General features: G+C 41.6%; 2 protein-coding genes, 1 long non-coding RNA gene, 4 other non-coding genes and 1 pseudogene across 10 annotated transcripts; 4 read left to right on the forward strand and 4 right to left on the reverse strand.

The window, feature by feature from the left end:
* Window positions 1-17,327: 17,327 nt before the first annotated feature.
* On the reverse strand, window positions 17,328-683,808 carry PTPRG (protein tyrosine phosphatase receptor type G). 4 transcript variants are annotated; one of them, XM_064496361.1, is made up of 30 exons: window positions 682,959-683,808; window positions 523,531-523,635; window positions 307,715-307,894; window positions 294,665-294,813; window positions 231,518-231,613; window positions 180,534-180,600; window positions 158,391-158,548; window positions 146,045-146,237; window positions 123,094-123,278; window positions 119,996-120,104; window positions 115,320-115,369; window positions 112,752-113,511; window positions 99,298-99,427; window positions 86,396-86,482; window positions 73,765-73,856; window positions 62,641-62,732; window positions 55,297-55,393; window positions 49,019-49,101; window positions 48,690-48,824; window positions 47,517-47,651; window positions 45,433-45,605; window positions 44,189-44,324; window positions 40,748-40,894; window positions 39,149-39,242; window positions 38,222-38,298; window positions 37,608-37,736; window positions 33,790-33,936; window positions 32,935-33,077; window positions 22,638-22,773; window positions 17,328-21,813 (listed from the first exon to the last, which is right to left on the reverse strand). In XM_064496361.1, exons 1-30 carry the CDS (start codon window positions 683,041-683,043, stop codon window positions 21,667-21,669), a joined length of 4,317 nt encoding a protein of 1,438 aa, XP_064352431.1. In that variant the 5' UTR covers window positions 683,044-683,808; the 3' UTR covers window positions 17,328-21,666. The 4 variants fall into 4 exon arrangements, with proteins under 4 accessions (XP_064352431.1, XP_010979258.3, XP_031326525.2 ...); XM_010980956.3 differs by having other exon boundaries at window positions 99,298-99,430; XM_031470665.2 differs by lacking the exon at window positions 86,396-86,482 and having other exon boundaries at window positions 99,298-99,430.
* On the reverse strand, window positions 24,977-25,083 carry LOC116158391 (U6 spliceosomal RNA). Its single transcript, XR_004142696.1, has one exon. It is a non-coding gene; the product is annotated as a U6 spliceosomal RNA (small nuclear RNA).
* On the reverse strand, window positions 202,266-202,387 carry LOC116158412 (small nucleolar RNA SNORA26). Its single transcript, XR_004142714.1, has one exon. It is a non-coding gene; the product is annotated as a small nucleolar RNA SNORA26 (small nucleolar RNA).
* TRNAN-AUU (transfer RNA asparagine (anticodon AUU)) lies at window positions 396,470-396,545 on the forward strand. The gene is given in 2 exon segments: window positions 396,470-396,506; window positions 396,510-396,545. It is a non-coding gene; the product is annotated as a tRNA-Asn (tRNA).
* Window positions 489,343-490,891, forward strand: LOC116158262 (tubulin alpha-1A chain-like; annotated as a pseudogene).
* On the forward strand, window positions 520,903-521,032 carry LOC116158417 (small nucleolar RNA SNORA11). Its single transcript, XR_004142720.1, has one exon. It is a non-coding gene; the product is annotated as a small nucleolar RNA SNORA11 (small nucleolar RNA).
* A 22,602-nt stretch (window positions 683,809-706,410) lies between the features above and the next one.
* Window positions 706,411-744,713, reverse strand: LOC116158261 (uncharacterized). Its single transcript, XR_004142502.2, has 5 exons — window positions 744,654-744,713; window positions 738,444-738,527; window positions 723,477-723,536; window positions 717,877-717,973; window positions 706,411-706,524 (listed from the first exon to the last, which is right to left on the reverse strand). It is a non-coding gene; the product is annotated as an uncharacterized LOC116158261 (long non-coding RNA).
* A 45,855-nt stretch (window positions 744,714-790,568) lies between these two features.
* On the forward strand, window positions 790,569-790,997 carry LOC105089816 (DAZ-associated protein 2-like). The gene is made up of 2 exons (XM_064496125.1): window positions 790,569-790,785; window positions 790,829-790,997. The coding sequence occupies exons 1-2, from the start codon at window positions 790,580-790,582 to the stop codon at window positions 790,995-790,997; spliced, it is 375 nt and encodes a 124-aa protein (XP_064352195.1). The 5' UTR covers window positions 790,569-790,579.
* The last annotated feature ends 129,777 nt before the right edge of the window (window positions 790,998-920,774 follow it).

Here is a 920,774-nt window from a genome sequence, read left to right on the forward strand (position 1 = left end):
GGGACTGGTGTAAGTAGTGAATAGAAATGAGGATAGAAAGGAAAGACTTGAGGATGAGAAAGGAAAGACAAGATTTAAAGAGGAAGAAATAATGAAAAGTATTGCAGAATCCTTGACAATTTCAAAGAGTCCAAATTACTAACCGTAAACAGTTATGGCTTATACGGAAGCCGTCTTTTTAGACCTCCTTTGGGTTTCCTCTGGATGGTCAAATATTAAGAAACTGAAGCCCTCACGCCTGAAATGAAGTTAGTTTTTCTTCCTGTTTTGGGAAAACCCAGTTGAAATTTGGTAAAATGGGTCCAATTGCCTGTATTTCTACTTTTCACTTTGAAATAAAATCATTAGAATTTTACCTTTTTCCATAGCTGTGGACTGTCCATTTTACTATGGAAAAATATTCTACACTCAGAATATATCTGAAATGCTTTAAATTGGCCCCTGATGGATTTTGGCCAGAGAGACTTTACGACCAGATACCTCTTTGGGATCTTTGGTCAAAGACTCAGCTATCAGTCTAGGTCCAATCAAATAAAATCAGATAAAACTCTGCAATAGAGGAAACATTGTCACAGCTGGTGCCTACATTGTAAACATTCTTGACTGAGAGAACAAAGCCATGCTGACAAAATTATGCTCAATTCTAGAAATTTCCAGTGACAATTTGCATATGCCTTTTCCTTCTAGGGAGACAAAAACCTCACCCATTCTAAAATTTATCTGAGGAAGCATTAGAATTTTAAAGTTGACAGCACACATGGTAATTCTTAGCAAATCCTTTGTACGTTGTATACATAGACATACATATATATATATACACATACATATACTTGTTACTTCTCAAGTTTTAGTCATTTAAAACGCATCCAATCCTTCTGTCTTAAACTGACACACTTCAAGCTGGGTATAATTTATAAAGATCTGTCTGTCTATCTATATATCTTGTCTCCTTGATTTCCCAGTGGCTTTCAATTCATTCACTAGTTTCACTGTAACTCTTAACTCAGGTTTTTCTTGAAGCAGGAATTTTCTGTTTCACAGCCTTCCTGCCTATTTATTTTCTCCATTTGCCTACTGTTTTGCTCTTACAAATCCTGTAATTTTATCATTAGTTCACTCTTGAGTACTTAGTTAAAAACCTTCTTAAATGCATACTTGCCTACCTGGTAAGCATTGATTCTGCCAGTCCCGTCTTTGTGTGATGCGGTGCAGCTGTGCTTATGGAGAACATTCAAGGCTCTTTGCGCCAGTTTTTCATTGTTATTGTTTGCTATCTGCATCCCCTTGAAAGCTTTTCTATACTTTCCTTTGGAAGAATAAGAGTTGCAGTTTTACTGCGTTGCACCATCTTTGTTTCAGGATCTAATGATGTGTAAAAATATTGTCAGCAAAGGCTGTTGTGGTTTAATGCGTTTGGGACAGATACTTTTTTTAAAAAAAAAAAACACCCATATCTGTCATGTATATATGAACACTGTGAGAAAATGTTTTATCTAGTTTGTTGTTTTTTTTTTTAAACATTTCGGGTGAATGCATTTCTTTTTTTGCTAGAGTATCAGGTCTTATTTTCAAATATGATTTTATTTTTCTCTTAATTACCTCTTTGGCATTGCTTTCCAGTAATGACTTTCTTACAAGAGCTGAGCAATTTACTGATGGCTTATTCTTCCAAACCTCAGATTTGGAAACGAATGCCACTTTTAATATAAGAATATTAAAAATGTTAATTAAATATGCACTTGATTCTTGACTAATTTGCATAATCAGATTTTTCAGGTGTAAAAAATGAAATAACTCTTGAATAGCTTTACATGTAAGTCTGCTTTTCTTGGGCGCTGAAAAAAAAATACAAATAGGAGGCTATAGGAATAGACTGAAAATTAATTTCCTTGACGTTTTTAATGTATATCCTTAAGTCCAATGTGTATTAACTGCTCACTGCTTTGTTCATACAGTCAAAAGTAATGTTTTAATTAGATTAAATGTGAGCCTCACTTTTTAGTCCACTTAAACTATTTGTGGCTGGTACAAATGTTAATAGTACTTTGAAAAATTGGATACTTACTATTTTACAGTTTTGTTATTTGAAGAATATTTATTTGATATGAAATAGGGACTAAACATGCTGGCCTAAAATTTTAAAGAAGAGTAGTGAAGGGAAAAAGAAATGGATTCATTTTAACTCTAGATGGCAGTTAAACACAGCTAACAAAGACCAACTTGTTTGAAATACAGAAATACAAAAATAGTAAAACACACATTCCGTCCTACCATCCAGTTAATTATATTCTCAAAATGATGTCCAGGATTGACATTACTAAACAAACGTGTATAAAATGTAATTACACACAAATGAGCTAAATAGGGTAGGCCTGTAATTGCAGGATTTTTTTTCAGCTGGTAATGTGGCACACACCTATTTTATTCTGTTATTTTCACCAACATGTAATTCAGTGCAGTTTTATCTTATGTACAGTTATTTACCAGTATTGATTCAAACCATATGCCATTGGGAAAACTATTACATATTTAATATCTTGAAATTTTTTAATATAAGCAAACCCTATTTCCATAAAAAGTTTGTTCCATTAAAGTCTACTCCAAAATCTGGCACAGATATCCAAGTGTGTTCATTTGAGATTACTTTTACTTTTCTTTGCTGTGCACTTAAAAATACATTTGTTTTTTACATGTAAGTATTTTTAAATCACAATGTTAGCTTATTGCTTTTAGGGTACTAAAATTACATTTCTGGTAATATTTATAAGGGAAAAGAAAAGCTTGTCAGATCGTACTTTGTTCTCATGGCCTCAGCTCTTTGAATAGACTGTCCTTCTGTAGAGGTGGCGTGCAGCCACCTCTGGTTTACGATTACTGTACATTGATACGGTGTCTAGCAAATAGCACAAATAGGACTTAGAGGAGACCTGATTAGTCTCGTCTCATTTGTCAGGTGGCTTAGAGAAGGAAAGGATGTGATATGTTTAAAAAATTTTATTGATTGCAGATTTTATATGAAATAACCAAATCCTCTTGAGAGGACTTACTTGATTAACTCCCCTTTTTGGTATGTAGCAATTTATGTCCTGTGTTTATTTCCAAACGAATCATGGTCTAGGCAGTAGCTGACACCCAGGGCACAGGGCCTGCATGTGAGCCCCCAGGTCATGTGGTTCCAAAACCTTGTAGGCGCTGCACTCAGGGCACAGGCGCCGTCTTTCTGCCTCTCAGCCACAAAGGTGTGGAGGTTCAGGGTAGCCTCCTGCAGCTGGACCTTGAACCTCTCAGATCCTGGAATTAGCACTTGCCTTTTGAGTTGGTAGAATAAATGTTAGTGGGCTCTCTAGTAAGATGTGATCCCACCGTGGAGAGTTTCTGTGTCCTTGGAGTTATTTCCCTTGACTACAAACTCCTAACAGCAGGTGTTGGTTTATAATAGTTTCTTTTCTTTTCTTTTTTTTTTTTTTTTATTGGAGAGGGGGCTTCATTCACTTTTTTTGTCTTCACAGCAAAAACCAGAACTTTATAACTGGCATGAACATTTCCATTGCATCAAAAAACAACAAAATACCGAGAAATAAACCTAACCAAGGAGGTTTACCTATACTCTGGAAACTATAAAACATTAATGAAGGAAATGGAAGGTGGTACAAAAAAATGGAAAGATAGCTTGTGACCTTGGATTGGAAGAATTAATATTATCAAAATGGCCCTACTACCCAAAGCCATCTCCAGATCCAATGCAACCCCTGTCAAAATACCTATGACATTTTTCACAGAACTAGAACAAACAATTCCAAAATTTGTACGGAGCCATAAAAGACCCTGAATTGCCAAAGCAATCTTTTGTAGGTCTTTTTTCTCTTTCTTCTTTGTGTTCTCTTTTCTTGTGGTTTGTCCCTTTAACATTTGTTGTAAAGCTGGTTGGTTGGTGCTGAATTATTTTAGCTTTTGTTTATCTGTGAAGCTTTTGATTTCTCCATCAGATCTGAACGAGAGCCTTGCTGGATAGAGTATTCTTGGTTGTAAGTTTTTCCCTTTCCTCACTTTAAATATGCCGTGCCACTCCCTTCTGTCCTGTATAGTTTCTGCAGAAAAATCAGCTGATAATCTTATTGGCGTTTCCTTGTATGTTATTTGTTGCTTTTCTCTTGCTGATCTTAATATTTTCTCCTTATCCTTAATTTTTGTCAGTTTGATTACTATGTGCTTTGGTGTGTTCCTCTTTGGGTTGATCCTCTGTGGAACTCTTTGCAGTTCCTGGACTTGGGTGACTATTTCCTTTTCCAAGGTAAGAAACTTTTTGGTTATTATCTCTTCAGAAATTTCTTCAGGTCCTTTCTCTCTCTCTCCTCTTTCTGGGACCCCTGTAATGCAAATATTAATGTGCTTCATGTTGTCCCATAGTTCTCTGAAACTATCCTCATTTCTTTTCATTCTGTTTCCTTTTTTCTGTTCTTCGGTAGTAATTTCCACTAATCTGTTTTCTAGCTCACGGATCCATTCTTCTGCCTCATTTAGTCTATTCTTGGTTCCTCCTAGTGTGTTATTCATTTCAGTGATTTTATTCTTCAACTCTTGGTGTTCTTTATATTTTCCAACCCTTTGCTAAAAACTTCACTTTGTGCTTATATACTCCTCTTGAGTTCTCTGAACATCTTTGCCATCCTTATTTTAAGCTCTTTCTCAGATAGATTGCCTATCTCTTCATCATGAATTTCTTCTAGGATTTTATCTTGTGCCTTGGCCCGGAAGATATTCCTCTGCTGCCTCATACTGTCTACCTTTCTATTTGTATTTTTAGGTAGGTTAGTTACATTTCTCAGCCCTGGAGAAGTGGCCCTGTGTGGGAGACATCCTGTGTATCCCAGCAGTACACTCCTCTCTTATCACCCAAGGGCCAGAGTCGAGCTGGTCCTAGTGTAGAGTCTGGCCTGTGTTTGTGGGTGACTTTCAAAGGCTCTGGGGTTGTTGTTTTCTTATTTCTGGTATCTGCCTCCTGGTGGATGAGGCTGGACTAGAGGCTTATGCAGTTTTCTAGGCGGAAGGAGTCAGTGCCTGCCCACTGCTGAGTGGAGCTTGGTCCTGGGCCTCTGGTGGGTACGGCTGAGTCTAGAGGTGTTTGTGGCTCAGGAAGTCTGCTGATGGGTGGGGCTGTGTTCCCACCTGCTATGTTGTTTGGCCTGAGGCTTCCCAGCCCTTAAGCCTACAGGCTGCTGGGTGGGGCTAGGTCTTGGTGCTAATGATTCAGTCAAAAAGACAGCCTTCAGGAAAGGTCATGTAGATGAATGTTCCGGGAATGTCCGCCATCAGCTTTTATGTCCCCTGGGTGAGCTGCAGCTGTCCCCTACCTCCCCAGGAGACCCTCCAAAACCAGCAGGCAGGTCTGGCCCAGGTTACTATGAAATCACTTCCTCTGCCCTTGGACCTGGCACATGTGAGATTCAGTGTGCTCATCCCCAGAGAATGAAGTCTCTGTTTACCCCAGTCCTGTGGAGTGAAGTCCCACTGTCCTTCAAAAACAGAAGTCCTGGGGTCTCCTCCTCCTCCTAATGCTGGAACCCCGCCTGGGGAGCCAGACTTGGGGCTTAGAACTCTCTCTCCTGTGGGAGGGCCTCTGTGACTTAATTGTTCTTCAGCTTGTGGATAATGGGGCCTGATTATGTCGTGAGCGTGCCCCTCCTACCTTCCCACTGTGGTTCCTTCTTGGTTTCCAGTGGGGGAAGATCTTTTTTGCTGGGTTCCAGTCTTTTTTTTTTTTTTTTTCCAACAGTTGTTTAGCAGTCAGTTGTGGTCTTGTTGCAGTGGAGAGACGAGCTCGTGGTCCTACTACTCTGCCATCTTGACTGGAAATCCTTCTATAATAAGTTTCTTGATAAATGCATGTTGAATATAAACTTGGCAACATGATACATGCTTTGTTTCTTTTCCTTTTTTTTTTTTAAGCAACAAAAAGCAGTCCTATATTACTCAAAAATGAAGTAAAAGAATTTATCCCTTTTTTTTAGGAAGTTTCTGCTAGAATTTTGTAATGATTGATGTAATTGTTACTCATCTCTAATGAATTGTTTCCTCACATGAATATTAAGTTGTCAGAACTTCTGATTTTCAAGTGAAGACAGAAATTTGGATTTTCATGTGAAATCTTCCAATTTTTCAGTGTTAGCAATTAATTCAAATAAAAAACAACAAAACACACAGATACGTGGACACACACACCAGTGGACTGATGGTTTGCAACTTTCAATGTATCTCTCATTTTGTAAATTCATTGTTTTTTTTGTAACATGTTCTCAAATGGATTAATTTAGATCTTTTAGTTATGGTTGCCATCTAATCCTACTTTTTTGAGGTTACACTTTAGTTCTTTTAAAATCAGATTTTGGGATCTTTCTAAAAAATCTCCCATTGCATTTTCACCATTATTCTCTTGAGTAATAGCTACAGATATCTGCTCCCATTCTTTGCATTTTAACCTTCTTAATTTCATTTTCAGAAAATAACCTTAAATTAGGTTTGGAGAGTAACTTGCCTTAGGTAGCACGTGCCACTTTGGGTCCAAAAATGCAAGTAGGAAAGACTAGGGCGTGGTTAGCCTTCTCCTTGCCTTTTCTTCTACTTTCCCCCTTTCTGCAGTCTTCTTTATGGTCAGACTAATTTTCTTCAAAACACAGTTGAAACTTGTAGCTTTCCTCCTCAACCTCCTCAAACCCTGAAGTGGCTGTTCATTGCCCTTCGAGTAAAATCCACGTCCCTTCCCATGGCCCTGCTTGATCCGGTGCTGCTTCCCAGTGCTCTCATCTCTCACCAGCCTCCCCCACGTTCACTCTGATATTGCTGATGTCTGCCCAGCTCAGGTCCTGCCTCGGGAGCCTTGCCCTCATGTTCCCCCTGCCTGGAACATCTTCCACAGAGCTTTTTATGTTCTTCACATGTCACTCCCTGAGAAAGTCCTCGCTTGTCTACCTTGTCAAAAATAATTCCTTTCACCATCATTTTCTGTCCTCCTTTTTTTCCCTTTTCATATTCTTTTTCATTGTAGGTTATTGTAAGATACGGAATATACCTCCCTGTGCCATACAGTAGGACCTTGTTGTTTATCTGCTTTATACATAGTAGTTAGTATCTGCAGATCTTGAACTCCCAGTTTATTCCTTCCCACTCCCTTTCCCACTGGTAACCATAAGTTTATTCTCTATGTCTGTGAGTCTGTTTCTGTTTTGTAAATAAGTTCATTTGTGTCTTTTTTTTTTTTGATTCCACATATAAGTGATATCATATGGTATTTTTTTTTCTCTTTCTGGCTTGCTTCACTTAGAATGGCATTCTCCAGGGCTATCCATGTTGCTGCAAATGGCATTATTTTACTCTTTTTTATGGCTGAGTAGTATTCCTGTGTGTGTGTGTGTGTGTGTATGTGTGTATGTGTGTGTGTGTGTGTATCTCACATCTTTCTCCATTCATCTGTTGATAGACATTTAGGTTGTTTCCATGTCTTGGCTATTGTAAATGGTGCTGCTGTGAACACCGGGGTGCATGTGACTTTTCAAATTACAGTTTTCTCCGGATACATGCCCAGGAGTGGGATTGCTGGATCATATGGTAAGTCTATTGTTAGTTTTTCAAAGAACCTCCATATTGTCCTCCATAGTGGCCGCACCAATTTACATGCTCACCAACAGTGCAGAAGGGTTCCCTTTTCTACAGACTCTTTCTAGCATTTATTATTTGTAGACTTTTGAATGATGGCCATTCTGACTGGTGTAGGTGATACCTCATTATAGTTTTGACTTGCATTTCTCTAACAGCTAGTGATGTTGAGAATCTTTTCATGTGGTTGTTGGCCATCTGGATGTCTTCTTTGGAGAAATGTCTACTCAGGTCTTTGCCCATTTTTTGATTTGGTTGTTTTTTTTTTTTTTATAGTAGGCTGTATGAGCTTTTTGTATATTTTGGAAATTAGCCCCTTGTTGGTCACATCAGTTGTGAAAATTTTCTCCCATTCTGTAGGCTGTTTTTTTGTTGATGCTATCCTTAGCTGTGCAAAAGCTTTTAAATTTAATTAGTTCCCATTAATTTCTATCCTCTTAACTTATTATTTTTTTTATACTACTTACCTCTCCCTGGCACATATTTGCATGCAAGTGTGTGTGTGTACACATGTACACAGACATACACATAAACATGTGCATCTGATATATTTGCTTACTTGTTCGTTGTCTTTTTCACCCGCTAAGTATACATTTCATGAGGCAGGAACCTCGTATGTCTCGGTGATTACTGTATGCTTAATATCTAGAACAGCACCTAGCCCTATTCTGCGTAGCTGAATTGTCGAAGAAATGAATAGATAAGATCTAGCCAGCCACTGTGGTACTGAGTGATTGAAGAGAGATGTCAAGTTTGGAAAGGGCCACAGAAGCCAAGTTAGGAAGACATTGCAAGTTAGGACTCTGCTCTCTCAGTGATGTACATTTGACATATTGGCCTATCATTGTAGCCAGTGGTCCCAATAGGTTTTGGTTTTTTTTTTTTCAATTTTAGAAATTTGACTTTCTATATTGTATGATAGAATTTTAAAGTGGTGTGTTAAACATGCTGTGTACAACCACATCCTCATAAGTGACTTACTAAATTCATGGTGTGATTTTGCATGAGGAGTTCTATCGTGATATAAAATCTATTGGAAAGTTATCTTTTTTGAATCTGCGCTGTCATTTTAACATTTGACATTCACGATAAAATCCTGGAGATGTGTTTCACAGTAATACTTCGAATTTCTGTCAGATAAATAAGGATTTAGAGAAATAAGAAGAAATAATTATTTAAATAGTTTTTTCTTCTTTTTGTGTATCATTGTATACAAGTTCTTGGTAGAGAAGGAAGTCACAGTAGACGCAACATAGAAAATACGTTAAATTGTTGAAGTATTTCAGCACTGTTGAAGATTTTCTTGTAGTTTTTGTTACAATCTTGTTTTGCATGTGAACTTTTCATCTATTTGTGTAAGACAAGTTTTCTGACAGCTTGGAATGCTTTTAATTTTTTTTTTTAAGATCATTTGTTTTCATTGACAGTTTAAACATAGTCTGAGAGTACTGACAGGACTTTACAGAAAGTTCTGTGAAGAAGGAAACTTTATTTTATGTAAATGTATTTCTCTGCCAACTTTCCTATACACAAATACATCCATGGGAAATTTCTACCTTGACTAAGAGTAGGTCACCCTTAAACATAGCATTTATAGGAAAAGAAATACAGAAGGAGTTAACTCATCCTCCTGTCCCAGACATGATAGACGTTTTAGCCCAGCTTGTGTTGTGAATTTAACCTAAAGAGTCTGACATTTCCCCCTGAAACACCCTGGAGCCCTGCACTGATACCTGTGGGAGAGCTACTGTGTGGTGAAACCACCCTGTTGCCGAATGAGAACACATGGATCCCAGCTCCAGGTTTCCTACGGAAGAACCCAGTTTCATCATTGGCCAGAAAGGGAAGCTGTTACCTTCGCAACTTCACAGGATACTTATGAGGGCCACATGAAATAATGCATACGGAAGGGCTTTCCGTATTGATAGACAATATGAAATACGGAGTTTGCATTTTTGAGTCGCATTAATGGTAAAGCGGATCTATTTTATTAGACTGTATCACACATAGTCTTGTTACATGTGGTTAAAAAAAAACCAAACCTTACTATAAATTGCGTAATTTAGAAGATGGTTCTATCTCATGGACTAAGGTTTCCTTAATAGCAGGTCTCTGGTATATTTTAGTTCAGATTTATTCTTTGAATTTCCAGTTCCCATTTTGTCAAAGATAGTATATTCTTTGAAATAACAAGACTTGAAAAGACTGATGAACTCTAAATTTATTGAGCATGTGAATAAAGATATTTATTCACTTATTTAATGTGCAAATAAAGGTAGATTTTTGACACTAAATCTTAAAAGTAGTATCCTTAGCTTTTTATTTTTTTATTAGGCTTTGTGAACTGATTTTCCTGTGCTTTTTAGACTCAAAAGAACTGAATATCCACTTTTCATTCTGAAACTTCAAAAATCACTGATAAGTACATAATCTAAAATTTAAAGCTTTTTTAAACCCACAAAGTTTCCCAGGAGAGGATTAACAACTCTATTGGACTTTGAGATATTTCTTGGAAGCAGAAAATTATAATACTCTTTAACCCTCAGATGAATGAAAAAATTCAGTTATTTCTGACTTTCTGTTTAAAAGAGAGTTGCACTATTTGTATTTAAATTTTGCAATTATTCTTAGAGACACTTTAGAGTGAGCTTTATTCCAAAGCTTTGCAAGAAAATTCTGATTTATCTTTCAGTAGAGGTATGTTTTCATGAAAAAAGTTGAGAAAACTGATGTGAATCAGACAAACGGTCTGTTTCATAGTCTTTCTTTGGCAGTAACGTCACTGATACCCCTGTGTCCTCAGTGACTCTGACCTTCAGACAAAATCCAAACTCTGTAGCTTGATAATTAAAGTCTTCCATGGCACAGACCTCGTCCTACTTTTCCAAGTTCTCATTTTTTTATGATGCAAATTTTGTTTATGCAAGATTTCCCCCAACATTTAGGTAAACAGAATGTCCTTCACTACCTGTTTTGTCATTCAAAAATCTACCCATCTTTCAAGGTTCAACTGAGGCATCATTTCCTTCTTGAACGTTTTCTTTGAACTCCTGTGGCACTTATTTATGTTAACAATTCTCATCTATTTGGGACCTGACGATAAACTGTCATGTATTGTTATTTAATTTTGCGGGTCTGCTTATATTCTTGTATATTCTATCTTCCCGCTTTTTATGTTCAAGGGACCCCACTCCACCGACAGCTTTTTGAGGATGTTGGCCACTTCATCTGTTAATGCTGGTTTCTTCTTACAGAGTAACACATATCTCATGACCTTATTCTTCGCCCCCCACCTTTAAGGTCTCAGGAACAACACCTGCTTAACAAGGTAGAGAATAGTTTTAGGGCAAGCTGTCATAGCGAGAGTTAAGAATCAAGTGGTATGGTTGTAGGTTAACTACTGAGAAACAGTTTCCAGGGGAAATTCATCATCTGAACATTGGGTAGGAGTGAAGTGAGAGGAATGACAGGGATAAATAGAAATGAAAGAGTGGGTCTGTGGATCAGTGAGTGAATAGATTGGAAGTGGCTAGAACAAAGGTGTGATCTGAAGGGAAGAAGAAATAGAAGGTCAGATAAAGGTGGTGTTTAAAGGGAGGGATGATGACATATTTAAAGTCAAGAGTTGACATTTGATGCAGTTTAGGAAGAGAACTATTGAAATGTTCTAAAGATGACTGACAAGGTTAAATTGGTTTTTAAAGGAAGATTAATTAACAGCTTGGTACTCGCCTTCTCTAAAACCATCTTTTCAAATACATTCATTAAACATATTCTTTTATCCTTTTTGCTCTGTATCTTGTGTGGCTTGCAGATAGCCTGCATGCTGCAAAGTCAACATTGTGCTTTGATTTCTTTGGACACTCTGCCAAAGTATTTTTTTTAATACACTGGTTATTCTCTAATAATGAATTCAATCTTGCCTTTTTGATTTCTGTTTCTCACACTGCATAATGTGGATGTAAATCTGAATGTAGTGTTCTGTGGTCTATGGGACTGTTTTAACAAAGCAACTTAATCTTATGTTAATGGCAAAAGAAAAGTATGATTATGTAAGAGCGTTCCCTCTGTTAATTTTAGCTCAGTTTTTTTTACTTAGGGATTGTACTAATCTCCTAAGCTTTTCCCTAAACTAAATACATTAACAGCTCCTAATTAGGCTTCCATTAAACCAGATTTATGGAACATCACTAGGAAAAAATACCTCCAGCAAGTATTGACTTATATTTGGAAAATAAAAACAGCTTGTAAGGGTATGGCTCTAAATATAAAAAATATTTTACTCCTTCCCATAAATCATTTTGAAAGAATAACCTATTTACTAGATACAGAATTCTGGGTTGACAGTTTGTTTTTTTTTTTCCCAACCCATTACGTTTGTCACTGTGTTGTCTTAGGACTTGCATGGCTTCTAACACGAAATCCACTGTAATTCTTACCCTCCTTTTCAGTAATGTGCGTTGCTGTTCTTCGTTGATTTTGAGCTGCAGCAATTTGAATGTGATGTACCTAGATGCGATTTTTTTTAAAGTTCATCCTGCTTAGTTTTCTCTTAGCCGTTTGTATCTGTGACTTGGTGTCATTAATATTGGAAAATCTAGGCCACTATTTCCTCAAGTATTCTCTCTGCCCCTTTCTGTCTTCTCCTTTGGGAGTTCCGGTTCTATGTATTTACAGTGTTTGATGCTGCCCACAGTCCTTGGATTCTCTGTAGTGTTTTTTGTTCTCTCTTTTTCTCTTTGCATTTTGTTTTAGGTCCCATCTGTTAACCTTTTTTCAAGTTCACTGATTCTAATAAGTGTATGACCTTGTGGTTTTATGTTATATTTACTTGATGACCAATAATATCAAGCGTCTTTTTCTGTGTTTACTTGCCTTCTGCGTATCTTTGGTGAAGTATCTGTTCAGCTATTTTTCTTATGTTTAGAATAGTTTGGATTTTGCTTGTCCAAATCATTTTTGGATTGTTTCACGATAACTGGTTTTTACCTGAGTCGATGCTACTGCTATTTACTTAGATGGTGGAAGATAGGAGGAGGAGGAGGTGAGGGGCAGAGTTGTGCTTGGGTCATGTTAAATTTAGGATCCTTATTAAACACACAAGTGGACATGTTAAAAAATCAGTTGGATATTAATCTGGAGTTTGCAATATAGGTTGGAACTAGAGATATACCTTGGTAATTATTGGCATATAGGAAGCATTTAATTCTGTGGGATTGGATGGAATTACCTGGGTTCAGGGATATATATTGGGGGAAAGGGCTACTGAAACAGAAGCCTGGGGCAGGCCAACAGTTAGAGGTCGAAAATATGAAGTGAACACGCACGGCAACTTGAGAAATAGCGGGTATTGAGGTATGAGAAAAAATTATGCAGGTATTGAGGTAGGAGAAAAAAGTTGTCTTTAAATCCTGAGTAATTTTCACTCTCCAGAAGTACCTAACGGAGCCTCATTTCTCAGACCGCCACATAGTTCTCAGAGCCTTCTTTACCAGTGAGGTAAGAGAGACATCAAAAGAAAAGTCATAGGGAAAAAGAGATGTGTCAACCTCTAAACTTTGTGTTCTTGCTCAGTAGATGGGCCTGACCACTTTATCTGTCTTCCCCCATTACTCCCTGTGCCCCTCTCTGATTTAGTGTTCTTCTTTGCCCTTCTACCTGCCATTTTATTAAATTTTACTTATGTATTTGTTGTCTGTCAACTGTAAGTTCCAAGGGGTCAAGGACTTTATTTTGTGAACTGCTTTCTTTATCCCTAGTGCCTAGAATCCTTCCTGGTGCATAGTGGTTGCTGTGTAAATATTTGTTGAGTGCTGAAAGCAGAAAGCAGTGTGGTCAATCTGGTGACAAGTGAGTGGAGTTGAAGGTAAAGAACAAGGTGTTTGGAGAACTTTGATAAGAGCTGTGCTGTGGGGACAATGGAGCCCCAACTTAAACAGGCTGAGAGAATGGAAGCTAGGAATGGAGCTTGTGAGTACGGACAACTCTTTCTAGAAGTTTTATAGTCAGAGTGAAACAGCACAATGAGATGATAGTCAACGGAGCCTTGGCTCAAGAGAGGTTTTTCTAAGTTGGTGATAATAGAGCATATCTGTATGATGAATGATTCAGTAAAGAAGTATCTGATTCAGCTGAGAGGAGGATAATGACACACACGAAGTCCTTGAGAGGACAAGGCCTGGGCCGCCTACAAGTAATAGAAGGTGGAAGGTTGGCCTTACATAGGAGCAAGGGAGGGGAGGTAGAGGTTACAAGCTACAGAAACAGGGAAGTTAGATCTGAGCTGACTTTTGTCTGAATTATTGGGGTAGAGTAGCCCTAAGTCCTTTACTTAAGGTTTCTGATGTAAAACAGCACCCAGTTGTCAGTAAAGGTGTCAGGGTATGCCATAAAGTTCCAGATTGTATTTCTGTTTGGAGTGTTTTTACAGCGTAAGAAACCATGCCTTTCATTGGGGTTTGTTTTATGAATAGAGCATGTGAGAGGACTGCTAGCAGTAGACTGCAGCTGAGCGGCCATAGTCCACCTGCTCTAGTGCACACCCTTCCTTAGAGACGTGGGTCTCCTAAGAGTCTAACCCAGCACAGTTTTGTAACACTGAGCAAAGGGGGAGCTGTTGAGGGAGATGGGGGTGGGGTCAGCGGCTGCAGCATTTTATGTTTTCTTCAGTGCTGTTCAGAATTTCAGGGCATATTTAGGCCCAAATCCTTTTGACAATAACAAGGACTCCTTTATGCTTTTTGATAATCCTGGGGTGATTTTTAAAAGCCAGAGGATGGTTTAGGAATTCTATGGCCTGGGTGCTCACATGCACGCACCCACGTGAGGCCTTTGAGAAGTCGGATGAAGGGAGGAATAGGACATGCTGCGTCTACGAGAGAGAGTGTTTGGTTATTGGTATGGTGACAGCCTAAAAGTAAAGAATCCTGGGCAGCCTGTTGGGAATGCTCCAACACAAAACCAGTTCAGATATTCTTAACACAATGTGAGAATTTTGTCCCGGCCAAAGGTGTCTTAATAAATAATATTATTAATAAGTTCAGTTTAAATTTGCATGATTGTTGTGTATCTTTGCCTGGAAAATGTTTCATACCTAGTATCCTGTTATAACAGCTGATCCCATAGTATTTTTAAAATTTATTTTATTTTATTTCAGTTTTACTTTAATTTTTATTTTTTTATTGAAGTAGTCAGTTACAGTGTGTCAATTTCTGGTGCACAGCACAATGTCCCAGCCATGCATATACATACATGTATTCATTTTCATATTCTTTTTCATTAAAGGTTATTACAAGACATTGAATATAGTTCCTTGTGCTATACAGAAGAAGCGTTTTTAAAAACTATTTTTATATATAGAAGCTAACATTTGCAAATCTCATACTCTCAGATTTATCCCTTCCCACCCCCTTTCCCCAGTAACCATAAAATTGTTTACTATGTCTGGGAGTCTGTTTTGTAGGTGAGTTCATAGTGTCCTTTTTTTTTTTTTTTTTTTAAGATTCCACATATAAGTGATATCATATGGTGTTTTTCTTTATCTTTCTGGCTTAAACCACTTAGAATGACAATCTCTAGGTCTACCCACTTTGCTGCAAATGGCATTATTTTATTCTTTTTGTGGCTGAGTAGTATTCCGTTGTGTAAATACCCCACAGCTTCTTTATTCAGTCACTAGTCGATGGACATTTAGGTTGTTTCCATGCCTTGGCTATTGTATATAGTGCTGCTGTGAACACTGGGGTGCATGTATCTTTTCGAATTAGACCTCCCTCTGGATATATGCTGAGAAGTGGGATTGCTGGATCATATGGTAAGTCTATTTTTTAGCTGTTTGAGGAATCTCCATACTGTTTTCCATAATGGCGGCACCAAACTACATCCCCCCCAGCAGTGTAGGAGGGTTACCTTTTCTCCACACCCTCTCCAGTGTTTATCATTGACTTTTGATGATGGCCATTCTGACTGGTGTGAGGTGACACCTCATTGTAGTTTTGATTTGCATTTCTCTGATAATTAGTGAGATTGAGCATTTTTTCATGTGTCTATTGGCCATTTGTATGTCTTCATTGGAGAATTGCTTTTTAGGTCCTCTGCCCATTTTTGGATTGGGTTGTTTGTTTTTTTGTTATTAAATTGTATGAGCTGGTAAAACCAGTGTTTTTAATCTTGTCTCTGAATCAAGGCATGGTTAGTAGTGACTTGTTTCTAAATCTTAATGTTCTCAAGTCTAAACTAACTGTCAGAAAATGGGGTTTTGGACCAGTGGCTTTTTGCACTCTTAATTCATGGCCCCATTCTTGGTAGCAGAAGTGTTTCCTTCTCTAGAGTTCTATCCTGGACAGTAACTGCCATGGAGTAGAGAACTGGTTTGTTACTTATTTTGAACAGTCCTAACTGCTGCTTCATGGAAGCATCTTGAGTGGACTTAGAAGCAGTTAGCGATGTGCGAGCCCCCACTACCCCATCCTGACTGGCTTCACAGGATTTTAAAGATGGAAGAGCATATTGGTATTTATTTTATAAATTTATACTAAATACTTTTACTGTGCTTTCAGTTCTTGGTTTACCAGCTTGAGATGGAAGATGGTCTCAAAATTCGTATGCAACTGCTCGTCAGATCCAGGCAGGTTAGACCGATGACGAGGAGACATGATGTAACGGGTCAGATGCAGGCTCTGGTGAACTGGAGGGTAGATGCGTCACCGAAAAGGGGCAACAGCCACTCCGCTCCAGCTTGTTAAGACCATGTGAGGACATGAGCCAGGTGGTGTAATACCACCCACGCTTTTAAAAGGAACTTGAAATCTGAATCTTAATATAAAAGTTTTCATTTTTTTAGATGTTGGAAACTAAAGAATTTTTAAAATTACAGCCTAAATATATCTGTAGAGTGACTATGATCTACAGGTCATCAATTTGTGACCTCCTGTGGACTCTGTGATACGGAGTATTGAGTCCCCATGGATGGAGTGTGAGGAAGACTTGAGTTATATCATTAGAGAGATTCATTCTTTTGTGCTGGACTGGTCTTTCTTCCAGACACCACTGGAAAAGATTAATACATTGTTTCTTAAATTCCAGTTACTTGTGGAGAATGAACTCCCAGTTCTTTCTCTCTATGGAAGGAAAAATCGGGAGCCCTGGTGGTAAGAGTTGAAATCCTAATGTAGGGCCTGTAAAAGTTCAGAGAGAACAGTGGACCCAAGCTGCCGAGTTTGGGACCCCTGTTTGGAAATGTCAGAATTCCTCATAGGCAGAAGCAATTGTAGCGATGCTGTATGTATGTATTTCATAAATTCTCCCAAAGTGTTGCCAGGATATGCCCTTCATCCTACAGAGTAAATGTTAATAGGGAGAAATTGCTACAAATCTAGTTGATAAAGTGGAGAAATACTTCTAGTAACTTAGCAGCAGACTCATAAAGGAAATAGAGTTTGATTCAATATTCAGGTAAAACTGTGTCATCGTTTACTCTGTAAAGGAGGAAGAACTCAGAAAAGCCATTTCTTTTTGGTTTTCTGCTTATGCAAAGATGACTACCAGCAATCATTTTACTACCATAAAAACTAAGACCAAGGGTCAGTGGGTATAAATGTGACCTGTTAAGAGAAACAAGTAATCTGATTTTTTTTGGATATAGATTATTTTGATAGAAATGCTCAGCACTAAATGAATACATCAAAAACCATACTTTATTTTATGTATAGCAATACAATTTACATATTAAATAACACTATAATAGAATGATTTGATATAGTTTTAAACAGAAGAAAAAAGGGAAAAATTTCAGGTTACAAAACCCCTCCCCCCTGAACAAATTAAAAAAAAACAACAACACTTTTTCCAAACGGGTCAATGCAACGAATGTATTCAGTGACTAATTATGTCTAATCCTATTGCACAAATGGTCAGTGAAATTAAAAAAACCCAACTTTCACGATCACTGCCTCAAAGAAATAACACACGTTGGATTATTTTGGAATGCAAAGATGGTTCTTGCTACTTCAATACACAGAAAGTTGAATTCACATATCCACCACAAAGAAAAAAAAAACTATGACAGAGTTGAAACTAGAAAAAAATTAGCTTTATATGAAAATATAAAATTCTATGATTATATACCATAGATACAAAGTTCCCAGAAGATGCTTATCCAAGCAACAAAATATTTACAGTTTTAATGATTTTAGCTATTTCAAAATGAAGTGAAAGAAACATGAATCGACACGAAGGCTGAGTTTTTTTGTTTTTTTTTTTTAGAAACAATGGCTGCTTGCTAGTTTCAAATGTCCTAACAAAAAAGGAGTCACTACCCCAAATGTTGGAGAGTTGCGACATTTTATAAAATCGACTGTCTCCTTTTCTGGAGATGTTTATTTCTTAAAACTCAAGATATTTTTCTTGAAATTAATTATCCTCTGTAGAAAATGCTTCCCTTTGCAAATATTTAACAAAAATACTAAAAACAGTTTAACAGCTAAGACAAAGTAGAGGCCAAATATCATTATTACAGTTCCCTCCTATTGGTAGCATGCCTTCTTTCTAGAGATTAAGTAAAGCCAGTATTGTATGTTAAATGGCAACGAAGGGCAAGCGCAAAGGGGTAAGTGAAATTACAGCTTTAAAAAAAAAAAAAAAAAAGCAGGCATTTTCCCTTCATATAAAAAGTCACTGGCACCATTTGAACATAAACTTTAGGAGACAGGAGTTGAAAATGTATTTTCCAGTATAACTGCTAAATTCTTAAGACAAACTACATTTTGATTATTATTTCTTAAATTATGATGAACTTGGGTTTCTGTTTCTAAATTTTTTGCTTAGAATTAGTAATACGTATCTTTGGTAAATTGGTATCTATATTTTAATTTTTAAATACAGTATATATGCATTTAAGAAAAAATTCATAACAAGGCAGTTGTGCTGTGTCATTATAAAACAATTAAGGTTATTTGTTGATTTCAGTATGTCACTCTGGGCTATAAACTGCAACAGCCAGACCTTACATGCCATAGCCTTCTCTGACCTTGCTGGACTCTTCAACTTGAAATAAGACTCTAAAAAGCTCCAAGGCATACAAATTAGGAAAACCAATTCAGCTAATCTTAATCATCTCAAATTTCAGACGTTAATTTTTTTTTTTTTTTTTTTTTTTTACTATGAAAGATGATATTGTGGTTTTGGATGCAAGAAAGAGTTCTCTCGATGGCAGTAAGATGTCTTTTTTCTGATGTCCAGCATGGCCACTTCTGATCATTGCAATTCACTTTTGAGTGATGTGTGTGCATTGTTTACCTAGAGCTACATTCATACACCCCAAGTTAATTTTTATAAAATAGCACACATTAATTTGCAATCGCTGTCTTTCCTGCTGCGTGCAGGGGGCAGTAAACCTTGTTATGCAGTTAAGCAACATGCCTCTGTCTCAAAGAAAAGGCCATCTTTGAAACACTCTCTGGAAAGATGCAAGCGTGTATCTGCCAATAACAAATGAAGAGTAATAGGGTACACTCTGGTCTAAGTGAGGAACTGCCCTGTCTTCAGTGAAGTGTGTTTGGTTCACTTTGGCAGGATGGGTAAATAGCAGTTGCTCATCGCTCAGCGGGTCAGGATTTGTAGACTTTGGTTCAGGCCTGCGGTAGACACTCAGTGAACGTCTAAGCCTTCCTTGTAATGTTTCTATTCTATTCACTGGTTCTCTCTCTTTACCGTGATTCTGATACTCATCTAAGAGATGGTCACAGAATTGGACAGTAAGTGAATTGAGCCCTCTGTAAACAGCACAGAAGGGAATACTTGCCATGTGTCTTCTAATCAGTGTTTGTTTTTATTAAGAAAAAATTACGGAGGGACCACAAACCCCACCTTGAACGTTGCTTCCCAAAGTCAAGTCCATTGTGCCATCTACTGAAAAGAGCTCGTATCAGTCCTGCCTACAACGGAAGTAACCTACTTAACTGACCAACATGGTTTAGCCCTTGCCACGGTCTGAAACCTTTCCTGATTTCCCTCAGCCACCTGGCAGTTGTGGTGTTGCTTGCTTAAGTATTAGGTGGAATGTCTTTGTGTCCCCTCTGATGGGAGCAGAGGGGTGGTAAAGGTGTCTGTGTCCCTGGCACATACCATTTAGCAAACTTGGCTCACTTTGCATCTTTTCTCAGCCTAGCCCACACGGTTCATTAACAGTGGACTATCCTGTGTGGCTGAAATCTATGTGATGAAAAGATGAGATGGACCCTGGCAAGCTACGTATGAAAACTCTGCTCAACTGGCTTGTGCGTCAGAACTCCTGGGCTTGGCCTGGAGCCTGTCTCTCCTTCGCAGCTTGGGGCCTTCAGCTCCTCTCTGACAGGCTTCATAGAAAGCCACCTCAAGATAAGCAGCATCTCAGTGCTGGTTATCATGAATGTTTCAGTGCCTATCCAGACAGTATGATAGTAACCAGTGTGGACTTTTTGTTGAAGTTTATTGACATAAAAAAAAACAAAAACCCAAAACCCTTTTCTTTCTAACAGGCCCAGTTCTGGTGATGGCTTCACTTCTGACAGACGTTGTCCCTGAAAAGCAAATATGCAGCAGAGGAAGCAGATCTGAGTAAGGAGCTTATTTTTCTAACTGATGCTCCTGATTTTCCCATGATGCACTGCAGGGTGAACACAGCTCCAAGAGGTCACCTCCTTGGTTGGGCTCTGTAATGATGAGCAGCCTCTCTTATGGAAGTGAATCTGTTGTTCCTAAGCCTAGACTACACAGAAGCACACAACGTTGTCTCCTCCTTTTAAAAACTATTTGAAAATGTCACTATCCCCTTTTACTCAAGATTCTGATTTTCTCTAAGTCAGACTTATCCCTGTGTGGGAGTCTGGATAGTCCCAAGACTCTTGCTAATATGGTATTTTCAACTTAATCCTAAACAGAAGAATGTATACAATTATGAGATTTATTGTGAAACATTTGGCACAAAAGGAAAGAAAAGAATGTTAGCTATATAGGTAGTTTTTTTTTTATTAGATCGATATATGAGTAATAGGAATATCTTAGAGGACTAGTTTCAAAATTACACACCTGCAGAAATTCTCATTATTCCACCTGCTGTGAGGTATGGCATTAGAAACTGTGAAGCAGTAATGGAGGCTTCACTAAAGGGTTTCATGACTGGAGGTGTGTGAAATATTGCCATTTCTCTTTTGTAAAAGATGGCCCTGACTTTGGGGTGTTGCTATTTCAGAGGCAAAATGGAAATAACACACACTGTCCACATAGCTACTGTGAAAACCGTAATACAGAGATATCCTTTATTTTGACACAGTTGGGCATTTTTTTTTAAAGCTATGAATATAAGTTTGTAACTAATAAGTGATGTTCACATGAAACAACTCTTAAACCTTCTCATTTCTTAATGGACATCTTCACCATCGTAAATGGAACTCTTTCAAGGCCGTGAGGTTGGCAGACCTTTTTAGTAGCTCCCCTAAACCTGCTATTCTCTAAAAGGATAAATGTTCATCCACTCCGTTAAAATACAGAAGGCATTCAGTATTCAACAGTGCCTTAAAACAAAACAAAACAAAACAAACAGGACAGGAGGACTGAGGAAAAGTACAGCATTGCCTGCTAGTAGAATGCAACTACTTGAGCAATAATAATAATGATTAAGAAAAATCAAGATTCACTGTCCTAACAAAGACCTTCACTGTACTGAATTAAAAAGTAGCGTGTATGCGGTCATGGAATGTCACATCAGGGCTCGCTTTAGTATTAGATTATAGGCAGTAACACTGATCATATAGTGCAAACTAGGTAAGATCGCGTTTCACCGTGAGAAATGAACAGAGGTGCAAATGCTCAGTAGGATACCATTAAGACATAAAATGGCAAAAAATAAATATCAAAACTTTTATCAGTGTAAAAAAGTAACTGGGTTATTGTTATAACCTAGAGTCTGGCAAAAAAGGCCTCAAAAAAGTTCTCAGTCTTCAGAAGGTTTACAAATGAAGTGCCCTTGCAGGGTCCCGATCACACCAGAGACTCCATGCTCTCGGCAGGGTCCGATTCATCTGCAATCAGAACAGCACCGTTTTTGTCCGCCGTCATGGGACCATTTCCGTTCTCTTTAGTGCTGACCAAGCTGAGCATTGCTTTATAGACAAACTGGTATTGTTCCTGTAAAACAAGAGGGAGACACTTTGAGCCAAAGGACAGCTTCATCACTTCGCCTCAGGTGGAAATGCCGACTCAAACTGTGACTGTGGAAAACAGACTAGAGAAACAGGAGTATGTGTTCATGCCAAGAAACGTCACAAAGAATCACTGGAATCCTTTATAATCCAGACCTACTCCTTCTTCGTGTCCTTTTGATCTCTGCTACCTTGGAATGAATTCTCAGTGTCGACAGGCCACTGAGGTAACAGGATACCCGTATTTTATAACCTGAGAATGCTATACTCTGGAAAACAGTTTCTCAACCTTAGCATTTTTGACATTTGGCCTAGATAATTCTTTATTGTGGAGGGCTGTCTTTTTTAGAAAAATCAATTAATTTTTTGAATTGAGGTACATCCGTTACAGTGTGTCAATTTCTAGTGCACAGCACAATGTCCCAGTCATGCAGATATATACATATATTCATTTTCATATTCTTTTTCATTAAAAGTTTTTATAAAATATTGAATATAGTTCCCTGTGCTATACAGAAGAAATTTGTTTTTTTAAATCTATTTTTATATGTAGTGGTTAACATTTGCAAATCTTAAAAGTCCCAAGCATTTTGTGGAAGGCTGTCTTAGGCGCTGTAGGACCTTTAGCAGCATCCTGGGCTCTACTCACTTAACTCCATCCCCACTTGTGACAATCAAAAAAAGTCTCCAGACATTGCTGAACATCCTTTAGGGGGCAAAATCACCCCCAGGTAAGAACCACTGTTGTAAAGGGCGAGCCGGAGTTTCAACTGATGTTGTACAGGGTTCACAAATAAGCAGAGTACTTACAATGTCTGTGAATACTCCAGGCCTCATAAGATTGATCATTTTTGCAACCTGGAAAACATCCACGGCATTTTCGTTCTCCAGCTGCTGGGACAAGGTGGTCAGGGCACACAGCATTCCTGCTGAAACTGCGCCGTACCTTGGGGAGGAAAAAAAAAATCGATTTCAGATTCACTAAACGACTGAATACACTGGAATGAAATTACCATCACATGTGTACATGGAAGGGAAGCAGACTGTATAGAACACAAAAGTGAATGGAATGCGGGGCAAGGGGAGAGACTGAGAGGTGAGCACACAGACGACATTTGCTGAGTGTGAAATTTCTCAGACTGGCTTTACCAGACGTTTAGCTTGGTACCTTCCATGAAGTGAGAAGTTCAAACTCAAGACTTGGGAGGGCTGTTCGATTTGATGTTGGGGACGAGGTGGGTGATACAATAGGAAAAATAGTATTTGAGAATTTTAACTAGAGGTTATTGGACAAGTAGAAAAGTGGTGGAAGGCTCTGGAAAAAATGTGTTCTAACGATCCCAAGCAGCTAAACTGAACTTCCAGAATATGAATAAAAATGGAAATATGTGGTTAAAAATGCAGTCAGAGAATTCTGAAACCGAGTTTCATATTTAGTAATTATTTCTGGCACTGAAGTGGAACTTTCCAAATATGAGCACCTTCTATAAAATTCTTGGAAAAATATGGTTCTCTTTGCTTCACACCCCGACACAAAAAAAAAACGCTGAGCAGGGTAGCACTTTTTCATCAGGCCAGGTTGGCATCTCCAGTTTTTCCCGGAACCTGTGATGGCACATAGTTTCCATCTTAGTGACGAGAAAACAGATGGACTAAATGAATTGTTCAAGGTGGTGTTGCTGGCTGGTAGTAGAAATGAGACTGGAATTTAGATGCTTTGTGTCCACTGTTCTGTTAAAAACGATTAAATAGGCAGTTTCTAAATGTACTGTTATGTGAAATAAAAACATTACAGAGAATACAGAGACGATTAGCATGGCCCCTGTGATGCAAATAAGGCCGACTTCTCCCTAACCATCACGCCCACTTCAGAGCTAACTTGTCTAAGGGAAAAACTGTTAGCCGTTGAGGTACAGCCTTCCCAGAGTTAGGAATGTGGGAAGACGTCAGTCAAGCTCATGGTTTCATCTGCCGCACGCACGCCCGACCTCCTCGTTTCCCCACGGGTGGCCGTTTATGTTGTTTGTCCTTGTGCACGAGCGGAGCGGTGCAGAGGGGCCCGGTACCCCGCGTAGTAGTAGTCCCAGATGGACCCATTTTCAGTTCCAAAGATGCCGCCGTATTTCTCTCCCAAGTGGCTGTTACCTGTCTGCACTCCTCCCAACAAGAGAATACTTGCTTCTCTTCATCATTTCCAAGTCTGGCTTCGGCCAAGCTGAGGGGTGAAGAGTGGATTTTCCAGCTGCTTTAACTTGCCTTTCCTTGATGACCAGGGGAGTTGAACGTCTTCTGTGTTTATTGACTATCTGTATTTCCTCTTCTGAAATTGCGTATGAATGTATCTTGGCCATTTTTCTATTAGGTCTGTCCCTTTTAAATGAATTTATTGGAGTTCTTTTGTATTTTCTGTCTTGCAAGTATGTTTTCCAGTCTCTTGTTTCTCTTAACATTGTGATCGTTTGTTAAGCTGACGTGTAGCTTAGATGTCATCAAATTTACTGATCTTTTTTGTTCTGGCTTCTTTTGAAACTTGTTTGAGAATGCTTTCTCTAACCCACTAATTATAATGTATTCTGCTCCATTTTTCTGTTTAATTTTTTACATTTAATTGTTTAATTCCTTGGACTCTTATTCTTGTTTTGATGTAAGGCTGGAGTCTGACTTTAGTTCCTATAGTTACGGATGACCACTTGTCCCCGTGGTTAATTGCATAGTCTCGTCTTTCCTCACTGATGTGACTTGCATTTTTTTATCATACACTAAATTCTCATATACACAGGCCTGTTTCTGAACTGCTTTGGCCCTTAAATCTGCTTATTTTTTATACTGTATTTCCCCGCATTCGTTTAAATTCCTATAGGTGTTTAAATAAGTCATAATTGCTTTATTAGGTATTGTCTTGGCTGCCTCTACATTTATTGTTTCACTTTCCAAAAATGTTTTATAGAAGTGTAGTTGATTTACAGTGTTAGTTTCAGGTGTTCAGTGAAGTGATTCAGTTACACATATACCTACATAAATGTTTTTTCTTTCCAGATTCTTTTCCATTGTATGTTATTACACGAAACTGAATATAGTTCCCTGTGTTATACAGTAGGTCCTTGTTATACACAGTAACGTGCGTCTGTTAATCCCTAAGCCCTAAATTAAAAACTGTGGACTGCTTCCCAAATTGGTGTGTTATCCTTGTGCAAGGGCCATGCTCATCTTCTCTGTACTGTTTGAATTTTATTATGTGTGCTGCTGAAACGAGCACTGCGCTTTTTTTGTACTTCAAACATATGTATTTTCATTTTCCACTTGTATGCGTATTTCCATAGACCTCCACCCTTCTACGCCGTCCTGTCCTGTTTCACGTTAATTGTGACACTGGCCTGTCAAGGAGCACGAAAAGGTTTGCTGGGGCTTTGGTTAGGCTGCACTGAATATACAGACAGACGTGAGGAAATTAGTATCTTTGTGTTTTTCTGTTCATGAACATGATGTCTTTTCTGCATTTATTCAGGTCTTTTAAAAATAGATTTCACAGTTTTCTTCATAGTCTTTACCAATTTCATTTTGAATTCCTAGGTACCGTAGAGTTTCTGTTACTCTGAAGAATGGCCTCTTTTATGACATACTGTTTGGTTTCAGCTGATATATAGGGAAGTTACTGCCTTTTCACACGGTGAACTTGCACCCAGCCACGCAGCACTCTTTTTAAGTTCTAATAATTTGTGGATTCTCCTGGAACTTGGCTACATCTTTATCTGCCAATAATGCCACTCCTATCTCTTTCGAACTTTTATTCTTCTTCCGTCTTTTGCTTTTTACTGCATCGGCTAGGATATCAATAGATTTTGCATTCTGACATTGTGAAGAGGTATCGTATTGTGTTCGGTAATGGTGAAGTTTCCAAGTTTTTAATATTGAATAAAAATACTTGCTGTTGGCTTCTGAGAAGTAACATTGATGAAGATAGAGAGGATGCTTCTGACTTCTGGTTTGCTAAGAGTGTTTCCTTTTGGGGATAGGGACTGTGAGTGGGTGTTATTTTATTGTATGCTTTCCAATGTTTATTGATTTTTTTTTAAACAGAAATTCCTTTCATAGTATCCTGAATTTACTGAGAGATTTTTTTGGTACCATTTAACTACTTGTATATTCCTAGGATAAATCGTACTTTTTCATGATGTATGTCATTCTTTTAATGTAACACACTGGGCTTTATCTGACAGTGTTTTATTTAGACCTTGGCACCCATACTCAAGTAAGTAACACTGGCCTATCTTTTTCTTAATCAAGGTTACATTAAATCTTCTCTGTCTTATTCTGTGTGTTCAAATGCGGTCCAAACTCAGTGGGTCTTCACAGTTTGAAAACTCATCCTTATATTGAGTTTGTAGTAACCACTGACGTGCGCTGTGCTCTGGGTGCCAGGCGCTCTTACAGGTTCCAGTGTGACCCTCAGAATCAGCCGATGCTGTAGTGCGGTTATTACCCGCATTTGGGGTTGAAGAGGCAGGGCACATCCAGGTGAAGTGGCCGGCCAGGGTCTCACAGCCGGGGAGCCTGGAGCTTATGTGTGAGCCGATACGCGTCAGTGGCTGGGAACAGAGACAGTATATGCCGTGTGTCCACCAGGTATCATTTATTACGATTAGGGAGTCTTAAAATTTATTTCTGTAGAGCTGTAGTTTTAAATGTGTTATTTGTTTTAAAATATTTCTATTTTTAAGCTTTGATTAAAGAAAATGTCAAACATACACACAGGATAGTAACTCCCACAGAGCTGTCGCTTAGTTAGAACAACTATCAGCTCGTAGCCAGTCTTGTTTCATGCCTGCTTCCTCCCCGTGGATTTTGAAGCAAATCGCAGGTATTCTTTTAATAAGTTATAATAAAACTCTAAAAGATAAGAACTTAAATAAACATAATAATCACACCTAAGCAAATTTTAACAATTTTTAAAACGTTTGAGAACTATAGATAAGTGGTAGATTTTTTTTTCTTCCCAATGATAAATAAATTATGCCTTCTCTATTTTTTTCCTTCACCATTTCCCCAAAGTTGTATTTTTGGCTAGACTTTAATCTGTTTCCTCCTTGCCCCCCATACCATTACTGTTTGATTTTATGTCTTAATTCCCTGTACTTTTTATGGATTTATCTGGTTCTTTTTGTGGCTTCTTGAGTTGAAACTTACTTTATTTTTAACCTTTTCTCCAATATATGCAGCTCAGATTATACATTTTTTTCTCTAAGTGTAGTTTGACTACATCCTACCAGGTTTTGAAATGCAGTGCGCCTCCATCATTTTTTTAAAAATTTTATTTATTTATTTGGGGGGAGGTAATTAGGTTTATTTATTTATGTTTAGAGGAAGTACTAGGAATTGAACCCAGGACCTTGTGCATGCTAAGCATGCACCCTACCACTGAGCTATACCCTCCCCCCATCATTTACTTTTAAGAAACCGTAATTACTATTTTTATTACATCTGTACCCCATGAATTAAATTTAATCTAAGCATAAGGGGACTTCAGTGTCTGTCTATAAGGATCTGGGGCCTCATTTTCATTGTTGGTTTCTCATATAATGCACTGTAATCAATGAATGCGGTCTTGTAAGGTAAGAGTTTTGGGGGAATGTATACAAATTCCACTTATGGTCAGTTTTTATAAACAAAGCTTTTGTGTTTGAAGAGATTATATGGTCATCCCTGGATTCACTTCTTAGAGAATCTCAGTCATCCTTACCTTTTTGTCAGCTGTTACTCCTTCCTCTTTCATCTCTTTTCTCTCTCCGTGGACCTCGTAAACATCTACTTCCATGAGTCTGATTTTGTCCACTCTACTAACAGCCCATCTCTTACTGTTTCCATTTCTTAACCTCTAATTTAGTCCTGTTTCATAATACATGTTTTTAATTCGTCTCATACAGTTTTCCTTGAGCTCTCTGAGCATATTATTTTAAAACCCTATCATGATTGCTTTGTTAACCCTGATTTAATGTATTTTTTGTTCTAGTTCATTATGTTGTCTTTCCTCAGATTCTAGACTGAACTGAGTTTACTTTCTCACTTTAGAATAGCTAGTTTTTTTCTTTTCCCCCCAATTACTCATATTGACTTTTTTTAAAAGAGGAAGATTTTAACCTTTTAACTTTTGCTTAATCTGTTCTAGTGAAACTGTTTTTTTCTTTTCCCCTCAGCTCTTTCTTCGAGCTCACTGTAGCCATCAGATAGGATTCAGTGAGGAATGATGTATTTTATTATGCAGTGTGCACTGCACGGGGAGTTCCCCTGGCCTTTCCTTGGGTTGCCCTTCCTGTATTTAGCCTCTCTTAAGGACCTAAATGAAAAGGAAGTACAGTAGGACTTTCAACATGACTAGAAACTAGGTCAAGTCAACCAAACGCACAGATGCTTTAAAGTATCAGTCTTTAAAGACAGCCAAAAAAATAGAAAAAAAAAATACAGGCAGGCTACTCTCTTTGGGAAGTTTAGGAATTAAGTAGGATTGAAGGATGTTTGTCAGGTTTCATGCATTTGCACTTAAAACCACAGGGACTTGGTGAAAAAGTGACACAGGTAATTTATAACTTAGTTACAAAAATAAATAAGGGTAAGATATCAATTCACTGGGTTTGATAGTTTGCCAGTTTCTCAAAGGGCCCTGTTGAGAACAATACTTAAGCAGTGCTGTGAAAATGTATTTTCATCTCCTGTCTATGCCTCAGAGAAAAGTACTTCAGTTTCCTGATGGTCAGTAATGGTTCTAAGTGGCTTGTCTATATTCGTTTTAAAACACATTGGGGTTCCTTGCATTGTTAGGGTGTATCATACCTACGGCCGTTTAATTATACTTTCTACTATTTCATATAGTGAGAGAGATCTTTGTTTTGCTTTTACGATGTTTTAAAAATCATAACCAAGAACGCGGTCCAGAGTCAGCACGTGTCACTGTGCAGGAAGTGACGCTTCCCTCAGGAATCAGGAGGGCAAAAAGGGAAACAGAGTCAGAGCTTGAATGCGCATCCATCCTGGGGCATAACGGAACACAAAAACCACAGGACTTCAAGAGATGGAAACTTCGGAAGTGGATGCGAAGATAAAGAAGGGGAGAAAAAAAACACCCCACAGCCTGAAGACACGAGGGAGACGAGCACAGGAGACCCGGCTGTGAAAGCCGCTGGGAGGCGTGTCAACCCCGGGATCAGAGGGATGTGACCGCGGCCAGTGCCGGCTCCCGGGCTTGTCACCTGGGCTGTGGCACTGCGCTCCGCGCTTTTCACTCGGTCCGCTACTCAGGAGGGTCCTGCACTTAGTTTAGTGCTCTGGTGCTGCCATCTGGAAATTGTTAATTCTTAATTTTTGAGCAAGTGTTCCTGCATTTTCATTAACGCTGGACCCCACACGTTATGTAGCCGGTCCTGGCTTTGACACGTACTAACCAGACGTGTACACGGGCCCTATTCCTTACCTTTAGAGGCCCTGTTTTCTCATACATGAAGTGGGGGGTCCTAAAATGACCCCCAATGTTTGAGGATTACTTGAGGAACTGAAGAGTTAGGATTTGAGGGCGCCTTTGCAACCGTTGGTACAGAAGGCAGTCCGTGTACTCTGGCATTTCCTATGGACTGTCTCAGGACAAGTAAAATGCACATTTATTGAAGGAGATTTGCTTATTTGGATCATATCAGTGTTTGCTGCACCAGGCATCAGAACTGAGAGAATGTTACAACCCAAAACCATGCAAGCGCACATCCCGTTAGCTGTCGGTGGGGATGTCATCCCGCTGCCACGTAGCTCTGGGAAAGGCCAGCACGTGCTCAAGACAGAACAAGAGTGTCCGCAGTAGTATGAAAAGAGCTGTGTGCTCTCGGATCTCCCGGTAGGGCTTGGAGACCCCACTTCCCAACCAGGAGTCTTCGAGATCACACTGAGAAACGCTGAAGTAAGTTAGCCCACCATGGCATCCAGGGTGGTGCGAGACAGCTCTCCAGAGCAAATAATTAACACAAGGTATCTGCACAAGAAACTAGCCTTCGTTCCGCGTGTAGAGGCCTAATCTAGTGTTGGCTCATAAAACTGTAAGAACCATGGCTGTGTTCCATACTTCTGTAGGAACGTAGACTCTGTTTAAAATTTGACAGTAATGACACAGACCAGCCTCCGGCCAGAACTGTGTTGAACAGACGAGCAAGCAAAGGATGCTGTGAATAAAGCAGTCTGCCCTTAAGCTGCACCTGTCCTCAGACAGAATCCGTTTACTTTTTGGTGAGGAAGTTTATCCTTAGATCATTTTACCTAGAACCTTCAACCTCTGGGCACATAGCTGTGAAGACCAGTTATCACGAAGTGTGCAAAGTTCAACTCCTGGACTTTGAGTTGAAGCACTGAAGCTTTCTTTACAAGCCTGCCCACTTCTATTTTTGACAGGTTAAAAAAAAAAACCTTTGGAAATTGGTTTTACGGTTCACAAATGAATACAAGCTGGTAAGATAACACCATACAAAATGAAAAGCAAGGCTCTCTGGGGAAAGGTCATATAAGGGTATGTGTCCTTAATGATGGGGTAAGTCATCTTGATTTGAAGCACGGTACCCATTCGTACCAGTATTTACCCAGCACCCACTACGTGCCCGGCAGTGGGCGTCACCCTCTGGAGACGGGGACGAGTAAGTCACCACTGCTGGTCTCTGCAGTGTGGGGTGACAGTCCTGTGAACAAGTGGTTACGATAGGATGTGATAAACAGGAACGGCCTTGGTAAAGACGTGCTGTGTGTGGATGATCACCTCCGGGGTGAGTTAGAGACGGGTTCAAAGAGAATGACTCCTGCAGTGTGTGCTGAATGAAAGGGCACTCAGAGAAAGACAGTATTTGCTGGGGCCAGGTGGGCTGCGGAGGACGGGGATGAGAGCCGGAGAAGTAAACTTGGACCAGGCCGAAGACTGCGAAAAGTGTACTGAGAGAGTGGGGTAGTGTAGACAAGAGCCGGTGGCCAGTCAGCTGTGGAGGCGAGGGGCACACAGAAGGGACTCTGATGCGTTTCTGGTCTGTACAACTCAGTGGATGGGAGCAGGCTGGGAGGATGAGGAGTCTGGGTTGACAGATGGTAAATCTGGGGTGTCGGCAGGCCATCAGAAGGTAAGATGGACCCTGAAAGGTAACTGGCCTTCAGCGTGCTGCACGAGAGCGAGCAACTATTTAAAAATTTCAAATTTGTTTGATGTAGAAAACTAATTTCCATGCAATCACTTATCTCTTAAAGATGGTGGATAAATGAATGAACATCTATCTTTAGGTGGCTTTTAAGCCAGCTCAACTGTATGGTACGTGAAGATCCACTAGTTTAGTTTAGGAATAATTTGCTCTTTTCTTTATTTAGGCCTGAGAACAAGGTACATGTGATTAATTCCAGAGGAGACATATTCAGCAGGTAGCCTGAAATAAAAATCGCTGAATAAGACAGTATGGAGAAAGGAATCACACAGCTCTGTTCAGATTGTTGAAGTAGCTGGTGATTGCCTTTCCTAGCTGCCTCTCTGACCGCAAGACAGACCCTGGGAGTGCTCCTGTCAGAGAAGCGAAACGGGAGCAACATTAGAATGTGAATTCCAAGAGGTTCTTGAAAAGCTAACCCAGATCAGTCGGGGGGGGGGGGGGGGGACGGGACTCTAGAAGCAGCCCCAGCTTTATGCTCTAACTGCATAATATGCTTCAGTTTCACGGACTAGCAGCAACTACCCAGTTATTTTGAGGTTTTGTGTGTGTTATTTAAACACTGCTGGTGGCTGTCACGTTTCCAGGGGTCTTACTTAGGGATTTCACTAACCTTAATTCGTCATCTAATGAAGAAGTAGGTCAACATTTTGAAACAGACCATCGAAGTCTTTGGAGGGAGCCAGTAACACGGCTGGCTTCAAATAGAGGACTTGGATCTGAGGGGAAGGCGCTGACCTAGGCCCAAAGTCTTTGTTCACTTAGACTGTTACAGCGATCGTTCCAGGAACACAAAAGACCGGAACAATAAGGTTTACCGTGAAATGTATTAATATCTATGCTACCAGAGCAGCTGGTAACGGAATGAACATAATGGATGCCCTAAAAAGTTGCTGACCAAGGGAGCTAGCTTGGAACTGAAATAGAGATGAGGGGGTGTAACTGGTGCTATCGGCTGGATGTCTGTGAGTCTAAACTGCGTGGGATTACGCACCTGACTTGCAGGTCGATTCCCACTCTGAAGTCTGACTCCAGAGATTCATATTCCATACAGGGCATCTATACCTTAAGGTAGATATCATATTCATATACCATAAGTGTATCTGTACAATCCGTATCATATCTATGAGCCTTTCCTTCTCATTAAAGGGGAAGTGGGCTGAGTTTGAACTCCATTTGGATACTCAGACGCTGAGTCAGGAGTAAGTTACTTTGTTCTCTTTGAGATTCATAGGCTTTACCTTTTAAACCCCCAAAGGTTGTGCTGTCAACTTCAAGACACACTGTAAGGGGGAGGGTATAGCTCAGTGGTCGAGTGTGTGCTTAGCATCCCTGAGGGTCTGGGTTCAATCCCCAGTACTGCCACTTAAAAAATAAATAAATAAATAAATCTAGTTTACCCCCTTCCCCCCCCCCAAAAGACACACTGTAAACTATAAATGTTATCATTAATAATAGTAACTTTTCCACTATGAATCAGCTAAACTATATTTTAAAAGGTTTCTTCCGTAATAAGCATTTGCTAAAATTCAATGTGAGGATTTAAAATAACTTAATATAAATGATTACATGTAAATTAGTGTAAATATAAAAATGTACATTAAGAATGAACTGTTTCATTTACATTATTGAAACAGAAAACCTCCGAAAGACAGCATGGGACTGCATCTTGGAGGGCTAAGCACTGTCACCTGTCTAGAAGCCCGCCCACCAGGAGAGCCGGAGGCCTTGGAAGCATCTGACGAATTAAAATGCGATGAGGACGACAATGACCTTGTACGTGTACATGTTAGAAATGACCTGGAACTGTCACAAGCTGACAGGGAGAAGGGTCCTGAAAGCTGGCTCCCTGCCCCTCTCCTACAGCCATGCAGGGAGAAAAGCAAGGAGGAGAGGCATACTCATCGTGCACGATGGTGGGGCCGTCCCTGGTTAAGGCCTCTTCCTTGATGACGTTGATCAGCTCGAAGGTGCTGCTGATGGGGGCGTCCGGGTTGGGCCACTTGGGACACTGGAAGTGCCGGACCTCCAGGACGTAGTCATCCTGCAAGCAGCGCAGCACAGGTCAGCCCCCCGCCCCGGGGCCGGCACAGCCCCGGGCTAGTGGCCGGCACTCGCTCCCGCGGGCGTCTAGGTGACTGAGGGACACGGGAGCCACCTAGGTCTGTAAGAAAATACCAGGGAGGTCTGCCTGCCACTAAAAAACGGAGGTCGTGGGAGTGACAGAGTCTGGTTTTGTTCAGGGGAAGAGTTCAAGGGACAACAAATTATAGGAGACTTTATATCCTACTCTGTCTTATCTAGAAAAATAAAGGGAAAGAAACCAAACAAGGAAGGGGCGAGGAGGTCACTATTTAAATTACTGATACACGACAGCTCCCCTGTTGTCTATGCCCATAAGAAGGGAGTTAATTATCAAAGGGTTATTTACTGAAGAAAAAAAGTCTTCGTAGTACCATCTCTGCAGCACATTTCAGGGCTTACATTTCTGCAGGCAGAGAAAATATTGAACTCTAGCGCATTGTTTCTGTAATTAGGGCAACGGGCCCATTTGTGTGCCTGCTCAGTCAGAGGAAGTGTGACATTGCATCTTTCCAGCTGGGAAAAGCAACTATTTGATGGAAGCAAAACAAGTCGTACTCAAATTAAGTCGTACTCGGATCCCCGGGCCCGTCGGAGGGCGGTGAGTGAGTCCGTTATCGCGCAGACGGAAGGCGCGGGGCCCGGGGGCGGCTGGGACCGCGCTGTGACGGTACCTGTGTCGCTTCCAGGATAAAGTCGTGGATGATGATCTGCTCCTCGTTTGAGAGGCACAGTCTGTCTTTGCTGATCAGGGTGACGGTAAAGGCCTCACAGTTCATGGATTCTTCTCGACTTGGCCAGTACACAAACTCGTCTTCAGCCTGCGGGAGCCGAGAATCAGAAAGAGAAAGAGAAAAACTCCTCTGCAGTGCCGTCAACTGTTTGCTTTTGGTTTTTCTTGCCCGATGATTTCTTATGTTTGTCATTTCCCATACCTCTCAAAGCAGCTTTTAAGTGACATTACATCCCTGTGTAATTGTGCTGCGTTCAGTGCTTGCTCTGTTACTGTAAAATATGCTTAATAGTACCTCTTACCTAGTGCCCTGCACCTGTCCAACAACCAAAAATGCTCCCTCTGGGGGCTGTATGAGCCCGAGCCGCGAAATGCTCTGTAATACAATGGTCATAGCAAAAAGAAAACAAAAAGGAGACAGGGTCTGGGTCCATTAATGTTACTTCACAACTGCTTGAACCACGAAGATACACTAATTATTGCTTCCTGTGCATTATGTTGGTAACTAATAGTTGAGCTGAATCAGCATTTTGCAAAGGACTTTCCTGAACATTATCTTATGTAATTTGTACAGTGTACTAGTGAGGTAAGGGATTTCTGTTTATTTAATCTGTCTGTCTTTATAGATGAGAACACAAGCACTCACGCAGACAAGTCCATAAAAAAGCATGTTGGCTGTAAGTTGGCTTCTTAAAAGGAAAATTAATCAGTCAATGTTAGATTTCAAAAGCGGGTAACACAAAGTCTTTCAGCCTTGAATCAGGCCAGCTTTAAATGTGCATCTATTTTAAGATTAAGTAAATATTCCATAACAGATAGAAACTCCTATACATAAGCTAGATAACCAACAAGGGCCTACTGTACAGCACAGGGGACTATGGTCAGTAATAACCTCTAATGGAAAACGATGTGGAAAAAAAAAAAACAAAAAACCGAATCACTTAGCTGTACACCTGAAACTAAGACAATAGTGTAAATCAGCTATACTTCAATTATAAAAATCATCATTCGGGCTTGGTACTTGGATGCTATGAAAAGGTTAACTGCTGCATCCCGCGGGCTGGAGACTGTGAGAAACAGAGTAATTAGGACGAGCCCTCCCCCGCTGCGCCTTTTTCCTCCTCAGGTCAAATGGCATATTTCAGTTTGGCTGTAATACGTAGATTTCAATGGGAATTTTCCTGAAAAGGCTTAGATACTCCTAATGAAGTCAGAAATAGTTCTGAATAATGTTCAAAACAAAGAAGGCTGTGTTTACTCTTCCATTGTTGCATTAGAAATGAGCCAACAGTCCAGTAAGACTTATCACCCTTTCAAGTTTCAATATAGCTTATTATTGCCAAGCACATTTTTATTTTTAAAGCTCAGCATAAGGAGAAACAGATTAGCAATTGGGTTTAGTCTATACAAAAGAAGTCTCTAAGTGTCTTGGGTTTTAATCTATTTTGTCCAAGGAAATGGAATTAGAGCCCTTTTAATAGATATTAAAGACATAATGATGCACAAGGCCTCTAAATTTAACCAGTATACACAGACTACACACACGATTGGATCTGATTCTGAATAAATTCATCTAGCTCAGCCTTAATTTCTATCTCTGAAAAGTGAGACAAAAGAAATTGCACACCTCAAAGCACTGTTTTGATAACATGAACTGGAAATTATCTGATTGGCTTGAAGACTGCCCAAGAAACGTTAGTGATGGAAGAAGCAGCGAGAACTTTTGAATCCAGATAGTAAACTAGGGAGTAACTGAGCCTCCTGACAGACTATGACAAAGAATTGCTACTTCTTAATTCAGTAGGAGCTCTGGTCTCACAGTAAACGCTGCTTACAGGTAGGGCACAGGGGCCGAGGCACCAGTGACCAGCGGGTTCACAGAAGCATGGTCTTGTAAAGTTGCAGTAGTAATAAGTAGTGAAGCAACCAAAACCCCAGAGACAGTGTCTTCAGGAAAAACCACGCACTGAGGAATGTGACTTTCCGCCCCAGAGCCATGAGTGCAGACACGCACGATCCCAGCCGAGCCTCCCTCGGCCTCAGACCCTGAGATGACGGGGCCGGCCTGCATCCTCACCGGCCGCAGAACACGTGTTGACTTCCTTGGTCCAGTCCCCCACTGTCGTCCCTGTACAAATGAGCCCACGGGTAGATGCTTTCGGTGACTGTCCTCTGCTAAGTGAGGCTCACAAAACACTGACTCATCCAACAAATGCACGCTTTAACAACCCTAAATGCCTCCAATTTCCATATGCCACGCAGAATAGACCCCTATTGCCAGCTAATTTGAAAATTTACACTCCAGTTTTTAGCCTAAGAATCTCAACTTTGTTGCCATTCTATCACACAGAAGCAGTCTTGGTATTCTGAAGCTGGAGCAAAAAGCGACAAAGTGAAGTTCCTACTGACTGGGCACACAGTCAAATGCATGTCATCAGGACTAGGGGTTCAATCACAGGCTGTTCTTTCCTGATTAAAACACTCGCTACTCTGACACTCATGGCGGCAGATCGGTTTTGTTTTTGTTTTTACTCTGTGGTCTTGCATATCCTCCCAGTCACTTTCGAAGACCCAACTCACGCTGCAACTTTAAGAATGAAGTGAGGGCTCAGCACAAACGCTGATTTCTATAAACCTGCTCGCCCTTCTCTTCCGGGGTCGAGAGACCTCAGTAGGGAAGGACCGGAAGGAGGAAGAAGAGGTAGGAGCTAAGTCCAGGTTTGGAAGAGTCGCATTAATTTGCAACCAGAAAGCCTTATCTCCTTCCCTGTGATGGATGTGGCCTGCCTATGGGGTGTGTGTGGGAGGCGATAATGATACATTATTAGCCCTTTTTAAAAAATATATTTTTTGAAGTACTGTCAGTTTACACGTTTGTGTCGATTTCTGGCGCACAGCACGACACTTCAGTCACAAAGGAACATACACACGTTCGTTCTCCTGTTCTTCACCCCAGGCTACTACAAGGCATTGAGTATGGTTTCCTGTGCTACACAGTATAAACCTGTTTTTCGGATTTGGTGAGAATCTGCCTGTATTTCGAAACAAGAGACCCTCTGCCAGTGTTCAGTGGGTGTTCTGTGCGATTCAGAGGGTTTGCAGATGTCATCCTTGGTGTATTTGTGGGAGAGGGCGAGCAGTGAGTCTCTTGGCTCCATCCCCCATTATCAGTACTTTGGATATTTTTTTGGGGGGAGCTGGGGCACATCTCTATGATGTGGGGTGGGACAAACACAGTAGTAAAATGAGACCTGGGATTCAGGCTCAGATCCTGGCTCTGGTTCCTGGTACGTGCCCCTGGGCTGGTGACTACCCCTTAGTTTTCTCAGCTACTAGGTAGACGGGAGGTCCCTTGTCATAAAGTTGTAGAGAGGATTCAATGAGTTCATACCTGTGAAAACACAGTTATACTCGATAAATGCTAGCCACTGTTACTCGTTTTTCACCATGACACCCAGCAACTAGGGGGTCGGCTCGGGTCATCATCAGTGCAGCTGGTAAAAGGGCCCCCGGCAGCGCCTCCTCCCGCAGCGCCACGCACGGTACAGCTGAGGGCGGGTAGCAGCAGCATTAGAAACCCAGTGGTGGACCGTACGGGGTCAGTGGCGGTGAGACTGTGCAAGGAACCCGTGCAGACGTCAAAGCTGAGACGTGCCCGTTCCCTCCCTGGCGCGTGCCGGCACCGCAGCCCTGTCGCGAGCTAAGCGGTGCCTGGGGCCGCACGGGCTCGTTAATACACAGCAGATGTGCGCTGCTTACCAAGCTCTGGTTGTCTGGCAGCATGACAATGATCTGCGCGTTATGATCCCAGATCATTCGCCAGAAATCTTTCGTGGTGTGCGGCAGAGGATGCTGGGTTATAATAAATTCGTTGCTCCTGTAGTAGCCCTGTGGTTAGAAAGACAAAAAAACCCCCAGTGACTATGAGAGTTTTCGTCTAACTCTGCAGTAGTGAAATAAATTCATGAAGCAGTAAGACCAGCCCTGTTCTGACCTCCCTGAAATAATCGAAAAAGGCATTCAGTGCCTTTGGCTAATTTTTAGATGTACTTCTGCTGACACGAATAGACAATTTTCTGTCCACGTCCAGTTGACTTCTGCTTACCCCTACTGTTCTTACATTACAGTAATTTCAGCATTTAGTCCAAGACTCGGTGGGTGAAATTAGCATAAAGTATTTTCTTAATTTGAGCATTTCTGTATCCCCACTGATGAGGTACTTTTGTCAGAGGTCTCTGGATACAGAAATGTCTCTTATGTTGATATTACACATCGAGAAATTATTTGAAAAAGGAAAGTCTCAGAGATGGTATCTGCTCTTCAGCACCTTTCAGTTTACTTGAGTTTATTTCTAATGAGCTGTTGACTCTCACCATGATATAAGAAGCGTTAATGTAGTCCGTTCCTTTCATTCCAGGCAACGGTGCGAGGCCCACGCGAGCTCGCTCGGCTGTTACATGGAGAAACGAGAACACATTTGCCTCGTTACAAACACGAGCAACAGTGCTGTCTGAGATTTACTTGTTGAATAATATGTCCCCTTGGGTCCCCTTTCTTTTTAAGACTTACCTATGTTTTTACCCAAGCTCCAGCGTTACCAGCTAAGGCAGAACGTGAAAGGAAATTTGGCTGCACGTTCCCATAAGGACACACGCATTACAGGAATAACTTTGTTGTTTGGGAGAGGTCTTCCCACCAGATCACTGAGAGAATCCTCTGTGCAGAGATGACAGAGGGTTTCATAATTTTTGACCCTGGTTTGATATGCCTACGATGATACCAACATAGTGCGCTGTGCTTTTTTGCCATCCCTTTACCCGTGTCTGTCCCCTCCGGAAGGGCCTAGAAAGTACTGGCCTTTTCTCCACAGAGACCATCTCTCCAGTGGTCCCCCGTGCCTCTGACTGCAGCCTTCGCACACAGTCCCCTGCTGCGACCCGAGTTACTCACACAGCAGTGTCGTGGTCTCAATGGCCAGAATAATTGAATAATGTAGTTCCACTTATGCAGATTAATCCAGGAGTCTAGGTATTAAAAGAGCATTAAAGCTGCAGGGACAGCGACTCGACTTTTTTCTTTCTAAGGTAGACCCTGGTCTAACTCTTGAATGTCAAGGTGAAAAGAAGCTAGATTCCACGTCCCAGAGATGCGGCAGCTGGCCGGTGCCGAGAGGCACCCCCCTCCTGCTTTAGTTGTCCCGAGCATGCCCTTCCCCCTGGGTAGCAGCTGCCTCTGTACACATGCAGTCAATTCAGTAAGAAAAGGCAGGCAGTCCAGGCGGACCGCCGGGAAGAGCTTACACGGCACGACTGAGGAGTTCCTGTTCTTTTCTTTGTTGCACTCTTTCTGCGCACTGAAGCATTCCACGTATTTTGCGTTGCACTGTGTCACCAGCTGAAACAGAAGCCGTGTTTGAGTCTTCTTTCAAAGGGTTAAAACTGTGGCTTTGCTAAATCACCAACTCACTGTGGCAATCATTTTTCTGCATATACATACGTAATAAATCATTGTGTTGTGTACACCCTCAACCATGTCTCCATCAAGCTGGGATAAACAGCAAAACCAGAAGAAAGATATACTTGGTAGCAGGTGCCTGGCGAGCTGGAGGAGGTGCCAGTAATCTATCTGTCCTTGTATTTTGGGGGGCCGGGGGGGCCCCAGCAGAGCACAGGGGAGTGGGCTCCTCGTGCCGATGCTTCGTAACTTCTGTCTAGTGACCTGGGTGGGGTTTAAGCTTCTGATTCTAGTTTTGCTTTTTTTTTTTTTCTATTTTAGTTCTAAAGTGGTTAGTGCCTACAAAGGAACACAGTACTTGGTTTCCAATGAACTGATTTCTTTGATGGATTTTTTTTTTTAAAGTATGTATAGACAAATGTTGCAGAAACAAAAAAGGCAGAATATTAACAAATAATGGTACTTAATATTTTTTAAGAATTCATACTGAACATTCAAAAAGAGACACTTATGTCCTCCCTTTTAATTGTCTTAAATGGTTTTTAGAGTAGCTAGGGCGTTAGATAAGGAGAGCCAGACATTTTAAACTGTTATCGCTGAACTCGGTGACAATAATCTATTTTTCGTTTCACATCATTTGTTATCATTTGGTTGAGAGTTTCACTGCTGTCAGCTGGGACTCAAAGGAAGGTTTCGGAGTCTATGGATGGTTTTACCATGAAGACTCAAGACGGCAGGGATTCATCTCCTTCTTTCCATCCCGATACAAGATGAACAATTACATGTAGAAAAATGTGCAAAAGAGCCCCATTTTGAAAGTCTCAGGAGCAAGCAATACAGAGGAAAGCACGTAGTAGCTGGAGATGGCTGAGTTCCTGAGCATAATGACCTGGTATTTCTTACAGTCTCTTTTTCCGCCTTTATGTCACTCGGTGTCACATAAACCTTACGTGCCTTTCCCACTTCTTCACGCCCCCATCAAAGGAAAAGAACCACCACTTGGGGGACAATTAACTTTGGTCTAGTTTCCTTCAGGAACTCTTTTCTGTGGTTTCTAAATTATCAGCTAGGCATGGCTTTCAAAGAGCTTGGCTTTGGGGGATAAGATGTCAACAAGCAGCCATTTTTCCTGAGGGGAGGACAGATTAGTTCTGAGAAAATCCAGAGGCTACTTTTTGGACCAGAATGACTGGTTCAAAGCATTGTGTCACTGCGGTCGGGGCTGAGTCTTCTGTCCAGACAGCACTGAAGTGCCCACAAGACAGTAGCATACCGCACTATGCGCTCGGCCCCCAGCACTTCCTACGTAGGTGGACACCTGACTCTCCCACGTGCCGCACCGCAGGGGTGCACGTTCCTGCAAAGCACACATGGCCCTCCACCCCAATCCAGGCATTTCTGTCCTTCCTTGCTTTTTTAGCAAAGAGATGTACTCAGAGCATTACCTTGAATTGTTTTTCCAGTCGTGTCTTTCCTCCGACTCCTGGTATGAGGATGCTGTTAACGTAGCTGTGCAACTGACTGGAAGATACTTCCGTCTCCTTTCCAAGAATGGCTTCCAACAAGGCATCGTGGATGAAAACGTACTGCTCCTGAAAGTACATGGCACTCACTGAGGGGAGGAGGGCACGAAGGAAGAACCAGGCTCGCTCGGCTCAGTAAGGACGTGTCCTGTCACAGAGGTCGCAGGCATGTTGAGAGATCTGTCCCTTTTCTCCTGAGACTGAATCCCCTGTGCAGGGAAGAGGAACCCCTTTGCCAGCCCCGAGATTCCAAGCTTTCCTATAGTGTCTGTAAGGCTCCCCTTGTCAGGTGAGGAGTAGGCCAGCCTCTCTCAGGTGATGACTCTGAATGTTCTTCAGATCTTCAGTAAGATCAGGTGGAGCCTGATGTTACTTACTTACTTACAGGAGGTGAGCCAGCTTACTCCCTGAGCAGGGGAGTGAAAGGTGAGTGTGGGGAAAGGAAGGTAAGTAGAGAGAGGTGGTAGGCTAGGGGTAGAGTGTAGGCCTAGCATAGTGAAGGTAGCAGGTTCGATTCCAGGGACAGGAGTAGGAGAGTAGGAGAGTAGGAGAGTAGGAGAGTAGGAGAGTAGGAGAGTAGGAGAGTAGGAGAGTAGGAGAGTAGGAGAGTAGGAGAGTAGGAGAGTAGGAGAGTAGGAGAGTAGGAGAGTAGGAGAGTAGGAGAGTAGGAGAGTAGGAGAGTAGGAGAGTAGGAGAGTAGGAGAGTAGGAGAGTAGGAGAGTAGGAGAGTAGGAGAGTAGGAGAGTAGGAGAGTAGGAGAGTAGGAGAGTAGGAGAGTAGGAGAGTAGGAGAGTAGGAGAGTAGGAGAGTAGGAGAGTAGGAGAGTAGGAGAGTAGGAGAGTAGGAGAGTAGGAGAGTAGGAGAGTAGGAGAGTAGGAGAGTAGGAGAGTAGGAGAGTAGGAGAGTAGGAGAGTAGGAGAGTAGGAGAGTAGGAGAGTAGGAGAGTAGGAGAGTAGGAGAGTAGGAGAGTAGGAGAGTAGGAGAGTAGGAGAGTAGGAGAGTAGGAGAGTAGGAGAGTAGGAGAGTAGGAGAGTAGGAGAGTAGGAGAGTAGGAGAGTAGGAGAGTAGGAGAGTAGGAGAGTAGGAGAGTAGGAGAGTAGGAGAGTAGGAGAGTAGGAGAGTAGGAGAGTAGGAGAGTAGGAGAGTAGGAGAGTAGGAGAGTAGGAGAGTAGGAGAGTAGGAGAGTAGGAGAGTAGGAGAGTAGGAGAGTAGGAGAGTAGGAGAGTAGGAGAGTAGGAGAGTAGGAGAGTAGGAGAGTAGGAGAGTAGGAGAGTAGGAGAGTAGGAGAGTAGGAGAGTAGGAGAGTAGGAGAGTAGGAGAGTAGGAGAGTAGGAGAGTAGGAGAGTAGGAGAGTAGGAGAGTAGGAGAGTAGGAGAGTAGGAGAGTAGGAGAGTAGGAGAGTAGGAGAGTAGGAGAGTAGGAGAGTAGGAGAGTAGGAGAGTAGGAGAGTAGGAGAGTAGGAGAGTAGGAGAGTAGGAGAGTAGGAGAGTAGGAGAGTAGGAGAGTAGGAGAGTAGGAGAGTAGGAGAGTAGGAGAGTAGGAGAGTAGGAGAGTAGGAGAGTAGGAGAGTAGGAGAGTAGGAGAGTAGGAGAGTAGGAGAGTAGGAGAGTAGGAGAGTAGGAGAGTAGGAGAGTAGGAGAGTAGGAGAGTAGGAGAGTAGGAGAGTAGGAGAGTAGGAGAGTAGGAGAGTAGGAGAGTAGGAGAGTAGGAGAGTAGGAGAGTAGGAGAGTAGGAGAGTAGGAGAGTAGGAGAGTAGGAGAGTAGGAGAGTAGGAGAGTAGGAGAGTAGGAGAGTAGGAGAGTAGGAGAGTAGGAGAGTAGGAGAGTAGGAGAGTAGGAGAGTAGGAGAGTAGGAGAGTAGGAGAGTAGGAGAGTAGGAGAGTAGGAGAGTAGGAGAGTAGGAGAGTAGGAGAGTAGGAGAGTAGGAGAGTAGGAGAGTAGGAGAGTAGGAGAGTAGGAGAGTAGGAGAGTAGGAGAGTAGGAGAGTAGGAGAGTAGGAGAGTAGGAGAGTAGGAGAGTAGGAGAGTAGGAGAGTAGGAGAGTAGGAGAGTAGGAGAGTAGGAGAGTAGGAGAGTAGGAGAGTAGGAGAGTAGGAGAGTAGGAGAGTAGGAGAGTAGGAGAGTAGGAGAGTAGGAGAGTAGGAGAGTAGGAGAGTAGGAGAGTAGGAGAGTAGGAGAGTAGGAGAGTAGGAGAGTAGGAGAGTAGGAGAGTAGGAGAGTAGGAGAGTAGGAGAGTAGGAGAGTAGGAGAGTAGGAGAGTAGGAGAGTAGGAGAGTAGGAGAGTAGGAGAGTAGGAGAGTAGGAGAGTAGGAGAGTAGGAGAGTAGGAGAGTAGGAGAGTAGGAGAGTAGGAGAGTAGGAGAGTAGGAGAGTAGGAGAGTAGGAGAGTAGGAGAGTAGGAGAGTAGGAGAGTAGGAGAGTAGGAGAGTAGGAGAGTAGGAGAGTAGGAGAGTAGGAGAGTAGGAGAGTAGGAGAGTAGGAGAGTAGGAGAGTAGGAGAGTAGGAGAGTAGGAGAGTAGGAGAGTAGGAGAGTAGGAGAGTAGGAGAGTAGGAGAGTAGGAGAGTAGGAGAGTAGGAGAGTAGGAGAGTAGGAGAGTAGGAGAGTAGGAGAGTAGGAGAGTAGGAGAGTAGGAGAGTAGGAGAGTAGGAGAGTAGGAGAGTAGGAGAGTAGGAGAGTAGGAGAGTAGGAGAGTAGGAGAGTAGGAGAGTAGGAGAGTAGGAGAGTAGGAGAGTAGGAGAGTAGGAGAGTAGGAGAGTAGGAGAGTAGGAGAGTAGGAGAGTAGGAGAGTAGGAGAGTAGGAGAGTAGGAGAGTAGGAGAGTAGGAGAGTAGGAGAGTAGGAGAGTAGGAGAGTAGGAGAGTAGGAGAGTAGGAGAGTAGGAGAGTAGGAGAGTAGGAGAGTAGGAGAGTAGGAGAGTAGGAGAGTAGGAGAGTAGGAGAGTAGGAGAGTAGGAGAGTAGGAGAGTAGGAGAGTAGGAGAGTAGGAGAGTAGGAGAGTAGGAGAGTAGGAGAGTAGGAGAGTAGGAGAGTAGGAGAGTAGGAGAGTAGGAGAGTAGGAGAGTAGGAGAGTAGGAGAGTAGGAGAGTAGGAGAGTAGGAGAGTAGGAGAGTAGGAGAGTAGGAGAGTAGGAGAGTAGGAGAGTAGGAGAGTAGGAGAGTAGGAGAGTAGGAGAGTAGGAGAGTAGGAGAGTAGGAGAGTAGGAGAGTAGGAGAGTAGGAGAGTAGGAGAGTAGGAGAGTAGGAGAGTAGGAGAGTAGGAGAGTAGGAGAGTAGGAGAGTAGGAGAGTAGGAGAGTAGGAGAGTAGGAGAGTAGGAGAGTAGGAGAGTAGGAGAGTAGGAGAGTAGGAGAGTAGGAGGCTCCCCCTCACCTCCGTCTGGACGAGGTAGTTGCGCTGCGTCCTGATGTGCTTCAGGAAGCCCAGCACGTTGACTGTGCTCTTGTCTCTGATCTGGTGCAGCATGCTGTCTATCACGATGTAGGTGCCCGTCCTGCCCACGCCGGCGCTGGAAGAGAGGGCCGCAGTCACCTCGCACACCGGCTGTCGCCTCGTGCACCACGGACTGGAAAGCTCCTCATCTAAATGTCTAGGGAGCTTTGGCACTAACCGTGCTGTTCTAGTCTCTCCTAAGCCCGGTGTAGAAACAGCGCCCACCTGCAAGTTCTGGCCTCCGACTCCCATTCCCTGACTGTTTAAGGAAACGGAACCAGCTCGGAAGAGCCGGGTCCGGCGGGGCTGAGGAAGCTTTTGGCAGAACCCCCCCCCCCGACCCCGCCCTCTCGCACAACTCTGCTGATACCCAAGCTCTCTGTTAAGACTTTCACCTTGATCTTAATGATTCTAAGTGGGTTCGCAAGAATGTACAGTTCTAAGTGACTTTAAACAGAAGACTGGTTCCAGCTTGTGCGAAGGACTCGCTCAGTGGAATCGTGCTGTGAGAGCAGCCCGACAGAAACGCTGAGAAAAGGCTGGGCAGCTACGGAACGCCCATCCCAGACTAAGACCGTGTGAACGCCAAGGTGAAAGAAACCAAGACGTAGAAACGAAACACAATACAAGCACTCTTAAGAAATCACCTACAGTTATTTCAGCTAGCTGAGGGAAAACAGGCTTCACAAGGGCTTTTAAAAAGCCATTTTATAGATCATGTATGAGCTGGAATCCCTGCAAACATAAAGCAGTTACTTGGAGAAACCCTACAGAAAAGCCATATTCAAAACCTCAAAATCTCTAGTGTTCAAAGTTCTACAGTTGTGTTGAAAAGGTCATTTTGTATGTTTGTGTGTGTGTGTGTGTATTAGGTTACTAGGAGCTGACAATTTCCCTACGCACAGTGGAGATTTTATCACTGATGGCACTATGAAGCCTGGAGATTCATTCTCTAAGAGCAGATGATTTCTTAACGTTAGGGGTATGGATAGTTACTTTCCGTAACCCCCTTTCCCCGCCCCCCGGGTCTCATGGGTCCCGGGCTCCAGGGCAAGTCCCAGGTTCCGAGTCAAACAGAGCAGCAGCAGGGCCACAGGCGTCCAGGGTCACGAGGCGCGCACCGCCGCTCCGCCCACTGGAAAAGCTGAAGCCCGGCTGGGGGGGGGGGGGGGGCCGACGCCCACCTGCAGTGCACCAGCACGGGGCCCATCTCCGGCGTCCGGGCTGCGGACGATCTCCTCACGAAGGTCAAGACCGGGAGGGCGTACTCGGGGACCCCCATGTCGGGCCACTGCGTGTAGTGGTACTGGATCACCACCCTCTCGTTCTGGCGCCCCTTGGGGTTTCCCTTCTGGCCCTAAGACAAAGGTGAAAAAAGAGGTCTTTAAAGCTGAGAGGGGGCATTCTGGATAAAAATCCTGTCAGGATGTCGAGAACATGACCTCTGACCTCGTTCACCCTGACTGCGGGAGCATGACCTCGCTGGACGTCTCTTAAGAAGAGAAAATGGTTGAAGACTGAACCAGGAATGAATGTTGAATATCAGTTTTCTAAGATTTGGAAGCATCCAGAGCACTTTGTAACTTGCCCCCAAGGCCTCCATTGCCTGACTTCCTGCCCCTGCTCCCCTGACCGTGGGTCGGCGCTCCTCCCCCCGCCCCCGGCCCCGTTCTCTGTCCACTGTCCGGGTGGGACCCTCAGCACCCAAGGGCTGGTGCTGCTCCGCACTCCCCAGGGAGTGTGGCCAGGAGCCTGAGTGCCAAATGTCCTTAAGCTCCAGACTCAGAGGCAGCCATCAATTTACCTGTCACTTTTATAAATGGATTTCTCAGAGTACTTGTCCTTTGAGTGGTTGAACTTTTTTTTTACATGTTAACTACTTTGGATGAAAAATTTCCCCCAATAGATCACTTCCTGGGATGGGTTTTCTCTTATTACTAATACCTCTAAAATTTAAAAAAAAAATTTGATGACTGTAGGTCGCTATTCAGTCGACACTGAAGCTTGTAGGGTGGTCAGCCCTGAGCTACACAGACCTGCGATGTCCTGATTCTTCTGTTCTCTCTCATCTTCCCTCATATCCAGTGACTACTTTTGTCCACTTGGCCGTGTGCAAAACACCTAAAGTTCCTATTTGACTTCCTTCTCGGACTTAAGCTGTTTCTAAAATAAAAGTTAAGCGGGCCATGTTTAAATACTTGAACTGTTTTCACGAGTGATGGCTTTATTCTCTTTCAGAATTAAGCCAGTTCACAGCTCTCTGATAGAGAACACAGATGAAAACCAAGCCACTAATTTTCATATGCTTCTGTCATTCTCAGGGAAAAAAAAAAGCTATACAAAGAAAGTACTGTTCACCTCGGATCACAAATGAACTTCAGAGCCACTGAAAATACATATAAAAATGTGACTACATGTGAATTCTTCTGGGACAAGGGGGTGACAGTTTTATTACCACACTCTCAAACATGTTCAAGACTGTAAAAAAAAATTAAAAACTAAGAACCACTGCTACAAACAACTGCCCTACCTAAGCCTCCGCAGAGTAGTAATACTTGTCAATGTCTTAATGACCACAGGTCTTGAGTTCAGTTACCGCAGTAGTGACCTGAGTCTCGAGGGGACAGGGGATTTTCCACAAGGGAAACTGAGATAACTTGAAAGCAGCATTTCCACAAGGTGTGACTCAGGATGTTATTAACCCTTCTCTACAGCACTGTTAAGTCACCTTAGGAAACACTACACATTTCTATCGGTTGCTTAACTCCAGCACTCTGGGTACCTGTGTTCGCTGTAAATTTCTAACGGGGAACCACGTATCAGGTGGCACTCATTACCCACACTTGCTAAATCACAGAATTTGCTTTTGGCAGGCATCCTGCACGGCTGGCATTCCTTGGAACACACTTTGGGAAACAGTGCTTTAAAGCTGTCAGAAAATTGGAATTCAAAAGCTCAATCAGCAACCAGATGCTGCCATATTTGCCGGTTACCAAAACCTCAGACGATCCCCCGCCCCCCAAATGAAGCCTTCTTCAGGAAGAGACTAAAGAACTCAGTCAGGCCAGTTAAATTCTATTATGTGCTTTGCCAATATCTTTCACACCATACATTGATGTCAATCAAAAGAGTTGTGAAAAAATGCTTCAAAAATACTTAAGAAAAAAACCCCCACCAAGTTGGTTACGAGAGTTGGCCTCGCTTGTACCGTAATTTTCATAGTAGTTTAAAAAGCGATGCCCTGGCAGCCGCCCCGCCCCTGCAGTACCTTCTTCACTTTTGTATTTCTGACGGAAAAACGACGAACCGTGTAGCAGGCGTGTACTTTTGTGCTCTTCAGAGTGACAATGATGTTTCCGTACTCCTCACTGTTCTCTGTTGGCCAGTACTGATCACATTTTCTCTGCGGAGGGGAAAAAAAAAGTTGTCAATTACAACTGCAATTTACACCACAATTTCACCGTTCATAACACGGTTTCAAGTGACAGTTTTAAAACACTGCTAATACTGCCACGTTGTTTTTGACCAAAAAAAAAAAAAAGGAAGGGATGGGCTGAAATCCTTTCAGGCAGACGTGGCCGCTGAAGAGGTCGATCCTGGGACACATGTGGCCAAGGTCAGCAAGGTCATTTGCAAAACTGGGCCTAGGATGTGTGATCACCTTTCCACACGTGATGCACTTAATAGAGGCGCTAAGAAAACAACCTGTGTGTCTGATCCTTGGGTAAGGTATGTCCAAAAGGGATTTTACGTATTCTCTGGAAGGCCAGGCTGTGTTCGCAGCTAAAGCAAGCCTCCTGGAACCGCGAGAGCCGTCGCGGTACAACTTGGGTCATCAAGGGCAGAACAGGGACTCCGGGGTCAAAGTGGAGCACTTGTGATTTCGAGTCATGAACCTGAGCCTCGACCCTGATTCCAGCCTAAATTAGCATCTAGCGTATGCTCATAATCCAGTAAATTCAAACCATCAGTCATCATCTTAAAAAAAAAAAAAAAAAAAAAAAGGTACTCTTACCGATGGCCAAGTCTTTACTCCCCCCATTCTGAACTATTAGCAGTTCCTGGACTACAGTTTCTTTCAATGTCCTGGCTTTTGTTCTTTCTAACCCCTGTTCTTGGGATGCCCCTCCTCTTTTCAAGCCTGTGTAACTCTCCTCTTCCTCCATTGCTCAAAATCTCACCTCAAATGTTAGCTCTTTTGAAAAAACTCTCTGTACTAGAGGACGCCTTCGTGTGTTTTACAGCATCCCCCTAATTACTGTCCTGTTCGCCTGGATCATCACACTTCATCCATTCTGATAAGCGCTTAGCTCACCTTCCTGGCAAGGAGGACATCGCGCATCTGTCTAACTCTTTAGGCCTGGGCAAAGCCCCCCCCACAGCAGGCGCTCCGTAAGTGCTTTTTGAATGAAGGTATATGATAAAGTCAAGAAGCTCTTACTCTTCCTTTTTCCACCAGGTTGGTAATCATGACAATGATGCCAGTGTTTTGTTCCCAAATCATCCTCCAGAAATCTTCAAACGTAGACTTTAAAGGCCCCTGGGTGGCGATGTAGGCTTTCGCTTTGTTGTAACCCTTCAAAGACGACACAGCACACAGTGAGATGGGAGCGGGGCCACAGACCAGGTCACAGTGCGAGTGCCTTTCCATACTCAGTACCAGGCTACGTTTTCCCGTGAAAGCTCTGTGTGGCATTAACACACATTCAACAGCCTCTGTGGCACTCTGCATTTATCAGAAATAGGTTTATAAAAACATTTCTGACTTACATCGACATAGTTTGCATTAATGTAGTCGCTGTGCTTAGAGTCTTTTCCTGGTAAAGGTCTTAACTTCACCCTACTGTGATCATCTATAAAGGGTAAGAAAAAAAAAAGCAAAAAAAACAAAATGTATAATTCAAACACTAGCAGCATTCCGAAGCACAAAACAAGGCAAAGAGGCAACACGGCATCTCTCAGAGTACCCCCGACAAAACACCTAAACATTCAAAGATGCAGCACTCAAGTCCATCTCCAAACTACAGGGACACTCCTACCCCACGCTCTGACCTGTCAGCGCCCAAAAAAAGCAAACTGAAGTCTTCCTTCGGTCATATAAAACCATTCAAAAGTTGCAACCCTTCAAAATCTTCTTCTCCTATATTTAAAAACCAATTTCCAAGGCCTTTGACAACCTATGACCCCCTCCCGTCCCCATTCATACAAATATAAAAAGGTGAATCTTGTATCAAGTCCAGCGCATCTGTTTTGAGGAGACGCCACCGCTCAATTCTGCTGGACTTCCCACCACCCCAACAGAACCTAAGTAAAGCAGGGAACCGGAGCTTGCTTGTAACAGTGGTCTCACTGTAGGAATCTCAAGTCCTCAGTCAGGATTAAAAACCCACTTAAACCTTCACCAATGAACAAAAGGTGGGTGGAGATATGTGCCTCCAGTTACCTGACAGAACGAGCTTGTATTTATAGGAACACAAATAAAAGGAAGCTGAGGTCGTAGTTTTATTTTTCCCCAGTTAGGAACAGAATGGCCAAAAGCCAGTTTACATTTCTGTTTATAGTCATGATCATAAAAGGCCAGCTCAGAAAGGAGTCCACTGAGTGGACTAACCTAGGCAAGACTGACCTCAGACTCCATCAGGCACTGTTTCAAAGCCCTCCGCCTTCCTGGACCTGTGACTTGCTTTGCTGTGCTGACAAACTCTCATAGACTACAGTGGACCTGAACAGGGGCTGCCTGACACAAATGAAAATATTCTCCTAAGGCATGTGGATCCAAACTGCAATGCCTTAGTAAACATTAAATTGTTCTTTCTCAGAGTGACACGAACACATACTCCTCAGGTTACAAAATTCACAGTTAATCAAAAAGGTAACAGGACTGGCTACAAAGATCATTATAGGAGGTGGCATCCATGTATACTGTGAAAGCTGTGATGGCTCCTGAGAGAAGACGCTTCTTACTTGGGTTCCTGGCACATTCACGGGCTACTTTTACTTGTTCTGTGACCTTCCCATGCTGTGCTTTGCTATACAAAGGCATTAACATATGGGGAGACCGTGGTGACAGGTGATGTACTGAGAATCTGACCAAGTAGCCAAGAGAACACCAAAACGCAACCCTCTGAACTTATTAACTTAAAACGACATCTAATTTGATTTTGTGAAAGTAAAACCTCAAATGAACCTGTGACATTAAAAACACATCTAACCAGAAATGGTGCTTTTCTAGCAAAACACCACGACCCTTCGGCACATCACACAGAAGTTCCTTTTTTCCCCTCCCTCTTCTCTGTCCCATACTTTTAGCCAAGGCAGTGAGGTCGCTAGAAGCAAAGGATGCTCTGGTGGAGAGGATGATGTGTGCAGACACATGCAAGGCACGTATGTGTGTATGTCTGCCTGACTTACATGGTCAGAAATGAAGTATGTGGATGGACAAGTCGTCACACTCTCAGGAAGGTGAGCCTTGACTGAGCTGGCCAACAAATACTGCCAGAGTCAGCCCATCCAAAGACCGGAGAGAAAGAAAGGTTTGACTCTTCTTCCTTGTTCTCTTTTTTCTCCTTCTCCTGAGTCTCTCAGACAACTGAAACAAATACTCTTGTTCCAAAATGACTTTTGGTTCTCTTAACATTCTTTCTGGAAGAGGTAAGACTGTATTCACAGATGACATGATCCTGTACATAGAAATCCTAAGCCCGTATGTGATGGGTCCACAGCTAACGTCATACTCAATGGTGAAGGGCCGAAAGCTTTTGCCCTAAGACCGAGACCAAGACAAGGATGTCCACTCTGGCCGTTTTTATATGTCATGGTATGGAAGTCCTAGCCAGAGCAGTTAGACAAGAAAAAGAAATAAAAGCATCCAAAGTATAAGGGAAGAAGTTAAAACTCACTGTTCGCAGATGACATGATATCATATACAGAAAACTCTAAAGACTCCACCAAAAATCTGTTAGAGCTACTGAGTGAATTCAGTAAAGTTGCAGGTACAAAAATCAGTGCATGAAAATCTGTTGAAATGTCTATACACGAATAATGAACTATCAGAAAGAGAAACTGAGAAAAGAATCCTATTTACAATCAAAGAGAATAAAACACCTAAGAACAAGTTTAACCAAGGAGGTGAAAGGCCTGTAAGTTGAAAACTGCGAGACATTAATGAAGGAAACCAAAGACGACACAAATAAATGGGAAGATATTCCACGCACATGGGTTGGAAGAATTAATACTGTTAACATGTCCACACCACCCAAGGGAATCAACATATTCAGTGCGATCCCTATCAAAATTCCCAGAGCATTTTCCACAGAGCTAGAACAAACAATCCTAAAATCTACATGGAATCACAAAAGACCCAGATTTACCAGGGCAATATTGAAGAAAAAGAACGAAGCTGGAGGAATAACTCTTAACTCTCCCAGACTTCAGACAATACTACAGAGCTACAGTAATCAGAAGAGTGTGGTATTGGCATAAAAACAGACATATGGATCAATGGAACAGAACAGAGAGCCCAGAAATAAACCCACAGGCTTATGGCCAATTAATCTTTGACAAGGGAGGCAGGAATACACAATGGAGTAAAGACAGTCTCTTCAGCAAGCAGTGTTGGGAAAACTGGACAGCAGCATGTACATCAATGAAGTTAGAACACCCCCTCACACCATGCACAAAAATAAGCTCAAAATGGTTAAAGACTTAAATATAAGACAAGACACACTAAATCTTCTAGAAGAGAACATAGGCAAGACATTCTCTGATGTAGACTGTAGCAATGTTCTCCTAAGGCAGTCTACCCAGGCAACAGAAATAAGAGCAAAAATCAACACGTTGGACCTAATTAAACTTATAAGCTTTGGCACAGCAACGGAAACCATAAGCAGAACAAAATGACAGGCTACAGGATGGGAGAAAATATTTGCACATGATGTGACCGACAGAGGCTTACTTTGCAGAATATATAAACAGCTCATACAACTTAATAACAACGACAACAACAGCAGCAAAAACCAATCCAAAAATGGGCAGAAGACCTAAACAAGGAATTCTCCAGTGAAGTCATACAAATGGCCAAGGAGCACATGAAAAAATGTTCAATATCACTAATTATCAGAGAAATGCAAATCAGAACTACTGAGATATCACCTCACACCGATCAGAATGGCCACCATTCAAAAGTCCATGAATGATAAATCCTTGAGAGGCTGTGGAGAAAAGGGAACCCTCCTCCACTGTTGGTGGGAATGCAGTTTGGTGCAGCCATTATGGAAAATAGTATCGGGATTCCTCAAAAAACTAAAAACAGACCTACCAGCAATCGATTTCGGGGTATATATCCCAAGGGAACTCTAATGTGAAAAGATGCATGCACCCCGATGTTCACAGCAGCACAATTTGCAAAAGCCAAGACATGGAAACAACTTAAATGTCCATCGACAGATGAGTAGATCAAGAAGCTGTGGTACACCTATACAATGGAAGACCACTCAGCCATAAAAAAGAATAAAATAATGCCATTTGCTGCAACATAGACAGACCTAGAGATCATCATTTTAATTGAAGTATGCCAGAAAAAGAAAGAAAAATACCATATGAGATCGTTCATATGTGGAATCTAAAAAGAAAGGACACTATAAAGTCATCTACAAAACAAACAGACTTGCAGACTTAGTAACAATCTTATGGTTACAGGGGAAAGGGTGTGGGAAGGGATACATTTGGGAGTTTGAGATTTGCAAATGTTAGCCACTATATACAAAAATACATTAAACGAAAAAAAAAAACAAGTTTCTTATGTAGAGCACAGAGAACTATATTCAGTATCTTGTAATAATCTTTAATGAGAAAAGAATATGAAAATGAATACATGCATGTATAGGCAAAAATATAGCCAATAAGACAAGTGAAAAACCAACTAGGTGTCCACGTAAGTTTATCGTGATGCCATGTTTCCTACTGATGCCTTTCTCTGTACTAAGCAGAGACACTCCAAATGATTCCACAGATCACATTTAAAACTGTTAATATCACAAATGACTCCACGTCAACCTGGTGAGATGAGGATAAACTCTGTGGACGGAGGGAACTCAACGTTAAGCCTCTCAGCTGTGATGTTTTCTGCGGCTGTGCAAGATGTTCCTTGGGGAAACCAGGTGAAGGGTGGACAGGCCTCCCTGTACATCAACTATACCTTCCTCTGAATCTATAATTATTTCTAAAGAAAATCTTGAAACAAAACAACAAAAAAAATAAAAACTTGTGCTTCAAAGGACACCATCAAAAAGTGAAAAGACAATGCACGGAACAGAAGGAAATATTTGCAAACCCGGTATCTGATAAAGGACTGCTGTCTGGTATGTATAAAGAACTCTTACAGCTCAACAAGAGAAAGACAGGTAATCCAAAAAAAAAAAAAAAAAAAAAAAGGGAACAAAAGATCTGAATAGACATTTCTCCAAAGAGGATACATAGGTGGCCAATCAAACCATGAAAAGGTGTTCAACATCACGAATCATTAGTGGCATGCAAATCAAAACCACAGTGAGGTACCACCTCACACTCATTAGGATGGCTAGGATCAAAGGAACAAAACTAACAAGTTATTAGCAAGGATGCAGAAACACTGGCACCTGCATATATTGCTGGTGGGATGTAAAACGGGGCAGCTGCTTTGGCAAACAGTTCGGCAGTCCTTCAGAACGTTAAACATCAAGTTACCATATGACCTAGCCATTCTAGACTTAGCATACAGCCAGGAGAACTGAAAAACATATCTAGACAGAACCTTGCACACGAACGTTCAGAGCAGCATTATTTATAATAGTCAAAAAGTAGAGACAACTCACATATCCATCAGATGATAAATGAATAAACAAAATGTGGTGTATCTACACAATGGAGCATTATTCAGCCGGACAAAGGGCATAGCTCCTATCAGTACATCTTAAAAACATCATGTCAAGTAGAAGCAGCCAGACACAAAAGACCACATACTGTATGACTGTGTTGATAGGAAATGTCCAGAACAGGCAAGCCCGGAGAGACAGAAAGTCGATAAGCAGTTCCTAGGGACATGGGAAAAGTAGGAGGTGGGAGTGAATGCTAATGGGTAAGGGGTTTCTGGCCGGGATGCTGAAAATGTTCTAAAATTGGATAGTGGTGATGGCTGTCCAACTCTGTGACTGTAATAAAAAAAAAAACCACTGAAAATTCACTTTAAATTCAAATTCTAATTAACTTAAAAATGGGTGCATTTTATATGGCATGTGAATTATACACCTCACCAATGTTTCATAAAAAAAACTATCTGCCATGGTGTGCAAATTTAAGTGGATCAATTTAAATGCACCGTGACATAAAACTATGTACTGTGTTCCTTATAGTGTACGTTAACCATAAACGCCTGGGCCCCTGCCCTTAATACTGAAGCACAGATTTTCTGCCAGTCACCTGAGCCCCAGTGTCCGTGACAAGTGGCATTCTGGCCACAGAAGCAGCCAGTCCTCCTAGGGTACCCCTGAGCCTGTAAGAACAACACCTGTTTGAGTCCTCAACTTCCAGGACACTCTTGACCCTGGAAATGTGTTGGACGGGACTAAGCACATGGGCCACAGGGACCCATAAACCAATTACCTAATCTTAGACTGCTTTGAAGTTCAGCTTCCGTGACTCAATTCGCATTACTTCTATTTGTATTGAAAGACTTGCCTCTCATTGGTTAGAAACAATGTCAAGACAGCCTCGTGACGTTAAATTTTGGTTCCCAGCATCGGTTATGAAATCACTTCATGTGAAAACAGAGAAGCTCAGAACATCTCCTTGCATCACCTGATTACCAGGCAGAGGTCTGCCAGAAAGATGAAGGGGGCAGAAAATGTGCCCTCTTCTTCGCAGACACTGTTGAAGACGGCCTAGCGAGAGGTTAACTTGCAAGTGTCGCTTTCTCTCGGCATCCTGATTCTCACTGCTTGCCTTACAGCTTACACCCAGCGTGAAGATTTAATTTCCTCGCAGCTGAAGACAGTTTAAAGTTTATTACTCACAGGCTAAAATGTTGATGTATCTGTTTTTGTGCTTGTTATCTGGATGATTGGAGTGTTCTGCAGTGATGTTCATGTCAGCCGTGCACCGCTGGACTTCCTAGTGAAGAAAACAAACACGAAGATTTCAAAGGCTTTTAGACACGCTTTAGAGGTTTACCAGTAAGGTCACAGAAAGAAAGGAACTATTTACATCCAAAAGCACAGAGTATTTACTCACTCCCTAGCCTCTGGCCACCGTTACCTCCCCAAACTCAACTTGCGAAATACAAAATAAAAGGATTTCATTCTTTACTAATTCATCGACCATCCACTTTATTCCGTATTATGACCTATGCGTGGGGATTACAAAGCAGTGTCTCTTTTTGAATATGTCACAGTCTGATGGGCGGGAAAAACAGGCACTAAGATGATGGCAGTCAAATGTGATTAACAGAAAAGAGGCCTGAAGAAACTGATGGAAGCAAAGAGGAAGTAAAGCTTTAGACAGGAGATCACTCTCCCAGGTCTTAAAGGCTGAACAGGAATATTCCACGCAGAAGAATCGTCTCCACCATGATTTTCAATATGCTGACAGTCCTTCCAGCCTCTTCTTGTTTCGTTTTGTTTTGATTTTTTTGTTTTCGGGGGAGGTGATTAGGTTTATTTACTCATTTATTTTAGTGCAGGTGCTGGGGAATGAGACTAGCACCTTGCGCGTGCTGAGCATGCGCTCTACCACTGAGCTATGCCCTCCCCGTTCCAGCCTCGTTTTGTAACTAACAGACTGCAAATTGACAATAAAGACCCAGTCCTGAAATGACATTAATGCAGAACCCACTCAGTTGTCGTATCTGACTCAAATACATGTGGCTCTGATGCGTTATTTGTTAACTCAAATTTTATGTACGTTATCCTTCTTTAGAAAAACAGCAGTGGGAGGAGCCACTCTCTCCAGCTAACCTTTGCCATGGATAGAAAAATCATTGTTAGCCTAATAGGAGGTTGCTAAAAAGCCACATTTTCCTACCCTGTCTGCCTCAAACCCCAGAAAATACTGGAGCCGACTTAATAAGGGAAGTCATTAGCAGCGCGCAGCTGCGACAGAGAGCAGGGGCAGCGACACAACGTTATCAGCAGAAGCGTCTTCCACGTGACAGATGTACCAGAGTTTACAAGCACGCAGACTTTCTTCATGAGGGACTGGCAACGGCAATTACGGGTGATTTCCACAGCATTTACGTCATGCATAATCAAACATGGAACTGGCTGGCTTTTTATATTCACAAAGCACAGAGAAGGGACTCACCGCCCTCAAACAACTTAACTAAGGTAGAAAAACACAGGGTCATCATCTAGTCAAAGAAACCACATTCACGGACATCTGATTCTCCGAGGCTGTATATTTAATTTTTCATCACTGTGGGCATTACCAGTTGTCCAAAAAATATTTTTTTATTACAATACTTAAGCTTTTCTTACTTGTACTGAATGTGATCAACTCTGATGTTTGCTATTCTATTTAAAATGGCTTATAACCTACGGTTTGGGAAACGCTGGTTTCAAGGGCCTGAGGAAGCCTTTGGCTCTTTTCTCTAACGTAGATGATAAAGCGTGAGCACAATGCATTGAGTCTGCCATCTTAACACGTCCAAGAACAGAAGGACTGCTAGCCGTACTCACATTTGGGGGACCTGCCTTTTAGAACTGCCTTGAAAGCCTGAGGCGCACCCTTTTGAGAAGTTCCAGGCGCAGAAATCCTTTGCAAATGCATTTGCGTTCTGGAGGACAGTAATTCATTCTGTCGACAAATCCACGAAATAGGCTGACGTGCTTCTGTTTCTGGGTTTGGAAGGCCGTACCTCTGGCAGGTACCTCTTCAGGGCTGAGGTGCTCAGATATCCTGTGCTGAGACTTCAGCCTTTAGGACTGTAGTTTGAGACTTGCTTCGTTTACTGACATGTTTTTCCCCCATTGTCTGCATCTGACCACACGCTATGGACTGAGGTTGGGCATCTATTACAGCATAATGCAATTGACCGGGACGGCTTGGGAGCAGCTGTCTGCACTGTGTGAAGCGGTCATTCAGTACGGCCAATCAGACCCTGCGTTATCTAAAACCCTTGGTCTGATCCGTTGCCTCTATTTCACTTTTCCAATTATGTGAATGGCAGAAAACAAAGAAGAGTCATAAATAATGTTAAATCTGATTTTATTAGAACCCAAGGGGCTTGCCTAGGGCCTTCCGATTTTGCCTCATGGATAATAAATGTCATCTGTAAAACCCTGCAGCCCTGCCCAGCTCATTTAGATGCTGACAATATCATTGGACCCTGGAGTGGCTTCTTTTCCATCAGAGCTGGCATTTCAGAGTTAATGTGATTTTCATAGGCGTTAAAACCCTTTGAAGTGACCCTGGCCACTAGAGTGTGTATAGTAACATTACTCTGCACTCTTGATAAACAGTTTTAAGAGATAAGTTTGTTTGTATTTCACTGTCCACATAACAGAGCTGAGGTTCTCAAAATGAGTATTCTGAGTTATGAACAGGCATATCGCCTCAGGAAAGAGCCAACGGAAAGCAAGAAATTTAAAAGGAAGTAAAACTTTAAAAAGGAACAAAAACACGAGAAGCTGATAAAAGAGTCAGAACTCCTAGAAGATGACCGACCGGCTCAGTCACCTCCCGCCTGGAGTTGCGGACGTTAAGAGGCTGTTGGAAGGGCACATGGAGGCTTCCTGTCCTCCCGGGCCGCAGCTCAATTTGGAAAAACAAAACAAAACAAAACACAATTCAACCACAACAGATCTAGGAATCTTTCCGATCACTTAGCTTCACAGTGAAGCACGATGAGAAGAAAATATTTGGGACCTGGTGACCAAGTGTTAGACCGAGTCTGCAGAACATTCTCAGAGTCTGGGCTCAGGCTGCCCACGGGTGTGCTCAGGGGACCGCGCCCCAGAGGACCGCGGAGCTCAGCTCATGACCCCCGCTGGGTGCGGGCGTGGTGCCGGACGCAGGGCCGGCCCTCACCGGGCCCGCGCGTGGCGTTCATCCTCCTGCCTCCGCTCTCCTCCGCCCCGGCTGCCAACTGCTGCCACGCTCACCTTCTTCAGATGCTGCTGGGACTGGCCTTTCCCTCAGCTGAGCTTTCAAGGTCTCACTCTGTCTCCCACCCTCTCCCTTCCCAGTGCCAGGCAGCTTTAACTCTACGGCCCTTGAAAAGACTGAACAGCCTCCTGGTCTTTGCTTCCGTGCCCTTTACCTGGCTAAGAATGCCTGTCCTCTCCCCGATTCGAACCCGTGTGGCTTCATTTCAATGACGGCCTTACCCTCCAGAAAACCAACCCGTCTTTGGAGATTATGTCACAACGCATCGTCCTGCAGCTGGTCTATAAGATAGAATTATTTTTCATGTACGATTTGTGGAACTGGACTAACACACCCTTTTCCTACTCTTCAGAAAAACCTCAATTTAACCAGCTATGATTATTTTCATGATAAGAGTTTTAAATGTTTTCCTTTAGGACATTTAAGACCCAAACTGGCGTTCTGGCCCAGAGGCTCAGGAAACTCGACAGGCATCATTTTCTGCCGTCCTGCAGGATAGAGCAGCCCTCTGTCCAGCAACTCCCAAACGTGTGTCTTCGGCAACACGAGAAATCCGCATCTCACATAAAGCCGCTGTGGCCGCTGGTTCCCTCGGTGCATGGGCTCAGGTGGACGAAGCTTGGTTCTCTTGATTTAAGATGAGCATCTGGCCCAAATTTAGCTCAGCTGGAGTTGACTGTAATGGACCCGGTTCCCCAAAGGATCTTGTCAAGGGGTGTTGGACCTCTGGCCTCATCTATGCACTCAGCCTTTCAATCTACGATGCTCCTGACCCCTGCCTATTAATTCTGTTGACCCACAGGGCATTTGGAGCTCCCCCTTTTTGGCAAGATTGTATTCTAGCATCATGCCTCTGGGAGCCACATGGATTATGACTGGAGAGGCTGGGGAAGTGTGAGGTTGAAGTCAGGTAAGGGAGCCAAGGGAACAGTCCCGGAACGCTGTCCTGAGACAAGGACTGATGTTATTTCCAGTGACTGCAAAGTCTGCTAGAGGTGTGACGTCCCCAGCTTTTACCAGCCTCCAAAACTCATCTGACAAGGATAAAAAGCTTGCTTTCAGTATCACTTCTAGACAAAGACTCGATGTTACCAGTGAATCGTTTCTCATTCTCCTCCAAGCAGCAAAGTTCTGAACATATGACAGCTATTCACCAAATTTTTTTTCTCCATTTCCATCCAAGATTTTAACACAAGACAGGGCAGAACAGAACTTTTGAGGGAATACCCAACCAAAGTCCACAGGAGCCTTTCTCCTCTGTACTCCTCCAGTGCTTCATTTCTGTATTTGCACTTTTTTGGCTTTGCCCTCTGTCTACTTGAGCTGTGTCCACTCTGCTCTTCCCTGGCCCCCACCAGACTGAACCCTTCTCTGTCCGATTCATCGATTCATCCTTGTACCTTATGCAATGTCCAGAGAGCAGCAGGTACTCAGCGACTGCAGGGTGAGTGGCTTTATCTCCCCTTAATGGCCAAATATTACCTGTTAAGCGGTTTTCTCTATAATCTTAAGATTCGCTCTTTGACTAGTTTCAGGCCTCAATTCAGAAGTTACGTAAGATTTCTAGAAATCAGATTCTCGGCCCTCTGGGAGGCCTCTAGACCATGAAGATTACATACTGGGCTCCTAGTTCTCTTAGGTGGGGGCTATTTATTTTGACTGCTCTCCTTTTTTTTTTTTTTTCCTGCGAAGGAACTCTGACTTTTTGGCCTGTCAGCTGCACGATCACTTTCAGACAGTCGCTGATCATCTTGGTTACTGCTTTTTGACTTTCGTTCACACGGGCCACGACTTACTTCAAGGGAGCCTGGAGGGCATCAAGGTTAAACGTGCGGGCTTGAGTCAGAAAGCCCTGGTCTTAAACCCTGCTGCTGCCACTGCGTAACTGAGCCAGCCAGTGCCTCGTTTCCTCACGGGTAAAGCTCCTCGTCGGTAAAACGGGGACAGTAAAACGGCAGGCACCTCATGGGGTGTTTCTGAGGAACGAGTGAGGTTATCCACGCAACAGTGCTAAGGGGATGCCGGCCGCCACTGTTCCACATAAAAGGATCTGGAAATCTGGACTTGAGGTTCCTACTCTCTTACCATCATGAAGGCTTTGTTTTAGTCTTGTTAAATTACATGAAATCTCATGTCCTGACCTCTTTTTTCTTTTTTTTTGATAGCCTGTTACTATCTCATTTCTACAACAGCCTTGATAGTTTCTTATATAGCCTGTTACTTTTCTTTTCTAAGCTGAGGTGCCAAAAAGGAATACGACCACTGCTGTAAAATACTTCAGATTTCCCCTAAATTTGAAGACGTCAGGATGTTAGTAAGTACCTGTACTGACTCATTTGACCCCCTTTACATTGCTGTCTGACTGATCTTTTGGGGAGAAAGGACATTCTTCCTCCTCTGAAAAGCCCTGATTGGAAACCTTTCAAACCAGGAGAGATTGTGAAATAACATCCCAAAGATACCAGCTACTAATACTTAAGCTACAGAGTTCATTCAGTGTAGGCGACAAAAAAGCTTCCAGCCACAGTATTTTCTGTAGGAGAGGAATAGGGTGCAGGTGCCCAGGATCTGTTAACCGGCATGATTCTGATGCAGCAAAGCCCATTTTAAGTCAGATCAAGTTTACAGAGGTGTAGCTGATTATTTTGAATAATTAAATGGTGTCAAAACCAGCTGTGATGAATAGCACTGGGGTCTCAAATCATAAATAATTGAGAAACTGGAGTTGCATTTGATCATCCTGATCAAATTCTGTTCTCTAGAGGATAAATGTTTGTCCTGAATACCATCAACATTGTTAAATGCCTCAATATTCTTGCTCAGTCATCCAGCCAGCAGTCAATTGAACTAAATCACTTGAACACCACACACATTCGCTGTCCTCATGAATACAAAATGCCTGACTTTAAACCACGTTCTTTGTAGTTGGATAGGCACCTTTTTTCGGTCAGCATCTAATAGCTGCATTAAACACTTGACATGTTTTTGTTTGGTCCATGAAACGTCAGACTTTGCAGAATAAATCAGAGGGGACCTTCTCTCTCCCATCTTTGCTTTGCTTCTGCCCAAGAAATAGAACAATAACAAACACAAAAGCTAGGAGAGAGACTTGATTTAAAACCAGTTGTCAATATAACTGCCTTTAGGATGGCCTTTGGGGACCCCAAATTTGCACAGAGATGGGGGCTTCTGGTCCTCTTTTTATTTCTCATGCTCCACGCGGAATGATCACACCTCCCAGCGGTGTAGCTCCTGGCTGGAGCGCTCAGCCTCCGTTACTCCGTCTGCCTCCCCCATCCCAGCTACCCTCCCACCCCCGCCCCGCACCAACTGCATAAAAGAGGTGGGCAGGTCAGCGCCATCACCACCGTTTCCATTTTCAAGTAGAAATGAGACAGAGAAAGGAATCGACTTCCCCACAAAGCTAGAAGACAGCTGAGCTGCCATGAAAACTTGGCCTCCTCGGCACAACTCTTGCTGCCAGAGATGTGCCTTAGTTAAGCGCCTCAGTGAAGAAAAGGGCAGTCTGTTTAATAGCTCCTCATTGACACCCTGTCACTGCTGAACTGGCACGGACCCCAGCGCTGGCAGGGTGGTGGCGCTGCTCTCTACCTTGCTTCCTGCACACCAGTGCTTAGAATCAGACGGCTGTGTCTCCTCTCCAAGGATTAATAATCACGAAAACAACAACGATCAACCTTTGCGTGGGCTTGACAGTTACCCCGGCACTTTCAAACATGTTACTCATTTGTTTTTTTTTACCAACTTTGGGGATGTAGGTGACATCAGTGCCATTTTTTAAAAGGAGGAAACTGGGGATCAGAGATGAAATGACTAGCTGGAGGATAAGAAAGATCACTGCTGGGGGAGCCAGCATCCCATTCCTCAGGCTCCCAACCTGCCGTCTCCACTGAAACACCTTGCGCGTCCCGGAAATGACGCGGAATCAGGAGCCCTGTCATCTGCATCATGACTGCTGTCCCGGTCAGAACGCAGGTGAAGGGGGATCTGACTTTGCCCCCGTTTTCACAGAACAGACCTTCAGGAACTGTGCAACCAACTCCCTTTCACCTCATTTTTACTGGGAAAAGATACGCCTGCTAAAACTCTAAGTGGAAGGAAAAGAAACGAGAATCAGTCCCCACCTCCCTCAGTTATTGTTTTTGGAATATGCTCATTTCAAGTTTACAAAAAAAAAAATCCCTGTAATCTGAGAGTTAGCTTTCTGGAGCTGAATTTCCCGTTCTGAAACGCACCTCAAAATCCTCGGAGAACCCGTGCTGGTCATTAGAATAGAGCTCACCGATGTGTTTCACAAACTGTTTCACAGGAATAGCTTCCATGTCATCTGTGGGAATAAAATAACATTCAGAGTCACACAGAACACTTCCATGAGACAAGTAACACTGGAAGGGGATTACCAAAGGCAAATATTTGGTTTTTGCGAAGAGTGATAAAATTCCATAATCTGAAGCAGACGTCCTCAAGGAAAGTCTTTAACATTTCTTTTACATTCGGGTCTCCTGATTTTGAGTGCCTCCAAGCTGGGTTAAATACGGTTTTTTAAAAAGGCCAGTAAAGAATTACCTTTTTTTTTTTTTTTTTAAATATTTAAGGCAATTTACATAGTGAAATCACCACGTCTTACTCCTAACTAAGATCCTGAACTTATTAAGGTTACTGATTTGTTAAGAAATTTGATCACAACCTAGGTTTTCAAGTAAATTGCTACTGAATGGGGTCCAGCTTGAAGCTGGAGCAGTTAAGTTCCATTTCCAATCCCTGAAGTCTTCAGCAATCTTCATAGGCAATTACAGATCGGTGCCATTGTACCAGCTGGCTTCGGGTGCAGTGTCATCTATGTTTAAGTGTTCACAATTTTAGTTCGAGACAGCTGTGTCTACACAATGCCAAATAACCCGTCTGATGGAATTAAGTGGATTTTTTTTTTTTTTTTTTTGGTGTTGACAGACTAGGTATAGATTCAGGAAAACGCTACCTTGCAATTAATTGACTTGGAGTGTTGTCACTTCAAAGGGGCATTTTCCACGCCTGAGCCCAAAGTGTGTTTTAAAACTCATTTACCCACATCCACTCTGCTACTTGGAGTTTCTGCCGTGAAACAGCCACACCCCGCAAACTGGAGCTCCCCAACCTCCTCCTTCCCCACTTCCTGCGACCCTCCCCCGCAAATATTTCCTTTTAAAAATACTCTGCTGAATTTGAGATAAACAACAGACATGACATTTACTTTATTCAGAGTGAAAGATCTTTGGCAAACGCACAAACATCTAAACTGCCACAGATGCTTTTCTTAGCAAAGGGTATGAAGATCTGTATGTGTAAATGAGGTCCTACTTTGGCAAGAATGTTATAGATCCAGGCCTGACAATCTGATTTCTCTTCATCTGGTGACAGTTAGCATTGACTATGTCATTCCTTCTCTACTTTCTTTCGAGAGAGCAAAGCTCTGGGGTGGCTTTCTGCATCTATTGACATTTTCAAACTTGAATCATTCTTCAGCGGAAAATAGCATCTCTTATATACGCTGTTTCAGGAAGGTGACTTATCAACGCCCATGATCCAAACTGCTTAGCGGAGAAATGTTACTTATCAAATAGGTGATGCTCAGGAGGCACAAATTCTCTCCCTGTGAGCAATTAAAGACCTAATCATTTTAATAGGCCACCTTATGAAATAAAATTGCCAAGTTATTTACAAATATTTCAGGACTGAAGATGTTCATGAATATGCAATCACTTTGCACGCCCAAGAAATCTATAGCTCCCATAATGATGTAACCGCCATTAACAGAGTGAGGCGAGCCAAACATGTTTCCCCAGAATATTTAGCAGAATGCACAGTTCAAGAAAAATTCCCCAAATTATCTGATCACCTCACTTCAAATGTTTAGAAGTAAGCAAATTCTACAATAATGATCAAGTGGCAAAAAAAAGATCTTAGGTTGAGTAAAGGATTAATGTAAATAAAATTGGAGCCTCTGTGAAAGATTACCCCAAGAATAAACTCATCTTTGGACAAGAGGCAAAATAAATAATACGGGACACAGCGTGGCTCCACGAACACTCCAGCACACAGACGGCAGGCACCTCTCTCCTACTTACTTAGAAATGAGAGACACAACACTGTCTCCAAGAGCAAACTAACATGATTAATAGTGTAATAGGTTGAGGGCGCCATTTATTATGTGACGACAGTTTACAACTGGCGATTCCCAATAAACTTTTGGTGCCATGATCAAGCATGCGGACTCTAGTTCAAAATAAGAAAAAACACGTCAGCTTTAGAGTCATTTCACTCTGCAAGGTACCAACCACAGTGTTTCAAAGGTCACAGCCCACCTCAAGTCATTAAAAAAATGCTTTGGGGTTAATGCTTTATTGTTTTTTCCCTGCAAAGTGTTCAACTGTTCTATCCAAGCGAATGCCACACATGCCCAGAAGTCGGCTGGCCTGCTCCCCCAAAGGCTGGATGCAGCAGAACCCCAGAGTTCAGGATGATAATCATGGAAATACACGACTCTCTGGTCTCTCCAGTTCGCTTCTTTATTCAAGGAAGTCTAACCACATCCCTCTGGGTTTCCAGGCACCACCAATAATGCCATAAAACTACCAGACTGTCAGACACACACACACACACGCTCCCATCAGCTACCTAGATAATACATGTCTTTCAATCAAGATAAATGAAACTGAGGGGTCGTAAATCTTTTTCCCTCAATATTAAGATGAATACAAGGCTATGGCTCATCAGAAGTCCTCTAGTTTCCCTCTCACATAGTTTTTCTATTACATTTCTCTCAACAGGAGCCAGATAATTACAAAATTATGTAACTAGCAGAAGGCCAAGCAATGCTAACAGCATCATAGACCTGATCTGCTCAATTTTTATCTGGAGAGACCCTGTGTGGTACGAGGACACTCATCTGGAAGATGTCATTTCCACCTGCATCCGCCTGCATTTCATGAACAAACGGAGAGACTCCAGCAGCACTGACTAGGTCCAGGCCCTCCTGGGCCTCTGACATGCATTAACCTGCACTCAGGCCTCCCAACAGCCCTAGGAGATAGGTACTATTTTCATTCTCATCTTACAGTTGAGAACACAAGCTGAGAAAGGTTCACTGCAGCCTGGTGTATGGCAGAGGAAGGCGGGCCACCGAAGAGGTCAAGAGCGCTCCGACTGGGAGAGAACAGGGGCATCGGGGTCAGAGAGAACGGGCAACCGGAACCACGGGGTGACGTGTTTACCGAGCACCTAGGACTCAGCCAGAGATCAGGGAGATGGTGTCTGCCCGAGGGCAGCATTTGTTACGAGGAACGTTAAGTGATGGCAAGAACAGTCTGTAAGTACATGGTGAAGACGTGTCAGAGGGATGGGTGCGATGACTTGGGTGGAAATAAATGTCACTGACACAGCGGTGATGGGGGAGATGCATCAAGAAAAGATGCGCTGGAATCAAAGTACAGATGTTTTCACTGACGACAGGTTGGATGCTAGACTGTGATGTTACGATGAAATGGTCTAATGGTAGGGTCGATAGAAATAAGAAGAAAGCCACCATTTGTTAAGCTTTCACTTGCTGCCAGAGACTGGGCTAAATGCTTTTCCTATGTTCATCTTCACCAGAACCAGGTGAAGAGGACACTGTTATCATCACGGTGCACGTAAGGAAACTGAGGCAAGTTGTCTAGCGGGACACAGTTACTAAGGGGCAGAGCTCAGATTTGAACCCTGTTGTATGAAGCTCAAAGCCTGGTGCCCCGATGCACTGGGACACACTGTCTTCATTCTCAAAGCTGAATTTTAAGGAAATTCCAAGGAATTTTAAGGAAATTTTAAGGAAAACCAAGGAATGAGAGTATCTAGGTGAATCTGATAAACTCTAACTTTATCATTTTGTGCCAATATTTTCACTTAGAGAGTTTTCAGATACCAAAGGTTTAAAGTGGGCAAAAATGGGACAACTACTGTTATCACTAAATCACTCCACTATAAGTGTGTCTGATACAGTCAGTTGAGGATCAGCACTGAGAAGTGGACTTTTTATTAAATCACAGTATTTACACTTTGTTCCAGGATTTTAGCCTTTTGTGGCTGGAATTAAATTCGGCATGGAAGAGGTCTTTTCTTTGGGTCAGTCCACAACAAAACACCCTTATGGACCATTTCTGATGAAGCCCACAGTTAGTCTCTGGTTTGCAGGTACGAAAAGCAGAGCATCGGAAGAGGGTGAACCCCTACGGAGAAGAGAGTATGGAAGTGAGAGATTCCAAGGAGGCAAAGAGCTGGGTAACGTTGACCTCAAATGCAAAACTGCAGGAACTGAAGAAAAATGCACGTGAATATAAAGAAAAGTTGCTTCTGAAATCTGTGGTTACGTCTCTGCTGTACTTGAATCTTCAGGGCCATTGGGGGACATCACCCAGGCTGTGGTCTCTGCTTCTCACCTCCTCACGTATCATGAATTTACTACCCCTTCATCTTCTTCTTCTTCTTCTTCTTTTTTTTTGTGGGGGGAGGTGATTAGGTTTTTATTTATTTTAATGGAGGTCCTGGGGCTTGAACCCAGGACCTCATGTATGCTAAGCATGAGCTCTACCACTTGAGCTACACCCCTCCCCCGCCCCCTCTTCATCTTAAGGAACAACAGATAAATAAATAGGGAAAAACTTAAGCTTCCGTGTCTGCAATGGTTGCTTTGATATTCAAAAAAAAAAAACCAAAAAAAAAAACCCCAAAAAACCCAGCACCGGGGGCTGTCCCTGCACATCAACCACAGGGGGCGCTGGAGAGCCCAGCCCAGCGCACTGCTGGGTGGTAGGGTCTTTTGCCTGTTACTCAGAACTGTGTAGCTGTTCTTATCAGCCACCACTGACAGAGTGCCTCCTGTGCAGCAGGCACCCAGAGGCAGCAGTGTGAGTGGAAAAAGCCAGAGCCAGTCCGCCTGGTGTTACAACTTCGCCTCTCTGTGATTCCCCTTCCTCGTCTCTAAAACGGGAGTAGTAACTACCTACTTCCTAGACCATTATGCAGAGCACACTAGACAACACAAATGCTTATAAGAGTGCACGGCGTCTAGTAAGTGCATAAAACTGTGGTTTACTATGAGGGGCTAATGGCTTTACATCCATGACCCTATGATTCAGGGGCTGTCATTACCCCCATTTTATGGATGGAGAAACTGTGGCTAAGAGAACCAAAGAACTTGGCGAGGGTCTCCTGTCAAGTGGTGGGGCCAGGCTGACCCCAAAGCTGGCTTTTTCCACTTCGTATGACCTCTCTAGACCTTAAATTGAACATACGTGCGTAGAGAGGGCAGAGAACCGGATAATACATTTAAAAGAAACTTCCCAACAACAACAACAAAAAAAGGGCTGAAGCAAATCGCTCTGACTTTAAGGGTAAGCTTCAGTTATTTGGAAAATCCACACTGGTGTTCTGGTCACCTTGATGATGGCGGGTAAATAAAGTTGTCATAGTATTTACCATCCTGCCGAGATGCTTCGCTGTGGGGTTGACTGGCTTAAGGTCTGTTTATGAGCATATCCCTGCTTGCTTACTCTGGCGGTGTGTGGGTACGTATGTAATTACTGTTTCAAGATTCCAGAGGGCCTTACATCACTTACTGCAACCAAGCTCTGTAAAGTTCATTTAAACCTTAGCGGTTCCCTCAACCCCATCCCAAATCCCAACCAAATCTATCTGAGGGCAGGGAGAACATATAAAACCCCAGCACAGTACTTGTGCTCAGACCTAACCTCTAACCCCAAATCCCATGACAGGGCCGTTACCGGGGACTGCTAACCGCCCCTCTAGTGGACAGACCTCAGTGTTGGGAACTCAGTCTCCTTTTTTGTCTGTCCCTTCGGCCTCGCAGAGGCCAAGTTCAGGCCTCTCTCTGGGCTTGATAATACCTGTGTTGACTTAGGAAGGTAATGCACGTAGGAAATAAAAGATTATCCAGATTTTAGTTCCTGAGTTAGGACAGGACAAAGAGATCTTTGTCTCAATCAGACTCTTTGGATGCAAAGAGTGTTGTGGAGATTGGAACATTTTATTTCCTGCCATAAAAAGAAATCTCTTTTCATTTATGAGACAATGAAGTCAATAAAGAAAGGGCTTCATTATCGTCAAAAGACCAATGAATCTCCTTTGGAGATAATCTCTATATAAATAAAATATGCCAAATAGGTTGGTTTAATCCCAAGGGTTTTAAACTGCATGTTTAAAACCCCTTTATATGCTGGCACCCTGCTGAAGCCAGTGACCTTCAAATTATTAAGATGTATTTTAACTGCTGGGAAGGCATGAATAATTTCTGGATTTCCAAGCTACTGGTTAGCGGCAACATTCTGTTTTGTAATGCTCTTATTAGAAAGTTAGATCTTCTAATTTCCAGAGACAAGCATTTATAAGGACATTTGTGTGCGACAATACGCACACTTGGAAAAGCCCCTTCATCATGCTCTGCACACAGGCTAATTTCATGAGCTGAGTTCTGATTTTAAAAAGCTATATACAATGAAAGTCTGAAAGAATAACTAATACAATACAGCAAATATAATTCGTAGATGACATATTGTATGTAATGCTTCTCTAATAATTGTAGCGGAAATACAATGCAAGCTTGCGCATTCAGAAGAATATCCCCAAGAAGGAACTCCTAGATTTTTCAAAGTACTTGTAGATGTTAAGAATAATACAAATCTTGAAGGACAGAAATCTGTGACCACTTCAACATCTTAGAAGATGGAAAGCTTATAAGGGGACTGACAGCTACGTTACTGCATTCAATTATCCTTTATCAGAGTTAACAATGGGAGACCAGTAACCATGGAACATTTGATGAAGGAAAAATCATCAGTGGAAAATATTAAAAGAGTCAAAGACCCTTTCATTCTCCAACGGAAGTCACGATTTGACTCATCTGGAAGAAAATCCCCTCACTTTTTCCACACATCGTACGTCATACGTGGAGCAGGTACCACAATTCAAAATTTACCTAATAAAAGACTTGATGTCATTTCTCTAGAGCTTGGAACGTGACCTCAAGAGCACCTCTCTCCTGCTGGATGGCACTCTCGCGTGACGAGCATTTCCATGCGGCTAACTACACTCAGCCACCACACTGGCTTTGGCGTGTCCACGTTTTACGTAAATGTAGGTGAGACCAGGAAAAAGAGGTCTTCAGTCGTACAAGACTGTTTTGGCCAACTAACCCGGAACACACCGAAGACTGTAAATTCCTACATTCCAAGTCAGCATTAGTAGAACTGCTAACTCAGAATTCCTCAAAAACTCCTATCAACTGCTGTCTCCAAGAGATGGGTATTAAAAGGTCTGCAAAGCCTTCCTTAACCGTTGGCCTATTTTATAACATTTTTTAAAAGTTGGTGTAACTCACTGATTCCACTGATGCTTTCAAGACCAGAGCTGTTTACTCGTGAATTAAGACCACGGCAGAATCACCCAAAAGTTGCTGATTTAGTATCTAAATCTATTCAACATTCAACATGTTTGTGAATTGCTCCCCAAGCCATTTAAATCACATAGACATACTTTTTTGCACAGGGACTGGAGGTACGGGTAGGTTGAGTCTTTTTCTTAGGAAGGAAGAGAATTAAAATGACTAGAAAACAAAGGTAAGAGGAGAGATGTTTTTGATATGGAGGAAGCTTCAACAGAAGAATGATGAAACTCTCTCCAGGAGGATGAAGGAGCATTTGATGGAAAAGCAAGCCATCAGCGCTGATCAAAGAAGGAACAGATACAGAACAACAACAGAAAAAATTAAAGAGAATATTCACATGTATTTGAAAATGCCTTAATTTAATGAAACAAAATCCAAATGAGGAGGCTGAAGCCTTGAGAGATCAGCACTGTCAGAGCAGCGCGCCAAGAGGGGGCACAGCCATTTCTAAGCATTTGTGCTTTGAAGTCACACAAGGGAATTCCAGTGCTGGCTCCACCATTTATCCCTGTAACCTCAGGCAAATTAAATGATGTCTCTCTGAGCCGCAGTTTCTTCATCTGTGAAATGGGGATGTTGACTGCATCTGTTTGCTTAAACTGTAGTGAAAATTAACATAAAGCATGCAGTTTTGATCAATAAATGCTCAATAAATATTAGGTGGTGGTGATGAGGTTTTCTGAAAAAGGTAAAGTGTAAAATCAGTTCTAGGATCAGAGTGTCCTACACATTTTACAGTGATGACCCAGGAGCCCTGCTGTACAACAGTCTGGTACCTGAATTTTTAATCTCACCCTGTTGCCCCCATTTTAAATCCGTACAATGGTTCAGTTTACTAGTTGTTGTCTGAAAATAGCTTTTAAAAAAATAATCAGTGATACCAAATGAGGGGTTCAAGTGAGAAAATAAGCTGATATATCTGGGGCCCAGCAGTCTTGTTTGTTAGGTTTCAAACACAGATAAACTACAAGTGAGATCTCGTGGGCAGAGAAAGTATTCCATATGAGCTCTGTGAATATCCTACTAGCTTTAGAAATAAAAACAATTAGGTAGTCCCTAAGGTGAATCACTCAAAATGATCCCAAGGCGGATTCCATTATAGGAAAGTAAAAAAAAAAAAAAAAAAAAAATCACGATTTCTAAAAAAAATTAGATTGACTTTTCTTACACAAGACATATCGTTATACGGCAGTAGCTGGAAGAAGTCTTCAGGATAAATACAATCACGGATTGTTAAAGCGAAATTACAAAATATTTCACCAATGGAACTGGTAAACAGGACTATGTAGTTTTGTTTAAGACAACTAAGAAACTGTGATCAAGTTGTAAGATTTTTAAAGAAAGGCCATGGCGAGTCCTTCTTCCCAGTTAAGTGAAGGAAGTTTTGGGTCTAGGCGCGCGCCCTCAGTTAAGGCTGCGCTGTCTACAAAAACCTGCGAACACCGTGGAAAAATAGTTTCACGTTGGGTTTCAGCAGGATAAGTCCTTTAACAGCACACTGCATTAAAGCAGCGTGTAAAGTAACTCACGTTTACTAATGTGTTACAACTCGTCAAGGATGCATCTGTTACGCCAGGTGAGGGACAACGGGACACCATGGCTTCCTCCATCAGTGGAGAACGTGAAGACATCTTCCTTCCATGTAATGATACCGCCAGTGGGTAAGAATCAGGAGAAACTCACACTTAAGGAAATGCCTTTGGGTTGTGAGTGTTAAACTTGGTGATTAAATAGGCTGCTGGGAACTGAGGCAGGAAACACGCAAAAGCGTTTCTGCTCTAAGACACCTTCTCAGAGGTGTGGCAAGGCAGGCACGGTTGATGGCACTGTCCGAGGATTCTGGGGAACTCAAAGTCCTGAAGCCCAGGCCAAAAAGCACGTGAGGCCGCTGCATCCAGTGGATGTGGTTTGGTGTTCGGGACAGTCTGAACCTGGGAACCGTGTAAATGCTCTGCTTGGCTGCTGGGATGAACAGTATCATGATTTGGGAAGGAAAGTTTCCACAGCTAACACTTTGGCTTATTTTATGGTTTCCAAAGTGCTTTTACGTGTACTGTCTCATGGGATTGTTAACCCCGCCTCACTTACAAGTAGGGCAGACACCCTGCTAACTTTTCAGATTCTGGAAACTAAGGCTCAGAGAGGCCAAGGCACTGACCAAAGGTTTCATGGTGGAAGCAGGGCGAGGTCCTAGGTTTTCCAATTCCTAATCCAGTGGGGAAAAAAAACCCTAAAAACTAAAAGACAGACCCAGAAGCGTCTCACCATTTAACCTTTTGAAATGGATTTCAACTGCCCCGCTACTCAACAGCTGTCTGTCAGTGGAATCAATTCAGAGGAGAGTGGCTCGCAGGCATTTTCCAGAGGTCAACACAAATTGTAGGGGATGCAAGAGGAGAGTGATTACGTACACGCTGCTGCCCACATCTGGGAAAGTCAACAAAACTTACCCCGTGTGGATGGAGGACTGATTCCTATCTGCCTCCTCTCAAAGGCAAGAGTGCAGTTTCCTTTACTGAGCAGCAAGGGCGGGGGTTAGCAGACAAGAACAAAGGTACCCCCAAACCTGGCCCATCTGTGTGGGAACTGTTCGGCTGCCACAAAATGAGCACCGGTAGGGTACTTGGCCAGAGACTTTTCTGCTACCCCTCTTGTTTCTGTGGGACAGCGGACCAGAATGGAGAGATCGTGGCTAAGTCCAGCCGTGTCTTATGACTTAACATATACAGGCATAAAGGGCCGATTAAGCCCCCCACCATAACCGCACCTGGAGAAGGTTTGCAAACAACAGAAGCACTCCTTGGTACTCAGAGAACGACTACACCTCTAGGCTTCACAGCTGTGGCCTTTTAAGAACCTTAAGGAAGATTTGCTGACATTCATTCCATGCATTCATTCATTCACTCTTTCATTTGTTCCGAGACTTAAAGAATGCCTACCATGTGCTAGGTGTTATTCTAACCACTTGCCTTTAGGAAGCTCTCACTCTACTTGGGGGGAGACCCCAAAGAAGCAAGTAAAATAATAAGGTGCCTTAGATGATGAAGAAAGCCATTCCGGAGAATGAGGTAGGCAAGTGCAATGGGGGACCGTGCTTAATAAAAGGAGTGCCTCTGTTTACAGCAGAGTAACATCCAGAGGATGGGTGTGTGAGATACCTGAAGACAGGTATTTGCAAGTACATAATGCGACCCAGAGGATGAATGTTCGAGTCTGGAAAAAAGGAAGGGGACGCCACATAAAAATGGTGGGAGCCATCTTCAAACCCCTCATGCTTCCCAGCACAGCGAACCCGCTACTGAACTTCTCACGTCTATGACGTTCGCCAGCTACCAGTGTGCGCCACCAGCACCCCCACCCCCGCCCCGGCCGGGACTGAGTGTCTGTACCAAACACAACGGAAATACCAAGCCCAGGGCCCTCGCCCTGGACCTCCACGCAAACAGCCTAAGAACCAACGCTTCCAGCACCGAGGCAAGTATTTTCAGAGTATCTTGAATCTTGGGAAAAAAAACTTTACAAAAAAAAGGATTGCAAATTGCAATTTTTTAAAAAGCAAGCACAAGCTGCCTATGAGAACATTCAGTCCAAGTGGATTGCAAAAATACCAAGTTTTCCCCTTTTTTCTACTGTTCCTTCCCTTCCCTGCGTGTGACTCTATCCTGCAAGAACTCAGGTATTTGCTCCTCTGAAAGATGATTTCATTACGTGGCAGACGTGTAAAGGGTCACAGATTTCATTCAGCTACCCTTAGTTAAGGCTCCCTCAGACCGGGCCAGCTTTAAAAGGCTGTAAAAACAATATTTTGTCACGGCTGTCACATAGCACTGAGGACAAAAGGGACAGACAGTTAGCCCAGTGGAAACAGGGGCGGGGTCTGACTTACCCGGAATTGGAATGATAGGAATACTTTCATTGGGGACCACCCGAGGTGAACTGCTATCTTCCACGTAGAAATGAGCTGTCTGAAAACATTTTCTGTGCAGGAAAGAGAAAAACACGCCAACGGTGAGAGCAGAGAAATAAATACGCTCCGTCTGAGTTCATCATCTTTCAGTTCTTTCACAGACTGTCCCAGCTTTAAATTTCACGCAGCACTGAGTGCAAACCCACGGGCAAGTAACAAGACACAAGCAAGACAATATGCAGCGTATGGGCAGAACCCCAAGGAGCTGGAGATGAGCCACCTTGCGTTACACTCTGCCCACCCTGAGAGTGAAAGGGGAAAGGCTTAGTTAACGAGCCACTCAGACACAGGAAAACTTGGCACGGACTGAGTAAACTGCTAGGATTATCCCACAGTGTTCCTAAATTCGACCTGCTTCACAGAAGAATTTGCTATTCTAAGCTCCCAGCACCAAGTTCAAACCACACCTCGAACCCCCTCAAAGGCGTCCCCCACCAGCCCAGACACACAACAGCACCACGTTGTCAGTGCTTAGCCAGGGTCCCCGGAACCCCAGACGGCTCCTGCAGGGGGTCAGAGGGCCTCCAGGGGCAAGCACTCAACACCCGAGGCCCTGGCCAGACAGCACTGGAGACGAGGACCCGACGCCCTCCAGGGTCATCGGCTTGTGTGGGGGCCTGTTTCGTTTTTACCTGGACTTCAGACAAAGCAGGGAGCACACACTGGTCATCACAGGACAGGCAGTGAACAGAAGAGCCATCGGCAGCTCACTCAGCCTCTCCTACTGATGCTGGCCGGCCCTCGGCTTTCCCGCAGCCACGTCACTGCTCAGTGCGGCCCTAATGAGCTGCCGGAAGCGCCGGCTGAATATTTAATGAGGCTGCTCAGCATGAATGGCTATTGTGACCAGAGCAGGGTCCCTGTTCATCTGGCGGAGGGGCTTCACAATAGCCGGCCCCGCTGCTGGGTCTTTCAGCCAGGCAGGCGGCATCCTCCTGGTGCTCGGTGCTCCTGGGATCCAGCCCGCTCCCCTGGCGTCTCCCACGGAGCCCCATTTATACATTCCAGCCTCGCTTCTTTGGGGGGCCTGATTCCACCCACTGGAGTAAGTCAACTTCTCCTCAGAGCCGTCTTTGCTCATCTGCTCGAGAGCACCCTGGGATGATCCTGCTGGGTGTACCGCGTTTCTAGGAGGGGGGCAGAGGGGTTGGAAAAATCATGGAACTCTAGAGAGTGCAGGGGATCTCGGTGGGAGGGAGGAGGGCTCCAAGTCACCCAGATCATTCCCCCTCAGCTTTACATGGAGCTGCTGTAACCAATCGAGTGTCACAGTGGTAAGTGTTTCCCTTCCAGCGGTGCCTGTGCTCAGGTGGAAAGCAGCTCCAACCAGCTGTACACCGGGCACCGCTCTAGACGCGATTGGCATGGCTGCTCCGTACCATGAGGGGGTCCTGAACACAAATCGCTTCCGCTCCTGGCACATGTCTCATGGGACTGCTCTTGCAGGTCACTGAACAATGATTTTTTTTCCTCTGATACTGCTTGGCATTTGTATAAATAATATAAGTTTTCATCACTCATTGTCTAGCTGCCTGTTCCTAAATGTGGATCGAGCAGTCAGTCAGTCAGTCTGACTTAAGCTATGTGGATATGAAATGCACAAAGTATTTTAGGGCTCTGGTGGCAACAGGATCTTCTACTGAATGTAAAATAACGGAAATCCACGTTAAAAAAAAAAAAACAATCCATGATTTTGATGTCTGATGTAATAGCTCCTTTCGGTTTCTAAGCTGGTCATCAAATGTTCTATTCTTGGGATTCCTCCGCCGACGCCCCTGCCCCCAATTTGCATAATTTCCAGAATGTAACATCAGGATCTGGACTTTCCCAACTGGCTTGAACCCTACCTGCCCAGCGTCACAGCTAAGGGAAATCTGCCTTTGTCAAGGTATTAGACCAGCGAGGTAACTGCAACCCAAAGAGGCACGTTCGACAGTGAAACAAACGGCACGCAACTGACCAGGTCAGACTTTAACGAAATGAAGAAGGAAAAAAAAAAGGGCGCAAAAATAGACGCCCCACAACAACAAAGAAATAACTATTCTATTTTTAAGACCATGATTACCCTACCTACTGAATATTTAAAATACAAGGCATTAGTAAAAAGAACCAGTATTGGCCAAGGTACTGTTAAGTCAGGTGACCTGGATGTGGTAGATTCTTTTTCTGGAACAAGAGAGGCCGACAGTTCACTGGTCTCTTAGTTACATGAAGAGCGAGAGGCGTCAAACCCACGTAAAATCACTGTCCCGTGCCCCACGCGCTGCTGTTTGATGATGGACTTTCTCTGGAGCAAAATGACTCTGGGATTGCCAGAGAAGAGCGTGGCACTGGGGATGCAGGTCAGAACCCTGGGGCTCACAGCTCCCTCCCCCTGCACCTTGATGCAGGTCACGTGGCCTCTCCTCCCACACGGGACTCGGGTGGGCACCTGACCATGGGACTTTGGGGGAAACACCTTCCCTTAAAGGTTTCAATACACCTAGCAGACATTTATTTGGCACCCACTGCACAGCAAGGAGCGTGCAGATAACACATTCTCTACAATTGCCTGGAAGCCTTCAAAACACTTCCTTTAAGGCTGGCCAAGCATTTAATTAAGCCATTTAGAAAGAATTATGTGTGGATGTAATCCACGATCTTTGCAGAAAAACTAGGAAATACAAATGAATAAAAAGGAAAAAATCAATTAAAATTACCCCTATCTTTCTCTTGGTAATCATCACTATTAATATTTTTGGGTATATCCTTCCTCACTTTTCTTCACTGACTGACTATTTCCTGACCACCAACAATGAAGGGCTGGGGGCAGAATGATAAACAAGACTGACCAGGTCTCTGCCCTAAGGGCACTTATGTTGTCTTGGGGAAATCAACAACAAACAAGTGAACAAGTAATAGTAAATAATCTAGAGCTATGAAGAAAATAAAACAGGAGGCGCTGATAACTGATGCAGGAGGTGAAGGCAGGGACCCCCCTGACGAGGCAGCCTCAGGGCTGAGAACCGAGTGAGGAGGACCAGCCACAGGAGGGTGTCTGAGAAGACTATTCTAGACAGATCAAGGAGCTGGTGAAACAGCCTTAGAGCAGAGTCAGTTGACATGTTGCAGGAAGCCAGACTTAAGAGCCGGGAAAGAGGTGGATCCAGAGCCAGGTCATGCCAGACCTGAGGACATAAGCTCCATGGGCGTCTGAGAGCAATGGAGAGCCAACTGAGGGCTTTAATCCGCCGACCTGAACAGCCTCACCGTGTATCGCCGTGAAGCGCTCGTTTCAGCTGCTGTGTGTGGTGTGTGGAGCTCAGAGCAGCAAGAGTGGAGCGAGGAGCCCTGGCAGGGGCTACCGCTGGGAGCTCACCCAAACGCTGACGGCCAAAGACAGTTTCCCTTTGTTTCTAACAAGATGAGATCATCCTGTACGTATCTCCGTGATAACAAATAAGAACTGTCACCTTCACATTAATGTCTGCTTCACCTTCCACTTCATGGATGCACTATGTTGTCAGGTATTTAATTTATTATCCCTTTAACTACTGACTGGGGGTCTACTTTGGACGAGGGACTCATCTAGGTGCGAGGCTGTTGTCACCTTTCCACCACCGCTGACCACACTGAGACAAGCCCTCTTGTGTGCACTTTCTACACTGTGGGTTTAATACTTGAAGCGCCTGGTGCAGAGGCGGATCACAGGACATTTTATTTTACTTACTCATTTCAGAGATGTCTCGAGAGTTTTTTTTTTTTTTTCCCCTTGACCTTCAGCAGGGTCCAGGAATAAAAAAGCAAAGGCAGTGATTTTGGAGAAGAGGAAAAGAAAACACAAGTGTAAATGCCTCTAAATGTCTCCACTGTGATGTGTTCGGAGAGGCAGTGTTGCCTTTAAGTCTGAGCTCAGGAAAATGGAGATAAAGTTTCTGAAAATGCCGGGCTGCATCACCAGGCACGCATTTTTGGTGTTCTGTCTGGGTCCAACCCGCCTGCAGGTTCCTGACTGTCAGATCCCTCCCTGAGTGAAACAGATTCTAGGCTCATCAAGGGCCGTTTTCTGAAATTACCTCTTCAGAGTGAGCATTTGTTTATGCCAGGACCTTAAAAAGGGGAAGCAATGAAGTGGATCATGTTTGGAATAAAAAAACACCTTTACAAGTTTGTAAGTACAAATTATGGTCCAATGGCTTCCTATCATGAACTTTGTTTTCACCTCTTCTGCCTTCCTTTCTTTCTTTCCTTCTTCGCTGCCCCCCCCCCAAACCCCATGTATCTGCTTTAAGGACTCAAAACAGATTTTATTTTTTTCTCCACTGACCCTGACTGGCTTTGTGATGCTCCAAATTAGTTATCTTTTACTTCTCCTCATCTACGTTTCAGGATGTATTTTCCTGACACTTTGAGGTTCCCAGTTTAGGTATTTAGGTCCATCTTAGCTTCAGAGGGTCCTGAAGTCAGACAGTCAGCTCCCCAATCTCTCTCTCTCTCTCTCTTAAACACACACACCCTACATACAACTGAAGTTTCAATCAAATGGTGTTTATCACCTGCCAGCACCTGTCTCCTCCTTGGCTTGGGCAGCTTTTAAAATCCCCGTGCTGGATGAGGCCCACGGCGGGTGATGCCAGCTGAGCAGGTCCAGGGGTGGGCACAGGCCCGGGTGTTCTGGAAAGACCCCCCCCACGCCCTGCCGCGAGCTTCTGTGTGACAGTCTCTGGTGAGGGACCCCTGCCAGAGAAAAACAGTTCCCAAGAATTTCCAGTGGTCTCACTCAGACAGCCCCCAAGAAATCAAACCATCCTGAATGGCAGCCACCTTAAAAATGCCCAGAGAAAACTCCAGAATTTAAAGGGTCCTCAACAACATGGTATTAAGAATTCAAGGATGTTAATGTGCTCATCTAAGAAGCAGAAAGAAAAACCGTGTTGTATGTACTTGAATAAAAAAATGAAAGGTATTCTGCTTTGTTTTCTGTTAGAATCTAAATTCTCAGAAATGGGATGGAATCCTCTCAGCTGGGGCCCAGTGTGCTGCCACTGCACTGAATGAAAGTCTTCTCAGAGCACAGAAAAAAAAAGCCTGATTTCTCAGATGTACGTTTTTCCTCCTTAAAACGACCTTTCAGGCCACCTTTGTGGACTGCTCTGCTTGTCTGTCAGCAGAATAAATTTTAGTTTCCATGAAGGAATTGAAGTTGTCAATATGAACTTCAATACTAAGCAGTTCATGATGCTCTGACGTCCTGAATTCTGAGCATCCTGCCACATGAACAAATTTGAAAACCGCTTCAGTTAAATCTGAAACCCACCCCCATGAAGAAAGTACCAAGGCAGAGTTACATCGCCCGTTCACTGAACACTCCCAGAGGGGAGCAAGAAAGAGACACCCACCCCAGTTTGCATGAGATACTTTTCCTCAGTTCAGCTCGAGGGGGGCATGGACCAGAATGAAAATGAAATGGGAGATGTGAGTCTGCTGGTCCCACTTCTCATGTGCCTCTCACACTGAGTGAGAGCTTACTGCTTCAAAGGGGTGTGTGTTTCATACAACACAGGCCCTGAACACAAGCCAAATGCTCCTGGTTCTTGAGCAAAGATGGTTAGCTATGCGCATCTCACAGTAAGTTCTAAGCAGCAAAATGAAAACAAGCTTTCTGTGTTGCTCTCCATCCATTCACCCCTTTTGAGAAAACCAATGTGGGCTTGTGCATTTTAAGACATCTAAGAAAGGCGTGACTGGAATTAAAGGATAACTTGCCACACCTTCTCCGGCAGCTGGTCAGATCCAAGTGGATCCTGGCGAGCAGTTCCTTGGTCCCAAGACCGCACTCCACAACCTGGGGTCCAGACCCAGCCACTGTCTGAAGGCCTGGTGGCAGGACTGTGCAGCTACGGGTCCGACACCTGGCTTCTAAAAAGCCCACGGACACTTGAAGCTTATGGTCCTGAACAATGGACCTGAGACTGCAATTTCGAAAACTAACTTTCCATCCTTTCGAAGAAGGTAGGTGTTTTGAAGAGAGACTTTCAAAAATCAAAAATTCTCCACTTGAGAAAGCACAGCACATGTCTAAGTACATCTTCTAGCTGGGGTGCCGGAGTACATCTTCTAGACTGAGATCTGTAAGCCATCGACGCCAATTCCCAGAGCTCCCCACCGAAACACACACTCTGTCAGCGCTGGACAGGCTGGTGTGTTTAATTGGCTCTCTTGACTAATGAAATATACGAACACACACACACACACCCTGCAGCTGCTCTGGCTGTGCTTTAGAGCTGTTAATAAATACTCAAGTTACAGAAGCTTCCTTCCTATTCAAACGAAATGACGCAATCTAGGAAGATAAGCAGAACTCACTAGATGCTCCCTCCTTCCCTCCCATTTCTTTCTAGGAATCTGACACATCCTAATGCACAACACCCAGAATGACCGAACTTCCGCAGAAAGGCTTTCCTTTCTGCAGCTCCTGTCTTCCCAGGGACCCGCTCAGAGAACCTCCGACGTGTCCCAACACCTTTCTTACTTCGGTGTCTTTCTGCCCCTCTGACGGGAAGCAGGGAATCATTTAGGCGATGGGTACTTTTCAAAAGCAGAGTGCTGCCCTCCAGTCCAGGGAGACTGACTGTTCTAAGCGTCTGGAATTCCACTCAGCTCCTTTCTGTCTTGGAGCTTTTTTTTTTTATTTTTTTGGACTGAATGTTTTATTTCAACAGACATCCCTGGTTTAAAAAAAAAAAAGTAGGTGGAGGGAGGGGTTCAGCATTTCATCACACTGAACAGGGAACAAAATTCCTGTCCAAGAACTCAGAGCCCCTTCTGAAGCATCACGTGAGTCTTCACTAGCTCCAAGACAGAAAGGAGCTGAATCAATCAATCTTTCTTTCTTTCTTCCTTTTCTTTTCTTTCTTTCTTTCTCCCTTCCTTTCTTTCCTTTCTTCCTTTCTTGTTTCATAGTGGACTTTATCGGGAAAAATTAGCGTAAAAAACATTCAAATTCATGAAGTTTAAATAAGATGGTAAAATTGTACCTTGTAGCCACAGTAATTGCTACAGTGATCACAAAGAAGGTTAACTCTCCTCCAAAGGCCGGCACCCAGGCCTGCGGACAGGAGAGGGGGTCCTGAGGTCTCTAGACACCTGGGTCTGAAACGCACATCTCTTCGGCAAGCTTGAGATGGCGCCCTGGTCCCATCCGCGGTCCTTGGCTTAGAGCAACACCTCCCTCGGCATCACTATGACTGATGGGGCAAGGGCCGGAGCAGGGGCACAACACAATTTCTAGACTCCATTCAGAGAGCCAGGATTACGAAAGAACCAAATATTGATATATGGGGATTAGAAACCAAGTCACTGTCTTTAAATTAAGCTCAATGGTTTCATAATCACATTGGAGTGACAAGGAGTTTGTCAGCGGCGTTCAGCTCAAAATGCTAATTGCAGGCTAGAATGGGCAGTTGGCTGAGCTGCTGCTGAATATTAATTAAGTAATCTTGACTGATTTATATACTGCCCTCATTTAAATTTACCGTGGCATGCCACTAATAATCCCGTTTATTCTCTTGCTGTCAAGTACAGAAATCATGTTAATATTTACTTTTGTAAATGGAGCTGTTGTAGTAAACTGTGTACGAATAAGAGCCACTTATAAATACAAAGTGGGAACACATTCGCATGCCTTCAAGGGAGATGATCGAGGGCTACGTTAAAAAGACACGGATTGATTTATTAGGGGAAAATGTTTCAAGAAATCGAAGTGACAAGGACAACAATAGGAGGAAAAGGCCGTGGGCATCATTGCGCTTTTCCTCAAAGGGGACGGTCTGCTAGCAGTAACTCAGGGGTCCCGGCTTGGAAATGGGCCCGTTGTAAATTCTGAGCTGAGATGTTGCAGATGCAACCACTCACTCGCGGGTCGTTTCCCTGACTGGAGGTTAAATGACTGTTGGTGCAACTCAGTTTATACTTGTGATATCTTTTCAGGACGGGATCTTCCAGAAACAAGAATTCAAAGCTGTGCGTCTCATTTGCATAGTCTCCAAACCATCACAGGGACGTGGGATCAGACAAGTACCCATGTACTTCGGGGATAATTTACATCAGGGCTGTCCCGGAAACCCTGAGACACACGGCTGTCATACCTTGGATAGTAAGTGGGGCTTGCCAGGTGTTGAGGGGGAGAGGATGGGAGGAAGGGAAGAGAAAAGCAAACAAAACCATGTTGAGGATTGATGAGAACATGTTTCAAGATATTTTGGCTCTCACATGGGTAGGAGAGATGTCCCATTCAACTCTGGTTACAGCCGGAAGTGACAGAAATCTGATTTCTGCAGTGAGAATTTTATTGGAGGATGCAAACTGCTGGTAATGAACATCTTAGGAAGATGGGAGAAAGTTAACAAATTATATCCACGTAAGTGGTCTCAAGGCAACACACTTCCTGGCTAAACATTAAGTTTTGTCAAGAATCCCTTGCGAACACCCTGAAGTACCAGTAACACTTTCCAGGATGGTAAGAGAGAAAGGTCATTTTGGAAACCACACTTCGACAAGACTAAGAACCTGCACAGAGCAGTTCTCATGTTCCAGCTGGATTTAGGGAAGTGAGCTCCAGACAGTCCCCCCCAGTGCTCCCAGCTGTTACCCAGAAAGAAGGCTTGAAGTCGGCTCACACTGAGTTAGGACCCTGGCCAGGAATGTTCTCAATTTTTGAACTGGGGGTTCAGAGACTCTCCACAAACTATCTTGCTGCTGTTTTTTAAGGCACTCACGCAATCCCTCACTGAATGGGGATGCTCATGGGGACAGGGTGGTCCCACTCATTTTAGACAAAAGCTTGGAAATGAAAACTCACATTTTATTTACTGCACATATGATTTGGTATCTGTATCATAAAATGGTCTGGTAAAAAATCCTTTGGCAACTACTTATTTCATTAACATACTGACTGAACTACTTTCGCTGTCAGACTTTTGCTGTAAGAGTGTTATTTTAAGGATCTCGCGAGGTATTACGTGCCTTTTCACTAAACAGCCCCAGATTGTCGTACTTTTTACATACTTGGGACCATCTGGAAAAAAAAAAAAGTTGATTCAGACATCACACCCCCAACCAGGTTAAATTCCAAATGATTTAAGAATTTCATGTTAGATTTTGAAGCCATAAAAGTACTTAAAAAAAAAATAACCTCAGAATGGAGACAGACTTTCTGATGATGACTCAAAACTCAAAAACCAAAAAAGAAATTTATGGATAAATTTGATAATGTAAATGGCAAAGCAGCAGCATAAACATAAACAGCAAACCACAGATTAGGGGAAAAAATATTTGCAATCCACATTGCTGACAAGGGATCTCTCTCTTGATGAGGAAAAGACCAACGATGCAAAGGAAGAATGAGCAAAAGATGAACAGTTAGAGGGAAAGAAACACAAATGGCACAGACATATTAAGACTACACTAAGATATAACCCCCACCTTTTTTTTTCCACCTATGAGGTTAGCAAAAATGCCCAAGTTTGACAACACACTGTACTGGAGGAGCGGTAAGGACACTCATGCTGGTAGACGCCCATCCCCACCCGGTAACCCCCTGGGCAGGGCAACGTGGCACCATCGTAAAAATTACTGATGCACGTAGCTCGTGAGACATTTGTTGCACTGATCCTACAAACAGTCTTATCCGCTTGCAATATAACACAAAGGTTTCCACCACACTATTGTCTGTTGTAACAGAAGACCTGGGAACAACCAAAATGACACCCACGGGGGACTAGTGAAATAAATTATGACACATTTATACAAAAACAGTACTGGGCTTCTATAAAAATGGATGAGTAAACTACATATGCATAGAGAAAACTCACGCTGTGTGAAAAAGCAAGGTTTATGATAGTGCATGCAGTCTTCTCTGCAAAAGGAGGTGAGGGGACACGGACTCACATACACACACGTACGAGAACAGACAACTGACTAGCAGTAGTGGTTACCTATTGCGAGGGGGTAGGAAGCAGGGTGGGTGGATGGGAGGTGACTGGATAGAGATCTAGGGTTATATTTCATTTCACATTTTTTGATTTTTGCACCATGTCAAGTATTACCTATAAATCAACAACTTTTCTGAAAAATTAAATACCTGGGTCTGATTTTTACTGTCTTTTCTTCTCCCTTGTCGGGGGATCATCAGCGATCACTTCTTACAGCCATCAGCTGGCTCTGGTGATTCTGTCCACCCTGGGACTGCACGGGCCCCTCCCTCCCGCTGCGGGACAGGACTGGTTAAGGCCAGTGAGGTGGGACAAAAGGGAAAAGCGGGCAGATGGAGGGGCTGGTGGAAGGGCAGCCTCCCGCAGCAACCTGGGAGGAGGGGGGCCCCCTGTCCCTGTCAAGGCTTTTTTTAGCAGCAGAGGATGGAACTGGGTCAAGGAGGCGCCACTAAAGCTCCTGGGGTGGGGAGGGATGGGAGGGCGGGCTGGCTGGTGTTCTTCAGGACAGAGCCCTCGGAGGAACATGGGTCCACAGCCAGCAGAGGGAAGAGCAGGGACTCGGGGGCGGGACCGTTATCTGGCCTGTCTCTTCATCATGGAGTAGTCAGTGGGGCATGTGGGGCAGGGAGGAGGAGTGGCGCCGCTCAGGACTCAGCCCCCAGGGTTGGCGGTCCCCAAGCTGCCACCTGGGGGGGGGGGAAGCCCAGACAAGGAACTTCTCAGGGCCTCAGTTTCCTCATCCTCTCAATGGGGCAGTGTATTTCACACACTAAGCATTTCACATATACTACCTCATTGGATTTTCACAGCAACCCCATGGGAAGTAAATATCATTAGACCCATTTTCTAGACGAGTAAATAGAGGCTCAGAAGGCTTCCGTAAGTTAGTCAAGGTCACAGAGCCAGGGAGAGGGAGAGCTGCAGTTAGAGCCCACAAATCACTGAAACAAAGTCTTTCTTAGCTGCTATACTGTAAAAAAACCAAAAAAGTAAAGTAAAACCTATGATTCACGAGCAGGTGATTTCTATAAATACTTGTAGTTTTCCCAAGATGGTTCTCAACTTCTAGACCTACATAAAACTGTGCGTCCCCAAAGCTCCTGGCACTCAGAACCAGAGAAGATACCAGAGGGACGGAGTGCTCTGTAACAAAACATAGCCTCTCAGGATCTAAAAAATGTACCTATAATGAGCCCACTCCCACGTTTGGGGCCAAGTACAAAAATAACAGTTAGTAACAGTCCGCCTGGCCGTGGCATCATTTCTGGAAAAGGACTTAGAAACTGGATGAGCACTTATCTGTGTGCCGTCCACGAGGTAACACTGGCTTTTATAAGCGTTACAGTCAAAAAGCACATTACATTTCTAACAGGTCGGCATGGAAGTTAGGCATTTAAGTGATGTTCAAGGTCTTTCTCTTAAGATTAGATCTTTGAATCTAAAGCTATACAAGAGGGGTTTCTGTTTCAGGTTTTACCCTTGGAGTTTTGAAAATGGGACTGGAAATTACTTTCTTCCGTAAGTAAAAAGAGATCATGGAAAGCGTAATTGTATTACTGGCGTCAGCAATTACTGCCTTCCCCTATGAGGCCAAAACTGCACCGCTCAGCTTAAAAGAAGACAGGTCACAGAATTTCTCATTAATCTTCCACAACTCATGTACTATATACCCTCTTAGGTGTCCTAGCTACCCCTGATCACAGCGGATGGATACTTACAATTTCATCTTAATTATCTGATTTACCCCCATCCAGTGGAGACAAAAAATTTCACGTAAAAATACCGATGTAAACTCAACTCAATCAGTTGGCTCACTGAAAGTAGTAAGGGCCTATTCACAACATAACACTGATCAGTGAATTATCCTAACTGGCCGTTTAGTAGTACAGTATTAATTGCCATATCAAGTAGAGTTTGCCTACATAAGTGTTAGAGGAAGCGTACTCAGAGGTTCACGTGTGGTGATTAAGATACATAATCCCAGCTTCTAAAGGTTTATTATACATCTTTCCGGGGCAATCATTTTTCAAGTATGAACACTATCTAGGAGTTTCATTTTTTTTTTCTTTAAAAATTTCGCCCTTCTCAGGGAAAAAGCCCACGATACAACCCCCTTTGCCCACATCTCCCTTCCCTTCCGACTTTTCTCCCCTAGCTCCTCTGTAAATACAGGTTTCTCAAAGATATTTTTCACTTATAAGGTTAAATGCATGCATAATGTGTTTTTTTTTTTAAAGCTCTCTAACATGCAAACATCTGAAATTTCGGAAAGGAAATGGATGCAATAGACACACAAACACAGAACACCCCGCCCCCCCATCCTAGAAACAAAAACCATCCCCCCAACGGCAAAGTCAAGCAAAGCAAGCACACACAGGACGTACGTTAATTGCTACCAGCTACCCGCAAGCTGCACTGGTATTTGCAAGTCTTACTTTGGGGAGGTGGGGTCCAACAGGTGAGTTTAGCAGCGCTACGCGCTGACGAGAGGACTTCAATCCCCAAGGCAACAGAACAAAAATCCGGCAAGCCAGTCCCCGCCAAAGAGACCCCCCACCTGAAGCTTGACTGCCCCTCACCTGCTCCCCTTCTCTCCTCTCTCCCCAGAAGAAGGCACTTCACGGAAACGTCTGGGAAAGCCCTTGGACTTTATTTTGTTACACCCTCTAAATGGACAAAAAACAAAAGAGAACAGGTGTAGAAGACAGTAATTTCAATTGGCCACCAAGAGTTCACCAACACCCTCCCTCCCATCTGACACAGACGGACCCCCCTGCCATCGAGCCTCGTTGGGCCCATGTTTCAAAGAGAACGTTTATACATGAAGATAAATGGGTTTATTAAGGTTTTTTTATGCTGAGGGAAGAAATACGCAATGGGAATTCTGCTCTTAAAAAGCTATCTTTCCATATTAGAAACCTGTATCGCCCCAGGTGTTAACAGAAGGTCAGGACAACACAAACCCCAGAACGACCTTTGATCCTTCCACCTCTGACACGCTCCCCCGGCAAACAGGAAGGCTTAAAATACCACTGCGGTAAACAGAACCCGGCAGGAAACTCCTGGGTACTGTCTGAATCTCCCTTCTGCCGCAAATTTCTCTGTACTTCATGTTGTTAGAGCAATCTGGGGTTCTGTCTTTCCCGCACGCAGTCCTCTCATCTCTGGACAAAAACACTCCGCTGATTCACAATACAGATGGTGAAACACATACGAAGGCACAGCAGTTAAGGTGCGGGGAGCAGGTGGTGGCAAGTCATGACCATACACTACGTCCAATATTTACCTTCCCCTTAAAACTTAAAATACCAAAGCGTTGGAGACATAGCTCTAGCGTTTGAAAGATGCACTTTTGTCACAGAGGAACCTTGGGAAGTATTTATTTCATTATATTTAACCCCCAAACCACTTGGGCTATAAGGACTTCACATGGAAAGGATTCCTATCTTTTCCAAATTCTGCTAACAGAACAGTCAAGACAAACCTGGATATAGTAAGGTTCTCTTTTTAGGAAGTTCTATGGACTCTCATGCAGAACTCGGAATTCAGGTATGTGATTCCAAAGAACGTGTTCACTTCTGATTTACTTGGTGGCTTTCTACTTCTAGGAATAAATATCCTCGAATTCGCAACTATTAGGTTTTTCTTCCCTCTTCATACAAGCTTTCATTTATTTGGATAATTACTAGACTCCACACTGGGTAAAAGTGCTTGGCATAGGAACCAAATTAGGGATGAGTCAAAAGTTGGGAAAATGGTTAAAAGGTAGGTGGGGGGAGTGGGACGGGATGGGACGGGATGGGACGGGATGAGAAGGGAGGGGAGGGGACAGTGCTATAATCCAGAACTTCTTGTCTCCCTCTATTGAGTACATTCTGGAACTACAACTGTCCTCAAAACCTCACGAACATACTCAGTGCGGCTACCAACATTAATCCGAAGAAATCACGAGTGTGTTGGAGTGTTTTTGCAAATTTTCATAAGAACTTGAAATTTGCAGCTTCCTAAAATATTTAGACTTCTTCTCAACCCTTAGCCCGACTCTGAGTTCTGCCAGATTCACTCTTTCGGGAATTTTGGAGCCGAGCCGGCTATCTCCGCAGTTTTTCCTCACACACAATCACAGGCGCTTAAAACTCCCCCCCTGTAAACTGACAACACTTCGCTGAGAAGCACATGCCATAAAACTAATATCTCGAATGATCAAGGGGGCTACCTGGGCCAGCCTACAGGCCAGACCCCATCAGCCCTGGGAGGGAGGGACGTTTAATTCTGAGAAAGGCATTGTTTGTGTAGTAGAGACTGAACGTTATCAGGAGGTTCCCTTTCCTGAAAAGCCAGCCTGGTTTAAAAATGTATCCACTCACTTCTTTGTGGAGTCGGTCCCCTCGTTTAAGTATCACAGAGCATGTTTGAATGGCAACCTTTAGCAGCGCGTCTCTCCCTGCTTTTGTCTGCATGAGTCCACCGGTTCCCAGCGCCTCCCCCGGCATCTCAGGGCCAACTCAACAGCAGGGGGCCGGTTACTATAACAACTGACGGTCCTCGTGCATTCTGAAAGGCCCCTGAGTAGCCATTTGGGAAACAGTTATTGAGCAAAAAGTTGCCCGGGATCGGCCGCATTAGCTGCCATGTGACCCCGCTCTGCCTGCACACAGCTGCGCAGAGAGAGAAAAAAAAAACAGGTGCCTGTCTCTAGGACAGCTGGGGTCTCTAAGGGCTCCCCATGCCTGTGCCGTTTAGCATCTCAGAGCAAGACGTTTAACACCACAGTGTCATCAGAAACTCAACTCTCCGTGGCAAGCCACGTTTGGTATCGTGAAACGTGCTTTGTTTTTCCCACTGGCTCCACACATTGTCAGGCTTTGAAGAGCTGGATTGTACCGATTGAGTAATCTAATGATCTTAAAAAAAAAAAACAAACCCCAAAAACAAACAAACAAAACCCTCTGAACTATGGCCCCAGGCACAGGTTCTAGAAGGACATGAGTGACATGAGCAGTCACCAGTTTATAAAAGAGAAAATGATGCCAGAATACAGGTGGTCCCATGAGTGGTCTGTTTGCCGGAAAGATAAAGGTGATCACACAAAACCATCAAAAAGCAGGACTTGGAAGCTTGGATTTTTCTAGGTGAGTACGGTTGCCTATAAACCTGTCTTTTGATTCTCATTCCCTCCCTCACATGAGATGCAGAAGAGGAGTTGGGGCTGATGCGATGCGTCTGTACCTGCCCTGAACCCCCTTGGAAAGGATCTGACCCTACCCATGAAGCAGACTTTCTTTTGCAGAGAGGCAGGGCAGTCTGAGGGCGCCTTTCCTGGGGTGGGCGGTGCACCGGGAAGGGACTAAACACACCATGAACACGCGCCTTGTTGTCAGCTCTAACGCAGCTCTCTGCCCTGAGCATTTGTCCTTTTTCTCTGTTCTGTGAAAATCACAGCCAAACATCCTCTCCTCCAAGAAACCTTCCTTGACGCCCTCCTGCCCCACTCTGGTGGTGGTCAAGTCTCTCCCAGAGCACGGTCCCCATTCATCACCGCTGACCGTGGGAATGCATATTCAAGAAGAGGACAGAGACGGGCAGTCTGGCAAGCAGGGGGACCAGGCTGATGGGCACAGTCAGCTCTGCACAGCTCATCAGTGCCATAAGGGAATGTGAGAACAACTGATGTCACATCTCCCTGTTTATCACGAGAACGCAGACAGCTATTTTCAAAATAATTCCGATTTTTAAAAAACAAGATGTCAGCTACGTAAAACTGATCTGGAGGTCACCAGCTTCTGACCTCTATTTGGGATAACCTTTGTTTACTGGCTCATCTCCTCCATTAGCCTGTAAGCTCCTTGAAGACAGGGACTCCCCCTCCTCACTGCAATTCCAGGGCCTGACACCAACTGGATGCTTAAGAAATGCCTTTGAATAAACAAAGGAAGGAAGAAATGAATATGCCAGCTGTAAACGGTGTTAGGTCAACAGAACAAAACAAAGTCCTAGGTGTGAGTAAAGCTGACCCTTGAACAACCTTGGAGTTAGGGGGCCGATCTTCCACGCAGTTGAAAACCCTTACGGGATGTAGCTGGTCCCCGTACCCGCAGCTCCTCCACATCCGTGGTTCTGCGGGTTCTCCCGAACACCGAAGAGGTAGGACTGCAATATTTACTACTGAGAATAATCAGCTTATAAATCGACCCCTGTGGTTCAAACCCGTGTTGTTCAAAGGTCAACGGTCCTTCCAAGACATACTAGCTTTGTGATCCTGGGCCAGTTCCTCCCCTTCTGGACACCGTTTCCTCCCTTGGGAAAAGGTGATGCAGCCCTGATACCCTGGCCATCACCCATGATTGCTATGTCGATTAAACAACGCCAAGTTTGCTTTGTGTTCATTCACCATTATGGGCTGTTGTGATTGGCAATGTTTCCCCCTGGCTGTCTGTTCACAGTCACCTGCATGGGAGAAATCATTGCTCTGGCACCCGCCTCCTTTGTGACTTTCCTGGGGTGGAGGGGGGGCAAACGTCTAAACCAAACCCAGACATCAGAGGGTACACTTGGAAGCGCCGGCTGCCAGAGCAGATGGGCGGGCAGTGTGAGTCTGGCTCACAGCAGCTCCGAGTGTCACTGCCGTGACCAAATCCAGGAGGGAGCCGCATTCACTGGGTGCATGTGGCCAGCCATTCCTTGAGCACAAAGGGTGCCCCCACATGCCCATGCTGGACCTCACACACATCTGCCTGTCTGCCGGAGCCTCCGTCATGCCAGCTCAACCCCAGACACACGTGTTCTGTGTCCCTTCGCACTTACTACACCATCTCCCCCGAACACCCAGGGAAGAACAAAACTGCCATGTCAACAAGACGCACTTGCTTTCATGAGCAGCATTCTTAATGGGGAGGCATCAACTCAGGAGCAAAACTTCTCAGAGTCTCAAGATGAGAGTAAAGGACCTTTTCCCGTCTGCCTCTGGAGCTAAATTGGTGTTGATCGGTTTACCGCAGAATTTACAGACGGCTTGGTTATGTGTTGAAGAGGGATGTGAATTTCGCAGATCAGAATGTAAAATCTTTCTAACGTCAAACCTTTAACAAACCGGGTGAGATGTTAGTTACAAATTTTACTTAGAGTTCCCAGTTTTCTGTTCCGGACTGGCTCAGCTCTACCTGAATCTGAAAAGTGAAGCTGTTCTATACTTCTGGAAAGTTCTTTTCTAAGCTAGAATTATGGGCAATAAGATGCTCAATTTGTCACCGAGGTAAGACAGTACTGATTAGATGGGACTCAGAACAGGACACATAGGTGACATTTAACATCAACATCTATCTGGCTTCTAAAACACATGAAAATACAGTTGGTCCTCAGCTGTCCTTCTTTGTGATTTTTGGCAAATCCAAACCGCAGGGTCTTTTCAACACACAAAGACATGCTAGAAAAACAGGCTGCGGCAGGAAGTAAGTGCCTCCAGGCATGCTATTCCTCATCCAGGCAAAATGATGTGACAATGAACACACTGGCGATGAAGTCAAGTTGGCTGGGTTAAAATCCAGAATCCACCCGAGAGTAACACTGTGACTTGTAATTTTACCAAGCCTCAGTCTTCTGATCTGCAAAATGGATGTAGTCATCCCTAGGATGTGTGGGCTTAACTAGGTGGCCAAGTGGTCAACTTCACACATGTGCGGTATGGTGAACACTCAAAAAAAGATTCTTGGCTATTTAGGCTTTGAGATATGTGAAGCCATTTCAGGGTAAGACTTTCTGTGCTCATGAGAGAAGAGAGCAGAGCTACCTTCCAGGCAATTGTCTTCAAGATTACTGGGAAAAAAATGTTTAAAATATCTTCATAACACTCGTCATTCTAAGTGGATGCTAATGTCTTGTTCACGGCTGCTAAGCTAGTCTGTGGAACAAGGAAAGAAATGAACAAGCTGCATGCCCTAGCATACTGACTGGCCGCCCTGTACACGGCTCTTTTCCCAGCTGTGTTTTACCTCGATTATGCAAATCATGAAGAAACCGTCTCCAAAATTTCCTCTTCTTTCTGAGTGGCAGCAGCTCTGCTGCTCCAAGTCTCTTCAGGAATGTCAGCACATGAGTGCCACATAAACAGCTTGTCTTGGAAGACAGGGGAGCCCGAGCTCTTGGAATGCACTTTCTGACGGCAGTCATTCAAAAGGTGCGTTCTGTTACCATCCTCAGGAATAAGGCCAAGACGGCACACTTCACAGGGTAGTGCATTGATTTCCTCCCTCCTTTCAGTAAGAATGATTACTGCTCTGCGCCATTACATGCTGATACGGACTGCACTATTTAAAAGGCACACACAGGGCACTATTTACAAGAGGAGGCAAATGGTACGTGTGAGTTGATTTCCCTTGATTTTATCTTTATTAGCTGGCCCAAAGTGGTTCTGTTCAATAGGTTCACCTACACTGATATTATATGTAGCTCCAAACAGATAACTTTCAGCTATTTCGAAGATTAATTCTTTGCACAATGGAGATCATGCGAAATAATGAATTCTGGAAGGAAATTCCGAAAGTTACTTTCAAGGCATGTTTTAAGCAGCGGACACAGGACTGGGAAGCGTGTGCAGCTCTACAGTAAGATGCCCTTCTGGGAATCTCATTTTCTTTATTCAAGAACAATAGCCTCAATCTATAGATTTAAAGCAATCCCTATCAAATTAACCAGGACATTTTTCACAGAACTAGAACAAACAATCCTAAAATTTATATGGACTCACAAAAGACCCAGAATTGCCAAAGCAATGCTGAAGAGAAAGAATGAAGCTGGAGGAATAACCCTCCCAGACTTCAGACAATACTACAGAGCTGCAGTAATCAAAACAGTGTGGTACTGGCACAAAAACAGACATATGGATCAATGAAACAGAACAGAGAGCCCAGAAATAAACCCACAGACCTATGGTCAACTAATCTTCGACAAAGGAGGCAAGAATATACAGCGGATTTCAGCAAGTGGTGCTGGGAAAACTGGATAGTAGCATGTAGCAGTTAGAACACCCCCTCACACCGTGCACAAAAATAAACTCAAAATGGCTTAAAGACTTAAATATAAGACAAGACACAATAAATCTCCTAGAAGAGAACATGTTCTCCTAGGGCAGACTACCCAGGCAGCAGAAATAAGAGCAAAAATAAAGAAATGGGACTTAATTAAACTTATAAGCTTTTGTACAGCAAAGCAAACTATAAGCAAAACAAAAAGTCAACCTAGGGAATGGGAGAAAATATTTGCAAATGATGAAACTGACAAAGGCTTAATTTCCAGAATATATAAACAGCTCATACAGCTTAAAAAAATCAAATAACCCAATCCAAAAATTGGGCAGAAGACCTAAACAAGCAATTCTCCAATGAAGACCTACAAATGGCCAATATCATTAAATGAAACGAAAAAATGCTCAATATCACTAATTATCAGAGAAATGCAAATCAAAGCTACAGTGAGGTGTATCACCTCACACCAGTCAGAATGGCCGTCGTTCAAAAGTCTACAAATGATAAGTGCTGGAGAGGCTGTGGAGAAAAGGGAACCTTCCTACACTACTGGGGGGAATGTAGTTTGGTGCACCCATTATAGAAAACAGTATGGTGATTCCTCAAACAACTAAAAACAGACTTACCATCTGATCCAGCAATCCCACTTCTGGGTATATATCCAGAGGGAACTCTAATTTGAAAAGATACCTACACCCCAATGTTCACAGCAGCACTATACACAATAGCCAAGACATGGAAGAAACTTAAATGTCTATCAACAGATGACTGGATAAAGAAGTTGTGGCATATTTATACAACAGAATACTACTCAGCCATAAAAAAGGATAAAATAATGCCATTTGCAGCAACATGGATGGACCTAGTGATTCTCATTCTAAGTGAAGTAACCCAGAAAAAGAAAAATGGTATCACTTATATGTGGAATCTAAAAAAAGAAAAAGGAAAAAGAAAAAGGGACACTAAGAACTCATCTACAAAACAGAAACAGACTTGGCAGACATAGTAAACAATCTTATGGTTATCGGAGAAAGGGTGTGGGAAGGGGTAAATTTGGGATTTTGAGATTTGCAAATATTAGACACTATATATAAAAATAGATTTAAAAAGAAGTTTCTTCTGTATAGCACAGGGTACTATACTCAATATCTTATAATAACCTTTAATGAAAAAGAATATGAAAACATATGTAAGTATATGCCTGACTGGGACACTGTGCTGAACATCAGAAATTGACACACTGTAACTGACTGTACTTCAGTAAAAAAAATAAATAAAAGCTGTGTGTTAAGGGAAAAAAAAAAATAAGAACAGCAGCCTCTTTTTAGGCACAGCAGTACCCAGAACTATGTTTGTAACTAATCCCTCAAGTCAGGGATCTGATATCCACCAAGTACCAGGCACTGGAATGAGTACTTCCCGGAGCTCATACCTAATCTTCATGTGAAGCCAATGGCACATTCATTTAAACTCGGTTTTGCAGAGAAGGACACTGAAGGTGGTGGAGTCTTGTCTCAGGCAGTGTTACTCCACCTTTCTTTCCAGGGGCTCGTCGCCTAAGGGGCCTTTACAGCCTAGCACAGCATGTGGCAGGAGCTCCGTAAGAGCGACATGAACAGCAGCTGCAAGGGAGCCCAATAGGAGAAACAGCTTTCTAATTTCTTAAAAAGCAGAACACTTAGCTGAGCCGTCTAAACGCCTGTACGCACTCTCCAACAATCCTGCAACTTAGATGATGAACGCGGCCCTCGTTTTCCCAGGGCATGGGGCATGGGGCATGGGACATGGGACATGGGACGCCAGAGCCCTGATAAGAATGCCAGGCTGGCCGTGCTGAGCTCCCACACCCGCCGTGCTTCTTCCCCACTATTTACCTGTGGGCTTCCCCTGCTTTCCAAGTCTGAACTATCCTTCCTCGCTTCCAATTTCCCAGCTTTTGGAGGGGACACTGCCCGCTTCTGTCTGCCTGACCCCTGCATCCAGTCACCTTTCTGGGTCTGGATGGTCCTTAGTAGGACCACCCCTTGTCCAGGTCAAGGTGCGTGGTTCGATGGCCAGGACCGCCTTTCTGGGTTCCAGAGTTACACAGAACACCAGGCCTGCCAAGCCTTCACCCCCCTGGCCGCCCCAGGGCTCTGAGAATGGACAAATGACCCGAACCAGTCCTAGGAAACATCACCTGGAGGCGTAACTGGCACTGTTAGGGAAGAGAAATCCCCTTTGCGCTGGGATGGGGAGACAGAAGTCCAACATGGGCCAGAGACCACCACACAGAAACAGTCAGAGGGGCCTTCCCAAGAGAAGAGAAGGGAGGGAGATGGGGAGGGTGTGAGCAGAATCCAGAGGCAGGGAGAGAGACAGAGGCACACAAAACAAGCCAAGTTCTTGTTCCGTCTTCCGAGAAGAGCTGGGCCTGATGCTCCTGAACATTCAGCGTCATGAGTTGACAAACTATTTTGTATGTGTGCTTAAGGCAGTTTGACATAGATTTCTGCCAGCTGCAGGAGAAACGGTCCTGACCAACAGTGCATATGCGTGCCCACTACTCAGCCCGCGGTGGGCATTTCAACAAACATCAGTTCCCTTTCCCTTCCCGGGTCAAAGAAAGCAGGTGAGTTTAACCACAAGGCGGTGGCCCAACGGGCTCACTAATCCCAAGTCCGCTTGACTTAGCTCAACCCCCGTGATGCTCGGTCTTCCCGGCACTGAGTGTAGTACACGGGACATGTCTCAGGGGCTAGATATGCTAAGGGTTCTGGATTAAACACATTGGGTCTCCACTCACTGCACTTGTCTTTCAGTTACTACAGGCCCTGGGATGACTCACGTGACCTCCCTGAGCTCCTGGTCCCTGGCTTCCAAAGTGGGGATGGGAACGGTCCTACCACACAAGAATCACGGGGTAAGAATCACGTGAGAGGGTGCCTGGCAGGTGCTTTGGCACAGCCTTGCTACTACGAACGACTCAGTGAACACTGGCAAACACTGACGTGGTAGGAGGGACACTAGTGGACAGACTTCAGAGTCCTCAGCTTCCATTTCCTACAATTTCACGAACCCACAAAACTGCAGTGCCAACGACTCCAAGCGAGCACGCTCAGAAACCAGAGCAATGGCTGCGGAGGACCAGCCCTCGGCCGGAGAAGCTGCCACCACAGCGGACAGGTCTGAGTCCCCGGGGTCAGGCCTGCCACCTGAGGAAATGCTCCAGAACGTTCTGGCCTGCCTCAGCGTCTACTTAGGGCAAGTCCGTCTGCCCATCATCCGCCCCCAGGGCGCCTCACTGTGCTCAGGAGCACTGATGTCCTGGCTTCAGAGCTGCGTCGCCAAAGAGCGACACACGCCTCTTCTGCGTGGGCTGCCCAGTGCTTCCTGCCCTCCCATGAATAAAAAAAAAAAAGGACAGAAAAAAGGTCCTTGTCCCCTCTAGGCTAAATTCATCCATCCTGACGCTAACTCAGTTTCACCTTGCTTGCTCTGTAAGGATTTTCTCCTTTGCGCTAACTTTGGCGTGTTGGCATCAGGGGTTCGGTCAAAGCTCCTGGCCAGAGGCTGCTGGATGAAGTTTAAAAAAACTCTGGTTACTTTAAACCAAGCTTGGAATAGGAACGTTAATATTATTTATAGATGTGTCTATAAATGATAGACATAAAACCTTGTAAATCTATTCTAAACAGGAAAGAATGTATTATTCAGTACATATTTTGTGCTTGGACTCGCTGAGTTTTTCAGAAGTATTAACAGTTGTGAATTTCTAGTGGGAAAATACACCTTGAATGGACGGATTTTAAAAAGATCTCTTTACTACCTTACATAGCCCGCTCCTACAAGCAGCTTGCTGCCAACATGTATGTTTGGCCAACCTGGTATCTGTGTCTGCTTGGCTAAATGTCCGTGTCTTCCTTGGTCACCATGAGCTGTTCTCAGGTGGGCAGAGACTCATGGTGGACCCATTAGAAACAGCACTGAGGTTTTTGCTAGAATGATTCAAAATAGGAACTTTTTCACATTGGGGCTGCGAGGGTCATCCAGCTTGGGGCAGCCGTGGGTCCTCTCTGCTCCTCCGTGGGGAGTGTCTGCAACTAAAACTACACAGCACCAAACAGAGCCAAGAGGAGGGTGTGCAGACCTTTTGTTACTGCCACCTGCTCAGTTAAACCCACATTAGGCAGCCTCCACCAACCAACAGGCTCCAGACAAGTTTTTGTTTGCAAACCGCTTTATCCTGGAGAAGTGATGGGCAGGGAGGTTAAGTCTAGCATTCCTAGGCTCACCCCAAAATACAATGTAATGCATCATCTAGCTGGTCTGCAACACTGGCAGTGCTGGGGTTCCCATCAGGGGCCTGGGGAAGCCTCAGATGAACCCTGTCTTATTCCCTTGTTCTTTCCAATTAAGAACAGAGCCAAAGACACACAGCCAATCTGTCAGCAGATTCTGCTGATCCCACCTTTGGAACACATCTACATCCAATCGGTTCCCACAGCCCGCACTGCTACCCTAATCTGAGCCACCAGCACCCCTTCCTGGAGCAGTTCAGTCGTCCCAGCTGGTCTCTCTGTTTCTGCCCCTGCTTCTCTTCAGTCCCTTTGCAAGACAGGCAAGTCACCCTGAAGTCAGGACACAGCACTCTTCTGTGTACCCAACCCTACTTCTCTCAGAGTAAAAAGGCAATGTGTTTACAGCAGCCCACCAGGCTGTACACGACCTGACCCCCTTGCATCCTGTTTCTTCCTGACACTTTCTCCTACCACTCTTCCCCATACTCAGCTGCTCCAGCCACACCTCTTGGCTATTCTGGCAACATACGAGGCACACTCCTGCCTCAGGGCCTTTGCATATATTGTTTCTTTTGCTTGGAATGTGTCCCAGATGGAGCCCATTGGACTCCTCCTTTACCGCTCACCAGTTAGGCATTCCCTAACCATGCTGACTGCTCACCCCTAAGCCTCACTCAGCAGCTCCTTCCACTTTCCAGATTTACTTTTCTCCATTACACACTCAACTCCATCCTAGGTATTACATATTTCACTTCTTTGCTTTGTTTATGGCCTGTCTCCAGCACTATAAATGTAAGCTTCATGAGCAAGTGTCTGGCACACAACAGGGGCTCAAACTTCATCTGATGAGTGGGAGGAAGGGAGGGAGGGATGGAGATCCGAGACCTGTTCGTCACTGACGAAGCTTGTTAAGAAGCTTCCTATGTTAGTCTGAGAGGCGAAGGCAGCCAGGCCAACCGCGCGGGCCAGCCTGCCTCACTGGGTTAAACCACTTAGGCTGAGAGAGTGCAGCTGAAGAAATGTGGAACTTTTCAAAAGAAGCTGCAATGGGCTTCCTAGGGCAAGCAGTGAGACCCTGTCCAAGGATGATGGTAATAAAAGGAGGACTAACCACCAGTCATTTTTATCTTACACGTATTAAATGCCACATAATATGATACATGTTTTCCTATCACCAGATTTTCAGCAGAACACTGATGAAAAAAATTTTAAGGTCAAGGGGAGCTATCATGTGCCTACAGCTGAAGCTGGAAGCCCCATAAAAAGACTGGCAGGACCCTAGGCAGGGCCACTACTCTCCTGCCAGCACCATCAGGTGGTTCCCTGGCCCAGAGGCTCTCTCTCACTTTTTGCCTCTGAAATGGCTTACTTACCCCTAAAATTCTATTGGTTCCTGAGCTCACTCCTGATTGGTTACTTCCTTCACTCCTGATTGGTTCATTTCCCTAATGTCTGATTGGTCCATTTGTAGTGCTTCATTTGCATGGAGCTCACTCCTGATTGGTTATTTCTCTCACTCCTGACTGGTCCATTTCTACAAAGCTTGTTCCTAGTCAACTTTCCTTATACTTCATTTGCATATGATGTTGCAAAGTGTAAACTGACAGCCTATAAAACCCAGTGTAAACCTACAGACAGGGTCCAGAGCTTGGAGTGTTAACTCCTCTGGGCCCGCTGGCATTGTAAACCTGAGTTCTCCAACTCTCCGAGTGCTGCTTGGTCTCTCGCCCGGATCCAGGTTGCCATCACAACTGAGCTGTAACACTGAGCTGTAACACATTTTTCCACAACACAACAAAGTGAAGCATGGTCTCAGAGAACCTGGAAATGCTATGAAACTTAGTCACTCATTGTGCAGGTTTAGAAACTGAAGTTCCAAGTGGAAATGGGATTTGCGGCCAGCAAGTAGCAGAGCTGGGATGCAAACCTGGATCTCCCTGATTCCCAGGCAGAAAGCTCTTTAGCACTGCATCCTAGAAGCTCATCCTAAGTGCGTTCATCCCAACAGTGGCTCTGTCCTGCCAGCTTCTCCCAGATGGTGACACCAGAAATACCCCAGCTACCTTACCTTTCTGCATGAGGAGGCCATGGGCTTCCCCTCCCCTCCCCCACCCTGGGCAGCGTGCTGACAGCAGAACCCAGCCCCCACTTCCCCCCGTCAGTGCTCCCTGGTGGACTCACCTCCAGTAAACTAGCACAGCGATGAGAAGGATGAGGCACACAAAGGTCAAGGCAGACACCACGATCAGAGGGACGATCCACTCCATCCTCCCTGCAGAAGGGCGGCTGACCATTCCAGAGGTGTTCTTTTCTGCTGCAAAGAGGAAGCATGCCAGTCAGAAGACAAGAGGCCAGCTGAACGGGGAAGCCGGGGAGGCAGACTGGGGTGTGGAGTTCTGCTCCAGTTAGGTGGTTCTGGAGAACTGGGCCACCCGATGCCCGCACCATTCCCTCCTGAGTCCCAGCCCACACAGGGCCTTTTCTGCAGGCTGTGGTCTGTAATCGCCATGGGATGGACTCGCAGATAGAGTCTGAGATGTTTTTAAAGAGGGCTGCACAGAAGACAGACACCCAGCCTCACTCCAAGCACTGAAGAAACATGCTCAAGTCTGAATGCAGCACCAAACTTGCCTCTGGAAAGGGGGCAGGGGTGCCTCGCAGGTTTAACTACCAAGGGCATGTATTCCTTGGCCTACTGAGCACCTGTTACCCCTTCCTCTAGTAACTGCATCCCAATTCTGCCTTGGAAAACCCCCTCTTCCTAAGAAACAGTCATGGCGGGGCAACTGCTCAAGTGTACCCCACCCCCAACCCAGCAGTCTCCTAGCCAAGGGTGGGAGCAGGATTTAAGCTAGGTCAATGGTGCTCTGACACTGGAGTCCTAACCAGCCACTCAAAATCGCAACGACAGCACATCCCAGCAGGAGCACCTGCTTCTGCCCCTGAGTGCCCACTACCCAGATTCCCAGAGATCCTGGTTTTCCTCAAATTCAGCTCTAAAGCATTTCCTTGGGTCCCACTGCCCACCTGCCCCCCTCCCATCCTTCTGAAAGCTCTCAGACAAGATTGGCAGCCATGCCTCACTCTGCTCCCAGCGCACGCCGGCCTCTAAAAACAGCAGCCAGTCCAGAGATTAAAAGGGGAAGCTTGTGAAATGGTCCAGGATTCTCTCTAGTCAATCAACACCTCTTACCCTAGCAGTTCCTCCTTCCGTTCCCCTTGGGCCCCGAGTTATCCTCACAAGTCCCCCAGCAGCCTCAGGAGAGAACCGAGTCTCCCATCCTGTGGGGCAGACGCCTGGAAATCTCCAGGTGGCCCAAATAAAGCTCAGGTGCAGTGCAGGCTGGGAAGAGCACAGGTGCACAGAGGCAGTCACGAGAGGCGGGTGGCGAGAGAGCAAAGGCTCCCCGTGGCCGCAAGGAGAAACCCCACCAAGACATGGAACGCTGGCGGCCGGCTGACTGGTAGCTCAGCAGGGATTCCTCCTGCTCTGCAAAAAACGAGGCCAGCAGTCAGCCAGCCCCGAGTGTCCCTCTGCAGGACGGACTAAATGCAGGGCTAATCAGGCTGGGTTTCCAAGAGACAGAAGGTGGGCTGAGCAGGAAAGAGATCATTGGTCCCGGGAGCACACTGTTAAAGAGGCAAGGTCCCGGACTGAAGGAGAAGTGTGTCACAGGGCTCTGACTGGGTTTCTTCGGAGGTAGTTGACCTTGATCACCTCCTCTGTTTCCTGCACAGGCAGGGCCAGATTGCTGCCCAGCTCACAGGTCAGGAAACAGAGGCAGGCAAGCGAGGCACACTCGGATTAAAAGCCACAGGAGAGCAACTGGCTGCTCATTTAGTGAGCTCACTTCTCGTGACCCCTTGCTCCACAATTTTTCATTGGGCAGCTATCTTCCAAGCCCCGACCGAGTGCCAGGCATGGCGCTAGGGGCTGGGAATGCAGCAGAACATCAGGCAGGAATTCGAAGGAGAAGCAGGCACAGGAACAAACAACACGAATCCGGTGAATGTTGACGCCAGGGGAAGCACAGGGGTAGAGGGGAACAGTCCAGGGACTGTGCAAGGGCCTCCTGACTCAGGGTGCGGGCCGAAGGATGAAGGGGAGTCAGCCAGGCCACGTGCAGGGGAAGCAGTGTGTCCTGGGTGTTCCGGAGAGAGAGCACTGAAGTGGCGGGGGTATGTGCACAAGGTGGGGGTTGGGGGGGGGCGAGATGGAGAGGCAGCGATCACATCAGCCAGGGTTTCCAAAGGAACTGGCTTTAGGCCCCAGGGCTTGCAGGGGAAAACACCGCAAGACCGAGCCATAAGGCAGACACCATCAGGGACGCAATCTCTTCCTTGATATATGATGCTTTACTCGCCAGGCTCTGGTCACCGGCCGAAGACCCAGTTGCAAATGAGTGTAATTTTGCAAGGCTCCAGAAGGGGGAAGCTCAGCTAGGTAATTATCTGGCTGGTGGTGGGGAATCTCAAAGCCTGGATGGTCCTGTTAATGGAAAACATGGCAGGAGGGCTGACGAGACAGGGCACACATCCAGTGAACTCTGTTTCCACCCTGGGAAGCCCTTGTGTACCCAATGTCTTCTTTCTTTCCTTCCCTCCTTCCAGAAAAAGATCCTTGCCTGGGCTCCTGCTTGGTGGGCAGGGGTGGGAAAGAGTCAGAATGCAAACTCCAGGTCCTACTCAACCTCCATCACAGAAAAGGACCTTTGGACAAAATGGTCTCTCACCTGGAGATCTCTAAAATAGAGTCCCTGGAGATGCCAGCTGGGTGGGATTTCTGCCATTCTAGAGCCAGTAAACAGTGGCCACGCCCTCTAGCATTTCTGGGCCTTAGGAGGGATGGTCTGGTTGTGAGGGTCACTGCTACACTACCTTCTCCCTGAAATCCCGTGTGTTGGTGATTATGCCCGTCCCTCCCACCTCCCCTACAAAGTGAGGGTGAGGTTTTCATCAGATGCTCAGGGAGCTCCAGAACCCCAAAAAGACTGTGGGGCACCAACTCAGACTCCTTGTCGCCAGGAGAGAGAATGCAGATTCTGGCCCAGGCTGGTCCAATCCAAGTTCCACGACTGAGTCATTTCACCTCTCTTTCTAATATTTCATGGTGCTTGTGTGAGCTTTTCCTTTTTTTGAGGGGTTAGGGGAGGAGCCACTATCCGAAGTCCCCCTCAGGACAGTCCCCAAGTCCCCAGGTGGCAGTTTCTGGGGAGGAGCACGCAGGCTGCCAACAGCTTGCAGCGTCCGTGAGAGACTTCAGGAAACTATCCTGTCAGCAGCCTGATCTCAGCCTTGGCTGGTGACAGGCAGCTGGATTTGCCCAGGTCTTTTACTGAAAGGCCAGGCAGAAGCTAGCAGTGCTACTGGATTCCCATGTGGGCCTGGGAACGTTGATTTCCTATTAAAATTCACAGTATTCCTTTGTCTTCCCAGGACCGGGAGCCTGGAATTTTATCCTGTCTCCACGCCATCATGTGAAATCTGCCCCTGTCCCTCCCCTGAGAAACTCCACACAGCCCTCAGGGACAGCGGGGCCCTTCCTGAGTGGGCCTTCCCCGACCCCATCATCTCCTGCCGCCCCCCCGCGATGTGTTCCAGTCACGCCCACCCACCCAACGACCATGCTGGGCCATGGTCCCACCCCTTGGCCTCCGTCCCTGCTGATCTGACCACCTGGAACACCTTCCTGTCCTGCCCCCAGGAGCTTCTCTTGATCCCTCGGTCCTGGTTCAGGCGCTACCTTCTCTGTGAAGCCTCCCCAAACCCTCTGTCTGTGCTCTCTGCAAGGCGGAGTAGAGTTAAGGTCACAGGTTCAAATCCTGCCTCTGCCACTTTCAAATTCTGCCTCCGAACCAATACCTTGAATCAGTTCGTGCCTGGAGTTCTTGAACTATAAAATGTGATTAAAAAAACCTACTTCACAGGCGCGGTGGGAAACTCAAGATGCGTGTGGAATGCTCGGGAGTGCGCCTGGCGCTGAGTCAACGCTAAGTAAATACTACCATCCTCGTCCTGGTGGTCATCATCATGCACTTCTCTTGCTGCACACGTCACCCTCAGTTGTAAGTGCTCATGTTACTTACTGTCAGGTCCCCCAAAGCAGGGCTGATTTTCTCTGTATCTGGAAGAACAGTAATAAAGCTCTGTCTCCCACTAGCTGCGCAACTCCAGGCAAGTTAGTTAACCTCTCTGGGCCTTAGGTTCCTCATCCGTAAGTGGAAATAATGATACTGCCCACTACATGGGCGGTGTGAGGGTGACATGAGATAATACAATATAAACACTTAGAATGTTGCCTGGCAACCATAAGCACCTGCTTAACGTTATCAATTGCAATGATTATCATCAGCACCCACAACATCACTAACTAGCATCACCACTGCCACCATCCTCCCCCTCCTCAAGCCCCTAGCACCGCACCAGGCAGATGCCGAGTGCTCCTCTGGTGTTGGCTGAATCTGATTCCCCTGTAACAGGTGAGTGCACATGTGGCAGTCACGCCGGACCTCAGACGTGTTCTGTGGGCATCAGAACTAGGGGCTGCCAGGGAGGAGCCAGAACCTCAAAGTTTGCCCTGAGACAAGACTGCACTACACTACTTGCCGCCCTTCAGAAGGAACGCTTGTCTGACTCACTCAGCAGACCCTCAAAGGACAAAGGGTAAAAGACAGTGAGTTACTCAAATCTGCTAGGAACACATAACATGCTGCCTGAGCTGGGGACCTTCAGTCCCCCAGAGATCTTTCCCACACCAAGGACCCCAGAGATTAGAACATACTATAAACTTTTCAGAGAAACCACTATCCTGCCTACACTTAAGAGTCAGACAAACCTGATTACAAATTCTGGCTCAGGCCTTTCCAGCTGTGTGACTTTGGGTAAGTGTCTGCCTATCTCTGAGCCTCTGGTCCCTCTTCTATCCAAGAGAAACAGAGAACGCTCACCTCTCAGGGAACTCAGAAGGATTAAATGAGATAATCCATGCGAAGCACTCTGTGCCAGATACAAAATGAAATCATGGGGCCTCTTGTTCAAAAAAGATTAGAAGAGTTTCAAGACGGTGAGAGCAAACCATGGAGGCGTGCAAAGGGCCTGTGTGACAGCCCGGCTGCATCTTCCAAAGCTGGCCCTGACCAGTCGAGCATTAAGCACGGTGCCTGACACAAAGGAGGCATCCGAGAATGTTCGTTTTTTTCTCTTCTCAGTGGAACCGAGCAGCAGCGCTGACGGTGTGGTAAAATGTGATGCTCCCAGCTGTAGGAGCAGCTCACTTTTATTGTGAGCTTCACATGTAACCCAGCTGCCTCCTGAAAGGTCCAGCAGAGCTTGGCTGCCCAGCTCCTGGAAGGTTGGCCTCTTTTCCTTGTGCCTAAATCCGGACACCAGGACACGTGCAGGGCCTCTGGATTAATGCAGCTCCTTCTAGCCCACATCTCTGATTCAGGACTAGCTCTGATTCTCACCTGCCATGGGCTTTGTGAACTGGCCACGCACAGATGTCTCTGGCTTGGTACCCCTCCATCTGAAATTATTAATTAAAGTGTGAGTTACCTGCCAGCACTGAATAAGCAAGAGTTGACATCAAAATCAAAACATGTTTACCAAACGGAATCTTCTCCCGGAAATGCTGAAGACTGGCAACAACGGCCTGAATTCCCACATGGCAAACATCCGCTGGGACCAAGCAGCATGCTCTCTAAGACAGGGTATGGCTTGTGAGTTTGTCACAGTCCTCACTGCTCCCTAATGTCACACCAGACCTGCTTTCTTTACCCTGACTCTTGCTGCCAACTCCCTCCAGCCAGTCTAATGTCGGGCAGCGGGATGGCATGCTGACCCAGGAAATCAGCAGAACAACACACACTTGGGGGTTTTACAAAGGCCTTATAAGCAAAGGCAAAAATCATGTTTTAACAAACTCCTGACAAGGAATCTGAAATCACTAACTTGGCTCAAGAGAAGAGGCCGTTTCTGTACGAGGCAGCTTTCCCAATTCAGTATCTATTTTGCAAGAGATTTTCTTTTTCAACCAATTGGAAATGAATCAGAGAGCTGCTCCATCTCTACCATGTGGGCCACTGGCCTCCACGAACTTGGACCTCTTTCATACTCTTTTCCAGGGCTGCATCTTGCTGGTCTGCAGGTAAGAGGGTAAAAATGGAAACAGTACCCACATTCACCCACCTCTCCCCCATGGATGTGACGTGCAGACGAAGGGCCGCTGGAAGGGTCAGAAGACGCGAGGCCAGGCAGGGCCGGGACTCAGAGAACAAGCCTGCTTCGGAAGTGTCTTCCAAAGGACATTTTGTGCAAAAGGCTGTCTAATATCTAACCCTCTCTGAGCATTTGCCGGAGGGAGGTAAGAGTTAATGACCTTCCGCAGCTCATCCTCCTCCCAGCTTTATTTCAGCATCCACCAGAATTGGAATAAACTGCCTCCATTCTGCTTTAAAAAAAAAAAAAGAAAAACAGTTTTCAGTGGCATATGTCATCACTGAATTAATGCTGTTTGCCTTTTACTGGCTTGGCTCTCATCCCAGTAGAAGCAAATAAAAACGGAGTACAATGTACTATAAATGCTACGGCAGCGAGCGATACATCAGATGGACCCATCTGAATGCCTCCCACCCCACCGTGAGGGCTCAACCTCTGTTTCAGGACGAGAGCCCCTGCGTTGTCAAGACTAAAACGAACTTGGATCCGAGAGGCCGCTACCTGGAGTTCTTTCACTTTTCAAGAAGGATTAGGAGCCGGACAACCTGCACACTTGGAAGTCCACAGCCTGCTTCAGTTGTGTACCGCGGGACTGCGTTTGTTCTGATAACGCCACTCATTAAAAACCACCCACACCTGGGAATTAAGGCGCTGCCTTTAAAAAAAAAAAAACTGTGGCAAAACACACATAGAAGTTACCATCTTAACCATCTCTAAGAATAAAGTTCAGTAGGGTTAAGTTTATCACACTGGTGTGAAACCAATTTCCAGAATCTGTCTTTCATCCAGAAAACTGAAATTCTGTATCTAGTAAGTAACAATTCCCCATCACGCCCAGCCCCTGGCATCCACCATCCTACTTTCTGTCTCTACGACTCCAGGTACCTCACAGAAGTGGAGTCAAATATGTATCTGTCTTCTTGTGACTGGCTTATTTCACACTAAGCATAATGTCCTCAAGGCTCATCCACGCCGCAGCATGTGACAGGACTTCCTTTATAAGGCTGAGTAATATTCTACTATATGTAAATGCCACATTTTGTGTATCCATCTGTCATTGGACACTGTCATTTTCATCCCCTGCCTACTGTAAATAATGCTGTGATGAATGTGACCTTGCTTTCAGTTCTCTGGGGTAAATACCCAGACGTGGGATGGCTGGATCATACGGTAGTTCTATTCTTAATTTTTTTAGGAACTTCCATACTGTTCCCCAAATAGCTGCACCATTTTCCACCCCCACCGGCAGTGCACCAGGCTTCCAATTTCTCCACATCCTCGTCAACAACTGTTATTTTCTATTGTGTTTTTTGCCCTTTAGTTTTTGTGGTATCCTCCCCTAATGTGTGTGAGGTAAAAAGCTGCCTGCTTTTTAACAGGGCCACAAAATTTGTCCTTATTTTTTTTGGAGCCCTGGCGTTCGCTAAACCACTGTTGTAGAGACATGACTGTGGGTTCCAAATACATATATCCGCCTGCAATGGGATACTGGTTCCATGTTCCCATCACCATGTCTGAGCTGGACTTAGAGCATCACGTGTTTCTATTTATATCAGTACCAGGAGTTCTCGTGAAGAAGCCTTCCTTGCCGATTCATACCGAGCTCGCCTCATCAGACTCACAATCGAACAACAACCTGCCGTGTGTATTTCAATCAGGTGTTGGCAAGTTGAGAGCGTTTGATAAATCCCCATTTAATTCCAAGTCCTATATACATGGAAGGTCCTGACCTACCCAGCCGGCACTGCAGACACCTCAGCGCAACATCACTTGACTCGGCCGTCAGTCGGGACAGAAGCTGGAACTCCCTTATGTCAAACACGCCACCTCTTCACAACCTGAATCCCTGACTCCAGCCTCTCTGGAAACCTACTGGTTCTCGGAGGGGCCCGGTTTCCTACGCCAAGAGATGTACAATCTGTCCTAGTTCAAAGGTCACTCAGTGAGGGGCAGAAACTTCCAAGGACCCAGACGCCTGCTGGGAGGAAACTAAACCACAGTGCTGCCAAAAAGCCGTCAGGCCACCCGAAACTGCAGTCCCCGGAGCATCACGTCCTTCCAGAGCTGCCAGTAAGACCACAGCCAAGAGGCAGGGCAAGCAGAATTACGTAGACAACCTCTCCCCCAAAAAACGGAACCTGACCAAGAAACTCGCACAGGCTGAACACTGCTACGGTAGTCCATACAAGTGCCCGTTCTAATTTATTTTAAATAAAGGATGCAACATTTTCATACCTCCACACACTCCATGTCACATTCAAGATGGCCCTGTCTTCGTGAAACTGTACTGCTACTTATTTTTGACCTGCTATTCATTACCTTTTTCCCCCTCATGCAAACTTCTTTGAAAAGGAAACTTTATATTAATACTGTAAGTCAGAGTTTTTCCACCATGGCACTATCAACATTTTGGACCAGGTCACTCTTTGTTGTGGGGTTGGTCTGTGCACCGTACAATGATTCGCAGCGTCCTTGGTCTCCACCTGCGAGGTGCCCGCAGCAGCCCCCTCCCTCCCCGGTCATGGCTACACCCACCCTGACATGTTTCCAGATGCTGCCAAACATCCTTGCAGGGCAGAGGGACAAAATCATCTCTGGTTGAGAATCTCTGCCATAGCTGAGAAAATGGTATCTTTTTAAAAGCTCATGTTCAAACACTTACTGAATAATTAATATCTCATCGTGTGCTGCCCACTTGGGGAACCAGCAGCCAAGCCAGGAGGCGGGCAGCAGCATGGCAGAGTCAGGGCCCTTGTCCAAACCTGACTTCCCACATCTTGCCAGAGGTGCATTCCTGAACCTTCCGAGCCTCGGCTGCCACACTATTCTAACAGCAACAATGACAAATGTTAACCATGACGTGACGGTTTCTATCATTAGAGCTGAGATCCTTAGAGCTTGAGAGTTTCAAAGAGGCACCTCGGGGTTTGCACAAAGGAGTGGGGTGGCCGGAGCACAGCTCCCTTGACAGAACAGCAGCCCCCGGTCCCTGACCAGCTCAGTCCATTCCCAGCTCAGGGGCAGGAAGAAAGCCGGCCGTGGGCCAGACCTGGCCTGCAGGCTGTACTTTCTTGACCATCTGAACTGGAGCTGACTGGCAGGAGCAGTCGGGAAGCCTTCAGTGAACGGGAGTTTACCTGGGGTTCTGGGCAAGATTCAGTCTGAAAAAGGAGTTTCCCTGATTTAAGGAAATAAAGACGGGAAATCCCAGCACGAAACGATAAATCTGTAGGCTGTGCCCACCCTGAAGTGCTCCTGCTGGGGCGTGCTCGACTGCATACCACCCCGAGAACACTTTACTGCACCAGGTGGCCTCTGGGGATGCCCACGCCACACTCAGGCTGTGGCTCCTGAGGGAGGGACCATGTCGGACTTCCACGCAGCACACATCTAGCTGAGGGCTCCACACTGAACAGGTGCCAGCAAAGGGCTGGGGGAGAGAGGCAGGGCCTGCCCCGAGCCTTCTACTCCTCTCATCAGCTCCCAGGAGAGTCACAACTGCAGCAATCAAGCCTACAGCAGCGGCCAAGCACCGCGGTTCCTACCTACCTGGCAAAGGGGTGCATTTACCCTGGCACATGTTAAAAAAAAAACAAAAAAAAACTGCTTTTAAACCTTGAACTCACTTAAAAATTGGGAGATTCTGCACAAAGACCTGAAGTTATTTCTGGCTCTCTAGGCATCGTCACTGGAAACAGCTGAAATTGAGTGAGATGGGCCCTCTTTAGAAAGGACACGAGGCCCCCCAGTTTGCTGCAATCCTCACCACTCCCTAATGTCTAACCACCTGGTCCTTTTTTTGCATGGATATCACCTACCTGATTTCTGTGTGCGTCCGAGTTTGCCACTTCTTCTAGAAGATTCCCTTCTCCTTTCCGGGCAAGTTAATGCTAAAGTTACTACTTATAGGACTTAAAAAGATGTTCTCAAACATCAAGGGAGCTTAAAAAAGCCTTCTGGGGATGCTGGTAAAAATTTAACAGTTTGTCACTTTAAATGTTAATGCTTCTTTCAAAAAGACTAAATATCGATTGAAAGAATTGGTTTTACTTAATGTAAAGAAAAAAATAAGTGCGGAACAGGTTTAGACAAATGTACACTCAAAGTCTTTATAAAAAAAAGTCACTGCTAATGTTAAAATGATGGTGATTTCCTTTAAAATGTAAATACCATGGAAGAGGCAGGCAGGGGAAAGGATGGGATAAATGGCGGTGAAGTGAGACCCTGGGGGTCATGGACTGATGTGGGGTTTGTGGGTTTTACCCTCAAGTTACTCACATCTTTTATTAACCAATGGACACACACATATGTGTGCTTAAACCAGGGGTTGGCAAATGACAACTCACCGATCAAATCAGGCCCACTGTCTGTTTCTGTAAACAGAGTTTTGCTAAAACTCAGTCACATCCACCCATTTGTGCAGTCTCTGCCTGTTCTCACGCTACCTGGCAGAGATGAGAAGTTTCAACAAAGCCCTGTGGCCTGCAGAGATGAAAACGTGACTCTCTGGCTGCTTGCAGAGCTAGTTTGCTGATCTCTGGCTTTACCAACCACCACCACCACCACTATCACCACTCTCAAACTGCAATTGCCTGAAATTCTAAAGGAAGACCCCTTTTTGCTCTGGGAAGAAGAGGACTTTCCCACTGAGCTGATGGTGGTGAGGGAGACGCTCTGCCTTACCAGTGTTGGGGATGGGCTGGAGTTCCTGGAGGTCGTTTTTAATGCCAGCCCATTGGGGACCATAATCCCCACGTGCTCTTTGATGCCCAGGGATGACGCAGAAGACCCGCAAGGGGCCTCTCTGTAGTCACCACTGGAACTGTGTGGCCTTTGGGCTGCAGAAGGCTCCTCTGCCCTTGTCACGAACAACAACAAGAGTGACTCCATTTCTCTGCATAAGGTCTACAGTTATCCCCACTTTACAGACGAGGAAGCTGAGCAGAGGCCGGTCTGAGAACCCGGCATGAATAAGGGGCAGAGCCTCCTGGGGGGATCTGACTGCAGAAGCTACTCTGCCAAGATGGCAGCCACTCCGATGCCTGCAGAACCGGTTGAAGCTGGAAACCCGTACGCCCTACGCGTGGAGGTGGGAAGCCCCAAAGTCCCCCCCCCCTTTCCTCGGACTCTGGAACTTGGCTGCAATTGCAATGCCTTGTTTCCACGTACCTGGACCACACCCCAGGTCCCCACTCCTCACCATCTCTCAAGCTGCAGCCACTCCTAGCCCAAGCTCTCAGCAGCCATACTTTCCAGGGGCGTGGGCAAAGAGATGTTTAATAGGAGCAGGCTGGGAATGCTGCTTTGCAGGAGCCCTAGTCCAGGGGCTGAACCGCTCAGGCTGGAAAATCAACTCCAAGTCCACCAGTTGTTTCTGGAGAGACCACACTGGTCCAAGCCGCCACAGGCATCACCCTCTAACTCAACCCCCTGTGTGCACGCTTGCTTCCCCAAAATGTCCACACAGAGGCCCAAATGACCTTTTGAAAAAGTGAATTAGATGAGTAACTCCCCTGCTGAAATGCACCACTGGTTTTCCACGTCAGTTAGAACCAAATCCTCGGCATGGCTGGTGAGCCCCTCCCTGATCTGCGCTCTGCCTTTCTTTGAACTCACCCTGTATCCCTCATCTCTGTGGTCCAGGCACACTGGTCTTCTGAGTTCTCCTTGACCGATCCAAACTAGTCCCCACTCGAGCATCTCTGGACCTGCTGCTCCTGCAGCCTAGAATGCTCTCTCAGTGCAGAGCTAGCTCATTCTCGCCGCCAGGCTCTCCACTCAAAGGCCATTCCTTGACCTCTTGAAGCTACAATGTCCCCATCCCTGACTATAGCACCTGACATTACGCATTTGTTTACTGGAATGTTCTCAAGCTTCCCCATTAGAACGTAAACTCCAGAAGAGCAGAAGTCTGACTTAATCTGTGGTCTATTCCCAATGCCTAGTCCAGTGCCTGGAACACTGGGTACTCCATAAATATTTTGTTAATATCTTCAAATGCAAGAAATCCAACTTTTCCACAGCAATTCTTACAGGGAATGTCACTGCTGATGCAGGAATAGCTTCAAACAGCCTCACAGGTGGCTCGGTATTTCCTTCACTCGAGTCCACAGAAGGCTACTCTGCACCATCCCCTAAAACCAGGAATAAGTGAGCAACGCCCGCCCAGAGGAAACCCACGCTTCAGAAAAACGAGTCCATACCAGCTCTAAAAAGAAACGTAATTCAAAACATGAAAATTTATTCTAAGTTGTATCTTAACATACGAGGTCTCAGCTTTAGATGAATTTTAATGTTTACAAGTGCAAAAGCAAATAAATATTTACCAGTTGCTTTTTTTTTTTTGCACTCTTATAACTCCACAACAGCTTCGATGCAAAAAAAAAAAAATTGTTGCTAAACATCTTGTAGTCTGGCAAAAGAAAGCATCTCTTATTAAGAAAACCCCCCACAACAATGACAACCCCGCATGCTCAGGGCTCCCTCGCAGAGACCATCAGGGTGGTTCATGAAGATCTGAGTGTGCAATGGAGCCACAGAACTGCCAGCGGGTAGGGTGACGGGGGTCACAGCCACCCAGTGGAGGCCAGACCAGCCATGCCCTGTTCTGACTGTCTATAAACTGTGTAATTCACAGAGCAAATGGGGCTCTGAGATTGAGAGCCCTGCTTCCTGGGCCAGGATCACCGGCTAACGCCAGCTCTCCCCACGTGGGAGTCTCCCGTCTTTTCAGTTTCAATGTAAATGTCACCTCCCCAGAGTGGCCTTTCTGAGTTAAGACAGCTCCCTGCCCTCTTCCTGATTATTTTCTTTGACAGCACCCTGTTTATTTCCTCATTTATTACCGTTCCTCAGTCTCCAAGTTGAGTTAGCCAGTTTTCTGGCAGCCAGCACACTTGCCTGCTTGCGTCCCAACATTCCTGCCTGACTTCCCTGCGTGCGTCTAGCTGGCTGCCGTCATCACTCTCTGTCTTCTCCTCCACGCCGTGAGCTTCGAGAGGCAGGGGCCGTGCTCACCTGGGTGAGCACCCAGCCCAGGCCTGGCACCAAACAGGCCGTCCAAAAACACAGGTGCTGAATAAGTGAATAAGGGACGAAATCTTAACAATAACCTTCTTAAGATCGATTCATTTACTTCCACGGTCGACACACTTGGAGTTACTGCGAGGCAAGTCGATTTAACCAGGAAACAAATATCAAGGCAAAACTTAGTCCAGCAACAGTAAGAGAGTAGGTTATTCTTACTAGAATACAATGGAGAAAGACAGACACACGCACTTTTCTACCAGGGACACACACGATTCCCAGGAATGTTAAGTACTTTCTGGATTTTCACCCTCTAATAAAAGCCAAATATTTTTCCAAGGGTAAGACTGTTCACAGCAGCGTGGAACCTCGAGTGAGGCGCGGCCGCTTACCTGGATGGACAGTGATAAATCTGCTGTCCTCGGAGAATCGGTCCCCTCGGGACACAGGCTTCTTGGATGGGGTTCCGGGCCTCCTGGGGTCGCTCTCTGCATCACGCTCCTCTGTGACTGTGGGGGGCACTTGGGTGGGGGTGACCGAGTCGGGGTCCAGGGCCTCCTCGGGCCGGGCGGTGGGGACGGTGGTGGGGTCCCGCGGGCGCCCAGCTCTAGTCTGATGCCCACCCTCCTGGACAGCGCTGCCGGGGGACGCGGGGGCGGGGGTGGGCCCCGTGCGGCTCCGCTCCCCGGCGGCGTGGGTCACCCCGCTCCTCTCCTTCTTCTCGGAGTCCTTCTCGCCCTCCTCCTCGTGCTCCCGCTCGCCGTCCTCGCTCTCATTCTCATCCTTCTCCCCCTCCTCGGCACCCTCACCATCCTTGGTCGGGGCCGAATCGCCGTCGGGGCCCGGGGCTGCCAAGGCCTCGGTCGTGGCCAGGACGGGCCGGACGGCCTGTTTGCTGGCCGAGGCGGCGGTGGGCAGGCGCGTGGGCCACACGGTGCTGGGGAAGGAGGAGATGCCACCGCCGCTGAAGCCCAGGCCGGCGAGGAGCGTGCTGGTGACCACCGAGGCCACCGTGGCCTGGCTGCCGCTGGATGACGGGCCCATCCCAGTCGCCATGGAAACAAATGAGAAGGGGATGCCGGAGGACGTCCAGGTGGAAGACCCCGAGCTGATGGGGGCCATGTCGGCCGAAGAGGCGGGAGACGCTGTGGGCTTGAAAGGGTCACCGGGGGAGGTTGGAGGAAGAAAGAGAAAGGGACAGCACAGAAGTGTCAGTCACTAGGAGTGGGGAAGAGGCCCTGGTTATTACCCTCCAAAGCTCTTACTCGTCTTTCACTTTACTTGTGAGGTTTCCCAAAGTAAGGTGCCAAAGCCGACACTAGGGGGTCTGTGGAAGACCATCTCTGCTCTCAGTGGTTTGACAATTACTCAAAAATTGTAACCAGGGTATCAAGCCCAATTTTTCACTGACACTGTTCAGGAGGAGGCCGAGTAGCAAAAAAAAAGTAAGGAGCATTCATGTTGTCTGAAAGACAAATGTCAAACAAGCAATGAACTGGCAACATTAGATGGTCACCTGTCAGTGGGGTGACAATGGAAGAGGAGGGGAGCCCTGGTTTTTTTCATACATCACCCACGCTTACGGAGAACACACAGCTCTGAGGTCTAGAAAAGCCATCTGGGATCTGGTTCTGCCTCTCAAAGAGAGGGAGTGATGGAACAAGGGACGGTGGCCAGCCCACATCTGCAGTGGCCAGGTCAGAAGCGGGAGCCACAATCTCCACTGCAAGCTTTGGAGCTGGTTTACAGCCGGCATCTCCGTGTCTGGCACGACACAGCGCCGTACCTTTCAGAGTCCCTGGACTTATCCACGGCGACTCAACGCTCATGCAGATGACAACAACGGGAGTTCCCTGAACGGGCACCCACTACGCGCTGGGGCTTCCCGTGCTACCCTGGAGACACATAGGGTCCTCACCCCGTTTTACAGGCGAGGAAAATGAGGTGCAGCGAGGTGAAGGGGTCGAGGCGGGGTTGCCTGTGCCCGAACCTCAGTTCATTCTTCCCACCGTACCAAATCGGGGCTCACCTGGGGGGCTATAGTCGCACATGGGATCTTGGGAAAATCAGAAGCATTGCTCTGAGTTGTCCGTTTAATTTTAGTTCTCATAACCTGATGTGCAGAACCCAAAATTCCATCTCACTGTTTACGCAGTTCCAAACTATACAGCCAGAACAACTTAGCTTTCCTCATTTTATCACCAAGTTTCAGTTTGAAAACATGTAGTTTAAGGATGCTCAGGTTAGCCAATGTGGAGGTCTGAGGTTGGTTAATGAAACGCCAGATGCCACGTAAGATAAGGCTCTGCAGACAGAAGTGTCAGACAGCCTGGACTTGAGCCCACCACCCCTCATGTGATCTCTGGGAGACGCTGGGTGCATTACTGCAATTCACTGGGCCTCAGTTTCCGCATCCATAAAATGGGGTAACAGTAACACTAGTCTTGTGGGATGCTGTAAGGAGTAAATAAAATAGTAATTTGTGCCTGAAACCCAGGAAAAGCTTAATAAATTTTAGACTTCTACTGTTAACACCAACACTCTGATGAATATGAGGATTACTAGTTGCACTAGAAAGAGGAAAACCTGGATATTATTAGGCCCCAGAAATGCGGAAATCCATGTAACCTGGGGCAAATGACAAACTCTTGATTTTAGTTATACGTCTACTCCTTTGTGTCCTTACATCATGTGATCCCACAAATAAATAATTTAAAACATGGAGAATTTTTTACCTTGACAAAAATTGTAACACTTATTATATATATAACACTTGTTATAATGTTGCACACATACTATAATGCACTGAACTGTAGGGAGTGAGTAACGTAATTTTTTTGGTATTTTAACCTCTTCACATTGAGCAGTTTGACAACATCATACTGCCACCTTGTGGTGACAGTTTTAAGTGCATGCAAATTACCAACCAAGCGTGACAAGCAATCCCATTCTCTACTTACCACTCCTGTTTTGACAATTCTGGTTCCTTGGAATATACGAGTGGTATTAGCTGAGAAATAAAGAAATTACATTGTAAACAATATAACTCTGTTGTTGTTCCAACAAAACTACTTACCTACAAATCTGAATTATGTATAAATTTTACATGTCATAACATAAATATTCCTTCTTTAGATTTTTTTTTCCATTTAAAAATCTAAAACCCTTCTTGGCTTGTAAGTCATTAAAAAACATGCAAAGGGCCAGATTTGGCCTATGGGCCATAGTTTGCTGACCCTTGTCTTAAGCTATTATAACTTAAACAAAATTTAACCGTCTTCTATTTTATTGAGGTAAAATTTACATACAGTAAAGTGTACAGATCTTAAGTGTAGATAGAGTCCAATTAATTTTCACCTCTGAAAACACCTGTGTAACTGCCTCCCCCATATTAAGATCTAGACCCTCTCCAGCACCACAGGTTTGCATGTACGCCCACCCATCCAGTCAATACTCCCTTCCCTAAGAAAACCATCACTCTGACCTCTGTCAGTGTTTTGTCTATTTTTGAACTTTGTATAAATGTAATCATATTATTCCACTGATCCTCTCTACTGTCTTTTTGGTTATAATTTCTTATATTAGCCTTTCAGGGACTATAATATGCACCCTAAACTTATTACAGTTTACCTTTAATGAGTACTTTTGCCTCTCCCTAAAAATGTAAGTATTGTACAATAATTTAATTATTTGCATGACTCACTTTTTGCATATTTATATCTACTTAAGTATTAAAACCCCGTAAGATATTGCCACGGTTGCTTTAAATGATCAGATTCTTCTATATTAATCACAGATTACTCTTCCTGGTGTTTGTTCCTTCTGGTAGTTCTGTATACCCATGGGTTATTATTAAACAATGTGAAACTATGCAAAATGTTTAACTGTGGAAAGTTACACCTAACACAAAACTTACCATCTTCAAGACTTTTAAGGGTACGGGTTTGACAGTGTTCAGTGTATTCACATTGTTGTGTTGCAGACTGCCAGAACTTTTCCATCTTGCCAAAGGCAACTCTGTACCCATTAAACAACTCCCAGTTTTACCCTCTCCTCCCAGTTCTGGACAACCATCCTTCACCTTCTGTTTCCTTAAGTTTCACTGCTCTGGATAGCGCATCTAAGTGGAATCATCTCTATTTACTAGTCGTTCTGTAACTGGCTTATTTCACTTAGCATTAAGTCTTCAAGGTTCATCCATGGCCCACGCATCAGGGTTTCTTTTTTAAGGCCGAGTAATACTCTACTTTCTATATGTACCAGGTTTCATTTACCCACCCACTGTGGATGGACTGTGCCCACCTTTTCTCTATTAAACAGCATAACTGAAGAAAATACATCAAACTGCTTCTTTGTGCTTACCTCAAAAAATAGTGCTATATAAACGAAAAGTTTGCTTCATTTATGGCACTGAAAAATTAGCAAACAACGTTAAATCCCCAAATAAATACTTGTACCTGCTAGAGTTTTTATCTAAACCAGAAGCAGCAAGTGCCTGACACCATTTTGTTTGCCCTGCAAGCTTAAAAAAAAAATTTGCTGCCAATGCTGTACACAGCAGCTTTCACCAAAAAATCCCAATTTCCTGCTCATCCTAAAAAAATCACAGTATTTGGCAAAACTGAGATCACCTTCCTGCGGGGCCACATTTGGCCAGGGCTGAGTATCTGTCATCCCTTTTTGATGGGCGCGTATCTCCAATATCCACTGACGGTCCTCTCCCGATTTGTACATGTTCCCTGCCGGGCCCCGGGGCACCTGCCTTTGCAACCCCCAACTGGACCATATATCATTTTGCACGGCTGGAAAGCGGAACGTGTGAAGAGACAAACGCGGAGAACAGACTGATCGAGACGTCAATACAACCAGGTCAAATAAGGCAGCCAGGAAGCAAGCGGCTCTTCCTGGCACTAAATATAACCCACCGCCACCAGTGAGTTGCTCCAGGATCGATACCGCACTGCCTCAGACAGGTGCACGCACCTCCTTTTGTTAAGACAGGAAGAAAGCTTCCTAGGAGACGTGCTTTCCCTGCCCTTTACAAAGGCCTTAATTGAAGGCCAACAAACTTGGTAGCCACTCCATCACCAAGCCCGCTTTTCATCGATCTGGAACAGTTTCCACCGGGGTCAGTTCCAGCCGTGGTGACTGGGAAGTTTCTATAGGACCTTTCAGATCAGGAGCCCCCAGGCCTGATGGAATTCAGGGACGGGGGGGAAAGATGACACCTGCCTTCTCACAAAGCTCTCACTGGGGTGCAACCTTGTCCTTGCGGGAGGAACGCAGGCTCCGAATCTCAGCTGTGTTCACAGGAGCGTCCTGCAACTCTCTCTGATTACAATCACGTATTTTCCCACTGCCTTAAGAGTTGCGCACAGCTACTTCGGAATATCACTTAAGTTCCTCGCTACTCAGAAATCACAGTTGCCAGCAGACCCCGCCACTTGTCATTTGATACTTTCATAAAAGAAGTGCACAGATCACTCCAGCCCAAATTTGTTCCTTTAAAATATTTTGACAACTGTATTTGCACGTAATTGGTTTTCTTTCCTGTGTATTTTACTGATTTATTTGCAACCATTCTGAGAGAGGATCTGTTGGCTTGGCCAGGCTGCCTGATGGGTCTGTGACTCCAGGAAAAAGCTTAAGAGCCCCTGTTTCCCATAACTGTTGGGAACTGCAAAAAGGCTTTCGAACACTTAGTAATCAATCTTTTTATCCGTTTTGTCAAAGACCAGGGACACAGGGTAACAGTTATGCTTTAGGGGTGGTCCGTTGCTGGGTATAAATGATCGGGCTTTGGAATAAGAAATCAGACTCAGCTGAGTAGCCAAGTGGTTTTTTTGTTTATTTGTAGGTTACTTGACTGCCTGGAATATCATTTCTCCCTCCGCACAGAAACACCTGCATTACAGGCTGCCCTGATGTCAGATGATATAACTTACGGGCAAATGTTGTGTCCCTGGGAGCCACTCTACAGATACTGCCTACTAGTATTACTGTCATATTTACCACACAGTAAAGTAAATATAATGTACTCATCCCATTACACAGAGCATAAATATTGTTTTATTTACTATAATAATGTAAATATTCCATGTGGCTTCCTCATGCTCCCAAACCAGATGGAAACTTTATCCCTGGGGAACTGAATTCTTCTGAACAAGGTGTCCTTAAAACTCCCTAAGCTTTTTTTCTTTCCCATTTAAAACGTCAGTCCTAACAGTTGATGAGTTCTGTACTCTGGCCTCTACCACTCACAAACTCTGAGCCGGCTCCCGGGAAGAGGTGCGCTAGCTTACCTGAAGATTTTATTTTCGCACGACCCACTGGAAGCTCTAGGGAAGATGCTAAGGCCATTGTGGGGAGGAGTGAAGGACCCATGTGCCCCTTTGTCAACATGCAGGACAAATCCAACATAGAAAGGGGGTACACGCAGGGCCACCTCTGAGCAAAGAAAGTCTGCAGATGAAGGAGACACTAGCCATCTTCAACACGTCACTGTGATGAGATGTTTTAAATATTCTGGGCTTGGAATTTATAGCTGATGAAGCCTTTTGGAATTACACTACATTACAAACACTTAGTTTTTCAAAGTCCGTGCAGAAGCCAGCGAGCCCGGGGGCCTATCAATCAGGAAGGCAGTTTTGCAGACTCCGGGCTCTTAGTCAGAGTACAAGGGAGCCCTAATCGTGGTTTATGTGCCCAAAGTCGGGACCCCGGCCTCAGCAAGCTCCCACTAGGGCTTCCCAGGATCTCTCCCCTGGGCCGGCAGGGACCTGGCCTCAGCCTGTGGACCCTCCTCAACACAGGCAGACCGGCCCGTAAGTACTTTCAGGGCACAGATGGACAAGGCGAGCATGATTTATTTGTGGGAAAAAAACCAAGCTGTGCTAATTTCAATTACTTTAAATGGAAGGATGAGATAATGTGAACCTTAGCAGAGAACATTTCACTACTGAGTGCGAAACTGCAAAGCTAGAGGGGGTCCTCAGAGGGAATCCAGGCCGGAGGGCTTCCCACCCTGGGGTGCATCCTTTATTATTTTTTATATCAAAACAAATCTTCAGGGGATATTTATGGTTGGTACCAGGCTCTGCCTTAATACTCAGAAGGCATCATATCATGTAATTCTACAAGGACCCTGTGAGGAATATTGAAATAGAACATATCTCGATGACCGAGTTTCCTGGAGCCCCTTTTAAATTCTGCACCAAAGTGAATGATCCTGTTGCCCCGCCCAAGTGCTGGCCTGGATCTTTCCACTGGACCCTCCATCAGCTTCCTGAATTGTGCTAGAAACCCAAAGGTGGTGTCCTCCACCTGACCTGGAGGCGGTTATGCGATCTGACACTGTGTTGGACAAATATTTGGTTCCCCGTGGTTGGAAAAGAACAATAATTAAAAAGATTATGCACACTTCGCCCCTCTAGCCCCCTCTGGCCTGTGAAGTACCCCCCTCGCCACTAAAGGCCAGGCCTAAATTCCTGGGGCTTTTTAGGTGTGACTGCGAACCCCGCAGATCCCCAGGCCAGGCTTGTGTCCTTGTTCTGAGCACCTGACCGGGAGAAAAGACAAAGCACGAGAGAGGAGGGGCTCGGGGCGGGCAGGCCAGACAGGCCGGCTGCCGCCTCACCTTGGAACAGCATGGTCTGGCTGAAGTCGCTCCTCATGTCGTTCCGACACACGGCCTGGACTCGGAACAGGTAAAGGCTGTCAGGTGAGACGTGGCTGATGGTGGCCTTCTGCAGGGGAGGGAAGAACGGGCAGTGAGCTGGTGTGAAAGGCACCCCTGACGCCTAGAATGACGTTAAGTGTCACTTTTAGGCTTCTGGGCACCACGGCGAAGCCTGACAGACACGATGCGTCCCCACTGACCAAAGGCTCGCTCTGAAAGGAACGCGTGTCCAGAAGTGTCCCTGCCTGGGAATCGGTTTTCAGCACAAAAACGTGTAAAGCGAGAGAACAAAAATCAGTCTTGACTCACGCTGACTCTGGCTTGGAAAGTGTCTTCAACTCTCTTTATGCCCAGAAGGCTGGACTTCAAGCAATTACAAATCCAAGAATGATTTACCCTAGACAGTCTCCAGAATTATCAGGTACACTGAATTTCCAGAGCCAGGCAGAGCTTAGAATAGCCACGACAAAATCTCTGCGTGTCTGTTTCTTTGCAGTTTAAAGGTCTCACTGCACTGTGACCTTGGATAGTACGGGGCACGATGCTAAAAGGGCACCTGACTTCAGGTCAGACGACAAAGAGATCGACCTGTGTCATACCACCCACCAGCTGTGTGACCCCGAGTCAGCTGCTCAATGTCTTTTGGCTTCTGCTACCTTCGTTGTAAAACGGGGAGAGAAATAATTCCCTCCCAGGGTTCTTGTGAGTGCTGTACAACACAGGACGGAAAAACCTTGTTCACAGGCAGCCCACACCACGCAACGCAAAGAATGCCCCTGGTCCAACAAAGCGGGTGGCCAACAGCCCACAGCTCTAGTCCGGCCCGCCGTTTAGCTTTTGTAAATAAAGGTTTATCGACACACAGCCACACACATTCATTTGCTCGCTGTGGCAGCTGTCACCCTCTGATGGCAGAGGTGAGCAGTCACCCACTGAGGACAAAGAGCCCTTAAAAACCTAAAATCTTAACTCTCTGACCCTTTCTAGAAAAAGTCGGCCAATCTCTGGTCAAATGTCACCAGCCAGGTCCAGATCCCTAGTCCTCAAAGCTTTATTCCAAGAGCCTTTAAAAATCAAAATCTGGACAATACCTCAAGAGCTGGGAGCACTTGCTTCCTGAAGAAACAAACAACAAAAGCAGTGTTTTTTCAGAGACTCCCTAATGGATGAAGTGTCTCGTCATTGGATCATGAATTTGGAGCCGAGCACAGACAGCAGCTTGGGGTGCTTAACCACCGAGCAGGTTTCCCCTGGCGCAGCTACTGAAAACCTCTGGACAGGCATTAAAATGCTCCTGTGGCCACACCCGCTGGCTAACAAACGGGTTCCCGGTGAGGGCAGGAGGTGGGGGTCAAGTCATTCACTTTAGAGCCTCATTTCTTGCTTTCGGAAAAGGGATGCACGGACACCTGTCGCACAGGTTTGCAGTGAGGTTGAGAGAGAGAGAGAGAGATGAACGCTGGAAAATGCCGGGAAAACGCTCAGTATTACTTTCAGGTTTGGGGGCCCCAAGAATCGTAAGTTAGAGGATAGTTTTGCTGCCACTGAGCCAGCACGCTCAACTGCTTGAGGAATTGAGAAAATTAACTTTGTGTGTCCCCAAAGAAAATAACTACCCCTAGAAATTCTTATAAAAAAAGAACTTGCTGTCAGAGCGTGTATTTTGCCCCCTACATCTCTTTCTCTGAAACTAATTTATGCCTCCTGCTCTAAACCTCTAACCCCGTCTTCTGTTCAGAGCAAAATCTTCACCCCAGCTATGCAGGGATTTACTGGAATTCACTCCAAGTCGGTATCTATTCATCTTCGCGCATTTAATTATTTTCCACTTAGAATAAGAAACCGAACCAGCACCTAGGTACTTTCTGCTGATGAAGGAAGCCATCTTTACTTCAGAAAGAGACACATCCCGCACGGACTTGCAGCCGTGAGAAGAGAAAGGTTAAAACACAGCATAACCTTGGGTGCCTTTCCGTGGATTCCTCTTTGACTTCATAAAGCTCACTGTTCCCTAATGTGACCCAGATACCAATGTCTGGTGGGGAAATTGAAAATATAAATGGAAATGAAGTAAGAGACTCTCCATCTAAAGCAAAACGAAAAGTTATTATTCTGTAACTGACTGAATGGGCCCTGGGGACTGACTCTGCGTTGGGAGGAAAAAAAAGAAGTGATAATGGTGTTAGGAATCCCACTCGGCGCTATTACATTTTTCACGTGTGCAGAGGATCGTGCGCCCCATTCTTCCAAAGCTTTCTTTTAATTAACAATGAATGCAAGGCTTTCAAACCCAAACGTGTCACTCTGAGTTTCTACGCAAAGAAGTCGAGAGCAGTGCTTGTCAGAGCCACTGCTCTTCCAGGGGAAGAAGCCGGCTTCTGCAAACAGCTGTTCTGAACAGCCTTGCTGGGTGCCGGCCACTAAATATTTAGGCACACTTCAGAGGAGAAGGTGCATCGGGCGTGTGCAGCTCGACGTGAAGTCAGGTGTTGCAGCGTCTGAGAGCGGAGGACGGCGGTTAAAAGTTACCTGGTCCTGGGGTCTAGCAGGTAGGCATGTGTGAGGCAGATCGAATGGGACAAAAGGGAGTGGCGGGGACTGCGGACAGCTGCACGGTGGGGGTGACAGGAGTAGCAGCGGGAAGGGGAAGCGGAGGGTGAAAACTGCAATAATAGGAACAGCGAGGACCGACATCGCCCTTGCTCCGTGCCAGGAGGATGCTGAGAATGCACGTCTGTACAGCTCACTTAAATATGGACACTCACACTATCAGATACAAAGGGCTTCATGGAGGCTTGCTGGGTTTTTTTTAATAATGGAAGGAAAAGCAGTCCATTCTGAAGGGCCAGCTATGAAGAAACTAACTGGCTTCTCTCGGTGGCGGAGCTGGCCAGCGTGAGGGCAGGATGCCACAGTTCCTGCTGTAGCCCAGACCCACCCTCAGCAGACAGCGTTGAGCTGAGACGACACAGACAAGACACCCCGGAGAGGCACCCTGGGCCCCTCTCACAGCTGCAAGGGGAGCAGACACCCCGAGCGGAACAGGGAGGTCTCACCAAGTCCTTGTCACTGTCCTTGGTGAACGTCTTCTCCTTCTCGTCCTCGTTCTTGGTCCAGCTGTAGGAGATCATGTAGTTCATGATGGGCGGGTGGTAGATGGTCTCGGGCTGACTCCAGGACACCTGCAGCGCCGTCTGGTTCAGAGGCTGCACCTTCATGTGGATGGGCGGAGAGCTGCAAACTGAAGACACACGGCCGCGCTCAGGGCCTGCCGGCACCACACGCCATGCGACCATCTGCCCCCTTCCACCCGCGTCCTGCAAGACTGCACCCTCGGCAAGTCGACACGGTGGACGGGAAACACCCAGACTCCCGTCACCCAGATCCACCTGCTGCTCACAATTTGTCACATCTGTTCTCACCACCCCCAACTGCTTTCTACACACACTCACACACGCTCAACTATCTTCCTGTGAAGTCACTGAAAGCAAGTTGCAGACATCCTGAACTTCACTCCTTAATACTCTGGTCTGTGCTCCTGATACGCACTTTCTCCTACATAACGGCAAGGGTCTGAGTGTGCAACCTCCAAATTCGTATGTTGAAATCTAACACCAAATGGAATGGTATCTGGAGGTGGGGGCCTTTGGGAGGCAATTAGATCACGAGGGTGGAGCCCTCGTGAATGGGATTAGTGTCCTTCTAAGAGACCCCAGAGAGACACAGTGAGAAGCCAGTTGTCTGTGACCTGGGAGGTGGGTCTTCACCAGACAGTGAATCTACCAGCACCTTGATCCTGGACGTCCCAGCGTCCAGAACAGTGAGAAATAAACTTCTGTTGCTTGTAAGCCACCTGGTCTATGGTATTTTTTCTTTTTTTATAGTAGCCCAAGCTGATTAAGACAGTCCCCATAAAACTGCTTTCATGCCTAAGAAAATAAACACTAACATGAAAATGCTGTCTGATATATCGTCCCTATTCAAATTTCCCCAGATGTCTCCAAAAGATTGTTTATAGTCCTTTCTCTCGACATCACACATTGTATTCGGTTGTTAAAAGGCTTTAACCTCTTTCAATCCAACACAGTCATCTGGCCTTTTACTCCACAATGATTTTTTTTTTAGAAGCCATTTAACTTGTGGAACGTCCCAACTCACTGAAACTTTAGATGAAATTTTATTGATCAGAGCGTAAACAAGTACAATTTAAAATAAGACGTTAAACGATCTTAAAAGCAAAGGCATCAAAAACCAGGAGGACGTTCTCTGGACCAGCAGGATGCTGTGTAGCTGTCATGCTGTGGGGGCATAAGGAAAAGCCAGGCTAATTCTGCTTACTCCTTGTGGCTGGCAGGTGTGAAGGGAGGTGCTGGTTCCACATCTATCTGCGGACAAACCCGTTAAACGGCTGAGAATATTAAGTCAGCCTTGAACAGGGACATTTTGGACCTCTAAATGTGTTCTTTGCCAGAGGCCATGGTCCCTGCCTCCGTAGGGCTTCCAGTCGAAAGCAGAATTTCTCAACCTCAGCACTACTGGCCTCTTGGGCCAGACGATTCTTTGCTCTTGTACTACTGTAGTGGCATCTTTCTGTCCCTGCAGCAAGCCACATCCCTTCATTTCCTGGGCCCCTGAATACACAGTTCCCTCTGCCTGACGCACTGGGTTGTCCCGGGCGCTGCAGGATGGTGAGCAGCACCCCTGGCCTCTGGGCACCAGATGCCCATAGCAACCCCTCCCTCAAGTTAAAACCACCACAAATGTCCCCAGAGGGCCAATCACACTGGATGAGAACCACTGGTCCTAAGAGGGAGACAGGGGTTCGTCAAAGGATGGCAGGTGTGGAGTTGCTATTACAGGCCAGGATGGGGTGGGGGTGGGGGGAGCAGGGCTGTATCTTCCGAGCAGATTATAGAAGATTTGACTCACGCTATGGGGTCCAGGGAAGATGCCTTTGAAGAAGGTACATCCAACTGAGAACTGAGTGGAGATGCACTCCGTGGGAGTCAGGGGAAGTGGGGGAGGGCAGGCTAAGGGACCAGGGGAGGGAGAAGGCCTGAGGCGTGGAAAGGAAGGCAGTGGGGCTGGATCAGGGCACCAGGAACAAGATGGGGGCCAGTGGAGTGGGAGGCCTCGCAGGCCCAGATGAAAATTCTGGTCTTTACCCGACAGCACTCAGAAGCCACGGGAAAGATCTGAACTGGAGAATGACACAAGCAGGTCTGCACTTTACAAAACTCCCTGAAGCCTCAGCTGAGCGTAGGAGAGCCCCGAGGGGATAAGAGCAGAGAAGGGAGGCCGGCGGGGCCTGCAGGACCTGGGAGAGACCAGGAGGAGAGCTGGTTCTAGAGCTAACAGAGGTAAAAGGCCCGCTGACGTGCTGAGGAAGGAGGGGCGTGAGGGCAAGGGAGGCGGTGAGGATGCCGCTGGGGTCAGGAGAGCAGGCAGGGAGCAGCACTGGAGAGGATGGGCCAGGAGGGGGCCAGGGTTTGGTTCAGGCTTCTCCCGGGAGCCCAACCACATGCCAAGCAGCCCACCACGGGCCAGACTCCCCTCTTTGCTACTCAAGAGCCCCAAGCCCAGGGCAGCCCTGGGGAGGACGGCTTTCCTGCTGGAAGCCGTGGATCCAGCTTTAAGGAGCGAGCTGCTGGAGGAAAGCGGAGATTGGTTATGACAGGGAGGCATCCTTTTGCTCTTCAACTGCCAAACCCCGCTTCAGTCGGACAGATTCGCTTTGTGCGACTGAGATAGGAAGGAAGGGATAAATTAATGAGGCATTCCCACTGCCCTGCAGAACCCCGGGAGGCATTTCGCTGCCTGCTGCGCAAATGCCACCAGAGCAGGGACATCAAACAAAGAATGTGACGGCAGGCTCCCAGCAAGACAGGGGGGTGAAATGGCAGAGTGTGGACACTAGGTGGCGCCAACAGACCGTTTTAAAACACTGACTTCTGAGTGCTTTACAGCTTCTTAACCCAGGGCGGAGAAAGGGGAGGTGGAAATCAGGAAAGGATCTTTCCAAACACGAATAACGGACCAAGGAGGTTTATATATTGGGGAGCGTCTGCTTCTCCCAGTGATGACCAGGTCAGATTTCCTGACATCTACATCTTTTCTCACCTCCTACCACGTTCTTACTGATCTCTAGAATTCTGAAGCCATCACTTCCCGGCTCCAATTAGCCGTGAGCTGTACGGGGATGCATGTATCTCTAACAGTTACATCATAACCACATAAATAATTCCATCACCCACATGTGGATGCAACCATTCTTATTTATTCTTTGAAATTAAAATAGCTGGGTTTTTCTTGGCTGATTAAGATGACTCATGTTAACGTGTTTCAGAAGAAACCCAAGTCGTCCAAAAAAGTAAAGAGAAGAAAGTTAATTTAAAAAATCATCCAAAAATCCCAGTATCCAGAGATAACCACTGTTAACTTTCTGCGGATCCAACATCCAGATCTCTCTTCATAGATGTGGGAAAAACACATACACACAATTTGATGTAAATGGGTGTATCACAGCCCTGTGAGTGAATCTGTTTTACTCAATATGTCAGGGAAATATTTCCTTGTCAATAAAGAGATCTTGGTATCACTGTTTTGCATGAAAGGACAGAACCCCACTGTCTCAATGGGCTAGAAAATATTGGGTTAAGTTCACAAAGGAAGCAGGCCTGGACCACCAGCCAGGGGAATTCAGTAACCGTGGCACCTCCAAAGGCCCACACTTGTCCCAGGCTCCACGTGGGAGCACCGGGCCCCTGTCTGTCCCAGCCTAAGGGAAGGGCAGCAGGTGGACAAGAAACCTCCCTTCGGTTCTCCACCTCCCTGAGAGGCTGGGGTTTCTGGGCCAGGTTTGGATGAGGCACCTGCAGGTTACTAGGGGTGGGCACACTTTTCCTGTAAAGGACCAGACGGTCAACATGTCTGGCTCTGCAGGCCACAGACAGGGTCTCCGTCACAACTACCCAGCTCTGCCTTTGAAGCCCGGAAGCAGCCGAGGTCGCCTGTGGCTGAATGGGTGTGGCTGTGCACCCGTGAGACCGGTCACGGAGCCTGCATTCCCATTTCACACCATCTCCATGTGTCATGACATCTTTTGTTTTTTTTTCCAACTGTTAAACATATCAAAACCACACTCAGCTCCTGGCTGTAGAGAGGGTGCTGGTGGGAGAGTTTGGCCTATGGGTCAGTGGCTGGCTGATTCTATAGACACAGAGGAGAAAGGGAATCCAAACTTTTCTTTGAAACACGTTTACCAGCTGCACTTGTGTTCTTAGCACCGAATTCTGCCCCTAGGCCCAGCCTGAGAGCCCCACTCGTCCACAGAGTTGGGATTCTCCCTGCTCTAGTGTCCCTCAGCCTTATGCTTACTGACTTTGCGGGCCACCTGTAAGGAGTGATCACACGGCCCACTGGAAGGTAAGGCAAGCTCCACGGGGCTGGCTGGCAGCCCTTCTGTGTTCTTCGCTGCATATCCTCGGTGCTAACTCAGAGCTCTCTACAAACACGGAATGAAGGAATGGCAGGCTGGGGAGACGGAACCAACTCCCCAGCCTTCCCCCTGGCCACAGGTCCCAGGTGACGGGGCCCCTTCCATGTCTCCAACCTCATCACTCCCCATTTCCTCCCCACTGACCCCTCCCCAGCCAGGCCCCCACCCCAGTCTCCTGGAAGCCCGGGCTTCCCCCAGCAGGTCTCCCCCAGGCCCCCGGGCCCCTCTGCTCCCTCCTCAAAGTGCTCCTCATGCTGCTGGGGGAGGTAAGGCGGCCAGACATCCTCCAAAGAGCTCGTGCCGTGTGCTGCCGAGTTCTGCGGGCAAACAAAACCTCCTTCAAATTCCAAGTATGAAACAGACGAAAGCGGCACTGTGGTGTGTATCACAGAAGGGACAGCTGGGAAGAGCTGGCATATAGGAAAGTGTGGGCTTTGAAGCCAGACTCACACAGCCCCTTGTGTTCTCATCTGTAAAATGGGTGGCTACGACCTGGTAACACCCCCTCACAGGCTTGGGGTAAAGGTCACAGGGAACACGGCAGTTCAACCAGACTCTGTGGGCCTGAGGCCCAGGGGCACACACAGGGACAAGCTGTGAGGCCCACACAGTGTTTGAAGAATTGGTATGTTTCACATACAAGGCTGGCTTTTTAAACTGGGCCTGCGCCCACCCATGGCAATGGTTTCCCGGAGCAGCGAGTGCAGTCTCCCCTTCAGATGGGACAGTGGTGGGGGATGCTCACATTTGCTGCAGTCCCCACCACTCCCCACTGCCCTCACCCACAGCTGCCTGGCCGCCAGGCGAGTTCTGCACTTGACCTAAAATGAGCACCAGGAGGTGCCCGACACCCTTGACAATGGCCGCGGCAACTGCACTCAGCACAGGGAGTCGGCCAGTCATCTTGACACATCCTTTCGCACAAAATTGAAACCCTTTAACCCTGTGGGAGGCACCCCACCCGGCTCTCTAAATGAGCATCCCCTATGAGGCGCTCCTGACATCAGACCCCTCCTTCTCAGGGGCCTGATTACCTTCTCACGGGCGTCTGATTGCGTTCCACAGGCATCTGGGGTGCTGCTCGGAGCTGGCTCCGAGAATTCCTGCCTTCATTCTGCACCACCTTTAATTATGATCCCAACCTTTGTTAAATAATGAAGAGGCTTCTCGCAGAGCACCCAAGGTCCTCTAACTCGCCATCAATGTCAAGGATATTTTCTCAGTGGGTCCACAAGTAAATGACAGATTCCCCCACACCCTCTTCATCTGGGGCGTTTTAGGTAAATGGACGGGATATGTTCTTTGTGAAAGTCAGGGTAGCTTCCAAGTGCCTTAAACTCTCTGGATTTTAAATCCTCCCTGGGGCTGCCTCCCAACCACGGGACCCCTGAAGCCACGAGCCAACTAGTGATCATGAGTCAAAGAGACAGCACGGCTCAAATGCCGTGGTTTGTTGCCGATCCACTCTCACAAAGCTTGTCGACAGAAACCAAGCTGCCGGCTCCTGTGGGGTTGGGGGTGGGAGGCAGAGATGCGGCATCCTACACCAGCAGGGGACCGGACTGCGAGGGACACGGATGCCGCCCGTCCGCCGGGGGGCGGGGGAGAGAGAGCAGAAGTGCCATCTCCTCTTAACGCAGAAGAGAACTTTTCAGGTGAACAGAGCCAGCAGCCTCGCCTCAGACAGCTTAAATGCCCACCCTTTCTTCACCATCCCCACTTAGCTGAAGAACCCTTGAATACACAGTCCTTTCGGGGAAATTTTCAAAGAAATGGTCTTAGGGAAGGAGTTATCTTTTCGAAGGGCTGTATCAAAAAGGCCTAGGTCAGCACAAAATCCCCCAAAGCAACCACCTGGGACTTCAAACCTGGAGTCTTGGTGCTCCAGGGGGTCACCTTCCCCACCCCCACCCAAGAGCTCACAGAAGGGAAACTGCAGGGGCAAAAGGGCCAGAACTGGGTCAGAGCAGGACCCCAGCTCTGGCGTTTTGGGGATTTAAAACATCCAAACTCTATCCAGTTGGAGCTGCCAGCTGCCAGCTACCGTTGGCCAGGCTCCTCGCCTTCATGTCAGATGGTCCACGCAGGCATCCTCTTCACTAAAGGTGAAGGAGGACACTGGGGTCCTGAGAGACCAAGTCACTGGGCTGCGCCAAGGACAGGGGAGTGGGAGGAGGGCTCGGAACTGGAACCCAGTCTGCCACATTCCACACCAGAGGGGGAAGGGGGACATCACGTGCATTCTTTCCACAAACGCCGCCTACGTTTATTTTCTCATCTGCAGGACGATAATAAAGACGTCAGGAGGGTTACTCCAAGTGCTTAAAAGGTGAAAACAGTCTCACGCACACACCACGCATCACTACTGCAAGCCTCAGGTCTGTGCTTCTTCCACGGGTTAACAGTACTCGGCGCAAAAAGCTTCCTTCCTGCTCTCTCTGCCTCCCTCGTTTTCTTTGTTCTCAATGAAAGACGAGAGTGTGGGTCTCCTGACCATTTCCAGAGCAGCCTCCAACTCCTCTGAGGCCCTCAAACTGGGTGCAGTTCAATTACCATTGTCCCCCATCAGAAACACAGACTAAGCTTGTGGTCCCCCAGGCCATCACGGGGATGCTGGAAACGGAAGCGGCGGAGCAGAGTGCAGAGTCCTGCCTGAGGGGGCTGGCTCTGGGCCGAGTCAGCACGACTCACACACCCTGCCATCAAGTTCTCAGGGCAATTCTGCAGGGCTGATCAGTGATGACCAGCGCCATCACTGCTTCTGTTTCAGAGTCTGAGCTCCAAGGGGGTCCTTGATTCACGTTTTCACTCTGGAGTCACGCTACTTTGGTTCTGCACACGCCAGCAGTGTGGTCTTGGATAAAGTGTGGGTGCAAGCTTCAGGGACAAATGCATGAAATGCACAAGCACGTGCTGGCTGATGTGCAGCAAGGATGCTGTAAGGAGCAGCTCTTGTTAAACATTTATTGAGCACCCATTGTACGGCAGGACCGTGACCAGGAACTAGGGATACATGAAAACTCAAGCTGACATGGTCCCCGACCTCCTGGAGATCACAACCCAGAGAGAGAAACAGACATCGTCGCTTTAACCTCCTAAAACAGAGTTCCTAATTTTGGGCTTCTTGAGGACTCTAGATAGAATGCACAGAAATTTGTTAACTTGGATGGGAAAAAATACATTTTACTTTCCCTGATCTCAAACTAAAATTTAGCATTTCCTCACATTTCAAATGTTGAAAACAAACCACAGTAGTGTTAGCAGAACCTGTGTGACATCACCCACAGAAATCACAGATAAATTCCTATTCGATTATTGTTATGGCCAACATCTCAAATTTTCCTTCATGCCCATCATTATTTTAAAATCGTAACAGTTATGAGAGCCGCTGCTAGATTTTATAATTTAATGCCTTCATCAGGAAGCAGATCGATTACTTTATTACAATTAAAAATTATTTTCATAGTATCCAAGGATAACTGGCTTCTCTGGTAATCTATTTTATTTTATGCATCTAAAACCATCAGTATGAATCTACGGGATTCACCAGATGGCTAAAAGAGCCCACGGCACCAAAAAAGTTAAACACTCTCGGCAGTAAGAATTACGTGATTACAAGCTTTTAAGGCAAATATTAGAGTAACTCTGTAAAAAAGATTTCATAAAGGACTCTGACCTAGATTTGAGGGATTGGTTACGAAAGGTTTGCTGAGCACAGTGAACTGAACTGAAATCCAAATTTCACAATGATTAGGTGTTTATAAAATGAGCAGAAAGGAAGGAGGCTTAGAAATGTCAGACAGAAAAAACAGCTTGTGCAAAGGCCCTGAAGTGAGAAAACTGGAAAGGAAACTAGCACAGCGAGGCAAGCAGAGAACGAGGAGGATGGGCAAGACCAGGTCTCGAAAGCAGTTTTTGGAGCTGGGTTCAGCTCTGACCCGAGGCCAGGCGCTGCCAGAGAACCACATTCTCATGATGTGGGAGACCATGGGGCACAGCTGCCCTCAAGTTCCGCCAATCACTAGGACAACCGCTTTCAAGTTTTAAATCTATGGTGTATTAACTAATGCAAGCTCCAACCTGTCATGAGATAACAGAAAATACGTACACACTGGTCTCTGCCGCAGGTCCCTGGCACAGAGCTCCTAAAACCCTCGTAATTTCCCAGGTGGTAAGAGCAGTAAGAGTGTCTTTTATTTTATTTTTTTTTCATTTCTTTAAAAACTTACCCATTTTACTTAAACTAACAACCAAACAATCAAAAAACCAGTTCACTCCTTTCTCCCACCCCTCATCTCTGTCAGTTCCCTGTTGTCTATGAGCTTGGTTTTTGTTTTGTTCTCACGTATATATAGGATCATACAGTATTTCTCTTTCTTTGACTTTTCCACTTAGCATAATGCCTTCCAAGTCCACCCATGTTGTTACAAATGGCAAGACTTTTTTCTTTTTTATGGTTGAGTAATATTCCATACATACATACATACACCATGTCTTCTTTATCCATTCACCTATCAATGGACACTCAGGCTGTTTCCGTATCTTGGGTATTTGTAAATAATGCTGCAATGGACATGGGGGGTGCATACACCTTTTTTCAAGTCAGTATTTTTGTTTTCTTCCGATAAATATGCAGAAGGGGACCTGCTGGATGACAGGGAGGTTCTGTTCTTAATTTCTGAGGAAATTGCGGACTACTTTCCAGAGTGGCTGCACCAATTTTCATTCCCACCATCAGTCCACGAGAGTTCCCTTTTCTCCACCTCCTCACCAACACTTGTTATCACTTGTCTTTTCGGTAACAGCCATTCTAACAGCTGCGAGGTGATATATACCTCACCGTGCTTTTGATTTGCATTTCCCCCGATGGTTAATAACGCTGCACATTTTTACATGTACTTCTTGATCACCTGTACGTCTTCTCTTCCTCTAAGAGTTGGCTGTTGATCCCATCTCTGACTCAGAGCTCCTAACACCCCTGTAAATTCCTGGCAGGCGCACTAGGAGTATCTTTTGTTCTAATGAGGCAGCTCTGGGTGGGTGGGCTCCCGGACGGCAGCTGGCCACCAGAAAGAAAGACGAAGATGTGACAGGAAGCTTGGAGTTTTCAGCCCCACCCCGGCTCCTTCTTTAGCGAGGGGAGAGAGGCTGCAAACACGATCAGCAATTGATCATATCTACCCAACGAAGCCTCCATAAAAGTCCCCAAGTACAAGGTTTGGGGAGCTTCCAGGTTTGTGAACACATCCATATAATGGGAGGGTGATGCACCACAACTCCACGGGGAGAGGAGTTCATTTGTGTCTTCTGTTATATCCTCTAATACACTGGTAAACGTGAGTAAGTGTTTCCCTGAGTTCTGTGAGCCCTTCTGGCACATTAATCAAACCAGAGGAAGAAACTATGGGAGCCTCCAACGTGTAACCACATGGACAGAAGCTGGGGGTCATTTGGGGACCCACCACTCCATGACGGGCATCTGAAGTGGGAGGGGGCAATCTTGTGGGACTGAGGTCTTACCTTGCGGGATCGGACGCTGTCTTCAAACAGACAGTGTTCGAACTGAGTTAAACTGTAGGACACCCAGCTGGTGCTGCAGAGAACTGCTTGCTGTGGGGAAACCCCTGTCCCCCACGTTTGGTGACCGGAAGTGTCAGAGTAAAGGATTCTGTGTAGAAGTTAAGGAGAAACACACAGGAGGTGGAGAACCAGGTTTTTCCCTACTCAGGAGAAAGAACTAAGTTTTCCTAATACAGCTGGGGAGTCTTTTCTACGCTCCCCAACGGCTTCCCCTCCATTCCCAAGAGCAAGTCCTGGTGTGCAATTCAGTCCCTCGGCCAACAACTGAGTATTAGGAGCTCTTCATGGCAATCACCCTGGAAGACAGGGAACTGGAAAACTTTCTTACCCCATCAGCTGCCTCCACTGTGCACATAATAGAACCACCCGATCAAAACACGACAGTGGCAGCCAGCGTCCGGGGAGGCAAAGGCAGAAATTCAGCTCTCCAGCCCTCGAAGTACGTGGTTTAGAGTTTCTCACGTTACGCTACTGCTGACATCTCCTACCTCCTTGGAGTCTTTTTCCTACGGGATATTCCTCTTCCCCAGAGAGCTAAAGGCCAGGGGAGGTGCCTATGTCCTGTGTGTGCAGGAAAAAGCATCGTTCAGCTCAGCACTAAGGGAGGTGGGCAAATTCAGGGCGGTGTATCATTCCAGAGCCAGCTGAGAACAGCTGCTTCTCAGACACTCGGTGGAAGGCTGGGTTCCATGTGCCCCCAAGCCCTTCCCTCCCTTCCAGCCTCAAGATGCTGTGACTTCCTGCCAAAAGGGCACAGTGGACCCGTCTCACTTTACCTGAGCACAGCATCCTTTCTACGTGGTACCTCTCCCACTACCTTGCTCTAGAGTCAAGGGCTCCAATTGAGGGTCTGAACCAGAGACCAGGGTGCGGGTCTGAGGTGGGCAAGTGCCCAGTGCCCTTATACTGAAACTGGGTTTTCTCTGGACGAGTCTCCAATTTCCCTCGGCTGAGACGATGTTACAGCATCGTTTATCATGAAGAAACACCTGGGCTATTCAGACTCCTATAGCTGTCCTCAGCAATTGGCCTCTGCCCCTTCGTTTCAATTTGGCCCTTGAAATAATTTTTCTCTTGGAATTTGGTATCACCTACGCTTGGCACCTACTATATGTAAAAGGAGTGTCGTGGCTCTTGCCCTGTATTCACCTTATCAGCTTTGAATCTCGGATTCTTCCTTGGCACCGGCCTCTCTTACTGGTTCTGCTTCAGGGAAGCCACTGGAGGGGTGCCACTGTTGGAATTCCACCTGTGTTTCAACCACCAGATGGGGTATCTGCACCAAACGGTCACTTGGCTAGGACGGCCCTCTCTGGTATGGCTCCCAGGTCCCCCACACCGAGCGACTGGCCTCCAGCAGCCCCTCCTGGGCTCGGTCAAGAGGACCCGAGAAGAGAACAGGGAGCCTGCCACTTGCTGGAGGGATCAGGCCATGAACAAGAGGGGCCCCTGAAGTCCCCAGGCAGGAATTCCCTGTGCAGCGCTTGCAAGGGACAGGGCCCCCCTTGGCCTCTGGGCTGCCTCGGGCACTCAGATCTAGACCCTCTGAGGGGCTGGGCTTCCAGCTGGAGGTGAAAACCAACAGGTTTAAATGCTCAGTACACTGCTCATCGAGAAGGCTCCTCTCTTCCTGGAAGCCTCTGCGTGGAAACCACAGGGCTCCGTGCACTTGGTAGACGGCGCCCGTTAGAATTTAGGGTCAGACGTACAGACAGAGCCTTCTCGACACAGGCACAGACTGGAAACGGGACGGCCAAGGCACTCATTTTGGTCCAAACCATGCTTTGGAATCACAAAACCTGTCCAGAAAGGGCCCAGGAGTGAAGCCAGCAACGTGACGCCCGCTGGCTGCACGTAGAAAGAGTGAGAAAGATGATTCCAGAGGATGCAATGGGGGCTCCCACTTCTGTGCTTTTGCCGACAGTTTCAGAGGTTGGGGGAGGCGAGACCATCGCTTAGGCTGTGAGAAGGCCAAGGATTTGGTCCAAGATCCTTGTACCTAAAGAAAAACAATCTCAACTAACCTGGGTTTGTTTGCGGAATAAACAGTGGCATGAATGGGGAAGACTTACGGTCTGTCTCCCAACTACCTTCCTCCCGTGACTCCAAGGAGATGCAGCAAACACCTCGGAGCCTCCTGCTTCACGTGCCGTGAGCGCTAGTTAGCCAGAGAAAGGGGAGGCACGTCGCTCTGGGGAGAAGGATGCTGTTGGTCTTTATTAATTTCCAGATTGCTCTTCAGGAGACGACGGTACTTGCACAAATAAACCCAATGTCAAGGAAGATTCCTCCAGAGGGCAAAGAAAAGCTGAAGCCGGAGGAGGATGGCTAAGTCGGCCCTAAGATCAAAATCTGCCTCCCCGCCTGGAGACAGAGGATTAAGTAATTAGGTGATATTTATAAAGTGTGAAAACGGTAGACGGCCCCTGACGTCTGTAATCAAGATCAGCTCAACAGCTCCTACGCCATAAAGCGGCTCTGCCTGGGAGCGTCCTGACACCCGCACCTGGCACTTCCAGCATCTCCTTTCTCTGCTTTTTGGTGTGGTGGAGTGGCTTATGGTCAAAGTGCAAGAAGGCTTCCCAAATCCTAGGAGCCTCTCGGATTTCAGATGCTGGGAGTGGTATGGAGTCTTACTTCCAATGCCTGGCCACACTCCTCCTGTCAGAGCACCAAGCTTGGACTGGATCATAAATGTGTCAACTGTGCCAGCTCTTGTGGCAAGAATCCTTTTTCACTCCCGGTCACCTGACACGTGTGGGTTGTCATCATCCATCCATCCATCCATCCAGCCTAATAATCACTGAGTAGCCAACAGTGAGCACTGCACGCTCTCTCAAATAAAGAAGAAAAAAAAAATTCTAGTTTTACCACTGAGATGGAGCTTATCTGGTAGTGGGAGAGCTAGATATTAGGGGAAAAAATACATAAATGCATGTAAAATTTCAACGTTGGTAAGTGCTCCAAAAGAAAGGTGCCGATGCCCTGACACAGTGGCTGGGGCATGGTAGTCCCGAAACTTCAAGGGTTTGAGTTGAGCCTAGATGGCTGACAAGGACTCCACTGTGTACAGAGCTGGGGCCAGTGCCTTCCAGGTAGCAGCCTGCCGGGACTGCAGTACAGGATGCTAAGAAAAGTGAAGTGCAAGGCGGGGCTGGGGATGGGATAGGACATGTGGACCAGACAAAGGACAGTGGGATTCACTGGAAAGGGTTTAACTCTTTTGGACAACCTGGCTCTGCACTTCTGCCGGGAAGGGAGCGTGGTCCCCTTATTCTGAAATGTGTTCTCCAGTGATCATGTCACATGTAACAGGTTGTCCTGAACATACAAAGATGCCACTGCTGACTTACAGACAAGGAAGTAGAATTATCTGCAGAGTCCTTTCCATGTCCCGGGCTCTGCACTATCTACTCCCTACATTGTCTCATTTAAAAGATCACAAGCCAAGGAGGGGCATGTGATTCATTCATTCATTCATTCATGACTGCATATCCATTGTGTTTTAGGTACTGTGTTAGGTCCTGTTGACTCAAGGATGCACAAGATCCTCCGTCCAGAGGGCCCCACCTTCCAGATCAAGTGGGTGCCCTGACCCTTCCAGGGACCAACTCTGTGATCATGGCTTCAGTAACCTCTGCCCTGAGGACCCAAGTTAACCCCCCAAAAGCAAGCCAAGGAGATAAAGACGGAGCCCCATGAGTCCTTAAGAAAGATACATTTAATCTTTAGGAAGAGCACCTGACTGCCTTAAGGACGTTTAATCTTAAAACTCCTTCATTCAGAGACAGAGTAATAAACTACGCTGCTCCAGCCACCTGATGACATCTAAAACAGAGATGGCCCCTTGTGGATTCACAGGGAAGCTGGAGCCCTTTGGCAAATGGAAAGAACGCTATGTCTGGAAAGACGGGGATCTCGGTTCACATCTCCGCTCTACATCACTTCCCAGCTGGGACTCTGGAGGACCACCTCCTCTCTCTGAATCTCAGACCCCTCATCTTAAAGAGAAACAATAATACAGCATTTCTTTCTTGGCTCACTCCTACCCATCCTCCATCCAAGCTGTTCCTAAATCTCAGAGGCTCTATTCCCAAGTCCATCGCTAAAGGATCACTTCTACCTCCACCAGGATCCCCCTCAACCAACCACTGTCATCCTGTCGGGAATACTTCCATCAGCCTCCTGCCGGCTTTGCTGATCCCACCCCACGTCCTATGCAAACATTCTTCACAGAACAATCAGTGCTGGGTTTCAAAACCTGTTCAGATCTTGCCAGAGCCCTCCTTACAGCCTTCCAAAGGCTTCCCACTGTCATAAGAATGGGGTCTTAACTCCTTACCAAGAAACATTTTTTTGAGACTTCCACCCTTGCTAGTTCCCATGCCCCAGGACCTTTGCAAATGACCTTTCTGTCTCAGAACTTTGCACGGTTGGCTCCCTATCTAGACCAGGGAATACCCAATCCAGGGAAGCTCTCTTCCCCACTGCCTCACCACACTCTACCACCCTATGTGATCTGTGCAACAACAGTGCAGCTGTGTCGCCGGTTGACTTGTGTGTTTGTTTCTTCCCACTCAAACTTAAGACACTATTCTCTTTATGCATCTGTATTTCTAATGCCTAAAACTTGTTCATAGTAGGTGCTCAGCAAATATTTGATAAATGGAAAGTGAATCCTTCCAGGGGTTGTTTGGAGGACTAAATAAAACACAGATGAACCGAGAAGGCTAGCATAGCACCTGGAGCACGAAAACCCCTAGGCAGCCTTTTTAATCATAGGTGCGCCGGGCACGGCTCCTCAATGTGGCTAAGAGGCCTGACACAAGAAAACACACTCACTGGCTACAGAACATGAACCCAAAGCAGCTAACGGTGCAATAAATGTCTACGAAATATCAACTTTACGTCAACCCATCAAAGGCAACTTACCACACTCTATATATCTACACAAAATTGTAATAATCGTGGGAGATCTGAGCACGTAAAACAGGCAGAACATGGCATGACCTTCAAAAGCATGAGAACCCAGGATGCTGGAGAGTCTTACAAAACAGTCCTACTTACTGTCTTCTTCCCTAATCACTTCCCAGGCTAAAAAGTAGGAGCTAGTAATAGTTCTTTTTAAAAGAAGGGAGTGTTAAACACTCCACAGGGGCTGCATTAAAGAATGCGTTTTCCTTAGCGCTTTCCGGTGTTGAAAGTTTCTAGAGGTACTGAGGTAACGTTTTGGAAGAACTTCTGGGAGGGCAGCTGCCTACAAAGGAATTAAGTGCTCATATCAGAGTTTCTTTTGTTAAGATCAAGTAATTCAAGCTCAATAATTTGGTGAGTAGAAATGATTAAACTGAAAACAGAACATTAATATTTTCTCCCAAAATAGCAAAAAAAAAAAAAAAACCAAAAAAAACACCACATGATTTCAATGTCAGATGCTTCGTAAAAACTATTACGGATTTACTTCTTTGCTGGCTAATTTGGGTGGAAAACTTGACGCTCCTTCTCAGTGTGTTCTGATTTGAAACAGGCCAGTTACTCAGGCACTCTCACACACTGGCACGTGGCCTTACAAAGTGCTTTTCACCAACACAGGAAGCCGTCTTTAGCACTGACAATGCAGTCAACAAAGAGATCCCTCCATCAGCAAAAGGAAAAAAGTACTGTCCAAAAACCACGGCGCTGGCTTAGCAGACTGGAGGGGTACGCAGGCAGCCCAGTGTCCTCTTCGTTTCCTCTGCTTTTATTACGTTATACAGTGTCACTTTAATTAAGCCATCAAATCAAATTATCAGATCAAGTGGTTTTGATTCCACTGTGGTTTGAACAGGTTTCGTTAAATTAATAAGCCATATGTTTCATGTTGTTGGAAGGAAAGTTATTTTCCTCTGTTTGCTGTTCCAAAAGTCTTCACAATAGACCGTATTCAGCACTTAATCACCGAAATGCTCTTCCATGTGCCCGGGATGTGTTGCAGAGTAACTAAAATGACAGCCCATTAAATCCTCACGTCTGTCCAAGTTATTTACCGACTAAGGGCAGAGTAGTGAATTGGATGTCCCTTGAACAATCCACCGAGCCTAAATATTTTTTCCATTTACTGGAATCTAAAGCTTTGTATTTTTTACGGATGACATCCGTTCTAAGTCTGTCTTCGGCAACAATACAATATTAAGATGACTTTTCCTCCCTTTCTTTTGGTGTCGTACACTGCAGGTGTTTCACGCTTGGGACTGAAAGGCCAAATTCTGTTTCCTCTCTTCCAGTGTGTCCAGTCATCCTGACAGAAGGGCAGGCACCCGCCACAGTGCTGCAGGTAACCATCAGGCGAGGGGCCGAGGGAGGTGGGCTCTGCTGCACTTCTGCTGTGGGACAGCAGCAGACCTTAAGGTGGACGGGTAAGTGAACGGTCTCCAAGTTAACAAGCCTCTAATTGGTCCTGGGATCCTATAGTGTCATGGAAAAGCAGAGCCAACCAAGGGACACTTTCAAAGTCACGGCCACTGCCAACTTTAAGACAGAAAATGCCTTAAAACAAGCGTAAGATTGGGTTTCTCCAACTTTTTTTTCAGCCATCCCCTAGAGCAGGGGTCAGGGAACTGTGGTTCCCAGGCTAAATCTGGACTACCACCTATTTTTACAAATAAAGATTTACTGGAAGACACTTTCTGCACCCATTCATTATATACTGTCTGTGGTTGCCTTCAGGCTACAGCAGCGGGTCTGAGTAGCAGCAACACGAGACCATATGGGTGAACACCTGGTCCTTAACCAAGAAAGTTTACTGATTCCTGCCCTATGGAATTAATTTATTTTTCTTTCTTCTGGGACAATAGCCCAACACATGCATAGCTCCAGGCTTGCCATCATAGCTTTTTTAGGCACTGAGAGCTTCCACTAATGATTGGACAGAGGATGCCCATCAGATAGGGGTCATTCTTTTTGAATTACCTGAAGATTATAGAATCCCATCCTCCTTTTTTAAAGATCTTTACTTATTTATTTTTTTGGCAGAAGACTGGAGAAGAGGAAGGGTCTCTTCCTTTGTCTTGGCTTTTTTCTCTGAGGTCAATAACCTAAGCTCTCCAGGTTGCCTGATGATCCACAGCATCTGTGGCTGGCTTGTGGCCTAGGGTGCCACGGAATGACCTGAGTTTTCTGGAGGAATACAAGGAGGAGCATTTGCTCTTGTGGACCATGGTTCTATGAAGTTGAAAACTAAGAGGAACATCATTTAAAAATAAATAGGAAAGAAGAGGTAAAATTGTCACTATATATAGAATGACATGAAACTATACAGAGAAAACCCTAAAGACTCCACACAAAAACTACTAGAGCTGATAAATGAATTCAGCAAGGTAGCAAGATACAAGATTCACATATGGAAATCTGTTGCATTTCTTTACACTAAAAATGAAATATCCGAAAAGGAAAGTAAAAAAAAAAAATCCCTTTTAAAACTGCATCAAAAAAACAAAACAAAACAAAAACAAAAACTTAGGAATAAACTGGCCAAGGAGGTGAGAGACTTACACACACAGAACTATAAAACACTGATAAAGGAAACTGAAGATGATCCAAAGAAATGGACAGATACCCCATGCTGTTGGATTGGAAGAATATTGTTAAAATGGCCATACTACCCAAAGCAATCTACAGATTTAATGCGATCCCTATCAAACTACCCAGGACATTTTCCACAGAACTAGAACAAATAATTCTAAACTTTAAATGGAAACACAAAAGACCCAGAATTGCCAAAGCAATATAGAAGAGAATGACGCTGGAGGCATAACGCTCCCTGACCTCAGACAATATTACAAAGTTACAGTAATCAAAACAGCATGGCATTGGCACAAAAGCAGACATATGGATCAATGGAACAGAATAGAGAGTCCAGAAATAAACCCACACACCTACAGTCAATTCATCTTCAACAGGAGGCAGCTGGGAAAGCAGGACAGTTGCATGCAAATCAGTGAAGTTAGAACACTCCCTCAAACCATACACAAAAATAAACTCAAAATGGCTTAAAAATTAAGCACAATACAGGGCACCACAAATCTCCTAGAAGACAACATAGGCAAGACATTCTCTGACATAAATTGTAGCAATGTTCTCCCAGGTCAGTCTAACAAGGCAACAGAAATAAAAGCAAAAACAAACAAATGGGAACTAATGAAACTTAAAGGCTTTTGTACAGCAAAGGAAACCATAAGCAAAACAAAACAACAAACTACAGAATGGGAGAAAATATCTCCAAATGATGAGACTGACAAGGGTTTAACTTCCAGAATATACAAACAGCTCATACAACTTAATAACAAAAAGACCCCGAAACAATCCAATCAAAAAATGGGCAGAAGACCTAAACAGACATTTCTCCATTGAAGACATACAAACGGCCAAGAGGCACATGAAAAGATGCTCAGTATCACTAACTTTCAGAGAAATGCAAATCAAAACTGCAAAGAGGTTATCACTTCACACCTGCCAGAATAGCCATCACTAAAATGCTCATAAACAATAAATGCAGGAGAGGGTGTAGGGAAAAGGAAACCCTCTAACACCATTGGTGGGAATGTAGTTTGATGCAGCCATTATGGAAAATAGTATGGAGAGTCCTCAAAATACTAAATATGACTTACTGTATGATCCAGCAATCCCATTTCTGGGCATATATCCAGAGGAAACTCTAATTTGAAAAGATTCCTGCATCCCAATGTTCACAGCAGCACTATATACAATAGCCAAGACACAGAAGCAACCCAAATGTCCATCTACAGATGACTGGATAAAGAAGCTGTATGATATATACATAATGGAATACTACTCAGCCATAAAAAAGAATGAAATAATGTCATTTAGGGCAATATGGATGAACCTAGAGATTGTCACACTAAGTGAAGTCACACAGAGAAAGACAAATATATGGTATCACTTACATGTGGAATCTTAAAAAAGGATTCAAGTGAACTTACTCACAAAACAGAGATAGACTCACAGACACAGAAAACAAAGTTATGGTTACCAGGGGGGAAAGTTGTGGAGAGGGATAAATTAGGAGTCTGGAATTTGCAGATACAAACTACTATATATAAAATAAACAATAAGGTCCTACTGTTTAGCACAGGGAACTATATTCAATATATTTTAATAACCTATAATGCAAAGAATATGAAAAGGAATATATATGTATAACTGAATCACCGTGCTGTGCACCAGAAACTAACACAACATTGTAAATCAACTATACTTCAATTAAAAACAAAAAACAAAAAATAAATATGGACATCATTAGTCATTAGGAAAGTGCAAATCAAAGCTACAAAGAGATACCATCTCACATCCACTAGGATGGCTAAAATAAAAAAGATGTGAAACAAGTGTTGGTGAGGATGTGGGTACATCAGAACCCTCCTACATGGTGACGGGAATGCAGACTGGTATAGCTGCCTTGGGAAACCAGTTTGGCAGCTCTTCAAAAACACAAACATAGAGTTACCACATAACTCATCAATTCTACTCCTAGGTTTATAGCCAAGAGAAATGAAAGCATAAGTCCACATGAAAATGTGAACACAAATGATCACAGAAGAATTATTCATAACAGCCCCAAAGTGGGATCTATCAATTGACACATAGATAAACAAAATGTGGAATATCCATACGGTGAAGTAGTATCTGGCCATAAAATGAAATGAAACTCTGATACAAGCTTAAATAAGGATGAACCTTGAAAATATGATGCTAAGTGAAAGAACCCAGAGACAAAAAGCCATATATTGTATGATTCCATTTATAAGGAATGTCCAGAATAGGTTTATCCATAGAGACAGAAAGTACGTTAGTGGTTGCCTAGGGCTGGGGAGGAAGGAGAGGCAGGAGAAAAAGGAGTGACTGCTAATGGGTATGGAATTTCTTTTTGGGGGGGTGATAAAAAGTGTTCTGAAGCAGCTAGTAGTGATGACTGCACAACTTTGTGAATATACTACAAACCACTGAAGCATACACTTTGAAAGAATGAACTTTACGGTATGTGAATTAAATCTCAATAAAGCTGTTTTTAAGACAAATAACCATACTACTGAGTGATAAAAATAAATGAGCTAGTGATACATGCTACACAATGTGGATAAAGCTTAAAATCCTCATGTCAAGTGAAAGACAAAAGCAGGTCAGAAGTTGCCTGGAGTTGAGGATGGGAGAAAGAACTGACTGCAAATGGGCCCCTAAGAACTTTCAGTGATGAAAACGTTCTCAGGCTGGAGTGTGATGGTGGCTGCACATTCATAAAGTTATTAAAACTTACTGAATTATACATTCACAACCGCTGGATGTTATGGTATATAAATTATGCCTGAAAAACGCTATTAAAAATAGGAAACTTTCGTACACTGCTGGCTGAAGTGTAATGGGGTACACGGAATCATTGGGAAACGGCTCGGCAGTATCTAACCCAGTCTGAACACGTACGTGTCCTCTGGCCGCAGTCATTTTACTCCTGGGTGCATACCCAACGGAGATGTGTCCGTGTGCTCACGGAGAGGCATGTTCAAGAATTTTCGTGATTATCAAAACATGAAAATAATCCATGTACTCATGTATACTGAAATGGATAAATACGTTCAGGTACAGTCTTACCATGAAATTCAGCAGTAAGAAACCACATGCAATAGCACAGATGACTCTCACAACCAGTGGGAAGCAAAAGATGCAAGACAAAAAAGAGGACACACTAGGGGGGCGGCGGTGGTGGTAGCATATAGCTCAGTGGTTGAGTACATGCCCAGCATGCACGAGGTCCTGGGTTCAATCCCCAGTACCTCCATTTAATAAAACAATAATAAAAATAAAGCGTATATGTTGGATGATTCCATTTATATGAAATTGACCAGAAAGCGAGGCTAATTCGTGGTCATGGTTACCCTTGGGAACGGAGAGTGACTAGGAAGGGGGAGAAGGAGGGGCTTCTGGGAAGCGGATGATGTCAGTTTCTTGATCTGGGTGTTTGTTACTCAAGAATATTCACTTTGTGAAGATTTATCAAGTTGTGCGCATACTGTGTGCGCACTCTTCTGTACGGCACACTCCAATAATACGTTTAAAAAGGAGAGAGGGCATCTGCATCTCTCTCTGCCTCTAGAAAGATCACAAAACGTTTTCATATTCACAAGTCTTAAGAGTCAGCAACGGACACTAAGATAATTGTAACCTTGTAAAATGGAGAACCGACGCCCTATATTTAAGGACTGGGTCCACAGATCCGCTCAAATTCACAGAAAGCCTCTGTTCAGCGGAAGATCCCACCCACTCTGACAATTTAATGCAATGTAACCCATTATCCTTACCAACTTCCCTGGGTAAGAAGGGCTGTGTATACTATTTGCATGGCTGATGGATCATACGCTCAGGTCATTTATTAGGAAAGAACTTTGTAACAGTCATAACCTCAGCAATTCTGAGCTACCAGATCTTACACTCACTCATGACATAAATTCCTCATTCCCTTTATAGTTCTTTATAGTCACCTGTCACAGAACAGTCAACCCTCAGAGCCCTCCTCTCCCCAGGCAAGATCTCTCGGGAGAAAGCTTGAGAGTTGGGTTGTTTTCTTCATTTTTAACTTGGACTTAAAAAAAAAATGGTCCAAGTGAGGTTTTCTACACCAGCTCAACCCAAGATGTTTTACAGGTTCGCGTGTTTCTTAACCCTCCCGTTGTTCCTAGCCAATAAACGATGCCCTTGACAAAGTGTCAGCCCCCAGTTACCTGAATCTCAAGTATTTCTTAACGGAACCTGGCCAGACTAGCTGCTTCTCACCATCCTCAGACAAAAATCACATGGACAGGAAGGAAATGATCACATTCTTAAAACTCCCCTTCCTTTTCTTTCAGCTCCTTTTCAGAGGTATGAGCCTGGAAAGTGGGCTCATCTTCTCGTCAAAGGGCACGTCAGTGCAGTTATTTGTGGAATATAATCTCATCCCCCGACCCCATTCCTATAAAGGTCACACGCCAGTCCTTTGGTTAGAGGTGGGGGCTCTCCTGAAACACAGCCTCCTCATGTAACGTACCATACTGAAAATACCACAGTTGGCTTCCAGTGTCCATAAATGACAAGCGCTTCCCAAATTCCCCGAGCTCACAATTTCAAAGGCGAGCACTGGCCTGGGAAAGCTCCATCTCTTCACACCCAAAGGAAATTCCCTCTTATTCCTTTCTCCCTTCTAAATACTAAGACTTTGATGAGCCTTATTCCTCTAAGTGTGTCCTGAGCTCCAAGACACGATTATGATAAATCACAGAGCTTGAAGTTTGAGTTGTGAGGGTAGAATCCATCTTCCCAGTTTCCTGGGAGAAAAATCCACGGCCATTTCACATGAGAAAGTAGAAATGGAAAAGATGAAGACATCTGAAAACTGATGTTTGTGGGATATGGGAACTGAACTGTTAGATGAGAGTTTTAAAAGGCCACCTGATGTCTAGTGGGGGCGTCCGAGACCCGGAGAGGGGTTCTTGGCCTGGTATGGATGTTAGTAAGACAGCTGCAGATTGGGGCAGGGGAGCAAGTCTGAGGTCCTACTGTCTGAGCTCAGAGACAAACACCAGATCGCAGCAGGCAAACAGTTAACAAGTAAGACACCAGAAAGCTTTCTTTAGACACCAACTAGTCGGTGTTGATGCCACAAGGTTAAATGACAGAGAGACTGATCTCTTACTAGTCAAAAGTGCAACTCGGAACCTATCTATTTAACTCAAGTTATTCCCACAACTGCTTCTATTTATCATCCAGACCAGTCTCTTTCAGCAGAGAAACAGATGCTTTTAATGCCAAGTTCCAATTCTTGGCTGGTTTTGAACTCCTTTTAATTTAAAGTAATTTATGCTAAGGAATCTTCCTCTGGGCAAGGGCACTTAATCCAAATGTACCTTTAGAGGCTTCTGTCCCCAGTGGGTTGTCTAAGAAGTCTGTCACGTCGTGGTTCCAGGCGTCGCGGACGGCAGACTTGGACACCACTCTGTCGTTCAGTTCCTGCTGCGGCCGAAAGTTATTTCTCAGATACTCCACTGACTTGACATGGTCTTGCTGCTCCGTGGTGAAGATGGAGTAAAAAGCCTCGAGCTGGACAGACAACCAGAGAAGGGAGAAAAAAAGAACACTGGTTAGGAAGCTAAGTGGTCCAAAGCCAGAAGGGGTGACAAGAACACAACATGAGAGGAAGTGTCCGATGCCAAGTGGGACAGTCCCAGCAGGACACAGGCTGCCTGCTGGGATCCCTGCCAAGGGGCTTATCTGGCTGTGGTTTCTGTATTGCCAACTAACCAGGAAAACACTTCCTTTGAGGGTGGACACAGCTCTTGCGATTTGTGTCTCATAAAGAGATCCCAGTCTTTCTGCAGGGCCTCCCACTGCCAAGAGCTCCAATACCACAGGAAGAAGCCCAGAGTTATGGTGAAACTGGTAGGTTCTAGAGCCAGATGGCTTGGGTGGGAACTTCGGATCCACGGCTCAACTGCTCTGTGACCCCGAGAAAGTTGCTTAACTTCTCTGAGCCTCAATTCTTCCTCAATAAAATGGTGAGAATTATAGCAGCATCGACCCCACAGGGTTCGGGTCAGCATTCAATGAGATAATCATTGTACAGTGCTTCAAACAATTCCTGGAACATAAGTATTTGCAATTTAATTCTTACTAAGCACCTTCTTACATACTAGAGATCCAGTACAGCACTTGCTAAATCACAAAGTTGCTAAATCCACGGTGCGCAGGTTAAACTGCCCAAGTTCAACATTAACCAGACGAGCAGTCACAGTCAACTTATTCAAGCTTTCTGCAACTCAAGTTTCTTCCTCTGTAAAACAGATACGGTACTAGTGCCACCTGTCTTAAGGCTGTTGAAAAGATGAAAATCCATGTAAATTATTTAGCGGCCAGTAAGCCCTTAGTAAAGATCAATTGCTCTCATCATCATTAATATTATTAGTAAACTTTTTCCACAAGACTGCTGTCCAAATTTTCATGGAAACGTGAAGAAAAAAATTCGGGACTCCAGGATCGTATTTCTCCTGTCAAAAAAGATTCTTTGTGGCTTTCAACATTCTGCTTATTTAAAAAAACAAACAAACAAAAAGGTCATTCTGTTATATAAGAGGAACAGAGCAGAGACCGAGGGACAGAGACTCGTTTTCAATGGAGCACAAAGTTATTCTTGTCACCAAAGAAATGGAGCGTAACGTAAAATGCCCAGCCACCAAAAATACCAACTCCCTGAGCTGGGGGAAGAAAATTAAATAAAGAAGAGAGAAACTGAATGAACTCCTTCTGGTCCATCTGGCTCCTTGAATGTTAAATCAGAATGTTTTCTGTAGGAGCGACTGACGAGGTGGAGTGGTCCTAGAAAAACGCTTCCCAAGCAGGCACTGAGCGGCTGCCCTCAACTTCTGGGACCAGGATGGGGCTAACACCAATGTATAAGACAAACCAGAGAATTACACTGTGGGTTTCCAGAGGGGCATTTTGAAGCCTGGACTAAAACCAGTGTTTCCCAAACAGCCTCAGAGAGTGACACAGAAAATGGTCTGCTTCTGGCGCCAAATTCCTTGTTTATGTATAACGACGGGAGAAAGGCAATAAGGAAACTGGGCTGCTGACTCCGTCCAAATGGGAGCCACTCGGATGGAAAGAATTAAAGGTGCCGAAAAGAAAAATCATCTCATCCTAGCAAGGTGTACTCTCCGCATGGGACTACTGAAATCAGAACTGAAGGCATCCGAAAATGAGAGAAGCTCTCATGATGTTCTCAGAGAAAATAACTTCCTAAAGTTACGTGAAAGGAATTAACCAAGACCCTCTGGAGATCGTCTAGGGAAAGACCAAGCCAAATGATTAAAGGGACGGAGGGAAAATGCTGTGTGGAAAGGTTAAAGGAAGTGGAACTGTTTCGCCTGAAGAAAAGGCGAGTAAGGAGTAATTTGATTAAAGGCCTTGTTACGTGGAAGATGCTGACCAGCTCTTCTCCACGTCCAGAGAAGGCCAAATAAGAGGAAATTGGTTTAAATTAAAGCCTTAGAGACGTGAGTTGAATAGAGGAATTCCTTAACTTTCACAGTGATTTTTTTTTTTTTTAAGAAAAATGAATGGGGCTGCCATCCATAGCAAGTTAGACCGGAAATTTTCTGGAAGAGACAGCCATCTGTCCTGAAACACTTTAATCTCTGAGATGCCAGGAAAGGATGGCCTGGAAGACACTCCGCCAGGCGACTTGAAGGCTTGTTTATTCTCTCCAAAACTTGCTTCGTTCACAGCTAGCATTTAGTTCTCCTAAAAAAGTTTATTTCTGATGCCTCAGGAAAGAATTAGTCATATAACTGTAAAAAGAGGCAGGTTCTGAATTTAACACAAAAATGCTTTTGCTTTAATTGCTCTTACAGCTTAATGATGTGCTATGGCTTAAAAGCACGGCCACCTCCCTGTCATTAACTCAACTTGCCCAAAGATTTCTCAAAGGGAGGATGTGACGGCTCTGAGCGTGAACTGATGACCTGGCGATGTCATACTGTCATCTGCAGCACAGCTTCCTTTGACAGGAGCGTAAAAGAAGAGGAAAACGGAGGACAAGCTTAGCAGACTCATCAAATGTCCCTCAGTAGGCTGGCGGCATTTTTACTAAAACACCGTCATTTCTCTAAGTTGAATGAAAACTGCCAGTGGCCTCTCTTGTTGGTAACTGGGATGCCTGGCTCTTGAGTGGAAATCTCCAGGATCCCTGGGCTGGCAACGGGAGTCTATGCTTCTCATTGGGGCAGGTGATCAGCGATCATCTGGGCCAGAAATCTACCGATACTCATGACATAGCTGCTTCAAGGTCTGTCGTGGTCCTTACCCCTGCCTTGCAACCCACGCTAGCTAACGGTGACCCTGAGCACCATCTGGACCTCCATTCTGTTGGATTCTGAGGGATGCTATTTAGAAGGAGAAGATGCCTCCCAGAGCCGTGCAGCATGGCTGCCCCGTGCAACACCGGGGCCACCAAACAGACTCCAGAGTTGTGTCTCTCCGGCCTCTGACTGTCCACGTGTTTGGTGCTCAATCTGTCCGCCTCCTCTAGATTTAGTTAACAGCCACACAGTCAGTGATCCTTCTAAGATGTACATCGGATCATGCCACGCACTTCTGTCCAATCAATGCTTTTCAACAGCCTCCCATTCTCACCATGGAGCCTTAAGGATCTGGCCTGAGCCTTATTCTCCAAATGCAAAACACTTACTCTCAAAACTAACACAATACTGCAGATCACCTACGTGTCAATAAAAAACGTATGTTAGAAACAAAACAAAAAAAGCTTACTCTCACTAACTTGGTTAAAAACCCTGTTTTAAAACCCCATTTGCTAAACATGTGGCCTCAGCCAAAGCATTTACTATTTCTGAGCTTCAGTTTTCTTACGTGCATAATCATTAACCATCTCATGTGCTTCTTGTTGCTATTAAATGAATTACTATAATATAAAGTGTTTGGAATAACTCCTGATACACGAGAGGTGCTCAATAAATTTTACTGTCATTATTATTATTATTTTTTTAATTTTATGAGGAATGTGGTAAATACATTGCACGCCAGGCTTACAACAACTGTCAGATGCTCTACTGCTCCTCCTGCCTTTTCTTCCTTAAAATTTATATACGTGTATTTACAGTGTCCATTCTATATACATAGGTACATTATATGTGTTATATATATTATTACAGTACTTGTAATCCACGTTATACATATATATTATATACATTATACATGTGTAATGTACTTACTATATATGTTACACACATGTAACGTATCTAGGTTTATTTATAACCCATATTTCCACCTTACAATGTCTAGTTACCAAACCCATTATGTGCCAGGTACTTTGTTAAGCACTTTACAAAGATTGTTTTGGTTTTCAGCTTATTCTTAGCTCAAAAAAAATATCATTAAAGTGACATTATTAATAATATTATTATGACATCACTAGCACGAATAATGAATATTTACTGAGACTTAATTAAGCATGAGGCAATGCGCTAAGAGTGACAGATGCTGTCTCTTAATCCTCACGGGAATCCAGTGATCTCGGTGGCATTATCATATTCTTATTATTTTTGGCTGATGAGGAACCCGGGCTTAGAGACATTAAGCAACTTGCCCGAGACCACACAGAAACTGAGAGGTGACGTGAGGATGAGAAGCCCAGGTCTGCGTGACTCTGTTTTTCATGCTCTCGGTCACTTTAGGCCACATGCGTAACAGGGCCTCGGCTTACTCACTGGAAGAGCAAGACTATGGTGGAAAAACTGAACTGGATGATAGAGAAGTTCCTAACCAGTTCCCTTCTGCTGACCCCCAAGGCCCCACCACGCAGGGCGCCCACCACTGCTGCTTCACTGTCGGTGATACCAATCCATTTGCACTTCTCTGCACTGTGGAAAGAAACAACCCAACATGAAGAAAAAGAAAAAAACAAAAACCCAAGATGGTAACCAGAAGAAGAAGGCAAGTGTGAGGAGAAACTGGGATCCACCTCACAAGGCCTGTACTTTTTGTTCATCTTTCAGGTAATACACACACTCGGATTTATCTTTACTATAACGAGTGATGATTGTATCCTTTATTGAAAACAAATGAAAGTTTCTTTTTCTTTATTTCTCTAATATTAAATGGACTTTTTAACTTTTGAAGTGAACATGTAAAACATTTCCTTCTTTCATCCCTGCTTGGGGAGTTGTAATTGCATTTTAACTGGTGCTGTTTCAAGAACAATTTTAACCTTGAATTGCAAATGTGTTGGCTGGAAGTGTACATAAATCATTTCAACTTAGTTTTTATTGTAAAAATATTACAGAGAATAATTAGTTTTTAATCTGTCGGTCTGAATCACAGGAAAGTTGAAATCTATTCGTGTCATTTCTGTGCAGCAAGGGCTCTGGGTCACAAGATGTGGGGGAGGGGACCATCATGGCTGAAGGGGGGAAAATGAGAGAAAATCAAAAGTAATATAATTATGAACCACTAAAAGGCTGATGTGCACAGTATTTTACAGGATGGGTATAGAACGGCAATTAAACAAGGCCAGAGTGCATTAAAAGCATAATAATAACCTCCTGGGAAAACATCAGAAACTATCACATCACACCCAAGATCATGGGGATGCTTGAGTTTCATCACACATTTGAGGGGTGATGGGACAGGACCCGCTTGGCTGCATCATTAGTAATCAAGACGATAATGATGGAATGTTAAATTCCCAACAGCCTGGAGCATCCCCAGTTTTACTTACTAAACTCCGGCGGCAAAATAAAATCTGGGAAGAGCTAGCTAACTACAGGTCCGTGTCGTCCCTGTCACTACAAACAGCTTTGCATGAAAGTGATGACAGAAAAGCCCTCTACAGAAAGAAGACAGTTTAACCGTAATTAACAATGAAAGCTATCTGCTGTGGGTTATTAATAATGGCATCTTCACCCACCACTTAAAAAGCCTTCTTTATTCAAAGCACTGCACGTTATGTAGTGTTTGAATAGAAACCTTCCGAATTAAGTCATTCATTAGTTGTTATGGCCTTGAAATAAACGTGAGAGATGCGACCACCAGTAGCCTTACGGTGATTCCACTAGCAATGCAGCCAGTCCTACGTGTTAAAATGGTAACTATTTTGGATATAGTAGGTTAGATAATATATATTAAAAATTAGTTTCATCTGTTTTTCTTTACATATTTTAATGTAGCCACCAGCAAGTTAAAATAATGTATGTGGCTTGTTTTATTTCCATTGGACAGTACGGCCCTAGAGGCTTCAGACAAAAAAACAGCCACAACGAGAAACACCTAAAACCCTCTGAGCACTTCCTGTGGTGCCAGACACAAGTCTAACCATTCTACACACATCCCATCACTTCATCTTTATAATGACCTCATAAGATGTGTATGATTATCATCCCCATTTTACAGATGAAAGCTGAGGCACAGAGTAGTAGAGTAGCTGAGTAATTTGGATGAAGAATGCAGCGAAGAACGGAACCTAGGCAGTTTGGCGCCATATGGAACATGGTCTTAATTCAAAAAGGTTGCTCTACTCTCTGTGACAGTGATAACATTGGTTAAATAAAAAAAAAAAGGAAAAAAATTCTATGCACTCTAAAGACGTTACACAAAAACTATTGAAAGTAATAAAGTCAGCAAGGGAGCAGGACACAAGATTAATATACAGAAATCTGTTGTGTTTCTTTATGCTAACAATGAAATATCATTAAGTTTTAAAAATCCTGAATAAAATGTCAAAAAACATAAAATACCTAGTAATAAACCTAACCAAGGAGGTGAAACACTTACATGCTGAGAACTGTTAAAACATTATAAAGGAAAATGAAGATAATCTGAAGAAATGGAAAGATACCCCATGCTCTTAGATTGGAAATATGAGTATTGTTAAAATGGCCACACTACTCAAAGCAATCTACAGATTTAACGTGATCCCTATCAAATTATCCAAAACATTTTTCACAGAATTAGAACAAATAATCCTAGAATTTATATGGAACCACGAAAGACCCAGAACTGCCAAAGCAATCCTGAGGAAAAAGAACAAAGCTGGAGGCATAACCTTCCCAGACCTCCCACAATATTACAGAGCTATAGTAATCAAAACAGTGTGGTGCTGGGCACAAAAGCAGGCGTACAGATCAACAGAACAAAACAGAGCCCAGAAACAAACCCACACACCTATGGTCAATTAATCTACAATAAAAGAGGCAAGAATATACAATGGAGAAAAGACAGTCTCTTCAGCAAGTGGTGTTAGGAAAGCTGGACAGCTGCTTGTAAATCAATGAAATTAGAACACTCCCTCACACCATACACAAAAATAAACTCAAAATGGTTTAAAGACTTAAACATAAGACTCAATACCATAAAAACTCCTAGGAGAGAACATAGGCAAAACATTTTTGGACATAAATTGTAGTAATGTTTTCTTAGCTCAGTCTCCCAAGGCAAATGAAATAAAGGCAAAAATAAACAAATGGGACCTAATCAAACTTAAAAGCTTTTACACAGCAAAAGAAACTATTAACAAAATGAAAAGACAACCTATGAATGGGAGAAAATATTTGCAAATGATTCAGCTGACAAAAGGGTTAATTTCCATAATATACAAACAGCTCATATAATTCAGTATCAAAAAAAGAATTAACTCAATGAAATAAATGGGCAGAAGGCCAAAGCAGACATTCTCCAAAGAATACTTAAAGATGGCCAACAGGTACATGAAAAGATGCTCAACATTGCAGGTTATTAGACAAATGCAAATCAAAACCAGTGAGGTAACCCCTCAAATTGGTCAGAATGTCTATCGTCAAAAAGTCTACAGTCTACAGTCTACAGTAAATGCCAGAGAAGGTGTGGAGAAAAGGGAACCCCCCTACACTGTTGGTAGGAATGTAAACTGGTGCAGCCACTATGGAAAATAGTATGGAGGTTCCTTAAAAAACTAAAAAAGAGAGCTATCATATGATCCAGCCATCCCACTCCTGGGCATGTATCTGGAAAAGACAAAAACTCTTAACTTGAAAAGCTACCTGCAGCTCAATGTTCACAGCAGCACTATTTACAACAGCAAAGACATGGAAAGAACCCAAATGCCCATCAACAGATGACTGGTTTAAGAAAATGTGTATGTATACATACATACACATATACACAATGGAATATTACTCAATCATAAAAAAGAATGAAATAATGCCATTTGCAGCAACACAGAAGGACTTAGAGATTATCATACTAAATGAAGTGAGATAAAGACAAATATTATATGATATCACTTACATGTGGAATCTGAAAAATAATACAAATGAATTTACATACAAAGCAGAAACACACTTACAGATATAGAAAACACATTTATGGTTACCAAAGAGGAAAGGAAGGTGGGGGAAGAACAAATTAGGGGCATAAGATTAACAGATACAAACTACTATAAATAAAATAGATAAGCAACAAGGATTTACTGTGTAACACAAAGAACAATATTCAACATCTTATAATAACTTACAATGGAAAATAATCTGAAAAATATATATAACTGAATCACTCTGCTGTATATCTGAAATTAACACAATATTGTAAATCAACTATATTTCAATAAAACTCATGCAAATAAAACAAATACACTAGCCCTTTTGATATTTATTTCCTTTTTGATAGAGCCTCCAAGAAGCTCTTAAATAAAGCTCATGTTAGGAAAAATTATAGGCAGTGTCATATTTTAAACTGCAAAAGCCAACAGTTCTGGAAAGGGAAGGCTGGGATAGTTTCCAATGGTCAAAGCAGCAGCATCTGAGAGTCACTGTTCTAGAATAAAACACATCCTAGTACACTGGACTAAAAATGACCATGTTCCATGACTGATCACAAATGCATGGCAGGCACCTGTCTTACTGGGCTAGTCCTGCTCCTCTGACCTCCTCTGCCAGGACTGAGGGTGCCGCCATTTTGTTTAGGTGACAAAATCCTGGCACGACTTTTGCCTGATATTTACAGTAAGTGTTTGGTGGAGCCACATATGCCATGCTGACTGCTGACCAACCATGCCAACCCATGATTCCATTTGTGACACTGTTTCGGTCCAGACTATCACACAAGCTGGGGTCAGAGCTTGCTGGCTGCAGGGTTGGTCTGAATGCCCAAGGAGACTCACAAAAGAGGGAAAATAAGGAGTTGCTCATATTTACTCTGGAAGACTTCAAAGAAATCCACATCAGACAAGCCGACAGTGTGTGCTGACCATCATACTGTGGGGTGAACGAGCACTCCTGTTCACTGCTGACAGGTACCCATGCTGTGTAAGAGGAGAGAAGAGCCTTTGGAGAAAAGGAAGGATGGACGACTAGGAACGTTGTTCCTTCTGGTGGAAGCAGACATGGAATCCTGTCCACTTGGCTTCTCGGAACTGGCCGTCCGCCGTTCTGAAATGAACATTCTGTGCTCCCTTCAGAAGGAATGTTGGCAGGGTCGGGGTGGGAAGGTCTGAAACCATAATACTTGGATGGTTAAATGCTTTCCTTTCTGAGGCCTGACACAGCTGTGACCTCCACTCAGCTCACAGCAAGGACCTAGTTTGGCCACAGGAAAATGAGCTGTTTTCCTCCCTTGGGAGAGAGGAAGGGATATATGAAGCCGTGTCTGATAAAAGTAAAGTATTATCTAAAGATGGTTTACAGTAAAGAAACTTGGAGGCCAATATGACTAATTTATTCCTTCACTATTTTCTTCAGACAGTAACACTTAGAGAGATCTTGGTCATATATTGGAAGTCACAGAGAACAAATCTTCCATTACTTCTCTCTTGAGTGTATGGTTGGAAGAGCAGGAGAGTAAAAAGACGTTAATAAAGCACTTTCTCAAATGTCAAAATACTTCCAATTGACAAGCACTTGACAAGACATCCAAGCCTCAAACTCTGCCTTTTGTTTAGATCCACTAAACTGTAATAAAACACAGTATGTGTTAATGGTTCTATTTCTCCCCTACTACACAATTACGGGTCTATCCCTCCCCCTCACAGGGTATCCTACAAAAAAAAAAGGAAAGAAAGAAAGAAAGAAAGAAAGAAAGAAAGAAAGAAAGAAAGAAAGAAAGAAAGAAAGAAAGAAAGAAAGAAAGAAAGGAAGGAAGGAAGGAAGGAAGGAAGGAAGGAAGAGAGAAAGGAAGGAAGAGAGAAAGGAAGGGAGGAAGGGAGGATGGAAGGAAGGAAGGCAGGGGAAAAAAAGGAAGATAAAGAGAGAAGACAAACTTGATTTTCTTAACCTCATTATCAATGAATACAAAAGCATGTACCTTAATCGACAGAAAGGATTCCTTTTCAAAGCCCTGTCCCCCCACCCTTGAGGAAATAACTATTTGGGTTGCAGTTTCATTGTATTTTATATACAACAATGCTGGCTTCACCATTAGGAAGAAAACTCGTTTCATATTTCATTATCTCCTTAAGGCCAACACATCCTGTTCAGCAACCAAATTGCTAGTCTTTCTTTTTTCATCACAATCGAATTAAAAGGAAAACAACAATCTGAAAGGAAAACGTCTGCCAACAGCAGTGAGGCCAAATAAATGTTCCCCCTGACCCCACACCACCTCCTTTGTTAGTGGGGTGTCTCTCCTGCACTAGTTCTTTCTAGATAACCTGCTCCGTTTACCCCCAGAGCAGGGAGACCAGATGTCTCAGGACATGACCAGCACCTCTGCCGACCTATTAAAAAATGGACACATAACCCAAGGCCAACCAATTTGCTGGTTGGCCAACATCTATTCAGATCTATCTTCCTGAATACTTGACACAAGACCTAGACTACTGTCAGCTGGTAGCTGGCCCTTGAGTTGAAGGGTCAACTGGTATTAGAGTAACAATATTGAGCCATGCAATCCCCTCCAAAGAAAACCGCACTCGAAACTGGGAGAGAGAAGAAGGCACCAGGATTTTGCAAAAGTACAGACAGACTCACAAAGCAGAAACTCAAAGATGTTAAGATCTTGCATGGCCCCTAAAAGGCAGAGACTAAAGCTCATGCTCCACTTTCTACTTATAGGCCTGGTCATGAGGGCCTCCCTCGCAGGATGCCCCTGCTATGGTTTCTTTAAAATACTCCTCCTACTTAAGCCACTTTTAGTGGGTTTCTGTTTCCTACATCCCCAACAGCCCTGACCAGGACAGCACCCAACCCTATTTCCCCTTCTCCCTATTCTGTGTTCTCTATCCTTGTTAGGAGAATCTCTGGACGATTGCCCACGCCAGCCAGGTTCGTCGTCTTGTTGCTTGTCTTCTTCAGTTATATTACTGATATTTACCACGTAATTTCAAAACTTCCCCCTTCTCAGCCTTTACAGCCCTAGCTGTCAAATTCTGGAGAGGCATTTCTATGGATGGCTCTAATAAGAACCTTCCATTTTTAGACAGTCCTGGTTAATGGCTCAAATCCACATTCTTAGAAAATCCTACCCACTGTTCTTGGCTCTGTTTCCAGAAATTATGGAGAAGTCATCTATCTACTCTTCTGTCTCGGGGCATGCTGTATTTCTAAGCTTTTTCTTTTTTTCTTTTTTGAGGAGGGGAACGGGATGTGATTAGGTTTATTTATTTACTTCTTTGTTTAAAAAAAACCTTTTTTTAATGGAGGTGCTGGGGATTGAACCCAGGACGTCGTACATGCTAAGCACGTGCTCTACCACTGAGCTCTACCCTTGCCGCACATGCTGCATCTCTGATGACTCACGTGTCCCCTCTACTTTTCCCGTCCATCTACTATTCTTCACGAGGTGATTCAAGGCCCCTCGTCCCGGGTGGATCCTCTTCCTCTGACGTTGCTCCCAACCCCATCTCCAGTTCATCAAATCCCTACCCACAGTTAACTGCTCAGCCTGAACCCACCTTCTTATGACATCTGCCAGGCCACACTCAGGGAGGAGTGGTAGCTCAGTGTAGAGGTCAATGCATGTATGTGGAATCGGACAAACCCAGGCTTGGCTTCTGGCTTCAACATTCACTGACCACGAGTCCGTGAGCATGTTACTCAGTCTCTCCTTGCCACCATGTCCTTATGGGAACCGTCTTACTGCAACATACCCAACTCTCAACGCTGTTTTGCAACAAAGTTGACCAGATGTAAAGTGCTTATCACAGAAAGAAGAGAGCTTATTCAATGGTATTTTTTTCTTTCATTTTTTCACATACACAAATTTCTCTTTTCTGAACTTTGGGTAGTATGCCCTTTGGGATCAGACACCACAGCTTGGAAACCAGTTGTATGACCCTGGGCAAGTCACTTCACTTCTGTTGTCTCTCCTCTCTAAAACGTGGGTACAAATAGCACCAACCTCATAAGGCTGTTGTTCATGAAGATTAAACGAGTTAACGTGTATCGAGAGCTCAAAAGAGTTCCTGGCACAAGAAATCATTGTCTCACAGGATAGCTGTTACCTCCTCAAGACTGAATACTTACAAGGTACCTGATTTCATGCCTGCAGTTCTCCTCAGCTAGTTAATTTGCAGCTGACAAAAAAATGTTTTATATTTTACAATTCCTGGGTGCAAAAACATGTTTGTTGGAAAAAATGAGAAGAATCAATGAGAAGCAATTGATTAAAAAAAAAAACAAAACCCTCCTTACTGGTATATTCTAGCAGTGTCAGATAGTTAATGCAACACGAAACAAGCAAAAACAGAAGCCCATTGGGGGGCTAAACAGCTACCTGATGGTAAGAGATGGGGACCGGCCTCCGGAAGACTATCCACTCCACAATCTCGCTGCACGGCGGGGTAGTCAAAGAACCCATGTACCGGTAATAGCTGCCCAGGGATGCAGGCAGGAGGTCCCGGAGGATGAAAGGATCCAGAAAGGTCTCCTTCTCTGTTTGGGGGAAGAGGGGAAAGAAAAGCACCAGAGGTAAGTCGTACTACGCTGCAGACACCGTCCAGACCCTCGGCACGCGGGCACCACATCACAAGTCTTGTGTTTGTTTGCATCCTGAGAAGCACCAGCATTTGTTGGCGGGAGACACACGGAAAACAAAGCAGTGCTTCCAAGGGTGTGCTCTGAGTACTGCGCTGGATTTCATGAAAAACGGGTTCCATGACAAACAACGCTGGGCAGCACTGCAGACCCTTCGTCCTCCCCCAGGAAACAGACAAAACACTAGCCTAGTAAAGTCACCGAGGAGTCCTGCAGAGAAAGAACAGACCTGGTTTTGCTTCATCTGCCCTTTCTTAAACGTGCTTCACCGCAGACCTCTTCTTCATTTAATACGAACGAACTAACAATCAGGGGAACAATCTCTGAAACGCTCATGAGAGACTTAGTGGGAAAGGAAACGTGTTAAGCCAGCAGTAAAGTGCAATTCCAATTAGTTACAATGCATTATGGTTTCACCCTGTGCTTTCCCAAACCAAAGTGAAACCTAACCAAGGCTTGGCCCTGAACTTGCAAAATGATGGGTCTGAAAACACACCTCCTCTTTTTACAAAAGAAAAGGCATCTTCCCTCAGGTAGAGAAATGACATTTAAGCTGAGACCCGGCAAGGATACCTCACAATAACTATGAGGAAAACGAGGTCTGGAAGGGCTTATGCCTGCCCAAGGTCACACAGCTCCTCAGTAGCAAAGCTGGGATATGAACCCAGGAATCTTGACAGCACAGTCTGCATAATTCTGATTCAGCTAAAAAAGGAGCTGAAACCATTTCAAGTTGTGTGTAGAACATGTGCAAAGGTCATGAGGCAGAAAGAAATAGTGCACCAGAGATTAGTGTGCTGTATTATTACTATTTTTTATTGATGAATAGTTGATTTACAATGTTGTGTTAGTTTCTGTCATATGGCACAGTGATTCACTTATATATATATATATATTCTTTTTCATTATAGGTTATTATAAGATACTGAATGTAGTTTCCTGTGCTATATAGTAGGACCCTCCCTGTTGTTTATCTATTTTGTATATAGTAGTTTGTATGTGCTAATCCCAAACTCCTAATTTATCCCCCACTACCCCTTTCCCCTTTGGTAACCATACATTTCTTTTCTATGTCTGTGAGTCTCTTTCTGTTCTGTAAATAAGTCATTTGTATCATTATTTTTAGATTCTACATATAAGGGATATCTGATACCTTTCTTTGTTTGATTTACTTCACTTAGTATGATAATCTCTTAAGTCCATCTATGTTGCTGCAAATAGCATTATTTCATTCCTTTTTAATGGCTGAGTAGTATTCCATTGTGAATATATACACCACCTTCTCTATCCCATCATCTGTTGATGGACATTTAGTTTGCTTCCATGTCCTGGCCATTGTAAATAGTGCAGCTATGAACATTAGGGTGCATGTATCTTTTCGAATTAAGAGTTTCCTTCAGATACATGCCCAGGAGTGGTATTGCTGGATCATATGGTAAGTCTATTTTTAGCTTTTTAAGGAATCTTCATACTGTTTCCATAGTGGCTGCACCAAATTCCATTCCCTCCAACAGTGTAAGAGGGTTTAGGGCGCTATATTATAATTCTCCCAAGCAAGGTCAGTAGATTACCCAGCTTCTTTCACAGATCAGAGAAGGTTTTAGTGACTACTTGCGTCTTGAAACATCTAGTTGTGAACTTAAGTCTGGAATTCCTCCCTCATTCCTTCTAGGGATGTAATAAGGCTATTACAGTCCTGAAAATGGCTTGCCTTAGCTCCCTCATGTCTTCCTCTGTGGGCCCCTGGACATTTCTCTGGGATCTCAAGGCTCCAGGTTACTTCATGGACACACCTGTGACTTACGGGAACATTATTCTCAAGCCTCATACCTCGTCCCACCTCTTCTTTCATGCAGAACAACCAGTACAGGCATTTGGGCAAATGTGCATCCTTAGACTAAAAAGGTCTATGTAACTGGGGGATGATGAGAAAAACCAACAGAAATCAACTACATTAGAATAATGAAAAAGGTAATTTCCATTTTATAGAGATTTGTTGAACAAAACTGAGTACTTATGTAGCTTTTACCATAGGCCAGGCACTGTTCTGAATATTTACATACTGCAAACACTTGAACATCTCTTACTGTAACTGCCAGGCCCTGTTCTATGGGCTTTATAAAGATTGATTGATTTCATACCTAAAAGAGTCTCATGAAGTCGTACTGTTATCACCCCCACTTTACAGAGCTGCAGTCTACAACCAGGACTGCAGCTGGTTGAGCCTGGAGTCCAGGCTTTCATTGTTCTTAAGCCATCACTCTGCCCCTTCACACTACAACCCTGTGGAACATGTACCCGTCATGCTCCAGTTTCCCAGATGTGGAGCTCAAGGGGTCAAATCACCAAGCCCAAGGTCACGAGTGAACAGTGAAGGGGCAGCAGTTCTTCATGAGGCTGATTCTCACAATGCTTTTCATTTTTTTAAGAGGAAGAGTTAAATATTAACTAATAAACGCAGAAGTCTTCAAATCATAGGGTTCTATTATCAAAATGATAAAAGCAATTTCTGTTGGACAAAAGACCGGGAATAACAGAATTGCCCCTCCGCCCACTGGCAAGTCTGGGCTTTAATTTAACCTGGTTCCCAGCGGCCTAATGATGGGGGAAACCTCTGCAAGCGTGCTTGGCTGGGACTGGCTTGGCCAAGGAGAGGAAAAATTTTGGCCTTTGCTTGCTGCCTCTGCACTTCCTGGGCTGTGCAAATAGTCAACACAAGGCGCCAAGCAACAAAGGGTGCACAGGGCCAGGTGTCACCAACCACAAGGTCACCATCTTCATTTCCTCATCACGCAGCAGGTGAACCTGGCCATCACACTGCAGCACGGCAACCTGCCTTCGGATAAAGGGCTCCAGACCGAAGGACCAGAAAATCTTTATAGAGTTTCCCCCGAGGGGCCTGATCCAATATTAGGGTTGCAGTTAAGCGTGTTGTATGCAGACAGGCAGTAACAAGCCAGACCCTGTAAGCCTGCAGCGGCAAAGCTCCCGTCTAAAGCACCCACTTGAGGAAGATTGCTGTGGCTTCAAAGAGCAGGGAAAGACAAATCAGAAACACTTGCCCCACCAATCTGAGGCGGCTGGACTTCACAAGTGAATGCTGTTTCAGCAGGAGCAGGACTCTCGTATGAGTTCTTGGACGGGCTCTCAGATTCGCCAGGGACGGATGGAAACTGTAGGCGTGACTGTTTCTACAAACGCAGAAGGGCTTCTTGGTCCTGCACCTACCCAAGGGCTTCAGACCCGGGTTCTGGCTTTAACTGATTAGAAGGTGCCGTCAGATGGGGGAGGGGGTGGGGAGGGTAGAGCTGGTGAGGGGAGTGGGGGGGCAGCTTTACTACTTGCTGGTTCCACCACCGTCACTACCATCACTAGACTAACTAGGTCAGTGCCTTCGGAGCCAAAGAACCCCTTCTTCAAAACAAAACGTTACACGGAGCCAGGCAACTCAAACGGCTGAAATGGCCAGCGTGGTTGAAGCTGTGCTGGGAACCCAGGGGCACTCTGAAAACCCCCCATTTTAGTCCAATTCTGTAATTTTATGGCTGGGAAATGGGAGACCAGGGTGAAGTAATGGATGGACCCAAGGTGAAAAGCTTGAGGAGAATATAGACTCAGGTGGGATTCTTTCTTCAGAGAAACCACTTGGGCTCTGAAACAGTAGGCCTGGGAGCAGGAAGTAGCACCTGGTATCTGCTGAAAACCCAAATCGAAAGGCTGCCTCATTAGCACCTCATCTCTCCATCCCTACAGGGGGTGGTGACGAGAGCGGATTCTCAGCCTGCTGGGTTCAAATCCCAGCTCCTCCACCTGTGAACTGTAAAATCTTAGTTACCAACCCTTCCTAGGCTGCTGTGAGGATTAAATAAATCAATACAAGAAAGGGGTTCAGAAAGAGCTTGGAACACAGAGCATCTCATAAATGATAGATGTGATGCTTCTTCTAATTCTTCTTATTTTTATTATTGTTGTTATTTTTATTCCTCTAAACCATCAAGAGCTAGCCATGTATGTCTTACACAGCCATGAACTTCCTTCAGTGTTTGTGTGCATGTTTTATTTTTTAACTGGATCAGCAGTGCCTCAAAGGTACCCCACGTCTGACATATTCCCCATCACCCTGAGCAGTATAGGTTAGCGTTTTCTTTCCCAAAGCTCTACCGTGAGCTTGGGAGCCAACTGATACTTAATAGCTGTGTGACCTTAGGGAAAGGTCTTAACTTCTCTGAGCTACTTCCCTTATCTGTCAAATGGGAATATCGAGACTACCCCTCAGGGTTGCTGTGACAATTAAGCAAGCTAATGAATGTGAATGTAATAGGGAAAAACAAATCTGACTCCATTTTAGATCTGTTCTTTTAGCTCTAACCCTGTGCTCAGTCATGCTGGTTCTGCACCTTCTGTAAAACAATGTTGCCTGTAGCCTGAAATAGACAGGAGAGCCCATTCTCAAGGCTCCGACCTTTAAGAGTATAACACTTTTCCATTCATATAGACAAAAAGTTGCAGAATAGAAAAAAACATTTGTCTTGTTGGAGGTTTACAGGGACACCATGACCTGACCCACGTGGACAGCTGCAAGAACAAAGGATTCCGACATAAAGAAGTTTCCAACAATCAACCACACCCTCTCCCCTTCTTAGGATAAAAAGAACCTGAATTCTGACTTGGGGAAGATGGTTCTCCAGGACATTAGCGCCCCACCCCCCATCTTCTTGGTCTGCTGACTTTCCAAATAAAGTCATCATTCCTTGCCCCAACACCTCATCTCCCGATTTACTGGCCTGTGTGCAGCGAGCAGAACAACTTTGGACTCGGAGACATGAGGGGCTTAGGACAGTGTTGTGAGCCCTGATTTATCAAGGCAAGCACTTGACTAAGAGCAGGCCGGCTTATGTTGTGTTTTAAGTCAGCGATTTGCAAATGTTTTCTGTAAAGTGCCAGACAGTAAATGCTTAAGGTTTTGCATGTCAAAAGGCAAAAGTAAAGTAAAGCTGCTGTATAGGTACCTATATAACGAACATTTTCACAACCTTATTAACAACATTCCAAATGCTAATAGCCACTGAGTGCAACTTTAAAAATACACATCTACTAAGGAGAAGAATGGAATTCTCTATGGGGTACGGGGTGGATAATATTTTGCTTAATTAGGGTTCTGAGTTCAGAAGCTGTACAAAAGTCAGTCAGTGGAATGGATGTGGCCATCAGGGCCACGTTGTGCCCTCCCGATTTCAAGCCAAGTGTTGGAGGGTAGGCGGGTAAGTGTTAGAAAGTCATTTTGGTTGACTGAAATACACAGGATAGCCTGTTCTCAAGGAGCCTCCATCATTAATGCTTATTTCTTTTATGAACACTCATTACACAATCGACTCGAGTTGTTTGCCTTCTTCCTTAAGTTTTCAGAGTTCAAAGTGAACATTCGTTTGTGCTGATCTTTCTGAAAATTCCATTTCCTTCTCCGTCCATAAGGCATGCTCCACCGACAAATGGGGTGCTCATCAGGCTTAACTGTCAGTCAGGAATAACTTTAGAAATGGTACCCCGTGTTCCCAGCACTGCCCACAAAGCCTGTACCAGCCACAAGGCACTCAACTAGCGGACCCAACACTGGGAGTTCCCAAGTACAGCCACTGGAAAGAAGGAGGAATGCACCTTTCAGCGAAAAGCTTGACCTCCCCAACTAATAAAATCTTAATAAACGTACACGTTATAAAGTAAAGGGACGTGCTAGAGCCAGGTCCCTGGATTTGAATCCTAACTGGTATCCTGAAAGGTCTGACCTAAGACAAGCTACTTAACCTCTCTGTAACTATCTCCTCATCTGTAAAATGGGATTATAATAATATCGACCTCATCTGGAGGTTTCTCTCATCGGGAGAGCTTTTAAATGAATTAACAGCAGTTAAGGGCTTAGCAGAGTGTCTGGCACTGAACAAGCACAGATAAGTACTTGTTAAAGGAAGCCTATTATAACAGGGCAGCTTGATCCAAACCCATCCTGATCAGAGCACTCTGCCCCCCAGCTTTTATCCTAATCAGTAATTTGAATTCAAGACACTCCTACCCCAGACACTTAACTAGTTGAGAAAAATATTTGAACCACTACTTATCCCACCATTCATTCCATTACACCATAATAAGCAGGTACTGTGCATTACTAGATAAAAGAATTGAAAAGGAATGGATCTCATATTCCACTTTCAAAGATCCCAGTGCTGTGTGCAGACAATATTATATTTTAATAATTAATTGTTCATCAAAGGAAAAGATGAGGTACAGGGATGCTAAATTCAACATTATTCAAATTGCAAAAATGAATAATGTATGACTTTTATATTAAATACACACTGTATTAAGTAGTCTACATTTCACCCAACTCTGTCTTTCATTTTGCAGCATTTTGAACGACAATACGAATAATCAGTTGGGGGAGGTTTTTTAAGAAAAAGAAATACCTTATTTGAATGCAAAGGGAGTGTATCCGAAGGTGATTAAATTTTTCTTATCAATTAGAAAATTTTGTATGAGGGCTTTAAAGTCATGGTCAACCATTAAACCCAGAGCGGCCTGGTTATCCTTGCAATTTCCTTTCAACATTAAATTATATCTGGCTCGATTCTGTTCAATTTCTTATTTCTGATAGCAGTGCCAGGAGGCAATCTTTAATTAAAGAAAATTTGAAAGATTCAAACATGCATAATTGGATTAAAAATGTGATCATTAAAACATTAGATGATAATCATCTGATTGATTGCATTTTTCAGTGTGTTAATAACCTAATATTTTCAGTGCTGTGGTTATATATGAAGAGAGAAAGCCTTTATAAAATACGATGAACCATCAGCATAGAGACAAGAACTGTGCAGTAATCAAAAATTGTGGAATGATACTGAAGCACTCCTCTGCCCCCGTGAACAAAGCACTTCACTGGAAGGTGCATGGATAGAATGGGGTGGTTTCTACGGGAAGAAAACCAGTCCCACCACTCAAACAAGGAATCAACCAATTTTAGGGAGGTATATAAAATAAACCAAGAATAGAAAGCCCAAGCTTTGGTATTTAGCCCAATGACTGTTTGGTTTCTTCAAGGTTTCCCAAAACTTTTTATAAGGAAAAGCTATTCACTTTTCCTTAAATGCTTGAAATCACTGGGGTAGGACTGGCCTTCTGCTTCATAATTGGGGAAGATAGCGACAGTGACAGTGGAAAAACTGAGTATTAGGCCACACTAAATGGGAGAAGATTCATGACAGTGCTGCTCAAATTTAATGTGTATGCAAATCACCTGGGAAGCTTGTTAAAATGTAGATTCTGATTCAGCCTGTCTGGGATGGGGACTGAGATTCCGCACTTTTAGTAACGCTTGACCACACCTGAGAAGCCAGTTTCTACCAGGACTGACAGTGGGCTCCTCCACCCTCTGCAGCCTCACCTACTGCTCCTATAAGATTCTTAGGTTGAGCCTTACTGACCTCTTTACTGTCCGATGATCACATTACCCCAGGGCCTTTGCACTGGCTCTTTACGCTGCTCGGAACTTTTCTTTTTTTCACTGCTTTATTCATGGCTGATTCACGACCAAATGCCTTTCAGCTGCTAACAATTAATCATATTTGAATGACACATTTCTCAATGAGATCTCCTCTGACCACTGCTTTGGAAAGAGCGTTTTAAGGGCAGGCTTGTGGAGATGGAAGCATGTGATTGAAAAACCTTAAGATAGAAGCAAGTCACATGATACCTGGAGAGAACATTCCAGGCAGAGATACAAGACACTGCAAAGGGATTCTGCCTGGCACATGGCTGGGGCTGAGTTGACAACTCCAGCCATGCGAATCTGACAACTCTAGGAGGAAAAATTTCAGCTGCTGGTTAAGGAAAATCAGGAATTTGGCTAAAAATTGTGAAGAGGCCAGAACACTAGACACAAGAGTCAGCAGCTCTGGGTAGGTCTGGACTAGCCATAAATGGGCTGCATGACCTGGAAGGGGCGAGGGGTCTGACAAGCAGGTGTCAGCAGGGCCTGCCCAACAGGAACAGGAAATGGAAAGTAGGGATGGAAAGAAAGAGCCTGAGGGCCAGAACCCAGGGGCTTGTGGAGCCTGGCATCTAAAAGCCATCAGGGAGGGCAGAGGGCACCACATTATAGTTAAGACAGTGGCAGAGGCCTCCCAGGGGGCATGGAGGAGCTGATTTTATTATCTAAATATAAGAGACGAAACTGGCCCTATCTGACTGGCTGCTGACTATCAGACCTGTCATCTCTCTGTCATCAGTAAGGAGGATGAAACGGCAAAGACGGGGCAACGGAAGTGGGGCTGGCCCATTTTCAAGGTGTGGCTGTCTGCAAGGCTTCCTGATGGTTTTAAGGAAGAGGCACTACGCTGAAGTCACAACAAGGGGTGCCTGGGGAAGTCACCCAAGAACCACAGAGAACTGCGGGGTTCCAAAGCGTTTCGAAGGATGCTAGTTCTCCATCATTTACAAAGTAGGAAAATGAGGTCCTGAGAGGGAAAGTGGCTGAATGAAGATCACACAGTGAGGTGAGGACAGAACATGGGTCTCCCTGTCTGCTACCCAACTCCCCATCCCTGGGCTCTGGGTTCTTCGCCTGCAGCTGATGTAAACATGATCAGGGGAGGAAATCTCTCTGAAGACTGAAGAACTCGTTTAGCTTTTTAAACATAAATCTAATCCTGACTTCACCCAGGTCAAAATCTTCCAGTGGCTTCTCATTTCATTTAGAATAAAATCCAAACTCCTCACCAGGTCGCCTCTTCCACCCTCTCCCATGCTGACCGCCACCTTCCTCCTCCCCTTTCTGTTCCCTTTGCCTGGAGTGCTTCCTCTGCCCCCACCCCTGCTCCATATGGGCGGTTCCTCTTCTTTCTTCAGATCTCAGTTCAAACGTCATCCTCTCCTGAGAGCCAGCCCTGAGCCCCATCTCAGGATGTTCCCGCTGCTATTAACCATCCACATCACACCTCGTTTACTTCCTTCCCAGCACGTGTTCACTTTTGCACTGTCTGTCTCCCCCAAGACCGTGCCTTTCTTGTTCACTCCTTACATCCAGCGACTAAAACCCAGCCTGGAAAGCAGTAATAATGCTTAATAATGACGTGAAAAGAGAATGAAGGAGCAAACAAGCCCACCAGCAGGTGTATTTTAAATAACCAATAAATCCTCGATACCGTCTTTCTCTGCATCTATGTTTCACCATCAATTGTAAGATGCACTGTTATTTCAAATGCCACTGATAAAGGCAACAACTTGCTAATTAGACAATGACATGGTTTCAACTGGAAGATGCATCCTGATTTTAGGGTTGTTAAAATCTCATGAAAAAAAAATTGTAACCATGTGCAGTGATGGATGTGAACTAGATTTACTGTGATCATTTTGTAGTATATACATATATCAAGTCATTATGTTGTACAGCCAAAATGTTATATGCCAATTACACTGCACTAAAAATATGAAGAAATGAGAGCAGCAGAACTGGTGAAATAGGATATTGATATAATTTAATAGGATTCACATCGAAGGTCCCCGTCAGCTTTCTGAGTCTACGAGAAGCTGGGTCCAGAGCCTGTTCCATGACCACCGTGAAGGATGCTCATAGCGCCAGGCAGCAGCAGACTCCCATCCGTCCATACGGACTGGATTCTCTGGGCTCAGTTTGCCCTCCACTGACCTGGTCCCCAGAACTCCCCTGTAGTTCGTATCTTTTTACCAGTACACATTTACGGTGCATGAACTCGGTGCTGGGACCTGCTGTGGCCTTGTCTCACTGAAGTCTCACAACTCTGGGAAGTAAGTATCAACAGCCGGATGAAGGCTGATACTTCACGAATGTCAGAGCTGTACACGCCCGGGTCTCACTTACAGTCAGTGTATAATTGGTCAATAGTAGGTTTACTTTTGTTGTTTTTTTTTTTAAAGCAGATTGGAGGCTCCATTACATCAAGACTGTGGCTCCTTACTGTATCTCCAACACTCAAGACAGTGCCTTAGAGAGTAGGTCCTTTATATATGGTTGAAAAAATTGATCAAACTAAGTAGCTCTAAGTCACAAGTGGGGAAACTGCAGCCCAGAGGCCAACTTCAGCCTTGTACCTGATTATATAAATAAAGTTTTATTGGAACACAGCCATGCCATTGTTTACAGGTTATCTATGGCTGTTTCAGGCTACGAGTGCATAGTTGAGCAGGTGCAGCACACAGTGTACAGCCGGCAAAGCCTGAAATAGTTGCCATCAGTCCTCTGCAGAGAGTGTGCTGACTGCTGCTTCTCCGTGCAGGGTAGGATATTTAAAAGTGGTGGCAACAAGCAAAACTATTCAAGCAAGAATGGAGCCAGTACATGGGGACACAGGCGTGTGGGGCTTATTTCTGCCTCAGAAACGCTCTGTACCAGCGTGCAGAGGATCTAGTCCATACCCCTTGGCCTTCCCCATAGGCACAGTCCAGACAAAATCAGAGAGCCTACGTGGTGCCCTGTGACTGCAGGGTCTGAGCAAAAAAGGGTCTGAAGCGGGAGAGCGGACCTGATTAATCAGACTCCTATATTCAAGGATGTAGGGAGGGGCTCCAAGGTCATGAAATACCCAAGTTCAAAGACATCTAGCCTCCTTGAGTTTACTGGTGGTTTTGGTTGGCCAAATGTGGCATTTGATCTAAGGGCTGATGTTTGAATGAAGCATATGTCGACGTTAATATTTCCAAAGAGGAACTACATGAAGAGCACAGAGCCTTGTCAACAATTAAGGAAATGAACATGACATTTAAATTACACAGAGTTACATAGTGACAAGAGCCAGTATTATCACTGAACAGTTCCACTGCTTGCTTCTCTCCCCGACATGGTTCTGGTGGCCATAACTGGCATGGTGCTATTATTTTATTATTTTAGCTTCCTTCTGATGCTCAGTCAATGACCTAACAGAGGCACACAAGAGTTAAATGACTTTGACAATAATCAGGAAGTTAGTCAATGCTGGAAACAGACACCGGCCCAGCAGAGCTGCAGAGAGAATGCATCTAAGTCCAAGACAACTGGGTTCAAATCATCGCTCCATGGCCATGAGCTGGGACAAAGTAGTCAACCTCTATGAACCTCAGCTTACCCTTGTGTACCATGGATTAAGAATTCTCATCTCCCTGTGCTGCTCCTGAGATTACCTAAGACTGTATGTGTAGAATATCCGGGCAGAGCTGGGCACACACCCAGGGACTAAGAGAGGAGAGGTTACTGCTTCTTCCTTTCATGCCCTCTCTGGTCCCTGGTCCACCATCCTCTCCCCTGACCTCAAAAGGACTGGCTATCCCAAATCGTCTTTATGACCACCATCTACATCCCTTCCTGTTATTTTTATATGATCCAAGTAAGTCAAGCAACACACATTCTATTTCAATAGCCGGGGAGTGAGTGGGCAGAAATCAATCGTCACCGCAAGGCCTTTATACTCATATCGATAAATAACAACAACAGTGATGGTAATGGTGCTGGGGGGGGGTAGTGATAGCAGCCGGCACTGAGTGCTGACTGTGCCCCACACAAGTATGTACCATAAGTCACTGACTCCCCAGGACTAAGCAATCAGGTTGGTATCACCATTACCTCCTCATACAGTTGAAAAATGAGCCACAAAGAGGTTAAGCGACTTATGCAGGTTGTATGACTGGTCAAAAGCAGAACTGGCATCCAAACCCAGAGCCTGCGCTCTCGGCCACGCCACGACAGGGCTCCTCCTGTACCGAGGTGACACATGTGGGTAACAGCGTCACACCAGGGAGCCGCCCCAAGTACCTCACTGAGCAAGCTGGCAGCAGGCAACCGGAGACATAGTTTTAAACTCTCTCTTTGCTTCCCATCCCAGTGAAACAACCAGAAAACGGGTATTCCCCTGGGCTCCCATAATCCTGTTCAAACAATCAAATATTGACAAAGAAGGCTGCCTAAATGAGAACTCGCCTCAAATTCAAATCCAACCTAAAAGGAATCACGTTTGAAGTCTTTTTCTGTCTCAACGTGATTGTTAACAATGCTATTAGCGATCAAATGGAAGCCACACAGCATTCCATTTCCTGGCTTTGGCTACGAAAAGAAGGGGAAGCAGCCCACATCTATGGTGGTGGTTCTGACACACCGAAATCCAGGAAACCGTGGAAATGGCTTAAGTGCGCCTGTTTCTAGAAGATTTTGAGATCAAAAGGGTTCAGATAAGCATCTGCCCTTCCTGAATCCGTAACAGACATGAGCCAATTAGTCAAGACCAGAGTGCTGCATATTTAAAGCACGCTTCAGAAAAGTTCCAGGTAATACATGCCGCAAACATAAACTTCAAAGGGGAAATTTTGTCGCCTGTTAGAGTGTTCAAAACTATCAGTGGCCTATAAATGACATAACACAGGGTTTCTCATTCAAAAGGGAGAAAATCTGAAGGATTTCGTTTTCGAAGGTTAACGTTAAAACAACCCTCTTTCAACTCCATCGAAATGCATTTGGATTACATGGCAAAAGCAAAACTGAGGCCCATCTCTATAAAGTGTATCAAATGGTAAATTAGGACCTGAGTTGGGTGATTACATTGTCCAAAAGGAAACACAACACTGCATGAAGGTAACACTATTAGTGCTACCTTTCAGACAAGGCAGGGTTAACAAATTTTCCTGTATAGAACCAGAGAGTAGATATTTAATCTGCAGGCCCTGATAGTCTCTGTCACATCTACTCTGCTCACAGACAGTGGGTAAATGGATGGGCGTAGCTGTGTCCCAATAAAACTTTATTGACAAAAACAGGCAGTGGGCCAGATTTGGCTCACAGATAAACTTCCTGATCTCCAATTTTGAGGGCAGTGGACACACGCCAGGCACCCTTCCTTCTTGGTACTTTCCCTGTCTTAAAGCATTTAGTATTCATACCCACGAGGCAGGTATTTTCATAATTCCCATCTTCCTGGGTGGAACCTCAGGGACAGAGCGAGCCATCAACTTCTACAGAATCACACAGCTCCCGAGCTGGAGAGCTGGAATTCAAACCCTGGTCTCCGGAGCACTGGTCTAGAATCCTTGTTCAGTAGCGTTCCCAAGAGTCACATTTCAATGAAAAGTAACGAAAGTCCATTTGTCTAGAAGTATTCTATAATCCAGACTTTTAATAAAAATTCATTCCAAAGTTCCAACTGCTTTATTCATGTGAACCCATGAGATTTCCCTGCAGGCAAGTAACAGTCTACTTGACCTTCACCACCAAGAACGGCAATGACCAAAAAAAAAAGAAAAAAAGAAAAAGAAAAAAACCAGAAAGATTGTTCATGACATTAAAACTTCCCAAAGGCAGGGAAATCTCATCGATCCTCTTACCCACAACACCAGAACTAGCACTAAAGAGGCACTTGATGGATGGAAGGACGGATGGACTCCGTGAGTAAAGAAGCTTACGGTTCACTTACACTCAACAGGCAAGACCCCTTCAAACCACGTCAACTCACCTCTGCTCAACCTTCCTGCTGCTGGATCATAATAGCAGAGGCTACCATTTCTGCCTAATAGTTTAGTTTGTTCCATATGTCCCCTGTTCTAGGATTTGTCTTCTTCTTCCAATATCCATGCAAGAGATCTTTCAGAAGTTTTAGCCCTTTTAGCCTTAGACAGAAAGTTCATGTTGAGATCTTGAGCCCCAGGGGTAATCAACATGGTGCTGGAGTGATGATGAGAGAGTAGGGTCCTGTTAAGTATTTCTTCACTTGTTCCTTCAACCAGTCAATATGACAAGCCTCCATCAACTGAAAGATGCAAATGGTAACCCTGGCAGAGAACAGAGCGGGGAGACCATCTGGGAGTAACAAGAGCCAGTCTGAAGTCACGAAGACCTTGGTTCAAGTCACCCAGGCACTGCCTGCTTTACTTGCCTTTCTATATAATAAGGGATGGGATCGCTGTATCTTACAGGGTTTCCAGAGGATTTGTGGTACCTGCTGGGCTAATTACACCCTGACCTTGGTGCAGAGCCAGCGTGCACCGCATAGCAGCAGCGAGGAGTCTGTTTTCAGACCTGTCACCTGCCACCCCATCTCCTTGGTTTCTCTCTCTCTTTTTTTTTTTTCTCTAAATTCCACAAGGAAGTAATGGCTTCCAAATGATAGAATCCCAAAGCAACCACAGTTCTTTCTCTGGTGTGCAATCGATTTGTAGAGAGAACAGCCTGTCAGGGGTGCTTATGGTAAAAAGTTCTTAAAAACAAATGCTGTCACTCCTCCCTTCGCTTGTTGTGATGCCACTTGGTACTTGACATGTCCCAGAGGAAAGCACTGTCTGAATCTCTTACTTTCTAATGCTAATCATTGTCTTGATTGTGAAATTTAACACCCATGCAGAAAGGTATACAAACATAAACATAACGTTGACCAATAATCCTGAAGTGAACCCTGGCGTGACCACCACTGAACAGGGGGAGATCTGCCACTCCTCCCAGTGCCCAGGTCCTCATCACTTTCCTGTCCCCCCCACTCCCACCCCAGGGAGTAACCACCATCCTCTCATTTTAAATAATCATTCCTTTGCTTATCTTGTAGTTTTACCACCTACACATGCGCTCCTGAACAACAGAGGTTAGGTTTTTCCATTTTTTGAACTTCTTCTTGAAGAATAACTTGTGCATTCTTCAGACTCTTGCTTCACTGTATGGTTTTCAGATGTGCCCATGTTGGTGAGAGCCCCAAGATTCCACTCCTTTACATCAGGCTGAAATGTTCTGTTGTGTGACTGTACCCCATTGTATTTATCCAGCTTGCTACCAATAGGCATCTGAGGCATTTCTGGGTTTGGGCAGTTAGAAAAAATAATGCCACGGGCATTCCCCTACACATCTCATGGTGTGCCTTTTTTTTTTTTTTTAATTGAAGTATAGTTGATTTACAATGTTGTGTTAGTGTCTGGTGGATAGCCTAGAGATTCAGTTTTATACACACATAAACACACACACACACGCATTCTTTTCCATTACAGTTTATTATATTAAACATAGTTCCCTGTGCTATACAGTAGGTCCACGTTGTCTATCTGTTTTATACATAGTAGTGTATCTGCTGATCTCAAACTCCTAATTTATCCCTCCCTCTCCCATTTTCTCCTTTGGTAACCATAAGTTCGTCTTCTATGTCTGTGAGTCTGTTCCTGTTTTGCAAATAAGTTCATTTGTATCATTTTTTAGATTCCAAAGATATGTGATATCATATGTTATTTGTCCTTCTCTGACTGACTTCACTTAGTATGATCATCTCTAGGTCCATCCATGTTCCTGCAAATCGCATTATTTCCTTCGTTTTTATGGGGAGTAATATTCCATCGTGTGTAGAACACACACACACATACTACATCTTCATTGTCCAGTCATCTGTGGATGGACATTTAGGTTGCTTCCATGTCTTGGCTATTGTAATTAGTGCCGCTATGAACACTGAGTGCATGTATCTTTGTGAATTAGAATTTTCTCCGTATTTATGCCCAGGAGTGGGAACGCTGGATCATACAGCAACTCCATTTTTAGTTTTTTACGGAACCTCCACACTATCTTCCACAGTGGTTTCATGGTGCGCTTTTATCTGAGTTTTTCTAGGTGACATACACAGGAGTGGGACTACTGAGTCAACTTGACTAGATACTGTCAAACCATTCCCAGGAAATCTGAGTGTTACTGGCATTTATATCCTCGCCAACACCTGACACAGTCAGGATTTTCAATATGTGACTATCTGGTGCATGCTGCTAAGTTATTTTTGAGCTTTGTCAATGCACTGCCTTTAAGAAATTAGCATATAACATACATGGGCCATTCTTTAATTTGCAAATAGTCAAATGCACAAATCTAAGGGGACAGTGTGGTAAATGTTTATATTACACTTATGTGATCTAATCATCTTCCAGATCAAGATCTATAATACTTTTTTCTTTAGCCAGTTCTTAATCGCTTTATTAACATTAACTAGTATCCCCAGGAGATGAATATGACTGAGCTAACAGTTTGGTTTGGTCTGTGAGCAAGTGAGACATCTCTGAGATCTCACAAGAATGCAGTCAAAGCAAAACAATATGGAACGCCTCACGAATTTGCATGTCATCAAGATATACAGTATTTTTATCACCTGGGAAGATTCCCTTGAGTCCTTTCTCATTCAGTGTACGTACCCTCCCACTCCACTCCTGTGACTTTTATCACCAGAGATTAGTTTTGCCTGTTCTTGAACTTGACATAAATGGGACCATGTAGCAGGATGCGCTCTTTTGTTTTTGCGTAAATCAAGGTAGTCATTTTTAGCTGCTGCACAATATTCTGCTGTATGAGTCCACTACAACCTGTATATCTAGGCTCCTCTTGGTGGGCAGTTGGGCTCTTTCCATTTGGGGACTATTCTATTCTAAGCAAAGCTCCTGGTACGAGTCTTTCTGTGGACATTTTCTCTTGGGCATATAACTACACGTGGCATTGCTGGCTCAGAGGGTAAGACATGCATGTGACTTTGGTGGTAGTGGCTACACGGCTTTTGGAAAGGCTATGCCATCTGCGTCCTCACAGCAGTCGTTCTGGAGTGCCAGCAGTGCCACGCCCCAGGGTCTCGATTACAGAACCTGAATCCTAGCAGGTGGGGTGTAGAAAAAACAACAGATGTGGACACACCAGCTCTCACCACCCAACGAAAACACCAGGCTGGGTGGTCACATGCATTTGCAGATTTCCTTGACTACCTCCCTTTCTGCGAAATGCCTGGGCTGACTTGCTATTCTAGGACTTGGCCCACAGATCTGGTGAGCTGATGATGAGTATCCCAGGGCGGGGGAGAAGATGGGTAGAAAATACCTGCAAAGTGAGTCCAGTGAATAAACTAGTTAGTTGTGAGGAGCTGTTCTGCAAAGACAGTTTTGATCTTTCATAGACCCAACTTCCGTTGCTAAGTTGTAACAAGAAAAGTTTGCAAGAGCCTCATTTTGTGACGTCAAGGGGTGTTCTCAGGTGATAATTTATTTGTACTTTCACTGCTAACCTTCTCAGAAGAGCCTGGGGGTGGGGAGGACAGGGAGAAGAGCCAGCTCACTCTGAGTGGTGTCTGAGGCCATTTCTAACTGTTCCTCTCATCTTACTGTGAAGGAGGAAGATGCCTTCCTGCTCGCTAAGGTAGGACACGCAGAGAGAAGTGATGGCCAGGAGGGGGATGGGAAGAGAGGGACAGACAGTCTAAGCTCTGGAACCAAACCATCACTACTAGCCCGCTGCCTTTCAAAAATAAAAAAACTGCTCTTTCTTAGATGACTGACATGTGGGAGTGGTTAGTGTTTCAACGCCTTTTCGACAGCATCCTACAACATGAACACATACAGTCTGCTGGATTTCCTTTGGGTAGATATTATGAAAAAAGAACAAAAAGTATGTAATTCAAAAACTTGAAAGAAAAATAATACTTTTTAATTGACAGAGGATATAATGTACATTTCTCAGCACTGGTCAGCTGAGTACAACTACTTATAAGGGAATTGATTTTTTTTAACCAATTCACATCCAAGTTTATTCTTTTAATGGGTTTTGAAAAAATTAGAACTAGACTAAATTCTTTGAAACCAATTATTTCTATTAGGTGTGGCTACTTGCAAGTCCTGGTTCTTGCCTACAAAAGGCAGTGCAGATTACCGAGTCAGTGCAGCAGCATTCAGTCTCTCCCTGAAGCTTTCCTCTCTGGGGGATGCCGGTGGGAGTGTAAAGAAAATATATGATTCGATACATTTTGCTGCTTCCATTTATTGCTCAATGGATAGACAGGACCAGTATCAAAGGCAAATCACCTCTCAACATTCTATTTATATTCCTTCATGATTCTTGAGTTTGTATAGATCACAATTTACAGAGAAAAATGAACTCCGAAGAAAGAACCGTTTCTGCTGCCAAGACGTTGCTAGGTGTCTCTCTCCAGCGTTTGAGAAGCAATTTCTCGGAGCTCAGGGTCTCAAACGTGTCGCCTCTAGACTGGTGCTGCTTGAAACCTCACACTCCCTTCTCTGCCTGAACAACCTCTATGTACCCTTTTTAGGTCTTAACGGTCACTCCGAGGTGCCTTCTCTATGCCCCCAGGTCGGAGTTATAGCTGCTGCTCCCCACTCTGTACTGTCACTGCGTACTTAACCGTACATCTCTCCCAAGTGTCTATAAACACTTGAGGGCTGGTACATGCCCGCTGTGCTTTCCCGAGGCTCGAGGCCTAGCTGCGTGGTGCACTTAGGTCAGGCACCTAGTAACAATGCCTAAGAGGAGCGAGCGGTATCTGTCAGAAGCTCCAAGCATTTCAAAAATGGAAGGGCCAAGTCAAAAACTTTTTGGAAATGTGATTAGGAAAATGTATTTGGAAGGAAGATGTGAACCTCTGGGCCAGCCAGGGGAGGCACCCCGAAGACCTTCCTTCCAGAGACTGGCTGCTGTGCGGGGGCCTGTTAGCTGCGGTGCCTCCAGGCTCCATCCCCGCGCGCACGAGGAGGACACACTGGCTGGGATGCCCTGGCTCCTAACTACACCCGGGGCGGGCGCGGACACTCCTGCCCGCCCAGGACTCCTGTCACAGGCGGTCTGGGCTCTGGGTTCTCCAATGGCCTGGCTGAGACCTCTTTGGAGCTGTTTCAGCCAGTCCCCAAAGCTCCCCTCTCCCTTCAGGGGTGTCCGGCCTGCACTGGGGCTCCAGTGCTCTCCCCAAGACAACTCCTGCTCCTTCTCCACTTTTTTGGTTTGTTTGGTTGGTTTTTGGGAGATGGAGGTAATTAGGTTTATTTATTTCTTTATTTTTGATGGTGGTACTGGGGATTGAACCCAGGACCTCATGCATGCTAGGCATGCGCTCTACCACTGAGCTATACCCTCCCCCTCTCCCTCTCCCTTTTCTCCTCCCCAAGCAGTCCCTCGCCTGCACTTAAAATGCCATCTTGGTGTCTGCTTCACAAAGGAACCCAATGACCAAATGCCAGTGGCTGGCTAGTGAGACCAGATGACTCACTGTCATTTCAGCTGAAGGAACATTTAAGATTTTCCCTATTAAAAACAATTCACTTAATGAGGAATTAATATCCTATGATATGACTCCCAGAGCTGAGGGAATAAAAGCCAATTCTGAGCTGTAACAGAAATCCGTATGGATTCTTTGTACCCATCTCTGTCATCATTTCCCAGCCAGAGGTTCTGTGAAGGGCATGACTACACGTGTACGTCCCGCTGTATTAACAGACCATTCAAATCCCGCATAGGACCTTCAACTGAAAACGCTTCTAGTTCCAACAAGAGTTTTCTTAGCGATTTCAGACGTTCATTCTCTTTTGGAAGAATGACAGAAGGGATGAAGGTTTATCAAAAGGAGAGTCAGCGAGGGCTCTGAAACTGAGGTTGAAATCAGGTTTCCAGGACATCATCTCACTTCCTTCTCTTCCCAATCAAAGCCAAACCCAAGTGGCCTTCAGTTTCTCCTCCCCTTCTTTCAACTTTATATTTTGGTATTTTCACTTATTTGTACGTTTACTTGATTCATTTGGCTAATATTTACTGAGCATCTCTAAGGTGCCCTAGGCAGGTGGGTTCTGCCCTCAGGAAGCTTACACTTTGATAGGAAATATATGAGTAAATAAACAAACAAGGTTATTGCGGATACTTTTAAGTGCTTTAAAGAAAGAAACCTAGGATGCTGTGACAAGGGGCGATGGGGGTGGGGAGGCACTTGATTGGCTAATTAAGACAGAATTGTCTGAGGCGGTGAGATCTGAACTGAGACCTGAAATAACCGGATGGAAACATCCTGGCTATGAGCAAAGGGAAGAACTTTTCTGACAGAGGAAACCGAAACAGCAGGGGCAAAGGGGTACCTTCCCAGGCAGGCTGGAGGGAGACCGGGTGGCATTCACTTCCTTCCAGGTCCCTGAGGGCTGGCCTGTGTCTGTCTTCATCAGTGCACCAACCCCGGGATGACAAAGAGTGGGCGTGTGACACTTCTGCTGAATAAAGGAGCGAACTCCCTTTGCAACTAATTATTTTTTGCGGGTCTCCTCTGACTTCTCAATTAGGAGTTTGAGCTGAAACCGCATCCCAGGCATCTCTGCCGTCCTCCTGGTGACAGGTAAAGCGTATGCCTACACATAACAGCCTTAGAAGGGAACTGTGGATAATGCAGACGCGTAACACGATTATGCCGGCACACAGCTCCTGAACCGAATGATCACAGTGGGTTTACTGAGATGCGGGCACTTGGGGGCTAAAGAATGCTGCTTCTCTTTAACATACAGAATCTTCTTCAATTACCCTTCTGGAAATCAGGTCACACAGACCTCCTGAAATGCCACAGCTGATGGAGCGCTTCCTCTCAGCCTGAAGAAGAACTTGTTTTGAAGATTCTTAGAATTCCTCATGGAGCATTTGTATTAAAACAGGAAGAAGAGACGGGGGAAGGAAGATCTACCCATCATTTAGCACATTTCAAACCTCGAAATTCACAGTCTGCACTGTGCACTGGAACTTCAAGAAGGTGTTCGATCAGCTGGGCGTTTGAGGAGCTCTGGGAAAGAGCTCAGCGTCCACAGCGTGGTTGCCCGTAACCCCGTAACCCCAACCTCCTTTGCCCTTTGAGGCTGCCCAGAGCACAGCGCAAATTTCCCGACCGCCCACGCCCGGCACTCTCACCATCATCATCAGATCACAAAGGGGCAGACGGCAAGCAGTTCTGGCAGAGGTGTTCTGTTCCCCAGGGGAACTGTTCATCCCACCCCTCCCAGCTCTGTCTATGGGCTTTTTTTTTTTTTTTTTTTTTTTCCAGAGACAAACTGACACGGAGAAGCAGCAACGGAAACTTTCTCTATGGGATCTTTTCAGTCCCCTGAGTTTCCCACTAGGTTTACTCTTGTTACCTGCTACACGATTAAATAGTTACAAGAGCAGAACAATTAAACCAAACTCCTACTCGTTTCAACTGAACACTGACAACTGGTTTTATTTCTCTGAGAGAAAGAGGGGAAGGTGTCTGTTAAGCTCTGCAGACTTGGCTAAGGTCAAAAGACATGCTCCCAGAGAAGGTGTGAGGATGTTTCATCACAGCCACAGCGATGAAGGGGAGATGTACTATGGTCACTAGTGCTAGTTCTGTCAATGTCTTTGGAATTCTAATTAGATTATTAAAACTTTGCAAATCATTACATTACCTCCAGACTCCACACCTCCCTGTGACAAGGGTACTTTTGAAATTAGAGGATCCTGATGTCACAGGTAATGATGCATCGCTGATAATAAAGTTGCAGGGAAATTCCTCCAATAAAAAACAGTTGGGCAAGACAGAACCCATTTATCTTACTTTCTCTCCCAGTTTTATGCCTGAGGATAAGACGTCTGTCGCACAGAACACAGCCTAGCATTTACCATTCTAGTAGAAGATGATGCCTGCTCACGTGCAGCCAAGTTTAATGCCTTGTCATGGCTACTGAAATTTTTTCCCCCTAAATCTGAGAGGCAAATCAAGAAATTTATAAATGAAAAGTGACTTGAAAGAAGAATAATTCTAGGATAGATGTGAGGCAAGTGGCAGGTTCAACACATATGAATGGCGCACCTCAGGGCGTTCTGATTTATAACACGTGCATTCCAAATGGTACCTGAAAAGCAACAAATGGCTTACTGTTAACCCAGATGCATCTGCAGGTAATAAATGGGTGTGCTCTTTACCCATCAAATAATGGCACTCATGCCCTTCAACATCCGTGGAGGAAGAATGGGCATCGCTCTCCGTCCTTTGCAAGATAACCCCATTCCTTGAGGTGGAGACATTAGCCTTCACATTCTATCAAAAGGAAGCGCACGGAGCTTACTTACCATGATGTACGACGCCCTTCAACCCATGGATAATAGGATCCAGTGCAGAATTGTCCCTTGGACTGACCTACATGTAAAGGAAACATGATTGGTTAAATCTGTTCTGGCATCAGACACAACAGCGTGTTTAATGTTCTAAAGAGAAAGGGGGAAATAGATGTTGTCTAGCAAGCTGCTTGGGTCTCCCATGCACCAGAGCTCTCACCAAACACAGATTTACAACATAATAAAATCAGGTGGGGAAGCCTAAATCAAATCAAAGAAACTTCCCAGAATACAACAGAACAGGAGAGAAATACTGTAGTACTGGCGAAATCTGAAAATGCAAGCGGACGTTCCTCTTGCTTTGCTTTATTAAAAGTAGGCCCCGACTGGCTAAAAAGTCACTGAAAGTCATCGGACAGCAACCCATCACTGACCGAGTATTTCAATACCTTTTAGTGACTGTGTTTTTTCCCTCTTCCTTGGCTCTGTTCCCTGCCAGCCTACTCTCCTTTCTAAGGATCCCCATCCCCTGTGCCTTAACTTATAAGAGGCATTTCTAATAGTCGCTCAAGCAGCAGAAAAGTAGGGAGGAAAGGACCTCGAAGAAACAGCACCTCCCAGCTTCATTTCTCCCTGGAGCTTTTCATCCCCCAAAACGTCAAGCCTCTTTGATCTTGACCCTCACCCTTCTCGCTTCACTGCTGATACTACTCATAAATTCTCATTCTCGTCCTTCCTGGAAGATTAAAATTCCACCAGCATCGTATGATTTTGGTTTTTAAGTTCTTTCTTTTAGACACATATTAAAATAGCAACAAATGAAATGTGTTTTTACTTCACAATAACTCAGTGGAGAGCAGGGGAAGCGGGTGGGGTGCAGCTGTACCAGGACTGGGCATGAATTAATCGTTTATAAACTTAGGTGATGAGTACCAGGAGGGTCATGATACAATTTTCTGTATTTTTATGTATGTTTAACTCTTTCCAAATAAAGAGTTTCCCAAAATCGATTATCCATGGTCAGCATATCTCCTGAACTTTTTTTTTTTTTGAGAGATGGAATTTACATTCAATCCACTTCTAACATAATGAAGTTGAGATACCGATGAACCTTTCAGTGTGTAGTAAGCCCCACCTTGATGCTTCCTGGTTAATTCAGAGGCATCCAGGGCCATCTTAGGGTAAATTTTAAGGTAACTGAAAAATTTCCACAACCCTGTGGAGAAAGGGGAACCCTCCTACATTGTTGGTGGGAATGCAGTTTGGTGCAGCCATTGTGGAAAACAGTGTGGAGATTCCTCAAAAGACTAAAAATAGACTTACTATATGACCCAGCAATCCCACTCCTAGGTATATATCCAAAGGGAACCTTAATTCAAAGACCCCTGCACACCAGTGTTCATAGCAGCACTATTTACAATAGCCAAGATATGGAAACAACCTAAATGTCCATTGACAGATGACTGGATAAAGAAGCTGTGGTATACTTAAATAATGGTATATTACTCAACCATAAAAAATGATAAAATAATGCCATTTGCAGAAACATGGATGGCCCTGGAGAATGTCATTCTAAGTGAAGCAAGCCAGAAAGAGAAAGAAAAATACCATATGATATCACTCCTACGTGGAATCTTAAAAAAAAAAAAAAGACAAATGAACTTACATATAAAACAGAAACAGACTCACAGACATAGAATACAGACTTGTGGTTGCCAGTGGGGAGGGAGGTAGGAAGGGATAAACTGGGAGTTCGAGATTTGCAGATACTGACTGGTATATATAGAATAGATCAACAAGTTTATATTGTAAAGCACAGGGAAATATATTCAATGTCTTGTAGTAGCTTATGGTGAAAAAGAATATGAAAATGAATATATGTATATCCATGTATGACATTGTGCTGTACACCAGAAATTGACACAACATTAATTAACTGACTATACCTCAATAAAAAAAAATTCCAAAAAAAAAAAAAAATTCCACACCGCTTCCCCACTTACAGATTCTCCCTGTCGGGCTGCCAAACCTGGTTTGCTCTGTACTAATGCATACTTCATACATTTCCTTCTCTCTTCTGCCTCAGTGTCTCCAGGACACAGCAGCGGTTCTCAGCCAGAGGCATTTGTACTTATCTCCCACTTTCCATTCCCTCCCAGGGGGCATCTGACAGTATCTGCAGACACTGTGGGTTGTCACAAGCAGGGTGGAAGGGGCGGGGCTACAAGCGTCAAGTGTGTAGAGGCAGGGCTGCTGCTCAACATCCCATAATGTTCAGAAGAGCCTCCCACAGCAAAGGATTATCTGGCCCACGATGCCAATGATGCAGAAGTTGAGACTGAAACCCCCCCCCCACGCCGGGTGAGATGCACTATGAGTTAACAGTGAGTACATATTAATGTCTGGAGCCCTGTCTTATGACTAAATTCAAACACAGGTATCATTATGTACAGGGTTATGATTATAGACTAATAAAATGAGGTGGAATTTGGTACTAAATTGTAAACACCACAGATACAACAACAACAAAAAGGATCAGTGAATAGGAAGCCAGTGTATCAGGTCACAGTGGTGGAATTCTGGGAGCTGCCATGAGTGCATCACCAAAACTGCCCGAGAGGAAGCTCAAGCCAGGGGTTTAACACACCGGATGAAGCATGAAACTTTCCTGAAAGAGGAACACCCACTGTATATACCAAAATGAAAACAAAGTCATATTTACACCATAGCATAGACGAATCAAAAATTTTTAATCATGACCAAAGATGAAATCACAACTCAAGAACACAAGGTAAGAGAGTCTACCCATAAATGTGACCAAATTTCAAAAGGGACAGAATAAAAGAAGAGCCCAGAGAAACAGCCCACAACAAACTGAAGGTACAGACAAACACACGGTCTCCCTTCTCCAGATTCAGTCTGGCCAAGGTGTTAATGCCAGTGCAACCACCTGAAGCTACTCTGACATACATGAGAGATGGCACAATGGTCACCAACCCCTGCCCTTCCGGGTCACATGCACCTTGGCAATCGGATTTGCCACTCCTCCCATCAAGAAAGCTTATCAACATCTCCACTCTCTGAAACTGGGCTGGATCACATGACTTGCTTTGGCCAAAGGGACATTAGTAAACACGACCCAGGGAAAGGCTTACGGAGGACTCAGATGCAAGGATTTGCACTTCAATGTCTTTGAAATCCTGAAGCCTCCCAGTGAAGAACGCCAAGCTAGCCTGACTGGAGGGTAAGACACCACAAGGAGCAGACACATGCTGTCCCAGTTGAAGCCACTCTAGACTCACCAGCCTGCCAACTACCAGACAGGAAAGTGAGTCCATCTGACACCATCTGGCCTCAGATGAACCACCTGCAGTCTGCAGAAACCAGCCCGCCAAGCTTGCCTTGACCAGAAGAACCGATCAACCAACCTGGAGAATCAGAAAGGAACATAATAATCATTTTAACTAATTGGGATCATGTATTCCTGTGCATAGAGGTGGAAGACGAGGGACAGGTGATAACATCAATAATTTTCTTAACCAATACACTCTGCTCATTTATGGTTTGTCTTGTAGGTTTCTCAACGAGATGCCACATCACCTGACAGTTATTTATCATCAACCTGATCAACTTGTGTCCCGTTACTCCTACTCTGCCGTGGCAACACTTCACGGATACTCTGGGTTTTTTTATCTCAACTGTGGGGGGATGTTTTGTACCCAGGGGGACCCTTTGATGCATTTAATATTATCTGATGGTGTTAAGCCTCAAAGGAAGTGCTCCTAATCTTCCGTAACTTACATCCACGAATAATGTCTGTAGCCCACGCAAACCTAATCCACGTGCAGTTTTGGTTGCTTCTGACTTCAGTATCTGTGGGTTTAATTACTCAGGCCTGGTCTCATCTGAGTTCAAGGGCCTGACCTTAGATTCTAAGCAACTCCGAAAATGAAAAGCCTTCTACAATGCCCATTTAGGTCCATGGCCTCCACTGCTGGTTTATAAAGGTGAGGGTGAGAGGACGGATGGGAAGAGGGAGAAAAATGGAGATCATCGGTTGGTCCAAGCAACTTACTAATAATACAGAGCCTACTGTCTAGTCCCTGTCTTGGATCTAAAACTCACAGTGGCAATCCAAAGAGCAAGTTAGTAAGTGGGTTTTTTCCAGTAAGGCATAACACTAATCTATAATATCCCTGACCACTCGCGGCTTCAATCAATTTGTCACTTTAAAAAATTCAAGGACATAAATGAAGCAATCTAGGCAGCTCTGAAATATGCCTATGGAGAAGAAGGCTGTATAAGCATACTGTCTTTACGTTCTGGGGTCTCCACCCAGGGTAGAGGAGGCCAAGGGGTGGGGGAAGAAAATGGACTTCTTAGAGTGTCAGTGTCCTCATCTGTGAAATGGGGATACAATCTCACAGTGTTATGAGAATTGAATGTGTGACGCTTGGAGTATAATGCTGAGCACAAATGCTACATCCAGTAAGGGCTGGGTGTGACTGGGCAGCAACTTGACCCAAACGTTCAAATGTAAATGAATGTCAAACAACAGCTATTCTATCCCTGAAACTTCTCAGTGCACTGGGGTCTAAAAGCAATACCTACTTGAGTTCAAATTTCAAAAGATCCAGATTTATGTTTGATTTGACATCCACTCAACGTTGTAGTATGCTGCTCCTGCTAATGCCACATGAATTTTTCGGGGTCTTGAAATTTGCTTCCTTCACTTTAAGATCAAAGCAGTGATACGGTAATACTGAGAGGGCCGCAACTGCACAAACGAGTTTAAAATGGACTAGAAGAAATGAACACCCCTTTCCCAGCAGAGATGGTGCGCTCACTGCAACACGTAGCTTAGGGCACTTCCAATTTGGAGCGGCTCTCATGCCATTAGTCATCTTCAAAAGGATGGCATACAGACTGACAGAGGGCTCTGAATTAAAGCTTTTAAGTTGTCTTCAGATTAAAACCGAAAGACACAGAGGCATCAGCAATACAGAAAACCACAACATACAGGTTTGAGCAAAAGGCTTGACATATAGTGATGAAATCTAAACTTCATAAAATTTTCTTTCCAAATAACAGCCAACTATCAAATTAGTAACCAAGTTATCGATAATCTCTAGAGATGTGTCCATAACCCAGGCTCTACAGGAGGGCACGCGTTTATTCTTGCTTGAGACAAAACGAAATGGAGGCAGAGAGACCCCGCCAGACTGCGTGTACCTGCATTCAGATCTGTGCTGCCATTTACTCTTCCCGTCCCCCGTGCCATGTAGCCCTTGACTTGGAGCCTAATAATCTTCAATCTATCAAGTCCCGGCCATCTGCTAAATAGGATGGCCAAGACAACCTACTTGCCTTGAATCTGACATCGCCAGCTGCTCCTTTGGTCCCATAAACGTCACATTCAGCCAATATCCTCTTGTGGGAGAAAGGATTTATGCCTGTTGAGGGTGAATGGCTACACTGTTAACCACGGCTGTGGGGGAAAGTGACAAACAGCAGGACCAGAGACTCCGCGTGTCCTTCCCGAATTGCAGAGTGGATGGTCCACCCACCCTGATGGTTAGCAGGTAACTGTGTATTCAGAAGCTAAAGTGTCTCACCAGGACAAGGGCAAGCACTTCTTAGGAGGTCTGATTTCAGACCCGATTCTTCTCTTCTTCCATGGCTCTCACCTAAAGAGCCACGTAGCAAGGACGCTGCAGCTTCTTTCATTCTGACTCCAACATCTTGGGTACCACTCACCAGGTTTTACTTCAAGTTGCTGTCAAGCACTTCCCAGCAATAAGCATTCATAACTTGGATTTTTTTTTTTATAAAACTACATTTCAGTTAGGACTCCTCCAGAGACAGAGCACTGACCGGATTCCTTTATCAATAAATTAAACACTGGTCAGTAATTTCGGAAATGTGTCATTTTTCAACAAGATAATAATAGCATCAAACTACTAACCACTCATCTGTTTGGAAAACATCATTCTCTGTTTGGTTCTTCTTAATCCTCACAAATATGACTCCTCTTCTTGTATGGCCTATCGTCTGAGCCTCTAACGGAGAAACTGCTTTTTTCCCCTTGACATCCCAATAACTTTTTCTATTCTCTCCAGACTGTCACTGCTCCCAGTGGGATTGCAAAATGCGGAATAAGAGGCCTTGGTGCATTTAACACCCCAAGCTGCCATGGAGTAAAGTCAGAGAGAGAACAGAGATATAGTCCAGAGGGAGTGATGGCCAAGGAAGAAGCAGCTCTGTAAAGCTGCAGGACCTCTCATGAAATGAAGGGTTTTCATCTCCTCACCAACTAACCGCAAGGAACCAAGTATGGATTTCTGGCCAGGAGGCTTGGTTTAACTTCAAATAATAAATTTCCAGCATCGTAGTTAAGCCTCATCTAATAGATATGCAAAACATCACAGAGGCCATCTCACTGGAGAAGGAAGAGCTCCTGTCACAGAGGAAGGCAACAGCCCTGTATCGTCATCTATTTCCAGTACTTGACGGGACACACTCCTGGGACTGGTCTCCATCAGCAGGTGAGAAAAGCCCTAATTCCTCAGCCATGGGAAGGGATTAATATTAAAGAGCAAAATAATTATAGACGGTAATAGGATTCACCCTCCCACCTTCAAGTGGAGCTTAAACATAGACAAGGCTTACTTCCTGTTAATTCATAATACTAGTGGAAATTGGTCAGTTTGCAAGTCACTCATCTCTGGAGAATTGAGAGGCACGGCCAGAGAAGGCCACGGAGGAGATGAATTTAATGTTCTTGGTCCACTTAAACTGACCGTTCTCTATCCCTCTGCCTCCATTTCTTCAGTCCACCAGAGGATTTACCACTTAATTGACAGACTTGGCTTGGAGAAGTCTATTACTGGAAAAACCAACCCAGCAAGGTGACAGCAAGGCCCAGTAGCAAACCTGCACAACTGCAAGTCTTGCCAGCAACAGGCATGCCTATTGTCAACACAGGTGATTTCTCATTTTCATGAGGATCAAGCTGTCCCAGGCTGGATATACAGTGCCATTTCCTCTGGCTCTGGACTCGACGCAACGTTCAATTTCAAAGCCAAAGCAGAAGAGAGGGAGGGAGTGGGCAGACTGGGGCACCTGGCAAATGGAACTTCCACAGGGGCCCACATGGTGATTTTTGCCCTTCTTTGTCTTTTTAATGCATTGTGTTTCAAGAGCCAAAAAGGTAGTGGGGAAGCCTTTACAGTAGTTCAAGACAGGGAGGGTCCCAGAGCCCGCCAGCCCCACCCCTGCCAGCCTTTTCAATGTAAAAGTTGCTCATGAACTGGAAAGAAGCAAAAAAGAAATTCCAACCTAGCAAAGTATGACCTAGAGCCTTAAGCTACAGGGCAAACCATTTCACATAGGTGCTGTCAGGACCTTTGATTTAAAAAAAAAAAAAAAAAAAAAAGCGGGGAAGCCTGGGGCAAGAGGAGCTTATTTCAGGTTCAGTGACTTGCCTGCAAGTTTCTCTTGAATTGGTGTGGCAATGCTGGACAATGCTGACTTTCTCTTGTGAATAACCCTGCCACGTGCTAAAAAGCCCCAACAACATCAAAGGCTTGGGGGAGAATGCTGAGCTGTTCCCACACGTAGCTTCGACTAAAACGCTTTAGAGGTGAACTCTCACCCTTGATTTTTCATTCCCTCAAAGCAAAACACCCTGCTCCGGGCACTCCATTTACAAAAGACTTGGAATCCAGAAAGCACGATGTGGGGGACTGCTTTAAATCCCCACCATGCATACAGCAACTTAAGAGACTAGGCATATCGGATCAGAGGGGTCGCCAGATTGATCCTTCCCCTGAAAAACATTCCTCTTTAGGAGTAGGTCAGGTCATCATTTTGGATAAACCTGAAGTTCAGTAACCAGGCGTCCAGGTGGCCTTATGAAGGATGGCGGAAGACCATGTAAATATCATGTAGATATCATACATAAACTATTAAAGCAAACCTTGCTCATCTCACAGTTATGGAAAGAGTGTATGATGGGGGAAAAAATGATACGGTGTCTTTTGCCCAAATTGTAAGAACCCAGTTCTTAACACTCATTCACTCAAAAAATAAGCACTGAGTGCCCACTGCATGTTGTGGTGGCTGACTCTAGGATATCTCCCTATGATCCGTGACTCCAGGTATTCAGGCCCTACAAATCTCTCCCTTTGAGGGTGAGCTGATCTAATGGCTTATTTTAAACCAGCGAATGCAGCAAAGGCAAACAGAAGCCACATCTGTGATTAGGTAACAAGAGATTCTAATCTCCGTCTTGCTAGCAGACGCTGACTATGGCCTACCTGGCTGGCACCCTTTGGTGAAGTAAATAGCCATGCCAGAGGGGCACATATGGCGAGGCGCTGAAGGGAACTGAGGTCGTCAGTACAACGGCCCTGGAGGAACTGAATTTTGCCAGCAACCTAAGGGAGAGTGGAAGGAGGGGGGTCCTTCCCCAGGGGTACTTTCAGATGAGACCCCAGCATGAGTCTACTTCTGGCTCCCACAGAGGGGATGAGGGCCTTGGCTTCCATAGAGAATCCATTCATCACCACTGTCCTCAGTCTGTGAAGGCAGTTCCTAGCCTTCTGAATAAACACTTACCCCTCTTAGACCTGAGCTGCTATGTTACATCATAGCTTGTAAAGTCTGACAGGAAGCAGTATGTTTAGAATCTAACTTTCGACTAGGAAAAGGTGGCGGAAATTATCGGCAATCCCCAAATGGAGCTGATAATCGCTGATAATACATTCTGGGGCAGGCAAAGAGTTTTCAGTGGCTTTTATGTTTAAACAAACATAGAAAACCAGTACATTGCAGCATCAAACCTAACACCTTCTTAATGAAAGCTGTCCCTGGGCGAGGCGCAGAGCAAAATGCACCAGTGTGAGCAGCCTTTGTTTCTGATTCATAGCAAGCAAGCCAAGTGCAAACTAATTACACACCCCAACGCTTGTTTTTTTGGAGGGGCTATTTCTACTCTGTGCTTCCTTTGGGGCACTGAATGATTGCTCCCATAGTATAGTCTCTGAAAATTGATTTAAGTATCAATCCACTCTCCCAACCAATACCTCACAGGGCATCCCCTATTCCAAACCACACACTCACAGGAGGACTGTAGTGCCTCATACTCTAAGGGGGACTTAAGCTCCCTGTCACTGTCCTCTAAAACCAACCTGTTAAAACTCTTCTAAACATCCTACCTACTCCATCCACCAACAAACCTATGAAAATGGTTTTTAGCAGACACCACAGAAGCTGTCAAGAGTGTCTGATTTAAGAGCCTTCAGTAAACAACATTTTGGAGGATACGGAAAGATTACTTAAGTGGACAAATGTCTTCAAATTAAAGACATTTATTAAATTAAAGAATCATTTTAAGAAAGTGACGAGTCTAACAAAAGCCAGCCCCATCTCAAGGAGGACACAAGATTAATGCTAACCAAACAGTTCAGCTTTGTATTTAAAATGCACCTGAGCTCAACAGAGGATAAAATTAAACTGCAACAAGGAAAGACAGAATCTGTCCCAGCAGGCCTTGACTGATAGAACGTGCCATTTGTAGCAGAACAAAATGGAAAGCCAGGAAGTTTGTTTCCAGCAATCATTGCCTCCCTGGGCCAACTTTTTTCTCCTCTGAGGAAATAGTGTAACTTCTTCACAGGGCATGCCATCTACTTATTTAAGCAACAGTACTCAGGATTTTTCAATTCCTCCAGCAGCTCAGTTGGAAAAAATGGGCCCAGTGGGATACGGGTAGGTAACATTTAACCAGAAAAAAAAGCTTATCTTATAAAAACTGCTGTTGACAATAATGTGAAAATAAGTCACTCCTTAAAAAACAATGCAGAGGGATTTCCTGTAGGTGAATGTGATGGACTCGCTGGAAGCAGCAATTTGGGTTTCTGAGACTAGCACAGCGGTTCAGTGCAGAGTTTCTGAAACCAGGTTGGCAGACCCGGGTTCAAAACCAGGCTCTTCCAGTTAACAGCTAAGTGATCACAGGACAGTTCATTATAGTCTCATTGTGCCTCAATTTCCTCATCTGTAAAATAGAGAGTACTCCCCCTTAACTGTGTAGGGTGATTAAGAGGATTAAATAAATGTTTAGCACAGTGACTAACACATCCAAGATTCTTTAAAAATGTAGCTACAGACACTCTGTCCCCAAAGAGGCACAGGCATGTCTGCTGGGACACAACCAGGAACACACAAACACACACAAAGATATAAACACACCACTACTTCCGGCTACCGACAGACCAGGAGTTTGCGGGGGTTCCAAGCCAAATCCAGTCAATCATGACCCTTCCACCTCCAGGCCAAAATTTCATTTCAATATAATGGTTATCATCTTTCAGCCCAGTAGACCAATCCCCAAAACTTGGAATTATTCTGATTCTTCCCTTTCTTGCCACACCCACATTCGATGCATCAGAAAGTCCAACCGATTCTAACTCTTAAGCAGAACTTGAATGTGTCCACCACCTCTCCCCAGCTCCTCCACTCTGACTCTAGCCCAGGCCACCACCACCTTTAACCTCAGCAACGTCTGATGGTCTCAGCTAACTGGTTTCTCAGTTTTCTCCGCTGTGCCCTCCAGGAAGTCCTTCTCCACACAGCAGTCAGACCAGTGGTTCTCCGCTGGCTGCCTGCTGGGATCACTTCCTAATCAGAGTAAAACAGAGACAAGGGACAGTAAGGACACACTATTCTGACTGAGCTGAGGGGTGGCCAGGCATCTGGTGTTTAAAAGCTCTCCAGTGATTCTGAGAGTGAGAGCCACTGAGTTAGAATGGTCTTTGAAAAGTAAATCCAATCACAACACAGGCCTGCTGCAAAGTTCTCCAGGATCTGGAACCAGGCCACCTGCAGATTCTTCCCGCACAGTAATAATTATAATTCTCATGATTCCCATGGTTCACTACAGGCCAACCCCACTGGCCTCCTACCTCCTCCTTCCTCTTTCTCCTGAGCATTTCACTGCCTCCGGGCCTTTGCTCTGCTCACCCTTTGGCGAGAAGTTTCCTTGTTCAGTTCTATGCAGAAGAGAGTCTCACTTTTCAGACCTCAGCTCAGTGTGGCTCCATCAAGAAGCCTTCCCTGACCACCCATTCAAACTGGCCCATCCCACACATCTGCTAACCATCACTAGGTTTAGCTCCCTCCAAGCACCAACCTCTGCCTGTCAGCACCTGAAGGTCAGGGTAGAGGGTAGCCCAGGGAATCAGTGCATCAGAGGCAATCCAGGCGGGAGGAGCCGCAAAGATTAAGCAGGCCAGAGGTCCTCATCCTCTCCAAGTGTCACCCTGGTACCACCTAAACCACCTGCTCTCTCATAGTGCTGACTACACTTCCATGGCCTATTTAAACACCTGTCTCCTGACTGAGCTCAGAGCTCCCTGAAGGCAGGACTCATGACAAATTGAAATGATACTGGAGTAATCAGACTTCAGGCCCACAGAAGTGGAATCAGGCTGTCACTGAGGATCTGGTCTCACACGTGGTCCTTGCACCACTGAGAACCTGAACTTTCTGTGGACTGTACAGACCCAAGGACAACCCCCAGCTGTATATTCAGACCAACACCTGCCAGCTGCAACCCCATGGTCTCAAGGTCTCCGCCTATAACTGTGCAACCATTTTGGATCCCAACCAAACCTTACTTACAAGCACCCTTACTTCTTGCCAGCTCTAATTATAATTCTTGATAAACAACCTATGTAACTGTAACTTTATGGTTTTTGCCTTTATAAGCCTTCCCTGTTTCGTAGCCCGGAGGAACACAAGTCCAGTGTTTCTTGAATCTGTGTCTCTCAGACTGCAGTGCTAACAAACCCCAGATGAACCTCTCTTTATTTCAGTCAAGTCACTGTTAATGAAATTTTGGTTATCACTTTATTTAATTGGATTTTATATTGCCAGCTCTGTCTTCAAGCTGACAATAACAAATGTTTGTTTTCTGAAAAGAAAAACAGGCACCTATTAAAGTGGTGGAAAAGAGGAAAGAAATAGTGGAGAGAAAGTTAAAACTTTAGTCAGGGCATCTAGAGAGTTGAAAGAATTCTGCGATTTACGTCCAAAGAATTTGATTCAAGTCCTGGTTGTATACTGGCTGTGTGACCTGAGGTAAGTGACTTAATCACTGGGCGAGTGGATGATGACACACTTCTCAGAGTGGACCTGCAAGGGAGAGATGTAAGAATGTGTCTGATAACAGGTCTTACTTCCCACAGCTTACATACCAGGGGATATTACACTGAGATGGGCTCTGGTTTTATTTTCTTTGAAGGGACTTTGGAGGTTTTAAAAGAGAAAAGCAAAAAATAAATAACAACAACAACAACAACAACAACAACAATAATAGAAGGAGGAAGAGAAGAATAAATTAAGGACTGCTAAAGTAAGTTTCCTGCTTTTTTAAAAATAGATCTTAATTTGCTCCCAATTAAACACACAATCTTCAAAGTCATGTTGTCTTGGTTCACATCAGAGTCCCACCACTGATGAGGTGCGACAGAGGTCAGCGAACTACGGCCACTGGAACATTCCCACCCACTGACGGTTTTTGTAACTAAAGTTTTACCGGAACACAGCCAGACCGCTGGTTTACATACTGCCTGTGTCATACAATGACAGCACGGAGCAGCTGGGACAAGAACTGGAAAATCCAGAAATACTTAGTATTTGGGCTCTTTCTTAAAAAGTTTGCCAATCCCAGCTTTAAGGAAATAAATTGCTTAACATCCCTTAAGCCTCAGTTTCTTCAATCTGTGAAATGGAGACAGTTAAGAGTATTTCCTCAACAGAGCTGTTGAGACAGTCCACAGAAATGAAATAATGCACACAGACTACTTCGCACAGTGCCAAGCATATGTGAAGATTTTATACATTAAAAAAATTTTCTTCCTTGTGCCTCTGGTATTTGCTCATTTTCTTTTTTAAAATTATTTATTTATTTATTATTGTATTATGTAATGGTTTTATTTTGGTGGGGGGTGAGGGGAGGTAATTAGAGTAAGTATTTTTGGAGGCGGTACTGGGGACTGAACCCAGGACCTCGTGCATGCTAAGCATGTGCTCCACCACTTGAGCTATACCTTCCCCTACAAGAATTTATACATTTTGATCTGTCAATGTTTTTGTTAAATTATCAGTGATAAACTTCATCCCTTCAACCACCTACCCACCCATTCATTAATTCACTAATTCATACACTCAACAAATATTTACTAAGCACCTAGTAAGTGCCAATGATTAAACTAGAATATATTTGGCTACAGACATATCTATCAGATGAACAAGAGCCAAAAAAAAAGGAGAGAGAGAATGAAAATTTTCTCTCTGTACTGTGCCCCAAGCCTGTAAATTTATACCGTAAGACTATCAGTAGTTACAATATTAGCACTATGTCAACTAGACTTTGAGTTTTGTTTCCATAGGCAGGGCAATAGGAAGCCCAGAGCTGCCCCCACACTAAGCCTTCAAAAAAACCTTTGGAGAGTGACTCGCTTACTGCAGTTACAGAAGGCGCAACTCGCAAGCAGGGAGACTTCCCATGACGGTGAAGAAACCGCCCCAGTTTTACGGTGTAGTAGATGAACCGTGACTATCTGTAAACATCACATGAAAACTGCCCTCAATGCAAAACAGTTCTTCACAGGTGGTGGGTTATTCAGATCTTGGTATCACTGCTAAAGTAACTCCAAGGGGCTAAGAGTGCACCGAGAGGTGTGAGAGTCATTTCCGAATGTTAATCTGTGGAGTTCAACACTGTCATGTGGGGCGCAGGGCAGTATTTCCGTTGGTTGAACAGTGTGGAGGATGAGCCACAGAGAGCAGTTTGTCGGTGAACCTGGAGAGGTCCCCTCTCAGCTCTCCAACTCTCTCACCATTTCAGATAATACCTTTGTAAAAGGTATTTGCCTGCTAAGTTACTGCTTTTTCAACACAATCTAAGCCTCAGTGAATGATTCGAGCTGGTCCTTTTGAATAATAAGGGGGTGACCAGTTTCTAATAAAGCCAAAGTCTTGGGATGTACGCAACCAAGCGAAGTGTCACTGAAAGTCAGAGCCCTGGAGAGTTCTCTCGTGAATACAGAACGTAAATGCTTCAGCGTAAAGACGCAGGGAGATGTGAACTGTTAACTCGGAACCTTCAGAATTATTTTTAGATGACTTGCTGGGTATTAGCTCCTCAAGACTGTCAGATAACCAACCCACACTTAAGCTGTACGTCAATAAGAGGTCTCATTAGGCATCAACTCTGAGATGCAGAGGTCCTTAGATTAAATGACCCCTCCCCATAGACACTGAGGCCCTGGATGAAAAGAGTGTTGTAATTTAATTTTTACGTTAATTTTTAATTGAGATAGAACATAAAATGATAAATTACATGAACCTTAAGTGTACAACTGTATGAATTTTCACAGACGTATATACATATACATACACCCCCATGCAACCTTAGTCCAGATGAAGACAAATATTTCTAGTAGCCGAGAGCTCCCTTTTGATCCCCTCCCAGTGGACATCCCCATATTCCCCACGTACAGCAATGGAATCATACACTGGTTTCCTGTTTCACCTACTTTCGCTCATCATTGTATCTGTGAGATTCTCCCAAGTTCCATGCAGCAGTAGTTTGTTCTTATTCATTGCTGTAGAGAATCCAATCATATGAACGTATCGTGATTTATTTATCCAATCATTTGCTGTTTTATTGCGAAATGATTTCGCTTTTGGTCATATAAACCATCAGCAATTTGAGGCAGTTTACGGAAAGGTTTTCAGCCAATAAGGCACATCAGGGCGGCATGCAACGTCTTAGGAAAGCAGGCAGAACAGCAATGACATTGAATCTGACCCTTATTCAAAGGTGCCAGAAGTCATGGCAACAGATTCTCAATCAGTCCCATGACCCTTGGAGTCAGGAGAGCATGACTGTCAAGTGCAAGGACTTTAGAGTCGGGCGGACCTTGAGGTTTGAGTTTTGGCTACCTGGCTGACTTTGGGCAAGTCTCTTCACCTTGAGATTCATTTCCCTCAACCCTGAAATAAAGCCTCAATAGCCCTCTTATAGCTGTCATGAAAACTGATACAATCATCATTCATTGCATAAGCACTCCCAAACACTGCTTATTTCTGTATTATAATAATACAATACATACAATACAATATATTTGAAAAAACTGCTTTCCATATACACAAACCGTGATTAGCTAATTAAAAACATCATAGTAAGCCTACTTTTGAACAACCTTCCTCCTTTCATTCTTTCTCACTATTATGTATCTTGAATCAGTCAATACTGTGCCTGGTACAGTTACACTCTATCATCTCGGCTGAAATCCTTAGATAATAAAGACAAATGAGGAACACTGACTTCAAGCACCTCTGTAAGCGACATACTCTCTTCTTTGGGCTTAGCTGTCAGTGAGGAGCCAACATGACTTCCACAGGCTTTGCTCCATTATCCATCACTTTTCCTAAAGCGGGAACCCACTTGTGTATATTTCTAGCCCTTGGAAAATCTGTTGACATTCAAAACTACAGAACAAAACTTTACTGGAGGGTCTGCGCCGAAGATAAACATTCTCTTTCATCTCCTGGGGGAAAGGAAATTTTTCGTTTGTGATTTTCAGTCATTTGCATTAGTCTCGAGAAGATAAACTAACAGGAGGTTTATCTGTGAATTATAAATACTATGTACACCACTTACTACCAAACCCAAGAGAGACGAAAATTCCGTCTGGTCATCGATGTAAGGAACAATCAGGAGGCAGGACGATAAGAGAGGAGACAAATGTGATGATGGCTGAAAATCTGTATTTTCCTGATGGCCTGAAAATCTATGAGCTTTGACTGTGCTTCTGTACAACTAACGATTCAGCTGAATCCCATTTTAGCAAAGTTATGGCCACTAATACTAGCCCAGATGTGTAAATTGCCGTATTTATTTCAGGTTAAAAATTAGTTACCTTTTAAATTAACTTGGTCTGTTTACAGGTCAACATTTCTTTCTTTGTTCCCCTATTGGCTTTCTCATATAACTTAAACCATTGAAGTACGTGAAGAAATTAAGCGATACAGATAGAAAGGAGGAGGGATGAAATTCAGTAACAGCACAAGTACTCACGACCTTCAAATAAAAAATTCCCCGTGTTGACAAGAAACTTATCAAAGGAGCATGGACCTCCTTGCTAGAGTGGTGTCATCTGTGACAGCCTTTCGAATTGAACACTGGGCATACTCTTGACCCAGGAAATCTGCTTCTAGGAGTTTATGTAAAGAAGAATACTTGGATACGTGGATGAGGGCAGAAAGATGTGGATACAACACTTCGGTGTTGTTCATTATAAAAAAAAAAAAGTTGGAAACAACAACAACAAAAATCCATTAATAGCTAACTAGTTAAATGAATTACAGTTACCACCATGCAGGGTAACACCACGAAGTGGTTAAAAAAGGATGAGGAAAGTCTGCATCTTCCAAGATCAAGACGTGACTATGACATGTTCCTAGGGTAAAAACCACTTTATGGCAGAGCTTCATCCTCTTTGGGTGACGCTTATTTGTAAATACTTTTAAAACTTCTGATGGCAGACAGAGCAAGCATCAGCAGTTCGCTCTGGAGGCTGGGATCAAGGGCATCCCATCTCCCTTTCTCCTTAATGGACCCTCATGCTGCTTGAAATTCGTACAACATGATTATTTTTAGAATCAGAAAAATGCATTTGCGTTTTGAAAAAAACACTGTATTTAAGTGCTGATATATTTGTATATATCAACTTTGATAAACACGTATGTATCTCAAACGTACTATGTGTATTTTGTGATCTTGATTTGCGTGCATATCTAATTTGGTATGTTTATATCAAATATGCAAATGATAAATGAATAAATTCGTATATGTCTATATTACAGCAAGTGGCAAAGACAGGCCAGGGGATGGGAGCAGAAAATGCCAATACTCAATGTCTCAGTGGACTGAGGAAGCGGGACCTCCCCGGGACCTGGACAAGGAAACAAGGAAATGTTTCACTAAGAATAAGACGCTGTTTCACCCAAAAGGCCCAGAGTGAACAGACCGAGTTCTCAGACAGGAGTCATCATTTTTCTCCTCTGAATTGTGATGCATGGGATTCTCTGTAGTGGAATAGGGTCTGAAGTGACATGGTTCACAATGAAAGGCAGGGAAGAGCTGAAGAAATGCACCCCAAAGTGACTTTGGGAAGAGCTGTCACAGCAGAGGGGACGGGAGTGGACATGTGAGGCCAGTCTGGAGGAGTAGGTTGAGTGTGAGCTGCTGTTTCTTTCCCATTCCTCAAGGAACCCTCCTTAGAGACATCACACACACACACACATACACACACACACAAGTAGGTGAAGGCATCTATGAAGAAAGATAAGCAGCAGCAGCCAGATTTCCTAATTCATACAGGGGAAACTATTTCGGTGGGAAAAAAAGGGAAAGAAGATCTGGGGTGGACAATATTTCCGGAATACCATGTTGGAAAATTACAGGTTGTTTTCATTTCAGGGCTTATCCGAGAGCCCCTGTGATGCTAAACCGCACTGTCCGTCTCTGAGAAAGGGAGGGCATTATAAACTAGATGACAGTTCCCAAGGTCAGGCATCTTCCGGGAACAGCATTCCTCAAAGCACATGCCGGAACGCCCCGTCTAGCCAATTTCAGAGCGCCACCTTCTGTAACGGTTCAGAGCTCCACATGGCATTGCCTGTGTGTGTGATTTAAATTCTCTGCCAGCACTGCACAGAGAAGGGCACACAATTCCACTCAAGGGATTCACTAGTACAACTCTGGGATGACAGCATCTTAAACATTACTCTGCAGCGTGGACACGTGTGAAGGAATACCAAACTCTCAATCTGACTCTGTGAATCTGGCCTGCGTGGAGGGTCTGCATAGAGCCCTCCACTCTCTCCAAACCAGTGAGATTCCACAAAGCACTCCTGCCTCATCCTGCTCAGCTGGCTTTCAGTAATTTATACAGTAAAAGAAATGCTTCGCAAAGTCCCAAAGTGTGCATCTTCAGACACCATTTCAAAGATCTGGTGTCATAAACTATTTTCATGTATTACAGAGGGCCTACCAGTTTGCAGCCTCTGAAATTCCTACCAGCAAGTATCGTGTATGGAGAGTAAATGGGAAACAATTGAAAAGACAAATGAATTCTCACGCGCTTAGAAATGTGAACGGATCGCACAGAACAGGATACCGGTGTTCTGCAACATTACTTAGTCTAGAAATATGAAGCAATACAAATGCTAATGCAAACTCTATTGCATTGTTCGTTAACTTTTCACACACTCAGGTCCTGTCTCCCTGACAGACTTGCAAAGCAGGGCCTGAGTATCATTCGTTTTTTTAGCACCTACTCCAGTGCCAAGCACGCCGACAAGGCTGAATAAATCTCTGCTGAGTGGATAAATGCCGTCATACTATAAAGGCATAAAAGGGTATTTACTTATTTTGTACTCAGTGCAGTAATGCTGGTGGGAATATTCAGCACCGGATTACGGACTGTCTGATGTAATCCATACTAAAATAAAATCAGTTACTAAGCAGAAATATCAAAGAATGTCAAAGAAAATAGGGTGTTGGTCACAACTTGGCAGTTCAAGAGCACTTAATCCTTTTTGCAGGTGGATTTTGTCTTGTCCCATTTTTTTTCCCCCTTAAGTCAGGATCCATTCAGGAGACAGAAACCATATTGGTAGTTTGAATAGGGAAAATTTAATATAAAGAACTGCTATCAAGAAAAAGGTGGTTAACCACCAAAAAAGGCATGGGTGGAGGGTGGGGACAAAGGGCTCTCAGGGGAACAGGAGAAGCAAAGGCTGAAAGTGGCCACTAATTCTGGAACAGAGAGGGAGCGAGGAAGAAATTAAGAATTCAGAAGGCCCTCCCCACAAGGCTGATACTGAGACCTCTTTGGGGAGGATGTGGATGGCACAGGAACACGACCCTGAACCCAGAGCATGGGACTTGCCAGAGGGTGTGTGTTGGTGACGGCCCAGGGAACTGGCCCACTGGGTAGCAGAGAGCCCTCCCTGCTGGTGAGTGAGAGCTGGCCGGGGCACACGCGGAAGAGCGGTGTGCTGGATGGTGGAGAAATTTACCAGAGAGCCTCTGCATAGGACAGACGAACTGCTAAGCATGCAAGTCGGCTGGAGGTGGTCTGAAGGAGCAGCCCGCCCAGTGGTGAAGCAGCTTGCCGGAGGATGTGGGCTGGAGCTGTTGGGAGGGCTGGCAACATGAATGCCACTGAGCCACCCTCTTGCCACCTAGCTGCCAACCACTCCCATCCACAGCTCACAGAAGCAGCCGGGGACGCTTCACCCTCTGCAGTGTCCCGCAGCGCCCTCTACTGACAAAGCTACCATTTGGAAGAAGTCTCTAGAGGGTTCGGCTCCAGGATCCCAACGACGGGCAGCAGCGAAGGGTGGGTTTGCAACTGAGAGGCAATCAATGGCTAACTGGTACACTTTCTGTTAAGGCAGTCAGAGTGAGAATGCATGGTTTTATCCATAAATGCCAAAAATTCTATAAAGCACCGACTGAAAGCCTTCTCTGCAAAAGGAAAATCAGGAAGCAATAAGCACTTCGTACAGTGCCTGATACAAGTAGGTGCTTGATGAATGTGTAAGCAATGAATGAGTGAGTGAATGAATGAATGAACAAATCAGTGTTTTCAGCATTTTATCTTTGACCAGAACTCTGGTTAGTCTGCCACTTTCCGGAGGGCTTATCAGTATTCATACACGGGAAAGTATATTTTGCACTTTTTCTTTGTTACAAGATAAGCCAAGAAAACTTACTATCATACGTAACTCAATTTCACATGGAAAAAAAAAATCACAAGAGAAGTCTTAATCCATTTTATATGTTATTTATAGCTGACATAAACATTTCTTCAAGTTAATAGGCGATTGCCTGAGACTTAGAAACATATTGGTTGAATTATTAAAAAAACTGCCTTTATCATCACGGTATGTGTTGTTACAATATTTCATACACATTTTTTATGCTGTAGGCATGTCAGTATTCCTTTAGTGGCCCAGAAACCTCCTTTTTATGAAAACGTGGGGGACACAAAAATCAAAACTGAAATTTGGAGGTGATTCATCATTTTACAGGAGTATCCTGCGTTGTATAAATAATTTACCACACAAATCGTTGGAACAGTGAGCTCCCGTGATGCACCTAAGAATCTAATTCTATTGACAAAATTTTTATTGAGACATAATCCATAATAGGCACGTCCATTGTGAAAAGTGAGATATAACCAACCTCAGGTCTGCAATTTCCATTTCCACTACGAGCTGTTTCACATTTCCCTGGTTCTCAAAATTAATTGGAACACCTTCAGCACCTCTAATTTATAGGTGAGAGAGAATACGGTTCAATATAGGAAATCAAGTGCTTAATGCTGAGAGCAGCCTGGCATTGATATTTCTGGTGAAGATAATCAAGAAAAGAGACAGCTACTATTCTTCTTTTCAATAAGGTTCTTATCTTAGTATCAATTACTATATTCTTCCCAGAAAACTGTATGAACCCTTAGAAAAGAGACTGGGCAAAAGCTGTACACATCCAGAGACGTTCAGTGCTACAGAGTAAAAAAAAAAAAAAAAAAGAATGAAAGAAGATCTTTTTCAGATCTGTTACATTGCAAAGAGCGGTGCTACACGAAATCCATCAGCCATCTGCTTCCAGGGAACAAGCACAGTTTTACTAAAGATACTGTGAGGCTTTCCAGTGGTTGAGGGGGGACCAAATAAAATCAGGACTAGGACTGGAAGAGAATCACGTACTGACACCCCTGGAAAGACAACAGTCAGCCACTGAATGTGGAGCTCCTAGTGCAGTTCTACACCCTCTGATCTTATTTTCCTGCCTGAGTTAGGGCTCTTCGGACTTCTCTGTTCTGTGTGTGGTGTCTACCAAGACGGTCCACAAACAGGCTAACTAACTCTGATCCTAGAATCCACTTCACATTAGAGAGAGAGAAAAAAAATCACCCACCGTGAGTCAGTGATATCGTCCTTTCCCCTGCTAGATTCCACCTCTGTGTCCACGATGGCAAAACTGTGGAAGTGGTAGAAAACCCACGTACATCACCTCCTTCTCAGTGTTGGTACAGAGAATGTAATTTTCCCTGGGCAGAAGATATTTTTAAAATATTACATAATAATGAGGCTCACTAGGGTTACCATGAGAATAAAATTCGGGAATTCTATTTTAAACATACGATGATAAAGATCAGTTACTGTCATATAACCTTGACACTGATAAGGAAGGTGGCAGTAACCCCTCCATTTGTCAACATTACTACAGAAGATAATTGTGCCAGACGTCCTCACCCTGAAGCCGGAATTGCACCTGCCACACTCACTGCTGTGTCCCAGGTGGAGCATACAGGGCAGTGCTCACTGAATGTTTATTAAATGAACAGATTAAGAAACTTGAGAAGAGCCCTAAGTTGATGTGTGATGTGTGAATGACGGACAACTTGCTACTAGACAAGTGATGTGTTCCTGATGACCCAAAATACATGCCAAAGGTTCCACGTCACCTCCAGAAGCTGTAGAACCTGTGACTCATGACCCCCAAGTGCCCAGACAAGAGATGCTGAATCCACCGATAGGGGTTCTACTCTATGCTCCTAAGCTCTTTTCTTTCTTTCTTTCTTTTTTTTTTTTTCCAGCTGTGACTCCAGAAAGGATCCCAAGAGGAGTTCTACAGTCTCTTCTCTGGGTTTCATGGAGACTTATTTTACCCTTCTGTATTAGCCTCTTAAGGCACTGCGTCAGCCTTAAAAGGGCACAGGAAAGGGAAATAAGCTCTTTTCTTTTCCTTTAAATTGAAGCATAGTTGATGTAGAATGTTGTGTTAGTTTCTGGCGTGCAGCACAGTGATTCAGTTATACATACACATATTATTTCTCATGTTCTTTTTATTATAGGCTATTACAAGCTATTGAATACAGCTTCCTGTGCTAGACAGTAGGACCTTGTTTATCTTTTTTCTATATAGTCGTGTCTCTCTGCTAATCCCAGACTCCTAATTTATCCTTCTCCTCCTTCTCTTTCCCCTCTGGTAACCTAAGTGTGTTTTCTATGTCTGTGAGTCTGTCTCTGTTTTGTAAATAGGCTCATTTGTGTTATTTTTTTTCTAGATTCCATATATAAGTGATATGACATGTGGTATTTGTCTTTCTGTGTCTCACTTATTTCATTCCTTAAGCTTTTTTCTTACCCACTCAGAGGCAACTCAACAGCCTTCTCCAGAAGCTACTCCCAGAACCTTGTGGTCCTAAATGCATCTTTAGGAAGGTAAACTGACACACAGTCAGAGAGAGCTGAAAATCAAAACGAGCCTTCTGACACTGAGTCTATATTAGGAAATCTTCGCTCCCATTGAGTGTGGTTTTATAGCTGTTGATTCCAGTTGTCCAGATGAGAAATTCATTTGCAGCAAGACAGTTAATACCAATCTTGAATTTCCTCAAGTTTTATTTGCTGGGGGAAAAAAAGTCACGCCGAAACCTAATAAAACTATGACAGTAATTAACCCACATCACACACTAGAACATTAATATGCTATTCGGCCACTGCTACTAATACAGTTGCCCTAGAAATACAATGAATTTCTCCAGTGATGACAACTAAATCACGTTCTTCGTCTTTGTGGAAGTCTAGCCATAAATATCTGGGGAAAACTGTTGCACATCCCCCCACCCAGTTCCATTGTAACACATTCCTACAGCTCTTAGTAGAAAATAATGTACGCATAACTCCAAAATGACCACGCTTCTTTAAGTGTTTCCCCTGCAAACTCTAGTTAAAATAATTATTTCTTTATTATAATCATCATTAAGACATGTTAATTGCCAGAAATTTAGAAGCATAGTTGATACTTATAAGCCAACTAAAAAAATCAAAATTAAAGTTTGTCCCATCATTCAGATGTAAACAACAGTGAGGATTTAGTATACAGACGCCCAGTCTTTACTCAGTGCAACAGCCAGTCATTATCATAGGTTACACTTACTATGTGCCAAGTACTGTGCTAAGAACTTTACATGACTTATCTCAATTTTCACAATGACCTTATGCAATTGATGAAGCATTACCATTTTCTGGATAAGGACAGGCTTCTACTAGACGTTAAGTGCTCACCAAGGGTCATAGAACCAGCAGCAGGGAAGTCAGAGCTTCAGGTGCCCCCTGCACTATCCTGTTTCCCAAATGTATGAAAAGTAATGGGCAGAAGACCAAACAAGCAATTCTCCAGTAAAGACATACAAATGGCCAATAGGCACATGAAAAAATGTTCAACATTGCTAAGTAATAGAGAAATGAAATCAAAACTACAATGAGGTCTCACCTCACACCAGTCAGAATGGCCATCATTCAAAAGTTCACAAATGATAAATGCTGGAGAGGCTGTGGAGAAAGGGGAACCCTCCTACACTGCTGGTGGGAATGCAGTCTGGTGCAGCCATTATGGAAAACAGTATGGAGGTTCCTCTAAAAACTAAAACTAGACTTACCATATGATCCAGCAATTCCACTCCTGGACATATATCCAGAGGGAACTCTAATTCGAAAAGATACATGCACCCCAATGTTCATAGCAGCACAATTTACAATAGCCAAGACATGGAAACAACCTAAATGTCCATCGACAGAGGACTAGATAAAGAAGCTGTGGTGTATTTATACAATGGAATACTAATCAGCCATAGAAAGAATAAAACAATGCCATTTGCAGCAACATGGATGGACCTAGGAGATCATCATTCTAAGGGAAGTAAGCCAGAAAAAGAAAGAAAAATACCGTATGTAGAATCTTAAAAAAAAAAAAAAAGACACAAATGAACTTATTTACAGAATACAAACAGACTCACAGACATAGAAAAAAAAAACTTACAGTTACCAGGGAGGAAAGGGAAGGAGGAGACTTCGTTATCACAGGGGGGAAGGAGGTGGGAAGGGATAAATCTGGAATTTGAGATTTGCAGAAACTAACTATTATATATAAAATAGATACCATGTTTCTATGTATAGCCAGCGGACTATGTTCAATATCTTGTAGTAACCTATAATGAAAAAGAATACGAAAAAGACACAAAACCAGTTTTATTATTCTGGGTTATTAAATATTCCTCAACATCACTTTCAGTGACTGCTTATGATCCTACTGCACAGACAGACCATGATGCGTCTCACCCTTCCTGCTACTGGACATACGCGTTATTTTCAATTTATCACTATTAATATTTTCTAAAAGTTTGAATGAACATCTTTAAGGCTATATGCACATCCATGTTAATTTCCTCGGGATCAACCTCCAGTAGATTTTCCAAGTTACAAAAAAATACGTAAGCCTCTACAATTCTGGACTCGTGGTCACGGGTGGCACTGCAGACAATTCCAGACTTCACTCTCACGAGCAGTGTGTGGGAAGATCTTTTCCCAAAGGAGTATGCAAGTGAATTCTGTTCCCCGTCAAAAGTAGGCCTAACAAAGAAACGGAGCTATGCTCAAGTCCACTCGTTTACATGGTCCTTGAAGCCATAAACACAAGCACCACTCCGTATCTCTCCGCTGAACAATGATACTGCTATAAAACAATCTTAACAGTGCCTGGCGCCCATTACTCTTTCATCGTAATTTACTGAGTGAATGACTAAATCAGCAAGTGAATAAAGCCAAGATAATTACCAAGAAAAAGACAATTTCCAGATAACAAGGCAAAGGACTGAAAGCCCTTTAGGTGGGACTTCTCCGTATCATGTAGAGTTGCCACTTAATTTTGGCTATTAGAGCGTGTTTCTGGAATTTCCAAAGCTGTAGGGTTTCGTACCCCAATCTCGTATTTGGCTCACAAAACAAAGCAAATGAAGACAATAACTGCACATCACGGGAGCAGGAGAGGATGAAAGGAGAACGAGGCTCTCGTGCTGTCATTTCACCATGCCCCTGCACTTGACTCCAGGAGCTGGGTGACAAAGCACCATAACGATGTCCCGCCATGTATAACGACGAAAAACAAATCCCTGAAAAGGTCCAAAATGGTGTTGCCATAAAGCGCGTTGTGTTTTGGTAGGAAGCCAAGCAAGGAGGGCTCCCTCCCACGTGGCAGAACGTGTACGCTGTGTGGCATGGTGTGCCCTGAAGCAGAGGACACCATACGAAGGGTAAGTGGACTGAGACAAGTAAGTCACAGAGCTCCCTTCAGATTCAAAACCAGGACAGGCCTACTCTCTGCCCATACGGTGACATGAGTACAGAGCTGTGCTGAATTGGTTTTGGTCCTGCTGCATCTGTGAGAGGAGATGAGCTCCAGCTCCTTCTACTCTGCCATCTTAAAAGGACGTTTCTGGCTATACTTTTATCATATGAGGATCCCTAGTTACAGGGGAGTCTCGTGGTCTGCTTGTGAGACTGAAAAGGGATGTTCCTGCCAAGTCTTCACAAAAATCTCAGCACCTAGCGATCACCAATAAAGGTTATTATGTGACAATGCAACCGGATAAAGCAGCTGATGTTAGTCCAAAGCCTAACCAGTTCAGGCTATTGGCTTAAGTTTTTAAAAGTTAAGGAAAAAAAAAAAAAGAGCATTAAATACCAGGATGAATTACACATCCCCCCTGGAATAGCCTTTCACTATGAAGACCTAGAATGAACCAGGGGCCAGAAGAACCCACGCTGCATCTGTTTTACCAGCTTAAGCTGGAAGAGCTTTGCTATAACTTGAGAATCTTACAGTGGACCACTGGTGACGTGCATGAGGCTAAAATTACACATACACGTAAATGAGAGCCAGAGACAGACAGACAGGAATGGGGAATTCTGGAGTATGAGGAGGTCAGCAGACAGACAGCTGATGACAGAGAAAATCCAAGCATACTCTTCCTTTCTTTGCCTTGTGTCAGAAAAGCGTATAATGTCAGGAGGTCAAAGTTATCAGCGCTTCTGTTTTGACACTACCTTCCAGGATGTTAGCTTGGCAAGAAGTTAGGAACAGAACTCTGCTAGTGGATCATTTTCGGTTGCATAGTCCAACTGACTAGAAAATGACATGCAGCCTGGATAACAGATATATCTAGGGGCCAAAGTCCAACTTACTCTCCCCCAAAGCATAGTTCTGGGCAGCTATGCTGGAGAATCAAAAATATACCTAATATTCTAGAACCTAAGCTAACAACGCTGGTTCATTTGAGGGAATGGCACACTGCTGACTGCACTCCTACGTCATTGATGGTTTTGTTGCCACAGGATTCTCCACCTGATGGTGAGAAAGTCAAGTCGGAGAAAACATGATTTAAATTATGAGAAACTCCTGTATTATGCAGGTTGCTTAAAAATTTGAATCTAACTACAAAATCACATCAAAATTATGTTAAGTTTCAAGACCCCAATACAACTCTTAGCTGGTGGGCTTTCCAGGCTGCCTACTTCCTCTGCCTTGTCCCCACACAGTACTGCCATCCACATGCCTAGATTCTCCAGTGACAGGTGTCATCAGAATGCAGACACAGATCCTCTGCCACCTGGCCTGGGCTCACTGCTTTTATTCACCATCTGTCACAAAATGACATCAAAATGAAAAAAAAAAAAAAAAAAAAAGGAGAAAACATCACAGGCTGGAATTTCTTCATTGGAACAGACGAGGTGGAACGAACGGGGTAGTGGTGGTCATTAAATCATCCCTTCTAGGACTGGCCTTTCTAGGTCCACCTCAGACTATGGAAACAAGAAAGGTATTTTTTTTTTAAATGAGAATGGAAAATGGCAGGTGTTCGAAGTGTATCATTCTTCTTTAGCTCCTTTAGAAGAATTAAACATAGACTTGTGAGGGAAGAGAAGGCAAAACCCTGCTTCACACTGTAACTGGTAGGGAGCTGGGAAGGGTTGAGAGCTACAAAATCTCATTAAGAGTCTGATTTAATGGACGTCTTACTCAGCACAGCCAGAATGCAAAAGACTGGCTTCCTTGTCCAAGTATGCTGCAGAAGGATCACAGTCTTCAGGCTGAGTGTTCAAAAGCTAGAATTACATGATGAAGGCAATTTGATGAGAACTAGGACTTAGGAGAAAATATCTACTAAAAAAAATGGTTTCATAGGACCAAAAATCATGGAGGAGTGAAGGGAAGCGGGATACTCCAAAAGATGGGCTAGTAAGACACAACAAAAAGGATGGTGGTTTAACTCCTGATTTTTGGTACCAAGATTGGGAACAGGGTAAAAAGAAATGCCCCTAAAATAATCTAGAGCAACAAGCTTAAAAGAGTCTTCTGAATACTTAGTATGATTAACAAGTCTTCAATTCAGGTGATGGAAGGAATACAAGAGAAATTACTGGTAGGTGCCATGTCATAGGTCCAATTTTCAAATGTCAGCACAATACACCTCCTTCTGCTACGTAATGCTCCTGGGATCGGGGGCAGAGCTTACAAGTCAGGAGGGCAGTTCTTCCTGAGTTATAGCCACTGCTCTTTCCGACCCCTCCAGGGGTCCCCTCTTGGGAGTAGTGATGGAAAATGTTGGTTTCCTAGCAATAAATATTGAAGAAATTCCTACTCAAAATGGACACCATTCTACCTCGAAATGGACATTTTGTTTTTTTAAAAGAAAGATTTTAAAATGTGAAAACAGATTATTTCAGTACCTACCCTACCCTGCACTAGGCACAAGACCAGGTACTGAGGGTGCAAAAATGGGTCAGATAACAGAACCCCCTCAGAAAGTCTACCTTTGACCTCAGAGGATGAACTTCTATCCTGCTGTGAAGTATTACTGAATATGACAGAATACAATAGAGTATGACAGTAATAAAATAGGGGAAGATATGAGTAAGTACATCTTACAATAAACAATTTTAAATGGAAAAAAAATACAATAAATACATTTTAAATGGGGGGGAAAAAAAAAAGAGCGTCAATGAAAATGTGAAAACTGTCCACTCTGACAATTTTCAATAAAGGAGACTTCTTTTTTTTTTTTTTTGGACTATCGTATCAGGAGAGATTCTGACAAATAATGACACCCACTGTTTACTTCTGTATGGTGGAATGGGCACTGCTGTACACATGGGGGTACAGCATGCCACAATTATTTCAGAAGACCATTTGGGAACAAATGATCAGGAGTTTTTAAATAGTCCATTCTCTTTTGACTATGTGGTTCCATTTTTAGGAAATGGTTTGTAGTAGAAGAAATCAATCTGCAGGGGTAGGTTTGGGCCAGACTAAAACATCTGGGTTGTATTTAGAAATCCACTGCCAGTTCCAGACAAGGATAAGGAGAAAGGAAAAATGGTACTAGTATCGAAGGAGCATGGAGGATGGCTTGGGGGTGGAGAGTCTGAAATTGAAGTGAGCGTTTCAGGTACTCTGACAAAAGCCCAAGACCAAGACAGTAGTTAGAGTTTACAAAAGGCTTAAGCTCAAAAGCCATACTTAAACATATCTAAATCCATTAATACTATTGTTATAAAATTAGTTGAATTAGAAAAAAGTCAAACTATTTTTTGGCATGGATAAACCTTATCACATGCAAACAATGTGATAGACTGTCAGAATTTTTCACATTTCAATTGCTTGTTGTGGCATTTTACAGACTAAAGTTCTATGTAACCTCCCTGAAAATTTCCCTTTCAAACTAAATTTGTTGCGTTTTGTGATGCAGTAGAATCGCTGAGAGAGCAGAAAAGTGTCTGCTTCATTTTTTTTTATGATCGATAATTTTCAACATAAACAGCAGTAGAGAGAGTAGTCTCATGAGCTCCTGTGTACCCATCGCTTTAGCTTCGTGACCAATCTCCTTTCATCTCATCCTCACACGCCTCCAATTATGCCAAAGTAAACCTTCAATCATATTTTATTAGTAAATATTTTCATATGTAGTTTTTGAAAGTAAGGGACTCTTTCAAATGTCTCTTAATAGATTCCTTTAGCACTTGGGGTGATACTTTATCACTGCAAATTACTTTATAGAGGCAAATATTTAAATATGGTTTAGGAGAGAGGTAGAGAAAAACAACAGAAGAACGGGGATTCTATACTTCACCAGCAAAAGAAAAAAAAAAAAAAGGCTGTACTTGAAAAAGCACAAACAACCCATCCGTCCATCGCTCAATGGAAACAGTGCACCATTTGAAACTGCCTCCAATTATTTACCTGACAAAGTCCTTACTAGTATTTATTCCATGGCTCAAATGTCCACGCCTTTAGCCAACTAAAAAATTACGAGATGGGAACTGAGGGATCCAGAATTCAGATCAGACACTCCCATGTGCCCCTTGGATTTTTGCTTATGATTGGAAAACAGAAAAACATCCAGGCAAATTAGGTATGTGGCCAGACCTACTCTCTGACTGAAGTGATGCCACATCGTGGTACAGGAGGCTGGCCACGGTGGTCTGACTGCCCGGAAACTGGAAGACGTGGATATGACAGTGTAGGGGATGGGTTTTCACTCAGCAGCAAGGAAATGCAGGGGAAATGTAGAGACTCCTATTTATTCACGTATTTAAAACTACATTATGGTCTAATAACTGAAATATCACATGCTGTTTGTAAAATACAGAAAAGACCAGAAAAGGAATAAGCCACCCAAACTCCTGCCACCCAGGTCCCCAGTGCTGGAAATTGGGTCACATGCCTTTCTAAATTTTCCACACACACGTGAACACACCTGCAGTACAGATGAGATCGTTTGTTAGGAACATCACACTGGGCAGAACAGTAGCAATGGCTGAGTCAGGGGTCTGAATCCCCATTCTTCCACTTACTAGGCGTGTGACCCAACATCTGGACCCATTTGCTCACTGAGAGATGAAGTGACCAGATGCACTTCCTTCACAAGTACTGTGAGTATCTGCCTCACAGTGCCTTGCCATACACGTACAGGGCTTAGATGCGCTCCCAGTACCAGGTACCATGTACATGCTTGCTTTCCTGAATTGCTTTGTTCGCCTATGGTACTGACATTTTTTTAATCAAAGTACGGTCGGTTTACAATGTTGTGTTAATTTCTGGTGTACAGCATAGTGATTCAGTTATACATATATGTGTGTGTGTATATATATATATTCCTTCTTACATTTTCATTATAGGCTATTACAAGAGAATGAATATAGTTCCCTGTGTTACATAGTAGGACCCTGTTACTTATCTATTTTATGTATAATAATATCTACAAGTCCCAAACTCCCAGTTTATCCCTCCCATCCCTACCCCGCTGGTAACCATAAGTTTGTTTTCTATGTCTGTGAGTCTGTTTCTGTTTTGTAAGTAAAGTACTGGCATTTTATGAACAGCAGTATTAAGTAATAATGTGATTTATGTCATCAAAAGTCCCCATACAGCAAAACTTTTAATGGCTACACAATATTCCAACTCCAGGGTGGGCCTAGTTTATTTAATCATTTCCAAAATGTTGGGCATTTGGGTTTGTTCTACCAACTTTCACGATCAGAAATAATGGTGTAGTCAACACTTTGGTGTCCAAAGGCTTCCTGAAATTTGAGTTATTGTCTTGGGTTAAATTTCAGCCCTAACACACCATTTATAAAGACTACTGCATGTAGTGATAGGTGATAAGAAATAAAAAAAAAAACCAAAACAAAAAAACAAAACAAAAAACACCAGATTCTACATGAGGGTTTGTTTATATCAGAATTTGTAGTAAAAGCAGAAAGATGGTTATGAAAATCCTAACCTAACCCAACTGTGAATTACAGCACATAGTACCCTGACTCACAAGCACAAGCAAATCCTCTTTACATAGTCAAATCCCAAACAAGGACCCCCAATCTTACCACCAATGGTGAGAATTCCTAAATGTGGCAATTTTAAGAGTAAACCCGAAAACACAGCTATATTTGTAGGCTGGCAGCCATCAGAGGCACTTCCTGTCTCAAGCAACTCTAAATTCTACATTTGCATAGAAAGCCAGCATCTCAGAATTTGTTTGTCCCTGAGATATGTACTTTTGTTTCTAAGACCTCTTATGTTTTACCTCTCCCCTCCCTAAAGTCAGAATACAGTCTGTGGCTGCAACCCTTCAAGTTCAAAATCCAATTCAGTTCCTAGGTTAGGAACTACTGAAGATTGCTATCTTCCTGCGAGCAGATACAAAGATACTCAGCATGCCCTCCCAGAGCATTCAATCAACCTATCCATCCATGGAACTCAGAGAAGGCCACCAGCCACACACCCGCCAGCTTTCTTGGAATGCAGTAAAGAACACAGGCATGAAAGCTAAAGGTCTGGATGTCAGTTCAAGCTCTGTGACCTTGGGGGCAAGTCACTTAACCTCTTACCTGTCTTTCCCCAAACCTGTTAAAAGAAAAAAAAATCAGCAGAAGAGAAGCTGGGGCCAGGATAAAGGGTGTGATGAAATCCACAATGCCTTATTTACCAGCTTAAGGATCAAACGATACAAATAAAGGCACATGATAAACTGTCATGCCCTCCAGAAAGGTATACTGATATTAAAATATTTGTTTTAGTTCTTTTACCAATTAGTCATGTAATCTCTCAAAAGCTTAGTATCCATAATGAATATAATCTCTCATTAGGATTAGTAAATCTCTAAAGAGCGACCATTCAGACCTGGGAAGGTATGATGGCAGTAATTATTATTCTGAGATTTACTGCTTCTTTCATGATGGAAGCTAATTTCCTAGCATTATATTGTGCATTAAAAAAAATTTTTTTTATTGAAAGTGCTTTTGAGAATCTCAAATGCCTCCTCTTCTAGAGAGCTCTTCATGAGATAATAATGTCTGGCCATGCTTGTCATCCCACTAAAATATTTCTAAAAACATAAATAATATACTTCGTGTACCTTATAAAATAATAGAAAATTGAAAGAGGACTGAAGAGGAAAATCAACACCATTTCTCTGTATTAAAAATACATAAATTTAATTTCACCCAAGTTTTACAATAGACTATAGTAGAAGAGAAATTGCATGAAAGAGATCCTTTGGGGAAATGAATTTCTAGTTTTCAGGTATTTTCTGACCATATTAGTGATATTATTTATTAAATACATAATTGATAATATTCATTATTATTTAATACACATAATACAGTGAAGTTAATTATTGGACTGTTGGAGTTTGTGGAAATTCTATTTTCCAAGCATTTTCAACACAGAGAAAAGACTGAGTGCAGTTTATTTCCTATAAGGAATATCACCTAGAAATTTGTTTTTAAAATAGAGCCTACTCTGCAATGGTATTTTCTAATTTGGGGGAGTGTTGGAGACGGGTCCTCTTTTGCCCCTAAACGAAGTGTGTCCCTTTAATTCACATTCAAAGACCAGTAACAAGAGGGTGTCAAAAACACACCATTACTCATGAGTGTTAATTTATTTATGTGGAAATGCGCAGGCCAGGAGCCCTGCAAAGAACACTAGGTGCTGTTGTGCGGTTTATTTAGGTTTCCCTTTGCTGGAACGGTCCCAGGCCTGGAGTAACAGCGCCTTTGGCAGAACATCCTGAACTGACTTAGCAGGAGGCACATTCTCACTTCTCAGCTGGAAGATTACATGAGCAAGACCTAAGGAACTGGGAAGGCCACCCTTCACCAACTCCATTTTACACCATTAGGCCTTACAACCAGTATCTCCTTTACAGGACTAAATGGAACAAGGCAACCAGTTACAAAGAGAATCTGAGTTCACCCTCTGCTTAAATGCACAAACACAGTAACAGTCGGCTGCGGGCTTCCTCGTGTTTCTGACAGTCGGTTCCTAATGGTGTTCTCTTAAGCCAGCTCACCCCCACAATTTCTTGTTTAAGATGGGTGGCTTTTCACTTTGTTTTTAAGGTGAGCTGGTAAACTGTGCGTGTTTAAAAATTCTTCTGTGCTATAAACGAAACCTAGATGGAAGGTCTTTGGAACTGTAAATTCTAACAGAGCATAAAATGTGACCAGCATTAAAGGCCACCGTAGCTAGGGACCATCCAGCTAATTTGTTCTTTTATTCTGATAATTATAATCAGGCTTCAGCCTGCTCATCAATCTGTCATTAAACACAGAGGGTGGAGAGATAATATAATACTCTGAATGATGACTGTAATTTTTATATATCAGACATCGAAGGACTATTTGCAGAAACCCACTAATGAAACCCCAAGAAGTTCGATTCCTGGGTTTACGGGTTGTACAACACGGCTGCAGAATTAACTTTCACAATGGAAAGCAGTCAGCTGTATTTGCAGAGACAGCGCACGGCAAAATGCACCCATAAACTGATAATCATAATCACACCCCTGTCCAGCTCTCCAAAATTAAAATGGAACCAAACGAAGACAGAAGGCCCATTCAATACACTCGCACAATGCACATAAAACAAGTAAAGACATAAACACAACAGGAGAAAACGTCCAACGTGAAAAGCAGTGAAAAATGAAGCGCAGAAAGATTGCCAGCATCAAAACAACAGTGAGGATGTTGCTACAAACCTGATCGTGAGCAGCATTTATAAAGCCCCTTCTGACCCGCTTTCCTACCCCAGAAGTGTTATTTTCATTTGTCACCAAGTTGCTTCAAATGCAGCCTCTCAGAGCCTGAAACTAATTTTCTCCCTCCTACATGAGAACATAAAAATCCCTACAATCTTGGTAATAGAAAGAGATCATTTTTCCCCAGGTCCCAGCTACCACCATCTCTTTTCTTTATGACAAACGGATGACATCGCATCCTCCTTGGCTTCTCTCCAGCGTGGCCCTCAACCACAGCCTTCTCGATCTGCTCCAAAATGCTAACCAAGTTAGCCTCCTTCTCCAGCCAGTCTCTCAGTGGTTCCCCCATAAAAGTCCAGAGCTGATGGCCTTCAAGGCTTTGTGGGGTCTGGCTGCACCCCTGGTGGCTTCCTTCCAGGTCCATGGACGTTCTGTTCTTCCGCCTTGGGGGCATCACACATGCTCACCTTTGGAGCCTAGGTCACTTCTTGACCTAGTGAAATTCTGTTCAACCATGTTTTTTTCAGGTGGCCTCTCCTGACCCCTAAACTGGGCATGATCCACATGAGGGGCTCCAAAGCACTGAATGTCTCTTTCCTTCAGTGGACACAACGTAAGTTTAACCTAGCATCTACCGCACACTCATAGGACTAATAGCTATTCTCTACCAGGGCCACGTGGGTATACCCTGACCAAGGCAGCCCCCGTGCCCCGCAGGGCCCCTGGAACACACCGGGCTGCAAGACATACTTGGTTTAATGAAAACTGAGGAAGGTCAGCTCATTCTACACACGTAAGCTGGAAAGGTCTAGACAGTAACACCCTGCTTTCATAGAGAACGCAGCATACATGATATGCTGTACTGGGGCAATGTCCCAGTACTGCCTTTTGTATCCAGAGGAGCCTTGGAAGTCCCCAGACACCCAAACCTAACGGCAAACACCTCCTCTTACACATCCTTCCTCTGTCTCACTGCACCCACATGAGGGATGTCGCTCTGACATTCTCCATAACTGATAGCATCACTGCTGAGCACAGTCCCCTCTGACACCAAGACTGTCTGCTTAACAATTTGTGATGGTAAACACTGCTCTCACTTTGCTTTATGGCCCAAGAATTTTTAAATGAAGCTTTTATAACAAGGGTGTAATTGAAGGCACGGTACTTTGCCGGAGATCCAGGCTGATTTTACACACGTGCCCGATAGAAAAACACTGTGCCACGTTTATAAAGCCAGAGAGGAGATGACGACTATGCAGGGATGCTTCTGGTGGATCAATGCACTGAACGTGGATTATCATTCTGCTCGGCAAAGGCGGCCCGTGGACAGACGTGCTCCCTGCAGCAGGGACAGCCTCCCTGATCCGGGAATGTCAAATATAATAATTAGTAATTAATAATAATAATAATAATAATAATAATAATAATAATAATAATAATTAAAAAATGCCTCTTGGCAGAACACTGCCAGACATGAGCAGAACTGCTTCAGGGATTCCAAAAAGTTTTCAGCAGCAGCTGAAGGGTCCGCCAGCCAACTGAGGACTCCCTGAGCCTCCCAGCCTCACAAGACAAACGCTCCCCTCTCAGCCCAGCGCATCAGTGAGTTCTCAGCATCGGCCCTGGACAGCCTCAGTGGGGACACTGGGCCAAGGGGAGGCCTGGCTTGGCTACTGAGATCTCCAGCAGGTGCTGCCCATGCCTGGAACATCCTAGCACAGAACATCCAAAATCGTTTACTGAGCTTGAGGCTAGGTTCCACAGGCGGCCAGTTAAAAATCACATGCTTCGGAGGCAGGTAGCAGAAAACCCTTAGCTCTCACAACCTTAGCATCATCCAAACTTTGAGAGAGCTGCTGGCAGGAGAAGTGGCTCAAAAATATGTTTCCCCAACACAGACTTTTCTTTAAAGCTCTAATTGCCTTACGCCCCGGGTATAGTCACCGGGGCACCCACCCCACCAGCTGGTCCACACTCTGGGAAGAAAGAGCAAAGGACGGGGCTTCCAGGATGGCAGCAGCATCCTGGAAGAGATCTGGGAAGAGAGGAAGAGCCTTCAGAGGAAGAAGAACAGGTTCAAATCCTACCGTTTTCCAGTTGTGTGACTTCGGATAAATCATCAAGGACGTCTGTTCCCTTATTCCCTCAATTATGGGCAGGAGTTCCTCCTGCATGAGTTTGAGGCATCAAAGGAGATAATGGGTATGGACTAGCCCAGAGAAGCATAAAATTGCCTCCCTGACATGAGCAGAAATAGTAGAGCAGAGAGGGGACATACAAACTCGCTCTCTCTCCCATATTCCCGCCTGGGTCATCGGAAGGAGGGACTTGTACAAACGCACATTTATTTAGAAGCCCTTGGGGAGAAGTTAGCCTCTTGTCTCTCGGACTCCTTGCTCCCAGCTCCCCTCCAGTAGCCCCTCTCCAAGTCAGGGAAGTCCCCCTTACCACTGGGCCACTCCAAGGAAACGCCAGCTCAGCCCTTTCTTTCCCCTGGAGCCGGCTTCCCAGCTCCCCCGGCCACACCCCGGCCAGAGGGGGCGCGTGAGCCTCCAGCCTCCAGCCTCCAGCGCTGAGCAGCCCCAGCTGACCAAGCTGAGACCCCAGTCCTCCCCCTCGCACCCAGGTTGGCCAGTCAGGTTGGCCTCGCTCTGCCCGCTTATCTTCTCCAGGGGAAGAGGCACGTAGACTTGCGGGAGCCTCTGGTCCCAGTCACATTTTCCAATCCTCCTCATTACTAACAAATCTTCCATGTGAGTTTCTTCTGGCTCAAACTAGGAGGTGGGAGAGGTGATAAGGCCCCCCTCCACCTATGAGATTATTATCTCAGATAATACAGCAAGGTGGCGTCACCAACAGACAGTGGCACATCCTGACACCATTCACAGCAAAATGGGGATGGAATCGGACTGGTACTGGTGTTACCCTGAGGGGTGGAGGGAGGGAGGGTCATCGGGGGTCAGCAGTGGGGAACAAACTCTTCCAGGAAAACGAGGACACCACCGAGGAAGACCCAAAGGAGTCAAGAGCTGCCAGAGCCGGATGGGAGTGGGGGGTGGAGGACAATTCAGGGAACCCAGGGGAGCCCCGAGCGCCGGTCACGGGCGATGCCAGCAGCTCTCAGCCTGCACTGCACCTAAGAATCGCACGAGGAGCAAGAGCAAGGACACGGGCTGCTGCCCCCGCCACCTCCCAGACCAACAGCCTCTGAACCCCGGGAGCGGGACCCAAGCACCAGGATTCCCTAAAGCTGGCTCAGGGGTTCCACTGTGCACTCAGTGTTGAGGACAAGCGTTCTATGCTCTCGCCGCTGAGTGTGGAGAGGAAGAGGAAAAACACATCACAGATAACGGGGCACGACCCCAGTCCAGGGGAAAACGCCTTTCCCCTCTCACACAATGCCCGTTCTTCGCTCTTCCTTCCGAATAACTGCTGCTCTTGGTGACTAATTTTTGTCGCGGCATAAATGACAATACTTGCTATCACTTAGATTATGAGAGCTCACATTTACTGAGGACCTACTATGTGCCGTGTACATGTTCATCTCACCTGTGCTAACTGATACACGCCTCACAACCACCCGCCCAGGCTGGTCTCCTACTAGTTTCTCCATTTTCCAGATGGGAAAACTCAGGGACAGAAAGATTAAGTGCATGTAACTGAAGCTTATTGCTACTGGTGGGCAGAACTAGGATTTAATCAAACAACTTAGATCTAGAGTCTTTTCTTCCTTAAGCAGATTCTCAAGCAACGATTCTTGCTTGCAATCAATACCTCTGTGGTTAAGTATTGAGATCGTAACACCAAACAAGCAAAGGTTTTTTGTCTTACAGGTGAGTGTGTGTGCACATGTGCAAGTGTGCATGGAGTTACTTCCTTGATGACAGGGACCACGCTCTTTCCAATTCTCTGGACACTGCTGTCCACTGAATACACTGCAGCTCTGCAAAGGGAATGAACAAAAAAGGCATCGGAGGGGACACAAGAGAGAAGGAGGGGGGGCATGTGTATGGGTTGATCACATCTCTCCAGACGAAGTGGAACACAGAGTCACAACCGCCGAAGTGCAGGAGGTGAAGCATTCCCCCCTCACAACCCAACCTTCAGCCCACACTGAACACAGGGGCAGAGGAAATGGATCGCCAGCACAGGCGATCATTCACATGCCACGGGACTTAAAAATCTCTGACGATCACACCAGTATTGCTGGCAGTGCCTCTGACCTGGCAGACGCCAATAAGGAGTCCTAGAAAAGAGGATATATTTCCAGCACAAATCAGGCCACATAAAGGCTGCCTGGCCGACAACTTTGACACTGGAGAGAAAGTCACTATGAGGAATTAAGCAGTCACTTGGAGGCCAGGGAAGAGCTGATGGGGCCCTTTTACTTCCAAAGCCCCCTTTCCCAGCCACCACGTGCAGGCATCTGGGCTCACGTGGTCAGCATGTTACTTGTTTCTCTCCCAGCTGACTGGCTGCTCCAATTAAATAACTATTTATTTCACCATCCAAGGTATAACAACTAATTACTTCAGCTCCTCTTTAAAGTGGTAAGAGAGACTTGTAGATGCTCCTTCAGGAAATCTGAATTTGGCTACCTCCTCCTGAATTACTGAGCTACGGCACGAACGACGACACTTAGACTTCAGAACCTTGTCTCACAGCCAAGGCAATCAGACAGCTGAAGTACCCTCCGCCCGAACAAGTCCGCAAGCAGACTGGGAGGATGCACACACCTGATGTACCCAAAGTAACATGAGTATTTTAACGTGTCTTATTCTGGGCTGGGCTTCAGGATACAGGGAAGTCATCATTCAAAGTATTCCCCCTTATTTTAGCATGTGAGCTCTCGTTGTTACTTATTATCAACATCATCCAAATTACTATTTATTTACATTGGCTAGAATATGACACATTTTACAGCATAGTTCAGATTCTGCTCCATAGTGCTTTCATACACACGATTTCAAGTTCACACCAAACCCATGAGATAGGGATATTCCCATTTTATGGACAAAGGAACTGAGGCAGAGCAGAGAGGGAATAGACTTGTTAAAAACAAACAAAAGCTAGGTAGTGGCAAGTCAGAATTTTAGCATGGAAATTTTCACTTCAAAATCCCAACCCTTACCAACGTCTTTCCTAGGCACTGACTGCATAATCAAAGGGAATCTAAGCATCTGAGGAAAGTTCTGGAATCAGAATCTCCTTCTCAGAGGACTGTTATGAGCATTAAATAGGACAGTGCACGTAGAATGCCTGGCGGAATTGGCAGAGGGCCTGCCTCCTGACCAGGGTTTACAACTACCACCTACAGTTTTTGGTCATTGTTCATTTTCAAAGAGAATTGAAATTCTTTTTTAGAAGACTTAGGGTTTTACCTGTCTGAACTATTTTAGTGGGATGAGGACATCTTTCACCTGCACAATACAAAATATAAAGGAACTAAAGCTTTAGGCTGATGGCCAGTTTAAAAAAAAAAAAAAAAAAAAAAAAAAAGGAGGGTAGCCAGGCTCCCGAGTTCAGATGTGGCCCTAAACATTTATTTCCTTTCTTGAGCAATCTAGTAATTCACTTTGTGTTAGTTAGCCGTTTGCATTTCTGAGACATCTGGCGCTAAAACTTATCATCGGTTCAGTTATAAAAAAAAAACAAAAAACAAAACAGAACTACTGCCTAGCAGTCACCATTGGAGAGTGCCTAAAAATAGAAATAATTCACTGAAACCTCATTAGAACGGTGCAAGGATGCCAAGATACCGGGGAAAACACTGCAGAATGTCAAGTAAGACCTCAGGAATATTCAGACTGAGATGTCGCAGGAAGTGAATTATCTAAGAATCCGAACTGGGTATTGTTTCGGAGATAAAGAATTTCATTTTATCATATATGGTTCACACTAGTGTGATCTGACGAGTGTCCCTCACCAAACCCACTTACATGATATGTAAGAGTTCTCTGTTAGAAGCAGAGGACTGATATCAAATGAATACGACATAAAATTGGTTGATAAGACCCAGTGGATGCCCATAAATTAAGCGATCCCTCTCATTGCAGTGTTACCTGTGGTACTGATGTGCCTAGACCATGCTTTCCTAAGGAAAGTAAGTCCCAGCTTACCTCAGCTTTGGACAAACCCAAATTCCAAATAAGCAAGATCTGAATCAATTAGCTCTATTTATGATTTTACATACAGCTACCTAGGAACTTGCACAGACATAAAAATCACTTAATACGTATTCAGAGAGGACAAGGGGCTAAGGAAAACAACAGAATGTGTGTCCAGGCGATTCAACGCATAGTTATGTTTCCTGGTGCCCATAAAGCCCAACAGGGGGATTCAACGCTAGTATTTTTCTCAAAAGCCAGCTAGGCAGTCCTAATAAAGAGATAATGTAAGCCCCAACTGCTGGGTCTTTTACGGCATCACATTTGGGCGCTTACTTGTTGCAAGTTAAAAGGCAGGAAGGATGAAGTGTGAACAGAAGTTCTCCCAGTAATCTCTGTCTCCTTCACAAACTGCAGGATTGCTTCTGTGAAAACCACCACAGTTGGCCACTGTTACCAAGATCGAGGTATTAGAGGAAGAGGTGGATAACCGGGGGAATCAGGAAAAGTCTCATAAAGGTAAATAAAATTAAAGTCTCTTCCTGGTTTGTTATGACGTCATGTGAAAATGGCTGAACAGATTTCCACCACACAGGAAAGATCTGTGCAAACTGGTCTGTCTTTACATTAATCCATGTGGGGCACAGGACATGTGCTTTGGGGGTATGGGTCAGAGATACACAAAATAGCCAGGAATCGTCCAGAACACATTGAGAAAAGCTCTGGGTTTCAAATAAGGACAGACATACCATATATATGAAGATGTAACAGACAAAAAAACAAAACAGCAGTTTTAACGTAAACCCGGAAAACAAAAGAGAATTGCACGCTTCTCATGTGGGCAACTTAAAGTAGCAGGTGAGTTAACGTCAAGATTCATGCAGCTCAAGATGGTTCACCATCCCTCTGGGACACTGCCTAGATGGCCAAATGGTAACAAGCTTTCAAAAGAAGTAATAACAAACCTCTAAAATAAAACCAGCATTAGTAGCTTTAAAATCCTGCCCTGCGAAAATACTTCAAGGACACCCTGGAAACAAGATAGTGCTGTGATCGGCGCAGGCAGATTCTCCTACAACCTCCACAAGGGAGTTTCATTGATCTTTTGAGTTTTTCAAACCAGCTCCCACTGATTTCGAGTTCAAAGGCATCTGCACATGCTCTTACCTTTGTTTACTTTTCTTTGTCTAAGAGAATATTCTCTTAAACTGGTGCTTGTTTCACAAATCATTGTGGTGTCTGGGAACAGATACCCTCCGTGGACTCTTAAGGGGACCGTGAGGTGAAGCTGAAATACTTAGAAACAGGGTTGATTTGAGTATCCTGGCCTGCACGTCTTTATGCCTTATCTTAGAACCCAGTTCACTAAACCTTGTTTGGCCAGGGACTGGGGGAATTCTTAGGCAAGGGATTATTTAGTTATTCCTACGGCCACCAGCTAGCAGATAAGCCGAACAGATCTCAGTGCCCCCATCTATCGAAATCAAACCCTTCTGATGTCCTCAAATACAGCAGGGTTTCTCAATGTCAGCCCTGACATTTTGGGTCAGATAATTCTGTGTTGTGAGGCTGTCCTGTGCATCACAGGATGTTGAGCAGTATCCCTGGATGCCAGTAGCACCAGCCCTCCAGTGTAGCAACCGAAAGTCTCTCCAGACATGGCCTCAATGTCCTCTGGGGCCAAAAATCCCCTGCACCCCTCCCCCATAAGAACCACCTCCATTAAAAAAGTTAGTAAGTGACTGTTTAAAATTTTACCCTGTTCACTCACAGTACCCTTATCTAACAATACCATCCATTCAATACTCTTTATGGCCTCCGTATAAAAGAAAAAAAGCTGCCGTCAAATCTATAAAATAATTACAGGCATAGAGTCTAAGAGAATTTAGCATGAGATCAAAGGATTTAATTACAGGCAAGAAGAGTAACACAATTTCAAGTTACAAGAAAATAACTCTTCAGGTAACCAGCAAAATAAAGAAAGGTCCTAACACACACACATACACATGGTAACAAATGGAACCGCCGCACGTACTTCTTTCTCTACCATGTCCAACAGAATATCCAACTTTTCTGATTCAGCTTGCCACTAACAGCACAGAGCCTGGAGATACCCTGACACTGTTGAAATATTGGCTGCAACATGTATGATGTGATCTTGGGTAATTTATACTGAAGACAGTCCCATGCCTCAGCTTCTGAGTCTGTAAAATGGACACAATAAATACCTCGAGGGGGTGGTCCCTGTGAAGATGAAGTAAGATGATGTTTAACGTGGGCACTTTTTTTCAGCATTTTACATGAATCAAGTCTGCAATAAATGGTAACTTTTATTAGTAGTATTTGTATTCTATTTACAAGCATCTTTTCAAAAACTAGTGAATCTAGGGGAAGGAGAGGAGAGTTGCCACTCGCTTCTAAACTTGCGATGCAAAGTGCTTTGTGTGCAGAGTTCTCCCAAGAGGTCTAATTAGCTAAGGCATCTCTGAGATTGCCCTCCAGGGAGATCAAAGCTAAGAAAAATGAGACAACTGGACTGGGAGTCACAAAACTAGAATTCCCGACTTAGTAGATTTCAAAGAGCTATGGGACCATGGTCAACCACTTAACTCTCAGGGAGCCAGTCTCTCTTCTGTCATTTTAATGGAATCACTCCCGAGTTCCCAGTAGTTTATCTGAGACTATGACAATCAGATTCAATGACTTATGTTAGAACTAATGGCCAAAACAACTAAATTCCAAACTAAATGATAGATTCTAAAACATTATTTAGTGATGTACAAAGGCAAAGTTCTTGGTAACCATCCTTGAAGTGCGATTATTTAATTAAAGAAGATTTCCACATCGTCTTTTTCAAAGTTTCTTAATTATGCAATGCTTCGCCAATTATTTAATAGTCCTCTGTAATGTCCACTAAGAGGAAATTTGAGTTACAGGCCATTTGCAGACAGGAGATGTACTGAAAACACCTGATAGGCTATAAATTCAATGTTGTACATCCACAAATCTATTCCAAAATTGCATCTGAATATTAAAAATGACCCTGGCCTTCACTTAATGGTAAGTCCTATGAAATCAATTAGCTGTTAAAATAGTTTAATTGGAACATATGTATTTTAATTTGTGTGTGTGTCTTAAAAAAAAAGTCTTCTTAATCAGCCTAAAACATTCTGAAATTACACTTCTAGGTAATGTAGTGAAAGAATTGAACTTATAACTGGATAAAACCAAGGATGTGGAAAATGTGAGAAGGATGATATTCAAACAGCGGCAACTGGAAAGGAATAAATTAAGAATCATATTAGTTTACTTCAATTATCCCAAAAAGCAGTCTAAGAAGGAAGCTGTAAAAATCCATCACCAGTCCTCAATACAAACTCACATATTCTAGGACTCAAAATTAGTCCTTGGGTTTTTTGGGGGAAGGAGGGGTGGGGTGTTTGGTAAGTGGGTATAACTACTATTTTCTCTTTTCTTTCCTCCCTCTCTTCCTCCTCCTTCCTTCCATCCCTTCCTTCTCTTCGTCCTCTTTCTTCTTTCTCTCTTCATCCCTATCCTTCCTTCTCTACCTTTTCCTATGGAGGAGGGACCCTTGTTTCACATGGCCAACAGGACCAGTTAAAAGTGAAAAAAAAAAAAAAAAAGTTGAAATTACACCAATGATAGAACATGTATTCTTCATTAAACAGAGAAAAAAATCCCTCAGGATGGTTAAAAACATGAAAAGATCAATTTAGGCCACCACAAATAAAAAGGATGGTTCATACTTTAAGGAAGGGTTTTCTGCCTTGCAGAAAAATGGAAATATTGATCACTTTGAAATTATACAGACACATAACGATGTTAATTCCTGTATTCCTTGCTTGATGTTTTACCTGCCTGACCTGATCTGTCCTTCCCCATCTCCCAGTGACAAACGCATGTTACTGGTTAAGAAAGGACTCAAAGGTCAACTCTTTTCAAAACTTATGGGTCCCCAAAGACTCTGAGGGCAGACTACAGTTCTGGGGATCCATTTGCTGCGTTCAGGAAGCACGGCACAGAGGGGGTGCTCAGTAAGTACTGCACAGTGAGTCAGTGAGTTAGCCTACGAGTGTGTGGATAAGTAAATGAGAAAATGTTACACTTTCTTCACTTACAGAATCTGAAGGAGAAATGGGGAGAAAGAGGAAGAAAAACACAGATACGTAAAGACTAGCTACAGCAAGAAAAAACCAAAAAACATACAAACAGATGCACTGAAACACACTGAAACTAACCCTATGAAGGAAAGTGCACAAGAAAAAGACAGAGGCAAGCTAGAATGAAAAGTAGCAGAATAATCCAGAATAATCCTCCATGTACTGAGATACAACCATTTTGGTGGGAAACGATAGGAATATTCTCAGAGATACAGCTAGATATTCTTGGCACTGAAACACTCCTTGAAGGCTTCTGAACGCGCTACACCTTTAAGAAGTTTCAAGCCCAGATGCTTTTTCCCCAAGCACAGGCATAAATGGAGATCCAGCCCTTTAACAGTATGTCAGACCCAGCGGAGCCCCAGGTCAGAGCCCCATCCTCAGTGAATCAGGATTTTAGAACCTTCATGTTCAATGTCCTTCTCAACAACCTCACACTTCTGTATAACCACCTCCTTTTTGAGCTGAAGCTTACACAGCCACTTAGACATATGCTTTGCCAAAACCCAAATCATTAATCTTGTGGTAGGATCCTGAAAGATTTCCTATAACTTAGTCCAACTCAGTACATATTTCCTGAGCAACAATTGAGGTCAAGACACTGATGTGAAGGCTAGAGAAAGATGGATGATGGGATAAAAAGAGGAACAAGGCAGGGACCTCCACCAGGAAGAGTTTGTGTTCTAGCATTCTCAGGTCCTGTGCCTCCTGGTGCCTGTTTCTAATACTCCTTAGCTCTCAGGTAATCAGCTTGTTCCTCTCCTATCAACGCCCTAGAGCCTCAGTATCTTTCCACCAAATTCAGTTAAATATTTGCACAACCAAGCCACAGCGGGAGCCACTTGCAAGAGATGCAGTTAATGAGTAAGCGAAGCCCCCCAGTCGTCAGTGATCTCACGGTACAAAGGCAGAGGAAAGCAGGTAGAACAACAGCTTTCAAGCAAGATGGGAAGCTAAGAGAAACGAGGGGTTAAAGGAAGGACAAACCACTTCTCCCCTAGGTGGGGGAGGGAAGGTGAAATCCTCGGGGTGGAGGAAAGGGCCTCCTCGCCAGCCCCGGATGGATGAGTCATCAAGAACTCCTCCTGCCTTCGCGGCGTCTATAAATAATCCCAGGTGCTGCCATTTCATTTAATTACTAAGCTTCTCCAGATGGAGAAAAATAATTAAGCAGTCTGTACCACCGACGTGATATAAAGAATGGGTTAGCAACTTTTGAAACATCTGAGTTTTGAAGTTTGCTTTCAGTGATGAAGACAAGGCAGAGTGAAGACGGCCCCAATGACTGAATGACAGACCTGAGGGAAAACCAAATGACAGCAGTCAGATAGCAGGCAGGAGTTTAAATAGGAAAAAAAAGTGACTAGTGCAAAGGGGCTCAACCCTCCCAACAGAAGCAGAACAGCTAACATTGGATGAAGAAGCCTCAACGGAGTTGCTGAAGACGGGTTGTCAAAAAGAAATACTTTACGACAACCTAAAAGTAAATCAAGATGCAATTTATTTACTTCCTCAATGTACAAGAAATATGCTGTTGACTGGGCCTCTGGATGCAGACATGAAGAAAATTTTACCTTTGTGTCTGATGCAAAGATTCAGAAGTGACTACACCCAAAAAAGGTCTAACAAGGAAGCTGGAAAAAAAAAATGACATGAGTAAAGTTTCTAAATACAGATGCTCTTACAGAACCGTGCATTTGTAATTCTGAAGTTCAGTGGCATCAGGAAATACACATAAAATGCTGGTATTCAAATAACAACGGCAAGTGAGACTCCCTCCCCATCATAAATTCACAGACAGCTGTGTACTTCCTGGAAAAAAAAAAGAAAAAATGCACAGTAATAAAACCTATAAAAACCACAGTCATCAAAACTGTAAAAGTTTGGGGATCCCAAACTTCTATGAGCATCAGATTCAAAGCTATTAAGATGGCTGCACAGTTAGAAGGCATTTTGTTACTGATGGGAAAATGGAGGGAAGTGTTCAATGAGGAATGGTGAAGAAACAGATTGGAAGAAAGAAAAACCAAATCAGAACCCAATTCAGAGGGTGATGATGGAGTATTCTTGATCTAAAATAACACAGGCCAAGTTAAAAGTAAGATCATTCTGAGGACTGAGTACTCACCGCTCTATACAGATGGTCCCTGACTTACAACTTTTCCCCCACCTTAACAATGGAGTGAAAGTGACACACATTACTCTGAATCTTGATTTTTTTCTGAGGCTAAAGATATGGTGAGACCCTCTCTCCTGATGCTGGACGGGGGCAGCAAGCTGCAGCTCACAGTCACGGGAAGACGAGGGTAATATCCAACACACATACAACTATTCTATACCCAGACAACCGTTCTGTTTTCCCTCTTAGTACAGTGTTCAATAAATTCCATGGGATAGTCAAAACCCTGTGTTAGTGTTGGGGTAGGCTTTTTGTTAAAATAATAGGCTCTGTGTTAGGTAATTGCGCCCAACTGTAGGCTAAGTGTTCTGAGCGTGTTTCAGGTAGGCTGGGCTAAGCTATGACATTCGGTGGGTTAGGCCTATTAAAAGCAGTTTTAATTGAAGTACAGCCATAAAGAGAAAAATGCCATATAATGTCACTCATATGTGGTATCTAAAAAAAAAAAAAAAAAAAAAAGGGACATTATTAAATGCATTTTTGTCTTAATGATATTTTAAACTTACAAGGGGTTTATTAGGACATAACCTTATCCTAAGTCGAGGAAGATCTGTTATCTTAAATCAGAGCTAATTAAATCTTTTTTGAGTTATTTTCAAAGCAAAGTATCCTTCTACAAATTGCCTAATCATTCCATTGTCATTTCAACTTTCCTATAAACATAGGTTTTCATATTTCTTACTTCTTTAAACACATAACCCATGTATAATCTTATCAGAATGGAGCAATTTAATGACTTTTCATATTTTACAATTTGCAAGGGAGAGAGGTAATTAGGTTTATTTATATATTTTTTGGAGGAGGTACTGGGAATTGAACCCAGGACCTTGTGGATGCTAAGCACACGCTCTACCACTGAGCTATACCCTCCCCCATCCCCAGTATTTTTGCATTTTTGACAGGAACTCACATGGGACTAACTAACTAGTAAAGAATAGTGGAGGTTCTAGTTTAACAGAAAATAATTATTTTAATTTTTGTACTAATATAAATTAGCTAAATAAGCATTTATTTCTTTTCGTTAGTGGATTAACAACAAATATCTCCATCCCTCACCAATTTCTTATTTTAACATATTTATTTAAAAAATCCTTTAAAATCGAACTTCATCCTTCCTTTCCCCTATATCTTTCAGAGGGTTGTTAGTCACAAATGTGTGTGAACTAGAAAAAAAAAAAAAGGTGTTCCTTCCACCAGATGCGTTACTAACGTATGCTGGAAAGCTGTAATAAACATTCCTCTCAGTGGTGGCTATGAAGCGAATGCACCTTTCTAGAGGTATGTGCGCCCAAGTGTGTACAACCATGTGTGGCTGCCATTATCTGTCATCTCCCATACACGGAGGTGATCCCTCCTTTACTGGTGTTCACACAAAGCACTCAGAGAAAAGCTGGCTCACTTTATTTCAGTATTGAGAATGACCTTCAACTTCGTCTGTAACCAACAGATGTTAGGCACTATTTAAAGTTACTGGGGTCCAGATTGGGGTCGAGATCTCAAGGCTATGTTGACATGAAGTCATGAAGAAAATCTCCTGGAGATTGTGTTGCCATGGAAAATCACACTCTTTCCAAAGTAGACAGTCACTACTCAAGTCTTGATTATTACTGCATTGTCAGGAATGTTATGTAAAATCTTCCACATTTAATTGAAGAAAAAAATTGTGAACACTATGTAGCTATCATAATCATGGCCATGAGACACAACAGGACCACCAACCAGCAGGCAGCCTCTTGTCTTGCCCAACATACGCTTCCTTGGTCAACCATATGCCTGCTAGGTTTGTGCTTGTTTTAGTGTTTTGGAAACATAAGAACATCATCATAACTTACCACAGCAAACACAGACAGCCAAAACTACCCAGAGCAATAGGCACATGATCAGGAAGAAAAAAGAAACAAAGATAATGGAAGATTTGAAAGTGTCAGAAAATTATTCCAGTGTACGGAGCAAGATGGCACCAAGGCTCTAACATCTACACAGAACGTAGCCTTGCCTAGAAGTGTCCTCATGGCTCATCTCCATCCTGTCACTCTGGATAATGAACATGTGAGTTTATGAGCACCAAGTCAGAGCACAGCCTCTTTACAAGTCGAGGAGTTTCCCCTTTCACCTCTTTCTAGCCATTATCACATGGGACAGTGATAGCGAGGTCCTTCTACCAGACAGGAACTGACTACATTTATCATATATTATGATCTATTATTATAATAATATAAATATTTTTATATTTATATTATAAATTTATAATGATATAAATATATTAAATATTTAAGGTAGCAATTGGTACCACACCTGGCACTGAATCAGTGCTGAAAGAATGATAAATACTGCTTCAATACAAAAGCTGAATTTCAATTTGAATTTGAAAATAAACATCAAGATTTCTCTATCTGGGGGACAAATACCAAACTCTCAAGTTTAACATTCTCATAGAAAGATTCAAAACACAAAAATCTCAAAATATTGGTTATAAAGAGACTGCCAAATAAAAGTAACAGTAATCTGCCTTCTTTCCACTGCTTGACACAGTGTGAACTCAGATGCATAAATGCATCTTATAAGGAAAACAAAGAAAGCAGTTCAACACAGCTGCTATCTAAAAAGAAAAAAACCTACTCTATTTTATATTATCTGCCCTCTATTTTGTGTCTACAGAACAGCAAGCCAAAATCTGGAGAAGGACTTACCAGGAGAAACATACATTAAATTTCTTTGTCAGTGAAGTACTACTCATGTCCTAGAAATACTTTAAAAATCCAAAATCTAGATTTCACATTGAGGTCTTTTTGCTGATTTGTATACCAATGTTCCTTGCCTGTCCAAGATTTTTATTGGTCTTCTACTTAACAATGAGTTTATAGGCCTGGAAAAATAGAAAACTTTTACATAGAGCGTGCTGTGAGCTAGACTTTCTGGCACTCATAAGAACATTCTCAGTGTTTGTTTTCCTAGAAGAAGGGTGACCTATAAAACAGAACCTGGTGGGACGGAGCATGGGTCACCCCAACAGAGGAGGAGACAGGGGCAGGAGTGATGGCAGGGCTACAGGCGTACAGGTCCAGTAACAAGAGCAGCAGCTTGCCAAGAGAACAAAGGTTAACTATGTAAGTGGGAATTGTTTAAGAATGCAAGTTCAAGTGACCCCAGAGGCAAAAGGGGTCCAAACAGAACCCAAGTGAACTTCCAACAGGGTGGTGCCTGTTGAACAGACTTCTGTTCATACAGGGAAGACACATACACCACAGGGACTTCATCCCAAAGAAACAGAGATGGATGGATATGGATACATGTTTTATCTAGCATTTACTAAATGTTACTCTATGCCAAAACCCATACTAGGACTTCATTTAATGACTACAGTCTTGATGATGTATAAGTTGCTATCCCCATTTCAGAGATAACGATGCTGTGGTTGAAAAGTTTAGACAACTGCATCGCCATTATGCAGCTGTGAAGAAGAGAAGGGATTCAAAGCAAGTATTTCTGACTCCACTGAATAAGCTCTCAGAACACCATGCTCTACTGTGATTCATGAAAATAAACAGAGGAAGAGATGTGTGGGGAAACAATGGGGACGATGGGGAGGCCAGCATAATGTGGAGCACAAACAGATGACTTCCAAGGTATCTGATCATGACCCACAATAAGACCCACATTTCATATCATGAACCAATACACACCTAGTATGCATGTCTGTGTATAAACAACTAAAAAAAACAAGTTCTACGAAGATATTTACCCTTAGTATGTGTGGGACACGTGGGTATTTTCTGTTCTATATTGTAGTATTTCTTTATTTAAAAACTGCAGGTCAGAACTCACTGAAATGACTTCATGGCTCACTAGGAGGTCAGAAACCTGTCTGCAACCAGTGTCATAACCAATGCTGATGACCATCACCCTTACTGTTTCTGAAGTTTGGATAGGAGATGAGGCTTCTCAACATTTCATATGTAATTTCTCACTGGAGCCTTTATCCAAGACTGAAAAGGGAGAGGGGCAGTTAAGAGGGAGAGAGAAGCAGTGGAGAGTGTCCATCACTAAAAAGGGGCAGTGAAATTAACATGCTCCAAACAAGAATGGCTTCATCTCCATGACAAAGAAGCCTGACCCAGAAGACCCCTGTTGAGGAAGGTTCTGAAGTCTTTAACAGTTCCTCTGAGTTGTCAGAAAGACCATATCCCAATGACTCACTGGTAAAAGGAACACCTGTATGTAGTCTTTATGCAAATTTTAAGACTGAAAGACAATTCATACACCTACCACTCAGGGCACCTTCCCACACAGACAAAGCACCTGGCCTCCTCTCGGGTATTTGCTGAAGACACTCCATGAGCAACACTACTTTCATTTGATTTGACTTACTAAAGAGCCTGGACAGCATTATCCACATAAGGATGCAAACTTCGGCTTCTAGGTAAGGAACCAACACGTGAGCCAGGAATACTCATTAGTACAAACACAATAAAGAAGACAAAGAAAGGCTGGGAGATCATAAATGTACTAACTTGGAAATGGTCTCAATAAAAATTTTAGTTACCATGGGGATTACCTGGGGGGAGAAAACAAATGAGATCTCTTTAGAGAAGTGACTAATGCTATTTAGTAATCTACTTGCAAATAAGATCAGATTTTAAAGTTGCTCCAAAGAAAACCACCTTTTATTTTTTTTACATCAGCCCCTTAATATGCTGAACGAACCTGTTCAAAACGCTTCAGCAGTGAAGTAACTTAGATGATAAATGTGTTCTTCAATCTGTGCACCAGTCAAGTAGCAATAAAATCAGAATAATTCATGCAAAAATTTTCATTATGTTTCTAAACATACTTATTTACATTTTAAATCACACATTAGACAATATGAAATATCTTTCATTTGGACAGGTGTGAACTAGAAAACAGATGCATTCATTAAACATGGAACAATTTGGTGAATTAAAAAAAAAAATACTCAGAGAACTATTTGGTCGAAGAACTTGAACCACTGCTAACTTACCTGAAAAAATATGGCCATGGCTCCAATTATTCTGTTTTCAGAAATTGCGGTTTGAAAGCTGTCAAAGTCATCTGGATTGTAAAAGAAAATCTGCATCTGTAAAAGGACAATTAAGAAGTGTATGAGGAGAAGACATTAGGAAAACCTATGCACAAGTGGACAGAACAGTATAGTCAACCCCGATTCCCTGGCATACTAAAATTTTGCCAAATGTATTCATCCATCCGTATTTTTTTCTTTGCTCAAGTATCTGAGAGCAAGCCTCAGACATCACATCATTTTACCCCTACACACCTTCAGTAGGTACCACTAAAACACACATCTTTTCAATTAACTACAATGCCTTCAGGCCACACAAAACAAGTAACACCAATACCTTCTTATTACCTAATACTTATGTCATGGTGAACGGTCCCTATTAAGAAGCAAACGTTTAGTGGAGTTAAATACCTTTAAGTAGAAAACAAAGCCTGTGACATTCAATCCACATGTTGAAATTATAAATGCTTAAAATGGGCACATCTTTACAGACAATGCCCATTCTAATGATGAGAATTTGAGAGGGTTTCTCAGGAGTTTTATGAAATAGCCCAAATGGACTATTTTAGTCAATCCGCAAAGAAATATAATGGTAATTATAATAATAATGCTTTATATTTTACGGTTTGCAAAAGGCCATCTCATTCATGATTTCACTTAATCCATCTAACCACCCCTGTGAAGACTGGGCAGAAATGATGACACTCAGTTAATAGTGCTTCAGAAAATTAAATGCTGACTTTGTTAAAATCAGTGGAAGAGTGTAAAATCCAGGTGCTCTCATCCAAACCTTAAAAACCTTCTCTTACATTTGGCAAGGGTTTCTTATTCAAAGAGCAGAACACAGATAAATCAACTTAAAACCATGATACAATTTTGATGCTTAAACATTCCTTGATATTTAATACAATTCGGAGAACAAAAACAGACCTCAGAGTACTCCTGAGAGACTACATACGTGAGAAAAATAAAACATCTGGGCTCCTAGTCAAGCTTCCTCGTTCACTTGCCTGTGAGACCTCAGGCAAGGAAGCTAATTTCTAAGCATCAGTTCTCGATGTATAGAATCAAGCATGTCTCCTTGGTCGGATGGGTGTGGGGATCAAATACGTCAGTGCAGTGTAGGGTGGGTAGCCTACTGCCTGGACCGATGGGGCTAAACAAATCGCCATCATCAACAAGCTAACATTTGGCAGACATCTTAAGATTTCTAGTAAGAATATGATTCCATTGAACCTTCTAGAATGACCCCTTCCCCTTACAGAAAATCACATCTCCTCTATCATTAGCTCTCTTCCAAGACCTCTACTTTCCCACTGGTCCAAATGACATGATGCTATGTTCTGAACAACCACACCCTCGATGGAGTTTGGAGACTTGCTGTTCAATCATAAATTCCAAGCAAGGAAAGGGAAGTCAGAGAGATGCGCTGAAGTACAGGTCAAAGGTAAACAAGAGTCCTGCTGACTGAATGAAGTAAGATGCTAAGAACAAGGTGACATTTCTTCTCTGAAGGGTGGAGTCAGGGAGCCCAAGCCAGGACACTTTCTAGGAAAAGTCAGATACCCAAGTGGACAGGAGAAGGACAGGTGGATTCTTTTGGAGAATATTCTGTCTTATGGCGACTTGTTTAACTTAGACTATGAATTCCCACGGATGCCGGCAGCTTCTTACAAATGTGTTGCCTTTATGTCTGGACAGCGATAGACATCATGAATTTACTCTGAGAAAAATCCATTCAATGAGGTGCAGATTAAAACAGTTTAATACTGGGCGAATTGCTTCGGGTACAATGCTTCTCAACCAAGAAAGAAACTCCGCACAAGTATATTCAGAAAATTACATGTCACTTTCCTTTTAAAACCCAGGCCCTCAAATGAAGTAAGTTCACAGAAGGTTTTCTTATTCTTCGGCCCATGAACAGGGGTGGCATTGTTTAATGCATCACCTGAATAGTGTGTGATACAAAATACTTTAAGACCTCTTCAAGGGCATTTTCATTTACAACTGGGTGAGGAAATTCATTTTTAGAAAGTGTCTTTGAGTCCTGGCTCCACCCATCAGGGTAATAAAATGTCTCGTACTGAGAACAGCAGCATAGGTCTGAAATATCAATTTCCCTTGCTATTTCTCTCGGGTTGTAGCCTACTGAATTACGTTAACTTTGAAAGCTATCTTAAATATAAGAATGAGTAAGGAGATGGAGTTTTGCTGAGTGAATTGGACTTAAGATTACTCTGTTGTTATTGGTGATGAGACAGATTAAGGCACAGGCTGGAGATTTACTTGCCAGAAACATCTCTGGAAGGGGGCGGGGTGGCCACTTAGTATCTTGAGTAGCCCGTCAACTCTCTGTATCTGCTCCCAAGTGCCGTACTCGGAGCCTTCCGTCAGCATTCCCCAAAGTGTGTCCTTTCTCACCATGTGAGTCTAAGTGTCGCTTACTATACAGCAACTACCCTCCTGAAGAAACATCTATTGCTGTTCTGTACAGCCTTTATCCAGTATCACCAATTATTTCATTCTACCCCATTTACATTCTCCTTGCTCTCTCTCCCCACTCTCCTCACCATTATTTTCCGTGAATCATTTGATAGTAGGTGGGAGAAAAATATGCCCCTTTACTAATACATATTTAGGTGCGTAATTTCTAAGAATAAGGACATTTTCTTATATAACTACAGCAAAATTAATAAAATGAGCACATTTCACCTTGATACAATACTATTAATCTCACTCACAGTCCATTTTCAGGTTTTGGCAAGTGCCCAAATCAAGTCCAGTACAGATGATTATTTTGGTTCTTGGTCCAGGAATCCAGTCTAGGATCAAACTTTGCCTTTAGTCACCATGTCTCTTTATACTGACCCCTCCTACCCCCAACTTTCATCCTGGACAGCTACTCAGCCTTTTCTTTGTCTTTATTTGGTAGTTTGAAGTGTGCAGGCCAGCTACTTTGTAGAACTGGGGTCATTCTCATGGTTTCTCATGATCAGATTCAGGCAGTACGTTTTGGGCAGGAGACCACAGTTGTAATACCATGTCTTCACAGTGCACCGTATCAGGGAATATGTCAAGTGGGCTTATTCTATCTAATATTAGGGGTGTTTAACTCGATCACATGGTTAAGGTGATGTTGGCAAGGCTTCTCTCCTTTACAGGTATTAATGTTCCTTTTGTAATTAAAAAGTACTCTGTAAGGAGATGTTTTGAGATTACATGAATGTCCGGTTTCTCATCTAACTTCCATCTACTAGTTTTAATATCCACTGACGACTTTCTAAATCCACCATTCCTTCTATATGCATTAGCAGCATTATAGTGTAAGGAACAGCCTTCTCTTCTCCAGTTTATGTATTCATCCATCGGTTGATTTATAGCAGTAAGACTCACTTATTTTTGCCTTTATTTTATTCAGTGGGTTATAATCCGTTACTACCAGTATTTATCTTTATGCCCAAACCATCTCAGATTTGCCCGGTAGGAGACCCTTCAAACAGATTCCTTCATCACTCTGCCACGTTCCCATCATTTTTCATTTTTAGCACCTCCTTATTAGCTGGCACAGAAATTCCAGGCTCCTCTTGTATCTTCCCTGCTCCAGCCCTAAAATTGGCTATTTCTTGAGTGAGCCCTGGTTCCTTTTAGAGGAAATGGTATTTAAAGACCAAACACCCTTAACTCAGTATTTTCCAAATATGTTTGGGATTGGAACACTCTGGTTTTTCAAGAAGGCTCTGTAAGCCTATTCCAACCAGGACCCAGACAGCTGAGTCAACTTTGTGTAAATGAATGTCCCTCCATCACGAAGGGTGTTATGAGATGTGTAAGTCTCCCCAACAACAGGAACAAACTGCATGAAGGTCAACCACAAAAGCCACTGGTAGACTGCGGGCACCAGGGTGCAAATGAACAACCAGTTCCATAAAATCTCTCACACTCATGAGCAAGAATCGCAGGCCTGGACTGATCATTCAGTTCTACCTGGCGGAATGGCTGGAGTGAAAAAATCTCCAGGGACACTTCCAGCCAGATCAAGGTGATAGATAATGTGGAGTAAACTGTGGCATAACCTGACATCTGGACAATGGAATTTTACAGGGGCAGAAACCCCATCACTGAGCAGGAAGCACGTGCTAAATTATAGATATGGAGAATGCCTGAATGAATGGCAACACTCAGGTAACAGGAGGGAGATGCAATGGGTTCTGTGAGCATAGGGCTGACAGCAGTCAGTGCTCTGTGTTTCAGGGTACTAGCATGATGTATACAGAGTTACCCACAAAATGCCAATTTACCTTTCCTTGCTCTATTTTTCCTCTTACATTTAAAATTATTCTAGTTGCAGTCTGATTTAAACCTATGGACATGCCAGGTTTCCAATCTGTATCACTGTCTGTGTTATACCGTATCAACAGAAACCAGCAAATCTGAAAACTAGTGCCATTTATATTTTTATTAATGTTGTTACTTTTAAAATATTTAGGGAGTGCCTACTGTATGTCAGGCACTGTACTATCACTCATTAACATTTAGTGAGGGAGGTACCACCATGATCATCATTGTACAGCCAAAGAAATTAAGTGTTTCTACAATTACAAAGCTCTTAAAGAAGGAGGGTGGGGTTGGAATAGAAATCTAATTGTTTCAGTCTTAATCAAGGTCTTAATCACTGTACTTCCTTCCAACAGCAAAAACATTTGCTCACTGTCTATTATGCACAAGGCACTATGACAGAGGAGGACACAATTTGTGCTTGGAAAGACTAAAACATCAGTAACAAGATAAAGGTTAACCTTTTTTTCTTTTTAAATGCCAAAGTTGAGTCATAGGTAGATATATCTCAAAAAAGCATAAGGCTATAAACGGCTCATGGTCATGTGAGGCATATCTTAAGCGAGTAATAAAATAATATAAGCAGGGGGCAAGAGGGGATATTTTCTTCAAGGAGGACTTCCCGTTCTCTGATCTTACAGTTGTTTGTGTAAGCCAGCTCTCACATATCTGTTGTAATGATGGCAACAAGAAACGATCCCAACATAAGAGTGGAAAATCCAAGAGTACTTTCTTTGGTGATTTAGAAAGCTCCACATTTTAATGTCCTTTCAAAAAAACTTACTTTCTACAGCGTGCACCTCCTTCCCTTGGCCCCCACATACATGGCCCAGGAAAAAATTCACGATGAATTGAAAAAGGAAATGGCATGCAGACAGCTCGGAGGAAAGGCAAGTTACTGACAGATCCATTAGACATTTCTGGGATACTGTTGTTCATCTTTACCACAGAGGAAGAACTTACAGGAAACGCTACAGGAGAACAGATGAGAGGTAAACGTGATGAGAGAAAGATGTGACTAAAAAGGCAACAGCAGAATTAAAAATCACATAGGAAGCAGCAGAAAACAGAAATGAAGAGGTCAAATGTATATTTCTGATCATTCGTGGTGCTAACCTGTAGCCAGTCAGTTGAGAACATGGTGGTGGACAAGAATCAGTTGCCTTAAGAATAAAAATGTGTAGTGAAGGCAAAGTAAAAATCTAGACTTCATTAATGATCGGCTGGTTCCACTTGCTGGATGATTTCCAGAAGCTCATGTCAGAATTAAGCTTTTTGTATAATAGGTTCTTAATGTAACTTGATTTTTAGATTATGCTGGACCCTAACTACCATAAAACCAGATCACGCACACTCAATACACTAAATTCTAATTCTTTCATTTTGTCATTGCATCAGACGGGCCAACTGATGCAGGCAGGGAGGCTACCTGCCTAGTTAAAAGGCTGTCTTGCACAGTGCTGTTATACTAGTAATTTATTTTTGTAATGAATAAAATGAGTGGGGGCTCTGTTAGCAAAGACAGTCAAATGATAAAGTCGCCAACACTATGAAGAGGTTCTTGCTATCTCCGGAAATAAATAACATAACAAGATGAGTAGCAAGGAGAGATCAGGATACTAATAGAACGAATGGATTTAAACTGCGGGAGAAAATGTTCAGGAAGGTGCACATACAAGCCAGAAGCACTACTAAATGGGTAAGTGGCCCCAGGTATGATTCTACTAAACACAGATTATGTTACTTTCTCTTGAATCTACAAGGAATTTCAAACCATTTTCTACCCAAGCAACTCTAGCCTGAAATTTTCATGCCCCAACAGAAGAAAATCTATTCACTTAAATTATGGAGAAAAATGATAAATACACACTTATGTATATTATATAAAATACATGACACAAACATTCTGAATTCAGAATGGTGATAGGTAATGATAAGTTTTTTGTTTTGTCTCAATGAGCAGTTTTTATTCCCAGGTACTTTTTAAAAGGATCATTATTATATTTTTACCTCCTGTGGTGGTTAATTTTATGTATCGACTTGACAATGGTTATGGTGCCCAGTTGTTTGGTCAAACATTTTTCTGGATGTTGCTGTGAAGGTATTTTTTTTTTTTAAATGTAACTGCCTTTTTCTTTTTTTTACTACAACCAGAGTGGTACTTTTTTTGTTGTTGTTTTTGTTTATTTATTTATTTATTTTTGGTTTGCTCTTGGGGTTGTTTTTGGAGGTGGGAGGTAATTAGGTTGGTTGGTTGGTTTATTTATTTACTTCAGTGGAGCTACTGGGGAGCCACTGGGCCTCCTGCATGCTAAGCAGAAACTCTACCACTGAGCTATACCCTCCCCCTGTAATTGCTATTTAAATCAGGAGACTCTGAGTAAAGCAGATTACCCTCCACAATGTGGGGGCCACTTCCAATCGGCTGAAAGCCAGAGGGCTCCCTGAGAGAAGGGAATTCCACCGCTAGGCTGCAACACAGAAATTCTGCCTGAATCTCCAGCCTTCAGACTGAAGACGGCAACATCAACTCTCGCTGGAATTTCCAGCCTGCTCTGCACATTTCATACTTGCCCACCTCCACAACGGAGGCAGCCAGGTCCTTAAAATCTCAATTTCTCTCTCCCTGTCTGTCTCTCTGTCATATGTAATTCCTGTTGGTCCTGTCTCTCTGGTGAACCCTGACTAACATACTCCTAAATCTCACTACTGATTTTAAGCAAAACATACCCAGATATATGTATATGTGTCTGTGCATCACATATAAACCCATTCTGTAACCTCGTTACTTTGAGTTTCTTTGAGCTCTGAGCTCTGTTCTCCTCATTCATCTCTTTCTAACAGGCTTCTCCCCTGGAGAACAGAGCTCCTATTAGATTCCAGTTCACACTCTGTGACTTAACACAAAAATGTCCATGAAGTTGACAGACAACACAACTGGGTGATATTAAAAGACCAAAGGACGTGGGCTATCACATGAGGCCTGATTTGTATACAGGAGACACCTGAGATCTCTAAGGCTCAGCGTCCCCTTCTGTCAAACAGAGGTAATGCGTACCTCATTGGATTGTGGTAATAAAAGTTTGCTACTCACATGCTTCGGAGAAGTAGGAACAAACTCAACAGCTCTCACTTTTTGTTATTATGTATTTCTATAACTTTCTTTATGACCAGAGGGAATATGTAAATTAAGGCGAAAATAAATTGTTTCCATGGGCCAGCCAACATCCCAATGTGCCATGCCACAAGGCGCAGCAGAGAAACCTGTGTGTGGGCTTCACACAGCCTTCACTGGAAGAGTATGTTTAGAAGAATGGTGCCCCAAAGAATAGGAGGTATTCAACATCTTTGCGGGCAAGGCACCATTTAAATAAGCATTCTGAAACGTTCGCTTTACACAATATCATTAATCATGGAGTGCACTAATCCTTAATTATTTCCCTTTTCCCGTAACATGGAATTATCTTCAACTCTTTACAGCAGGAATCCAAATTCTGGGGGCAGAAGAGCCCCAGTGCACACTAGGGCTATGACTCACACACAACTAGGTGTAGGGGTGTTTTGGGGATTGCTTTTAAAACTCTCTGTGTGTAACTTGTTTATGCCATTATAAGTCTATTTATTAGCTGATTTTCGGAATTTCTGGTTCAGTGATGCATCTGATTAGTCACATAAGCATTTAACTTCAGCAGTTGTCTCTTGGTAGGGAAAAGTTCAGGCTCTTGCTTCCAATAGTAAGGGATTTATTTACTATATATGATTCATGAGTTATTTTTTACCATTATTCATAGGTTCAGACACAAATGAGGTTGGTTGATGATCTGGTCCTTTATTGGCTAAGATTCCCTTATCCTGTAGTCAGCAAAGAGGTGAGTAAGCCACAGTGCTCCCATTTAACAGCTGTGTGACCTGGATGAAGTCAGCCGCCCTCTCAGGTCTTAGCATCCCCATGAGGAAACTGAGGATCAGAAACGCATCACTGGGCTCCACTGGGGATTATATAAAATAACTCAAGCAAAGCACCTCCTACAATGTCCAGCATACAGTAAGCCTCCGACCGATCCACATGTCTTTAAAAATTAGTTAATGGGGGGTAAAAAAAGAAAGCAAAAAGTATAAATAAGTTAGTGAAAAGGGCTGTCTGCAATAATCCTGACCTGGACACTACACTACACAGAAGCTCATCAATAACGGAACACCTCACAGAATGCCCCGCAACGGCACGGAACGGTGTAGACAAGTCTCACAAGCAAGGCTGAGGCGCACAAGATTTGTTTTTTTTTCTTTTTTAAAGGATATGCCGTGTGATTCTGCCAGTATGAAGTACAAAACCAGGAGAAACTCTTGGAGTTAGAAGCCAGCATGGTGCTTACCTCTGGGGTGGGGCAGGAACTGGGAAAGCGATGGTGAGGAAGGTGAGGGGTGGTGAGGAGAAAGTGCTCTTTCCTGATCTGGCGCCTGGTTCCAAGCATGTGAAGATTTGTTCAGCTGTACACTGATTATTTTGTGAATTTTCCTCTTTGTATGTATTTCAATAATAAATAAATAAAATCAGTGAAATGGCTGCGCTTTTGAGACTGGGACAAATAGAACATAATCTTCTCGTTATCATCATGGAGCAGGACTGAGGTTGCTTCTCGGCTCTGCATCTGTTCAATTCAACAGAGAGGCTGCTCTAACCAGGAGTAAGGCTAGAGACAGCTGACCTGCCTGACAGAGCGAGTTAGGGTGGCTGGCCCGGGGTGGGGTGCAGAGTCACGCCAGCCTGGGACCCAGTGACAGTGACACGGACCAAGCCCTGCTTCTTTCCACCCTTTCCCTTGAGGCTGATGCTACAAAACAAGAGGCATCCACTTCCTATGAAACTTTCCATGAGTTAATCCCTTCAATCCTTCAGGGGGTAGGTATTATTATTTCCCCCATTTTATACAAAAGGAAATTAAGGCTGAGTTATTGGGTCTTGTTTAAGAAGTAATAAAGCGAGGATTCAAACCCAGGCATTTGATTACAGAGCTCACACTTTAAAAATCCTCTCTGTATAACATCCTCGTCAGAATTCCATTAGCAAAGAGAACTCAGCTGTTAGTTATCACTAGGATCCCAGTGCATGGCTTCCAGAGTGGTGGTTCTCCACCAGGGGTGGTTCTGGGCCCCAGGGGACACTTGTCAGTGTCGGGAAGCATTGTTGGCTGGTGTAACTGGGGGGCGGGGGGAGGCTACTGAACACCCTGTAATGCACAGGACAGCCCCCCCACCAAAGCCAGTAATTATCTTGTCCAAAATGTCAACAGGGCTGAGGTGTAGAAACGCTGCCCATATCCACTGCCACATGAAACCTCGTCTATGAATATGGAAGAGCACTTTGTTTTTCTCTCTCTTTCCTACTACTGAACTTTCTGGGACGAGGAACAAGCCTGCTGTGATGGGGCTCAGAGACTGGGGAGTCTTGCCCTTAGCCCGTAACCCAGTAACATCAAGACCTCATTCACCTATTGGAGTTACTGTAATATCCTTCTTTTCTATTAAAACACCCTTTCCCTGCTGGCATAGCTATTTTGTACACAAGCCTGGTTCTGAAATGCAGTGGGGCTTAACACCTTGGACGCAGCGGAGGGGGAGGGGGATCCCTCGGCGCATCTGGAACTCATTTGGATTTCAAAAACATGAAAATAACCACCGCCGTGTTTGTGCTCTTTGTAATACGAAACTTCTTAGAAATTGCTTTGTACTTGGGAGGAACAGCCACATGATTCACCATGAAATGAAGTCTGGAAAATCATTTTGGATAAATGGACCTATAAATTCAATAGAATTTCCATGACAACATAGACTGCAACACTTAACCACAAATAAAAGGTTATAAATCATTCCAAACCAACTAGGAATCAGCAATATGTCTCCCGTTTTGAAATACGAGAAACCCAAAATACAGTTTATTTGTTACTTACTCACCCAAAGTTCCCATTAAAGTTCTTTCCTCACTTCGGATATTGTATTTTCTACCCCATAATAGGTTTTGGGGAAATGAATTTGCAATTAAGCTAAATAAAATTAACACAGGTATAGAGCTGGCTGTATCCCTCACTTTCCCCCAGCCAGAAGCCTGCAAGAAACCTCATGCACAAAGACAAGTTATGCAGTTTTACCCAGAAAACTGCATTGTGCCCAATGCTGCTGAATGTTGCCATAAGACAAAGGTTCACGCAAAACATTTCTGAGAACACAGAGACAAGACAATCTGGACACTTCCCCAAAGCGTCTGAGTTCTATAAATCAAAACCACACCTTCTAGTGTTCTAAGGGCAGTCACCACAGGAAGACATTTTTTTTAGATTATCTGCGTCAGTCGAACTAGAACATTTGTTGTTTAAAACAGCTCTTCTCTCCTCAGGTCATCTGCTTAATTCTGGTGGAGGTGCCCTTCCAGTGGACTCTTCTAGGTCCAGTATGCTGGGACCTCTTCCACTGGGTGGTGCTGGCCCCAAGACCAAGCACGTAGAAGGTACTCATTGAAAGACTTTATTTACAAAACAGAAACAGACTCAGAGAAGTACAAAACAAACTTACGGTTACCAGGGGAAAAGGGGGTGACAAGGGATAAATTGGGACTTTGAGATTTGCAGATACTAACTGCTATACATAAAATAAACAACAAGTTTCTTCTGTCTGGCACAGGGAACTATATTCAACACCTAGTAGTAACCTATAATGAAACACAATATGAAAAGGAATATATGTACGTATATGTATGACTGAAACATTATGCTGTACACCAGAAACTGACAAAATATTGTAAACTGACTATACTTCAATTTTTTAAAATGGAGAAAAAAAAGACTGTGGAATGAATGAGTGGAAGGAAGTTACTTCTCAGATGGGAGGAAACGCATGCATGGCATCGCTCACTCTATTGAGACCCTCTCTGATTTTAAAGTCTCCCTTACAGTTAACAGCCTTGGGTAGATGAGTGGTAGAGAAGGGAAACCAATTTATGGAGCTATGGACTCGGCTTCCAGAAGGGCTACACATCAGAAATACTGAAAGGCTGCACATGTGTGCACTGACAGCATCTATCACTTTTCATCAGGCGGACTCTCATGGTCCCATCTACTGCCACATGCTGAGAACTCTTCAAGACACATTCTCACCCCTCATCTCCTGTGCTCTGTAGCTTTCATCATCTTCAAGGACTCTGCAAGCCAGAAAGGTAAGAATCACTACTACCAAAAAAGTATGTGACCATGCCTCTATGAGCACAAAATCCTTTTTCTAAGTTAGATCCCTGGAAGTGGTTCAAACTATCCCCCGAAGGAGGAACACACAGGAACACACCTTTTATATTCTAGTCAACGATCTTCCTACCACTGCTGACACTGGATTTACGGAGCCTTCTCATTTTTCACACGTTGGATGGGACACTTCTATTTTCATTTTTTAATTTTCCCAATAACCAGTAAGAATGAGGATCTTTATTCATTCTCCCCACCCAAAGATCTTCCTTTTTATAACTGAAGGAGGCACTGTATTCAGAAAATTAAGGCTTTGCCACAAGGGTTGCAAATACAAAGACAAATATACAAGTACCCTTATCTTGCCCTACCATGGTGGGTATCGGGAAAAACCTGACATGCATGGTAGTTAAGAGAATTGGTAATATAACCTGCGGTGGCAGGGGTGGGGGGGGAGGGGAGAAAAGAGACTGACAATAGGCACTGAGACTGAAACTTCTTGATGATATGCTGCTAATGGAGAAGGTCAAAATGCAAAATAAATACACATTTAAAATGCCACACAACAAAATATTCGTTGGGTATGTATCGGCAAAGATACACAGAACTAAGGAGAGGACAGAAAAGGCTCTGAGAACAAACTAGTAACACAAACAAGTAACGATGGTTTTCTCTAGGGAGGGGACTTGGATTGGTTTGGGGCCAAGAAAGGTGGTTTGTTTTACAACAGCTGTTTAAAATACTTGCTGGTTTTAAATAATGGTTCACCTGGAGGAAAAAATAATCTCCTTTAAAACGAGGGGGGAAAAGAGAAAAATCAAAAAATAAAAGAACAAAAATCAAAACCCCCACCACTACTACAGAGGGAGAAGGCGAAGCTAACGGATCCATTCGGGGGACCCCACCCAGAAGACCAGCCTTATCAGCAAAGTGCTCCAAAGGAATGAATCCGTCAGCCCCGAGGGACAGACAGTGCAGCAGCACCCAGGCTGCGAGCCTGCTCTGCTCCCACCTTCACTTTGACACGATTCACTCTTCTTTTATTTCTGCCTGCAATGAAACACACAACTATTCAAAGCTCACTAACACTCCAAAGGAGGGAGGGGAAAAAAGAAAGGGGGACGGAGCTACTATTCCTGATCTACACAGACTATTCAATTCACCTAACACAGCTGCTCTGTTTAAAAAGCATATTTATTTAGACTAATAGTTTCCCACCTCCCTAGCCATAAAATTACAGTGTGCACACCTAGTAAACACAAAGTACTAATTCTCCCAGACCATATCTCAGGTCAGAAAAACACCAGTGAATTAGGGAGCAAAACAAGGCTGCCCAAAGCTGGGCAGAGCCCCAGCTTTGCCGATGTACTGGGTACAGCCTGAAAAAGAAAATTTACGAGAAGCTTTTAGGAAGTGGTTGAAAGACTTAGTGGTGAGGAGGACAGAGTACGGCCACCACCATCACTTTGATCGTAGTTCAAAATCTTCTTGGGTGATGGATCCTCTTTTCCATGAATTCCCCACAGTTTAATTTTAAATTGCAGAAGCTTATCATCGGAGCAAACACACGGTGGCACAGCAAAGAAAATCTAAGTTCCCATTCAAGCTCTGACTCATCTGGTATTAAAATCGAGGGCAAATCACTTAATATTTCTAGATCTCTGTTTTCAAACATGGAAAACTGAGATCATGTTATTAGGTCAGTTTGGATAATGACGACCTAAAAAGAGGTTTGATGATTGACTATAAACATACAGGTTTGGTGGCAGAACTAAACACCACAGGGAAAATAAAAATGCCACAAAGCCTGTGGGATGGTATCAATATTATCACTGTCCTCATTATTACTATAACTATTATAATTATTACATGAAAATTCTTTTCAAAAAATAGATGTCTATGTTCAACTGACTGTGCAGTTCCAAATTCACTAATTGTATGACTTTAGATCAAGTCTTCTGTTGATGAGATTTTCCCATTTCCTATTCTGTTCCACGTTCCTTTCTCCCCCAACATTTTAATATGAAGAAAAAGAGCAAAGTTGAAGAATTTAACTATGAACACCTATATATCACCCCCTAGATCCTATCATTAGTGTGCTAAGAAACTTGCTTTATCAAATAACAATCCACTCCTCTATCCATCCATTTTATCAGGTACTGAGTTTTAAAGGGAAAAAACCCAACAGCGTGCCCCGACAGCCAGCCAGTCAAACTAGTAACCTCAACATGAAGAGAAAGCAAGCAATGTTTTTCAGGCTTTGGGTCCCAGCCAGAGAATGTCTTGCTGGTTTGCAAGGGGGTTAATAACTTCATTAATGAGAACACCTTGAGATTCTACTAGCTACATCTCGGCAGGGAACTGTTAATAATTTGGAAGAAAGACAGAGTTTAAGGGATGGGACAAAACCAACAAAATATCTAAGCTATGGCTTTACAAAGCCAAGAGTCTAAAAGGAGACAATGTCTGCCAATAACGCTGTTATTGGTCGGCTTCACTCACACCCCATCTTGATTATCTAATACTAGAACACATGAAGAGAGGCGCCACATTAAATATAATTGTGCTCAAACACTCGTTTTATTCGTCCTGAACTTACAATACATAATGTAACAGCGAACACACACAGAAGTCTATCTAGGAAGTTTGGTTCATAATCTTCACATCGAGATACATCCTCAAAATCCTCAACCAAAGAGTCATCCTTACAAAATTCCAGCCCCAAATCTTCCTGAAGACGGTATTTTAAACCAATAGAAGCTTAATCTGGCCACCTTATTTGGGATTCAAGCAGTGTCATGCATGTTACTAGGGAGATTCATGGAGTTCAAGAAGCATTATTTATAACAGCAAAATACTAGGGACAAATTCACTGTCAGTCAGTAAGATAATGGCTAAATAAATTGGCTGCAAACTGTGGAATATTATGCAGCTCTTAAAAAGGATACTGATTCTATATCTGATATGCAGGGATACCCGTGATACACTACTGAGTCAAAAAGCCAAGTTATAGAACACAATGTGCATAATTGTCTCATCTATCAAGTAAAGGAAAAAATAGAGAAATGCAAATGGGGAGGAAAAAATAACCTGGAAAAATTCACGAGAGATGTAACTATGGTTACCTCTGAGAACTGAAAATGCAGAGATAGGGATGAAACAATGGCTTCAATTTTTACTTCATACGCTCAGTACTGTTTAAAGGTTTTGCAAGGAGAACAATTTCTTTTGTAAATATTTAAGATAGTAAGTAAAAGACAGCAACCACAAAGAAACACTAAAACAGGACCAAACAGCACATGGATGACAAGATGTGGTATCAAAACTTACCAAGTATTGACGTGCATATAGAACAGTGCATATTGTAAATGCACTTGTAAGTAACCTCGAAGTTTCCAAGCGAGCAGGCCTGTAACACTTCTGGACCTCAGACGCCACACACGCTTCCATCTGGTCACTTCTCTCAACCAAGACTAACTGTCTCCTGACTTCCAACAGCAGAGATTCACTCTCCTGATCAGATGGCTTTCTAAGCTCATTCTAAACAAGAGATTCTATGATCTTTAGAGCAAATCCTTTCTGTCCTACCAGGCCTCAGTCCACATTCTTACAAGGCTGACAGCTGTAAGACCGATGAGTTCTTGTTCTCTGGTTTGTTTTATGGATGATGGGGGTTTGTAGGCACATGTCAGAGTCTTCAGGGGCGACCTTGTGAGCTACTTCAAGGTGACTGCTAGGAGGTTATCCAAGGTTCCACAATTTGAGACACACCACATTTAGAAATCATAATCTATACTTCAGTGAGCTCCACTTAATGAAACAGCCAGTGGGCCGTGTGCTTTACAAAACTAAGGGAACATTTTCACCATGACAACTCTCCCAGGGACCTGCTGCAGTTGTCCTCAGTTTTCAGACTGGAAAAGGGAGCTACAGGAAAAGTGTAGGAACTGCTTCAAGAACAGACTTGCTCCTCCCCAGCAGAGCAGACACCTGGGGATGCGCCCCACGGGGTCGATCAGATGCTGGATGATTATTCACTTCCGCCCACTGAGAGTGGGGTTCTACTGTGGAGCCCTCAACACTTTCTGGGGTGATGGTCGCTCATGGGCAAAGGGCAGAGCACACACCCAGAGGACACGAAAACGCAGTTCAGAGCAGGAAGGAGCCTTGCTCTGGGATCTCAACTTGAGTGGGTTCTGACCCTCAGGGATGTTTTAATTCTTCAGGGAGCCTGAATGTGTGTGTTTTTTTTTTTTTTTTTTATCAACACCTGCTTTGGTACAATACAAGCTCCATCCTATCTGCTTAGATGCTGTTAGCACTCAACTCAACCTGGTCCCTACTCCCTACTCAGGTCACACTAGCCAGCAGCACGGGGGCATGTACACCCCAGGACAGACCCACTTGGCACACAAAATCCCCGCAGCCATGAGCACAAGGCAACAACGGGAACCAGAAGAGTCCACAGGAGATATTTCGTGGATGCTAATAGGATGGAGGTGAGGGAAGGGCTTTAGAATAAAAACAGACACGTTGAAACTGAACATCCAGATGTCATCACTCTGTCAAGCGCCCTGTTCGCCATAAGGCAGACTTCTGCCTGCTTCCGAGGTGGAGGTTAGGAATGGAGTTCTACAGACAAGGCACAGAAAAGGAACACAGCTTGTGTGGAGGACTAGAGCTAGGGAAACACAGTTCTCCATCCTGCCTTCTGAAAGGCTGCATCCGGGGATCTGCATGCTGGGGAAACACATCCACCCATGCACTGTTCTGCTGTCAAAGGGGTCGCTGGTAGGGGCCATATTTTGACTCGGAGCACTGTATTCCGTTTTAATACAGCACAAATCCTGGCCTAAAGGCTGGAGGATTGGGCTTTATCATTTCTTCCAACACCTACAACTCAAGTATTTTTAACATGCTGGCTCTCTAATTCCCACCCACAGATTCCTCCACATGATTGTCTATTTGTGCTTCACGGAAATACTGTGTCTTTTCATTCCCAGTCTCAGAGCATGGGGTGGTGTAGAACATAGAGCTCTCTGAGTCTTCTGAGTCTTAAAAAGCACGTTAAGACCCATCTGGAGCTCTTGGGCATTACCTTTTTGGAACATTAACTGCACAGCAGATGGATTTTTTTTCCTTTTCAAAACCATTCTAGTGGGCTTCCAGGTCATCAACATCGTGGCTCCCGGAGCTGTGAACCTGTTCGGGCACTGCTCTGGCAGAGTTATCTTTGTCAGTTGGCACTCCTTGCAGTAAAGCTCTGAGTTCATTTTCCAGTTTTGTGAACTGTTACCAGTGCACACAGCCACATCAATGGTTGGGGACAAGAGAAAACGCACTGACTGCGGGGCATGATAACGCCCTGGGGTGTAGATCCCCAACACTGCTCAGGAAACAGAGTCCTCTGGGTGCCCTGGCAACACAACTCCCAAAGAAGCATTTCTCCGAAGGGAAGAGCATCTCCATCTTCCTGAGCAGGACAAAACAGCGTAAACTGGAGGATGAAGGATGAGGTGACCTTAAGTCAGAATTTCCCGAGAATGTGCCCAGGTCCAGCTTGAGAATGGCTACAGCTTCTCACCATACAGAGCAGCATAAAAACCTCCCAACTGTCCTGCAGGTATGACCAGGGTTTACCACCCTCTTTTTGAAAACCCTGATCTTGGGAAGGGGAATAGCTCAGTGGTAGAGCACATGCTTACCATGTACGAGGTCCTGGGTTCAATCCCCGGTACCTCCATTATTAAAATTAAAAAAAAAAAAATTAATTAAGAAGAAAAAAAAAAAAAGAAACATCCTGATCTTAACTGCAAATACCTCCCCAAACAGTTAAATAAAAACATTAACTTCAGGTCTGCCATCAGAATCACTTGCATTTTCCTGGAAACGTGGATAATCCCTCATTGTTCAGATGAAAGATCTTTACTCTGATTTCAAATTTATTCTGAAACCACTATCTTGCTTGAAAAAAAAAATCACATTGTTCAGAGAGCTGGTTTAACATGCTCTGGGTCTTTAACTCTCCATTCTTTCTGTCGTCCTCCTCCTCATGTCCATGGACACCACAGAGCCTCGAGTAAATTCAACAAAAATAGCTTGTCTCCTTCACACTCCCTCCCCACTGGCAACCACCAGTCTAGGCAAAGTGCAGCAAACGCCAGGCCAGCACAGTTCAGCCACAATGCCGTTCCTCCCTTTCGAAATCAGTGATTTCCAAACAGGGGTGACTCTGCTCCTCAGGGGACCCTTGGCAACTTCTGGAGACATTTTTGATTGACACCCTGTGGCAGGGATGCAACTGGCATACAGCAGGTAGAGGCTTAGGCAGCTACAAGGCACATGACACAAAAAAGAATTATCCAGCCGAAAACGTGCTAACGTCGAGTTGCCCAGTTCTGTTTAGACTCACTGGACGACTCAGAATCCTCACACACAGAAGAGTACATAACTTCCATCTCAGCAGAGAGCAAAACCTTCCCATCTCATGACACCTGGGCTCACATTTCTTACCTGAGCACATTCCCAAAATCAGTCCTGTCTGGACAAGATGCTCACACCATGGTGTCTGCCTACGGAGAGCTGAGTTAGGAAGCACACGATACACTTGGGTATGAACCCCGGGGCCACTACATCATGGCAGGGCCATTATTTAGGGCCGTGGGCTATGGAGTCACACGAACCTGAGTTCGAATCCTGTCTCGACTGCTTTCCAGCTGGGTGAACTCATGCAATACTATGCTTTGAATTGTGTTTCCTAAAAAAAGACGTGGTCCTAAACACCAATACTTATGAATGTGACCTTACTTAAAAACAGGGTCTTCGCCTATGACCAAGTTAAGATGAGGTCATTAGCAAATATCACATCATATCACTTATGGGTGGAATCTAAAAAAAAAAATTTCACAAATGAAATTAAAAAACAGAAGGAGACTCACAGACACAGAAAACAAACTTATGGTCACCAAAGCAGAAAAGGGGGGATAGGGATAAATCAGGAGTTTGGGATTAGCAGATACACACTACTATATACAAAATAGATAACTAATAGGGTCCTACTGAGTTGCACAGGGAATCCAGTATTCAATTGCTTGTAATAACCTATAATGAAAAAGAATATATATATATATATATATATACCTGAATCACTATGTTTTACACAAGAAACTAACATAACATCATAAATCAATACTTCAATTGAAGTGAGACACGGTAAATCTCTCTTGCTTCAAGCTCCCCCATTTGCAGTAACTTTGTCAAGGCAGCCCTAGAAGAGAGGCACAGGGAACCTGGCGTGGGTGTTAGTTTCCCGTATTTGTTAAACGGGATGGGAACATAATGGTGTCTAGGTCTCAAGGTCGCTGTGAACAGCCGATGTGACAGAGTGAAGCCGACCCACCAGCCGCGTTAGATGCTCGACAAGCGGGAGCCGTTCCTGGCAGGAGCGCACCTGCCCTCAGCCACTGGAGCCGTTTTAGCTCCACTTCTGCTGCACCTTCAACTTTTTTTTTTTCTAACACATTTTGCAATTCTAATCCCCAATGCAAAAAAAGGAAGCACAGTGACATCTTTAAAATGAGCGTAATGCTATAATCATAGCCCTGTATTAATGACTGCTTTAAATTTTGCAATGCAGTGGAAGCGTGGACTCAACTGCGCTAATACTTGAAACATAATTGAGCCTTAATTACAATATTAACCACAATAGCAATTTATGATGTGCTTCTATCAATTCAGAACAACCAGAAGCAGGCAAGCTTCAGATGTAATTCTACCTGGAAAACTCCTACTCATCGTCTTTCAAGATTCGAATTAAGTGTTACCCGCTATGTGAAGTATTTCCTGACCAGTAAGCCTGATGGGGCTCCTCATAGGATCCCGGAGGCAGCGACTACTTTCTGCTCCCAACATAGGCTGTAATTCAGCCTTTGCCTTAGAAACTTTTTTGGCAACAGACATGCCTCTGCTGTGTAAGCACTGCATGGTCAGAAACCACATCCTTTTTATCTTTGAACGCCCTGTCACATGCTGTCACGTGGTTAATAAATGAAGAAATAATGCAGTTCTGTTAATACTGTGAAATGTGATTTTTTTTTAAGACACAAACATAAGAGGGATTCCCATTTCGTTTCCACTTCCATTAACCTGAGAGAATTCAAATGTCCCAAAGAGATGCGTGGTTAAGCGGCTGTTCCAGTCTCCACTGTGAGCCTTCCCTCTTCTTCCTCATGGGGTGTTCTCAGGCAACCAGGTGAAGCCCACCGACACCAGAGGAACCACTGACTTTCCTGCTTCTTCTCTCTTCATCACATTACCTGGCCTCATGTCTTAGTCCAAGGAGGCCCCCTACTGTCAGGGAACAGCGAGCTCACCAGATCAACTGAGCCTCACAAATAGGTCTGGGGACACTCGTATGTTAGCAAGCTGCTCTGAACAGGTACCACGTATATTAAAGGCCAACTGGAGAGAGAAGAGAAAACCATGATCCAAAATAGTAGTAATACCACCGAAGGCCTACCAGAAGATCCTGGAGGCAGACAGGACTTCTCCCTGCTCAGAGCGATAGAAGTTTTAGTGTCCCAAGAATAATACTCGAACCCAACAAGAACTAGGACAGCAGCAGCAACTATCTGAGGTCATGAACAGGCAAAGGGGGACAGAAAAGGACCAAAGTCAGCACAGGGAGTGCTCAGAGGTGAAGGTGAGGCATTAGGGAGAGGTCAAAGGTGACACAAATATTTCATATCTTGATCTGGATGGTCGTTACATGGGTGTCCACATATGTGAAACCCATCACATCTTACATTTACTATGTGAAAACTTTAACTCTAGGTATTGCTGTACCCCAAGAGAAAGTTAAAATATTCAGCACTGTCTGAACAGCTGGCTTGGCAGAGCTAGGAAGCCAAATTATCTAACCGCCAGTTTGAGCCTTCTGACCCTTTAAAAGCCTTGAGGGTGCGGAGAATACTGGGGATGTCAAGATTTTAGTTTACATTCAGATGAGAAGCAACCTCAGAATGGAGCCCATTCCCTAGAGACCCAGCAAAGGGCCCTGAATGTAACTCACTGCACACTGTTACCCCAACACCACAGGTGTGAACCAGAAGTCATGCTTATCTTTCCTTACAGCAACAAATCCTGCCTTCAGAATATTAAGCACCAGCTTAGAGAAGTTTCAAATATATTAAAAGCAAGGCAGTGAAGTTGAAAATACAGATAATCGCTTACAAATTACTGATTTCCTTTGGAGAGCAATTACATTTATAAATATGAATACAGTCTATATTAAACCAAGAAAAATGACACTCAAATATCTGTCAAGAGTCTGATGTACCCTAAGGAAAAAAAAATTTTTTTTCAAAGCCAGAGAACGCACATGAACGCATCCTTTTGTCAAATGGTCCTGAAACTGGAGAAGCAAACGGATTCAAGAGACTCTGATCTAAAGAACAGTTTAAAAATTAATGTGTGGTATGAGCTGATCTGGCTACTCTGGGTATCTCCCTCTATTCTAGCAACAAAGCAACATGCAAATGATGTTGACAGAGTGAAGGCAATTTAGGAACATGTAAATACAGATAAGGTTTTTTTTTACGGTTTAAATCTAACACTAAATGGCAGTTTTATTTTTCCTTCTCTTTTGTCTTTTTAAAAGTCAAGCAATAAGGAAATGAAAGGCTAACCAAATGTACCATAACTTGGGATCCAGAGCTCCAAAGAGTGGCCATTTATTTTTCTTTTCTTTTCTTTTTCCTGCAGAGAAGTTTCTATTTTTTAGATCACGTGCCCGCCCAATGGTACAATTTTTTTTTTCTGTGCATGCACTTCCACTATTTTTGTTTACTGATAAATTATATATTTATATTACTGTACTAAACATCATACGTTCATTCTAAAATAGAACAGTAGAGATAAAAAAAATAATGCATTGTAAAATGATTATAAATCCATAAAAAAGGTTTAAAAAAATGAGAAAAAAATGGATGCAGTAGAGTCAAAACAAACATTAATTTCAAAATATGCGATCATACCATTTGGTAATACTTTACAAAATATATTTCAGGTGAGGTTGATGGTTAATGATAAGGGACCTAAAAGCATTTACAATTTCTATGTCAGATCTGATTGGATCTTCGTTAACTTTTACCCGTAAGATGGCTGATGGAGAGCATGATGATTAAGCCATTTGTCTATCTGGGGAGTGGTGATTCAGTTACAAACGTAATATTAACATGTAGATTCACTTATATGGGCGTACATAAAATGCAACTGATTGCAATATGCTGAAAGCAATTGAATGCTCATGTATTTTGGCATTCCTATTCTTTCTACTGGGTATCTGCCATGGAAGACACGTGACCACCTGGCACCCGGACCACGTGAGGGTGCCAGCTGCCATGGCTTTATCAAATATTAATAAAGCTTTCTTTTAATGGACAAAGCATAAAAACAACATTCTAACAAACACTCTTTCTCAACCCCCATAGCTCAATGTTATACAACCCATTCTGGAGAGTAATTTTATCATGTATCTGAATTCCCCTGGGAAGCTTAAAGAAAATATAGATTCCTAAACTCATGATCAGAAATTCCGAATTGGTCCAGAGTTGGGGGGGGGTGTCCCTGAAATCTAAAGAGTTTAACATGGTAATTCCAAGTCAGGAACTCCGTGCTCCTAGCTTTGAGAAATCCATGTTGGTTTGCAGGTGTAACAGAAGCAATCCACAAATGGCTCTCCAGAAGAGATTTATTCACATTTAGAACACTCCTTTCTAGCACAGTAGTCCCCTAGCCTGGCTGCACATCAGTGTCATCGGAAGGCTTGTTGAAAGAGCACATTTCTGAGGTCCCACGGCAGCCATTCTGACCTGGCGGGTCCAGAGCAGCCGAGCCAGACAAACCCCACGGCAGCCAGCTCCTGACACCAGTGCCCTAGTGCCTCTCCAATCCACACTGCAATCAGCTTGATAGTGACACTCTTGTTACTTTCTACTTCTTGCTCATGGATGACATAGTAATTATTTATTGGACCAATGGTCCCACTGGAAAGAATGGCAGCCTGGAAGTGATGCCTTAGTTCTGTCCCTACGTAGCTTTATGTGCCACTTCCAGGACACTGGTAGGTTTGACCCTGACCTCCGGTAACCAAGTCCTGCCACTGGGCTGTCTCTCAAGCCCGTCACATCTGTATTTTTATTATTTTCTACGCAAGTCTCCACTGTATTTTACTTATTGTACCTCTTGTAACAATTCCCTTATTTAGTTATTATCCTTTTTCTAATACTACTGATTTCCACTAAAACACTCAACAAGCTTAAATCTTCAATCTATCAGCTTTAACAACCTCCTTGGTGCCAATTTTATCACACATTCAATTATTTCTAATATTCCCCCAGTTCAACACCATTTTTTGATGTTTTTCAAGGTTCAGGAAAAACAAGTGCGAGAAATTCGATAGAAAACCACATCAAAGTGACTTTTTTTTAAAATAAAACCTTTCCTTTTTTCCAATTCTTTTTTTTTGGGGGGGGGGTAATTAGGTTTATTTATTTATTTAATGGAGGCACTGGGGATTGAACCCAGGACCTCGTGCATGTTAAGCACACACTCTACCAGTGAGCTACATCCTCCCTTGGGAAAATGACTTCTGAGCCACTTCAACAAATTTTAGCTTTCCTCAGAATTTATCTCTACAGCTCAGAAGTATTTTCCTTCCTCCTTGGAATTCCCTTTGATTTATTGTGCAAGGTTGATTTCTGCAGAACTCCACATGTTCCACACGTAAGTTTCCCCAGAAGCGTTCCCATCAACGTGTTATGGTATTTCGAACTTATGTAAGTCCAAAAACAAATCCCCTCCCATCATCTCTTGCCAGTTATCTCGCTGTTCCATTCCAGTCAATTGTTTTCATGGGAACAAGACAATGAAAATCCTACATGTCACCTGGAAAGTTACCGAGAAAAGATGCATTTGATTACATGAAACAACAAACACTTTACAAAGTAAACTTTGATTCTACATGCACTGCCATGCTAATATACCAAATGGGAAAGACATTTTTACCAGACTGGGGTTTTCAAAGTTATTTCTGAACAAACTTTCTCTAGCCAGTATACCAAATAGCTACACACCTATTAGTTTATTTGGAAACGGAAAAATTCTATAAACCAAAACTCATTTTCAAAGCAAAAGAGGCTTGCGCAATCTGGGTTAAAACCTTAAAAGATCTGCACACATGCTGCTCCTATTATGTAGGTCTTAAATGGACAGGAAACAGCTTGAGTCCCGAGTTAGCTGAAGGGTTACAAAAGGAGAACAATGAGAGCTTTTTCTTTTTCCAGATTATGGCTTTTTTTTTTTTTTAATACTTTTTAGGATCTTCACCTTCTCACTCTCTTTCAAGGTTATCAACTTCCCATTTGTGTCAAAGTCATTTCTCCTTTTTTTTGTAGTCCTCATTCAGTTCAGAAAATCTTCAGTTACACATTGTATCCCCTTTGAAAAGGCCAGAGAGAGAAGCAGGCAGCTGACCACTTGTTCAAGCTTATCTTAAATTTCCTTTATGCAAAGCCTTGCATTAAAAGAAAGTTATGTGCCTTCTCTGGACCGACTTTTGAATTATACATATTCTCTGACTTCGCTCCTTGCAGGAGGGGGAATAAGAACATGTTCACCTTTACAGATCAAATAAAATGTGATGACACAGCAATTATGTGGTGCAGGTAACCTGCATGAGTCTGGATGGAGAATCAAGGGCCACAAACATTTTCTGAAGATAGTCACCGTCTGCCAACACGGAGTTTCCCTCATTGTCAGTCTACAAGCGCTCAAGGGACTTCCAGGCACTTAAAAGAGACTGGGTGGTAAATTTAAAAGGTGGTAAGAAGACTTGAGTTTATATAAAAGGTTGTCCTTCCCGTTGACAACATCACAGCTTTTCCTGCACAGCGACTTTACAAGAGGTGATTAATGGCTTTTGTAGTTTTCCATCGCGCAGATGGAGGATTTCCTTCTTACCTATCTTGTCTACACTTAGAGGTCACAAAATACATCTCTTGGGAGAAATAAGGATATGCTCTAGACTTGTTTTGTTCTCTTCACCCTAGCCCCCTAAGAGACAAAGGCAACTAGCAGAAAAGCTACAAACTGCCACACAGGCAGGCTACCACAACCCACCTGAACCTGGCCAGCTTTTTCTGGTTTGTGTAGACACCACCTCAGGTGACTAGGTTTTTCTTACTCCTGGGAAAGAGCAACACTCCCTTCCACTTTCTTGTTTCTCTTTTAAAATTTATTTATTTTTAAAGCAGGCTTTTATCATCAGTGTACAGTTCACCCTCCTTTCTCCATGAAACAGCATTATTATGGTAACATGTTATATTAAATATGAAACACTTGGAGGTGGCTTGCAGAGGTAATTGTCTTCCTTTCAGCAGGCTTCTAAGAAAAGCAAGCTTAGCTTCCCAATCTGAAATACAGTAATTAATGGAGTGTCAGGTTACTAATGCACATTTTAAAAAATATGAGCGAAATTAGCCATGCATCCCACTGTTTTAACTGCAGACGGGAGCTAAACAACTGTGCTGGCTTTTTTTGTATTTGTGTAAATCTAAACCTGAAATCTGTTTTAAAAAGGCAAGGGAGGGAGCAGTAAGGGTAGGAAAAGAGAAACGCTTGCTTCCTGCATTTGTGAACTCAAAGGCCTGTGCTGGAATGATCTGTATCTGGGACGAAGGGGTCCTGCCGTCCTGAGGCATGTACTGTCTCGGAGGAACTCAGCACTGACACCAGCACGAAAGAGAGGCGGAAATGCATGTTACATAAGGTGACAGCTGAATGGGGAAGAAGAGTCTTATGTAAAACTTGAACTTCATGCAAGTCTGCAACTATGAGCAAGGCATCCAGGGATACTATTTACATACCAAGAAGTTGTGAACCAAAAAACCCAAATAATCCCTGCATTCTAGAAGCTGCTTTCAAATTCAGCACAGGGCAATTATAGAGGAGGAAATGGGGTTGTGTCAGACAGCATATATTACATAGAAACATTATGATTTAAATTTGAGATGAAACTTGCGAATCCAGCAGATATGGATTCTAACTCTGGATCCTACTTACAGCTCTGGTACTTACGTGCTTGGGCAAATTACCCTCTCCAAGCCCTATTTTATATCATCCGTAATATGGGATGGTAATATTACCCACTTAGCACTCATCTGTGAGATTTAAATGGCATAATGTTCACAATGAGCTCAGCACGCAATCCTGCACCTAGTAAGTGCCCACTAGAAATCGTAGTCATTATTAACAGCGTATTTTCTAAGGCATATGGCATTCTTTAAGGAAGAGTCAAAACAACCCAGATAAATAATAAACATCTACCAGTAAACTTAAGGATAATCTTCCCCAAAGGTTTTTTGAATATTCTTCCTTTGAATGAAATCATACAAAGATTTTTTGCTTGGGAAAATGTGACTATTTCAGATTGTCGGTGATACATGAATTCTTAAAGTTTGCTTTGGAAAAAAATCAGCACATAGTAGCAAGAGACAGAAAGTTCCCCCAGGCTGAACGTAGGGAAGAAAAAGACTTGAACTTTAAATCGAAGGTAGCAAGTGGGTTTCATCTAGCACAAGAGTGCTGGTGATGGCTGCTTCGAGCAAGATTAGGAAATTCGATCAGACCCAGGGGAAGGGATTCTATGATCAATCAGTGAGAACCAGCATGGTCTCAAAAGGTATTCACGTAAGGTATTTATTATTCCTTCATTTTATACTGCCGTTATCCTTCCTAAAGAAAGAAAAGGTCGATGGAAGGTGGACAGTCACAAGGGAGATAAACTGAAGAAATCCTGTAGGGTTCATCTCTACGTGTACCAAATGGGCGCACACAAGGACATCCTTTGGGGAAGACAGTTCAATATCAACAATCACCAACATCATCCAATTTAAGCTTTACTCCAATTCCATTCTTGACTAACAGGTCATCACTGGCCTTCTGCAGAAGGTTTCTAGTGGGGAGAAAGTGCCCTAGTGAAGTAAGTGGAGTATTCCAGAGTTGACAGTTACGGCCTTCAATGAGTGTAGAAGGCAGAGAGCAGAGCACATCTTGAGTGTCAACCACTGCCAGTGGAGAGTCTGAGGACTTTGGTGGTGCAGCTGGAGCACTGTCCTGGAGACGCTCTGGGTGAATGGTCACTCAGTTTTTGGCCTCACTTTGCCCATCCAAAGCGCAACTTAATCTCATTTCAAACATGGTGTCTAAGAATTACTGCAAAGCTTGCATTGTAAAAGGCAAAGCTTGAGTACAGAACACCAGACCTGGTGGGAGGAAGGAGCTCCGAACCACGAGTTATACAGGGCATGACCTACTAAGAGAAGACCTAACACATTTCACTCAAGGTAATGACTACAGAATGCTAAGTGCTGAGTGACTGTTACTGTCCAACATGTATTAAACTGTTATAACTCATTATTAAGAACATTTGATATGGTGCAGAAAACAGCAGCCCTCAATGCAAATGCAATCTATGTACACATGCCACTCAAGTGCTTTCTGATTTGCAGAGGTTTAAATCTAAAAACTGGACAAAATGAGGCTGGACTTACATAATTGAAGTCTTTCAAAGAATAGGGGGAAAAAAACAGTCCAGTGATGAGAAAAATGCATCAATTTCCTTTTCTGTTTCTTGGCTAAGGGACGTGCAGCTAACTTGACACCAGCTTTGGAGCCTCTGAGTGGGTAAATTTAAATTTCCTTAAGATAAATGTTTTCCCAAATGAGAAAATGCTATTTTTAATGAAACCAAATAGCCTTAATTGGTTGTGATGGGAAGTAAACGCGGAGATAAACACTGCATAAATAATTCAAGGCTTTCCATCTAGGGGAAACTTCTTCCTGAATTGGGTAACAAGTATTCAACCTAGGACAGAGTTTGAATCACTTGAAAAGCAACCACCAAAATCTAAGCGAACATCCAAACACATAGCTAAGAGTCAAGGTAGCATCGGGGACAACTCTTTTGAGTTTCAGGAAATAACTGCCCTCACCCAGTAACACCACCCCCTCCCTAGGACTGTAATGAAAGCAAATTAAAACACATATCCGGGTCACACTCTTTTATCCTCTCCTCTACCACAATGCTGTTTAATTTAAAATAATTACTATGCTCAGGCTTGATTAAAAGGATGGGTGAGAAATGGTCCCAAGTTTCCAGGACATACATAACAAAACCCATTAAGTATTAAGGACTATAATAAACACACAGGAAAAGTAAATAAGAATACAGAAGGTAATTCATTCCAGTGGGTGAAGAGGGAAAACGTATTGGAAGAGCTGGCATGCGGGCTGAGCAGTGACATACCTGAGATTAGAAAGATATTAATAATAATGACAATATGGCTGCATAATATATGTCACTGATTACTTTTATTTTTATTAATAGCCACAGCTAAGATTTCAGGAGTATTTACTGTGTGGCCAGTGCTGGACTAACTGCCTTAAATGCAATAGCTCATTAATCCTACAACAATCTCAAGAGGTAAGCACCACTATTGACTCAATGTTAAAAACTGGGAAACTGAGCTCAGAGAGGATGTGTGACTTGCTCGACACTGCACAGCTAGTAAGGAGCAGAGCTGAGAATGTGCATTCATGATCAGGTTCTGGGAATCCCGTCGCTGAACATGGTGAGCATTTGAAATGTGGTAGTCAAGTAGAAAGGTTCCAAAGAGAGAGGCGAAGGAAATGGGAGGCGCTCACGGCCGAGTAGAGGGTGCTGGCTCCGTTATTACTGGGAGCAAATTATCCTCCAAATGCCTTACCCAAGAAAACTGAAGATTTCCAAGTTAATCTTCCATGCTGCTTCTAGTTCTTGATACGTATTAACCATCTGTACTGGCCCACTATGGTTTTTGAAAAGCTGTTCTGTTTTCTAATGGCCTCAGATGGAGATGTCAAACCTTCTTTTCACTGACAGTTTTGTTTTCTCTTTCATGTATTTTCTTCCCAAATAAATTACACCACTCCTTGGACAGGGGCTGGGTCTTTTACTTTTCAGGAACCCACAAGAGGCTGTCATGATCCCAATAATAAAACTGGCAGAACTTCAGAAAAATACTTAAGCCTTGACTCAAGCTTGCTTTTCTATACCTAAATCAAGATGCCTTAAATCCTAAACACACACTATAATCCACCGATTTGCCGAACTGTAAAGAGAGGGCCAAAAGGACCTCTTAAAACAGAGGACAAGATATTACCTGCCCTTTAAAACCCAAACAAAACCACTGTCCTTTTCTGCTGTCTTTATTATCTCATGCAGAGTCTTCTGCAGTGATTGCATGAGAGGAAAAAAATTTAACTGCATTATCCCAAGGCAGATACAAAAATTCTTTAATAAAATAAACACCGCCACATTAAAATCATTCCAAAACCGGCAGAAAAGTCATTTGGTGATAATTGAATGTTGATTTAAAAAGTCTTGATGTGTGCTGCTGGAGAGAGAAAACAGGATATGAAAATAAGCAATATTGCATTTTGGATGACAAAACACTGGCAGTATATCTACAGAGTCAATTCCACAAAATAAACAGACACGCCTAATGGAGAAATATATTGGGCTTCCTTGTATTTGTTGAGATAATTTTTATATGATCAAATTACACAGAATAGGAAAATGAGTTTTGCCTTTCCTTATGCCTTCTGTCTGTTAAAAATGAGAATTTCAAACTGATGAACTTATTATCCACACGTAGCCTAATAACCTCCTTGACACGTTGCTCAAAAACAAAAGTGTACCCTGAAGAGTATTGTCTGATTAGAAATGTGTTTTTACTACACTGTGATTGATTGCATGTAAGTGGAGAATTGGACCCTTTCTAGATGCAGGTCAAAAGACAGAAGATCACAATGCCAATTCCTTATCCCATGCTCCCTGATGTGGTTCTGAGACATGACGTGAATTCATTCAAGCAAACAACTCATACTAAGCCAAGGCATGTGCTAAATGCTGAGCACAGAGAGATGAACAGATGCCACGAGAGTCAGCATCTCCAGGAAGCTCATGGTCTCAGAGAAAGACAAGGAGGAAATAAGCACTTCTAGCACCATGTGATAGAGGCTACGGAAGGAGAAGTGAAGTTGCCACAGCAACACTTGACAGAGGCACCAGAGTAGGAAGCTGGAGGTCTAAAGGCTCTTAGGATGAAGCAACTCAGGTGAGACCAGAGAAAAACCAACAGTAAAGACTGGCCATGTGGGGTCGGGGAGAAGTGGGACGGAAGCTCCAGGCAAAGGAATACCATGCTTGAGGATCAGTAACACAGAAAGAGAGCTCAAGACCTGGAATAATTGTCAGATGATCAGAAAGGCTAAAGACAGCAAGGGTTGTAGCATAAGGACACACTATAAGAATCACAGCTCTTTAAAACAAGGACAGTGAGCCACCTTGTTCTGAAGGCACATGGTCACTTGGATCCCAACTTCAAAGTTCAGGTTTATTCCATACCAGGCCCTGGACATGGCTTTAGGAGAGACCATGTTAGTGTTGGAAACTCTTCTCACATCTCTGTCTCCATAACTGGAGAGGAAGCTCCAGGCCAAATTTGCCCATCTCTGACCTTACCCCTAATTCGAGAAGCTCCAAAAGGAACTGGCATGCCAGCCATGCCAGACTGTCACTGAACCTCTAAGAGGCATCACTCGTAGTAGGGGCTGAGGTTCTGACATCAGCTCACCACATCCTGGGCTTTAACCCAGGAAGCTCTGGATAAACTAAAGCCTGTCCATTCAAGAGGGATGATGATGAAACAGAATTAAGAGGAGACTATGGAGGTTAAATGAGATAATGCAGGCCAGGTACTTAACACTGTGCGCGTCACATGGTAATTGTCAACACAAAGGAGCTACCATTTCCGTGTTCACCACCATCACCACGACCACCATCATCCCCACTAACTACATCACAATCCTTATCACTACCACCATCATCACCAACACCTCCATTATCTCCATCACCATAATACCACCATCACCATCACAATTATCACCACCACCATTACATCAGCACCACCACTACACCTAAAGGAGGATTTTGCAGGCAGAAATGAGAAGACCCTTTCGGCTCACCACATTAATCCAGGAGAATCTACCAGAATGTGAGATGCGGGAGAGAATGGACAAAAGGTGAATCCTAAGCACATCGGGAGAAATCTGAATATGCAGAGTAAGGGGTCACAGGTTTTATCTGAAGGAAGAGATTCTGGAGAATTTCCTTGCATTACAAAGGGGAAGAAATCCAAAGACAGCTTCAGTCCTTTGTTAATTTTAGGCTGAGAGTCCCATATGTTTCTAGAATTCAAGGGAGGTTATCACCCCAACCTTTTAACACGCAACTGCTCACACATTAGAAAATATACCAATGTTCTTCAAGTCCTGTAAACGGACAAAGTTCTGTGATCTGGATTTATCAAATTTGGCAGCCGAAGAGACTTTTAAGTCTCCAAGTCAATCCTTCTCTGAAGCATTGATGCAAAGAATTAACTCTGCTATTCAATTGCACAAAAAATAATAGTAAATATTTAATGAATACTTAATATATTACAGGCAATGAGCAAAAAACCTCAATATGCTTCATCTCATTTAATTCTCACAAAACCCACAAGAATCAGGTATCAGCCACATTTTACAGAGGAAGAGACTGACGTGCTGAGAGGCCAAGTGTCCTGAGTAAGACTCAGCTAAGTGGGCAGAATCAGGCCTCAAAGCTTGGTCCGTCCAACACCATCACCTGTGTCTCCTCTCTGCACTTGCCTCCGGCAGCAAGTCAACCTCAGGGCTTAGCCTAAGTAAGCTACCCCCATCCAAGTTGGCAAAATTATGGAAACTGCTATATAAGCAGAGGGCACACTGTAGCTTTAAGAGGTGTACACTGCAGAGGCCTGGAACGAAGCTCCCTCAAAACAGAGATCCACGTGTGGACCCAGTTCCACTTGCAGTCACTGACCAAGCTCTGAGTTCCTATGCTTCACTGCCCTGTGTTTCACTTTAAATCTCCACCCAGGAGAACCATGTGCAACTTCGAATAAACTCTGTGAAGACAGACTGACTACCTGTGCTGTCTCAGAGAGCTTCCATGGGAAACAAAATTATATGTCTTAATCATTACCCAGACTCCCCATAGGTACTCAAAGCTCGATAAATAAATTTCTTCAAGTGCGCCATTGTGTTTGGCATCTTACAAGACATTAAAACTGGTATTTGGGGGGGGGGGGGAATTGTCTGCAATTTGTGAAACTTGGTATCTACTTTGGTATATGAAATATAAACATGCTTAGAAAATGAAAATGCTTTCTTCTTATGTTCATTAAGAGGGAGTCTGAAAATTTAGAAGCAATCCTCATGTTACGTTTTATACGCAGATGCACCAAGCAGCTATAAAAGCAACTTTTTAAATATTGAAGACTTGGAGCTGGTTGTCAGCTGGAAAAGTAACTACCTATAAAAAAATACTTAACACTGAGAACCATCAGAAACCAACAATTTCTTATTAAATCTACTAAATGACAAGAGTGTCTCACTGAGTGGAATAACTTTTTAAAATATTTAACACCTAGAGTCACTTGGAGGCTGAGATCTTTTTTTTTTTTATTAAACATACTTAATGATTAGCGCTGCTTTAATGCTGGGGAGAGAAAAAGCAAATGCTGTATAACTATGACAAAACAAAGGCGCCAGGTGTTCACAGCTGTGTCATCAGCAGACTGAGATCGCTACAAAGCTTATTTAAAACCCAACAGCTGTAGGAGTCCCTAAATGGCAGATCACCCCAAATGTATCCTGAAATCAATTTAACACACAGGCACATTTGTTTAGCTGTGATCTATGAAATTAATTCCTCAGGATGGCCAATCACAGTTCTGTACTGAGACTCTCTTCAGGTCCACCCCAAAATGGATCTGAAGTTCACATCGGTGTACGAGACCATAATTTGCCTTCAGTGAAGGAAAATATGGGACAAACACCTAAGTATTTGGAAAACATTCTATGCTTTCATGTTGCTATTACTCATCTTGTTTCCACAGTTTTATTAGAGGAAAAGAGATTTTTTTTTCCTACTGCATGAAAACACTGATTCTTACCAGATACGGTAAAGAACTTGCCCGAAGTACATTAGCTTAATTTTTTTTTTAAAACTTAAGTTGTAGATTTAAGCACTCCTACTCTTCCCCTCCTCTGGGGATTGGGGTGTGTGTGTGTGTGTGTGTGTGTGTGTGTGTCTGCCTCATTTCAGTCTGTATGACACTTGCGGTGACTAACAAAGCATAATTATTCATTGCATAAATTATAATACATTTAATCATATGCTCTGCAAAGACCATGTACCAAGTGCTACAAACTTAGTTTAGTGTGTGTTTCCAACTTTGAAGGTACACCTGCATCACCCACCTAGGGTATGTATGGAGACTTCTGGAGAGAAAAGAAAAACAAAAATTCTTTCCTATTAAAAATTAGACAACCTAGGATAGGCTGTTTCATTTAACCTCTAAAACAAGCCAATGAAACAATAGTTTTATGCCCATTTAGCAGGTCAGGAAATAGGATAAAAAGAGTTAGATAACTTGTCCAAATACTAAGCCGGGATGTGAGTGACCTCTTGTCCGACTTCAGGATCTTTCTTTATCCTTCTAACACAGCAAGGTTCGGTGCTGTGGACTGAATGTCTGTCTCCCTCAGATTCATATGTTCACGCCCTAACCCCCAGCGTGATGGCATTTGGAGATGGGGCCTTTGGGAGGTGATCAGGGTAGGATGATGTTGTGAGGGTGGGGCTCTCACGATGAGATTAGCGCCCTTATAAGAGGACACCAGATAGCTTGTGCTCTTTCCCCGAGTGCACAAAAAGATGACATGTGGGCACACAGAGAAATGGCTGCTGCCTACAAGCCAAGAGGAAAGGCTTCAGAATAAAACCTACCTTGTCACAACATTGGTCTTGGGCTTCCCAGCCTCCAGGACTGTAAAAAATAAATTTCTGTTATTTAAGCCATGCAGTCTCTGGTATTCTGTTACAGCAGCCCAAGCCAAGGCACTCAGCCAAAGCTGAACAGGACTTAGATGGATCAGAAGTTTGACTAGAGATGAAAAGTTTGATTTTGGCACATGAGAGCAGATTGATGTAAACTGAGCAGCTCGACCAGAGGTTCCTCAATGAGGAGCGATTTTGCTCCCCAAAGGACATTTAGCAATGTCTGGAGACATGTTTGATTGTCAAAACTTGTAAGAGGTGCTGCTGGCATCTAAGTAGAGGATGTTTGGACGATACCAAACATCATGCGAATCACAGGTCAGGACTCCGCAGCACAAAATTTTCTGGCCCCAAACGTCAGTAGTGTTGAGTTTGAGAACCTACACTCCAGAGCACTGCTTGGTACATAACAGATCCCGGATAAGTACTACTGCACGAGCATGTGGATGAATTCAACAAACGCTTACTGTGTTCTGCCAGGCACTGCCAGGGGCTACAAAAAAAACCCAGGTACTGGTCCTTCTCCGTGTACATTTGTATTCAGCAAAAGGAAATAAGATTTCCCAGAAACACTATGAGAAAATTATGGCAGGAGGTGACCGGCTTTAACCAGAGCTACAGACTCGTCAGGCTTTTAGAGGAAGGGGCGGGACATCTTCGTACAGAGGGCACGTGGGCCAAGAGAGACAGATTAAAGGTGAGAGGGTGAGGACTGGAGAAGTTCACTTAGCCAATCAGGAAGCACAACATCAAGAGACAAGTTCCATCAACCCTACCATCTGGCGTCATGTCAGTTAAAAGGATTTATCTGGATATAACTGAGTATGTTCTTGCTTGATCTCTGGGGCCAGGCTGCCCGGGCTCCCACCCTGACCCCATCCCTTAACTAGCTGTGTGTGCGAGGCATCACTAATTTAACCACGCAGGTCCTCAGTTTCCACATCTGTAAACTCAGGATTCAAAAAAGCACTCCTCTAACAAGGTTACTGTAGATTAGATGATGCACTGGAAGATTTCTATCTTTAAATAATTACCATAACTGACTTGTGTGCGTCAGGGAACACTAGTGTGTGGTACCGAGGGTGTGGGGAAGTAGTGGCAATTAAGCCCACGTTATCTGAGTGCAGAGCTATGCGCGTGTGTATGTCATCCCACTGCCACGACAGGGCGGAGCCGAGGTGCCCCGGAGGCTCTGAGGATTTGCTCATGGCCATTTAATCAGAGGATGGTACAAATTACCCTGCATCTGTCTTCTGGCTTGTTCCTGAGCACACTGCTGTAGCTACTGCTTCTCTTGTTTATTTACACTGTTTCTTTTTGGACCAAAATCTCAGTAAAATTGCTCTGGGGACATTTTTATCTTTTTCCTTCCCAAGAAGTTGCATACATAAGTGAACCATTAGAACTGAACCAGGTCAGTGAATCACACTGAACGCCAATAAAAGTGAGGCCAGTGTATGCCTGAGGCCAACACCCTCTATTTTTTTTAACTCATGAATGGATCTCATGACAGTCTGTGAATATCACACACAGATGTTATACCCTGAATTCTTCTGATTTCATCCCATTCCCATTAGAGGGAGGAGTTGCAGGAGGGTGGCCCACTGTCCCCAAAGAATGCCAGGGCTTAGAAGGGAAGAGGATTCAAGTTGAAAAGAAAAAAGGGGGAAGCATTTTTCAGTCCCAAGAGCCCAGGATTTACTACTCTCCAACATGGACATTTTTTGCTCAACTAATCTGGAATTCCTTGCGACAGTTCTGAGATATTCCAGACTAGATTCACTTCCTTCAATGCTTTGCTTAAATATCACTTTCTTAATGAGATCTATTAAGCTGTAACCCTCAAACCCCGGGCCCAATGGACTTCTATTAAATGTACTCTATTTTTCCCCCAGGTACTTTTCACCTTCTAACATATGGTAACCTCTGGTTTTTTTTGGTTTTTTTTTTGGTCTTCCTACTCCTTGCTAGAATGTTAAGTTTCACGATGACAAGAATTTTTGTCTATTCACTGACACATCCCAAGTGTATTTAACAGTGTCTGGCATATAGGAAGCACTTTAATAATATGTTGACTACATCACTGAATGAACATGACATCAATTCTTCACCTGTAAAATCTGTAGTTAAAAATTATTAACAGTCCGGGGTTGGGGGGAGGGTATAGCTTAGTGGTGAAGTACATGCTTAGCATGCACGAGGTCCTGGGTTCAATCCATTAAAAAATAAATAAATAAGTACATAAATAAATAAACTTGATTACCTCCCCCCCAGCACACGAAAATTATTAACAGCACTCCCATCAATTTGCTGGACATGCACCCACAACTGTGTGAGGCTTAAGTATTATCCAGTGCCTGAGAGAACAGCTACTCTCAGTAAGGGCTGCATTTAAAATGAGGCATTTCGCATTGGACACACCCGCCAACTTTCCACCTAGAAGCTGCAGCTCCTCCATTAGAGAATAATAAATGTCATTGTCATAATCAGAAATTTTCTGTGGTTTTCAATGTGCTGGCTTTTATGCTGAAAGCCAAAGCATTAATAAAGCAATTTAAGGAGTAGGATTAGAAGTCTATGAATGTCAGCGGCAAGGTTTCACACATGTCACTTTGCAATAATAAAGGACTGCAGAGAGAACGCCAGGCACTGGGCAGAGCAGGACTACTTGCATTGGGGTTTTTTGTTGTTTTTTTTTAAATAGAGGATAGTGAAGACAGGACCAAAAGCAAATAAATGAGAAAAGTGAACGCAAATTCAATTAATCATTCCCCTCACTGACACTTCAATGCATTATTGTTACAATTACTCCGAAATGTCCTGGAAGAATCTTTACACCTTCTCACCCCACCCCACGCCAGCCATTTTTCAGGGCATGAAAGCTGAACCTTTCTGATTGGCTTTTCAGGGCATGAAAGCTGAACCTTTCTGATTGGCTACCTCTCTGTTTTCAGGTGCAGCTAAGATTTGTGAAATATCAGGTTTGCCCAACAACCAGGAATGCATGTCACTGTTGTAGCTTTGACTTGTACTTAAGAGAAGAAAAATTAGACCCCAAATGCAGAGTCTGAAAACAGGGCTGTTTTCAAGCTCCAAGCAGAGTGTTGATGTTCAGATTTCAACTTAAAATTTACCCCAGGGCTCTGCTGTTCCCATCTGGTGGCACGAACTCACTCAGAAGTGAGGGGTCTGCACAGGTGGATCCCCCGATGCAGGGCTCCCATCCTGCCTCCGAATGCTTAATATTCTCATCCATCACTTGAATCAATATGGTGCAGTCCTGCTCCCCAAGAATGAGCCACGGACGAGGATAGCCACACGGACTAAGTTAATTTAAAAGTAAAAGAGTGAGATTGCTCCCATTACATTTATCGAACCGGCACCTCCAGTGACTGGCCAAGTCCACTGCAGACAATCATCCGGAAAACCCAGCAAAGCTGTGGCGTTGATTATATTTATTTTGAAATCATCTGTAGTTTTCTTCTGCTGGAATGGGTGTTTTTAAATTTTTTTTTTTTTTTCAGGGGAGAGGGTACCGACTGCTAGATTCCTTTCCCTCAATCAGTTGACTGGTTTAGTCGCCACCCAGACAGAAAAGTCTACATTAGCTGTTAAGAACTGTAATGTATGTTGACTGCTAAGTGTTAACTTTGACAAACTTGGACCTGAAAAGAGAGGGGCTTGAAAGACAAACCACCAAGAGACTCAGCATTTAGGCTTAGAGCAGCTGCCTTTCAAAAAAAACCCTCACCATCAGATCTCGCAAATGAAGCCACACGAGGGTCTGACGGCGTCAATGCCACTCAGTGCCTTTACTAGCAGGTGACTTAACCTCTCTGTACATCAGTTTCCTTATATAAGGTACAGGAAGATGATACCGACATCGCAGGGCTCCTGTGAGAGTTAAAATAATCCACATGCTGAGCGAACAGTGAGCACCCATAACACATCAACTTCTATCGTTTCCTCAATGAGAATCATCAGTTAACAACAAGGGTCAGGGGACCCTCAAGAGGAGTCAAAGTGGTTGTTACCAAATCCTCTGCCTCCTTCCCTCACTTCCTAGTGTGTCTTAACTCAGAAAAGCTCAGGGGACAATGAAAGTAAATCACAGGGATACTAGAACTCAAGGAAGGAAATGAGAGAAAAGGCTTCCTCCAAAAGTGACAAGGTAAACTTAGACTTTTAAAAAGGGGAGGAGCCTGCTCAGAGGTAGGACAAGCCTGGAGAGCAGGTCCAAAGGTCCTGAGGCAGGAAGAGGCAAAGCCCTCGGAAGGAAAAAGTCCACTGAAATTGGAGTGGAAGGAACAAGGGAAAGAGTATTTCCAGATGCGGCGGGGGTGGGAGGCAGAGGCGGGGTCATGTGCACGTAATGCTTTTATAGAACGTCTATTTCGGCATGTCACAGGCAAACTGAACATCCAATGTGAGATTAAAGCAAGATGAACTCGTCGTGTCTCTGTCTCAGAACTAGGTCGGTCATTCAACCATTTCAATATTATCTTGCAGGGGCGAATTTATAGATAAGCCTGTGCAAATTCTGCCATCTGATTCCCCTTAGCATTAATAGTTCTGCCTGACAAAACCATCTGCACCGGCCTAACACTCCACTCCTTAAGTCTCTTACACATGAAGAGGCGTCATGATTTTTCCCTGATCTGAAATTAAAATTTCCAGCCATAAAAAATAAATTTAGATCCAAGGCTACATGTCACTTCTGAAATCCTGTCATTTAAATCACGTTAGCCGTTGAATGAGATATAGGTGAAATTTAACTTTCACTGCATTTTAGTCTCGATCATGGCAAATTTATAACCCAGGAGTAAATCTTGCTGTCAAGGAAAATGTCTTCACTAAATCAGATTTGTTGCTTCCCTCCTTCCTTCAATACTTTTGTGAAATTGGGATGCTCTTCAATAAAACCCAGTGGTTTCCTTCCTTCCTGGCCACAAAGGGTCTGTTGGTGTTGCTGGTTTAGCCCCAGGAAACTTGAGAACTTCCTGTGATAGTACACTCAGTATTCAGGTTGGGTCAGCGATGGTTGAATCTCTCTATTTAAATCCATACTCATTAAATCTAAAGCAATTGTTCAGGGGGGAAGGTCACCGGTAAGCTTTCTGGTAGCTGAACTCCATGGGGGTCCTTACCCCCACTTTGAGGGAATGCCTGACACTGCTGACTGCTCCTGCATTTCCCCAAACACACGTGGCCTGTCCTGCGTGCGCTCAGGCTTTCCTTCAACTTCTCCAGCTATTCCATCTCCACCCTCTCTGCAGACCCCTCTTCCCCGAGGTGTCTCCTAAAGGCTGGTCTAACTCATGGCTCAGGAAGCCCCGTTCTCACCCAACCCCTCTGCCCCTAGTGGCTCCTGTCAGCACTAAGGCAGTCATTTCTGCCTGTGTGCAAACCCCTCTCAAATCTTTATTTCCAGTTCTGACTTGTCTCCTGAGGGGCAGATCCATCCCACCAACTGGTTTCTTAGACCTCTGGTACGTCTAAAACAGAATGCAGCCTGCCCTTTCCACAGGGCTCTCTGTCTCAAGGAGCACTGCCCTGGACCCACTTATGCAAACCAAGAACCTCGACATCATCTTTCTTCTCTCCACATCCAACACATAAGACCTGTCAACCTCATTGCCCAAATATCCCTCAAATCAGTCCACTTCCTTCCAGGATCTGCCTCCAGTCAGATCTAGATGAGTAGCCATCATCACTTACCTGCACTACTTAGGATCCTCCCAAAGTGACCTCAAACTGCAGGCTTCCTCAATCCACACCACAGTCCTAGTCACAACCTAATAGGTAACTCTGGTCATACGGCTCTGCCCCTTCAGAGCATTTTCAAGGATTTTCCTTTCCCTTAGGATACAATCCAAACTCATTACTGTCAAATTCCCTGTCGACATCTCGAGTCTTCGCTCTGACCTTGTTTTTCAGTCTCTACTCACTGGCTATCCTGGACTTTTCCCTCAAAGGTGCCATTTCCTCTTTAACCCCTTAGGTACTGACTTGTTCTTCCCTCTGCCTGGAACATCCCCTTCCCCAGGTCCCCCTAACCACCTCCTCTACATTCTTTATGTTTCAGGGAATGTGCATCTTCATCTTCTCTCAGGAAGGAGTCTCGGAGCTTCTTGACTAGATAAATTACTCATCTCATTTTCTCCCACCGTAGCCTGCAGGTCACCTGTTGTCCTGCACCTGCAGTTAGGGTACTGCTTCTGCCTTGCTCAGTCAGCACACAGACTGGCACCTGGTCAGTGCTCAGGGCCCCTTGGGTGACTATCACAGTCACAAAGGCAGCGAGTGGGGGGGTCAGTCTAAATTCTTGCCCTATCCCTGAGGTGAATCAGCCTTCATCTCAAAGAAGTCAGTGACAGTTCCTTGCCTTGTTCAGATCTGTTTACAATGAATCCCACTATAGACACACTCATCATCTCCCTGGATTTGTCTGCAACTCAACATTCTTCATCCTGTACTGTTTCCTATTCGTTAACTGTCCATGAGTGCATCCTGTACTCCCAAAGGAGACTTTATGATTTATGAATCCCCCACCACTTTAAGACCTATGCCTCCTCAATACTCACTTAAAAGTCAACTGATTGATCAATGATGGTATTTCCAGTAAAAACCCAATTCCCTTTACCCGTAATTATGAAACATGCCCAAGCTGACAAATCCCTTTTTAACCACAATTCTACAATAAATCCCTAGGCTGGAAGTTTTAATTTATAGAAATGCTGTACCATCTATTAAAAAATACTAATTACTTTATGTATGTTTTGTCCTCTTACCTACTTTGAATAATTCCCTAAAGAAATATTTCAATTAGACTGTTTTTATAATTAATTAATTTATGAGGATTTTGACAAGTTGATACTAAGTTACCACATTAAATATTAGTAACAACAAAACCATTTTTAATAAACTAAACACATTAAGTATCAGTAGCAACAAAACATTTTTAATAAGCTAAACTTTGATAATGTGTCAAAATAGACTTAGATAAAAGAAATGCAAAAAATGACTTAACTTTAAAAGCACAGGGAAATTTTTTCCATCATTTTAGAACTACAGGTATACGTAGAACATGTATCTGCATAAAGTTAAACCTGTGTTTGGATACACATGATTCCACTAAAAGCCTCATGCAATTTAAAACCGGAGTAGCTCAGAATACACAAATGATAGAAGCAAATTGTAAACAATATTATTTACTCATCAAACTGATATCCTTTAACAGAACGTAAGGATAATCATAAAAGCAATTTATGAAGTCATTCAACCAGAGCCACAAAATGCAAGCTGGAAAATCAGATTGGACAATGCCTTGTGACAGGTGGAAGGGGGCCAGGCAAGAGGAAATTCACTGTGTTATTTTAGGAATGTTACTCTAGCACGGTATTTGTAATTCACATTTTACCATCACCTGTAATATAAAGTTTAAAGTAAATGCAAGGTCTTATGAAGGAAGAACTGAGCTCACCAAACAAACAGGAGCAGATACATCTCTGTGTATGCATTTCCCCTTCCCCACCCACTTCTTTCAGTACAATCAGAACAGGAAATGGCTGGCTGGCAGAAGAGGGGGTTTGAAGGTCACTCGTGTTGTAGTCAATTTGCCCTGGATTTTAATTTATGTGTTTTTTAAAATGTGGACAGCATCCAGATGGTAAGTTTTCCAACGGAGATGGATAAATTAATAAATAAATAACCCAGGCATCCCTTCGGAGGACATGCTGCTATTTTGACTCGTTCATAAATAATACCTAGTGTTTTAGCAGTTCTTAAGGGCGTGCCAGGAATGTGAATCGTGGGTAGGACACCCCTGGTAACCTTTAGATAATGAGCCCGTCTTTAAATAATAGACACCTTTCTCTTCTGTACTAGGAGGCACATCTGAAGCTGCTGAAAACGGGAGATGGATTTGTGGAAATGAGGTAATAAGCAGTGTCTCCTAATCTGCTTGCTAACCCGTGTTCAGGCGACACATGGAGACTTCTTGCGGGACCACCACTCCTGAGATTTGATGCTGGCCCAGATACACAGTCCCTGAGAGGTGAAAATAAAAAGGTTCTAGTGTGTGAGAAAAGGGACATTTTAGGGACTCTGCCAGCCCTGTTTTCTCTAGAAACAGCCTCATGGAGGATCACAGGAGTAGAGCCAGGTCTGCCACATTTGTTCTGTACTTCAGGGCCACAGTCACCTGGACCAGGTATGGACCTCCTGACCCAACTGAACCAATGATGTTGTCCTTCCTGGCTCCTTGGTATTAGGCCCAAAGGACTGTTGGTGAGTACCAGCCCATCTACAAATTCAAAGACTATCAAGAACCTGAATGCATCACACAGACTGAGAGAACCTATTTATTAGCAGAAGATACAAAAGAAAAAACCATGAAGACAAAAATTCCAGCCCCTTTCTACGCCCTTGAATTCCATGAGACACTCCTATGTCTTTATAATAAACTATCCTATATGTTTAAGCTGATTTGAGTGGGTTTCTACTCTGTGCAACCCATAAGTGTTAACAAAACGACTGCCTATGACAAGGTTCTGCCTTCAAATTGTGGGACGTCTGCCTTTTTGGATGCTCTCGGCCAACACACCAGTGTATGGCGGCAAGGTCTGACTATGAACAGTTGAGTGAGGCATAGTGGGAAACGCAATCATAAAACCTCGGCCCTCCCGTTCCTCTGTTTGAACTGAACAGTTTTCTTCTGACTGAATTAACAACAGGATTTAATGAAACCACATACTCCATAATGCGTTTGGTCATGCATTTCAGTTTTGTTTGGAATCAGACTCACTTCTCTCCTAGAATATGACAGATTAAACTATTAAAAATGTATAGGCAGTAATTAGTGTACCGTTGCCAGAAACACAAGAATATATTCCAGTATAATGTGGATGTCAGCACAGAAAGATCATTTTGAAAGAATTCCTTATAATTAAAAAAAAAAGTGTATCTTTCAACAGGATATTAAAAGGGTATCTTTAAAAGTGTTTCTCCTTTCTGTGGAGGACTTTCTCCCCTTCAGAACAAAGAACCACGCAGATTCCGACTTCCAGTAAACCACTGTCTTATCCTTTCAGTAATTAATGGATGCTTTGATAGCGAAGAATCCTAAAGAACATTTTTCAAGCCTTAAATGCAGGCTGGGCTGATTCACACATAGCGCATCTAAAAAGATCTGGGGAATAAATAATCACGAGCTGCAAACACTTGCCCGGAGCATCTGGGCACCGACCAGATTTCCAACAAGGGATGTGATTTTTTTTTTTTTTAAACAAGGAAAATTACGGAAACACAAAAATGTGTCTCTCTTCTAACCCCTGGCCTTGTCCTACAGATGCACACACACATTTCCCCAGTGATCATTTAGCAAATCCTTTTTTAGAAAAATCACATTGGCCCTGGGGCACTTTTTTTTTTTTTTTTTGGATGGATGGATTTGGAGATCTGTGTTCATGAAGCAACTTTATTTCTTTGGCTAGGCCTCTGACTAGGTTAAAATCTGATTAAGCTAGCCTACAGGTAAATTTCTGTCAGCTGCTTGGCTTAAAAAAGGAGTCGGCACTTGAAAATACTTGGAGAAATTAGAGTTAGCATGGCGTAGAGGCTTTTTTCAGGTAAGGGACAAAGTGTTTTGAAGCAGACACTTCTTTCGGCCAAGATCCAGAACATCTAAGACTCTGCCTGCTGCATGGGTGTCTGAGGGGCTGATTTACTGTGACACAAGCCCACTGGGTAGAAACTGCATTTTCCAGCAGAGAGCGTGGGGGTGGCAGAAGGATCGCTGTGACCAGGAAACAGGAGTGAAGCTGGCAGTCACCTTCTATGACCAGACCCCAAATGAAGTTCAGGCAATGGAGGCCAGTATAAGGGGGACTGTTCCCAGGACAGCAAAGTGCTGGACAGAACACACACATCCTTGCCCTCACAATGTTCTTCGGCGCTGCATCTGCCCAGAAGGTAAGTCTTCTCTGCCCTACTCATTAGTGATTAAAAACAAAAAAAAACAAAAAAAAACCAAAACTCTTTTGCAGAGAAACACTTTGGATGAACATAATGAGCTGTATTCCCAATATACCCTATGAAATAGCCATTAGGGGAACAAAAAACTACGATAAAGGAAAAAAAAAAACAAAAACCATGGAACAGAATTAATTTTTTCTTCTTCCTCAAGAGAATATAAAACTTGGGGGCACTCTAAATTATTACTGTGACTAAGTCTTGTTTTGACTCAGTTGCAGTAATAATAATCAAAGCAGATAATAATAATTGTTACCATTTATTTGCCCATTATGTTAGGCACTCTGTCAAGTGCCATCAACACGTATTTCTTTTGTTTTGGACAACAATCTTCTAAGAAGGACTCTCATACCCATTCTCAAAATGAGAAAACGGAGGCTTGCAGAAGTCAAGTTCCCTGCCCAGGTCAAACAGGCAGGAGGGAAGGGGCTGGCATTCAAACCCAGGCACACGTGTTCTAGTTTGGTCCCCACCTGCTTCCTCACCACACTGTCATTATTCTTTGTGCCTCTGAGATGAGCACAGGGGAGATGGCCACAGGGTGGTAACCATAATATGTTACCGAGTTACGGAAAAGTCAAGAGACATGAAACATAAAGACCTGCCTAGGAAGTAAAACCAAAGATAAAAGGAGTTAATGTAAAAAATGTTTAAATGTTAAAAATACTACATTTTCGATCTTTAACCATGAAGTTCTGAAACCTCTGTATTCAAGAAAGACTACGACTAATTAAAGGCTAATGTTTAAAACAGTCATCATCAAACCCTTGTATGTGATAAAAGCTGCTCCACCCTAAGAGATCAATTCCATTACGGCTATTACGCAGTGACACTATTAAATCTATGAGAAACAAACCGGCCTCACTTACACCATTGGTTACTGAGCCTTAAGACAGATGGTATCGCATGCTTTAATGCATGGGTTGCAAAATCATTTTTCTCTTTAATAACACACGCTTTATTGAAAAAGGAATCATTTACGCATCACAACAATGAAGCATTGCAATTTCTATTAACCTTCTGAAAAACTTGTGATTAGAAATGTATCAGTAAAATATGAGAAAGAATATAAAAACGGTTTTGCTTTCTAAAAGCCAGTACTTGAGACACGGCTTGAGGTTTTTCTCCTGTAATTCTGATCAAAATTAGGTTATCACTGAATCTACACATAGCCATCCCAACAGTTGTTTTTTTTCAATCAGATTTAAAAAATCAGTTTTTATTGTGCGTTTATGCTAAAACATTCATACTTTTTACATTAGTGCAAAAGAGAGTTGTTTCGAAACTTGGTGATCTTTAAGGACAGGTAGATACTCAAGGGAAAAACCATTAGAATAACTGAGGCCAAATGAAAAGAATTCAAAGGGAAAAAAATTACTCAAGAATAGTTACATTTTGTGTTTGTTAACAGAGCAAAATCTTAGATCCTTTTTGAAGTCCTAATAACTTAAAACCAGGTGGTATAAACTCAAAAATATGGATGAAAATTTGGCTACTGTAATGAAGGAAAGTCATCTAAAGAACTAGAAAAATGATTTTCCATTATTAAATTGAGAATTACTATATGCACACACACACACACACACACATACCAGTCTGAGTCCTTCACAGTCCTTCTGCCAAGGTTGCAAATGTGTATTCTCAAACGCCGAAGTGAAACGTAAAGCAAGGTTCCCCACAGTAACATCAGCACATGTTGCATCGACGATATGTGTGTTACTATATATATATACATACACACATACACACACACACACACATTAGACCTGTAATTTTTTTTTTCTAATGAGTTCTTCTCTTAAGCAGAGAGGTGGGTAGTGACATCTAAGACACCACCTATTAAAAATTTCTAGTGCTTCATCCCACTCTCTGTTACAGTGTGTAACTCTGACTTCACTGCCCACATAGAAACGCCTTCTGGTCTACCTCCCAGCCTATTACATTAGTGACTGCTTTCTAACTGAGATCATAAGCATGACTTCCACACTCCAGAAAGATAACTCTCACATTAATAAACAATTGGAAATTGCTAAAGTTAGACCAAAATGACAAAGGCAGCAATCTGCTTTTAAAAACAGATTATTACTGAAAATGTAAGTAAGTAACTTCACATTATCTGATACCAGCAAATAGGAAAATCTTATGTCGAATAACACTACAAAGTCCTATTTTATGGTCATAAACCCAGTAACATGAATTCAACCCTAAAGTATCAGATCTACTGAGTTTAAATCCATTCTTTAATGAATCAACCTTTACCAGTCAGATAGCATGTCAAGGGTTAGAGAAGAAAGACTTGCATCCAAATGTTTTACTTTCTTTCTTCAAACACTCATTTGATATAAAGGGTGACAAGTGGTGAAATAGGTCAAAAAGGTTCCACAGAGAAGTAAATAAGCTGGAAGATCCACCCAAAGCTAATAAAACTCAGGTCAACTCTGATTTCAGTCTACGTTCCATTCCATCTCTGCTTAAACGCAAGTAGTACAGGCTTCTAAAGTTTGATGAAACAGAAAATCAAAAACAGAATCAGTGACAGCAACAGAGTCAAACGTTCTTCAGAAGCTGCCTCACAGAAAGTTGTTCTGTATTTTCCTCTAGACTAAACATACCACACGGGTGAAAAAATGGACATTCATTATAACTAGAACCAATATAAATTACATTATGGGAAAGGGAAGACACAGAGGATCAGTAAGAGCAACTTGACTGAAAAAGAAATTCATACATTACCACCACCAGCTTGAGTAACACCAAAGTACAGCATTAAGGCAAAAAGGGCTTAGAAAAGGATGACAATGAGTGTCTGAGTTGGTATCACTAAACACACACTCTCAAACTACCCTGGTTTCATTCGTCTTTCCAATAATGACCAACGCTAGACTTCTTTCAACATCTTTGTATCTGAGAAGACAATTATGGTATGTCCTCAGATAAGCTTTTCATTGAAGAGTCAAATATTCCCCAATAGGAATGTGAATAATAACACTGCTATTGAAGGATTATTGCACCATGTCTTGTAATCTTGTTAGTATTTCTGATAAAACTTTCATTTTTCCAAGGTTTACTATGTTCAAAAACACTATGGAAACCCATACCTTATTTAACATTTACCACAGACCAGGAAGTAGATTCTAATCTTTCCATACTGAAGACTTGGCATCACCAAAGTTGACTCTGGGATCTCAAAACAATCTGTCTCCCTGGGTTTCCATATTAGTAAACTTAAAAAAAAAAAAAAAAAAGCAGATTTTGGATACCTTTAAAACTCAGAAAATTTAGTCATATTCGGTAACATGGTTTCTTTGCTTGTTTACTTATATACAGAAGTAAGCAAGGATGATGAAGAGAGAGAAAAGTAATACATATTTAAAAATAATACTTGGAGAAATGCATAGCAATAAGAAATATTCCAAACCAGATGGACCACTTACTAATAACCTTAGAATAAAAATGGGTGGAGAAATCCTAGCAAGAAGGTGTAAAAAGAACTGGAAGAGACAGGGGTCTTTGGCTGAAATTTCCAAAAGGCTCCACACTGAGGAAATGTACATTTGTATTACTAGTGCTAATGGACAGTTATGGTAAATGTCATCACAGCTCTATTTTTGATCAATTCCATTTTTAGCCAAGGAAAAGTTCTGATTTCCTAATGTTTTCATTATGACTATGAAAGTAAAAACCTCAATATCTGCTTATTAATATATTTAGATCTGAAATTGATTCAGGGTTACATGTAAATATAACATATAATTTACTGAACAGACAATAGGCATTGCAATTCTTTTTTTTTTGTTTTATTAAACTATTTAGAACAGGTAATTTAACCACAACATATGTAGAAGTAAAATTAAACTGCCGCCTTTGGAGGTTAAATTTAATTAATTAGTGAAGTATCTTCCTAAGTAATGAGTTCATTTTGGTTTAAATTTATTTATCATTAATATTTCAATAAATATGCAGTAAGAAGGTTGAAGGACAATTTTTTTTACAAAGAACAGCCAACAAAAATAAAAGGCTTCATATAAGCAGTATATTACCAAGAAATCAATTACCCACTTTTATTAATTAAAACACTAGCTTTTATTTCTGTAGAAATAATAGTTCTATGGAAAAGCCACTTACAGATGATGTACAAAATACCTCTGAAACATGAGTGCCACTAGGTTTGTCATCTTAGGCTGTCGCTAGGTGAACTTCAGACTCAAAAGGTGTATCATTCTAACTCTTTGCAAATTGATGTACTAATCTAATCCATTCAAGACTCTATCATTCCTGGAGCCAACTTTTCTACCTATCACCAAAACCAGGGTTCCATCCCCATTCATAAGAACATTAGATATGTCAAAAAAATTGAATGTCCTATTCAAATCCCAGCTCCCTGCCAGTTTTCATCTTCTCCTCCATCGTTCACACCATAATCCACTTACATTGAACAAAGCCGGTTGGGTAAGATCTGCTGAACTTTCCATCCTCTCCGGAGCCAACAGAAGGTGACAAGCATTGTGCCTGCCACTCAGTGCATCAAAACAAAACGCCCAGCAATTCTGATTCTGGTGCGCCAAGGGCCAGCTGGACTACAAGGTAGAGACGTTTTGTGATCTAGTGGCTGTAAACCTGAGCTGGAAGACTCCTTATGTCTAAATCAGCCAAGATAAAGAGCAATGGATTCATTCTTCTATTTTACAAAAGAGTTAACTAGGTCACCTATGATAACACAAGGTTCCGTGCTTGGCACTGAGGCTGTAGAAATTAATGAGACAGTGATGGACCCCGTCAATTGGACGGCGGTAGAACAGTCACTTGTAGCAGTCTTCACCGTGAGCTTCAGAGCACTGGGAAATTCATGAGACTACTAATGATATCGTGAATACAATTTTATGTAAATTTTATATAGTCTGTACATTAGAAAGTAAAAGACATTATTAATCCTATAGAAAAAAAAAAAAACCCTGTTCCTCTCCAGATTCTTTACTATTTTAGGGGTGGGGGAGAGGGGATCAGAAAATAATACTAGAGTCTGAACGCAGCAGCATTAGATTCAAAAAAAAAAAAAGGTAGTGGGCAGGATATACCTCAGTGGTAGAGTGCATGCTTAGCATGCTCAAAGTGCTGGGTTCAATCCCCAGTACCTCTGTTAAATAAATAAACCTAGTTACCACCCCCCAACAAAAAAAAAGGAAAAAAAAAAGAAAGAAACCTTAATGTACAAAACTTCATATGCAATTTCAACAAGTTTATTAGTCCCATATTAGGAACTCCTATATTGCATTCTGGTGAGGGAAACTAATAATAATAATAAATATGATTACGATTATGGCTATTATTATTATAGAGTTTCAAAAACTATATTTAAAGCCACATGACATAACATTAAACTGACTTAACTTTTAGTATCCTAAACATTCTTCATTCACGAGTGTAAAGGCAGACAGTAAGCTGCGACACAAAGAACTTTCGCTCTGAGATTAGCATTCTAGATGTGAAACCCAGTGGGTCACCACTTCCAGCCCACCAGTAAGCTGTGAAGGCCAAGGCCGTATATTTTACATACACAGTGTAGCATCCGTATAAAAGCAGGGATTTGGGCTTTTTCAAACAGAGATTTCCAGCTTCTTTTGAAAAAGCCAGAGGTTCTGATTCATACTAGTTTATAGTCCCAAATGTCAACAAGCCAAACAGCATTTTCGACAATTTCTGCGTTTTCACCTACATGTCCTATGACTGGTCCCTAGAGAACCTGCATTTATCCCAAACAGATGCTATACAATAGCTGTGATGTTTATTAACAGGGGAAAATGGAAAGAGCCAAAATGTCCTTCAACAAGGCATTGCGCTAAAGTAAATCATGTCACATCCACCATGGAGAGAAGCAAAAATTTATCTGTCACCTACTATGTGACACTGGACTAGGTGGTTTACAAATATTTCACTTTGAATTCCTCCAAAAACTCTCATCAGATAAACATCAGTATTAAATGTCAGTTTACAGATAAAGGAACAGGTTAACTAGATGCTCAAAAGCCAGTAAGTGGCAATGATGGGATTTGAACCCCAGTAATCTCCTGACAAGCCAAGCCAGGCAGCATTTAAATGCCATGGTGCACATAGCTACTTGCTGACAATGGGAGATGTCCTCGTCTAGTTAAGCGGAAAGGAGCCTGTAAAACTATGCACAGCATACTGGCATGTCTAGAGAGTGCTATGTGTTGGCAAGAAAAACAAGCGCTCTCTTCTTAACTCGCATGTTGTCTGAATTACTTTATAATGAACGTATATTACTTTGAAAATCAAAAGACTATGAAACAATTTGCATTTTCGAAAAAAAATTATTCTTATGCTTTCAATATGCTGCCTTTGTACTCGTTTCTGCTTAGCAAAAACAAGGTCTCAAGAAATGACATTAAATTAGACTCATTGTTTGGTTATTTATTTCTTTCTTTCCCAGCTCTTAAAAGTAAAATGCATCAATTATGAAAAGTTCGTAGAATGCAACAAGGTACAAAGAAGAAAATGAAATTTTTTTTTTTGAGGGAGTGAAGACTATTTCAAAATATGGAAAATACAATATGTGAAGTGATGAAGTAGGGTATGATTGTATTCACTTTGATACTGACTATACTTGCATCTCTCCCCCACCGTCTGCCAAATATTGAAAGGAAATTACATCAACATGATTGCAGGGACCACTCTGTGATCAGTAGAAAATGTCACTAAACTCAGACTCCTAGGCTCCTTATATGGTTTCTACCAAGACAAGTTTAGGCTCTCAGAACGACTCTCTTATCTCATTTTTCTTACCAGAAAGACAAGAGATACTGGTTATCAGCTGCTGTTTTTTGGAAAGACGTTTTGGATAAGCAATGATTAAGTGACAGAAGGTGTGAAGACTGCTCTAAGGACACGTGGTAAGTACTTTTTGAAGAGTTAGCCATCACTATCACCCCAGGAGCGGTTCTGACAGCAGAACGGGGGGGGGGGGGATATCTATTGTTTCTCAACATCTGATGCAGGAGGCTCCCCAGAGGGTCCGAGGGAATTTGATTTTGAAAAAATCTCCCCTGAATTACGTGAATCAGAAGAGGCCCTAGAAGGCATGCTGCTAGCCCCCGGCCCTAGAAGGCATGCTGCTAGCCTGAGCTGGAACCTGTTTCTTTGGGAGAGTCTGTTTCCACAGGTCCTGGTTCCATTCTGGGCGCCCAAAGACTAAGCTGGTCTTTCTTCTGCAAAAATCTCTTTAAAAATACTGAGACACACTGTCAAGCTCTGTCCACACCCCACTGTTCATTCCAGCCACCTGCTGTCCGGGTGAGGCAGCCTCTTCCACTGCCAGGTTAATTTCTGCAGCATCTAAGGCCTCTCCCCAGTCCACACCCCCATTTGCACTGTATCTGGGCCCTCTGTCCTCCACGGGAGGCGTCCCGTGCCATGCCCACAGGTGTTCTCTCTCCGCTGACCGCGTATGCATCTCATTGCAAGAGATGCCCTGCTCTTCACTAGCTACCGCTGGAGTTTCATTAATGTGCCCAAGAGATAAAGCTCTTATTTTTGCTCCTTCTCTTCTATGGGCATTTGAAGAGACAGCAATATCTTAACTTAGATGGAGGAATTCAAGGCACATTTGAGACTGACCCTCAATTATTCAGAGAGAGTGGTCTGCTGGAAAGAAGGGGGCATCACCCCCAGAGTCTACAAATCACCTATTACTTGACTCCGAATCCAATGCCTGCCTAATCTCACAGGCTTCCAGTAAACTCTGCTAAGAAAAGAGAGCATATGGGCATCTGAACACAGGGGAGAGGCATGGTGTTCGTATTAAAAAAAGACATCTTTTTATCTGAATGTGGAAAAACAGCACTTTAGTTTAGTTTTTTTTTTTTTCTCATTTATCATTAATTAGGAATGAGTGGAAATCACTTGAACTTGGTTTTGGAAAATTAAAAAATGCCCACTCGATTTTGTTGTAAATTCTGGCTAAGATGCTCTCTGCTGGTCTCTCAGGTACCGTGAAGTCAAGGGGTTTGTTTGTCCTGCTCACTAGGAAATCCCCAAACACTCACCCCAATGCCCGGTTGTCAGTGAACACAGAGGCAGGCACTGGCCTGGGGCGGGGTGAGAGTGGGGCAGAGGAGAGGAACCTGGCAAAGCTCACGATCCTTGTGTATGGGCACTGGAGCACCTTCCAGTGAATGAGCCGGCAGAGAAATGCAGCACGTAATTCCCAGGGCTCTTGCTTTAGTTCATGAATGAAACTGGTAATCGCCATCTAAAACTCCCAAAGGCACACCTTTTAACTCTGCTACAGTAATTGCTCATGTACATATTAACAGCTCTCAAAACCTGGACCTCACTGACTAATTGGAACAATCTGTCTTGATACATAGATGTAATGGTTGTTAATATAAGAGCTCACTCTGGAAGAACAGACCTTAAAAAGATCATTTTGCGAGCTGCATGACTAGCCCTCGGCCTCGCAAGTGTGAGAAAACAGAATGAAGGTGTTTATTTATTTAGGAGTGACTAATTTATTTGGGTCTTTCACATCCTTAATGTAAGAGGTAGTTTGTGGGGCAGGATTTGCTTCTTTAAACGACCTTTTTATGAGTGAATTGAGTGTTCATTCTCGGGGATTAAAGTTCCTTACCCTTTAAATCACTGAGAGGACAAGATGAAGACTCAATATGAGACTTTTGGTTTCTTAATACGTAGGAATGCTTACTCTTTTATGGGGCTGTATCCATCAGCAGCCAAGATGCAGCAGTGAACAAGACAGACAGACCTCTTTCTCCTCCAGAAGGTTACATGCAAGGGGGGTGCGGGAGGGGGAATGAGTTAACAAACAAGTAAACAAATCAATAAGCAATTTCAAAAAGCAATGGGTGCTATAAAGAAAATGAAGCTGACTAATAGGAAAGAAAGTGGCAAAGCTGGGAGGGGAGAAAGCAAGCAGTGTTCTAATGGGTAGGATTAGGAAAGGAATGAGCCAGGAGAAGGGACAATCAGGGAGAGAGTATTCTGGGCTGAGGAACCAGCAGGAGAAAATGAGGTGGGCAGAACGAGGGGTCAGGGGAGTAGGAGCCTGATCAAGGAGGGCTTTGTAAGGCGAGGTAGGAACCGGGGATTCATTCAACATGGGATCAGAAACCACTGGAAGATTTTAAAGAAAAAAAGGTAATGCGATTCAAGTGTTTAAAAGAAAATGTTGGTTACTGGATGAAGAATGGATTGGGGGTGGGGGCAACGAGAGACCTTTCAGGAAATTACAGCAGTGATCAAAGTCAGAGACAGCTATGGCTTGAATGTGGGTGGAAACAGTGGAAAAGAAAATAAATGGATGGATGGAGGACCCGGCTGCTTCACGAAAGGGGAGGATTCGGACAGATTAATGATGCAAATACTGAATAAACTCTTAGAATATGCCAGCCCTGCTCACAGCGCTCTACATCTAGGAATTCAAATGAAGCTTCCAAAAGGGGGCTTGTTTCATCATTGTCATGTTTAATCACTTCTCTGTGCTGCACTGATCCTTAGTGTATAACACACAGTAAGTAATCAAAACTGGTATGTATTGCCAATTATATAAATACAATTTGTATACATCATCATCAGAGATTTAAAGGAATTTTTAAAAATTAAATGCTATAAAATATTACAAACTGGTCAGTGATCCACAATTTCCTCTCCTCCATTTTTTTTCCCTGAACAAACAAAAAATGAACGTTATCAACCAAGATAATGTCAATATCGCATCTCCCTTGATCAGCACATTCTTACCTCAAAACAATTAGAATTCAGCCTCTTCCTATGGTACTCATCTCTGGCACGTGTCACCATCACCTCTCCTGAAATATTACAGTCATCTTCTGACTTCTGTTCCCTACGTTCAAGTGCAGCTGGAAGGATCCTTCTAAAATATAAGCTAGATAATGTTGCTCCTCTGCTGAGAACATTCCAAAGGCTTCCCATCTCACCTGGAGTAAAAGCCACAGAGCTTTCGAGGGTCCAGAAGGCCTCGTTAGCATTGGGACCTCGACCGTTTCGCTGACTACACTCCTGTCATTTGGGCCCTAGCTTGCTCAAACAGGAGAGGCAGGTTTCTGCCTCAGGGCCTTAGCACCTGCGGAAATAAAGGTCCCTTGAGGCCAGTGCACATTGTGTCCCATGCAGAGAAGGCTCTATTCATCAACTGAAGGAACACACACTGTTGATCATTTAGAAACGTGGGAAGAGTGTTAGGGAAGTGACGGAATCATGTATACAGAGAGCGTCAGGTCATGGAAAAGGGCTCTCCCAGAACGACTTGATGGAGCATGTCCCCGTGTGTTCTCCTCATCAATATTCTCACAGGAGATGCAAATAAAAAGAGTTCCAGGGCCACCTGAGATTAGGAGAGTCCCAGTTAAATTAAAGTTAAGCAGGTTTCTCTACTGGAATAATTCTCTTAAGACTTTTTACCATATTAGCTTATTATCAAGCAATAAGAGGAAGACATATGATGCAGCATTTCCTAAATATATCTGGCCACAGATCACTTTTTACTAAAGCAGAGTATTTAGACCCAGGAACAAGAATCCAGAAAACAGACCAAGGGCATACTCTTCTATGGGCTATGTCTCCACAACCACATACAGTGATTATAATATTTCAGCCCACACTTTCCCTGCCAGAAGATAAACATAAATAACTAAAGTGATAAAAAAAAAAAAGAGAGAGAGAGAGAAAGAGACAGAGAGACAGAGACAGGCAAATTCAAAGGCAGATGTAGGCTGAGAAACGTCAGGAGATCATGCGATGAGTTTTCTTCCACCCCAAGCCTTCCTTGGTCAGAGAATGGCGAACCCTGAGGCATAAGTTAAGAAGATTCCCTGAATATTGAACTTTATAAACCAATGCAGCAAAAGTTGTATTTAATAGGGAGATTCAAAAATCTGTAGAGGAAGAGCTGGGATTTGGAAGTTATTTTACTATTAACCCATATATCTTTCATGCATTAACCTGAGTTTTAAAGCCCTGTCTTCTAAGACATCCTCAAACATTCAAGAGATAAAATTTATATTTTTAACTAAAATAGGGTTTTGGTGAATTTGCCCAGTAGGGCTCTGTGGATCACAGAAAATGTACCCAGAGCAATATCTGTGCTCAACACAGGGCCAGGCCGTGCAATCCGGCGAAGGAAGCTTTAAGAATTTGTTCCCATTCCATTAAAGGGGGGGCACCATGAAATTCTATGCTGACGATCTAAAGGAAAGAGAGGAAACAGACTTTCTTTCAATCTTGACTTCTTTCTATTCCTTATAAATCTTTCCGACTATCTTTTCTGAGTGACGGTGGCCCTAAAGAACTTGCTAAAGGCTTTAGATTTAAGGTGGCTTGAAACCCTCCTGCTCAAATTTTGACAGGACCAAAAACAAAAAAGGATGTGTGTCGGGAGGGTGTGTTTCTGAGCCAGATGCCCATAAATCCTCCTGACCTGAACTTACAATACATCTGATCCGGCCGCCTGAGGTCCACCCCTGCCCTCAGTGAACAAAGGTCTCCCCAGCTGGCTTTATCTGAGTTCCTCAGCCTGGAGATGGATTCTGAGAAAAACAGTGTTCAAAGCCCCAGGAACAAATGCAGAAATAAATAAATAACGGGAAAAATCCTTAAAGCTCACAAAAAGAGGAAAAAAAAAAAAACCCAACAACAAAAAACCTGTATCATATCCAGGTGAAGGCTCTTCAAGTCAGATCCCAATACAAAAGTAAACTACTACATATATATATTTTGTTGTTGTTGGAAGAGGGGTGTGAAAATTTCCACAAATTCAGTCTCAAGATTCCTCCTAAAAAATGTCTGTTACTCTTTTGGCTAATTTATTAAATAAATTCCATTACTGTGGAATGGAACCCTTCAGTCTGCATGTTTTGAATGCAGCAGCCATGAGATGCATGTGGGTTTTGAGCCTCTGAAATGTGGCCAGTCTGACTTGAGATGAGCTCCCAGTGTAAAATAAACACTGATTTCAGAGATGGTACCAAAAAAAAAAAAAAAAAGTAAAGTATCTCAGAAATAACTTTTTTATTTCATTACATGTCAAAATATTAAAAATTTTAATGTATTTGGGTAAAAATAAGAGATGATTAAAATTATGACAATTTTTATTGCCTAATATAAATTGTATAAAATAAAATAAATTAGTAAAATCAAATCAAATCACTTCTCTTTTTACCTCTTTTAAGGTAGCTGCCAAAATTTTTGAATTACAGTGTATGGCTCATGTTATGTTTTATATCAGACAGTGTTCTCTGCAGGATAAAAAATAGACTGAAGTGGTCAAGTCACATAATATGTGTAGTGTTTGCTACAGAAATCTGGAGGCAAAGAGCTGATGGCAGTTTCTGTTCCCTTCACCTCTCCTCTTCGTATGTTTCACTTCTGGTTCAGCCATCTTTGAACACTGGAAGCCCTTTGCTTTGTTTCCTTCCTCATCATACAGTAAACAGCGGTTAAGATTACAACAAAATTATTTCTACTGCATTGGTGATTCTGAAAACAACCTAAAGTGATGACCCAAAAACAAGCAAAACAAAGCAAACAAACAAAAACCAAGGGAATAACTTTATCAAATAAAATGAAGGCTAGTTAAGATTCTGGAGACACTGGAACCCAGATTCTGGAGCACTAACAGTGAACCTCAGCCAAGCCACTCAGTAAGGTCCCGAAAGCTCAGCTGTGCTGCCTGTGGGATGGGTATGTGCCTCTTTAATGAGGCTGGTGAGAAAATTAAATGTGGTAACATCTGAAACACTCCGGACATGCATAACTCTCATTAAATGGTATCATCATTACAATTATAACCACATCCAATACCATGATGGCTCCCGTAAGCCTTCTTTTTGGTTGTCCAAGGGCCCCCATGGGGACATCAAGTTTCAGTATTAAGAATGTCTCCAGTTTAACGAAGGTTTCTTTTCAGAGTGTCATCTGCTCGTCTGTGATTCTCGGTACAACTCCATCAGTTACCAGCACCCCGCACACTGGCGACACACCATCACACAGCCCTGAGTTGAGTTCACATCTCAGGATGACTGTGTGTGACGAGGACTCTCAAGACATCATGGGGCTTCACCCCGCCAGGGACAAGGCTGCTTCTACCTCACAAAACCCGCTCCCTGGCTTTGCACACCAGGCATTATCTCCTCCACTGAGCACAGTCTGAGTACTGGGGCCTCCTGAAATGGTCTTAACACAGGACATAGACGTAAAAGATTATCCAGATGGAAATTAAGTATTTCACTAGTAAAGGATGAAACATTCTGCTCTTAAATAGAAAATTTATTTCAATAAAGTCATTAATTAAATGCCAACCAATTCCCCTGCCATTTGATGGGAGCCACTAGATAAAAAGACAGTCGGCTACACCACAGAAGCGCCAACGCCAGACAACCAGAAACAAGCTCTTCCACGTCTCCACGTTCCACAAGAGGCAGGACAAGGAGACCAGCCCCAGTCTTGTGCCCCATCGACTTAGGACTCTCTGCGTACAAAGCAACTTTTCAGAGAACCTACAACAATTCCAGGAATTTACTAAGGCACAAGGCAGGGCCAGAACAAAAAGGGTGCTACTGCAAAAGTTATTTTTAATAGACAATGTCTCAATCTCCCTTTAATGACAGTTTTCTCTAATGACAAAGCAACACAGTATAAAGTTCATAAACATAAAACTAATGTTTCATGAACAAGCCTAGGTTGATTTCATTATTTTCAAAATAATGGAGATTCAAATCATCATTGGTGTCCGCTGAAAACATTTATTTGAACAGGACTCCATTTCTTACAGGACTATGGACTAAAGGAGACGAGAACAAAATTATAAACCTCAATTCCAGAAGAGTGGTGTTGCTAATTTACAATGAAAAAGGTGGGAGACAGTGGTTATGTTAAGTTTGGAAAAACGCTGAGTTAAACAAAGGTAAACAGACTTCCCCAACGGAGGCCTCTTAGAAGGCTATGGTATGCCGATGTATAAAGTCAGTCTTCAAGAAGGCATTTCAGGTGTCTACGTTTATTTCCAGCAGGAAAGAAGGGATGTATGTAAAACTGTCAGGCAAACTGTACTAGGTCCACCTAGGCCGTGCTCTAGAGTGTCACGCCACTGAAGCCAGGACTCAGTGCGGCCAGTGGAGAGAGGCGGAGACCGTGAGGCCTCTGTGTGTCACAAGTGCGTGAGCACACCTGGAGGAAGCGGGTCACCTGGACATAACCTCAGGGTCCAATGCAAGAGAACCATCTACCACGTTACAACAGAAGCGTTGGAAGAACCCAGATCCGTGTCACAAAATGGAAAGCAAATCATCAGCATGACTCTGGGCAGGAAGGTAGGGGTTGGGTGGACAGGAGGGAACGCAGGAGCAGGCCCAGGTAACACACCCCGAGATGAGGATACTGCAGGCAACTGCAGGCCCACACAGAACGTTAGCATGGGAATGAGTCACAGAACAAGGGCAGCCTAAAACTAGCAACTTCTTGACCCCTGGACAAACTTTAACTTCTACTAAGAATGTTGTATGATACCTTGGCAGAGCAGGGAGCAGGATGTAGCGGTACCTGGACATACCCATTCCACCAGGTAGACAAGTAATTCAGCATGCTTGTGTCCCGGGTGGAAATGACCTATGCTCTTTGGAACACAAACCAGCGGTACCACACAACGGACCCAGTTTTTAAAACACAGGTCCCATAAATCCTTTATCAGTGACCGCGAAATCTCAAGATCAAAGTTGTTCTGCTATTGTTGTTATTTATGATTTTGGTGCAAAAACTAATTCAGCAGTAAAATGTGATGTGAAGAGATGTGAAGCTGTTCAGAATATTGATATTTTCCCCCCTGGTATGAATATTCATGTACATGCTGCAGAAACAGGAATGCATTCAGGGGTACAGTCCCAGACCCCACATTGTGTCCTCTGTAAATATATATGGAATATGCACCATCATGCCTTTCTAAAAAAGATTCTGAATTCTAAAACATCTGGCCTCCAGGGTTTCAGCTAAGTGACTGTAGACCTGTACCATATGGTAATATGTACACGGTATATATTAGGAAAAATGGCTTTGCTTCTACTCACTTGCTAAGATGCTCTGAACAGAGCTGAAATGAACCAGCTGTGAGTTTCACCGGAAAGGGCACACACAATCAATTTGGATCATTTAAGCTTATTGAAGACTTCAACTCATAAAGCACCAATATGTCTGAATCAACAACTCCTCCCATCTCTTATTGTCATAAACAAGATTTTAATTACCTCAGACAGCAAGCATGCAATGAACCTTCACTTTAATGGACCTCTCAGAGGGTTTTATCTGGAGGTTTCTCTTTGCATTAACTCCAACTTCAGTTATTAGTGGAAACACAGCAGGATTCACTTTCTGTTAGTGTTACGTGAATCTTTATTGAAAATAGGGAATGAATGTGGGGGAGGGAGAAAATTTAGGACAGGGCAGAAGCTGCTACAGATAACTATAATTGGACAGATAATTACAAGTGGAGAAGCTATGGAAGAATTCAACAGGACACTCTAATACCACTGTTTTAATCACTGGAATATTCTGAGCCTTTTGACTTTAGGGATATTTAATCACATGTGCAAAGTCCCTTTTGCTGTACAAAGTAATATATATGTTCACAGGTTTCAGGGATTAGTGACTGGAAATTTTTCAGGGGGGGGGGATTATCTTGCCTATCAAAGCCTCCACTGAACTCTCTTTATTCCTTAAACTTACCAAGTATTACCTGCCTCAGGGCCTTTGCACATCCCTTTTCTACAAGCAGGCTCCAATTAATCTCTTCCCTCTTAATAAATATATTAGGTCCTAATAAATATTTGTCTCCACCAAGGTCTTCCATCTCATGACAAAACATCCTTCTCCTTCAGAGACTAAATCACAACTGGTATTACACAGCTGTTGGTGTGACTGCTTGGTCAATTTCTGTGTCATGACTAGAGTTTCATCATCTTGAGGTTAGGACTCTCTCCCTGGTTCAGTTCTGCAACCCAACACCTACATGACAAGACAGGAGGCACTCAAGAAAAACTTGCTTCCTCAACAAGAGATAGCACCGAATAAGAGGGGGTGAGTGCATCCGAGGGTCCAAAGTGGGTCCAGCCTCTAAGGCATGGCCTTGTCATCTGATTCTCACTTTCTCTTCTGTTGTTAACTGAGCTGTACAGAAAGCTATCGAAGGGCTTTTGTTTTGTTTTCATAAGGACATTTATTTTTCTGCTAGACTGGATGTTTTTAAGGGTAGGAACTCCAACACTGAGTCCAGGATTTCAGCCAGGAAAGTGTGGAGAGGCTTAATTTCTGGATGTGTACAAAGCTGTTGTAGATGACCTCAAAGAATTCCTGGGAAGCAGCAAAACCTACAAAGTTGGGCTTGTTGCAATTCACCCTTAGGGAACAGATCCAGAGCCTTGTGGAGCATACGCTTAAAATTCAACCTGTGGCCCTGCAGCGCCCAGGCAACGGCTGAAATACCCAACGTCATGACTTTATCTCCAGTGGAATCTAAGGGAACCAGGACCAGCAGTGTTCTGATCCGTAAGGCAAGGTACACTTCCTCTCTAGAAACCGCAAGAGGATGGAACAACTCTGTAACGAGTCCTCATTATTCAGATCTACTTAGAAGAATGCCACACGAGTCAACAAAGGCTGGATTCCACTAAACCTACTGCTTTCTCTACCCCCAGAGACTCCCAAAAGTGACATCTGGGGCTGGAGAATTCTTTCTCATGGGGGCTGTCCTATGAACTGGGATGTTTAGCAGCATCTCTGGCCTCTACCTGCTAGACTCTGGTAGCACATCACTGCCCACAGGAGTGACAATGGAAAATGTGCCCAGAAAATGCCTGATGTCCTCTGAAAGAACAATGCTGCCTCCTGTTGAGACCCAACGCTCTAGTCGGCCAACCTCAGCCCAGTCCTCTACAATGACTCGTCTCTGACTCTGTGCACATGACAAGTACGTAATGCTCCCAATGCTGATAAATGACTACGTGGTACATTATAATTTTCTTACTTTCATTTAACTTCTTGAAAAGCAATGTAGTTACGTAGGAAGAAATAAACCAAGCCTAAGATGTTCAGACAGTGTAAACATCTCAGGGAGAGCTGGTGTTAATAAAGAGCTCAAATAAAGCAGTTTCACATAAAATGCTACAGACACGTTTTGTGCAAAAGTGAGCGACTTTTCTGTGCATATTCTGAAGTCAAATTTGATCCAGTTACCTTTGATCTCTGAAACTCAAGTTCCTCCAAATATATCCACTAAGTAATTTAACATGTTTATCACATTAAAAACAAACAAACAAAAAAACAAGCTATGAACCAGATGGGCTTCAGTGAGGAACCTCATTAATACAGGCAGCCTGACCATCTGACATGACTTAAAAGAAAGAAATTCAAATTACTTGGTCAAACAGTAAGTCTGGGCATTGTAGCTGCCACTTCTAATTAGTTTCTGAGTTTCACAGCACTCTTTGAGTTAAAAAAAAAAAAATTTAAAGTAGTAAGTTTTCGAAAGAATATGCATCTAGTCTATGCATTTTGCCAGAGTCAAAAAGGGAGAGGAGACAGACCTACCGTGGCATTAGGGGACGTGCCTGGGAATGAGGCAGACGTCCCCGGTCCTGACTCCAGAATGCTTTCGCAAGGCAGCTGTCAAATTCAGTTTTCAAACTTTCAAGCACAGGTCTTTAATTCGGAACAACATTAACTAAAGAAACGGCAACCCAATTCTAAGACGCTTTGGTACATAGACTTCCCCTTCAGCTCACACTGCCAATGCGACTGGTTAGCAGGAGCGAAAGAGAAACCCCAAACTTAAACATCGGATGTAACCGTGCTTCTAGGAATCGAGTTTTCCAATTACAAGTAAAAGCTAAGATTCCCAAGAAATGATTGATTCAATACAAAAGGAGAAAGAGAGCCCATGAAGTAGAAACCCTATTCCTAAGATGTACAATTAATGTGACAAGGACAGGGAGACCCACAGATGGAGAAATCCTAATAAAGGAAGAATTTTCCCCAAGGCCAGTGAGCCTATTTTAGATGACCTTTTTTTTTTTTTTAAAGCATAATTAATTTATTTTTGTTTGTTAGGGGAGGTGGGTAAATTAGGTTTATTTGTTTATTTATTTAACCAGAGGTACTGGGTATTGAACCCAGGACCTTCTGCATGCTAAGCACACACTCTACCACTGAGCTATACTCTCCCCCTAGGAAGAATTTCAACACTGAGAATTTGTCAGCTTAATTTAAAGACAATTACGCAGCACATTCTAAGAATGGCTATCTGTCATTTCTCCAGCAATCATAGATAAGAAACAAATCTATCTGTGAATATAAGCGTCTATTAAAAAAAAAAAAAAAAAGAAATAACTATTGATTTTCTCATCTTGGAGGGATTTTTCACCTAAGCTTCAGGGTTGCCTAACGGTCCCCACATGGGCCTGAGGAGCGAGAGCGATGAAACTCTAAAATTATGCGCAAATCTGTGTTTTCTCTATGGACAGGAGTCACAAGTTTTCATCAGATGATAAAATAGGTCATGACTTACACAAGTTGTAAGGCACTGACAGCTGTCATTCTATATTTGAGTCCAGCCACAAGCCTGGATACAAACCCACTCAGTTCTTCCACAAACTTGTAAAGCTTACCACACGGGCACGCAACCAACCAACAAGCACGTTTGTCCCAGTGAAAGAATATTCACATCCCAATCATGAAGAAAGGTTAAACATAAGGTTAACAGTGGAAGGGATGCGCTGGCCCCACCAAACATTAAAAAAGGACTTTGGAAACTTGTTCCCTCCCTCCCTCCCCCAAAAGACACACACGATCTTTTGCACCCACCCCTTTCTTCTATTGAGCAGCATGGATCTTTGAGAAAACTAACACAGAGGCGGCAAAATGTCACCATCGACCCCAGCAAAGTTAACAGTGAATCATACGACCGGTGGCCACAGCCTCTCTCCCGACAGCAGCTAGGAGCACACAAACCTTAAAACAGCTTCCCTACAGAAAGACGGTTCTGAGACTCCTCTTCTTATACCAACTACCCTTTTTCTCTTTTCTAAAGGGTGAAAACCAAGTCACCAGACTTCCATACAGAAATTCACTTTTAGAAAGCAGGGTTTCAGGAATGGACAGGGAACAGAAACTGTGTCAAATGACATAAATGATTCAAAAATCATCGACCGGAGTTGAGTCTACTCAAACCACGGCGTCCGTGGCTTCTATATGCTTCACCAGGTAAACAAAGATGGGACACCGGAGGACTGGATATCCACCTGTCCTGCTGTATATAAAAGATTTCCAGACAAAGGCAGGGACGGTACCAGTTTGACTTGCAAACTGACTGGGTTTTGGTAAAGACAGAGCATCTCATTAACGCCAACACCCAAAGCACAGCTCCACGCCGACACCTCACGTTTCTCTCACCTCCACGGGAAACCGCCTGCCGTTGATGCTGTGTTCAGAGCCGGCCGAGCCATTGCTGTGGCCCCAGTGAAATTCCACCTTCTCGGCTTTGAATCTGCCAGGCAGGCCAGCACCACTGACAAAATAGTCGTCTTTCAGAAGGATGGCAACTGTGTAGAGCAGAAGGGAAACAAAATGAGTTTCAAAACCAAACCTGACATATTTTGGCTGCTGCTTCAAATACAGTTCATGATTACACGATGACAGTTATGTAATTTTGTTTACAAGTACCTGTTAAAAAGCAAGTCAAAAACACTAGTCGACATAAATGAGCACATTCTAGCTGTAGAATGCTCTCCAGCCCCGGCTGAGTCTAAATCATGAAAATTCCTAGGGAACAGTCTCAGAATTTCTTATCCATTTCACAGATTAAAAAAAAAAAAAAAATGGGAGACAAGGACAGAGTAAGTTGCTCTGAATCAGGGTCTCCTATATCTGCCTGAGGACCAAAGTTATCTGGAGAGTGGGATTTTTGTCTTTTTAAAAACTGATTCCTGGGGCTACCCCAAGACTCAAGGTCTGGAACTAGATGGGAAATAGACATAAGCTGAATGCGAAAGACATGTTTCATTGATCAGAAAACTTACACAAGGTATCAGAAAATAAAATGTCCAGGTACTACCAATATTCAGGCAGTAACAGTGGGAAGGTAAGTAGGATTAAGCATTGTATTCATACTTGATAATGGTGTTCCAAGAAAGTGTAGTGAAAATTCTACTCATTAAGTCACCCAAATAAGCAGGTAAGTAGATTGACTTTCCTATTTCTTTTAATTCCAAGTAAAAGAAAACTTTGCTTCGCGCATCCGAAAGAACACATAAGAAGTCCTTAACATACAGACTTCTCAATCAATTCAGTTCAATTCAATCAATTCAAACCCTAAATTTCAAAATCGTATTTCTCTTCCTTGAAACCTGGAAAAGAGAAATCAAGGACAAATAACTTGGACTTCCATGAACAAAAAAATTATTTTTTCCAAAAGGAATGAAATATCCAAGCGGACAAAACAGAGATTTTATTTTATAAGTGATACATTTCCTCCACCCCTCCTTTTTGTTGTTGTCTAGAGTGGAATCACTAGTCCATTCGACAAACACCTATTGGCTGCTAAACCAGCACAAGGTGCCAACCAATACCCTGAAGGGTTTGTGATCAAAAGCCAAGTTTGTTTAAGGCAAAGAAAAGCTTCCACATCCTCAGTGTCTCCTGTTCCTAAAGAGATCCCAGTTCGAGCCTTGCAGAGAAAGCCTGCATGAAAATTAGGTCTCCATAAAAGACAGGGACTAGACTAATGGCACATTTTGCAAACCATGCAATTAGTTTCAGCACTTCTCTATACAAAGGAAGCACTAAAGCGAGTGGAAGAACCCTGCTTGTATAAATCCCTTTTTTATTGCATTCAAAGGCAGCGTTTCTCCAACTTCAGAAAAATACCCAGTGAACGTTCAATTAGTGGGAGAGAGAATTCAAGGATGGAATGAAGTCAAAGCAAGTGTTTCTCATGCTGATTTAACACGCTACAGCATTGTTCCACCTTCACTGGGTGCTAGGCATGGCTTAGAACAAGGGTTGGCAAACTTTTTCTGTAAAAAGTGAGACAGTAAATATTTAGGGCTTTGCAGCCCTGTGGTTTCTGTTGCAACCACACAAGCTAGTCTTTGTAGCACCTAAGCAGCCAAACGCAATATGTAAATGAGCAGGTGAGGCTACGTTCCGATAAAACTGTATTTATCAACATTAAAATTTGGATAGAATTTTCACAGGTTGTGAAATATTCCTCTCCTTTTGATTTTTTTCCCAACCATTAAAAAAATGTAGGAACAAGCAGAAGGGGTTGTGATTTTGTGCTCCCTAGAATACAGTATATTTTAGAAGATAAACTATTATATGAAACCAATCATACCCCTTTAGTTCCAAAGCCAAAATACCAATGAATCAGCTCAGTAGTGTCTTAAACACTGTTGATTACTCTCAGCTCGTTACAAAGTCTACACATACCATTTTGCATCCGAAGGAGGAAGGCAAAGCATTTTGAGTGCATCTGTTACAATACATCCAGGGACTCAGTAGCATCTTATAAATATATGATTTTACCTAAATCATTTATGTCTCTGTCAGAGGTCATTTTACTTGTTTTATATGAATAATTAAAAGCATAATTAGGGAACCGTACAACCTGAAACACTAATCTTATGTTTCATTTTGCAGTCCTTCTCACGAGGGCACAAAGCACGCTACATGCACGTACAGCCCCCGCCTTCCGGAGGTGGCTGGTATTTTTGTTTACATGTACCCCTGGGAAGAGAGAACCTGCCCGGCCATCACGCGGCAATCTTCTGATGACCACTGATGACCCGGCTCTGTTGCAGAACAAAATATACCAAATGAAAGTTGCTGCAGAGCAGGAATGTGTTAAGAGCCATGAGCTCACAGGATGGACAGACCTGGGTTAGAATCCTGTTCTGCCACCTGACAGTGGTGTGACCTCGGGCAAGTCACCTGACTGCTATGTGTCTTGGTTTGGTTTCCACCATTATTCAAATGGCAATAAGCGTGCCTACCTGGGGAGGCTGTTTGGATGCCTGAAGGAAATCACACAATGAAAGCACTTAACACGGGGCCAGAAACCTAGCCAGCACACATTCAATGCGGCTCATTGTCAAACTAATTTCGAGAGTCATGGTCGTATCTCATGTGCAGCACAGGAGGGTGACCACGCAGATGTGACTCTCTGTTTCAAGACAGAGTTCCATTTTAAAGCAATACTGTTGTTCCCACAAAATAAAACACGTCCTTGAGCAAGGACAATAGCCAGCAAAGGTAGGTGTGGCCCAGATACTTGAGATGTTACCTGTTAAGAGCAGCTGCTTTGAAGCAATAAAACACTGAGTTAAAAAAAGATACTTCCTCTCGACCATTTCTATTCTTTAGGTCATATCAATGGGGAAGAAATCTCAATTAGATGCTAGTATGCTGTCCACCCACCAACGACGCTCATTCATTTCCCCCTTTTACCCAAAAGTAAATATTCACACTAGAATTGAGTAACTTAAGTACTTACGATTTATTTCTTTGGTTGACGGACTACAGACATAATGTTTTACAGAAGTCTACCCGTGTTAAATAGCACTGGTTTCTGCATTAAATTCTTTGTTAAAATTCTTTGTTTTAAAATCAATTCATTTTATTAAAATAAAGTGAGTGAACTGAGAGAAAACTGGTAACTAAATGATACAGCAATAGTAATAAATAAATACAAATTAAATTTTAAAACAATAGCACCAAGAGTTGAATCTGGATATGGTGACACTTAGTAAGGTAGCAAGCAACAGCTAAAGACTGAAGAAAGATGGGCTAGGAGGAGAAGGCGGGAAAGGCACCTGGGAGCAGACTTTTCTAGAACGAGGCCCTCTGGAGGTTCAGCTGCTGATACAGATTGTGATGGAGTCAAAGCAGAATGACAGAGTTAGTGGAAGAAGCCAGGGGCTTCAACCTAGAGTCCAAAGTCCAGAGCAGCAGCCACCCATGGACTTGGGAGTCCACACCCTCCTGATACGGCAAGTAAAACTCTGAGCACCGCACCGGTGTAGAAACCGAACCGGACACTGGAGCCAGCTGAGTCTGACCCTGAGTCCTAGACCTGCCACCACCCAGTTGTGGGAAAGTTACTGCACTCCTTCCTGCTTCAGTTCCCAGTTTGTAAAACTGGAATAATACAACAGCGACTTCAAAGTCTATTATGAGACCACAAGAGCTGACATATGAAGAATGCCCAGAACAGAGATTCATTCACGACATAACAGTATGGAGACGGCATTGTAAAAGCCCAGAAATAAACCCACACATGTACGGACAATTAATTTACAACAAAGGAGCAAAGAACACACACTAGAGAAGGGACGGTCTGTTCAATACATGGTGTTGGGAAAACTAGACAGTCACATGCAAAAGAATGAAACTAGGCTGCTCTCTTACATTCATACATAAAAATTAACTCCAAATGAATTAGAAGCTTGAATGTAAGACCTAACACCATAAAATTCCTGGAAGAAAACATAGGTGGTAAGCTCTTTGACATGAGTTTTATTGATGCTTTTGTCGATCTGACTCCAAAGGCAAGGAAAACAAAAGCAAAAACAAACAAACAGGGCTACATCAAACTGAAAAGCTTCAGCACAGAGAAGAAAACCATCCTCAAAACCAAAAGGCAACCTGCTGAATGCAAGAAAATATTTGCAACTCATATATCCGATAAGACAGAGGGTTGATATCCAAAATGCAAAGAATTCATACAACTCCAAAGCAACAAAAAAATAAACAACCTGACTGAAAATTGAACAGAGGATCTAAACAGACATTTTTCCAAAGAAAACATACAGATGGCCAACAGGCACATGAAAAGATGTTCAACATCACTAATTAACAGGAAAATGCAAATCAGAACCACAATGAGGTATCACCTCATACCTGTTAGAATGGCTACCATCAAAAAGACAGGAAATAAGTATTGGTCAGGGTGTGGGGAAAAGGGAACCCTCGGGCACTTGTGGTGGGGATTTTTCCACTCTGGAAAACAGTAAAAATATGTAGGCATAGAACTACCACATGACCCAGCTATTCCACTTCTGATTATTCATCCAAAGCACATGGAAACTAATTTGAAAAGACATATGCACCTTACATTTGTTGCAGTATTATTAAGACAGCCAAGATACGGAAACAACCTAAGTGTTCATCAACGGATGGATAAAGAAGATGTGGGCTGTGCACGCACGTGTGCATGTGTGTGTATGTACACGACGGAATACTTCTTAGTCATAAAGAAGAATAAAATCCTGGCATTTGTAACAACATAAATGGGCCTTGAAGATATTATGCTAAGTGAAATAAGCCAGAAGGAAAAGGATAAATATCGTATGATTTCACTTACATCTGGAATCTAAGAAAACAAAGGAACAAACAAAACAAAACAAAACTCACAGATACAGATATCACATGAGTGGTTACCAGAGGAGAAGAGAAGGGGGTTGAGGAGTGGGCAAAATGGGTGAAGGGGGTCAACTGAATGATGATGGATGGTAACCAGACTTGAGGTGGTCACTTTGTATTGTATACAGATGTCAAACTGTAATGCTGTACACCTGAAATTTATATTTAAAAAATAGATAGCAATGTATAAGTGTTGTCTATAAAAGTCATGCTGGGGAGAGAATCCCCAGCTTTCAGAGACTCCTCCTGTGTCCAGGGCTCCACAGAACGTAAGAACGCTGTGCACAGGAGCAGGGGCAGACAGGACTCACACCGTGGATAAGGAATTACTTTTCTCCCGAGCTTGAAGGGATGACCGAGTACCAGCTCATTCACCGCATTCTTTGCAGGACATCCACCAACTGTTTATAAATTAAACTCAATGTGTCTATATAACACTGGCCTAAAGCAAATGTTCACACTAAAATCTGATTACACAGAAGCAGGCACCAAAAGGTTAAAAAAAAAAAAAAAAGAAAGAAAAACTCGATGAGAAGGAAAGCAAGCCTCTTACTATCTTTCCTCCACCACTTCCCAACCAATTTTCAACACTGCTAAGATGGGAAAAGACTACCATTATTGAATTGTAATAGTGAGACTCCCCAGACTCCCCATAATATCAGTGTCCATTAGGGATGCTTTGGGGTTCTGGAGAGAAAGGGAAACCACTCTGGTCTGGGAGTCAAGACATACAACCTCTAGTTCTAACCTCCTACCAACTTTCCTATAGGTACTGGTATTTATTTTTTTCAAGTATTTACCAAGTAATTAGTGGGGAAGAAAAGGTACGTAAACTAAACATAAGCTCCTGCCCTCATGGACTGCACAGTTGGTGGGAAAGACAGGCCCCAGCAACTAAATAGACAACAGAAGGAACCCTGCAAGTGGGACAGGTGGTGACAGGTGAGCATCCAAACCCAGCAGAGAGGGTTTCAACAAAGACTGACAGGAAGGACCAGAAGTGAGAGGTCAGCTACATTGGAAAAGTGCTGACAAGAGGGGAGCACAGCAGGAGGAAAAGCTCATGCAAAGGCCCTGTGGTGGGCGGAGCAAGTGGAGGAAGCCAGAGAGACTGGTGCTCAGAGTACACGGTGTGACATAGAGGCTAGAGAGTGAAGAGGGGACAGCGAGTAGTCTGTCTTCATTCCCGAGAGAAATGAAAAGTCCTTAACATCACTGAGAGAGAACAAGACAGAAAGAAGGAGAGACATACAGGCATGATCAGATTAGAGAAATAAGATGACTCTGGCTACCAAATGGAGAAAGTCTAGTAGGAGAGCAACATGGGTTGGTAGAAACAGAAGTCAGGAGGCTACTGTATTCACCCAGTAAAGAGACATGGGACAAGGTGAGTTGGACCGAGAGACGCCAAGTCACGGGATTATCCTGGGTCTCTTGTTAGCTCACTGCTAAACTGAGCAAGATCTACCATGTGGATTAGTTGACCCTTTAATCCTACAAAATATGGCGGATGACAATCTAGCAGAAGGTTCTGTGCCCTAAAAAAGAATGGCAGGCTTCAGAAATGACCCTCAAAATTCAAAGTTTACACTGAGTCTAGTTACGTAAAATAGCACTGGTTTGCCAATTCGGTAACTGGTAAATTAGGCTTCTGTCTACCTGGAAACTAGTTTCTTCCACCTGGGCGCAGGGTCTGGGGCTGTGGGGATAGGAGAAAGGAAATGGAACTTAGCAGACAGGAAAACAGCTTATAGTGTGGCTTGCCAAAGACAGACCCAGGGAAATAGCTCCGACTTGAATTTCAGGCAAGACTGAATAGTAATAGGCTGAAAAGGACCCAAGAACGTGGACATCTGAAATAGGAAAAGCAAAGAGCCACAGCACATCTAGCAATTCTAAAAAGAGAACACATCTTTTTTAAATTACACTTAAATTTTCTTTTTTGAGCAACCTTGAGCTAACCAGAGGTGCTCTGGGGTATAACGAAGTCAGGGTTGGGCATGCCTAGTACAAATGGTGCTGAACACCCAGATGTTTCCAAACATCTGTCTACTTGGCTGATGGCATGTTTTTAATCAGAAAGCTTGGCAGCCTCTTTGCAAGCAAAATGACCAATTTGTTAGCGGCATAACAAAACTCAGAGCTTAGAGAGGAAACATGATCTATGGACTGAGGTTTCCACACTGGTCCATCTTCAGTGCCCACATTTACACCTACCAAGGATCATTATGATCACTCCAAGGGGATGGGGGTGAGAAAATCAAAATAACTTAATGATTCGGTATCAAGCAAAACTGGAAACGCCAAGAACATACTCTTGTATTTCACGTGTCCAGACCCTTCTCATCAATGTATCAGGAATAGGGGTTTTACTGAAAGGAGAACCTACTCGGGCTTTCAACACCGGCATCTCTACGCCACCAACAGAGCAAGCAAAAGCACTTTTCAAACTTTGGTTCTCATCTGTAGCCAGCTGAAAGGAAGACAGGCAGAAGGGAGAGAAGGGGGCCAGAGCTGGGAGTGAAAACAGATCACCAGGGGAGGGCCAGAGGCTTGTTATGGGGGAAAGGAAATTCAGGGAAATGTGAGAAGGAGGGAGGGAATGAAACAGCAAGAAAGTGAAAGCTCATGAGAGACAGACATCAACAGAACAGAGAGAACAGAAAAAGAAGAGAAACTGAAGAAAGAGAAAGCCCAAACAGAGATAAGAAGACAGACACACACAGAATTCATAGAACCTTCCTTACCGACCTCAGGCTAGCTAAAGGCTTCTCTATGCATGTTACACCTGGAAAGCCACGCTGGTACCATGGAGGGACACCCTGAATGGCAGGGGGAAGCATTCAAATCCATGACTTTGGGGAGAAATTAAGCGTCATGAAAACCGCACTGGAAGTCCTGTAAGGAGCCCACAGTGGCAGCCCGGTGCTGACCCTCCGTCACGCTCAATCACTTTGTCCACCGACCCTGGGCCGGAATGCTCATTCTTCAGGGCAGCCCTGAGGCAGCAGGCAGCCTGAGCTGTGAACTACAGTGACCCACAGAACACGGAGCGACTTTCTAGGTCGGACCCTTGCTTCCCCCGCCCTGGAAGCCTTGCCCTGTGGGCGGGCAGAGCAGCAGGGCCAAATGCTCCTCTTGCCCTGAGCTGGGGTCACGTGCTCAGGGAGGGACGGAGCAGGTGGAAATGACTGTGTTCGTGAAGATTTTATTTTTCTCTTCACACCAGCCTGCAGTGAGGTCATTCTTTCCTTAGTTGAAGTCTATGGGGTTTTATGGTGATACTTTACCACGACAGTTCCAAGAGTCAGATAAAACAAAGTGGACAGAATAGCCTCCTGACGCTTGTCTGAAGTTTATGGGCTCAGCAACATATTAGGACATTGTTCCTGACCTACTCTCCCCACCATTGATCTACTTTTATTAATTTAGCAACTATATCTTGAATCCATCTATGTCAGGCACAGTGAGGTGTATGTAGACAAATGAGAATGTAGGCAAAGAAAAACTACAGTAAACCAATATAAAGTGTGAAAATGGAAGGAACACACATTGCGGCAAATGCATTTACTATTTGTCTTTGGTGTGAGGTGAAAGGAAAATGGGAAAAAGCCAAAAAACACCCTCCAAATACTTAACGCTCATAGAGGACCATGGCTTATTAACATACATCAGAAGCACAGTCTTAAGTTTTAAATTCTGATCAGTTAGCTAGAAGCTAATGTTAGGAAAAGCCAGATTATCTGGAAATGTTCTTGATGAATGCATTATCTCTTCATTCAACCAGAATGAAAGAAAGGGAAATAACTATAGATGAAATCAAATGAGAAGTGGCACAACAGACAGTTATGGCTCTTCGGGAAGAAACACAGAGATGCCATCTGTCTCGTAAAGATATTTCAGACAACTTTCGAGAAGTGGGTTAGGTACAACCACATTGCTCTACTGATTATGCTGGATTGGATTTACAGCCTTCTCAGGGGGTTCAGACAGATATGAACATTAAAACTGTTTTATGGGAAAGTTACGGTCTCCATGTAACAGGCTGCTTTAAATATTAACTTTCTATATTCATATTTTAATATCAAAAAGACAGTCTATTTTATAGATAAGTGACCTGTAAATTTTCATCAGAAAAAAAAAAAAAAACCAAATACTCCTTCCTGAATTTATTTTTTAGAAGTACAAGGTTTAAGAAAAGACTTTGGTGGAGGAAAAGTAAGTGTTGCTTAAAAATTCATGATTAAGGAAAAATAAGTTTTTTTTCTGCTCATAGGTATGCAAGTTAGACATAAAATGAATGTAATGAAGACAGACAATGTAGCTCATGACACATGGGGGTGTTAAATTAAACTTCTAATCTTTCTAATAACTACAGGCCCACGTGAAGTTGTAAGAAATAATACAGAGGTCCTGTGTCCCCTTTATCCAGTCTCCCTAAATGGTCACATCTTACAAAACTATAGTACAATGATATGCATGTTTTTCTAAACTGAGATTATCCAGGTTGTCTATCAATACTATTCACTGTGGATACTATCAACTCCCACCTATAATTCAGACACACAGCACCCTGCACTATATTTCTACTGTGTCCCATGCAATTTATAATCCACGCGTAATAGACAAAGCAACTGAATCTTCATTTCTCTAAAATACTGGAATATTTATGAACTCAGTTGGCATTTTAAGAACTTCAGAACAAAAGAATTTTCTAGGATCATGCTTATCCCCTCCTCCCCAACCCCCCCAAAAAAGAACAACACAGCAGGCTGATTTCTGCACCCAAGTTTCTAAACCACCATAAATTGAAACACCTTTAAAAGAACAACAAAAAAAATTTTTCAAAGTTCATGCCTGAAATTGCATATAAATGGCTGGCACTTACTAAAAGCCGCTCCTATAGAATCATGTCAGATTAGCCTATCTGGTATGATGTCATAAATTTTGTAGCAGTAAGTACAGTTTGGGAAGCAACGAGGATTTATTTCTGCTTCTCAGAAAGCTGTGCTTCTTCTGAAATTTCAGAGACAGAGGCGTCCATATTCGGATGGCTGTACTCTGAAGTCAGGCGCACGCGCTCCCTGACACGCAACAAGCTGGGGATCGCTCTAGGAAGCCAGCAGAGTGACGGAGACTGATAATCAGCTTCTAGAAGACCAAGGTCATGAATCAACCTGCATCGAGTGAACCCTCCACTCGTCTAAAACCTGTCATTGGAGACACCAAGCTGAAAGCTGTCACTGAAACGTGTTATCTTTGCAGAAGGCTGTTGAGTGCTGCAAATCAAGTAGAAAACCGTATCAGAGCCCGGCGCATCGCCTTTGGCAGGCTCCCGGAATGTGTCGGCGGGGTGGCCCTCCACTGCAAGATCTGGTTACCCCAGTGTGGCAAAGCGCCTGTCCACCACATTCAGGTCACCTGCGGGGTAAATATTCCCACCCAAGTTCTCCAAAGGACACTCATATTTGAAGTAGACAGCACTGGCAGAGAAATTCTGAATTATAACACAAGCACACCATCTGTATTGGGGGAGGAGAGGGGAGGATGAAAAGGCGTGTACAAGTAGCATCACTGGGATACAAGCTTGTCCTGAGCAGCTGCTCAAATGAATGAATCAGGTGCAGGAGAGGGTCACCTGCTCTAAGGCACGAAGGACTGCTTATGGGGCAATTACGAAAAAGCCCAAAGCTGGGAACCACTGTGCTGAGTGAGCGGGAAGCAATTCTAAGAACAAATCAGGCCAACCCAAAGCAATCAGCCATGAATACTCTCAGTGAAATAAATGCTGGTTTGGAGAAAGAATGGATCCCCAAAGTTGTACGTGCAGCCGGTTAGATTAGGGGGAAAAAAGGCAACACAGTGACCCACAACACGAATAGGACCAAAGGATAGAAAATGAAGTCATTTGAGCTCAGCATGAGGGCTTCAGGCAGCCAAGGCTCCTGAAGGGATTACTAAGAGTGGTTTGTAGTGACATCCTTGGTTACAAAAGGATCATTTTAAAAAGAGAGAGCAACAGAGACAGAAGGAGGGAGAGGGCAGGGGAGGGAGAGGGGCACAGAGCCAGTGCTTGAGAGCATTTTAATGGATTAGGGCTGTAAGAGTTCAAAAATAAGGTATGAGAAATACCCTATAAAAGGTTTTTGGGGGTTTTTTGTGGGGGGAGTGCTGGGGAGGAGGTAAGTAGGTTTATTTATTTGCTTATTATTTTTTAATGGAGGTTTTGGGGATTGAACCCAGTGGTAAGCATGCACTCTACCACTGAGCTATACTCTCCCCCCGTAAGAAAAGTATCTTTAGCACCAACAGAATCCCAGGTAGTACTGGGCACAGATGTAATATAACGCAATCTACAACTGCTAGTTGCACAACAGTGACTAAGAGAAAAGTAACTCTGTGTAATGGCAATGTTGACGTTTCACATCCTCAGATCCCAAGTGACAGGTGAGGTAGGTAAGAGGAAGCAGGAAGACCAAACCGCTGGTCTGCTACGTGAAGGGATGAGATAGGGCTCATCTCTGTCTAATATAATACCAAATATTCTACACATATTCTAATATAATAGTAAGTATTAACAAAGCAAATTCCTAAGGAAGATAAGAATTTTATTTCCATTTGTGCATCTGACACAGTGCTGTCCAGCAGAACTTTCAGCAATGATGGAACGTTCTTTAGCTGTCTGCCTGGTATGGGGGTAACCGGCCCTGTGTGGTTACCGAGTACGTGCAAAGTGGCTAGTACAATGCTGGTGAAAGCAACCTACGGATTCAGTGAAATTCCAATGGCATTTTCCACAGACACAGTTAAAACAATCCTAAAATTCCTATGAAACCACAAAAGATCTTGAATAACCAAAGCCATTCTTAGAAAGGAAAACAAAGCTGGAGGCATTATACTTGCTGCTTTCAAACTATACTACAAAGCTATGGTAATCAAAACAGTACTGCTCAGGCATAGAAAGAGACACATCAGTCAATGGAATAGACTCTAAAACCTAGAAATAAAATCATGAATATCTGGCCAATTAATATTTGACAAAGGAGCCAAGAATACTCAATGGAGAAAAAACAGTCTTGTCAACAAATGGTGTTAGAAAAACGGGATATTCACATCCAAAGAATGTCGTTGGACCACTATCTTAAGCCTCTCACAAAAATTAACTTGAAATACATTAAAGACTTAACTGTAAGACCGGAAACTGTAAGACTGTTAGAAGAAAATACGGGGGGAAAGCTCCTTGACATTGACTGTGGCAAGGATAATTTGGATATGACACCCAAAGCACAAGCAACAAAAGGGAAAACAAACAAATGAGACTACACCAAACGAAAAAGCTCTGCACAGCAAAAGAAATAAACAGCAAAGTGAAAAGGCAGAATGTCATGTATCAATTACATCTCAGTAAAGCTGGAAACAAAAATACATGAATAAATAAATACATAAATAGTGTCCCCCCCTAAAATATCCCCAAAGTTCTTAATGTCTCTCTCCTCTCCTTTCAAACACTACAAACAGACAACCCAACAAAGTGGAAAACAAAACAGTATGTGGCTAGTAAAAATGAGGGAGTGAATTTTAATCTTACTCAGTTTTAATTAATTAAAATTAAAATTTTAATATAACCATATATGATTAGTGGCCACCATGTCAGAAAGATTTCCACAAGTCCATTCTATATACTTTATGTTTACTGACCTATTTAATCTTTACAACAGTGTAAGGCTTCACACAGAATGGATATGATACGGAATTTCATTATCCATATACATATTTATTTATATTTTCATCCTATCATATTTTTAAAATCTGAGGCACAGAGTGCTTAAGTGAGTTGCCCCAAATCACACAGCTAGTAAAGCAAGTGGCCAGTTCTCAAATCAAGGGCCAATTCCAAAGCTGTCACTCACTTCTATGTTCTCTACAGCAACGTGCACTGCTAATGGACAGGTGGTGGTGAAGGTAAACACGCAAAACATCCAGAAACATTTCATGTCAGACACGGGGAGAAGACACGCCTACCTGTCTTCCCTGTATTTTTCATCCAGGTTTTATTAGAAGATTCATTGTCGAAGCCATCGAGTTGCAGCTCCTGATACTCTTCACCGACACGCGCGTGCTGGTCTAAAATGTCTATGGGCGACTGGTTTCGGCCCCCACAGCTGACACTAGACGTGACCCAGTGCTCAGGACCATAGGCACCTGTTAAAAGAAAACAAGACTTCAATCCTCATAGCTGAAGGGTCAGGGATAGAAGGAACCAAACATAGGAAAGCCAAGCACTGCATCTCCTAACATACATTTTCCTGTATGGCCCACTCCAAAGACTTCCGTGTACTGGAAAACCATGAGTCCAAGCCACTTGCTTGATAGGGCAAGAAAATTAAAGAAAAGATACATTACTTAAGATAGTTTTGTTTCTTGATTTGTAATCAAACATTTGCTGACTTTCTCTGTAATCAGACTAAGGGGGCTGAGCAGAAGGGCTGTCAGAGAGTTGTCCATACTCTCTAAAAAAAATTTAAGCAAGTTTCCTAAAATAAGGAGAACACTTACTTATTCAGGAGAAAACACCTTAATCAGTTTAGGACGGTCTGCTATCGTGAATAATACTACACTGAACACAACTTTCTTCTATGCTCCTGAGAGTTTTTGAACTGGAAAAGGAAAAAAAAAATCAAAATTAAAAGCAACACAACATTGGATGAGAGTCATTATAAATAATGCAGGCAATGAAGCAGGGTTTTCCTTCTGGGTAACTGTGAGAGATTCTTCAGCTTAATCAGTTTGTACAAGGCATTCACTTCTCTTTCTCAATCCCTCTGTCATCGGATGTGGGGGCATAAAGTTACCTTCAGACTGGACTCTGCATTCATGTAAAAAAAGACTTTGGGAGACATATGGCACAGAAAGAGAGGAAGCGAATGTTGCTGTAACACACAGTCCCAGATGCGCACCAATCAAAAACAGGCAGAGGAAACACACTGCAACTGCCCTACTACCCCAGGCGAGACGTCTACCAAGTTGACAACAAGCCCTGTAACTTTTCCCCACTCTACTTCTAACCTTCTTCACATGACAAAGCAGAAGTAGTCAGCTGAAAAAAGAAAAAAAGGCTTTTGCTAGAAAGATTAAAGATAAATTTCTTTTTGAGAATCAGATGCAGAATAAGTCTAAACTGTATAATTTTTAGAAGATAAAATTTAAGCTTCCCAATCAATAAAGTTTAGTGTGTGTATAAACAAATATAGAAATACACTTTTTTTTTAACCTTTAAAATCAGATCAGCTTTCAAATCAGATAAAAGAGAATTAATGGCCAAAGTGACTTTAGGAGTCCGACCCATCCATGAACCCGTATTTTTCTGCCTCACTCTATACCCAGCCTTGTATGATGCACAGGACACTTTGGGGTAAATCTCCTTCCTACTGAAAAAGAGTCCACACCTGCGCCCAACCCACTACCACACACGCATTGGCCACGGGCTTCCCCATCCCCGAGTCTGACACAGCTCCCAGCTGATAAGAACAGAGGTACCATGAACAAAGGGGCAACTGCAGAAAATTTTTTCGGTCATAGTAAAGACGCTTCATGGCTGCAAAATTAACCGCCGAAGCTCCTTAAAACTGATTCACATGCTGGTTCTTTGACAAATAACTCGGCCTCGCTCTATTCCTGGGTCATTTTCCCAGTAACATAAAAGAGTATCAGAAAAGACACGTTCGCTGATTGGCAGAGACTTAGCAACCTCGGGGCGCTTTCGAAGTCACTTATAAATGTCCTAACACTTCCTAGAAAAAGTTAGCATCACCAGTGCCCTTACTGTAGGACTCCCAACTAAACTAGGCATTGTCTAGGGCTCTTCCCTCGTGTCGCTCCCCCTCTTGGTCAGATCCCCTAAGACTGTGATGAGTCACAGAGGAACAGAGCAAGCATTTGCCTATGTTCCAGCCAAACTTTATTTTCATCATCCATCAATATATTTGAAGGAAAAAAAGGAGGGTAAAGGGGACAGAAGGAGTGGGTCCAATTATCCCATCCGCTCTAAATTTTCTTCCAGATGCCAAAAGAATCCATTGAACAATTGAATAAAGGGCTCGCTGATATATTGGATGGCTGACCAAAATGTAAATTGTGGTTAGGTACAGTTGGGCTTGTATGCTTGAATTATGGAAACTCATGTTTTAATATGGTATTTTAAAACCATATTTAAAAAATATGGTGTGTGTGTGGATAATGCCTTTTAGAAACTCACTACTACAATAAAATTACACTCAATGGGGAAAAAAATGCATGGTAAAATCCATCCAAACACATGACTCCAAAGAAATATGAAGACAAGCCAACAGTTGTGAAAACACACAGACATCTTGTAGTTATCGTACTAATAAAATTAAAAAAAAAATACTCTGTTACCTCTGAAAAGTACTTGCCATTCACATCATTTCTCATAATCTTCCAGACAGGGGTGAAATATACTTTAGCACTCTATAAAAATATTATCAGGGTTCAGAGCAGTGAGATTCATTTACTCACTGGTAACAATCTGAAGATTTAAGCCGACTGCATGCTTGCTTTCACACTTCTACCCAATATACGTTCAAGTGCAATTTTAATTGAAACTGATCTTCCACTTCAGATTTTAAATTAATTCTTCTTTGGAGTGCTTCATGCTCCAGACACCCTTGCCTTGCAAAAACCCCTATGTCATTAGTGCAGGAAATAGAACACTTTTTCCAAGCTTGCAAGTATCGATTACCCATTCTCACACTGAAGCACCATTGCCAGTCCACACTGTATAAATCTCTTCAGTGTTAAAGACACTTTACAAAGGACTGAGAATTACACTATTAATCATTTCCAGTTGCACGAGGCTCACAGCAGCAAATGCTTTGTTTTTCAGAACTTTGAATAAACGCCTTTAAGTAAAAAACATGGCACTAAATAAAGACTGTGGTTAACTTACACCTAGTTTTGAGGGGAGTAAAAACAATCAGTAAGAAGCCTTCCTCTCTCAGGCCTGACATTAACTAACCTGAAAAAAGAAAAAAGAGACGTGTGTGTTTCAGTTTCCTCTTACTGACTCTTTCTTCGAATACGTGCATTTTGGCAGCTGGACCCATTCTGAGGAGCCCACCAAGTCCAACAGGACAACCTAACGTGCAAGGCTACCTTCTCAAAAGGGAGGCACGGGGCTCAGGGGTAGAAACCACAGGGCGGTTTGGCTGCCAAAAGTAATTTCCCATTCACCTGCTGAGAGTCTGGGAGGAATGAGGTCTTGATGGACACACACTGCCGGCATGTTAGTACCACGGAAATCTAACAGCCATTCTCACTCAATCTACGATGAAAAATATTCTCTTCTGAATGAATTCAGTGAATGCATGTGAAATTCCTGGCTGAAGGTCTGATCTCAGACTAAATGACTTCTAGTGAGGGAGGCTTCCATGAAAAATACACTAGGTTGTGTACTTTCCTGGCAATGGGTTCTTATTTTCCTATGGACATCTTATCACGAATGTAATTTATTCTTTACTCCATTAACGTCTGGCTTCCCCACTAGCTCATTTCTCTATGAGAACAGGTTTCTTCTTTGTCTTGTTCAACTGTATTCCAGGACCCAGCACAGAACCCTACACACAGTGCGTCGTGGTTATGTGTATTTTTGGCACAAATGTATGAAGTGGAAGATGAGATTAAAGGGTCTTCCACAGTTCTGGCTTCAAATGACATTACACTACAGCATGCTTTCTGTGCACTGTTTGGGTCTGAATTCTATACTTCTATCTGCTGACTTCTTACCAAGACTTCTTCACTCCCCTGGTCTCAAGAGTCAGGATGTCAACCTCAGAAGGAAGTATGCCTTCCTTTGTTTATTAATACGTTAAATTAACCTGAACAGTGATACGATAAAATAAGCAACAAACACGTGATGGGCATGATGGAATCTGTGTGCAAACTTAACAAGCCCACCAAGGGCAATTATGGTTTATAAAAGAAAGGAATGTGATAGAATTTAGCTTTCAGTGCCTTTTGGGAAGCACAGTTATTTCTAAGACTGAATTTTTTTTCCTATGCTTTAACAGAGCTCTCTAATCAAAGAAGGTCAATCAAGAAGGAAGATCAGCCTTGCTCATCAAGTCATCACAGTAGTCATTTCAATACTGACTCAACACTTGCTCGGTACCAGGCTCAGTGCCAGAAATGGGTGTCAGGGGACAGAGCTTCCACAGTTCCCTTGGGGTTCCCTTGGGTGACTTAAGCTGCCTGTGGCTCAGTGGAGGAAAATCAGCGGCGTCAGTATCGAAGGTGGGGGTTGCAAGGATTACGTGAGAGAATCCATGTACAGTACTTAGAACGGCACCAAACAAAACAAACTCCGCCAGAGGTGGCTGCTATGATTACTGCCATCGTTACTGTGTTCTAAAATGTGAAGCAACCCTTTGAGAACCTCACTATACAATGGAGGAAACAACAGTGCATTCCAACCAAGGACTAAGGCAGGTGGCTGCAGGCATCTTGTGATATACAGAGTAAAGGGCCCCTCACCTCCACAAAGATAGGACTTCCAGAGGAGATGACATCTGAAGGAAATCACTCCTTGAAGATTAGAGGGAAGTTTACTAGGCCTAGGCACTTCCCCCACTTGGGCAGAAGACAAGGAGTCAAAAGTGCAGTTGACCCTTCACGAGGTGAAGTTCAATCCCAATGCCCGAAGCATTTAGTAATGAGCTTCCAAAAATGGAGTAGAAAATGACAAAAAAGGCAAATTCCCAGTGGAGCAGCCCAGTAAATAGCACCTTAGCCAAGTGATGAAGGTTTATTTGTTTGTTTGTTTATCATTGTATTACTTAATTATTTTTTATCTTGGGAGTGGGTAACTAGGTTTATTTTTAGAGGAGGTACTGGGGATTGAACCCAGGACCTCGTGCATGCTAAGCATGCGCTCTACCACTTGAGCTATACCCTTCCCTGCCAAGTGATGAAGGTTTACCTCATGTTTGATAACTCAGATTGTCACTCACATCCTGATAGGACATGAGAAGAAGGGATTCTTTCTAAAAATCTGTAACCCCAGACCGATCTCGAGGAAAACATCAGACAAACCCAAACTAGGAACATTTTATAAAATACTTGGCGAGTAACGCCTCAACAATATTGAGGTCATGAAAAACAAGGAAAGACTGAAAAACAGTTGTAGATCAAAGATGACTTAGAAGCTGTGACAGAAAAAGCAATGTGTTATTCCGAGACTGAATGGTGGAACCAAACATGGAAATTAGTGAGAAAATGCATGAGCTCTGAATAAAGGTTGGAGTCAGTTAATAGTGACCAATGTGTTTCCTCGCTCATTTTTGTCTGTAGGGTCTTTGTCATTCTATTGTGGTTCCTCTGACAAGATGGGACATATTTCTGAAACTGCACAGAAGCCAAATGAAATCTAGGTTTTGTTAAATGAGTTACATTTTAACACCCAGATTTTACTGGATTTACTGTTACATACTTGGAAGCAGGTCTATGGCTTAACAGAAGAAGACAATGGACACTGATTTATAAGTAAGATAACGCCAGGATTGTTGTCATATTCTCTTTGTAGGAAAGGAATTTGCACAGAGCAAAGGAAAAGAGGGGTGGCCTAGAAAACACAGCAAGCTTGTGGGTGACATTTCATTATTTAAGGTTACATAAAAACCTTATAAAATTGGGAGAAATTCACCTTTAAAACTAATGCTTAAGGAACAACATTATTAGCTTAATTTATGGCTCATCTGTGCATTAAAAGAACTCATTCTTACCTCCTTGGTGTACCATTAACACGTCATTGTATTTTTCTCATTTTGAGATGCTACAATTCAGTAGACTAGAACCAGGAAGACGTATTTCTACAGCAGGGTGAATAAAGCACACAACTGGAGATTAATTCCAACTGGCCTGTTTAAGGCAGACAATTCCCCACGTGAAAATAACAGCAAATACTGCAAATCTGGGCTCACATCTGAGATCCTGCCTGATGTTGTGTTTCTTTAAGGCAGATTTGACTTGAAGAACTTGGCTGAAATGCATAAATTCTGAACTAAAACTAAGTCACTGTGTTCAAAGAAGAATTCAATAAAAATGTGAGAGGAACAGCTCAATCTTGTCCCCCACCTCCAGCAATACTACTTGAAAATCCACAATCAGCAAATACAACTGGTCAGCAGCAAGACTTTTCTACAGTTTAAGTAAACCATCTCACTTCTGTGTATTTCACTATTAATACCTGACTTGAGAAAAAGAGATAAAAGTGCTGTTTTTATCGCATATAAATCATACTTTTGTCTGAAAGCAAGGAATTTCAAATACCTGTCTATGATTTGTATTCCAAACAATGGTTTCTTTAAATACCTAAGAGGTTCCTTGCAGAAAATAAGCACACACCTTGAATTTATTTTACTGTAATACATCCAAGTAACGGTTTCTTTTCACTAATGAAAATCCATTAAAAATAATGAATTCTGTCTAAATCTAATTAAAAACAAAACTAATATACATGTTATGTGCTGTTTCTAGTCAAATATGCTTATTAATGCCTCCCTCAAGGAATTTATATTAAAAATATTACCCGGATCCAGGGTTATTACCCTGCATCTTGGTGTCTACTTTTAACTAAGAGCAACAATCCAAAAATATGTGTATTCATTTTTTTACCTAACATTATAATTAATGGTTTTTCTCCCAAATCTAAAACACATCTTTAAACTATTCCATTTTTTAATTAAAAAGCTTTATGGGACTTAACGATTCTTTTGCATTTTTCACTCCCGGTTGCTTAATTATCTTTTGTGCATTTATTGTTGTAGTTATGAAAAAAGAAAAAAGTGCTAAAAAGCATTCATATTGCTGATCCCTGCTGTTTTTCACTTTATTCATGTATAGGTATGAAATTGTTCAATGCTTTGACAGGAATTTTTGAATTTTTAAGCCAATTAAGAAAACATAAATTCACCTTCTAGGCAATAAAATAGTTTGGCACATATTTTGGTTTTAAATTTTAGGTATAAAAACTTCATTCCTCCATTTCGTACTGATGGTGTGTCTTCAGGTAACTATCAACAGCTAATCATAATACCAGAATATCAGAAAATAACACCAGAAATGGGAACCACTTTATATTGATTTTTTAAATATCAACTGTTATTTGTTTTATTTCCCAGAATGTCTATTTTAGGACTAGATGTTTCAAACGAATTTCAGGTAAAATGTGAAACAGCACAAATCTCTAAACTGGGGGTCCTAGATGCTGAAGGTCTCTCTGGAACCTATTTTACTGTTCTGAAAAATGAGGGTATTACAGTGAATGAAGATGCCAATCATGACTACCTGGTAGTTCTGAGCCACAGACCTCCAGGCTTGAGCAGAGGCTAAAAAGGGTTGACTGACTGACTGACTGACTGACTGACTGACTGATGTCTGCATGGGTGTGTGAAATGATAGTAGTAAAGCCCCCCCGAGAGCATGCATATAATTCATGGACTGGAGGATTCTGAAGGTCCTTCAAAGATAACGTCTGAAACTATGTATGTTTAGTGTACCTGGGATTAAAAACTTGTATCGTTCAGGTTGAGTCTACTCATATCCAAACAAACAATCAAAATTTTACTACTAACTGGAATGGTTTATTCATTCAAAATGTAACTAATATTGTTCAAAGGTGGGCCAACTTTGTTTCTGCTTCTTGTAGGCACAACATGGAATTGGCTACAGAAAGCATCTGAGCTATCAATAAAAAAGTCAGTTCTTACTGTCCAATGCCAAACATCTCAAATGTTTATAAACTCTAGGTAAGTTGGTTCTGACCTGAAGTCTTCAACCTTCAAGTCAAGTGTGTCTTCAAGCAATCAGCACTCTTCATAAGACAAAGATCTGCTCTTGCAGAATTCTGACTGTTCCCACAGAACAACATAAGTAATTGTCCAGAGACTAAAAAGGTCACGTGGCATGGTGGAAAGAACACTGGGTAAGCAGACTTGCCATCTGAGTTCCAGTTCAAGGATGGCAAATCAGCTTTAACCCACGTGTTAGCTCCAAATGTCTGTGTAATTACTTATCAATAAAGACAAGATCAATTACCAATGTCTGTCAGGAGTGCCAGAGGGACAGGTGGTGACAGGTCACAAATTGGCTCTTTTCATTCCAGTTTCAACTCTGCAAAGTGGAGCTGAATGTGGCAGCGGTTAAGTCTTATTGTGATTCAATTTCCTTACACACAAATTGTATCATATCATCTCTAAAAACCCAGAGTTCTTAACTCTTTAAGAATACTTAAGAACACCTCCCGGAAGAATCACATAGGCACTTACCATTTTGTGGGTATTTCAGCTATCATGCACCCTCACTGGATTCATTCCTGAAAGTAACTCCGAGGAAGTGGTGAGGATTAAACGAATTATGACGTACAGCGCACATCCAACAGCACTCGGTACGTGCTGAGAGTGCTGAACAAACACGACTATCTACACTTTCTTCTAGGGACCACATCCAAACCCTAAACTCTAGATGGTGTGACCCTGCTCCAGGCTCCAGAAACAGAGCCTGACTGGTTATTTGGCAATTAGTTTAATCCCATCCTCCTTGACAAGAGACTGACTAAGGAAGGGGTGTCAACCCAGGACTAAGCCAATCAGCACCAGGGATCTCCCTGGTCAGAGGGGATGACTAAGAGGTTGGTACCAGTCAAACAGAGCTCCTGATTTTCGCTCAGAGCCTGTGAGAAAAGCCTACCCTCCTCCCTGAATGTGAATGAAGAAGAAGGAAGGAGTAAAATGATTTGGAACCAAGAGGGAATGAGCTAGAAGCCAAAGCTGACAAGTAAAGAGGAAGGAGCACACCCATCCCCCACCAAAAAAAAAAGAAAGTAAGAAAAAGGAAAAAAACAGAGGTAGGACCTGATCAAACCAATCCTGAAATTCAAATTTTACCTCTAGATGGCTCACTTTTAAAGTGTCTTTATATTCACAACAGCTTCAGGAGCCTTTCTGCTATTTGTGACTAAAAACTATGGAGGACAATCAGAATGCTGGATTAAAGAGGCCAACAGTTAAATCATTCAACGCCTTCAACATTCATCACTAAGACGAAAATGTCAAAGTATAAAGATAAGAATCAGGAATGCGTGCTGGGTGGAATACTGCAGGATAACATCTCCTGATTCCCCTACCTTCCTCTGCCTCTCTCTTCCTTTCCTCTTTCCCTAGAGGAGAGGATAAACTTGGGAAGGGTTTAAAGATCTCATTTAGACAAAAGGAGAGGGAAAAGGCTCTGAAGTTCCCAGCTGTAAATTCTTAACTCTTGGTAACACAGAGGTCACAGGACAAGAATCCCTGCAGGTCTTCGTGGGAACAGCTGCCTCTCACTGAAGTCTTCTGCCTCTGAGACAAACCACAGCACAAGTTACTATGTCGGGAAGGCCCACTGAGATGACCTTGTATTATTCCCAAAGGTCAGAGTGAAGGGAAATAAAACAGACAGTGAAGGTCTGGTTCAGTCTGGTTCAGACAATGCTGGGACTTCCCGTCTTTGGAAGGAAGGCCTTTTTCACACCATTTCTCTCCATGGTCAGGACCAGGCCCCACAGAGTGCAGTGGAAGGGAAGTTGCTTTGGCTCCTGACAAATCCTAACCATGAACAAGAAAAAGGAAAAATCTCCAGAGGCAGAATTAAGGAGCTTGGTGTTGGCAAGGGCTATGTATAGACCAACCCCCCAACACGAGGGCTGAAAGGGAAAGAACGAGAAATTAAAACCAGTTTTATGAGGCGCTCACTCAACAGCTGAGGGGCCTGCTGTGGCGGGAGGCAGTGTGTGGGACTGGGAAACACTTCAGAGGCTGCAGACAGGATGATTAACACCCTTCCTGTGACAACTATAAAAGGAGGAATGTATGCTCCTAAATGTATTAAGTATTAAACACTATCTGGGGAAATGTCTAGACACACAGCGCCACACTGATGGGGAAAGCCAAAACAGCATGATGGATCCTGCGTCCTCTGACACACTGTGAACCGCTTGCTTTCACTTCTACTTCAACACATTTACAGTGTGGGTAACTTTCAGTAAGACAATGTACAAAGAAAACTGGAGGAATTTAGCAGAAGCAACAGTGACCAAAAAACAAGAACAACTCCCTTCATTTCCCCAAATCAGATGATGCGTTAACCTATTTGAGACAGGCCACTCATCCATGTTGTATCTCCTTAACTTTCTTCATTTCTCTTTCCCGAAAATGGTCCATGAGAAAGTAAACTCCATGATGTCAGATACTTGTCTATTTGGTTCACGTAGCACACAAAAGGCACTCAATAAACAAATTATCTGTTCAAAAGTGAAGGATTAAGTTGGGGCATTCACCCAAAACTCAGTTATCAAGGTAAATAATTACTTCAATGCAGTGTTTTAAAGCTGAAAGTGAATGCAAAATACCCACAATGAGCAAAACACAAAAAATTTAAATAAAGATACTATCAGTAACAGTGCTATGTAAAGTTATACTGGAACTCGAGGCAAAAGGAAAAATCAGTAATCAAAAATATCTCACTAAAATGTAATTTCTATTGGTTGGGGAGGGTACAGCCCAGCAGTAGAGTGTGTGCGTAGCGTGCACAACGTCCTCAGTTCAATCCCCAGTACCTCTGTTAAACAAAAAAATTAAAAATGAATAAATAAACCTAATTACTCCCTCCCAAAAAAGCTTTAAAAATTAATTATAAAAAAAGCTAAAATATAATTTCTTTTGATTACTGAGCTTTTTTGACACCCTAGTCCCAGACCCATAATAAATGACTGAGTGCATTAATATTATACATCAATAAAATGACATCAGTAAGGCATCATCCATTTGGAGAATGTTCACTATGTGCCAGGAGTTGTGAGGAAAGCTTTCTACATTTTGTCTTCTTTGATCCTTTCAACAACTCGTGTCAAGCACATATTCGTTTCATCATTTCACAGATAAAGAAATTGAGGCTCAGAAGCTAGTAAACTTGCCCTCGCACAATAAGTGAGAGACCAAGGAGTCACTTCTAGATCTCTGGGACTAACCCACACTCCAAAAGAGGAATTTGCAAACTACAGCCTGTGGGCCACATCCAGCCCACCAGCTGCTTTTGTTCCAATAAAGTTTTATTGGAACACAGCCACACCCATTCACATATGAATTACCTAATGGTCGCTTCCCTGCTGCAACTCTAGAGCTGAATACTTGTGAAAGAGACAAAAATCCTAAAATGTTTACCATCTGGCCCTTTATCTACAATATGAAAGAACTGGCAATAATGTAAATATCCATCAGGAGGGACTTGCTAAGCAAGCTACTTCCATTACTTAATACTATACAATGGCTGAAAAGCAGATAATCCTACTCTAGGAAAAATTTCAGATGGATCCAAGATTTAAATATTTAAAATAAGTAAGTAAAAGCACAAGAAGCAGTTGCAGGGAAATTCAGAGTAGGGAAAACACTTCTACCTACCACGGAAAACCCCAGTCAGAAAGACTGAGGAAATTAAATACAGTAAAGAAATATTAATTTTCTGACAGCAGCAGGCACCATAAGAGACATCGAAAGACAGATGATCTTCAAAAATAATCTGTAATTCATCCTACAAAAAGGAAGGTTCTTTAGTCTATCAATAGAGTCTAAAAATCAATAGACCCCAAACCCCATTAAAAAATAGACAAGAGATACGAACCAATAGTTCATAAAAAGGAAACACAAATGCAGCCTTAATATAGGAAAAGCTGAGGTCCCTCACAAATAGTGAGAAACACAAAATAAAATTATATACGTGCATTGTTTCACCTATTAACTTTGTAAACATCAAGAGGTTTGATTATATACTGTTAGCAAGGATGTATTCAAATCAGAACTTTCATTTACAAAACTGAGAAACTGATAATCTTCATGGAAGATAATTTGGCAATAACAATTAAAATTACAAATCTGTACTCCCTTAACCCTGCTGTTAATTATACAGATATACTCACATTCATACAAGGTTAAGGTTAGTCAAGGCCGCATCACTGGTTGTATCCAAAATCAAAAACAAAATAAATATCCATCACCAAAGGGCTAGTTCACTAAACTCGACAAATCAATGCAGTGGAAGAGTGTGGAACTTGGGGGTGGGAGGAAGGAAAGAAAAAGAAACCTCTTAAAGCTAAAATGATCAAACTTTCAAGTTATATTCTTTAGTGAAAAACTCAACATACATTATACTACGCTACCACTTTCAAAAATGAGAAAATAAATGGCGATAGATAGATAGATAGATAGATAGATAGATAGATAGATAGATACATATACATTTACTGTATGGACATGAAGTATCCCTGGGAGCACATTTAAGAAAGCATAAAGGTAGTAGATGAGAAGAAATAAGAACAGATGTTTCACTACTTACTCCTTTATACTCTTTGAACCGTACTAATAAGACCTATTTAAAAGTTAAATCTGAAAGAGTCATAGGAAATGAAAACGGAGGAAGGAGTATCCGACACCACTCAGTGGGGAAAAAGCCAGTGGCAGAGCAATGATTACAGAATTATGTCATCTCACATAAAGAAAAAAAAAAATCAAAATTACAACCAGAGACAAAAAGTACACACAGATTAAGAGGAAGCTTGCAAAACTGTTAATGGTGGTTACCTCTGGGATGGGAGTCAAAAGATGCTTTTAAGATCTAGAAAGATACTTGTTTTGAGAATACATGTAGTGCTTCCGCAATTAACAACAGCAGCAAAAAAACATTTAAAAATTTTAGACACGTTATTTCTGAGATCTTAGCCTAAGAACATTGCTGATGAACTCTGGAACTCCTGAGTTCTTAACACAGTAACAGGGTTCATTGCCCCATTAGGACGAAAGTTTGTTCTTTGGGGCAAAAATGTATTTCTTTTTTCATCTTAAAAGCACAGACACGCATAAAGCACGTAATCAGATATACAGTCTATCGATGGTATTAAAATTTCATGACCTGGGGGGGGGTTAGGGTAAAATGTCTACAAAGGCTACTTAGGGAGGGGGCAATAATAGAAAATAAGGTTGAGAAGAAAAGCATCATGAAATTCTGTGGGCAAAACAGATCCTCAGGTCTTCTTCATGTGACTGTTAAAGTCTGATCCATATTAAAGGAGGTAAGTCTATTTTAACCTTAATATGGGATAACTAGGAAAAAAGCCAGTATTACCGAGAAGTCATTAGGTTCCTCACTGTGATTTTATATCATAACCCCACAAGGAAACCCTGCAAGCTACTAATATATCCATTATTTCAGGTGGAAAACTGAGACTCAGTTCCCAGGAATGCAAGCACTGAGGCTGTAATTTGAACCAAAGTCTGTACACCTCTTCCACTTGGCTGCGCTACCTGTTGCTTCTCTGCTACATCATATTTAATTTTAACCCATCATTCCTGCCCCTCAGGAGCTGGGGAGATCCTGATATTGTCATCTAATTTCAGACCTAGGCCCTCCCGGCAATGTGCCACTCTCAAATTTAATAAATCCATCTCCTTTGTCAGGTTGATGATAAAAATGCTCAAAAGGCCAGGGCCCAAGATAGAACTCTCCATCATTACAGTGGTGCATTATCCAGAATTCCCTGGGAAGAGTTTTTCAATCTACCATGAATCCTCATTTCTCCATCTTAACTCAGAATATCAAGAGATACCCTGTCAAGGCTTCTCTCTGAAACCCACATACCTGTGTTGGTTGCACCTGAAAAATCTAGCAATGTTGTCGACAGAGCTTTAAAAAGGGGCGGACAAGGAGCTTCCCTACAGAATATCAGAACACAGTGCTTTGAGGACAGGGACATAACTTTAATTTCCTCACCCTTGTCACCCATACTGGGAAGAGTAGGCACTGGATGACTATGGGTTACCTGATATAAATGGGGCATATAAGGGGAACATAATAAAAGAGCAAATCACTGAAAGTACAAAATGGCCAGCTTTCTTATTTTCCATTCAGTCAGAAATTTGTGATCAAAATAAGATGTCTGATGAAAATCGTCATAAACCTTAGGAATCACTATTATATTTTTAGGGACTAAACTTAGAATTGATAGAGAAGAAACAAATGCAATTGTAAGAGTTACAGATGGGATCTATTTATATTGACAGCAAAGAAAGTGGTCCCGATGAAAAACAAAATTCTTTAGAAAAACACCATGGATTCTATTTGTAAGTGAAACACACTTTCATTTCAGGATTTAAAGTGGCCACTGATGGCTATGAATGATGAAAACAGTGGTTCCGAAATGGTGAACTAAAGGCCCAGGCAGGACTTTATGACTAGGAAACTTGCTTAGAAATAAAATGTGTATTTCTGGGTACCCATATCACGACCTCCAAGAGTGGGAGCAAGGAAACTGTGTTTTGAGAATAATCAAAATAGCCACGAACAGTACTAAGAGCGGACGCTGAGTACTAACTGTTACTAAAGGCACAGTACTTTATAAGAACCATCTCACTTAATTCTGAAATCAACTGTAAACCATGAACTTCTCTATCATTCCTACTACACAGAAGGGGTACATGAGGGTCAGTGTGTAATCAGCTCCAGACCACTGCCCTAGTAAATAAGCAGCTTTTAAGCCCCACTTCACATGCATTCTTAGGTACTAACGTTGTTTATGAAACAGAAACAGGCTCACAGACATAGAAAACAAACTGATGATTATCAAAGGGGAGACAGGGGAAGGGATAAAGTAGGAGTTTGGGACTATTATATACAGAACAGACAAACTACTGTATAGCACAGGGAATTATAGTCAATAGCTTGTAATAACTTATGATGAAAAAGAATATATATATATAAAACTGAAATATATATATATATATATATATATATATATATATATAAACTGAATCACTATGCTGTAACCAGAAACTAACACAACATTGTAAATCAACTACACTTCAATTTAAAAAAAAAATCATTTACAGGTCCATGGGTTATCTTATTTGCTCCTGACAATACCATCTCCAGTTTATGGATGAAGATACTATGCTTAAAAAGGATAATTTATGTGGTATTTAGGTCCCTTAAGCAAGTCATGGAGCCAGGATTCAAACTCAGCTCCAGAGACACCTCCCGCCCCCGCCCCCACCCCACCCCCATTTTAAATATCCTGCTATGGTAATATTTAAATGGATGGATATTTCTGGGCAGTTCCGATGTTAGCCATATCTGGAGGTCAACATCAACATGAGCTGCACATCTAGGTCCAAAAATCTTCTCCACAAAGGACAGAATCACTCAGCCGGGGCGACAGGTTGGGGAGCTTTGACAGCTAGCTTTGACATTGGCATTTCATAACCAGCAAAGAAAATGTTATTATCAAAATACTAACATTTTCAATAAAACCTTGTGTTTGCTGGTGGGGCCCAAAGCTAACCAGGCAGATGAGGAAAATGAAACAAGTAACCATTTGTTATGCTGTCTAACGGCAGCTACTCACAGAAAGGCACAATGTCCCATAACCAGCCTACTAAATTTGAAAAGAATAATACCATGAACACTGGGAGATTAAGATGGAAGGAAAATCTGATGGGAAAATTACACGTACACCTAATTAAGATCACACATCTTTGTGTAACGAAGAGTTTCTGCCCTATTTAAGGTAATAAAAGGTTTTAAAACATTTAAAAGCAGTATCAACTCACATTAAAGAACTCACTTTAAAAACAATTATCAACTCACTTTAAAGCCATCAGAGCAGATAACTTGCAGTAAATACTTAAATGAAAACAAAAAACTTTGGCTTAAGGTATGGCTCTGTAGTTCTTGAAGTATCACAGATATCATTAGAAAAAATTATTCCTGACTACATTTCAGATCTGTTATTAAGAAGACAGAGCACAATCTGACAGTTAAATGGGGGACTCCTTCATGGATGGAACACTTAAAGACAAAAAAAAAATTTATTTTTTCAGACAATATAATGAAGAATCCTACTGGCAAGATGCGTAAAAAGTAGGGCTGAAAGAAACTGAAGTCAGGAATCATTGCTTGTGACTAAGAGGGAGACAGAACATATATTCTACCTTCTGGATTCTAGAACTCCAGCCCTGGATGGTGCAAGCATATGTCGAGTCCTGGCCACCATATTGATGGACTTAGCTGGAATTTCTCAGTTCAGGAGCTCACATTCCAGAGAAAATGTTTAGTGATTCCCAAAACAGTAGGATCCTGGTTGCAGAAAAACAAGTTCTCTAATTAGCAAATTAGAAGTCCCTTCCTTGCAGATAAAACCGCTAATGCAGACAAAGCCTCAACATTAAATAATCATTTTCAGAAGATGTTGGACAAAGAAGAGGAAATGGGCTGTAATCAGCTTCCATTCTCTTGGCAGCCTTTGTACTCCACAGTGGGACCACTTTTGAAGGGGGAATTTAGACCTTTCGAGTATCTAGGAAAAAGAGCTTGTTTTCATTTATTAGCATTAAATTTTTCCCCCAACTCCCTCCAAAAACATCTAAATCAGGGGGAAAAAAAAAAAGGAGAAACAAAATTTTGAAAAAGTATAGATACTTCTTTAAAATGCTTCCTGGGTCACATAACCTAAACTCTAAATCACTGTGATTCTAAGCATCACTCATAAGTACTGTACTTAATATTTCATTCTGAATTTCCTTTGCAGTAGGTCTAACTAGCGCCACTCCCACTCTTTGGGTGAATCCCAAACAGAAGTAAATTTCAGGACAGCGACTGGCCTCAACCACACTACTCCATGGCCGTTCATACTATATCAAAACCAACAGTGAGTAAAACTCAACACCCACATTGCTCTTGTCTGAAGTTCGCATTATTCCAAAAGGTCTTGAATGCCAGTGGGCACGTGTGCTCCTTCTGAGACTGGGGGTAGATGAAGGAATCACCAGTAATCTCAGCCTAATGCTTCTCTGCAAGCATGAAAGGCTACTGTTCTGAAAGGGTTAACTGATTTCAACCTCTCAGGACATAAGGGGCAGAAGCCTCAGGCCCTTGGGGACATCTGATCATAAAACCCTTGTCTTGAATCAGATTTTACTTGTGCAAACCTGAAATTCCCACTCCTTCTTTTATCTTGAACTTGACAGTGTGGTCTGTACCATCCTATGGGCATCCTTCAGTGCTCAGCGCAAAAACCTTGGTGGCTTCCCTCACTTCTTTATCTTATTCTCCAGACTCAGCAGCAAACCCCAGCCTGCACCTTCACAGCAGACCTGAAGCTCACTACTTCTCCCCAGTGCCACCTGCCACCACTCTGGCCCAAGTCGTCATCTTCTGTCCTAGGGACTGCTCTGACTGTCTCCTACCCTGACTCGCTGACCCATCTTTCCATCCTTCCGTCTAATATCAACACAGCAGCCAGCGATCCTGTTAAAACTAAGTCAGATCATGTCACTCATCTGCTAAAAACCCTCCACCAGCATCCTTCGACATTTAAGAGGAAAAGCCAAAGACCTGGAAAATAGTCTGCAAGACTGAACACATCTGCTCCCTGCCCCCAATTACCTCCCTGATCACAGCTCCTACTTCTCTCCACATTGGTCCCTCTACGTAAGCCACACGGGCCACCTCACTGTCTCTTGAACATGTCAAGCATTTTCCTCCTGTCTTATCTAGGGTAACTACACTTCACCTCCTTGAGATCATTACTTAACATGTCATTTTTTTCCCAGTGCCCTGCTCTGCCTCTCAAATTGCATCCTTCATCCCAATGTGCTTTCTTTCCCTTATTATTTTTCCTCCATAGCACTCACCTTCTAATATTTTAACATCCTTATTTGTTTTACTTATTGTCTGCTGTCTGCTCACTATTCCTGCTGGAATTCGAACTCTGTAAGAATAGGGATACACCTGCTACGGGCATTGCGGTATGTGCACAAAGATATCCAAAACAAATATAAACAACAAGGCAGTCATGGTTTCAAACACAGAGGGGTTTTAACAACTTTATTGAGGTACAACATATATGCTTAAATTCAACCATTTCAAGTGTACAATTCAATGATTTTTTTGTAAATTTATAGAGTTGGACGACCAACATCGCAATCCAGTTTCAGAACACTTCCATTACACCAAATAATCTGGAGAGGAATTTTTTTTTTAACTGAAGTAGTCAGTTTAATTTCTGGTGTACAGCATAGTGATTCAGATATATGTATTTTTTCCAGATCCTTTTCACATGCTTTTTCCTTATGGACTATTACAAGGTACTGAATATAGTTCCCTGTACTATACAGTAGGACCTTATTGTTCATCTATTATGTATAGCAGTTGGTATCTACAAATCCCAAACTTCCATTTTATCCCTTCACCCCTCCTTTCCCCCATAGGGAACCATAAATTTGCTTTCTATGTCTGTGAGTCTGTTTCTGTTTTATAAATAAGTTCATTTGTATCATCTTTTTAGATTCTACATGTAAGTGGTATAATACAATATTTTTCTTTCTCTTTCTGGTTTACTTCACTTAGTATGACAATCTCCAGCTCCATTCCTGTTGCTGCAAATGGCATTATTTTATTCTTTTATGGCGGAATTGTATGTGTGTATGTATGTGTCACACACACACACACACACACACACACACACACACACACACACCATGACTTCTTTATCCAGTCATCTGTTGATGGACATTTAGGTTGCTTCCATGTCTTGGCTATTGTAAATAGTGCTGCTATGAACACTGGGGTGCATGTGTCTTTTTGAATTAAGAGTTCCCTCTGGATATATGCCCAAAAGTGGGATTTCTGGATCATATGCTAAGTCTATTTTTAGTTTTTAAAGAAATCTTCATACTGTTCTCCATAATGGCTGCACCAAACTGCATTCCCACCAACGGTGTAAGAGGGTTTCCTTTTCTCCATGCCTTTGGAGAGGAATTTTTAACTGGAAATCCAACTACAACAAATCTCCATTTATAAAATGCAGTCAAACTTCTAGGAACAGGGTTTATGAAGTAATTTGCTCACTAGTACTCATCAATCTACTACTTCCTTTTGTTTCGGAATGCATTTTTTTTTTTAGTTCAAACACAGTACCCAGCACACCAAAACCAATGGAAATAACAAGATGAGTAGAATTTGGGAATTCTGCTCTTTAACCAGAGATACTGGGTAGCATACACAGGGACTCAACAGACAAACACTGACTTCCTAGCATGACTACCAAATGGGAAAAAGATGCTGTTCACTGTACGGCTTGACGTAGTCCCAATGGGACCAGGTTCCTCAACGTCTTTTGCTTGGATATGACCAGCTACATCTTTCTATAACAGGGAGCCTACAATTAGTAACCCTCACTTTTGTAAACCAAGTGCTCCTTGAAATTACAATTCACTAATATTCAAGACACCGTGACACTTTAATGAACTAATGACAGAGCAGACAATAAATAAAAAGTTAACCAACGTTGCCCTGTTAACCTCAGGGTTTTAGAACGTAGCACGAGTGGCAGGTATGACTTCCCAGACGTGAGCTAATTCGGCTCACATTCCTTTATGGAGCATTTTCTTCCTAACTGCCATTGCAGTCCTGCCAGGTTCCAAGCCAAGAACTGACTATGATTTAACATGTAGATTCAGATACTAGAATTTTCAGCACATGTGCAAAATAAATTCTGAACATCCACCTTAAAAATCACAATTAAGACACCACAACTAATCTACAAGACAGCACTACTAATCTACATTTATTAATTATGTCAAGAAATTCCTTCTAATCTCAAAGGTGTTTTTTTTCCCCTGCATACCTTTGGATAATCTGTTACACATTAACAACTAAAATCCCAAAGAAAAACACACTGGATGTCTTTTCAAGTATTACTTATTATTTGCAGACAAAGCTATTAAATTAGCTTCCCCAAAGTAGCAAACATCAAAACCCTATCTGAAGATAAGGCAACTATGTTTTCTTCTGGCCTCTTTAAACAGAGACGTTCCTCTCTGTTTTCTGTATTTCTTTGTTGCTGATTCTTAAAAACAGAGAAGAAAGGAAAACTGCTTAAGTGTGGCCTTCTTCCTAACTCTAAAACATAGAAATCGGGAGATTACAAAGGAGTTAAAATCATTCTTTCCATTTCCTCTTGAAAGATGGAGTTTCTCAACACCATCCAAGAAGTCACCCAGATACTCTATGCTAGCGAATCAAACTAACTTAAATTAACATTATAAACATAAGCAACTGGAAAATTTACCACACAATGTTCCAAAAATGTGGCATTTCATTAACTTGCTTTATACAACATTTACAACTAAAGGCAAATGAACCATTCATTAGCCACGGTAAAAAAGAAATGATAGGAATCTATCTATGGGTGGAGACAGATCAGCCTCAAAATTATCCCAAACTTACTTTGAAATGTAATCTCAAAAACGACCTCAATTGTTTCATATTAACTTGCACACTCATGCAAATAAATCTATCCCACGGACATAACTGAGAAGGCACACGGGCGAGTTCCATCTCCCCACTGCAGCTTCCGGAGGGGGAAGACGCTATTCCTGGATCTCTCCTCCCCCATCACAGCCACGAGGCACGCTGGGCCAGGTGCTTCGCTCCCCAGGCTGGCCAGCTGCAGCTAGAAGATGCCACACATCTTCGTCCTGAACGTCCAGATATGCTCACCGGGGTCCACATAGCCCAGGCAAGATGCAGGAAATCAAGGACACTGAGTCTGCAGCGTATGTGTGGAAAAATCACTCTCAGTGCTGTAGTTTGCAAAACACAGACTCACCTCACTTCCTCACTGGGTTCCCCGAGTGCAGCCCACTCACCGACGTGCCCACGTCCTGCCCCTCTACCTGAAACCTTCCCCGTCTTCTACGATACTCTTTCAAAGGTAACTTGATCCACACAATTCAGTGCTGGACTCCTGTGTGCCCAACTGTTAGTTTTTTTAAATTTAATATATTTAATTAAAATTCCCCAAGAAGAATAATTAATTCACTCACACCATACTGATAGTCATTTATTATTCCTACTAATGCATTCATTGATGCAAATATTCTTCAAGGTTTTTTTTTCTCCAAGGCTCATTCTTCCTGAGCTCTGTGTCCACGGGAACACTGCTGAGGGACAAGGGTCTCTGCCCCAGTGGGGAGCACACTCTTGTGCCCACAACTACTGCCACTCCTGCTGTGGCTGCTGCCACCTACCATTAATGCACCCTTCCCCAGGCCAGGCACGTGGCCTGTCGTATTTCGTTTTACTGCACATCCCATCCTGTGTCAAATACAGTACCACATTTCCATTATTTAGACGTAGAAACTGACACATGAAGAAGCTAAGTCCCATGAGTGGGAACACAAAATCTGCTGAATCAATTTGGTTACGATGCTTTTTTTTTTTTTTTTGGTATAATTCCCTAAAATAGCATCATCAATCCCAGGAAGTGCCATCACACCATCATCCTTCATCACAGCCTTCCTCTCCTCCCATTCCACAGGGGAGGAAAGGAAAGTTGAGAGGGCTTAAATGGACAGTCCTTGATTTTACCATGTTCAGAATCTTTATCAAACATATCTTCCCACACAAGAAACACCAGTGATCCAAGCACCAGGGTGGATGTGCTCTCAGACAACAATGCCAGAGGCACTACAGTGCAGCACAAATATTCTGGGGAAAATTCTCATAATACGTACAACGCTTTAAAACAATTTTCACATTTAAATACAACGGGTCTATAGATGGGACTCTAAGAACCTAAGAAAAACCAATTCAGTAAAGGAAGAGGGTGATGCACAGAGAGGCTGCACATCCTTGATGATTCTTGATGTCGAAAAGGAAGTACAAACTTCCTGTCCCACAATGAGAGGGTGTGCAGACTCGGCAGAGTGCAAAATTGTCTGAAACTTAGCAGGTAACACCATTCAACAAGGGAAATGACTATGAAAAGCAGACAAAAGCAGAATATGAAGTTAGATATCCGTCATGATTATACCAACAGCCACAACCACGGAGGTTTGACAAAATAAAACCTTTTAACATTTACAAGTTTGGACCATTTTATTTGCTAAATGGAGTACTTGCTTAGGATCAAAATGACATCAACCATTTAGCGTTAGGCCTGAAACAATTACTTCATGGAAGAATAAGGTGTCATGGTGAGAGAATTTCTCCTGATTCAGACCCAACTTTCAATAGGCACGCTTGATATATTAATATATATTCCCCACTCCCACCACCCCATGGAAGAGCATGATAAAGCTAGTCATATGCTATTTTTATTGTTATTGAAAGGACATCTTTTACATGCTCAGATTTCAGAGAAAACCTAAAAGCCGTTTGTATATATACAAACACATGCGTATTTAAAACACATATACACCTTTTGTTTATAAAAACATCTATTGACTTTGACCCAGGAAATCCACTTCAAAGAATGTTTTCTTAGAACATTAGAGTTAGACATGGCTCCCTCCATCAACATGGAAAGCACTGTTTAAATTAACTCAGTTTATAGTCAGTGTTTGGTGGCAGTTACGTGCACTAAATCCGGGAGAATGCCATTCATTTCTGATCAGAATGCCATGGTTATCAATTATAGTATCATTGGCCCCTTTATTTTCCTTTTAAACTACGTACCTTCCCTTACAAGTAAGGGAATGAATTTACACATCTAAAACGCAGCTTAAGATTTTGATGCATTACTAACATTCGAAATGAGACTTGAGATCATTCCTGTCATGGGTTAATTATTTCTTACTACTTCTGAAAAGTACAGCAAAGATTAGGGAATTGAAAAAGCTGAGATGAATTGAGGGTCCTACTGATAAAATGAGTAAGAACAAAGTTTTTCTAATGGAGACTTTTAACACCCCATTCTGCCTAGTTTGTTTAAAAGGCTTTACAGTTCAATGTGAGAAATCAAATCACAGATAATCTGAAGTCCCCGCTGACATGCCCACTTCCCCACCAGGAATACGGATACAGGTCAGCCCTGTGATACTGTGGCAGGACTTATGTCTGGTGTCCTAGCGGCCCAGGTCACTAGGCTCTGCGTCACGTGTAAAAGTTGCAGGGAAGAGTCACTTCTTCAAGGAATTCTTCCTCAGTCCCGTATTCTAAGTCCGCTTACTTTGTCACTAGCTGCAGAAAACCACGCTGCTTTCCTTTGCGACCACAACTTTTAGTTTCATTCATTCTCCTGAAAAAATCTGAGCCTATGTTGTTTGTGACAACTCCTGCCTCCCACCAGTCCAACTACAAGTTTCATGGCAACTGTCAGAAATAGCGTGTAGAGACCTTTGCCCATGGACCTCCCCAAGGTTGCCTAAACAAACATACTAAGTAAAAAGCAAAAGCTAAGTAAAAGCAACGTGCTTTGCTCTACCAATGATGCTGCGAGACAAATCCCACTAGCTCCAACTTCTACCCAGGCTGTCGCTGCTGAATCTTATATAGAAACTCTAGAGCATCAGTCCATCTGGCTCCCCGTTACTCTCACTGAGGATAGCAAAGGTATCTGGCACGTTGTTGGCACCCAGGAAATCTTTCTTGAATTAATAAATTGAGAAATTAATAAATGAATGGGAACTAAGTCAATGGCTCTAGTCACTGGAAGACATGGTTCTCATATGGAACTGATGTGGCGTTGTAAATGCTAAATTCCTGTCGTACAACCCCACCAGTGCCACCAGAAGTCAATCTCACATCGGCACACCTGCTTAAAACAACAATATGGTTCACTGGCTAAGCGGTCCATGAGAACAAGGCCATACCTGGTCTTCCTGACACTCCCCATTCCCTGCTCATCAAGATGACTCATTAACAGCCCAATCTCAGGTGTCTCGCTGGGGGCTACCCGTCTGCAGCATTGCCCGCTGTGCACACAATTAACTTGCAATGCTCCTCTGGCTCTGACGCATCCCATGGCATTGGAAAATTCACCAGCAGGCAGTTAAACATGTAAGCCGCTTCCCAAGTTAAACTCGATGACCAAATATCACAGGTAAGCGTCAGTCAATATGGAAGATCTCGTTGCCAAGCAAGTCACAAGTCAGGTGAGGAGGCATGGTACCTATGGTTAAACCTCATTCCTTTAAACTCTATTCAACTGGATCCTGTGACAATGCAGACAATAAAGACTTGCTTTTTGCTCTGGAAGAAAAGTCTGCTTTGAATCCCGAAAATAAAACTGTATGGATCAGGTTCTACCAGAAGACAAGTTCAGTAAGGAAGGAAGCCACACACAGCCTAGGGATAAAGCCCATGAACTCCAGAGCCAGACCACCAAATCTCACCCTTGCCACCTGGTAGGTAAATGACCCTGAGCAGGTGACTTAAACTCTCCGCACTTGAGTTTTCTTGTTTGTAAAGAGGGTATGATCACAGTACCTAACTCACAGCACCGTAACGAAGTGAAATGCTTCAAATGATGCCTTGCAAACACTGAGCATACTGCACCTTTAACTATTAGATATTACTACCTTGAGCATTATTATTACCCAATACTGAACACACAGCAGGCCCCCAAGATGACTGACTGAACATAACTAAAATCCTATCTCTGCAGGTACTTTAGAAGGAACCCACTTACAAACTCACACATTCTGCACTCGTGAATACCAATCCCTCCTGAAAGCATTAACTTAACATTGTATTTCGCCCAGATTCTTGACTAACTACACAATTATTTCATTTGAGTTGGATTTCTTAAAAAAAAGAAAAAAGGCTGAGTAATTCCGAGACACTAATCTAGACTGCATTTTCTTCTAAAATTCTAGGTCAATGAGACGGGAGGCAATCAAATGACAACAGCGTGGGCTGGAACCACCCAGTGACTCATCAAAAAGGTTTTTCAAAAGCTGAGAGAACAAAGCCTTCAGCTCAGGCTGAGCCACGTGTGTAAAGCCGTGACACGGCAAGGACGGACAAGGGGCCACAACAAAAAGTGGAAGAAAGGGGCTGAGGCAACAAAGACAAGAGGAGATTCACATGAATGGAGAATTATGGGCTTTCGAGGCGCCTGGAGAAACACAGAGCAGGTCCTATCAAGTTCCCTTGCAGCGAAGGGCAGTGCGGCCATTAGGAATTCAACCACACTGGACACGGGATTTTGATCTCCAACTAATGTTTTGCTACGGCGAATGCAGTGGGATAGGTCATGAACTCCTAACCCTGCCATAAATAAATGCAGGACAATGGACACCATGGAGGGGGGCGACCATCCAAGAAACTCCCCAAATGTACAAAAATAACTTCCCCTTGATGTTTCCCACCTCGTTCACCACTTTATACCCCAGGGATGATTACGGAGTAATTTCATCCTAAGTCAGGGTTTATGTTATAAAGCCACCCTTCCAGTACCTTTGGGGAAGTCTCCAAACGATGTTAGTGACTGTAGAACAGAACTGTCCTCTCTGTCCCATCTACTTAGTTTTACATCCCTGAGAAGATGACCCATCAGCGGTTGCGGTCTACTCCTTCTGAAGCAGGTTTCACGTGACACTTGCAGTTGTATGTACACTAAGAAAAAGTTGGTTTCCCATCAGATTATATGATCCTAAATGCATTAAGTGAGCTACGGCCTCTGAAGTGCTATAAACAATGGTATCTGAAAGAAGTGAAATCACAAATTCATTTATTCATATGCTTGTTTACTATCCCTTCCTTCAGCAAAATGGAAGATAAGCACCATAAACGCATGCACGTTGTCTGAATAGTTCTGTGTTGTCCTGGCTTCAACAACACTGCCTGATTCCTACGTAAGCATTCAAAATACACTAACTAAAAAGTCACATAGGGTTTATTAAATATGTGACACTGATTAATCAATAAATAAGCTGACCAATGTTGACTATACCTCTAAAAGTCTGTGTTTGTTCTTCAGAAAAGCCTGATTGTGAATATGAAAAACGAACACTGAAGTTAAGAACTTTCCTATATGCACATCACTCAACTCACACCATTTGTCTTTCAGATAGGGTGTTATCATACCCATTTCAAAGATGAGGAGAGCTGTGCTTGGAGAGTTTAAAGACATTCATTTCAGCCCTGCAGTTTAAGGAACAAAGCTGAGGTTTTGCAACCAGGTGCACCTGATTCTAAACCCAAGCTTTCCAGTGTACTTGACAAGAGCTGATTTCCCTTATATGCTACAGAATAAAATTAATACATCCCTTTTAGACAGTCTATTATCCTGATCTTGTCTTGAGAGTCTGTCTACACAGCTGTCAACAGTCTTCTAGTGTTAAACAGACTCTTAGAGAAACATCCCTCTCACCATGTATTTCTTACTCAGGTTTAGAGAAGCTCAGGGGACTTAAAAGCTTAAGGTGTCAGATCTGTTTGAAGCAGAACATAAATCAACACACAGACAACCAAACTCTAAAATCCAAACCAGTCCCCAGACAAAAATGCCGCAAGGTACGTGGGAGACCATTCAACCTAAGGAGTGGAGCTTGGTGAATGACAACAGGGAAGGGTGGGGACAACAGACAATTTCAAACCATAAGTTCTGTCCCAAATATTGCTTCTCAAACTCTAGCTATGCGGGCATCCCAGAAGAGCTTGAGAAAAGTCTCTGTGCCCACCTCAGGATTCCTCATTTAGAAGCTGTGGGGTGGGACCTGGAAATGTGTGTTTTTCACATGTTTCCAGGGGATGCTGATGTCACTGGTCCAGGGACCACACTTTGAGAACCACTGGTCTAAAGAGAGCAACTTCCAGTCAGCTCCTGCCCCTTGCTAAAACTAGAAACATAGATCCAGGAAACCTCAGTATTTTTCAAGCAAGACTGGATTTTCTCATTAAATTTTTATTTTTAAAATAGTGTGCAACTCAACCATAAAAAAGAGTGAAATAATACCATTTGCGGCAATGTGGATAGACCTAGAGATGATCAAACTAAGTGAAGAAAGTCAGACAGAGAAAGACAAGTATCATATGATACCACGTATATGTGGAACCCAAAAACAAATGAACAAAAACAAATGAACTTATTTACAAAACAGAAACAGACTCACAGACACTGAAAACAAAGGGGAAAGGGGGAAGGAAGGATAAATTAGGAGTTTGGGATTAGCAGATACACACTACTAGACACAGATAAACAAAGATTTACTGTATAGCACAGGGAACTATCTATTCAATATCTTGTAATAATTTATAATGAAAAAGAATCTGAAAAAGAATGCACGTCTGTATGTGTGTGTATATAAAAGAATCACTGGCTGTACACCTGAAACCAACAGAAAATTGTAAACCAACCATATTTCAAAAAAACAACCCCCCCATACACATACACACAAACACACAAAACTGTGCAGATCAAACAGAACAAGACTTGAGCCAAGAATGCCTAACCCTTGAGGAATGATATGCCTAAACTTTATTACTTAGAGGATGAAACAAAGCATTAAGCCACATTTCCCCCAATGAAACAGAACCCAATCTGACATAGACAATAAAGTAAAGTACAATGGTTTGTTTTTGCTTTGCCTAGTCAAGCAATTTTCAGAATTTTAAGATGCCCACGTGCACCTCAACCACAAGGTAGTCCCACTGCTGAGGGAAAATGACGCACACGCCTGTCCCCGCAATCAACCCCTAAAGAGATCTTTCAGAAACAGCAAGGAAAGCTAAATCCCAAGCAGTAAGTGATACATGAATTCATGTTTACAAGTATCTATCTTGCCCAAGATAATGTCTACATGTGTAAGTGCCACCTCTCCCCTTCCCGGCCCCCTCCCAGGTAACATCTGTGCCGCCTGTGAAGGACGTCCTGGAGAGGTCACAATGATGATGGTGAGGCCAAAGTTTACTCAACCGTCTGTCTGGCTTTATGATGACAGTCCACATCATCAGAATGATTCTTCAACTAGATCCCTGCACAGACATTATTATTATCATCCCTATCTTATAAATGAAAAATGGGGGCTACTGGAGTAAATCATTTGCCCAAGATAACACAGCTGATCAGTGAAGAGGCTGGGATTTGAACCTAGTCTGTACTGTGCAAGCCCTTCATTGTAAGATTTTAGAAGCTGGGGGTCCCTGAGTGGACAGACACTAGTCAGAACACAGAGATGTCCCATGACCAAGCCGGCATGCCTTACCAGCAAAAGCTGACAGGCCAAAACCATCTCATTCTGTGATGCAGAAGCTAGGGGGACAAAACTGCTTACCTTGCTCATCAAAAAAAACCCCACCCTTGTCACATCTGGACAATTAGTCCTGCATTTGGGAAGCAAAAACAATGACTCTAGGTGGCTGTCAAGCGAAGTGTATTAAATTTCTTGTTCCTGAGACAGATCCCATTGATCTGTTTTACTTAGACTTAGTCTCTAGAGGTGACTTCATAACTTAAGTTTATGACTTTATCAAATGATGCAGAAAAACCACCCCAAAAGCTAAATGATTATATTATGCACATTACAGAGGGCGATGTTCAGGCAGGGCAGCTGACTACACAAACAGGGAATTTATCATCCTGATACAGATGGCCTAATGCAGGGTTCAGTTTAGTTGTTCCAGAAGAGGCTGCGTCGTACCTCTGGGAGATGGATGACAGCCAGACAATTGCTCATTAAAGAGACACTTACGGGGCTCCCACTGTACGCCCAGCTCGGGGATCCAAGGCAAACAAAGCAGAAGTGGCCCAAGCCTCTGAGAGCTTACTTTCTAGCGGGGGAGAACGACACCGAACCAGTAAACAAGCACATACACATGTAACCACACCTTACGAAAAGGGTATGAGATCACTGAATGTGAAATACAGCTCTTGGGGGGGGGGGGGCCCTCTACACAGTACGGGGGCTCTAGAGGAGGTGACAATTAAGCCGAGCCCTGATGGATACATGAGATGAGGGAGGGGCATCCTGGGCACGTGGCACAGCAGCAAAAGAAGCTGCAACGCAGAAGACAAACGTCCGCGCAGCATAGAAAGTGAGGGAGCAGGGCAGGGACCAGTCCAAGCAGATGTGAGATGAGTGAAATGTGTGCTTCTCTAGAAGTGTGAAGAAGGCCAAGATCATGTTGGGCTCTAGTGGTCCAGGAAGGGAAAGGGGTCTAGAGACAGAGACCACCTCACAGCGGCTGAGATCAGGGCACAGCAGCAGCATCAGGTCAAGAGACAGACAGACAGACAGACAGACAGACAGACAGACAGACAGACAGACAGACAGTGAGTAGTGGAGCTGGTTCCCAGGACTCTCCCATACATGGTCCTTTTCCCTCCTAAGTCCTGGCTGAATGTACTTTCCAGCCTTGGGTCTGAGGGACACACCCGTATTCTCCAAATAAATTCCTGCCTACGCCCAAAGAAAGTTGATGGGGTTTCTATTCTTGCCACCCAATGACCCTTGACTGGTACAATGAGGCTTCTCAGAGCATTTTGTCTAAAAAACATTCAACTATCTGCAATCTAACAAGTGATTATCAAGTGCAAACTCTGTTCTGCAGAGCAAAGCAAGGATGAGCAAGAGTCAGTTCCTGTCTCGGAAGCCTCTGCCTTCCAGCAGGAAGACAATCGTAAAAGCAACTTGTGCAGGGCAGGTTCATAAAAGAAAATAACAGGAAAAAACCCGTAACGATGGAGGCATCCAAGAGAGGGTGATTAATTTAAACTAAGAAAATCATGGATGGCTTCACAGGCGAGGCAGCATTAAGAACCCCTGACTCTCATCTGTCCTCAAATACAGGCAGCATCACTATGTTGTTATTATCTTACCAGATTCGAGAAAATTCCTTGAATGTTAGTAACTAGCACAAAGACATGCAGAAAGAAGATAATAACACAGTCTACAACGGTTTGCTTGGGGGAATTGAAAGTGTATCCAACAAACCAGCAAAACACATAAACCTCGTTAAGGCAAATCCTCCAAGCCAGATAACGAAGGGAAAGTACAAGAGTCACAGATTATTAACTGGCTACAGACATCTGCTTTTAGTTTAAGAAAGAGGTGGCCAAACCACCTAAGTGCCATTGTTCCAGCCCAAAGACCCTATCTGAGGCGTTCAGGTGGGGTAATTCAACAGTGCAAAACTGGCTGCTGAAAAAATCAATTAAAATGGAATTTCATGAAAATGAAGCCTCTTCACAAACAGATGCAACGGCAAAAATACCAAAACTGCCTGCAAGATGTAAGGTGCAATCCTGTTGACCAGTCCCATTCCAGGAAAATACGGAGTGAATTTCTTCCAACCTTCTGACAGAGAAGCTACTGACTGCCACATGCACTAAGAGAAGAGACAGGCATCATGTTGCAAGTCTACTGATTACCTAATCGTTCCCGGGGCTGGGAAAGAACTGGCAATTACCTACCCCCAGAAGACTTATGCTCAGTGATTACATGTTTGCATGCTCTCCATAAAAATGCTGCATCCAAGTCAATAAATTTGTGGAGTGCATTATACAGCACAGTGCATCATTCACCTAGAACTGCACAGTCAAAGAAGCAGAGCAGATGGCAAGTGAGAAAGAAATATTGATCACCATGAATAATTTTTACTAAAAAGCATATAAAAACTGGATTTTAAAATATTTCAAAATAATTTATTCACTGTGGTCTCACTGTTCTACATTTCTGTTTATAAATATTTACAATGCACTAGCTTCGTAAAATAATTATTACTCAGTGTTCACAGTAAAGAGAAAGACATCGGAGACGGACTGACTGTGAGGACGCCTCTGCTAATCTGGGTGACAACATTTTAATTTAGCATTAATTTTCAGCTCTTCCCAGTTAAACATACAGGGCTGTATTTGCTCTCCGTTTCAGGTGGTATTTATAGACAAGCAACATGCATCACAGTACCAGTTTTTATTTGTAGTGATTTAGTGACACAAGGGAGAGACTTCAAAGTTAATATTAATGTGGAGTACTAACATGTTTTCGCCCCAGTTTCCTATTTACCTTAAACAAGTCAGCAGAGTAAAAGGAGCAATCACAGGGATGGGTATGACACAAAGTCAGGTCAGTAATGAATGTTTAGAAGGAGTAACAGCCGCACTGAGGTACCGCGCCCAGGGCAAAGAGAACAGCTAAGCAGCCGATAACTGAAAACCCCTCTTGAGTGTCACATCATCAGTTGGATAAGAAATGTCACTGCACCCTTAAGTGGCTCTGAAGGCAAAGGTGGGTCATCATACTCTTCCACTGCTGACAAGCAGAAGTCTAAACACACGGATAGGGAAGACTTAGAAATTCTTTCCTTTTAACATACCAGGGACAATCCTTTCTGCCCCACCCCGTCTTCCTTAGGTTATCCTACATTCATCCTCCAGATTGAGTGCCAGTTCATCCTCCATCCATTGAGCTGAATGTTGAACTGATTTTTAGCATAGAAGCTGGCAAATGATCTATCTTTTTAGAGCTCTCTAAATTAACCAGACTGTAACCTCCTAGATCCTCACTGAATATTTTTTCAATGAACAGTAACACTGAGGGGCAAAGACAGTAAGTCTAACCAAAAGTTGCAGCAAGAAGGTTCTAGGTTGATTCTGAGGATAGCTGGACTATTAGGGTCAAATACTATCTCTCCTTCTGTTATTTTGTTTCCCTGTAGAAGGAGTGGATGAGTATGCAGTGAGCACGTATGTACGTGTGTGTGAGTGAGGGCTGGGTGTCATAGTGACAGAAGCAACATAAATAATTAATGGAACAAAAATTAAAAGTAATTCCTCACAGCATTGTTTAGAGGATGGGAATCAAATGTCTACTGGAAATAAAGACATACAAGATAATTCTAAGGCAGAAAATTCCATTTTTCAATAAATAAATTGCATTAAATTCATATACTCTTTAATTTTTAGGTTATACCAAGAGGTTGGTATTTATGCCTTTACCAAAGAAATAATGAACTTGGCAGCTCTGTCTCTGAAATCGAAATTCTGTTCTTCAATGAGCCTAACATAATATGTTGTGTTACCTATTATAGGAGTGAAGACAAAAACGAGTTCTGCGGCATTCCACCGTGACATGAAACAAAAACATTTTTATTTTATTTCAGACAATATCAAAATCATCCATTGTTAAAGGAGGACTTTCTCAAGCACCTTTGTATATACATACAGATATGCCTGTGCGTGTGAATGCTATTATTTCAGTGGAACTGAAACATTATATGTATCTTGAATTCCCCAGAGTAACACTGTATGATAACCACCAAGCACATCCCTGCCAAAGGAAATTCAAGATGAGGGTATTTTTAATAATGGTAACTGTAGAGGAATTTGACATTTAGTTATAATTGAGCAGGCAGGTTTCTAGCCAGATACCTATACTGCTCAAGTTCCAAACATACATATAGATTTAAACCACATCTTGTACTTTTAAGCCATTTTATTCCTGTTGCCTAATTCATGTACATTTATGCAGATGTTCATAAAATTTTCCTAAATCCAAAATGAGACAGCATAGTATTGCAGGTTATAAATATTATTTTAAAATTAAAAACAATTTGAACATTACCATCATCATTAGCTAATGGTTTTCATCTTCCTCTGAGACAATAAAAGCATTAAAATTCAATTTATACAACATTTCCTTCCCAGAAGAAAAATGGTCATTAACATTTTCCAGTTAAAAACATCTAACATCTTAGTGAGGCACAAATAATAGAGCCGCGTAGATGAAGGTAGGAAAAAAAAAACTGACATAAAGAAAAATAATAAATTTCAAGGATATGACATATATACACAAATCCAGAGCAGTCAGTAATTCTTCTCCATCATGTTTTCTGCCTACACCACAGCTTATATTTAAGACCCAGGATAGGGGTTAATGTTTCATTAATTACTGAGAGATGCCACTATATACAGTCATTAAATTTAAATAGTATGTTATGATTGTAACAGTGTATCCCAAGTTGACTCAATCAGACCATTTTTAGGGAAGTTTCCCAGGATACGCTGGTGTTGTTCAATCACACTTCGGTGCAAGTATCCTTTTACCAGAATCGATTTCTCTTGGCATCTCCTTTCCTATCTGATTTGTTAAGCCCTCTGCTCCACATCTCATTGAGATGTTATCTCCTGGGCATCTCCTGATCTTTCTATTTTATGCTGCAGAATTCCCATAATTTCACCGCAAAATATTTCCAGTGGACCTCTGCTATAACTTCGCTCAAGAAAGAATAATGGAGGTAAGTCTGGGATTTCATAAGGGATAAAGGGAAGTATCTTAGGAGTGTCAGTCTCTGAAAAATCTTCATCTTAAATTCTCCCCTTTGCCTCTCTTGAGAGACTGTCTTCCCTCTCCAATCTCGCCTGCCCAAACTGTGCCATTTTTCAGGACTGTGAGAAACATCTCCCCCATGAATCTCTGCAGGTCCCCACTGCTTATTTCATTAAACAGAAAAGCTCTACAAGCCAACCCTGCTTTTATCTATCATTTGATCTTACACAGACCATCGAGGTGATGGGAGCAGGTGATATTTATAGCTTTTCCCAGTCCTGAGAGTCAGGGATACTGTGATTCAAAACCCTTGCCCGCGTGGACTCTGTCAACATGTTACGCTCACCTGTAAATAAACATGTGCAAACTTACCACCGATGTGTCTCCGAGCACATCATCATTATGGGTGATATAAAATGAGCCTCAAACATAAGAAGTTTAGCAGGGAATTACGTATGAATTCACACCTCGGCAATGGAACCAGTGCACCTGCTGTGGAGTGGCATGCAAAATTGGGTGTGGATAGGATTCAGGTACTAAAGTAACACAGAATGTGAGACCAAACTGAGTATCATCAAAATTACCCTCCAGAATTCTTCAGGGAGATAAACTGGAAAGCTGATGAGCCCACCCTCTCTCCAACGTTCCAACCCATACTCTCTGTCCGGGAAGCACTAACTACCATAGTCGGCTTACCACGTGGCCTTGTGCAGGCAAACAGACATATTTTAAAATTCAGAATCACCCCAGGAAAGTCACTCTATGAACAGGTTACAATGTCAGAGAGCAACAGAGCTGTGCATCACTTTGTCTGGAGTATATGCACTTCAGAGTGAAGTGACTCCTAGAACCGCAGTTGCTATTTACATGGAAGCTCTTTGTTTCCTTTCCCCTCACTCTCAGAGTGTAGCAGAATAGGAGCTCAAAGACTGTTAGGTGCATCTCCACAGTCTTCTACACTGGAGGACAAAGTACAGCAGTGAAGCCTCTGGGCTAGGAATTATGCTAATGAGAAGAGCGGCAGGGAACGCGCCCAGCCTGTAGGAAGAACCTCCCCTCCCTCACAGAACCACCACGAGGATCCTGTTTATTACACTGCTTAATCGCCAATGCAAGAGCCAACGTTAATCTACTAGGGAGCCCTTAGTTAAGTCCTTAGAAGTGCTGCTTGGTATCCACAGGTGTTCACGATCCTACAGAGGCACCGATACCAGGGATTCCGCCTCGGCTTGTTTTTTCCTTTTCTTTTTTTTAAGAGCAGTTTTAGGTTCACAGCAAAACCGAGAGGAGGGTACAGAGATTCCTCATGTATCCCCTGTCCCCACACACGCAGAGCCTTCCCATTATCAACATCCCCCACCAGAGGGGCACGTGTGACAAGGGAGGAACCTGCACTGACACATCACTATCACCCGAAGTCCACAGTTTACATGAGGGGCTCATTCTTGGTGTAGTACAGTCTATGGGTTTGGACAAAGGTATAAACACACATACCCATCATTATAGCAGTACACAGAGTATTTTCACTGCCCTAAAACCCCTCTGTGCTCCTACCTACTCATCTCTTCCCCACCCTCCAACCCCTGGCAACCACTGATCGACTTTTTTACTGTTTCTATAGTTTTGCCCTTTCCAGAATCTCAGATAGTTGGTGTAGCTTTTTCAGATTAAGCCCAGGTTTTTAAATCCCACAGGACATCAACAAGAGCTAGGCTTACCCTCAGTTCCTTTTCTATCCATCCCTTTTTGCCCAATTGCCTACGTCAGTGCCGCTTTTCTTTCCAGTTCTGCCCCTCTCAAGCAACCCCTAACCAACAGGAGCAGAACAAAGGTGGTGGTGCGGGCTGCTGGGAGCAGGAGCAAGGCTCTGACCTAACGGGGAGGGAGAGAAGTGATGTTAAGCCGAGTCCTGACGCTGAGTGAGACTGTAACCAGGTAAAGGTGGACAGGCAGGCAGGCAGGCTGAAGGTGTGAAAGACTGTCCAGTAGACTCAGCTGTAGATGTAGGGCCTGCTGGGGAAACTGTGGACTCGATGTGGGCCAAGCGAGGTGGGCAGGGCGAGATCACAAAGAAAAGCCACTGCTGGATCCTGAAATGTGTCCTCAGACTGATGGAAAAATACTGAAAGTCTGTCAACACATGACTAACACATGACTGTTTCCATTTTTAAAAGATGCTCCAGATTTCCAAGCCCAAAAAAAAGGTAGGGTCACCAGGAGGTAAACCTGGAGAGATGTTCAGAGGTTTCCACAGTTACCCAGGCAAAAGACTGTTAGATAGTGGTGGTCATGAGCATGCAGAGAAAAAAAGGATTCAAGAGACAGTCAGAGGTCAAATGGACAAAAGCTAGCTAGCGGAGGGAGATGGAGGAGAGGAAGCCAGGTGTGAGGTTAATGCAGAGGGACTCCTGGTTCTGCCATTCACTGGGACAGGCAGGACTGGGGGTCCTCACTGGGACACAAGCTGGAGGTAAAGACAGAGAATTGGTGGCAAATACTGAGCTTGAGGGAGCCCCCTAACCACCCAGAGAAGGAGAAAGTTGGCAACACAGGCCTGAAGATCAAAAGGGAGATCTCAGCCAGAAATACCAATTTGAGGATGCTCTTGGAAAAGATGGTAAGTGAAGCCATTATAAGGTTGCCTGGGGAGATAGTGTACAGAGTGAGAAAAGACGGGGCCTCCAGATGGATCCTTAGAGGAATTCCACCAGTTAAACGAATTTAATGAATGACAAAGACTGGACCCTTTTATCATTCAGAGCCTTGATGTGATGAAAATGATGGCTTGTCACTCCCAGATCACAGAACTGCAAAGAATTCTCCTTCACTGCTCAAAGCAAAACTGCCCACAAAACTGTAAAGTCCTGGCTGACAGGCCAGGTACCAAGGGGATCCTATGAGGTTAGGGGTGGTTTCCTCGGGTCCCAGGGTTATAGCCCTTCCTGAGGCTAAGCATGGCCTGTCTCCATCTCTGAGGTCTGAGGAAGGGGGGCGATTTGGATTTGACCATTTTGATTTGGGTTTGAGTTATTTGTTAATACCAGTCAGACAAAGAGGACTTCAAAGAAACAGACTGACAACTCCATCAGCAACAGAGCACTCGCTTCCCACAACTTCATTAAAAAAACCCAGTAGTTGGTACACTGTTGCCAAAAAGAAATCCTTGCATCTTCCCCTGCGAAGAACACTTTCCGTAGACTGCCTCAGAGCTAGGCACTGAAACGGACACAGGAACATTCGGGGAGTCCCCTGCCCTCAGGAAGACCAAGGAGTGCAGATTGGAAAACATCCTGCTGCTAAATGATCCAGATCTAAACATGCGTAGAATTCCTAGCACCAGACCAAGATGGAGAGTGTTTCTGGAAAGGCTGCCTGAAGACAATATGCAGCCCTGATGTGAAACTGATGACACTAAGTTGAAGAATATTATTTCCAAAATAGCACAAAGATACAGCCCACGAAAGTTAAAGAAACCAGAATTCTAAGCCAGTCTTGAGAAGCTAGAATTATCTGGAAACCAAAAACACTAAAACCTACAGTTTGAGGAGCTCCCCTGGTCCAATAAGAAAGGACATCGCCCTTCCTAAATAGTTATAGAAGAGGCTTCACAGAAAGCACTGACAGACTAGATTAGAAGTGACCGTCACTTCTAATTCTAGTAACTAGGAGAAAGTGTTCAACTGGGAGGAAAGAAGAGTCTTCTCCAACAGAAAAGATCAGATCAGGAGGGGCTGAAGATGATGGAAGCATTTCTAAATTCTGCAGAGGTGTGCATTAACGCATCTGACAACGATTACCTGTCTTCAAGGGCTCTGGGACAATCCATAGCTTCTTGTGCTACTTAAGAAAATGATTTTTTATCCACTTCCAAGTTCCTGCAAGTTCTGCAAAGACAGGGTGCTGGAAGGGGAAGTTGGCATGGCTTGGAGACTCCACACCACAGGGCAAAGAATGACTGCAAAGCCTCCATAGTTTACTCCAAGACGTTCTGGTTTTCAACGTGAACATGTTCACAAAGATAGCGTGCCATGGAGCACCTGAGTTCTCTGTCCAGTTGACTCTTTAGATTAATCAATTAAACCTAAGGACCTAAAAATACCCAATTTTGCATTTTTTCTGGCCAGCATAAATATAGCGAAATAATTACAAGGGTGGAATCAGCTAGTTCAGGTATGAATCAAGATTTCCCAGGTGAATGAAGACTTTTTCAACCTATCACCAGAGGCGCAAGAAAGCAAATGCAATCGGTTCCTAACAGAACCATACAAAAAGAACCTGTAGTTAATTTGTAAAAAAGGAAATAAATACATAAATATGTGTGTGTGTGTGTGTACATACATACACACACACACACATACATACACACATACACCCATACATACATACACATATACCATTGAAAGCATAACTGCTATTCCTAAAGTTCTTCTTGGGGCTTCAATCTGAAAAGAAACTACAACAATTACTAACCCTCTCAAATCTACCATTTATACTTTTTCTTTCAGCATTCACTTCATTGAATATCTACTATGTTAAAACAAAAACCAAAAAAACAAAAAAATAACAAGATAGAACTTCCGCAAGACTGGGACTCCCAAAAGCTCCTGCCGTCAAGAATACAGAGCAATACAACTGGAGGCATAATTTTCACAACAGAGATGTAAGCAAAATTCCATGGGCACAACAGGAAACAAGACAGCAGCAATTTGGAGATGGGAGATGGGTGGGGAGCTGGCAGTCGTGAAGGACAGAAGAATTCAGTGCAAACGTGGGAACTCCACAAAGGAGCAGGTTCAGAAAGAACTTTGTAACCCATGCAAAGTAACTGAAGACTATCTTATTGGTCACGCAAAGCCATTCAGGGAATCCCTAGAGGCAGGGACCCGGTCACCTTGGCACAGTTTACCAGGTACTCAAGGCAGTGATTAAAAGACAAAGGCTCATGGAGGAGAAATGTCGTGCGTTTCTCTGTCTGAACTGTCATCTGCAGCTGTGGAAACTTAGCTCTGTAACCTCTCTCTGTCACAAATTCCTCATATGTATAGAGTTAGGACAATACTGTTTCCCAGGCAGGGTGAGCTATGCAAAAGGTTAAGGTACACTTCGACCCTGAGAAACAAGCGGCACACGTGGTAAATGTCACACAACGTCTCCCCTGAATTATGGTTTCTCCCCCAGCGATGCCCACCCCTGACTCCCCTCCACATACTTGATTTCTGACGCTTCCCTCCTCGTCAGCCTGTACCAGGTCCTCTCCTTCATATCTGTACCCCTCAAAAAATAAACAGCTGCCGAATCCTCATTCTGTTACCATCAACAAGAAAAACTATATTGTTTTTATTCTTCCATCTGCTCATTTAAATCTCATTCTTTCCTTAGTCACAAAAAGCCCCATCACATCCATTTTGTTGTTGTTTTTTTTAGTCATCGAGTCAGATTCTAAACAACCAAGATCTTTTAGTGGGGGTGGGGAAGCAATCAGGCCATCGGTGAGACCCTTTGAGAATCCCCATTAAAAACCACCACGTGTCAAGGTCCTGTGGCATGAATTTTTGCTCATGCGTTTCATGAAGTGCCTCTGCATCTTCTCTGGAGTGCTAGCAAGTTGAGCTCTGTTACTGAAAGTGGAGAAGAAATGCCTTTCTCTTTCCCTGACAGCTATATTCCCACTGTGACAAAGATAATCATAGACATTAACGGTGGTAACAAGCTATTAGATCATCAAGTTGCTGCTTCTTCCAGGGCGGGCAAAGCATCTAAAATAACACGGTATCATGACTGCATCCTTAAAGGTAAATGCATTCACTCTCGCTCCCAATTAACAAAGAGGCTCTTTACACACGTACGCTAAATCCCTCTGCGCCATGTAAAATACCCAGGTGTCTGAAGTCAGCCTCCTCCTCCGCGGTATTGAAACCTCTCCGCATCCTTTCTTTCCTGTTCACTAATACACCCCATCTCCAGTTCCCTTGATTACTTTTGCCACTCGAGAACCAGTCAATCCCTCTGCCCTTTATTGTATCTATAGCAACTATCACTTCCTATTCGGAGAACATACTCCATTCTTGAGTCCTGCTTTAACAGCATGAAAATGTGATCAGCTCTACAAAGAAAAGGACTCAGGGATGGGGGGTTGTGTACTGTTGAACTCCCAGCACCTGGAAGGATGCCTGATCATAGCATGTGCCCAATACTTGTTTGTTATAACGATGAGTGAATGACTGATCAGACCACAGTTTCCTTCTTGATTCCCTACAGAACAGGCAGGGTTCTTGCCTGGCCTGCAACAATTCCTCTCCTTGTGATGACACACTCAGATTTCCTCCTGGAGATCTCCTCAATCCATACTCAGTCCTTCTGAAAAAGGCAACCAAGGTATCAGGACATCCTCTGAAAAAGGAGGCAGGCAGAAATCCAGAATCAGCAATTAAGACATAGGACCACCGCAGGAAAACGTTAGAGAAAGGAGCTCTCGTTACATTGGTACTACAAGCCATGAGGATGATTTAAGTCTATGGATGCTGGGGGCCACCACAAGGAAAGGAGCCCCCTAGAAAGGAAGCCAATCCAGGCACAGGCATATAGACCCAGTCAAGATGAGGTTCAGAACCAGCCCGAAGTATTCAGTTACTTCAGTGAATACATTCCAATTTTTGCACCAGTTCAGTTTGCCCTAGATTTTGTTACATGCACCTGAGCCAGTCCTAAAGGATACGGGTACCTCCTCACCTTCATCGGGGCCATCCACAATCTGAAGATTTCCTCAGTATCACTGACACGCCTTCACTGAGACTCTCTCTGCACTTTATCTCAATCTCTCATCCTCTATGGCCCCAGCATTGGTCAGAACCCTCACTGCTGAAATTAATCACCCCTGTATCATGTATTTTACATGTGTAATTCCCCACACATGAATCAAAAGCTTGCCCACTCTGCTGTAAGGCAGCTTTGTAAACTGTCTTGAATTTTAAGCAATCATTCTATATCCTTTGCAGAGATGCTCATTACACAGGCCAACCACAAAACTGACCTTTAGTCTGCAAAAGTTTATCTCCTCCTACAGGCCCACAAATTAGCAGGGGATCAAAAGTCCAAATGCCAACATAATTAAGCTGGACTAATTATCACTGCTAATAAAAGCACCATCATCCTTGGCCAGCCTAGTTTGGTGATTTTTGAAAGAAACCTGGGCCTCTTCTATAAAAGAATAAATCTCTGCTGGAAACCTCTGAAACCCTTCCTGACTTAAGCAGAACACTCTTTCCTTTATTAGAAGCTGTCATTTCTCATCATACCATGTCTAAATTTGTTCAAATGTTTTCACTAATTTTCAATAATTTGGTAAAAATGTTCCAGAAGAGATGAGGTACCAAAAGAAACTCAACGTAAGAACAAGCTCATGTCCTACATTTTCAGTGTGCTTGAAAAGGTCTTTCCAAGTTGAAAGTAAACAGATGTCTTCAAATTTCTGCAACAGAAGAGAGCAGTGCCAAAATAGCACGCGGATGCAATGAGCGATGCTAATTACAGAGCACAGGTATTTTTGGCCTCTCAATTACAAAATCAAGGCAGAGCTAAATCTACAGCAATGGATATACCTGTACTCGTCTTACCTGCAGATAAGCATCCCAACCGGAATAAAAGACACCCAGTAATCCACGCGGGAGAGAGACTCTTTCTGAAGGCAGGACTCCCTGTAAAACAGTCCCCCAGAAAAGTCTCCAGTCTTTCACTCCCCCTCCAGTCTTTTTAATTAGAACCCAAGTCTGTATGAAATCATTTCTAAATTAAATCTTTCTTTGCTCCCTGGGTTCAATCCTTTTCTGTTCCCTGTTCCAAACCTCTCAGGCAGAGCCGCAAATAAGATTTTTGTTTATCACATTGAAAACTGTGTTTTGTTTCTCAGCTTCTGCCAGTTATGAACTGACTCTCAGAGCACAGCCTTGGTCATGCATCTGGACAGGCGGACAACTTCCAACTTATTATGTGGTGTGATTCCATTTACAGCTAACTTGGGGATTGGGCAAGGAAGACACCAAACACCTAGCCCCTGGCTGTGCCTTAAAAACCTTCCAGCAAAACAAGCTTTTCATTTTGTGCTGTCTGAATATTCAGTAACTGAATCACAAATCCAATATTCTAAGTAATACTTTCATAGTTTGGATACAGGGGGCGAGACAACAGTAAAAATGTACTGAATGAAGGAATCAATCAATCAATCAAAAAATGTGATTAGACAAAGACCATTTCAGAAGCGACCTTTAATAACCAAGTAGCGTGGGCAAGCCCCTTCACGTCTCTGGGCTCTGTTTCCCTCACCTACAAGGTAGGATTAGCAATCATTTCTGCTGCTGGGTCTACCTTCATGTCAGTTTTAATTCTACATTCAGCGTTTTCAGGACAGTGCCTGGGTACACATTCAGTGCTCCATGAATAGCAGTCCTTGTTAACTTTATTAATTTAGCAACATTACTTTAATAGAGAAAATAAATGAATGGTTACAGCGTGTGTTCGTAGTTTCCCAGAGAAATCTGTAGAGGAATCCTTTGTGGTTCTGGTGAACTCCTGCAATCTCCCAGATGTGCCTCGACTTAAAGTTTTCCTTCCAAGGACTTTCTGTGTGAGCTAGATCAGATGTTTCACCAGCTGTTTGTGAAAGTGTACAAAAGTTCCTACCAGATTAGGACGTTTCTGGTACTTTGCTTATTACAATTGCCAACCAAGACTGCACACCTCAACACATGGACTGATATCACTCTGTTCACTGGTCACAAAGTCAGCTCTGCCCCTTTGCTAGCCACCACAGGGATGTTTCTCAGAACAGCCAGGTGAAGAAAAGATGAGAGAGAAACACACGCATTCAGTGGAGGTCTTTATGACATATGCTGTGGCTTCAACATAATTCATTCCTCAGCAGGACCACTTCAGTCTGTACGACAGAACTCAGGGAGCACCTTACAAAATACCTTTAACACCAGAGAGAATTTTAATAAGGAGTGGGGGTAGGAGTGGGGGTTGGGAGAAGCCAGCTGGCCAATGACGTCATCTTGTCTGGGTCTCAAAAGGTTTTCATTCAGTAGTTAAAATCACACAGATAAATGCCAGTCCACGCAAGTAAGAAAAAATTTTAAACCAGATCTAGTCTATCACCAGTAATAGTACATTTCACAGCAAAAACAGTGCAGATTGAAATTGAAAAAAATTTTTTTCAAGATTATACTTAAGCAGTGCAGAGCCTGACAAGTGTCCCAGCCATTCAAAGGGCTCAAAAATCAGACAATTTGCTTATCATGTAGCATGAGGTGTCTGACCCTTTGGAAATGGGAGAGTCAGTCTGTCATAGAGTCAAAGGGTTCTTAAAACTGAGAGCGACTTAAATTCACCTAATCTAGTCTCCAGACTTTTACCGCAGCCAGGCAACTGTGAGCTCTGAGAACAGGGTAGGAGGTAAAGCAGAGGATGGTTGAAGCACTGCGTCCATCTACCCGCACGATTCCCACACCAGGAGGAGTCAGCCCCGCCAATCCTCAATACAGGAGGCCAGCAGCTGTAAGACGCATCCAAATTATAGGGACACTAATACATGAAAACTGTGAATCATGAAACTCAGTAGCTCTCAACCAGGGGATGTTTTTGCTCCCCAGGGGACATTCGGACAGTGTCCAGAGAGATTTGATAGTCACAAGTGGGAGGTGATACTACTGCCATTAAGCAGGCAGAGGTCAAGGATGCTGTTAAACATCCTAGGACACACAGGACAGAAGCCACAAAGTATCAGTAATGCTGAGGTGAAACCCTTACGTGGGAGATGACATCCGGCGTACTGTTTGCTGCTGCATCTCAGGCATACAGCAATTGCTCAATATATATTAAATGTGAGCGACTGAACGAAGTATAATGAGATAACCCCAGATTTGAAAATGCCACCAAAACCCCTGCTTCATGGTTTTCTCTCGTCTCTGGACTTGGGACTGGTGATTTCTACCCCATCAGCTGAACATTCAGCTATCTGATCCTCTGACACCCCAAGTCCTCTTGTGTCACTCATGCTTTGTTGAAAAGGACCCACACTAAGTGACTGGTGTAGGACATTTCCAAATCTCCCATCAAGAGAATGAAACACTTGAGGGGCATGAAGATGGTGATGGCAAATCAATGATGTGATGAAAACACCTTTTATTAAAAATGTATTAATTGCTCTGTATTCTTCAGTATTGCACTGTAACCCTGGAAGAGAAAACCTATTATATGCATTTTAATTAGCATTTAGATATCAGCATTTTTAGAAAACAGGCTCTGAACAATAAAATGATGCACCCAAACCCCAAACTAGGATGTGGTCAGGCCACCCCCCCCCCCAAATTCCATCCCCTAATTCAATTCTCTTCATATTACAATTAATTGTTTTTAACATATCTGTTTTTCACATGGGGGGGGGGGATTTTTCTGCATCTGGGGCCTAAACATCATGAAAATAACTTGAAATGAAAACACTGGGACCTATACACAAATAACTTGAACTTCGAAATGACCCGCTGGCAGAGCTGGAATATTCAATGCTGCGAGGTAAAGACAACGTTCTGCATCTGGCGCACAGGTCTGCTCTCAGCCACGCGCCAACAGTCCCGGCACACCAGTCTCCACATCCCCGCTATGAAGACTGTCTTTCTCCCTACTGGCAAACAATACTCTACTTGAAGGGGATTTCACTCTTTACTTCCCAACATGATTGATGTTTGGAAAGAAAGCTTGCTCTAAATTTTATTTTTAAAGTCACATTTTCTATACCCTAGGAGAGTTTTCTCAAAAGATGCGGGGGAAGGGGGAGGGTACAGCTCAGTGGTAATGTGTGATGAGCATGCAGGAGGTCCTGCGTTCAACACCCAGTACCTACCTCCACTAAAAAATAAGTAAATAAACCTAATTACGCCTCCCTCCTCCCCACCCACCAAAAAAGATATTTAATGGAGAAGTAATGATTTCTTGATTATTTTGAACATTTGAATGAAAACTGGCCACTTCTTTGTCTCAAGATTTGGGTCAGAGTTTCTATGATGAAGCAGAGATAAAAATAATCAAAAAGTACCCAGATGTAGGTGTAATGCCGAACTCTTTTTATGTAAATTGAGGCTCCAACAAATCCCTCTGAACCTCATCTCTTCATCTCTTAAAAAAACTGAAACATTGATGATGATCATTATCTAGCCCAAAGACTGGTCAGGTGAATTAAATGCGATGCGTGAATGTACCTGGCACTGTGCCTAGCATAAGCAGACAGAAACTATCTGTTGAGCCTGATTTTGAAGAACTAATAACATCTACAAACTTAAAATGACCAAAGTGACCAGGGAGTGAACTTAATAGGAGTGAAAAGGGTCATGGAAAATACTAGGTGATATTGGCCTGTTTTTGTTTTCCTTTATTTGACAGGGATGTAAAGAAAATAGCTAGTCCACTTCTTTGTTCTGCTACTTGGAAAACAACAGCAAATGCGTGGTGCCAAGTAGCAATTAGCTTTTGGCCTCTGAATCAGAAGGCAGTAGGGACAGGTGGGTACCTTGGCTAAGCTAACGTAAGAACGCATATCCAGGTAAAGGGGACAATACCAACTTGGTTTTGGCTGGTTTTTGTCGTGCTGCTAAGTGGTCTGATTATTTCAGAAGATAAAAGAAAACTTCAGTGTTTACATGTTGGCCAGTACATCAAACACTGACTTAAAAACAAAGCATACACCAACTGAGCAGGAGCCAAACTGTCTAAGAACCAACCACATACAGCCAGGATTTAAAAATTATGCTAAAAGGGCAAAAATAAAAAATTTGGAGGGTGCTGGGGTGATGGTTACTGGCAAAATTTAAGTGGTCAATTCAACACAAAGTCTTACTTCATGGCACCCAAAAATCATTGGCCTCTTGAATGATCATTTAGCTCCATGAAGAAAACCCCTTGGAGAGAATTCCAATGATGAGAGTCATGGTTTACAGGAACTGGGCAAAGCCCTTTACATGACTGAAGTGTGTTAGGGGCTCACAGGGCAATGGCTCCTACAGAGTCGTAACTGGTTGTCATCTTTGATCCACACAACAAGTTTGTGAGATAGGACTTTTTCCCCCCGTTTAATACATGAATAATGTGCTGTCAGTTAATTTGCTCAACAAAAACCAATGGCTGGTGCTGGGATCCAAATACTAGTCTGTCCAATCTCAAGTGCAAAACTGCTCCCACTGGACCTCGGCTGTCTGACCACCATATACAGTGATTAGTGTCTAGTGAATCCTCAGGTCCCAGTAAAAGCCTGAATAAAATTTGGTCTCTTTCTGAGAAAACCGTGTAATTCTACCAATGTAACAGAACTGGAAACAATCACAAGTCACGTATGAGCAACTGCCAAATCAGACACAGAAACAGATGAGGGCAGAAATCAGCAACTGGTGAAGACGAAACAACATCCCAGAACAGCTTTCAGAGCGTTCTCAAAGTCCTACGAAGCCCAGCGCTACCCAAATTTCATTCATTAGCATATGACCTTTGCAAAAGGTGCTATAACCACCTACCTCCCCAATGAGTATCTCCTCAGCATTCCCCTACAAAATGGTTTGTGTTCTTTTAAAGTTAAAGGAGGTGCAGAGAAATCAAGTAACAAAACCACATCAAAAACAAGTTAGTGATGAAGACAAGCCTAGGATCCGGTCCACACTGCCTTCATTCAACTAGGCTGACGTCTCCAGCATCTTGTTCTATCTCTGCATCTACTGTGGGTGGACATGCATCATGGTCAAGGGGCAGCACGTGGCACTGCCCATGCAATGCTAGGTGCAGAAACTCCACCTCTTCATGAAACGGCAAGCTGGAGTTTTCTATTTAGTGAACAATTATTATTTCTTAAATTAAAAAAGTCAGCATTATTTGGACCCTTGTCTTAAAACGGGAGAATAAAGTTAAACGAATCTCTCAAATCATGTCATACACTATTAATAAAAACTAGAAGACCATGATTTCAGAAACAGAGTATGGATTACTTCCTCCAAAAATGAGGTGTCTGACTTCTTTAACATGCCTACACCTCAAAAAAAAAAAAAATCTTAGGCAATCTCTCTGTATTTGCCTGGCATTTTGCTCTGAGGATAGATTAAGCAGTATTTCTTCACATCGCAATTTCATTAAGTATTGGCTTTTTCTTTAGGTTCAATCACTTTTTATGAGCTCTGCACATATTTACTCAGTTTTGCTAGGTAAGCATCCCCTTTTAAAACTTACTGGAGGGCAGGAGCTTGCTTGAGGTCTGCTTAAAGCCACGTAATGTCAAACCTTATTTCGCTGTACTTTTGCAATCCTCGTGTGACTAACTATAAGGTGCTTTGCATCAGAAAACAAGGTTTTATTTTTTAAAATTACCGTAGTTTGAGCAAAAAAAAAAAAAGCTCCAAAACTCACTGCCAGTGTGACATCCAGTTTGGTCTAATCTCTACAATATTCAAACAACTGTCAAAATGGCAAGTGTGAACACGGCAGCTGTACCAACTTCTGGTGTCCACTAGCTCTAGTAATTTCCACACAGTATAATTGAACTGATACATTTACACTGAACTTCAGCTGGCCATTTCACGTAATTATTATCGATGTCTGAATCTATTTTCCATTCACAGAAACATAATGGGAATTAAAAGCCACTTATGAAACTTTCCACACCCAAAGCAACAATCTGGATCCCAACAACACCCAGATATTGAATGATGAAAATGTCAATCAATGCTAAGACTTCTCATTCCAGAAGAGCTGCCTGTTCATTTCTTCCAGAGAAACAGACCATGATAATAAAAACTCTCAGTTTCCATTTTAAACTCAATTTTATACCAAATAGAGAGCAAGAGCAGATACTTCAACTGACCACACCCTAAATGAAAAATTGGTAACAGCCTTCACTAGCAGGCACTTCCGAAAGGTTATTAGGAAAATATAACCAATGTAAGTGCAGCACTTACAAATTTCAAACACGATGCTATTCATCACAGAGAGCCGAGTGCTAAATCAATTTCCCTTCTCTACTGGCATTTAGAGATTCCTCAAGAATACCTAAAATAGAACTTGATTCATAATAAATTTCAATTTACATAAAACTCCAAGGAAGTAGATGAGGCATACCAAAAGTCCTTTTCCAGATCAGAAAGTCTCTAATTTGCAAGATAAGACCTTGTAAATGCTTCCCTATAAACCATTTTCAAAGTTTACAGCCATATTAAAAAAGTGTATACACCCAGACCATGTGGTTATCCAAGCAAATCTGGAGAAAATTTTCAAAGTATAAGAAATAAGAGACAGACAAAGAGAGGAGGGGGGAAAAAAAATCTGTCCAAGAATATATACATATATGAAAAATCTTTGTTAAAGCGAGCCATTCAGATTTGGTTAACTACAGAGAAAAGAAATCTAGATTAAAAGAAAGAATATTTTAAAAACCTTTACTCAGTTAAGATAGATAACTTCAAATGCAGTCTTAGAACAGTGGGAAACCTTAAGTCCACACAGACGGAAAAGGTCGTATTATAGTTTCAAATTCCAATAAAAGCATTCACAGCCAAATTCTATTCTAAGATAACTCACAGAAGGAAAAAAAAAACCCAAGATCAAATGCAGGATTGTTTTTCCTTTTCATTTAGAGCTTAAAAGCTTCCTGGCAGCACCAGGAATCTGTCGGAAAGGGTGAAAAATTGTGCTTAATAGATAATTTTAAGACTTTACTCCAAAGATGTTAATAAATATACTGGAGCTGGGAGTTGGAAGTGGCACCAGCAGTTCGATGAGCACAGTGTTCTCCTTTTGCCGTCACCTGTTATAAATCTAAAAATGTGATCACTCTGACTGCCTGTTTCTTGCCTCTAAAATAAGCAAAAAGCTGTGAAAATGTTTCCAAGTTTCCAGGCCTCAAAGAAGTGAACAGAGAACTCATAAAGGGAGATTTTTTTTTTCAGCTGCTTTCATCAAAGGCAAGTTGGTTTTACATTTTTAAGCATTTGCTCTGAATAATGGAAATATGATCGGCTTTAAATCCCCAGTGAGAAGAAGGGTATTTCGAATGGCTTCGAAGACTCTGCATCTGATAACCAACAGCTAAGGATGGTCTGGCCCAGAATCTGGGTTTAGCTGACAAGGCCTGCAGCTCATAATGTCCATGATGGGAGTAGACAGTGAGTCCTGCAGGAGCTTTTGCCCTTGGGATTCAAAAGGACACTCTGAACAGTGGGGAGACCAGGGTAAAAAGTGAAATGGCTGGTAATTCTTCCTTAAGAGGAAAGGTCAGGGAAGGCAGATCTGGTGGCATATTCAATCCTCCTGCTTGCTGATGTTTGAAAGTGCAGTCCCTTTCACAGACTAGATGTCCTCCAAGTCTCGCATCTTTCAAGGAAAGACACGTTTGCAGCTGAAATACCCGGAGTGCTTTCGTTTGATTCTGTATTTCATCTGAGTGACAGGGGGCAACAACGCACTGTCTTTAGAGAAGAAGGATCCTATTTTAGCTCAGAACATGCTGAGAGATGTCTACAAAGAAAGGCTCTGTCTGCCTGGGCACCTGATTTGCAAGCTACCTGCGAGGAAGACATTCTTAAGTGTACCTCACTCTTCTGAACTTCTTCAAGGATCAGGTTTTCCTTCCAAACCAAATACACTGTGTCTTCACGGCTTTCTTAAGTGGATGTTTTGGCGGTTGCTGTTCGTTCAAAGTAAAACCACAGATGGTATTCCCTCCCCATTATCGCTTCTGGTAATTCTCTTCACGCGTCAGCTATAAATAACACACCATTTCCACATCCAGAATTCAGGGCTCTGAGAGATAACCCATAGCCGTCACAGTGTTAGAAGAAGTCAAATGTGATTACCACTGATTTCGCAGAGACATGTAAAGGAAAAGCAAAAAGACGTGATTTGAGCGACGTGGCTGCTGTGGAAATCAAGCCTTCTCAACACGCAGCTCTCCAGTCTGGCCCTCATCTGTATCTCCAGCAGATCGGGCTCAGTTCTGCTTTGACTGGTGGGTACACCTGTGTACGTGGCTCAGGTATGCTTGCCAGAGAGGTGGGAGGGTCGCTGTGACCACTTTTTCTGGCTTTCATTTATCATTTATTCAATGCACACTAAACCATGACGACAACCATGGGTTGCCCTAGTAAAAGCAGAGCTTCAAAGTCACAAGCGAATACAGTGGAGCTTAATGATCACTCAAAAGCATGAGATCTGGGATCAGACGTCCCCATACTGAGTCCCATCTCTGAAAAGAAAAACTGGGTGGGTTATTTGTCTCACTCAGCCTCAGATTTTTTGGAGAAGATGGGAAGGGTACCTACTCCAAAAGGTTATTAAATAGTCTAAATGAAGTGCTTAGAACAACGTCCAGGTCATATCAAGGGTTAGGGGAGGGTAGCGAATTGTAATATAATTCTAAGATTTACATACTTAATATAAAAGCAGTGCCTCCTCAGAATGGAGGTATCCCTGCAAACACACAGAAATGGAAACATTAAAAAAAATTAAAAGGTGAGAGCATCTGAGAATGAGGGTAAGAAAAAAAGACACGAAATCAGTAGCAAAGCCAGTGGTCAAAATGAAAACACACTGGTGCTGACACCGATGACACAAAGTGCACCACTGACCCAGCGCCTCCGTCGGCCTGGGCTCTCCGCACTGTCTAAGCCGCGCTTCTTCTAGCTTCTAGAGGAGGGTCAGGGAAGTTCCCTCCTGCCACTTGCTGTGGAGTTTATGTAGTGTGTACTTCTGGTGGGGCTGGGTGTGGGGGCGGGTCTGTATGCACATGTCGATCTTTGCCACCCCGAGCCACGCAGGAAGAAGTGGCAGTCAAGAGTTTGGGGGAAGACAGGGTGCCCATCAAAAGCACACAAAGCAGACTGCTTTCTGTCCATCTGTTACTTGCAAAACTGAGAAGCTGTGCTCCATTCTGTAGATCACACTTTTAAATGAGAAATGAGCAAAACTGGAATGTGCTCGGAGGTGAGAGACAAGGATGGGGGAAGGACCTCATGAAATGCTTATGAAAATGCACAACAGTTGACGGAAATGTGAGTGCCGGGCCTGGTAAAGGGGTGGGAAGTGGGGGAGAGCTGCACTTGGCAGTTGTCGTCAAATCAACTAAAGGCACATACACGGGATGGGGGATGGAGTCATGCTATAAAACCCTGGAACAGAAAGAAGAGTGAAAAAAGGAGGCGGAAGAGACTTATATGGAACTCCACACTCAGGAAGTTCCAAAGATGAGATGGGCTCTGAGCTCCATGTTATTCATTCACTCAAGCAACAACATGCCATGCATGGACGATGTGCCAGTCATCATGGCACTCAGTAGGACAAACAGGCTCCTCATAATGAGAAGATTACAGAGTATGTCAACTCAGTTGAAGGAAGTAAGTAATAGATTCCCCCAAGTTTTTTTATCTGGGCAAATGGTTACCCAAGCTCGTGACTACATTTCCCAGCTTCCCATGCAACTAGATATGCACATTTGAGTAAACTGTGATCAACAGGACAAGAGTGGGAGCAGCACATACAGCTCAGAGCACTTGTTCATAAAGGGAATGGGACAGACCTTCCACTTCCCCTACACTTTCCGGCTGGCTGGAAGGCTTTGTGATGGCAGGAGCTGGGGCATCCACCTGAGATCATGAGACAAGGTACGGATGACAGAGTAACAAGACAGAAGCAGCCTGGGTCTCTGACACTGTCACCATACTGGCACTAAGCTGCTTGGGTGCAGACTATTACATAAGAATGAAATCCACTACACTGTCTAAGTCACTGTTACTTGGGCAACTGTTTGATAACAGATGAGCAAGATTCCAAATACATATGCCTAGAAAAGACACTTTGATTTTGTGAATGGCAGATCAGTATTAAAAACTCCAACTTTCAGAGCAAATACAAGCACATAATCCACTTTGTAAATCACTTAAGCATCCTTCTCCAGGAGCATTCAAATATTCATCAGAATATGCAATGTCAGTGATTCTAATTCATATATAAAAATATACATACACTGTGTGTGTGTGTGTGTGTGTGTGTGTGTATGTGTGTATATATATATAGAACTACATGGGATGAGAGAGCTGTGTTTAAGATTGAGACCTTTCTTTTTACTCTAACTGGGATATATAACTTGGATACACTTCCCCCTGTCACTGAGAATCAAAACAACCAGTAGAACAAGCTAAATGTTCTCACAAGCAAGGTAATTACAACTGCATCTTTGAGTCCATAAAATATTCAGGCACAGGTGCAGGAGGGGAGGATATAGGGCCTCCATCTGATCCACATGTGGCCCACTTGCAGGTAGGAAATTTGCTTTCCCCGGGTTTGATGGCACAGATAGCAAATGGGGTGACTTTCCACAGTGGAGACAATTTTCAAACTAGCTGATCTACTGATTACATGTTTGAGATAAATGCCAAAGAAAGAAAAGACTGGGATCACTGCAGAGACAAGAGGGAAATTTGTTAGGTTATCTTGTTACTACTAGTGAGAAACAGTCTGAAAAACATTCTCCAAAATGGAGAGACACAATGGGACTGAAAGAGAAGCAGAAGATGGGTGACAGTCACCAGGGTCAATGTGAATCATTCATTAACGGTCTTAGATGATCTCTCCCGAAAGTTTATTACTACCAAGGAAAGCAAGGGGTGACATGGTAGGAAGGAATTAATCAATGAGTGGAAACTATTATTAACAGGCAACTGAAATGTTGCCTGTTACACTCACCAGACACTCTAACAAAGTGTACTTTGTGGGGAATCTCATTTGATCCCTTCAACAACCATGTGCTGTAAGCTATCATGACCATTTTACAGATGAGGAAACTAAGGCTTACAATTTATTCACAACATATTTAATGAGTGTCTAGAGTACCATGTACAATTACTAATTGAGAGCAAAAAAGATGAAAAAAAAAAAAAGACAAGTTCTCTGCCTTTACAGGCTGACACTATGACTGCAGAAAACACAGACTTGTATCTTGGCAACATTCTGATTGGCCACTGCATTTTTAAGATTTTATCATTTTACTTTTCTAACTTGAAGGTGAAGAGAGCATGCACCCAACCATGCAGGCTGGGGCTCCATCATTTCCCAGCCTAAGTATTCATCATCCCTGACTGCCTTCCTGCAGATGTCTTTTTTGCTTTGGGGACCCCGATCACAGAACTGCAGTAGAGGCTCTGCTGAAACAGATTTGCTTGTCTGACCACAAATCCTTAGCTGTACAGGTTTCCTAATTGGCAGTCCCCTCTCCAGACGGCTGGGATAGCCATTCTGGACTTTAGCTTCTTTGGTTTAAAGTAAAGTAGCAGGTTAGGGGGGTGGATACTGGTTTCTTCTAGCTCTGATCTTGGTCAAGATGTACCTTCCTTGTGGCTCTGATGAAGACTGCCTGACTCTCAAGAGAAACTGAGACAAAGAAGAGGACATAACATGACACCCCTGGAAATTTGCAAGGAAAAGCTAATAAAGATCAGAGAAACAATGAGACGAGATGGGTTCAGATCCCACCTCTTTCTCTTCCTGCACAATTTTGGCAAGTCTCATGACCTCTCTGAGCTGCCATTCCCCCAGTTGTAAAAAGAGAATCTAACACAGCACAATGCTGAAGACTAACGGTGATACGGCAAACGAACCATGAAAACAGAGCCTTGCATACGGTCAGAACTCAGCAAATGACGGGATTAGATGTTTTTATAGTTGACCCTTTTAAAGGCTAGTGCCACAGGCACTTGGTCAGCTCATGCTGGGAAGCTGAAAATACATTTAAGTATTCATATTTTCCTACCTCTTCCTCCCAGCTAAGATGCCTGAGGCTGCCAGAAATAATCACACTATTTGTGATCCTATGTTTATGCAACAGAAACGAAATGGAATTTTATGGTCCGCTGTGTTCAACACCGATGCCCACATCGGGATAATTCCATGCAGTGCTGTGTAACAAGAATTTATGCAATATCCAATCCAAAGATGCAGCTCCCAGGCCAGCAAACCTTTACCAAACTAACGGCTTAAAAAAGAAGCAAGCCAGCCTCACATCTGTAGACCTCATCTTATAGGCACTTAGCAGTAGCTATTTAATTGACCTGGAGACTAAATCTGATCTTATTCATTTATTAAATGAAACAGATTTTGGCAGGGGAAATACTTTTCAGAGAAAATATGTTTCAAATAGCAAACAAAAAAACACTGAAAACTGAATATACAAATGAAGACAAATTGTCATATTTAGGGTAAAATAAATGTCAGTTGATAAGAAAGGAAGGCGACAAAGAGCCCTGAACTATCTGAAGAGACATCTTAAAAAACGTTAGGTACAAGGGTCTTCCTTTGGCGCTAAGAAGAGGAACACCTTGTTGTTAACAAAGATGACAGTTAGTTATGACGTCCATCTAACAAGCCACAAGGACCAAACACTGGAAAGAGTTAACCGACCACTGCTCTTGAACAATCTCCTGGCATTATCTTGGTTTGGGTTTTTCTGGGGGGGGTGGATATTCTCTTTTATAAGCGACCACAAGTATACGGCGTTGACTCTGTTGCTAGTTTGGCTTTCCTCAAAAAATGTAATCAAGGTGGACCATACACTTAAATACCGTGCTCCCTGGGCTGAGGGACACAAGGATGCAGCACGGTCCGAGGTGGCGGGGAAGACAGCTGGAAGGAGGGGGAGGACTTGCACTTTGATTAATAACCCAGATGGGGCCAGGCGCATATGGTGCCTTTCCAGAAGATTCAATGGGTTGAGCTTAACCCTGGAGGTAGCATGGAGGTCAAAGTAGTCACAACTTAGCAAGAAATCTAATGGCTGTGGACATGTCATCCCCTCTCTGTATACAATGGAATGAAAAAGCAATTGGTCTACTCTGAACACATACTCCATCAAATATTGTCCAGCAGAATGCCAGAAAAATGGATGTCCACTCCTTTCGATGTTAAAACCATTAATGGCTTAAATAATTTGGGGTAAAAATATATTCATCCATTCAACAAATATTTACTGAGTTGGGGTACAGCATGGCGCGGGGCGGGCAGAGACAAGTTCTCTCCTGCAAAGAATTACATTATGGAGGCAGGACTAAGCAACCAAAAAGTCAACAAGACAAGTTGGACTCAGCCACAATAAGGAACTAACCTTTAAGAGAATACGCTCAGAGTGAGAAGAAACTCAACAAGGCAAGAAACCAGGAGCAGAGCCTTCCAGGAAGGGACAGGTCAGCATCCTGCAAATGTGAGCGGCGGGGAGGCAGCAGAGCCAGAGGAGGACGAGACAGGGCGACAGAGACCACGTCAGGCGGCCCAGCAGGAGCCAGACAGCAAGATCCACTGGTTACCCAAGGGCCCTGGGCCCTTTCTAAGCAACGAATGAAGACTGCCCTGCTTTCCTCTACAGGTCTCCTTTGCAGTGGTTTGACAGCACTCTTACCAGCATTACTGTTTAACTATTCATTTAATTCTGAAACACCCAGAGATGATGCCCAGCTCCACAAAAAAGGACCTCAGGCTACTGTCCATTCTGAGTTTTGAGGTCTTTTGTTTCTTAAACACTTCCTCTATTCCTGCTTATAATTTGCCTCTAACCACCAAATGAGTAATAATTGTTAGTAGTAAGTCAACAGTAAGAGGTTACTTGTAACGTTCAGCCCTATACCCCAAAGTGAACAGATGTGATCATCCTTGGGCTGCTGACTCTTTATGACCCTCCTGACAAGAGAGAGGGAGAGAGAGAAAGAGAGGCAGAGACAGAGAGACAGAGAGCCACAACGCTGATCTTCAGAAAAATCACCAATATGCTTCCAGATGAAATTTGTTGCGACTCATTCTCTGGTTTCCCAGGTCAAAATTTCTTTCAAACTCACCCTTGGAAATAAAAAGCTGCACAAAATATAGAAATTAATTTATAGAAATATAAATCTTCTCTGTTCAAATCCCTTCCTAAACACACACACACACACAGATACAGCCAAGATGGCTGTCACCATCACATTTCATATGTGCGGCTATATTTATAGACACAGTGTAGGTAGCTCTGTCTTTATCTCTATAAATACTTGCACTGGCAATTGTCAACCTGATCATGGAGAATTAAAAGCAATTTGTAGGCGTTAAAAAAAAAAACCATGTTCTCTGTTATTCTATCATTAAGTATGTCAATATCCAAGTACCCAGAGCAAGAAAGGGCATTATTAATAACTTTAATTAAAACCTGATAATTCATTACTGACAATTCCATGCCTTTTATTTAGTAAGAATTGGTATACACGAAACCTGTTTTCATATGATATGAACCGAAAGAAAATACAAGCCAGGAAGCTCGAATTGTACACATGAAAACTTTAATGCTGTTCAAGGTCAAAAGGATGTCACTTTACCAAGCACCCACCTATAGCTCTTTCTACTTCAAACACTGAAATCAAGGGCCAGAGCAGCAGTGGTGTCTGCACTGAGTCTGAGCCGAGATGCTCACATGGTGTCTGATAAACAACATGCACTTTGTTTCCAAATGCCTTTCTGTTCATCTCAGGTCACGAGAAATGAACAATTTAATTCATCACCTTTTGGGCAGCGACCCACAATGCAAAAGCCACATCCAGTGGGCAGTTTGGCTCAATTAATGGGCTTTTCGCAAAGGAAGCTCACAGTGAAAACCATATGGAACCAGAATGAGCCATTCATTTCACAATGAAATGTGGAGTTCTAGTCTAGGAAAGGAAGCTTAGGACTAAATACGGATCACTGGAAAACCATCGAATGAAAAAAGAGTATGGCTAAAGAAATCTTGTAAAGTCCATCTTGTAAAGCAATGTAAATTTTTAAAAACTTTCACATAATGCTTCAAAATAATCTAGAATTGTCTAGTATAAAAAAAAGCACCTCCGTTTTTGTTCCCAAAAAGAGAACAATGTCTAGGAAACAATTTAGCTCTGAAGTCTCACACTTGTTATTTTTTAAAACAATACTTTTTGCGTGTGGTAAATGGTATTTTTGCCTTGTTTCTGGTAATGCCTTAAATGTTACGTTAAGTAAGGAAAGCTTAGAGGTAGAACACTGGGTTTTGGTTATGACAGTCCAGGGTTTCTCAACAGCACCACTATTGGTATTTTTCACCATATGAACTCGGTGATAGGTGGGGAACTGTCCTGTGCACTGAAGGACACTTAGTAGCATCCTTGGCTTCTACCCACTAGAAGCCAGCAGCCACGTCCCTCCCTGTTGTGAGAACCACAAATGTCTCCAGGCATGGCCAGATGTCCCCAGGGGGTGGGGAAGAAACAAAAGTCACCTTTAGGTGAGAACACTCTACTGCTCCAATCACACTGCTTTATAGTGAAGTGACATTTTACTACATTTAAAGACTGTCACAATTACAGTTGATACCTTTATGAAAACCTATCAAGGTTGAAAAGAGGTAAGACATTTTAAACCCCCTTATCTCTAACATCTTTGTCATTTCAAAAATATCTCTAAAAATGTTTAAATAGAAGGAAAATCTAAAATGGAAAAAAAAAAATGAAACCACCAGCGTCTTGGTCATCTCAGACTTGTATCATCACAGAGGTATAAAAGCTTTCGTTTTATGGAGATGCCAAACAACATTCTATAATTTAGAAGCTCATAAACTTCAGCAACGTGTTCCAGAAAATATTGGTCCCGTTCATGAAAGATAAATAAATCCCCTTCTCCTGCAGGCTGACGATTGCTCTGATTTTTCTTTCAGTACGTTGATGGGATTTAATCTTCCCAACAGAAAGTATGGGATAAAAACTGGCTGGGGAGACAAAAAAAATCAACTCTAATTTGGAAAACGTGATTGGGTTACAGTCCACGTTTTCTTGAGATGGAAAATCGTCACACTGTGTGTGGTTGGCACACGCTGCCCGCAAGTTACCGCCACGTTTCCTGAGCTCTGATGGCGGGGCTGCCTTACTCAGGAGGGGGACCAGGCCTGCTGTGTTGTCGTATTTCCACGGTTTCTCAGGCACGTTCGCAGGGCAGAAGAAGGGAGAGAAAGCTATCGGGGGTAATTTAAGCAGCAGGGTGTGGGCAATCAGAAGGTGCCGAAAGCGCCATGCACCCTTGCTTTGCCCATCCCTGGACACATTAAGTGACTGTCTGTCACTCACTTAACCTCTCGGCTCATACTCATCACAGCAGGAGAACGATGGCTCATAATCCATCACCCAGCTATTTTATATTCTTCCACAACTGCACAGAACACTTTCCTTCCGAATCAGATGGGTGGCCGACAGAAAATACAAGTTACAGGCAGCTTCCTGAAGACCCCTTTCCCCCCAACCCGCCAGCCTCCCCCTCTCTGAGTACAAGTATACTTCACTCTGAGAAGGGAAAACGTCCAACTTCACCCAACAATTATGAAACCTTTACAGAGGAATCTGATCTCCAGTTTCTATTAAACGTGAAACTACCGCCGTTACAAGAGGAAGATAATCCGATTTATAAATCATAGAAGTGACACCACTTTAAAGGAGCCCTCCATTTCATAAAACAAGAAAATCCTACAGCGAGCTTTTAAACCTAACAGACAAGCCACACCGAATACAGCCCCAGGGTTATTTTGTCCCGGTCATGCTTAAAAGGCATCATTTTGCAGAGTCAGATGGTTAGCAGCAAACCACAGTGAGTTCCCAAATGAAATCATGCACTTCTCAGAACCCAGCCAGCACGGCCGCATAAATGGGACAGAGCGCTTCTGGCCCACGCTCGTGGCCAAGTTCATCCTGTTTCAACAGAACAGGATATAACCATTCTCAAAACAGCCAAGCGGGAGACCTGCCCGCCTGGCAAGGACAGCCTTCAATAGGCCTCCTCCCATATTGAGCTCACAAAAGCACACCAGTTAATGAAATTCCAAGGGACAGTTGAGAGTTCTGACTTGGAATGTGCAGGAAGTCTTGCAAAGATGACAGTAGGCATGGACCTGTCATCTGGATCCTAAAGATGTACCCGGAGACCAATCGCATCTCCAGTTAGACAGGCTTGTATTTCCTGGGGAAGCCCTTAGCATTTTGAGCAGAATACAGCTGGAGAAAAAAAAAATTCTTCATGCTTTGGAGGCTAATGTTCCTACCGATGGAAAAGATCAAATGAACAGAACAAAAAACTGAAAGAGAATTCTGAAACGGAATTTGGTTGCTTAACTGTGGAGCTTCCTGTTGTCAAAAATAGAATTCAGACACTTGAGAGTCATCTGCATGTACTGAGTTGCCCATCGTGAAGATGGCGAGTTATTTTCAAAAGAAAGACAAGATATGTCATGTCATCTTAAATATGCCATAATGGGTAAATAAGCAAACAAAAGAAAAACCGAACGTTTACAAATTTTGCTTTATTGTCTCAAACTTTGTTTTGATTTTCAACCTCCTAACACCATGAACATTGCTAGGATTTGCTGCAGGAAAAAGGATATGAGATGGGTCCTCTAAATAATCGTGCTCCACTCTGAACACCATAAAATGTACTAAGATTTTAAATGTGAAACATCATTACAAACTGGAATTGTAATGGCACCACCTGAAGGGGAGCCAAGGTGAGGCTACCGACCACTCAATTCACTTCCTCCAAATCTGTTTAACCATCCTTAAAATGGCCCTCCTTAACCCAGGAGACCAGCACTTCTCAAACACTCAAGTGTCTGAGGCTCTTGGAATGCAGGTTCGATTGTGATTCTGGGTGGGGTGAGAGGATCTGCAGTTACAACAAGCTTCTAGGTGATGCTGACAGCCCTGGTCCCAGGATCCAGCTGTGTGCAGCCAGAAGCTCAGTTCCTATGGAAACACTGGGGGCTCCCTCACCAGCAGCCTTCTCCTTAGAACAGTGATCCACTCAACCCAAGAGATGACTCATTCTTGACCCAATCCAGCCCTGTGAAGTCCGGAGTCCTCTCTGCTAGACCCTGGTGCAGGGTGGGCACACGATCCAACTTGGGCCAATGATTTTTAAGGGGAACCTGGACTTCCTGTGATGAAAAAGTTGCTTTCCCTTCTAGCTTAGCTCCTGTTGTGGCCTCTGCCAGGTAAGCCTGGGCTACAAGAGGCCAAAGAAGCCACCTGGGAGCCACAAGGTGACAAGGATGAGGGTGACAGGGCACACACAGAGGACAACAGAATGAATGCAGAAAAGAAGCCAAGCCATGATGAGGGGTCGGCAAGCGATTGGCCACAGGCCAAATCCAGACTGCCATCTGTTTTTGGAAATAAAGTTTTACTGGAGCAGAGCGATGTCCATTTGTCTACTGTTTATGGTTACTTTTGTGCCACGGTGACAAAGATGGGAAGTTGCAACAGAGGTCATATGGCTTTCAAAGCCTCAGATATTTACTATCTGGCCTTTTTCAGAATAACTTTGCTGACCCCTGGACTAGATCATTAAATCTCTGTCCCATATGCTTCATCCCATCCCTCATTTCACCATGGCAGCACTTCCAGCAGGAGTAATTACTTCTTGAATAGCTGTCTTCCCTGTTGGACAGTCAACTCCTTAACTACCTTGTTTACTACTATCTGCTACTACTTAGCACACAGTACCAGGCACACAGGAGATGCTCAATCAGTGCAAACTGTAATTAAGCTCATGCTTTTTAATCAAGATGCTTCCAAGTTTCCGTCCCTTCTCCTGGCTCTTCAATATAAGGCATTAAGGACAGACTAAAAACAACAGTTCTTAATATAACCTCCTATTAATAACAATAACCTGCTTTTCATCCTCCACAAATGCCACTTCCTTCCTCTGAGACCGCTCACAGGCAGGACAGGATACAGTTTCTAAATCTGGACCCACCGTACCCAGAAGCAGCACTACTCTGGGGCCTGGAAGTCCAGGTCAGAATTTGCATGACCGCCAGACCCTTGGCAGACAGCGGGACAGACAGCCTGCTTTCCAGCCAACTGGAGCTCACAGCAGAGACAACACACAATAGTGGGCAGCTTTTCGTGAGCCCAAGAGGAAATATAAATTCTGAATAAAGGAAGAAAAGGAAAAAGAAGTAGGAGATCCCAGGATGATAAAAACCCCAACTTCCTACAGCAAATGAGCTACTACAGGACATCTTAAAGAGACCTCTCAACATTATTATATTAATGGTCTTGGAGCAAAACAATCTGATGGAAATGGATGCTTACTAGTTATTTTCAAGATGAACAGTTTCCTTGGTAAAATTAGCAGTTGATACATTCCCTCTACTATATATTGTAGCACAACAGCACAATGATGGAAAAACCCCATGCACTGTGGAGGTGGAACGTGGCTGGAGTTTCCTGCTTCGGGATCTCAGTAAATCATCTGGCCTCAGGTTTCTAATCTGTCAAATAGACATAATGCTAATACTTCTTTTACACATTTGTGGGGTGAATGCTTATTCGAATGGTAACATGGTATTACTGTTGCTGTTTCATTTTTAAAGGGAAATTGGAGAAAATCATTCAAATAGATTACCTACCAACCTTTATCTTCCTAAAAATTTAACCACCTTTCTCTACACACTGTTGACACCAAACCCTTTTGTTTTCTATAAATTACCAAAAAGGAACCTCCTGCACCCTCATATTATTTACCTGTGCCTGCCAAGTTATTATGAGTAGTATATACTTGATCATTAACAATCTATGGCAGGCTATGTCTGAATATTCCTCCTCAAAGAAACATGAATAAGAAATAGTTTCAATATGAGGTCTCCCTTGGGGAACAGCCTGGCGACTTCACTCAGCAAGTAAAGAAATACACAGCAACAGCAAATATCATGTATCTCGAAGCCCACTCCTAGCGCTATTCTAAAGCCATCAGTTACTATTACACAGCTCGGGGTCACAACCTCCACACCTGCAAAACAAAGCTTAGTTTTGTGATGCTTGGGGGGGTGGGAGACATAAAGTGTTAAAAGGCTCACATTTATGGAAAAGACTGAGCTGATATGTCAGCATTAATTAACTGAATAAAGGTAACCAGTTCCTACTAAGTGCTAGGCACTGGCAGACAACAGGGTTCAAAGAGTTAAACTCCAGTGGAGGAGTATGACAGTGATGGCTGTTGGGGTCGTTTTTCTGAGGACAGTTAAAGGAAGTGGGGAAAAAGGCACAGAGCATGACAGAAGCACTGTCTCAGAGGGGCTTATCGGGAGGCCTCTCTGGAAAGGTGAAGTCTGAACACAGACCAGAATTGAGTGCAAGAGTAGTGCAAAGGAGCTGAACACCTAGGCCCACACAAAAATCTGCACACAGATGTTTATGGCAAGTTTATTTATAACTGTGAAAACTGAGAAGCAACAAAGATGCTCTTCAGTAGCAAACAGACAAACGTAAGAGTATAGTACATCCAGACAGTGGAATAGTACTCAGCACTAAAAAAGAAATAAGCTATCAAGCCATGAAAAGACATGGAGAAAAATTAAATGCATATGACTAAGTGAAGGAAGCCAACCTGAAAAGGCTACATACTGTACGATTCCAGTCCTGCAACATTCTGGAAAAGGTAAAACTATGGAGGCAGTAGAAAGATCACCGGTTGCAAAGGTTTAGGAGGGAGGGAGGGCTGAATAGATGGAGCAGAGAGGATTTTAGGGCAGTGAGACTACTCTGTAAGACACTATAATGGTGGACGTATCATAAATTTGTCCTAATCCACAGAATGTACAGCACCAATAGGGAACCCTGATGTAAACTCTGGACTCTGGGTGACAGTCATGTGTCAATGTAGGTTCATCACTTACAACAAATGAACCCTCTGGAGGGAAATGCTGACAAAGGGACAGCTTGTGCACCTGTGGGGACACTGGGAATTCTCTGTATCTCCCTCTCAATTTTGCTGCGAACCTAAAATCGCTTTAAAAAGAAGAAAACACAAAAAAATAATTTTAAAATACTCAGTAGACCCTCATCCACATACAAACTATGGCATTCACACACTCAGGAGGAACTTCCAAATGATACCAGACATTTCTGGACATGGCCTCCCAGAGGCACGCACTCAGCAATACTCTGGAAAGCACATCTGACAAAAGAGCAAGAGTCTGTTCTAGAACGGAGGCGTGGGGACAAGGCCAGGCACGCATCGTCTCCTCACTGAGGAACACCTCTCCTGATCTAAGGAACACCTCCCTCTCCCACAGGAGAACCCATCACATGTTGGACACGACTTCAGCAGCCGGAACACAGCCAAGTTTCACACTTACAACACCTCCAGGCATGGGCCAGAGTCAAGAGAATTTCCTAACTGGTGCCCCGGGATCCCAGGATCACTGAGCGGTGATTTTTTCTTCTTCCCATGGGTAACTAACTAAGAGGATCAACAGACAATGACTACGGGTGACTGCTCCTGGGGTGGGTCCCATCCTTGCCGAGCCCGGGTCCTCAGGACACAGCTAAAGAGAGACAGGTAACAGGAAGCATGGGTAACGACCTTTTCAACCAGTTTCTGAAGCCTTTCTCTTGTAAAAGTGCTGCTTTCTGACACGAGGGGGATAGGTCGTGTTCAAAGATAAACTGAGGCATACTAAAAATTTTAAGAGTTTATTTGAGCAAAGAAAGGTCAATTCGAATGGGGCAGCACCAAACAAGAACACTCACTGGCAGGAGCTGGGGTGAGACTTTTACACAGAAAAGGCAGAATCAAAGTAACTGATGACTGGCTGTAGCCTGAAGCCCAGTTGGACACATAGTTCTTAGGTGTCAATTTCATAACCTGGAGGCATTTACAAGTTTAGGTTTTGGTTTGTTACACAGGCTGCCAGGGCATTAGAACCACCTTAGTCTCATGACCTCCTTGTTTAATTAATTCGATAGCAGATTAGTGGGCAAGTAGGCCCATGGACAAATGAATCTGGGTGTGGGCTGGCTTTTTATCTGCTTTCCAATTGTTGCTGCTTAAAGGGAAAGTAGTATTTGACCACTCTCTAGGCATCTTGCTGTTTCTGTCTCATCCCTGACTTTGGAAAGGCCCCAGACGCTCTCCCACCCTACCATGCTTATCTGCATCTCCAACCCTCTGTGCAGCACCTGGAGTGAAGCAAGAGAAGGGATTATCTGCTGACCAGACTCCCTGTAAAAACATTCCCTTTGCAGCTCCAAAGCGGCGATTACCGAGGACAGCACTTGTCTGGTTCAGGCCTCTGACTTCAAAAAGCAGGGGATCAAAAGAATTACAGGCACCAATGCCCTGACCTCTGGGGAGCATTTCCGCCACTGGGAACCAAGTGAAAAACCAGTTCATGGACCACGGTGTGGGAGCAAACTGCAGAGACTTCCCCGTCCCATTCTCACAGCCCCCGAATTCTCCTCAAGAAGTCATTAACAGCATTTACAGATGGGATAAAAGGATATTTAGAGAAGCAAGCCTTCCCCAGGAAATGAGGCAGCCTTTTCGACTCACAGTGTAAAAAGAAATCAATGAGGATCCGTTGGCTCACGATGTAAAATGTATGTTAGACAAAAAGGAAGGAGAGGTAGAGAGAGATGGTTTAAATCACCGCCATATTCAGTGGATGGCAGGGCATTTCCCGCCCCCGCCCTCCAATCCATTCATGGTGACTCATTCAAACACAGTCTTTTCAAAACCTTAAAGGGGTAGAGGGAGCTATTCCAGGCACCTTCCTTGCCCATGTGATTTGTGGGCTCACAGCTAAAATAAAGAGGCAACATTTATGGATTTTACTAAATACGTACTATTTTCTACCCCTACTACTATTGGTACGGGGGACGTTTGTGCTCAATTTTTACGTGAAGCTCAGAAAAGATTCTTTGGTGGTGTTCCTCTAGTTGGTGCATCGCACAACCAAAAAAAATGGTGGAGATGCACGTCACATCCAAGCCGGTGGTTCTCCTGGATTACCATGGTGCATCGCAGGGTAATTAAAAATAAATAAATAAAAATACCTATCTCTGGTTAACAACTGCATCTTCCCCTCATTTATAATGTGACGTGTCCAAGTATATGAGTCCTTCTGATATCAGAACAACTGATTGTTTCTTTCTGAGTTAATCTCCCAAGAATGCACTACTGTCATGTTGAATCTGCTCACAAACCTACCACCACATCCTGAAGCCATCATTCTATCCTGGACTCGACGCAAGGACTTTTTGATTAACATCTTTCTTGAACCACCTCTACATCACACCCACCTCTACCCCACCTCTTCCCTGCTTCTCATTCGCTACTGGCCAAGCTGAGGGGGACAAAACACAAGACTTCTGGAAACTGCTTCCTACCTCAAATTTTTACTTCACTGATCTCTAATCTGCCTGATGTCTTTGTGGCAGGGTGCAGCTGTCTCTTTGATCAATACCTCTTTGGGTTCCAGACTTCAATCAGAAAAGCAACCTTAATTAAATGTCCCTTTATTAGCAAGACACGTAACCAAGATTTAAAGAGTTGTTTCTGGAGCTCTCGGGAGCCCCCTCGTACTGACACATGGAAAGAAAGTCTGCGTGAGAGAGGTATGGCATACCCAGCTCACACCAAGGCAGGGCGTCACGTTCGCAAGACGCAGAGAACCTGCAAGACGATGAGTTAGACGCAGAGCAGCCGCCAGGCAACGTGGCATGTTCATCGCTGAAACACTCCATTTCATTCCAAGGTACCAAAACGATAATAGACTTTATTCTAATTGGATTGTCTGCAATGAGCCAATTTAAGTGCTAAATGCTGCGAATTATTCAGCCTGACATAGCAATGCACTGATGTGAGCCGCTGCAGGGCAGGAGGTTTGTGCAAAGTGTGAGTTCCCGAAGCATAATGAGGAGCCAAGCGCATCTCACTTGGCAGACCTCCACCGCACGGGCTCACATGGTCTCCACAGCTGCAGGGGACCCAGAGAGCACTGGCTGCCACCTTGACCCAAGACGCATCTGCCATCAGCCAGTACAGCGGACTCCGTAGCATTCCAGGCCCCACATATCCCTGGGGCGAAGACAGGGAAAGCTTAAAAGGAGAACAAATGGCTCAGAACACAAGGAAAAATTATCCAAAAGAACATCCTTCATCATCGGTCATTTAAACTGTTTTTTTTTTTAATTGAAATATAGTCAGTTTACAATGCTGTGTCAATCTCTGGTGTACAGCACAATGCTTCAGTCCTACATACGCATACATATATTCATTTTCATATTCTTTTTCATTATAGGTCTCCACAAGATACTGACTATCGTTCCCTGTGCTATACAGTAGAAACTTGTTGTTGGTCTATTTTATATACAGTAGTGAGTACTTGCAAATCTTGAATGCCTGATCAGAATTTTAAAAATTCTTAGCTTTCAGTTTTTTTAATTTCAGAATGTTTAAACTAATAAAGGCACTGTCTAGAGTTTTACAAATACTGATTAATAGCTTAAGATGTGGAATGGAAATGGACTGAACATACTTCAAGGCAAGTTCCTTAATATCCCTCTACCCTGGTTTCTTCTTTCTTAAAATGGGCATGATGACAATGCCTACATAGCCCATGACTATTATGAAAAATTAAATATATATACATATATATGTATATATATGGATTTGGAACATGTTTGGAGCCCAATACAAGTTAGTGATTAAAAATATATAATGATTAACATGTACAGAAACACACAGTAACAATAATGTATACTTAGAGGTTTTCTCCCAAAATAGATTTGAAGAGAAACAACTCTGAACTCCATCTGGAACCTAAATGATCACTGCTTCACACTGGAGAACACGTAAGAAGGTGCCTGATTTGAAAAGGAGGCTTATTCCCAGCACAGCTCTATTACAGCCCCACCTTTAAGATGCATTGGTTAAAAGCATGGGGGGGGGGGGGGGGGTTCAAAATACATGGTCTCCTGGGTGCCATTTAGTACTGAAATTAGGATTTTGAAAATTCATTTATAACTATGATAATCTTGTTACTAAAATAATTTTCAACACTGCCCTACTTCTGAATCAAACTGTACTTTCAATAAATACCATGGCTCTCCATACACAGCCAAAAGTAAGCCGAGGACACTGTGAAACACTCGATTTACAAATGCCAACAAAGAAAAATACAGAGCCAACTTTTCATGGCTCAAGAGGAGACTGTTTCTTCAGCTTCCCGACTAAAGGCTAAATTAAAATTTCTTTCATGTCATGTGTAACAGACTCCTTGTGGGCTGAGGGGAGAAAGTGCCGTAACACTGACGTCTGCCTTACCGGTGCTTGCTACGTTTTCTATTCATAAAAATTAACAACAGTTGAATAGTTCACTCGATGATTTTTTTCCCTCAGATGTGCTAAGTCGCACAGGCCCAGACACATTAATTCAGGAACGAGCTGCCATGATTCGTGCGGTTCAGTCAGGAGTCATAAACGCAACCATAGCCGTCTTAAATTCAGAGTCACCACCTGGGGTTTCCTCTATTATTCAGGTTCAGGTATTTGACTTCAAATCAAGTGATAAAATGATGCTTGGTAAACTCGAATAACAACCCCTAAGACGCAGGGCCCTTGTCAAAAAATTAATTTCCGTTTCCACAGACTATCTGAAAAACCACCAGACACAAACACCTCCTGACTTTGTCCAGGTTTATGTGCGGAGTGGTGTGGTTTCTATAAAGCCGCCCTCAGCAAAGATTCAAACTAGAGCTTCTGAAGCAGGAGTCACAAATTTTATTGAGCTGATCTCTAAAAACAGGCCAAGGAATAATAAGATGACAACAAGTTAAGATACATTCCGCATCTCTATTTACAGAACAACAACGCCTTCCTGCAAGCTGAAGCAGTCTCCTGCTAAAAACGGTAAAGGAACATGACTACTTCCACATTCATCAGGATTTCAGCTCGACTCCCCCGCTGCCACCCTTAAAAGCCGACAGGATGAAGTGAGACATGTCCTCACATATTCAGCAAACACAGAACAGGAGAAGTGGTGAGAAAGATTGTCTTGCTTCCTTCCGAACATGCCAGAAGGGCAGGAAATGCAGAATTACTGATAGAGCCATGTATCTTAAGACGATTTTTTAAATTTTGTCCACTAAAAAAAATTATTTGGTAAGTAATAAATACAGCAATGTCTGTTGAAACAAAGTACATCTCTTATAAAGTTTATCTCCTTCCCTGCCCATTCCTTCCTCATCTTCAGAGCAGAGGTAACAATTTTATTAGGTTTATGTATATTCTTCCAGTTCTTTCTAGAACTTACTTAAATACTGAGGTATTCGCACCTTGTCTTGGAGATCAATCTTTTACTTACTTGGTAATAAGCTAGGAAGAAGACTGAGCTAATGAAGCCAGGCAGACAGTTCATCTTAAAAGGAAAAACTAACGCCATTTCAGTACAACATCTTTATTTATAAAGACAAAGATCTTTCTGAATCAGGAAGAACACTTTCAGATGCTTAAACTCGAAACAGGAAAACAAGGGGATGGGCAAATATCCCGCTCCTATCCTGCGGTCTTCGGAGCATGAAAGGTACATCCATGGTGATGACGACCAGATTGTGGCAAGGATCTGCCAGACAGAGTTGAGAGTCCCCAGCACATTTCTAGAAAAAGTGAGCAGGAAGCAGAAACCTAAAATTCCCAGATGGCACTGATTTTAACTGGGTCTTAAAGTAAAAGACCCATCTCCAAGAATGTCAATGGACTTTCTATCTGACGCCAACACGGAACCACAGAGAAATGATATGTCAAGTACGATGAACTTCTTCCAACACAGGAAAAGTGGGTCAAAGTGTAGAGACCAGTGGAATCTTTACTTGACCTTCGTCTGATTTCTGATCACAGCGTCAATGCCAGGACCATCCCCTGAAGTCCTATTCCACTGAAGATGGGAACTGAAATGTCTCAGATGAGAAGCATGACCCTACGTTCCCAATCAGATAGGGAATAAACCAGAGCCCCGGAGATCCCACTGTGAAATACACTCAATTAGGCTGAAAGGGGGGTGGGGGTGGGGTGGAGGGGAGCTTTCTTTTTGTTATAGCACAGACACACAAAAAAAACTTTAGCAGAGTTGTACTAATCTCCGAGAGCTGAACTCTCCTCTAAGACCATGCCTCTCAGTTTACAGGGTTTTGAAAAGCCAGACATTCCCACTGGTGAGAAGAAAGCATTCAAAAGAACTGAAAGCTGGGAGTATTCCCTCAGAGGTTAGTAACACAATGGAGGATACTCATTTGAGCTTGAATGAACAGGACAACAAGGATCCAGCCAAGGTGCCGACTTACTGAGGAACATGCTATATATAAACAGGAAAAAAAAAAAAAGGCCCAGCTATCCCTGGGTATTCCTTCTTCAAGATCACAAAAGCAAGATTCTAAAAAGACAAAGGAAGAGAGACATTCAAAGAAATACAAACCCCAGAAAACTCCTAGCAACATTTAAAGACACATATTCAGAGGGGCTACCCCCTCACACAGTGTTACCTGTATGAACTGGGAAAAGGGGCCGCTCGCTCAGGAATGCAGCCACCATTTGCCCTTGGCCAGTGCCCTCGCACAGTGAACAACCTGCCCAGCTGTCCACTGCAGCCCTTCCTTCACAGGTAAAATTTCATGAGAAAAATCAGTCCAGAGAAAAGAAATTAGAAGAGAATTATTTTTAAATGGTGAAAAAATATAACTTCATATCTAAAGCTCAAGCTCTGTCTTGCTTCAAATCCATGCAGTCTGTTTCCTCCCAGTAACCCAATATACCCTTATCAAACCATTCTTGAAATAATTCTAGGCTATGCATAATTTAATGCTTTAGAAGAAACCCCTAACTGCATAGAGAATAAAGAAATGCCAACCTCCCAAACCCAGCTCCCAACTGACAAGAATAAGGGGAATTAAATATCAAAACTATGCAGATTATTCAAGTATATCAAACAAAAAGGCAAAAGATCAAAAAAACAACCATGAAAGTTTTGGAAAAGATTGCCAGTCTTCTGTGCTCAAGAATCAATCATAATGACAAATTCCGATGGATTTTTTTCCTTGCTGCTTTTTCTTTTTGGTACATTAAAGGGTAATTGAGTCACGCTTAAGTGAAGTTTTGCAGTTTGAGTTCAGTAAGCAAAGCCTAATTCTAAATGACGCTGAGACACTATGGAATGCAAATCCATAAATAACTTTTACATTTAAAAGGGAACCAAGAAAACACAATCTCCGTTACATGAATTCCTGTTTTTTCAGGGGAATATTTCTGCCCCTAATGAGCACAAGTGTTAGTTACTGTTTGGGTTTGGTTTTAGCAGTGCTAAAGGGTCACAGCTACATTTAAAACAGAATTATTTATCAAGAAGGAGTATCTTTAATGCTGACTCTATATTGCTGCATCTTTTCTGGAGGTATCAAAGAATATTCTTAGAAGTAAATCCTGTCAGGTTCCAACAATACTCCAAAACACAGTGAGCAGGAAGATGAAATCCTGACTACCTGCACTTTACCCCACTCACAAAAAGAAAAGACTTGATTATGTTGGGGGGACGTCAAAAAATGCACACGGGCAATTTAAACAGAGGAAAGTGAGGGCGTAAATCATCCTGGTGAAAAATGCACCCGATTCACCAGCAGAGAAAGAAACGCAAATAGAAACAACTTACACTTCAGAGCTATTAAAATACAATGAAATTGTAAAACTCAATTTTGGTGGAGCTCTAGATAAACAGGTACACGCTGCCTTGCAATGAGACCAACTTCAGTCTTTCTAAATGATGTAGCAGCCTTTAATAAGAGATGTTCAAAAGCAGTAATTCCAAAGAAATAACTCAAGGAAGAAAAAAATTAATTTATACAAAGAAATGTTATATTTCATTATAAAGTAATGAAATTGAAAACAACCTAATACTGCAAAATAGGGGAACGATTATACAAACCGTGACAAAGGAACACTGTGTATAATGATATTTAAGCTAATCGTAAGCATACACAACCCTATTAAAAACAAACCTATAGACAGTGTTAACAGAGACATATATTTAAGTAAATTTATTCAATCAACAAGGAAAATGCAATTAAATATATACATTTATAGTAGAATCAAAAATAGGGTCAAATGAACACATTGATCCAAATGTTTGGTGGGAATGAGACACAAAGCTAAAGTCATGGAATTAGCATTTAATGTGCATATATTTTTATTCCTCTGCCACAAATATGAATTGTGCTTCTGTGTCTCAAGTGCTAAGCTAGATGCTTGGGAAATAGCAGAGGGAAAACAAGAACTCATAGGGTTTCAAAAGCCTCTGCCCCCACCCTTTTGTCTTTAAACAGAAAATGTATTAAATATTGTAGACCGAAAGAGATAGCATTTCAGAGAGGGAAGCAGAGGTTGCTGTGGTGGGCGCAAAGAGACCTAACCTCGCGTGAGGATCAGGGAGGGCTTTCCTGAAGATGCTGTGAGAAACTGGAAGAGGAGACATCATCCAGGTGGCAGAGGCCAGCAGTAAGAGCAGAAGGTACAGCGGGTGCTGGACCTGAGAAGGCACTGGAAGAATAAGGAAGTAGCCTTCTGTGGCTGGAACGCAGAGCACAGGGGCTGACCAGACTCAAGGATTAAACCACGGAGGGGGCGGGAGGGTGTCTTGGAGACCCAGCAAAGATTCAGGCCTTTCTCTGGAAAGCCAAGGGCAGCCCCTGGGGCTTTTAAGCAAAACAAAATCTGGCAGGGCTTTCTCCAATTTATGTGGCTGCACGGCAGGGAGGCGGGTGCTTACATGGGGAAGGCAGGAAGGTAACAGCTGCACAGGAGTAGCAAGACTTCAGGCTGTTAAGGCAAAAGGAAACACTAGGATTAATTTCAGGTGGTATCTCACAGTCAGAGTCTGCTCCAAGTGCTGCCAAGAGTGACTTCTTGCTAAGCTTTTCTCTTTTTCCTATATGAAAGCGCAGGTTACAGACCACCAAGGGGTCCTTCCCTGCGGGAATGGGGAAGGAGAATGCGATGCATGGATGCATGGAATACTGCACAGCAATCAGACGCAATGAACAAGTAAAATGTACATAAAACAATGTAGATATATTTCCAAAGACAGTATTGATTAAAATTGCAGGACAAAAGACTCTGTTTTCTAACACAAGAACATTCAGGTGAAGTAAAAACATTACTAGTGAGGATCGCTAGGGAAGAAAGAATGGAATCAGGGTGAAGGAGGAAAATAATGAAGTAATACGAGAAAACAATCGGTGGGGGGCCCCTTCTTAGACCAAGGATGACAATGCACCATGAAGTGTAAGATACCTTCTGAATCATATGCCCAAATTTTTTAAACTAACCTTCTAAATTATTTTGAAAGAAACTGTAATTTTATCAAATTCATATACAAATATCATGGCGGCAATGTTAGCAATTACATTTTCCTAATAAATCTCCTCAATTCTAGCTGTTTTTTAATGACTCTGCCACTTTTTGCATTTAAACTGCACAGTCCTGAAAATATAAAAACCTGAGTTGACAGAGATTCATATTAGCTAGCTGGAAAGGGTACAGTTAGCCGGAGAGAACGGCTCCTTTATGGTCCAAGAAACACTTACGAAACTTGTATCATTTGCTTGACCTCTTATAACAGGAAATCCGAAATTCTTGGTAACTGATCTCCAATTTTTCACTGAGCATGTGAGCTCCAACACACTCAAAACATTATCACAAAATTGGCCAAGGAATGAAGCCAAGAGAATACCCTTGCTATTAAAAGTACCTGGTTATCAAAAGAGGTGGGAAACCCTATTTCATTTCTACTCTTTGAGGCCTTTTTGGATTTTCTGAGAAAAGATGGCAGTGTTTACTGAAAAGGCAAGTCAAAAAAAGGAACATCAGGAAGTTTCTCCTCGGATAGGCGGGGCAATGTTTCAAGCCCTCTGCCACATCCGCTTTCACATAATGGCCAACACTCAGGGACTTGAGGTCCTTGTGTGTAAGCATCAGTCCCTGAAATGATTTAAGCCTGCAATCACGGCAACGTAATTAATGCTCTTTCTTTTAATGTCAGTATTACTCATTTTTATGTAGATTGGTGGTAACTTCTGCCACACCAAAAGATTCTCATTATGTCTGCTTAAGCACATAAAATCAAATTAATTCATGTTTGCTTTCTTCCTATCTGCCCTTAATTCCTGCAGAGAAGGAGCACAGAAGCAGAAGGTTCCAGGGTTTATTACTGTGCTGAGTCACTAAATTACACAGGATTGAACTGTTGATCCTAAATTACTCACAATTCTAACCATGTCCTCCAAAGTTTATGTGCAGAATTGGGGCCAAATGCAGCCAGTGACCTCTCAACCTAGATATCATAACTAGATTTCCATTTCTAAGATACTGATTTTAAATGTTGATTCAAATCTGTCCCTGCCCAAAACTTACAAAGGAAACAAGTTCTTCAGCTTTACTACAGATGAGAAAGAAGTTCTACTAACAGTCTGATTTCAGATAAAAATCAGAGTAACTCAGCATTTTCCTGGGCACAGAGTGATCATCCGTGTCCTCTTAATTACGGCACTCTGCTTATGATTCTACCTGGTGTGGGAGTAACCTTCCAAGCCGGAAATATAAATGCCTAGAATAATGAATTCTTTTGCACCTTCCTTCAGCACAGAGTTTTGTCTCACAGAAGGATCTTCAATAAAGTTACTCTCATTCAAAGGTGACATGCAGATTTCAATTTGGCATGAGTGATGGAGACAGTGTGCAAAGCTGTGCTTCAAAGAATCAGGAGGGCACATGTGGGCTTGCTGCAAAGACTGATCGATTAGCGATGTCTTCCATGAGCATGAAGAGAGATGAAGTGAAGCATCTGTAGATCTACAATTAAGGCTTACAAATTGTGGGGGTTAAAATGAGTCTTTTGATTTGAGAGTCACTCTTGAGCTTTTCTTAGCAACAATACAAACCAGGAATATTCCACAATGAATACTTATTATGTAACACCATTAATGTGAAAGAAAAATAGAGGGAAATGGAAGAAGGGAGCACACTGTGACAAAAAATGCTACACCCAAAAAAAACTGCTCAAGAAAATGCTTTATAATTTCAAAGTTTGTGGGTTTTAAGTTGTCTAACTAGGAAGTCCAATAACTTCACTTACCAGGTGAATTAATTCTGTTTCCTATTAAGGGAGAAAAATAGAGCTCTTTCCCAAAGGGATAGCTGAACACTTATCTTAATATTTTAGCCAAAAGCAACAGGAGCTTTAAAAACCTAATTCAAATAGGTAGAATTTCTGTAATGTGACTACAATCTGATCATTTTAAAATCTCAAGTATTAAAATGTTTTCTTCAAACATGACTTGACTTTCTCCATGACCTGACTTTCTCCATTACAAAAAAGAATCCTTTCTAACTTTCATGATGACACATGCAACTTTGGAGCTAAATGAAAACCTAATAAATAAAACTAAGTACATTCATGGCTCTCTAAAATTAACCACACTAATGAAAAAAATTAATATTCACATAACTCTTTCTGAAGAGCACATTTTCTCTAAAACACAAAGGACCTTCTTCCTGGAGACACACTGCATGTGAAGTGAGTATTAAAATATTAAATATGCTTCACTTCTTTACAAGTATTTGGAAAGTCAAATGGACATGAAGAAGAGTAAAGAACCTTCGGCTCTTCCTTTAATTTTTACTGACTGCAGGAAGTTCTCCATTATTATCTGTTTATACCACAGCAAGACAAAAAAATCAATGAAAATTAGGCAAATATCTGAGCCTGCTTGCTTTGATTTCAGAAAACTCTTTCTTGAATGTGTCAATCCTTCATGCAGATAGAAGCCAAAACTCTGAAAAGATTCTGAGAAATGCATTTAAGACACTTTTGAGTCCTGGGGATTTGTGTTAAGTGTGTAACAAAGAAATGGACGAACTAGTAAACTCTGCCAAGTAGCTGTTATTTAAAGAACTACCTCCACCCTGAGAAGATAAAAGTTCAATCCAGGAAATGAAGTTTGGAAAGCAGACAAAGAATCCTGAGGACTGAATACACCATGTCAAAAGACGGAAGGGGAAGTGCTCCTAAAAGAATTACCCAGACACCAGACAAGGTCTTAGACAGCAGATTCTAATGTGACTCCTGGAAAGTGCATGCATTTCAAGGAGGGGAAATGAATCCTGGAGTCCTGGGGTCACCAGGTACTGGCTGCATGATGACAGGCAAGCCCTCTCCACCTCTCTAAACTCAGTTTACCCAACTCGAGTATACGTGCCCAGCCTAGCTCTCATGGAATAACATACATGTGAATGTAATACACTCTGCATGGGTCATCACAGTCAGACTGCCAACATCATCATCCAATTATTACATCTGATTTTCAATTATGTATAGTGCAGCTACCTTTTGAGCAGGGAGGAAACTTCTCCTTAAAAAAAAAAAGCAGCTCCTTTGAGGTCTTCCTTGTGCTGATAAAAGCCCTTCCTTCATCAAAGTGCAGGAAGAGGCAGACAGCAGGAACCAAATGTTCAATTTTCTACCCATTTACGACTTTGCTCTTGAGCATCAAAAAGAAAGTCCTTCTGATTAAAATCAAAGACCACCTTATACTTTGGTAATATTTAACAATTTACTTTCCTGGGATGAAAACCAAATGTAAAATTACTAGGTTGATTTTTGTCAACTGGAAGTATATATACAAAATGCCTATACACACACACACACACACACACACTTATTTAAATGACAACTATGCTCATATATACGCCTTTCCTGGCTTTTATAGACTAGATTTACACCTTTGTAAGCCACCTAGGATAGGGGATGGCTTTTTTAAAAGACTACATTAAATTCTGAGTAACAATTTAAATGCAATGAAAAATCCAGCTGTATGCTTGGGGATTATGTAAGAGGTAGAAAGCTGACCACAAAACTAGGTAGATATGAGCCGGAGGCCTGTGGGCATCTGACAGGAAGGTTGTAAATCCTCTAAAAGAGGCACTCTATAGTCATGCAGCAAACAGTAAAACACTGTATCACAGTAGCCCTCCAAGGACCCTGGGAGGCTGGCTGTGCACTGCCCACATCTGCTTGGGCCTGTAGGGAGACGCTTAGTCAAATGACATTAAAAAACCCAGAAGCGGAAACCACTGGCCCCGCTTGAGAGGCAGAAAACAGAGGGTGTTTGCACTTCTTTCTCTTGGCACAGAATTTTTCCTTTTCCTGAGACTTTCACAGTCGCTTGAGTCCTGAGAAAAAAAAAGCCAGCTCCTTCTGGATGGAGACTGAGAATCACAGCAGGGCCCAGTTTCAAGTGGTGGATCCTGACAAGTCTGGGGCGGATGAAGGACCCCGCAGCTGCACCTGGGTGTTGGAAACAAGGAAGCACAGGACGAGGTTGTGCCAGGGCGGAGGCACAGAGCAGCCCAGGCTGGATCCGTCCCAGCTCTGGAAAAAAAATACCCAAAGCTCATCAGATTCCCTCAGCCCCAGCAGGAGAAACTGAACACCCAGATGTGAAAAAGACTATTTACAGAAGCATCGCTGGCAGCCAATACCTGAAAGACATCCATCTTTCTGGCTGACAAGTGTAAGTCAGTCCAGAAATGTGAGACGAGGGAACAGATACATATAAAAAGGAAAGGGGTGGGGAAAGCCTTCAGGTTTTAATGGCATGCTTCCTGTTAATAAAATACAAAAATAATTGAGTAAGTGCAGACTGTCCTATGACCCAACTGGAAAACCCTGGACTTCATTTGTTTAAACCAGAGAATATTCATTTGTGTATTTCAGTGTGGCTTGGTGATACGCGTTCACAAAAAAACAACAAAACAACAAAAAAACACGTCTCTCTGACCTGTAATTCTTGTTCACCAGGCTTCTGTGAGGAGCCCACATTCACGAGGCTACAGTAGCGCCTTTTGAGAAGACCACTGCAGCAGCAAATGCAAAGGAGTGCAGTGGGGAGGGTCAAAGGAGAGAAAAATTATACTCGGAAGGGCTAGGAAAGGCATCAGGAAACAGGTAGCTTCAGGGACTGCTGAGGAAGTGCACGTTCACGGCTGAGGGCAGGATGCAGGGAAAAGACAGTGCAGGGAGGAGCAGGGAGGTGGGCGTGGCACGGTGTGCAGGATCTGACAGCAGCCAGAGTGCATGGTACACAGGAAACGCTGGAGGGGCATGAAACTGTAAGATGCTCGGCAGGTCTTGTGTGCATATATGCTGTTGATACACACATTTAACCCCAAGGACACGGCCAAAAACAGCAGCTCTTGCTGGTGGGAAAGGAGAATTGAGCTCAGGGCCAACCCTGCTAGTGACTGAGGCCGTAGGTCCTTTACTGCATCCACAGCTAAGAGTACCAGCACCACCAGAAGTAGGATTTATGTCTACTTTGTTCACTGAAGTATCCCAGGTACAAAGAACAATGCCAGGGACCTATTAAATTCTCAAAGAAAAAAAAAAATTACTAGCTGATGAGGAAGATAATGCCACTGGGAGAAAAGGGTTAAGGGAAGAAAGCTAATGATGACTGAGCACTCACTATGTGTGAAGGCACTGCTCACATTTTTACACTTATTAACTATCGTGGTCCTTGCAAATTTATGAAGTTGATTGCCTGCACATTTTACAACTCCCATCTTAATCTCCCAGAAGTCAGGACAGATTCTACAATTGATATCTTTAACAATATGTCACAGTTAAATTAGTGGTGAGATTTCTTCCTCCGTGGTACATAAGAGAGTGGTTAAGTTTTACAAACAACGAGGAAATGAAAGGATAATAATGCATCATCAATTTGATGAAATAAGAGTATTAGGAAATCTCAAGGTACAGGCGATGGAAATTAAAGCTCCATGAATTTGAGGTTCCCCCCCAGGCCCCGATGCTGTTTCCAAGCACATGCTCCTAGCCTTGATGCTTCTCAGACGTGCCGTATTAACAATCACACGACACGGAAGAGTGTGAAAGGGCATGGATGTACGTAGGTGTAGGACTGAGGCACTGTGCAGTACACTGGAAACTGACACAACATTGTAATCTGACTATACTTCAACTAAAAAAAACCCTAAAATACAAAACAAAACAAACAAAAAACAATCATACTACAGAAAGTTGCTCTGTGTATGTTCTCCCACCTAATCTTTTCCGCCAAGCAGGTACCACCCTGAGAGCCATGCCATCCCTCTCAGTCCCAGACAGCACTTGAGACAGAATGGGGAGGCACTCTCTAGACTTCAGAGCAAGCTAACTGGTCTACATGTGGTAAATCCCACAGTGGGAGAGATGGGGACAATCCACACTGGGTGATAACCAACCAACCAGTGTACACTTAACCTTTCCAGTCTCTCCAAACCAAGCTGGCAGGAGAATACAGCACCTTCTCAACTAATTTGTTTTTTATTGCCGTGTTTCATTATGAGATAAAAATCTCCATGAGGGGGATGGGGCAAAAAACAGGCAATTGTAACTATGAGGAAATAATATTTTAAAATGTCACTTTTCTTAAATAGGTTCTGTTGCTTTTTTAATGATGCAAATATCTGACAATGATAGCAATGTCAAAATAAACAAATAAATAAAACAGAGAGAAAGGCATTCTGTACAAAGTGGATCCTGAACTTGTCTGAGAAAGGGTGGTTCAGACCCCAGGAGCAGGTGGTTATCCTGGGAGAGCAGTTGGCAAACTGATTTATCTCAGAGGCAGTGTGAAAAGGCTCTAAGCTTCCTGGATTGAAGATTCTGGGATGCTATGAACATTTATTCCAGTTTCAATGGACAGTGTAGAAGGAAACTGCTTCTCTGTGGGTTGAGGGGTCTCCAGTTGAAATTGGGGAGCATATAAATTGTGCACCCACCATGCATATTTACTTGCTGATTTATAACTCCCAAGGGAGCTCAAACACTACATTCTAAGCTTTTATCTCATTTCCAATTCTACCTGATCTCAATGTATATCACCCAGAGGGAACAACTGATTAACACTTTCCTAGCATCAGGCTTCAACAGAAACACCCACTGATTAACAGCAGACAACCATCCAATAACACTCTGCCCAACTCAAAAATGGAGGCAGCTCTCTGCTTACCAAACCAACCTTCATGTTCATTATCCTATAAAAACACACTGGAAAAAACCACCCTGTGTGATTTCATCTGTATCAAAAAATGCAAACATGCACCAGCATGGTAGTAAAATGTAACTGAAAAGAAAACCCCACAATACGTAACAGATACACGTAATGGTTTCTGAGTTTAACAACATTTAAATGCAGACTACTCCAACCTCTGAGAGCCACATTCGTTCACCTGCTTTGCTTTCTATTTTTACAAGGCACCGCTGCCTTTATCAGCAGGTAAGACTGCTCATCTACATGGAGGACTTAACATGTGCCAAACCCCCAACTAAGAATTTTCTATGCTTATTTCCATTGATCTTCATAGCACTTTTATGAGGTAATTACTGTCAGCATCCTCAGATGCTGAGGTTAGATTCCTTGGTACCTGCCAGTCCAACTCCAGAACAATCATTCTATAGTGCCACCTACATTTTTTTTTTTTAACTACAGGACATGAATATAGTGACAAATGCCTAAACCAATGTATTCTGAACCCCCACAGACACTCTCCTCTAGTCCGTTCGATATCTGGTACAACCTCAACAACCCTGCCACTAATTTTTGAGGTGAAAAATGAGTTTATAATCTGTAAATCCCAAACCTAGGTACCTGTGCGTGAATGTGGCTCCAGGTGCCTTAGCTCTGGAGAGAGGGTGCTGTGGGGAGTGCATTGCGGCACATCTGAAGGGGAGCAGTTTCAGGCACTCCCGCGGGTTGGATGAATGACAGGAGAACACACCTTGCACTGGGGACCGGACTAACTGCGTCTTTGCCCGCACTGCAGGTGCGCATCAATTTACAGGCTTCTAACAGGTCCCCAGATGTGGCTGTGACAGGAGGAGCAAGCCTGTAATTGAGAGACTGGCGGAGGGAGGATGAACGTCACAGCAGCCATGGTAGAAGTCATTTATTTTTCCAATTAAATTCTCAAATTGGTGGGAGTAGCCTATTAAAAATATAAAACAAACTGGGAAAATGCAGATTTCAGAGGTTCGCATCAGCATTATTTTTGAGGACGACACAGATAAAAGAAGACATTACAACCTTGTGCTTGTGCTGTTTCCTTATTGCTTCCCAACTCTGGGTTCCGGCCATTGGGATACCATGTCATTTGATGCTTGTAATTTGAGCTGATGCACTCACCAAGACTATTTGTGCTTAAAACTATGTTAGAAACTTACATTTCTTTTAAAAGGCATTTAGACAGCAATTTCTATTTGCAAAGTGCTTTCCAGTTATTTTTTCAGAAGTAATTCTTAACAACTACCATGTAAAGTAGGTCAGAGTTTTTATCCCTTATGCCTCCTCTTTCAAAAGGCTGAGTCAAGGAGGGTACAAAAAGGTTAAGTGATTTTCTCGGGGTTGCACACGAAACCGGTAGCAGAATTTAAAATGCTACTACAGCTGCTAAACCTCAAGTGATGACATCATCCCAGTGATTCTGGTTCCCCTTTGAATTTTACTTCATCGTTTCTTGGGATCTTTGTATCGAGGAGCATATGCACAGCTGCTGGGCGCTCCTCCAAACCTGCTGACTTAGAATCTAAGAAGCAGGTCCTCAAAATGTATTCATGTAACAGGTATTCCCCCAGACGAGTCCGCAGGGCAACTAGTTTGAGACTCACTACTGGTGGGTCTTCTGGAAGGCTCACCCCTCTGCTCTGCAGGCAGGATTGTTATAACCCAGCCAAGACCTCCCCAAACAGAAATTGGCAGCTCTTTCTCAAGAAGCAGCCTTTAGCCAGTCATTAGAAATCACATTCAATTCATAGGTTTTTCACCATGTTCATTCCCAAAATCACTGTTTCAGGCATTGTGGCTTTTTTTTCCTGAAAAAATGTCCCTTAGGTTTCTTTGACCTCATAATAGGAGCAATTCCATTTTGGCATTCATTCTGCAACCACTTTCTACTTTTCACTCTTCCTCCCTGGGAGAAAACACACCATTGCACGTGCAGCTGGCACGCCGTGGCCAGAACTAACCACCACTTACAGAGGGCATACGAGGTTCCCAGACACCAAGTGCCTTGTATTATCTCACTGAATTCACCCAGAGAGAGACGGCCCCGCTTCACAGATATTTTAAAACTTACACGAGACTGAGCAAGTTTCCCAGGGACACACCAACACCCAAACTCAAGATTCAAATCTAACCCCAGCATCTACACAGTTATTTCCTTTTCCTTTGCTGTTGTTGATTTTTAAATTGCTCTTTGGGGCCTTTATTACCCCATGTTAATCACTTCAGCAGCAAGGGAGCCATCAATAAAAGACCCTCTTTTCCATTTAAAGTTCTTCTCTTTATGCTTCAGGCCAAGGAGAAAAGAGAATCCATTAAAAAAAATCATGCAGTGAGGAGGGGCAACACCCGGGAAAACAATGCTAGGCAACCTGTCCCACCTATACCTCCAAGCCAGAAAGGTTAGCTTTAAATATGAACTCAGATGATGCTGGTGTATCAACCAACAGTACTTGCTCCAACTTCCCTGGCCTGGACTTATCTGAGGCATAACTTGTAGAGATGTAACAGGAGAAACAAAAAGCCAGAACGAGATGGAGACTGAGAAACAGAAGGTCACCAGGGCAAACAACAAAGCCAGTGTACCTCCATGCGATGTTTAAAAAGATGTAGTCTTCATGACTACTTCCTTTCCCCAAACCAAGTGTCATAAAAATAAAATTTGAAATTGAAGGATTAAAAGTGAAAGGTATTGGCTGTGTAACTCTCCACACTAACAACCTATAGAAGGAAAATCACATGGTCATTTCCACTGCCATCAAAAAGGCACTCGACAAAATCCAGCATGCATTCATGATTAAAACTCTCAGGAACTCAGAAAGAGGGAGGAATTACCCCAACATGAAAAAGAGCATCTACCAAAAAAAAAAAAAAAAAAAAAAGAAGCATGACCCACAGCTAATGAGGAAGAACAGAATGCATTTTCTCTAAGACTGAGAGCAGAGCAAGGATGTCTTTGTAGACCTGAAAGTTCTAGTCTAAAGTAACGCATGAAAAAGAAGTAAAGGCATAAAGAGCATGAAGAGATAAAACTATCTCTATTTGCAGATAACATGACTGTTTACATAGAAAAGCCCTAGAACTGCTACATAAATTCAGCAAGACCACAGAAAAAAAAAAATCAGCACAGAAAAATAAATCAGAGTTCTATGTACTAACAATGAAAAAACAGAAATAAACATGATACCATTTACAATTACTCCAAAGTAAATAAAATACTTAGGGGTTCCCTAAACAAAACATGTGCAGGTACATATGCTGAAAATGCCAATGATGCTGAAAGAAATCAAAGAAAACCTAAATAAATGGAGACACACTGTGTTCAGATTGTATGACACAACACAGTAAAAATGTCAGTTCTCCACAAACTGATCTATAGTGTTAATGAAACTCCTTTAAAAAAAATCCCAGCAAAGTTTTCGTACACATAAACAAGCTTATTATAAAAATTTATATGGAAAGGCACAAGCCCAGGAAGAGCTAAAACAATCTTGACAAAGAAGAATAAAAAGGCAACAATCATTCTGCCTGGTATTAAGACTAACTATGTAGTCACAATGATCAAGACTGCGTGGCTCTGGTGGAGGGACAGACACATAAATCAGCGGGACAGAAGAGAGGACCTAGAGATAAGCTGGCATCAATATGTTCAACTTTTGTTAATGAAGACTTAAAATTAATGATGGAAGTATATAGCCTTTTCAACAGATGGTGCTGCAGTATCTAGACATTCATAGTTTAAAAAAAGAACTCTGACCTATGCCCTACACTATATATAAAAATTAATTCAACATGGATCATGGGCTTAAATGCAAAATGGAAAACTCTACAACATTTAAGAAAAAACTTGTAAGAAAATCTTTGGGATCGAGGGCTAAGCAGAGTTCTTGGACTTGAAAAATCAAAAGCATGACCTACAAAAGAAAAAAAAAAAACTAATAAATTGGAGCTCATCCAAATGAAGAACTCTTGCTCTGTGAAAATCCATACAAAGAGGATAAAACGCCAAGTTACAGACTGAGGAAAACATTTGTAAGCCACACATCCAACAAAGGACTAGTATTCAGGATATATTAAAAATTCTCAAAATTCTGAAATAAAAAGGCAAAAAAAAAAAAGAAAGTCCAATTAAAAAAGAAAATGGATAGAAAACAGGAAAAGAGACTGCACTTCTATCCAGATGGAAAATAAGCCCGGGGAAAGGTGATCCACAACATCAGCCATCAGTGAAACGCAAATTAGAACCACGCTGAGATCACTGCTCACCTCGCAGAAGGGGTGAAATAAACCACAGTGACAATACAAAACCGGCAAGGATGCAGAGGAACTGCACCACTCAGACAGTGCTGCAGGGATGCCAAATGGTACAGCCACTCTAGGCAACCATTTGCCCAGTTTCTTATAAAACAGCACATGTGACTACCATACAGCCCAGCAATGGCACTCTTGGACATTCATCCCAGAAAAGAGAAAACTTAGGTTCACAGAAAAACGTGTGCATGAATATTCACAGCAGCTTTGTTTATAATAGTCAAATGCTAGAATCAGCCTGGATGTCCTTCACCAGGTGAAAGGTTAAACTGAGACACACCCACACCTTGACATATTACTCACTAAGAAAAAGGGATGAACTACTGATACACACAACTTGGATGAATTCCCCCAAAATGACGCTGAGTAAAAAAAGCTGATCCCTAGCTTACATACTGCATGATTCCAATTAGATAACTTTGGAAGTGACACAATTTTTAGAAACCAGGGACAGATTAGGGGTTTCCAGGAGTTGAGGACAGGGGTAAGAGGGAGGTAGGTGTGGTTTTTAAAAAGGAAACACGAGAGATCTTTGTGGTGTTGAAACTGTTCAGTATCTGTTCAGACTATGGCAGCGGATACATGAATCTAAACAGCTGGTAAGATTGTACAGAATATAATACACACACACAAGTATGATTTAACTTTCAGGAATCAGTGGATTGTATCAATGTCAATATCCTGTGATACACTATAGTTTCGTAAAATGTTACCATTGGGAGAACCAGGCAAAATATATGATATCTCTCTGTGCTAGTCTGCAAAACTGCATGTGAATCTTTAATTTCAATAAAAATGTAAACTTAAAAAAAATAAAAGATGTAAGTTGCTGACCAGGACAGACATATTACTGAATAGGGGAGACACAGAAATACAAAGAGTATCACATTAAAGTTTATCAAAGCCAAATCCAAAGAGTGTCTCGGAAAGTCAAGGACTCCCTTTTAAGGTGAAGGTTCACCTCCCGATACAAAGCACTTTCAACAGCTAGTCTGATAGAACGCTGAATACCAGCAGAACTTACCCAGAGAAACCACTCCGGCTTATCGGCAGCAACAGGAGGTGAGTCACATCGTTATCGCTACACTCCAAACTTCACTTTTATCAACAGCCTCAACCCCTATGCATAATAAAACTTCACCTTGGACTGCTACCAAAAAGCCCAATAAACAGATACTGAGGAACACAGAAGTTAGCTTCCTAAAACAAAATGCCCTTCTGGCGATATTTTCAAAGTCAAAAGGCGGACTCTTCAGTTTTAAGATATGCAGAGAATTGCTACTGAGTTTATAAGGTCAAAATCCTACACATTTATATGCACGGCATGTGATTTTACAAGCTGGGAAACCCGGAGCAAATCATTAGCTGAACTGTAAACTTAATCACAGGCAAGATAGGCCTGCAGATCTAAGGAAGATCAAAAGGACAGGAAGAAACGCATTTAAATACCCACCAAGGTACCACACTTTGGAAGTATGATGGTGTATAGGAAAGGATATGAATTCAACTCTGTGGCCACTTCCTATAAAAGTAGGATCAAGAACTCACCCATGTCAATCACTCCGCAGATTTCTCACTTCCTGCTCAGACCTACTAAGTCGGAGCAATGCTCAGAAAGAACCACTGTGAACAAGGTAACAAGCGACTTTACTCGGACTTTTACATGGAAGGCACACAACCTCGTTAAATAATTACTTGCTTATGATCTATTGCTGTCCTCTTCAAGGGCAGTCTGGAGACAGTGCGGTTGTCACACCGAAGGAGCAGAGTTGGGGTGGCTGTGTTACTGGCCTCTGGCGGGTAGAGACCAGGGATGCTGCCAAACATCCCGCAGTGCACAGGCAGCCCCCACAACAAAGAATAGCGGGGCCCAAAATGTCAGTCTTGCTGAGGCTCAAAGTCCCCGACACAGAGGGACACTTGCATGGGCTTTAGTGAGAGGAATACTCACACAAGATAAAGAAACACACTTTATAACTGAGATGCTTCTAAGTGGAGGTGCCCTCCAAGGACAAAGGTAGCTCTTATTCTTTCATCCTCTGATTCATCCCGAGGAAGAAGATGTTCTTGGCGACCATTATTTTTTTAAGTATCAATTCTGGAGCCACAAAGCCCAAGTCGGAATTTCACTTTTAAAAGCCTCTTAAGATGTGAGTGACAATAAACTTGGTAATTACATATGGTGAGTCTCAGTTATTATCTGTAAAGGGGGATTCATGACTGTCCTTCTTGCCAAGAGCTGTTAGGAAAATAAAAATAAAATATAGGTGTCAAAGAAGCCAGCATGGATCCAGACAGTAACTGTGTTTTTGTTATTGTTAACGAATTTGTCGCTTTCTCACTCCCCATCTTTTTACTTCTCAGCTGCCAAAGAAGTCAGCCACTTGTGATTCCCCATCTTCCTGAGGTTAAATCTGGTTACTCTTTTAGCCACTTTCCTCTCTAGCAATCAGTCAAAGCTGGCCATTCCTAATTAGTCTGTAAACTTAATGCCACTTGCTTTCTCTGTGGATAACCCCACCAGTATCTTTATCAGTCACTTAACTCACTCCACTGACACCTTCACATAAGGGGTAACCTGAGTTATGAGGAAACCACCTTTCCTAGTATCTGAGTAGCAGTCTGTGAGACTGACACCAAATGCCTGGCAGGTACATTCCTCAAGAAGTACTGGTGTAAACGAAATGTTTCTTTTGGCCCCTAACCATGCAAACTGGATGCTTCAGCTCAGGAATCAAAGTCTGGCAAAGAAATACTTATCTCATCCCACTGAAGGCCTGGCTATACTGGATGTGTAAGAACAAAATGGTAAACACACCGGCATGGCTCCTCCAAGGTTTAGAAGGCAGTGTTTGCACCTAAAGACTCCAAAATGTACAATGCTAAGTAATTAGATGGAAAACCTTCCTGTTAAAGGAAATATTACTTATTCCGCAAGTGGATCTTTTTAAGAGGAATCAAACCACAGAGGCATCTAAACTGAAACACGAGGGTAAAAGTTCAAACACCAAAGCCAGAGGATGGCGCTTCCACATACAATCCAGATAATCTAACCATCCTTAGTCTTATTTGCTTAAAATGTTAATAGGAGATAGTAAAAATACCTACCTTGAGGGGCTCTTAAAGGATTAAATTAGTTATCACATATAAGGCTGTTAACAGTACCTGGGGCTCAATTAATAGTGCTAGTTTTATCCTTATTAGCATAGGAATTTGAATTTTACAACCTTGGCTCGCAGGGCTCTTGATTCTTCTAAGTGTCTACCAGGACATCTTTCAGCAGCCTGCAGATACACTCACTAAAACCATGGTAAGTTCTCCAGTCTTCCGCACTCAGAGCTCCCATTGGAGCCTTCCCCCGTGGCACGTGGCTCCCCGCAGCACTCTCTGCGTGTCGTCAGCAGTTGCCAGTAACGACATATCACCTACCAAGATGAAATTCCAAATGCAGCAACATCTGCTAGTAGGTACTGAGAACGGACGCCCTGAACGCATCAAGTTTGATTCTCACTTTGTACTACACCTCTTTGGTTACTAGCCAGCCTAAACCCTTAAGACCACCTTATTAAAAACTGAACAAAGTGTGCCTCAATTTTATTCCGTTAATATACGTAGATTTTGATAATCATCGAATCAGGACCAAGGTAACCACCTCAGCATTAGAATCACACAGTGGCTGTGGGCTGGAAATCTAAGTTCTGCTACTTTAACTAGGTGGACAGATTGGAGAATGTTCCTTAAGCTCCCTGAGACACACTCTCTCATCCGTAAAATCGGGATAACAATACTCACGACTTCACAAAGCTGCTGAAAGGATGAAATGAAATCGTTTCTCAAATATAGCACCGTGCCTGGGACATTATCCGCACTCGGTAAAACTGAGCTATTATTTTCATAGTGACTGCCATGAAATTGTTTGGAAAATCAGCTAAATTCATTCACACTGAAAAAGAATGATTAGTTGGTGTCAACAATTTCGTGAAATCACACAACTGTTCTTTGAAAAGTGCTAACTTCCAGGATTGACACTTATGTGGGCGAACATCTTATGTGGACAATTTTCGTTAAAGTGAAAAACTGAATGTCTTGGCACAGTAAGTTAGAGTCAAAAATAAAGTTTCACTAAGCACCTGATGTATAAATCACAGGCTTACAGATCACAGTGGCCTGCAACTAGAACCAACCAGCTCTTTAAGAATCTAGACGAATATGCCTTTTCTGCTTTAAAACCACTGATCCCAGTCACCCCACGTTGTTTCCAGAAGGAAACTATCTCCATTAGAATATTTCTTGACCTAGAACTTCACTCTCAAGTCATGTATCTGTTCACCATCATTAGGGCATTTTCCAACTTGACTCACCAAAAACATGACTAAGACTGAAGGAATTATTTTAAGTCTGCAGAGCTATGTGTTCCAGTATAAGACAAAAAAGAAATGGTTTGTACACAGAAAACCCCCCATGTAGATGTGTGTCATTCAGAGGATTAAAAAAAGATTGCTCAGGGGGTAGATCTGAGCTAGCTGAGATCAAAGCAGGGTGGGATGGAGGATGAGAAAAGTCAAAGGGAGATTAACTTTTACATTTGTTTTTAAAACAGATAAAATGGAAACCTAAAGCCGACAGCTCCTGTGCATAAAAACAGTGCGTTTTCAATAACCAATGTAGCGATACTAAGCTGGTCACTGTTTGTGAAAGCACATTAGTAATTATAAAACAAAGAGGTCTCTTTTTATACTGATGTAAAGTACTGATAGTTTAAACACAATTTGCAGACCCCCCATTTTCTCTCATGCTCACGTGAGCAACGTCTTTCGTTGGAAAGTCAGTGGCTGAAACTGGGTTCAAGTGGGGTGCAGCTGTAAAAAAAAACAAACAAAGCCAATTTTTACAGCAAATATCCTTTCTCAAATTCAAAAGTTCATGAAGGAGACTTGATTTCCACCCTCTGCACGTTTGGAACAAAAAGGGATGAAACCAAGTAACATAGCTATTTCAAGCCATGCCTGTGACTTTATTGTTTAAGTTAAAGCATCCAGATGTCTTAGCTCAAAGACTACGGAGCTACTGAGTTAGGACTTGAAAAGAAAACTGACAAAATCTCACTATGAAAAGGCCAAAGAACAAACACAGAAGAAACCCCCACAAGTACCTCTATCACCCACCACCTTGTGTGGAAAACCCCTGGGCCTGGCTAACCCAGCAGGCTCAGCCAGGGAGGGACTCACAGCAAAGGGCGAGGCAAGGATAATCAAAGCACAGAAATGACTACATCCTTTTGCTAAACTGCCCCTGTAGTTAAATGTGGCGATCCAGTTCACCTTAAATATCAAGCTATGGATTATTTCCCGTCCAATAAATACCCCAAGGATAATAATAATTGAGTTTCAAGCCTGACCTTCAAGATGGCAAAATGAATCATAATTCTGCTACTAAAAAGAAGGCAACAGCTGTCCCCATATACCCTGCAGAAAAGCTTCAGTGGGAAAAACTTAAAATATCTGTCTCCAAAAAGTATGAGGAAAGTGATGTGCAAAATCTCATGTTTGGGCGGCACCTTAAGAGAGCACTTGCTAAAATGGTTCCATGTGCTTCACAGAGACTCCGCTGCATCCTGTTTCTCTGATAGCAAGTCTTCACTTGTTTGCAGGTATGGTTTTGTATTCTCAGCCTCTGTTTTTAATTAAACCTAGATTATGAGTATGGGCCTCCTGTAGAAGTGACGAGGGAAATAATTGAAATATTAAAATAACAAGAAGGAAATAAGCACTACGCCGCATCTGCAGTTCATTACGGAGAGAGCTGAGCGGAGCGTGACTGACTTCTGGGGCAGTGCGTGATGTCATCGCTCTAAGAACCCTCCGCTTACTGGGAGATTCCACCTTCAGACGGTATTAATTAGCTTTACGCAGACGATAATGTCTAAACCAGCTAACAACTCAAACATACAGACCAGAAATAAAAACAACAGCCCTTTGGACTAGCAATGCAAAAATAGTGATCGAAAAAACAGAAGCAACAGCATAAAGGTTAAGTTTCTGCATCTGGGGAGTGTATGTATATTCCTCCCTTGTGTTAAAATTTAACTTTCCTAATCAAGTTAGACACAATAGGGACATGTACAAATGACACGGGAATCAGCCTACAGAGGGATCCCACTAGCCAAATTATGTTCAACAGCTTGTAATAACCCATAATGAAGAATACATATATAACTGAATCACTACGTTGTACACCAGAAACTAACACAACACTGTATATTCACTATACTTCAGTTTAAAACAGTATCTGGAGAGGGAGGGTATAGCTCAGTGGTAGAGCCTGTGCTTATTAACATGCATGAGGTCCTGGGTTCAATCCCCGGTACTTCCATCAATAAAATACTACAACCACCACCACCTAATTACCTCCCACTCAAAACAAACAAACAAACAAACAAACAAAATAATTCTGGGACAGTCAATTTGAACACCAAAATAATGATAGTAATAGATTCTAACCCACCAAATAAAGCAGGAATACACAAGTCCTAATGACAAACGTCAGTGAATGAATAAATAAATAATTGGGGGGCCGGGGGGAAGAAAGTACTTCCTTCCAGGAGAATGGCAACTAATGTAGAGAAATAAATGTAAAGGAGTCACAGAACTGAAAAACCACCATTTGGCAACCATCATAGTAATATCAGCAATTATCGATGGATATTAAAACTCGTGCGTAAAAGTTGGATCAAAAATAGCGTATTTACACAGCTGCAAAGTATCATCTGACAAGTCACTCAGGAAAGCAGTAGCTTTACAGTTGAGAGACCTAGTGGACACCAGATTTAATCTTAAATTTTGAAAATCAACATCACTGCTTCTCCAGTGCCTCCTGATATGCCGCACTGAGAAAAACACAGCCATCACCTGTGATTACTCCTGCCAAAGAGCCAGGACCTAAATCTAATCATAGGAAGTACCAGGGAAACCTAGCTTGAGGGATATTCTGCAGAATAACTAGTCTATACTCTTAAAATGTCAACTTCATCGGTTCCAGATTAAAGATGATGAAAAGGACATGAGACATACACACGCAAAGTCATGTGTGAGTCTGTCCTGGAGAGAAAACGACCATAAAGGAAACAATAGGGACAAATGGTGCAATCAGAACATGAAATGCGGATTTAGGTTAACAGTATCACATCAACACCGAATTTCCTGATTTAGATAATTTACGGTTGTTATGTAAGAAAGCATCCTTATTCCTCAGATACAGATAGTGAAATATGTCAGGAATAGGGCACAATGTCTGAATCTTTATAAAATAAACACTCATACACACACACACAAAATAATTTTTAAAAACTGGTGAATCTGGATCAAAGATACACAGATGGTTTCCTACGATTCCTTCAACTTTTTTGAAGTCTGAAGTGATACAAAAATACAAAGGGACCCCCCCCCAAACTCTTAAGGGTGGACAGAAAGACATGAATAATTTACTCAGTTATAAAACATATCAGGGTACCTTCTATATATGTATCTCTGACTTTGTTTGCTTCTGTTTTTTTAAACCTATCTCCCTGATTTGATATTACCTTAATTCGTTTTGCTATTCTCCAGAAGTCTTTGATTCAATCTATAGCATTGTTCCTATGAAAAATTAGATTTTGAGTAACGTTCCTCTGATATCTTTGCATTTCCAGGAATGTGAGCTCAGCACTATTTAGATAAGTGGTGTAGTAATTTTTGTTTAAGAGTGAAGAATATACACAAAGAGACTCTAAGGTCCTCTTTTTGCCATAAATAAATATGGATGATTTGACTGTCAGATCTTTTTTGTCTTTCCCTTCTTTTTAGCTTACTAAAAGCCATCGTCCATAATTAAAGCATCATAATATGTGGCTTAGAATTTGCAAAACAGCAGTACTTCAACCATGTAATGTGATTATTACTCAAAGTCACTCCAAAGCAAACAAAAGGTTACAGAGCAGCTCACAACCAAAGTCCCAAGAATTTCATTAATTGGTGAGTAAATTTCCCTTCTGGTGACTGTATGTTTTTATTCCTTCCTAGCTTTAAGAAATCTGAACACACTTCAAGACTGGGGACATGACTGTAAATAGTGCACTGAGAAATCTGTAAGTGAGAAAATCTTCAAAAGTTTTGCTGGACTCTTTATTCTTAGCATGTGTTTTTCACTGTGTCTAGAGGTCTTGTTAAACTTGGTTTAATGACTCCCGGTTAGGGCAAAGAAATGACTGGTAGGGGTTTAGAAATCACAGCAGCATCTCATCCGGCAGATTTGTTTTCAACGTTCCTTTCCTGAGAAAGGGCTGGATTTGTTTTACCAGGCTGAAATGAGTATTTAATGATGGCAGTGAAAAGTAAAATGCTATGGTTATGTATACTTTAAAAATAGTATTTATAGATAATGTTTAAGTGGAAGACAATCAGAAAATTAGAACTGGAGGGTTCTTTTCCTCTTATTAGCAGAGCAACACAAGATGCTTCATTGGTTTGCTTGATCATCCATGAATGCTGGGCACTGCTGGACTTCATCCCTAATCAAAACTTCACTTAAGAAAAAAGAGAAGTCCAGTCCTCTTGCTGATCAATTCTCCAACAGTAGAAAAATGCCACAACACTCAGTCTGTGAAGCAAACATGTAATCAATTGTTTACACTCAATTAAGCAGAAAATAAAACCTTCCTATTTGGAAGGAGATCATCTATAAAACACAAATCTGAAAAGAAACAGAAAATGGAAGGGCTAGTTAATACAGCTCAAAATGTTCTTGGGTCAGGACTAACTAGGAAGTATTTCCCCAGCAACATGTTTTGTGTCAAATAACCCAACAGCTTTCTATCTACCATATTCAAGTCATCTAATCTACCTTTCCCTCTAGGACTCCTGTGGATCCTAGCAGCTACAGGTGGGCTCTAGCAGGCAGGCAGGATGCGATATGGGACAACCAACATCAGATATAAACACTCGCCTACTTACTCCAGGCCACCCATCTTTGCAGTGGTTTCCTTTTGATCTCAAACCAAAATGTTCAATAGAACAAGCAAAACTACCACATTCGTGGGGAGGGATAAATTGGGAGATCCAGATTTGCAGATACTAACTACTATATACAAAAAAGATAAACAAGGTCCTACTGTATAGCAATGGGAACTGTATTCAATATCTTGTAATGGCCTATAATGAAAAAGAATATGAAAACGAATATATATACAAAATGAATATATATATATTTTATACATACAACTGAATCACTGTGCTGTACGTCAGAAATTAATGCAACATTGTAAATCGAATAACTTCAAAAAAAATAACAAAAATACCACTTCCCATAGAAAGGTATACCAAAATATAGATAAGTAAATGAATTATTAGGTACTCAATAAATATGACATGAAAATTTGAAAATTCAAAGAGGAAATGCTAATTTTTTTAAGTGTAGCCTCAAAGGGTCATGGGAGGAAATGGTTTTATACTCCTTCCCCTGTAAGAGAAGAGTGATAATTTCTCCACCTCAATCCCACTTCTCTCCTGAGAAAGGAGATGTGACTCGTTTACTGATGAGAAAGTAGAGTGAAGTATCTTACAGGTAAGTTCTCTGTCTCTGAGTGGTACGTGACATGTGGCATGTTCCTGCAGTGTCGTGTTCTACTTGTCTAGTTCTAGGTCCACCACGGATGCCCCAGGTCCTCATGGATATGTCCCAAGACTTGGACTTGAGGAAAAGGTATAAAGATGCTCTGCTGTGAGTGTAGATCCACACAGCGCTGTCCAATTAGCACTGCTTCTGATAAAATGGATAGTTTTGCTCTGATACCTGGCCTTTGTCTCCATTTGTGGAGACTCATTGAGGGAAGGAGAATGAGAGGATAACAAGAAAGTGGGATAATAAGACCGCACACGCATGAGTTCCTGCGATATTAAAGTGAGAATGCACATACAGAAAAAGAAACTAGAAAAGCACACACACACAGTCACACACAAATAACAGCTAGCGCTTCGTAGAGGAGAATGGGTAATCATCTTTAGTGCTTTAGATGTCAGTGTATGCTCCAAATACTCTACGATACTGAAAAGAAACCCACACAGGTGTCTTCTGAAACAGTTCAGGAGAATGGAGATTTCCAAGCAAAAAGAATAGATGTCTGCCCAGTGTCTGGTTTCAAGCAAAACTGTCACAGTTTACCCTGTTATGTGATCTATGAAATTTACAAACTGGTTGAAAAGACAGCAAAAACTCCACCTCTACACCTCATCTGCTTGGATTTTCATAAAAGAGAACAGTTCTCGAATTGGCAGAGTGAAATAAAGGACATTTTGCTCCAGCCGACGATGAAAGCAAACACATGTCAAGATTATTTACCAACTACAAATGCGGGACAGACCTATAAGCAGCTCTGGGCAGAAAAGCGGGTATTCCGATTAGACTTAAGCATCCCACTTTCCCAGGCTTTAACCATGTCTTTCCTCTGGGGCTTTCTTTTGCTAGGGGCATTTTAAATCTGTCAGGAATCAAATCTGAAGATCACTCCCTTAGAGCTCAGTAGAAGTGGCAGGTGGAAACCAGGAAGCACCATGTAGCCTAGTATAAACACCTGCTTTTTCAAATCAAAAAGAGATGAGGACCTTCAAACACAAAAAGTTTATGCTTTTAAACTGAATTTCAACTTAGCAAAGAAAACAAAATACACTTAAATTATTATTCCAATTACGTGGACATTACTTACTTCCTCAAAACTCATCAAGCCACCGCCAGCCCAGGACTCCTTCCTGTAAAGTGCGCTCTGCCTGAGACAACACCCCCGTTCCATGAGCCAAAACAAACACCTCGCCTTCTCACTTTTCACAGCTCAACTTGAATGCAATCCTGAAAAGACCTTCTGCAACCTCTCTTCAAGGCAGACCAACAGTCTCAGAACTGTCTTATTCCATGGCACTTACCACAATTTCTGACCATTTAATGCATTCGCTTCTTACCTTTTGCAGTCTGCTCCTCTAAACTCAACTCTAAGCTCCCTGAGGGGTAGATCCAGCACCTCAATAATCTTAATGCCAATTACATGTAGCTGGCACGTCCAAGCGCTTTCATGCTAAGTGAATGGCATCGATTGTAATTCAATTACTAAGTCGATATTCTGTCTCCTACAGCAGTTGATTGCTGTAACATATACAACAATTCAGCAACCATTCAGGTCAATTTCAGAAAGGGAATGAGGAGGGGAGGCAGGAGGAAAAAAAATGTGAAACTCCCAAAACAATTTAATGAAGGCAGGAGGAGAAGAAGTGGCTACAAGTGCCCGGAAGATGTCATGCATTAGTAATTGTCTTCTGCCACATGAATCACCAAAAGCTTCCACGTGAAGACCAAGAGACTACAACTAAGAATATGACAAGCTAAGTCACTTACTCCGTAAAAGGTACTTCAAACTTTATGATGTGCATTTTCATCTTAACTTCACTTCTGGCTGTGTTTTATACCCCAACTCTCAGAAAATACTGGGTTTTGTCCCTGTGTTATTTTTATTGATGTTAACCTATCCCTGTGAGCCACCTTCATTCCTTTTCTGGAACAAGGTGACTTCTGAATCACTAAATGAGGAAGAAAAGGGAACATAAAGGACCCTTGCCCACACACGCATGGCCAAGGGTCTCATACACTCATGAGAACAGAGAAACTGAGGGGTGGTTTGGTTGGAAGACAGGAAATGAAGTTCAGCATCTAAGTTTTAAATCATTTTTCTTTTTTTCCCAAAGGTTATATTACCTTTACAATGGTAATTTTTTAAAAAAAAATTAATCTCTAAGGATACAGCCTGATGGTCCAGCCTCAAAACCCCTGCCCAAATGAACTGACAAGGAATTCAACTACTGCTGACCAGCCGTGCACACCATCAGGTGTCACGAGAAGCTCAGAACGCTGATGGGGACAAGGTGAGCTCTGTCTGCGAAGAAGACCGGCCTCAGGGAGGCCATCAAGCACCTACTGGACCTGCCTAGCCACGAAGGCAAAGAGCAGTTGCAGGGGAGGACCCAGGGGAGCCTGCCCCACTCCTGTAATCAGCAAAAGTCTGCTGTGCATCTAGCTTCTTTAGGGGCAGGCGTGAGACAGAAGTAGACAAAAACTACTGTTGCAGACTGCGGTGGGAAAGACAAACCAATGAATAGGAGATACCGACAGGGTAACGAGGATTCCAACGGAGACAAACCCAGGGCACCCTGAATCCAGGGAGGAATACTTTAAAAAAAAAGATGTCAAGCAGAGTGAGATAGAAGGTATTCAGATACATGATTCTACAACTTATGAACTTTCACATTCACAGGAATGTGTGGGTCTTCTACACTTTTCTGGGAAAATACAGACGAGAAGACATGGCACACAGCCTGAAAGCCCTTGTACCTCATACAAATGGTGTCACCAAGATTGGACCAAGCAAACCCTCCTCTCCAAGATCCATGACTCACTGATCTAATGCAACTGGGAGTAAGTCCATAGTAAGTACATCAGAGTAATTTCAAAGTCCGTCGTAACAGAACAGTGCACTTTCCAGGCCATTTCAGCCTCCCAAAGAGTATAAATGTGTTTTAAACAATCCTAGTCTTTGAGAAAGCAAATCCACCCGAGCAAGCCATTAAGTTCGGGGGACACAGCTTTCCAACCAGTCACCAGCATCGTGGAAACCACACATGCAGTTGACCGACCCACAATTTATGAGCTACCCAGATGCTCTTTAATTACATTTCAAAAGGCCAAACAAATTTTCCATTTGGAAAATTGTTCCCAGCTTATGTTCTCAGGAAATGAAAGATTTGGCATGTAGTCTATCGAGAGGGAGGAACACTGTCAGCACTGAAGCCACATACCTGGGGGTTAATCACACATGGAATGTCCCATCCCACAAAGCTCTTCCTCCCAGCAGGAGGCTTCAAGCAGGAAAGCAGCAGTTCTGTTATGTGCGCGTTGTTACGTGTGCGGTGCCTGAGGTGCCGGCAGGGACATGGAGGAATATATCTCACAGGAGTGGGTACCATGAATGGTGATTAAAACCCTGAAATAGACACTTCTTTCAGAGGAGTTACAGGAATGTTTAGAAACACCTTACACACAAACATCTCAGAAATAAACACACTAACACTCTAAATACTCTACTATAGTGTTTATACTCCGTCTCCAAGTTCTACACTACGTGCCTTGTCTGTGTTTACTTTCACGGGTCCTGTGAGACTTGTGAAAGGAAATACTAAAACCCCCTTTACAAGTAAGTCAGGGAGGAGTCAACTACATCAGTCTCTCAGGTTGATGCTTCATCACTAAAAACTGGTAAATATTCTCAGATGCACACTGAAGGCTGAAAAGATGTAACTGAACTAAGTTACCCCCACTGTTTCTTGACCAAAGACAATTTTAGCATCCCCCACCTCCCACCCCGGGACATCTGCAACATCTGGTAACATCTGGATTCTTGTGACTTGGGGAGGGAAGTGATACTGGTATCTAGTGAGTACAGGCAGTAATGCTGCTAAACATCCTGTAATATAAAAGATGGGCCCACCCATCAATGAATCATATGGCCCAAAATAACAACAATGCTAAAGTTGAGAAATGCTACTGTAGAGGAATGCAGATCTCCAACAATCATCAGAGCCAGTGACTCTCCCGCTGGGAGTTCCCATCGGGAACTATCCAAGTAAGTGAAAAGGAAGCCAAGAGGATATGTGGATCTGGACAAAGACTCTCTTCTTCACCTCTTTATACGACGGGGGACGGCGGAGTGGCAGGGAGGTGTGTTAAAGTATTTGAGTGAAGTGTTCTGTACCTAAAAATAATAAATCTAGTCAACTCTGCATTCCCAAGAAAAATGATAACTAGAACTTTCCTTTAAAGAAAGGAGCAATCACTTTTACTATCACTAACTTCCTCCCTATTCTGCTCATAGAATGCTCAAATAGCTAGAAAAATCACCCTTGTAAAACAACATGGCGAGGACACAAATGATTTGATACCGATGCCAAGAAGGTAACAAATGAGTGAAACAGGCCAAAAGGAGACACTAGGGAGTGGTAGGGATTGTGGAAAAAAAGATGGCACGCTCTGTCTAAAGAGGTCAGTGGCTACCCAGTCTAACCTGTTGCAATAAGAGAGACATTGACCCAGTGGAAATCTCCTGGTTTAAAGAGACTAAAATCTCTCTTACTCTAGCTTCCACTTATTGGTCACTGTTCAGAAAGTTAATCCGTATGTTACTGTGTCCAGAGGACAAACAGTCACAAACACTATCATGTAATTTCCATCTTTCTCCTTCCAAATCCCAAGATTCGTAGCTAAATGTCATGCAGTCACTCCCCAATTCTTTTAGCTTTTCCTCACATTACATGGTTTTTGATACTCTCACCATGCCCATGTGTCTTCCCCTGAATGCATCTGAAAATAGGAATTCTAGAAAAGGTGGTGGGGAAGAGATAAACAGCCTAAACAAATTTTGTATTCATCAATTCAATCATTCATCTGTTTGCCTCTAGCAACTCGCCTCTAAGTTTCTTAGGAACTGCTATTTCTCCAGCACACCAGTTAAGCCTGGTATCTAGTAAGCATTCAATAAACATTTGGTAACTAAATGAATTTAAAAATCCTGATTAGTTTGCCTGATGTGACCACTCTAGAAGCAGAGCCAGAGAATGTGAAGCTCTTTCTTACACAAAAATACAGTGGAGAGACACAGAAGAGGGTCTGTCACCAGAAGCAACACTGGGTCAATTTTCAAGTGAATGTGTAACAAGCCAAGCCCAGAAAAGGGCAGTGTGCTGTGGTGGAAACAACCTCCAGTGCAGTCTTCTACATCCTCAACCATACGTTAATTTCAGTTTGTTTCATTATAATGCAAAAAAATTACAAAAACATCACATAAGATTGTATATACTGCTGGAGAGGAGGAAAAGGCCCCTTAAGACACATCAAGAGGCCAAGGGTGTAGAGTCCCACCATTTCTATTCAACACTGTCCTGTAGGTTCTAGCCAAAAGTAGGCAAAAAAAAAAAAGAAAGAAAAGCCATCCCGATCAGAAACGAAGAAGTAAAACTGTCTCCAAAGAAGACATGATCTTGTACACAGAGAACCCTAAAGAAAACCACACACACAGAAACGATTAGAGCCAATAAATGAATTTAGCAAGTTTACAGGATAAAATCAATATATCAAATCCAGTGGCTTTTCTACACATTAGCAATGAACAGTCCAAAAATGGAATTAAGAGAACCATTCCATTTCAACGAACATCAAAAAGAATAAAATTCTTCAGAATAAATTGTACAAGAGGTGTAAGACGTGCACCCTACAAAGAAATTTAAAAAAAGAAGTTAAAAATCTAAGCAAATGCAAAGACACCCCACGTTTACATATCAGAGGACTAAAAATCATGCGAGTACTCCAATCTGAACTGATCCTGAGGACACAGCCAGCAAAGAAAGCGGTCCCTCAAGGTTCCCACTGCCTTACTAATCAACGTTCCAATTGTTTGGTGACTATGTGAATAGCTTTATGGCCCTAGAGTTCACACTTCCCAATCATTTCTGTAAGGAAATTTTAGAACTCTGGTTTATTTCTTACCAAAAAAAAAAAAAAAATGATGCACACTGCATGGGCTTTACTGATGGTGAACCTACGTTGGTTCATAATGATGGCTACTGAAATTTTCAGCTTTCTATACCCTTGATTAGATTTTCTTCCTCTGACTTTACGGAAACAGCTGGAAAGACCAAGGAATTCTGGTATACGCCTTACAGAATAGCAGGCGTTACTAGTTATGGTTAAAGCCTGTCACCTGATCCATCTACAAACTGTCAAAGCATATTAAAATCTCCTGCACTCTAACTTCAAAACTGTAGGAGTATTCCACTGTATTTTTACAAGCCCAGGGAAATCTCAAGTCACAACCAAAACAGAGACACAAATGAAAGAAAATTGGCGTTCACATTTTGTAGTTCCTAGCCTGGCTCAGCAATCAGCCATTAAAGAGAGCTGAAAACAAGAGATAAAAGAATGAAATCCTACTGGTTCACATTCACTTTCCAAGTCACTGAACGAAGAAGGCTCTTCAGGGCAAAGAGATCTATCACTCAGAAGGCTTGTCAGGTCTCCCCAAATTAATTTCCTTCTATGAGATGCAGCAAATTTCCCAATATTCATAAAAGGCTCCATCAATAAAATTGAAAATGTTAAGTGTTTCAGTGAGTTTGGGTGATAAAGGTCAGACTATGAGCAACAATTCTGATACCCTGACACTTCCAGTGAAAATGATCTCATACGGAAAGTCCCAAATTTAACAACAGAGATCTCAGGAAGTACTTCTCTCACTTAACAAGCCTTGGCAGCATTTCAAATTAAATATTCTATTGGGCAAGGAGCTAATTATGTTAAGATCAAACCCAAAGAATGATAGGGGCACTTACTGTACTTTTAGTGATTATGCCAGCCTTCTATATTCAAGAATGCAACATGTTCTTCCTAATTTTGAAAGGTGTCACTGCTAACACAATAAACTCCACAACACACACAGCTTGCTCAGAGTTTAAATATTTTGGAACCAAAGAGGTATTTTCTCTCACCAACTAGTATTGATTTTATATCTTCTCCTTCTTATGGACATTATTTTCATGCTTTCAGTCCTGTTGCATCAGACGTTTCAATATGTAAACATGTTAGCATCCCATGAGCGTGTTTCTGGCGTGCAATTAAACAGTTTACTGTTTTTCTCTACCAAGGCCTACACACAACAACTGAAGTATTTTCTGCTCAGTGTATTTTTATTAACAACTCAAATATGATAAATCTCTGCAAACTGGTCAGCTGTTTCCTCCCTCTTTCTGTTCTAATGATGAACTACAAAACAACTAAAATTAGGCACCTGTGCGGCTTCTCTGTGGTTTACATATTTACCCCCTACTGGGGGCCTAAGCATCTGTACCAAAGTTTAAAAGCACAAAATTAACTTCTGAGGGCCAGGCCAGCACTCTCTACTGCTGCAGAGCATTCACGTTCTCAGTACTTAAGGAAAAAAATATCCAAACACTAGGTCAAGCTTCTGTGCTCCTGGTAGGTCCACGCTCGTCTTAATACTAAACAAAAACCAGACATTGCAGAATTTAAATATGACTTTTCTTCTTTGGAAATTAAATGTAAAGTGTTCTTATATCTGGACCCAAACATTTGATGTCTAGGAAGTTACACTTAAGATACAAAATAATTCAAAGGAATGCAAAGATTGCACAAGGCAAAGACCCCATACTTCCTTTCTGATATAAAAATAGAAAGAAACATTTCTTAATATCAAAAAAAGGAATACATGGAAAAGAGAAGAGGTTCAATACTTTATGAATGTAACTGGGAGATGTCTGAAATTTCCGTAAGTAGTTAAACACATTAGGACAGATCCAAAAAAAACATAGTATTTTACAGCAGATAAATGACGTAAGGTAGAAATATGGGTACTGAAGAAAACCATGAATTACTGTTAGGTGTGGAGAAAGGAAGGCAAGTTACAAAAAGGCTTTTACAGTATGATCACATTCTTTTTAATACATATTACCTAGAAACACAGTTAACTCAAAATCCTGAATTTGTACCTAACTTTTAGCAGTGGTAGGTGGTACCGTGATAAGGTGAGGGGAGAGTGGAAATCGGAATTGACGAGAATACTCATTTCTACTTTTCATTATTTAATGTTTCACAGTAAGCCTATTACTTCTGTAATAATTTCTTTAAATGCCAAGTATTAATCTCAACAAGTTTACCAAGGTATCCCCTCTGTTAAAAAAGCATTTGCCACTTTATATTTGAAACTGACACATTCAGTTTTGTAATCCATAAAACTAACACATTTGCGAACTATGTATGTGAAATGCTATCTAAATTGCCATCTACATGAGAAAAACAACAGAAACTATTTAACTTGTTACACATAATAATTACTGCTTTTGAAAACAACCAATTTATACTGAATTAATTTGGGAATTACAGAAAAGTTGCAAAGATAATTTAGTTTCCGTATACCCGGCACCCAGCTTCCCTGAATGCTGTCATCTTATATAACCATAGTACAATGAGCAAACCAGGAAATTAACACTTGCAAGACACTACTAACTGAAAGACAGACTTTATTTGAATTGTTTCAGGTTTCCCCTTAATGTCCTTTCCCAGTTCCAGGATTCCATACAGCATTTAATTATCTCTCCTTAGCCTCCTTCTGTCTCAAACAGTTTCTTAGTCTTTTCTGGTCTTTCACGATATTGACAAATGAGCTCTGATTAGTTCCTACAGAATGTCTCTCAATTTGGGGTGTCTGATGTCATCCCAGGACTGGAGGGAGATTATGCATTTTTGGCACAAATTCCATAGAAATGATGTTCTGTCCTTCCTAATTACTGTTTTTAATTGTAAAAGAAATTTCTTCATTGATACTGGGCTATAGAATGCTCAAATTCATAAATATTATTTGTAATGTTTTTTTTCCCAAAGAAAAACTGCTTTTAGTCACTCATGATTAAGACTTTAAAAAACGTCACAACTAAAAAAACAAAAAAACCCCGTCACAACTGCATTTCAGTTATAAAGCTTCCCCACAGCCAGCTGTGTCCCTCACCTTGGGTTCTTACCAAAGAGGAACCTGGCCTTATACTTCATCCTGATTATAGGCAGAGGGTAGGAGTGAAAAAGAATTCAACCATCTCTGCAAGCTTTGTGCTCCCGTTATATCCCTGCAAGGAATGATGGCACTTTAAAAAATAAGAATAGAAAGACCGTGGCAAAGGCTTGAAGCCAGTCTATAAAACGTGTATTACTGAGGCACGTCTCCAAGCAGACAGCCCCTCCATCTGATGGATGTCTGAATCGCTAAGTATCCAAGTCCCAAAATACAAACACAGAGAAAACAGCTCTTTCAAGCCACTAGGTACCTTCTGAAACACTTCCCAGTTCCCCTTGTACATTAAGATGGGAGTTTACTGATTAATCAAGTAGCTTTGTGTAATTAATATGAAAAACATTATGACTCCTTCACAAGAGGATCCTCTCTCTCTCAAAGCCTTTTGCCTTGCAGATGGCATTCAAGTACTTCTACCTGATCCCCAGGCAATCACAGGGCCCTTCTGAAATGGCTCCTCAAATGATACCAAGGAGAAATTCTTCTTCAAGTGTCAGTTGCTGAACCAGAATGCAGGGGATGACGGCTCCAGCCTCTATTAACACTCAATATTCTAAGCAGGTCTATGCTTTGACATGTGATTTCCACCCACTGAAAAGAGAAGAAGAAACTGAAAAGAGGGATCAAAAGCCAGAGCAAGGGATTTCAAGAGATCTTTATCTGCTCAGAATCTCCCTTCTATAGATAAGAGCACATGGCAAAGAGAAAGGAGAAAAGAGAATTTCTACAGGCAACAATTTCCTCTTCCTGCTTATCCTGTACACCTGTTGGAGACCTATGATATTTGAGGCTTAATAGGGTGGCTCCTCTCTTGACCTCCTTTGTCTTTGGGCTCTACAGAAAGGTAAGTCTTTGAGGCCAGATTTATTCCAGGCTGAAACAGCACTGATGTGATCTGGCCTTGGAACTTCAATTACGGTACTACAACTCTCATTAGGGCAAGTTCAGGGTTTCTTAACCTTACTGCTGCTGACATTTTGGGACCAGATAATTCTTTGTTGTAGGGTTGTTGCGCATTGTAGGATGTTGGCAGCATCCGCAGCCTCTAACCACTAGATGCCGGCAGCACGTTCCTCTGTCTCAATTCATCACAATTAGAATTACCTTCAAACATTGCCTGATTTTTCCAAGTGGGCAAAAACACCCTTGGTTGAGAACCCACCACTGTCCAGACCAGTGCTACTAATTTAAAGTGAGTATGTATGTGTGTATATGTGTGGGTGTGTCCAAAGAGAAGGAAGAGAAAAGGGTGTTGTGGACGTTTAAGTGAAAAGGAAGGCATTTACCATTCTGACCCAAAATGCACCCCCATCCCAGAAACGCCTACAAATTTGAAATTATCTGGGTGCAACCCGTCAGCAACACTGAAAACCAATCTGCATAAGCTAGATAAAATCCTGCAGAGAGACACATCTGATGAGACCTGGTCCAACATGAGATGGAGCTGAGCCTCCCAAAGTCGGCTGAGAGAGTCCAGCAAAGGTTGCGAGGCCAAGTCCACATCTCAAGGCCTGGGGTAGGGTGAAAACAGGGGCAGCGCCTGGTTATGCCGCTGGCCAGAAAGAGCCTGAACTGCCGAGATGAGTGCAGGGTGGAGGAACGGGTGCAGGCTCGGTGCTCCAGGCTCTGCATCCTTGTGGCTGGGACAGTGTCTGAGTCAGGGCTTCTGCTACTGGGGCCTGCACGGTGCTCCAGAGTTCCTCTTCCCACAGCAAACTGTCGGAATAAAAACGGCTAACGTGCATTCTGGGTCAAACATTGTCTAGTATTTGAGTCAACGGAAATAATCCCATTCACTACGTACTACTCTGCTGGACCCTGTCTGACAGAGAGGCATCGGGGCAGAAGACAGTTGTGAGGCCCGCGTCCCCTACCCTGCAGCCACCAGGAGCGGGAACCAGTGTGAACCCAGGAGAGCTGACTCAGCGTCCTGATCACTTAGCAACTTATCTCCACCTTCTTTGGAACTGTCACTCATTTTTAGTCACATTAGAGAGCTAATGGATAAAAATGTCTTTATGGCAAGTAGGTAAATGGGGTGGAAAAAAACTCCCTCTCCTCGCCGCTCACAAAAAAAATACCCACATTCATGCAAAGCTCTCCACAATACCACATGCTACCAATGTATTTTTCTAAAGGAAATAATGTCTCATAACATAAAAATAAATGCAATCCATAATCCATCCTACGGTACTTTTCTTTTTATCTTCCAGCTATCTAAAATTAAGACATGTTTCTAATGCCCAGAAAAAATACAACTGACAGCCATATAGCTACCACCATTTACTTAACAAAATTTCATGTTTTGCAATATTTGCTTTAGATCTGTTTTAACATGCAAGATAAGAAATGTTATAGGTAAAGCTAAAAGTTTATCCACAGTGACCTGAGGTCCTTGTGTGTTCATTTTAAGCAGCTGCCTAGTCCCCCAAGGTATGAATACACCACATAAATTCACTGGTTGCCTGGTGGAAGTCACTCAGGTTGTCGTCAGTTTTCCCCATCACAAACTGCGCTGTGACTCACACTCTACACATCACCCCAGCTACTTGTATTAAGGGCTTCTCTAAGCTACAGATGGAATTATCTGATCCTAAGTGGAGAAGTCTTCAACGTTAGTGAACAGCTTCACCCAAATGGTAATCAATTTACTCCCACCCAATAACTCTTCTAAAAGGGGAACAAAAAAATAAGACACATTTGGCAACTCAATTATTTCATTTTTTAACTCTTCATCATGCCAGTGATGGATGGGTCTGACCCAAAACCAACTCCTAAGATTTTCTAAAGACGGATCTCTAATGAGGATTATGATTTCAAGGAAAAGCTCTTCCTTTCCAAATGTAGTTGTTTTGCCAGGCTGGGTACTCTACTTCTGCCACGGCTTCTGGATTCTTCTGGGAACACGCAGGCTGGACATGCAGGAGTCTCACACACATACACCTGAAGGAGTAGGATTATTCAGCAAGAGAACAAACTGGCTCCCCTGATGCTGCACCGTGCTTTTTCTCCCTTACTGTGTTTGTGCTAAACATCCCCCCGACTTTCCCCTTATGCTCTCCCCTCCCCGTACATTCTTTACCAAGAACAGCTTTCACCCAGAGGCTCTGCTCCAGGAAGGAGGTCGTGGGCCAATGATCTCAGAAGAATGAACAGACCCTTGGAGTTCCTCCCTGATGCCAGGATTCATCGAGGTTAAGATGAATGTAGCACCCTGATTGTTACCACCTTTTCTGATCCATCCATTTTTTCTTAAAAACCTCAAGATCCAACCCCAAGGCAGATTCACAATCCCTAAGGTATTAGTCTGCTGTGACTCCCCTTCGCCTGGTAGAGCAAAAAGCTGTTCTTTTCTGATTCTCCCAAAACTCTGCCTCTGAGTCTCAATCTGGCTATCAGGGCTCAGAGGCTCGTTTTGCAGCAACACACCCTGGCCTCGCTAAGAGATTATTGTTACCCTTAGTAAATATATATACATGGATATAAAGATACACATATGTGTGTGTGTGTATGTGTATACTCATACGTTTTATTTAAAATGATACACCTCACAGGTGATCTGAAAACAAAACTGTGGCAAATGCTGAGTGAGCACTTACTAAGAGTCAGGCAAGGCAAGGTCTGTCTGTACCACCAAACCAGCCTCAGAACTTAGTGATCCCATTTTACAGGCGAGGAAATCAGAGCTCAGAGAGAATAAGTAATCTGCCCAACATCATAAAGCTATCGAGCCGCAGAGCTAAACACTACCATAGCAACTCATTCTAACTCTGGAACCAAAATTCTTACTGTGTTTCCAACACCAGCTGCACCACAGAGGCTGCCCTGCCCCTAATACAAGTGCAAGCTAGTTCCAGAGGAAATACATTTACCTGGCCCAGTCCACTCTGTGACAAGACGTTCGGGGAAGTGTTTCTCTCACTGAGGTTTCAACAGTAAATGCAGGGGGTGGGAAAGCTCTGTGGTACTAGAACAGCTGGCTGTGCGTTGGATGAACAGAGCGACGGGGTATTCTCAGCTGTCGGGAGCTTTGGGCTTCTGAAATGCTGGGGAAGAACACTCAGCTTTAAAATACAGATCCCTGGACCCTCCATGCCTCCTTCAAAAGGGACCCCGTGTGTTGCATGGGAGCTGTGGTTCCCAAAGGCCTCAGTGATTTCCAGAACCCGCTGCTGTGAGCGCCACAGCTACCACCTCGGATCGATGGGAAGTGGGACACGAGACAGAGTCTAAAATGTAAGGCCGGAGAAACATCTCTCTCCTTCTCCTCTGTGCAAACGTGTCACTTTTAAGGTGACTAACCTGGAACCCAAAGGGTCCTAACAGGACAGTTCAGTTCCCGTAGAAGAGACAAATATTTTTAAATATAGCAACAGGCTTTCTTTTCTTCATGGAAGTTACTACAGATTCTGTCCGACAATCCATCCCACGATCCATCTCACCAGAGGATGACATATTTTCTATTAGAATCAAACACTCAGTGGGGAATCAGCATTTTTAACAGTAAAAGGGAATGGGAAGAAATTGGAGTGCTGGAAGGGACCTTCAAGATACTCTGCTTACCGCCGCTCCATTCTCGACATGAGGAAACTGAAGCACAGAGATACTGACAATCTGAAAAAAAATTCTGTTTTCCCTAAAATCGCTAATTTGAATTTTCATCTGTTAACTCTTACTCCACTGCTGATTTCTAAACAGTATTTTTTAAAATTTCCTAGTTATATTCGTTAAGTGAGCTTTCAGTAAATGACCTAATTTATTTCACAAATGGAAGCCTCACACAACCTAGTTATTATTATTATGACTGCTTTTATTTTAACCAACATTGCAAGAGAACTTTACAGTTTATACAGCACAGTCACAGATTTTATATAACCATCTGATGCTCGAAACTAGGAGGGAAGCATCATTTTCCCCACTTCACAACAGAAAATTTAGCAACAGCAAAATGTATTATGTATTCCAAGTATTTATACGTACTCCCAACAAAAGGCAAGAAAACAATGATATGTACACAACAGCATACATATGTATATGTGTGTACATATACATATTTTTTTCCTAAAATGATGAAAATGATAATGCTGAGTATTCTGTACTTCACACATATTCCTGCTTGGGTGATTTTAAATTGCAATACTGCATTTAATTAACTAAGACAATATGCACCATCATTGTTTACTCCCTCATTTTAAAAGATACCTGAAATATTTTCAAAATTACATATTTTAAAGTGTTTTCATCTTTAAAGGCCTACTACACACACACACACACACACACACACCCTGGAATAAAACTCCTTCATGCTGGCTCTTAAACACCTCTCAAATATAAATACTCTGATCTCCTCTAATAGAAATAATACCAATTTAGAAATCAAAGGGAAATAATAAAAAATACACATGCTCAACAGAAGTAACATGCTCAAGTTCACAGCAGCTTTATTTCTGGCAGCCTCAACAACTCAAATGCCCAACAACGAGAACAGGTAAGTAAACTGTGGTACAAACATGCAGCGAAGCAGGACACAGCAAAAAGAGAGAACAAACTATTGCCATAAAGTAACAATACAGACAGATGTCACAGACACGCTGAGAGAAAAACACAGGCACAGAAAGTACATATCGTCTGTATGATTCCGTTTAAAGGAAGATCAAGAACAGACAAAACTTATCAGTGGTGAGAAATCAGAAGAGTGGCTGCCCCTGGGAGAGGGGAGTTTATCGAGAAGGAAGATGTGCAAGGGAATTTTTCTGGGATGCTGGGAACATTCTCTGCATCCAGCTGGGTGGTAGTTACCTGCACATCAGCACAGGTTTCACTGAGCTGAACAGTGAAAGTGAGCTCACTTTATACATACATTAGTCTTTCATTAAAAAAAAAAAAAAAACAACGAATTTGCATACGCACGCAGTTAGTGCCGTATTATTATTGCATCAGCAAACTGCTCCCTGGAATGACGGACAGGGTGACAAGTCTGTGCTCAGTGAAGTGACACCTTTTGAAAAGCTAGAAAGATCACTGTATAAATAGTTAAAACATTGCCTTGATCGACACAGTCCTTAATGCATACAAAGGCTAATAAAAAGACACATCTGTGTTTTTTATTCGGTAACATAAATAAGTGGTATTTATCCGCTAATTAGCATTTCAGTAATTAGAAGTCAAAGGAAATGGCAGATTAAAAGTTTAACAGTTATCCATGTGTTAGAAATCTATTTTAGTTTCTATGTAATATCATTAATTATTCAACTAACACCAGACTTCCATATTTGATGCTTACGATAACCCTTAAGAAAATAAAAGTACTGCTGACAGCGTTCTCCTGGGAGAAGGGAAGGCTCAAACGAGTTAATCAACAGTCCAACAGGGCCTTCGTGAAGTGCACAGAGGTTCAACACAGAGAAGTTAGGATTGAACAGCAGGGGTTCAAATCCTACCTCTGGCACTTACTAGCTTCATATTCTTAGAGAAGTCATTTCATCTCTCCAAGCCAAATGCACTCCATGCCATGCTTTTATACAGAGAACTGTACTGAAACAGAATGACCCTCATTCACTTATGTCACATCTCAGGGCTACTCTGGCCCTACAGCAGCAGAACTGAGTAGCTGCAACAGAAACCAGGGGCCACAAAACCTAAATCACTTATCACCTGGCCCTTTTCAAGGAAGCTTCCTCCATCCCTGCGCTGATCCTCCTCGAGCCTACCCATCCCATCCCAAGAGTCCTTGAGAAAGATGTTTAAGCAGAAGGCCTGTGCTTGAGGAATGTTCAAGCACTGGTGATGACAAGGAGGACGGGCAGAGGAAGAGGAGGGTGGGGCGGCAGTTCAACAGGGGGAGAGGACAGGAGAGTCACAGGGAGCACTGAAGCAACCTAGTCAAGGATGGCACCCGGGCACCGAGCCCACCACGGACAATTTTGGGGATGCTCACAGGCAAGCACGTTAAAGCCTCCATTGGCAGAATCTGAAAAGCATGCAGTCAGATATTGAAAAGCAAATATTCCTTCTGAGTTTTGACTTTTTTTTTTTAAGTCCTGCAGCCCAAATACAGATACATGATTTTATTTCTGACAAAGATCTGCCCACAGACTGACAGCAAGATGTTACTTTTATTCTGTGCATCTTACAAAAGAGGACCACACCCAGGGACATGTACAAGGACACTTCTAAGTCAAAACAGAAAATAAATTCTCAAATCCATGGAGATGCTTCAAAAAAGTGGGGAACCTCTTTGTAGAGAGATCTGGGTCTGCTCATCTTCTGAACCCCATCCGTCAGAGACAGCATCACTATTTTAGGTGCGGCTGACAGGAAAGCTATGATGAATGGACCAAAAACAAGCACCTCAGAGCAAAAATAAAACCAGCAGCAGGCTTGAAAGGCCACAGCGACTAGCAAGTGAAATTCCATCCTCCACAAGGTCGGCCAAACAGAGAGGCCACAGAGGAGAATGGGCTTCTTTTACCAAAAAAAGTTCTTAGGGTGACCAACCTCAAAGCCAGAGATCCCATAATCCTGCTAAAATCTAAAAAAAATTCTGAGCAAGTCATCAAATAAGACCTGGTTATAAATGCGCCTGTTGAATTAAATATGAGGCTATTTCAGGTACAAAGTCCAATGCCCGAAGGAATTGAAAACAGTATGAGATCTGGAGAGACTAGCCCTAGAAACTCTGAACACTGTTAAGAGACAGCATTTGACCTTGACCCTGAATGGTTTGCCTTACTTGTGTTTATTCAAACAACAACAACAACAAAAATCCATCCCCTTACAAATAATTCTCTGTTAACAAACTGGCCTCCAGGTAATTCTGTAAGCCACATGTGTTCACTTTGCCCATCAAAATCTTCAAAACCGACTCACACAGGAAATACTTAACAGAAGGAAGAGAGAGCCCAGAAGCAGGGACAGCAACAGAAAAGGGAGAGGGAGGTGACAACGGGCCCAGGTGGAAGACACAGCACACCAAGGGATGGCAGGGAGGTCAGGCTGCTGGGGCGGACCTGGTGGAAGCAAAAAGTCAACGAGACCACCGGGGCAAGACCATGTGAGACCTTTCTTCTAGAACTTAGGGATCGTAGACTCATTTCTGAGAGGGAAAAGGAATTACAAGAGGGCTGTGAGCAGAGAAGTGATATGAAAGATACCTGACACTCTCTGACTGTGACGCTCTCCCACCATGAGATAAAACAGAACACGGTCCACGGCACAGACTTTTAGGAGGATGACATAACTAACATTATACTTGCCCGATCCAGAGCCTGGCACAAACCTGGGTCTCAAGACAAGTCCCCCTCTCTTCTCCATTGTTAAGGAGAAGGGGCAAAGGGAGAAGCCTTAAGTAGAACAGGAGATCTTAAGCACAGGGGTAAACCTAGCCAATCCTACTTGTTAAACCACAGCTACAGGACAGCCACAGAAGAAGGGAACCACATCCAGCACCTCACGCTCTAGGCTGCCAGGGGAGAAAGGTCGTCAGCCCAGCGTGGCCGCAGGGGCTAAAACTCCTGGTAGAAGACAGACCACAAGTTTGTGCTCAAACTCTATAACCCTCCCCCAACCCCCAGGCTCAGGTGGGAACTCACCGATGGACCTCACGGATCCCTGGGCTTCCGTCACCATCAAAGGGCCAGAAGAGTGTGTTTGTGCTACACCAACTCAATTCTGAGTTCCTTAAGGTAAAGCCTAGGTCCCCCACCAACCTGACAGAGGATGAGTGCTTAAGGAATCCGAGGGAGGGAGGGAGGGAGGGAGGGCTGCAGAGAGATGGAGAAGGGGTAGGGGTAGAGAGCTCAGACTGTTAGCGAGTTAGAGAGATCACATAAAGGCCCCATTTCTGTCACTTCCCAAAATGACCTCAATCCCCTATTTTTAATAGGAAGATGAGTCACAAAAAGATCAAGTGAATAATGGATGGAAAGAGCTTAGTGTATGGTTCATAAAAGGCAATGAACTGTGAACGCTATTATTATTATAAAACAAAAAGGAGAGAAAGAAGAGAAGGGGAAAGACTCATGCTCTGGAAAGGTCACCAACTTCAGCCCCACTATCTACGCACAGCCTCTTATAACTAACCAGCTACCCAGCAGGGACCCACTTCCCTTGGCTTTTTGCTCCCATCAATTACCCATTTAACCATTCTCACTTCAGGCAACCAAGTCAGCTCAACGGGAGCCAATGGTATGTCTCCATATGCAGTCACTCCATGGCCATGGAGGAGGGCTGCCGGCTGCGGGAGGCAGGGGGTACGAGGCCATGCCAGGCACCCGGCGGGGGTGCCATCCACGCCTGCTGCTGCTGAATCACAAGAGACAAGAAAACCCTGTGCAGCTCCAGAAGGAACTTTGGGGGCCATCTGGTACAGCTTCCTTCCCAATCCTGGGTAACCTGACTACTCCCGGCTCAAAGGCTGATGTCCTACCCAGACAGCAGGCCTGAATCTCCTGTTAAATCCTTCTGTGATCTCAGGCCCTAGCACTACTGTGATCTTTCTTCCACGCAAACACAGGTCTCCACTAGGAAGAAGGAGCAACCAGTCCCAAAGAGGGGGAAACTGCGTAAGCGTTAATTTCTACAGAAAGGAGCTATGCTTACTTCTCTCTCCTAACTCCTCCAGAGGAAATGCTCCCCCTTTTTTCCTTCTGGTTTTCAGCCTCAGCCCCAACTCCACACCTGCCTGGACAGGGAGGGTCAGAAGCCTTCCAGTTCCCAGCCAACACCAAGTGCTACTCTAGAAAGTTACAGTTAAGGAATACAATCATGGTCAAGTTCAAGTAGAAGTGTGTGTTACCGGGGACACAATGAAGTGCACATCACCATGTGCATCAAGCCCGGGGAAAGGGAAGTACGGATGTTTAACAGGAAAATGATTATCGGTGACAGTAACTGGAGGCAGCGTCCCTAAAGAGTGGACCGAGCAAAGTCAGCCCATTACTGGGTGCAGTGGGAAGGGCACTGCGTGGATTCCCCACCCCACACAGAAGCAGGCACAGAGGAGTTCCCTGGTTCATTTATAAAACTGTCCCACCAGAGGCTTCCCATCATAAAAGTTGAAGATTATACCTATGAACAAACCAGAGAGTCTCTGACGGGCACAGGGAGACTGCATCAGCACTGACTGGACTCAGCAGACCCCTTATGGCAACAGTCCCTGATAACAAGATGTCAGCGCCTCTTGAACAACTGCCGAATCTTGGCACTTCCTAGAAGAGGCCGGCCAAAGCAGGCAGACACTAACCCCAGTACCACACCCAGGCCCTCTGTGGCTGCCCCGGCTACACGGCCACTGGAGGAAAGACATTTCATCCTCGGGGCAAAGGGCTTGGAAATCTGGCTCCAGGGGCAGAAGGCGCACACGCAGCAAAGCAGGAGAACCCAGTGAGGAGGCAAACAGGCTCTGGCCTGCTCACAGAGTGGAAGCAGCTTGTCGCCACCTGCCCTGTCAGCAGGGGGGTGCCCGAGTCCAAAACAGGATGATTTCATTATGATCAGATACGAAGCCATCTGTATGAGGACAAAGCGAGCCCCTGCCCCACCGACTCCACAGCTGAGAGTAACAGTCAGGGAACGATGCACAATCCATACAAACTGGAGCACTGGGTAGAGACTGCCCGAGTTTGAACCTTGGCTTCACCACCTACTAGTCTTCTGTTTTGGACGGAGATCTTGAGCACTGAGTTTTCTCAGCTATAAAATGGGGCAAATAACTGTACTTTTTTCACATGATTTTTAGAGAATAAAATGAGATGATTGAACCACGTAGCTCTCTAACCGGTAGCTACTATTACTATTTCTGTTACCATCACTATTTTGTGGTGGTTGACATGATGGAGCTGAGAATAGACGCTGAATGACAGCATTCTAAGTGACACTGTTTTCGACCCCATGGATACCCTGACTGTATACAGGAAGCAACTCCCCAGTTTGCATCTGATGAACACACCGACACCCCCACTGACCAGCAATGATGACCCCAGGTCATTCTGAGCATGCAGCGCTGGAGGGACCAAAGCTGGAGGGCACGGTCTCAGGATGGGCGAACGAGGGGACAACTGTGCCTGTGTGACAGCGACATGCCAACATGGACAGCCCATCTAAGACACCGAAGTCTCACAAGAGACCTTCAGGCGGCAGGACCACTGAAAGCGCTTGGAGGGCAACATGGGAGAGCAATGTGGGAAGAATGAAAACCAGACACTACACATGACAAGGAGCTGGACCCCGTGGTCTGCCCTGCCTCCTGCCGAGTATATTCTGATCTGTCGTTTCCTCTCAATTTCCAAAGCACAGATGTTGAAGCGAAGACCTTAAAATGCCTGGGTTGCTGAACACTCCGGGTGGCTGTTGAACCAGATTTAAAGATGGCGATGGCAGCCAGAAAATTACAGCTACGAGGTGAAAAATAAAGAGCTGAAACAAATTCAGTTCACCACGGAAAGCTGAACTTGATAGTTTATTACAAAAAGATCAAGTGACAAGCAAATGACTCTGGTTTCCTCATCCCCCTGGGGTCTGCCTTAATTCTCCCAGAATCCCTGAAACGCTCAGTTTAGCTGCTTTGCTTACAATTAAGCAGCATTAGAAGATTGGGAACCTCCACACCCGGCAATCAGGGTTCAGGGCCAGCACGATCCATTGACCAACCCAGCAGGCACAAATGGACATCTTTAGAGATCATTGTCACGAGGCAAAGTCCCCATGATGCTGTGACTATTAGGGCACTTTGTCTCCTGGGCTACTGAATGCAACCCTGCGTGAAAAACATAAAAGCATGAAATGACAGACTAGGCCTTAATTACGGGGCAGGAAGAACTCTACCACCCCAGGTAGCATTCACTGACCATTATCAATGACAGGTGCACAGGGATATTACAGGGACTGTTTGGTTTCACTCTCATAATAATCTCATGCAGTAAGTAACTTTATTATCCCCAATTTACAGATGAGAAGAACTGGAGATTCAAAGACATTAAGTGACTTGCCTAACGTTCCATAACTTAGGAGCGGGTAAGATCTAGGATTGGGACCCAGAGCCACTTGGCTCTACTGATACTTTCCTTAACCAGCAGGATCCTAACCCCGGGCAACCTGTTCAGTGAGCTCTGCTAAATATGTAAGGCAACCCCGAGGTTCATTTCAGATAACACTCTTACTGATGAGATGTCCCTCTTCTAGTCAAAGTGGGAAAATGTTGAATTGCACGCTCACAACACAAGCAAAGCCAGCCGTTTCTTTTTCCAGTTTAAATGACATGTTCAGAATTTAATAACCACCTGAGGACAGGGGGACCTCATTCAGGGCTTGCAAAGAGCAGGAGGGAGCAGAGCCCTGTCTTAGGAACCCAGAGGCATGTGGCTCAAGGTCACATGAGGACTCTTGAGCCCCAAGAAAGAATGCTGGGAAAAACCACCTTACACCGCAAATAAGCAGAGAAGATAAAGGGAATGTGGAGCATCCTTCACCCATCACACGTTCCTACCCGCAGACACTTGTCACTCCAGAGGAACGCCCTGAAGGACAGCCTGAGATGGCCAAGAATTAAGTTGATGCTATTGGGACTTGCAGCTAAACACACACTCTGATTTGGTCCCAAAGCTTAAGCAATAAAATTCCCACTAGATTTGTTTCTCCTGCGTATTATTTTGAAAATGTTCAAACATACAACAAAGTTGGAAGAATTTTAGAGTGAACATCTATATGCTTTTACTGACATCACCGACACGGGCGTCATACAGGTGAGGCAGGACAGGGGTGAAGGAAGGTGATTCCACAGCCCGCCGACTTCTTCCTCAGAGTGTGAAGCCCCCCGCCTGCCTGGCACCAGCAACTCGACGAGACGGGCTCCTTTCAGCAGGGGCACTTGCTGAGTCTCCAAGAGGAACTCCAGGCAACCGCACTGTCTCATCAACCTCTACTCAGAAAAAGGCACCAGGTCTCCTACTTTCTACCCACAGAGCTGACCAACTCCTAAAACTGAAGGGGAGATGACTAGATGGGGGTCATCTAGTGAAATCTAATCTTTTATCTTACTTACACTTGAGGCAATTAAGTCTCTGAGAGGTTAAATGCCATGCCAAGGATCACATACTAGGAATTCGGAACTTTTTGATAAGACACCTCGAGTCTTTGCAGAAAAACCCTGACTGCGCTGATGGCAAACAGAAACTAAGAACACAGGAGGGAAATTTCCTGGCAAGAGATTTTTACGAGCAGGCCTAGAAAACGAAGTCCAGATGAGTAAAAGGTAACTGTATTCTGCCGCTCTCTTAAGTCTGGGAAACACCCACATCACCAATAACCTTCCAATACTAACTAGGGTTCCTTGGCCAAGGTCAAAGGAGACCATTATTCTAGGTGACAATAAAAAAAAAAGTCCCGATACATTTATTCCATGATGATACAACTTCAAAGGATAAGAACCTTTACCCCTTCAGCCTCTGCTTATATCGGAACTTAATCCTGCCCCTGTAGGATTCTTTTAATCTAATTTCACAACTCGTAATGCATGTCTAAACCAGCAGTGCGCACCAACCACCGGGGTACAGGGCAGAAATTTAGACAGCGTGGAGAAACCCACCGGCATCGGCGCGCACTGACTGCCCTACTGCAGCGAAGACCGCCGAGGAGGGCCCCAGCCCCCGGAAGGAACTCCAAGCTGATGAGTCTGCCAGCACACGTCTTCCCTCTGCCGCCTCTAATTAGCACCACTCTGGGCCTTCCTGTAAGGCTTGTGAAAACCACCACCACTGATCGGGGCTCACCCAGAGCTGAAAATTACTTTGCCAATAGCAGAAACAATACTTTCCGCATAAACAACAACAAAGACAAGCCTCTTTGGTGGCCCCTGCATCGATGTCTTTTACATGGAGCATTTCTCCAAGCTCTGAAGACAAAGGACAGGACTCCACGAACAGCAAAAGGAAGCCAGCATCTTCTGCCCTCAGGGCTTCTTCCTACACGGGTTATCTCTGATCTGGGTCTTTATGGGGTTTTGTTTTCAGGCTGCCAGTTTGACAAAAGCTACAAGGAGTGATGTCTGTGCCTTTTTTTTTTTTTTTTTGACTGAAAAGAAAGCTACTTGGTGGAAACTCTGGAGAATGACCACTACAGCAAATAACCTGTCTTTGACATCTTATGTCACTGAAACTATTATAAAACCTGGTTTCCTAAACGACCATCTGAAAATAACAGTCCATATTTTTTTTAATTGGTAATAAAAGGAAACCACTTATTGATATATTCAACAATTTGGATGATTCACTAGAAAAGCAGACTGAGTGGAAAAAGCCAATTCCAAAAGGTTATTGTAGGGTTCCATTCATCAAACATTTTGAAATGACAAAATTTTAGAAATGGAAGCTAGATCAGTGGTTGCCAGGGACGGGTGGGAGGCTGGGAGGAGGGTGGGTATGGTTATAAAAGGGCAACATGAGGGATCCTTGGGGGGGGGGGGGGAGAGACTACTGACTGTGGTGCTGGATACATGAACCTACACAGGTGATAAAATTATATGGAACTTGATACGCACATGTGTTAATGTGGATGCACGCACGTGCACACACATGCAAATGGGTACAAGAAAACCAGGGAAATCTGAGTGTGACAGGTGGATTCTATCAGTGTCAACATCCTGGTTGTGATATAGTCTACTTCTGCAAAATGTTACCAATGGAAGAAACTAGGAAAAGTGTACAACTCCAAGTGAAACATCAGTTATCTCAAAAATCTTCATTTTATAAAATCAGCTACACTTCTATGTCCTAGGGGAAAAAGTCATTTCCTGCCCCTAATGGCAGGGAAGGAATCATCTAAGAGTCTATGACAGCTGAAAAGGACAAAACCAACTGTCAACAAGATAAAATATAATGATTGAGGGACACCTTAACATTTAGGGAAAGGATTTCCTTCTCAGTCCACCACAAATAGTCAACGACTTCAACTTCACATCATACCTTGAGGCAGAACTTTTCATCCTGAAATGTACATAAAATGCTTCCTCCTCTGTATCTCAACATCTTTGATAACATGAAAAAGCAATCGTGCATGACTTTATGGACTGATGCACAAACTGAAATCCTTCAGTGTTTTTCCAGAGTTTATTAAACTTTAAAAGAAAACGCTAGTTAACAAATTATGTGTTCTATGGATCAAAACTGAGGACAAAAGACGAGGAGAGCTCTTGCTAAGTTCAAGCCATTAGTTCTTTCAACTATTCAGTATGCCTGTCATTCACCAGCCTTTCCATTTTTAAGTTTTCTTGCTTATTTTGAAAGGTCTTGACCAGGTCAGTGGTTGACAAACCAAACTCCTCAGGGCCCAGCAGTCATCACTACGGACCGCCTGCCACAGCCTCAAGAAAGCAGCTCTCCTTTTATCAGTTGTGTACACGGCCCCCATATACTTTTGTTTGAACAAATTTTTCCACACCTAAAAGAAGGAGAAAAAGGGGGACCAGTAAGGGAAGAAGTAAGACTGCATTTCATGATGACTCTGGTTTTCCCCTGCTGTGAAATCCCATGATTTTAGATAAAGGGTAAGTTAAAATCAGACCTGGATTTGAATCTTAGCTCTGTGGTTTAGTAACACTGTGACATGAGCTACTTAATAATCCTCCTTGGGACTCAACTTCCTCATTCGTACACAAAATTATTATCCAAATTACAGTGAGACAATGTCCCTAAGGTGTTAATGCCCAGCACATAGTAGGTATACAATAAATGATCAAAAGTACTCTGAGAATGAAGAATCCAGGCATCTTTAAGTATTTTAAAACATTAACGTTAGGGATCTATATTCAATTTTTTGTGATGAGCTATAATAGATTAGAATCTGAAAAAATACATATGTATGTATGTATAATTGAATCGCTTTGCTGTATACATGAAACTAACACTGTAAATTGGCATATCAATAAAAATAAGAATTTTAAAATGAATTTTAAATAGAATTACTGTGAAAAAGAAGACTATCATTCTTTTTGAGAATCTCTACTAGATTAACCTTTAGTCCACTCCAAGTTTTTTGAAAAACAACCATATATAAGCAAGTTATATAGATACAACCATAAAAACCTAAATATTCATCAGGAAGTTTTTTGGCTCTACCTTCTAACATTTTCATCACAACATGCACACATAAAACACTGGAAGTGATGTATACTACAACAAGAAAAGAAAAGGAGTCTTTATTCTTAAAACTACTTGTGGACAGTTTAATAAAAGGAGCTTGTAATAGACTAGTGTATCATGCAAGATATAGGCACCATGGTTATAATCTTTAAAATTCAATCTATAGTATTCTCTGATTACACAGGAAGGCATATAATTAAAAGTCGAGGAAATCTTACTCGTAAACTAGGCACTGGGGCTGCCACGGGCTCAACTCCCCCCACTGGCATCTCATGACGTGTTCGCAACAGAACCCACATAGAATAACAGTGAGCTTCTTAACTGAAGTACTAATAGTGAGTAAACATTCACTTACCTGTTCCAAAAATTACACATGGAACACCGAACAACCTAGGAAAGGGTAAAAAAAAAAGTCTTTTTCTGTACTGCACTGGGAAAATAACTGACACATCAAAGTTAATCTGGTTTATTCCCACGATGATAAAATCTTTTTTTTTTATTATAAATACTGCATTATTATAGGTTGGTTTTGTCCCACTTAGCGGCAAATTTGTGCTCGTTTTTAAGAATAAAACTGGCTGGAGAAGCACTGTTCAGGGAGAATAACCTTTTATAAGAAATAAGATAAAAGGAGTTGGTAATATTGCTAATAAAAATGGACTGAAATACATTCCCTCCTAAAGCCCTTCTGCGCCCACCTCCTGCAGCGGCTTCTGGTAGTAGTGTGCCACCTATTGTTGCAAAAGGAGCTGCATTTGTGGTTTTCCTATTCAGTACTACAGGGAAGCCAAGCATCCTACTGTCTTTTTCAAGTTAATGAGTGTTTACTTTGCTTCATGCTTCCCTGTCACTTCCAACACCTGAAATACAAATGGGCTACAGAGAAAATAACCTTTTAAAAAATGCATTACAACCCATTTAGAGCAAGCATCAGTTTAACCCAGTGAATATCCTACAGGGTGATTTTTGCCCCTGAGGTATCTGTCAATGTCTGAAGAAATTCAGTTGTCAAAACGGAGGTGTGGGGGTAACGGCTTTTAGTGGGTAGAGGCCAGCAGTGCACGGGATACCCCCTCACAAGGAAGAATTATCCTGTCCTAATGTCCAGAGGGCTGCAGCTGAGGCAGCCAGGTTTAACTAAAACCAGTGTCATTTCTTCCAAAGGCAGGAGAAAGCCATCTCTGATTGCAGAAAAAAAAAATTAATAAATAAAGAAGCCAATGGCACAATACCAACACCCAACAGCAATATACTAATTAAAAGTGGCTAAAATATTAGGAACTGTACCAGTCTTCTCAAGATTAGGATAAGGATACCAGTAACAGATCCCATGAGCAACTTATAATTCAACCACTTAAAAAATAATTAGAACAAATATTGGCCAACAAGTCTGAAAGCCTTGCAACACATAAAACCTCAATCTGCCTTTGTGATCGGTCCCCCAAGCTGACTCTTGCAACCCTTAGAGTATAGTAATTCTCCAGCCATACTCAAGAATCATCACTGTCAGTGTGGTACGCTGGGGCACAGGCAGCACACACCACACTTAGTCATTTCCCCTCTTCCATTCATGGCAGGCATCACAATCAATCAAAATCTCAGCATCCTTCTCACCTGGTGCTCCACTGCACAGAACTGGCATGGGAGATGGTATCTATCTGGCATCCATAATGTGACCGGATTTTAGGAGGAGTGGGTTCAAGCCTTGCCTTGGCCACGGGAGAGCTGTATGAACTTAAGAAAGTCACTTAAGCACTCTGGGTCCCTTTCCTTCAGTTATGTATCATATATTAAGGGATCTTTAAAGGGTCTTTTAATTCTAACTCTAAACAAGATGTTACAACAGAGCATTTCTGGAGTAATGAGGTATCTGTACTTCAATAGCAGAACTGCTCAATACTAAATGATTGAGGCTATGGGGAGAGAGCGAGGAAGAAAGATTAGACACACACAGGACTGTGAGAGCAGAATGAAAACTGGCCAGAAAAAGAAATGGCCAACAAAAGAAGGGCATTTATCTTTCAAAATTAAGGATAAATAAAGCCGCAATAGTAGAGAAAATACATTGGAATTAGATTAAGACCTTGATTTGAGTAAACATGTCATAGGACAGTAACGCATCTGTGACGTAACAGGAACGATTTAACCTCTGAGGTTCAGTGTCCTCAAAGGGCTGTCCTACCTGATCAGCCCTCCTCACGAGACTATCTCTAGATTAACTGCTAGATCTTGACAGAGCCACCAAGAGCAGCATGACTGAGTAATTTATGGACTATCCACGCTACAAAATTATTACAGACCTGCAAAGGAAATGAGTTAAAGCTGTTTGCACTGATCTGGAGAGATGTTCATAAAGTATATATTTTTTTTAAAAAAGCTAGCTGCAGACGGATATGTATACTGTAATCCCGTATTTATAAGCAATAACAAAATGAATCAAAGATATGTGAATACATACGTGTGCAGGTAATAAGAAAGAAGGGTGAAGGATACATCCCAAAATGTTTAGCATCCAGGCTGGGGTGGTAAAACAGGAGAGGGAGAAAGAATGAAACTGTGGGTTAGTCTGCGGACTTCATTTCAGCATGCCTTGTTCTTTTGGCTAGTTCTTATGCTACAGCTTAAAAAGATAAATCTTTAGCATTTTAGAATACTTTCAACAACTCCTGGTCTTAAAAAGGAAATTAGAGGTTGCCAGGAGCTGGAGGGGAGCGTGACACGGAGAGTGACTGCTTAATGGGAACGGAGTTTCCTTCTGGGGCGATGAAAAAGTTCTGGAACTAGGTAATGGTGCTGACTGCATCCCACTGCCAGCGTACTAAGTGCTGCTGAATGGGACAATTTCAAATGGTTAAGATGGTCACTTGTATGTTACATGTATTTTACAATTAAAAAAAATTATCTCAGTGTTCTATGTAAGTAGAGCGATTACTACCATCACTAACACCCCCACCAGCAGATGGTGAAGCAACAGAGGAAACAGCAAAGGGCGGGGAGGAAAGGAGCTCTGAGAGCTCTTCCAGGGGTTGGCAGAAGCAGGAACTGAGGCAAGCCCAGAGGGATACGTAGACATTTGCTTCTCCCTAACTCAAGAGAAACCCAACCCCAGGTTGCACAACACTCTAATGTCCAACCAGTGTCTCTCCCTAAGCTTCCTTGGTTTAATGCCTGTCAGCCCCTCCCAAGGTCCTTCAGAACCCCCAGCCAGGCTGTGTTCACACAGCCTGAGGCTCTCAGCCTCAGCAAGCTTCCTCTCGTGAGACCTGAAGCATTGTTCAAACCAAGAACAGGAGAAATAAAGGAAATTATAATAATTATGTGCGTGCTTTACTTTAAAAAGGTCTACCTCATCATATTATTTTATATCCCTGAGTAAAACATTACAGAACTACAGGGTCTATTTTAACATAACTTTTAAAAAGCTATTTCAAACTGAGTTTGGAAGTTTTAAAAGGAAAACCAAAATATAGAAAGTAAAATTCTTATAAGACTCCCAAGTAGCCAGAGAATTCTAGAACATACTCTGCAAACCAGCTGGCCTGGACAAGAGTCCTGTTGTTTTAGGAGGATCCGAGACCATCTCCATCAACGCCATGAAAGCAGAGAGGGGATTAATTACAAAAGGCTGAACATGGAAGTTGCAGCAAGATGATCACAAAATCTGTGGTTCTCAGAGAACCGCTTGGGGGGAAGTCCTACAGTAAAACAACAAACAAATAAATTAAAAAGTGGGGGAGAAGAGATGAATTACAAAAAGAGTCCAGCTGTCCGGTGGTGAAAGCTTTATATCCTACCCTCCCTCTAGGTGCTCATGGCTTAATGCAGGAGCAGAGAGCTTAGCAGTCTTGTTTAGGGCCCTAAACATGGGTCTGGGCAAAAACACACAAGGAAACCCTTGTTATCAAACATGAGGACCCTACAGCAACTGCGCTCTCCTTCCCATGCAATGAAAGCAAGAGAAAACAAAATCACGGTCATCTCTAAAAAGATTTCACACCTTTATAAACCAGCAGCTCTCCAGCTTTGCTAGAAAAATAAATGCAAATATCTGATTCCGTCAGCAAACGGGAGGTGGGGGAGAAGACTAACAACTGGGATTTTGAATCTTAATTTCAAAAGTGTGCAATACGCCTAAAGGCAGATATACTTACAGCTATTTTTGGAAACCAGAAATTTAACATATCCGTCTCCACTGCTTGGTCAGCATTCTCTTTCACTATACACCCACCTCATAGGCTTCAGGGTACGTGGTTCTCCAAAGAGTGATGCTCTTACATGACGGCCGGTTTAAGCCTCAGGTAAGTACCGCCAACTCAAAATGCGCATGTTACAGGAAAAGACCTGTTTACGTCTTACCAGTGTCTTCCCACTACAACAGTGCAAGGCCTGTTCTGGTGGCTCCTGATAAGCCTTCAAACTGCTGATACATATATAGACACATATAAATATACATATATATATTAAAAAAAAAGGACAGTAGTATAGTCTTCCTAATAGAGCAAGCTAAGAAACACACACACATACACACACATATTCAGAAGGCACAGACCTTAAGAGAAAAAAAAAATCTCAGTGTCTAGAAATGGAGCAAAGGGTCGAGGCAAGGGGAAAAACATACAGAGAGGACAGAGGGATGTCTTTATAGACGCCCCTCATTAAGTCCTCACAACAGACTGAAGTAGGTGAAGCCAGACCATTTTATAGACGAGACCACCAAAATGAAACAACCCACCTTGGAGGGGCTTAAGGAAAACAAAACAAAGGGGCAGGGGGCTTCCTGGCTCCCGTAACTGAAATGTTGGGGGTACACCTTGGGAATGTGTGTATAGCTCCGCTGACAGCGCTCAGAGGCCCCCATCACAACACACTCATGCTCTCTTCAGTTTTCGACTGCTGGCTTTCCTCCCCAGCAGGCCTTCCTCTCTCGAGGACCCACTAGTAGCTCTGATTATGTTCCTATTAAGCACAGAAACCTCAGCATAGAAAGGGCTATGGGTCACGGCAGTTTAAAGCACAGTACAGAACTGAGTCTCCTTAGATGGGCCTGGCTGGGCATGTGTCCACCTCTGTGATCTAGTCACAGTAATCCGAAGACCCTGAATGCCCAGGCCTGGGTCACATACCCATTCCTGGAACCCAGAGAGGAAACAGAGCTCGCCCCAGAATGCACCAGCTTGATGGAGAAAAGGAATAAGAGCACAGTTACTTTCCCAAAGCCTTCTAGTCAGTTTACAACGTTGTGTCAGCTTCTCGTGTCCAGCATGATGTTCCAATCATACACGTATAGACATGTATTCCTTTGCATATTCTTTCTCGTTATAGGTTACTACAAGGTACTGAATATAGTTCCCTGTGCTAGACAGGAGGATCTTGTTGATTATCTATTTTATATTTAGTAGTTAGTATCTGCACATATCGCACTCCCAATTTATCACCTCCCACCCCCTTTCCCCTCTGGTAATCTTAAGTTTGTCCTCTATGTCTGTGAGTCTGTCTCTGTTTTGTAAATAAGTTCATTCATGTCATTATTTAAAAAAATACTCTATACGTAAGTGATATCTTATGGCATTTTTTCTTCCTCTTTCTGGCTTATTTCACTTAGTATGACAGGGGGAGGGTATGGCTCTACCGACAGAGAACATGCTTAGGATGCATGAAGTCCTGGGTTCAACCCTCAGTATCTCCACTAAAATAAGTAAACCACTTAATATGACAATCTCCAGGTCCATCCATGTTGCTGCAAATTGCATTTTTATTTTTTATGGCTGAGTAGTATTCCATTGTAAATACATACCACAACTTTTCTACCCAGTCATCTGTCAATGGACATTTAGGTTGTTTCCATGCACTGGATATTTTAAGTAGTACTCCTATGAACATTGGGATGCATGTATCTTTTCAAATTACAGTTTCTTCCAGATATGTGCCCAGGAATGGGATTGCTGGGTCACATGGTAATTCTATTTTTAGTTTTTTAAGGAATTCCATACTGTTTTCCTTAATGGCTGCACCAAACTCCCAAAGCATTTTTATAGAAGGGCATTCCTGATATCCTACATTAGTTATCAACTGCTGTGTAACAAAAGCCACCCCCTCACCAACTCACTAGCTTAAAACATCAGTAAGCATTTACTATCTATAGGTCAGCATCTAGCAAGGGCTGAGCTGGCTGGTTCTGGCTCGGGGTTTCTAATGAGGTTGCAGTCACGATGTCAGCTGGGCCTGCATTCACCTGCGGCCTAACCTGGACTACAGGATCCAACCCCAAAGTGGTTCCTTACATGGCTGGCAAAGGGGTGCTGGGTGTTGGTGGAACTCTCACCTCTTCTCCAGTGGCCCCTGATACAGGGGCCAGCTTGCTCCATAGGGAACACCGAGTGAGACCAAGGCAGGAGCCACAAAGCCTTTCCAGCCTGATCTTACAAGGGACAGACTAGTGAACAAAACATACGGAAGTCGGTGTCCTTGTACAGCCTCCTCTCTGCTGTGCGGAACAGATATTGAGTAAGACGAGTGGATAAAATAACTTAAATAGTGCTATGTTCTAAGGAGAAAAAGTTAAAGCAGAAATATGAGAAAATTGAAATTTGAGAGAAAGTGTGTGCCAGCCTTAAAATGGTTCCCAGTGATCCCCACTCCCTGGTATTCACAACCTTTTTTAGCCTTTTCTGGTTTGTGTGATCAGCAGACTATGGCAGAGGGGACAGTATGCGACTTCTATGAGAAGTCTTAGGATGCCTGAAGGTCACGAAGATGAACTGAAGGTCATCACCACACCTCCTGGGACTTGGCATCAGTGCTCATTTGGTTCATCTCCTAAGAACTCATCCCAATTACAACATCACTGAAGCTAGAGGCTGACAGTATGAGACTATGTTTCTTAAAAACTGTTTAGGAAAGAAAAATCAGAATTTTGTAAGTGGATGTGTCTAAACAGAGACATGCATCTCAGCATCAGATCTGGTTTTTAAACAGTTATCCCAGGTACTGGGCCCATCTTACAATCACTGTGCAGCAACATGAAAGATAAACCACCACGACAGACTCAAGAAAAGTCAACAGAATCCTCATGACAATTTTAGAACTGACCATAAAAAGAGGAAGCTGGAACTCTTGGAAAAGCACGGTGAACAACATGCAAAAATGCTTCCTTTTCAAAGATTACATTTCCAGAAGGGTGGCGGCAGAGAGAGGAAAGTAATATCTAGTATTGTCTTTAAATATCTTAGAGAGAAGGCTGTAACACAGATGTTAAACTCTAAAATTGAGTCCCGAAATCATCAGCAATCTGTTCCCATCAACCAAAAATATAGCCTCAATTGTATCGATACTACATTTGTTATTAAGTATTGCATAACAGATTATCCCAAAATTTAGTGGTTTGAAACCACTAACATTTATTACATCACAATTTCTGAGGGTCAGCCAATCTAGACAAGCACAATCATAAAACATGAAAAAATTATGTACCATTAGCAGACGTGCACCAATTTAAAATGACTGTGTTTAAACCACACCTTCTAATTTTTAATTTTAAAATTGTGCCATCAAAGGCAGAAGAGAAAAAAACAAAACTGAGTATGCTAGCCATACCAGAACTTCAATCAGAATACTTTTTCTGTCATTATAAATAAGGAACCACAAACCTATCAAGAAGAGTCTAATTAAATTCCAGGCTTCCTAACGCCAATTCTCAGACATTTAAAAATTCAAATGTGTTTTATATGTACTTCACCATAGTCCAATTCTATGAAAATAGATACTTAATTCAAACGAGCTCCCCCACCATACGAGTAAACAAGTATTAGATGTGAAAATCAAATTTTGAAGATGCTAGGTATTGATAAAGTAAGTTATGAAATATACAAGTCAATTTATTCAGGGGCAACAGGTACTGTGTGTTTTCTGGTCACCAACCATCTATGTTCCACTGCCTTCTCTCCGAACAGCTGAATCTCCTTTTGTGTTACTCTGTTTTCCCAACTTGGTCTTGAGGGGCCATTCAAGCAAGGTATACACCTTCTCTTCCACTAGGCCTCTCAGGCAATCAAGAGACTTTCGGACACAGACGGTGCAAAGACGTTTGGAGCAGATTCATCCTAGAATTGAATTCTTTTTGAGCTTTTAGCTTTCCTAGAATTTTCACCCCACCCCACCCCGCCCATCTCTCTGCAACAAAGTCCATCTTTCTTTAAAGTATAGCCAGAGTAGACTACTGTTGTTTGCCAACACTGACTGATACAATATAATTTTATATTACTTTTGGACTCAGTGGTGTCGCCATTTAGCAGACGTGCACCAGCCAGAGCACTCCGCTATCAGTGAGCAAGCAGAAGAGACAGGTACTGTTAGCACTCTGAGAAGCCCACCTAGCATGGCCCTGAGATCAAAGATGCAGTCAGCTGTTAGAAACCTAGTAGCAGGTACCCACAGGAGCTTCCTTTATCAAACACATCCCAGGGAAGCAAAACTGAGACCTACCTTTACATTCACCCTACTGCATACAAAGGCACGCTTTGCTTTGCAAAAAGAGCACTGAAAATTTGCTTAAAAGATGGTGCTGTCATCTTTGCAGTGTCTACTAAAATTTTAAATGTGCCTCCCATAAACAATAGCACATGTGTGCAAGGAAGCCAGTAGACAGATGTTCAGTCAAGTATCTTTCTTAATTACAATTAAATGGAAACAATCTAAACATCTAGTAATAGAGAAGCAAATAAACAACTAGGGAATAGCCACAGTAAGAAAATATCTGGGCAGCACTTTAAAACATGAAGCAAATACATACGAACTAATGTGGACAACATGTGACCAGCACAAATAGGGCAAACAGTTCATCTTTAAAAGCATAGTATTTATACACACGTATGCACACACACAGAATCATACATACTACACCTTCTATATTTAAAGATAAAAGAGCAAGGAAATTACTTCCTAAAGGGATATGAAGATACTCATATACCACAATAAAAGTAAAGTAGTCGTATTCACAAAACTGCTGATAGCTTTTATTTGAGAGGAAGGGAAAAAAAGGGTGGGGGCCCAGGATTAGGGAACAAACTGAGGGATGAGGTTTGTACAAACCATTCCCATTTTTTACCAGCAGAATATAACCAGGTACTGCTTACAATAATTGAAAATTAATCATAAAAATATAGTAAGCCTAGAAAAGTTCAATTCAGCTATCGGAACTTTGCAGCAACAGACCCAAAGAATAAAAGGAGTTTGAACTGTTATGGAAAGACGACTCCAGGCACAAAAACTGGAATTAGCTAGTTAAGCGCCCCCATCCCTCTGGATCTGCCGTGGGTCCACCTGGCCCATGGTCTGTGAAGAGTTTTGACCACTGCACAGTAACAACAACAAAAGAAAAACGATGTCTAAATACAGCTGCTTTTTGACTGCTCTGTAAACTTCCCTCACACATCATGGTCTCCTATTTCATCAAGTTCATCCATTCTCTTCAATAACAGTAAGAAGCCCCTGGGCTTCAGGTAGCCTCAGTACATCGCATTCTCATCACTTATGCTAGAGTCTCTATTCCCCAGAGAAAGCTTTCAAACCGTTTAAACCGGATAGAGCTCTTTTTCCTCAACTATCCATAATATCTTTCCACTGCGTTTCCAATGTATAAAATAAAGCCCTGTGAAAGGATTCGCGAATTCCCCATGCCTCAGGTTCCAATGCTTTATTCAGGTAAGAAACGTGTAAATCAAACCAGCCACCATTATGCTGACTTGAAAGCACTAATTGTGCCAGTGGTTTTCTAAAGAATGTTATCTATTTCCATCCTGTACAAATTTAGGAGAAGCTGTGGTTTCCTGTTCCAGGGTGTTGTCCAAAAACGACTCCACAGAAGTCTGCAAAAATAGTCCTTGGCGTTTTGTTTCAAGAGGGATACTTGGAGGGTTTCCCACTGAGAAAGGAAATGGGCTTGTCCCAACTGCAAAAGGCCCCACATACTCCAAAGACTGCAAGAGCAAACGTAATTTTGGTTCTAACAATGTTTAATGAAACCGCTGTTTCACAAGCTCCCTGGGAGGAGGCCTGCGCTGTGATGTTGGGTAAGCTTCATGCTGACGGCCAGCAAGTTGATCTGTCCGGACACTTCCCAAAACCTCACTTTCCTCGTCTCTGTTACAAAATGGTCATTAGCGTTACACCTGCCTCTTTAAACGATGAATGATGAGGGGTTAAAATGAATGCCTTGAGCTGAGCAGGATGCCTGGCACACGGCAGGACACAATGATTATATATAACATACATACACACAAATAGACACAGAAAAAGAGTATTTATTTTCACAGGGTATCAGAGTATAAAACAACTCAAGAAACAGTACACTGAGCTGTTTAAAGAAAGGATAGTCCTTCTGTTCAATATTCATTATAGCAATGACTCCAACTTAACAAAACAATGAGTCAAAATAGTCTGAAGTAACAATTCTAATATGAAAAGATAAAATAATTTTTTCAAGATATAAGTTGCTATAAAAGGTATACTCAAGACACTCTAATGTATAACTCCACGTTCAAAAGAACATCCTTAACTTGAAAAGGTAAAAAATGCAAACATTCCTCAGCATCTTCCCTTTAATTCTGACTTACTGGAGGCCAAGTCTGCCAACAGCGGCATTCCAGGGCCCAAAGGAGCAGCTGGGAGGTCGGGCACAAAAACTGTTTTCTCTTGACCAAGGACCTTAAAGAGCCCTCCCAGCATTCAAGGTATAACCTCTTGAAAAGACGGCATAGACTGCAGAAAGGATGGTGACTTCACGCCATCAGAGGTCACAACCACCATCAGCAAATTCAGCTTCCCTCCCAGAGGAGGGGCAGACCCAAGGGGAGGTTTTCACCTCTGCTCCAGGCCTGGGAGGTTTTTTTGCTGCCAGCCCCGTGCCCAAGACAGGTTGTCAGGAAGCCGTTCTCCAGCCAACGAGGAACGAGGAACAGCTCTGTGACCCTTCCACATGGTGAAGCAGTTACAAAACTACAGCAATGAACCCTCATCTGTCTATTTGCAGCTCATGGGGTGGGGGATGGAGACAAGGGCCAAGAGTCTCCCGAACACTTCTATATAGTCTGAAGAAGAAAACAAGGGGGAAAAGCAAAGCTGGATACAAAGGGAAGCTCTATATATAGAATGTAATTATGTAAGAGTTTAACCAGGGAAACAGAATCAGAAATTCATCCTGCACAGAAGACAAGGCGGTCTTGGCCGCTTTCTCCATCTCCTCCAGAACAGGAAGTCCCCTTCAATACTTGGCGGTCTGATCAGCACGGATTTAAGGCAGTGCTCTTTTTTCTTTTTTAACTTTTAAATCGCTTATGTGTTTTGCCCTGGATTTCAGGACAAAGAACATACTTCATATAACTCGTTCAACCTTTTGTATTGTTTCTTTTTTTTAAGCTTAAACTACAGGCAGCCTGGAATCCCCTGAAGAGTACTGCCCAACAGGGCTTTCTTAAATGAGAGCAGATGTCAGTATCTTCACCATCCAATACAGTTGGCACTAGCCACACATGGCTAATCTCAGACATGGCTCGTCACACTGAATGTATTCGTTGGCTAGGGCTGCGTAACAAAGTATCACAAAGTAGTGGCTTAAAAACCTGAAGTTTACTGCTTCATGATTCTGGAAGCTAGAAGTCCAAAATCAAGACTTGAGCAGGGTTGATTTCCTCTGAGGGCTGTAAGGAGAATCATCCCATGCCTTTCTCCTAGGGTCTGGTGGTTTGTAGGCAATCTCTGGCATGTCTTGGCTAGTGGAAGCAGCACCCTCACCTCTTCATGTTCACATGGCACCCTCCCTGTGTGTGTATCTGTGTCCAAATTTTCCCTTTTTGTAAGGAAGTTAGTCACACTGGATTAGGGACTCATCCTACTCCAGTGCAACATCTTAACCAATTACACGTGCAAAGACTACTTCCAAATAAGATTACATTCTGAGTGGTTGGGGGTTAGGACCCCAACACAGCATTAGGTGAGAATACAGTTCAAATCAAAAGACTGAGGATCTTATTTTGTATTTTATTTCATTCTAACTGGTTTGAATTTAAGTGGCCACATGGAGCTAGCTGTATTGCACAGCACAGCCCTCAAGTACTTTCTCTCCTTCACTGTACTCATTTCCCAAGGGTTTACTGTATCCCAGGCACTGTGTGAAGCTCCACGCACAAGTACCATTACCACCAGTTACACAAGGAGGAAGCCTAAGTTCAGAGAGAGTAAGGACATGTACTTTGTTCAAGGTCAAAGAGCCTGTAAATCAGGACTTGACTCAGCATGTGGCGTTTTCTTACTCCAGAGCCTATTCCTTGTGCTGATCCAGCAGCTGCTTCCACTGCAATTTAACTTCTGAAACTGTCCTGGGACATGAGACAGTCACATGGATGATTACATTTCTAGCTGCCTCTTATGGGAAGATAATTCATCACTCAGATATTAATTGCTATTATGAGGATTAATTACTTGCTTTTGTAGCTGTGGTCGTAACAATGTAACAATAATTATCTCTTAAACAGTACATGTATAAATAAAATACAGCAATTCAAAATTTTACAGCTTTTATCAGATGTTAGACACTGAAGGGACTGCTCTATACGGACATCCTTCAGTGTTGACATTAACCTCAAACTGAGGCTTTCAAAGGTTAAGCGATTTGCTTCAGGTTCCAGACCAAATGAATGGTACTCAACTCACATCTGCCAGGATTCCAAAACCCTCTCCCTGAAGCACTCTGCCATATAATTTCGTATGACTTACTCATACATATGCTTATGTACCAATAAAAATAATGGAAAATGCTACATTATATGATGTGGAGTCTTTCACAGCTTCCAAAGGGGTTCAGCTTGCAAAGAGCCTATGCCACTTAACGTAGAGAATCAAAACACTCTTTTCTAATCTCTACAACACACAGCCTCATGCCCAGAGTGTTCCTTGAAGATACTTCTGGCGAGAAAGGTTTAGCTCAAGTAATGGTTTTGCATGGGAGTTTAAGGATGAAGTATATGATTTAAAGAAACGACATCATGGCTTTTCAAGGGGAAAATTGAAACATCATTTCAAGTCCCCAGATAATAAGATCAATAGACAACTTCCCAGTGGAGGCATTTGCCTCTGACTGACTAAAGCAATAGGCTCCACAGTCTGCCTCAAGATGCCACCCCACAGTTTAATTGTCCTCACTGTTAGGTTTTTTGTCTGCATCTGCAGTCTAAAATTCTTTCCATAAAGTTTAAACCTGGTAGCCACAAGCTGCTCTCTCAAATAATCACCATCTCTCAGTGTTACGCACCCACTAAAAACCCTTGATTGGTAACCATTCATGGAGTCCCTGCAGGTAACCTAACAAGGTGCCTTTCAAATCACTATTACGTTGAAAATACAAAAGAATAATATTAAACAATCTCCACCCACAAGATATTTAAAAGTATGACAAATCTAAAAGAAACAGAATGCCAAAATGAATGGATCGATTTTCCCTTTAATCACAAACAACCATGTAAGAAAATGATGCTGAGTACCTACTATGCGATAAGCACTGTAATAAGATTAGGAACAGAGCAACAAGTCAGACAGAGTCCCACTCTAGTTTATACGGACTTAAAAACCGTTCAGTGTTCCAATATTTAATGTAGTTATCCCCCAACTCTCACATCATTTAACATCCTTTTTAAGTAACATAATGATACAAATTCCAGAAACGAGGGTTGCCAGATTTAGCAAGTAAGATACACATGGCCAGTTAAATCTGAACTCAGATAAATACCAATTTTTTTTATTCTTCTACTAAGTATGTCCTATATTGGATCTGGCCAACCTAACATATTGTTTAGCCAATAGTAAGCTGCGAATAGGAAATACAGATTTTTGTACCCGAGGTCTAAGAGTTAATAACTTCAGGTAAATGACCATGGAACAATCCCTCATGTTCAAAGTGTGGAAGCATAAAACAAGAGAACCTGGGCCACCGTGCAATTCCATGCCAGCTGTGAATGGAACCCCTCGGGTGAGCCAAAAAATGGAAGGTTTAACTAAAATTTTGTTTATGGGATTGCAGTCTCTGAATTTATTTGATAAATATGTCACAGGAAGCAATGCAGTGGACAAGAGGACAAGAGATAAATAAGCCTGTCTTTGAGTATGCTATCACACCCTGTATCATGTTTAATCCAAAAAAGTCAAGGTGAGCAACCTGCCCCTCCAAAAATCTATTAATTCTGTGCATCCATCACTCGGCAGCAGTAAAATTTCTTGTTGTTTCTAGACGGAATGCCACATGCTTCAAAGGTGGTGGATTCACTGCAACACACACGTGCTTATAAACATGCACACTCATAAAGTCTCTCACCAGCCTGGTGAGCAGTACTCCTTGGCCCAAGTCTTCAATCTCGACTGTAATCAGTATCAGAAATGTCCCAAAGGGAGGATGGTCCAAATCTACCTTCATTACATGGGTCACTTGTATTTCAGGAGCAGAGAGGCAATATTCTGAGAGGTCACACTAGAGTAACCCAGTTTACAGTTAGTGTGTGCAGGGCACTTGCTCATATGCTGCAGCAGAGACATCCACTGCTACAACAAACCTGGTTTCCTTTTCTTTCTGATGACACAAACTTAGTGAATTTTCCCAACTCCCTCATCACAGTGCAGGAGTAGACAAAGGAAAGAATCTAGGTCAATGGAATGTGGCAGATGTGACATGCACCACTCCTAGGCCTGACCGATAAAATGATGCCAGGCTGGATGGAGATGCAGAGCCACAAGATGGAAGGAGTCTGGGTCTGTGAATGACAAACAGGCCCTGCATGACTAACTTTGCATGAGTTAAGAACAAATTTTATTCTGTTGAATGAATGAGATTTGAGAATGTTCTTGGAGCCACCAGCATTAACATCTGCCCAACCCTTTGCAATGCAAATGGAAATCCAAGTTATATTTAATGAAATGAAATGTAATGAAATCTTTCTTAGAATTCTGTCACGCCAGCGTGATTTATATCATCTATTTTAGAGGGAAAAAAAATCTTTTATCTCATTTTCATGTTGAAACATTCTGCACAGAAAATCCAGTTCTGCTGCATATGTCAATTTAAACTTTCTTAAGCCTCCAATTCTTTATCACTAATATTTGGAAATGGCTAAGTTAAGGCTGCAGTTCACCTGGAACAAGAATCACCAGAAAGAATCTGAAAGAAGAAAAATAAATATCAAGGCTTCACCCCGTAAGAAGAAGTCTAGTCTACACATAGTATTCCCAAAACAACAGATATGGATAAACAAAATGTACATGAAGGGCCTCAAAAGAGCCCATATACAAATGGAAACTAAGAAAAATACAAATGAATATAACATAGTATCTACCTTCAGGGAGTATTTTGAGACAACTCACAGTAGGGAAAATTAATTGAAATGTTTTGGTGAAAAAGCTAAAATGTTATATGTAAGATATTTTAATAACTTTGGCAGTTCCCAAATTTTTCAGTCCTCCCCAAATTCACGAGATCTAAACCTGAGGCAATTTTCCTCACTTTTTTTTATTACTATGCCAAAAATATTTATTTTATCGGCAGGATTCCATTGACTAGAAAAGATTTTTCCTTTACAACTCTAACATCTTAGCTCAAATCCTTCTCTAACATAGCTGAAGTGAAATACGTTATTAGTGATGCCAACACCTGATATACAAGGTACTCAAGCAAAAAATCTCCTAGAATTTGAATGTTTCTTTAAAAAAAAAATAATAAGTTCTCCCAGTTATCAATTCCAGGCACCTAAAATGCTGCAAAACTCAGGCAAAGTACAATAACATTGTAGTCTATGTTCATGTCATGGATAGCTTAGGAAATTCACATTTTACAGCTACTAAAATGAACATCTTTCCAAATCCTCCTTTTGGGTATAAATTCAAAAAGGAAATTAGGGGGTCTAGCTACCTCTCATTTTCATTTTATATCAACTTAATTAAGGTAAAGTTTACATAAAATAAAATTTACTCATTTTAAGTGTGCAATTTGAGTACTTAATAAAATAACTCCATTGTATAACCAGCACCACAATCAAGTTATAGAACATTTCCACAACCCAACATGTTCCCTCATGCCCCTTGTGGTCAATTCCTTCCCCAGTACCTGCAGACTATTTAATTGATTTCTATCATTACAGTCTTATTTTCTGTAGAATTTTGTAGAAGAGAAATCACGCAGTATATCATCTTTTTATGTCTGGCTTCTTTCACTCAACACAATGTTTCTGAGATTCATCCATGCTGTTGTTCATTTGTAGTATGGTCCTTTCTACTGATGAGTTGAGTTTCCGTTTATGGAATTACCACAAAATATCTACTCACCAGCTGATGGACTTCTGAGTTATTTATAATTGTTAAATCAATTGTAACACTCACAACCAAGCTTTCTGTGGACCTCACTGCTTATAACTGTATCTTTACAGGAAGTCTTGAAATCAAGTAGTTTGAGTCCTCCTAACATTTCATTCTCAAATTTGTTTTGAATTCTAGGTCCTGTGTATTTCCAATAAATTTTATATTCAATCACCAATTTCTATAAAAAGGCACAGTAGTATTTTGATGCGGTTTGCCTAGAACCTATAAATTAATTTTTAGCTCTACTTTTAAGAAATTCCAATATATGGGTTCCTGGTCTAACCTTTCACCTCATGCCTCTGTCTACCCTGAACTGTGCGTTTAGACCTGGCTCCTAAACCACCTAGTATGCAGTAAGGATAGTTCTAAGCATCTAAGCACACCAGAAGGCTGTGCCCTCCTCTTTCAGTTCCCACTGGTGGTCCCAGCCTTCCTCAGAATTCCAGGACCACCCCAGCTGAACAGCCTTTGGTTTTAACTCAGTTGGCAGTCCATACTCCCTCCTTGGCTTCACAAAACAAAAACAAAATCACTTGATTCACCCCAACAGGGCCTCTGAAGTTTCCCTGGTCTCTGTCTTCCTCTGCCTCCAGGACCTCAAGAGTAGCTTTTCAAGTAGGGCAAGCCTCCTAAGTCAATCTCACACTGAAGTTGTGACGAAGGCAACGCTCATACTGATCTGAGCTCGGATCACTGTGCGGCACATCCATTTACGGTCCTTTGTTTATGCAGTTACCTGTACGCAGGAAACTACCATGCCATAGTATCCTCTTCATCCCTTACTTTCAGTTAATTTCACTTGGCCAACTGCCAGCGGATACAAACACGTAACTGTTCCCTTTCCTAAGGCTGAAAACATTCCTTGGGGGCAGGAGGGTGGTGGGGAGGAGGGCTAAGTTTAAGTACATCTCCTTGCACCTGACAGTCAAAAGGATTCAGTAAGAAGAGTCCGCCTTGTACCTCCGGTTAGTTCAATGCCCCATTAGTCCAAGTAATGACTTAACACCTACAGGACAGAGATTTTTTCCCCTCTTTCTTTTAAAAGAAAGAAACCTCACAAAACTGAAATCACTGAAAAGAAAGCAACCGACTCTTAATTTCTCCACCCACAGCATGTGATCAAAGTCCTCACTTTGACTCATACGCTTTCAACAAGCATCTGTCTTGGAAAACCAAACAGAAAGCTTTTCGCTCCTTACTGTAACAGGACTATCATAAATATACATATTTAAGATATTTAACAAATCTCTTTAAGATTTGTTATTTGAACTTCTGTTAATAGTCACAATGTATGAGTTGATGCTTTTTCCTCCTATTTGTTGTACTTGATGGAACTACTCAAAGGATGGATAAAAGGTATCATGGGGAAAAAAAACCCAGAAATATCTATCGGAAATTATCTATTTCTTGTATGTTTGCCTACTTACATACTGTCTTGACTCGGCACTATCTCGCCTTCCTCCAATGTAAACTTCAAAAAATATAAACATTCTCTGTCCCACTCACCTACACTCAGAAAGTGCCTGGCCAGGATTAGGTATGCAATAATTCTTTAATGGAAAAAAGGATATTGATCCCATGTGCGAATAAAAATGACCAAAGCAAAAAACGTTACACAATTCACATTCTGGCATCATTTATAATAAAAAGCAAATTGTCCCATTACACAGTTAGCAACTGCTTATTAAATCACTTGGCTTAACAGATAAAAGCCTAACATTTTGTTGCCTTAAAACAGTAAGAGAAAAGAAACATGGTTACTAAAGGAAAGGGGGGAGGGATAAATTAGAAATTTGGGAATAACAGATACACACTACTATATATAAAATAAACAACAGGACCTAATGTATAACACAGGGAACTATATTCACTATCTTATAATAACCTACAATGGAAAAGAACCTGAGAAAGAACAAATATATTTGTGTAACTGAATCACTTTGCTGTACACCTGAAACACTGTAAATCAACTATACTTGGGTAAAAAATAAATATTAAAAATCAGTAAGATACATTTGCTCAAGTCATAATTCAACAGGTAAGACATTCACCTTTTAAATAATATGGGTTTAAAACCCTCAATATTTTAAACTTTAAAGATTTATGAACTAGAAGAATATAGACAAAACGGGCCCTGGATATTGAGACACAGAATTCACGAAGAATGTTCTTAAGAAAGTTAATTATATTTAAAAGTCAAATAATTCATAAAAGCAACCTAAGTGATGAAAGCAAAATCATATCAATCCAGGCACAATCACACAGAGTAATATAATTTAGCCATTTTAAGTCTGGTTGAGACCTTAAAACTACCAAGAAATGCATGTACACAGTATCAAGGGAGAAATGCAAGCACACATCTAAATATATACGTGCATATAAATTGTAAGTGTGTACATAAATATATGCGTGCTCTATTCCCTAAGTTCTAAGGCTCCCTGAATTCTGAAGTACACAGTCATTTTAATAGCAGCCTTTTTTGGAGGAAAAAGAAATAGTATCATATAATGTACACACAACTCTAAGATGCATTAGGACTACGAAATAAACCAAATGCATGAGGAGGGTGAGGTTAAGGGGAGGAGGCTGACAGCAGTATCGAAGTGAGAACAGTGCTGGAATAAAATCCACAAATTGGCAAAAGCCATTCTTCTTAATATCGTTAATTAGTATTTTTATTTCTCTACATTTTCCTTTATTTTCCAACTTCTCTCTATTGAGCACGCACTGCCTCTAGAATCTTAAACTTCATTAAAAATTTTTTTTTTTAATTTGTGTGTCTTTACTTTTTCTCATGGAGTAACTGAGTTATAAAGGAAAACAGATGAATGATACATACGTAGAGCAGATTGGGATATGTGTGCCCTTAGGTACAGACTGAGTTCAGGGTCTGAGACTTACTGTGTCAACAGTCTGATATAATAATTCATGTTCATAATGGTATCTAAGGTATGGTTGGTCCATGAAATGCTAACTGCATCACTAAATAGGTTAATTAATATCCGTTGCTGTTTTGGTCACCATTTCATTCATTATATCATAATTTTTGGAAAATTAGTAAATTAATACTTAGTACATATGAGAATCCTTAATTAACAGAAATGTATCTTCTAATCATTTTGGATAATTTTTGTTTGTTTTGTTGATTTTTTGGAAGTATAGTCAGTTTATAATACTGCGCCAATTTCTTGTGTACAGTGTAATGTTCCCATCATACACATGCAGACATATGTCCGTTTTCATATTCTTTTTCATTATAGGCTATTACAAGATATTGAATACAGTTCCCTGTGCTATACAGAAGAAACTTGTTCATCTATTGTAATATACAGCAGTACAAAAATATTTTTAAAGTGTATTTCCAAATAAGAAAAGTAATGTTGCTTCTATACAGTTGCATTAGGCAAATGCCAATCTTTTTCAATTCAAGCCCAGACTCTGCCAAGCTCAGTTTAAAACATTTTAGGCTGAAACTTTCCAAGCTGGTCCAACCTAGAAATTCCACCTTTCTGGAGGAAAAAGCCACTGTTTTCCTTGTCTGTTTCTGCATTTATCTGCTTTGTTGATCTGAGGCTTCCGGGAGCAGCTTGGACATATTTCTAAAGAAACAGAGTAATATCATACAAAATTCTCCTGTGTCCACTGTTTTCTGCTCATCTGAAATAACAGGCTTACTTTCATTCTACAGAGGCCAAACTCAGAATCTACGTAACAGTAAATATTTTTGAGGTGCAATCAACTCAAAAGCTATTTAATACAGTAGCACATCAAATAAGCTTTTCCTGCCACCAATAAAAATGATAATTTCCTGTGAAATGGAAGTCCTTATTTCCTTTTTCAGTGATGTCTTGAACCACAATTCAGCTTTTTAAAACCCATCAATGAAAGTTATTTATTATCTTACAGGAGATAAGACCTTGTTGGTTTTAGATTTGCTTATAACATTAAAAATTCTCTGGGAGTAACATATAAATCAGAAGCCTGCGTACTTCTCTCAGTCCTTACTTAATTCATGAAGCACCAGTTCTCCAGACATTTTAATTAATACGTGCTCACTTCGCACTATTCTTCACTTTTTAAAGACCAGCCCATTAAACGTTAAGCATGAAAAGCTTAGATTTTATATAGCTCCTTTTTAAATGCCATCTCTCAGAATTCTGGAAACAAAGACACTAATAACATGCTATCAATTTTATTTACAGAAACACAAGACAAGAACTAATTCCAAATGACAGTTTTAGTAGGAGAAAGCAAATGAAGAAGAAAAAGCTTAGGGAGAATGGTAAGAATGTGCGATGTCCCAATTTTTTGATCAGTCACGTGATAGGGACTATTACAACGTTGTTGAAATAAAACATAGCTGTTCTAAAAATTTTGTTTTCTAACTTGGTATCTGCTTCAAAAGGTTCAGTCCACACAAGCAAATTGAAATACATCACTCACTTATGGGATCATCTTTGCTTAAGGGATATGCAGCCATAAACTGCTGTGTAGAGTTTTAAAAGATAAGCATGGTTTTAATTACCATGCAGCCTGGAGTACCACACTGGAGGCACCTTCGCCATTCATTTCAGGCCAGGCTTGTAGAAACAGTTAAACTAATGAGTGAAGAACACAGAGAACTTAAGGGCAGGCAAAAACTTTCCAGTCGGTTTAATTTGGCAATGCCATCTTTGTAATTAAATCTAAAAGGGATCTTTCAAAGAACAAAAAAAAAAGCATGTATACCTGTGCAATGTTGGTGGCCTTAACTTACAGTCAGACCCAACCTCTAGAATTAATCATGTTAACACAAAGAACAGCTCTTCAATGGATCTGAGGTAGTCCACTCAACGGCACAACCTCCCCGTGTTAACTGCTTCTTGCTTACAAAGTCAAGGACAATGATTCTGACAAACTTACAACAAGATTTCTGGCTTCTGGGTCCAGCTTCCTCCCATTCACTGTACGTGGAATTTCACCTCCCCTAGTGTTACGCACTGACTCATGTCCCCCCGAATTCACTTGCTGAAGCCCCAAGCCCTAATGGGGATGGTATTTGGAGACAGTGGCTTTAAAGAGGTTAATTAAGGATGATGTCATGAAGATGGAGCTCTAATCCAACAAGACTTCTGAGAGGAAAGTGAGGACACGGTGGGGAGCCAGCGTCAGCAAGCCAAGGAGAAAGGGCTCGAGAGAAACCAAACCTACCCACACCCTGATCTTGAACTTGGAGCCTCCCACACTGTGAGAGAGTAAAATCTGTGTGTATGCCACCCAGTGTGTGGTGTTTGGGTACCACAGCGCTGGCAGACTAATGAAGGCACTTGGCTTCAGTTTCTTCACCTATTTTTGATGACTCCTCAAAACTGAACATTGAAAGCACCTCGTTGCTGAAAACTAAAAAGACATTAAAGTAAGGTGTCTGGAAGACAATAAATGTAAACAGTAAATAGTGGCTGCTGTATTTAGTATCCCTACCCCTAAACGAAGCTGGCCAGCAGGAGAGGTGAAACCCTCCTGCCTTCTTCTGGAATTGAGTCTTACCACCCTTGTGCACCAACCGTAGACCCCAGACTATTACAATCTCAAACTGCATTCACTCCAGCCACTTGTTTCCACACAGGCAAAAGCAAGGTGGTAAGTGAGGGGTCCACAGATCAGAGAGGTCAGTGGCTAGTGGGTGAGAAAGACAAGATAACAGTCATAGACAAAGGACAACGGTTTTGGAATGAAGAGACGAGAGTGGGCAGGTGAAGACTCACCAGAGGTTCCCAGTTACAGCTCAAAGAACAGTGCCTGAAAACATCCAAGAGCCATTAACTTGCAGTGGGGCACAAATGCTCAAAGTTATCCTGATGGAAAGCCTGATTTGAGAACCACCGATGGAGACTTCAGGCTGCCAACAAGGCCTGACCTTCCAGGTCTTAGATGGTGTCAGTGACACAAGCCACCTAAGAAAATTGACTCCCCAGAACATTATGTGCAGGAAGGGCTGACCAGAAGCTGTGCACTAACCTCAGCCCTTGTCTCCAAAGAAAACGCTGGGGTAGAACCACAGTAATATGGCCACCAAAGGCAAGATGGCCTGTCTCTTGCCCAGTGCAAGAGAGAATCAATTGTCAGCGTAATTTGAACACAAATGCAAATAATCTTTCAGTGGACCTGACGCTTAAGATGCTGGACCTTGGGTGTATTTCTGTTTTTTGCTGAATTCAAGACAGGAAGCACAGTCAAAGGGTAGGTCAATAGGGAAAAAGGCTCAAAATATGAATAAATAAAGAAACCTTCACTGACTTGGACTGACAATAGGACTGAAATAAAACTGCCCAAGCCCTGAGCCCTGGATTCCCAATATGTCCACTTCTAAAAGTTTTCAGGATTAGAAACCAAACTCAGCATCACACATCAGAACCAGATTTTTAAATAAATTAAGCTCTACAGTAAAGAAACTTCTGTACTTTAAATTGCCCCCCTTCCAGGGAGAGTATTTTTGAGAGAGAAATAATCTTAAGGCCAAAACAGAAATCTTAATGAACAAACTTGATACTAAAAAATATTCCCAGTGATTCTAAGACCAATTTCTATCAAAGCTCATTCCAACAACTCTAACCACGCAGGAGACTTTTTCGTGAAGAAATGACTTGAGAGAGGCAACACGTCAAAAGAAGATGCTGTAATGAATCACTTTGTTTCAAGGTAAAACGTCTGTTCTGACAAATAGGCTAAAAGAAAGAATGTAAGAATAAGCTATCTGTAATGTTTACTTACTTTCTGAAGACCTAAAGTAGACCTTCACTTCATTAGTCATATTTAGTTATTACATAGTGAGTAATTGAAGCAGTAATGAAGATTATGAAATTATGAAATCCCATAAACTTGTGGATAACAAGACCAAACATTTAGGCAAAGTTCTCTTTGTATAGATGAGCTTGCATGGAAAACAGTTCAACACTGAGACAAGAGGTACAGAGGAATTCAAGAGGAGAGGCAGGGTACATGGGTTTGGAACAACCTTGCAGGGTCTCTGTGTGGTGAGGAACAGTCACCATCACTACCCTGAGCATAAAGTCTAAATTTCTGAAATAAGCCAGATGAAACCAGTAAAAGCTGCTAAGAACTCTCATGATTTCTTCTGTGAGTTTTAAGGTAGATGTGCTGTATATCAAAAGTATACATGCCTAATTTTGATATATGTTGCAAGCCACCCTGCAAAATTGTGGTTATTCAAGTTTATGCCCTATAGAATATTTAAGGTCTTATGTGGAATTCATTTAAAAACTTTCAATCAAGAGACTCCACCTCCACCCCAGGCCAACTCAATTCTATCCATCCTATAAAAAGGAGAAGGAAAATATGGATGACAGGAGTACCACCTCTCTAGTCCCAGTGGATTACTCTGAGTCTCAGTTTTCTTACCTGTAAGACAAAGATAACACTAACCTATAGGGACACTGGGGGAAATAGGTGAGATAATGTGAAACAAGAGCCCGATACCCTGAAGGCAGCGCGTCACAGTGCTGGTTCTAAAGCCAAAAGGCCTGGGTTTGAACCAATGGGTGGAAACCCAATCTGTTTCCAGCTATGTGACCCCAGGCCACATACTTAACCTTTCTAAGCCTCAAGACTCTCACCCAAAAGGAGACTGTGACAGTACCTGCCTCACAGGGTTGTTAGGAGATTTCAAATGAGTTAGGGCAGGCAGAGTGTTTCGAGCAGTGCCCATCACATAAAAACATTAAAAAAAAAAAAAAAAAAGATAGTCACTATTTTCGGCAGCAAATTCAATACTCCAAATCCGATTTCCAAATCCAATAATTTTCCAAGTGAAGCTCCTATCACTATGTCAAAACTAAAAGCACAGCTGTGCAGAGAATATGCCCGTTACAGCGAGATGGAAATGTGAATCCATTTGCATGGAATTGTGCATGCAAAGCACCTCCTCCTTCTTGTTAGGCTGAACAACATGATTATACTTATTTTGGCAGATATAATTTCTTGATTGACTCTTTCTGGGAGATTTTATAAGATACCAATGTATAAATCAATGTATAAATAAAATTCTTCATCCAGAAATATCTTTTAAAATATTACATTTTTTTAAAATTCCGTGTAGAATAGTTATAAACAATTAAAACATAAGCTTATCCCCTTTTCTCTTTCAGTAAGTAACTTTTTTAGTGTTCTCATCCTAAGCAATTAGCAAAATTTTACCCTGGTAAATATTCATCATATCGACATATATGTATTTGTGTCTACGTGTAGAACTCTATACATATATACATACTGTTAGAATCAACCTATTAAAAATCTCTCTTCTTTTTTCAATGGGAAGAAAGTCTCAAAAATATCATCTCCAGTAAGAGAGAGAAGTCAAAAAACACCCCAAATTTGGCAGTGCTTTGTGTTTCAAGGGTCACTGGCATTATCCCAACTTGTTCATTCCTGAAATTCCCAAGTCTTTAATGTGGAAACATTTATAAATGAAGCAACTGGATGAACAAAGTAAATGATAACAGATGGACGCCATCCAGGAAAAAAGAATGAACGGTCCCCTGAGTCTGATTCTACCTCCCCCTGGGTTGAACATCAAGCCAGGGAAGGAACGGAACGGAAAGGAACGGAAAGGAACGGAAAGGAACGGAAAGGAAAGGAAAGGAAAGGAAAGGAAAGGAAAGGAAAGGAAAGGAAAGGGAAAAGGAAAAGGAAAAGGAAAAGGAAAAGGAAAAGGAAAAGGAAAAGGAAAGGAAAGGAAAGGAAAGGAAAGGAAAGGAAAGAAAGAAAGAAAGAAAGAAAGAAAGAAAGAGGAAAAGAAAAAAGCTGGTGTCACTTGAAATAAAAAAGAAAACAAACGGTTTGTTTTGGTTGTGATATATTTATAATAGTTATAAGTTATCTCAATGATTTTATGCAAGTTATACGACTTATAATTGTTCACTTAACTGCTTGATTCTTTTATCAGCTTATTCCTTCTCTTCATCATAAATGGGCATTGTGTTCTCTCATAAGTGTGTGAAACAAATGTTTTACACCCATTATTAACATGTTTCAGTGAAAAAGGCTGTAACATCTGCTAGGAGTATACAGAGCTATACCTGAATTTGATCCCTCCGTAAAAATATGATAGATACACAGAGGGTGTTAGGTCAGCTTTCAGTATACAGGTCATTAAAGAAATATATTTGGCCGTTAAATGTCCATCCCTCTCCTGATAGGCCTCAAAAAACCTGAGAACACCAGACTGAGTAAGGAAAGACTTCAAATGCTGAACAGGAATTTTTTTTAACTTAAACACCCTCCTTAGGTTTCAAAAAGGAAAAGAAGCCACTAAGCAAAAATAAAGCACAAATTCACTTGGGTTCCACAAATCCCGATGTACTCTTAGCTCCTAATGAGGAGAACCAGTGTTAAATGATGTAGTCAAAGACGGAGAGGAAACTGTCAACAAAATCTGTCCAGGATCAGCCAAGTGAGAGAAGACTCTGATGTCTGCTTTCCATTTTAAAAGAAAAAAAATTTACACACACACACACATATGTTTTCCTTTCTGCTTTACAGCTGAAATATAATCACACAACTAAATTAAACATGGCCAACCTAAAAGACACTAGCATCCTTCATCACATGAGAGTAAGACAGCTCACAGCGTATAATTCCAAAGCCTAGCAGTCTCAAAATTCACACAGTGAAGTTTCCAAAAATATGGCACTTCTGATTTGCTACACAGGTTTCCAGAACTGGCAGTATTCCCAGGGTTATGCCGGATGACATCACAGCGTTTCTCGGAGCCGGCTTTTAAATACATTTTTGAGTGAATAAATCTGACCAGGCCTGGATGTAAATCTAACTTTTAGGGACAACAACTGTTGTAGAAGAAAGATGCTGTCTTCACAACTGCAGTCTTTGCAGTCTTACGATCATGCCACGCAAAGGTTTTTGTCTTCTTCTCTGAAAGATATGCACCATCCCGACAGAACACAAACTTTATGGCATTTACAAACTAAAATGAAGGGCAGGGTCTTCCTTAGCTGTATGCATAGCCAACAGCGTCATACAGACCACAAGCAAGACCATCACCTTCCCCAAGTTCAGAACCATGACAGACCAGCTACTTAAAATCGCCAAGCAATCTTCTGGGCTGCAGGCCTTCCACATAATAAAATATACTTTTCTTGTGGATTAATACACTCTTCCTGACAATGCTTTCAAGTGACTTGACTCAAACTCTATAGTCAAATATTTGTGTGTGTGTGTGTGTGTGTGTGTGTGTGAGAGACACAGACAGAGAGACAGAGAGAGACAGAGGGAAGTAGGGAGTAGGCAGGGTTAGACAGTATTTGCTTTGGAAGTGATTAACCCATGAATGATCCTTTCAGCCAGAGTATTTCCCCGGTGGTGTCCTTTAATGCAGGGATAGGCTAAGTGAGGCGTGATGAATGACCCCCAGCCTGCACCTGAGGTGACACCGCCCTGTTTGGCCCTGGCCATGGAAACAGAAAGGTCATTCATTATCCAATGAGAACAAACAGAGAGCACATTTGTGATAAATCATTGGTCATTACTGAACTACAATGCTCTCTGGGAATTCCTCAACACTTCTTTGGCATTAATGTACTTTTCGTGGAGGGCTCAGCTAAGCTCTCTCAAGATTACCCAGTGCTTCGTGTGTTCTGTGGGATACCAAAGAGACGTTTACTTCTCCTTCGCTGGGATGCATGTGTCTGAACAAACACCAAGTACCTTCTTTTCTCGTATCGCATACCAAGTCCGTACCTCCTCATCAATCACGTGCACAGACACATGTGCACACACGTGTACACACACACACACGCACTCCATGTGCTAAGGATGTATGCCTGTATCAACGCAAGCAGATGCTAATAAAACATAATCCTGAAAATATTGGAGGAATAAGTCCATCCAGAGCTTTGACCTCTTCTGATTAGAGGGTCAGTCACAAAGGTAACTATTATACTCACGACCAATTAAAAAATATACAAATATATAAAAGGTGTTAGTCCAAATAAAGAGATCCCTCGGGGAAACGAAAACGACAGCTCACCTCTTTTCATATAATCCTTGCCACTGTGCCTTCGCATAAGCTGCTGTCACTGCAGGCAAGATTTGTCACTCACTCCCCTGGAAGTCTTCACCAAGCCAATTCCCACTGGCTCAAGTCCAGTACCATCTTACTTGAAGCCTTTCCAACACATCCCACCCCGACCACATGCATTCAGTCACTCCCTCCTCTGGGTTCACACGGTAGCTCCTTGAGAGACTAGACAAAGCACCTGCCGGGGTGCATGGCAACTGTCAGTTACAGGTCCACACACCACTCACTATCTGGTGTGAATCACGTACAAATGAAGAGGTCAGGCCACGTACAGAACTGACCTTGCCTGCCTTGTTTCAGTCTAGTCGAATTCTCCCCACAGAGAAGCGAGGACTCGGGACCTCTTCATGTGTATATTCCCAGATGCTTCCGACCACACCTGCTTGCTCCATGGTAGTTGCACAACACGTGCTGCCACAGGAAAGTGTGGACAGATGTACAGACAGATATTAAATATCTTCCCTATCATGTCACCCAGGTTTGAGTACTGCATATGGGCAAGTGACTCACTCCTTTGAAAGTCTAGGCTTTTGACCCTTTAAAACATGAATAACAACTGTTTTATCTCATAGGAATGCATGGAATATAAAATCCAAGTAAAATGCCTTGATACACTGAGGAGAAAGGGCATGAAGAAGAGTAAAATCACACACTGATCACAAAAATGTAGCAATGACTCAGTATTAACAGCAAAACAAAAACTAATTATTGTATATGGAACATAAGCCAATTGTGCATAATTGGCTTGATCCAAGGATCATGAGTTGATTTAAGGAAACGCCTGAAGGAAAAATATATTTTAATAGTAAAAACAGTACCTAATATTTTCAAGTAAATAAGTATCTCTCTTCAAGTAGTACATATGAGGTAATGCACTATCGTATTACTCTCAATAAAGACATTTTTAAGGTACTAAATATTGATCACAGCAAAATAATTCTACAAAGTAGATAATATCTCCTTGGATCTATAAGCCAGCTCTATAAAGATAAGACTGCCAGTAACTTACATTTTAGAATAGAAAATCTTTCTATTTTATCTAATTGATATTAATACTTATATCATTTTGATAATTATATAATCTAATACTGGGAATGAGTTAGAAGACAGATCCTTCTAGATGCAGAAATGTATGAAGATATGTATAAATATATACATACATATGTGCAGGCATATGTATATACATACACATACACAAATATCTGTCAAGAAACTATCCCCACAGCCAGGGACATTTGCACAGGCTGAAGGACAGATGAGGATGTCACAGGGGTCAAGAAGTCTTAGGAAAAATGTTCAGTGATTAGATGGGACCTAAAAGCTGTCTGCCCTTGGATCCATGAGACTGGATCACTCCTACTGTACGATGTGGGCTGTTGGGGTGATGGGCAGAGAGAGAAGATGGCGCCTAGTTAGGGACAAAGTACACAAAGATCACAGTGGGGAACCAGGAACTGAAACTTTTCTCCCAACACGTATTAAATTATATTAAAAACACACGTCCTATTTTGAACTCGTATTTCTCAAGGTGAACTCAGTTACGCAGCAGAAACAAACAGCTCTCCAAAAACAGAAGCAACGAGGTGCTCTCTTGCTTGTGCTACAAAGGTACCAGCTGGGAAGCCAGGCTCAGCATCCTCCTTCTCAGGCTGCAGGAGGCTCCACCCTCACATGTCCTTGATTACAGAGGACAGAAAGGGGGCACACAGCAAAGCGCGCACTCACTCTTAAAGCTTCAACCTAAAGGCAGAACTCACTACTCACACCCACAGTTCAGGTGCCTGTGCTAAGTCTCAGGGCCATACCCTCCTTCGAAGAGGGCAGGGGAGTGTGATGCTACCATCCACCCAGCAACATGGAGCTAAAACTACTTCTTAAAGCACAGTCATCACTACTTCAGTCACCAAATAATTTCAGAGCAGGTTAGGTTCTGCCAGCATAGGACCAAATTTTAAAATCTCTTTTCAAAAAATTTTGTATTTGGGCATCATGTCTAAGGGACTTTAGACCTCGAGTACTTAATAGATGGGAAGTGGAGTCGCTCATTTTTGCTTACAGAAAAGGTTACACAGGGCGGTGGAATAAACAAGTGGTAGGATAAGAAGTAAGTATTTTTATCACTATTAAGAAAACAAACTTAACTCCAGGCTGGCACTAACAAAAACATTAAACATCCAGCCGTTCTTGCACTTTTTTTTTTTTCCAATAAATTAGCAGCCACCAAAAGTAGGAAGGGAGAAAAGAGTAAAGACATCAGATTTTTAAGTTCTGGAAGATGTGGAGAAAGAGACTCGGTGACCCCAAGACTACTGTCAAAAACTTCCGTGGGGGTGGGAGGGCCGGGTGAAAGGACAAACGCATTTCCTGGTGATCCCCAGTGACCTGCATTAATCATCAGTAACCTCTGTGTCATTATCATGTCAGATCCACTTAGCATCACTGCAGGTTAATCTCCAGGTGCCTCCATGCTCTGAATGTATTTCCACTGATATTCACCATTTGCAGCACACCATGGGGGAGAGGGGTCCCTTTGACAGAAAAGGGATGAATGTTTTCAGCAGACTCAAACTGAGTCTCCGCGAGAGAAACAATTGGAGGCTTCTCCAGGCCACACCATCTAAAAACTACACTCGCCAATAATTTAAAAATTTTTTTTAATTTTCTGAAACCTGCTTGTCCTCTCAAAATTACATAGATACTTGTTCGTAATAATGGTAGGCAAGAAATTTTAAGCACTCTCTATGTGCCAAGCACAGTTAAGTAATTTACATGGATAATTTCTATGAATCTTACAAAATCCTAACTTCTATCTTCATTTTATTAACAACATCACAGGATTAGCAATAGTAGAACTGGGACCAAATCTGGTCTTACTGCAACTTTGTGCAATTTAGCTACTACACACTATTGCCTCTAATGTTAAAAAAAAAAAAATTAACTATAATCCACATTGTAAAATCACCAAACAAACTTTGATGTTCATGTTTCCCCTCTGTATATTCTAGTCTTTACTATTTCTATGAATCATGACCAGAAGAAACCTCATCTCTCAGATGATCACAAGTACCTTTTTGCACTGTTCTGTAACTGTCCTATTTATTCTGTGTTTCATGGAACCAGCCTTCCACTTGAAGCACTTAACTTACTAGGGTTAAAAATAAAACCCGGGAAAACCTCAATAACCTCACTGGGTTTCTCCTATTTGGTGATTTCTAAAAGCGATGAGACACTTGGATGTGTAATGTCATTGATTTCTGACAAATATCCCAGAAAGTCTCTCTAGACCATGTGAACACTGGCGGTAAGCTTTCTGCTCCATCTTTAGGGTTCTGACCCTTTTCACAATTCACCCGCAGAGCAGACACCAGAGCTGGGGTTAGAAGGCAACAGCCCCTTATCACTCCCCTGGAATGTCTCCACTGGTTTACTTCTGTCACTGCCCACCTCTCAAGACAGGCATCTGGACCACACCTGATGAAATCACCGGAATGCCAAGGAGCACGCTTCCTCCACTGTTCTGCGCTGTCTTAAGTGGGTCACAAAACTTCACAAAGCCAGTTGGACCTTGTACGGCTTAGGAGCATGAGATGCATCTCGTTAAGGGGTTGCATTTCTCTCCTGAGAACTGACTTTGGAGAAATCACAATTTTACTTAAGCATTTCATCAACACTGAAAATCCTCACAGTGGCATGAACTTGCAGCAAGGTTTTCCCTGCTGCACGAGGAGCCATGTTCAATGGAAATTTTGGCTTGTTTTAACATAACTGTCCTACCTGAGCAGCCTGGTGGCAGAAGGCTCTCTGGGGTTTGTGAGTAAACTCTGCTCTGCTGTCTTATGAACTACAGTCTTGCCAACCAAAGAGGCAAACAAATGAAAAGGCAACCTGGCTTCCCAGGCAGAAGAAACATGCTCATCTGTAAATAAGACGAGTATTTTCTACAGAACAAGTCCAGAAATATTTTTAAATAACTCAACAGGAATACTTTAGTCTGGTTTGTGAAACGATTCATGGTCGTCTGACCCAAATCTCACAAGTGCCAACTAATGTTTTAGAATCATTAAAAAACTGGTATGTTATACTCTACCAAATCACTATGATATACACTTTAAATATCTTACAATTTTATTTGTCAATTATATCCCCAGTAAAGGTCAAATTAAAAATATAAAATTACCTAGCAGTGATCGGGTCACTTTTAAAGGAAATGAACAGTTTCTATTAAGCAAACTGTTTAACTTAATCAGGGGCAAAAGGAAATTTGTAATGTTCTCAGTCCTCTTCCAAAGTACGGAGACAGTGAGGTCAGTTTATTATGTTACTTTTGGTTTGAAGTTGTTTGGTTTGGTTTTCTCTTCTGGTGTTTTCACCTACCTCTAGGTGATTTTTGGTGTATTAGACAGAATTCCTGTTTGCATTATAGCTTTGGAGACTAAAATGATGCAGGGAACAATGACAGAATAAAACAACATGATATAGTAATTTTTATATCATTTATCTGTATGTAGGACATTAGTTCCTGAACTGGTTCTGGTATTTAAACAATTGTACCTATAAGGTAGCATGGATACACAGTCATACATGCACACACACTGACACACACCAAGCCAACAGTTGTTTGTGAAATTAAACAATATTTTTTTCTTTAAAACATTTAATTTAAAATATTTTAAACCCACTGAAACATATCATTAATAAATTTTCTGGACAAATAAATCCAAGAATGGAAGATATTTCTCCACTGTCTTTTATCAATTTCTACTTGCATTGTGAATTCATGTAAATTTTATCTTCATGATGAACAAGGTTTTGGGGTTTTTTTGAGCACAGGGTGGGGAGGTACTTAGCTTTGTTGTATCTTTATAACTAGTCTACAAAATAAAAGTAATGTAAATAACCACAATAACCTTTAAGTTTTTCATCACTTTTGCTAAGTTAAAATTTACTCCATTTTAATTGCACATACTTCTTACATTCAAAATGCACAGCACATTAAGCTCTACTTACTTCTTTGCATTGAGTAATATGATTTTATTCATTAATAACACCTGTACAACCAGTCACTCACTCCAGTGCCATCAATCTTACAACGCAACCAAATTTTCAGGAGCAAAATGCTCAAAAGGGGATGGGGTGGATGGTGGAAAATAGTCAGCCTGGGATCATCAAACGCCTCAAGACCTCCTGGCATGAAAATGCAGCACAAAGAACATCACAGAGATGCGGACCTCAACAGCCACGGACACTCCCTCGTTTTCCTCTTTCCTCTACCCTCTGCCATGTAGAGGATCTAAAACAAACAGTGCTTTTCCCGTGCCTCCTGTGGGTAGAAAGTCTGAGGACACAGTTACAGAGGAAATTTTCCTCCAAGTACGGCTGGAAGAGTCACGACTGCTACAAAAAGGACCAACATCTATTTTACCACCAAAAATTCCCTATTACTGGCCACGTGAAAAATAACTTCACATTGGAAAATTCCTCATTGCTTAAGTTGGAACGAAAATCTCTTGGCTACTAGAATTTTTACAAATATAACTTTCTCAAGGATGTAGCTCCTTTCCCTCAAGTGCCTGATTTATTTTTCTTGTCTATTTGGGTTTTCCAAACAGGAAGGATCCCTGTGAGAACAGACAAGATTTTTTTTCTTTCCTTTTCTACAGAAGGTTGCTGTTAACATTCATTACCAGAGCTGGCTGTGAGCGCTTCCTTCGTGAGTTACCATGAAAAAAGTTCAGGGACAACATTAGCGCATTATTCCTCATTAAGGGAAAAGTGAAGTCTAAAAGTTCAGGGACAAAAAAAGAAATTTTCTAAACATCAAGCCAACCTTCCCAACAGGCCGGATTATTTTCAGACTGTCTTTTATCTTTCCCAATTATAATGTGGTACCCAACCGTTACTTAGTTCATACTTGGGAATGTGGATGGAAAGTGAAGAGGTGAACAATAAGAAACAGGCAAGGAAGTCAAAGGAACAGTACTGCAAAGACAAGAATGTTGCCTTACAGGAGCTATTCCAAAAACAAACTCACTGAGTAAAGTCAAAATAAAGCTTCCTAGTCAGAAAACAGAGATGCTGTGCTTGGCTCTGCCACTGGTGAAACGTTAAGCGCTTAGGGAAGTTACTTAACCGGTCTGGGGTACCTATCCCTGGGAGGAGGAGTAAGACACATCACTACGATGTGTAAGAGGGCCACATTACTGGGTCACAGTCCCACACTCACTGGCTAAGCCTACCCAGCACAAGTTACATAATATCCTAGTGCCTCTGTTTACTCATCTGTAAAATGGAGGAAATAATGATGGCTGTCTGATAAAGGTGCCGTGCAATCCAGTGGTGTAATACACCAGGAGCGCCTAGCATCCTTCCTGGCCAGTGTTCTCTACCATTATGATCGTTGTACTGTCATCACTCATATTCTTATTCATACACTTACCTCACAGCTCATGACTCTCCACGGTTTATACCTCCTTAACATTTCTGTCTCTCCCTCGTCTCACACCTCTTTTCCCATACCCTGAGTCATCCTAACTTTCCCCCTTCAGCGTTTAACCCATAACAAGTCACTTATCACTTAAGCTTTAGTGTTCTGGCATTCCAAATGAAAGACATAGGACCTATCACAGAGGATTAAATAACGTAAAAAATGTGAAACTTCTTAGGTTTTAGGTCAACCTGACAAGAGCATGCAACTGAGGACTGACGAAGAACAAGTGAAAGCAAAACAATATGATTTTGTTGTTATTATTAATACTATTGAACGAGTTAAGACTCTTAAGGCTGAGAAGTAGCTCTCAACAGCTACAGCAAATTTACATTGTTATGAATACTCTAAAACATAGACAAAGTCCATAAAAAAACACGGCATTTAAAAATTCTGACTAAGAAAGACACAAATATTGTATGTTATCACTTAGATAAGGAATCTTAAAAATAAAAAAATAAAAAAAACGAATATAACAAAACAGATACAGACTCACAGATGCAGAGAACAAACTAGTGGTTACCAGCAGGGGGAGGGAATTGAGGAGGGGCAAAATAGGGGTAGAGGATTAAGAGGTACAAACTACTATGTATAAAATAAATAAGCTAAAGGACATACTGTACAAACAGGAAATACAGCCTATACATTGTAATAACTGTAAATGGGTTATAATCTATAAAAATCTTGAGTCACTACTGAAACACAGTTACACACCTGAAACCAATATAATACTGTAGATCACCTACACTTCAATAAAAAAATACAAAATAAAGTTTAAAAATTCTGACCAAAGAAAACAGTATTTGAAATGCTCAGTGTACCAAAAGATAAGCCCATAAACATCCACAGTGAATCAAAAAAATCCCACGTCTTTTTAAAGGTGTAAGAGGTAACAAGTAATCAAGTTGTTTAAGAGGCACAGGAACCCTAGGAGATACCACTCACATACAACTTTCCACTAACTTAACAGAGGAAGTGCAAAAAAAACCAAAAACAAAAACAAAAAAAAGCCCAGGAAACGAACACTGCGGCTGTTACTGAAGTGATCCCCAGCAACCACGAGCCTCAATTTACTGAGCAGCAAAACGCCTGCTTCTTCCATTTTGATGACCACGGTGATTCAACACCAAAGAATTACTGTTTGATCACCTACAGCCAAGAGGACAAAAGGAACATAGGAATGAGAAAGAAAAGTGCTTTCTGCTGTGATAGTTAATTTTATGTGGACTTGGTGGAAAATTTTTTCTGGGTGTGTCTGTAAGCTTGTTTCTAGATGAGATTAGTATTTAAATCCACAGACTCAATAAAGCAGTTTGTCCTCCCCAATGTGGGTAAGCATAATCCAATCTGTTGAGGGCCTGAACAGAAAGAACAAAAAGGAGAAGGGAAAAAAAAAAAAAATCAAGCTCTCCCTGACTGCCGAGCTGGCACACTGGTCTTCTGAGACCTGGGGACCTAAACAGAACTTATACCACTGGCTCTCCTGGGTCTCGTGAGACTTTTCAGCTTCCACAATCACATGAGCCAATTCCACAGAACAAATCTCTTTATTTGGATTTGCTTGGTTTGTTTTATTTTGATTTAAACATATCCAACTGGTTCTGCCTCTAGAGAACTCTAAGACATCTACTAAAATCTCGAGTTATTCTGCAGCCCATGTTCTCTGACTGGTCGCTCAAAACTTTTTTCCTTAATTTATCCTTTTCCATTGTTAACAAAAGCCAAAAGATTATAAAACACTTACAAGTATGAATGACCAAGTCCAAAAACATCCAATATTCACATTTTCCCAATTACAATGTAATTTTTTTTTTTCTATTTTACAGTTTGTTGGCTTGATCCAGGATCCAAAGAGGTCTGCACATAAATCGATGCACTTCTAAATCTCTTCTAAACTCTAAGTTCCCCTTTCATTTTCTCAACCCTTTTGTTTTAAAATTAAGTCTTTTGTACTGTAGAGTCTCCGTGGTCTGGATTCCCAGAGTCTGGAAATTTTGCCAATTTTGCTGATTACATCCCCACGGTATCATTTAACATGTTGCCCCTATTTATTTTCTGTGAACTGACATATCTAGAAGCTTGATCAGACTGAAGCTCCACATCTTTTAGGCAAGACTACTCTACAAGGAGTTTGTATATGTGAATCAAGAAGCACATCGTGTCAGGGTTTTCTGTTTATAATGCGAGAGGCCCTCAATGATTATTGACAAGGCCTCCAAATTTATTTGCGGAGGCAAAACTACATTACCTCTGGTGCAATCCTCCCTGAATCCACTGGAAACCACGATTCTACTGATCTCAAAGACAAAACTGTGGTTTATCAACCAGAACACTTCTATAAAGAGAAAGATCCTACATCAACCGTTTAGTTACCTGCCTATACTTGCATCATCAGTGTTCCTTCAAGCTTTAAGGTTGTCTGAAACTTATTCTTTACTGAACTTTTCAGGAAGAGCTCATGGGAATAATATTCGCCGATTTCTGGAACATTCACAAAAAATTTGTCTGCTGGTTTATATGTGAAGATCAATCTGGCTGGTTATTAATTTCATGGCTCACATTTCTTTCCATGATTGTCTTAAATATGATACTTCATTGTTTATCTGGCATAAAGTACTGTTGTCAAAAAAAGTCTCCTGAGAGTCTCATTTTGTTCCTTATAGTGATGAAGTCTGTTTGCCTGATTGCTCAAAGGTCTGTTTTCCTTTCATTAAAGACCATACTTTCATTTTACTATGTCTCAGTGATGATTTGAGATGATTTGATGTGGAACAAAGTGACCCTTTCAACATATACCTTCAAGGACTCTTAGTTCAATAAAGTTTCCTTACAGTTTTTATATTGGGTTTTTTTTTTTCCCGGTTTAATTTTAGTCTCATATTACAGGACTCCTGTAATATATACTTGGTGTTCCTTTAGATAGTTTCTGTACAACTTTTCCTCAAATCCTTTTCATTACTATATTTTTCTTTGACTGTTAAAAATGTTCCCTCTCCTCCTCCACTACTTTTCTCAAAGTATTAACAGTGTTTATCTGCTCTTGCATTTTTCCTTCCCGTTTTATTCTTAATTTCCAAAACCATTGTTTTATTTGTAACTTTTCCATGAATTCCACCATCTTTCTTCTCAAACCTTCATTTATGAGTTTCTCTAATACTGACATATCATGCCTTATCAAACCTCCATCATGTTTTTAATATTTTGGCCGTTTTAAAGTATTAGGTATATAACTTTCAACACTTGTGAGTGCTGTTCATTACTTTCTTTTGAATTATAGTAAGTTTGTATGGAGTTATCATCTTATTGCCCATTTTTCATGTAAAATAAATATTCCCAAACATAAGGGGGAAAGGGAAAAAATGTGATTTTTCTTGTTCAGAGGTCTAGATTTACTGTCACAAATTGAGTCAAAAACTGTGACCATCTACTTTCCCAGATTTGTCTTTTCAATGCCCATACATCTGCGTAAACCTCCTCTTCCTTGACCCCCACTGCCCCATCTTGCTCAGTCTGGGTTCCATTCCCAGCACTCCCTCCTGGATGCTGAGTCTTCCCTTGGAAGAGACATTCACTGTGTTAGTTTGTAAAATGACAGAGCCCAGATGTCACCAGACCCTGCTGCCTCACAGTCTCCGTGCCCTCACCGTGCAACGAGATATCCTGTAGAACCACTCTTAGCTGTGAATACACAACCCACACGGGCCGGGCCCAGCACACCTCCCTAAAGGACCTGGAGCTGACATGGGGGTTTGAGATCTTTCCTCACTTGCCTTTAGGGCCAGTTCCACACAGGTCTTACAGGTGTCACTGAGATTCATGGGGCTACCTCCTACTTTAATGCAAATACTGTTTGTGGTTTTATAAGTTGAGCTCTCCTAGTTGGTCTATTTTTTTCATGGAGAAATTTGAGATTTAAAAACTCAACCACTGGTATCTCTTCCCAGAATTCACTGCAAACTCAAATTACAATGATTCTAAAACCAAACAATTAAACTTTTAATTGTTCTTGTAGATATTAATGAGCACATTAAAATATTTCAACTCCCCCAAAGTCAGACTCCACCTCCTGATGTTTTCTATGAATTTTTTTCACCAACTTTTTTCTTCTTTTCATGAAATAATTTTAAGGATTTAAATCTAAAAGGTTTAGCATTCTTTTTTAAAGATTATTATTAGCTCTTTGTAAATTTATCATGAAATATATACAAAAGAGAATCGATTAATGAAACCCTTATGTACCTACCAACAAGCTTCATAGCATTAAATTTAAATTAATTTTATCAATAAATTATCTCCCCACAAAATTATCTTACCACCAAACAATTCTATATAGATTTACAAGTGAAGTGGTTCTAATCAGATGTCAATTCTATCTCACCAGGCTTCAAATCTCTTTATTTTCCCTTATTATCATCCTCAACTAAACTTTCATCATCTCCTACCAAGGCCACTGCAAGAACAGCCATCTTGTCTGTTTGATCCATTTTCAGATAATATAGGAACAAAATTGAGTATGTGTGGCCATCAGTATTATTCTGCGAAAAAGATGTCCAAGTATCTTTGGTGGGGTACAGTGAACAGTCTCCCATTTTTCTGGTATTATGCATTCCATTCAGGAATACCAAGTCACAAAATAGCAACAGGTCAAAATCTCCACTCTGAACTAAGTAAAGTTAAACTTACTATTTGGTCTCCACCTCCCTGGGCCAATTTCCTTAATTGAAAAATGTAAAAATGAGACTAGATAATCTTGAAGTCATCTTACAGATTTCCTAACAACCTTAAGAGCTATTTGACAGCAACCAAGGACACCCAGCCAACTAAAAGCACCATCCATTCTGCTACTGAAAGATCTTCATTTGAAGTAATGTTTTCAGGAGTTAAGGATGGCCAGTGGCCAGTGATTTTATGAAATAAAATAGCCAACAACCAAGTAAAAATGAAAAATTAGATATCCAGTCTAGAATTTCTAAGCACTAGTTACGTTTTTAGGGCAAATTAGGAACTTGGTCTGCTTTGTTCATGGCTGTATCCCCACTTCCTGTACACAGCCCAGCATGTACCAGAAGCTTTATAAATATTTGCTGGATGGATGAATTGGCCTCCCTTAATTTAATAAACAGCCACTGTATCTTTCATCTTGTTCAGTCATGACTAAGGCCATACAGAAACATGGTTCTCAACCAGCACTGGCAATGTAGAAATGGATGAACCACTTTTGCTCAGCAAAACAATGAAGCCCCATCATCTGAATCCCTACGATCTTAACAATAGGCAGGCTCGTATTCTCCCATTAGCTAAAATGAGAGATGACATCGGGAAATAGTTAACCCCACTGTAACGGAGCCCTTCTCTAGGCTGGATTGGAAACAGGATCACTGCCAGTAAAATGAAACAATGGGATTTCTGTTAGTACTAAACAAAACTAAATCTTAGAAAGCAGAGGCCTTTAACAACCCAACCAGCAGGCAGGCTACAGAACCCAGGTCTGAGGCAGTCTTGCAGAGAGAAAAAGGTACCAGATTTGGAGTCAGGCAAATGTGAGTTTGAATCCTGTCTCCACTATCGGCCTAAGCGTCAGCATCTTTATAAAACAGGAATGAAAACTGTAGTTCCCTGATAGAGTTACTGCCTTAAGTAATGAGATCAGGCACGCAAAGCACTTGGCACGGAGCAGTCATGTAATGAAATTTACTTTCCAGGGCCCCTCCCAATCATCCAAGATAAAGAAAAAAAGTAGACAGAGGCCAAAAAAGAAGAGAGATGCCCTGTAAGAGAACACAAGTTTTTACACATGTTCTTTCTCCTTTTGCTTAAACATGAAGACTACACATCCTAGGAAGCTAATCCGAACAGAATTTTAGGCAGCCTTCCTCACAGTTCCCTCATCTCTGAGAAGACTTGAAGAGCAGATTTTAAATAACAAAAAAACAACAAGGAGAAAACATATGGGACTACTAAGGAAAGGCTGATCAAATAAGGTCAAATCTCAACAAAGCTTACCACCAAACCTGGTTCTCCTGGTGGATTTCAGATTTGCTTTCCGATAAGAACAAGTCAAGTCCGTCTTTGAATCTATTCTTTTATACAAGAGGTGGAGAAATGTAATTGCTACTGATAACAATCTTGGGATCGGCTTGCCTGGGAGCTTGAACCCCCGGGTACCACCATGCTGGGCCAGATAATAATGTGCAAAGTTAAGGAGCCCACTCTACAGCCAGAGGGTCCAAGTTCAAATCCTCCTGCACCACTTATTAATTGTGACTTTGGACAGGTGCCTTAACTTTTCTCCACTTCAATTTCCTTGTCTGTAAAAATAGTATCTCATTAAGATTTCTGTAAGGATTAACGTAATAGCTGAAAGGCACTTAGAAAGCTTGGCAGATATTAAAACACCACATAAATGTTTGGGACATAAAGAAACACTTTACTTCTTCTGTCATGTGAGAATATTAACAGCCCCTTCATCGTACGATTGCTGGGGTAAATCAAACAAGATATTCCATGTAAAGAGCATAGCATGGTCAGGAATACCATATGAGTCCAATAAATGACTATTAATACTTCAACTACAACTACTATTTTTCTTAACTTTATTTTTTATTGACATGTAGTTGATTTACAATGTCAGTTTCAGGTGTACAGCAAAGTGATTCAGTTATATATATACATACATATACACATTTATTTTCACATTCTTTTCCATTATAGCTTATTACAAGAAACTGAATATAGTTCCCCATGCTATATAGTAGGTCCTTGTTGTTTATCAATTTTATAGGTAGACAACTACTATTACTGTATTAAAAGCATTCAGAACTCTCCAAAACTACGATCACTGAAAAACAAATCAGTACAAGTACACACGCGCAGATTTTAGTTCTTCAATCTCTCACTCTTTCTAAAACCTTGGACCCCATCTTCAGCCAGTAAGTTGAGCCCCATGCAGTAACTCATGTTAGAGATTTTATTATGTTCTCCCTCACTAGCCTCTCCGAGTATCTCAAGACCCTGGTCTTTGCTAAACAATAATGGATGGAAAGCTGTCTGAAGTAATCTAAACAATTATTCATTGCATGTAATAATACTGATCATAGGATTTAAAATTTAAATGTCTCCATAAAGCATGGGGCATTTAAGACCCTATGACAGATATGCACATTTAAATGAATCCAGCATCTGAACCAGTAGGTGCACATTAAATATTCATCAAACCAGCAAAACAGTTGTTCACAGCATTTTTATCAGCTTCAGTGACCTCAAACACTTCCCACACCTCCATCTCCATCACCTGATTTAACTCAAGGCTGGACCGACTTGGGAAGGACTACAGAGGGTGGATTATCAGAGGAGCCCTGAGGGCACAGAATTTCTTTAAAGACTCAGAGTCACTGAGGTAATGACGCTGCCCTTTAAGAATCTCTACTGTGGAAAGCAGCTAAATGAGGCATTGTATGGAAACTTAGGAAGTCCACAACAAATCTGAGCTTATACTGGTGAGTTTTCATTGTGTTGTAAAACGAACGTATCCATTTTGAATAACCTTCAATCTTGTATGAAAGATTATCATGTACAAAGGAAAATTGATCCTGCCCTGAAACGGAGAATAAATATTTGTTGGGTGGCTGACAGGTGGATTGACAAAGCAAATGAATGAATGAACGTCAGTACCGTTGCAAAATTACCTCTGAGACGGTAAATCTAAAATCATGGTTAGGACACGCTAAATAAAACCAACTAAGGCTACCAGAAAGAAGTCGCCAGGAAATCTGTTCTTTGCAGCAAGAATGTGCCATATCAGGGTGGAAACACCTCTCTGTCCTGCAAAACCATATGCATTTCAAAATCTGCTATATCCTAACAATTCTACCTCCCAAAACACCAAGAAAAAAAGACTTATGGTTCTTCCCACTATGTCCTCAAGCACATTTTGCAATAAAAGCTTCTTTTGAAGATGGGTCTAATAATAAATTAAATTACTGTTGTTATCCCACAACTGATGAAGAGAAAGCGCACAGCTCAAGGTGAACAATAATCTAGCCTGCTAGATCTGATTTGTAACCTAATGATATTCTGGTACTGGCAGAGGAACAAAACAAAACCCAAGCCGTAAGAACAGGCAAGGTGTGCTGTCAGCACTCTGGAGGGAGCTTTTATATTTTAAGCCTGCGGGAATTTGGAGAAGGTCCACCGAACTATTTTTTCCCTATCTGACTGACACAGCCGATTATACCTTGAAATTACATCTAATAACGTATATTGCCTTTGTTCATCAGAATATGGAAGCTATAAAGCTCTGTTTTGTGAAAAAGCAGATCATCCCGCAATACCCAACTGAGGCATGATTGAGAAGGGTGCTTCACTGGAATTCAGCTTTGGTCAAACCAAGGGCGAGTGATGTGACCCTAGAAGAGACTGATTCATTTTCCCACACTGTGGACCACTCTGCCCCGTCAGTTTTCTGGATGACAAGCGGATACATTAGTCAGCCTGGCTGCTGTACAGGTCAGGTTTCTGCTACAATATTGTGTGACCCCACAAAAGGGAAAGAAATGTGGTGGTAGACAACAACAAGGCTTATTTCTTGCTCACTGGTGTTCAGGAGCACTGGCTGACTGCGCAGAAAGCTGCAGGTTAGGGCCAGGATGCTCCCTACATCTCGCAACCTGGGACCAGCCACCACCTGGGAAGCTGGGACATGGTCTACTCAGGGTAGATGGCAGGGCAGAGAGGCTAAGTAACACATGCAAGAACAACGAAGCTCTCTACCTGTGGGCTTCTGGTACATTCCACTGGCCACAGAGAATCACAGAGCCAAGCCCAAAGTCAAAGGGACAGCAGAGTGCCCACCCACCTGGAGGCACAGAGGAGTCATTTGGTCAAGGAGCTGCAGGACAATTACAGGGAGAGAGTAACAAATCTGCACAACAGTCATACCTACCCCACACAGGGTGATCTGATCCGCCAGATTCACCCTAGCCTGGCCTCCTGCCCACAGCTCTCATCCCCCACCACCAGCAGGTGGAAACAGACTAGGACATGGGATGCAGAAGAGACGCATCCAAATGGCTGGCAGGTGACCGTCCGGATACTCACTCTCTCTCTCCGGCACTGCCTTGACGATAGAACACGAGAGGAAAGGTCCACAAAGGCAACTTCACCTGCCTTGTTTAGAGTCCTTTTTGGGGACTAGATTTCTCTACTTGTCCATGAATTCCCTATAATGTATTATCATAACTGCCTCTTCATTCTGATTAGTTTAAGCGGGCCTGTCACTTGCCAGTCAAGGCACCACACTGGAGACAACTGAATTTCTTTACTGACGGTGCTGAGAGAAATCTGTCCAGAAAGGGGAGGGGGGGGCACAGCCAGACCTGGGAACTTGTGTAACAAGCACATCACTGTCTTGACTGAGGTCGTATGTCTTAGAGGAGATGGGGAGGTGGAGAACACTGAAGGGGGTGGTGTTTAAAACATTAAATAAAGCAGCCTTTTAGCACTGTCACTTGTCTACGACAGGCCTCCTAAAAACAAATCATTCTCTTAGGATTATTACATGGTTTGTGTTCATTCCTCTCTAATCTCTCCTTATTTGGGAATCTTCCCAGTGAATGATTCCGAGATCAGTACTTTTAGCCATGTACTTAAATCCTCAATTTCTCCTGCCTGTGGATAACCTCTTCCTGGATATTTTCACCTGAACTCATACTGGGTCTAAAACCGAATTTACTAGCTTCCTACACAAACCTCTACTCTTCTATCAATGGTATTTCCTTATTTTCTCGTGCAGCTCCTACTGAGCATACTGTAGGTTCCAACATGCCATCAGCCTCCAGGCGGCAGACATCGCTGCCTGCCTGACCACATTCCAGGAGCTTCTCTTGCAGCTATGGGATGGGCACAGGATCCAATCCTGAGCAAAGAGACACAAGGCAAAATATTCCATGGGGCTTCTGGAGAATGTCTGACTCCCTGACAGAAAGAGGGCTGTGGAGAAAAACTGTTCTTTGTCTGCTACTCCCCCAGGCACTGTACTGAAATCACAAGAAGACACAGCTTTGCTATCTGTGCACCTGATCAAAAAGCTTCCTCGGTTCCCAACTGTCAGTGAGCAAAACCTAAACTCCTTAGCTCAGTATTAAAATGCCTTCATTATCTGGTGCACATCTATCCTGCCCACCTGTGTCCTTCTATTTCTCTTTGTATCAATACAGAATAATTATGACTGATCACTGATACTGGGAGCTTACAATGTGCCAAACAGCCTGCTGAGCATATACAGTATTCACTCTCTCCATACAACCCCATGCAGTCAGTTACCATACCCACTATACAGAGGACACCAGGACCAGAACTCATGAAAGTTTCTCTCCATAAAGCCCCAGGCTTTTCAACCACTGTTTCTTGAGTATCTTCTATGTGCCAGACGCAATCACACCCTGTCATTTCTTGTGCCAGCTTGTTTTTCTATGTCATTCCTTTAAGCCACTCCCTCTGGGATAAGCTCAAAAAGCCACTTCATGAGGGGTGCTTCTTCTCCAGATGCAGCAAAAAGCTGTAAGCAATCGCATTCTCCTTCGAAAAAAGGAGCATTCACTTTTCTCGTCTCCCCTTGTCGCCTTCAGTCCTTCGCCTTGTACTATGGTCATTTAATTACACCTTACACAGAATTTGAGGCTTAAAGCTCTAGACTAAGGTACCATCAGCCGCTCACTTAATTTATAATTCCCCCCCCCGGGGGGGGTTATAGTAACAGACAACAGTTATTGAGTCTTTCCTACACGGAAGATAGCGAGCCAACACTTCACACTTTTATTTATTCCTGTGATATCTTTACGAATTCTACCACCTTCATTTTACGGGACAGGAAGTAAAGTGTGGCAAGACTGAGTCACACCCTTGAGAGGGAGCAAAAATCAGATTCAGATCCAAGAGGTCCCGGAACTAATAATAATAATAATAATAATAATAATAATAATAATAATAATAATAATAATAATAATAATAATAATAATGTAATGTCATATTATACCTCAGTGTTCACTAAGATACAAAAGGTCCAACTCTAAAGCACTTGGATCAGGAGGGTCCATTAGGAGTGGGCTCAAGTTTGAAAGCCCCTTTCACTGCCAACTTTGGATAATAGGCTTGGTTTCAAGAACAACCTTCACTAGGGTACCCTGGCCAATTTCTGTGCAGGAGGGCAGGAAAGGGAGGTGTTTAATTCAGTATTATCTAGGCCAACGGATCTGTGCCCAACGTACTGTATGTTCCAAAGATACTTAGGCCTAACCTGAAATCGTTGTCTGTTTCATGAAAAAAGATGGTCGGTCTTAACATAATTAAATCTGCTTTAAGATCCAATATCACATTATGGAATTTAAATGACTTACACTCAAAAAGAAAACATTATGGAATTTAAATGACTTACACTCAAAAAGCAATCGATTCCCACCTGGGAAGATTATGATCAGATTGATAACCTATTTTAGGGGATCCCAAACTGGACCAAGGGAACACTTGCATAAGAATTTTCTGGGGTGCTTGGGGAAAAAAGAATAAATTTCACAGTTTTGGAATGGGGGGTGGGTGCCACTTACAACGGTCCCCAGGGGTTTCTGATGAGCACTGAGGTTTGAGAACCCCTGGATTCTAGCCCATTCCACACCTCAACTACTAACATTTCTGTAACCTAACCGATTTTTTTAAAAAATGTGCCAAAAAAAAAACCAAACCCAGTGGATTTTTCTTCCCACTGTTTTTGGCTTCAGTCTCCAGCAACTACAATTTTGAAAGGCTCCAGACAGGGATTATTAAAGCTCCTACATATTTGGTTACATCTACACAAAAGCCCTGATCCTAAAGAATCCATTCTATGAGTTTCGGTAGTGCCAGTGGAGAGGTGATTTCATTAGGGTATCAGGACAGTGCCGGGATAGGATTACATGAACTCGGGGAGTAGGAAGCACATTCTGAGCAAAGCAGCTTGCCTTTCAATAATCTGATAAACAGGCGTTAACAGAAGCACCACAAGTGCTGGATGCCTGAGCCTGTGCGCCTTTACTGAACCATATGTCAGAGGCCCCCTGGCTCGACACATGATCAAAAATGCGGCCTCCCAGATAAAGTCATCCTCTGAGCGTCTCGCAGGGAACGAGAGGGAAAGAAAGGGCTTTGCTTATAAAAATGGTATAAACACTCTCAACATGCAGTTCGGAGTTTGAAAGAATAAATATCATCCCAATAACATTCATATGTACATATATAAATGTTTATATATAAATATATATTCATATATGTACATATACACTTACACATATATGTATGCACACGCTTGAGTCTGTTATCAGTATGGCACCTACACCTGTGTGTATATGTGTGTGTGTACACACACACATTCACTAGTTATTTCCCGGCACTTCTGTTTCTTAGATTATTTCAGCCTGGATCAGTATCAGCTAAAAAAATAAATTAGAACATAAAACAATAAAATAAAGTCAACCGCTGGGACTTCTATTGGTCAAGATTTGTGACACAGAACTGACCACAATTAACAGACATTCATCAGCTCCTAAATGAGGAAAAGAGGAGCGGAAAGAGAGTGAAAGAAAAGCGCACAGCTCTGGAGGTCAAATCTAAGTTTCCACAATGTCACTGACACAGCACTCACTTCTGTCCCAGGGACTGAGGAGAAGCAAAGTTGAGTAATGACAAGTAACTTTAATTAAACTCTCCATCTGCTTATAAGCTTGATGAACTTCAAAATGAACTTGCACCCCCAAGCCAGGGTCTCCCCAAGTGTTAATCCCTTCTTATTCATCTTTGACAAACCACTAAAGTTCCCCTTTTCCCCCGACCAAGGGTAGAATGCCCTCTCTCCCCGGTGATTTACAAGTAGTCTTAGAAATTAGAAAGTGATGTACGGCTCATGCAATTCATTTTAATAGGAATTTGAATGGCTTCTCTTTCTTTTTCAAAACACAATATCCTGAATTGTCCTCTCCAAGCATGTGATAAATACCTTGGGTGTAGAAAATGAACAATTTTTAAATGCAAGATAAAAGTCATGATTTTGCATTCCAGGTTTATGAAGGGCCTGCTCTCTAAAGTGGTAAAAGCTGTGGTCCCGCTGTGTTTCCACCTGCAAAACTCCTATTAAATCTAATAGAACTTAGAGGGGTACACAAGCCACTGAGTATGAAACCTAATTTCCATCTCGGTTCATTTGATTTCCTAAAATTACATCAACAGCAAAATCAGATAGAAGGTGGACGCTGGTTTTATGAGGCTTCTAATAGGTGAAACTCTATTTTAGTATTTAAAGAATAATTACCACTCTGGTGATTTAGCCAGGGCCTATCGGAAGCTGTTTGTCACCTCCTTTTCCTTTGTTAGGTCACCAATGTCACCAGCACAACCCACTAGCTTTTCTATCATATTTTTAAGATCTTTTAAGAAGGAAAAAAAATTATATTCATTAAGAGGCACCGTAAATCCAGCACAAAAATCACAAGAATTTCCACGACTCAGAAATCAAAGGGACTTAATCATTAAATTCAATTTTCCACTTGTTGCATCTAAAATGAGTCACAGAGCAGACAAGGCATATGTATGTAGAACGTGGATGAGGAAGATGGTGAAATAAAGTCTTTAACCCATCCACTGCAAAGACCCTCTGAATTATTCTGGGGAGAGATCGCCTACATGCACTTGTGCTGACAGATGTACACATTCACTAACTTTAGAAATCCAACTTTGTTTCTCGCCAACACCATTATTCCCACAAAGTCCATTCTAAGATTATCCAATCAAGTATGCTTGCTATAATTGGATTCTCCCTCTCTCTCTTTCTCTCCCTCCCTCCCTCCATTCGGCAAGACCAAAATGATAATGCTGAAGTATCGTTTCAGTTATCCCTGTCTCATGAGACCGGGATAAAAATGGTACGCAAGCTCTACTAGAGACCTCAGCACACAACTTTGTACTTAGTACACCTGGTATCTGTCCATCCCAAACAAAAAACCTCCAAAGGCATATCCTAGACCCTTAACAATCACTCCACCAAACTGAGTCACCATGTACCAAAATCTGCAAAAAGGTCTGTACTTTCTTCTTAAACGGCAGAGAGAGAATATGACCAACAGCTTAATAGAAAACACAGTCCACAATGTAAAAACAAAAGGTCGTGTCATACTTTGAAAAGCGTACCATTTGTAAATTCATTTCCCCGCTTTTCACTATCCAACACCTACCTTTCACGAGAAATCACATTAAAATGAAAAATAGGAGTGTTCCTCCGGAAAGGATGACTAAAGAGCACTGCTTCACTTTCCTCCCACCACGAAGTAAATACACCACGAGGTTCAATCGCAGTTTGTACCTCCCAGGGGGCTGGCCCATCCAGGGACTGAGTCTGTGACACCCTTTAACGGAGACATCATGACCTTCTGAGCTCTGTTAATTACCCTAACCCAGAAAACAGCCCTCAGAGGGTGACTCGTACTGTGGAGCTACTTTGGGGTTTTTTGTTTCCTTTTTCCAAGAAAAATAGACCTGGAATTTTCTTTAAGAGGCAATTTACTATAAATATGGTTGGTGGCTTTTCACTTGTTGGCTTTTTTTTTTTTTTTTTTTTTTTTTTAAAGAAAAAGAGAAACACAGGCCATAGCTTGCTCCTAGAAAGCATCCCCTTAGCAGGGCTTCTCAAACTCAGCACCATGGACAATGTGAGCGAGCTAAGTCCTTGTTGTGAGAGGCTGTTCTGCGCATTGCGGGACGGTCAGCAGCATCCCTGACCTCTACCCGTTAGATGTTGGTTATCTCCAGCCCTGTTCTAACAACCAAGAACGTCTCCAGACATTGCCAAATGTCATCCTGGAGAGAAAACTGTCTCCCAATGAGAATCACTGCTTTTGAGCAACTAGAGATAATTCCTTCTAAAATCACTAAGACCAGCCCTGGCGTTGCTAAGGAGGAGTATTTGCAGGTCCATCCAGTCTCCGTGGATTTCTAGTGCCCAGGTCCCCATCACCAGTGAAGCTCGGCGTCAAAATCACCAGCAAATGTATCAATGCTCCTTTCTTTATCCCAAAGGACCTGTCAAACCCTTCATAATGTGCTAACATAAAATTAACACCCCAAAGTGAAAAATGTCTGTGTCCGCAAAGCAGGGAGGAGAGGTAACCTTTATACACCAGGAAAGGGGAAAACTCTACGCTTCAAAAGTGCTGTTTTGGCAAATGCCTGATGCTATGAGACCTATTTTTAAGACTTGGGGAGAGGGAGGCCACAAAGAAACAGAAAAGTCAAAGTACATTTATAACATCTTTTCATCTTTTTGATGTATCAATGAATTTTTTTTTTTTTAAGAGAGACAGAAAAAAATAAAGTCAGTAACTCCTGCAGTAAAAATAAAGAATGAGCAGACAGGAAGTAGAGCTAACCATCAGCACTTTCAAACTACCTTTAAACAAAATGACACTGATGAGACAGATTTATTTCAACCCCTTGGCAGAAGAGGTTGCTGGATACAGTCAGGTACCATTGGGATGAAGAAGGTTGCAGTAGCCTTTGGGAGATACAAGAGCAAACCAAGTCTGGCTAAAACCTGAGATTACCCTTCTTGTCCAAGAAACTGGGTTATTCAGGGTTATCACAGAGCTCACAGCCCAGTGAAGAGGATGCTTAATCTAGTTCTAACCATGAACCCCGGACTGCCCCACAAAGTTAGCATTCTTCTAACAAGGAAGGTAGCCTAGGCAGTAAGTTTTTATGTATCAAACCTCAAGTAACAGTGGCAACCTCAGATTAACCCAAAAACACTTTTAATAGTGAGCTGGCCAAGAATAATTAACACTACCCCCTTCTCTTGCGTGGGAAGTGCTAGAAGACCAGTATCTAGGACAGCAGGTTGATGTTACTTACAGAAAGCTCACGGGAATTTAAGTGACCAAATGCTTTTCCCCAGGGGCCTTAGAAACTGCTATTTTTCTTCAAACCTGCATTCCAGTCTTTCTCCACGAATGAACGTGGTTTTGTCTGCACTATGCATTTTCCAGAATCTCCCACTGAACCGTAAATCAACTCCAAGGGAAAGGTAGTGATTAACACCACAAATGGATCTGGCCATGGTAGATTTTTCATACCGGACAGCTATGTCCTAGAGGAGGTACCAAAGACAGTGGTGTTACTACTTTTAACTTCCCAAATGCCTGGTGATTATTCTAACAGATCCAGAGGATCCGGGACAAACATATTTTTAAACCTCTTGAGGAAAAAATGATTTGCGAGCACCAAGAAGCTAGTCCCTGGCAACGTGTCACTGCATGAGAGAACCTAGCCGACCACCAGACGTTCACATCACAACGCTGTTCTTGTAAAAGAGCGACATTCAGGAAGCAGTGAGGAAAATCCTCTCGGGTGGGGAAAAAAGTCTCATCACATGTGCAAATAAATATGAACATAAGCTGAAAAGGTACTGTGAGTTGCAGTAGGCTCGGAAAAAGGTTTCAGGGTAATCTTCTAGAAATACCTTGTCCAATATGGTGGCTACTACCCACATGTGGCCAATGAGGCACTTGACATGTGGCTTATTTGGATTTGAGATGTCATTATGGTGTATAATACGCCCTGGATTTCAAAGACTAGCAGGAAAAAGAGAACGTCACACATCTCACTGATAATTTTTTTATCGACTGCATGCTGAAATGGTAGTATTTTGGAGATACTGGGTTGAATAAAACATACTACTGAATTTAATTTCAGCTGTTTTTTTTTTCAACCTTTCTTATGCAGCCACCAGAAAAAATTTAAATTACACGTTTGACTCACATTTATGGTTTACGTGCTATTTCTAGCAGCACTGTTCTAGAACAGGGGTCAGCAAACTTTCTGTAAGGGCCTGACAGTAAGTATTTTGGGCTCTGTCTCTGGTGCTACAGCAGCATGACAATATGTAAACAAGTAGATGCGCCTGTGTTCCAACAACATTTCGTTTCCACAACAGGTAGATGAATTTGGCCTGTGAGCCCTAGTTTGTCTTCCTTTCAGGGTCTACATCATTAACACTTCCCTTTAAAGAGGAAGATGAACAGGGAGCCATGATACGAATTTAGCCTGCAGGTATGTTTTTGTATCCAGCAAGGGTTTTGAGCAAATCAGAACCTGAATACCTTTAGCCTGCACCTGGCTGTTTCGGGTCCCTCAGTGCCCCCATCTCTTGCCAAGTCTACCTGGCCTTCATCATGCCGTGACCGTGTGCATTTAGCATTCCTGCTGTAAAACTGGTGTCATGTGAAGCAGCACTCCAGGGAGTCACACAATCTTGGAATCAGATTGTGGGAGTTTCTATCAAAGGGTAAGTTAGTGGATTCATATAATTTTACTGTTCAAACCAAATCGATTCTGAGAATGAAAGGAGGCATAATTAATAATTAAACCTGGATAACAGGCTTCCACCAGAATGTATAGTTATCCTACTGATAAAGGAAGCTACGTCTATGATGAAAATATGGTCAACCTTTTCCAAAATGCAGACATCGACAAGGAAGAGAACTGCTGGGGCCACTTCCACTATGGCACAGTGTACCACTGTTAAACAAACCCCGCCTGACATACCTACCAGGGCAGGCCTCCCTCAGTATCTGCAGGATGAACACTGTGGTGGGCTTCAACTTCTCTTTGGTCAACTACCCAAGATCTATTTCCACATCTCTGGGTGACCGTCCTGGATCTGGTCTGGCTTGGTCACACCCCCGCATCCAAATCATGACCTAATGATTTTTTAAAAGTTCCACCCAAGCTGCGTAAGGAGTACATGAGAGGTTATGACACGACTCTCTCTACTTCTAGGTGTTACTGGCAATTTTCATAGTTTAAAAAATATTTTTAAAGGTTACAGCCGACCTTCTGGGTTGCAGCATGGACTTCAGTTAGCTGACAATGACCAGCCATTGTGGACAGCAACAAAGCCACTGTGATGGAGAGCCAGCATTAGGATAATGTTGATACTGTGAGTAGCAGGACCCAGGGACAGAAATAAACAGCATCCCCACCACCATCTTGAGCTGCTGGAAGCAACCAAAACCAAGGACCAAGTTTATTCTTTCCCAGTATGGTTGAAATCGACTTGGGTTGAGTTTCTGTTGCTCACGACTGCCATGGGTGATTCCTGTAACTAATGCCATCCCCTTCCTCACCCACTTCACCCTCCTCCTCTTTCCCAGGGGTCTGTACCTGGAGGGTATGTGGGGGTGTATACACACACACACACACACACACACACACGCACACCCATATACCCTCCAGGTACAGACCACTAGGGAGTATCGTGAAAAACACATGCACTTCTGAAGCAAAATTAAGCAGCCCGCAGCCATTCCCCACCTCCCAAGCACTTCCCTGAGCTGCCAGTGCATCTGTTGGTAGAAGCAGCTGGCTACACACTTTTTGCTTCACCAGGAAGTCACTTCCCAGAGGGATGCTAAAACCGGCAGTGCTGGGTCAGGGGCTCAACCCGAGGAGCCCTCAAAACAAAGCTCTTAACAAATTCCAGCTTCCTTCCAACCTCTCTCCTTCCATAACAGAACCGCACAGAGTTGTATCCACGCCACAGCTCACTCTCCTCTCCCCACTCCTATCCCTCAGGGAAACTTCACGTTCTTCATTCAGCTTGAAACACCCATCCTGAAAGATGGGAGGAAAAGAGATGGCAATCTCACAGGGACCGTTTAGGCTTTGGAGGAAAAAACCACTTTTTTTCAAGAACAAGCCACTTCTAGAGCAGCAAAGACACAGACACGCACCACGCACCCCTGAGAATCTCTACAGCTACTCCCTTTCTCATGAAAACTCCACCCTCTACCAGGGAGGATGCAGGAGATTTTTTTAAACCACAGTTTCTTGTTTGAGTGTTCTTATTTTTGAAATCGGGGCTGCAGCAGCCTACCACCTGTCTTCATCTCACCTGGAAAACCTACCACCTTCTACAAAACCAGCTCTGTGAGAAAACGCATCCAATCAACTTACAAGCACACCCACAGAAACTAGTCTGTGTACATGACCACAATATTTATTAAGCAATAGATATGAAGAACTTGCCAGGTCCTGGGCTCAGCATTGCACCATAGATTATTTCATTTAATGTCCACTATACTCTCATCATTAGCCTCCTGTTACACAGCTAGGAAGGAGTAGAGTTGGGATTTATACCCAGGCTGGTCTGGCCTCATTGTCTTCATTCTTAAATGTGATAGGATGTCACCACCCAAATTAAGAAAGAATCTGTCTCTTCTGTACAATACTGCAATGATGGACATTGTCATTAGACATGGAAAGAATCCATAGAAAGAACAACGTCAAGAGCAAACCCTAAGGTAAACCATGGACTTTGGGTAACAATGGTGTGTAAATACAGGCCCACTGAGTGTAACAAGTAGACGGCTCTGGTGGGGGATACTGATAATGGAGGTGGCTTGGCAGGTGTTGCGGGGTGAGGTACATGGGAAATCTCTGTGCATGCCACTTAATGTTGCTGTGATCCTAAAACTAGCTCTAAAAAATAAAATCTACTAAAAAAAAATAACAAATATTCCATCTCTCAAATGAAGAATTCAATTCCTAATTAATAAATACACTTACTGGTCGGGGTGGGGGGGTAACGCTCAAGAGGGTAGACCAGAACTCCCTGCTCCTTAAGAGTAACAACTGAATCCTTTCCCAAGAGCATAGTGCAGTGAGGCTGAGGGTGGGGCTGGGGTTCATTTACAGCAAAGAAACCTAACAAACACTGCCAGGTGATCAAGATCATTATCCACAGTCATACATCATGCTGACGGCAAGTACCTTTGATACAATGTTGTGAAGATGGTTCTTGACTTCTGTTATCTTCCACCCAAAACCTGCAACCCCCATCCCGTCACGACAAAGACGTCAGACAGACCCAAATCTAAGGACATTCTAGGAAGTACTTGCCAAGTACTCCTCAAAACTGTCAAGATCATCAAAAACAAGGCAAGTCTGAGAACCTGTCACTGCCCAGAGGACGCTAAAGGGACGTGACAACTAAATGTAACATGGCACCCTGGACGGCATCCTAGAACAGGAAAGGACGTTACATAAATAGTGAGGAAGTCCAAGTAAGCAGGGAGTTTTAATAACAATGGATCAACTCTGGCTCGTTGGTTATGACCCACGTACCCAACAAATACAAACAGGTCACGAACAGTGAAAACTGGATATGGGGTCTATGAGATCCCTCTGTGGGTTCTTCTCAATTTTTCCATAAATCTAAAACTATTTTAAAACAAAATGTTTATATTCATGTATTCACAAAAAAATGTTCATGTCCCTCGTCATTGGAGGGGAAAGTATAAAAGATCAAGGAACCCTCCGAGGTTCCAGTGTCAGCACTGATGGGAACGGAGCTCAGGGACAGAGGGAGCCAGACTACGCAGCTCTGCCTTATCAACGGGCACCCAAAGATGCCCCAGGCTTCCAGTTTCCTCCACTGACTGCTTTGTTCTCTGGTTGCTGCTCAGGTTATTCAATTCACTAGTCAAGTCCTGGTACCCGACTCTTGAGTTTTCATACTATTTCTGAGCCAACAATTAGCTGAAAACTTTTACAAATGAAAACAAGTAGACAGCCTTCGTTAAGGGCCCCCTCCAACACAAAGCTAAAACGGAAAAGATCAAAACACTTTAAAGCAACAACACTTTGAGCGCCTTAGGAAAGTGGCAGAGAATAGGTTTTTTAAAATGCAAACTGACTGAAAAATTTTTATTCCCATTCGGGTGAGGTTCTGTACACAAGCCTCAGAGGCAGGTCAGGAAGTCGCAAGTGATTTCAACCAGCATTACACGAATAAAGTGATTTCATGCCTGACGTGATTTTCAACATCTAATGAACCCTTTGTAACTACCAAAAGAATTAACTAGCTGTCACTGACTGGCACTTACGGTATTCTGGTGGGAATGTGCATGGGGGAGAAGGGAGTCTAAAATGTTGCATTAGAATTTACATTTCTGGGTGCGCCAATTACTTTCCACAAACATCTGAAGTGCTTCCTTCCCCTATCACAGCCAGTGAACACTTAGAAGACCTGTCCTATGCTGGGCAGGGTTAGTCTTTGTGGAAAAAGTTTATTCCTAGAAGAAATAATTCATGAAGACTATATGTGTTAAAAATGTAGACAAATATTTTAAGAAGGAAGAAAAAAAGTACATGACCATAATGTTCCACCAGAATTACTGTATGCTTGGGGTCAGCAGACAGTCTCAAAATCCCTGACTTTTTTATATTATGGTAGGAAGGTCCCATTTTCCCTTTTCCTTTTTTTTTTTTCTTTCCTTTCTCCTCTCTCTCTCCTTCCTTCTATCCCCTACTCCCGACTCATCCTCTTTCTTTTTGACGTTAAAAAGTAGAGCAGAAGATTCGGGAACCCAGGAGTGGAAACACAGGGCACTCTTAAGGGCCCTTCTCCACGCCAGGCTCACAGCAGTCAGCGCAGAACAATTCTGACATCTGCCTACAGACCCAGCAGCTTGGCTTCACAGCTCTGAACTTAAGAGTGTCGATGAACCACTGGCAATCGACAGTGGGGGAACTGTCGATTAGAGGGGGAACCTCTTTGCCAACCGAAAAACCAAAGCTTTGATTGACAAAGGGCAGAAGGCAGTGAACTGGCTCCTCGTTAATGGTGACACCAGAAACAATAAAGCCTACCAGTTCAGGCCTGTGCTTCCCCTCCCACAGGACAGAGTCGTTTTTTCTCATAGTCATGTTCCTACCAAGACTCTCCTCTCCTTTGTTACTGAGAACAAAGATAAGGAAACAAACATTTATAGACCCAAAACCAATACCCCTCCTGTAACTACAGGGGAACCACACACACACAGGGGTCCCCTGGTGTGGTCAATACGCATGAAGGCTCAACACCCATGCTACCCTGTGACTCTTGCCAAATGTTCCTCCCCAAGCCAGAGGCCACGTCGGCATTCATCCTTTCTAAGCAACTACATGGCTTCATTTGCCCCAAGGAGCCAAGTTCTGCCCAGTGAGGTTCTTGTGCGGGCAGCTATCAGCTCGCCTGCTGCTGGATTTAATGACTCCTCTTTGATAACCCCAAGAGTCAGAGCCATTATTAATTACAGTCCTCTTTTGTTCTGAGTCCTGTAAAAGGAAAATGTATCAATAATCTTTGCTCCGGGACAGGTTCCTACAATATTCTTTTCTATTTCTGCAGCTAAGACTAAGGAGCCACAGGTACTCAGGAAACCTAACGCCAGTTACCTGAGTGTGGACCATCAGATTAATAACTCCGACCATCGGTCTCCCAGGTCTTCAGTCTCTTTCATCTTGCTCAGTGGTTAACATTTGGGAAACGCTCCCTTGTCTCCCAGAGACATTATTTGCAGTTACAAGCTAGAAGGATGTCCCACCTGGTCATCAAATTTAATGCGATTATTAAAGGGAATTTGCTAGTATTAATGCCCACTTTCAACTTGAGGGACCGAGCTACAAATTTCTCCTCATTTTGGCTGGTGGGGAACAGGCCAAGGACGAACTCTGAATAAAGTTAAGGAGAAACCTGCTGCTGTTCAATTATTTAATACATCACGTATGACAGAGGTTGTGATGCATTATCTACCCAAAGTTATGACGACACTCAAAGCCATAATGAACTGTTACTGTCCGGGGGCCTCTTCATCATAGGGGTTGGGGGTGAGAGACACAGTGTACATGAAGTTCTACAGCACAACACTAACCAAAGTCCTTAAGAATAATGATAACGGGTGGTATTTACTGAGCACTTACCAGCCAGGCATCTGTACTTTGTCGTTTAACCTCTCAACACGCTGAAGGTAGATACTGTTCCCATCTACTCTCTACAGATGAAAACACTAAGATTTAGTGACTCCAAGTCCTCCTCACCTTCACAGCCTGTGCTCTGAAGGCCTGGAGCACAAACAAGTGTGCTTTGAGGCAATGGACTCAGACCACCGAGGCTGCAGTCCCAGCTCCACGCCTTATTAGTTGCATGACCTAGGAAAGCCAGCTTACCGTTCTCAGCCTCAGCTCCCTCATCTCGAAAATGGTGCCATCATAGGGACCAAGTAACACACGGAGTTGGCTGAAGAATTAAATGAGTCACTGGGCCCGGTGTCAGACATGCTAGGCATGCAGTGAATGCTGGTCACTGATGCTACTCAAGCTGTTACTACTACCAAGAGTGATGTCCCATCCCTGCTGATTTTACAACATCAGTGATTCACTGTTTATTTTAGCCATTTGTATTATGACCAAATAAGTCAAAATAGCATCACTAATACATGAACCAGAAATGATGGAGCATAAAACACACCCAATTCCTTTCTCATTCCCACAGGGCAGCCTGAGTCCATCACCAGGAAAGGTCCCATTGTTGCAAACGAATTCAGAGAATAAATAGGCCAGTGTTTAGATATGTTCTAGGCACAACAAAAATCTTCATTATTACCTGATGAATTTAGCTCATTTTTCAGAATACACAACCTGTAGATTGTGGTTAAAATGCATAAGAGGAACTCTCCGTGTTTTAGAGACGTTTGCATATTTAACTAGCAGGCAGCAATCTGCTCTGGTATAAGCAAAGCATGCTATCACTGACGTCTTACATTTCAACTTTCTTTACACCCAAACAACAAAATATTTAAACAGTTAACATCTGCTCAAAGACCCAAGAGATGAAAGACTTCGGAAGGCATAGGCAGTGTGTTGACTATGGAAAAAGTCAAGTTACACAGGGGCCAGATTTTTGAAAGCCTGACCTATTGTGTCAGAGAAGGAGAGCCAAATTCCAGAAAATGTATGGAGGGAAAAACGGAAACCGTAAACAATCTGAGAAAACTGAAAAAAACAGATGGCAATATAAAAATAAAGACAAGGAGAATTTTAAAAATAATAGTAAATCTAATACAACCATCCTTAAAAAAAAAAAAAAAGACACCCCAGAGACAAGTCCATAATAACTCATTATAATAATTTTATTGATTTTTTAAAAAAATTAAATGGGGGTAGGGGTAGAAAATAGGAGAGAGTTGTAAAACGAAAAACAAAAAACAAAAAACCCCAGGATCTAGATAAAAGCATTTATCCAAAATCATCATCTGTGCTCACAGAGCCATGAGGCACTTGAGCAAACTGAACACAGAAGTGAGCCTCCAGCACTAAGCAGATACACCAAAACTGCACCGTTATCTGCCTTGGGGGATGTCGCCTCCTCCGTCGCAATCAGTTTACGCCAACAAGGTATCTGGTGGAAACAACTTCAACATGCCACAGAGAAACATCAGTTTTGCTCTAACTGAATAATCAAAAAGATGTCTATTTCTGTATGGCAGGGAGAAACAGAAAGCAAATGATTCACAGTTTCTTTTTTACAGCCTAGCCAAACGCGTTCTTAATTTTGATCCTTTTAGCTAAAAGGAAACTGGTAGGGGGTGGGGGCTGGCTGCCACAGAGAAGACAAGCAGACAGCACCCAAAGAGCTGAATCTGGACTCCTGTCGATGTGCAGGTTAGGGCCCTGAGCTGGTAACCCTAGTTGCTGGGCTTCTAATAGTAACTCGCTGTTGATTTTAAATCAGTGACTTTTTGTGCCCCTCCCCCTAGTGTATCACTTGGGTAGTTTCTGATTGAAAGGGATATAAATCTAAGTGGATAAAGAGAAGAAAAAAGGAATTAACTGACTTATATAAGTGGAAAGTGTAAGGCTTGGGGCTTCCAGTGCAGCTGGTTCCACAGCCGGCAGGGGTATCATCAGGGCTCTAACTCTCTTTCTGATTTTGAGGGCAGGAAGTTAACCCTCACAAAGGGAAAACCGCAGCACACTCTCCTTTGGATGGGAAACACAAACACATGCAAAAAAAGAGAAATTCTCTTTTATTAAGGGATCCATCTAGCAAACTAAAGGAAGACACTCATTAGTCTTGCTTGGAACAGACGAGTCTTAAAAACAACACTGGGCTAGGTAAGCGGCCCATGCCTATTCCGAGCACTATGACAGACAGCCCTGCTTGAACTGTGTGGAGTGGGGGTGGAGAGAGCGCCCAGGGAAAGGACGGGCTGGCCCGAGGGGCACAACTCTTGACATGCCTTCGGTACTCGTGACCACTCAACCTCAGAAACCCTTCCTCAACTAGTTTATATTTCACATGCCACCCTCAAAGCATCTCTGTCAACTTTCTCTTTAATGAATGAATGGTAAGCTGTGGGCTAGGAAAAGAGAGAGAGAGAAAAATGTTCTATGGAAAAAAGAATTAAAGGATATGTAAAAAGCACACCTGAGATTTGAACCTAAATCCCTGAATTCATTGGTGGGAAGGGCCAAAGGCAGAGAGAAAGGTGCCAACATGAGGCCACTAAGGGGATGAAGTAAAGGCATAAAGTCTTGTGTGTTTAGGAGGGGGCGGGGGGGTTCCCATCCATGTGCTGGCCAGGGACCCTCTGGTAACACCGCACCGACTGTAAGGTGACACATCCTCTCACCCTGGCCCTCCAAAACTCTGTCCTCTGAGGTCACAGCAACTCAAGCGGAAAGATGAGCTCCAGTCACTGAGGCATTCCAGCCTCTAAAACTCATACTCCTGCTTATTATTCATAAAGGTGCATTAAATATGTACTTTTCTGCCTTCCTCCTCTCTTCACGCTCTGCAAATCATTAACAAAATCCAAAAAGTGGGATGAGATTAAAATAAGTTCATTCATAAATAATACCTCTGAACACAAGAGAGCACCTTAAACAAGGCCCCAACGATCATAAAGACTTGCTGTCTGTAGACTAATCACTGAATAAGGATTACAAATACACTCATTACAAATACAGCGGTTCCGAGCCCTCAAAACGGTTACAAATACCTGCCCAAGTCCTGCCTCAAGCAGATTATCTATGTAATAGGATCATTTTTAGTTCCTCAAGTTACTTGATGATGTTGAATCAAAGGCCGGAACATGTCTCGAGGAACTCATCTTTACAATAGAAAATAATTTCCCAGCCTCTGTGGGAGCAAGCCTGAATTCAAATCTAAGAAACATGACGTTCTAAGTATCCTAGGGAAAGGCTGACTTTATTGTCCTGCCCCCTGAAAAATGCTGGTTTCCGGCTCCTCAAAGCCACCCCCAAAGCTTCAGCTCTAATAGCTCAGGATTAATTATACATAAATATATGCAGAGAAGAAAAGTAAAAAATAATAAAAACCACATCATACTTCTTTCCCCTGTTCCATGAATAATTTAACAACATGGCAAAACTGACTGGATTGTTGTCGTCTTAAATTGATGACCCATGTCTCATCTTAACACAATAAGAGGAAAAAAGAGATGTTGATTTATAATTCATTTCAACCAAACATTCCTTAAGAAATATACAAGAGATCAAAAGATCAGAGTTTACATATACTTTATCTTATTGATATACAAAGACTTATCAACAAATCAATCGTTGTACTTACTTATGGCAAAGATGAACCACTTAGTCAGACAGGCTTTCCCAGACAAAATAATTAAATTTCATTGTAAATAACTAAATTTCAGGGGGAAAATAAAATCACCAAAAAAAAAAAAAAATCAAAGAAGCCAAAGAATTTTAGACATGGAAAGGATTCCGAGACTGAGAAGCTGTCTTGGTGAAGCTGTGAAACCAAAGGCAAAGTAAATAGCTACAATGGTTCTGTTCCTTCCATAAGTCCTTCGCCACGTGGAGGCAAAGTATATATTCATAACCTTCGAAGAATATTTTATCCATATTTTACCCATGAAGGTCAGTACCACCTCAGCAGCAATTCTGTTCCCCATGATAGTTCTTACGCTAACTCTAAAAACTGAAATAAACTCAATATTGATGTCTCCAGTAAAACAGCATTTGGTCTGAATTTTGCCATCAAGTTCAATTTTAATCCAAACCACTGGACTAAAACACTTCTCATTCAACTCCAAGTTCATGATAAATAGGGTCTTAGAATAGCTGTGAAGACAAGATAGCTCTCACATGTACCCTATGCTTGTGACAAAAAGAATGCAGGGAGAAAGCCAGCAACCCTAATGGCCCACCACCCAGCAGTCCATCCCTCGACTTCAGTGGATAAAGACTTTCTCAATCAACAGAAAAACAACCAGTCCGCAGGCTTCCCACAGTGCAGGTGAGAGATGGGAAGAGAGCAGCCAGCCCCAGTCCCCCACTGCCCAAGACAGACCCAGCCAAGTGATCACACTAGTCTGCCCCACTGAGCTCAGTGCAGCCTGTAAACTCTTGAAACTCAGGTGGACACCACCCACTGGAGTGAATACAGCAAATAACCCTTGGCCACGGTGACCCTGATGCTAACAGGCAAGAGCTGCTCAAAGTGAAGTCCTAAATAGCTTGATGAACAGGATGGCATATGCCAGTTGTGGGCACTCACTCCTTGCATAAATTCACTCCTCCAGATTAGAGGACTACACTGTGAGTGTCATCTGTACCTCAGCTCATTTAAAATAGAAGCCTAAAATAAAAACCTACTCATTTGAAACAGTTTGTCCAAAGGAATATGTCATCACTATCTGTGAATAAACCTTCATTACCATAATCTAAACACTTGTTTTGTAAACTCTCTGCCCTTTTCAAATAAAATGTTTATTTCATAAACACGGTGATTTTTCAGACACATTGGGTCCTGAAAAGAACAAAAGGCATCTATATAAAGGATTGACCAAAGCACTGAGAGGTCACCCAAGAAGACATACAGCATTATTTTTTTGTTCTCCTCATAAATCCTGTAGCATTTTATGCACAACTATTGTAGCAATGACAACAGTATATTTAAAGTTACTCATTTATATGTGTTGGTCTCCCCAACTAGTATGAAGTTTTATAAAGCCACAGAATATTTCTTAATCACCTTTGTATTGGAAGACACCAGACAGACAAGGGCTCGATACACATGCCCACTGAAACTGAACTGAATACAGAAGGAATGTGACGGACACAGCATCTAAACCTGACAGATAAGGAAGATGTGTGCATAAGGACAAAGAAGAACGGTTATCAGTGATTAAGCCCCAGAGTGAGCATCTGTCGCCCAAGGTGTGGAATGAGTCTTGACAGCAAGGTTTCATTTAGAAAAGGAGTTAGCAAACAATGGCCCATGGGCCAAGTCCAGACCTCTGCCTGTTTATCTAAATAAAGTTTTATTGAAACACAGCCCTGATCACTCACTGAGGTACTGTCTACAGCTGCTTTCATGTGGCAGAGCTGAGTAGCTGCAACAGAGACTAGATACCCTACAAAGCCGAAAGTGCTTATTAAGTAGCTCTTTACAGCAGAAGTCTCTGGCCCTCGGTCTAGAACAACCGAGTTAGAACCTGAAATGACGAAGAGACTTATTTTTATTCTCAACAACCTCACACTGGTTGCTGAATTTACCATGTAGCATTTCCTTCCATTTATGAAGATAAGCAAAACCACAGTACTAACAGCAGTGCTTGAGAACTTACCATCACCAGAAATCACTCACGAGACAGTCACCGCAGGTATCTCAGAGTGTCATGCGCACTCATGATCACATCGACGTTACCATAGTCGTTAGACCTGCTACGAGATCTTGTTATGTAATGTTAAAAAATGGTCATGTATCATCAAATCTTAAGTTACAATACTTTGGTAACTATTTCAATACAACTAGTGCCCTCTATTATCCCAGGTACTCTGATTTCTGCAGTTAAAAATATTGATGAATCAAGTAGTCCTAGGCATGGAACGTGAGTTTCTGCCTTGATGCTTAAGACAGCCCTGTTCAAAAACACCCTGATGCTGAAAATAACAGTCTAAATCATGGGAACAAATCGCTGGTGAAATGGGAAAGGGAAACTTGGCCAACAAGCTAATTATGAGGACACAGGAAGTTAACAGCAGGAGCCTCTGAAACTAGGAGCTCCTATCTTTGGATATTTTGACTCTTGCTACAGAGCCTTTATTTTTCTCAGACAGACCCACATGTTGGTAGTCTCCCCTACAACAAGCACCATTTTCAAGAAACAAGTAAAACAGTGCAGACAGTGGCCTTGGGGAATAAATGGCCTAATTTCAAGACTTGAACAGGACTCCACTGGGTAACGAGGGATGTTAATACAGCCATCATGGGCACGAATGCCCGCCTAAAAAGGGAATTCTCGTCACAAGTGCAAATAGCTTTACAGCCCATCAAGTCAATAAATCGGCCTTTTAAAGAAGTTTCTAAGAACAAATTGACATTAACAACTCCATAGGAGCCATTGTGATATAATTGTGTCCATCACACCAAAATTAAAGGCTTCTAATAAGGAATGAGCATTAAGGCCCAGAACAGGCAAAGGGAGACATTTACAGTCCATGGGGTTAGTGATCAAGCATTTATGAGTTCCCCAGAATGGCCTAATAAAGCAGATCTCAGTGGTTCGGTTACTGTCTGCACTATCCTGTGTTACACAGGGACCTTTTACTTCACAGATCACTGAAAATGGAAACAGTAATGATACCACTCAGAATCTTCACAGTTTCAAAAGCCTATGAGATAACCCATCCACCGAAACTAAACACGGGAAGTTTTTTCAAATTTAGACAATGTGATTCTATCAGAGTTGCCTCATGTCTGCTCAGGAAAAAGGCAGAAAAGGGAGTCACAGCATGAACTAAATATCCCTTATAGGGAGTTTTTCTTGTGGCTGGAATCTTTCCAAAGTCATTTTCCTTAACTTTAATCATCAAGAGGAAATATGAGGAGAAATGTAAATATAATATAAACATGAGAACAAACTAACCGTTATCGTGGGGGCGGGGGAGAGGGAAGGGAGGGGTGAAGAGATAGGGGTAGAGGATTAAGAGGTACAAACTACTATGTATAAAATAAATCAGATACAAGAATATACTGTACAGCACAGGAAATATAGCCAACATTTTATAATAATATTAGAAGGAACATAATCTATAAAAATATTGGAGCACCTGAAACTAACACTGTCAGTCAACTAGAAGAAGGAAATATAAATGATCATCAAAAAAAAAAAAAAAAAACCCACTACAAATTATTCATCACTGTGATTCCTTCTTTAACAACCACCTTCCTGGAGGTGAAAGGGTACAAAATGGACTGATGTCAAAGTTCAACCCCACAAGCAATTTGTTTCCTAGATTAAAAAACTTTCTTTTTTCTTTCCACACAAACAATCCAGTTCCTGTGGAAAAAAAATTAAAAATCCCTTAAGCCTACCTTATAAAGCACTTTTGAAGAAGTGCATTAGGTTATCTACTGTTTCCCTTTGGGGATGTAGGTTAAAAACTGAAACTGCACTTGGCTTTAGAAACATCGGCAGTGACAGGTTCTCTTACATCGACCGCTTAAGAGTCACGCTGTAAGAAGCAACAACCTCTCCTCCTCCTCTCCGCCATCTCCTCGGCAGCCGCAAAACAGCAACTATGTGTGAGTGCATCTCCATCCACGTTGGCCAGGCTGGTGTCCAGATCGGCAATGCCTGCTGGGAGCTCTACTGCCTGGAACATGGCGTCCAGCCCGATGGCCAGATGCCAAGTGACAAGACCACTGGGGGAGGAGACGACTCCTTCAACACCTTCTTCAGTGAGACAGGCGCTGGCAAGCATGTGCCCAGGGCAGTGTTCGTAAACCTGGAACCTACAGTCATTGATGAAGTTCACACTGGCACCTACTGCCAGCTCTTCCACCCTGAGCAGCTCATCACAGGCAAAGAAGATGCTGCCAATAACTATGCCCACGGTCACTACACCATTGGCAAGGAGATCATTGACCTCGTCTTGGACCGAATTCGGAAACTGGCTGACCAGTGAACAGGTCTTCAGGGCTTCTTGGTTTTCCACAGCTTTGGTGGGGGAACTGGTTCTGGGTTTACCTCCCTGCTGATGGAACGTCTGTCTCTCTGTCGATTATGGCAAGAAGTCTAAGCTGGAGTTCTCCATTTTACCCAGCCCCCCAGGTTTCCACAGCTGTAGTTGAGCCCTACAACTCCATCCTCACCACCCACACCACCCTGGAGCACTCTGTGCCTTCATGGTAGACAACGAGGCCATCTATGACATCTGTTGTAGAAACCTCGATATTGAGCACCCAACCTACACAAACCTGAATAGGTTGATAGGTCAAATTGTGTCCTCCATCACTGCTTCCCTGAGGTTTGATGGAGCCCTGAATGTCGACTTGACAGAATTCCAAACCAACCTGGTACCCTATCCTCGCATCCACTTCCCTCTGGCCACATATGCCCTGTCATCTCTGCTGAGAAAGCCTACCATGAACAGCTTTCTGTAGCAGAGATCACCAACGCTTGCTTTGAGCCAGCCAACCAGATGGTGAAATGTGACCCTCGCCATGGTAAATACATGGCTTGCTGCCTGTTGTACCGTGGTGATGTGGTCCCCAAAGATGTCAATGCTGCCACTGCCACCATCAAGACCAAGCGTACTATCCAGTTTGTGGACTGGTGCCCCACTGGCTTCAAAGTTGGCATTAATCACCAGCCTCCCACGGTGGTACCTGGTGGAGACCTGGCCAAAGTACAGCGAGCTGTGTGCATGCTGAGCAACACCACAGCCATTGCTGAGGCCTGGGCTCGCCTGGACCACAAGTTTGACCTGATGTATGCCAAGCGTGCCTTTGTTCACTGGCATGTGGGTGAGGGCATGGAGGAAGGAGAGTTTTCTGAGGCCCGTGAGGACATGGCTGCCCTTGAGAAGGATTATGAGGAGGTTGGTGTAGATTCTGTTGAAGGAGAGGGAGAGGAAGAAGGAGAGGAATACTAAAGTTAAAATGTCACAAAGGTGCTGCTTTTACAGGGAAGCTTATTCTGTTTTAAACATTGAAAAGTTGTGGTCTGATCAGTTAATTTGTATGTAGCAGTGTACTCATATACAATTACTGACCTATGCTTTAAAACAACACTTTGTTACAGGCCCAAGCTATTCATTTCTCTGATGGATTTAAATAAAGTATTCCCTGTCTTAAATGAAAAAAAAAAAGAAAGAAAGAAAGAAACATCGGCAGTGAGATGTGGAAGATGATGGTGGTAACTCAGAAAGGAGTCTGCGTCATCTGTTTTTCCCCTTTCACTTCAGGAGCGACAGTATGTGCAGCTTCTATTCCCACTGGGACATTTCAGAAACAGCCTGCTCATTTTCCTCAGATTTAGCATATTCTAAATCTACATGATCTAATCAGACAGTCATTACTTTAAAATATATGAATTCCAAAACTTGAAAGGCATATGTCAGTCCTGATGCTTAAAAAAAAAAAATCATTAAATATAAAAGCAGAAGGACTACAAAAGTACAAGATCACCTTCCCTCCAATAATTTAACTCATCCCAATTCCTGACACTATCAGTGATACATACCCATCTTTGGGGTGGACTTCTTTCCTTTTTTCCCCCCAGATCTTCCTTAACTTGACTCTCCAACTACCCCTGAATTCCTACAACGATTATGCAAACAACATAGTTATTTTATAATTTTTATTAAAGCTCTCCGAAGATGAACAGAACCCTATCTAGTGATTGACTGATAACAAAATACTTCGTTAAGTCTTGGCTATCGAGACAACCCAAGGCCAAGTCCTGTACAAAGAACTAAGTTTGCCTGTATCTTGTGCCTTCCTGGTCATGAGGTGGGCGAGCCTCAGCTATAATCTGTGTTCTTTTCTCACGTTAAAAGCTAGGAACAATCAAGGAGGAAGAAAAAGAACAAAACGAAATTTTTAGAAGCTAAAATAAAGTACTGATTGCCCGAGGCAAATCTTCTGCTTTTAATTTCTGAGCAACCACGGATGACAGGAACATCCACCACCACCTACTCCACCTCCCTCAGATAACAGGGGAAATGTGTTTTCTTAAATTCCACCGTGAATGGGAAGAAGCGGCCAGAGGCACATATGATTGGGGGAAACCTACGTATGATGTTCATTTGAGGCGGCATTTATTTATAAATCTAATGAGTGGTTGTCACTTTCAGTTTAGAGAGGGGCTACAGGAAAAGGGGGGATGAGAAGCCAGAACGAGGGGGAAGGAGTGGGTCCTTACAGGCCAGGGAAGTACAGAAATCAAAGGAAGAGAAAGGAGATAGGTCTCAGCCTCCTTCACGCACGTGTGCACATGCATAAAATAGGCAGTTACCTAAGATATTACCATGACCCTACACACACGTTCAACCCTTTTAATGTGACTTCTAATGAATTCTCAATCCCCGCCTATGTATATGTGGATATAAAGATGCTGTATTCTAAGATCTGTCAGTATGACTGCCAGCATGCTTTCAATTTGATGGGTCATGTTTTCTATTTCCCACTTTATCTTCTCCCTGAGGGACATCTGTTTTTCAAGTGGGCATTATCAACTGAAGCCAGGTCTACTACAAAATAGAGCAAGACCGACACAAATTATAAAACTAATTTAACACCCAAAAATCTGCTTTTACCAGAAATACACAGCTAATGAAGATTTAAGGATTTGGGAAGGACTTTAATTAGCTTGAATTATCTGGATAATTACATTGATTTTTGGTCAAGTAAATTCATTCTTAATTGGTAAAACTAATTATATAAATATATCTCTCTTGTACAATTTTCTAGATTATTCAATCCAAAGGGTTTTTTGTTTAATTTTCCTAGGTAAGTGCTAAATTCTACACTTCATTTTACATTTGTTTAAACAAACCCCTGGTGTGGACATGACCTAAAAAAGGGCACATATATCTCCTGAATTGTCCTCCCTCTAATTACATCATTCTGAAAACCAAACACAGCAGAGGTTAATGTGCAGAACCTATATTTAATTCACAAACGTGGCTTGGAAAAATGGTTTGCAGTTGCCTGTTAGAAGCACAGCCATGAAAATTTCCATCGCATTTCTGCATGTAATTAGCCTCTTTTTTTTCCCCTCAGCTATTTATAAATGCATAAATATACCTGTGCTCTACGTAACGATGACAGACAGTGACAACATATTGATATACGGTGCCACTTCGTAGTTGGAAATGAATATTTCATTAGCTGAGTTACCACTGCTGGGTTACGACCTTCAACGCTCTAATTTTAAATTCATCCATTTTCAGACTATTAAGCTGTTCTTGAGCACACCACAGAAATTACAGATGTAGAGGTAAATTTTCAAGATAATTTCTAATTCCAAAAAAGGTCAAGGATATGCATACTAAATTCTTGAAAAGAATTGTATCTCATAATGAGAGCGAATGGGTCATTCTGGTTGTTAATGATATTTGCTTCTACGAGTAAAAATGGGGGAGGGGGGGCAGAAGAAATAGATTATGATCACTGAATGGAATTATCAGGCTTCTAATTTCCCAGCACTGTGAGCAAGAAACTTAAAAATGATTAACTATGAAGATCAAGTAACTTAGATGTCACATTCTAAGTCAGCCTCAACTTCCCCATTCATAGTACCTTTTCCAGGAATAAACTCTATGATCCCTTGCGCGCGCGCTCGCTCGCTCCCTCTCTCTCTCTCTCTCACACACACACACACACACACACACACACACACATATCTGAGGTTAAAAATGTCTTTGCAGGATCAAAAACATTTACATATTATGGAACATATTTACAAAACCATTAGTTGAAGGACAGTGACATCTTGCCCAATTAAACACCACCACCACCCCAATCAGCACATAGCTTTGCTGGTCAGGTCAGCTGCTCAGAAAAGGATGACAGACTTCTTTGAGTGACGGTCCACTGGCACCATTTAAGGCTCCTCTTTAGAACGTTCCAGTTTGTGGCTCACCCAGCACTTAAATTTCACTGTGCACTTTTCGCCATCCCTAGCCTTCCCTTTTCGGATTCCTTTCCCCTTATCAGCTCCTCAAAAATCAGTACTTCTCAGGGCGGTGTTGCTCCACAAATTCTCCTTGAATCATTTCAGCTAATTCCAAATTCTCATCCCACCCCAATGCTCAGGCTCAAGTAGACAATGGTCCACAGGACTTTTCCAACAGCACATTTTGCTAGCATCTCAAACTAACTCAGTCAGTCCCCTGCACAGATCCAGCACATGGCTCTCCATTTCAAATTTCAAAACATGGCACAAAGGCTCTCAACAACGAGGCCCTAGGTTGGAAATCTAAACTCACCTACCTCCACTGCCTGCCCTCCAATTCGTTTCAAAGGTCGAGACCTACCTGTGTCTTCCTAGCATGAGTGAGGCCAGCTCTGGTCTCCACATCGTGCTCACACTTTGTCCACTGCCTCAAATATGCTGCCACCAGCTCCTATCCCACCCTCAACAATCTCATTCTCTGCCTCCCACCCACACACCATCTAACTTTGCTCAGCCAGGTGGCCTCTACTTATTCTTGATGACTCAGCACAAGAATCACCTTCTCCCCAGAAATCTTCCCTATTCACTAGACCACCCCTTAGGATAAATTATAGCTCAGTCCCAAAATGCACATACACTTCCTTTTTACAGCAATTATCACATGGTAGTATTATGTGAATTGTCCTCTGTGCCTCTCCCTAACTACAGTGAACACCCATTAAATGCCTTAGTACCCAGGACAATGCTCAGCACAAAGTGGATAATCAACTCATACATACTTTAGAAAGTGAATTAAAATGAAATAAACAATCACAACCATCAAATTGTTACCTTGGAAGAAAGAGTAGATCCTGGATATAATCTTCAGCTGAAGTATCACTTGGGCAAAGAAGAGCTCTGTGAAGACCCAGGCCAACTAGGTTACATATTCCTGTTATTTTTCTTTTTGTATATGTATATTTTTTATTGAAGTATAGTCAGTTTACAATGTTGTGTCAATTTCTAGTGTACAGCATAATGCTTCAATCATACATGAACTTATATTCGTTTTCATATTCTTCTTCACCATAAGTTACTATAAGATATTGAATATAGTTCCCTATGCAATACAGTATGAACTTGTTTATCTACTTTATATACATTAGTTAGTATATGGAAATCTCAAACTTCCAATTTATCCTTTCCTACCCTATTCCCCGCCAGGAACAATAAGCTTGTTTTCTTTGTCTGTGAGCCTGTTTCTGTTTTATAAATACTTAGTCTTTTTTTTTTTTAAGATTCCACATATGAGTGATGTCATAATGCATTTTTCTTTCTCTTTCTGGCTTACTTCACTTAGAATGACATTCCGCAGGTCCATCCACGTTGCTGCAAATGCCATTATTTTATTCTTAGTTTGGCCGAGTAGTATTCCATTCTATAAATATACCACAACTTCTTTATCCAGTCATTTGTTGATGGACATTTAGGTTGTTTCCGTGTCTTGGCTATTGTAAATAGTGCTGCTATGAACTTTGAGGTGCATGTATCTTTTCAAATTAAGGTTCCCTCTGGATATATGCCCAGGAGTGGGATTGCTAGGTCATATGGTAAGTCTATTTTCAGTTTTTTGAGGAATCTCTATACTGTTTTCCTTAATGGATGCACCAAACTACATTCTCACCAGCAGGGTAGGAGGGTTCCCTTTTCTCCACAACCTCTCCAGCATTTATCGTTCATGGACTTTTGAATGATGGCCATTCTGACTGATGTGAGGTGATACCTCATGGTAGTTTTGATTTGCATTTCTCTGATAATTAGCAATATTGAGCAAATTTTCCTGTGCCTATTGGCCATTTGTATATCTTCTTTGGAGAATTGCTTGTTTGGGTCTTCTGTCCATTTTTGGATTGGTTTTTTTTTTTTAATTAATAAGCTGTATGAACTGTTTATATATTCTGGAAATTAAGCTCTTGTCAGTCTCGTCTTTTGCAAATACTTTCTCCCATTCTGTAGGTTGTTGTTCAGTTTTATTTATGGTTCCCTTTGCTATGCAAAAGCTTGTAAGTTTAATTAGGCCCCATTTGTTTATTTTTGCTTTTATTTCTATTGCCTGGGTAGACTGCCCTAGGAGAACGTTGCTAAGATTTATGTCAGAGAATGTTTTGCCTGTGTTTTCTTCTAAGAGGTTTATAGTGACTTGTCTTACGTTGGCCCTTGCCTCTCTAGACCACTCTGCCTTGATTAACACCACACTGATGTCTCCTTTCCTTAAAACTTCACAGCTTCTGGCTCACCCATACTCTTGTTTAGCTCCACCCCAAACTCCTTCTTTAAATCAACATCTGATGAAATTATTCCTCTCATGTCTGTTTTTCATGCCACCTAAGTGTGAAGGTAGGGTTCACCAGCCTGGCTGATGGTTCACACTAAACTTACTGACTCATTTAATACATGACTCAACTGATCAATAAAGCACTGTCATCATCTATTACTGAATTAGCACTGATGGGTTTGTCAAATTAGCCCAGTGATGGTTTGGAAAATAAACGACATCTGACACTGAAGAGATACTAAATAAGACAGGTACCTTTGCCTCACGGAAAACAAGTCTTAGTGAAACTCAAAGGAAGAGGGAAGCAGGAAGTACCTTGCTCCTTGCTTTACAAGTCTTAAAGTCAAATTGGAACTGGTGTTTCCCTACATTACAGGGAGCCTACACAAAATATTTACCTATGGAGTATTTTTGCTCACAATGGGAATTATAGCCATTCAATAAGGTACCACTGGTCATCTCATGATGAACAGAAGCTCTGACTTAGATTTAAATCACATTTGTTAAGAAACATGGGAAGAATTACTAGTTATTTAATAAATTCAGTTAATTTAACTGACATTTCTCATAACAATTCAGGTAAAAACTACCTGTTTGCCTACATTGAACTGAATCTTGTTATCATGCTGATAAAAAGCCTACCATCCTCATGGACAAAATTTTCTTCACTGGAGGGATCAGAACGTGGGACGGGATGACATGTTCTACACAACACAGTATTCCTTATTAGTCTCCAAAAAATATAATAGATTTGAAACTGTGATCATTCAAAAGGACAGTCCTCAAACTGAAGTGACTGGGTTTTTTTCCCTATCATTTATTCCTAAAACAAACAGACTCTAAGTGCTCATAAACCCAGTCATCCTTCAATGGTTTAACTGAAAACCGCACACAAGTAAACCTATTTTATATGAACCACTTTGCAAATTCCATTTCACTGGCTCTTCCGCTCCTAAAGGTTTATGAACTTTTTAAATGTAGGTGGAGGAAGGAAGTGAACAATGAATTTCCCCATAGACACAGCGACAGCATCCTTCCTCCCTCAGAGGTCATAGCTGAGCCCTTCCTACCCAAATCTTTTTAACATCCACATGTTCCCTCAACTTTTTGGCAGATACTCTGAAGTCAGCTGAAATTAGCTAACATAACTAAATGGACCCAAGTCAGACACTCCAACAGCTAAGTAATTACAAAACTTCCTCCCCATTCCCTGTAGAGGCACGTTCTGGGAGAGCTCTGAGCTAATCGATGTTTTTGTTAACAAAATCCCATTAACTGGTAATAGCACACCATCAAGGAGACCATCCTCTAAAACAAAGAGGATGGACACAGACACACATTCCTAATTTCATAGATATTTCATCTTCATATTTAAAGCTAATTGGCAGGAGTGCCTAAGAATTAAGTTTTTCAAATAGTTAATGAACTGAAAACAAATTCTTAGATCATGGATGCAAATTCAACTGGCTCCCGGGACCAGGCAAGTAATATAAATGATAAAAGTGCAAGAAATTATTGAGCATCAGGGTAGAACTAGAACGGAGCACTGTTGTCATGCAGGAATGAGGGCTCAGTGTGGCCAGAATGTCTCACTTTATAGTTCTATTTAGAATCAGTGCACTGTGATTTTTCATAAAGTAACATATTAATAGTGGCTTTTTAAATTAAAATCCTTAGGTCTTAAACATTGGAAAGTAATTCAAGGACATACAAAAAAGCCAAAATTTTTGTAGACCAAATGCAGCCCAAATCAGAAACAAATCTAATTTGCCTCTGATTTGGTCTCATGCAAGAAACTCATGACAATTTCATTAAACATTCCCTAATTTTCACTGAGGGCCCAAGGGTCTGCCTGACCCCCACTCAATATTCTGATATTTTCCAGCTTCATTAAAAAACAAAAGAAAACAAAAAAAAAGTTCTTCCTGTAAAACAACAAAACAAAATCTGATTGTCATTTCCTAGAGCTGCTTATTTAAATGACTATTTTCAAATGAATTCTCATGATTATACTTTATTTAACAACCGGGGCTTTGTCTTACTCAGAGAAATCTAACTTAGGTTTCATATGTGACTTCTTTGTCTGGTTATGAAGCCTTGCGGCCATTCATTTGCTGTGTCAACCCTTCTTAGTGTTGAGTGTTGTAAAGTTTCAAGTTACCCAGGACCAGATACTGAGGCCAAGATTCAAGTTCTAGTACTTTATTTGGGAGGTGAGCCAGGAAACAACAGGGGAGTGGAAGGGAGACAAGGAAGTACTGTCTAACTCTGATCAATCAGTGGTTGTAAGCTGCTGGCATAAATTTCCACAGCCTTTCTAGATTGCCATTTGCAGGTTCCTGTGGCCCTAGAGATCTCGCCCCTCAAGCAAACTTACAGGTGCCAGCAGGCAGAATGCAGACCAGCATGAAAAAAAAAGAAAGAAAGAAAAAAAAGTGCTTTGAAATGAGAAGAGGAAATATGGGCAGAGTCCTAACAGCATCTATGTCACTCAACTCCTTGCATACCCTACTGATGACCGACAAAGGCTTAAACAAGACAAGTCAGAAATCAATCTTTCTGAAGTTAGAAGGTTGGGTAGGATGTGTACTCTCTGAGCTGGGTCAGGTCTACCTACCTACGAAAGACCCTCTACATAACCTACATCCCGCAGCCCCTCCTACCTGCATCCCCACTGCCTGGAGCACTGCAGAAAAGGGCTCATCCAGGGGAGGTATTTTACTCTCATCTCTCTAGGGACAAGTCATCTGTGATATACAGTGCCAAGCACCAGGCCTTCAGCCCCCAACCCCGGCATGTGTAATTAGGCAGGCAATTAGGAGCAATCACACTCTTCTGGCCAATTAACTGCCTCTGGCAGAGGGCTCCCTCTTAAAATTAGACCTGGAGTCGAAACCTACTTGTGCAGCATTATGTCCTCCACTTTTGTCTCTCCAAGGGTTCATCAGATGTTCCCCCAGTTTCCTTAGCTTCAAGCATTCCCACGAGAATGCAGAACTCTTCTGTGCAGTTCCTTAATGGGTGTTAATCTACGGCCAAAAGGAGGGTGTCTCAAAATAGCAGCAAGAATGAACACAAGTGCTCAGTAACTTCTCAGATGGGCTAAGACTCTACATTTCTGTCCTTGAGAGAGAGAAAGAGAGAGGGGGAGAGAGAGGGAGGGAGGGAGAAGGAGAGGGGGTGTGTATATAAGTAAATCATCTTTAAATAAATATACATACTGCTCACCTTTAATGATTTCTCTGGACCCTGAGCATTTTATTCTAATGCATCCTACACAATTCTCCAGACTCTGACTCCTGCCTGCCTCCTTCCCTCCCTCTGGGACCTCTTCTCACAGGACTCCTGCCTCCCTTTACTCCGAGCGCCGAGGTCCTCAGAAAGACATCAGAGCACGCCGTGGGCTTTCTCCCACCACATACTCTTTCCTGTAACTGGCTGCTCTTTCACCTTGAACTTCTTTTTCTGGGTACATCATGTGACCAGGAGACTTTCCCTCACCATCTATGTAAAACAGATGCCTACAGCTATCTACCACAGGCCTATTCATCTCCTTCATGGCTATACTAGACCAGTTTCACCTACTGATACTCACTAGTTTCTTTTTTTTTTTTTCCTTTTTCAGTTTTATTAGGTAGAATTATCACAGTTCCGACTCCACATACACACTATATATTGCATGTAAATACATATATACAGTATACTGCACATTTTTTGTTTACATATATGTACTGATTACTGTTTCTAAGAACAGATTAGAGCTTTAGCTTTTTAAACGAACATAGTTATCAAAGGAATAAAGGCAACCACAAAACAAGAATCAACAGAATGCAGTAATCCAATCATAAAGGACAGTCAAATGTGCTTACACACATATTCAAGAAATCAACCATCTTAGTTATAAATAATAAGCAGTTCATTTTTGTGATTATTATTATTATTATTTATATTCACTAGCTTCTTGTCCAAATGTCCCACTAAGATGGGTCTCAAGGAACCTGGGATAAAAAGGGTTATGTTCTCCAGTGAAGCCACTGGACCTGGCATAGAGCTGACCAAGTATTTGCCATACAGATCAATCAATGAATGAAGGAGGGAAGGAACGAATGAATGAATGAAAGCTTCTTGTGCCCCTTCTACATGACACGTATTGTGTTAGACAGTGAAGATTTAATTACAGTCGACCCTTGAACAACAGCAAGTCTGGACTGCTCCAAATCCACCTACAAGTGGGTATTTTTCAATAGGAAATATTGCAGAACTGCACAGTCCTGTGGTTGGCTGAATCCTCATTACAGAGCAAACTACTGATACAGAGGACCAACTATAAATTACACTCAAATAAACCCCAGATGTTCAAGAGTCAACTGTGTAAGCTAAACACCTGAAAACCCTAGAAATGTAAGTGTCACAGCACAGAGTCAAAGAAGTAGATGAAGTAAGAGAACTTCAAAGCACTGTCTTCTACGGGAGAATTCTTCAGATATGGTTAACAGGTTGCTTGATCACCACCTACCATGTTTCAAGTACCTAGAAACAGACTGCTAATCCCCTCCTGCCGTTTCCCAGAAAACATGCTCGTCCCACGCGAACCTTCTCTGCAATGCCCTCCTTGACCTCTCCAGTATTACCTCCAATCCCCTGGTATTGGCTGCAAACAATCCTTGGCGTTAATTGACTTTCTTCTTTGTGTCCCCAGTTCTCTGTCTACCCTGACAGTATCACACTGACTGTCCTGTGTTAATGAGTACTGAGATACTGTCCAACCCTCTGCGGTCCTGTGAGCGCTTCCTCAGGCCTGCAATTAACTAACGTTCTTAGGATCTCCAGGGCCCAGAGACAGGATTGCCATCTAACAGGTGCTTGGTAAAGATTGCTGAAATGAAAGAGGAAAAGATCCTAATAAAAACAACTTATTTCTCTGCTTGTGCTGTACAAGGCAGGAGCCACTAGCCAAGAGTGACTATTTAAACTTAAAATTGATTAAAATTAAATAAAATTTAAATTTCAGTTCCTGGGCCACACCAGCCATATTCCATGTGCTCGACGGCCACGTGTGGTTGGTGGCTATTGTGTTAGCACAGCACAGAACATTTCCATGATCGTGAAGAACTCTGTCAGACAGTGCTGGGATGAATCTTTACAAAATAAAGCTACCAAGCAAATACTTTACTATTTATTGACCTGAAGAAATGTTATTTCTGTGTTCCACAGAGACACATAATTCAATAAAGTACTTCAAATATTTATTTAGGAACTTCTCTACGCGTGGGACCAAGTTAGACCCAGCAAAGATTCAAAGAGGAACAAAACTTAAAGCTTGCCCCTCAAGAATTTCACAAGCCAGTATGTAATACAGAGCCTCCCCCCAGTCAATAGTTAGCTAAAATTCAGTGCAAAAATAATAAGGAAAGTTACAGAGGCAGGCAATAATCAATTCAAACTGGAGGATGGACCAACATAAAAAATCTGGCAATACTTAGGCAAAGTGGTTTTTGAAATACGTCTTGAAGATGGGGGGGAATTTAACAGACAACAAGAAGCCATCCTAGATTCAAAATCTATGTTAATTAAGATTCAGCTGCAGGGAAAATTAGAGCATGTTCAGGAGTGACAAATGTTCTTGGTGATGAAGAATGAAGTATAAAAGAGACACGGTGGCAAAATACAAGGCTACAGGTCATCGCAACCAGAGAACATCAAGAAACGGGAACCTCCAGCTAAAGGGACAGAATTTCTTGTGTAGAACATCAGTCAGTCCAAGGGCAGGAGACACCTTCCTGGCTCCCTACTGATGGTAGGTTCTGAGTATTCTGAAGCTGAGGAACTAGTTTGATCAAGAGAAAATAATTAACAAACGCAAATGGGTTCTTTCCACAACTGTCAAATGATACCTGTGTCGATACCAATCTGTTCAATAAACTAAACTAAAAATTCCAACAATAATTGGAACTTGGGGTTCAATAAAAATCATCTAACATTTTAAGGAAGTCAGTCAACCTCGTGACTCTCATTCATCCAAAAGAAAAAAACTGCCAAAAGCACTTTTGGAGGGGACAGCAGTACCGTTTCCTTAGCAAATAGTATCCCTTGGCCTCTAAGTCACTCCCTACGACACAGAAAAAAATCCAGAGATGCAGTTTTCAGACCAACCTAACTACTGCTATCAGAACCTTCAACTCTCTGCCAAGATCTTTAATGTTTGTTTTTCACAGAAATGAGCTATGTATGTGAAGCTATTTTTAAGACTGTTGAGCATTTCATAAAATTCAGCTTATCTTTTTATATCAACTAAATTATCAAAAGGAAGATTCCCCAAACATTTCTCTTGCAACACTATTTTTGTACTTTTTAAAAGATGCATCCATATTCAGGGAATACGGCAGGCCGTGTCCTTTTGCAAGCTTCCCTCTAGTCTTGCAAGTTAAAATGTTGAAAGAATTTTCTTTAAGGGACAAATAAAGATCTTTAAGGGATCTTTCTTTAAGGACACACATAATTGCAAGCTGATCAAAACTATTAATTAGGGGTAAGGGGAGAGGACACCTACTGGGAGCTGAGAACTCCAGAAGGCACAAGAAAGAAGTACAACGTGGAACCGGATGGATAGTTACTCTCTCATAACTAACTAGCTGTTATGAAAGAATAAATTCTGCATTTGGGGACAAGGTCAGATATTCCTTTCAATCTTGTTTCAACCAATAACCTTTACAGGATTGTGATTTCACAGTAACCTGTGTTGCTCAGTTGTACCTGTGGACGGGGAGTGGGGCACAGACACTAGCAGGCAAGTCAGCTTTCACGCCCCTCTCCACCCGCTGCATGCACAAATCCATGTAACATTCCCTGTGTCGATTACATGGATGCTAATTATAAAACAACGAATTTAACTCTGAAAGCTCCCCCAGAGAATGGTCAAGACAGATCCAGCCTAATGAATAGAAAACAAACTGGAACAGACTTGAGGTTTGCATCAGACTGAGGCTGCCAGGACTCTGTGTCCTGGATGTGCTCCGGTGCTGCTCTGCTTAAGACCCTTACACAACAGCTCCAGCACCAACTCTCATGTTACTTACATAAAAAGCCAGATTTTCTAGCGCCAGAAACAAATTCCAAACGGGGTATTTATATAAACCTGAACCATCTTCTGCAAAAATGATTGGCTGAAGCATAGAAATGCGTAACTATGCAGTCTGGCCCTGGGGCCACTCTCCCAGTGTATTGGCCAGACCAGCATGAAGGTCCCACACTATGGACGCCTCTTGGTAACCAAAGTCATTTAGACTTTGCACTGGGGAATGAACTAGGTTTTGAAAAAAGAAATCTTCAATGCGATGTTTTGTTGTGTTCTGTTTAGTCACCCTGGGGAAGGACAGCAATCTCTTTAATACTCACAAAGCCAGGCATGAAGGGACAAGCAGACAGGTAGAAGCTTTGAAGTTTTTTTTTTTAATTCACAGAACTAATTTTTATTAAGCATATATTATGTGTGAGGCCTTTTCTAGGATCTCAGGACATAGCAGTGAGCAAAAGGCAAGTTATTTAACTCCATGTTCCTTGATTTTCACACCTGTAAATCACAGTCATAACCATACCCTCTTCTCAGGGTTGATGGGAAACATTAAAAGACATTATTCACCCAAAACGCCTTTACACAAAAGAAATGCTCAATAAATTATCATTTATCCAACAACCACTTTCAATTCAAAAGTCTCTCATTTTGGCCACATGTCTCAAACTCTGAAATCTACAGCATCCCTGGAATTTTCCACCATTTCTTTTTATCAAACTGGAGCTCTTTGTTACTTTGCTATCACTGATCAATAGACAGGTATTAATTTTTCCTTTTCCTCCTGCACTTCAGTTCAATCAAAAACTAGCTACAAATCTATGAAAAATATATAACAAAGCAAGCAAAGCACTGGATCACTTTCATTTCCCAAATATCATATCTGATAAAATTCCATCTCCTAAGTCTCTAATTCATAAGCAATTGTTATTATATGGTCTTTGTCACTTTTTTTTTCTGGACAGTTTCCACCTGACTACATTTGATCAGAAACCCTTCCAAAGAGTTTATACGCTGGTTCAGTTCTCCCCAAAACACATGCACCACACTCTGCCCTACACCAGCCTTCTCAAAACACATACTTGAACCTGTGTGTTTTTAATTTAAACTCAGCAAACCCAACATCTGATGTTTTAAATGCTGGCTGTGCCTATAAAAGCAATTCTTTCACAGTTGATCAATTTGCTTATTTTCAGTCTCTGTATTATGAAGTTGTTCTATTCATTTCTCCCATTCTTTGTGATAGAGAAATAATCAAACCTGAAAAGCTCTGTACTGAAGGGCATGGGGAAAAAGTAATACCATATTCCTTGAACTTGCAGCCCCATTTCTAGCAATCTCTGTTGCAAAAATAAAAGCACCAGCACCTAAGGATGAATGCTGGAGCCCTATAGTAGCATCACAAAGCTGGATACAACAGGAATGTCCCTCAGTAAGGAAATGTTTGAAGAACTTACGGTCTGTCTATCTCTGTACTATGGAATGACACTAAAAACATGTATCTTTATGTATAGACCCAGAAAAATATCTACTCTACAACTGTCAAGAGACTGATGTTACCAAAATTCAAATGCTTAAAAAAGAGAGCCATGCGCGTCTGTGTGTGTGTGTGTGTGTGTGTAAATAAAAGTTAGAGAAGTCATCACAGTTTTCATATCTGCTCAAGCTACCCCAGCCCTACTGTGATTCAGGAAAGAAAAAAGGGACGAGGGATACAACATCATGTTAACATTGTTCCCAAGACAGTTCACTGGAATAGGAACACATTAAGGCAAGGTAGGAAACATCAGTTGTGTAGGCACAATAATTATGCTTGATATTGGATTTATATCTCAGCTCCATGATAATTAAACTGCAAAACAAAGTTAAGTTAAGAGAGAAGCCAAAGGATTCGAGTACTAACCCTTAGCATCCTAATGACTTTAAACGTGCATTAACACGTAGACAGAAGTCACATGGAAAGATCGGCTTGTATGCTTTGAACAAAACTCAAAGAACTACCAGATTATGAAGTTAATATGCCACCCAAATTAAGCAGTAAGTAAAAAAAAAAAAAAAAAAAAAAAGACAAAAAGATAAAGCCCTCCAGTTTCTGCAACCCCTTTTTTTCCCTCCCCTCTTAGGTGCCAGGGCAAACCTGAGCTGAACACAGAATTAGAGGTTTGGCAGATTTTCCAGCCTCCACTCAAGATGATGGGAACAAAAAGCTTCATTATGGTCAAGTGTCAAAGTTTCATCATAATGCATCTTCTTTTCTCTTTGTTCTGCTTTTGTAAAAGGCATTGTACAGAGTAAAAGAGATAAGAGTCCACTTTCTTCTCACGGAACTCGATTCCCCCCACCTCGCGCCAACCTCCCCAACTATGAAACACAGGTAGTAGGAGAAATAAAGCAGAAGGCGGCCAATGGTGACATGCAGTTGTCTCAGGAGAGAAACATGAGCCAGAGGAAGGGATAACCTCCAGGGCCAGGGGAAGGGAGAAGATTCTGCCAGAGAATTTAAAAGCCCAGAACCCAAGCGTAGAAGGTAAAGGGAGGTGTGACAGAGGGCACTGCTGCCCATGCCAAGGAAAAAAAGATTCCTATGCAGGCAAGAGAAAAGATTAAAAAGCTTGCTTTCTACCCCAAAATTTAAAAAGCCAACTTTTAATTGTGTTAAAATATGAATTTGAAAGTAATATTAAGTGTTATTAAGCTATAATTCTAGATAAAATTCTAACCTGGATAAATGCAATTTCCATTTTTTAAAAGAAGATCTCAAATCACAGCTCGTTTTATGAAGCCATTTCCACAGAAATTAGAGGTGATCTGAATGGAACAAGATTCAATGCAGGGGGGAAAGCGTATGCAAAGTGAAGAAAATCATTCAAAGAATTAGTCCCACAACCAGGCAAAAAAAATCTACGTACGTATGTTTGTATATTCTGCAGGCTAACATGTTCAGATAATTAACATTATGACCTTGTCTACCACTTTAATTCAGGCAACAGCTTTAAATCTTCACATAAGCAAATGTGAGATGAAGCCCTACGGCTAAGGTAGACAATGTCTCAAAACATACCTAATCATTCATCCCTAAACAGTAAATTGCACAGAGCAGGGGGGAACATATACGCCATTAACTAGGCAACTAATTATTGTTCTTCATCTCGAGTCTGAGCTGCAACCAACTTCATTCATGCTTTCCAGGGCTGATATGGCACAAATCAAAAGGGAATAAAACCCATGCCACCATATTTGTTACCAAAAAATGGTTAACACTCACATTCACCACTTGCAATAAGGAACTTCTTACACTTACCTAATTAACTTGTCAGGTCAAACATCATGGCCAACTTTACCATCTTAGAATTCTACTCTCTACTGCTACAACCTATTATTATGTCTTCCGTGCTCTACAGCAATGATTCTCAATCAACAGCGACTCTGCCCTCCTGACTCCCCGCAAGGGACACATGGCAATGTCTAAAAACACGTTTGACTGTCCTGATTGGGGTACACGCTACTCTTTACAGTTGGCAAAGTACCATTTTTCTTTCTCTCTCCATCCTCTCCATTCTCAGTTCTTTCCCTCTTAACTCTTAAAATTTATAATTTCCAAACTCTCACTGCTGAGGCCCAATCACCTGCAGTCTGGCTTACAAAAATCTTTATTTCTGTAAAATCCAAAATTCTGTTCTTGGCGGGGGGTGGGGGGGTGTTAATTCCTATCATCTAAACATTTGTTGTTAAAATGTTGTCCATTTACTCCCAAATTCCGTATGTATTAAAACCACCCCACACTCCCAGACATCATCATCCTCTTAAGGAAGGTACTGTACAAAATACATGCCCATAAATTTGTATGTAGTCAATTCTAGTAAATATTTTCATTTATGGTAACTTGAATACATATTTTCATCACATTAAAAACTAAATGGCACGTCATTCCCCAAGGAATTCTTTCTAATGCATTATCGCCACAAAGGAAGAAAGAAGAAAATATTCCTGATGGATATTGGCTTTCCCTTGTAGTCAAGTCTATCTCCACATTTTACTTCACAGTAGACATGTGACTCATGTGAAATTCATCGTTTCCGACTGAAATCTCCCTGTAGCCATATCCAGAACACCAGCATAGCCCTCGTAACGTTTTTAGGAAAAAATGCAGACAGACGCTGATCCAGCTCACGAGATCCAATCTCCTACCCACACTCCCCCTCCTACACCTCACTGCCTCTTTTCTCTTTCCCTTCCTTCCCAGTGGAGTGCATGGGGAAGGCTAAATGTCCAATTTTTTAGGAGTGGAATATTAAAGGCTCTGAGAAGTCCTGCAGTTTAAAAAAAAAAAAAAACCTGCATTACTATGTTTACCTCAGCAATTCCCGATCTTCTTTGGCCCCAGATACAGGCTAGAAAAACTCTCTGAACAACCTTTTACTTAGGCCCCTGCCAAGGACTCCTTACACTGAGACTGAGTACAGAGGAAAACACAGAGATACTCAAACAATTCTGTACTGATGATAGTCTTTTTGTTCACAGAAACAGCACTCCTAGAGGCTAATGACAAGAAATCAGTAAAATTATTTAAATCTTTGGGTTACTAATGGTTAAAACGGCCGTTAAAAGTCTCCCAATGTCTAAAATTAATTCCTGTAGTAAATGTCCCTACCAAAAAAAGACATACATCACACCTGTGAGTTACCGAGATATAAATTCACAATTTGCTGTGATGAATGGTGGAACTGGTGGCCATTCTGATGAATTACTCTCACTCTCAGTCAAGTTCCCAGGCCATAAACATGGATTCTAATAACTGTATTTATGACTCGTATTTTACAGACAAAAATCTGAAATCAATTAATATATTTCTAATTATTATACTTCCTGTCCTCCCACTGCATAAATCTATTCTGTTCTGTAATGAGAGCTCAAAATCAAATATTCATCAGAACCTGTACTTTAAGCATTCTACAACCCACTGAAGTGTCTTTGAACCCTGAAAGTATGTATTTTCCACCTTTTATATTACAGCTGTACCTAATTTATTAAAATCACTTAAAACATCTAAATGGCAAGCAGTACATCTCAAAAAATACTTTAAATGCTCTTAAGATCCAGTAAAATATATTCTGCAAGGGGCAGCACTCAGCTGGAGCAATCTTTAGACAAATTACTCAAATGAGAATCTATACATTTTGGGGGTTGTCTGCATGAAGAAAATTAGGAAAAATTATTTACTACAGGGAAACCATTATGTATTTGAATAAGCCAAGAGAAAACAGAATAAAAGAGCATGGTACTTTTCTAACCAGGAAAAAAAATACTCAATTTAAAAAAATGAAGTGTGGCTATCTCCCTATTTTGTTAACATTTTAACAATGACTAGCTGTTTTATAACAAACATTTTAATTTGGAAAAACATTTTAATATAATGATTGTATTAAAGAATACATTTGTGATAGGCACATACTTTCCTTTTTATAATTCAGTCTGTATTTCCATCAGAGAGATTTGAAATCCCACATCTATGCCTTGTATACATAGATGGAAACCTGAAAAATACGGTATCAATCAGAGATGCGAGACTCAAAATCTAAGAGAAAAAACTTGAAAGAAAAAGGAATAGTCCAAAAACAAAGTCTCGTATCAACACTAATGACTGAAGAGAGTTCTTTGGAATTAATCTGGGATGTGAGAAAGAATCCAGGGTAGGAGAAAGACACTACATTAATTCCAGCATTTCTTTGGGGAGAAAAGAGCTTCCTGTACGACCTGCACCATAAACAGGCATCTGGGTTTGAGTTCCAAACTATAGGGACCAAGAGAGCTGGATTAACACACATGGAAAACATAACTGAAATGGATACATCAATTCTTGGGTAAGGTGTTACCATTCAAATTTTTAAACAGACTATTTCTGGGTCACCCTGGCATATGAATGACCTTGCTTGCACCTTTTCAACCTCTCAGTAGAACCACCAAAGGAGTGTCAGGATAAATATATTAGATCTTGGTATATTTAATCTTCTAAGTCACTATCACTGATAATGAGATTTCATTTTCAGAACAGAAAAGGGGAAAGATACTTTCAGTTCCCTGGGGGCAGTGACCACATGAATATGTCTTTACATCTAAACATGAACAAGAGGGCTTGGCACACAGAAGGTGGTAATAATCATCTGCTCTGTGGGGAGTTAAAAGTACAGATACATACATACACACTTACGCCCGCCTCCACAATATAATTTTTGTTTAGGCCATAAACAGAAGGCAAGGAAGGAATCCATTCTGGGAGGAATTTGTGGCCATTATTACAACATTTACATAACTGGTATCAAACATTAAGCTGCTGACACTTGACAAAAAGCTGGATCATGATGATCTGTCAGTCACCATTCAGAGCTCTATTTTCCTTTCTACTCCCTTTGTTAAAAGTGATCATTTAAGAAATGTGCTATGTCCTGCTCAGCTTTCAAGTGACTTGACAAGGTTCACACCAGGTAACTAAATTTTCTCATGGTGCTCCAGCAGCTTGATCAGCTTATTCTGGAGGGTCCCTTCATGGTTAGCTATACTAAGACAGATATTATTTCGTAACAGCCTCTTAGATCAAAAGGACTGACACGTGCAGTAGTCACCAGGGACCTCAGAAATAAAACAATAATAATAAAAGCAATCTCACCGCCTCCTCACTGCAGCCCGGCTCACATTCATCGCTTCCCCGGACATGAGAAGCGGGCTTTCACCACGACCGGAGTTGTGATGCGTTCCTTTGCGATTTCACGCCAAGACTCCTGGAATGGTCAACTTGCTAGGCTTTCCATTTCAACTCTCGAGTCTCCAGAGAGGACTGAACACCACACCACTCACTTGATTCTGTAATCGCTTAGCCAACCTGTACAACAGAGTCTGCTGCGTTCCTGCCACAGAACACTCACTCCATTAAGGAAATGGATCAGTAAGTGACCAGAAAGGTGGAACTCTCAGAGCATCATGGTGACAGACTGCGCAAACGCTAGGCACTCTGCTGAGCCTCTAGAATGGGGTTTCTCAACCTGGACACTATTTACATTTGGGGCCAGATAATTCTTTCTCGTGGGGGCTCTGCTGTGTATGGTTAAAATACTGAGCAGCATCCTGGGTTACTCGAGGTTCTAGAGTAAGTCCCAACTAAATAAGCAAGTGATTCTAGGCATACCATTTAAGCTTTCCGAGTTCCATCATCTCCTCTCTTCCCTCTGCCTGGAATGCCTGCCCCACACATCCATGCAGCTCAGTCCCTCATTATGTGCAAGTCCCTCCCCAAATATCCCCTCATCAGAGAGGCCATCTCTGGCTTCCCCTTCTAAAACAGCACCACTCTCCCCTTCATGACTCTGCATGGCCTTACTTTACTTTCTCATTGTATTAACTGATGAGATTACATATTATTTTGTGCATGCCTCACTGTCAGTCTCCACCAGGTAAAAATAGAATTTTGTTTGTTCTGTTCTCTGTTGTAGCCCCAGTACCTAGAACCGAACCTGCCTCATGGCTAGTGTTTGAGAAATACGCTTTCAGTGAATGAGTCAACAAACTGAAGGCTAGTGAGAGGAAGACAGACAGACAGACACTCAGACGCGCGTGCGTGCACACACACACACTCACTCACTATCACTATCACTCTCTCTCTCACTCACTGTCAGTCTCTGATTTATTTAGCCAAAGATACAGAACCTCAGCAAAATGTATGCTTAGGAGCATAAATCCCCGAGACCACCAAGGGGAAGGGAGGTCTACATGGGGCCCTTCTGGGTTTGAGAAGTTTGTACACTTGGGACATATGCAAGTTTTCAAGAAGATCTTAAACCAACATCCACACCTAATGCTTTCCACGTAGAAGAATGTCTACACGGTTGTCCCACTTCCAAACTTAGCTCCAGGGGCTAGGAGGGCCAGCAGGAAGACAGTTGTCACTGCTCAGGAGAGGTCTCTAATTTGCTCCACAGGAAGCCACTTCCCCACAGAGGCTTCCCTTTCTGCAAAAAGGGCACAGCTCAGAAGGCTGGTTTGAACAATGAAGACATACAAAGCAATTAGCCCAGGGCCCAAGACAGAGTCAGTCCTCAGTGAGAGCTACCTGCTGCCTTCTCAACGTCTAAAGCCTCTGAACAGCACTACCAGTGGAGCCTTCTGCAAGGAAAGAAGAACTCTAAAGGGTAGCCATTTGTGGCTCCCGAGAACCTGAAATTTAACTAGTGTGATTTTTATTTAATTTTAATTAATTTAAATGTAAATAGCCATGTGTAACCAGTGGTGACAGTACAACCCTGAATACCGTAAAGGACCCCAAATTCATGGAGATTTCTTATTTTATTTACAACCACGGCAGGCTACTGAAATCAAAAACTCTTTTCAAAAGTACAGACATTTCTTTTCTGCGCCTTCTTCCCTTATTAAGTGCCATGAGGTTGCTTCGCTTTAAGAGCTGGGAAAGTCAGCAAGGGGAGTGGGCACAAGGGCTGCTTGTCCCATGGCCCAGCCCCTGCTGCTTCTGAGTAGAGACTGACTGGTCTCAGGCAATCATGCCCATCCCCATGTTCTTGCCAGTGGCTGGGTTAAGAACAAACAGGTGATTCAGTTCTGACCAATGAGACAGAAGAGTTAACAGGCCAAGGGGACGGTGCTCTGAGGAACGTTTTACTTGCTCTTAAATAGAGACACAAGAAAAGAATACAATCTCTTCTTTCTCAGGACTTTATACCTCTGCATTTGACCTCTGGAACTGAAGTCCTATTAAAGCCATGAGGAAAGTGGTTCTAAGTGCAAAGCCTACCAGCTAAGGATGGCAAGATAGAAACAACACAAAGTATACCTTAAAGATGGCAGAATCCAAAGATGCAGCCTGGTGGCGCCCTGCCTCTAGAGACCTATGCTAAGATATAAATTGTCCTGATTATTAAGATAGGAGAGTCAGGAGGTCTTTTCCAGGGGCTAGAAAGGGTAACTGATACAAAAACAAATCCTTAAACACGCTCCTGGAAATGACCTCGGTGTGAATTTGGGAGAAAAATCCTGCTAATACTGCCAGCCAGGAGCACTCAGATGACAAAAGCAGCTAATCTTGACTGGTCCTCGCTGGCACAGCAAGCACATGGTCCAATTGGCCGTATGTGTTGAAACTTCCTTTTCACACCCTAGTGGATGGTGAGAGAAAGGGCAATCTTTACACAAAAAAGATGTTATAAGATAGCTCGTTAGGAGGTGGTGGAAGAATGTAAAAGCCACAGGACCTTCAAAAGTGTCAAAATCACTTCCCAGGAGGAGAGTGTGGACTACGTACTTCACAACAGTGAGGAGAAAATACCTCCCATTATCACAATGAGCCCCAGAGGCAAAAATACACCACAAATGGCTTTTCTCTCATCTCTGCGGATACTCCTCCAACAGCCTAGTTAGTGGAGGCTCCTATTTCATTTTCCTACTAAAATTTCTCAACAACCAATCAATACCAAATGTACTAATGGCATGCACTCCCTGCTCAAAGGAAGACCGCTGTCCTAACACTTGGAACGAGGGGAAAGGGTGGGACAGAGACAAACGAGTTCCAGGAGGGAAAGAGGCCAACAATAATTGGGGCAGAGCGACTAAATGATACCTTTGGGAGCAGCAAATTTTCATGCAGCTTCAAGAAGGAGCTTGTTTTCCTCCCAGGGAACAGCCTTCAGACTAGGAGAATGTGGACTAACACAAACAGGAAATGTGGATCAAGTGGCTTTCACAAACCTAGGGAGGATCTCAAGGTCAACTAAATTCAGGAAGTGGGCCGCGGGGCATAATGCATACCTTAAAACGCCCTCAGTGGCCCCGCTTTCACTCTCTGAAATTCCCTCCATCACAGTAAGCAGGGATGATGCGTAAAACATTTAACAAATCAGAGGCAATAAGCACTGACAATGGGTGGTGGCGGGTAGATGCAATGGTCCACTGTTCAATCCTGAAGACCCTAAAACAGGAGGAGCAGCTGGGGAGGTGACACGGGGAAATTCCGCGTGACTGTACCAGTGTGCATTAATGACTCTTAATAATGTATATGGCTGTACCAGAAGAAGGACATACAATGAGCTATACTTTTTGAAAATTAGGACACTAAATATTTTCCCTAGTGTTTAAGCCAATTCAAGAAACTATATTCTTTGTGATTTTTCACATCACCCATACAGGTTGACTGTATGACATCCAAGAGGCTTCTCAATCCTTCCAAGATGGTGACACCTGCTCCAGAGAAGACTTATCTCATCATATCAGAACACCAGCTGTACCACTACTGAGTTCAATTTTTTCCTTAAAATGGCTCAGTTTTTATAAAATCTTACATATATAATTAATAGGAAACGTACAGCAAAACAGAAAACAAGGGGTACCAGGAAATAATGAAAGCCACAAGATCAAATTCTGAAATACTCTCCCAGCTGAAGGCGTTGGGCATGACCTCTCTCTTTTTAAAAAGTGATACTGGCAAGTGGCAGAGAAGTGTTAAAGATCTATTGGCACCAAACTGTGAGTTTCTCCTTGATAAAGAACTCAAGAAGAAATGACTTTATTATGCTAAAGTCAAGTACTTATACCACAGAAGAGTCATTCTTCACATGACATAAAATCACATTTAATGCTACACTCACAGAAAACATTATTATACACTGTAGAATTACTAATGAAAAGCAAGGATTCCGAAAGTTACCAGAAAGCATTTGTCAAGAAGGCAAGATTCTACGTTAGATACATACCACCCATTTGTTTTTTTAACCTAAACAAGGTCTTAATTATATGACAGGAAATTGATGTAAATGAAACAGACAACAGGTTAAATTTTAACATCAAGAAAGACAACCAAGAAGACACACTAGCCTTAATGCTACTGATCTTCAATTCAACAGGATCATGGGAAACTGCCAGTTGAGAGACGGAGATGAGGTTAATTTCAGGATCATTTAACAAACCGTGGAAGGTCATCATGCCCACTTTGTACTGGAGGAATACTCAAGGTGGACTGACCACAACAGGGCCATGTAAGACTTAAGACTTTTGCTCAGGTACAAGATGACACTGGGCCGTGTAAACTGACTTCCCATTTGTATTTAAACAAACAGAAAATCGTATGTTTAAGCACACATTAGGCACATATTCCAGCTATGTAACAGCAAGACTAAATGTTCAAAAGCCAATGAAACCTAGTAAGTTTTCTCTTACAGTTATATTGCTACGAGGCCCATCCCACCAAGAGAAGAGACAAATCAGGAATAAGAGTGTAGTTCAACTTAGTAATTTCAACAAGGGAAAAGCCAATAAAATGTTACTCACGTGATATATATAAATTATATTTTACTTGCCAAAACAAAAAAATTCCATGTAACAGAGCTTAACAATATCCAAAGGGAAAGATAGAATGCTCCCCTGTTTTATATAGTCAGAGAGTGGGTTTTATGAACCGAATCAGATATAATAAATGAGCACCATTTTGTTAGGTTACAAAGGAAGATGGGTAGCCTTTAAGTAAATCACCCAGCGCACTGCAAATCAGTGCTCTCCAATTATTAAGCACGTATAAGGCGAGGTATATTTTTCCTTCGAATCTTTGAATTAATCACGTCCCTCCACCCTCCCACACTCACCCCACCTCTGCCCCAAAGAAGCTAGCTTTAAAGAAGAGACTATCATCCTTTCAAATATTATGACCAGGAAAAAAGATGTTTGACTTTGATCTATCACAGATATGAAAAATACATACTTATAGATAACTCTGTGAATGCCTTCTGTAGACCCGCTAAATTTATAGATTACTACATATTAAGATTTATGTTATATCAAAGCAAATATTGACCTTACCTCTGCCTGGGTCAATATTTACTGCTTTGCTCAATAAATCTTGATGTTCATTTTTGAACTGAGTCAATATCAGTTCATTAATTTCTGCATGGTTCATATCAGCATTTTATAAAATTTGAAATGCCAGAAAAAATGTTTCACCTAAAAAATTTAGATATAGCCAATTAAAGAGACAAAAAGGCTTTTGCTTTCCTTTTAGTTTTTTTTCTTCTTTCTCTCCCCTCAAAACTGTTACAAAGAAAACTGCCTGAATTCAATATAATTCAGCCATCTATTATGAAATAAAGGGATTATTTTGGGAAATATTATGAATGTACTGGTATAAGAAATCAAAGTATTCCAGATACACTTCTATACAATATTAAAATATTATAGAAATATAAATGTAAAAAAGCAATAGCCCTCAGTTCTCCATGATAACAATTTACTTATGCATACAGTCTCCAGACTTCTGAGCCTATTCACTGCTGGGATCTTATCACTCAAATAATTTTTATACATCTTGTAGCTCAATCTGTTTCATTTCGGTAGATGTTTAGTAAGCATTTCATCATAAGGATGTACGAAAACTACCCAAGTCCCTACTGTTGGTAATTTAGGCTGTTAGACTTACGACGCCAAACTGGGTATGTGCACACGTGTCTGAAAGACACATTCCTCGAAGCAGAAGTGCTGGATCAAAGACCACGGGTATTTAACACCCTCACAGATATTGCCAAAGAACCCTGGAAAAAGACTCCAAGAACCCACTACCGGCAGAGCCAATTTAAAACCCAGACTCTCAGCCTTTGATTTCCCCACGTTTTAAATGTCCCATCACAGCAACAATTTAAATTGTTAGCCCTTGATATACAGCACTTGATACCAACCCAGCAGTGAACAATATTTCATCTTCCTAATACACTTTTTCCAAGGGTCACAAGGACCCTGAGGAAGGTATTGATGTCCTCTTACAACATACAACCGCATCCATTAGCTTTACAAACACCTGCGAAACCATCTCCAGGGAGAGGATGCTAAGGAACTTGAGAACTCGAGTAGCAAGAATTAGAACAAAGGTAAAAAGATAAAGAACACATCTCTAAGATGCTAGAATAAATTTCTCTCAAACAGCAGAGGAGAAAAAAAGCCAAATTTTGCACTGAAAATTGTTCAGGGTACCTTAAACATATGGCACCACATTTTTCTCTTTTATACATGGAGTCCTAATCAGCGTGTAACCATATGTGTTTTTTGTCACCTGATCTATCCTTGTAATCACAGACCAAGTGTAAAAGAAAAAAAAGAGCACCTATAGGAAAAAAGAGCTTGTCCCACAATGTATTCCCTACCTTGAAAGCCCTCCTACTCCAAAACATTTAGGTAAGAACAGGAAGATACAAAGATTAATTACACACAAAGGTTCTGCTCAAGGAGCATAACGCCTAAAGGACTTGAGAATATGGACAAAACAGCACACCATGTCTTAACAGGTTCAAGTGCAATTTTTTTTATCTTTAGAACCAACCCACAGTTCCTCATTTACTCATTTTAAATTAAATGCAACGCCAGCTTCAATCATCCTGGGGATCATCCCAGACAATTCATTTTGCTTTCTCTTCCCCATACTAATGGTAATGAATTCCCATGGGCTCTTTCCTTCTCTCTCTCTCTCTCTCTCTCTCTCTCTCTCTCTCTCTCTCTCTCTCAAATCCCTGATGATACAACCCTGTAGCTTCTCAGAGTTTCTCATCCTGCCCTCTCCTGCCGGTGACTGATCCCTACCCGTACAACCAGTGGTCTAACTCGGACACAACTCTTCAGTGACTCTCTCTCACCCTCAGGAAGACGTTCTAGGTCACCAGCAAAATTCTGTTAAGACCCTTCAGGGTCCATCCCCAATACCCTGCAGTATTCCCTTAACTTGCTCCACTCCACCACATGCTCCAGACAGACTGAGCTACTCCCAGCTCCCTAATCACAGCCGGATCATTTCACGCCTCCAGGTTCTGCACGTCCTGGCAAACACCTGCCCGTCTTTAATGGCTGCGATCTGGCAGCAGCAATTCTGAGGAGTTTCTCTGGCCCCTCCCATGATAGCACAACACACTTACTGAATGGCATACAGTAAGCAACTAGTAAGTGTATCAAAAGAATAAACAAATAACTTCTACTTAAAAGCTGTAAGTAGGTGAACAGGGAATTGTACAGAAGATAGAAATTAATTGTGAAAAATAACGGGGAGACTGATGAGTTGAGAGAGAGTGAGATCAGGCTAAGCGTCAAGGTAGAGATACCTTTGAGCTGGGACTTGGGAGAATGAATCTCCAGGCTGACTCCTCCCCAATTCCCTCTGATCAGAAGGTCTCTGTTGCAAAGGGGATGTCTCTGGGGAAACGATTCCCTTAGGAGACTTCGTGGGCGGCATTAAGAGAGGGGCAAATAACATGACAATACTAGCATTAAACTTTGAGGTTCTTCAGTGGCTTCTATTCTTCTAATGACAAAAGCAGATTTCAGGTGGCATGTATATTTTGCTTTACCCTGTACAGACACTATTAAAAAATAGGCATGGAAAAATTATTTTAGGAATTTAATTATATCTTAAGTTCACCAGGGGAGCTCGTTACTTAAAAGGATCCAACAGTGAAACCTTTTGTAAATCACCCACTAATTTATCTGGATTTCATGGCAGGATCCCCTCAGTGAGTTCCCTAGCACAGACTGGCATGAACTCATTTATCCATCCATCCATTCATCCACTTGAAAAATATGTACCAAACATCTACAAAATGAGATACTCTGGCACACAGCAGGAAAAACAAGGAATTATAAGCTATAATCCTTGTTCTCAAAAACTCTACATTTAGCTGGGCAAATGAGACACATAGCTACACATACACACATACATACGTGTTATAAAGCAAGATGCTCATAAAAATACTGTAGTGCAGTGGCATATAATTAAGAGCCATCCCAGGTGACTACATACATCACCACCAATCCTCAAAGCCATCCTGCAAAGTATGTCCTTTTACCTCCATTTTACAGCTGAGCAAGTCATCAAACCCCAGGACAATGAGAAACAACCTTGGATATCTCCTCCCACCAGTTCCTGGCCACAGAAGGAATGCCTCTCAGAATAATCCTGGTTGACCTTCACCCAGTGCGCAACACCAGACACTTCTTGCAAGGAATTCTGGTTGCTGCATGTCTCAATTTGGGATTCATCTAACAATGTGAAATGTCCCCCTTATACTGATTCACAGAATCTTTCTACACAAAAGGAACATGAGATAGAGGTTATTAAAAATGCAGAAAACCAAATAGGGTAAGTTAAAAAGAGGTGGGAGGAGAAACCACCACCTGTTTTTTTCCAAGTCTTTGACGGGGAGGAGAGAAAACAGAGAGCTCTATAAAAATGCCTCAGATTTCCACTTGAACTTGCTCCAAATTCATCTCTCATTTCCCTTTCCGGCAACGATGACCTACCTAGCATGTGTTACTTTCTGTGTAATAATTACAGAAGTTCTGGGCGAACTCCAAAATTCGTGAGCTGTCATCACCTCAAGTAACACAGAAAACTATCTGTATCACAGTTAAGAAAACTGACAGAAAAGAAAGTGCTTTATTATTTCCAATGATATTCGTATTTAAACTCTAGCTTTTATTTTTGTTCAGTGTAATTCTACATAAAATACATCAAGAGGTCTTTCCCTCTTTTTCCCCTTTCTTGGAATAAGGAAAATAAGTCCAAAGATGTAAAGTAATCTTGATATTACACTGCTATTATTAAGTTAATAAATAATATTTTACATTTATATCCCACTCCGTATATTTTATGCATGATATTTTCATGCTTACCTCAGATTTTACGACTTCTTTCTAGAGTAGAAAAAAACTAAGAACCAGAGAGAGAACCTATAGTCACATGAGCACAATGGGACCAAAACACCTGTCTCCGGGCTCCTCTAGGCTAAAGCTGTAGGTATGGTCACAATGGCATAGTTTGATCAGCCTACAGAAGTAAAGTTTTTTAGCATTTCAAGTATGAAATTAGGATGTAAGCACTCCAAGGTGATTTAGTGAAATTGAAATAACGTGGCGAGTTCTAAAGTGAAAAGTTACGGAAACGTTACTGAAATGCTATCATGACAATATCCTTGAAACATGCTCTCCACAGCTCACTTATGCAACTCTCCTCAAGTGACTGGGTGGGATGCCACCAGAGTAACCAGTTCAGCATCATTCACCGAACCCCACCGTGTACACGAAGGCAACCTAATGAGCAGGGCACCAGAGCCAGGGGGGCCCCAGGACCGCCGACACTCGCTCCTCCCCAGGAGCCGTCTGCTAAAGCACCTCACTCCCTGGTCTTTGTTCCTCCCAAGTGCTCTGCAAAAGGAGGACCACCAGAATCACTATGAATGTGACCTAGAACACTTGCCGGGGACATTTCAGCCCAAGGGAAATGCAAGACCAGAGAGAGAGAGAAAGAGATGTTCCAAATCTCTGAACAGCTTTGTTTATGAGTCAGGCTAGTATCTGCTCAAAAACTCAAGTTGTATCAGTGTGAACAAGAGGTGGCAAACTTTTCTGTAAAGGGCCAAATAATAATATTCTAGGCTTTTTGGTCACAGGTCTATGTGGCAACTACTCAACTCTGCAGTTGTAACACAAAAGCAGCCATCAACAACGGCCAAAGGAATGGATGTGGTTGTCTTCCAACACAACTTCACTCACAAAAACAGGTGGTGTGGTGTGCAGCTTGCCAAGCCCTGAACGTAAGGATAGTTTGCTTAACCCTAATCCCAAATCCCGAATGGGCAATTCTTAGGCATTAAGGCTCAGAGAACGTAGCTAGCTTAGCTCTCAGTATTACCTAGTGATCACCCACTGTCAGTAAGAGCCACCCACTGAGAACTCCAGTAAGAACGGTATCAATAGTACCAAAAGTAGTAATAAGAGTCAAAATAGGCAGGAAGTAATATTAGGTACTTAATGCTAGAGATTTGTTAAATTTTTCACACACATCATCTCATGTCATTCCCATTAACAGCTCCAAGAGGAAAGTGATAGTAATTATTCCTTTAAAGATGGGGAGACTAAGGCTCCAAGCAGTTAAATGCTCTCTTAACACCATAGATGTATTAAGAGATAAAACTTAGATTTGAACCAGTCTACCTACATAACTTTGAAATTCAGACTCTCATACACAATGCTCACCCCCAAAGCATCAAGGCCATTATTTTAGGAGGAACTAAAACAGATTTGTGCATTAGAGGCATGAGATTAAAATCTGGGCCATTAGAAGTGGCTGGCTTCTTTTTTGCTAAGTGTAAAACCATTTCCCTCTACAAACAACAAGCCTTTCTTTTAGCAATCCCACTTTTGAAGAAACATTCCCTCATGGAGATACATACTGTAGCTTATAGTCTGATGTCTAGTTTACTGTGGTTTTTAGGCCATGGTCTCAAGTACCAAAAGTAACAGGTAACTCTTATCTCTTCCTGCCCTCTCTTGTCTATTTGCCAAGAAGTATCTCTGATAGACCCCAAGTCTTCTTGACATGAGAACCAGTACTCCACCACTTCACCACTGATACCATGAAATTTTCAAGATGTTTAAAGCATGGGGACTATAACCCATCAACTGATACCTCTATCATTCTTCTCTTTTTACTTTTATTTTCTCCATTATGCCTAGCAAATGACTTCACTGGTTATTCCAAACTTGCCTATATATGTGTATGTGTGTGTATATTCTGGGGGATTCTTCAGTCCTGCCCCGATTCTAGAAAAAAATCAACTAAAACAGGGATTAACAAACTATAACCTGTAGATCCAATTGGCTGCCTATTCAAAAAGAAATATATGGGGTGTGCTCAGAGCAGGGGGCCTAAAGAAATGGCTCCTCTGTCCATAACACACCCAAGAGGAATCTGGGTTCACTGTGACAAGGGGCACAAAAGTTGGGGCCTTCCTATCAACACATACCCTACACATGTCCCCCTGTACCTCCACCCAGCTGCTGAGCAGGACCAGTGGGACATGGCTCAATACTGGAAGAAAGCCACAGTGTTTAGTGGGGGGATTTGCAAGCCTTCCCAGTCCAGGCGTGGGTGGGCCATGAGTGGTCTTATAGACATGAAGGCTTTGAACCTCTTTTCAAGGGAAAAAAGAGATTCCATATGCCATTCTGGAGGACAAAAGTTTTTTAGAGCAGTAAAAATACTTTATATGACATTTTAATAATGGATATCTTTGTCATTGTATTTTTGTCCAAACTAAGGTGAACTGTGGGCTTTGGTGATTATGATGTGTCAAAGTACGTTCATCCTTAGTTAAAAATAAAAAAGTACCACTCTGAAAAATAAAAATAATGACTATGCATATGTGTGGAGACAGAGTATATGGGAAGTTTCTGTACCTTCCTGTCAATTTTGTTGTAAATCTAAAACTGCCAAAAAACCAAAAGTCTTAAAAACAAGAAAACTCAGATGTTTTTGGCAAAACTTTGGTTTCAGTTATATACTTATTATTGTGTGTGTGTGTGTGTGTGTGTGTGTGCTGGATTGTGGTGTAAAACATGTTATAGGTCAAAAAAGTTTGCAATCCACTACAGTTAAGCTACATTGGCAAATAAAAGCAAAAATTAACCTCAAAATATACATATATATAAAATATTCCTAGCACAAAAATTGTAAGTTCAAATTTCTTTGTTCATAAATACATTTTTATCAGAACACATCCACGTTGTCCATCTATCTGCACCTGCTTTTGCAAGACAACAGCAGGGTGGAGTAGCTAGCTGCAAGAGACCCTATGCTCTGCAAGGCCTAAGGTATTTACAACAGGGATCTTTACATAAAAGCACACTAACCCCCTGAAGCTGAATTATTAGCCCTCCCACCAATAGAAGCAGTTCCCAAATGCAGACACAATGCATTCCAGAAATACGAAATGCAAACTCATTAAGTCCACCAGAGTTAAGGATGTGAACACCTCCTCCACCGCAAAGATTGCACCAATCGTGCCCATTCTTACCTCAGGAATGGGGAAAGTTTTAGGCCCTTCATTCCTTCACTGCCATTTGCAACTGGAGATGCTGATGGGATATAATTTCCAATTTCCCAGCAGCGTTATTATTTTACCTTGATGAACTGTAAACAGCAGGCCACTTTATGCCTCTTCCTAACTGATATCAGAGCCACAGAGTACAAAATAATAAATTTTCGCTGGGTTTCTTGGCAAGGAGCTATATATATGCGTAATTTCAGCCTTCATTTCCCAATTTCCTTCATTTATCAGAAATGGTGACAAAAAAGACTCTAATTAGATAATTCTAATCACAGCAAACAGGATGTGATGGAAGACTTCAGAATCACTATCTGTTCCTTGCAAAACAAAACAGATAGGCTCTTCTCCCAGCAGGGGCAGGAGATTTATCAATAGACAAAAGGATGCAAAAAGCCAATAGATAAGGTGTAATTAAAGATCAGGCCTATACATTTTACACTGACAAAAATTTAATAGGATTCACAGGTGGAAATTCAGCGTTTAAAACTAGAGTATCATTATGAAAAGAATACCTTTCAGTTCTGTAGGCAACAACAATGCATAAAACACAGATTTGTTATTAGGATGAATACTCCATGCCTCCAAGTACTTTCATACAAAAATTTGAATTATTCAGTGCTAGAGTGATTTGCAAAGTGGTCTATCTTCTTCAAGCATTCCTTCTTAATTAGCTCCAATACATTTTCCATATATTGTTCAGCACCAAACTGTCTTTTAGAAATAACAATCCACCTATTTTATTTTGGGTAGTTGTCAGAAACACAATCCAGAGAGTTCTACGTATTCTTGTAGGCTTTTTTTTTTTTTTTTTTTTGGCCCTTTAAAATGTAAAGAAAACTATTTCCAATGTAACATTCAACATAGTTTGTAACAACGTTCTCTTTTCTTCACTGGCTCAAAGGCTAAAAGTGAAAATAAAAATAAATGAAACTACAGAAATACGGTAGCGAGCTGAAATATACTTAACAAGACGCGATTGGAAAATAAAGTTGCATTCCTGAAATTCAAGCACAATCGGTCGTTTTGATATGTCGTGCTTTGTAATATTTAGCAGACATTTAGCAACCCAAGACTAGGCGTGTATTTTCCACTCTCTAAAATCACAGCCGCTGGGAAAAGCAAAGAAAAAGCCGCATCTCTCGGAAAATTACAAGTCTGGTACAATAACTCATTAACAAGCAAAGTTCAGAAATAAATGCAAATTGAGGAGGGGAGCAGGATGGAAAAAAACAGGTGGGAGGGAGAAATTAAGGTATTCACAACCTTGAGGAAAAACAAGCTAGAATATTCCAACTTTTAGTGAACTACAAAAGGTTTTAACAAACAGAAATCAGGCGTGAAAGTGATTAAAAACCGTGCTTTCAAGTGCATTTAATGGGCTGTTAACTGACCTGTGTGACTCTGGTCAGAACAAGCCAACTTACCCGAGTAGGCCCAGTACGGGTCGCCGGAGGCCTTGCGCCTGCGGATCTGCGCGGAGCTGCCCTGTCTGTTGTCGTGCGGGGCCCCAACGTAGCCTTCTGTCAACGCTGGAAAACAGGAAGAGCTGCCGTGAGTCAAGATCACCACCCGCCTGACCCAGGAAAGGTGTCAAATGCACGCAGCTAGGGGATCTCCTAGAAGCACACATCTCGGGGATAACTGGATAGAACTTACCGGCTTTACCGAAAAACAACTACAGGAAAAACTAGACAAATTACCACCAGTATTATTACTATTAATAATAGCTTACAATGAGCCTCTTCTCTGTGCCATGAACCTAAGGTGCACTAAACACGTTACATACGTTACCTTGTAGAATCTGCAAACCACCGCCAGGCAGCAGATTTAACATCCCAATAATGGGCCTCTTCTTTAACACACTGAAGCTTAGAGTAATTTTAACTTGCCCAAGGTCATACAACTAATCGGCCTGGAACTTGCGGTTTTGGTTCCAACTACATGTATAAGCCTAAATCCTAGATGCAAAGGCTCCCCAGCCTTACCCGACCTTCCCCCAACAAGCGATGTAGGGAAACTGGAGTTACCCAGGCTCCCTTGCCGGATATCCGGTGCCGAGTGACTCAGCTATATTTTCCCGCATGCGCAGTACCCATGTGCTGGTATATACTGAGGACCTGCGCTGCGCAAGCGCAGAGGTTACCCCGTAGGTCGTGGATGGCTAGATGCCGGCTTTGTTTATGTAAGGCGGCCAGGACTTTCTGCAGCTGCGTACTCCTGCCTGCATTAAAGGCATGTCAGAGATCCTACACTCCGCCAGTGTCCTTCAGTCTGCCCAAATCCCGAGTGAATCGGCCAGAACTTGGGCGCTTGCAGGGGTTATTCCATATCTTACAGATGGAGGAATAAAGGCTCAGAGACACTAAGTAAGTGGTCCCAGGTCACACAGCTAAGTAGGCAGCCGATTAGGGAACCAAACATAAGCCTGCATCAAAGCTCGGGTCTCTGCCATCCAAAAAGCAGTCTGAGGCCTGGGAGACACCCAGTGGTGAGTACCAGTCCTCCACATACTTTATAGACTCCAAGCAGACCTGTTGTCTCTGAAGATGTGAAACTTGAAACCCTCCAAGGTCAGAAAAGCTCGGTAAAGAAATACTGCTTAATGATTGTCTTTTTTTTTGTTTGTTTTGAATACTTAAAGTGAATCCAATCTTCTACCCCATTATGGAGAGCTTCCATCTGTCTGCTATAGTGTTCAAAGCCCTGCCCTCCCAGCCACTTCATGGGTGCAAATTTCTTTTATGGCGAACCCACACCTGAATGCACTGATGTGTAAGTCTTGCAGGTGTCCAGAATCCAAAATGAATTGGAACTACACTTCAAACAATACATCCCAGCTGTCTATGTTAATATTTAAATGCACCCAAACAAAATCAAGTGTGCTTTTGAAAAGCAAGGAAAATGGTTAGAGGAACTGTACATCCAGTTTAAGACGAGGATGGCACCAGGAAATCACAACACAGTCTCTTTTCCAAATTAGTCCAAGTTGTAATAATAATAATCTCACCATGATGGCATTAGCTTTGTTGACAATGTGACAGTCATGAAGAAAAACGAGGAAATACGTAAAGCACTTTATGCTTGCACCGTCCATTGCAAAGACTGCCTTTAAAAGAAATAATTCTTGAACAAAAGCTGTTCCACAGAGATGAGCCCTTCATAGGGAAATCAGAATCTTGTAAAATCCAATCTCATGTTAACAAAGTAAACCTGGTGTTGTTTATGTCCGCTCTTTGGTCCTGAATGACAAAGTCAAAACCTAAGTTACTACCCATTTTTAAAGTATGATGAAGGTTCAAGTACCTATGCTCCAGTCCATCCTATACTTCTGCAGATGAGCCATTCAGAGTCTCAGGAAGTTGACCATTCTAAGCTTCTGGGATCAAAAATAAAATTTCCCATCTACCAGTCTCCTAATCTATTTTTTCCCTCCACTGAAGCACATTAAGTAAAAAACTGGTCAGCTCCCCTGTCTGTTCTTAGTAACTTGTGTTATCTTCATTATGATTCTATGAGGTTGGTATTTTTGGCTCCATTTTACAGACCAGGAAACTGAGATTCAACTACATACCCTAACGAAGGCCACACACATAACTCCTATGGTCAAGACATTTTTTGTTTTACTCATTATCTTGATACAGAGAGGAAGAACTATAGGGGAATAATTATTTAGAATAAACTAGCTCTAAGAAGCACAGAAAACTGAAACATGAAAAAGATTCCTAACTGTTCAGCTTATTTGTTTTCTATGCATACAGGAACCATTTTATGTGCCTGTTTATTATGCTTCTTAGAGCTAGTTCACTCTAAGTTAAGTATTCCCAAATAGTGCTTCCTCTTTGTATCAAGACAATGAATAAAATAGCAGCCCCGTTCCTAAACATACCCTTGGGCCAGGGGCATGGTTTACAGTCATCCTCTGGCGTAAGCTAAACAAAGCCTACCCCTTGGAGCTGGCAAGGATGCGGACAACAGGATGTGGTTGTCCAATCCGTGAGTTGTAACCTAGCAGGTGGAGTTGGGTATGATGATTACCAAAACCGCAACGAATTTCCACTATGTTACCAAGCATTTAAAGAGCGCTGTATGCTCAGGGCTGAACAACATGCTCTGCTCATAGTAACCTGTGTTACCCATATAACAACCCTACGAGGTTGGTCCATTTAGCCCCAGTGATATGTATGTTTAGGAAAGGGGACACCGGTCCATCAGAGACATTCTTCTCTCTTGCTGAAAGTGTCGTGACACAAGCTGGAAGCCTCAAGGGGGTGGTTGAGGTCAAGCAGGGGATCAGCAGAGGAGCTCAAAAATGGAACCAAGCCAGAGAAAGCAAAATCTATGGATCAATTCTGTTGACAAAATTGCAGCCCAGGGCAAACCAACTTGAAATCACCCCTCTGGGAGGCTTTATGTTTACATGAACCAACTACCTCCCAAAGCTCACTGTGCTATCTCTTGTACGCAAAGATCGCACAATGGCTACAGCGTGACTTTGGTGACCTTAACGTGACCTTGGTGACCTTCAATCGAGTCACTGCAAAACTGTGTCATCAATTTCTCCGTGCATAAAAGGCCATTGTTAGACTAGAGGTCAGCCATCCTGGTTGCTTTTGTTTTAAAAAACAAAACAAACAAAAAACAAAAACCAACAAAAATCCTATGCCCTGGACCCTACCTCCAGAGATTCTGATGTAATTGCTCTGAAGTTGGTCCAAGAGATCAGGACTATTTTTCAAAAAGTTCTCCAGGTGATTCTGTTTTGCAGCCAGAGATAAGAGCCACAAACTTCCCTGCCGAGTGAGACCTGAGGTTCTGTTCAGCTGTGTGTGACAATTGTCAGCTCTTACCCTCACAGCCTGTAACTTGACAGGCTAAGTCTTAACACTAGTGAAGAGCTGACCAGGCAGAAATGAGGAGCCAGCTGCAGGAATCCCACCAGGGTGGTGTCAACCTGAGCATTCAGACAAACAAATCTGAACTGAACCAGAGTTCCAGCCAGAAAACTCACAAATGAACGAACCAGGTATAAAAGTAAAGAAAGAATGAGGTTATGCCCTTTACAAAAGATCACACAAGAATCACAGTCTCTAACACCAGTCTCTTTTTTTTCCTGAAAATGAGATGCCTTTCCTTTCCCAGAAACTTGAGGATATCAGGGTGTGACAAAGGATGGCAAAGCCCACCAGCAGCGATGTTCAGTGGCTGCATTACCCATCCTGCCGGGAATGCAAAGCTACAGGATCCAGAGCTTCATCAGGTAAGTGGGAAAACCTCCAAGTACATAGAAATAGACCCTATAAATCCCCATAGCCGTTAACTGGACTAGATATGACTATAGGTTTTACGGTCCTACACCTGCCAGTTCTGCAAGCCCAGTCAACTCTTAAGTGAAAAAGCAAGTCTACAGAGGATACATCCAGTCCGAGAACAAGGAAGGTGCACGTCAGAAGGTCCTCCCCTGACACTGCAAAGTAACAGAATCCAAACCTGGAAGTGCAGATGTTTTCCCAGCCATCCATGTACATCCCACCGTGGTGGAAGGCACCTGTGCTAAGCAGGGGACCTGCCTGTCTAACGGGGGTTCACCGAGGACAAAGTGAAAGGTGTGGCTGAGCTGCATACAGACTGGAAGTCGCAGAGGGGGTGGGGTCGCTCCAGAGAAGGTGGGTTAGCCCTGTCATCAGCACTCTCTCCAAAGTACTGAAGAACCATGTGGGATGTATCCAGCAAGGTAAGAATGGGCAGGAAAATCTGCATCTGAAGGGCATGCTGCATGGTCTCAGAAGGGCTCTGAGCTCCCTGGGATGAGGGGCTGTCAGCCTACCTCCCACCACAGAGCCTGGCATACAGTATGTGTTCGGTAATGAGTGAGTGAGTGAGTGAATAAATACAGGAACAGGAGAAAGGCTGATGGTGCCTGTGTTGGGGGATAAAGAGTACACATAGCCCTTTGTGTGTGTGTTGGTGTGTGCTCTTCTGAGCCATAAGCAAAAACACTAACTTCTCCCCTACTGTCTCGCTTTTTAATCACTGCTCACCTATCGGAAACAGCAAGCATCTAAAACATGAAGCTGGAAGGAACTAGCTAGAGTATCTAATAAGCAATTCTTTAGAGAGCAAACTCAGAAATGAACTGGGTGCCAAAGGACTTGATCACCCCGTCTCCAGATTTCTTTTGTAACATATAGACTACTCAGTGAAGATGACGACATTTATTTTCTCCCTTTTATTCCATTTATGTCAGTAGTGTCTGATTTCTTTCTCCCTGAATAAGACCATAATTGTGTTACTGGCACTTGCATAATTTAAAACAAAACAAAATTTCAAGTCTCTTCCTCAAATTTATTTTCATCATATGACAAGGTTTTTTTTAAAAAAACAACTTTTTAAATTATTTGAACAGCAAAGATGTATATTGAGTATATTAAGCAACATAATATTTTATTGGCAAGGAGCAGAGATTTGCAACAAGAAACACAATCTGTGGTTCTCAAGTAAAGATACAGACTCAGCACACCAAATTCAATCAATTTTAATACTCTTTGTACTCTTCTAAACATCAACAGCCAACCGACAGCGGCATGGCAATGATATGGTAGGGCCATGAATCATGCTATTGATTTTCAATATCTTCTGTGCAGAAAATTAAATTATGCAAATGCATGCCTTTACGGATCCTTACCTTAATGTGAAACTGCTTACTTGCTTATGTCAGCAACTTAATTACACAATTAAAAATGGTGCATGCTTATGAAAATATGTAGTTTCACTCCTCAGAACAGAAGGGAAGTGTAAACCTGACTATGGTTGCCACGTGACTACCAAGAGGGAGGAGCTGGCATTATGCAGACGTATATCCCACATTCTACCAAGTTCAACAACACCAAGCCTGCTGTGGTTTATGGAGCTGAAGTTGGCTGACAGCGCAAGGCTCAGGAGGGCTTCAAGTGGTTTTAATGCTTCAAGGAACTGGGTTCACAGTGATGTAACAAGTGTAGAAGACACAAAGGATGCCCAGTAGTGCACAGTGCAACAGACTCCTCCTCAAAGAGGATGTCTCTAATGCAAGTTACACACACACACACACACAAACACACACACACACACACACACAGAGCAAACAACTTGGACATGAGAAATACCAAACTTGAGCAGCCTTCGAGGGTCTGGATTCTACAATAATTATATGACTCTACAAAGGGAAAACCCAGCCACCCCCATCACCCAGGAGAACAGGACTCCCTCATTTTTGACAGGATTAAAGTAGAGATTTCAAAACCAATAGCATTAACTAGCCAGTGACGCCTGAGTCTCACTCGGCAGGAGGAATCTTATGTTGGTTGCTATGCAGAAAGCTGACTGAGTGACAGGTCTTTTCATCTGGGAGTCTTCATAAACTGCATCCCCTCTCAGAACTTATACCGAGCCTACCTCAGTTCCAGTCTGAAGCGAAAAAGATAAAAATGTTTCCAGACCCAAAGGCCCAATCCTTTCTTGTAAAAATATCCTGAGAGCTACCTACCATGGAAGGTATCAACAAAACTGTTTCCTATGTGCATGATTTAATTTCCCAGAGCCACCGGACATAGTTTATAACGATAAATGTTTTTATTCTGAGAATAGGAAAGATGTGTAATCCCATCTGCCTTAACGATATCTTCAGGAGGATTTGGTATAATTCTTAACTCTCAGTGTTTCACAGAAATTTTTGACTTGAGGGAGAGAAAAAGAGCTTCCAGCTTTGTTAACTCCTGCGTTAATTTGCAGGCTGAACTTTTTTTTTTCATACAAAGAGACCAGCTCCTCGAAACACTACATTAAATACCGTCTTGTCATAGATGTCTTTTCTTAGGTTTTACTGTCGGATAGAAGGGTCACTGAATCTACATGGGATAAAAATAAACATAGTTATGAATTGATAGTATTTTTCTTCCAAAATTGCAGATGTGCAAATTGAAATTGCAGAGTATGACTAATATCTTACTGTCCTGGACAAAAGTGGTCCCTGTGCACATGCTTTATATGTCTGACAGCAAAAGGATGTCTGAGGTGCCTACAAGGAAAGGAAATCACATGGCCACCAAGCGTTTCAAAATAACCACAGCATTCCTCCACATTACTGCTTTATCTTACCATATCGAACCAGCAATTTCCACTTGATTGCAACAATGCTACGTTCTCCTATAAGGGAATGTGGTCACATGACAGAGGTTATGTGGAAGTGAAACCACAGTCAGTTGATGAGGAGAACAGCCCCCAATTCCAGCTACAACACAGTCGCACGTCTTGTCCTCAAAGCAAAATAGTGTAGGGACACTTGAGGGTATTTCCACTTAACAGCACGTTCAGTTCTAGGTCATTCCAAAGGACTTCAAAGCCTGGGAGAATTGGTCAGCTTCCATCCAAAATTGAACACATCAGAACAAAGAAGTTGTGGTTCCCCAGCGCCAGAATGAAAATTACTTGGGATGATGGATGGATGGCTCTCATATGAAGAGTCCTAGTTCCCTGCCAGAGTTACCGCCAAAAATAAGCCCACTAAAAATATTAGGCACTCACACTTTCAAATCCAGGACGCGTGTTTCGAACGGCAGGCAAGCAGTTAAGCAGGCTGTTTATATCTATTACAGCTGCTCATACAACAAACAAATTAAAGATCCCTCGACGATGGTGAAATCTCTATCAAGCATAATTTTCACTAAATTTTAAAGAGCATTTAAGAACATTAAATCCCACACAATAGTCTAAAATGAATAAATCTTTATCTTTTTTATGACGACAATGGGCAAAAGTATCAAAATTATAGTTAACGTAATTAAATATTCCATCAGCCTCTCATCTCCTTTGTGCCTGTATTTCAATTAATTGCAGTGCAGTGTACTTCGTGAGGGTCCCAAGAAGTAGAATCAAGAAGTGCATTCCTTTGTAACTGCTGCATTATAAATGGTCCCCCTAGTTGTCTGTGATACTGAGCTAACCTCAAATACAATAGATTGCATTATAGTAGATTACCTATTTTATCACATTCAAATGTACCTATTGTCCCAACTAAAAAACAACAAAAAAAAATTTTTCATCCTCCAAAGTGATAAAGGGACCCAATATAGAGCCATGGTTTTTTAAAAAGTAACATAGATGACTAAAACTTTTAGGCAATTCAAGGGAAAGAGGAAATCATACAACAATATAGTGACCTAGGGGGGAAAAGAACACAAAACAGGCTTGTAAAAAATGACAACTCAGTTAAAGAAGCGAAATAATGAACTCCTCTTCATTATTCTGCTCTGAAATAACTGATTACAAAAGGCAGAATCTTTGTTTTTAATCGCACAAGGCTGAAAGAGACAAAAAAAAATTAGTGATTCATCTGCTATTGACTATATCATAGTTAAAAAACGTCCGAAATAAAAAACACACTAGCCAACAGGTCCAGATAAAGGCACACTTGGAAAACTGATTTATATGGGGGCTCATTATATATCTGTGAGGAAAAGCTGAAAAATAACCACAACTCTTCCTTAGAGGCACCCCCCCTAAAAAAGAATTGGACTCCTGACTTCAAACATCAGACAGAAAGAAGTCACCCAACCTTCCAATCCATTTTAATACTACTTGGTTCTCAAAGAATCAGGTCTCTTGTTTCTATAAGATTACTGGGGAAATGAGGGTTAGACACAGATAGTGTTGTAGTAGTATCAACTGCCACAAATCCATACTTCCAATTTTATGATTGTGCCATCTTCTTGAATTCTGGATAATCAACAGAGCTCGCAAATTCACATCAGCAATTGCAACTGGTGGCCACCATGCTGAATACAGCCATCGATCCAAGTGTTTTGTTTCACCCACTGTAAATCTATGCGTGTGTGTGTGTGTGTGTGTTTAATGAGTTGTCAACATGGGAAAAATCCAAGAAGGAATGCCAACATCTGTACGTTTTAATGAGAAATCTGAACTTTGTTCTCAAATAGCAACAATATGCTCTGTGAACAGTGACTAGCCCTTCGGAGAAGAATCATGACCCCACCCAGTCCCACTGGATAATCTGTATTTCTTAGCTAGTTCCCATGACCATCTGAGTTTGCCATCTGTGGCCTGGCCCAGTAATAAGTTATTTACTAACTCAATCTTTGTCTGTGAGGAAGGCAGTAATAAAAGTGCCATCAATACAATACAATACAATACATATAATTCTTTTGACAGTCTTGTGGCTTAGGCACAATTATTCAGAAAAGACATGTAACTTGCCTAAAAACACAGAGCTTTGAACCAGATATCCCTCTCAAACTTGTACAACTACTCTGCACAAAACTGAATTTGAGGAGTCAAAAATATGTATGAGTTAACAGTTTTTCCAACCTGCTCAAAAGTAAATAAACATCACAAGCGAAAAAGTTTCTCCATGGGCCTCAGAAATCTAAAACTCCAACAATTTCAAAAAAAAAAAAAAAAAAAGCAGTTGTCTAAGCCAGTTTTTCCAACGCTATTGCCAACTGTCTGAGATAAAATCACATTCTGATAGTACTAACTGAAAAATGTAGCATGGCTTTCCTAACATGAATGTGGAGAATACCCCATTACAATTATACAAATATTGGTTATTGGTCTAGAAAAAAGAAAGTTACCTATATTCAAGCAGAAATAAATGTTAAGTTATGATTTGAAATAGGCAAACAAATAAAGTGATACACTGATTAATAAATTCTCTTCATTTATATTTTCTTTTGTGTAATGTTTGTTTCCTTTGTGTAATATTTGTTCTTTTGTAACTGGGACTGCCTGAATTTTTTTTTTTATCCCTGAGAAATAAAGAATAAACTTCCTAACTTGGGCCTTTTATATAACTAAGTCAGTCATATACGCACTTATAGTCCTTGTGAAATAGTGAGTGAAAATAGTCAACAAAACGGGTATTTCTCATAGAACAAAAAGAAAACGGAGAAAGAAAATTCCCTACTTAAATGTTTTTGGGTGCCCATTTCAAAGCTACAGCAAGTCTCCCAACACCAGCACCATGGACCATGATGCACATTCCCAGGACTTGGATGTAGCAAGCTTCACAGTGACAGAAATACCCACCAAGGTTACACCCAACCATGGCAGATGGTAGAAAACACACTGTAGGCACAAATCCTAAGCTCTGGACTTGGGGACCATATACAGAGGGCATTCCAACTAGAACACCCCTTTGCTGAAGACATCAGTCACAGTGTGGACAGACCTGACTGGCTTAGTTAACCCAGAAACCTGTAACCTCTAGGGCCACGGGAGAGACGGCACTTAAATCCTGGCCTCCAGCTGTCCATGCCCCAGGGTTCTGTGCTTCTGGCAGCGAAGTATGTACTCTATCGCCACACCAACTATCTGTTTAAGTAGCTCCTAACTCCTCTTGGCCAAAAGGAGAATTGCAAAGGAATTTGAAAAGATGTAGGCAAGTATTGCAGTTCTTTCCAAGGTAGGATACTACTACACCAAGGCATTCAGCAATGCATACCCCCACATTACTCCTGCAGTCTCAAGAGCTTCCAGCCTACTAGGGGGTCCATCAATAAATACATAAATTATAATTTGCATCCATGGTGAAACAAGCACCATAATTAAATGAAACGAGCATGATACAGTAGGGAAGAAGACAAGGAGGGAAGGAATGTACTTCCAGAGGGTAGTCAGGGAAGGAGATCTCATTTTGGTTGAAGGAGGCATTGGTAACAATGAGAGGACAGAAGTCAAGATGGAGGAGCAGCATGCAGGGGGATGCTGAGGCAGGAGAGAGTAAGGCATAAGGAGGCCATCGTGGCTGAAGCCTGATGAGCTGGTGCGGGGAAAAGGAGGAGGCTGAGGAGGAACAGGAGCCGGATCCTGCTCTGAAATGAGCTTGGGAAGGCAATGAAGGCATCCAAGAGGGCAATCAATATGTTTGATATGTGCTTTCCTTTAGAACAGCTCTTCTCGACATATAAAGAGCTTTAGTATATCTACAGAGCTGTGCAACCATTACCATAATCTAACTTTAGAACATTTTTTTCAATGTATGCTTTGAAAAGGTGACTCTGCTATCTGGGGACCAGATTGGAGGAAGGGAGGCAGGCAAGAGCAGAAAATTGTGACTCATCACGGGAGCCTCCAGGGCGAGTGAAGAAGGATCATTCATAAAACGTGTACTTGCACCAGTGTGCAGGGAGGCAGTGCTCCTGGAGGGAAAATTCTCAGCAAACAGTAGCCTAATATTTACATTCACCTGACCAAATGCCTACTCAACTCATTTTTAGTTTTATTTTCTACAACTTCCCTTTTGCCCTTTTTCACCTGAATTAGGATTTGCACTAGTTTGATCAAGCAATTAATTGCTTATACATGTCAATTTTTAAAAAACATAATTAATGAGAGGCAAACCAGAAACAACTATTTACAAACACAATGAGGAAAAGCAAGAAGCCAAGAATACTCATTATTGCTATATTTCCTCTTAGAGCTAAGTAGTGCATAAAATTATACTCTCAATATATTACAAGAAAAAAAAATTACCTGCCAGTATGATACTTATAGAGGTACAGGACACCCTATTATTAATGTTGAAAAAAATGGGTGGGTGATTTAAAAAAAAAAAATTATCATTGTTTAAACATGGACAAGTACCTGGTTTTAAATCCAACTTGGCTTTTCTCTGCTTCCCTAAACAATTCTTGAAAAAAAAAAAAAACCCTTTCCACATTGGCACAAAAACAGATACATAGATCAATGGAACAGAATAGAGAGCCCAGAAAAAACCCACACATATATGGACAATTACTTTAGAACAAATGAGCCAGGAAAATAAATGGAGAAAAAACAGTCTCTTCAAAAACTGTTGTTGGGAAAACTGGACAGCCACATGAAAAGAATTAAACCAGACCACTATCTTACACCACACACAAAAAATAACTCAAAATGGATTAAATATTTTAATGTAAGACCTAAAACCATAAAATTCCTAGGAATTTCGAGGAAAACACTAGGCAATAAGATCCTTGACATTGGTTTTAGTGATGTTGTTTTTGGATATGACTCCAAATGCAAGGGAAACAAAAGCAAAAATAAACAAATAAGTCTAAATCAAACTAAATAGCTTCTGCACAGCGAAGGAAAGCATTGACGAAACAAAAAGGCAACCTGCTGAATGGGAGATATTTGCAAATGATATATCCAAAAGGGATCAATAGCCAAAATAAATAAAAGAAAATTCATACAACTCCACAGCTAAAAAACAAAGAACTCGATTAAAAAAAAAAGGCAGAGGGTATGAACAGACATTTTTCCAAAGAAGACATACAGATGCCAAGAGGCATATGAAAAGATGAAAGATGTTCAACATCACTAATTATCAGGGAAATGCAAATCAAAACTACAATGACAAAAAAAAGAAACTACAATGACATATCACCTCACACCTGTCAGAATGACTCTCACCACAAAGACAACAGATTTCAAGGGTTGGGAAGGATGTGGAGAAAGGGAACCTCCCATACACTGTTAGTGGGAATGTAAACTGGTGCAGCCACTGTGGAAAACAGTATGAAGAGTACTCTAAAAATTAAAAATGGAACGACCATACAATCCAGTTAATCCACTTCTGGGCATTTATCTGAAGAATAAGAAAACACTAATATCAAAGGATATATGCATCCCCATGTTCACAGCAGCATCATTTACAATAGTCAACATACGGAAACAACCTAAGTGTCCAATGACAGATGAAGGATAAAGAAGATGTGGCATATATACAAAATGGAATACTGCACAGTCATAAGAAAGGAGAAAATCTTGCTATTTTGCAACAACACAGATGGGCTTTCAGGGTATTAATCTAAGTGAAATAAGTCAGATGGAAAAAGACAAACACCATATGATTCTACTCATATGTAAAATCTAAAAAGCAAAACAAATGAACAAACAAAACTCATAGATATAAAGAACAGATTGGTGGTTACCAGAGAGGAAAGAGGTAAGGATGCAGGTAAAATGGGTGAAGGGGGTCAACCATATAGTGATGGATGGTAACTTGTCTCGTGGTGGTGATCACTTTGATGTGTATACAAATACGGAATTACAATGCAATACACCTGAAATGATAAAATGTTATATACCAATTTTACTTCTAATTTAATAATGTTTTTATTCACCCTAAAATAAAATCAAAAGCCATGCACCACCAACATCACAACAAAAAAGTCTGTCTCTTCCAAGTAGGTGTCAGCAATAGAACAGTAAGCAATCCAAGTAAAGGATAATAAGTAAATTAAACTACGGTAATTCATCTCTGCACAATGACAAAGATTTTGTATTTAGCAACTGTTCAGGATTGTCTACAATCACGAAAAACCATTCAGGGACAAATATACATTGTGGCTGGTTGGGGGATAAATTACCAAAAGACCTCTCTATCCATTATTGTAAGTCCGTATGAGACCATTTCTGCCCCCTCAAACACTGAGAAATAGGTCTGCCATAGGTTGTGCTTGATTCAATTTATGTAGATCAGTCCCTGGAATTTAAAAGAAAAAATAACCCAAGGAACTGGGTCATATTGCCCAGGCAACTGCTTTAATGTTGTGACTCAGAATATCCCAGGGCTACAAGTTCATTTCTGTTATCTCCATTTTTATTAGGTGTTAGTTTCGCTTTCTTTCCAGCAAGAATGAGGTTTGCTTTGTTCTCAGTTGCAGAAAGAAATCATCAGAAAAAATATCTTGCATTCTGCTTTGCTTGAAAAGGAGTTATTAACTTTAAATAACACAATGCAAGTCACAAGGAAAATAATTTAACAGGGTTATTACAATCTTAAATAAAATGATTTAATTAAGAACTCTAACCACATAAAAATTTTCACCAGAGCACATCAAGATGGCTAAAGCATTTATCTCTAAATCTGCTTTAACTAGCTCTATAAGCAGTTTCTTCAACTAATTATACGGGGGAGGGGGGAGAATTCTTTTTCTTTTTTTTTTTTTTTTTTTTTTGGAAAAAGGGCTATATAACCCAAAGTCCTTTTCTGATGAAGAAATGGCAGCTATTAAATAAGCAGAGGTTGTTTCTCTTTTCTTTTTTCATTATGCCTTTTCTAAAATCATCTCCAACTCTGACCAATTACACCTTAAGATCCATTTGAAGAGTCCAATGGAAAAGCAGTTTTATGACTTGAGAAAGCTCAAATCCAACATGGAAAGCTCAGTTCAATATTTCTTTTTTTTCCCTCTATTTGTATAAAAGAAGCTAAATAAAATCAATTGCAAGGAGACTTCAACTCTGGATTTAAATCCTTTTGTGACTCTGCAATAGAGTCAAATTGGGGCTAGGAGGGGGAATAAAAAGACAGTTTCTTTTATTATTTTTTATAAATATAATGATGCTGAAAGGCAACTTTGTATCTTTGGAGGCTTCCCTATCAGGGAAAATGGAATGAAACAAAATTCCCTTTGATTTTTAGACAGCATATGCAATAAAATACCCTGAAACAAATTGGTACAATTCATGTATCAAAACTACAGGACTCTAGTTTACAGAAATACGGAGTGAATTTTGAAAAATAAATACTTCTTTAAATATTGCTTACAAGGTTTATTGAATACATTTGCTCTTAAATATCACCTCTGCATAATCAGTGAGTCAGTATCAAGTGAAAAGGTGAGAGAGATGGCGGGTGTTAGAAGCTGGCAGAAGCCTCAGTTTTTTCTTCTGGACTGGTGCAAAGTTTAGGAAAAGCCACTCTTTGATATTTCATACAACAGAACCATAAAGGCTGCAGATTTTAGGTGTTTCAGAAATCACACATGGTTTCAGGAACCAATGTTTCAGAAAAAGAAAGAGTACTTTGTAAAATGCATTTAGGACTTTTTCCCTTCACTCTGTTGGGGAGGAGGGCCTTTAATAGAGATGCTATGACCAGAGGGTTCTTATTAAAATTGTTTTACCCAAAGTAGACAGATGCTCAGACCCAGGACAAAACAGTAAATGGAATGGGGAAATGGGGCTAAAGATATTGTAGCAGAAAAAAAAAACCCAACCAACAAACAAGGGTTTTTAATATATGTTTCAGAAAGAAGTAAGGATCTTTTTTAATCTCTACCTCGATGTCAAAGAAGTAAATTCATTCCTAAAATTCCTCCTGCACTGCTTTCGTGTCTAAAATTAACAAAGATAATGAGTCGAGATGCTGAGGATGGCTAATATTTCTTTAGCACTTACTGGGAGGCACTGTGTTCTTCAGCTGGATTTTCTCATATAATCCTCACCAGAACCTTGAGGGGTAAATCCCCTCCAGTTTTCCAATTGCTGAGGCACAAAATACTTAAGTACCTTGTCAAAGTCTCATTATATTGTACAGGGTAGAGAAAAGAATTCAAACCCAGACCCTCCAATTAATGAAACAGGCTAGGAGAGTGAAGCTCCACTGAGCCTTCCCTCCAACGTCTGAGAGCCTGCAACATGGAAATAGATAGTACGTGTTCAGGCTCTTTTTTTAAAATACATACAAAGACTCAAACATAAAATATTAACACAGAAGATGTTTGGACTGATACAAAGTGACCTTGAACCAGGATACTCCCGTGCAATAATCATTTTACATATTTTGTCCAAAGGTCCCCACTAGGTATTTAATGCCCCCAGCCTGTGTCCCAGAAGAAACACCATGTGTTTTTGATTCTTCTTTAAGGGGCTTCACACTGAAAGAATTCCCTGTAAAACTCTCTAGTTGCAACTAAAAATACTATAATAAGAGTGATAATTCCTGAAAATTATTACAAGAGCTTGCAAAGAGAATTCCAGCACTACAGCTTATACAGGAAGGCATTACACTAACACCAACTAACTGCTGAGAACACAATTCCCTGTCTCTAGAACAGAAAAAAAAAAAAAAAAGTATGTTCCACACAGGCATATGTTCATATTTTAACTTGAGAACCAGGGATCAGAAGAAGCCTTTCAAACTACACTGTCCAACACAGTAGCCTCCAGTCACGTGGGGCTACCCTGATGTGTCACAAGAGTAAAACATATATAAGGATTTTTCAATACCTAGTAGGGAAAAAAAATGCTTGTAAAATATCTCACTAATACTTTTATTTTGGTTACATGTTAAAATATTTTGGATATACTGGATAAAATAAAATACATCCCCATCTAAAATGTCTGAAACGTGTTGTGTGGCTTACTTCCTACTGCTTCTGCCCCAAAGACAAAACGTGACCTAGAAGACCTCAGGGACACACACCCTCCCTCTTCCTTTCCTCTACCTGCTCCATTCCCACAAATTAGAGGACCTCAATTTCTTCTTTTCTTCCCTCTTCTACCCAAAAGACTGCTAAGCCAATATGGGGAGAGGTGGTGGCGGTATTTTTATAGAGGCATATGGTCTACCGGTCTGTGCACTGCTTTAGCTATAGAAATGCAGGGCTCATGAACATGTCAGTAGCTTGACACTGAAGAACACAGGAGCAGCCTCATAGTGTTTGGCATATGGGCCATTCAATTTTTCAGAAGGAATTAAGTTGAGAGGACATACAGCATATACAGAGAAGAGAACAATTTCAATTTAGATGTCACTATTTCTGGAAAACATAACCAAATGAATCACTATGTTCAACCTGGAAATAATAGTTCCTCTTCCTGCAATGACCATCAACATTCTCCAGGTACCATGCCTTTAGGACCTTTCCCAAAACGTTGCACCCAAAAGCAAGCTTCCTAAGAAGTCTAGGAATTCCTGGCAGTGCCCAGTTGCCCACATGACCATTCATCTTAATGTCATCCTTCTAACTTCAGGGCGACCTCTTCATGGAACAGGAGGTGCCTGGGGGCACACAGCCCTAAATGCCCAAATCTCTTATTTATAATGATGGTGCAGGAATTCCCCCCTAAAGTCATGAGTGTCTTGGTCTACAGGGAGGCTGCAGAATGAATTTTTTTAACAAACTCCTTCTGGGCTCAGACGCAGGTAATCAACAGGCCACATTCTAAGCAACATTAATTTGCTCAAATCATCAACAGTGTACATCCACTGCTAGCGGGGGACAGAGAAAATGAAAATCTTTCACAAAATAAGTTAAGAAAAATATTTGTAATTAAGCCCTCTAAACTGATGTGTCTGCAGAAAGCCTGGAGATAAAAAGCGTGTTCTGCATTTCTTTCCGCTCTGGGTTTTTGAAGGTCATGAGACTCACAACAGATGTGGCCTGGTTTGAACCATAAAGGTCTGCTTGGTTAACAGCAGTGTTTCAAAGCCCAACAGCTGAGGCACCGCGGCTCCAACAGTTGGTGGGCTCCAGCCCAGCCGGGCGAGCCCCTGGCTCTGCCAAAACACACAGTCTCCCTTGCAGGCAAGCTTCCCGGGAGTGGGACCGGCAACTTACACGCCCCATGGTGGTCGCAAACCCACTCCATCAAAGAAATCACTGCGCATCTAAGGAGACCCGTCTAAGCAAAACTAAACAGCACAATAAGATGCACTAGCGTTTCCTGGAGCAAATGAAATAATGAACCATTACTTTGCTGGCAACAATCTTGGGGCCATGAAACTTATCAATAATCATATTATCACACGTCTAGTCATTTCCATGATAAATTCTTTTTTTAATAGCACTTATTGCTCTTTCTGATTATAAAAGCAATAAATATTTGTTGTGGAAGCCCATTAGGCGAAGTACATTAATGAGCAGAGTACATAAAGGCAGGAGAGTACATAAAAAGCATAAACAAGAAAATAAAAATGACCATAACCACTGTTAGAATTTTGCTATATTTCCCTCCTCTGTTCCAATCATCTATAGAGTCATTTTTTAACGCATGGTAAATCTTTCAAAAATCAGTCTGTGCTAGGGATAGACGGGATTTCAAAACTGTAGAGTAGATAAACAACATTATACTGTATAGCACAGGGAAATACACATGAGATCTTGTGGTAGCTCACAGAGAAAAAAATGTGACAATGAATATATGTATGTTCATGTATGACTGAAAAATTGTGCTCTACACTGGAATTGGACACAACATTGTAAAATGATTATAACTCAATAAAAATGTTTAAAAAAAATTGAGTCTGTGTTAAATCTTCTAACTCCCAAATTGGAAGAACATGTACGAGCAAAGCTCATTTCCATAAAAACTAAAAGTACCACCACTCACGGGCCATGTGACTCTGTCTCCAGTTGCTCAGTTGCAGGACATCTTCGCTTACTGTCCCTCTGTCCCTCCCAACCACTAACCTTCCCCCAGCTGGGATTCCACGTATTAGTTGCCAGGTGTCCTCGCTCCTGTGCTTAATTTTGTAAGACCCTTCAGTTTTTTATGGTGTGCTTCCCCAGTCCTTTTCAGGAAGAGAGTTTGCAAACACTTCAGGAAACATCTAGTCTGTAAAATAAGAAGACACCCTATATACAGCTCTTTTAGAGATAATCTTGACTGAAAATTTACTACCTGCCAGGCACCATTTTACTCCTCACAGTATCCCTACAAAGGAAGCACCACTGTTCAATTCACCTTAGACGACCAAAACAGAGGCTGAGAGGGCAGCTGATCTGCGCAAGGTTGCATGGACAAGACATGGCAGTGTCATGTCCAAGCCCAGGACAGCACAGTAAGTAAACTGCTCAGGACCCCTATAAATTCAGTCTTCTCCACGGCCCATTCTTCCTTGCCATCGAGCTAAGTAAATATGAGAGGCATAAACGTCCTCTGAGTGAAAGAAAGAAGTGAGGACAGGGATGGGACTGAAAGTACCAAATATCAACAGAGAAGGGGGAAAGCAATGGAAATATCACAAATAGTCCAATTACAAGCCTGTAAAAGGGCTTCACCGTGCAGGCAGGTAGACCAGCCATCCACACCTGCCAAAAGCAAAACTGTAAAAGTAGTTAAAACTCAGGCACTGTCAGTTTCCACAAAGCCTCACAAACTGCTGATGAGAAAAGTTATTCCCAAACATGGAAATAAGGTAAAGAGAATGCACTAAGTCCTTTCCGTGTCACAGCAGGGTTGAGTTTAACAAACTCGCCCCCAAATTACTTAACTCCTAGGGGGAATGTACCGTTGTTGGATTTGCTATTCACCATGATGAAAGGCCAGGCTGGTGAAGTTACAGATTAACCTGTAGATTTATAACCAGTTTCAAAAAGGAAAAATAGGTTATGGTTTTATAACCCTGTAGGATATTAACCAGTGTTGGAGCAAACTGAGCGATCATGTTCTAACATTCCTTATTAGCTAAAAATACCCACTTCCTCCAAATGCCCTTCCAACTAGCACTGCCATATTGCTGTTCACCTCATTAATGACTTGAATTTGATATTTATTAATTCTGCTTGTGTAAGTGTCATGCTTTTAACTTTTTGAACATTATGACTCAATACTGCAATGCCTTAAACCACGCTCCCGAGTAAGTTGGGTTGCAGGTCTATGCCTCTTCTGTCTTTCATTTCCAAGCTGCTGCACTCAGAAACCAAAATTAAATTCTATAGTTCAACCTTAATAATTGGGAACAGCTTAACATAACAAAACTCAAATAAAACACAATCTCATAGAGAAGATTTCTGGGCATGCAAATATTCAATAATAATAACTCAGCAATAATATTCAATAATATTCCATCATATTATTATTAAATATTATTGAATATTATTAAAATATTCAATAATAAAATGCTTAAACTTCAGGCTTCGAAACATGCAATACAGAGGGCAGGCACTAGAGGAGATATTATTCAACCACTAGTCTTCAGTAGATTTTAAAATGGTCTGGGAGACATCTTATACGTCCTCTGGGTGGGTAAGTATCTACATACATAATTGTTTAGCAATATTTTGATGCTTCTCATTTATGATAGTGTATTTCCACTATAAAAATCTTTAATACATGTGAGATTTGATAATATATTTCCCCAAAATTATTCAATTTTTCTAAATATGCTCTAACAATGAATGATTTTCAACCATTAATCCATGCACATGTCTACCCATGGTGGAAAAAAGAAAATCCCACCAAGTCATAAATCAAAAGATCCTTTCACTTGAAAGGGACGACAGGCAGGAGACAGCAGGACAACCAGGTGCCCGAGAGACAAAGCCACTACACACCAGCCACAGTAATGACGAGGCGTGGCTGAAGCTGGAAGATTAGAGCGGCAGCTCCTCTCAGATTTATGTTCCAAGGTCATAAAGTATGATGATTCATTGGAAATATTTAAACTGGAGAGGTTAGAGTAAATGTGTGGGGAAGGCCTGTCCTCCACCAACCATCTCAGCCACAGTCAGAAACTTCTGGCTTTTCTCCAGCTAAAATTCAACGGTGCCTTCATTTGATACCAGCAAGGCCAACACCCAGAGTTGCTGCCACCATGTGCTTAATCCTCAACCCAAGGCAGATAACGGTCACATTTCACAGCACTCTCCTGATGAGACAGGACTTGTCCTCCCAACCTGGCTCAAAATTGGATCCCAGAAAGAGAATAAAACAGATGTTAAGCAGACATCACTAATCTGCTGGAAGTGACTCTCAGGATAAAATATATACCACATTGTTTTGTTTTGTTTTGTTTGTGGGGGGTGGGTAATTAGGTATATTTATTTATTTTTTAATGGAGGTACTGGAGATTGAACCCAGGACTTCCTGCGTGCAAAGCACGAGCTATACCCTCCCCCTCTCCATGTGCCACATTAAAGTGAGGACTTCTCAGGAGATACTGAGGTCATTTCCCCTGGACACAGTGATGAATTCAAGCAACGATAACGAAAAGGGGTAGGGGTGGGATGACAGAGAATCAGATCTTCAAAAGAGGGTACCATCAAAAGGGAAGAAGAAGGGGGAGGGTATAGCTCAAGTGGTAGAATGCAAATGCATACTTAGCATGCACGAGGTCCTGGGTTCCATCCCCAGCACCTTCATCAAAATAAATAAATAAATAAAGCTAATTGCCTCTCCCCACCAGGAAAAAAAAAGAAAGAAACCTTAAAAAAAAAAAATGTCAAAAGGGAAGAAGAGAGCATAAGGAATCACTCTACCCAATTTTAAGACTTGTGTAGCTACGGTAGTGAAGACTGTGATATGAGCAGATAGACACAGAGATCAATGCAACAGAAAAGAGAACCCAGAAAGAGACCTGCATTGTACCGCCAACTGATTTCAGACAAAGGTGCAAAAGCAGCTGAATGCAAGAAGGACAGTCTTTTCAAAAATGGTGCTAGAGCAATTGGACTTCCATAGGCTGGGAGGAGGGGGGGGAGGGGAAAAGAATGTTGACCTAAACCTCATGTCTTACACAAACAGTAACTCAAAATGGTTCATAAATTTTAACATAAAACATAAAACTATAAAACCTTTAAGGGATAGAATAAGAGACGATCTTCTGGACCTGGGGCTTGTGAAGAGTTTTTGGAAATGACACCAAAAGCATGAATCAGAGGAGAAGAAATGAATAAGTTGAACTCCATCAAGATTAAGAACGTTTTTCTATAAAGAGACTTGTTCAGAGGATGAGGGGACAGGCTACAGACAGAGAAAAAATATTTGCAAACCACACATCCAACAGGGGCCTACTATCCAGAGTGTATGGAGAATGCTCGAAACTCAACAGTAAAAAAAACAAACAAACAAAAAGAACCAATCCAATTAGGACTTGAGCAAGGGACACGAAGAGGTATTTCACCAGAGAGGATAGCAAATGAGCCCCTGAAAGGATCTGCAACATCATTAGCCAGGAGGGAAATGCAAATTACAACCAGGATGAGACATCACTGCACACCTACCAGAGCTAGCTAAAATGAAAACCAGTGACAACACCAAAAGCTGGTGGGGATGCAGAAAAGCTGGATCTCTCAGGCACTGTGGTGCGGAATGGTACAGGTGTTCTGGAAAACAGTTGGGCAGTTTCTTAAAAAAAAAAAAAAAAAAAGGTCATTTACCCCATGACCCAACATGGATGTCCACACAAACATCTGTACACAACTATTAATAACTGATTTTGTGGTGAAGCAACCAGGAACTGGGAAAAACCGACACCTCCCCTAAAAGGTGAATGTTTATATAAACTGGTGCAGCCACACCATGGAATACTGCTCAAAAACAAGGTGATCCACGGATGCACACCGCAGCGTGGATGAAGAGCCGGGACATTACCTGGAGAGAAAAAGAGTCAATTTCAAAAGGTCACATTCCGTACGATTCCATATATATTAACATTCTCAAAATGACAAAAATACACAGATGTAGAACAGATTAGTGGGTGCCAAGAACTGGGGGTGGTGGGGGCGGTAGGAGGAGGTGTGTGACTGTAAAAGTGAAGGAGATCTTAGCGGTGAAGGAATCACTCTGTATCTTATTCCAGGGGTGGTTACACCAAACTACACCTGTGACAAGGTGGCACAGAGCTATACACACACATTGTACCAAATGCCAAACTCCACTTTTGACAACGTAACTGTAATTACGTAAGAGGGAACCAACGGAGGAAACCGGGTGAGAAGTACACAGAACCTCTCTGTACTGTTTCTGCCCCTTTCTGTAAATCTACAATTATTTCAAAATTAAAAGTTATAATAAGTGAATACCTTTGCCAGAGAGTCTAACCATGGCCACAGTGTTTGCTTCGTAGCCAACCCATTTTGATAACTTCACATGGAAGTAAGGAAATCATACCAGTTGAAATGTATGTTTGAAGACAACGACACTGTGAGTGTTTTCTTTTTTCTTGTTCTCCCCAAAATGTATTTACACACAGATCCTATTTACAACAGTAATACCAAGGGGGAGGCAGGGAGAGAGCCGATGAAACTTAGCCACTTCTTGGAAATATATCCCCATAGACAATCTGACCATGAAAATGAATGCTGTTGTGATAGAAAAAAATAGAAAAGCCACCATTACTTTAAATTTCCTGTTGATCATCTGATGAAACACTGAGAAAATGCAAGTGCATTAACACACATTTCCAGGCCTTTGAACAATGTACCAATTAGGGGGGTGGATTACATAATTTCTACAATAAAGACATTTCCTGAAAAGAAAGGCAAGAGGAAATAAGTGAAGTTCTAAATAGTTGGCCTAGACTGAATACGGAATAGTTCCAGGCCAGGGACACCTTACAAACCCAACTCTTTTAAATTACTTTTCCACATCTGCCCATCCCCAAGAACCCACTCCCCAAACGATCCTTTAAATTCCGTTTCTAGTCCTCAAACCATTTCAATGAAAACACTGTTGTTGTCTGTGGGCTGGCACCTTTATACAGTTTATAAGAACAGAAAATAAAACACGTATTCATAAACTTATTATTAAAGAAGTATGTATAAAAACATCTGTGTGCCAGACAGTATACTAAATCTTTTTTAAGGCAATCTATTTAAGTTTTAAAACTAAAATAAACAGATTTAGTGTTAATAAATTCACTCTTATTAATTCCCCAATCACATTATCATACTAACAGTTTCACTTTGTGATAATGAAATTAAGGGAAAACAGGACTATAAATCTGATATTGACTTTCATATTTCATACACTTGCCTAGAATATGAAACCAGCAGGGGAGTCTTTTGCATGAACAGAACTCTGCAAGTGGGTTGGACGCCCATTCTGCACCTGTCCCCCCACCTTACCCGTCCTCTTTATTCCCCCAGGTCAGGACCCAGGTTCGGTTGCCTGAGTCCCATCTCTCCGCCACACCTACTCAGCTGTGAGCTTCAAGCCTTAATTCACAGCACTGGGAAGGTGGTCCAAATTGGTCTACCAATTTCTGCTGCTCTGGTCTGGATGCCACACTTTGTACAGCTCCATTTTGCCACCTCAAACAGAACCTCTCTGAGGACAAATCCGATATAAGATGACAGAGCAGAAAGATGGAAACAACCTGGATTCCCCATGAACTTGGCTGGCTACCTATTACCTAGAAATCTACTACCTCTGGATGATCTCCAGTATGAATGATGACATTTCTTTATTTTCTCATTGCTCAGAGCTGTGTCTCTCCTGACTCCAGCTGAGAGCATCCTAAGTGATGTGTGGCTTTTGCTTAAGTGCCAGCCCTACCCAGGGCGTGGTCTCTGTGGGGATTAAGAGAATCAAGTCCTCCAGGCATTTCCTGACTCAGGGAAATAGACAGGAGGATGTGGTATTGGAAATGAAAAACAGAACATAAAGTTGGTCCTAAAACCTAATGCTTCTCTTCTTGATCCTTAATGATTGCATAAAATTTCATCACATAGACAGTCAAGCCCCATGATCAGCTGATAGATTACTCTGTATGAGTTAGAAAAGGTACCTCGTCCCCTGGACACTTCTCTGCCATCTGCCAGGATAAAGGCCCAATAACTGTCTCCATCAATCACATAGTAACTCTGTACTGAAAGGCACGTCCTTGAGCCTATAGACAGGTATACAGCTGGAGGGATCTCCAACCCAAACTTCTGGGAAGCCAGTGCATCCTTACACTCATCATCAAATCTCAAACAGTTAGCAGTACAATCAAATATAGTGACACTCTATTACTAAAAGCACTAAAACAATTCAGTTTGCAATTCTAATGGAGGTATCCAACTGGAACAGTAACCAACACTCCAAGAGTCCCAGACAGTGGCCAGTGACCAGGAACAGAAACGCACAATAAAATTCCAGCTAGAAAAGAATCAGGACTGGAGGGCAAAACTTGGTGCAAATTTATTATACTGAGCTGAATTTACAACGTAGTTGAAAGGCAAGAAGAAGTTAAATAATCCTGTAAGACAATCAGCAGAGAGATGTCTGATTAAGTGCCTAGCAAACAGAATAGACAATAAATTAAAATTACGAGCAGTAAGAGTGGACTTCACAGAGATCCCAGCTAAAATACTTAAATAATCAAGGCCAACACAGCAGAAACTAGTGACAAATCTAATAGGCTAGGGTACAGCAGCCAGTGTCTTGCAACTAGGTATTTCAAAAGCCTCTAAGTGCATTTTCCAATGGCTGGGATTAACCTACAATTGGACATCAGCTTTAGAAACCCAGTCACATCAGATGTACAGCTTTCTCTCCCAATATTCTTACAACTCACTCAGCCAGGGTTTGATACGTGCCTACCATGTGCTGTGAATACAGCGGTGAAAGGACCTGATCATGCATTGACTGCTATCATGTGCACACTTTTCCGTATGCATGTTCCCATTCAATAAAAGTGAACCAAAAAGCCCTCTTCCATCACAGTGCTTACGGTCTGAGAGGTTGGATGTGGAGGAGAGAGAGAGGAGACAGGAAACAGCTACATTCATGTGAAATACGTAGAATGCCAAACAGCACTCAGGAGAAAAAAAACAAGCAAATCAGAGAGAGGAGACAGGACAGGTCAGGAGTGCGCTATGATGTGAAACGGCGTGGACAGAGCAGGCCTTCCAGACACAGGGCATCTGAGCCAAGACCCCCAAGGCAGCCAAGAACAAACCATGCCGGTCCCTGGGAAAGACTATTTCAGGCAAAGGAAAAACAATTAGAAAACATGGAGGCAGGAGGGTGCCTGGAAGCGTGAGGAACAGCGAGCAAGACCAGTGCGGCTGGAGCGGAGTGAGTGCGGGATGGAGAAGCAGAGGAGGTCAGAGAGGGGACGGGGACTGGAGTCACAGGTGGCTGATGCCCCTGGTAAGAACTCTCACTGGAGAAGAGGGATGTCGCTCAGAGGAGTGGCAGGATCTGAATAAATATTTTAACAACACTCTGCTTGCCAATGATTCCAGATACACAGAGATCCTTTTGTTTTTCATAATGCACATCAACTTTCACTGGGACGGCACTGTACACCTGAGAGTGCTTCCGAGAAACACAGAGGCTCCCCACTTAGAATCATTTCATTCAGCCCACTTATGTATCCACTTACTTGATAAATGAGAGTCAGAGAATCAACAGCAAAACACGTGTTCTACTCTGAGTTTCTTGTTTTTCTTTCCCCCACTATTATTCCCTTTGTAATTAACCAAAGTGCCAATGGTCAGTTTTCCTTGATTTAGTCCAACCCACAAGTATTTACAGAGGCCCTACTATGTGTCCGGCAGGAAGTGAATGAGGTGGGAGGGGCTGGCCCTCAAAGTTAACAACAGGCCACTGTGACTCAAGGAGTCAAGAGTTCTGTTACCAGAGGGGCAGGTGCATGAGAAGAGCACGTGACTCTGAGCCAGAGGCAGGAAGGAGAAAGGTTTCCTGGAGGAAGTGATAGCCGAGGTGTGGGGAAAAATGTCTTGGTGCAAGGGAGACCAGAAAAATAGCACAGCACATGGCTTGGCACAAAATAAGTGATCAACCCAAGCGATGAAGAGCTTCTAATTGGACCACCGTGGAACTTCAAAACCCTTATCCTTACTCACCAGCCCATACAATGCTGGTGAAGCCCAGTGTGGATTGTCCAAGCATCTTTCTCTAAATGATTGATAACTGGCATGACTCCCAAGGAATAAAGATCTCTAATCCTGATTCCACTAATTTGGAACTGGTGATCCTTTTGGGCAACGATTAGTTTGGCCTCATCCATGAAAAGAGTTTGCAATGACAAATTAAAAGGAAAGTGATACATTGTTTTAGGAAAGCAGTTTGATACACTGCACAGATGAATCAACAAGTGAAGCATGTGCCAGGCAAGAAGGCTCACATATTGGCCAGGGAGCGTAGGGCAGGGTCTCTCGACTTGGGCACTTGGGACATTTGGAGCAGGAGGCTAATTTACAGTGAAGGCTGTTCCGCGTGTGCACTGTGGGGCGCTGAGCAGCACTGCTGGCCTCTCCCCACCAGATGCCATCAGGAAGCCCCTCGTTCCCCCGGAGATGAGACCACCCAGAATGTCTCCAGACATTGCCACATGTCCCCGAAGTAGCAACATCGCCCACCAGTTGAGAAACACTGCAGTAATGAAGAAACTACAGACCCTCAGTAGTTTGTGAAGGAGCACAAGGGAGGACACGCAGCAAGAAAGGGAAGAACTCGCTGTTCCTCCTGACCCGGGACACATTTACATCTTTTAATGAAGGACCATTAAAGTGATGATCAGAGAAACTCCACTGTTAGCCCCACTTTTCCCAAGCCTTACACACACGCAGACTCAATTCAGAGACAGGACTTCAGGTGTGAGGTGACAAAACACAGAACTGCTATGAAGAGGAAATGGGATGAGGGGCTGAGAAGAGGGAAACGAGAGTTAAGAAATCGAAATGAGTAAAGACGGGCCACCACACAGACTTAGTCTACGTCCTCCTGGCTCCCGTCCTCTGCCATTACTGAGCCCGCCTCCAAAGACCCGACCTCAGGGTGGAGGGGAACCTGGAGGAGGGGTGGGGCGCGGAGACCCAGGACAGCCTACAGCATCTGGGAAGGACAAAGAGGAAGGGCAGGAGCTCCGAGGATGCTGCTCCCTGGAAGCCTGTGTAGGAAAGGCCACCACACTCCGTTATCCCCACACCTTGGGAGCAGCTGGAGTCTTTTCTTTTAATTAAAGAACTTGACCCCAGGGCCTTTCCTCGATTATGTCTTCACATACAACACTAGTCAACAAATTCTTTTCCCCAAATGTGTATGATTCCCACTCAGTTGCCCTCTTTCGCTCTCCCTGTGGTAAGATTTTATGGATTGGCAGCCAGCAAAGCAACATGATGTCTCACGTAGAGAATCCTTGCTGTTTGTGAAAGCTTTTGGAAGAAGAGAAGTAGAAATCTTTGCCTAAAATGAAGCCCAGGGATTTCTACGGCTTTATAGTAAGCCAGGTGATGGCTGGTGTCTGTACCATTCAAGAGAGATTGGGGCGGGGGGGTGGCCGGCCAAGGGAAGGGCATAGCTCAGTAAAGTGCATACTTAGCATGCATGAGGTCCTAGGTTCAATCCACAGAACCTCCATTAAAAAAAAAAAAAAAAAAGAGGGATCGTTGGGGACAATTTATAAAACCAATAGAGCTATAACACGTATGAATTCAATGTTGACTGTTTATTCCCTTTCGGCTTAAGACCCAACATTCACATTCACTGTGCATATCACAGTTCAATGACTGCTCCAAGTCAACAGCATTGAATTCCATCCTTTGTTACAAATGGGAAAGGAGGAGGGGGAGCCAGAGCACCCAGGCCAAAAGGTCATCAAACCCTTGGTGCCAAATCCAGCTCTCCTAGGCGAGCTCATCAAGCTGTCCTAGGAGTCTCCGGGCCACTTCGGTGCCCTTTGCCTTCCAAACGGCCTGGTTTCTAACTGCCAAAGAAAACTTACTAAGTCATAGGAGAATGAATTTGGTACCCAAGCTGCTGTTCGGGACAGTCCCGATTTCCCTGATTTGTTTCAAAGCAACAGAGATACAGGCAAGATTTCCATTTCCCTGCTTTCCTCTCAATCTCAACAACAAATATAAAAAACAGTCTGGGATTTTAAAGCTAAAGGACAGTATCAAAACATCACACCATTTTCACTCACTAAAGCCAGAAATGCATTAAAGCGGGTGCAGCCCGTGGATCCCTGCCTTCTCCAGCACGCAGCACGCAGTACGCAGCACGCAGTGCACATCTGCCTGCCATTGTGCTGCTACATCCCACTACTGAGGGCTAAAGTGAAGAGTCACTAAGGATGTGGAAGGAATCTTTTAATAAAATACAGTAATGTCATTAATCTAACAAATGTCCAAATGTAACAGGTCAACAATAAGAGACTGAAGTTGGAGTTTCTAAAACAGTTACGGTTCTCTGAGTCTTACCTTTTATAAATTCTGTTTGCATCAAACAAAAGTTTAATATATTCTAATACCTATAAAAAAAAAAACATACATACAAACCACTCCTTACAGTAACACCTACTGTTCCTCCTTCAAGCATAAAAGCAAAGTATACATCAATTTACTGCTTGTGGGAAAACGCAGGCGTGATTTTGATTTATCACAGAACTAGTTTTGAGGCAGAGATCTCTCAAGTTCCCAGTCTTCTTGCTTTTGACCCTGAGAATTTGGGGCTTAGTTTCCCCATCTATAAAACGGGTATAATAACAGAATATATCTCATTGGGTTGTGGCCAGGATTGGTACTGCATTTAGGAAGGACTTAATACATTGTACGCATTACTATGACCACTATTCTACTTTCCTTTGGGCATTCAAAGAGGAATCACAGCAGGCACAGAAAAATAGCCTGTATGGACTGTTCAACCTAAGAGGCATTAAAAACTTTTTACAACATGCGATTCCAAGAAACATTTACGAAAATTGGACAGGAGCATCAATGTATCTCTTGCAATAAAGGGCCAGAAGAGCTTAAGACAAAGAAATAAGTCACCAAAATAGGTTATAAAGTCAATGTCCCTGAGAATTTTTATAGAAAGATTAGGCAAATATTCTTACAAAATGTAAGCACAGGTTGTCTTCTATCCCTAAAATGCTGTGAATACCCGTCACTTCATAACCCTCTATGGAGGGTGGATGGTAGAGACACATATAAAGAGATTAATAAATATCCAATTTTCTTTATAAGAAGGGACAATGATTTGGGTTCTGGACTCAATAATAATCTAAAGCACTTCTAAAACACACGGCTTTCCCATAGGGTAGATGATGCCATATGTTTTGCTTTGCTTTGTAATAAGAAATTGATTTCTCTCTTCAGGTTGAGATATATCCTTGATAAACACCAAAATTCACTGGCTTACAGAGATATCAGGGCTCTACAGGTAAATTATTCATAAAGAAAACCCATAAAATTACCACAAAACAGCACTTCAGAGGCAGAACCATACCTCAGCAGGGTTCAAGATGACGTCAGACTCTCAGAGTTGAGACTTAAAGCCTCAATTCCGGGAAGACGGCGAACAAAGTATTCCCTTCAGAGTTTTAAAGGGAAGGAGGGGGGTGGCAGATGGCAGTGCAGCTAAGACTGCACAGCCATCTCCTCAGCTTCCACGTGGTATGATGCTGGATGCTGTTACACAGGAACACAGGACAGAGTGCGGGGACACATCACCACAGGAAGGACCCCCTGCATCTATTACATCATTATGTCCTCCTAATATCTACCACAGTAACCAGGGCATAGCAGGCAGATAAAAACGATCTGGGGATCATTCCGAAAACTAGCAAGGAAGAGAATTTGCGCTTACTTGATGGTGGCAATTTCAATACCAAAAAGAAATTCAGATGGTTGGTGGGAAACCAATATGTACTCTATTCCAGGGATTGTGAGAGCACACAGTGCTGTGACCATGTGTTGTCACTGTCTTCTTTTATTTAGTTCCTTTTTATTTCTTTTTCACGCTCACCATCTATTCCCCCATCCCACCAGCAGCTTCAATTCTTTTTTGGAAAATATGTTCCCTTCACTGCAGGCAGTTAAACATCTGACCCAGATAAGCACGCACCCACTACGAGAGCTGGAGGCTGAGGGACCAGACGCATGATCTACACCTCAACATGCAGACACCCTGTCCTCATGCTCCGCTCTACCGTGAACGAGCTTCTTAAGTAGAGAAGACAAGGCTGGACACCACTGTCCCAGGGAGCAGGAGCTACACCTCTGGCCAGACTCCCAGGTCTGAGTGTGCTGCCCTCCAGAACTCATTCCCTAACCTCCTGGAATTTCTTCCTTCCTTGTGCACGACCAACATAAATATTCCAGCTGCCCTTTAATTATGCAAAAAAACTTCAGTCGACTTAAGTTTTAGCCAGACTTTTTTCTTTTGTTTGCAAACAAACAAAACAGACCAAGATATTCAAAATAACCCTTGCAAAGAAAAACACAGTGACCTATTTATCAGATTTAGATACAGGTACCAGTCACCAAAATGCCAAAACAACAGCAGCTAAACAAATATAAAGGGTTACTTTACCATTAATGAAGTTCAGAGGTAGGGAGGTCTGGAGATGGTGATGAATTCCATAGTAAGAGGGCTAGGGTAGGTACATGGCATTGTAAACACATGATCCTTTTGTGAAAAGTAAAAGGCCCAACCTTTCTCCAGGTACACACTTTGGGAAGGAGACCCTGGACTGAATTTCAGCCTCTTAATCAACCTCTCAGCCAGCAGCCTTTCTGGAAGAAATAGTGCAGAGCTGTACACACAGTTCTGCCAGACTGCTTCCATCTTGTGGCTCTGCCATCTTCTGCACATAATACCAACCTCATGGTTCTAGATCACTGCCCAAGATCCAGCCATCATATCTACATTCCAGCCAACAGGAAGGAAGAAGAGATTAAGAAAATGCCTCTCTCCCTTTAAAGGAACTTCCTAGAAAAACTGCATGCTATTTCTACTTATATTCTATCAGCCAAAATTTAAATCACACCTAACGACGGAGGTGGAAGGCTGGTCTTTATTCCATGCAGCTTTGTGTCCACCTAGAAAAACAGAGCTTCTGTTACAGAGAAATAAAGAAAGAAAATCAGCAATACCTAGTGCACTATTCAAGGTTCAGTTAACACACTGGTCTATGACTAAAGGTAGGCTGTGGCCTCTCCTTGAGGTTTTCAGAAGTGTCACACACTTCATGTCTCACAAAATATATTAATAGTTGTAGAGTTCATACTTTCAGAAGAACTCAATAGAAGGGATTTTAGAGATCATTCAGTTCAAATCTCTCATTTGAATATTAATGTTTCATAACAGATACCACTTTGCACAGATACATAACACTGTATTTTAAAAATATGGCATCATCATTCATTTGTAACCTACCAATCCTTTGTTAATTATTACAACAAATGCTTTAATGCCTTTTTAACATTTAAATCACCTGTGCAATTAGCACAATGTCTCATAACAAATGGAAATGGGCACATAACTTTCGCAAGCCGTTTAATAAAGAGTGTGGATGCCTCATTGCCGCATAATAGATAAGGTGACCACCTTCTACGAACCAAAAACTGGGACACTGCCTGCCACACACAGAAATGAGTAACCACTGCTGGAGGCTGAGGCCAGCATGTATGATCCGAGACTCCATTTCACTACAAGTATTACTAACTTAGAAAAATCATATTATACTAAATTGGGGGCAGGGGTGAAAATATATAAGCTCAATGGGGAAGGGTTATTTACCTGCCTCTTTTCTCTCCTGTATCCCCTTGCCTAGCAGAATGCCTCGTTCCTACAGAGATTTAAAAATACTTGCTGCTTCAAGGAATCTGCCAAAACTCTGATAGCCTAAAGATCCAAAGACATGCATTCTAGGAATTTGCAAGACACCAGAAAATCAAAGCAAAACAAACAACAAAATACCTGGATGACGAAAGGGGGAGAGGTGGGGTGCCAGATACGAATTCCTGGAGTTGCCAAAATGTTATTCACACACTGCCCACAAAACCCCTGGAACATCAGGAAACATTATTCTCTCCTCTAATTTCCCACAGAGTATCCCCTCAATAAATCGTCAACACACAATCAACCGTAACGGCCTATGCGGATGCTGCTAGGCTTGGTTTCCCTTGCACGTTTTTGTAGTTTTGCTGCAGATGTAAGTATGCAAACACCAAACTACACATGACTGGGGTGGGAAAGAAAGGAGTATGGGTGTTTAGGGATGTGACCGTTCTCCTGTTGCCTTAAAAAAAAATCTCCCAAACAACTGTGACAAACTGTTAGCATCTGTTACGTGTTGAGTGTATGGTGTATTGTCTCCACCTGAAAGTTTTCCATAATTTAAAATTTTATCAATAACCGTGACAGGTAAACCAGAAGCAAAAGTTTTTTTTTTTCAAAGAAAAGTAACATCAATAACGTTTTACCTAATGGGCCACTTTCTAAGGTGCAAGAGAGACAGGATTCCCTGTGGAGGAGGGGGAAGGCAGGATACTAAGAGAATAACGGGGAAGTTGCATCGTGCCTAAGAGCCTCGATGATCCGGGGCCACTTACTGACTGGGACAAGAAGTTCCTTCTTTTTTATTTTTTTTAAACATTTTTTATTGATTTATAATCACTTTATAATGTTGTGTCAAATTCCAATGTAGAGCACAATTTTTCAGTTATACATGAACATATATATATATATTCATTGTCACATTTTTTTCTGTGAGCTACCATAAGATCTTGTGTATATTTCCCTGTGCTATACAGTATAATCTTGTTTATCTATGATACAATTTTGAAATCCCGTCTATCCCTTCCCACCCTCCGCCCCCAAAGAAGTTCCTTCTTAACACCTCTAAGATCCATTCCCCAAAATGGAGATACTATCATGTAACCTCTCAGGATGGCTTAGCACAGGATGGGTTTAAGCACAGAGCTTGGCAAATAGCTAAGTCATCAATAATTGATAATAATTATTCTCATTTAAATAAGAAAGAAGTTTAAATATATTTTCAACTACATTAATGATTAAGTAAATGAAAGGCTGAAGTCCTTAAGTTCTCGCTCTCTCCATTTGCATACAGCTGTTGCCAGCCTATTTTAAACGTCTTCGTTGTCAACGCGGGAGCCTCTTCTGCCGAATGCACAGTCCTGTCATTCTACAAACCCACGGCTCGAACTTGGGAGGGGCTGTTACTGCCAATAACTGGAGTCTGAGACCCTCTCACAGGTCCGTGGCCAACATCCATGATTCCAAACTCATCTGCCTCACTCAGTGCATCTCCTACTGTGGTCTTGGGACCAGCAGCATCAGACACCCCCCCCAACCAAGGAAATTGTTAAAAATGCCACTTCTCCTGTCCCACTGCCGACCTTGGGGACAGGCCCAGCAATCTGTTGGAACAAGCCGCCATGTGATTCTATTTGAGAACCACTGGCTTAGCCGAATTTCCCAGGGAAAGAGAAGAGGTTTCCTTTCAGTCTTAGGTAGTTAAGGACTAACAGTCAAGAGCAAAGATTGCATAATTTTCACACACAGGGCTAAATATCAAACACCTTAGGCTCCGTGGGCCAAAAGGAAAAATCAAGGTAACGTAGGTATTTACTGAATCCCTTAAAATGCAACGATTTAAAAATACAAAAACCATTCCTAGTTGCTGAGATGGACAAAAGCAGGTGGCAGGCCTCAGTCACTGAGCCCTGGTCAAGAGTTTGGAAACAGGCAGGCTTTTATCACACGCATGTTTCTGGCTCACCTGCTTCCTGGCAGCATCCCCAGCACGCAGGCTGCTTCCTGTCCACCTCAGTGGACCGGTCTGCAAAATGGAGATGGCAAATACCACTCAGCCATAAGAAAGAATAAAATAATGCCATTTGCAGCAACATGGATAAACCTAGAGATCGTCATTCTAAGTGAAGTGAGCCAGAAAGAGAAAGAAAAATATCTATGGTATCATTGATACGTGGAATCTTAAAAAAAAAAAAAAAAAAGACACAAATGAACTTATTTACAAAACAGAAACAGACTCACAGACATAGAAAACAAACTTTTGGTTTACCAGTGGGGAAAGAGGGTGGGAAGGGATAAACTGGGAGTTCCAGATTTACCAATACTAAGTACTATATATAAAATAAACAGCAAGTTTATACTGTATAGCACAGGGAACTATATTCAGTATCTTACAGTAATCTATAATGAAAAGGAATATATGTATGTACATGTACGATTGAAACATTGTGCTGTACACCAGAAATTGATGCAACACTGTAAACTGACTATATTTCAATTAAAAAAAAAAAAAAAGATGATTTCAGTAGCTCTGAATCCCTGGGGCTGTGAGAAGCTGTGAAGCCCTGAATGGACACAGAAAAGCCCCAGCTCTCCACTGTCACAGTGTGGAAACCACCTACCTGCTGCTGGCTGCTCCCTTTATTACTCTGGTCTCACTACAGCGTTGACTTCCTCTGACAGATTCAGAATCCAAACTTGCCAGACCTCATGACACTTCCTAAAATTACCACAGATGATGGTTTGTGTTCTTAGGGCAAGTCCTCAAAGGCAGTTTGGAGGTAGCCACGTGAAAAAGAATATGTTCCCAAAACATCTTTTAAGAGGCCCAGACTGGTATTTTCCATTCTGAATTACACTTTTACACCCTGCTTAATTTAATTAAGAGCCAGCTCAGTAGGAAAGATCTAACGAGCCAAGGTTTTGGTGAACTAACGATCTTCCTGTTGGTGTGTACAAGTGTCCCTCGCCCTCTGTAGCCGCTCCTGGAGATGGGTCACCGCTCAAGTGATGACTTTAACCGTAATGCCACCCCCATCACTCATTCATACAGAAGACACACAATAATTCAAGTCACCCCATCGAAGTGACTCAATATTTTTTAATGGACTTAGATCACCAATTGGCAGGAATATGCAGAAAAGACAGTCTTTTCACTCATTGTTGATGAAAGTATAACACAGTGACGTAGCATTTTGGGGAGGCAAAAGAGACATTAAAATTAAAAATACCCCTTTAGTGCCAGCTCATCTTCTGCGTGTTTAATCAGAGATAAAAATACACGTGTGCATTATGATGTACCAAGGTTTAGTTCTTCACCGCAGCATTATTTGCAGTAGCGTACAACTATGTGCTCTACAAATCATGGAATATCCATACTATGGAACACAACGCAGCAGTTAACAAGGACGAGGACACTACTTACAGAGTGACCTGTGAAGATATCCAGCATATATTAAGTGGGAAAAAAAGGTAGTTATCTAACAATATGCATATATGATTTATATAGTAAGAAAATTAGGCATTTTCCACATGCAAAAGCACAGTATATACACAAAATGCACATTTATCCTTCAGAGGGGTCTGAATTGGGGAAAGGGGTTGGTCCAGTGTGTTTCTGTCTTGTTAGAATTTTTTTTTAACTGCCACATATTGAGATTGCTTTTTTAACTAAAAAATATATATATATAATATATATATATATTATATATATATATATATATAAAAATATAAAATAAATACACTGGCAGAGTAAGATAAACATCAAGGAAAGAAACTGAGTTCATGTAGTTTCTACATTCATTCTCCAAAGCAAGAAATGTGGGTCTTCCGTTGCTGATAGCCTTACACATACTGTATCACTGTAGATTGTCCAATTACTGGTAAAATAAAACAGGTCAGGGCCTTGGTTTGCACTGCAGAGGTAGCTCAGAGTGGGCACTTACTCAATGGGACAGATCCCAGCTACAGCCTGTGCATTCTCCCAGGTGGTGTTTTTTTTTTTTAAATATAGTTTTGTTTTAATGACACATACCTCCAATTCTAAAAGCTCCCATTAAGCCTTCTTGCCCAAAGCATTTCAAAACGTCAACAGGCTGCACGCATTGAATCCTGCGCATTCACAGGGATCACAGACCTGGGTGGGGAGGACTCCAGGGAACTCCCTCCTTCACAACACACCTCTCCTCTCAGGGCAGAGACAACAGGAAATAAAAGGCTGAGTGAGCCATACAACATTTCGGGATGCGGGGATAGGCTTGTGTGTTGCTACAACCTTGCCAGGCACTTCCAGAAAGAGCAAAGCAAAGGGTGGTGAGAGGAAGGCAGGAAAAATGAGCGATGAATGCCCCGACCAGGGCTTCTCAAATATAAGGGGCACCACACAGCCTCTGCCCCACCACCAGGCATCACCAAGACTGGCACATGAGGGACCCCCCCCCCATCCAGGAATTCAGTCCCCATCCAACAGTACGGCATCAGCCCCTCCTCTGGGCAGTGAAACAGGTAGGGCAGCCTGGGATGGTACCTTTGCCTGGTCCTGGTGGAAGAAGGAAAAAGAAGGACCACTGGCAACCTTCCAGAAGCCTAAATTCATCCAACAGAAACAACTCCTCTTTATGCTATGGTCATGTTCCTACTACTTCTTTGGTGACAAAACATCTTCTATGCAATGATAGTGACAGTAAATAGTACCTTTTTCCCCCCTTTAAAAATTCTTAATGGTCAAACTTAAAAGCTAGCTCCTTTACATCAGCCCTCCAATTTTATTTTAAATGGGTCCACAAAATCCAAAGCCAGAAACCAGGTAACACCCTGGAACAAAGAAAGGGAGTAAACAAAAAATCAGAATCTATGTATGCATTTTCCAAACTCCAGCTCCCTCCCAACAACCAAAACCCATCAGGCACTGCTGTTTTATTCCCTAGTTTCCAAGTGCTTTCTCAGCAGTGTTATTTCCACCTATTCTTCACACCCATCACAGGCATCCACACCAACTCCAAGCCTCAGGCGCCCCAGACACTTTGATACCTCTGGGGTGTGTGGTCATTAACAGGTGAGGAGAGAATACCTGGGGCTGGTGCCTCAGTCACCCAAAGCCCTTCCTGCAAGTGTTTTTTTTATCACCATCTGCTAAGCTCATCCGCTGCCTGGCACCTGTGCCCACGCCCTCAACAAGTCAGGGCTCTCGGGAGAGCTGCCTGGCTTTATCGTTATTTACCAGGTCTGCTCTGAGCCAGGACCACAAGGACAGGGCCTGCGTGCAGGATGCCAGAGAAGGTGGGCTGCAGGTGGGCAGGTGGCAGAAACTGTCCCATCGCAGCGGACAGGGGCAGGTATCGGGCAACAGCTACTGTTCTTCAAGAGGCAGGTGGGTATTAATCCACCTGAATGAATGCAGTTCGTCTCACAGAGCACATCGATAATTCAGTAAGCAGGGTATAAACAGACTCCTGTTACCTGGCCTTTGTTGGCTTTTTGTTTTTGTTTCCATCAAGGGGGCATCAGGTATGAAATTATGGCTTATTCAAAGGAGTTTTTCTTTAAAAAAAAAAATAAAAATAAAAAACCATCACCAAGAGTTTTGCCATAGCATTTAGAAAATCGAATTTAACATAAGACCAGTGGTTCTCAAAGGGGTGAGAGAAGCAGGGGGGTTTGCCTCCGTCAAGAACACATGGCAATGCCTAGAGAATTTTTAATTGCTACAACTGGATGAATCTAATGGCTAGAGACCAAGGATACTGCTAAACATCCTGCAATGCCCAGGACAGTGGCCCCAAAATGATGATACCTTACTAAGCGTCCAACAGTGGCAAGGCTGAGTCACCCAGCATCGACTCACTTAAAGCCCCAAAAGTCCTCGATGGTGGGTACAGTTACTAGACTCTTCTTCCAGATGAATAAGCTGAGGCACAGAGAGCATTAAGGAAGTGGCCCGGGTAGATCTGAGATTCCAATCCGGTCTACCTGTGTCTACCTCCAGGACCTGCACTCTTCCCCCACTGCACTACCTGGCCTCCCAGACAACCCATGTTTGCCTCTCCTCTCCAGCAGCTATTCACCAAGTCCTGTCCCCTCCCAGGAAATCCTAGCAGGGCAAGGCTGGAGTCTGGCTTATTCACTTCTCCACCCTCCTGCCACAAGGCCACCTCAGCGTGGCAGTCCTCAGAGATGCTACACAGCATATGACCGAACATGTGTCCAGCTCGCTTGGTTACTGGGTGACCATGGAGTATCATTTTCATTTTGGTTATGACAGTTTACACCAGCATCCTTACAATAAGCCTGATGCAATAAAAGATTTCCCCTTCAAAACACAGAGAGGTGAACTTTCATCTAATATTAGAATTGGAAATATCCTTTATAATCAAGGAATCTCGAGCAAATATGCATGAACAAGCTCATGTGAAATTTGACAGAAATCTGTGTTTGTTTTACAGAGGAAGAGAGTCACCCTTCAGACTACCGAAGGGATCGGAAACGCCAAGGCAAGGTTAAGAATCCGACACGTTCCATTTAAAAAAGGAGCACATGAAGGTATGAGAAAAGTGGTTCTTCCAAGGCCACCCAACCAACTGGCAAAAAAGGGAGCATAGGAAAAGATGATGTCAACTCCCCCAGTCTGTGGACTGTCTTAGAAACACGTTTCCCCCTTTCTGAATGTTAATCAATCAACCTTTAGCACCAAGGCTTAATATTAAATAAAATAAAGCCACAATAGAAAAAGTGTCAGCCTAATTACACATAGTCACTCTCACCCCCAGTCTTGTGGAATCTGACATTATTATAATTGAAACGTCTTCACAACCATTTAAAGCAAGCAATACTGATAAGATGCCTTCTTCCAGTGTTCCTTATTTATTTTACAAAAAGGCATCAGTCTGAAAACAAACTGAAAATGACAGGCTGTTGAATGGTCTGACACCTGTATAAGTGGGGCAAACACAAGTTGCTAAGAAACACCTGTGATGTGGTAACCTCTAATAAGAAATACACATTTGGTCTTCGTCCCAGCTCCTGACACTAAGCTCCTAAAACCCTTGGAATTTCCTAAGAGATAAAAGCTATAAAGATGAAAGGAGTGTTTTTTTTATTCATGACAAGCACCTTTCAACCACACCTGAGTTTATGGTAATGAGGTGACTTTTAAATGCTTCAATAATAATCCCAAAAGGATGAGGCTTGGAGAACTTTCAGGCTGGTGAACCAGGAAGCATCCAGGTGCCAGGAGGGTGACACACCCCAAAGCTCCACAGAGACAGAGAAGCTTCTGTGCTCAGGACCCTTCCAGACCTCACCCTTTGTGATTCTTTGTCTGACTGTTCATTTACAACCTTTAATATATCCCTTGTACTCCACCCATAATCTAGGAAGTAAACCCTTCTCCGGAGTTCTGTTAGCCATTCTAGCAAATGATGGAATCTGAGGAAGGGGTGCCCACGGGTACCTCCGGTTTGTAGCTGTGTCAAACATAAGTTCTGGATAACCCAGGGACCCAACAAACAACAGTTATCTGTGTGTGTGTGTGTGTGTGTCTGGTGGGGGCCAGAGTTCTGAACCTGTGGGCTCTGATGCCATCTCCAAGGAGACTGGGTTAAATTGTAGGACAGCCAGTGAGTGCAGAAAACTAGAGAACTGCTTGGTGTGGAAACATCCCCACCTCTGGTATCAGTGTTGTGAGATTGTGATAGTAGCAGAGGGGAGAGGAGGAAACAGAGCTCTGTCTTCTCACATCTCAAAGGAGCAGTTCACTCAGCTTTCACCAAAAAAACTCTACAACTTCATCCCCTGAGATTTTTAAACTATGGGCAGCAGCAAAGGATAGTGGTGTAGTACCAAGGCTCTGAGGACAAAGTACCAGGGTTCAAATCCAAGCTCTGCACCTGTCTTACGATTTCTTTTGGTAAGAACCCAACAAAATTGCCTACAAATGTGCACCAACAGGCTTGTACAAGAATTTTCTTTGCAGTTGATTCTTGAAAGCCTAAAACTAGAAAGAACCAAAAGGTCTACCAATAGGAAAGGGAGTCAACTGTGATGTATGCATATATTCAATGAAAATTAAACAAGGGGCCCCACTCAACAGCATAAATGCATTTCATAGACTTTATATTTAGCAGAAGAAGTCAGACATCAAAGAGGACATACTGTGTGGTTCTGTTTATTTACTTGCAGTTCTAAACAGGTAAGTGCATCTATGGTGAATGAAATCACAATAGTGGTTACTTTGCTGGGGGTGGAGAGAAATGACTGGTGTGGCTGGGACACTGGAAATGGTCTAAATCTTATTTGGAAGGTGATCATTCAGGTGGAAACGGTAACACACCTATATAAATGTATCCAGCCACACACTTAGAATTTGTGTGGATTTTCAAATATCAACTATTATATCAAATATTATAATTAATGTTTAATATTTGTATTTATTATATTACTAGATGTTTCTATATTTATAATATACACTGCTTTAATAGCAAACATTTTGATTAATATTAATGTTATATACTAATATATAAATTAATCTGTATATGAATTTATATCTGTTCTAACTCAATTACTAACTTTTAATTGTTTAAAGAAAAGCAAAAAGAAAACACCTAACTCTGTCACTTGTTACCTGAGATACTGAAGGCCAGACACTTCACTTCCTGGTCCTCAAATTCCTTTTCTCTGAAATGGATTAACAGTAGCCCCTGTTCTCATCAAGTGGCGGTAAAATTGTGAACGGGGTAAGAACGGGTAAAATCTTAGCTCGATGCTGAAGAACACATGGGCTGGTACTCTCTATCATCATCATTATGATAACAATTGTTAAAGATGTTTCTGCCCTTATTTGCTCTTCATTAACATATTGCAGAGGTCAGAACTAGCCACTGAACGTGGATATTGGTGTATTTTTTTAAACCCACGTTTTGGCCCACAAAAGCGCCACAAAAATAGAATAACTATGTTACTATGATAATAACATGCAACAGAGATGCAACATAAATAAGAAAAATGTGACCTGGGCCACTTCCAACTCAGACCTGAAAATGAAACAGCACTCTCAACTGCATCCCACGTCCTGCATCCAAGGTGTGACTGAGGAGTTGTCAGATACCTTGTTAGCAGTGGGTGCAAATGGGAGAAGTCTCACACTGCTATTCTGCATGTTCTGACAAGACCAGGAGGAAACACAGTCCCCAAAGAGTCAGACTGCCCAGCGTGCAGCCTGATTAATCGCTAGAGGAAAAAGGCCATCTGGTGTGCTGGTGGAGGGCTCCGCGAACATGCAGGGAGAAATATGCAGCGGGCAGTGAACAGACAAAGGGGCAAGCGAGGGGACAGGGTCGGGGGAATGGCAACCACTCAATCTCCCACCATGTATGTTTCCAGAAAACCAGAGGCCTTGCCCTCCTAGATGATTTTCACCCCGTTGCTAATTGCTGGGGTTCCTTATAAGGCAGGGTCTTTTGACCTGGATAGAGGCAAAGCTTGCAGCTTGAGCTTTACTGATAGGGATGCACATTTTGTTTCTGCCAGAGTGGTTAGCATGTTTTACATGTATTTCCTGTGGCGTATAAAAGCACACAATTTAAGATTCACAGAGGCAAAGGGGAGTACAAGGAACAGATGTAACGAATGGGGAAGGGCAGGCTACACAGAATGCAACTGACACAGCTTACGTGTCTGAGAAAATGGGGATACGTCTCCCACATTCAGAAGAGAAAAACCCAAAATGAACATTCTGAAACAAAGTACGATGGTTCCTTTGTCTTTTTTTATTTATTATTTTTTAAAGAAGCCCTGGAGTTCAGCCTCCAAAAGCCAGTCAAGTTCACCATCTGCCAAACACACAGTCAGATCCTCACTGAGGTATCACTGCTATAGGAGGTAAATTAAACAGGAATATGTTATAATGGGTAATAAAAGTTGGCAACTAGGGAATTCACTGAGCCCAATTTAGTTATAAATTTCCCTTAAAGTTAAGCTAAATATAAAGAACAGGCAATTAGGTGCAAGCATTTAGCCCAGTGCTGAATTATTTTAACAGGATTTATCCAGTCAGGGCTGCAGGAATCCTGGCTGTTGAACATTCTCACCTTATTTGCAGTTTTATCCCTCAGTCTATTTACTCACAGATATCTATGAAGAAAACAAACCTAGGTAAAGTAATTCTGTCTTTCTTTATAAGGAAAATCTCACACATAAAAGTTTATGCTAGGATCAATGCATGAGTCAACTTACTTCTTGGTTGAAAAGTCAGGTCTTACCAGCAATCTGGGAGCCCTTGAGAGGCGGGGGGTGCACAGAGGAATATGGATACAGGAGGTACTCTCAAGGTTTTCAGAGCCACCTGTTCACTAAACAAGGATCAATTAACTCCAAGAGGACCACAGAGACACATTCAACTCCCACAAAAATCCAGAGTTCTAGGTATCTTTGCCCTAAAGTTCAAGAGCCCTCAACACTAAAGTATGAAACATTTCTTCTCAAAAATCCTTAGACGTTATTTCAAAGCAGCTCTCTCTAGGGTTGGGTCTCTTTTTGTATTTAACCCTCTTTTCTTTGAGCTTTTCAAGTGTTTCGGTTTTATGCAAATCATTCTTTCAGGCATCTTTGTCATCAGAGGCATTTTCCAGTTCTGAAGCTCCCTTCTTTTGTTCCTCTTTACTCCAGTGAATTCAGACTATCTCCTGCCTTTTGTTTCTCTACAGTAGTAAAATTCTATTGTGATGTAGCGGCAGACAATTTAAACTAAGGTGACAATCATTTCAGAAAATAAAGCAAACCTGCTTTCATAAACTCCTACCACATGACTAAATATGCCTTCTGCAGCAGGGGGAAGGGAGAAACACTGCAACCCTCACTGCTAGCTCAGAATAAGATGACAAAGGAACTTGGAAATAATAGGTAAGGGGCAGCTGGCATTTATAAGGTAATACCTAACTTAATTTCCCTTAGTGATGTTGCTAGAACAAGGATTCTCTAAGTGTCCTCTGAGAAACGACGGGGTCTCAAAGTGACACCCCAGGGTCTCTCCCCCCCCCCCCCCGGATACTTCCAGGAGACAGACTGGGAGTTTCTCAGATTCTGTATGGCTTGGAACATCACAACAGATTGAGTGCAAAAGCAGTTACGGAAATCCAGCTGTTTTCTGTCGAGCCAGACATTAAAGAGATTTGCAAAAATATAAAGCAATGCCGCTCTTCCCACTAACACTTCCTGTTTTGGAAAATAGTTACTTTTCATAAAAATGTTATGTTAACGTGCATTGGTTTTATTAAGTGTTGTTTTCATGGCTTAATAGGTGTTAAATAGCTCAGTGTAAAATGTTAATACGGTAAATATCAGTAGATACAGCCTACATAAACAAGAGCTCTTAGGGGTCCTCCATAATTTTTACGAGTGTAAAGGACACCTGAGTTTAAAAGGTTTAAGAAACACAACTAGAGAAAAGGGATCAGCAGACTGCGTCCCACGGGTCAAATCTAATCTGCTTGTTTTTGTAAGTTTTTATTGGCACACAGCTACGTTTGTTTACATCCTGTACATGAACCAAAATCCAGCCTGTTTTTATAAATGATTTATAAATGTTCTTAGGAATGAAATTTCACACATTTACACATCATCTCTGGCTGCTTTCCTGCTACAAGGGCAGAGTTGAGACGTTGTGACCAAGAGAGTACGGCCCAGAAAGCCTAAAATATTCACCGTCTGGCCCTTTACAGAAAAGGATGATGATGATGACAGTGGCTGATCAATCTTAACTGGCCACCTCCCATGCACCAGACACTGTGCAGCGACCATTTCACGTGGGTCAAATCAACCGTCCCAGTAAACCCATGAAGGCAACTCTGTCACACCCCCACTGGATAGATGAAAACATTTAAAGCTCAAAGTTGAAGGGACTTTCAGATCACAAGGCTGCATCAGTGGAGCAGCCAGGACTCAGAACCAGGTGTGACTCCAAGATCAACCAAGACCCGACTGAAGCATGAAAAATAAACACGCTAACTTCTGAAAACACTCTCTGAGAAAAAAGACAAAAAACCTTCTTGCACACTGCCCTACACTGGCAAAAACCAGAAGAGGGTATTTTTCCATTGAAGAGAGCACAGGACTCTCCAGCCGTGCTTCCTAGCCAGTGTAGACGTGCAAGGGAGAGTCTCCATGCAACTGGGAAAGGAAAATCAAACTGGAGTCAGCATTGCTAAGACAGCTCCCTATAATGGAGCCGGCTGAAGAAGGGTGGTTGACACACGTCTCGACCCAGATGAAACTCAATTTTGACCACTTATTGTCTTAAAGCAAACATCCAGAACATCTGCCCAAGGTTCTAGAAACTCAAGATAATTACTGGATCCCTACCCTACAGTAACTCCTGACAGCCTGTCCCTTGAGGACCAACACTACCTTTCCGGCATCAAGGCCAATCGTAATGCCTGCCGCACAGCTTTAACACTGTTGTGGCAGTGCCTTTGTACGCCCCCGACTCTTTCACTTCCCCAGAACACTCTCTGGACTTTGCCCAAATCTGTGTCTCCCAAACTGCAATTCCTAAGACACCAAATAAAACGCTGTTCTTATTTGCAGCCTTGTGCAATTCTTGGTCAACACAACTCAACAGTGAAAAAGCCTCAGAAAACCAAGGATGGCTGTGTATCAATTACACCCCAATAAAGTTAGAAGGAAGAGGAGGAGCTGGGGGGGAGGAGGAGAAGGAGGTCATGGTCGTAGGGATAACAGGAATCCCTTTACCCGTCTTGATCTCAGAGCAAAAGCTTTAACACTGGCCTTGAATATGATGTTTGCTGTAGATATTTGGTTACCAGGTTAATAAAATTTCCTTCTACTGCTAAAAAAAAGAAAAAGAAAAAGAAGAAAGAAATGAGCATGTGATTAGAATTGTTTAAACAGCTATGTACTTAAGATGTTAATCTATGGCCCTTTAGAGTAACAACCAAAAAAAACAAAACAAAACAAAAACCTCAGCATGACCACAGAAGCATTAAGGAGAATTTATACACCATGCCTAGAGCCACATGATGAGGCTTGTTCTCAAAAGACCCTCAAAGTCTTAGTTTAAAGAATCTGTGTTTACATTACATTACAGTCAACTGAACCCCACATTGATGGGACCATACAATGCTCTCAAAACGTTTCCTTAAATCCCTGTCCAACAACCACTCTCTGGCCAAAATAATACTCACTCACTCATTCGCTCTAGCATTTCTGAACTAGGGATATACATATTTTTAAAAATGAGTGTATACTTAACATAAGTGTTAATAAAACACTCATAAAATCTCAAAACTGATAGACTCTGTATATATATGTGTGTGTGTATATATATATATATATATATAAAATCAACAGCATCTTTGATCACAGTTACCATTCACTTGGTAAAAACAATACAATTAAAACAAAACCAACGGAAAAGTACTTTCTGAAGTACGTGGCCGAAACCTGGAACAAGCCACACTGGCTGTAGAATTCACCATATCTATAAAGAAATGTCTGACTTAAAAAAAAAAATCTCCTGAATCGTCAAAAGTCAAAGAGGGAAAGAGAGAGAGAGAAAGAGAGATACCAAAAAATTAAATCAAACCAAACTGTAAAATCTGAAATTAATGCTTCAAATGCAGGGGTTACTTGGGGCCCTGGAAGGCACTGGATTTCAGACATGGCAAAGAAAACAGAGAGCTCCTTTAGCCAGAGGAACTCTTTCGCAAAGGAAGAAAATTGAGACCTAGAAACTAAATGAAGCAGCAGGGCCTTTGGATATAGCTGAGTCCACCCACTTCAACGCTTTTAAGGCGTCAAGGAGACTCGTGCCAATTGCAGGAACTTTTATTTTTAAATTGTGAAAAACTGGAGTATTCTGTAACAAAAAACCCAAATAGTTCCGAAAAGTCGGGGGTCCCCCCCGACTCCTCAATATTTCTTTCACATCCTTCCAAAGACCGTGTGTGTGTGTGTGTGTGTGTGTGTGTGTGTGTGTGTGTGTGTGTGTGTAACACAGAGAGAATGAGAGTGAGAACCAGAATGGTCCTCTCTCCTACCTCTCCATGGGGTAAAAAACTTAAAAACAGAATTTCATACCAATTCTGCATTTGGCCTTTTTTCACTCAATATCCAGCGCAGAAATCATTCTAAGTCAATACATACATACTTAGTCCACTTTTTTCTTGAAATGGCTACACACTGGTGCACCGCCATACAAATATGTCACAAGGAAGAATCCCAACTCTGTGCATTTGGGTTGTTTCACATTTCATGCTGTCCCAACAGTTGCTACATTTACTATCAACAAACAAAATAAACCTTGATACAGGTGTGCCCACTTCTCTACAGGATAAATTCCCGTAAGTGGGAATCTGGAGTTGAGAGGTGTGTGCATTTTTACTGTCTATGGAAACTTAGGGCAGGATTCCTTTCAAAGATTTCTGAACCTCTGCATTCCCACTGACACGGTGATAGGCCAGTAGCAGGTAGGTTGTCGAGTCCAGCTGACCCTTGAACAACAAGAGTTTGAGCTGCACGGGTCCACTTACACATGGATTACTTTCAGTAGGAGACACTGCAGCATCACATGATCTCCGTTTGGTTGAACCTGCAGATGCAGAACTGTGGACACAAAGAACTGCGCATATGTGGGGCCAACTATAAAGCTAAATGTGGATTTCTGACTCGGAGGGGGCCGATGCCCCTATCTCCTGCACTGTTCAAGCGTCAACTGTACTTTTAAACCCATACCCTTACTACTGTGATGTTTTATCAAACATCTTGATCTTTGCCACTCAGTATAAGGTATATAATGTTATCTCACTAGGGCTTTAATATGGAAGGGGCTTTAAAAAAAAAAAAAACTATTCCTATATTGCCCCTTACTAGCTATAACTTTTAAACTATTAAAAACCAAGGAAGTAAAAAAGAACATTTTAAGCAGCTTTGGTCCTTTCTATTAACCGAAACATGTGGATTATTTACTGCATTGGAAAGAAATCTTTGGTACACCTGACATCTAGCGTTGCTTACCCATCTGGTCAATTCAGCATCAGAAAAGGTAAGAAAAAGTGAATCAGAGAAACTGGACTTGGAATAAATGAGCTTAACCAATCATCAGAAAGATGTAGGTACATATGTGTAGGTAGGGGTGTGCGTGTGCGTGTGTGTGTGTGTGTGCGCGCGCGCGTGTGTGGAAAATGGTTCACTGAGTTGATGCTGGCTCAAGATGAAGTACAAATATCCTAACTTCTCATCATTTCATTTTTTCCGCTCTCCAGCTTTTAATACATTCTAAAAAGCGCTCATATTAATTACTGAAAGCAATATTTATATGATTGGACTGAGTTAAAAGTTACAATAATATGGTTAAACGATATGGTAGTATTCAACTTTAGTAGAACGGAAGAAAAATCTCTCATTCCCTTTAAATCTCTAGTTCAGAGAGGGAGAGACTGTGGGAAACGCAGGCTACCAAACCAGGAAAGGCTGGAGAAAGGAACAGGAAAATTTTTATCTACCTAGGAAGTCTATTTTTTGTTTTTGTTTTTTTTAGTTTGTTTTTTGTTTTGGGGGGGGGGGGGAATTAGGTTTCTTTATGCATTTTTAAATTAGTTTTTATTTTATTCTTTAGTGGAAGTTCTGGGGATTGAACCCAGGACCTTGTGCATGTTAAGCATATACTCTATGACTGAGGTATACCCTGCCCCCTCTCCTTTTATTTTTTATTTCGGCTTTATTCGGGTATAACTGACATATAAAATTGTAACATACTTAAAGTGAACATCATGGTGATTTCATATATGCATACATTGTGAAATGACTCCCCCAGCTAGTTAATTAACACAGGCATCAATTCACATAGTTGTGTGAGTATTTGTGAGAACATGTAAATACTACCCTCTTAGCAAATGTTAATTATACAATACAGTGTTATCAACTGTAGTCACCATGTTTTACACAGATCCTCACACCTTATCCATCATCTGAAAGTGTGTATCTTTTTACCAACCTCTGTTTACCAGCTATAATCTTAATGCCTCTACGAGACTTCCAACCCTTCATGAATTGGCCTCTTGCACATCTTATTCCAGTTTCATCTCTGTTACACCCTCGGGCACTCCCTGAAGAATTAATTGGCATTTTTTTATGTCCACATGCCTTAACACATGCTGTTCCCTTTACCTCAAATGCTGTTCCTTCTCTCTGAAATGTCACTGGTTGATCTTCAAGTCCAGCTGGGTCATCTCCTACTCAACTCAAATGTCGCTTACTTTTAAACGTCTTGCCTCTCTCACCTCCTCTCCACACAGGAGCCCAAATAGAGTCAAATTTGACTGAGTCTTCCTCTTCTCCCTCCCCACCCCCAACATAGATAATTTTCAGTATCTTTGCTCTGTAGCAGATTATACCTTTGTCTTGTTTCTGGAGCTATTTCAGCATGGCTTTCTAGGGCAAGGACTCAGTCTTCTTTCAGTTCTCATTAGCACTAAGTCCAGCCATCTAATGGGAAGAAAATGTCTGCCGAATCTACTGTCCTGGCTAACAGACAATAAAGATATGAATGTATATTCAATTATAACACGTTACCTGGGCATTTCACCATAAGAGTTCAGAATATATTAGCAAAAAGGAACACACTGCCAAGTTTAAGGACATCTCATGGGTAATAAGTAGGAGTATTTGAATATTCTCTTACATAAAATATATTATTTCCCATCACAAAACCTAATGGAAACATAAAAATCATTTATTCTAACACGTTTTGGACAGGTATTCAATTCAGAATTTCTCATATATTAATCATTTATACATCTTACTAAATAGTTGGACATTAATATGATGCCTACCTCTCCATAAAACTGAATTGTCTGATGTAACAAATGGGCAAAATGCATTTTTAATATTCTTTTCACTGTTAATCTTTTTTTCATTTTTATTCCAAGGAATAGCAACCAATTAATAAAAATTCTTAGTCTCAAATCATATGCTATTGCTATAGAAACAACTGTTAATAAAAGGGCGGTAAGGATACTAAATAAAACGTACACCATACTAAAAGGTTTTATGGGTGCTTACACAGAAGTAGCCACCTTTTGCCAGGAATTTTTCACTTCTGCCCATTTCCACGGTATGAAACACAGGAATAGCTATTAAACAGCCTGTGACACAAACTGTTGTTGGGGCACTGCTGTGCACTATTTCACTTAAAACCCACATCAACTGTGTAAAGTTAAGTGACTTTGTTATTCACATTTTACTGCTGAAAACCCCCAGTTGAAAGCTCAATACAAGAATGTATGACCACCAAGTTGTGCAAAGAAGACTTGAACAATGATTTGTCTAAGTCCATGCGGCACACTTCCTATCACCACCTAAATCTCAACTCCATGTCTTATAAATTGCCAGTTGTCTATGTTCGGTAATTTTTTTAAAATGTTATTTGCGACTTAGGTACAGCACAAAACTCTTCATCAAGCCATTAAATGGCAACACATATATTGAAGGACAGCAGAATCCTTAAAGAGGGGACAGCACGTGGTAGCAGAAGAAAATTTACTTACCATATATTACTCACAGTTTAGCCCTGGAATATACGAAAGGAAGAATAAAAATAAATACAGCACGGACTGCTCATTCCATCATGCTTATAGAGTCTCCCTAACCTAAAACGCATTTATCTCCAACCCATACACTGAGTAACAACCCCTTTCTGTCCCCTCATCGGTAAGTTCTTTATGAGCCAGGGTTCAAACACTAGTCCTCTTTACTTAAAGTGACTTCACCATGCCTACCAGCTCTTAGGAAAGCCCCACCTGTCCTTCAAGGTGTCAGGATGACCGTGACAACACTTGACGCTGTATCTGTTCTCGGTGGGAACACAAATGGTGACCTCAGGCAAAGGACTGACTGTATTAGTCTTGCTGGGATGCTTTCCAGAATTTATACGTCCATAACATATAAATATATCAGCATTTCACAAAATCAGGACAACACATAGGTCCAAACAAAGCATGATGGTCACCCTTTGTTCTGTGCTGTCCAGTGTTGCTCCGTGTTCCTGAAAGAACACAAGTTTGGTTTACAGCTTTTCTGGTCATTATTCTAAGTGACTAAAAGTACAGACAGAAATATACATACTTATATAGGCTGGTCTTCAGACTCCTTTAAAAAAACACAAATAGGATCACATTCTATGTTGTTCTACAACTTGCTTTTATCACCCAACAGTATATTAAGCATTTTTCCACGTCAGTATACGTAGACTTATGCTGTTTGAGAGTGCCTAATATTCCACATTTTTTGGTATGCCATACTTGAACCATTCCTCCACTGATAGATAATGTAATTTTATTTTGCCTATGTAAAAACATAGCAATTCTCTACAAAAATCAATCATTCTCTTGAGCAGTTTCATCTGAGAGAGGTAAAGAAACCCACGGCTTTCAAGGAAGACGGCGCTGAAATTTAAAACTGCCAGGCACTGAATGTATCATCTATTAAACTTCCTTGCGGGGGAAAAACCTGACACAAGCTGAAAAGCCAACAGAGGGCTATTCATTATTCAAAGAGCTTTATTTCTGATCAAATACTTAGAAGGGCATTTCAGAGAAGACAGGAGTCAACTACCAGAAATTATCTGAGTGAATGGTTTTATCTCAGAATGTGAATCTACAAATGGCACAATGCTGGCCTTCATGTGTGGTGATGAGGAGGGAGGATGAATTCGTCCCTTCATGGACCCGTGGGGTAAAAACCGCACTGTGTGTTTTAGGGTCCCAGGCTTTCCTTGGTTTTGTTCCTGTTTGTTCCACCTGTCTTCCACTCTTTTGCACATTTCCCCCACTTTGCATGCATCAGATATCCAGGAAACGGAAAATAAGGAAGACAAGGTCCTAAAACAGCTATTGTATGTAACACGTCCCCATCAAGCATAAGGACAATCAAGAAAATGCCTTTTAGCCTGGAGAGAACAGGTTAACAGGTCACCCTGAAACACACACTCAGAAGAGATCTGACTCTGCCCCTTTGCAGGTCAGTGCTATCTCACACTCTCTCCCTTCCTTGGGTTTAGTGGCCTTAAAGAACCAAGAAGCCCCTGAACTTACAGAAAGTGGTAACAACCACCCAAACCCCCATATTTGCATTGCAAGCAGTAAGAGCGGGTGAAGTTGTCACAAGTGAAGTTCACTGCCTGGTTGGGACCACAGCCAGAACAAAGCCAGGCAAAGCTCTCCCCCATCACCTAACTCAGGGGAGGGCTTGGAGGAAGAGGCGGAGGGGGGTGGGGGGGTGGGAGGGGATGCAAGCAGAACAATCGTACCAGAAGAACAATGAAAATTGCTGGGAGCTCTGTACCTTACCTGAGTGACCCTCCATCCGCTGATGCGGACGTGTTTTCATTCCAAAGCACTTGAGAGGAACACTATTTCTAACTCCACGAACACAGTAGCTGGAGAATCTTCAGAACACAAACTGAGATTCTCCCAAACCTTTCTACTATAAAATAAACAAAAGCTGGTTAACTCCTCAGTTTCTCAGATCAACTAATTTTAATGATGGGATGAGCACACCCTGCAATGAGACAGACTTCTACTTTGTCAGCACTGTGATTACCATACTAGTTTGTTCTCCTCCATTTCCTGAGAAAATCATTTACCGTCAGTAAATAGACTAGAATTTCTCATGCAACTTTCTCCTGCACACAGAGAAATGCCCGTGAGAGAAGCAGATCTGCAGATTTCAATGCAAATCATGCAAATCAACACCTGTAATTCACATTTGCCCTTGCTACTTCGGTTTGGTGCCTAGATTTCCAAGATGCCAGCATCCTATCACAGAGATCCAGTCTTCCCAGCTGGGCGGTCACATGGTCCTCTCACTGTGTCTCATTCAATTCCAGCCCCCCTAGAAGAGACTGATGACTTATTTATTTGGGGTGCTTTCCCAAAGCCCCTTCCAAAGTGACTCTCATATATGCCACAGAGTCTCTATTTTAAGTCAGACCATCATAAATATGCAACTAGTCTTGTTGAAAATCCTTCTAGAGTTTTTCCAAGATTCAGCAGACTTGTGGGGTGTGTGAGTGAGTGACTGTGTGTGTGTGTGTGTGTGTGTGTGTGTGTGTGTACACGTGTCTGAATGTATAAATACAATTTAACTCTTTATTATAGATGATAACAGAGGACAGTTGTATGAATCATCCCCCCAAATAGGTAATTCCAATCATCAAATCACTTCTGGCTGGCATTAGGAATGTTTGTTACAGCAGCTCCAAATATGAATTGCAAAACATTTTCCCTAGGCTAATGGTAAATATAATTTTCATTCCTAGAACATAAAACCCACAGTGACGGATTATTATGGTAAAAGAAGTCCTCAAACAAGAGTCAGGACGCCGGGGCTGAGGAAGGTCTGATTCGCCAGCGTGGGCTCCTTAACCAAAGGCAGGGCCGTCGCCAAACTTCCTCAACCTTCGCCCTCTTTGTAAAGTGAACGGTTACACCAGACACATTAGGATGTCTGAGAGGAGAGAGGCACAGCAGACCATGAATTCGGCAGGCAAAGGTCAAGGTCAAGCCACCCTGTCTGTGATTCTGCTACTGACAAGCCTCATGCAAAATAACCTAGAAAAAGAAAGCTGGGATATGGCCGTGTTTACCACTTACTAGGCAATGACCCAGAAACAGGAAAGGACACAGAATTTAAAGCAGCAGCTGACAAGGGCACTAACAATTGAATTTTGCAAAACATAAGTGCTAAGTCCTTTGGTATGGAAAACGCCAGGGAGGGAGGACGGGACATTGGCTGCTTTCTTTAACTCGAGCTGCCCACATGCTCTCCGGGAGGAGCCGGATTAGAAGGCTCCCATCCACCAAAGAGCTCCAGGACCCAGGAAGATGCGAAGAGCCTTCCCCACCGTGCAGCTAATCACTGACAAAGCTCAAGACTGCTTCCACAGCTGATGGCCTCTGAGTCTCTGGAAAGATGGAGGAAGCCAAGGAAAGGGGGCCTCCAATGAGCTCACGCTTAATCTAGCTCAGATTCCTCAAGGATCCCCAGCTAGGCTGCCACTTGGAGACCTGCTTGCTAGGTTGGTCAACACACAGCCCTTTTTTGGCCTGAGGTCAGAAAACAATTTTCCAGGGCAAAACAAGTCTAAATCCTAATCTCTGCCTAATCCCTGTAAATAACATAAATCTGGCTGGAAACATGGACCACTCCAGGGGAGATCTCTCTCTCTCTATGGTGACAACATCCCTACCTGGCAACACACCTTCCCTGACAACCACCTCAGTGGGCCCAACGCAGAGAAGGTGCCGTCAGCCACAGCTCAGGAAGGTCAGGCACCCTGGGAAGAAGGGGCTCCGTGGGCATGCCTCCAAACCACGGAATTATCCAGGGGCCACACTTAAATGGCTTCTGCTAAGAAGCTGCTTGCAAAAGCCGGGTACCCAGCTCCACATCTGGAAGCCTGTCCAAGCTGCCTACACCCCTATCTACATAATGGCATGTGATTAAACTGTCTTATTCTGTTAGCCCTTCAGCAGACATGGAAACAACAAAAAAAAGTCGTAATCCGACCATAAAGCTGTCACAGTTTGAGGGCTATTTAACAAACTGATTTCCCGAAAAGGAGCAGGTATTGCTGTATATTATACGCCACCCCCACAAATGTTTCTCTAAGTGAATGCAAATTGGCCTCTAAAGAATTTGTCTAATGTGTTAATAAAAAGATTTCTAGGACCGACGAAGCTATAAAGTCCTACTTAAGAAATAATTCACGCTTTCCTAATTTCTCATTCTTTCTCATACTTTTGTATAAATATGAAAGTGAATGGGTTCATTTTCTTTTCATTTGCAATCACTTTGAGAGAAAAAAGAAACATCAACGAGTAACTTCCAAAAGGGTCCCAAAGCCACATTTACTCGGGTCAGGCCAGGTCCCCTAATGTCCAGGCCCAGAGTCCTTTTACAGTCTCGACAAATACATCTGGATGGTAGACTCCCCACTCTGCCCGGAAGAATCATTAATCGTGTTACATGAATACATGTTGGCTGTCACTTTGAACAGAGCTAATACAGACAGCACACAGGCCCTCCACTGCTAATCTGGGTCTGCAGGTGCCCGAGCAAATGGCTACATTCCAAATTGAGGGACCACTGAAGGTCCCCAAAGCAAATTCCGGAAAAGCCAGATTAAACAAAAAAATTCAAATTGAACTAGTCCCAATACTTCCTCCAGATCTGGTGAAAGTCTCCCTGGTGTTTGCCTCTCAACAGGAGATAAAAAGATCTTTCTTTTATGTCAAGGTAGGCATTGTCTAACTGGTCAACTTTACCTGATCTGTTCTTCTTGGTCCTAATGGTCAATACGTCATTCATTTTTGGTTAGTTGGTGACGGCAGATTTCCTTTATTGAATTTTCTGAATGGATATTATACGTGTATATTTTAAAAGTCAAAGTCAAAGCGACCAAACAATTGACGGTGAAAACTACCGCCTCTTCCTTCACCTCCTCGCCACACCTCCCAAGGCAATGCCTATTACCAAAATGCCAGTCTAGATACTGTTGTGCACCTGGCTTTTCCCCCCTAACTAACAAGATATCCAGGGAAACAGAGACACAGATATTGGGATAAACATATGCACCAGTTCACACGGAGCTGCTTCAACAGCTGCACGTACGCCTTACTTAACATACCATAATTTATTAAAACAGCCCCTTTTAATGGGCTGTCAGGTTGTTCCTCATCCTTTCCAAATCCAAAGGCTGCTGCAATGACTAACCTTGACACAAGCCATTTTGCACTTGTGGAAGTTCACCTGAAGGATAAGCACCTGGAGGCAGAGTTGCTGGATCAAACCTTATGTGCACACGTAGTTTTGAGGGACACAGCCTAACACTTTCAGAGAAGCTGTACCAATTTCACATCCTGCCTAGTGACGTCTAAGGTTATCCAATTCCCCACAGCCCCACCAACTATTCACAGCACTGGCCAACTCGAAAAGGCTATTAACCCAGGTACAGAGAACAGTAAGAGCTACCAGGGGGCTGGTGTGGACCAAATCTTCCTTCTGTTCTCTCCCTCAGCTCCCAATACTGTCTGCTTCAAGGTAGCAGAGCAATTAAGATTGCGGGTTTGGTGGGCAGAAAGAGCTGAAGTCCCATCTCTGCCTACTCCTACGTCGAATGACCCTGGAGAGTCTATCTCCGTTCTCTAGAGCTCAGCTTCCCCAACCATAAAGTAGGCATGAACGCATGTATCCTTCTATTAAACAAAAATAAGCTGGTCCCTCCCCATGCTGGAATGTAGGGAGGATTAAATGACATCACCCCAATGCATGGCCCCCACGAGTGTTTAGCAAATGTTCTCAATGATGGAGGTAAATAATCCTTCCAAGACCAAACGAGAGATCATGGCAATAAGAGACCTGACACCGTCGGATGCTGGGCTGCCAGGAAATGCCCTCTCTGTGCCCACTGGCCACCAAATTAGACAGGGTCGGGCCGCACGCTGGTGGGAGAGATGATAATGTGCACACAAGTTTTATTACTGCTGATGATAAAATGCTGTGAAGGAAATAAACAAGATGGAAAGTAAGCTAGAACAGGGGTTGCAGTTTAGATGGTAGAGCAGCTGTAGTAGAGGGGGGGTGGGGGGAAGTCACTGGGATCTCCGCTCAAGGAAGAACCTGCTGCTCAGCTGCACAGCACCTCCAGGACCCAAGCAGCTTTGGGGCCCAGATGATGTTCCTCCCAAGCAGCCCTGGCCAAGGGTGCAGAGTGTGGTGGGTACTGGGGCTTGGCCATTTCTACCCAAAGTTGGACTCATAATAATGGGCAACCTTTTCTCCAGAGCTTCCCATGGGGCTGGCTGAGACTGTCAGACCTACAGCATGTTCTGAGGTTCTGTCCCCCTTTATCTGCCTCCCCCTTTATCTGTCATCAACATTAACTCCCCCATGAACACTCTGTGCCACTAACTCAGCATTTACGTCCCTGAACTGACATAGAGAACCCTCTTGGGATCATCAGGGGCACTCAGTCTTCACCATACCCTCCTCACTTCTTTCATCCAAACTTCCTTTCTAACTAAGGTAACCTGCCCTCTGCAATAAGGCTCTCAGTCTGAGCCTTCTCCATCAGCGCTCCTGTCCACACGCATACTTTCTGCCTCCACTGGTAATTCCAAATCCCCAATTAAGAAGAGCAGTAACTTTGCCCAACTCTTCACAGGCACTGTCCCACGTAATCCTCAAAATCACCTTATCGGGTAGGGAAGTACCCTTGCATTCATGAGAGAGAATGAGAGAGGGAGACAGAGACAGAGAATGAAAGAGATGTAAGAGAGAGAGAGAGGCTGACTCAGGCTGTCCCAGGCTCAGTCAATGGCAGGCAAGGGACGTGTACACCTGGGCACCTCTGGTGACACAGATCATGGCCATCTTCCCTGCCCTCTGTTGGTTCTTTAAAAACCTGGTTCCCAAACTCAACTACTCTAGGAAAGCTTCTCCAAAGCAACTACAAAACTGAAATCCTCAAGTCCCTCGGACTCTTGCAGGCAATCTATATTAATCCCCATTGGTTGACTCTTGGTTTTGGAACTGTCCTCGGCAATTTCACGTGGTCCGGTTTGGGCTGACGGGGAGCTGTAAACACCCCAGGATCAGAGGCCACCACTTTTAAGGCTCTCCCTTTTCCCGCAGCAGTTGGTGTGACACTTCCCACGATACCAGCCAGGTTTGGGAGCCCCTGTCACGTGCTGTGAGAGCCCCTCTGGACTTGGATGTGTTCCCTGCGTTTCTCCCCATATCCCTGGAGGGTGGGAACAACTGGCTCAGGGAAAACCCACGCTGAAATGACTGCATTTTTGAAGGGCCTTAAATGCTCCAAATAAGATCCTCCATGGGAGAACTGAATCTACGCTCACCTTGAAGAACAGCCGGCCACTTCCCGAAATACACCCACAGGCACAGACCTGCTTCCGGACGACACATCCTGGAGTAGAGCCGCCCACAGTGAGCTAACAGGGGACAGTGGGACAGACGGCCCCACGACCCCATCACCACCACACACACCACCACACGTGAAACGGGACAGGGAAGACGGCCTCACAACCCAGTAGGCAACAGTTCTGTTCACGCTACTCTTAAAAGTCCAGAAAACATCGCGGTCACATCAGGAAACAAAGGAGAAAACAGAGGCAGGAGGAGGAGGCATGGCTCTCTCAGAGCTGTCCTCTCTCCAGGGAGCATCACCCCGGTGCGCGGTCGCCCAGCATCCGCTGGGACCATGGAGCAGCTTCGTCTTAACCACGGATGAAGTTACACATTTCTAAATGTCACCAATACAACAACACGTTCTAATCACAGCCCCAAGATATTAATCGCATAATTTCTACTTTGCGCATCAAGGCTATTATTAAATGCCTAGACTCAAATGGGGGGTCTCCTTTATAACTAAATTTACCATGTTTTTCAAATCTGGCTTTGTTTGCTCATCGGATGCCAAGCTGCAGCCTCAAGTCTTTCCCCAATGTTTTTCAAGACGGCTTCCCCAATTCAAGCGAGGGTTAAGTCCTAAATGGAGAGAGGGCTCCCAGAGCAGGACGCGGGAGAACTGAGCCTAACACATGGGAGAAGGGAACACGATGTCCTAGGCAGAGGGAAACAATTCAAAGGGATTTCCAGTTTACTTTGGCTACTGAAACCTTGGTTTTTAAAAAGGCCACAAATTCAAAAGTACTCCTGAGACAGCCAAACAACCCCAGGCATAAAGGAACTGTGAACTGTCATTTGCAGGAGAATTTGGATGTTGGTTAACCAAAGAGCATGGGAACCACACATTTCCTAAAAGGGAAAAAAAATACATCCTTGACTTGGAATTGAAAATTACAGTTCCGTGGAGAATTGACTACTAATTCTAGGCCAATCCATAGCAACAGCTGTTGCCACTGCTTCATTTACATGTAACCCATTCAGAAAACTGTCCTGAGCCTGAGTGAGGGACGCCATTCTCATTCTGCTGTGGCCACGAGCACCTGGGGCTTCCAGGTTGGGGCCGCTGTCAATTATCAGCCCAGCTGTCTGCAGCCATAGTACTGATCTTTATAGCCTGGCTTTTGCAGTGCTCACTGCAAAGAGCAATTCTACTTTCCAGAAAATAAAAACACCTCGATAGCTCCGCAATGTCTCACTTCTCAGCCTAGGTGTGACATCCCTGTAATTAGTCAGCAAGACACCTTGAGCTCTCTTAGACCTAAAAACAAATCCATTTATCTGCCATAGAGGAGCTATTCATACCACACGGAAAATTAGGTAAGGAGGGGAGGGCGAGAGAGAGAGAGAGAGAGAAAGCTTTCCACTTAAAGACAATTTGGCTAATAGATCACATATGTTCAGCTTTGTCTTCCTCTTGCCTTTTTCTGGTTTTAAATTTTATTACCCCTGGGGCATTTGCACCAAACAGAATCTTCTTCGTTGCTTAGGAATTAATCCGCCCCTGCTGTTTATTCCTCATTTGAGTCATAATCCTCCGTTTGTGACATCACAATTAGCCACTTGTGGTGATGATCATAATGTCAGAAACAAAGGATTATGATGTGGAGTTGGAAACGAAACAGCAGGGGCACTAACCGTTGGGCAAAGAAGTTCTTCTTTTCAAATAACGGTACCCGGGAATCAGGAACTGGGGGGTGGAGGTGGAAAATAGGATGGGGAACTCTAATTGGGAGAAATCCACTTTTTTAAGATAACTAACTGAACTAGTAGTTTTTACCTGATGAATAAATACCAGCTACATATTTCTCATCAGCCCTCTTAAAAAAAAAAAAACTTCTATGGTGAATAATCCCAAGAACTCCTTTAAGATTCTTCACCCACACCCACCGTTGTCATTTATGTACACTTTTTCCCCCTCAACCATTCAAAGGGGGCATCACAACCCCTCAACCTCAAAATACTTAAGTGAATTTCTTAAGAACGATGACATTCTCTTGCGTAACTATTGTACAGTTATCCAATTCAGGAAATTCAGCATTGCCATGATTTAATTTGCAGTCCATTTTTGAATGTCAATTAGCCCACAAATTTCTTTTACATCGTTTGTTTTCATTACTTGCTCACTTTTCAATAATCAAGAAGATGAAGCCAACAGCATTCTTCAACGCTGGCTCTTCAAGGGTCAACAAGATTCCGGATCCCAAATTCAGGATGTAAGAAAATTTAAAGCCAGGGTGAGAAAAATCAAAGCAGCTACCACTTATTGGGTGCTATGTTCTCATTTCAAGCATTTTACATGAATTAGCTCATTTAAGCCTCATTAGAACTCCATGGGGCATGAGTCCTTATACTCCACATTTTATAAGAGATGAATGACAAACCATCCCCTAAGAATGAAGTGTATATTGGAAAATAAATCAAGGTGAAACAAACCCCCAGGACGTCTCCCTATGACAAGGCTTCCTCTAAAGAGCTGAATTAAAGCTGGTTCTAGGAGGCACACTGACATGAATAGATTACCAAGATCCAGTCAACCTTCAGGACAAACTACTAAAAGGAGATCAATACTCCACTGTAAATGAAGACTGCAATTAAGAATGCAGATTGCAGGGTCACGGCTGATTGTAATGTTTCAGTATCTGATCATTACAGAATACTCCAATACATGTCCTGCCCTCTGAGCAAGTTTTATGGTTGGCTGTGCAGTGGGCAGCTTCTATGGCATTATTAACTGCCTATTTAACAGATCCAGGAATGCCATTTATTCTAAACACAGAGTAAAGATTTTAAAAAGCAAGAAAAGAAGCTTTTCACAAGCTAAAAGCTTTTAGGATGGGATGGACCTTAAATCGCCTATTTCACAGAGACAGAAATGGCTCCAGGGAAGCTTGGACATTATTACATTTTTTTTTAGGAGAACATAAAGATATAAGATTAACTGAAACTGACTCAAAATCAAAGCTGTTCATCTCAACTGATTGTGGGGGAAAAAAAGAAAATTCATGACCTACAAGTCATGACCACATTTGAAAATAATGATTTCTATTCCACTCTTGTTCCCCATTAAACACAAACCATGGTGCACCTGACATGTGCCATGTACAGATTTCCATCACCCAGCAAGTTGGAGTCTAGACGCCAAACACCAGCCGGCTGCCAATATTACTCTCTGCATTCTGCATCCCCGGCCATCCCCACCCAGCACGCTGTAGCAGAACCTTATGATCAGAAACAGCCACAGGAAAAGTCTGTTCACCAATGTATCCCACACCAGGCACTGGTATCTAGCCATGTCTTCCTTTTTCCCTCCTTTATTAGTGGTTGTGTTTTTGTGTGCGGTTTTTTCGTTTTTTTCTTTTTTGAAGGAAACAGTGGAAGACTTTCTCCAAACGCCACCAACAGGTCACCCACATATTTTGCCTGACCTCACAGTTTATTATAAAGCTGAATAATTGCCAACATTTTAAAATTAGGGCATTTGCCTAAAATTCCAAATTTCAGGCTTCCTTTGAGCCTCAACAGGAGCAATACTGGGTACACATCCACCCAGGGCACTGCTGGTTAGGACAGGAGTACCGGCCACTCCCTGAGATGAGCGCCCGCCCGTACATCACATCCCGCCACCCCAACACTGCTTCACTCACCAGCACTCCTTCCTAGGACGACCTCATAATTAGCTGTCTAAAAGTGGATGCCTTTGAGAGTGAGGGGGGTGCACTGTTAATAATTACACTAGGACAAGCTGGCATTAACGGGACATATGGTCACCCTACTCGGGTCACCAGTGTTGGCTCCAGCTTCCAATCTTTGCAGCAGGTACGTACGTCTTTGTTCTTTTCTAGCCCAATGCTTTGGTTTGCTGTGTTCATCAGTTTTTGCTTTGGGATTGAGAGGCTGGGAGATTTTAATGTCTAATTAGTACATTGCTTAAGGGGAGAAAAGAAATTGAGAAAGACAAAACGTTCCAGGAGTGGGGCAGTTGAGGAAAAGTGGGACAAGATGAAGGGGGCAAGTGTCACGGATTTTACTTCTCCTGAGGATCATCCTTAAGTTTCCATCAGATTCCACTGAGCCTCGTGAACCTCTGACCGCTGGAGGTTTCATTAGCTGGACTCCAACGAGGAAACTTTGAGACCATACTGTTAAGGTTCTGTGAGTGCTAACCAGAGTCACTCTGGCCTGGCTGGCGGTAAGGGTGCAAAATTTATAGAGCCTTTTAAGGAAAAACAATATAAGCTCCTCTGAAACTGAGCAACTACTAAAAACAAAAAACCTAGGATGCATTCTGTCCTCCTGATGAGCTGTCAAGATCTCCTTTTATAATGAACCCAATGCACAGCTGGATTCCTTGCCAAATGTAGTGGCCATTTAGTTTGAAAACAGTTTGAAATGCTCGAGCTTTGGAGTCATGTAATCAAAATCAATTAATGTACCATTCGGGACTTTGTATATACATCCATCCCTGAGGCAGCAAGCTTTCTAAACTATCCAACTTGACTAGAACACAGTCTCACAGTGTTTCTATCGGGCTCTCCGATCACATCGGGCTGGTGTCCTCATGAATATTCATTCTCTCATTCTTCCAGTCAAATAAACTTAACTTATGGATGACTGTCTTCATTTAAGGGGAAAAGCCACTATTCCAGTAAAGTTTATAAGTAAGAAAAAGAAAAAAAAATAAGATCTAATACAGAGATCTGTAATGAGGAGTGGGCATTCAGAGGCATCCCAAAATTTAGGGGTGAGGATACAATATCAAAGTGTATACACAATTGGCATTAGCCTTTGGAGAACAAAATTGAAGTTTCAGTCAACCAACCAACAGAAAGTGGAAGAGCCTGGATTTATTTTTAATAGTTATCAAAATGGGATGTGATTACAACAGGATTGCAAAATATCTCAGGTAATTCTTCACTGAAAACATGGGATGCCAAGCTGAGAAACCTGGGAACCAGGATGGGAAACACTCTGGGCTTTCAGCCAGTGAACTTTTTTTATCAGGGAGGTGGCCCTCTTGTCTGATGATGCTTGGAGCTGGAGAGATCGAAGACGCCAAGACAGAGGGGAAAGCTACAATGCACAGCACTTCTCTCAGAACAAGAAGAGCGGGTGCAGGGAAATCCCATCTGGTTGTGCCTGACAATTCGAATTTCACCCGGCCCCTCCCTGTTCTTGACTCCCACTTTGCGCACTCAGACAACTTTAATTTGTAAAGACTGAGCAGACATCTTAAAACACACGTTGACAAGTTCTTCCCTGGACCAAACATGAATATCCATCCCTTCCTGCATTTTTTAAAATTCACCAGGCTACCCCTTCAGGTACTCCGGATGGCCTCCTCTGCTGCAGGTTTTCAAGCATCTTTGAAAAAGACAGTCATTTTACAAGCATCACCCATGTTCCTTTGGCTGGGGTTGGGCGGTGCGTGGTTAAGCGCACCCATGCCTTGGGCTTGCTCACCAGACAGGTGGAAGCTGCCCGAGCGGACGTAGCTTCTCCCAGCCCCAGCTAACCGGCTGGCCTGCACCAAACATCTAATGATGATAAAGCATGCAATCTGCTCGACACTGAGACTCTGATCAGGCTCTACACACGACATGCTGTGTTTCCAAGTGAGGTGTCTCTACCTCTGGGTACTGAATTTCCCAAACGGCTTTCATTAAGTTTTAATTCATGAGGGATTGCTGAACAAAAGCTACCTTCCAAAACTCTCCTGGTCACTTCCCTTCCCCTCCCATCGCACAGTTCAGTATCCTAAGCACCCCTGACTCCTGCTCTAGGTGTCCCACATCAAAGGGCGCTGCCAAGTTTCAGAAATCGCTAACCTAAGAAATGTATTACACAGGGAAGCCACTCGACTACTCTGGGACCCTGCACATCAGAAACTTGATTTATTACACATCAAACTAAGAGGGACTGAAAAATGGAAAGTTGGTAAGATTTACACATTGAGGCATGGATAGGAAGGAAACTTTCAGACACATAACCAACGGGCAGATTTTAATCCCAGGGCCACCTCCAGGGCTCTTTATTCACATACATTTTTACAAATGAGAAGTAAACACATCAACCAGAAACTCACCATGGGTCCACGGACACTATGATCCAAGCTACTCAAGGGGTTGACTGTGGGGTCCAAAAATCTATATTCAGCAGTGTGGCCCTCACAAATAAGCAAACTGCTTTATCAGTCTAGGCCTCCTTTCCTCCTTTGTAAAATGGGAAGAATAATACAAACAGCCTCTGAAGACTGTTGAGAAGACTCCCTTGGATAGAGCAGGTGCCCAGCATAACACAGAACCTGCCCCATACTTAAAATCAAGTTAGAGGTAGTAATTAATATAAAATGTGTACTTCTTACCCAAATTAACGTTGAGGCTCATGGAGCGGACGACACTCATCACCCAGGACTCTCAGTCATTAACTGTGGAAGCGGGTAAGAAATGGCTGGTCCATGTTCAGCCGGTGACTATTCTGTCTGCCTCCCCTGCTCCCTGGCCAGGGGAGGGCCTAGAACAGCCCTCCACTCAGAAGTGGGAATCAGTACCTTGCGGTGAATAAACAATACAAAGATGAAACAACACCCATAAATTATTCAGTCTCTCTGTCCCCAAGTAGATGTCTCCAGGAGAGCCAAGGGCAACTCCTTCATCTGTTAAACGACACCCAGGCACTGAGACCTATAGAAATAAAAAGTATTTGGTAGACGTGAGTGTGTGTGCTGTGTGTGTGTGCACACACACACGCGCGTGCGGGGAGAGGAACTCTAAGAGTCAGTTAAATTACAACTAAGCATTCAGAGAATGTACTGACTTCACAGGCTTTAGGAACTTTTCGAAATAAAGATCTCTGGTTCTCATCTCTACAGTTATCATAATTCAAGACTCCTTGCTGAGCAATGAGAAAGAAATAAATAGAGTTAGCCAACAAATTCTTAAGAAAATGACCAAACGAGTTTGCATCCATTTGCGAGAACTGCTAGAATTGTTAAATGGCAAAAACTGCAAACTAACAATTCGGTAAAGGTTAAATTATGACTATGCTACAAATTATGGCTTCATGCTACAACAGCATGACATGGGGTCCCCACGGATGCTGACAGCACTGTTAATCTGTGGACCTGGGAAGATGTTTATGACTAATTGACACACACACACACAAATTTTTTTTATTAAGGAAATTCAAAATTTATGCAAAAGAGTGTAGTAAACCTTTATGTACCCATTATCCAGCTGCAAAAAATTATCCAAAATTTAAGGATAAACCTTTGCTTCAGCTGTAACATCAGCCATACCCTTGCCTTGCCCCTTGGTTATTTGGAAGCCAACACCAGATACCATATCAACCATGAAATTCTATTAAATAGGGGGAAACAGTAATGTAAGACTGCCTATAAAGCATAATCTTGTTTTAAAAAAAAAAACAGCCCAAAATATATACATGTTGGGGAAAAGTCTATGCACCCAAATGGTAACAGTGATAGCCGTGGGTGAGAATACAGAGCTAGGTTTCCGACTGTAATAGTTTTAATCAACTATTTCTACAATGAACCAACATACATTACTTGCATTATAAAGTCAAGTTACTCTCAAACTCACCCTGTCCTTAAGCATATTGTAATACTTACAATGAAATAATCCCAACAGTCATTTCCACTAATAATAATCTAAATTTACTGCTAAATCCTATTTTTCTATTTATTATATCTTCCTAAACGTTACCATTAGGTTAGTCTCTCCCATACCCGAAAAGTGATCCAACAATGCGAAGTTATTACAAGTGAAAAAAAATTTATTATACACACATACAGGCAGACGCACACCCACACATGCAGAAACAAAGTTTGTACAAAGAACCTTGCTTGCTATGTATCACGTGCCAGTTTTCACTAGAGAAGAAATCATTATTCAAAAAATGTTAAGAGTTGATGCAAATTTATAGGGCAACAGTGCTGAGTGACAGACATCTGTGGTGGGGTAATGCTAGGCTGTTTCTTGCTTTGTTGATTCAACAATCAGCACTGAATGTCTTCTGTTCTAATTTATTTTAACTTCGGCTTAATTAAATGCATAAAAGAACTAATGTGTTGGATTTGGGGATTTAAAATGACTTTCACCCAGCTGTTTTTAAATGCAGTAGGAAATTTCCTGAATATAATTGTTCTTTTAGAGGCAAAAAAGCAGACTGTAACCATGACATTCACACAGAGGGGAATTATCACCTAGTGACACTAAATGGCAACCTCCAAACAGTACCTCCCATCCAGAGTTTGAAAGACATTCCAGGACTTCTCCAGCTACCTCCTCGGGTATTAGAAAAATTGCAATAAAAAGGAAAGGTCAAGATAAAATTATTTTAAACTCATTTTCAACCAGTTCAACAAATTGGTGCCATTTCAATAACATTTGCTAAATAAACAGAATCCGGCAACACATCAATCTAACTTTTCGGAGAACTGAGGAATTTTTTTCCTTCTACGCTCCTGCCCCAATAAAAATAGAATCTGCATTCATGGAGTTCCATTCTGGTTTTAACTAGATTAGGTGATAATAAAACCCAGCACTGAAAGAGGGGCAGATGGGAATTAGCACTCAGATCTTTCTACTCAAGTCACCACTTCCCATCCAATCAAGAGCTATTCAGAGTTCCATATTTAAGAAGAAGATCATGTAAGGTTATGTTTTATATTTAATCTGATACCTAATACCAAGTTTGCACTCAATACTAATGCTGAATTACAGTAGCATCTATAATGTATCACCCTCACTTCTGAGGCTGAAACAGCACAATGAGAGCCCAAGTTTGTAAAGTCTCAATCTAGTATTTTAATCTAAGGGACTATTGAGGTTCTTGGTTATTTACCAAAAAACTCTAAGCCAGAGTTTTAGAAAGAAGAACCTTGGCCAAGCCGTTAATCTACAGAAATTTCAGCTCCTTTGAGAAAGCACAAAGAACTGGCTTCAGATGCAAGGACAACTTCTGTTTTACATGCAGAGACCTCTGTAACTTTCAGCCTCCAAAACACAAGGTACTTTAAGAAACACTTCTCTCTGCAAAGCATTCACCTCACGTCAAGAAAAATCCTAAGACCTCAAATACAATAACCAAGTTAACTGGGAAAAACGGTTTCCCGTAAACACCTAAAATTTTTTTTCCAACCGTCTCAGCCTGGAGACTGTCCTGTTCTGCACTGGAACCAGATGAAGGGCTTGCCTTACCCTGCCTGGTTCTACCACGTGTACAAGGTTTCTCTCTGCTTCACATCTCCCCCAAGTTAGGGCAAGCCAACAGAGGTCTGGGATTTCAACAACCACAATGAGAACCAAAAACGTCAAGGCAGGCGGGGGTCGTTTCTTCTGTTCTACTTAATTATTTCTGAAAAAAACTAAAGAATAAGTTTTTAATGACAGCACAAACTCAACTGTGAGAAATTCCTGCATGTTATGAGAATTTGCACTAAAGTTAACGCCTTGCTCGGACCGGGACTCAGGAATATGCAGTGGGGCTGAAAGGGATTTTACACGTGCTGCCTCCCACAGCTAGTCCCCTTCTGGAAGGTGTATATTTCATGTCAGAGAGGTTAATGAGTTAGTGGGTCTCCTCAAGGTCTAGCTTTGGAGTCTGACCATATGGGAAGCAGAGATAAGCAAGTAAAAGATGCGACGCTGATCAATTTCGTGGCAGATAATGCCATTTTGAACACAGGTTACAAGTCCGCAATGCTCTGGAGCATAATTTAAACAAATATTACAAAACACACTCCTCCCGGGCAAGGTGCTCTTAAGAATAAGTCAGGTATCTCTGAAAGCCATATGACATTTTGAGATCCCTGGGAACGAGTTAATCCTCTGGCATCCTTGACATCTTGCTGGCCTGGGAGAGTTTCGCAAGGAATCTGATTTCAGGATAAGTCAACCCCCTTGTGGGTCTTCCTAAGTTTTTGTACATAAGCCACAAACCTACAGACTGAGTCTCAATGCAATTCAATCCATTCAAATTCAGCTTTAAAAAGCTAACATTCAGAGAGGATTTTCTGCATCCTAGCTCCTGGTGTTGAGTGTTTTTGTTTGTTTTTTTTTTTTAACACTTTCCCAAGAGGCTATGTCTGAGGCAGGTATTTTACCCCATCAGAGAGACAAGCAAACTGCTATGTTCCTCATGTTTGCATCCCCCAAAATTCTTATGTTGAAATCCTAACCTCAAAAGTGATACTATGGAGGTAGGGCCACTGGGAGGTGATTTGTTCAGGAGGGCAGAGCCCTCATGATTGAAACTAGTGCCTTTAACAGAGACCCCAGAGAGCTAGCTCATCCCCCCGTCATATGAAAGCACAATCGAGAAGGCACCGTCTATGCACCAGAAAACGGCCCTCAACAGACACCAAATCTGCTGGCACCCTGACCTTGGACTCCCCAGCCTCCAGACCTATGAGAAATAAATTTGTTTATAAGCTACCTGGTTTATGGTATTTTTGTTACAGCAGCCCAAGGGGACTAAAATAGAAACTAATGCTGAAAAGGGTTGAATCAAAGTTGTCCAAGGTCAAACAGCCAGCGAGCCAGGACCTGGACAGACATCTACGTCGGCTGGACTCCAGAACTGAGGCTTTTAAGCACCTTATCAAGCTGCCTCTTCCCCAGCAGAAACAGCCCCACCTCCCTGCCCTCGTTCACAGACAGCACACTTTCTGGCCTGTGGGATCTCCCAGCCCCACCTGCTACCTCCTCCCTGCCCAGCCAGTCATCTGCGATGCCAGAAGATGTCACAGTCTCTTCTCAGTCTGTGCCAGTGTGTCTCAAGTACAACTGATTTCTGCAGCAATGGAGGGCACATGCCTCAAAGAGTAACGTGTGTTCTACAGAATGTTAAGATAAACCTAGGAGACGTGGTTCCAAGCAGGAGATTTCTTGCTTCAAAGAAGAAGAAATAAGCAAAACACTCATTTATTCAACAGTATACTGTATGCACTGGGTTCCCTAGTAAACTTAAATAGACCAACTATCTGTAATTAATGGTGGCGGTAAATCTCTCATGGGCAGTAAGGAGGGATGAGAAGGACAGGAGTGGATGCCCCTACAGACACTGACTGTCCCGGGCAGGTGGCAGGTGTGACTGTGCTGGCGTCTCTTTGAGCATGCTCAATGTTCCTTTCAGCCTCTCAGCACCTGTGTCAGAGCATGCCACACTGTGTGGAACTGGTTCCTCTGATACGATTCTGGGTCTCAGTGAGCAGCTCACAACATCTCAAGCTCTGTACCACAAAACCCATGCATCAGCCCCATAGGAAATGAGGTACTGGGAAATCTCCACCTGAAACAAACACACTCATACTTTTGCTTTTGATCTATACAAAATCTGTTTTCATTAGTCCACTCTCAATCAAAAATCGAAATTTTAAATAACCAGTCCTAGAGAGTGGCTAGCATCCTTCACTCCTGAGGACCTAGAAGGAGGTGTCAATAATAAAAATGCAACACACAGTGTTAGTTTTACCAGGGGACAAAATTATAATTATAAAGCATTTCTGTATTAAGTAAAGTTCACCATAATAAAGGAGCCTAAAAAACTAGGCCACCATTGATTTAATATATACTAAGTAAGTATTCTGTGAATTAGGTGGGAGCAGAAAGTCTTATGCCGCAGCTCAGAGTTATTTCAGATAAAGAGGAACCTGTGTGGTGCAGTGAATCCTCCCAGTGAATGAAGCCTCCCGTAACATACGTTTAGCCCAAAATAGTATCATCTCTTGAAAATACTGGAGAGTCACATTTCTTGTACTTTTACTCCAAGATCTCATCAAACTTCAGGAAGTGTCTACCATGTCAGCAGAGGGTAATGCTCACAAAGTAACCTTTTAAAGAAAGTGATAAAACCAATTAAAGCTTTACACGTTTCCACTAATACTTTCTCTAAAATTTGCATAATTTCTCATTCGACAAAAGAAATTCATTTCTTATCTCCCTCTCTCCAAACCTTGAGCCTCTGTGTTAGAAGGTCCACCCCGCAGGTTGTCATTTGTTTTCTGCGAAAAAGCAGGGTGTCAGTTTCTATTCAGAAGCTGTTGCAGAAAAGCAGGAAGAATGGAAACTTGAAGGGGGCAATTTTCAAATTTTGCAAGCAGTGAAAGCCTATTTTGTAGAGTAACTCTGTCCACACTCGTTGTCATCTCTGCAATACGTTAATAGCCCACTCATTGACAAGTGTCCCTCAATCCGTTTTGCCAAGCTCTCTCCCATTTCTCATGCATTTAAATTTATCTGTTCCTTTCCCTTCTCCCAGAAAGAACTGCAAGGAACGTCCTAAGGAAGGGATGAATCTTATAAACACTTTGACAACCACCATAACACGAAGAATGACACCAAATACTTGGACCTTCAGCATATGAGATGAATGCTAACTAAATCTTACTTGAAAGTTTCTAGAGTTATGATTCTTTGTATTTTCCTACCTTTCTGGACCACTCATGTGGATGAGACTAGTCTTGGTCTTGTGGAGGAGTGGGCAGACCTTTTCTGTAACAAAGCCAGATAGTATTGGCCAGCCATATGGCCTCTGTTGTAACCACTCAACTCTGCCACTGTAACAAGGCAACAGCCATAAAAAATACATCAACAAACAGCGTGGCTGCATTCCAACAAAACTTTATTAAGAGAAACAGGCAGTGGGCCAGATGTTTGCCCATTGCCTGTGCTTTGCCAACCCCTGATCTTGAGAATCAAATCTTAGAATCCACAGAAGTGAAGTTAAAGACACAGGCTGCCAATTACTAGCGAGTTAATTCTGGGCAAGTTATTTAACTTTTCTTTGCTTCAGTTTCCTTGTCTATAAAATGCAGAGAGAGGGGCAGACATGGCAGAATCTACTTCATAGGATTCTTCTGAGAAGCAAGTGAATTAATACAGAAATAGTGGCTGTCACATATAAAGTACCATAAAGTCCACTACAAGCATTATTTTTAATGTGACTAAAATCATTATCCCCAAACCAGTGACAAATACATGTATTTTTATTTCTATTAGGTGTATGTTGAAGATGTTAGAGCTTCTAGGAAAAGTTAGAAATTTTCTCTCCATCCCTATGTCAATGTCTTAGAAACAAAATTTTAAATAGATTTATAGAAGTTAAAATGTCAAGTTAAACACAACTTAATGCAATCCAAGTTTAACTTGCTGGGACACATTTAACTTTTGAGCTCACTCCTAAGTTTTTTTTGTGGTTCTCTTAGGATCTGAGTTGTTCTACTATGATCTGGGGTCACAAGAGACCACTTCTGCTGTTTCTCTCAAAGTCCATTCCAAAGCAATCAACGCTGATTTAAGGAAACAAGAAGGAGCAGGTGGCTGGGCTTAAGTTTTACAATCAACTTTTAAATCATCGATTCAAAGAATGAGCATATATTAATCACCACTATAAAATTTCTTTATTAGTATAGGAGGTAAACTGAAGTCACCCATTCATTCCAAGTACTGTTCTGCACCATTCTGATCAAAGGAAAAATCTGACATCAGGTTTTCCACAGTACCTTTGCATCGTGGTCAGAAGCAAAGTGGTCTAGAGACATCTTTATTATCACACGTAGAGGGGAAGGGGGTTCCACTTGGCATCTAGTCAACAGACGTCAGCAATGCTGTTAGACATCCTACAATGCACAGGACAGTCCCCCACACAAGAAAGAAGTGCCCAGCCTGAAATAGCAATCATGCCTCCGAGTAACTAAAAGCAGAGACCTGAACACAAGTTTGTCAGGTTTACTAACACACCATTCCCAGAAGTGGGAATTATTTGGCAAATGAAGACTGGTAGGTTTAACTTAAGGGAAATAAGCTATCCGAAGTCTCTGAGCTGCTAGCAAAAGAGAGTCCCATCTGCGTCAGGTCCGCAAGTAACTCAGACAGCGGTAGCAGGAGGAGGGGGCAGCGCATCACCTTGACGTCAGTGAGGAGCCTTCCACGGCTCAGCAGCGCTGCCCTTGATCTTGACCAGCCTGTTTTATCAGGGGTTTTATCGAGCACCTGGGATTTTGTTCCACTCTGCAGCTCCTTCTCCTTTATAGGATTTTCTGCCCAAACTCAATAGCCACCCACATTCTGGAAAGGTTAACATCATTTCTTTATTTACCAAGTAAGATACACAGCCACCTCTCTCTGCTGTCTAAGGTGCCCAGTGTAATCAGCCACTTCATTACACACACGCACGCGTGCACACACACACACACACAAGGCTTTAAAGAGTCAGACTTCTAGTCCTTTCCAATATCATCTTATTTTATGTGATTTGGGGGACTTCTCAAATTCACATATAAAATTCCCAGTAAAAGAACTTCACCTACACATTTGATTTTTAGGGGGAAAAGAAAAAAGCCTTTAACTATGTGAGTTTCTGTCTGTGTGTTTCAGTTCAGTTATGGCTGCTTTACACTTTTCACGTCACGATTTGGTCCAAACTTGCATGGTAACTCTCAGAGCCTCCATAAAATGTACGCATGTCTTTATAAAAGAACCGTTGACTGAAACAAACTATTTCTCTGGCTTTCCGCAGTGGATTTAAAGTCACATTTCCAAGAAGAGGAAGGTGAAAACACACAGACAGGCAAGTATTGCAGAGGCCAGACCATGCATTTCTTGGATCCCCAGTTCTGATCCTTTCTAGGTCTCCAGCTCTAAATAATAGAAAGGCAGGAGCTCAAAAACCAAGATCCCCCCACCTGCTACACAAGGTTTCCTTTCCTCAGAATTTCACCCCCAACCACAGCCTAGCACATAAAACAGCACAGAACAAAGTAAGACATTACATATGAGCCACTCATGAGAGTCCCCATTCAACCAGGGGTGATACTGATGGTAGCACCAAGAATTATCAGAAAACTACTTGCCAAAACTACGCAAACAAACAAACAAATCTAACACAAAAATAGGGTATGTCCAATTGGTTAAACTTCATCTAAGCCTTCAGGCAGAAAATTCCTACTATCTTCCCATCTTGCTTTTTTAACCCCAAAACTATCATTCGTAAACATTATACCCAGCACAAAAGTAGAATTATTTTTACTGAATATCCAGATTTATGCTAAGTCACTTCATTGAAACAATCTCAGTGAGAGAAAGAAATAATCTGGACACGCTCCTGCACTGAGGATTACAAGGATGGGAGGTGGTCCATCTGTATCAAGGGCTCTGCACCCGGCCAGCCCGTAAGTGAGTCCCAGGAATGTGGCTTCCTGCAGGATAAGCATGACTCACAGCTGCAACGTAACCTTCTTGGAAATGAGAGGGCTGTGTGACATCAACGTGACTACAAGGAACACAGAAAGTGGGGACTTGGTGATAATCCACCTAACATAGTCCAGACATGAAGCCAAATCCAACAGTTCATTTTCTGAATTTATCACTGACAATTTCAGGAACTGAATTACCCAGACTCATTCTGCCAAAACACAAAGTTCAACATGACCAAAACTTCTGAATTAATTCTGAGGACTCTGAGAAACGCATACCCACCTCCAGTAGGCCACACATTCTAGGAAGTGGTTTTAACACACTATCTCCAGGCCTTACAGTAACTTTGGGAGGAAAGGGGTTATTTATCCTCATTATACAGAACAGGAGACTGAGGCTCAAAAAGACTGTCTCCTGCTCAGAATCACACAATGACGTTCCTTCCATGTTCCTTGACACCAGGCATTCAGAAATAAATGACACAGACACATCACAGCCTTGGTGGCAATCACAATGTTTTAAGTGGCAAAGCCAGATTTCATACCCCAGCCAGAGGGGAATGCCAATATCCTTGCTCTCTCCTATGGTTTTGAAAACTATGTCAATGAGTCACTTCAGAAGCTACTAGAGACTTGGAGACCAATCGGAAGCCAGCTCCTATATCCTGCACCTGTAGCACCTGACCTGCCCTCGCTCGTCCACCTGCACTCCTGCAGACTGACAGCCAGATGTGCCAAGTCATCACCGACTCTCAGGTGGGAGGTCTTTAAACACTGTGATCGGAACAGATCTTCCCTGTGCATAAAGAGTACCAAATCTGACCCCCAAACATTCCCCTGTCTGGCTCTAGAAAGGCCTTTCCCAGGTCCCCACCATGGCTGGTCCCCATTCATAGTATGCCATGGAGAGGCATGTGCTTATGCATTCAGTGAGGACTGATCATTCCTCTCTCTCTGGCCCCCACCATTAACCTGTATGGTTTTTTTTTTTTTTATTACTGCATAATAAATTCTCCCACAACATAATGGCTTCTAACAAAAGTTAACTCCCTGTCTTTGTGGGTCAAGGATTCCAGAGCTCTTTGGCTGGGTGGTTCTGGCTCGGGAGCTCTCGTGAGGTTGCGGTCAAGGTGTCAGCTGGAATGGAGGGTGCGCTTCCAAACTCACTCACGTGGCTTTCTGCAGAAGACCTCAGTTCCTCACCACGTGGGCCTCTCCACAGGGCTGCCTGAGTGTCCTCACAGCATGGCAGGTGGCTTCACCCACAGGGAATGACCCAAGAGAGCAAGTCTCTTTATAGAGACCTACCCTCAGAGTCACTACCACCTCCACCTTACTGTTTGCATTAGAAGGGGGTCATTAAGTCCAGTCCATGCTCCCCAGGAGGAAAATTAAACCCCAGCTTCTGAAAAAAGGAGTGTCAAAGAATTTGCGAACATATTTTAAGAGGACTATTACCTTATAACTCTGTCTAAGATGAGAAGAAGACATTAGAGCTTCAGGAGAATGCAGGTCTATTAACCACAAATCTAGACCTAGAAGTTTAGAGCTGGTTTCTGTTGGCCTGTCTGCTAAGCAGATCTCGTTAACAAGTTAGCTACACCGAAGTGTGTATGATAATAAGAAAAGCAAATCATACTTGATAAGGCATTAGGCCTATACTTACTAAAATTTAAATTATTAATGTTCGAAAAGAAAATCTAAGAGACTGGTTTTTTTGACAGACCACTGTTCCCAAATCGTTAGCCTCATTGCCATAATCAAATTTCAAAACCATCTCACAGGTGCTGGGTTTTTATGTGTCTAAGACTGAGTTCTTTATGTAAGAATGTTAGTACCTATGCACAAATGAGTATCTACCTTTTCCTCATTCTATAGAAAGAACAAAAGCTAAATGATTTACAAACAAGCAAAGTCCTTTACCCACTGCAAAATAAAGGGGGTAGGATTTATAACAAAAATGAAATACTTATTTTTTAATTTCTAGTGCTCCTGATATTTATAGTATGAGAAAATGTCTCAGCCTAGAAAGAGTTATTTGCCAAAGATGCCATAATTCTAAGAAATGTTCGGTTGCATAAATGCTTACATATTCTAAACTGCCTTGGGCAACCAGATAAATAACACATAACACAAGCACAAGAAAGAGCATATAGAAGCTAGGGAAGAAATAACATATTCACCAAAGTCAAGATTTGCTACTTCTTCATCCAGAAATAACTTCTCTTTTAAACAAAGGGGGGGGGGGGGGCAAACCTTCATGAAAAAAATAAAACTGCAGACTTCAGAGAGTCTCAGTAATCAGGAAGGCCAGGCACCTCTTTTTTAAAATAACGGGGGGAAATGTTCAAACCTGTTTAATGAACTGTTGAAGGTTTCCTGTGTCTAGTAATCATCCTTCTCTCCAACATGTGGATGCGGGTGTACTGGACCCAGGGCTGTTCCAGAGGCATCCTCTGCATCAATCCCTGGAATTCTTGTATCAACACCACAAGGCACAGCCTATTATCTCTCTATTAATGAAGAGGAAGGTGTGGCTCAGGGAAGTTGAATAACTGTCACTCACAAGTTACATGGATATTAGGCAACTGGGCTTCTGCCAACCTTCTATCTGCTGTTCAGACCCCACCCGTGACGCCTCTCTTATCCGGTGCTTGGGAAGGCTTTGCGTTCAGATCCACCCCTGGTCAAAAAAAGAAACTGAACACAACGTAGTTAATAGCTCTGAGCTGTCTTTAGAAACCGCGAGCTTCCACCTGTACTAAAAACCCCCAAACAGTCCTGTCAGGTAGGTTAACATTCACCTACTTCGTGTTTCCAGAAGGTCATTCTCTCTCCTACTCTGTTCATGGTTTCTGCCACTCTGATCTACTCTATTTCAAAAATCAACTCAGTTCTTTCAATTAAATAAACTGGTTTTTTTTTTTTAAGAAACATTGCATTATATCCAGGAATGAAAAAGTAGGATTGTTTGGTTCAGGTAAAACGGTTACCAAAAATAAGTCGATCATGACACTTTGCCACCGGGGCCCAGATATGACATCAGAATCCTTCTCAACACAGGGTTTCAAGCAGTCTCTACGTTTTCATCACCAGTGACACACAACATGAAATCTACTAGCCATACTACACGGAATCTAATCCACTCTTTGGACGGAGGAGAAACTTGACACTTGAACATTATTTTTTTAAGATGTTTACCTGCCTGAGGTTTTCGGGGGTGGGGGGAGGTAGTGAAGGCTCAAAATCAGATCCCAGGCCCCTATTTTCTGACTCTCCTCTTTGCTACATCCACTGCCTGGAGGAACTGTCTGCAAAGGCTTTTTCGCTTTAAGAAAGGTACACAGCACCATCAAGCCATCTTTCTCTCCAATGAAGCAGAATGCAGTCGGTCAAGAGGCACCGAAAATTGAACTAGAAGATACTCAACTGAGTGGCACTGTTTGGACTTGCACAATCACAGTCTTTGTTGATGAAAGAAAACATACATTTTCAATGCTTATATGAAGCCCTGAGAACATCTAATCAAACTGACAGCTGTGAGCTTGAAAAAAAAATAAAGAAACATCCAAAAAACAAAAAACAAAAAAACCCATCAGCATTCTGTCTTTGATGTTCATCAGGCCACAGCTCAGAACCCTTAAAAGCAGGGATCAGCAGGTCTCCAAGGTTGCAGGAGCCCCGGGGTGCCCCTACCAGGCCTTGGGCACTGTCAGAGAAAGGAGAACAAGAGACAGGGCAGTGGCAGGAGAAAAGACAGCAACGCTCACGCAGAGAAGGTTGTCAGCAACAATTTCCGAAGACATCCTCCTAAACAAGCCGTGGGAACAAGGGTTACATTCTTGGTCTCAAAAACAGACTCAGAAGTTAAATGCCAAGAACAACAGTGGGCAGGATCCATGATGCCTAAAACCCAAGCACAGGCTGGGTTCTTACTTGACAATGATCTTTTCCAGGAAGCAACAAAGAAATACGGGCCAGGGAGCACAAGATAATGACCGTGAGCCACTGGCAAATTCATTCTTTCATTCTACAAATATTTCACTAGGTGCTGGGATACAGCAGTGGGGGAGAAAAAAAAGAATCAAACCCCTGACTTTTAAAGAATTTGTTTCCTAGTTGGGGAAATAAAACAACAAAACACTTAGTGATTAAGTGACAGATAACAAAATTTGAAAGCACGCGTGTGATGGATGGGGATGGGTTAGGGGAGACAGAAACCAGGGGCGTTAAGTTAGACATTTTTAGACCCCTATTTAGGGCTGGAGAAATAGAGACAAGCTCAAATGGTCATCCAGCTTTGCCAAGGTCATGCAGAAGAGTTAATGGCAGAACTGGTGGTGGAATCCATAGCTCCCTGACTGTAGGGCCAGTCTAAGTTCTTGATCCTGAAGGCACATTGCCTCCTCTAACCCTGTACTTGACCCTGAGACCTCACCTCATCACCCTTCTGGGGACACCTTCTCGTTGGGGACAGCTGGACTCACAATGTCCAGCTGCAGTGAGACCAGCTCCAAACACACAGGCATTGACACCTACATGGTCCAGGCTACAACATTCCTATTCTGGCAGTTTTCACAGCCCCGGAGAGTTAAATCCTCTTTCCATCCCATTCCAGAGCCTGGAGTTCTTATATTTCCCGAACATCTTCTTCAAAGAGCTGTCCACAGGGGAGGAAGGGGGGCCACCCAGTGTGTGTGCCCAGGAGAGCACAGTCACCACTGGGCAAATGCACACTCACATCACCAACAGCAGCACGGCCAGGCCGAGCCAACCCCAGCTGGTCAGCAGCCCACTTTTCAACGAGTAAAGCCCAGGAACCTTCCCCACCAATGCCCGCTGGTCAGCCTAAGGACAAGGAGGCCTGCACAGTCCTCAGCCGCAATGTGAACTGCACGCTTTAAGAAGGGAAAGTCCAAATGCTCCAGTGTGAGTAACTGCTTGAAAGTCTCCTGTATTCGTTTCATTTTTAATCATTTTGAGCCAAGAAAGTTGGGGGGGGGGTAAGGCAGCACATCCGAGGGACACTAGGGCACCATGAATCCCATGAGAACAGATCAAGGATATAGACAGTGATGTAGCCGTTAGCTTGTACTAGAATGTAAGCTCCATGAGGGCAGGGGTCTGCCTGCTTCACTGTTCCATCCCGGGTGCCTGGCATGAAGTAGACTGTAAATGATACCTGATGAATACATAAAAACAATGTTTCCAATCGCAAAAAAAAATTGAGAACAAATGAAAATCTGTGAGACCAGAAAGGAAAAAAATGAAGAAACTAAAGACATCTTCAATATACAAGAATTCTGGACACCATCCAGCCAATCCATCGGAAAAGTAAAATTAATGTTCCAAAATCCTACAGATTCTGAATTCCAATAGATTCATCAAACAAAACCAGGTGGATGGACTGTTAGGGGGCTGAAGCAAGAATCCACTTGGAGAAGAAACCTCTAAAATTGGATTTTTTAAATAATGTCACCAAAGGGGAATGAGTGACTGTGGTACCAAGTAATTGGAACTGGTACCTCCTCTCTGCTCTGGAAATCCATCCATCACAGGATTCGTTCCTTAAAACGCATTCTTATTTCCTATTTTCTGGAACCATCAGCTCTTAATTATTCACATATAAAGTAGAGATTATACAACACTTCAATTTTACATTTGCTCATCCCTGAGACTAAGACCATGTCTTTGTGCACCTACTGTATCAGGTGAAGGAAACTCTTTGACAAAATAAATGATATCCACCTTTAAGAGTGAAATAGGGGGGAGGGTACAGATCAAGTGATAGAGCGCATGTTTAGCATGCATGAGGTCCTGGGTTCAGTCCCCACTATCTCCTCTAAAAATAAATAAATAAACCTAATTACCTCCCTCTCCCCACCAAAAAATAAAAATAATCTTTTAAAAAAAGGGAAATAGCCAAAAATAAATAAAAAACAAATTTCTTTGACATAGCACAGGGAATTATATTCAATATCTTGTAGTAGCCTTTAAAAAAAAATATGAAAATGAACATATGTGTATATATGCATGACTGGGACACTATGCTGTACACCAGACATTGACACATCGTAACTGAGTATATTTCAATTAAAAAAAAATTTTTTTAAAGAGTGAAACAGCCAAACTCTGCACCCATGCATTGGCACATACCAACTTGAATATACCCTCAACAAAAACCACTCAGTACAACTGACATACCTTCCTGACTGAGTTGTTTCAATAAGATTCATTTAATCTCTAGTTTTAAGTACCTACTATGTGCCGGGTACTTTTCTAGGAATTTATAGGAATGAATAAAACTGATAATGTCAGTCTTACCTTTATCTACAGAGTAAAGGAAGATAGTGAACAGGTCAATAAATATACGAAAAATGTAACTTGAAAATGTGGTGGATGCTGGGAGGACAATAATCAGGGATGAAATACAGAGAAATAGGAGCAGGAGAGAGCATATCCATCTCCTGCCTGTGAGACAGTGCTATGTCCATGTGCAACTCTGGACCAACCCGGCATGGGACTCAGAGGCTCAACCATCCCACCTGCGGGATTATTAGGGCAACCAGGGTGCCTTATGCCCCACACCCTGAAAAGCTGATAAGAAAGCATGCATGAACCCTTGTTTGTCACCAGCTGGTAGGTCAAATCACACAATCCCTGGGTCATGTGGATAGAATGGTCAAAAGACCAGAAAGATATTATAAATATATATTCACTAACAACCAAGCCTCAAAATATATGAAGCAAAAATGACAGAATTCCACCTACATCTATCTGCTAAGTGTGCTATGAGAAAGCATGTAAAGTATGTGGCCTACAGCAGGTATACAGCAGGTGCTCACAGAATGATGCCCAAGACTCCCCAAAGGTGGGGTGGGAACAAGACCCCAGACCAAACATTGCTCACACATCTGACCTACTTCTACCAACAACTCTATGAGGCACAAGAGTAAACTGAGGCTCAAAGAGATCGAGTAATTTGCCAAGGTCAAGGACTCAGGAAAGGCATGCAATCTCATACCCCCTCTACGCCTCTCCTGTACCGCACTGGGCTTCCCAAGAGGCCTGCCATGAAAAACAAGACAAGAAAGACACCATTCAGTCAATTCTCTGTGTAACAGACTAAACTCCTTAACTAACCATGTTCCTTGACAGTTCCCCCAGTCAACCAAGCACACATATGCTGTTTCCAGCAGATTCTGGCTCATGCTGATTTCACTAGAAAGCTGGGGGCATCTGAGCCAAGGGTAATCCTAACCTCACAGGCAAGCAGGTTCTTCAGCTTCCCTTTCAGGCTGAGCTCTTACACGGGAAAAGAGGTTGTCTAGAAGAGCAAAGAAAAAGTTGGAGTGGGAGACAATGCACGGGAGAAAAGAGCAGGACCCAAAGAACCCCAACGAAACAAAGGGACGTATACACACAATGACTGAGCTCCAAGTGTTAGCAGATCGGTAGAATCCTGCAGGCAAGGGTCTTGTTTTGTTCACTTGTTCTGTCCTGGTGCCTGAGACAGAAATGCTTGGTACCTAGTACATTATAAATACATGCTTAGGGAAGAAATCAAAGCATTATTTGGAACAGGAAAAAAAAAAAACTGAAAACAAATTAAATGTCCAATATCAAAATAACAGAAAGATAGACATTGTTCTATTAACTGAGGCTTACTGCAACTGTGAAAAATGATGGGTAATAGCAGATAAGGTGTGCTGTCCAATATGAACCACGCTGGAGAAGGAGACTTAAAGAAATGGGAAATGTTCACAATACGGAGAGGAAAAAAAAAAGGAGACAGTATATCCTTTCTATCCCTGTGGGTACACCACGTCTTTCTTATACATAATATGTACAGATAAAATATTACCAGGATGAAGAGCAAAATGTCAAGTCACCGTTATCTCTAGACTGGAAGATTTTTTTTAATGCTCTTCCCTTTTTTTTTTTTGCTTACAAGTACTTTTTAAAAATTGCCCTTCCTATCTTATATGTATTTATAAAATGTTCTACAATGAATACGAATTTGTTGGTTGATATAATTTCTACCTCCATGCCATCCGGTGGTTGGGCTGTAAATCTCCTCTCCTTTGACAGGGAGATTCTGCAGCTGCCAAAACAGGCTTCTGACCCTTTTACCCAGTGATAAATAGCTGGTAGTGACTTTAGAAGAGTGGGTCTCAATTCGGGGGAATCTGTCCCCCAGGGAACATTTGCCAATGTCTGGAGATACTTTTGGTTGTCTCAACTGAGAGGGGAGGGGAGGGGAGGGGAGGGCTCCTGGCATCTACTGATGAGAGGCCAGAGATGCTGCTAAGACACACCCCAATGCACAGCACAGTCCCCCACAACACAGAATTATTGGGCCCCAACTGTGGTGATGTTGAGGAACACTGCTTTAGAGTATCAGGATGAAAATCACTCAGTGGGAAGACCAGGGCCTATCCTAAGTATAAGGAAGAGGAGAAAAGTTATTATTAACAGTGCTTAAAACACTTTGTTACCAGCAGAGCAAGTTTCCAAAAGGACAGAAATGAGAAACATTTACTCCTCTGAGGAGCCCTAACCCGAGCACCGTCCCTGGCAAAGAGCGGGGCCGTAGCAAGTGTCCCGACCATCAGGGAACACAGAGCTGCACCAGAGAGAAAGTTCCAACTGCACTGCAGAGCCGGGCGCAAAGAGACTTGAAGATCGGCTCTGCCAGTGGCTAACACACTTTGCACCTGCAAGACAGGATTACAGTACTATTTATTTAATTCTTAAATGACTCCCAGCAGGTAACGTTTATGAAATGTTTAACACTGTCCAAGATACATAAGAGCCACAGCATTAAGAGGTGACCTGCTAAGTACACACCCAAAAACCTTCCAACAGGTTGGTACATGGAAATTGCTTAGCTTCAAGCTAAATGCCAATGAATCCAGAGAAGGTCCTTTCCCATATGGACCAGTTGCCATGTCCTGGAGAAAGTTATGTCCCATGAACTACACCTAATTCTCCAGCTTCATGAGGCCTGTTCAGGACGTCATATCACCAGTCACATGGGAACTGCACAAGCACATAAATAAGGCTGGTGCCATCTACCACCACTCCTTTTTTTGAAAGTTCTAAAAAAAAAAAAGATTAACAATAGGACAAAATATAAACAATTGTTTTTTAAGGTAGAAATCCAAAGAGGGGTATGATTACCTCTGCTGAGACTAGAAATCAGTACATAAGCACTTAATCAACTAAACCCTACCAAGGCACCAGATGGTCTGTTAAGTATTTTGGGATTTTTATCTTATAGCCAACATACCCATCTGGAAGCACATAGAAATTGTGTTTTTCCTTAAAAAAAAAGACAACGTGTCCACATACACCTGTGTAATCGAGGTTGATGAATAGGGTTTTAAAAGTGTGGGCAATAAGGAAAGAAATATAAACATACATAACAGATAAATGCATAATTTATCTGAGCCATTAGAGTTAGTGGAATCATATAAACTTTTTACTAGACAACTTCACGGCAAAAAATATAGGTTGAAGTTGCTGAATCTTTGTTCAGATGTAAATAGGATCCCTAAAACTTTTATTGGTAGTTAAAATTAGTTTACAACATAAACAAGAAAAGCAAGCCATAAAGCCAAAGAGTGGTGAACAGCCCCTTCCGAAGAAGGGACACATTGGACAGAGAAGCTCATTTGCAATTCAAGAGTTAATACAAGACAAAGCAGTTGAAAGTGATCGCATTAATACACTTTAAAATAAAACTTGACTGTGTGTATGATGATGAAATGTTTATTTAATTTGATTATATGTTCACACTAGAGCGGGAAACATTGACTCCTTGCTGGTTAGAAACACAGGGGCTCAAACACAGAACTTCTTCCTCACACAGTCAAGTAGTCCCACTGTCTTCTTCGTGAACATCTCAGATGCATCTGATGGTTGGATAACTCTTGCATCCTATTAAGTCAGGTGCCACATTTCCCTTCTCTTATCCTGGCCAGGACTCAACCATTCATGAGCTCTTTTTTTTTTTGGCTGCTTTTCAGCCGTTTTGTGCAGAACTCTCCACCATGCTTTTTGAACATGAGTCTCATCCCACAAAAATCTTGTATTACACATTCCCACTGGTACTCCCGGGGATGCGGCAGTGGCCAATTCTGTCATCCTTCACTGGCATTCGATGTTTTTAGGATTATGGTATACGGAGCCTCCACCCTTGGCTTCCTTGATTCCGTTTGGTGACTTTGTGATGCATAAGATCATTTCTCGACAGCAGCGTGCAGCTCTGCCCCTCATACTTTCATCACTGCACTTCTGCAGGAAAAAAACACAACTACCCGGCATTGTAACCCTAGGCACTTACAGGTTTTATTTTTCCTTCTGGGAAGAAAAAAGAGGAGAATTCAGAATAAGGAGACATCGAGAGAAAGCAGAGATGCCCCTGATTAAGTACCGTAGTTAAATCCAGTGCCGAGTTTACTAGGACTTTCGGGCTATTATTTGTAAAGGGTGTTCTTTATTTATAATCTGCTTTCAATGAGCCAGAACATCCGCTGCTGGCTGAAATAACAGGCTTAAGGGCATAACAAAGCAAGGTCGAGACCCCAAATTCAGGTTCCACCAATCACAAGCCCTGTTACCAGTCATATGATCCTGAGCAAAAAAAAAAAAAAACACTTAAGACGTCCTTAAGTCACTTTGCACATCTATAAAACAGGACAACGTACTTCTGAGAGGAGTCAGTACACAAGCAAAGAGCCCAGCAGTCCCCTTGCCACAATGAAGCCTAGTTGTTATTCTGACTGAACCCAAAGTTGCCACTAGGTTTTCTTAACCTTGGTAGTAAACTCACATCTGACTGCTCCTTAATGTCACTGTACTATATTAAATCTGCATGCATTTCTTAGCTTGTGGGCTTGCTGAGGCAGTTCAAGGAAAAGACATCCTTTGTTTTCTCATATAAATAAACAATTCCTTCAGCAAAGATCAGAATCTTTAGAGATGCACTATTCAACCCCTCATCCCCCATCGCCACCATTACTCTTCTCATTTGGAGTTTGAAATACACAAGGAAGAACATGAAAACATTCTCTGGAGAAACATTCTAACAATATGCCATTCTTCTTCCAGTACAGGGGGACAGAACCTAATAGAACATTTTCCGCCCGCTCTCTTTGGAGACAGTGTAGCCCAGATGGCAGCCACATGGATGTATGAGGAGCATGTTGCACAGCGGGAAGCCGGGGAGGGGGCGGGCATTCCCTTGGTCTGTGATCCTGGCGGGGGGTGGGGGAGTCACCCCAATCCAAAAACTTGCATTTTAGCTGCTGGCACAAAATGAAATGCTTTTTGTCTCAGGACAGAGGAATTCCGGTTATTTCAAGATGTGTATTCCAGAAGAAATTGTCTCTTACACCACAAGAAGTTGGGAGTATGTCATCCTTTCCCTGGAAACTCTCTTTCGCTGCCAGATTTCCATTCCCCTTTCTTGTGGTGAGCGTGTGCACCCTGATAGGGGCAGGTGAAGTGACTTATATCTGGATCTCTGGAGCATACAAGTGGGCCTGAAGGCATTCAAGGAAAAGATGGGTTCCACAGGGATGCCAGGGACTCCTTACATAGCTAGGTACTGCTAGCTAAGACTTAGTCGTGAGGGCTCGGATGTGGAACAAGAATTACATGGGTAACAAACCTACAACTACATGAGCGTGTTGGGATTATTTCAGTCTCTTAAAGTCTTCATCCCCAGTGTGGTTCCCTACACTCTCCGCTAGTTTCCTCCACTACTTCCACCACTAGGATCTACTCAGGTGACTGTGCAATGGGAGCGGTTTAGTCAAATATTAAGCCCCCACTTACAAAGTTGTGGAATGTCTTGGGCTTCCGTTATGTCAAAAGCAACAGGAGTAAATAAAGTCCAAAGGACTTTAATAGCAGAGGATTCATGATGGGTGCAAGGGAGTGTCAGCAGGTGAGGTGGGCAGGATGTAACAGGCATCAAAAAAGGGCCATGACAAGAATTGGGACACTTCGTAAGGAAACATCTCAGGGCATCAAGTGCATCGACCAGGTTGCTCTCTTTCTAAAGCAGTCTAGCAAGGTGTTTAACAGCCCTGGCTCCAAGACAGAGTCTGAATTGCTGGTTCTGCCTCTTGACAACCTGGATGAACTTGAACAAGTTAATTACACACCTCTGACTCAGTTTCCCTCTCTAGAGAACGATGCCTCTTTAACAGTATCGTTACCCTCCTTGGGGGAGCGATTATGAGGATTAAAAAAGGAGTGTAGGTTTGGTGCTGAATATAATAGCTGGCAGGTAGGAGAACTGAAGTTACTGTTTCGGGGAAATTAATTCAGATAATGGTTTGAAAGAGTGTTAAATGAAAGACAGGGAGAACGGTTCAAAACTGGCCAATTCAAGCTGTGCCCAGTTAAGGAAAAGAGATTGGCAGTTTCATATAAAATGAAACACGTACTTCCCGCCTGACCCAGCAATTGCACTCTTGGGCGTTTCTTTCAGAGAAACAAAAACGTAGGTTCACTCAGAAATCTGTACTCTTATGTTGGTACCAGCTTTATTTCCAACAGCCCAATTCTGCAAAAACCCAGATGTCCTTCAACAAATTAATGATTAAACAAACTGAGCTATATATCTATACCACGGAATGCCACTTAGGGGGAAAAAAAAAAGGACCAACAATTTGGAGGGTTCAGAGGAATTACACTGAGTGAAGAAAACCAACCCCACTGGTTACACAGTGGATGATTGTATTCATCCAACATGCTTGAGATGACAGTGGATTAGTGACAGCCAGGGGTCGGGGTAGGCTCCATGTGGCGACAAAGGGTAGCACAGGGATCTCTGTGGTGGTGGAACACACCAAAGTCTTGTACCTTGAGTGTGGTGGTGGTTACATGAATCTATACATGTGATAAAAATGCAGAGAACTACACACACACACACACACAGATCCAACTAAGTACATGTAAAACTGGGGAAATCTGCATAAAGTCTGCGAATGTGACACTGTTAGTGTCTTGGTTTTGATTTACTACAGTTATACAGAATGTACCACTGGGGGGATGGGGTAAGGGGTACACAGAACCCCCGTAGGGGAAAAAAATGCTTCGAATGGAAAAATTTCTGGATGTGTTAACTCCAGAAGAATTTTGGAGAAAGAGGATACATTCAATTAAGAATTTTTAAAAACATTAAATTATCGACTGCAGATAATCAGGAGTGAGCCATATTTTACCCTCAAAGAGCTGCCATCTCTTTGGAGATAGGACAGCCCTATTTTGTGTCTGTATGAATCAGGTAGGATTTTATAGCCACTACACGCAGTAAATTAGGACTAAGGAACCTGAAAGTAGAAATGCATATCCTAGAGGCAAGTAAAATAAATCTACTCTACCCAATCTAAGGAAGACAATTTATGGAAAGCATGAGGTAGCTCAGCTCCCAGGATCACTGGGCTGGCTAGATTAGGGATTGGCAAACTACAGCCAAATTCACACATTGTGTATGGCCACCTTCCTCCTGCAACAGCAGAACTGAGCAGTTCCAACAAAGACTGTATGTCCCACAGAGCCTGGAATATTTACTGCTAGGCGTTTTACAGAAAAAAAAAAAAAATTTGCCAACTCCTAGGCTGGATAAACAAGCTCTTGAACCAAGCCAGTTAAGGCCCCTTGACAGCCACCACTGGCCTCACCAACAGGATGCTGTATCATTGACAAACTGGCTTCTCCTCTGCCCCTTTGTCTTAGAAAAACTAGTAACAGATCCCAAGTCTGGGGTGGATGTATGTCATTGGTGGTGTCCAGGTCACATGACCCCACACTAGCTGCAAGGGAGGCTGGAAACCTGACCATCACACAGACTCTGCCTCTACCGGGACTCACACACAGGCAAGGTCCAAGCCCAGAAAGGCATTTCAGAATACGGGCAGCAAAAACACGGCAGAGAAGGGACATGTGGAGTGTGGACAAAGCCATCAACCATAACCCAAATGGGTAGTTTTTATTTTCTGCGGTTCAACCCAGACACTGGGTTTTCTGCCAACTTGACCCACAAGAGGTGTTAATTGTTGTCAATATTTGCTAAGTCTGGGCTTCTATTTGTTTACTTTCATTTTCAGTTTTTCCCTATATCTTTTATACTATGTTTTTATTCTTGGCCTGGAAATGCTTCAACTTTTGTAAAATGCTCTTAGTTTGGTAGGAGGAAAGGCAATACCCAAGCTCAGGAGCCGCTTCAATTGTGTGTTTATGAAGCTAATTTTAAAAGACAAAGCAAACCAGGCAGCCCTAATGTTCTAACAACTTCCTAGCAGCAATACAGTTCTGTCAGCCATAAAGCAACACCTTCTCCTCTCGTTGGATTGACTTTAAGACAAATGAGCATCTAGACTGTTGAAAGCAGGAGGCAAAAAGGTCCAGCCATCTAAAGCCTACAAGTAATGAGAGATAAGGGGGAGAGGGTGGTATCTTCAATGATTACCTCATCTAAAACATCTCTTTTCATTTATCATGGTTTCATAAACATTAGACGGAATGGGTCATATTCCTAGTGTGCTGGCTAGCATCCAGGATTTGAATGGAAAGACCTCTTGCAGTTAATGAAGGCTAACCTATTTCCAACTGGATTGGAGGTGGAAGAGCTGATGGGGTCGGGGTGGAGTAGGGGCAAATATGAGGCACAGATCCCTAGCGCTGAAGCTACGTCTTGCAAGATCTAAGGTCAAGGCTCTTCAAAAAGAGTCATCTCCCAAAATACACCAGCACCCACTGGGCTTTAGAATCACTCCTGAATTCCCTTCCCTTTCAGCGCTTCCCTGGGATTTTTTTCAGTTCACTCTGTCCTCTCTCTTCAAGGATGAAAAACTACAGTCGCATATTGGTGACCCACCTCTTTGGAAATGGTACTTGGAATTTCTATTTATAGGAAGTCACATGCGTTTTATAGGAAGATTCCACAATGCACATAACGACAAAAGCAAGACTTGTGGGAGACAATGCTTGAAACCTAAAGCCCAAAAGTTCACTCTGGCACATCTGCCGAAGATGATTTTCCAGAGCTGAGCAGAGGCCTGACACAGTAGGCGACACCTCTTTATCAGCTCCAAGAACTCCAGGGCACATCATTAGCACCCAATTAGTTATTAATAACTAAATATTCACACATCTGCTGAAACTCTGTAGGTGCGCAGCATAATTTAAATGTGATTGTGATTATCTCTGTTAGGGTAGGTGCTGTATACATAATGGATTTGACTTCACTGAGCCCAAGGCCGGGGGTGGTGGGAAGCCCAGATTTGAAGCCCCATCTGTTCTTTTCTACAGGGTGTAAATGGTCAGCTCATGCAAAAAGGGTATCCTAGTTGATCTGGAAGAGTTAAAATAAACTTAGCTATTATAATATACAATCAAACTGACCACATACCATGCATTTGCTGACAGCAGCCACTGTACTACAGGAGATGCCTCAAGTGCCTCTAAGAAAGCTACCATATCGACAATTATTATATACAAAGCCGTTATTACAGCCAGGCACTGCTCTCATCAATGTAAACGCCCGTGCTACTTCATTTATTATTCCATTTACTCCTCACAACCACCCTGTGAGGCGGGTCCAATTATTATCCACCATTTTACAAATGGGGAAACTGAGGCACGTGTTCACGTAATTTGCCAAAGATCACAAAACTACACGTGGCACATTCGTTTTCAAACTCAGCTCTGTCTACACCACAGCTCTGTTTTTAGCCGCTAAGCTAGAGCGGACCTCTTTCTTCTAAGGCTTGTACCTAACTTCACATCAGTGGGTTAGAAGGTGAAGGAGGACTTCTGGTCACCAGGCTGTCTTCACAGAAGGCCGGGGTGGGAGTCTTGCTTCCAGCACTATTGCTGTGACTCGAGATGAGCTCACTCACCTCTGGGTCTCATTTTTTAAGTGGGACTCATATTTCTGCTATCTACAGGCACAAAAAGACCTCTCCAATACCCCCCACCTCCAAACCAAACATCTCGCTCTCTAGCCACTGAAGTTCCTTGGTCCAGAGATGAGAAACGGATGGGCTCTCGTGTGGAATTCGGACACACAAACCAATTTCATGCTCATCCTTCCAAGGATGATCCAGGCTCACGGTGCCAGGCGAGGAAGGAGGAAACAGGATAGAGATATGGGAGGGGCCGAACCCGCCCTTTGATCACAAAATGTATGTTTCTATAAGGTCTCTGAACAACTCTAGCAGCTGGGTGGCTGCACCCAAGCCACCCAACCCAAAGCAATCTAAAACACTGGTGAGGCCCGTGTTAAGTTTTTCCCAAACTTGAGTGCAATACAAGCACTGCAGAGTCATTCCTAGAAATTCCATCTTCAGTGCTCCATGCTTACAAAGGATTTTTTACCTTCAGATTAATACCTGTCAGAGCACAGACGGGGGGCTTGCTGTTTTCAGATGGATGAAAACGCTGAATATTCATTTTAATTTATAGACGCTATGTGGCCACACCCAAGAAACAGAGATGGCAACCTCCTTGCCAGGCTCCAGTAAGAATACTGCTCCTTCTGAAGATCAAGGGGGCAGCAGGTAGTTGTGCGAACATTCCTGGACACCTAGACAAGTTTAATAAGCACAAAGGATACTGAAACATGGGGCCTGGCTTCAAGAAGCTTACTATTCTGGAACAAAAAAAAAAAATTCATTTAGAAGAACGCTAAGAACACTTCATAAGCCAAGCATGCAAGCAAAAGCTATCAGAAACATTGGGGAGGGCCACTGCCTTAGCACTCAGGGAATTTATTCAAGGAAAAAAGGGTATGTGTTGAGACTCAGTTAGGAGGATTTTAATTACCGCACTCATTATAATATCCAAAACTGTAAGCACCATTTACTTAACAGTAAAAAATAGTTAAATAAAATCATCACCCAAGCATCAAATTAACATCTCTCGACAGTCAATTCCAAAGGTTTCAGAAGAGTGTTTAATGGCCTAGGACTGTATGCAAAATAAACAATTCAATGAAAAGGGCAAGTTACAACAGAGTACAATAGTATTCATTTTCACCCAAAAAAAAAAATCTAAGACAGATAGACATACCGATAAACCAAGGTATTCAAAGTAACTAACTCAAAGACCGAATATTTTATCTGCATTTATTACAATGAACACATATGGTTTTCATATTAGGGAAAGCTTTTTTGGAGAGACCTTACCATATCTCCCTTTTTTTATTTCTAACTATGGAAAATTTCCAACAAACACTAAGATAAATAGAAGCCCCACCCCAACAAACTCATGCCCAGCCTCACAGCCAACCCTGTTCCACGGTGCCCACCCACATGCCCTCCTGCATATTATTTGAAACCAATTTCAATTATAAAATTCCATCCATAAATATTTAAAGGACTGGGGCCCTTTTGAAAATACACAAAAACTATTCCACCCTTCAAAAACTTAAAGATAGACAGTCTCCTAATACTGTCCCATTTCCAATGACTAGTTTTTACTAGTTAATTCATTTGAATCAGGACCCAAGTAAGGCCCACCCAGAGTGATTGGTGTGTCTTTTTAAATCTTCATAGGTTTTCATCTCCATCTATTTCCCCCTTCAATTTTTTCATTAAAAAATATCAAATCTTTGGCCAGTCTGTGGTTTGCCCATGTGTTCCTATGGTGCCATTTACCATGGTTTTCAGTCCTCTGTAATTCCTGTAAACTGGTACTTGGACACTTGAATGGACTCAGGAGTTTTGGGTTTGTTTATCATGGAGGGTTGGGAGGGCAGGGGGTACCGCAGGACGACTTCTGAAGAGCTACGGTGCTCTGCCACCAAGGGCTCGTGTGTGGTTGTCTCCATCTGCAACGCTACGTGTTGATGACCCCGTGTCTAGGCCCATCAAGTCACAAGGGCTACAAAACGGCCATCCTCTATCTCCATCACTCCGTCTTCATTTCTAGCCTCAATAATTTCATAGAGAAAAAACCTCCTCTCATCATTGGTTACTCAGTATTGAGGGCTATTCTTAAATTTGCAGGAGAGGGGAATTAGGTTTGTTTATTTATTTCACGGAGGTACTGGGGACTGAACCCAGGACCTTGTGCATGCTAAGCACACACTCTACCACCAAGCTATACTCTCCCCGACTCTTAAATTTTTAAAATACACACATACTTACACATCTAAGCTTCCCTACATAGGGAAGGATCAGAAGCCACAACCAAAAGCCTCAGTATTGTCAAGTCAAATCTGGAGTTCAGGGAGTTCCCCAAAAGGTCAGGATGGATGCCCTTGACTTTAAGTCCACTCAGTACGAAGGGCAGCCTAGAGCACATGCGTAGAGTCTGCAGAGAACTGGGGCCTCCCTCTTACTCTCCTGAGGCCGGTGGCACAGTACAGACCTGTTCTGGGGATGGCGGGCCACCTCTCCGCACGGGCTCAGCTGATTCCAGCTCTTGGAACCAGACCACTCCTCAGCGGCTTTGGCAGAAGTGTCAGAGGACCCTGGGCTATGCCCTAAACTGGAAACAAGCATCTTGAACAGAACAGAAGATCTCTCAAGGCCGGCCAAGAAAAGTCCTCACACGAGGGCAGCAGAGCAGAGAGAACTGACAAACTGTACACGAGAAAAATGGAATCAACTGTCTGTACTCAATTGAACGACGGCTTTACAAATCGCAAGGCTGGCAGGCCCCGGGCGGAGACAGGCACACACCCCAGCACGGGGTCAGGCTCTGCGGCTGGGGGGCTGCTCTGTGGGTTGAAAAACGGCCAGAGGAACGGATTTAATAACTCAAGGTTGGCGCATAGGCTTCTGCCTTGGTCCTTTGATTTTTATAAACTAGCAATCTAGGCAAGCGGGGAACACGGGAACAACTGTGCAGGTAAGCCCTACCGTGGCCTCAGGACTCCTCTCTGGGGCTTCCAGATGGGGAGGCTGGGCACGACCTCCTCACTGCCCATGAGGTCTCTTCAGAAGGCATGCATTAGCTAAATGTGCACCCGCCCACAGAAAGGGGACCAGGCCATTAAATATAAATGCAAAACAAAATTAGACCCATCCATCCTAAATCTCAGATCTCTGCAGCAGGCAGGGTTTACTTCCTGCTTTTAATTTTTCTAAAAGGCATAAGCACTGAAATTACAGCCCATGACTATGCTTCTAGACTCAGGCCCCACCCCTCCCAAGCCAAACAAAGAAATTGTTTTTTTTTTTTTTTGCTTAATCGCTGTCAGATTTCATGAGGCATCTGTTGACACTCCTAAACCTGGATTAAGTTTCTATATAAGTACTAATGGCCCATCTTTCAAACAGAACCAGCAGCCCATCTGTAGTGGGCTTAAACACAAAAGCTGATAAGCCTTAAATGAACTGGAAACATTTACCTAAATGAGAGTCAGAACAAACTCGGTGATTTTCCTTTATAAATACACTCATAAAAAGGGTGGCCCAGAAGAAAGCAAGGAGAAACGAACATTTGCAAAATTTCCCTTTCCCAGATTAATACACACAGCTATTACCTAGCAAACTACCTACAACGTAACTGTCATCGACAGGATGACCACGTGCTGTGGCTCCCAGCTCCCCTAAGGTTTCCAATTTCTCCCACTCCTGTAAGCACTCGCGGGGGCAAGGGTTTCTGCCTGCCTCTGTGTATTGTTCATCTCAGTGCCAAGAACAATGCTTTAGGGGAGGTGTTCTATATATACGTGAGGGAGGGAGAGAGGAAGGGGAAAGGAAGAAGAGAGACAGGAGTTCTATCCATTTCACTAGAACCAGGGATCCTTCAGAGCTAACAGGAGACTCCAAGGAGATGGCCAAAGAGTTAAGCTTCAGATTCTTCTCTGTAAATATGTCCCTAATTTCACATAATCAGAAAACAACCTGCCCAAAAGCCCCTCCAGCCAAAGCTGGCAGTTTTTTCCTCATCTTCCCACATCTCCGCACTACGTTCTTCAGAGAAGAATCTCCACAAGAAGTGAGGGGCATCATGCCATCCATCAACCTCTCCTCTCATCTGTCAGTACCTTCCCACTTAAAGCGCTGAAGGAAGAAGAAGAAGAAACTGCAAAGTCTGGGGACCTGTTTATTCCAGATCCATCACACTCAGAAAGTGCCCCAAGAAGAAACCAGAAGAGACGCAAAACGGCCAAAAGCGAGGGGACCCTGCATCACTGCATTCCATCGCCTTTAAAATAGCTGCATTTTGTGTTAGACTTCATTTCCCGAGACCCTGAAAACCAGGATGAATACCGGGGTAGGGCTGTTTAATGGCACAACTCAGGCTCTGGACCAGACAACTGGCACCCGTGCTAGCCAGAGGAATCTTAAACAGGTGACTGCTATCCTCTGAGCCTTGCCTGCCTCATCAATTAAGTGCGATGGTAACTGGAGCTCCCTTTAGGGGTTAAATACAAAAATGTGCAAAAAGGGTACCTGACACGGGGTCTGACCCCTCCGATCTGCTCAGCAAGTTGTGTTCACTAGGAGGAAGAGAATGATGAAGATGGTGATGGTGATCACAGCGGTGAAGACGATGAACACATACGACAATGGACAGAGAAGGCCCACTTTAGGGTCGGAAATAGCAGTTATATACCCCATGTCCCACTCTGATTTCTCCAGAGGGTAGATTTCATTTTGGGGAGAGACAAGACAGTGATGGCTGTCCCCTGCCCACCAACCACATCAGCTCCATTTCCTCCCTCAAGGCTGCTATGCATTTTCACATTCACATAAAGCGCTCATCCAGGAAACGAGGCTGTCAATCGTAGATCACGGGCAGGACTCTCTGAGACAGAAGACAGAGAGAAGCAAATGTCTGAAAGGCTAGCAAGTCGTCCAAGTTCCAAGCAGGAGGCAACACGCTGAGAGTCTCCGGAGGAATGCAAACCCAATTAAAGACAGACACAGCATCTGTAATGCTCTGAAGGGTATCCTCCCGTGCTTACCCTGAGCCTGGAACATGCTAAGTTTTTACTGAACGAAAAACAGAGACGATGCCATAGGAGAACAAAGTATCACCTTTGTTCCCTGGAAAGAAAAACAGCAGCTCTTGAGCATGAGTGACACGCATCTACTGAGCATCCAGCAACCTACATGGATGCCTTTTATTTTTATTTTTTTGCTGTTTATTTTCATTTTTTAAATTGATATAGATGATGTACAGGTGCACAACATAGTGATTCACCATTTTTAAGGTTATACTCCATTTATAGTTGCTATAAAATCTTAGCTATATTCCCTATTGTACAATATACCCTTGTAGCTTTTTAATTTTATATAGAATAGTTTGCTCTTGTCAACTAGAAACATTATAGTGCTTCAGGTTTACAGAAGTGGGTTGAACAGTGCTACCCATCCCCTAAAAGATAAGTCCATGTCGTAACACCCAGAACCTGAGGAGGTCACCTTTCAAGGTCAAAAAGTAAGTATTACTTTCCACAGCAAACGATGTGATTAAGTTAAGGATTTTGAAAGGAGGCATGTATCCTAGATTGTCCAGCTGGGCCCTAAATGGATGACAAGTAACCTCATAAAAGTGAGGCCAAGGGAGATAAGACGGGCAGGAGAGGAGGAGGCAGTGGGGCCACACAGACAGAGATGGAGCCACAGGTCAAGGGATGCGACAACCACGAGAAGCTGAAAGAGGCAAAGATTCTCCTTTAGAGCATTCAGAGAGAGTATGACCCTGCCAACACCTTGACTTCCAATTTCACGTTTCCAGTATCGCAAGAGAATAGATTTCTGTAGTTTTAAGTTTTGTCATGTGCCCTGAGAAAGCATCACAGTTATCTCACTCACAGGTAAGTACACACAGGAAACAGAGCTAAAGCAGCATCTCCTCCCTCTGAAGTAGTCCAGGAGCCACAAGTTGAGTTAAGCAGGTACAAGGTAAAGAGCTGTATCAGAAAGCAATGGAACAACAGTGCAGCTCAAAGGGCAAGGGAAAAAATGCAAGGACGGTCTAGCACGATTCGCAGGTATTCAAGGAAAACATGGGTGTCAGCTGTGGATAAGACTGCCTGATATTTGAGGTTGATAAATACGTATTTATATTATACACATACATAATTTTCCTTAATTACCTGCAAACCTGAAGCCTCTAGCTTACAAAATCTCAGAAGAAAAGAATGTATTTTACAGCCTCACCCAGAGCTCCATGGATGTACAACCTGTAACCTTCTGGAGACAATCAGAGCCCTCACTTCCTACCCGTGGGCTCATCCTCGGGGCACTGTTTCTCCAAATGGGGTCAGAAGAACACTAGGGTATTCTCAAAACAAGTGCAAGGTTTTTTATTTCTATAATCATCTAAAAGCAAAACATTCCCATTTATGAACACGAAACAAAGCAAGAACTCTGATAACGGGTAGTCAAAAGACATTTTCGTGCAATAAAACTTAAGATACTTAAGATATGTTTGTTGGGCTTGGATAAATTTACAGGGTTCTTGCAGGGTATTTCCCCCTTTGATAAGGGGCCTGTATGTAATTGGAGAAACACTAAGTACAGTTCTGACAGTTTCCTAACATAATAGAAAGTAAACGACTATGTACAAATATTAATTTAAATCTCCATCTTGAATACAAAAAAAAAAAGTCAGTATCATTTTCACGACAGCACCCTAAGAGAATTAGCAATAAGACACCACTCTTCCCTCAGCCTTTTTAGTTTTTCAAAGGGTTGGGTTGTGTGAATGTCTGCAAATAGTAAGTAACTTGGGAACACAATTTTGAAAGTAATGGCTGAAGGTTTAACAAATCTAAGGGCAACAAATCCCCTTTTAAAAGGCAACCAGAAATGTTTTCATTAAATTAAGTCCTTAAAATTCCACAAGACTGAGTCACAGCTCCAAGTGATAACTGAAATCCAATTACAAGCCAGAGATTATACACAGTTCTCTTAAGGAGATTATTCCAGTCTGAATACATAATGATTCACAGATTTAATTGATAAGATGACTGTTCTGGTTTATCACCATCACAAGTAGGTAAGATCCTCAAAGCTGGACTGTGTTCACGTGCAGGACTTTTCTCTGCATGGTGACCAGCAGAGCTTCAGCTGTGACTGACGTCTTTGTTCGTGGCACCAGGCTAACAATGACACACATGCACACAAAAATGCCAGCCAGCAATGCTGAGGAGGAACCCCATCAACTTCTAAGAAATCAGAAGTTCCAGAGACGTGTGCTCCACTGCCACAAACAGCTTCCTTTCCTTCAGAAACTGAAACCCTAAGGGAACAAGGCTCCAAAGGAACAGGAAGTGGTCTACTTGATCTGCATAGATCCCGCGCTGACACTGAAACAGTCCCCGAAAATCCTCTGGCCTTCAACTTCTTCCTTGAAATCCAGCCCTTACCAACACACCCCGCACACGATGAGCTACCGTCATTCGGTCCCCGGTCCGCTCAATAACCTTGTGAAGTAAGTGCTCCCACCATCCTCGTTTTCCAGATGAAAAAATTAACCAAGTTAAGCTTCAAGTAACTTACCCAAGGTCATTCTGATAATAAAGGGTACAAGAGCCAGGGAGTTTAGATTCTTGTCTGAGCCAGAAGAGGAAACAACTAACTAACCTAACCAGATAGGAGAAATTAGCACAGATAATCCTGTAAGGCCAGAACATCCTGGTGCTGGCAAAAAGTAAAAGAATGTTTTTACAACCTGAAATATTTCATACCGACATAAAAATGTCAGTTCCCTATCTGTGCAGAGACCAGTGGCTGAGAGAAGATGGCCCTGCCTCCCACACAGTAACAAGCCATGTGGCAGAGAAGCCACCCCTACACTGAACAGCATTTTGATCTATAACTTGGATGAACACAGAGACTGGAAATTTAACCAACCGGCACGGTACACAAGGTTGGAATGAACAGATCACACAATTGATCAAAGAACCAAAATTTCAAGCAGCCAGCAAGGTGGAACCAGACTAAATCCAACAATATGAGATTCTGCCATATAAAACATTATATTCAGATTAACCAATAAGGAAACACAGTGCAGGAGCAGAAAGCGACCAGACTGTTCAGCTAAAAAAAGCATTCAGAACAAACGTTAATACCAGCAGGATTCACAATAGCCAAATAGGGGAAGCTACACAAACGTCCACCAAGTGATGAATGGATAAACATAACGTGGTATATTCATAAGTGGACTATTACTTGCCTATAAAAAGGAATGAGGTTCTGATACATCCAATAAGATGGATGAACCTTGAAAATCATTATGCTAAGTGAAAAAAGGCCACATATTATATAATTTCATTCTTATGAAGTCTCTGGTATAAGCAAATTTATAAAAACAGGAAGTAGAGTAGTAGTTGCCTACAGCCAGGAGGGGTTAAGGGGAAATGGGGAGATGACCTCTGAAGCACAGGGCTTCTTTTAAGGATGATGAAAATGATGTACAATTGAATGTTGTGATGGTTGCACAACCCCATGAATATAAGAAAAACACTTTAGATGGGTAAATTTACAGTATGTAAATGTTATCTCAATAAAGCTGTTACTCCCTCCCCAACTCCACACAAACACACACAAATGTGGATCACTTAATTGCCTGTATATTTATATAGAGACAGCAATATACTATAATTGTTAGGAAATCTAACCTGATCTTCAAATTGGCTCAAAATAAGGAAAAACTTGCCCAACAAGGAAAAAGATCACCAGCACGAAGGAGTGAGTTCTCCAGTGCTGGACAAATTTAAGCAGAGACTATTTGACTTTCTGGTCAAGAACACAACCAAAGGGATTTATTTCAACTGTGGGCTGAAAGCTCGAAGAAACCATCTTCAAGACACTAAAATTCTAATATGCGTCATGGATGACACCTAAGTGATTGAAGAATTAGGCACTGAATTAGGAGATGTTTTAAGAGTACAAAACCTGGAGGGAAGTGGGCTGCCTAGAACCAAATCCACGCTCCTGTATTTAACAGGATGACCTTAGGGAAGCAGCCAGCCCAAGACTCAGTTTTTTCATTTTATAAAATGGAGTCAATAATAAGGGAAATCAATGTTTTATAGGCAAATTGGTAAGAGTTAAACAAAATAATGATGAGACCCTTCACATAGCATCTCTTTGGATTTCAACCCAATAAGCCATCACCATAGCCTCTTGGCATTTTTAGTGGCATTACATGAACTATTATAATACAACAACTTCTAACTAAAACTGAAATACCATCCAATGGCATTCACTGATTAAAAGGGGCAGGACCCTCTCCTAAACAGAGATCCCAACATACATGTTGTTTTCCAATAAATATCCAAAAGTTCTAAGAAATATTAGTGCTATTTTAATATGTTGATAAAGACATGGTATAATATTGGACAGCAGAATACTCCCAACAACAAAAACTAACGTGCCTCAAACTGCTGAACGTGTGAAATTAACACAACACAATTTTATGGATATCCTCCTTCCTCCTTCCTTCTCATGCTTGACAACTTGCTTTTGCACCAACGCACTTTCCTGGATGTTATTTTAACATCAGTAGAAGTCTCATGCAACTCAATCATGCCTATAATACGGCTGTCTGACAGGCCCCATCGAGTAGAAGTTAAGTCTTTATTACCCGCTCAGGAAGTCCACATGCGTATTTCACAAGGTCTCCGCTCTCCTTCGAACCTTGTCTATTATAAATACAGGCTTTAGATCTATTCTCACTTTGAGATCACTTACACCCTTGACTATTTGCAGGGCAAACGAATGCAATCAAACACTAAAGCTTCGAACAGATTAGAGAACTGCCAAGGTCTGAACTTATATCAACAGCTCGGAATCAGTTCCTTCCACCGTGCTTTGACAGTATCACACCCGCAAAACAAACATGGCAGCGTGTGCACCTCGGACCCGGCGTCACATTCCAGCAGTCTGTTTCTGAGACGTTCAGGGAAACACCCATCACCAGAGCTGTTCCCAGGAGACAAGCACAGGCATCCGTCTCAGATAGTTCACCCCGCGACAAATGCTGCTCCAGGCAGGGAGTTCACAAGAGGAAAGGGGAAAAACCCCTAAACCTCCACTGAGTAGGAGGTCTAGAAGGAAAGTTTTGTCTTGCAATCTGTGCTTTAGGAAGAATTCTAGTCTAAAAGTTTAGTCTTCCGCAGACACATCATGGGACAAAAATCCAACCCTTTCATAATAACACTCAGCAAGAGAGGAATAAAAAGAAACTCCCTCCACCGGATGATACAGGACATCTATGAAAAACCCACAGGGAACATCACACTCAACAGTAAAAGATGGTAAGCTTTTCCACTAAGATCAAGAAGGTAAGGATGTCCTCATACCACTTCTGTTCTGGGGGCCACTTCTCTTCATTTCTACACTAGAGGTTCTAACCAGGGCAATAAGGCAAGGAAAAAATAAAAAAGAAAGAAAGAAAAAGGCTTCCAAATTGGAATGGAAGATGTAAGCTTATCTCTATCTGCAGATATCATGATCTTGCATACAGAAAATTCTAAGGAATCCACAAAAAACAAAACAAACAAACAAACAAAAAAACCTCTCAGAGCTGACAGTTCAACAAATTTGCAGGATACAGGAATATTTTTTAAAAACTCAATCATATTTCTACACATTTGCAATGAGCAATCCAAAAATGAAATTTAAAGTTTGTGTTTCAGGAAAACAAAAAACAAATAAACTAAATAAATATTTAAAAAACAAATTTAAAAACCTGTGAAAAAGTTTATGTTTCGCATCAGTCTTACTCCAATGAAATTCCAGATTTCTAATCTGTAAGCTGGAAGTTATAAAGTCATTCCAATGATTCTCATTTCTGGCTCTTAGAAAACTATCTCAGCCATACCTCAAACAATTAAAGACTTTTGTTCATTTAATAAATACTAGGCACTAGGAAAAAAGCAGTGAAAAAAAAAAAATCCCTGCCACCTCCCTCCCTCCAGCAATGAAACTTATATTCTAACTGGGAATACAAAACCACCAAGAGATGAACAGAAAATTGTAACTCCTGACAGTGCTAAGTGTCGTAACAAAAATAACACAGGGAAGAGCGACAGAGGCCGATGGGAAGGTGGAGTGCGCTTTAGATGCAGAGGTCAAGGAAGCCTCCCAGAGGAGGCGATATTCCAACAATGAACCAAATCAAGAAGTGGGCTGGGAAGGGCTTTCTATGCAACTGTAACAGCGGGAGGAAGCAAGCCTGCGGAGTCCCTGTAACAGCCAGCGGGCAGGGTGGGCAAGGGGGCCCGCCCAAGCCGTGTCCTGGGGGAAAGACGGGAGCCAGATCACGTGGGGCCTTGCAAGCCAAGATTCCTAGCCAAAGCTTTACCCTCGGAAGCCATGGGCGGGGAAGTGAGGGCGAACCAAGGGAAGTGATGACGTGATCACTCGGGTTCTTTGTGCAATAAATGTTCGGAGGTAATGAACTCAATTACATGCTTGTGTAATGACTCACTGTGTGACCCTGGGTATGTCACTGTACCTTTCCAGGCCAATATCGAACATACCTGAACTGCCTCCCAGATTTTTCTAAGGAATTAGCAGAGGATATACTTTGAAAGCTCTTTTGCAATCTGAAATTTGCTGCTAAATGTATGGCAAAATGATCATTAGCCTTGCTGAAGCTTGCCCCACCTCCTAAAACAGAAGTAATTTCTTTCTCTACAAACACAGAGCACTTTATCTGTCTACCTCTTTTAACACTTCTTTCTTTCTATCCAGTATTACGAGCATTATCTATGTATCTTATCACTTCCTCTAGACTTTTGACTGTTGACTCAAATCTCACTTTTGCAGAACAGGTAACTCCCTATTACTGACTCCTGCTGCCCCGGCTCCAGACTACAATCAGAGCATCTGTGTCATTTTATTGCAATTGATTATGTACATGTCCATCTTTGTCACCATGTTATGATTTGTTAAAAGAAGATTCCATTTCCACCAGTGCCTACATCGTTGAAAAACCCAGAGGAAGCTCTTGTTTGCAATTTCTCTTTTCTCTACTAACCCAGAGGCTCCTCAACATTTGAGCAAAACAAAGACTCTTACAGTATTCAAACTATTTACAAAAATAAAAGCCTTAAAAACTTCGCCCACATGTATTTGCACATAACAAATGTAATCTTCAGAAAATAAAATATTCATTTAACAAACCTCAGAGGATCAGGACTCAGCTAGTCATCGATTTATTTATTTCATTCTTATCGTCCTTTCTACTGGACAATTTCAAGTTAGCACAACTACAACCATCAGTTTTGATTCCTCAATTCCAGTAAGTTTCTGCTCCCAAATCATCTCAAAAAGCTGAATTCCAGTGAATCTTAAAAGATATATTTCCTTTTTTTATTGAAGTGTATTTGATGTATAATATCGTGTGACTTAACGGTGTAGAACATGTTAATTTGTTACATGTATATATTGCAGTATGGTTGCCATTGCAGCATGAATTAGCACCTCTATCACATTACATAATTAGCTTTTCTTTAGTAGTTGGAGTAATTAAGTTCTAGTATCTTAATAAATCTGTTGATTATAAAAAATATATATATTGTCTAGTTACCATGCAAAGCATTAGATCTCTAGGGCTTATTTATTACTTGTTGCAAGTTTGTATCCTTAAACATCTGTCCTATCCTCCAGCCCCATCCCCTGTAAACCACCATTTTACTGTTTTTATGATTTGGGCTTTTTTTTTTACTTACTTTTTAAAATAATACAGAATGTGAAATTCTTTTATTGAAGGACACCCAGTTGATTACATTGACTTCATGTTGGCCCAGACTATTTTAAACCTAATGGTTTCCATAAAATGCTTAAAATCCAAGTCTAATTCCTATTGTGTGATATCCACACCACCAGATTAATGGAAACTAAAGTCAGCCTTTGTATTTTTGCTAAATGCATCAAAGTAGCAACACAGACACAAAGCAGAGGACACAGAAATCTGAAGTTCCTCTCTTTCTTTCAGAGTTCAAAGTCTGCCTTTCTACTTTTTACTCTCAGTTTGAAATAACTGGTTAGCAAGATTGGAGAGAAAGGTGAAGATTGGAGAGAAAGGCAAAGCCTGGAGTCTATGTCCTTAATCTCTTCTGTGTGTGTGTGTTTGTGTGTGTGTGTGTCTGTCTGTCTGTCTGTCCTTAATCTCTTCTGTCTCTGTGTGTGTGTGTCTGTCTGTCCTTAATCTCTTCTGTCTGTCTGTCTGCCTGTGTGTGTGTGTGTGTGTGTGAGAAAATCAGTTTCACACCTGATGGCTACTGGTTCATCACTTTCATACTGCAGACATCTACACAACTTGTTCTGAGGAGTAACCATCAGTCTAGAGTCAGGGGTTCATCTCAGGTTTTTGTGTCAGCTGACAGATGAGTGGTTCTCAAACTGTGGCCCAGGCCAGCAGTAGGGACCTCAACAGTGATCTTGTTAGAAATACAAATTCATGGGCCCCACCCCAGACCTACTGAGTCAGAGCCTCTGAGGGGCAAGGTCAGCAATCGGTTTGAGAGTCCCGGTTGACTCTGATGGGTGTTGGCCTTTGAGAACCACTGTGCTGTGCAGAATAAAAAACCAGCCTCTCATTAAAAAGAACGAAATAATGCCATTTGCTAGAGATTATCATACTAAGTCAGAGAAAGACCAATACTATATATCACTTACATGTGGAATCTTAATTAAAAAAAAAAGATACAAGTGAACTTATTTACAAAACAGACTCACAGACGGAGAAAACAAATTTGTGGTTACCAAAGGGTAAAGTCGGGGGGGGGGGGTGTCGACTGAAATAAATGCACAGCCTAAAACTTGAGAGTTATGTTTTATTTGGCGGGAGGACTTGAGCTGGGATGACAGCCTCTCAGATCTCTCTGAGGAACTGCTCCAAAGAGGTAGGGGAGGATCTAGGATATATAGGAGCTTTACAACAAAGACCAGGTAGTTGGAACAATAAAAGATTACTTGTTATCTTAAGAAAACCAGGCATCTCAAGTTAAAGAACTTAGTGCTTATCTATGTAAGGGAGGAAGCAAACATTTGGGCTCACTGAATTCATTCCTTTGACAAGCACCTAGCTATCTAGGGCCTGTATCCTGTCCTTTATTATTCTGAGTACCCTCAGAGTGCACCATTGTGAGTGGCTGCAGAGGCTGGGCTGCAGGCTTGTCTTCACTGGGGGGCGGCAGCAGCTGCTGATGACTTGGTTTCAGCATTCTGTGTTTAGTGATATGGTTTGCAGTACTTTTCGTTCACAGAGGGGAGTGGTGGAGAGGGATAAATTAGGACTTTGGGATTAGCAGATACAAACTACTACTATATATAAAATAGACAAACAACAAGGTCTTATTGTATAACACAGGGAACTATATTCAATATCTCATTATAAACTATAATGGGAAAGAATCTGAATATATATACATATAAAACCTGAAAAACTTGGCTATACACCAGAAACTAACACAGCATTGTAAATCAACTATAATTAAAAAAAAACAAAAAACTAAGATTTAAAAAAGGCCTCTCACACTCCATAGACCTTACAGACTTTAAGGAAAATAACTATGAGAACACTCATGTTGCAGTGAAACCATGTGCAAGGCACAAGGATCATATATGAGGGGGGAAGAGAACCTATTTTTCTCCGGAGATCAGAAGAGGTTCCACAGATGCTGCTATGTTTCAATGAAAACTTGAGAGAGTAAGAATTTTCCTTAAAAAATTTTAAAAAGTGAAACAGGCATTCTAGGTAAAGAAAGCCATAATCAGAAGATCTGAATCTAGACTAATCAGGCTGAGATTTTTGTGGTGGTTGATGTGTTAAAGCCATAGAATCCTTGATCTGGTTTTCCACCCAAGGAGTTCATGGTTAAGTCCTTATCCAGTCTGAAGGAAAGGGAATATCTAGGAAGCAAAGCAAGGAAGCCAGACTCCAACAGAGAGCAGTCTCATACAGTGGTTAAAGATTTGAGTCAGAGAGGAAACTGGCGCAAATGTTAACTTTTGTGTCCTTGGTTCTTAACATCTGGGTATAATTAATACATTTGTATCCACAGACAAGTTGTTTCATTTCTATGGTTCAAGTTTCTTACATGTAAGTGGAGATAACAGTACCTACACCACAGGACTTTTGCTTTGGGGGGACAATAACTGAGATTAAAAAAAAAATCCAATTCTTTAAGATTCCACATATAAGTGATATCACACAGTACTTGTCTTTCTGCCTGACGTACCTCACTTAGCATAATTACTCAAGGTCTCTCCATGATGTCACGAGTGGCAGAATTTCCTTCTCACTCATTAAAGATACATTTCTAAGTAGTTGACAATTACTAGAGCACTTTGGGGAAAGTACATGAATGTTTCTTTCTACTCTTGTTGTCGAAGGAACTTGACATGACAAATATTTTGAACCATGCTCAGCCACAAACGCACTGCAGAGAATGTCAACTGAACTGGAAAATTCCTTCAGCTGAACTGATCTTTAAAAAGATCCCCCAAAGAACTCTCCCAAAAAAAGGAAAAAAGAAAAAAGCCAGTAGTTTGTTTTTCTGATTGGGGGTAGACGACAAGACAGAACATCTTTGACTTGTAAAAAAGTCACTGTTAACAGGAAAGTATAGAACGCTAAAGTCTTACAGTTTATTACCTTTAACACTAAAGAAAACTTAAAGGTTTTATTTCTCTGTGGCTTTTTAATCATATAGGAAGGTGGACTGCCAGAACAGTGGAATCTGTTCATCTTAAATGCGTTAGCTCAAGTCAACTATTCCAGAATGAAGAGCATGACAACCTCTTTACCTAAATGAATACTTATCTCATAATCTTCTCCAGCCAACAACTCCATCAAAAGGATCCGGAATAAGGTCCAGGAAGCAAGTCTACCAGCATCTTATTTCCTACCAATAAGATCATCCATTTAAAGCACACATCCAGCTGACAAATTCCTATGGCTCGGTGGCCAAGAAACAGTCCTTAAGTGCCTGTCTCAGTCATCAGCCCATGCTTGGCATTTTGGGCACAGTACCGCAGCCTGAGTAACTTCTCCAGTTCGATGATTTACTGTCCATTACTTGAAATTGCTATTCTCCGTCCACCTTCTTACTATTTTCAAACGTTCTGCTCCAACACCAGACTTCATTCCTGGCACGGTGCTCCTCATCGGCCTGACAGAAGAGGTCTTGAAGGGAAAAGCTGAAAATGGACGGGCATGCTCACAACACTGGTTTAAACTGGAAAGCCTCCAGATCAACTGGAATCCATCTATTACACTTCACAGACTCCCCATACCTTCAAAAGAATCTCCAATAAACCTTCACCCTTTTTACCTTCTTTTTACCAGAGACCACAAAAATATTGCAAGCTTTAAGAAGACGCTGTTTGACTTGCAGACATAGTAAACAATCTTATGGTTACTTGGGGGAGGAAAGGGAGTGGGAAAGGATAAATTTGGGAGTCTGAGATTTACAAATGTTAGCCATTATATATAAAAATAGATTAAAAATACAAATTGATTCTGTATAGCACAGGGAACTATATTCAATATCTAGTAGTAACTTTTAATGAAAAAGAATATGAAAAATGTGTATATATGCATGACTGGGGCATTGTGCTGTACACCAGAAATTGACACAATGTAACAGACTGTACTTCAAAAAAAAATCAGGACATGAAAATCAAAACCTAAGACATTAATAAAAGCTAAAATGGGGGGGAAGAAAAAGAAGATACTGCTTTCCCGTCGATGCATGGGGCTTGTAAACAGCTGTGCTCACCAAGGTCTCTCTGTATTACATCATGGAGACCTCTTCAACTCTGTGGTTAAGACAGAGCAGCAGTGCAGACAAGGAGCGAGATAAGCCATGTCACAGCACCAAGCTCTCAGTGTCTGTCTGTCCTTCCTGTGCTCCTGTTCTATCCAGAACATATCTGAGTTATACATGTAATTTAGGTCATTCTGAAATCCGTGCAGGTACCTAAAGTGAACTGCTTGAAGGCATAGATGCCTGGCTCCCAAGGTCCCCTCCTCCCTGCTCCTCAGAGTCCCAGACGGAATCAGTAAAAAGCAACATCATAGGGGGAAACAGATGGCTGAGGTTTCATTGAAAAACTGCCCTCATTACCTACACCCGGGAGAACGTATATGTGTGCTGGGTATAAGCCCGACTCTGCACAGACCTGGGTGCCTTGACCAACCAAGATGCTCAGGAGCCATGAGAACTGATCAAGCATCTCAAATCACCGAGCTTCCTTTCCTTCCTTGTAAAATGGTAGAGATTCTTACCTTGCATGATTTGGGGATGGAAAAAAAATGAGAAACTGCTTTGTGCAGTACCCGGCATAGGGTCAGAGCAAATAAACCGGTGGCTCTCCGCTCTCAGCCCCACTCCAGCTCTAAACTGCTTCAAGTTAATCACACCTTTTTCCCCAGACCCAAATAACTGACCACCACCATTGGCATTACATCATTAGAAGTTGATAGAGCTATGTTGCCAGAAAAAGAGAACGGTAACAAAGACAAGAGAATGGGGACGGGAATAAAAGGTTCACGTTAGACAGAAGAGCCAAAAATATACAATTTTGCTTTGCCTTGTTCCTCAGTGCCTCGCCCAGAGCTGAATACATAGTGGGCACTCAAAAAACAAAACAAACAAACAAACAAAAACACCTTATGGCATGAAAGAAAATGCAAAAATGGAAGTAATGGCTCAGTGATGAGACTGGGGATAAATCTGTCCATAAATCCTGGTTTATCTCAACTACCTCAACTTGAAGTCTAAGATATGACCCAAAAAAACCTTGGCAAAGTTCCACTGTAGCTGTTGTTCTCTTCACACAGGAATGTTGGCCCAAAGGGCAGAGAGATTTTTCCTTTTGGCTCAGTTTACAATGAAGCTGCAAATCATTAAGCCGCACCTCGTTTGACCTTAATAAACCCAGGACGCAAGAGAACAGATTTATTCATTTCCCCCAAGTTCTCCCATTTGATTCTTTCATATTTTAAACTTATTTTAATGACTTTCTACTGCATTCAGCAAATAAAGAATCCTCCCATTGATAATTAAACACCTGCTAATTCCTACCAAGGCATTCTTAAAAAAAAAAAAAAAAGCGAAGAGTCTGATGAATAAAACATCCCTGTTATTCCACAGGGCTGAGTTCAAATGAAGGAAAATGGGTCATTAAGTAAAACCTGTCAATTCTTGGAGTCTTGGTTACTATAGTTAGTGACCACATTTATATTTAGATTGCTTTGAGGAAAAAGGTTATATATTAAAATATTTATTACCCCAGGAATACTTAAAAAGAAGTAGGTCTTGTAAAGTCAGCAGCCATCATGAAGAGGAGAATGGGTAGGAGGTCATTCTTATGTTTCAATTTTCTGTTCTGAAAATTTCAGTCATTCAGAGCTGGAAGAGTTCCCCACATACCTGTCTCCTACCCTCAACAATGATCATATATGGAAAGATCTTACTTCTTTTTACCCCAACCCACTCCCTGTTCCAAGTGGATTAACCTGAAGCAAATCCCAGACATCATAATTTCCCCTATAACTAACTCAGAATCTATCACTAAAAGATGAGGAGTCTTGTAAAAATATAATTCCAACAAGACTCTCTTGTCTATATCTTAAAAAATAACAATAATCAGTCAGATAATATCTAATCCAAATTTCCCCATCTCAAAAAAAGAAAAAAAAAACAGTAACATTGGTTTGATCAAATCAGGATCCAAAGCCTATGTGCTGCATTTGGTTCGTATCTCTTTAATCTCTTTTAATCCAAAGTCATTGCTCCTCCCCTTTAAACTAATCGTTATGTTGGCTGAATAAAGGGGGTCACTGGAAGTATAAAAGTCCCCTCATTCTGGGCTTTGCTGACTGGGTGCCAGGCGTGTCCTTTTACGTTACGCTCCATCCCCAGCATTTGATGGAGAGACTTGATCTGATTCCACTTACTATTCTTTTTTCCAAGGATACATCACAGGTGGTGAGATGCGCCGTGTACATTAAACTGAATGGCAATTTAATGATTCGTCAACTCAACTACCGGGCGCCCACAAGCCTGTACTCCTGACATGGCTGGGACAGAATTCAGCATCGAGCAGCAGGACACACCAGCTGCAGAGGGGTGATCCTCCTTCCCTGGATGAGCTCCTCTCTCTCAGAAGGTTAACAACTGGGTGGGTGGGTGCAGAGAACTAACCTCTGTATCATCCTCTTTCTGCTCATGTGTAAACCATCCCAACTCCTTGACACACGTCAGTTTTGAACAGTAACAATCAGTGAAGAAAACCACGCACAGGTCACCTACCCGTTCTGTAATATGCCAATATGGAAAATGTGACCCCTTATGTCATGTCTTATGTTAAATGAAAAATGGAATTCAGGTTTCAAAAATCCCTTTTTAACAGCATACCCAGCAGGCAAATACAGATTTTCAAGAAATAAGTAATTTCTACTATCGATGGTAAGGAAGGGAGGAAAAAACAGCCTTTCTTTTTTTGCTGCTGTCAGGATGGACAATTAGAGCGCAGAAAAATGCATTCTTAGTTTTTAAAAAAAAGCTTTAGTGGGAAACAGGCCACCATAAAAGTTATTCATCTACAAAGCAGCAAGGGATGTCATCAATTTTACCTTACACTCGAATCCCATTCTTGAATCCTATTCACCTGTATTTCAATTATGCTTTTTATTCGAAGACAAGCCCTTCCAAACACATAATGTCACCTAAAAATGATCTTCAGAAAAAAACAAAACAAAACAAAACAAAACAAAAAAACCCTGTCAGGACAGGAAAGTTATTTATTTAATGCACAAAGTACTGTGCTTCACTCCAGAGGTAATCATCTCAATGTTTGAATTATTTGCAAAGAAAAAGACAGAAGCTGTAAGAACACTGGGTTAACATTTTTTTCAGATTTAAATAGAGTTGAAGAAATTCTCCAATGGTGGAAACTTAAGCGTTTTTAAATGTTTATACTCGGAATAGGATTTAAACAAGTCCCCCTACTTAACTACCTTGGAGGCTGAAATGTTTAGGGACATTGTTATAGATGCTGTAGCCTGGGGGCAGCATGGCTTGGGTGCACAACAGAATGACACTCCCAGGCATCGTTGTCCCATGAATTCACCAAGAGCACCCAAAGGCCCGTGGTATGACTGTGAGCACATCAATATTTTATTCTAAAGAATTCTAGAGACTGTGGACTAACACACAGGAGACTCTTGTTATTTCTCAGTAATGGGCTTGAAACCTACCTAAGACCTGGCAATCACTGCCCTAAAACTACAGCAAATGCACAAGCCCTCACTGATTCCAGAATCTAGAAATCTAAGTTAAAAGTCCTTTGCAAAAAAAGAGGACCCTTGGGAGGGAGGCAACTTTTTAGAAAGAATATTTGATTTTTTTGTAAAGAGTTTTTTGTAATCTGAAAAAGGATGAGAGACTAAAACGTCACTCAGCATCTGTTACATATGTACTATGATAGGTTGCATTGTATCCTCCAGAATGATACACTGGAGTCCTAATCCATCCCAAGTACCTCAAGTAATATTTGGAGGTAGTGTCTTTAGAGAGGGAATAAAGTTACAATAAGGTCATTAGGGTAGAACCTAATCCAGTATCACTGGTGTCCTTATAAAAACGGGATATCTGGATGCAGACATATGCAGAAGGAAGACAATGCAAAGACACAGAGAGAAGACAGCCATCTACAAGTCAAGGAGAGAGACCTAGCACAGATCCTTCCTTCAAAACCTCCAGAAGGAACCAACCCAGCCCACATCTTGATCTAGGTCTTCTGGCCTCCAGAACTGTGAGACAGTACACTGCCCCTGTTTGAGCCACCCAGTTTGTGCTACTTTGTTACGGCAATCTTGGGGAACTAATACATGTACCTACATGTCATATCATGTAATATGTGATAATGGTAACAGTAATTTCAAAACCAAAGTAGCAGCTGCCAGCCACAATGGCACATGTACTTAGCACACACTGTCATTAAATCCTTAGAATGACCCCACAGCGTAAATTCTATCATCCTTATTTTGCAGACAGGGATCTGAGGTTTGATATCAGGAACTGTATTCTGATGCTACTATCAGAGACCCATTACAGGGGCTTCAATACATAAGCGTTGATTTATTTCATATAACAAGAACTCTCGAGGTAAATGGTACAGGTTGAAATGCAGCAGCTAAAAGATGCCCGTCTCTGCAATTCCCTTGGCCTTTCCCTCGGCCTTTCCCTCATGGTCTCAAAATGGCTGCTGTGACTCCAAGTTATCACATCTGTATTTCACATCTAAAATGCAAAATATGAAATATCAAAAAGAGCACACCTTCCAATGGAATGAATCCCCTCAGAACAGCTTTCCTGGAAACCCGAAAGAACAATTTCTGCCTGTAACTCATCAACCATTCCTATTCACATCAGAAGTAGGAAATGCAGGGGGGTTTGTTAGGTTCATAGCCATCCCCAAAAATGCAAGGATTCAGTTAGAAGAAAGGAGAATGGATCCTCATTAAGCAAATCTATCAGAGGCCCAAAGAGTTGAGAAACTTGCCCAAGGTCACAGCTATTAAGTGGGAGAGTCAGGATTCATATCCAAATCTCACCTTAATCCCCAACCCTTAGGTGTACCCTCAGCAAACCGAAAGCCTTACCAAGGGGCAGTCCTAACAGAAAAAGAGTTGGAGAGGGTTTGGCCTCCCAGAAGCTGCTCCTCAGCTCAGCTGCCTCTCCTTTTGGGTTTCTGAGCAAAGTGAGAACCTCCAAGTATCCAAGAAAGCACTTTTTGTATAAATACTAGAGGATGCATTTGGTGCTTGGCAATAAAATCTGGGAATAGACATACCCTGCCTGCTACTAATCCCTTAGGTGTTTGTTTACTCAGGTGATATTTATAATCCTCAAACAGGTGAAGCCTTTCACAGGTACTCCTTTACTTGGCTTCTACGAACAGCAAGCAACTGGAAGTTTTCTTCACATCTTCTTTAATTGCTCTTTTCCAATTATAGAGAGCCTGTATTTATAGCCCTTCCCTGTCAACACTTCTATCTCTGCTAACTGAAAGAGATTTTCTTTCTCAATGTTAGGTGACATCACTCAGGAACCAAATTCTTCAGCCTGACGCAGGATGCAAAGGTAACCAAAAATAACCTGAGCATCACCCACAGCTGTAGCGCTCCCTGAACAAGTCACCCACTCATCCGGGCTTCCAGGAGGGACTCGGAGCTCCTTCCTGCTCCAACATCTGGGAATCCACTGCGTGACTGAAGCCATGGATAAGATAATGTTAAGATAAAGATATCTCCTGGGAGAGGGGGCAGGGAGTATAGCTCAGTGGTAGACTGCGTGCTTAGCGTGCATAAGGTCCTATGTTCAATCCCCAGTACCTCCATTAAGGGGGGGGGGGGGGAGAGAAAGACACCTCTATCTGTAGTTAACCTCATGGACCTTTTGCCCCACTTCTTCGGGTGTATTATCTATGCAGCCATCCTGTCCTGCCAAGCCAACCAGAATCCCTCCCAGAGACTGATCTTATTCTTGAGTGGAGTGTCATCCCTAAAAACAAGACATGGTGGAGGCCAACTCATTCCCACACCAGTTGACCATTAGCTCCCTCATCCTGGTTCCTGTGCTTTCCAAGTTGTTACCCCATTTTTCCTTCATCCTGAGAATAAACCTGTAGTACCCTTTCAAAGCCAAATTTTGACTAAGTCCATCAGAATCCATCCCATTACTAGCAATCAAAGAAACCCTTTTGCATCCAGCTTGACAGGCATGTGAAATATTTCCCTGATATTAAGACACACAGTGGAAAATTAGTCTTTCCTTCAGCTTCAGGGGGTGATGCCTGAAATTCTGTAGTAGGTAAATAAGAATATAATTACTTTTAGTAAAAGTAGCAAAATACTAATTTCCTTTTATTGGACTTAGGATGCAAATGTGCCTTCCTAAAGACAACTTGTAAAAAACGAAGTGAGTGAGGCACTTTATCCGATTCATTAAGAGGCCGTTTGCTAAATGGGAAAACCCAAAATATACTGTCCTTTGTCATTGCTCAGTAATCCACACAATTTATACTTCTTGCCTGTTAGGGTAAGACTGTCACAGAATGAGCAAAACCAGAAAACAGAGTCTGAAAGACAAGAAAAGTTTTTACTTTGCTCAGTTCAAGGATTTACAATAATTTGCATAATAAATCAGAGAAAAACACTTTCCGTTGCAAGAGGAAAGTAATTTACAAGATTCATAAGTCCCTGTTACTTAGTAAAATTAGGTCTTTACCTGTGCTGTCTAAAACTCCGACAACATAATCTTTCAAATCAAAATGGGTGGCAGGTCCTAAAATATGTACTGCAATCTGTCACTTAAAAATAATAGCAAAAAAAAATTAACATCCAAAGTGACTGGCAACGGAAAACTACAGAAGTAATACCAACTTCTGTTCAGCACTAATTACAATTAGCAAAATCTCCTTTCTGAAATCCTTCCAGCGCCCTGGACCTCATTCATCTTCTCTAATTCCAAAGCAAGTCTTCAGATTCAACCAAAAGTTCAGCCTTCTTATCCTACACATGTCTTTTAACCTGACAACCAAGAATTAGTCCCTTGATTACTCACTCAGCATGGTGTTGGGGAGGGAGGCAAGAAGAGGTAACCAATTACAAAAGAAAGTTAAGACTTGGTGCCCACCCTCCAGAAACTGAATATACCTGGGGAGAAGGGAAGGGAAAGAACACCTAAGTGCATCATCACATATAAGCAACCCTGGGCCGCTAGTCGTTTTGGTACCCAGGAGCTCTGAGGTTGGGGAAATCAGTGTTGGCTTGTATGAGTGAAGACGTTAGAGAAATACTTGCAAGAATTCCAAGAGGGACAAGGACTGCTGAGAATAATCACACCATAATTAAATGGCCCTGTGCTGGCTATATCACACATCCCCTACTTAACTCTACAGAAAACTACATGGGTTAGCAATGATCCCCACTTCCCAGATAAGGAAACAGAGAATCAGAGGAATTTACTACCTTGTCCACCAAAATCACCTAAGCTGCACAGCTGGGGCGAAGGGATAAATCCATTCATTCTTGCACTGACTCAGTTATATACTGTAATTATTCTAACTTCAAACCCCCTACTCTTAACCTACAAACTCTAATTGACCCTCAGAGAAGAAGAATATTTGGAAAAAACTGTGTCCCAGTTTCCCCTGGCATAAGAAAAAAAAATTAAAAAATAAAAAGGAAAAGAAAGAAGGGAGGGAGGAGGGTGGTAGGGGAAAAAAGAAAAAAGGAAAATTACTGAGATAAATCAGGAGGTAAACTTTGAAGGCGCAGCATCCAGATAAAACATGAGAGGTCAGCTCTAGCCAACTTACTCTATTCCTATTCCACACATCACACCTGGGGAGGAGAACCACTTCTGAATGTTTAGTATTAATCCAATCCCTTCTGCAGCTCACAACAGACAGAGCAAAGGTTCGAGACTGAGTCACTTATTTTAACGACATGCCCGCGACAGGGCAGGGAAGGCAGCCCCATGTGCTCCATTACCTGACACTGTCACCTAAGGCAGTGTCATTTCCAGCACCATACACCCAGGGGGACATAAGGTAATTCCTTGGGGGGATGAGAAAAAAATTTGTTTTACCCATTCATTTCTTTTACTTCATGCTTTATCTTTTTTATGTTTTATCATCTACATAATATTTTAGGGTAAGAAGACATATTCATAATTGATAAAAATAAATATACATATATTGAGGGCATGGGTCCAATTTTTTTTTTCTAATAAGACAATGAATGAGATCAATGAAGACCACTGATCCACACACTTATTAAAAGGGTAATTTGTTAACTTCCAGCACCCTCGAGAGCCCAACTAAATGACATCACTCTGGAACCACTCCATTAGCTAGAGGGAAAAAAAAGAGGAAACTCAAGTTTTATTTCAGTCTCCCTTTGAAAAGTATTTGATTCCTAGCTGGTTCTGGGCACAAACAATGGCTGACCATTACAAATCTGTGGGGCCACCTCATTACGAGTTCATACTGCAACCAAATCCCATTTTCCCTCTGCAAATTCAATTCACATCAATAGCCCCATACATCACTGGCTACTGCTGTTGGCTGCCTGATTTTGAAACATAAAATTTTTTTGGAAAGATTACTGCCAACACATAATAGGCAAACTGCAATTTCAATTCCCTACACATGTGCCTGAAGGAGCAGGGGGCTACATAAGCTGCAAAATGTAAATGAAGCCTGTTGTTATCAGCTGTTTATAAGTCCCATGACATCCTCCTCTTATTCCTCCAGTCACGTATGGCAGGGAAAAAAAAAAAAATCAGAAGTGCCGCCATTCAAGAAAGTCCTTTTATTATTCCACTCAAGACTAGTTCCCTGGTCTCTTAATTTTCTGAGCTGTGTACACAAAATGCAACAAAATTAAGCAGCGGTGACTGTACACAGCCAATCTTCATTACGCAGAATTCATTGTGAACGGCTAACGTAAGTGTGCGATGCTGTTTATTAAGATGGTTTCATCAGCAACTTTTTATGACTCCATCACCTACAGGAACTAACGTCTAAGGACGACATCTACTTTCACAAAGGTAGACTTCCGGGGTCCGGTGAGGGTCGGGGGACAAAGCCATCCACTTACCTAGCACATACATGGCTGGTTCATCGCTCCCTTTGACTTCCTTGTTGATTTCTCCCAGAAGACGCTATTTCTTAACAATCTGTGTTTAATTTAATGCACTACCCACTGGTCCTGTAATGGGCAGGTAAGATGGAGGAGACCCAAGGTGAATCTGTGCCCATTTTTACAGTGGGAAACAAAGGGAGGCACGATGAGTTCACTGCTTAGCGCTGGACCTCTCAACAGCCTCACTGCTGACCTCCTGTACCAGATAATTCTCTCTTGGGGGACGCGGGCCTGCACACTGTAGGGTGTTTAGCAGCATCTCTGGCCTCTACCCACCAAAAGACAGTAGCATCACCTCCCCGTCCTAACAGCTCAACATGTTTCCAGACATTGCCAAATGTCCCCATGGGAGAGGGGGACAAAAACTGTGAATCCCTGGTTACAAACCATTGGTCTTCTGGGTCTTCATAGCCATCAATAGGCAGAAATTTTATGTATGTGGTTTGTATAAGCCGGGAACTGGAAGCATAAATCCATTGCACAGCCAGGCGACAGTCTATTACAAGCCCACAAACCTTTCTAGGACACTGAACAACGTCAAGTGTGCCTACCAAAAAGAAGGCTATGCTAAGGTACTTTGCGATCATTACGAGTCTACTAATACTGAAAGGTACTCTTTAAAAAAAAAAAAAAAAAAAAAAAAAAACCCTGCCACTTTATTGTATTGGCTCAGCAACTATCCGGAGAAGAACACTTGGAAGATATCTGTCACAGGTTTTCCATATTCAGCAACAGAAAGCCTCCAGAAAGTTCAGCTTTACGGGCCAAAACTTTTCATGTAATCAATCGTCAAGAAAGCCTTCAGAAAAATTTCTTCAGAATCAAACCTCCTAAACAGAAAATGGATTTCGTTTAATGGAAATAAAGTGGTAAAAGTGGGGTTTTTTTCCCCTCTCCCTAAACAACCACTGTTGAGCTTCTGCAAACCAATACCAAAAAAGACAATTTTTATTTAACAGTTAAAGAAATCAGCTTTCAAAAGCTCAACTGCCATCTGCAATTATAATCAGGCCTCATTTAGAATACCCCACCATGCTTTAGTCTTAATTAAAAATGGCATATCCTTACAAGGGAATGCAACATGAATTCACAATTCCAACGTGAGCAGGACATACACACGCACACACACACACACATCTAACGCTGGCATCTAGGCTTGTGAAACTTAACTATTTTACCAGTTTCTTAATGGCTGTAACTTCAGTATAAACTTGGTTTAACTTTGGTATTTTGAATGAGAAAGGCGTATGGACTACGTTAAGATAATTTGCCAGAAATACAAACAGTTTGTTTTGAGCCTGCCATCGTCCACTCAGCACATGGCTGGTCCTGTATTTCAGCCACTATTACCTTTACTCTGCGTAAAAGGCACAAGGTTTCAGTGTAATATTTCCAATGATGCGAAGCAAGTTTTTCCACCACGCTACCTAATAAGATTTACCAAGTATCACTTGGCCTCTTTGTAAGCTTAATAATTAGTTATTATAATGTGCCCCTGGCATGTTTACAATTCAGCATAATTTTTACATTACAATTCCTTAGTATGGCCTCCAGTACAATCAGCTCTCTGCCTACCGAACATCAATGCAGACATTACCTGAAAACCAGCACACAAACTCCTGCTGTTGGCCAAAGCCATTTAAAATAAGACAAATACATGGAAGACATAGAATGGAGGGCCGAAGCAGAACACAGCCCGCCCTTAACCTGCAGGATTAAAGCCAAGTGCTCTCATATCTATCCACGACATGGTTGACTCCTTGTAAAAATTCAACTTCTTCCAAAACCCGTTAATGTTAGATTCAGGTTCCCCTGCTGAAGCAGAGCCTCTGGCAAGGAAGGCAAGAGGGGGCTGAAACGCTGTAAACAATAAGCGTGCCTCCCATGTAAGCCTGTAAAATTAAGCCTCTCTCAGTTGGACAATTAGCTTTATATAGCTAATCAGGAAGAAAGAAATGAAGGCCATCTGGTTCTTGGAAGAAGTTCTGTATCTGATTAACAGTATCTTCTTGAAAGTAAACTTCCTATGTACAAGAGGGCAGGAGAAAGCACAAAGAGGAATCCCCTTTTAAATTGCCTGCGCATCCCAATAAACCCACATGCAGATCAAACCCCTGACTATTTTATCCAGAAGCAATAGAAGAGTGGTTAAATGCCGACGCCCTAATTGGATAGACCTCATTTGATTTCTGGCTCTGCCACTTATTAACGGGTTAGCCTTTGGCAAACAATTTGACCTCTCCACAGTAGATTGGATAATCGGCCCCTGTATCCAGGTCCATTACCAGTCAACTTTGCAGTTCCACAGAGTACTTCTCTGTCCCTTGACTTGGGGCTTGGCCGTATGACTTGCTCAGGTTGGTAGCTTAACTTCAAGAGTGAATTTAGTGTAAGAATGTGGGGCTGTGACTCAAATACCAAGGGCAGGGATGCAGCTAGCCTCAGACACAAACTAGGATCAGGCACTCAATCCCTCTACGAAGTCTCCACAAGTCCTTCCTCTCCATCTCCTCTCTGTCCATCAACTTTCTTCTTTTGTCTGTCCAACTAGACTTTCTTGTCTTCCAGTGCCAAAGGCCAGAAGTCAATTACTGGCAACATCATTTCTCAAGTCTGCAACTTCTTCCAAAATTCACATCCCCTTGGTTCAACACAACAGCATACCTGCAAGAACAGCAGCAGTGCCTCAGTCCCAAGGTGGGTTAAGAGCCCACCATCAACCAGTCCAGTGCAGCCAGGGGCAGAGGCATCAGGGCTGCCACAAAAAGCCAGATACTTGATGTACAGCACAAAGGTCAATCGAGAGAAGTGAAATCCAGCCCACATACCCCGGCTGCCAAGCTGAGTAACCTGACAGAGGGCTGCTCTCTGCCAGGAGACAGAGCTACCATCTTCTTTCCATAGAAGCGCCATCTGTCCATACGGGGTGCCCAAGTATGGTAAGGGAGGCTTCTGGGCCTGGGCGGGGCAGGGGAGTCGGGGAGAAGAACTCGGCATGGAGTATTAGTATCTCAGGGAGTTAAGGAAGGTGCCTATACGGAAGAGTGGTCCAATATGGGGTGGAACTTATTGAATTAGGTAAATATACTCAAGATGCTGGGATGGTGGTAGGTTACTCACTGTCAGAAAAGGGAGCTACAAATACAGAAAGGAGAAACCTACACTGAACCACATGGTCTTGAAATGGAATTGGAGGTAGTGAACTTAACGATTTTTAACACACAGAAACACAGAAATAAATACGGGTGTAAACATGTGCATATACACAGATGCACATATAATCCGTAGATGTGTCCACTGAAAGGGTCTGGGAGCTGTAAGATCTCACAAGCAATGAACACACCGTAACGCTCAGTTTGGTTTCTAAATACCATTCACCCCTAAAAGGAATCAGAGTTCCATGATGCCTCAGCTCCTTGGTCCAATCCAGGGCTGGGGCCAGCAAAGTACAAAACAAACCGGGAACTTCGTGCACCGGAAAGTAAGAAAGCACTCAAACAGTGGTAGCAACACGTGTCAAAAGGACGCAGGACCTGGCTGGAAAGAACTCTGCTACTTAAATTGAGCACCAAAATAATGGTAGTAACAGATTAGGAACCATTTAAAAAATAGAAATCCATGAGTCCCAACTGATGCAATAAACAGGTTGAAAGTTTAAGAAGAATGGTCTTCAAGTCCCTATATCCACAAAGCACTAATTACAAGGGGGGATAAAAGAGTAACTTTACAATGGAGGATACTGAAAGATGCTGTCTTTGTCAAGTGATCAAAGTTAACACCACCAGCAATGAGACACACAGAAATCGTGTGTCACCTCGTAAGATACAATGACAGGAACAGAGCATCACTTCAGTGCTATTTCTGCCCTAATGTGTAACCCGAATCTAATCGCGAGGAAGCCTCAGACAAACCCAAATTGATGGACAAGTCTACAAAATAATTGGTTTGTTGCCTTCAAAACGGTCAGGGTCATAAAAGTCCATAAAAGCCTCAGGAATTGTTCCAGAAACAAAGGACACTAACAACTAGCACATGATCCCAAATGGCTCCTTTTTTCACCAGGAGGATCAGGGCAAATGTGAATGGGGCCTGAGGATCAGAAAACAGTATTGTACCGAAGTTAACTTCCTGATTTTGATGGCTGTGTTGTGATATTGTCCTTGTCTACAGGAAATACACACGTAAGTGTTCAGAGATGAAAGGGCGCCACGCTGGCAATGAATTCAAAGTGGTTTGCTGGAGCGGGGTGCGCAGTTATTTTATTTACTTTAATTTCTTCTGTGTTTAAAAAAAATCTTTTTTACCCTATGATGGGTAGAAGTGCAAGGAAGGCAAGAGACCTTTCAGAAGGTGGGTAGGGAAGGTCACTTAGAAAGGACGCTTGAGGTGAGATATACAAGAGTAGGAGCAACCACAAAAAAAACCCCAAGGAGTAGAGATGATAATTATGATGCTGATTGTAAAGAAAAACAGTACCATCATCTGAGTCTTGCACAATGCTTACTGAGTGCAAAGCGGCGGTCTGAGTTCTTTCCATATTTCAACTCATTTATTCTTCAAAACAACCTTACGTAGAATATATAAAGTAATATCAAGTAGAATTATTATTAAATCCAACCTAAAAGATGATGAAACTGAGACATAGAAAGGTTTCGGTAACTCGCCCAGGTTAGTCAGTAGCACGGGCAGGATGTGAACCTACCAGTCTGGCTCCCGGGTCTATACACCTCAACTAGCACGCCATCAAGGCAACCCCACGCAGATAACTGTAAGGATGCTAAGACTGGTTCGAGCCAGGACTGTAGGACCATCCCAGCTATGAAGGCTGGAGTGAGCGAGCGAGCAAGCGAGTGAGTGAGAAACAGAAACAGAAATGTAAAGGAGTGGAGGCAGGTCCATAGGTAAGAAGCTGTATTTTTCCACGTGTAACGGGAAGATGTTGCTGAAATCAGGGTGACCCTTAAAAGGCTGCTGCCTGGGCAGGATGGAGGTCTAGACCAAGTCAGTGGCACAGAAGGTCTGGCCAGAGACAGTCAAGATTTATTTTTAAAGTCAATAGAGCTTGGGTGATTGTTCTAGAAAACCCAGGTTGAGACCATCATCTTTTAAGCAAAACTGTATATACATTATCCAAACTCCTTGGATCAGACGGCCTACAGAGAGGTCACAGCATATTGCTGTTGATTTTGTTTTGGTCATCACACAATTTTTTTTTTAAAGCAGAAACAGCAAAGAACTCACCCCAACCCTCCTCTGTTAAGAGGCCTACAGTAACCCAGTAATGGCTCATGTTGTATTGAAACTACACCACGTTCAGGTTATGTAACCATCTCCCACGAGTAATAAACAATGTCCAGCTCATTCTGACTTCACAGCTTCCCTCCTTAACAAAGGAAAAAATCTCTCTCCCACCGATTAAGTCATCTGTTCTCCCCGAAGCTCATCAAAGATTGTACCTGGCACTGTAATTGGGAGGGTTTTAAATAGATAATTTAACCCTGAGAGAATGTTCATTTGACTCAACACATCCTTCCAATCTAAGAAACACACAAATTCCCTTTCACCTCAGCATGTCTTTCTTAATTGTGACAGCAGCGCCAAGAAATTCATTTTCAAAGAGCTGATGGAACCGCAAGGGAATATTAATACCTAAATATTGAAGCAATCCTGATGCCTTGCTTAAAGGGAAGCTGGATTTGCTAGATGAAAAGATTCCAAAATGTCTCCAGTCTATGCCTTTAAAAAAAAAATGTCTTTAGCATATTTTCGTCTCTATGCATTAAATCAGAAAGTTAAAGGCACAGTTTATTTCTCCTAAAAATGAAAGAAAAAAAAAAAACCTTTGCTTTCTACTGCTGGTAATTGCATTTGCTAGAATGCTGCTAGGGTTTTGAGTGTCCTCATCTAAAGGGTGTGATTTTCTTCACTTTTGAATATGGAGGAATAAATGTTCTTTCAACTCTGAAAGCCTAAGTATATTCCACTCTGCAGTGCTGACTATGGCTACAGAAATAGCGTTTCACATCGCAGGTCTGAAATTGTACGGGGGTGAGCGAGGAATGAAGCAAGTGTGCGGGACAGCTGACCTGTTCTTTGTCATCCTCTCGTGCACGTCAAAGGCTGTTCCATCAAATGATTACCAGTACAAAAAAAAAATTAATTTCAGGAACCAGAGAATTCAGAACGAGTAATAGGATCCCGTTCCCCACGAAGCTGATATCATCAAATGCTCTCACATGATTTACAACCTGGCAATCGATCTCTTTCCATTGATTATCCTGCTATTATGGGATATAACTGCTCTCTACCCATTCCAAGAACTCTAAAGTGTTGCACTGAGAATACACTAATGCACCTTTAATGCAGAGAAGACAGGAGGAAAAAAAAAAAAACACCACCAAGGAATAAAATAGGCCAGAGAATGCATAAAGCTGAAGTTCCCTCCAAAAGCAGTGAAGTTAACAGCTTTTCAGGGAGGCAATCAGGCAATTCAGGCCCAGCAGTTATATGGGCTCACAGCATTAGCTTTTCCAACTGGACACAGGCCACAGGTACGCTGACCCAGAAGCACATGGACCCCTCACTTAGGGCCAAGGCCATCCAAGAAATCAGCACCTGAACCTCATCAAAGTGCAGAGTCGCCACGAATATTACAGAAAGATGCTTCTGATTCTGAAACACTGGCCAGGCACACTCTAGAGCGCTCATCACTGCATGGATTACAGTACGATTTACCAAAATCTTAATGCAGGAGTCAACCACGCCGAACCACTGTCTCCTTTTGTAGAGTCTCCAAGCCAAGAATGGTTTTTTTATAATTTTTGTAATGGTTAGAAAAAAAACCAAAAGAAGAATAATATCTTGTAACACATGAAAAGAACATGAAATTCAAATTTCAGTGTCCGTAAACACTGTCTCATTGGAACACCGCCATGCCTGTTGACATGTAGCCTATGACTGGAGCCAAGTTACACAATCAGTAGGTACAGCTGCGATATATGGACCAGAAAGCCAAAAATCTCTACCTGGCTCTATACAGAGAAAGTCTGCCGACCCTGCCTTAATGTACCCACGAATTTCAGAAAAACAGCTCCAAAGAAATGAAAAGCCCACTAGAAAAATACAAAAGAAAAATTGCTCTTTATCATCTAAACAGGCTCCTTGCTCAGAAAACTCAGCAGGAATGACACAACAGACATAAAGTTTCCAAAAAGCTTTTAAGTTGGCTGACTTGGTAGCTACGAGGGTGGTTCGAGATAAAGCAGGGAAAAACATGAGAGTAAAAAATGACGAGGAAGGCACGGCACTGGTCACTTCACATACACGGTTCCATTCCACGATGGGCACAGCAAGGTTCTGAGGAACAGTCATCCCCACTTTACACCCACTCTCCCAGGAGAGGTTGCCTCACATCCGCACAAGGTCAGGGCCGTGGGTGTGCCTTCAGAGCTGGAGCCCAGGTTTTGCAGGCTCTGAACCCCATATTTTTAACTATTACAAGGTGAGTAGGATTCCTGTTCAACAAATCATACTGCTTTTGCCATTCGGAGAAAGGGAATGAGGCAATGAGAGAATAAGTAACATTTAAGTGAATGAAATGAGAACTACCTACCTTTGAAAGGAAAGGCCATTTAACAGACAAATGTTTGTCTTATTAAATGCTGCATGCTTTAGTGTGGAGCTCTTAAGTAACCATCAGTTTCTGTACTTACTATCACCCCGAGTACAGCCCAATCCATCCAGGCAAACACACTCTATAATCTCTTTATCCATCTGCTACGAAGACTGCTGGCTCCAGCCCAGCATCCTCACCCTATGGAGACTCCTTTCCCCATGCTTGCCTTCCAGGGCAATTTTTTATATCCAGCAATACATCACTTGTAATCTAAGAGACAGTGACACTACATCTACCAAATGATTCAGGCCTTCCAAAATCTCTTAAGAGAGCCTGACGATACAGCCCGTAGCAGCAGCCTTGCAGGCGACTTCATTACCATTACTGTGACGATGCCCAGAGCACTCACAGGGTCCCCGGCACTCTTCCAAGCACTTCCAACGGACTCGTGTATTAAACTGTTAATCCGCACATCCCTACAAGGTCAGCCCTAGAATTACTTTTCTTTTACGGTTCAGGAAACTGAGGCACAAAGAAATTAAGCAATTTGCCAAGGTCCCAAAGCCAGCAGGTGGCAGAGCTGGTGAAATTCACAACCAGGCCGCGCGGATTGGAGCTGACACTCTGCAGCACATAACTCACGGACCCTCCGTAGTAGGTTAAATAGAAACATTTGAATGTGAAAATCAATTCTGCATAACCAGCCTTATCTGTGTTACTAATAGTTAAAAATTAAAGACAGCCCTTCTGCTAACTGGAAAAAAAACTGGGAAGAGTAACCTACATACACTGATAGAACCAAGAAAACATTTTCTTAAAATGCAATGTTATTTCTCATTTTAAAAAGAGTAAGAAGCATCTGGGATGTTTACAGATGGTGGGGGGCTTCCAGCTGATTTACCCTCACAGTAAACGTCGGACGGGGTCCCTTTCTCTTCTGTACCCTTCCAAGAACCTGAGAATTTGGGGATAATGTTAAACACAACTCACCCTTTCCTTAAAGGGCGAGGCTCTTTTCATAATGAAGACTTAGAAACCTGAAGAAAAATTTGCATAAGTGGAAAAGGTCATAGTCTTGTTATTATTAATCCATGTCTAACCTTCTACAGAGACCAAAGGCCTCTGTACATGTTCGGAGTGAATCTGACCACAAACCATTGATGGCACACATGTGGTACGCTCACCACTCCTCACTCTGAGCCCCCTTGGTAGGTGTAATTGATCATGTTCCCCTTCCCCACAGAGCCCAGCCTTCTCAAATGAAGGCTGGTGTACTATCCTGGGTAACAGTGGACAGAGTCAAGTGACCAACAGCAAAGGATCAGGGTAAAGACATAAGACGCAATCCTTGCATCATGTAACCCTACATCAGTGACAGCCCAGCCGAGCATCAGGAAAGGCCTCCCTTATCACCAGTAGCTCCCTGAGTCTAGAAATGGACTGGGGTCCTCTCCCTGGTCAGCTTCTCAGGCTGACTCGTGCTGTTTGAACAACAAAAGGAATCCAGCGGAAGGGCAGGCTTCAGGGCTAGTTGATTCAGCAGCTCAAGCGTATCAACAAGAATCTGGGTTCTTCCCTTTCTTTACAAGCCGGCCCTCCTCCAATCTGACTTCATCCTCGGGCCCCAAGACAGCTGCAGCACGTGTGGGTGGCACAACCCGGCAGCCCCCACAGCAAGTTGAGACCACAGCTTCCCTGGCTTCAAGGAAAGATGCAGCTCTCACAGGAGGCCCCGGCAGGCACACCTTCCCAGTCCCCGAGACAGAGATCTCATGGCCAGTCCTGAAGCAATCACACAAGTAAGGGATGCAAAGCAAATAAACCCAACTATGGAAGGAGGGTTTGGCTTCTCCCCAGGTACCTGGCTTCACAGAGGAAGGTGGATACCTGTATAAAACTGAGCCTCTATTAGGAAGAAGGAGACAGATGCTACAAAAGCATCAAAACAGCCTCCCCAACAGGCCTCCTGACCTGGGCAAAATGTAGACTCTATGGATCAAAACTGGCCACCCAGACGACAAGCCTCACCAACTGACAATTAGTTCAGCCTTCATGGTGTCATAAAAACTGAAGTCATTAGCAAAATTTAAAATTGGTAGTAATTAGGTGAATTTAAGATCTCTAGTTTCTCTTGAAAGACTGGAACAACTTGACACTGGCTCAAATTCCCACAGGGCAGGAGTCAGCCAGAATCGAAGGGCACTGGCCCCAGAGAAAAGACAAACTGTGTCCAGTTCTCTAAAGACCGGCCACCGCTGTGGCTCTCCTGCCTCACACTCCTTTACTTCAGCTTCCTGAGACTGGCTGGCATTTATCTGAGTTTGCAACCTCAGTACTGGCCACGGCAGAAACCCCTGGAGAAAGTGGGCCCTCAAGTTGATAAAATCCAACAGGGGAATGTCCAACTCCAGGCTTATTCACAGAGAATTTAACTCCAAGGAGAAGCAAAAGACAGAGTCCAGTTCATAATCAAAAATGTCTGGCTACATTCTCAGACTCCCCCCTAAAAAAAAGTCATGTAAGATTTAAAGAGTTTACAGAGCTGCCTTTTTGCGGTGAAGAAAAATCCTGTAAAATGAGAGTGCTAGTGTGCTCCAGCTCCGTGCAGCCTCAGATTTGGTGCAGCCTTTGATGCATCTGGCTAGAATCTGGCCTCAGGCATTTCAGTTTTAATGAATCCCGAAGAACACAGTGTGATCCGACTTCTGAATTCACATAGCCTTTTTTCTCAGGATAATATTCCTAAGTCTTTAAAGGAGGCCCATGTCAAAAAAGACAGAATTTACACTGAAATAAAAACCTACCAGAGACTGTCAATGACTCAGAGCTTTTATTGCACAGGTGGCTGTCCACACTACTTTCTGTTTCACGAGCAATGGTGCTGAGGAAGAAGGAATGAGGAATAATAATTCCAGGCTCCTGAAGATATACCAAGGTCATCCATTTAGGACGTGTCTATCATTCCAGGTTCTGAAGCGGGTATCTGTTACTGTCACCTGTTCAATGACCCTTCGCTCTTTTCTTGGCAAAGACCCCTCTTTCCTAAGAGAAAGCCATTCCAAGAGGCTAAAGTAGGGGGCGGGGAGATTCACTCCTACCTCAGTCTAGCTACATTCCGAGACTCCCGGAAAAAAGTCATCTAAGACTTAAAGAGTGTGTGGAGCTGCCTTTTTTGTGGTAAAGAAAAATCCTATAAAATGAGAGTGTCAGCATGCTCCAGCTGAGGTGGGGACATTATCTGAGTCTGTCCAGTTATTGGCTCAGCCAAATGTGACCCAAGTCTTGATAATTAATAGTAAGACATGATGTCTAGACTCAGGAAGATTTTTTTTTCTCTTTTGAAATATAGAGCTATGCATGTTGTATAAATAAGACTGCAGGTGTTAGGAAATTGAAGGTGACCATCTATCAACTTAACAAGAGCTGCCAAAAAAGGGTGTTTAAAAAAGAAAAGAGAGCCATGATACATGAGTGGAGAACCTGGATCCAGCCATGCCTGAACCCAGTATACCTCCACATTACAGCACCAAGAAGTTCTTCTATCTGTTGAGCTACTTTCTGTTGATTTTTCTCTCATCCAATCGAGAAGTCAATGCAGTGTTTCCTTAATATTCTGAAATTAGGACTATTTAAGTAATAGAAAAGAGAGGCATCAGAGATTATGGCCAGGGAACTGGGACTCTACGCAAAGAATCTGAAGAAATAGTTTTATACTAAGTCCAAAGATTGGTAAAGTAGAGGCTAGTCATACAAAGCCAGCCACAGTTAGACACTCGGTGAACTCACAAAAAAGTGACTTGTTCATGAACCGTGAAGACACCTGGCTGAGGTCATGGTGAGAATAACATGGGTCCAAACCCAAAACAGCAGAAGAGTCTGAAGAAAATCCCAGATATGGTAAAAGAATTCCCAGATGGTCTCTGTGACTGTCACCCCCTTGGGTTATACCCTGTAAAATACCCACTCCTTGATTAAAGGGAGATCCTACGGTTTTCTTAAAAACAGCAAAGATGAAGGGATGCTGTAGATGTAATTAATACCCCCAATCAATTGTCCTTAATTTAATCAATGGGGAATTTAATTTATCGTGGGTTGGTCTGACCTAATCAAGTGTTTTCAAAGAGATGGGAAGCAGCAGAGTCCCTCTTCTGATGGCCTTGAGGAAGCAAGTGCCCATGCTGTGGAGATGACCACAGGGCAGCCAAAGGCAGGCAGCTTCTAGAAGCTGAGGTCCATCCTACAGCTGTAAAACCTGACTTCTCCCAACCACAGCGAACACGGACGAAGACCCTGAGCCTCAGATGAGATCAGAGCCCCGGCCCACTCCTGATTGCAGCCTGAGCAGAGGACCCACTAATTCCCGGACTCATAAGCCAAGGAAACTGAGATAATAAATGTGTTAAGTCGCTGAGTTTGTGATGATCTGTTACACAACAAGAGGAAACAGTATACCAGCTGGGCTAAGGATTGTCACCAACTAGGAAAATGGCAGAGACAGAGGTAGGACCTCGTGACCTTTAAGGGAGGCACGGGCTGGAGGACCGTCAAGCTCTCTAGTTCCATCACAGGAGTAGTCAATATCCATCTACAAGTCACAGCCCATCCCTCAGCACAGTCCTTGGCTCGCTACCTGAGCTCTCTCAGTACTTAAAGCTAGATGAGAAAATAAATATATGCATGGCTAACACCTCAACCAACAAGAAGGGTTAGGAATGAGATGTGCCCATTTATCAGACGTGGTATTTGCTGAAGAGCAGAGTGTGGTAGGGCCCAAGAAGGGTCTCTGGTCCAGAGAGTCCAGGCTCCTATCTCAGCTCTCAGATCCAGGCCAGTGAACAAAGTTCACTTTATGGCCCTGCAGTTCCGTTTTCTCATCTACATCGACAGTAACAACTCAAAACTTTATCATGGGGATTAAATTAGGGAATACATGTGTCAGGGCACCAGGCTTGGTACCTGATTCTGCAAGGAGTTTTATGAAAATTAGCTCTTTCTTCTTCTCTCCTGCTCTACCCTCCATGTGGATTCGGCACAGGTAATGGGGGTTCTGGGGAAACAAAACTCATGACAAGTAAGTTGACAAAAGGCAGTAATATTTGAGTTCAAAACCTAATATGCTTACCAGGACAGTTGCTCCAGTTGGCACAGACCTCAATTCCGAATCTGTTAAATGGGAATAATGGTACTTACATTACAGGGTGATTGATGAGGTTAAATGAGAACACATGCTAAAAAAAAAAAGTATACTAAGCCACTAAAGTTATTATACATATGAGCCCTCATATTTATTTTTGTTATTTGAGCAGGCAAAACCAAGGTGTCCCAGTAGGCAATATAAGGCCATTGGAGGACGACAGGGGCTGAATCGTGTCCAAGTTCTAACCCCCAGCACCTCAGAATGTGCCCTTCCTCAGAAACAGGGTCACTGCAGATGTTAATTAGTTAAGATGAGGTCACACTGGGATTGGGTGGGCCCTTGATCCAGTAGGATCGGTGCCATTATAATGAAGGGTGAGAGACACAGAAGGAAGATGGCCATGTGAAGATGAAAGCAGAGATCAGAATGAGACACCTATGCACCAAGGAACGTTAAGGATTGGCGGCGAGGACCAAAAATGAGGAAGTGGCAAGAAACAGACTCAGAGCCTCCAAAAAGGAACCAACCCAGTTAACACCATGATCTTGGACTTCCAGCTCCCAGAACTTGGAGGCAATACATTTCCATTGTTTTAAACCACCTAGTTTGGTGTGTCCTTTGTTGCGGCGGCTAATAAGGAGGATGGCCCCAGGCAGTGGTGTAGCCACCTGTAGACGTGAACCACCCAGCTCTGGGAGGGGGCTGGGCTATAGCATGTGCTGATTACCATGGTGTAAATATTCCCACCACAGCTAATTCCAGCCCACCTATGTGACAACACTGAACGTGAAATGGGAAAGGGACACACAGCATCCCACCACCAAACAGCATCTCTGCCCTACAGACACAGCACACACAAGCTCGGGAGCAAAGATAAAAAGGAAACGTATTACAGTAATTAGGAAGCGTTGAAGTGGGGTATTATTACTTCTCAAATATAACTTAACTGTAAATTTACATAATATTGCGCTTTAACAAATTGTGTTTAATAACCAGCTCACAAAATTCCTGAAAACATTAACAATCAGTTCTCATGGGGCCTGCACAAGCAGCTCCAGGACCCCAGGAAAAGATGCACACAGCAGAAGAGAAGCGTAAATCCTCCACCCTCAGGTCTAAACTACTCCTGGCCCTGTGAGTATGGTCTTCAAAACCAAGCCCTCCTGCAGAAGAGGGGTCACGCCTGCTGTCAGATGGTAATAGACAGTGTTCGGTTAATTAAGCAGGTTTTAGTGCCGCGAAAACCCGGGGCCTATCTTCTCCCTGATCCCATAAAGCATCCGTGGCAGTTTGGGTTTTAACCAATACAGGAGTAATTTGAAATCAATTTCCCCTCTCCTTGATGAACAATGTGGACTATTTAGTATGACCCACAGAGAAAATGAGAAGCCCGTGTACCTGAGGCAGCCCCAGCCGCCGTGCACGCCACGATTCCGTGTCAGAGCTGGGTGCCTGACTGGCACCCCCACAGGGAAGCTGGCCTTACCCCGCTCTGAAGTGTCATCTCTCTCACCACCGGCTTGGGTGTGTGACCCTCTCTCTCTATTACAAGGGGGTAGGGGCCCTGTTTTAGCCTTCTTATTCAATTGACACACAGATAACGAGCAGCAGCGATGAGGTAGGTACTCTGGAGATGCAGGTGAGTGAGAGACAGCCTCCGCCCTCTGGCTGGCACACACAGGCTGGCGACAGGCAAGGGGGGCCTGAAACAGGCCTGGGAAGGTTCCCTCTAACACAGTCACAGAGAGACATCTGTCCAGTTAGCCAGCTGCACCTTGCTCCTGAGACTGGGATTCCACCGTTTCCCGGTGCCCTGAGTCTGGACAACTTTAGCCTCAGCTTAATGTTGATCCTAACAGTACCTGCTCTTACAGGGTGACTGTGGGGTCCAAGCGAGACTACATAGGCGAGTGAGTTGTCTGTCCCCTCTGTCCCCGGACACCCCATGCTTAACTCTACCTCCTTCACACCTTGCCTAGATGTCAAGTTTCTCCACCAAGGTCTATTTAAAACAGGTGGCACCCACCCAAGTCCGCACCTCCAACAACTCCCAATTTCCCTTAACCTTCTTTCCTTTATCCCGACACTCATCACTTCTTAACAGGTTAGTCAGCTTCCCCTCCACTGACACACAAGCCCCACAAAGACAGGTATTACTTGTTAGTTTTGCCACTTTTGCAAATACCTAGAAAGGGGCACAGCACACCGAGGCACTAGGTTAATACAAGGCATGGGTGGACGTGTGGATGGAGACTAACACTCTCACGAAAGAGACTCTATCTCATTGATCTTTGAATCTCCAGCATCTTACACAAATGTTGGAGTCCCAATTTTTGTTGAATAAATGAACAAAAGAATACACCACGAATAGTGATTTGACCCCATAGATAACCTGAGATTATCGAAAGGATATAATATCCTTAACTTGTTCTAACTTCCCTTTAGGTGATAAAACCCTCATCACATGGCAAACACGCTCACATACCACGGTTTCAGTGTTTTCTCCAGCCTGGTTGTGGTTGAAGGAATTCAGCCATGGGAAGGGGCAGCGGGGAAGGTGGAAGCCTGTACCCTGATTCAATCAGAGAAGATCCTTTAAAAAATCTATCTGCTATATTTGAGATTTCAAGTAAGACTGTTTTGGGGTCCCCCCCCCACAAAGGAGAGATTTTATTTATTTAATTTTTTTCTGTGTGCCTTTTCTGAGGTATAACTGACATGCTTATAAACGGAATCTAAAAAACAAATACAGAAAAACAAGCTCGTAGATACAGAGAACAGAGTGGCAGCTGCCAGAGGCCAAACTTCCAGTTATAAAATAAGTAAGTCCTGGGGATATAAATGTACAGTGTGAAGACTCTAGTTAATAACACTGTGTTGCATATTTGAAAGTTGCCAAGGAAGTGAATCTTAAAAGTTCTCATCAAGTAAGATATTATTTGCCAGAGAGGATCCACTGCTGATGGAAGATTTTTGAAAACTCTCAACTTTAAGACTTTTTTTTGCGGGGGAGGGGATGAGGTAGGAAAAAGAAATCATGACCAAACTTTTATTTAATTATAGTAGATTACCTGCTGGGGTAGTGAGGTTAAATTCAAAAGTTAGTGTGCAAGAGTCAAAATTACACTTGACAAATCCCCTGAATCAACCAAAAGGAACAGCACGATTTATGTTACGATACAGCACACGTATTGTAGGTACATCCGTCCACCACAGAGCAGGATTAAAGGAAGTCAGTCTTCATGCAGGCGACTGGCGATCAGAATTACTATGCTTCTCCATACCCAGAAGAAAACAGAAGACGAGTAGAAGATTCTAGAGTATTCTTGCTCACCTGCAGGGTTTACTCCATTTTATTCCATTATGAAGACTCCACAGGCTTCCTAGACAAGAATACGTTTGTTTGCTGTGATAAGGAACACAGGATATGTGAAAGCATCTAGGAAAGAATTATAAAGCACACCACATGCTTACTAGTTTTGAATCTGAGGGTTGCTTGACTAAAACCACTGTGACTTGAGGTGTCAGAGATACAGAACCAGCCAGCTTATCTGTTTTATGAGTTGCACTGTGTTCCCCAAATTCAGACATCCTGACGGCAGTACCAGACCCCCAGTGCCTTAGAATGTGACTTCAGTTAGAAACAGGGTCATCAAAGAAGTAATTAAAGATGAAGTCATTAGTGGGGGACCCTAATCCACTACAATTAGTGTCCTTATAAGAAGGGGAGACTCGGACACAAGTAGGACACCGTGTGAACACGAGAGCAGAGATCAGGGTGATGGCCCTGCAGGCCAAGGACACCGATCATGGCCAGCAGACCACCAGAAGCTGGGAGGCAGGGAACAGATCCTCCCTCACAGCCCTCAGAACAGTCCGTCCACACTTTGATCTCGACTTCCAGCCTCTGAGACAATGCATTTCTATTGTCTAAGCCATTCAGGCTGTGGTACCTCATTACCGCAGCAAACAAACACACACAACCATCAAGCTCACGGTTCCTCCTGTGGCCCCACGACAGGCCATCCACTGAGCTCAAGCTCTTGGGCTCTGGTCTCCTGACTCTGAGGGGGTGACAACTCTCCTGATTCATGAGTCAATGAGTGTGTCTGAGCTCCCTCCACTCTACCATCAACTAGCAAACCTGAAAAGAGACGGGGAAGGGCCAGCACACGATGACCAACACCGGTCCAGCTTCCCAGAGAAGAGGAGGAGTCTCCACCGTGAGGAGGCAGCGACGCTGGCCTCGCTGCCCGACTCAAGCAGGAAAAGCCGTTCCTCTCAGTTTCTCTACTCTGCTGGCCTGCTCCATCTCTTCCTGTGGTGAATAAAAACACCCAAGGGGAAATGCGAACCCATTCATCAACATTCCTGGCCAGACACTGAGCTGCTTAATGGTTTTATCGATTCCTTGTTTTGCTCTACATTATGTGTTACATTGGCTCAAGCAGTCCATACAAGAAGAATCAAGATGGTGTTGGCAAAAAGGCATTATTTCATTTTAAGCTTGTTACCACTGAGACCAGTCAACCCTGAACAGAAGTAGCTGAGTTTCAAAACAAGCGTGTGCACCATTTCTATACACTGCACGCCAGGAGTCCTTCTCATGGCAAATGCCCCTTCGTTTCAAAGTTCTATCTGAGTTGGTAAAGAAAACCAAACCGTGGTAACAACTGTGCCTTTAAGAGGATTTTTCATGCTAGAATAATGTTTTATACTCTTAAGATAACGGTTCCAAATGCTTTAAGGGGATATATCTCATATTAGTAAAATGACTCTAATTACAACCAGCACAAAGCATTCTGTGTACACATTTTCACGTAAATACCACTATGTGGCAAAAATAAAATAATTAAACAGCTCACAAAGTCTGCCAAAGACATACAGAATCTTCAGTGTTCTTGCAAATGTGTCCATTTCAATTGAGTTAAATAAACATATGATATAAGCAAACAACACACAGGATGTTAAAACGAACTTATCAAGTTTAGGACATTGACCTAAAACCAAACTCAACATGGTGAATAAAAAGATTAAATCAGACCCTTTAACAAGTGAACCTGGCTGCCTTACACAAGGTGAGCAGATGGCAGTATCCTACAGCTAACAGACCAGGGAACGTGAAAACTGACATTACGTGTTCTATACCATTTATTTCAATCAGGGATACAGTTACTAAAAACTGGGTTAAATGCCATAAAAACACTAAGGAAATTATTCAGTTCTGAAAAGCAGTTGAGACTCTAAAATCATGTGTTCAGTTACCATTTCTGTTCATCATCGTATTTGTCAAAGAGACAGCAATTAGGAAGTAGCAACTGAGAGATGGGGGTTTCAAACCCACCTCTACCACTCACTGCCTGTGACCTTGAATGGGTCTCAGACTCGCCAGACCTCAGTCTTCTCATCAGGAAGGAGAGAAGGATTAGCTCACATCAGAAGCAAATACCTTGTACTAAAGCCTAATAAGATGTGTCATGAGCCGCCCCCCCAATCAGCTGTCAAATAAATACACATTCTGTGCTTCAAAATGAAAAATGCAATTTGAAGAAAGGATTCTATGCTTTAAAAAAAAAAAGTTTGAAAACCAGTGGCAAAATTTGATCTTTTGTGTTTTGTTTTTTTTTTTTCAAAAATCATCCTGTCACTTGTAGAAATGAGTATGTATGTTGTTTCATAGTCACACAAGAAAAGTAATGTGAACTTAAAGTAAAATTCCACTTATTTTTAAGCTAAGTGTGGATATCCAGCATCTTCATATACAAAGAGTAAAAGTTGACACTCATTTTAGAGGGTTCAAGAATGAGATGGCCACAGATGAATTTTTGCCTTAATCTAAGCATTTCAAGCCACTTTTGAAGAAGACTTTCTGTCTTCAGATTTTTCTTTTGGCCAAAGTTACTGAAAACTGTTCTGAAAAGCATACATTTTCCATACCTGCTGAAACCAAATTCAAATTTAGTTTGTTCAAATTTGTTTTCAAAACTAATTATTCACCTTCTAAACAGGTCTTGCCTTGAAGATGTATAAATTACATTAGATGGAAAAGAAAGTTTCTTTTCAAAAATATTTTTAGTTTTCAAGTTTTACTAAAGGATACAATGGTGCTAAATAAATTTTCTAATCTTTTACCCTGATGGGAACATTAACTAGACTTATTGCCCATTATTTAAACGAGTTTACCCAAATCTATAAAACGGATAAAGACTAAAACCCAAATTCCATCCTAGATAGAAATCTTAAGACACAGTTCCACCCAGAGCTTGACAGCTGCTGTGCGGATATAAATGGTACTCTGCGTACTACTTTATGACTATGATGCTATTTTGTTTTGTAGAAAGGTCAAGGCCTAGGGCCAAACTACTAAATTACAAATGAAATTCTCTTCCACCTTCCCCCAAGCAGCTATATGAAACACCCCTTTACCTAGGTTCTGGCATCTAGTCCCTTTCCTGGAACTCCAACATTGTTGACACAGCCTGGAGAACACCCGGACTTTGAGGACACATTCCCAGCTGTAAGAAAAGACATGCTGGAGTTTCCCTAGTTTTACTTCAGTTAATTTCTTTCAGTGGTAACACTATATAATCAGACTCTTTTCCCCACCTGCAAAAGATACAAGGAAATAAATTTCTTAAAACGTGAACAGCGTGCTGATCCCACTATCCGCCTATGATGGAAACAAACAGTGACTCCGCAAATACAGATGGCGGAGCTCCTCCATCCAGGCTACAAAGGGAACAACCCCCCGCATCCCGTTCAGCTCAGTCCAGGGAGGTGGGGGGTTACCACTGTGCTCTGCATCCAGGCACGAGGAGCCTGTCCAGATGGAAACCAACAAATGCAGACTGTCATCTGTGTGTCTGGACTAAATGACAAACATCTGTAAACAGAAGACAGGCTTTCTCACTTTTCATCTGGATTAAGAAAAACGCCTTCATTTTCCCACAACAGATTAAGAATGGTTAAAAAAAAAAAAAAAAGGATTAATTGTAACAAGTCCCTGTCCATGTCAGACCTTAGCTATGCTCCCATCAGGCCAATTTTGTTGTAACATCATGTTTCTTCCTGTAAACTATTTCCCCAAACACACTGTGCAGATTTCTCTGTCCTGCTTTATTGATAAGAGTCGGGCTCGAAGGCAGGGCTGCCAGATTATCACCAGAGTATAAATTACAGACGTGCAAAGTGCTGGTGGATGTTGGCCGCACTGTCACCACCCACCAGAAGGCAGATCTGAGGCTTAAACCACTGCACCAAGGACCTGGCACAAAGTAGATACTTAATAAAAATTTGCCAAGCTGAGTAACACACTACCTGATAAACACAAAATATCATCCAGTTCTGGGTGTGCTTCAACAGAAATAATTGATTTGGACGAGGCAGAGGGCACGTGAAAATGAGGTGCTCAGGCAGCTCTCAGAAGCAGCTCTGGTCCTCGAAATAAGTAGCATTTGCAATCATTGCTTCTCTTCTGTTTGGACTGCTGACGTCTGATCACTACCATTAAGGTCTGAGGACTTTACTTGAGCCAACAGCATGTCAGCCACTGAGTCAATTCATACTTGGTCTGCTCAGAACGGAAGAAATGCCCTTGTGACTAACAGCCCACAGCTGCACCCTGCACCGGCAGAGATGCAGGGTTCTGCGCTGTAATCCCCCGGTGCCCCACCTCCTCCCGGATGAGCATTTTCACCCTCTCTTTGTGTTGAAATCCATTTTAGTCCACAGCATTCTGATTAGTCCATGCTGGGCAGAGAACAGGCTTCCAAAGACTTGTTGATTCCATCCAAATACTCAGGAACAAGCTGGAGACTCAGTCAAGAACCAGGCCTACCTGGCACACTGTTTAAACTCTGGTTTCAAAATTATATTAAAAAAAAAAAAAAAGCAATTCTATCAATCAATACACATTCATTACATGCCACAGTGAACACCCCGAGACGTATTCTATTTTTTAAACACAGCTGTCCATCTGCTGCCGACATTGCTGAAAAAGCTCTAAGTGATTAAGGAAAAAAGAGAATTCATTTGCCGTGATAATACACAGATCTGTGTATCTTTCCAATTGCCTTGAAGGTTGAAAGAAATGAGGTCTTGATGAGCACCAGCTAGCTATTAATTAGATTTAGTAGCAACAAAATATGACTTTTCAAGCACTTTAAAGGACTGAGAACAGCTACCAAGCTCAGCAGAATTTTTCTGTTCGTGTTTTGGTTTCCCTGACCCCCTTTTCCAATTCCTCTCCCTCATTAAAAATGCCTCCATCAGAAAGAAAATGAAGAGAACACGAACAGGAGCTGATAGGTAAATGCAAGTGATTATTATAAAAACTTCATCCTTCCAGCCCCGATTTTCAAAACCCATCTCATTTTGTTCGGCTTTGAGCCTTGAGCAGTGATTCCCACCCGTGTCACCACAGCACTTTTGTTTTATTTTGTATTTATTTATTTCTTAATGGAGATACCAGGGATTGCACCCAGGACCTTGTGCATGCTCAGCATGTGCTCCACCACAGAGCTATTATGCCTCCCCTCAACCGCCTTCACTACAGCCATTTTGACAGTGAGAAAAATCTGGACCACCTTCTTCCTTTTTCTGGCAATCTATTTTTTTTTACCTAGTTGACAAAGGAAATGCTGATTCCTGGACTAAAAGGAAAGTAGAGGGCTCCCTAAAAGCAATTCACCGCAGTGGGGCCTTTCTTGATATCCAGTGTTTTTAGGGTCTAAAGGTGTCCATCCTGATGAAGGACAGAGGTGCCTGTGGTGTATGTGGGGACATGCTGTAAAGTGGGGTGTACGGATGGGGGCCAGGTGCCCTGACTTCTCAAACTCCCGCGTCCATAGAAATCACCTGGGGAGTCTTGCTAAGTACAGATCCAGACTGAGGTCTGAGATTCTGAGATTCTACGTTTCCAACAAGTTCCCAGGTGATGCTGATGCTGCTGGTCAGAGGACGGCACTCAGACTAGTAAGATACAGAATTGCCTAGAATAACTGCCCTGTGTCGGTTTTCCCTGCTCAGCACCCACTGTGAGCCTGCAGGGAACCAGTCAGACTTCAGGGAGGTAAGAGGGTGATTTTTTTTTTCTTTTTCCCCCAGCCTTATTGAGGTATATTGACAGAGGAAGGTGAGTTTCAAAGACAGCATGAGTATCAAGGTCCCCGGGGCAGATGAACTTGGGGCAGACCCTCCCCTTATCCACCCCCCAAAATGGGTATTTCTTACAATGACTACTAAGAAAATAATTTAAAATCATTTTGGTTAGGTACGAACTTTATGTAAAAATGAAAGCGGTGCGCAGCAGTATCCACCTGCTCTAGCACTGTTTAAGCTCCAGACAAAAAAGATGAGGTCATGTTTCTTTTCCTCCAGTGCCCCTTACTGAGGAAACTCCAAGCAATTTCTCCACCTCCTTTGGACTCATCCAACTCATCCAAGTGTGTGCTCAATTATTTACATGTAGTTTCTAGCCCGGGAGAGCTCTGAGAGTAAGAACACAGGAACTCATCTTAGGTATCCTTTCTAGTCTCAGCACCAAGCTCAGTCACTGGGATACAGCAGAGAATGGACAATTCGCACCGAGTAAGTGTCAGGCTCTGCGTGTGGCCCTTCACATCCATTATCTTCTACAATCTCATCATTAAGGAATGATTCTCAAGGATCCTCACGAAAACCTACATTCAGAGAAGGCAGAAGAATTTGCTGGTTAAGCCCAGAAACAAGAATCGAACCAAGTCTGTCACCTGGTTCCAACGCCGAGGCACCACCCCTACCCCACAACTATACTGTGATGCTTCAGTGAATATAGTATTTCTAAATAGGAGCAGATCATGCATTCACTGCCAGGTTCAAAACCTGTCATCTGCAGGTCCTTTCTAGTTCCTCTGCACTCCTCATTGCCTTCCCCTCTTTTCCAACTGTCTCTCCAACTAGTTTCCACATTACTGACCTGGAGGTGGATGACACTGGCCCCTGCTGCTAAGACAGGTTAGCTTTAAGGCAAGGGTGGCCAGGCAAATCCAACACATCACCCCACAACAAACCGAGGGAAGAAAAGCCATTGAAGGGCCACTGCCATAATATGTGGGACATCCTTGGATTCATGTATACTTAGCCTGCAAGTCTCCCAGCAACCTATCCTCCTGCCCTCCCAACCTCCAAAAAGAAAGAAGAAACAATATACACAAGAAGCAACAAGGCCAAGCAGACCAGCTAGGCAAAGTGGAACCACATTCCAGTGTGTCCAGGACCAGAAGGAGGAATGGGGTAGCCAAGACCCCCATGTCTGTTACCCTATGACTCAGCAGTTCCCAATTCTCTGTATCGACCCTAAACCAATCCTGGCAAATGTGCACAAAGAAGTACATATAAAGACTGTTCTCTGTCAAGCGACCTCTGTGGCCACCAGCAGGAAAATAGCTCATTACCTGCAGCATATTCGTAACAAGGGAACACTACACTGCAATTAAAAGGACTATGTTAAATGCATTATCAGGTACCAACAATAAACTATTTTTAAAAACCACTGTTGAACCCTCAGAAGAGCAGTAGAATGATAAATACAGCATTTTACTTACGTAAAAGAAATCTACATATTTATACAAATACAGGTAACCCTGCTGAAATGGCTTCATTCTGGGGGAAGTAGGAGGAAGAGAAGTCAACAGATTTAAGCTTTAGATGAAATGTTCTGAGATAGAACATATTCATATATTACATGCAAATTTTTTTTAATTAAAGAAAAAAATACAGGCCATGGATGCCTACCCCAACAGTACGTGCTCCTTGCTCATGGACCATCCCTTCCATCAGAAACAGAGGATGATGGCACCCCAAGAAGGCACCTGCCCGTGGAACAGAGACAAGGCCCAGGCTGTACCGAAGGACCAGGCCGTCCTCAGTCTCCACTCAACAGAACAGCTGGGAAACCTTAGGTGTGACAGCCTCTCAGGGCTTCCAACCTCATCTCTTACTCCTAACTCCTCAACGGCCGGCCTCAGATTCCCTAAAACGGTGGGGCCCTCGCTCTAGCCTGCTTTCAAGTGGCTGTTTTTGGCAAATTGAATATAAGAACTGACCCTGACCACATGTCCATGTTCCCCCCCTGCCTTCCATGCTGGCCTTAGGCATCATCTATCCAAACCTTTATCCATCCTTCAAGGCTTAACCATGCAGCCCCCAGGTGCCCAGCGTGCCAAAGACACATCAATGGGCCAGGCTATGCTGACCACACAGCCCAGTCTAGTGGCCTGGGCTACCCACCCCCCAACCCACCCTAGCACTCACCTGAATTCTCAAAAGTCCAGAATGGAGCCACCAAGAGCCAAGACGCAAAAGGGCTGTTTTCAAACCTCAGCCTCTTCACTTACCAGCTATGTATTGGGGACAAATTTTTCGCTCTGTGAAGCTCCGAGTTTCTCCTTTTTGGATGGAGACAGTACCCTGGAAGGAGGTATTTTAGGAGACTCCTCTCTCATGGGGTGGTGGTGAGAGTTAAACGAATACCTACATACCTGAATGAGACAGTGTTAGAGTAGGAGTTGACAAACTTTTTCTGCATCAGGCCATAGAGTTTACATATTATACACATGAAATAGTCTAGGCCTGCAGGTCAGATAGCACTCTCCTGCCAGGAAGCAAACAGGTGTGTCTGCGTTCCAATAAAACTTTATTTATGGACCTTCAGTGTGAATGACATTTTCACATCTCCAACTGTTTTTTGTTTTAATCTTTTCAACGATTAAGAATTGTAGAATAATACGCTTAGCACACTGGCGGTGCAAAAACAAACGGCAGGTCAGATTTGGGTGCAGGCTACAGTTTGCTAACCCCTGTGTTAGAGGCAATCCTGTGCATTAGAGAGACCAAGAAACCCCAAACTGTCATGCAGCAAGCTCTTCCTCCCTGGAGAGCTGTGGCTGCTGTCTGCTGCAGGCGTCTTCAGCACTGGGCTACTTGAAGGAAAACAACAGAACACCAATGCATTCATGTCTGTGTATGTGTGAATGTATGCACATGTATGTGTGTGTATATACATGAGTAAATATGGGTATATAATTATGTGTATATTTAAATTATACACACATATAAATATATAATTATATATGAATATGTATGTAAATATTCACTTAATCCTTCTTAATTTATATCTTGCAAATGTTTTATGATGTGTATATATACAACATCAGCATAGTAAATCTATGCTATGGAATGAATTCTGTTCCCCCAAAATTCGTATGTTGAAGGCCTAACCCCCAACATGGTGATATTCTTAAGTGGGACTTTTGGTAAGTAATTAGGTCATGAAGGGGAGGTGGCCCCCAGGACGGGATGAGAGCCCTTATAAGAAGAGACAATCGTATTTCCTCTCCATCTCTCCTGTGGGCAGAGGAGTGGAAGCGGGCAGACATGCCTGGGCACAGACCTACCTGGGTGATACGTGGCCCTGGAAATGACAAGAAATAAACAGGGAGAGAAAAAGGTCACCCAGTCTGCCTCTTGGTGCCCTGCCATTTCCACAAATGCTAGTGAAGGAATCCGAGTAGATCCACACCCACCCCGTTCAGTCCCCCCCCCCCGACCCCCAACCTCCAGAAATGGGAAATCCAGACCCAAAGGATTGTCCACTGCCTCTCCCCACCCTGTGCTTCCAATCTGCTGAGTCTCACGACCCTCCCGGCCTCATCACTTGGCCAGTTCCTTCCAGGGAAACCAGCCTCTCTCAAGAGTAACCACTTTAGTACTGTCGCCCCTGCAGACAAGACAACTTAAGAAACTGTTGGTTCAGAGTAACAGAAGGAACAGCAGAGCTTTCATTTCCTATCAGTGACCTGTGGCAATCCCAGGTGACAGGATCTAAAACCATCCCCAGTTCCCCTGCACTGAGAAGGTGCTCACCGGTTGCCATAACTTCCTCACACACCAGAGTCCAATCCCAAATCTCTTACATGCAAATGCCCTGCTAATTGGGCCTCCAGTGCCTCCATCATAAACAGACACTACAACTGGCAGTGTAATTAGCAAGCTTCTGCTGCCAAGACAACCACCTTATTCCCCCACGCTGGGGAAGTTGTCCTTCCTGACCTTAAGTTTCAAATCCCAGATATTTTCGGATGGAAAGGTCTGCTCAATCAGAGGAATCTATCACCTAGTGAAAGCAATTAAAGTAGCAATTAATTCAAAATCCATACCAGCAAAGCAAGGCAAAAAAATAAAGAGGAGGAAAATCAAGCAAAAAGCAAGCCATATTAATAATTTCCTTTGTCTCAACTGTCCAGAAGATGCATGTCAGGATTCAAAAGCCCAGTCAGTGTCTGAATTTTCACCTTGTTCTATGGTTACCAACATAAGGGTCCCACAGGCAGGCAGTTACCGGCACACGGTAGGTCCCTAACAAATGATTCAAGTTTGGGAGGAAAAAAGATCTCCTTCTTCAGCATCTTTTGTCCTTGACCAAAGGAGAACTTGGATCTTCCTCTTAAGAATTAAACTTTATGCTGAATAAAAGATGTCTTAATGTTTCACAAAATTATTCTAATATATATATATAAATTTTCAACATTCCAACAAACCACCCAAAGACCATACAGACCAACATGGTAAGTCCTTACATGGTTACAGATGATTTTACTTTCCCTCTGTGTATCTTTACGAGTTCCTCTATTTTCAACAATGAACATTTATTGCACTTCAATAGAAAAAAAGTTATGGAAACCAGGAGAGTAAAATAATATTCAAACTCAGAGAGCAGTTCTCAAACTCCAAGGGGCTCCAACTCACCTGGAGGTCTTGTGGAAAAGCAAATTCTGGTTCCGTTAGTCTAGGGCGGGGCTGGGGTCCTGCATTTCTGACAAGCTCTCACATGACAACTGGATGAACCCCATGGTGCTTTGATTGCCTAGGCTCTATAAAGCACAGAAGTAATTCAAGATGCCAACGATCCCAGTTTTTTTAAAGAGATGATGGTGGTAACAAGGTCTTAAATCAAAGCAGGGCAACACCAGCAAAGTCTTAACGCTGAAATATTAATGCATTTCGGGCTCTAGCCAGAAAGAAGGGAAAAAAAAAAAAACACAACAAAAACAAAACTAAACTATATTTGAAAGTACAGTGCCCTGCTGGAAGCGCGTGTCTTCATAGTTAAAAACAAATGAAATTGCTTCTTATTGATTTCAATTTAGGTTGGAACACTTGCTGTCCAATAATGCCAGCAGAGGAAGCTGTGAGTGGGGACAAGATATGATAAGAGAGACAAACTCTGGAGGCCACCAGTTACTCTGCTGACCTCGGGTCTCAGCGGTAGTTAAAACGTGATGGACAGGATGAGGTGCAGACAGAATACACGCCCAGACGCACTGTTCGGCACTCATCCTCCAGGGCCTCTTACCATTATGGACTCTTTTTATTATTATTTTTTTAATTCCGGCTCTAAATGTTGTTCAATTAAGTTTTACTCGTTTCCTTACAGATCCTTAGGATTCTCATTTACAAATAAAATCAAGAGAAGCAGTTAAGGCTAAGTGTTATCAGCATGTCTCCTCAAGAGAGCCTGTCCTGAGCGCCAAAATAAAAGTCCCTGAATGCCTGGAGATAAAAAGCTCACAAGGAATGAACTCGAAAAATCAAAGGGAGGAATGAAGCCATTATGAAAGGACTATTTTTGGTAGGCAGGGGAGACGGTCTCTGTCCTTCTCAATACACCTACTTACCTTCCCTTTTATGTACATCCAGCTGGTACTGGTGCCCTCTGATTGAAAATGACCGAAATCAACCCTTGGTTACCACAGGCAGAGAAAGAATGTACTGAAAGGATCTTGGACATCTCAAAGAATCCAATCAACAGCCAAACAATCCAACTTCTGAAAGGCAAGGATCAGAGCAGCTAGGGGTGCGCAGGGTGGGTGGGGGGATGTTCAGGCAGCAGGAATTGAGAGAGATGTTGGTATCCTCGTATCCCTCGCCTCTTGGGCCTCCGACTCCAGTGACAAAAGGTGTGACTGGCCTAGCCTGGGTTTTGTACCTCTAATGGCGTAGACAGAGCCCAGTGAAGAGCAGACGGTCCCATCAAGACGATGGAGGAGGGAAAAATACCCAATGAGTACCCAAAAAATGGTAAAGGGATGCCCGGCAGACAAAAACAAGAGCAGAATAGTAAGAACAGTAATGACGGCCGTGTGCTTGCTAAGGACCAGTGCCTTGTTTACATTCTTGTTTAACTTTCACATCGACTCTATGAGAGAGCGACTGTTCTTCCATTTCATAGATGATGAAATGGGGGACTAAGGACACAAAGCTAGTCCATGACAAAGCAAGAAGACAGTCTCAGTTTACAAGACCACCATGAGAAAGTCATTCAGCCTTATCCTGGGATGTTTCATGGTCCCCACAGACAACAAAATCAAGCCCAAATGCCTCAGCCTGACATTCAAGGGCCAGTCCATGCATCTGACGTTGACTGCCAGGCCTCTCAAGCCTCAGCAGTGCCCATGTGCAAGCTGACAGTCACTAATGGCTTCATGCCCTAAGGAAGCAGCTAAGATACAAGGCAGACATGGGTCCGAGTCCCACAGCGGCAGGACACTGCCCTCTGGTCAGCCACCTTAACAGGCTCATTACTGCCTCTGCTCACCACCTCCCTGTGCACACAGACCAAGTATCACCCAGGCTTTCAGAGGTTTACAGAGCACCTACTCCCAGGAAGGTCTCTTTCTCACTACTCTGTTGCTTCTGAACACTACTCTATTGCATCAGTGTATCAGCATTTTATTATATCTTCAGCCTTACACACCTAGGCAAATGGTTTTAGGGGCCTTCATTTTATTTCCCCAATTTGCACACATTTTTAGAACACCTGTAACATCAAGCCAAGTGCTTTACGTGTAAAGTGTCCACTAGTATTTGACTTGAACCCATTACTCTCCTTGCAATAACGTGCAAGAGGATAGACCCCTTTTGAAGTTAAAAAACATAAAGTCCGCGTGGGCAGCTCAGGTCTTCACTTCTGCTTCTATGGACTGGAAACAGTAAAGTCCAGAAGACAGTGGTTTCCCCCAGGAGTCAGCCTGGTCATCCTTCCCTTCTCAGCCCCACAACGTGAACACAGGGGTACATGGTTACATTCAAAACTGATTCTGTTCTTCATAAAAAATAGGCAGAGGCTCCCTAAGTTCAGATTATGCTGCTTCCTAGCTGCGTTCTCTATCTTGGCCAGACGTTTCCATCTCTTGTTGTCTCTCTGCCCTTCTAGAGAAAGAGTCTCTCTCTCTCAAGTCATTCCAGGGCGATGAGAAAAAATGTGCTGAAATAAAAACTTACTACTTTGGCCAATCATGTTGCTGTCCCTGTAACTTTTATCATTGATCTGCTATAACATACATGAATATATTATATATTCAGCATTCCTGCCCCAAAAAAGGTAAGGATTTACAACTGCCAAGATAAAGAAGCAATTGTGGGTTCTCTCTTCCACTCTCTGCCTTTGTCATGCTCTCTCCCTCTCATATTCTGGTGGCCACATGCTCCCAAAATGGTAAGCACAAATCTAACATCACAGCGGACAAAAAGCCCCACAGCTGCGTGCAGCCTGCACTCAGAAATGACTCAAACACAGTCAGGGAGCACAGGAAAAAAGAGGCTGCAAACCCTGTCTATTAAAACAAGGGACTCAGTTGTACAAAGAGCTGATTTGACCTTCCTTCTCACCCCTGAGCTTTCACACTTGCCGTCTGATTAGCTAGTGTCTGGAACTAATTAACAGGTGTGGCAAGAAAGAGAGAAGGAAAACAAACCTTGGCAACTTTCTCTCCGGGAATTGATCAGTCTAGATTTGCAACAGCTCCTCTAGCACAGAACTAACTGAGAGAACTCACTGAAGTGGGTTCATTATTCAGACCGTCCACCTATTCAGCCTTTCAAAGTACCCACCCCCAAGAAAGAAACGTTAAAAATTCATCCCCGACTACATGATGGTTTCCTCGGCTATCAAGGGTGCCCCGAATATCATGGACAGAAACACCTGAGTGGACCAAGCCCGAAATCTTGGGGAAGTCAGAGGTAAGGATGTGTGTCTGCTGGGCTCTGGGACCAAGACAACAAAGAAGGAAACACAAATATTTTCCCTCCAAAGACATTACTTTTCTGTAACTACTCGGAAACCTCTAGAAACCAGTACAAGTCGCACAGTACCCTGCAAACATGCCCTCTGCAGACGAAAGGTATAATTATATTCTGTTACTCAAGGTAACTTACCAAGAGCTCCTGAAAGGTTTCTGCAGCCAAAAGAAAATAATAATCTTTAAGTCCCTTTACCGTATTCGTGGCCACAGGAATAGAATACACTTACCCAGGGAGGCCTTTTTTCCTTCTATTAACACACATATCATTTATTGAGTTTAAGGTGCATTGGAGTGTTTCATCAACCTTACATCAGTATGCACACAAAGACTTGACAGTGTACAGTGGTCAAGTATGAAAGAATGAAGACATCTGTCCAACTTAGCCTTCAGTCCTCACTCACCTGGCTTTTCCCTTTTCAGAACTCAGCTATCAGTCTTAAAGGACCCAGAGTTCAATCCAGTAAGTGCAATTCACAAGATGTGCAGAGCTGGTCATCTCTGTATGAATACAAGTACCACATTCTTAGGAAAAAGATCACCAGCTTTGGAGTCAGAAGCCTGGTTCTACCACTTTCAAAGGTAACTAATGCTGGGTAAGTTTCTTAATAAAGCAAAACTTCTATGGGCTCACCTGGGAAACACAAGGATGAGTTTCAGATAAGGCGTGTCCAGCCCTTAGCATGAGGGTGCTCGTAGCAGGTGCTCAATAAATGGCCAGCCACACCGTAAACATGACAGAAGGAATGACTAGAATTTCCAGATGCCCTCCCTCTCCCAGACTGGCTGGGCACAGAGGTGTTCATCCTATAAATTAGGGCTTGCAGCAGAAAACACTACACAGGAGTGAAACTCCCAGACCCATGGAAATACAGGGAGGAGGGCAGCTGTCAATAACGCGGACACAGGTGAACACTCCATCCCTAAAAAGGGATTTGTCTTGGCAACTCGGCAAGGGAATCACTACAGTTCTGTGTGGACAGAAAGGTCTGGAGGATGGTTTCCCTTTAAGAGTCACTCTGAAATCTGGTTCTGCTGCAGAGAAGGATAAAGTCCTTGGAGAGCTCCTTTTCTTCCCCATCCCAAGTGGGCACGCACAGCTGCTCTCATCAACCCTCCCCCGGGTTTTCAGGGCAGCTCAGGGCTGGACCTGAGGACCCACTGACACTCCTCCAACACCCAAACTGGAAGACTTCAACATCCTTGTTTACCACTCATAAAAGAACTTGCAAATGAAACCCAGATTCTCATCACCTGCACCAAACAAAAGACGTGTGTCCACCCTGCCAAACGTTCCCTGGGAGGGAAGCAGTCCCATCCAGAACCTGAAAACAATTAGACAGGGATGGGTTTTCCCAGCCGACTGGCTGCTTCACTCCAGCACAGTCCACCCTCTCCTAGGTTCTGGGCCAGAAGACGTGCCCTGACACACAGGTCCCTTGCTCAATACCCCTGCAGGCGGACCTGAGCTTTCTGATAAAGTGTGTTCTGCCTGTCACATTCTCCCTATTTTCCATCTCCAAATTAAGCAGCCGGTTGGCAAGCACAGAATATTTACTCTACTCGGAAGAGCCTCTCATTGTAACATTCTGTTGGAGAAAGGATTCAAATACCCTCTAGAGATGTTCTGGAGGTCTCTATACGATACTGATGCAGAGAAGACCACACGATCCATCTCAAACCCACAGCTGTGTTAACACTTGGGCCACTCACTGGTAATAACCTGGAGTCCAGTGCTTGGATCTGGTATGAGACTGGCTAGAAACGGCAATTTGAGCCTCAATAAAACCAAACACCCAGGAGAGCAAATGCAAGGGCCTGGGAGGCTGAGTAAGAAGGGTGTTCTATGGCCTCCTCCCCCAGGCAGGAGGGAACCGGCGCTATGACCCATTAGCGCTCTTGTCCAGGAGCTTTGGCGGGCCACTGGCAATCTCCAAACACGGCTATGGTCCCCTCGGTTTTTCAAATGACTGAGCATGAGCTGAAGCAGAATGCTCAAGGTGTTCTACAGAGTCCAGAGCTCCTCGGCAGCAAAGGCTGGCGTCCTAAGAGCATGCAGGTCTGTTTGCAACTGTCCATGAGTCCCCCTAGGCACCAACTGGAACCAGAAGGGGGAGAAATCGAAGCCAGGAACTCTGCCTGATGCCCACGCAGGTGCTGGTAAAACAATAACAGCTATTATATTCAAGTGCTTCCTATCTGCCTGGCCTGTGCCCAGTGCCTTCCATGGCTTACCTCATTCACTCCTTCAACAACCTCATGGAGCAGGGACCGTTACCCGACTTCACAGATGGGCATACAAAGCCCCAACCCTCTATCCTGACACCGCTCGGACTCCAGCACGTCCTAGTGATAGTGCCTACCAGAAGGCAAGCCTCTCCATCAATAGCAAGGGTCTCTCCTGGTCCCTTGTTTTCAACGGACAAGGATGGAATAAGATGTGATGTGATCACTGTCACAGAGGGGACCACATTGTTGAAATGCTTTTGCGAAAGGTGATGGAAGGCCTGAACAAGCGCTCTAGACCAGCATTACTCAATAAAAAATACCACGCAAGCCACAATCAGGAGCCATTCACATAATTTCAAATGTTACGGTAGTCATATAAAACAGTAAAAAGAAACATGCAATATTAATTTTAATGATATAGTTCCTTTAACCTAAATATGTGTAATTGTATCATTTCAACAATCAATGTAAAACTTTAACGAGATATTTTACATACTTTTTTTCACGTGTCTTTGAAATCCAGTGTGTGTTTTACACTTACCACACATCTCAATTTGGACAAGTCACATTTCGAGTGCTCAATGCCATGTCCCACACGGGTCAGCACAGCTCCATAGACATTTCACAGTAAATTAGCTAAGACTCAACATTAGAAGGGACCCTTGAGGGGGGGTGGGGGGCACATCCAGGAAACAAGTATGGGATCACTTTATGCCATCCAAGTATTTAGTATATTATCAACACCACAATTTATCTGTTGTCAGCTTCATGAAAGAATTCCTTTTGTCTTTTATCTCTACTCTCCAATTTCCTAACAAAAAATAATACTAATCAGAGGATCACTCAAATCTTGAGAAACAAGCTACCCTAAAGGTAACAATGAATGTATTTGGAGTAAACACAAGATGCTTTACCAGGTACAAACAACAGGGGGGAAAGGATCCATTTAGTCAGTCAGAATTTTAAAAACTGCTGCCACCAAGCCCATCCTTAACACTTACTTAAATAGCTAAAAATTCAGAAAGGTGTCACTTTGGAATATAAACAGTCCTACAAGAGCCATAATCTGATGCAAAACCTCTGGGCTTTAAAGAAAAGAAAAATAAGCAACTAATTTTAGATCCCTAAACCTCCATTAGTAATGCTCACCCATTAGAATATGATGTAACCACCATCAAGAGATTGGATTTTCTTCCCCCTGAATAAATGAATGTGAGTCAAATATGAGCCCAAATCAATTTCATGGATCAGGAAACCTCTGCACAAGGTACTTGCTATTGATACCTGCTCTTTCAGGTCAATTTCAAAATAGCTGTGTGGCTTAAAAACTGCCTGTATAGCAGCAAACCTGTTTGTAACAATATAAAAGCCCCTTAGCTATGCTTGTCCTTATGCTGTTTGGCTAATGTGTCTCAGTACAGCACAGAGATGGCACAAAAGTCCTCTCTCCCTCTTCCAAAGGATTCTAAGACCCAGTTATGGCCTTAGCAGAAGAGAGCTCTGTGATCAACTAGCAATGTCTGCCATGGCTACAGGTAAAGCTGAAGGGCCTCATATGTCAATCTCCAATCTGTGTAGAAAAACTGCAAGATAACCCAGGGTTAAGAAGAAAACAAACACATATGCTACAGACTGTCACTGAATGTTTCTATCTGCATGCACCAGAGGATAGGATGGGCCCCATGTCAACAGAGAGATTTAGCAAAGCACGTACATGCTACCCACACAGATAATTTCAGCAATGAGAATACCAAAGGCAACGTTTCAAACCTGTTTCTTCATGCAGGGGACATTTAGGGCAAATTAAAACCTAATAGACTCTATGACACACCTCTGTCAATAGCAAATGTTCCTGGGGAGCCAAGTGTACCTTAATTCATCCACCACCTACTCTGCTAGAACAGGATACCATCCAGAAAGTCAAGTTCAAATTCTGTTCCTGCCACTTCATGAACTGTCCGATCCCTGCTCTCCCACCTTTTCTTTGGGTCATTTGGCATTAACTGAGGGCATATTTATGCACACACTTCTTTCATAAACCTTAAGCAACAACTATTAAAAACAGGTACCATTTATACCATCCTGTGTGCCTAAAGATTTCCTAGTGCTCTGCACACATGATCTCTTTCCATCTTCACAAGGACTCAAGGAGATTGAAATTCTCATTATCCACATTCTACAGACAAGAAAACCAATCAAGTAAGTATAGGCCCCAGTTAGTACAGAACAGAGCTAAGACTCACTATCTTGAGCCAGTAAACATGACTGACAGATCTGGGCAATTCCAAAACCATGTATTCGCCACTGGCCTCTTTCATCTGAATCCACCCATCTCAAATCTCATTTCCTCAAAACCCTGTTAAAGGTCCCTCGGCATCTAAGAGTTATTTCCACAAACTGCTTTGTTTATCTGGTCAGAGGGCTTACAGTTTCCCAAGATTTTCCAGAAATCAATTTCCCCTCTACCCAGCATCTCGAATGAAGGCAAAAACCTCAGGAACCAGCAGCTCCCTCATATCAGTTAATACACTGCAGTTAACTGAGAAGGTTTTCGTTTAAAAAACCACATCCTAAAAAAATGTCTGGAAAGACTTCTAATGCCAAAGTCACCCACCCTCTATCACATAAAATAATTTCAGCAGCTTCTGTGCAAATTGACCAATTGAGAAAATGAGGGGCTGATGCCTGAAACTGTCAAGTGATTTTCACACCCTCCACTCACGCCCTCTGCACACATGTAAGCAGAGAAAATGACTAGTTTTAGAAGAGAAAACAACTGGTTGGGAGAGGAATAAAAAAGGGCAGGCATTGACTAGGAATGTGTTCTAGAGACTTAGCTCCTGCCTAAGCACATCTGGAATGATGTACAGCCAACACCCGTCTAGTGGAAGACATCAGATAAGACGGTCCACGGACACCCGTCAGGCAAAGCCAAGGTGGTCAGTTCGTGCAAGCCCTTCTCCAAGACCAGCCTGCTTAAAGCCAGGCAAAACATCAACATTCATCTTCATGCTCTACAACCAGCTCAAGCAAGCTCTGCTGCCCTCTATATACCTCGTGTCACTATTACCAGAACAACCAAAGCAGAAATGAGAATGCCTACTTCTCCCGGATCAACTCTAGAGCCAAGGGCACTTCTGATGCAAATAAACATCCGAGTCACAGAATTTAGTCTAAGTAATTCCACAAAAGAAAAAAAAAAGTTTCTGACCATGAATGCCTAACCCCACTGCCCCATAAGACAGTTGACCCCTAATTAGAATATATCATTTTCAGCAATAGATACCCTAGTGGCAAGTAACAGAAAGTACAAACTTAGTTTCTCCCTTTTTAAAAATGGACTTCAAACACCACGACCATATATATAATATACACACACATACTCTGAATTCTCTTAAGAAAGATAATGACCTTGGACATCATGACTCAAGAGCATGCAACATGATATTTCTGTAAAACACATACAATGATATCAAGACACTGTACTTGTAGACAGCATTAGCTGCTCACAGATGACTACCACCATCTAGAGACTGAGAATTCACAGGTAGAAGAAAGAAGAACGTCTTGTCCTCAAAGGGCACAGAGTCTAATTAGGCTCTGAATCACACGTGAACAATTCATGTGGATGTACCACACATTATAACTACTTAACACCATGGACTAGAATTAGGGTGAATGAATCACCTCCTCAAATCCTCCATCTGCCCATACCAAAAGCTGGACATTCTACTCCACTCAAAGTTCACGTTTTCACATGTTGATGTTGGAAAAATTAAGATATGTGATATTCCCACCATATATGAGAAATCCATACATGGGTGTCACATGCAAAAATTACTGGGTCAGGGATATCATGTGAGAAAAATAAGCTCTTTGGCAAGAGACCCTCGGATGTGACATCTCCGACAATAATTTACTCAGATTTTACTATACTGGTCTCTGGCCTAAGCCCTCTCTTACCCACCCATCAACCCCTTCTTGGGTAGTTTAGTAACAGTCACCAGGAGCACTAGTTCTTAAATAAGAAATGTTTAAAAACACAACTTTTTAAAATTGAACAAGCCAACAATTTAGATCAGTAATAGAACTTGCCACCTTACTATGGAATATCTGAGTGGTAGGCCACGTGCAGAGGCAAAAAAAAAAAAAAAGACACAGGCAGGACTGCTGTGGAGCTGCAGACTGAGAAGACGGACGCCAGCTCACCAGCCAAGGATGCACGTGCTCGCGCTGGCGCATGTGCAACATGCACATTTACACACACCCAATCCAGGCAATACAAAACCGCAAACGAGTTGCAGCAAAGGAGGAAAAAAAAAATCGGTCCCTAAGGGTAGAAATCGAGAAATCATCTATGCGGTGGTAAACACCTCCAGGGACCAGCTGAGTATTATAAATAACCACTGGGGGCCAGGTAAGCGCTCCATCTCTGGGGGCAGCCACTATTTAATTCCAGCTTACTGTTGCCGACGCCAAGCAAGACACACGACCTGGGTTGGTACACCTTCCGATTTTCCCGGAGTAACCTAGACTTTTAGGAGAAGCCCCCATGAGGGCAGGAGTCTCCATCTGCTTTGGTCCCCACTGTCTCCCCAGTGCCTGGAACGCTGCAGGTATGACGGGTATACTTGGTGATGGCACGAAAGAAATGCCTCAGTGTTTAATTTTTTTTTTTAATACTGAATGGCCAAACAGAGCACACCTGCTGGCCAGACGCCCCCTGCAGAGCTCCAGATAGCCCAAATGACTGTCCCTTCTTCAGTTCTCCGTTCCAGAACTACCCTGGAGGTTTCTTTCCAGACAAAGATTCCTGCCACCACCACCCCAATCCTAAATCACATTGAGTAGTTTTAAAAACCACACATAACTTCATTGGCATAAGCAAATCTCTATTTCTTTTCTTTTCTCTTTTTAACCTAGACTCCAGGAGAAATAAGGTTTCATGCTCAGAAACAAAAATTGCTTATAGGCATTCCATTAGCCAAGATCCACTCACTACCTTGTTTGCTAACTCCCTGGGGATACTCTGCAGCAAGGTTTGCCAGATAATCAAAGGATTATTAGTGCCTTAGGAAGCAAAGCTAACAAGAAGGACCCCTCGCAAATCACATAACGTGGACTGGGCATCTGATCTGTATACTACAGAAAGGCCACAACCTCCCAAACCACCCTGCCTGGAATCAACAATCTCTAGAACTCCCAAGGAATTTTAGAAGCCATTTAGTTAAGGGTGAGGAAAACAACCCCAAAGAAACCGAGGGTCTTGCCCAAATCCCACAGCTGGTTTGGCTGGCTCCCATGGCTAGTTTTAAACTCCAGAGGAAAACTCCAGAACCCAACCATCTCTTGCCAAATACAACTCCCTCAGACATTTTCCTGAAGTCATAATTCAGAGCCTGCAGCCCACACTTAAATGACATATGGGATGATAATAATTCCCCGTTATTATAACATAACCATGTTCAACACCCCAAACAAAAGTTCTCAAATTATAAACTAAATCAATTTAGAGCCTTTTGAAGAGGAGTCAGAAAAACGCACCACCAACAAACTCACTCTATCCACAGTTGTTATCAGCTTATTCAGAAGCTAAAGTAATTTGCAGAAAGGTCATCTCTTCAATGTAACCAAATAAAACCCTATACTAATTGCATTACTTCCTTATTTAATTGTAGCAAATACAGGAAGACACCTTTATTTCACCCAGTGTTTATGGTACTTGCTTATAGGAAAAGTAGTAGCATGAAATACAAAACACTGGGTCTGTCTTTTAATTGGCCTTCCTGTGCAATTAGGAAAAACATCTTCTAAATGAACAGCAACCATTCTGATTCAAAATAATCCTGCGAGATGATTAGAGAGACATTTACAGCCACTCCTACTTACTACAGAGGTGACCTTGAACAAGTGACAACTTCCTTTCAGCTTTAGTTTCCTCATCCTAAAATGGGAATATTCAAGGTTTCTTCTTCCAGGGCAGATTAAAGGCATATTAAAAGCTCTGGCACAACAGCTAGATCATGGCAAGTGCTTGGCGAATGTAGCCTGTTACAACCATCGCTCCCATTTTAGAGATTAAAAAACTGAGGCCCATTTGCTCAACATAAGACTGCTGCAACAGAGCGAGGATTTCATCCTGGACCTCTGAGGTCTTAGTGCGGTCCTGAGTAAGAGGTATGTATATCTGGGATTGTCAGACCACCACCACCACCCAACCCCACTCCCACAGGAGGTTGAGTAACTGGCCCAGTGACATAGCCAAGACCACAGCTACCCAGTAACACTCCCAAGGCCACAGCCGGCTCTCAGCCTCCACATTCACTGAATCGAAACACTTCAGGAAAACTGAACTTTTTTTACTGAATAGAACTCATTTTTTTATAAATAACCATTGCTTTGTAAATAAATCCTCTTCACAATTCGTGACTAACTGGACTCTTGAAAAGTCACTGACATTTTCCTCACTAATCTGGACTATGCTTTTATATTTGGTGAAGTGCTAATGGCTGTGTCTCCTATCCAAATTATTCCAAACTTTGAGTTTATCTGATATAAGTGCACTGTGGAATTTATGTGGCTGCAATGGTATCAGAATTTAAATACCTCCTGGATTCGTCTAATAACTGGTATGCATTCCTCAAAAGTATACACACTGCAGTATCAATCGACAACTTGCTTCCCTCTCCTTGTTAGGAAAATAGTATCACAGACCCAAAAATAAAATTAGTTGTCCTATTTCTTACATGGAAGTGTTACATATTCCATGAACTATGCTTTCATTGCTTCTTTTTTAGTTGCTAGATTTCAGCAGCCAACTGTGTCACTTTGCTACAGCCCCAAAATAGCTAAGTCGAGTAGTTTAAAATTGTATTTTGTTGTTTGGTCAGAAAACCATCATGCTGATTTCAGTTTGCAAAAAATTGATTAGCGGGCAGGAGCTTTGCACGCACAGTGTGAGATTCTCTCTTGTACACTCTTCAGGTCTGAATCCATGAAGCTACAGAGACAGGGGCATAAGTGTGTTTAAGTGTCACACCAGTACAAAATTAAAGCAACACCCAAGACTGCTGTTAGCTTCCCATTTGTGGCACACAGTGAAAACCCAGCAATGACAGTCTCAGGCAGACCCATTCTCCTTGGTTACCACACAGCGCAGCAGGCCTTAGAAGGGGATGGGCGTTCCCGGGTGCAGGGCCAAGCAACTCTACAAAGGGTAACACCACACAGGGATCTTGGAGATTCACGTACTACATTTTAAGCCCGTGGAAAACAATTTTCCCATTTTAAGCAGGGAAAGTGGAGCCCTTCTCTGCTTTGTGAGCAAGGAGGTATCTCAGACTTCACCGAGGCTTTCTCCTTTCTTTAAACCACAAAATGTAACCATTTTACTAATTATCCATGGGCCATCCTCATGCCAGCCTCACCCTCAACAGCAAATCCAGGCACAAAAACCATGCAAGATTTATGTAAACTTTTTGAAAATGTTTTTGTTTTTACATACAGTTGTCTTTTTCAGTTCAGTTTTCCTGTTTCTATATACTCCTACCCAAATCTCTTGAATACACAAAAAATAAAAATGATTAAGCACTGATTACTGAGCACTGACTATTTACCATACACAGTGCTAAGTCTTTTAGTGTGTATTCTCATTTAAGCCTCATGAAGAACTTAGGACTCAGGGTCCCATCACTATGCCATTATGAGAGAGGGGAGTGGGGGGGAAAGGCACAGAGAGGTTAAGTTACTTGTCCAAAGCAGCACAGCTAGTAATGGCTGAGGCAGACTGGCTGTAGAGACTATATCTGGATACACTTTGGTATATTTTAAACAACTTTCCATACCTACCTGGTTTAGAAAGGAAATTAAAAGTATTAAAAAGTTCTAGGCTCCTAAAAGGTTTCTCCTTTCTATATGCAGATACACCAGACAGTGATTCTCCTTTCATGTGAGAGTTGCCTCCCACCCCCCCAGCCCAAGGACAGCAGTAACACCACCCAATTCAGTTAGGGGGGCTTGGAAAAGAGAAACCAGGCACATCTGAACCTGGCTAGCTGTCATTCCCCCACCTAGCCCAAAAAGCACTTTTTACAATGTTTTTTTTAAATAGTCATATCAAGTACTGTAGTCAGACAACTTAAAGCCAGCATAGGCCTGGCAATCACACAGATTGTATTTTTTTTTCTGTCAGAACATCTTGCTACGAATGATACCAGGTGAAAGGACCCCAGCGATGATAGGTGTCCCTATGGGAGGGGACAACAGCATGTGGAGCCCTCTAGCTACCTGGAGAGATCTTGCACAGCCGGCACCGATGAACCTCAGCCCTCTTCAAAACAGGAGCAAACCATTTATCTGTTCTACATTTCAATCACCATAGACTTTTCTGAAAATGAAATTCAACTCTATTACTGCCAGACTTACTTTTTTTTTAAGGGACATTAACAGTTCCTTGGTCTTGGAAATTTGAGACAAAAAGGAATTGCAGGAAAAAGCAGGGAGACATAAACAGGGGTTTTAAAACAGATTATTTTTGGAGTGATTTTTCTGGTTATGATTCCGTATAAGCAAATAAAAAATACAAACACAAAACAAACAAAACAAAAACAAAGCCAAGTCAGTAACAGGTATCTTTTTTTACAGATGTGCATTTGATCTTTGAAGTACACAGAACACTGCCATAGTTCTGGGTTTGGTCTTCTAGAAACAAGATGGCCACTCCCATTTCTCAGGCAGGCAAACAGAGGCATCTGATCTCTTAATCATTTGAGAACATTTACTGAGGGCCTAATGTGTACTCAGGCCTCCTCATTCTGGTTCAAATTCAGCGACAGCTGCCAAATTCCACAAGCAGCTCTCACTGCCTGTTGGGGGCAGGCTCTTCTCAGAAGAACATTCTCACTTTTCTGAGCCCCTCCTTGGTGGCTACCAGCTTTGCCTAGATCAGGCTCGGACGGGGAAATACAAGTGGAGGCCAAGCACATTTCCGTGGCTTCCTTTATTTTATCTGATACGCAGGCCTTTTATTCTCTACACAAACAGCCCAAAATGCAGTTTCAGTGATTATCACTCCATCACCAGATAACGGTCAACCTATAACCAAACCACACCAAGCGCTTATTGGGGTGGGGGTGGGGGTCGGAATCAAGCACTTTTGAGATAACTTCAGATGCTCTGAATTTCTCCCATAAACTCTGACTTATGAAATGTGACCACATGAAAGATATGCCCCAGGATTAAAGTGTTCATCAAAATCTTTGTCCATCTGGCCACTCCTGCTTAGAAATGACAATGTATTGTCCTGCATGCTCTAAGAAAATGCTGAGTGTATATTCAGATTAAAAACAAAAGCAAAAACTTTTCACCATAAAAGGAGGATGGTGAAACAACAAAGCACTAACAACACTTAACTGCCTTCTCCACGGAGGTACGGCTACTATGTCCAGACTGTCCTTTGGTCAAGAAGTTTCCAGGAAAATGAGGCAAGGGGTAAGGAAGGAGGAGGGGTCCCTAATAACAATTGCTCTGAGGCATTTTAAATGATCTTTCATGAAAGGCAAGAAAGTTCATTCCAATTAGTGCACTGACATGTAGCTGATTATAATATATTAACTTGGGAGTTTTTCAGAATAGAAAGATGAACCTGAAAGGGGTTTTGTATCATTTTGCTGTTGTACAGCATACCCTGTACTGTCTCACGTAAATAATATTATCTTTTATTTCGTGAAAACAGGTCCATAATTAAGGGGAGGTGTCCAGAGCTTCACTATTGGTTAGTTCTTTTTCTCATTTCAGCCAACCTTTCCAATAATCATTCTGCCTCCGGCAATAGCAACTTCCCTTATATCCAAAAGGTTCTGTTTATGTCTATTTGTTCTAATATTCTAACTTCATCAACTCTGCCATATGAACACTATTTAGAAAAAAAAAATTTTTTTTCCAAGTTTCTGCTGAATAGTTTAAGAATGTAAAAATACAGTGGGGGAGGTATAGCTCAAAGATTTCATTCCGTGACTGCGTTTAGAGGGACCAAGTTTCAAGACTGGACGAAGATTCTCCGTTTTCAAACAAGACACTTTAGGGAAGGGGCGGGGGTTGCATGATTTCTCACCCCATCCTAAAAGAGTATGACTGCTAACTTACAAAGATTACTTCTGCATTTTTCTAAAAAGGCCATAAAGGATGTCCACCAGGACTAAAGCATGTACATGCAAATACACCAAGAGACCTCTTCGAGGGAAATTCACCAGGCATCAATCATGGCTCTTGCAATTTTAGCACATCCAAGCTACACAGCAGAGCTTTTCCACCTGAAATGTTTCCAACGTCAGCGTCCTAGATGTAATGTAACTACAGTACAAAACATATCAGAATCAAAGAGAAGGGTTTCACTCTGAGGGCGGAAAGAGAAAAAAAAAATCAATAAAAAATTTTTTTTTCTAAGTTTCTGCTGAATAGTTTAAGAATGTAAAAATACAGTGGGGGAGGTATAGCTCAAGTGGTAGAGAGTGTGCTTAGCATGCATGAGATCTCAGGTTCAATCCCCAGTACCTCCTCTAAAAATAAATAAATAAATAAAAACTAATTACTTCCCAAAACCTAAAAAATAAAATAAAATTCTGAAAAAAAAAAAAGTAAAATACAAAAACACACTATGTGTGTTAACCCTTTCAGGTAACAAAATTTTTATCTTTGGTGGAGGCACTTAAATTCTCAATGACTAAGAGAGAACACCAAATGCTTAAATGAACTATATGTATGATTTGCTTTAAAATAATGAACTGTTAAGGAGGAGGTGGGAGTATGGAAGACGGAAAACTGAGTTGTAATTGTTGTAGCTGGGTAAGGGGTCCATAGGGGTTCATTATATTTTTCCATTTTCATAAATTTTTCTTAATATTTTTAAAAAGATGTAGGGAAAGAACATACTATGCACTATATCATGTTTGATGCTCTGGAAAGTGGAAACATCACTTGAGACACTAACCAAGACGCGGGTCCCACACGTGCCATACTGTTGTTGAGAGAATAAAAGCCACTGGTTCCCATCTTCTGGGGAAGGACCCATGCGAGAGTTTCCAAAACCCTCCAAATGACAGCTATCCTGTATCCTGGACAGGAGCTGAGAACAAATGTATCAGAAAAGTTGGTGCGATTCGGAGAGACAACAAACAAAATAACTAACAAGGCATTTTGGTCAAGATGTCACAGAAGGACTCTAATCCAACACCAGAAGCATTTCTTATCCCTCGTGTCAACCGGATAAATGCTTCCCAGGTTAGGTCAGGCAAGGTGGGGAGGGGGTCCCAAAGCGAATTCGAGGTCCCCAACGGTTTAGAGCCGCCAGGGAGCAGCAGAGTGGAGCTGAGGCCGCCTCCTCGCTCCCAGGCGCATCTGCAGTTGCCGAGCCTCCCACCCCAGCCCTGCCACAACCGCGGCCCCATCGCAGAGGTGGCCGAGCGGCACGTGTGGAGACGGCAGGAGCCCGACAAGTGGCTCGGGGGCGCCCCCTGAGGTCCAGTGGCGTCTCCGCACCTTCGAAAAACGGAAAGCCGGCATCTACGGCTCTGACATTTTAACTTTGCCTGGTTGCAAAGGCTGCAGCTGCACTCTCTCTGGCGGCACTTTTCCAAGCCACAACCCTTCTTCCCGCGCGTCGCACCATTGCCCCTTCCCTTTCCGACACCTTCTGGCTCCTGGACCAGGGAATGGACTATTTACCTCGCAGCGTGGGACACACAGAAAATGTGGAAGGCGGTAACTGTCCCAGTCCCAAGCAGGCGGCATCACTGGTGGTCCCATTTTGGATTTCAGGATTCCTCAGACATCAGGAAAAAGAAAATCCCGGCCGGCCTACTGACTGCACACCCGAGCATAAGGAGAAGGCCAGAAGTGGAATTAAATTCCTTGTATTGCAAGGCTGCTCTCCTGCTGCCCCACATTGCCCCCATTAAAGCGTGACCCTTACAAAGCTCGACCCCAGTGTGCACCTGAGCCCGCTCAGCCGGCAAGTCTACAGCAAAAATGATAGTCTAGAAGGGGCACATGATTAACACAAATAGTGAACAGTGGTGTGTGGGGGGGGTTATTTTAAGGGGAAATGCCCCCACCGCTCCCAGCCCCTGGTGGAGGGAGGACCACGGTGGGCAAACCCCAGGCCTCAGGGTTTGTATGGACGCACGTCCTCGCTCGGCGTCCAAGCTGGGGTTCTGGGCTGTGGTAGGAGTTCCGTGAGGTTCCGGGGGCAGGAGAATTCGTAAAAGGAAAAGGGGGATGCTGAAGAAGAGACGGTGCTTTGCCTCTCTGCCCCTCGAGGCCACTCCCGTGCCTGCAGAGGGGACACTCACTGCCAGTCCCCGAGGGCAGAAGGAACGCCCGCACCCTGCTCCAGGGCGCACGACGGAGCTGGGGGACCCGCGGCACCAAGACCGGGCGCTCGGGCCGCCTGGGGACAGGCGGCTGTGGCCAGGGAGAGCAGAAACATCTGGCGGCACGTTCTGTTTTCTGGATAATCCCCACCTCCGGGAATCCAGGAGCCGGTGGATGAGACGGCAGAAAAACGGGGTTGGGTGGGGGGGTTCCCTGTCCTTAGGAGAGCGAAGGATGACAAACGAATCGCCCCCTTCTTCCCACCCCTTCCCCGACTAGGGCAGAGGACGTGGCCTCCATCTTCGGGGAGGGGGCCAGACAGATTCTAGGGAGCTCGGAACTGTAGCCTAGGGGGAGGGGGGCCTGCAAGAGTGAAAAGGGAGTCAGCTGGCCTCTGCCCTCCCCGAGTTGAAAGAGAAGGGGGGGAGTCGGCCGGTGGAGGGCTGGAAGAGGAGGGTCGCCGAGCCGCACACCGCTACGTGCGGTGATTTGTTATCTTCATCAATAGCCAATACTGTTTCTGTCTTAACCTGATCAGAACGGTGCGGGTCTGGGTCTGCCAGCCGCGAACAGCCTGCAAAAGGGCAAAGATAAAGGTAGGCAGGGCGCGAGACAGGAAAAAATCCGCCCAGGCGCGAATTGCAACCCAGCCGCCGACCCGCCCCCCTCCCCCGCGCCCGGACCCGAGCAGCCCAGCACAGCAGAGTTGCGGGATAAAGGGGACACGGGCCCGGACTCGGGGAGCCACGGGTCTTCCTAGACGCCTGCTTCCTACCCTCCCACTGCGCCCAGGTCCCCTCACCCAGAAAGGCTCCCTCGCGCCGGCACCGAAGCACAGCCCGCGCCCCAGCCCGGAGCCGGGGTCACCCCCGTCTCCCGAGACCAGAATGCCGGCTGCTCCCAACATCCCCAATCCTCCACGTCCAGCCTCCAGCTTTCATTCCCCGAACACTAGCCTCTCCATAGAGTCAGGGAGCAGCAAATCAAGTACCCTCTTCTGAGCTCCTTCAATCCCTTCATGAGCAAGGGACGCACCCTGGGCCCCCCAAACCCACAGAGGCATCCTCCCCATGGCCCCAGTCTCCCCAACAGTCCTGGACCTCTAGCTCTCCCGGACGGCGACCTATCAGTAGAACGAGTCCTCTTTACTCCCAACTCCTGCTCCCCCAGGCCCCCCAAAACCAGAGCAAGAGGAAGACCCTTGCGGCCCCTGTCCCCCTGGCTGGCTAGCCCCTGCTTCCACCCTCCCCAAACACCAGCCTTCCTAAACGCCGCCAGAGCCAGCGGAACGGATCCCTCTCTCCTCCCCAGGCGCCTGACCCCCCTGCACCCTCTCCCGGATCCCCGGGACAGGCACCCGAGCTCTGTGCCCCGGCGGCAACTCCGCATCCCCCGCGCGCGCCGGCCAGGGCCGCGTCCCCTCGGCCGCCGGCACTCACCGGGGAAGCATACGACATAATGGAGCACGGAACTGGTGATTTTCAGGAACAAAATCCACCAACACGGTTCCAGTAACCTCCGCATGTCCGAAAACGCACATCGAAAAGAGGAAGGCAGGGGGGGGTAAACTTGTTGAATAAGTTCTTGCCTCCGTAAGAGCCTCCGCTAAGCCCGGGTTCTTCTCCTGCTCGCCCGCTCTACGGGCCCCCCGCGCTCGGCGGCCCGAGTCCCCCTGGAATCCGGGAAGCCGCCGAGCGCCCCACGGAAAATCTCAAAAAGTGACCGGGAACGTGGAGCCACGCTGGGGACGATCCTCGGCGAAGAACTGCTTTCTGTTCAAAAAGGAGAGAGCTGAGCGGGCAGGGCGAGGAGTCGGCTGGCGGCAGCAATGCCCCGGGCCCGGGGCAGGCAGGGACCGTAGGCGGCGGCGGCGGCGAGCAGCCGAGGATCCCCAACTTGAGTCGGCAGCGCAGCGCAGCCCGAGAGCCGGCGGGCGGCGGCGGGGCTGAGCGCGACGCGGCGTCTCCGGCTTCAGGCAGGCAGCTCCTTCCAGGGCCCCGGGAAGGAAGGAGGCATGTTTGCGAGCGGGGAAGGGGAGGGCAGAGGCGGGGGGAGCGAAGAGCCCCCCAAAATAGAAACGGCCGGAGGAAACCGAGGAAAACACAAAGGATCTCAGAGGGGCGCTAGGACGAGGGCGCCTTCAGTCCATGCTCCTGAAAGTTGTGGCTCCGGCGCGAGCTGGGGAGGATCGGGGAGCGCGGAGCTGGAAACTAGCCATGCCTCCATACAGGAAGTAACATGTGAGCATGGATCCTGGCAGAGACTTTAAAGCCGGCGAGCGTGCGAGCACGGGGCGCGCGGTGGCGGTGGCGGCGGCGCGCGAGCAGGGGCGCGCGGCAGCGGGGGTGGTGGTGCGCGCAGCCGGGCTGCCGGCGGCGGGCGCGCGCCTCCCGCGCTCTTAAAGCAGCCGCGCTCGGTTCCCGCCTCATAGGGGTCCCACAGCCCAGTTCTCTCCTGCTGCAGCCCCGGGTGTGCTGCGGACTCGGCCGGGGCAGTTTGGGGGCTGGAGACCGGGGAGGAGGGTGATTGACGTCGGGGACCGACGACTCTTTGCCAGATTAACGTTCTGCGAGCTCTTAAAGACCCCGAGATATGAGCAGGCTTGGCGAGGATTCCCCCACAGTCCTCGTTGCTCACGCACCCAAGACTTGGGGGGCCCCTGGCTCGGGTATGAGGAGGTAGGGGCGGCCTGCTGCCTTTACAGGACGACGGGGTTTCCTGTTGGGTTTCATCGCTCTGGCAGTGTCGCGGCGGGGCGCGCCCTGCTCGCACTCTGCTCACTCCCTGCTCGCGCCCCCAGGCCGGCACATTCCCCGCCTGGAAACAAAGCCGAGCGGCCTTTGCACTCGAGCTGCGCGTTGGGGTTTAATTTCTTTCTTTCTTTCCTCCTCCTTCCCCCCCCCCCCCCCCCGTCTTCCATTGGCCGAGTTCTTGGCTGGGGAGAGATGGGGGAGGAGAGGAATATCGATTGATCCAAGGCTTGCAAAATCCAACCATTCTGATTGCCACACGCCCTTTACCCGCGCCACGACGGATCGCTGGCGGAGTTTTTCCCAACTCTCAGATCGAAGGAAGGAAGGTTCCTGCACTCCAGCCCGGCGGTAGGGAGGGCGCTGGAAGTGCGCCCCTTAACTCCTGGGTGTGTGAAAGCTGCGCCGCGGAGCAGGACCGGTTTCCTGGCAGCTACCCGGGAAGCAGCAACCTCTTTAGCAATCGCAGAGAGGCGTCCAGGGGAAATAGGAGGACTGAGCTTATCTGTAATGAGTTTTGTCCCTTGGCTCTTGGTGAGAAAGATCTTTATCGCTTAGACTTCTAAGCGCCCTATTTTCCCTCTTACGCCGGTGCTAAACGTGGGGGAGGCGGGTTTTTGATTAAACGTGTAATTGAGCCAAGGTAATTAGCCATTTGTAATTTTTGCCTAATTTTTCTGCCCCTGTTTAAAAGCCATCTCGACTTGCTTTTAACGTGCCCCCGCTGTTTCATCCCACCATGCAGGGTCCCCACCCACCCAAACATCCCAACCGGATGCTAGGTTTTCAAATAATACACAGATGTTCGAGATCCTCCCGCAAGATGTGATTAGGGAAGCAATTTCACACCCACACTTCCAAAAGAAAAACCTTTGAAAAGTTACATTTGGGAATACGAACTAATAAAAGCCAGGAAGTTCCTGGGGAGGGCCCAAGCTCTATCTTTAGCAGAACGGGGGTGAACACCCTCCCCCAGGGTGGGGAATGAGTCTAGTTTGTTTGCTTTGGAATTTGGTCCTTCCTGGTTTTGTTGGAATCCTGACTCGGCCATAAATGCTCCAGAGGGTCAGTTTTCTTGGGACTGTTGTATTAAAGCTTTGTCCCTTGGTCAGTAGGAGCTTTGAGAGAAGTTCATATGACCTCTGGATGTCCGGCTACCTCATTAAAAACTGAATGATAAAGTGGGGAAATCCATGGAATTTGAATCAGAACAGAACACCTGGATAACATCCCTAGGTGAGTTTATTCCTTTGCAAACATAACGTAATAAAAACTGCCATTTGTGGAATGCTTACTATCTACCAGGCATTGTGCTGAATTCTTTCTATAAACTGTTCATTCCACAAATGTATTGAGCATTTACTGGGGGTGGGTTGGGGGGGTATTACTGGGAACACAGCCATGAACAAAAAGGACAGGCCTGTGACCTGTGTGGAGCTTACCTTTCAAAGTACAGGATACACTCTTCCGGAGTCCTTACAACAGTTCTGCCAGCAGTAAGAATTATTATCCCCACTTATAGACAAGGAAACATGCTCAGGGGAGTAAAATAATAGATCCCTAGCTAGTGAGTAGCAGAGCTGAGATTCTCAGATTCTCAGGTCTGTCTGCCTCCACAGATGTGAAAAGGCAAAGAAATGATGGTTTGAGAATACACTGAAATGTGGGCTTGGGAGAAATGGCTTAGGAGTGGTGGAACCACACATGGGTTTGGAGAGTGAATTATCACTACCCTTATAATATAGGAGGCCCCACACCAAAACTTGAGGGGTCACCTTGGATCTGAGTTGGTGACTGTCCTGGGGCCCCAGGCAAAAGTGTACCAGCTACTGCTCTTGGAAGCACCCTCCCACAACCCAGACCCCACCAGTTTCCCTAATAAAGTAGAATGTTACAGGCATACCACACAGGTTGCCTTTTCATTCATTCTACAACCAGTTACAGAACAGCTCATATAGTCAATCAAGTGGTAGCAGCACAAAATGGCAGGCAGTGGACCTGACAGTGCTGTCACCTGCTGACTACAACCCCCTAGGTGATGTGGGGGCTGCACATACAGTGGGCACTCCAGGACAGTTGGTGTGAAGGGTCCTAGGAGTGCCAAAAAAGGTGTGAACGGCCCTGGGAGTGCTCATCTGGAAGATAAGAAGGCTGCAAAGAGAAGGAGCTGGTATTGGTAATAAATTATCCCCCAAACTTAGTGGCTTAAAACGATAACACATGTATTATTGCATAGCTCTGTAGTTCAGAAGTTGGGGTACACTATACCTGGGTCCTCTGCTTCAAGTTTCCCTAGGCTGAAATCAAGGTGATGGCCAGGAGTCCTCATCTGGAGCTCAGAGCCCTCTTCAAAGCTCATTCAGATTATTGGCAGAATTCAGTTCTTCAGAGTTGTAGGCTGGAAATAGAAAATATTCTGGCTAGCTGTTGGCTAGAGGTCAGTCTGAGGCAGAGGCCACCTTCAGGTCCCAGCCACATGGCCCCCTCATAATATGGCAGCTTACCTCTTCAAAGCCGACAGGAGAATCTCCCTCTAGTCGGCTATGAAGGTGTCTTGGGAGTGAACATCCTATCACTTTGGCCATATAATGTAGCCTCATGAAGGCAGTGACTATCCCATCATATTCACAAATGTCACCCACTCTCAGAAGAGGGGATTATACACCTGGGGTAGGAATTTGGGAATCATCTTAGAATTCTGCCTGCCTCAGTGCTGGTGATCTATTTTGAGTACTGATAGTGATTAAAAGCAGTAGCTCCCAAGCCAGTCTATTTGGGTGCTGAAGTTACTTAGATTTACTTGACTATGGACACCTTAACCACTTTAATTTAACCACTTAACTTCACCACTTGGGTACCTCAGTTTCCTCATTTGGAAAAAGGGAATCATAACTGCACCTACCCTTGAAATGAGATTAGAAGCAGTTGCAAAGAATAAAATACTTAGAGCAGTACCAGGTGCCCAATAAGCATTTAATAAACATAAACTATTACGCTTATCTTCTTAAAAATCTTAAGCAACTGGGAGTGAACATCTATTATTTCCTACCTGCTCAGCTTCCATCTTTTTTTCTAGTAAAAGCATTCCAGTTTCCTTTGCACTAATCTCACCAGATGGTCTTGGTAAGCCTCACCCCTTCTTCGTCCATCACTACCCTCTGCCTCTCCACCTCACTGGGTCAACATGGACATGTGTCCCAGCCCGACTACTTGGAGCATCTCAACCCCCCGGGCCTGACTGACTTAGAGATGGCTTCATGTTTCCACGTGATCTAATGAGAGTCAAACTTCCTTTTGGGTCTGCCATTCGGGATAAACTTAAGCCTCGAGAAGCAAGGAGGACCCCACTTGAGAAGAGACTGCTTGAGGATGAAGCTGACACTCAGAGGAAATCAGAGGGGGAGAGGAGGAGGCCAACACACCTCTGATATCATCACTTGAGTCCTTGGATTAAGTCATACTTGAAGCCAAACCAGACCCTGAACTTTCCAGTTACTTAAGCTAACAAATTCCTTTTATTCCTTTTACCTCTTTGAGTTGGGTTTTTATTAAACTGAAACTAAAACCTTGAAAGTTGGAACTGACAGGGAAAGATAAGTGAGATATCCACATTTTACATTTTTACACAGGAAGAAGCAGGTGCTCTTAGAATTAAGAGATTCAGCTGAGGTGAGTGAGACAGTGAACAAAAGAAGGCTCAAGCTTCTGACACCAGGTCTACAGCAGCAATCATTCTTTTTTATGTTAAAAAAAAAAATCACTCCAAAACTTAGTCCCTTGAAAGAACAATCATTCTATCTGTTCTTGATTCTGTAGGCCAGCAATTTGGGCTGAGCTCAGCGAGGCAGTTCTTCTGCTAGTTGTGTCTGAGGTCACACATGCAGCTACAGCACCAGCTTCCAGAGGATCAACTGGTTCTGCTCAGTGATAGGTAGCCTCATTCACATGCCTGGCAATTGGTGCTGGCTGCTGGCTGGAGCCCCTCAGATCCCATTCCTGGGCATCTCCAACAGCCTGTCTCAGACTTACTTACAAAGAGGTCTCAGGCCAGGAGAAGAGAGAGTGGAAGTTGCAAGGCATCTTGAGATCTAGACTTAGCAGTGGCATAACATCACTTCCACTGCATTTTATTGATCAAAACATGTCTGAAAGCTTAGATGCAAGGGGAGGGGAAAACAGACCCTAGTTCCTGAGGGGGAGGAACAGTAAAATTGCATTGCAAAGGGGCATGGAAACAAGAATGTGAGGAACTGTAACCTTTGCAAACAACCTACTTCATCTACTGTTAAACTAAATGGTGACTGCATGGGTTGAACTGTGTCCCACCAGAAAGATATGCTGAAATCCTAACACTTAGTACCTCAGAATGTGACCTTACTTGGAAACAGGCTCTTACCAGAGGTAATCCAGTAAAAATGAGGTCATTAAGGTGAGACCTAATCTGATATGATAGGTATCTATAAAAAGGGGAAATTTGGAAGCAGATACAGACAAGCACAGAGGGAAAATGATATGCAAACACATGGGAAGGAGACGGCCATGTGACTGGAGTGAAGCATCTACAAGTCAAGGAGCACCAAGGATAGATGGCAGACACCAGAAAGTACGAAAAGATAAGGAAGGTTTCTCCTTCATGTTTCAGAGGCAGCACGGCCCTGCTGACGCTTGGATTTTGAACTCCTAGCTTCCAGAACTGCGAGATAATTAATTTCTCTTGTTTTAAGCCACCCAGTTTGTGGTACTTCGTTACAGCAGCTCTAAGAAACCTAGACAGAGCCCATTAACCTTTTCCCCTAAATGATTTTGATGTGAACGGACCACACTTGCGACTGTGTTTTCTACCTCACAAGTGAATGCTCACAAAACAATAACAACAGAAAACCTGTTCTAGTGGTTCTGACTCTAAATTTGGGAGTGATGTTTTATTTTAGGGTAGAAAAAAATTAAGACTTAACAAAACATGTTTATTCTGAAAAAAAAAAAAAAAAAAACAGAAAAACCTCAGGGTAGGGGGAGGGTATAGCTCAGTGGTAGAGCATATGCTTTTAGCATGCACAAGGTCCTGGATTCAATCCCCCAGTACCTCCGTTAAAAAATAAATAAACAAATAAATAAATAAGCGTACTTAACTACCCCCGTGCCCCCCAAAATAAATGAATAAATGCCAACTTTATTCTAAAAAAGAAAAATAAAAACCTCAAAGTCCTCTAATAATAAAGATCTTTTTCATTATATAAAACCCTATGTCCAGTGGCCTAAACAGAATAAACAAGTAGTGGTGCTGGTTTAATACACTGCTTCAAAAGTAGGATTAAATATTAATAGCAAACATGACTGATAAGGCCCTTTTGGTTATGAGTAACAGAAGCCCAAAACAAACCAACTGGAAGCAAAGAAAGGAGGTTATTGATTCATTTCACTACTCAAAAGTTCAAGGCTTTGGGTGAGTTCAAGCCTTTAAGCTCCCATGGTTCTACCTCCCTTTACTTGGACTTCCTTGTCTGACTCCTGGTAACTCCTATTCTGAAAAAAGAATCTTCCCCACTGACCATATTGATTCCCCAAAATATATTTTGATTGCCCTTGCTTGAGTCGCAGAACGGCCTGGACCAGGGTACTGGATTTGACCGACTTGGTGGTGGATGCGGGCTCACTCTTGATTTTCACCACATTAGAAGAACAAAGACTAGGAGCAGGAGAGGCAGGCAAAAAGCTGTAATAACTCTTTTAATCCTTGGCAGCAGTCTTTTGAGGTTGGAACTATTATTTATCCCTACTTTAAGGTAATACTAGAGACAATAATAAGTGAAAACTAAAGCACTGAGAGGCTAGGCAATTTGATGGGGAACTGGGGAATAAAACAGAAGCTCAGTCACTGGAGTAACCTAGTGTGAAACCTGAAGAGGCTTGTGAACAGGCTCTAGCCCCTTATGGCCACAATTTGGAAGCTCCTGGAACAGTGTCTTAGACAACCACTCATGAATGACAGAGCCTTTGTGGAAGTCCAGGTTTTCAGAGGAGAACTTCCAGCATACCATTTTTTAGAGTTAAAAAAAAAAAAAAAAGAGCTTGGACATACTGGATTGGGCAGTTATTAAAGACTGGTGGAGGAGACTCCAACTAGAAATGCAAAAATAATGACACAAAATTTCAAGGAGATTAAAAAATCAAGGTAACATGATACCACCAAAGGATCACAATAAATGTCCAGTAACCAAAACCATAGACAGAGAGATGTGCAATTTACTGGATATAGAATTCAAAATAGCTGTTTTAATGGGACTTGATGAGCTACAAGAAAACACAGAAACACAATTCAATGAAACCAAGAAAATAATAACATAATGAAAAGTTTAAGAAAGAGACATAAAGCATAAAAAAGAATCAAACAGAAAATCTGGAGCTAAAGAACACAATGAATGAAAATTTTAAATGTAGCAGAGAGCAGACCAGATAAAGCAGAAGAAAGACTCTATGAGAGAAGACAGGAACTTTGACATTATCCAGTGAGAGGGGAACAAAGGAAGAAGAATGAAAGAGAGAAGAAAACCTACATGATCTATGGATTACTAGCAGAAGAACCAAACTGCAAATTATTGGTGTTCCAGAGGAAAAGTGAGGGAAATGGGAAAAGAAAGGGTATTTCAAGAAATAATGGCTGAGAACTTTCCAAATCTGAGCAGAGATTTGGATATCTAAGTTCATTAAATTCATAGGTCACCAAAAAAAAAAAAAAAAAGATCAACTTAAAGAGATCTTCTCCAGGACAATTTATAATAAAACTATCAGAAATCAAAGACAAAGAGAGAATCCTTAAAGCAGCAAGAGAAAAAAACATGTAACTTACAAGGGAAGCCCCATAAAGCTATCAACAGATTTATCAGGATAAATCTTATAGACCAGGGGAGAGTGAGCTGATATAGTCAAAGTGCTAAAAGAAAAAAAAAAAAAAATGCCAACCAAGAGTGCTTTACTTGGCAAAGCTGTCCTTCAGAAATGAAGGAGAGATAAATATTTTCCCAACAAAAGCTGAGGCAGTCCATCACCACTAGACCTGCCTTAAAAGAAATGCTGCTAAGAGTTCTTCAAGTTGAAATGAAAAGATAATTAGTTACACGAAAACATATGGAAATATACAACAGACTGATAAAGGTATATAGTCAAATTCAGAATACTGTCAGACTGTAATCTGGTGGAATGTTAACCGGTTAACTCTAGTATAAAGGTTAAAGGAAAAGAGTATTAAAAACAGTCATGGCTACAATAACTTGTTGATGAATACATGATACAAAAAGAGGTAAATTTTGGCATCAAAAACATAAAAGGAAAGGGAGTAAAAGGGTAGAGGTTTTTCATGTGTTTGAAGTTTAGTAGTTATCAGCATGAAATAGACTGTTCTAGCCATGAGATGTTTTATGTAAGCTTCATGGAAACTACAAAGCAAAAACCTACAGTAAATTCACAAAAGATAAAGAGAAGGGAATCAAAGCACACTAAAACAAACAAACAAAAAATCATCAAATCACAGAGGAAGGCAGCAACAGACGTAGAAAGGAACAAAGGAACTACAGACAGCCAGAAAAAATAATACGGCACTAGTAAGTCCTTACCTATCAATAATTACTCGAAGTGTTAATGAGTGCACCAAGGAAAAGACCAGAGTGGCTGAATGGATTTAAAAAAAAGAAACAAGACCTAACTACATGCTGCATACAAGAGACTCATTTCAGCTTTAAGGAAACAGACAGGCTCAAAGTAAAGGGATGGCAGAAGATAGTCGATGGAAGTAGAAATCAAAAGAAAGCAGGGGTAGCTATACTTATGTCAGACAAAATAGACTTTAAGCCAAAAATGGTCATTAGAGACAAAGAAGGTCATTATATAATTATAAAGGGGTCAATTTATCAAGAAGATCTAACAGTCATAAATATATACACACCCAACATCAGCACAACTAAATATATTGAGCAAATGCTAACAGATCTCAAGAAAGAAATGCACAACAATACAATAACAGTAGGGGACTTCTGTACCCCACTGTCAACAATGGATAGATCATCCACACAGAAAATCAACGGTGAAATATTGGACTTGAACCATACTTCAGACCAAGTTAATTTAACAGGCATATATAGAAAATACTGTATTGTAGAGTGCAGAGGTAAAACATTTCTAGCTTGCAGAAAGTTCTATTGGACTGGACCAAGATATATTTGACAAATCTGCAAAAGTAATTCAATTGAGGAAAGATAGTCTTTTCAACAAACGGTGCTGGAGCAACTGGGCATCCACAAGTAAAAATCTTTTATATATAGAAGAAAAAAATATATATGAATGAACTTACGCTTAAACCTTACAATTTATATAAAAATTAACTAAAATGAATCATAGACATAAGTATAAAATATAAAAGTATAAAAGTTTGGAGGAAAAATGAGAAAATTTCAGAATTTAGGGCTAAGCAAAGAGTTCTTAGAAAGGACACCAACAGCAAAATCCTCTCAAAAAAGGAAATTGATTAAATTTGACCTCATCAAAAATTAAAAACTTTTGCTCTGTGAACGCTCATAAGAAGAGGTTAGAAAGATAAGGCATGGAGTAGGAGAAAATATTTCCACAGCATATATCCAACAAAGGACTAGTATCTAAAATATTTAGACTTCTCAAAACTCAAAAGTAAAAACAAATACACCAATTAGAAAATGAGCAAAAGAAATAAAGAGACATTTCCCCCAAGAGAATTTACAGATGGCAAATGGAATTTCTCTGTATATTGACTATATCACTGTCAATATCCTGGTTGTAATATTGGATGATAGTTTTATTTGATGTGACCTTGGGGAGAAACTGGGTAAAGGGTACTTGGGATCTCTCTGTATTATTTCTGTTCTTTTTTTTTTTCTTAAACAACAGCTTTATTGAGATATAACTCACGTCACAAATTTTTAAATTCAAAACTGTGCAGGTCACTTTCAATGACTTCTAGTAGATTCACAAAGTTGTACAACCATCACTACTATCAAATTTTAGAAGATTTTCATCACCCCCAAAAGAAGTTCTGTACCTGTTACGTACTTACTCCCTATCCGCCATCACCTTAGCTTCTCTAGCTTCTTGCAAGCCCCAATCTGCTTTCTGTCCTATGGATTTGTCTGCTCTGGACATTTCATATAAATGGAATTACACAATATGTGACCTTTTGTGTCTGGCATCTTTCACAAAGCATAATGTTTTTAAGGTTCATCTGCCTTGTAGCATATATCAGTACTTCATTTATTTTTATGGCTGAATATTATTTCATTGTCTGGATATACCATATTTTGTTCATCTGTTCATCAGCTGATGAATAATTGGGTCATTTCCACTTTTTGGATATTATGAATAATTTAGTCATGAGCATTTTGTACACAGATTTTTGTGTGGACATAGATTTTCAATTCTGTTGGATATATACTAATGAATGGAATTGCTGGGTCATATTGTAACACTATGATTTACTCTTTGAGGGATTCTGTATTATTTATTAAAATTGCATATCAGTCTACAGTTATCTGAAAATAATGTTTAATTTTTTTAAAGTAAGTTGCTAAACATTAAAGAATAACTGATTCAACTTTTAGAAAATAACAAGCACATGTATATGTTACCGGGTACACGTAAGAACTAAACTCCAGAGCCGTCGTTGTCAGACTTGGCCACATATTAGAATCACTTTTAAAAGAGCTTTTAAAAATCCCGAGTCAGAGGCCACAAACCATGTTGTTTAAACATGACCTTTAAGGGGAGAACACAGATATCAACATTTTCAAAGCGTCCTAGGTGATTCTAACTTGCAGCCAAGTTTGATAAATACTATTATAGATAGTACATATAAAATTTGATCAGTGTGGTTATGTATTAATAATACAATTATCTCTAATAATATTACAGATAATTTATATATTCTATTTTTTTATATTTTGTTTTTTAAATTTCTTACAACTTTTATATACTACATGTGCAATCTCAGAGATAAAGCTATTTCAGTTTTCGAAACAATTTACTTTTATGATGTAAGTCTAGGAATATTTACTAAAACAACTATAAGAACTTATACAGTAATTAAATTTAATTTTATGATTTCTAGCTTTACTACTTTTGAAATAGGAGAGAACTTACATACCTCTTTTGTGTAACCTTCCCTGTTCGTAACACTCAGAAATTATTATACTTCCTTACGAATTGTCACAGTACTTGTTCATACCTATAAACACCAGTCAGGACTCTTATAGTTGTAAGTTACAGAAATCCAACTCAAACTGGTTTATACAAAAAGAGGGACTTTAAAATCCTCAGTAAAATACTGGCAAGTTGAGTCCAGCAATGTAACAAGAATAGGACACCATTCTCAAGTATGGTTTATCCCAGGAATACAAGGCTGGCTCAGTATTTGAAGAATCAGTTAATATACTCCATCATATTGACAGACTAAAGAAGACTACATGATCATATCAATTGAAACAGAAAAAGCATTTGACAAAATTCAACTTCCATTCATGATAAAAACTCTTAGCAAACTAGGAGAAAAGGGACATTTCTTAATCTGATAAATGCCATCTACAAAAACCAACAACTAAACTCATTCTGTATATGAGTGAATTGTAAGAGACTAAATTCTTTGCCCTGAAGACTGAAGGCATGGTAAGGACATCCACTCATCACTCTTATTCAACATTATTCTGGAAGTTTTAGCCAGTGCAATAAGGCAAGCAAAATGAGCACACATATTAGAAAGCAAGAAATAAAACTGTCCCTATTTGAATATGACATGACTGTCTACATAGAAATCCCAAGGAATCTACAAAACAGTTTCTAGTACTAATAAGCAAATTTGTAAAGGTTCTAGGATACAAGGTCAATCTACAAAAACAACTTGTATGTCTACATATAAGCAGTGAATAATTGAGCACTGAAATTCAAAAAAATTTATTTACCATAATACAACTGAAAAGTGAAATACCTTGGTATAAATCTAACAAAACATGTCCAGGATTAGTATACTGAAAACTACAAAATGCTGATGGAAGACATCAAAGTAGAGCTAAATGAATGAGAACTGTACCATGTTCATGGATTGGAAGACTGATTATAGTTAAGATGTAAATTTTCAATAAACCTATAAATTTAATGCATTTCTAATCAAAATTTAAGCAGGACTTTTTGTAGATACAGACAGGCTGATTTTAAATTTATGGAAAAGAAAGGAAGTAGAATAACCAACTAATTATGAAAAAGAAGAATAAAGTTGGAAACTTCGCATATTGCCTCATTTAAGACATAACTTACAGGTACATTAATCGGGTCAATATGATTTTGGTGGAATTATAAACACATACAGCAGTGAAAGAGCATAAAGAACCCAGAAATAGACCTACGCAAATGTGGCCAATTGATTTTTACAGAATTGCAAAGGCAGTTTAATATAATAGTAAGGATAGTTTTATTCAACAAATGGAATGAAACAATTGGATATCCACATGCAAAAAAGAAATCTTCTGTCTACATCTCACACCTTACTCCAAAATTAACTCAAAATGGGTTATAAATATATATGTAAAACATAAAACAATTAAACATTTAGAAGTCATAGAATAAAATCTTTTTGATCTTAAGTTAGACAAAGAATTCTTCAATAAGACATCAAAACACAATCCATAAAAGGAAAAAATCAATAAATAAGACCATCAAAAGAAAAAAATTTGCTCTGCAAAAGAGACTATTAAGAGAATGAAAAGCAAGCTAAAGATTCTAAGAAAAGATTTATAATCACATATTTAGCAAAAGACTTGCATCTAGAGTATATACAGTGGAGGATATAGCTCAGTGGTAGAGTGCGTGCTTGGCATGCACAAGGTCCTAGGTTCAATTCCCAGTACCTCCATTAAAATAAATAAACCTAATTACCTCCCCCTCCAAAGTTTTTTTTAAAAGAACTTTTTAGAATTTTTAAAGAACTCTTAAAACTCAACAGTAAGGAAACAGGCAAAAATGGGCAAAATACATGAACAGACATCTCACCAAAAGAGATATATAGATGGCAGAAATGTGAAAAGTTGTTCAACATTATGATCCATTACAGAAATACAAATTAAGTCACAATAAGATATTACTACACACCAATTAAAATGGCTTTAAAAAAAAGACTGGCAATACCAGGTGCTGGGTAGGATGTATGGCATATGAAACTCTCATTCATTGCTGGTAAAGATATAAAATGCTACAGCTACTATGGAAAACATTATAAACATTTACTTACCATATGACCTAGCAATTCCACTTTAGGAATTGAAACAGGTTTGCACAAGACCCTATGTGTGAATGTTTGTTGCAGTTGTATTATTAATCACCAAAACTGGAAACAATTCAAATGTCCTTCAGTGGGAGAATGGATAAACAAATTGTGGTATTTTTAAGAAATGGAATAGTACTCAGCCAATACAAAGGTATGGACTATTAATACACACTACAACTTGGATGAATTTCAAAGGCATTATTCTGGGTGTAAGAAAGCAATCTCAAAAAAGTTGCATTTGTATGGTTATGTAACATTCTGGAAAGATTAAGACTATAGGAATAGAGAACAAATCCATAGTTGCCAGGGAGAGGGGTATAGAAAAGGTTTCACTATAAAGGGGCAGCAGGAAGGAGGGAGTGTTTTGGGGTGATGAAATTGTTTTGTATCCTAATTGTGATGGTAGTTACATGAATGTATGCCTGTGTTAAAACTCATAGAACTATACACCAAAAATTAAGTCAATTTACTGCATGTAAATTTAAAAACTAATTTTAAAAAAATGGGACTTTAGTGGTTTGGAGAATACCGACTTCAGGAATGGCTGAATCCAAGGGCTTAAATAATGTGAGCAAGAAATAGCCTGTCTCCCCTTCTTGTCTCTCTTATTCTAGGCTGGATTTATTCTAAGCCTGGCCTTTCCTTTGATGGGACTGTCACTGGACCAACTTGAGTTAGTCTAGACCATGCCACTCTTTGGCCAGAGGAATGGAATATGTTGATTGGGTGGGCCTGGGTCTTGTGGCCAGCCCTAGTGGCATGAGGGTGAGTGTGAGCCAAATTGATCCAATCCACATGGACTGAGGATGCAGGGGATGTTGTTCCCTGAAGAAAAATCAACTTGCTGTTACTAGAATACAGAGAGTATATGCTAGACAGGCAGAAACTGTAGATATCTCTGTCTTCTACCTGGCATTCTTTAATTCTAGATTATACTATATAATGTGATATCTTACCCATAAGCCGTATGTTCTTTGAAACCAAGGACTCTACCTTATTTCTTTTTAGCTTCCAACATTGTACACATTTTCTTCTACATAGTAGGGCTCAGTAGTATTAGCAACATGCCTGAGTGACAGAATGACTGATAACTAAACATTTATGAGTATGTTTACAAAAGTATATATTTGTGTATACATCAAAAGCCTCTAAAGGTATATTATTTCATGTTCCTCAGAACCACATTAATAACCACATTCCTATTTAATCTTGCTTCACTCTACTGAGGTTTTAACATGTACAGCTCAGTTTTCCAACAACGGCAAATCAATCATTACATCATCATCCATCATGTCTGAGTTCTCAGTAATGAAGGTGTCTTTCTTCCCACATTAGCAATTTGGGTGGGCAAAAGAGCCATAAAGATGTATGACAGAAGACTGGGGAATTGGATTGTACAAGGTTAAACAAGATTCCATTTTCTGGGTCCCTCCTCACTGTAGGGGATTTTGTGGGTCGACAGAATGAAGGGGCCAATTGTTGGGATGCTTTTTCTTCAAGCTCTCAGAAGAAAATCGTATCAAAATAAATTTTTTTGCTCTGTTATTGGAATAGCAGAGAGCTGGGAAAAGCAATGAAAAGCAATGACTTGTTTATTTTGAAGTTATTAAAGGAAATAATTTATCCACCTAAAATCATAATGTGTAACAGCTGTGGGGTCCAGATTAATCCTCGTGAAGTGTCACAATTTAGGTGCTCTCATTTGCCCTGCCAGGGTTCTACATGATTTGGCCCTCGTGTCTGTCTCCCTCATTACTTTCCACTCCTTCAGGCCTCAGAATGTTCCATCTACATCAGCCTTTTGCCTATTTCTGACTTAACAGTTAATTCCCTCTTCAGGGTCTTTGCAGTTGTTCATCCCTGTAGCTCAAGGTTTCTTAATCTGGGCTCCACTGACATTTGGGGCTTGACAGCACTTTGTTGTGGGGAGCGGGGTGCTGTGCCCTGTAGGATGCTGACTAGCATCCCAGGCCTCTGCCCAGTAGATGCCGCTTGTCCTCCTCCTACCCCCTAGATGTGCCCACCAAAAATGTCTCCAGACTCTGCCAAATACCCCTACCCAGGGGGAAAATCACCCCTAGCTGAGATCACTGCTCTTGCTGGGGTTATTTCCTTCAATTTTTGGTGTGACTGTTCCATTTTTATCATTCTGAGCTCAGCTTCAGAGTGGGTCCCCTTACCACCTCGTCCATCTGGTCACTTTCTATCACTGGACAGTGTTCCCTTTACAATCAATGAGCACATGATGTATGTGTACAGTTGTGCTGGTTTATTTACTCCATTATTGGATGAGCCCTATGCAGATAGGAATCTCATACAACTGCACTGATCACCCCTGGGCCCCCAGAACGTGGACTAGAACATGCACATAATTAGGGTCCAGTACATACAGTTAAATATGTTGGGTTAATGGACAAAAGAGGGATGGCTTTGCCAGCAGGTCTTTTCCCACCTCAGTCATTGGCATTTCTACTACCAAGGGCCTCTACTTCTTAGTCTCCCTCTTAACATTTCTCAGTGTCTCTGTCTTGGGCTTAATAGGAGCAGCAAACATAGGAATTACTACTCAGACTGGCCCTGCCTTTCCTGACTCCATGCCTCTCCTCGTATCATTTCTTAAGCCTGAATGTCTTCTGTCTCATTTTTAGCCAATGTTATCCTTGCCAAGGTTTGAAGATCTAACTTAAATTTGGCCTCCCTCTTCGAGGAAGCTGTGAATGTCCGTAGCACAGGCACGGCTTCTCACCCTTAATGTCCACTCACTGCTGCGTTAGGGCACTCTCTCTCTTCCTCCCCCTCCCTCTCATTCATTCATCAAGCACCTTAGAATTTGCTTATATCAGAGAGATACTGAGATACCATTTCTGACCTCAGAATTCTTACAGCCCTCCCAAGGAGACATGGGGAAAGCAACCACTTATAACACAATGGTTAGTATTTGCATTGTGAACAGAGTGTACAAGGAAAATCCCAGAGGACCTGGGAAGGCTTTCTGAAACATCTTTCACTTTGTGCTCATATTATAGGTGCTCACATATATAGATTTCTCTCCCTGTCTAGATTTTTCAGGTCCTTTGGGACAGAGACTTCATATTTTCATCTCTGTAGGTGCCCTCCCCAGCACTCAGCATGATGTTCTTAACACAGCAAATACCCAATAACTGCTTATTGAATCAGTGAATAGTTTGCTTTGAAAATACTGATATGGAGAGTATCTTTTCTCCCCCTCTGAAGAGAAAATGCACTTCCAGTCACTTTACTTAGCATAAGGACACCTCTACTGGGAAACAAATAAAAAGTCTTTTAATTTATTTGATCCCTCAAAAGACATAATGGGAACTTGAAATGGAGAGGAAGTCAGGTGCTTGAATGAGAAGCACATGGAAAGAAACAGACAAATATTAAAAGTCATTCAGACGGGAGAGGGCTGTTGAACTGGAAAACTATTAATGGTGTTCATCAGTTTCCACTATGAACTGTTAACACTCAGAATAATGTTGAAAGCACCTGGAAGGTACATTTGCAAAGTCAGAAAGCCACAGCAAACATTCTTTTTTTTTTTTTTTTCGGCCTGTCAACTTTGGAAAACAGAATAAATATAAAGTTTTTTGTAAATGGGAGAAAAAAGTGGTTTTGGTTTAGTTTACAGTCATGTGATTTACAGACTCCTATATTGTTCCATATGGCTAAAAATAGAGGATCTGAACTTGTAGTTCATAAGTGATGTTAACAGGAAAGTTTCTTTCTCGAATTCAGGATAGATGCATTCCTTTTGGCATGTGTTCTGAGCGCTGAAAGTAAGGGCATGAAGAACACGTCCAGATTCAGATGTGGAGGCAAGCCAGGCAGATGGCAAAAAAAAAGAGGGTTTTTAGTTTCAACATAGTCATAGACACACATGGTGCTGGCTGTGATTTATGACGACATAAAGACAATCCAGAGTGCTGGGGGAAGCAGAGTGGGAGGGAAACTGATCAGAGGTAATGAGGACTAGAAGTGAAGAGACAGGTCATGGATAACTTGAAATTCCGCTTTGCCAAGCAGAAAGTCTGACACCAAGCAGTGGAATACAGATGCTGGCCTCAGAATACTTATTTAAATGCCTTGACCTGTCAGTTTTAAACAAAGGATCGACTAGATAGCAAAACAAATTTACCCAGAAATGATCTAGCACCAATGGGAAAAAAGCTTAGAGCATCTCAACACCAAACTAGGCTCCTGTGCTGTAGATACCAGCCAGTAATGGGGTCCTATTTCTGTTTTCCAAACACCTGGCATGGGTTGGGTAAAGGTAGGCATTATTATCCCTGTTTCATAGATGAGGAAAAAGGCTCAGAGAGCTGAAGCAACTCCCTGAAAACCACACCAACTAGTAAATTGCAAAAGCAGAATTCAAAGGCAGTTATTTCTGACTTCATAGGACATACTGTCTTTCTACACTCTGGCTCCTCAAACTGATCCCAGCATCATCACTGTGACCTGTGGGATCCACAGGAGTAAAGAACCCAGGCCACCATCCAGATCTGCAAAATCAGACTCTGCATTTTAACACAATACTCAGATGATTCATATGCTCATTAAAACTGGAGCACAGTTACGCAGAAGTTCTCAACAAAGTATCAGCAAACAGAATTCAACAACACATAGAAAAGATCATACACTATGATCAAATTGGATTCATCCCAGGGACACAAAGGTGGTTCAATATAAGCAAATGCATCAGTGTGATACACCACATCAACAAAAGAATGGACAAAAATCACATGATCATCTCAACGGATGCAGAAAGAGCATTTAATAAAATTCAACACCCCTTTATGAATAAAAACTCTTACCAAAGTGAGTATAGAGGGGGAACATATGTCAACATAAGAAAAGTTATTTACAACAAACCCAAGCAAACATAATACTCAACAGTGAAAAGCTGAAAGCCTTCCTGCTAAAATCTGGAACGAGCAAGGATGCCCACTTCTATTCAACAGAATACTGGAAGTCCTAGCTGTAGCAATCAGACAAGAAAAAGAAGTAAAAGAGATCTAAATTGAAGAGAAGAAGTAAAATAGTCACTATATGTGGATGACATGATACCATTTATAGAAAACCCTCAACAGTGCACATAAAAACTACCAGAGCTGATAAACGCATTCAGCAAGGTAGCAGGATACAAGATTAACATATAGAAATCTGTTGCATTTCTTACCCTAATAATGAAATATCAGAAAAGGAAAGAAAAAAATCACTTTAAAAATTGCATCAAAAAATAAAATACTTAGGAATAAATCTGACCAAGGAGGTGAAAGACTTATATGCAGAGAACTATAAAACACTGATTAAGGAAATTAAAGATGATTTAAAGAAATGTAAAGATATCCATGCTCTTGGATCAGAAGAATTGATATAGTTAATATGGCCATACTATCCAAAGCAATCTATAGATTTATGTGATCCCTATCAAATTACCCAAGACATTTTTCACAGAACCAGAACAAATAATCCTGAAATTTATATGAAATCACAAAAGACCCAGAATTTCCAAAGCATTACTGAAGAAAAAGCACAAAGCTGGAGGAATAACCCTCCCAGACTTCAGACAATACTACTCAGTAATCAAAGCAGCATGATACTGGCACAAAAAAAGACATACTGATCAATGGAACAGAAGACAGAGCCCAGAAATAAACCCACATACCTATGGTCAATTAATCTTTGATAAAGGAGGCAAGAATATACAATAGAGAAAAGACAGTCTCTTTGACAAGAAGTGTTGGAAAAGCTGGACAGCTACATATAAATCAATGAAGTTAGATCAGTTCCTCACACCACACACAAAAATAAACTCAAAATGGCTTAAAGACTTAAACATAAGACAAGACACCATAAACCTCCTAGAATAAAACATTGGCAAAACATTCTCTAATACAAATCATTAGCAATGTTCTCCTAGGACAATCTACCGAAGCAATAGAATTAAAGTAAAAATAAACAAATGGGACCTAATTAAACTTATAAGCTTTTGCACAGCAAAGGACACAATAAATAAAATGAAAAGACAACCTACAGAATGGGAGAAAATATTTGCAAATGATGCAACTGGCAAGGGCTTAATCTCCAGAATATACAAACAGCTCATACAACTCAATAACAAAAAAATAAACAACTCACTAAAAAAATGGGCAGAAGACCAGTTCTCCAATGAAAACATACAAATGGCAAATAGGCACATGAAAAAATGCTCAATATCACTAATTATCAGAGAAATGTAAATCAAAACTACAATGAAGTGTCATCTCACACTAGTGAGAATGGCCATCATTAAAAAGTCCACAAATGATAAATGCTGGAGAGGGTGTGGAGAAAAGGAAACCCTCCTACACTTCTGGTGGGAATGTAGTTTGGTGCAGCCATTATGGAAAACAGTATGGAGATACCTTAAAAAAAATGAAAATAGGCTTACCCTATGATCCAGCAATCCCACTTCTGGGCGTATGTCTGGAGGAAACTCTAATTTGAAAAGATGAGTTTGTGCCCCTATGTTCATAACAGCACTATTTACAATAGCCAAGACATGGGAGCAAACTAAATGTCCATCAACAGATGATTGGATTAAGAAATTGTAGTATATCTATAGATAGAGATAGATACAGATATAGATAAATACTACTCAGCCATAAGAATGAATGAAATAATACCATTTGCAGCAACATAGATGGACCTGGAGATTGTCATACTAAGTGAAGTAAGCCAGAAAGAGAAAGAAAAAAAATACCATATGAAATCCACTTATATGTGGAATCCCAAAAAAAAAAAAAGACACAAATGAACTTATTTAGAAAACAGAGACAGACTCACAGAAGTAGAAAACAAACTTATGGATACCAGGTTGGGAAGAGGGTGGGGAGGGATATATTGGGAGTTTGAGATTTGCAGATACTAAGTACTACATATAAAATAGGTAAACAACAAGGTCCTACTGTATAGCACAGGGAACTATATTTAATACCTTGTAATAGCCTATAATGAAAAAGAATATGAAAAGAAATACACATATATATGTATACATGAATCACTATGCTGTACACCAGAAATTAACACAACATTGTAAATCGAATATATTTTGATTGAAAAAAAAATTGGAGCACTGTTTCAGATCTCAATCTTAGCTATATATCGGAATCACCATTAAATCCTGGGAGATACATTAAATTAAATGCTTGCTATACATTAAATCACCATTAAACCAGGGGAGAGTTAAAACCAAAGATGCCAGAACCCACCCCCAGAACAATTATATCAGATTCTCTGTGGGTAGGGTCTGGATCTTGGTAGTATTTTCAGCTCCCCAGGTGACCAATAATTCAGACAGCCGTGCAGTCTCTGAAGCTCCTTCACGAGGTTGTTTAGGGCAGAGTGATAAGGAGGTGGGGAAGGCCTGTTTTTAGGTCTTTGTGCAGTATTTGCCTTTTTTCAAGCCAGTTAGTCTCATCTAATGGTTCTCCATCCTTGGTCTATCAGAACCACCGAGAAGTTTTAAAAATCCTAATGTGCAGACCATACCCCTTACCCATTAAATCAGAAGCTCAGGAGGAGGGACCCTGGCATCTGTAATTTTTAAAGCACCAAGGCTTTTCCCATGTGGAGACAGGGTGGAGAACCCCTGCCTCAGTTAGAGTCTGAGACCTGTATCTCATCAATTCTTCAGCAATAAATGCCAGTTTGCAGGAAACACGGCAACTAGGAGAACAAGTCAAATAACACCATGGGGAAGCAACCAACCAAGTCAAGGAGGCAACCCAGTTTCTCTAACAAAAACATCAATGGCATTAAAAAGGCAGAAGACTTCTGATATTCTACTTGCTCTATTTTGGGGTACAGATGTTCACATTCTTTATAATAAAAAGGGATTTAAAAAAATATTTGAGGATGAAGTCCAGCAATCTGCATTTTTGACACTGTCCTCAGGGGGTCCTGTTGAATATTTACATTTTAAGGATTTTTGCTCCATAGCAGGGAATTCATTAAGCCCCAGGGAATTCTTGGTTCCCACTCAAGTGGGTTCCAGTACTGAAAGCCCAGTTCTTCTCAAGTTTTGGACTGGCTAGGTTTTTGCTGGGGTTGGCTAGACCTGCAGTGCCCAAAACAGAAGCCACCAGCCACATGTGGCTGGTCCAAATTGAGATGTTCCATCAGTGTAAAATATATACCAGATCTCAAAGACTTTGTACAGGAAAAAAAAAAGGTAAAGTGTCAATCATTTTTTATATAGATTACATGGTAAAATATACTAGTTTAGATAAATTGGGTTAAATAAAATCTATTAAAATTGATTTTTGTTTTTTGTAAGATGGCTACTAGAATATTATAAATTACATATGTGGTTCATATTATGTTTCCAGTTAACAGTGTAGCTCTGGGGCTTTGCTTCTCAAAATGTGGTCCGCTGACCCGCAGCAGTAGCATTCTCTGGAAGCTTGTTAAAAATGTAGGCTTAAGTTCTATTCAGTCAGACTCTGCGTTTGACCAAGATCCTTGTGTCTCTGCCTGCCTTTCAGACTCTCATCCTTTAACTTTTTGCACTGTCTGAAACTCTTGTGGCTCAACGAAACCCAGCACTCATTTACTCCATTCCCCTGCCCCAGCATTGCATTCAAAATCTATAAGTACATCCTTATCTTCGTCATCATCGTTATCCACCCTTCTTTGCAGAGCCAGGAAATAAGAAATTTCCTACTCTTTTAACCTCTTTCCTGCAATTCAAGCTTTTAATTTCCAGCTCTGTTCTCAATCACTAGATAACACCAGTTACAATTTTTCTTTCTCTTTAATACTTCCTCTTCTAGGCCTGCTTTAGATTTTGTTTTCTGTTCCCCAGCTAATTTCATCCTTGTCTCCTAGGACCCATTCTCCAGCCCTTCCCATCATGATCAGTCCCTTTTTGAAGGCACACTCAAACAAATTCACTAAATGCTGAGGTGTCGCCAGCCTGTTCTTTATGGTAAATCTGAAAGTGGCTAGTGCCAGGCAGATCATTTGGAGAGAGGACTTTGATAAATGTTCCTGTGTTTGCAAGGTCAGACAAAAGAAAAAAGAAAGAATAAGGAGGGGCTGAACTACCTCCAAGACCAAACAGGAAACAGTAAAGTGAAGTGCTTTTGCCTAGAATGGTGGGGGTTTGATGGAATTAAGTGGAGAGTATGCAGGAATTTAGCAATTCTAATTCTGGCTCTTTCCTTACCTTCCTTCACAATTTAGGAAAAGTCACCAAGCCCAAGTGCCCTGATTTCCTCCAGTACATGCAGACAATGTTACTCTTCTATTCCACAGGGGATTTTTTTTTAAAGGGTGGGATAAAAATAAATAAATAAACAAAAATCAACACTCTTAAAAAATAAAAACAAACCAGTTTCCTTGCTCATAAGCAACACATTTTACACGGGCCATGACAATGATTCCCTCATTTGAGGTTTCTATGAGCAGTTTATTGGTCAAATGGATAATATCTTCATTTTGAAAACCTAAATAGTTTTTTAAGCAAGTCCTGATTCTAGAACACCTCACTCATCTGAACTACCTCATAAAATCCATTACGTTGACTTGGTGACTCAGGGACCCTCACTTCCACAAGTGAAATGAGCAATTTAGTACTCAACAGAGAGCCTCTTTGTGACAAAGAGGAAGTTTGAGGGCTATGATGCCCGTAGTAAAAGCTAGAGACATTCAGTACTAGGAATCTTTGGAAACTGGAAACAAATTCACTTTTACTAAAGGGATCTCATGGAGAAAGCAGTCCTATAAAATTCCTAGTGCTTTTTTTCCTTCCTCCAGTTTTCAAAAACTTGCCTCATCTTCCAAGGCTCTTCTCAGCTTGGCTCAAAATGAACCCAGGCCTCCGGAAGTAAAGCATTATAACGACCATCTAATGTTTTCCTGCAAAAAAAAAAGGGTTAAAACGTTAGATTCCCTCCACGGTGTGACAAAATTCCATCGCACTTAACATTTTTATATTTTACCCTTTAAAAATTAACCATATTCTGCATTTCCAAAACACTTTACTTCCAGCAATTAATATCACAGTTGGGAAAGTGACTTTTTATTCTTTTCTCCAGGCAAACAAGCTGAGAGTTTAAGTGATTTACCCTTTCTGAGAGAGGAGGTCACAGATAGAATTCCAGGATTTGAACCTGTACAAAGACCATTAAGGCAATTTTTCAGAGACTTAACAAATACCCACCTGGTGATGTTAAACTACCTTTGAAGAAGGCAGCTGTTGGCTCAAATTGAGGCTTACATGGAACCCTGTGGATTTTGAGGGTAAGGAAGATCTATATGAGGAGGGTTGACGTCCTTCCCAGGAGGCAGCCATATGGAAGGCAAGTGACCCAGTGATTTCCAAAGCTATTTCCTGAACACTGACAGTATGCACAGGAGTCCACTTGTATGACCTTATTATCTCTCCAATGCGCTGAGTTGTATGTCTTATTATCTCCACTTTACAAATTAAAATATAAAAACCTTAGAGAGATGTAACAACTTCTCTAAAGTCAAAGGGTAAAATCTGAGCCAAGAATCTGAAGCTAAAAACTCAAGTTCTAACCAATACCCTCCTGGTATTAACCCTATGATTATATCTGCAGAAGTTATTCACCTTCTTAAACCAAATATCCACACCCACTCTGCTTCATTTACAGAACATCAATCATGATGATTTCTTATTTAAATTTGAAAGCTTAGTAGATTAAATCTTACAGAGTTCAAAGTTAACATTGTTAAAGCAAGACATGCTACCTCATTATTTCTATTTCTTAATTGTAAATTGCATCTTAGAACAGAGGAAATAATTGAGGATGAAATAAATGACAAGGGCATTGATCAATTAAGAGTATTAATAGCTCTTATTTTCAAATCACTGAAAGCGACAAGCTGGGTCTAGGGCATATCCATATCAGTATATCTTTAATTCTCTTTCCATCTATTTTGAATACCATAATTGCTTTATTTTCAGTAAGAGAAAAGGACAAAGAGGCATCTAGAATATTGCACACTTGATTGTAAATTCATTTTATTTAAATGGAGACAATTTCCATTTCCTCCATTATACCATTTTTTCCTACTCTACTACTCTATTTCTTAGAGATTTTTGTAGTAAGCCTTAAAGAAATTACTAACATCATTTAAAAATATAGGTATCTATTAGTATGCAAGCTCATCAGTAACACTAAGATGATGGCAGAGTTTTCTGTGAATACTGCTGTCCATTTGCTATTTATATATGAAGGTCTCATCTTTTCAGCCTTTAGCTAAAGGGTTACTCTGTCATTTAGACCTCCTTATCACATTCTCACTTTTGCTCATGTCATTCTGAAATCATCAGGGTTTTGTTTTTTAGTAAAAGTTTAGACATTGTAAGATTGTAAACTTTGGCTGAATTAAGACCATTGACTTTTTTTTTTTTCATCAGAGTGTTTTATTTGAACTATTGACTATCATTAAAATTCTGGAAATTTCACGTGTGTGCATATTTTTCACATTCTCTTGAAAAATCAGAAGATCTGGATATACTGGGCCCATGTTCCCTCACGTGACTTGGTGGAGAATGCCTTCTAGTGACAGGTTAAGTATTGTCCATTTCACCAGTCCCCACTATCTCATATTCTCAGACTTGGTACCTCCCTTCAGTTGAACTTGGGTTTGTGATCTCCTCCATACTCCTCCACTCCCTACCTCATCTGCTGTGTTCAGAGATGTATTCCTAATATCGATAATAAAACCTGGCACACAGTAGATGCTTGATACATATTTACTGTAAGAACATGGAGAAGAAAGAATAAACACCAATGGATGTGAAGATGAGGATCAAGTCAGTGCCTTGTGGAGGATTTAAAATATGTCTACAACTTATCTGGCACTTCTCTTTATAAAAGGTGGAGATTCCCCTCCCCTTGAGTGTGGGACAGACTTAACCACTTACTAGTAATGAATAGAATGTGGCAGTGACAGTATGTGTGATTCTTGAGTCTGCGTCGTAAAGGATACTGTCACTTTCACCGTGCTATCTTTTGGATCACTCACCCTGGGAAAGCCATCCTCAGTATCCTGAGGCCACTCAAGCACTCCTGTAGAGAGAGTCATATGGCAATGCACTGAGACCTCCTGTCACTAGCTAACACCATCCTGCCAGGCACCTGAAAGAGCCACCTTAGAAACAAGCCCTGAGCCAAGCCTTTGGGTGACTGCAGTTCTGACTGACATCTTAACAGCAACCTCAAAAGAGACCCTGAGCTAGGACCACCCTGCTAAGCAAGCCACTCCTAAATTCCTGACCCTTGGCAACTGTAACATAATAAATGCTTATTTTCTTAAGCCACTAAGTTTTGGAGTAATTTGTTACATGGCACTAAATAACTAACACATGCCTCAGATTAACCTAAGTTGATTTGCTTGTTCATAATTCATGTGTCCTTTTTGATGGATATTGATAACCTCCAATACTTAGGGTGGGTGAGGACTGTAGTTCCTCTTCTTGACAATATGACTGAACAACAAAAAAAAAAAAAACAAAGGCAAGTCTCAGATCTAATTCTGCCATGCAGACCAGGAGACACAAAACAATCATGCATCTAGTTTTGCAAACTCAGTAAAGTCCCTGTTCTTTGTCATTTTAGGCCCATTGATAGCATTTCACACGAAAGGTTTATTCCGAAACTAATGTGACCATGCTGAAATGGCAGGATCTACTAATCTTCTAGTTAAAGTGGGTGAAAGAATTCTCCAGTAAGTCAGTTGAGGTGACACAGAACTGAACTGGGTTATAAACTTCAGCTGTCACTCAGGGGGCCATAGGCTTCTGGGCTCACCAGACGATTATACCTCGGCCATGCCAGAATGAAGACGCCTGTGCAAAACTTCCTGCCAACTTTACATCATTTCACACACGAAAGCTCATTTTTGATATCTTGTCTGCTGATTAATTAAAATTCTAGTGTGGATTCAGATAGTGATATTTGAAGCTCTTGGGGAAGGGGCTTGATTCCTTTTTTTAAAAATATATATTTTTATTGAAGTATAGTCAGTTTACAATGTTGTGTCAATTTCTGGTGTACAGCATAATGCTTCAGTCATACATGAACATACATTTATTCGTTTTCATATTCTTTTTCAGCATAAGTTACTACAGGATATTGAATTTAGCTCCCTGTACCGTACAGTATGAACTTGTTTATCTATTTTATATGTGTTAGTTAGTATCTGCAAATCTCAACCTCCCAATTTATCCCTTCCCATCCTCTTCCCCCGACCCCAGGTAACCATAAGTTTGTTTTCTATGTCTGTGAATCTGTTTCTGTTTTGTAAATAAGTTCATTTGCCTTTTTTTTTTTTTTTAAGATTCCAGATGTAAGTGATATCATAAGGTATTTTTCTGACTTGATAATTTTCTTTTGTATCAGCTTGGTTTCTTTTTGGTTTCTGTGACTCTATTGTATGCTTTTGATTTGTGGTTACCTTTTTTTTTTTTCAAGTATGTTAAACTTACTGTATCTGTTTGCTTTAGACTGGTAGTCATGTATGCTCAAACACATCCTAAAAAGAATGAAGGAAAAAAAAAAAACAAAGAGGAAGAGAGAAACCAAAAAATCTGTATTTTCTTGCTCCCATCTCCCACCTTTTATGATTTTGGTGTCTTTATTATTATTATTGTTGTTGTTGTTGTTGTTGTTGTTATTATTATTTTTACATCTTCATGTTTATTCTCTTGCAACTCATTGTAGTTACTGCATTTCCAATTATGGTTTTCTCATTTCTATAGCTTCCTGCTTCTTTTCTAGTTAGAATGGGCCTTTCAATGTTTCTTTTAGGATAGGTTTAGTATTGCGGAATTCTTTGTTTTTGCTTGTCTGTGAAATTCTTTCTCTCTCCTTCTACTCTAAAGGATAGTCTTGCCAGATAGGTATCCTAGGTTGCAGCTTTTTCTCATTCAGGACTTTGAATATATCTTGCCACTCCCTTCTGGCCTGCGGTGTTTGTGTAGAGAAATCAGCTGAAAGCCTTATGGGGGTTCCCTTGTAACTAACTCTGTTTTTCTCTTGCTGCCTTTAGAATCATTTCTTTATCTTTAACTTTGGCCATCTTAATTATAATATGTCTTGGTGTAGGTCTGTTTGGGTTCTTCTTGTTGAGGACTCAAACCCTGTGCTTCCTGTACTTGGGTATCTGTTTCCTTCTTTATGTTTGGAAAGCTTTCAGTCATGATTTCTTAAATACCTTTTCAATTCCCTTTTCGCTGTCTTCTCCTTCTTCGACCCCTATTATGCATAGGTTGGCACACTTTATATTATCCCACAGGTCCCTTATATTACTTTCATTGGCTTTTACTTGCTTTTCTGTCTGCTATTCTGATTGGGTGACTTCTGTTATCCTGTCTTCAAAGTCACTTCTGTGTTCCTCTGCATTATCTGGTCTGCTTTTGACTGCCCTTAGCTTGGCTCTTAACTCAGCCATTGAGTTTTCTGTTTTTAATTGACCCCTCTTTGTAGTTTCTATTTCCTTTTATAGTACTCTCTGTCTCTGTTCATAGTCTCTCTTATTGCCTTCAGTAGTTTTATCACCTCCTTTTTGAAGTCATGATCTAGTAGACTGTTGAGATCTATCTCCTTGTTTGCTCTTTCAGGGGACTTCTCTTGTTTTTTTAATTGGGAGTGCTTCCTCTGCTTCTTCATTTTACTTATTTTTCTCTGGCTCTATGGATTTAGGAGTATCATTTATCTACTGTGGTCTTGAAGGGCTGTTTTGTTTGTTTGTTTGTTTGTTTAAAGTGGGAGCGTTTCTATGTAGACTGTGTGCATCTAATAGTTTTGTTGTGAGGGCTGTTCTTAGTATGGATGGTTGCCATGTCTTTCCTCTGTGTGTGTTGGCTGTAATCTGTCTGATTGGGGGTGTGGTTGGTGTTATGGTGATCAGAGCCTGCCCTGATTGTTGTTGTTGAGCAGGGCCTCCTTTTTTGTTCTGTGGTTGTCACAGCCTTTGCAGGGGCCAAGTCTGCTCCCCTGTTGCTGGAATAGAGGCTTCTCAACCCATTTCTGAGCTACGGTGTGTGGTAGGCAGGGTTGGAGCACTTTAGCTGGGAAAAAGGGTCACTGAGTGTACCTCCACAGGAGTTGTCCACTGGGAAGTGCCCACTGGGGTGTTGTCTGTCACTTGTCTTGTGGGCTTACAAAGTACTCTTTGTTGATGCTGTCTTTGTACCTGCCTTAGCTGTGGGAACGTAGGCCACTCACTTAGTGTCCTCCAGGTTCTGGGCCCCAGAAACCACCCATGCAAATCTGCCAATGTCAGGCGCTAGGACCCACCGTAGCGAGCGTGGGGTCACACATCTGAATCCGTGGTGCACCACAGGGTCAGTGTAGACCCCAGCCCTGCCTCCACGTACAGTTCCATATGCTGGCCTATTGTAGATACCTGTAGTCACCCCCGCTGTGCACCACAACTCCGCTCGCTGCTTGTTTGTCCCAGAGGCCTGGTCCACCAGGGATCCAGAGAGAGCAAATCCACCCTCCCTGCCTGGGGCTGTAAGCAAATCTCAGTCCCGCCTATGAAGTTGCAGGGCCTCTGGGTATGGATTCAGCTTTCAGCCCTGCCTCCATGCAGCAGGGATGGCTATGACTGAGCCCCACCTCTCTTCTCCCACACCACACCAACAATGGAGCCAAGCGGAGGAAGTGGCTATGGTGCAGCTGCATTGCATCCCTCCCCACCATGCACACCAGCAGTGGTGCTTTTTTACGAGGGGTCCCAGGCTGTTCTATCCTGCACACACCCCCAGTTGGAGCTCACACCGCCCTCCAGTTTCCTGAGGCTGCCTCTGTGCAGTGGGCCCCAGCCCTCAGCCCAGGCTCCTCACCGCTCTCCAGCAGCCAATCCCGGCTTGTATCTGCTGGCTCGTGTCTAGGGCTGGGGATCGCAGGGGCCCTCTGTGCCAATTTGTCTTAATTCTGTCTGCCAAGTGGCTGCCACTTTCTCCTCTGAGCCTCAGAAGCTCTGCTTCTGTCCCCGTTGACCTGCTGGCTGGAGAGGGGGCATCCCAGCGTGAGGGTGCCTTTCTTCCTATGCTGCTCCCTCCTTGCAGGACCAGTCCTGCACCGATTTTTTTCTTTTTCCTTTTTTCTTTCTTTTTTTCTCTTACAGAATTTTGTGAGAATCCTCCTGTATTTCGAAGTGAGAGATACCCTGCTAGAGTTCAGTAGGTGTTCTGTGTGATTCAGTGGGTTTGTAGATTAATTCTTGATATATTTGTGGGAGAGGGCGAGCTGTGAGTCCCTCCACTACTCCACCTTGGCACCTCCTCTCTGGTGTGTTCATTCCTGATTAAGGTTCTTCAGATGCTAACTGAGTGTGGCTTCTTGATTAGGACACTATTAATTCACCACACCTCAGGCTGTGCACATAGATAACACTATATCCTTATGTCTCTGACATATTTGGAAACAAGTTACAGACAATATAAAAATAAGAGATGTTGTGTGGAAAATTACCTGGATGCAATGGTAGCCTCCAAATAATTTGCCAGGCAATCTAATTCAGAGGTTACTTAACTGAAAGTCTCACAAACTAAGATGGTCAAATCATATGGTTTGTCGAAACAATTTAAAACACACATTGCAAAGCAAGGGGAACGAGATGAGATAGGTGAACATACTTAATAGAGGGTACCTATGAGGTGAAAGGGCCACACGGTCTGAATTCTGGAGATGTTTGCATATTCTCTCTCTCTTCTTCTCCCTCCCCTTCTCACTCTCTCTCTGCCATATCAGTCTTCCCAGCGATGGTGTGTTTATGAGGACCAGAGCTGAGGTTTGAGCAAAATACCCAAAATGATAGGTATCTGGGACAACCCACTTGGTTGCTCTGAGACACCTGCAAGTGCCCCTGGTCAACATCTGTATTTTGCCAGTAAGTCAGATAAACAGCTACTCTTGGGCTGAAACCCTGGAACCAGGATGAGTATCATTCATAGGAGCCAATCTAAGACTTCACAGATTGAATATTGCCTGGAGACAACCATTGCATTAATGTAATTTCCTACAGGACACACTTTAAAAAAAATCCTGCCCTTAACGTGTAGAGCAGGAATATTTGGTACCTTATATTTCTTCCCTCCCTTCCTCTCTGCATTTAGCACGGGCATTCCTCTACTTCATTTATTTATGTCTAACGTAGCTCATATGCTACTTGCATTTATGTTTAGTGTCATCTCCTCTCCATATTTGCTTCTCTTACTTTCTACTGCAGAACTGAATAATCTTAAATAATACTGCAAACATACATTACAAGAGATTATCATAGAATTAAGAGATCTCAGGGAAAAAATACTGGTTTTAGAAATGATGATGGAACCTATTATACAAAATTCATTTAGCTTATCTATCTTTGGAAATAGCCAAGGGGAAAACCTATTTGTTGGTGGTTTGTTTATCTAGGGATTTTACCTCTAAAAAGAGAGGGCTTTGAGGAAAGCAGACATTGCAGAATTAAATTCTAAATGGGTTTGTGCAAGTGAAAATTGGAGACTGGCTAATTCAATTAATTTCTATTCATGCCATCAGTGAAACAGGAACTCTAGGCATCTGATCAGATGCAAGAAATCTAGAGAAGCAGGATGCTGGAAACCAAATTACTTGCCTAGAATTCCAGCTCCGACATCCACGAGAATATTCTTGATTGAGTTGTGTGGATCAGCTCAACACCAATACCTATGGTTCATTTATGAATCCTGGACCTGCCATAGAACACATTCCACAAGGGGGAGCCGATTTGCCTAAATGAGTGAGTTATTTCACTTCGTAAATCACTAGCGATAATTCACCTGTTTTTCTGGAAACTCGGAGTTCTTTCAGCCATCTCTGACAGTTCTAAATCAAATACAAAAATACGCTTCCTTAGAACAAAAGAGAACAGTATGAGAGGGACCCAATTACAAATAAGTTTTATGAATACAAAATCTCATAAATGGGTCCCCATTCAACTGGGCAGTTTATGGTTACATTTCTGGGCCTCACCTGAGACCTCACCTATTGAGTTAAAGTCTCAGGGACTGGGGTCCAGGAATGTGAATTTTAAACAAGCTGTACAAGAGGTTCTTCTGCACACTGAATTTCGATCAACACAACTAAGGAGTTATTTTAACAACGCTCACAGGACGTAGTAGTCTTGTTTGGATTTGTGTAGAAGTTAAAGTCCTTTCTTGTAAGTTTGCAATTAGAACCACAAATCAGCATAGCTGAAGTACAGTGAGTGTTTTCTCTGTCCTTATTAATAAGGATGATGACAGTGGGCCAATTAAAAAAAACAACTCATCAGTTAACACCTGTAGCATATTTAGAATATTTGGTTACATCTGGGCTTTGATAACTCTTTTCAACTGAGTTTAAATGGCAGAAAAAGTTGGAAGCTAATTTCCTTTAGAGTAGGGTTTACTCCTCTTAACTCAAAGCCCAATGGTTTTTAAAAGACCTGAGATAATGTTTCCAAGTTGAGATTGAATTTACTTAAATGATAATATCTTTTTTTACTCTTTTTTTAATTGAAGTATAGTTAGTTGTGTCAATTTCTGGCGTACAATAGTTCAGTCATACGTATATGTACATATATTCATTTTCATATTCGTTTTCACTATAGTTTACTATAAGATATTGAATATCTGTGCTATACAGTATGAACTTGTTGTTTATCTATTTTATATATAGTAGTTAGTATCTACAAATCTCAAACTCCCAATTTACCCCTTCCGACCTCCTTCCACCCTTGGTAACCATAAGTTTGTTTTCTATGTCTGTGAGTCTGTTTCTGTTTTGTAAATAAGTTCATTTGTCTTTTTTTTAGATTCTACATATAAGTGATAGCATATGACAATCTCCAGGTGCATCCATATTGCTGCAAATGGCATTATATCATTTTTATGGCTGAGTAGTATTCCATTAAATGATAATTTCAAGCTTAGACTTCTTCCTATATCTTCAGCTCCCATTTGCCTCATTCATACTTGACTCTTTACCAAGTTAATAACCTGTTTGGGTTTTGGAATCCTCATCTGTAAAGTGGGAATAATAACAGAACATACCAACTTCTGTTTTCATGAAAATTAACAATAGCCAGTAAAACAGTCCCTGATCCACAGTCTTTATGCTGTGGCCACTAATGGTGCAACTCATACTCATCCATGTCCAGGAAATTGGCTGGAAGACTTTTTTTTTTTAAAGGGAAAATAATGGATAAGAACCAACAACCTTCCCATTATCTATTTGTCTCAATGGGTAACATGCATTCCAGCAGTTTGCCCACCCTCTGGAACCCCTATTCCAGTGGCTATCCAACTATTGAAACAAGAACTGCCCTCAGGGCAAGGTTTTCCAAACTATCCAGCTTAGAAGAATCACCGAGCACACTTTTATTTTTAATACAGATTTTAGATCTATTCTTAGATAATTTGATTTAGTACACATGGGAGGAGAGGGTGCAGGTGCCAAAAATATAGAGATTCCCTGGGGATTCCTAAGACTAGGTCGGTTGGGAGTGTTGCCTGAGGACATGGCTGCCCCTTATTAATCACAAAACTGATTTCCCTTGTAAAAATATCCAGCTGTTTTTTCCCTCCTGAGACAAACTGGTTTGCATGGGATTGGGCAGCCAGAGGGCTGACTTATATTTTCCTGTGACCCCTACATGGATGACCTCCTTCTTGTCCATTTCCTCAGCTGTAACAATGAGGTTAAGGTGGCTCCATGCGAGGGTGTGAAGAGGTGGAGCTAAGAGAAGGCGTTTGATAATTGAAAAAAATATGCAAGCGTTTTGTGAGCCGTCGTTGGAGGTTTCTCGGAGACTGTGTTCAAGAGGAGCGTGCTTCTTTCCATCTCTGATTTGGCCAGTCAGCCTTGTCTGTGGATGCTTCTAGCATTCCAGAATTTAGCTGCATTAAGTGAACTTAAGATGGGCTGAGTGAGTCCCTTCCACCCACTGTGCTTGCTGGCACGCCCTCTATGGCAGCTCACTGCTTGAAGTTAATAATGGCCTGTTGGTAAACTACATCTGAGAACTTGTCTTGAACTTTTCTCGTGTTCTTCGACGTTAGATGACCTTGGTGAGATGATTCAGGGAGCTACACGTGTTGTCTGCTGCATGTCCCAGGCTCATTTGGCAGGTGGCAGCTCTGGGCACTGTTCCCACCACCACTCACTCTCCAACTTGGTCTCCACGTTGCCTGCTGGGCGTTGTGAAGGACATGCTGACCTTTTCCAAACTGACAGAGGGAGGTGACAGAAAGAGTGCTTGGGCGTGGACAGGTCTGGGTTCCAGTGGCACTTCTGCGATCTTGTGTGTGTGATGTGGGTTTTTCCCAGCCTCACAAGGCATCCTTACCTGTGAAATGGGGAGAGTAGGGCTTCCCTCACAAGTTTCTGAGGACTGAATAATATAAGGTATACAAAGCACCTAGAAGACGGCCTGGCCAGTGGAAAACACTAACATTTTAGCTGCTCTTACAATGATCAATTTTATCAATTCTTAGATGCACATAGTTCTTCACATTTTTAATGTCTTCAGAAATGAGGTTGTGTCTTACAATCGGAAAAAATTAACACATGCCCTCCAGAACCTGACCAGAATCAGGAAGTGTCTGATTTTACTCCCTTCCCTTTTAGTATAAAAGAAGCCTGGATTCTAAATCAGGCAAGGTGATTCTTTTAGTCCGCCTTCTTCTTGGTCTGTTGGCTTTTGGAATAAAGTTGCTATTCCTTGCCCCAACAACTCATCTCTCGATTTATTGGCCTGTCGTGCAGCGAGCAGTATGAGCTTGGACTCGGTAACAGTAGGACTTGGATTATTGTACCACAGGACCTGTGTGTCCTTTGGTAGAACCATATAGCAATGTGTAGGTAATTTTTTCATTTTTTGGAATGATGACTGACCAGTGAATTTTGTCTCCCTTTGACCTATCGGATAAATCTGCAAAATAACCCAGAGTCCCTGATTTCTGAGTGCCTGCTTCAAGAGAATACTATTCACATACCAAAGTGCTTAAGTTGCTTTCCCAAGAAAGCAGACTGCTCTCTCTGCCTGAAGGGACCTGACTCAAAATTCTTTCTTGGGACTTGGGACAGTGTGACATCTGATCCCGTGTTGTTCCCTCCAGCAAGAGGCCAATACATGAGTGAATGAGACAGAGTTGTTACGAACCCCTGTGGCAGAGGAAGAAATAGGTAATTGGCTGTGGCACAAACTGGTTATGCTCACCTAGAACATTAAAGTGCCTCCGAGGCCTGTACACCAGGTCTGTCAATCCCGTCTGGAATCTGCTCTTCCTGAGTTAACCACGTTGACATTCTTGGTCCTGAAGTTAGAAAGAGTTGAGTAAGCACCTACTTATATCATTCCCATCTATGTCCTCTCATTAAGCACCTGCATGATCTCACTTAACCCTCATGGCAGCTGCCGAAGATAGGAAGCAGCGTAATGAGGTCATATGGAGCAGGCCTAGAGATCTGCATTCAAATCCTGACTTCCTTACTAGCTGTGTAGTTTTGGGTAAACGACTTAACCTCTCTGAATCTCAGATTTCTATCTTTAAAATAGAGGGGAAAATAATACTTGCCTCTGAGAATTAATATAAGGATTAAGCATTGCTTAGTCGACACTTAATGGAGGTTTCCCAAAAGTGGTTAGTGCTTTCCCCAGCACCCTGCAAGCTGTCTGGCATATAGTAGGTGCTCAATAAAAGTCAATCTGTCAGAGATGCACATTACTATATATAAAATAGATAAACAACAAGGACTTATTTTATAGCATAGGGACCTATATTCAATTTCTTGTAATGAACCACAATAGAAAAGAAACTGAAAAAATATATACATATGTATGTATACATATAATTGAATCAATTTGCTGTACACCTGAAGCTAACACTGACTACACTTCAATAAAAAATGAGGATTACAAAAAAGTCATTCTGTCAGAGAGAGAGAGAGAGATCTAAGGGAGGTGGTGCATCAGTAGTTCGATAAGAATAAAGTGTCTCCTCTTATGCTTTAAGCCTGTGCTGGGAACTGCAGGGGCCCAGGCAAACAATAATAGCAATTTGTATTTACATAGCATTTTATAGCTGAAAAACACATTCATATGTTTTCATTTAAACTTCCCAACACACCCAAGACAGAAAGGGTGTTCTTATTCCTATCTCCGGAGGAATATGAAGCCCAGAGAAGTTAAAGAGCAGAGGCGCAAGTACGTGTCCCCACGAATTGAGGAGAATGATTACAGAGCAGAGCTGGTGGGTTTAGCAATCAGGAGGGCTTTGGTGACCTTCCAGAGAGCACGTTCATTAGAGTGATGGGGACAGACGCCAGACCTTGGGGACTGAGGAAGATACGGATGGAGAGGAAATAAGAATCAACCTCCTGGCAGCAAAGCAAAGGAGGGAAATGGGATGCGAACAGGATCAAACAATGGCTTTTTCAAAATAAGGGTGATCTGTGTGTGGTTATCCCTTGGAAATGACTTGTTCAGGCTGATTGGTGACGACTGAAACTTAGAAAGGGACACATCATGGCAGCTGAAGGATCACTTTGAAAAGTGATTCTTTGCTTTGCCAAAGAATTCTCAATAGACTGGGAAAAAAATCTAAGTCGTCAGTAAAAACAGGAAGATGTACTCAGCCTCCCGTATAATAAAATAAATACTAGTTATGGTAAGAATGAGATACCATTTTTCACCAGTGAAACTGACTTAGATGAAGCAGTTTGATAAGATGGAGCGGAGGCAGATTGTAGACATATGGTACATCTATTCAGCAATTGCAGGAACAAGGGGGGCTCTCTCTGTCCTAACATGGAGTGGGGTCCATCCGTTACATATCGATCAGAGAAAAACAAAAGGCAGACATTTTAAAAAAAATCATGCTGAAATATGTAGCAAAAATGGCTAGGAAACAATAAAGGGTTAAAGTTGATTATTAGGAAGGGAAAGGAGTGATTTTACTCTTCATGTTATTGTCCTCTCTACTATGAGTGGATTTTTTTAAAACCGTGACTATGCATTACATTTAATATAAAATACTGATTTGAAAAATTCACCACAAAATCCCTTTAAATCTTTAGGTCTTCTAGTACACTTGAAAAAAAATTCCATTTATAAAAATTTGATCTATTCACTCTGTTTTCCTGGAACACATCTACTGTATTAAGGGACACCAATACAGTTAATGACCCATCACCAATGGGTTTCTATAAAGACTTTCTTCTCCATTGGCCATTTCCTCCTCTGTGGAGGCTTACAAATTGCCAAGAAGCTAGAATTTCCCAACCTAAGTGAGTAGAAACCTTTCATCACCTCTAGTGCAATCAGGCTCATTTAGAATGGGTCTGTGATTACAAAAGAGTGTTTGAGGACTATTCCATTTTGGATTCGTACATGGAGTCTCACAAATCTGATTGATCATTATAACCCCTGGGGCACTTTTTATTGAAAAGATAGATTCTGTTATTGCTTATCCCTCATTCTGATCTGATAAGTCAAGATTGGTGCCTTTTTTTTTTTTAATTCTCAAGAACCAGATTAGGGAACGCTTATCTTGCATTGTGGCAACCCTCTCTTTTATTTCTTAGAAATTACTATGCAATGGTGCAAGTCATTCTCTCTAGAACAGAAGTCTCTATTTATTGGCTCAGCAACTGGGAACATGTTTACAGTCGCCAGAAGTCTATTGACATGCAGAGGGAATGCACAAGTGAGGACAGTGTTCCCTAAACTTCTCCAATAGAGAGTTTCAGTCACAAAGAACGCCTTCTAAAAGATCACAGCTATGACATCTGTTGAGCTAAGATGGTAGGAGGCAAGGCTGATGAGAGCTGTTTAAAGCAGCAATTTCCAACAATCTAAAGACACAGGACTTGTCAAGGCAGTCTACGTAGAAGTAGGGGCCCTTGCTGAAATAATTTCCTCTAATGTCTACATTTGCCAAAGCTTTGCTTATGGTTCCCTTGATAGAGATGGACATCAGTCTTGGAAGAAACGTAGTTTGGTCTTGAATGTAGATATCTTCCCCTCTCCAAACTCTGTCATCTAAAATATTATCCAGTGGTTGGTTGAAATTGGGCTTGGAGAACTGCCTATCAAGATTTTTGATTGTTCCCCTCACCCCCACTCCCAGGGAGACTTAATTTGCTTTTCTTTGGCTTATATTCATTTAAAACAAGAATTATGCTTTCATATTGAAAAAATTGTGCTTGCCTTGCCTGCCTCTCCAGATTGATGTCTCACTGTCCCCACCGTTTTTGTACCCTTAGCTCTGGCTTGAACTGCTTGCAGTTCCCTGAATGCTCCAAGCTCCTCCATACTCTGCCTTCACCCATGCTGTTCCTTTGTGCTTCCTTGCCTTTTTGGGCTTGGCAAACTCCTACTCTTCAACTCCAAACTCAGGCTTTCTGCACCCCTCTGATCTCATCTTCAGTGGTTATGATTTTAATCTCTAAAAATTCTATGTCTTTGTTTATATTTGCAAAGAATATCTCTGGACGATTATTGGAAATTAATACAATTGTTTAGGCAGTTGAATGGCTGGGAAACAAGGGTGGGAGGAAGATGCTTCATTGTACACACACATTAGTTCCTTTGAACTTTTGTACAATGTACATTTATACCTGTTCCAATCAGTTCAATTCAAATGTAAAAACAACAAATATCAGCTGCAGAAGATATGCTATACTCTTCTCAGATTAACAACTTTAAGGCATATTTCCAAATCTATCTTTTTGAAAAATCTTTATTTTTAATTTCACAAGTAATATGTAAATTTTCTCCATTATAAATGCCAATGCAAATTAGTCTTTCTGCTACCAGGCTTCTCTGACATGATACTCATGTAATTTCTATTCTTGCCTTAAATGTGTTTTGAGTATATATATTAAAAAAAACTCAAGTGTATTACCAACCTGAAGAGGGTCAATTGTTTACAAAATGTGAACTTGAGTTGCTTTTAAATTTAATAATGCTGGGCTTTGTTGAAAGGGTTCATTAGGGTGACCAGCTGTCCCAGTTTCCCCAGAACTAAAAGGGTTTCCAGGACATTGGACTTTCAGTGCTCAAACTGGGTAAGCCTCATACATACAGGGATGCCTGATCAATTAGAATGGACATTGGCCCAAACAGGAGGAATGTTTGATGTAAAGCCCCACACTGGGTATGGTGCATGGCAACTGATTACCAGCCCTGGTTTTATAGCTTTCCTCATCTTTCCAGAAGCATTGTTCATCAACTTTATGACATTTTTAAAAAGACCTTAACTTCTACTTTAAATTTCATAATGAAATAAGTGGCATAAAGAAAGAATTTCTTTGACATTTGATGCTGTTATGTTCTTAACCGAAGCTGGGAGATTTATCACCTTTAATGGTGCATGCAAAGTAAATCTTATTTTTAACTTCAGACTCAAGAAGAAAATATACCATTCTGACTTTTTTTTTTTTAAATAGCCCAAGGTTTACAAAGTCAAGAACCATTGAATTCAATTGTATAGTATGGCACAAGTAAGTAATTAAAAAGTAAATTAGCAGATGAGAATAATGAATTTGTAAGTGGGAGGGGCAGAAAGGCCTATAAAAAGTACTCAACCTGAGAAAAAAGGAAGATTAATTTCAGTTAGAAGTTGGTCAAGAAAGCTCATTGTGTTTTCAGCCTAAAACTGAAATGCAAGCTGAACAAGGCTGTTCCAGACTTCATTAACCAGTAATCTATGTACATAAGAGTGACACTGAACAAATAAATGTAGTGGAGCAAAATAAATAAGTTTTTAAAAATAAATGTCTTTTAACAGTAGTTGGCTATTAGTTAAAATAATGAAACAGCTCCAAAAAGCAAGCCTATGAAGAAGTTTTCCTCTTTGATGCTTTTTTTACCCCCCATTCACAATTTTATTTCCTGATTTCAGGAACCTACAAGTAAAGAGTGGATCTTTGCAAAAAGATGAAAGCAGAAGATTGAAGGTTTTGTCCACAGATGGGTTAGACAGCTCACACAGAATATTTTTAAATGGTTTACTTTGGCCCCTTCTGATGGTTTGGGGCACCCAGAGTAGGAATTCTTTACCTGGATACCTTTCTGGAAGTATAAAACCATCTGAAAGCTAGAAACTGTCTGCAAAGCTTTGTGTTTATGTATCCATGGGTGTTTTCCTGCAGAAAAAGTTCTTCATTATCTTTGAGCTTCCAAAGGGTTCTGTCACCCTTCAAAACATTTAGGAAGAATTGAAGTGCTACAGGGAAGTTTTCTGATTCTCTGTCTGTCTCTGTCTCTCTTTAATCGTTTGACAACAGGATTTGAAAGAGATTCTGTTTGCTTTACTTGAAGGACTGAAAATCCAGTTCTATAAGCAGAGAGAAAGATCCCACTCAGTCCTTATCCACTGGGGACACTCTACAGATGTGTAGATAGACCTACATACAGATTGTTGATTGCTGGGAGGAAGTGGGCAGACTTGCAAATGGACTAAGAAATACTCAGGGGGGATAGAAATATGGATCCTAATACTTTCCCTTTAAACTTTAAGTATATACAACATTTCTAATGAGGCCAGCTGACAGAGAAAAAAAAAAAAGATAGCCCTCCCCAAAGGTGAAAGTAACTCACGGTAAGGGTGAAGTCTGAACTGATAATGTGGACTCTATATGAAGTCAGAAAAAAGTACCTGAAATTTAGGAATAGGGGAGATATTGCTGGGTGTTCTTTAGTGCAGTGTTGGGTTGACTTTACGTTGTCAGGGACATTTCATAACTCATAGGAGGAGGAGATTAACTTACAGATTTTTGTCTGATAGGGTTTAGCCAGATGAAACGAAATTTTACCTGGTGGAACAGATGACCATACAGGGTACAATTTATGATCCTGTTGGACATTAACCAAGTCTGAAAAAAAAAAAAAATTTGAGGTAAAATTAACACAAATTAACATAAAATTAACCATTAACTATTTTAAAGAGTGTAATTTAGTGGTATTTACATTCAGAATGTTGTGCAATGTCACCTCTATCTAGTTCTAAAACATTTTCATCATCCCAAAAGGAAACTCTGCACCCATGAAACAGTCACTCCCCATTCCACCATACTCCCAGCTCCTGTAAACCTCTGATCTGCTGTCTCTATGAAGTTGCTTATTCTGGATATTTCATGTAAATGGAATCATACAGTATGTGGCTTTTTGTGTCTTGCTTCTTTCATTCAGTTTATTTTTGAGGTTCATTCATGCTGTAGCGTGTTTCAGTACTTCACTGCTTTTTATGGTGGGGTAATATTCCACTGTAGGGACAGATCACATTTTGTTTATCCATTCATCTGTTGATGGACTCTTGGGTTGTTTCCATTTTTGGCCATTGTCAACAGTGATACTATGATCATTCTCACATAGCATTTTTTTGTTCAAGTTTTTGAGGAAGCACCAAACTGGTTTCCATAGTGGCTATACCATTTTACATTCCTCATGACAACATACAATTGTTCCAGTTTCTCCATATTCTCATCAATGCTTATTTTCCTTTTTTTGTTGGTTGTGGCTAACCTAGTGGGTGTGATTTAATTATGGTTTTGATTTGCATTTCCCTAATGACTAATGACATTGAGCATATTTATGTCCTTGTTGGCCATTTGTATATCTTCTTTGGAGATGTCTGTTCAAGCTCTCTGCCCATTTTTTTAATTGGGTTGTTTGTCTTTTTGGTGTTGACTTTGTATGTATTCTTTATATATTACGGATATTAAATAAACTCATATCACATATATAATGGACAGATATTTTCTCCCATTTCTTGGCTTATTTTCTCACTTTCTTGGTAAAGCCCAATTTATTTATTTTTTGGTATTTTTGTTGCCTTTGCTTTTGGCGTCACATCTAAAAACAACTGTCAAATTCAAAGTATGAAGATTGACTCCCATGTTTTCATCTGGGTTTTACAGATTTAGGTCTTTGATCCATTTTGAGTTCATTTTTGTATATGGTATGAGTTAAGGGTCCAACTTAATTCTTCTGCACATGGATAATCAGTTGTGCCAGAACCATTTTTCAAAGAGACTGTTCTTTCTTCATTGAACGGTCTTAGCACCCTCATCCAAAACCAATTGACTATGGATGGATAGGTTTATTGTGTGGCTCTCTGTTCAATTCCATCCTTACCTATCTCTGGACTCTCCATTTTTTTGGTCCCACCTCCAGAGATTCTGATGTAATTGATCTGGGGCATAGCATGGGCACTGCTTTTTTGTTTTTGTTTTTTTTAACTCCCCAAGATGATCCTAACTGTACTTAGAGTTGAGAATCACTGTCTTAAGAGAAGTTCTAGTGAAACCATGCTTGATCTAATCTCATTGGTGCCTCAGGATTCTCACTGGGAAAAGTGGCTCTGAGTGGGTGTCACTAAGACCTCTGCTACAACAATATGGCATTTTCTTACCTATTTCAGAGATGGAAAACACCTGGCACCTAACCTTTGCCCACAATTTCCACTCAACACCTGATCTAACCACAGACCCTTTTATGTTCCAAAACAAAGTAGAAGTACAGAAGTAGGTGATTTCAAGGTGGGGTTCCCAACTGATTGATGAGTCCAGATTCTTTCCATCTTCCTGCTCTACCATCCTCAGTGTTTCAGTGACATGTGTTCTTTCAAGGGTACAGAAGGCTGCTGCAATAGCAAAAAGCAACAATGTCCAAAAGCAGGAAATGGGGGAGAAAGAGATTTCCTTATTTCTCTTATCCATTTCTCTCTTTATCCCAGAAAATATCCCTTTCAAGGCCCACTGGGCAGGCCTGTGTCGTATGGCCACACCTTAACTTCAAGGAGGCTCAGAAATAAGTAACTAGATTTTCAGTTTCTCTTAGAACACGAGGAAGGTTCTGCCGGCAAGAATAAAGGGTAGAAAGATGGCTGTTAGATTGGCAACTAAAAATGTCTGCTTTTCGACACGATGGTAGTAACACTTATTGTTATATGATCACTTTACATTCTAAATGACCACACTTGAGCAGCCTGGCATGTCATACTGGGACAAATGAATTTGCTTAAAGATGCTACAGTCTGCAAGCAAATCCTGTGTTTCTCACTGACCACCCCAACTAACTGAGTCCTGAGTCAATACTGCTATGACTAGGGAACCCTATGCGTCTTTTTCCTCTAGGCTTCTACAGAATTTGTGATCCCTTCAGAGCCAATTTAATTTAATTAATCTAATAAAGGACAGCACAGGAGAAGGCTGCTATTGTGCTGTAATGCTCAGGAGGTAGCTTTGTATTTGCTTTTTTTTTTTTTTAAGTTTGATTAAAAATTCAATAAAACAAACAAGTTACAATGTATAATTATCATTAATCTCAGAGCAGATTATTTTCATGCACTAATGAAAAACTCAAGTAATCTTATCTAGTTTGCAATTTAGACGTAAAATCACTGAGGAAATCTTCTTCGTCTTTATTCAAGGTTCTACTCTGTCCTAATTCTTAGAACATTTAACTTATTTGTGTATATTCTCCACTTTTTTTTTTTATCAATTCTTATTTTCTCAAACTTACACAAAAATTACTGTTTAACAATGCATGTTGGTTGTAATGTTACCAGCCTGGATCCTTGGACTCTTTAATCAATAAAAGTTGATGAGGCCAGATGAGGAATTCAGGCAAGTCTTTCCGCCCCAAGGTGGGGTGAGTTGGTCCCTCAAATATAGTGAGGGTAGGGGCGGACATGTGGATCTGGCTGGAGGGGTGGCTTAGGTAGTCTGCCCACCCCTTTGGCGGTGTTGTGTGCAGGGATCATGCGTAGTACGCTGCTTTTGCTTCCTTGAAAGTTGCAGTTGCCGGAGGGTGGGAAGGGATCGACTGGGATTTCAAAATTGTAGAATAGATAAACAAGATTATACTGTATAGCACAGGGAAATATACACAAGATCTTATTGTAGCTCACAGAGAAAAAAATGTGACAATGAATATATATATATGTTCATGTATAACTGAAAAATTGTGCTCTACACTGGAATTTGACACAACATTGTAAAAGGATTCTAAATCAATAAAAAATGTTAAAAAAAGTTGCAGTTGAGTCTTGAACGTTTTGTATCTTATTTTTCATAATTTGACCCAACTGCACATCCATGTAGTTATTTTTAGTCTCTTATAGTTGTTTCTTTGTATTCTGTTGCTCAGTGAGATGTTTGTCCAGGTTCAAGTACTTCTGTAAAGGGTCCCAGGTCCCAGCTTACCTCAGTAAGAATACAAATAATATAAAACTATAGAAAGTTATAAGGAAAAGTGCCCCCTCGCACTGCCATCCCCCAACCCTAGCCAATTCCCCATCCTTAAATACCCCTCCACAGTTAAGAATTCAATACTTGTTGTAGGCCTACAGAAATATGCACTTACAGACTTGTGCATTGTTTAAAGAGCACATTACATGTTGTTCTACAGCTTTTTTCCCCCCATTTAACAATATATCCTAGTCAACTTTCCATATGCTTATGTATAAATTTACTTAATGTTTATCATGTATTATATTCCATATAATGTACCTTTTGTAATTTTCAGAATATTTTTATCTTCCACTCCCCTTTTTTTCCATAGAAAAGAGCTCCCCTTGACTAACACTGTAATGACTCTGAGTTTTAACAACGGTGCTAATAAATTTTAGGAATGCTAAAGTCTTGATAGAACATAATCTTTTTCAGCATGAAATTGGATAAAAAAGGATGCTATGATTTTATAATGATGATGATTATGACAACTCCTACTTGTGTTTATACATTTTAAGATAATTTTCTATAAAGAATCTCATTTAAACTTAGTCTAATGATATTTTGTCTGGAAGTGCCTGCATATTCTCCTGATAACACTATTTTTATTGTAATAAAGTCTTACGGCATGAGCTGGGAACAGCATGGTAATGTTGCTATTGCTATCCAAGTAATTATTATTTAATAAAGATGAGAATTAATTGCTCCAACATTACTCCATGCCCATTACTCCTTTCCCAGCTTTGAATGTAGGATTCCTGACTATATCCTGCTGTTTCTTATTTCTGAGCTTCAATATACATGAGGAAAAATGGACAGAATTAAAAGGGAGAAAGACAATTCCACAATTATTGTGCTTGATTTTAATACTCCATCACAGGAATTGATAGAAAAACTAGACCCAGAAAATTAGTACAGACATGGAAAATTTGAACAACACTATCAACCACCTTTATCTGATTGATATTTATAGGAAACTATATCAGGAAGTGCAGAATACACATTCTTTTCAAGGTTTCATTATACATTCTTAAAAACAGACCATAAGCTAGGTTATAAAACAAGTGTCAATAAATTTATAGGAAATTAAGAAAACAAAATACATTTTCTGACTGCAGAGGAATTAATATAAAATTAATAACAATATAATATCTAGGAAAACCTTGAATATTTAGAAATTAAACAATGTACTTCTAAATAAATCATGAGTCAAAGAAACCACAGAGGAAACTAGAATATATTTTGAACTATATGATAAAGAACATATAACATGTATTTGTAGAATGAAGCCAAAACAGCATTTAAAAGATAAAACTTTAAATGTTTATATCAATGACCCAAGGTTATATATCTACAAGAAATTAGAATAAGAGGAACAAAATAAACTCAATGAGAAGGAAAAAGACTAATGATAAATTCAAATCAATAAAATAAAAACAGATAAAGAATAAGGAAAATTAACTGATCAAGAAGTTGGTACTTTGAAATGATCAACAAAATCAATGATGCCCTAGGTAGAATGATTATGGAAAAAACAAAACACAAATCAGCAACATCAGGACTTAAATTTTTATTACAGAGCACACAGGCATTAAAAGGAAAATATAATCTTATAAACAACTTTATGCCAACAAATTCAACGAACTATACGAAACTGACAAATTTCTTGAAAAATACAATGTACCTAAACTGATACAGGATGAAACAGAAAATTTCAATAACCCTATATCTCTTAGAGAAATTAAATACATTATCAAAGACCTTCCCACAAATAAAACACCCTCTAGGTTTAGATAGTTTCACTGGTGAATGGTATCAAACACTCAAGGAAGATATAAAACCACTATTATATAACCTTCTATCAGCAAGGAGAGGAGAGAATACTTCCTCACTCATTTTATGAGGCCAGCATAACCTTAACACCCAAATATGAGGAAGACATTATTAAAAAATAAAGAAACATTGATGCAAAAATTCTTAGCAAAAAATAAATTGAATGCAACAATATAAAAAGGATCAGATATCATGACCAAGTAGGGCTTATTCCAGGAGTGCAGGATTAATTCAATATTCAAAACTTAACTGAGGTCTCTTTTTCCTTGCCAGGCCTAAGCACTCCATTTATGCGAAGAGAAAACTAAGACAAGCAGGTGGAGGGCTTGCAGGAGAGACTCAGCTACATCAAGTGATCTGATTCAGAAAGTTTTCTCCCCCCCCCCGGCTCAAAACTCCTTCTTCACCTGAAGACACCAAGGCAGCAGGGGCCACCAGCAGGGAGATCACGGCCACATCCATCCTTCACCAAGAGACGTCTGGTGGCTTGGCCAAGGTAAACATCTGCCCCCTCAGATAGCACCGGAGGCACCAGGACTAAGTGGACCAAAACAACAACACAAAGTCTCTGAAAATTAAACTGCCATTGAAACCACAGCCTATAAAACTAGATAAAGACCCACATGCTAAACCTAAACAAGGTGACTGACTTCTAAGATAAAAGATTTACACAGAACCCACAGTCTCCTAATAAAAGAGACAAAATGTGCAGAATACAAATGAAAAATCACCTAAAATACAGAGAACCAAGAACATCAGAAGTTGAACGAGAAATGACAACCAACCGACACCAACAGATTTTAAAGCATCCATCACAAAAAAAAGTTTTTGACAATCAATTACAAATTCTCAGATGGCTATTCTGACTAGTGTGAGGTGATATGAACAGCCATCATTAAAAAGTCTACAAATAAATGCTGGAGAGGGTGTGGAGAAAAATGAACCCTACTATACTATTGGTGGGAATGGAAGTTGGTGCAGCCACTATGGAGGACAGTATGGAGATTCCCCAAAAAACTAAAAATAGACTTACCATATGATCTAGCAGTCCCATTCCTGGGTATATATCCAGAGAAAACTGTAATTTGAAAGGACACCTGCACCCCAATGTTCATAGAAGCAATATTTACAATAGCCAAGACATGGACACAATCTAAATGTCCACCAACAGATGACTGGATAAAGAAGATGTGGTATATTTATACAATGGAATGTTACTCAGCCATAAAAATGAATGAAATAATGCCATTTGCAGCAACATGGATGGATCAAGAAATTATCATATTAAGTAAAGTTAGTCTGACAGAGAAACACAAGTATCATATGGTATCACTTATGTGTGGAATAAAAAAAATGATACAAATTCTATTTATAAACCAAAACCAGATTCATTTCTACCCTCAGAGTCCCAGAAGAAGAAGAGAAAGGGAATGGGGGGCTGAAAGAGTATTTGAAAAAGTCATGGTTGAAAACTTCCCAAATTTGGCAAAAGCTACAAACCTACAGATCGAAGAAGCTAAGCTAATCCTGAATATGATTAACCCAAAGAAATCCATGCCACAACACATACAGTTAAACTCTGCAAGCTAAAGATACAGAAAAGAATCTTGAAGATAGCCAGAGAAAAACAACTGCATTATGCATAGGGGAACACCAATTCAAATGACAGTAAATTTCTCATCTGAAATGTGGAGACCAGAAGGAAGGATCACATTATTTCTGAGGTGTTGAAAGAAAACAACTTTTAATCATGAATTCTAGATCTGGTGAAGCTATTGTTCATAATTAAAAAGGGAAATAAAAATATTCTTAAACAAAGAAAAACTAAAAAAAAAAAAAAAAAAAAAGTAGATCAACCCTTAAAGGCTGACAAAGGAATTTCTTCCAACAGGGAGGAAATGATAAAAGAAGGAATCTTGCAGTATCAGGAAGAAAGAAGGAAGAATGGGCAGAGCAGAAATGTGACAGACTATCCTTTTCCTAATGACTTTAATAAATAATATTTGATAATTGAAATAAAATTTCTAACACCATTTGATGTCCAAAGCAATGATATTCAAAAGTGGGGAAAGTAGAGGAATCTAAATGGAATTAAGATATCTAAACTCAAAGAGGCAAAATGTTGACACCAGTATATGTCACATAAGTATGTTAAAATCACCAGAGTAACCATTATAAAACCTATGCAAGGATATGAATTCAAAAACACTATAAATAAGTCAGGATAGAATCCTAATAAATATTCCAGTAATGCAAAAGAAGTCAAAACTAGAAAAAAAAAGGAAATATGAAATCTAGAGGAAACAAATAGAAAACAAATAAAAAATAGCAGACTTATGTGATAATACAGCAATTACCTTAAATGTAAACGGTCTTAACACACCAATGAAAAGAGGCTGATGTAGTGTATAAGAAAGCATGACCCAGTTATAAAAAAAAAATCACTTCAAATCAATGACATAGGTAGGCTGAAAGTGAAAGGATGGAAAAAGTTTTACCATGCAAACAATCAATAATAGCAGGAGAGACTGTATTAATATCTGAAAAGGTAGATTTGAGAAAAAGAAAATTACTAGAGACAAAGAGGGACACTACATAGAGATAACAGTGAATCCACTAGGAAGACATAATGATCCTGGATGTGTATGCACCAAACAACAAGCCTCAAAGTACACAGAATAAAAAGTGATAAAGGTGAAAGGAGAAATAGACAAATTCATAATTTTATCTCCTCTTAGCATGTGCTACACATTCTATTTCAATAACACAATCAACCAATAGGATCTTATTGGTGTACATAGAACACTTCACCCCAAAACAGCAGTAAAGTCCATGGAACATTCACCAAGATAAGCCATATCCTGGGCCTTAAAACAAACCTCAACAAATTTCAAAGAATTGAAATCATACAGAGTATTTTCTCTCACCATAATTTGAATCAAACAAAAATTAGTAATAGAAAGACAATAGCAAAAGTCCTAAACATGTGGAAATTAAACAACACACTTCAAAATAATCCTAACTCAAAAAGGAAGTCTCAAAAGAAAAAAAAACCTAAAGAAAATGAAAACATCAGAGCAAAATGTATGGAATGCAGTGCTGAGAGGAAAATTTATAGCACTAATTCTTAAATTAGAAATAAGAAAGAGATCTAAAGTCAACCAAATATTTCTACCTCAAGAAATCAGTAAAAGAAGCACAAAATAAATTTGGAGCAAGCAGGAGGAAGGGAATAACCAGGAAAGCGGTAGAGAGCAATGAAATTGAAAATAGAAAATCAATTTTTAAAAATCAATGAAAAAAGAGAAAGCTAATTCTTAAAACAATCAAATGGATAAACCTTTGATAAGATTGACAAAAATAAAAATATATAAGAAAGAAACCCCTGATTTTAGGAATGAAAAAGGCGATATTACTACAGATTCTGCAGCCACTAAAAAGATAAGACACTACCATGAAGAACTTTATCCTCATAAGTCAACGACTTAGAAGAAATAGACAAATTCCTCAAAAACCACAAACTAACGAAATCTACTAATATGTAACAATCTGAATAGCCCTAAAATATTAAAGAAATTGAGTTCATAATTTTAAATCTCCTGAAAAGAAGTCATCAGGCTCAGATGGTTTCACTGGAGAATTCTATGGAACATTTGAAGAAGAATTAACCCTAATTTTATACCAGAAAATAGAAAAGGAAACACTTCTCAACTTATTTTATGAGGCCAATATTACTCTGATAACAAAATCAGATAAAGATAGTACCAAAGGAAAAAAAAAAGAAAGAAAGAAAAAAATTACAAAACAGTAGCTCCCATTAACTTAGATTTAAAAATCCTTCACAAAATTTTAACAAGCCAAATCCAATACTGTTTTAAAAAAAATCATACACCATTACTAGTGGATTAATTCCAGGTATGAAAGACTATTTCAACATTTTAAAATCAATCAATATAATCTATGATATCAACAAACTACAAGAGAAAAATCATAATATATATGTTTTAAATAAAATATATTTATAATATGCATGAAATGTATTTTATGTGCTAGCTGAAGATAAAAAACTAAAATTTAAATTCCACAGTAGTCCCCTCAAACTCAAAATTCTTAAAAATCTACTAATGCTATCCAAGACTTTTACAATGAAAATATTGCTGAGATTTTTGAAGACCCAAATAAATAGCTATCCATATACAATGTTCATCAGTTGTAACATTAAATTTTGTTAAGATGTCAATTCACTCCAAGTTGATCTATAGATTCAACACAATCCCAGTCTAAATTTGTCATTTTTTCAAAAGAAATAGACAAAACAGTTTTAAAAATTAAGTGTAGATGCAAACTATCTGTAAAATTAAATGTAGATGCCAAAGCATCTTTAAATGTAGACGCCAAAGCAAAAATAAAAATCATTAAACGTAGGTGCCAAAGCAAAAGTAAAAAAAGAACAAAGTTGGAGGCCTCACTCTTCTTTGGATAAGAGAGCTTCTGTGCTATTTCTATTAGAGTGTTCACCACATTTTAAGGTAACTGTTGTTAATATAATGCATGCTCCTTGAGGACAGGGACCATATCTCCATCATCTCTGTCTTAATCCTCTCTTGTCTTAACACATGTTTTTAATAAACAGTGCTGAGCTGGTTAAACGATAATGGTCATTTTATATTTATATGATTTTATTTTGAGAAATAAAGAGACACTGGGTATCTAAATCATTGAGCATGTGGGTAGGACTCTCTGGTGATTAACATCAGGAATGTAGCCAGCTCTTTTTCCTTCCAAGAGGCAGGTCCAGAACCCTGGGTCTCTGGTTTCCATTTAACACATGGGGAAGCCCCTGGAGGATATTCAGTGAGTTTGGTCTTACATCAAGGAACTATTTGGAGTCTGGCTTCAGCCAACCTTAAGTTTAATTATTCATGGTAAATATTGCTTGCCAATTGACATCTTTGTTTATATTGAATCTGATGATTTCAATCTTTGATTGCACGTGGCTTTTCTTCCTTTAACATTATGTATCACTCAATTCTTCAAGGTGAAACAGAGGGACCCCTTTCAACACTTAAGGTGAGCTCCTTAGTTCTGGGCAACATCAGCCAACGAATTTTGTATCTTGCCAATTCTCTAATACTTTATTCTGTGGACTTTTATAAATAGCTTTGACAAATCCAAAAGGCCATCCACTTTCTCTTTACAGAAGTTGCAAATTGGTATTGGTCCATGTGTGAGTATTTCCAAACATTCCTCCTACCCAAAGTTGTTTATTTGCACAGAGCTTTGGTCCAGTTCAGTGTCCATTGAGATTATTCATAATGACTTTTGAAATCATCTGTTTTTTGATTGTTTACCTCCAGGAAACTTCACTGCATACTGCTGAAGTCATCCCAGACAATGCCTGTTTTTCATTCCATTAAGTCATTAAGAACAGCACCAAATCAAGCACGAGATGCTTTTTCCATCTGTAACAAACAACGATGCTCCTATTTGATTATCTGTGTTTTTCATTCTCATATTTTCTGACCACGAAGATTTAAACAGTGTGAAAGTAATGCAAAACAAATAACCTGTTCAGACAAATCAGTCCAACGCTGTATTCTGAGGGTAATTGTGGAGGACAAAACGAGGCACAAGCATTAAATTATCAGGTTCAAATTCATAGGTTTCACCTACCTGCAGATAGTCCACTGGTAGTACCCAACCAGTCAATGTTTATTGAGCATCTGTAACATGCCACGTTAAGTACTACGAGGATTCCAGAGATGAAAAAGGTAAGGTTCCTGGACATACATATGCAAATCAAGCCAAGAAGTATACGACAAAGGTCGATAAAGATGTGTGAATTAATGCTATTGGAGTTAAATCGGGAACGTCAAAAGTCTAGCCTCCAAATGGCTAGGCTTACAAGATTTCATGGAGGAACATGGTATTTGAACTGTGACTTAAAGAATGGATAATAGTTGCACAGGCAAGGAAGGATATGCCTATACATGAAATGGCACATGCAAAAGCACAGAAGTCAGAAAGTCAGAGGGGGTCAAATCCATCTGTCACAGGCTATGTGCATAGTCTTCTGGTCAGCAAAACTTCTGTATGACAGCTCTTCCATTCATCACGGTGAAGTGATGGGAAGCAGTTGATACGCTTGAACCAAGGGTCACCTCTGTACAGAGGCCATCTAGGGGTTTCTTATTAGAGGGAGTAGTTATTCTTTTTCAAAGAAAGCTTACTCACTCAGTAGAATCCAATCCATATGTAAAGGCTTTTATCTTGCACACATATACTGATTATCCATTTTCTCCCTGTTGAACAGGATTGAGGGAACGAGGGCATGATCCTGCTTTGACCTAAGTGGGGTCTTGTTAGGTTGAACCCAAAGGTAAAGGGCTTTCCAAAAAGTGAGGTTTATGATTGGTGCTTGATCTAAATACCAACTTTGAGAATTACAACGTTTCTTAAGTAAGTTTGGATTAAGCTAATATTAACATTAGGTTGCAAATACTGTAATTACACCTCAGCTATGGCCATTAAGGATGGGGAAGAAATGTACCTGGTCTTGTACTAAGTGAAAAGTAGATGCAAAAAATTAACATGTAATATTTGTTGAGTACTAAGTACTTGCAAGGTCCTGAGATAAGAGTTCACATACATTGTCTCAATCCTTGTAACAGCATTCTGAAGTAGACAGTATCATTTCTATCTTACATTTGAGGAAATTAGTGCATGGTTAATTAACTTGACCAGGGGTCCATAGCTGGTAGGTAGAGGAGCCAGGATTTGAAGCCAGGCAATGTGGATTCAGCCCATGTTCTCAACTGCTGGGCTAAGTGCAATGGGGATCATAATGGTGTATCTCTCAAACCGTTGTTATAATCATAACAAGAGTTAATATATGTAAAGTGCCTTCCTCAACATCTGGCATTTAGTAACTACTCAATGAAGAATAAAAATTATTATTGGAAGATGAAGTTACTTGCCCAGAGTTGCATGTGGCCAGATTGACTAAAGAGCACCATGCTTTTAACCCTTATAATACTGTATAGATATTCTTGACTTTACTATAATTATGTCATCTTTTATTGTTGTTTTATTTAATTTTGTTTCAGAAAGCTTAACTTGTTGCAATATTCGACAGGCCAGGCCAGGCCAGTAAAAGTAAAACTTGAATTTCATGTTAAACGTGTACAAATCTAAAATGAACTCAATCACTGTGACTTAAGCCTTTAAAAAAACATGTACGCTAAACCCATATTCCTAGCAGTATTATTCACTTTAGCCAAAAGGTGGAAGCAATCCAAGTGTCCACTGATGAATAAATGCATAAACAAATGAAATCTAGACATTATGCTAAGTGAAATTAAGCCAGCCAGAAAAGAACAAATACCGTATGATTCAATTTATAGAAGGTACCTAAAATAATCAAATTCATAGAGACAGAAAATGGGGTGGTGATTGTCAGGGAATGGGGGGAGGGGAAGTGGGGAGTGATTGTTTAATGAGTAGAGAGTTTCAGTCTTAAAAGATGAAAGAAGTTCTGAAGATAGATGATGGTGATGGTTATACAATGGTCTGACTGAAGTTAATGCCCCTGAACTGTACACCGAAAAATGGTTAAAATGGTAAACTTTATGATATGTACATGTTACAGCAATATAAAAAATCATCTATACAAAGAAATTGAATTCAATATATTCAGACAAATGCAAAAAGCCTCTTGGTCATCACAATAAAAATGAGGTATTTTTGAAAACAGGTAGAAGTCATTTCCCTTCTTAAATGCGTTGTGAATGTGATGATAAAATTTTTGTTTATTTTAAATATTGAAACATATTAATTGAAGCCTTCAGTATTCAGCTGTTGAATACTGGATTTCGATAATCCTCTTCTCTGCTGTTTTTCTGATGTTCTCATTTCTAAAACCTAATTCTCCTGGGGAATATGCTACTCCTTTTCAGCAGATGAACAGCTTCTATAATTTAAATATTCAAAAATATGAGGCAGCTATGGGGTGGGAGGACACAGTACGGAGATGCTATTATCTTGGGGACACCATATTAAGAATAAATTGGGTTCTTCATTCCTTTCTGGAAAAATGGTTGGGAACTAATATTTTTGAGAACCCATTAGCATCCATGGTTTGAACAACCATGCTGAGAACTTTGTATATATTATTGCATTAATTCTTACAGGACCCTCATTTCTAGAGAGGAAAGAGTCTTGCTGCTACATTGGTCAAGAAGTTACCTTTGTGGTGCAGGATCCAGGTGCTCCCAAATGAAAAGAAAATCAAGAGATGGAGAGAATCAGTTCATCTACATCCTTGGCTCCTTGATATTTTGTGCCTAATGGTTCTTTGTTTTGGAGGCTGACCTACGCACTGTAGGGTGTTTAGTAGCATCCTTGTTCCCCACTTGATATACACGATATACATGTTTCAGGGTTGAGGCTTGGAGGAGAGAAGGGAGCTAGACTACAAGAGGTGGTGGAGTGGGCATTGAGAACAATTTTGGGGGATAGAGAGAGAAAAAGGAGAATCTTTGTAGCTACTGCTATAGACACTGAATGAGAGAATCCCCCAAAGGATTTTTGAGAGTTATTTAAGCATGAATTTTCCCCTTCACAATTTTCTCAAAAGTTTGGATCAGGATTTGAGTTGCTCTGAATTGTGCTTTTTTATCTGGTTGCTGTTTCTTTGAATATGATTCTGTGTTGAAACTGGACCACATGGTAGGGGTTTGTATAGATTTTATATGGGTTACACTCATAACGGTCTTCTGAATTCACATTATTCTCATTTTTATAGATGATGCCCTGACCTCTCTGAAAGGTAAGATTGTACCTGTACCATTCTGCCTTCTTCTGCCCTTTGCCTTCACAAAAGGGACCATGTTTAATTTTCTCAAAATCTTAAAAAGACTAGTATGAAAAGACACTTTTTTTCTCTTTTTAAATGACGTCATATCTTACATTCAGAGGTAGTTTAACATCTAACCATCATATGATTCAGAAAGGTTTGTCTGCAAGTTTCTTATTGCTGCTGTCACAAGTTACTACAAATTTAGTGGCTTAAAACAATACAAACTCACTATCTTACAGTTCTGGAGATCCACCATCAGTCTCAGTGGGCTAAAACCAAAGTGTCAGCAGGGCTACTTTCTTTTGGAGAATCTAGGGGAGAATCTGTTCCCTTGCCATTTCCAGCTCCTAGAGTCTGTGTGCATTCTTGACTAATAACCTCGCATCACTTCAGTCTCTGTTTCTTTTCTCATATCTACTCCTCTCTTTGACCTGCCTGCCTCCTTCTTAATCAGGACACTTGTGATTGCTTTGGGCCCACCTAAATATTCCAGGACAATCTCTCTATTTCAGGATACTTAATCACATCTGGCAGTCCCTTCTGCCATGCAGAATAGCATATTTGCAGGTTGCAGAGATTAGGATATGGACATCTTTGGGGGCCATTTCTTCTACCTCCCATACCAAGGGTGTAAGAACTTGCGCTATGTGTGGTCTCAATCTGATAACACATTTGAATCGTTCCATCTTGACTTGATTTTTTTAACGTGACATTCTTACGCTTAGCTGACATTTAATTTTCACACTGGAAAAGTGGTAAGGATTAATTGAATTATAATAATTTTGATTGAGATACTGGTAAGAGTTTTAAATACAAACTCAAATTCCTCTTTAACTTCATTCCTACTGTCTAATTACCAGGTCTGTCCAGAAGAAGAAAGCAGTGGCTGTAGATATTCAAAGATCTTCCACTGAAGATGGAATGGTCTTCCAATAGTCTTCCTGAAACATACAGCATGTGTAATAGTTAATAGTGTATGCGTTAAGAGCATGGACTTGCAGTCAGATTGATAGTGTGTTCAAATACCACCTCTGGCACATGTTGAGAAACTTTAGGCCCATCCTGAGCCTCTGTTTTCTTGCCTAAAAGGAATGATACTGGTGCCTGTTGCATCACAGGGCTGTGCTGAGGATTCAAGGAAAACCATGTGAAATGCAGACTCAAGTGCCTGGCACACAATGACCACTTAGTAAATGGGAGCTAATATTTGTCGGGCTGAATTATTACCTACTAACAGGTAAGACTGTAAAATAGACTTTCTTTACCTTCCTATGCTCATGACTACTTTAAGGAGATTTTCTTAGGAAGAGCTCACCCTTCCTCCTGGAAGGGGGCAAGTAGGGGAGTGAATGCTTAAATGTTACAGGTTGTGTGTGTGTGTGTGTGTGTGTGTGTGTGTGTGTGTGTGTGTGTGTGTTGATAAAGATGCTTTGGAACTAGATATAGATGGTGGTTGTAAAACACTGTGAATGTATTAAATGCCAGTGAATTGTATACTTTAAAATGGTTAAAATAGTGAGTTTTATGGTATGTGTATTTTACCTCAATTAAAAAAAAAAACATGGGATGATCTGAAGGGCTTCTTTCTTCTGAAATTTAGGATACATGGATGTGAGGGGATGTGGAGATATTTGCACTGGAATTTGGGGCTCTCAAGCTAAGGAAATCAGAAATTTAAAAGTATAGGAATAATGCCTCTTGTGTCTCTTCTGTTTATTTTTTTCTATTAAAGTGGAATAAAATTAAATTTAATATATTATTTAAAAGCAATTGAAAGTATCTGATTTTAGCAAAGTATTTCTATCCATTATCTAATTTACCTATGTAGCCAAGCTTGTCTCTGTACATATGCAGAAAATTTACATAATAATGTTCACCTGATGGAAATAATAGTAATTTCTGGATGGTGAAATTTGTTTGGATTAAAATAAGACTTCCTCTTATTTTTCTGCATTGTTTGGATTCTTTACATTGAACATATATCATTTTTATGAACATCACTGTGTGATTTTTCTTCAGTCAACCAACTAGCCTAACAAGCATACATGGAAAATGGAGGCAAATAAGCCAAGATGTAATAACAATTAATTCTGGGATAGATACGGTCCATTGTTATTTCTTTTTTCATTCTTTTTTGGGGTACTTTTTCAATTCCCAAAGTAATATTTTAAAAACAATAAAAGAGAGAAACATTAGGAAAGTTGTCTAATATCACAAAGCTGCTAGGGGTGGAGATGGTGGGAGTTCAAAATCAGATTTGCCTGACTCCAGAGCTCAGTTCTCAGCCTTGAGTTAATCTTGCCATAAGTAATATGGTTTTATTTTTCAAAAATTTAACCTAACTGCATTTTCCTCCTGGATTCTAACTACTGACTGAGCCCTGCATGCGTCCTTCAAAATGCCAAGACTGCAGAGGAGGGTATTGTCTGTGCTACCTCTTAAGAACATGAAGCACTCGATCCATTTCAAGGAAATTATCCACCTACTACCAAAATGCCCAGAGATGGAGCATCTGCTGTGTACAGGGCAAAAACAAGAGGCGTTGATCACAGAATCTGAATCTGAAGTTTTCATGGATTAAGATGCCCAGCAGCCTACTGCAGTGGGGGCTCTGTGGTAATGAGACATTAATTTGTTCATGTATCTGCTTACTCACTGTCTGTCGAGTTCCTGGGAACTATAAATGTTTGATGTCTGATTATCACAAATGTACTCCTTAAGACATTTTTGGTTGCAAGAAGCAGAGACCAAGTTAAACTAAAGAAAAATGGAAAGTTTATGACAGAAATACTGAGTGATTTTTGCAGGATTCAAAGAGAGAGATACATCTGAACCTTAGGCGCAAAATGGCACTAGAGATAGGACTTGGTGGCTTAGAGCAAATGCTCTGAGGACAGATTGTCTGAGTTAGAATCTTTGCTCTGACATGAGCCCTCTCATCTTGAACAATTCACCTAACAACTCAGTGAGCTCATCTGTAAAATGGGTATAATGATAGTAGGTTCCTCAAAGGTGGTTCTGAGTGTTAAACAGTGATGCTTGTAAAGGACTTATCACAGTGCCTGCTACTTACCAAGCACTCAGTAACTGTTAGCTCTTTAAGTCTTCTTATCATTACAATATGTCACTGTAGACTTGATTTCTTAACTTCCTAGTCCATATGGTTAAGAAGGATCACTCAACCCTACTGATTTTATATGTTCCTGGTCTAGCCACAGGGAACAAATTAAGTTGACATTCTCTTGGTTCCCAAGCCAAATTTCTAGAGAAGAGCATTTGGTTTATTGGAATAGGCATCCATTCCTGGTCTAATAAACTAAATCCGGTAGGCAGGGCTAATCATGGCTGCCAGGAACCCACTGTTGCAACCACGTGGATAGAGGAAAGGGGTCAGGTGGTAGACACTGGCTAAACTGGTATACAATACACCAAGGAAACCTCTAAATGTGCTCCTCTTGGTGACATTCAATAGGAAAAGGGAAGAATGAAGCAGACAAAAAAAGTCTTTATCTTGGTTGTTCAAAGAGTATCTCTGTGAATTCTTATCTTTCTTCTTAAAAACAAAACAAAACAAAATAGTGTTCTTGGATTAAACATTTCAGGAAGGAGACTGCAAATTGCCATGGAGATGATGGAGGAAATTATACACTTGTTCCTTTTTTTCTTCTTCACAGCCTATGCATAGGGATGGACTGAGGTATTAGCCTCAGTTCTTTTTCCACAGTGAACTGAAATGTTTTAACAAAATCTGCCACTCTACTAGCAATAATAGACTTCTACATGCAAGTGTTAAAATCTTTTCATTGTAATAGAGTCAACTTTACTAAACACCAGGCTACATTTGCTTGTCAAGGAAGACGCCCTGCACCAAGCTGTGAATCTGGATAATTTTATTCAAATTTGTGGGGTTTTTTTAAGGATGCCTATCTTCTAATCTGGTTTCAGCTTCCATTAATAATTAACTAGGTCACAAGTATCTGTTACTTGCAATTATTTGGTTGCAAGTAACAAGAAGTCAAACTTGGATTAGCTTAAACAATAAGGGTGGGGCAAGCTTCAGGTACAGGTTATCTAGTGGCTCAATCGGGGCCGAATTTCTTTTTGTTTCTCCATACTGTCTTTCTCATCATTAGTTTCATTTAAAAACTGACCTCTTTTATGGCCACAAAAGACTGGCAGCAGGAAAAGGCGCCACACGTTTCTATTTTAGCAGAGAGGAGAAAGAATTCTCTTGGTAGCTTACACAGAAAATAGAGGCCACTTCTTTCTCAGAATTCCTCCAAAAAGCCATTTACTCTTGCTGGGAGAGAAGGAAACACTGGCTGACACAAGCCAGTCAGGGCCTGTCCTTGGATTCTTGGGGGAGTTCAATTCCAGCCAAGCCTCATGACTGAGAAGCTTGAGGTCTTATTAAAAAGGAAGAAGGCTAGAAGGTATGTGGGGGAGGCAACCAACAAATGTTCTCTCCAAAATGCTTCTTTTTATTTCAAGTTACACTCATTTTGTGTCCTTCCCTAGATTGCAATGCAGTATAATCTCTTTGCCAATTTTGGTGAGTGTGGCTAGACGTCTGGCTTTAGTTAGAGAACTGCCTTAGGAATAAATTAAGAGGGTGGGCTCTCACTTTTCCTGCTGAAGACACCCAGACATCAGAAAGATGAGATTAGTTTTAATTAATTAAAGCAGTGTCTTTATGTTTAATGAAATACTATGCAGACCTATCTTCACAGTTGGAAGGGAATCATGCTGAGACATCTTGATTCTGGATTTAAAATAGTTCCAGCCTGAATACCAAGTCCTGTTCCCATTGTAAAGCTACTAATTATTTAGGCATTGGTGAGCACTACCTTATCTCATTGTCTATCAGCAGCTAAATTTATGGTGAAGCCTGAATTACTTGAAATTATACGTATTAGGAACGTCTGTAAAAAGGAATGTTGAGGGTGGGTAAACGGCATAAGAGAGGCAAAAATCAATTTGGGTGAAATATGGAGACTGACTACTTAAATGATGTGTTTTATGGCCTTCATTGGTTCCCTTTGATCAAATAAAGCAAATTTGAACATCTGAAAGAGTGTGGCTGATTACCAGAGGAAAACAATATGTCAAGATAATCATTCCCTTTACACTACTTTTTACTGGTGACCTGAATATTTACCAGGATCTAACGTCCCCATTTGTCTTGTAAAGGCTTTTGAGATCTTCCCAGTGTTAAATGCTGAAGTCCCATGGTGTCCAGAGAAGTCTATTACCATTCCCAGTAAGCCTGAATATTGATATAATCAAAGAAAACTATTCACTGTCATTAATTTAGCATATTAGGGAGCATCATAACACTTTGTTCCAAAGTATCTCCAAAAGCTTTATCTCATTTTTCTCACATGAAAGGCCCCCCAGAAAAGTAAAAAAGGAGTTAAGCAAATAGTTAAAATAAGTCTTTTTTTTACATTAAAGAACTTTAAGCATTTTTCTGCCACAGCTCTTTGACTGCTGTCCTTAAAACTCTGATTTCTTATTCATTCAGATGAATACATAGAACTTGTTGAAAATTGCTCATATGTTTCTTCTTTTTTGTATTTTCTGTTTTTTAAAATATGATAGTCAAGTGAACCTGTGTAATAAAAAAATGAATGTTTTAAAAATTATTGTAGTTCTGTGGATGAAAAGATACAGTCTTTGAATTATCCTGTAGTACTTTATATTAAATTTTATTCTGGAAGTGTTGTTGCATCACACAGGTAGAATTCAGAGTGCAAATCCAGGTGAAGCCTGGCTTGTAATACAAACTCTCAGGGGAGATATTTCCTGTTCACCCAGAACTGTTTTATTTTGGTTCCTTTCCATGCCAAGGTTTATTTCTCCCTGCTTCTTGCACTGAGGGTATAGCCTGTTTGGGTATGTGGGAACTCCAAATCAGCACCCCTCTGCACCCACAACCCCATCCCTGCAGGAACTCACTCTGACCTGCTGTCAGTGCCAAAATTTTAAGGTCCCTAGTCCCAGAAGAATGTCTCCCAGGAGCCCTGGTTTTCTGTTCTTAGCCTCCGGAGGATCTGTCTTTCCATTCTAGCCCAGCGAAGCACTTAGGCAGATGTTTTGATATTTTCAATCTGGCTTTTTACTTGCTTCATTCAGGAGTGTTATTTATCTAGTGTCTGCCCTGCTGACATGAAAGTCCTGAATTGCTTTCTAAAAATGGTCTCTCAAAGATGTGTTTATAAATAATATAATTCTTGGATTTGTGAGGTTATATACACTTAGGAATACTTTTTAAATCTTAGATTTCTCTGTCTTTGTATTTATTTTTAAAAACGATATCAGGTGACCTCCACAATCATCCCAAACTAGCATTGCTGAAGTTGGTTCTGGTTCTTGGTTACTTATTATTCAAATTTTAAATATTTCAGTACATGTCCTGTAATGAGAGACTTGGTAAGGACTCAAATACATGGCGAATCTCTTCTTCCTGGTGGATAAATATTTGAGAAAATAAAAACTTACCTTATATTCATGCATGTGTGGTGCTCTTACACCAACACGCACTAGGAATGCCCTACTCTCTGCAGAGGTGGTCTGTATGGGTCTTAGTCTCTACTCAAAGGCCTTGAGTTTCTTGAGGCTAGGAGCTGCCTTACTTGTTTCTGTGTCTCTTATGGCCAGCACCCTAGCTGGCTTTTGCATGCAGCATGCTTACAAAATGACTGAATGAAATAATTGGTGGCCTTTGAAGTGTTTCTTTCTTCCCGCTGTGTTTGGATATCCTTGACTATTTCCATTTTATTCTTCATCAGTTTTGGCCATAGTTGGAGTCAGAATTTCCATCTGCTCAGGGAGTTATGTGCTTCCCCTATCATCCATACATAAGCTTGAGAGAAAACCGATGGAAGTAGTAAAAGATGCACCTATCTTGGCTGAGTATAACTTTTCTCTTTTTTTCCAGCAGAAGTAGAATAATTTACTGTTGCCACACTCTGTGGAGCCCCTGCACTGCCTCCTTCCCTGTTTCAGGGATTAAGAGCTATACATTTACAAGATCACTTGCTGAGGGCAGTAAGTCCCACACTCACCTTTGCATCTAGTTGAAGCCGATTAAAATGCTTTGCAAGGCTGGTTTATTATTCTTATTCTATTCAGAGGGTGGCCCATAGTAGACAGCCATGATTTAGGATAAATGGATGAGTCCACATGCAGAGAGAGAGAGAGAAGAGAGAAGAGACAAGAGAGGAGAGGGAGGGAGAGGGATAGAGGGAGAGAGAGAGAGAGAGAGAGAGAGAGAGAGAGAGAGAGAGAATGAATTAGGTTTTAAAGTCCTGGCAACAACAATAAAAAGTTTTAATCCTAGTACTGCTATACAGTAGCATATTGAGAACAAGCGAGTAGTTTCATTCTTATTTTCATCAGGGCTAGTAATAATAATCATAATGTTCTTTAATGTTTACGATCCTTGTGCTAGGAGATGGGCTGAGCACTTGGCATATGTCACCAATTGGGCTCTCCAGAAGCAGATGCTAAGATGGAGTTTGGGGTGCAAGATATTCATTAGGGATCAACACTGCACAAGAAAGGAGGAGGAGGCAGGACTGGGCAGAGGAAGAAGGTCCCCCCCCGGATTCTCAGCCAACCTGGTGGAGAATTCGGAGATGAGTGTTGGACATCACGGTATCCTGCATCAGGTTCAAATAGCCCAGCCTCTCTATACACGTGCCTCACTCAGTCACAAGGTACAGATGGCCCCAGAAATGACATGACCTTGAGGGAGGGGCTTTCGGCAGCTGAGGCTAACTAGAAAGAACTGACACCTGGAGTGTCTGCTGCCTGCACTCCCTGCAGCTGGATAGGAAGCTCTTCCTTGAAAGAGGCCGTGGGCAGCCCATCTCCATGCTCACTGTGGCATACATTATTGGATTTATTAATCAGCACAGCAGCTCTGTAAGCTGGATACTATTAATCTTCTCATTTTTCAGATGAAGAAATTGTGGCTTGGGGGGGTTAAGTAGCATGTCCAAGTGGGGGAGCCGGGTTATATATCTAGATCTGCCTGACTCCCCAGAACTGGGGCTTTATTAACCTAGATTACATTAACCCCAGGATTGAATATTTATCAGATTCTCAGAACCTCAGATTGGGAGCAGACCATACATTTCCTTGCTTAAGTCAAATTCTAAGGCTTAAACCTCTCAGTGAGATCCCTTCTCCTACCACCATCTATCCTTTATCATTTTTGCACTTGGACACAAATGGATGATTAAAGTTGGGGGTTTAGGGGAAGGAAAAAAATGTTAAAAATAAATACACAAAAAAGAACTTTTAAGAGAGGAAATATGTGTCTCAAATCCCAATCAGAAAGACACAACTCCTAAATGACCTATTTCTGCTTATTCTTCATCATTCCAAAACTACACCTGGAGCACCAGTTCTACACCATTTGTCCATGGGGGGTGTTGACAATGCCATGGGGAACAACAGGAACTAAGTCCCATCCTCATGGATCTTATTTTCTGGCTTGGAAGGCAAATGTTAAATAATTACAACATGGATACATTTAATTAGAATCTTAATTTCTTACTGTGGCCTGTGAGGCACCATCTGGTCTGGTCCTTAGGTATCTCTCACCTCATCTTCAGCCATTCTCCCTGTTCTTACCAGCACAGCCATGGTCTTTCTTATTTAGCATCTTTGCTTTTGCTGCTTCCTCTGCTCTTGCTCCACATCATCACTGGATGGATCTGTCTCATTATTTGTGTCTCAGCTCACATGTCAATGCCTTGGAGAAGACTTCCTTGATCATGCTGTCCCATCATCCAGGTTTAGGTACTCACTGCCATACAAAGTTAGTTTCTTTGTTTATATAGCTTCTTGAGAACAAAGACCCTGCCCATTTTATGCAAGCTTATATCTCCAACACCTAAAAAAAATGGTCTGGTACATAGTAGATAAGCAATACATTCTTAATGAGTGAAGGAATGAATGAATGATTATTACATGGCAGGGAAATGATGTAAGCTATGAGAATCCTTAAAAGGATCAACTACCTGATTAGGGGTCAGGTACACACTGGACATATTGTGTGCATATGATCTTTTTCTTCAAGTCAGCTATAAACTCCTAAAGGCAGGACCTTACTTTATGCACTCTGAATCTTATTCTGCCAGCACATAGCATGGTGTTTTAAATTCTGAAGGTGCTCACTAAACTAAAGCTATTCAGCATTGAGATTCTGGAACAGAAGCTCTATAACTTTTGATTCCTTCCATGGTTGAGCTTCTCATAGTTTATGCCAAATATTTAGTTGCATATCTGTGTCCTTTGTCAGTGAACCTCTTGGAATCTTATTCTGCTGTGTATCCATCAGAGCCTAGCAGAGTGAATGAGTGAGTGCCTTCGAAGACTACTTTTTCCTAGTTTCTATGCCAAAGAAGTCAGCCATCAGTATACCATGTACACAGTGTGTAGCAACTGGGAAGTGCTTAACAAATAGTTGTTGAGAGATTGAATTTTGCAGCCTGGTGCAGCCTAGAGAATAAGTTTGATGTGTTTATGATGAACAACTCATGGTGTTATGTTTTAGTGAGAGGTAAGGAATTGGTTCAGGGCTATCGAGTGACTCCAAGCATCTTCATGCCCCTTTGCTTCTCAGTTTCCCCATCTATGAAATTATGTGGCTAAGCTAAGAACTGATATGTCAGGTCATCTGGATTTCAATCTTGAGTCCACAATTACTGGCACCTGTAAGACTTGGGCAAGTTCAACTACTCTGACTTCTAGTGTCCTCATCTCTGAAGGGAGAAATAATAGTTCTCACCTTCTAAGACTGTTGCCAGGAATAGGATACAAAATGTAAGGGGATGCCAAAAACTCAGAAGTAAAGATAAATAATACTTAATGCTATATTTTAAAAAATCAAACTTACTGCAAAAATTTATGATTAACAACATATCAACATTTTCAATAAAGATATCACCAGTAGCAGTACTGTGCCAAGCCATAAATAAAAGGCAAAACTAAAAGGGACTACATGAGACCATGCTTGTAAGGTACTTAGCACAAAGCCTTCCAATAGTAAGTACACAATAGATGTAAACCAGTACTATTAAATAATCTCCAAGTTTTCTTCTATTATAAAATTGCTTAGCTACCAATTATTCTTACAAATTGGAATCTTTTGAAAAATGGCAACTCAACTTAATTTTATGCAAAAATATCATAGGGTTGGCACAATGCCTACCATCCTTCTGTAAAAATGTAGACTTAAAACTGAGGAAAATTAAAGTAAACCACACGTCTAAACTTCTATGTGCACTTAGGATACAATTAAACACATTGAGCTGTTAGAATAATTTCAGAACAAAGGTAAGTCTATATGCAGCCAGAATCACAGTCAAACTAAGCACAAAGAGCTTCCATTTGCTCATGATCACCAAAGTACCCATCCACCTAGTCAAGAAATCCATACTGAATGTTTATTGTGTTCCACTGCACTGAGTTAGATGCTGTACATACAACGATAACAAAGGTATAGATTCTGCCCTCGGAGTGTTCTAATGGGGAGAGAAGACATGCCTGAGAACACAGGGAGTCTGTACCACATGTCAAGGCTATATCTGAGGGAAAATTCAGCTTACGTTGCAAAGGCTGATAATGGGAAATTATTTCCATAAGGATTTATTGTAAAAAATCTAGATATATACTCAGAACCTTACCATTCAACACTTTTTGTGCATTAGCACTGACCTAAAACACATTTAAAAAACACTTAAAAGGCATTATGTAAATACTGCAGGAATAATAAAAGGCCATGTGCAATCACTGGTATTTTAAAATGTTGACCTTTGGCTTGGTGGAGGAGTTACAGGGACACAGTAAGATGTTGCACAAAATACCATGGCTACAAAAAGCATATCATTCAGTGAGAGGAGTGATGAGGGGAAGGAGAAAGGAGGAGAGTGAGGATTGTGCAGAGCCACCTTTCACCTCCACATCTACATCAACTCCACATCTGCACTGGGGAGGTGAGACGCAGACAGCGGGTGAGAAGGAGCAGCTTAATGAAAGGCCAAGAGAAGGTCTTGCCCTCTTTATATTCTTTTTGAAGACAATAAAGAAGGAATACAGTAATCTGCTGCTTTGTATCCTCAGTTTTGGAGTTTTGTGTTAGAAGTCTTCCAGTGTTTGCGATGAGATGGAGGGCGGGAAGAGGCATGTAGGGTAGGGGCTCCCTGACAGATGTGGAGCGCTGAGGATCACTCTCAGCTGTTCCCAGTATATATAGGCCGTCTAGCAGGACAAATGTCTTCCTGTTGTATCAAATTCTCCTTTCTATTACATGGTCACAAAAGTTAATATGACCAGAGACACACAGAGAGGTACCTACTGAGCATATTGTTCATCTCCTCCTGGTTTCCCAAGCTGGGTTAAACACCCTAATCTTTGTGCTTTAGAATCGGACATGAGTGACCCTTTGTGTTTTGGTCTGTAATTGATTTTAAATTATGCCAGTCGAGATAGTGTGATCTAAGCATGTGGTTGATTACTTTTAAGCTACACCCTACGGGCAGCCAGTCTCTCTGATCGGGAATATGTTCCAGAGATGGCCGGTTTGCATTTATTCATGACACCACACTCCAGATGAATTTAACCACAAGTGCTTCAACTAAATCTATCCTTGACTGATACCAAAGGTCTTATTAATTAGCATCCTAAATGTTAGAAGTGAGTTTTCACTGGTGAAATAATTGGTGTTCAAGATTTGTAGATTGGCTAAAATATTTTAGAGACATTTCTCAATCTTACATGAAGAAGACATATAAACTCTAGTGAGACTTTTACCCTCCAACTTTCAAAATGGTGTCTGTGGCTCGACTCCAATATGGTCCTACCTCCATCCACTAAGTTAGATGACTCTGGTTGCCTGATGATTCTAGGAAGCTAACTGAATCCTTCCTCAAGAATGTTGTGTGTATTTCAAGAGAATTTATCATGCAAAGAATGGTGGGAACACACTGAAGGACAGAGAGCAGGGACATTATCAAGCATAGAGGTTAACTGAATGTTTTTGAGCTTATTCACTGATAAATGCTTATCTAATAAACGTTTTTTTGTGGGATAGAATTTAGTACTAGATTCACTTTCATTGCAGCAAGGTTTGGGGGAGGTAGTTTATACTGATCTACCTCTAATTATGCATAAAATATTTGCTTACTGGACAACTCCAATGTGTTCCCTTGGAACTTAGATTCTATTAAACAAACCTAGTAGTTTGTACTTAACCAAACTGGCCTGAGTTGTTCACATTGACCTACTATACCCTTCCAAGCCAGAGAGAGATACATCCCAGCAGAGAGTTTGTTTAGGCACCAACACTTATCATAAAATACATTCTCTGTTTCCTCTCTTCCTGGATTTTATCAGAAAAATAGTTTCTATGAGAGACAAATACAAGAATGCACTTTTGAACATTCATATTTTAAGGCTTCTAGGCTTTTTCCAAATACCTCTTGAGAAGATCTTGCTTTCACACTTGTGTTCTGATCACATGTCTTCCCTCTCCCCCGTGAGAGCTGCTACCCAATGATACAACTTTGTAATGCTGTGATAGCAAAAGATGTTGCATATAAATAAATGAGGTGCTGCCAAAGGGACACAGAAGTGTCAGTTCACTAAGCAAACCCCTCTAATTGCAATTCAACAAAGTGAGTGCTGTGGAAAAGATAACGGAAAAATACGTGGGTATTTAGAGGAGGGAGTTAGTGCCTTGAGCTGAGGATGATTGGGGAGTGGCTTAATGAAGTAGGTGGCATTTGAGTTGGTTCTTAAAGAGTGGCTAGGGTTTGGATATACACCTACATCTGTTCTCCCTTATGAAAAATAAAGGTTAAGACACAGAGTTGTCAATCTGATTTCTTTTTTTTCAAAAGGATCATTTGATATAGTCACATATAAAATAGAGTGACTGCTCATTTCTCTATGGGGGGGAATCTCTTGTGACAATCAGGTTGGTGGGGAGAGATATGGATGGGATTATAGTACAGTTGTTTAGGCTACGGGACATAAGACGAAGCTGGCCAAATAAGGTCGTGTGGGAAAAAAGTAATTAAAGAGGATGAGAAGCAATTTTAGTTGCATATTAGCATGGGGGATATTTTTGTAAAAATGAGATTTGCTAATAAATAAGGAAGGGTGAAAAATTAATAAAGCTTTGATAAGTGGCTGAGGCATTACACCCTCTTTCTCTGTTCATCTCTAATAAGACTAATTGAAAGGAGAAATCTGTAAAATTAAGAAAAATTGCAAAAGGGGCATAGTAATGAGTCTCTTTCGCTTAGTTTTTGTAGTAGTGTAAGTTGGTAAAACCTTTTTTGAAGAGAAATTTGGCAGTGTATCAATCAGGTTATTCCACAGTAACTAGCAGCCCAAATGACGGTGCTTAAAACAACAAAGATTCATTTCTCACTCACTCTGTGTGTTCATGGTGGTTCAGCTGAGACTCTGTCCCACGCTGTTCTCACTACAGGACTCAGGCTGGTGGAGCAGCCACTATCTGGAATACTTCTGGTCACTGTGGCAGAAGAGAAAGAAGGCTCTGGAAGGCTTCAAACTGTCAATAAAATGGCGATGACATACGCCTCTTGTACTCACAGCTTACTGACCAAGTCACATAGCCCTTCTACTGGCAAAGGGACCAGGAGATGCAGCCCCATGAGGCCTTGGAAGGCAGAAAGCTGGAAATACTCCAGGAGCTGAACAGATGACTTCCCTGGGCCATAAGTATTAAAATTAAAAATGGCTATACCTATGGACACAGCAACTTCATCTTTGAGAGTTCAATCTCTGAAAACGCTCCCATAAACACCCAAACTTGTATGTGCAAGGATGTTCCTTCCAGCATAGAAAACCTCACTGAAAGCCTAAACAACCATCAAGAGCTGAATGATTAAAAAGATGCTCAGCATCACTAACTATTAGAGAAACGCAAATCAAAACTACAGTGATGTATCTATCACCTCACACCCGTGAGAATGGCCATCATTAAAAAGTCTACAAACAATAAATGTGGGAGAGAGTATGGAGAAAAAAGAACCCTCCTACACTGCTTGTGGGAATGGAAATTGGTGCAGCCACTATGGAGAACAGTATGGAGGTTCCTTAAAAAACCAAAAATAGAGTTACCATATGACCCAGGATTCCCACTTTTGGGTATATGTCTGGATAAAACTATAACTCAAAAAGATACATGCACTGCAATGTTCATAGCAGCACTATTCACAATAGCCAAAACATGGACACAACCTAAATGTCCATTGACATATGACTGGATAAAGAAGATGTGGTATATTTATACAATGGAATACAATTCAGCCATAAAAAGGAATGAAATAATGCCATTTGCAGCAACGTGGATGAATCAAGAGATTATCATATTAAGTGAAGTAAGCCAGACAGAGAAAGACAAATATCAAAATGTGGACTCTAAAAAAATGACACAAATGTACTTATTTACAAACCAGAAATAGGTTCACAGACATAGAAGACAAACTCTAGTTACCAAAGGGGAAAGAGGTGGGGAAGAGGGACAAATTGGGAACTTGGGATTAACATATACACACAACTACATATAAAATGAACAACAACTACATACTATATAGCAAAGGGAACTATATTCAATATCTTGCAACCTATAATGGAAAAGAATCCAAAAAAGAATATATATATATATACACATATATATATACACACACATATATATAATTGAATCACTTTGCTGTACACTCGGAACTAATACAACATTGTAAATCAACTATACTTCAATTAAAAATCCAGACCCAGGACCAACAAAAAGTTCTTATTCTGGCACTGAGAATAATAAAAAAAAAAAGAGTAGAATGATTAAACAAATAATGGAATGTCAGTGCATTGATATTCTATAAAGTTATTAAAAAGATTTAGATGTCCCAGATAAATTGTGACTAAAATTTTAAGGCTTATGTGCATAGAATGATACCATTCATATTAAAAAGTAGGCATTATGTTAAAAAATTATGACTACATTTGCAGAGGTGAAATAATGTAAGGCTGTTGATAATAATGATACTAACATACCTATTGTCTCTTGAGCATTTACTATGGTCAGGGTTAAATGCTTTATAAGCTCTATAAGCATGATTCACAGCTGTGGTGACAGGAATTATCACTCCCATTTTGCAGATGAAGACCTTAAGGCTTGTCCACGTTCACACTGATAAGCAGGTCTGAAGCTAGGGCCCTAGTCTGAGAATAATGGCCGCTTCTGGGGTCAGGGTTTACTGGCAGCACGAAAAGGGAAGAAACTGTATAGCCTTTTTTATGGAGTTTAATAAAATCTTACATTTGTTTTTCTTACAAGACTGTGCTCCTTTTGCAAAAAAATTTTTAAAATATACCTTTTTGAAAAAAACATGAAGTGATGCAAACAAAGAGAAAAAAATAGAAAATTGTTCAGACAGGATGAAGATAGCCATGTATATAAATAGAAACTGAGGATCCTTGGGGGGAAAGAAATCTACAAATGTACCAAACACCCATCCAAGTTTGTGAGTTACAGTAAAGGTGGGAAGGAAATCTTGTATCAAACTGACTGAATGTATAAAACACAGACAGGGTGAGGAACCTAGTGAGAGATGCTGGGAGTAGGGGTCTCTCAGCAAAGAAGGGCAGCCTGGCAAATGGATGTTGAGTTTCTGACAGCCTCCTGGAGGGAACTGTGAAGGCTGTCTTGACAATTCTGCAAACACTGAGGACGATGGATCTCTGAAAACAAGCAGCAGGGTTCATATGGAATAACTCATGTTGGGCAATTTGACAGTTCTTTAAAAACAGAATTATTATGTTAGTGAATAAAAGAGCCATTATGATCCTTTGCATTTGGAGCTCAGCAGGACTGTCTCAAGAACCCCTCCCATATAATTTTTTCAAATGGGCTTCTGCTGGGGACATGGGCATGGACTCAGAGACAGGTAGAAGATAGCTGTTTACATACTCAAGGATGCAAAGATGCATGTACAAGGCTGTTCACCACAGCCATAGGGAAAAACTGGAAACAATCTAAATGTCACCATTGGGGGAATCTGTTAAAAGCATTTTGGAGTGTATGGAGTAGTACATGGAATGCAATATTACGTAGCTGTTTAAATCAGGGGTTGACAATTTACAGCTCGTGGGCCAAAATCTGTCCCCTGAGTTAAGAAAGATTTTTATAGTTTTAAATGGTTTTAAAAATTCAGTGAAGAAGAATATTTCACCACACATGAAAATTGTATGAAATTCACATTCCTGTGTTCATACATGGTTTTTTGAAACACAGCCACACCGATTCATCGATGTATTGTCAATGACTGTTCACCCTACAGTGCCGGGTTGAGTACAGTAGTTATTTTCATCCCCTGTCCCTTCTGAAGTGTCTGTGCTTTCCTTCCTATCTGGGATTTTTTGCTCAGCTTTCTTTGACATGGTTTAGTTTTTATTTGCTTTGTTTTGTGTTTTCATTTGTTTCTGTCTCTGCCTTTCAGTTGTTGTAGATCATTCATTATTCCAAAAGCAAAAGCGAAGTTAAGTTTTTTACATTAGTTCAGTAATACATAATGATTACTTAAAAAAAAAAATCAAACAGTATGTAAGTATATAAGATGTTGATGTCAGCTTCTGCCCCTGGAATGGAAACTCCCCTAGAACAGTGACTACATGCTCATCCCCCAGCAGGTCGCACAGGGCCTGGCACATAGTCATCCCTCGATATTAAGTCTTTTTAATGAATTACAGCATGAATGAATGAATGAATCATAGTTTTATATGCATATAAATGGGATCATATGCAACACATATAACAACACAACACAAAGCTTCTTTGACCTGTGATTTAAAAAGCTTGAACTTCAGACAGTAATATTTTCTGTGTAAGCTTTTAAAATTATTTTTGGGGGTTATAGCTTGTTTTACTTTGTGCTATAAAATTAACAATATTAAATGACTTATATTCTTAGAATATATGGAGTATCTTTTCTTGCCAGATCAATGCCTTTTTATTGTTGCATTTCCATTTTACGTTTCTGGTCCCAGCATCAGTCCCTTGTTCCCATGACCTGTTTGTATGCTGTCTCAATAAAACTTGCATCAGCCAGTGGTGGTGTGGCAAAAAAAAAAAGTCTGTACTGTCCTTTTTCCTTTGTGATGATATGTGGGGTACATCAATATGCTGAGATTAAATTGGATGTGCAATGAGAGAGAGCATTTTCCTTTTTTCTTGGCAACAGCATACACTCCTCTCTGCATGGGAGCTGAGGCCCTTGTAGTAACTTGCCTCTGCACAGCTCAAAGGTAGCCTCAGGCAGGCAGAGTGGATCACAGTCATGAAGCATTTAGTTAATCTGTTATGGGGGCGACACACAGGCAGAGACACAGGAGAATCCGCATGGAGCATTTCCTGGGCCCTCTTACCAAGGGAAGTAATTGCATTTTTGTGCTGTGAGCACTGGCCTTGTTGCTCTTTCCCCTGCCCATTCTCCCTTCTTCTTTCTATTTTCTGACTTGCGACTCTGCTGTCCCTTTCTATCCTTTGCTTTTTCCTAAAATGCTGTGCATGTAGGTGAGTCCGTAACGCTGTGCATCGTGTCTCTTCAGACTTAGATTTATGGATTGTGCTAGGCAAGTCTGATTAGCCCTATTTTATAGACAAGTAAATCGAGGCAAAGAGAAGGTAAATAACCTGCCCAAGGGGAATGTCTGGCTCCCAAAGCATGTTCTAACCACTCTGCTAGGCTGCTTGTCCAGCACACACAACTTTTGCCTCCCATCATAATGCTGTTCTCTGCTAGATGACTAGGGCTTTACTGGCCTCTGTATCCCCAGTGCCCAGCATAGAGCCTGTTCCCAGGAGCAGACAATCTGTTGGTCAGTTAAAAAGATGTTCTAAAAACAAACTTTATGATGCCTCTCCAAAGTTCCATGTGTAGCTACTTTGTAAGCTCTTTCATACAATGCTGTCAGCAGGGGACGAGGTGTATCTGGTTAGACTTTTTTTGAACAGTGACTTAACAATACAGAGCAAAATGTTTTTACCATTGTGCAAAAGCAATTTTACTTCTAGGAATCTGTCTTAAGGAAATAATCACAGATATGTACGTAAAAAAATGTATACATAATGATGTTCATTGCAGTATTATTTATAATCATGAAAAATGGCAACAGTCTAAATAACTAACCATAAAGAATTGGTTAAATAGATTATGATACATTTCTATGAGGGAATATTATGCAGCCAGGAAAAAACATAGTGGGCTAATGGAGAGAAGATACAAATGTTACTCCAGAGGTATAAACAGAAAGCTTCAATTGTGCTTGTGATGATTAATTGCTTAAGCTGGGTGGTGGATTTAGGGTGTTTTTGATATTATTCTTTATAGCTCTTCAAATATCTGAAATATTGAATAGTTAACTGAAAAAATAAATTTAAAAAAATTTTGCTTAGAATTTTTAATAATGTGGAATAATCACAAAATATTATGTTTAAACAAACAGGCTATAGCAAATAATACTAATATAATTCCAACTTTCTAAACCAGTGCATAGGACTGGTTATAAAAGAAACATACTAAACTTTTAATTGTGTCTATTTTTGGGCAGTGTGATTATAGGTAATTTCTGTTTCTACAAATGAACCAGTATTCTTTTAATAAAAGAAATAAAAATAATACTTTTACATTTGTGAGCTCTAATTTATGGCTATTTTCTACTTTATGTCTAGCTTCCTATGTAAGAAACTTTAGCATGAGTTCCAGTTTGTCTTTTTCTTTGCATTCACAGTCCAGTTTTTGCTAGATTTTACTATTTTTTCTTTCACACTTCCTCAATCTTTTCCTTTGTCTACAGTCATTCTCTGTGAGACTCTAGATTTGATTTTTGTTACGTGTCTAAAGCAGAGGATCTTTGGGCTACCTACACTGTGGTCCAGTGGTGTTGAAAACCCCTGAATGTTTTCTTTTAAGAATTCTGGGCTTCACTTTTAAGCTTAAGGACAGAGATCACAGGGTCTGGCAATAAATTACTTTGTGAGGAGTCAAGGATGGTGATGAGCTGCAAATCGACTTTATAACTTCACACTATGAGGCACGTGGGGGTACTCACTAGTTCCATTTCATCACTTCAAGGACATTAAATATTAATGGACTTGTGTACCTCACTGCGGTGTGAATGCATCAAGAAGCAGAGTCTGCACACCGGGATGAGTTCAAGGAGGCAACTCTGACCTGTCTTCTCTGAGCCTTCTCTCTGTGATTTGTTCTGAAGGAGAACTGGCTTGAAGCACTGGATGGCCATGCTGGGGCTAGTGACCTTGGCCTGGTAGGAAAGTATTCTCGATCCTCAAAGAAAGCACAACTGGAAGAAAGGCATCAGGTGATAGGGGAGGCCAGTCACTCACACAGAATGAAACGGTTTCCTGAAGAGAGAGAAACAGCAGGAGTCAAGTTCATCCGGAACATTTCAGCATATGTTCTGAATTTGAAAACATTGTGCAATAGGAAGACAAGGAAACAAGACTTTGCCGCAGAGCTTAGGAAACGTGTGGGAAAGTGTTTGCAGCAGGATTCAATTATAAGAGCTTCCTGTCCTTTCCTCATGCCTGTGTCCCTTTTCTTCCCAGACCAGAAAGAGTCATTTAGGAAGTTCCAGATGGGTAGATGAACAACCACATCAGATATTTATGGGGGTCAGTGTATTACTGAAGATTTTTTGTTGTTGCAAGTGATGGGAACCCAATTCAAAAATAACTAAGCAAAACCAAAAAGGGCTTTGGTGGCTGGTGTCATTGAAAAGCCCAGTGGGTAGCACTACCTCGGTCATGGCCGGATTCAAAGGCTCGCACATTGATATTAGGTTGTCTTCCTCAGTCTCCTGGCTCTGCTTTCCTTTGAGTTGATTTGATTCTTAAATTGGCTCTCCCTTAATGTTGGCAAAAATGGACTGGATCTAACTAGCTTAACAAACTCAGCTGAAAGCACCTTCTTCTCAATGGCTCTAACAAAAGCATAGGTTGTAAGTGTCACTTACATCATATGCCTATCTCAGAGCCATCACTGTGGCCAGGGAGATTGCCTGCCCTGACCAGCCAGGCCTGGGTTCTGTGCCCATTCCTGGAGCTAAGGAGGTGGTGTTAACCCCAATGAAACTATACAGACAATGATAGGGAAATGGAGGTCTCCCGGAGGCGTGCTGGGATGTCATCCTCAGAGAAGGGGAATAATACTGATGCTGGCCAGTCAAAAGCTTCAGAGGTTCACTCCCTACCAGAAGTTCATTCTTCTGAACATCAAGATAGCTGCAGTATCCAGAACTAGTTTGTTAACAACAGTACATAATGCCAAATTACAAAAGATTGCCTCCGTTGGGAAAAAAGAGGTCACAGTCCTGATTCTTTTCTGCTACGATTTGTTCTGCAACGACTAACTCTTTGGCCAGAAATCTGTGACCAGGGGCTTATTACCATAGAAACTTCCTTTGAGGGAACAATTAGCATCTATTGTTATCATTGGAATGTCATCATTTCATCAGGAGTTGCTAATAACGCTACTCTTTTGGTTTTCCATGCTTTCCTATGGATCGTCACATGGCGATTGGTTCCCTGAGGTCAGGGCCCACATCAGCCCACTACCAGGCAGCTAATTAGTGGCTTGTCAGGTGCCCACTTGGTTCTAATAACTCTTCCTCCATATTTTTGGGATAATAGAGGTTCCTGAGGTGCACAAACAGAGAAAAGCTAGAGAGAGTGATTCAGAGTCTGCCAGCCCAAGAACAGCATTTTGGGACTCTAACTTAATAGTGAACAGGGTAAAAAATACATATATAATCATCATCATCATCATCATCCTTATTATAGACAAAGACTACAAAAGGAGGATATTAAAATATTGTGGACACCGGGTCTCCTTTTGCTTCTTAAAAGATCCCACAAGTTTACTCATGTGGGAATGATGGCTAGAGAGAGCTAGTACTGGTCACACGCCCTTTCTCAAAAATGGCCAAGTAGGAAAGTACTGAAAATTCAGGGCAGTGTTCCTCACAGGCTGGCCTTTGGCTCTCTTGCCCGAGGTTATCATGAAATATTGCTTTGGTTGCAAACATCAGATACTGACCAGCTAACTTGAGCAGAAAGGTATTTATTTGTTCAAAAGATATTTGGGCAAGGATGAGGGACAAGGTGGGTACCAGGGAAACTCTTGGGTTAAGAAGCAATAAGCACACAGTTGCCCCATGGATAGAACGGGACATCACTGTTGAGCTGCATCATTTCCATTTTGTCTTCACTCAAAATTCAACGTCTTAGGAGAGGACACGTGATCGGCTAACCTTAGTTTACCAGACAATTCCTTGGCAAAACCAATCCACAGGAAAGGGGGTTTGGCTTCTACGGAGATGAGTGTCTGGATTTGCTCTCCCATCAGGACCAAGCCCAGAGGAGGAGAGGAAATTCTCTCAAATACATTTGGGTTGGTTTTAGGTCAGAAAATGGATAGTGGGCAATGCAAAGTAATAATAATAGTTTCTCTACCTAGGATGCTTGTCAAAAATACCAGTGCTGGGTTCAAAACCCATCTTATTGAATCAAAGCCTCAGAATATGAAGCCCTGTAATTTTTGTTTTTAACAAGCTCCCCAGGTGTGATTTATGTACACCCAAAGTGGAGAACCACTGAACAGTGTGCAGAGGAATATGTGCATATACACACATCTGAAAAAACTGTAGCAACTGGTGAAGCATCAGCACAAATGGGTAGGCAGAAAAGAAAAGACTGGTGCGGTTAGTAACCAAAATTCTAAATATGGACTTCCCCTCCCCTCTAGAATTTGTTAGAGTACATGAAGGACCTACTCTTGGTGAACATTTAAGGATTGCAGAAATTCCTTGAATATTTGGCATGCAGTGCCTGCCATCAATCCATGACATTACAGAATAGACTCATTGAGGGTTAGGCTTGGAAGGGGTTTTACACTCATTTACTATTCACTTACAGTCACAACCTCCATATTCAGTCATTGAAAAGGTAGTAAAGTTGAGTGGTTAAGAGCCTGAGTTCTGCACTCAGACAGAACTGGCTTCAAATTCTATTTAGTTACTAGTTTGGTGATCACGCACAAGCTACTTAACATCTCTGTTTCATTTTCCTCATGTGTAAAATGAGACTTGTAATACCAACCTCACATGGTTGTTCTGAGAATTAAAAGGAATAATGAATGTGAAATTCTTAGCATAGTTCCTAACTTAATATTACCTATTATGATTAAATAACTAAGTATTTATGGATTTCCTACAGGGATGACCAAGAGAAAGATGTTCACTCTCACAGAGTCTAAGGAAGGAAGGAGAAGGCCACTTTGTGGTCTGTAAAGAGCCCACCAGAATGGGAGATGGAGAGTCTTCCCATTGGTCTTCCTCCTTCTTCTTTCCCTTCATTGGACCCTTCAGGGCCCTGGCATCATGTCCCTGAGCTTCTGAGTGCTTTTCCAGCTCCAGTCTTGTAATAATGGTATGTTCTTCCCGTGCCCCGAGTGAGGGAGCTTTCTGTTTCTTCATGTTCACCAAGAGGGGCACCTCTAAGAAAGTCAGATCCTTCTGTTTTCCACACTGATATCTCCTCTAAAAACATCTACCCTTTTTATTCTATTTGAGTAGAGGCTATCTCCCACCAAAACTGAGTAGGGGAGAAAAGAAAAGGGTGAGGGGGTAGGAAAATCACATCAGGACCCAGACACTTGAAAGGTATTCCTCCACCTGTGTAGCATTAAAGGATTTACTAGTCAGTTGTAATAGGAATGGTTACTAGCTAATAAAAATAATAATGTAAATTCGTACTATATGTTGGAGAGGATGTGGAACAACCAGAACTCACAGACATTGCTGGTGGGGATGTAAAATGGTACAACTTTGGAAAGCAGTTTGGCTGTTTCTCAAAAAGCAAACAAACAAACAAAAAACATACCACACAATTCAGCCAGTGAACTCCTAGGTATCTGGGCAAGAGAAATGAAAGCATACATCCATACAAACACTTATAGGAATGTTTACCATGGATTTATATTTATAGTAGCTCAAAACTGGAAACAACCCACATGCCCATTAACAGATGAATGGCTAAGCAAATTCTGTTATATCTATGTAATATAATGGAATACTATTCAGCAATAAAAAGGAGTGAACTATGAATCACACACAATGTGAGTAAAAGAAGCCATCCAGAAGGAGTACATACTGTATGATTCCATTTATATAATGTTGTCAAAAAATGTAAACTAACAGTGATAGGATGTGATAATCTGCCTAAGAATGGAGGTATAGGGCCTAATGAAGAGGCACAAGGAGAACTTTGAGGGCAATGAAAATACCTATCTTTATTGTGTTGATGGTTTCACAAGTGAATACTTACATCAAACTGGATCAAAGTGTACACTTTAAACATACACGATTTAGCGTATTTCAAATTATATCAATAACAAAGTTGTTGTCTTTAATAAAAAAAGAATATTGGATTAAAAATCGGAAGGCAAGGGTGCCAGTTCTGGCTCCTATACAAAGTCTGTGTGTGCCCTTGGACAAGTCTTTTTTACTTTAATGTGTCTTCATTCTTTCATTTTTAAATTGAATGTGATAGATCAGCTTATGTCTAGGGTCTCACCCGGTGGGAAAATTCTGATTGTTGAATGGCCTTTTCACCAATAGATAAATCCATCAAGGTATCAGTTCCTTCACTTGATTTTCTAACTCTGTGTTAATTTTTAATTGATTTATTGAATTCTCAGATCTCAAACACAGCAGACCAATAGAATGAATTTTTTCAAGCTTTGAAAAGAGACTGATAGAAGCCCAAAGGCTTCATGCTAAGTCTGTTATCAGTGCCTGCAGATTTATAAGTGATTCTCAGATGAAGAATGTCGGTTAATGATGATTCTTGAGGGTGAGAATCATAAGAGAAATACGATCACATTTCCTTAACACCAGCTTAACAGATTATAGAGTTACTGGACCAGCTTACACACTGTGCCCACTACAAAATCTTAACGGTACTCTTCCGTGCAGCTAACATCTCTCCCTTGCAATCCAGAAGTACTTTGCCTCCATTCTTATTGTACTAGTGTGACTTTGGGGAGATTATATAACCTCTCCATACTTCTCATCTATAAAATGTTAAAATAACAAAGCTACTGTGAGGATTAATGGAGATATTGCACGCAAAATATTTTAGAATAGTTCCTGGCACAACATTAATCCCCAAATAAATGTTAATCATATTTTTAAGTTAATAATATCACCGGGTAATAGAGTTATTTAAGTACGTTTTTCATCTTGAGGGAGCAGCAACTGCTTCAGATTCATTTTGTCCCTCAGGCTGCGCACACAGTAGGTGATCAATGAATGTTGTTTGGATTAAGGCACAAATGATGACTAATGGCAAATATGGGGACTCAGGATGTTAATTTCTTCATTGGACACACAGCCTCTGTATGAATCTTGCTGATTGCAAAGGAAATGTCACCAACTGTCAGAGATACAGCAACACATTGCTCAAGCATATGTGCCAGGGAAGCCAGAAACTTGTTATTGTATGTGTGAGAAATCTACAACCAACACAGTCAAAGAAACGCTTGTGGACTCTTCACTGGACTCTAACAATGTATTTATATACATTTCATTCTTTTGTGAGTTTACAAGGATCCTTTATTACTGTGCTTCTTGGGAGCAAGGTCATGGGGCAGAATTACAACCCCAGCTTGGTGGTGCCCCCCAACCTCCTCCTCACTTGTTCTCTGGGGGCTTTTTTCTTCCCCCAGCCTTGAATCATTCACTTTGGAAGCAGCAACAAAGACTTTAACACTCAGAGAAAGAGGCTTCTGACTCAGAGAAAGAGGCTTCTGGCTCAAAGATTTTAGATGCATGTTTATGGAGTGAGTTTCTCCACTCCCCAGAACTTAGTAAGTCTCTGGCTAGGTATGAGGGAAAAGGAGAAGGGGGGCTCCATTCAGACTGGAAGCTGACTCAATTCCAAGGTCATTTTTGGTGCTATTCAGGGGAAACCACCAACTGCCAGTGGCCAGCCCACCTGCCACTGTGTCCAGCTTGAAGTGACAGCAGTGGGTGCCCTGAAGACTCTGGCTGGTTCTGTTCACCAGTGTCCACCAATCCATTGCTTAGAGGCAACCTCCATGCTTGTGCTCTAGAAGTCCCTTCAAACACTCAAACAAAGGATATGAGATATGGACCCGTTATGGCCTGATGATGGTACATTCCTAAAGCTTTGATCAAGGTGGGACAGAAGAGAACCTGCTGGAATTTACCTATGAACCATGGCACCTGTGAACAATGCATCTTCTTTTTCAGTAGTGAGTAGAGTCAGAAGCATACTCTAGAATCAGACAGCATGGGCTCTAGTCCTAATTCTGTCCTAATTCCATGATTTTCTAGCTGTGTGACCCATGGTACACTTCTCAACCCATGTTGTCATCTTTTCAATGACAATTTATATTCCTGAGTTGTAAGCAACAGAAACTGATTCTAACTTAAACAAAAAATAGTTTATTGTAAAGATAGTAGAAACTCATGGATGTGAAGGCAGCATGCATGCGCTGTCAAGCAGAGGGAAGTCCAAATGGCTTCCCGGCCATAGGAGTCTAGTTAGAATGCGGCCCCTTACAGTCTCATTCTCTCTCTGTCCAATGTTCAGATTCTTGGCCTAGAAGACTAAGTTACATCTTGACACTTGGCTGGGGAGAGTGGAACCTTTGTCCAACAGTCCCAACCAGAGAGTGGCTCTGGGAAAATAATTTCTCAGGGGAAAATAGATTGAGAATTGTGGATTCTGGGCAGTCCTTAAACAAAAACTGCCCATTATACTAACTTGTATGATTTTTGTGACATTAAAATAGGTAATGCATGTAAAGCTCTTAGCACAGTGCTTGGAATGAGAACAGACACTCAATAAATGTTAGCTGTTGATCCACTGGAGGGTAAATTCCATGAGGCCAGATACAGTGTCTCTGTATGTCTACCACTGCTGGGCAATATTAATGAGTCACTAAATAGTCGTTGAATGAGTGAATATCAGTATGTGATGAATGTGTCTTATTGTATGTTTATAAAGTACATAGTGAGTATATCCAAAACCAGATGCAAAATGTGAAAAGTCGGATTTATCATTTCTCTTGTTTTGTTTCAGTGATCAGGAAACACTTAGGCTAAACAGTCCCTATCCTTGACTTCTGAAGTAAATCCCACAATGATAATTTCCAGATATTTTAACATCAGCGCTTCTAATTACCCCTGGAAGTACCTGGCTGGTCCTGCAGATGGTGATGTGCTGTACAGATTCAGTGACCTCTAGGTGAGTCATTTCCTAGAATAAGATAGAATCTCTTGAGTGATCTTAGCACCTTATTCTTTGAGAGTCATTATTATTGTTGTTTTTACTATAAAGGAGTCAGGCCATGGTTATTGTGTTTATTCTTTATAGTGACCTAACATTTGTGGTCTTTAGGTACTTGAGTTGTGATCTTTAATAATATTTAGTTGTTGGGCTTATGTTCTTAAGGGGGATTTTTTGGTACCATTCATTCATTCATTCTTTCATTCATCAAACAGGTATTTATTGAGTGTCCCCTTTGTGACAGGGACAGTGCTAAAGGCCAGAGATTCATATGGTCAACAAAAGTAAACATACTCCGATCTCTGTGAAACAAAGCATTTGGGGGTGGAGACTGACATATATCAAATGCTCACAAATGTATGTAAAACCATCTGTTATGAGTGTTATTATGAAGAGGTAGGTGTTGTTTATAAAGGGTCTTGTCCAGACATCAGGAAAGTCTTCCCCCATTAAGTGTTGTCTGAGTTGAGAAGTGATGGACGACCTGGCATTAACTAGGCAAAAAAAGACAGTGAAGAGAGTTTCAGGAAGCATGAGAGGAAAGTCCACTGAGGGCAGAAAGAACTTGGTGAAGACAGGATGAGGAAAGGCCAGTGTGGCTGGAGAACTGGTTTGGGTGTCAAATTACACTGGGTCTTGCAAGTCATGATAAGAACTTTGGTGAGCAATGGATTTGAATCATGGACAGGACCCAACACCACCTGGATTTAAAAGACTACTGAAAAGGGATTAGAGGGAGTTGGGGAGATGGCAACACTCCAGTATAATTGTGACTCAAAAGTCTGCAGAGAAATGTCTTGGGTTGGTGTGTGTAGCAGATGACAACTGTGGTGAGAACTGTTCCACCAGGCATGTTGTCTCCCATCTATTACCAACATTTGCTAACTGACAACTCAAACACTGTTTAATGCTGGCCTCTACAGAGCCCTCATTAGCAACTAGAATTCTACGTCATGTCTCAAATAGATCACAGTGACTCCCATAAAAAGAAATGTGAAAGAAAAAAAAGATGTAAGACAGATGATAGTTTAATCATCTTTGCTCCAGCTAGATTTTATCCTTCCCATGTTCATTAAAAAAAATAGTTATAATCTTTCTGCTAATCTTCCCTTTAGTTATTTTTCATTCATTTACTCACCCAACAGTTTTATGTTTACTATGCCCACTCTTGTGCTAGGTGTCGGTGAATCAAAGACGAATTAAAGAGTCTCTTCCTTCTTTCAGAGAGAGCACATTCTAACAGGAGAGGATCGAAATGTAAACAATGAATGAATACACTATGATGGATTTTATGACAGACACATGTATAAAATGATGTGTGAGTCTTGGGAAAGGAGTGGTGACTATGTCCACAGGCGTGACAGGGGAAGCTTTGCTAAGGGTGTAATTTTTGGCTTAGTTACATAGCTGATTGCTATTATTTAAGAAAAAGAAAATCTAGTGTGTTGGAGGAAGGAAAATATTGTAGGTTAAGCATTAAGTATGTAAGATGAATCTGGTTAGCAGGTATATAAAGATATCATGTATACTTTGAATATATGCCAGGAACTATTTCGTATGTTAACACTGGTCAAAATATAATGTTCTAACCCTGTGTTTGTCCAGTCTGGTAGTCACCAGCCACATGTGGCTATTTATATCTACACTTAAATTAATTAAAATTAAAAAATCAGTTTCTCAATAATACTAGCCACATTCAAAGGTTCAATGGCCACATGTGGCTAGTGGATACTTTGTTGGACGGTGCAGATACAGAGTTTTTCATCATTGCAGCAAGTTCTATTAGAAAGTGCTGTCCTAACAAACCTAACTGGCTTTAGGAGAACATGAATTTATCAGAGTAGTTGGAGGAAGACCTCAGTAAGGGTAAGAGAAGAGGCTGCAGGGGGTTCAGATTCTTGTGATCACAAGGGTGAGGTGAGCCAGCTGGAGATAAACCAAATGAAGTAGAGGTTTGGCTGAGACCCTTCTGATTGTCCTGGCTGAAGGGGTTTTCATCTCATATTAATGACACTATGAGGAGAAAAGCGATGTGCAAATAGAAAGCAGGAATTGTGGGTGGTCTGGCTGGTTTCACTGTGTAGGAAAGCCGGGGAGAAACGGGAGGGTTGTGTTCCAGAGGAATAAGGATGAAATGTCAAGGGGACAGTGAGGCTGTAAACAGAATGGTTGAACCTAGCCCTGAGCTTGAGAATTTACCAGGTATTACAGACCTGGTGTGATTCTGCTGATACAGTAGTAGCTTGTGAAAATCAAGTAAGTGGTGGTAAACCCATATTGTCTTGCCTGTTGACCTGGCAGCCTTTGCCCAGAGGAAATCGAACTGCGCGAGTCAGCAGCACTCCTTCTCTGGGAATTGACTTGGGCAACTAAATTTGTCAGCTTGTGTCTTAGTACTTCCCACCTTTTACTACCAATAAAGAGGGTTCCAGCCTACCCAAAGGTGTTGAATTGGGAGGAAGAGAAAAATTATCATGGGGAAGAGAAAAGGGTGGCTTGGAAGCGCATTGATGCAGCAGGAAAAACTTGTTCAAATGCACGAAGGAGGAAAACGAATGGCGTGGGTGGCTGAAACAAACGTAATATGAAGATTGTACTGGTAATGAGGCCAGACTGCCAAGGGTCTGCTGAAATATCATGATAATGGGAGGCCCAGTGGAAAGATGGAAAGATCCTGATCTTTGGAGCCAGAGCTCCTCCAACCCACTGGCTCTGTGATTCTGGGCGAGTTATTTTTTGTGCTTTAGTTTCCTCATAATTATACCCTGTAAGTAGGAGCTTCCTCTTGAAATGAGTATCAACGTTTTAACCATTATAATTTAGATGTGCCAGAAAATAGCTTCTTTATTTCCCACAACTAATCAAAATTCTCGAGTGCCCATTCCCTTAACCTTGCTTAGACATTTGGATAGACCTTCAGTTCTGATCTCAAAGGGTTGCCTCTCTTTCTCCTTCTCCCAAGCTGGTGCCTGTGTCTATGTATTACATGCAGTGTCATGGACTGGCACCTGGAATGCAAATCCACAAGACTGGTCCTTCCAGGTCTTTGCGTGGTTCATGACAATATCCTTGGTCCCACTTGGTAATTGTCATTGAAGTTTAGAGATGGTAAAATTGTGGTCTTACTTTCTTGGTTAGTTTTCTTTGGTGTGTTTTCCTCCCTTCTCATGCTGATGTGGGCCTTCCTGCTGCAGATCCCTTGAATCTCAGCTCCTCCTGCATCTGAGACCAAGCCCTGGTTGCCCACTCCTAGCCTCTACTATGAAGTCACCTCTCATCGGACTGCTGGCCCTCAACCCTGAACAGTTATCTTTCAGTATTTCCCACCAGGTGCGTGTGGAAACATCTGTATTCCTCCCATGCTACCTCTGCTGAGAAGATGCCATACATCCTTTTCCTCCACTGCTGCACCTTTGTCAGAGCACTGGAAGTTATCTTCCAGAATTGCAGGTGGAAAATAGGTCCCAAATCCCTGAAACTTTCATCTCCCACCTAATGCTATCTGGCATTTTTACTGCCTTTCTCCCAATCCACCCAAGCTCTTGACCCTGAAGGGAAGTCCCTCTTGTGCCTGACCACTAGCCTCCTTTCCTCTTTCTCCATGTTTCCCCCGAGTCCCCTTACCATGCTAACACCCTCACTGCCTGTCTGGGCAGCTGGGAAATTTCCTTATGTCATATCCTGATTTCCAGGTTCCTCTGGCTTGTGGTAAAAAGGTCCATTCAGATCTTAAAGTCTTACTTTTAATATGTTAAAAGGAGATTTTAGAATTGCTTTTTCTTTCTCAACTCAGTCTGGCTTCCAAAATCATTGTTTCACTGGTGCGTCATGTCCTAAAGAAATGGTGATTAATGGAAACACCAACAGATGAAGTTGGGGGATGTAAGAATCTTAACTGGCAAAGAATGTAGAAACAGATCATTCGCTGGAGCAGTGTTTGTCACTGCGTACTCTCAGAGGGACAACTTCTCAGGTCCCTCAAGTTCTTCATAAGAACCTACAGCAGTGAATGCTGTTACCTGTGCTGAGTGAAGAGTCTGCCACGTGTGAGATGTTCCTTTGCCATTGTAATTTTTTTTCTAACTCCTCTAACTTCTTTTCCAGCCAGGCTTATCTGGAGATTCTGGCCCACCAGGTGTGCCATATATATTGGTGTAATATTGTCCCAACTCTTTATTTAGTGTTCGTTGTAAGCCTGAATGAAGTAAAGGCCAATTTCCAAAAGGACCCACCCATCAGCCTCTGAGATCCACTCTTGTAGCATGAGACTCCAAACTCGAATTTTATGGTCATAGCTGAGCAATATTTTTTCTTGTTTTAGCACAGAGTTTCTCAGTCTCGGTACTATTCACATTTTGGGCAAGGTAATTTTTTTGTCATGGCTATCCTGTGCACTATAGAATATTAAACAGCACCCCTGGACTCTATCACTAGAGTCACAGTTATGACGATCAAAAATGTCGTTGGCCAGTACCAAATGTCCCCTGCGGGATCAACTGTGCCTGGCTGAAAAACCACTGCTCTGCTGTGTACCTGCTCTACTCAGGAAAAGCTGAAACCATTTACTCAAGAGATACAATGTCACAGGGCACATCACATCAGGGAAATTTTTAAAAATCTTTGTTTAATAACTTATAGAATGTTTTAGTTGTTATGCTATTAAATGAAATATTTTTAAATGCCCAGCATATAGTTTTTCTTGATGATTATTATAAGGATTTTGAACTTAATCCAGTAGCGAAGTGGTTTGCCCCTGAAGATTTTTAAAACATAAACTGACAATGTCAGATTTATGTTTTAGAAAGGTATCTCTGATGGCTCTGTGGAGGACTGATCCAAGGAGATAATGTTGGTGACAGCAAGATTAGTTAGAGTTTAGAAAGAGAATTCTGATTTTCCCCAACACTGATAGAAGAGTCTGGGCTGGCAATGTATATCTATACTGGCTGATGCTAAGCTAATTAGCTGCAATCAAGGAGTTCAGACATTCTCTCTAGAAAGACTGGGAAGCCAATGGATGGATCTCCAGTAAAACAGGTTTGGTTGTAAGACGTTGTAGTATACAAAGTTGTAATGTAAAAAGCCTTCTATTTTTAACCCCGTAGGTGGACCGGACTCCAATCATAAACATTTCAAGTGTGTTAATGTTATAAAAATCCATTTCTTGAAGATAGCTTTTTGCAGATATAGCAACATCATTCACAATACCCAGAAGTCTCCTCTTTGTTAGAATGGAGTAACTCATTGGTAAAATCATTTTGAAAATTCCCAGGGAGAAATGATGAATTGTTCGTGGTCAGCTTTAGCACTGGTATCCTCTCCTGTTTCATAATTTACCTGCTTTAACATAAGGCTTGGCTCCTAAGCATCCTAAGACATAATTCCATTTTGCTGCCTTGTACATTTGGTATATGTTGCATGCTAAGTGGATGAGAAATGGCCAGGGTTGCTGCAAATATGAATTTAGAACTTGAATGGCACGTGGATCAGTAATCTGTCTTGAAGAGAGGGAGTAGCAAGCTGCTGAGTTCTGGAAGGAGCCCAATTATGGGCTAAAACTTGTGCATGCTTTTGCTTCCATTTGAACTGGTAACATTTAGAAGACTAGCTGCTTATCAACCATCAGCGGTTGACAGACACCGCAGTGCCATGCTCTCATTAACTTTTGCAGGTGTGGCTTACAGTAAAGGACATTCTACACTTCCTTTCTTCTTTTGTGTTAGGAAATTGGAGGGATTATTTTTTCCCTCAGTCTCTTTCCAACCTGCAGTCTTTTTTTACTCTCCCCTCAATAATTAGAAAAAATGAGCTTTTATGATAAATTTGCTCTTAACTTAACTTGATGAATGTTCCCCTACAGATTGCAATGTTAAATGTCTCCCTAAAAATCAGTTAAAGTCTTTGAAAAGTTTTGGTGTGCTGAGAGAAATGCTTGAAAGAAAAATCCCCAGCATTTTCCTCCAGAGGTGGATGTTTATGGAGCTCCCTCTTCCTTTATGTGTTTTGTTTAGGCTTTGCTTATGCTGTGCTGATTTGCCAATTAGGATTTTCTTTTAAATTTAAGCCCAAACTAGCTACTGATATCCTGCTGCTCAAACCATATAGTTCCTCTGATTCAACACCAGACAATCCCTCTCAATATAAAAGTCATGTCTATAATCCGTTGGCAGGCCACCTAAAGTGGCCTTTTGATATTTCCGAGTTGTTTCATTGTACAGTTCCAGCCTGTAGCTTTATAAAACACTAGTTTCATAGCAGTTGTAATTACCAAGTCCATTTTTCTCATACACGAGGCCAAGGTTTTCTGAAACTTGTTGCTTTCCCCAAATTAACAGGCTCCCTTTCTCCTCCAGTTCTCACTCTTTGACTCTCTTCCACGTCATGCCCTCAGGTGGGGAATGTATTGGAAACTCCACCAGAGTAGAAGAACTTTCCTCTCAAGGAGAAAATTAGGCTCAGGCCTGCTTAAAAAGAGAGCAGGACAGATGGCATTTGCATTCCAGAGTGATGATGATGATGATGGTGGTGCTGCTGTTAATATAATACAGCTAGTATTTGTCGAGAGCTTATCACGCACTATGCTCGATGCTAGGTGCTTCACATGCACTATCTTACTGAATCACCACCACAACGGTACAAAAGCACTACTGCTATTCCCATCGTACAGATGAAGGAGACAAGAGAAGCTATGAATTAATGGTAATTATAAATAAAGAGAAGAAATCCAAGTTTTCCGGGATGTTAATGGTCAAAGGCAATACCCTAGTGACATTGATTCATTCATTTATTTATTAATAAAATTTTAACTGTTACCTATATCCTGGGCCCTAAGCTGAGTGCTAGGCTCTAACACTCTCCAAGGTAGTCCTTACTGTGCCTAAAGTGATGGTTATTTTAGATACTCATCAAAACCCTGCAATATACAGAAATTCTCTGCTGACATGTAAATGAAGATTTGCCATGTTGGAAGGCTGGTGACTTGAAAATCTAACAGATACAAGTCCCTTGTAGGATGCTGAACCAAGCAGGGAAGAAATTTTGCCCTCTTACTAATAGTATTTAATCCATTAAAAAATTATAATTATCTGTCAGTCATAATAAAACATTTTAGATAAATTTAACATAAAAAGTGAAAATCCTTAGTCCCATTTATTCATTTCTATTGATGTGATTGGATCTTTCCTTTTAAAAGTATCAAAATCTTTTTTTTTAAAACCAGTGAATTCTGTTTTGCATACAATATGTCCCTCTAAGTTTTAAGTTTTATGCATATTTTGAGCTGTTTAAGAATGGATTCATTTAATCCTGAAATATTAGGATGAGGGGGACACTGAATTCTAGATGAGACAAAAGAATATCTATTTTTTTTTCACATGAGTACTATACTAAACGGAACCTATTTTCTGAGGAATGGCAAAACACAAACACTTAGATTGCTTCTTTTTTTTTTTAACAGGCTTCATTCAAACACTTAAATTGCTTTAAAAAAGGCTACATCAAAGTTTATAAATATCAGCTAAGTAAAATCGCCCTTTGAATTTGATGTCAGGAAGGCTGTGCTCTCTTGGGGCTGTTTAATAGTCATCATTCATTGAACAAATACTGTATGTAAGCACGTGCCATGCAATTGTTTAAAATTATGTACATGCTTTCATCCAAGCTCCCTTATCAATAGTGTTACGGAAATGAAAGAGGTATAATAGTAGAGGTTAAGGATAATTTCTTTCCCCTTTAATATAAAATAAAAAAAGAAAAACACAGGTGAAGTTATTAATACAGATATGAGTATGCTCATTGCAGTGTTGTTTCCACTGGCTGAAAATCAGAAACAACCCAAATGTCCCACAATAGGAAATTTGTTAAGTAAGTGGTCATATTAATCAGAATTCTCTCTCTCTATTTTTTTATATATAGGTACATAAGAGGAGATTTATTATGGGAATTGGCTCACAAGATTATGGAGGCTGAGGAGTTCCACAACATAACATCTCAAGCTGGAGAACCAAGAAAGCTGGTGGAATAATTTGGTCTGAGGCAGAAATTCTGAGAACCAACGGAGCTGATGGTGTAACTCCCAATACAAGGCCAAAGGCCATAGAACCAGGAGCTCTGGTGTCTGAGAGCAGAAGAAGATGGATGACTCAGCTTAAGAAGAGAGAGAATTTGCCCCTCCTCCACATTTTTGTGCTATTTGGGCCCTCAGCAGATCGGAAGGTGCCCAGCCACAATGGCAAGGACAGATCTTCTTTACACAGTCTACTGATTCAAAAGCTAATCTCTTCCAGAAGTACCCTCTCAGATACAGCCAGAAATAATGTTGTACCAGCTCTCTGGGAATCCCTTAGCCCAGATAAGTTGATGCATGAAATTCACCATCACGATGATAAAGAATGTAGTCATTAAAACTGCAATGAGGAAGAGTGATGAAGACGTGGAGAAGTGCTCACAAGTAAACTCCTAACAGTGTATACAGTGAGACTCCATTTTCTAAGGTTTTATGTATGTGTGGAAAGTTGATTAGAAAAGACATATTCTAAACATTAGCAATGAGAAAAATTAATGTTAGCCCATGGCTATTTTCCGTAATAAAACAATGGGTGGTTTTATGTTCTTATTTTTCCTTGTCTTTACTTAAGAAATATCCTACATTGCTTTGGTAATTCACAAAAATGGGAAAAATCACAAAAGAGAGAAGGAAAGAAGAGAGAGGGAGATGGAAACATAAAAACCCAACATAGACTGAATAGGTTAATGTTAAAAAAAAAATGGAGAACAATATTGTACTATGTGATTTAACTTTTTCTTTCTTTTGCATTTCTCAGGTTCCTCTTTTTTTTTCCTGGGCCCAACTGTTTTGGACCAAGATTTAGGTTTGTTTGACTAGGCAATGAACCTTGTGGTTTACCCTGTGCTATAAATTTCTTGACCCACACATTGCTCTGCTATGGAGATATCTAAACACTTTATAAACGTTTTCCTTTCAATTACTACCACAGGCAGATACTTCAGTAACAGGCACCATTTTTGAAATCTTGTTTACAATTTATGAATTTACAGAATTACTGAATGCATTTCCTGATCCATACCACTCCTGGAGTACAAGTGAAATACAGAAATAAATACAAAACAATGATGGTGATGAGAATGATTAAATCACATGAAAAAATAAAAGTATAGATATTTGACTTGAACCTTGGAGAAAGGTAGTTTGTTATAAAGGTAGGGAGAATGTGTGTTTTTAACTACAGATAAATTATGCTGGAATTAAAACACGGAGGCTGTTATACTATCATTTCCTCTAATATTAATGTGCTCAGGTGATTGAAAATTACAGTATGGATGTAGAATATGATTAGGCAACGGCACAGTTTGCAGGGTTTGGGAAGTCAACCATTATGGATGAATGGGTGTGCTATTCTAATTAGCCAGCCAGCCCAAAGTCTTATGGCCATGCATTCCATGAAGTGGTGAAGAGTGGATTCCGTACATTTGCCATATCCATTAGAATCACATGACCTTCCCATGACCCTCTTTCCCTTTCAAATGCTCACTGCCAAATAGCTGGAAAGCATGCTCCATTTTTACAGACTTAACTCCTTCCTATCCCAGTCGCTCTTTGCTCAATGGCAATCTTTCCCCTATTCCTCCCTTGCCATTCCTCTCTTGAAGGTGTCTGCTTGGATGCCAAGGACCTCCTTGCTGTATCTCTCTTAAATTCTTATATACTTGATGCCTCTTTTATTGACTTTCATAATTCTACAATGACAGTGCATTGCAGTTGATGACAACTATATTGTCTCACCTGATCCTCATAGCAAATATGAATATAGAAAGAACAGGTCCCATTGCCCTCACTTTAGAGATGAGACCAACATTCTGAAATGTTAAGTGATTTTGTTCCAGATCTTTGATATCTGGCAGAGCTAGGACTTGAATGCTGGTTTTTTGACACTAACTCAAGACTTTGTGCCCAGTGTACATGTCAATATCTTACAGCGATCAACAGAATCTCCTCCTTTTCCTCTAATTTGTCTTTCTCCATCTTCCTAGGTGGGTCCTTGTCTTCCTCTTTTAGGGAACATATAGGTGGTCATGAAGGGTCTCTACCTTCTCCAGCCTCACTTCTTAAGCAGTAATTCCTACTTGAGAAGGCTTTCCAGGTTCCTATTGTTGACATGAGCCATTACTCCCTCCATCCTTTTCCCCCAACACTTAATTTTCGTCTCCATATGGCTTTAATCATGTAATACCTCATGGGCTTCACTCCCTGATACAGAGGATCTCTGTCACTCATTTTAGCCTCTTCCTGACCATAATGCTATGTATCCAGGTGTTAAATATCTTTTCATTAACATGTAATTGAACTTAAAAAAAAAATCTTTGTGCATCAAAAGACACCAACAACAAAGCGAAAGGCAATGTACTGATGGGGAAAAATCATAAATTTCTCCATGACAGGACAATCAGACTCAGTCAGAACTGAAACACATATAACATGCCTCCACTTGTGATGGGCCTTTCCCAATGTGCAATGCGCATCTGCATTAAACATTAACCAGACCTCCTCAAGGCAGGAGGATGTAATCAACCTTTGAAAGAAATGGTCCCTTTCTTCTGATGCCAGCATTGTAATTTTTAAAATTACTATTTCTCTCTTATCCTGTACAGGGAGTCATATTGGCTCACTCTATACATGCATACCTGACCAAAACATCTCTGATGAACTTTATGAATAATGTTAATCTGTCAGTATGATACATGTATCTTTGTATCAAAAATGTATGAAACTGCATCTGTAACTTTATTGGTGGGACATTTCTCAGAGCTTCTGAGAGTGTGTCTCCTGTTTTATAATCCTCAGTTTGTCTTGAATAAAATTCTCTGTTTTTCTTCTTAGATTGATTGTTAATTGAATTTTTGTTGCCACCACACAATGGGAGAAAATATTTGCAAATCATATATCTGATAAGGGATTAATATCCAGAATATATAAAGAGCTCCTACAACTCAACAACAAAACAAACAACCCAATTCAAAAAGGACAAAGGACTTCCTAAATGTCCATCAACAGATGACTAGATAAAGAAGATGTTGTATATTTATGCAATGGAATACTATTCAGCCATAAAAATGACAATATAACACCATTTACAGCAACATGGATGTCCCTAGAAAATGTCATTCTAAGTAAAGTAAGCCAGAAGAGAAAGAAAAATAACATATGAGATCGCTCATATGTGGAACCTAAAAGAAAAAAGAACACAAATATAAAACAGAAATAGACTCATAGACATAGAATACAAACTTGTGGTTGCCAAGGGGTTAGGGGGTGGGAAAGGACAGACTGGGATTTCAAAATTTGTGGATACTGACAGGCATATGCAGAATAGATAAACAAGATTATACTGTATAGCACAGGGAAATATATACAAGACCTTGTGGTAGCTCACAGCGGAAAAAAATGTGACAATGAATATATGTATGTTCATGTATAAATGAAAAATTGTGCTCTACACTGGAATTTGACACAACATTGTAAAATGACAATAACTCAATAAAAAAATGTAAAAAAACAAAAAGAGGACAAAGGACTTGAATAGATATGTCTCCAAAGAAGGTGATGAATAAGCACATGAAAAGGTGCTCAACTTCACTAACCATTAGGGGAATGCAATTCATGCAAATCAAAACCACAGTGAGATACCACTTCACTTTCATTAGGGTGGCTATTATTAAAAAAGAAAGAAAGAAAGAAAATAATCCCAAACCCCCCAAACAAACAGAAAACAACAAGTGTTGAGAAGGATGTAGAGAAACTGAAATCCTCATGCATTGCTAGGGGCAGTGTAAAATGGTGCAGCCACTGTAGCAAACATTATGGTGATTCCTCAAAAATTAAACACATATGATCCACAAATTTAACTTTTGGGTATATAACAAAAAGAAGTGAAAGCAGGGATTCAGACAAATACGTGTACACTGATGTTTATAGCAGCATTACTCAAAACAGTCAAAAGGTAGAAACAGCCTAAATGTCCATTGACAGATGAATAGAGAAACAAAATGTGGTATATATATAATATTATTCAGCCTTAAAAAGGACTGAAACTCTGATACATGCTAGAAAAGGAATGAACCTTGAAGACATTGTGCTAAATAAATAAGCCAGACACAAAAGGATAAATACTGTATGTTTCCATTGTTGTCTGAAATAAAGGTGCAGCTTAAAAGTTGAGAGTTAGGTTTTATTTGGCGGGAGGACTCGAGCTGGGATAACAGCCTCTCAGATGGCTCTGAGGGACTGCTCAGAAGAGGTAGGGAGGAGCTAGGATATACAGGAGCTTTACAACAAAGAAAGAAAAGTAGTTGGAACAATAAAAGATTATTTGTTATCTAAAGAAAAACAGGCATCTCAAGTTAAAGAATTTAGGACTTTTCTATGTATGGGAGGAAGCAAACATTTGGACTCACTGAATTCATTCCTTTGACAAGCATCTAGCTATCTAGGGCCAGTATCTTGTCCTTTCTTATTCTGAGTCCCCTCAGAGTGCACCATTGTGAGTGGCTGCAGAGGCTGAGCTGCAGGCTTGTCTTCACGGGGTTGGGGTGGCATCAGCCGCTGATGACTTGGTTTCAGCATTCTTTGTTTACTGATACGGTTTGCAGTATTTTTCGTTCACACATATATGAGGTACATAGGATTGTCAAATTCATAGAGACAGAAAGTCAATAGTGGATATCAGGGCCTAGGTGGAGGAGGAATGAGGAGTTATTGCAAAATGGGTAGTTTCAGTTTGGGAGGATGAAAAAGTTCTGGAGATTTGACAGTGGTGCACAACAATGTGAATGTCCTTAATGCCACTGAACAGTACACTTGAAGGTGGTAATAATGGTAAATTTTGTTATGTATATTTTACCACAATAAAAAAAATTAAAAAGAATGCAATGGAACCAAATTGCAGTCCAGAGGACATATTTAATGTTCTGCGCAGCATCTCATAGGGGTTGTATAATATGGTGGATAAGTATTCTCATTCCAGAGCCAGCCAGCCAGCCATAAGATTGAACCCCAGCCTCATCACTGACGAATTGTGTGACCTTGGGCAGGTTACTTACTTCACTGAGCCTCACCCTCCATAGCTCTGGAATCTGCATGATTAAGAACAGCAACAACCACTTGGGCGGTTATGGGGATTAGATAAGGAATGCAGGACGTTTCGCAAAGTGCTTGAACTAGAGCAAGCCTTCCAGTTGAAACTACTTGTAGGATTTCACATATTTTACACATGCTAAATAATGACAATTTATAGGGTTTCCTGGTGAGTTTTTTACCTCCTGGGCTATCACTTGGGATGGAATCTTTGTGCAATCATCCATTTTCATGGACGTATGGAGCCTTATTATCTTCAGTTTGCTTTAGCCTCACTTCCTCATCATCTGCCTAATGGACTCAGACCTGCAAAGGATGAGTGAACCAGACCGGTGAGGCTTGTCAGCCATCCTTGGCAGAGATCTATGACATGGATATAGTTTTGCAGCCATTTCCATACTGCACATTTTTGCCTTGGATTGTAGTGCTGGTCCTTATTTGTCCGTGCATATGCGGCTAATGATATTTGGGGTGCATTTTGTAATATTAAGCCAGAGGCCACATGGGATATTATTTAATAAGGACAGATGTGTCTACATGCCCATTTAAGTTTGTTTCTTGTCTTGCTAAACAATTTCACAGAGCATATCTGAGGGCAGAGTTCCCCTTTCAACTCTGGGAGAGATCCGTTCTCAGGTAAGTATCACAGCCTGTGGAACACGAGCAGGAAGTAGGCCCTTTTGGGACCATTAACTACTGAGAGTTAAAAAAAAAAAGTAGCAAAGTGAAAAGTCTTGTCTTAAATACGGAGAAGAATATTTGCCTTTACTTGTTTGGTATTTGGGTAAATGTAACCATTCTGAAGTTTACCTCTGTACTATCTATGAAGTATGGGGTTATAAGGTAAATGAATCAGATAAATAAGATAGTTTGGGTAAATGTTTAACCCGCTTTTGAGAATCAACTGTTTTTTAAGGATTTAACTGGGCCAGTTTCCAGGAATTCTCCAAAACCCTTTGCTCTAGTCAAATTTATCTTATAACTTCCCCTTCCCCCTTTTAACCTCCCACTCCCCAGTTTATCTTCTTCCATGCCATTTATTATATGCCTTTGTCCACTAGGCAGGAAAGCCTGTTTCCCTCTCCTCTAGTGCCAACCAGTTCATAAAACACTGACAAAACATTGAGCACGAGTCAGAACCTGTGTTAAATTCTGGAGAGACAGAGAAGTGAAGCATGAAGGCAGATGACTACAGGGGTTAAGAGCACAGACACCGGTGTTAGATGGACATGGATTTGAGTCCTGGCTCTATCACTTAATGACTGTGTCACTGGGTAAAGTTCTTAATCTCTGTGAGTCTCAGATTTCTGATGCCTAAAATGGATAATTACAATATCTTACCCTGACAATTGTTATATAGAGAAAATGAAATAGAGTTATGTCTATTAAGCAGGTATTTCTGGTTGCAAGGGTCAGAAACAGAATCCAAAATGTCATAAGCACAAAAGAGGCTATAATGGCTCATATAACTGAAAAGTTTAGGAGTAAATTTCAGGTACAGCTGAATCCAGGGGACTTAATGTTGTCAACATTCTGCCTCTTTTTCCATATTTAGCTTTTGCTTTCTTCTGTGTTGGCTTCATTTTCAAGAGAACTTCCCAGGTTTACGTTTTTATCCTTATAGCCAGTCATCAAAGCAGAAAGAGACCAACTCCCTCCCAAAAAGTTCTGTCGAAATAGGAACCAGTTCTCTTGGATCAATCTGGCTTACCCCTGACCAATGACCACAGTAAGGGAGATGGAATATGTTCAGAAATTCAGCCTGTTTCACAAGTCCACTCACTTAAATTAAATGGCCCACAAGCAAAGTAAAATCTAGATTCTGTTTTCAAAAGAAAAGGAAATGGATGCCAGTAGACAAAAGTCAGGTGTCCACCAGAGCGGTTAACACAGAGGCTGGCATACAGCAATATCTGTTGTTATTATTATAATTATTAGTTTGAAAATGATTGAAATGAAAATAAAATTAAATAATAAAGTCATGATTTGCTTGAAGTAATGAAAATGATTAAAATGAAAATAAAATGGGACATTATGCAGTTTTCCATTACAAATGGAGAGGATAATTAGGACGGAGCAGAGTTGTTACTGAAGGCATACAAGAAGACACCAAGAGTGACTGAAAATACTTCAAGGACTGTTTGCTCCTTGACAGCTCCTGAAAGTTCCACTGAACGATGGTACATGCCAACAACGAACGCCCATAATTATGACTGTTTATGAAATGTCTTCTTATATAATGTTGAGGGATCTCTGACCATTTTATATTTGACCCTCTAACTGGGTAGCCTGTTCAGTAAATTAATTGATCTTTTATGAAAGCCAGATTTATGAAGTCCTCCTGTATTTTGCTGGTGTCCTGCCCAGCATTTTGTGGGCATGGAATAAAGTGTTCAGTAAATACTTTTTGATTAATAATAGGTAAAAAGAAGTAGCTAATGCACATTTATAAACAAGTCTCATTTACCAATTAAAACTAGCCCTAACATGAGGCCCAGTACTTTGTTAACCATTTTTTCATTTCAAAGGCATGTACTAGGAAAACAACATTTATTTTCTTTTCAAATAGTTTCCTGTTCATATTTTGCTAATTTAGATTATACTCATTAATCCAAATTAGTGCTCTTTTATAGTATTCACACTCTTGAATACTTATTCCTCCATCCACATATTAGTTAAAAGCTGCTTCAGTTTTCCAAAAATGTGATCCCATTATGTCCCTAAGACATTGAGTCATATGTTTTCGCCTGATTGATATTTTTTCTTGTTTTTTCTATTAATGCAGGTTGATCAGCATCTCAGCTTCTGAAAAATGTGTTTCAAGGTCTACTTCATTTAGGAAGATCATACCATAGACAGGAAGTATAATTAGTTTACCATCGAAATCCTTTTGTTTTTGCAATGAACTTTTAATAAGTTCAATCCATTATTTTCCATCCATCATGCCTTAAGAATATATCTTGCTTGATTTATGATGCACAACTTCATTATCTTCCTAAGTTATAATCAATATCTATAAGGTGCTGTGGTTAATTTGGTAACATTTTATTATTTGTCTTTGCATTTAAGAATCTTTAACTTTTATTTTTTTCTGTGCATTTCTAGAGATTATGGCCAGTACTTTTGGGTTTTCACTCTCTTTTGGTGCTGATTATTTTCTGTTCTATTTGACTCTAGTCCTTGTTCTATTGCCTTAAAAATTCTCCCTAACTAGCAGTTCCTATCACTATCCTCCCTGTCTGTAACTGCCCTTGATGGTGCTGGGGGTTCACCATAGGGATTAACCAAACATTCATTATCTCAATTTGATCATCAGAGGGAAAAAAAAATCCTGGATATACCCATATCACACCATGTGGAGCAGTTTTGTAAAGAAAATACCAATGTTTACATACATATTTAATGCACATTTATAAATACATTAAAAAAATTTTAAACCAACCAATCAGCTTATCTAGGGAATTCACAATGTATTAAAAAATAAAGAAATCAGTTTTCTTTAAATCATATCTGTTGTAATTTAGGATTCATCCATGAGATTGAGCAAAAGCTTTAAAAAAAGTTCTTTTTAGAGCATAAATCTCTTTGGCAAACGGTAGAAAGAGAAGACCAGCTGAGTGATTTCTTACTTTCAAATCATGTATTCAGGTACCCTGTGAATGGCAAGGATGGAGTTATGGTCACCTGAATGTATAAGTTTTAAAATTGAATTATAAAACTATCTATAAAATATCTAGCTATGAAATTGTTATTTTTTAAATCATTATTTACTCAACATCATCCTCCCTTTTCACTCAGGATAGAGGAGGATCCTGGTGGCTGAGAAATATTTGGACTATTCCTACATCTTTATGGGATCTCAAGCCTTAACCTCTTCTAGATGGAAAGATTCTTTGTTTAAAAGATTATAGAAACATCACAATATCTATTGGTGAAGAACATAACATATACTCTCCATACAGTGATTCTGTACTGGGCAATTATATTATACTTTTTATGGATGCTTGAAATGACTAGCTGGTTCTATTTTCTGGAGGAAGGAGATGGTCCCTATAACAACAGTGTGTTTACAGTACCTTCCCAGATGACTAAATTGTCTATATTTCAGGGGATAGTTTTATTGGTCATCCAGGTCATGTAGATGAAGAAGCTACCATAGTCAATACTATCTTAGCTTTAGCTGGTGATGTTATCTCAACACAGTTATATTACTCTTTATAGCCTAGAACGAATAGTTTGTCCACTCTGATTCTGCTAGGATTATTTTTATTTTTACTTGAAAAAACCCAACTTTATTGAGATACAATTTATTTTTACAATTGACATACTATACAATTTACTCATTTTAAGTGTATAATTCAATGGTTTTTTAAAATTAGTTCCCTGTGCTGTACAGTAGGACCTCGTTGTTTATTTTATATATCGTAGTTTGAATCTGCTAATCCAAAATCCTAATTTATTCCTTCCACCCCCTTTCCCCTTCGGTAACTGTAAATTTGTTTTCTATGCCTGTGTCTTTCTGTTTTGTAAATAAGTTCATTTGTATCGTATTTTAGGTTCCACATATGAGTGATATCGTATATTTGTCTTTCTCTGACTTACTCAATAGTATGATAATCTCTAGGTCCACCCATGTTGCTGCAAATGACATTATTTTATTTTTAATGGCTGAGTAGTATTCCATAGAATATATATATATAGATATATATATATGTGTGTGTGTGTGTGCGTGTGTGTGTATCACATCTTTATCCATTCATCTGTTGATGGACAGCCATGTCTTGGCTATTGTAAATAGTGCTGCAATACTTTGTGGTGCATGTATCTTTTTGAATGAGAGTTTACTACAGATATATGCGCAGATATTGCTGGATCATACGGAAATTTTTAGTTTTTTAAGGAACCTCCATACTGTCCTCCATAGTGGGTGCACCAATTTACATTCCCACCAACAATGTAGGAGGCTTCCCTTTTTCCCACACCCTCTTCAGCATTTATTGTTTGTAGACTTTCTAATGATGGCCATTCTCAATGGTGTGAGGGGATACCTCATTGTAGTTTTGATTTGCATTTCTCTAATAATTCTGTCAGGATTATTTCTGCACAAGCTAGATTGTAAGAAGAACGTGAAACCAAGAGTGGATTGGGTGCAAATCTGTTCAGAAAACAGAGTATAATAAAACAAAGGATCAGCTAAAGGGTTTTGGTTCTGTAAGAGAACCCATTTGACCATTTATTATCTCACAGATTTTAAGAAAAAGCTGTATTGAGGTATAATTTACAAACCATAAAATTCACTCATTTTAAGTGTATGATTCAATGATTTTTAGCAAATATAGTTTTGCGATGATCACAGCTACCTAATTTTTGAACATTTTTATCACTCCCCAAAGAAATGCCCATTTGCAGTCACTCCCCACTTTCAGACAACCATTAATCTACTTTGTTTCTATGGATTTGCCCTTTCTGAATATTTCACATAAACAGAATCATACATTACGTGGGGTTTTTTTTGGGGGGGGGGGGATTTGGGTTTTTTCACTCAGCATAATTTTTTGGGTTCACCCCATTGCAGTATTTATCAAAATGTAATTCACTTTTATAGTATTCCGTTGTATGAATATGCCATGTTTTGTTTATCCACTCACCAGTTATTTCTACTTCTTGGTTGTTAGGAACATTTGTGTTCCAGCCATTAACACATTCCAGCCATTGTGGACACATTTTCTGTTCTCTTGGCTAGATATCTAGGAATGATTTTGCTGTTCATATGGTAAATTATATTCAATATTTTAAGAAAGTTCTAAATTTTTTTCAAAGAGGTTGCATCATTTTATCGTCTCACCAGCAATATATGAGGGTTCCAGTTTCTCTGCATGTTTGTCAACACTTGTTATTGTGTGTCTTTTTGATTATAGATACTCTTCAGTGTGACATGGTATCCATAGAGTTTAATGGGCATTCATTCCCATCCATGCATCATTCAACCATCCATCAGATAACTGCTGAATATTTACCACATACCAGCCCCTATACGAAGTATCAAGTATACAAAGAATAAATAACATCTCTAAAATCAAGGAATTCACAGGCTACTGGAAGTACAAGACTACTAGATATGTTTCATTGTCAGATCCACTCATGAAGCATTCTAGGTAACCTATCCTCCTTCCTGCCCCTCAGCCACTGCAGGCTGGGCTAGAGATGAACATCTGACCCAAAGGTGGCCACTACATTGGTTGGTCACCTATCTGACTTCTAAGGCATCACCAAAAGTCAGATGAATTTGGCTTCTCAGATACCCTCTCCTAGAGGCTGTCATAGAAGATGGGCACTAGAGTAGGCAAACCATCTGGGGTCTGAGGATATTGCTGCTGGACTGTGTCTCAGATGACCAGGCAGAGGAAGCCAGGCAAGGGGAAGGGGAAGGGGAAGGGGAAGGAGCTGACTCTGAAATGCAGAAATGAGAAAAGCCCCATAGAGAAATCTTGGTTGTTCTGCTCCTCATGTTCTTATCAGCATACAGTGCAACTGAAATTTGTTACCTCTTCGGTGAGAATGCTGTAACAATGAAGCCCCACCTCCCATTTTCACTTGAGCTGAGGTGGGAAGCCCCATAAAAAGACTGGCAGGACCCCCCAAGCAGGGCCGCTACTCTCCCGCCAGAACCATCCGGTTCCCTGGCCCAGAGGCTCTATCTCACTTTTTACCTCTGAAACGGCTTACTTACCCCTAAAATTCTATTGGTTCCCTGAACTCACTTCTGATTGGTTATTTCCTTCACTCCTGTTTGGTTATTTCTCTCCCTCTTGATTGGTCTATTTCTACAAAGCTTGTTCCTAGTTGGTCAACTATTGTTATACTTTATTTGCATATGATGTTGCAAAGTGTAAACTGGCAGCCTATAAAGGCCTGTGTAAACCTAGAGCTTGTGTAAACCTAGGGCCTGTGCAACCTAGGCCTGTGTAAACCTAGGGTCCAGAGCTTGGAGTGTTAACTCCTCTAGGCCCACTGGTGTAATAAACCTGAGTTCTCCAACTCTCCAAGTGCTGCTTGGTCTCTCGCTCAGATTCAGGTTGCTATCACAACTGAGCTGTAACACCGAGCTGTAACACCGAGCTATAACACATTTTTCCGTAACAGAGCTACTTTGAGTAGGTTTCTGCTGCTTATAGCCAAAGTGCTTTGAGGGGAAGAGCTATAATGCTAACTTGTGAACATTTTGTTAGCATTCTCACTCTTAGGTGCTTCTATACAGGCCTTTCCAATTGTGACCATTATTTATCAATTTCTTCTTTCTAACTATGGACACATAGTGTCTAATTATGCATATTAGTAAAGGTAAACAAATATGTAAACCAAATCATCAGACCATCTCCTCCTCCTCTCAAATTTCACAGTTCACTTTGTAATGATTAAAAATAATTATTCATATCACCTGAATACCTCACTGTTACTCATTTTAGAAACTGTTATTGACTGCCTACCTTTTCTAGACACTGCCTGTGATGCTGGAAAGACGAGGAGAATAGGAGGTCCTGCCCTTGGTGAGCTTTCCCATGAGTGGTAGACTTAGAGTTACACTGAGTAACAGAGAAGGATTAAAAATGTATGTGAATACTTCACAAAATGGATACAAGAAAAAGGATGGTATTATTGTGCCTTATCAGGCATATGATGGTGTTATTTCCCTTGTGAATAGTGCTGCAGTGAAGATGGCTGCCTGAGAATTGACCCACAGCCAATCCCTTCCTGACGGATAAATTATTGTAAAATAAAGCAAAAGAAATTCACCTATAGTAATGGAACAAACAGAAGAGCTTAACTGAAGATAATAAAATCCCCAGAATGGTAGCTACATAGGAAAAAAAAAATAGCAAAAACAAAACAAAAGCCCCTCAAGGATTTTATAGTGATTGGAAAGGTGAAGGGGGTGGAGTCCTAGCCCCTAATCCTGTCTGGACTCCCCAGAAACTGGAGAGTCCAGAAAATCTGAGACTTCCCATGGACACCTCAATCTAGAGATGCAGGCACACGAATAAGTCTCCATGCCTTTGTGCTCCCCTGACCAAAGCACTTCGGAAATAGCTCTGGGAAAGCAGGTGAACCGGATGTGACAGGCTTGGTTGCCTCCCTGAGGAAAGTGAAAGTCCCACGACCGGATGTGAGGAAACAACCGGAAGTCGGAGTGCACGCGTTTCTGGGGTGGCGCTCCTGCAGTGGATATCATGAAGTGGGTTCGGAAAGGCCATCACCCGGGAGGAGTGCAAACTCGGGGATTCTAGGGCACTCCTACACCACCTCCAAGAGCATCCGTGGGACACTGGGGAGGCCTGGACAGCCCCTGCCTGGCACCCTCAGGACAGAGCCTTGAAGGAAAGCCTTGAAAGCTACAAGGTGTGTGGTGGGGGGAGGGGGGAGAGCAGAGTCTGGTAAGTGGGTAGGGCTGACACCAATTCTGAGACTATGGAAAATTGGCAGTTTTTATCAAGAGAAACACTAACAGAATTGTATCAACTTAAGCAAAAGCCTACCTGCCAGGTCAGACTGCCCGTTCGTCGGGTCACCACGACATTGTTCCGGTTATGCCATGCCTCCGTCCTGGGAGACAATGGGAAGAGCAGTAGATTAGACTCAGAAGAACTAACTTCCACTCCCAGCTGGGTGACCTACTTCGTGATATAGGGCATGTGAACGCAATCATGAGCCTTCAGTCTCTTAAGTGCTAAAAAAAAAAAAAAAAAAAATTACACGGTGCCGTGATTCTGCCTACAACCCTGTCAAAGATCACATCTACTTGCCAGTAAATTCTACTGCTGGAAAGAAGGTTCTGAAGTCCCTTCAGCGCTAACTTCAGAACCTGTTCACTTTGCAACTCAAGGACTGAAACCTTGAACTTCTGAATTTGCTGACCTGTTTGAGATGAGGTGGGAGGAAAAGGCTTTTAGTAAATGATGCTCCTTAATCTTTGGTGTGTTACTCAAATAACCACAAATGAATGAAATTGCAGTCTTTGGGCAGTGCAGCGAGATTCTTTTATAGCAAGCTTGGCTCCTACCAGCGGACTATCACTCTAAAAACACTCTGGGAGCAATTACACACTCAGTAACCTCTTATTAAGTAGCAATTTTATCTAACCTTACCCATTTCCTTCTGAGTGTGAGAATGAAGAGAGAAATGAATTAAAACACATCACGAGGCTCCATATGCTCTCCCCTTGGTGTGGAGAGCGGCAGGGTGGCATAATATATGTGCCAGTGCAGTGCAGAAGTTAGGGAGGGGAGATTTTGGTTAACACTTCCCACTATTCCACCACCCACACTTCAAATCAGTTCGAGTTCCCAATGCTATCAGAGAAATGGGGAGGTGTGGGAGGGAAGTAACGACTTGCAGGCGCCATCCCCATTTCAAGTGGCAAGTGTGCATGTAGTGCTAATCCTGTTTCTGAGTTGGGGGTCTTAACCTGAAGGCAGAGACAACTGAGAAACAGCATGAGACAGTCTTTTGAGGAGGGGGTGATCAGCTATTTCTTTATTCTCATTTCATCTTAATTCTTGGTGGTAAGATTTTTAAAACTTTCCTAAACAGACCTAAATTAATTTATGACAAATTGCGCCAGTGTAACGGTGCTGAAACAAATGCATACAGATAATTAGGGAGATGAAATGGATCTGGAAGGAGAAGGCCCCAGGATACTGCATGTAAAATATTTTTACTGACATCTTTCTTTCCTGTATAATGATTCCAAATTACCTAATAACAAACTTGCTTTCCTTTTTTTTTCCCCCTTCCCTTGCTTTTTCTCTATTTCCTCTGGCCAGTGAAAAAAATATAAATAAAAAATATCCTAGAGTCTCTGCCCCTCCTTTTCCTTAATTTTAGAATCTTTGCTACCATTTTCTCTGCCCTTAGTTTTGGAAGATTTGTTATCAATAATTATGAGATCTAATAAATGTTATTTTTTTCTTGATGATTTGGGGGTAAAGTCTGGGTAAGGACAAACCTAAATTTTAGTTTTTTGCTATTTTTAAGATCACCTGTTTTGGAGTTGTTTAGCTCAAGAGATAGTTACTGTGTCATGGACCCAGACTGTCTGTCCTGTGCTACCAGTTACTAGGCAAATTTCTTAACCCTCTGCCCCTGTTTTCACCTGTTCCAAACAGGAATGGTAGTATTACCTACCTCCTAGGGTTTTGTGGAGGTAAAAGAGATTTACATGTGGAAGGAACAGAAAACCATGCCTGGCACATAGTAGGTCCTCAGTGGAAATTAACTATAGAATTCATTTAGAGAACCAACATTTCTTGAGGACCTGCTGGTATAAGGAATTCTTACAGGCATGTTTAGAGAAACAGGAGACCCAAAATGCGCTGTTACGGAAAATGTTAAAGCTAAGCAATATTTTATTAATATTTTTCATATTATATAACATCATTTAAAAAAACAGACTCCATAGTATTCTGCAATTTAGCTAATATATTGGACAATTATATTGTTGGATGTTCCTCTTTTAGGTGTGGATGTAGCTAATGGAAACACTGGGTCAGCTCCATCATTCTTCAGTTGCTTAGGTGTTTGCATCCTGTTCTGCCTTTTAAAAATATTTCCAGGCATGTTTTGATACATGTTGCCAGATTAAGGTAGGTACCTAATTTGATTTTTCGGTGGATGCATATTATTCCAGAATACTATCAATAAGCCCTTCCCCTTTCTCCTATGACTATTTTTTTAGACTTATTTACTGGCCTTTTTTGCTGGAGAGTAGATGGAGTGGGATAGGCAGTTAATCTGGGCTGGCTGGAAACAAAATAACCTGACTGGCATACTGCACCTGATCTTGTGTCCATCTAATCGACACAGGTGGGATCATAGGTCCTGCCTCACTTCAGGCTCTGAGATCATTCTAGATTTCCTAGTCAGGAAAAACACTGTAGCCAAAGCTTCACAACTCAATGTCAAGTCAGTGTCAAGTCACACTTCTTTAGGCTTCACTTCTAATTTATTTTCATGTGATCTTGTCACTGGTTTGAGTAGTGAGTTCTCTGTCTTTGCCCCCTGTGTTTGAGTTGCTGCTATGGTTCTCAGCTTAGGAGCCCTGCCTCAGTGATGGTTTTGTCTTGTTCCCCCAGGCTTTGTAGGACCTAGTCCTCCACCATCTCCTTGACCAATTATCTAGATTCTACTCCTGCTCGTGGGTTAATTCTGACTATCTCTTTTGCACTATGGAATCAGATTCATCTCCAAGTCCCAGTCAGCCCTGTTTGGCTAGTTCCACCAAATCTACTTCTGACATGAAATGAGAAAAAAGAAAACAACCAAGTCACTTCTTTTCTCCCTGTTCTGATTATTTATTACTACCTATTACTATTAATGTAACCATTCACCCTGAAACTTAGTGACTTAAAACAATAGTCATTTCCTTATCTGTCATGGTGTCTCTGGGTCAGTAACTTGGGAAGGGCTCAGCTGGGCAATTATGGCTTAGAGTGTCTTATGCAGTTGCAGTCAGAGGTGTCTGCAAATGGAGCAGCTGGAGGCTAACCAGCCATCTCTCTCTCTTTAGGTAGTCTCAGGTCTCCTCTGTGCAGTCTCTGGTTCAGGTAGATTGGTCTTCCACAGCATGGCACCCTCAGGGCAGTGGGAGTGCTTACATGGTAGCTCAGGGCTCTAGCAGTGTTCTGATGACAAGGACAGAAGTGAAATCTTACGACTGAATCTTACAAGTAGTGTTGTGTCTCCCATTGGCTATTGGTTGAAACAGTCACAAAAGCCAGCTGACAATCAAGAGGCGGGAACTGGATCCCATCTCTTAATGAGGGATGTGGCCATCTTTGGAAAATGTAATTGATCACATCCCTCTTTCACAACTTCTTCTCCAGTGTCCCTCCAACGTGATGCACTAAGCTCTTTGCAGAAATGGATAGGCAAAATGGGGATTCCTTCTGTGCCCTCTCACCTAGTGAAGGAATGCCTCTTTATCTGTAAAATCAGATCAAGTCCCTCTCCATCCTCTGTGAGGCCTTCCCCAACTTTCTATAGTACGGTCTCCTTTTCTGAGCTATAAAACAACAAACATTGAAATAGTGCCTTATATTTTACAAATCACAGTGCCAAAGATTCCACTTTGTATCTTTATTTCAGATTGTATTGGTGTGTGTGTGTGTTTCCCCTACTTATGAGCAGGAATCCTGAATTACGAATCCTGGTGTTCCCTCTCACCCTCCCACCACCCTAGCATTGAGCCCACGGTAGTTTTACACAGTAGTTTTACATGGACAACTGCTGAATGAAAAAAAAAAATGAATGAATGAATGAATAAGAGTTAAAAAGCAAAACTAAAGCATTAGGAGTTGTGCTGAAAAACATAATTCATTGAGAAAATGGGGTTTTAAAAAATGCCTTCCTTTAAAATTGTTTTGGGCTCCGGATATCCTGTTTTTGGTGGGTAGTGGTTCAGTCACAACATTCTAAATCCTCTTGATAATAGGAGTTCACCGGAGATACCTGCTGTTTACCCTGGGCATCCCTTGGACTGTGCTGCCTTCTATGCTTAGCAGACCAGTTAAAGCAGAGTTTATGACAGACCAAAGTGTAAATTAAAGGGCTGGGATACATCACTAGACATATGGTCTCCTAGGAATTTAGATCTTCCTGTAGTAGGTGGAATTTGTAACACTGTGGCCTCTAGGACCATATGGTTGTATTTAGAGATGCCAGCAGAAATAAATACTTAAATTCTAGCACAAGAGTCTTTTTTGCTGGCCTTCTCCACAGCCACAGAAGTTTCCTGTGCAAAATTTAAAAGCACAAAATTAACATTTGGTTCACATCATTTTACTGATTTGTTTGTGGTAATTTCACACAGTGTATGAAATGGGTTCATCAAGGGCCAACCCTGCTGAGGGTCAGTGATGCTAGGCTAATCCCTGAGGGGGGCAAGGATCTGTACCTGATCTGTATCACATGACTGTGCACTCTGAGCTACAGCTGATTAGACTGGGCTGGTTCCACACCAAAGACAACAACTGAAGCCAGTGCCTTACGAAATGGCTTGGCTTTATGAGAGCTGCTCTAAATAGAAATGTAACAAAAGAAACAAAAAAAGAAACTCCACTAGCAACAAAGAACTGGAAATTAAAATTACAGAAACAATGCTATTTACAACAGCATCAGAAAAATGAAATACTTAGGGGTAAATCTGACAAAAGATGTTCTAGACCCGTACACTGAAAATTACAAAATATTGCAGAGAGAAACTAAAGATGTTATAAAACATGGAGAGAGAATCTATTCTAAGACACATTATTAATGTGCTGATTCTCCCCAGGTTAAACTATAGTGTCTGTATGACCCCTTTCAAAATTCCAACAGGCTGTTTTAAGGGCCAAACCAGACCCACAGCCACCATGAACAGCAAAGGTCAATATCCAACAAAGCCAGCCTACCCTGAGCCTCCTGGGAATCCTGTGTACCCTCAGACTTTGCCTCTTCCTCAGGCTCCACCCTACAGTGATGCTCCACCTGCCTACTCAGAGCTCTTTTGTCCAAGTTCTGTACACTCAGGAGCTTCCACAGTCCCCATCATGTCAGCTGCACTTCCTGGCTCTTCACTGTATCTTCCCAGTCTGTGGCTACTGGACCTTTAGGTTCCACAGTCCCCTGGCTTATTATCCAGTTAGTCCCATCTTCCCACCTGGTTCAGCAGTACTGGGGGAAGGAGGGTATGATGTGGGTACTAGATTTGGAACTGGTGCTACTGCTGGCAGCTTTCCTCCCCCTCCCCCTGGATGCCCTCCCAATGCTGCTCAGCTGGCAGTCCTGTAGGGAACCAATGTCCTCATAACTCAGCAGAAGGGAAAATTCTTCATGGGCAGCTCGGATGGCAGCTACACCATCTGATGAAGAACCAAGGGCACCTCTGTACCGAGAAAGACATCACATACCTTCAGCACTTCTCACAATGTAACTGCTTTAGTCATATTAACCTGGAACAGCAGTTTAGACACATGTTGTTGGGGTGTCTTTCTGGTACCCAAATTTTCAGGCACTTTTTAAACCTAATATGGAACCATGTAATGGTTCCTAAAGCATTTTGAGATAGTATCCATTCATAAAATGGATGTGGGTGAAGCAGCCCTAAGGATCTTCCTTTAATTCCTCCTGAGTAATACTGTACCATACTGGTCTTTGCTTTTAGTAATAAAACATCAAATTAGGTTTGGAGGGAACTTTCATATTCCTAAGAATTAAAGTTGCCAAATTATTTTGGTGTAAAAAGAAAAGGCATTTCCATATAAACCATTTAGAGCTATTTCAGTTGCAAGTTCTCTCATTCATTCATTTCACAAATATTTGTTGAGCACCTACTATGTTCTAGGGTCATTCAATTTGAGGTACAGCTGTGAACAAATAGGTCAAAGCTCTGCCTTTATGGAATTTAGTTGGGGAGACCAAAAATGAATAAGGTAAGTAAAGCATATAAAGTGTTAGATAAGTGCTTATGAAAAAAATAAATGAGAGAAGGGCTTAGGGAGGGCCAGGGTATGGTGAAGGTTATAATTTTATAAAGGATGAGCAGGAGAGGCTTACAGAGAATTCAAAGGCCATACTTCCAACTGGAATGGGTTTATACTACAAAGAGAATTTATTAGTTCAGATAAGTATAATGAGTCCATCCCTAGGCACAGCTGGATGCTGTGTCTGAAGTGAAGATTTCTGGAATCTGTTTCTTTTCATCTCTCAGCTTTGCTTTCTTCTCCTTGGCTTCACTATCCATCTGGTAGTCTCCTCATAACAAGATGACTGCAAGATTTACAACCTCTCAACCGAGAAGCCCTAGGGAGAAGAGAGATGTCTTCTCCAACGGTTCCAAGAAATGCCTTGATATTGAGTCTCATTGGTCTAGCTTGGATCATCTGAAACTGGAAACATGCTAATGATCCAGGCTCAGCCAGGTGTTTGCCCTGGAGTAGAGCTGGGGAAGCAAGGTCTGTCAACCCAGACCCCAGATACTGAAGGGTGGGGGTGGAGGGCTCCCACCAAAAGGAAACACAGGAGAGATAGGTGCCACACAGGCAGTAACAACAAATGAACACCATCCTAGCCCTCACTTGGGGAGAAGAAGTTGCTGACCAAGGCTCACCAAGCATGTGCCCTGCATGAAATCATAAAACAGCCAAAGGTCAGAACCACCAGTGGTGCTAGGGCTCCTTGCGAACTATTTCTCTGTGAGACATTAGCCTAAGAGTGTCCCTCAATGACCCTTCTTCAAGTACAAACCTACTATTCCAAAAATGCTTCATCCTTAGGATCTCAGATTCCCAAGAGATACTGTTTAAATGAGGACTTGGGTATATCTGAGGGAAGGAATGCAGGGTATATTGTAGAGGTTTGATGTCAGTGGTGGACTGTTTACAGCAGATTCCCTATTGAATCCACTCCAGGATGACTTCCAGGTTGTAAAGTGACTAGCGTACAGTTGAGGATGCCAGAAGTAAGGGCTGGTGTCCCACAATCCTAGATTTCTGTGCCAGAGAGGCAGAAGAGTACAGTGGCTCAGAGTCAGAGAGATCTGGGTTAAAAACCCAGTTCTACCACTTTTATTGACCTTGAATAAATTTTACCTTCTCTATGCCTCTATTTTCTCATTTATAAAATGAGATAATCCTAATATCTCTGTCTTATGGTTCTTGAATTAATACATATAAAGTCTCAGTTCTTGTTGTTATGATCCTTACTGTTTGTGACCCAACAGATGTCTAAATCAGGGATTGTCCACATGGTATAATTTGGGGACAGTGGGAAGTAGATACTCAGAACATCTGCCCCCCAAACCTGCTTTGGGATCTGAGGACCCCATCCATGTCCTTCATACTTTTGGTTTAAGGGAGAGTTTGTTACATACTCTGGAGTTTTAAAGGTTCCAAGGACCACTAGGGAAGGGAAGGGATGAGGGATCAGATACTCCTTGGTCTCCTCATCCACCACCTCTGGCAGAGAGTTTTACTTATATTTGTTTTACAAACTGACTTCTACATGAGAATTTCTTTGATGAAAAAGTTTAGAAACAACTGCATCAAAGCATCAGCAGTCCCTATTAAAACATCATTATGTCATCTGCAAAGGAACTCAGGGTGTTTTGCTTGAAGAAGAAAACCCACAGGAGGGATGGTGTTGACTCTCTTCATGTGTCTGTAGGGTCACCATGTGGGTCCAGAAAAACCAAGAAGTCAGTTTCAGCCTGGTGGATAGGAGGAGGAAGATGTTTCTAGAAATTCAAGCTCTTCTTTCAGCAGTCCACTTTTGGGGCAGAGGTACGCAGCTGTCTCTGGAAACGTCACAGCAAAGGCTTCAGGCTATGAGGGATGATACTAAGGAGATTCTGTAGGAGGAAGATGGACTGTGACTGCCAGGATTACATCCACACTGTAAAATTCTGTGATTCTGAGTAACACAGCAAGCTATAATATGTTACACCCCTGTGTACTTCTTGGCGAAATTTTGTAACCTGTATTAGATTCTAAGAGTATGGCTTTAAAAGAATGTACCATCAGACAGTTGTATTTTGAACTTATTTCAGACTTACAGAAAAATTTTATGAACTGTACAGAAAGTTTCATTATCCCTTCCCTCACCTACCTTCTCCTAATATTAATGTCCTACATAACCATGATGCAATGAGCAGAACCAGGAAGTGAACACTGGTGTGATGCTACTAACTACATTAACATTTGAATTCCATCAGTTCTTCCACTAACATCTTTTCTCCAACAGTGAAAAACCTAGGTCTTAGTATTTACAATGCCTTTCCTTATTTAATCAATGTTAGTAGAAACAACATAAGGTAGCTTTAAATTAACTGATACCTCCTTGAAAGAAACCCATTTCCTGTAATCTGTGCAGCTCTCTTATCCAGAATCAGGGAACTTTAGAGTTTGCCTGTCATCTCAGCAGTCAGAGTTCATCTTCTTCCTCTGGAGGGAATTCCTTCAGTATTGTCTCTGACAGCCCATCTTGGGGAACTTTTGGCACAGGTTTTTGTTCAGAGCTATGTTGTCATTCATCAGCAGATACCTATTTAGCCCCTATCTTAATGTGTGTGTCTGACACTAGGGATACAGAAATAATAGATACGACTCTTGCCTTCTAGAAATTTGTAGTCTAGAAAGAGACAGAGAAACAATGGATGATTATAATGGAGTAGAATGTGGAATAGAAGAAAGAAAGCAAATAATAATTACACAGCATGGGATTAGTGCTGTGGTAGGATAAATACTAAGGGAGCACAGAGTGGGTACCCTTACCCATCCTTGGGTATCAGAAAGACTTCTAAGAGAAGATGATGGGTGGGCTGTGTCCAGAGGAATTGGACCCCTGGATTCAATTCCTCCAAAGTCTCTTCCAGATCTTCCAACTTCAAGGAATCTAATTCTGAAAGTGACCAGAGACTCGATCTGATCTCTCTTTCTCTTTCATGTATATATTCACACACACATACACACACACACTCTCACTCAGTGAGCTAATGTATTAAATTTGTAAGGCACTTTACTAACAACCTTGGCAGATCTACAAAATAGATGGTGTTTGGCTACTGTGTGGAGAAAGATCATAAGAAGGAAAGAGTAGAAGCCGTGGTCCTGGCCAGAGATGTTGTAGCTCGGACATAACATAATGAGAAATTAGACCAGTGTCAGCTGGGTCCTTTACTAGCTGTGGGATCTCAGTTGAGTTACGTAACCTCTCTGAGCCTCAGTTCCCTCATATCAAATAGGGTTAAGAATACCTATTTCATTGAACAAATGACAGGATTTGGAATAACATATAAAGTGAGGGCATGCATTAAAGAATGTGGCTGCCATGTTTATTACGTATATCTGTCAGGGTCCCAGCAGGGAACAGATGGTGCACTCAACTGTGATGATTCAAGGAGGGTTTAATTATGGGACATTTTTCAAAGTTATAGGTAGGGTTTAGGGAAACCCATAAAGAATTCTGTAGTACCCCAGGAGTCCTTACCATCTCTAGGCCCAAGAGAACAAGCTGGAGGGTGGTTACCAGAGCTAAGGAGAAAAGTTTGAGTAGAGAGGGTGATCAGAAAAGGGGATCTAATGTACAGCATGGTAGCAGGAGTTAACAGTATCGTACTGCTTACTTGAAAATTGTTAAGACAGTATGTCTTAAAGGTTCTCTCTACCACTACCAAAGCAACAAAGGTACTTATGTGAGGTGAAGGATATGTTAACTAACCTTATTGTGGTAATTATTTTGAAATACATATGTGTGTGTCAAATCATCATGTTGTACGTCTCAAACTGACACAGTGTCAGATTTCCATTATATCTCCATAAAGCTGGGGAGAAGGGGGCCATGATGATTGGTGGAGGGATATAACTAGATTGAAAGGACCCCCTCCTGCTTCCCTTAGATCTCCTGTGGGTGTTCCCCAGTCGCCAACCCCAACCAAAAGTCAGAGGGTCAAGGACCTTTTACTCTCAGCCATTCAGTTCAGGCTTCTGGGATAGAAAGCAGGCTTGGAAGGGTGCAGAGTGGCTCTTAGAGGGGCAAGTAGAAGGAATCTGGCTCAACCCATGAGGCAAATGGAGAAATTCTCAGAGAAGGGTAATCCACTGCGAAGATACCCCCAGAAGGGTCCACTGTACTTCCCAGCTCACCGTCAGTCTGCATACCCTCTGCCCTATCTCTTGGCCCATCTTTTAAATGGAAACTTTCGGGGATATTTGATATTTTCCCTTCCAGCCTCCATTGTCCTTTTTTCTACCAGCAATACCTGCCCTTTTTTAAGGGATTCATTCTCCCCCTGCTGTCAGTCTGGATGGTCGGAGTGGGATTCTGTCCTGCAAGGGTGAGCGTGTGTCCCAGCCTGAGTCCTGTGGTAGCTGGTCCAAGAACGAGCACATGGTTCACTTAGAACCTGGCAGCCACAGTGAGTATTTTGCAAAGAATGCGGGAGAGAGACGGGAGAGAGCTACTGCTCCCATCTTGCCATCAGGAGTGACAACCTTGAGTCTGAAGATGAAACCAGTCTGTCAGAAAACCAGCCTGAGAGCCCTGAATCCAGCTGTGCCTGAAGGTAGCACCACCACTGAACTTTGCAGTTAAGAAGGCCAATAAATTATATTTTCACTTGTGTTGTTTTGAGTTGGATTTTCTATCCCTTGTACCAAAAAGAGTCCTGATGTATAAAATGACACCACACATTAGTTACTTTTTTCTAGATAATAGTTTCAATGTAAATCTGAATTTAAAAATAAATATTAGGCAGTGTCATCGTTATTAGAGGCTGTTCCATGTATCCCGTACTTTATACTGCACTCCTTCAAGAACAGTGTTAGTGATATTCTAGCATAGCATAAAAGCAATTCACATGGTAATCAGCTGTAAATGTAATAATAGGGTAGTTGAGATCTGTGTTTTAAAACACATTCTTGCATAATTACTTCCCCCATTAAATTCATACAGAAACCTGAGGTTGGAAATCAAGATTGATATCACATCTATCTGCTAAGTGGCTGTCTGGGTAGAAAATGAAAATCGTGCTGAAAGTTAAAATCCACTATATGACTGAATTGATAAAATAGTAAAATTCCAATTGATCTAATTCCCAGTGGCTGGTGATTTTACAATTTTTCTTAACAAAAACTACAATTTGGGAATTATGGGGCTCTCTCTAGATCCCTGATCAGCTGTTCTTATTTAAATGTCTCTATTCCAGTGTAATTCTTAAATTTCAGATAATTGAATTTTAGAATGCAAGGAGCATTTTAAGGATCATGACTTTAAAATTAAGATTTAAAAAGTCAGTTCATTACCTTGTTTTTGCTTAGGAATTTAGAACTTGTTTTCTCCCAAAACAAAAGAGGAGGGACTTTTCTTTCTTTCTTTTTTTTTGTTAACAGTTTTATTGAGGTGTAATTCACATGGCATAAATTTCACCTTTATGAAGTGTTCAGTTCATTGGTTTTCAGTGTATTAACAAAGTTGTGCAACCAGTATTACTATCTAATTCTAAAACATTTCCATCTCCCCATGGAGAAACCTGGTACGCATTAGTAGTCACCCCCATTCCCTTCTCATCCCAGCCCCTGACAAGCACGGATCTGCTTTCTGTCTCTATGGATTTGCCTGTTCTGGACATTTCATGTAAGTGGAGTCATACAACATGTGGCCTTTTGTGACAGGCTTCTTTCACTTAGCATCGTGTTTTCAAGGCTCATCCGTATTGTAGAGCTGGCAATCTTTTGCCTGCGCTTTCAGAGAACAATGAGGATCTTGATTTGGTAAGATGCTAGTCTCCGTGCATCCCCTCTCTCCTGCTATTCCAATCCATTCTCCACACTGTAGCCAGAATTTCTTACACCTACATCAGTTGATAGCCCTTCTATCTGCCCAGTAGGCCCTGCCTGGCTGCCCCAGCCTAGCTCCTGAGCTCCATCAGCCTCCTCTCTTCTCTTCATTCAGTTCTGATGTGCTCCCTGCAACCAAGGGCATCTACTGACACCGCGACCCCCACCCGCAGCTGCTCTTCTTCTGTCACTTTTATTTAATTCCTTAGATTCCTCCTTCAGATCTCAACTCAATTGTCACTTCCTCAAGTTCAGGTCATGTTCCTCAATTACTTTCCTTCATAGCATTTATTCAGTTTCTAATTATACCCCTATCAGTGTGACTGTTTCATTAATTTTTATATCCACGTACTAGACCATAAACTTTCAGAGAATAGAGATCATATCTGTGTGGCTCATTTGAAAAAAAAAAAAACAACCTACAGCTCCTGGCCCATAGAAAGTGCTCCCTTTGCCTCAAAGCATTTTTAAAATATTTTAGTATAGCTTTCGTGTTTGGTGTGTTTATGACTAGTAGAATACTTTGAATATTAGAAACTGTGTCAACCAGAATATTGGACTGACCTTTGCCTGACTAGGCTGTGTAGGAGAGTTCACTGTTCTGTGTTTAATGTTGACCACACTGGTCAATAACAGTGGGTTAGAATCATGCAGAGAGCAAAGGAAATGGGGAGTTAACATAAAAAGCTCCCCAACTCCCCGAATTTTGGATTAAAAGAAACCTCTTCCTCTCTCTCTCCCTTCCACTTTCTCTCACTCCTTCCTGCTCTCACAGCCAGAGGAGAGCATCTTTCAAATTAAATTATTGACCTCTTTCCTTTCCAAATAAGAACCAGCACATACGTATGCTTTGAAAAAAAAAAACCCTACATTTTTATAGAACAATAAATGATATGATCTCATCTTTTTACAAGGTAATTATGTTAGAAAAACTCTTAAAAGTTTTACATACAGTTGATTTAAATGCCTTTAAAAACATAGGATAAACTTTGGCAGATTTTCTCTTACAAAGAATAATTGATATTCCTAGGGACCAAATGAAATGTTATGGGAAATCCTGCCTTCACAGGTGTTATAAATTTCAAAATCTATATTGAACATCAGTCTATACCAGTGCCTCTTAGCTGAGGGTGATTTTTCTCTCTCCTTCCCCACCAGGGGATATTTGGCAATGTTTGGAGACATTTAAAAAATTTTTTTTGGTTGTCACAACTGAAAGTTCTAGTGGGTAGAGGCCAATGATTTTGCTCAACATCCTATAATGCTCAGGACAACTCCTGCAATAAAGAATTATCCAGCCCAAATGTCAATAGTGCCAAGGCTGAAAAACCTATTCTACATAAAATAAGTGTTTTGAGATGTTAATACCATTAAACTAAACAGTAGCTTATTCCTTTGTTAATCAACAGTTTGTGGAAATTCTCAAATAACAAAATGTCTTCCTTTATTCACTTGACCAGCATTTCTTTAGCACCTCCTTCATTCCAGGCACTGGACGAGGCACTGTAGTGGCCTTGGTTTAAAATACATGGTGTTTACCATTCAGGTACTTACAGATACTGAATTTGGTATTTAACACATATGGGAAAGATTAAGAGAGCAGTGTAGCAGGGTGCTCTGGTCCCACATACTAAGAACACTGCCTCACCTGGGATTCTAGGAGGCTTCTTGGAAGCCATGATAGACATGGAATGCATCCTGAAGGCTGATAAAAGTTAGGCAGCAGAACAAAGGATATTCTTGGCAGAGGGGCTAGCACAGAAAAAGAAGAGACATGGGAACCAGGATCAGCAAGCTGCTTGATGTTAGTAGTGCAGTGAAAGCAAGGAGAGGCAAGACACAGGATGACAGGATGTATAGATTGCAGAAGAGAGGACACAGGTTTTAAGCAGCAAAGCAATGTAGTCTAATTTGCATTTTATATAAATAACTTTAGCTACTCTGGAAGTGATGAATTTAAGGGGTCAGGATTGGATGCTAAGGAACCAATTAATAAGCTGTTGCAGTGATCCAGGTAAGAGATAATGAGTGCATGGACTTAAGCAATGGCAGTAGGATGGAGAGGTACCCTTTTTTTTAATTGAAGTACAGTCAGTTACAATGTGTCAGTTTCTGGTGTATATATAGCACAATTTCCCAGTCATGCATATACATACATATATTCATTTTAATATTCTTTTTCATTAAAGGTTATTACAAGATATTGAATATAGTTCCTTGTGCTATACAGAAGAAACTTCTTTTTTAAAATCTATTTTTATATATAGTGGCTGACATTTGCAAATCTCAAACTCCCAAATTTATCCCTTCCCACCTCCTTTCCCTGGTAACCATAAGATTGTTTACTATGTCTGCGAGTCTGTTTCTGTTTTATAGATGAGTTCATAGTGTCCTTTTTTCTTTTCTTTTCTAGATTCCACATATGAGTGATATCATATGGTGTTTTTCTTTCTCTTTCTGGCTTACTTCACTTAGAATGATGATCTCTAGGGCCATCTATGTTGCTGCAAATGGCATTATTTTATTCTTTTTATTGGCTGAGTAATACTCCATTGTATAAATATACCACAACTACTTGGATTGAGAGATATCAGTGAAACAGAATCAGTAGGGTGGTGCTTAACTGGGTATGAGGGCTGGGGAGAAGGAGCCCTCAGGGAGGACTCCCTAGTTTCTGGTTTGGTTGTCTCTGGGCAAGATGGGGATAGAGAATTTTTGAAAAGCCAGTGATAATTTTGCTGTGGACGTTTTGAATGATACATCCAGCAGAAAGCAAATTTGAAGCTCTTAAAATGTGAGGGCTAGAGATGCTGACTTAAGAGTCTTTAGCATATGGGCCAGAACTAAATTCATGAGATGGATGAAACTGTAGAGTAGATAGAAGGGAATAGTTGACCCAAGGATGGAGACCCAGGTGACTCAAGATAGAAAGTTACAGAGAACTAATTATTATATGTCAATATATATGTATGTGCATATGTGGCTATCTGTACCTATATACCTATATTTGTGTGCATCTATGTAATATTTGTTGGATTAAGAAAATATACAAGGCACAGAGAAGAAAAGAAAATGGGTCATAGAGACCTACTTCTCAGATTACCTTTTTTTCCCAACATTTTTTATTGATTTTTAATCATTTTACAATGTTGTGTCAAATTCCAGTGTAGAGCACAATTTTTCAGTTATACATGAACATATATATATTCATTGTCACATTTTTTTCTCTGTGAAGACTACCTTTGTTAACATTAAAAATTAAAAGTAAAGCATATTGTGTAGGTCAAATTGTGTCCTTCAGAAAGATACGTTGAAATCCTAACTCCCAGAACTTGTGAATGTGACCTTATTTGGAAATAGGTTATTTGCTGGTGTAATCAAGTTATGATGAGGTCATCCTGGATCAGGGAGGGAGCGTCTTAATCCAATGACCAGTGTCTTCATAAAATAAGAAAAAACTGGACACAGACACACACAGAGGGGAATGCCATGTGAAGACAAGAGACACACAGGGAGAACACCATGTGAAAACAGAGGCAGAGACTGGAGTGATGAGTCTACAGGCCAAAGAATGCCAAGGATTGACAGTAAGGACCAGAAACTAGGAAGAGGACAAGGAATCAACTCTCCCTCAGAGCCTTCAAAAAGGAACCAACCCTGCTGACACTGTGATATCAGACTTCCAGCCTCTAGAACTATAAGGGAGTAAATTTCTGTAGCTTTAAGCCACCCAGTTTGTGATTCTTTGTTATAGTGGCCCTAGGAGACTAACACATATTCATGGTTGGAATATGTAAAAAAAAAGAAAGACAAATTATAACCGAAAACACCTTTATCCCACCATTTCATTAGATATTTTAGAAATCTGTCTACATTAGCACATAGAGAGCTACCTCTTTCTTTTAGGCTGCTGCCTAGTGGGAATACCAGTATTTGGTGGTTGGGCAGAGAAGAAGAAAAATAAGGAGGTAGGTCAGAGGAGAACTAACTAAGAGCAGCTTTTAGAAGGTTTCTAGAAACCCTAAGTAATCAGTTGAGTACAAAGGAGAAAGACACCCAGGGAAGTCAGGAATGAAAAATATTTTGGTTATAGACACCGTGAAAGTCCTAGGCAACCAATGTAAGAACACGTCTGCAGAGCTAGAGTAGCAGACACTGATACTAAGTAAAAGATCCCCATTCTTTAGGTGCCCATTCCCTGAGACAGGACAATTGTGTAGAATGATACACAGGTGAATGTGAGGTACAATGGTAGTACTGAGATGGGAAAGAATTGATTATAAGAGCTATGAAAAGGCAACATTATATTTTAGCATGGCCTCAGAAGTCGATACTTTAGATATGTACCCACCTTGGGCTCTGTCTGAAGCAGTGTCAGAAAATAGGACTTTAGCATATTTCACCTTTCATAAAGTTGCCTGCTATCAGGATCAAGAACTATGTTTTAAACTATCTAAATGTACCCTCCTAACATTGAGCATTTATTTCATTCTGAGCCCTGTGTCCTAAGCATGACTCCATTTAATTCTTACAACCCTCTTCAATGAGACAGGACCTCATTTTACAAGTCAGGAAACTATAAACTATTTTCTAAAGACAGTTGAAAAGGTGCTAGAACACAAATCGTAGGCTTGTGTGACTTCAGAACCCAGGCTCTAACCACTAGATTATAAAGTACAGCAGGAAGAGGAAGGGAGAGAAGATTGCCTTCCTCTCTCGTTGTTTAAGAGTGAATTGCTACTAACAAGAACAAAGTTCTAGCTGCACTGTGTCCAGACAGCATTGTCCAACCAGACTGAACTGCTGCGGACAATGGGGGAGCAAGAAAATCTTTTGGCCAGATTTGTTCAGCTACAGGTAAAACAACAGTCAGTAAAGGCTTCCTGGAATATTGTTGACATTTAAATGTGTGTCTTATTATATAATACCACTGCATAGCATTCTCATTGCCTCCAAAAAATGTACGCCATCACAGAAGAACTGAGTTTGATTCTAAGAGCCAGTATGGAGGACAGACTCTTAGCTGTGTTAGTCTAAGACAATGAACTTGGTGAGAGGGGCTGCGGGGATCAGAACTGAGTGGGCTCTGAAGCAGGGACCTCTGGGCACAGTGGACCTCTCCACTTTACAAGTGGAGACAAGTGCTTTAGAGAAACCAGTTTTTTCTTTTTTAAATATGTATAATACACATGCTATATACGCCTGTACACACACATATAGAATTACATGTATGTGTACACATATATATGTGTATATATGTAATTGCAAGCTTACACAAAAGTAAAGCAAAATAGCAAACATTGATGTCAGGGATGGTATGTGCAATGTTAAACAGGCACCCGTCATCAGTCAAAAGAATGTTAGCTGTAAACAAGTGAACAAGCTATACTGATAAACATAACTGACCAAAAGCTCTTTCCTCCCTGACTCCTAAAGAAGTGCTTCTCACTGTAACAGAAGAGCACACTTTGAAACTGAGCTAGTGTTTTTATAAGCAAATTTCTTGACTCTGCCTGGTATATTATTATCATTCAATAAGTGTTATTCATTCATATTTCTAATAAGGCATGGAATAAATAATACATATATTAGTTTTAAATTAAATAGAAACACGGGCTTTGTTTACACAGGGCAATTTCTATTCATTGCGTTGTCTCGCCTAAAATGTTCCTATCCCCTTCTCTTAATTTTTGATGTTTTAAAGGCTAGAAAAAGGGCTAAATAAGAAAAAGAGAAAGGGAATAGAAAATTACGAGCCAGTGCTTTTGTTACACACAGTCACGGGGGGTCACCTTTCATAGTTATCCCCCATGCTGTGCTAGCAAGTCAAAAGCGGTTTGTCTGGAAATCCCCACTGCAACACAGCAGAACAAATGTGTTTATTGCTAATTTTGCTGGTGGAATATTTATAAGGGAAAGCCAACTCCCAAGTTAAGAAAGAGTGTCCCTGTCCCTCGTAACGCATACTCATTAATTCATTTCTCCAGTTCTTGTGAGTCACTTGATATGGCCATAAAACAAGGAATACTTCTCTCTGGATCCATGAACCCTATCTTAAAATAGTAGTGGGAAGAGTGTTAGATAAATCTTGGAGATAATGAAACCTGACTTACCTACCTCACAGGTTTCTTGGGAGGATAAAATGAAATAATGGATGTGAGCATGTTTTTAAAAAGCAAAAAGTGCTGTAAAATTCAAGGCAGTATTTTTTTGCGCCTTGGCTGCAAAGTTGTCTTCTATCAAATTCATTGTTTATTAGCTCTTCTCCACGTATATGCATATGGAAAAAGCATTCTTGCTCCTTTTTCTGTATCCTCAAGAAATTAGAAAATTTTTTCCTTTTCCTTTATGAAGGTGGTTATCACTTAGTTTGTCATGAAATTCTCAATTCCTCATTTTAGTGTTTCTACACCATCCAGGGTGAGTTTAAGATAAGTACATAGCTGATTCTCTGAGGCCTACTAATCTTTGAACAAATCTAAACAGCACAAATGAAAGGATCTCTCTGGGAGTAACATCTCCAGTCCAGTTTGAACATCTTTGGATGAATCTGCTGTTAAATTAACACTGTGGTGTATCAACATATTATGTCACCTACGTGCATAATAACACACGCACACTTAATTGATAGATGTCTCCCTTTTTTTCCTCCTGAAATGGAAGCCATAACGATTTCAGACTCCCCATTCAAATGTATCTTGTTAGTCTTGCTTCTAAGGCATAATTAGTTTTTTTTTTATCCTAGCCAGTAACTTCTTTAACTCCAATAGCTGTCCATTCATAAAAAGAGAGATCATAGAAATAATGTAATAATACATTGGAATGGTTTTCATTTTCTAACAATGTATAGCTTTTTATAAGTAAAAACCAAAGACATGAAACTAGAAATAAAATGAAAATGCAGGCTGTATATATTTTTCTCTGAATGCTACTTGGGTAAGGAATGAGTCCCCAGATGAAAGCAGTGTGAGTCATTTCAAATCTAACAGCTTCATATTATCATAAAATTGTGCTGATGTATTTGTAAAAATCCAAGAAGAATTCTGTAAGGAACTTTTGATCTTGGCAGGATCCGGGGGTAGGGATGCAGACTGAAGAGGAAATATTTGTGTTTTTTCATCCAGTGGATTTTGCAACATAGTCACATTTAATTTACTAATAAAAGAGGTATCAGATTTTTACACTAAACTAGTAAGGATGAGGATTTGAAGGCAAAAACAATTGCATTTCCTTCACAGAATGTTAGAACTGAAAGGGGACTTATCATCTAGTGTGGGTATTGGATCCTTCCACATCTCACTTACATTGCTAATTAGTCTCTGCATTCCTTCCTGCTAAGCCTCTAGATGACCTCAGAATCTTTTTCAACACAGACCTCCAGGCAGCCGTTCCTAGGCAATAAGAGGTGACATATGAGTGAAATCTTTATCAATCTTCCTATAGAGCATTTCAAATAATCATCTTTAATTTCCTTCTGAAATATGTCACAAATATTTTTTGCACTGTTATGTTCCAGACATTTGGGCATATAAGAAATCTGAACCTCAGCCTTAAAGAGCTAATAGTTTAGAGAGAGGAAAGTGAGGTTAACAGGTGATTCAGATATAGCATATTAAGAGCCAAGATGGAGGTACACACGGGAGGACCTCATAACACAACCTGGGGTTGGACTTCACATTTTTCTTAATAGATGATGCCTGCCTTTATATTGAATCATGAGCAGGAATTATGCAGGTAAAGCTGGAATGTTCTAGGACAGCAGTTCTCAACCTTTTTTGGTTTCAGACCCCTCCCTTTGTACTCTTGAAAGTTACTGAGGATTTCTCAAAAGGTTAAAGAATTACTATATAATCCAGCAATTCCACTTCCAGGTATATATTCTAAAGAATTGCTTGTACAGTCTCAAAAAAAAAATGTCCATCAACGGATGAATAAATAAACAAATGAGGTACATGCACACACTGGCATATAATTCAGCCTTAAAAAGGAATGAAATTCTGATTCATGCTACAACATGGATGAACCCTGAAAACATTATGCTAAGTGAAGAAGCCAGGCACCAAAAGACAAATATTGTATAATTCTACTTATAGAGAGTACCTTGAATGGGCAAATTCATAGAGACAGAAAGTATAATAGAGGGTACCAGGAGCTGGAGGATAGGGGGAATGGAGAACGGTTTAATGGGCAGAGTTTCAGTTTGGGAAGATGAAAACTTTCTAGAAATGGATAGTGGTGATGGTTTTACAACTCTGTGAATTTACTTAGTGCCACTGAATTGTACACCTAAAACTAATTACAAGGGTAAATTTTATGTTTTGTATATTTTACCATAATTAAGAAAAAAGTTATTGAAGACCCCAAAAAGCTTTGGTTTATGTGAGTTATAGGAGTCTTCATTTATGGATTGCAAAATTGAAATTGAGAAATTAAAAATATTTATTAATACATTTAAATGACTATAACTCAATAAAAAATGTTTATATAAAAATTATTAATACATTTAAAAATAAAATAGTAAACCCATTGCATGTTAACATAAATATCATTTTTTTGTTGGAAATAATTATATTTTCCAAAACAGAAAAAATAGTGATGAGTGGTATTATTTTATATTTTTACAAATATCTTTAATGTCTCTGCTTAATAGAAAACAACCAGATCCTCATATCTGCTCCTGTATTCAGTTCGTTTTGATATATTGTTTCTACTGAAATATAAGAAGAAAATCCAACTTCACAGAGATAAGTAGTTTAAAAAAGAAGCATATTTTAAGACCTTATTCAGAGAGTTTTGGGTATTCTGTTTCCGTATTATGTCAAAAGTGGAAAAGTTGTCGTGTTTAAAGGTTAGTTGCAATGTGGAATCTGAAACTTTTATCAATTAACTTTTTGTATGCTGTTATATTACAATCCATTGATCTATCTTGAACTTTGAAAGGATTTTTTATTCATGCATAATTTTATAACATGCATGCATTGGATATTCAGGAAATAGTAGTTCACTGCCTTCCAGTGATATTGAACAGATCTTCCAAATATTGACAAGTTTCATTGCATAGTATGGAAGACATAATATATATAAAAGAAATAATGTATATTACTATCACCACCAGTCTCATCAGAAAAGTACATTTTTATCATTAATGGGGATGTGCTACTGGCATCAAGCAGGTAGAGGCCAGGAATACTGCTAAACATCCTGCAGTGTACAGAATAGCCTCCACAGCAAAGAAACATCTGCCCCAAAATCTTAATAGTGTTGAAGCTGAGAAAACTTTGGGTTAGATTTATGTTTAAATTTTAAGGAAACTTCTAAACTCTTTTCTAATGGAATTGTACAATTTTGCATTCCTAGCAACAAGGTATGAAAGTATCAGTTGCTTCACATCCTTGTCAACTCTTGGTATTGTCATTCTTTTTAATTTTAGCCATTCTACAAGGAGTATAATGGTATCTTATTGTGATTTGAGTGTACATTTCCTTATTGAATAATAAAGTTGAGCATCTTTTAATATACACGTTGGCCATTGGTATATCTTCTGTTGTGAGTATCTGTTCAAATCTTTTGCCCATTTTTATCTTTTTATTATTGATATTTGAGTTCTTTATATATTCTCTTTTTTGCCTGTTTTTATTATGGTAAATATACATAATGTAAAATTTATCATTTTAATCATTTTAAAGTGCACAGTTAAGTGATACTTTAAATATTCTTGATTCAAGATCTTTATTAGATATTTTCAGCCAGTATGGTATTTGGCTTTTCAGTTCTCTCCAGGATCTTTTGAAGAGCTACGTTTGAAATTTTGGTATGACTTAGTTTACTAATTTTTTCTTAATGATTAATGCTTTTTTGATACCTTGTCTAAGAAATCTTTGCCTTACATCAAAACTTTGTGAAGGTATTCTACATTTTTTCTGGAAGTATCATAATTTCATTTTATGTTTAGATTTGTCTTTCATTTCAAGTAAATTCAAGTAAATTTTTGTATATAGTGTGAGGTAGAGGTTGAGTTTCATTTTTTTTCATGCAATATACATTTGATCCAGCACAGCTGGTTGAAACAACTCTTCCCCATTGAATCGTCTTGCTATTTTTGTTGTAATTACTATAGGTTTAAAGTAACTCTTGAAATCAGGTTATATGAGTCTTTAATTTTAACTTTTTTAAAAGATGTGTTCTACAGATGTATTCTAAACTCTTTGAAATTCCAAGTAAATATTAGAATTACTTTGTCAATTTCTACAAGAATAATACTGATGAGATTTTGATCAGGACTGTTGAATCTATATCCATTTAAAGAGAAGTGACATGTTAATAATATTGAATCTTCTAAGCCATGAAGATGGTATGCCTCTTTATTTATTTATGCCTTCTTTAATTAATCTCAGTAATGTGCAGTGTATAGGTTGTATTGTTTTCCTCTTAAACTCATTTCTAAGTGTTTACATTTTTTACAATTGGTATTTTACAATTGGTACAATTTTACACAATTGTAAATGGTATTTTAAATTCAAATTTTCTGATTATCACTAATATAAATACAACTAATTTTTGTATATTGACTGTATAGTCTATAATCTTGCTAAATTCACTTTTTAGAAAAATTATTGAAAATCTAGTAGTTTATAGCTCAGTTCATTCACTTGTCTGTTACAAGCTGTGTGAGATAAGATGGCAAACTTTAATACTAAACTTTTGGAAGTAGGTACAAGGCCAAGTAAAATATTTTAAAAATTTATTTGTTAAATTTTTGCCACTGGTTTAAAAAAGGTAAAATTGAGTGAAAACCTCCTTTCCACACATGGATCCAATATTCTCCTACCCTGCTTGCCAGAATCTATTTGGGGGGGGGTATCTTTTTAGAGTTTCTTTGTATATATCCAAGCAAATATTAATATGTTTATTTTCTTTCTTTTTATACAATAGTAGTATATTATGTATAATGTTCTATACCTTGCTTTCTCACTTAAAGTATATTCTGTAATTTTTTTCCAGTTGCATACTATACCCTTGTATTGATGTACCATGTACCATAATTTATGTAAGCAATCTTCTATTGATGGACATTTAGATTTTTAAAAATATTTTGCTGTTAAAATTAATGCTGCAGTGAATAGCCTTATATATAAATCATTTATCTGTAGGATAAATTCCTATAGGTAAAAATGATAGATCAAACAGTATTTGCATTTGTAAGTTGTGATACTGTTAACTCGTCCACCACTCCAAGCCCAGGTGTTTCAAAAGTATTCATTTCTTAAGTCTTATACAGTATTCAAATTGCTGCAAGATCTTTTTTTTTCTTTGAACCAGAGGAAGAAGAGAGATAACATTTTTTGGAGACTATTTTCAAAAGCAACTTAAAAATCTTTATGAAACAAAGAAAGGATATAAAAGAAAAGAATCATTTAAGGTTCTACTATGTATCATGTGTTATTCTTGATTATTTAAGTAGATGAATCCTTACCACCACTCTGTGAAGTTGGTTTCATTTTTCTTATTCAAAGATAAAAAACTAAGGCCCAGAAAGGTTAAATATCCTACCCAAAGTTGTACTAATGATTTTTCAACAGAATCCAGAAGCATTTTTCTTCTTTCTTAAGAGGGATATGCCTGTAACTAAGGAGATTCTATTTTTTATCACGATCAAGCTCCATATGCCCTTTGGTGGTAAATCCATCCCATCTCTGATTCTTGTATTAGGATGAACTACTAGGACCATAAATGCTGACCATTGAGTTTTGATTTACCCAAAACTTGGTTGAACGATGAAACTCACTGTCAGAAGATGGCACAGAGTTAAATTATTCAGGGAAGATTTTTTTCTTAGTTTTGCAGAATACCTTATTTAATAATAGCATATTCAGTTCCATAATCTAGGACAAGACAATCAGATCTTTTGCTTAGGGATATAAATTAATTGCTGGCAGAAGTCAGTAAAGAGAAAGAGTATATGTTTTGACTACAGTCCAGTGACCAAAGAATCTTAATTCAGACGGGCCCCTGATTTCTAGGCGACTCAAGGCAAGATATTTAACCATGACTATTTCAGCATTCTATCAGTAAAGGGGGGGGGTCATTATTGATAACAATCACTCACAATGTACTTGGTGGAAAATTAGGCATGATTTCTGATGCAGCGTAAAATGTGAGCTGGGTAAGAGAACAGACTTTGTAGCCAGGCAGATCTGGGTTTGAACCTTCTGCTCTTTACTGGGTGTGTGACTTTGAGAACTTCAGCAATTTTGCTAAGCCTCCTTTTCTTTATCCAAAAAATGAGGATATCAGTAGTACCTACCTTATAGGGCTGTTGTAAAAATTAAATGAGCTCACATGGATAAACTGTTTAGCCCAGGGCCTGAAACATAGTAAGTACTCCTTAAATGGCAGCTATTGTTGTTGTTATTAATATTTATTATTATTATTTCATGTTACTGCTAATTTCTGTCCTGAGATCTCTTAAGCACTGGCTGTTGAGGCAGATTTCTATACCTTGTGAACCAACTTTGTGTGTTTAATATGGCTTTATCCTCGGCTAAATCAAAACACAGAGGTAAAACTCTACCTGACCTTGTTGGCGATTAGCTTTTGGCTTTTCATGCATGAGATTTGATTATCTTTGTCATTGTCTTAGCTTGTGTTACCTACATATCATAAAATTATCCCAACCTTTTAATATCCTGTCACAAACATTTATCTTTTTGACCTTCAGTGAAATTGTGTAAGATTGCCTGTTCTTGAATACATCTATCTATCTCGTGTAATATGAAATTACCAGTGTTTAAGTTTCATATTTACAACGTGCTCACATAGATGCCATGAGCTTTGATTCATCCTTGCCACTAGATGGCACTATAATAGAACACATTCATTACACTTGTCTTTTACTGTCTAGGAAGACATGCCATAGACAAAGGAGCCAAAGAGTAGTCTTCTTGCGTAAAACTGAAGTTGAAAGGGCTTTGAAATAGCAACATTTTATAAATGGAAGAATTTAGAGGTTGAGTGTTACGTGGTTTGGGTTCCTCCAAAAGCATGCCCTGAGACAAAGGCTTGTGTGCTTGTTTATTTAAGAGATGATCTTGTAGGGCAGGAATGAGGGAGCAGGAAGAATGAGACTGGAAAGGAGAAACTTAAGTGTGATGTTTGGGCAACAGGGCATAATTGTACTGAAACATCCTAAGAATTGTCTACATAATGGTTTGGATGCAGAAGTGTTTATTTACTCTTTATTATCTCCTGTTTATTAGTCAAGATTGCCCCTGCTTTTTCTGTGCATATATGAAAACTCTTGCTAGCATCCAAGACAGCCATGAGGCAGAAAGTAAAGATACTCAGTGTGAGCTATAGGTGAGATGCTATCAGGTGAAGCAAATCTAAGCATCTATTGAATTATGTATTCCTACCTGGCTAAAATCAGATATAAGTCTAAGCGGATGTGACTCAGGGCACCAGCTGTGTCTTCTGCAGCTACCTAATAAATCATGTACTCTGTAAATTCTTCCATTTGAAATAAACAAAGAATCCTAATGAACCATCTGCAACTCCAAATCCTTGGGGACTAACCAGCAGGTATTCTGGCAAACGTTTAGTGGATAAAAATATAAACGGTTACTTTATGAAATTCACAGGAAGAACTTTTGTCCTTTATATCCTAGTATGAAAGGTCCAAATCTTGATCCTTATATCCCAATGTGGAAGGATTCCCAAATCCTTTTTCCTTGTATACTTGTATAAGATATGGGAACAGGAGATATTTGCTGTAGGAAGAGAAAGAATTTGCTCATATGAAAACAGTGGGTTAGGTAGTATGTAGAGAGCAGGTAGAGAGAGAATTGTATTGGACTGGGAGCCAGGAGAGTTCAGGATCTACTTGTGATGTTGGATAAATAATTTTGGTTACCCTAAATTAACTTTGGGGACCTCAGTGTCTCTTTCTGTAAAAGGAATATATGGCTGAGTTCAATCATCTTAAGGTTTCTTTTAGTCCGAAGAGACTATGAATATTATACATATAGAAAAACAGTTGACTTTTGCAAATGAGCACATTGTATTTTTATGTATATTTATGTTTACATGCATGGTATTAGTTTTTAGACAATGAAATTGATTATCCAATCTCTGGAAATCTCCTTGATCTTTAAAAATAAAAAATCCTTCTTTAAAAATTCAGAATGGTGTGTCTGATATGCAAGCAAATAGAAGAAATACTAATTCTAAGACATAAACAATATATATGAAATCTCTGTTCTTTTTTATTGTCATATGGCATTCTTTTAAAAGTAATTAATAGTTGTTTGGAGGGAGGCAGGAAGGATAAAAGTCACCTTTAGAGACAGAGTAATCATATAATTTATTGCACATACTGGACACTATTGAAAGTGAAAGGGGGCACTAGTAATAACTGTTCCAGAATAAAATCCATAAATCAGAACCATCCCCAGGCAAACTGGGATATAGTATCACCCTACTTAAAGATTGATTTCAACTTTGTTAGTGGTTGAGCAAGTAGTAAGGTAAATTAAAACCAAATTCTCTAGTATTAGAGTAACCTTCCCACTGAGAACAACGATAAAAATCTCAGTAAAATGCAAAACAACCACTGTTTGAAGCCATCAAACAATAACCAAGGTGTCCAAAACTTGAAGCGCTGGCATCTCAAAAAGAAAGAAGTGTAAAGTGAGCCCTACATTTACTGATGCTTTTGCCTTTAGAACCTTTGCTTATTTGCCTTGCAAGGCATAGAGACTGAAGGGAAAGCAAAGACTTAGAGCTTGCAGCAATAATACTAAGATGGAGAACCCAAAATTTAACTTCAGGGCTATTTAATTAGCCAAGACTTAAGGAGCCAAGGTCTGAAGAAATGAGAACTTGAGAGAAGTGATTCAGAATTCACTATACAATTTCCCTTCTGGGCATTAGCTAATTCTTAAGCTGGGCTTAAGTAGAGTAAAAAGCTAAGAACCACCTCCCTACCCCCCGCCCTCCCCAAAAGTAGTTGTTAAGGGGCTAAAAAGCTAATCAGAGCTTTTGACCATCTCACAGAGCTAAAGGAGAGACAAAAATTACAATTTAGAACCTGCCAAGGAGGAGTGATCCCAGTAAACCCCTCAGGCTTTTAAAAACAGACCTCTGAAGTATTATGGCTAATGATTGGATAAATTAGTAATAGATCAACCTTCACAAAGTCTTAAAAACTGCCTCCAATTATTTCAGTCTCTAATTGGATTAAGAGTTCCAGCCTGTCAGGCAGAAGAAAATAAAAAGATTCTCTGGAGAAATATAACATCATCCATATTCATGCATAATATCAGCATTCAATCCAAAATTACTAGCTATGCCAGGAAACAAGACCAAATGACAAAAGCTAAGAGAAAACAAATTGACACTCAAAATAGACTTATGGGTAATACAGATATTGGGGTTAACAAAAATATAATTTTAAAATATGATTAATATGTTAAAGAAAGTAGGTGAAAAGTAGTCTGTTGTCATAAAATCAGAATCTGTGGAAGTATTACCAAATGGAAGTTCTAGAACAGAAAGAATTAAGTCAAAAGATGAGTTTAACTACAGAATAGATACAACAGAATAGAGAATTAATGAGTTGAAAATAAGTAAGTAGAAAATATTAAGTTTGAAGTGCAGTGAATAAAAATAAATGGAAAATAAAATAGAAGATGGAGCCGAAGAAATATTTGAAGGTATACTGGCTCCAAACTTTCAAAACTAAAGAGAGAGATCAAACTGCAGATTCATGAAGCCCTATAAACCCCAAACAGAATAAATACAAAATATCATAGCAAAACAGTGATGACACCTATAAAGAGAAAATCTAAGTCATATTCAGGGGAAAAAAAGATAAATTGCCTTTAAAAGAGCAACAGTAAACTGACAGTTGACCTTTCAAAAAATATGATGAAAGCTAGTAGATACTGAATGATATGTTTATACAAAACTGAAAGAAAATAACTGCCAAAGAAGACTTCTATGCCTAGAGAAAATACCCTTCAAAAGTTAAAATGAAGTAAAGACATTTTTATTCAAATAAAAATGGAGAGGAACTGTTACCAGAAAACCCACACTAAAATAATCACGATGGGGTGATTTTGGCAGTAATTTAATGATCTTATATGGAAATGCAGGAAGAAATGAAGAGCAACAGAAAAGGTAAGTGTATCTAAATAAATAAATACACTGAAAAAACTCTGAATAAATATTGACTCTGTAAAACAATAATAATAAAGTCTAGTGGGTTTAAACTACATGCAGAATTAAAATACCTGACAACAATAGCACAAAAGCCAGGAGAGGAGTAATTGTAGTTAAAATGTTGTAAGATTCTTGTACTATTTGGGAAGTGGAACAATTACTAATAGATTACTAATAGAAAGATTAATAAGTCCTGGATGCATGTTGCAATATCTAAGGTAAATACTAAATAAACAAAAAAGAATATGTAACTAACAATCTAATTTTTAAAAATGATAAAAATCACTTGAGTAATCAGAAAGAATGCAGGAAAGCAGAAAAAAGGAACACAAAAGAAATGGGACAAATGGAAAACAAGTGGTAGGGTGGTACATTTAAACTCAAATATATTAATAATTATATTAAATGTAAGTGAGTGAAAAATTTCAATTAAAAACAAAGATTGTCAGACTGAATTTTAAAAATAACCTAACTATATACTACTTACAAGAGACATGCCTTAAACAGAAAGACTATACTGTCCTTTTTGTCTTCTATAATCCAAGCCAGGCTAACACATTGCATTTAGTCATTATATTTTATTAATCTCCTCTGGTCCATATGAATTTCTCAGTCTTCTCTTGTTTTTTTGTATAACCTTCACGGTTTTAAGAAGTATCTGTCAGGTATTTTGTAGACTGTCCATGAATTTCAGTTTGTCTCATGGTTTTCTTATGATTGGATAGAAATTATGTGTTTTGGAAGGAATAATCTGACATTTGTCAATACTTGCTTTATGACTCAGAGGATGGCTTATTTTAGTAAATATTCCATGTACACCTGAAAAAGGATATGTGTATTTTGCATGTGTTTGGTCCAGTCCCAAACATATGCACATATGCACATAGGCAAATCTGTTAATTGTATTGCTCATATATTCTATATCTCTACTAAATTCTTTGAGTAAAATGCTTAAAAATCTCTATAATGAATATGGATTTGGCTATTTCTCCTTTTATTTATATTTGTTTTCATTTTTATGTAGTTGAGTCTATGACATTAGGTACACAAATTTAAGATTGTTATATCCTCCTGTTGAATTTTCCCTTAATAATTATGAAATGATCCTTTTTATCTCAAGTAATAGTTCTTGGATCAAAGCTTATTTTGTCTACCACTGCTATAGATAAACACCTTTCTTTTGGTTAGTGTTTGTACACCGTATCGTTTTCCATCTTTCTCATTTCAGCTTTTTTGTAAAACTAAAGCTATCCTCCCCCCAAATTTATTAAAAATAAAGAGAAGAGGTGGATAACTCAATAAAAAAGTGAGCAAAAAGTTGAGGACCTTAAAAAAAGATTATTTTGAAATGTCCAATACAGACAAGAAAAGATGATCAATTTAATCAGTCATGAGAAAAATGCAAATTAAAACCTCAATAAATCACCACTACACATCCTCCAACATGACTAAAATGGAAAGACAGACAATACCAAAACTGGTGGGGATGCTGAGTGACGAACTCTTATACCCTGCCCATGGGAGTATAAATTGGTAAGATCAGCATATTAAACTTCTTTTTGGCAGTGTTAACAAAAACTGAACATACACCTACCCTACCTCCCAGCTGTTCTGCTCTGTGAACACGTGTGCTAAAAAACATGGACAGGAATGTTCAGAGTCACTTTATTCATAATAGCCCCAAACAAAAATGTCCATGGATAAATAATTTGTGACACATCTATACAATGGAATACTATATGTTGATGACATAAAAATGAACTACTGTTACAAACAAAAGTATGGGTGAATTTCAGAGACTTAATGTTGAAGAGGAAATCCACACTTCCTGGTTCCATTTATTTACAGTTCAAAAGTAGATGAAATTGATCAATGATGATGGAGGTCAGAATAGTGGTTACCTATCTGGGAGGTAGTGACTGAGAGGAAAAGAGGGAACTTTCTGCAGTGCTGGTGGTGTTCTAAATCTCAGTCTCACTGATGGTTACAGGAATACGTCAACTTTGTCCGCGTTCACTGAGAAGTATCCTGAAGGTTTGTGCATTTAACTGCATGAATATTATAGATCAATAAAAAGGCCAGAAACACAAATCCCCTGGAAACCTGAATTTCAGTATTTTTAAAAAATGTTTTAAAGTTTGTAATTTTTTTAGAGAGGGAGGTAATTAGGTTTATTTATTTACTTAATGGAGGGACTGGGGATTGAACCCAGGACCTTGTGCATGCTAAGTGTGCACTCTACCACTGCTGTACCCTTTTCCCCACTGAATTTTAAAACATGTTTTCACCTTGCTTTATAATACAAATTATAACATAATGTTTCAGGCAAAAATTCAGTGAGATTTAGAAATGGGAAATGTGACTATTGTATTATTCAAAGATAATGGGAAGAGCAGTTCGGTGTCAGTTCTTGTGTGCACATATCCTTTACAAATCAAACATACATAGAATGCTCTTAGAAAACATCGACACTCTACTTTGAAAACTAATTAATTGGTCTTCTGTGCTTTGGGATTTATTTTATTCACCGCATGAATGGATCCAGGGAGACCAGTTGCAATTATTGTACCAACTAAGGCCAAATTAGGCAATAGATGGTCCTGATGTTGTAATATTGTGAAATGTGGAAGGATCTGTTTGAATGCTCTAAAAAATGCTTTTACAAAATGTGGGCACCTCACGATCAAAGCAAGTTAAGATTAATACTCTTGGAAGATTTAACTAAGAGAAAATGTGAAAGTGAATCAATATCCCTGAGAGGAGGCTGAGAAATAGAGAGAGCATGAAAGCAGGGGGTTTTAGAGCTTTGGGGCTTCCTCTTTTAAAATAATAATTTGTTATCAGTGAGCTACAATTCTTGAGCATTTACTTTGTCTTGGGCAGTGTGGGAAGTTTATCTCCTTCTCTCTCTCTCTCCATAAGTGTATCTATCTCTCTCTCTGTATAGTTATAGGTATCAGTATTATATAATCTTTAAAAAAATTCACACAACTGTGGAAGAAACTCTTGCTCTTCTCGTATTTCACAGATGAAGCAACTGAGGTTTAGAGAGATTAAGTTGCTTAACTAAGGACAGCCTGTGCGTAAGTGGAAGGCCATGATTCAAACCCGGGCGGCTGGCTCTTGAGCCCACGCTCTTATTCACTGTTACTCACAGCAGTATTTCTGAAGTGTGAGTCATGTGCCACCTGTATCTCATCCCAGGGGACACTTGTCAAGTATAGATTCCCAGGTGCCCGGGGCAGGCCAATTCTCTGAAATGGGAGATATAATGAGTCTCATTTTTTTCTTCATGGTCCTAAGGTTGAGAACCACTACTTTCTGCTCTAATATTTTATCCAAACCCAACCTACCAAATTTATACAAATATCAAATAATAAAAGAGAATAATGCTCCTTGAGTGTATACATGCTGTGTTTTCTCATACAATCCCTCTCCCATTCCCTTCCATTCCATCTGAGATTGTTAAGGGTATAGTTCCTTTCCCAGCCAATTTCAAGCTGCTTATGTGTCAAATGTACACAAAAGGAATATTGAGTTTGTTTAAATAAATGTTTATGACTCCCAAGAAGAGTATATGCCTAGTGATTCTTTCCACTACATTCTAAATGTTAAGTTGTAGCAATAAATTCATCAGAAGGAATATTATTCTGCCTACGCAGTTTTCTATATCAGACACCCTGAGACTGGCGGAAATACCAAACAGTGGTATGGCCTGTGTTTTTTTCCAGCATAAAATACAAGACAAAAAGTGATGTAGAAATGATCACATATCATGTAACAGCTAACTCTTTCAGACTTAAATTATTTTAGCATGTCTCCTTCCTCAAAGTATCACTTTCTTGAAAAAATGAAGAAAAGATGGGTGAATGGGTAAATAGAGGTTGCTAATGCTTAAGCCTTACATTTTTTTCCCCTTTCAGTTTTTGGAAAGAAATATCTAATATCATGTTCTGAAAACTTTTTAGTACAGGAAGAGAAAGATAATAGTAAATAACTAAGAATCTTATGCATTAGGAGTATGAGATGCCCTGGGTTTGAGGGCACCTCTTTCATGCAACACTGTGACCTGGGGCGAGTTCCTCTCCATCTCTCCCATCTCCAGGTGTGATAGATAATGGTGCTATTTCATGGGACTGAGGATTCAGTGACATAATGCATGCTCATCATGTACAGCGATGGCACAGTGCCTAGAATGGAGCAATCACTCAGAAACAATAGCTATTATTGTAATCGTTAGTGGCTATTTGTTTCACGATACCTACCATTTATGTTTTAAAGAAAGTTTCTTTTTATAGATGCTAAATGTGAAATATACTATTACGAGTTTCATGACTTAGGGAACTGATGAAATAAAAATAAGCGATCATTTGACAACGTTTCCAGCCCTTTGTGAGTTTAAGAGCTCCCCTGTGCCAGGTGTATGCTGCCTTAAACAGATTCCTCATTGTGTCCTGGATTCTGTGCTTTCTCCTCTGTTTTCTTCTTGGAGACAGAGTTGCTGGTTCCTTTTCGGTGAATTAGCAACTTCCTCACAATACAGGGATAAGATTTGAGAAGAGAAAATAAAGTTGTCTTTTGGTATCAAGGACAAAGTTGACAGAAACTAGTTACCTTGTCAATCCAGTATGTTTCCTGAAGATCTTACTTCCATTGCTAAGTGCAGAATTACCACAGAAATATTGCTCTCTTTTTAAAATAGCTCTCTTCCCTTATACAAATAATGTATTTTCAGTATAGAAAAAATTTTTAATGGAAAAGTAAAAATATAAAAACAAATACTTTATAATCCTAAAGAAAATTACAGTTAACATTTTGGAATGTTGCATTATAGATTTTTCCCTCCTATGGAGTGATATGTATGTGTATATACACACACACACATACACACATATATATGTTTCATATTTTTTTTCTTGTTAATAAATGAAACTGTATATAGAGTTTTTATTGTCCTTTTTCCCTAAGGTAGTATTGTAGACATTTCCCATCAATGAATATTTTCCCAATTTACTTTTTATTAGCATTTAAAACTATACTTTCAAAGAATTAGAAAAGTCTAATGCTTAAGTGAGTTTATTATCTTTTGACTTAATTTTTAACACTTATTTATTGGTTCATTTGATCATCAAATATTTATGATATGTTCGCTATGTGTAAAGTACTAGATTAGGACTCGTTGTGGCAGGGACTTTGATGTTGTTCACCCCTATCCCTAGTGCCTAGAACTGTGCCTGGCATGTGGAGATGCTCAGTGGATATTGTTGAATGAATGATAATTAAATGAACACTTATTGGTATTTCTGCTATCTCCCACCCCAACCAAGGGTTGAAGCTTAAAAAAAAAAAAAAGCCACATCATTGCCATGAATGTGTGTCTCTTAGCCACTCTGGGATTGGATTCTGACGTGTCGGGGCTTGCCTCAGTGGATAGTTCCTTTTTGTTCCAAGGTCTGGGGAAGAAGGCCTCCTGGGATCCAGACTCAACTTGTTTTATGGTCTCTGACTGTGGAAAGAGGCTCTGTGCACATGACATTTGTGTGTGTACGTGTGTGTATGTGTATTTAGAGATGTACTTTCAAAGAAGTGCTCCACATAAATATTTATTATTTGAACTGCTGTGTATCTGCATTTGGTCTGTTGAGACCCCTTAAATAACTTCTATAATCCCTCTCTGAGTTCTCCCATCAGCCTTCCCAATAATGTCTCATAGCACAGTACATACTTCATATGTAAACTCAGGCTGGAGCGAGGCAGAAAGTGCAGTTTCCAATCTAAAAAGGTTAATTCCCTCTTTAAGGTGTAAGATTATAATTGGGGCTCAGGAAAAAGGTCTTTCCTATAAGAAAAATGACTTTTTCCTTTGTGATATTTTCTTATTAGGAGCAGGCAGGAGAAGGAGGACCCAGTCTCAAAACTGTTTATGTCAATTCATAAGATATAATCAATACCTAAGAAGTCCTACAGCAGCAGATAAAGGGTATTACGGACTCTGGCAATATTTTCGATTCTCTTGGCTTCATCTTTGTGTCTGTAAAACATGCCTATTATGCTGTGACTTTTGTGTTGGTGCAACAGGCATGGGCATAACTTTTAATGTTTGTTAGCTCAGTATTATTTTTTCAGGGCTAACTCTAGAAAGAGGAATGCCAGCTCTCCTGATACACACAAAAGTTGGGAGAAATGGCCTGATACCCATTGTGTTACTGTTACTAATATTTAAAAATTTTTAATATGTTTTTATCAGAGTAATATGTACACATATTTAAAAACCTAGTCATACAGGAAGAAAACATGAAATGCAACTGCACAGAAAGACTTAACATGAAATGCCATTGTCCCCCGCTCTACTCCTCCCCACCACCAGAGGGAGACTCTTTTAATCATTTCTGTTCTCTGTGATTACTTCAGTATCTCTCAACAACATTCATTTCCTACTATTTAATTTATCCGCTTTGGATTGTTGACTGCATACTCCTCAAAAAGACCACCAGGAAAACCTGTTGATCAAGCAAAGCTAAGTTTATTGGACTTAACTGCAGTAGGGAGAACACATTCACAGAATCCTACCAGTGTCTTAGAAAGGGGAGGTCCGAGAAGGCTATTTATAGAGCTTCAGGTGTTTTTAAGGCAAATCTTACAAGGCAGAAACTGACTGAAATTGGGCTGAGTTTGTGGGAAACTAATTTTGGATTGATAGGCACAGATGAAATTTTGAAGCAAATGTTGGTGAACAAGCTGCTAGTCTTGATAAGTACGCTACATTATTTAGTTCAGTTTTATCTTCCAGGAACTGGCATTCCTCAGAGCAAACAAGTAAGTTACTTATAATTTGGTCCCAATATTGTTTAGCACAGAAACAGAAAGCAAATTTGGTCTGGGTTCTTAGGACAGTGTTGCCTAACTTCCTGCCACGATTCATGAAGACTGAATTAGATTATTTACATCACCCCCCCCACCTCATTCCTCAAAGCTAGTTCCTCCAGTGACCAACTCTACTCCTTCAAATGAGAAACTTTCTATTTCATCCCCAGATAGCATCCACGCCCCCTCTCCCAAACTTTCTAGTATGAATTTGTTCTGTGATTCTGGGTTATAACAAAACATATTTTAGTTTGCCAAATTAAACTGCATCTAACCCAGATCTCAACAGTCTTGTTGGTATGAAGTCTAATCAGTGGTATTTTGGGCCCTCTTCCCAGGGCTATGAAATGGTCACAGAAACTTAAGAGTGTCCAGAAAAACCAGGTAGTTGACTCTTCTGTTTCTCCCTAACCTGGGTTCATCTGGGGGAGGGGGACTCTGAAGACACTCCTCCTCCCTCTTTGTCATGCCATGCTTGGCTACTGAGACTTCCTACCATCTTTCAACACCATTAAGCTTGGTGCTCAGTCCCACATGTTCCCCCGTCAAAGTTTTTGCCCATGGGCATCTTCGTCTTCATTGAGCCCTTCCATTTCCCTAGTTTTAGGGGAATCCAGTTTTTTAAGGGGTCAGACTACTTTCCACCCCTTCAAAAGCCTTTACCTGGGCCACAACCAGGTTCTAACTTTCTAAAATGTGTAGCAATTAAAATTGTAGGCTCTTCCCAGGCTGCAACTGTTACTCTTTTCAGAGCTGTCTATGCCTTGGAGCTTCCTAAGCCTCAGTCTCCTACCTAATGAGAACGATAATGAATCGTACTGCATAGGGTTATGGTGAAGACGAAATAATTTAATTGTCATAAAGATTGATTTGCTCTGTGCCTGGCACTTAGTAAATGTCAGCTATTATTATAATTATCAATACATTGCTCTGTGATTTGAAAGTTTTATAAAATAGTCTTCAACTCTCCTCTGAAATAAGGGGAAGCTTAGTTCTACAGGATGCAAAGCTTGGCTCCACTCTAGGGAGGAGAGGATAAAAATATCCAGAAAGTTTAAAGATTATTTCTCAACGTGTGTATCTTGTTGCATTAGAAGGCTTGGTTTTAAGATAGTGCAGGCCTCCTCTAGATGAGGATTGACAAACAAGGCTGGTAGCTACCCCTTGCCTGATTTTATAAACAAAACTTTATTGGAACACAGCCATACACATTTGTCTAAGTTGTGTTGTAGCCTGAAAGCAGCCATAGACTATCTAGATGTATGTTCCACAAGCCTAAAATGTGTAATATCTATCCCCTTTAAAAAAAAGTTTGCCAATTCCTACACTAGACCATTGAGGTTGTCATTGGATTTGTTAAAGAACACTGAAATCTTCATCCATGTGCATGGGTGAGTAGTGTGGGGGTCAAGGGAACTAATCAACTCAGTGATGCTCAACCTTCAAACCGGGGGAGGACACTGACAAGTCCTTCATGTTCTCTGAGTACCAAAGAGAAGTAACTGGGTATCCAGGAGTTTCCTGACTGCCTTGCCCATGTGCTTTAGTGGGTCTCCCAGAAGTCCCTTTTGGTTCTGCCCTTAGACACAAGCCAAGAGAAGAACCAAGTTTTAAACGATCCCCCATAGGACAGATATCCAAGTGCAAAGGTTCTTTTTCTTTTCACTCTTGTAAGAAAGATGAGTAAGCAATTGAATGTATGGCAACTAAGGAGGAATGAATGACCTTTGAACCTGAAAGCTTTGAAGTTTAGGAGGTGAGGGATGGGGAGGGAAAATCACAGCCTCTGTGCCAGGCACAGTCCTATGAATTAGGGATGTCAGTGAAGAAACGTTTCCTGCCCACAAAAAGTCTCAATCTAGTACTTTGCCCATAAGTGGGTACATCATCAATATTTGATGATTAAATGAATCAGTAAGTAAGCAGATGTCTGGATAGACAGGGTTCCTCAGATAACTGGGTGATAGAATTTGGGGCTTTTTAAAAAAACAGCCTTTTGAGATATAATCATATACCATACAATTCACTCATTTAAAACGTACAGTCCAGTGGTTTTTAGTATATTCAGTTATGCAGCCATCACCACAATCAATTTTAGAACATTTTCATCACACCAAAACAAAATCCCTACCCGTTAGCAGTCACTCTCCATTTCCTCCCAATCACCTCAGCCATAGACAATCTCTAATCTAATTTCTGTCCCTAGAGCATTGCCTATTCTAGGCATTTTGTATAAATGGAATCATACAATATATGGTATTCTGTGATTGCTTTCACTTCAAGGAATGTTTTCAAGGCTCATCTATGTCATAGCACATATTAGTTCTTCACTCCTTTTTACCGTCACATACTCCGTCGTCTATTCATCAACTGATGGACACCTGGGTTGTTTCTACCTTTTGGCTGTTAAGAATAATGTTGCTGTGAACACTCACGTACAAGTTTTTGTGTGGACATGTATTTTTACTTCTCTTGGCTACCTAGGAGTAGAGCTGCGGGGTGACATAATAAGGCTGTTTAACTTTTTGAGGAAATCCCAAAATGTTTTGCAAAGTGCCTGCACTAGTTTACCTTCACACCAGAAATGTTGGAGGGTTCCAGTTTCTCCACATTCTTACCAACACTTACTATTGTCTCTTTTTGGTTATAGCCATTCTAGTGGGTATGAAGTGGTATCTTGTTGTGACTTTGGTTTATATTTCCCTAAGAGTAATGATATCAGGCGGGTTTTTTTGGGTTTTTTTGAGTGTTTATTGGCTATTTGTATACCTTCTTGAGAGAAATGTCTATTCAAATCTTTGTCCATTTCTAAATTGTGTTATTTGTCTTTTTATGATTGATTGTAAATGTTCTTTGTATATCCTGGATTCATGTCCCTTATCTGATATATGATTTGCAAGTATTTTCTCCTTGGTGTCCTTTGAAGCACAATGGTCTGAATTTTTGATGAAGTCTAATGTACCTATTTTTTATTTTGCTGTTTATGCTTTTGGTGTTATACCTAAGAAGGCTTTGCCTAATGAGGTCATAAAGATTTACTTCTATATTTTCTTCTAAAACTTTTATAGTTATACCTCTTAAATTTAGTTCTTTGATCCATTTCAAGTCAAATTTTCTGCATGGTATGGATCAAACCTCATTATTTTGTTTGTGAATATCCCAGAACCATTTGTTGAGAAGATCAATATTTTCCCCTTTGAATTGTCTTGGCACTCTTGTGGGAAATCAACTCACATTATATTTCTGGATTTTAAGTCTCTTTCATTAATTTACATATCTAGCCTTGTAGACATATACCACACTGTCTTGATTACTACAGCTTTGTGGTTAGTTTTGAAACTAGGAACTATGAGTCCTGCAATTCTGCTTTTCTTTTTTCCAAGTTGTTTTGTCCATTCTGGGTCCCTTGCATTTTCATATGAAAAGGATCTACTTGTCAATTTCTGCAACAACAACAACAACAAAAAAGCCAGCTGAGATTTTGATATAGATTGCATTGACTCTGTTGATCAATTTAGAAAGTATTACTATCTTAACTATATTAAGTCTCCTAATACTTGAATATAGACTATCTTTCTATTTATTTAGTTCTTTTAAAAATTTCTTTCAAAAATATTTTCTAGTTTTCAGAGTATATACTTTGCACTTCTTTTGTTAAGTTTATGCCTAATTATTTTATTTTTTTGATGCTACTGTGAATGGAATTGTTTTCTTAATTTTGGCTTTGAATTGTTCATTGCTAGTATCTGGAAATACCACTGATACTTATATACCAATCTTGTATCCTGCAACCTTGCTGAACTTGATCATGAGTTCAAATGGTTTTTTAGTCTAGTTACCACCCAGATAGCCCTGTGCTATCACACAGTTGCACAGGCTTTTAACATCCAGGCTGGAGGGCTAGTCCTAGATATTGGGCTGCAGGGCTTTGGGAGAGTTGCTGGCTGGGGATTAGGTTGGTTTATAATTTCTAAATATTTCAACATGCTGTGTGGTCTCTATTTGTACTCTTTCCCTGGGTCCCAAAAATAACAGGGAAGGACTTATTTTCTATCTATAACTCTACTGCTGCACCACCCTCACCACTGCACACTTGCCTCTAGTTTAATGTATAATATTCTGTTATTTAGATATTCATTTTCTTGGGTTAAGGCATTCCTTTAAGACTCCCCTTTATCAGGGAAAGACTTGAAATGACTCAGGATGTCTGACCACTTGTCAGGCGCGGTGTAAAGTAAATGTGATTAAACTAAGAATATGTCTTTTCAGGGGGGTGGGGGGAGTTGCAGGGAATCATGATCACAGTAGCTGTAATGCCTCTCCCTCTTTAAATAGGAGAAATTAAAGATAAACTCTGTTTCTTAACATCTTAATTCAGGAGAAAACTAGGCTTTTCTCCAAAATGATTTTTTTCCTTATCCATTTTATTTTCCTCTTTTTATTATTTTTATGATGCATTAAATTGAACCATTTACTTGCAGTATGCTAGTTAAGACAATTTCCTTAGCATTATGCTGAATGATTTGGCAGGCTAGACATCCTAGAGCTAAATTGTAAAATCCCATTAAAACCTAGTCATATAAAAATAAAAGATGCTGCCTGGTGCACTCCGTGACACACTATGGTGAGGTCTCATCACGTTACAATAACAAATGCCAAAAAGAAGCGACTACTGTGTAATAGAATATAATGAAGGGAGAGGAGTATATTAGTGGTGCAGCCAACTGCATTTAATTAAATCCCATGTCCAAATTAGTTCCTTGATTGGCATGTTAAAAGAAAACATGTTTACTATGTTAGTTCAAGTAGCACAGTTGTTGTTTTAGCAGACAGGCCTTTTAGCCTGTTGGTTTTTTGTTTTGTTTTGTTTTTTCTTTCCCTTTTGGTCTTCAAGATTCTTTGCACCTCAAGCATGAAGTAGGTATTCCTGAGGTCTCTCATCTCTCAGGTGAAGACACAGACTCCCATGGGTAAGTATCTTGCCCAAGTCACCGGCTAGTAAAGAACAGAGCTGGAATACAAACTTAGGCCGAGAAGATTCCAGGATCTGCGCTCTTCCTTCTGTGCCAAGAGTTGGCCACATATGGCCAGCTGTCTGGTTTTGTACAGTCCAAGAGCTAAGAATGGTTTTAATGGTTGAAAAAAAGATTTTTTTAAAACAGTATTTCCTGCCATGTGAGAGTTATATGAAATTCAAATTTCGCTGTCCACATACAGTGTTTTATTGGGACACAGCCACGTCCGTTTATCTGTTGTCCATAGTTGCTTTCACACCACCGTAGCAGAGTTGAGTAGCTGCAACAGAGATTATATGGCCAGCAAAGCCCAAAACACTTACTATCTGGCCTTTTATAGAAAAAGTTTGCTTATAACACCCCTTATATAGTAAATTAGAGATTCATCTGGAGGCTGGGGCCCAGGGGTTTGTGTATTTTTAATGAATCCCCAGTATCATTTTAAATACTTCTCAAAGCAGTTCTTATTACTGTTTTATATCATGATTATTTGTGTATTTCCTCCCCTTTCCCATCAACTCTTGAGGGCTAGGGTCATGCTGAAGTGTCTTTGAATGAACAAATGAGGGTTCAGTTCCTGTGCTAAATCATTAGGCATATATTAATGAGTTTCTACTATATGTCAGGTACTCCTCAGTGATAGAACAGAATACCTGCAGCCTGGGGAGATAAGTTAAAGGCCTGTGATAAAGGGACATTGTAAGAGGCCCACATTAATTAAAGAGAATAATACTTGCTATTCATTATGGTGACTCATAAGACCCTTCCAGTGTCAAAGATTAAATTATTTTGGTTCCATTGTAGTATTAGATGTATCTTGTAGATTTTAAGGATTTATACATTGGCAGTACAAAAGTAAGCTGTAATGTGTAGGTATCATTGGAATTTGGGGGCAGGGTGTTAGACAACAGGGTGTTAACTATATTTGGAATGGAATGGTGCACTGTTGTGAATCTTTAGGACTCATTTGTACAGCTGTTGTCTGGCCCTATTAGAAAGAAAACAGATGGATGTCATTATACCATAGATACAACCAGATAGAGAGAACTCATTTTACCTTCAACAGGAAGGAGACTGAAGATCAATTTTAACCCTTAGTATCATTATGACATGTACAATGCTATGTTGAATAAACCAGTGTCTTCTAAACTTTGATTTAATTATAGTTATCTAGGAACTATTTAAAGCTCCCTTTGTAAATATGCTGGGGTACCATTTTAAAATGGGAAAATAAATGTTCAGTTGTAATACTACCTCCATCCCTTGGTCATGGAAGGAGCAGCTGTTACCACACTGCCAAAGCAGGGTCAATTTTTGAGAGAAGCAAATACATTCCATGAAGAGTAGAAAGTAGAAAATGATAATGCCGTTAAGAAGACAAAACAAAACCCTTAAAAAAGAAAACTACTTTTCTGTAGATTTATGCATTAATTATCTATGGCTATGTAATAAATTATGTAATCTTATCAGCTCAAAACAACAAATGCTTTTTAATCTCACAGTTTCTATGTGTCAGGAATCCAGGCATAGACTGAGTGGGTAACTGGCTCAAGGTCTCACAAGACTATATGGCCAGGACTGCAATCATCTCTAGACTCAACTGAGGCTGGAGAGTCTACTCCCAAGCTCACTCATGTAGTTGGTGGCAGGATCCAGTTCCTCATGGGGCACTGGACTGATGGCCTCAGTTCCTCACTGGCTGTTGGCCAGGGGCCACCTTCGGTTCCTTGCCACTTGAACCCTTTCATAGGGTTCCTGACAACAGGGCAACTGGCTTCCATCAGAATAAGCAAGTGAAAGAACAATAGAGGGCAGGACAGAAATCCAGGTTATTTTGTAACCTAATCTCAGAAGTGGCGTTCCACTACTTTCATTATATTCTTATTTATTAGAAGTGAGCCCTTATATCCAGCCTACCCTCAATGAGAGGGACTTACCCAAGGGCATGACTATTAGGAGGTGGTAAACCACAATTTAATTTTCTCTTATTACAAAAGTAATGTATGCATAAAAGTTCAACTGTTGAAAAATGCCATTCATTGATGAACTATGTATTGAGTCCCTACTGTGTGCCAGGCATGTGGGATACAATAATGTCCAAAGCAAGTAAGTTTCCCTGCCTTCCTGTAGCTGACATTCTGGAAGGACTGAAGCATTTAGAAACTTACTACAGGGCGTGATACACAAGAAGGCTCTCGAAAGATGTTAGTTATTTTTATTCTTGCAGGGTAGACATCCTGTCACAGAAATAAAGCCAAGCTGCCCAGCCTGTGGCAGCTCTAATCCTATTGTAGACAAATATGATTTGCTTAACCAGAGCAGAAATGGCCTTCCTTTCACTTATGCTTGAAAGAGGCAATTCATAATGGTTTGCAACTCTACACACTTGTAATGGACTTTCTCACGTTTGTGTTTTTAAAGTGGCCTTTGCCAGAAAAAAATAAAAACCCTACAGGGTCCCACGGAAGTAGCTGTCCTAGTAGTTTTCCTGGAGTGCCCTACTGACCACCGTATCCTTTTATATTACATGCATCAAGTTGCCCTAACGTCTTCCAGCTCTGAATTATTTTAATTGCTTTCTTTTCTAGATGCATCTTTTCAGTCTCTCAAGTGCTCTTTAAGAAATGGCTTCTTGAACTACAAACAAGATTTCAAATGTGTGCCTAGTTATGCCAGTATTCTGCTGTTGCTTTCTCTAATTAATATTCCGAATCTCAAAAAACTGTCTCAAGATTTTAATTGACTTTTGTCACCCCCATCTCATTCAAGGACTGTGGTGGCTATCCTTGTACATTACTAATAAACCATGCATACTGTGTCTTCCCCCCACCCCTGCCTGGTATTTAGTTCTTTCTTGAACTTTGTTTTGAATGACAATTGAAGGATAATTTATTGTACTGGCCTTCTCACACTAGTATAGTCAGCTATAGTTTGCTAATTAGGGGAAAAAAAGTCAATCAAGACAGTTACTCACTTGTGAGAAAAGACATAGCTTATTTGTCCTGTACATAAATTCCTTCATGGAGTACAGAACTAACCCCCCACACCATTGAGAGAAGTATACTAATAAATCAGAGTTATAAAATATTTAATATTTATTTTAAAATATTTTAAAAAATATTTTGGAAATGTTGATTTAGTCTCTCAGGTTTAGAAATGCATTTCCAAAACACAGTGAAAGGATAAGAATTTAGATGAATGCAGTATTTGTTCATCAAAATGGGTTCTTTGAAAGCATTCTTTAAAATATTTGGCTTAAGTTCTTCCACTTATCCATCTTCATTGCTAACTTCATAGATTCTGCTGAATTAAACTTTATCCCAGACCCTTTCCCAGATGTTTCACATGGACTGCCACCAAGTTAACATCACTGATGGCAAATGGTAGTTGTCTGTCTAAAGACTGTTAGTCTTCTCTGTGGGTTGATCTACTCATAAGACTTCTAGGCATGGGACATCTACTTGTAGTAATGTTGACTTTTCCCTGTTCAAATGGAACTTCTTCTAATGTTCTTTTTAAGTTCATGTATCCATCTGAAAGGAGAACACAGCCAACTTCTACTCAGATCACCTAGGTGCACGGAAACATGCATCATTTCACTACTGAGTGAAAAGAAAACACATCCCAAGAAGTCTAGCTCAGTAAAGAAGAACTACTGAGGTGTGCATACCTAAGACCTTTGGGATTATTTTCCCCCCAATTATCAGAACACTGGAGTCTAAAGATTGCAGAGTCACAAGAATAAATATTTGGTGTTTATTATCTTTCAAGCTAGGTGGTTATAGCCAGAGGAAGGTGGATGGATTTTAAGGAAATTGCCTGGATGTTTTAGGGGATGTCAGGCTGGTCTTTCTCCTACTCCAGGCACACACTGGGCCATCCATTAATGATACCTTCCTGTGGCTTCTGACATATTTACTATATTCTTGCCATTATCCTATACTTCTCTTAAGGATCCTTGACCCCATATCCAAGGCTGCTCTAAAATAAACATTCATCTGTGTGCCAGTCATCTATTTCTCTTCATATCTGCTCCCTGCCTCCCCCTGCTCTACTCAGTGTCCCTGTAAGTGATGTTTCCTCAGCTCCCTTGACATGTGGCTTCCAGCTTTTCCCTGTTCCTTCTGCTAAGTGTAACTAAAACCCCTAGAAATAATACAATACAATATAATATAATAATTATATAAATACAAATTATGTATATTATAAATATAAATAACATATATTTATACAATAATTATACTACTATACAAATATAAAGCATATATAAGAAGACTGTGAAAGGTGGAGAGAAGACAGACTGGCTAGGGACCTCAGCATCCAAATAACAACATGGCAGTCAGTCCCCTGGGTTTTGTTTCTTGGTTTGTTTTGTCTCATACATGCTAGACTGGCTACTGAAGAAACCGGCAACCCAGAATGACCAATGGGTACAAATAAAATGAGCCCCAGCAAAAGCCTGCTTTCTTTAACTAAAGGACTGGGAAAGGGTAACCTCGCAAGACAGAAACCTTTTAGAAAAAAGCTGCTGTACAGAAAAAATTGTTGCCCCACCCTTACTCCCACCTGCAAATATGGACTAGGGGGCCAAGCCCCATCCATGCCAGGTGACAACTGAGGTGCCAGGACAACAGAGTTGCAAAACATGCAAAACAAAAGTGACAGAGCTAAAACAGAAAAGGACAAACCCACCATTATAGCTGAAAACTGACGAGCAGCTAGACAGAAAATCAGCAAGGATGCAAAAGAACTCATCAGCACCCTCGACCCATAATCTCACTGACATTTACAGAACACTCCATCCAACAAAAGCAGAATATACATTCTTTTTGTGTGCCCATGGTGTATATACCTATGTAAACTATATGTTGGGCCATAAAGCAAACTTTAACAAATTTAAAAGAACTGAAACCAGAGTGTGTTCTTTGACCGCAAATGGACAAGAAAACCAATATCAGAAAGATAACAGAAAAGTTTACCAACACTTGGGAACTAAACAACATACTTTTAAAATCCATGGGTTCAAGTGAAATAAACAGAACTTTGAACTGAATAAAATACTTCATATCAAATTTATGGGAAACAGCAAAAGCAATGCTGAGAGGAAGATTTACAGCATTAATGCTTATATTAGAAAAGAGGAAAGTTTTCAGTTCACTAATTTAAGCTCTCACTTCCAGAGCCTACACTGAAAAGCACTCAATGAAGGGACTGTTGATAAAGGTCAGGGCCGGGTTAAAGGGAACTAACAAGGGATGGTGAAGCACCCCAGGTTTAGCTGTGGTCCAGAATACTACCACCCTTTAGGCCTGAAGGCACAAGAAAAGAGAGTTTCAGCTGAAACCCAGTGAGAACTACAGCTCTAGGATAAGGTGGCCTGGAAGGTGGTCAGCATTCATTAGAAGAACGCAGCCAATACCAGCTTGCAGGAAGGCAGTCGGGAATAAATAGCCTGACTTCTCTCTCCTTCTGTCCTCTGGTCTCCTATGGTGCTGCCCATTGATTGAACCCAAAAGGAAGCCAGAGGGTAAGAAAAGCCTCCTAGAGCACAGAATAGGCTGGACAGTGATGGAGGATGTGTCTGAAGGGACAAATGGAGAATATTCAGCACAGTCTCTTTCAAGCTCATCCAATAACTTCAACTATAGGCCAAGTGTTTTCTAGAAAATTCTGTAGACTACTTTAACAAGAGAGCTATTTGTAATCATCAAACATGTAGGAATTTGAATAGAGGCATTAGATTTTAAAGAGCTGGAGCTACCTGAAAATAATTGCCTCACTTATTTTAATACCACCCTTCTCCTCACCCTATCTATAATCAACAGTCTATGAAGAACATATTGCTCAAGAACGGTAGACATTAGCTTCAGCCTGGAAATATCATAAGCAGACAAGTAGACACTAGACTCTTGGGTCTGCTTTTTTCTTGTTAGGTAACCTTGGGCAGGTTACTTAACCTCTTTGAGTTTCTGTTTACTCATCTACAAAATAGGTGTGACAATACCTACTTCCAAGAATGGTTGTGCAGCTAACAGAATTAATGAAAGATGCATGTGAAGGCACCTGGGAGGAACTCAATACATTTTGATTGAATTTGAATCACAAATTCTAAATTAGTGGCTTCAAAATTCATGAGATAAGGCTACAAGTTAGAATTAAGAGTGAATTTTTAAAAGAAAAGAAAATCTGTGTTTAGACTGTTAATGTCATCTATCACTCAATCAACAATTATGATAATATGATCAGCAAACTGTTCTCTATTGATGGATTTTCACCACGTTTTGATTACAAATGTGAAATCTTACCAAAATTCAGTTCGTATTAGGAATTCAGTGACTTTCTTAATTATCTGATAGACTGCCAAAAAAAAAAAATTTAAAAAGCAAGTCCTTAGGGATAGGATGCTGGTTACATCAAGAGTTTGTGCTTCACCCATTGAGTCAAAGATGAGCATTATTGGCGAGTATCAGCTAGAAGGAAGCCTGAGGTACATCTTTTTGCAGCCCTTCTCAGACAGGTTGCTATGGTAATGTTGACAATCACAAATTCTTAATAGAGACCACTGAGAGCGTGAGGAAAAAATAAATATTGCAGGTAGAGTTTTGATTCGGAAACATTTTAATTCCGGCGGTACTAGCCAGGTTTCCCTTTTCAGTTGCAAGCTCAGATTTGGTTACTAGAAACATTTATCAATTGTAGCAATCTTTGTTTCTATTAATTATCCTTTTATTGGCATATTTGTCAAGAACAAGGCAGCTGTACAATCTAATAGGCAGGTGTATTTTATACATGAGAATTACCCTGCTGAGTCAGAGCCATGCTTTTTGTAACTCGCCTATGACAGAAGGTCCTAGAATTGTATCAATTGGTTTCCCTTCCAAAGCAATTTGAAGACACCCAAGGCTCTGCTACTACTAGATTTTTTTTTTAAAACAAAGGAATAAGATGTAAGGGAGCATCTGTATTTGGACGGTCAACATTTCTAGCAGCAGAACGCTGCTCCTCGGCACGTATGTGTGTGCGTACTCATACAGTCTTACAAAGTCCATTATGCAGTTATAAGCACTGTGACAGTAGGAGTCTCATTCGTTCTGTTTGCACTCCCTCCCTAGTGCCTCGAACGGTGGCTGCCAAGCAGTAGATGCAGTATAGTTTAGAGCAGGTTTCAGAAAAACAAACTTTCCCTCTAAAGGACCAGTGGTAAGTATTTTAGGGTTTGTAGGCCGTGTGATCTCTGCCACAACTACTCAACTCTGCTGCGGGAGCAAAAGCAGGCTTGGACGACATGTAGACCAGTGAGCATGGCTGTTCCAATAAACCTTTATTTACAAAAACCGGTGAAGAACCGCATTTGGCCCATGCACTGTAGTTTACCAGCCGCATCTGCCCACCTCTAGCTTGGAACATGGATTCTTCAGCTAGAGTGCCTGGGTGTTTATCCTGGCACTGCCACTTATGAGCTGTGACCTTGTTATTCAGTTACTCATATGAGGAGTCATTAAGTTCTGTGTAAGTGGGAGGGGTGGTAAGAATAGAATCCTTCTGCTGTTGTCAGGTTTTATGAGTGAGTATGTGTGAGGCTTTAGGATAAGGATCTGCCTTGTGTCAGTATTCATTATTATTACTGTTTGCTGAATCAACATTAGGTAAGTTGGTCTTTAAGAGTAAAAAACACAGGGATGCCTTTAAATGTGTAGCATTTTACTTTCTTTAACGATAGCAAGTGACAAGCTAGGGATCACCAAACGTGAAACTGTGGACTTTGGATAATAGTTAAAATTTTCTGTTGGTCCCAGCATCCTGTTTATTTTGTTCTGGTTGCACAGTATTAGAAAGTGCTTAATAAATGGTTTTAAATAGTGACGGTGCTGTTAATCATCTCATTGTGCAATCTTAGGAGACTCTCCAAATAAGCAGAGAAAGCAAAGGAATTTTAAATATCAGGTTTACATACAAACACGAATTAATCTGGCTTCACAAATTAATACATTGGATGTAAATTTGGAATACGATATATTTGTGTGTGCACATTGATTTTTTACATTTTACTTAAAATGTATGTATATGTATATTTATACTCACATACAAAATGCGAATCAGTTATATGTGGATTCTTCTGATGCCTTATAAATGTACATGTGTGTATATACATACACACACACCTATGCATATGAAATGTGAATTAGTTATATGTAGGTTCTGTGGGTCCCTTCATAGAATCCCCATTCCATCTAACTGCTCCTGTTGGAAGCTGGAATGTGGGGCAGGGGGTTATAGTTGTGATTTGCTCCCATGTCTCTCGCCCTCCTCTAATCTGTTCTCCATACAATAGCTTGAGTGATCTTATGCATCAACTACTCTCTTGCCTTCATTGAGCATGCTTCCTTGGTTTCCCAATGCGGGAGCATCCAATCCAAGCTCCTTACCTTGTCCTAAAAGGCCCTGTGTGATCTGGTTTCTGCTTAATTCTCAATTTACCTTGCATCTCTCTGTCTGTGCTTCAGCTCCATCGCACAGCTGAAGTACCTGAGGTACTTCAGCTTGTCCAGCTTTTGCCTCCTTTGGTCCCTTGCCCTGTTTGTAGGCCCGTGGCCTGAACCTCTCTCTGGGTCCTACCAGGCTGGCTCCTCCTCAGCCTCAGGTCTGGTTAAGTGTCACCTGTTTGCAGATGACCCCCCCCCCCATAAGGCAGCACCCTCCCCTACAACATTTACTTCATCTCACCACCCTGTCTACTTTCTTCACAGCATTCATCATCATCTTTAGTTATCTTGCTGTTCCCTTAATTGTCATCTTTCTCCTTCTGCGGAATGGCAGCTTTGTGAGAGCAAAGACATGAACATCTTGTTGACCTCTGCCCAGTTCAGTGCCTGGGACATACTGTGTAGGTGTTTGTAGGACAGATGCCTCCAGGCAGGGCCTGATACATTATTTACAGGGCCCAGGGCACAATAAAAATGGAGGTCCCTTATTCAGAAGTTATTAAGAATTTCAAGATGGAGACAGTAGAGCATTGAACCAAGTGCTGATCCCTTCTAAGCTGCACATCCAAGAAGCCAGCCCTGCTTCCAGGCAAGTTACTCAATCTCTCTGGACTCAAAGTCTTCCTCTGTAAAATGGTAAGAGACAGGAGTACCCTCTCATAGGGTGTTTGTGCACATTAAATGGGATCACACAAGCACAGGGCATAGCCGAAAAGCCCTGCCTGCACTAACCTCTCACTCATTTACATCAGTGTTATAATTAATTATGAGCCTTGTCCATGTGAGACACAGCCCCCAAAGCTCCAATTTTCCGGCATTCCTCCTTTCTGAATAACCTCCCTAGCGACTCTTCCAAGTGATTAACCCAACTCTATCAAATGGGATGGGGATGTGGGTGTCACTTGCAAATTATTTTGACAACATTCAAGGTATGGACCGACAGCATATTTGGCTTGCTGAAAAGAATGTGTCAAACGGAGTTAGGCTGTTATGAAAACTCGTTTGACAATAGGTAAATCATGTCACTCTCGGAGCCCACCAGCGACACAGGAATGATAAATAGTATCTGCCACCCACCTTTCTGACAAGAGTGAGGCGAGAGCATGAATTGGATTAAGAAGAAGCCAGTCAAGCTCTCTGATTTTGATTTTCTTGGAGAGGGGATGCGCTGGCACCGCTTGCTGGAGTCTGTGCCTATTGTCAGACACCCTGTTTACTTAGTCTGTGTGGCTCTGGTTACTGTGTGCATTGTGTAACAAATCAATTGCACCTTGAATGGGAGCTGTTCACAGACTCTCACATTTTGATTTATTTTTGTGGTGCAGCCAGCGATTCAAGTTAGTTTAGAAATGCAGAGAGCAGAAGCAGCATGTCTTTTACATTTATATTGTGGTCTCCCTGGTGCTTTGGAACCGTGTGGACTGTGAGATGTGGGCTGACTCCTTGGGAGGGAGCCTTAGTTCACTCACTGGGGGGGAGCACCCTGCGTGGGGAAGGCCAGGGCGCTGTGATTTTATCAATGGTTTCTCTTTGCCAGTGGAGGTTAAAATGAAGCGGAAAAAATAACATCTGTGAAGCATGTATTATGTATACGACACTGCCTGGATTTTCACTTGCTCTGAGAGATTACACAGTATAGTGTTTAACAGTAATATGCTCTGATTTAGCAGTTGTATTTCAGTAAAGCTGGAAAAAAGGGGAAAAAAAAAAAGAGTATATGCTCTGGACCAGACAAGTAAATTAACCTCTCCAGATCTCAGTTTCCTCATCTGTGAAATGGAGTGGGTTGGCTGTTTTCTCTCTGTCCCTCCAAGTCTGCTCCCCACTCCTCCCCTGATTTCTGCTCCAGGAGATAAGCTGTGAGGATATCATCAGCAGACTATGGCACCCTGTGCTTCCCATTAAGGCCGGCCCACAGGGAGACCCTGCTACAGCTGGGAGGAACAGGCATGAGGGTAGGGCGTTTATTTCCCAGGCTCTCTTGCTGTGAGGCTGACTTGGGTTAACTGTGCTCACAGGCAAACGTCATGGCTTCTGAGACCATCTCTTTACAACTCACTCTCTCCTTCAGCTTCCGGTAACTCCTCGCTCTCTTTGTAGGCTCAGGGGTGGTGACAGCTCTGCTGCTCCCTTCCTTAGGTCCCGCACTCACCCTTGTAGTTTCCGACACCCAGCCTCTACCTTTGTAAGTAGCCTCTTTGCACCTAAGCCCTCCTCAAGGTGCTTTAACTTGAGTGTGCTGTTTGTTTTCTGTTAGGATCCTGACAGATGCATGGAGATAATCAGAATAGCTACCTCCTGTGGCTGGAGTTTATGTACATGTAGAGATCCTAGGACAGTATCTAGCACGTGTCTAAGACTTGAGTCAAAAAACTTGCCTAAGATCACAAGGTGCGGTGAACATCTGGTGGTTGCTTCACCAGCGTCCGTTCATCTTTCCCCATCTCTCCCATTTAAGGTTTCAACTGGGAACATCTAGGAGTCTGAGAAAGCCGATTCCACCTCTGGAATCAGCCTGTGACTTAAGCTAAGCCACTCAGCACACTTCACACTCCCGCTGCCCACGGCTCGTTTAGGTGTAGCCAGGTGACTTAACCTTGTCCAGAGTGTGGCTCTCTTTTCTTCTGCTGGAGATTCTAGTGCACAGATGCACTAGGGTGCCAGGCATTGGGTGTGGCTGCAGTTGGAGCATTTCGTCACTGACCTTGTTTCAAAATGCTACTGGACAGTAATGCTAATAACAGACCCACTTTTATTGGTTTTTATTGTTGCTTTAACATTCTCTACAGCTAACATGTCTCCTATTGTCTGCACCTTGGGTGGACCAACCCCTGCTCCCTGCCCTTAGTGAGCCACCATCTGCACACAGTACAGATGCTGTGTGCTCCGTAAGGCTGCGGTGGAAAACTAGTCTGAGGGTGAAGCTACAGAGAGCAGAGGAGAGCCCAGCTAGCAGCAGAAACAAAACTGAAACCCTTCTCAAACCACACTCCAAGTCTTTCCTGCCACTGGACTTTTTTCAATTGTGCCAACCAATAATTTTCTTATTGTTGTGATTTTTCTGTAAACCGAAGGCATTCTTACTAATATGCCCTGATTGCATTTGGACTGGAAACCAGGTCTTTCTGGCTCTGGAACCTGATAGTATTTTCATCTGCTCATTTTCTACATCCTTCAACTTTTATAGATCAAACCACACATGATTTTCCTTCAGGTAAGGCTTTTCATGATTCACTTTATTATGTGAGTTTCACGGTGGAGGCCAAGCCTGAGCTGCGATCTCATTTGGTTCTCTTACTGACTTTAGGCAAGTCCTCCTTCAAAGTCTCTGCTTTTCCATCTGTAAGAGGAGGAGTTTGGGCAGGATGTGTCCTTTCCGGTTCTAATGTTCAGTAACTATCTGCACGTGTGATGAAAACCAGTCTCTGAGTTGGTACAGCCTGTTTGGTCAGAGGCTAATGCAGGTTTGTGCCAATTAATAATAAAAATGAAACAACCCTGCTCATAAGTATAGAGTCATGGGCCATTTTCTCCACCTTACATTAATTTCCCCTAATTCAAGCTTCCTGAAATAGCTATGCTCCACATTCTGGCAATGCGGTACACTCTCCCGGGTGTTCCCGAACCACCTCCCACATGAAAGTCTCGTCCCTCTGGCAAAATGTTACGCAGCCTGCAGGCAAGATCCACTGTAATGGCTTCAAGTGCTGCTCCCTCTGATTTCCATCCCAGACCTGTCACCTCCATGTCCCGCAGGCACCTCCAAAGCAACTTGTCTACAGTGGAACCTATTTTTCCTCTCCTGTTTCTGTCCTTCCTCTTCTGTTGCTCACCTCAGTGACAGCACCAGCATTTGCCCAGTTAGCCAAACCAGAAAGCAGGGACTCTTTTCTCACGCCTACTCAGTCTTGTCAACTTGATCTCATTTAATGCTTCTTTAAACCTTATGTTAGTTTTCTAGGGTGGCCATAGTGAATTACCACAAACTGGGTGGCTCAGCCGGCAGAAATTTATTGTTTATTCTCTCACATTTCAGAAATCCAAAAGTCCTAAGTCAAGATGTCAGCAGGGTTGGTTCCTTCTGGAAGCTCTGAGGGAGAAGTGTTCCATGATTCTCTCCTAGTTTCTGGCGGGCCAACAATCTTCGATGTTCTTTGGCTTCGTGCTGCATTAGTCCAACCTCTGTTTCCACCTTCACATCACCTTCTCCTTTCATGTCTCTTATAAGGACACTCTTACTGGATTTAGTGCCCACTCTCATCCACTGTGATCTCACCTTGATACTTACTTTACTTGTGTCTGCAAAGACCCTATCTCCCCCAGAAAGGCACATTCTGAGGTTCTGGGTGGACATGACTTTCAGGTAGAGGGGAGCCCACTAATTGACCTACTTCAGACTTTTTCATTCCATTGTCATGTTCTAAGTTTTGGCCCTTCCTACAACAGCCTTCTAATGGTAAACTTTCTGTCTCCAGCTTTGTCTTCTCCTCACGCCCCAATCCACCCTTTACTTAATCTTCAGGACTTTCTAAAATGCCTGTCTTTTTAGTTTCTAGCTCCGATGCTTAAACTTTTTCAGGCCCCTCCCTCCCAATGCTAGAGGAATAGTCTTTAAGCTGTGGCTGGGGCCTTCTAGGCTCTTTATAACTTTCTGAATGTACGTGGATGACTGTCTACCCAGCATCCCTTCCCCCCTCTTCCCTAGGGACAGAGCCCTCAAAGTTTGGGGCAACAATAGGCCCAGCTCTCTTTACCAGCCTCTCCAGCAGTTGTGTTTTTGTTGGGGACTGTGGCGTAGTTCTGGCCAATAAGAAATAAATTGCAAGATGGGACTTCTAGCAAAGGTAGGCAGATTCGACTGGTACATAGGTTTTGCCCTCAGCCTTCATTCTCTTCCTGCTTGCTATGCAGAACAGATGCTGAAGGGGGAGCAGCCATCCTGTGACCATGAGGGTCAAGAGTACCCTAAGGATGCCAAGCCTAGTGATAGAAGGGCCCTGAGTCCCTGGTGGCACCTTCTTGCTCCTGTACCACCCCCAGACTGCTGACCCTGGGAGTCACTGTTGTATTAGAAAAATCAAAACGTTTAAATGTTGGTCAAAGGGCACAAAGCTTCAGATATACAAGATAAATGAGTTCTGGGGATCTAATGTACAATAGGGTGACTATAGTTAACAATACTGTACTGTATACTTGAAATTTGCCGGTACGTCTTAATGGTTCTCATCAAAAACAAAAAATAAAAACAAGGTAACTATGAAAGGTAAGGGAAGTGTTATTTCACTTGACTGTGGTAAACATTTCACAATATGTGCATGTATTAAAACATCACGTTGTACACCTTAAATATAAACTATTTCTACTTGTCAATTTTACCTCAATAAAGCTAAAAAAGGAAAAATTAAATAAAGAGAAAAATAGAACCTTTTATTTATTTATGATACTCTTTGGGCAGATGTTACTCACAGTCAGATATAGTTCCTTACTGAATTTGAGAAGCTGTCTACCTCATACACCTCCAGTTTCATCTCCTATTGTTCCCAACTTCGTATCCTAAGTTCTGGCTGTGCCCCTGCACCATAAATGCACCGTGTTCTGTTGTTCGCCACTGGGCCTTTGTAGATGATGTACCCTCAACCCTACAATATTACCCTTTCTCTCTTAGGCCTGGTCAACTTCTGCTTACCTTTCAGATTTAAGTGCCACTTCTGGATGGGAGTTTTCTAAACCTTCTAGGCGAGGCTTCACATTGTTATCACTCCACAGGTGTCTCCAACCTAGTTCTTTATTGTATCGTATCGTGATAATCTATTTGTCTGTCTTTTCCCCAAGTTTCTAAAGAGAGGGATCAGGCCTTTCTTTCTATGCCCAGTGCCTTGCACCATGTTAGGCACGTAGTAGATATTAAATAAACTCTATATGAGTGCAAGATGGATGGATCTTGTGTGAAACAGTATCAAGCACAAAGGAGGTGTTAAAGAAATCCTATTGAGTTAGATATACATGGGCCACATTTCAACGTTAGTAATGCATATGATTATGAAAACCATATGTAATCAAAGCTTGATCTGAGGCTTCAAAGCAGATTAGTCTTTTGTTATTCAACATTTATCAATTGAGTGCTATACATTTTTAGAAGGCTGGGTCCTCCTCTTATTCACATTTGCATCCTAACATATTGTCTGGTAGCTGAAAAGTGCATGATAATATTTATCTCCTCTGTTAAAATGGGAAAAGGTACAAATAAGTGCGATGAGTTTTCAGAGGAAGGAGAGGCTTGAGAAAAGAATCACAGAAGTGGCATTTGGAGCTGAGTGAATATGGGTGGTGGGGGCTGGGACTCTAGCACCAGCACCAGCAGGGGCAAAGGTATGATGATGGAAAGACAAAAAGAGTGGTGTCTAGTCCTGCTAGAGAGAGAGAAAGAGAGAGATAAAACTGAAAATGTGGGATGAGTCACATCCTGGAAATCTTAAAATAACAAACCATCTGGTGCTCTGCCAGTCTTGTCACCTGTAGCAAAGGTTACTGCTTGCCTTCCTTTCCTTTTAGTAACAGAACGCTGGGCGCATTTCACTCCCTCCTTTGCAGCTAGGCATGCCTGTGTGAATTAAGTTCTGGCCAATGAGAAATAAACAGAAGAGTCACGTGGGACTCCAGGAGGTCTACTGGAAAGGATGAGTGTACCCTTCCTTGCTGGAATGAAGATATTCGTGCAGAGATCAAACAGCCATGTGAGACCAGGAGGGTGGGGCTGCCCTCCAGGCATCTCCTCAAGGATGAATGGGAGGAGCCTAGACCTGCATGACATCATGGAGCTGCTAGATCAGTCCTCAGATGACCTCCTACTATGTGAGAATTCTCCTGTGTAACAAAGAAGCAGGCTCATTTTCCTTTAAGCCAGTGTTACTTGAGGGGTTCCTGTTTCACATTGCTGAACATAATCCTAATTGATAACTTGCCCAAGTTCAGTGTTGAAGAGTGCTGGGGAACTAGGATGAATTTTCCATGGAGTTAACTGTTACTCCTGGACACACTCACCATGCCTCTCTGTCTTCCCTTTTCAGAGCTATGATGACATGTTCATCTTCTTGAGGGTCCTTTCTTCCTAAGCCTGGCCGTGGAATGGCATCAAGGGTCCTCAGCCCTCCTCACCCTTTTGCTGCCCCTGAAAATAAGCACATTATCCCTTTCTATTATAAGGACGTTTATAGATAATTACCATGGTGAAATTGGCCAGGAAGTAACAAGCAGGGGAGTTATGAGTGGTCCTATACCATTTTCATAGCTGCACTTCCTCTTTATAGTCCTGGTTTCATTGGAAGTTATTAGGAAATGTATTAGTTATTTACTGCTGCATAACAAATCACCCTAAAACCTATCAGCTTAAAACAGTAAATGTTTATTACTTCAGAGTTTCTGTGGGTTAGGAATACAGGAACGGATTAGCTGGGTGCTTCTGACCCATAGAAACTGTGAAATAGTAAAGTTTATTCTTAGAGGTTGCCTACTACAGGGAAATTCACTTATCTTCCTGCTCCATTCTTTAATTCTCGGAGGTAGTATCTCTAGACATTCTAAGAAGGTCTCTTTTCTGAGCTGGTGAACCCAATTGTATATTCATTCATTTAACAAGTACTCATTGAATACTAATGTTCTAGAGACTGGGGATGATTGGTCAGTATAATAGCTGTGGTCATTACCTTAAAGCCCAGGGAGATAACCTTGGGCACAACAGAATATGGGAACTCATATTTCCCCGCTGGATATGAACAACTTGGCATAACTGCATATTTTGTCTCTGTACCTCCAGCCTCAGTCATCCACCTCCTCCAACTTGTCTTTAAGGGTCTCCAGGACTCAATGACTGATCAGGAACTTTTCTTCCATCCAGAACATCTTCCATCAGAAATGAACTGAATAGGGTTGGTATGAAGGAGATTTTCTGAGGCTTGCATTCATCCCATCTTTACCCCTTACTAGTTAAATGCTGTTATGCATTCCATTTCTCTAAACCTCATTTTACTTATCAGTGAAATGGAGTCAAAATTAGTGTCTGCTCTTTGGTTGCTGTGAGGATTAAATGAGAAAATATATGCAAAGTACTTGGCAAAGAGTCTGGAACATGGTAGACACTCAAAGGATATTAGTGTTTCTGAATCTTTATTAATTTTACTACTATTATCCATTTGGAAGTAGGAATCAGCATAGGAAAGGAATGCTTCCCCAGATAATCCAGTCCATCAAACTGTATTTGATTTACCTCAAATCCTCTTGCCACAAGCAAGACTGGGTATAAATAAATTAACTAATGAAGAAAAAAGGCTATGTATTTTGACTCGGTATAACTGTAATCCTTTTTGCAATTGGAAAATAATCTTTTGGTAAATAGAGAAGGTGGAACATGTTCAGGATAATAGCGTTCAGTCAAAATGGTCAAATACTTAGCATGCCTGATACTAACGATAGTCAACCTACAGAGCTCTCAGAGTATGCCCTCCCCTTGTGGCATTCATTCTGGCTTCTAAATGCATGCCCAGCCTTTCCAGTGCTTCCTGCTTTAAATGTGTTCTGAGTTTTTTTACACAAGCGCACATGCCAGGAATGATGAACAGCAGTTTTAGGAACACATCGTAGAAATGTCAATTTCCAGATGGATTTGTTTTGCTACAAAGTTAGTTAACACTTGATTCATGAAATAGCAGGTGGAGAGGAGGTGCAGAGTGAGTACTTAGACCCAAATAAGGTAAGACCTGCCAAGGGATGGATGGCCAAAAAGAACCAAGAAAACTGAAGCAAATATTCAAATTATCTTCTTTAGATAACTCATCAAAGCTACAGAGAGGAAAGGAAAGGCAAAACCAAAAAATACGCAAGCCAGGATGTAAACATTAACCCTTTTTAACATTAAAGCTGTAAAATAAAGCTGTGAATTGGTTCTCTGAGACGGCCTGTTTTGTTTCCAAATGGCTAAATGTGTGCAGTAAAAGAAAAACCTTAAATCTATTAAATAGTCTCCTTTCCTTCCTTTTCCCTTTTTTTGCTTTCTCTTCTTCTTTAAACAGTAACATCTCTTGGAAAAGGCATGACCCAAGAACCCAGGAAGGTATTAGAGGGTAGCCTTACCTACCAGACTCTTTCTGGATGAGAAAGACTCTAATTTAAACCCTGAAAACGTGGTTGTGTAGTTGCTCCTACCAGTTACTTGTAGGCTGACTTTCCCTATGAGATACTCAGTAAGAAAGGTTGAAACAGTGAGTAGGTGATGCCTCGGAGTCAGCCTGGGCTGTTGGACTTTGTGCTAATGCCATCTCAGCCTGCAACTGGACATGTGCTATTGGAGAGATGGTGGTGCTGTTTCATCTTCTTCATCTGCAAAACACATGCCTCTTTGGGTGTCTGTGATGAATATGGCATTCATTCATTCATTCACGCTGCAGGTGTTTACTGAGCTTCTGCTATGTGCCAGCCCTGATCCCAACATTGAACTTAGAGAGATGACAGAAATAAAGCTCCTGCTCTCAAGGAGCTTATAGTCCGGTGGGGTGGGGGGGACAATCAACACAAAAAATAAAAGTCTGTGCAGTGTAAGAATTTCTTTAGGATAAACAGCCAGGAGCAGAATTAATTGCCGTCATCTACTGAACTTGACTAAATCACTCTCTGTAACGTATGCACCTGTCTACCCCACCCCCCGCCCCGGCCCCTAGCAAATTAGGATACCTAGATCCCTAACAACTCCTAGCACTATCTAATTTGTGATTTTTCTAAGCACATAGATTTATTTGATTTTCCCCCCTAATTAGTCATAATTTTGAGCATCTTTTTGTATCTTAGTAGTATTTCCTCTACTGTGAATTGTCTATTCATATCCTTTGCTTTTTTTTTCTATGGGAATTGACATTAGGAGTTGTTACTATTAATTTGAAGGAATTCCTTTTGTATTTTAGACCTGTGCTATCCAGCATGGTAACTACTAGCCACATGTGACTTTTGAGCACTTAAAATGTGGCTGGTCTGAATTTAGATTATAGTAGTCCCCCCTTATCCATGAGAGAGTATGTTCCAAGACCTTCACTGGATGCCAGAAACTTTGAATAGTACCAAACCCTGTACATATTATGTTTTTCCCTATACTTACATATCCATGACAGTTTAAGTTATAAATTAGGCACAGTAAGAGATTAATAATAATAAAATAGAACACATATCAATATATTGTAATAAAAGTTATGTGAATGTGTTCTCTCAAAATGCCTTATTGCACTACACTTGCCTTTTTTCTTCTTGTGATGATGTGAGATGATAAAAAGCCTACATGATGAGACGGTGAGGCAAATGACATGGGCATTGTGACATAGCATTAAGCTGTTACTGATACTATGTCAGAAGGAGGACTATATGTTTTGGGTGATCCCAGGTCACTGGGCCTTGATGATGTCCATGGTTGGATGTCAGGAGCAGACAGTGTCAATGGCTGGGGACCCAAGGCGGGACAGAGTGGGAATGACATGAGATTTCATCACACCTCTCAGAATGGTGCACAATTTAAAACTTACGAATTGCTTATTTTTGGAATTGTCCACTTCATATTTTGGGACCATGGTTGACTGGAGGTAACTGTAACTGCAGAAAGCAAAACCGTGGATGAGGGATGACTACTGTATGATGTAAATGTAAAATACATGTGGGAGTTTGTAGACTTAGTATAGGAAAAGAATGTACATTATTTCAACAAAAACTTGAACAAGAATTACATGTTGAAAAGGTTGATATAAATAAAAACATTGAAATTATTTTTATCTGTTTCTATTGCTTTTCTAATTCTGTTTTAATCACATTTATCAGTGATTTTGCCCTATGGTTGTTGCTTTTGAAATTTTGTTAAATACATCTTCCATGCCTAGGACACAAAGATATTTTCCTACATTTACTTTTATTATGTTAGCTTACACATCCTTCATATGTGGTGTCTCATGAGGATTCAGTTTTATTTTTCTCCATTTGATGAGCCAGTTTTTCTAATACCATTTACTAAGCAGTCTATGTTTCCCTCATTGATTTGTGGCATTCCCCATTGTTGTACGTTATTGTATATTAAGTTCTTCTATACACAATTCAATTTAATTAGTTGAAAACATTGAAATATTGGGAGATTTCATGCTAGAGTTTAGATTTTTCAGTTTCCCTCGAAAAAATTGGAAGACCTGGCAGCACTGTGCTTGCTTTCCCCCATGGCAGCCAGCAGCTGGCCCTAAGCAATGGCTGTTCCTTCAGAGGGGCAGGAGTTTCATCTTTCCACAGTCTCCAACAATTCCCAGTGTCTCTTGACACTGAAGCTATGGATCAGCTGTCATTTATCATGATATGCGCATTGCTGTTTTCCTTATGGTAGAGTTAAGAGGAAATGGAAATTACCTTGGGGTGAGGGTATAGCTCAAGTGGTAGAGCACATGCTTAGTACATACAAGGTCCTGGGTTCAATCCCCAGAACCACCTCTAAAAATAAATAAATAAACCTAATTACCACTCCCCACCAAAGAAAAAGAAATTACCTTGCCCTCCTATGTCTCTCAATAATGGGGAAAAGAGACTAAGCAAGACTACTGGATCTTTCTATTTCCTTCCTAATTCCATAGATAATTGAGTTTGCCTCTTTATCTAGACTAATATTTTTGACAATATATAAATAAACTTTGCAATGAAATTTTAAGTGAATGCAATGAAATTTTAAGTGAACCCCACTGGAACTCTTCCAGTGGAAGGGGGCTGGCCAACTTCATGTGTGTGTGAGTTGTGAGGTGGTACAGGGTCTGCCACACTCAAAAGGTTTACATGTCTGGTGTCACCATCCCAAAATTCTTAATAATTTTACTTTTGAACTTATGTTTGTAAGTGAAGCCCAAGGGGACAGTGGAGTGTGCACATGAGCAGAGGAGACAGCTGGGATATACAGTCCTCAGTTTCTTGCCATTCATTTGCATGTAGCGTCAGACGATGCCCCACGAACACAGAGTTCTTGTGGACCTGGGGTGCATGGGAGTTCAGCGAGACTCAAAGCCATCACAAGGTAAGTGAGTTACATCTATGACTAAGTAGAGGGTGAGGCCATATTTTTCATTCAAACCAGAGCTAGCTCCTAACACAGGAAGAAGTTAATAGCATTCTAAGAAACACAAATGACCAAGGAACCCTAACATATCCTTTCTTACTCTTGCTACTCCTCTGTATAAGCCAAGCACTTATGCTGAAAATGATAGGAAAAAAAAAAAGAAAGAAAGGGAAAGATGAAGCAATCTATAGTGCTTTTTTTAGTAGTTCTTCCTTAGTCATCTGTAAGTCAAGGCAGAGAGTGTTGGTAGAATATGTGCACATCAGGAAGTAAAATAAAAAACAGCTGAGTTCGTTTTGTGCAGCTATTCCATTGTTCTTATGAGAATAAAATACATATGCATGGATAAGCTACAAAATATGAATTGCATAATTTCAGTGATTTTGCACAAATGCTCTTATATTTGCACTTAAAACTGCATTGTACAATAGAAAGGTAAATGGTACAAGTCATGCTAATAATTTAAATTTAAAATTTTTTCTTTACATAAAGTAACACTAAAAAGCAAATAAAAAACACTATGACAAATCAAAAGAGAAACCAACGAAGAAAGAAAAGAGTTTTGTATTTTAATAATGCTGGGAGGAAAACTTTTCCTCTACTCTATTAGCTCCAGTGCTTGGAGGCCTGCAAGTTAAACTGACAAAAGATAGGTTAGCTAGAGAAGAGAGATTTTTATTCACATACATACACAAGAGTTTACAGAAAACTGACTTGAGGAAATGGCTAGAATTTGATGTGTATGCACCATCTGAACAAGGGAAAGGGGTTAGGATTTCAAGGGACAGTAAATGGTGGGCCAGGATGGAGAAATATACGGGGGAAAATAATGGAAGGTTAAGGTTTGTTTTAGTAAAGCCTATTTATGCAATTTCTCACCTCTGCGCCAACTGCTCCCATCTGGTGGCAGGAGTGTCTCTCTTTGCCCCTGGTACAGGAAGCCTCCCTGAGAGGGGGATTTATGGCAGCTGAGTTCTTTTGGAAGACTCTGTTTTATGTAGAAAAGGAGAACACAAATGAAACCTCTTCCTGCATCTGCTGATTCTCAAATGTCTTCAGCTCAAAATTATATTTAGGCTACAGTGGTATATTCTGGGTTTCTTCAAATAACCTGCACTTTCCTTCTTTTTGGATAAGGAAGGGAGTTCTCATTTTCATTTTGCACTGAACCCCAAACTATGTAGCTGGCCATGGAAGTGGGGCTGGAGGAGACTAGTCCAGAATCTTACCTAGTAAGCCTATCTCTGTCAGATGCCCATGAGGCCTCTTGGTGGAATCCTAGGCCTCTACTGATCAATAAAGTGGTTGGGATTTCCTTGGCTGGATGGCTGACTTTCTTTGGTATTTAGTTTGTTTTTGTTTGTTTTTTAAGAGCAAGAACTGAAGGTTCTATAAGGAACTTGTTTGTCTACAGGGCCATATGTTGTACAACTCCAGGGGTATTTACATGGACTGCAACATAAATGGTGCCCCTAAAAGGTTGTGCACCACAGTGGCCCTACATATTTACTGCTACAGCAAGGCTGCAAAAAGGAAGGTGTTGGAAATTTGGTGAGAGAAATCAGTGTTGGATATTTTACTTTCAGTTCTCTTCCTCCTCCACGGACTAGCTCCAACACCACATCCTTCAGTTCCACCCCCAATTCCCATTTCCATTGCAACTTGTCAATGGCAAAGCCCTTTAACAATTCCCAGGAAATGAAAATAGAATCTGGGTAATAAAATAAAGCCCAACTTTTTTGCTTTCCTTCTTTTCCTTTGTGCTTAGTCTAGTTTCACTTGCTCATAGGGTGCCAAGTACAGAGGACTTGCACCCAGCACTTCAGACCAGAGCTCGTCGAGTGAAAAGGCTGCACCTGATGCTTGCTGTACTGTGTGCATCAGTGCTGTGCAGGGCACTTCAATTCAAGATGGCGATGGTGGACCACGTGCAGAGATGCCGCAGCCAGCATTTGGATCTGGAGTGCCGTGAGCAGTATAATTGTGCCCATCCCATAAAAACTTCACCCTTCTCTCCACTGACAAGAACCCTATAAAGCAGTCCTGTTGACAGCCTTTTTGGGAAAGCATGTACTCTAGAGCTTGATCTTGCACTTCTCCATTCTTTGATCAAAGAATAAAATTTTCCTTTGTTTCTCAACTGAAATAGGACTTATTCTATTGGTTAGAATGACACTGGGCAGGAAGACCCTTGTTGGGGCCTGACTCAAAGTGGTCAGTAACAAATTCTGGCTACCCAGATAGGTTGGACCATGGCTTTTTTTTTTTTTTTTGCCTGTATCTATCCTTTAGGCTCTTGGCTTACCCTGAGCTCCAGTGGGAGTGAAAGGGAGCAAAACCCTTTGAGCACCACCCACCAACCCAAGCCTCTTGCTTATAGAAAAGCTGAAGTCTCCCAGGCCTCCCTGAGTCACAGAGGAGCAGGCTCAAGCAGTCGATTAGGACAAGCCTGCAGGCATTGGGGGATGGCAATGACTCTGAACACCTATCTCAGCAATTAACTGAGATTATTCCTTCATTTCTAAGACTTCCATGGCTGTACAGAATCTTTGGAGATTTTTTTTTTTTTTTGAGATAGACGCTGGGTCCACTAGATTGCAGGCATTCTGATTAAAAGCAACTTTCCTTTTTGTTACCAAGGCTGTTGTCTCCAGGATCACACCCTCAACGCTCCCTCAAACAGAAACCAGTTACTTTTGTCTAAGTCTCAGGAGGCAGAGAAGAAACAAGAACTGGTTAGAACCCATCCAGTACAAGATGCTGGAGGATCTGACTTCCAGTGGACCTTTAGCCTCATTATACTCTCACTGTAATGTATTAGCATGCTAAATGACACACCCACCAGTTGACAATTGCCATGACAACAACCAGAAATGCCCCTACAAGGACTGAAAAACTTAACAAGGACTGATTGGCTCCATCACACCAGAAGGAGGACATAATGGCAGAGGCCTCTCATAAAAGTCCACGTGGCCCAACCCAGGCCGGAGCTGTCCCTACCGCCCATCTTGGCTGATAGCTCCCCACTCAAGTACCTCTTATTGGCTCAAGTGCTTTTCTTCCCTTTCCCCTTCTGAGCAATAAAACGGCTGTTCACTTGTCCCTCTGCCTCTGCTGTGTGAATCATTTCACAGCCAGCGGCAAGAACCCACACTTTGGTGGGCTTCCTAATTTAGAGGTCCCTCCATCTGCTGACAGGAGAGCAGTGGAGGCTTTGGGAGTTTTCCTCTGGGACTGACTGCTTCTTGTCTTTGCGTACACTCTGACATGGTAGAAGCAGCAGCCTTTGGCCAAATTCAGAACAACTCTGCCCAGCAACCTGGTACCTGGCATGGTGCTCACGCAGCATAGTCCCGAGTCACCTGGACTGCAGCCCCTTGAGAGGATCATACCCTGGCATCGTTAGGGATCAGAGATTAAAACTCATGCATGTTTGCTCGCTGCTTCTGGCTGGCCTTGCCATGGTACCAGACGCCTGGGGATGATGAGGACCTGTGGACGTGAGGGAGCCACGGCAGTCTTGTCCCCTGTCTTGACAGGACTGCTGCCCTGTACGAGGGCTGTACCAGGGCTTCTACCCTCCTCGCCGACGTCCACGGGTCAGCAGTAGCATTCTCCATAGTCAGTTTCAGGTTGGTAAAGGGGAATGGCCAGCCCCGCAAGCCGGGAGGCGAGACTGGGAAAAGCCCAGAAAATAAGGACCACCTGACTAAACAGAACAAGGACGACTGAGCTGAATTCATGACGAGGCACTGGGGAGGCCGAAGGGCGAAGAAAGGGTCCCAAGGGAGGTACATGACCTATGACGACCTGTTCCAGTCAGCGCTAGTTTCTCTGAAGTGGGCTGGGGGGCCCTGTGAGCCGCTTGCAAGACCAGGAAACACCCACCACCCGACCTCTCCTCCCCACCTGTTTATGAGGTGAAATTTGCATGATTCTTTATCAATGGAGGTTCCACGGGCTGTCCTCCCGGTATCAGCACGCGATACCAGCTGCCCCAGTGAGCTGGTGAGGGGTGGGAATCTCTCCAGCAGGGCGCCGCTCACGAGGCTGCAGTGCAAGATGGCGGCGGCCGGCTGGGCGTGTGCAGAGACGCTGCGCGGGCTCTGCGACCTGGGGCGTGAGCCGCGAGGCTGCGCCTGCCCAGTGAGGGCTCCGCCCCTCCCCGCCCCCGGGCCGGAACTCTGTAAAGCCGCCCCGCCCACAGGCCATCGGGAGCGCCTGTCCTCGCAAGCTCCAGCTCCCTCCTCTCCAATCCTTGATCAGAGACCAAAATTTTCCTCTGCTTCTGAAGTGAACCTTGTCTATTTCTACTAGCTCGAGTGACAAATGGCAGGAGGACCCTTGTTGGGGCACAACTCAAAATGATTGGTATCAAAACTGACATCCTCTCGTAAAATTCTCCGTCTTGTGTTTCTGTCCTTTTGAACTCAGATTTTAAAATGTTTTTCCTTTTTTTAGTTATCAACAATAATGTATATTTATTGTGGAAAATATAGATGATTTTTAAAAAGTAAAAAGGAAGTAAACAAACACTCGTAATGATGCCACCAGAATATAAACATTGTTAATATTTTGCTAAATACTTTTTTCTCCCTTGTACAAAGAAACCAGTGTAAATTTTTTTTACTTTCTTCTTTCAAAAATGGAGTTCCGTGTACATAATACTTGGTTAGCTTTTTTTTAACTTAACAATATTTCATTAACAGTTTTCCAAGTCCTTTAGTATTTTTTTCCAACATCCTTTCTAATGACTGCACACTATTCCATTATTATTAATAGGTACTTTAAAAAAAGTGTTCTTAACTGCTCCCTACTGAACACAGTTTTTCACTACAATAATGCTTCGATGAAATCCCTGTAGGCAACGGTATTCACACATCTGTGATTATTTTTCTGAATGTCTCCCTTGTTTAATCTTATACATGCATTTCTCCTATTAACCAAACTTTGAATTTCTTAAAATCAGCATTCGGGTCAGTCCATCTCTGTTTTCCTCAGAGAGTTTTAAATGAGGAGGCCTTCCAAAAATGCTTATCAAATGAAATAATTTATTGGTATGCATTCTTCCTTAAATGGGATAAAAAGATAGCAAGATAGGAAAAGAGGCCAAGTTAGCCAATATATGGCTGACTTTTTAAAACTGCCAGTGCCTCAGTCTTCAACCACGTGGGCTATCTATGGATCCCCACCCCCTCATCCCCTGTCTTTTCATTTTTGGAGTCAAAAACATCTTGGCTGCATTTTAAATTGATTCACACAATTTATTTCACCAGCCTCTAGGCCCCAAACTGTTTCTAGATATGCATCAGTGTCTCTGCTGGTAGTCAATGGGGGCTGTGCCTGTGCCGGGGAGAATGTAATCTACCCTTGAGTCATTATGTTAAAATGATTCCCCCACATTGAATTGTTTAGTGTGAAATAGGATTGTTTGCATTCCACTTACTCTTTACTTTCTTAATTAGAGTGACCTCCAGCTTGAATCTACCAACAATTGGATTTTATTATAGCTTTCCAGGAATCCCTCCTATAATAAGGTTAACTTTAAATACTGCATTTCCTCAAGGATGGCATAAAATTCATTCTCTTTTAGAAAAAAATAAACTTGAGTCTTCAGTTTATGACTCCAAACAGGATTCTAGAAACAATGCAGTCCTGTTATTTGGGAAGCTCTTTCCTTCGATGCTGCATATAAATACAGAATAGAGCAGCCCTGCTTACTTACCTTCTATGAGGCCCTGCGTGCTAGGAGCTGTCTCCAGGGGAAATCAGGACATTATTTACTTGATGAAATTTTACATTCTAAACAGAGCTTTTTAATGTTATTTCTCTTGAGTCTAGAAGTTAGTGTGTGAACCTGCCTTTCTATACTCTTCCTATAAAAGAATGTCAAAACACAATGGTGGGTGAGATGTTTGTGAACCATCCCCCACCCCCACCTCCAGCCATCATGGAGAATGATGATTCTGCTGGTAACCCTCACAAATTCTGAATTCCTGAACAAACAGAAGCATTGCCATATCTTATCTGCTGTGGCCCTTCCACCCTTCCTCCCCTGCTCTACTCACACTTGAGCATTTTAAGCTCTTAGGGGCCATTTGTATGTGTTCCTCCCTCTGCCTGGAATGTTCTTTCCCACTTCTCCCAAGGCTGGTTTTTCTTCATGCTTTTGGACTCAGCCTGAGTGTCATCTTCTTGGAAAGGACTTTCGAGACCACCAAGTGTGATGTTCTACATATTTTAACCACCCTTAGGCATAGGTACCAATGGGACAGGAAGGAAGGGGGCAGGGCACAGCCATTAAAGGAATGACACAGCAGTTAGCACCAAGATGGCAGAAGATTCAACTCCCAGTACACCGTGAGGCCCAAGATAGCTGGAGATTTGACCTCTGGTAGCCCTTGAACTTCATTATACACTCATTATAATATATTAACATGGGAAATGACACTCCCACGGGTGCAATGACAGTTCCGAGGCTAAGCACAAAGGTCAAAAAGTGAGTGGTAGCTCAGTTTCTGGGAATCCCCGTCCCTTCCCCAAAGTAGTTGGAATTATCCTCCCACTCGTTAGCATATAAAGTTACCTAGCCCACAAAAACTAACAACCCCCACACCTTGTGGCTGTTTTCCCTTCTGAGTGAAAAGGACAGCACTCTGTGGAGTTTGTACCTACTTTTACTTTAAACTAAACACCCACCCCCTCCCTCTATGCCTCATGGCCTTTCTGGCCTTACGAGATGGCCTATCCTTGGTCTACGGCATGTACATCTCTCTGAATAAATCTACTTTTACTCAACTATGGCTCACTCTTGAATTCTTTTCCTGTGCGAAGCCAAGGACCCTCACTCGGTGGGGCGTGGCCCAGGATCTCAGCTGAGACCTGGGACCTGACCATCCTCTCATGCCCCATTTTCCTGTGTTACCAACTGATCAGAACAGGCTCCAGTATTAACAAATTGTATCCTTGCAATGAGGCTGACCAGGTGAATACCAACTCTTGTTGACCCATTATTTGATTAAGCGATAATGACAATTTGCAAGTAATTACTTGTTCGTGTATTTGCTCTTTCTGTGCATATTCCCTGGTAGATTGCAGTTTCCATGAGAACAATAATTTTTCTGTCTTTGTCACCATCAGGGAGGGAAATGTTCCCTCTATCCTCTTAAATTCAGTGGTTGAGGGCCTGTGAATTAAACTGACAAATATTAGCATTAGAAACCACAAATTTTAATTTACTGGTAGATGTGGGAGTTAACAGAAAAATGTGACTCACCAAACAGCTAAAGATAGAGGCTTATATATCCACTTAATAATAGGAAAGCGAGGAGGGAGAAAAGGCTTTTATAGGAAGAACAAATGAGTTTCTTTAGGAAAGACAAATGGGCCTTTAGGAGAACAAAATGGGAGATAGAAAGTTTGTGATAATGTTTGTTTATTCAGGTGCAAGTACTTGCCTCCAACTTCTTTCCAGTAGGTAAAAACTGCCTCAAGAGATTTATGGCAATTTTATTCTCAGTTTTCTTCCTGGGAAGCTGCCCCAAAGAGGGGATTTATGGCATCTCATTTCCAGAAGTTTCTGCCTCTAGTCAGATAAGGGAAGCTCCAAAAATTCTGGATCTGTTGAATCTCAAAGGTTTTTAGTTCAGAATAATCTTCATATTAACTCTGAGGGTCTGAGTGGGTCCCCACATCACCTAACACCTAGTACTACACCTTATATATAGTAGGTACTCAGAAAGTACTAAAACATGTACAAAGTACTAAAACTAAAACATGACTAAATGAAGTGGGGAGTAGAGTGCTCACTATTTGCTCACGGTGACCAATTCAGTTCATAATGGTTGCTTGACCAAGGTAGAAGTTTACGTGAAAACACAGAAAAAATATTCACAACGACATGGTGAAAATGAATTCCTTAATTTTACAATTTAAAACACGTTTCTTTTGTTGCAATGTTGGTAAGTTCTATGACATGATGCAGATGTAGCTTGGAGATAGGATTCTTGATGCGGACCTTCTTTTTGTATTATAGGATGAAACACAGTTTTCATAGTAGTCCACTATGTTTCTCCCAACCCTTGAGGTCACTTTGGGTGAGCAGGTGCTGATAGTAAAGGCTCTGAGAGTTCTCTAAGGGACACTGAAGGAGAAATCCTTATTGGTGGGCAGTTGGGTATGTTCTCAGGAGCATTACATAGTGGGCTGGAAGGGCAGCTTCCCTCCTTGGCCCTATCTCTATTTGAAGGGTCAATAAATGTGATGGCAGCTGCTGTCCCATTACCTACTGCGAAGAGATTTTTAAAACTTTTTTCTTTAATGGAAAACTTCAAGCACAAACATATCATGCACCCATATATACCATCACCTAGCTTTTAAAGTGATCTACATTTAGACCATCCTGTTTCAGCTCCACCACTGCCCACCTCCATTTCCCTTACATTCTGAAACCCCTCTCTTCACCAGGTTATTTTAAAGCAATATATATTATTTCATCTATTAGTAGTTCATATCTTATTTCTAACAGATGAGCACACATTTCAAAAATTATTATTATATTCATTTATTTTTGGTGGGTTTGATAGTTTGCTATTAGATTTTTATTGGTAAAATACATATAACATAAAATTAAACATTTTTATCATTTTTAGGTATATGACTCAGTAGCATTAAATAAATTCACAGTGTTTTGCAACCATTACCACTACTTATCTCCATAACTTCATCTTCCCCAAATGAAACTCTGTACCCATTAAACAATAACTCCCCATCTTCCCGACCCCTTAGCTCCTGAAAAAACACCATTCCACTTTTTGTTTGTATGAATTTGACTACTTTAGTGCCTTATACAAGTGGAATCATACAGTATTCCTCCTTTTGTGACTGGTTCATTAGTGAACTGTTTTCAAGGTCCATCCTGTGTGTGGTATGTGTCGGAATCTGCCTCCTTTTTAAGGCTGAATAATACTCCATTGTTTGTAGATACCATATTGTATTCTTCCTTTCATCCATCAGTAAATGCTTGGGTTATTTCCACCTTTTAGCCATCATGAGTAACACTGCTGTGAACATAGGTGTGCCAGTATCGGTTCGAGCCCCTGCTTTCAGTTCTTTTGGGTACGTACCCAGAAGTAGAATGGCTGGATCATGTGATGACTCTATGTTTAATGTTTTTAGTGGGGCACACATTTTTAAAAACACTACCACAGTTCTGTGGCACACCTAAAACCTCACCAATATTTCCTGAATGGCGTAGGCTTTTCAACAACCAGACTATACTGGAATGGCTAACAGCTGAGTCACCAAGCCTGGCTACCTGGGACCTTGGGCATGTCACTAAATTATCCTGTGCCTCAGTTTCCTCATCTGGAAAATGTGGGAAATAGGTTAAGTGAGTTAATGTACACAAAGCACTTAGGCAGTAAGTACAGCCTTGTAAGTACAGCCTGTAAGTGTTGACTCTATTTTACACTTGTCTGTGTCAGCGCTGCCCACAAGAATGCTCATGTAAGTCTGATTCTTGTTCTCTATAGGTAGCCGAGGGCAAAACCCAAGATTTGGAGGCCTAAAATGTATACATAAAAAGATCACAAAACTAGACTCATGCAAAATTTGGTGTGAAATTTATTTAGAATCTAAGGAAAAAATCACAAACAATAACCAGAGTCTAGGGAATGCAAGCCTTTTCTTCAGAAACTTCTTTAGCCAGTTGATCTGAAATGCTTACAAGGGGTCATTGCTAATTTCTGCCTGGCTTCCCCTCTCATCTAGTGTTATTGTGAGATTCAAATATGTTATTATATATCATGTGCTTAGAACAGTGCCTGGCATGGAAAAGATGCTCTATAAATGTTCATTATGATGGTTGGTAGATCCATTCTCTAAGAGAGGAAATATTGGAAGAGGACGAGTTTGGGCAGAAGATGGGGGCAGAAAATGATTAGCCTAGTTTGGTGAGAGTTTGAGGTGTCAAACTCTCACTGAGAGATCCAAGAAGTGATGCCAGCGTTCAATAAATGTTAATGTTGATGATGATGATGATGAAGGTGATGCAGGAAAAATGGATGTGGGGCAGGAGGTGGGCCGTGTCCTAGGCTTCGTTTGAGCCCCTGGGACGTGCCCTGCCAAGTGTGGGTCCTTGGCTTCACGCAGGAAAGCATTCAAGAGCGAGCCATAGTAGAGTAAAGGTAGATTTATTCAGAGAGATACATTGAAAGGCAAGAGAAAGGCAGCAAGGTGTGGGGGTTGGGTGCTCAGTTTAAAAGTAGGTACACACTCCATAAAGCGAGGGCCAGAAGAGGGAGAGAGAGGGGGAATCTGCTTCGAGGCACTATGTTGCCAATTTTTATGGGCTCAGTGGCTTCATATGCTAGTAAGTGGGAGGACCAGTCTAACTAGTCTGGGGAAGGGGCTGGGATTCCCAGGAAGTTGGCCATTTCCCACTCTCTGACCTTTTGTGGCTAGCCTTGGGACTGCCATGGTGCCTGTGGGCATGTTATTCACCATGTTAATATATTACAATGGGCATATAATGAAGCTCAAGATCTACTAGAAGTTAAATCTCCCATCAGCTTGAGCCTCAAGGCTGGGGGTTGAATCTTTCACCATTTTGATGTGAATTGCTGTAGCATTCCTAGAATGGCTGTGCCCTGCCCCCTTCCTGTCTCAAAGGCAACAGAACTGTGACAACTATTGCCTGTGGCCTGGGCAGGTGTCTTTACTGTTGGCCTTCTACTGGGCAGGCTGCCTGGGAGCTCTGAGGATGAGGGCAAAGACTACTCCCAGCTGATTTCACTTCAGGGAGGGAATGAATTCAGCCGGGTGGTTGTGGATTCTAAGTTGGGGGTTCCCAAATGCCAAAAGGTATTTTTGTACTGTGGGAGAGCCTGCATCCACCCCAGCATGCCTTCTACTCCAGGCAGTTACTCAGCTTCCTTAGGTAAGATTCATCTGGTTTTTCAGCCTGGGAGTAAAGCACTGGCGTTGGAAGGTGGTGGCAGTACAACAAGACATAGCTTTACTTGCCTGGGGAGGGGAGAACTGGCAGGGGAGTGTGGGAGCCACAGTTGCTCATCAGCCAAGTGTTTGCAGCAGGGTTGGGAAGGGGAGGGTGAGAGAGGGAGCTGATAGAACTCAAACTTTAAAAGATGATTTCAATTAACCTCTTTCTCATTCCCAGCCTGTTGACTCTGCCCATCTTGATTCTAATTTCTTTAGGGCTCCCCTAAATCATTTGTCTCCTTTCTCCTATGGAGCCTTCTCCATACTCTGCAGCTACTTCCTTACTCCCCCTCCTTCATCCACCAGTAGGCTTCTACCCTCTACCCATCCATCAGAAACTTGCCAAGGTGCTGTATTCATTGATGGCCTCCTTTCTGTGCTTGTCTTGGTTATGGGTTCATTCTTTTACTATCATTTATTGGATCTTGGCAGTGAGAGATGATAAATGCTTATGGTCAACCCTCTGTTCCTAGTGGATGTATTTCTACAGATGTCTAAAAATACCTTTCACTTGAATATTCCACTTCTAAGAAAACAATCTGTTCTCTGGTGTCAGAAGTGAAGGGCAAGGCTGTACTACTGGTAAAGAATTATCTCAATCAAATACGAGCAGTGACAGTTGTCCAGGGCATGTTTCTGTTATCATTAAATTCACTTCGCTGCTGCCTTTCTTTATGGCTTTAGCAAACCTGGGCTCTAATCCTGGGCTAGCTCGGGCCAATGGAGATACTTCAGTTTGCTCTCTTCTTACTGATCTCTGCCAGCTTAAGACCAAGTTTTCTATCTTTCAGTAAGTTGATTAAAAATGCTCACATTTCCCAAATACACAGTTACCAGTTCTGCTTCCTACTTCAACCAGTCAGTTTTAGAACAATCAAGGACCTGAAATAGACTCACCCTTCACAGCCAGTATAGCAACACTGCGTGGAATTCACACAACCGTTCCCCAGACTGTGGAACAGAACAAAGCTAACATACTTTGTTAGCTTTAACAAAAAGCTAAAAAGCCTGGCCCCCAAAGTCACTCATGCCTCTATTTGGAAGGCAGTATGGAGTATGGAACAGAAATTCTAAAGGAACACACCACAGCCTGGAGGTTGGGACTTACTGAAAATCATTGTTTTTATAGACTCATTTTGCCAGCCTTCTCTTAGCTTTAGTTAAACATACTTGGGTGTATTTCTTCCTGGCTTTGGATGTTACTCCCTTGAAAAAAAAAAAGGGAGGTGGAAGCCTAATGAGGAATAAATAATGGAAAGGGGGGGAAAATCTTTGTTTGGAAATGTATTGGACCTTATCGACTTACGTAATTCACGGATAATTTCTGTGCTAGACTAAGACTCCAAAGAGCCATTGTGGTAATAAGCGGCTGATGGTCTTAGGCAGGGACTCTGCATACTAAATGCTCTTATGAAATTAGGGATGAAAATATGGGAGCTGAGCATGGCCAATAATCATTTTTAAAAATAAGGAAGTACTCTACCACCTCATCCATCCACCAGCTCCCACCAAAGTCATGAAGAGTTGAGTCAATGGAATGAACTAATTGCCTGAAAAATGTAATTAAAAAAAAACCAAACTCTGTATGTATAGCAGGAAAAAAAAAAAACCAAAATAGGGCTCATATTTTGAAGCATAAAACATATTTTAGCACTCAGGGAAAATGAATGAGCCTGTGCCACATTTCATTTCAGCAGCTGCCGTTAAAGCCTGGGAAGTTAAATCAATAGACACCCTGGGTTTTTGAGAAGGGATGGAGGTGGGGTCCTAGCTCTGCCAAGGCACTTTGGACCTAAGTAGCAACACCCTGCCTGGTCTTGCTAGAGAATAGACTGCCAATTGTGGCAAATTATATGATGCTTTTGAGATGTGCACAAATAAGCCCATTACACTTTTCACAGCGTTCCTTCATTAAGCCTGCAGAATTGTTTCTTTATGTTTTCCTCATAATAGCTTCTGAAAGGTCAAGAATGGCTTACTTGACTTTCTGATGCCCTTCCGGGAATAACATTGTTAACCATTTGTGGCTTTTGCTCTTCCAATCTGGTATTTGCTCCAAGGTCTCCCATTGGTTCTCAAGACTGGGTCTCCTTTGTTCCCCAAACACACACACACACACACACACACACACACACACACACACACACACACACACACATACACACACACCCCTCAGGTGGGGATACGGACTAGAAGGAGGATTCTGGAATCCCTGACAGTTGAGATTTTATTGACTTTCTCTTAGAGTTGAATGTTGAGCTCTGGAAGCATTTGGAAAGCAGTAGAGGGTACTGGTTGTGAGTGGATCAGATAATGAGTTCAAACCCAGATCCACTCCTTCTGATCTGGGTGACCTGGGCCAAATCATCTCAGCTCTCAAGACTCAGTTTCCAAATGTATAAAATGGGGATAATGGTAGTACTAGGAAAGACAGGAAGGTGCTTTCCTGGCATAGAGTAGGCATAAAGATGTTGCCTCAAAACAAAAACAGCTCGCGTTGGAAGCCTGCTAAGAGCAAGCCTTGACCGGCATATGCACACCTTTCCATTACCAACCTGATGGCTCCCTCCCAGACTTCACTCAGATCCATAAGGAGGCAGTAAGGTTTGTCAAATGCTGTCTATGTGTCAAGAGTTTACATATGTGTCTCATTTAATTCTTTACACATTACTGTAAAATAGGTATTATTATTGCCATACTTACCATGCTGACACTGATATTCAGGGCTAATGATAATGGCTACCATTTACTGAGTGTTTACTGCATGCCAGACACTATCTTAGATACTTACTTTTACGTGTTCTCTTGTCAATGGGCAATTCAGTCATTTCCATTTTCTTTTTGCTATTATGAAGAGTGCTCACAATGACCTTCTTCAACATGTCTTCATGGGCACATAATCAGTATTTTCTCTGGGGAATATACACCCAGGAGTAGAACTTCTGGGTTGGAGGTATATGAATGTTCAACCTTACCAGATAATATGAAATTATTTTCCAAAATGATTGTACTAAGGTATGCTCCCACCTGTGTGGGATGTGTAAGCCTCCTGTTGAGCTACAGCCTCCCTTGCACTTGGTATTTTTATTTTTCTTAAGCTATTAAGTAGAAAATGGTATTTTGGTCTAGATCTGTATTTTTCTGATTACTAATAAGGTTAGTAATCTCTTTCTATATTAATTGGCCATAAATGTCCCTTTTCTGTGAACTGTTCATGTCTTTTGCTCGTTTTTCTATTGAATTGTTTGCTTTCTTTTGTTGATTTGTAGATTTCTTGGTAATTTTTTTTCATTCTCATCTCTTGGTGGTTATGACAGCTAATTTTATATGTCAACTTGCCTGGGCCAAAGGATTCACAGATATCTGATAAGATATTTCTGGGTGTGTCTGTGAGGGTATTTTTGGAAGATTAGCATTTGGATTCATAGACTGAGTAAAGAAGATCACCCTCACTGGGTGCGTGGACATCACATAATCTTTTGAGGGACTGAATAGAACCAAAACGGAAAGGAAGGGCGAATTTGCTCTCTGCTTGAGTAGGGCCATCCATCATTTCCTGCTCTCAGACACCTACATCCCTGGTCCTCAGACCTTCGGGAACAGGCTGAATTACATCACCAGCTTTCCTGAGTCTCCAGCTTGCAGAGGACAGATTGTGGGACTTCTGAGCCACCATAATCATGTGAGCCAATTCCTATAGTGAATCTCCCCAGATATATACATATCTTCTTTCTGTTGGGGAACCCTGACTAATACAGTGTTCGCATCATTGCAGATATTGCTCTTCCTGCTTATGATCTCCCTTTTCATTTTCTTTAGGGTGTTTTTAGCCTAAGTCCTTAGTTTTAATGGAGTTGGGTTTATCAATCTTTTCTTTAATGATTAACACTCCTTGTAACTTGTTTGAGAATTTCTCTCAACCTTCTCTATTTCCTTTGGGCATTTAAGTCCTTACTCTTATCTGTAATTGACTTTGGAGTATGATTTGAGTTAGGGATCCAGAATTATATTTTTCTATTATGGGCAACTGTTTTTTTCCCAGCTTGATTTATTGAATTATTTCCCCTCCTCCCCACATCTCACACTGCTGCCATGTTACCTCTCATGTATCAAATTTCTCTGTGTATTTCTGCACTCTGTATTCTATTCCATTGGTTACTTTGTCTTATTTCTGAGCCAATACATATGGTTACTATGACTTTATAATAAATCTCATTATCTTGTGGAACAATACCCACTGTTTCTCTTCTTATTGTAAAATTAATAAATTTCCATTTTAGACAATTGAACAAGTAGAAGAAATTCCAGAGATACTAAAACTTGTTTGTAATTTTATCATTCAGGCACAATAACTGTTAACATTTGATATATATTTTTCTACAATATACTAATAGACACTCATACCAACACATACACACATATGTGTATAAATACATACACATTTATAGTCTAACAAATTAAAAAGTTGATTGCTTCCTATATTCAAAGTTTTATGCCTAAAGCTTTATTGTTCCTGAAGCTGAGAAAGAATATTTAAGAAATATGATGATGTTTAAGATACTAATAACAGTGGTAGGAGGAAATTTGCTTTTAATTTGGCAGCTAATGTGATTTCTGTTTGGGTATCTTAGTCCAGGAAAGCATGTAGTTTGAATTCCCAAGTTTTACTACTGCCCTAAACTAAGGAAAAAGATCTCTCCAACCTGAAAGTAACACACTTAGCCTTCATACAAACTACTATTTGCTTGTTTAATAATATAAGAAAACATGGTGTGTTACATCTTTAGAGAACTATACCTTGGTCTTAAAATTAGATTTGTGTTTGAGTTCTCAGTCTGCCACTTACGACCTCTTTAAACTTAGACAAGTCACAGAACTTCTTGGAGTCTCAGTTTCTTCATCTTTAAAATGATGTCAATCTCTAACTTGCAGAGTTACAGGAATGTTAATGTATTTTTTAAAAGCCTCATAAAATGCTTGCCAATATTCACATTTAAATTTTTAATTAGTTTTTATTTTATTATAAAGGTAATACGAGCTTCTTATAAAGTTTTTAAATAGTTGAGAATAATAATAATAATGAATACATACATAATAATAATACAGTGAAAACTAAATTTCCTTCCCTCCAAGTGTACCCTTTTCTCCCCAGTCTCACTCTCCTGAAGAAACAATGTTAAATTCTCAGGACACATGGTTAAGAACATCTAAGGTTCTATGACAGGCAAAAACCTGGAGATCCTGTATAAATATCACATAACAGGAAAGCTAAAAATGTCCAGAACATTTCATTTCTTTAAGATAGCTTTCATTTTAAAGTTTTTTATTTTTTTAAAAAAAATAGACAAATGAAAGTATTCAAATTAAAAAGGGTTACAAGCTATTTAAAAACTAACAGTAAATATTTAGTTAGGGGCATGTATTATTTTTTAAAAATCTTTGTTATAATTGTAATGCATTCTTATAGTGATGACAAACAATTGTTAGGTATATAAAGTAAAAAATGAAACTTCCTTTTCACACACCCTCTTTTGCACCCCCCAGAAATAACCTTTGGGAACAGTTTTGATGTCTTAAATTTCATGCTCTTTACCTACCACACTTGAAAATATTGTGATTTAATTGCAGTGTTTTACTCCTTTCACAACAGTATTAGTTTTGTTTTGGTTAGCTTTGTGCTACATTTATTCATTCTTTCATTCCTTAAATTAAGCATTTACTAAAGTGCCGAGCAAGGTGCTGGAGATTCTTGAAGTGTTAGTGCCAGTGCCCTCGTCCCTAACAGGTAATAATAATGTTTCATAAAGGCTTCCTTACAGTCAGTCAGTGCAGGATGCTGTGGGACCGACCATAAGGGAGGGACAACAAACCAAGGTTATCTGGGAAGGCTTCCTGGAAGAAGTGATCTCTAAGTTGAGAACTAAAAGCTGAATAGGTATTAGGCTGGTGCAGTGGCCAGATCTGTGGGATGACAGTGCTTTATATGATGTGCAGCTGGTATGAAGAGCACAACAGTACAGGAGCAAAAGCTGAGGAGGTTGGAGTGAGATGGATAAGGGATTTGCAACATATGCTAAGACATACGCACACGGAAGGTAGATGGGACCCCTAAGAAGATTGCACCTAGGGGAGTGACATCACTACATTTGTATTTTAGAAGCTCCCATCTGGCTGCAAGTGGGAGGAAGAACTGGAGAAGGGCAAGCCAGGAGACAGGGGCAGTAGGAGTTGGTTGTAATAATCCAAGTGAGAAACGATGGAGGATTGGATTAAGGAAGTGACGGCGTGGGTGGAAGGAGGAGATAGATTCAAGAGCAGAGGAGGTCTTCTTTCTGCAAGGGTGACTGATGCCTGGAGAAGGCCACAAAAAGTAAAGCCATTTAATACAGGGACCAATTTTTCAAGCAAATAGCAAGGCTGAAAGACTTGATTGAAACTCTAACTTGAAAAGTTAAACTGAAATTTATTTTTAAAAATCCCTGTTTTAATCCTATAAATAATTTTAAAGGTGATCATCACAATTATGAACAAATGTTTAAGGTGAAGAATGAATCAGGAGCTTTGAGAGCATAATTTTTAACAGAAATTTTATGGCAGTACGATAATGACATCTTTCACTTCACGTTTAACTTTTGCAGTAAGTTCAGAATAAAGATCATTTGAGGGGAAATATTTGGTCTTATCAGTTTGCCCAAAGGTGTCTTCTTTTGCTATTCAGATTATTTTCTTTTTTCTTTTTCTTTTTTTTGCCCTAGCTGTTAACTAGTTTAACTAGGTCAGTTTGTCATTTGTTAAATGCTTTGCCTGTACCTGGAGCAGTTCTCCCAGATCACTTTGACTTTATGAAGCTCTGCATCCTTTACAAGACTTTCAGTTTGTTTTCACAGCTGATTTGCATTGAATTCATAGTGTAACATGGGTATTTATAATTGGCAAGGCATATTTAAGCAGGGGTAATGTCATAAATGGTAAGTTTATCAGTAAATTTTTTTGTATTATAATGACTTTTACTTTTCTATGCAACATATTGCTTATGGAGATTTGAGTAATGGTTACTTGCATAACGAGAAAACCCTATAATTATCTGTAACCTACTCACCAGGATCATGACCAACAGGGAAATGTGGAACGAAGCTCTCTTCAGGAAGAAGAAAATGGATAAAGTCTTCATCTTCTAGCACAAAATCCTCTGTGCACATCAAAGATGCAACAGAGGAGAACATGAAATACCTTCTTCAAATTTCTCTCTCATACTTGCTCAGCGGAAGGTATTTCTCAGCAGTGCTCACATCAAAGACCCCAAGATTTGCTGGAAGGATCTCTGTCACTCTCTGGAAGGAAGCCCATATCTCGTTGCCAATAAGAGAGCAGCATCTTACCCACCGATGTTTTCTGAAGGAAAAAAATAACTTTTTCCTCTTTCTCTATGGGAACATAGTGTTTCCTCCACCTGCTCCTCAGCCCCCCTATCCATCTCCAACCAGAGGATCCACAGAGATTATGTTATTGTCTTCATCTTCATAAAGATTTAATTTACTGGGTTCTGTGCATTGATCCTGAGTTTACAACATTGTTAAATCTTTCAGTTGAAGATGCACTGATTGATTAAGTATCTAATTCTCCCCTTCCTCCTCTCCTTCCTGATGCTCTTTCATAAGTATGCATTGAGTACCACTGTGTGCCAAGCACTCTGCTGGGTGTTGGGGCTCCAACGCAGACATAATCTCAGTACAATGGGAAGCAGCACAGTGGAGTGACTGGATCCAATTTATGTTGATTGAGACTATTTCCCTCCCTCTAAATCTTTATTCCTGTCTTGTAAGGCATGACTTGTAAATAAGCAGTGTTTTTCGTAGAAAAGCCTAAGGTATGCTAGCCCTAGCCAGATGTTTTTGTTCTACCTTTTCTGTTTGACTTCTCATTCAATGTCCTTTGTTTGCAGGGGATCTTTGTGAGCAATGGCAGTTCCCATGAGCTCAGATTGGAGTCAGAGAAGTGACTCTGACACCACCGTCCCGTGTACGTGGTCCCAGCAGCTTAGGAAGCACACAGGGTCCAGTCTACGCTGGGGAAAAACTTAGGGGGTTTTATATCATACCACAACATACCTTCCTCCAAAAGTGGTCCTCAATATGCAGAACTTTTCCACCCTCTCTTCTGTTCATTGTCTACCTCTTTCCATTTTTTCCCCCATGTGGGCCACTGGGTGTGCTGGTCCAGCATTCTCTGTTCCTGGATCTTTCCCTTCTGCCCATACATATATCTCTATTTCTTTTTTTTTTTTTCTTTTTTCTTTTTTTTTAAATTTTTATTTATTTATTTTTTTAACATTTTTTATTGATTTATAATCATTTTACAATGTTGTGTCAAATTCCAGTGTTCAGCACAATTTTTCAGTTATTCATGGACATATACACACTCATTGTCACATTTTTTTCTCTGTGAGTTATCATAACGTTTTGTGTATATTTCCCTGTGCTATACGGTGTAGTCTATTCTACAATTTTGAAATCCCAGTCTATCCCTTCCCACCCTCCACCCCCCTGGTAACCACAAGTCTGTATTCTCTGTCTGTGAGTCTATTTCTGTCCTTTATTTACGCTTTGTTTTTGTTTGTTTGTTTGTTTTTGTTTTTGTTTTTTAGATTCCACATATGGCGATCTCATATGGTATTTTTCTTTCTCTTTCTGGCTTACTTCACTTAGAATGACATTCTCCAGGAGCATCCATGTTGCTGCAAATGGCATTATGTTGTCGGTTTTTATGGCTGAGTAGTATTCCATTGTATAAATATACCACATCTTCTTTATCCAGTCACCTGTTGATGGACATTTAGGCTGTTTCCATGTTTTGGCTATTGTAAATAGTGCTGCTATGAACATTGGGGTGCAGGTGTCATCCTGAAGTAGATTTCCTTCTGGATACAAGCCCAGGAGTGGGATTCCTGGGTCATATAGTAAGTCTATTCCTAGTCTTTTGAGGAATCTCCACACTGTTTTCCATAGTGGCTGCACCAAACTGCATTCCCACCAGCAGTGTAGGAGGGTTCCCCTTTCTCCACAGCCTCTCCAGCATTTGTCATTTGTGGATTTTTGAATGACGGCCATTCTGACTGGTGTGAGGTGATACCTCATTGTAGTTTTGATTTGCATTTCTCTGATAATTAGTGATATTGAGCATTTTTTCATGTGCTTTTTGATCATTTGTATGTCTTCCTTGGAGAATTGCTTGTTTAGGTCTTCTGCCCATTTTTGGATTGGGTTGTTTATTTTTTTCTTATTGAGTCGTGTGAGCTGCTTATATACTCTGGAGATCAAGACTTTGTCGGTTTCACTTGCAAAAATTTTCTCCCATTCTGTAGGTTTTCTTCTTGTTTTACTTCTGGTTTCCTTTGCTGTGCAGAAGCTTGTAAGTTTCATTAGGTCCCATTTGTTTATTCTTGCTTTTATTTCTTCTAGGAGAAAATTTTTGAGATGTATGTCAGATAATGTTTTGCCTATGTTTTCCTCTAGGAGGTTTATTGTATCTTGTCTTATGTTTAAGTCTTTAATCCATTTTGAGTTGATTTTTGTATATGGTGTAAGGGAGTGTTCTAGCTTCATTGTTTTACATGCTGCTGTCCAGTTTTCCCAACACCATTTGCTGAAGAGACTGTCTTTATTCCAATGTATATTCTTGCCTCCTTTGTCAAAGATGAGTTGACCAAAAGTTTGTGGGTTCATTTCTGGGCTCTCTATTCTGTTCCATTGGTCTATATGTCTGTTTTGGTACCAATACCATGCTGTCTTGATGACTGTAGCTCTATAGTATTGTCTGAAGTCTGGGAGAGTTATTCCTCCAGCCTCTTTCTTTCTCTTCAGTAATGCTTTGGCAATTCTAGGTCTTTGATGGTTCCATATGAATTTTATTATGATTTTTTCTAGTTCTGTGAAATATGTCCTGGGTAATTGGATAGGGATTGCATTAAATCTGTAGATTGCCTTGGGCAGTGTGACCATTTTAACAATATTGATTCTTCCAATCCAAGAACATGGAATATCTTTCCATTTTTTAAAGTCTTCTTTAATTTCCTTCATCAATGGTTTATAGTTTTCTGTATAATTCTTTCACCTCCTTGGTTAGATTTATTCCCAGATATTTTATTACTTTGGGTGCTATTTTAAAGGGGATTGTTTCTTTACTTTCTTCTTCTGTTGATTTATCGTTAGTGTAAAGAAATGCAACTGATTTTTGAACGTTAATTTTGTAACCTGCTACCTTGCTGAATTCTTCAATCAGCTCTAGTAGCTTTTGTGTGGACCTTTTAGGGTTTTCTATATATAGTAACATGTCATCAGCATATAATGACACTTTTACCTCTTCTTTTCCAATTTGGATCCCTTTTATTTCTTTCTCTTGCCTGACTGCTGTGGCTAGGACTTCCAGGACTATGTTGAATAGGAGTGGTGATAGTGGGCATCCTTGTCTTGTCCCAGATTTTAGTGGGAAGCTTTTGAGTTTTTCACCGTTGAGTACTATGCTGGCTGTAGGTTTGTCATATATAGCTTTTATTATGTTGAGATATGTTCCCTCTATACCCACTTTGGCGAGAGTTTTTATCATAAATGGGTGTTGAATTTTATCAAATGCTTTTTCTGCATCGATTGAGATGATCATGTGGTTTTTGTCCTTTCTCTTGTTGATGTGATGTATTACACTGATTGATTTGCGTATGTTGAACCAGCCTTGTGTCCCTGGGATGAACCCCACTTGGTCATGATGTATAATCTTTTTTATGTGTTGTTGGATTCTATTTGCTAAACTTTTGGTGAGGATTTTGGCGTCTATGTTCATCAGTGATATTGGCCTACAATTCTCTTTTTTGGTAGTGTCTTTGCCTGGTTTTGGTATCAGGGTGATGGTGGCTTCATAGAATGAGTTTGGGAGTATTCCCTCCTTTTCAATCATCTGGAAGAGTTTGAGAAGGACTGGTATGAGTTCTTCTTTGTATGTTTGGTAGAATTCCCCGGTGAAGCCGTCTGGTCCTGGACTTTTATTTGTAGGGAGGTGTTTAATTGCTATTTCTATTTCCTTTCTAGTGATCAGATTGTTCAAGTGTTCAGATTCTTCTTGATTCAGTTTTGGTGGACTGTATGTTTCCAGAAACTTGTCCATCTCCTCTAGGTTATCCAGTTTGGTTCCATATAGTTTTTCATAATATTCTCGTATGATATTCTGTATTTCTATTTTGTTTGTTGTAATTTCTCCATTTTCCTTTCTTATTTTGCTAATTTGTGCTCTCTCTTTTTTCTTCTTTGTGAGTTTGGCCAGAGGTTTGTCGATTTTATTTACTTTTTCAAAAAACCAGCTTTTGGTTTGGTTGATTTTTTCTATGGTCTTGTTAATCTCTATTGTATTTAATTCCTCTCTGATCTTTATTATTTCGTTCCTTCTGCTGCTTTTTGGGGCTTTTTGTTCTTCTTTTTCTAATTCATTCAGGTGGTGGGTTAAATTGTTTATTTGAGATTGTTCTTCTTTTGAGGAAGGCCTGTATCGCTATAAACTTCCCTCTTAGCACTGCCTTTGCTGTGTCCCATAGGTTTTGAGTGGTTGTGCTTTCATTATCATTTGTCTCAAGGTATTTTTTAATTTCAGCTTTGATTTCCTCATTGATCCATTGTTTTTTCAATAACATATTGTTTAATCTCCATGCTTTCCTTTTTTTCTCCTTTGTTTCTCTGTTGTTGATTTCCAGTTTCGTGGCATTGTAGTCAGTAAAGATGCTTGAGATAATTTCTATCTTCTTAAAATTGTTGAGGTTTCTTTTGTGCCCAAGTACATGATCGATCCTGGAAAATGTTCCATGTGCACTTGAAAAGAATGTATATCCTATTTTTGGGGGGTGTAATGCTCTGAAAATATCCACCAAATCTAGTTTTTCTATTGTAGTATTTAATTTCTCTGTTGCCTTGTTTATTTTCTGTCTGGAAGCTCTGTCTAGTGATGTTAATGCAGTGTTAAAATCTCCAACTATGATTGTATTCCCATCAATATCCCCCTTTATCTCTGTTAGTAATTCTTGTATGCACTTAGGTGCTCCTATATTGGGTGCATATATATTAACGAGTGTAATATCCTCATCTTGTATCACTCCTTTAATCATTATAAAATGTCCTTCTTTATCTTTCTTTATGGCCTTTGTTTTAAAGTCTATTTTGTCTGAAATCAGTACTGCAACACCTGCTTTTTTGGCTTTTCCATTTGCATGGAATATCCTTTTCCATCCTTTCACTCTCAATCTATATGTGTCCTTCTCCCTAAAGTGGGTCTCTTGTATGCAGCATATTGAAGATTCTTGCTTTATTATCCAGTCTGCCACTCTGTGTCTTTTGACTGGAGCATTTAGTCCATTAACATTTACAGTAATTAATGATAGATGTGTGTTTATTGCCATTTTGAACTTATCTTTGCAGTTGAATTGGTATATCCTCTTTGTTCCTTTCTTCTTCCTTTTGTGGTTTGGTAATTTTCCTTTGTATTATCATGGATTTTATTTAATTTTTGTGACTCCTTTGTAAATTTTTGGCTTGTGGTTACCCTTTTTTGTAAATCTATCAACCCATTACTATAACTGTTTTTATTAAACTGATAGTAACATGATCTCAAATCCATCCTACTGTTAAAAAAATTTAAGAAAGAAAGAAAAAAATATTCTATATTTCCCTGCCTCCCTCTCCCACTCTCAGTGATTTGTATGTCTTCTTTTATAATTTCATGTTTACTTTATTTGTAATTCATGAGTTATCACCTTTCCAGTTGTGTGTTTCTCATTTCTGTAGCATCCTGCTGCTTTTCTATTTAGAGTAGCCCTTTCAATATTTCTTTTAGCATGGGTTTAGTGTTGCTAAACTCCTGCAGCTTTTTTTTTTGTCTGTGAAACTCTTTATTTCTCCTTCTATCCTCAAGGATAGCCTTGCTGGATAAAGCATCCTAGGCTGCATCTTTTTTTTCATTCAGGGCTTTGAATATATCTTGCCACTCCCTTCTGGCCTGTAGTGTTTGTGTAGAGAAATCAGCTGAGAGCCTTATGGGGGTTCCCTTGTAACTTACTCTTTGCTTTTCTCTTGCTGCCTTTAGAATCATTTCTTTATCCTTGACTCTGGCCATCTTGATTATGATATGTCTTGGTGTGGGTCTATTTGGGTTCTTCCTGTTTGGGACCCTCTGAGCTTCCTGTACTTGGATATCTGATTCCTTCTTTAAGTTTGGGAAGTTTTCAGTCATGATTTCTTCAAAAACCTTTTCAATCCCCTTTGATCTTTCTTCTCCTTCTGGGACCCCTATGATGCGAAGATTGGGACGCTTTCTATTATCCCATAGGTCCCTTATGCTATTTTCATTATTTTTTATTTGCTTCTCTTGTAGTTCTTCTGAATGGGTGCTTTCTATTGCCCTGTCTTCTAGATCACTAATTCGTTCCTCTGCATTATCTAGTCGGCTTTGCACAGCTATTAGATCATTCCTCATCTCTGTCAATGAGTTTACCCATTCTACTTGGCTCTTCTTTATAGCTTCAATTTCATTTTTGACATATTTTATATCTCTAAACACTATCTCTTTTAATTCCTTCAGCAATTCGATCACTCCTTTTTTGAAATCTTGATCTAGTAGGCTATCGATGTCTATTTCATTGATCTTTCTTTCAGGGGATTTCTCTTGTTCTTTTAATTGGGAAAGGTTTTTCTGCTTCTTCATCTTGCTCATACCTCTTTGGCACTGTGGTTTATGGAGTATCAGTTGTTTATTTTGGTCCTTAAGGATTTGATCTATCTGATGCCTATTTAGGAATAGAAGTTAGGAAAAAAAGAAAAAAAAAATAAGAGAGAGAGAGAGAAAGAATTTTAAAAGAAGGGAGAAAGAGGGTTTGAAAACAGTGTATAATGAATAATAGAAGAGTGAGTTGAAGCAGAGTATTAATCGGGTTGAGACGTCCTTTTGAAACCTTTACAAAAAAAGGGGGGGGGGAGATGAATAGATGTATTTGAAACCTGTATCTAATCAATAGCAGGACATCAAAACCCAAGAGAAATAGAAATGAATTAAGAAGTAAAGATTAAGATAGTAATAGAAAATAGAACAGGTAAAAACAGATTTAAAAAAAAAAGGGGGAGGGGTGTTGTCGGTGTTCTCCTGGAGTCTGTGTGCTTTTAATGTGAAGTCTTTATGTCTTCGTCCTGTTTTGGAAGCTCAGCTTGCTGTTTTCAGAGGCCCTCCGTTGGCGCCCTCTTCTGTGCTGCTCCCAGCACCTGTCGGCAAGCTGATCGCGCCTCCTCCTAACACTGGGTCAGGTGCAGCTCTCCTCTGCTGTGGGCGGGCGGGTCGCTGCCCCTCCGGATGCTGCAGTCAGATGTTGCAGACTGGCCGGGTAGGAGGGCGGGTCGTGCCCCCTCCCAGCACCTCAGTCAGGGGCTGTGTTCCTGCCCGAAAGGCGGGGGGCCGCTCTCGCTCTACCTGCAACGCCGCCGGTAGCTCTGCTGCTCTGTGCGGCTGCGCGCGCCGCCGCCCTGTGGTCGGCGCTCCGCGGGTGGGCTCGGGGAAGACCGAGGGACAGCCCTGTCCCTGCTCTGAGCCAAAACCCAGCTCCTTGTTTGTCTTTGTGGAGCAAGTTCTCTGAGGGACCAGGATGGAAGGATCCTATCTGCCCCGGGCTGCATGCCAGTCTCAGTCTGGCCTTTGAGGCTGCTAAGCCCTTCGGTGCGAATGCAGGTTTCGCCCCTACCCCCGCCTGAGTGCTCAGCACGGAGGATATGGCGGCTGTGCCTGAGCCCCGCCTCTCTTCCCCCGAAAACTTTCCGCGGGTTTTCAGAGATGGGGGTGTGCACCCTTCCCCCGAGAGCACATCAACCTTGCTGTTTTATGGAGGGCCCAGGTTGTTCTGCCCTGTGCACCCACAGTCGCGGCGCACAGCCCCTTGCGTTCCCCCGGGGCTGCCTCCGTGCAGCCACTTCCGTCCTCCGCCCGGCTTGTGCACCCTGGCCCTGCCTGCCACTCCCGGCCTGCGTCTCAGGCTGGGTGTCGGGGGGACGCTCTGTGCCCGTTTAACTTAGTTCTGTTAGTCAAGGGCTGCTCTGTACAGATCCGAGCCTCGGAGGCTCCCCCTCCGTCCCGCTGGCCTCTCAGTTGGAGAGGGGAGACCCAGCGAGCGAGCGCCAGTCCTCCTTTGCCGCTCCCTCCCCGCGGGACCCGTCTCGCGCTGCTTTGCCTTTTGTTCTTTCTTTTTTCCTTTTCTCCTACCAGATTTTTGGCGTCTTTATCTTTTGAAGAGGGCGATGTTCTGTCGGAGGTCCACAGGTGCTCTGGTTGGCTGAGTGGGTCTGTAGATGTGGGTCTTGGTGTATTTGTGGGAGAGGGTGTCCTGCGAGCGTCCTTCTACTCCGCCATCTTCTCTGTCTTCCATATATCTGTATTTCTTTAGGAAACCAATTCAGTTCTGACATAGATGCTACAGTCTTGCATCCCTACACCCAACACTTAATAACATGGTCTTCAAGTAGGTTTAAAGACAGACACACGCATACAAATCGCTGCACTATAGACGGTGACCTTGTGGATAGCCAAATTAAAACCTCTGCAGTTTGCAACCTTGGCCCTAGTGCTCCCTCTGCACCCACTCACTCATTCATTATTCATTCACTGGTATCATGTGGTGGTATCAGCTCCCCTAAAAGCAGAGCCTGAAACAAAGGCTTGGGTGCAGGGAGTTTATTTGGGAGGTGATCTTAGGAAGCGGGAGTGAGGGAGTGGGAAGAGTGAAACTCGGAAGGAGGAAAAGTCAGTAAAGATAAACTAATGAGCTGGTAATTGCTGTGGATATCTGGGGCTCGGTCTCCAGGGTTCTCTGAGGCACCGTGTAGAACACCCCTCAGAATTGTCCTTCTGGAGGATGGGAAGATGGGACATTTATCCACCAACTCGCATCACCCTCTGGTTGAGGATTGCCCCTCAGGAGTGGTCCCACCCCTCCCGTCTGAGCAAGCTCCCACTCAGGAAGCCATCCCCAGGCATGGAGCTGTCTACCACAGCTGCAGCTGAAGTCAGAGAAGGGCCAAGAGCATTCAGTCTGGGGCACCAATGGCAGCCACAATAGATAGCATCCATCATAGGTGTCCTGTAACCATTCCTTCTTGCTTGGTTTCTCCCATGGAATAATGAATTCCACAAGGACAAGGACAGTTCCTCCACTATTGCTTCCACAGTGTTTTGCACAGTGCCAGACTCACAGGAGCCCTTCAGGTCTCACTGGCAGAATGAATAAAGGAAATGGTGAAAGAACAATGAACTGAAACTGGAAACCTGAGTTCTAGTCCCCTCTGGCTCACTAATTTCTGTGTGACCTTGACTATATCAAAATCTCACATATAGGGATCTGGTTATTTGTGAACTTATAAATTCATATATATATATAATCTCAACATCTAAGCATTGTTGTAAAAGGAGAAAATTGCCCCCCCATCAGTGGCTGACCTTAGAATAAAATATTGTTCTCTAACTTCACAGCTGTCTCTAATTCTAGGTTTCCATCCCTTGAAGATGTAAAGGTGGACACTGTTGAAGCAGTGAGGGTGTGTTATAAAGTTAGTTTCCTGAAAAATATTTCACTTCCTACATGATACATGGCTTGGAAAACCTTCACTAACACTCTTCTGTGAAGTGTGATAGAATGCTAATTTCCCACAGATTCATTATCACCATGAAATGAAATTTTGGAACACATCAGAGGTAAATATAATGTGCAAATGTGGAATTCAACAATTCGAGTTTTAGCTGCCTCATGTTTTTACACCTCTGTCAACAAGACCCTCATTAAAGACTTTTCCCCATTATTCTACTTGAAAAGAAAACTGGAGAATATCACATTCAGGATGGAGAAACCTTCTTTCCAGTTAACCCTTTATGAAAGGAACTCATCTGTGTATATATTCCTAATTATTTTTTATCCAATCAAAAATATTTATTGTGCTCAGTACTGTGTTAGGGCTTGGGGATACAATCTTGAAAAAAACTGATACAGTTCTTCCTCCTGTAGGACTTACAGTCTAGCAGGGAAGGACTATATTAATTATTTTAAATGAGTATCAAATTACATTCTGAAATAACACCTCTGGGAAGGAAATGTACTTTTATGAGAGCAAAATACAATGGAAATCACATTGTCCAGGAGGTTAAATAGGTTAACTCCCTACCCACCCTCCACCTAAATGAGATTTGAGTAGAAAGCTGAAGAATGAATAAGTGAAAGGGACAACAGCATGTGCAAAGGCCCAGTGGCAAGAGTAACAGGATGCCCTGGAAGAACTGAAAAAATAGGCCAGCGGAATTGGCTTGCCTGAAACCAGAAGCAGGGTGTGAGTTAGGCTGAGGGGTAAGCACAGGCCAGACTAATCAGACCTCTTGAGCAGGCTAAGCATTATGGTCTAAGAGCAATGGGAATTTGTTACATGGTGTCAGTAGGACCTTGTGACCAGATCAAATCTGCGTATTTTTAACAAGGCCTTTGTTTCCACATCCTTTTTTATATTTTCCATAAGTATATGAGCAATTCCAGCAAAAACATTTGTTTTTGCCTGAATCATGCTGATAGTTGCAGACACACACACACACACACACACACACACACACACACACACACACACACACACACACACACACACTGTTCTTCCAAAAGATGTCAGTTCAATTTGTTCCAGTATTAACAATATCTCTCATTCTCATTTAGGTAACATTTACTTTGTACTTCTGGGTGAAGACTGCATTTACCCGATAACTAAATTCCATGCTGAGGCGTCTTGAGGAATAAATAGAGTCCTATCCCCACATATTAAGTGTGCAAGTGAAATTGCCGTTCATTGTTGGAACCTGTGAGAACAACAGCCATTGCATCAACAAGATGGGTCCAAAATGAATCATCTGGTGGTATTTGCAGGACATCCCTAAACCATGTCTATAACATCCATTACTTTCCCCAAATTTCTTAGCATATCCAAAAATGGATTAAGTTGTTTTGACAGGCTCTATTTTTTATGGACCTCTTTGGCTATTACTTACTATGTTATTTTCCTCAAGGTGCTCATGGACTGATTTATGACTTCATTTAAGGTTTTGACTGGTAGTTTGGATACGCTAACTAGCCCACCTTTTCCCGGATCTGCTTTTGGCTGCTTTATCTCCGACACTAAATCAGCCTGCTTAAATATCCCTGGTACATAAGTCTCCACGACAAACACTAGTATTGGAGGTATGTCCTGCCTTAGCTGGTTCTTTGAATATGTTCAAATGAACCTCATCCAGCTCTGCTGATTTATAAATATTTAAATTGTATAAATATTCTTTAACCTGCCTCTTATTAATTCTGTTTCTTGATATTCCCAGAGACTCATTAATATTTATCTTACTGAGCTCCTACTTCCTTCATTCTTTGTGTTAAAGGCAGAGACAAAATAGTAGTTCCATATTCACTGTTCTCTGCATCTTTTGTAATATGTTCTCACCCCTGGTTTAGCAAAAGAAGCCTTTTTTTTTTCTTGGGCATAATGTCCTATTGTATTTTTAGAAGACTTTGCCATAATTTCTTGCTTCTTTTGCTTCTCTGCTTCTGTTCTTTCAGGCATCCCCTGGAGTTATATTTTCTTCATACTGTGTATTCTCTCCCCCAAACTCTACACAATTGGATTTTTGCTTTTTTTTCCCCCAAAAGGAAGCATTTATTCTTTAAACCTTGTATATCAGAATATGCTTGTTGGTTATATAATAGCACCCACCAGCCACTTGTGTGTTCTTTTTCTAGAGGATGCACTTGAATGCCCACACCCATGTTTTTCTTTTCAATAGAACAACACAAATGTAATCATTTAGTTCCTGAAAGATGGCTGGATGCAGTCCATTAATTTCAGAGCATGTCCAGAAAATTGATCTGAAACAAACAGCAAGTGAATATGAAACCAAGACAAGGGATTTCCAATTACAAGTTTAAAAAAAGTAATAATAATGAGAAGAGCCCAGGAATATACCTCATCAGAAACACACTGGAAATTTTAATGTTTTTTCAAAATAGTACATACTGTTAACCACAAAATACAAAAAGAGTACATATTGTACCACTACATTTATTGTTTCAAGAATATGTAAAACTGAACTGTGGAGATAGAAGTCAGGATTGTGGTTACCCCTGGGGATGAGTTATAACTGGAAAGGTCCTGAGGGTCCTGGAAATGTTCTCTGTCTTGACCTGGGTATGGGGCACATGGATGTGTATGTATGTGTTGCATAAAAGTGCATCAGGCTGTACATTTGTGATTAGTGCACTTTAAAAAACTGCCACACTTTACGGTGTGTGTTATACCTCAATAAAAAAGTAAAACAAAACAATTAATGTGTTTACAAAGATGACTACTAAAAGCTGTAATAAATGGATTACAGCTGTGGATTACAGTCACTATGGATTACATCTGAGGCTATCTGAAGCAGTATTTTTTAAATTTGGCATATTTGTCATTGGACAAACCTTTCTGCTCAGCAAGCAGGCACAATGAGAATGATCATGGCTACTGTTTCCTGACTGCCTGCAGTGTGACAGGCATTAAACCCATAGTTTGTCATCTCAATATAGAGAAGATAATATTAACCCCATTTTCCAGATGAGGACATGGAACCTGAAAGATCTTTAGTTGCCATGAGCACATAGCTAAAGAGAAGAAAGTAGAGATTTAAACTTAGGTTTCTAAAACTCCAAAGCCTATGTACTTTCTCCCCTTCTATGTGGCATCCAAGTGTCCTAGATGATTATGAGGTACTGTTTTTATTAGTCTGTTTTACTATGCGGAAGGTATTCTGCTAGTGCAGCTTTTAAATATTCCCATCTCTTGTTTTAGAAAATAAGTGAATGTAGTTATGAACTGAAATGAGTTATAAGTAATAGAGCTGATGCTCATTGGTATCTAGAATGTGCCTGGTTTCGTCCCAAAGCATCACCTTAAATGAGCACAGGAAGTCGAATAAAGTATTTTTTCCCCCATTTTACAGACGAGGATACAAAGACTCAGGTTAAAAGATCAGATAGCTAGTAAATGTCCATCTCTGGTAGTCTGACATCAGAGCTCACACCCTTTATCACTCCATTATACTGTGTATTAATGATTTTTGAAGACTGTAACTGGAAGAAGAAATAGACTGATCAATTTTTTAGAATCTGAAAACAATTTACAAGAACAAGCATGAGTAGAAGGAGCATTTGTCAGATTTGCATCCATTATTAAGATGAATTTATGAAACTATATTGATTTATCAGATCTTTTCTGCTATTTAGAAAGCTTAGGAGCTCATGAGTTCAGCGACTGCACAGGATCAAGCATTTTTGCAAGAGGTCATGCAATTGATGTCAGTGCTTACATGAGTGGTTGAAAGCCGAGGTTCCCAGCTCCGCCAGTCATCTGTCTGTGGACTCCTCAGCTAAGAAGACAGGTCCAAGATACCTATTCCTGTCTCCTGACTTCCTTTAATAACTATTTCTGGCACTTCTGTAGAGATCTTGGATTGTTTCACTTTAGTTCTGTTATTTTAAAGGTATTTTCTTATGTGTAATAAAATCTATTTACATATTTAGGGTCAAATGTTATCTCTATAGAGACTCATGTAGATGCTTTGGTCCCCCCAATTTTTTGTATGACCTTATACACTATCAGATCGTCAAACTCTCCTGTTACCCAATTACCACATTAAAAAAAATTTTTTTTGCCACTTCTCTCCCTCCAGATGTGAAGATTTTCATCATGAAAGACTTTCCAGTCTCACTTACTTCCAAAAGAAAATTTGCAAGGGAAGCACAACAATCAGCTTTTTACTCTTCACCTGGATTCATCAATTGTTAACAGCTTGCACGTTTGCTTTATTTTTCTCTCTATACATCTTTGTGTATAAATGCATGTGTGTATAATTTGAGAATTAGTTGCAGATACTATAACAAATACTTCAGCAGTCATCTCTTGAGAACAAGTAAATTCTCCTACATAACCAATGATATATAATGACTGTATATTTGGGGCATTTAGCCATAATTTAAGATCATCTAATATTCTGCCCATATTCAAATTTCTCCAGCTGTCCCAATCATGCCCTTTATAACTACCCTCAACTTTTTTTTCCCAAACCAGAATTCAGCTGAGGATCCCACATTGCATTTAGTTATCATCTTTATTTATCTCCTTGGTTTCCTTTAATCTAGAACAAATCCTCAGACTTTTTGGTGTTTCATGAATAACGATCCCCATTTTAAACATCTTCATGTTACCTTTAGCATTCCAAGCATGGTTCTAGGTACAACCTCTCATCAAATACCTGATTTGTGTGTGTGAATTATTCTACTTGAACCCTGCCAAAGCAAAATATTAAAATAATTCTTATTCACCCTGGAAAAGATGGAAACAATTTAAAAATACAACTTAGAACTTCAATGATTCTCTGTCGTTCATTCAGTAAACACAGTAGCTAGACTGAAGGACACAGAGAAGAGAGAGCTTCCATCTCAACCTTTGAGATGCTCTAATCACAGATGGGTCTAAAATCCTTTCGCATTTGCATATGACTTTGGTGTTTTGTACCAGTCTGGGTTTTAGAAAAGAAAGCAAAGTTCCAGCTAGGTCCTTTACTGCTAAAGTCAGCTGAACTGTTGGAAGCCAGGGATACCACAAATGGTTTGCTAAGGAAGAAAACAAATTGAAATGCAGAGTGTGACTAAAAATAAAATATTATTTTTCTACAAGTTACAGTTGTGAACATTTGTATCACCATCATACATAATTTCCTTTGATACCAGGATGAGCTTCTGAGAAAGCAACTTGGGGCTTCCTTGCAAAGCAAGGAAATCAGCAATTGTTCAATCAGTACAAGGACAGTTGTGTGAGAAGTTGCCATAACGACATGGTGAAGCTGTCTGTGTGGCTTAATTTCAGTCACATTGAATTGGGCTCCACGTCATGTGTTAAAATATGAGTCAATATTTGAGGGGTTTTGAAGAAAAGAGGTAAATATGAATTGTAGGGGCCGAGTTCTCTTCTGAATACAAGTCTGCCAGTAGGAGAGTTTGCAATTTGCTCTCCTCATTTCTCCATCAACAAAGCATTTTCCTATGAAGCAGAGCTTAAATGTTGTTTCTGGAAATTTACTTTCACTGCACAAAGAATTTGATAAACTATCAGGTTACACATTGCCATTAAGCCAATCAATATTGGGTCTATCATCCATTAACAAATTAGTAGGAAACCTGAGTGTGCCTTCTCCAAACATTGAAGGCAACGGCAGCCACGAGCCTTTCTGAAGATGCATCATTTTGTTGACTAAAGTAGAAAATCACCTTTAGGACCAGATTTTTCTATTCTAATTGTTTTCAGGAAAATGATAGAATAGCTAATATTTATTGAGTCTTTGGGTTACACTGTCTGAGTGTCACATTCTATCTACATTCTTTCGTTTAATCCCCACAGCAAACTGATAAAGTAGGATTTTATATTATTTTCTTCATTTACAGATGAGGAACCTGAGGCTCAGAAAGGTTAAATGACACATTTGTAAGTACTGGAGTGCTAGCTGTGTTGGAATGAAGGGCAGATTCTGATTCAGTAGACGTGGGATGGAGCCTGAGTTTCTACATTTCTAATCATCCCCCTAAAGATGCCGATGCTGATGATCCAGGGACCATACTCTGCGAGCAACTGTCTAACCCACTACACAGTGGCTCCCATGCTTGAGTATCGTATGCACTCTGTTCAGGAAATAGTGGTGGACCCCGAGCAGTACATCTAGGGACCCTAATTACAGAAACACCAGTGATTAAAACTAGAGTCTAATTCTTTTAAACTGTCTCTCAATTAGGAAATACTACAAAAAAGTTTTATTTTTATAACTGGTACATTTTTTAAGATTATCAATTAAGTGAAAATATAAAATAACTTGCATAAGACATGAACTGTAATGTAAAGTCAATGAACTCTTGGGGTGCCTATGAAATCAAATTGAGAAATGGCACATTACATGTTATGTGGCAGTTCGTAAATCAGTCGCACTGAATGATCCACATTTATGAAGTAACAATTCTCCCAGTTTCCCCGGTTGTTGCTACATTAGTAAAAGAAAGGCTATTATTTAGGAAACCTTGCATAGATCATGATTCTTTCCAAGCAGTTATATTGTATTACTTGCAAAACAAATTTATATAAATTTCATTTTACATGCTTCCTTTCATCAGTGTATAAATAGATACCACTACAGATAGGACTAGAAGGCAAGCTTTTCCATTTTTGATATTCTATTTAGAATGTGTTACTCACAGAAATTGCTAAGAGAAAAGTTCTTAAGCTTTTACTGATTTGTTAGGTTAGAGAGCACAGCATGCTCTAAATGAGGGATGTAGCTTTATTGCTGATAGGCAGGTTGGTACACTAACCCACTTAACTGACATTTTAACCTAAGTGACTTTTGTTCAGTGAGAATGTTTACCCGAGGAGAAGAGCCAGGGGAGAGAGAGAAGGGGACGGGCCCTGAGCTGGTGTAGGAGTGTGCACACATCAATCTTTTTATCCATGCCCTCTGGCAGCAGTATAGTCCTTTGGTTAAAAGATTGGTGCTGGCATCAGATGGAACTAGATTTGAAACTTGACTCTGGCATTGATCAGCTGTGTGGGCAAGTCATATTGGACTCACTGACCTCTTTGGAAAAGGAGCCCTCCAAGTCCCCTTGGATCTCTTTGTCATGAACACCAGCTGCCGGTGGGTTTTCTCTCCCACCGCATGTTCCCTTCACCCCATCTGCTGAGCTCAGAACCAGTGATTGACAGATGTGGGATCTAAACACTCTTGGCTCCCTTGCCTGGTCAGGACAACTCTGAGGTGTCCTGCACCTACACTTTAGAGTGCACCATACTCCTGGGAGGGCTTGTGAAAATCCAACATGCCAGGCCCCACAGCAGAGTTTCTCATTCAGCAGGTGGAGGGTGGGAACCTGAGAATTTGTACTTCTAACAAATTCTCAGATGATGCTGGTGCTGCTGGTCTGGGAACCAAACTTTTGGAATCACTGACCTACACCATCTCCAGAGTTCCCCTGAGGGGTTGAGCCAGTTCCTTAAGCAACAGTAAGACTTTGCTTATGTAGCAGCCTTGTCCCTCTCCTTCCCTTCCCTTCCCTACTCCACTTTCTCACTTCCTTCTCCATGCCTACTAGTCATGGAACACTTCCTAACACTTCCACACAAATTCATGCTTGGAAACCCAAACTAAGACAAGGGCTCCCCTCATAGAGATGTTAGCTCTTGTTATCAAACCTTACTCTCCTTATCTTTGAAAATCACTCATCTTGCACACCTTCCCACCACCCAAGATGATTTCATTATCTTTCATGTAGGGTATGTTATAAAACAGTTCAAAGTAATGTTCAAAAAGTTATGTTTTTATAAATATATAATACTATAATTTTAATATAAAATATTATATTTTATAGACTTTAAACTACCTCTTTCCTGCAGGTGTGATATCTTTTCCCAAGGGGGCCGCCTCAAGTCCACATCCCAAACCCTCTTGGGAATCCCTAAAGCAGAGTGGCCTGGGTCATAGGAGGAAGAGTGCCCTCTTGGTTGGTATGCTGTGCTGTGTGCCTGGAGAGAGAACAGCGTTCAGCTCCTTTAACTACTTAGAGGCGGGGGTATAAGGTGGGTAGTGGTTGCCTTCTCTCCAGCATTTCATGGGAAAGGTGGGCATCAGGGGACATGGCAAAGTTAGGCCTGTCTGGATCTTTGTGGTTTGCATGATCCCAAACTGGGATCATCTTTGAATCTTAGCACTTATTTGTTAATAACTACATATTCTTCTGTAATAGCTAAAACCATGAGATCTCGAGTCAGATTGCCTGGATCACTATTCTGCTTTCACCGTTTACTTGTTTGGGACCTCGGGTGCGTTTAAAACCATTCCAAGTCTCCACTTCCTTATCTTTAAAGTGGAGATAAAACTAGAACTCTCATCTGCAAAATGGTGACGTAAGAGGTTTTTTTGTTTTTAGTTTTTCGCCTGACTGATCACGTAGAGGTGAGAACAGTCCCTGGCAGAGTAAGAACTCAGCAGTGTAATCACTATTATTGTTTTGTTATTTTCATCTCTGTTATTGTTGGTTGTGTTGCTATTATTAGCACTTAAATAGGTGTCAATCATTAAGCAGTGGGTTGGCTACAAAGCTGAACCATAAATCCCAGCACTGAAATGAACGTCTAAATCCTGGGGCGCCAACTTATAATTTGAGCAGTCAGGCAAAAAGGGGCTGAAGAAATTGCTCCATGTGGCCACCTGTGGAGTATCCTGCCATGAGGCTCCAAACTGGGGCCCTGTGTGACCGAAGTCGGGACCTTCTGTCAGTCCTGTCCCACAGTTGGCATCCCCAATCCCTCGGGCAGCTCTGCATGGATGTACTTCCTATTAAGTGGTATTTACCAACTCACCGGGCTTCACCAGATGATAAATGCATCACCAGTTAAGGACTTTACACTTCTTTGCAACTTGTAAACTAAGCTGCTACAGCAGATATGACTCTCTACCTACAATCCCACAGGTGGAAGAATGACTGTATTTCATAATTTTCTTAAATCTCTGTTTAAGTTGTCTCATCTGGCCAGAGTGGGTCTAATTTCAACCTCGGTTGTCACTGGAACGCTTTTCCTCCCCTTGTTTCCTTCTACCACCTTCTACCAAAGATGCTGTGCAAAGGTGTCCTGGGTCTCACATGGTCCCAAAGAAAGCATGAGGTACCATTCTATCTGGCGGTAGGAACTTCTTGGGTTTGGGCACCGGAATCGAGGCAGAGGTAGAACCTGTGTGCTTAGCTTCCAGCCTGCTTAAGCAACCGGAGGAGTTCTCTCTGAGATCCTGGTGCCCCCACAGTGCTGCCGTGGTTAGGCCTTATATCCCAGCTAATCAAATGATCCCCAGCATTTGTCCTCTTCCCCATCTTCCCTGAGAAATGCTTCCCGCTCCCCTCCCACGACCTTTAAAGGAACGCTTCTCCACCAGCTCCAGAAAACCCATAATAATCATTTCAGTGACTTTGGGTTTTCACACAAGACAGGAACTCCTGCTGCCTTTAGACCTCCCCTGAGACAAGAAAGCCCAAAGTCTGGCTCTCTGTTTGAAATGAGAATTATAAAAATATGCGAAGAACCTACAGAAGTAAATACCACCCCCAAATTATCCTGCAATTTTTCACTGGATTGGGTAGCTTCATTCATTTGCTTGTTTTATTGATAGCCCACTGTATGCCAGGCAATGCATCGGGCACTGGGGGCACAGGAGCGAGCCAGACATAGATCCTACCTCTATGGCCCATCTAGAAGCACAATGGCAGGATGTCCTGGTCTGTGTCCAAATCCCACAGGTGCTGGAGACCACAGCCAGCTGTCACTGCCAACTTGGCCATATTACTACTTACCGTTGATGAAACTCATGATTGCTTTTATTTCCTTGGGTGCCACTTGTGGAGGCAAAGCTTGTGAAAACAACCATTTGGAAAGTTACAAAAGGTTATTATCAGGACTTTATTGGGCTGAAGTTCCTGGCTGAGGTATGTCACTTTTGAAAGGTGGCACTAACTGACTGTCACCCTCTCTTGGCAGGAGTCCAACTTTGCTTAGAGTTTTCTTGGAAAACTACAAGACTGAGGCCAGTTATTAACTAACATTTTCTTTCTCACCCAGAGGCTCCTGAAACACTTATTATTGGTACTTAACTATGTCCGAATGATTTTTTGCCCTTAGAGTTTCATCCAGGAGAGTTTTGTTTTTCCAACTAGAGTCTGAGCTTCTTGAGAGCTCAGAACACATTGTTTCCTTGATTCACTCTTCCATGAATTCTTAAAAGCAGAACTATTTGAATTTGCATGCAAGTTAGACTTTGGATGATTACCCTTTTAAAAAAACCCTCCTCTGTACAGTGTTACATGTTATACATGTTACATTTAACTCCCTTGATCAATATCACATATTTGGGCTGTTTACATCTAAATTGCCTTTCTGTGCCTGAATGATGATTTCATTTTATTTTTCAGCAACCGTTCAAGGAAATATATGAGGAAGTGACAATACAATCGGCATGCGGTAGATGGCTTGGCTGGGTTTCTTAAGTGGGAAAGTAGAAGAGAGATAGGTAAGGAACTGACCAGCAACAATCTTCAGCTTTTCACTGCCCATTTATTTGTAGCCCAAATAGCACGCGGTTTATTTGTAGCACACAATTGATACCTACTTGAGAATTAATGAAGGAAAACAGAGGTGCAATCTAATACAGCGTATAAGAATATGGGCTTTGGGATTCTGTGGATCTGACTATGAGTTGTTACTCTGTCCTTCCTTGTTGGGTGACACATTACCTCTCTTGTCCTCAGTTTCCTCATCTGTGAAATGACAGTATTACTATCTACTTCAGAGGGTTGTTAGGAAGAGAAAATGAGGTAATACATGGAAAGTGTCTAGTAGTCAATTATTATTCACTATTATTGTCCAATAGGATATCATTCTACCACCTCCCAGACATTTCACAAAGTTCCCCAGAGCAAAGCTATGGGACAGTAAAACACTCACCATGGACCTGACGCTTTGGGGTTTGTAAGGAGATATTTAAATCAGCTGGTTAAAAGGAAAACAAAACAAAACAAAACAAAAAACCGTGGCTAATATGCATAACATCAACCTTTCTGCCCCCCCTTCTCTTGCCTTGACATATTAAGGTAAAGCAGACGAGTTTGCCCTCTAGCTCTCTTCCACGTAGTTTTCATTATCACGTTGTATATTTCGTGCTCCACTTCACCTGTGATGACTAATTTTATGTGTCTACTTGGCTAAGCCACCACACTCAGATACAACTGTCCCTCCATATCCTTGGGGGATTGGTTCCAAGAGCCCCCACATATGCCAAAATCCATGGGTGCTCAAGTTCCAGAATTGGCCCTCGGTATCCATGGTCCACATTCACAGATTTGACCAACTCTGGATTGTGCGGCACTGTACATATTCATCGGAAAAATTCTGTGCGTAAGTGGACCGATGCAGTCCAAACCTGTGTTGTTCAAGAGTCAACCATATTTGGTCAAACCCTAATCTAGACATTGCTGTGAAGGTATTTTGAGATGAGATTAACATTTAAATCAGTAGACATTGAGTAAAGTTGATTACCCTCCAAGTTATGTAAGTGGGCATTACCCCATCAACTGAAGGTCTTAAGAGAAAAAAGACTGACTTCCCCCAGGGTAATTCTGCCCCCAGACTGCCTTTAGACTCAAGCTGCAACATCAGCTCTTCTCTGGATCTCCAGCCTGCTTGACTACCTTGTAAATGTTGGACTTGCCAGCCCCCAAAATCATAGGAGCCGATTTCTTAGAATATATCTGTTGGTTCTTTATTGATTCTGTTTCTCTGGAGCACCCGGAGTAATACATTACCACCTCCACCCCTACTTGTTAAAAAAATCTGATTGCAAATAGGTCAGGCAGGCTTTTTATATCTAAATAAGGCAAGGGAGAGGATGGGGCATGAGTGTGGCTTGTATCACCACACCCCCAAATAGGGCCTTACATCTGCACCCATGCAACCGAATCTGTGCTTCACTTTCAGAGCTGTGTGCAATGCTCAATCACCCAAGATGATAGATTCTCAAAGGAAGATGAAGTTTAATACACTTTTCTTAGAAAGGCATTTTAATAAAAATTTCAACATTGAGGGTTGGAGCAAAAAGATTTTCTGGTTAATTAAATTAACCAGAATGTGTCATTCCTGAAGCAATCTGGTTAATCCATCCCTTAATGTATTTTGAAAAATATTCACAGGAGACTTAGCGAATGTCTAAAAGAAATTCTAATTTTGAAAGCACAAAAGCTAACGGACAAACACAAGGTTTTCCAATATGACCATGTTAATTCAATCTTCCAAAAATCTGGCCAATTTCTTTCATTTCAGATTTTACTCTAATAGCACTAATTTATCACATGCTTTTAGGACTAATTTTCCAACTGGTTTTCTCCACAAATGACTTAAACTACACTGGAATGGCTTGCATTTCAAGGTGCATAATTATTTAATATTTTCTTCAGAGGCAACATTTGTGCTTAGGTAAGCTTGTTGAACTTTTATGTATTTTAACAATCCAACACCCACTTACTTGGGTTTCACACAGTTAGCACTTTGGCTAACATATTTCCTAGCTACTTTAAAAAAGTATGTTATGTTTTATGTCTAACATATTAAAATAGGACTCACTTTACACTAAGATAATGCAGCTTAATAGGATATGATATTTGCTGAAAAACAAAACAAAACAAAACAAACCTTGCTCCCCTTTTAATATCTTGTTGAGCTGTGCATTGAGTTTCAATAAAATACTTTGAAATTTACTTGGAGAAAAAAACACTCCCTTACAGCCTGCATTTATTTTCAGGAAGGTTACCAGAGTATTGCTGAATTTAGTGGGCCATCACGACTACTCTTACTTATTATTGACTTTCATCAGTATTTTCTGCATGGACTCTCCCGGGAATGTGTCTTGAGATTTTAGATGCAAATAGGATGAGGCTAATATCTGCTTGACTGGTGGCTGTGTGTAGAGTTGAAAGAAACGCTGGCTGGTGTGTGTTATAACCACAGAGGCAGCGGTGGTGGAAAGCAAGTGGGGGAGGAAGGAAGATTATGTCCCAGGTTGAACAGAAAGAGCTCAGTGAGGTGCTACTCAAGTGAATATAGGCTCTCCTAGGAAACTGTACTGAGAACAAGAAGCAACTGAAGATGCCACACTTCTGACAGAGCAAAGATACATGCTTTACATTCCAAGCCCTCCAGGATTATTTGTGTTAGGAGAACATGCTTTTGATGGAAGCCTTAGAGTTAAATATAAAACAAACTACAGTTCCCATGCATCTCTGTTCCAGACAGCCCCTGCAATCCCCCTTGGCAGCAAAAACACTGACTTTCCCAAGCACTTGGCTCCATGTAAGAATGAGATAAAACTGGCAAAGACAAGAGAGGTATTAAAATCGTACGCTGCTGTGAAGGATTAAGGAGAGAAAAATCTTATGTTTAGGTTTTCTAAGTCTTCTCTAAGGTGTTGGGTATAAACAAGAAAGGAGTTTGTTCTTCCAGTGTACACTGAACTAGGAATACTGTGTGCTCTTGACAGACTCTACTTGGCTTCTCTTTAAAAACTAGGTTGAACTGGAGAAACTAATTAATTAAAACACACATGGAGAACTTTTATTTTTCTTCAGATATTTTAATTTGTTTTCCTCCCTTATCAAAGAAGAAAAAATGACTTTTGGTTAAAGGGAAAAATGTTTTGGGGGCCAAATGTGTTTGGTTATACCTCACTATCTGCTTTGCAAAAACACTGCAGTCATAATTTTCGTATGTAATGAGTAATCTGTTGTTAGGGAAACGTGTTACGATGTTGGGAATGGAAAATGAAGAGAATCTCTGGCAAGTTGGAACTTAAGTGTTCATTTCATATTATAATGAGGACTGTTTCCTCATTATTTCTTCCCACTGCTTTCTTCTGTAATTCTGAAACTCTAAATTTCTAGGTCTACTTTTGGGATTGAGATGACAGGATGTGGAGGGTAAGGTTTACACCTTCCTCGAATTAATCTTAGTTTCTGTCCTCAGAGTTTATGGTTCATTATTTTTAAAAATATTGCATTAAAACTCTCTTCAAAGGAGACATACAGATGACTAACAGGTACTGAAAAGATGCTCAGATCACTAATCATCAGGGAAATGCAAATCAAAACCACAATGAGATATCACTTCACATCTGTCACAGTGGCTATTACCAAAAAGACAAGAAATAGCAAATATTGGTGAGGATGTGGAGAAAAAGGAAGCCTTGTGTACTATTGGTAGGATTGTAAATTGGCACAGCCACTATGGAAAACAATATGGCTATTCCTAAAAAAATTAAAAAATAGAACTACCATATGATACAGCAATTCCACTTCTGGATATTTATCCAAAGAAAACAAAAACAATGACTTGAAAAGATATATGCACCCCCATGTTCGCTGCAGCAGCAGCATTGTTTACAAATGCTCAAGACATGGAAGCAACCTCCGTGTCCATCAACGAGTGGGTGGATAAAGAAGTTGTGATATATACATACAATGGAATATTATTCACATACAAAAAAGAATGAACTCCTGCCATTTGCAACAATATAGATGGACCTTAAAGGCATTATGCTAAGTGAAGTAAGTCAGACAGAGAAAGAATATACCCTATGCTTTCACTTTTATGTGGAATCTAAACAACAACAACAATAAAAAAAAAAAATCAAGCTCACAGACATAGAGAACAGATTATTGGTTGCCAGAGGCAGAGGGGTAGGGGTGGGAGAAATGAGTGAAGGGGGTTCAAAAGGTACAAAATTCCAGTTATAAAATAAATAAGACGGGGATGTGATGTACTGCATAGTAACTATAGTTAATAATACTGTATTGCCTACTTGAAACTTGCCAGGAGAGTAGGTATTAAAGGTGTTCATCACAAGAAAAAAAAATTTTTTTAACTACGTATCTGGTGAGGAATATTAACTAGACTTATTGTGGTGATCATTTGCAATGTACATAAATATCAAATCATTATGCTGTACACCTGAAACTGATGTTATATGTCAATTATACCTCAATAAAAAGAAAGAAAAACTGTATCTTGATACTGAGTTTTTTGGCACTGCCTTAAATTTTGCTCACTTATCTCACCCTAGTCCTGCTTTGTGTTTTCTTGTCAACAGCCTTTGGGAAGAAAGCTTCATATGGTGAATGATGTATTTATCCACCAACTAACTGTCCTGAGCTATTGCCCTGGAGGTGTTAAATTCCTGAATTTCTGAATGCCTTGCTCAAGGGCTACATAAGCTTCCCAGGCAGAGAAGGAGAGAGGTTGGGCACTGGAGGTGGGAAGCTGTCAGCATGTATGGACCCTGTGCACTGCAGGTGGGTTGGACCAAAGGATCGGGAGTGAGGGGGAACAGAGTGAGGAGTCAGAGCGTGGCCACGGCCAACAGCTAGAAGCATTGCCTCATTTAATATTCCCAGTAATGCCATGAGGTGGGTACGAGTAAGAGTTGGGACTAGGGTCAGGCAAGGGAGTGCTGAAAAACTCAGTAACTGAGATAAATCACATTTTAATGCAACACTTTTAAAACTCAAAATTAATGTACAAAAGTCATGCTAGACAAAATGCCAACATTTTAAATAAAGACAAAACTAACCTGTATATACCCTGACCTACTAGCTTAACCTTGATGCTGGCCCTGGTTCCAATAAAACTTTGTTTACAAAAATAGGTGGATGTAGATTGCCAATTTGATTTCTTAAAATATTGTATTAAAATGTGATTTATCTTGACTAGTGAGTTTTTGGTGCCCTCTTAACTTTTGCTCCTTAGGCTCCTAATCCTGTCTTTGGTACTAGTATTATCTTCATCTTCCAGATGAAGAGGCTGAGGCTCAGACATGTGAAGCAGAATGCTCTAAGTCACATAGGTGACCCCAGGTGACTCCAAAGTGAGCTCTGTCAACCACCAATGCAGACCTTTCTCTCCCAATGACTGTCATTTTGGCTGCTATGTCAAGAAAGTATAGAAATGGTACACAGTTCCCCATTTGAGGCCACTCTCTTAATTTTTCTCCCACTTTGGGTAAATTTGTGGTTAGTAGGTGCATAGCTTTGCTAGAAAAGTACAGCAGAGTTAAACTGACAGAACAGTTCTAGTTGGCTGCTTATCACACGACACGTAGATGCAGTAAACTGAAAACTTGCCAATTCTACAAAGGTTTATTGACATGTCACAGCTGCAAATGTTTATTTCACAAGCATAGGGTAAAACCTGGGAATATGTGTGTGCTGTAAAAAGAAAAGTTGGACATTTTCTAATTTTTCAATATCTAATAATTGCACATAAATGTACCTGATTTTCTATTAGCTAAATGGGGTTGCCAGAAAGAGCTAATGAATATTGCATGGTTGAGTTCTGTCTCTTTTTCAAGGAGGGACTGGACATGAAATTATTTCTTTTAACATAGAGACAAAGACAAGTGACTTTGGAATTTAATGAAAGGCGCCAGATTGGAAAGCTCGCTTCCGCAGTCTCGCCTCTTCTCCACATGGATTTGCAGAAGGCTCTCAATATGGGTTTGTGGATTGATTGACAACCTAACTGATGGCCTATTGGGCACAGAACTTTAGGATACAAATCAGGTAAATTGTCCACATTGGTACAAAGCACCTACAACACACTCCAGCTCTTTTGTGTTTGAGTCCTTACAAATGATAAAAGTGTGGGGCAGAGTTTTTTCCTACTGACAACTGTCAGAGATGTTGCTGTGAAATTCTAACAGACTTGGCAAGAACTCTTCTGGAATTTCTGGTGTGGCTGTTTCCATGGCAAGACTTACTAGAGGTGGTCACCAACTCCCTTCCTCATTGCTGATCTTACTGTGCCTTTGTTTTCCTGATGATTGGTGTGAAAACATTTCCCTCTTGATATTCACACAGTGATGTTTTTATGTTGCCTATTTGAATAGGCATTCATTTGCCCCTTTACTTAAAATGATTCTAAGGTTCATAATACAACTGCTTTTGTTATGTCTCCACTGGAGATGCCCAAATGGTCAGATGTCCACTGAATGACCACAGGTTGTGTTTAAGACTCAGCTTCTCAGAAGTGGGACGGCCTACAGGCATTATACATTAAGTTTCGAAAATTAATCTGAAGTGTTGGCCATTAAAAGGACAGAGAATAAATGACTTCCCATGCATCTTATGAGCATAAAATTAGAATGGTGTAGCTTGATTGACAGCAGTATAATGTTATTAGCAATTCTTATCTAGTTAAAAAAGGGAGGGGTCGTGTTTCTTCGAAGTCACAATCTTCATTTTTGTACTTTGTAAATTATTAACCATTCTATTAGAAAAATAATGAGAGGCTGCAGATTAAATGGCAAAAGCATAGTTAGTAAAAAATGCCTTCTGATAATTTTGACCTTGGGAATGTGATGGGTAAGGATTAGAAGCAGACTGGTTGATTCCTGATCTATGTTCTTTATGTTGCACCATCAGGTGGGCCTGGAACCAAATTCAACACGAGAACAGTAAGTCTTTTCCATAGACTAGAATTAAGGACATTATAAATGTATGGGAAGTGTCAGAACTAATTTAATTGTCTGCGGAATGACTTCTGTGGGAAGAATATTGCCCTATGATCTTGAGAAAAAAAGGAATTAAAATAGAAGAGCTGGTCACTGTCAGTGGAGAGTTTGCTGTCTGGCTAGGGAAACAAACAGAAGCATGCAGTAGATGTGCGATTCTACGTAGCTGCAATGTATATGGGTGAAATGAAGTGCTAAATTCTATACTGGAGATAATTTGAGAATAACAGTATTTTTTAAAGGTGCTAATTGTGATGATGATTAATTAATGGAGTTTAAATGGAAAGTAACTGTAGTTAATCAAGGAATATGAAATATGATGTGCTTGCAATCTGTAGGGCATGTGCTACTTCCTTCTGGCAGATCCTCCTCTACCCCCTGTCAGTTCTCTTTTATTTCTGGCCATTAAATATTGGAGTTCCTTGAGACAGTCCTAAATTGTCTCCTTTTCTCTCTTAGCTTTCTCTGTTTGGAAAATGTTATTCATGCCCATGGCTTCAATGACTTCTAACAAACAAATATTTCACAAGTTTACATTTTCAGCCCAGATCATTTCTCTGACTCCAAGCCCACATACCCAGCTGCTTCATGGACATTGTTTCTTGGATCTCTCAAAGGATAAAAAAGCACATGTACTAAACTGGGATTATAATCTAATTGTTTTCCAAACTGAAGTCTCCTTCCATTGTTTTCTAGCTTGGGGAACGGCCCCAACATCTATCTGACTTATATAAGGCTGATGCAAGCCAGGAAACTGGAGGTCATTGCTGAAGCTGCTCTTCTTCTTACTACACTGTCCAATTCATCAAGGCCTGTCAATTTCACTTCCTTTGTATGTCACAAATCCGACCACTTTGCTCCACAGTACTGCAGCCTATGTGTCTGTTCCTTTGCTACTCTCATGACATCCTGTTTCCTCCTTTCATGACACCTATTCATGGTTAGCAGATAGCTGCATCAGGCATAGATAGTTGCCTAATCATCATTCATTCCCACCTTTTTCATTAGCAACAAAACCTGAATTTTGTTCCGGTATCTGCTCCTCCCTACACGACTCAGAGGAGGGTGACTTTATTTCCATCTCATAGTAAATTTCCTTGCCCATGATTGGCCAAGGGGTGGGCGGATAACCAAGTTTGGGACAATGAAACAAAAAGGGAGGTGTACTAGGTGGCTGTGGGGATAGTGTTTCTTGCTGTTAGGAAGAGGAGTCAGAAGGAAACAGTGGCTGAGTTGCCTCAAACAGTTTCGGTCGTCCTGCTGCCAGCCTGGGGATGCAGACCACAGAAAGAGAAGGACAGCACTGAGACACCTGCAAGCAAGTGGAGTCACCTTACTGCCAAATGTCCTATGACAGGTGGCAAATGTCCATTGTTTTTGCCACTTTGAGGTGGCAAAAGCCACTGTTTTTGCTAATTTGAGGTGAAGATTTTCTTTTACTTGAAGCTGGAGCTATCTTAATGGACAAAGTAATCTCATTCTCAACTGTATGATTATTTGACTAATAAAAAGATCTGTTCCCACCCCACTCCCCAACTAGACTATACGTATCTATATCTGATTTCCTCACTGTTGGATTCTCTGTGTGGAAGACCACATCTGCACGTAGTAGGGATTCAGGGAATATTTGATAAATGAATAAAAGCCTTAGTCATGGAAATGACAGGTGACCATATAACAAGAAAAGTACAAAGAACAAAATGAGATCAATGCCAGTGACTGGTAGGAGAAGCTGGAAAGAGAAATAAATTAGGGTGGTCTGGATGACTGCAATGATCTTTGTAGAGGGGATAAGCTCTGAGGTAATCTTTAAGTACTGGCTGGCTTTGTACAGATAGACAGATGGAAATGGTGGCAGTGGGGGAAGGGTACACAAGAAAGGGCTCCAAGGGGAAGAGAACAGAGTAGGACTGAGCACATTTGGGTCCGTGCCTCAGCTCTAAATTGGAAAGACCTTGTAAATTGACAGACATCCCTGAAAGCTACTCATAAAAAGAGCATGGACTCGTTCTGAGAGATGGAGAATCCTTAAAGATTTTTGAAAAGGAGTGTAGCCAGATGCTACGTAGCTTGCTGGTACTTAACTCCTGGGTTGGGGTGACCCTCACTTTACAATATTCAATTATTAGAGAAAGAGAAGGGCCCTGTGTACATGATTGTACAATTATACATACAATGGGTAATGTAATTAAAAAAAAACCGTTTCATTTTAAGCTTTTAAAAGCCTGTCTCTCTAGTTGAAATTGAAAGAATAATTGCATACATGGTGTCTTACCTGTAGGCAGATTTCACAGTCATTCATTTTCAAATATCTGATGTCAGTAATTTAAGTAAGACTTCCAGAACATTATTCCTCTGTGCTACAATATTGGGTACTCAATAATTTCAGATTGATTCATTGTTATACCTAATGGAAAAAATCTTTTTAAGTACTCTACCTATTTTCCCTCAGGGAAAATGCTTGGGGAACCCACCGTTTAATAGCTCTCCTAATGTCATGACTTGATTTTACGTGACTTTTCAATGTGTTTTTAAGGGATTTGGAGTAGAGCTTTAAACACCTTCGAATGCAACTTGAGAAAACTCCTATCTTTGAAAGTTAAATTACTTTGTGCCTTAAAAAAAGGAATTTCGCAAATAAATTTTTTGGAATGATGCATATGAAGTAGACATAAATGCTTGCTATTTTTGCCAGTTGTAGACTTTTTAATATTTGCAGTTTGGTACATACTCTTTTAGAAACACCATATATATTCCTAGCTACACTTCTTAATAAAAAAAAAACAGTTTGAAGCATAGAAACTATACCATGCTTTTTTTTTTAAAACATTTTTTAACTGAGTTATAGTCATTTTACAATGCTTTGTCAAATTCCAGTGTAGAGCACAATTTTTCAGTTATATATGAACATACATATATTCATTATCACATTTTTTTTTTGCTGTGAGCTACCACAAGATCTTGTGTTTATTTCCCTGTGCTATACAGTATAATCTTGTTTATCTATTCTGCATATGCCTGTCAGTATCTACAAATTTTGAACTCCCAGTAACCACAAGTTTGTATTCTATGTCTATGAGTCTGTTTCTGTTTTGTATTTATGTTCTTTTTTTTTTTTTTCTAATTCCACATATGAGCAATCTCATATGGTATTTTTCTTTCTTTTTCTGGCTTACTTCACTTAGAATGGCATTCTCCAGGGACATCCATGTTGCTGCAAATGGTGTTATGTTGTCATTTTTATGGCTGAATAGTATTCCATTGTATAAATATACCACTCTTCTTTATCCAGTCATCTGTTGATGGACATTCATGCTGTTTCCATGTCATGGCTATTGTAAATAGTACTGCTATGAACATTGGGGTTCAGGTGTCTTTTTGAAGTAGGGTTCCTTCTGGATATATACCCAGGAGTGGGATGACTGGGTCATAAGGTAAGTCTATTCCTAGTCTTTTGAGGAATCTCCATACTGTTTTCCACAGTGGCTGCACCAAACTGCATTCCCACCAGCAGTGTAGGAGGATTCCCTTTTCTCCACAGCCTCTCTAGCATTTGTCATTTCTGAATTTTTGAATGATGGCCATTCTGCTTGTTTTAACTATTTCTTAGATCTCTATTAGTTTGGCTTCTTTAGTTGCAAGTAACAGAATGGGAATTTGGCTGACTGAAGCCAAAAAGTGGAAGAAGGGGGTCTCAGATTCCAGGGGAAAACTTGGGCCCTCAGGAGGGGTAAGCAGGGGTACAGAATGGCAATAAGGGGGTTCAGGGGAAGTAGGGAGTAGAAAACGGTGTGATCTTGTGAGAACACTGCTGTAGGGGTAAAAAGGTTCCATTAGTTTTCGTTTGTCTTTTGGCTCATGATTCAAATTCCAGGGAGAGAGAAAGGATGAGCATAATTAGCCTAGCTTGAGTCTGCTGCTCACATCTTCCCATCAACCCTGAAGCCAGCAGGGAAGGGTCTTCCCCAGGGGAAAACCAGTTGCTCTTTCCAAAGGAAAGGGACCACTCGTGGACACAGCCCAGGAAAGAACAGCATAGCACTTGATATCTGGGTTCTTAGATATCATTTATCTCCAATCTTGTTTGTTTCAAATTCAGCCTCCACGCTGGCTGCCAGGGTGATCCGCATAAAACCCCGAACTGACTCTTATTCTTCCTGGCTTAATACTCTTCAGTGGCTCTTTAAGGACTTGTCACTTCTCACGTCTTTCAGCCTAGACTTGCTGCTCCAGCCTCACAAACTACTTAGAGTATCTCCCACCTCAGCTTTGCACTGCTCTCCCCGCCACACAGATTTTAAGCTCTGTTCCTCCTGTCCATCTGTATGTCCATCAGTGGGTTTACCACATGGGATTACAACAAGCAGTTTAAGGGCCTGCTTCTTGCAGGAGAATTATATCTCATTCGTTTTTTTTATCTCTAGGCATTGCACAACACATGGCTTCATTATTATTTATATTATTTCTCAATAAATTTTGATGAATGAATAAATGAATGAATGCAATATATTCTTCCCATACAGATAAAGATGGCAAAACCTGACCTCTGTAATAACCATCATCTTTGTAGAAGCTAACTAGCTTCTAACAGTGCTGTATTATTGTTCACCCAAATCCCTTAAACTGGAGAACAATTTTTATTTGGGAGCCCTATTTCCACTGTGAAAAGAGTCTTGTTTATTTCCATTTGCTCAGGCTTATTTCTTATGTTTCCTTGCTATTTCAGGGGTATAGAGATGAAGATATACATTTTCATAGTGAGGGCTATATTGCTAGGTATTTTTCTAAACCAGAAATTGGAAAATCGTGGGGTGACTTGGAATAACTTAGATTACTGCTTGGAACTTTTCTGTTCTCTCAGTACCAGTAATTTTGTATTGCTCCTCTTCTAGAACATTTACCTCCCGTGCCTTTTTTTTTTTCTTTTTTTCTTTTTTTTTTTTTTTGCTACTAGTAGCACACTGTAAGCTCCTGTGAATTTCTTATTGACTATCACCCCCAAATCCTCTTAAGCCTTTCTGCTCTTTAGAAGAATTCTCAGTTTATGTCTGTGCTTCATAGTATTTTTCCCAAAGTGTATTGTTTTATGTGCTTGTAAATGGAACTCATCACACTTAAACTTGTGTGCCTCTCCAAGGTCTCTGGATTATTCTGTACTGTTGATCTATTTCTCACTGTTTATGATTTTCTGCAAATAAGAATAATGTACAATTTACCTTATGCTTCAGATCATTAATAAAGATATTAAATAGCATGTGCTTTTGCCTTCTGGCTTCCTGCTTTTCCCAATTTGACTCTGGCCTGTTAGCAGTTATTTTTTCATTCTGTCATTTTTTTTCTTGTTAAAATATTGTTTTATATATATATATATTTTTTAAACAGAAAGTAGCTTGTAACTTTTCTTATGTTCAGCAGATAATCACGATAAATACTATGTCAAAAGACATCTTTTAATTTTTCCCTGGAATATATGTCAATTGATTAATATAATATTTATTGAGAGTATAATATATTAATAACAGTAGCTAACACTTGTACTTGCTATATTCCAGAACTATCCTAAGTATTATACACAGAATAGCTCATTCAGTACTCACAACTCACAATATCTCCTCCAATTTGCAGATAAGGAAACTGAGGCAACATGGGCTTGGTGAAGTATGTAAGTCACACAGCTAGTAACCAGCAGAGCTAGGACTCAAACACAGGCTGTTTGGCTTTGGAATCTGGGCTCTTAACTATCATACTATATTGAATTCAAACAAGGCCTCCCTAAGTGAGAGATACTGAAATGAACCAGACAATGGTCCTACCCCAAGATGTTTACAACATAATGCAGAGTTTGCAAATATGCAGCCTATGTCTCCTTCCTCCCCTCACTCCTCTCAGTCAATCAGCAATCAGCTCTCACTTCCTTAATATTTCTTCTCTCCTTCCCCATTATCGCAGCCTGAGTTCAGGACATAACTATCACACACTGAGATTTCTACTGCCATCTCCCTAGCTGTCTCCCTGATTCTACCTTGGGCCCCTAAAACTCATTCTTCAAAATGCAGACTGAGTTACTTTATAAAAACACAAATATTATCTCAAACTTCCCTGCCTAAAGCCCTCCGATGACTCCCAGAAAACATTCCAAACTCCCTAGCCGGCATCCAAGGCCCCCACCCCTCTCCTTTCCCCATGTCTGCCCCTAAATTCCACACTCCATGGAACTCATCCTGTGCTCACCTGTGTCTAGCCCTTTAAGGAAGTGTTCATTTATCACCCACCACTTATGAAACCCTAATGCCCTTCCAGTGTTCTGATTGGTAAGACCTGAATCATATGCCTACACTTGGAAATGGAGGCAGTAAGGTGGGGGTCTACCCCTTGCAAAATGTATGAACTATGAATGAAGAAAGGGTAATTTCTCCAGTAAAACTGAAGGTTCTGTTGCTGGAATAAAGAGAGGTGAATGCAGGTCAGAAAAATACAGTATATGTCCATCTTTCATCAACTATCATGTGCATACAATAGGCACTAAATGAATTACTTATGTTATTAAGGGTAATAAGCATGTAATAGATATCACAGAGGGCACTTTATTTGAAAGTCTCCAACTACCAAAACTGATTTATAATTTTGGTTAACCTCTCCTTTTGAATAATCTCTCCAACCAGTAACTCGAATTTCACATAATATATAGAGAAAGTGATCTAAGAAGAGGTTAGGTGATTGAAAAATCATTAAAATGTCTGTAAGGAAGACATCTGAATTTTCTTTGCAACAGAATATCTTTGAAGCAGTGCATGATTCATATAGAGTATTACGACTTAGGGACGATTCTTAAAATTACTCTGTAGCTGAGGTACAGGTATGGCTCTTCTGCTTATCTGCTTGAGAATTTATCATTATGATGAAACAAGTGTCATGAGTGAACTGAACCCAGAACTGCAAAATTCAGTCAGTCTGTTTTGCCCAAGTTCATCCTAATTTCATGCGGAGGTTATCTAAATGGATGTGGTCAAGGTACTTTGTCATTTATCTTTTAAAAATGCTCACCCATCTCTGGAAGTTCTTAGCTTCGTTGGCAAATCAAGTGGGAAGTGAAGCTCATTGAATCTATCTAACCGTTCCTCTTTTATGCAGGATAAATTTAGGTTTGGGGCTTTAAATGTCCTTCAACAATCAGTTATATGGATGAACCACGGACCGTTACCTAAGTTTTATCATAAACCCTGCCATCTCTAGATGTACCCAGTGTTATTAGCCTCAGAAATGGTTGTGCTTTGGGGCCAACACACACACAAAAATCCCCAAACTTTATTCTGACCTTGAATAATATAGACAAAGAATGAAAAATGTTTAGGGACGAGGAAAGACAAGAACATAACGTTGTGCTCAAGTGAGGTTATTTCTAGCTAGTCGATATTCTCAGAACTTTGAGCACATCCTGAACAACTGCTTTGTCTGGGCTCATTTCTCACTAACGTAGCATTTGTTCAGCTTTCATGAATAATCAGTTGTATTGGCTGGTAAATGAGGCCAACAATTGTTCTTGAAGTTATTGGCATCTCAGCCCAATCCTTTCTAGCCCAGTCTAAACTCTAGATTTGAGTATCAATGGAATATTTTGAGAACTCAGGAGTATCAGAGCAGGTTGGGAAGATACCAAAAGCTTTTTGGAGAATAAAAGTTAATTACTGATCCTAGATTTCATAAACATTGAAAGTATGAACCATTTCTTTCTGTTTTTCATAGTCTGTGTGAAGGAGTGCTCTGATGATTATTGCCTTGTAACAAATTTTCCTCAAACTGAGTAGCTTAAAATAACCATTTTATTTTGCTCATTATTGAGTGGGTCAAAAAATAGGGAAGCCCTTATTTGGACAGCCGTTATTTGGGGTCTCTTATGTGATTACACTCAGGTGTTGACTGGGGCAAAGACAGCTGGGCAGGACATCCAAGATGGCTCACTCACGCAGCTGCAGCTGATGCTGACTCTTGGCGGGGAGCTCAGCAAGGCTGTCTATCTGACTGCCTACACATGGCATCCCCAGCATGGTGGTCTCTAGGGTAGTCAGATTGCTTACATGGCCTGTGGCTTTCCCCAGAGTGAGCATTCTAAGAGAGCAAAGCAGGCCTTTTCTGTCACTAAGATCGGTCTAGATTCAGAGGGAAGGGACACAGGCCCTCGTCTCTTAAGGGAGGGGCGTCAAAAAAGTTGTACACATGTTTTAAAACCATGACAAAGGGTATCTGGTGGGCACTTGGATATATCTCCCTCTTGTTGCCCAAGGTAATTTCTGGGAATATACGCCGTCCAGATACTCCAACATTCTTCATAATACTAGGAGTTACAGAGACGTGATTTTGGCTCAGTTTTCCCCATGAAGGCCCAGCATCAAATATCAATGTATTATTTCTCTTCTGAAGCAAAGCCAAGAATTTTATCCCCATTGCTGTAGCGGGAGAAGAAGAACTGAGAAGCATTTGAATCTGACTCAAGAAATTGGGATGTTAAATCTACCTGTGATGCAAAACCAATCTTACCTAGTGCTCTGTAAATTCTCTACTGAGTCTGACAAGATTTTATTTTTAACCCAGCAAATGAAAAACCCATTCGGACTACCTCGTCCTTGAATAGCTGCATATTAAAGATAAATATGAGGCCATGAATGATATGTTGTGTGCTTTGTAAAATCAAGAGAATACAAATTGTGCAGTCTTTTTTTTTTTTTTATAAGCAATTTTCTTCTATAGACCTTTAATACTAGCAAATGTGTAAAGGTCTATTGCTGACCTAGATTACCCTATAGAAAAATGAAATCTTTTCAAAGGCAACATTAAAATTCACATTATTCAGGGCTTTCTTTTTCATGGTTTATCTTAGAGCATGCCTATGGGAGCTGTTTTGCTTCACGTACAATAGTATCACTGCTGGCTTTGGCTCAGTTGGCCCTGTGGTGTTATCTATTATACAGAAGAGTTTGCTAGTTCATTAATGAACTGATAAGGGCTCAACTACCTGCCCTCAATTTCATTTCTCTCCTCTGAGAGACAATCTTTCAGATATAATACAATTTGTTAATGCTATTCTACATATGACAGTAAGGCACCTGAGTCTTCACAATTATAGTAGTGGGCTATTACTAGCTCTAAGAAGACTAAATCTCAGAGTAGGCACATGTAGGCTTTGTTTTAATGGCATCCTAATGAATAAATGGGTTTTATATTTTGAGCAAATGAATTAAACTATGTTGTTGCATTTGTACCTGTTGAAAGAAAATGATTCTCCTTGACTTAGTAAAAGTGGAATTTAAGATAATCATGAAAATTATTCAATATTGCTTTTGTTTTCTGTTTCTCAGGCCAAAATACGGCTGGCACATTATTTTTCTAAGGTACTGCTATTAACGTGCTTCCTGCTACCATCTTGATTAAAAAGCAAAGAAAAACAAAGTCCTCTTCTTATTGTCTGTATATTCCTATTTTTCAAATGACAATATTTTTAAAATGTAGAAATTTTTTTAATTGTAAGGGTAATACTTTATACAAAAAGAAGACAAGAATTTAAAAAACCCTCTTATCTCACTGTCTGAAGATTATGTTTATATTTTTCAATTAATTTCTCTAATATACGTATATACATATGTATATACATGTGTTACACTTGAATAAGTATTATAATTTACTGGTTCAAAATTCAAAAGAGGAATATGTTATAAAATTAAAAATCTTCTGCATTCAGAACTTTAGTTTCCCAATTCCTTTCCATACAGGCCCCCAATGTTCTCTGTTCTTTCTTCTTGCAGAGATATTTTAAGTAGATATAAATCACTTTATGAATATTTTTCCTTTCTCTCCAACCCAAATAGTAGCTTAATAATCAAATTGGTCTTTGTCTTGTTTCTTATTTTACAATCTATCTTAGAGATATTTCCATATTAATACAAAAAGCATCCTCCGTTAAAAATGATAGCATTCAATATATAAGTACATATAAACATAATACAGATATATAAATACACAAATAACTTCAACATACTCTTAATTTATTTAATCAGTTCCCTATTAATGGTCATTTAGGTTGTTTCCAATCTTCTGTTTTGTAATTCTACAATGAGTACTCTTCTGTTTTAGTTTACTGGGGCTGCTGTAACAAAGCACCACAGACTGGGTGGCTTAAACAACAGAAATTAATTGTCTCACAGTTCTGAGGAAAGAAATCTAAAATTCAAGTGCTGGCAGCAATGGTTCCTCTGAGGGCTGCAAGAGAAGGATCAAGTTCCTGGTCTTTCTCCTTTGCTTCTAGATGGCCAGCTTTCCATTTGTCTCTGCACATAATCTTTCCTCCATGCACGTGCCTCTCTTCAAATTTATGGTCTCTATTAACATTTCACTGGCCAAAGCAAATACACCAATGACCAAGTCATTGATATCAACAAGGTATAGAAGTTTGTTTCACTCATAATGGGAGAGAAATGTATAATTACATGTATAATTCTATCACAGGAGAGTGAAGAATTGGAACTAATAATTTAATCTATCATAGATACCTTTGAAGAATGGATGAGTAAGTGACAAATCTCAAAAGTTACAGCTAGAGACCAATTCCATTGCTTTTTTGTTAACATTGTGCCTGAAATTCTAGAGGACTACAAGTCCCACAAAAGATCTTTTTAATTTGAGAGATAATTAATTTTACAGATCAATTAGGACCTAAAGAAGATCCAAGCTTTTGAAAGAACAGCCCTGCTTATACACTGATGATAATGTACTGGAAAAGAAAACAGGCATTTACATAAATAATTCCACAGCAAGATAAAAGATGGTACGTGTCCTTCAAAGACCAGTTGCAAGTAAGACAGCAGAGGGATTTACTAAGCAATAATTGGGTTTTCTTGTTTTGATCTTCCAGTTATTAAGTATTTTTGCACCGAAAAGTGTAGAAGAAATTGTCTAATGGCTAAATTGGGAAAATTTTTATTTCCCAGAAATACCGATGTACTTTTTATTATGCATATTTTAGAAGGAGACTATAGGAGCTCCACAGTTTTAGAAAAACAGATTAATGTGTTTCTTAAGCCTTCTGTCGTTCAACAAATTGAACAGTCTAGAGTGTCACACTGAAAATGTGAAAGGAAAAAATCTGCTACTATGAAGAATCATATCAATAAAAATGTAAGACAATCAGATTCATTGTTGAGAAATTAAAAATATCTCTTTAGTCTTTCAATGCATTTAAAAAAATGTGAAGTTAGAGAAACAAACACAGTAATATAGCTCTCTAGAAATAATTTATTTTAGGTCACTGTTAGAAATTATAGAAAATCATTCACCTGTGAGTCTAGGAAACCAGTACTAATTGTCAGTCTTGATATGAAAAAAAAAAATAGAGCAGTTGGAGAAAAAAAATATTTTAACAACCATCTCAACTTCTATTGTGTTACTTTGACCTAAATTAATTGAAGGATCATTTTGATGGTGAAAAAAACAGCTACTGAAGCTAAGATTGAGTGCATTTCCATAAAGCTTATTTCAGAAATTGAGATACGGTGATATGGAAACATTATTTTACCTTTAATGATAGAGATGTTTGAATTAACTTTTCCCAACAACTTGCTAAGATTTTTATAGCCTATGTGGGAATAATAAAGAATGAAATTGGTAAACAATGGTATCAGTGAACTCATTATAATGTAAAAGAATTCCCCTTTCTTCTGGAGGAAAATTCAGGGCGCAGCTAAAAGGAACAGTTTCCACATCTGTTGATATGTCATAATGCGTTAAAAAGGATGCAAAAATAACCTAACTGGATGAAGACAGTAACATAATAATTTAGGCTCTTGATTACTATGTTATTGGAGGATTGTGAGTTATCTTGGTTTGACAAGGTATATGTTTAAAAATCAAAGTCCACATATATGTATTGGATTATTCTTTGACCAGGTAGAAATTTTAAAATATGAATCTTTTGTGGTCATATAAAAAGAGCATAAAATGTAGCCTTCCAAGATATGATTTTGAGTTCTAACTTTGCCATTTATTAATGAGTTACTCAACTTCTCTGAGACAATTTTCTCCTCCATAAAATGGATGTTAATTGCAAAGTCTGTGATTACTGTGAAAGGAAGTAATTTTATAATATAATAGGCAATATAAAAATTAAGGTAGTTTATATTGTACAAATATATATTATATATGAATATAATTGCCTCACACATATGGATAGTCAATAAATGATAGCTACTATTAATATAAGTGTTTTCTGTCAGAGAGATGACACAAACTATTTTTCTAATTGTAAAAATACACAGATTGCTATATATTTTTGAGTCAATTAAATGTTGCACAGGTATGCTGTGCCATAATCAACTGTCATGATGAGAGGAGCTTACAGAAATGCAAGTGTAAGATGACAGTTACCAATGTAAGATCAAGCAGGGAAGAGGGTAATATACATGTGAAAAAAATTAGTATGTTAGTTATCTATCACTCCAAAACAAAATATCCCAAAACTTATCAGCTTACAACAATAAATATTACCTCACAGTGTCTGTGGGCTAGGTATTAGGGAGCACCTTCACGGGGTGGCTCTGGCTCCAGGTCTTTCATGGTGTGGGAATGAAGAATTGGTCAGGGCTTCAGTCATTCGAAAGCTTGACTAGGGCTGGAAGACTCACTTCTAAGATGATTCATTTACATGGTTGTTGGCAGGAAGCCTTAGTTCCTTGTTATTTGGACTTCTCCTAAGGTCTGCTTGAGTGTCTTTATAACATGGCAGCTGGGTTCTCCCTAAGGAAGTAATCCAGGAGAGAGTAAAGTGGAAGCTGCAATGACTTTCGTGACCTGATGTTGAAAGTCATACACAGACACTTCTGCATATTTTTGTTTGGTGGAAGTGAGTCACCAAGTCCAGCCCATACTCAAAGGAGGAATATCAAAACATTGTGGATATATTTAAAACCTGTAACAGTCTGTGGAAAGTGTAACTTGATGCTATGTGTTTTCATTTGTAGTTTACTGTTATTTTGACATGTGACTAATCATTAAGTTGAGACAAAGTTTAAAGGACAATGTAAATTTAGTAGAGCTGATAAGAATTGCTTCTTAGGTAGCAGGAAAGAAAGAAGAGGGTAAGGATTAGAGTCTCAATTTGTTAGAATCACTAAGACTTCAGTCTCCATGATTAGAGAATCAGTAAGGTGTTCCTTCCTCGCTGACTTAAAATTAAAACCAAAAATAGTTAAATGAGGACTAGTGAAGCCCTAGGAAAAAGAGATTCAGACCATCGGAACCAGGAGAAACACTTGAGATCATCTGTCACAAATAGGGTGGTTTTGCAAAGTTGTGTTGAGAGATCTCTAAGGTAGGGAAGAAACTCTAGTTTAAATGTCTCAAAGAAATATAAATCAAATATTGATTAGCTGTTCTAATTGAGGGCATTTGGAGTATCCCCATTTTTTTTTCCATTTGGCCTTAGATATTATGATTTAGAGAATTCACAGTTCTTTTCTTGTTTGAACTGTGCTCTGGAATTACTATCAGGAGATTGCTTTCCTGGCTGTGTGTGAATTAAGGGGTTTGGAGTGGAGGTGGGTAGGTGCGCTGTAGTACAAAGGGAAGTCAGACTTTTGGATTTGCACTTGTCTCATTCTGTTTTCCATCAGTTGGGGTAGGTGGAGACAAATAGTGATACATGTAGGGTCTAAATTGCAAAATTTTTTCACATCAAGAAACAACATTTCATAAGCATATTGAAGAAATAAACACTAGGGGGAAATCTGGAATGGGAAAAATAGATATTTTAAAGAAAAAAGGTTTAATTGTATGATTTTGAAAAAGAATGTAATTTCAAACTTTTTTTCTCAGTTTGACTTGAGTGTGAAACAGAAAGAGAGAGAGAGCAAAAATAGTAATAAGACTGCTATTCTGGATCAACTGAGATTTTGTATTTGAAATTATATGCGTATGTATATATATTAGGAAGTTATAATAAAATGGTGGGAATGAAGTAGATGTACTAAGAGTACTAAGAAAGAATATGTAGACTCCATTCTATGCTGATAGGGCTGGTCTCAGTCTGTTGACTTTTCCTACAACTGTCTTCATCTGCAGGCAGGGGAACACTGCCTGGGTCTTTGATGGTGGGTCTGTTAGCCACAAATTTAGTGCATAAAGGCATCCAGTGGGAGGTAAGGTCTATTTTTGTGGTGGTAAAGGATTTGCGTTGGTGGGCCCTAATTGTGTTTGCAGTAAATTGAAGACTATTACCAGAGTGAGAAATCAGCTGAATGATCACAAATAATTGGTCAAATGAGTGGCAGTGCTGCCCAGTCAACAACATCATTTTTGTGGTCAGTGGTGTTTAGGGAGTGCCCACCAGGTGCCTGGCATAAATGAAGCAAAGGCCATGATTCTGAGAGAATTACCAGGCCTGATTTCTGTGGGGCTCCATTGTGCTTTGTGCTGAGAGCGCCTGATTCCTTTGTGCCATTGCTACTGTGAAAAATAGTCTTCCACACTCCTGGCCCACCCCCCCGTTTCCTTCTTCTCTCCTCATCTGAGAGGCTTAATCTACCCCTGCTAGCTAAACTTCAGCATGTGGGGCTGCTTCTGACCTTGGATGGTGGGAATGGGAGGAACTCAAGGTCACTGCTGGGGTCTCTCAGTGTTTATGTTTTTACCATAAGCCTCTGTCAGGGCATATGAACCACTGTACAGTATATAGCTTTTAGCTCTGATATGCTGGGGACACTTTCAATGCAAACCAGAGACTCAAACCTAACAGTCATCTTCTATGTCTCTCTTTCACACCCCACATCCAATCCATCAGTCCTGTTGCCCCTAACTTCCAAACAGGTTCCAAGTCTGGCTATTTCTTCCTGTCTCCAAGGTTTTACTCTCCTCTCTTTTGCTTGAATTACTAGAATAACCTTACTTTCACTCTTACTCGCTCACACAGTGGCCAGAATGAACTTAAAATACATATATATAATATAATTACATATATATAAAAATATATGTACACATATATAAATACATACATATATATGTATATGTATATATATATATATATAAAATTACTCTCACTGCTTTAAAAACACCTTGAATAATCCAGACTCATTATCTTGGCCTAAAGTTCTTACTGGTAGGCTCTGACTCCCATCTACAGGATCTTTATACTCAAGTCACATATGTTTATTCCTGTACTGTGAACAAGCCAAGCATATTTCACCTCAAATCTTTGCTTAGGCAGTTCCCTCTGCCTAGAACGCTGTTTCCTCAGCTCTTGCATGGCTGGTCCATATGACCACTGAGGTCCCTGTTCACGTCACCTCCTCAGAAAGTCCTTTTTTTCTTTATCACACTACCTAAATAATATTTACATGCTGTCATTCTCTATACTCTTACTGTGTTTTAATTTCTTCATAGCATTCTTCAGTACCCAATGGTATATTATATATTTGTTTATTGTCTGTCTTTCCCACTATAATATAATTACCATGGGGGCAGGGACTGGGTTTTGTTCATCACTGTATCCCTAGAACCCAGAATGGTGCCTTGTATATCATGAGCACTCAAAAATATCAGTTAAAAGTATGAATGAACAAATAATGACCACCATAAAGCTGCTATGTCATTCACAGGCTGATTGTTTCAGATTGTACTTTCCAAAAATGGCCACTACAATCTTCCATGTCACATGATCTTTTTACACTGTGACTTTGACACTCATCCTATTGGAAGGTGGGGTTTATGCTCCTCCCCCCTTGAATTTGAGAAGATTTGTGACTGCAGTGGAAGTGATGCTATTTGACATCTGAGGCTAGGTCATAAAAAGGTGAAGCTTCCACCTGGTTCTCTTTGGACTTTCTCTGTTGGAACCTGGCCACGATACAGTCAGGAAGCCCAAGCAGCCACATGGAGAAGCCGCATGGAGGTGTTCTGGCTAGTAATCTCAGCTGAGGTCCCTGCTTGTAGCCATCATCAACTGTCAGACATGTGAGCCCTAGGGATGGCTCCAGTCCTTAGCCACTGAGTCACCCTCAACATTCCACTCTTCCTACATGAGACTCCCGACACTGTGGAACAGAGACAAGCCACCCTGGCTGTGCCCTTCCTGAATTCCAGTGACACAGAAACCATGAGAGATGATTAACTGTTGTTCTACATCATTATGTACTTATGATGCATATGACACAAATATATATAGCTAGAAAAATAAATGAGCAAATAACTACCCAGCCTCTTTTCACTCTCCCTTTGTGAGGTGTGGATGACATGGTAGAAGCTGGAGCAGCCACCTTGGACTCAGAGATGGAAGCTACTACTCAATTATGCAAAATGACAAGATAAAAGGATCCTGGGTCCCTGATGCCACAGAGCTTCCATATCAGTTCTGAGTGAAAAGAAATCTAATTCTGTCTTGTTTAATTAAGCCTTCATTATATTTGGGACTTTGTTATTCACTGCAACAGCTGTATCCTGTCTCATGCAAGAACCACTACCACCACCATTTTGTCTGCTAGGCATTGTGCCATATATGTTATTTCATTTAATCCTCATTACAACTGAAGGAAGGCAGGTAGTCTCTTTATTTCCATTTTGCAAAACGGTAAACTGAGCTCAGGTAAAGTATGTAACTCAGCCACGATTTCACAGCTAGAAGTAACAGAGCTTGGATTTGAAGGTAAATCACAGGGGGTTCAGAGCCTGAGCTCTTTTAGCTTACTCTTCTGTCTCACATGAATTAGCTCAAGCTTACTTTCAGGGAAGTGGGAAGTAAGCCTATAAAGAGAAGAAGCAAAGGAATAAATTGTCTGCAATAGCTGCTTTGGCAGGAGAAAGGGCAGCTTATTGGTGCTAAGATGTACCATTTTTTTCTTAGCTATGGCTGTATATAGGAATAACCGTGTCTTCTTCAAATGAGAACAACAAAATATATACGCAAGTAATCTGCCTCAGTACAAATATCTTTGCCTTTCTTTACCACATTCTGTTTTTAGTGTTTTGCACATATGCAAATGTGAATGTGTATATGTACACACAGTCACACATGTGTGCATACATGTATGTTCCTGCACACATCCTATCATGTTGTTGCCCACTGCATCGTGGGATGCTGCAATTCAGCAGCTGCTTATAATTCAAAATCTAAAAAGATTTCAACAAGCAAAACCCTTTTATAATGCTTGTTTCAGTTGATATGACACAAATGAAATAATACAAATTCTTTTTGAAAAAGGAAGCCCAAAGAATTCTATTAGTGTCTGAGAGATATTACAAGAAATACTACCTGTGTTGTTGGGAGAGAGTCACATAATCTCAGTAAGTCCTCACAACAATTCTAAGAGTAAGAACTACTAACCTATTACAGATGAGGAAGCAAAGGCATAGAAAGGTTAAATGTTTTTCTAAAGGTCACACAGCCAGGTGTCCTATTTGACTGCAACAGAGGATGAAAAATACTCCGTTATTTGCTTTTCAGTATGATAGAATTTGTTGAACCAATTCATACTTTATTTATTGATTTGCTAGAAGAAAACATTAGAGATGATATCTTAATTACAGTTAAGATATAAGGTCAAAGATATTCTTGCCATTTCTTCTTGAAAGAGGTAAAAGCTGCCTATGATTTAGTTAAAAGAAATGTACATGGTAATGCTAACTATCTTCCAATGTCTGAAAGTTCCAAATTATATGGAAGTAGTACAGAGAATATCAAAGTGAATTATGAAATGACATAAAATAAAGAAAAACCAGTCATGCTCTGGAAGGGAAATTCTTATTTGCTGTACCTAATTAGGTAGTCTTTGAAGCAAGAGCTAAGAGAGTTGGGTGGTTGAACGGATGTCTAATGGAACCAGACTCTAGTAAATGAAAGAGTTACAAGAGCCAATCTCTCCTCAGATGAGCAGTGGGTTAACTCCTTGGCCTTCCTGGCTCTTTTTTCTCAGCTTTTGTGGTTTTATCCAGAGATATAAATGCTTCTCGTGAACCTTTGCTTGTATTTGGCTAGGATGTGAGATTTTCATTTTTAATTTTTAATAAAGAGATCTCAGAAGAGCATCCCAGACTCTTCTGATTTCATTCTCATCAGGCATACTGTATATTCCAGAAATTCACAAGTTCCTTCTATTTTTCATTGAGCCCTGGGATGAAGAGAATATGAGTTTATTTTGTAAAGTCTGGGATGTGTGTGTGTGTGTGTGTGTACGTGTGCGCATGCATTTACAGGATTAGTTCAGTACCACACTAGAGGCCAGACATTATTGTTTGTATACTTAGGTTTAAATGGACTGATTCTCTTTATTACATCCTCTGTGTCTTAGTTCAGGCTGCTATAACAAAGTATCATAAACTGAGTCATAAATATTTATCATAAATAACAGAAATTTATTTTACACAGTTCTGGAGGCTGAAAGTCTGAGATCAGGGTGCCAGTATGGATGGGTTCTGTAAGGTTTTCTTCCAGGTTGCAGACTGCTAACTTCTCTTGTATCCTCACATGATGGAAAGAGAGGGCTAGAGAGGTTTCTGAAGGCCATTTTTATAAAGGCACTAATCCCACTCCATTCATAAGGGTTCCGCCTACCTGCCCCAATTACCTCCCAAAGGCCCCATTTTCTGATAACATTGAGAAGATTTCAACATATGAATTTTGGAGAGACATAAACATTCAGTCCATCGCATTCTATTTCTCCTTGTTTCTGACATGTGTCCAAGCATTAATGGGATCAATCAGTTTACAGAATAATAAACAACAGTTACGGATACAGCACAGAAGACAGAATTTTCTTTGATTGACTATTGCATCATATAACTTGTAAAATATCCTACAAAAATTTGAATTTCCCCAACTCTGGGTTTTAAATCAAGGTCAACAAGAGTCAAAAGTGAAAAGGAAAGCTGGCATCCTTAACTGTTCGGTAGACTTCACTAGTGAAACTGTCTGGGCCTAGTGATTTCTTTCTTGGGAGATTATTAAATATTGATTTAATCACTTGAATAGAAAAAAAAAGTTGGCAGAAAATTGCTAGCTACAAATTACCAAAGGTACTGAAATGAATTTGGAGAAAAATATCTTGCTAAACCTTTCTATGGTTAAAAGTTTTTAGATCCACACTTTTCCAAAGTTTGTTATATAAGAGAAAATGTTATAGGTTTAGAACTCCACAATTTGGAATCATTTTGGAATTACGGACTTCTAAAGCACATAAGATCATTAGAGTACACTTACAAGGAATACAAGTCCTTAAAGCAGTATCAAGAACTAAAGTCATTATCACATTTTGTTTCAAATAAATCTTTATCCTGAATGGTTACATCTTATAACCCTTTATTGCATACTTACCAGGATGTGTTCAAACTACTTTGCCAACTTCTCTAGTCTTCTTTCTACCTTTTCCAGTTACAACATTTTTACTGAACATTGTCCATGTGCTGCATGCAACAAAAGGCCTTAAATATTAAGACATGACTCCTGCCCTCAAGGATAACTTTAGATCAGCAAATTAATCAAAATTGGTCGTATTAGTTATCTGTTACCATGTAACAGAGTACCTCAAAAATTAGCAGCTTATTTCAAATGTACAACTTAATGAATTTTGATAGATGTATACACCAATGAAATCACTACCACAGTCTAGATAGCTAACATTTCCATCACTCCCCAAGAGGTGTAGTTTTCAAATTCCCAATTTATCCCCTCCTACTCGCTTTACCCACTGGTAACCATAAGTTTGTTCTCTATGTCTGTGAGTCTCTCTATGTGAGTATGTCTATTGCCATATATAAGTGATATCATATGACATCTTTCTTTCTATTTCTGGCTTACTCCACTTAGAATGATGATCTCTAGGTCCATCCATGTTGCTACAAATGGCATTATTTTATTCTTTTTTATGGCTGAGTGGTATTCCATTGTGTACATATACCACATCTTTATTCAGCCATCTGTCAATGAACATTTGGGTTATTTCCTTGTCTTGGCTATTGTAAATAGTGCTGCTATGAATATTGGGGTGCATATATCTTTTTGAATTATATTTTCCTCCAGATATATGCCAGGTAAGTCTATTTTTAGTTTTTTAAGGGACCTCCATACTGTCCTCCAAAGTGGCTGCACCAATTTACATCCCCAATAGTGTAGGAGGGTTCCTTTTTCTCCACAACCTCTCCAGCATTTATTGTTTGTAGACTTTTTAATGATGGTCATTCTGATGGTGTGAGGTGATACCTCAGTTTAGTTTTGACTTGCCTTCCTCTGACAATTAGTGATGTTGAGCATCTTTTCATGTGCTTGTTGGCCATCTGGATGTCTTTGGAGAGATGTCTATTCAGGTCTTCTGCCTATTTTTTTATTTGGTTGCTTGTTTTTTTGATATTAAGCTGTACGAGCTGTTTATATATTTTGAAAATTAGTCTCTTGTCAGCTGCATCATTTGTAAATATTTTCTCCCATTCTGTAGGTTGTCTTCGTTTTGTTGATGGTATCCTTAGCTATGCAGAAGCTTTTAAGTATAATTAGATATCACAATAAAGGTGTTAAAAATTAGCAGCTTAAAACAGCAAACATTTATTATCTCACAGTTTTTCTGGATCAGGAATCTGGGCAGAGCTTAATGGGGTGGTTTGGCTCAGTGTTTCCCATGAGGTTCCAGTCAAGTTGTCAGCTAAGTAAATGAAGGCTTGACTGGAGCTTGAAGATCTGCTTCCAATCTCTCTTGTATGGTTTATTGCCAGACCTCAGTTTCTTGTTGGCTGTTTGCTGGATGCCTCCATTCCTCAACATGTGGACCTTTTCACAGGCTGTCTGAGTGCCCTTACAGAATGGCAGCTGGCTTCTCCGAGAGTGAGTGCTCATCTCTGAAGTAGTGTGCCATCACTTCTGCAGTATTATACATGAAGTAGAATTAATAACCAACCTGCACATGAGGAAGTGAATACCAGGAGGTAGGGATTACTGGGGGCCATTTTAGAGGCTAGCTCCAAAACAGGTTTTCCTGAATATCCCTTGTCTTGAATAGTAACATTGCCATCACCCGGTTTCTTAGCATAAAAGCTTTAGAGTCATTTTCTGGATATTCTTCCTTATTTACTAATCTCTATTTACTCTTATCAATTCTATCAATCTCCAAGTCACAGAATCTACTATCTTAATATCCTTTGCATCTTTCATCCTTATTGTGATTGCTTTAGTTCTGACCCTTAGCATCCATTTCAAGGGCATTTTCAATGACTGTCTCTTGTTTTATTCCTCTTTTAAGTAAAGTCATATGGAATTGTCATTTTTTGGAGTCAGTTTCAGCAGTGTATTAGTCAACTTGAGCTGCCATAACACAAATACCATAGACTAAGTGTCTTAAACAACAGAGACTTAGTTTTGCTCAGTTCTGGAGGCTAGAAGTCCATGATTAGGGTGCTAGAATGGTTTGGTTCTGTGGAGGGTTTCTCCCTGGCTTGTAGATGGCCACCATCTCACTGTGCTCACATGACATCTTCTTTGGGTACAAGCAGAGAGATCAAGGGAAAGAGAGAGAAAGATAATATCCTGTTGTCTCCTCTGTCTTCTCAAATCTTTCTTGAAGGCATCCTGAACTTCTATAAAACTTGCATTTTAGGACGGCGCTGTGACTTCGTTTGTTATGTATTGTTAAGCAATGCAAGCCAAAAATGCTTTTGAGGACACAAAATAAATTTCCAATACTCAAAATAATGGCAAAAAGAGAAGTAAAAACATTTATTAGAGAACACTCTCAACTCAAAGTTGAATGGTAGAGGGCAATAATGGGGACTCATGTTCACTGGCTGGGAGGGTATAGAATACATTGCTGAGTTAATGGTTATGAGCTATACACCTACAAAACACTCACGATATGGGAAATTATTTAACTATTGTACTCTTTAATATGTTGTCATTATATATGTGTTTGTATATTAAAAAAAAAAACCATTACAAGGACAAATAATTTCTTAAAGAATCAGAGTTGTTCAACATGGTATGTGTGATGTAAACCAAGTCCCATTTGTATTTAAAACTGTGCAAGTATCATTCCCTCTAGGAAATCTTTTCTGACACTTTGCTTCCTCTGTGCCTCCTTTTATATGATTGACTCGTATTGATTTGTGATTTGTTGAAAGGTTGATGTGATTTATGACAAATTACAAATAAAATCATCATGACCAAACTTCGATTGAATCAATGAATCAAAGAGTTGAACAGAATCTTAGATGTCACTTTGTCCAACGTCTCATTCAGCAAAAGAAATGGTGTTGCTGGTAGATGGTCATATTATATCTGCTATGATAGCTTTCATTGTTAGAAAAGTTACCCCTCATGTTGAATAGAAAATTTCTCTAAGTTATAAGCACATGTGGGTCTGAATTTTAACTCTACAAAATGAATTCAACCCCTTTTTCACAAAACAGACCTTCACATGGTTGAGCCCAGCAAGCACATCTTGGGTCTTCCCTTTCTCAGGGTAAACATCTCCAGTTCCTCAGATGACTAGAGTGTGCTTCTTGCAGAGTTTTGGTGCTAGTAGAGTAGAGGCTGGTGTGTTTGGGTCACTTGGCTTCTAAAGCAATCTGATTATACCTTTCATTTCACTTTCCTTTTCTGGGTAGTTTAAGACTTTATCTGTAAGCTGAACTTCATGAATTAGTTATGACTCTGGCTTCAAGTAACAAAAACCTAATTCAAAGCAATTTAAATAAGACAGGGCTTGCTTACTTGATGCGCAAATCTAAGAAATGACTTCAGATAAAAGTAGAATTTGGGATGCATTACCAGCTGGGCCTGCTTCATCTCTCCTCACCTCTAAACTCTGCTTGCCCCTGTTTGACTTAATTTCTAAGTATGTAAGATCGCCAGCAGCCCCACACAGCTACCAATATAGCTTATGATCATAGAAAAGGATGGACCACCTTTTGCGGTCTCTCTGACAACACATCTCTGAGGGAATTGGCTTGGTTTGGACCATGTGCCCATCCCTGAATCAGAAACGTGGCTACGTAGCTTTGAGTGCTTTCATCAAGCTTGTCTTCTCTGAACCTGTTCCCCCAACCTTTGCTTGCCACTTTGGGCAGAAACAAACATGGTCAGCCCCACCAGAGCCCACTGGGTTGAGAAGGGTTACTGTGTTATGAGATCAAGGTTGGTTACCCAAAGGAAGCAATCCTGAAGGCAAGCATACATCTAACAAGTTACTTAATAGGCTATTCTAGAAAGGCCATGACTCAAACATTTGAAGTCCAAAATGCAGAAATGATATGGCTGGACAAAAACAGACGCAGTGATCAGATGGAGTACCTTTTTATAATATGCAGGCCATTTTGAATTCAAAGTATCCCCAATGGTACTTTATACACTATCAGGACTCAAACCATATTTTATTGTAATATTGAGAAGCTGCCTATAATGTGCCTATGTTAATATTTTTAAAAAGTAACTTTTCCTCAAGTGTATTGGTTTAGAGTCATAATGCTCACTTGTTTATGTGTCCAAGTTACACTTCATTGTTTGAAGCAAGGTCATATATCCTGTTCCATTTCTAAATCTATTCTGATTTGAAAGATTCCCTTTTGTGGGACTCCTCTTTATGATATTTAAGAACTACATGGAGAGATGGAGGCTGAGCTAGATTAAAGTTGTACAGATCTGATTAACATCATCTGCTCTGTTTCAAAGGTCAGGTGCACTCAACGAATTTACTTTGAAATTATTTTGTTTATTTTGTGGGCATATACATCATGAGCTTTCTAAAGGTCAAAAGTAGAGTTTGTTCTTGGATTCTAAAGCAATCTGATTTCCATTTACAGTATGCTTTGGTGACCCTAAAAGCAGAAGCAGGCCCAGTTAAGTCATACTTCCAGTTTGTGTTTGGTTTAATTTTCTCAAGAAGAAAATCCCTCCTAGATTAAGGCAGTGCTGAAATACCACTTTCCCTAAATTACTTTTATTTTCAACCAGGTTCATAAAAGAATGCTACTTATAAATGACTCCTGAACTCTGAATTTTGGTTTCACGGCTATTCTGTTTTCAAATATATAGAAGCATCTTAGTCAGCTAAGGTATCATCTGGAAACTAGAGTGAAGGTCAGAAAAGTTAGGACTCCTGGGTTTTATTAACATTTACCTGGTAGGGGTCCTGAAGCTTCATTAATTAATGTATGTAAAGTCACTGTGCGCTTCATAGAGCAGAGACTCCAATAAATTATAGTCTTATTTACTATTCAAAAAATCGAGGATCTAGTTATACACACCAAATATTTTTTCATTAATTATTTTAAACGATTTTTTCCCCTTACCATATGTACTTTACCAAGATAAAAAGAAAACCTCTCAGAGTATTTTATATTCATGTTCATTAACATTCTGGTGGAATAATAAGCCTCAAAACGATTCATGTATGAATCAGTGAGGCATGGCTAATTACAGTTTTCAGCCACACAGCCAATAACATTCACCACAAAACATGGTGTCTGTTAAATACATCTCTCTGAATTTTTGTTGGGGAAGAGTGGTAGGAAATAGGGAGGTTGCAAATTGCAATTTAAAAAATGTCTAAATATTTTAGGAGCTTGTACATTATAAATCTCTTTCAGGCAAGTATTTATCACAAGCATGACATCCTGTTATCAAAACAGACAAAACCCCCACAGATTTGCTTAAAAAACAAAATGAAACAAGACAGAAACAACCACAAGTCCTGAGAATGGACCAGGTTCTATACGGAAACAGAAGAAACTTCTTGAAACATGAGGAAATATGATTTACCATAAATTAAAAAAATACATTTAATACTGAATTTTAGAAATAAATTTTCCTACTCCTTACAAAATCATCTTGCTACTATGACTCTCTCCAGTCCACAAATATATTTAAAAGATGAAAATCTGAAAAGCATACAGAGGACATAGTAAAAGCTGAATGTCACGACTAAATCACTCAAATTTAGAAGCAATTTTGCAATGCATATTCAAAATCTTTTCTATTACTTTTTTGTTTAAAATGTTTCCTTAATGTCATCCATATTGTTGATTACTCAAAGATCACATGAATGAAAACATTAGCACTGACATTTTATTTTTTAAACTAGTGCTACTTCAGTGACATAACTAATATATGGTTAAAAAAAAAAAAAAAGCCACCAACTCTATCTCGTTCCTCCAACCATTGTTCATAATCATAGGGATGCTCCCAGAAGTTTTCTACAGAAGTGCAAGTACAAATCCACAATCTCTTACCTGCAATTCTGAAATCCAAAGAGGTCTGCAGACCAAAAGACTGACTAGATATGGGGCTATTTACAGTGTTTGTTTAACCCAAATGTGTTTTGTTGCAGAAATATTAATATTTGATGACAGGGTGCTGTCCCAAGACTGCTCCAGAAGTGTTTTACAGTAGATGGTATAAGCATATTTTATCTTTCCAAAAATCAAAAAATTATTAATTTCCAAAACAGACCCATCCCCAAAATTTTAAATGCTTATGGACCTTGATAATTATGTGTGTAACAAATAATCCTTTTATGTTTACACAAATAGATCATACCATCTATACTATCTGGACAATACATTTATGGAATAATTTAACATTTTCCCTTAAGACCTTACCATGACCTACATGGTTTAGCCTCTCGTTACCTTTGACTTCATCTCCCATGATTTTGCTCACATTCATTCTTCTTCAGCCACATGGGCCTCCTTGCTATTTTTCTGTCATGACACGCTTGCTTCCATTTAAGGGCTTTGCACTTACTGTTTCCTCTGCCTGGAACATTCTTCCATAGATTTCCTCATGGCTGTCCTCTTCACTTCACTGAGATCTTTGTTCAAGTAGTTCCTCTTCAAAGAGGCCTTTCTGACCACCCTATTCAAGAGATGACCACTCATCATTTTCTACTCCCTCACTCTGCTTAGTCTTCATGGCATTTAAAGCCCTATCACATATCATGAATTTGTGTAATAGTGTATGTATGGTCTAGCTTTCCTAGTAGAAGTTCCATGAGGGTAGGAATTTTTTTTATTACTAATCTATCACTGCACCCCTAGCACACATAACAATGCCTGGTATACAGTAGGTACTCAGCAACTATTTGTTTTTCTTTTGCCTCAGTTAAGCAATTCATTTGATAGTTACAAGGCTCTCAGTTGCTCTTACGGCAAACTAAGAAGGCTGCCTACTAAACCCTCATGAACTGACCCTAGGGACACTTTCACCACTGCCCTATCTCCACTCTAGGTTGGGGACTGATGAATATACTCATTCTGAGCTCTGATACTTGCCATGTGCTGCTTCTGCCTCTGCCTCGAACTCCCTTTCTCATTCACTGTAGGTAGCAGAATCGCCTCATTCTAGTATTGACTTCTACAGCATCACACTGAATTGCTCACCTGCTTAGTTGTTTATGGACTCCATTACAGTATAATACCAGGGACGGTGTCTGATTCATTGGTGAATCCTGGCCCCGAGCACAGTGCCTATCTCAGAGTGACCCTCAATATATGAAAAACTAAGTTGATTTGAAGTTGCATCCCATTCTGAATGAAATCCTCTACTAAAGAAATATACTTTTTAAATTTTAGGAAATGCTTTTGGTGGGTTTTATCCTCCAGAATGATGAAATGACTTTAAAGATGCAGTGAAATCAGGGCAACGTGTGTAGAGCATAATTTCTTGAAGGAGAGTGATGAAAAATCATAGCTTATCTCTGAGCCACCCTAGTGAGATCACAGCTTGGACACTGAGCTTAGTTTTATGCACCTTATGTTCTAGGTAACTAGGAGATGATTGCAAAAGATGGCAGTAAGAAGGATTAAGTGTGATTATTTATGAGGCATAGTTAAAAGGAGACAGCATGCATATGTTCACTAACTATGGGGAATAGACTGATCTCTAAATATCTGATGAACAAATCCACCCAAGGAATACATTTAACACACAACAACAAAGGGATAAATACGATGAGTGAATTAAAAAAAGGGGAAAAATTTAGAGAATTTTCAGCACAGTGTGAGATGGTTCTTATTAGCACCCAGAATACTCCAATAGCAGCCAAAAAGCTGAGTGATTATGGGGTGAGAAATTTGTGACGAAGGCAGAAACACTTGAGTACAGCTGAATTTCCAACCTTTTTTATACTTTGTATTACAAAAACAATGCATCATTTTATTATATTAAGATATTTTTGTATTAGATATGATTTTTATAATTAAATAAATACCCCTAAAATTCTAAATACTCCTAAAATCCAAAAGTCTGGATTATGACTATAATATATGGCTGAGATAAATTATGCAGAGGGTTCAACTCTTTGACCTGTAGACCTTTCTAGTTCTGAAATTCTGTTTCCATGGTAAAGATTTCTTTGTAGGTCCTCTGTGCTGTTGGATGTGTTTGACTAAGCAGAAGAGTTTCTGACCACCAGGGCTTCTACACATCAGGATGGTCCCGAGCTTCATGATAACAGGAAGCTATTGCACGGTTACTTTGGTCTCTCTACTTTGTGGCTTAGCTGAATGCAATGAGTCCTACAAATGTCAGGCCTTTCTAATACTTGTCCTGTTTGCTTTTTGTGGCCATTACATAGTCATTCTTTTACCACATGTTTATTGAGTGTCTACTATTGGATAAGACAAAAACAAAGTTCTTGCCTTTAGGGGCTTACATTTTATTTGGAGGAGACAGATGATAAACAGAAAGACAAATAAATGGGGACTGTAAATTCAAGTAAAGTTATTCGCTATGAAGAAGTGCTATTATGGCACAACCCACAGAAATCTTTCATAAAACTGTCTTCTACATTACTCCAAAGAAGACATGTGAAAGGCCAACAGGTACATGCATAGATGCTCAACACCATTAGTTATTAAGGAACTGCAAATCAAAATCACAATGAGATTATCACCTAACATGTCAGAATGGCCATCAACAAAAAGACAAGCGATAACAAATGCTGGCGAGGATGTGAAGAAAAGGGAACTTGTGCACTGTTGGTGGGATTGTAAACTGGTACAGCCATATGGGAAACAGTATGGAGGATCCTCAAAAAATTAAAAATTGAACTACCATATGATCCACAATCCCATTTCTGGGAATATATCCAAAGGAAATGAAAATACTAACTTGAAAAGATAAATTCACTCCTATGTTCACAGCAGCATTATTTACAATAGCCAAGACATGGAAAGAACCTGTGTCCATCAGTGGAGGAATGGATAACTCAGTCACAAAAAACAAGAAAATTCTGCCATTTGTGACAACATGGATGGACCTTGAGGGCAGTGTGCTAGGTGAAGTAAGTCAGAGCTAGGTGAAGTAAGTCAGACAGAGAAAGGCAAATACTATATGACCTCACTTACATGTGGAATCCAAGAAAACAAAACCAACCAAACAAAAAAACCCCCATACCAAATACATAGAAGATGATCAGATTTATGGTTTTCATAGGTGGAGGGATAGAGAGGGGGGATTAAAAAAGGTGGTCAAAAGGTACAAACATCCAGTTGTAAGATAAATTAGTACTATAGATGTAATGTACAGCAAGATGACTATAGCTAAGGCTGCTGTATGATATACAGTTCAGTTGTTAAGAGAGTATAGTTTACATCTTAAGAGTTCTCATTACAAGAGGAAAAATTTTTTCCATTTTTTCCTTCCTCTCTTTTCATTCTATCTATGAGAAGATGAATGTTAGCTGAACCTACTGTGGTAATCATTTAACAATAAAGTCAAACCATTGTGCTGTATACTTTAAACTTATACAGACATGTATGCAATTATATCTCAATAAAACTGGGGGTGGGAGGATGAACTGCCTTCTAGGTTTAAAGACCACAGTCTATGCACTTTATGCTTATTTCTCAAAAATCTCAAGTCCTTTATGTTTCTTCAGTATCATGAAATGAACAACACATTGTCTCCAGCAATATTTCTTTAAGTTCCCCTTTTCTTGATCTCTTTCTTCCCCTCTCTATCAAACTCCAGTCTCACTGAAGCCTCTCCTTAAGTCCCCGAGGAGTAAAAGAGGTGTTTGTTATTGTATTTTTTGGTTTGCATGTCATAGCGAGGATTTAGAAAGTACTGTCTTAATTGCTCACACAATGAGGTATACGAGGTGGTAGGTTGCTTTGTCTATTTGTATGTATTTATTTATTTTGAATTATTCTTACTCTGCTTATTTCAGTGATAAAAGTTTGCGGTGAACTAAAGCCACCTGTAGCAGAAACTATTGGTGTCCTGCCAGTATCCTCTGTTCCCTTACTATTTCAGTGCATACAGGCCTGACTTTCAG

Source organism: Camelus dromedarius, chromosome 17 (genome assembly GCF_036321535.1).
Source record: "Camelus dromedarius isolate mCamDro1 chromosome 17, mCamDro1.pat, whole genome shotgun sequence".
NCBI classification, from domain to species: domain Eukaryota; kingdom Metazoa; phylum Chordata; class Mammalia; order Artiodactyla; family Camelidae; genus Camelus; species Camelus dromedarius.

Bases quoted from the DNA above. Each gene is read 5' to 3' on its own strand.
- PTPRG (XM_010980956.3), bottom strand. From the start codon at position 683,043: ATGCGGAGGTTACTGGAACCGTGTTGGTGGATTTTGTTCCTGAAAATC. The intron at 158,549-180,533 runs GTAAGTAAGCTC...TCCCCCAAACAG, and splicing joins GAAGGGCGTCGTACATCATG to AGAAGGAGACCTTTCTGGAT. The intron at 40,895-44,188 runs GTGAGGGGGAGC...ATGTACTTTCAG, and splicing joins ACTACCTCGTCCAGACGGAG to GAGCAGTACGTTTTCATCCA.
- LOC105089816 (XM_064496125.1), top strand. From the start codon at position 790,580: ATGAACAGCAAAGGTCAATATCCAACAAAGCCAGCCTACCCTGAGCCT. The intron at 790,786-790,828 runs GTATCTTCCCAG...TAGGTTCCACAG, and splicing joins GCACTTCCTGGCTCTTCACT to TCCCCTGGCTTATTATCCAG.